General features: G+C 37.5%; 5 protein-coding genes, 2 non-coding genes and 1 pseudogene across 16 annotated transcripts; 5 read left to right on the top strand and 3 right to left on the bottom strand.

Moving 5' to 3' along the window:
* Positions 1 to 230,612: 230,612 nt before the first annotated feature.
* Positions 230,613 to 808,069, bottom strand: TFEC (transcription factor EC). Of its 5 annotated transcripts, XM_043872397.1 has the most exons (11): positions 807,948 to 808,069; positions 732,291 to 732,388; positions 546,910 to 546,962; positions 399,646 to 399,693; positions 295,399 to 295,650; positions 273,121 to 273,207; positions 250,529 to 250,643; positions 247,797 to 247,853; positions 238,434 to 238,509; positions 232,238 to 232,385; positions 230,613 to 231,356 (listed from the first exon to the last, which is right to left on the bottom strand). In XM_043872397.1, the coding sequence occupies exons 5-11, from the start codon at positions 295,576 to 295,578 to the stop codon at positions 230,976 to 230,978; spliced, it is 1,044 nt and encodes a 347-aa protein (XP_043728332.1). In that variant the 5' UTR covers positions 295,579 to 295,650; positions 399,646 to 399,693; positions 546,910 to 546,962; positions 732,291 to 732,388; positions 807,948 to 808,069; the 3' UTR covers positions 230,613 to 230,975. The 5 variants fall into 5 exon arrangements, with proteins under 5 accessions (XP_043728332.1, XP_043728334.1, XP_043728335.1 ...); XM_043872399.1 differs by lacking the exons at positions 546,910 to 546,962; positions 732,291 to 732,388; positions 807,948 to 808,069 and adding an exon at positions 503,913 to 504,018; XM_043872400.1 differs by lacking the exons at positions 273,121 to 273,207; positions 546,910 to 546,962; positions 732,291 to 732,388; positions 807,948 to 808,069 and adding an exon at positions 448,004 to 448,084.
* On the top strand, positions 503,975 to 557,053 carry TES (testin LIM domain protein). Its single transcript, XM_043872395.1, has 7 exons — positions 503,975 to 504,226; positions 531,899 to 531,984; positions 544,780 to 545,032; positions 546,020 to 546,355; positions 547,317 to 547,532; positions 547,935 to 548,093; positions 555,804 to 557,053. The coding sequence occupies exons 1-7, from the start codon at positions 504,200 to 504,202 to the stop codon at positions 555,990 to 555,992; spliced, it is 1,266 nt and encodes a 421-aa protein (XP_043728330.1). The 5' UTR covers positions 503,975 to 504,199; the 3' UTR covers positions 555,993 to 557,053.
* Positions 779,919 to 787,353, top strand: CAV2 (caveolin 2). Of its 2 annotated transcripts, XM_043872406.1 has the most exons (3): positions 779,919 to 780,220; positions 780,540 to 780,727; positions 785,117 to 787,353. In XM_043872406.1, exons 1-3 carry the CDS (start codon positions 780,071 to 780,073, stop codon positions 785,265 to 785,267), a joined length of 489 nt encoding a protein of 162 aa, XP_043728341.1. In that variant the 5' UTR covers positions 779,919 to 780,070; the 3' UTR covers positions 785,268 to 787,353. The 2 variants fall into 2 exon arrangements, with proteins under 2 accessions (XP_043728341.1, XP_043728342.1); XM_043872407.1 differs by lacking the exon at positions 780,540 to 780,727 and having other exon boundaries at positions 785,117 to 785,305.
* On the bottom strand, positions 793,346 to 794,214 carry LOC122674230 (annotated as a pseudogene).
* On the top strand, positions 805,927 to 842,188 carry CAV1 (caveolin 1). Of its 4 annotated transcripts, none has more exons than XM_043872402.1 (3): positions 805,927 to 806,231; positions 807,662 to 807,826; positions 839,995 to 842,188. In XM_043872402.1, exons 1-3 carry the CDS (start codon positions 806,202 to 806,204, stop codon positions 840,334 to 840,336), a joined length of 537 nt encoding a protein of 178 aa, XP_043728337.1. In that variant the 5' UTR covers positions 805,927 to 806,201; the 3' UTR covers positions 840,337 to 842,188. The 4 variants fall into 4 exon arrangements, with proteins under 4 accessions (XP_043728337.1, XP_043728338.1, XP_043728339.1 ...); XM_043872403.1 differs by lacking the exon at positions 805,927 to 806,231 and adding an exon at positions 806,805 to 806,952; XM_043872404.1 differs by lacking the exon at positions 805,927 to 806,231 and adding an exon at positions 806,818 to 806,930.
* Positions 842,189 to 866,238: 24,050 nt separating this feature from the next.
* On the bottom strand, positions 866,239 to 866,310 carry TRNAW-CCA. Its single transcript has one exon. It is a non-coding gene; the product is annotated as a tRNA-Trp (tRNA).
* A 106,510-nt stretch (positions 866,311 to 972,820) lies between these two features.
* MET (MET proto-oncogene, receptor tyrosine kinase) lies at positions 972,821 to 1,085,065 on the top strand. Of its 2 annotated transcripts, XM_043872393.1 has the most exons (21): positions 972,821 to 972,950; positions 1,001,383 to 1,002,599; positions 1,030,662 to 1,030,853; positions 1,039,656 to 1,039,790; positions 1,040,811 to 1,040,984; positions 1,045,931 to 1,046,091; positions 1,047,774 to 1,047,876; positions 1,047,988 to 1,048,124; positions 1,048,780 to 1,048,941; positions 1,049,900 to 1,049,999; positions 1,053,545 to 1,053,763; positions 1,060,437 to 1,060,583; positions 1,061,816 to 1,061,972; positions 1,062,167 to 1,062,307; positions 1,065,515 to 1,065,745; positions 1,067,668 to 1,067,748; positions 1,069,746 to 1,069,927; positions 1,072,740 to 1,072,849; positions 1,074,054 to 1,074,219; positions 1,082,581 to 1,082,717; positions 1,082,823 to 1,085,065. In XM_043872393.1, the coding sequence occupies exons 2-21, from the start codon at positions 1,001,397 to 1,001,399 to the stop codon at positions 1,083,031 to 1,083,033; spliced, it is 4,149 nt and encodes a 1,382-aa protein (XP_043728328.1). In that variant the 5' UTR covers positions 972,821 to 972,950; positions 1,001,383 to 1,001,396; the 3' UTR covers positions 1,083,034 to 1,085,065. The 2 variants fall into 2 exon arrangements, with proteins under 2 accessions (XP_043728328.1, XP_043728329.1); XM_043872394.1 differs by lacking the exon at positions 1,062,167 to 1,062,307.
* Positions 1,021,752 to 1,021,858, top strand: LOC122674954. The gene has a single exon (XR_006335116.1). It is a non-coding gene; the product is annotated as a U6 spliceosomal RNA (small nuclear RNA).
* Positions 1,085,066 to 1,153,433: the final 68,368 nt, after the last annotated feature.

Raw genomic sequence — 1,153,433 nt, 5'->3', positions numbered from 1 at the left:
TTTAGCTGTACAATTTCAAACCATAAGAGATCTAGAAGAGATCATTAGCTAGTTAAAAAGTAATAATTTGTGTTAATTTGAGTAGAGAAGACAATCCTAAATATAGACAAAACCCTAAAACCATGAAGAACGAAGATCGATAAATATGGCCTCAAAAAAAACCAAAAATCTTTTGTATAACTAAAAATAGAATAAACCGACTCAAAGGGCAAACTATGGGGAAATATCTGTGATAGATAAAAATTTAAGTAAATATATAAGATTCTTTGAAAAATCAATAAAATAATCAACCCAATAGAAAAAAAAATAAAGACAGCAATACGTATCACAAAAAATAGCAAAAATGTTAAAAAAATAAAAGCAGAGAACTATGCTCAAAGTCAGTCATAACAAAGTAAATTAATCATGGTAATAATGTGACTTTTTTGTTTGCACTTAAAGTTTGGTAGTTCCCAGTGCTGTTAAGGGTATGAGGAAATGTGCGTTCTCTACTGTTGTCATTATCAGTGCAATCTTTTAAGGCAATTTGTGAAATATACTGATATTACCCAATAAACATTATAATGTGCATATCTTCATAAGTAACCATGGAGATACAAATTAAAATGAGATACTGTTATGTGAACCAAAGAAGGACTGATATTAATGACTTAAAGAACACATGCATTCATGCTCAATCACTTCAGTCATGGCCAACTCTTTGCAATCCCTTATAGACTATACTCTGCCAGGCTCCTCTGTCCATGGAATTCTCCAGGCAATAATACTGGAATGGGCTGCTATGTTACTCTGGCATGCCAAGGCATCTTCCCAACCCAGGTATCAACCAGCATCTCCTGCGTTCCTGTATTACAGGCAGATTCTTTACTGCTGAGCCACCGGGGAAGTTCTGAGCCACCAGGGAAGCCCTTTAACAACACAAATCTCCACTAAAGATATAAAACAGCAGGAACTCTCTTATATTCTTGGTGAGGAAATACACTGGTACAACCAGTTTGCAAAACTCACATCATTTTCTCAATTTGAACATATGCCTAATTTATGACTTAGCAATTTAACTCTTAATTATACACAGAACCAAAAACTTGCATACAAGCACTGTGTTTAGAACAGCATCATCTGTAATATTTCCAAACTGGAAACCCAAAGGTTCATCTGCTGTGAAATGAACAAATTAATCAAGTGGTATTCATAAAATGGAAACTGTACAGCAAAAATGACTCAACTACTGATGTATACCACTACAAAGAAAATTTTATCCAATATAATGTTAAGTGAAAGAAGCTAGATACAAAAGTAATTCCATGTATATAAAGACGAAACAAAGTTTAACCTTAAAGTTAGAAGTCATAATAGTGGTTATCTTTGGTAAAGAGGAAAAAAGATGAAAGTAGCAATTGTCAAAGGTCCAGAGGATGTTGTTGGATTGCTGCCAATTTTGTATTTCTTGACTTGCCCAGTGACTATTCAGATACTCACTTGTGATCATTCTTTGAGCTATATATTTATGTGTTGTGCAAATGATCTGAATGTTATACTTTATAATAAAAAGTTTAAAAAATAAGAAACAGCAGGTTAAAGAGAAAGAATAAAGAAATTATTCAAATTTTTAACGCTCAAAAAAGCCTCTGTACATTATCATAATGGCCCTTAATAATAATAGCAGCTTCTAAGTAAATAACTTAAGAATAGAAATGAAGAGGTAGATATAACTGGTTAGCAGATCAATCATCCATTGATTTTAACTTGTTGGTATAATTCTGTCATAAATATGGAATTATAAAAGTCACACAAAATATTTACTCTTTCATACACTCAAGCTTTCTGCCTTCTTATCCTCATGTGTGTATGTGCTTAGTCGCTTAGCCGTATCCAACACTTTGTGACCCCATCCAGGCTTCTCTGTCCATGCGATTCTCCAGGCAAAACTACTGGAATGTGCTGCCATTCCTTTCTCCAGGGGATCTTCCAGACCCAGGAATCAAACCCAGGTTTCCTGCATTGCAGGTGGATTCTTTACTGTCTGAGCCACCAGGAAAGCCCTCTTTTCCTCACACATTAATTAAAAGTATGGAAAAAACTCTGATAAATGTATCAGGCCACAAAGAGTTGGACGTGATTTAGTGACTGAGCATGCACACACACAGCCCTAGAGACTGCCAGGGTACCCTTGGATCGCAAAAAACGAAATCAATATACCACATTGAATTATACATACTAATGTCTACAATCTGTCTGCCAGATGGGAGAGATTATGTTTGTTTTAAAATAAATTTTTTGACATTTATTTTTCCTTAAAAGAAGTATGGGGAAAAACCTGATAAATATAAATAGACTAAACATTTTGATGACTAATAAGCTTATGGCTTTTCACAACTTTGTACCTTGGTGGGATTATCTTCATTCTCTGGGACATGTTCTAGATATTAATTCCTAAAGAAAATTCTAGGTCTGAGAAGAAAATTGATAGTCTGTGTACCCATTTAACTAGTTCCATGTTTTAAACTTCTACTATATTCAGATTACCATAAGAAATAAGACATAGTTTTTTTATCTCATGGCCTTAGAGATCAATTTAATAAGAGATGAGCCTACATAAAGACGGCTTTGCTTACACCACATGGCATGGTTACCTCTGTAGTCTCACTTCTACCTAAAATTAAGAATAGAATTTCAATTTGGAAAGGAATAAGATGACTTTCCTTATATGGGGGAATTAGGCCATGATGGCCCCTGTTATGGAAAAGAGGCAGCCTTGCTAACAGAAAGTGGCCCCCAGAGCCAAAAAGATGGGGACATGTATGCTCATTCGTGTCTGACTCTTTGCAACGCCCCGGACTGTAACCTGTCAGGCTCCTCTGTCCATGGGATTTTCCAGGCAAGCATACTGGAGTGGGTTGCCATATCCTACTCTAGGGGCTCTTCCTGACCCAAGGATTGAAACTTCATCTCCTTCATCTCCTGCATTTGCAGGCCAGTTCTTTACCGCTGTGCCATCTGGGAGCCAGAAAGAACCTGTTTCAAATACAGTCACTGACTTTATAACAAGATGACTTTCCTAAACCTCAAGAAGGGCAGCCTAACAAGGGAAAGTAATCCTGTGTCCATTAATTGAAGTTATACAGACTGGCTACTTATATACTTAATTAATTTTAGCTACCTTTTCCTGTTTCAACAGTTTGCTATAGTCACTTGTCTAGTGTTTCACTTCCTATATTGGTCTGTAAGCTTTTTGAAATTAGGGATCATATCTTATTCTTCTTTATACCCCTTATACAACTTGGCATAATGCCATGTGCAGAGCTGAAATTCCATATTTGCTGAAGGAATGAAATTTTTTCAACCACATATTGACTGTGAGAAATGAAGATATGTGCCCTTAATTCTGCTGAAGCTAAAGGAGAATCTACTCAATTAACCCAAACCAATGATGATTACTCACATTCATTCTAGAGAAAACTAAATATGTATTTAACAACTGTCATTGGGAACATGAGGTTGTACAAACAAAAAATAAATAAAACGGGACTACTGATTTGTGTAAGGAGATGTGAGAAGAAATAAGTTTCAACTCATCGAAGAAACTTGTAATGCAATAGGTAGCTATAAAGACTGATTTTTTGTGTGCTTGTAGAGTCAAGTTATTACTTTAGAGGCATATGGCTTTTTGCAGATACATGTGATGCTGAAATTTAGAATTTTGTGTAAAGTATACCCTCACCTGAAATAGCTTAGCTACTTGATGCCAGGATATAGAAGGAATAGACAAATTAATGTCAAGGTCCTTTAAAGCCCTGTGATTCTTTGACCTATTTGGTTTTCCCCTTCTATCTCATCTCTCAGGAAAGCTCTGAAAACTTTAAAGATATATAATATAATTAGACAACTAACAAAAGTACTCTAAAGGCTGTGCAACTATTCCTCTTGGTACATCATAATGAAGAATATCAATGTTTTAGGTGACAAAGGTCATATATATATGATAGGTAATAATCATACCATTATGTGTTAATAGCACACCTTATCCCATCCTACTGTATTTGAACTTTCCATGAAAACAATAGCCTGTGGTGAAACAGCTTGTCATAGATTCTAATGAAAAATTGCCCGATGGGATTCCTCCTGCAATCATTACGCCCCTGAGGTCTGGGAAATCACTGAACACAAAAGTAAGATTTTCCTCTGTCTCTTATATTCTGCAAAATATTGCACACAAATTCAGAATACCTCAAGGGGGAAAAGTGGGTAACACATGCAGAATGGTTTTTAGACTACAACCAAACATTAATTACAGTGCTGAATGGCAAGAGGACAGGTTGATGGAGGGGGCAAAGTTGATGCCATTTGTTTTTGACACCAAATTTATCTCAAGCTTATAAGCAAATAGATGTTCATCTTTGTTTCTAATTTTGTATAGCACCTTCCCTGTGATGAACTACGCAGATTCCTATGGAACAGAAATAGGTAAAATGCCTCCCCCATGTAACCTTAATGGTGTCTAAAAATAATAGGGTATTCTCATCACTGGAGCTTTCCCTTTTCAAAGATTCTATATAGTAGGTTTTGGAAAAATAGATGAAGGAATGACTAAAAATTCAAAGATTCTTTGCAAGATAATAAAACAGGATTTGAATAATTATTAACCCATTTTGATTTTTCAACTTTAGAGTCTCTATATGGGTCAATTTCTATTGCCTGAATTACAGCAAAATCAAAATAACAAAAAATGGCAATTTCCTGCACTCTCTCTTAGTTTTTGTTTTTTCAATTGCAACCTGTAGCAATAATTTTATTTTCCAAATCCAAATACCTCATTTAAAATGCAAGCTTCCCAAAAGTTGGCCAACTTTTATGTGCTCAAAATGGCAGAAACAAATAAATCTTTTTTCTGAAATCTCCTGTTAAAACTCCTTCTGGCACATGCACTGAATATGAATCAGCCATCATGTAAATACACTTCTGTGTCAGTATTTTTCATTGTAAAATATTTTGCCCATTGGAGTAAAAACAGAACAAGGGTTCACAAATCAGATTACTACCACATTCCTAATTTACCTTGCATGGATAACATTTAAGACACAGTTGACCTCTTATCTCATATATATATATTACATATATGTGTGTGTGTGTGTGTGTGTGTGTATATATATATATAAGCTGGAAACAATTCATCAAGTAAGTTACCCCCTTCCCTTTCAAATCCACTTGTATCACTAAAAGGTTGAGTAAAGACCTCTGGGGAACAAGGGCAATTTTTGACATGGGTCTCAACAGATTAAACTATGCAGGGACAATATAGAATACATTGGAGCAATAACATTATCACATCATAGGCTGATTGAGAGGCATTTCCTTGCATTTCTGTCCTTTTACCATAAGCCAATAGTAGCCACAGGCATTTGACTGGAGAGCCTGGAGGATTGACAGGCCTGGCAGTCATTACACGCTGGATTGAATACTAGATTACTCCAAAGTGGCTGAGGGTCAGGGATCAGTGTGTTCCCTTTTGGCACTAAATGACTTTAATATCCTTACTGTATTAGTCAATTACTTTAAAGCTGCTGCTCTCTGAGCTCTCTCTGCCCCCCTGCAGTTTACTATGGACATTTGAATTGCTCCCATACTTAACCCCCACAATCTGCTTTTAGCTGTCAAAAGAACAGTGCTATCAGCGGAGCTATTGACAATATGAAAAGAACTGAGATACTTGTGGAGGTGTCAAGTGCCTCTTTCTTTTGGCTGCTTAGTTTAAAAAAAAATTTTTTTTTTTAAACTAAATAACTCAGTTACAAAGGGGTCCTCGAAGAAAAAGAACTCAGAGTCTTTTAATCTACTGGCATGTAAAGTGACCAACAGGAAAAAAAAATAGTGGAGTTGATTTTCTTTTTTACTACTTACTTCCATAAACTACGTATCTTCTATGTGAGTTTTTATGAATTTTGTGAACGTACACTTTCAATGTAACTGTGAAAGAGTGTGCACCTGAGTGAGGACCTGTATCAAAGTCTTTATTTCATTTCATGATAGTTCCTGTAATAGTGGAGAATTATATTGCACTTCTCAATTTATTGGTGCAACACACTGAAGAATTTTATATCACAGCCACTGAACTTTTAAAAGGTCTGGTGTGGCTTGGTGTTAAACCAACATGTCCAGATTAAATATGGACTAAGCTGATTTGAAATTTAAAACTACTTGAAAGTCGTGCCTTCAGTATTTCAGAAAAAGTGATATGATTCCCACACAAGAGCACATCTGTTGAGCAGCCCCTGACTTGCATTTGTTTGCATGTGGATATAGAGTCTATTTACTCGTGTCAGTGAAAGCATGTATAAGTCACAGCACTACAACGATAATAAAGACATCACAAATTTCTAAGATTCTTAAGAACTATTTCACATAGGAAATGTTAAAAATGAGACAGAAAGTTACAGAAAGGGTAATACACTGCCATTAGCTTACTTATACCATAATCTGAGAAAACCACTAATTTCATATTTTAGGGCCTCCTTTCAATGACTGTCTGATCAACTGTCTTGCTGAGTTTCCACTATTGATTTCTGTGTATACTAAATTATATATATACATATAAGCAATTCTCCACAGCAAAAAATTTAAGTAAAAACTTAATTTTTCTAAAATAATGACTAAATAAATAAACACCATGGAAAATTTTTCACTTTTTTCCTAAAAATTTGAACCCATAAGCTGTGATTTCAGGAACCATCCATCTCTCTTGCTTAGAAAAGATTTTTCTCAGTTATGAAAACATACCACAAAATACAATGTCAGCAGAAACAAAATAAACCAACCCAAGTCAAAAATGGAAAAGAAATTGCACGTTTAGATTGTATCAAGTCGTTAGAGAAGACAGCTTTTGTCATCACAGTGGCATTTTTAAGGTAATTTAAAGGGAAAATGGCATGAAATTATAAGATTTGAGAACTACTCTGTATTATTTGCTAAATATAAAGATTTTGATTCAATTGTTGAAAAATGACATTAACCTGATTCTAAAAATTTAAAATACACCTTTCAACTTCTAAGTAATATAGGACAGCTTCCAAATCTTATCATTTAGAGACACTTTTCCTTTAATTAGAACATAGGGTTTTTTCATTAGTCTAGTGTTAATGAGTACAGATCATATACATGGACTAAACAACATATATTTGGGTCTCAAAAACTGATAAGACTCCTACCATAGGAAAGATAGACCAGAAGACAATATTACATATTTCCTATCAGTGGACACCTATTAAAAATACAAATATTACTGTCTTGGGGAATTAATTTCAGGATTTTGCTCATTTCAAATTTAGTCAGCAAAGGAGCTTTAAAAACTTAATATCTCTTGGCAATTATGCGTCATTAGCACTTTCCCTTCGTTTATATTTTGTTGTGTTTTGGGAATTGAGTATTCTAGGCAAGAAAGGTAGACTGACAAGAAAGTGACTGAGTCAGCCCCCTTGATAGTTGGGATGACAGAAGGTGAAGAAGTGTAGCTGCAGCTGACAACTTCTTTAAAATGAGTCACTTATACATATTTACAATTTATAATTCAACAATACCTCTATGGGTAGCATACAAACAGAAGTAGCTGATGGTTTGCTTGGAATTCCGATCATTACTGTTTTGATAGGCATGTGTTTCTATTAGGAAGGATTTCGTTCACCAATTCTTTGGAAGAGTCTAGTCTTTGTGTCTCATAATTATTTCTAATAGATAACTTCCTCTTACAGTTTACTTACCACATTTTATTTCTGTAAGAAACATACAGTGCATTCATCAAAGGTTAACTTCCTCTTTCACTCTGTCATGATGTTTAGGTAGATATATTTAAATTATATTTCCTCTAGAATGTATTATAAAGTAAATTGAGTGATTTTTTGTAATACCATACACTAGTTATCTTTCAAACATAAGAATGATCATCACTGCAAAATCTGTTTGGTAAAATACTGAGTTATCTTACAAAATACGAAAACCTACAATAATCTGTTAGTATAGCATCTGATTTTCATTTTCATAAATTTCATTATTGATTCCCTAATATAACAAGGAGGATTTAAATGATTAGTAGGGGTGTAGGGGTGCATACTCCTTTCTTACTGACCTAGTAAGTAATGAGGTAGACAAGCCCCTAACCCATTACGCCTTCAATTGTGGAGTGGGCATGCAGTTAAATTTCAAAACATAGCAAGAGGTACATATCATTTACAACTGTGAAAAAAAGCATGTAGAGTTATAATCTGTGCTTTAACATCTTTCTCAGTAATTATATAGAAAGTTAGCTAAAGGTCTCAGTCTTCGAGCTTCCTGTTGCAGTATATATAAAATGTGGACATACCACATTCACATGTGCAGTAAATCATTTGACATTTTCTGATTTTACAAAGAACATTAACAATTTATGAAAAAGAATATAGTCAGTAGATAGTAACTGGTTTAAGCAGCGATAAGTTTACTTTATAAGTAGCATAAATAAGGGCAACAGAGGTTTTTGATGATGTGATCTTTAACAACTGTCTGAATGCTTCCTGGTTTTCTTATGAAAATGTATGTGCATACATGTGTGTGTGTATGTGTGCATGTTCAGTAATTCTGGTATAAAGTAATTGACAGTTGTTTTAGCGAAGTATCATCAGAATCATTAAAAATCTCTATTTCCTTTTGAATTGCTTCATACATCAACAATTAAAAGAAAACTCGATAGAATCGGCTTGTCATATTATCATACTTCAGTATGTAAACAACTCGCTGACTGTCTTTGCACGAGAGTGGGGCTCATAATTTTCAGTCTGAAAATGACATATACAAATAAAGGAACTAAAGCATGGGAAGTAACATATTTTGGTCTTGTGACTAATGGTAGCCTGGTGCTATTGAATTACTGAACTGTGTCTGAGAACTAATGAGAAAATTTTCCCAGGGGAGTCTTTATCCAGTGCACTTGGAGAGCACCTCAGGGACCTATTCTGAGTCTGTCACCTTCCCCGTCTCACTGACACTCCACTTCTTTACCACCATTACACTGTGCAACCATTTCACTTCACACCTCACGATTAGAATATTAAAAGGAGAGGATACTACATGACTTGCTCCAGAGAGCAGAGTTGTTTTTGACACTTAGAATAGAAGTTGTCACCAGAATATCACAAAGACATGAGAGTCTCCAACTGAGTAGGACATTCTAAAACTTAAAGCTATTTTATTTCATAGCTAATAAAAACTTTCAAGAAATCTCTTCACGGCACATAATTCAGTTATTTAAAGGGCTGCATGATTTTAACCAAAAAAATAATTGTACTTTCAAAGTTACAAAACATGATTCTGCCATAGAAATATAGCTTGGGTCGTTATTACATTGATATATATTCTGATCAATGTAACGTTTGATCTTAGGCACGCTTGGATAGAAGTTGTGTCCCCAGACAGAGGGTTGCATTTCTCGTACTGGTCATTGGTTAAGATTAGCACTGTTACCACAAAGCGGGTTTTACTATAGTGAATAAGGACGTTATTTCTTCTAGAACCAATAGTGACATACCTAACAGGATATTCCTAGCTTCTGATACAAAGGAACAGAGTTGGAAAGATAAGACCATTTAGAATGTATTCCACTGTGACAATGCTTTATATATGTATATACATTTTTTTTTACATATACAATGTATACATATATATATGTATATATATGTAAGAAATTACTAACTAAGGAATTCTCTTCTGAAAGCTGGGAACTATTTTTATCAGAAGCAAAATTCCTGCCACTAAAAATACAAAATTAGTATTGATCAATTATTTTATTCTTCCCAAAAGTTTGATTATTGTCTCTGTGGCTGGGCTTCCATACATCGCTGTAAAATAAGCACTATTATTTCCATTGCTGAGGTTAGGCTATTAAATTAAGAGCATTACACATTCACATAAAAGACCATCCCATGTACATCTGGGGTTGGAATTCATTAATTCACCAATGATTTTAACAGTTATCTGTACATTTTGCAAAATTTACTTTGCACAGTAAACTCCCCTTATTAATACTATTGCTACATTTATATTTGCCCCAAATTAGACAAACTCTACTCTTAATAGGGTTTCCCTGGTGGCTAAGACAGTAAAGAATCTGCTTCCAGTGCAGGAAGACCTGGGTTTGATCCCTGGGTTGGGAAGATCCCCTGGAGAAGGAAATGGCAACCCACTCCAGTATCTTTGCCTGGAGAATTCTATGGACAAAGGAGCCTGATGGGCTACCGTCTATGGGGTCCCAAAGAGATGGACATGACTGAAGAACTAACACTTTATTTCTTTCTTTCCACCCTTATTAACAAGTGGTTAAATTCATATGCTTATATGGCCAAATGTATACAAATATTATAAAAATAAAAGTCTACAGGATAATAAAGCCATTCTCCTTCCATAACAAAGTATTTTTTAATAGCTTTCGAAATTTCATTATGAGAGCTTGTCTGGGCTAGAAAAAAAAAAAACAAACAGTCCTGGTTTGGTCATTCAGGTTTTCACTATGAAAATGCATCCTGGGATTTGGTACTTTCAAAATTTTCATAGCTTAGTTGACCTCATATATTGGTATTTCCCTTTCAGAACTTTATTGCAGAGCAAAAGGAGATTAAAACAATTTTTGAGTCCTTTAATTTCTGAAACTTAATGCTTGACAACACAGGGTCTAAAACAAATTTTAAAGAAAATTTCCTTCCAGACACACCCAGAAAAATATATTACTCTGACAAAAGTAGACTGAAAACATTTCAAGTTAAAGGGACAGTAGAAAGTTTAAAGACTTGAAATCCATTTGTAATGGTGGGCATTTTGGATGAAATTATCCATGAAGAACTATCCATCTTGAGGTAAGTTTATCAGTCAAATATAGTAAGTTCAGGAAAAGAAAGGAATAAATTAGACATGTGTCCTGCTGTTATTCATACTTTCGGTGTTCACCGGGCATCTATGCTTTTGCTACCCCAGGCCCATTTGATATCATATGCTAGGATGAGAGTTCATCTAATCCCTCTGCCACAGGAACTTTTTTCCATTGTAAAAAGACATAAAAACTGAATTTTGGCTCTTTTTGTCTGTTATGAATTCTAAAAAGTTATTCTTTTGATGTGTAATGTAGATCTGCTACAGTGTCTGTTAATTTAATGTGATAGAAGTCAAGAGAAAGAGAAAGAAGAGATCTAATTTTTGATACAATATTTGTATTTAAGTACTCAAGTATTAAAGTGGTATTTGCCCAGCAAGTTGAGTTTAGAATGCTTTTCCACACAGGTATCTTGAGCTTAAGTAGATGAAACCCTGTGACTCTTGAGTGATAATGATTCAAAATATAATTCACATGAGGGAGTTAAACACACACTCATAATAAGCCTACATGAGCCGTCTGTTACAAGGGTTTCCTTCATTTTCTATGCTAGAGTCACAAAATAACTTCAAACTTTGTCCCAGAGATGAAATCAAAAGTCCACCTCACATACATGAAAAGGGCATCTCTATGGATTTAAACCAAGACCTGATTATTCAGGAGCAGCTTATTTGGCTCGTGGCTAAGTCAAAGTTTGCTACTTCTGGGCATGTTTGACTATAGGGAACTCGCCCTCATTTTCATCCCTTAGCCTGTTCTGAAGGATGTGAAAAACACACAACTTCATTTTTACTCATGTGGTTTTGAATGGGCTCTTATTTGACTCATCTCCTTTAGAAGTGGGGAAAAAAATAAGAAAGCTTTTGCATGTGCAGGGATTTGGGGATTTATTCTCTTTCTTCTCTTTTCTATTTCTTTTCCCCTTGACAGAATTTCTGGCTTTTAAGCATTTGTAAGGTCTCTGCTTCATTCTTTCAAACCAAACCCTGATATATGGGTGAGGCGATGGGGGATATGGGAAACAGGAAACAGATTTCTATCCACAGGACAGCTTAGAACCCAGGGGACTGCAGGTCACCATCCTGGGCAGGACACTTCAGCTGAAAGTGTTTCAACACAGTTTATGCCGAGATATAATAGCAACATTCAACATCAGAAAGGGATCGGCTCTTTCTGATGGCAGTCATCGAGAACACAACCCTATCTTTGTACATTACTCTATCTTGCATACACTCTTAATATCTACTTTTTTTTATTTCTAACTTGTTAAACCTGAATCTCCTTCAGTCCATTTGCTACTTAAATTTTTAATGTTGGTACTAAACTAGTCACACAAATGAGACTTTCTGACAACAAACAAAAGGAGATGCACTCCTCTCAACCAAGACCCAGATTATGTCAGAAAAACTATTTTCTCCTAAAGGAACAGAGTGATAGAAAGATCATGGAGTTCAGTAGAACCAATTAGGTATAAATGCAAAATGGCTTCTACAAAGGATAAAAGTATGAGCAGAAATGGTGTGTGTAAACTTTAAAAACCCTTTGACTCATGACTGAATTCATGCAGAAAGAGCCAGATTGAACATTTATCAATCAATTCAATTCACAGTAAGATAGTATCATAAAAGGGAGGGTCATGCTTTTCATTGTTAAGTTTCTACATTAGTATGTTTGGTATTTTATTTTCAGTGTCAAAGAACCTAGCTGACAGTTTGAATCAGAGTCAATTTATTTCAACAAATACTATAAATTGGTACCTGTTTTATATTTCTGTTGTTTTGATAATCCATGGCTGAACTGATTTCCCTACACTGTACTCTTATAACTTTAAAGTGTCATTTGAGAACACAGGGATTTTATTTTCACATGATCTTATGCAGTTGAAGAAAAAAATTCGTTGAGGTATTTTTGGCGAAATTTCCTTCAGCCATGTCTATGCAGTGTCTAAATAAATAGTGAAAAGTTGAAAAGTTCAGTCAATTCCCTTTGTTAATGGCTTTCAAGACACTAAATAAGAGTTTAACTCAAAATGATATCTAACTTGCTCGATTAAAGTAACCTGTCGTTTCATTTCAGTTAGTCAAAACCTTTGTGCACATTGTTGAAGGCTTTGCTACTCAAAGACTGTAGGAAATTTACTGATAGTGAGATTCTCATATGAAATATAAGTTCAGTACTGCATAGGCCTGAGTGTAGTGTTTTACACTGTCTGATTTTTCTTAAGATTTTTCTCCATAAAATCCTAATACAAAATGCAGAGTAACTGGGTACTTTTCTCCACTGGTTTTCTAGGTAAGTCTAAATTTGGGGCTCTTTTTTCTAAGCAGATTCCCAAATATTTAGAAGCTAGTTGTAGAGAAATGTAGATAAATGAGAGAGAATCTCTGCTTATAAGGAGTTTTACATTAGCAGGGGGGAGACTGCCTCCAACAGGCTTAATGACAAATACCACGTTGAAGTAAATTAATTCAAATGGGTTCAGGCAACATTTTGAGAAAAGTGCAAAGAGAATGGGGAAAAGAGTTTATGAAAGAATGAACAGTAGAGCCTAGATTTAAGGGCTGAGAATTAAAAGTTAAGGAAGGGCATTTAAACTAAAGAAACAAGATGAGTAAAATATGAACTTCGATGAGCAAGGGAATGAGTGTGCTTGTGTTGTAATACAGATTGTGTGGAGAGATAACAATAGATATTTCAGAGCCTCAAGGGGGACAATACATAAAAATGATTACATCTGAAAATATTTACCATACACAAACAAGCAAGATATTTTATAATCTTTTATCGTCAATAAGAATTCCCAGTTTAAAGCTAGTGAGTGGTATATGGCTAGTCAATTTAATTTCACTCTGAGGTAGACTGAAGTATTTGTGTGCTGTAAATCACTCACTGGGAAGTCAAACTGACTAAAATGACAGTGAAAAAGTTTTAAGTAGAATAGCTACAAAAAAAATATCTGTGTTAAAATTTGGTTGTTTATATCTTAATGACGGAGAAGAACATTATTCCACCATATACAGGTATAGATGCGTTATGCAATAGTCTTTTTGACAGTAAGGATCAGAAAATGGATTTTCCACAGCTAAGTACTTTAGAGAGGAATCATTAAGGGTGCTTAACTACTATTCCGAAAGTGTTTGCCAACTCTCTGTGGTTCTGCTGGTGTTCCAGAATCATTTTGCTGGACACCCTGAAAGCACGCTTCAGCAGTGTAAAGACACAATGCTTCCTGAATTCAGAGCATCTTCCGGGATTCAGTGAGAACCAGGGAGACTCATTTCGGTCTTGGAACATTAGCTAAATTGTGCAGGTTTTGTTTATATGATTCTGGGCACGCAGTCACAAACGAAGATGAAATTGAATCCTTCTCAGAAAGTTCATCAAAGCATTTCTTTCATCTATGCGTGTTGCTTTGTTGAGGAGAAGTTTCCAACCACAAGGATAATACTACATACATTCTATGCCAAACTTTTTGAGGAAGTATCATCCAGGTCATGGGATTCCATGCTAAATTAACACTGAAGTTCTTCAAATTTATCAAAATTGCTTTCAGATTTCCAGTTGGAATTCTTTGGAATCCTCAGTGAATGGTTCTATTGATGGGGTTCCAAAATGCACTACAGAAACATCACCTTCTCCCCAAACAGGGTACGTGCTGTACATCCGATGTGGTGACCCAGTTTTATGGTTAGTCTGGAAGACAGTGCTACAACAGGAATACAGAGTTGAAAACAGCCTCCGGAGGATACCTAAAGAGAATACATGCCTGCTCTCACTTTTTCTTTTTCTGTTGTTTCATTTTATCTGTTTTGCATATGTAATGTTTTGGTAATGATTTGAAAGCTTGGTTATTCACATAAAACATACTTAAATTTCATTTTTATAAATCTCATTTCTTTAAAGATATTTAACCATCTGCCATAAGAAATTTCCCACTTGCCCCATTCAACAGGCACTAATCTCCAACCAGGGCACTCTCCTCCTCATTTTCTTCTTTGCTTTCTTCACATTTTTTTTCCTATCCTGTCTCATGTCATATATATATTCCCTTTTACACCATTATATTCTTAAATAGAGAAGTTAAAAGAACTTGGTGTTTTGCTATTCCACTCTAAATATACTTAAGGTCTTCTCATTCCTTTTTTCCCCTTTTTTCAGCTTTATCAAGGTGCAATTGACAAAAATTATATATAAGTGAACAGCATGATGTACACACACATTACCTCACATAGTTATCTTTTCTTTGCTTTCATTCCCTCATTCTCCTCCCCTCTGACAACCACTTATTTGTTTCTCTGTATCTATGGTCTGTTTCTGTTTTATTATATTATACATTTTTTAAAGATTCCACATATAAGTGAGATCATACACTATTTGTCTTTCTCTGCTGACTTAGTTCACTTAACACAATGCCCTTTATGTCCATCTGTGTTGTCACAAATTTCCATTTCTTTTCAAATAGGTCCTTCAAACTTATTTCCTATTAAGATAGACTTCAAACATGTTCTGGTGATTTAGCCCCAAAAGAATTATAGAAGTATGTATCAATTTGGAAATTTTTAAGTTTTCATCAGAAACTTCTCATAATTTTAATGTTTAAGTAGTCGTAAGTTATGCAATTTCTAACATGTTCTAAATATCACTGTTTAAATAAAGCTTAAAACAATTTTAACTTAGAATAGAATAATTTCTATAAGAAGCAAATTAAGAGAAGTACATTGGGAATGGTGAAAAATCTGCTCCTCCATAGAAGAGATGAGAACAATGGAAAAAATTATCAAAATCGTCTTTTTCAGAACCTTGGAAACTGAACCAAGGAACTTGCAATAATCCAAGGAGAACCTATCAAGAAAAATGAATCTCAGTAAGAACTGCAAGCTTCGCATCATTTAAATTTTCCCTATTCCTTTCTTTCTCCTCCCAGGTCCACAGCATGCTTGAGAGCCAACAGCCTCACAACTATGATGGCTATAAAAAATTAGTAATCTAGTGGGCACTGGAAAAGACAGATGGGTTTGGAGGTTCCCAAAATCCCCATTCCCAGAGAAACATCACAATTTTGAAGCTCCTTGAAAAGTTCCATTTTCAGGGTTTGCCTTTATTTGATCAAACTCAAAGCTTGTCCTGTGTGAGGTCTTATTCCTAGAGCATGTGTTGAAAGTAATCTGTGGCAATTATCCAACATGGAAGCAGCCTGGGGTGGAATAATGCTGCTGCTGCTAAGTCGCTTCAGTCGTGTCCGACTCTGTGTGACCCCATAGATGGCAGCCCACCAGGCTCCCCTGTCCCTGGGATTCTCCAGGCAAGAACACTGGAGTGGGTTGCATTTCCTTCTCCAATGTGTGAAAGTGAAAAGTGAAAGTGAAGTCACTCAGTTGTGTTCAACTCTTAGCGACCCCATGGACTGCAGCCCACCAGGCTCCTCCATCCATGGGATTTTCCAGGCAAGAGTACTGAAGTGGGGTGCCATTTCCTCTCCGGGGGTGGAGTACTAGTCAGTGCTAAATAAGAAGTTGAATAAAAATCTAAAAGGAATATCTGGGGAATGATATTTCCATAAGTAGTGCTGTAAAGCTCTGATATATTCTTGACAATCTAGAATGCCAAGCACATGTGCAGAGCTGTGCACACTTCAAGAAAAAACTGAAAATACTCTAATTGTCTTCCTCTATCAGACCTTGAGGCTTTCCCCAAGCAGGAATAGAAGGCTAAGGCAGAGTTACAGACTGCTCCTTGGAGCACTGAACTGGCCTTCAAAACACAAAGAACCACTTGGCAAAAGTTGGGAGATTTATTTCAAGATATGCCCCACCATTAATTGACCACTAAGCTTAGTGAGTTTGCAGTGACACCACATAACTAAAACCAGACTTTATAAACTTAATCCAGTTGTCAACAAAGGACAACAGCAACAAAAAGGGATATCAAGCAAATTCAATGAGGAAAGAAAGAACAGTCTTTTAACAATAGGTCCTGAGCAGCAGAAAATCCACACATAAAAGAGTGAATCTATATCCCTAAATTCACAAAATATATAAAAGTTAACTCATAGACTTAAATGTAAGCACTTAAAACTCTAAAATACTTAGAAGAAAACTTAAGAGTAAATCTTCACAATCTTGAGTTTGAAAATGCTTTCTTAGATATGACATCAAAAACACATCTGACAAAAAAAATTGATAAATTAGGTTTCACCATAATTAAAAAATGTGTGCTTTATAACACACCATCAAGAAAATAAAAATACAACCCACACAATGGGAGAACATTTTAAAGACCATATAAGGGCTTCCCATGTGTTGTTAGTGGTAAAGAATCCACCTGTCAATGAAGGAGAGTCAAAGATGCCGGTTCAATCCCTGGGTCTGGTAGATCCCCTGGGAGAAGGGAATGGCCACCCAACCCAGTATTCTTGCCTATAAAATCCCATGGATAGAGGAGCCTGGAGGGCTATAGTCCGTGGAGGTCACAAAGAGTCGGACACAGATGAACAACTGAATGCACACACACACATGCACATGCTATATTTAGTTCTTTAACAAACCTAGATTACACTTTGATGTTCTGAAATACAGTGTGTTTTTGGGAATGTAATTATGGTTAAAGATAATTGCCCTAGCACTATTTAAAAAACAGTTAATCAATTTGCAGTGACTTAAAATACCATTTTTATCATACATAGTGTTTTCATTGATACATGCGTTTGACAGTTTTCTCTTCTGTTCCTTGTGCTGGTATCTCCCTATTAATTGCTATAATTTTACAATGTACTTTAACATCTAAAAGTCAAATACAACATTAAATAAGCTATCTTTTTATATAATTATCTTGGCTAGTATCATATATTTAATCTTACACATAGAATTTAGAATTATTTGATAAAGTTTCCCAACATTTTTTATAGCAATTTTAAATCATGTGACAAAGTACAAAAGTTCAGCTCAGTTCAGTTGCTCAGTCATGTCCAACTCTTGATGTACATGTGCATATAAGCAGGGTGACAATACATCGTCTTGATGTACTCCTTTCCCAATTGGGAACCAGTCTGTTATTCCATGTCCAGTTCTAACTGTTGCTTCTTGACCCACATACAGATTTCTCAAGAGGCAGGTCAGGTGGTCTGGTATTCCCATCTCTTGAGGAATTTTCCAGAGTTTGTTGTGATCCACATAGTCAAAGGCTTTGGTATAGCCAATAAAGCAGACGTAGATGTTTTTCTGGAACCCTCTTGCCTTTTTGATGATCCAGTGGATTTTGGCTGGTTCCTTTGCCTTTTCTAAATCCAAATTGAACATCTGGAAGTTGATGATTCATGTACTGTTGAAGACTGGCTTGGAGAATTTTGAGCATTACTTTGCTAGCATGTGAGATGAGTACAATTGTGCAGCAGTTTAAGCATTCTTTAATACATTGCCTTTCTGTAGGATTGGAATGAAAACACCTTTTCCAGTCCTTTGGCCACTGCTGAGGTTTCCAAATTTGCTAGCATATTGAGTGCAGCACTTTCACAGCATCATCTTTCAGGATTTGAAATAGCTCAACTGGAATTTCATCACCTCCACTAGCTTTTTTCATACTCATACTTCCTAAGGCCCACTTGACTTCACATTCCAGGATGTCTGGCTCTAGGTGAGTGGTCACACCATTGAGATTATCTGGTTCATGAAGATCTTTGTTGTACAGTTCCTCTGTGTATTTTTGCCACCTCTTCTTAATATCTTCTGCTGCTGTTAGGTTCATACCATTTCTGTCCTTTATTGTGCCCATCTTTGCATGAAATATTTCCTTAGTATCTCTAATTTTCTTGACTCTTTCCCATTCTATACTTTTCCTCTATCTTTTTGCATTGATCACTGAGGAAAGCTTTCTTATCTCTCCTTGCTATTCTTTGTAATTCTGCATTCAAATGGGTATATCTTTTCTCCTTTGCCTTTTGCTTCCCTTCCTTTCATAGCTATTTGTAAGGCCTCCTCAGACAGGAGGCCTTTTTGCATTTCTTTTTCTTGGGGATGGTCTTGATCCCTACCTCCTGTACAATGTCACGAACCTCTGTTCATAGTTCCTCAGGCACTCTGTCATATCTAATCCCTTGAATCTATTTCTCACTTCCTTTAATCATAAGGGAATTGATTTAGGTCATACCTGGCATGCTGCGATTTATGGGGTCGCAAAGAGTCGGACACGACTGAGCGACAGAACTGAACTGAACTGAACTGGATGGTCTAGTGGTTTTCCCTAGTTTCTTCAATTTAAGTCTGAATTTGGCAAGGTGGATTCTTTACCAACTGATCTACCAGGGACTTTACAAGTACAAAAGTGGGAGGACTCAAATTATTCACAGCCTAAGGCGACATTTAATCCTGTCTCATACACTTGACCTCTCAAAACCTGTTTCATTTACAAACAACAATAATACTGAAAATAACCATAACCAATAAGATACATGTCTTTAAAAAGCAGCATACTTATACATCTATTCTTTAACTTAATATCTACCCCAAAGTAACGCATTTAAGTAAGAAGTTATACAATATTACTTTAAAATTTTAATTGGATTTATTAATTATTTAGGGGGATAATCCTTATGAAAATTTAGTATGGTTCTAATTCAGGAAGAGTTCTCTTTTTTTATCCTAATCTTTATAGATTGTCTTTATAAATTATAATCTTTATAAATTGTCTTTCAACAATTTTGGTGCATATTTTCACCTCAAAATCACTTATAGGTATTACCTATTTTCCTTGCTTTGTGAATGAGAATATTTGCTACTCTACTGACTAAACTTTTATAGTAATATATGTTAAACAAATTGATTTTGTAACTGATTATGAATCTCGCTCATTAGGGCTAAATATAAAAAAATATTTTTAACCTTTAATCAATTAATTTGAATGTTTTGAATAAACAAGCATGTTTTCTAGCAATAATGATTTTGTCTCTAATTCTTTTCTTCCTTTATTGTACTGTCTAGAACTTTCAGAATCATCTTGAATAATAGCAATAATAGACATCCTTATGTTGTTCAGTTTCTTAATTTTAATTAAAATATAATTCAATGTTTCAAAATCAAGTAAATGCATATTATTGTTGGAATAAATTTTATCACAGTATTTCTTTTTCTTTTTAGTTTGCGCTAACGTTTTTATAAAGGGATACTGCATTTCATCAAGATATTTTTTGAAATATGACAAAATATTGCTTTTTCTGAGTTACTGATTGCTTTAATGAGCTATTGAAATTGATTTGGGGTTTCCCTTGAAGCTCAGCTGAAAAAGAGTCTGCTCACAATGCAGAAGACCCCAGCTCAATTCCTTGGTCAGGAAGATATCTTGGAAAAGGGATAGGCTATCCACTCCAGTATTCTTGGGCTTCCCTGGTGTCTCAGATGTTAAAGAATCCACCTGCATCTGAGAGACCTGGGTAAGATCCCTGGGTTGGGAAAATTGATGTATTTTTATCCATCCTTATATTCTTGAAATAAAAATGTTACAAGATAAGCACTGAAACCAAATGCCATGTGTTTCAATATAGGCTCTGAAATTAATTAACTACATAATTCAGGGACTACTAACTTTGGTTTCTTCAACTACAAAATGGGTATAATTAGGTTGTTTTCCTCATGGAATTATTTGAAGCTTAATATGTTAATACATATAATGATAGTTTATTTTTTAATATTCTTTTGGGTTTTCTCTGAATTTATTTTGTAATCTTTGTATCTAGATTTGGAAGTACATTGTACCACTTATTTCTGTGTATTTCACCGGCCAGACTTTGGAACCATTTCAGGAGATTCTTAAATTCTTTTAGATTTTCAGAGTTATTAGCATTAAATTGTATTTAGTGACCCAACACATTTAATCACAGCCATACATACTGTTTTATGTCCTATGCTTAGTCGCTCAGTCATGTCTGACTCTGTGACCCCATGGACTGTAGCCACCAGGCTCCTCTGTCCATGGGGATTCTCCAGGCTAGAATGCAGGAGTGTGTTGCCATGACCTCCTCCAGGGGAGCTTCCCAACCCAGGAATTGAACCAGGATCTCCTGCATTGCAGGTAGATTCTTTACTAGCTTAGCTACCTAGGAAGCCCTATTGTTTTATAGTAAGCCTTATTTTTAATTCTTCTTATGAGTTTTTTTCATTTCTTTTATTAGCTGTGTTAGTTTCCTATTGTCACTGTAACAAATCATCACAAGCTTAGAGTCTAAAAGCAAAACAGTAAGAACTGTATTGTATATATAAAATATAATAAAGCCCATTGTGTTTTATATATAACTTATTTTATATAAACTTCAAAGAAAATTGCTGTGCTGTTCAGTCAATAGGTTGTGTTCCACTCTTTGAGACACCATGGACTGCAGCACACCAGGCTCCCCTGTCTTTCACTATCTCCCAGAGTTTGTTCAAATTCGTGTCCATTGAGTCAGTGATGCTACTAACCATCTCATCCTCTGCCACCCCAGTTTCCTTTTGCATTCAACCTATCCCAGCAACAAGGTCTTTTCTAATGAGTCAGCTCTTCACGTCACATGGCCAAAATATTGGAGCTTCAGCTTCAGTATCAGTCCTTCCAATGAATATTCAGGGTCAATTTTCTTTAGGATTGATTGGTTTGATCTCCTTGGAGTCTAAGGGACTCTCAGGAGTCTTCTCCAACACCACAGTTCAAAAGCATTAATTCTTCAGCACTATGCCTTTTTTTATGGTCCAACTTGCACATCCATACATGACTACTGGAAAAACCGTAACTTTGACTATACGGTCCTTTCTTGGCAAAGTGATGTCTCTACTTTTTCATACATTGTCTAGGTTTGTCATAGCCTTCCATCCAAGGAGCAAGTGTCTTTATATTTCACAGTTGCAGTCACCATATGCAAGAAAATAAAATCTGTCACAGTTTCTGCTTTTTCCCATTCTATTTTCCATAAAATCATGGGACCAGATGCCATGATTTTTATTTGTTGAATGTTGAATTTTAAACCAACTTTTTCATTCTCCACTTTCACCCTCATCAAGAGGCTCTTTGTTTTCTGCCATTAGAGTAGTATCACCTGCATATCTGAAGTTTTTGATATTTCTCCCAGCAATCTTGATCCCAGCTTGTGATCCATCCAGCCCAGCATTTCATATAGGTACTCTGCATATCAGTTAAATACACAGGGTGACAATATATAGCCTTGACATACTCCTTTCCAAATTTTGAACCAGTCAGTTGTTCCGTGTCTGGTTCTAACTGTTGCTTCTTGACCCCCATATATGTTTCTCAGGAGACAGGTAAGGTGATCTGGTACTCCCATCTTTTTAAGAATTTTCCACAGTTTGTGGTGATCCACACAGTCAAAGGTTTTAGCATAACCAAAGAAGCAGAAGATGTGTTTTCTGGAATTCCGTTGCTTTCTCCATGATCTAGTGAATGTTGGAATTTGATCTCTGGTTCCTCTGCTTCTTCAAAACCCAGCCTGTACATCTGGAAGTTCTCGATTCATGTACTGCTGAAGACTAGTTTGAAGGATTTTCAGTATAGCCTTACTAATATGTAAATTGAGTGAGATTGTATAGCAATTTGAACATTTTTTGGCATTTCTCTTCTTTGGGATTAGAATGAAAACTAACATTCTCCAGTCCTGTGGCTACTGCTTAGTTTTTCAAATTTGCTGACGTATTGAGTACAGCACTTTAACTGAATCATCTTTTAGGATTTTAAATAGCTCAGCTGGAATTCCATCACCTCCATTAGCTTTGCTCGTAGTAATTTTTCTTGAAACCCACTTGACTTCACATTCCAGGATGTCCAGCTCTAGGTGAATGATCACACCATCATGATTATATGGGTCTAAGACCTTTCTTGTATAGTTCTGGGTATTCTTGCCACCTCTTTGTAATCTATTCTGCTTCTATTAGGTCCTTACCTTTTCTGTCCTTTACTATGCCCATCTTTGCATGAAACGTTCCCTTGATGTTTCCAATTTTCTTGATGAGATCTCTAGTCTTTCCCATTCTATCATTTTCCTCTATTTCTTTGCATTCTTCATTGAAGAAGGCCTTCTTATCTCTCCTTGCTATTTTCTTGAACTCTGCATTCAATTGGGTATGTCTTTCCCTTTCTCCCTTCCCTTTCACTACCTTTGTTTTTTGATCTATTTGTAAAGCCTACTCAAACAACCAGTTTGAAACAGTTTGTTTATTTGTGGTACTTTTAGTTATTTATTTTACATTTTTCTGTTTTCTTCAACTCTGGTTATATTCATTTGTCAAACTGTTTAAGTTAACATTTATTTCCTCTGTTTTCCTTGCTTTTAGATGTAAGCATTTACATCTCTAGCTTCAGATGTTGACTGCAGCCATGAAATTAAAAGACGCTTACTCCTTGGAAGGAAAGTTATGACCAACCTGGATAGCATATTAAAAAGCAGAGACATTACTTTGCCAACAAAGGTCCATCTGGTCAAGGCTATGATTTTTCCAGTGGTCATGTATGGATTTGAAAGTTGGACTGTGAGGAAAGCTGAGCACCAAAGAATTGATGCTTTTGAACTATGGTGTTGGAGAAGACTCTTGAGAGTCGCTTGGACTGCAAGGAGATCCAACCAGTCCATCCTAAAGGAGATCAGTCCTTTGGAAGAGATCAGTGTTCATTGGAAGGACTGATGCTGAAGCTGAAACTCCAATCATCTGGCCACCTCATGCGAAGAGTTGACTCATTGGAAAAGACCCTGATGCTGGGAAAGATTGAGGGCAGGAGGATAAGGGGATGACAGAGGATTAGATGGTTGGATGGCACCATCGACTCGATGGACATAGGTTTGGGTGGACTCCAGGAGTTGGTGATGGACAGGGAGGCCTGGCGTGCTGCAGTTCATGGGGTCGCAGAGTCGGACACGACTGAATGACTGAACTGCTGCTTTATGATGTTCCATTGTCATTTTACAATGAAAATCTCAGACTTAACATTCTCCTCAATCTTAGCATTATTCAAGAGAGAATTTTTTATTGTGAGTGACATTTTAAACTTGCAATTTATTACTGATTTCTGGTTATACATTGTGTTAAGATAATATCCTAAATATGCATTTTGAGATTTTTTTTTAGGTTGTATTTTTGGCCTACTTACATATAAGTAACCAGTTTATATAAGTTCAATAGTTATTTTTTATAGGATATAGAATGTGATATTAATAGTACTAAGTATATTAAATTTATTTTATATCCATTATAGGGTTATTTATCTTTGCCTAATTTGTAGGCTATTATGTAGTCCATTATACTGCCATGGATAAGGATATATGGTTGTACTAGATGTGGCTCTCAGAGAAGTTTTTTAAAATGTAGGTAAAATTGCAATAAATGTATAAGCAAAAAAGATAAGTATACATTTATTTGTGGACTGTAAAAATTCATCGCTTATGTGCATCTCTCATTCCTTGCACAAGTGCCTATTGGAATACATTTAGGGGAAAACTAAAGTTTACATTTAAAAAAGTAAACAGATATTCTTTTTTTTTTTTAATTCTATTTAATCTGTCTTGTCCCACTTTCTATCTATCTACCTATTTTCTGATCTTTTGTAAAAGCTTTTGACTTTGTCCATCCATAGCGGCATTAGAAACACCAGAGCAACAGTGTCAGGGCATTAAGTGTTATAAAAGTAGGAGAAACTTTACAACAGATAACTGCTGTCCAGCAAAAGCCCAACGCTGGCTTTAACTGGCATTTCTTTTAGCTAGCCTTCTGGATTGCAGCAGAGAGCTGATACTGAAACCATGTCTGCAAGTTCTAAACTAAATGAGTCTGATGGTGTCAGCTTAACTGGAGCCAAAATAAGCCTACGGGATATGTTTATAGTCTCTGTTTTATACATGTCTGGTGCGCAGGAACAATTGAAGTTGAATTACTTCTCACCCCTGGAGAGTGTAGTCCTTCAACGTCATGACAAAGGTCACTGACGGGTCATCATAGGAAAGACAGCTTCTGGGTATCAGAGTACAGTTTCTAAAACCTGTCAATTTTCTTCATTTTTATAATAACAAACTGTAAAAATGTGTCCTTAAGAAATATATTTATGCTCATTTTCAAGTTCAAATTTAAAATACTTATCTTCAATATAGGTACAAAATTGCAAATTGTACTTGAGAACTCTGGCTATATTTGGAAGCACTTTTTATTCTGAATTATATGGAATATGACTAGAAATAAGAAAAAGTCACTTATGTATCAATGTAAAAAAAAAAAAATCATTGCTTTGCCCAGATTAATAGTGAGCTTTATTGACAAGAGCTAGAAGCTGATGAACCAAGAATGAGAAATATACTCTCCAGCTCAAATGAACAGAACATTTTTCAAATACATCAGCATACAAAAAAGACATTTATTTTTATATAAAGTAGTCATTACTATAATTTTACATTTCATTTCTCTGCCCCCTACACTTTTTGAGTGGAATGATTTTCCAAATGTTGATTTTCTTTAAATGTACTCAAATTAATTACTCAAAGGATATACTATTCTAATTATAACAAATTTCATTTTAAAGTTCAAGATGCTGGTATGTGTAAATATGCATTTGGTCTAATGGTCCACCTTCAGCATTGATCAACTGATCAACGTGACGTCTTGTTGCTGTTGCTATACTGACCTCTGCAGGCTTCTTAAGTTGGGAACAAACTGTTACCTTTGCGTATAGCATTTCCAGCCACTGTAGAGTAAAATGAAAGCCCTGTAGTCATAAAGGACTTATATACTTTGAGAGTTACTGATGAGCTAAGATACCTTTTTACTCTACCATTGATTTTTTTAAAAATGCTTTGTGTGTATATATATATTCTGAAGAATGGTTTCAAAAGCAGTATTGGTCATTTTTTATTACTAAGTAACTTCTGCCCAACAAACCTGTTTAACATGAAAAATCTCCCTTTTAAATGAATAATTTAAAAATAATTTTGAATGATTAGGATAGGAAAAGATGGTTGGCCAGTTAGTAGGTACAATGATTTTAGTTGAAAAATATTCATCTGCAAATAAACTATATGTTGACTCTGATTTTATATCATGTGCAGTTTGGTTCTATTTTTCTATATGTTACTATGTAATAAGCACTTTCACTTACAAATTAGGGAAACACTTGAAGACCTACTGAAGCTCAAATGAGGCAGACCAGGAATTCTAATACAACTATTATAAGTAGTAAATAAGTTTTCTGAAATACCTATGTTGAATTCAATTTTATCATTTAGGACTGTGTATCCCAGGGATGGGGGAACCTGGTGGGCTGCCATCTATGGGGTCGCACAAAGTTGGATACAATTGAAGCGACTTAGCAGAAGCAGCAGCAGCAGCACGACATGTAAAGAACTAGTCTGTTCTTCCCAGCTTAAGCCTTCTTGCCCCTTGGTAGTTTGTTCATGTCCAACTATAACTTTCCAGTTAGTCTCTAACACTCTCTCTCTCATATATTTTATATATATAAAATTTGTAGTTCATGGTCCAGTCTGGTTGATTTGCAGAACAGTGCTCCAACTTTATTTATGTTAGCAACAAATTCATGTTGAACTTCAGCTCTATGTAGGCCTATTATGGTTTAACAAATGACAAAATACAGACTACTTAAAAATTTGGTCCTGGAAATATTTTTGTCTGGTTTATGTTTTCCTTTGCTTTCTTTGCATTTACTGACTTTAGTAACTATTTCACCCTATTTCCTATAGCTACCCAAACTATTTTCTTAAACAGATACAGTGGGGCTATTCAAGCAGTTTCCAGCTCTCTATAAAGTAAAAAAAAAAAAAAAAAAAGAATCGTTTATCAAATGAACTTTTAATAATACTAATGCATCTTTGAAAATTAAAATGAAATTTTAATAATGCTCATGCATCTCTGAAAACTCAATTGTGCTATGTTCTGCCACCTTTTCTCTATCTGTGAAACTATAGATGATACTGATTCTGTACTAGTTCACTTCATCTTAGCTGTTGACAACTGAATCCTGTGTCCCAGAATTTAAATAGTCTGAAATTTTCATGATAAGCCATTATCATTTGAAACACTATATGTTTTAGCACAGATATTAATAGTATTTCGATTAGTTCAGCAAAAAAAAAAATACTTGTATATAAAATATACAGATAAAATCAGGCCAAAAAAGGTATCCTTAGTATATTATCCCTAAGAATTTTTGGAAGAATAATTGGGAAATTTTAATATTGACGAGGTACTAGAGAATCTTAAGAGTTTACTGTTAAGGTTTTATGTGTGTTCCAGTTATGTTTCTAATAAGTCCTTACGTTATAGAGATACCCACTGAACTATTTACTGATGAAATTCTACAATGTCTGGAATTTGCTGCAAAACATTCCAGTGGTAGTGCTGGGGTAGGGCAAGAAATGGTTGGTGAAAATATAGACGAAACCACACTGTCTTCAAAAATCAATGACATAAATACCTGAAGTTCATGACACTATTCTCTCTTTCTTTCTTTGATTTCCCCTGCCAAAAAACTTGAAAATAACAGTAATTAATTCCTACCTCTTCATAACCATTCAAGCCTGGTTACATCCATCATTTCAAGCCTGGGTCATGGAGGTTCTTCTTTATCCACACTTTTTTAATGCAAAAAGTTATGCACTGTAGATCTGGCCAGTTCCATACCCACCATGAGCCTACATGTCCTCTCTTTTACTTTCTAATGCAGCATTTGATTTCTGAAATACACTAGTACTGTGTTCTATACCAACCAGTTTGACTCATGCCTACTCAACTTTGCAGGTATTATTCCACCCTCTATGTGTCTACTTTTTCTCTTGTTTCTTCAAAAGTGAGGTCAGATACCATTTCTTCTTTTAAAACAAAAAAACAAAAAACTGTGATAATCCTGGGCTTCTCCGATGATTCAGCGGTAAAGAATCTGTCTGCAATGTAGGAGACGCAAGAGACTGGGGTTAGATCCCTGGGTTGGGAAGATCCCCTGGAGAAGGAAATGACAACCCACTCCAGTATTCTTCCCAGGAAAATCCCACGGACAGAGGAGCCTGGCGGGCTGCGGTCCATGGGGTTCCAAAGAGTTGAACACACCCAAGCACAGCAAGTAGTACTCAAAAAATAAGCTAATTATATATCCATACTCTTTCTGTTACAGCACTATTTCGTACTTTTTAATTGTTATACTTAATCATGCCTTGCATTTTATCACTTTACATATGACTCACTACAAGCATTTAAAGATCTTATTTCTAATTATACAGATCTTATTTCTAATTACATTTTATTTCCCTACTCTTTTTTATTCTTCCTTTCACCAATCTTACCTGTTTTTTACTCATGTTATACTTACAATGTATTTTTAAGTGTGTTAGTCACTCAACTGTGTTCGACTCTTTGCAACCCCATGGACTGTAGCCCCCCCAGGCGCCTTGAAACTCTCCAGGCAAGAATACTGGAGTGGTTTGCCATGCCATTCTCCAGGGGATCTTCCCCACCCATGGATCAAACCCACAGTCTCCTGCATTGCAGACAGATTCTTTACCACCTGACCCACCAGGAAAGCCCAAAGGCTGCCTTAAATTATTTTTGGTACATTTGGAACATATATAAAAGAGCAAAAAAATAATCTTTCTAATTGTGAAATTCTTTAGGAAAACTAATGCCTCTCGTTGACTTCTGTATACCCAACGATAATGCTGTGTTCAACTGAATAGAAGAAAACAAACAAAAAAATTTAAAAGATCAGTTAGTAATGTGTTTACTATGGAAGGAAAAGAACAGTGAGGGGAGATTTCTGGAATTATTCAACTTAGAAAATGCTCTAAAATAAATTTCTAAAACCTCATTTTCCTTTTTTTTTTTTTTTCTTTTTCTTTTTTTTTTTTAAATTTTTTTTATTTATTTTTTTTTTATTTATTTATTTATTTTTTAATTTTTTTATTAGTTGGAGGCTAATTACTTCACAACATTTCAGTGGGTTTTGTCATACATTGATATGAATCAGCCATAGATTTACACTTATTCCCCATCCCGATCCCCCCTCCCACCTCCCTCTCCACCCGATTCCTCTGGGTCTTCCCAGTGCACCAGGCCGGAGCACTTGTCTCATGCATCCCACCTGGGCTGGTGATCTGTTTCACCATAGATAGTATACATGCTGTTCTTTTGAAACATCCCACCCTCACCTTCTCCCACAGAGTTCAAAAGTCTGTTCTGTATTTCTGTGTCTCTTTTTCTGTTTTGCATATAGGGTTATCGTTACCATCTTTCTAAATTTCATATATATGTGTTAGTATGCTGTAATGTTCTTTATCTTTCTGGCTTACTTCACTCTGTATAAGGGGCTCCAGTTTCATCCATCTCATTAGGACTGGTTCAAATGAATTCCTTTTGACGGCTGAGTAAAATTCCATGGTGTATATGTACCACAGCTTCCTTATCCATTCATCTGCTGATGGGCATCTAGGTTGCTTCCATGTCCTGGCTATTATAAACAGTGCTGCGATGAACATTGGGGTGCATGTGTCTCTTTCAGATCTGTAAAACCTCATTTTCCATTCTAGTTTTCTAATGTATGAAGTTGCTACTTTTATTACATGAAACTGGATGTACATTTTTATTTGGAGCCTATTGTTGCTATTTATTATTCATTCATTACAATTAAATAGTAGTCTTTTTGCTATTGTTGTTGTCTTCTTTCATAAAAAAAGACAGCTATTTAATAGTTGGAGTGGCTGGACCAAAGTACATATTACTCCAAGGCTATTTGTATATTGATAAATCATAAGCTATCATGAAGGTATATTTTTACACAAGCTAGATCACAAACATATTTACAAAGCTAAGTATTAGCTTTCATTTTAAATAAGTAATCTTTCATTTACTCTGTAGAAATTAATAATCAACATATAAAAAGTAATGGAAGCCTTTCCTGGAGGCTCAGTGATAAAGAATTCACCTGCCAACGCAGGAGGCATGGGTTCAATCCCTGGGCCAGGAAGATCCCACATGCAGCAGAGCAACCAAGTCTATGCATCACAACTATTGAGTCTGTGCTCCAGAGCCCGGGAATCACAACTCCTGTTCTCTGCAACAAGAGAAGCCACTGTAACGAGAAACCTGATCACCACAACTAGAGAGTAGCCCCTGCTAGCCACACCTACAGAAGAGCCTGAGCAATGGAGACCAGCACAGTCAAAAATAAACAAATAAATAAACTTTTAAAAAGAAAATCTGATACCAATATTTACCAAAAAAGTAATGGGAAAGCTGAAGACATAATTCTGCTAAGTGTTTCATACAATTTCAGTTGCCTTTAAATGGTATTCCTGGATTATGAACAATTATAGCTGTGGGCCATAAAATCTAAGCAACTTTATTAAAATTCATAAATTTTCAGATAGGAGAATGCGGTATGCAAATATTTTTAATATAGTAGATCTTTATGGTAGCATTCAGTCTAAAATTCAGTAGAATTATTACATCACATTTAGGGTGTTAAACCACCATAGACACGCTAGTATAAATACTAATTGGTATAGTCAGAAACTCAGGAAGGCACGGGGTACTACTATAATCCTCCTGTCCTTAAGATTTACTTTAATTAAGAGTTACTTTAATACTAACAATCTTTAACCATAATTGTAAATAGAAGCAATAGGTGGGCTTTATCACCGGTAAAATCAAGACACCTTAGGACTGACATAATTGAAGACTAATTCAAATACATGTGTCCATGAACGGCCCTTCCCTCCCTCACCACTACTGTATGAGAACCATGCTATGGTTTTCAGATCAGCAATTACAGGAGTCAAAAACTCCACTGTAAGAAATCTTTTGGCAAGTTCAAGTTTTTTTTCTCAATTTCTGTTTCCAACCTTTACAACACTATCATGGAGGTAGTTATAGGTAAGATCAAGAAGGCTTGCCTTGAATGCATTGCTTCCCTCCTAAACTGGCTACGGGCAAGAAGTAATAACAATGATAAGGACAATCATACCATTTATTCCCAGTTTACTGTTGCGAGACACTCTGTTAAGCCCAAGTTTCAGTCAGCCCCTTGTAATTAATTTGTGTGACTTCAGATTGCAAGGCCTTATCTGAATCTTTGCTTTTGACTTACTTAGAAGTATTGCTTAGATCAAAATCCTGAAGCTGGACAATAAACAAAAAATAATTTGTTTTAATTTTCTTGAACAAATGATGTTTTCAGACAGGATAATATTATTCTCCCACGTTAAATCTAAAACCTAAGCTAAGACATTTTGAGTGTGACAGCATTCTTGAATAATTTCTTTAAATTTTTATACCAGAAACAAGGTATGATTTTATAAACACAAATTCAGATGTGCAAAATCATTTTTTCTCTATAATTTATCTTAGCTAATGGCCCTCCATTTTTACATAATCCTGCATTGTAAGGTACACTCAGTCACTATCAGTTTAGATTTGACAGTTCAAGATTATAGTGCCTTTTCCCATGTTATCTCATCTCTCTACGACTGGTCCAAATTCAGGAAGGTTGGGAGAGGTTAACTTGTTCAACACCATCATCCTATCTGCTCCAAGTTGTATAATTTCCACAGATGCATTCACCTTTGGTACCATATCCTACTGCATCCATGCCCCCAGTTACCAGGGCCATGAATTCCCTTTTCATTAAATTCTAATCAGAAATCACATCAAGGTCCTTGGTGAATGGTCAGGTTCTTCTGTGGCCCTTCCCTACCCCATAAGGGGGATCTGAAACCTTTACTGTGTTCTCCCATGAACCATATTGAATCCAAGAGATGTTTCATGGCTAGCTAAGGTCAAGACAAAAAAAGTAAAAAAGAAATTTAAAAAAAGAAAAAAGAACAGGTAAAGTTAATTGATAATATACAGTATTTAACTCATACATTCAATGCCAATAGAAAATCTACTTTAATTTCTAAAAGAAATTCTAGGCCCAATAAAAGCCTTAATAAATCAAAAGTTCATTTTTAGTATATCTTTATTCCAGATTTAAGAATGACTTTTATATAGCATCATAGACCTTTTTTAATGCATGCGTTGGTGATTCATTAGAATCTCAATCACCCCTTCCTTCTGCCAACCATCCACTAAAAAAAAAAAAAAAAAAAGGAAAAATCCTATGTTTTTAACTTTGAGTATGGGGTACTCATACATGGATGTAGTTAAAATCTCAAGAGGAATATCCTGAGGCTTTTATAAAGGCAATATGACAACTAGAAACAAAATTCAGAAGTAATATTTAGGATTAGAGTATGGTAACCTTAATGTTATGACCAACCTAGATAGCATATTAAAAAGCAGAGACATTACTTTGTCAACAAAGGTCCGTCTAGTCAAGACTATGGTTTTTCCAGTGGTCATGTATGGATGTGAGAGTTGGACTGTGAAGAAAGCTGAGTGCTGAAAAATTGATGCTTTTGAACTGTGGTGTTGGAGAAGAATTTGAGAGTCCCTTGGACTGCAAGGAGGTCCAACTAGTCCATCCTAAAGGAGATTAGTCCTAGGTGTTCATTGGAAGGCCTGATGTTGAAGCTGAAAAACTCCAATACTTTGGCCACCTGATGTGAAGAGCTGACTCATTTGAAAAGACCCTGATGCTGGGAGGGATTGGGGGCAGGAGGAGAAGGGGACGACAGAGGATGAGGTGGTTGGATGGCATCACCGACTCAATGGACATGAGTTTGAGTAAACTCCGGGAGTTTGTGATGGACAGGGAGGCCTGGCGTGCTGAGATTCATGGGGTCGCAAAGAGTCGGACACGACTGAGCAACTGAACTGCTCAGCAACACGACTGAGCAACTCAACTGAACTGAACTGAACTGAACCTCACTGTGTGATGTTTGACTAATGTCTAGTATATATAACTATTGTGTTAGTCGCTCAGTCGTGTCTGACTCTTTGCAACCCCATGGACTGCAGCCCACCAGGCTCCTCTGTCCATAAGATTTTCCAGGCAAGGATACTGGAGTGGGTTGCCATTTCCTTGTCCAGGAGATCTTCCCAACCAAGGGATAGAACCCGGGTCTCCTGCACTGCAGGCAGATTCTTTACTGACTGAGCTACAAGGGAAGCCCCATATATAACTTTACTTGTTTAGATTCGTTTGAGAAGCTAAACCTCTTCATTCTATTTATTCCATATATGCAAAATCTGAGTATCAGTCAGGCTATTGTTGGATAACAGGCTAATGCTGAGCAAAATACCATTCTATTATAATTAATTATAGCAACAGTGACAACTTCTCTTTTCCATTTTACAAAGTATACTTAAATTCATCTTCAATCTGTCTCCACACAAATATGACCACCACCGCTACCATATACACAGTGAGTCATCCATGTTAAGGGACCAGGATCTCAGGTATGCTATTTATTCTAAATACAATGCACTTCTTTATCCAGTAAGAGATCAGAGTATGTTCATTTTAATTCAACCTTAATGGAAATTTTATCCCACCAACACATGTTACCATTTAATTCTTTACCTTATTTTGACTGGGGTCAGAACAGCTTTATTAAGTGATCAAGTTTCTCTATGCTTTGGTTTACAATGTGAAATAAAACAAAAGATGGTCAAACGGCACACATCCAGAGTTTTTAAATGTTGATAATCATTTTTTATACACTGGATAATTTTATAAGTGAAATGTCTTATATTATTAAAACTTAGGACATCTATATCTAGGGGAAAGAACATTTTCTGTTACAACCTGTTAGACCACACAAGTCAGCACAGTATGTCTAGGCTTTTCTTAGCTGATTTGAAACAATTCAGCTGTATCAGGTGGAAAGGTCATAAAAGAGTTTCACATTCTGGGGGACTGTGTGATTGGTGAATTAAAAGAATAGAGTGTTAAACTGACATTCACAGTATATTTTCACATTTATATTTTTGCCTTTTCATAATTCCTATTTTCTTCTTTCTTGTGCTTTATGATAAAATGCAGAATGGAAGAAAAATATCTGTGAATCACAAACCATGTGCTCTACTCACAACATTAATTAGTTGTCAAATTTGCAATAAGCTTAAACTCCTTTGTGCTTCAGTTTCTTTATGTTTCATTTAAAACATTTGTAATATGCACACTCCTTTCCTTTCTTTAATATAATGTAATTGATATCTTCTAGCTCCTGAATAAAAGGAAAGGACCATATTGAAGGAGTAATCCCCAGATTTAGATAAACGTTCAGATAGTTTCTAGACTTAATATGTACATCACAAGAGCAGATAAATAACAAGAATAAACCTGACTGAGTTAAATGATAGTCAGTCAGTAGAATGGTCCCTAACTTATGAAGATAGAACTTGTGTATTCCCAGAAACAAGGATGGGATTCAGAAGCTACTTGGACATTCACCTTAGATACCATAATATAGGCTGTGTCTTAGTAAAATACTGTTGCTTCATATAATGGGCTTCCCAGATGGCTCAGTGGGTAATGAATCCACCTGCAGTGCAGGAGACCCAGGGGACACGGGTTTGATCCCTGGGTCAGGAAGATCCCCTGGAGGAGAGGCAACCCAGTCCAGTATTCCTGCCTGGAGAATCCCATGAACAGAGGAGGCTGACAGGCTGCAGTCCACAGGGTCACAGAGAGTCAGACGTGACTGAGCGGCCGAGCATAAGCTCTCACTAAGGCTTCAGGAAACAGAGAAATTATAACAGGCTTATTGGAAAAGAAATAGTTTTAGTTACATGGTATTTATACTCTGGGCCACTTCTTTCAGCTATAAATCTAGAAACAAAAAGTTCTACCTGATCAAATTTACTTTTAATGAAATCCATCTAGTCTAATTGTATCCATCTAGTCTAATCCACCTCTCTAATTGTAAAGGGGAAACGCCTCTCATCTCAACCAGAATAACATCAAAAAGAAGCAATGTCTGAGGATAGGAGGAGTGGTAGCGGAAATATCAGTTTTGACTAAAGCATTATAGTAGAAAATAGTGCATTTCAGGCAAGAATTAGATTGAGTAGAGCTATGACAAACCTAGACAGCATATTAAAAAGCAGAAACATTACTTTGCTGACAAAGGTCTATCTAGTCAAAGCTATGGTCTTTCCAGTAGTCATGTATGGATGTGAGAGTTGGACCACAGAGAAGGCTGAGCACTAAAGAATTGATACTTTTGAACTGTGGTGTTGGAGAAGACTCTTGAGAGTTTCTTGGACTGCAAGAAGCCAAACCAGTCAACCTTAAAGGAAATCAATCCTGAATATTCATTGGAAGGACTGATGTTGAAGTTGAAACTCCAATACTTTGGCCACCTCATGCGAAGAGCTGACTCATTTGAAAAGACCCTGATGCTGAGAAAGATTGAGGGCAAGAGGAGAAGGGGGCAACAGAGGACGAGATGGTTGGATGGCATCACTGACTCAATGGACTTGAGTTTGAGCAAACTCTGGGAGTTTGTGCAGGACAGAGAAGCCTGGCGTGCTGCAGTTCATGGGGTTGCAAAGAGCTGAACATGACTGATCAACTGAACAACAAGAGCTTCAGCAAAAAGGTTCTGTACAAGGGTTCGCACAGAAATTACTATGTTTCAGTCACTGGTCTAAGCACTTTACATAGATTAGCTCAATCAGTTATCACAGTCAATAAGATAGGTTGGATTGCTACTCCCCACAAGGCACTGAGGCACAGAGGTGTTAAGAACTATGTCTTAAAGCACAAAATTTTTTAATTGGTTGCTTACTCCAAAACAACTATATCTATCCTTTCAGGTGTTTTTCATGTTCTCTTTCTTGAAACCCCATAGTATATGCTTAATTATTATTTATAATACAGAATTCATTTTTATAAAGCACCGTATTTTAATTGCTCCATGTTTTACATATATATTCTTTATAGAATTTCAGAGCAATTTGCAGGAAGTGGCAAGGCATTGTTTTCTCTCAATCACATGGATTGAAGTCATTTTAATGAAATTCAATCTCTAATTTCTAAAATGGACATCACATTTACAAGAATTTATGGAAAGAATCAAACTGGTATAGAATGCTGTAATTAGGTGTATAATAAGAGCATCACAATTTGCAAGGCATCCTACAGAGGAATCTCTGCCTACTACGATTTAACTAGGATTGGGCAAATGTGCAGCCCTTAGTGCCATTTATGAATTAATCAGGTGCACAAGCACCTCTTAGGAGCCTTCATACCGAGTGAGGAAACCTCCTAAGGGACATCATATTAAAAAAGCCCTACAAAACTCATTAGTAGAAACTACATCTTTCTATTTTTAATTTAAATATATAATAGAAAAAGAAACAACCTCTTTCAGTCTATCACTGGACTTGAATTAGGGTCACTGTAATGCAGAAATTACTAAAGTTTTTGTTTGGTTTCTGAATAAATGCATATTTTATATCCATGCAATTCCAAAACTAAAAGAAATATGAAAAAAGAATTTTGATGTAGCTAATAATGTATCTAAAACACATGTACCTTATAAACTTACAAATAAGAGGCAAACATAAATGTTTACTGCATCCTGAAGGCAACATAAAACATATATGGTTAAAATGATCCTCTTGCTTAATTCAGGTCAATGCTAATGTCATATGCCTTAACTATTACGAGCTTTGAAATTGAACCAAAAATAAGGCAAAGTTGTAAAAAGACACAATTTTCTTTTTTAGCTTAGCTATTACAGAAGTATTTTTAATACTTTCAGCAAGAGCAGATAATATAAAATTTCCAATACTGACTTCAATTTGAAACAAGGATACACTTTAGGAGTTATTAGCACTCTGCAAGGTGTGTGAAGTCTGACATTCATGATGTCTTCGTTATTAAATAGGTACTGGTACATACTAATTTTGTTATAAAACTTCATAATGATAATAACCTTTCCTTTAGGAACTGAGTTTCCATGTTAAAAACACAGGTAGATATATAGAATTTGATATGAGACTCAGACTTAGCAGACCATTGAGTTTTTATAAAGAGAGAAGTTGCAATGCATTTCTCACCTTGGGCTTTGAAAATTTGTTTACCATTATGGCCACCAAATGTATATATGTCACTTCATAGTAAATATAATTAGTGTTATACTCAATTTATGACCTGACTCATTGTCCTTATTCCCCATTGCATCATTCTACTATAGTGATGTGTGCATCAGAGAATCCTGTTAAGGGACGAGCACCTGATGGTACCTATTTTTTTCATGTCACTTTGCCTACTAAAAAAGTAGTATTCAGCCAAATTTTTATGACCACACAGAGGCTAGTAGCTTATAGACATGATGGATTATAGAATCCATCATTAGGATTGTAGAATCCTTAACCATCACAATCTAAGAGTAGGGCTTATTCCAATATGATACAATTAGTGACTCAAGGATCCAATTAGTATTGCTTTGTTTTCCTCCAAAATCTGAAATTCTCATAAGCAAAATTAATCACATTATTAAACATTTCATTCAATACTTACATGTGTGAAACAGCCATAAATGGCCACCATTTTTTTTGCCCTGAGGAAATAAGTTGCTTTATGATAGGTTAAGTTGTATGCATCAAGGGTCAAGGAAGGGAAATCAGTTATAAAATAATATTTGTACATATCAAGAATAAAGAAAATGTAACCATCATTTGCACTCCAAAACACTTACTAAAAAGTTTAAGTTCTTCCCTAAGCCTGTAAACCTAGCTTGTGAATATTTTACCTTAACTCCAATCACTTGTACAAAGCTGATTTTTTTTATAATTAGCAATCAACAGTAAGACTCCTATGCATTAATTAAGTCTTTTACAAGGGTATGAAAATTCAGCCCAACTAGATTTGAGTCAAACTCATTCTGGTTCTTGTTTTTGTTACCCATATTAATTCCCACAATCTTTGAACCACCTGTTCCACTAAGTAGAATATTTCTGAGTCCCACTAGTGTGTTTGTACAGGTGTTTTGTACAGCTTGAAATGCTACGTGGATACTAAGCAATAATTTGAATGCCATTACTTCTGTTGATGATAGGACACTTCTCTATCACTGGTGAAATTCACACTCAAATATATGATTTAATTAGTTTGCACATGGAAAGCCTCACTCAGCTGACAAGAAAATAGGAAATTTAAAACTTTTTTTTTTCACATAGGCCATAATGATAGATTGGGATAGAAAGGCATTTAACTGTAGGAATATTGTTAGAAAACATGTCTAAAGTGAGACATTGGGATCACCTGGAAAATAAAGACTAAAATATGTTTTCATCTTGCCCAATAAGAGCTCAGTCATTTGGAGCTTTGAGACAGCCAAGGGAGTGGATAGTGTGCAGTGGATAAAAATCATTTGTTTTTAGAATTTGCTGAAGACTAAAAATCTGTGTTCACATCATGACATCTGGTCCCATCACTTCATGGCAAATAGATGGGGAAACAGTGGGAACAGTGGCTGACTTTATTTTTTGGGGCTCCAAAATCACTGCAGATGGTGATTGCAGCCATGAAATTAAAAGACGCTTACTCCTTGGAAGGAAAGTTATGACCAACGTAGACAGCATATTCAAAAGCAGAGACATTACTTTGCCAACAAAGGTCCATCTCGTCAAGGCTATGGTTTTTCCAATAGTCAGGTATGGATGTGAGAGTTGAATTATAAAGAAAGCTGAGCACCGAAAAATTGATGCTTTTGAACTGTGGTATTGGAGAAGACTCTTGAGAGTCCCTTGGACTGCAAGGAGGTCCAACCAGTCCATCCTAAAGGAGATCAGTCCTGGGTGTTCATTGGAAGGACTGATGTTGAAGCTGAAACTCCAATCCTTTGGCCACCTCATGCAAAGAGTTGACTCATTGGAAAAGACCCTGATGCTGGGAGGGATTGGCGGCAGGAAAAGAAGGGGAAGACAGAGGATGAGATGGTTGGATGGCATCACCGACTCAATGGACATGAGTTTGAGTAAACTCCGGGAGTTTGTGATGGACAGGGAGGCCTGGCGTGCTGCAGTTTATGGGGTCACAAACAGTCAGACACAACTGAGTGACTGAACTGACTGAATAATCTGTGTTACCCTGAAAGTGAACCATTTACCAACTCTGATCATCAGTTACCTCATCTGTAAAAGAAGGCTTTAATGAAAATTAAGAATTTTTAAACTTTCATCCTTAGAAACTCAGGAGTCTATGGCATAAATCAGAAGCCTCTGAGAGATGTAGCCAAATGTAGCATGGGCAAAGATCCAGGCCTTTTGCCCCATTCAATAATATCAATTTGTTTTCTCTTCTGAGGTCCCCATGATTTCATTTAAAATAAATTAAAAAGGTGTGGGAGTGGCAATGCAGTGAAAAAAAATTTTTAAAAAACAAACTATTTCTACATGATTTCTGAGTTTCATTCAGTTTTAAAATGCCATACATTTTTTAATATTGGAATAACCATCTCATAACTAAAGAGTTATACATCCTCTTACCTAGTTATTTATTTACTTAAACACAGATGTTAACTTCTATGTGCTTGGTTCTATTCTGACTACCTCATAAATAATAACACATTTGCTCTAGTAAGACAGATCTCATATGATGCCTATTTTGTAAAGGACGAAAACAAAGGCACAGAGAGGTTATCTATCCAAGGTCACAGGTCACTGGTAGAAATAGGATCTGAACCCAGGCTGCTGGTTCTAGAATCCATTGTGCTTAATTTCTACATTGCTCAACCTATTATATATTTTAAATGTATAAGTGATATACTAGTGATACAATGCAGATTGCTGATTAATAAGCAATCCTTTAACAAGCTCCTTTAACAAGTCTTTAATGATTCAGAAATATAAGAGCTTTTTATCTCTTCCCAACAATGTTAAAATTTGATTTTTCCAATGTAAAAAAAAAGTAACATGGCCTTTTTAGAACAATCACCTACAAGAATATAACCATCATTAAGGTCTGCTGCTCTCATGGTCAGATTAACATACATGAGTAAATATTCAGGTTCTTTATATGAATCACTTTTAGAGAAGGTTTCTACTTTAAGCATGTATTAGAAGCTGCTATTAACAACCACAAAATATTCTTGGTGATTAATCCAAAACATACTTTTCACTAGCACAGATAATGAGATTCATAGGTCATAAGCAATATTTATTAACTCCTATCCATATTTTTCAATTCAAAATTCCCTATATTTGCTTCTTAAGTTGCTGTATACTTATGATTTGTAGGTGAGTTTTTTGTATATATAAATATAATAGTAGGTAAATATATAAAAAATCATAAATCATCTTCTTACTAGGAAATATATATATATATATACTATCTTTAGATTATTCATTTATTAAACATATGGTACTCATAAAATGGATCTTTATGTAGTTTTCTGAAAATGTTTAAAATTATATTTTGGAAAATATTAGTATATTGCTTAAAACAGACTTTAAGTTTTAACACTCCCAGTTCATTAGTAAATGGAAATGGAGAAACAACTAATTCTATAGCTTTAAAGAAAAACTAGAGATAAACTATAGGAAGCTTATTTTAAGAAGTCCTTCTAAGCTGTGGTTCTGAAACAGAATATAATACACTTTAATGTACACTGCCAATGATTTTCAACAATAGAGGTTTCCTCGGTTGTGACATTAATGAATATTATGAGTATATACTCACACTGTATGCCCTTTTCACTTTTTTCCCACAAATTGTTGCAACTTTTTTGACACACTGTGGCAAAATGTAATTTGAGATGTTTAGAATTAATGAATTTATTATCCTTTAACTTTTTTCACTTAAACAATCCATAAAATACACTGAGTCCGGTTAAGTGAGGAGAATGCATAAACTGTCACTTACTTTGTGATATGATACAGCAACTCTTGACTGTTTAGGATTATCTTTATTAATGGACATAGAGATGTAGAAAGGAAGGCTGAAAAACTCTAGTAAGTTAGGTAGAAATATTAAAATTATTGGTTATGACTAAATGACGCCCCATACCCCCCACATACAGATAGCAGCTGCTCCTCCAACCACCCCTCCTCCTGCTTCCCCATCCACAGCTCTTGATCCTGGCCAGCCTCCCCCCAACGCAGGCCACCAGATGGGCTCCTGAGACCCTCTGCCTGGCAAAAGGCTGCCTGCATGTAGCTCATTCCACTGTGGGTGGAGAGCAGGAGCAGGTACACTAGACTTTGGCAAACAGAGACCTGTGGTGGGGGGTTCAGTGTGCCTCGGTTCCCTCCCCAACAACATCTGAATTTTTATAGTATCCAAAAATTGAGAGGTCTTACCTGGTGGCTCAGACAGTAAAGAATCCCCCTGCAATGCAGGAGACCCGGATTTGATCCCTGGGTCGGGAAGATCCCCTAGAGAAGGGAATGGCTACCCACTCCAGTATTCTTGCCTAAAGAATTCCTTGGACATTGGATCCCGATGGGCTTCAGTTCATGGGGTTGCAGAGTCGGATATGACTGAGTGACTAACACACAAAAGTTCACTATTCATGATTTAACTATCCATACTGCATCTGCTTTGCTATTGCTAAAAAAAGAACAAGAATTTTTCATATCATCTATATTGGTGACTATTCACACAATAATGAAGTGATAGGTGATCTTAAAAGGGAGCATGTTAATATACATTTTGTAATTTTCTTAAACTGTTATCATAAGTTATTAAGCTTTACTTAATTATTCTGACACTTTAGAAAACCCTTCCAATTCATCTTCACAAAGAACATTTTTAAGATAACATACAACATATTTAAAAAATCAACTTAATAAGGAGAACACATACTATCAAAGCATTTGACAATAATGTTATATTTTAAAGTCTCTACTAAAAAGATAGCCTCTTATCTCTAGATCTTTCTTCCAGGATTACTTGCTTCAATTATTTACCTATTCATTAATTCTTTTATTCATTTCTATCTTTTTCTCAAGAGGTTTCAAGACTCTTTCACAAAAAGAATAAATCAAACAAAAATAATACAGTAGAAATAAAAGGAGGAAATCAGGGCTAAAAACAGGAAAGCAAGCATTTCAACATCAAGGATTAATACTGTTGTTGTAACTGAGCATAAAACCTGCATTAAGTTTCCTGGCAGGCAAGGTAAAAAATACAAAGCAGCAAGTTACAAATCTCTCAGAGAAAAGAAAACATGGCTATGACTTGCCCCTGAAAAACAAAGTTTTTCTTAGTAGCAGACTTTGAGAAAAATGATTCATGGGAGGCAATATTTTGAGCCCATGAAATAATATCACTGGATTCTGACCAAAATTTGAAATGCCATACAGTCAGATTTTGTTATTTACAGTAATTATATTCTATATAGTCCCTGTAAACACTAGATTAGCAAATACTGATTCACTGAAAAATATAGTATTAAGTACCTGTCTGGCCACATTTTTATAAACCTATCAATACATAACCTTATTTTGTTTGTTTCTGTTAAAAAGACACTGTATTTACTATATATTGTTGATTCATTAGCATTGAACTCATGGCCAACAGAACTATAACTCATGCCTGAACTAAGTTTATCTAACACACATATTTTCTCAGTAAGGCACACCACAGCCTTCTTGTGCTCAGAAGCACTAGACAGAGCTTCAACATTATACTGGGGTCCATTTCAAACAGCAAATTGACCAAAGAAAAGCATTAAAGACTTTTACAGTTTGATAATTAAAACAAGAAAGCAGTGCATCTCACCATGTTTGACCTCAGCTGGTATGTGTGGTATGTACCTATCTGGTAACTCAAACCAGGACTGTGAGTGTTGAATTTGGTCTGAACAAACAAACTTCATGGTTTAGGCAAATCTGCAAACACAGAATCTACCAATAATGAAGACTGACTCTATACAGGAAGTAAACAGAGAAGATTAAAATAGAAAAAAAAAATCAGTGCTCACCTCAGATAAATATTATTTCATGAAAAGTTTTTCAGAGCTAATATATATATTGATACAGGTGTATGCATAAAATCCATATTCATAGATAGGCCAAATCACAAATCTTATGTTTAGAAATCACTAGAATAGAGGATACATAGTGATGCAATGAATAATTCAATAGCAAATTCTCAAACTTAATTCACTGACCAGTTTTTCTGAGGAGTCTTTTCTTGTAAAGACTCTCTAGGAAACATTTCAAGAAACTACTGGAGAATTAATGATCATCCATTTTAGGTTAGTGACCATGAAAAAGAAAAGAACAAGACAGATCTGAGACTACTGATAAAATGAGAGAATTCTTGTTGATTGACTGTAAAGTGGAGGAAGAGTGAAGAAGAAATGGGTTAATTAGAAAGAGAAACCCAAAATACCTGAGAACTGTCCCATTTTTGAAGAAAGAAAACATGTAAGTAAGAGCAAAAGTTTTTTTTTTTTGCTTTTTTAAGGAAAAGATATTAAGAAAATGAAAGAAATAAAGTAGAAGATTAGGAAAAGATTAAATAACATAGGCTAAAATCTTTTCGTTTCTTTCACTCTCATCTACAAGGGCAAATAAAAATTAGCTAATAAACAATCTAACTTTAAAAAATATTCTAAATATTCTAATGTAAAACATTTTTGCAAAACATATCTAACATGTTGCAAAGACCTAAAGAAATGTGAGCTACCTGTAAAGTGGTCCACCAACCATGTCAGTCAGGGTGGAGGGATGCTATGTTACAAGAAGAAAAAAAAATTATGTCAGAATTTAAAAGAATAAAATAAAAATAGTATTTCTCTTTTTAGCTCATAAGTAATGTGTTGTGAAGAATGGTTAAGAAAAGTATAAAAGTAAAGTGGAAATACATGAAGCAATGAAAATCAAGTTGCAGTTATAGTTATATGGGGAAGTATCGATGAATCTGTCCAAGGTCAAATCACACTTTGCCTTCCTTGGAAAACCCCAAGGTGTTTTCCAAGACTTTCAGAAACTGAGTCTTCAATGCAAGTAATTCTACCTCGATAGATTGAGTTTTCTTCCTTTCTTCTCTTTTTCACTTCTTTCCTTTCTTCCTTTCTCCAAGATCAATTTGCTAACAGAAAACATTCTAAGAACACATTGCTTTTCAATGTTAAATCCCCTGTATGTATTATACCATTATCCTGGAACATGTTGTGAATCTACTATGGGCTTCCAGGGGTAAAGTTCTCTTTGTCTTATTATTTTCCTTAGTTTTTATGAGACTCTTGTCTCACTCGGTGTCCTGGGCTTTTGTATCTAACTCATCTCAAAACACATTTCCTCTGGCCAACAAAACCATGTTGATGACAAATATCCAAAAGCTACAATCGCAGTTTCCTGTTAAGACTTCAACGCATTTTGAGATGTACATATCAATCTCACGTAGTTCCAGTTTACAAGGCTCTCAAAATTTGTTAGAATTTTGGTTCCTATTAAACACACCCAAAACATTTTTTATATAAAGTACTAATATTAATTCTGTGTTTAATGCTAAATTATGAAACATTAATTTAGAGCTAATGAATATAAAAAGGTACTATGAGGGTAATATTAAAAAGATTTTAAATGCTTTCTCTTGGGATAAATAATTTTATCAAGTAAAGTAAACACACAAAAATTCTAGACCTTAGTGGGATTCTCTAGGCTTGTGAATTTTTGATCAATTAAGAAGACAATAGTGTATTCACTAGCTTAGATAGTTTAAGGAAACACAGATATAAAATTACTTTAACATTTTGAAGCCTACATTTCATGACATACTGAATCATAATAACAATATTCCTTGTTTTTACCTTTAATAACTTTTATTCTCAATCTTCACTGAATTAATGAAAACTAAAGGTCTTATTTTTGTATCTGTCTAAAGAAAATCTATCATTATAACTCCACAGTAGAAGTATTTTTGAATTTCTTATCTCACTTTGTTGAAAATTCAGTAAAACAAAGGGAATTTAAACAAAAATAAAACACCCCCCAAAATAGAAATAAAAAGAAATTTACTTTTTCATTTTTTCTTGTTTTCAGCATCGGTCCTAAGCAGTACTCAATTCCCCCCTCACCCTGACCCCAACCTTCTGTCTTCATCTCTTGGTACCTTAGATTGGCTTTGTCTGTTCTTAACATTGAAATAGCACCTTAATATTATTAGACAGATTTATTTAATAAAAAGCACATTATTTCTAAATGGCATTCACCCTCCCAGAAGTTTAAATAATCTGCCAGAAATTTACCCCAGCACTGACCTTGTTTTCTTTAGTAGAGTACAAGCTTTCAATAAAACACTTTGACAGTCAACAGCAAAAAGATGTTTGTCTCACCTTAATATATAATAACAAGGATAAGTATCATGCTTCTTTATATGGACATATTTATATAAGCACATAGACTTGAGGGTTGTTGGTTAGTACAAAAACACATATTCCAAATGCTCCGTACATTCAAATCTAGCTAGTTATGGTTTGTTTTGATCTTTGAAAATGTGTTTGAAAGTTCTGTGGGCTTACTTCACATATTATATCCATTTAAACTTTAATACAAACTGACTTTTCCCCTCTACGTAGTTACTCTCCAACTGCTGTCAGTCAGCAGGAGCTCCACATACACAGACTCATGTTAAAAGTGGCCTCTAGGAGGATGTGATTTCTAGCTCATTCAGTCTCCTACAGAAAAGCTCAGATTGTATTTCAAACCAAAATAAAAGTCTCTTTGGAGGTGACTCTTTATTCCCCACATTTACTACCTACTAGCACAAGTAATCAATCAAAAGGAAAATGGATATTCAACTTTAGATTTGTAACCAATGTGAATGTTCTCCCTAAAGAGCATGCATGCTTATATTCCAGAGAAATGTGGGACTAGGGGAGTGGGCACTTACAAAACCACCTTCAGAGAAATCCTATGCAAGAAGGAGACAATTTTAACATTCCTCCCCGCTCACCCCGCCACCACCACCGCCATCCAGAGAATGGATTACCTTATATCTAAATTTCTCCTGGATATATGTTTAGTTCATGAACTCTATCTGTTATATTTGATGTCCAGGTGGCTTAAAATGGTTTTACATTCTTGCCCACTTGCTGAAATGAAGGCCTACCAACCTTTCAAGACTCATAAACAACAATTTACTTTGAAATGTTCACTGAACTGACTCCACAAGCACATCTGGGTATGCTTCTGTAATTCTGGGCACATACAATAGAACTGTTCATTAATTATTTTAAAATTAAAATCTCCACTCAGTGAAATCTAAGTTCTATTTTATGCCACCCCTCCATGAAGTATTCCTTACCACCCAAGCCAAAACAGCTTCTTTCTGTGAGTTCTCTGCTATACATTCAACTCACTGGCTATCCTCACTAATCTGTACTGTATGAAGTTCTCTAGGATCTCATATTTTTCACTAAAAAGAATGAAAATTTCTAAAAGGTATGGAGTGTCCAGCATAGTCCAGAGTCAAGTCCATTCCAAGAGTCACCTAAAATGTCTTAAGTAAACTCTAGCTATCCTGTCCTGACACTAGGAGGTTTTAATTTTTTTAAAAAGCTTAATTCTGGTGTCACACTAACATCTTTACCATCCTTGAATACTAGCGACCAGTCAACTCCATCAGTGACCACAACATCCTTCATGCAGGGGAAAATCTTCTTTCCCACTCACATCAACTCTAAAAAATGATAGTGCCCTACAGTGTTCATTTTAACAGATGCTTCCAATATGATATTTAATGTATGCCCTGCTTCTAGATGTCAAAACTTTAATAAACTAGCCAAAATGTTAAAACAGAATAACAGGGAAATATAGGTTGTGGTTTATTTTGGAGGAATTGCTATTAGCCTGACTACAAGGCTAATCTTCAAACATGACTCTAAAGAAAAGGTCAGCAGCCTGAACTCACACAGAAATGGTTGTTAACAGATGAATGCAATGATGAGGGCTCTTGTGGGTGGGTCAGCTCAGTGACTTTTGACCACCTCAGAAACACAAGCTGTGAAAATACAAATACAAGCATTCCTTCATTTTACTTATCATTTGGATCCTAAGCTCTGATTCACTTTTTTCAAAACTTATTTTGGAGCCAACAGCAATTGGTAAGTAAAAGGCTACCTGGGGCTGATTGTCAGCAGCAGCAGGGCCCCACATTGAGGAGAATTATTGCTCTTGTTCACAAGAGTATGTTTATAATACATCTGAAATTGCCTGGCAGAGGGTCTTTGAGGAGACTGCAGAGCAAGGGTGGAAACAGATAAGAATATCACTTGAAAAAGACACTCTAGTGATTTAGAAAGTTCTTTGGAGAAATATTTTTCCCTTTCTATTCAGTCTTTTCTCTTCTTTGTCAACTCAATTTTATTTAGTATCAGTCTATGATGTTTAATACTTGCTTTCTAATTTTTTTTCTATCCAAATAACTCTGTGCACAGTCTAGATAGCTCTTAGCAGCAGATCACACACTTTGCATTTAATACTCATTTAGTCACCCAAGAACAACGTGCCTCAGACACCTGGACTTCAGCAGATAGCCCTTGACAAACCACTGTCTGAGCAGGCCCAGGGAGTGAAATGGTGTGCTAGATTCAGACAGACCCGGGTTGCTGCTTCTCAACTATAAACTGTATGATGCTGGAAAGGATACTGTCTGAGCGTGGGTGGCAGAACTACAAAAGGACTTGGGAAGGATGAGTGTGACAAGAATTAAAATGGAGGTGCCACAAATTACACTTCAGAACTACTTTTAAAATATTCTCATCTAAGAACAAATTCACAATAGACAGATTTTCAATTCTTATGAGGTGGACACTTACAAATGATTCTGCAGGAAAATCCTGTGGTTTTACTTAACAAAAGTGAAGATTACATATCATTCAACGTATCATCACAAAGCTCTTTCTATTTGAAGGGGCCAAAGTCTAGATATAACTTGTAACCCTGCTGAATTCTATGCCTGAGAACAAAGGGTAATTTCTGCTCAGCAATCCTCAGTGGGTATGTAAATGAATGCTGCTGAAATATTCAGAAGCTGATACCAATACAAAGTGAAGTGTAATAATCTAAATGTGCCATTGCTTTCCCCTGCTACTAATTACTTGCTTTAGGCTTTTTTCACCAATATTTTGTCTCCTTGCCTCTTCTGTACAGACTGAATGGACATCCAACTACAATTTCTGAACACAACTCTGAAGTATTGCCATTATTATACTGGCCTGGTTGCTGCCCTGGTTATGATCACTTAGTAGAGTTGGTTGAAGTGCAAAACTGCCAAAGTCACAATTTTTATGAGCTAACTTACTTTTCATTCCATGGAAATATTATAGAAATCACTCTGATAACCAGGAAAACATTCACTGGTTAAAAGAAAGATCAAAACCAGCACACCAAAGTCACAATTTGTATGGTCAGCCAAGGCTAACAGGTAACTGCTGATTTCCTACAAATTTTGAGGACACAAAATAAAATTGAAATGTCTCAAGTCTTTAATGCAAAGAAGTTTGGTGGTGCTTTCACTTTATGTGAAATAATTATTTCCATTGTTAATAACAGCCACTCTATTTCCATCCCTGTTTCCTCTGAAGGACTCAGACTTACTCTACAATTAAACTTAAAGCAAATTCAAAGGAGGTTTACCATGTTTATTCAGAGGCTCTCCTTTTGGATAAAAGGCCTTGTATCTAGCAAAAGCTTGCTAACTAGCTTTCTCTTCCTGGGGAATAAGTTCTGTACTGAGAGGCTCTTTAGGCTATTTTGAAAATAGGTTCCTTTTAGACACTCCCGCCATTGCTAAGTTAACAGTCACAAATCCAGAGGTTGATTCAACTTATGCTCAAGACACACTTGAAGCCACCAGTCATTAACCATACTAACAACTTAGAATAAATCTCCTATTATTTTATAGGGTTCCAACACAATTTTGGCTCAGGGCCAAAACAAGTCACTTCTAAAGGAAATCAACCATGAATATTCACAAGGAGGACTGATGCTGAAGTTCTAGGAGAAGGCAATGGCAACCCACTCCAGTACTCTTGCCTGGAAAATCCCATGGATGGAGGAGCCTGGTAGGCTGCAGTCCATGGGGTCGTTAAGAGTCAGACACGACTAAGCAATTTCACTTTCATGCATTGGAGAAGGAAATGGAAAACCACTCCACCCCAGTGTTCTTGCCTGGAGAATCCCAGGGGTTGGGGGGGCCTGGTGGGCTGCCGTCTTTGGGGTCACACAGAGTCAGACACGACTGAGGTGACTTAGCAGCAGCAGCAGCAGCTGAAGTTCTAATACCTTGACCACCTGATGAGAAGAGCTGACTCATGGGAAAAGACTTTGATGCTGGGAAAGACTGAAGGCAAAAGGAGAAAGGGGAAGCAGAGGATCAGATGGTTAGATAGTATGGATATGAACTCAATGGACATGAATTTGAGCAAACTCAAGGAGACATGTCTTCCTCTAGGAGAATGGAGGACCCTGGCGTGCTGCAATCCATGGGGTCACAAAAAGCTGGATCTGGCTCAGTGACTGAACAACAACAAATACAATTTTATATCAAAATAATCTTTTTTAATTACTCCCACCATATCAAAGTGATAACAGTAGATGTGGACTTGGAGATGTATGAAAAGCCCAGAGCCCCTTTGATTCAAGGAAAACTTGAAAACTGGACTAAGTCATTCTACTCATTGAATCATACTCTAAATAATGCATAAGTGTCATGAATTAGGAAAATTTAAAGAATAAATGAAATTTATTTAGGGTAAGCACCAAAATATTGTTATTAATTTATAACTTGAATTATTAATGATGTAATATAGAAGAAGAGGATTTTACAAATATCATTAATAAACACTGCACCTTGAACACTTACTATGTTTGCAACTGTGCTAAACACAATCCATACTTTTTCTCATTTTTAATTCTTACAAATAATGAGTGTTATTATCATCTCATTTTATAGTAGAGAAAAGTGAGTCTTGGCAAGGTTAAATAAAAAACCAAAAGTCACCCAAATGGTAAATGGAATAGCTAGAACTCAGATACAAGTCTCTGTCCAACTCCAAAGATTCTTACAATATTCCTTATTGCCACTTTCATTCATTCTTTTATTCTTTCAAAATATGTTTACTGAATATCACCAAGGTAAAGGGTTCTGGAGTTGATGTTATCAAGTATCTTTGAAACTATAATGATAACACTTGTCTTTAAAGAATATATAGATACTTAAAGGGAATACAGTCTTCAAAGGACTCAGTATGTAAGAGATATATCTGAATAATTATATCATTATCCTGGGTTGCACAATAACTTTTCTCCATCTTCTAAATATAAACATCTTGGAAGAGACCTGGAAGAACCAACAAAGGCCTTACTCCCATGAAAGTATCCTTCTGAGCATAGGTTCAAAGGGCAATTGGTAACAGCTTAATTCAAAATCAAACTGTGTATGCCTTCAATGGCTGGAGAAATCCTCAATAATTTACAGAGCAGCCTCAGTTTCTGAGAAAGGGAACTCAGTATTCAATAACTCTATCTAAAATATAAAATAATTCAGACTTAGTCCATTCTATCTTTGTGAAAACACTTGTGGGAATGATCTAAAAGACAAGATAATGTCAGAGAGAGAACATAAACTGTGGAGTAAAAAAAAAAATCTGTGTTTGAATCCTGGCTGGTACTTTGAAGCTGTTCTCACATCAGTAAACTAGAGATGATAATAATGGAATCCATCTTAAAAGGCTGTTGTAAAATAATCAAGAAACACTTTACATGAGGGAGATACCTAGAATGTATTACAGCTTTTAGCACTGCTCAATCTTAAATCCTTTTATTTTCAGGAATATTATATATAGGTAGGTATCCTTTTCTTCCCTCCCTACTGTAAAACTCCTAAAACTATATACTTGATCCCTATACTATATACTCCCTCCTAAAACTATATACTTGATCAATGAAAAAACATTTTTATGATAAAAATAAAACAATTAGTTATAGTATACATGAGGTATTATTCTCACCTGATAGACTATTCAAATCAAACTCAGTTCCAAAATGCTGGATTATCATATTCATAAAATAGACTTTTCTTTTTTTCTTCTATTCATTAAAACCAATCTTATTGAGGTATAATTTAATATATAGTAAAATTTATCTTTTTTAGTATATAGTTCTATGACTTTTGACAAACATATAAAACTATATATGACTATAAACACATAGTCATATAACCATCAAAATCAAAATACAAACTGTGTCATCACTCCCAAATTTTCCCATTGCTATTTGTGGCCCATCTCTCACAATGCCTAACATAGCCCATCTCTCACAATGCCTAACATGGTCCATCTCTCACAATGCCTAACGTAGCCCATCTCTCACAATGCCTACTGTGGCCCATCTCTCACAAAGCCCAAAGTCCTTGGCAATGCTGATTTGGTTTTTGTGCCTATAGTTCTACCATCTCAGAATGTCAAAAGAGAGCCATTACATATTATAAATTTAGTTTCTTTCACTAAGCATGATGCATTGAGATTCATCCATTGATTACATATACCAGTAGTTATTGTTCTTTTTTTTTTTTTTTTTTACTTTATGGTATTTCATTGTATGAATGCACCAGAGTTTGTCTAGTTGAAGAGCATTTTGGTTTTTACATTTTGGGCCAATTATGAATAAAGCCACTACAAATTTTGACAATCCGCTTTCTATAGTAGCTACAGAATTCTGCATTTGTACCAGTAGTGTATGAGAATTTTAGTTGTTTCACATCTTCAACAGCACTTAAAAAAGTGGTATTCTAATAGGTGCATAGTGATCTTATGATGGTTTCAATTTCATTACACAAATGACACCCAATTTGATTGGTCAGCAACTCTGCGTCACCTCTTGTTAAATGTTTTGCATAACACACCTTTACACTGGAGACAAAATATGTCCCCTTCCATTTCAGTAAACAAAGGATGTTGTTGCCATAAAGTCATCGGCCATTGCAGACACCCCGACAGTGTACCCTGAGGGAATTCAGGATGGAGAAAACACGGCACTGTTCATTTAAGATGAGCATCTAAGGAATGATATCAATAAGCCCAGACTTATATCTTCCCATACATAGAAAAGCACTAAAATCATTAACCCGAGATGTGGTTTTTGTGATTAGCAGTCATCTTTTGACGTCTGACTACAGTTGTGATTTTTTGAGAGGGTTTTTTGTTTGTTTTTCAGTAGAAATAACTACATGTCTTGATTCCTCACTTACCATATTGGAACAGTACCTCAGAGCTACTTGGGAGGCTACCATCTCAGGCTATCATCCTCAATAAGGTCCCTGAAAAAACATTTATTCTCAACTTCTAGGCTGTGCATTTTTTTTTTTCAGTTGACAATGGCTTTCCATAAATTAAGGTAATGGGAAATATATTAAGATAATGTAAACCTTTGTGAGATAAATAATATCCCAGTACAGTACTCAAATACTCAATTGTACTTCAACATTTGTATGTACAATTATTACTCTAAAATTTCATCATTATTTCTATATTATTGTGTAGTTTTCCTCTATTTTTTTAAAATCTGCTGCTGCTGCTGCTAAGTCACTTCAGTCGTGTCTGACTCTGTGTGACCCCATAGATGGCAGCCCACCAGGCTCCCCCGCCCCTGGGATTCTCCAGGCAAGAACACTGGAGTGGGTTGCCATTTCCTTCTCCAATGCAAGAAAGTGAAAAGTGAAAGTGAAGTCGCTCAGTCGTGTCCGACTCTTAGCTACCCCGTGGACTGCAACCTACCAGGCTCCTCTGTCCATGGGATTTTCCAGGCAAGAGTACTGGAGTGGGTTGCCATTGCCTTCTCCATTTAAAATCTGGGAATATTATATTTCCCAACGAGACTTGAGTATTCAAAAAAGACAGTTAATGATCTCTATCCTAAACTTATTATTTTAAAATATGGAATGCTTCACAGATTTGTATGTCACTTTGCTAATCTCTCTGATTCCAATTTTAATTCATGTGCTGCTGAAGCAAGCACTATCTTAAACTCACACTGTATTAATACTAAGAGCCTTATTCCACAAATGCTTGTGGAGTGAGTTGAGAGCATTTAAATCACAACTTTGTCCTGCCCTTCTCCAAGCTAAATGCCACCTGTTGCTAAGGGACAAAACTGAACTGAAGACAGAAGGAAGTCTTAAAGGCATGAAAATATTTGAAAGCTTAAGTGAGGATTGGTTAGAACTCTAAAGAAAGTTGAAGAGAAAATGCAAGGTGAAGTATTATACAATGTAAATAAAGAAGCACAAACAAAAGTAAGAAGCATTAGGAAAACAAGCAAAGGGAATATTGAAAATACAAGAAAAGGAAATAATCCATAAGATCAGAAATATGCCAAAAATTAGTATACATGAATACATCTATTTTATTGATAATATTTATAATCTTGGTCTATAAGTTAAATATTTTTAAGTTAAATCAACCTTCCAGAGTGAAATATAGGATGAAGAATAAGTGATATATTACCTTTGCTAAGTTACTGGGGATAATGCTTAGATTATTTTCTATTAACAAATCTTCAGAACTTTTATTAAAATTAAAAATATTAATACAGACTCAAAATAATCAAGATACCAGCAAGTAAATGGGACTGGGGAGAAGATGGGAGAGACTTAGAATCCACCTGATGACCATCAACCTAGTACTGTATCTTTAAATACTGCTAAACACTCACAACAGCCCAACAGCTACTCTCAACTCTGTGTATTAAAACTGCTCACTCAGTATCTCCCTTTGAATATCTGATAGCATGTCAAAAGTTTTCACGGTCAAAACAGAATTATTTATGTGTTCTTTGCATTTGCTCTAGCCCCAGTTTACTCCAATTCAGTAAATGGCAACTCTATTCATCCACTTGCCAAAATAGTCATTCTTCACTTTTTCTTAAGTGCTACTCTAATCCATCAACAAATCCAAATAGCTGCACCTTCCAAATACACCCAGAATCCTACCACTTCTTATCGCAATAGTCAAAGCTACTATCCTCTCACCAGAATTACTACAATAGCCTCTAAAATGGTCTCTCTATTTCCATCCTGGTTTCTCTGGGTTTACCTCTTACCAGTCTCTGTCAGGCTCATCCTTTTCTAGCTAGACGGTCTTCCTTTCTCTCCTTGGAACATGCCAAGCAAGCTCCCCCCATAATCCTTTTTCCATCTTCTCCCTGAAATGTCTTCCCCCAGATATATACATGCTTCTTCCTATTCCTCCATTCAGTCTCCTCTCAAAGGACATCTTCCCTCTCAGAAAGGCTTTTCCTGACCCTTCTGCTTAAACAGCACCCTCTTACTGTTTTCCTCTATCCAAATTGTTCGGATTTACTTTTCTGAAGAGTACTTACCACCACCTATCATTTTATATATTTGTTTGTTTACTATCTCTCTATTTTATCATCATCTGGGTCCCCACAAGAAACTCATGAGGAATTTAGCCTTCTTTGATTACTATTGAATTCTCAGTGCTTAGAAGAATGAGTGGCTCATAGAACATGGATTTGTTAAATGAATAAATAAATGATTTAGCAGCCTGAAGTAAGGTCATACCAAGGGATAGAGTGAGTATATGAACCCACTCATAATTACTGATCAGTGACCTTGAAAGACATAATTAAGGTCAATTTTATATCACAGCATTTGATACATGGTAATTACCGAATAAATGACAAATATCTTTTTATTTTCAGAGGTTTCTCAACTTCAAACTACTCAAAGGTTTAATAGGAGATGAAATCTGTCAACAGTCATATTCTACTTAGTATTTGGCATAGTAGAGAATAACTGATGTGACTCTCCCACAAATTTTAGTAAAGTGAGACCTCTACCAGCCATTTTCCAAAATATATATTTGGTGTCTCTCCCTTCTTAACTCTGTGGCCAACCTGACTTCCCTTTCAAAACTCTGAGTGAAAAACAGATCAGAGTATGAGGGAACAAAAGGTCTAGAAAACACTATGACAGATAGATAAAAGAATATCCTATGCATCCCTTATAGAGATAGATATAGATAGTATTGACCAAGCATAGGTTGCTATCATCTGAACAAGCAAACTTCAGATTCCCTGGAGCTGACTTGAACAAAATTATGTACCCAGAGCCATGGCAATGTTGTCTTCAGTTCTGCCCCCTCCCTCAGTGTCCCCTTCTTCCCTTATCTACACTACTGTTCAGTGGGATCCCATCAAGGTCAGCAGCAGACGGACACCTGGTACTTTGTAGAAATACTAACAATATGTAAGCTTTCAGATGTAAGGAATTTTCTCTTATTTAAGTATAGTTGATTTACAATGTTGTTATGTGAATATATGAATATATTCATATGAATATGAATATATTCTCTTTTCCATATTCTGTTCCATTATGGTTCATAATAATAGACTATTAAATACAGTCACTGTGTTATACAGTAGGGACTTGTTGTTTATCTATTTTTATATATAGTAGTTTGTATCTGATAATCCCAAACTCCTGATTTCCCCTTTGGTAACCATAAATTTGCTATCTATGCCTGTGAGTTTGTTCGTTTTATAAATAAATTCATCTGTATCACATTTTAGATTCCACGTATAAGTGACGTCATATGGTATGTCTTTCTCTTTCTGACTTAATTCACTCAGTATGATATTCTCTAGGTACATCCATGTTGCTGCACTGTCAATATCATTCTTGTTTATGGCTGACTAATATTTCACTATATCTCACATGTATATCCATTCATCTGTTGATGGACACTTGGGTTACTTCCTAGTCTTGGCTATTGTAAACAGTGCTAGTGAGCATTGGGGTGCATGTATCTTTTCAAATTAGAGTTTTCATCTTTTCCAGATATTATGCTCATGAGTGTGATTGCTGCCTCATAGAAACAGCAATTATATTTCTTGTTTCTAAAGGAAACTCCATACTGTTTTTCATAGTGGCCATACCAATTGATGTTTCTACCTATAGTATAAGGGGGTTCCCTTTTTCTCCATATACTCTTTCCAGCATTTGTTACTTGTAGACTTCTTAAAAATGGCCATTCTAACTAGTATGAGGTGGTACCTCACTGTAGTTTTGATTTGCATTTCTCTAATAATTAGTGATGTTGAGCATCTTTTCGTGTGCCTCTTGGTCATCTGCATGTCTTCTTTGGAGAAATGTCTTGTTCAGGTTTTCTGCCCTTTTTTTTTTTTTTTTTGTATTGTTTTTTACATATGAGTTATCTGTATATTTTTGAAATTAACCCCTTGTCAGCCCCATCATTTGCAAGTATTTTCTCTCATTCTGTAGGTTGTCTTTTCATTTTATTGAGGGTTTCCTTGGATGTTTTTAAGTTTCCTTAGGTCCTGTTTGTTTGCTTTTTCTTCTATTTCTTTTGCCTTGGGAAACTGATCTAAAAAACCACTGCTGCCATTTATGTCTGAAAATGTTTTGCCTATGTTTCCTTCTAGGAGGCACCATTCTTATGGTGATATGTTTTACATTTAGGTCTTCAAACCATTTTGAGTTTATTTTTGTATGTTTTTTGGTTGTTGCTATTCAGTTGTATGAGCTGTTTATACATTCTGGAAATTAAACACTGTGTTAAAATTTTTTTGAAGTAAAACTAAACTTATTTTGTACTAGTTTGTACACAAACTTAGAAATCCCAGATGAAAGCGATGGAACTCGAATGCATGTGCAGAACTCCCACATGTGGTATAAGTAGAGTATATAAGAGGAAAAGGTTAGAACCACTATGTATTTTTACTTTTGTGTAATAAAATAAGAAAGAAACTGAACTTCAGTGATAATCTATGGTTTTACAGTAGCAGTAGTATATATAATTTATAAATGAATGTAAATATATTGGAGTGCAAGGTAAAATTATTTTTACTGATAGCATTCTTGGATCAGAACTGATTCAACTGTGCTAATTTTCTTTTTCTAAGTAACAGATTAAGTTAAGCCATTAAGTTTGCTTCTTCACAGCCAAAGGAGAATGTCTCCAGCTCTGCTCTACAAAGGCAAAGTCTTATTTAACAAAACATAATCACAAGAGTGACATCCCATCATCTTTGCCATACTTAAGTTACAGGTTCCACCTGCACTCAAGAGGAGGGGATTACACAAGGGTATGATCACCGGGGCGCTCACATTAGGCTGTGCTTCCATGGAAACCATCCTTTAAAAGAAAACCCAGAGGTCTTTTTAGCTTCAAAACATGGTTGACTAATTTTAATTTTTCAAAAACCTACCTAAAATATATTTTCCCTCCTGGAAAATTGATTGCATCAACCTAGTTCAACTCTAGTCACTTCCTACAATGGATGTATTCATCAATTATGTCCTAAGTTCACATTGTATTAAATTGTACTGGTTCCTGGATGCTAACAAGTATGTTTATGAAGTCTTGGATCTCTCTAATGTATACATAGTTAAAGGATATACACATCTATTTCTCTTATAAATAATAGTATTGTCAGAAAAGGCAACAATTCTCATCTTCCCTTCCTGTGCTTGCTAACATAGTCCAAGTATAAAAGTAGAAATTCTACATCTTGCATAAAACAATATAGAGACAGAGTGGCAATGTAATGTGGCTGAAACACAAAGCAGTAGTCACTGACAGAGTAAGGATTAGACCTTAACGTTTGTGATTCTTTATCCTGTGTTCATTCCATTAGGTTTTACTGTACTGTTTCCAATTAACTAGAAGAAATCTTTAAAGAAAGATATGATCTTCAAAACAAAAATGAAAGCTTAAAGAAGGCAGTCAGCATAAAAGCTTCCAATGTGCCATCTGGATGAATAATTCCATCTGGAGAGGTGACGCTTTTTTCATTTTTGTATTTTTAGGGTCGGTCTTTCAGGGTGGGTCATTATCTTCCCATAACTATGCATTAAACAGTCTAACTCCCCTGGGTCAGAATTCTCAAGAGAATGGGAAACCCAGCTCATTGTACAAGTCAGTTCTACATGACTGCATAAGACTCAGAAGAGACTCTAATTGTTTATTATTTGCTTTTACTAGTCTCAACAAGTTAAAAAATAAAATTTAGGTTATATTCTAATGCAATTTGATCTCTAATTAATCCAATATCATTCAATCTGTCTGAAAACAAAAGAAAATAAATTCATTCTATTCCATCAACTTCTTGACATTTTCCCTTCTATAGTTGGGAAGAAAAAACTGATGACAAAATTGTAACTTTTATGCTATAGATAGACAGGACTTGTAACATGCCAAGGCAAAAAACACAAGAGCTATTTACTGAATACAGTCCTTTATGCAGGACAAAAACAGACGACTGCATATCCTATGAGAAGGTATTTCTGAAGCTTCAAAAAAATGTTCACAATGTTCAAGACAAATGGTAAAAATTCTGTCACTGCCTCTGGGAAGACTGTCCTAAGTCCTCAACTACTGAACTCCAATAGCCACAAACATCTGCTTCTTCGGCAGCAGGTAGCAAGCAACGTGACATAAGAGGGGCTCTGAGGACACAGAGTTATGAATACTTGTAGGTGCTGACCAATGAAACACTGAAAGTCTTTACTTGCTTCCTCTTGCGCAGTTAATAGCAATACAAAGAGCAATGTTAACAACATTAGAGCTTCTGTTACAGGCAAATCTCTGACCTGCTGTTGCCACATTTGGGCCTGTTTCAAAATTTTCATCATTTTAATTCACAAAAACCAGGGAATAAAAAAGGAAAGTTGTCATTTCTTATTTGATCAGCTATCCAAAAACCAAGTGAATTTCTTCAACATTATAAGGTTCACATGAACACTAAGAGATCTTCTCACAAAAACAATGTTGGTTAAATCTCTCTGTTACATTATGAGCACATTTTAAAATAATAAAAATTATCTGTAATCCTAATTTAACATAATTTCTAATGAATTCAAACATATATTTGTTCCTCATTGAATTTTAATGTCAGTATTTTGTAAATGAAATGCCAGTATTTTTCTAATTGGTTTTCAGCTGATGTTTTTTTCAGTCATCAATCCTATGATACATTTTGGAAGTTCAGTGTAGGGAGTACACACACATTGCTTTCAGTCAGGTTTTTTTTTTTTAGGTCCTCCTTAATGAATTCTTAATTACATTATTCAAAAGATCCATTATTCAGCATTCATCTCACTGCTAAATGAAAGTCTTTACCTGACATGTGAATGAAATAAGTCTAAATGCTTTCTATGCCACCTAGGGATTCTGAATAGACTTTTAGCTTCATGGCAGCAATAGGCTTCATTTCTGTTTTAAATTTGTATGGAATGTTTTTAGAGGTGGGTAATATGCAATAGTATACCAATGTGAGCAGCACTTTAATTCCAAATGTGTTCTCAGATTTACTTAGGGCTAGAAAAATGCAAAGAAGGTCAGAAGATAGCTGAAAGTGGAAAAATTCCATACAAGATTTGATAAGACCTGTACAAAGATTTTAGATGAATGCAAGTGTTATCTAAAACATGGACTAACTTCAGATGAGGAGAGTGAATTTCCTGAGAGTTCCTTGTAAATGTCCCTCTTGTCACTTCTTTATCAGGAAAAAACATAGTGCTAAGTAGTAGCAAGAGAAATTCAGAGATCCTTCAAAAGATAAGATTTTTTAAAAACATACTTTTGTTGACTAATGCATAAGTAAGAAATAGTCTCAGGCTTTATGCTCCTCTTATAGTCATATCTAAAAATGAGCCAGAGTTACTAGTCTACTTATCAAGCACATCTTCAAATGATACTCCCAGAAGATATCTACCAAGAAGGTAAACTGGTGTATGAAATAGTTCTGACTGGGTTCTAGAAATTCCTGTGTGTTTTGTGTGTGGGTGCTCAGTCATCCCCAACTCTTTGAGGTCCCATGGACTATAGCCTGCAAGGCTCCTCTGTCCATGGAATTTTCCAGGCAGGAATACTGGAGTGGGGAGCCATTCCCTTCTCCATGGGAGCTTTCCAACTCAGGGATCAAACCCACATCTCTTGGTCTCCTGCACTGGCAGGTGGATTCTTTACCACTAGCGCCACCTGGGAAGCCCCTAGTTCTACAGAATATGAATAAACCTGTTGGAGATTTTAAGTTTAGGGAAAGCAAAGTTCATTTTCTAAAGAATTAAAAGCAACAAATTCAGAATGTCAGCTCTCCCTGCCCGAGCTTCAGAAGAAGAAAAAAAATGAACAAGAGCATCTAACAAGACAAGCTTAACTTTCTTTTGCTAGGCTTGGTTTTGTTTTGATTTTTCTAGTGTAAGAAACCTGGCTGAAGACACTCTTACTTGCTTTGCTAGGTCTGAGTTATGTGTATGTGCAAATGCTTATGAGAACAAATCCTATGTCACATTCAGCTATGCAGAGCTGATTGAATAAATTACTTCATAGTCTTGCATCTAATGTTGAGTTGACAAAAACAATGAAATCTTTTGGATCCCCAAGACCATTTAAAAATATTCTTAGAGAAAGCGTAAGTTAATAGTTTATGATTCAGTGTTCTCTTTGAAAATAGAAGGAGATATGTCTGGGCAGAAAGCAATACATTTTTCTTCCATGATTGTTTTTATAATAACTGCCATTGTAGCCAAAACTGGAGAACAAATTGTTCTTCAATTGCTGCAGACAGTGAAGAAAGTATAGAAGACAAATTTCAACATAAAATTACCACAAACATAGAAGGGTTGCTATGTCTTCAGAGAAAGGTATATTTTAATGTTTCCATATTATTAACTGAATATCTTGAAAATTAATGATAAATATGCATATTTTAAAAGTCAATGTCTACATATTTTTAAAGAATACAGAAAAAATGCACGCATGCATGCTCAGTGGTGTCTGACTCTCTGCAACTCAATGGACTGTAGCCTACCAGGCTCCTCTGTCCACAGGATTTTCCAGGCAAGAATACTGGAATGGGTTGTGAATTCTTCCTCCAAGGGATCCTCCTGACCCAGAGGTCAAACCCACATCTCCTGCATCTCCTGCATTGGCAGGAAGATTCTTTACCACTGAGCGACCTGGGAAGCCCCAGAGGAAAAAAAAATGACAGTCCATAATAAAACTACAGTATGTGTCGGAGAAACAGAACATCATCAATTCAGTAGAAACAATAAATAAAGATTTACTTTTTTCCCATTTTTGCTTTAAATCAAAATTTAAGATTTTAAGATAATGAAAGTTTAAGATTATTCCATCAATGGAGGAGCCACTCTTAAAATATATTTCTCATTGAGCCAGAGGTGATGCTAAAGGTATGGCCTTGGAGTTGCTTAGACTAATCCCTGATTGGAAAGAGAGAAAAGTTTAGGCTCTTTAGAATCAGCCTCACTGTGTATACTTCTTGCTAGAAAAGAATGTCTACTTTAAGCTGATCATGCATTAGTTAATGAAACACCTGGTATTTTCCAGCAGGAATGCAATACTTCCTAGCTTTAAAAAAGCAAAGCATTGTTTAGAATACATAGAAAATGTTAGAGGAAAGCATACAGGAATTCTGTCCTCTGATGGGCAACTCCTAAGGACTGCAGGCCCCCATTCTCACTGAGTGGGTTCTTCTTGTTAGGCACCCTCTGCTGAGGGCCCCAGTCCACTCTAGCTCCTGGAATTAGGAACCCTCAGAGCAAAAGGCTAAGTCAATGAAGACGCCTGGTGTGAGTTAAAGCTAGATATTTTGAAAATTAATCAAATGAGTCTAAACATAACAAACAAATTTAAATAAGGATGAAACCAGCAGGTAACTTCAACAGTGTGCCTGGGTACCCTCAGCTCCTGAGCCAATGAATTCAGGATCAGCACAAATCCTGTTTTCAAAGTAGGTACTGCGTTTGTTAGGAAATAAGTTCCTTGGTAAAGGATTCTCTCTCATGAGAGCCTATTTCACTTGACAGAAGAAAACACAGATTGGACTTCTCTCCCAAGGAGGGTTTGCTCCCACAGCCCGGCTAGACTGTTTTATGTCTTGCGGCCTCCATTCCAATACAGGTGGGCAAACAGACCTTAAAATAAAAGAAGTAGACAAAGAACTTGCCAAGCCTCAGCCCACAATCCATGTACATTTGTAGAAGATAAAAGGTGTGTTTAGGGGGAAAAAAATCAAGACTGCTTAATTGTGCTGAGAGTATGAGTCTTGCTGTCTGACAAGGTTCTGCACAATTATTTTTTCATCTGTAGTGCAAAAATCCATATTTATCTCTCCAATTGCCAGGAAAAAATATTCTGGTGAAGCTTATGAATAATATTTAAAAGGAAAAGAAGCAACAACTATTTAATTATCACATTACTTATGGTTATAAAAAGGAACATTACTTAAAAGCCCTAAAGCTCCTTTCCTCAGAGCCATTGTAAACATCAACTATTGTTTACCAGATGTAACTTATTACTTTGGAAATGTCATTCTATTATACTTAAATGAGGTAATTTGCAATTCCCCGTACCATTCACAGGTGTCTATTTCCGAACCTCTTTAAAAAGGAAATTCACGGGATAATAATACTTGGTTTTTATGCGACAATTTCATTTATTTTTAACCAATCTAAGCAGCACTGTCACCTTTTGGTTGTTTACCTTTTAAGTATCTATTAAATAGAGTAACTGTGCTGTAGAATATTTTAACTCTCTGTACTGATAATGATAAACAGGATTCAGAAAGAAAGTGAGACTTCTTTGATAAAGCTCATTTCTTCACAATATGGTTAAGGCTTTCTCATATTAAAAATAACAGCAATTTCCTGTTTGTCCCTTTTCATTTCAATTACACAATCCTTTGTATTTCATATGGGGAAAGGTTTCTTTTTTTTTTCTTTTTTTTTGCCACTATCAAATATTTGAACTTCTAGTTTAATAACACTGGCCTAAAATAGACTACTGTACGGCAAACTAACATCCAAGACCACGACTTCTTTTGGGTGGCAATTATTCCAAATTAACAAATTCTTGTATTTGAAGCAGTTAAAATTTTTTCAAACAGGCTAAATATATTAAATGATTTTCCAGATGGTTTCTCAACCCCAAACTCTGTAGCACCAGGGGTATTTACAAGCAAAACTGTCTGCTATTTATTTTGAATTTTTTATGAAATCCCTAGAAGTGTGAGTCTCTCACAGTCATGAATGTGTTAAAGCAGATGAACACTAGAGGCAATCCTTAAAGTTTAAACTTAGAATTATCGATAGCTATAAAAGCACCAGCTCAAAACCACCTAACCTTCTTAACTGGTTAAAAGAGTATAATCCTTTCAGTTATTAGAAGACCTTTGAAGTGAAACACAGAAACTCAGCCCTTTTGCCTGTTTTTTTTTTTTTTTTAATTCTCCTATAGACTAAACCACAGGGCAGTGTGGGCTTAGCCCCATCTGCGTGGCGAGCAGTGAATTACTTTACTTGAACTTTGCTCCAGTCAGGACATTTTAGGGCTTATAAATCTTGAATCCATCTAAGTTCACCTTAAATTAGCCTTGCAAAAACACACTCTAAACTCCAGTTGTCAGCCTGGTGGCTTTTGGCCAGATGCCACTCAGGAGCTGTAACACTGATTGCCGTCTTCTCTTCCACTTTTATTTTTTGTCTTAGACACAATTTTTAAGGGAAAAAGAAAAAAGAATATGCAAGCAAATAGGATGTGGAGAACAACTACAGCTTAATAATGGTACTGTTAGCAGGTACATTTTACATTTAAAATATATGTGATGAAAACAGAGTGAGGTAGTCTAGCTGTGTGTACCATAATACCATATATGGCACAAGGAATCTGGGACTGGGCCAGGCGCTTGGCTAAGCCTTGCCAAGATACAACAGATTTTTCAATTTTCCAGCAAATAGAAACAAAATACTCGTTTCAGAAGGTGTACTCAACAAACACTTTCCAATGTGTTTCTGATTTGTGGTCAGAATGTTTTTACTGCTGGTGCCCTGCACTTTTGAGACATTTATTTCCTAAAAGAAAGATTCCTTTCTATAAACCTCAACTGTCTGTTTTTCAAAGCAATTTAAAATCAAACACACAAATAAAATTCTTAACATATGGAAACCTTCATAAAGGGCCTTACGTATCCAGAGTTAAAATTGTTTTATAAACTGTAATGCTTTGCAGATGAAAATACAGAGAGGATGACTGTTTTTAGCACTAATGCTTTTTGACAGCGTTAAACCTTGTTTTAGTAATTGACATCAAAATGTTTGGTGGTTTTAAATGGACCATTAATAAAAATGGTATGTTTTAAGTTTTTTAGAAATTGTGCTTAATACTGTGAAGTGGGATAAAATTGCAAATGTAATACTTATTTTTATTATTTCAAAAAATTCTTATAACGAAACAACCCTCATTCTAACCCATGTCTCTAGAGGAACTTCTGAAGCTCAAAGGGAGAAAACATTTCCTTAAAATCTCTCCAGAAAGGACGTTTTACCAATTCCCAGTTTGGAAAAAGACAAAATAACAAAACAAAATTGGCATGTTCTGTCACTAGGACTCTAGAAGTTTTGCTGAATCCAACTGGATCCTATGGAACCATGAAAATATAATCAAAGGTCTTTACTATGAACTAGGAAGTATACATCAGAGGACATGAATTTTAGTGTCACCTCTGTCACAAGTATTGTACACAGAAAACCATGCAAAGTTCCCTGAGCCTCAACAAACCTATCTGCAAAATGGAAATACTAACATTTACACTACCAAAGCAGACAAACAATTGGAAAAGCTCATAAATTACACTATGTGAAAAATCTTTGTAATAAAAGGCAAAATTATTCATTTCCATTTAAATCAGAAAGCATTTTACTGAGCACTTATTAGTTCTTACTCACAATGAATGGGAGAAAAGAAAAGCATATGAAAGTTACAGATCTTACCTTGTGGAAACTGTAAAGAATGCATTGGATAAAAGCAGAAAATGAGATGAAGTTGGGGCTAGAGAGACATTTGGTCGAGAAAGAATTTGAGAAACAAAATGAGGGCAGGAAACAGTGCAGCATGATTTTGGAATGTCAAACGATCCAGTGTTGAAATATGAGGACTGATTGACAAATAGGAACAAATACATGTGGGCTTATAGTATGCAAAGGAACCCTGTGATAGGCTGTTTCACCAATTTTAGAATATTTTCCTCAGCCCTACCTCCCCATTTCAATCACTGCCCAAATTTTCTGCTTTCGTTTATAGCCAAATTAATAAATTTAAAACTTGTTTTTTTAAACAGCATCAAATTTATGAAGACATTAGAGTTATCCTTAGAAGGAAGGCAGACTTTCCTGGTGGTTCAGAGGGTAAAGAGTCTGCCTGCAGTGTGGGAGACTCAGGTTCGATCCCTGGGTCAGGAAGATCCCCTGCAGAAGGCAATGGCAACCCACTCCAGTACTCTTGCGTGGAAAATCCCATGGACAGAGGAGCCTGGTAGACTACAGTCCATGGGGTCGCAAAAAACAGACACAACTTAGCGACTTCACTTTCTTTACTTTTCTTTCTTTGGAAGGAGGACAAAAATCCAGGACCCCCTGGAGACTTGACAGTGGTATGGGACTCAGACAGGCTTCAGAATGACTGGAACAGACAGTTCGCATAAACACCGAATCAGGAGCTCAGAAAGATCACCATGCCAGAGGACAGAGAAAGAACACTATACTTCATGATTAGAACATATTGCTGAAATTCTGTAGGAATGGTAGGCATCAGAGGCAGAGGAATGTTGGCACCTAAAGTAAGCAACCAAGAAACTCAGCACTGGAGATTATTCATGGGCTCAAAGCCTCAAGAATCTCCATTATGATGGCAGACTGTCCTGTGCTAATTGCAAATCAGGGTAGAGAATTTCCATAACTCCTGTGTTAAATTCTATGTCCCAACCAACACAAAAAAATGTTTCACCTTTTAAAAAAAATCAGTTTTGAAAGACAATCATGGTGGCCCACAAATTATGGAATTAGAATAGTCTAGAGCAGGTCATTCTGTGAGACTCTGTAGTAAACAACTGAACAGTCTTGTCTGACATCTTAAAACTGAGCCTTCACTAGTTTGCTTGCTACTTGTAAAGTTCATCAATCAGCATTATAGGGGAAAAAAAAGACAACCACAGAGTTCCTCTAGAATGGAAATGGAATCCATGAAGAGCTGCAGGTATGCTTCTGCCTCCTGAAAGAAGCCCCTGAGCAGGAGAGTTTGTGGTAGGTATAAGTAGTCAGGTGTCTTGGTCCTTTCCAGCTGCTGTAACAAGGCGCTATCAACTGAGTGGGCCATCAATAACAGAGATTTATTTCTCATTTTCCTCAAGGCTGGCAGTCTAGTATCAGGGTGCCAGCATGGTGAAGTTCTGCTAAGAATCCTCTTCCAAACTGCAGACCACTAACTGCTCCTTGTTCCTCATACAGGAGAAGGACAGTCAGAGAGCTCTCTGAGTTCCTCTTATAATGGTACTTGACCCATTCATGAGGACCCCACTCTTGTGACCTCCCAAAGGTCCCACCTCCTAATACCATCATTAGAAGTCAGGAACTTGGGGAGGACACATTCAGTCCACTGCATCAGATTTTTCATTATCTGCCAGGAAACTCCCCTAAAACAAACTAAACCAAGTTTGGACAATGAGCTTAGCAATCTTCTAGTGTTGCAGGGCAGTCACAAGCAGGATGGCAATGACCACAAGTCTAATTCTGGCCCTTCCCAGACATCAGAAGGCCCATAGAAGTGGCCTATATTTATAGCAGTTGTGAAAGAGGCATATTACATGGCTAACTGAAACCACAGGGAAAAAAATTAACTCAGTGATTGAGCCATCATCTTACTCCTAGCAGAGACCTATTAAATCAAAACAATGGCATGTTAGCTGGTCAGTGTACTAACAGGAATTTGAAAGAACACAAAATAGTAGGCAGTCCCTCCACAGATACCAAAAGTTGTGCCTCTGATACAAAAGAAGGAGGTAGCAGGATGTTTGTGGGGGATGGATGATAGGAGCTTCCAGATAACAGGAATATCTGTGTGGCTCTTCATCAGATCTCCAGGAAAATGTACCAGTCTCAACAAACTAACACTTTGTTGCTCTGTTCTACTTCCTTGATTGCTCCTTTTTCTCCAGCTTCTAAGGAAGAGTCTCTGTCTTCCTACACAGCACCAAGGCTTTCTGAAGGCCAATCAGGATAATTGGAAAAAGGATTGTCTCAACAAAAAAGTGAGTGTTTAAAAGATTTATATTGCAAAAAGGAGAAATAACAGCAGGAGAAAGATATAGTAGAGCTGAATTCTGTGAAGGGATACAGTGGGAGAAACAGATGTTATCCACATGGAGGATGCAGCAAAGAGGCAGAGATGGGGTGGGGAGGTTTAAAGTACAATCACTATTGGTAACATGCTTCCTCCCTTGGGATATTTTCTAAGAGAGATATTAGAAATTAGAATTACAGATTAGAAATTAGAATTACGATCTTAGTTTTCCTTTTGACTGCTGTTTCTTCAGATGTGATTCTATGTTGGACTAAGTCTCCAATTTTATTTGGTTTATACTTTCTGATAACCCAAGAAAGATAAAATAAGTGCCTAAACTAGGTTGTAGTCTTTGTGATATTGAGAATAGGATAGAACAAAGCAATATTTAAAACATAAAATCAACCAGACATTGGACATTAAAGGGAGAAGAGGAAGAAATTGTATAGGATGTTTATCAGGCTCAATTTATTGATTCAGTGGAATGCCAACAACTATGGGGGTTGGGGAAGAAAAATTCTGAAGATAATCAATAGGCAACAGGATATCAATGTTTGGAATTCATAAGAGAGTTAGGACCAGAACTCCCTGGCATTCATGTGAAAAATAAACTAACGGGAACAGATGACATTCTTTAAGGGAGATAAATAGTCAGGAACCCAAAGACATATTAAGATTGTAAAAAGGACAATTGTTAACTGAAAATCGAAAATGTTAGCCAGATGTTATATTCTTCAGATAATGTAGCAGTTTGAAAATGGAGGGGGAAAAGACATCAACTAACAACATAAACTGTAACTGCGACACTCTTCACTTCTGGGGCAGGTCACAGGCCTGTGTTGTAAATCAAAGCAACTCTTCTATTATTTTGTGCTCTCTTACTCTCTGTCAACCTCTTCAGCTAGACTGGGTTTGGATCTGGTGGAGTAATCCATATATTCATTCCTACAGATGAGCCATTAGTGGCCATGTCTTCCTCGGGTTGGCACAATTTTCCAAGGACAGTTAGGTAAGAAATTAAGTATCAAGAGGTAACCCGGTGATTATCCTGAGTTCTAAACATTAGTCCCCTTTCCTCTATTCTGAATCAGCAGCCTAATTTCCTCCTGGTAATTGAGATAAATCACCCAGGGCAGAATCGTGACTTTCACCTTCTCTACCTGATGGTTCAGCAGCATAAGAAATTCAAAATGTCCAGGGAATAGTCTCAGTTTCCAATTTATTGGAAACATGGTGATGTTTCCTCATGAAGCATGCTTCTTTTAGGCACTATGACCTTCAATTTCATTGAACCACACTCTTAGGGACAGGAAGCAAAAAATTCTTCTAGAGTATTAAGATCAATTCAGAGTGATTATAGGAGAGGCCACTCCCATATCCATGCCTTAACTCTCAGATCTAGTCATTCCATCTAGAGAGCCAACACTGGCACTGACTACTGATTTGAAGCACACATATCATCCCTAGGGATCTTACCCTCCTCTCACAAAGTGTTTTCTCTTTGTTTGTACTATAACTAAGGCTTGAGCAGGCCATTTCAAGGCTTTGTCAAGCCACCTGCTTCTGGACTGAGGCATGTGGTAAAAACTAGTGGATTCTGAGTTTGTGGTCTCCGTCAGGAAATGTGACCCTGGTCAGACAAGATATATATGGAGGAAAATGACACTTGTGAGTCATCCTACAAATTCATGAATGATGCTGCTTGTGGAAGCACTGCAGGCATTGGAGGCAAATTATGAACCAGATTAAGTTGGACACTCAACAGTGGTAAGTAGCCAAATCAGTCTTGGCAGAAAATCCATGCTTCTCCCCCTGATGCTATAGTCATTTTATATGTGATACACTGAGCTAACGCTGAGTACCTAAAGAAAAATGATTTTGTCTATTGGGTAGGTCACCTTACCTAATTACTGAGAGCCTCTTCAGCAATGGATTGCCTCTGCTGGGCATTACATGACATACAAACATTGTCACATTCTGTACCATTCCAGAATTGCCATCGTGCATACCCAACCCCCAAACATTTTTCAATTTTCCAATTTTCTATTCAAAATTGTTTTCTTTCCAACTCCCAGACAGGCCAAGTAACTTGTTAGTCACTACCTACACTACCAGTATAGATATGTTTCTCAAGTCATCTCTCCTTCCACCTGCAGTGGATAACAAGACAAATATATGAAGATGTTCTCACTTCACCCTGAATAGAACTGTAGTAAAATATCTATCCATTTCCTTCCATTCTTGCTCTGAAAAAGGGTGTCTTTGTGTATCAGAACAGCAGGACTGTCCATCATCCAGCCACCAAAGATTAATATTAAAGTAAAACATTAAAACACTAGTATATTCTAAACCTGTCATGGAATTATGTTTTCCTTGCCAGAATAAGTAATGAAATTTAATTAATGAGACTTAAAGGAATTATACTTAGGCACTTCTTGGAAATGAGTCTGTCTCCTAAGAAGTTGTATGTATTACCAAAAAGAAAAGATCTTTTTTGCCTCTGAATACTGTTGCATGCATGTGACATCTGAATCTAAGGCAAATATCTTCAGAAATAAAGGACACTAGCATAAGACTGCAAGCTAATAAACTGAGGACTGAACAGTGGAAAGCTAGAAAAAACCTGGTTCTTAGATAATGCTGTTGAACTACTGAGCTAATCATCCTTGGAATGGCTAAATGTAAGAGTAACTCTAGACTCTTTGCTACCACCACAACATTTGTATCATCTAGGATTTTATTAGAATTACAGAATCTCAAGTCCCACCCAATTCTACTTAATCAGAAAATGCATTTTACCAAGATTTCCAAGTGACTCATAAGCACATTAAATTTGAGAAACATTTTCCACGACAAAATTTTTAGATGTCGTTACTAGCACATGGAATAGACCAGAAGAAAATGGACTGCCTGAGAGCTTATTAAATTCTTAAGGGAAATGTATTCCTATTGAACTTTCTATTACTCACTACTTATTGCAAATTCACTGGTAGAGAGGGATAGCTTTTGATGGAAGAGGCTTAAACATATTTATGATTATTTTTTCCTTTTAGGGATACTAAATATATTTTGATTATACAGTATGAAAACTATAAGTATTAGCATTCAAACTTTGAGCCCTGTAACTCTTAAGATGAGGAAACACACATAGAGGCTTTGGAACGTACAATTTTCAAATAACTACTTAAAAAGACAATAAACTAAATATCACATGAAACAGGGTATGATTAACAAATGAAAGCAATTCAGTGTCATTCAGGTACTACCTATGTATTAGGGATAAAAATATGGATGTCATAATCCTTGGTTTAAGGAAAAACACAGTCTGAAACAATTATAAGCCAGGCCACAGATCAAAATAAGCAGGGACAAACAAAGGATATGTTTTTGATAGCATTTGGCAGGTACATCCCCAAACAATAAGTAGAAGACTTACAGTGGGCATTTTTTTTTTTTTTTTTACTTTCCAGCATACATTCCCCTTCTGCTAACAGTACCACAAATTTCCTTTGAGGTGTCAAGTCTCCCTCATTTTCCATGCATGTGGTTACAGTTAAAGCTATAACATTGCTCTAGGGAAGAAGAGTGAGACACAGGCCTGGCCAACCAGAGCTCCTGTAATAGATTACAGCGTTGTCTCCAGCCATCATTGCCACCCGCCTCACAACTCCCACAAGAACAGCACAGTATATGTATATGCCTTTGCCATAGTAATTAAGGTGTTGCCCTGTAAGGAGGATATGCTGGAGTGGAAGAAATAACTATCCAGAGTTGTAAGTCTGGGTAACCAGAAGAATGATTCCATTTGTAGTGAAAGAAGGGTCAGTAAGTGAAGACCATTTGGGAAGGAAGATGAAGAATTCAATTTTAGATAATGTGATTTAATTTAAAAGAAAAACTTATTATTTTGGTTTGATTATAAAAGTAATACCTGGTTTTGTAGATAAATTTTGAATATCAGGGAAAATGAAAGGAAGGCATTTAATATAAGCCTGCTAACATTTTGATACATTTCCTTCCAAACATCTTTTCCCCTTCATATACAAATATAAAAACCAAAGTGTGATTATAATATATTATATATTATACACATTATATAATGTTTTATATATAATATATTATATATTGTACACATCCTTACATCCTGCTACTTTTATTTGATATTATGAGTAGTCCAATGTAAAAAAAAATCTTGAGTGGGTAACTCTTTACTTAATGATAGATTTTCTATTTTTACGATTATAAATACAACAATAGGAATATGTATATTGAAACATGGATATAGAACTTATTTCATAACACAAAATTCTAGAAATTAAATAATCGGGTGGCAATAAGTATGAACCACTTTAAGGCAAGGTAGATACACACAGTGATTTCTCAAGAAAGTATCTGAGATAAAATGCCAACAAGGACATATGTATATAATACCTTATTGTCTCACAGTGTTTTCTCAACAAGGACATATATAGACTGAGACATATGTGTGTATCAAATTATTAAGGAACACGGGGTAACTCCATTAAAGAGTCTCCAACTAAAAGTACGTTGCTGTTGTTTACTCGCTCAGTTGTGCCCAGCTCTTTGAGATCCCATGGACTGTAGCCCCCAAGCTTCTCTGTAAAGAATCTGTCTGCAATGTAGGAGACCCAGGTTTGATCCCTAGGTTGGGAAGATCCCCTGGAGAAGGAAAGGGCAACCCAATCCAGTAGTCTCGCCTGGTGAATTCCATGGACAGAGGAGCTTGGCGAGCAACAGTCCATGGGGTTGCAAAGAAACTAAACAACAGTAACAAGCTTTCTGTCAGGAGACACAGGACGAAAGTGACAAGAGGCGTTTTCTTTAAGGACCAGGTGGTCATCTAGGCAGAAGCCTAGCACACAGGAGTTTTGTACCACGTAAACAGAGAAACATTACTCAACACGTATAAAGAAAATGCAGCCAGAAAAGAGGACATTCCTTTGAAGAGTAACCTTCTCACATGAAATTAATTACTCATAAAACTAGAAGATTAAATATTCTTATGCAATTCTCAAGAGGATATTGCATCTGTAAAACTATAGTGCGCATGCACACACACATACACACAGCTATAGCATGTAGTTACAAAGCACAAAGAACCTGCGTTCTGTGAATGCTACATTGTAAAACACACAACCACCATTTGTTCAAGTAAACAGTACACTGTAAGGATTGAACTTCATGTTGTATAGACCAGAAAATCAAATTAATGACATAAAACAAACTCCAAGATACCAATTTATGATGGATAAAGAAGTGAAAACCAAGAAACTAAGCCTTAAAAGCAACTCACCAAACACTTTTCCTGCAGTGCCAACTCTGTGTTTCCACGGAGGCCACACTTGTTGCACAGTTCATGCTGGGCCAGCAGCGGACCAGGCACAGGATCCCACATTGGCTGCATCCATAGGCTTTTGCTTTCCAGCTCTGGACAGTCTACAGGACTAAGTGGGCAAGTTTGGAGGCAGCAAGCAGTATGTTAGGAAGTTCAGATTTGTTGTCGTGGAATTTTCCCTGGATCCAAGAAGTTAACTGTGGCCACAGATAAGAACAAACTTGCAGGATTAAATTCTGAGACTGGAGAGATAATCTGGAGCCTTTTAGACAGTTCAGTTCAGTCACTCAGTCGTGTCGGACTCTTTGCGACCCCATGAATCTCAGCACGCCAGGCCTCCCTGTCCATCACCAACTCCTGGAGTTTACTCAAACTCATGCCCATCGAGTCAGTGATGCCATACAGCCATCTCATCCTCTGTCATCCCCTTCTCCTCCTCCCACAATCCCTCCCAGCATCAGGGTCTTTTCCGATGAGTCAATTCTTCGCATGAGGTGGCCAAAGTATTGGAGTTTCAGTTTCAACATCAGTCCTTCCAATGAACACCCAGGACTGATCTCCTTCCAGATGGACTGGTTGGATCTCCTTGCAGTCCAAGGGACTCTCAACAGTCTTTTCCAATACCACAGTTCAAAAGCATCAATTTTTTGGTGCTCGGCTTTCTTCACAGTCCAACTCTCACATCCATACATGACCGCTGGAAAAACCATAACCTTGACCAGACGGACCTTTGTTGGCAAAGTAATGTCTCTGCTTTTTAATATGCTATCTAGGTTGGTCATAACTTTCCTTCCAAGGAGTAAGCGTCTTTTAATTTCATGGCTGCAATCACCATCTGCAGTGATTTTGGAGCCCAAAAAAATAAAGTCTGACACTGTTTCCACTGTCTCCCCATCTATTTCTCACGAGGGGATGGGACCAGATGCCATGATCTTAGTTTTCTGAATGTTAAGCTTTAAGCCAACTTTTTCACTCTCCTCTTTCACTTTCATCAAGAGGCTTTTCAGTACCTCTTCACTCTCTGCCATAAGGGTGGTGTCATCTGCATATCTGAGGGTATTGATATTTCTCCCAGAAATCTTGATTCCAGCTTGTGCTTCTTCCAGCCCAGCATTCTTCATGATGTACTCTGCATATAAGTTAAATAAGCAGGGTGACAATATACAGCCTTGAAGTACTCCTTTTCCTATTTGGAACCAGTCTGTTGTTCCGTGTCCAGTTCTAACTATTGCTTCCTGACCTGCATACAGGTTTCTCAAGAGGCAGGTCAGGTGGTCTGGTATTTCAATCTCTTTCAGAATTTTCCACAGTTTATTGTGATCCACACAGTCGAAGGCTTTGGCGTAGTCAATAAAGCAGAAATAGACGTTTTTCTGGAACTCTCTTGCTTTTTTTGATGATCCAGTGGATATTGGCAATTTGATCTCTGGTTCCTCGGCCTTTTCTAAAACCAGCCTGACAAGGTCACCACAGAAAGTCCTGTGGATGCCATGCTGCTCCAAGAACTGGGTGCAATCACTGCATCAGATGGAGGCTGTGCATCTTTGGAAGACTAGTATTGAAGGCCTGAAGTTAAACTGGGAGGTTAGCTTGGACAAATGGCAGTTTCCAGGCATTTGGGCTGGTGGGTGCATGAGTCAATAAGATACCTTGCAGCCCCGAAGACCAGTCTTGCCCTCTATCATCTCTCCGGTGGGCACTTAAAGTAACCAAAAAAGAAAAAAGAGAGAGAAACCCAAGGAGAGAAACATTAGAGTTGTGGAAAATAGATCTAAATGATTCACCATTTATATAATAGGAATCTTAGATATCAGTAAGCCAACAAAACAGGCTCTGAATCAGGAGAGTTCACTGGGAACCAGGAAAACCTTTATTAAGCATATCAGTTAAATGAATGGTGTGAACCCAGATTGGATATTGGATTAGAAATGTTATAAAGGATATTTTTGTAAATTATTACTTGAAATAAATATTAGATGATATTGTATCAATAGTAAATTGTCTGCATTTGATAATTATATTATAGGGATGTGATGAACCTTGATCTTAGTAGACATTTACTGATATATTTAGGAGTGAAAGATCATGATATCTGAAACTTTCAAATGGTTCAGCAAAAAATAAACAATTGAGAGAAAGAACATGCAAATACAGCAATATGTCAATTGATGAATTTAGGTGAAAAGTGTAAAGTTGTTTATTGTGTTGCAACTTTTCTCTAGATTAAAACTGTTTAATAAAAAATTTAAAAACATGATAAAATTTGAAAGATATTGCTGGAGTACTAAAGTGAAAGGTTTAAAAGGTTTTTTTTTGTTTTGTCTTTGCTTTTTAAGTTCTATAGACATCTAGGAAGAAAACAAGCAAACAAAAGCAGATTCACAGTGATCAACATCTGCAAAATGCAAGCAGGGGGGAAGAAATTGAGCCTCCTATCAAGTGAGCATACAGAAGCTTAAAAAAATACATATTTTTTCTCAGATCAGGGTGAGAGAATGTTTCCAGCCAACTGAGAAATAAATGATTACAAAATAAGTGTTTGAGAGTCAAAGAATGGGAAAAAATACTTTTAAAAGGAATGATAACATATAAAACGGTTTCTAAGAATCCATTGGTCATGTCTGATTTTCTGATTCAGCTTGGTTCAGTATAATTAACATTTCCTGAAAGCTAGCTTTCTTTCCACATTTTAAATTATTTTTGCTTAGAAACCATATTTGTTGTGTTCCTCAAGGCATTCTCAGTTTTATATTTGGATTTTGTCTTTATTAGATTTGTAACAGATTGCTTAGTTCTTAACTTTTTCAAATACCCCCTATCTCCTGTAAATGTTTTCTAATATTTATTTATTTATCTGGCTGCACCAGCTCTTGGCAGAGACACTTCCAGATCTTTGATCTTCATTGCAACATGCAAGTTCTTTCTAGTTGAGCACGGGAACTCTTAGTTGTGGCACGAGGGATCTAGTTCCCCAACTAGGGATCAAGCCCTGGCCCCCAGGGTTGAGAGGGTGGAATCTTAGCCACTGGATAACTGAGCAAGTCCCCTGTATATATTGAATACAAGTGGTGATAGTGGACACAGTTATCTTTTTCTGAACATCAAACATCATTCTGCAAGCCTGGGACATTAAATATAGTGTTTAACAAAGTTATTTTCCATGCCAGCTCACTGAAACAGTCAAGACAACTGTTCAAAATATGTTATATCCAGTATTTTAGGTTGTTTTCAGAGGGATAGTTAATTAGACTATACCTTTCTTATTTTGTGGGTGTAGATACTTTGACATTGTTAATTATTTTCTGTGTAGATGTACCTGTACGTGATAACATTCTGGCACGGCTTGCTTAGTACTATTGCTATATTTATAATTTTTCCATAAAAATAACATATTTAGTTTAAAGAAAATAAACATTTAGAAAATGATCAACTAAGTAATGATAGACTTTTTTTATTATTATGTTTGATTGATGATACCAATGACTTGTTAACTTTAAACAAAACACCAACTATAATAGAAAAAATAAGTCCTGAAAAATATTTCTAAGCCCAAGATGGAGCTGCTTCTGTCACATCAACAAGCTGAAAGCCAGATAACTTTCATGTCTACTTGATCAGAAATGCAGTGTTTTCAGTCATTCAGTCCACAAATCCCAAGCCACCTCTGCTCTGAGCCTTCTCACCCCAAACAAGGTTAACTATGTGAACCCGGAAACAGTGACAGATTTTATTTTCTTGGGCTCCAAAGTCACTGTGGACAGTGACTGCAGCCATGAAATTAAAAGACCTTGCTCTTTGGAAGAAAAGCTATGACAAACCTAGACAGCATATTAAAAAGCAGTGGTGTCACTTTGCCAACAAAGGTCCATATAGTCAAAGCTATGATTTTTCCAGTCGTCCTGTATGGATGTGAGAACTGGATTATAATGAAGGCTGAACACCGAAGAACTGATGCTTTCAAACTGTGGTGCTGGAGAAGACTCTTGAGAGTCCCTTAGACAGCAAAGAGATCAAACCAGTCAATCCTAAGGGAAATCAATCCTGAATATTCATTGGAAGGACTGATACTGAAGCTCCAATTCTTTGGCCACCTGATGCGAAGAGCCAACTCATTAGAAAAGAGCTTGATCCTGGGAAAGATTGAGGGCAAGAGGAGAAAGGGGTGACAGAGGATGAGATGGTTGGATGGCACCACTGACTTAACAGACATGTATTTGAGCAATCTCTGGAAGATAGTGAAGGACAGGGAAACCTGACATGCTGTAGTTCATGGGGTTGCAAAGAGTCGGACATGCCTTAGTGACTGAACAACAAGTTAAATGAAAATATTTTGGAAATATTGAAATTATTTAAATGTGATTTGCATTATATTTTTGTTGAACAGTACTGGTCAAAAACACGAAATATTCATTATTCATGGAAACGTGGAGATAGTGGTTCCACAATCCAATAGACAGTAAGATGTTGCTGTCTTACTATACAGGGCCTAGAGAAACAGCAAGAGTAAATGTAAGTAATTCTGCACTTAAAATGCAGAATTCACAGGTAAGCAGCTAATTTTTCAAGGGCAGGACGTCCAAGTGTAAGGAGCCAGTGGTACTCAGAAGACTTGAAAAACTTCTACACTTAGGCTGCTGGTACTTTTGGAGGTTTTAAATAAAAGACTTCAAAATGGGTTTATTAAACACTTGCTATGAGACCAAAAACAAACAAACAAAAAATTGGTAAAGGCTTTTTTTTAAATTGATGGCATGCTTAATATTTAAAAAAATTTTTTTTCACTTAAAAAATACAAGAATGCAGACAGCTAAATAAAAAATATTGAAATATTCAATTTTATTTCATTTAAAATTAACATTCATAAAAGTGAGAAAATATATTAGTTACACTTATGTTTGAGAGAAAATATTTTGAAAAACTGATATAATTGATATTCTAATATTATGCAAACCTATTTCCTTACCAGATAGAACATATCAGATGAAACAGAATTGAACAGTGTTTAATCTACAAATGTCATGAGTAATACTTCATACTTCCAAGTTGGAAGTATCAGGATCTTTAAGATCATAAGAACTTTCTATAGCATAAAATAAAATATTAAAATAGTGGGAAACAAACTGACCAGTGGTAAGTGTAAACTTTTATTGGAATCAAGTTTGTATATTTCTTAAATATTCCTGTGGTTGGTAGAATAATTGTCCCTCAAAGATGCTTACCTCCTAATCTATGGAATCTATGACTGCAATAGGTTACAAGGCAGAAATGAATTAAGACTACAAAGGGAATTAAGGTTGTTAATCAACTGACCTCTAAAAAGGGAGATTGTGCTGGATTATCTGAGGGGAGCCATTGTAAAAACTGAGGTTCTGAAAGCATGGAAGAAGTCAGAAAAGGGGCCAAATCAGAGAAAGACCTGATGATACTATGCTGCTGGTTTTCAAGGTGGAGAAAGGAGTCAGAAGCCAAGGAATGTAGTAGCTTCTGGACCCTGGAAACGGGAAGGTAATGGATCACCTTTATAGGCTCCGGAAGGAATGTACCCTGCTGACATACTAATTTTAACCCAGTGATACCCATTTCAGAATTCTGACTTCTCTACCTACATAATAAATTTCTATTGTTTAAGTCACTAAATTTATGATAAATTGTTACAACAGCAACAGAAAACTGATACAATTCAACTTCTTTAAATGCATTAAGAAATCTCTCAAAGACTAATTGATATATTCTATTCCAAAAATTTATAATGAAAGACATTTCAAATTGGTAAATTTGTGTATAATGGAGGCATCAACTTTCTCTATTTGAACCAAATTTACTTAAGGTAAGATATTGTTTTTATGCTTAATTCATAACTTACTACCTGTGCTCTCTTTCTATGTGAAAATCTAGTGAAGAAGATATATTTTTTCAGGCTACTTCTCTTGGGAATATCTTAAATGGGTTACTGCTGTTTGAATTGGACATGAGCCCTTTAAAACAAGGTAAGAAGAGTACATGTAAGGAGCCATGATTTTGAGTTTTCACTATGAAATTTTATCATTACTCAAGATTCAAATAATATTTTTTAAATAATAAAAAACTTCACTTAGTTTAAAATTTCTAAAACAGAGAATTTACTATTCACCTAGGTTAATACTTTGGAGAGTTCAATAAATTACTTTAGGAAAGAATAAAATGGTCAAAATTATGTTTAAGAAAAATAAGAAATAGCAATATAGGAAACAGTTTGCACTTCCAGCCAAGATTACTCTGTAAGTTCATGCTTTTGGATACCCCCATGGTTCCAAACACATACAGATGATATATAAAGTTTTTTTTAAAAAAAAAAATTCTCAACCTGGCTCAAAAATTAGATACTATTCCCAACTGACCACACCAACAAAGGTAAGCAGGCAGAAACAGTTAGCCTACTGAAGTCAAATTCCAAAAAGCAAAGGTAGCTAGGATTCAGCTTTTGTAGAAAACTGGGATTAAAAGGCTGATAAAACACAGCCCACTGGAGAAGGGAATGGTAAATCACTTCAGTATTCTTGACTTGAGAACCCCATGAACAGTATGAAAAGACAAAAAGATATAACAATGAAAGAGGAACTCCCCATGTTTGTAGGGGCCCAATATGCTACTGGAGAAGAACAGGAAAATAGCTCCAGAAGGAATGAAAAGGCTGAGCCAAAGTGGAAGCAATACCCACTTGTTGTGGATGTGTCTGGTGGTGAAAGTAGTCTGATGCTGCAAAAAAACAGTATTTCATTGGAACCTGGAATGTTAGGTCCATTAATCAAGGTAAATTGGAAGTGGTCAAACAGGAGATGGCAAGGGCAAACATCAACATTTTGGGAATCAGTGAACTAAAATGGATGGGAATGGGCGGATTTAATTCAGATGAATATTATATCTACTACTGTGGGCAAGAATCCCTTAGAAGAAATGAAGTTGCCCTTATAGTCAACAAAAGAATCTGAAATGCAGTACTTGGGTGCAGTCTCAAAAAAGTCAGAATGATCTTGGTTTATTTCCAAGGCAAACCACTCAGTATGACAGTAATCCAAGTCTATGCCCCAACCATTAATGCTGAAGAAGCTCAACAGTTCTATGAGGACCAACAAGACCTTATAGAACTAACACCAAAAAAAAAAAAAAAAAGATGTTCTTTCATCATAGGGGACTGGAATGCAAAAGTAGGAAGTCAAGAGATACCTGGAATAACAGGTAAGCTTGGCCTTGGAGTACAAAATGAAGCAGACGAAAGCTAACAGTTTTGCCAAGAGAATGCACTGGTCTTAGCAAACAGCTTCTTCCAACAACACAAGAAATGACTCTGCACATGGACATCACCAGATGGCCAATACCAAAATCAGACTGATTATATTCTTTGCAGTTGAAGATGGAGAAGCTCTATACAGTCAGCAAAAATAAGACTGGGAGCTGACTTGGCTCAGATCATGAACTTCTTATTGCCAAATTCAGACTTAAATAATAGGCCATTCAAACATGAACTAAAAAAAAAAAAAAATCCCTTAACGATTATACAGTGAAAGTAACAAATAGATTGAAGAGACTAGATCTGATGGACCGAGCACCTGAAGAACCATGGACAAAAGTTTGTAACATTGTACAGGAGGCAGTGATCAAGACCATCCACAAGAAATGCAAAAAGGCAAAATGGTTGTCTGAGGAGCCCTTACAAATAGCTGAGAAAAGAAGAGAAGCAAAGGCAAAGAAGAAAAGGAAAGATATATCCATCTGAATGCAGATTTCCAAAGAATGGCAAGGAGAGATAAGAAAACCTTCCTCGGTGATCAGTGCAAAGAAATAGAGGAAAACAATAGTATGGGAAAGACTAGAGATCTCTTCAAGAAAATTAGAGATACTAAGGGAACATTTCATGCAAAGATGGGCTCAATAAAGGAGAGAAATGGTATGAACCTAACAGAAGCAGAAGATATTAAGAAGAGGTGGCAAGAATACACATAAAAACTGTACAAAAAAATCATCACAACCCACATAATCATGATGGTGTGATCACTCACCTAGAGCCAGACATCCTGGAGACCAAAGTCAAGTGGGCCCTAGGAAGGATGACTAGAAACAAAGCTAGTGGAGGTGATGGAATTTGAGCTGAGCTATTTCAAATCCTGAAAGATGATGCTGTGAAAATGCTGGACTTAATATGCCAACAAATTTGGAAAATTCAGCATTTGTCACAGGCCTGGAAAAGGTCAGTTTTCATTCCAACACCAAAGAATGGCAATTCCAAAGAATGTTCAAACTACCACACAATTGCACTCACTTCACATGCTAGCAAGGTCATGCTCATAATTCTCCAATAGAGGCTTCAATAGTAGTGAACCGAGAACTTCCAGAAATACAAGCTGGATTTAGAAAAGGCAGAGGAACGAGAGATCAAATTGCCAACAAACACTGGATCATAGAAAAAGCAAAAGAATTCCAGAAAAACATTATTTTCTGCTTCACTGACAGTGCTAAGGTTTTTACTGTGTGGATCACAACAAACTGTGGAAAATTCTTAAAGTGATGGGAGTACCAGACCAATTTTCCTGCATCCTGAGAAACTTGTATGCAGGTCATGAAGCAACAGTTAGAATCAGACTTGAAACAATGGACTGGTTCACAGTTGGGAAAGGAGTATGTCAAGGCCATATATTGTTACCCTGCTTATATAAATTACATGCAGAGTACATCATGTGAAATTGCCAGGCTGGATGAAGCACAAGCTGGAATCAAGATTTCTGGGAGAAATATCAACAAACTCAGATATGCTGATGACACCACCCTATGGCAGAAAGCAAAGAAGAACTAAAGAGCCTCTTGATAAGTATGAAAGAGGAGAAGGAGAAGCTGGCTTAAAACTCAACATTCAAAAAATGAAGATCATGGCATCTGATCCCATCACTTCATGGCAAACAGATGGGGAAACAATGGAAATGGTGAAACACTCTATTATCTTGGGTTCCAAAATCACTGCAGATGGTGACTGCAGCCATGAAATTAAAAGACGCTTGCTCCTTGGAAGAAAAGCTGTGACAAATCTAGACAGAGTATTAAAAAGCAGAGACATTATTCTGCCTACAAAAGTCCATATAGTTCCATTGGTCTATATTTCTGTCTTTGTGCCAGTACCACACTGTCTTGATGACTGTGGCTTTGTAGTAGAGTCTGAAGTCAGGCAGGTTGATTCCTCCAGTTCCATTCTTCTTTTTCAAGATTACTTTGGCTATTCGAGGTTTTTTGTATTTCCATACAAATTGTGAAATTCTTTGGTCTAGTTCTGTGAAAAATACCGTTGGTAGCTTGATAGGGATTGCATTGAATCTATAGACTGCTTTGGGTAGAATAGCCACTGTTGGTGGGAATGCAAACTAGTACAGCCACTATGGAAAACAGTGTGGAGATTCCTTAAAAAACTGGAAATAGAACTGCCATATGACCCAGCAATACCACTTCTGGGCATACACACTGAGGAAACCAGATCTGAAAGAGACACATGCACCCCAATGTTCATCGCAGCACTGTTTATAATAGCCAGGACATGGAAGCAACCTAGATGCCCATCAGCAGATGAATGGATAAGGAAGCTGTGGTACATATACACCATGGAATTTTACTCAGCCGTCAAAAAGAATTCATTTGAACCAGTCCTAATGAGATGGATGAAACTGGAGCCCCTTATACAGAGTGAAGTAAGCCAGAAAGATAAAGAACATTACAGCATACTAACACATATATATGGAATTTAGAAAGATGGTAACGATAACCCTATATGCAAAACAGAAAAAGAGACACAGAAATACAGAACAGACTTTTGAACTCTGTGGGAGAAGGTGAGGGTGGGATGTTTCAAAAGAACAGCATGTATACTATCTATGGTGAAACAGATCACCAGCCCAGGTGGGATGCACGAGACAAGTGCTCCAGCCTGGTGCACTGGGAAGACCCAGAGGAATCGGGTGGAGAGGGAGATGGGAGGGGGGATCGGGATGGGGAATAAGTGTAAATCTATGGCTGATTCATATCAATGTATGACAAAACCCACTGAAATGTTGTGAAGCAATTAGCCTCCCACTAATAAAAAAAATTAAAAAAAAAAAAAATTATGGGCATTGGCAACTACTAACCAAAGCAAAGGTAACATAGCAATGTTAATGCCATATAATAAAAAAAAAAAAAAAAAAAAAAGTCCATATAGTGAAAGCTATAGTCATGTATGTATGTGAGAGTTGGACCATAAAGAAGGCTAAGCACTGAAGAATTGATGCTTTTGAACTGTTGTGTTGGAGAAGACTCTTGAGAGTCCCCTGGACTGCAAGGAGATCAAACCAGTCCATCCTAAAGGAAATCAACAGTGACTATTCATTGGAAGGACTGATGCTGAAGCCAAAGCTCCAATACTTTGGCCAGCTGATGTGAAGAGCTGACTCACTGGAAAAGATCCCTGTTGCTGGGAAAGATTAAACACAAAAAAAGAAGGGGATGACAGAAGACAAGATGGTTGGATGGTATCACTGACTCAATGGACGTGAGTTTGAGCAAGCTCTGGGAAACGGTGAAGGACAGGGAAGCCTGGCATGTTGCAGTCGATGGGGTCGCAAGGAGCTGTACACAACATTGAGCAAATGAACAAAAACAACAATTAATATGAGAATTTCTTGAAACCAGAGGATATTGTGATTCTACAGTGCTGATGATACAGAGACTGGAACTGTGTCTTATGTAAAAATTTAAGCCTAGGGAGGCAACTGAAAACACCACACAGTGTCACAAGAAAACTAGAAAAAATTGACTGGGGACTGGTATGCAAGAGCCCCAGTAGTACCTTGGTGCAGAGGGTGTTTCATGATTTTTCCCTCTGAGTTCAATCTGGAATTTATTCTAGGTATAGACCTTTGTATTTTAATGTTTTTTTTTTTTTCGTGTAAAATTCAAGAGTTTGCTCTTTTCATATTCTCAAGCTAATTTTTTTTTGTATGGATGTTATGAGATTTTTCACATCCTAAACTTATTTTTTTTAAGTTTACAAAATGGGAGAAAATATTTGCAAACAATGAGACCTTTTTCCTATTTTAAATACCTGGCAACTCTGTGGAGCTACAAATTGGATTTGAAAATGGAGAATAGCAACCCACTCCAGTGTTCTTGCCTGGAAAAAGGAGTCTGGTGGGCTACAGTCCGTGGGGTTGCAAATAGCTGGACACAACTTAATGACTGAGTGTGGGCAGAAGCATGAACTTATCAACAGTATAATATTTCGTGAAATACTTTAGATCTTTGGCTTCCATTATTCTCAGCGTACAGATAAGAATAACAAAGCAAACCCCCCATTTTGTTATAAAGATCAAATCAGAGAGTTTGTGGGACTCCCGAGTGGTTCAGCAGTTAAGCCATCACCTTCCAGTGCCGGGGTTGTGGTTCAATTTTTAGTTAAAGAGTATGTGGGATCCCACATGCCTCATGGCCAGAAAACCAAAACAGAAAAACAGAAGCAATATTGTAACAAATTCAATAAAATGGTCCACATTAAAAAAAAAATCTTAAAAAAAAAAAAAGACAGTTTGTGGGAAATTATTTTTTTAACTACAAGGCATGCTACTAGGAATATTATCTCATTACATTTTAAAATTACCCTTAAGTAAAAAAAGTGGCCTTAAGGAATTTTTCGTTATAAAATTGTTCAACAAAACTTCTCATTCTCATACAGAATCGAGAATTATATTCTCTTCTAGAATCTTATAGGTTGGTCACTGTTAACCATTATGTTCTGAATACCATTTGCTGCAAAAATGTCATGAACCCTATTTCCTCCTTTTCTATCACCTCAGATTGTCCATGTTTTATCTCTCAACTGTGTATTTTAAATAGGTAATAGGAAGCGATGGCCATTTGGACTTGATACAGCAGAATTGTACTGTAGCCTACCACACTCATTCCTCACAGACCAAAACAAAGGGCTCCTGGAGATCAGCCTCCCTTTCAGGGTATGTCCACTTAAATGTGGCAAAAGGCCAATGGAAAACAAAATATCCATTTTAAAAGAGAAAAGCTTCACTTGATCTATCTTTGAACCCAAGAATGTGTGACAGTATGTATAAATTGCGCCTAAGGTGGGGAATTTTTAAGTGGAAGCTCTAAGTATTCCCCTTCCCAAAGATTTGCACCCTCCTGTTCTTTTGAGAGTCAACTGGGTAGATATGTTGCATTACTTCTCTGGAACTTAATGATCTAGGTTTTCTACCTTTTAATATTTATGATGCTATATAAAGGCTCTGTGTACTTGACATTTCCAGGGCCAATTTTTGCAAATGGTCTTAACCCAGCCTCTAAATTTGCAAACACAAATTATTTGGGCAAATATTTCTGGTAGTTAGATAAAAATGCATTGTTTGAGGATATTATCTGATGCACACAATTTTAGAGACCATGATGGAAGTAGGTAGTGCAACCCCCCTCAAAATTCTTGAAAACCCGGAAGCTTACTTATATCCACAAACTTTTCATCTAAGAAAGAAAAAAGCAGAATAGAATTTTGAAATATTTTATATTTCATACCAGATGATCTAAAATTTTCACCCATCATTATTATTTGCAATTAACTTCATAAAAGGAGACTAGTAGCATAGCACCTTCTATTTTATTCCTAGGGATTTCACTCCCTCATCTCATCTTCCTCATTATAGACAGTACAGAAAAATGCCAAAAACTAGCCAAGAGATTTACAGGGATCAATTAAGTAGAAGGGGATGCACTCCTCCTCCCAGGTGCTTGAATAAAGGGCTCAGGGGAACACTTTTTCTGTGATCAACTGGCCAAGGGTCTAATTGTCTCTTTCATTTCACCCATTACAACATTAGCTTAATACAATCAGAAGCCTTCTCTCCAAATTCTGGTAATGAAATCAATATAAAATGGAATTTTCCAATCCAGATTTAATTTAATTGTGATTTTCCTTTATTTGTGTTTTTAAAAATCTTTTCTAAAGCTCCATGAGTGGGCTGCCCAAAGTGTAAGTGCTTGATTGATTGACAGACTATTTTACAACTAGTACTTACTATTTCTTCTTATTAAGACCTTGAGTGGCTTTTAGAGTAAAGACAATAGGGTGAAAAAAAAAATCTTTGATTCACTTATTTCATATAGAAAATTGGAGAGAAAAGATGCCATAAAGTCAGTGATTTTAACAGTATATGCATTTTTTGCATCATATGCTGGTAGTCATAAATTGAAACAAGTGTACATACAAAGCAAAAGGGAAAATATAAAGATGCATTGAAGAATTTTAATTATGCAGTAGGTGATAATTACTCTTTTCTTAGTTCTTATGAGTTTTTAAATATATAATTAAATAGAATGTGAGGATTGTAACTCCCGTGTATATTTTATGAAACTGGCAATTAGTTCTTATGTAAAGCACCAAGTGCTACTTTCTGTGTTACAGTCTTTATATTGTTTATATTTTTCCTCTTAGAACAATTGAGTATCTTTACAGTTATAAAAAATTTAGATTACTTTTCCAAAATTTTGTTGATATCCTTTGTCATACATTTATATTTCACATATAGCTTTCTGAAGATATTTCTTGTTTTATTTACTCTTGGTTGATATTTGACCAAAAAAAAAGTAAAATTCTTATTTTAATCTCCATGGAACCAATAAAACCTATCAGTTGCATCCTGTTCTTATTGGGTTAAGTTTAAACAATTATGCCGTATCTAAGGAGATAGAAACACTGTATAACTTTTAATGAAAATAATCAAGACAAAAATTTTGCAGCTTTGAGTAAGATAGGCTTCTGACTTAAACATGCTTTTCAAAAATCAGTCCTTTGAAAAAATTTTAATTACCTGATATGGATAGCAATGTAGAACTAAACAATCATATATAATATATCCTTGGCCATTGGCTTATAAAGCTTCATGTATTTGATACGTCCACCTGTAGTTTGCTACTCAGCAATGCATAAAACATAAGAGAGATGAACAGATTAAATAAATTACCCTGCTATTGGTTGATCATCTCTATTTCTTGGTCATGCATCTCCAAATTGTAAGTTCTCTAAGAAGGGCATTCAAATGGCAAGACCTGTCTTCTTTCTACATACCCTTACATGAATGATAACTTCTAATGTGGTGGTGGCTAAAGAAAAGTTTGGTACAACTGTTGCCTATTAAGTTCTAGTCTCATAAATGGGTCTTAAAAATTCCTTGGGAAAGTGGGAGAGCTGACCATAACAAGCTGGGTCTAAATTTCATATCATTTTACACAGCAAACTTTCCACAAATGTAAAATAACATTGTTGGGCTGCACCCCTCAGTTCTGCAGGCTTGTATTTGCCCAGCAGCAGAACCAAAGAAAGAACCCAGAAGCAGTGACAAAGACATCAAAGACTTTTTGTATAAGGATTCTTACAAGTCAGAAGCAAAGATCCTGGAGAGATGATGTTTGGCAAAAATCAGGCAGAATGCAGGAACAATCTTGTACCTTGGAATAAAAGGAGGCTATGGTTTACAGGGAGAATTGACGTTAGGTTGGCTCATCAGTTACCAGGGAAACCAGCAACTGGGGTGGGGCGAGCACCAGAAGGCAGTTTTGATTAAGCCCTATAATTAAGAGAATTGGATATTCATGTGAGTGAAACAGGTCCTGGTTGAGCAGAGGGTGGATGGACAGAAAACAAGGGAATAGACATCTTGAGTGGGCTGACCATACAAAAATCAATGAAGAAGCTGAGCCAGTAGACAAGAATAGGAATCAATAAGTATAGCTGAGTATTATGTATTTTTAGAGTCATTCAAAGAGCTACTTTTAGACTCACGCTGCTAGTGTCTTTAAAATGCTTTTTTGGGGATTTGTGATTAATTTTAGCCTGGGGAGACTGGTTTAGAGCTCCAAATTTAGGTGATACCGCTGAGCTCTTGAAATTGACTAAGGGAAATTATTGAATGTTTGGCCTAGAAACAGAAGCCTCTTACATAAAGAGAGGCCACAGCCCTGAGACAACATTGCAGAAAGAAAAGTGAAAGTGTCTCAGTCGTGTCCAACTCTTTGCGACCCCATGGACTATACATCCATGGAATTCTCCAGACCAGAATACAGCAGTGGGTAGCCTTTCCCTTCTCCAGGGGATCTTCCCAACCCAGAATCAAACCCAGGTCACCCAATTGCAAGCAGATTCTTTACCAGCTGAGCCGCAAGGGAAGCCCAACACTGCAGGAGCAAAACCAAAGAAATGAGTCTGCACCTGAGTTCGGCACACTTGGTGGAAAAGGACTGGGAAAATTACCAACTTGCACCAAAATCAGGTCGATGAATGAAAGAGAGTGATCGATAAGCAAAAGTGGGGCTAAAATCACATTAATAATCACATTAGTCTCTTAGTAAGTGAGAGAGGGAAATGTGATTCTTCTTAGGAAAAACTTATGTAAAAGTATAACTCCATGCTGATTTTTGTGATTCTTCTTAGGAAAAACTTATGTAAAAGTATAACTCCACGCTGATTTTCAAACAGAACCCATTCTGAGTAGGCAATTCCTGATTGCTCCCTGGCCGTCACTCTTTCTTTCTTTGATGTTTGCCCTGCCAATGAAGGCTTTCAGGCATTCACCTATTCTGGATCCCAGTCACCTTCCCACCTGCCTTTGTTGTTCTACCCGCATTTGCATTTGTCTTTGATGCTTCCTGCTTTCCCCTTCTTATTCCTCCTTTTCCTTCTAAAGCATCTTGTCTGTTCATATTTCCTTTTATCCTTGCCTTACCAATAGCTGTGTTTGGCCCTTATCCTGGGTTCTATAATGGTCATTTCACTGTCTTTATTTCTTTGGTTTGAAAAATCACCCTATTAAAGCTGGGTGTGGTGGGCACACATACCGTTGTCAAAGGAATTTTTTTTTCTATTAATTTTGCACATTATTCCAAGGTAGTCTTTTAGAAGAAGAACACTCTCCTTTTTTATTAATTTTGCACATCTAGGAAGAAATAGATAAAAAGTTAAGAAATTAAAGGAGGTAAAAAGTAGAATAACTGGAACTGCCATTCACTGCTGATGGCACAAAGTCTTTGTAAAATGGCACCACTACTTTTGGTGCATGAGAAGTTTTAATAAAGTTTACTCTATGCTTACTCTATGATATAGCAACTCCATTGCTATGTAGACCTGCCTGAGGAATGAGTGCTTACATCTACAAATTTATTTTACAAGAATATTCATAGAGACTCTATTCATCATATCAAAAACCTGGCCATGGTGTAAACATCTACCAATAGGAGAATGAATTAAACACATATACACACAAGGAAATGGATGAATCTCAACACAAATATATTCAGTGAAAGAAGACAGGCATAAATGAGTACATATGGTATATTTCCATTTGTATGAAGTCCAAAAATAGACAAAAACTAACCAAAGTGATAGAAATCAGGATAGAGCCTCCTCTGAGAGGAAGGATCATTATGTGGGAAAGAGTATGAAGTAATTTACTGGGGAAAGAAAATATACTAGTTTGCTCTGAGTGATGGTTACTTGGGTATAGTTCAGTTCAGTTCAGTTCAGTTGCTCAGTCATGTCCGACTCTTTGCGACCCCATGAATTGCAGCACGCCAGGCCTCCCCGTCCATCACAAACTCCCGGAGTTTACTCAAACTCATGCCCATCGAGTCAGTGATGCCATACAGCCATCTCATCCTCTGTCATCCCCTTCTCCTCCTGCCACCAATCCCTCCCAGCATCAGGGTCGTTTCCAATCAGTCAACTCTTTGCATGAGGTGGCCAAAGTATTGGAGTTTCAGCTTCAGCATCAGTCCTTCCAATGAACACCCAGGACTGATTTCCTTTAGGATGGTCTGGCTGGATCTCCTTGCAGTCCAAGGGACTCTCAAGAGTCTTCTCCAACAAAACAGTTCAAAAGCATCAATTTCTTTGGTGCTCAGCTTTCTTCACAGTCCAACTCTCACATCCATACATGACCACTGGAAAAACCATAGCCTTGACTAGACGGACCTTTGTTGGCAAAGTAATGTCTTGGCTTTTTAATATGCTATCTAGGTTGGTCATAACTTTCCTTCCAAGGAGTAAGCGTCTTTTAATTTCATGGCTGCAGTCACCATCTGCAGTGATTTTGGAGCCCCCAAAAATAAAGTCTGACACTGTTTCCACTGTCTCCCCATCTATTTCCCATGAGGTGATGGGACCAGATGCCATGATCTTAGTTTTCTGAATGTTGAGCTTTAAGCCAACGTTTTCACTCTTCTCTTTCACTTTCATCAACAGGCTCTTTAGTTCTTCTTCACTTTCTGCCATAAGGGTGGTGTCATCTGCATATCTGAGGTTATTGATATTTCTCCCAGCAATCTTGATTCCAGCTTGTGCTTCTTGCAGCCCAGCGTTTCTCATGATGTACTCTGCATATAAGTTAAATAAGCAGGGTGACAATATACAGCCTTGATGTACTCCTTTTCCTATTTGGAACCAGTCTATTGTTCCATGTCCAGTTCTAACTGTTGCTTCCTGACCTGCGTACAGGTTTCTCAAGAGGTAGGTCAGGTGGTCTGGTATTCCCATCTCCTTATGAATTTTCCACAGTTTATTGTGATCCACACAGTCAAAGGCTTGGTATAGTCAATAAGGCATAAATAGATGTTTTTCTGGAACTCTCTTGCTTTTTCGATGATCCAGTGGATATTGGCAATTTGATCTCTGGTTCCTGTGCCTTTTCTAAAACCAGCTTGAACATCTGGAAGTTCTTGGCTCACGTATTGCTGAAGGCTGGCTTGGAGAATTTTGAGCATTACTTTAATAGCTCATGAAATGAGTACATGTGAGATGAGTGCAATTGTGAGGTAGTTTGAGCATTCTTTGGGATTGCCTTTCTTAGGGATTGGAATGAAAACAGACCTTTTCCAGTCCTGTGGCCACTGCTGAGTTTTCCAAATTTGCTGGCATAGTGAGTGCAGGACTTTCACAGCATCATCTTTCAGGATTTGAAATAGCTCAACTGGAATCCCATCACCTCCACTAGCTTTGTTTGTAGTGATGCTTCCTAGGGCCCACTTGACTTTGGTCTCCAGGATGTCTGGCTCTAGGTGAGTGATCACACCATCATGATTATGTGGGTTGTGATGATCTTTTTTGTACAGTTCTTCTGTGTATTCTTGCCACCTCTTCTTAATATCTTCTGCTTCTGTTAGGTTCATACCATTTCTCTCCTTTATTGAGCCCATCTTTGCATGAAGTGTTCCCTTGGTATCTCTGATTTTCTGGAAGAGATCTCTAGTCTTTCCCATTCTGTTGTTTTCCTCTATTTCTTTGCATTGATCACTGAGGAAGTCTTTCTTATCTCTCCTTGCCATTCTTTGGAACTCTGCATTCAATGGGAATGTCTTTCCTCTTCTCCTTTGCTTTTAGCTTCTCTTCATTTCACAGCTATTTGTAAGCCCTCCTCAGACAACCATTTTGCCTTTTTGCATTTCTTTTCCATAGGGATGGTCTTGATCCCTGTCTCCTGCACAATGTCACAAACCTCCGTCCATAGTTCATCAGGGTCTCTGTCTAACAGATCTAGTCCCTTAAGTCTATTTCTCACTTTCACTGTATATTCATAAGGGATTTGATTTAGGTCATACCTGAATGGTCTAGTGGTTATCCCTACCTTCTTCAGTTTAAGTCTGAATTTGGCAATAAGGAGTTCATGATCTGAGCCACAGACAGCTCCCGGTCTTGTCTTTGCTGAATGTATAGAGCTTCTCCATCTTTGGCTGCAAAGAATATAATCAATCTGATTTCGGTGTTGACCATCTGGTGATGTCCATGTGTAGAGTCTTCTCTTGTGTTGTTGGAAGAGGGTGTTTGCTATGACCAGTGCGTTCTCTTGGCAAAACTCTATTAGCCTTTGCCCTGCTTCATTCTGTACTCCAAGGTCAAATTTGCCTGTTACTCCAGGTGTTTCTTGACATCCTACTTTTGCATTCCAGTCCCCTATAATGAAAAGGACACCTTTTTTGGGTGTTAGTTCTAAAAGGTCTTGTAGGGCTTCATAGAACTGTTCAACTTCAGCTTCTTCAGTGTTACTGGTTGGGGCATAGGCTTGGATTACCGTGATATTAAATGGTTTGCCTTGGAAACGAAGAGATCATTCTGTCATTTTTGAGATTGCATCCATGTAATGCATTTTGGACTCTTTTGTTGACTATGATGGCTACTCCATTTCTTCTAAGGGATTCCTGCCCACAGTAGTAGATATAATGGTCATCTGAGTTAAATTCACCCATCCAGTCCATTTTAGTTTGCTGATTTCTAGAATGTCGACATTTACTGTTGCCATTTCCTGTTTGACCACTTCCAATCTGCCTTGATTCATGGACCTAACATTCCAGGTTCCTATGAAATATTGCTCTTTAGAGCATCAGACCTTGCTTCTATCACCAGTCCCATCCACAACTGGGTGTTGTTTTTGCTTTGGCTCCATCCCTTCATTCTTTCTGGAGTTATTTCTCCACTGATCTCCAGTAGCGTATTGTCACCTAGGGACCTGGGGAGTTCCTCTTTCAGTATTCTATCATTTTGCCTTCTTATACTGCTCATGGGGTTCTCAAGGCAAGAATACTGAAGTGGTTTGCCATTCCCTTCTCCAGTGGACCACATTCTGTCAGACCTCTCCACCATGACCCGTCCGTCTTGGGTGGCCCCGCACGGCATGGCTTAGTTTCACTGAGTTAGACAAGACGGTGGTCCTGTGATCAGATTGGCTAGTTTTCTGTGATTATGGTTTTAGTGTGTCTGCCCTCTGATGCCCTCTCGCAACACCTACCGTCCTACTTGGGTTTCTCTTACCTTGGACGTGGGGTGTCTCTTCACGGCTGCTCCAGCAAAGCGCAGCCACTGCTCCTTACCTTGGACGAGGAGTATCTTCTCACGGCCACCCCTCCTGACCTATGTAATTATTTAATGGTAGTCAATCAATAAATATTAGTCCCTTTTATGACCCCTTTATTCCTGTTTTGACTTATTAGCAGTGACAAGATCCCTAACAAGTATTCTTTCTACTGTGCCTCCAGATAAATTTGTATGTACATTAAATCTGAGGAGCACTGCTCTAGAAAATTCCCAGGGTATACCAGCACATACCAGTCTCTCATAGATTATGCTTTAAAGGAATCGATTTTAGCACTGCTTGAAACTACACTTCCCAATCTTATTAGATCAAAGAATTGCCCACCCCCAACATGTTTTTTCATATGGAAAGACATAACCATTATCTCACCACAAGATTTTGTTCTAAAGAAAATACTTTAAGAAACATATACATGTACACAACTCCCAGTTATGGAAAAAAAAAATTGGGGGTATCCTCTGGCACATTCCAGAAATGCTGAATTGAAGATTAGTTTTTAGGATAAATCTGAAGCTCTTAGAACCAATTAATTTGTTGCTTTGACCCTTTTAATACATACGTGCATGGACAAATAACCTAAGTATATGATTCTCAAATGTGAGTGAAGAGCACATTAGCAACATGCGGCAAGCTCTATAAAAACACACATTGATATATCATTCAGATGCTACTTTGAATAAACAAGAATGGCCATGCAATCTTTAGGAACTGTTTAGAATATTTTCTGTGCCCCCACCCCACATTCTGTGCGTTCTAGAAGATATTGTCTCGTCTAATATGCACCCTGACCCAGGTGAGAACAATTAGTTTAAATAAATGCATCTCAACTCTCAATGTCTGTTAACAGCCTTGAAAACCTCAGTTCCAAATCCCTCCCCTAAAGACTGACTTAACTGGCCTGGGTTTAGACTTGGAGACTGGCATGTTTTAAAGCTTTCCAGGTGATATTAATGTACAGCAGGGGTTGAGAACCACTGGTCTAAGAAAAATAACTGTGTTTTTTGACCCCATCACCAAAACTACCCATCATTTTGTTCTTAAGTAAAAAATACAGTCATTTTAGTGGTAGGTATTAGTCAAAAGAATGTCTATGCAGAAATCTCTTAGGTAGGGGCCCTTGTCCCTATATGGAGAACAGTAAACATCGAAGAGGTATTTCAGAAAATACAGGACAGTAAGGTGATTGAGAATTGCTGCTCCAAGTCATTAAGATAATGTGAGGTCTGGACAGTTTGCACACTGCCCTGCATCCATATTCATTCAGAGCTTTAACACTGGATATTACATACAAGCAATTTGTAGACATCTGAGTGTAGGAAAACCTCTAAAAGGCTTTTTTCATTGTCTTTAAAAATAATCATTTTATAATTTAACTTCATTTGAACAATTTTTAAGTAAGTGCAGTTATCAGAGAACTAGTTTTTCCCAAGTCACCTAATTCAAACTAAGTAAAGGTCACAGCAAGGCTTTTAAAAATAAGCACTATTATTCTTTCTGAGAAAGAATCTACCATTAACAAATGTTTTTAAAGCCTCCATCCTCTAATACCTTTAAAACTTCATATCAATGTTTATTATGAGTCAAAACTGGTATTCAATTAAATATGTGAGTAGTAAATGAATTTTTTTAAAAAAACCTTAGATGTGCCTTATCTAAAGCATATCTTTGAGGACATATTTCTTGTTTACTTGTCTACATTGTGCATTAATATCCCACTTTTTTACCATTTGGAAATAAAAAGACTCATAAGTATAGGTGGGAGGTTTTCTGGAAAAGAAATATCTATTTACTTAAAATGTACTAATACTATCTAACGGGGCAGAAGAAGCCTAAATAAGCCTTCTGGAAGATAACTAATGTAATTTTATTAAACCAGCCCTTCAAACTGTGTGGGTATAAACCTAATGGAAATCTGAGCATTGATGTGTTTTACAAAAAAAAAAAAAGTTTGTCTTTATTTGGGTTAATGGATTATTAAAACAAACACACACAATTCCTCTGTCAAATGATAGATAAATTATTTTTTGTTTCCTGAAGCTTACTGAAGTATGTAATGTAACATTTTAGTAATAGTAAACATAAATTGAGGCACTTGGGTCTTTTATCAATTGAAAACATTATAGTATTGCTATTGATACAACTTTTCTAGTCCTTGCCTTATATAATTTAAACAGTGCTAGTCACCAAACCTTTGCAAGGTTTAATTGCTCTTCAGGTGAACGGTATGGACCAATTATATGAATGATACCAGATCTCAGCGATTAAGTTATGTGAAAAGATGGGGAAAGTTGAACAAATTCTCAGTGGAAAAGAAATGACTTCATGTAACACAATTGAAGTTTTAAAAATTATAAGGTGGATTGATAAAATTGATCCAAGCAAACTCTTTATGCTTCAAGACCAGAGAAGTGAGTAGATATGATCTGAAAATTAGAAAGTTGGGAACAAGGGGAAAAAAAAGAAGGTAAAAGTCTTTTACACAAAGGATAATAAGCATATGGAATAAATTACTATAAAGGGCCCCTGAAGCAAGGAGCATCATTGAATACAGGAGGGAATGAAATGAATTTCTAAATGAAAAGGGAATATAGAGAAGAACAGGGAAAAAATAGGCTAATGGAAATAAGAGAAACTTTAAAAGGCAGGTATGATGAGCAGAGAAACCTTTCACTGGGGTTCCTTCACTTCTTCCTGATCATGCTATTAAATGACTTTTGGCATAGCCTGTAATCTAAAAAATGTCATAGCATGGTGCTCCATGCTGTCTCATTTAATCAAATGCTGCATGGCATTCAACATCGTCTATCTTCAGGGATGCCTAAATACAAGTCTATGTAGTGTAATTCTACTCTGCAAATAGGTGATTTGAAAATACTACTCACCTTTTTGACCAATGAAGTTCAACTTTTCTATGGATGTTACATATTCAAGGAATTTCTCCTTAGTCAGTTGCTTTAAAAAACAAAGTGGTGCCCATAAACACCTATAATCTAGTGCATGCCTTAATAATAGAGGAGATGATTTTCAATAAGACATATAGAAAACATGAAGGTCTATGTATAAACTATTCATAATGGGACTGACTATCTCTCTTTGAGTATAGCGTCTTCTGTTATGTCTGAAGAGAACCTCCTACTTTTTTAGCTACAAGCATGAATCTTTTTTTAGGAATGTGTGCTGAGGCTGAATACAGGATTTCAAGTGATGAATGATTTGAAACATTAATATGTAAGGTATTGCTAGCTAATTATTCAGCAGTTCCATCAGTGACTTAGATGGGAAATAGGTTACCTTTGGGAGACAGGATTCTGCTTTCAAGTGGCGCTAACAAAAGCATTAGTACTAACAGTCATATAGTACATGTTACTGCTAACTGTCTCCCAAAAGGTGTACATCACTTTCTGAAATATAAAAGGCTTAATATAAGCATAGTCATCAAGCACTTAAAAAATATCTACTCGGTTAAAACAAATAAGAAAGTTTAGTTTAGGCTTAACTGTGAATTTTTAATATTCCTTTCATAGGTATAGCCTTTCCCCACACTTGGACAGTATACTGTTTTGCCATTTTCTGAACCATCAAAAAACACCAGAGGACATAGAGCAGGACAATGGCTTCTTAATGACCAACTCAGAACTTTTTGAGCTTCTCAAACATAAAGGGGCATTTTCAGTTGGAAACTGAACACATACCATTATCAAAGTTTTTTGGCCTACATGTCTGACTTTGAGATTCAACTCAGACATGGGACATATCTTCTATTCAGCCAAGTTTACTGCAAATTAATGATATATCAATCTGCCAGAATGCCTAAAGGAGATTATAGTTCTAAGAAATGGAATCTAAAATACCATGAGGTCATCCAGAGAGACAAATAGGTAGGACAGACTCCACTAGATTCCTAGATTTGGGCACAAATTCTATACACTGTGAAAGAGCTCCAGGTAACTGGTATAGCAGGTAAATTAGATCTAAACCTCTGACTCTTCAGGAAAGAGCAGACAAAATCATGGAGCTGAACTCACCACTCGTGTGTTCTCTGACTCTCACTTCACCGGAAGCCAAACCAATGAAAGGCGTTGCTAGATAACCACGGCATTCCTTCCCACTAATACACAGTGTTAAAACTGTCCTCCAGGAGATTCTCACAGTCATCTTCGCACAGATCCTTAAACAGATGCAAATTCAGAATAAGGCTCAGAAAAATGTCTACGAAAAGTATCAGGGCAACTCTGAGAAACAAAACAAGCCACTTTCCTACAAAAACAATGTCTTTCCTCTCTGATCTATTTCATAACGAATAATACAGGACATAGGGAGGTGGAAATTTTTGGTGTCAAACTATCACAAGTTAGTTAAGACATACTTATTTTGTGGTGACAATCTCAAAATGGATTTTTTTTTTGAAGCTTTTTGTTTCATTTTCTCAAAAGTTAGATACTGGTTAATAGGCAGATAAGTAGCTAGGTGGGCATATAGGTGCATAAGGAGGTAATAGTACTGATTCATTTCTGTTGACGATGCTTTGTAACATTTTGTTTTACAAGCTGGTTTTGTATTATAGATATGTAGAGACAACAATATGATAAAGAAACTATCGCCCTGGGTTTAAAATTTAGGAGCACTGAATCTACTGTATGTAGTTAAAGCAACACATACTAGTATTTTGTGGATGCTGAGATTAATTTTCAATATGCAGTCTCCCTTGGGATATTTATATTCTTCCAATCAGCATGGAACTGTCCATCAAAACTAACATAAATTTTTTTAACTTGGCACTGTGAAATGTTTCAGGGCTTTCTTTAAAGAGCTCTAGACAGATTAGCAATCTTCCTATAAAAATGACCTCTGTCATTTTCCCCAGTGTTAGCTACTTATTTCAATGCAGTTGAATTCAGAGGAGGAGAGGGGTTTCGCCTCTTTTTCTCCCTCTCCCTTTTAGATAATTTTAGAAGCATTTGTTTAAGTCATAGAACTTATGGTTATTTTAAGAAAGTACTGATATTTACTTTTGCAACCTACACTTTTGTTTAGAGTTTATTTCTAAATAGACCAGCAGAAAATAGTTTCCAAAAGGGAAAATATATTTTTTGCACAAATTGCTTCCATAATTTTTGAACGCTGCTAGGCATTTTTAATAGATATGTGCCCTTAGCTCATCTTTTGCATGCTAACAATTTAATCTGAATACCAATATAGACACAAAATAAACGATTGTTTCCTGCCAGAGGTATCTGCAGAAGAAATCTTGGAGTAAAACATTGTCTTTGCAGCTCATTGTGTCTCTAATTAGAGTGGAAGGAGGCAGAAGCTTGCTGGTGTCAGTCTGTGTTTAGCATGCCCTGGAGCCTCAAACTCCTGTGGGTATCAAAGTGCACTAATTAAATGAGGGGTCCACAATACGGCACTAAACATCAGAGTGCGAGAAAGAGTCCAGTGTCCTCAATGCCTTTGAGAATCTGTGGCCCACGCTAATTACCCATTGTTGAATTGACTTTCCATTCTGTGAGGAATGAATGGTTCCACTCTCCCTCCCCCCTCCCCCCTCCCCCTTTCTATTTTACCATCTTTGCTTTGGCCGCCTAATTAATCTTATGGAAATCTCCCGAAGCCAGATTCCAGCAAGGTTGCCCCGATGTTTATAATTTGATTTGTGATGATAAAAGTGAAGGCACCCGGTGATGGAACAGTGTCATTTTCAACACTCTTGAGAATCGAAGAGGCTATCAATCTTTCCCACGTGCATGGCAAACTGATATCCTAGAAAATTAACTTCAATTAATAACAGAAATCCCCAGACACATGAGAAAGCGAAGCTGCTTTGAAAGAAAACCTTCAAAGATGTCTCTGGACTGTCTTTTATATGCAGACCTTTTTCATATAAGAGATCCTCAATGAGGCAATATATATATGCATGCTTGCCTCTGTGTGTGTGTGTGTGTGTGTGTGTGGTATGTGTCTGTGTGCATTTGTCTCTTTTTTTTCATACTAATTGCAGGGAATTATGGTGTCATCAATACCTCCTGTACAAAGAATTTAACCAAAGTTCTCTAGATTTAATATCAAAGCATTCCTGTCTTTAAGTTCCAACATTTTGTGCCTTTTTCTTTTGATTTGATGAGCATAGCAATTTTAAACATTATTTGGAAACTTTTCTTTTCATCCATAATGCCTTTATGTGAGCAATCAACATCTTAAACGTAATAACAAAAGTATACATGTATGTACAAACATAATACACAGAAAAAACTCACTGAAATTTTTGACAGGAAAGGGTTCAACAAATCTGTCCAATACAGTAAAATTGGATTGAATAAGGAATAGAAAACCTCTTTCCCACAAAGTTTTATATCAAATATTACTTGATTTAACATAAGTCTACTCTGTCTAATTATGTGCTCCAATTCTGGGTTATACCCTTCAAAAGAGAAAGAAAGCAGTTATTCTTGGGTAGCACAATCTCAGTTTATTGATTAAAAGATTTTAAACATTTATAGTAATTTATCACAACAACTAGACTGAATGGACCATTTGAAATAATCTCATAGATAAATACCTAATTCCTTCTCCCCCTTTTCTTCTGCTTCTTTTTCTGCTTATATTTCTACTTATTTTATTTCTAAAAACCATTAGGTTATTAAGTCATAATTCTCAAAATATTAAAAGAAACCTAATTCTCACCAATGAATTGTGAGCACCTCTCAGTGCTTTATTTAACCTCATAAGGAGGGAACCAGCAAGATGGCAGAGTTAGTTTAAAAAAGATGAGAGGAACGGGGCTTGTGTACAGCCCTTAAAACAAGAAAGGTGAAATAAGATTAGAAAATTACAAGATTGATTATTCCTATGGTTCAGTGAAAATGTAACTTTTAATTGACTTCTGTCCAGCAGAAAAGTTAAGGTATTTTCTACTGGACAGAAAAGAATATTACCACACCTTAATTTTTAAAAGTTAACTTCTGACTTTTCAGAATTGTCGGATGCCTAGGGTCTAATCAAGTGTGAATTCTAAATAAAACAAAGTTACATTCCCAGAGAAAATCAGGTGATTCTCAAACTCAGGCAACCTTGTTCAATAATTAAGGAAACACAAGTTTTGGATACTAATTCTCTTTAACAAGGTAAATACACTCACCAGCTTTGCAATTGAAACAAATGACCAAAGTTAATAATGTTTTTACAAATCAAAAGTGGGAGGACATTGGGATTCTAAATTGAGCAAAACAAGCAACAAACAAAAATATAGTTTAGTCACCAGATTGGGTAAGTTTGTAGAATTTTAAAATTTTATTGGAATTATTACCACATGATTGAATTTATGTTGTAGCATTGCTTGTTCTTTAAAATCTTACCAATAGACATGGGAATCTCATGATATCTATGAGTTGTATTATTGTATTGTACAAACCTTGACCATTAATGTATGCTGATTGGCTGAAATTTTATTTCTACTCGTGGTAGCTAAGACCATGTGTTTAAAACATTGAAATGCAATTGAATTAAAATCCTACATTTTAAAGTAGGTAAATGATATATCATGAAAGTTTTCACTTACATGTTGAAAGTAATATTCTGAAATCTCTAGCAAGTAATTAAAATTTCTTTGGCAGAAGAGAAGTAGTAATAACAACCTTAATGTTGAAAATGTCATATATTAATTATATGTCCCTTAAGTCACAGCTGAGTGCTGAATTAGGTATTAGAATTAACCATTCTTAAGTCTTTTCATTAAAACCATCGTATCTTCCAGAAGTCTAGAAATTCATTGACAAGAGAAAAAATTTCTACCATAATTTACTTATACATGTTCAGCATGTGTAACATCAGCAACACTGCTTTTCAGAAATGGCTTGAGACAAACATTTTACTTACTAAAAAATACAAGACTTTTTTTTTTAGAGATCTGAGTTCATTCTTAACACACAGAAGCATTATTCCCAGCACATTTTCATTGTACATAATTCAATTATAAAACACTGCTAGCTCTCACCCTATATGGTATGCTAATAATTACAAATAGGATTTTTTCCCTATGAAATAAACATTTTCTTATTATGATTGGTTTTAATAAAGTGGAAAGAACCAAGACAGAATAAACCAGAAGTATCATGCAGATCCACGAATACTATTAACTTGATTATGCAAAATCTGTCCATGGACACTCTGACATAGAAAGAGACAATGAAGTATAAGTGTTTATATGTGTATCGTTATGATTAATACAAACTTTATCTAAGCAATTGTATTGTGAAAGTCTAAAGGTGATATTTAAATTATCAAAACATTTTACAAAATGCCAAGAATGAGGGAACCCAAATTCACAATGAATGTCAAAAGAATGCTTTCTCTGGGTGCCATTAGGTCATGCAGCATGACTATCATATGCCAGACAAAACATTTTGCCTATGTATAGGATGTTGTTTTTAAAGCATATCCTCACAAAGCTACTTCTTAAGTCATCTAAGTTTCTTTTTTTTTTTTTTTAATGATACCTATTTCTGGCTGCCCTAAATACTCCCCCAAACCCAATTAGAGATAGGATATATATTGTTTGCCAGATATATACTTTAAAAAACCACTACTTTAGTTTTTGCAGGACAATGGGAAAATCCTATCATCCCAGGTAGGGCTGTTTTATTTTACTGTATCTCTCGTTAGTACTAAAAGGATCATTTCCAGATCCAGTGGTTTTCCCGTTTGCCAGCACTGGGCTACCTCCACATAGCATGATTAGCTCTCATCTTAGAAATTGTTTAACACATTTCATGTTAAATAAAAAGGAACTGGATGATGTAATAAATGTTTTATATTCAATAAGATAATCATCATATTTCATACATTCATTCTTAGAGAGTGCCTGTTTCCATCCTTCAGAAATGACCTGCAAGTAGCCTAGCAATAATGTTAACTCTATATGGACTTTATTCTTTGCTCAGTTAATCACACATTCAATTTACCTATCTTCCTGCCCATGTGCATTATAATGCAAATCAATTCAAGTAGAGATGTGAGAGCTTAGGAAGCCTGGCCTGGCGAGCAAGCTTCCTTTATTTCTTGCCTTAGAGCTAGCCAAGCTCCGGAGATGAAGATGAGCTTAATTAGAATTATAGAAGGATTTAAAAGTCAGTTAAAAAAATAGAAAACTATTCAAACTGAATATTCAACTCGCAACAAAGTAGAAGAAAGCCTCTACTCCCTACGTCCAAACATCTCAAACCTCAAAGGGTCAGAGGACAGTCTTGAAGAGAAAGGGGTTCTTGGCATTCACCGCAGTCCTTTCAGGAGGAAAAGTATGAAAGAAGTGCCAAGCTGCTTGCCACAGGGCAATCAGGCTGGCAAACAGGCTGCACCTTTCACCTGTCTTGCAGTTCTGGTTCTCTTCCCCTCTGCCTGGATGCAATCCGGGGCCCTGTACACAGCATTCCAGGATCAAAGGCCCAAGAGACCCAGGAGATACAAGCACAAGTGCTGCAGAGTCAACATCTTAGAGCTAGCTACAGAAAACAACTTCTGGTCTCACAATGTTGAAATTTACTCAAACCCTGTGCTCCAAGAAAATAGGAAGGTTGAGAAATCCCCTCTCTCTTTTGTGTTCTGAGGACACCCTTCACCATACGACTTAGATAAGACTCACTGATGCTTCCCTGCCCCCACCTCATTTACCTATCATACAGCCAGTCACAGACCCTCCACGTTCCAATTCTTTGGCCTCATAAACAATGAACTGAACTGCTTGTTTCCACAGATCAATCAGGACAAAATGCTGGTTAACCAACATTTGGTTAAGCTTTTCTTCTTCCCCCAGGACCCTGAATTTTGACCCACCTTCATCCTGATCCAGGGTACAGTTCCTCATGAGAACAGGCTGGCCTCATGGAAAAACCTTCTCTGATCTACATTTAGATCATGCCACTCTTTTATCCCACTCCCCCACACCCAGTTCTATCTAGCCCTGTTTATCTTACTTGATAGAAAAGAAAATTAATTCTGCTGAATTCTTAGATGCTTGCAGATCCTCTGGTCACATTGTCCTCCAAATGCAATGGTTCCCCTTCCCCTGCTACAACAGCCCCATTCCCTCCTCTTGGAATAATCACTTTGAACAAAGTCTTTCCTTACTAAGACTGGATTTGATTATGTGACAAATCTTACCAATGTCCAGGCACTTTGGAAAACTTTAGGGCTGCTCCTAACCCGGGCATCAAATCTTCCTAGACTTCTGGCAGTAAAGCCCTAGAAGATCCTCTGGACATATCTTTCCACAAATTGCACACACATTTCCACGTGGTAAGCTTCATACGGTCAACTCTTCTAGAGAATCAGTTTTATCAATGATTTGGCAAGAGGAATTTTGGGGAGTTTTTAAAATTACATTTTCACAAAAGCAAAATTTATAGAATCCTAAACTTTAAGCCTGTCTTAAGAATTTTAGTAAAACAAAACATTCTAAAATATCCTATATGAAGGAAATGCTCTATCATGGTGGAAACCAATGATACAAGTACGGCAGTCAAAGTTAAGGGAACATCAAAATAGAGGTAAATTCCACCCTGCTGATGTCAACTTCTAGAGATCTTCCTCATCAAAGGATCTAGAACAATCTGAACAGCTGGTTTTTGATAACTGAGTTTGTAACTTAATAGCCCAGTGGTTTTATTCATTTGTTTTGTTTATACACATGCACACACACACACACACATTATCTCTCCCAAATCCCAAATTAGTTTAACTTTAGCCACAATTATTCTTAAAGTATATTAAGATAGTATTCAAGGTACCATATAATTCCAACAGTACCAATGATTCTATTTATATAAATGTACATGCCAGTCTTTACTTATCTCATACAAATTATGATATGTCTAAATTTCCAACAGTGAACATATATGAGTTCATAAAAGTAATACATGCTATGCCCAGTTTATCAAAGCACACAAAAAAAAGAAAAAAATTCAAAACAACTGAACATCTAGTGTTAGATCAAATGCTCTCCTAGATTCCCAACAATGAACTTGGCAATAAAGATGAAGCTAAATTGTCTTGACAATAATCAATAGCAAAGAACTGTTTTAAAAAGATGTGAAGGAGGCACCCCTGGTTTTCCAGTGGTTCAGAACCCACCTTGCAATACAGGGGACACCTGTTAAAACCCTGGTCCAGGATGATCCCACATGCCATGAGGCACCCAAGCCCACGGGCCACAATTACTGAGCTTGTGCTTTGGGGCCTGTGAGCTGCAACTACTGGGGCCACATGTAGCAACTACTGAAGCCCACACATGCTAGAGGCCATGCTCTAAAAGAGAATTCACTGCAATGAGATGCAGGCTCACAGCAACTGAAGACAGCCCCCGCATAGCTGCAAAAACCCAGCACAGTCAAAAATAAAAAGTTAAAAAAAAGAAAAGATGTGGGATCCAATTAGACATCTATTAAAAATAAGCATTTTATTATTTTGAGGCTAACAGGATGAAACTTCGGTATTTCTCATGTGAAGCTATCCTGAACAATAACAGCACTGACTGAAGCATCCCTCTTTCAGAGAATTTTCATGTTTGGAAGAAATCACTAGGATGCATTATAACAAAGAAAGACCTTAATGGGAGAACTGACATTATAGCACAACCAAAAATGCAGGTACAGCATTGCTTGATGATCTACAACAGAGAGATTTTTAAGGTTATAGACTGAGAGCCCCAGAAGTTACCTGCTGCTGCTAAGGATGGGCTAGAGGACAAGGGGGATGAGGAACGCCCCTGAGACACAGGCCCTGGGGGGAGTCCAAAGACAGGCTTATATTAGAAGATTCAAAAATACTCACCTTGCCCTACATCTTGCATGCATGCTGAGTCTTGTCCAACTCTTTGTGATCCCATGGGCCGTAGCCAGCCAGGTTCCTCTGTCCATGGGATTTTCCTGGCAAGAATACTGGACTGGGTTGCCATGCCCTCCTCCAGGGTGTCTTCTTGACCCAGGGATTGAACCAGGGATTGAGTCTCCTGTATCTCCTGCATTGCAGGCAGATTCTTTACCCCTAAGCCACTGGAGAAGTCCCACCAAGCTAGTAAGACTTCACTACCAGCAACAGCTTAATGCAGCTAGGAGAACTCAGAGGCAGATTTTTTTCTAAGGTTCAGCACAAAAGGAAGTACCAAAGTGAAGCAGGGAGACAAAAATAAGGTGACAAAGTGAAAGGAGGAATTTGAAGCCTCTGACGCCCACAGTTACAATGAGCATCAAATATAATCCAACTATTGAGTGGATCAACATATATTTTCACACTGAACACCGTTTACCTCAGTTTCTACTGCCCTATGCAATGTGCTTTGCTTTTGTCAAAAAGCTATACAATATGCCAAAAGGCAAGGAAAGATACAGGCTCAAAGGACAAAGCAATCAGAATGATGTTTGGATATGATACAGATGTCAGAAGAGTCAGGGGATTTAAAGTTAATATGAGTAATATGTTAAAAGCTCTAAACAAATATTAAAAGATAAACTGAGGCATAGTAGATATTTTAAGAATTTATCTGAGCAAACACCAAGCTGAGAGTGGTTAGGAACACTCCACCAACATGAACTCAGGGAGAAACTTTCAAAGGGAAAAGTGGAAGCAAAGCAAAGCAATTCTTTGATTGACTCAGTTCAGTTCAGTTCAGTAGCTCAGTTGTGTCCGACTATTTGCAACCCCATGGACTGCAGCATGCCAGGCCTCCTTGTCCATCACCAGTTCCCAGAGTTTAATCAAATTCATGTCCATTGAGTCGTTGATGCCACCCAACCATCTCATCCTCTGTTGTCCCCTTCTCCTCCTGCCTTCAATTTTTCCCAGCATCAGGGTCTTTTCAAATAGTCAGCTATTTGCATCAGGTGGCCAAGTATTGGAGTTTCAGCTTCAACATCAGTCCTTCCAATGAATATTCAGGACTGATTTCCATTAGTATTGACTAGTTGGAACTACTTGCAGTCCAAGGGACTCTCAAGAGTCTTCTCCAACACCACAGTTCTAAAACATCAATTATTTGGTGCTCAGCTTTCTTTATAGTCCAACTTTCACATCCATACATGACTACTAGAAAAACCATAGCTTTAACTAGATGGACCTTTATTGGTAAAGTGATGTCTCTGCTTTTTAATATGCTGTCCGGGTTGATCATAACTTTTCTTCCAAGGAGTAAGCGTCTTTACTTTCATGGCTGCGGTCACCATCTGCAGTGAATTTGAAGCCCCAAAAAATAAAGTCTGTCACTGTTTCCATTGTTTCCCCATCTGTTTGCCATGAAGTGATGGGACCAGATGGAATGATCTTAGTTTTCTGAATGTGGAGTTTTAAGCCAACTTTTTCACTCTCCTCTTTCACTTTCGTCAAGAGGCTGATTTGTTCTTCTTTGTTTTCTGCTATAAGGGTTGTGTCATCTGCATATCTGAGGTTATTGATATTTCTCCTGGCAATCTTGATTCCAGCTCATGCTTCATCCAGCCCAGTATTTCTCATGATGAATTCTGCATATAAGTTAAATAAGCTGGGTCACAATTTACAGCCTTGATGTACTCCTTTCCCTATTTGGAACCAGCCTGTTGTTCCATGGTCAGTTCTAACTGTTGCTTCCTGACCTGCATATAGATTTCTCAAGAGGCAGGTCAGGTGGTCTGGTATTCCCATCTCTTTCAGAATTTTCCACAGTTTGTTGTGATCCACATAGTAAAAGGCTTTATCTTAGTAAATACAGCAGAAATAAATGTTTTTCTGGAACTCTCTTGTTTTTTCGATGATCCTACAGATTTTGGCAATTTGATCACTGGTTCCTCTGCCTTTTCCAAAACCAGCTTGAACATCTTGAAGTTCACAGTTCACATACTGTTGAAGCCTGCCTTGGAGAATTTTGAGCATTACTTCGCTAGTGTGCGAGATGAGTGCAATTGTGTGGTAGTCTGAGCACTGTTTGGCATTGCCTTTCTTTGGGATTGACATGAAAACTGATCTTTTCCAGTCCTGTGGCCACTGTTGAGTTTTCCAAATTTGCTAGCATTTGAGTGCAGCACTTTCACAGCGTCATCTTTCAGGATTTGAAATAGCTCAACTGGAATTCCATCACCTCCACTAGCTTTGTTTGTAGTGATGCTTTCTAAGGCCCACTTGACTTCACATTCCAGGATATCTGGCTCTAGATGGAGTAATCACACCATCGTGATTATCTGGGTCATGAAGATCTTTTTTGTACAGTTCTTCTGTGTATTCTTGTCACCTCTTCTTAATATCTTCTGCTTCTGTTAGGTCCATACCATTTCTGTCCTTTATTGTGTCCATCTTTGCATGAAATGTTCCCTTGGTATCTCTGATTTTCTTGAAGAGATCTCTAGTCTTTCCCATTCTGTTGTCTTCCTCTATTTCTTTGCATTGATCGCTGAGGAAGGCTTTCTTATCTCTCCTGGTTATTCTTTGGAACTCTGCATTCAAATGGGAATATCTCTCCTTTTCTCCTTTGCTTTTAGCTTCTCTTTGTTTCACAGCTATTTGTAAGGCCTCCTCAGACAGCCGTTTTGCCTTTTTGCATTTCTTTTTCTTGGGGATGGTCTTGATCCCTGCCTCCTGTACAATGTCACAAACCTCCATCCACAGTTCTTCAAGCAGTCTATCAGATCTAGTCCCTTAAATCTATTTCTCACTTCCACTGTATAATCATAGGGGATTTGATTTAGGTCATACCTGAATGGTCTAGTGGTTTTCCCTACATTCTTCAATTTAAGTCTAAATTTGGCCATAAGGAGTTCATGATCTAAGCCACAGTCAGCTCCTGGTCTTGTTTTTGCTGACTGTATAGAGCTTCTCTATCTTTGGCTACAAAGAATATAATCAATCTGATTTCGTTATTGACCATCTGGTGATGTCCATGTGTAGAGTCTTCCAGATTCCTCTGTCCATGGAACTTTCCAGGCAAGAATACTGGAGTGGGTAGCCATTTCCTCCTCCAGGGGCTAGACAGTAAGAAAATCTACCTTTTTCACTGTCAGACACTATCTCTGTTCTTCCAGGGTTGTTCATTATACAGACATTCTTGAAAAGACATTCCAGAACAAAAGTTGTCAGTGACTCTGCTCACAAGTCAATAATGTGGAAGCAATAGAAACTCCTGGAGAAATGTCTCCCAACCAGGATTTACGTATGAAAGATATTAGATATGTGATATGTCACAATTTAAAAGAAGGACATAGACCACACTAAGAGCACCAGCGCCTTGATTCAAAGCACTTTCATATTCACTGTGCTAAATCAAAGAGAAATGTTTGTGAAATAATTTTTTAAAGTAGTTTAAATAAACATTATAATTATACATGGCTTTAATGAAATGAAAAAGACTTTTGAAAGATTGTTCTAGAGTTTTATAAGTCATAATTTCTTTCTGGGGAAAAAGGAAAATGTAAAAAAGTATTTTGGTAAGGTGAATGAATTCATTGTTTTCTTTAATCAGAAAGATGGTCTTTCAAAGTTGCTCATTTCACAGCTTTTTAAGGCTAAATACTTTCAATGCATAGCTAATGAGGAGGCAAAACTCTTGAGTTTTATGTTTATAATTTGAATAAAAACACATTTTATCAGTTGAATGACTAGAGTTTGCTATGAAGATTGAGTCATTTAAAATCCTAGTTAATTGTTGTAGGATAAAAATCACAATATTTATAACAAGAAAAAAACAGTATTAGCAGTCATTATTCTTCATGGAACATCACTAGGATATAAGAAATCTTTTTCTTTTACCATCTGACATGGGTAACATAATCCAGCAATAAAACTGTATTCACCAAACTGTCTACCAACATGAAATAACTCATGTACTCCTGTGGAAGATCTCTTCTCAGTGATGCCAATTAATTATGCTAAATATCCATTCAATGATGTGAATTCAATTTCCCTGTGTTTGATACCTACACAGAGAAAATAAATTTCCTGAATGTGATAGCTGATATACAGTGTCAGTTATCTATCCATTGTCCAAAATAAGAGCTTCAGTTTTCAAAATCTGTTGAAATTTTTTTTTAACCACAGCAAAAATGGTTTTAAATCATATTCAGGCATATTACTTATCAAGGAAGGAGTCTATAAAAATTAAAACACTAAAAACTTATTCAAAAAATTATAAATGACTGACAGCTGAACAATCATTCACTATATATTTAGAAAATACTGGTAGGTTTTGGGTAGAAAGAAAATGTAGAAAGTGTTAGTCACTCATTCACGTCTGACTCTTTGTGATCTCATGAACTGTGTAGCCCATCAGGTTCTTCTGTCCATGGGATTTCCCAGGCAAGAATATTGGAGTGGGTTGCCATTTCCTTCTCCAAGGGATCTTCCTGACCCAGGAATCGAATTCCTGACTCCTGCACTGGCAGGCAGTTTCTTTGCCATTGAGCCATTAGGGAAGCCCATATTCGTCTGCCCAAAATAAATGTAGTCATCAGTATCCTTTCACCCATCCATTCTCCTCTCCCATATTTGGTACACCTGGTCCCTTCTTCTCTCAGAGATACAAGGCCAACATGCTATCTAGGGTTCTCTGTGCTTCTCCAACCCTGTGAAAGTGTTGGGACTATTTCAGTTTCTGGACATTTCTTATACCCACTTGCTTATTAAAAGTTTAAGTACAGATTTTCCTATACACAGAATAGTTTGTCTTCAGTTTGACAAAGTGATGAAAAATTATGAGGAATATTAGCCCAGCTGCAAGTTTTAATACCTATATGGGATTTATATATTATACTTCCCAGAGGAATTTTTATTTTAATAGTGGATTCTTGGAAACACACTTTTTAAATCCAAAGGAATATGAGTCATTTTATCCATTACGACCATCTATCTGAATTTAAGGGAAACTGTGAAAATTCCGATAAGGTAAAGAAAAGATGTGTTTGGACTTTATAATATATAGACAGCTATCTTTATACCCATGATTGACTTATCATGAGATGATGATACCCCCACTAAGTAAACTTCGCTGGGAGTTGAATTCCTTTTAAAAGGCAGAATGAATTGTATTTAATTAGAAGGAACAATAAATCCAGAAAATGTACTATAGTAGAAAAATCATAGAATTAAAAAAAAAACTCAATAAATGCAATTCACTATCAGTATCCTGAGAAATTTGTATGCATGTCAAGAAATAAGAGCTAGAACTGACAAGGAAAAACAGACTGGTTCAAAACTGGTAAAGGAGTATGTCAAGGCTATATATTATCATCCTGCTTATTTCAGTTATATGCAGAGTATATCATGTGAAATGCTGGGCTGGATGAATCAAGAGTTGGAATCAAGATTTCCAGGAGAAATATCAACAACCTCAGGTATGCAGATGATACCACTCTAATGGTAGAAAGTGAAGAGGAAATATAGATCCTCTTGATGAGGGTGAAAGAGTACAGTGATAAAGGATTGATAAAGGAGTACATGAAGGCTGTATATTGTCACCCTGCTTATTTAACTTACATGCAGAGTACATCATGAGAAATACCAGGCTAGAGGAAGCACAAGCCAGAATCAAGATTGACGGGAGAAATATCAATAACCTCAGATATGCAGATGACACCACCTTTACGGCAGAAAGCAAAGAAGAACTAAAAAGCCTCTTGATGAAGGTGAAAGAGGAAAGTGAAAAAGCTGGCTTAAAACTCCACATTCAAAAAACTAAGATCATGCCATCAGGTCTCATCACTTCATGGCAAATAGAAGAGGGAAAAGTGGAAGCAGTGACAGATTTTATTTTCTTAGGCTCCAAAATCACTGCAGATAGTGACTGTAGCCCTTAAATTAAAAGATGCTTGCTCCTTGGAAGAAAACTACCACAAACCCAGACAGCATATTAAAAAGCAGACATCACTTTGCCAACAAAGATTCATATAGTTAAAGCTATGGTTTTTCCAGTAGTGATGTACAGATATTATATAAAGACCATATTGAAGGTTGGACCATAAAGAAGGCTGAATGCCAAAGAATTGATGCTTCCCAACTGTGGTGCTGGAGAAGACTCTTGAGATTCCCTTGGACAGCAAGATCAAACCCATCAATCCTACAGGAAATCAACCCTGAATATTCATTGGAAGGACTGATGCTGAAGCTGAAGTCCCAGTACTTTGACCATCTGATACAAAGAACCAACTCACTGGAAAAGACCCTAATGCTGGGGAAGACTGAGCGCAGGAGTAAAAGCGGGCAACAGAGGATGAAGTGGTTGGATAGCATCACTGACTCAATGGACATGAGTTTGGACAAACTCCAGGAGATAGTGAAAGACAGGGAAGCCAGGCAGACTGCAGTCCATGGGGTCACAAAGTCAGACACGACTTAGTGACTGAACAACATGGGTGTGCCTTAAATCTTATTTGTTTTTACTTTTCTCTCTTACTTCTCTCATAAGAAAAGTTTAGAAAGGAATAATATTTGAAATATTATATGAATCAAATATGATAATCTGGCACATCACACAAAAACCCATGGGAGTGGTTAGCAGATATTACTAAGTGGGAGAAATTTGGAGATAAAAACATAGAGTATGATTTTTTAAAAAGACCCAAAAAAAAATGTCATAGCAGAGTAAAATGAAACTATTTTCCAAATTTACTTTCCCTAAAAGAGTAGGGAAGAATCCCCGTTCTCAATCTAACTTCTCATTTCTATGGTTCATAACCAAAGGTGCCCCTCAGCATCACTTGGGAGTTTTTCCAGAATGTACACCCTAGCCTGGAACAGCCCTGGCAGACATCAAGAGTATTATTAACTCAAGAGTTGCTGCAATACATCTGTCTTCAGTTGTATCTATTCCATGCTGTATGCACGCATTAACAGACAAGAGCAGTATTGGCAACAAATTGGAATTTCAGGGAGGGAAATTCTTAGTAAACTTCAAATCTGCATGGTTCAAGTCACAATAGATGTCAAATGCCTGAATGACTAATAGACAATGCGTTTTATATGTAGGGATTGGTGCTTCATTAAAAAGAGTACTGTACATTTTAACAATATATTTTTGATATGTGATTTCACTCCCTCTATCCAAACTAAATCTCTCACTGAAATATGTTCCTACTGTAAGGAACTTTGCCCTCAGGAATCATATCATGTGGGATATTAACTTCTGGTGGGTATAATTTACTAAACCACTCAATTGCAAAGCCTGTCACTGCACTGCCCAATAATTATGGCTTTTCCTATTCAGCATATAGTTGATAGTTTACTTTCAGAATGTGAATTGTTCACCTTTTGTCTCCAGCAGCTATAGCTGTTGAATTTTCCATTATAATCTAAACCTAAAGGACCAATTTTTAAAAAATTCTTAATATCCCAAGGCACCTTGCTTCTTTAGACATGAATATTAAATAGGGTGAAAGCTTAAAACCCTTGGTGGCAAGTCCCGTCAAGAGAGGCCACATGAGAACATTCAAAATACAACTAGCCAACTCACATTCTATTGTGGGATTAATTAGCTGTGAGCTACAGAGTCAGTGTTGCAATAGTAAGGGTACTTTTCCATAGAGTTTTCGTCACATGCTTCTGCCAGACCCATTTATTTTTTTCTCAGTCTCAAGCCATAGTTTGAGGAAAAAGCAGCTGGACGTGATGGAAGGAGCAGGAGACAGAGGAGGAGGGTTCTGGATGATCCCACTCTCTTTACATTACACTTTGCCCAGACAGCAACTGACTAGCTACTTCCTCTGAGAAAGTCTCTCTTTTTTTCCAGATTGACACCATTAGAGGAAGCTATTCTTAACCCCCGGATCAAGTAAGCTGGCTAAAAATGAAAGCAAAATCTTTTAAGTTAAAAAAATTTTATATCATTGTCAGTTTGGTACGAAGAAAGGGAAAAAAGCGACTCTCCATCTAGCAGAGACGAAAAAACTCTCTCCTTTTCAAACTCTTATGATGTTTTTTCAGTATATTGCTCAGAATTGAAGAAAGGGCTCATTTCTTGACTATCACCATGATTTTCACTGAGATTTATGTTCAATGACACCTGAAGATTACACATAAACCCTGACAGTAGTGTAGGCTAGATCCTGCCGCCTGAACCATAAAAAAGGATGATTGTAGATACATCACAGGGCTAATTAGAAAGTATTTTACTCCTCAGCCCAGCCAGCTACTCTTGGTTTCAGCTACTTTCTTTGGGGCCCTGTCTTCCTTTTTTGTTCTACATCTTAAAATGTTGGAAATTTTTAAAGGCATTTTCTCCCAAATAAAATAGTGTAATAAAAGTGAGATTATTGAAGAACTATGCATTTTCCTGAGCCACCAATTAGCATTATTATTTTTTAATTGGCACATTTCTATTTCTATCAGACCACAACAATTAGGACAATTGCACTGTTCCGAATCTTTCAGTAAAATTGTTTAATTGTTTAAACTTTTTCTCCTTTAGTTAAGAGATTTAAATTTGTGGTTTTGGGATTCCATAAATCTATACTGCTTTGATTTTGTTTGTTATAGAGTACATTATTTCCCAGGAGTCTTTAAATATTATCTAACTCCTAAATGACTATACTCACTGCAGACGTTGTGAGGTTTTGTCAAGACCTACTCAAGCAGGCATTCATGCCTAAAATTCATGTAGTTTCACAAAAGTACAGTAATGAGAATATATGATTCAACTGTAGATTCTAGTGACAAAGAATCAAGTCAAATTATATTGTCATTTAATTGAATATATTATAATGGCTAAATTACGGTCATCGTTAGCAGAAAATTATTTACTAAAATACAGTCATGACTGTGAAAGTTGCCTTTTTGCTTTTTAGAATAATTTTGTACTGAAACTAATGTGTTTAACTATCGGCATTGAAAGACATCAGCTGTTCTGTGAATATATTTACACTAACCCGTTTTCTCTGTTGTACGTGAATCACAACTGCCTTCAAAATTTTCTCCCTTTAGTAGTTTGAAGGCAACCAAGACACTAATAATGATTTGAATACTTCACTTTTGTGAAAGGAATATTCAGAAACAATACCAAGTAGATAAGAAATCAATTTGAACAGATGTGAGAAGGTCCAATTTGCCATATAAAAAACTAAAGAGGTTTTCAAAGGAAACAAAAAGTAAGGCTAGCAAGTTTACCTTCATTTGTTCATGGTGCCAAATGGCCATATTTTTTCTCATTATCATGTATACAAAAATAATGGCATATCCTCTGACAATGTCATTGCAAAAGTCAATGATGATTTTTTTTTATTATGGTAGCAGTAATTTGCAGGAAATGCTTAAGGTTTCATTTAATTTGGGAACTAGAACTATATAGGGCAACCCTTTTATTTTTTGTTGCCTAAAGGTGCAAAGTGTGTGTGTGTGTGTGGTTTTTTGTTTTTTTTTTTTTTTTGACTCTTGCACATACTGTGTTTCTGTGCCTACTTCGACAGGACCAAGGGACAGTCTTCTTTCAAAGTCTATCTCTGTAGACAGATCTCTGTCCCTAAAGCATGAATTTGACCTCACACATGATAGCTTAGTTGGTAAAGAATCTGCCTGAAATGCAGGAGACCCCAGTTCTATTCCTGGGTCACGAAGATCCCCTGGAGAAGGGATAGGCTACTCATTCCAGTGTTTTTGGGTTTCCCTTGTGGTTTAGTTGGTAAAGAATCCACTTGCAATGTGGGAGACCTGGGTTTGATCTCTGGGTTGGGAAGATCCCCTGAAGAAGGGAAAGGCTACCCCTCCAGTGTTCTGACCTAGAGAATTTCATGGACTGAATAGTCCATGGGGTCACAAAGAGTCAGACACTACTGAGTGACTTTCACTTTCATTAAAGAAATTAGTATTACTAATATAGCATTTTACTTGATCAGTTTTACTTATGGGACTTGATAGATATTAATTAATAGAACAAGCCTCTGTAATATCTAGCTTTAAAAAGAGAACCACAAGATTTTAAAGCTTATGAGTAAAAAACTATCCATGTGGAAGATTTATAAAATCTCCAGGACTGTAATTTACTGGTATCAGAAATACTTTTCATCTTTATAAGCTTATCTACTGGGATCAGGATTCATGAATCATCAAATTATATTTAACAGTTTTTATGTATAAAATCTATAATCTGAAAAACCTATGATCAACTCTTTCTCAGAAAGTCCCAAGTTTGGGAATGTACCTGACATATCCGTCAAAAACTAACATTCTTGACTATCTGTGAATATGGGATTGTATGTGTAGCAAAGCAAGAACTTTAAGACTCTTTCCTGAGAGAACATTATAGATAGAATTTTAATATATGATACATAGTTCTCACTTCTTACAGTGAGATTGTCATATGTAATTTAAAAAGATCTTTGTTGTGGTAGGGTTGTAAATTTTAACTTTTTGGGAGGTGGGGGGTGAAGAATAGAGTCTCACTGAAACTATATAAATGACACCATAGGAAAAGTATAGGAATTCAGTAAAGGCACTCATTATAAGATTTAACTATTTTTTTAAGTAGTCTTACAAACAAGACTCATACATCTACGTCATGATTATTGTTGTTCTTGTTTGAGGTATACACACACAATATGCTTCAGTTCAATTCAGTCACTCAGTTGTGTCCAAGGCTTTGTGACTCCATGAACCACAGCACACCAGGCCTCTCTGTGCATCACCAACTCCCGGAGTTTAATCAAATTAATATCTATTGAGTCGGTGATGCCATCCAACATCTCATCCTCTGTCATCCCCTTCTCCTGCTGCCGTCAATCTTTCCCAGCATCAAGGTCTTTTCAAATGAGTCAGCTCTTCGCATGAGGTGGCCAAAGTATTGGAGTTTCAGCTTCAGCATCAGTCCTTCCAATGAACACCCAGGACTGATCTTTAAGATGGACTTGTTGGATCTCCTTGCAGTCCAAGGGACTTTCAAGAGTCTTCTTCAACACCACAGTGCAAAAGCAACAGTTCTGTGCTCAGCCTTCTTTATAGTCCAACTCTCACATCCATACACAACTACTGGAAAAACCATAGCCTTGACAAGATGGACCACTGTTGACAAAGTAATGTCTCTTAAAGCACTCTAAATGTTACGATTACAGTTAATATGAATTTTTATGTAAATATCATGTAACCACCATTCAAATCAAGAAATAGACCCTTCCAAGCACCTTCAAATGTTTTCTAATGCTTTTTTGCAGTTAACCCCTCCACACAGAGGAAATGAATATTCTAACATGTAATATCATGTTTTTCATATTCTTAACGTTCATATAAATGGAGTATAGGATAAAGTTGTTCATAATTTCTCTTTATTATTCTTTTATTGTCTGTAACTCTTCAACATTCCCCTTTTTACAGTTTTATCAATTAAAAAAATCTTTTCAAAGAAGCAGTTTTCAATTTTATTTATTTATTATATATATTTTTTGTTTCATTGATTTCTTCTATTATTTCCTTCCTTCTACTTTTTAAAAGTTGTTTAATTAATTTTATACTAACTCACATATAAGAGACTTTACAATACCCATTGCCATTTTTGCTACTCTTGCATTTATTTATGACTCTGTATCTTACAAACCCACAATACATTGCTAACTTTATTTTCGATTCAGTTCAGTCACTCAGTTGTGTCTGACTCTTTGTGACCCCATGGACTGCAGCATGCCGGGCCTCCCTGTTCATCACCAGCTGCCAGAATTTACTCAAACTCAGGTCCATTGAGTTGGTGATGCCATTCGACCATCTCATCCTCTGTTGTCCCCTTCTCCTCCCACCTTCAATCTTTCCCAGCATCATGGTCTTTACAAATGAGTCAGTTCTTCACATCAGGTGGCCAAAGATTGGAGTTTCAGCTTCAGCATCAATCCTTCCAATGAATATTCAGGACTGATTTCCATTAGGATGGACTGGTTGGATCTCCTTGCAGTCCAAGGGACTCTCAAGAGTCTTCTCCAACACCACAGTTCAAAAGCATCACTTCTTCGGTGCTCAGCTTTCTTGATAGTCCAACTCTTAGATCCATACATGACTACTGGAAAAACCATAGCCTTGATTAGACGAACCTTTGTTGACAAAGTAATGTCTCTGCTTTTTAATATGCTGCCTAGGATGGTCATAACTTTCCTTCCAAGGAGCAAACATCTTTTAATTTCATGCCTGCAGTCACCATCTGCAGTGATTTTGGAGAAGTTAATAATCTTTTAAAGAAATTGAGAAAAAAAACTCATATACACTCACATATTTTTGGTACTTTTATTCCTTTCTATCTGGTGGTATTTTCCTTGAGCCTGTAGAACTTCCATGGCATCACTGAGCAGCATACCACCTTGTGGTAAGGTGAAAGGTCATGGAGTCTGTGTATTAACTTATAAAAGAGCCGAAGAGCTAGCCCAGCCCTACAGGAAGACAGATAAGATGTACTTCAGTTTCCATCAGGTAAGTGAAAACTGTTTCTGATCATATGTGCTCATCAATAGAAATAAAGATGCATTATCTGTCAAAATTACTAGATGTGCACCAGTGACAAAGGGCAATAATGATTCTCTACAGTAAAGAACCCATGTATGAAACAGCAGCTTCATTTGGAATTACCATCTGATTAAGATTACAATTATCTACTCTCATTCTCTATGGTACATCCAGAAGAACTAAATAAGATGGGAGGAATTACTGCCTTTGTATTTTCCAAGTTTTTGAGGGCAATATTAATATCTCTGATTTGTCCAAGAATGGTATTGTTTTGGTGTACTATTTCAGCACCACAGATCAGATTCTACTTCCTACGATGATGGTTCTGACTCCATGGGTCAAAGAGTCAGAGTAGAGCTTCTGCTAATTTCTAACTGTACATTTTATCAATCTTACATTCAGAACTGCAATAGTCTACAGAGTGTGACATGTCCACTGAAACGACTGCAAAAAAAACACAGTGCAAAATTCCATTTTTCTTTTGGCCCCTTAAACGCTCATTCTGAATAGTGATGTTTTCTGTCTTCAAGGACTAGTGCTGGACAAGAGCCAATGTCCCATAATCCTAAAAGGTCTGGGCATTTTCCTATATAGCCAGTGCTCAGTCACTTGCTGCTGAAGGAAGATGATACAAAATAACACTCTTCCCCTAACAATAACCACTTTCCCAGTGGTTCAGTTCTGAGAACTGCATGACGAATATAATTCTTTGATGAAACTTAGATCAAGGTTTTTTACATCAACCTAAAGCTGTATTCACAAAGAGTGCCTTAGTGTTCTTTTCATCTATTTCATCTTAGAGACCCCATGATCCATTAGCCCACAGCAAATATCCTCATGGATGAAGCAATTCTCTCTCTCTTGCTCCCATATTATGACTATCATAGTAACTCTGCCTTCCTTGTCTTGGACAGTAAAACACCAGGATTGCATAACTCCCATTGAAATTACGGAAGTAAGAACCATTAGAGGATGGGTGAGTGGACTTTACAGTATACACTCCTAGCCACCATTGTATTCGGCTCCTTTCTTGAATATCACATCAGTTCAGTTCAGTTCAGTTGCTCAGTCATGTCCGACTCTTTACAACCGCATGGAAGGCAGCATGCCAGCCCTGTCCATCACCAACTCCCAGAGTTTACTCAAACTCATGTCCATTGAGTCAGTGATGCCATTCGACCATCTCATCCTCTATTGTCCCCTTCTCCTCCCACCTTCCCTCTTTCCCAGCAACAGGGTTTTTTCAAATGAGTCATCTCTTCGCATCAGGTGGCCAAAGTATTGGAGTTTCAGCTTCAACATCAGTCCTTCCAATGAATATTCAGGACTGATTTCCATTAGGATGGACTGGTTGGATCTCCTTGCAGTCCAAAGGATTCTCAAGAGTCTTCTCCAACACCACAGTTCAAAAGCATCAATTCTTCAGTGCTCAGCTCTCTTGACAGTCCAACTCTCACACCCATACTTGACTACTGGAAAAATCATAGCTTTGAGTAGATGGACCTTTGTTGGCAAAGTAATGTCTCTGCTTTTTAATATGCTGTCTAGGTTGATCATAACTTTTCTTCTAAGGAGCAAGAGTCTTTTAATTTCATGGCTGCAGTCACCACCTGCAGTGATTTTGGAGTCCCCAAAAATAAAGTCTATCACATCAAGGAGCATTCATTTCATTCAGTGCAGACCACAGCTGAATTCTGCTTTTAGTTAACCAGCTAAGAAAATGCTAATTGCTTAAGCTAGAACATTGAATGCAGCACATTGGATAAATGCCTCCATGTTAACATATTTTGCCCTCTCTAAAAATCTGTTGCTTTCTGCATGGTCCATCTGTCCCTGAAGAATCCACCTATATATTCCCCAGGTTTTTAATTCTTTTTAATCTCAGATTTGAATTCTTTTGACATATAAGTTTACCATTCCTGGCTTTATTAGTGATTGTCTTCCTTGAGCATGCTGAGATTTACCTCTGGCTGGAAGATTGCAGGCTGTGAGGCACGGGCATGGTAGAGCCTAAGGAGAGCTAGCAATAATCCTTACTAAAGTTAGTCTAAGCTTTACAAACAAGGTAAAACAGCCCCTCTTTAGACTGGAAAATGGAGCTACTTTTGCTCAATGCAGTTTGGAGTTTGGGCACTCAAGGTCATCTAAATCCTTCCAAATGTTGCTGTTTTAATTCTCAGAGCCTCATTTTTCAAATTGCAACCCTTAACCTCACATAAAAATGTAGCTATAATTCACTCTATATTGTAAATTCTCCAACTTGTAGAATCAGATTCTGTATGTAAATTTGAGGTATAAAAGAAGAAATGTTCTTTCGCTCTGACACTGCCTTGAGCTGAGACCAACAGAGTCCTGACTGAGCCTGTCATGTTCTTCCTTTGACTCCCAAGTGCAGCTAAACACAGTAAGGCCAGCCAAAATTTTTGTATTCTTCATGCTTATCATTCTATGATATGACAGTTACCATGTGATCTGCCAAAGGTATACCTTTAACAGACACTTTATTTTAGCCAGGCATTTCTTCTCAAAGAACTGGTTTGCCACTCGGTTGACAAAGACTACTGGTGTTCAATGTTCTACTTGTAACTAGACCCTTGTGCCTTCAAATCCAGTCAGGTCAGATGAACTATTCAGTAAATATTTGTTGAGGATCTATTATGTTTCAGACACGTAACTATTAAGAAAAGGAATACAACCCCCAGCTCCACAGAACTTATATTCTTTTCTTGGAATATAGATAAAAAATAAGTTTATAATACAATATGGTATGATAAGAGATATGGCATGGTGTGATGCAATGTACCATAACAAATCATGTTATCAGGTAGTATGATAATTAAATGTGCCTTTGGATCCATTTTGCACCTAAGAATGTCAGGGAGACTATTTTTTTTAATAGAAAAGATTCTATTCAAGGCAAAAAAAAAAAAAATTCTTGTCATTGCTGATTCTGTTTTACTTCCCTTTAAAAAAACTGACATTTATAAACCTTACTTATGTTGAATTGCTTAAACTAGTTCACAGTAAACTTAAAGCATATTAGAGTGCTATAAAATGAAACGACTAAGCAGAAAATAAGTGTAAAAATTATAAAACAAATTAATAATTTACCTGTATTTCCTGTGAACTTAAATAGTTAATAATGCCCAGACTCTATGCCTCATATTAGAAAGCGCATCCCCTTTTGAGAGGCTGGGATGGTCATACCACCCACACACTTTTGATCATTACCTAGATATGCAGTGGCCATGTCAGTAGCTAATTGCCCACGTTACCTTCTTCATTTTTCTTGTTAAAGAGAGATGTTTAAAATGAACTCAATATATCAGCCTTTTTAGCAGAATTATTAATAATACGTAACCCTCATTTATTATTTGGGTTTTTTTTTTTCCTGAGCTCTTCCTTCTGTGATAAATCTGTAAAGCTTCCAAAAGACTGTTAGAAACCATTTTGTTCTCACCTTACCTTGCTAACCCTTTTACCTAAAACTAGAACAAATTCAATTTGTTCTTAGTTATTCTAGTTTGATGCTGGCCTAATTTTCCAAATTTATTCACTTGAATTTTAAACCTTAAAATAAAGCACATTTTGATTGTAAGCAGAAGAGGTAAAACTTTTTAAATGAGTGAAGTTTAAAACTGTGAAATAAAATAAAGGATTAGAATCAACAACAACCAAAACCTGCAGTGATTAAGTGGGAATGTGGCTATAAATTTCTAAAGCAAAAGTTCAAGAAGGAGACAAAAACTTAAAAACAAAAATCATTTTCATTAAATTTCCCAAACAGACATTTTTCTCCTGGTACTAAAATTTAAAATAACTTTTCTATTTAAGCCATTATATGTGAACACTGAATAATATAAGTATGTGATTTTTATCAAGTGATTTAATCTTCCTACCTTATGTTCCTCATCTGCAAAATGGCTTAAATATTGTATATCTTGTATGTCTTCAAATGTTGGTGAGACAATGAAACACAAAGTTAATTTTTAATTCAACAAATGTTCACTATGCTGCTTAGTATTTCTGGCACAGTTTTAGGTAGGAATATAAGCAGTGAACCAAACAATCAATGTCTGCCTTCATGAGTTTATGTTCTATAGGAAAAGGGAGAAAATAAACAATTGAACAGATTATAGCATTTTAGATAATGGTAAGTGGTTTGAAGAAAAACAGAGCAAAAGGGAAGATAGTTGTGCATTTTGAATAAGGAACTCAAGTAAAAACTCTTCAAGAAGGTAGCATTTGACCAGAGACTTGAATCAAATAAGGGAGTACTTAGTCACTCAGTCATTCCCAACTCTTTGCAACCCCATGGACTGTAGCCCTCTGTCTGTGGGATTTTCCAGGCAAGAATACTACAGTAGATTGCCATTTCCTCCTCCAGGGGGATCTTCCCAACCCAAGGATTGAACCTGAGTCTTCTGTGTCTCCTGCATTGGCAGGTGGATTCTTTACCACTGAGCACTTGGGAAACCCTCAAATAGTGGAGGGAACCACATAAAGATCTGAGGAAGAAGAATTTCTGCAAGAGGGAATGGAATGAATCAAGAAGGAAGGACTGGACTAGGAAAGGAGTCAGAGATACAGGCAGGAATTAAATCAGGTAGACCTTGTTTGTCTATGGCAAGGAGTTTGGATTTTATTCAGAATATAATGGAAGTCACTGGTGGGCTTTGAGCTGTGACATGACTTCATTTCCTTTTTTTAAAAAGGTCATTGGGGTGACTCTGTTGAGAACTGACTATAGCAGAGCAAGAAATGAACTGTGGGGTGTCAGCACATTAGCTTTCAGTGGAGTTTAATAGGCTTAGCCTGGGGAAGTTGACAGATTGTGGGAAGGGGTTGAGCTTATGCTGTATATTGAGTGTAAATGTGAGACCTGATGTTGATGGGACACATGTGATGTATGATGGAGAAGATTCAATGAAGACTCCATGGAGAAGCAGTTTCCAAAGGAAAATCCACAGTTCCAGTTTGAAAGTGAAAGTGAAGTTGCTCAGTCGTGTCCGACTGTTTGCAACCCCATGGGCTGTAGCCTACCAGGCTCCTCCGTCCATGGGATTTTCCAGGCAAGAGTACTGGAGTGGGTTGCTATTTGCTTCTCCAAGGGATCTTCCTGACCCGAGGATCGAACCAAGGTCTCCCGCATTGTAGGCAGACGCTTTACCGTCTGAGCCACCAGGGAAGTCACAATTCCAGTTTACACATTTTAATTTATGCATACCCATTATATATTCATGGAGAAGGAAATGGCAACCCACTCCAGTGTTCTTGCCTGGAGAATCCAAGGGAAAGCAGAGGCTGGTGGGCTGCCGTCTATGGGGCTGCACAGAGTCGGACATGACTGAAGTGATTTAGCAGCAGCAGCATTATTCGTTCATTGGAAGCCCTGATGTTGAAGCTGAAGCTCCAATAGTTTGGCCACCTGATGCAAAGAACCAACTCAATGGAAAAGACCCTGACGCTGGAAAGATTGAGGGCAAAAGGGGAAGAGGGCAACAGAGAATGAGATGGTTGGATGGCATCACTGACTCAATGGACATGCATTTGAGCAAACTCAGGGAGACAGTGAAGGACAGGGAAACAGTGTGCTGCAGTTCATGGGGTTGCAAAGAGTCGGACAAGACTTAGTGACTGAACAAAAAGAACAAATTATTCATTCAAGTGCAGATAGCATGCAGGCAGTTGAATATTCTGATCTGGAGCTCAGGGAGGACTGAGAGCTGTAAATGACATCCCAAGCTGTAGGATTATGTAATATCAGCTAATGGATAAACATACATAGATAAGAGAAGAAGGCAAAGGTTTCAACATTAGACAACAACATTTAAGGGACAGAAGGAAAATGAGAAGCCTGAAAAAAAATAACTAAAAACTAATATTCATTATAATAAAAGAGTTAACTCCCTTGGAGTTAGATATCCTAGAAAACACATGAAAAAGCTTAATTCAAGAACAAAGAAGGTGACCATTAATGTCAAATGCTGTTGAGATCAAGTAAATAAAAGTGAAGAACAGACCTTGGATTTGGCAAGACAGAGACCATTAGTGACCTCAGTAGTAAAGTGATGAGGTTGAAAGACCGAGTGAAGAACAAAGGAAATGAGGAAATCGAGACACAAGGTATATGTAACTCTTATGAGCTTTACTGGAAAGATCTTCATATCTCACAGGTTTATCTATATGCCTTTTCCCCAGATTTCTTTGTTTCTAATCCTTTAATCCATCTCATTTTGGATCCCTGAACAACCAGCCAAGACAGTCACCACAGCCCGTGAGTCTATATATACATTCTCATTTATATCACATCATTTCCCAGACAAAGTAGATAACCAGATACATCATCCCCAAAGTCCTAGCTATTGGGAGAAGTGTGGCTCTGCTCGCCTGATGCCACATGGACCACTTCTGTCTTACAATAAATTGCTGGGCCCTCTGTACCTAATGTTTTGAAAAGTGTAACAGAGCCCAACTCACAATAGTTAGCTCTGGCCATGTGGTTAGTTCATGCTCCATGATCAGATGCTCATTTACTGTTAGCGCTCAAGAATATCAGTTGCTTTTTTTTTCTTTTCCCGACTGTGCCACACAGCTTGTGAATTCTCAGTTCCCTGACCAGGGATTGAACCCAAACCCTGGCAATGAAAGCCCAAATCCTAACCACTGGGCCACCAGCGAACTCCCAGCTGCTATTTTTTCAGTGGAATAAAATTTTCTGCTGAAGATTTTGCTCGAGCAGTCAACGGGCTTAAATTATGATTATTCTTGTGGGGTTTGCTATAAACTCCACATGGCTTCTTTTCAACAACAGATACACCTAAAGCCAGTCTGTAATCCTCATTTCAGAGGCTGCTTCCTAAAGAGCCCAACTGGTATCTAATGTCTTTCATCTTTTGAGGAAGTTTTAAAAAACAGCTATGCTACAACAAAACTATTTTCTTTACATAGAAACTAGGCAAGAAGTTGAAAGAACTTGCTAAATCAAATATCAACTGAATATAATGCAGCCTAACCCTGATAGTGTTAACTTGCTATTCTTTATCAGAAATATTACATCACTGAGATTTCATTAATATGTAGTATTTTAGGGGTATGAACAGATAGCTTATTCTGATGAATGATAATGGTGAACAGTAATAAATAGCTTGGGTGTACTCAGTTTAGAACTACAAGAGTCAGATACTTTATTGCATTGATTGCTGAGAAATAACAAATACGCTAGCATGCAGATTTGGGATTATATCAACCTTTCCATTTTTAAATCACATAACCTCAAATCTAGAATCTGTCTATTCAGGAATTGAAAAAAGAGAGTTCTAGAAGCTAAACCCACAACTTGACATTTTCATATCTCTTTTGGATGGAAAACTATATAATTATGTCTTAAGTCAATTTATTTAACACAATATTATTTTGCTGAAAATTAATGTGATACAAAAGAAATATTTACAGAATAAAGGACAGTCATTGAAAGTTTAATTATAATATCACTAGAAAATATAACTGCAAGACACAATTTAAAATCAAAAGTTTCCAAAAGAAAGAATTTTGCGTGAGTTATCTATAGAGCTGGCCCTGTAAATCTTTAAGTTTAGGATAAAAGAAAAACATTTCACTTCCAGTTAATCAGCAGATTACCAAGAGTAAAATTGCTAAGGATACCTTGAGCCCTAACATTGGATTTCTGTTAGACCAACCGATAGTTTTCAAAACACTCCATAAAGAGAAGGTGAAAGTACACTGTTTACAGCCAAATTCAACCACAGCTCTGTCTAGTCTCTATCAACAAAACAACTCTGGTTTTGCCTACTTCATATTGTAGACTCCTAAAAAGAGTACATTTGGAAGATAATCTCGGGGAGCAAAGGAGTAGCTCGTGTACCATCGTCTTAAGCCTGCTGTACTATACACATAGCTGAGTCGATTTGTGCTGATGTAAATTTCTACAAACCTATTCTCCAAGGTCAAAAACCTATATTAAAGATTTGAGATTTATAATTAATGTCTCTATGCTAGTTAACCCTCTTGAATATATCGATGAGAATTTTTAGTGAAGGAAAAAAAGAGCATTCATAGGTGGGTTTTGTATGTGCCAAAGACTACTCAGAATTTCATTTTGGGAACTAAGGGCTGTTATTCAACTTAACAAAGTTGCACATTCAAAACTCCTTCTTTCCCCTAATAATTAAGTTCAAGTTGCAAATTTTAATATTGTATTTATGATACTGCAAATCTTAATAAACTTTTTGAAGATGATTTTGAATAATATTTGGTCTTATTTACACATATATATTACACACACACATATATATGTGTAAAACAGAGATTTTGATGTATTTCAAATAGTATTAGTAAATATATACATTATTTTAAATTTTACATTTTAACCCAATTGATAAATCAGATCTTGCCAAATATTAAATATGATTTTATTAATCTAAAAATTAAACATAAAAATGTTGTATGCTTTACATTCTTGAAAGTTCTTCCTCTGTAAAGAAACACAGTATGATTTCAACTTAAAATCATTTCTAAATAAATTGCTCAATTATACACTTTAGAGTTATAAGGCTTTACTTTAAATGCCAAGATTCTTTTAAATATCAGAGTAAATAAAACATCAATCATGCACACATTTTTTTCTAACAAAATATTTATACAATGTTTTTCATTTCCTTTTATAGTAGCTTTAGTTATGTGTTACCGTGGCAGATTGTATTTTCCAAAAATGGTCACACAAAAATTTCTGGTCATACCTCACTTCCCATCAAGAGGCAGAGTCTATTTCTCTATCTCCTAAATCTGAGCAAGGTTTTTTCTAATGCGAAAAATAGAATGCAGAAAAAGCAATGCTGCCACCATGTTATGAGGAAGCCCAGGCCACAGAGAGGCTGACAGCCCAAGCTCAGATCTTACCTGACAGCCAGCAAAAACCACCACACATGCGAATGAGCTAGTCTTCGGATGATCTCAGTCCCTAGCCTTCAAGCTTTTGCTGTTGATGTTGAGCAGAACAGAAAAGAGTTATCTTCACTGAACTTTGCCTAAATTGCAAATCTGCAAGCATACTACTTGTCACTGTTTTAAGCCACTAAAACAGGAGGGAGGTTTGTTAAGCAGCAGTAGATAACGAATACAGTTGCTCAAAAACCCCGCTTTAGACTGTGGTACCTGTTTTCCCCAGCTGGTGAGAGTGTGGGCAGCTGATGAAAAGGTTTTCAGCCGAGTCACTCTCTGAAAACATCCCTTAGCTAAAGAGATTTGCCCTACAGCATCCTGAGTAATTTTCCCTCTTGGAGTCAGCTCACACCAAATGATGTGTTGATGTAGGGGTGCTAACATCTTCTTGTGCCAAACACCATGAAGGTGGAAGAGTTTGAATTGCCCGAGCAATATGACATCATGCGGACTTTCTTTGGGATATATCACACATCAACTCCTCTCTTTTCCTAATGCTACTTCCTTCACTGCCCCCCCCACCCCACCACAGATGTTGATCCTGAAAGCATTCCCTAAAATTCCTATACACAAATTTGTGTTCCTGTACACAAATCTCCATCTCATACTCTCTGTTTCTCTGGAATCCAATCTAAGATGTTTTTCCATATTAATTTAATATCTTCCCAGAGTTAAAAGATGCACTCTCACTATTGAAGACAACTATCTACGCTGTTAAATGCTGACTGGATTCTTGTTGGCCATCCTGATATGACATACAGAACTCTATATTTGTTGTGTCAATAATTTCATCACTAGAAGGAAATGATCATGTAGTCCAAATCCTTTGATTCAGGACTAATAGAAGTCTGCAAAATATATGCAGGTTCATCATTCAGGAGCCAACCAGGAGAAAGTAACCATAGTGGTTATTGAATTTAATAAAAATAATTGGTAACTAATAGAAGATGGGTGTAATGGGAAAAAGAAGACTCAGAAGTAACAGGTACAAAAGAACAACTACTACCTCTAAGCTAATGGATTGTGGACAATAAAACTAAAACAATAACAAACAGAAATGTAAAAGACTAGGAGAGCCCTGACTTCAAGGCTGAGAATCAGAACTTTTTCAACAAAGTGAATAGAGACTACCCATGGCAAAGAAACTTCCTTAACGATGGGAATGGGAGCTAGTCTGTAGAAAGAAAGAAAGGTCGCTCAGTCATGTCCGACTCTTTGCAACCCCATGGACTGTAGCTGACCAGGCTCCTTCATCCTTGAGATTTTCCAGACAAGAATACTGGAGTGGGTTGCCATTTCCTTCTCCAGGGGATCTTCCCATTCCAGGGATGGAACAGAGGTCTCCCTCACTGCAGGCAGACCCTTTACCATCTGAGCCACCAGGGAAGCCCAGTCAGTAGAAGTGGCCTGGTGTGACCAGGACAGAGCTGATCAGGACTGGTAGGAGGTCATAACCTAAGAGCATCGCTGGAGGCTTCTGGACTCTCTCATTGAATAATAATAATGCACGACCAGAACCCCAGATGGAAGTTATCTTCCTCTGTGACAGGCTTGTAGCATCTCTCCATGGAGAAGGCAATGGCAACCCACTCCAGTACCCCTGCCTGGAAAATACCATGGACGGAGGAGCCTGGTAGGCTGCAATCCATGGGGTCTCGAAGAGTAGGCCACGACTGAGCGACTTCACTTTCATGCATTGGAGAAGGAAATGGCAACCCACTCCAGTGTTCTTGCCTGGAGAACCCCAGGGATGGTGGAGCCTGGTGGGCTGCCCTCTATGGGGTCCTACAGAGTCGGACACGACTGACGTGACTTAGCAGCAGCAGCAGCAGCATCTCTCCAGCGCCCTCTACTGATGATGACTAACATTTTGCCAGGTGCTAAAGCAGGTCAGGAAGCAACAGTTAGAACTGGACATGGAACAACAGACTGGTTTCTAATAGGAAAAAGAGTACGTCAAGGCTGTATATTGTCACCCTGCTTATTTAACTTATATGCAGAGTACATCATGAGAAACGCTGGGCTGGAAAAAGCACAAGCTGGAATCAAGATTGCCGGTTATTAACTCAATAACCTCAGATGTGCCGATGACACCACCCTTATGGCAGGAAGTGAAGAGGAACTAAAAAGCCTCTTCATGAAAGTGAAGGAGGAGAGTGAAAAAGTTGGCTTAAAGCTTAACATTCAGAAAACTAAGATCATGGCATCTGGTCCCATCACCTCATGGGAAATAGATGGGGAGACAGTGGAAACAGTGTCAGACTTTATTTTTTGGGGGGCTCCAAAATCACTGCAGATGGTGATTGCAGCCATGAAATTAAAAGACACTTACTCCTTGGAAGGAAAGTTATGACCAACCTAGATAGCATATTAAAAAGCAGAGACATTACTTTGCCAACAAAGGTCCATCTGGTCAAGGCTGTGGTTTGTCCAGTGGTCATGTATGGATGTGAGAGTTGGACTGTGAAGAAAGCTGAGTGCCAAAAAATTGATGCTTTTGAACTGAGGTGTTGGAGAAGACTCCCAAGAGTCCCTTGGACTGCAAGGAGATCCAACCAGTCCATCCTAAAGGAGATCAGTCCTGGGTGTTCATTGGAAGGACTGATGCTGAAGCTGAAACTCCAATACTTTGGCCACCTCATGCGAAGAGTTGACTGATTGGAAAAGACCCTGATGCTGGGAGGGATTGGGGGCAGGAGGAGAAGGGGAGGACAGAAAATGAGATGGCTGGATGGTGTCACTGACACGATGGACATGAGTTTGTATAAACTCCAGGAGTTGGTGATGGACAGGGAGGCCTGGCGTGCTGCAATTCATGGGGTCGCAAAGAGTCAGACACAACTGAGCGACTGAACTGAAAGTAAATACATTAACAGGGTTCAGTTTTATTATCACAAACCATGGGAAAGAGATGCATTGGAGCTGAAAGAAAATAATTGATTACTGGCACACCAGGTTAAATAGTTGATTGGATTCTGCATCTATTTTTCTCCTTGTATCTAAAAGCTTAAAGACTTTTCAAATTTGACAGAATTCTGCACAATTTCAAATTATCAGCATCGTATAATTCCAACTACATTTAAAATGTAATCTGATTGAATTCTGATTACCTCATATGACTTTTTATAACTGGTTTTTTGCACCTTAAGAGATCAGCTTATAGTCATGCTGCATAGTACAGTATTGTTACCTCAATTAATAGGAAATTTATATCAAGGAAGTACATGAGACTTAGTAATGAAATAAGAATCTTAGCCATGTTATCAGTCTTCATAAGAATGTAGGAAAAAGTTATGTAGTTGATTATCTCTGAAATCAGAACATATTTTCAATAGTAGAAGAATCCAATGTTGAGCTAATAACAGTATTACTGCGCTGGCTTCCCAATGGTGGTATTCAGAGTGTAGTTTCTCAGGTGATCTCTCTCTTTTCTTCTGCACCTACCAACAAAATACTTACTTTTACCCATTTTTCTAACTTAACATAATATTCTACTTTGGCCAACCAAATACTTCGTTTTTACTCATTTTCTAACAATGTAATATCCTACTTGGGAAATTATCCTTAAGTATAGTTTAAGGATATATCCTATATATATAGCTATATATCCTATATAGCTCTTCTACCTTCCAGCATCTTTTGGGGGGGGGGGGGGAAACTCTTTTTCCAACAGAAAAAGCATGTTGCCTTTTCTTTATAGGTCTTTTAGCTCCTGTTTCTGCTACAAACATGTTGATGTTTTCCCCATATCTCTAGTTCAAATTACAAAGAAATAGACTTTGATTGGCCAATTAATAATACCTCTTCTTGAAGATGACTAAATTTCAAGCCTCCTCCTGGCCATTCTTAAAGATTGACTCTCACTGACTTAACGGTCAATCCCTGATTCAATCACTTCTAATCAGTGCTAATGAGTCCACAAGACAGAGAATATAGTCACCACCTCTGTGTTGGAAATCAAATAGAGTTGCTCTTCTCAGCAAAGTACTGTCCACATGAAAGGGAGATATTTGAATGGTGGAGCAGACCAGAGACTTTGAAAGGTCCTCCCTAGTACAACACTCAGTCTAAAAATCCTGATTAAAGAGAGTTCCCCGAAGAAGTTCCAGTCAGTGGTTCCCAACAGTGGCTTTTATCGCTTTCTGTCAGCACCATCAGCTGCTTCTGTTGACTCTGCTAACAATGAGAGGGTCTCCCATGGGTTTCTCTTTTTTGACGGTGCCCTGTGTACCTTGCCAACAGCTTGCAAACCCCTTGGAGAATGAAGAGTGCACGATGGCTCTCACAGCACAGTTCACAACTGAGGCATTGCTGAAGTACAGCCTTTTCAAGGTTATTCTATGTAGCCACCTAGTATTGCAGTTGGAACTGGGCCATTTCTCTGAATCCTCCTTGGTTCACAGTCAGCTTACTGTCCATAAGTTACAATATGGCTTTTAAAGGGGAGGATTTTGCGGTATGGAGTTCCTCCCAACATATGAATTATAAAGGATGAAAACTAGTGATGGAAGGAACATATTGGTTTAATGTAAATCCAACTAACGTGAATTTGCTTGGCTTTAATTCTTACCCTGGCATAAACTATAAAAATGTGAAATTAAACAGAGATGATGAGAGTTTGAAAGGCGCCTTTGGATTATGTGGTCAATACTTCTAATTTTATAGGTGGAGCAAAAAAAGAAAAAAAAGTTCAGAGGGTTATTCTCTGTTGTCAATAATTTGAGATTAGAACCCAGGCTCCTTGAAGCCACACTCCATTCCCTTTCTAGATATCATGCTGCCCCCTAGTGTCATCTAGATTTTCGTAAGAACTCATGATTTCCTTCATAAGAACAAATTTCCATTAGTGTAAAGATTTGCAAACCTAGAATGCATGAGCTAAATTAAAATGATCCACAGAAGATCTAATATAAAACTCCTTTTCACAGTACTCTGTCATTTATTAGAATTACTGTGAATATTTGAATATATGTCTTATAATCTAAAATAAATCTTCTGATATTAAATTAAGACCCCAACAAGTTAAGAACAAAGTTGTGTATTGGAGTGGGAAAAAGGGACAGACTCACTTAGGGAAAAAAAGAAAAAAAAAAAAAAAAAAAAAAAAAAACAAAAACAATCCAGCAATACTATCTTTAATTAAAAATCAATCTTTCTTAGTATATCAATCAGTCTTGTACATAGAAATGAGTTTCTATAGTTATAGATATGGTTAACTGGCATCCTGAGGCAACTTAGGGTCTACGAGAAAAACCACAAAATAAAAGGATCAAAGCACCACTTTTATAATAGGAGAAATTAAACACTGTGAAAAAAATACAGAGAAACCAAGTGAAATTAGAATATCATAGTAAGTTTTACCATATAGTTTCATTCACCCCCTTCCAACAAAAGGATCAGTCAGTCAGTCAGTTCAGTCGCTCAGTCGTGTCCGACTCTTTGCGACCCCATGAATCGCAGCACGCCAGGCCTCCCTGTCCATCACCAACTCCCAGAGTTTACTCAAACTCATGTGCATTGAGTCAGTTTTGCCATCCAGTCATCTCATCCTCTGTTGTCCCCTTCTCTTAGATATTTATAAATAGAAGAGCAAAACAAATCAAATAGAAATAAGCAAATAAAAATATTGACTTGATACATTATGAGAAGAAAAAGAATTAAAAAGTGTGTAACAGATATATCAGGGCAAGACAGAAACAGAAGAGAAAATAGGACAACTAATAAATGAGAGGAAGCAAAGAATTAATTATTACACTAAGGAGGCTGATATATTGAGCTCATTTTAAAATGTCTTTTAAAAAGAATGAAGACAAAAAGTTTAAATAAAGGGGAACTAATGACGACAATGAAAATTGTTAATAAAAATGTTGGGAGGGAAAATGTGGAATATATTGTAAAATAGTGAATAGTGATTCAGAAGATCTTAAGTAGGATTATGAGATTCTTAAAAAGAAAACTGTATGATGGATACACAGTCAAACATATGAGCACCATCTTGGGCTTAATATATTTAATTGAATTAACTATGAAATTCCAAAAACATTCAAATTACAGTTTAAATTATGTATTATTCAAGAAAATTCTCACAAGAGATTCAGAAGCAGCACACTGAAAAGTGTGTTTTCTTTTTCCTCTTACCTCTGAGTTTCCATCTGACCATCTTCCAAGAGACTTCTTGCATAAAATAGCATTTGTCCAGCACTTTCCAATGCAACTCATTCTTCTAAAACAGTTTTTCTCAGTCTAATATCACATCCAATAGTGAAAACTTGAAAGATTTTCCTCTAAGATAAGGAAAAAGACCAGTATGATTATTCTCAGCACTCTTTTCAACACAATCCTGGAAGTCCTAGCCAGAGAAATCAGGGGAAAAAAAAGGAAAATAAAAATCCAAATCAGAAAGGAAGAAGTAAAAATATCTGTATTTCCAGATGATATGACTTTATAAATAGAAAACCCTAAAGACTCTACCAATTAACTGTTATAACTGATAAAGGAATTTAGTAAAGTGGCAGAATACAAAATCAACATACAAAATTCTATTGTATTTATATATACTAACAATGAACTAGAGAAAGAAGAAAATAATTTCATTTATAGTAAAAGCAAAAATGATAAAAACAATTAAAAATAAATTTCACCACAGAGGTGAAAGATCTCTACACTGCAAACGCTAAGACATTGATGAAAGAAATTGAAGAAGACAGAGGACACAGATAAATAGAAAGATATCTTGTGTTCATGATTTGAAAGAATATATATTATTGAAATGTCCATACTACTCCAAGCCATCGATAGATTCAATGCAATCCTTAACAAGAATCCAAAGATTATTTTTTATAAAAATAGAAAAAAAAATCCTAAAATTCATATGGAACCATGCTGCTGCTACTGCTAAGTCACTTCAGTTGTGTCCAACTCTGTGCAACCCCTTAGATGGCAGCCCACCAGGCTCCCCCGTCCCTGGGATTCTCCAGGCAAGAACACTGGAGTGGGTTGCCATTTCCTTCTCCAAGGTGTGAAAGTGAAAAGTGAAAGTGAAGTCGCTCAGTTGTGTCTGACTCGTAGTGGCCCCATGGACTGCAGCCCACCAGGCTCCTCCACCCATGGAATTCTCCAGGCAAGAGTACTGGAGTGGGTTGCCGTTGCCTTCTCCAATATGAAACCATAAAAGACCCTAAATAGCCAAAGTGATATTGAAAAAGAAGATAAAAGATGGAGTCATCACACTTCTTGACTTCAAATATACTACAAAGCTATAGTAACTGAAAGAGTATGGTACTGGCATTTAAAAAGACACGTAACAGGGGCTCTGGTATCTCGGTGGTAAAGAATCTGCCTTCCAATGCAGAAGATATGGGTTCCATCCCTGATCCAGGATGATCCCACATGCCACAGAGCAACTAAGCCTATGCACCACAACTACTGATGTACTCTAGCGCCTGGGAGCCACAACTGCTAAGTCCAAGTGCCTCAGCTACTGAAGCCCACGTGCCCTAAAGCCTGTGCACTGCAAGAAGAGACGTCACTTCAGTGTTAAGTCCACACACCACAACTCAATAGTAGCCCTTGATTGTTGCAACCAGAGCCCACACAGTAATGAAGATCCATACATCACAACCATAAATAAATAAATTTTTAATGGCACATAGAACAATGAAACAGAATCAAAAGCTTGGAAATAAACTCACACACATGGGCAACCCAATCTATGACAAAAGAGACAAGACTATACAATGTATGATCTCCCTTATATGTGAAATCTACATAAAAAAAAAAAAATCCAAACCCATAGAACAGAAAGTAGATTGTTGATTGCCAAGGGCAGGGGTGGAGTGGGGAAAATGTGTGAGGCTGGTCTAAGTGTACAAACTTCCAGTTATAAACGAAAAAGTTCTGGGGATGTGATGCATATCATGGTCACTATAGTTAACAATGCTCTATTGTATGCTTGAAAGTAGCTAACAGGATAGTCCCAAAAGTTCTCATCAAATACGCAAAATAATGATAACTATATGAGTTGATGGATGTGTTAAGTAACCTTATTGTGGTAATCATTTTACTATATATGTATACAACATTGTACATTTTAAACTTATGCCATGTTATGTGTCAATTACACCTCAACAAGAAAAAAAAGATGGAAGCTTATAAAAACTATCCTTCTCAAGATACTTTTTAAACAGAAAATGAGAAGCATTCTCTGTCAAAATTTGTAGTTAACTTTTACAGAGAATGTTAAATTAATCAATACTTTTAATTAAAACATAAGTGAAATAAGGTAGACAGATAAGGATTTAGAATACTGAAAACTTTAGAATTCATCATTGAATTTATTACTGCATAAGTGTGTGTGTATGAGTGTGTGCAAGTGTGAGTGAGTTAGAAATGGAGAACAGAATAGAGAATTTTGAAGTATGAAAACATGGAGAAAGATGTCTTTCTTGGGCCATTCTCTGCATGTTAGTTCTTTTTATCCAGGCAATAAGAATAGGGACCTATTAAACGATGGACTCTTTCATAGTACCTATGTAACAAAAAATACAGTGATCATCTATTGCTACTCAGGATCCACTTCTTCTCTGAGGGAAGAATTGTTAGTTTTTTGTGAAACACTTGAGCCCTCCCCGAGTCCAAGCTTGTGTTTTGAATGGGAAACAATATGGCCTTACTGGCCTTATACCTCAAAGCTGAAATGAACACCTGACTCAGACTAGGCCAGTCAGAGCCTTTCTCTGGAGGTTTTTACTTTGGATCATAGGTCATGTAACCTAGTACTTTCTAGATGTATAAGAAATATAAACCTGGAGTGGCTCATTACCATGTTCCCAAACTCTGCCATGTCAGTCTGAATCAAATGAAGGTAAGGCCAACATAAAGAAGAAAGCAAGACAATGATAGACCAGTCGTCCTGGAGATTAGTCCTGAAGTTTCTTGAATTTGGTTATATAAGATATCTTGGTATCTTTCAAATAAATTTCTTTCTGCATTTAAGCTTATTCAAATGGGTTTCATATACTTGCAACTGAGAGTTCTGGTGAAAACAGTGTAAGAGTAAACTGCATGTTTTCAGCAACCAGACCAATTCCACTGAATAATGGATGATTGGCGTGGTCAGTTTAGACAAGAATGATAATCTAAACTGTGTGGTCAGAGAGGGTAACAAATACCAAGTAGATTTGCTACTTTAAGCCAGAATGGACTTGTTTAGGGACAATATTTTTCTATACATAACCATCAGACAGGGCTTCCCTGGTGGCTCAGTTGGTAAAGAATCCACCAGCAATGCAGGAGACCCTGATTCAATTCCTAGGTTAGGAAGTCCCACTGGAGAAGGGATAGACTACCCACTCCAGTATTCTTGGGCTTCCCTGGTGATTCAAATGGTAAAGAATATGTCTGCAATGCAGGATACCTGGGCTCGACACCTGGCTCGGGAAGATCCCCTGGAGAAGGGAATGGAAACCCACTCCAGTATTCTTGCCTGAAGAATCCCCATGGATGGAGGAGCCTGGCAGGCTATACAGTCCATAGGACGCAAAGAGTCGGACATGACCACGCTCAGCACAGCACAACCATCAGACATCTGCATCATATACACTTTGCATGACTAACTGCTAACGTGCGCATTCCTGGGCCCCAGCCTGGACTCATCAAAACCTCTGCTGAGTGAAAGAGACATCCTTAAAACAGCACCCTAGATGATTCCAATGTGGGTTAAAGATTAAGAGCCACTGCCTTAGAGGAATTGTTTTCATTATTAAGATGCTAATAAAATGCAGTGTTGAGAGGCAATACATGCACATTAAGGATCCAATTGTATAAAGTGAAGAAAAACCCAATGTAGGAGAAAAACCCAGGCAGTGTTTTTCTATTGCCAATATGTTACAATGACTGGAAATGGAGAAAGTACAGATAAAAGCATAGGACCTTAGCAGTGCATATCAATAATAAAGCAGATTAAAGTTTTCTTTTTTATACACATGAAGGGAAAACATTGACCTGATTTTCTTACATATGAAAACAAAAATGATTTCTACACTTATTTATAGGTAGTATATGAATGTGTTTTGTGCCATTGAAAATATGCATGAAAAATTAAAAATCTATTTGAAGCAATGAATTATTGGCCTATTGTAAAATAACCACCCCAGAATGTCTGTTCAATTTTCCCTCAACTGTATCAAATAAATTTGCCACTGAAATGGTGATTTCAGCTTCCATTAAGATTGTCCATCTGATTTAAACAAATGTTCTCACCTTGAAAAAGAAGTCATAATTATATGGCTTATACTGATTTGAAGAATCTTACATCAGAGACCCAAATTCAGACAATTTTCAAAGGATAGTTATTTTCTCCAAGTAAATTTCAAACCAAATGAATAAAATATCAAATAGAGAGCCATCAAGTACAGGATCACTTGCTCAACGCAGTTCATTTTTGGAGCTAGTCAGCATGCATTTGTTTTTAAAAGAAATGCAGGAGTTAATGCCTCCGAGAAGAACAGCCACAATCTAACCATCTTGTCAAATCCATTCCCTGGAACCTCAGGCGTAGAGTCTTCCTATCAGCTTCAGGGAGGCCATATCAGCCTTTCCCTCCATTCCTCAACCTTCCATCGTCAGACAGTGTTGGTAATTGGTTTTTAATTGGTTCATTTACCCGAATGATTTATACTGCCTCAGGTAGACAAGATTTAATGACACCCATTACAGGGCTTTAGATTATTTCACAAATAGATATGCATTGTCCTTCAGGATTGAAGATCTGTGCGTGTGAGTATTATCATTCATACATCTCTGATGTAGAAAAGTCCAATGCAAGGCTGACAATGATGAAAATAATAGTTTATCAAGTGTGAACTATGGACCAGGCATTTTGCTAAGGGCTTTATATATGTTATCTTATTTAACAGGCATTTCCATAAAAATAGAAATAAACAGAAACAATGACCAAACAGTTGCATTTGTTTTGAACAGAGACTGTTTACAACTGTTTCTACTTAACTTTCCAGATGATCAACTCCTTTGCTCAAAATTAGTCACTCTACTGAGTAGTAATAACATACTTGGAAAATCACTACGGAGACTAGGTAAGAAATATAGGCTTATTCTTGATTCTGATAATAATTGTAAGATTTTAATCGGTTACTTAATCTTTGGATTTAGGTCGGCTGTCCTGAAAGGACTCTTGTAGTTTTCAGATAATGTGGCTCACCACCTATTCCTATTTCTCATTTTGATTGATTAGCTGGGGTGCTAATCTTACATAGTATAACCTATGCTTGTACTTCAGTATTCTCTTGAAACATAATTTCTGTCTAAAAGGAGCTCAGTTAAATATTTTTAAAAGTTTCTTATAACTAATTTGTATGTACACATATCGTCACGTGTGTATTGAGAACTATTGGTATTTAGATATAAAATCTAATGTTATTTAGGTAGAACAACAAATTCAAATGGATTCTTCTGATTGATTTTGGACAGGCATATTTTAGGATTGGTGGTGGTTGTTCAGTCACTAAATTGTGTCCAGTTCTTTGCGACCCCGTGGACTGTAGCATACCAGGCTTCCCTGTCCTTCACTATCTTCTGGAGTTTGCTCAAACTCATGTCCACAATGGAGCAAACTCCAGGAGATAGTGAAGGACAAGGGGCTTTGTACAATTATGAAGATTTGCACAGAAATCATATAACAAATAATCAGGCATGTTATAAAGTATCTTTCTTTAACAAGAAATAGTCTTTGGCAAACCTAGATCTTTTTCACAAGAATATTTATTACTACTTGGTTTAAAAATTCTTTAGTGTTTACTTTGTACTTATGGTCCTTGACAGACTTTTGTTGAATATTCATTCTTTTAACATGTACAATTTCTGAGGATAAGGTTGCAATTTTCTAATAGTTTCTCACGGTATCCCAAGTTTAGGGAAGCAGACTTACAAAGATTTTATTTAAGTGCTGTTGTTCACAACTTTGGATTTGTGAAGGCATATTTAAATGTTATCAGATCTTTACTTGTACTAACGTGCACTCCTTGATGTTTGACGTGAATTCAGCTCAGTTGTATATAAATGTAACTGGAAGAAAACATAGAATGGGGTGCTTACCTCAGAATTTATCTGTTCTAAGGATGAGAAAAGTAGTCTTAATGTGTCTACTGTATCCTTTTAAACCCAAATGATGAGTGTGTAGGGGCTGAAAGCTCTGTTGACTGGAGAGAATTTAGCAATAGATCTTTTATGTACTTAATGACATCTGTGCATTTCTCTTCCTTAATTGAGCTCTGTGTTGTCCAGTATAACAGCCAATAGCCACTTGTGGCTACCTAACACTAAAAATATGCCTAGGCTGAATTGAGAATGTGCTGTAAATTTAAACACACACCAGATTTGGAAGACCTGGCACATAGAAAAGAATGTAAATTATACTTTTAATAACTTTTATATTGATCATGTATTGAAATCATTAATTTTTGTATATGGTGTTATATAAATATTTATTTAAAGTCATTTGTCTTTTCACTTTTTGAAATGTGGCTCTCAAAAATTAAAATTGTATTTGTGGTTCATATTATGTTCTGTTGGTCAGTGCAGATCTAGATTCAGGCTGCATTATTTCTGATGATTATTCTTTGTCATTGACATATGTGTCTCAATGGTTTGGTGCAACCATTATTTGACAAAAGATTAAAAATAACACAGGATTTTGAGTTTACCCAGGTCAGGAGGGTTCACCTCCTCTGAACCATCTTGTTGAAACCATCCCTCACATCTTATCTTACCACCATCCCCTTCCCACTCCCAATCACCATGATATCATTCTAAATCTAATAATTTAGACTTTGGGAAAATGAATTATGCACCACATCTAACACTATGTTCCAAGCATGGATCTCCACTCTTTCCACATCAATTTATTTAATTTTCACAGCAATTCTATGAAGTAGAGTTTATTATAATTCTCATTTTATGGGTGAGGAAACTGAGGTACAGAAAACCTAATAAACTCGCTCAAAGTTCACAGAGCTAATAAAAAGTAAAAAGGAGGCATCCTGGAGTCAAAGTCTGAATCTGAGCACATATTTTTTGCTCTTATTTGTTTTCATTGACCACAGCTTCTACACCCCTCCTACATGACAGTTTCTGGATTCTTCATGATTCAGGTTCTCCCAGGTCCCTCACTTCCTTCCAGAAATTTCAGATGTTTACTTTATCATACGGAGCAGTTTAGCATTCATGGCCTACTATAGAATCCTGGATTTCCCACACACCCTCATGCTCAATTTTTTTTCCCAACCAAATGGCAAAAGGAGAAATTTTTTAAGGGAAAAAAGTGTATGCCCTTAGAAGATAGCAGCATCTATATATATTTGTGACTTTAAAGGACATTTTGTTTCTCACCATTACACTTCTAAGGATTTTTTTGTGACAAATATTATCATTATGCAAATTAGAATATTGAGTCAGAGAATGTTAATAACATTCCCAAGTTCACACAACCATCAAGGGGTACTAAAAAGAACCCTGCCAAACAGAATTCATAGCTCACTGTGCTAGTCATGCCTGACATCTATTTACATCAAATTGAGTTCTTCTGTCCTGGGCCTTACCTCTACCATAGCTCAAACCTTGGTCAATTTAGGTGGTCATAGATCTGTCTGCCATACATGAGTTATCACCACACTGCCACCCGCCTGAGGATGCCTGAACAACCCTTTCTGACAGCACGACATTGTGTTGCCCAAAAAGCTTTTAAGAACACCCCTTTCCCACCATCTATGTCACTGTCTTTCTCCAGGTTATATAAAAGGGATTTTTAGTCATGTTTTATGGCAAGCACAAATGTTGTTTTTGGTAAAAAACCTATGTGTCTTAGAAAACAAAACAAAACAAAACTCCTCAGTCTATAATTGTTATCCCCTCATAGATAAAGGGAAGATGAAGTCAGGAAGTGCCATTTTCTCTCTGCTAAATAAGGAAATAAAAAATGCTTTCCAGACATAGGAAGATGGAAAAATTGAAGCTATTAGAAAAGAAATTATTAGTGGATCAAAAACAGTTAAAAGAAATGTGAGTGTTCAGAACTTGACTGGAGAGCAAACTAATCAGCCAATGAAACCATTTAGAGTTAATAATGAATGTCTCATCTCAACTTGAAACAAATCTGTCTGCTCTATTGGAAACATATAATATCAAAGGAGAGGAAAGCTGCCCCATAAAGGCATGGTAGCATTTGAACATCAATTTGACAGGTAGTGTAATTTTCTTACTAAGGACCGTGAATATCATATTGAAGCCTACTACAGAAATACTACTCAAATTCCCCACATAAGTCATCTGAATAGAAAAAGTTTCAGCAGAAGTCAGAGGAGATATAGGAAAAAAAGGCTGAGGCTGATGAATTTCACTTATGACCAAAAAACCATGACCTTGACTTATTTCCATTTAATACTAATCTATTATCTCCAAACCAGGAACGAGTGAAACTGAAATCAGTCAGAAGCCAGAGTTATTTCTGCTCTAGATTTACTCTAAGTAGTGCTATGTCATCTGAATACATTTGTATGCAAGTGACAAGACGTGGAGAATGTTCAGTTCTGATCTGTGCTTTTTCTACTATTTTAAGTCCCAGGGAAAGATGATTTGAACCTCTGTGTTTCCAGTATATAGCACAAGGGGCATGCATGTAGAAGATGAGAAAAACATTTTTATTAATCTTCTCTCAGTGTTATCTTGTATAATATATTCAGCTTTTTATGACTCATATAGGAAAAAAGTTTTGAGAAATGTCAAGCTAAAATTTCAGTTGTTTTAAAATATGTTTTTCCCTAGGCGTCCCAGAAGACTGTCACTGTGCAGAGTATGGGAAAATTTTGACTAGTTACGTCTTCTCATTTCAATGTGATTTACCAGAATACAGGAAACATAACAGAAACTATGATGACATCCCAACTCCCAAATGGTCTCTGGATTCAGGTTTGGCTACAGTCAAGTCATGAAGTAAACTTCTTTAAATATTTTCTGAATGGTGTCCAAATCTTGGGCAAAACTTTATTCTGGTAGGACTAACATGTGAATGTACTATGTGAAACTGAAAACATTTCTTGAATTTTATATGTGATTAGCTTTTTTTAAGTTCACAAGGAGCATCACTTCAACTAAAAGTCACAAACTAGGACTGGAGGTTATTTATGAAACACACTTTTTTTTAAAAGAGCCAATATTTTAAAATAATCCTTTTTGTTAAAATGTGCGTTTTTGTACTCTTTTGCAAATTTTGAAGATCTTATATCTTGTGACCCAGGCTTTCTCACAGCAATAACTTGCAGGGTTATTTAAATTTCCAGTTCTTCACTGTTCCATCTTTCCCAGGGGGTCAACGGCCAAGTGCCTCAAATTTTGGTTGCCTAGCAAATTTCTATAAGTATTTCACGTTGTGACCTTGATCTAAAGAGTCCATGAAAATCCCCCATCAGAGCAAAACTGATAAAATACAAAGTTCATGAGTGTATTCTCTGTTCCTGCTCTCAGCATGCAAACTACTGCAGAAAACCACAGTTATGAAAATTGGAACTACTTTTGAGGTCAGAGCTTCCCACCTCCACAGGGTCCAGCAACAATTTTACTTTCTCTGGAAAAGTCCCTTTCACACTTTCTAGATAGCCTATTCCCAACATATATCCTATTCTTGAATTCTCTTTTTCCAGGTTCCTGTCTTTACAGAGAAAATAAAACTCATGGGAGAACTCACTTAACTTACTGTCCTCCTGCTGCTCTACTTTCCTCATGCAGCTGTGTGATCTTAGGCAAACCTTTGAAGCTTTCTTAGCTTCTAACTTCTCGTTAGGTCATTGAAGACCTTGTGCCTCACTTTTGATGTGGCAATAATTAAATCAGATCTGTGAATTAATAATCAGTAAATAAGCATGGTGAATAGCAAAGAAACTGCTTTCCTCCATGGGACCACTTACCTTCTCTGTGCCTGTCACAGAGGATGGAGATGTTTAATTCCCATCCGCCTTGACTCTTTCCAAATTTTTCTTCCCAGACAATCTATCTCATTTCATCTGTCACATCCTTGAACTCCTAAAATATTGTTCATCCATAGGATTCTGTCTTTACTCCTTTTCTACTCCCATTCTACTTATTCTTCGAAGATTATCCCAGACATCCTCATGGATTCTAAACTACTTCCTCTATGCTAATGTCTCCTTGTCTGTACATCAATTTCCTTTTTCATATTTTGGTTATGAGTCTCACTCCTGTCCTTTCATCCTCCACTCTATTGCCTAAATAATATTCCTTAAGGCAAAACTAGTCCTGCCAAAAGCATCTCTTTTAGCTTTTGGCTAACCTAAAGGATAAATTTTAAATTCTTTATATCACCATACAAAGATCTATAATAGGTACACACTCATTTTCTGTGCTATCTGTATCATTCCACTAAAATATACTGTGCTAAACTAAATTTTTCACTTCTTCCTGGTTATTTCAGCCACTTTCCCAACTTTGTACCTTTCACATGCTGTTTCTCTTTCCTGGTAATATTTCTCTCTCTGCCCTCTGATATGAATAATTTCATTTCTACTTTAAAATCTAGGTCAAAATGTACCTCAATCTAGAGAATTCTTCATCTCCACAATTAATGTGGATTCTCAAAGTAATTTTTACTTTATTGACATCATTATACTGCTCCTCTTCTCTTCCACACTCAAAATAAATAATCCCATGCACTCCTTTTGAGATTTAAGGGCAGGGATGATATTTCACACCCTAATACAGTACCTGTTGTATGACAGGATAGAGGAAATGATAATTTACTTCAACAAACTTTATTTTGTCCTGATTTAATGTGTTACTCCTCTTAATCCCTGCAGCAACCATATGAGTTACAGATTATTAATTAAGGTAGAGAAAAATGAGGTCAGTGAAATTACTGGGTTAAATTAATAAATGATAAAATGATAAAAAAGATATTAGTAAATGACAAATGATAAAAAGAATACTAATCTCCAAGCTCCAAGCTTTATCTAATATATACACCTTACAGTTTTGTCACTAAATATTTGTTGAATTCGTGAATGATGCAATAAATCAGTACAAGATGTCTGATAAATTTTTTGCCAATCTTCACATAGTTAACTATCAGAATAGTCTGCGCTATAGAACTCTTTAAACATTTGAGATATTTTAGCCTTTATTCATCACTACATCTAACTAAATTCATTATCTTTTATTCTGCCAAATTAAATACACAATATTCAAAAAACTAGTTTTCAAAAATTATCTTAAATTTACCTACTAAACAACATATTTCACCCCGTTTCTTAAGTAACAAAGTTTCATTTGTATATGTTTTAATATACTATGAAACTTAATTTTTTTAAAAAAAAAGCTTAATTTTAAAATTAATGCCAAGTAAAACAAAGATATATAGATTGTTGTTATATATATCTCCTAAGATTATTGTTATAAGCTTAATTTAAATTTCAATTATTTTGCTGTAAAACAGGGTCATTGAAAATCCAGGCCATTATTAAAAATACTTTATGGGGATTAGTTTTAACAAGAGAAACTCCATTAATGTACTGTGTAGTAGCAAATGTGTGTTTGGTAATCACTTCAAATTTCACTTAGTTATAATCATATTCCATTTTTAGCTGCATTATGAAATGCTAATAACAATACCATTAATTAATAATACATATTCATTGAAATTTAGTGACTTAAAATCTAGCTTCATATTTGTATTGTCCTTTGGGACACATATTCCAGACCTAGCATCATATCCAAATATAGTGAGAATAAGATGATCTAACAAGCATAATGCTTTTACAACAGAGAAGACGAGGACCAGAAACGACACATCCTTCGTCTCACATGGCCAAGTCAAGAGGATGACCAAGGACACAGCTCGGTCTGTAGACTCCTAACCTCATAACTATTTTTCTATTATAACTAAATCTATTTTCAGTAATGAAATGACAGAACAATGATCTGATTAAGTCAACTCATTCTATCCTAGATAAGGGATCTATTGTCTTGCTTTTCTTTCTAAGGTTACTCACTAGCCTTTACTACATTACTTTCACATATCCAGTATATCTATAAATTGATTTATTTAGTCAAAACTGTTTGAACAATTAACTTGACTAATTACATGACTAAATTACTGGGTAACAAGAGCAGCTAGTAAATCTATGCTAAAATCTAATTGAACTGGTTATTGCTTATAAATACATTCAGTGGTTGAGGACATATTTTATTCTTCCTTCTGTTGATTTAACAGATTCAGCTTTTGAGTGAGGCCATATTCAATTGTTAAAGGTTGTAATAAACTGAAGACAACTTTTTTACATGGCATCAAATAATCACTTTGACTTGCTTTTCATCTTTTTCCTAGTAACTGTGGCATCATGTTTCCTAAGAAGGCAGTATGTTCTGGATTTCCTTAGTTCACTTCTGGAAATCATCATGAGGAAGAAAAGTTGGTATTGTTTGCCACCTGGGAACTCAGGACTGGAGGAGACAGAGGGAAATTGGGTTAATGGCTCACATGAGACAGTAAACAGACAAAGAACAGATACAAAAATTGTGCAAGAAAAGTAAGAAAAGAGAATTTGGTGAATGTGAAGTATCAGTATTATATAATTGCAAAAAAAAATTTCACTTAGTTACCTTGTTTGCTCCAAGGTTTAGAAACAATTTCAACAATAAAAAGCTATTTTTGTTTCCATTTAAATGTTGACCTAATTCTATCTTTGTTAAACAATCATATCATATGAGGAAGTCAATGCCAAAACAAAGATATGTGTTACAGAAAAGAAACTCATAGCTTCTAACTAGTGTTTTATTCCTTTAAAATGTCCAGAAATTGTTATTAGTGAGTTGTCAATTCTCTCTGCTCCTCTATGGGGCTGCAGCTCCTCCACTTTATTTCAAATGCTCACTTCTCTGGAGATTATGTGACAAATGGGACTGGGCTGGATAAGAAGTGATTTAGCCACCTCTAAAGATTATTTTCTCTGGTGCATCCAAATTGTCTAAAATAATTTTTTCCTAGGAAATAGATTTGGGTTTATTTTATACAGAGGAGGAAATTCTGGGGAAAAAAAAAAGAAGAAAAGAGAAGCACATGTCAAAAGATAAAATAGTGCAGCAGAAGGATTCATTGCCTAGGTAACTTTTTTCTTCTCTCATTTTACTTTGCAATAAGTTCTCAATGGACTGATTCATTTAAGCTATGATTTTTATTCATATTTTTAAGCTGTTGGGCCTGATGTTGAAATCTCCCTTGTCACCAGTTAGACTTACTAGTTTTAATGATTTGGGTTTTAAATGAAGGTCATTATATAATATCCTGCATTGCATGCAGATTATAAAGTTCCTGCTGGCTTTGCCTTTTAATTAAATTATTCTTTCAAGTGGAATATAGGAATAGAAAAGTCCATCTTCTTTTTATATTGAGGAGACTCTATAGCCAAACTTTTATGCTTTATTACTAATGAATATTTAAAATAATGTTCTTGTATAAACGTTGATTGGATCTAAAAGAAGTATTTGTTTAATAAATCTTTTCCCCCACTCAATTCAATTACCTACATTATGCAGATAACGTACTGCAACATATGACTCTCTCTTTACATACATATATAGATATTTATAAATATATATATCTATATATCTATCTCCTGTATCTTGTCCTTCAATTTATGACATATCTGACACATAGTTAAAGAAAAAAAGAACCGAGAGAGAGAATAGACTTAGTAGTGAATCTGCTGATTTACTCTCCAGAAAAACTGATGGACCAAAAGTCAGGGAAGAGGAGAGAGAAATGTTTACTGGAAAGAACAGAGTGATGAGAGAAATTCTGTGGGAAAAACCCATTGCCCTGGACAGAACCATTTCATCCAGCAGTTCATTTCTCTAAGACGGGTGTCCACCATCTTAGGGAAGAAGAGGAGAAAGTCACCAGTTCTGGTTGGAAGGAGAGTATCTGACCATCAATGTGCTAAGGCATGCAGAGCCAATAGTGATAGCCAACTTAAATGGGCATAGAGTATTTCTGTATTTCTAACTCAGATCACTTTATTATGACCACCTCAGCAGACTGGGAGACCAAGAAGCCAGGTATGATATAAGGGAAACTAATAATTCTTGGGTTAGAAAGTAAACACAAAAAGCCAAAAATTGAACCATGATACCAGGAATAAAATGTCTAGAAAGTCACATTTTAGAGTCAAAAAAGTTAAAAACCCTGAATAGACCCATTGTCTTAGAAGAATTGAAAGAAGGCTAAAAGGAGAACTAGAAAAGTGAATTTCTGGGAGAAAGTAGTACAGCAGAAAAAATCTTCTTTTTTTTTCTTCTTATCTATTGCCATCTTGAACTGTGTCATAAATCTTGACCAGAAATTTCAGTAGATGACATCCGAATGCTTTTTAAATCTTCCATTTCTGAAGGTTAGTGCTCTAACCTCTCTGGATGGTCTCTGCTATCTATTAATAGAATAATAAACAGTTGTTGGGTGGCACCCATAAGTCAATGGTCTGATTAGGCTATCAACTTGCCACGTCCCTGCAACTCTCTTAACACAACCTGCCACACTATAGGACTGACAGCCTGGGCTTTAGTCTAGGTATTGGGTACCTCTACAACCATTTGATGACTAATGATGCAGGGCCCCTTGTTTATTTGCTTTCTCTGAAATCCGATCCTGTATTTCATTGCCCCTTTCTAGGGCTGATATAGAGCTAATTGTTGGCAGATGTGGCAAGTATTTTGAGCCAAGATATAGTATTTGTTTGCACTGTCTGAGTTTTCCGCCTGAACCAGTGTCAGCTCATTGCAGCTGGTTTCTATCAAGGCTCTGTATATCGTAGACCATCCACCTGACAAAACAAGATTTGCCCATGTGACCTTCACTTGAAAGCCTTAAGTACAAGAATTCCACCAAAGTAATAGGGAAATTTTGTTGGAAATTCCTAATCAAATTAATGAATGACTTGATTTAATTTTTATTTACATGTAAATGATGATCTTACAATATATAAGAAAATGTGTCCTTTAAAAACACCATAAGATGTATGGTTTTAACCCATCATGAATATTAATTTTAGGCTTAAGATTATATTAAATCCTTATCTTCTGTATAAGCGTCACTTATAAAACAAAGCGTACAAACAGCATTTTAGCTTTCATGAAAAAGAGCCATCTCACCTTCAAAATGACAGTAAACAACACAAGCTGAATCCAGCAAACTAATTTTGTCTTTACATTCCTTTCTTTACTGACAGGGTCTTCACTTTTCCCTTACATGCCAGAATCAGTATGGTGAATTATTTTCATGACCTTCCTCTCGTTGTTTTAAATAAATAAAAGATTAGCATTTCAGCCACCCTGTTTACATTAAACTACAAATTCCATAAGCCACAGTAGTGTTTGTGTTTTCAACTTTCATGCATACTTTTTTCAATGGGTGCATGAGTTCATTTGATTTGTTTCAACTACCCAAAATATTTTAAGAGCGCTGCACTGTAGAGAAGTATTTATTTGAAGTAGCTGTGGATAATTTGCAAACTCTGTGATAATACAGTGGTCTTAACTAATGAAACAGAAAGGCTTTTATTCTGTAGTCTCCCTGACACTGCAGGAAATAAAATCTCAAAGAGACCTAAGCTTTTATTAAAATGATTTTAGTGTTGGATTATGTCTACTCCTTGGGTTGTAATGCATCTAACATAATGTGATTCAAAGGCAATTTTACCTTTTTTATGCCATCTATGCAGGTACAAGATCCTTTACAGTATCGTGGAATAAAAGTTGTCCGAATCTGAAACAGTCCATTAAAAGATGTATGGTTAGAAAAGCACAAAGCAAAAGGAATCAATCTCACTTTGAGATTCGGAAAATGTTGAAAATAAATTTATTTGGGAAAGTTCAGGTATCTTACCCTACCAAATATAAGGTGATCATGAAATATTTTTTCAGTCTATTTGAACAGATAAATACTTAGGGATGCAAGAGAGGTAGCCAAATGTCTACTTATAATATTAAACTAATTGTACTATTTATGCATATTTAAAACATGGAAAATAATAAAGTAATTATTAATATTGTTTTATTCACTCTAATTTCATGATTGTTTTTAAAAATTCTTAACTGTATTTTTTACCTCAGTCTCTTAGTCATCACTAGAGAAAGTTTTAAAGTTTTTAAACAAAAATTTTCCAAAGAATCTTATTTTTAGATTCACCTATGATTGTTTGTAATATAACACATTTTTTCATTCTTGTGTGAATTGTCCCTGAAAAGTATATTGCAAAAGATAAAGAACCCCTGAGCTTAACATTCAAACATGTTTCTCATTGTTGTTTTGATCTCCAAACCATAAAGTACAGCATTTGTAAATCAGATTCAACAGCTATTGAGAAAAAAATCTTTATTAAATTTCTGTTTCTTTGTTTATAACAATCCCATCAGCTAACCTCTGAGGTCATGCAAAGATAGCATCGATCTTAAAAAAAAAAATAAAGTTACCTTGGCAAAGAGGATGCTGATGTTCAAAATAAGATAATCGGGAAAGATATAGTGAGATATTTTATAATATTTTATAAATGCTTACATGTATATCAAGTAATTTTCTCCTTTAAAGAGATAATAAGTTGGGAATTTCTTCTTATTTTCAGGCATACACAGTGCATTCTTCCTCAAAATTATTCAATTATTTTAGTTTCCTAATTACTGCCAAGATGAATTACTTGAAATCTTGTTTAAACATGTATCTATTTATCAAATAGTCAACACATTCTCATATTTAATACTCAACAAGTATTTGAAGGTATATGACAAAAAGCCTCCCTCTCAGCCCATCTGCCCCATCTAGTGCTCTGTCCTGAAAGCAGCCAATGTTATGAATCTTTTTGTATTATTCCAAAGATATTTTATGTGTATCTGAACTGATATGTATGTATATTATCTTCTGTCCTTTTAAATACCAATGAACACAGTTTATGAATGTTAGGTTATACTTTACCCTTTTATTCATCATCATATTTTGGAAATAATTTCATGCTATAGCTATTTCTAATACCTTGCTCTTAAAAACAATACTACAACTAAAAATAAGAGACAATAATCTTTTATACATGTTGTTTGCTGCTAAGTGTATATACCTGTAGTGTAAATTCTTGGAGGTAGAAATTCTGTGTTGGAAGGTAAGAACATTTGAATATTTGACAGAAATTGCCATAATGCATTTCCAATTAAGATTTTTTCCAATAAATATTCTCATCAACAATTTTAGTATCTTTTCCCTGCCCAGGGTGTAGTTAAACATTTTTCTAAAGGATTAAGTGGTAGCAGCTGCATTAAGTGCCCATCAATAGATGAAGGGATAAAGAAGTGGTACATATATACAATGGAACATTACTCAGCCATAAACAAATGGACTCTTTCTTTTTGGACAAAATGGATGAGTCTATAGAATATTGTGATAAGTGAAATAAATTAGACAAAGACAAATGCTGCATGATTTTACTTATATGTGGAATCTAAAAACAAAACAAAAAAAAATAACAAATTATCAAATAATCAAACACAACAAATAGAAACAGAGTTTTAAGTACAGAGAACAAATAGGTAGTTGCCAGATCAGGGGAAGGAAAGAAATAAGTGAGGAAGATTAAGAGCTACAAACTTCAGTTGTAAAATAAATGAGTCACGGATATGAAATGTATACTGTGAGAAATATAGTCAACAACTATGTAATGTGACACATCATAACTAGACTTATTGTGGTGATCATTTTGAAACATACAGAAATATAAAATCACTATGTTATATAACAGGAATTACCGTAGTGTTGTAGGTCAATTATTCTTCAAAAACAAACTCATAGAAAAAGAGATGAGATTTGTGTTACCAGGTGTGGGAGGGTGGAGGGAGGGGGAATTCGATGAAGATAGTCAAAGAGAAGATAAATAATTATGAAGAATGTAATTTACATGATAAATGAAATGAACATTGCCATATTTTTTCATTGCCATATGAAAGTTGCTAACAGAGTAAATCCAAAGAGTTCTCATCACAAGGAAAAAATTTTTCTATTTAATTTTGTATCTATAGGAGATAATGGATGTTCAGTAAACTTAGTTGGGCAATAATTTCATGCTGTGTGTAAGTAAAATCATTATGTTGTTCTTAAACTTACACAATGCTGTATGTCAATTATATCATAATAAAACTAGAAGAAAAAATTAAATTAAACATAAATGAATCACAGAGGTGAAATTGGAGTGCGATATCTGGGAAAAAAACACTTCTTTGAATATTTAATAATTAAAAAATAACTTGAAATTATAAGGCAACAGTGAGATAATCAAGAGGCGCAATGAGCATTGTCCAATAGGTTTTTGGTCAATAGTTTACTACAGGGAGAAATAACACTTGGAAAACATGAGTCAGAAAGTGAATGAAGTATCAGGCTAGATAAACAGCACTGTCCAAAGTTCAAATCTCATTTAATCATTCAGAATAAATTTAGAGTTTTCACATAGGTGGCACCATGGTTCATTGATATGATTTCTTAAGGCTTACCGAACCAACACCTATGTGACTCAAGATTCAAATTGTCTAATAGCATGAAATATTTGCAAACATCATTAATCCGAATACTGTTTACATTAGTTTCACTTTTATAACTCTCACTGCTAAAGGTAATCTTTGAATTTCTACAAGTGTTTTGATTCTTCTTAATGTTATAATTTAATAGCATAGCTCATTATTGTTGTTGCTTACTCACTTAAGTTGTGCCTGACTCTTTGTGATCCCATGGTCTGCAGCACACCAGGCTTCCCCGTCCTTCACTATCTCCCAGAGATTACTCAAACTCATGTCCATTGAGTCGGTGATGCTGACCAACCATTTGATCCTCTATTGCTACCTTCTCTTCCTCCCCTCAATCTTTCCCAGCATCAGAGTCTTTTCCAATGAGCTGGCTCTTCTCACAGCTCATACGTTATTTTATACAGATAACTGCAATCAAGTTACAGAAACTTATAGCTACTTGTGGTTTTACCTTCTTTCCCCCAAAATATAAATTCTAAGCAATTAATTTTCTAAAAATTCTGCTACTGTGAATACTACATTAGCCACATGATGAACAATAACATTTATGCACACATCTTATTCATGCTTGTTGCATCGATGAATAAATTTAAGCTAGCAGTTAATCAGTTAGGTCTGTCATCATGCACAAACAGTTTATAACGGTTTACTCCAGAATGTGTCTATAGTTAAAACGGTCTATATGTTTGGAGAAAGTGGAAAAAAAAAAAAAAAAGGGAAAAATTTTGCTGTTTCCATGAAGAGGAAATAATCAGCTAACTGATGTATTCATCCTTTATCCAACTAGAGTTATAAAGAAACTATTTTGAAACATTGCAATTTGAAATCAGATCTTATTAAAATAGTAATAGAGCCTACTATACAGAATGCCGTCAGAAAGTCAAATGTTGTATATTATGCACATATCTGGAATCTAGAAAGGTGGTACTGAGGAACCTATTTGCAGGGCAGCTGTGGAGACACACTGGCTAGCAAAGGAGATGGTTAGACAGCATCACTGACTCAATGGACATGAACTTGAGCAAACTTCAGGAGATAGTGCAGGCTTTTGCCTAATGTTATCTTTAGCATTATTTGAGGAATTCTTTAAGCAGTCCCTTAACTGTCCTCCCACATTTATCCATTCTGATCTTACAGAGGTCTGTGATGTGTATTCTTCAGTTTAAGAGTTTTATACCCCTATCTCCAGAGGTCATCATACCACTTCTGCTGCAAACCAGAATTCTCCTAAGGGCTAAATTCTCAAACTCTGGAATTGTCCTTTGGGTATAGCTCCAGAAAGTGGGAAATTTATGCCATATAAGAATCCTCTACAGTAACACCAAAATTGCAGTTATTGGCTTGCAGCATTAAAAAAACAGATTAACTGGAATGCATGTATGCAATGTTTAATTTCTAAGATTGTAGTCCATGGCTGATCAGTGTGGAAGTCTATGGTCTGTAGGTATTTAGGCAGAGACCACCATATTTTTTGCTACCATGGCCCCCAGGCTTCTTAAAAATCTCTTATTCAGAAGGAAGTTGCTTAGGCTCTTAAGAGTAGGCATTGGAGAAACCCAGCATACACAAAAGATATAAAAAGTTAAAATTGCAAGTCAAAATTAAGGCAGAAAAATTAAAGTCCAATGTAGCCTTTGTATCAAAGGGTCTTGTCAACTTAAGATTAGTTGATGGGGCATGGCAATGTGATTTCTAAGCAGTGGTAAGATGCCGCAACATTAGGTTAGTGAACAAGTCACAGAACAAAAAAGGTCATCCAAGGGTCAGATGAAGAAGCTACAGCCCAGACAATTAGCATAGAGTCAGAACCAGAGACTATGTCAAAAGGACCAGCCTCCGATAGTCCTGAACTGGAAGGAAATATGTAGTAAGGAAATATGTAAGGAAATATGGACATAAGTTCAGATCTCTCTTACTAGTGGGAGGGAGCTACAAGGCTGATAAGGGGTACCTGGAAGAGAAAGGGTACAGTTTGAGCTTTTAGGTAGCAAATCTTTATTGCCGAAAGCTAGGGCAGAGCCATGGCAGGTGGTAGTGGAAGATGATGAGTTGGAAGTTTCATGGCACTTATCAGAGATTTTGATAAAGCATTGTTCAGCCCCCAGGAAAGTTCTGGTTTGTAATGGAAGCAGTATGATGACCTCTGGAGATAGGGGCATAAAACTTTTAGGCTGAAGAATGCACATCACAGACTTCTGTAAAATCAGAATGGACAAAAACGAGATGACAGTTATAGGACTGCTAACTATCTTACATTCCTTGACTTCCTCAACTATCTTGCTAAAGATAACATTAGGCAAAAAGTGTCTGTTAGCTTATTTAGCCCACTGAGTCGTCTGATCCTTCACCTTTACTGCCTTTTTTTTTATTACCATTCTCAGTCCTTGTGGCTCATCTGGTAAAGAGTCTGCCAGCAATGAGAGAGACCTGGGTTTGATCCCTGGGTTGGGAAGATCCCCTGGAGAGGAAAAAGGCTACCCACTCCAGTATTCTGGCCTAGAGAATTCCATGGACTGTATAGTTCATGGGGTCACAAAGAGTCGGACACGACTGAGTAACTTTCAATCAATCAATTCTCAGTCAGACCAGCATCCCTCTTCTCTTTGTTCTATCTCTTTTTCCTATTTCATCTCTTTGTGTAAGTTCTGCTTATTATTTTTCTTTTGTGAGTAGCCTCTGTCTAGCCATACAAACTGAAATTGTAGTCAGTGACACCATCCAACCATCTCATCCTCTGTCATCCACTTCTCCTCCTGCCCTCAATCTTTCCCAGCATCAGGGTCTTTTCTAACAAGTCAGCTCTTTGCACCAGGTGACCAAAGTATTGGAGCTTCAACTTCAGCCTCAGCCCTTCCAGTGAATATTCAGAATTGATTTCCTTTAGGATTGACTTGTTTGATCTCCTTGCAGTCCAAGGGACTCTGAAGAGTCTTCTCCAGCACCAGAGTTCAAAAGTATCAATTCTTCAATGCTCAGCCTTCTCTATGGTCCAACTCTTACATCCATACATGACTACTGGAAAAACCATAACTTTGACTAGACAGCCTTTTGTTGGCAAAGTAACAGGAGGGATATATTAATAGTCCCGGCTCTCTATATTTGGAGGAAATTTAACCTACTAATGGCAAAAAGAATATTCAAGGAAAAATAAAAGTTTGTCAACTTAGTTTTTTTTTTTAAACTAGTATTTTGTTCAGATGATTTTTTAGTTCCTTTTTTTTTTCAAATTAATAATTGTATTTATCAACCTGGGCTTCCCTAGTACCTCAGACGAGGTAAAGAATAGGTCTGCAATTCAGGATACCTGGGCTCGATACCTGGGTCAGGAAGATCCCCTGGAGAAGGGAATGGAAACCCACTCCAGTATTCTTTTTTTTTTTTTTCCATTTATTTTTATTAGTTGGAGGCTAATTACTTTACAATATTGTAGTGTTTTTTGCCATACATTGACATGAATCAGCCATGGATTTACATGTATACCCCATCCCGATCCCCCCTCCCACCTCCCTCCCCACCCCATCCCTCTGGGTCTTCCCAGTACACCAGCCCCAAGTACTTGCCTCATGCATCCAACCTGGGCTGGTGATCTGTTTCACCCTTGATAGTATACATGTTTTGATGCTGTTCTCTCAAAACATCCCACCCTCGCCTTCTCCCACAGAGTCCAAAAGTCTGTTCTGTGCATCTGTGTCTCTTTTTCTGTTTTGCATGTAGGGTTATTGTTACCATCTTTCTAAATTCCATATATATGTGTTAGTATACTGTATTGGTATTTATCTTTTGGGCTTACTTCACTCTGTATAAATGGGCTCCAGTTTCATCCATCTCATTAGAACTGATTCAAATGAATTCTTTTTAATGGCTGAGTAATATTCCATGATGTATATGTACCACAGCTTCCTTATCCATTCGTCTGCTGATGGGCATCTGGGTTGCTTCTATGTCCTGGCTATTATAAACAGTGCTGTGATGAACATTGGGGTGCACGTGTCTCTTTCAGATCTGGTTTCCTCAGTGTGTATGCCCAGAAGTGGGATTGCTGGGTCATATGGCAGTTCTATTTCCAGTTTTTTAAGACAGAAATATAGATCAATGGAACAGATAGAAAGCCCAGAGATAAATCCACGAACCTATGGACACCTTATCTTCTACAAAGGAGGCAAGGATATACAATGGAAAAAAGACAACCTCTTTAACAAGTGGTGCTGGGAAAACTGGTCAATCACTTGTAAAAGAATGAAACTAGAACACTTTCTAACACCATACACAAAAATAAACTCAAAATGGATTAAAGATCTAAATATAAGACCAGAAACTATAAAACTCCTAGAGGAGAACATAGGCAAAACACTCTCCGACATATATCACAGCAGGATCCTCTATGACCCACCTCCCAGAATAGTGGAAATAAAAGCAAAAATAAACAAATGGGACCTAATGAAACTTAAAAGCTTTTGCACAACAAAGGAAACTATAATCAAGGTGAAAAGACAGCCCTCAGAGTGGGAGAAAATAATAGCAAACGAAGCAACAGACAAAGGATAAATCTCAAAAATATACAAGCAACTCCTGCAGCTCAATTCCAGAAAAATAAATGACCCAATCAAAAAATGGGCCAAGGAACCCACTCCAGCATTCTTGCCTAGAGAATTCCATGGACAGAGGAGCCTGGCAGCTACAGTCCACAGGGCTGCAAAGAGTTGAGTGACTGAGTGAGTAGGATTTTCACTTTAGTCAGTATTATTTTAACACAGCAGAAGCCATAGCTTTCAGGATACAGAACAGTTATGTAAGACTAGGTTCTGCAGAAAAATCAAGCATTTTTATTGTTTTTTTCTAAATACGTGGAGAAAGTGAGTCTAAGACTTTAAAAAACAAAATGTAGAAATATTTTTATAATAATCAATAGAAATTAAGAATTCTCAACCCATTTCATTGCTTATCTCTTTGATGAAATTCTGCTAGGTTAGAAGTTCCACTGTGAATAAGAAGACATTCTGAGTGTTCAGAGGAGTGAGCTACTAGATATTTTTTTCCTTTACTGTTTGGTCCAGGGTCCATAAAAAATTGATGTTCTCTTCTCAGGTAACATGCTTATTTTTATCTACATGAAACTCATTGATTTTCTTCCAATTTGGTGTTAGCCTCTTCATTCCACTATCATTCCCGAGATAACGAATGATATTTTCATAGGCATGGCTAGTAATCAATATAGACAAGCTCTGCTCATTGATTTGAGGAAGGCCTTTGATCTGGAAAATCACCAATTATGGCTATTTAAAGTAGATTCAATTGGATTAGGTAGAACAAAAAGAACTGGTATGTATGATAGTCTTTAATAGTTTTAAAACCTAGATAGACACAAAGTTAAATATAAGGCCTCTTAAAGAATAGGGTTAATTTTCATTCTTTCAATTTTAAATGAAGATTTTCCTGCACAGACCACTTTATTTTTAAATTTTTTATGTCTGTATAATGTGATACTCCTATAAGGGACATCCCAGGTACAAGGTAATTGACGATTTGCAGTGTGTTTCTGACAACCTTCAAATCCTAATTAATAAAAATAGATTCAGCTTAAATATTGATATGCCAAGCATTAGTCTTATTTTAACTGAAAAAGGTGGACTTCTGGTCCCAGCAAATTAAGTCTTTAATGGTATGCAGGCTACCTGGTTGATTGATCTATTATTACATTTTTGAGTGGAACTTGAAGTTACTATTATTTTCAGGCTATGGCCAAATTTGAATTTGAAATGAGAATGTGGATTGTTTCTTGCCTACATGAGACTAAGTATTCCCCAGACCACAATCTATATTATTTAATGTACAATGATCTATGTTGCTTCTGAAGATCATGAATCATGAAATATACTGGGAAAAAAAAAGAAGGTAGAGAGCCCAGCTGTGTTTTCCCTTCTATGTCCTCTCTGTGTGCAGTCCTGAATTCTGGCAGAAGACCTATCCTAAAGCTGTTTAATTCGTGATTTACAACAAAGGTTACGTAATAGAGACACCTGGATTCTGATGCCAACTCAAATCAATTAAATTTGCTGTGTATGCAACTTGAAAGATTATTTAATCTCTTTTTCTGTAGTTTCCTTGTATACAATAATAGCATCAACTGTATGGCTGCTGGCCTTGGGTTTGGAAAGAGCACAGATGTGCATATGATGGCCCAGCAGTAAAGAACCTGCCTGCCAGTGCAGGAGACGCAGGTTCGATCCCTGGGTCGGGAAGATCCCCTGGAGGAGGAAATGGCAACCCACTCCAGTATTCTTGCCTAGAGAATCCCATGGACTGAGGAGTCTGGGAGGCTACGGTCCAGGGGGTGGCAAAGAGTTGGACATGACTGAGTGACTAAACAACAACATAGGTTTTGAGACTTAAAATTAATACTTAATAACAGCAATACTTAATGCTTATAATTATTTACTTACCAATTACTTTGTGTAAGTAAATTTCTAAACATTTTAAGTTATTTAATCCTCCCAACAACCCTATGAATGACATATTCTTTCTCTCTCCATTTTATTGATAAGGAAATGGTAACCATAGAGAGTTTAAGGCTATCTGCCCAAAGTCATAAGCTCATAAATTGTCAAGTGAGTATTAAAATACAAGTAGTCTCATCTCAGGGCCTGTCCTCCTATTATTACTAGACACATGTAGACATTTAGGATAGAAACTAGCACACAGTAAGTTCTTAATAAATACTGAATGTTAACAAATAAAAATAATAATTGCCCCAAATTTCAGAAATGATTCCACCCTTCAGATTTAAAGAAAAATAGTTTTAGATCTAGATTTAAAATGACTTCTTATTTCTATAGGTTTGGAGTCCTACAGAAAAGTCCAGAGGCTTCTCTCCTTTCAGTGCGTGCTGTGTTACTGTAACCATAAGTCACTCAGTCGTGTCCAACTCTTTGGGACACCATGGACTGTAGCCCGCCAGGCTCCTCTGTCCCATGGGATTTTCCAGACAAGGCTACTGGAGGGGGTTGTCATTTCCTTCTTCAGGGGATCTTTCTGACCCATGGATCGAACCTGGGTCTCCTGCATTGCAGGCAAATTCTTTACCGTCTGAGCCGCCAGTGCTCACTATGGACATTCAATTTGTAAGTTAGGTTTTGTCTTTTATGCTCCTAACCATCTCCAACCACTATCTACTTCTTCCTTATGGACTCTTTTCTCCCCTAAATAATTTACCTTCTTTCTAATCTTTGCCTTTTAGAGTTTAGATAATTGTTGATAAATTATTAGGGGACATCTTTATTTTTATTTTCAGCAATCATTTGCCTTTTTTGTTGTTTTGCTTTTTGTTTTTGAAACCTTGGTTAAACTTCCTTCTGAGAAAATATCTTCTCACTTTCTCTCAGTTTCTGGGCTTTTTCAGTTGGATTGACCACCCACCAGGGTCCAGGGATGACTTTGTGACCTCTCAGGGCAGATATATTACCCAAGTCAATGGGTATTTGAGCTAGGGATGGGTATTTGTGATAATCAAAGCCAATGAGATATTGCTGGAATATCTGGAAACAAATCAGTTTGATATTTTTCTTTTATTGGCCTTTAAGTTGTAAGAACATAAAATCAGGAGCTGCTGTGCCCTGTGTAACCATCAAACAGGTGCTTTTCTGAGACTGGAGTTAACACAGAAGTAGAAATAGATAAGCAGGGCCCTGGTGGTATCATTTAAGCCCCTGTCTCAAACTGTGCTTACTGTCTCCTATAGACATTTCCATAGTGTGATCCAATAAGTTCTCCTTTGGCTTAAGCCAGTTGGATTAAGTTATCTTTCACTTACAACTGCAAAGGTTTTATGTTAATAGAATATTCTTTAAGACTCAAAAGGATAAAGTTATCATATAATATTAGTATGTTAATAGTTGGTTTCGATAGTTTCAGTGGGGTACATGTTGGAGTCCTACAGGATGATTGTAGAGGTAGTAATAATGGATAATGAAATTATTCCTCCCTTTCTCCATCTTCCTTTTGCTTAGAACCCTTTTCAAGAATTTCTTCATATCAATAAGTAGTCCTTGCGGCCTCTGCAGGCTTTTTGTCATGGTTCCCCTGGGATTCAAGCAGTGATGAAAGAAGAACAATTTTATCCTTGGTGGTTTTACGTCTTGCTCACTCATTCCCAGGGCTGGCACTTTTAAGTGAAAATCTTTAAAGTATATCAAGTGTCCCTCTTGATGCTATAGGCTAGCCATCCAGAAAACTTCATGTTTTCAGCCCAGAGAGTTTTCTCCCTCGGTATATTCCCTGGGCCTGGAATACAGACTGATTTAGAAGAAATCCTGCAGGTGCCTTAGAAAACATATGGGTAGGTGAAGAAAGACAATTAAGAAGAAAAAGAGAAAAAAAGCAAAAACTAGAGGCCAACTTATTGAGGACCGCAGAAGGAAGAGATGGGAATAATCTAGGTTCTTACTGCGAGTGCTGAGTTAAAAAATTATCAACCTAAAACTCTTCATCCATTGGACTTCTGATTCTATGGGAGCAGTAGACAGTTGTCTCTGACTGTCAAATATTTTAATCCTTTTTCTCTACTAGGGCATCCTCCTCCTTATTAGGTAGAGCCAGCCAACATAATAAAATCTATATATGACAAACCCACAGCAAGCATCACCCTCAATGGTGAAAAATTGAAAGCATTTCCCCTGAAATCAGGAACAAGACAAGGGTGCCCACTCTCACCACTACTATTCAACATAGTGTTGGAAGTTTTGGCCACAGCAATCAGAGCAGAAAAAGAAGTAAAAGGAATCCAGATAGGAAAAGAAGAAGTGAAACTCTCACTGTTTGCAGATGATATGATCCTCTACATAGAAAACCCTAAAGACTCTACCAGAAAATTACTAGAGCTAATCAATGAATATAGTAAAGTTGCAGGATATAAAATTAACACACAGAAATCCCTTTCATTCCTATACACTAACAATGAAAAAACAGAAAGAGAAATTAAGGAAACAATATCATTCACCATTGCAACAAAAAGAATAAAATACTTAGGAGTATATCTACCTAAAGAAACAAAAGACCTATACATAGAAAACTATAAAACACTGATGAAAGAAATCAAAGAGGACACAAACAGATGGAGAAACATACCGTGTTCATGGATTGGAAGAATCAATATTGTCAAAATGGCTATTCTACCTAAAGCAATCTATAGATTCAATGCAATCCCTATCAAGTTACCAACGGTATTTTTCACAGAACTAGACCAAAGAATTTCACAATTTGTATGGAAATACAAAAAACCTCGAATAGCCAAAGTAATCTTGAGAAAGAAGAATGGAACTGGAGGAATCAACCTGCCTGACTTCAGACTCTACTACAAAGCCACAGTCATCAAGACAGTATGGTACTGGCACAAAGACAGAAATATAGATCAATGGAACAGAATAGAAAGCCCAGAGATAAATCCACAAACCTATGGACACCTTATCTTTGACAAAGGAGGCAAGGATATACAATGGAAAAAAGACAACCTCTTTAACAAGTGGTGCTGGGAAAACTGGTCAACCACTTGTAAAAGAATGAAACTAGAACACTTTCTAACACCATACACAAAAATAAACTCAAAATGGATTAAAGATCTAAATGTAAGACCAGAAACTATAAAACTCCTAGAGGAGAACATAGGCAAAACACTCTCCGACATAAATCACAGCAAGATCCTCTATGACCCACCTCCCAGAATATTGGAAATAAAAGCAAAACTAAACAAATAGGACCTAATGAAACTTAAAAGCTTTTGCACTACAAAGGAAACTATAAGCAAGGTGAAAAGACAGCCCTCAGATTGGGAGAAAATAATAGCAAATGAAGAAACAGACAAAGGATTAATCTCAAAAATATACAAGCAACTCCTGCAGCTCAATTCCAGAAAAATAAATGACCCAATCAAAAAATGGGCCAAAGAACTAAACAGACATTTCTCCAAAGAAGACATACAGATGGCTAACAAACACATGAAAAGATGCTCAACATCACTCATTATTAGAGAAATGCAAATCAAAACCACAATGAGGTATCATTACTCGCCAGTCAGGATGGCTGCTATCCAAAAGTCTACAAGCAATAAATGCTGGAGAGGGTGTGGAGAAAAGGGAACCCTCTTACACTGTTGGTGGGAATGCAAACTAGTACAGCCGCTATGGAAAACAGTGTGGAGATTTCTTAAAAAACTGGAAATAGAACTGCCATATGACCCAGCAATCCCACTCCTGGGCATACACACTGAGGAAACCAGATCTGAAAGAGACACGTGCACCCCAATGTTCATCGCAGCACTGTTTATAATAGCCAGGACATGGAAGCAACCTAGATGCCCATCAGCAGATGAATGGATAAGGAAGCTGTGGTACATATACACCATGGAATTTTACTCAGCTGTTAAAAAGAATTCATTTGAATCAGTCCTAATGAGATGGATGAAACTGGAGCCCCTTATACAGAGTGAAGTAAGCCAGAAAGATAAAGAACATTACAGCATACTAACACATATATATGGAATTTAGAAAGAAGGTAACGATAACCCTATATGCAAAACGGAAAAAGAGACACAGAAATACAGAACAGACTTTTGAACTCTGTGGGAGAATGTGAGGGTGGGATATTTCAAAAGAACAGCATGTATACTATTTATGGTGAAACAGATCACCAGCCCAGGTGGGATGCATGAGACAAATGCTCAGGCCTGGTGCACTGGGAAGACCCAGAGGAATTGGGTGGAGAGGGAGGTGGGAGGGGGGATCGGGATGGGGAATACGTGTAAATCTATGGCTGATTCATATCAATGTATGACAAAAAAATAAATAAATAAAAATTAAAAAAATAAATAAATAAAATAAAATTTTAAAGTTGCCACACACTTACTTTCCCATTTTCCCTTGTAGGTCAGGCTACAAGCTAGACTCTGCCCTAGATCTTAACAGGAGCCAGGGACATGGAAGCATATGGACCATGAAGAGAGCACTTCAAGCGTGGGTAGTGGAACCAGCAGTGGATATGTTCACTTTGCAGGGGTAGCAGGCAGCATTACTGGCCTCAGTATCCCAAGTTCAGCTGTCGGGGTGCCAGTGGGGAAAGGTGGGCTGTCCACACCCAAGGGCGATGACAGTGGTAGTTTCACAGGACAAGGTTTGCAAGATGATTTCAGTTTTGTCCTTGGCTACATGTAATCCCTGTATCTATTTGTCTGATCATACCAGAGATTTTGAGAGCTGTATACTTGAGATTTATTTTTCTCTTAAATCATCTAGAGTTTATTTCTATCACCTACAACTAAGAAACTTCCGTGATACAAAGAGGTAATACACTTTTAGTATTCTTTTTGATTGCTTTTTATTGTTAAGCAGTTGGCTTCCTGTTTTTTTTTTGCACCTAAACAGATTTTCTAAATGTATCAACTAATATCTCAACAAGCATGAATCTCTAGTACCTAAAAGGCGCATGCTGTTGGTAGCTACCAGGAATATAAAAGAGAGAATTTCTAATCAGGAAACAAACTTTCTAAATTTGGTAGAGATAAATAAATTTTAAAAGTACTAATTTCCCCATATAGACAGTCACCAGATTTACTTACATAATGGTATCTTAGGCAGAAGTTAAAACATATTTCTTGATACAGTGAAAGAGTTATTTATTATCACTTTCTTTCAAAGTCTTATCTAACTAAGATTTAATGCTCCTGGTTATAACATGTCTTTAATGAGTTCTTTTATTTTATTCTAATTTTGAGGCACTGCACTCCCTGACTTAACCTGGGGCTAAAACTGAGTATCGAAATTCCGGTGTGGTTTCTGGTTCATCAGAAAACACACTGAACTTCCCCCAAAGGCTCATTTCTCTATGTTTATAACAGAGGAGTGAGTGAACACAGGACAAGCAGTACTCTCTGGTATCTTTTAATTATTAGAAGGCAGAGCGTAGCTTTGACGATGCCGTTCCACAGCTGCAGCACTAGGGGTCTACGGGCTAGGACAAACCTAGCAGTGAAAAAGACTAATTGTCGCTCTCCACACTATCAGGAACATTGCTCATTTTCCTGAGCCTCACAATTCAAGTTCAGACTCTTCTTGTTAATACACCTTTTCCCAACACAGAAGTGCTCTATTTGTCTCATCTTACTCTTTTTCCATATCATAACTTAACTGTCCTCATCATGTGGCTTAGAAGGCATGTGGGATAGTTACCTTGCCTCCAGAGTCTTGTATCTGGTATTTTCTGATGGAAGATGCCAATGGATAACTTAGTTAACTTTTTCTGTTCTTCCTTGGATTCAGCTCATTCTTTGCACTATAAAAATATATGTAGAATATATTTCTCCAATTCAGAACTACACATTTCTTGCAAATGAGGAGCTCTCTTTAAAACCTGTAGGGACAGTATATCTGTAAAAGGAACAGTGCTTGGGACCACCTTGTCCCTATTCTTTCCCTTCATGGATGGCTGCAATTTCAGAAGTATTACTTATTGCTATAAACCAGGATGTTTCTTAATCTTTACAAGAGAGCTACAATTTCTTGTCAAAAGTTTGTTGTAATTATAACATAATAATAATAATTAATAAAACTGGAGTTCAGAAATTCTTCCCTCATTGTCATTTTTTACTAAGTTCCTTTATTATTTTTTACCTAGGAAAAGGCCAGGGGAAAAAATGGTAAATACGGGAATGTGAAATGAAGAAAAGAGCCTGCCATCTTTTACAGCTACATTGATTTAAAATGCATCACTGACAATATCACCATCATTCAAAGTACTGTACTTCATTCAGGTGGCAGGTACTATTTGCAAATGCAGAGCTCATCAGAGAGGGCTTCTTCTTTTTTAGTCCCATCAAACTCTTCTATTTCATTAAAACAATGAATTAGAAAAATTATGAAAAACATCCTGAAGCTGCCTCTTTTCTTCTCTAATATACAGTACTTCTATTGAGAGTTTCAAATGGAATTTATTCATACTTTAGATGTATGGAATTGGACTAACCTCATTTTGAAATGTTATATATTCTTCATTACTCTTCTGCCTGTCTGAATGCTTTAACTTAAATGTTGTTAGTTTGTATTGGATGAAATCTGATCAAAGCAGTTCTTATTCAAAACTTTTGTTTTCTTTTTCATATTAGGCTGGTTTGAGATGAGCTATTATATTCATCCAGCGCCATTCCTTTTTAAGGTTATAAAAAGCATTTTTGTCTTCCCCTTTGTCCTGTTTATTATGTAAATTCAATAAAAATAAAAGATACAGATGTGAGTTCCTTGAAATAGCTGTGATGTTAGAAAGCATATATTTATAAAATAGTTCTTTTGACTGAAAGAATCATCTATAAAAGTTTAAATATAATTTAAGATTTATACATATAAGTGACGCACGTGCAAAAAAAAAAGGTATAGGAGTTGTATATCATATATCTGGCTTAGAGAAGTAAGAAACAAAACGCACCCCTATTTAACATTTTACTACAAAAGATAAAAGGCCAAACTATTCTTTCATTATCTGAAAATTGACTTAACTAGTACTGGGAATGAAAACTAAGGTCCACAGTCTTGTTACCTGTTTTGGTAAATACAGTTTGATCAGGACACAGCCATGGGATTTGTCTTTAGCTTTTCTATGGCTGCATTCACTTTACAAGGGTAGAAATGAGTAGCTGCAACAGAAACCATAAGGTCTGAAAATCCTAACATATTTATTGTCTGTCCATTTAAAGAAAAATTTTGCTGACCTCTGATCTAGCACATACATTGATAGACCAACATTCCTCAGATTTAGAGGTTGAATGTGGTAGCTGTCACACTTTCTGAGGGTAAATTATAAATATATTTTATCTCCAGATTAGGAGGCACGAGACTGCAACAAGAGTCAATGTGAAAAAGAAAGGAACATTATGTGTCAAATGCTCCACGTCCATGGTATAAACCTCAACCACTTGAGATAAACGTTAGGAAACTTTCTGTTAGACACTGAAGGAGCTATTCATCATCTCTACAAAAGATCTAACTTCATACAGTTGAGAGCACAAAGTGTCAGCCATTCCACCAAGAACCTTATTCTAATGTAAAAAGGCAAAAAGACCCCTGCAAGCTAATGGGAGGTCTGAAGACTGCTCTTTTATGGAACTCATTCTCTGGAGGGATGAGTCCAGAGAACCAAGGGAAAGTAAGGACATTTATCAGTTAGTCTGTTTTTTACTTTCATATCTTGCTTTAGTTCTGCATTCATCCACAATGTCTTGAGTTTTTAAATTTTTTTAATTCATCAAGAGTTGTATACAATACCATTAAAATAATAGTTCACTATTTAGAGTTCTTGAAAATAGTAACTTCACCCCTTGAAAAACCAGTTCTATTAGTTATGATTTGACATTGCTTTGCTATCACTGTTCCTTTGAAATATTATTCTATCACCTCCATCTATTTCACGTAATGTTTTAGACTTCATTGTTAGGAATTGTTCAGATATATGCATTTTTATCCTAATAGCCACTGACTTACATCCAGGTTACTTAACAGTTATTAATGAACATAGTTGTTCTTTAAAAAAAAGAAATCCTCTTTCAGTTAGGCACCTATGTCTCCAACGAGACCATGAAATTTGCAAAAATGTGATATTGCTATTTTCAGTATGTAACAGTCTGCCCTGATTAAAGATCTAATCTCTGTGTTTCTTTGACCTCATAACCTTTTACCTCAACTTTGTGTCTGTGTTCCATTTAAAAATGTAAATATTATTAGTGCATATAGGAAAGATCATCTCTGTTTGAAAATTGCATATAAATAACTCCAGAGGACTGGAAAGAAGCCTATGCTAGAATCATTGCATAAGGATTAGAGCTGTATTACATTAACTGCAGAAAGAGGGAATTTCATATATTAACATATAGAGAACTAGGGAGGAGATTTGAGCCAAAATTTATAAACAACACAGAAATGAGTCAGACAATGAAGCTTATGTTGAAAGATCTGTTCTCCACCTTTGTCTCTCTGAATTTTAAGTATCATACTAGCTATTAAGTATCAATGCAGTCAAGTGATTAAAACAAAATGAAGATTCTGCTTATGCTTTGGAATACTGTGATAGCTGACGACTCGAGTCCAGGGGTCTAATTTTCATCCTGCTACATGTCTTCTGAAATGACCAAAGGAATATAAAAATAGACACTAATCTGCATCAGTTAAAGGACCAGAGAAGGGTTATCATTTCCATTGTCAGAAATAGCAGCGTCTTTCTGCTAGATTTAGTGCAGATGAAATGACAAGGCACCGAAGGCTGGTTCAAAATTCCTCTCTGGAGAAAATGGTTCAGACTCTCAGGAAGCAATCAGAGGATGGGTTGGCAGACCCCTGTCACCTCTTCAATTGGAGGCATGAACACTGGAGGCAAGGAGAATCTATGTGGAAGATGGAGAGTTTAAATTTGGGACCATTTTTACTGTTTTAGAGGAAAAGCATTTCCATTTAGTTGTTTGGGGGAGGCCTGGCATGTTCTTGTTTTCCAACAGAAATAATAATAATATTTAATAATTATAGAGAGTTTATTATGTGTCAGATACTTTTCTAAAGTCTTAATATGAATTATCACAATTAATGCTCCTATTGACCCTGGAGGTAGGTATACTTATTAGATCAATTTCATGGAAAGGCAAACTAAAGCATAGAAAGCTTATGTAACTTATCCAAAGTAAAATAATAACTGAAAGAACCAAGGTGTACACCCTGGCAATCTGACTGAAAAATGATGCTTTCAGATATTTCATATGGTCTCCTAATAAGTCAATAATGCCACAAGCTATATTGACTTTCCAATCATATGCAGAGAATTCTGCTGGGACATGGTATGACTTTAGGTTCACATGATGTGGCAAACAAAAAAACTATAGGATGCCCAGGAACATTTGTATTTTAGATGAACAATGTAAAACAGTTTACTACAATTTCATTTTCCAATGTGCTTTGGGGTATATACTAAAACGTAGTTTTGTGTGTGTATGCATCCAACTCTTTGCAACCCCATAGTCTGTAGCCTGCCAGCCTCCTCTGTCCATAGAATTCTCCAGGCAAGAATACTGGAGTGGGTTGCCATTTTCTCCTCCAGGGGATCTTCCTGACCCAGGGATTGAACCTGTGTCTCCTGTATCTTCTGCATTGGCAGGCAGATCCTTCACCACTAAGCCACTTGTTTATCTTACATTAAAATTTAACTGAGCATTCTATATTTTATCAGTCAATCCTAGGCATGGATCTTGCATGACAAGGAAGCAGAAAGGCAAGGAGGAAGCACAGAAGCTACGTGATACACCTGGCCAGGAGGTGGACAGAGAGACCAGACACTTTATTCTAGTGCACCAGCTTCACCAAATAGAAAAGAAACTTCACAAAAAGCTTCTCCTCTGCTGGAAAGTACTGAATTTGAATTGCCATTTGCTTTTCTAGCGAAGGGTTTCCCTGGTGGCTCATAGGGTAAAGAATCTGCCTTCAAGGCAGGAGACATGCAAGTTCAATCCCTGGGTTGGGAAGATCCCCTGGGAAGCAAATGGATACCCACTCCAGTATTCTTGCCTGAAGAATTTCATGGACAGAGCAGCCTGGTAGGCCACAGTCCATGGAGTCACAAAGAGCTGGACATGACTGAGCAACTAACACTTCTTATCTAGGGAAGCAAGGTTCTATACTGCTAATGTAAATTTGCATTTACAGTCCTCCAGGTGAACAACTAAATGCAGAAATCTGGGAACAACCAAGAAAATACAATACAGGTACCCAAGAAGAGAGGTTGTGTTTATGGGCAGACTTCCAGTTGGATTCACCTCTCTTCTTTTAAGAATAAGTGAATGAGTAAAAACCCAATGATGTGTCTATGTTTGTCTTTTTTTAATCTTAGAGAAAGTAGAAGTAATGTTTGACACAGTCTACTTGCATTATCAACAATTCAATGAAAACATGTATTAGTTGGTCTCCTACTATGGACGTGACATGCTCTGGTGATATAAACTGAAACAAAGGCTTTCCATCAAAGAAATCTTGGTAAAATGAATTCTAATAAAATGAATATAATGTCAAGGTTGTTGTGGAATAAACAAATGAACCAATTGATCAACAACCAATAAACCAACCTAAAAGAGGAGGAATAACTCTGTGTAGAAGGGGGCCATAAATAGGATGCACTGGCTTTCTATATTCATCCTAAATCCCTCTACTGTGCCTAGAAAGATGAAAATATCCCCCAGACTCTTTTGCAGCTTAAATTCTGCTTTTGATTTATGCTTCAACAGTTAAATGGCCCTGAGTAAGATTTAAAGGCAAAAATTTGGCAATTGTCTCAATTTTATTGTCAGTAAGTCCATAGAAGAGACATTTGGATTTTTGGCAACAATACTAGTAGATATTAGTAAACTAACAACATTAGTAGACACCCTAGTGTCTTGATATTATCTTTGTGTCTATGACTTGCAGGAGTATTCATTGTCTTCAGGATGTCTAACAGTTCTATGAGCCACTTAAGATCTTATAATAAAACCCTTTGGCTTTAACTACCTTGAGTGCTATTCCATTTTCCACACTGTACTGTGAAGGATGCTGGTACAAGAAACACTCAGAAAATTATAATATTTGATTGGTTTCCTGAAGCAGTAAAACTGAAAGCAATTATGATCTTGTTAGCCTTAGAAGGGGACACATTAGTGGCCAAAAGTTACCTAAATAATCACCATCACTAATGAAAAACAAGAATCTTTGTTGCTGGTTGTGGGCCCTAAGTAACCTGTAAACCCATTGCCAGGTGGGGCAGTAAACGGGTTTACAGCCAGTAAACGGGACAAGTTGGTTATACTGGATTCCTCCTATGTGGAAGAGGAAGTGGGTGTACTAACTAGTGAGTGCGCAGGCTGATTTTGGATATGGATCTGCCTTTACTGCCTACCTTGTAAACAGAATTTTTGGACTTACTAAACAGTTTGCTTTTTAAATCATGGTATCATCACACAACACAACTCTTGACTGGCCATGACATTCATTATACAGAAGAAATAGGAGAGAAAGTGTGCCGACTGACTCCTGAGGCATTCATTCCTTTTAGCATATACTCAGAAACAATGGCTCAGAGGGTAAAGTGTCTGCCTACAATGCGGGAGACCTGGGTTCAATCCTTGGGTCAGGAAGATCCCCTGGAGAAGGAAATGGCAACCCACTCCAGTACTCTTCCCTGGAAAATCCCATGGACGGAGAAGCCTGGTAGGCTACAGTCCATAGCGTGGCAAAGAGTCAGACATGACTGAATGACTTCACTTTCAGAAGCAATGGTCCTGTTATAAAGATAGAATAAACCACTGAAAACTGTAAGTCAGTACCTTGCTAAAATAGAATGCTTCCCTACAGGATGACACATACTTTCAGCCAGCAAGTGACGTGCATTCCTTTTTCTCATATAGTTGGAACACACTTGTCTGGGCACTAAAGGCTGGAAGTACCAACGGCACTTGTGCTTCAGTACGTTTAATGACCCAGTATTTTTGTTCCTCATTTCTGAGGCTTTGCTTCTGATGATTTAGAGGACTTGATACTCAAGAGGTGAGTCCTCCTACCAGGAACACATCAATGATTTTTTTTAATTGAAACTTGAGACTTCCACCGTTTAATACTGAGCTATGTGTGTCATTGGAGCAACAGAGAGAAAGGGGATTATTGTGTTTTCTGAGGTGATTAATCCTTATTACAAAGGGGAAAAGGGGTTGCTGTTATCATGAGGGGCAGGGAGAAGCACACCTTCAACTCAGGAAATCCTCTAGAACACATTCTGCTTCCACCAAGTCCAACTATAAAACTTAATGAAATAGCATGCAGAATCAATGAAGGCTCAGACTCCTCAGGTGTGAAGGTCTGGGTCACTCCACCATTAAAAATCTCAGCTTGTTATGTTGCCCAAGGAGAAAGAGGCCTGAAAAAGGGTTTAGGAATGAAGAAAGTTATAAATAATAATTAAGACCTGGTGACTGTTTGCAGAAACAAGGACTAAAATAACTATTCATATTATCTTCTTTGTGTACTTATATCTATAGCATTTTTGCTGAATGATTTTATTTTCCTTATTTATTTTCTCTTATCATTTTATATAAGGCAAGCTGGTGTTAGTTTAGTTTGCAATTTTGTCCATATTTAAAGAATATCAAGATGGGACTATGACTGAATGTGGGAAATGACTATCACCAGTTTGCGGATGTGGGGACTACTGGGATTTTAGGCCTCCTTTTTAAGACAGAAGGTGAAAGTATTTTCTTTTGTACATTAAAAGCTCTAGTATTGCAGAACATATTTTGCTGTCCTGTTGCTGTTATCTGAAAGGTTAGGATTGAGCAGAAGGATTTGATCAAAGTTGAGTATCCAAAGCAGTGAACTGAGGTAGATATGTGGCTCAGTATTCAACATCCAAATAAATGCCTCTCAAGGTTGTTTCTGATACTAGAAAACTAAAAACCTTAATTTTTCCCCCACTGAAGCCACAACAGCTAAGTTGCTGGATGTGAATGATTCCACTACTTAGATATTCTCTAACAAGAATTGGAAGGTAGAAGTGTTTTATTTTTCTGTTTCCACAGGCAAGTACGGTCAGAGCACGTGCTTTATTTTCTGCTGTGCCATCGGCAGGGGTCCCAGTGCCTTGGCACTAGATTTATGGATGTCAAGGCCGGATGTATGGCATCTGTTTTTTGTACAGATTGCAACATGGAAAGCTTTGGTTTGGAGCTGGTAGTAAGACAGTTTCCTTATAGCAGTGCTTTAATGACTGATCACAGTGGTTTCTGGTTTGTTTTAGTGGCAGCACAGTTCTGGAGCGGCAGCAGCCATGTTCCACATCGGAAGATCAAACAGGAAGTGTCATCTCCTGTGGTGACCAAGTTTTGCGATGTGGTTACAGAGTCACTCCTGAAATCTCAACCTGCAATTTACTTCTTCAGATATTCAGGCAAGTCTGTAAGACAGACACCCTATAATACATCCATTTTGACTAAAGCTAAATAAAATGAATTCTGTTTTCTGTGACAGAAGCCTAAACTGGCAAAATGTTTGACCACAGAGGCTGAGATGAGAAATCAGGAGACATAAGAACAAGCTGAAAAAAGACCTGGAGAGAACATTAGGATCGCCAGGGTAAACAAGAAATTTTAGAGGTTTCAGTTCGTATTAAATGCAATAAAGATCAGAACAGCCATTGCAGAGAAGTGAATAGATGTGGCAGACAAACTTAAGAAATCCTCCTGAAAATAGAGAAAAAACAAGATATGAAGACAATAAAACAATGCAGTAGGCAAGGATGTCAGGAGATATTAAATATATGGATATTAAGCATTATATAAAGACAAATCATAACTAAAGAGATCCAGTAATAACTACCAATGGGATAAGAGGACGCAAACAAAAAAGGAAAATGTAATTCAGAAAACTGAAGACCTGAGTATATAGAACACAAGGTCTCCTCCAGAGTCTCAGATAAAATTTCCTGATGACATATTTGAATTTAAAGATGAATAAATACCCTGCGACCCTCCAACTCAAACAAAAACCATCTTCCAAATACCCCAAAAGAAATAAATCCTGGTGCATATAAGAAGACAAAATTATTTTTCTCTATAATATTCAGTAACAACACATGAAAAAATAATGTGTACAAAGATTTGATGGAAACATTTTTATGAACTCAGAACTATAAACCTAATAAAATTGTGTAAAGTTAATAAAAGGAGCTTGTGATATGTAAAAACTCAGAAGTATGCCACCCAAAGACCTCTTCTGTATCCTGAAAGCAATTATTTAATAACTTATGGCACTCAACCAAGAGGATCTAAAGTAAGTTAAAAAATGAAGACTATGATAGGTACAAAATAAAAGGACAGAGTAGTGAGCATAAAAACCAAGATTACAAAATAGAAATTAAAGTTGTACAAAACTTTACTTAAAAGTAAAGAAAATAATGTAAAATCATGGTTTAATTTGATGTTTATGTGTCCATAGAGTTAAGTGGAAAATATATTTATATATAAAGTTTGGTTCAATTTTATGTTCCCAAATCACCCTTTATTAGACCACATTGCCATAAATAAAAACTAAGTACTGACATGAAAGGGGGGAGGGGAACTTTTAAATAACTCCTTGTGCAAAGAGAGAAAATGAAAATTCTATTATATAATATTCAAAAAGAGAAGCAAAAGCATTGCAAAACTAAAACATATATGGCCAAAAATATATAGAGATTAATCAATCAATTCCAAAGCTTTAATTAATTACTAAGAAAATAAAATAAGTAAACTGAACATTTTCCAAGGGATTAGATAAAATAAAACCAAAGTTAGAAAAAAATTGAGTTAAAAAAAGTACAAGAGCAAAAATTACAAATTTACAAATGCAACAGTAGAACTGTCATCTACAAGTTGGCTCTAAAAGTAATACACAAACTCACAATAAGTTATAAATACAGCTTTTTCCAGTTTTAAATTTCCTTCTAATCATAACTTTAGCTGAAGCCCATAAGTTCTTGTATGTGTTTTAGTTTCATTAATCTCAGTGTTTTCTAATTTTCCTTTTAATTTGTTCTTTGATCAACCAATGACTTAGGAATATGTTGATTAATTTACACATATTTGTAAAATTCCAAATTTTCCATGTGTTATTGATTTCTAATTTAATTCCATTATGTTCTGAGAACATGATTTTTATTATTTTAATCCTTTTAGATGTATTAATACTCGTGTATGACCTAGAATATAGTCCATTCTGGAGAATGTCATGTTTTTGCTTAAAGAGTGTATGTATATTTTACTGTGCTTGAGTAGAATGTCCAATAGAAGTCTATTAGATCCCTTTGGTTGATAATGTTCTTCATATCCTCTATATTCTCGATGATCTACTTATTTTGCTCTAATCTGTAATTAAAAGTGGGATATTGAATTCTCCAACAACTATTATGGAATTGCTTATTTTTCCTCTCAAATCTGTTTCTTTATGCTTCATGAATTTTAGAACTGTTTTTTAAGGTGTATATACGTGTATAATTGTTAGAGCTTACTGATAGATTGAGACTTTTTCATTATAAAATGCCTTTCTTTATCTCTAGTAATATTTTTTTTTTGTTTTAAAGTCAATTTTGTCTGATGGTGTAGCCACTCCAGCTCTTTTATGGTTGTTGCTTGCATGACATATATATATATTTCCATACTTTTATATTTACTCTACTTGCTTGTATGGTTGAATCTAAAGTATGTCTCATATAGACAGCATGTAGCTGAATCTTCTTTTTTCCTTTAATTCAGTATAACAATCTCTGCCTCTTGACTGGATTGTTCAATTCACTTAATGTTATTATTGACATGGTTGAATTTATTTCTGGCATTTTACTATTTGTTTCTTTTATGCTTCATGCATTTTGTCCCTCTTTTTATCCTTTTCAATCTTCTCTTGCATTAATTGAATATTTTCTTGTGTAATATTTTAATTCCTTTGGTATTTTTTTTTATTTATTTTTTATTGAAGGATAATTGCTTTACAGAATTTTGTTGTTTTCTGTCGAACCGCAACATGAATCAGCCATGGGTATACATATATCCCCTGCCACCTCCCTCCCCACTCCACCCCTCTAGGATGATGCAGAGCCTCTGTTTGAGTTTCCTGAGCCAGACAGCAAACTCCTGTTGACTATCTACTTTACATATGGTCCTCTAGTAATTTTTAACTGTATGTTTTCATTTATTTTTCAGTAGCTCCTGTAGCATTTTAACATACACTTAATAGCATCTCTTTATATTCATACCAAATTAATTCCAGTGGATATAGAAACATTACTCCTCTATACCTCTATTCCCTCTTCCCCTTTTTCTGTTATTCCTGACATACATTTTATCTTTATGTATATCATAAACACAACAAACATCATATTTATTACTCTCTATATATTTTTGTTTATTAAAAATTGAGAGAGGAAAGAAAAGCAAGCATATACGTGCAGAATTTTATATATTAGCTTTCTGGTTCTCTTCATTTGTTTCTATGGATTTAGTTACAATTAGTATCACTTTCTTATTTCAATATAGCTTTGTTCCCACCAAGCTTTTTTGTACTATTATTGTCAAATGCATTGCACTTCCATGTATTTTACACTCATTGATAAAATTATATATATTATTTTTGCATAATTTTCAAGTCAGTTAAAAGAAGAATAAACATTTATACTGTCATATTTAATTATCTATTTACCTTTACTGGTGATTTTATGTGTGTGTGTGTATAAATATAGTTTATTAATAAGTGAGAAATTACCACAGTATTTGGAAGACATCCTAGTTTGTACTTGTGAATAAGATAATCTCAACTAAAATATAGCACAATGTCAAACACTGTTACTTATGATTTATATCAACTCAAAGTCTTATTCACATTTCTTCATATTTAATGTTTTCTCATTTCTATAAAAGAATATGCTATTTTATAATAAATGTGTGAGCTTTGAAATCCAGATTCTAAAGTGGTAGATTCTTTTTTAGTGTCTCAAGTTTTCTCTGAATAGCCCATTCTACTCACTTTAGGAATATTGGTGAAAGCTGCAATGTCTCTGGACATAGTAGATTGTACACAGAGCACCACAAAAATTCCATCATTTGTAATCATCCCAAAGAATTTACTTTCCCCAAAGAAAATTGCTTCATCTTGTTAAGAAAAAATGTGAAAATGGGAGAACAAACTAAATTGGAATAAGTCCCCTTACACATGAACAAAATTTTGAAAAATTTTCCTTCTTATTCTTGAATTTTTAGTTATAAAGATTTATTTCTGGAAAACAAAAATTAAATCATAAAAAATTAAGACAAAAAAACAAAAATCATAGAGCTAAGCTGGCATTCTCAGAAGTAAATGCCTAAAATGATGCTCAGGAAAGTGACAAAAACCATTTAGTTATAACACACTCAGGTTCCCTCACTTCTCCTAGGAATAAATAAGTGCAACTGAACACTGTACCCTAATAGGGGATAGAAGTATTTTAATTGTCTAGATCTAATTTAATTTTTTAAGTGACACCTTAGACTTTTACCTTTGCATTGCTTTCATATATTCTAAAGGGTTTTTAAACAGGTCTTATTAGTGGATGAGCGTTTTTTTTAAAACTCACCATATTTTCATTCATTTCTTAAATATATTACTATAGTTGTGTTTCAACAAAGACAGGTTAATAACAATTTACTGCTTTAATTATATTTTTTATCTTTTTTGAGTGGTTTTAACATGCAAACTAATAAACTGACCTTGAAACGTAGACCTCAAAATGAGAACACTGTCAATGAGAAGTCACATATGGTACAGAAACAATGGGGGAAATTGTTAAGATGATATAAGTATATACCCAATTATGGGGTTTATTTTTAAAAGAACCTTGGTATAAGGAAAACTGAAATCTCTCATCAGACCTCAAGTAAATTAGACAACTTTAAAAAGACAGTAAGTGGAGTAAAAGTTAAGCATTTTGCTTTCCAAAATGTTAATTTCATACTAAGTAATGACTTCATTGCTCTCTGATCATTGACAAAGGCAAGATATGCATGTTCTCCTTTTGAAAACTGTATTAATAAAATTGAAGGTTGTATGCTTTATGCAATGTATGTTCTGCAACATTTTGAAAGCTTAGCTGGGAATCCCTGTGGTGCTGACTGAAGGAAAAAAGGAAGCAAAGTCTTCTCCAGTTTTTAAAAACCAGAAGTATTTTTCAGAAGTCATGTATGAAATAAACTGCTTATGAGAAGATGCCTGTAATGCTCCTCAGTGTTCAGTGATAGAGGGATCTGTTTAAAACACTCTGACATAAAAAATAAGTCAGCTTTAACTTCAATTATCAAGCGCCAAAGTAGCATTCTTTGATAGAAGGGGGTGGATTTCTGGCATTTCAAAGATAAATATGTATGAAAAGAGTTGTGTCACCATGGAAACCAAACCTCACCATATCTTTTTAGACAAGGCAAATAGTAATATAGAAACTAAGGATCTCTAAAAACAATGTTGAAGACCAATCATCATTAGGTTTGTTTCTGTAGTCCTAAGTTTTATCATTCCTTAGTTTTTAGCATTCTTTTAAAGTTCTGAGGAATACTTTGGGATTTTCGTCAAGTCAATTTAGAAATTTCAAGTGTTTTAATGAATATTCCTAAATAGGCATTAAGGCAACTGTCTACGTGGTTGCATTATTAACTAATGTGTTTTACAAACTTTGAACATCCCTCTGAAGAAATAAAATGTGTATTTCTTCAGAGCAACACAGCCTCTCCAGTAGCATTTTAAACAGATGCCTTTTATATTTCTCTTTACTATGAGAAATGTAAATTTTGTTTTTTAATGAATGAATTTTGGACTAGAAGTGAAGATTAGTATCTGAATCCAGTGATGATTTTTCTTGTGACAATTTTACAAATACTTTTTGGAGTTTCTGATAGAGTGCCCCCTGGCTCTTTTAGTTGGGACTACCACCTGCTAAGAGCCAATACATTTCATATTCCCTCTTTCCCTAAAAGTACAGAGTTCAATTATTTTTAATGACTTAATTTTAAGTATATGTATATCTAAATGAAGTCTATGGTAGGCAATTCAAATATACCTTCTGATGTAAGAGGCAATATTTTTAACAGAAAAGATTACAGGTTCACGATATCTCAGTGTCGAAACCTAGTTCTATTTCTTTCATAGTAATCTGGCCTTGGAAAAGCCATCTCATCTCTCTGAGTCCTCATTTCTATATATCTAAAATGGAACTCATTATACATACACATGATCAGGATTATTTTGAAAATCATTGTTTATTTGAAAAATCTTAAAAAAAAACCTGAATTATATTTCAAGTGAAATTGTGTTTTATTGCAGATAAAAAGCATCTGGGCTAAATCTTGCATATATGATAAACTAAGTTAAGCTCATAGCTCATAAAGTACATGTAGGCTGTGCTTATGCAACACCAAAATATCAGGCTCAAAAGTGAAAATTCATGCAAGATGTACTCTTGAAGAAAATTATACCTGCTGACTTGCTTTCTGTATTTATTTTGTCAGCCATCAGAATTATTAGTGATTATGTCGTTACCAGTGAGCAGTGCTGTAGTCGTTGTTCAGTAACTCAGTTGTGTCCGGCTGTTTGTGACCCCATGGACAGCAGCACGTCAGGCTTCCTTGTCCTTCACTGTCTCCCAGAGTTTGCTCAAACTCATGTCCATTGAGTCAGTGATGCCATCCTACCCCTTCTCCTCCAGTCCTCTGTCTTTGGCAGCATCAGGTCAGGGGGCCCGCGGCATGGCTCTCTGCACACCCCACACAGGGCATCGGAATGTTGTCACACTTTCACACTTAAAGGCACATTAAAACACAGACAGTGCATTGTTTATCCTAGTATAGTAACTGCTTTTTTTTTCTGCATAAGGAATATTCTTCTTAAATAAGATTCAAAATAATTCTTTTACTATCTTAGTACTGAGTGTGAGTAAGTACTTGAAAAGCCTCAGAATTTTAACATGATTAAGCACTAATTAGGAATCGGCTATACCCCAATATAAAGCAAGTTTAAAGTTTGAAAAAAGAAGAAAAAAAGAAAAAGCACTAATTAGGTCTGATTCACAATCTTAGTGGGCACTAAAAAAATGTTTCTGGAACAGACCTCTGCAAGAAACATGCTCATCTCCAAATGCGATAACTAATCTTACAATACTTGTGTTTAATTTATTCTTATTTATTTCAATGGAGAGTATGTATTTAATAATTTATTAGCAAATTTATGCTTTTACGTTCTTTATATCTTTAAATAAGTAATACAATTTCTGACTTCATAAATATTCTCATATATTTTTGAAAAATGGACATTTATTTTCAATAAAAAACAAAATTTCTTCAATGTTTTCTAGCATCAGAACCTATTTTAAACAAAGCTGTGGATTATTAAGAATACTTGAAAACAAGGACTGATGGAGTAACTTTCTATTGAGTGAGCACGTGAGTTATTAATATAAAACTTTGTATCTGTAACTCTCCATTTATTCCTTTAAATATTGACCCTATTTATTATAGGACTTTCCTGGTGGCTCAGTTAGCAAAGAATCCACCTGCAATGGCAGGAGACCTCCTGCAATTCAGGAGACCCAGGTTCGATCCCTGGTTTGGGAAGATCCCCTGGAGAGGGAAATGGCAACCACACCAGTATTTTTGCCGGGGAAATCCCATGGACAGAGGAGCCTGGCGGGCTGCAGTCCATGGAGTCACAAGAGTCAGGCACATCTTAGTGACTAAATCATCACATTTGTTATTTCAATTTCTGCCACTTCTAATGGCAAAAAATAAGAAGATTTGGGGGCACATTTGCCCATTTTCACTATAAAAGATTGGGGCTGTCTGCCAATCCAGGAGACAAAGAGGTGCAGGTTTGATCTCTGGGTCAGGAAGATCCCATAGAGTAGGAAATGGCAACCCACTCCAGGATTCTTGCCTGAAAATTCCATGGACAGAGGAGCCTGGCAGGCTACCGTCCATCTGTTTCAAGAGTTGGACCTGACTGAGCATGCACACATGCAACTAGTCACTTAAGATGTATCTGTCTGAAGACAAAAAAAAAAAAAAAACAGCAACAATGACAAAATACACAAAAGCATTTAGACAAAGCAAAAACAAGTCAAAAACTTTCCCAAATCCACATTATTCCCAGCACAATGATTAGCATCTTGAAATTTCTAATTACCTAGAACTATTTGTTTTACCAGTATCTTCAAATATCATACAGACACAGCAATCACTTAGTTAAGATTCCACAAAGAGCGTCACTATCCAATATTGTTCCCCGCACTTCTAAAAGTGAAGTTCTTACTAGACAAGAAAGAGATTGGTCTCTGTTTTTTTCTCTACAAGTACAGATTTTAAAGCTTTATTTCAAAGTTACATACAATTTTCAGAATCTTATATTTTCCCGGGCAAAAAAGCACTAACTTTTCTAATCAAGTTTGACCAATGCCATGTTTTCAAGCTAAGTTCTAATGATGATTCTCACAGTGATCTGGCAACATGAATTTAAGAAAAGAGATTTTAACAAACTGAAATATCAGAAGGTAAGCAAGGGTTAACAGAAAGAAGAAAGGGTTAAACTTAAAAGACAAAGTTTAAAGAAGTTGCATAGACCTATTTACTGACATTTTTAGGTGATAACTAATAAGAAGTGCGAGAAATAAAATTGCAAACCTTTTTCAAAAAAGAGAGTTTTAGACATGCTGTTGTTAAACTAAAAAGAAAACCTCATGTACATATAATTACTGATAACCTATTTACCACAAAATGCCTTCTTTATCCCTATCTCTTCTAGCTAGCTGTGTCTCATGTGTGAAACAATTTATCCCAAGAGGTGAAAGATAAGATAAAATAAGGTGAAAATAAGACAATGAAAATCTATCATAAGTTAAAATCTTTTCTAAGAGACACTCAAAATAAACATATTTTGTATCAAAATATATTTTGATATTTAATATGTCAGCTACCTTCAGATGTAATAGAAGAAAAAGTGACTTAAACTCTGAAATTATTATCTTTTATCAGTTATTAGCTACTTCTTTCAAAGTTGTATTTTAAAAATACCATACTACTTATAAAAACAACAAAAACCCCCCAAACCCCCAAAATACCATACTACTTATCATGATTATTTATTATTTAATAAACATAGAATTAAACTACTCAAATAGAGACCTAGCTTTTAATACTGTATGTGAAAATACACATATGTATGCAAGAGGGCTTTCCAGGTGGCGCAGTGGGTAAATAATCTGCCTGCAATGCAGGAGACATGGGAGATGCGGGTTTGAGCCCTGGGTTGGGAAGAGTCCCTGGAGGAGGGCATGGCAACTGACCTCAGTATTCTTGCCTGGAGAACCCCATGGACAGAGGAGCCCGGTGTCCACAGGGTCGCGCAGAGTCAGACATGACTGAAGCAACCGAGCACGCACGCACATACATATGCAAAATGAGCTCACACAAACTAATATATGGGTAAATAATTTGTAATATGAATTTAGGGACATGAAGAAGGTAAAATTTTTCTAAAATGTCAAAGACACATTTTTGTCCCATTTTATTTAACAATTTAATGGTCATTAAAATGATTTAAAAGCAGGATGAAAAGAGCGAGTGAGGTCAGGAAAAAATTATGTGAAAAAAGAAAGCATAAAAACACTGCGGGTTTGAGGCAGAAAGAAGGATATAGAAGAGGACTCTGAGGTCCTTAAAAATAAATTTTGGTGATTCCAAGCTCTTAAACTTTACTGTCTCTTTCCTTCTCTTTCAAGAATTTATCAATGCCCTTCTCTATATTGCACATCCTTTTACCTGCAACAAGTAAGGTTTACCTTCACTTATATGGAAAATACAACCACAGACATACTCTTTTACATGACTTAAGCTGTCAACCAATCCAGCTTTGGCATTTTGAGCTGAGAATTGGAAAACAGAAAACTAACCAAGCAGAGTTTCCATGGTCAGATTCACAAGGAACCAGGAGTAGAGGATCAGCATAAAAGATAATACAAAAAGAAATTTTAATGAAAACTGTTTCGATGGAATTGAACTATAAAACTGCAGCTGTTTGATAGCATCTAGTGAATAAAAAGCTCAAAAATTTTTATTCATTAAGTTGTATATCTGAAGCTAACATATTTTTTTCTTATTTTTTTAAGATATTGTTTTCTTCATTTATGAAACTTTCCAGAACACAAACTGCAACTTGTAAATAGTTCTGACTTGGCAGGTCCTCATATGTACTCACAGATTACATACTGTTCTGATTAGGCACACCAAACATGCTACTCAGTACGTAGACGTGTTTCAGCTCATGATGACAGTTGATACATGATTCACTGTGCTGACTGCTCAAGGCATTTGCACTAGTTCAATATTCTTATTTACTTTTGTCAAGACTTTGCTGTAAACAAAGCGATTGAAACGATGTATCAGATGGCTACTGACAACGAGTTTTTTTTAAAACTACTCATACTTCAAAAGAGAAAGAAACCACATAAATAAGTCAAAGTCCTATGAAAATAAAGTAGCTCCTTTTAAAAGTAAAATAAAGCCAGTGACATTCCACCATTATGTTTCCCCTACCATTTTAGTTATCTGCCAGACTGAAAGAACTGTCAATAAGATGGCTTGAATCATTTGCTTCAGAAAACTAATTTTTCCACTAAGAAAGAGTCCTTTCAAGAAAGAAAAGGCAAATTCTCCTTTTAAGCTCACCCAAGTCAGAGCTAAATCCAACTGCCTGTTGCTCTTCCTACACAAACTTCTGCATGATTTAGTCAGTGAAAAGTCACTCCACTGGCAGGGTGAAGTGCTATTTTACCTTTACAAGCAGCTACAAATCACTCCATCAAGTGAAACACTTGTTAAAAGTTTAATGGGCAGAGAAAAAAACATGCAAATTTCCAAAAGGAAAACAAAAACCTATTCCGGGTTTATCTAATAAACTGCACCCACACCCTGACTGGCCACACAGGAAGAAGGCCCAACTTACTGCCTAGGCAGTAAAGCCAGTCGTCTCAGTGGAGGGAACACACTACTGACCCATATATTCTCAGCATTTTTATCTCCGATCGGGGATTACACTACAACGTACAGTTTAAAACTGTAAGAGTGTACCTGAATAGTTCTCTTCACATGGTAGACTAAAAAGGGGGGGGACCCATATATATATATATCAATTAAGAAGTCCATCTTTTAAAAATCACCATAATGAATTATGTTGCCTTCCAAATGGTTTTCATTGACCTCATGAAACTCATCCAGGATTTAAAATAGAAGTGGGAACAAAAGTTAAGCAAATAACTTTCTAAAATGTCAGAGGAGAATGAAACAGAAAGGGATTAAAAAAGGATTAAAAGATAGAGGGAGAAATAATGAAAAAGGAGGAAGAAATGAGAAAAGCATATAAGGGAGGTAATTTTAGGCTGTTCCCCCTCACTCAAAACATATTAAAAGTAAAGTCTTCTAATTATTAAGATTGCACTGAAGTTTGAACCAATCTAGTTCAAATCAATTGTGTTCCTTGAGTTTCCCTGGTGACTCAGATGGCAAAGCATCTGCGTGCAATGCAGGAGACCCGGGTTCCATCTTTGGGTCGGGAAGATCCCCTGGAGAAGGAAATGGCAACCAACTCCAGTACTCTTGCTTGGAAAATCCCATGGGCAGAGGAGCCTGGCAGGCTACAGTCCACGGGGTCGCAGAGTTGGACATGACTGAGCCACTTCACTTTCACTTTCATAATTCCCTGGTAACTAATAGAATAAAAACATTGTTTTTATCTAATGGGCTACTAAGAAAAAAAATGAAATGTGACTTTTTACAGTTTGGAAATTGCTTATAATATTTTTCTTCTATAGTATATTCAACATCAGAATGTCAATAATCTGTCTGAATAAAAGTGATTTGACAAACACAGAGAAATATAGCTATCAACTACCTTGCTTAAGTAAATATGTGGGGAATAGATCTCATAAAGATGCAATATCGTATTCTTCAAAGAGTGAGTCTGCTTTGTCCCTTCACTTCTAATTTCTATTGTAGAAATTTTTCAGCTTCTACATTTTAATGACAATTTATTTTGCCATCCTTTGTCCAAACTGTTCTTTGAAATGCACAAGTTTGACTGTGGACTAAACTCAGCGACGAATTGGCTTGGAAAGAGAAAAAGAAAAGAAATAAAAAAGGACTGCTTATATAAAACCCTTCTTCATTGTTCTAATTTGGATAATTTTGTTGTTGGTTTTATTGGGTGTGGATTACTGGGTCAATCTATCCTCTTATTAATTAGAATATTCTGAATTAAATAAAAAATAAAGACAATCTGCCCGAAACCAGAGATAATAATTCATAAACTAGGAACAGAAACAGAAAAGAAATAATACATGTAGAAGCACAGTGTCCTCTGATAGATAAAAACTCTCCTGCATTGAATGCCTCGCCTGAAAAACCATCTTAAAAACAGCACTTATTTTCCGTTCCTCTAAAATAAGCCAAAATATTCAAAAACAAGTTTTCCCATAATAACATGCTATTAAACATGTCCTTAACTCTCAAAGCTTTTAGAATCTATGTATCTCTGTAGTGTATACCCTCCGTCTATGACGCTACCAAGCTGCCATGTATTGGTCTTTCAACAAATTAGGTCTTTTTCTCAACTACCAGAATAATCCAGTCATATAAGGGTCCGGTCGTCAGCAGTCACTTATCCCCTTTGAACAGTCTCTTCAAATGTAAAATAAAAACCTGGCCTCTAAGACTCTTTCCTGTTTGTCATGCCTATGCTATTATTTCAGCCATCTGAATCGCTCAAACTGATCACCTGCTTGTGCTTTTTTTCTGAGGAGGGGGAGGCAGGTGAAGGGGAGGGCTGTCACTAACACAAAGAGACCAAAACTTTATCAAAATATCTGCTCAGTCTAGCCACTCAAATTGAAAAATGTGCCAGTCAACCTCATATTTAATTTCACCAAATTTTTTTTGTTATTAATTGACAGGTAATTCATCTATAACAATATTGATTCTTATATCATCAATATAACATATCATTATGCTGTTGTCTTATCAATGTCTGAACTGATGTTGGAAGAAAACATGTACTTTAGCTGCTTAATAAATTACAATTGGAGGAAAGGCTATCAGGTAAACAGGGTAGCAGAATAAAATTTCAATAAAGTAAATAAAGCATTATCTATTTTCTGCTTCTGCTACAGTGCAGGTTTTGATGCTCCACACAGTTGTCTGAGAGGTCTGTGTTCTCCTGGCCAGGTGGGGGTACGTTTTTCAGCTTGTCAAATTTCCTCACGCCCTTTTTCATTATATAGCACTGCTCGGTGCTTAGCCACTGTATCCGTGATGCAGACACACTCTACCTTCAGTGTAACACTAAAATTGATTTGCTAGGCGCTCCTTTGCTTCTTCACATTTCACATCTTCCCATTGAATTTTTTGTGTCAGGAGCACAGTGCTATCTTTCTACTTCCATCCTCAGAAATCTGAACACTCTTTGGGTTTTCTGAATATTTAAGTGGCTTTGTGACTGATGTCAGTGTGTTTCATTCTATAGTACTGTTCAATGCAATTTTGTATTATTCTTTGAGAGTATTTAGGGTTCATTTTCATTCTAGATCCTTTCTGTTTTAATGCTGTTGAATCTTATTGGTCTTTTTGCATGAATTAATGACAGGAGAGTTGAGGAGGAAGATTAAAAACAAAATTCTTAATTAGCATTTTTCCCAGAAAACATAAATTAAAAAGAAAATGTTCCCTTCATAATATAATATGGATATGTCCCAATAGCTTATTTTCTATAAAAGGGCTATACAAGGAAACTGCAAAAAACTAAATACCCCTACACAAATGAAAAAAATATGTTTTCTTTTCTTGCAAAAGTGGAAGAAATGAATGTATGATGATTCAAGCTTGCAATTACATGATCTAAGTTGGCACCAAAATCATGGATGTTCTCTGGAGAATTTGAAGTGTAACTGCTTAGTGCTCGTTTGATAAGGCATATTCATTGTAGCACGTTGTTTCAACTGGTCAAATTTTGAGACTTTTGGAAGCATCGGGTGAAAGTTCAAACTTCTTTACCCAGGTGTAGCCATGGTGTAATAAAATACCCAAGATAATTCATTCAGTCAACCTGATATCTACTCATCAAGGAAGAGAGCAAGCTGAGGAGGTATTATATCTTTCTCTAGCATAACATGTTAAGTACAGCATTCCAATCTAAAAGGTAGAATTGTTCCTTTGAGTAAAATAATTAATGAGCCCAACAAAAGGAAAGCTGTTACGAGAGAGACCTCTAGTGGAAAAAAATGCAAGTGCCTTGGAAAGGGGTTTTATTGTTTATGCTTCATCTGAGAAACGGAACTTACACACGCTGTTTTAAGACAGCGTCCGCAAGACAACTAAATTCTTCTTTCATCCTGAGTATATGTGGTTTGTTCAAGCAAATAATGCTTTTCAGAACGGAGCCAACAAAATGCTTGAGGGAGACTTAAGTTCTTTGACATTCAGTTTTGGAAAACGTGTTACAGGTATCTAAGAAGAAAGACAAGATTTGTAAAAGAGAGCAACCAGAGTTTGGAGGCATTGCATAAGCTATTTGTTTCTTGAATTATACTTTAGTCGTAGATAATTGGTTCACGTATAAAATATCAAAGCACTTTTCTATGGGTGGAGCAGGGATTGGGGATTTTCTGTTTTCTCACAAATCATAACTTTAACAATAAAACATTAATTCAGTGTTATTTTTAAAGAGAAACAGCAAAGGGGGCTGGAAAATGCAGTGTAAGAAAGTATCCAAATACAGGTTACTTTAAGAAAAGAGTTGCCTCTGAATTCTCACTCAACTAGTGCTCCTTAGTTTTAAAATTAGTTTCCTCTGCTCTTCATACAATTGCATTTAATTTGTTGTTTGATATATAGCTAATTTTAATCACTAATTATGGTTTTCTACAAAAAACAATGGTAATGATAAATATGATAATTAGGATATGTTTTCTAGTTAGAGATCTCGCAGTAAATCCCAGAGAAATCTGTGTCTACTGACTGTGTTTACCAATTACGTAGTAATAAAACTTCTAATTTAAACTAGGACATCAGTTTAAGTTCAGAGAAACAACGTGACCCAGAGCTACATAATTTAAGAAAGAGCTCCAGGCATAAGGAAGAAAGTGAAAGAAGTTGATAATCCAAAGGTATAGTATTAACTCACCACTGAAATACGGTCACAGTTTTTAAGAAAAGTCTTATAGCTGTGGGAGCCAGTTGCTTACAGTAACAATTTCTGAAATTTGCTTCTATAATGACTGTTACATACACCTTTTTTAAAATTGAACCACAAGAGAGCTTTAGGTTTTGTTACTGTTTAGATCTTCATCCAAATTTAGGAAAAGAGTTTTTTCGTGGGCTATTTTTTTACTTTCAATGTAGCTTCTAGTGTTCTTATCCATTTTTAATTCGTCCTATTGTCTTTTATAAAACTCTCTTCAATTTCTCCTCAGGACAATGAAATTTTAGAGCCTCTTTTCAAGGCAGGTTATTCACAGTCCTTGTATTCCTCGTGCTTATATATCTCAGTTAATGCTGAAGAGGATCTATCTTTCCATTCTTACCAGAGTCTGAACGTCCCATAAAACAGGACATCATAATTCCGAGGAAGCGTGCTTCATGAATCTTTTCAAATTTGGGCTGGTGGCTGGCAGCCAGTTAAATGACAATTGGTGGTAGGAGGTGGGGGGGGGGGGGGTTGATCGAGAGTGTCGCTCAAATTTTATTTCCCTAACTTTGTTTCCAATTTAGAATGTCATTTTTTTTTCAGAGGAAAAAAGTAGCTTCAAATTGTAAATAGGCTTTAAATAAGTTTTTTTTTTTAATTTAAAAAATAATTACAATGGCTAAAAATCATCCTAAGAGAGGAAAATAAAAAGCAACATATTTGTCCTCCTTTCTGATTCTTCCCTCTTTAAAATAAAGCTACTCACATTCCTAGGTTGCTGTGTGTTCTTTGAATACAGCCTCACATTTCCATTTATAACTGTTTCCACTAACAATTCTGAACTCTGTTTCCATCGGCATGTGCACCTCATGAATGCTTCCCTTGCACTCTTTCTGATCGTAATAGGTCTCACCATTCATGTTCCACAAAAAGATAATTTCCACAAATAAGACTCGAGGAAGAGTGAAGATGGAAACAAACATCTTCCAAGTTTGCCAGAATTTTCATTGGAAAAGGAAAAGTCACAATTTGGTCTGTCTGACCAAGGGGCTGAAGACACAAACCATTCTTCACTTACCACCTTATGCTTTTCTTGAAGATTACATTCATACACACACACACACACACACACACATCACATACACAATGACAACAAGAAAGAACTCTGCAAATACAATTTCATTATTTCAAGTTTATAACAGATCTTTGTCTTAATTGTTAATTTTTACATACCTGCTATTGCTCTTTTTGCTTCTTTTTTGGATGCAAACAAGGCAGGGAATAAATAAGGAAAAGAAGGAAGGAAGAGAGTTAGGGTCCTTTCTACCCTAAACGTGGGCATTATTTTTCATTTTACTTTTTAGTTTGAGACTGTGTTTTCATATACTTTTCTCAGACTGCAATAAAATGATCCAGAATTTATATGTGATCTTTACCCTTATTCCTATTCCAACAACAGGAACCACCAAGTAGGTACCAGATGTCCTGTTTCAGAAAAGCATTCTAGCAAAAAACAAACACCCTTGGAATGGCACTCAGTTGACCCGATTTCTCATTTATGCAGCATTGGATTACTGTCACTGCACTGTTACTAAACAGGTCACCTTAGTAGGTCCTTAACTATTCTTTGGCTTCTCTATCCTCAACATAAAGACATCACTATTTCCCCTAATGGAATGTTGATATAAAGTGCTTGGAAGAAATACAAATACAAGGTAACATTATGCATCTGAAAATGAAGACAGCAGCTGTAGGACCCTGTTAGGACAATTCCTCTGCTTAATAGATTTGGTGGCTATACTTGAAATCTTCCAGCTTAAATCCCATGCCCAATGCTTTGAGGCCTTACAAGAGCCACAGAAATGATGACACTGAACTGGGGCTGAGACTAAGCCGGACTTTGAAGTGACCTGTGTGTGTTTCAGTCCCTTTGCCAATAAAGTAGCTGTGGCCAATTAGTGTTCAACACCCTCCTCCAGCCGAGAAGCGATTTCAGGTTCCAGATGCAATGGCACCACAGAGGGCTAGAGTATCTAATCCCTGGTTGTTCTAGGCTTTTCATCCTCAAGGACTTTCAGAGGAAAGAAGGACCCAAGAGGTTATCTGGTTCATTCATACAGCAGGAATTATTTAAGTACCTACTAAGTAAGCAGAGCTTTCTCTGGTTTGTGAATAAGAACATTTCTGTTAGGAAATATCCTTGAGATGAAAGTTATTATAACCGACATCTTAATCAATTCAAGATTTTTCACTAGAGTTAAACATTACACTTACTTTCCCTTTATCATGAGAAATCACAAAGGTCAGTCAGTACAGATTTTCTGGAAGACCATTGTTCCTACATCAAATATAGGGAAATAGGAAGCGGGGGTGTTCACCTATCTTTTTTGAAAGAGCATGCACATAATAAAGGCTTGCTTTCCTCAGTAGATACGTTATCTAAAGTATTTTTCCAACTCTAAATGATTTTTTATCTTATTTTTATTTTTTCTTTTATTACTCTTTGCACATATGGTAAAATTTATAGTAATTTGGAAATAGCACATATCAGCATGAGCTGGTTTTGTGTTTGCATATTGTTCTGCAGATGTTTACTCACAGAGAACAAGGAGTAGAGAAATTACCAGATGAGTAATTAACATAAAATTGCTAAGGTTGTGCAGGTTTAATTTTAAATTATGTTATAATATATTGGATATATTCACCTCCTTTGTGAGACTGTGAGTTGTCTGAGAGTAAGGATCAGAGGAAATTTTGTGGCTCTAATATCCTGAATTTATTCATTTGTGCATCCTTTCTACATTTATTGAGCACCTGGTATATGGCAGGAATATTGTTAAGTGTAGAAATTTTGATAAAGATGAATAGATGATTCTAGTCCTAAAAGAGCTCACAGTCCAATGGAAATAAAATGATATTATTTTACATGATTTTAGCAACTGTACAGTTTGAAAAGCACATTTACTTCCATGATATCCTTTGAACCTTAACAACCATTTGAGGTTGGTATAATTAGCCCCATTTTTACAGATGAGGAAAGCAAGTTTCTCAGAGGTTAATTATGTTGCTTCAGGTCACTCAATTAATCAATGGCAGATCACGGGCTCTAGGCTTCTTACTCCAAATCCTGTGGGTGCTTAACAAATACTAATCCAACAATACAAGATTGCATTATTGGATTATTAATATTCTTGGATTATTAGTTGTCTTCTTCTTCTGATCAAATGCAAATATTTATAAAACCTCTTCCTAAACATCTGTCTTAAATCCATTCCATAAGTAAATTACATAGAATCAAAACCAAAACTCCTGATCTGACCAGATGAATTGTGAACACAGAATCTTTCAAAATAAATCAAAATATTCACATACCCTAAAAAATTTAGTACCACAAATCTGATTCACTTCATTTCAACAGTCAAAAAAACTGCTTTGGTGCATAAGGCATTGCATACAATAGAAGGATACGTTAGTACTTGCCCTCATGGTTCCAGTTCAAAGAATTACTGTGCCAGAAGTTGTTTCCTCTGTTACGGGTCCAGGAAAATCTGATTCTTGTTAGTATCACTTCCTATACACGGGAAAAGTAGGAGAATGTTGCTTTGATTCAATCCAGTCTACACATAGCACTGTGCCTGCCAGGCTGGATTTGTGTTAAAAAGAGAAAAAAGAATATGTTACTCAAAAAGCTTCTGTGTTACAACCAGAGGGGTGGTGGGGCAGGGGGCTGGGGCGATGATGACACCCTGTATATACAGCAGAATTATTACAAAGAATCATTGAAGACAATCAGACCATATGATGTGCATGTTAATTAGCGTAAACAGTAGATCAAACCAGGTACAACTGTGTAAGGAAAAAGCAACGGAGGAATCATTTAAACAGCTTTAGATGTTCTAAACATCAGTATGACATATCTTGATTGGAATAAATGCAGAAAGTTCTGTGAATCTCATCCTGACTTTGGGTCTATTTTATTCTCAAGTAGAGCAACACATTCAGCAGTGGCACCTCTGTCCATAAACAAATCATGATCTTCCTCTTCTGCTTTTCTTTGAAATTTCCCCAAACCGAGGTTTGGAAGAAAAGAATGGTTAAGATTTTTGAAAATACTGTGTCACAGAAAGTTTGAGTATTTCAGATTGAATAATAGCAAGCTGTAGATGACAAAATACAAATTATAATTCTGACAAAATATAATTCTGCTGCTGTGTATCCTGTTTATTCATTCATTCATTCTATACATTTTTACTGACCATTTACCTTGGGGTTATAAAAATGATGAAACATAGTTCTTTCCCTGAAGAAATCCAGCTTATTGAGGTAAGAAAGATAAATGCAATTATCTCTTTCAGTGAAAGTATATCAGTTAATGGAGAGGATGAGAGTCAAAATAAAGAAGAAGGCCAAGTCATTTCATGAGGGTATAATGCCAAGGTAATTATTAGGCCTTAAAAGAAGGAGGCCCTGTATGGTTCATCTTCATCCCCACAGTACCTAGAGACATTTCTGATACAAGGGAAACAATAAATGTTCAGTGAACAAATGAATGAATAAGTGAACAAACATTACACTAAAAGAGCCGCAAAAACATCAGTTTTCTTGGCTCTTGTGAATAAATAAATGTGAAGTTAAGGGCATATGAAACATATACTGCAGACATGATATTCAAAATATCTAGAAGTGACCAATTTTCTTGCCTGAGTAGCTTGACTCCACACTGTACTGTATTTTTCATTCTAATAATTTCATAAGATGGACTAAGTGAGAAATGAGAATAAGTTGGCCTTGTGACAGGTAAGTCACTCCCTGCTTTCTACAGGGGCCTCGCCTACTCGCTATGCTCCAGACGGTCTCAGTATAATATTTTGGTTTTAGGGCTCCTAGCGAGTCATTTTTTTTACCCGCACACTGGAAACAATCTGTTTTAGTGTTTGCATATGACATCACTCTGACATACCGTAAACATGATAGCATAGTTTATGGCATTGGAAAAATAAGCAAGGGAAGGAAATATCCTTCCTTCGTGCTCTGGTCAAATATATTTTATAGTTAACTAAACTTAGCACACATGGGGTTTCCAGAAATGTTGAGAAATGAACTTTCTACTTAGAGTAAAGTTGATCTAATGAATGCAACTATTCACAGCAAAACTTAGAGATTCCTTGAAAATGTATTCATTCCTATTTCCAAAGATGTATTAGCTCTTCTACAGAAAAAGTCTTTACTATAATTCTAGTTCTAGGTCACTAATATTTGAAAAGCTTATGGCTCACTTTTAAGCTCTCAGAATGCAAATAAAGGACAAAAATCTGAAGGTTTTGATTTATCTTAAATTATTTCTTTTCCCCCTCACCTAGCAGTATCACAGCTATGGGTTCGACCTCATTTTTATTGAACAGTCATTAGGCAGAGGAGAAATGAGAATAAAACGGAAGAAATTAAGTTCAAGTAGAGGACACATGGAGAAAAAAGGGGTAGGAAGCAAGCAGAAACAACGCATTGAAAACAGGTTTGCTCTGAGCTTCCTCTCCAGCAGAAGATCACGTTGGATCCAAGCTCTTAGAATGCACCTGATGCTTTCAGAGGCAGGTCTTTTATTAATACTTGATATTTGAAAGTGCAGCAGGGTAAGAGGCTTATCATTTAAGTTTTTCAAAATCATACCAAAAAGTAATATTTAGTCATTTCTTCAAGTAGTATTCAAAAACTCAGGTTACAGCATCCCAGTTTTGTCTCAAATTATTTCTTGAATTTCAGTTTCCCTGAAAACAAGCAGTTGAAAATACCATTGGTGTGTGTTGCTTAAATAACATAGCCTCAACCTATCCTGTTAATGTAACTTATCTTGGTAGAGAAGATTAAGTATGCAGATTATTTTCATTAGGTTTTAATGTGTGACTCATCTTAGCTAAGCTAATAGGATAAGGCATTTTGTTGATTTTTTTAAAAAGTTAAGGAAAAAATATATAATTAAGTTCAACTTGTCCAGTGTTTCTTAAAGATATAAAATATCAAGTTCATAGGTTGGCATATAAAAAAATGACATAAGAGAAAAAAAAAATCTCTACTGCCTAGGGGAAAAAAAAAAAAAGCAAAACTGGTTTGCTATCTGTCTTCCAGCAGACCCACAGGGAGGAATTTTGCTCCATTATCTTGATGTAAACTGCTACTGGTAACATTATAAGCATAAGTTTTTTTGTTACTGTTGTTGTCCTGGCATTTACTAAGAGTATTTAAAACAATTTTGAGTTACTTCATCAGGTATTTATCAATGCACTTTATGCCTTTTGTTAGCTAAAATCACGGTCATTTTAGTACATAGATCCCTAATCTTTAAGTCTGTCAGTCCCATTTTGCATTACAAATCATTTGTAGTTTTATAACTGTCATTTCCAAGGACATCTGAAAAACATAGATTTATGAAATGTTACCATGCATTCTAAGAAGGCCAAGAATTAGCATGACTTTGTAAAGGTTCTTATAAATTGAGCAACAGCCATCACTGGCAATAAGGTATTGTTTGCTTTTATCAAGTATCTTTATTTAAATATTAAGGGAGAGATATGACCTTTGACCTTGGAGATCTCTGTGACATGGCAATGGCCCAGTGTATTAGCTGTCAGTGGAGTGCTATGGCCTGACTCTCTCAAGGCCCCTATTTGTGGACAGTGTTATAATAACTCTTCCATTAGGCATCCCCAAGGCAAATAACCTCAGCTTTAACAGAGTCAGTTTAAAATTCCTTAGAGTAACATTAAGAGACTATCTGGTTTGTGTCAGTTTGAGATCAACTACTCTTTGCACAGGTTCAATTCTGTAAATTTTAAGTAGCCATAGCTATTCAAGAATTATTTCATATATGCCTGCAGGTAAATATTAGACACTAGAATATAGAAAGAATTCCATGAACTTCTTTGATTTCTTAACCAGCCTCTTTAGAGACTATCTGAATCCAAGTGGCCTTGAGAATCTATTTTTTAAATGACTCTTCCCATCTATATACATACATTTTTGTTGATGGAAATTTCACAGAGTTGCTGCTTATGATATAAACAGTATTTGGAGACATCAAATGACAACTGGAAGAGACAAGATAGTATTCATTAGGAAGCAGGCATACTTCCCTATGTGCATGCCAGAGCTAAGTAATGGTTACAAGACCAAAATGGTTCATTTTTCTTCCTCCCTTTTTACCCTGATTTTGTCTTACACTGCTTTATCCTCAGGTAAGCAAATCTAGTTATGCTCAGATGAAATGTTTGCATTTGAATTACAAATTATCACTGCCCTCATTTCTAACTACTGATTACTGGGCCCAGGTTTTGTGGGAAAATCTGAGGTCAAAAGACATCTTTATTCTGTGAAAAATAAAGGTCAAGCTATCCTAAAATGCTTTGAAAAAATCATAGTTGTCATCTTAAGTCTTAAATCACTGAAGATGATGTGATAATTTCAAATACTTGGCCATGAAACAAACTGTGTCTCCTCTGAATCCAACTTTAGTGTTTGGGCATCTGTGACTTCACTTATTAAAACATTTTGTCCAAAGTAAAAATTAAATAAGTTCATTAGTAACTAGAGATAGCTTCTGAAGTGCAACCTTCATGGTTTCATATTCTTAGTTAAATACAAGTTAATACACTGGTTTAATTTGGAAATTCTATTTTTAAATCTAACGGAAAAGTCAACAAACATTTATGGAATGACTACCATGTGTACATGACATTGGAGCAAGTCTACACAATCCTTTCATTCTTACAGTAAAGATCCAGCCAATTTTTTTAAATAACAGACTAATTTTAGGGAAATAAATTATATGTTTAGTACTTGCCTTTACTTATTGATGCCAAAAACATCAAAGGGTAAATAATTATTGATTGGATTAAGTTTGTCCCACATCAGGTTAACTGCTATAAGGGAACAAAAGTAAAATGACCTCATGAGCTAAAACCCCAGTGCTCATAAACAACACTTAGCTTTTGATTTACAGTGAAATCACAATTCTCCATTTCCTGTTCCCTCTGTCTCTGACATTGCATGTGAGACCATAGGGCAATACATGCCCTACAATATAATATAGGATGTAATTTAAAGGGTTCTATTGATGCTGTAAATCACAAGGAGTTCTGCTGAAGCAGTTTATGAATGGCAGTAAAACACTAAGACTGGATTATATCATTAGAATTATGTACCATGTACAAGTATTATTATTTGTAATTGGGGATAAAGAATTACAAAACACATATATGGGAATGTCATTTTTTGTGGTATTTACAGGCTTCAAAAGATGTGTTTTTGGATAAAAATAAGAAATTCAGGCTTGTAGAATATCCATCATTCTGGAGAAAGCATGTGTGTGCTCTTGGAGTAAACCATAATAGTCAGAATATATTCTGACAGGTTATACATAACCCAATTGTTAGAAGCACAAAAGACTATTTCCATATGTGCTACCAGCAAACTTAATAAGGTTTGTAGTGCATAAAAAGACACACCACCACAATTACCATGACAATATGATGTTATAAAAACAAATTGAAGAGTGTAAAATATCAACCAATCTGCTAGTGTTCTCTATAAGAAAATTATAACTATGATGGCATTTTCCACTGAATGGACTTATTTTTGTTGACATATAGGCATTCTGAAGCTCTAAACTAATGCACTTCCAAGATTTTATTTTTTCCTGGAAAGATAAAATGACATTGGCAATTTGTTAACTATTCTGGACATATCTTTTATGATGAAGAGTAAATCTAGTCTTCTAGCTCATTTAGCTATATTCTTCTGTTTTGAGTAAACTTTTCTAGTGGATGTGGATGTTACTAAACCAGATAGCCTGGATTGTAGCCAAATAACTATTGCATTTGTTATTTTAATTTTTTTCCAAAGAAACTAGGATAATATATAGTGAGATATCACAAGTAATTTCAGAATATTCTAGGAGTGCTCTTCTAATTAATTATCTTAAATGAAGTCACTCCCCAGCAATATTCTAATATAGTTTAAGAACTGAGCACCTACGGGTTTTCTCTCCCAGGCATTGACCAGCAATGATCATCATCCCCAAGCTTCCCCTAGTTTCCCAAAACTCAGAGAGGGCACTCCAATTTATTCTTCTGGATTATACCTGTCAGAGCCAAGTCTTATCATTTTAGGTTTGTTGCTGCCATATTTCCCTTCCACAGAAACAAATTTATTCTAGTCTTATTCCTGCATAAGAAGGATGATAATTAATACTATCCTAAAAAACTATCTGCATTGCCTAATAAACTATCTGCATTTATTTGCAAAGCCATCAATTACTTTTCAAGAGTATTTTCAAGTGACTTTCTGGGAATAACTCTAGAGTCAATTAATACAAAGATTAAACATGAAGGCAAATAGATTGGGCAGTTGATACTGTGGGAAACCAGTATTAGCACTTAATTTGAATTGTTTGGGCACTGAACATCATTCATCATGAAAAAAATATGTATGTATATTTATACACACATCCTCATGTATATACACATATATCATATAAATATTTAAAAATTCAAATATTTATATATGTAATCCATCCCAAAATGTTAATTATACTCACATGAAAATTTTCTCATAACCACTAATTTTCAAAGGCATACAACATTTTAGAAGACTCAGGAAAAACTTATGACACTGTAATACATCTAAAAGCAAGATTTCATGAATAAGACTGCTTAGGTTCCAATTCTTGATAGCTGTGTGAATTTGGCCAAGCTACTTAATTTCTCCATGCCTAAATTTCTCCATAGAGTAATATAAAAGATTTAATATTTTTAGTATTTAGTATATTTAGTCTTTAGTATATTTAGTATTTATATAGAGTTCTCACAACTATGACTAATAAGTGAAAATCATCATGCATATATCTGTTATTAAGATAGTAAATTGTTGTCTAAGAAAGACATAGCTTAATTAGACAATATCCTGAAATACATACATATTTTTACAAAGTACATTCTGGATTATTGAATTATGGATGTTGATTGTTATCTATGTTTCATAAATTTGTTCATTCAACAGAATTTTTTAAACGCATATGCTATGGAGTAAGCTAGATGCTATAAAATACACAAAAAGTTTTAAAAGATTCTTATTCTCAATGAACTTAAAGTCTACTATTCTTTGAATCATAAGATATAAATAGTTATAGTCCAAGATGGCAAGTAATGTGGCCATAAGAAGGTAGAGACAATGTGTTGTGATAGTTTAGACATGGTAAAAATTATTTCCAGCCAGAAGATCTATGGAAAGCTTCTTGAAGGAGAAATTTTAAGTGATTCATGAAAATGAATTAGCATACAGAGTTAAGAAGGATGCTCATTCTGGAAGATATTAGGGCACAAGGGCAAGAAAGTGAGAGACTCTCTGTGTCAAAGAGAGGATAAGACACTCTATCCCAACGTTATTGGAGATACAGAAACATGTATATAAGACATTTTGAATTATAGTTTTATAGCTAAAAATGATCAATATTAATATTGCTATACATATGTCCAAGTCTTCCCACATGGCTTAGTGATAGAGAATCTGCCTGCCAATGCAAGAGATGCAGGAGACATTGGTTCAATCCCAGGGTTGGGAAGATCCCCTGGAGGAGGAAATAGCAACCCACTCCAGTATTATTGCCTGGAGAGTCCCATGGACAGAGGAGCCTGGTGGGCTAGAGTCCTGTGGTCTCAAAGAGTCAGACACAACTGAGGAACTGAGCACAAACACACACATACATTTTTCTAGTTGTTTCATGCATATAATTTCATTTAAGTAATTGATAATATATGGTTTATGATTATATAATTATATGCATATATGTATATGTGTACATCATACATGTGCTGTGCTTAGTCACTCAATAGTGTCTGAATCTTTGTGACACCATGGAGCCCACCAGGCTCCTCTGTCCATGGGGATTCTCTAGGCAAGAATACTGGAATGGGTTGCCGTCCCTTCTCCAGGGATCTTCCCAACCCAGGAAGGGAACCCAGGTCTCCCACATTGCAGGCAGATTCTTTACCGAGTCACCAATCATGCACATATATATTGTTTATTTGAAATAAATGAATATTTTAAATGACTACATACTTCTTAAAAAAGATGAGCAATTAATTAATCATCCAACTTTATAGGAAATGGATGTGCTCTTCACATTGTGCTATTGTCAATAAGGTTAGAATAAACACACGTATATAAATATTTGCTTGCACTCAACATTGTTATCTTATTATATATTTTGGGAAGTGAAATTTGTATCAGAAATGTTAGCAACCTTAAGGTTTCTGGCATATAATGTCATGCTGCTGAGTACATAGAATTTAAAGCCTCCAAGTAGTAACACAATGCTACTTAATATTTATTTTCACCTTTCTGAATTTGATAGGCACATTGTATATTATTTATCTTTAAATTTGCAATTTCAACAAGGATAATGCATTTTAACTTTATTTATGATGTTTCTCTTTTACTTTTGTGAAATTGATCTATTTCCTACTCTTATGAGGCCATTCATTTACTAATGATAATGTCAGAATTGTTTCACCAGAAGTAGAAAGAGAAAGAAAGCTTTAAATTAGCTTCTATATCCAAAATAGGATTTTTTCAGAAGTAAACAATTTTGAAAATTTGTTGTTTTTAAGTCATTTTCTGCTAAATCCAATATCAGGATTATACCTGGATTTGTACCTTTTGACTTAAAAGAATTTCTTTTTTATCAGTAATTTTTCTCTACTTTTTCACAGTGATAGTGAATTATATTCCAACTATTGTAAAAGTTGTAGTGGAAAAACTCTGGATTATGTTATATTCCTCTGTAGAGTATAAACTTTTCTTTCAGCAAAACATTAAATCATTGGAGGTAAACTGCAGCTATCAAAATTTTATTTTAGGCTTTGTTAAAATGAACCAGACCACCTTACCTGCCTCCTGAGAAATTTGTATGCAAGTCAAGAAGCAACAGTTAGAACCAAACATGGAACAATGGACTGGTTCAAAATTGGGAAAGGAGTATGTCAAGGCTGTATATTGTCACCCTGCTTATTTAACTTCTATGCAGAGTACATCATGTGAAATGCCAGACTTGATGAAGCACAAACCAGAATCAAGGTTGCTGGGAGAAATATCAATAACCTCAGATATGCAGATGGCAGCAACCATATGAAAGAAAGCAAAGAGGAACTAAAGAGCCTCTTGATGAAAGTTAAAGAGGAGAGTGAAAAAGAGGGCTTAAAAGTTAGCATTCAAAAAACTAAGATCATGGCAACTGGTCCCATCACTTCATGGCAAATAGATGGGGAAAAAATGGAAACAGTGAAAGATTGTATCTTCTTGGGCTCCAAACTCACTGCAGATGGTGATTGCAACCATGAAATTAAAAGATGCTTTGTCCTTGGAAGAAAAGTATGACAAACATAAACAGCATCTTAAAAAGCAGAGACATCACTTTGCAAATAAAGTTCTGTCTAGTCAAAGCTACGCTTTTTCCAGTAGTCATGTATGGATGTGACAGCTGGACCATAAAGAAAGCTGAGCACTGAGGAATTGATGCTTTTGAACTGTGGTGTTGGAGAAGACTCTTGAGAGTCCCTTGGACTGCAAGATCAAGCCAGTCAACCCTAAAGGAAATCAGTCCTGAATATTCATTTGAAGGATTGATGCTGAAGCTGAAACTCCAATACTTTGGCCACCTGATGCAAAGAACTGACTCATTAGAAAACACCCTGATTCCAGGAAAGATTGAAGGCAGGAGAAGAAGGGGATGACAGAGGATGAGATGGCTGGATGGAACCACCAGCTCAATGGACACGAGTTTGAGCAAGCTCCGGGAGTTGGTGATGGACAGGAAAGCCTGTTGTGTTGCAGTCCATGGGGTTGCAAAAAGTTGGACATGACCTAGTGACTGAACTGACTGAAAATGAATATGATTCCAGTTTTGCTATATTACAAGGGCAAATCCAACACTTAAAGTGTAATCTCAACTCCTGGGCATAGACTTCTTCAAACAAAAGCTTGATATATTTACTGAGGATTCTGAGTCTGAACTTTAATTTTTTTTTATATCAGTCTCTGCCTTCTGAAATAGATTGAAAAAAATTCTTCACAGATTTTGTATATTTTCTACCCAAAAGGTCAGAAATATACAAGGATTTCTGCTCTCACCAGTGTTGTTCAACTTCTGCTATGGATTTAGCCAATGAAATAGTCAGGCAAGAAAAAGAAATAAAAGGAATCCAAATTGAGAAAAGATAAGTAAAACTGTCTTTATTAACAGACAACATGTGGAAAATCTGATGAACTCTACAAAATTCAGTGGTTGGTCTAAAGACTCCATTTTGTTATCAATCTATTTCTTCCAAAACTGATTTATAGTCACAACAAACCCAATCAAAATTTCAGCTATCAATGTGCAAAATTGACAAGCTGATTCTAAAATTCAAACAGAAAAGTAAAGGATCTTGAAAGAGAAGAAAAAATGTTCTTAAACCTACACTGTGTGCTTTCAAGACAAGTTATAAAGGCACAGTAATCCAGACAGTGTAGTATTTGCATACATTAGTTGAAGAGCTAGATAGACTGGATAGTCCAGAAATATACCTACAAATATATGAAAAATTGATTTTCAACAAAGGTACAAGGACAATTCAGTGGAAGAAGAATAGTCTTTTCAACAAATGGTACTTGGAAAATTGAATATCCATATATATAACATTTTTTTTAAAAAAGAAAAAACTAAAGTAAAAAAAAGAGAGAGAGACAAATACCCCCTACAGCTCCCACATATATGAACAGATTGAACCTCCCTACACCAATGAAAAACAATTTACTAAAAACTTTTAGCAAGTTTCATATTTATTGCTAAAAAAAATGTATAAACATTTATACTGCCAAAGCAGAGCTTTTAAAAGTTTTATCATATAAACATAAAATAAACTTGCATGAAAATCAATTGCATGACTACTCTCATGAGTAGGGGGCTCTCAAGAGTATTCTCCAACACCACAGTTCAAAAGCATCAATTCTTCACTGCTCAGCTTTCTTTATGGTCCAAGTCTCACATCTATACATGACTACTGGAAAAACCATAGCTTTGACTAGACGGACTTCTGTCAGCAAGGTAATGTCTCTGCTTTTTAATATGCTGCCTAGGTTGGCCATAGCTTTTTTCCCAAGGAGCAAATGTCTTTTAATTTCATGGCTACAGTCACCATCTGCAGTGATTTTCAAGCCCAAGAAAATAGTCTCTCACTGTTTGCATTGTTTCCCCATCTATTTGGCATGAAGTGATAGGACCCGATGCCATGATCTTAGTTTTCTGAATGTTGGGTTTTAATAATTTACATCACAAGCAATTGTTCTGCCAGTTCACATTTACTCCTTCAGAGTTGTAAAATCATTTAGTCAATTAAAAAGTCAAAGTTACAAGCACTGGAAAAACATCCAGTATTCTTTTTTACCTTTTTCCAATTTTGAATACTTTTTTCTTAAAAATTTTTATTGATATCAATAAAGTCAGAAAGCCCTTATCATTGCTAATTTAATATTCAACTATTGACAGAAGTCAATAAACTTATAACTTAGAACTAAAAGATATAAGCATTACAAAGGAAGAAAAAATTTTCTCAGAGACTGTCAATATAGAAAATTCAAGAACATCGATAAATATATTGTTGTAGCTAACAAAAAATCCAGCAAGACTCTTTGGATTAAATGTCAACATATGGGGATTACTGGCACAGACTGATCAAGGAAAAAAAAAAAAAGAGAGAAAGAAATATGAATAAAACCCAAATTACTAAAATCAGGAATAAGAGAAGCTCACTACCAGTCTAACAAAAGTAAAATGGATTATAAGGAAATAGTATGAATAATTATGTGCTAACAAATTAGAAAACTTAGATGAAATGTACAAGTTCCTAGAAATACAAAAGTCTACCCCAAATTTAAGCACAGAAAAATTCCAATGTAAAAAGTTTGCATCTTAATGGAAGAAAAAAATTTAAAACAGAGGTATAAACTTAATAAAATTGTGGAAGATCTTAGAAAAAAATTACAGAACACTCTTCGGTACATAAAGTTTGCCATAGGGAAAAAGCTTGACGTAGTAAAGATGTAAAATTTCCCAAATTAATATTTAAATTAAATGTAATTTAATAAAAATATGTACATGATTCACAAAACTAGGAAACTGTTTTTCATACTCATGTGAATACAAAAGGACAGTTTTGAAGGAAAAAACTAGGAACCTATTTTCCCATATATTAAGACAATATCAAACCACAGTAGAAAAGCAGTGTGGGCTGACAAAATTATAGTTGACAAAAAACAAAAGGACAAGAGCACAGAAAATTGTCCAAGTATATACTATGGCAAAGTATAATGTAATCATTTTAGATTATTTAATAAATGATATTGAAATAAGTTGGAACAAAAGAAAATTTGATTACTACCTTACTATACATACAAAAATAAGATTCAGAAGATTTTGATTTAAATGCATAAAGTAAAATATTTAAACTATCAAAAGGTATCAGATGAACTATCTTTAACAAACAAAAGAACAAAAAATTTCCTAGATAAGATATAACAAATACATCTCAGAAAGAGTAATTGAAAACTTTCACTGTATCAGAGATTGAAATATGTGTTTTAAAAGACATATCATCAACAAAGTTGAAAGAAAGAAAGAAAGAAAGCCACAGACTAGCAAAACATACCTACAAAGGTACAACCAACAAAGTATTGCCACCCATACTTAGAATCCTTATAATCAATTAAAAATAGTCTCATGACAACAAACAATAGAACATCCAAGAAGCAAAGAATAGAAAGAGAATACTTGCTAAAGAAACTCAAATGGCCAAAGGTATTTTAAAAATTTAGTCCTAGTAGTAGTCAGTGAAATGTAAAATAAGTCAAAATAGCAACATTTTATCCCATTCAATTGAAAAAGGTAAAACAGAAGACAAAATACAGCATTGGCGAACTGTGGCCACAGAGAATGATCAAAGGCTTCAACTAGGAATACAAAATAATACTCTTTGAAGAGTATTATCCCATATTCTAGCTATTATCCATATTTGCGTCCTAGAGAAAAAGTTCTATATGTGTACCAGGAGACATACTTCTGAAGCCATTATAACAACGTAGATTATTCCATCACAAAAGAGATATCTGTAACACAATAAGCGAAAAAACTAAAATGCAATATGATGTTATTTTTGCAAAAAGAAACCTTACATATGTTAAGTACAGAGTCACACATTCACACATACGCACAAATATGTATACATGTTAATAGGGAAAGATCAGTAGAAATCTTTCTTTACATAGTAAGAATATGTGTGTTCATAACTAAATTTTGTTGTATTTATTTTTACTAACAAATCATAGTGGAGCATTTTTTAGAAATTTGTACTATTATATATAATTCTATATTTATTTTTTTATGTATCACATTGCTCATATTATTTTGTATATTTGGGCTATTTATTTTTTAATTATTTCTTTAAAATGATAAATATTAGTTTAAAAATAACAAAATGAATAATTTGCTAAAATTTTTAAGAAATCTGCTTACCGTGACTTCAATTAGTGTCATTCACCATATACTCAGGAAAGAAACCATTTCCGTCAGGAATCCTCTCTTGACTCTCATAAGTCTGGGTTAGTTGGTCCTTCTATGAGATCCTGTGTTTAACTGTGGTTATATTGGTTCCCCTCCTCCACCAATGAGTTCTTTAAAAATTATCTGTTAACCACTGATAGAATGTAAAATATCTGACAGGGAATCAAAAGATGTTTGATAAATGGATAAATGAGTGAATGTGTGAACCTGCGTTTCACAGTGATCCTGTCCTTCTTGCATTCAGAATTACGTGCATTCTGTGAATATCAAGAGAACAGCTTTTTAAATCATGTAAATTATTTTCATCAGTAAGAGAAATAATCTAGGAACAGTAAAGGGGATGCAAAAAAGAATTGTGACCAGGCTTCCCTGGGTTTGAAAAGGAAAAACAGCTGTCTCTCTGACATCTAAATTTCCTCTTTCACATATCTCAGGCTTACAGGGACTTATCACATTGGATACATGTCCTGAAGATAAGGAAATGGGGGTTTTGGTATGAGAATGACTTTATGATGCCTGCAAAGAGCTCAGATGGAGAATTTCTCATTCCTCCGCTCCCATCTTAAACATAAACTCATGGGAGTCATGCCTACTTCTCTGCAAGCGACCATGTCTCACACACATGGCCAAGTCTGTTTGATGTATCTATTAGCATGTTTTGTTTGTAACAGATATTCCCATCCAAGCTAGCTGAAATATTAAAGGAGAATTCTTTTAAACAACAGAAGTTAAAAAAACGTGTGATGAAGTAGGATTTAGGTGGGAGTCAGTTAGTGTGCCAGCCATGTTTCTCTGGATTTCTCACAGCTTCTTCCTCTCCACATACATCAACTTTGTCTTTGGACTGACTTTCCTCCAGATGACAATATGGCTTCCAGCAGTAACCAGTCCTACATGCTGCCCTGTTCACAAACATGAAGAGACAGCAAGCAAATCACTTTGCAACACCATTAAATGAGGTGTTGAGGTTCCTGAGCTTTACTACACTTTACTACCAATTATGTTGCCAAGGAAAAGCCACGAGTCATTTGTAAGCCTGAGTTACCTAAACCAATCCCTATTGCAAAAAAAATACACTTGAGACTTGGGGTGGAATCAGTTCTACCAAAGTGACACAGCTTCTTCCCAAAGGAGAAGGGCTGATGAATGATGGTCTATGTCATTTCCACACTGTTGAAGAAGGCCGTGAAAGCTTTTGCCAACATTCAAATGTTTTAGAGTATGCTTTGCCTTCTTATATTCCTGAGTCCCCTCTCTGTGCAAAGTATTTGTCAGAAAAAGACATTCGATACAACAAATGACTGGCTCAAGAAATATCCTAGTTACCAGTGCACCAATTACACTACTTCAATTAGTATTGTGAAGGAGAAGCTGTAATAACTTGCTTATATCCTTAGTAACCTAGTGATGGTAAAATTGAGAACAGATATCTTAATATTATTAGACATATATGGCCATAATTCTAGCCCAGAAGCAATGCCTGTCTCTATACCCAAGTCTCTAATACAGTCTTCCACTTTCTCCACAACACAGCACATTGGCCTTTCAATACCTCAGACAGGCTAAATTGTTTCTGTAGTCAGCCTTTTTAACATTTGCCCTCTCTGTTGCCTGGCCTTGTCCTTTGTGCAACTTGTACACTCATAGCTTTGTGACCTCTATTCAAATGTCACCTATTCAATAGTATTCTCCCTGATCATGTGTTCAAAGCATATATCTTGATTCTCATCACTGTCCATAATATTATCATCCTTTATTTTCATCACAGGACTAATAGTACATCAAAGTACTATGTATTTTTTACTACATTTTACTATTTTTTAAATTTGTTAATTGCCTATAATTCCTACTTAAAAATAAGTAAAATGAAGGCATTATCTTGATTTTATTTACTACAATGTCCCTGCATCTGTAATAATGTCCAACAAAGCACAAACACCACTTTCGTGGCGATAAGTGCAAATAGCTTAGAGTGACAAGCTGTGATCTGGGTTGACAAGCTGTGATCTGGGTTATATGATCTTAGACCTGTCATTCATCACTTTAATGCTGAGATTTTGAATATTTATGACATATAAATGAACTATTACGTATATGTATGTTAGTCACTCAGTCGTGTCCAACTCTTTGCAACCCCATGAACTGGAGTCTGCCAGGCTTCTCTGTCCATAGAACTGTCCAGGCAAGAATACCAGGGTGGGTTGCCATTTCCATTTCCAAGGGATCTTCCCAAGTCAGAGATTGAACCCAGTTTTCCTGCATTGCATGCAGATTCTTCACCATCTGAACCACCAAGGAAGTCCAATACTATTGTATAGTGAAGTACTTTAAAAATTATAAAATTCTATACACTTCAAATTCTTTCTGTAATAATCAAGTTGCTTGATGTATGGCTAGATAGACAGAAATGCTGGAATATGTTAATGGAAAATTATGATAATAGCATGCTGCCATATTTACAAAAAAATTATATAAATAAAAATTTGTTAGGAAATAGCAAATAGTTTATCAGAGTTGCCATAGTTATTTACAGGGTGCTTCTTACCTGGTAGCTCAGACAGTAAAGCGTCTGCCTACAATGCGAGAGACCTGGGTTCGATCCCTGGTCGGGAAGATCCCCTGGAGAAGGAAATGGTGACCCACTCCAGTATTCTTGCCTGGAAAATCCCATGGACTGAGGATCCTGGTAGGCTACAGTCCATGGGGTCTCAAAGAGTTGGACACAAATGAGCAACTTCACTTCAACTAAACATAGTCATTGTCTTCATTACCTCCAGTATAGTTTGGCCTCAGCCCCACCCATCAACAGAAAATTGGATTACAGATTTCCTGGCCCCACCGGGAAATGGCCCCACCCATCAGAACAAGACCCAGTTTTCCACTCAGTCAGTCTCTCCCATCAGGAAGCTTCCATAGCTTCTAATCCTTATCCATCAGAGGACCAACAGAATGAAAACCACAATCACAGAAAACTAATCAAACTCATCACTTGGACCACAGCCTTGTCTAACTCAGTGAAACTATGAGCCATGCCGAGTAGGGCCACCCAAGATGGACAGGTCGTGGTGGAGAGTTCTGACAAAACGTGGTCCACTGGAGAAGGAAATGGCAAACCACTTCAATATTCTTGCTTTGAGAACCCCACGAACAGTATGAAAGACAAAAAGACAGGACACTGAAAGATGAATTCCAGAGGTCAGTAGGTACCCAATATGCTACTGGAGATCAGGGGAGAAATAACTCCAGAAAGAATGAAGAGATGAAGCCAAAGTAAAAACAACACCCAGTTGTGGATGTGACTGGTGATGGAAGTAAAGTCTGATGCTGTAAAGAACAATATTGCATAGGAACCTCGAATGTTAGGTACTTGAATCAAGGCAAATTGGAAGTGGTCAAACAGGAGATGGCAAGAGTGAATATCAACATTTTAGGAATCAATGAACTAAAATGGAACTGAGTGGGTGAATTTAACTCAGATGACCATTAAATCTACTACTGTGGGCAAGAATCCCTTAGAAGAAATGGAGTAGCCATCATAGTCAACAAGAGTCCGAAATGCAGTACTTGGATGCAATCTCAAAATGATAGATGGATCTCTGTTTGTTCCCAAGGCAAATCATTCAATATCACAGTAATCCAAGTCTATGCCCCGACCACTAATGCTGAAGATGCTGAAGTTGACCGGTTCTATGAAGACCTACAAGACCTTCTAGAACTAACACCCAAAAAAGATCTCCTTTTCATTATAGGGAACTGGAACGCGAAAGTAGGATGTCAAGAGATACCTGGAGTAACAGGCAAATTTGACCTTGGAGTACAAAACGAAGCAGATCAAAGGCTAACAGAGTATTGCCAAGAGAACGCACTGGTCATAGTAAACACCCTCTTCTGACAATACAAGAGAAGACTACACATGGATATCACCAGATGGTCAATTCTGAAATTAGATTGATTATATTCTTTGCAGCCAAAGATGGAGAAGCTCTATACAGTCAGCAAAAACAAGACCGAGAGCTGACTGTGGCTCAGATTGTGAATTCCTTATTGCAAAATTCAGACTGAAATTGAAGAAAGTAGGGAAAACCACGAGGCCATTCAGGTATGACCTAAATCAAATCCCTTATGATTATACAGTGGAAGTGACAAATAGATTCAAAGGATTACATCTGATAGAGTGCCTGAAGAACTATTCACTGAGCTCTATGACAACTATACAGGAGGCAGGGATCAAGACCATCCCCAAGAAAACGAAATGCAAAATGGCAAAATGGTTGTCTGAGGAGGCCTTACAAACAGCTAAGAAGAGAAGAGAAGATAAAGGCAAAGGAGAAAAGGAAAGATATACCCATTTCAATGCAGAGTTTCAAAGAATAGCAGGGAGAGATAAGAAAGCCTCCACAGTGATCAATGCAAAAGAGGAAAACAATAGAATGGGAAAAACTAGAGATCTCTTCAAGAAAATTAGAGATAAGAAGGGAATATTTCAGGCAAAAATGCCTGCCTCCTGAGAAATCTGGATGCAGGTCAGGAAGCAACAGTTAGAACTGGACATGGAACAACAGACTGGTTCCAAATTGGGAAAAGAGTACCTCAAGGCTGTATATTGTCACCATGCTTATTTAACTTATAGGCAGAGTACATCATGCAAAATGCCAGGCTGGGTGAAGCACAAGCTGGAGTCAAGATTGCCAGGAGAAATATCAATAACCTCAGATATGCAGATGACACCACCCTATTTCAGAAAGAACTTCTTGATGAAAGTGAAAGAGGAGAGTGAAAAAGTTGGCTTAAAACTCATTCAGTGCAAAAGCTTTTAAGTTTCATTAGATCCCATTTGTTTAGTTTTGCTTTTATTTCCAATATTCTGGGAGGTGGGTCATAGAGGATCTTGCTGTGATTTATGTCGGAGAGTGTTTTGCCTATGTTCTCCTCTAGGAGTTTTATAGTTTCTGGTCTTACATTTAGATCTTTAATCCATTTTGAGTTTATTTTTGTGTATGGTGTTAGAAAGTGTTCTAGTTTCATTCTTTTGCAAGTGGTTGACCAGTTTTCCCAGCACCACTTGTTAAAGAGGTTGTCTTTTTTCCATTGTATATCCTTGCCTCCTTTGTCAAAGATAAGGTGTCCATAGGTTCGTGGATTTATCTCTGGGCTTTCTATTCTGTTCCATTGGTCTATATTTCTGTCTTTGTGCCAGTACCACACTGTCTTGATGACTGTGGCTTTGTAGTAGAGTCTGAAGTCAGGCAGGTTGATTGCTCCAGTTCCATTCTTCTTTTTCAAGATTACTTTGGCTATTCGAGGTTTTTTGTATTTCCATACAAATTGTGAAATTCTTTGGTCTAGTTCTGTGAAAAATACCGTTGGTAGCTTGATAGGGATTGCATTGAATCTATAGATTGCTTTGGGTAGAATAGCCATTTTGACAATATTGATTCTTCCAATCCATGAACACGGTATGTTTCTCCATCTGTTTGTGTCCTCTTTGATTTCTTTCATCAGTGTTTTATAGTTTTCTATGTATAGGTCTTTTGTTTCTTTAGGTAGATATACTCCTAAGTATTTTATTCTTTTTGTTGCAATGGTGAATGGTATTGTTTCCTTAATTTCTCTTTCTGTTTTTTCATTGTTAGTATATAGGAATGCAAGGGATTTCTGTGTGTTAATTTTATATCCTGCAACTTTACTATATTCGTTGATTAGTTCTAGTAATTTTCTGGTAGAGTCTTTAGGGTTTTCTATATAGAGGATCATGTCATCTGCAAACAGTGAGAGTTTCACTTCTTCTTTTCCTATCTGGATTCCTTTTACTTCTTTTTCTGCTCTGAAACTATAAGTAAGGTGAAAAGACAGCCCTCAGATTGGGAGAAAATAATAGCAAATGAAGAAACAGACAAAGGATTAATCTCAAAAATATACAAGCAACTCCTGCAGCTCAATTCCAGAAAAATAAATGACCCAATCAAAAAATGGGCCAGAGAACTAAGCAGACATTTCTCCAAAGAAGACATACAGATGGCTAACAAACACATGAAAAGGTGCTCAACATCACTCATTATTAGAGAAATGCAAATCAAAACCACAATGAGGTACCATTACACACCAGTCAGGATGGCTGCTATCCAAAAGTCTACAAGCAATAAATGCTGGAGAGGCTGTGGAGAAAAGGGAACCCTCTTACACTGTTGGTGGGAATGCAAACTAGTACAGCCACTATGGAAAACAGTGTGGAGATTTCTTAAAAAACTGGAAATAGAACTGCCATATGACCCAGCAATCCCACTTCTGGGCATACACACTGAGGAAACCAGATCTGAAAGAGACACGTGCACCCCAATGTTCATCGCAGCACTGTTTATAATAGCCAGGACATGGAAGCAACCTAGATGCCCATCAGCAGATGAATGGATAAGGAAGCTGTGGTACATATACACCATGGAATTTTACTCAGCCGTCAAAAAGAATTCATTTGAACCAGTCCTAATGAGATGGATGAAACTGGAGCCCCTTATACAGAGTGAAGTAAGCCAGAAAGATAAAGAACATTACAGCATACTAACACATATATATGGAATTTAGAAAGATGGTAACGATAACCCTATATGCAAAACAGAAAAAGAGACACAGAAATACAGAACAGACTTTTGAACTCTGTGGGAGAAGGTGAGGGTGGGATGTTTCAAAAGAACAGCATGTATACTATCTATGGTGAAACAGATCACCAGCCCAGGTGGGATGCATGAGACAAGTGCTTGGGCCTGGTGCACTAGGAAGACCCAGAGGAATCGGGTGGAGAGGGAGATGGGAGGGGGGATCGGGATGGGGAATAAGTGTAAATCTATGGCTGATTCATGTCAATGTATGACAAAATCCACTGAAATGTTGTGAAGTAATTAGCCTCCAACTAATAAAAAAATTAAAAAAAAAAAAAAAACCTCAAGCATTAAAAAAAAAAAAAAAAAACTCATTCAGAAAACTAAGATCATGGTATCTCATCCGATCACTTCATGGCAAATAGATGGGGAAATAATGGAAAGAGTGAGAAATTTTATTTTGGGGGGCTCCAAAATCATTACAGATGGTGACTGTAGCCATGAAATTAGAAGATGCTCGCTCCTTGGAAGCAAAGCTATGACCAACATAGACAACATATTAAGAAGCAGAGACATTAGTTTGCCAACAAAGGTCCATCTAGTCAAAGCTATGGTTTTTCCAGTAGTTATGTATGGATGTGAGAGTTGGACTATAAAGAAAGCTGAGCACCGAAGAACTGATGCTTTTAAACTGCTGTATTGGAAAAGACTCTTGGGAGTCCCTCGGACAGCAGGGAAATCCAGCCAGTCCATCTTTAAAGGAAATCAGTCCTGAATATTCATTGGAAGGACTGATACTGAACCTAAAACTCCAATACTTTGGCCAAAAGATGTGAAGAACTGACTCATTTGAAAAGACCATGATGCTGGGAAAGATTGAAGGCAGGAGAAGAGGGGGACAACAGAGGATGAGATGGTTGCATGGCATCACTGACTTGATGGACATGAGTTTGAGTAAACTCTGAGAGTTGATGGACAGGCAAGCCTGGCGTGCTGCAGTCCATGGGGTTGCAAAGAGTAGGACAGGACTGAGTGACTGAACTGAACTAAACTAAACATACACATGGGGTTATGCTAAATTTCTTATGCACTTTCTCTCTTTTAGTCCTCACTAACAGCTCAGTCACTCAGTCATATTCGACTCTGTGACCCCATGGATTGTAGGCTCCTCTGTCCACGGAATTCTCCAGGCAAAAATACTGGAGTGGGTAGCCATTCCTTCTCCAGGGCAACTTCCCCACCCAGAGATTGAACCTGTATCTTCTGCATTGCAGGCAGATTCTTTACCATCTGAGGCACCAGGGAAACCCAGCAACTTAATATGGTGGTTATTAGAATAGTTGCTAATTCATGCATTGCACAGAGAGATTAAGTGAATCCTCAAGATCACACAACCGTTAAGTTGTAGAGCAGGGACTGTTACAGAAACCAGTACTGGAGAAACCAGCACCACACTCAGTAAGTTGTAGAACTCAAGAATTTATTGCATCAGCGGGCCCAGAGGAGCTAACACTCCAAGCTCTGAGCATCGAACAAAGGGATTACAGAGTTTCTATAAACAGACTGTAGTGGGTAACACTAGCTGTTAATAGGCTAGTTTAAACTAAGGGGTTTCACATGCAAAGGAACAGCACTCAAGATGGGAAGGGGGATGCCTGGCCTGGATAGGCATGATTAAGCAGGTTTGCAGGGGCTGGGCAATTGCAAAGAGCAGGACAAGGGTGAGTGAGATAAACTCCAGTTCCTAGTATTGCAAGTTCCCACTTTCTGAGACTACATGACCTATGTGATCTAGACTTTGCAAGGGGCAAGCTGAGTTACAGAGGCAGAAGGAGAAGGAGATTCTCTAAGACCCTTCTCATTTTCTTCTCTACTCGATGAATGTAACCTGCCTGGAAAAATACCTAAAGTGACTGTGCACGTGTTCAGTCACCAAGTCATGTTCGACTCTTTGCAACTCCACGGACCGTAGCATGCCAAGTTCTCTGTCCCTGGGATTTCCTAGGCAAGAACACGGGAGTGGGTTGCGATTTCCTTCTCCAGGGGATCCTTTCTGACCAAGGGATCAAACCCACGTCTCCTGCTTAGCAGGCAGATTCTTTACCACTGAACCAACAGGGAAGCACCCACTTAAAGTGACTAGCGTTACTCAAAACAGTTGCTGAAAACAATAGGATCTAGTGTGGAGAATACAAATTGAAAAGTAAAGTCATTCAAAACCTCAACCTGAAGATGGTGGAGGAGTAGGTAGATGTGGAGTACATCTCTCTCCACAGATATATCAGGAATACACCTTCAGACACAGAAGTGCCTGCAGAAGACCAGCTGATAGCGGACAGAAGTACCTGACCGGAGGAAAAGAATGTATAGAACCATGAAAAACTCAGTAGGATGAAGGAACTAGGGGGGGAAACAGGAATGTTAGTAGGACTAGACCTGCCCTTGCTGGGTGGGGGAACAGAAGCACGGGTCCTATCCCCACATCAGGGCAATTGTCTGAGTCAGAGGAGAAGCATTTAAAGCTGAGAGTGAAACAGCTGATCTGTGACTGCCTAAACAGAATGAGAATCAGACAGTCCTTGCAGCAGCCATACATACCCCCGACAGGGTCCCTAGGAAGGCGCAGCAGCTGGGAGCTGGAGTTTGGGGAGTGTGGAGCGATCCCAGGGTGAGTGCTGCTGTTGACTGCAGAGAGACACATCAAGGGGAGGTGAGGGAGGAGCCTGATGGGAAACTCCTGTGCAGGAAAGCCGGGCAGGTGGAAGCAAGGCGATACTGCTGAGTCACACGGAGGAGGTGGAGCCATCACCATAGCCTCTCTCGCCCCACAAGCCAGCACCAGCAGCTGAACAATAGAGAGGCTGGCCCATCAAACACCCGAGGCACCGAGCTACAGAGCAGGACCCCACCCTGGGTGCCCCTTTAAGTGCCTGGCTCCAGGATCTACACAGTAGGACCCCCGCAGGGGCGGCTCTATGTGCCTGACATGGGGAACAGAGAAGGACCCCAGACAAGGAAGGCCTCTGCGTGCCTGAACGGGCAAAGCAGCAGAGAAAGACGGGCCAAAGAGTCCTGCTGATCGCTAGTTACAAAGGCTTGGAAAAAGACTGATGGGGCCATAATGCCTGTGGCGGAGGCAGTCCGTGTGCCCTCACACGTGGTGCTGCCAGGGTCCCCGCAAACTAAGCAGCTGCACCACCTTCACGCTCCACTCACTGGGGCACACTGCCACGGGCAAAAAATGTTTTGTGTCTATGTGCACAGGGTTGCTTCAGTAGTGTCCGACTCTTCGCAAGCCTGTAGACTGTGGCCTGCCAGGCTTCTCTGTCAGGGAGGGTGGGTTCTCCAGGCAAGAATACTGGAGCGTATGGGCCAAGACTGGTTGCCATGCCCTTCTAGAGGGCTATATTCCCTGCTGCCCTAGCCGCCAGCTCCCCTGAGTGCCTGGTGCTGCCAGAACCCCTGCGACCCAAACAGCTGCACCACCTCCACACCTGGCCCTCACAGGGGCAAGCCTAAGTCCTCCTGGGCAGCCTCAGGAGCAAACCCCCGTGGACAATCCACATGCAGAGGTGGAAATAAAACCACAACTGAAACCCAGGGGCAGTGTGGCTAAGGAGGAAGACCTGAAATCTTCCCACCAACTATACCAGCTGCAGATTAAATCCACATGATCAACTAGGCAGATTCTGTGCCTATGGAATATAAAAAGGTCACTGAGAGCCCCCATAAAAGAAAACATACTAATTCTAATAGCTGTGGACATTGGAGGCAAGAACACAGGGGAGGAGGACCAGATTAGAATCTGAGCTGCCCCCACAGCTGCTCCAGAGATCAGCACAGTGTTGGAGGGCATCCTAGGGAGGTGAGGTGGACTATGACTCCCAGCAAGGGGAAGGACTCTGACAGCAGTAACTCAAGGAAAACATTTATTATTCTTATGTTTTCACTTCCTCTGTAGATTCTTTTGGATTTTTTTTCTTTTGTTTTTTCATTTTTTTCCTCCTCTGTTGTAGTTGTCAATTTTATTGGCACTATGAAATCTAATTAGCTTTTGAGTTTTTTTTTTTTTTCCCTCAGTCACATTTTTTATTGCTGTTATAAACCTCTACCTCTATGTTGGGCTTTGCAGTTCTGTGGAGATTTCCTTTCTCTCTCTCTCTCTCTCTATTTTTAGTTTTAATTTTTTAAACCTATTATTTTTTCTACATTTATTCCTTTCTATTTTTTTTCCTACTGTTCTTTTCCCCTTGCAGTTAATCTTTAATATATATAAATCTTCTTTATCTACCTCTATTTAACTTTGCATATCTATTCTGTCTTTCTTTCCTTTCCTCTCAATGTATTTGTTACTTTTATTTTCATTGTTTTATTCCCCATTTGGCACCTTGCTCTAGTTTTGTTTTCCAGTTTGTGCTTTAATTAGTTTTGTTCTTAACTGATAAATATAATTTTAGATTTACGTTGTTCACCAGGTCAATCTACTGTATTTTATTTTTGTTGGACTGTTTTCACTTTGCTCATGGGTGTATATGTATATGTGTATATTCCATTATTTTATTATTATTTGCCTGATTTTGTAACTGCCATTTGTCTGGGGTTCATCTTTGGTTTCTTGTTTTTAGATTTTTTTTTAGTCAAGGCTGTATATTGTCACCCTGTTTATTTAAATTATATGCAGAGTACATCATGAGAAACGCTGGGCTGGAAGAAGCACAAGCTGGAATCAAGATTGCCAGGAGAAATATCAATAACCTCAGATATGCGGATGACACCACCTTTATGGCAGAGAGTGAAGAACTAAAGAGCCTCTTGATGAGAGTGAAAGAGGAGTGAAAATGTTGGCTTAAAGCTTAACATTCAGAAAACTAAGATCATGAGATCTGGTCCCATCACATCATGGGAAATAGATGGGAGACAGTGGAAACAGTGTCAGACTTTATTTTGGGGGGGCTCCAAAATCACTGCAGATGGTGACTGCAGCCATGAAATTAAAAGACGCTTACTCCTCGGAAGGAAAGTTATGACCAACCTAGATAGCATACTAAAAAGCAGAGACATTACTTTGCCAACAAAGGTCCATCTGGTCAAGGCTATGGTTTGTCCAGTGGTCATGTATGGATGTGAGAGTTGGACTGTGAAGAAAGCTGAGTGCCGAAAAATTGATGTTTTTGAACTGAGGTGTTGGTGAAGACTTTTGAGAGTCCCTTGGACTGCAAGGAGATTCAACCAGTCCATCCTAAAGGAGATCAGTCCTGGGTGTTCATTGGAAGGACTGATGCTGAAGCTGAAACTCCAATACTTTGGCCACCTCATGCAAAGAGTTGACTCATTGGAAAAGACCCTGATGCTGGGAGGGATTGGGGGCAGGAGGAGAAGGGGATGACAGAGGATGAGATGGTTGGATGGCATCACCGACTCGATGGACATGAGTTTGAGTAAACTCCAGGAGTTGGTGATGGACAGGGATACCTGGCGTGCTGCGATTCATGGGGTCACAAAGAGTTGGACACAACTGAGCGACTGAACTGAGCTGAACCTTAATGCCATAACAAACCACTTGTGGAATCTTTGTTCCTGACCAGAGATCAAGCCATGAGCCTTTAGAGTGGGAGCACTGACTCCAAGACCCTAGACTACCAGAGAACTAACTCTATGGAGTATCAGATAGAATTCACACAAAGGAAACCACTTAATACAAGACCTGGCATCAGGCAACCACCAGTAACACCCTGTGCAGGACACCTCATCTAAACAACAAACAAAACAAAAATGCAAGCTCAATCATCAGCAGACAGGATTACCACCTCACTCAGCCTTTCCCACCAAAGGAAAAACAAAGAAACAAAAATTCAGCACAAATCTCACCCTATATGAAGCTTACACAAACCATTGAACCAACCTTAAAGAAAGAAAGTGAAGTCAGTCAGTCATGTCCAACTCTTTGAGACCCCGTGGACTATGTAGCCTGCCAGGCTCCTCTGTCCATGGGATTCTCCAGGCAAGAATACTGGAGTGGGTTGCCATTTCCTTCTCCAGGGGATCTTCCCAACCCAGGGATTGAACCTGGGTCTCCCACATTGCAGACAGACGCTTTATCCTCTGAGCCACCAGGACCAATCTTAGGAGGGCAGAAACCAAAAGAAAGAAAGAATTCAACCTTGAAGCCTGAGAAAAGGACACCTCAAACACAGTAAGTTAAAAAAAATTATGAAAAGATAGAAATATACTATAGAAATGAAGAAACAAACTAGAAACACAGAAATCCAAATAAATGAAGAGGAAATAGGCAAGCTACCTGAAAAAGAATTCAGAATAATGATAGTAAAAATGATCAAAAGCCTTGAAACCAAAATGGAGAAAATGCAAGAATCAATGAACAAAGAACTAGAAGAATTGAAGAATAAACATACAGAGACAAACAGCACAGTTACTGAAATTAAAAATACTCTAGAAGGAATCAATAGCAGAATATCTGAAGCAGAAGAACGAATCAGTGAACTGGAAGATAAAATGGTGGAAATAACTTCTGTAGAGCAGAATAAAGTAAAAAGAATGAAAAGAACTGAGGATTGTCTCAGAGACCCGAGGGACAATATCAAACACACCAATATTTGAATTATAGGACTCCAAGAAGAAGAGAGAAAGAAAGGGTATGAGAAAATTTTTGAAGAGATTATAGTTGAAAATTTCACCAACACTGGAAAGGAAAGAATCAATCAAGTCCAAGAGGCACAAAGAGTCCCATACAGGATAAACCCAAGGAGAAACACACCAAGACATGTACTAATCAAACTAACAAAAACTAAACACAAAGAAAGAATATTAAAAGCAGATTGGAGAAGCAACAAGTAACATACAAGGGAAACCCCATACACTTAACAGCTGATCTTTCAGCAGAAATTCTGCAGGCCAGAAGGGAATGTAGATATACTTAAAGTATTGAAAGGGAAAAATCTACAACCAAGATTACAGTACCTAGCAAGAATCTCATTCAAAATTGATGGAGAATTAAAAAGCTTTTCAGACAAGCAAAAGTTAAGCGAATTCAGTGCCACAAAACCCACTTTAACAAATGTTAAAGGGACTTATATAGTCAAGAAATAGAAGAGAAGAAAAAGATCCACAAAATCAACCCCAAACAATTAAGAAAATGGCAGTAGGAATATATATATCAATAATTACTTTAAATGTAAATGGATTAAATGCTCCAACCAAAGACACAGACTGACTGAATGGATACAAAAACAAGACCCATATATATGCTGTCTACAAGAAACCCACTTCAGACCTCAAGACAGGTATAGACTGAAAGTGAGAGGATGGAAAAATATACTCCATGCAAATTGGAAGCAAAAGAAAGCTGGAGTAGCAATCCTCATATCAGACAAAACAGACCTTAAAATAAAGATTACAAGAGATAAGGAAGGACACTACATAATGATCAAGGGATCAATCTAAGAGGAAGACATAATAATTGTAAATATCTATGCACCCAACACAGGAGCACCTCAATACATAAGACAAACACTAACAGACATAAAAGGAGAAATTGACAGTAACACAATAATAGTTGGAGACTTTAACACCCCACTCACACCAATGGACAGATCTTCTCTGACCACAACACTATGAGACTAGATGTCAATTACAAGAAAAAACTGTAAGAAACACAAACACATGGAGATTAAACAACACATTTCTAAATAACCAACAGGTTACTGAAGAAATCAAAAGGGAAATCAAAAACTTTCTAGAAACAAATGACAATGAAAACACAACAATTCAAAACTTATGGAGTGCAACAAAAGCAGTTCTAAGAGGGAAGTTTATAACAATACAATCCTACCTCAAGAAACAAGAAAAACATCGAATAGATAACCTAACTTTACACCGAAAACAACTGGAAAAAGAAGAAGAAAAATCCCCCAAAAATTAGTAGGAGGAAAAATATCATAAATATCTGAGCAGAAATAAATGAAAAAGCAATGAAAGAAATAATAGTAAAGATTAATAATACTAAAAGCTGGTTCTTTGAGAAGATAAACAAAATTGACAAACCTTTAGCCAGGCCCATCAAGAGAAAAAGAGAGAAGAATCAAATCAACAAAATTACAAATGAAAAAGGAAAGGTTACAACAGACAATGTGAAATATAAAGGATTATAAGAGACTATTATGAACAACTATATGGCAATAAAATGGATAACCTGGAAGAAATGGACAGATTCTTAGAACAGTTCAATCTTCCAAGATTGAACCAAGAAGAAATAGAAACTGTGGACAACCCAATTACAAGCACTGAAATTGAAGCTGTGATCAGAAATCTCCCCAAAAACAAAAGCCCAGGACCAGATGGCTTCACAGGAGAATTCTATCAAACTTTTAGAGAAGAGGTAATGCCTAGCCTTCTAAAACTCTTTCAAAAATTGCGAGGAAGGAACATTTCCAAATTCATTCAACAAGGCCACCATCACCCTGATACCAAAACCAGACAAATACAACACACAAAAAAGAAAACTACAGGCCAATATCACTGATGAACATAGACGCAAAAATATTCAACCAAATTTTAGCAAACAGTTTTCAGCAACACAGCAAAATGCTCATACTCCATGATCAAGTTGGGTTTATTCCAGGAATGCAAGGATTCTTCAGTATGCACAAATCAATCAATGTGATACACCATATTAACAAATTGAAAGATAAAAACCATATGATCATGTCAATAGATGCAGAAAAAGCCTTTGACAAAATTCAGCACCCATTTATGATTAAAACTCTTCAAAAAATGGGCATAGAAGGAACCTACCTCAACATAGCAAAACCATATATGATAAACCTACAGCAAACATTATTCTCAATGGTGAAAAACTGAAAGCATTCCCCCTAAGATCAGGAACAAGACAAGGGTGTCCACTTTCACCACTTAATATTATTCAACATAGTTCTGGAAGTCCTAGCTACAGCAATCAGAAAAGCAAAAGAAATAAAAGGAATCCAGATCAGAAAAGAAGTAAAGCTCTCACTCTTTGCAGATGACTTGATACTATACATAGAAAACCGTAAAGGTAGTATCAGAAAGTTACTAGAGTTTATCAGTGAATTTAGCAAAGTTGCAGGATACAAAGTCAATACACAGAAATCACTTGCATTTCTATATACTAACAATGACAAATCAGAGAGAGAAATTAAGGAATCAATCCCATTCACCATTGCAACAAAAAGAATTAAATATCTAGGAATAAACTTACCTAAGGAGACAAAAAACTGTACACAGAAAATTATAAGACACTAATGAAGGAAGTCAAAGATGACATAAACAGATGGAGAGATATTCCATATTCCTGGGTAGGAAGAATCAATATTGTGAAAATGATTATACTACCAAATGCAATCTACAAATTCAGTGTGATCCCTATCAAATTACCAATGGGATTTTTCACAGAACTAGAACAAAAATTTCACAATTCATATGGAAACACAAAAACACCAAATAACCAAAGCATTCCTGAGAAAGAAGAATGGAGCTGGAGGAATCAACCTTCCTTACTTCAGATTATACTACAAAGGTACAGTCATTAAGCCAGTATGATACTGGCATAAAAACAGAAATATAGACCAATGGAACAAGATAGAAAGCTCAGAAATAAATCCAAGCACCTATGGGTACCTTATATTTGACAAAGGAGGCAAGAATATACAATGGGCAAAGACAGCCTCTTCAATAAATTGTTCTGGGAAAACTGGACAGCTACATATAAAAGAATGAAACTAGAACACTTCCTAATACCATACACAAAGATAAACTCAAAATGGATTAAAGACCTAAATGTAAGACCAGAAACTACAAAACTCTTAGAGGAAAACATAGGCAGAACACTTGATGACATAAATCAAAGCAAGATCCTCTATGACACACCTCCTAGAGTAATGGAAATAAAACCAAAAGTAAACAAGTGGGCCATGGTTAAACTTAAAAGCTTTTGCACAGCAAAGGAAACTATAAGCGAGGTGAAAACACAATCCCCAGAATGGGAGATAATAATATCAAATGAAACAACTGACAAAGGGTTAATTTCCAAAATATATAAGCAACTCATACAACTCAATGCCAGAAAAACAAACAACCCAATCAAAAAGTGGGAAAAAGACTTAGATATTTCTCCAAAGAAGACATACAGATGGCTAACAAACACATGAAAAGATGCTCAACATCACTCATTATTAGAGAAATGCAAATCAAAACTGTAATGAGATATCACCTCACACCGGTCAGAATGGCCATCATCAAAAAGTCTACAAACAATAAACTGGAGAGAGTGTGGAGAAAAGGGAACACTCTTGCACTGTTGGTGGGAATGTATATTGATATAGCCACTATGGAAGACAGTATGGAGATTCCTTCAAAAACTAGGAATAAAACCACCATATGACCCAGCAACCGCATTCCTAGGCATATACCCTGAGGAAACCAAAATTGAAAAAGACACATGTATCCCATTGTTCATTGCAGCACTAGTTACAATAGCCAGAGCACAAAAGCAACCTAGATGTCCATCAACAGATGAGTGGATAAAGAAATTGTGGTACATATACACAATGGAATATTACTCAGCCATAAAAAGGAATCCATTTGAGTCAATTCTGATGAGGTGGATGAACCTACAACCTATTATACAGAGTGAAGTGACTCAGAAAGAGAAAGATAAATATTGTATTCTAACACATATATACAGAATCTAGAAAAATGATACTGAAGAATTTATTTACAGGGCAGCAATGGAGAAACAGACATAGAGAATAGACTTATGGACATGGGGAGAGGGGAGGAGAGGGTGAGATGTATGGAAAGAGTAACGTGGAAACATATTACCATATGTAAAATAGATAGCCAGTGGGATTTGCTGTATGGCTCAGGAAACTTAAACAGGGGCTCTGTATCAACCTAGAGGGGTGGGATGGGGAGGGAGATGGGAGGGAGGTTGAAAAGGAAGGGGACATATATATACCTGTGGCTGGTTCATGTCAAAGTTTGACAGGGAACCACAAAATTATGTAAAGTAATTATCCTTCAATAAAAATAAAAATAAAAAACCTCAACCTTCTTTCTTTCCTCTTCTGAGTAATTTAAAAGAAAACAGGTAGTCTTTGTTTTTTTATTGAAATGATACATCTCCATCTCTTATTTATCCTTGTCTTCTTCCTCTCCCCCTTTCCCCTTCTCCTTGGCCTTCCCTCTTCTTCTTTCTCCGTTCTCTTTTACTTTCTTTTACTTTTAGCTCTTCCATCCTTCTTTTCTCTTTTTCCTTTTTCTGACACCACACTCATGACTTTGAATATCAAGTCTACTCCAAGCAGTCTTTATCTCTCTGATGCTCTCTTCAGTGATCTACAGAAGCTGTACATATTCCTCTGCACTCACTAATGATCTATCCATACTACTCACACCACTCTAAGTTAGACACCTTTAAAATCCCAGTTTACATAGTTATTATTATTTTCCTCATTTTTAAAATGTAAAAGCCTGAACTAATTCTTTACTGTGTATGCCTTCGTGTACTGACAAATTCCAAGTCGTATTCATCCAGTAAACCTTTATTGAGGAAATAATTGTATTGCAAGCATTGTATCAGCTGCCCCTGTAACTAGACTGGGATTCTACAATATGAGTAATAGCACATTGGTCTGAAATCACCTGACCTGGGATTCTAACCCTACATTCAGTTCTGCGATGGTGACTGGTGACACAGCTTCTATCTCAGTTGAGTACTGTTTGTCAAGAAAATGATGAAGTCTCCTCTCCTTCTGACCACAGCTTGGAAAGGTTCTCTGGTTTAAAGGGTCCTTATAACTAATCTGGGTCCACTTAGAAAGTAATCCACCAGTTTAAGATCCTTAACTTAATCACATCTGCACAGTCCTCTTTGTCACTAAGATACTCACAGGTTCCAGGAATTGGAATGTGGGCTCTGGCAGGAGTGAGCCATTATTCTGCCTACTGCAGGGGTCTTAGCTAATGTTTATATCAGGGTGGAGATCTAATTACTTCTGAGAATATCCCTCCAAATAAGTATACCTATCTACTTCTGTTTTGCCTCATTTGCCTTTCTTGTCTTCAAACAGGAAAGTAAGGACTGTCACTGGCCAAAGGGATTTGAAAACCAAGATTGCTGACAGTACTATGGATGAATGAAGAGAATAAAAATAGAGACAACTGGGTCAATAAACTTTTAATATAAACATACCACATGTCTTAAATTGTTGACTAAATGCATTTATATGCTTCAAAATTTAGAAAAAAATAATGAAAAGATATGTAGTGAAAGTACCCCCAGAGCTGCTCCACCTTTAACACAGGCATTAGGTTCTTGTATGTCCTTTAACAGCTTATTTTCACATATACAGCAAGTATAAATACATATTCCTATCTTTCTCTTTATCACCTATAGGAGAACATTTCTATGCATGCAACATGTATATAATATACACACACATGTATATTACTAAGTAAAAACTGTTTCCTTTCTATTTAATTCCAATATGTACTTAGGCTTATTCTTATGCTGTGGATTGTCTGTTTACTCATGTCCCAGACCACAGAATTTTAAATAATCAGACTGAAAGATATGTTTTAATATCTGGTTGCCATTGTCTTCCCTCATTGCTCTTTTTTTTCAGATGTTTCCCTTTTTTCTTATTCATTTATCTTATAAAGTTTAATATCAACTTGCTTGGTTAACAAAAACCTGTTTGATTTGATGAAATTTATAAATTTATTTAGGGAGAATCGAAAACATTATTGAGTCTTCCTATTCAAGGATATAGTATTCCTTTCTACTTATGTGTCAGTAGTTTTTGCACTAGGTTTATTAAATAAAATGTGTAGAGTATTAAGGGTATTAAGGGCTTCCCCAGTGGCTCAGTAGTAAAGAGTCCACCTGAAATGCAGGAGACATGGGTGTGATCCAGGGGTTGGAAAGATCCTTTGGAGAAGGAAATGGCAATCCACTCTAGTATTCTTGCCCGGAAAATTCCATGGACAGAGGACCCATGTGGGCCACAGTCCCTGGGGTTGCAAAGAATCAGACACAACTGCCACGACTGAGCACACACACACACACAAATTATTAATAGAAAGAGACAAGGTGTTATTGGGGATTGTTGGGCATTCACAGACAGTGTGGAAAAAGTATTAAAAAGGTAAACATAGGGGCTACTATATGTTTAATACTAATAAGAAAAAGACCCCTCTGGAAGCTATTTGAGAACAGTATGCCTCAGTTTACCATCTCAGTATACTTCTTCCTCCTACACCTCCTCTTCACATTCCCACACACTAAGTACTTTCTTATTTTGGGCAGAGAAAAAGTCCTCTGACCAAGTGCCTGAATAACTTGTGTCCTGCTTGAGAAAGAAGTAAGATTTTAAGGTTAATTACTCCAAATAAATCTAAATTGTCTAACCTCAAAGAGTTATACTAAAAGCATTCATGAGTTCTCTAACCAATCATAGTAGTCTAACTGATTGCCTCTACTTAAAGAATTCTCTCCCTTCTCTTTCTCACTTCCCCTTCTTGAACAAGGCCAGCCCCCACATTGCCTTTAGATTTCAGGTTTCCTGAGGCTGATCCAGATACCCTGACTACATGGGGTTGCAAATCGTCGGACAAGACTGAGAGACTGAACTGAACTGAACTTCGCTTCCATAGCACACTTAATCCTGCCGGCACAGCACATACGACACCTTACTGAAAGATCATCTTTTATAGTCCCGTTATCAAAAACCACTGTTCTTTGAGGAGATATTTATTAAAGAAAGAGTGAATGAGTAAGTGGATGGATTCTAGAGTAGAACATGTCTCTATATCCATTGTTGTAGCTTTTGATATTATTTTCACTTCTGGAACTGATTTTTTAAATAAACTGAAAGAAGACACATACTTATCTCACTGCAGTTGAAAGAACTGACAAAGAGAGATCGGAAGAGATGCATTTCAATGAATGGTCACAGCTTTGAGTTAGCACCATATCATTATCTGAAGAATCTGACACTTGCACACTTTCTTTACCTACAGTTGACCATCACTTAATCATTTATTAATAAAACAGCATGATAAGCAAGACACTGTTTTAAATAATGTGAGATACAGAGAAAGCTAAGGTATAATTTTTGCTTAAAATGCCCATTCATCCACTGAAGAAGGTAATATATGCATGGCTATGAAAAGCAGCAATACAAAGATAGATTTCAAGTAGCAGCTAGCTGCTATAGCCAGCAAGGACCATAACAATGGTAACAGTTGATTGGGGTGGTGAGAAAAACTCTTGAAGTAGGAAAACGTTGCTGCAAACAATACCATAGTCAAGATTACAATTTATTTGCTGACACAAGAGAAAGGTGATGCTATAGAAGTTGGAAGAACTGACTTTATTGATTTGAGGGCCTAGGTAGAAAAGGCAATTCATGTACTCAAAAAAAAATTAAAGAAAAGTTAATTCATATGTATCTGCTTTTTATATCTACCAATGAATAAGTAGAAATTTAATGCCAGAATGAATAAGGTCTCAGGGGTCCCCTCTTCCTGTCCTTAGGAATATTAGAACGGGTTTTATACAACTACACACTACTTCTAACATAGAGTGATTATAAAGTCTTAAAGGACTTAGAAACCTACTTGTTCTATGTAATTATATGAAATAAGTATTTTTGAAGAGATAATCGTATAATGCAAATACTATTTTTCTCCACAGAAACACACAGCATCACCTTTCACTTGTATAAGCAAATAAATTATAATCTTGACTATGGTATTGTTTGCAGCAATTTAATTTTTTCTGAATATAGCTCTTATTCTATTATAATGCTTGAATGATTCACATGCAATGTTTCCAACCCAGTTTTCTTGGCTTGTGAAACTTTTTAACGAAATGTTAGCATTTGCAGGCACCAGATGTTTTGACATAAGGAGAAGCAATACGTAAATTTTAATCCATGCTAGGAACAATAGCCTGCAGGCACCTTTTTCTTATTACATGAATTATATACTTAACCACAATGTGGTCGGTCCTATCAAAATCATCACCATCTAGAATGTTGTACTCTTATTTATGGTCTTGCCAATTAATGAAACCAATATATATTTAACATGATGTGTATCCAGTGCTTAACCAATAAACCTTATTGTATTTTACCACTTAACCAACCCACAGCTAGAACTCTGCAGGTGATAATAATAATAACTTTTTAGGTGGGTTTCAATATTCATTTTGGTGGTCAACAAAATCAATGCTTGTATTATATCTAAGTTGTTTGCAGCTGCCCATCTCACTTAACAAAAATGTTAAAACATGCTACAACTTTCTTCATCTTTTCCATCTTTTTGACTCAACTCTGAATAAGGAGTGTGTGTGTGTGAGTGTGTGTGTGTGTGTGTCTGTGCATCCCTTTCGAGAAGAAGAAATCTGGGGGGCTTCCCAGATGGTGCAGTGATAAAGAATTTGCCTACCAGTGTAGGAGATAGAGGAGGCACCGGTTCGATCCCTGGGTCAGAATGATCCCCTGGAGAAGGAAATAGCAACCCACTCCAGAATTCTTGCCTGGGAAATTCCATGGACCAAGGAGCCTGGTGGGCTGCAGTCCATGTGGTCGCCAAAGAGTCAGACATAACTGAGTTGCACTGCCTCTCTTCTCTCTCTCAGCTGTTGCCTAGCTGTAGGCGCCAATAAAAAGTAACAAGGGGCTAGTGATACAGAACCCGTCTGCCAATGCAGGAGACTTAATAGAAGAGGGTTCAATCCCTGGATTGGGAAGATCCCCTGGAGAAGGAAATGGCAACCCACTCCAGTATTCTCATCTGGAGAATCCCAGGGACAGAGGAGCCTGGTGGGCTGCCGCCTATGGAGTTGCACACGACTGAAGCGACTTAGCAGCAGCAGCAGCCTGGAGTAATGACAACGCATTCCAGTCTGCTTACCTGGTAAATTCCATGGACAGAGGAGTCTGGTAGGGCCACAAAGAGTCAGTCACAACTGCGTACACACACACACATACACACACACACACACAAGAATAAAATGTTCTTATATGTGGAGTCATTCCTAATATCAAGAGATAAGAAAACTTTTTTATAAGCTCCCACCTAGGCAGAGATGCACTTATACTCAAACACACTGCATATGTACATATACATACAATAAACAATCAAGTATAGAACCGATTCAGTTATCCTTTTTACAGTCTATACAGTGTCAAAAGATCATCCTAAATTACCTTTACCTCATTAGGTTGGTTATTACTTTCTACACAGAAATTATTATATTTTTGATCAGTATTTTTAGCATTGATAATGCATTAAGAAAAAAATTTATCTGATATAACATTTTTTAAAAAATCAATGAATCTATATTTGAACATAGAATAGCATTTTATAGTCAACTCAGAGCCATCCTGTTTTATTATTTTATAGGCAGGTATGTAGAAAAAAATTCACAAACATGGTATTAAATATTAGAAGTCTTAACATTTAACTGAAATTCTTATTAATTTCATTATCAAGGGATAGGTCTAGTCAATAGCAATTAGCAGTTTTAAAATGTTTTACATATTAAAGTACAGTATTCTATTTATCCTAGATTGTCTGGGGACTATCTAGAATATTAAAAGATTTTGCAGAGTTTCTTAGTAATTTCATTGCTGCAATTATGCCTGCTAGCAATTTTGCAACATTTTGATAAATATTTTCCGTAAATCAAAACCACAACAGCATGAAGAAGCAGATGGTAGGAAACTATATTGAAAAACGTAACAATCACTTTCATTAATAAGGAAATATTGGCTTACTGTTTTCAGCATGGACTATCAAGTAAGCAGTTGTCAGTTGTGAAGTCTCAGGGCTGCTAAGTATCCTTTAGATGATTACCCCACATTCTGTATTTTTCAGTGCAGTTTATGTACAAAGTCAGAACAAAAAGTATATTAAAGCATTTAACAATTCTATGCTTTCATTTTATATATATATTCATATGCAAAGAAAATATTGGTTCATTTTTTACAGTATGTGTACAAAAATTCATGTATGTATCAGAGAACACCAGTGCTATTTTCTTAGAAAATAAGACATATTACTTTGCTATTAAAAATGAAAAATAGCAATAGTTATAAATTCTACAGTCTTATTATACTAGCAATGTTTTCTTGATCTAACCAATGTTAGATCAAAATTATAGGAATATTATTTCAGTTATTCAAATATATAAAATGCTATTAAAGTCAAAGATTTTTAACTACATTGTTATTATTAAGATTAAATCACTGAATCAATTTTAGCATTTTATGCCATAAGCAACTTCAATGCTCTTAGATAAGATCCTTGAATTTAGTTAGCTTTTAAACTTCAGTATTCATGAAATAAAGAATAATATAACTGGTTGCATATAATTCTTTCAGCACATTTTGCATATTTTCTATTTTATCTGTTACATATAATCACTAGCTTTAAATGTCATACAAATAAAATTTATTTCTGTGGAAAAAAGCAGCATTGAGAATACAGAATTTTTTGAAACAAAATGGTAGTGTAGGAATAGGAGAGGTAGAATTGGAAACACAAAAGTCTTTAACTTTATTCTTGAAGCATGTTAGATAAATGTAGGGAAAAAAGACATGTAACTGAAGATTTCATCAGTTTAAAACACAATAGAAATTTGAATATGTAGAAATACCTACACAAATCCCTTTACAACAAAAAGATTAAAAGTTCCCTTTTATGTATAAAGCAGCAGATAAAGTATTTCATCATTAAATTGGTTGAATCCAGTGGGAAGTTTTTTAATGAAAATAATTATTTTTGGATAATCTCCTATATACTAAAATACTCTATGACTCTCACAGAAAACAAATGTAGCACAGAGAAATTTTAAGAAAACTATTTTTATCAGGTTTTAAATACTTCATATACAAATTAGAAATCATACAAATGATAAAATATTGATGTATACAATGAATAATGATTACAGGAAGACTGTAAGATGCATTAGATATGCAACACTCTAAATTTTGTGTTAAGTATTTATTAAGTAAATGTAATGAAATCACTGTATATGTAATTTACACTAAATCAAATTTACATCTTGTACTTATCAACAAGCAGGGCATCAGAAGGGCAAATGATGTAATTCCATGTAACAGATATAGACCGTGCCATTATCAACACTGAAGCAAAATTCAGTTCTTCAGGTATTTTCAAGAGACCCAAATGGCTGATCTAGTGTTGATAACATAGCAAACTGATTAATTGATTCCAGTTTTCATCTCCATCTTAGACCTTATAAGGTAGGTAAATATCAGCCTAGAGACATTATAAAATATCAAAATTCCACAATATCAGAAGAGTAAAAAATATTTTCATGATAGTTTGAAGTATAAGAAAATTCCAGTATGACTCAATCTATCAAAACAAAAAAAAATAAATTATATTTTACCTTGTGAAATCTAACTTCTCCCTTGACATGAAGGTAAATGAGCATACCAAATCAAAAAACTCATTGTGTTTACTTTTTAAAGAAAGAGGTACTAAATATTTTATTTACAGTGATGTGAGTGGCAAAGAATGAGTTTAAAAAGTAGAGGAAGGCTGTTTTTCAATGTTCCCAGTCCATCTGGCTACTTATTACTTAGAAATTTTGCACTCACACATAGAAAGCGATAGCCACTGACTTCACATCTGTAAACTGAGGAAATATCATCTGTATATATATTCTCCAGTTATGGGGAAAATTCAAGAAGAAAGGACACTGAAAAGAAAAAACATACAGAAAGCTACATCTACTTGTAAGCGGTCCTTGTTATTTTAAGATAATTAGGAGTTGGAAGGGTTGTTTAATGTGAATCCAGGGAAAGGAAGCCAATACTTCAGAGAAAAAAGGTTGCATGGGACCTTATCTTCAAAAATAAATAAAAATAATTTTTAAATTGTTTTATTTCATTTTAACAAAGTTTTTATTATGATAGCAATTATATAATTATTTGCATGAACAAGGCTTCGTTAAATTATGTATTAATAATGCAGTGATAGCTGATGTTTATTGTGATAAAATTATTTTAGACAATATATCTGTTTTACTGTTGTACATGGGCTGCCCTGGTGGCTCAGAGGGTAAAGGATCTGCCGACACTGCAGGAGACCTGGGTTCAATCCCCAAGTAGGGAAGATGCCCTGGAGAAGGAAATGGCAAACCACTCCAGTACTCTTGCCTGGAAAATTCCACAGATGGATAAGCCTGGTAGACTACAGTCCATGGGATTGCAAAGAGGTGGCACATAACAGAGCAACTTCACTTCTCCTAAATCAAATGCACTGTTGTACGTCTCATTTCTGCAAAAATATTATAGGCATCAATTTTCCTAAGGATCATTTTTGATTCTTAGATATTCAAATAATTTGCATGTGAATTTATATTATCTCTACTTTGATAAATATATACATATATGTAACTTTAAAATATCATTGTCAGATACTTGTGATATCTAATTATCTCAGAGAAACTGAGCCATAAATGTGTAAATATATAACAGAGGCATATATATAACAGGGGTTGTTAGAAAGGGTCTATTTTATAAGTGAATTCACAACTTCTTTAGTGAAAGCAACTAGTGTTTCGTACACTTTCACTTACCAATGCAACTTTATCATTTCTGGAGCTTGGATAATGATATTCAGATAACTAGGGCTCCTTCTTCCCTCATTACATATGACATTAACTGTACTCTTTGCTCTTGATGTGAGAATTTTTCATCTGGGATCCAAGGAGATATACAGGAGATCCCACAAAACTCTTAATGCATATAAATTTAGGGCTGCATATATAAACTCTGCATTTTTCTGGGGAGAAGGTCTATAACTTTCCATAAATTCTCAAGGTCTTCAAAAGTTAAGAACTAAAATTAATTTTTTAATCTACTTCAGTTGATTGTGACAAAACACTAACTTTTACTCTGTCTTTAAAATTCCATTACCTATTTCACAATCCCCTAATAGCTATTATAATCTGCAAGTAGCAGCAAATATTACCTTTTCCAGCAAATATTTCCTCTACCAGATCTCTCTTATCCAGACTCTACCATCTTGTGTTAAGCCATTCACTAGCCAAGATTATGAGAAATGGCTTTCAGGGCTGAGTAGTAGTATTTTAGCTTAATGGAAAATGATGACAAATTAATGACATCAATAGTGTAATTTTTCTAGAATATGAAGAAATTATAATAATGTATAAAATTAGAAATTAGCCTCTGCCTAGAATGATGTGTTTTTCATTGACTCTAAGATATATTCTTTCTCTATGATTTGCAATGTTAAATTATCAACTCAGATAATAAAGCAGAATTTTGAAATAAAGTATATAATGGTATCACCAATTTAATGGACATAAGTTTGAGCAAACTCCGGGAGATAGTAAAGGACAGGGGAGCCTGGCTTGCTGCAGTCCATGAGGTGACAAAGAGTCGGACATGACTTAGCAATTGAACAATATAATGTTCTCAAATTCTTGAGGAAATGTATCTTATTCTTTCTTTCACGTGACCTATTTCAGATGAATTTATGTATCTGGCTTTGATGACTATTCCTATAACTAAGAGTTTTTTCATGTCAAAAAGTAAAAATTATTTCAAATCTCCAAACTCTGAATTGGTGCTGCAAATCAAGCCTGAGATAATTAATACACCATAAGGATTTAGTATTTGTCCACTTTAATTAGCAATAAGTCTCAAATTTTGTGATGATGTATTTTTCATGTGAGTAAAACCTGAAGCATCCTTTCAAAAATTTATCCCAAAGTTAGTATTCATGAAAGACTACATCTCAATCATAGTAATACACAGCAGCATTTTAATTTTTAGACTTCTTCTTCCTGGTAAAAAAAAAAAAAATATATATATATATATATATATATATATATATATCTACTACATTATTTCATCTTGGTTTTCAAAGAGACTTTCATAAGTTGTTGCCAATAGTTTTCAGGATTCCCAACAGACGTCTTCTAGATCTCTCTAATGAATGTCTCATGAAGATATTTTCCCAACTTATTCTCATTTTATCATTTAGTTGATATTATTCTCCTGTATAGCCTCCCCTCCACCAAATGTATGCTTTTTAAAAGAAGTTTTAAATTCTGCTCTTCCCACACACTTTTGGGATTCTCCAACTTTCATTTTTATTTTTTCTGAACTTCAGTATTTGCAGTTTATACCGCACCATGTAGACTTTAATTTTAAAAGTCTTCTATCTTTTGTTTTGTTTTCTTATGCAGTCTCATTAACTCCCTGAGGAGTAAGACCATATCTTGCTCACCTGTTCTATATTTTCATAAAACTTATTGCAGTTTTCAGTATCTCTCCCTAAATGCTCATTGATCAGGTGATTAGTCATGCAGGTCTAACACAGAGCAATATTCCTGGTAAGTCAATTCCCAAACCTTTGAAGAAGCTCAAGAGAGAAAAAATTGAGTAAATCACCATAGCTATAAATGTTCTTAATAAATGCTAACAAAGATCATAAGGTACTTTAAGTACTTACAGGAATAGCACTATATCTTTTACTCAGAGCTGAATGTAATAAGAAAGCTTTTCTGTTTTACTAATTATTTTGTCAGTTGGCAATCCAATTTTCAATATTTCATGAATTTGAAGGAAAACTGTATCAACTAGTTAATTTAAATCCAGTTTTTGAAACAGTGATAAGTGTTATTTAACAAATTAACAGACTGTCCTATTAGGTGGACTTTCAATATTTTATTTGCTGAGACTGATTATCCAATATCTCTTCTTGATGAAGCGAAAATGATTTAGTATGTAATTTCAGATGCTGATTAGAAAATCAGAAGAATGAAGGGGAATAAAGAACATATATTTCCTCCATTTTGTACCTGTTTGGGGGAGTACATTTGTGTGAAGTGATATGATATAATTCCAACCAATACTCTTGAGGAAAAGATTCAGTGTGTTCCTTTTCTGGACTGTGCGTGTCTTCTCTATAAATATGCAACGAAGCTTTTAGAATTTGTTTAATTGAACTGACGAAGGGAATTTGAGTCTTTAGAATCCAAAGTTTTTATAAATTTTCTGTGTTTTATTGTGGAAAATTCTAGAGTTTATTATAGATTTACTCTTCAATTATAAGTGGTAAATAATCTATCATTTATTTAGTTCCTCTACAAGCCTTGAACTTTAGATAACATATCCACCAGACAATGTAGAAAGGCAATGAACCACCAGATTGTTGATCTTGATTCTTGAAAACTAATGTAGTCAGAGCTTGAATAGGAAAGAGATGGAAGTAAGGAAGAAAACGTTTGCATGTTTCAAAAGGAAGAAAACATTTGTATGTTTCAGAAGGTTTATCCTTGCAGTCTGTTAGTTCCAATAGCTCATCATCAAGTGACTACTTTTAAAACATCAGTAGAGAGCTATTTCTCATGTTGTGCCTCTTTCCAGAAAAACAAAATTTAAGTAGATTTGGACTTAGTGGTCAAAGAGGAAAAAAAAACTTTTTTTCTGTCAATAATTCTTCAACACTGTGTTTGTTCTTCCTGTAAATTCTGCTGTTTCTAACCAATCGGTGTTTCATGACCAATATATTCCTTTCAGAAAAATTAAGCGAGAGAAATGTATGAAAGAAGAATGTAATTGCATAGCACCAGCACAAAATTTCTTCCCAGTTGATCAATTGAGCCTGTTTATTTTTTTTATAACTCATCACCATCTTCTGAGCTAAAGCTACTTCTTCTACTGCTCTCTTTAGAAACTGCAGGAGAAGTGGCAGATAGCAGAGGATCTGTTCCAAACGGAGAAACTGTGTCATCCAGTAGCATGTTATCCAATCTTTGTTCCTCTTTCAAAGCTGCACTAAATGATAAATCTGTGAAGTGTGACAAAGGATCAGAGAAGGCCATAGCTTGATCACAGAGTTCAGGGCTTGTCCCCTGAGACAGAACCAATTGTTGGCAATAGTCTCCTGAATTCTGCTCTAGATGGGTCTGTTGTTTGGTGATGTGAGCACCTAAATCAACTGTGACAAGTGAAGCCAGGGTTGGCAGACCATGAGCACGAGCCTGTATTTCTAGTTCCTGCAATATCAAATAAGAATAGTTAAATAATGACTTTGATAGTAAACTCAACTCTAGAGAATAAGTCAGAAATAGATCTAACAAGCACTCAACATGAAGAGTAGTATAAATTAGAAATATTCTTTGCAAACAATAGAGTGTGGTATGTTTCTAACGCCTGAAAAATAATCCTGAGGAAAATACTCAGATTTCTAAAAAAATTCCTCCCCCATTTGTTCATTAAAAGAACACATGACATATAATGGTCTCACAGTGGCTCAGATTACAAGACAACTATTTGGAGATAGTGGAAATCTTTCAGTCATTCTTCCTGATTAATTTCTCAATATAAGACCATTTTATGGAAACAAGTGTTTTACCTGGCAATAAGCTTGTTCACATATTAAAGAAAAAATCTTGAGAGTTACGAAAACCTATATTTTGAGATTTGCGTCACATAAGAAGATGACGCATGACTTAATATAAACTAGCACAATATTCCTTAAGGCTACAAAATCCATAGCAGTGTTACTAAAGAAATAAAAGAGGGAGAGGAAAATTTAATGTCCAATATTATCCAAAGAAACAAAGATCCTATTTCCTATGATTTTTTGACTGGGATAATATTTGTATGTTTATAAAATTGGTTCTATTTTATGCATTTTGCAATTAGTTATTGTCATTCCTTACATATTTTTAAAGCCAGCTTGATCCTAGATTTCTAATCAAAACCTAATTGAATCAGTCTAATTTGTGAACTTCTAAAAGGCAATAAAAATTATCCTTGAGAAGGAAAAAAAACAATTTCTAGTAAGAAAAAAAAAACATGACCAATGAATAGAACTGATGATGGATAAGTCATATGTAAGGTACATGGTTCATGGCAATGTTCTTATGAAAACCTGAATGCGGAGTAGAAGGCGCCTGTTAGCCTGCTCTAATTTCTTCTGTCTGTGTTCTAACTCTTGAGCTCTCTGTTGTTCTTTTTGTAGCCACTTGATGTACTCCACTGATGCTTTTAGAATGGTTCCTTTGTTCCAGCGCATATCACTGTAGAACGGAGAGATAACCTTTTCACAATTGTGCATGTCAGCAGAATTCATAAGAACTTACAAAATCTTTTACATTAATATGAAATAATGATTTACATGACTATTATTCACTCTTAGATATTATTGCTTCTGAATAGAAATTTTAATAGAATAGTTAAGAAGCCCTTATATAGTAAAATTAATCCCAGAATGAAAATAAGTGTCAAAAGAAAGTAATAAAGTGACTTTTTGTGGGAGAGCTAAATGCAATATCATGATTCTACCATTACAGTTTTTATATTTTTAGTGAAAATTGCTTTTATTATTAACTCTGAGATTAAAATCTATGTGCAGTATTTCTGCATTAATGAACTAGGAAATGTACATTACTGAAGACTTAAGCCTAAATTTTTTAAGATCATTTCATATGTACCAATCTTTTAACCTACTTTCTATAAGGTTGCTTTTATGCTTCCAGGGAAAAAAAATAAGGTCCCATGTCTGTCCTGAATGGTGATCCTGAGTAATTGTGAAACAAATCATTTTGGCAACTTTATGCAATAGAGCAAAACTTTCTAGATTCATAAGGCAAATTTTTCCACAAAAAAAAGCATCAACACATTTTTTAATAAAAAGCTATATATCTATTTTAAATAAGTTTATGATAAGTAAATACAATTAAACATTGCTGATAATCTTCAGACTGTAGCATAGAAAAATATTTTATTAAAACTTATTTTTAAATAAGAAAAATGATAAATCCAGAATTATAGAACTGGATACTTATTTTAATGTCTAAAAACATATTTCAATCAATTTAATACTATCTGACAATTGGTAATATGTATGGAGAATAGGGCCAAGCTAATTGCTAAAAGTTAATCAAAATAGTTGAAAAATCTGGGTGAATTTTCAACTTAGAATAATGAGATTTGCTTTGATACAATAGAAAGTAAGCTTGTAGGGAAATTTTTAAAAGACATTACACTGCATGTGATTTTAGTTTATGTGATCTACATGAAATATATGCAACCTAATATGTATTTACTAAGTACTCAGAAGTAGAAAAATATAGTTTGAAAAATCTGACTGGTATATGCCTCATAATTTGGTTTCATTTCTTCTCATGGAAAGAAAAAATTAGGACAGAAGGAATATGATGAAAACAATATCCTAGTGAACTTTGAAATTTAAGGTACTGTTTATTTAGGTCTAAAATAAATATTTGAAGTTTTGGTAGAAAACACACAATGGTACTTCCTTGGTGGTCCAGTGGATAAGCAGTCACCTTCCAAAGATACAGGTTCAATCTCTGGTCAAGAAACTAAGATCCCACATTCTGTGAGGCAACTAAGTTCTGCACACCACAACTGAGACCTGATGCAGCCAAATCAATAAATGTGATCAATTGCTTCAGTTGTGTTCAAATCTTTGCAACCCCATGAACTGTAGCCCACCAGGCTCCTCTGTCCATGGGATTCTCCAGGCAAGAATATTGGAGTGGGTTGCCATGCCCTCCTCCAGGGGATCTTCCCAACCCAGATATCAAACCCATGTCTCTTGTGTCTCCTTCTTTGCAGGTGGATTCTTTACCACTGAGCCACTGGGGAAGCCCAAATCAATCAATCATATTTTTTAAAAAGGAAAACACACAAAAGGTTTCCCTACAATATCTATTTGTTGTCATTTCACTAAATTTTTAAAAGTTCACTCTATTTTAAAGCCAATTTAATGTACGAGATTTCATCCTAAAACATTTTGTTTCCCAAATATATTAAGGAGATATATTAATTATATCTCCCAAGATAATTTCAAGCAGCTAGGCATTAAAAACACTATATATGACAGTATACTATAGACACTAACACAAAGACTTGCCTAAGGAGTGAATGTTGATAGTGGCTTATCATTTTCTACAAAATAATTTATTTTGAAGAACTTAAATCTTTGAGGAAGTTAAAACCTTGAATGTCTGTTGGGTTAAAGCAGGTATTAGAAATATGTAAGTTAGAGTAGGAATGCTGCCAGGCAGAACTATGGAAATGTGTGATCTGTTGTCATCTTCGGAGTACACATCCACTTAAAAGCATTACAAAAATAAAAAAGAAAGCAAACATCAGGAGAGGTCTGATTTTTCTTCCTTTGATCAACATTTTATAACTTCTGATTTAGGAAGTCTTGTTAGGTCTCATTTACTACTTCAACTGCCATTCTAACACAAGAGCAGAAAAAAGTTTTGACTGCAGAAGATAAAAAAATCAGTTTAGTAGGAAAAAAAGCCCTTAGGTTTATATCTAAAAAAGTAGTAAAAAAAAAAAAGTAGAAAAAATAATAATTTGATAGCACAATGCCTGCTCTGCTAGCATTTTTATATTTACAAATATGATTTTTGTAAATATGATTAATAAAAAGCACATATGAAGTAGATCACTAGCACATATCTGTAGAAATGCTTCACCTTTTTATTTGTTAGTTCTGTTTGGTTTTATTTTTCATTAATAGTTAAGATATTATCATTCCCTGGTAGTGTGTTTTTCATTTCATTTTCTCAACATATTTATCTCAACTATAACTGTTTACTATTTTTTTCCCTTCAGACGATACTATTTTAATCCAGCAAAGAAGAAAGAAGTACAAATTTCTGAAAATTTTTGATACACAAAAATGGCAACTTCATAGAATTCAAAACACCTTTGGGTATTAGCTTTCACTTCCTAAACCAAGTGAAAGTGAAAGTCACTCAGTCGTGTCCAACTCTTTGCAACCCCATGGACTACAGAGTCCATGGAATTCTCCAGGCCAGAATACTGGAGTGGGTAGCCTTTCCCTTCTCCAGGAGATCCTCCCAACCCAGGGATCGAACTGAGGTCTCCCCCATTGCAGGCAGATTCTTTACCAGCTGAGCCACAAGGGAAGCCCTTACTAAACCAAATCCTAAATTTATTCCAGTCATGAACTGGAAAGGCACTCAGAGCCTTTTTAGAACTGCTGGCTAGTTAGAAGAGGGAAACAGGGCCCAAAACGGCAGTCCAAAACAGTGGCCGAAGGTGAGGGTGGGATGTTTCGAAAGAACAGCATGTATATTATCTATGGTGAAACAGATCACCAGCCCAGGTGGGATGCATGAGACAAGTGCTCGGGCCTGGTGCACTGGGAAGACCCAGAGGAATCGGGTGGAGAGGGAGGTGGGAGGGGGGATCGGGATGGGGAATACGTGTAAATCTATGGCTGATTCATATCAATGTATGACAAAACCCACTGAAAAAATAAATAAACAAATAAAGGGGGGAAAAAAAAAACCAGTATGGGAGAACATACTGACACTCCTTTCCCTGATTTGAGCCCGAGGTCATGCTTCATTTGCATAATGTCTTACCCACTTCCCTGACTGGTATCTGGTTCATGCCTCATTGGCATGAAGCGCAACCAATCAAGCCCCCAGAACTACCAAAGAGGAAGTAACAAAAGATATAAAGACGGAAACTGAGCCAGGTCTAGACCACTCTTATGGGGGTTGGTCCACTCTCATGCCTGGAGAGTGTACAAGACAAGAACGGGAGGAGAACTGACCCAGTAGAACCAAAGCTTCAGTGTTCTTTCTGCTTGCCCAAACGCATGTGTTTAGAAGTTGGGCCCTAGCTCTCTTCTCTCTATTTAGCACAGTTTTTGCAAATATGTGGTTTTCCCACTCTCAAATGCATCTGCCATAAGAAAAGAGTTTTCTATTGTGACCTAGGGTATTCTTTGTACATAAAACTGCAACAAAGTTTTCATGAGGTATTACTATCCTCCTAATATGTATAATATATAATACTTTTATATTTCCAGTGCCTACATATGATATGATATAATAGAATAAAAACAATTACTAATTCTTCTTTCTGAAATCTACAAAGAAGAGAAAACCACTTAAGAAGGCTTACAATGATGCTTCCCCAACTATGGTCCCTTTCAGATGTGATTATGGATAAACTAATTTTCCTTATTCTAATCAGCCCACAGCCTGCTTTTGTCAATAAAGTTTCATTAGATGCAGTCATCCTCTCTCATATACATATTGTCTATGTCTGCTTTCATGCTACAATGGCAGAGTTGAATAATTGTCAGAGGTTTTATGCTCACAAAGCTTGAAATAATTATTATCTGACTCTTTAAAGGAAAAGTTTGCCATCCTTTGGCCTTGACAATGAAAATTTTGCTATCCCTTGTTCTTGACAATGAATTAGAACCAGAGAGGAATCATTTTATAGCCATAGCTACTCTATAAAAATATAGAGTAATAATTACCCCTCATATAAACTTTATCATTTTTGAGGTTATACATATTATTTTATTTTTATAAAACTCCATCCATAATTGGTGCTTTATAGGTATGGTGATATCAAAACATGTTCAGTCAGGCTTCATAGTTTAATCTTACAGTCTTATCATTTGTTTTCTGCATATAACTTGGCCCTGGCACTATGGGTTAGCTCTATCAGTTACAAGAGAAGCTCTCTTAACTGACTTAACTGATCACTTTCAGGATTAATTAATGTTCTCCATTCCCTTTGTGATGCTCACTGACTGTTGTCAGAACAAAGTAGATAATAGAGGCCACTAGGCTACCTTCTGAGACACCCAGGTACTTCTGTTATCCTTCTGGTGACAGTGCTCACTGACAGGCTATTAAATGAATGCCCATTGTACTTATTATTGTGATAGTATAATTAAATTATATATGTTAACTAATGAAATATGAATACAAAATAAGAAAAAGCATTTATAAAAACAGCTCTTGTTTTTTTAGGAAAAGTATATTAAAAGCCTCAGAAAAAATAAAGTAAAATGTCAGTAAGATAGTTTGCTAAAAATATGCTGTTACAAATTTGGGTGCAATCATTTTAAAAATCCATTTACACTTAAGTGTTGGCATTCAGGTTTTTGTTTTATCTGTAAGAAATTAAAATAGACTATACATTTTTGTGCAGTTTATGTAAGCCAGAAAATTGAAACACATATTCAGACAACAAAGTCTTGACCTTATATCAAATGTTTGGCGAATAAATGTGCATATATGTTTTAAGTGTTAAAGTTTTATCTGGAAAATGGTGTCTGTTCTGCTAATAGAAAGAGTTGCATGCTGAGAGAGCTTCAAAAGATTTGAAAAGTTAGTGATGGATCCTAGCCAAGATTAAGCTCTTCAGACTCCCCATTCAGTGTTCTTTCTGCCATTCCTCAAGAAGCCTTCATTATCTACTATGCACATAAGAATAAATATATGGCATTTCCTCCATTACAAATGATTGAATCGTCCAAATGAATTAGCACATTTGCATTTAAGGAAAGAGTACTTTCACTTTTCACAAAAACTGCTTAATCAAACATCATTTCTGAATAATGGATAATGCCAGTGAACAAAACATTTTTTTCAATTCCTTATTAATGCTACAATGTTTTCATGGTTTTAGAGAAACATGGTAAATTGACATTTTGATTAATCAACTATTTCTTGAAATTTACAACCTCAAACATCTAGTTCAACTGACTTTGTGACTACATGGCATCAAAACCTAGCTGAAAATTTAATTACAATAACAAATTATTGACTAATATCAATAAGCACGTTTTTACAATTCTTATTTTTTCCTTGTATATTTTTTGCTTGAATTTTGGAACCTCTGAGAATTCAACATTCCAATTTTCATGTACACATAAATCTTAAGTTGGAAAAATTGCTATAACTATAAATTGAGGATTCCAGTTGATATCATGAAAATATGTTACTATGACTAAATTTGCAAATATTGGTGTCATACAGAAAGATTTGTTATGTACTAAGAAGAAGAAATAATTTACTTATTTCCTAAAGCTCAATAGGATAAGCATTAGTAACAGTTTTGATGTCTGATGTTTAATAATTATCAGCCTTGAATAGATATTTTTAAATGACACCAGTAGTAGCCTTGTCTTCACCATAAGCTGCTTACTTTACTCAGCATTGGTTCATCCCTCCACCTCTTCCCTCTCACCTGTTTTGTGTAGTATTGAAACCATTACATTATTAAGAAATGACTATTGAACTCACGGATCATTAGACTTCGGAATAAGAGTGCCAAGCTCCTTGATTCGGTAGTTAATATTATATCTTCGTCTTCTTTCAACTATTAAAAAAGAAATATTATTGATTATTCTCATTAAAGCACAATTACTTTTGGTCAACTGTAAACCTCCTTAATAATCCTTGAAAAACAATGAGCAAAAAATTTCCATTTAGTCACAAGTGTACTTCTCAACAATAAAATAAAAATTCAAATACATTTTATTCTAAAAGTAAAAAATAACAATATTAGAATTGTGATTCTATTATTCACAATGATTTTAAATCATTTTGAAACATTTTCTATCAAAAATAACATTTTTATCATTCTTTGAAATGCTATATTACTCATAATGATATATATGTACATATATATCAAGGCGGGTATATATATGTATACATATGTGTATATCCGTTCAGTCGCTCAGTCGTGTCCGACTCTTTGCGACCCCATGAATCGCAGCATGCCAGGCCTCCCTTTCCATCACGAACTCCCGGAGTTTACCCAAACCTATGTCCATTGAGTCGGTGATGCCATCCAACTATCTCATCCTCTGTCATCCCCTTCTCCTCCTGCCCCCAATCCGTCCCAGCATCAGGGTCTTTTCCAATGAGTCAACTCTTCTCATCAGGTGGCCAAAGTATTGGAGTTTCGGCTTCAGCATCAGTCCTTCCAATGAACACCCAGGACTGATCTCCTTTAGGATGGACTGGTTGAATCTCCTTGCAGTCCAAGGGACTCTCAAGAGTCTTCTCCAACACCACAGTTCAAAAGCATCAATTCTTCTGCGCTCAGCTTTCTTCACTGTCCAACTCTCACATCCATATATGACCAATGGAAAAACCATAGCCTTGACCAGACGGACCTTTGTTGGCAAAGTAATGTCTCTGCTTTTTAATGTCCTATCTAGGTTGGTCATAATTTTCCTTCCAAGGAGTAAGCATCTTTTAATTTCATGGCTGCAATCACCATCTGCAGTGATTTTGGAGCCCCCAAAAATAAAGTCTGACACTGTTTCCTCTGTTTCCCCATCTATTTCCCATGAAGAGATGGGACCAGATGCCATGATTATAGTTTGCTGAATGTTGAGCTTTAAGTCAAATTTTTCACTCTCTTCTTTCACTTTTATCAAGAGGTTCTTTAGTTCTTCTTCACTTTCTGCCATAAGGGTGGTGTCATCTGCATATCTGAGGTTATTGATATTTCTCCCAGCAATCTTGATTCCAGTTTATGCTTCATCCAGCCCAATGTTTCTCATGATGTACTCTGCATATAAGTTAAATAAGCAGGGTGACAATATACAGTCTTGATGTACTCTTTTCCTATTTGGAATCAGTCTGTTGTTCCATGTCCAGTTCTAACTGTTGCTTCCTGACCTGCATACAGATTTCTCAGGAGGCAGGTCAGGTGGTCTGATATTCCCATCTCTTGAAGAATTTTCCACAGTTTGTGGTGATCCACACAGTCGAAGGCTGTGGCATAGTCAATAAAGCAGAAATAGATGTTTTTCTGAAACTCTCTTGCTTTTTTGATGATCCAGCGGATATTGGCAATTTGATCTCTGGTTCCTCTGCCTTTTCTAAATCCAGCTTGAATATCTGGAAGTTCATGGTTCACATACTGTTGAAGCCTGGCTTGCAGAATTTTAGGCATTACTTTGCTAGTGTGTGAGATGAGTGCAATTGTGTGACAGTTTGAGCATTCTTTGGCATTGCCTTTTTGGGATTGGAATGAAAACATCTTTTCCAGTGCTGTGAGTTTTCCAAATTTGCTGGTACATGTAGCATCAATGTTAGCTAACCACATGTAAGGAAATTCCTGATTTTAGAGTTTTAAGGATTTTATTTATTTTCATTGCATTCTTTTCTTATTTTTTATTTGGTTCTCAGAACAAAAATGCTTCACACTCAACTAGTCAAGCTTACTTAAGATAGTTAAGCACTATCTTAAGAGACATGAAAAAGCACTTTAAAGCTCACCTTGCCCCTAGACAACTTCCCTTGAATGCATTTACTCACCTCATGTGACCCATTATTGAAGGCAAATGGACCTCCAGGAAGGCATCAGAGCACCCCTGCCAATTTTTTTGTGACAGTAGTAGAATTCAGTAGTACAACATAAGCAGTATTTTAAAATAACTTATCATTAGGAAAGGAGGAGCAGATTGACGCAGAAAGATAAGAACCTGGTGTTACATTTCTAGCTATTTAAATGGAGTACATTTTATTTTTTTTTAATTAATCAATTTATTTTAATTGGAGGCTAATTACTTTACAATATTGTAGTGGTTTTTGCTATACAATGACATGAATCAGCCATGGGTGTACATGTGTTCCCCATCCTGAACCCCTCTCCCACCTCCCTCCTCATCCCATCCCTCAGGGTCATCCCAGTGCACCAGCCCTGAGGACCCTGTCTCATGCATAAAACCTGGACTGACGATCTATTTCATGTTTAGCAATATACATGTTTCAATGCTGTTCTCTCAAATCATCCCACCCTTGCCTTCTCCCACAGAGTCCAAAAGTCTGTTCTTTACATCTGTGTCTCTTTTGCTGTCTCACACATAGGGTCATCATTACCATCTTTCTAAATTCCATATATATGCATTAATATACTGTATTGGTGTTTTTCTTTCTGACTTACTTCACTCTGTATAATAGGCTCCAGTTTCATCCACCTCATTAGAACTGATTTAAATGCAGTCTTTTTAATAGCTGAGCAATATTCCATTGTGTATATGTACCACTGCTTTCTTATCCATTCATCTACCAATGGGCATCTAGGTTGCTTCCATGTCCTAGCTAATGTAAACAGTGCTGCAATGAACATGGGGTATACGTGTCTCTCAATTCTGGTTTCCTCAGTGCATATGTCCTGCAGTTGGATTGCTGGGTCATATGGCAGTTCTATTTCCAGTTTTTTAAGGCATCTCCACACTGTTCTCCATAGTGGCTGTACTAGTTTGCATTCCCACCAACAGTGTAAAAGTGTTCCCTTTTATCTGCACCCTCTCCAGCATTTATTGTTTGTAGATTTTTTGATAGCAGCCATTCTGACTGGCATGAGATGGTATCTCATTGTGGTTTTGATTTGCATTTCTCTGATAATGAGTGATGTTGAGCATCTTTTCATGTGTTTGTTAGCCATCTGTATGTCTTCTTTGGAGAAATGTCTGTTTAGTTCTTTGGCCAATTTTTTTGATTGGGTCATTTATTTTTCCAGAATTGAGCTGCATGAGCTGCTTGTATATTTTTGAGATTAATTCTTTGTCTGTTGCTTCACTTGCTATTACTTTCTCCCTTTCTGAAGGGTGTCTTTTCACCTTGCTTTTCACCTTGTGCAAAAGCTTTTAAGTTTCATTAGGTCCCATTTGTTTATTTTTGCTTTTATTTCCATTACTCTGGGAGGTGGGTCATAGAAGATCCTGCTGTGATTTATGTCAGAGAGTGTTTTGCCTATGTTTTCCTCTAGGAGTTTTATAGTTTCTGGTCTTACATTTAGATCTTTAATCCATTTTGAATTTATTTTTGTGTATGGTGTTAGAAAGTTTTCTAGTTTCATTCTTTTTTTTTTTTTTTTTTTTTGATTGACCAATCAGGATGTGCATTTATTTCTTTCACTGATTTTTTTTTTTTTTTTAGTTGGAGGCTAATTACTTCACAACATTTCAGTGGGTTTTGTCATACATTGATATGAATCAGCCATAGATTTACACGTATTCCCCATCCCGATCCCCCCTCCCACCTCCCTCTCCACCCGATTCCTCTGGGTCTTCCCAGTGCACCAGGCCCGAGCACTTGTCTCATGCATCCCACCTGGGCTGGTGATCTGTTTCACCATAGATAATATACATGCTGTTCTTTTGAAACATCCCACCCTCACCTTCTCCCACAGAGTTCAAAAGTCTGTTCTGTATTTCTGTGTCTCTTTTTCTGTTTTGCATATAGGGTTATCGTTATCACCTTTCTAAATTCCATATATATGTGTTAGTATGCTGTAATGTTCTTTATCTTTCTGGCTTACTTCACTCTGTATAATGGGCTCCAGTTTCATCCATCTCATTAGAACTGATTCAAATGAATTCTTTTTAATGGCTGAGTAATATTCCATGGTGTATATGTACCACAGCTTCCTTATCCATTCATCTGCTGATGGGCATCTAGGTTGCTTCCATGTCCTGGCTATTATAAACAGTGCTGTGATGAACATTGGGGTGCACGTGTCTCTTTCAGATCTGGTTTCCTCAGTGTGTATGCCCAGAAGTGGGATTGCTGGGTCATATGGCAGTTCTATTTCCAGTTTTTTAAGAAATCTCCACACTGTTTTCCATAGCGGCTGTACTAGTTTGCATTCCCACCAACAGTGTAAGAGGGTTCCCTTTTCTCCACACCCTCTCCAGCATTTATTGCTTGTAGACTTTTGGATAGCAGCCATCCTGACTGGCATGTAATGGTACCTCATTGTGGTTTTGATTTGCATTTCTCTGATAATGAGTGATGTTGAGCATCTTTTCATGTGTTTGTTAGCCATCTGTAAGTCTTTGGAGAAATGTCTGTTTAGTTCTTTGGCCCATTTTTTGATTGGGTCATTTATTTTTCTGGAATTGAGCTGCAGGAGTTGCTTGTATATTTTTGAGATTAATCCTTTGTCTGTTTCTTCATTTGCTATTATTTTCTCCCAATCTGAGGGCTGTCTTTTCACCTTGCTTATAGTTTCCTTTGTAGTGCAAAAGCTTTTAAGTTTCATTAGGTCCCATTTGTTTAGTTTTGCTTTTATTTCCAATATTCTGGGAGGTGGGTCATAGAGGATCTTGCTGTGATTTATGTCGGAGAGTGTTTTGCCTATGTTCTCCTCTAGGAGTTTTATAGTTTCTGGTCTTACATTTAGATCTTTAATCCATTTTGAATTTATTTTTGTGTATGGTGTTAGAAAGTTTTCTAGTTTCATTCTTTTACAAGCTGTTGACCAGTTTTCCCAGGACTGCTTGTTAAAGAGATTGTCTTTTCTCCATTGTATATTCTTGACTACTTTGCCAAAAATAAGGTGTCCATATGTGTGTGGCTTTATCTCTGAACTTTCTATTTTGTTCCATTGATCTATATTTCTGTCTTTGTGCCAGTACCATACTGTCTTGATGACTGTAGCTTTGTAATATAGTCTGAAGTCAGGCAGGTTGATTCCTCCAGTTACATTCTTCTTTCTCAAGATGGCTTTGGCTATTGAAGGTTTTTTGTATTTCCATACAAATTGTGAAATTATTTTTTCTAGTTCTCTGAAAAATACTGTTGGTACCTTGATAGGGATTGCACTGAATCTATAGATTGCTATGGGTAATATACTCATTTTCACTATACTGATTCTTCTGATTCATAAACATGGTATATTTATCCGTCTATTTGTATAATCTTTGATTTATTTCATCAGTGTTTTATAGTTTTATATATATAGGTTTTTTGTTCCTTTAGGTAGATTTATTCCTAAGTATTTTATTCTTTTTGCTGCAATGGTGAATGGAATTGTTTCCTTAATTTCTTTTTCTGTTTTCTCATTGTTGGTGTATAGGAATGCAAGGGTTTGCTGTGTGTTAATTTTATATCCTGCAACTTTACTATATTCATTGATTAGCTCTAGTAATTTTCTGGAAGAGTCTTTAGGGTTTTCTATGTAGAGGATCATGTCATCTGCAAACAGTGAGAGTTTCACTTCTTTTCCAGTCTGGATTCCTTTTATTTCTTTTTCTTCTCTGATTGCTGTGGCTAAAACTTTCAAAACTATGTTGAATAGTAGTGGTGAGAGTGGGCACCCTTGTCTTGTTCCTGACCTTGGGGGAAATGCTTTCAATTTTTCACCATTGAGAATAATGTTTGCTATGGGTTTATCATATATGGCTTTTATTATGTTGAGGTATGTTCCTTCTATGCCTGCTTTCTAGAGGGTTATTATCATAAATGGACATTGAATTTTGTCAAAGCCTTTCTCAGCATCTACTGAGATAATCATATGGGTTTTTTTTTTCAATTTGTTAATGTGGTGTATCATATTGATTGATTTGCGAATATTGAAGAATCCTTGCATCCCTGGGATAAAACCCACTTGGTCATGAGGTATGATCTTTTTAATATGTTGTTGGATTCTGTTTGCTAGAATTTTGTTAAGGATTTTTGCATCTATGTTCATCAGTGATATTGGTCTGTAGCTTTCTTTTTTTGTGGCATCTTTGCTTTTGGTATTAGGGTGATGGTGGTGTCATAGAATGAGCTTGGAAGCTTACCTTCATCTGTAATTTTCCAGAAGAGTTTGAGTAGGATAGGTGTTAGCTCATCTCTAAATTTTTGGTAGAATTCAGCTGTGAAGCCATCTGGTCCTGGACTTCTGTTTGTTGGAAGAATTTTGACTATAGTTTCGATTTCCATGCTTGTGATGGGTCTATTAAGATTTTCTATTTCTTCCTGGTTCAGTTTTGGAAGGTTATACTTTTCTAAGAATTTGTCCATTTCTTCCAGGTTTTCCATTTTACTGGCATATAGTTACTGGTAGTAGTCTCTTATGATCCTTTGTATTTCTGTGTTGTCTCTTGTGATTTCTCCATTTTCATTTCTAATTTTGTTGATTTGATTCTTCTCTCTCTCTCTCTCTTTTTTTTTTTCTTGATGAGTCTGGCTAATGGTTTGTCTATTTTATTTATCTTCTCAAAGAACCAGCTTTCAGTTTTGTTGATTTTTGCTATAGTCTCCTTGTTTCTTTTTCACTTATTTCTGCCCTAGTTTTTATTTTTTCTTTCCTTTTATTAACCCTGGGGTTCTTCATTTCTTCTTTTTCAGGCTGCTTTAGGTGTAAAGTTAGGTTATTTATTTGATTTTTCTCTTGTTTCTTGAGGTAAGCTTGTATTGCTATAAACCTTCCCCTTAGCACTGCTTTTACTGAATCTCATAGGTTTGGGGTTGTCATGTTTTCATTTACATTCATTTCTATGCATACTTTGATTTCTTCTGTAATTTGTTGGTTATTCAGAAGTGTGTTATTTAGCCTCCATATGTTTGTGTTTTTAATAGTTTTTTTCCCCCATAGTTGACATCTAATCTTACCACATTGTGATCAGAAAAGATGCTTGAAATGATTTCAATTTTTTTTAAAAAATTTACCAAGGCTAGATTTATGGTTCAGGATGTGATCTATCCTGGAGATGAATCCGTGTGCACTTGAGAAAAATGTGAAATTCATTGTTCTGGGGTGAAATGTCCTATAGATATCAATTAGGTCAAACTGGTCCATTGTATCATTTACAGCTTGTGCTTCCTTGCTAATTTTCTGTTTAGTTGATCTATCTATAGGTGTGAGTGGAGTATTAAAGTCTCCCACTATTATTGTGTTACTGTTAATTTCCTCTTTCATACTTGCTAGCTTTTGCCTTACATATTGCAGTGCTCCTATGTTGAGTGCATATATATTTATAATTGTTATATGTTCTTCTTGGATTGATCCTTTGATCATTATGTGGTGTTCTTCTTTGTCTCTTTTCATGCCCTTTATTTCAAAGTCTATTTTATCTGATATGAGTATTGTGACTCCTGGTTTCTTTTGGTCTCCATTTGTGTGAAATATCCTTTTCCAGCCCTTCACTTTCAGTCTGTATGTGTCCCTTATTTTGAGGTGGGTCTCTTGTAGACAGCATATAGAGGGGTCTTGTTTTTGTATCCATTCAGCCAGTCTTTGTCTTTTGGTTGGGGCATTCAACCCATTTACTTTTAAGGTAATTATTGATAAGTATGATCCCATTGCCATTTACTTCATTGCTTTGGGTTCGACAAAAAGCTCATAAACCTTTTCTGTGTTTCCTGTCTAGAGGAGATCCTTTAGCATTTGTTGAAGAGCTGGTTTGTTCGTGCTGAATTCTCTCAGCTTTTGCTTGTCTGTAAAGCTTTTGATTTATCCTTCATATTCGAATGAGATCCTTGCTGGGTATAGTAATCTGGGTTGTAGGTTTTTCTCTTTCATCACTTTAAGTATGTCTTGCCATTTCCTTCTGGCCTGAAGAGTTTCTGTTGAAAGATTAGCTGTTATCCTTATGGGAATCCCCTTGTGTGTTATTTGTTGTTTTTCCCTTGCTGCTTTTAATATTTGCTCTTTGTGTGTGATCTTTGTTAATTTGATTAATATGTGTCTTGGGGTGTTTTGCCTTGGGTTTATCCTGTTTGGGTCTCTCTGGGTTTCTTGGACTTGGGTGGCTATTTCCTTCCCCATTTTAGGGAAGTTTTTAACTATTATCTCCTCAAGTATTTTCTTATGGCCTTTCTTTTTGTCTTATTCTTCTGGGACTCCTATGATTCAAATGTTGGGGCATTTAATATTGTCCCAGAGGTCTCTGAGGTTGTCCTCATTTCTTTTAATTCTTTTTTCTTTTTTCCTCTCTGCTTCACTTATTTCCACCATTCTATCTTCCAGCTCACTTATCAGCTGCCTCAGTTATTCTACTGTTGGTTCCCTCCAGAGTGCTTTTGATCTCAGTTATTGCATTATTCATTATTGACTGACTCTTTTACTTCTTCTAGGTCCTTGTTAAACATTTCTTGTATCTTCTCAATCCTTATCTCCAGTCTATTTATCTGTAACTCTATTTTGTTTTCAAGATTTTGAATCATCTTTACTCTCATTATACTGAATTCTTTTTCAGGTAGACTCCCTATCTCCTCCTCTTTGGTTTGGTTTGGTGGGCATTTATCATGCTCCTTTACCTGCTGAATATTTTTCTGCCTTTTCATTTTGTTTAGATTGCTGTGTTAGGGGTGGCCTTTCTTCATGCTGGAAGTTTGTGGTTCCTCTTGATTGTTGAGGTTGCTCCATGTGGGTAGGGTTGAACTAGTGGCTTGTCAAGGTTTCCATTAGGGAAGCTTGTGTTGATGTTCTGTGGGTGGAGCTGGATCTCTTCTCTCTGGAGTGCAATGACGTGTCCAGTAGTGAATTTTGAGGTGTCTATGGGTTTGGTGTGACTTTTGTTTGAATGGCGTACCTTTTCTAAAATCACTTTTATCTCTCTAAACTTTGAAGTCAATTGAGTTCAAATGTAACTCAGTGCACTCATCTCCCTCATTAGTATTCTTCTTCAGAGAGAGAAAAATGATCAAGGGGAGAACTTGAGACGTTTCACTTCATAAAAATGTCTAGCTTTTTTGAGAGTTTTCATTCTCTAAATTGCCCCCAAATAGCTCTACTAGTGAGCATGTATACTTAATTTTGGTAATCTGACTTCAAAATATATACGGGCAACAATAAAACACGACACATTTTACCTCCTTGCATTTCCTCTTGCATTGATTCATTTTGCTTAGAAAAAAGGAAAATATACTCACTGAGGTTGTGGTTGTCCTTTTTTTGTCTCTCCTTTGCCAAAGCTCGAGTATCTGTTTCTGATCAAAAGGAAAATAATGGAAACAGTACTTATTTCTACCTTACAATCCTTCCAGTCAACAAAATTCAGAAATACAAGTGAAAATATAATATTACTTACTCCAGGTGGTACAACAAATTTTTTTGCAAATATTTAGAAATTTGAAACAACATATTAGTAAGCAGGCAGTGGCAAAATCTATGGGATTTAAGTAGTAAAACCTGAATTTATATTCTGGCCCTCCATTTAGTAGCCTTGGGGTCTGTTACCTAAGTTCTCATCCGTGAAATTGGTATGATACCTACTAAATATCATTGTTATGATTAAAAGAAGTAGAGCATACAGTAAATATTAACCTGCTTAATCATTTTTATTAGAATTGTTCTCAGAACTTTAAGATTATTCAAAATTATCTCAACCTAAATTTTCACAACCTACATTTATGATTTCTAAATTCAAAGAATTGAAACTAACTACATTTCTCATATTCCTATCAAACAAATCCATACTTTAAGTAACAGACAATTTATGTGCTATGTGGTTGTAAGCACTTGTGATAGTCAGACTCCAAACTGGCCCACCATGATTCTCATTCATGATAATCATACTTTTGATGGTTCCCTTCCACACTGAATAGGATTGATCTGTGAAACTGATATAATATTGTGGAAATGATTAGTGTGGCTTTCAAGACTAGGTCATAAAAGACATTTTCAGCTTCCCCCTTGGGTGTTCCTAGAATCACTACTTGTCACATCATGAGGACACTTGAGCAGCCCTGTGGAGAGTTCTACATGATAAAGAACCAAGCAGCACGGACTAGAAAGATGTGTGAGTGAACCATCTTGAGAGTGCATCCTCCAGCCTATCAAGTGGCAAATATCTGTATCTCTGGCCAACATCTTGACTGCAACCTTACACAAGGCTCTGAGCTAGAAGCAATTTTATAAATCACCCCTGGATTTCTGAAATATAGAGACTGTATGAGATAATTAACATTTATTATTTCAACCTGTTAAGTTTGGGGTACTTTGTTATATAGCAATAGATAATTAATACAATGTTCTATGAATTATTCTAGTTTTAAAATAGAAATATATAAATATATTTATTAAATTTTGATTATTTGAGATTAAATTAATTAATTTTACTCTAAATAATTTGAATGCATAGATATTTTTGAGTCATTTGTTAGATTCCAAGAATAGAACCATTGCATTTATTAAAAATGCTGATATTAACTAAAGAAATATACTTAAAGATCAATGTTTGAGTGCTGAACTAAAAACATGTTATGGAAATTTCTATTAAATTTTATTTTATTTTATGGAGAAACTAACACTAGACTTGTAAGTGAGGAGATCCTTATTTTGATCAACTTTTGCTTCTAGTCAGATGTATACCATTGGGAAATAACTCCTCTGACTATTTCCTCATCTACCTATTGAAGAAACTTGAAAGTGCCCCTGTAATTCCTTTAAGTTGTAACAATTTTGAAATTTATTATTGAAAACAGAGGGGTTTTTACACACTTGAGAAAGTTAAATGTGAATCATGAAATCTGTGAAACAAGTTGAAAAGAGGAAAGTCTATTTTTTCCTAATCTATTAATCTGTTATTTTGCAAACATGTTAATAAATTGAATATTTGCAATATCAAAATGAACCTATATTAAGTGAAAGTTAGCTAAGTTAAGTTGTTCAGCCATATCCAACTCTTTGCAACCCCATGGACTGCAGTCTGCCAGGGTCCTCCATCCGCGGGATTTTCCAGGCAAGAATACTGAAGTGGTTTGTCATTTCCTTCTGCAGGGGATCTTCCTGACCCAGGGATCGAAACTGAGTCTCCCACACTGTAGGCAGACTCTTTACTGTCTGAGACACCAGGGAAGCCCAAAGTGAAAGTGGAACTTAGTCAAACTGTCATATACATATGACTAGAGGTTATGTGTGTCTATTTGTATTTGTCCAATTCCTAAAATCACTGAGTTGAACTGTAGGTTATACTAACTTGTTGCTTGGTTGTTATAAAGGGAAAAAAGGTGGATTTACTCTTGAAATGTTTCCCATTTTAACTACAGTAAGCCTCCTACTTGTGAATGAGTTCCTTTCCAAGCGTGCACTCAAAAGTCCAATTTGTTTTTAAGTCCAACAAAATTAGCCTAGGTACCCAACTAACACAATCAGCCATATAGTACTCTACTGTAATAGTTTAATAATACTTTCCACACAAATAATACACAAAAAAACACAAAATAAAGAAAACATTTTTAATCTTATAGTACAGCACCTTGGAAAGTCCAGTAGTACAGTACAATAACTGGCAATTCTTAGCAGTACCAGCTAAATCACACGCTTTTACACTTGCTTTCAGACATCCTGGACTTGAGATAAAGATACTGTACTATCGTCCTCCATACAGTAGTGTGCAGTAAAGTACACAAAAGCGCAACCCCTTGAAGAGGATGCACGCTTGTGACAAAGTATGCCAGACAAGCGAACTAACTTACATGATTGAACATGCAAACAAGCGTCCACATCTTTGATATTTTGCAATTTGAAGGTTCATATGTAGAAGACTTACTCTAATTATTTTGATAATATTTCAAAAATTGTCTTTAGATTGGAATTATATGTAACTCATGTCTTACAGAGCTGACTGTTTTCTTAAAGAAAACTATAAAAGCAACATTACCTGTAATTTCTCTTTTCATTGGAAGACTACTTGGACAAGAAGCACTTGTAAGGCCCATATTAACTGGTGAAATTTCCTGCTCACCACTGTACACATCCAAAATACTTCCAGATACCTTTAAAGGAAAAAGGTAGAAAAGATCAATCAAATCTTTGGTGAATATTGATATATTTAGTTGTATTATCTTAAATTGACCAATTGTTAATAGTAATTTGCAATATATAGCATTTTATTTTATACAAAAATGAATATGCATTAACTTTGTAAAATCTTTGGGGAAAGCTTGTGGATAAGATATGTTGAAAAAAGCTATTTGTACTTAAGAAAAAAGGAGAAATTAGTTCACTCATGAAGAAAAATTTTTATTAATATTTACAAAGTTATGGGAATTTGATCCAGCACATTACCTGGTTATAAATGAATAAGATTAAAAATATCACTTTAGACAAAAATCAATATACATATTAGTAAAGCTTGAAAATTCATTACATATCATAAATTAGGCATAATAGTTGAATATTTTGGAAACCTTCTTAATACCATCAGTGCTACCAGCAATTCACAGTCAAGAGGTTTTTTATACTGTTAATTAAGTGAGAAACTTTCTTTCCTTCCTGGAAGGCATACTTTTTCTCATTGTACACTTAATGTTCTAGATTATTATAAATATCCAGCTGGTAACCAAAAGTAGTCTAAAACTGCTTTGCCTCAAGTGGATATAGGGTATATCTAATTATAGCAACACTGCAATTCTTAAAGTGCTCCTTGGGAGTAATTTTTCAGAAAGCTAAGATGCTTTATACACAATTCAAAATTGTACCAATTTGTTATTGAAAATGTGCTTATTGATTGATCTCCTAAGAAAACTAAATTTAAATAATATTCATAACTCAAGTTAATATTTATTATTCCAGAACAACCTACATTTAAAACGCAAGATTTGAGCATTTAAAATATTTCCATTCTAATTATTTTTATTTCATTTCTGGGAAGTCAATCAAGAGCCGAATAAGCAGTACCTGTTTTCTTTAAGAAATTATCAAACAAAGCTATATTCAGATTATTATGGAGACTCTAACTCCTTATTCCCATTTTTTGTAGAACTCCAAGCTGAAGGAAATTTTTTTAATACTTATAAAATCAGACTGAAAATAATTGTGAAGAAAGGACACATGAAGACAAAAATTAGTTTCTGAAATAATAATCTATTAAATTATGTGATTAATATTGTATATTTCTGAGGGAAAATTACTTGGAAAATACAGTGGAAATAAGGCTAATATACAAGTGTATATGCATATCAACAAGAACATTATAGATTGCATATAGTATTATGATGCATGTTTTCATATATTGGTTCTTTTCATTATTTAATCTGTCAGGACTCCTCATCTTTATTTTACATAAATTCATTGATTATATAACAATGAAGGACAGGGAAGTCTGGTGTGCTGCAGTCCATGGGGTCACAAACAGTTGGATATGACTGAGCAACTGCACAACAACATCATTTTAAAATGTGTTTTTGCAGCTTGGATATTAGAAGTGAGCTACTGAGATATTTATTCCCTCTCAATTTCCTTATCTGAAAAATAGGGACAAGAAAACCTATCAAATTGGATAAATGATGAGTGTAAGTATCAGAATAATACAATTAGAAAGAAATTCTAAAAGCACACATTTCCCTAACATGTGAGTCATTTAGCTATATATGTAGAATTTTAAAGCTTCCAGGTCTTTTTTGAAAACCCTGTTGGTTATAAGTGGAGACATCACCAACCTGAATTGTACATTTGCACTCTGCCTTTGAGAAACATAATGACATACTGAAGAAAAAGACAGGGAGTGAGGGAGGAAGAAGCGGGAAAGAACTACGAAAAGGGCATTTTCCTCTAAAGAGCTTGAAATCAGATAGATTCAATGCAGCAGTAGCAAACAGTAGAAATGTTTAAGAGGAGCCATATTACATTTGCACTGCAACAATAAAGTGATAGGTTCCTAGCTAAAACATTTCACTGGGTTAATATTACTTGGTCTGACCGTACCCAATGCATTTTTCTGTAGAAGTGGGGCTGGAGTTCTGATAATGAATTCAATCCTGCTTAACTGTGGGTCTATCACATCTTCTCCCGACCTTCTGTTGTTCTTCAGTTGCTCCAGTAGTGTCTGACTCTGCAGCCCTGTGAACTGCAGCATGCCAGGCTTCTCTGCCCTTCACCATGTCCTGGAATTGATCAGACTCATGTTCATTGAGTTGGTGATGCCATCCAAACATCTCATCTTCTGTCATCCCCTTCTCCTCATGTCTTCTATCTTTCCCAGCATCAGGATATTTTCCAGTGAGTCACCTCTTCGAATCAGGTGGCCAAAGCGTTGGAGCTTCAGCTTCAGCATCAGTCCTTCCAATAAACATTCAGGATTGATCTCCTGTAGGATGGACTGGTTTGATCTCCTTGCAGTCCAAGGGACTCTTGAGAGTCTTCTCCAACACCACAGTTCAAAGCATAATTCTTTGGTGCTCAGCCTTCTTCATGGTCCAACTCTCACATCAACACACAACTACTGGAAAAACCTAGCTTTGACTAGATGGACCTTAGCTGGCAAAGTAATGTTTCTGCTTTTTAATACACTGTCTATGTTGGTCATATCTTTCCTTCCAAGAAGCAAGTGTCTTCTAACTTCATGGCTGCAGTCACAATCTGCAGCGATTTTACAGCCCAAGAAAATAAAGTCTCTCATCATTTCCATTGTTTCTACATTTGCCATGAAAAGATGAGACTGGATGTCATGATCTTAGTTTTTTGAATGCTGAGTTTTAAGCCAAATTTTTCACTCTCCTCTTTCACTTTCATCAAGAGGCTCTTAGCTCCTCTTCACTTTCTGCCATAAAGGTGGTGTCATCTGCATATATGAGGTTATTGATATTTATCCCTGCAATCTTGATTCCAGCTTGTGTTTCATCCAGCCTGGCATTTTGCATGATGTACTCTGCATATAAGTTAAACAAGCCAAGTGGCAATATACAGCCTTGATGTATTCCTTTCCCAATTTTGAACCAGTCCGTTGTTCCATTTCCATTTCTAACTGCTTCTTCTTAACCTGCATATAGTTTTACCAGGAGGCAGATAAGGTGATCTGGTATTCCCATCTCCTTAAGAATTTTCCAGTTTGTTGTGATCCACACAGTGAAAGTGTAGTCAATGAAGCAGAAGTAGATGTTTTTCTGGAATTTTCTTGTTTTTTCTATGATCCATTGGATGTTGGCAATTTGATCTCTCATTCCTCTGCCTTTTTGAAAACCAGTTGAACATTTGGAAGTTCTCAGTTCACTTACTGTTGAAAGGCTAACTTGGAGAATTTTGAGTATTACTTTGCTAGCGTGTGAAATGAGTGCAATTGTGCTGTAGTGTGAACATTCTTTGACATTGTCCTTCTTTGGGACTGAAATGAAAACTGGCCTTTTCCAGTCCTGTGGCCACTGCCGAGTTTTCCCAATTTGTTGGTATATTGAGTGCAGCACTTTCATAGCATTATCTTTTAGGATTTGAAATAGCTTAGCTGGAATTTCATCACCTCACTAGCTTTGTTCATAATGATGCTTCCTAAGGTCCACTTGACTCCCACTCCAGGATGTCTGGCTCTAGGTGAGTGATCACACCATCGTGGTTATCTAGATCATTAATATCTCTTTTGCATAGTTCTGTGTATTCTTGCTGCTGCTGCTGCTGCTGCTAAGTCACTTCAGTCGTGTCCAACTCTGTGTGACCCCATAGACGGCAGCCCATCAGGCTCCCCCGTCCCTGGGATTCTCCAGGCAAGAACACTGGAGTGGGTTGCCATTTCCTTCTCCAATGCATGAAAGTGAAAAGTGAAAAGTGAAAGTGAAGTTGCCCAGTCGTGTCCAACTCCCAGCGACCCCATGGACTGCAGCCTACCAGGCTCCTCTGTCCACGGGATTCTCCAGGCAAGAGTATTGGAGTGGGTTGCCGTTGCCCTCTCCGGTATTCTTGCTACCTCTTCTTAACATCTTCTGCTTCATCTGTTCTCCTTCCTGACATCTTCTGTTAGGTCCATACAATTTCTGTCCTTTATTGTGCCCATCTTGGCATGAAATATTCCCTTGATATCTCTAATTTTCTTGAAGAGATCTCTAGTCTTTCCCATTCTACTGTTTTCCTCTATTTCTTTCATTGATCACTGAGGAAGGCTTTCTTATCTCTCCTTGCTATTCTTTGGAACTCTGCATTCAGATGGGTATATCTTTCCTTTTCTCCTTTGCCTTTCACTTGTCTTCTTTTCTGTGCTATTTCTAAGTCCTTCTCAGACAACCATTTTGCCATTTTGCATTTTTTTCCCCCTTGGGGATGGTTTTGATCACTGTCTCCTATACAATGTTACAAATCTCTGTCCATAGTTCTTCAGGCACTCTGTTCTATCAGATGTAATCCCCTGAATCTATTGGTCACTTCCACTGTATAATTGTAAGGGATTTGATTTAGGTCATACCTGAATGGCTTAGTGGTCTTCCCTACTTTCTTCAACTTTACTCTGAATTTTGCAATAAGGAGTTCATGATTTGAGCCACAGTCAGCTCCTAGTTTGTTTTTACTGACTGTATAGAGCTTCTCTATCTTCCACTGCAAAGAATATAGGCAATCTAATTCCGGTACTGACCATCTGGTGATGTCCATATGTAGAGTCACCTCATGTGTTGTTGAAAGAGGGTGTTTGCTATGACCTTGGTTATTGTCTAATTTATGCCCTGAAGCATAATGATTAATATCCTATTTAATTTTATGTTGTACGTATTACTCTATTTCATGTAAATGGCTAATTACTTTTTAAATATCATTAGACAATTGGTTTCAATGTCAAAATATGTAATATATTTCACATAATCTAAATAGCCTTTTCTCCATTGAAAGATATGAGTAAAATATTAAGGAAAATTTAAAGATTACATACATATCAGAAAAGGCTTACAAATCAAAGTTATAATCTACTTAAGTATTAAAGTCTAAGTGTAGGCTTTATCTTACAGACTAGTAAGCAACTGGATAGATATTTTATGAAGAAATATTTATTATTCTGGTTAAAAATCATTACTTTTTTCAGAAAAGCAAAATCATTGACATAGCAATAGGGAAATATAATTATTAGAAACAAACTCACAAATTTTAAAAACACCTAGTAAAGAATTTATTATAAAATATTTTCAGCAAGGTAGAATATATCTTGTCTTTTCTTAAGACAATTCTTTATTGTAGAAAAAAAGTGAATGCTTGATCTAAGAAATTGTTTTGAAGTGAGAAGTGACCAACAGTGATTCCTGGTGTCCAAAATTCTCTACCCTAGATTTTTCATATCTCTCTACTAAGGTCATAGAGACCGAAATGAACTGGGAACTGGTATTCCCATATAAACAATACCTTTCACAGTAGCCAATATTCCCTAAAGAAAATGAGCTTACAGGTCAAAATATCAAAGCATTCAAGAAAAATGATTATTTTAAAAGTTCAGCAACATTTAATGTTAGAAATAACATCAAATGCAAAAATTTTAGAAATTTAAAAAAAGATTACATGAAACCAAGTTTTAAAAATTGATCTAATACACACTCTAAAGAAATAAAGGATGATGTTTGCAATAATTTATAATCTAAAATGGAACTTCCCTGGTGGTTTTGTGGTAAAGCATCTGCCTCCTAATTCAGGAGATGTGGGTTTGATCCCCAGATTGGGAAGATTCCCTGGAGAAGGAAATGGCAACCCACTCCAGTACTCTTGCCTAGGCAATCCCATGGACAGCAAACCTGGTGGGCCACAGTCCATGGGGTCACAGAAGTGTTGAACACTACTGAGTGACTAAACAACAACAGTAATAATCTAAAATAAGGACTAGTAAACATAAAAAAGGCCAAAGTGATCATGAAGAAATAGGAGAGATGAAAATATAATGCCTGAAAAAAGAAGAAAATCATAAAATGGAAAAATAGCATAATACATAAACTAAGAAAGAAATAAAGGAATTAGTAAATTATAAAAACCAAATTAATCTCTCAGGAAGATGAGCGACCAAGAAACCAAGCATATAAAAGAAAATCTAATTAGTATGAAGGACAGAATTATTAGAACTAAAATATAGATAGGTATTAGGAGAGTCAGGGAGAGAAAAAAATAAAAAAAATAAAAATTGGAAGGAAGAAAATACTTTAAGAAAGAATAGAGATGCATCCCAGAATTAACACTAAATCAAAGATGAAACTCTTGTCTTTAATCTTGTCTTATTTTGTTATTTTATTTTGACTTAAAAATCAAAGGGCCTATAGAATATCAAAGAAGAAAAACTTACACCCTGATGCATTACAATTAGGAATGTACAATGACAAACAGAAAATGTAGAAGCATAATAGTAAGAAGAGATTATGTTCAAAGGAATAAGAATATTATAAACATAAACATTTTCAATAGCAAAATGAATGAAAAAAGAAACTGAATGAAAAGATCTTAAAACACAGAGTTTTATATCTAGCCCAATATAATCTATGTGTGAGGTCATGATAAAAAATATTCTGAAAATTATAAAATGGTTAAGAATGCTTACCCACAAATACAAACACTGAAGACAGTTTGGTATGAAGTAAATATGATATAAATAAATAAAACATGTTATAAATAGAATATTAAGTATCTTGGTAAACTGGCTGTAGTCTAAAAGAGAATAGGGGAATCAAGATAAAAAATAAAATAAACTATATAACCACCTGATCTGCCTCTTGCGAAACCTGTATGCAGGTCAGGAAGCAACAGTTAGAATTGGACATGGAACAACAGACTGGTTCCAAATAGGGAAAGGCTGTATATTGTCACCCTGCTTATTTAACTTATATGCAGAGTACATCATGAGAAATGCTGGGCTAGATGAAGCACAAACTGGAATCAAGATTGCTGGGAGACATACCAATAACCTCAGAAATGCAGATGACACTACCCTTATGGCAGAAAGTGAAGAAGAACTAAAGAGTCTCTTGATGAAAGTGAAAGAGGAGTGAAAAAGTTGGCTTAAAGCTCAACATTCAGAAAAGTAAGATCATGGCATCTGGTCCCATCACTTCATGGCAAATAGACTGGGAAACAATGGAAACAGTGACAGACTTTACTTTTAGGGGCTCCAAAATCACTGCAGATGGTGACTGCAGCCATCAAATTAAAAGACCTTTGCTCCTTGGAAGAAAAGTTATGACCAAGCTAGACAGCATATTAAAAAGCAGAGACATTACCAACAAAGGTCCGTCTAGTCAAAGCTATGGTTTTTCCAGTAGTCATTATGGATGTGAGAGTTGGACTATAAAGAAAGCTGAGCGCCAAAGAATTGATGTTTTTGAACTGTGTTGTTGTAGAACTCTTGGACTGTAAGGAGATCCAACCAGTCCATCCTAAAAGAAATCAATCCTGAATATTCATTGGAAGGACTGATGCTGAAGCCGAAACTCCAATACTTTGGCCACCTGATGTGAAGAACTGACTCATTAGAAAAGACCCTGATGCTGGGAAAGATTGAAGGCAGGAGGAGAAGGGGATGACAGAGAACGAGATGGTTGGAAGGCATCATGGACTCAATGGACATGAGTTTGAGTAAACTCAGGGATTTGGCAATGGACAGGGAGGCCTGGCATGTTGCAGTCCATGGGGTCACAAAGAGTTGGACACGACTGAGTGACTGAACTGAACTGATATAACCATATAACTGCATATTAAATCTAGATAATATCAGTATGATAGGGTTGGAGTAGTAAGGAACTGAGTGAATGTATAAGTGGTAAAAAGGAAAAAAGTACTAAAGAAAAACATATTAAAATATGTGACACACATAATAAAATAAAATGAGAAAAACAGGTGAAAAATATCAACAGTGATAATAAATGTAAATAGGTCAAATTCCTCAACTAAAAGTTTGACAGTTCAGTTAAAAAGATAGTGTTTAGATTTATGTAATTTACAAGAGACACAGCTGCAAGGACAAAGAACACACAAGATTGAAATTTAAAAGATGGGAAAAAATATGCCCAGCAAATTATAACCATAGGAAGCTGATGCAGCTATATTAATATCAGATAAAATAGACTAAAATTAGAAAAATTATTAGGGGTAGAGATAGTCACTATCTAAAAATAAAGAATTCAATTCTCCAAAAAGGCATAGCAATTATAAGCAGATGTGTACCTAATATAACAGGGAAGACTGTAACATTTTCAGGAAACATACTATCTGAATTTTGTACAAATATTTCCAGACAATAGAGACAATAGGGAAACATAGTATTGGAAGAAAGTATGAAGCAGAATGTTTGAACTACAAGGAGAAATAAATAAATCCATCAAAATCGTGAGAGATTTCAAGATATTTCTTCCTGTTTTTGAAAGGTCAAGTAGAAAAAAATAATCAGTAATGTTCTAGTTTTGAACAATAAAAGTGAAATCTTGTCCTAGTAGACATGTATATAGTTCTGTATCTAAAAATTACAAATATACAATATTTTCCAAGTACATACAGAACATATATAAATGTTGATCATATACTTATCACCAAAAACAAAAAATGAAAAACTTCAAAAATGTCACTGAGTCCTTGATTACCTAAATATTTAGAAATTTTTAAATGATTCAAGAGTAAAGACAAAATCACACTGGAATTCAAAAATAAATGAAAGATATTGAAAACACATGTAAGGAAACTTTTGGAATATGGCAAAGTAATGTTTTAAAGGAAATTTATACCCTTAAATATGAGAAAAAATAGATAAAATTTGAAATTTGATAGACTAAGTATATTTCTCAAGAAGTCAGAAAAATCACCAAAAAACCCCAAAGCAAGTAAAACAGATAGTAATATAAGATCATAAATCAGTGAAAAACAAAACAATGCAAAAGACAAAATTTTGTTTTGTTTTTTCAGTTAGCAAACTTGACAGGCCTCTTGTAAGACTAACTAAAGGAATAAAGACTAAACAAATGATATTTTAAATCAAAGAGGGATATAACCATAGTACAATTTAGATTTATGTTTTTTCCTCAAGGAACAGGAACAAACAAGATTGGGATACCTGTTTTCACCACTTCTTTTAAACATAGTATTGGAAGTCCTAGCCACAACAACTAGTCAAAGAAAAGAAAGTCATCCAAACTGAAAAGGTATAAGTAAAAATATCTTTGTTCACAGATGACATGATCTTATATTTAGAAAATCATGAGATTCATAAACACACATACACACACAACAGTATGAAAGCTAATACATGAATTCAGTCAAGTGGCAGAATAAAAAATCAACATGCAAAAATATGTTGCATCTTTACACACTAACAATGAACAATCTGGAAGGATATTAAGAAATCAATTTCATGTATAATAACATCAAAAAGAATAAAATACTTGGGATTAAATTTAACCAAGGAGGAAAAGACTTCGATATCAAAAACTAAAAAATGCATTGCTTAAAGAAATTAAAGAAGATATAAATAAATGGAAAGATATCCCATGTTTTTTGATGAGAAGACTTAGTATCAGGGCAGTGCTATCCAGAGCAATCAACAGATGCCTCAAATCCACATTAAAATCCGAACAGTGGTTTTTGCAGAAATATAAAAACCCACACTAAATTCATATGAAGTCCGATGGGACCCTGAATAGTAAAAATTACTTCGAAAAGAACAAAGTTGGAGGGATTAAACTTCCATATTTAAAACTTATTACAAAACTATTGTAATCAAAACAGTGTGGCACTGATGTAAAGACAGACATATAGAGAGTGGGATAGACAGTCCATAAATTATTACTCAAATATATGGTCAAATGATTTTTGGTAAGGGTACCAAGGCTATTCAATGGGGAAAGGATAAATTCTTCAACAAATAATCTTGAGAAAGCTAGAGAGCCATGTGCAGAAGGAAGTTGGACTCTTACACCATGAACAAAATTTACTCAAAAGGGATCAACAACTTGAACATATGAGTTAAGGCTATAACATTCCTAGAAGAAAAGATAAGGAAAATCTTCATTAAAAAATTGGGTTTGGTGATGATTTTTTAGGTATAATATCAAAATCACAGGCAACAGCAACAACCAAAACAGATAAACTGGATTTCATAAAATTTAAAACTTTTGTACATTAAAGGACACTATCAAGAGAGTGAAGGGACAACCCACAAAATGGGAGAGATTATTTACAAATCATTTATCTGTTAAGAGATTAATATCTAGCGACATAAAATAAACTCCAATGACTCACAGAAACAGCAACAAAAACATTCCAATTTTAAAAATGAGCAAAGAACTTAAATAGACATTTCTCCAAAAAAGACTTCTAAATGGTCAAAAAGGACACTGAAATATATTCAACATCATTAGTCATTAGGGAAATATAAATCAAACCCACGTTTTACCACTTCACCCTCATTAAGATGATTGTTATGAAAAGAAAGGAAAGCAAGTTTTGGTGAGGATGCAGAGAAACTGTTACCCTTGTGCCTTGCTGCTGAGAATGTGAAATGGTGCAGCCACTGTGGAAAATAGTATGACAGTTCTTCAAAAGTTAAACATAAGTTAGCTTATTATCAGCAATTTCTCACCTCTAAGTATATACCAGTAACAGTCGAAAGTAGATTCTCAAACAGATACTTGCACACAAATGTTTATAGAAGCATTAAATAGCCTAAGGGTAGTAACAACCCTAATGCCCATCAATAGATGAATGAATAATGGATAAATGAAATGTGGATAATGGACAAATGAAATATACCATACATATTATGGTATATTACTTAGCCATAAAAGGGAATGAAGTATTAATACATGTTATGATATTTATGAATCTTGAAAACATTATGTTAAGTGAAATAAGCTGATAGGAAAGGACAAATATATGATTCCATTTACATGAAATACCTGAAATACATGAAATTCAAATATAAATTTGAATAGTCAAATTTATACAGATAGAAAGGAGAATAAAGGTTATTAAAGTCTGGAGATAAGGAAAATGAGGAGTTATTATTTAATTGGTGACATTTTTTAATGTTTTCTGTTTGTAAGAATGAAAAATCTCTGTGAGTGTACAGTGATAATGATTGCACAACATTGTGAATCTACGTCATGCCACTGAATTATACACTTTAAAATGTTTAGGATGGCAAATTTTATGTTATGCATATTTTACCATAATAAAAAAGATAAGAGATATTACCTACAATAATTTTCTAATAACTGTGAATGCTTAGGTGAAATAGATAAATTTATAGAAAAACATTATTTAGTAGAACTGACTACATAATAATTAACAGCTTGAATAGTCTTATGATTACTGAAGAAATAAAAAAATACTTTAAACATATTACACAAGAAAATATCTGGATTAGACAGTTTTATGGACAAGACTCACACTTTCAGGAAACATACCATCTCAATTTTGTACAAACATTTCCAGACAATAGAGACAGAGGGAATATGTTCCAATTCATTGAGACTGAAACCATATGAAAACATTATAAGAAAAAATATTACAGACCCATTTTATTCATGACTATAAATCTTAAGTAAAACATTATTACTTATTTAAATTCAAGAGAATATAAACAAGGTAACTTGCCGTAATCAAATTGGGTTTCCCATAAATATATTTTATGATGTTAAAAGAGAAAAGAAACCATATGATCATCTCAATAGATTTAAAAAACTATCTGATAAAACTCAATCCCATTTATTAAAAATTATTAGTTTGTGAGAAGGTGACAACTTTCAATAATAGAAAAATATTGCTTTGCATGTTTAAAATCAATGCTTCCCTATGAGGATTAATTGTTCATATATCCATTTACTCTCATCAGGTCAAATACAATAAAGGACAACATAAATGATCTGACCTAAATTCCACATATGTTTTTTTCTGTTTGGTTTCTTTGCTCTCCATATATTAGATCCAATCTATTGCTCAGTTATGATATTTTTTTCTTTTAAGTTATTTTGTTCATTGTTGTTCAGTCACTAAGTTGTGTCTGACTCTTTGCAACCCCATGGACTGCAGCACACCAGGCTCCTCTGTCCTACACTAACTCCTGAAAAGTGAAAGTGAAAGTCGCTTAGTTGTGTCCCAATCTGGGACCCCATGGGCTACAGTCCATGGAATTCTCCAGGCCAGAATATGGAGTGGGTAGCCTTTCCCTTCTCCAAGAGATCTCCAGGGATCAAACCCAGGTCTCCCGCATTGCAGACAGATTCTTTACCATCTGAGCCACAAGGGAAGCCCAAGAATACTGGAGTGAGTAGCTCCCTTCTCCAGTGGATCTTCCTGACCCAGGAATCGAACCGGGGTCTCCTGCATTCTAGGCGGATTCTTTACCAACCAAGCTATGAGGGACACTAACTCCTGGAGTTTGCTCAAATTCATGTTTATTGAGTAGGTGATGTTACCTAATCATCTCATCCTCTGCCACCCCCTACTCCTTTTGCCATCAATCTTTTCCAGCATCAAGGTCTTTTCCAATGAGTTGACTCTTCACATCAGGTGGTCAAAGTATTGGAGCTTCAGCATCAGTCCTTCCAACGAATATTCAAAGTTAATTTTCTTTAGTACTGACTGGTTAAATCACTGGTCAGTTTAAATTTTCTTCCATACTCTCACATCTCAAGATCCTCAAGGCCTTCAGCCTAAGTTATGTCCTTCCTTCCAGCATCCCTCCATTCCTCTCAGTTAGTTCCCAAATGCTGCTCTCAGACAAACTCATGTTTTGAAATACAACTTTCTTCTGATCTCTCCTAGCTCAAACATGAAATCTGTTTTTCCCCTTTAGCTCATATATTAAGCTCAAACTCTTATGTCTAGTTCTCAAAAATCTCATTCAATGGTCCCACATTATCTAATCAATATTATTTATTGCTACTAACAAGTTCTGAAAGATTTCTCATCACCACATACAAATATGTAGACTATGTCCAAAAATAGATTTTCCACTCCAGTGGGAGGGAGGAAGAAAGAGGATAGAATGTTGTCAAATGGAACCTATGAATCCACATATGAAGAATTTTTTAAAGATAATAAAAAAGAGGCATTATCATAACATATATATGCAAAGTCATAGATAGTTGAGTTTTTATTATATGCCCGATATTCAACTAAGCATGTCTCATAGTAATAACAAATAGCAGAATTTCAAGTAATCTTTATAACAACTTTATGAGTGAAGTCTCATAGTTACCATGTTAAATATAAATAATTAAAAGTCTGAAAAAATAAGTAATTATCTCAAGATCATACAGTTGTAATAAATAGAAGACTTGGGGTTAAAATTTAGGTCTAACACAGAGGCTAGATTCTTTACTACCTATCTGATTGTGGAAGGGACCCTGCCTTAACATTTTTAATTGTAAAAAGTATTTTGAAAATTCAAAATGTTGGAAGCCATTGGAGAATATTTATCTGTTTTATTCTTTGCCACTGCTATTTTCTGCACCTCAAATGTCCTCATACCTTCTTAAATATCAAAATACAATCTACAGGCTCAACTTAAGATTCAAACCATCTCCAACACTCTCCCTTATGGCATCCTGGTTTAATATTTTTCTTCACCAAAACACTACAGTACTGGAAAACTTGACCACAAATTTAATAACTTTATTACCACAAATTTAATAACTTAATTTGTTTTTATTGTTTCACCCTTCTTCATTTATAATCTTCATTTATAATCATTTATAAGCAAGGGAGAGGGTACCATTGTATATACTCATCATGTTTCTGAAAATTGGTTATTTATCTAAAACTGGTAATTTTCTGGAGATATACACATGTGCATTTGTGTGTGTATAGATACATATATATACACACATATACAATATGCATATGTGTATTATATATATATTACATATGTGTGTGATCATGTTATGTGTATGATGTATCTATCTCCCAGATAATCTCATTATAAACACAGAAAAAGAAAGAAAATCATCTATATACTTACATATTATATTTCCAGATAATTTTTCAGAATACAAAAAGAAAAAAACTTATAAATCCACACACAGATGTGAATGTGTGATATCTATATTTCTATATTTATATCAGACATTTAGTGGGAGTTTCATGGGAAAATGAGGGGAAATTTTAAGTTGTTTGGATTCCCTATTTTGCTTTTCTCTGAAGACATTTATTGTGAATGCAAAATGGCAAAACTGAACATTAGACTATTAGATAGAATAACTGTAGGCATAGAAAGAAGATAAATTTTAGGAATAAAAAGTGAGCTCTGTAGGACAGCATATATCACACAATGTAAGCACACATAAAAACGGCACTTAAAAGATTATTTTATTTCCTTTTGTGTGTTTATTCATTTAAACATGGTAAACTAGATTTTTCCAGTTTTAGGACACTCACAATTGATCTCTCTCTGACTTTATTTTCTTTGTTGAAGCAGGGCTATGAGGTTTGAATGATAAACATTGAAAAGAGAAGTCCCACTGAGTTATTATTTTTTTGTTCTATTATAAGTGAATAAAAATAATCTGTTGGGCGGGAGTGGGAGATTCCTATCCTTGACCAGCTGGCTCAAAACACAAATAGAAAAGATAAAACACAAAACAGAGAATGGTAACATAGAAACTGCTTTTGCATCATATATTTCTTATGTATAGGAAATCTATTTTATATATATATATATATATATATATATATATATAGTCTACTTAGTACTAAATCAATGAGAACAGTAATTTAACGTAAACACTACAACAAATAATTAATGGAACACTCACTTTTTGAAAACAAAGTTCAAATAAAAGAGCATTTTAAACAGTTTTTAACTAGACTACAAAAATATTTTTACTATAGCCAGAGCATTAAAAAACTATCTTGTAAGAAAACAAGCTTGTCAATACAGCAGATTATAAATTACACTTTCAAAGCTCAACTTCTACATACCTTATTTTATCGACTATTTGTTTATAAAGTTTAAATTCAGTATTTAAGGTGGTTTCATCTCCAAACATTGAAAGAATTCCAAAATGCACTTGCTCACCAGTTTTAACTTTGAAGTGTCTATAACCTTCACAATAGCAATGGTTTTCTCTTTCTCCTTCATCATTTTCTTTTCCTTACACTTGCAAACAATAACTGGGAGAGCTGTGCAGAAACTTCTAAGGTGAACTTTGGTTCTTCCTTGGACTTTAAGTCTAATCTGGTCTAGATTGTGATTGACAAAAGCTTGCTTGCTGGTGTTACGCAGTCCTTTCAAGTTCCAACCAAGCACAGGGGGTTGTTAATATTTACTCAATCTCTGTCTCTGAAATAGTCTTGAACTATAATAGTTTACTGAGATTGCCAAGTGCCACCGGCATTTACAAAGCTATGATTGAAAAATACCCATCTATGATAAAATAAATAAGTTACTCTTGAAAGGAAGAGGTGAAATGAAGACCAAAGGGTAGAAGTTATAGAGAGACGAGTTTAAACTCAGAAGCTAACAATTCTTTAGCTGGAATGTGGCAGAGGGTCAGATCAGGCTAAGGTTCCTTCAGATCCTAAGATTTTTACAGTTCTATGAAATGACTTCTTTCTGAGGCTGCTAGTACCACAGAGTGGGTAAGATTATTGCATCTAGTGTCATACAGGATTGGATTCAAACCCCTACCCTGACATTCACTAACTGTATGAACTTGAGTGAGTTACTGAACTTCTCTAAGCCTCTTTTCTTATTTGTAAAATGCTAATAGGTAATAGTTTCTATCTTATATGTTTGTTGTAGTAATTAAATTTTCATGAAAAGTGTTTTACACAATTCTTGTCCCACAGCAAGTACCCAAGGCACAGTAGCTATCATTACTACTGTTATCCTTACTGCTGCTTATTGCCATTAAAAAAATTTCTAAGTGGTAATGCATAATGGAAACAACTTTTAAAAATATTATGTGTTAATTTTAAAATATTTATTTCATGTGCATTTGCTGAGCACCCATCATTTGCTAGGCATTGTACTGGGACCTGAGAATAAACTAATGAACAGGTCACTCTCTCAGCTTTAGGGACACAGCAGTGAATAAGGCAGACAAAATCACCAACTTCAAGGAGTTCACATTCTAGGGTAGGAGTAGACAATAAACGGGTAAATAATATAATAAACCAAATAATTTTTGCAACTCTAATCCTAACCATCAGAGGGAATTAAATAAGATACTGATGTAGGATGTGCGGGATGGGGTCTTTCTGCTAGGGTTATTGGGGAAGGCCTCTCTGACAAGTTGATATTGATTAAAGATCTGAGGCATAAAAAGACAGTCATGCAAAGATCTGGGACAAAACCATTCCAAGCCTAAAAAAGGAAGTTCAATAGTCCTAAAATGATAACTTGCATGTCACATTTAGTGAGCAGGAAGAAGGCTATCAAGACCAGAGCCTAAAGTTAAAGGGAAGTGCTGACTATGAAGTGTCTTGGTTATACTCTGAGGATTTCAGGAAGTTAGCAGAATGTTAAGCAAGGAGAAACAGGATCTGATTTTTGCTGTGTGAAGACCATTCTGGCTGCTGTGTGATCCACAGATGTACAGGGGACAGAAGTTGCAGAGAAATTAGGTTAGAGTCAGTTTCTGACATTCAAGTAAGAGATGATGATAGCCTGGAAAAGGGTTTCAGTAGAGTAGCTGATAAGTTGTGAGATTCAGGAAATCTTGGGTCCTGATTAGAACAGTATGCTGATAAATATGGGGATGTGGGAGTAAGAGAATGAAGAAGAATGACTTTTTTTGAGGGAGAAGGAAATGGCAACCCACTCCAGTGTTCTTGCCTGGAGAATCCCAGGGACGGGGGAGCCTGGTGGGCTGCCGTCTATGGGGTTGCACAGGGTCGGATACGACTGAAGCGACTTAGCAGCAGCAGCAGCAGTTCTAGATAGGTAGGGAGGGGAACAAAAACTTCTTTTCAGTCATATTAGTTTGAGATCTCTGTTAGAAGAACAAAACATGTTAGGGTAGCAGTAAGACATGTGAATCTAGCATTAGGGGAGAGAGCTAGGCTGGAGAAGGGTTGCAATTACTGATGGAACTTATAGGTACATGAGAAAAGAAGATTTAAGTCTGAGCCTAGGAGCACTTTAGCATCTAGAAGTCTATTAGAAACGAAAGAACCAGCAAGGTGGGTGAAAAGGCAAAAAATATAGTGCCACAGAATCCCAGTTAATACTTCAAGAAGGAGAGTGGTCAACCATGGCAAAGGCCACGAAGAAATCAAGTTTGGTGAGAATGGAGAATTAACTATTGGCTTCAGTATTGGTTGGTTTTAAGAGCTCTTTTGGAATTATAGGGAAATAGCTGTACTGGACAGTAGAGAATGGGAGGTGAGGAAATGGAATTGGTGAAAATGGAAGCAGAGACATTGGGAGGGAGGTAGTGGAGTCATGAAATGGTGTGGTAGCCAGAAAGGAACTGTATTCAAAGGCAATCATTTGATTTGGTTTATTTTTGAGGAATCTTAATAAAGGCAAGTGTAATACTGCTATTTGTAATCCAATACATTATAATAGACTAATGATATAGGAGAAGCTACTACTTAAAGAGGGAAGTATTTGTGAAGGTAAAAATTAGTGGGGTCTAGGACACAAGTAGTTGGACTAGCTTTAGGTTATGAGCTGGGACAATTCTATTCAAATAGAAGGGATGGCAGAGAAAATCAAAACAGATACTGGTGGTTTTGTAGAATTTGTGATACAAAGCTAACAAGTAAGTCCTAATCTGATTGCATATATTTTCTCTCTGAAATATGTTGTGATAGAGAAATCAGCTAGAATATGGAGAATGGTGGAGATTTGAGAAGAGAAAGTAGATTAATGTTGTCTCATTTAATTAGAACTTTAACCAAGGAATAGCTGTAGTATTGTCTGGTAGTAGTGAAAGCCCCTATGAAATTTTTGTGATGTATTGGAGGTGAGTACTATGAGCAAGGTAGTGAAATTTTATCCATTCAGCTTCTCAGGTAAAGATGTGGAATAAGATGAAAAAATAAGTTTAGTCAGGATTGGGCTTTTGTTAGGAAAAGAAAATGAAGAAAAATGGGTATATGTTAAGAGTATTTGCAAAATAAATGGTTATAGTGCTTAACCAAGCATAGGTTAAGGAAGAAATTTTCAAAATGTCATGAGTGGAAAATAACAGCTATTGAAAAGAGTGATGGAGTCAATTAACTTGGAGTCTCCACAAGCTTGAACAATTGTTGAAGTAAGAAATTAGACTAGGTGCACTGAAAAAAAAATGGAACATAATGGTCAAAAAATATGAGAGAAAAATGCTATAGAATAGAAAAATACATAATGAGATCTGGGATGTCATCATGTGAAGGATGGCTGGAGAATGAAGAGAGAAATACCATTGACCCCAAAAAGACTGAGAAACTGAGAGGTTTGGTGTTGATGAAAGCACAGCTGATTTGGCTGAATGTGTCTTGCACTTTGGGTCTTTTCAGTCCAATTTACACAATTGTTACAGTAAGAACTAATTGGCAAGTAGCTAGCTCTCTTGTTTAAATAGAAATTAAGAGGTAACTTCTCCTTAGCTATTCTGAGTCTAGTCACTAATTGCACAATATTCATTTCTGTGTCAGAAATACTGGGACTAAGTTGAACTGTGAAAACCCTGAACTAGTCCGTTCAATCTGGGGAAGTCTGAAGGACCACCACAAGTGGTCCAAGCTACCCCAGAGCAGCTTCCAAGCTTTCCACCAACAGAAATTAGAATATGAGTTAACATGGGTTAGTTAATCTTACTCTATGCAATGGCCCTGGGATAAATCTTAGCTAAGTGACGCCCAAGACTTTCTGTTTAAGTCACAGCAAAAGAACTCCAAAGTGACTAATAGCAGTCAATAGAGTGCCCCAGTTGTTGTCTAGTCACTAAGTTGTGTCTGATTCTTTTGAGACCCCATGGACTACAACCTGCCAGGTTCCTCTGTCCTTGGAATTTTTCATGCAAGAATACTGGAGGGAATTCCCATTTCCTTCTCTAGGGGATCTGACTGATCCAAGGATTGAACCCCAGTCTCCTGCCTTGTGAGCATATTCTTTACCATCTGAGCTACCAGGAAATCCTTGATTGCCCCCTTGGACTTTGCAGTCTCTATGACAATTAGAGATTATATGTAAGATAATTGGCAATGTGCCTGTGGTATAGTAGGTGAGACATTAAGAATAATTATTTTTTAATAATAATTATTATTGAATTATGGCAACAATTCCTATACTCCTAGTTTTCAGTCTTAATCTAGATAATTTATTTTGGCTGCTGGGGCTGCTAAGTCACTCTAGGGTGGGCCCAAGACCCAGAAAAATTGTCTGAGAGATAGAAAAGTGACAAAAATTGCTCCAAAAAGAATTATCTCAGAGATTTAACTAGAACTAAAGAAAAAAGGAGCTCTCCTCTTAAGGTTTTAAGTCTGACTGAATGTATTTATCAGTGTACATTTGGTTATGACAATCATAAAATCCTGACACAATTAGCTTACAAAATAAAGGAAAAAAATCTTACATGATGTGTGCAGTCCATAGGTAAAGAATTCTCCAGGGTCATATAAGCAGTATTTATTTGCATTCCTCTTGGATTTTCCTCTCTGTACCTTTTGTTTTTCCTCAGTTTATTTACCTCCTGGGCAATCAAATGACCACATAAGTCACATTGTCTTACAACATCATAGAGAGACAAAACCTTCTCTTTGGTGGGTCTCCTTTAAAGACTGAAGTAAATTCCTAGAAGACTCCAGTAACCTGCTAAATCTCCAGAACTGCAACACAAGCTCATTCTTAAAACAATCCCTGGCTAAGGAAATGGGGCCACCAGGGTTGGCTTAAATTAATCAGAAACTTCCTCTTCCTTGTCAAAGAGTGGATGTCTAAAAAAAAACAGCTGGGTTAGCAAGGACAAACTGTGTGCATGGCTAGGAATACGCTGTGAGATTGTCGTTCAATAGCTGAGAATAAAGCCAGTATAGAACAAAGGCAAACTTATAGAGGGATGTTCGCATGCAATATTACTTAGGAATTTATGGATGAGATGAGCCAACAAATTCCTTTCATACTTACACCCCATATAAGCCAGGTTCTATCATCTAAAACCAAAAGTTCACTGGCTAAAATGCTTACTCAAAGCATTCCTCTGAATCTAACAGGTCTTTATTTTTACCCACATGAACTATAAAAACCCTTCAGAATTTCCTATCTCTGTTCTACCAGCTATTCTTATACATTCTCTTTTTTCTCACTTCTTGCCTTTTCTTATGTTGTTCTCTTTTCTTGCTACTTTGCTGCCTTTATGTCTACCTCTTAAAATCTTAACTTTCTTTCATAACTATATTTCAAATGTCATCTTTTCCTAAAGTGTTTCAGAAATGTCTCAATTTAGCAAGGTTTCTGCTTTACTCAAACTCCAGGGCAACTCTCTGACTAGCATTAAATATATATATATATACGTGTGTGTGTGTGTGTGTGTGTGTGTGTCATCTACTAAGATTTAATATAAAAACAGCATTGGCAATAAATATTTTTAATGATTCTCATAACACAGAAGAAAGTAAAGAAAAGTTAAGTGACTTATATCATATCTAGATGACAACTTGGGTTAACATTGAGATCCATATTCTTTCCCTCACTGTCCCTCCAGTGTGCCTCACCTCACAGACTCACTATCATGTGGTCTCTTAAATAGTGTCTCACTCAACTTTTAGTTTCCTATAGCACATGTATGATGCTTTGCATACAAGTATTGAATAATTTTTTGGGTAATTGAACTGCATGGTTTTATTTCTTGTTTCTTGATTTATCAATAATTGTTGGTTGGCCGACAGCAGATACTTCTTTACATGAATACACACAGGCCAGCAGTATCTATCTTTTTAGAAGCACATTCTGTACGCTGCGCTGTGCTGTCCTAAGTCACTCCAGTCATGTCCAGCTCTTTGCGACCTTAGGGACTGTAGCCCACCAGGCTCCTTCTGCCCATGGGATTCTCCAGGCAATAATACTGCAGTGGCTTCTTGTGCCCTCCTCCAGGGGAGCTTTCCAACCCAGGGATCAAACCCGTGTCTCCTGCATGAGTAGGTGGATTCTTTACCACTGTGCCACCTGGGAAGCCCACATTCTGTTTACAAAAAACAAATTCCCAATAAACATTGGCACCAGTTTGTACTGAATAAGCAATCTATGCAACCACTACAAAACAAGTAAGACAATTTGATAAAGAAAATGTTTCAGCATATGATTTCAATGAAATAAGTACCACATACAAGGAAGAGAAGATTGAAATAAATTAGTATCATTTCCTCAAACCCAAAAGTCAAATAATGGCTAAGAAAATAGTAACCTTATGCTGTGGGATTAGATGGAGAAAATTAGTATAAATAACATTTATGTAGAGAATTAGTCAAAATTGTTGTAAATATACTTCTTGAAATCTGAAGACAGAAGAGGTAAAAAGAATTGTCACTTCATTCAAACAAACAAACAAAAAACACAAAAAAATAAACTTTTCAATTAAAAAAAAACTAGATTTTTAACCTCAGTTGATCTTTGTCTGATAATACTGGTGTTAGTGACTTGTTATAATGTGGAAGTCCTTTGTACCAGAGAAATGGAGGAAAGATATAATTCTTTTTTGTAGTCTATTTGGGAATTAATAAATAGAAGAGGGATGCTTTCTCCAAACTTTTCTTGAAGTTTTAGGTTTAAAATGTCTATTATTAACATTAACACAACTCAGCCCATTGATTTACTGATGAACAGTATCTACACTACACAATACAGTCAGAATTCACTTTTTTTAAATGAAATGTTTAAAGTAACAAACCAAAATCTTTCACATTTTTTCTCATTTTCTAAAAGCTCTAAAATCATAAATAAACCAACAACAACCCTTCAAAATGTGTAGAAAGAGCTTGTACACCATTTACAGATTCTAGAGATTAATAAATGAACAATGAGAAGGCAACAGCAATCAAAGAGATATTATCTTATCTCTTCCCTGCTTATTATTCCAGGAATTTGTGATTTCAACACAGAAATCTGTCTAAATGCCTTAAAGTAGTGTGAGGCCTCTTCTACCTTTCTTCACTTCATCTTTAACCTTTGATTTTTGGCTCAAAAATAAAGTTATATTATGTTATAATTTTTTCCTTTCTCTACAAGGTATAGAGCCTCTGAATCTGGTAGCTGTTAATAATGGTAAAATAGTTAAAATTTAGCCTTGAACTTATGAGGGTATTATGATATGTTGTGCTTCAAATGGGAAATCTGAAGATTTCACAGAAAATGCTATATCAGATAAGATATGTAATTAGATGGACGTTTATAGAGATTAGGTAGATAAGTAGGTAGATAGAATAGTACAAGCCCTATAAAATTAAGCATTTTTTCCTGCACCAATAAATATTTTTAAAATGTTTATCTATTCTGTACCAGTTTCAAAGGTGCAGAAGAAAACACCATTTACTAATCAAATGAAATTTCTTTTTTTGTCATCAGGTGCTATTATTGACTTTAATCTCACTGACCTCCTCAGGTCTGGAAACACTTACTGTTCTTTGCATTAGCAGAGGAGAATCTGTTCCTTCCTCTTTAAAACTTGGGTCCATACCGATTATATCCTCAATAACGTCCTCCATCTAGCAAAATATAATGCATTTAGAATATTGTGCATAATGATAAAAGTTGCTCTTCAGTCTGAATTCGAAGAGAAAGATTTTAGCAATCTTTAAAAGTAATTTTTAGAATATTGAAATTAAAGTTATATGTGTATCAAAATGCAGAATATTTTAGAATTTGAAGTAATCCTGTGTTGCTTTTCCTTACATTCACTTCCACCTACCGGCTGGTGATGACTAGGCAAATCACCCTTGGCTACTCCAGTATCTGCATAAACAGAGTAGTTATCATGAATACCTTGAGCCAGAGCTTATATACTTCATTTGCAGAGAGATGACCACCTACAAATTTTATTTTTCTTTTAAAATATTTTGACAGCATCTTATAGGTGGATATTCAAACTTCATCCAATTAGTCCACATGAATAGAAACTACATGGAAACGTATTATCCAACTTTCTCTAATGATCACTAATAATAATAACTATAATACTATCAACAACAATAATTGTAGACACCATAAATAGTAACTAACACATATGATGCAGCAGGAGCTGTTCTAAATGCTTTGCACAATTGAGCTCATTTATCTTCACAATGACAATATGAAGTATATACTATCATTGTCTCCACTGTATACATGAGGAAAGGAATTCAGTAACCTGTTTCAGATTATATAGCTAAAGAGTGACAAAGACAGAATTGAAATCTAGAAATCTGATTCTACAGTCCTAACATAAATCAGTTTTTCACTTCCTTTCTCAACTCCTTTCTAAAACAACCTTCCTTTTCTTCTGTACTTCAGCTGGAGGGAATATTAAAGCTTATATTTTTAAAAATACCATCACTTTCTCTCTCACTGTCTCTATCCCCCTACAGCTCTAGCTCTCCTCTCGGCCATTATATTTATTATCTTTAGTGAAATTTTAAAATATAATGTAAGTGCAGATAGTAAGAATGCAGAATTTATGTAACTGTAATACTCTAAATTTCCCATGACATGTGCAGAAACAACTAGGAATAAACTCTGGGAGACACAAAAACTATTTTAAGATTTTGTTAATGTTATCCTCTAAACAAGATTTCTGAGGACCTTAGAGAATCAAATGTTCACAAACATCTACTAAGATACTCCCAAAGGTGATATGCCAAAAATTGGAATATTATTTATATATATATTTAATAAATATTTATTAAACAATATTTATCTCAAGACCTTGGTTTAGTCCATGCCATAAAAGCAAAGAGCACAAAGTAACTGCCTTCATAGAACTCAAATTACTGAAGAAACTGACAAGGAACAGCTTAATAACAAACAGTGGTATGAAGAAATTAAAGTAGGTTAGGAACAGAACTTGATAAGAGTGAATGTTATTGTATGAATGAGGCAAGGATTTACCGATATTTGAACAAAGACAAGAATAACATGAGGAAATGGTAGCACTTTGAAAGAAAGCATAAAAGAAGACCTAACGGTAGAAACAAGCTCATGTCTTTGAGGAAAAGTGAGGGGCCAAGGGAAATAGAAAAGAGTGAGCAAGAGGAAGATAGAGTTGAGATAAAGATGAAACGTAGGTAAGGAATTTACATTGTAGAATCCTGTGGACCAGTAGAGTCCAGCAGAAATTTCTGCAACAGTGGGAATGTCCTATATCTGCACTGTCCAATACAGTAGCAAATACATATGGCCATGAGCACTCGAAATGTGGCCAGTGTTACTAAGGAACTGAAGTTTTAATTTTATTCAATTTTTAAAGACTGCATTGAATTTGAATTAACTTTAAAAACAAACAAACAAACAAGAAAAAAGCACGTGTCCATTGGGTACCATACCAGAGTGCAGCTCTAGGCCCTATTTTGAACTTTAGATGTTGTTCCATGTGTACTGAGTGATCTTTGAAGTATCTAGGAAAATAAATATGCATACTTTGTTTCCTTTGGTTATTCTACTCTCTGAAAGTTTTCAGGTGTGTTTTTGATTGTTACCAACCTCAAATTTCAGTTTTATGATATTTTTCTTATTAATATCCCAGCATTAAATGGACAACAAACTTGTATTGAACAGATGTGAAAAAGACCTGAGGAAAGAAGGATGCTAAACACAATTCATGGTGTATGGTATACTTTGGAGTACTTATAGTTTCACTAAAAATTACTCAAATAATGTATCCCTTTCTTTCTGAAAGATTACAATATAAATGATCCAGTCTCTTATATCAGTGGGACTTCCCAGGTGGCTCTAGTGGTAAAAAAAAAAAAAAAGAAGATGAACCCTGCTGTCAATGCAGGAGATGTAAGAGATGTGGGTTCAATCCCTGGGTCAGGAAGATCCCCTGTAGGAGGGCATGGCAAGCTTGCCTCCATGGCACTTCCTGCCTGGAGAATCCCATGGACAGAGGGGCCTGGTGGGCTACAGTCCATAGGGTCACAAAGTGTTGGACACAACTGAAGTGACTTAGCACACATGCATGCTTACATCTATAATTTTTCCTCTTGTCTATAAACATTCCCATTTATTCTATTCTAGATAGAAACCCTTCTTTTTTACACGTCAAAGTTCATCTTTCTTGGAGACTCTGCTTTTGCCTTTAATAACACCTCTATTCTTCATTTCTGTCATCCACCAATATGACTATCATTTCACCTAATGATGCTGGCTTATTGGAGATGCTGGCTTTTCTATTATCCTAAATTGACTTTAATCCAAAGCATTGTTTCACAGCTTCCAGGAATCTTCATAACTAATCACCTTGGAATCCAATTGTTATTTTAAGAAAGGCAACAAACACAACATTTTTTTAATCAGATAAAACAGAGTTAACAGTTTAGACATAAGAAATCAGCAAAATAAGCATCATAAAAGTAATAAATGAAGATGATAAAATACAAAGGAACCACACAATATTATGACTAAAATAAAAATGGTGATAATAGGCATGAAAAGAATGAGACTCAAGGACAAAGGAAGAGATTTATAAGATTTGAAAGATTAAAAGTAAAGGTCTACAAAAGACTAAGAATTAAGCTTTCCAACAATTCCGGGAGCAAGAAGACAGCAGGATAACATTTGAAGTGTTAAAGATAAAGACTTTTAACCTAGACATTTATAACCAATAAAATATTCTTAAATATGTGCATAAAATAAAATTTTTCTTAGACATGAAAATTCAGAACTTTTAGAGCAAAAAAACCTCTGGAAAACACTCTTTTATAAAGTACACTAGTCATATAATAAACTGTGAAATCACTACAAAATATAAGAATGAGTGCTCATCATGTCCAACTCTTTGTGACCCCATGGACTGTAGTCCACCCGGCTCCTGTCCATGGGATTATCCAGACAAGAATACTGGAGTGGGTGGCCATTTCCTCCTCAAGGGATTTTCCCAAGCCAGGATTCAAACCCACATCCCTTGTGTCTCCTGCATTGGCAGACGGATCTTTTATGACTGAGCCACCTGGGAAGCCTAAGTAACAATAAAATGTTTTTGGTCTAAATAAGAAGAATGTGTGTATGTGTATATATATTAATATTTGAATATGTAAATTTATTCTAAAAATATCAATTCAGAAAGATAGATGAGAAGAAGGAGATAAGATCAAACTTAGGGAGCTGTTTACCTATAGATATAACACAGATATTGCTAAACAGTGATACAGATAAAGAAAAAAATGTAACTATGTGTCTTAAATTAGGAGTAACAAAAAAAGAAAGAAATTAAACCTTAGCCAATGGAGGATAGAAAAAAGATTGCAAATAAGGAAACAGAAAGCATAGTAAATAAAAATGTGAAAAAAGGTAAAGCAACTATAAGAATGTAAATGACAGCATGAAAAAGCAAAAAGATGTGACACCAGAAGATGAGTCCCCCAGGTAGGAATGTGTCCAATAAAGTATGGGGAAGAGCAGAGGACAATTACTAAAAGCTCCAGAAAAATAAAGTGGCTAGGCCAAAGCAGAAACAATGCTCAGTTGTGGATGTGTCTGTTGATGAAAGTAAAGTCTGATGCTGTAAAGAACAATATTGCATAAGAACCTAGCATGCTAGGTCCATGAATCAAGGTAAACTGGATATTGTCAAGTAGGAGATGGCAAGAGTGAACATCGACATCCAGGAATTTGTGAACTAAAATGGATGGGAATGGGCAAATTTGATTCAGATAACCATTACATCTACTATCATGGGCAAGAATCCCTTAGAAGAAATGGAGTAGCCCTCATAGACAACAAAAAAGCCCAAAATGTAGTACTCTGGGCAACCTCAAAAACAACGGAGTGATCTTGGTTTCTTTCCAAGACAAACCGTTCAGTATCACAGTAACCCAAGTCTATGCCTCAATCATTGATGCCAAAGAAGTTGAAGTTGACCAATTCTTTGAATCCCTACAACACCTTCTAGAACTAAGACCAAAAAAAGATGTCCTTTTCATCATAGGGGGTTGGAATGCAACAGTAGGAAGTTGAGAGATACCAGGAATAACAGGCAAATTTGGACTTGGAATACGAAATGCAGCAGGGCAAAAGTTAACAGAGTTTTGTCAAGAGAACATGTTTGTCATAGCAAACACCCTTTTCCAACATCACCAGATAGTCAATACCAAAATTAGATTGATTATGAAATTTGTAGCCAAACATGCAGAAGCTCTATAAGAAAGTCAGCAAAAGCAAGACCTAGAGCTGACTGTGGTTCAGATAATGAACTTCTTAATGCAAAATTCGGGCTTAAATTGAAGAAAGTAGGGAAAACCACTAGGCCATTCAGGTATGACCTAAGTCATTTCCCTTATGATTATACAATGGAGGTGACAAATAGATTCAAGGGATTAGATCTGGTAGAAAGAGTGCCTGAAGAACTATGGATGGAAGTTTGTAATGTTGTACAAAAGCAGTGACCAGAAGTAACCAAAAGAAAAAGAAATGCAAGAAGGAAAAATGGTAGTCTTAGGAGGATTTATAAATAACTGAGGAAAGAAAAGAAGTGAAAAGCAAGGGAGAAAGGGAAAGATATGCTCAAGTGAATTAATTCCAGAAAATAGCAAGGAAAGATAAGAAGGCTTTCTTAATGAACAATGCAAAGAAATAGAGGAAAACAATAGAAGGGGAAAGACTAGAAATTCTTCAAGAAACTTAGAGATATCAAGGAAACATTTCATTCAAAGATATTTCAAGGATAAACACTTCATTCAATAAAGGACAGAAATGGTAAGGACCTAAAAGAAGCTGAAGATATTAATAAAAGGTGACAAGAATACACAGAATTATTATACAAAAAAAGGCCTTAATTACCCAGATAACCATGATGCTGTGGTCATTCACCTAGAGCCAGACATCCTGGAGAGTGAAGTAAAGTGGGCCTTAGGAAGCATTATTATGAACAAAGCTAGTGGAGGTGACAGAATGCTAGTTGAACTATTCCAAATCCTAAAAGATGATGCTGTTAAAGTGCTGCACTCAATGGGTCAGCAAATTTGAAAAACTCAGCAATGGTCATAAGACTGGAAAATGTCAGGTTTTATTCCAGTTCCAAAGAAGGCAAATGTCAAAAAATGTTCAAACTACCATACAATTGCACTCATTTCACATGCTAGCAAAGTTATGCTCAAAATTCTTCAAGTTAGACTTCAGCAGTACATGAACCAAGAACTTCCAGATGTACAAGCTGGGTTTTGAAGAGGCAGAGGAGCCAGAGATCAAATGGTCAACATTCATTGGATCATGGAGAGAGCAAGGGAGTTTCTGAGAAACATCTACTTTTCCTTTATTGAATACACTAAAGCTTTTGACTGTGTGGGTCATAACAAATTGTGGAAAATTCTTAAAGAGATGGAAGTACCAGATCACCTTACCTGTCTCCTGAGAAACTGAGACATCTATAAATGGGTCAAGAAGCAACAGTTAGAACCAGACATGGAAGAACTGACTGGTTCAAAACAGAAAAGGGTACAACAAGGCTGTATATTTTCACCCTGCTTATTTAACTTATATGCAAAATGCCAGGCTGGATGAATCATAAGCTGGAATCAAGATTGCTGGGAGAAATATCAACAATCTCAGATATGCAGATGATACCACTTAATGGCAAGAAGTGAAGAGGAACTAAAGAGCCTCTTGATGAGGGTAAAATAGGAGAGTGAAAAAGCTGGCTTACAACTCAACAATCAAAAAAGCTAAGATCATTGCATCAGGACTCATCACTTCATGGCAAATTGATGGGGAAAAAGTGGAAACAGTGACAGATTTTATTTTGGGGGGTTCTAAAACCACTGCAGATGGTGACTGCAGCTATGAAATTAAAAGACAGTTGTTCCTTGGAAGGAAAGCTATGACAAACCTAGACAGCATATTAAAAAGCAAAGACATCACATTGCTGACAAAGTGATAGTCAGAGCTATGGTTTTTCTAGTATTCATGTACAGACATGATGTACAGATGTAAGAGTTGGATGATAAAGAAGGCGAAACACTGAAGAATTGATGCTTTCAAATTGTTAAGTGCTGGAGAAGACTCAAGAGTTAAGAGTCCAAGAGGACTGCAAAGAGATCAAACCAGTCAAACTTAAAGGTAATTAACCCTATGGAGAAATGTGTTTTTAGATCTTTGGCCCATTTTTTGATTGGGTCATTTATTTTTCTGGAATTGAGCTTCAGGAGTTGCTTGTATATTTTTGAGATTAATCCTCTGTCTGTTTCTTCATTTGCTATTATTTTCTCCCATTCTGAAGGCTGTCTTTTCATCTTGCTTATAGTTTCCTTTGTTGTGCAAAAACTTTTAAGTTTCATTAGGTCCCATTTGTTTATTTTTGCTTTTATTTTCAATATTCTGGGAGGTGGGTCATAGAGGATCCTGCTGTGATTTATGTCGAAGAGTGTTTTGCCTACGTTTTCCTCTAGGAGTTCTATAGTTTCTGGTCTTACATTTAGATCTTTAATCCATTTTGAGTTTATTTTTGTGTATGGTGTTAGAGAGTGTTCTAGTTTCATTCTTTTACAAGTGGTTGACCAGTTTTCCCAGCACAATTTGTTAAAGAGGTTGTCTTTTTTCCATTGTATATTCTTGCCTCCTTTGTCAAAGATAAGGTGTCCATAGGTACGTGGACTTATCTCTGGGCTTTCTATTTTGTTCCATTGATCTATATTTCTGTCCAAAGAAGACATACAGATGGCTAACAAACACATGAAAAGATGCTCAACATCACTCATTATCAGAGAAACGCAAAACAAAACCTCAGTGAGGTACCATTACACGCCAGTCAGAATGGCTGCTATCCAAAAGTCTACAAGCAATAAATGGTGGAGAGGGTGTGGAGAAAAGGGAACCCTCTTACAGTGTTGGTGGGAGTGCAAACTAGTACAGCCACTATGGAGAACAGTGTGGAGATTCCTTAAAAAACTGGAAATAGAACTGCCATATGACCCAGCAATCCCACTTCTGGGCATACACACCGAGGAAACCAGATCTGAAAGAGACACATGCACCCCAATGTTCATCGCAGCACTGTTTATAATAGCCAGGACATGGAAGCAACCTAGATGCCCATCAGCAGACAAATGGATAAGGAAGTTATGGTACATATACACCATGGAATATTACTCAGCCATTAAAAAGAATTCATTTGAATCAGTTCTAATGAGATGGATGAAACTGGAGCCCATTATACAGAGTGAAGTAAGCCAGAAAGATAAAGACCAATACAGTATACTAACGCATATATATGGAATTTAGAAAGATGGTAATGATAACCCTATATGCAAAACAGAAAAAGAGACACAGATGTACAGAACAGACTTTTGGACTCTGTTGGAGAAGGCGAGGGTGGGATGTTCTGAGAGAACAGCATTGAAACAAGTATACTATCAATGGTGAAACAGATCACGAGCCCAGGTTGGATGCATGAGACAAGTGCTCAGGGCTGGTGCACTGGGAAGACCCAGAGGGATGGGATAGGGGAGGGAGGTGGGAGGGGGGATCGGGGTGGGGAATACATGTAAATCCATGGCTGATTCATATCAATGTATGACAAAACCCACTGAAATGTTGTGAAGTAATTAGCCTCCAACTAATAAAAATAAATGAAAAAAAAAAAGTTACAACATCAACAAAGAGATGCTCACCAATAAGAATACTCCAGTATGGGGTGATGAAGCTATAAATAAAAGTTATATTATGATGCAGTAAAAGCTGCAAATAGAGTAAATTTAAATATAGCTAGTATTGATTTAACTTAACGTCAAGCAGTGCTGTAAGTGTTTTACATGTATTAATTCATTTAATTCTCAAAACCCAACAAGAAGTTACTATTATAAGCATCATTTTACAGATGAGAACCTGAAATGAAAGATTACATAACTCTCCAACAATCAGTCAGCAAGGATCAGAGAGAGAATTTGAGTTAAGCGATTGGATGCCAGTCTTAACCTTCACCACTGTGATAGCTGGTGCTCACTGGTGCTACTGAACAAGCACTGAACTTGGAGAGGGGTGGGTATGGGCTTGTTTTGGCCAATGATGAATGAGCAGTGATGTGTCATTTTCATCATCGACTGTGGGGACAGGTGATCATGGGTGTATTTACCATGTAAAGCCAGGGTTCCTGAGTGGTTACAGTGAGCAGAAAACTCCTGTGAACCAGCACTGTATGTGTGACACAGAGGAGAATTAAAGACTTATTATGTTAAAAAAAAAAAAAGGTAATCAACCCGGAACATTCATTGGAAGGACTGATGCTGAAGCTGAAGATCCAGTACTTTGGCCACCTGATGGGAAGAGCCAGTTATTGGAAAAGACCCTGATGATGAGAAAGACTGAAGCCAAAAGGAAAAGGGAGCAGCAGGGGATGAGGTGATATATAGCATCACTGATTCAATGGACATGGATTTGAATGAACTCCAGGAGACAGATAGTGGAGGACAGAGGATCCTGGCCTGCTGCAGTTCATGGGGTCGAAGAGTTGGAGACCACTTAAGGACTGAACAACAAAAACAACAAAAATGTTCACATACTGCTGGAGAAATTATTATTCAAATTGGATTTTTTCAAAGGTATTTTAATATTTTGTCTATAAGGGACACATTTAATATAAAAAGAAAAAAACAGGGAAAGCTGAAATTAAAGTGCAAAAGTGTACTACAAAGATGACCAAAGGTAAGCAACAGTAGGAATGTTAATATTAGACTATATAAAATTCAAGATAAAATGTTGAAGGAAAAATAATACCAAGTGACCATGAATACATGAATACATATGTACCTAAAAGAAAAAATCTATAGCAACATCTGTCAGAAATCTATGAAAAAAATCAATAATTGTAGTTGAATACTTTAGTTCACCACTCTTCAAATCATAAACCTGAATCAAACTTTCTCTTCACCTATTCTATAGGCCATATCTGGTTCCTGTCATCCTCTATATCATACCACTTCTGAAATCTTAAATTCCATTATCTCACTCATCAAATGCAGTATTCCATTTAGTCCAATCTAGACTCTCTATGACTGATCAGCTGAAAATTTTTTATTTTATGACTCTCTATGCCTTTACCCTATTATCTTTCTGCCCAATCATCATGAATACCCCAGGAGTTCAATCTTTCCACTTCTGTTAACTATGAATTCAAAGTAGAATGGCTCTTGCCCACCATCTTACTGAAATGTCTTTTGTTGCTATTTTCTTTGACTACTTGACTGATCAATTCAGTAGACACTTAGCAGTCCTATTTTTTCACCACATTTGAGTGTGGGGGTCATTTCTTCCTTCTTTAAATCAGCTCCTTCAGTGGCACCACACTAGCTATCTTTTTAGTTTATCTTTACAGCCCTTTTCCTCTCGCCACTCCTTAAATGTTGGTGAGCCCCTCATTTCCAACCTTGATTTATTACTCATTGTATTCATGTTCTCCAGGAGCTTTCTTTCTCATTCAAATTTTCAAGTACTACCTACAGGCTGAACACTCTTAAATCTCTTTCTCCCTCTAGATTATTCCTCCTCAAGGCAAACTTGTATATCTAGCTCTCACTATCATTTCTGCTTGATGGTCTCACAGATACACAATTCTAACATGTTCTAATATAAGGACTCCTGAGAAATCTGTATGCAGGTCAAGAAGCAACAGTTAGAACCGGACGTGGAACAACAAACAGACTGGTTCCAAATTGGGAAAGGAGTAAGTCGAGGCTGTATATTGTCACCCTGCTTATTTAACCTATATGCAGAGTGCATCATGAGAAATGCTGGACTGAATGAAGCACAAGCTGGAATCAAGATTGCCAGGATAAATATCAATAACCTCAGATATGGAGATATACCACACTTATGGCAGAAAGCGAAGAAGAACTAAAGAGCCTCTTGATGAAAGTAAAAGAGGAGAGTGGAAAAAGTTAGCTTAAAACTCAACATTCAGAAAACTAAGATCATGGCATCTGGTCCCATCACTCCATGGCAAATAGATGGTGAAACAGTGGAAAGAGTGGCAGACTTTATTTTGCCAGACTCCAAATTGGCAGACTCCAAAATCACTGCAGATGATGACTGCAGCCATCAAATTAAAAGACTCTTACTCCTTGGATGAAAAGTTATGACCAACCTAGACAGCATATTAAAAAGCAGAGACATCACTTTGCCAACAAAGGTCAGTCTAGTCAAGGCTACGGTTTTTCCAGTAGTTATGTATGGATGTGAGAGTTGGACTATAAAGAAAGCTGAATGCCAAAGGATTGATGCTTTTGAACTGTGGTATTGGAGAAGACTCTTGAGAGTCCGTTGGACTGCAAGGAGATCCAACCAGTCCATCCTAAAGGAAATCAGTCCTGACTATACATTGGAAGGACTGATGCTGAAGCTGAAACTCCAATACTTTGGCCATCTGATGTGAAGAACTGACTCATTTGAAAAGACCCTGATGCTGGGAATCAATCTTGAGGGTGGGAGGAGAAGGGGACGACAGAGGATGAGACAGTTGGATGGCATCACTGACTTGATGGACATGAGTTTGAGTAAGCTCCAGGAGTTGGTGATGGACAGGGAAGCTTGGTGTGCTGCAATCCATGGGTCGCAAAGAGTCAGACATGACTGAGCGACTGAATTGAAATGAACTGAATACAAGACCTCATTTCTCACTCTGCTATGGAAATAACCTCCCCACTGGTTCCTCTCTCACTCCAGGCTTCTTCTCCTACTAGCTGACAGAGTGATATTAAAATCAAATCCGAGTATGTCACCATAGTCCCCACATTTAAACCTTTCAAGTATTTGGAATTACTTAACATGGAGTACCAGCCTTTCTGTGATTTGTCTATTGCCCAGTTCTCTGGTGTCACCTTCTGTCAATTTTGCCTCTCATTTTCTCCTCACTTCATGCTGTTTCCCATCTCTGTTCTTTGCTCATGCAATCTTATTTAGATAAATTGCCCCACTAGTCATTTTCCTCTAAGTCTACTTGACAGATCTCCAGATCAGAACAGTATTTCTACACTCTTACATATACCATTGTCCTTTCTACATAATAGTATATTTGTTTCATTTTTTCCTCTTCCCTTCAACTTAGAGCTTTTAGAAAGTATAGAGGATAAGAAAAACAAGACAAGGAATAATAAATGGCAACCCACTCTAGTACTCTTGCCTAGAAAATTCCATGGATGGAGGAGCCTGGTGGACTACAGTCCATGGGGTCACAAAGAATCAGACATGACTGAGTGACTTCACTTTCACTTTTCACTTTTAGCATGTACTGTAAAGATGCTATGATAAGAGAAGTTTTTATCCATATAACATAGCTGTTACTATGAAAACTCAGAGAATTAGGCACCTAATCCACATAGAGTATTCCTAGGGAAAGAAGAAACCTGAAATGAATTCTGAAGAGTCAGCTGGAATTATAAGTGGAGAATGAATGAGTAGTTGGTAAAGAAAGGTTATTAGGAAGGAGAACCTGGCCACTGTGAAAGTCACAAATGGACCATATAGTTGAAGAACAGAGCTCCATGCAAACATGAAATAATACGTTTGGGTCAGGGGGCAAGGATTAAATGTGAAAGAGTCCTGTGTACCCATGAGTTAAAAATGTGAATTTTATCCTGGAAAGACCCAGGCTATAAAATGCTTATTTGACTTTATACTTGATTGTCTTACCTTTAATCACCAAGTTACTCTTAATTCCAACTCCTAAATCCTGAATCTATGGATGCTCTCATAGAGAGCAACAGTAAGAACTGGACGTGGAACAACAGACAGACTGGTTCCAAATCGGAAAAGGAGTAAGTCGAGGCTGTATATTATTTGAATTAATGACGTGTTCCCTGATGTCACAGGAGGATAAGCACAGAAGAAAGAAATACCAAAATTTGGCAACCACCATCTCCTGAGCATTCACACTGCCCTTGTGTTAGAAACTTTTAAAATGTAAGTGACATCACTAAGATGGAAACACAGATAGTTCCTGAATTCAATCCACTTCCTGAGAACAATTAATGTCTATTCAGAAACAAAACACCACTGAGAGAATCCTAGAGCATGGGGGTGAGGCTGAAATACCCGCTGAACCTCAGAGATCAAGGCAGTCTGCATTAGAAGGTGAGAGAAGCAGCTACACGTTGATCTCATTGACCCTCCCCTAGTGAGAGGGACAGAAGGAGGGGACAAAACAGGTGATTAAATAGCTAATCCCACTAGGGGAATATAGGTGGAAAAAGATGGGAAACTCCTGTAAATTAAGCATTACTAGAGAAAGCATGTTTGCTTAACCACAAAACCAAGCAGGCTTGCTTAGCAACAAAACCATGCAACAGAAACATGAGACATGCCCCCAAACAAACAAACAAACAAAAAAAATGGTAGCATGAGACCCACATCCTTCCCAATAAGCTCAGTAATTAATGACCCCCCCAAACAGGTTCTGTGAACACAACAAACAATTATTTATGGGAAGGTGACTTTTCAAAATGAAAGACTCTCATTGTATTGAGTGTCTTTCATTGTACAAGTCTCATTGTACTGAGACTTGAAAATATTTTTCCAAAGTGCTATGACAGTCCCGCCCTAACCATATAGGGAGGGACAAGTAAAGCTCACTGCCCTGTGTGAGGGAAGAACTAATGATGGAAACAAGATGTCTACTCAAGAAAGACAAAGATGGTCTTCTCCCACTCCCCACTTTTCCTTTGGTTATAAAACTGTAGCCCACTAAGTCCTCAGGATGCAGCATTTCTCGCTCACCAACTTGTAAGTCTCAAAAGCGTCCTATTCTAGTAAATCTCTTCTCACCTACCAATTTGCTTTTGCTGAACTCTGCATTGAGACTTAAAAGCCTGTGGTGCCAGAACTCTGTGGAGCCCCGGAAACGACACCTACTGGTTTCACTAAGACAGTACAACACCCTGCAGAGAGGTCTCTGAGTCCCTGGTTGCTCCAGTGGGAAAAGAGAACCCAACAGGAACAATCAGTCACCTTCAACATTGTGAAGTTGCTTTGTGGGAGCCCCTACTTTGATTTCTTACCATGGGAATTGAGAGGAACCTATGGGATCCAGTAGCTGAGAATCTGACTATGATAAAGAAGCAGGGAGGGCTTGTAACACCAGCACACAGATCTTGGCAGACAGTCCTTTAATGCCTGAGGAGCAACCCCAACCAGCAACTTCACTTGTCAGCAGAACCCAATCAGGGGTACACCATGACCAGATAATTGGTTGGAGGGGGTGCAGATTTGACTGATTCAGATCCTCAAAGAAGTTGTATCAGTTGTAGAGCCCATTTGCCCATACCAAGGCAAGATGATGAGTCAGAGGCCCCTGGCAGCCTCATCTGACCAGAAGAGCTAGGGACAACTCCTGGAAGCTGTGTGGTACAGTGGTGTTCACGCCAAGAGGCAGGTGGACGAGCAGAGCAGATCACCCCCAGAGCAAAGCCAATACCAATCATGGGATCTTCCCATGCAGGCACAAGCAGGAAGATTAATTCATAGTCAAGGCTGAGGGTAGCTCCTGGCCTCTCTGCAACTTGAGAACCTCTTTGGAAAATTGAAAATAGCCTGGAGGGGCCCAACCCCCTCCCTCCCAGGCACAGGGCCTGAAACAGTTTCACCCACTGTGAATAGCGTCCTCTGACTCCAACTGATCAGAAGGGCAAGTGAAAATACCTGAAAGCTGTAAGCACAGCCACAGTCAAGCTGAGCAAACAGCAAACAGAACTGGAGAACAAAGCCAGTGGCGCTCTTCAGCCAAGGAACTTGGGTGTGGGTCCGACTGAGTTAAGATCACAAAGAGCTTTACTAGTTTTAGAGCAGCTTCTCTTACTGTCTGGGCAGGGAATCTAATTAATAGTCTTGCTCATCACTGAATACAGCCTTCAACCTATCCTTCCAGGGAAATTAACCAGAGCACAGGGGAAGAGGCATGGCCCATTCAATAGCCCCACATACAGTGGCATTTGAACAGAGAACACAACCCATGACTTCCCCTGTAGAGCAAAATCAGTGGCCTCACCTGACCAGGGAATTCAGTTTATGATGCTGCTGCTAAGTCACTTCATTCGTGTCCGACTCTATGCGACCCCATAGATGGCAGCCCACCAGGCTCCCCCGTCCCTGGGATTCTCCAGGCAGGAACACTGGAGTGGGTAGCCATTTCCTTCTCCAATGCATGAAAGTGAAAAGTGAAAGTGAAGTCGCTCAGTCATGTCTGACTCTTCACGACCCCATGGACTGCAGCCTACCAGGCTCCTCTGTCCATGGGATTTTCCAGGCAAGAGTACTGGAGTGGGGTGCCATTGCCTTCTCCAATTCAGTCCTTATTCAGGCCCCCAGACAATGAACTGCATAGGCCAAGGGCCCTGGCCTGCTTCTCTGCCAGGAGAGGGAAGCTAATTCATAGCCCCATCTGCTATATTTGCTACATTCAGTCCCAACTATCTAATTCAGTTCGGTTCAGTTCAGTTCAGTCATTCAGTCATTTCCAACTCTTTGCGACCCCATGAACTGCAGCACACCAGGCCTTCCTGTCCATCACCAACTCCCAGAGTCCACCCAAAACCATGTCCATTGATTCAGTGATGCCATCCAACCATCTCATCTTCTCTCATCCCCTTCTCCTCCTGCCCTCAATCTTTCCCAGCATCAGGGTCTTTTCAAATGAGGCAGCTCTTCGCATCAGGTGGCCAAAGTATTGGAGTTTCAGCTTCAGTATCAGTCCTCCCAATGAACACCCAGAACTGATCTCCTTTAGGATGGACAAGGGACTCTCAAGAGTTTTCTCCAACACCACAGTTCAAAAGCATCAATTCTTCAGCACTCAGCTTTCTTTATAGTCCAACTCTCACATCCATACATGACTACTGGAGAAACCATAGCCTTGACTAGATGGACCTTTGTTGTAAGCCTGATCAGAGAATTCAAGCAACTATGGAGCCCATTCAACAGCATCACTTGTGTAAGGAACAAAGCCAGCAGTCCTATCCAGCTTCTCTCAGCTGGTGGCACAACCCCCAATCCATGTCCTCAGTTGCCTGGCACAAATAGATCATAATAACAGGAATTATCTGCACAAAGACTTTAGTGGCAGACTCACCCAGAAACCAAAACTGAGCAGCCTGGTGAAGAACTGTCACTGACAAAGCAAGCCTGTAAAGTCCGCAAGGGCAGCACTATTAATCAGATGCACAGAAACCAATGCAAGGAATTAAGGATCACAAAAAGTCAGGTAAATACGATACTACCAAAGGGAACTAATAAAACTCGGATAACTAACTCTAAATAAATGGAGATCTGTGAACTGTCTGATAAATCAATAAAGAATTCAGAATAATCCTTTTGAGGAAGTTTAGTAACCTACATGAAAAAAAATGATGTCCTTTTTATTATAGGGCACTGGAATGCAAAAGTGGGAAGTTGAGATACCTGGAGTAACAGGCAAATTTGGCCTTGGAGTACAAAACAAGCAGGTCAAAGGCTAACAGAGTTTTGCCAAGAGTACACACTGGTCACAGCAAACACCCTCTTCCAACAACACCAGAGAAGACTCTACACATCACCAGATGGTCAATACTGAAACAAAATTAAGAAATAGAATAAATAGAATAATCTATTATTAATAATCTGATACAATAACATATACATATTAACAGCAATAACTGAGGAGAAGTACAAAGAATACAAATTCTATTGAAGTTGCTTGCTATCAATTTAAAATAGGGTGTTACAAGATGGATTTGGAAAAGGCAGAGGAATCAGAGATCAAAATGCCAACATCTGTTGACTCATAGAAAAAGCAAGAGAATTGTAGAATAACATCTACTTCTGACTCATTGACTACGCTAAAGCCTTTGACTGTGTAGATCAAACAAACTGGAAAATTCTTAAACAGATGGGAATACCAGGCCACCTTACCTGCCTCCTGAGAAACCTGTATGCAGGTCAGGAAGCAACTGTTAAAACTGGACATGAAACAATGAACTGGTTCAAAATTGGGAAAGGAAAACGTCAAAGATGTATGTTATCACCGTGCTTATTTAACTTCAATGCAGAGTACATCACACAAAATGCCCAGCTGGATGAAGCACAAACAGGAATCAAGATTGCAGGGAGAAATACAATAACTTCAGATATGCAGATGACACCACCTTATGGCGGAAAGTGAAGAAGAACTAAAGAGCCTCTTGATGAAAGTGAAAGAGGAGAGTGAAAAAGCTGGCTTAAAACTCAACATTCAGAAAACAAAGATCATGGCATCCAGTTCCATCACTTCATGGCAAATAGATGGGGAAACAATGGAAACAGTGACAGACTTTATTTTCTTGGGGTCCAAAATCACTGCAGATGGTGATTGCAGCCATGAAATTAAAAGACACTTGCTCCTTGGAAGAAAAGTTATGACAAAGCTAGACAACATATTAAGAAGCAGAGACATTACTTTGCCAACAAAGGTCCATCTAGTCAAAGCTATGTTTTCTCCAGTGGTCATGTATGGATGTGAAAGTTGGACCATAAAGAAGACTGAGAGCCAAAGAATTGATGTTTTTGAACTGTGTTGCCGGAGAAGACTCTTGAGTCCGTTGGACTGCAAGGAGATCAAAACAGTCAATCGTAAAGGAAATCAGTCCTGAATACTCATTGGGAAGACTGATGCTGAAACTGAAGCTCCAATACTTTGGCAACCTGATGGGAAGAGCTGACTCATTAGAAAAGACCCTGATGCTGGGAAAGATTGAAGGCAGGAGGAGAAGGGGATGACAGAGGACAAGATGGTTGGATGACTCAATGGAAATGAGTTTGACCAAACTATGGGAGATGGTAAAGGACAGGGAAGCCTGGTGTGCTGCAGTCCGTGGGGTTGCAAAGAGTCAGACACACCTGAGAGACTGGACAATGGACAAATTTTGTGTAGAGTCTCATGGAAAACACTGCAGGTGGTGCTAGAGGTAAAGAGCCCATCTGCCAGTGCAGAAGACATAAGAGACAGGGGTTCAATCTGTGAACTGGGATGATCCCCTGGAGAAGGGTGTGGCAATAGCCTCCAGCATCTTACCTGAAGAATCCCACACCTGGTGCACTACAGTTGATTGTTGGAAGAGACTGAAGCAACTGAGCCCTGGAACACACAGGGAAAATCTTACACTAATTACACAAAAGAACTTGATAAAGAAGTCAAATCCATGGCTGATTCATGTCAATGTATGACAAAAACCACTACAATATTGTAATTAGCCTCCAACTAATAAAAATAAATGGAAAAAAAAAAAAAAGTCAAAGCATGTTGATTCCAAAAGGCAAAACAAAACAGAACAAAAAGATAGCGGGATAAGAAACAGAAATTGTTGAAGCTACCAAACAACCAGAAAGCAACTAATAACATTTTGTTGTAGGAAGCCCTTACAGCTTCCTAGGTGATGCAGTGATAAAACGTCTGTCTGCCAAGGCAGTAGATGCAAGAGACACAGGTTCGATCCCTGGGTCAGAAAGATCCCTTGGAGTAGAAAACTGCACTGCATTCCAGTATTCTTGCCTGGAAAATTCCATGGACAGAGGAACCTGGTGGGCTACAGTCCAGGAGGTTGCGAAGAGTCAGACATGACTGAGCACAAGCACACACAAGCCCTTACCTATCAGTAATCGTTTTAAATATAAACAGATTAAATTATCCAATTCAAAGACATAGTGTGAATGAGTGGATTTTTAAAAAAAGATTCAAGAACCACTGTCTCTGGGAGACTTACTTTCACTGTAAGATAGAGATTGAGAGTGAAGGGATGGAAAAAGACATTTCAAACAATGGTAACTAAAAGAAAGCAGGAATAGTTTACATTGATTACATCAGACAAAACAGACAAAACTAAAAATGGCCTAAAAAAAAAAAAAAAGAGAGAGAGAGACAAGGAAAGTCATAATATAAAAGTAAAGGGGTCAACACATCAAACTGATATAACAATTTATGAGTCCAACATAAGAACATATAAATATATAAAGCAACAACTAACAGAGCTAATAAGAAAAATAAACAACAATTATAAACAATAATGATTGAAGACTTTTTACCACTCTCAACAATGGATAGATTATCCACACAGAGAATCAATAAGGAAAGGGTAGATTTGAACAAATTCAAAGGATCATAAAGGGCAACACAGAACAACTATATTTTTCAAAAAACTGTGAAACCTAGAAGAAATGGAAAAATACTTAGAAGCATAAAACTTATTAAGATTGAATCAGGAAGAAGTAGAAAATCTGAATATACCAAGTACTAGCGGAGATTGAGTTAAATTAGTAATAAAAAAATCCCCCAATGAGAAAAACCCAGGACCAGATGACTTTTTCTGGTGAATTTTACCAAACATTTCAAGAAGAATTAACACCAATCCTTCTCAAAGTCTTCCCAAAAAATCAAAGAGGAGGGAACACTTTCAAACTGATTTTATGAGGCCAGCATTGTCCTGATACTAAAATCAGAAAATGAGATTACTAAAGAAGAAAGCTATAGGCCAATATCCCTGATGAATATAGATGCAAAAGTTCTCAATAAGATACTAGCAAACTAAACTCAGCGCATATTAAAAGCATAATTCGCCAGTGATCAATCTATGGAAAAGGGAAAAAAAATGTTTGCAAACCATACATCTGATAAGGAGTTAATAACCAAGACCTATAGAAAAGCTCCTACAACAACAATAAAAATGCAATTAAAAAAATGAGAGAAGGACCTGAATACATATTTCTCCAAAGAAAATAAACAAAAGGCCAACAGGTACATGAAAAGATGCTTAACGTCATTAGTTATTAGGGGAATGCAAATTCAAACCACAATAAGATATCACCTTATACCTATGAGAATAGCAATCACAAAAAGATAAAATAATAACGCTGACCAGGATGTGGAAAAAAGCTTACCCTTTTATGATATTGGTGAGACTGTAAATTGATACAGCTACTATAGAAAACAGTATTCAGGATCCTGAAAAAAATTAAAAATAGAACTACCATATGATACTAAAATTCCACTCCTGGGAATATACCCAAAGCTAATAAAAACAATACTTTGAAAAGATATCTGCGGCCCCATGTTCATAGTATTTACAAAACCAAGATGTGAAAGCAACCTGTGTCCACCCATCAGTGAATGGCTAAAGAAACTAAATATATAAATAAGAATGCTATTTAGGCATGAAAAAACAAGGAAATCTTATCACTGGCAACAACAAGAATAGGCCTTGAGGGCATTATGCCAAGTGAAATAAGTCAGACAGAGAAAGACAAATAGTGTGTGATATCACTTATATATGGATTATAAAAGAAAAAACAAAAAAACCTCATAGAAAAAGAGATCATACTTGTGGCTACCAGAAGTGGGGTGGGGGAATGTGGCATGGAATTGGAGAAAGGTGGTCACAAGATACAAACTAAAATTATAGGATAAATAACTACTAGGGATATAATGTACTACAATGCAACAACTATATTTAACAATGTTATAGGATATACAGGAAAGTTTTCAATCCTCTTTTTCTTTTATTGTGTCTACATGACAAGATGGATGTTAACTGAATCTATTGTGGTAATCATTTCACAATATACACAAATTAAATCATCATTCTATACGCCTCAAATGTATACAGTTATTATGTCAATTATTCCTCAATAAAATATAATTTAAAGTAATCATAAAAACGAAAGATCACAGAAGTTCCCTACAACCCACCCAGAAAAGGTGAGTATCAAAGGAACTCTTCAAGCTGTAGAAATGCTAGTAAGAGAGGTTAAGGATTGAGACCCCACAACTAGTAAGCAGTGGTTTTAACCTCATGCTGTCTGACTGTAAAGACTGCACACTTCCTGCTTTGTGACAAGGACTCCTAGAACTAATGAAAGAATATCAGCAAATGGCAAAAAAGTAGGATGCATCGTAGCTACTAAGGACAGCAAAACTGGAATTGATGGCAGTATGTGAAAATGTGTCCATGATAAATTAAATTTAAAAACACACACATTAAAACTATAACAGATGAAATAAAACTATGATTAACTGAACATTAATGACAGAAGAGCCTTTTAATACACAGTTAAAGAAAAATGGTTAAAAATTTAGAAAATGTTTATCTGCAGCCAGCGTGCATGCTGTCCCTAGACCATTGCACATATTGAAGTTTTCAACCCTTCCCAGCCATGCAAGTGGTTTTGACTGACACCACATAAAGGACCACTAAGATCAGGTAAACTTCTCTTATAATGTACAAGCTTATTATAAAATGAAAGCTGTGTTCCTAAGGAATAAAACTGCTTACTAAGAAAATTAACATATGTTACTCATCCTTTCTCATTTTTTAGAAAACATATTTCACAACACAGAGTACTAACCGCTATACTATCACAGCATCATATTTCAAAAGGTACATACTCCGATCATTTTCTGGGTTTTGCCTAGAATAGACAGACATATGCATAGCTTTTGGAATTTGTTTTTTCCTTTGTAAATCAACCTTCCACAAAAGAGAAAACTTTGAAAGAAGGTGGTTATAAGACAAATTGTATTGGGTGAGTTCTAATATTTACTGTACAGATGAACAGATGATTCTCATCTTATATATATTTTTATGATCTTCATAGAGTGAACAGAGAATCTAGTTCTACATGTTTTTTTGGAAAATTCTTTATATATTTGTCATGGAAAAGTTTAAGTAAATATACATGTAGAGATTTATATTCAGTTTTGGATTTTAACTAGTCCTGTTTTGTGAGTGCTTTATATTTTATTAAACAATCTACTAGATCCTTCCTCTTTTCACTTTTCTAGATTAACATAAAATTTGCAAAAGAAAATTTTCCTCTATCATTTGGAATTTAAATACTGAGATACTGAGTATTATTCTTTTGCACCTGGAGACTATAGACTTCCCTTAAAAGCAGTGACCTGAATTCAGTAAAAATCACCAGGAATGTAGATTGGGAGATTAAATCTAGGAGCAAATAGGATCATGGCTTCATCTAACTAATCAAATGGAAAAAAAGAAAAGAATAGAAAACTCAGTTATTGATGTAGATTTCCTACATTGAAATATTAAAGGAAGTCTTTTTCCCAGTTCTAGTTCTTTCCCACTTCTACTGATTTTTCAGGACTTTTTTAAGGTCCATTTACAAACAAGTCACAATAATTATTAACTCCACAAAGCTAGACACTCATTCATTTTATATCTTCAGCACCTCAAGTTTTCTCTTACTTAGTAAATGTAAAGCAAGTATTTGTTGAAAATAGAAAGGAATGAATAATCAATAATTAAAAATTCAGATATAATACTATAAAATATTAAGTGCAAGAAGACTATTAGTCTCATTCTGATAAACATTTCTAGAGTAAATTTTTAGTATTATTTAAATTCCACTTGTTTCATCTTAATGGGCACTTCAGAGAATGTAACTGTTGATAAATATTTTAACTAAAACTATCAGAAAACCAGTATAATTAAAGCTAAATATTCTTAACATAAATTACTGATAGAACATATTTTGACTCACATTGATACAAAACTGAAATGAAAAATTTTAAATGAATTGTTATATTTCATGCAAAACAATTATTATGGAAATAACTAATTATAAAAATTAATAAATTAAGACATCCTTTTTGTTAAATAAATTTGCATATAGAATGTTTACTATAAAAATATTGACTTCAATTTCTTAAAGTTTTTTTTTTTTCAAGAAACTATATATTTTCATAAGTCAGTCATTAGACATACATGCCATTCTGTATTGTCATCTTCTTTGCCAAGAGTCAGCAACTTGGTGAGTGGATTTCCAGTGAGACCAAGGTCACTCTTGGGAGACAGGTGTCCATGCTGCACCAGAAGTTCACTGCTTGGTGTTGGAGGATGTGACCGTTTAAAAGTCTGGTTGAGAATCTGGTGGTCAAGGGTCATGAAAGGTTTTACTTGCTGTTGCTGAACCTTCTGTAGCTGAGTCCTTGCAGGACTTTCCAAGTGTGCTGGGACCTACCAAATAGAACACAAACAAATGCAATGTGTAGCATCATCTGGTAAAGGAGTTCCACTTTTGACAACTGAATTATGACAGTAAACACTATAATGTCCAGTTTCTTTCTTATTTATGATCTACACATCTGTCATAATTTACATAAAATATTAATGGATTATAGTTTTAAGGAATAATTTAAACTTTACTAAAATACTTTAGTAAATAGTCAAGGGATTAGATCTGATATGCAGAGTGCCTGATGAACTATGGACGGACGTTCATGACACTGTACAGGAGGCAGGGATCAAGACCATCCCCAAGGAAAAGAAATGCAAAAAGGCAAAATGGTTGTCTGAGGAGGCCTTACAAATAGCTGTGAAGTGAAGAGAAGTGAAAAGATAGAAGAGAAGAGAAATAGAAGAGAAGTGAAAGGCAAAGGAGAAAAGGAAAGATATACTCATTTGAATGCAGAGTTCCAAAGAATAGCAAGGAGAGATAAGAAAGCCTTTCTCAACAATCAATGCAAAGAAATACAGGAAAACAATAGAATGGAAAAGTCTAGAGATCTCTTCAAGAAAGTAGAGATACCAAGGGAACATTTCAAGCAAAGATGGACTCAATAAAGGACAGAAATGGTATGGACCTAACAGAAGCAGAAGATATTAAGAAGAGGTGGCAAGAATACACAGAAGAACTGTACAAAAAAGATCTTCATGACCCAGATAATCATGCTGGTGTGATCACTCACCTAGAGCCAGACATCCTGGAATGTGAAGTCAAGTGGGCCTTAGGAAGCATCACTACAAACAAAGCTGGTGGAGGTGATGGAATTCCAGTTGAGCTATTTTAAATCCTAAAAGATGGTGCTGTGAAAATGCTGCACTCATTATGCCAGCAAATCTAGAAAGCTCCGCAGTGGCCACAGGACTGGAAAAGGTCAGTTTTCATTCCAATCCCAAAGAAAGGCAATGCCAAAGAATGTTCAAACTACCACACAATTGCACTTATCTCACATGCTAGCAAAGTAATGCTCAAAATTCTCCAAGCCAGGCTTCAGCAATACGTGAACCGTGAACTTCCCGATGTTCAAGCTGGATTTAGAAAAGGCAGAGGAACCAGAGATCAAATTGGCAACAACTGTTAGATCATCAAAAAAGCGAGAGAGTTCCAGAAAAACATCTACTTCTGTTTCATTGACTATGCCAAAGCCTTTGACTGTGTAGATCACCACAAACTGTGGAAAATTCTTCAAGAGATGGGAATACCAGACTACCTGACCTGCCTCCTGAGAAATCTGTATACAGGTCGAGAAGCAACAGTTAGAACTGGACATGGAACAACAGATTGGTTTCAAATTGGGAAAGGAGTATGTCAAGGCTACATATTGTCACTCTGTTTATTTAACTTATCTGCAGAGTACATACATCATGAAAAACGCTGGGCTGGATGAAGCACAAGCTGGAATCAATATTGCCAGGAGAAATATCAATAACCTCAGATATACAGATGACATAGCCCTTATGGCAGAAAGCGAAGAAGAACTAAAGAGCCTCTTGATGAAGATGAAACAGGAGAGTGAAAAAGTTGGCTTAAAGCTCAACAATCAAAAACAAAGGTCATGGCATCCAGTCCCATCACTTCATGGCAAAATAGATGGGGTAACAATGTAGACAGTGAGAGACTTTATTTTGGGGGGCTCCAAAATCTCTGCAGATGGTGACTGCAGCCATGAATTTAAAAGACATTTGTTCCTTGGAAGAAAAACTGTGACCAACCTAGACAGCATATTAAAAAATAGAGACATTACTTTACCAACAAAGGTTCATCTAGTCAAAGCTTTGGTTTTTCCAGTAGTTATATATGGATGTGAGAGTTGGACTATAAAGAAAGCTGAACACCGAAGAATTGATGCTTTTGAACTGTGGTGTTCAAGACTCTTGAGAAGACTCTTGAGAGTCCATTGGACTGCAAGTTCAAGCCAGTCCATCCTAAAGGAAATCAGTCCTGACTATACATTGGAAGGACTGATGCTGAAGCTGAAACTCCAATACTTTGGCCACCTGATGTGAAGAATTGACTCACTGGAAAAGACCCTGAGGCTAGGAAAGATTGAAGGCGGGAGGAGAAGGGGACAACAGAGGATGAGATCATTGGATGGCCTCACCGACTTGATGGACATGAGTCTGAGTCAACTCTGGGAGTTGGTGATGGACAGGGAGGCCTGGCGTGCTGCAGTCCCCGGGGTCGCAAAGAGTCGGACACGACTGAGTGACTGAGCTGAACTGAAAATACTTTAAATGTTAACCAACTGTTTAAGCATATCCCTTAAAGTAACATGCAACTGGTACCAAACCTGGAATAAATATATAGGCAGCAAAACTTCTTGAGGATCTGGTAAGAATGACTAAAATAATGAAAGGAATATACAGCTAATTCACTATTATTAGGGATTTTTATATAGTATATTTCTCCTAGATTCCTTTGTATTATATATAAATATTACATTAAATATAATTATAATTTTTTAAATTAAAAGTTTAAGAAATTATCCATGAAGGAACAGAGACTAGAAATAAATATACTAAATATTGTCTGATACTTTATGGGTGATGTAAACCTAGGTGATTTTTTTTTCAATTTTCTATATTTTCAATGTTTTGATACTGAGTTCATTTTCAGCTTTAAAAAATCTTAATTTTAAACCCTTCTGTATTCTCAGTTTATAATAGCAATACTTTATTAAAGTCATTATGAATTGACAGAAAAGCAATCAGAGAAAAATCTAAGTAGTGTCATGTGCCAACTAAGCAACTATCCAGTAATTTGAAATTCCTCTTTCAAAACATAAACTTAACATTTTGGGCATCTTCAGTCTAATTATCATAGTTAATGATATACCATTATTTGTATAAGGACAACTTTAAGTATTTTAAGCTTTCCCTTTAAAAGCCTCTGAAAATAGGATTGCCCAGCAGTCCCCGTTTATATTTACTATGCTGCAGTATGGCTTCTAATACATTTTCCTCAAGTGGCCTATATATAACCCTATTTAATATTTCCCTCATGTTAAACAATAGTAAAGATTGCTGTACAGTGCTTATTTTTCCTTTTATTTCAGTTATACAATCTACTCCTTAAATCCCTTAACATGCATTAGCTCAGATAAATAGCCTTTACAAAGGATTTTGCATTTAAATTAGCTGGTTTGGGTTACAATATTGTAGTAGTTACTTCAGTTTAATTCTGTTATGCTGACATTTTTAGCATTATTTTAATTGTACTACCATAAAATAATTTTTCAGTCATATAAAAAAGATTAAGATTGGTAATAAAGATTACACATATTACTAATTATATTGCTATGAGCTTTAAGTTGTAAAATAACATTTCATTAAAATGCCAGTGGTAATTTTTTAGAGTAGCTATTTAGATTATTCTACAGTTTTAAATTAATCCTTCTTAATCCACACACATCTACAAAACATACACTATAAATAGCATTTTCAGATTCAAAAATCTGATTGATTTTCATACAATGTAAATGAATGCTAAAGAACACTGTATATTTTTCTAAGAAAAGTATGTTAAATCAGAATATACAACTTTCATTAACTAATTTATTTTTTGCTGTTCATTCACTGATGCATCATTAGAGTACTTATTGCATTTTGTGTTACATCAGGAGTGTTACATCAGGAGTCCATGGGATGTCATAGTTGTGACCGTAGGGCTCTAGAAATTTACAATATACTTGGGCAATATTAATATCAACTACAGCAAAAATGATAATAATGATAAATATAAAAATATGAAACAAGTATCAAGCACTCTGCTAAGCATTTTGTACATATTTCATTTACTTCTTGTTACAATCTTAGGAGATAGATATCAATAGTATCTACATTACACCACATAAATGAAAACACTAGGACTTAGAGAGGTTAAATGGTATGGCTGTCATCGTTCCACTAGTAAGGGAAGGAATGGGAATACAGGTTCTGGCTTCCTAAGCACTACAGGATATTGGTTCCTGATTGAAATTACTGGAACACAAAGCAAAAAGCTCAGTGACGTATTGTTGTTGTCGTTGTTGTTGTTTACTTGCTAAGTCTGACTCTTTTGTGACCCCATGGACTGTAGCCTTCCAGGTTCCTCTGTCCATGGGATTTCCCAGACAAAAATACTGAAGTAGGTTGCCATTTCCTTCTGCAGGGGAATCTTCCAGGCCCAAGATTGAACCCATGTCTCCCACTTGGCAGGCAGATTCTTTACCACTGAGCCACCTGGGAGATAAACCAACATCAGAGTTTCAAAGTCTTCACCTATAAGGCCAGAGCAGTTGCAGATTGTGAATTGGTTCTTTAGATTATCAAAGAGATTAAGACCACCCAGATGTAAGGAAGTTTTGCTATTAAAAATAATAAATAAAACATATCTCTTGAACTCTGAATTATGTCTCAACATTATCTCTCTGGAATGCTGTTACTGAAAACTAAAAATAATGATCAGCTTAAGTTCAAGACTTTGTCTATGTGAAGAAATCTGTTTTATTTCATTTAAAAGGATTTATTTACTTATATTCTCCGTATTTTCCAAAACATTATAAATAGCTATGAGCTGTAAATGTGGTGTGGAGTAGGGAAAGGCAACCCACTCCAGTATTCTTGTCTGGAAAATTCTATCAAAAGCCCAAAGCATAAAATGAATCAGCTCAAGTGAAAGTCCAAACATAAAACTTTATACTGATCTGACTTGACCGTTAGATACCAGAGACCACACTTAGAGCAAGTGTAATTCAGTCATGAAGGGCATAATGTTGGCCAAGCACCATAACATCCACCACATTTATTCTTGATCAAAAGCCCGAAGCATAAAATGAATCAGCTCAAGTGAAAGTCCAAACATAAAACTTTATACTGATCTGACTTGACCGTTAGATACCAGAGACCACACTTAGAGCAAGTGTAATTCAGTCATGAAGGGCATAATGTTGGCCAAGCACCATAACATCCACCACATTTATTCTTGATCAAAAGCCCGAAGCATAAAATGAATCAGCTCAAGTGAAAGCCCAAACATAAAACTTTATACTGATCTGACTTGACCCTTAGATACCCATAGTCAATGTTTTCCAAACCAATTTATACAGCAGACTTCATATTTAAGCACACTAATCTAGCCAGGATCAGCTGGTTAGATCATAACCCAGTATCAATTACCTCAAACTAGGCTTTTGATCGGAGAAGGCAATGGTACCCCACTCTAGTACTCTTGCCTGGAAAATCCCATGGACGGAGGAGCCTGGTGGGCTGCAGTCCGTGGAGTTGCTAAGAGTCAGACACGACTGAGCGACTTCACTTTCACGTTTCACTTTCATGCATTGGAGAAGGAAATGGCTACCCACTCCAGTGTTCTTGCATGGAGAATCCCAGGGACGGGGGAACCTGGTGGGCTGCCGTCTATCGGGTGGCATAGAGTCAGACACGACTGAAGCGATTTAGCAGCAGCAGCAGCAGCAGCAGGCTTTTGATAGAAATTATGTTTTTTTTCCAGAAGTTCCATTATTTGGAGTTACAAAAATGAAACAGCTTAAAACATCCAATTTTTTTAATGTGTTTCAAATGTAAACTCTCACAATCTAATAAAGAGATGTAGATCTTTTTAAAAACTAGAAATGCATGTGTTGATATGCTATAAATATGCTTACATTCATTAATAAGATAACTAAGGGAATATACTTAATGGGTCAATTGAAGTATTTTTTTTTAAATTAGAAATACACCAATTCCTTCAAGTATAAGAGGCTAAAGAAGTTGGTCAAGAAGAGAAAAAAAAAATTATTCTGGTTGTAGAAAATACAATCACTGGAGAATCACAAATGCAAAATGTTTATGTGTTTATGTTTTTTTAAATTTCTATTCCTATTTTTAGACTAGAATAGATGCAGGAAAATTCTGATTATTGAAAGAATGATGGAAATCCATGAGCAAGCAGGCCAATACTACCGACAAAAAGTCAGATATTCTCTGACACAACAGAAGATGATGAAGAAAATCTGGTACCTGAGGCTTTTTTTAAATTCCAGAGTTTAGATCAGTCTTGGATGGTTTCCCCTATATAAGTCAGTAAATATTAAGTTAGAAATTAAAACTAACAAAGTGTTATGTGGCCCTATTTGTGTTTGTATTTAAAATCTCCTGGTAGGTAGTAGAGCTGTGGAGAAATACAGGCCAGGCAAGCAGTTCTGGCAAAAGGGCTCTCTCTGTTCCCGTGAGGAGGCATTCTTATTCTCACATAGTGGTTTTCAAATTATGCTTTTAAACACATGAATTATCCCAATTTACATTTCATTGTTCCACACTATAGCCTTTTGACTCAGTCCTCAGATGAATTCCAGATCCTATATAGTGAATAGCAACAGGAAGGGTATTTTGTGGGAGGAAATTTTAGAAACAATTGGGTGGGTAGCTGTACAAAAAACCAAAAACTGTGAAGGACTTCACCAACCCTGTGATTCTCTGTCTCTGATATTGTCCACTTGTATCATATATTCTTAACTATTGGGACAAATCATATAAGAACTTTTAAACATAATTCATATTTATGCAAATATATATGATAGCCTCTTTTAAAAGTTATATTTTATAGAGAAATCGTAAGATAATTATAAAAGCCATCAGCTAATTCTTTCAACATTCACTCAGCAAACATTTAATGAGAATGTGCTCTTTGTTAAAGCCAGTCCCAAGGGAAAATCATTCCTTTCCAGAAAGCAGGTCTGTGACCCATGCGTCACCATCCACCTGGAGACCACTTATCTTAACTGAGGGCACGGAACCTGGGAGATGAAACACCTTCTGGGTACTGGCCTTTGGAAATTCAAAACTAAAAAGTGGTGACAAACATCACACAAGCAATTGTCTCAATAACAAGGCATTTTATCATCATTAATTTGACTCGCAAAAAAAAAGAAAAGAACAATCAGGCAAGATTATCTGCAAAAACAGAAACAGAAACATACTCAGCAAGAAATATATTTATTTTATACATATTTACTATTTGGTCATAGTAAATAAAAACACATGTACTACCACCACACACACACACACACACACACAAGCATGTATATATATACATAAGAAAGCAAGACAGACAATCTCATTCACTACAACATGACGGTACTTATTTAATTTTGCTAATTTTGTACTAAGGTTGAATTTAATAAATGAAGTAAAAGCTTGGATTTCATAAGTGAGTAATAGGTAACTATTAATTATGTTCCCAGTAGCAGAGGTATATAAGAAGAAATCTATTTTGGGGAGCTTATGAATCTACTACCTCCTAGATACCTACTCATAAAAGCCACATGACATTTGTTAATATTCTGTAGCAAAGATTAATAACTCATTTCTTCAAATCTTACTTTCTGCACAGCAGTCTTTGGATATGATATACCCATAAATCTCATCTTGACTAAACCTAAAATTATACAGTCGAGCTTGTCTGATTGAGATATGACTACTGAACAAAGTAGGCTGGGTTCATCAAAAGTTTTACTTAGATTTCTGAATAGCTGTCAGCATATTTCAGCTGAACATTATATAATCCAAAGCTATTTAATGGATAATAATATAAAATGTGATTGTAACATATTCCTTCACTCCCAATCATTTGAATTTGGATAATTCCAATAGTGTGTCTTTAGAAGAGGCCCACACTTAAGAGACTTTAAAGAGGCATGAATATTATTAAGCAGAGTTTTCCTAATTCAATAGTATTCTAGCAGCAAAAAATGCTTGCACTCCACAAGCCCTCATATTTTTACGGTAAAGTATTAGTTTCCCTAACAACTCCTTCTAGCTCCATCTAACTTGCATTGATTTACTTTATGTTAGCATCTCAGGAAAATTACATTTTGTATCCCAGCTGGCGCTAGTGGTAAAGAATCCTCCTGCCAATGCAAGAGACATAAGAGACTCAGGTTCGATCCTTGAGTACAGAAGATCCCCCGGAGGAGGGAATGACAACCCACTTCAGTATTCTTGCCTGGAGGATACAAACGGACAGAGAGGACTGGCGAGCTAAGTCCGTAGGGTTGCAATGAGTTAGAAACGACCGAAGTGACTTAGTAGGCACACATGCATATATCTTTAAAAGAATTAGAACAAATGCCAGAAGTGACTGTGGTTTATCTGTTTTTTAAGAATACGTGTATTTAGAAATTAAGAGCAATAAGCATCAACTAAGAATCACATCAGACACTGACCACTTCCCACTGACTTCAAAATGACACAAAAGCACACACACACATTAAAGTCACCTGGCAATATCATCAAAAACTGAAACAAGTTAATGTGAAAAACGCAGATAACTTAAGCCATAATGCTTTAAAATATATATGACATTGCATTTACAGGCTTAGCATTCATTAATTCTACAAATATTTGAGTGCCTACTACACATCAGGTTTTACACTACTGTGATAAGCTCTGGGGATGTAATTATGAACAAAATAGATATAACCCAGTATTCAGAGTTCACTGTCTACTAGAAGAGACAGATAATTAAAACATAGTTATAACACAATGTGATAAATCCTATGAAAGTAAAAGGTGTCACAAAATCAAGCAGAAGGTCCTAGATAAAAATGGGAATAAATCATTCAAATGATAGTTTCTGCTATTAATTATTAATTTCATCGATTCATTCACTTAATAAATATGTATATGCCTATATAGAGAGCCAGTTGTGAGGAAACAATGGTGAGCAAGTTGAAACATGGTCCCGCTTCTCATGAAGTTTATGAACAGGTGGAAGAGACAGATTTTAATCTGTACTTTCAAGTATTACAAGTGAGGGGCAGGAGAGACACACATCACTATGATCCTGTAGAAAAAGATCATCTGGACAAAAGTTAGGGACAACTTCCCTAAAGAAGGAATGGTAGGGTTGGATCTGGTGGTTGAGTAAGAAGGAACGAGAGGAAGAGTATAGAAAACAAAACAAAACATTCTATGGAGATAAAGAAGCAAGTAGGAAGTCCCTGGTGGGAAGAAATAAGATGAGAAAAATGCAGTGAAAGGAGGATGACATGAATAGAGCAGAGTGTGATATAAGGCTGGGAAGATCAGTAGGGCCAATTCATCAATTCATGCAATATAAAGATATCTTATTTTCTTTATCACAAGAAAGATGGCAGTAGCAGTTAAATGGGATGAATTTTAGAGGGGCAAAATATGAGAATCTAGGAAAGAAAAAAGGGCTGCTTGAATTAGGGTCACGTGATAAGGGTTGTCAGTCACATGGAAACAAGTATGTGGAGTCAAGAGATGTTTAGAAATGGATTAAGAAACGACATCTGAGGTTCTGGCTTAAGTGACTGAATAGTAGTGATGCTCTTCACAGAGAAGACTGGGTTTTTTGAGGGCGACAAAGAATCATAAGTTTAGTTTTGAACACACTGAGTTTGTGATGTTTTGTAGGTACCCAAGAAGGTACCCAAGAAGTTGCATATGTGGGTCTGGAATTCAGAGGTAAGGTATGGGTTGTGAATAAAGTTTACATAACATTTATGCTTAAGTGATAATCAAGATGGTCTTTGGAGGATGTGCAGAAGAGAAGATAAGACAGCCTAGTGTCAAAGATGGTGAACTCACAAGTTCTAATTACACATAGGGAAATCTATTCTGTATCTAAACTTTTATTTTTCCCCTGGGTTCCATTAATTTCTCCCTCACATTTTGCAAAATGCTTATTTGAAGTTTGTGTGTGTGTTACACTGTCAAGTAAATCCTCTTTAAAGAAATAGTTATTAGTTTGCCCTATTTCCAAAATTATGCCTTCAACCTCTTAATGTAGATACAGAACTATTTTCCTAGTCCACTTGCACTACAGTTCTAATATTCTCAGTTTCCCACCTCTTAACTACAATTCCAAAATCCAAAAAGTTCTAAAAGTGGGAGTTGTTTTTTAAGCTTGGCACAAACTCTTTTGGTGGCAAAATCAAACCTGAAATGAAACAAGGCTATTTAAAGTCTTTCTTTAACCCTCTAACAGTAGATACTCATATGCACAGTTGAACGTACAATAGTGTTTGATTATGGGATGCTGTTTTGGACTCTGGAGGCTGTGGGGGAATACAGTATCATAAATAAATACTCAGTTGGGCCTCTGCAATTATTTTCTAAAACATCAGTACAATATTTAGCTATTTTATTTTCATAAATGACAGTGTATCAAAAATTAAAATTAAACATATTCTCTCTTGGAGAAATAATAGATGAGGAAATGTTCTTTCCAATTCAATAAACCAACTGAATAAATAGTGCTTCCCTGGTGGCTCAGACCCTGCCTGCAATGCAGGAGACTCGGGTTTGATCCCTGGGTCAGGAAGATCCTCTGGAGAAGGGAAATGGCAATCCACTCCAGTACTCTTGCCTGGAAAATTCCATGGACGGAGGAGCCTGGTTGGCTACAGACCATGAGGTCGCAAAGAGTCAGACATGACTGACTTCACTTTCTTTCTTTCTTTCTTTTTCTCTTGGAGAAATAATAGATAAGGAAATGTTCTTTCCAATTCAATAAACCAACTGAATAAATGAAAGATGTATTCTTCCCTTAATAGGAAAGAATTGTTCAGTTATAACATTTTATTCTGATACTATTAGACATTTAGGTTTAGTGTTTATGGCTATATTTAAGTAAGTCAATACTCCAGTTTATATTCTCTTTAGAAGTTTCTCATGCAATTAAATTTTTTCGTGTAAATGTGAAAATATACAAGTTAATTATTTAAGTTAGATTCAGTAAAATAAGTTTTAAATTATCTAAATTCGTTAAGGCCTAAACATTGATATATATTAATAAAACTTCTATAAAACAAAAAACATTTTTCTTCAGAAATCAACCATCATATTTAGATGAAGTTTTATACTTCACAGTTACTTTCAACTTAAAACAAAGCTCTCATGTAATGCTTAAATGTACTATTTTTCATCCTCTGTATAGTGACATTTTGATATCATTTTCATTATGAAATTGTGAATGTTCTTTCAAGGATGCAGAAAATAAAGGAAAAACAAGACTGATTTCTTTAAAAGATCATATTTCAAATATCTTAGAAAGTCATCAATGCATTTTTAAAAAACATTTTACATGTTCTAAAATAGATCCAAAATCATAAATAGGAATATCTGGGACAAAAATCCAAACTTCCCTATAATACTTGCTATCTCTTGTATCATTCTGCTACAAATGCATTATTTTTTTTTATTTTTAGTATATGTTAATGGTACAATTTGTGATAACATCAATATATTGCCAACTTATACAGACCTTACAAAAGAAATTCACAGGCCACTTAATTTTTTAGATTAATTTAAAATAAACAAACATGTATTTTTGTAAGAATAAAAGGACCATAAATGCTTATTCCTTAAAGGAAATTCTAAATAATTCAGATTGGTTTATATTGTCTTAGGCTTGAAAACTTTTTATATCCCTTATCTACTTTATGAGTTGATATATGGTCATCAATTAATGAAGTCATTTTTATCATAATAAAATGTCATCATTAGAACTGCAGTATTCTAGCCTAACCATTTTCTAAAGGATATGATTGGGGCATTTTAGATTGTTAAATATTAAAATAATCTAATTGAAAATGAGACTTTAAAATTATTCATTATGATTGACAAATGGCAGAAAATGGCTTTGTTTCATAAGTACATTTCATCATTCAACTTTTGTAGATAATACTAGTATTTCTGGAGGAAAAAAAAAAAAGTAAAATTTATCTTGTCTTTGTTTTACCTAACTAGTACATAGAATTATTTTTGGCTCTCTGATTTAAAGGCACCTGTTACTACATTATTTACATAAAACAAATTCCCCAAGTAAATGTGTTCTCATGTGTGAAAGATCTTAAAACAAAGTTGTAGTTTTACTTTCCCTTTGTCACTGAAGAACAGTGCTCCTTTAGAATCAAAGAAATATAATTCCAACTTAAAATTTTTATGTTATAGTAAATATATAGCCATGAAATACTAATTTGTTGAGAAGACTGATCACAGGACCTCATGGACTAGTTGAAAGCCCCAGAATGCAAAATAATAGTAGCCACAATCACAAGTTGAATCAAACCAATAATTTGATTAAAGACTTTATCCTGATGAAAGTGAAAGAGGAGAGTGAAAAAGTTGGCTTAAAACTCAACATTCAGAAAACTAAGATCATGGTATCTGGTCCTATCATTTCATGGCACATAGATGGGGAAACAATGTAAACAGTGAGAAACTTTATTTTCTGGGCTCCAAAACCACTGCATATGGTGACTGCAGCCATGAAATTAAAAGACGCTTGCTCCTCAAAAGAAAAGCTCTGACCAACCTAGACAGCATATTAAAAAGCAGAGAAATTTCTGTGCCTACAAAGGTCCCTCCAGCTATGGTTTTTCCAGTAGTAATGTACAGATGTGAGAGTTGTACTGTAAAGAAAGCTAAGCACGAAAGAATTGATGCTTTTGAACTGTGGTGCTGGAGAAGACTCTTGAGAGTCCCTTGGACTGCAAGAAGAGCAAAGCAGTCCATACTAAGGGAAACCAGCCCTGAATATTCATTGGAAGGACTGATGCTGAAGCTGAAACTCCAATACCTTGGCCACCTGATGCAAAGAACTGACTCACTGGAAAAGACCCTGATGCTGGGAAAGATTGAAGGTGGGAGGGGAAGGGGACGACAGAGGATGAGATGGTTGGATGGCATCACAGACTCAATGGACAAGAGTTTGAGTAAACTCCAGGAGTTGGTGATGGACAGGGAAGCCTGGCGTGCTGCAGTCCTTGGGGTTACAAAGAGTTGGACACAACTGAGCAATTGAAGTGATCCTCATTTTATGGATAAAGAAACTGAAGCTCAAACAGGTTATCAGACTTACAATCACAAGGCAGAAAAGTGAATTTGACTTCACATCTTTTGATTAAAAGGAGAGTATTCTTTGAATTACATGTTTTTTATTATCAGCATACAAGGATGGTAAAACTCCACCCCCAGCATTAGAAAAAATGTTTCCCATATCTGTATATGAATCAGTTGACTCTACTCTCTAATGTAAAAACTATTGGAGTTGCTTCCCCACTATTGAGTTGGCTTGATTCACTTTTAGTTTTGTCTTATTTTGTGTTTCACTTCATCTATCTTGTAACTATGATATGGCACAAGATTTAGGTTTTCCATACAAGTCGGAAAATAATATAATAAAAATCTACCATCAGAAAATATGAATTCAAAAAGAGTGTTTCCTTTCTTAAGATGTTTTTTCCACTTCAGTCTCTAGACCTTTGTATTAAATATACACTATGCTGAAGAATCCTGGCCCTCTTACCTAGAAGAAATTTTATTTCCTTTATATCATTTTACTGTTACCTTTCCTGTAAACACATTGCTTCTTTTTATAAGGGTGGGTGGGAAGGGAGCAGGTAGAAAAGCAAAACAAATATATTCATTTTAGCTTGAGTTATTCTAAATAAATATCATGACTATTCTATTCAGTATCTTTAAACTTCTTGCTCTGGGATAAACTTAAGAAATCAAGGTATATGACATCTGGTCCCATCACTTCACGGCAAAACAATGGAAACAGTGACAGACTTTATTTTCTTAGGCTCCAAAGTCACTGCAGATGGTGACTGCAGCCATGAAATTAAAAGACATTTGCTCCTTGGAAGAAAAGCTATGATCAACCTAGACAGCATATTAAAAAGCAGAGACGTTACTTTGCCAACAAAAGTCCGTCAGGTCAGAGCTATGGTTTTTCCAGTGGTCATGTATAGATGTGAGAGTTGGACTGTGAAGAAAGCTGAGCGCCGAAAAATTTATGCTTTTGAACTGTGGTGTTGGAGAAGACTCTTGAGAGTCCCTTGGACTGAAAGGAGATCCAACCAGTCCATCCTAAAGGAAATCAGTCCTGGGTGTTCATTGGAAGGATTGATGTTGAAGCTGAAACTCCAATATTTTGGCCACCTGATGCGAAGAGCTGACTTATTTGAAAAGGCCCTGATATTGGGAAAGATTTAAGGCAGGAGGAGAAGGGGATGACTGAGAATGAGATGGTTAGATGGCATCACCGACTCAATGGACATGAGTTGGGGTAAACTCCGGCAGTTGGTGATGGGCAAGGAGGCCTGGCGTGCTGCGGTTCATGGGGTCGCAAAGAGTAAGACACGACTGAGTGACTGAACTGAACTGAACTGATCAGAGGGCAGACAGACTGAAAAACACAATCACAGGAAACTAGCCAATCTAATCACATGGACCACAGCCTTGTCTAACTCAGTGAAACTATGAGCCATGCCTTGTAGGGCCACCCAAGACAGACGGGTCATGGTGGAGAATTCTGACAAAATATGGCCCACCGGAGAAGGGAGTGGCAAACCACTTCAGTATTCTTGCCTTGAGAACCCCATGAACAGTATGAAAAGGCAAAAGATAGGACACTGAAAGATGAACTCCCCAGGTCAGTAGGTGCCCAATATATGCTATTGGAGATCAGTGGAGAAATAACTCCAGAAAGAATGCAGAGATGGAGCCAAAGCAAAAGCAACACCCAGCTGTGGATGTGACTGGTGATGGAAGCAAGTTCCAATGCTGTAAAGAGCAATATTGCATAGGAACCTGGAATGTTAGGTCCATGAATCAGGGCAAATTGGAAGTGGTCAAACAGGAGATGGCAAGAGTGAACATTGACATTTTAGGAATCAGCAAACTAAAATGGACTGGAATGGGGGAATTTAACTCAGATGACCATTATATCTACTACTGTAGGCAAGAATCCCTTAGAAGAAATGGAGTAGCCCTCGTAGTCAACAAAAGAGTCCGAAATGCAATACTTGGAGGCAATCTCAAAAACGACAGAATGATCTCTCTTCATTTCCAAGGCAAACCATTCAATATCACAGTAATCCAAGTCTATGCCCTGACCAATAACGCTGAAGAAGCTGAAGTTGAATGGTTCTATGAAGACCTACAAGACCTTTTAGGACTAACATCCCCAAAAGATGTCCTTTTCATTACAGGGGACTGGAATGCAAAAGTAAGAAGTCAAGAAACACCTGGACTAACAGGCAAATTTGGCCTTGGAGTACAGAATGAAGCAGGGCAAAGACTAATAGAGTTTTGCCAAGAGAACGCACGGGTCATAGCAAACACCCTCTTCCAACAACACAAGAGAAGATTCCGCACATGGACATCACCAGATGGTCAACACCAATATCAGATTGATTATATCCTTTGTAGCCAAAGATGGAGAAGTTCTATACAGTCAGCAAAAACAAGACCGGGAGCTGACTGTGGCTCAGATCATGAACTCCCCAAATCTAATATGCTCCATTAATTTAAATGCTCCAATGGCAGAAGTTATAAAAGCAAAATGTTGCTTTCCTACCCCCTTCCTCCCTTCTTTTCTTTCTTCCTCAATATGATCTGAATATAGCATGTGTGCATTATAAGTCACTTTAGTATAGGTGAGAACAGATGAAAATAGAAAACTAGGCAGAAGTCACCTCATAATCAGGAATAAACACCACCCTAAGCTTTGTACTGACCACCCTAGTGCGCCATACTGGACTTTTAGCAGGATAGTAAGATGATCAATTAGTATTTCATAGAAATCCCTTAGGCAAAAGTACAGAGACTGGATTATTGAAAGACCAGGGCACAGGAGAATAATTGGGAGTTTTTAGTAATAGTGCAGGACAGGAGACTAGAGGGCCCAAGTTATGGCAATAGAATTAGATATTTTAAAGATAGGTCAAATACTATCCTAATACAGAGGATAAAATTTTAAAAATATGTACAGGATTTCTTATTGATTTATACATGTGGTAAAGGAGAAGGAAGATTCACCTTGATGCTTCCCCTATAATGCTTCCATCTGAAATGAGAAACTGTGGAGAAGATGACACTTATCAAAATAAAGAATAAAAGTGGAGGCAAACAATTAGAAGGAAAGATGGTAACTTCAGTGTTGGACATAATGAAATCAGAGTGACTGTAAAGTATCCAAGAGGAAGGCCTAGTCAACAGCTAGATGTGTGCATTTATAGAAACAGACTTGGTGGCCATCTCAGAACAAATCACTGAGTCAGGGGTTTACTTAAAATCACACCAAACAAAGAATTACAATTAAAAAGACAGAAGCCAAGTAAAGGACCCTGAGGAACATGTAATGGGCAGGAAAGACTAGAGAAATCTCAAGAAGGTATAATGAAAATTAGGGTAGAATGATAGAACAAGGCCAAAGTAGGATAGAATTTCAAGGAAAATAAGTGGTTAACAGAGTCAAATGCCACAGGGATGAGCAAACAGAAAGAGCAGGAGACATTGCTAGTGTATCAGGACGATTTCCCTCAAGAGAATGATCTCAGGGTCTTAGTGAGAGTAGAAATCAGCCAGCTGGGACAGGAGGGGCACTGCAATTGTAAATGAGGAGACCCTGGGGCTCAGCTCTCTTCTCTCTCTCCACACTCTCCCCACGGAGGGTCTCGTCTTTACATAACACCAATATGCTAATGACACCCAAATTTACATTTTTTTCCCAGAACTGTCTGTGAAGATAGAAACTGGGATCAGTGACTTGAGAAGTGAATCGGAGGTGACAAAAGACTCAGCACTAGGAGGCTTTTCCTCTTTCTCATGTACATAGATGATATAGTCTATTCCCTCAATTATAAATGCCATTTACATACTGACAAAACATAAACCCCAATGTTTCTCTTTCTGGGAGGCCAAGCTTTATGTATATTAGATAAAAAGATACCTCACAAATATCTTGAAATTTAAAATGTGCATGGCCAACCACTCACGATAATCCTCCCCAAAGCCTGCTTCTCTTCATTCATCTCCAAATCAGTTAGTGGCATCATTACTCATTCAATTCCTCAACTCAAAAACTGGGCAGTCTTCCTTTTATCTTCACTTTCTTTACCCCTCATATACAATCCACCCTATCCATTCTAGCTCACAAATGGATCTCAGTAGAGTCATTTTTGTCTCTGCAACCAGAGCTCTAGAACAAGCCACTATCCTCCCTTATTTTGAAGCCTTCATTGCTCATCTACCAGTTCCCTCCTTTGCTCTTTTCAATCATTGTTCATACAGTCTTCAGAATAGACTTTCAAAAATCACAAAATGGATTAGCCTCTCTCTTAAAATCTTTTAGTTGCTTCCAATTCATCTGTAATAAAGTTCAATTTCTGTATCACAACCTACAGATAGGTTGTTCCACATCTACTTATTCAACTTCATCTTTCATTTGATCCCTTATGATTCTGAACCTTATTTGACCCATTTTATTGATGAGCTATAAAACAGCACATAGAGTTAAAAATCAATCAAAGTCTGCTCATCTCTATGCTGGTGTTCTCTTGAAAGTGAAACATTATGTTAATAATCATAATGATAATAATGGCATACATTACTGATAAGTACAGAAAGTTAGCTTTGTGTCAGGCACAGAGCATGGAGTGCCACCCACCATATCTCATATAATCCTCCCAGCAAGCATCGAGGTGTGCAGTCTTGCCCTTACACTTTCATGAGAAAGTGGAAATAAAGGATAGGTTGAGGAGGTCTAAAGCAAAGCCGAGTTCAAAGTCTCACTGGTCTCCCTACTGAGTCTTTGTTCCTCAACAGAATTGATTATTAAAATGAAGATGTTTTCCTTTCAAATTAACAAATATTTTTAAAATGATAATACCTAAGGTTGAGGGGGGGAAACAATGCAATAGGCATCCATGTGAGTTGCTGCTAGGGAAGTAAATTTGTACATATGTATAGCTTAAGGAGACAATCGTAAATGTGTAAAAGGTTTGAAGCATCAAGATGCTCAATGAAACATTATTAACAATGATTCTATAATGTAGAGAATATATATAATTTAAATATACACCCCAGTGGACTCTCTATAAGCATTTTTCAAACTGTGAGATTTAATTTACTTATCTCTTTTACTTAGATCAAAGGGTTTCACTGCTAAAACCACTTAGTCATAGAATGATTAGAAAACATAAACTTTGAAAGCAAAATTAAAGCAAGCTTCCTTTCCTTTAATCAATCACAAAATTTAAAAAATAGAATGCTACATCAAGTGACTCTAACACAAGAAAATATGACTGTTAAGCAAACTATTTTGAGAAGAGTATCATTATTTTAGTCATTACTGACACTCTGGCTAAGCACTGATAGATAAAAAAGGGGCTTGCTTTTAAAAAGCAGCTCAAATAATGTTAACCAGATTCTTGTGCCTCTCATCAAAGGATTGTTTGGTGTTTTGTTTTGTTTTTTTCTGTCTCTCATAAACTCTTCTTAGAAGGGCTACTATTAGTGGTAAGGTCAACTTTGCCTTACCACAAGTCACTAATGACTGAATTGGTAACTTGATACCTGAGAAGTCTTTTGCTGTCATACATCTATCACCAACTCTTCAGAGGAGTAAGAGAATATGATGCCTTACTAGGACTTGGCCAAGTTAGGGTAGAGTTTCAATCTTATTGAATTCTATATCGCATAGGGGAAATGTGATTGTTTTGTAGCCTATAAATATATTGTCAGGCTGTGCAAGTGGCAAGACATCTCACTCTAGAAAGTCAAATGCTGCAATGTGTCACTTTCAAACTTCTCTCACTGGTCCCAGGAAAATATGTACAGATTTCAAATAAAGTTATTTAAAGTAGATTCTGGTATACAGACACCCACATACTCCAAAGTTAAATTTTCCAGTTAGACTGTCTCCAGTCAATCTGACCACTTCAAAATGACAGGCAAGACAGTCAAATAAGCAGTCATAGTGGGCCAAAAATCTGTCAAAATGGTTTGCTTAACTGGTGATTACTTTTTGACTGACTTGAGCAGTCAAGTTAATCAAAACAGTCAAACCAGCTTTCCCCTGTGAACACAGTCTTAACTCTTCCTGTGTTGGTAGGTGTGCCCTGTTTATATATTTGAAGAGTTTTATTAAGCTACACTGTTGAAGAGAAACAAGTCAAAAAAGTTGTGAGTAACCAGTTTGACAATTAGGGCTCCCCTCAGAGTTGGACCCCAACATCAACACTGGGGAAGCAGGCTCATGGGGCCTGCTGAGGGCTCCAGAGGGTGGCAAGGGCAGGGGCAGGCAAGGGAAAAGCATCATGGGAGCAGGAAGAAGCCATATGCCCAGCTCTTGACATTTCTTGGTTAGAGGACTGAGATGTGTTCTGACAGGGGAATGGGCCGGTTGCACCTTTGAAATTAAATAAAAACACTTAGAAAGAATCCAAGGCAGGGTTTAGTGACATAGATGTCACTATTGACAACAGTTTTTGATTCTTGGCCTGGGTTCGATCCCTGGGTGGGGAAGATCCTCTGGAGAAGGAAATGGCAAGCCACTCCAGTATTCTTGCCTGGAGAATCCCATGGACGGAGGAGCCTGATGGGCTACAGTCCACCGGGTCGCACAGAGTCAGACACGACTGAGCGACTTCACTTTCACTTTCTGATTCTTGGTGTAAGTGGTCATTTCTGTCGGACAAAAGATAGGCTTTAAGAATTTCCTGAAGAATCTGCCTACAATGCAGGAGACTCGGGTTCATTCCCTGGGTTGGGAAGATCTCCTGGAGAAGGGAATGGCAACCCACTCCAGTATTCTTGCCTGGAGAATTCCATGGACAGAGGATCCTGGAGAGTTATAGTCCATGGGGTTGCAAAGGGTCGGACATGACTGAGTGGCTAACACACACACACACACAAGAATCTCCTTAATTTAAAAATGAGGGTGAGGGTTATTTACTTTTTCATCTTGCACAAATGACAACCTTGAACTGCAATCTGATGTCTCCAAAGCAGTGTTAGAGGAGCTGTTAGGATTATAAGTTTTGGAATCAGTCTGCCTAATTTCAAAACTGAGCTGATAAGTTGTATGCCTTAGAGGGTCTACTCTTATCTGAACACTGGGCACAGTGTGTGAGCTGTGCTTAGTCACTCAGTTGTATCTGACTCTTTGTGACCCCGTGGACTGTAGCCCGCCAGGCTCCTCTGTCCACGGGGATTCTCCAGGCAAGAATACTGGAGTGGGTTGCCATTTCCTTTTCCAAGGGATCTTCCCAACCCAGGGATCGAACCCAGGTCTCCTGCATTGCAGGCAGATTCTTTACTGTCTGAGCCACCAGGGAAGCTCAATTAATTTCCAGAATCATTCTGATTACTAAATGAGTTAATGTGAGTAAGGCACTGTCAGTGGGGGAAGGTAAGGAGAATTTGTTGTAGAGAAGCATCTGATCAGAAGATGGTCCAGCTCAAGTTCACCATAACTGTGAAAGAATCTTATTCAATTAAAGGATTTTTATAAAGTACTAGACTTCTTTTAGTACTTTAATGGGCTTCCCAGATAGCTCAGCGGGTAAAGAATCTATCTGCAGTCCAGGAGATCCTGGTTCGAATCCTGGGTCAGGAAGATCCCCTGGAGAAGCGATAGGCTACCCACTTTAGTATTCTTGGGCTTCCCTGGTGGCTCAGCTGGAAAGAATCCATCTGCAACATGAGAGACCTGGGTTCAATCCCTTGGTTGGGAAGATCCCCTGGAGGAGGACATGGCAACCTACTCCAGTATTCTTACCTGGAAAATCCCCATGGATAGAGGAGCCTGGAGAGCTATAGTCCATGAGGTCGCAGAAAGTCAGACACGACTGAGTGACTAAGTACACAGCAGACTTCTTCTATACTAGGGCTTTACTTTTTTTAGTCATTTCCCAATTAATAGTTTTATCATTTAAAATCTTTATAATTTCTAAGAACAATGTTAATAAGTATGTGGCTAAAGTCTCTAGGTCCCCATTCTATGTGGGCATTGAGCTTTGCGATTTACCTTTACTTTCTCACTTAATAATCCTGAAACCCAATGGGGTATATCAGGTTTACACATGAAGAAATTGCATTTCAGTCAAATTACATGACCTGTCTGAGATCACACGGCTAGTTATGACAAAGCTGGTTTTCAAACCTAGTCATTTTGCTTTAAAACCTATGCTCATTCTAATAGATCATGTTTCTAAGAACCTATAATATAATAAATATCTCATTAGTAATTATATATTTACAGTTCTTCTGGAAAAGAAGAGTAACTGGTATTGTGGGTTTGGGACTTCCTAGAGAGAAACATTTGTCTCTTGGACCTCTGAAGTAAACTAGAAATCAAACCAGTCAATCCTGAAGGAAGTCAACCCTGAATATTCATTGGAAGTACTGATGCTGAAGCTGAAGCTCCAGTACTTTGGCCACCTGATGTGAAGAGCTGACTCATTGGAAAAGACACTGATCTTGAGTAAGGTTGAAGGCAAAAGGGGAAGAGGGCAGCAGAGGATGAGATGGTTAGATGGCATCACTGACTCAGTGGACATGAATTTGAGCAAACTCGGAAATGGTGGAGGACAGGGAAGCCTGGCATGCTACAGTCCATGAAGTTGCAAAGAGTCGGACATGGTTTAGCGACTGAACAACAACAACAGAGGAATCAGGATGACTGAACACTGACCTGGCATGTCCAGATCCCATGTTCCTCCCACTTTCTACACTACCACTTTGAGTTCCAAAAATTAAAAAAAAAAATTTTTTTTAATGTCTGGAAGACAAAACACAGATTCCAAAAGGGTTAAAACTAGAAAGTATTTTAAAAATTGGTTAACTAAGAAAATAGGAGGTAGAAGATTTCATTAATTGAAGATGGCTCAAGAATCAATTAATAGCCTGAAAACTAAGCAAGTCTATGACATCAAAACTATTTCATGGCGTATTCTCGGGTAATTTTTCGGTCATTGATAGAAGTAGTAACCTCAGAGAATAATGCACAAAATGTCTAAACTCTGAAGGAGCATGAATGAGTGATATGTCTGGGGAAAGCCCAGCCTTTCAGCTAAAACTCAACATACAGATTGTAATCCAACATACAGGATTAACATCTCAGGAGACTTGCCCTAGGTCAGTTCATCTCTCTGTGATGCCTTATTCTCTAGATGGAAATAAAAACAGTGAACTCTCTTAAATGTGCCCTATGGTCTGATTAAAGATTGAAAAGGTCTCTAAAAATCCACAGCACTCCCAGGGAAAAATGCTAAATATCATTATAGTTATTACACCAAATGCCATAATTTGGTCTCCTCAGATTCCCTTTTTATGTAGATTCCATCAAACTCTGACTTTTGACTTTTTGCCTCTCTGACCAAATCTCCAATGACAAAGCAAAGGGAAATGTTGAGGCAATTAGTGGGAAATGGAAGCAATTAATTCCCTTTTTTAGTGGAAACCTGGCCTCTGCGAACCAGTTTAACCAAAAATAATCAATGACCTTTCTCTGACCAAACTGAAGCATATCTACTTGATATTTGTCACTGGTTATCCATCTACTGCTTCAACATTAATGAGTCTCTTCACTTTGCCCCTTTCTTTTATGAAATAGAGCCATCTATTCTGGTCCCTTGTTACCTCTACAACTGGTATTTTTGCAAATTTAATGCAGTCAAAGACCTCATTATCCATGTTTAAGTCTAGAAACCACTTTTAAAATAGCTGTGATTTCTGATTTTCCCCAATTCTCATGCTTTGAACTGTTTCCCCTTCTCTGCTATAAACATCAGATCTTGTTCAAAATGAGTAAAGTAGAACAACAAAGATAAAGTTTAAATTTAAAAGTTCCCCAGAAAACACTATAGAATTTACTTAGGGAAGATCCCCTGGAGAAGGGAATGGCTACCCACTCCAGTATTCTTGCCTAGAGAATCCCATGGACAAAGGAGCCTGGTGGACTACAGTCCATGGGGTTACAAAGAGTCAAACATGACTGAGCAACTAATACACACAAAGCCCATACAGAGTTAGATTCAGGTCGCTGCCCCATCACTTAACCACTGGTCACCTTAGGAAAGTTACCTATCCTTCAGAAGCCTCACTTTTCTCAGCAATGGAGAGAGTGGGACTTGCCTTAAGACCATGTAAGGCTTAAATAAGGTGGTAAAGTCTTTAGTATATGATGAGAGCTCAGTGGATGATAACTCTAGGGAAGGGAAGAGATATTTCATGTACAATATCTGATTTTGATATTCACTAAAACTCTTACAATGACTGAACTCAAGCAGAAGTATTATAGTTAATATTCCACTGTCTTTCTTTTATCCCTCAGAAGAGGTCTTAATATTTGAACTTATGCATTTATTTTATAAATTCTTTCTTTCTTCTAGCATATTATGGGATATTTTACTTGTTATGTTGTCATTGTTGCTGTTTGTTTTGTCTTTGGACAAATAAATCTTAAGTAACTGGTTAGAGGTTGTGTTATATATTTCACTGGGTATGTTCAGTGTGGCTGAATCTAAATAAATTTAGATACTACTTAGTGAAGTGTCTCCTTCTGAAACAAATAGAAATGAGAGTGAACTGGCAATATATTTTTGGAAATTACGGAAAAGTAGACATGACCTATGACGAAAAGGCAAATTATGCAAAGAGTTGCTTTGTTCTCTACTTTGTTTTGTTCTGAGAGCTCTGTCCTAAGGCAGAGTCCTCCAAGGCTGTTTACATAGGAGAGGATATATGAGATAGTAGCCCCTGGTTATGTTTTGTGCTCTATGAATCTGTCATAAATGTGAGATTAGGGATCCCATAGGGAGAAGCAGACAAGTCCTCCCTTTGGGTTGTGACCTAGATTTCCATTCTTAGAGCTCTCATGTCCAATCTAAGTTTGATATCCCTGGAATAAATTCAGAACTACTCCTCAAGCACAGGAGATTTAAACTTTAACACCACCAGACCCCTCTTCCTTCACACTCAAGCTCAGCCTCAGCCCTTCATTCACTCTCCAGGCTACATGTTAATTCAATTCGAAACATTCAGCAAACACTCCCCCCTCCCAAACACACAGACTTATTCACAGTCACATGGCAAGTTAGTAGCAAGCTAAAAATGCTGAACTTCTGACTTCCTATTTTACAGTGTGTTCTATCAGCTCTAAACCAAGCAACCACAAAGAAATCACTGAATCATTTGCAAATATTTGCTTGGCCCACTGTTTGGGAGCTAATTAATGTTCAGTTTAAGTGGTTACTTCTACAGTGGAAAAGGACAGTTCATCACCTTTGATTTTCTTCCGAAGTAAGTTCTATCACATTTTTAGCAAAGATCTTGTCTTCTGTTCTTGTCAGAGGTACAAACAACCACTTTACAAAGTATTACCTATATACTTGTCCTTGCTGGCTTAAAATACAGGAGGACTCTATAAACAAAATCTAAAACTTATGACTTTGGTCTTTCATCCCACCAATCCATGTTCCAAATGGCCAGACATAATCTTGCTAAAACACAATAGGATCAAGTTACCCTTGGTAAAATCATATAACCCTTAAAAGCATAGCTCTTATGATCTGCCCACTACCTTAATTCTCCAGCTCTTCTTTGTGTTATTCCCCACAATGATTCCAGGCTCTAATCAAAGACCCCTGAATATGCCATGCTTTTCACATCTCTGCTCTGATGGAAAGAGCAAACCATCCATCATGTGAAAAGTACCTTACATAGGTGGAGGACAATCAGAAGCTATAGAGGAGGACAAGTGATTGACAAAGTGGAGAGAAACGTTTGAGAGAATGACTAGAGGATCAGATGTTTCTTAGCCTAAGACTAACTAAGGAGAAGGCTAAAAGTTTATCAGACCTTAAAATCTAATGGTAAAAATTCTACTGTCAAAACTTCTGTTGCAGACCTCAGTAGTTCAGTTCAAATCTATTTGAATTTGCACAAGATCAAAGGTAGCAGAGAACGTCAAAATCCTAGCTGTTGAGGAATTCCCTGCAAGCACTAGCTGAACGCATTACCTGTCTATAGACAGATTTTCAAGACAAATAGGTAGTGGTCTAGATTTTTGGAGAGTATGGAAAGATGTTTGATAGAACCAGTTTTCACCAGTGGAGGTAAAAGGAGATACAGTCAAATGCCTGATTGAACAGATAACCCTGGCTCAAATTCTTATTTGGAAATAAATCTAAGGAAGCTAAATATCTTTCAGAAATTAATTGTTCATGTATGTATGAACTCCTGTATTAGAAACATGTTCGCAAAAGAAAGAATAAAGAAAGGGAGGAACAAACAGAAGGATTCTGTCACCCAGTGGAAGAAGCTAGAAAGTAAATCACAATCTGTTCCAGTACATTGGCTAAGGAGTGTTTCAGGAAAGAAGAAATGATTTGGAAATACTCTTCCATAGTAACTCTTGGGAATGAAGTAAGGAGACATGGGAATTTGTATTAAAACTCAATCTCTTTCCCAGGCTCATTCCCTTCAATTGCCTCTTTTAGTTCTATTTTTGAAACCCGCATGTTCTTTCAAACTTAAAGTGATAAAAAGAAAAACAGCATCCTAATAGGCTTTAAGGTCATTAGGCTCAACCTTCTGCTGTATCCTAAGAACAGTAACAAAATTAGAACCTAGGACTTACTTTTCTTAACCAGTCTGTTCTTAAAACTGGTCATCTAAAGAAATTCTACAATCTGTCTTACTATCTCACTTTTCAATAACACAGATCCCTCAATTTTTCTAATGTTTACCAGATGTGCTAAGTTGCTTCATCTTGTATGACTCTTTGTGACTCTATAGACTGTAGCCTGCCAGGCTCCTCTGTCCATGGGATTTTCCAGGCAAGAATACTGGAGCAGATTGCCATATCCTCCTTCAGGGGATCTTCCTGACCCAGGGATCGAACCCACATCTCTTATGTATCCTGCATTGGCTGGAATGTTCTTTACCACTAGCGCCACCTACAATACATTCTCATACCATTCTTATTTGCTGATAAGCAATGGGACAAGATTTCCATGCTCCAGTAGATACAATTTAATGGAATTGCAAAATTATCTATCATCAGCTAAGTTCTCACAAGCAAAATAATGTTTGCCAATTTTGATATATCTCCAAACACCTACACACTGATTTACAGATTCTTTAACAGGCTGGTAATTCATAACTACATGAAATTTAGAATATTTTTGTACATTATTAATATTCATTTTTCTACAAAACTACTGTTAAAGTCTCCCCTCACAGGTTATGTTTTCAAAAACACTTGTGATTCTTACACTTCCTCATACATCCTCGGCTATCTATGCTTCACTGACTCTTCTTCCTGATCTTGGTAAATAAAATCAATAAAACCTGAGCAACTATTTTGCATTATTCATTTGTTTTGTTTTTGCCAAATAGTATAAATCTTACAATCTGCCATTTGTAAACATCACTTCTCTGGATCTGCTATCACTCCATTGCCTAATCTAACATTTTTTACTATGAAGAATTAATCAAACTTGCTTGTGCAAAGAATCTGGCATGTTGAGTGAATTTCATTTTGTACATTTATTTTCAGAAAAATAAAACTGAATTTTATTTATACATTGATTAATAAAGAATCAATGATTATATTTCCACATGTATGTTTACTACTTTATCAGTATCCATAGTTATTCTTTAGAATCATATTTCGTTAGTTTATTTGAAACTATTGTATAAGAATATTTTTTCTTTCAGTTTCTCCTTTTCTTATTTCTCCTTTCTAACTATTCAAACCACTGTTTTCAAAATTATTTCCACTTTCTTTTTTTTTCCCATTTGTTTTTTAAGTTGGAGGCTAATTACTTTACAATATTGTAGTGGTTTTTGCCATACATTGACATGAATCAGCCATGGATTTACATGTGTTCCCCATCCTGAACCCCCCTCCCACCTCCCACCCCATTCCATCCCTCTGGGTCATCCCAGTGCACCAATTATTTCCACTTTCAAAATTACTACAATTTCTGAAAAATGCCATTAATGCTAGTATAGTCTTCTCTGGAATATTCCATGGACTGAGGAGAAATTTCCATCAGATTTAAATATATCATATTATTTTGGTTATCTAAAACATAATAAATCCTGTGTCACAGTCTTTAAAATTAAGGTGATTTTGAAGGAACTTTTTTCAGTTTGTTTCATTTTTGACATCAGCTGCAACTTCCAGTTCAACAAAATTACACATACATTGAACTATCCTACTCCTTTGTAATGAAATAGAAATTCTTTCAAGAAAAGTAATGGTAATCAAACCAAAGACATATACAACATGAAAATTATCTCTATTCCATTTGTTTTATAGCTAAAAAAAAGTTTTTATTCTCAAACTGGAGATTATAATGTTTGGCCTATTTAAGGTAGCTTCTACCAAAAGAGTAAAAGATTGAGTATTAATTCAAAAGTTACTTGAAAGTGTAAAGCTAGACTCAGATTCATCTAAAATAGAAGTGAAGCAGAATTGTCTGAATAATCTTGATAATGAACTCCATATTCTGTTTCACTTTGTTTTGTTGACACAGCCTGAAAAGGGAAGAACTGTGAAGGTTATTTTAAAGTCTCTTAACTTTAAATGAATTTCTAATAAGTTACTAAAAAGTTATCCAAAATGAATTAAAGATTATCTCAGGTTTATTTTCTTCTCAAAATGTCTATTCCCAATTAAACATTTTAAGATGTTACTAAAAGCATGGGTTATAATTCATATAAACAAATATATACAAAATATATGTGTATTTATGTGCATATATATACAAATATATATATAATCTTCCAGTCCCTACTACAACTCTGCTAATTATTACAATTAAAAACTATGACTAATAAAGTAATTTAAAACTATTATAATAAAAAGTTATTGCTTTGGGATATTTGACATCTATACAAATTTTTCAGATTCAAATTTTCATAAAAAACAGAATAACTTTTAATGCTTGAAAAATAACATATGCTAAAGTACTATCTGATTTTATTTCTGCTCTGAAGAGTACTCATATTTTCTTACCTTTAAAAGTCAATAAAATATATATTGCTAAAATGTAAACAGAAATTAACATTTACTCATAAAATAACATATCAGATGCAATAAAATGTCAAATCATGTTCCAATTTAGTAAATACTCTAGAATATTAAACTGAAAGAAGAAATTGCTTTGGTTATGAAATAAAACAGTGATTTCTACATCTTGATTAAAATAAGGCATTAATAGATAGAGTTTTAGATATATTTTACCCAAATTACAGAAAATCACAGCTCAACTACTATAATATCCTGATACCCAGTGATCATGCAAGATAAAACTATAATTATCAGTAAGCCACACATATCAAAGTAAAGCAGGTATTGATTAGACTCCTCTTTCACAGTTTAAAGTACAGAAAATTAACCTGTCAGTTTGGTTACCTACCAGCAATGACTGGATTCTATCAGTGTTATCACCTTTACAAACAGCAACAAATTATAATCACTCTTCCCATAACATAAGCACCATGCCAAAAGAGACAACCAAAGTAAACGACCTAATCATGAATAATGAATAGTTTGGGCTGGTTGGAATCCACTTAGTTGAGGAAAGAGAAAAGAGAAGTGGCTCATTAGGGCATTTCCTGAACCTTGGTTGGAATTTCAGTTAAGGAAGAAGAAATGACACAGCAGTTTCACATCGGGGACTTCCTTTCTTTATCTGAAATATGCTACCAACTTGAGAAACAGCACTCCAACAAAAGTACTCCACAGTAATGTGGTCAGAATAAAAGCTCTCATTGATCCCACTGCCCCATAATCAACATTTCTTCCCAGAATATGCACAAACAGAAAATGGTTGTTATCAAAGTAGACTGAGATCCCATATTTATTGCAAAATATTAAGTCTCACATTTAATATTTCTTCAACAAACTGACCTGCACTGATTTCCAGTTTTTAAGAATTACAGGTTTTAAGAATTGCAGTTTTTAAGAACTGCAGTTTTGTTGAGAGTATTAATAGATTTTGAGTTTCTGCTTTAGGCCATCAAATTTCCCATATTTCATATAATCACATTTTCCTTATATATGATTTTGCCCTCAAATTCTAGGATAATTTTAATCTTGTACAGGAATATTTTATCTCCCTGTGTGGATGGAAGATATTTAATTCAGCTACAAGATTTCTAATTCATTATTATTATTATTAATATCCCAATGTGATCTATATTTTTAAGGGACATGAGTACCAGTTACTCACTCACTGCCTTTTATAAATGAAACATCTAAAGAAGTCTCATTTCCTTTATCAGTTAGCTACATGAAAGTAAAAATATAAAGGTACCTCTTTGTTCCTACACTACAATTTGTGCTATGAAATTTTGCATTTATTTTACAATGGTTACATCATTACATATAGTATAATTACAGAAGTTTCATGCAAAGAATACATTCAAATTCCTCCTACCCTTGTGTTTTATAAAAATCATGCAATTAAATTGACATTTATGTTTATCAAGCAGTGAAGATTATATGACAATGTCTCAATATCATGTCTTCCATGAAGAATTGCAAATCTATTGAGTAAAAATTTTAAAAGTTCTCTCATCATCAATAATTTTTGAGCTGTTTTACAATTTCTGATGATGTTCTGATACATTTAAATCTCTTAAGGTTATGGGAAGGAGTAAATACTTATTTCAGAGTAAAACTGATTAAAATTAATTTTGGAAATTAAGAAACACTTTTAAGAAAGAGAAACACTGAGATTTTGTTATATTAGAAACTACTTTAGATTGAAATATAGTTTAAAACACGTTTGTGGGATTCATAAGTTTTGAAGCTCTATTACTATAAGGGCATACATTTTGGTTTTGGAAAAGTCAGAAATGTATGGATACACACACCTGAAGCAAAAGGTACCAATGTGTTAATGGTACTTATATGTTGATGGTGTTCCAGTGGAGCACTTAAGATATTTAAAAAATTTTTATTTACCTATAGATTCTACAGTTTATATAATAAATATATTTGTTACTTATTTTAAAATATAATTTTAATTTTAAAAATAATTTGTGCACCAAAATGTTTAGGAATAGTATGCTACTATGTATGATACTGGGATAGAATAAGAAATAAATATTTGGACCTCATTCATGGTTCCTGGTTCACAGTTCCTAACAGGGGTGAGAGAAGCACCTTTTGTCAATCATAAAAGCCCCTTTCAACCATACATGAATTTATGTTGAAGAGGTGATTTCATAGTCCCCAAAACAGCTTCTGGATGAGGACTGGTTTTCAGTGGGACCAACTACATGATCGTGCTTAGTTGCTCTGTCATGTCCAACTTTTTGTGATCCCGTGGACTGTAGCCAGATGCCTCTGTCAGTGGGGATTCTCCAGAATACTGGAGTGGGTTGCCATGCCCTCCTCCAGGGGATCTTCCCAACCCAAGGATTGAACCCAGGTCTCCTGCATTGCTGGTGGGTTCTTTGCCCTCTGAGCCACTGGGGGAGCCCAGACACATGATTGGTCTTTCTACGTCACAGATTTGATCAGTGTACTCTCTTCATTGGTGACCGTCAGAAACTTCCTGCTGCCTAAACGATTCCCATTCCTCTGGAACAGCATATAAAAGTCCTCAGAGCCAAGTCTAAATCTGGATTTCAAGCTTCATCATAAATTTCCTTCCTTCGTTCTACTTGAAAATAAAAGTGAAAGTCATTCTGTTGGACTCTTTGCAACCCCAAGGATTATACAGTCCATGGAATTCTCCAGGCCAGAATACTGGGTTGGGTAGACTTTCCCTTCTCCAGGGGGTCTCTTCCCAACCCAGGGATCCAACCCAGGTCTCCTGCCTTGCAGGCAGATTTTTTACCAGCTGAACCACAAGAGAAACCCAAGAATACTGGAGTGGGTAGCCTATCCCTTCTCTGGAGGCTCTTCCCAACCCAGGAATGGAACCAGGGTCCCCTGTGTTACAGGCGGATTCTTTACCAGCTGAGGTACCAGGGAAGCCCTACTACTAAGAATTCTATAAATTCCTTCTACTTAGAATGTCCTAATGCAAGGTTCTCCTTTTTCTTCAAAGTCTAGATTGTATCTGACCTCCTGTCTATAGGCTTTCTTTGAAACATAAGAGTTAAATGCTCTTGAGTGGGTAAAAACATGGAACTTTACTCATCTAAGTATAATAAGTATTAAAGTCAGTATATTTTAATTCCAAATAAATTTATAAATTCAATATAATATCCATCAAAATTCTAGTTATATTCTATTGGTATTTCTATTATTATTTACTAAAAAAAATGAAAAACATAGTCAAAATATTTTGAAAATAAAAAATAATGTGAAGAAGGACTTGACCAATGAGATACTGAACATACTGTAAAACTACACTAATTAAAACAGCTTGCTGCTAATATACAGTAGATAGAAAACTCAAACCTAAATTTTTAAAAATTTAGTATATATTGAAGATTGTATTTCACATCAGTAGGAAACATATTTCTCAATAAATATTTTAAGGGTAAACAGCTAACAATGTGTTGAAAGAGAGAGAAGTAGACAGAGACCCATACTTCTACTAAACCAAAAATTTAATTTCAAAATCTTAAAGATACAAATATAAACTTTTAAAAATCACACTCCAAAATGTGACTATTTTGTAACCCATAAAGTATAGAAAAATATCAAGAAAGTCTAACATATTTGAGCACATACAGATTAAAATCTCTCTTAAAAAAGAAATATTTTTTAATGACCAACAAAAAAAAAACCTGGGGAAATGATTTTTTTCCATAGTTTTTAATCATATAATATGTAGGTAATTGTTACACTGCATTATCAAGATTTGATTGTTTATCTTCTTACCTGAAAATATATTGCTGAATTGGATCATAACATTCTCTTCTTTGTATTAGTAATTCTTAGTTTCATGACACTGAAAATTATGTAAAATGCTTAGAGTTATTCCAGGCAGGGAGAAAAGGACCTGGGATATTTAGACCCCCTAAACACATTAGTCACTGGCTGTAGGCTGCCTCCATGGGAACATTAAATCCCAAGTATACCCTGCCCAAGTTACACCTTAGCAAAGTGGAATCTGTCATGCTGAGGGCAGCCTTCTGACAAACTTCCCTTGCAAATGGTTGGAAGACTGAGATGATAAGTAGTATGTGAAAATATAGACAGAACATGGACAGCATAAGCTCTAAGTACTTAGAATTAGTCCTGTCACACAGTAGACAGTATATGTTAGGTACTAAGAATACTGTGTTCTTCACAATAGCTTCTCCATCAAAATCAGTACTTTATATATTTATTTATTACTCACTAATAAGCTTCTACTGACTGAAGGAAACGGCAACCCACTCCACTAATAAGCTTCTACTGACTGAAGGAAATGGCAACCCACTCCACTATTCTTGCCCAGAGAATCCTGTGGACAGAGGAGCCTGTTGGGCTGCTGTCCATGGGGTCGCACAGAGTCGGACACAACTGAAGCGGCTTAGCATGCATGCATGCATTGGAGAAGGAAATGGCAACCCACTCCAGTATTCTTGCCTGGAGAATCCCAGGGACAGGGGAGCCTGGTGGGCTGCTGTCTATGGGGTAGCACAGAGTCGGACACGACTGAAGCGACTTAGCAGCAGCAGCAGAGGCAGACCGTCTACCATGTATCAGGCAGTATGCTACAGACAAACTGCTGTGATCTTTATCCTCAAGGAGACTAAAAATCAAATAGAATTTGGAAGATAAATTTTCCACTATTTAAATTAGTTAAAGGCAAAAAAACAGCAATATATGAAATAGCAGACAAAAATGATGTAAAGAATAAATGGATTGTTTTCTTATACCTGATTTTGTGAGGGAACAGGATATCGAAATGAGAAATGCCACAAAAGTAGAGAATGCTTGGTTTCTAAAATCAAACATGTTTGGGGGCACTAAGGTAACAATAAGTAATAGGTAATATCTAAAATAAATAATATTTAAGTTAAAAACATATCAATAGATCATAGAGGGAAAAACATGCTGTTTGCCAAATGGCAGCTAATGTACTTTTTGGAAATGGACTCAGAAAATAATTCTACGAGTAAGCAGAAAGCAGACAAGAAGTTAGCATACTAGCTCTTCAGAAAGGAAAAGGAAAAAGAACAATGCATTCATTGTAACTTCAGCTTGCTTTCATAGAAGTCTCAAAGATAAAAGATTATTGGTGAAAACTATTTTCAAAGGCAACTGATTTTATTCATATACACCATTATGCCCACAAGTGTCTTTTTTCTTACCAACAAGTACCCTAGTTTAAGACAATTATTAATTTTGGAAAAACGTCCAGTCTGATAAACCCTGAAGAAATCTGACTTCTCCTTTAAAAAGCTAAATTCAAAGAAAAGATATAACTCTCCTAAGAAGTTTGGAGAAAAATTTCAGAATCAATATTACCATAGAAAATAAACAAACAAAATCAGATATGAGTATGTAAAGCTGGAATTTATGTATCACTCATGAATAGAAAATTTCCTTTTACAGAAACTAATATTATCATTAAGCCACTTGCCAAATAATTCATATTGATTATTTGAAAGTCAGATTTCATTACCAGTTTGGAGAAGTGCATAAATTAGAAAGTGAATGGTTCCTGGTTTTATGTGGTAACTCCAAACTTTGCCTTTATAGCACTTTAAGATAAACACTAAATATCAAATCTGATCTTAAATTCCAATATCATTTAAGAATTACAGACTACCTAACATATAGGAGTTTATCCCACTAAAATATAACACCGAAATGTATCTAGATTTCTATTGCTTCACTAGCAAGTGTAGTGTATGTAAATTTTTAATATATCTTTTAAAACTGCATTTAAGTTTTATGCGATGAAAGTTATGATGTCCTTAACAAGAAACACACCAGGCACAAGGGTTGTGGAACACTATAAAATCCGTATAAATATACAACTGTAATAGTAGTGCTTTTTCAGTTATAAAATGCTCTTCATCTACTTCAGTGAACTTCAGAAACATTAACTCATCATTCCACAGTGTCAGCAGAAGTGCATGACTAACATTGCTCCATAAGAAATGGAGAATCAAATGCCTTTCACAAGTTTTTCTGTCCCCAACAAATCAGTTTTGAAGAACAAGGAGTCTCCAGAAACTTTTAAGGCAGTAATATAATTTAATTCTTCTATGATGCCAAGGGCTTTAAGGTTTCTCTAGAGCTTATATTTAATCTTGGCATACACTAGAGCATTAAACAAGATCCAGTTCTTCTAAAAATTATGAAGTAGGCAAAATTTGTCTTGAACATGCAATCTCTATGTCTTTTCTCCTTTTTGCCAGATAGGTGCCATGATCCCTTATCATCTCCTACTTTGCCACCATCTAAAACTATTTCAGGAAACTCTCTTCTTATTTCATTATGCACTTTATCCACCAAGGTGTAAATGACTAATAAGACTTAAAATATTCTCTTTCTCCAAAGATTTGCATTTGGAAGGTAATAAATCCTTAAGGTAAAGAGAAAAGATACATTCAAAATTGGGAAGGGAAGAATATATATAAAATTCCAGAAATCAAAAATATTCCATGGAGGCTACCATCTAATCTATACTCAGACAAGACAATGTATTTATTATCCATGAAATAAGTAAAAGTATAAAGCTTCTTCCTTTGTAACGTTAGGGAGTTCCAAATGAGATGGTATTTCCCATGATTGACACTACAGCTCCCTAGAGACAAGAGAGAGGACAATTATTTTACAGTCTGCAAAAACTGTACAGTTGCTCTCTGCTAGACAAGGGAGGAAAGATATGCTGTGGTAACAAATAACTCCAGAATGTTAAAAACAAAACATTATATTATATTCTCTGTGGATTGAGGCTGGAGTGGGTATGGCAACCCACTCCGGTAATCTTGCCTGGAGAATCCCATGGACAGAGGAGCCTGATGGGCTACAGTCCATGGGGTCGCAAAGACTAGGGCACGACTAAAGCGACTTAGCACACACGTGGATTGAGGGAAGAGGAGGGTTGAAGAAGGAGGGCTCTGTTACACATAGTTACTTAGGAACCCAGGATAATGGAAGGGGCTTCCCTGGTAGCTCAGTTGGTGAAGAGTCCGCCTGCTATGCAGGAGACCGCGGTTCGATTCCTGGGTGGGGAAGATCCACTGGAGAAGAGATAGGCTACCCACTCCAGTATGCTTGGGCTTCCCTTGTGGCTCAGCTGGTAAAGAATCCGCCTGCAATGTGGGAGACCTGGGTTCAATCCCTGGATAATAGGGGTAAAAGAATAATGGAGGTTCCATCTCCATATATGCTTTCAAAACCACTGAGGCAGGCAAACAGTATGCAGTGAACCATATGCATGCTCTTAAAGCTTCTGCAGGACGTGATACCCATCACTTCTGTTTATCATTCATTGACCAAAGCTGTCAATGATCATGTTTACTTCAAAGGAAATTAACTTGCAATCCTTCCATATATTGAGAGAACTGGAATATTTGTCATTAGGACCAGTGACTATAAAACTCTTCTAGTAGGCTAACTTATCAACATTTTTTCCCCAGGGAATCACTCTTTAGTAAAATTTAGTCCTTCTATATGTCAACTAAAAACTAAATCCAGTCCTTCAAACAAAAGCTATGAGCTATATTCTGAAACTCATTATAAATACAAATAAGAAAAGAGAGTAGTTACAGGAATAAGGAATAAGGAGGAAGTGGATTGACAGAAAGATGGAGATGATAATTTTGATGATCATGATTTGGAGAGATAAAAACTAAAATAAAATTCTCTATATGAATATATGTGTGTTTATCAGTAGTATTATTATATTTTTTAAGATCTATGTCAAAAACACCTTCCAGAATTTACCCTCAAGGAGAGAACTGTCATCTTTCAAAGGAGTGTAAAAATATGAGACACTGCAACTTCATAGTTTGCTATAAGAAAGCATAGAGTTTTCCTGAGGAAACTATAATACTTATAACAACATTATAAATTTAAAAAAATAGAATCTGGAAACATAATAAGATCAGAAATAAAGAATACATATAGAAATGTTTTTCTTATTTTCATTTGGAGGGTTTTTTTAATTCCTTTAGAGATTTGAAAAAATACCCATGCATACCAAAAAAAAATCATCAAAGCATACTTCTTATTTTAATTTATAATTTTTGGTTGGCATTTTTAACTATGATAAAACTACACCCTGACAAAGAAAAAGAAATAGAAGTGGGAAAGGGGAAGTAAGATTGTTTTGTTCCTCAAGCAAGACAGGAATACACAATAATCTACAAAATCTAGAAGTGACCTAGGAAAGAGAACAGATTGAAGCCAGGCATAAATGTTCTCTTGGGGATAACTCTTACTCATGGGGACAAGAAGTGCCAGTGGTATTTAAATTCACTTTGGTCAGTAGGTGCATCATGATGTGGGAATAAGATGAAAGAAAATGAGACTCACAGGACTTCCATAAAGGTGTCAATAAATGCCAAGAAAATGATGACACTGGCAGGAATAGGCTTTTTGAATGGATATTAAGTTGAATGACATTTTAGGAATTAGTCATATAATTTGTTTTTAAAGCTTTTTAAAAAATGTATACAAAAAAAAAATGTATACAGATGGTCCCGAACTTACAACGGTTAAACTTATGATTTTTCGACTTTACCATGATGCAAAAGCAATACAAATTCAGTAGAAACTGTGCTTCAGATTTGGAGATCAGGTCTTTGCCAGGGCTAGCTATGTGTGGTAAGCTGCTCTCTCCAAATGCTTGCCTCATCAGTTAGTCAGAGAATTCAGTCAGCCACATGATCACAAGGATAAACACTGATACACTTAAAACCATTCTGTTTTTCACTTTTAGTTCAGCATTCAATAGATAACATGAGATATCTGACACTTTATTATAAAATAGGCTTTGAGTTAGGTGATCTTGCCCAAAAGTAGATTAATGTAATTGTTCTGAGCATGTTTAAGGTAGGCTAGGCTAGGCTATGATGTCCAGTAAGTTAGGTTATTAAATGAATTTTTGATTTATGATACTTTCAACATACAATGGGTTTATTGGGACAGAACCCCATCATAACTTGAAAAAGACATGCACATTTGAAGAATGAGAGAGGGGATTAATATTCTCTATTGACAAGATTTTTTCATCTCATTTGGGCTCAGAAGAGAAACAGCAAATTAAATTTACAAGTTCAGCATTGGAAATATCCTTTCCCTCAAATTTTACAGAGCACATAAAATAGAAATTATAAATAGAAAGACCTGATATTTTAATACTATTTTTGTTTTACAATTGCATTTTAAGTACTTGATTTTATTTATTTTCTCTTCCCAGATTATGCTTAAATTGCACAGTATTGTGATGGTCAGCTTTGAGTTCCTGACACTGAACCTGGCAAGCACAAATGTGCAGTCATACATTCCCAACACAGAGCCACTAACATCATGACCAATGAAAACCATCCTACACTTTCCATGCCACATTCCCATCCCCACCCTTTGCCATTTGGAACATATCTAAATTAACTCAGATTTGCCAGAATCCATGCATGGCTTCTGCATTGTAGGAATTGTGATTTTTATGCTTGCCAGGTGGCTCAGTGGTAAAGGATGCACCTGCCAGTGCAGGAACCACAGGAGGCATGGGTTTGATCCCTGGGTTGGGAAGATCTCCTGGAGGAGGAAATGGCAATCCACTCCAGTATTCTTGTTGGGATAATCCCATGGACAGAGGAGTCTGCTGGGCTAAGTCCATGGGGCTGCAAAGAGTCCGACACGACTGAGCATGTGATTTTTATGCCAAATGCTAAAGCATTAATATTGCACTGTTCACTTTTTATTTTGTCAGAGTTCAAATGTTAGGATAAATTAAATATACCGCCATGGCTTAGGAAACTAAAAATGGGATATAATTTTTTAAGTAGAGGTTTCCCTCAAGGGAGTGTTAATACTTAATTTCCCAGGATCCTTGAGTATTTCTCTTCTGTTGTAACACTGAAATGAGAAGGATCTGTTAAATATAATGAAATGTTTGCTGAAACATAAATAACTGGGTGTATCTAGACTGTAAACATACAAATTTAGCATGTAAACATACTAATTACACTGGGTGTAAGTTATATGAGCTGCCTTCTCTTTCAATATAACATTTGTATTTATTACATTTCCCATATGGTAATACTTCTGGTAATTTTGCTATCAACTAATGAGGAAAAAATAGAAAATTTTATATATATATATATATATATACACATACACATTTATATATATATATATATATATACACATATATACTATATGGTTTTTCCAGCAGTCTTGTATGGATGTGAGAGTAGGACCATAAAGAAAGTTGGGCACTGAAGAACTGATGCTTTCAAATTGTGGTGCTGGAGAAGACTCTCAAGAGTCTTGGACAGCAAGGAGATCAAACCAGTCAATTCTAAAGGAAATCAACCCTGAATATTCATTGGAAGGACTGATGCTAAAGCTGAAACTCCAGTACTTTGGCCACCTGATGTGAAGAGCTGACTCATTGGAAAAATCCTGATGCTGGGAAAGATTTAGGGCAGGAGGAGAAAGTGGAAACAGAGAATGAGATGGTTGGATGGCATCATTGACTCAAAGGACATGAGTTTGAGCAAACTCTGGAAAATAGTGAAGGACAGGGAAGCCTGGTGTGCTGCAGTCCATGGGTTTGCAAAGAGTCAGACATGACTGAGTGACTGAACAACAAATCCAACTGAAATGCTACAGAAGGTTGGCCAAGTAATACAACATATAAACACAACTTTATTCAGATACTCATTCTAGATTAAAGTAATTTGGGTCACATGTGTACGTGCTAGGTTCTTCCACTTGAATATGGAATGCAGTGATTTAAAAAATTTTTAAAAGGTCACATACTTCGGAAATTATAAAGTTAGAAGATTGGGAAATTCACCCCCTTGAAAATCTCCTACATTAAATAAGAGAAAAGGATAGCTGATAAGTGGCAGTGACCACGCTTATATCAATATTTCTGAAAATCTATGACAAATAATAGTATGCTGAGAAGTGTTTTTTTTTTTTTTTTCCTCCTGTGTGTGCTGCTTCTGCTGCTAAGTAACTTCAGTCGTGCCCGACTCTGTGCGACCCCACAGACAGCAGCCCACCAGGCTCCTCTGTCCCTGGGATTCTCCAGGCAAGAGTACTGGAGTGCCATTTCCTTCTCCAATGCATGCACGCATGCTAAGTTGCTTCAGTTGTGTCTCTGTGCAACCCCATGGACAGCAGCCCTCCAGGCTCCTGTGTCCAAGGGATTCTCTAGGCAAGAATAGTGGAGTGGGTTGCCATTTCCTTCTCCACCTCCTGTGTGTGGATCTTGCTAATCATGTAGAAAACCATACTTCATTTTCTGGGTTCAACTCAAAGCAGGAAGGGCTGAGTTTAGTAAAACCCAGGGATTTCACAGGTTCTAGGCTTCCCTGATGACTCAGTCATAAAATATACCCTTGCAATGCTGGGAACCTGGGTTCGATTCCTGGTTCAGGAAGATCCCCTGGAGAAGGGAATGGCAACACAGTTCAATATTCTTGCCTGGAAAATTCCATGGACAGAGGAGCCTGGTAAGCTACAGTCCAAGGGGTCGCAAAGTATCAGATACAACTGAGCAAGTAGCACTTTCGCACACATACTCCCTGTATTGGATGACAGTTCTGAAACAAAGAACACACAATAACATGGCTGTTGGTGACTCTTACTCTTCAGACAAAGCTTCATAATCAGTCAGTCCCTGAAGGAAAGGGCAAGAGATGCATCTCTCAAGCCACATGCAGACTCTACAACTTCACCTTTTGTTGACAAGTTCATATAAAGCAACAGATCAGGTTTTAGAGAAATACAACAGGTGTGATGAGGAAAAAACAATAGTTAGAGTGGTGCCTAGTAAATGTCACTTTAGAGAAAAGAAAATACAAGTAAACATATCAGATGCAAAAATTAGATTTTAGATGTTTGTACTGTCAAGTCACAGAATATAGGGAGCAAAATGAAAAAAATGGCATCTTAGCATAATGAGATGAATAAAAATTCAGAGGTACCACTGAGAGTTGGTAGAATGGCATTTTTTATAGAAGAGAGTCACACAAGATGACACTTGGCTTTAAAAAATGTATATGATATACACATACATTATGGAAAGATCACCATGATCAGAACAATTAACATATCCAATCACCTCAGATAGTTAACTCTTTTTTTAAATGCAGAGAACACTTATCTACTCTCAACAAATTTCAAGTATACAATACCTTGTTTTTAACTATAGTCTAGTTGAAAGCAGAACTTTGTTGTTCAAAGGGGCAAACAAGTTGATTATTACTTTGTTAATATTTCATCCATACAGGAGCATTAAACCTAATTATGGATGTAATACGTAATCTAATAAAAGTGGCATTTTATTAAATGTAATTGCCACAAAATGATTTGGAAGCTAGAACCAAACATTAAAAACAAATTCACCCATCTCTGAATCCAGGAGAATGCAGGACTCATTCAGAACTGAGGCAGGGGTGATGGGGAAAACAAATATGTCAATATCTAGGTCAATATACCTCTTCCCCTTCTAATTCCATTGATAGATCTCCTTAATTCAATGGGGAAATAGCTGAATAAAGCTCAAAATTATAAACTTGAATAACATATTTGGGTTTCTCTTAAACCTAAAGGTTCATGTTTTCTAGAAATAGAAAATAAACTTCTCTTACATTGAGAAAGAGGGTTCTAAGTACAAATATATGTACTTTTGTTGCAAAACTTGAAGTTTTTACTCGTTAACTCAAACTGCCTTGACTTCTCATGTTTATGCAAAACAGATTTTTTGGAGAAAAAAAAGAAAGGTACTGTAACATCAGAGGAAATCATCAAAGAACTAGTGGCAACATCTTAAGGCTTTTATCAAAGTAGTGAGGGAATGCATTAAAGCAACAATATCTGAAGCTTACATGTGATGGGACTACTAAATTTAATAGTGTGTCTTATGAACATATGTGGATATAATGATTTTTCTGTAAGAATACCTCATTCTGAAGGACTTTTTTCTGAGTAAGAGAACATCATCTCTCAAGACAATTCAGAAAAAAAAAATCTACCAATATTTCATTAATAATAGATGCCTCACACTCTACAAACAGAGGACCAAAGTTTTTGAAAAACTATATTCATGATAAGTGAAGGTTATACAAAGGGGAATAAGCTTATGAATGGAAAAAAATCATTTAAAAATACTTCATTAAATTTTTACAAGAAGATGGTAGCCTAAACATGAATTGTTAAAACTGAGTCATAGTACATAAGGGTTTAAACAAAAATAAGGGCCTCTCACCTAGAAAATCTTGCTAAACAAGCTATGATTAAATTTGAGATTTCTATTTACATTTATCAAAATGTGTTAAATATAAATCATTTCTTAGTTTTCAAAGAAAACGTATTAAAAACAGTATAGTGTTACCTACAAGTAAAAGTTAAGAACAAAAAGGAAAAGAAACCCATATGAAAATGATTTAACCGAGTATAACTATTTGAGATGTTGTACTTTAAAAATGTCATGAGAGGTCACCAGTGGGTTCACTCATGCCCTGACAAATCAAAGGTCAACTTCTAATGTATATTCAGTCTACTGAGGCTCATAAAATGAACTAAACACTATTGAGTTCTTTGAAGTAGAATATATAGGTGGGAATCATGACACAGTGAAAGAACACTCTTTTGGGTGCTATTTGGGGCCTCCTTATGAACACGAACCGTAAAACCACTAGGATCCAATTTCAGGGCCCTCAGGTGCCACATAATGCTTGATTATTTTCTCAAAAATAAAAATGTAATCTACAATTTCTAAAAGTATATAGTCTAAATTTATGGCAGAATTAGAATCTATGTCTTTCAATGTGAATGATGTTAAACTTTACTCAGAAGTTATAAAATTTGGGCCTCTGAACATAAAACAAAGAAGTGACTTGCCCCAAAGAAGAGAGGAGTGAGATTCATTAAATATTCTAAAGTCCTTCTATGCATATTCTCCATCATGATTAGAACAAGGCTTATAAGCTATCATGCAGTATAATAATGTTACTGCTTTCTAACTGATATCTTAAGGTATTTGGACACAATTTAATGAGAATAGGCATTTGCTCTTAATTGGTACTAACTGTATAGCTCTTTATATTCAAAATAGATTTATTACATGCTCTGAACATAAACTTTAAATATTTGGAATATTTGTTTCCTTTTACAGTGTTATGAGTATCAGTTGGAATAGATAAACTGACCTACACTTATTTTTTTATAAAATCTTTTTAGAATGCAAGTTTATTTTCATCTGGCTAGTATAGCCAGTTGAATATCATCCAAATCTTTTAGTGTTAATTTTTCAGGTGTTTTTTTTTTTTTTTTTTAGTTTTGAGCAACAACCACTTGGGAAGCATATTTAAGGTTCTAGAAGTTAAGTAATAAAATGAATCATGAGTTCCTGGTAAATAGCCGGATGCTGAGTGTTATTTTCTTCAATATTTTAACTGCCTACATCTGCTGACTTCAGGCAACTGACAGCTTCCCAGTCTCAGGCTTGGAGGTATGATCTATAGTTCCACTTGGAACCTGCCTCTGTAAAATGCAAAATACTCAGCAGGGACAAGCAGCACCCATGAAGGGGTTTGTCTTTTCCAAATTTGTTTCCACTGAGCACTACTATCCACTTCAGTGGAAGGGAGACCAAATTCTGTTTTGCCAGTTATATAAGGAATTACATGGGCAAAATATGACTAAACTAGCACCCTGGATCCAAAATACCCCAGCGTTGTTACAGTGCTACCTAAAATTGGCACAGTGTGATGCTATTTAAATCAACCAGATACTCAGTCCAACACAACTATTAATAAGAGAAGAAATTGACTTATAGTTATTTATGTGAAAAATATTTTTCTTTGTTTCATACCATAAGTTCAAAGAGGGCAAAAGCTTTTTCAGTTTAATTTTATCATTGTACCCCACTTACAAAACTTTGTCTAAAATATATATACTAGCACTTAATAGCTCTCTGTGGAATGAATGGAATTGACAAACATTTTATACCCTCCATATTTTAAATGCAGCCGAAGTCATCCATTTTTGTTTCAGAAACAGGTATGTCAAAAAATGGCAAAGCATCTGGGGCAAAATCACACTGTAATTTTACATTGCTGAAGTTGCAAAAAACAATGCTCATAGACATAGCCCATAACATCTATAATACAATCCTTTGAATTTATGCCTTGGAATCTTATGAAGAAGATCCTTTACTATAATAGAAACAAAAGTAGTGAACACTTTCAAAGCACTTCTACTGTCTCGGTAACCATACTAAAGGTGCACAAATGTGAAAAACTTGGAACAATCCTATTAGGAGGTCTATTATAATCCCCATACTACAGATAAGAAAAACTAAGGTGTAGAGTTCAAGTAAGTGACCAAAGTCATACTAGAGGCAAAATTCAAGATCAGGAAGTCTAACTAAAGTTGAATTTTTATATTACATAACATCATTACTAAGTGATGAGATTTTTTGCATATCTCAAACTACATTTGTATAAGCAGACTAAAAGAAAATATTTTTCTACAAAACTGGGACAAATAGCCTATTTTGTATTAATACTCATCTAATGACATTTAAGCCCATGGTGTGTGTTTGTATATTTATTTACGTTAGCATAGACTGGAAAAGGAGAAACAAGCAAAAGAAGCAGTATTAATAATACCAAAAACAGAGGCAAACCTTTATTAAATATTTACTATACCAGACACAGTGGTCAGCAATTTTCAGGCATTATTGGTTTAATTATCTTCCAAAATGTTGATAGATGTCACTTTTTGTTTCATCTACTCTTCCCAAATTATAAAACTAAAGATTGGATAAAATAACTTTTTGGTACATCAGGTGTTCTTTGGAGTCTCACGCAAAAGATGTGAGGTGTGAGAGGAAGGGATGAGCCAAGTACTTTGTCTTAAGGAACTGTAAGGCCAGGGTTGCCATTTCCTGAGATGGGATAATCTTCTGAGAAATGAGAAGAATGGTTGTGGATGTGTTTATTTGAGGTGTTTATTACATATCTAAATGCACACATCCAAGAGAGGAAGAGATGCAGTGTACAAATCGGGGGACTGGTCAAGGTAGGGGCTCAGAGAATCCCTTCAGAGTGAAAGGTGGGAAGTCAGAGGACAGACTCAGAGGCTGGGAACATGCGGTGAGAGTTTTTGGAAGTTCTTGACTGGTGGCTCTTATTTCCTCAGTGAAGAGTGAGGAGAGCAATTCAAGGTTGGTGAGAAATGAGAGGTGTGAAACAGAGATGGAATGAATTTTGGACATATAATTGGATTTCTGGGCAGTAGTGAGGGACAATTTGAAGTTCACAATTATTAATTTAAAGTGCAATCAGACAGCCTGTCTGTTGCGGGATTTTTCCCTTGGCTTTCTACGTTCATGCACAAAGTACAGTTGGATTTGAAAAAGATTGAGGTTTCGCCAGACAAGAGAAGTGAAGGAACAGAGAGATGGACAAAGGATCTCAGAATGTGAATAAGGGCATTCTGATGTTGCCAAAACTGCCAAACTGTTGGATCATAGGAAAAGCAAGAGAGTTCCAGAAAAACATCTGCTTTATTGACTATGCCAAAGCCTTTGACTATGTGGATCACAACAAACTGTGGAAAATTCTTAAAGAGATGGGTATACCAGACCACCTGACCTGCCTCCTGAGAAATCTGTATGCAAGTCAAGAAGCAACAGTTAAAACCAGACATAGAACAAAGGATTGGTTCAAAATTGGAAAGGAGTATGTCAAGGCTGTATATTGTCACCCTGCTTATTTAACTTACATGCAGAGTACATCACGCAAAATGCTGGCTGCATGAAGCACAAGCTGGACTCAAGATTACTGGGAGAAATATCAGTAACCTCAGATATGCAGATGACAACACCCTTATGGCAGAAAGTGAAGAGGAACTAAAGAGCCTCTTGATGAAAGTGAAAGGGGAGAGTGAAAAAGCTGGCTTAAAACTCAATATTCAACAAACTAAGATCATGGTATCCAATCCCATCACTTCAGGGCAAATAGATGGGGAAACAATGGAAACAGTAACTGACTTTATTTTCTTAGGCTCCAAAATCACTGCAGATGATGACTGCAGCCGTGAAATTAAAAGACACTTGCTCCTTGGAAGAAAAACTATGGCCAACCTAGACAGCACATTAAAAAGCAGAGATATTACTTTGCCACAAAAGTCCATCTAATCAAAGCTATGGTTTTCCAGTGGTCATGTATGGATGTGAGAGTTGGACCATAAAGAGAGCTGAGAGCCAAAGAACTGATACTTTTGAACTGTGGTGTTGGAGAAGACTCTCAAGAGCCCCTTGGACTGCAAGGAGATCCAACCAGTCCATCCTAAAGGAATATTCATTGGAAGGACTGAGGCTGACACTGAAGCTCCAGTACTTTGGCCACCTGATGTGAAGAACTGACTCATTTGAAAAGACTCTGATGCTGGGAAGGATTGAAGGCAGGAGGAGAAGGGGACGACAGAGGATGAGATCATTGGGTGGCATCACTGATTCGATGGACATGAGTTTGAGCAAGCTCTAGGACTTGGACAGGGAAGCCTGGCATGCTGCAGACCAAGGGGTCGCAAAGAGTTGGACACGACTGAGCGACTGAACTGAATTGATAGGCATAATGTTAATGATGATAATGATAACATAATGCAAACTTTGTACTAGGAGGAAACTGTTCTCAGCACACATTATATAAATTATTTATTCTTCACAATAGCCTTATGTAGAATGTTTAACTGCTAGTATTATGATTTTATAGATGAGTGAACTGAAGTGAAATGATTAAGCAAATTTTTGTAAGTTATAGATAGTAAATGGCAAAGGCAAGATTTAGTCCTTTAACTCCAGGTAGTCTGGCTCAATATACCAATACTTCCATACTGCTATGAATAACTGTGGAATCGATGAAATAAGAAGAGAGTTAAGAACATGAAAAAAGATTGTGGAAAGATCAGTGGACTGTAGTTTGCAGTGGAGTAAAAAAGAATAAATGCTAGAGCTGTGGGTCTTCAATAATGTTCAAAAAAAAAAATTGGAAGTGTTAGTTCGAGAGTGGAATTCTTGGAATTAAAAATTATGAAGGAAGTGCATATATTTGAAATGATGAAGTCTAAAATATAATTATGCAGAAGGGTGGTTAACATAATAGAATCAGATCACTGGAGGATAAGAGATTAAGGACACATGAAACCAAACTATTGGAGATATTATTTACAGAAAAACTTAAATAAAGAAGACAGAACAATTTGAAGGGAGACTAACATAGATCCAGGGGCTAAAATGTTCAGGAATAAAGAGGGTTGACATTCTAATGGTGACTGATTGACAGGGTTGCCAGATTTAGCAAATGAAAATATAATATGCAAAGATACAATCTAATTTCAGGTAAGAAAAGTAAATTTTCTTTCAGTTCAGTTCAGTCACTCATTTGTGTCCTACTCTTTGCGACCCCATTAACTGCAGCACACCAGGCCTCCCTGTCCATCACCAACTCCCAGAGTTTACCCAAAATCATGTCCATTGAGTCGGTGATGCCATCTAACCATCTCATTCTCTGTCGTCCCCTTTTCCTCCTGCCTTCAATCTTTCCCAACATCAGGGTCTTTTCAAATGAGTCAGCTCTTCACATCAGGTGGCCAAATATTGGAGTTTCAGCTTCAACATCAGTCCTTCCAATGAACACCTACGACTGATCTCCTTTAGGATGGACTGGTTGGATCTCCTTGCAGTCCAAGGGACTCTCAAGAGTCTTCTCCAACACCACAGTTCAAAAGCATCAATTCTTCTGTGCTCAGATTTCTTTATATTTTTAAATTTTCTTTAAGTATGTCCAAATATTGTATGGACATACATATACCAAAAAATAATGTGTCATTTACCTGAAACTCATATGTATAGCTGAGCATCCTATATTTTATTTGGCAATCTTACTAACAGAGTCAGCATCTGAATTCAGATTTTTGCAACTCACAAATTTAGTTCCTAAATCTGATAACATATTTTATTGTTAGTATTAATTCAATCAAATAAAGTAATGAAAAAATCTTATCAAATCAAAATTATACTCCTAGTTTGCTAAATTAGAGCAAATGTATTTCATGATCTTAAGTATGATACTCATATATTAATATATAAGTGAACGTGGCATTTTATGAAAGCAAAAGCATTTTGAAAGTATGACTGTGATCTAAAAGTTTTATCACTAGTTATGTGTGTAGTAAAATATCAGTGGGTAGGCCCCCTGATGATCCCTGTTGTTAATACAGTTTCGAGAATAAGTTCAATTATGATGACAAGAAAATAGCTATGCATTATCACAAATTATCTTTCATCTTTGACATAAATGGAAAAAGAGTTCTCTCAGTAATTCCATAGTTATATTTAAAACAATTTAGCATTGTGTTTGAAGTTACGCTTCTAAAAGCTGTAGGTACCACAGTTTGGAATCAATCAGTGCTATAGTAGTATCTGTCATTTAAATGTGGTTTTTGTGGCTTTTTTTTTCCTTTTCCTGTGCTATTTCATGCTATCTCATATTTAATTTAAATTCTTTTTGAATGATGTACAAAAAATCAGGAAAGTAAAATATGTGTACAAAAGAAGAATATAAATCTAAATTCAAAATAAATTAAGTATACAAATATTGTTACATAATGATTTTATAATCTACTAGGAGTTTTAGTGTTTTCATATTATGGGCTTTTCCTGAAAAATATGTAATTAATATAGGAAATACACATGGATTATATACTGAAGAAATATTTCTAACAAATTTTTATAAAATTAATATTGACAATATTTAAAGAGGTTTGTGCAAATAATATTTTTTTATTTTTCAAAGAAATTTTACATTAAACATCCCAATGATTTCACAAGTCTTTGAAGAGGATACTATAGATGTAATAATCTCTTTGTTGCAAATAATCAAGAATAAACATAAAGCTTAAAATGTGACATACCAATCAATAGGAAGTTTCATTCAAGGATAGATACTCTTATTGCTTCTGTGATCTTTCTACTCCAATAACCTACATCCTTAGATGTTCCTATTTGATGCATACTTTGCCACATTGTTTCTGTTTTTATTGATATTATAATTAGCAGCTGTTAAAGATCAATTTATAATTATTCAAGCACACTAGTGAAATCTCGCAAAAACTTAATGAAAATATTAAGAAAGCATATTCCTGATATTACTACATCTAACCAAAACAGAGTAGCTGGGACCAAATTTACACTCCTAATGAAAACAACCAAAACCAGAATACTTGAAATACCAACTTTCAAGAGACTGGGTACCAGTCAATAAAAGAAAATGATCCCTGAGAGGCAGGAAGCACTCCAGACAAAAAGTGAGCTCAATGACTTCCCTGCTTCCTGCCGTGAGAGAGTTTGAGGCTGTGGTATGCAGGAAGTGAACCCAGGTAGAAGCCGGCAGACTCTGTGAGTGAAAATATAGGGAGATCAAGTGAACGGTGGTGTTGGAGAAGACTCTTGAGAGTCCCTTGGACTGCAAGGAAACCAAACCAGTCCATCATAAAGGAAATCAGTCCTAAATATTCATTGGAAGGACTGAGGCTAAAGCTGAAGCTCCAACACTTTGGCCACCTGATGTGAAGAGCTGACTCATTTGAAAAGACCCTAATGCTGGGAAAGATTGAAGGTGGGAAGAGAAGGGGACAACAGAGGATGAGATCGTTGGATGGCATCACTGACTCAATGGACATGAGTTTGCACAAGCAGCTCCAGGAGTTGGTGATGGACAGGGAAGCCTGGCATGCTGCAGTCCATGGAGTCACAAAGAGTCGGACCTGACTGAGCAACTGAACTGAACTGAAGGTGGCCAGAGTTCCCAATATATTGGAGAGGAAATAGCTACTCAGAGAGAGAACTTCAGATATCTGTAGGCAGCTCTCTCAAGGCAGTCAGCTAAGTACTGATTAGTGCATTCATGTAGGAAAATACCCCACACCAGAAAAAGAACCACTTGAAATAATGAGAAGTAAATGATGAGAACCATAGTGAAAAGCATATGACTCATAGGTATCGGGTAAGAGAACACAGAAGGATCTTGCTTCAATTATGAGGATAATTATAGCCTTAGATCTAGCACTGCTCTGCTCCCATTTAAAAGAAATCTTAAAAACAAAACTGTCAAAAGTCAAACTCTTTCCAAGTAACTAAATTATGTTCCAAAACAAAGTTGAAAATATTTATAATAATACAAAAATATCAAGCATCTAGTAAAATTCACAACATCTGACATCCAATAAAAATCTGTCAAATGTGCAAAGAAACAAGGAAACACAACCCATATTGAGGATAAAAATCAATCAATCAAACAATACAAACTGACACAGATGTTAAAATTAGAACAAAGTGACATTAAAATATTTTAACTGTGTTGCATATGTTTGAAAAATTATGTAAAGACAGATAAGATATAAAAAGGACGCTAGGGATAAAACTTGAACTTTGAGGGATAGAAACTACAGTGTGTGAGGTACAAAGTGTGCCAGATGGGGATGACAGCAGATAAGATACCGCTGCAAAAAAAGGGGAGAAGCATAGTGCACTTAAAGGTCATAATAAAGTAACAATCTAAAATGAAACAGAATAAGAATAGTAAGAACAAAAATGAGGAGAGTACCAGCTAGCTGTGGACAATGTTATGTAGCCTAAAATACATGAAATTGTAGTTCCTAGAGTTAGGAAAGAGAGAGAGAATAGAAAAAAAAAAAAAAAAAAGACAAAATAATAGTTAAAAACTCTATAAATATGGCAAAAACTATAAACCCATATATCCAAGAAGTCCAATTAACTCTAAGTCCTAAACATTGCGGCATATGATTACTAAATTGCTCAAAGCCAGTGATAAAGACAAAATCTTAAAAATAGCCAGAGAAGAAGAATATGTTATGTACAGAGGAACAAAGATAAGGATGAGAGCAGATTCCTGTCACTGAAGATAGTAAAACAGTATCATTAAGATGATGAAAGATAAAAATGGCAAATCTAGATTTCCGAATTCAACAAAAACATCTTTTGAAACTAAAGGTGGAATACTTTTCTAGACACACAAAATCTGAAAGCATTCAACACTAATAGACCCATGCTAACAGAAACGTTAAATGAATAGAAGTCATAATTTATGGATACATATTTAAGGTTTTTTCTTATTATTTAAATCTCTTTAAAAGATAACTGACTAAGCAAAATTAATAATCATGCAGGGCTAGGTTTATAATATAAAAATAAAATTAACAAAAAATACCACAAAACTTGGGAGAAAGATGGAATTATATTATGGTGAAGTTCTTCACTACACATAAAGAAGTATTATATCAGTTGGGGGAAAACTGTGTGAGATCAAAGACATAACTATAAACCCTAAAGTAGTCAGTGAAATAACAAAGATTTATAGGGAATAAGCTAACAAAGGAGATATGGTACAATCATAAGCAATACTTGTTTAATTTGACTAATCTAAACAAATGAGTCAAATGGATATTGACTAATGGAAAAAATAGAAAACAAATGATAATAGTTTTAAACCACTCAAATTACTAATCAGATTGAACTTAACTGGTCTTAACACTCTAATTAAAAGTCAAAGATTGTAAGTTTGCATTTTTTCTAAAGCAAGACCCAACTATATGATTCCTGCAAGAAATGCCCACATCGAAAAAGAGGTCATTTCATAATAATGAAACTGTCAATTCATTTAAGCCAATATAATGATTTTAAACATTTACACACTTAATAACAAAGCTTCAAAATATGTGAAGCAAAAACTTATGGAACAATGAGAAATAAATATTTTACAACTTTAATTAGAAATTTTAAGAACCTTCTTTTAATAACAGAAGACGGATAATCGGTAAGAATATAGAAGATGTGAATAACATTACCAACCAACTTATCCTAATTGATATTTATAGAACACTCCATCCAGCAACAATTATTTTTATATTCACATGAAAAATTTACCTAGTTAGCATATTAGGGGCAATGAAAGTGAAAGTGTTAATCACTCAGTCATGTTCCACTCTGTGATCCCATGGACTGTATCTCACCAGCCTCTTCTGTCCATGTAATTCTCCAGGTAAGAATATTGGAGTGGGTAGCCATTCCTTTCTCAGGCAATCTTCCCAACCCAGAGATCAAACTTAGGTCTCTTGCATTGTAGGCAGATTCTTTACCATCTGAGCCACTAGGGAAGCCCTAGGGGCAATAAACAAATATTAATAAATATAACAGGAATCATGTCATACAAAGTATGGTTCTCCACGTAGTATAGTTAAATTGGAAATCAAAACAGAAAGATTTCTGGAAAATTACCAAATATTTGGAACAAAATAATATGCTTCTAACTAACTAATGATCAAAAAGAAATCACAAGGGAAATTAGTATTTTGAACTGAATCAAAATAAAAACACAAATATGTAAGCTAACTAAATGGGATACGGGTGGTAGTACTTAAGGATGCATTTTCAGCACTAACTCACTATATTTAAAGAAGAAAGTTCTCATACCCAAACCTCAGCTTCTACCCTAAAAAACCAGATAAAGGAAACAAGTTACAAATTCCTTTTTAAAAAGGAAATTATAAAGATCAGGATGAAAATTAATAAAATAAAAATTAAGAAATCAATGAAACCAAAAGCTATTCTCAAACTCTAGCCATATTGATGGAAAAAAGAGAATAAAAGAGAACATGAATCACTCAATAAGGAATGAAAGAGATAGTATCACTACAGATACTAAAGCTATTAGAAAAGAAGATCAATGTATATTGCAAATAACTCTATGCCAAAGAACCCTCACAACTTTTAAAAAATTAAAAGGATAATTTTCTTAAAAAGCACAAACAAGGTTTCAAGAAGAAATGATGTCTATTCAAAAAAAAAATAGAATATGAAATTAACATATTCAGTGCACTTACCCAGCAATTAGGATGGCTAAAATGTAAAAGTGGAGAAGGAAATAGCAAACCACTCCAATATTCTTACCTGGAGAATCCCAGGGATGGAGGAGCCTAATGGGCTGCCATCTCTGGGGTCACACAGAGTCAGACATGACTGAAGAGACTTAGCAGCAGCAAAATGTAAAAGACTGGCCATATTGAGTGTCAGGTTGTGTCGGAATGGGAACTCTTTGCTGGTATGTATGTAAAAAAGTATAAACTGTAGAGAAAGTTTGACTTACTCATAAGAAAGACAAACAGCCACTTACTCTGTGACCTAGCTACTCCACTCTTGAGTATTTATTCAAGAGATATGAAAGCATATGTCCATGCAAAGACCTGTACAAAAATATTCATCATGGCTTTATTTGTAAAATCAAAAAGCTAAGAGCATGCAAATATCCACTGAGATGTATCTGTGCAAAAAGGCACTACTCAGCAGTAAAACAGGAATATACTACAACATGCATGGATCTCAAAATTATTATAATGAGTGAAAGAAGCCAGAATAAATGATAGTACATACTGTTTGATTTCATTTATATAGTATACTAGAAAATACAAACTAATGCATAGTAAGAGAAGGCAGATAGGAGGTTGCCTGTAAATGGCAATGGGAGAAAGCAGCCCACTGAGATAATTCATGAAAATATGCCCACCCCAACTAAGAATAGTGGGCCAAAAAAGACCTTACAAGCTTCCAGGGAGAAGGGGCAGAAAGAACACATACAAAAGATTAAGTATCAGATTAAGTATTCTGCTCAGTAAACCATCACTGAGAATTGGTTCATAAAAATTCTGAAGAAAATTATTTCCAAGCAAAAGATATTTGTAGCATACAAAAATTGATATGCTGGTTTATATACATGAGAAAAGATCAACCCTACAAGGAAGTCATGGGGTAGAAGAGAGTAGATCCAACATGGTGAAAAAGATGGACAAACACAGGGCCAGGAGAAATATCAATAACCTCAGATATGCAGATGACAACACCCTTATGGCAGAAAGTGAAAAAGAACTAAAGAGCCTCTTGATGAAAGTGAAAGAGGAGAGTGAAAAAGTTTGCTTAAAGCTCAACATTCAAAAAACAAAGATCATGACATCTGGTCCCATCACTTCACGGCAAAACAATGGAAACAGTGACAGACTTTATTTTCTTGGGCTCCAAAGTCACTGCAGATGGTGACTGCAGCCATGAAATTAAAAGACACTTGCTCCTTGGAAGAAAAGCTATGACCAACCTAGACAGCATATTCAAAAGCAGAGATGTTACTTCGCCAACAAAGTTCTGTCTAGTCAAAGCTATGGTTTTTCCAGTAACCATATATGGATGTGAGAGTTGGACTATAAAGAAAGCTCAGTGGCAAGGAATTGATGCTGTTGAACTGTGGTGTTGGAGAAGACTCTTGAGAGTCCCTTGGACTGCAAGAAGATCCAACCAGTCCATCCTAAGGGAGATCGGTCCTGGGTGTTCATTGGAAGGACTGATGTTGAAGCTGAAACTCCAATACTTTGGCCATCTGATGCAAAAAACTGACTCATTTGAAAAGACCTTGATGCTGGGAAAGATTGAAGGTGGGAGGAGAAGGGGATGACAGAGGATGAGATGATTGGATGGCATCACTGACTCAATGGGCATGAGTTGAGTAAACTCTGGGAGTTGGTGATGGACGGGGAGGCCTGACATGCTGCGGTTCATGGGGTCACAAAGAGTCAGACACAACTGAGCGACTGAACTGAACTGAACTGAACACAAGGCAATGGTGAAGGAGATTCCACATGATTGTTATATATCAGGTATAAAATACTACTAGACTGTACCAGAGAATATCAGGCTTCTCCAAAAAAAGATGAAATTGATAGTATGCTATGTATGTGAACATCTTGAAGGAAGATACAACACTGGGGAGTTTTGGCACTAGATTAGTTACAAATGCATAAAATCATTTAAGGAGGATTGAAAGTGATAAGTCTAGGAAGAACAGAACATTGACCAGTAAAAAAAATTAATCATGATTTACCATACTGCTCAGTTCTGAATAGCATTTACATGGTCATAATAATTCAAACACATAATATTGATCTAATGTAAATAATAACATAATCATTAAGGGAAATGAGCGATGAGAAGCTGGGAAGATTTTGTATGCATTATCCATCACAGACTTTATTATAACACATTCACTTACTAGAGCATGAATTATAAAATGATTCTCAAACCAAAGGATATTTCACCATTTGAAATCGCCACAGTCTTCTTTACCTACTGTATGATGGTGGCTAATACAAAAGCGTCTATACATATATGCACACTTAGACATGGTTTCGATGTGGCTGATGTTCCACTAGGAACATGAGATTATCATCTGTAGAACTGAGACATAACAGACCACACCAAGTTATAGCGTCATCTTAAAAAGAGAAAATGTCTTCCCAGCTAGCTAAAGAAAATTAAATGCGACCTTATTGAGGTTATTATCTTACCTAAAGAAAGCTTACATTTCAAACTGAAGGAGCCCTGCTCAGCAAAGGGAGCCAAGTAAAATTAGAATCTTCTTGGTGAATGCTGGCAATATCTATTCAAGGACTATCCAAGGAAGATGTCCCATTTACACAACACAGCCTGAGGGCCCTGCTGGCTCTTCTGTCCCTATTGAGGAAATTAATTTACCCATCTTCCATTACCTGCTGCCATTAGACATTTGAATCACTTAACCAATCCCCCTTTATTCTGATAGGCCTATCACAAAAGCTATAAAAATCATAGGCAACTCATCAGAGGACACAAATGTATTTTATACCCTTGGTAGTCGCATTTCTTATTGAAAATTACTACAATTTACAACGCTTCTTTAGATCTAGGTTAAAGTAGATTCCTCCCTAAGGGATTAGTCAATATTTAATATGCTAGAAAATAAGACTTTTTTGTTAGTTTGTAATCCTGGTTTAGAGGAAATGAAATAGATCATGTTTTTATAACTGTCAGGGAGTATGCATATGAGATAAATCTGAAAAGCTACACATATTCTACTTTTAAAATATTGAATTACATTTGAGAGGTTTTTTTCTCTGAATTGTAATGATTCTGGGAAAAGTCTAAAATGCTTGAAAACCTTGAACATAGCTGGGGAAGTGTTAACTAGTTCAGATAAAGCAATTTAATCAAGTTGTAATTATTTTGTGTGGTGTTTTAAAAAATGCACTTAATTTTTTTTTAAATATATGAAACTGAATTTATAACATTGGTTATGTCTACTGTATAAGCCTCTTCAGGAAGTTGAGTGGTAGCCCAGCAGTAATGAGACAATAATGCAAATTACTAAATTGTTCCCTAGGCATAGTTTAAACAGTAGGTGTATATGATCCATTAAAGTCAATGTACGATTTATGTAAAGACCACAATTTATCTTCACTAAGAGGAGATTTCATGTGAAATATTGAGAGTTTACCATTCCCTCATCTAAGAATCATTTGTACTAATGGGGAAAAAATTAACTGATATAATGAACTTTGTGATCAGTTTATATAAATAAAATGTAAAATGTTGATTTCTCTATAAACATTTCTTAGATTCTAATTATTATTCTAATACAGAGTTTCATAAAGGGGAGAGTTAGAAGGATCTTTGGTACAGTCCCTCTAGTGCAGAAAGATAAAGTTGTAAAACAAGAGGCAGGACCTGGGAAAGCTCTTTATCTTTTATCGCTTTTACTACTCAGGATTCCCTGATTTTCTACAAACTTTGATTTATTTGTTTTAATGATTAGGCAAGACCTATTTTTCATGGATGTTTCTACGTATAATGAAGAGATGAGCCAATGATTTTCAAGTACTAATTGGAGAATGTCCGTAATGTCTCTGATTTCTGCAAAAACACAATGGCACATTGAGTGAGATGAACATTCTTAGCTCTGGATTATGGAAGAGAAGGTGAAACAAGAAATGAGGACAACAAGAGAAATATGTAGAAACCTGCAGTCAGTTCACCAAGAACTTCAGATACCCATGACTACAAGCATTCTTCTTGACTGATTTTCACATTGTATTGCTTGAAATGGGTGCACAGGGCAATTAATGACACATTGTTCTATCTCAACTGCTTTGAATGTTGCTACTTGCTTCTACTTTTTTGATCATATATTTGTTAACTAAGCAAATATTTATTAAGAGTAATTATGTACTAAGCATAGCTATTATTCCAAAACTCACTCTTAAATAACCTATCTTTAGTGAAAATGGACAGTGTCCTTGACTAAAATCCTTCTTCCACTGATATCACTTTCCTCCTCCACCTAATAATGTGTTTGGTCATTAACCTGCAACATTCAGTGCTGTCAAGCGGCTCTTTGGTAAATTAAACTCCCTGAGGGAGGAGGAAAGGGAGGCGCTCTCCTCTCATTTATAAACCAGAATGCATTACTAACATCACCTAACCCCCTCGTTCACTGAAAATCTTGACCGAGGATTTTCTCCTCTCAAAAATTCTATCTTTCCAATTTATCTAAGATTCTTAAAAAAAGCATCAATCCATATAAATGTCCACTATTTGAGAATTTTTTTTCCTCTTTGTTTTGAAAGGAAGTACTTAGTATCTCAAATGAATGTTTAATTGGCAGAATTGCAAGTAGTGTTGCCAAATGAAATTAAGATATCAAGCAAGGCAGAAGCAATTACTTTTTTGTATTTTTGAAGGAGGTGGGGAAACAGAGTTCTCTGTTTCCCTTACATTGCATACCAGGATGATTAACTCTTTTCCCTATAAACCCAGCCCTGATCTCCCTAAACCAAGGTAGATAACTATTTCAACGTTGCTAAGCCTGGAAATACTGTGATTATTACCTTAAGAGCAACCTAAAAATGAGGATTCAGACAATCTGACTCTAACAACATAAAAGGGTGGGAAAGTAATTTATGAGTGTATAAGGTGGATGTATAAATAAACGGGAAGACAAAAAGCTGGAAAACATACCATCTATGTCAAAGAAATAATTAAACCGAGTCTCCACTGGGCTTCCTTAGTGGCTCAGTGATAAAGAATCTATCTCCGAATACAAGAGATGTGGGTTCAATTCCTGGGTCAGGAAGCTCTGCTAGAAAAGGAAATGGCAACCCATTCCAGTATTCTTGCCTGGGAAATCCCAAGGACAGAGGTGCCTGATGGGTTATAGTCCATGGGGTCACAAAGAATTGGACAGCACTTACTATTAAAAAAACCACCAACAAAATAACACAGAAAAGTCCTAATATTCCAAATATTATGTACAATATATAGTCACAGTTTTTTGATCCTAATATTCCAAATATTATGTACAATATATAGTCACAGTTTTTTGAATAATTTGACTGGAAATTTTTGGAATTATTAACAGTGGGAGGAAAGTTGACTTATATATGAACAGATCACCTGAAATAAAATTTTAATGATTATTTTAACACTACCAGAAAAGAATGCTTTACTTTCACAAGATTTAAATAATAAATCTAAAATGCAAAGGCAAAAAATACATCCTAAAGTCATAAAACAACTGCAGAAAATCTATTAGATATATCCTGTTCTTTAATTTATATTCAGGCTATTTAACAAGACTCCACTTTCTCATTTTTAAAAACATTTATATTTACTAAGGATGTTTCTAAGAATAGGGTATACTACACTTGAACATAGTAAAATAATATATGAATACAAACACAACAGGAAGATATAACAGAAATAAGAGCTCAGCTTTTAGGCAATAGGAAAAATAGATACACATAATTCATTAATATTTGTTAAATTGGGGACTTGCAAATATTATATTTTTTTATACTTGATTCTTGGCTACCAAGTTGAGCTCTCAGAAAGAGAGGTCATTTTTAAAATTCAATGAAATAGTACTTTGGTGTACTCTAGAGAAGATCAATAAAGCTGAAGTTGGTTATTTCAATAAATTAAAAGCCTAAGCATACAGACAAATCTCTGGCAAAACTGATCAAAAGAATAGAGTAAAAGTAAACTGTATAATACATTGAGAGAGTGACATAATGACAGATAAAGAGCCTAGAAAAGTAATGAGAGAAAGTTATAGAATATTATATGACTCTAATTTTGAAAACAAAATTTGTAAATTCCTAAAAATATATCTCATCAGAATTGACTCAATAAGAAATGAAGAGGTCGAGTAATCCTATGCACATATTTGATGCACATTTCCTCCTTATGTTGATGATAAAAAATGTTGAAGAGGAAAAGTTCAAAGACTATATTCTCTAAGATGCTGCCAGAGCCTTACTGCCAGGTTGATAAAACACTATTAATCAACAATGTAATAGCCTGCTGTCATGATTCTTAAGTATAATTTTAGATTGGTATGATTTATTAATGTAGGTTTTTAGTGAGCACTGCTTCTTTTTTCAGGAACATCATAATTAATGTTTAATCCTATACCATTATGTGTTAATCAGTAGTTTAAAAATCTTCCCACTTTTCTCCTCTCACAGTTCCTGCTTTAGATGATGGATTCATGGTATTTTGTCTGAAAAATTATAAAAGCTTGCTAAATGGTCTTTTTCTATTAAACAAATTTAATTTTTAGAAATTTACCTCAAATTACCAATCTGGGGCAATTTTAATCTATCAAGATATTTAACCATTTTTAGCTCCAGTGATGATGTATACTCTCATTCGTTCAGATATACTTCAACAATATAAATATATGTAAACATATATATGATAAATATACATATGTATTTTTCTTATATATACATTAGTATATGCATGTACAAAGTAATATAAATGTTTGCATGTAGGTACATAGCCATTTTCCAAATTTCCAAAGAAATTCAACTTTGTAAATTCTTAGTAAAATGTATAAAATTCAATATGCTTTCTTGTATTAAAATGTCAAGTATATTTATTTATTAATTCTTTCTCACCAGACAAAACAAGAAAAAAAAATTAACCCATAAAGCAAACAAATGAATAATTTTTGTTGAGTTATACAAAAATCTCCTAAGATGTATTTATTTGAAAAATTACTATTTATGAGTGAAATATTTATGAACAAATATTAAACAAATCAATTCTCTCAGATTACCTATAACAAAGTTGTAGTGATAGGTATTTTAGTGTTTTGATACTTAAGAATCTAGTATTATATTCTCAGAAATGCATATCATTAGGTTATGAGACAAATCTGAAGAAAACACAAATATGAACACATTGGAAATAAAAAGAAACACATTCAACATATATGTTCTATTTGGCAGTTGGTTTGAAACATCATCTTTTAATATAAACATGAGTGTCTATTAGATCTAAATTGAAGTTCAATGACAAAATTTTGTTTTAAAGTAATACTGTTCTTTTATGATAAAATTATGGTACACTTGTTAGATATTTCTATCATGTGGTTAAAATCAAACCTAACAATGTGACTATCCATGTTACTATTATCAGAGAAGCATGAAAAAAATACTTTTTCAACAATATATTTGAAGAAATAATCCCCTAAAGAAGAGCAAGACAGAACAAAATGTAAGGGCATAAACCCAAAAGTAACACAGACACACACACACACTCAAGTAATGCACAATGAAATCAACTTAAAATATTCCTCTAAGTTATAAATCTGAACATGACCTGTATTCTCCAAACATAATGATTAACGGGAAAGGGGCAAAGATTCAAATGATAAAGTATATGTACATATAAATTTTAAGCTAGTTTATTTGGTTATTGCATTTGAAGGGGAATTCCTGAAATATTCTGATGCTCCAACAAGTTAATATTTTTACTATATTAGGTGATGCTAAAATAGAGACTTTAATGAAAAGGGAAAGTATGCTAAACACAAACAAGCTTAAAATATTACTTTCAAAGTTTAGAGAGTCTCTGGAATTTAAGCTTACCCCAACAGCTATGACATAATGATATTCTATATATCAAATGAAATTAATACAAGATGAGATGACTCTTTCATCCCAGCAGGCAGACTAAAGTTAAAAAAAAAAATCCTGAATATGAATCAAAGTATTAGGCATTTAAAGGGAAACTCAGGTATGTAGCAATACAGAAATATTTATCTTGAACTGAGATTTTAATAGACTATATAATCAAAGGTACTTTTAAGAAATGACCTAGTATTTTAAGAATAACTACTAAATTTCAAAAATATTCCTTTTTCCTTTTCTTAAAAAAATGCACTTTAAAAATATAAAGTGATTTCTTTAGTCTATTTATAATGATTGCTATAATTATGTAAAGGATATGGTGAGAGAAATTCTACAGATGCCACATAATACACAAATCTCATTTTAAATAATTCTCCTATAAATGCTAATAACTTCATATTCTGACCTAAACATCTGTTTATAATGTCTTACTGTCTATGACAATGTGCTTGATTTTCTAAAGTTTAAATACCATGCATCAAAGCAGAAACTCATTTTTAGTAATGTATGCCACCAATTTTAGCAAAATGCATAGTATTACCTAAACAAGAAAATGCCTATTTGTCATAACTGAAATACAAATAAGACTCTATGAAGTAAATTTATTCCTTGTTCATTAATTTCCCAAATATTAGCCATTACTTTGTTTCTATTAAAAATGCATAAATGCAAGAAATATAGCTCAGCTTCACACTTGTATCTGTAACATTGGTTAATTTTTATTTTATATACAAAAAGAATGTATTTTAAATTTTATACAAAGATATGTTCAATATGAGATACTGAAGTATGGAATACACAGATTATGCTTTTGTAGTTGGGCCAAAATATTTTTAAAAAATACCTATTATTAAAAATAAAAGTTTGTTATAAAAATGTTTAAGTAACTTTATAATGTGTTTATGCATCTCCATGAACTGCTGATTTTTTTAAAAATTTTATTCCATCCCATCAAAATACATAAACACCTCAATATACGCAGAGAAAGAATCTGAAAAAATTCAACATATTTTCATGACAACAACAAAACCCCAACAAATTAGGAATAGAGGGGCACTTCCTCAACTTGATAAATCGTATCTTTGAACAAGAAAGTGCAGGCTTCCCTGGTAACTCAGCTGGTAAAGAATCTGCTTGCAATTCAGGAGATCCTGGTTCGATTCCTGGGTTGAGAAGATCCCCCGGAAAGGGATAAGCTACCCACCCCAGTATTCTTGGGCTTCTCTGGTGGCTCAACTGGTAAAGAATCTGCCCGCAATGCGGGAGACCTGGGTTCGATCCCTGGGTTGGGAAGCGATTGTGGAGGAGGGCATGGCGACCCACTCCAGTATTCTTGCCTGGAGAATCCCCATGGACAGAGGAGCCCGGTGGGCTACAATCCATGGGGTCACAAAGAGTTGGATATGACTGAGCGATTTTTCAGTTTCATTTTCAAGTTCTTAATGGTGAAAGACTAAATGCTTAATGGTGAAAGACTAAAAGCTATCCCTTCAAGACCAGGAACAACACAAGGATGTTGTACCACTTCTATTCCACACTGTACTAGAGAGTCTCATCAGAGCAATTAGGCTTAAGTAAAAGTGAAAGGCATCCAGATTGGAAAGGAAAAAAAGTTGTCTCCATTTGCAAATGACATGACCTTGTACATGCATGTATGCTAAGCTGCTTCAGTCATAATCTTGTACATAGATAATCCTAAAGGATCCACTGAAAAACTATTAAAACAAATTCAGCAAGGTTGAAGGATATAAGATTAATAAACAACAATTATATTTCCACAAACCAAAATGAGCAACAATTAAACTGAGAAAACAATATAATTTACAACAGCATCAAGAAGAATACAATACTTAGGAATAAATTTAATGAATGTATAAGACTTATATCCTAAAATGATAAAACATTGTTGAAAAAAAAATAGACCTAAATATTTGAAGAGCTATCCCATGGTTATGATTAGGAATATTTAACTCTGTTAAAACTGTGTACCAAATAGATCTAAGATTCAAAGAAATCCCTATTAAAATCCCAGAAACTGACAAGCTAATCCCAAAATTCATGTTGAAATTTAATGGACTCAGAATAGTTAAAACAAGTATTAAAAAAAGAACAACAAAGAATTAAGTTGGAAGACTTATTATCCCCAATTGCAAAGTTACAACAAGGCTACAGTAATCAATACAATATGGTACTAGTCAGGGATAGACATAAATTAAGGGACTAGAATTGAAAGTCCAGAAATAAACTCTTACCTTTATAGTCAATTAATTTTCAAATGGGTGCTCAGGCAATAAAATGGGAAAGAATAATCTTTTCAACAAATGGTACTGAGACAACAGGATATCCACACACTAAAGAATAACACTGGACACCGCACTCACACTAAAACAAAAATTGACTTGAAAGAGATCTTAGACTTTCTAAAAGCTAAAACTATAATATTCTTAGGAAAATTATAGAAATCTTTGGGTGGGCTTCCCTGGTAGTTCAGTTGGTAAAGAATCCGACTCCAATGCAGGAAACCCTGGTTCAAATCCTGAGTCGAGAAGATTCGCTGGAGAAGGGATAGGCTACCCACTCCAGTATTTTTGGACTTCCCTGGTGGCTCAGCTGGTAAAGAATCCGCCTGCAATGCAAGAGACCTGGGTTCCATCCCTGGGTTGGGAAGATCCCCTGGAGGAGAGGAGGGAATGGCTACCCACCCTTCTGGCCTGGAGAATTCCATGGACTATATAGGCCATGGGGTCAAAACGAGCTGGACACAACTGCTCGATTTTCACTTTCACTTGTGTCCTTCGGTTAGGTAATGCTTCCTTAGAAGTGACATTCAAAGCACAAGTGATGAAAGGAAAAATATATAAACTGGACTTCCAAAATTAAAAATATTTGTTCTTCAAAAGATGCCATCAAAAAAATTAAAAATCCACCTACATAATATGAGAAACTATTTGCAAATCATACACCTCACAAGGGGCTTTTACCTAAAATCTGTAAAGAATTCTTACAACTCAAAAAATTAAAAATATAAGAACCCAATTTAAAAATGGGCATGGAATCTGAATAGGCATTTCTCCAAAAAATAACCAATTAGCACAAGGAAAGATGATAAATATCATTATTCATTCAGTTCAGTTCAGTTCAGTCTCTCCATTGTGTCTGAATCTTTGCGACTCCGTGAATCATTAGGGAAATGTAAAATCAAATCATGATATCACATACACCAGGATGATTACAACAAAAAGATAATAACAAGTGTTGATAAGGATGTGGAGAAATTGGAACCTTCATGCATTTCTAGTAGAAATGCAAAATTGTGCAGTCATTTTGGAAAACATTTTGGCAGTTCTTTAAATATTAAACATAGAGTTACTATAAGACCTAGCAACAATGTGGTGAATTGAAGATGAAAGAATACCATCACATAAAAACTTATACCTACATGTTATAGCAGCATTAGTCAAAATAGCCAAAAAGTAGAAGCAACCCAAATGTTCATAAACCAATTAAGGGATGAATAAAGTGAAACATGTTCATATAATAAAATATTATTTTCCAATTAAAGAGAATGAAGAACAAAGTTCTGATGCCTGCTACAATATGGATAAACCCTGAAAACATTATGTTAAGTCAAAGAAGCTAGTGACAAGAAACTACATACTGTGTGTTTAAGTATATGAAATGATGAGAATGAATCAAAAACAGAAAGCACAGCAGTAGTTTCCCAGAGTTGGGAAAATGGGGATAATGTGTGACTGTTAACGGTTATGGTGTTTTGTGGGGAAGATGATGAAAATATTCTAAAATTAGATTGTGGTGATGTTTGTACAACTCTGTGAATATGCTTTAGAAAAATTGTTAAATGGCACACTTTAAGTGGGTGAACTGAATGGTGTATGAATTATATCTCATCGATGCTTTTTATTAAAACATAATGTCCATCTCATTATTTTCCCACAAGAAATACTACACCTACAATGTCTCAAACACACACACACACAAACACACACACAAAATCTTGGAGCTTTCTCTCAGCTATACCAACTTCTTTACATAGCAGTATTGAAATCCTGTGGAACTCATTCAGTAATCTTTAAATCTGCCCTCCCCTTCTCCAGACTCATTGCCCTTGCCTCAGTTAAGTAGGTCATGGTTTATTACCTAAACATTCACAGTAGACTCCCAGAAGTCCTTGCTGTCAGTCACCAGTCTCTGCTCTCTCCAGACCAGCTATTCACTGCCTTTACACTTGCCTTTCTAAACGTGTTCTTAGAAATATTCCAGGGGTACCCTATAGCTCCCAGAATTAAGTCCAAAATTTTTAGCATAGATTCAAGGTAATTTTCAACCTGACCCCATACAACAAACTAGCCTAATGTCCCTACAAGTTTCCAACCAGTACTCAGTACTCAAAGCCATCTTTCAAACCATTTGCAACTATTTGAATTTGTGCTGTGCTAAGTCACTTCAGCCGCGTCCAACTCTTTGAAATCCTATGGACTGTAGCCTGCCAGGCTCCTCTGTCCATGGAACTCTCCAGGCAAGAATAGTGGAGTGGGTAGCCATTCCCTTCTCCAGCGGATATTCTCAACCCAGGGATCGAACACAGGTCTCCCACATTATGGGCAGATTCTTTACCATCTGAGCCAGCAGTGCTCTTTATGACTTGGCAACTTTGTATAATACATTGTCTCCACTCTCACCTTTCCTGTCTGATTAGATTAATTTATCTGTCTGATTAGTTATCTATCAATCAGGATGCAAGTTTAAAGGCCACCTTCTCAATGAAGTCTTGTAGGAGACTCCTCAGTCATATTTAGCAGCTCCTTTCTTCGGCTTGGAAAGAATTTTTCTATATCTTCATTATAGTATTGAATACTAGGATATTGTTATTATTTGTCTATATATCTGTCTCCCCCAGTAGACTGTGAGCTTCGTGATGACACTTTTATTCATCTTTGATTTTCCAATCCATCAAATAGAATGCTTGTTATTTCAGGAAATGCTTAGTTAATACTTAACTATGAAACGTATACAGAAGTAATGAATGTGTATGCATACACATTTGCTTCAGGGTAAGTGGAGAATTTAATACTGGGGGATAAATCTTCCAAAAAACTCAGTCTACTAAATTTATGACTTCACCCAGATTTAGCATAGTACATCAGAGCTAGGAGGATCTTTTGCTAGATTAGCTTGATAACCTAAAGTCAAAAGACACTTTCTGGAATCTTCAAAACTTTTAAATTTTAAATCCAAGAAAATTTTAATTCACAACAGGAAATATTTGGCCAATATTATATATTAGTGAATTATTTACTAAACAAAATGAAAGGTGTTTTCTGTTAACTGATAAAAAACTTCTGTCACATTTAATGTACCATTATGACTGAAAACAAAAGAAAATACATTGTTAAACACTGTCCAGAAAATGTGCAAGCTAAATTTGTAAACTCATGGATTTATTAGAGTGAATCATAATGATCATAAGAATTATGATTTCCAACAGTATGTTCATATGAATTAGTGATAATGTCATACAGTTTTTGTTGGCACAAATTACATTCTCAGTAGATATATGCTAGGTAATTAGTACTGATTTCATTACTATGAGATAATGAAATACATATATATATATATATAAAGTGATTGATAGAGATAAAACTGACCAGAACAAACAAATATATATGAAATACATATATATAATGTATATAATACATACATGTATATAATACATATATGTATATAATACATATAAAATATATATATATAATGCATACAATAATGAAGCGCATATATATAATATATATCATGCATACAATAATGAAATACATACATTTAATATATAATGCATACAATAATGAAATATATATATATATATACACACACACACATGTATATATATGTTTCTGGTCATTTTATCTCCATCAAGCATTTTCAATACATTTTAATAGATGTTTAATTAATGGGAATCCCAGGGCTAAATGTCTAACTCAATCAATCTTGTATTCAGTATTTGGCTCCAGTTTGTATTTCAAGTTTGAGAGAAATTTGATTGAAACATTAATGATAAATAAATGTCTTATTTACCAGTAAATGGTACCATTTTGAGAAAGACAATATAACAAGTAACTGAAAATATAGAAGCTTTTAATAAAATTCTAGTTCAAAAGACATAGCTAAGCTTTTAGTTGGATAAAATGTTAATAATAAGCACTATGAAAATATTTAAAATTTTAAGTGATAAACATTAGATGCATTAATCAGCTTTAGGCTCTGATATTTGCAATTACATAATAATAATATTCCTAAAATTGAAATTAGCTGTACTAATATGATAATATAAATTAATAGCTGCAATGATAACTTCCAAAAGCTCTGGCGTTATTAATAAAGAAAGATATTTTTTAACATTCAAGTGCAAAAATAAAATTTACTGTCTTACATAATGACCGCACAAAATTAAATAAAATAAAAAGCATAAATCTTGAAAATGTATATATATATCTGTACATAACAATATAAGTTCAATTAAATTTAGCTTATTAAATTAAAAGAATTCAGAACACTTAGCAATTTCTCAGAAAACTTTCTACTTTTTCTCCCATAATGATCTAAAGTAAATAATCAAAGGAAATCAAAACTTCTACAAACTTATAATCCAAAAATATAAGAAATAATCTACAGTTACATGCATAGATTGACAAAACACTTGGTATCTTTGTGCATCATATGTCAGTAATTCCATTTCATTTAAAATAATATAGGGAGGATAAACCTTTCCCCACAGCCTCAAGCATCAATCATTCAAACAGAAATACACATACCTGCCCACACCAATCAAATTCCAGCATTGTAGAGTTGGAGAATATAAGGTTCTCAAGATCCTGAATATGTCTGTAAAAGCTGTTGATTCATTTAGAAGGAATCTGTTATTTTCCCTCCTCAAAGTGTGGTTACCAACTACAACTTCTTAGACATCCACACTGCCACAATCCAAGCTTTGTTGTAACGTTGTACTCTTCCAGCTGAAAACCTGTTGATAATGAACCTGAACCCATTATTTTGAGTCAATGAATTGAAAGAAATAGGGCAAAGAATGAAAGCCACAGGGCCAATTATGAGCATTCTTTGATGTATTACTTGCTAGCACCCACCATATCACTTTGTGTCTTTGTCTTGATCCCCTCTGTTACTCATTAATTATTCTGGAAGGGTTAAAGTTCAGAGAGCTAATTGCACAAACCGTCTTTCTTGGTAGGGATTCTCCCTACTCTGACACTTTCCCCAACTGTGCCCAGCCAGCTTGTATTATGCCAATTAACCCAATTCTTGGCATTTTTGCTTGGACTTCCAGCACCTTTTTGAGCTTTGCCTAAAATATTTTCGTTGGGTTACATACAAAATAAATCAAGCAACTTTAAAATTTGATTAAAACTTACTTCATGACGTCATCTTTCATAAACTTCTAATGATACAATTACATTTTCTTCTGTACTAATTGTCATAAACACACTATTTGTAACAAAAATACTTTCACATATTGCTGAACATTTAGCAATTTTAAATTATTCATTCTACCTTCTTACGCTGAGTCTATGAGCTATGAGCCCATTCTAATAAAAAATGACTTTTTGCACATTTGTCAAAAATGAGATTTAGTTTTTATACATCATATTGAGGTTTCTATATGGCTCAGCAGGTTAAAAAAAAAAAAAAAATTGCCTGCAATGCAGGAGACACAGGAGATATGCATTCAATCCCTGGATCAGGAACTCCCCTGGAGAAGGAAATGGCAACTCATTCCAGTATTCTTGCCTGGAAAGTCACATGGACAGAGGAGCCTGGCAGGCTACAGTCCATAGAATTGCAAAAGAGTCAGACATGACTTAGCAACTAAACAACAGCAACATAATATATGAACTAATCCCAATATTATCAGGATATTTAAAGAAATCACCTCTGGTAAGTTACACAGTTTCTATAAATTTTTAATATTTGACTATTATCATAATTCTGAAATAAAATTCCAAAAGTAAATAATCCTGTCTTGTAACACTTCCTGAGTTTGCCTTATATGTCTTTATATTTTTTCAAAATTTTCAAGAATTCATTGCATTTCATGTTATCAATTTCAGTAAGTATCTGGCAACTGTTTGAAGGCATCTGTTTCAGAGTTATCATTAATTGAAAGAAAGAAAGTTAAGAAAGTGTTAGTTGCTCAGCCGCGTCTGACTCTTTGCAACCCCATGAACTGTAGCCTGCCAGACTCCTCTGTCCATGTAATTCTCCAGGCAAGAATACTGGAGTGGGTTGCCATTCCATTCTCCAGGGCATCTTCCTGATCCAGGGATCGAACCCAGGTCTCCTGTATTGCAAGTGAATTATTTACCATCTGAGACATCAGGGAAGCTCATCGATTAAGTACTCTATTTTCAGTTATTGCAGTTGTTTTCATTGAATAGGAGCTACTACATATACAGCATTTGTTGGCTTCTTTGGACAAAGGGTGAAAAAGTTTGAAAGAGTCTTTACTCTCACAGAACTTTAGGTTAATGGAGCTGTCAAAATTTCAACAGATAAACAAATGTTAACATAAATACTAACAAACAAGCTCCGTTGAAGAAGGAGGCTCATTAGGAAACAGAACCACTAACCTGGGGAATGAAAAGGAGCCAGGCATGCAAGAGCAGGACAGATGGAACAGCATAGAAAAAGATAAGGGTGAGAAACTGAAATCCCCAAAAAAAAAGAAAAAACTCCCCATTAGAGGCAAGCAAGCTGACTTTCAAAAACTGTTAAGCCAGTTTGTAATATAGTAAGGGAAAGAAGAATGACTGGAGACTAGATGAGGAAAATAAGAACCAGATCATGCAGGGTGTTTTAGACTATGATACAAATTTATTTTACTTAAGGAACATGCCTATGATGCGATTATTTTTACATTGTTGAGAAGAATACATCAAAGCATTTTTTAAACTAAAAGAGAAGTGAAGGCAGAGATCAGTTTTTAAATACAAGTTTGTTTCATAAATCTTCTAATTACTGTTGTGGTAGAGAGCATTCTTTGCACATACACATAAAACTTACTTGATTCTACTTTACAGAACCAATTTAACCGCATAGATTCTATTTGTTAATCTCCATTAAACAGATGATAGATAGAATCCTACAGTCCACAAAGCAACTGTGTCAAAAGAACAGGCCAATAACTTCTTGGCTTAAATAAAATATGTTTAAAAGCCCAAAGTACATAATTGTGGAATACATTTTTTAAGTTGGTTTATAGATTTTATTAAATGTCAGAAGAATAAAATAAGCCCAAGATGAAGCCAAAATGAAATGATTAGTGCTTGTAAAGTTATACCAATCATTCATTCAAAGTTACATAGATGTCACCTTTAACTGCAACCCTGTATTAAATGTGTTTGGTTAGTTCATTCACAGTGCTATCAACGACAGAACTTTTCAGATTGACCTTTTGATAAAGCTAACACAAAAATAACCAACCATGATTCCAAAGTTATTAAATGTATCCTTTTAACCTCTCTTTCATAAGATGCTCTAACATTAACACTAGGATGGCAAAAATAGTTCCATGAATTAATTGACTCTTACATAACATCTGTAAAAATACATTTTTCAGGACTTGTGGCTTGCCTATTTCTCATTTTTAGAATGCCAAGTATTCTCTTTTAAATTTAACTTCTTTCACTCATGATTAATTAAGATATTAAGCCATTCTTCTTAATATTAGTGAAAGGTAAATGATAGTTTTAAAATGTAGTTTCATTCTAATGATTTCATCTCTTAACTCAAAGTTCCATACTTGAAGTAAAGAGATGTGCTCTAGATTGATGTTAGCACTCCCCTTCCCAGCTCCCTCTTGCCCCCTGCAGAATTCAAAGAACTTATTTGCTTCATACCATTCCCTTCATCTCCCCTGGCCCAGTTTGTCAAACTAAATATTTCTCTCTCTCTATTTCTGGCTAGTCATGTTATAGGTGCTATCCTAAAATAGTGAGGCTACATTTAGGACCAGGGAAATTGAAAAAAGACCAATTCCAAATGACCATTCAATTGTTGTTGTCCTCATTTTTTAAGATCTTGCATGTTTCTTTTATGATTACCCTCTCCACTGTTTTCCAAGTTGTAATCTTATAACACACAATAAAATTCACTGTTCTCCATTGAACTGCTACAAAATGCAGGGTGACAATATCAATACTTCAAGAAAGACGGATTTTATCTTTAGGGATAAGATTCCAGAAGAATAATTCAGCATTCCATAGGAAAAAGAGAAAGAAGAATGCTCTGCCAACTCATGATTTTAAAATTCCCTCCTCTATTTATAAGCTACTAGTAAACTGCTTGCACTGAAATAGATTGGAAACTATATAATTAGGTAACTTCTGCCTCCACATTTGCTTCCTAACATCTCACAAGATATTGTTCTGACATATTCCCTCCTGGATGTATGAGTGAGATAGTTCTGAATCTGCCAAATGCATAAAAAGAAGTGAAATGACATCCTTACAGCAGCAGCAATAATATTTGAGTTATTTTCCATTGGTAATTTTATTATCTATCTGACTTAATCTGCCTCTATCTGAACCATTACTGGGAATTTTATGGCAAAACTCTTTGGTACATGATCTGCAATCAGTCAGAGGTCAAAGAAGAGAAGCCATCTCAGTTAATGTTAAAAACTTCCATAGCTCCAACTCAAACCTATGGGTCCTGAATTTTATACCAATAAAATTATCTATTAAAATACATTTTTTCAGCATAAGCTATATTTAAAATGGTATTTAAACATTGTACCAAATCATTTCATATGGTAATTTTAAATTATTAAAATACATTAAATTATTTCTCTTTTAAGGGACAATTTCAGATAAAAATTAAAAAATAAAAAATCACTGCATGTTAACATCAGAGCCCTCCAAAACATGTACCCTCTCAAGATAGAATGTCTAGAACACTAAAATATACTGACTAGTATTGCCTGTGATAATATCCTCCTCTTCATATCTAAACTGAAATTGTGTACAATAAAAGACCATAATTTTATATTCCTATTTTGAAAAAATAGTGATCCATGAGCTGTAAGACTGCTTACAAACTGAACTTCAACTATTATATGTCCTTTTCTATGGATTCTATAGTCAGCAACTCTGGACTGCTACATTCCACTGTCGTTTTTCTTAACAGCACTCTCTCCAATCTAGTAATGTTTTCAGGGGTGAATGAGGTAGAAAGTACCTTAGAGAACATATTAAGTTACTTCCCAATGAAAGAAAGAAAAACGTATTTTTCAAAAAAGGAAAAATTTCCAAACTGCAGTTAAGTGCCTCCAGTAACAAAGATACCAAACCAATTCTGCTGTTGGATCAATCTAATAGTTTCAGTGTTTATGTTTAAACTGTAAATCACAACATTCTAACATGTTAACATGGTGATAAACATGTTAATTTCTGTTTCTCATTCTTCATTCAGATGAATGTGAAAGATTATTTTCTCCAATATTTCAAAAAATACTTGCTATCACATCAATCCAATCTTAAATTTGATCTCTGGGATACTGCACTTATTCTTTCATGACTCTTTGTTAGACTTTATTGTCAAGTTCTTCAGGATTTTTCTCACATCAGAACTTTTGTACCTGCTGTTCCCTCTGCCTGGAGCACTATTTCCCCACGCGCTATTGTTCCAGGCTACCTCTCTCTCATTCACCAGATTTTAACGTAGGGATAAATTTCTTTGGGATGCTGTCTCTCCTCTTCTCAAAACCTGGATTGGATAACCACTCTCATCTTCACCCATAATATTACTATAGAACTGTATGCTGACCCATTATGGAAATTTTCATACTGTCCTATAATTCCCCTGTTTTCCTCTATTTTTCAAATAGACAGCCAGCTCTCTGATGAAAGCAACTGCCTTAATCACTGATACATCTCCAAAACTGAGCACGTGGTAGAAATCAGCTAAACATTTGTGAAATAACTGGAGAACTAACAAATGAGGTGGAATAGTGAACATGGTGTTCCTCGGTTTCTTTATACATAGAGTGAAATCAGACCAGTATCCATTTACTGAGATTGTTGAAAAGATCAAGTGGGTCACTATACAAAAAAATCTTGGAAAAGTCCCTAGTACATAGGAAAGTTTCAATAAATGTTTTTTTTTTTTCATTTATTTTTATTAGTTGGAGGCTAATTACTTTACAATATTGTAGTGGTTTTTGTCATACATTGACATGAATCAGCCATGGATTTACATGTATTCCCCATCCCGATCCCCCCTCCCACCTCCCTCTCCACCCGATTCCTCTGGTTATTTTGTGTGTATGTGGTCAACTAAAACTCCTTTCTTTTTCACATAATATCAAACCATGACTAAACAATTTCGTACTTTCAGTGTTGATTTTTTAAAAATAGGTGAAAAGCTTAACATTTATATTAGTTACTTGTCATCTTACCCAATTGTTTGAGGTAATTGAAATATGTATGTGTTTAGTATTTTCACTTAAAATATTAACAAATAAACATATATATATATATAAAAATATGTGCGTGCATACATGTTAAATCACTTCAGTCATGTCCAACTCTGCAACCCTGAGGACGGTAGCCTGCCTAGCTCCATGGGATTTTCCAGGCAAGAATACTGCAGTAGATTGCCATGCCTTCCTCCAGGAGATCTTTCAGATCCAGGGATTGAACCTATGTCTCTTATATATCTCAGACACTGGCAGGTGGTTCTTTCCCACTAGTGCGACCTGGGAAGCCCATATGTACTATATAATATATGTATATTTGTACATTATATATATATACATATATGTATGTGTATATGGAAACAAATGGAACAAATGTGTATATGGAAACACATGGAAAAAAAGACAGAGAGGTGGAAGTGAGAAGAGAAGGAGAAAATGGGACAGGTAGAGAGGGAAATTTATTAGTTAAGTACAAGGATTTTGGACATAATCAACCACAGGTCCAAGTCTCAGTTCTTACACCCAATGATTGTACAAACTTGGAAACGTTATTTGCTTGCTTCCATTATTAATCTCTTTGTTGTAGATGTTTAATCAACTATAAATTTACCACAGGGCAGTGAATTATCACTAGATCAATATTTCATTATGATTTTGGCATGCATTTGCTTAAATCTATAGTAACTACAAACAACCTCTATCTTCTGAACCTACAATTACTCTATAGAATTTATCACAGAGAAACCTGAAGTATATTTGATGAATAGTTAGTGTCATACCTGGTCCTGAAAATATGGTATATAAAAAGTAGTAAAAAGGTAACATTGGAAAAGTGAGAAAGGGACAGATTATTTAAGGCCTACAATATAAGGATGAATAATATTTGGAAGAGTAGCCAATGAAACCTTTTAGTGGAAGATTGACACAACTGGACCTCTACTTCGGGAATGTAATGTGTCACAGTATTCAAGATGATAGGATAGGGTGGACTCTTAAGCAAAGAGGCCATTTAAAAGTTTTTGTAGTGGTCTGAGCAAGAGATTAGCCAAAAGTGTTTCTTGAACCTCCATCAGGTACAAATCACAAACATTGACATATAATGTTTAAATATAAATTAGCTTTATAAGTTAAAAAACTAATCAAGTAAACTGAGGAGTATAGATTATGTATATATATACATTTTCAAAACTCTAATAGAAGGCAGCTATGGCTAGTCTTAAAATAGAAATTCAAATGATGATTTAGGAGAAGAGATATTAATTCCCACTGAGGGTGAAAAAGACGAAGGAAAATATCTCTGAAGAAGGATTATTAAAGCTGGGTCTTAAGATGGGTGGATGTCAACTACTAGCTATGGTAGAAGGATGCACACAAATAAGAAGCTGCTTTTAAAACAGAGAAGGTAAGTCTTTCTCTCTGTTCTACTAATCGGTATCTCTGGATATTTCAAGGAATACCCACTTTACGGTTTGGATCACATAAATCCAGTCCTCTGGGAAGAAGTCCCTAACCTCAGAGGATCAGCACAACTTCTCCCAGATATCAAGGATGTGGGTCTTCAACATAAGGTCTCAACACTGGGGTGGTAGCAGAGAGCACTAGAATTCTTACTCCTATTTTTTTTTTTTTTTGTTCTCAAAGATAAAAATATAAAACTATTTTTATTTGAAACTATATTAGTATGATATTATCAGTATAAATATTTAAATGTAATAATACATAACTTAAAGATGTTCAAAAATGTTTTACCAATAGTCATGCAATGTTAAAAGATCAGAAGTTATTCTAGAGATTTGAACTGTGGACTTAAAAGAAATACACAGAAAATATTCTTTTTTCCAAGACTTCATGCATAAAAAATCCTCTAGGATAATTCATTATATAGATCAGAATTGTGTGAAGAATATTGAATAATACAGTGGAAGATAGTCTTATCATGAAAAATGGTCTTTATAAAATCTTATAGTTTAGACTATACAAAGCTTCCAGTTGTTTTAAACCCTATCAAATGATGTAAGATCCTAAATAAAAACACTGTGCAAATGGTGAAATAGATTATCAGTCCTGCCTGTCACATAAAAGTTTGGGATTGCATTTCTTCCCAGCTAATTTTTCTCTCAGTTAAGTCATCACTAACAGGAGATTTTTAATATAAAACAGTTTATAAATATTTGTAATTTCTGCCTTTAGAAAATTAGTACTATTTACATACAAAATCTTTCCATGGAAGAATAAGAATAGAGACTCAAGATCCTATATAAACAAATATTTGGCTTTCAAATTGATGTCAACTTTACTGAGTTGCATTCTAAATGAAGAACACCTTCAACATGAATTTTTTTTAATGAAAATAAAAATAAACAAGAACACTAATCCTTTAGCCTAATACACAGAATTATCCAAGACTAAAAATGCATTTTGTTCTAAACTGCTCTTTTTATAAACATGTCTATTTTGCTGTATGGAAAAAAATTATCCAGTTGCACATTCCTTTGAAAAAAGAATTTCATAACTTCACTGAAAAAAAAAAAAAAGCAACAAGACACATATATATCCATCCCCTTTAACCATTAAGCTAAACTGGCCCAAATGAATTTCAGAAACAAAATAGCTTCTAGGCTAGAATCTTGATGCCAACTTTAGCCTGGAGCAAATTTTTACACTGACAGTGTTTGCTCTGGAAAGTGGTGTTTTAATGGAAACACTGTCAGACCTTTGTCTCCAGTAGAGCTACTGGACCCATAAAGACATAATTTAACTTCCAAACACTGAGGCCTTTTTTACGTATTAATCGTCCTTTTGGAAACCAGATCTCATCCCAATGTCTCCAATGAATTGCCCTGTGAACTCAGAAAGCACTCTTTCACATTGCCCTAGGTTCAAGTGGAAAGAATAAATGGCAGAAGTTAGACATTACTATTTGGTTCTTATACAATATTTTTCTTCCTTTAATACTAGTTACAACTTGAACTTCACCTAACTGACAAGCCTGTAGAACCCATTCAATTAGCTTTAATAGGATTAAAACACTGCCTTGGAACTACAGATTTTAATAGACAAGAATCTTGGCAAATACATCTTTCATGTATCCCATGAATTCTAAAATAAATATGCTACCTGAGGCAAAATAAGCATAATCAGATATTTCAGCATTTTGCTTTTTAGCTAAAGTATTTTTTCCCATTATTAAAATTTTAAAACAAAGTTTAAAAAGAAAGCTTGATGTGTCTGTGTGTAAGTTTTACTCAATATGCACTCTTGCTTGGTAGTGTTCTTTTGACTTAAAATCAGAGACATGGCTAAAGGAGATACTCACCACATTAATAATTTTAATTAATTCAAATTGGGCAGTCTCCACCAAGTAAACAAGACATATTTCCCTGATGGTCACTACTGCTCTCTTTACCCATATTTTTTTAATGTGAAAAATATAGGTCACTTGAATAGCCACTGAATAATTGCCAAACTGGATCTCTAATCCTTATCCAAAAATATGTTGCAAACTGAATATGATCAACATTAGATAACTAGCCAACTTCCCATAGGTTCTATAAGTAGAAAGCAAGTTAAATTAAGAAATAGTCCCACCAAAAGCCCTTTCAGCAATTTAGGCCAGTCCTGAGCAAGAACAGATTAACCATTCTTAACAAAGGTGAAAGAATTTGCATCCCTTTCATTGGTTCATTTATTCAACAAATTAACATTTACTGAGTACCTATTGAGTTAATATATCAGAAAATGAATACTGTGAAGTTTCAAAGAAAGCAGTAGACTTGGATCTTTTCCTCAAAGGAAACTTCCCTAGTAAGAGCCAATGTATGACAGCCATGGAACCACGCTTACGAGAGCACATGAACTCTGCAGTGTGGTCTCTGGAAAACACATGCTTAAAAAATGGAAAGTAAAAGAAAAATCTACAGTTCCAGTTTATACAAGAGACCTCATTTTTGTTTTTTTAAGCAAAATTTCTCAAGGACACACATGTGAGGAAAAGAGATCCTAAAGGCACAAGGCAATCAAATAAGCAAAAATGGGCACTAGCAAGAAAAATAAAAAATGTGGAATCAGATACTTTGAATTCTAAAGATTAAATTTACCTAATCTACAATTTAATACATGACTTATCCTGCTACTTGGTTTTAGAGCCATTTTGCTTTTGTTTTTTGTTTCTGTTTAATTTTATCACTTTGTCCTGTTGCTCAGCCTGCTAGGCTCCTCTGTCCATGGAATTCTCCAGGCAAGAATACAGGGTTGCCATTCCCTTCTCCAGGGGATCTTCCTGACACCTATTTAAAAAAGAGATTCTATCTTTTTTCTAACTATTATAACTTCATTGATTTCTGAAGCTTTAATAGTGAAACAATATCTAAGCAGATGTTAGGCAAATACATGCGTAGGTAGATATAAATTAAGAAGAAAACAAGCTCTAGGTTTGTTATAGACATAGCCCCACCCAGAAGAAGGTCAATATCAGAAATTTAGCTATGTTCACTTAACTTGAGATACCAGATATTTTAAGATAGTTGCAAAACATAGGGTTTTTGTTTTTTTTTTTTTTCATTTTCCTTTTTTCCCCCAAACTATACAAGTTGACAGAATTTATTGTAAAAGTGAGGTAAGTTTAGAAAAACAAATGCCAAAAGAAGTATTTAAAAGGATAAAGAACACATTTTAAAACTGCTGAGATAGTTTGGAGATCAACAAAATAATATATGAAGTAGCTTTACATTAAGGAGGCAAAAAGGAACAAATTATCTTGATTCCTGAATATGAGATTATAAATACCACAGAGAATTTGCCTCAACATCTGGTAACCTGGACAATTTTATTTTATAAAAATCAGAATTAGTTTGAAGTCAGATGGCTAAGACCAACTGCTGTTAATGAGATTACTTTTTTTTTCTCATTATGTCTAGGACTAGCCTAGATTTCAGGTTTTAGCTTCCCATAAGTACTACCACGTAATGACAAATGTATTTTAAAATTAAAAATCAAAATGTTTTTTTATTGGAATGTAGTAGCTTTACAGATTACCAAACTTATGGATGGTTTCTCTCTACTCTTATTTTTTATTCAGTGGTCAACTTACTGTTCGTTATTATAATAACACCAGTATTATAGAATGAGCTCACCACACCTAACCTTTATCCTGTAAATTGAAGTTAAATTGCTAACTCCCATCAGATGCTAATTAAACTGACTATCACTGATTTTATGTAGCACATTGTGTTTTAAATATATATGCCTGGGATACCTAGCAGATGAATTGCTACTTACAGTTACTAATAATGAGGCTGTTGGGTTTTTTTTTCAACTTTAATTAACAGTTGTAATACCCACTTGCAAAGATATCATTAAATTGTATCCAAGATTTACAGAATTTATTATACAAAGTTGGTTACTTAATATTCCTTTTAAAGGCTGACCTTTTCAAAATGCAGTTTAATATTTAACCATAAAACCACTGAATTTTCAAAACTTTGTTGCCTTAGCTCACCTCAAAACCTATTTATTTCTGTGAAATATTTCTGTTTCATTGAAATGAAAAAATATTTCACTAATGCCACTATACCAACTGCAAAAACAAAACAAAAACAAGTGCCTAACTTCTGGTTTTCAGTCCAAATATAAGAAGCTTAGAAGTAGCTTCCTAAAAATAAGTAAAAAGCTGAACAAATTAAAAAATCAACAATTCTTCTTAGACATGTTTAAAACATGAAGTGATGGGAAAACTCTTGCCCACCCAAAATGGAGGGATAGATAAGCAGAAAACAAAGAATCACAACTTACTCAAGCAGATATCCATAAGCAGAAACCTCCTCGGGCACCAGAAGCATGGTAGAAAAACCTCAACTGTAACTGATGAATTATTGGAAGCTCAGGGAGTAGAGGGCTGTGATTAAAAGCTCTAAGGGTACCCAGACATAAAGGGATTTCCCACTTTCATGAATTTTACCTCCAGGAGTTCTACCAGGTTCTCATAGTGAATAATCAGAGACAAATTCGCTCCTGCTTCCAGCAAGGGGAAGGGGATAGTAGCAATTTTAAAATAAACTAGAGCATTCTATTATTCTTAACAAGACCTTCCCTCACAAGAGACTACTTTACCAGATCCTAACCTACTGAAGAGAAGGAAACATACAACTTCAGCCTCACCTACCCATCCTGTCCCACCAGGGTATGCGGAAGTGGAGATTAAGAATGTGTGAAGTGCAGTACAGAGACTTAGGTTCACTAAAAGACTGGGACCTAATCACAGACTTTAAAATGTTTCCCTTACTCCCACAGCTTACCACTATGTTGCTGAAGACATTTTTATAGAAGATTCTTTCATGCAATACACAATGTCCACTTTAAAACAAAAAATTGTAAGGAATACTAAAAGGTGGAAAAAACACAGTTTGAGGAGATTAAATGTGTCAGATCCACAATAAAATATGGCAGGGATTTGTTATATAAAGCCAAGAAATTAAAAACAAAACAAAACTGTGATTAACATGCTAAGGGCTTTAGTAGAAAAAAATAGGCAACATGTAAGAACAGGTAGATATAAACAGAGAGGTGGAAATGCTAAAAAAGAATAAAAAGGAAATGTTTCAAATAAAAAACTATCAAAAATATAGAAAGCCATTGACAGGATCATTACCATACTGGACATAACTTAGGAAAGAATCGCTGCATTTAAGGATACAACCATGGAAACTTCCAAAGTTGAAAAGGAAAGCAGACAAAGGCTGAAAAACCAGAGCAGAATATTCAAGAATTATGGGACAACTACAAAAGGTGTAATGTACATAGTAATCGGAATACCAGGAGAATGAAGAGAAAGAGGGGCAGAAGAAATATTTGCAGCAATAATGACAGAGAAGTTCCCAAAGTTAGACACCAAAATATATATCCAGGAAGCTTACAGAATATCAAGCAGGATAAATGCTTAAAAGACTATACCTAGGCATATCATGTTTAAATTTTAGAAAATCAAAGACAAAGAAAAAATCTTGAAAGAAGTCATAGGAAAAACCTTACCTACAAAGGAGCAAAATAAGATTAACATCAAATTCTCTTTAGAAAACATGCAAGTAAAAAATAGTGAAACATTCAAAGTGTTGAGAGGCAAAAAAAACAAAAAACAAAACAAAAAAACCCACCAACCCAGAATCCTATATCCTGTGAAATTATCCTTTAAAATGAAGACAAAATAAAGATTTTCTCAGACAAGCAAATATTGAGAAAATTTGTTGCCAGTAGACCTACCTTGCAAGAAATGTTGAAAGAAGTTCTTAAGAGAGAAGAAAAACAATATAGGTCACAAACTCAGATCTACATAAAGAAAGAGCATCGGAGAAGAACTAAGTGAAGGTAAAATAAATCTTTTTCTTTTCTTATTCTTAATTGATCTAACAGAAGACAGTTTATTCAAAATAATAATAACAACAATGTTTTATAAATTTTGTATATTTATGTGTATGTTTATGTGTAAGTGAAATGGATGGTAGCAAAGATATAAAGAACAAGAAGAATTAGAATTATTTTGTTATTATAAGGTACTTGCACTACTGTGAAGTGATACAGTGTTATTTGAAAATGGACTTGGATTACTTGTAAATGTATACTGCAAACTCTAGATCAAACATTTAAAATTTTTTTAAGTATAATGAATATACTTAAAAAGGAGATGAAATATAATCATATAAAATGCTCAGTGAAAAGCACAAATGGTAGGAAAAGTGTGGAAGGGAAAAACAGAAACAAAGAACAGGATGACACAGAGAAAACAATAGCAAATATGGTAGATATTAATCCAACTATATCAATAATTACTTTGGCCAACAATGGTTTATATGCATCAATCAAAAGACAGAGATTGCCAAAGTGGATCAAAAACAAGACCCAACTATAGGCTGTCTATAAGAAACTTACTTTAAATATAAATATTATATAAATAATAATATATATAAATAAATATATAATAAATAAATATATATTTATATAAATGAAAATATAATTATATTATTTATATAATAAACATATAAATAAATAAGCATATATATTTCTTTACCACCTGAACTTCCCCAGTGGCTCAGATGGTAAAGAATCTGCCTGCAATGCAGGAGACCCAGGTTTGATCCCCAGGTTGGGAAGATCCTCTGGAGAAGGGAATAGCAACCCACTCCAATATTCTTGCCTGGAGAATTCCATGGATAGAGGAATCTGGTGGGCTACAGTCCGTGGGGTCACAAAGGGTCAGACATAACTGAGTGGCTAACACATTCACTTCACTTAACATACATCAAAAGTAAATCAATAAAGAAAGATATACCATACTAACAATAATCAAGTGGGAGTAGCTATATTAATTTTCACCAGAGTAAACTTCAGTCAAGGAAATTTAACAGTGAAGAAGAGAGGTGTTACACAATGAGAAAAGAGTCAATTCTCCAAGAAGACATAGCAATCCTTAAAATAGAATACATGAGGCAAGAACTGTTTCAAGGAGTAACAGATGAATCCACTATTATAGTTGCAGATTCTAACATCCCACAATCACAAGTGGAAAGATCCAGGCAGGCAGAAAATCACTAAGGACATAGTTGAACTCAGCAATACTACCCATTGTCTGGATATAATGGACATCTGTAGGGTACCCCATCAACAATAGCAGAAAGTTCATTTTTCTCAGGCTCACATGGGATGTTTACCAATATCTGGACCATAAAACACATCTTAACAAGTTTAACAGAATAGAAATCAAACACTGTATTTCCTCAGATCACAGTGAATTTAAGCTAGAAATCAACAAAAGAAAGATAGCATGAAATCCCAAAAAACTCGGAGATTAAGCAACATACTTCTAAATAATACATGAATCAAAGAGGAAAATTCCAGAGCAAGTAAAAAATTATTTTAAGCTAAATGAAAACAAGCATACAGTTTATCAAAATTTATGGGACGCCATGAAAGCAGTGAGTATGCTATACTAAGTTGCTTCAGTTGTGTCCGACTCTTTGCAACCCCTCGGACTGCAGCCCACCAGGCTCTTCTGTCTGTGGGATTCTCTAGGCAAGAATACTGGAGTGGGTTGCCATTTCCTTCTCCAAGCAGTACTTACAGGGAAATATATAGCATTGAAAGAGGAGACTAAAAAAATCTAAAATCAATAACCTAAGGGAAATTTGAAAAAGAAGAGCAAATTAAATCCAAAGTAACCAAAAGAGACATTACTTTGCCAACAATGGTCCGACTAGGGCCATAGTCAAGGCTATGGTTTTACCAGTGGTCATGTATAGATGTGAGAGTTGGACTATAAAGAAAGCTGAACGCCGAAGAATTGATATTTTTGAACTGTGGTGTTGGAGAAGACTCTTGAGAGTCCCTTGGACTGCAAGGAGATCCAACCAGTCCATCCGAAAGGAGATCAGTCATAGGTGTTCATTGGAAGGACTGATGTTGAAGCTGAAACTCCAATACTTTGGCCACCTGATGCGAAGAGCTGACTCATTTGAAAAGACCCTGATGGTGGGAAAGATTGAGGACAGGAGGAGAAGGGGATGACAGAGGATGAGATGATTGGATGGCATCACCGACTCAATGGACATGGGTTTGGGTGGACTCCGGGAGTTGGTGGTGGACAGGGAGGCCTGGCATGCTGTGGTTCATGGAGTCGCAAAGAGTCGGACACAACTGAGCGACTGAACTGAACTGAACTGAACCAAAAGAAAATAAGTAATAAGTTAGAGCTGAAATCAGTGAAATTAAGAATAGGAAATCAACAGAGGAAAAAAAATCAATAAAAACAACAGCTGATTCTTTGAAGATATGAATAAAAGCAATAAGCTTCTGTGAGACAAAGAAAAAGAGAAAGACACAATTACCAATATCAAAAATGAAAGAGAGACATTACTAGAGAGCTGATAGACATAAAAAGACAATAAATACTATAAAAAAACTCTATAAGCAAATTTGATAACCTAGATTAAATGGACTGATTTCTTGAAAGACATAATTTGTAAAAACTCACATAAGAAGAAATAGACAATCTGAATAGACCCATATCTATTAAATGAATTGAATTGATAATTAATAACCTTCCAAAAGAGAAAGCATGAGGCCTAGATGTGCTCATTGGTTAATTTTACCAAATATTTAAGGAAGAAATTATACCAATTCTCTACAATTTCATCCAGAAGACAGACGCAGAGGGACTATTTCCTAACTCATTGTATAAGGATGGCATTACCCAAAGAAAGAATATTCAAGAAAAGAAAACTATAGATGAATATCTCTTATGAACATAAATGAAAAATTTTTGAACAAAATATTAGCAAATTAAATCCAACAATGCATACAAATAATTATACTTTGTGACCAAGTGCAATTTAACCCATGCACACAAAGCTGGTTCAACATTTGAAAATCAATTAATGTAGCCCATCATTTTAAAGCTGAAGAAGAAAAATCAGATAATCATATCAATGGGTGCAAAAAGGCATTTGACAAAATACAACACCCATTCATGATGAAAGTTTTAGCAAACTAAGAATAAAGAGGAATTTCCTTAACTTGATAAAAAAAAAAAACTACACGAAATCTGCAGCTAATATCATACTTAATGGTGAGAAACTCAAAGCTTTCTCACTAGGATCATAAACAAACCAAGGATTTTCCCTTTTACAAATGCTTTACAGCATCTTCCCAGATGTCCTAGAAAATGCAAGGGTCATATACCACTAAGACATAGTAATCCTACATGAGGATCAAAATACATGAAACAAAAACTAACAGAACTGAAAAGAAGAGAAGACAAATCAATTTAACTAGTGATTTCAACACTCCATATCTGTTATAAAATTGAATTTGTGAATTGAAAACTTACAACAAATAATCTCTAAACCCAGATGGCTTCAATGGAGAAATCCCCAAACAATAAGTAAGAATTGTGGCACAGTGGTAAAGATTCCGCCTGCCAATGCAAAAGATGCAGAAGACGCAGGTCCAATCTCCATGTCAGGAGGATCCCCTGGAGTAGGAAATGGCAACCCACTCCAGTATCCTTGACTGGGAAATCCCATGGACAGAGGAGACTGGTGGGCTATATAGTCCATGGGGTTGCTAAGAGTCAGACATGACTGAGCATTTATCACAGTCCAACAACCAGCTACATAATCTCTTCTGGATAACAGATGAGAAAGTAATATTTTCAAATTCTTGTTACAATGTCAGTATTATCCTGATATTGAAGTCAGACAATAATCTAGAAAGCCCTTTTGGGGAAACTTCACAGTCCCAGTGTCTTGCCATACAGCTTCACTAGAGTTCTTAACCACAGCTGAAAGGAGCCTATTACTTTTTAGTTCTTCCAGACACCATTCAGAACTTTAAAGGTGGTGGGTAAAAACTTAAGGAGCTTTTCCATTATCTTAGGTTGCAGGAAACTTTGTAGTTGAGGTTTAACACATTGTGTATCCCTAAATTAACATTAATCACTATGCTAATGAGTATGTAAACCATTCTTTTGCATTGATGCATTTTGTACCTCCCTTCATTCATTAAAAGCATAACAGCCAAAAAAAAAAAAATTTATTTAAAAAAAAAAAAGAGAAAGAAAGAGAGAGGGGAAGGAAGGAAGGAAAGAAGGAAGGAAGGAGAGATCCTGGGCTTAGCCATGTTGGGTTGGCCAATGAGACATCATGCAGAACAGAAGTATAAAATAACTTTCACATTAAGGCTGGCCCCTTCTCTTCCTACTTTAAGAACCCTGCTAGGTACGAAGAAGCCAAGTTATGCTACTAAAGACAGCCAATACCAACAATCAGATTTTTGAGTGAGGCTGTTTTAGACATCAATCCCCAGAATAATCACCAGATACTATGAAAAATTAGCAGCAAAGGAATCACTAAAATGAACTGCCCATATAGCTGACCCAGAGAATCATAAAGAGGTAAAATAGTTGGTTTTGGCCACTAATTTTCACAGCAGTAGGTATTGCAACACACAAAATTGATATAACTTATTATTACTAAATAATTTAATCTTATTTAAACTTAAGTAAATGAGTTGATTTAATTATGTAATTGAGCACTTTTGACTTTAATTTTGAAAGCACTTCATAGTTATACAGTCTAACCTTTTTAAATTTGAAGTTATTCATAGTATTATGAGGATCACCAAAGAGAGTAACAATATCAATGGAGATGATTTGGGAAATTGAGTTGTGTGAATTTATTCAGGACCCACCTTACATAACATATTTTTAATTTGCCAGTACTGATTTTGGCTTCAAATTCTGCCTGCTTTCTGTATATCAAATGGCTAAAGATCAATAAATTGGCAGTTTACTCAGAACCAATTAATATAAGTTTTACCAATTATACCTTAATACCAACATTCAAGTTTCAAAGCACTGTGGTCTTCGACTGTCTTTCTTATCATATTTTGAAATAGTTTAAAGAACAAGAACTAACTGCCAAACATGGATGTCAACACTAAAAAGATTAAAATGTTCATCTGTCGTTGTAACTGTGCCAAATAATGTTATTAAGAGTAATTTGTGGAATTTATTATTCAAGCTATTATTTAGGTCAATCTAGTAAGAACATTAATATGAAAAAAATCTCCTTTTCACCATCTTTGCTACAATAAACATTAAAATATGCCAATCTTCATGCTTTAGGGCATAATTTGGTTACCAGCTGGGGTCAGGAAGAAATTTTCCCCATAGTATAGTATTGCCAATTATCATAGGTGTAGAGAGAACAAGAGAAAGAGTCAGGGGGTTACATGACCCTCTAAAGCATCTGGTATTGGATGCTTTCTGAGTGAGAATTCAGGACAAGATGAAACATTCAATTGTTCCTGTGTATGTCAATTCCGATCTTCCTATGAGCTGCCGATATGACATTGCTGCCACAAGGGAGGGATTTCCTGCAGAACAGATGTCACTTACAGTATTATGTGGGCTATCTATCTCAACAAATAATTGCTTGGCACTTCTGCCCTATGGCAAGGGTCTGAAAATATGTTAGGGTGGGAACACACCATACAAGCAGATGGTCACATATAAAAGAAAGAACAAGAGCATACTGAGTCTGAAATGCATGTGTAAAAGCCAGATGGGGGTACTGAAGCAGATGTCTTTCCTTATCTGCAGCAACTAAAGTCCCAGATCCGAATTTTCCAGCTATTAGTTATTTAAAAGTTCTATTCTAAAATTTCTTTAGATGAAAATGTGTTACATAAGACTTCAATTTATTGAAATCAAGAAACTTTGCCTTTTTGATATAAACTGCAATTTCCATTTGAAATGAATGCATTTTGCTGTAGGCCTGAAACTGATGTGCCAACACCAGTGCCCCCTCCTTTCAGCCCTCCTCCCCAAAAAAGAGGAAAAACCTAAGCTGGGATAAGAGGAGGGACACAAAGACTAACAATGAATGACAAAGTACAATTGAGATGGGACTTGCCTAAGAGAGACAGCAAGAGAGGGAAAAAAGTTCTTTTAAAATATCAGTAAGAGAATCAAAGAAATCAAGATCCTTTTTCTGATAAAAGGGGAAAAGTTAATAACAGTGAAGAAAGAAGGCAATTACAGTATGCTCCAACTGTAGTGGAAGAAAAGAAGATGAAGGTAGAATCAGAAAGTAACCATTTTAAATAAATTTAACATATATGTAGCTTTCACATTTCTAGGATTAAAGTTTTAAAATTATTTAAACTATTTGCCTCAATAGCAGACCTAATTGACTAGCTAAGTAATTGGTCAGAGAAAGAGGAGAAATATTTTTGTTCACAAGAACCAGAAAAGGAATTTTTACTTTTAAAATAGCATTGGCTGCAGAAAAAAAGGGACTTCCCTGATAGCACAGAGATAAAGAATCTGCCTGATATGCAGGAGACCCTAGTTTGAGCTTGGGGCTGGAGTGGGGAACCATAATAAATATACTATAAATTATTAACAGGAATCAAGTGAAATCTCAGAACTACAAAATTCTTCAGGATGTTACAGATATATTTCTAAGAGTATAATTAGACACAAGTATTAAGTACTTAGAAAATTTTGGGACAAAAGCAATTTGGCCATTCAATATTGTCTGAAAACTCTGAGTCAACAAAACATTTGTTCATGTGTTAGAGCAGATCCAAAGGTGATTCTTAAAGAAAATTCTGTTTGCTTGCTGATAATCCTTTGTATGTAATTTAACCTTTAGAAGTATAATTTCTATCATAAGATATTAATCCTACCATGTGCATCTGTTTTCAAAGTTTAATAATCCATCCACAATTGTCTATATGGAAAAACAGGATACAAAGTCCTTATTTGAGACTCTAATCTTAAAATTTTATTTTAGCTACAGTCCAGTTGGCAATAATGTAGGGGAATGTAGGGGAAATTGCCTAAGGATCAACCATACACTCTTCTGAGGACTCAAAGCTAGAAAGGTAAGAGGAATAAAGGTACACTGTCACCTCCCGTCCACTTAAAGAGCTTAGATTTTATCTTAAAAAGAATGAGAAGTCACCGAAAAGCTTTCATTGGGTGTGTGCTTGGGAGAAGGGTACCACAGTCACACTTACACCATGATAAATCCCTGGGAATATATGGTGGGGAAAGATTGGGGAGTAACGTGACAGGAAGCAAGGACACCAATGTGGAGCACTGTAGTAACATAGATGAGAAATGATGATGACCTTACTAGGATTGTGGCTGCAGCAATAGAGGAGTGGAGCAGTTTGAAAACTATTTATGAGGGAGGCTCAACAGTATAAGGAAGACTCAAGCAGTAAGTTGCAATAAAAGAGATGAGAGGGAGAGAGGAGAATGGAAGGATGATCTCTGTTTAAGGCTTGAGCAAGGGCATGGAAAAGTATTCCAGTTATGAAATACAAAATTCTGAAGATGGATCAGGGTCTTTGTTTTGGTTTTTTGTGAATGCATTGGGAGAAGCTACTAATCCAGTTGGATTAAGTTTGAAGAGGTATCTAGATAAAAGCAGTTGGATATTTGGATGGGTAGCTCAGAGAAGGGCTGTAAATTGGAGACAAATATTTTTAGGTAAGCAGCATTTACTTTATTGAAACCATGGTAGCAGTTACATTTGCCTCAGGATGATGTGAAAAGACAGAAGTAATGAATCTCAAAAACATTTTCAAGGGAAACAATTTATGAAACAAATATTTTGTAAGCACCTACTCTGTTCTAATGCCCAGAACTGCATCTATAACAGAAATAAGGTCCATTCACTCATGTAACATACATTTTCAGGGATTGAGCCAGTTAAACAGTAAATAAATAAGAGTGAAAATCTCCAACATGATAGATACTCTGAGGATTTGTATAGAAAACAAAACAGCACATGGTGATAACAAGTGCCCAAAAGATAGTGGAACACTTTAAAGGAGAGGTGAGAAGATGCAGCAAACAAAGGAAAGCTTTGTTTGGAGAGAAGGGCCGGGTTCCCAGGGAAATGGGGCAGGAACAGGAATAGGTTCTTTATGGACAGAGAGAGCTGCTGCAATTCAGACGCCAAACAAGATGCAGAAAACAGATAGGTTTCTCTCTAATAAAACCACCAGAAAGTAAAAAGTTTGTCTGCCCATACCGCTGCTTACACAGCATGCAATCAACTGGACATGTCTCAATAAAGTTGTAGAAAAAAAAGTGCCTTGAATCTAAACTCTAGAAAGTTAAAAGGAAGCTAAGGAGAAATTGGGAACTGTTTAACCTAGTGAGCTAAAACAATTAACAAAACACCAAGATAATACCTTTCCTTAATATAGTTATATATTAATATTAAAAGTGTAATTTGGAATGGAAATGCACACTATTCCTGCTTTTCTCAATTATTCATGTTTGATATTTCACTCACAGGATTAGTTACCACATCTAGACACTATGATTTATCTATTGGAAGCTACTGAAATAATTAGCCTCTGTATATTTGGACTTACATATTTAAGAAGTAATTTTTAATGATGATAGCTGTGTTGCCATTAGAATTAGCAAAACAAATTTATAGGTTGAACACATATTATTTTAAAACTCTAACAAAATTTTTTGGTTAATCCCCCATGATGCAATCTCAAGCAGCTATGAGAAATTTGAAGATTCATTGGAATGTGAAATAAAAATAATTTGAAATCATAATAATTTATTAAAAGCCTCAAAAGAAGACATACAAGGAAAAGTTGAAAGTGGACAACAGTATTCACCTTTATGGAGGAAGATTGTAAAGTTAAAGGTGACCTATTTTCTATGTTTCAAGATAAGTAAAAGGAAATTAGGCTAAACTTATAGGCCAATCAAAGTAAATAAAAACATTAATATTATAACTTCTATAGATGCCACAATATATTACCCCAAATTCTCTCTGCTTCATTACCTAAAACCAATAGAGGCCCTGAAAAGGAGGATTAATAAGAATCACAGTGCCAGACTATCTTATACCTGAGTTTCCAAGAGAACAAGTATCTCCCATTCTTGTGCCCTTTGGCTCCAGTGAGCCATTCTACTCCATTAGGAAGCTTTTGAGCTATGAAGATATTTCACAGGGTATTAGATGCTACTAGTCTCAGATGTATACTAAGTGTTATTCAGAAAATACCATGGGCATTGGGTGTCTTCTTGAGACTTATGAAATTGATCATAACTTGAATGAGCTTAGTTAAGCCAGAGCTACCATTTCAGTTCATCCATTACTCATAATCAGATAGTAGCAGCTCCTATTGCTCAGATCCAACCATTCATTCCTCACATCTAAACAAAATGGAACTTTGTGGAAAACACCTCCCCACTCTGGTCAAAAACATATTTTTATAAACAGTGCATCATTTCAGTTTAGTTGGTCAGTTGTATCTGACTCTTTGAGACCCCACGGACTGCAGTGCACCAGGCTTTTATGTCTATCACCAACTCCCAGAGCTTGCTCAAACTCACTGTCCAACTAAACAGTGTATAGTTCTCCCTTTATGTTTGCAGCTCTTCAGCTTCTGTAATTTCCATCCCTCTCATCAACACTAGAGGCGGAGGGGCCTTTAGAGTATGTTAGGTATAATACACAGGCCATTTGATATTTCTTTTTTAAGTCTGAATTTTACTAGGAAAAAAGAGAAGGGTTTTAAGAAGTTTTTGAAATAGATAACTTCAATAATTTCTTCAGCATAAATGTAAATGAAATCTATGTCTGGAGGAAATGACTAAATCCTATAGGTTATTTAACAAATTTAGAACATCCAAAGTAAAACTGAAGAAAGTGATCTAAGCATGAAAGATTTAGCAACCGATTCTGTGAGTGGATTTTTGGGTTTTTACTCTTTTCTTTTTTTCTTTAAGTTTTAACTCTGCATCAGAGTTAATATAGAGCTTCCCAAGTGGCGCTAGTTGTAATGAATCTGCCTGTCAATTCGGGAGGTACAAGAGATGTGTGTTCGATCCCTGGGTCAGGAAGACCCCCAGAGGAGGGCATGGCAACCCACTCCAATATTCTTGCCTGGGAAATCTCATGGACAGAAGAGCCTGGCAGGCTAGAGTCTATGGGGTCTCAGAGTTGGACACGACTGAATACAGCACAGCACAGTCAACACAATTAATATCCTTGATACACACCTCTTGGGGATTTTTCATTTTTTGTATCCCAGCTTCTTTCCCTGCAGCCCTCCTGCCTTATGACTCCAGAGAAAAGTAAAGACAAATGCCAACACTAGAAAAATGAAGACATAGAAAGTTCTTGGCAGATCAAGCTAGAAGTAATATGTTTTCACCAAAAGAAAAGATATATATAGTAAGAGGACAAAAGGAGACAAGATGACAGATATGAGGGTCCTAGTTCCCTATTCTGGGACAAACTCATTTTTGTGCATGCAGTGAAGAGTTAGAGAGAAGAAACATAAACAGAGGGATTTTGCTCCATTTTCCATTTTTGATAGTGTTAAGTCACCACAGCCGATCAGAAATAATGACTTGACAAATATTCCAGCAGATCCCTAGGCTCTATGACTGATGTTGAAGGTCCACTGGCATTGACCATTGATGCTGCCTCTGCTGGAGGCAGATCATGAATCTCATTAGCTCCAACTTGGTAGTAGGAGCTAACAGGAAGCCTAGTAGCCATACTAAACAAAGAGCATCAGGGAGGAAGTTACCCAGGTTAGAGAGTTAAATTTTTTCCCAGTAAAATTTGCCGTCTCCTCTTCTCCATCTATTAACATTCACAACCACCCAGTAAAATACAATATTGGAAGTAAGAAATTCAAGGAAAATGTTAAATCATTATAGAAAACAAGAGTATGGTTTTTTCATAATTTTTATCCTCTCTACAATTTATCAACAAAGTGAAATTAGACAATCTAAGAGGATAGATGCTGAGAAAGATTGAAGGCCAAAGGTGAAGAGGGCAGCAGAGGATGAGACAGTTTGATAGCATCACTGACTCATTGGACATAAATTTGAGCAAACTCCGGTAGACAGTGTAGGATAGGGAAGCCTGGCATGCTGCAGTCCATGGGGTTGCAAAGAGTTGGACATGACTTAGCAACTGAAAAACAACAACAAAGAGGACAGAGCTTTTCACTTAGACTCTCTACATCCATACTCAGCATAGGATTGGCTCATGACAGTGCTTAGAAAGAAATAATTGTTCTACTTTAAAGAGGACTCTGTTTCACATACTTTAAAAGAGCCAAATTTCATTCTTTAAAATAAATCATAAATATTTCTTGAAACTTATATTAAATATGTTAAGAAGCCTCACAGTATTTAAAATGCATTTAGCACAGTATGAGTCACTGAAGTTTAGCCTCTTTTACAGTGGTGTGCTTCAACATTTAAAAAAGTCAAAAGTGTGCTCTGACTGATGACCTCAAACAGAGCTTCAAAGTGGGAAGGCCTTCATAAAGTCAGACAAAGATCTGATCCTCAGCTATTTAAACCCAGAAATTAAATTTTTATCACATCACGAAGCACTGATCAGTCTGAGACACTAGCACATGCTAATGAAAGCCGGAGTTAACAAAATGGGCTCATTGTGTAAGGTGTGCCTATCCATATATTATTTACACAAAATCTAAAAACTATCCATTGCATTTTTATCTTTAGTTCTTTTTATTTTAGAAGTTGGTTATATTTCCAGTCAGAAACAGAATTTTCTATAACAAATGTTTAAGAAATATAAAATATATCTGACTCAAACCAGCCTCATACATTCAAAACAAATTTGACAGACCTCAGCTTAATGGACAAACTTAGACAAAGCCGCCTACCCTGAAGATGTGATTTAACAAATATAATCAGTTAATGTGTTTACAGGCAGAAAGTTAACTTTGGTAACAAGAACGGGTATCATAATGGCCTGTGTTAATAGCTACAAACTGGAATGACTGCCTGACTCGTAGTAATTTCTGGAGCCATGTTTGTAAAGTGCCCCTTCCTTATTCTAATAACATATTGTTCCTTCCATCTCCCCCTACAGCCACAAAAGTGAATACCTGATTAATGAAAACTGATCATATCATCACCATCACCTTAATGCCCAGGTCAAGTGCTGGAAATGAGATCCCAGCAAATTTTTATCTGAAATTTTCCACACTGGAGCTGAATAATTAATATAAGCCTCTATATTCCTATTGACAAGTTGTGAGGATGTGGGCCTAAACAGAATGAAACCCACACAGTGTGCTGCAAGGAGGAGTTGGCAATATGCAGAAAAAAATACAGATGAGAAATGAGCACACCTTAATGGTATTTGAAGTTTCTTAAGAGAATTCCAGGGACAGAGGAGCCTGGAGAGCTACAGTCCATGGGGTCACAAAGGGTCGGACATGACTGAGCAACAAATACTTTCACTTTTTTTGTCAATAGTATTCTGTTCCAGTCACCTCTGATATCAGCTATCCTTCGTAGTAATAGGGGTCAACATGTTCTCTTTGTGACTTAATCTACTTCCAACTGGGTTGTTCCTACTGGACATCACCTTAGTCCTCACTAATAAAGCTAGTGAGAAAGTGGTAAACCTCAACCAGATGGACAAATAATAACTTCCAACAATGTAGTGGTCATAGAACAACAACATTTTTTCTAAATATACAATTTTGAGCTAATTTCTTAAAATCTCTGAGCCTCAGTCTATTACCTGAAAAATAGGGCTCATAGCTACTCTACTGGATTATTAAAAAATTAAGAATAATGTTGGAACGTATTAGCTGGGTGCTTCTTAAAAAGTGCTAAAATTGGGAGGAGCTAAAATGGCGGAGGAATAGGATGGGGAGACCACTTTCTCCCCCACAAATTCATCGAAAGATCATTTGAACGTTGAGCAAACTCCACAAAACAACTTCTGATTGCTAGCAGAGGACATCAGGCACCCAGAAAAGCAGCCCATTGTCTTTGAAAGGAGGTAGGACAAAATATAAAAGACAGAAAGAGAGACAAAAGAGTTAGGGGTGGAGATCCATCCCGGGAAGGGAGTCTTAATAGAGGAAGTTTCCAAACACCAGAAAACCCTCTCACCGGCGGGTCTGGGGGAAGTTTTTGAATCTCGGAGGGCAACCTAACCAGGAGGAAAAAATATATAAAACTCACAGATTACATACCTAAAAGCAACTCCCAGAAGAAAAGTACCCCAGACGCTCGCATCCGCCACCAGCAAGTGGGGGCTGAACGGAGAGGAGCGGGCGGCATTGCTTAGGGTAAGAACCAGGCCTGAATGCCCTGAGAGCAATTGGAGGGAGCTAACCCGAGATAGCAACTTAAACTGTGGGATAGCAAGAGAGAGAGAGAATTAACCTGCAAAAAGCCCTAACCTAAGGCACTGCAGGCCCATTCCAAGAACAAAGGACTATACCATACCAGAGAAGAGCAGGCGCTGCGGACCGGCCCATCACCATCCCCCACCGGAGGCAGGAGGCAGGGGGGAGGAGAAAGGGGCAAACTCAGCCCCAGAGAGGGCATCCCCTACCAAACTGCAAACAGGCTTCCAGTTTCTAACCAAAGACTTCCTGAGATTCTGGATGGCTGACATCCGCCAGGAGGGTCGCAGCCAGAGATCAGCTCCCCAGAAGAGAGACACAAGGCGCATCAGACCAGCGCGAGTGGAAACCGAGGCTGAGACGGGGAGGGGAGAAGTCGCGCTGCACCTGGGGAGAGTGTGCTCCTCAAGCTCCTGGTTCCCTGAGCTGAGGGGAAGGCACAAAACGCAGGCCCAACAGAGCCTGCGCCTTTGTGGAGTACCCAAGAACCTGAACCTGAGCAGTGTAGATGGGGAAAGCACACGCGCTGTGAGCGGGGGCAAACCCAGTGTGGCCGGAACACTGCGCGTGCTCCCCACACACGCCAGTGACATTTGTCTGCAGTGCCCCTCCCTCCCCACAGCACGACTGAACAAGCGAACCTAAACAGGAGACCACCTCCACCCACTTGTCTCAGGGCGGAAATTAGACACTGAAGAGACCTGCAAACAGAAGCCAAATAAACAACGGGAACCACTTTAGAAGTGACAGGTGCAACAGATTAAAATCCCTGTAGTTAACACTGATTACACTGGAAGGGGCATATAGATATTGAGAAGTATAAGCTGGAATAAGGAGCTATCTGAAACAGAACTGAACCCACACTGCCCACAACAGCTCCAGAGAAATTCCTAGATATATTTTTGCTATTATTATTTTTTTAATTAAAAAAATTTTTTTTTCTTTTTTTTAAGGTCCTCTATTACTCCTTAATTTTCATTTTTATAACCCACTATAACCTTGCACACACACAAAAAAGGACACTATTTATAAAGTGAACTTCATATATATTTCTTAAATTTTTTCTGTTTTTGGTTTTTTTAATATTGTATTTTTAAAAGTCTAACCTCTACTCTAGATTTTTAATCTTTGTTTTTCAGTATTTGATATCAATTTTGGACATTTAAGAATCCAACCTTCAGTACCCATTTTTACTCAGGAGTGTGATTACTGGTTTGGTTACCCTCTCCCCCTTTTGACCCGCCTTTTTCTCCCCCAGATCACCTCTATTTCCTCTCTCCCCCCCTCTTCTCAATCCAATTCTGTGAATCTCTGTGGGTGTTCTGGGCTTCAGAGAACACTTAGGGAACAGAGTAATGCGTAGATCTATCTCTCTCCTCTTGAATCCCCTTTTTCTCCTCCTGCTCACCTCTATCTCCTTCCTCCCTTCTCCTCTTCTTCATGTAACTTTGTAAACCTCTCTGGGTGTCCCTCACTGTGGAGAATCATTTCACCATTAACCTATAAGTTTTATTATCAGTGCTGTATGGATGGAGAAGTCTTGAGGCTACTGGAAGAATAAGACTGAAATCCAGAGGCAAGAGGCTTAAGCCCAAAACCTTACAAAACCAGAGAACTCCTGACTACAGGGAACATTAATTAATAAGAGATCATCCAAAAGCCTCCATACCTACACAGAAACCAACCACCACCCAAGAGTAATAAGTTCCAGAGCAAGACATACCACGCAAATTCTCCAGCAACGCAGGAACATAGCCCTGAGCATCAACATACAGGCTGCCCAAAGTCACACCAAAACCATAGACCTATCTCAAAACTCACTACTGGACACTCCATTGCACTCCAGAGAGAAGAAATCCAGCTCCACCCACCAGAACACTAAAGCAAGCTTCCCTAACCAGGAAACCTTGACAAGCCAATCGTCCAACCCCACCCACTGGGAGAAACCTCCACGATAAAAAGGAACCACAGACTACCAGAATACAGAAAGGCCACCTCAAACACAGCAATCTAAATAAGATGAAAAGGCAGAGAGATACCCAACAGGTAAAGGAACATGAAAAATGTCCACCAAGCCAAGCAAAAGAGGAGGAGATAGGGAATCTACCTGAAAAAGAATTTATAATAATGATAATAAAAATGATCCAAAATCTTGAAAACAAAATGGAGTTACAGATAAATAGCCTGGAGACAAGGATTGAGAAGATGCAAGAAATGTTTAACAAGGACCTAGAAGAAATAAAAAAGCGTCAGTTAAAAATGAATAATGCAATAAACGAGATCAAAAACATTCTGGAGGGAATCAACAGTACAATAACGGAGGCAGAAGATAGGATAAGTGAGGTAGAAGATAAAATGGTGGAAATAAATGAAGCAGAGAGGAAAAAAGAATCAAAAGAAATGAGGACAACCTCAGGGACCTCTGGGACAATGTGAAACACCCCAACATTTGAATCATAGGAGTCCCAGAAGAATAAGACAAAAAGAAAGGCCATGAGAAAATACTCGAGGAGATAATAGCTGAAAACTTCCCTAAAATGGGGAAGGAAATAGTCACACAAGTCCAAGAAACCCAGAGAGTCCCAAACAGGATAAACCCAAGGTGAAACACCCCAAGACACATATTAATCAAATTAACAAAGATCAAACACAAAGAACAAATATTAAAAGAAGCAAGGGAAAAACAACATATAACACACAAAGGGATTTCCATAAGGATAACAGCTGATCTTTCAATAGAAACTCTTCAGGCCAGAAGGGAATGGCAGGATATACTTAAAGTAATGAAAGAGAATAACCTACAATCCAGATTACTGTACCCAGCAAGGATCTCATTCAGATATGAAGGAGAATTCAAAAGCTTTACAGACAAGCAAAAGCTGAGAGAATTCAGCACCACCAAACCAGCTCTTCAACAAATGCTAAAGGATCTTCTCTAGACAGGAAACACAGAAAGGTTGTATGAACACAAACCCAAAACAACAAAGCAAATGGCAATGGGACCATACTTATCAATAATTACCTTAAATGTAAATGGGTTGAATGCCCCAACCAAAAGACAAAGATTGGTTAAATGGATACAAAAGCAAGACCCCTATATATGCTGTCTACAAGAGACCCACCTCAAAACAAGGGACACATACAGACTGAAAGTGAAGGGCTGGAAAAAAATATTTCACACAAATGGAGACCAAAAGAAAGCAGGAGTCACAATACTCATATCAGATAAAATAGACTTTGAAATAAAGGGCATGAAAAGAGACAAAGAAGGACACTACATAATGATCAAAGGTTCAATCCAAGAAGAAGATATAACAATTATAAATATATATGCACCCAACATAGGAGCATCGCAATATGTAAGGCAACTGCTAACAACTATGAAAGGGGAAATTAACAATAACACAATAATAGTGGGAGACTTTAATACCCCACTCACACCTATGGATAGATCAATTAAACAGAAAGTTAACAAGGAAACACAAACTTTAAATGACACAATGGACCAGTTAAACCTAATTGATATCTATAGGACAGTTCACCCCAAAACAATCAATTTCACCTCTTTCTCAAGTGCACACGGAACCTTCTCCAGAATAGATCACATCCTGGGCCATAAATCTAGCCTTGGTAAATTCAAAAACATTGAAATCATTCCAGTCATCTTTTCTTATCACAATGCAGTAAGATTAGATCTCAATTACAGGAAAAAAACTATTAAAAATTCAAACATATGGAGGCTAAATAACACGCTTCTGAATAACCAACAAATCATAGAAGAAACCAAAATATGCATAGAAACGAATGCAAATGAAAACACAACAACCCAAAACCTATGGGACACAGTAAAAGCAGTGCTAAGGGGAAGGTTCATAGCAATAAAGTCTTACCTCAAGAAACAAGAAAACAGTCAAATAAATAACCTAACTCTACCCCTAAAGCAACTAGAGAAGGAAGAAATTAAGAACCCCAGGCAGGGTTAATAGAAGGAAAGAAATTTTTAAAATTAGGGCAGAAATAAATGCAAAAGAAACTAAAGAGACCATAGCAAAAATCAACAAAGCTAAAAGCTGGTTTTTTGAAAAAATAAACAAAATTGACAAAATGTTAGTAAGACTCATTAAGAAACAAAGGGAGAAGAACCAAATTAACAAAATTAGAAATGAAAATGGAGAGATAACAACAGACAACACTGAAATACAAAGGATCGTAAGAGACTACTACCAGCAGCTATATGCCAATAAAATGGACAACTTGGAAGAAATGGACAAACTCTTAGAAAAGTATAACTTTCCAAAACTGAACCAGAAAGAAACAGAAGATCTTAACAGACCCATCACAAGCATGGAAATCGAAACTGTAATCAAAAATCTTCCAGCAAACAAAAGCCAAGGACTGGATGGCTTCACAGCTGAATTCTACCAGAAATTTAGAGAAGAGCTAACACCTATCTTACTCAAACTCTTCCAGAAAATTGCAGAACAAGGTAAACTTCCAAACTCATTCTATGAGGCCACCATCACCCTAATTCCAAAACCAGACAAAGATGCCACAAAAAAAGAAAACTACAGGCCAATATCACTGATGAACATAGATGCAAAAATCCTTAACAAAATTCTAGCAAACAGAATCCAACAACATATTAAAAAGATCATACAACATGACCAAGTGGGCTTTATCCCAGGAATGCAAGGATTCTTTAATATCCACAAATCAATCAATGTAATACACCACATTAACAAATTGAAAGAGAAAAACCATATGATTATCTCAATAGATGCAGAAAAAGCCTTTGACAAAATTCAACATCCATTTATGATTAAAACTCTCCAGAAAGCAGGAATAGAAGGAACTACCTCAACATAATAAAAGCTATATATGACAAACCCACAGCAAGCATCACCCTCAATGGTGAAAAATTGAAAGCATTTCCCCTGAAATCAGGAACAAGACAAGGGTGCCCATTCTCTCCACTGCTATTCAACATAGTGTTGGAAGTTTTGGCCACAGCAATCAAAGCAGAATATGAAATAAAAGGAATCCAGATAGGAAAAGAAGGAGTAAAACTCTCGCTGTTTACAGATGACATGATCCTCTACATAGAAAACCCTGAAGACTCTACCAGAAAATTACGAGAGCTAATCAATGAATATAGTAAAGTTGCAGGATATCAAATTAACACACAGAAATCCCTTACATTCCTATACACTAACAATGAGAAAACAGAAAGAGAAATTAAGGAAACAATACCATTCAACATTGCAACAAAAAGAATAGAATACTTAGGAGTATATCTACCTAAAGAAACGAAAGACCTATACATAGAAAACTATAAAACACTGATGAAAGAAATCAAAGATGACACAAACAGATGGAGAAACATACCGTGTTCATGGATTGGAAGAATCAACATTGTGAAAATGAATATACTACCCAAAGCAATCTCTAGATTCAATGCAATCCCTAACAAGCTACCAATGGTATTTTTCACAGAACTAGAACAAATAATTTCACAATTTGTATAGAAATACAAAAAAACTTGAATAGCCAAAACAACTTTAAGACAGAAGAATGGAACTGGAGGAATCAACCTGCCTGACTTCAGGCTCTACTACAAAGCCACAGTCATCAAGACAGTGTGGTACTGGCACAAAGACAGAAATATAAATCAATGGAACAAAATAGAAAGCCCAGAGATAAATCCACATACCTATGGATACCTTATCTTCGACAAAGGAGGCAAGGATATACAATGGAAAAAAGACAACCTCTTTAACAAATTGTGCTGGGAAAACTGGTCAACGACTTGTAAAAAAAATGAAACTAGAACACTTTCTAACACCATACACAAAAATAATCTCAAAATGGATTAAAGATCTAAATGTAAGACCAGAAACTATAAAACTCCTAGAGGAAACATAGGCAAAACACTTTCCGACATAAATCACAGCAAGATCCTCTATGACCCACCTCTCAGAATATTGGAAATAAAAGCAAAAATAAACAAATGGGACCTAATGAAACTTAAAAGCTTTTGCACAACAAAGGAAACTATAAGCAAGGTGAAAAGAAAGCCTTCAGAATGGGAGAAAATAATAGCAAATGAAGAAACAGACAAAGGATTAATCTCAAAAATATACAAGCAACTCCTGCAGCTCAATTCCAGAAAAATAAATGACCCAATCAAAAAATGGGCCACAGATCTAAACAGACATTTCTCCAAAGACATACAGATGATTAACAAACACATGAAAAGATGCTCAACATCACTCATTATCAGAGAAATGCAAATCAAAACCACATGAGGTACCATTTCACGCCAGTCAGAATGGCTGCTATCCAAAACTCTACAAGCAATAAATGCTGGAGAGGGTGTGGAGAAAAGGGAACCCTCTTACACTGTTGGTGGGAATGCAAACTAGTACAGCCGCTATGGAGAATAGTGTGGAGATTTCTTAAAAAACTGGAAATAGAACTGCCATATGACCCAGCAATCCCACTCCTGGGCATGCACACTGAGGCAACCAGATCTGAAAGAGACACATGCACCCCAATGTTCATCACAGCACTGTTTACAATAGCCAGGACATGGAAGCAACCTAGATGCCCATCAGCAGACGAATGGATAAGGAAGCTGTGGTACATATACACCATGGAATATTACTCAGCCATTAAAAAGAATTCATTTGAATCAGTTCTAATGAGATGGATGAAACTGGAGCCCATTATACAGAGTGAAGTAAGCCAGAAAGATAAATACCAATACAGTATACTAACGCATGTATATGGAATTTAGAAAGATGGTAATGATAACCCTATATGCAAGACAGAAAAAGAGACACAGATGTACAGAACAGACTTTTGGACTCTGTAGGAGAAGGCGAGGGTGCCATAATCTAAGAGAATAGCATTGAAACATGTATATTATCAAGGGTGAAACAGATCTCCAGCCCAGGTTGAATGCATGAGACAAGTGCTCAGGGCTGGTGCACTGGGAAGACCCAGAGGGAAGGGATGGGGAGGGAGGTGGGAGGGGGGATCAGGATGGGGAACACATGTAAATCCATGGCTGATTCATGTCAATGTATGGCAAAAACCACTACAATATTAGCCTCCAACTTATAAAAATAAATGAAAAAAAAAGTGCTAAAATTTTAGGTTTATGAAAGTGAGGATTTGAGGATAATGATGAAGACTATCTGAAAAGATAAAGATTATAAGACTCAAAAAAAAGATTATAGAACTCAGAATCTTGTGTAATTTTTATATTAAAAGATGCCAATTACACATATTTTAGAAAGAAAGTTACAAGAACTATAAAGAGAGGCATAATATAGCCAGCAATAATTATAAACAAAACATCTCCATTATGTTAAGAAGCAATGATTTTTAAAAGCTTACTTTGCAACAAATAAGCATTTATGTTCAAACTTTCCCTAGAAGTTAAAGAAATAGTCTTACTTTTAATAGATTTAACATAAAAACAAGCAAATGTGAGTGATATAGTTATTCCTGAGAATGGAGCAAACCTTTTAGGCCCAACTCAAATGCCTCCACAATAATTAAGCCTTTTATGATGTCACCAAACCTATATACAATTATAAGACACCACACCTATGGTACTTTAGTTTTTCATTGTATTTATTTATTTACCCTCCACATTTACAAGATCTACATAGCAGCAAGGTCTCTCTTTTTCATATTTGTACACTATAACTATAGCTCAAGGACTTGGTCAAAAGTAGCCGCTCAAATATTAAACTGAACTCTAGAAGTTTACTGGGAGTCAGAAGAAATGGTTTTCTATCTTGCCTCTGTCATTGATTCAGTGTTTTTCTTTTTAAAAGTAAAAAATTACTTTTTGTAGAGGGTCTGTTAGGTACTCTAACCTCCTACTTCAGTGCAAAAATTCCATCTAAAACGCATTTGCTAGGTTTGCACACTCAGACAGACCCCTCTACAAAAAGTAATTTTCAAAATTCATAACCACTTTTTCACATAATTATTATTTCACACTGAACAACTCAAGAAAGCAATGCTTTAAAAGACCCAATATCATAGTCAGCAATAGAGACCCAGAATTTCAACTCAAAGATGGCATCCTTTCTTTACACTTTAGCACTTACTTGTGTTTTAAAGTCTTAAAAGGACTTGAGAAAGCTTATCACTTCTTAATAAACTTCCTATTCACATGGCACAACTCACCAATTGGTTTACATAGTCAAATAAGATGATATCACAACTTCTTTGTATAGTATAAAATGCTCCAAAATATCAAGTAGTAGCCTTATCCAGAAAAACATCTATTTCTGCTTTATTGACTAGGCCAAAGCCTTTGACTGTGTGAATCACAACAAACTATGGAAAATTCTTAAAGAGGTATGAATACCAGATCACCTGACCTGCCTCCTGAGAAATCTGTATGCAGGTCAAGAAGCAACAGTTAGAACTGGACATGGAACAACAGACTGGTTCCAAATAGGAAAAGGAGTATGTCAAGGCTGTATCTTGTCACCCTGCTTATTTAACTTCTATGCAGAGTACATCATGAGAAACGCTGGGCTGGAGGAAGCACAAGCTGGAATCAAGATTGCTGGGAAAGATATTAATAACCTCAGTACGCAGATGACACCACCCTTATGGCAGAAAGCAAAGAACTAAAGAGTCTCTTGATGAAAGTGAAAGAGGAGAGTGAAAAAGTTTGCTTAAAACTCAACATTCAGAAAACTAATATCATGGCATCTGGTCCCATCACTTCATGGCAAATAGATGGGGAAACATTGGAAACAGTGACAGGCTTTATTTCTGGGGACTCCAAAATCACTGCAGATGGTGACTGCAGCATTAAATTAAAAGACATTTGTTCCTTGGAAGAAAAGCTATGACAAACCTAGACAGCATATTAAAAAGCAGAGACATCACTTTGCCAACAAAGGTCCATCTAGTCAAAGCTATGGTTTTCCAGTAGTCATGTATGGATGTGAGAGTTGGACTATAAAGAAAGCTGAACGCCAAAGAATTGATGCTTTTGAACTGTGGTGTTGGAGAAGACTTGAGACTGCCTTGGACTGCAAGGAGATCCAACCAGTCCATCCTAAAGGAGATCAGTCCTGAATATTCATTGGAAGGACTGATGCTGAAGCTGAAACTCCAATCCTTTGGCCACCTGATGTGAAGAATTGACTCATTCGAAAAGACCCCTGATGCTGGGGAAAATTGAAGGTGGGAGGAGAAGGGAACAAGACAACAGAGATTCAGATGGTTGGATGGCATCACTGATTCAATAGACATGAGTCTGAGTAAACTCCGAGAGTTGGTGATAGACAGGGAGGCCTGGCTCCTGTAGTCCATGGGGTCTCAAAGAGTCGGACACGACTGAGCAACTGAACTGAACTGAGCATTATCTTAATGATAATATTGATTATAATGATGATGATAGGAAATAGAAAATTATGTACTTTGAATGCTTTATTGCCCTGATATTTACATGCTGTTAAATGAACCATTACTGGGAATTGAGGGGAGACTCTGGATTTTTATACTTATTTTCCCACCAATTTTTGAGTACAATTAAAATGTATGAATGAAAAAGTAGGTGATTACCTACTAAATTTACTTAGAAATTATGGCTATATATGTATTAAGATATATAGCTTGAAAAAGGATGGTAACTGACTTGAAGAAATTTCTGGTCTTATTGGGAAAAATCTCTGAAGCATTGGTTTGTATGAAAATGGCATGAGGAACTGTGTGTGCCACCCTGGCTTCCTGGCTGAACTGAAGTCTCCTCTCCTTTTCTCCTAACTGCTCTTACACTTGAAATTGGAGTCTGGTCAAAATTTGTAACATATTTTTCTCTTTTTTTCACTATTAATGATTTGCGACCAAAAAGAAAGAAAATGAAGCTCTGCCAAAAACGTGCAAAAAAAATATTTTCTTTTATCACCTGAGATTACATGTCCTTAATCTAGTAAATGATAGGGGAAGCATCTGAAATAGCAAAACAAACACATTCTTTAATGGTTATGGTTCACCCATAAAGATGCAATTCTTGATGCTCAAGTTAAAAAAAAAAAAAAAAAAAAGATGAGAAGAAACAGTTGGCATTCAGCTAACAATTGTGTTTGGAGATTTGCGCCTGACTTTGTTATTCTGAGCAAAGCCAGGTACCAGTCTCTTGGGATTATGTACAAAGGCAAGGAAAAAAGTGGACATGTACAAACCTCAAAGGTAACTGCTGGGTTAATAAAACAGTCTGTTTTCTGTTCACCCACTCTTGCTCTCAGTGTGCAAGTATATTAAAATATGTCAAAAGGAAAACCATTCGCTGTGCGAAAATAATTCAACTACAAGTCACAATTTTCAGCTGCTGGAGTGCCTTAAGTGCATTTAAGCGCACTAACAAGTGACCCATACGTCTCCCTGGATGAAAGTTGTATCCTCATTAAAGGAGAAACAAACACAAAATAGGAACAATTGTCACATAGAAAAACAGACCACAATAGATGCTACGTTTTTCCCTGTCCGTTTCTGACTTGAGCGATCACAGACTGAAGAGCAACACTGTCCTAGAAGTCACCTCTTAAAAAGCCATGAAAGTAAAACAAGGAAGCTGCTAGAGGAACTGAATGTGTAACTAATAGCTATTCATATCATTTCTGGGAAAAAACTATTATTTCTGTTCAATGTATTTCTGGGGAAAAAACATCTTTTCTCTCTAGTCTCTATAAAATCTCTCATCACATAAGACACTGTAATAATGAGAAGTGACTGGATTAAACAAATGCACCCCAGGGAATTCAGAATTAACGCTCTAACATATCTTTAAATAACCCCTTTTAGATAAACTCTGGCTTAAGCATTTATAAGATATCATACCAACCTTTGCTTTTCTGATTTTTCTCTAGAGAACTATATCATTGATACGAATCTGCAAAAAAAAAAAAGAGAGAGAGAGAAGTTAATGTTCAATTCTAAAAATACTGTTTTTATTTGCTTACTATGTCTATATTACTGTAAGGCAAAAATAAAAATTAGATGCTCAGTGTGATAGCTCCAGTCCTCAACATAGCACACTATACTGTTTAAAAGCATATGCTTTTAAAAACTAGATAATAATTTGAAAAAATAAGGGAATAATATTGCAGAGAGTGTAACTAATTACAAAATGGCATTATTTTTTCAGACCTCAGTATGGTCCTCTTCTTTTGTACAAGGACATCTTTGCTCAACTACTTTTGTAGCAGTTACTGGGCATTATTATAATGCCTATTTACTCTATTGTGCCCCCCATACTAGGATGCAAGTTCCTCAAGAGCGAGATTTCTTATGTCATTTTTTTATGTAGTTAGAACCCCCATCTGGACCATAATAGGAATTGAAAGACACTTCATATTCCCCTTTGAACTACCAATCTTTTCCTGGAAGACAGAAAAATTTTAAAGGGGAGGTGGATCTAGGAAGACATCAACAACTTCTGTGAAAAATTACAGCCCAATGGATATACAAACAGAAACAACGGATATACACACAGAAGAACAGAATGACTCAATTCTGAACAATGCTTTAATCTCAAACATACAGAGCCATCATTAAAAGGAAATTGAAGCCTAGTATAGGAGGAAAGGTAATAAGGGATCGGCAAACCAATCTAAAAAAATTAAATTCCTGTCCAGGCTCAGAATAACTGTGTAAGCTTAGAACAAGGAAATTATATGATGAACCAAAGTTAGTGATAAGAATAACTTATTAAAAATGGGAAATCATATATTTGGATACCAAGAACTAGTGAGCTTGATTTTTAACCTCCATGAAATTCAAAGCAGATTTATTAAACAGATAGTCTAGGAAGCCATGAAAAATAAAGTGGAAATCATTAGGAAATAGTATTGCATGAAGTCAAAAGAAATTGTATGAAGACAGAAGTCTTGGGCTCATGTTATATATGCGTACCCCAGTTACTTTAATGATTTATCTTTCCCCCTATTTGTTGTGGGATGAACTGTGTTCCCCTCAAGAATCTGTTAAGTCCTAACCCCCGGTACCTATAAATATGACCTTATTTGGAAACACATTCTCTTCAGATGTAATTAAGTTGCAAATTAAGATGAGGTCATACTGGAGGCTTCCCAGGTGGTACAAGAACCCATCTGCCAGTGCAGAGACATACAAGACGCAGGTTCAATCTCTGGGTCAGGAAGGTCCCCTGGAAGAGGGAATGGCAACCCACTCCAGCATTCTTGCCTGGAGAATCCCATGGACAGTAAAAACTGGCAGCCTACAGTCCATAGCATCACAAAGAGTTGGACATGACTGAAGAGACAGCACAGCACAGCACTTACTGGAGGAGGGCGAGCCCTTAGTCTACATGCCTAGTGCCCTGAAACAAAGAGGAGAGGAGACACAGAAGAGACAGACACAGAGGGAAGAATACTTTCTGATGACAGAGGCAGACACTGAAATTGTGCCAGGAGAGAAGCATGAAAATCTCCCATTCTCAAAAAAGAAACACTCCTGGCAACAGCTTGATTTGGGACATCTGGCCTCCAGAACTGTGAGAAAATAAATTTCTATTGTGTTAAGTGACCACGTTTTTGGTAACTTGTTATGACACATCTACAAAACTAACACACTATTATATAAAATGAGATTAGTGATATATCTTCCTGAGGTGATTGTCAGAAAGACATCAGTTCAGTTCAGTTCAGTTCAGTTCAGTCGCTCAGTCATGTCTGACTCTTTGTGACCCCATGAACCGCAGCACGCCAGGCTTCCCTGTCCATCACCAACTCCCAGAGTTTACCCAAACCCACGTCCATTGAGTTGGTGATGCCATCCAGACATCTCATCCTCTGTCGTCCCCTTCTCCTCCTGCCCTCAATCTTTCCCAGCATCAGGGTCTTTTCAAATGAGTCAGTTCTTTGCATCAGGTGGCCAAAGTATTGGAGTTTCAGCTTCCACATCAGTCCTTCCAATGAATACCCAGGACTGATCTCCTTTAGGATGGACTGGTTCATCAGCAATTCTTAATTTCAGTAAAGCATTTCACAAAGTTTCTTGCAATGTACTAACTAATAAAATAAATCTATGTGAGCTCAATTGAGTTAGGTTCAAAGTTGTTCAAACTGTCATTCCCAAGAAAGGTGATTAATAATTCAACATAAATGTTAAATTTTCCAAAAATCCACTTATTGATATGTTGAAAATAGCTCTCAGGCCTTGGATAGCCATATTTTAGGGCCCTTGGAGACAAATGGACAGAAGTTGGGAAACTGATCTTGAGGAACACTTGTAATGGTGGACACAGGACCTTCATTCACCTGTTGCTTTAAGACTTAAAAGAATGGAGAAGGAAATGGCAACCCACTCCAGTATTCTTGCCTGGAGAGTCCCATGGACAGAGGAGCCTGGCAGGCTACTGTCCATGGGGTTAAAAAAAAAAAGAAATACACAGAATGAATGCCACTCAAATATAAGGAAAAAATAAGTTGGGAGAAAAAAAAATTGACTGAAAGACAAACTTAGCATTTGAAAATAAAATTTGTATTATTATCTTAATAATTATTTATTATTATTTTATATTATAGTATAATTTAGTAATCACTATTGTAAACAATTAAAAATTTAAACCCCTAACAGTACATCTACTAGTACTTGATACATAATAGATACTCAGTAAATTATTATTATTATTAATAGTGTGGTAGCCTAGAATAATGGGTCAAACTCACTTAGGTGGAAAATACATACTATTTCATTTGGGTTCAAAATTATTGAAGTATGTAAAGCAGAAAATATCTAAGTTCACCATAAATGCATATATAGTATATCTGGAGATTGCAGTTGAGCAAAGTCTCAGTGTCCAGTTTTTTGTAGCCTCTAAAACAAAAACAGAACAAACAACAAAAGTGAAAATTTGATATGAATTAATAGGTGTAGGTAAGACTGTGATAATCTGATGAAAGGGAGGCTAAGAGGTTTTGTTTTCCTAAAAGCAGCAATTCTCCTCTTTACATTTGACAGTAGTCTACGTGATGGAAAAATAAGAGAGACTTTCAAAGGAAATGGAGGTTTTCTGTACATTCCCATCCAAACTTCAGGAAGATAAAAAAGGTAGGCTCCCAAGGCGTGCAAATCAATGTCACAGGGAGATGTGGGTGAAGGCTAGATTGCTTCAGTTGAAGCAATGGAAACAATTGAAGCTTATAATAGCAGCATCTAAGAAATACAGCAGTTTTAAGAAACACCAGTCTCCCTCAGCTAAGATAGAAGTGTGCAAAGCATGGCCACAGGCATTTGACAGGTTAATAGAAAAATACCAGCTAGGAAGAGACTTTGGAGCACATCACTCTCCGATATCCAAAGGAGATCCCAAAAGTAAAGAGGAAGGCAGGACATTTGCCAGAGGATGAAGACAAAGGCAGGCAAAGAGAAGCTCACACTATCATGAACTTTGGTGATGGCCAAGAAAATGGGACAAAGCTGGGCAGATCTAGTGTTGTTAGTGTAGCTTTTTGTCAATTAAACCTCTATTTCAAGGCTCTTAGGAATATCACATGCAATGGGGAACTTTCTGGATGTAAAATGTATTTTCCTAGATGCTGACTGGGACACAATGCCTGTAATAATGATCACAAAAAGTGACTCGGGTTCTTTATACTTGAGTTCTTTTCAATAACAGGTTTCAAATGGTTTTAGTGATTCACTGAACTAGTTTCTATGGATGCTGTAAAATAATTACCAAAACTTTGGTGGCTTAAAGAACACAATTTTAATCTATTTTTCTCTTATAGGACATCCAAAATTGGTTTCCCTGGGCTTAAGTCAAGTGTTGGTCATCAGAGCCTCCTTCTAAAGTCACTAGAGAATCCATTTGCTTGTTTTTTCAGATTCTAGAGGTTGCCCACATTCCTTGGCTTGTGGCCCCTTCCTCCATCTTCACAATGGGCCACTCCAATCTCCTTCTGTAGTCATATGTCCTTCTCCCTGACTCCGACTTCTGCATCCCTCTTATAAGTACTATGGTGACTACATTGGGCTCATCCTGATAATCCAGAATGGTATTCCCATCTCAAGATCCTTAACTTAGTCATATCTGCAAGGTCCATGAAAGCATAAGCTAGTTAGTTTTGCTTACTTCACAAACACTTCTAATGCTTTTTACTTGCTCAGATGCTTTCCTAAATGTTTTAAAAATATTAGCACATTTAATTTTTATATTAGTCCCTAAGAGATGGGCTTCCCAGGTGGCTCAGTTATAAAGAATCTGCCTACCAATGTAGGAGACACAGATGTGGGTTCGATACCTGAGTCAGGAAGATCCCCTGGAGAAGGGAATGGCAACATGCTCTAGTATTCTTGCCTAGAAATTCCCATGGATAGAGGAACCTGATGGTCTGCAGTCCATGGGGTCACAGAGGCAGACATGACTGAGTACACACGAGAGTTATGAGAGTCCTGGGAGGTAGGAATTATTATAATCCCTACTTCACTTATGAGCAAACTGAGTCACAGAAAGGATAAATTACTTGCAGACAGTTTTGTGGATATTTAGAGGCAGTATGAATCCAAATCATGCCTTTTAACGGGATGGCCTTCATACAGTGTTTTCACTGGGAAAATTCTATTTTATATGATTGTTGAAAGGGGTTAAATAAAATAATGTATATGAAATAGTTATCAGTGTTGTTCATTCAAAATGTACTCATGACACTGTAAATGGTAAAATAAATAAATATATCAGAGGCATTGACCAAAATAAAGACTAACCCAAAATAGGAAAAGAAGAATAAGCATGGCTAGGGGTTGGAAACGCTATCATCTGGAAAATGATAGTTTAGCTTGGAGAAGAATTATGGGGACATGATAGCTGTCTTGAAATATGTGATGAACTTTCATGTGAAAGAGGAAGTAGATTTATTTTAATGTCTCTCCATAAAACCAAACTAAAACCTAAGGGTAGAAATTATATGGTGATAAAATCTGCCTCAAAAAAACAGAAAGATCTAATAATTAGAGTGATCTACCAATGGAAAAGGCTGCCTGAGAATTTTGTAAGCTTTTAGTCCATTGGAATGTTCAAGCACAGGCTAAGTGACTTTCTGTAGTATATAAAATATGGAAAGGTTTTCAACAATGAAAGGAATATTAAAAATACAATCATGCATTTATTCAGCAAATATTTACTGAACATCTTCTGTGTACCGTGCCTGTAAGGCCCCTTAAAACTCTGAAAATAATAGAAACTACTATTCAATCAATAAACAAATAACACATGTTACAAAAATGGGCATAATTTCAGGCTGACTCTCAACGAGTTTACCGATTCTTCAGCTTCCAGGCTCTCTGGCCTGGTGTAATCTGCAGGAGCCTTTATTTTCACAATCACTAGTCACAGGGAGACTTTTTCTACAATAAAGAGTCAGTTTTTTACAGTCAAAATCACTCATTTTGCATTCCGACAGCAGGGGCTTTTCTTTAAAGGAGAGAAGAGAATTTTATTCCTCAATAGTTAGTTTATATTCCTTTCAGCCTAGGCAAACAAGTATAATGATAACACCTTTTAATCCAAGAAGGGGAAAACTGGGATTCTTCTCATTTGATCTGAAGCACATGCCACTTCTGAAGAGTCTGTGCTTTGCCATTGCCTTTGGAAAAGTTATGTAAAGGCTTTACTCACTCTTGTGGATTCAGAAACAAATTAATTATGGTGAGAATCTACTAAGTCCAATTTGTCCTGGGAATTATAAGAAGCTGTCTACCTACCTCTCACCTAACCTCTCTGGCCAAGGAAGACTGTTTTGGAGAATGACCCAAAATTACACAGGTAACCTGAGAAAGTCTCCAACCACTGAGCAAAATGTTCCCAGTGTGTGCACCACCCATATGACATTTCATCACACGGCACCCACTGACATTTATTATACAACTGCCAGTACGTGTCAGAATTAACCAGATAACAGGATGGCCCTCTATACGATTTTTTTCTGCTCACAATATTTTCTTTGTAGAAGACACAAAGCAGAGATAATAATAACCCTGATACAAGTTGACCTTTAATGAGGTCTTACTATGTGATGGTCACGTCATGTGAACTATCATAGGCAATCCTTTCACCACCCTGTTGAGCAAATGTTACCCTTATCCTTGTCTAATGAATGTGATGAAGTCAAGATTAGAATGCAAAGTGACATGCTCTTGAGTCCCCATTGACTGATAAACCAGTCTTTAACCACCTCCCTAACAAAGACCAATAAGTTAGAAGAAATGTTAAAATGTAATTACAAGTCTGTATTTAGACGTCCTTTATAAAAATAAACCATGTGCCAAAGATGGGGTTAGAACCTAATTCTCCAGATAACAGTGTTCCAAATGACTATTGACGAATTTAAATATAAAAAGCACTGTCAGCCCCTGTGGGCTAGCGAGTTATTAAATATCGTGCAAGAGCCTGTATAGGTAAGAACTTTTTTAAAATATGGTAAATTTTCTTCTCTTCCCCTTCAAAATGCCCCAAGGCACTCATATACATTATGGACACCACTGGCCTGAAAATTCTCAGTTGAGGGAAAAAGAAATCCAAAATCCTTGAATTATAAGAGGACTAAAAGAATCTAAAATGATAACTATTTTGCCCCTTTAACACCAAAAGATCAACTGATTTTTATTTTTCACTTGGAGTTGACCTTTATTTAACCCATGGCATGCCAAAGTTATGGCCTGAAGCAATTTTTTCAGTGAATGCCTTGACTTGGGACAAGAATAGACATTTCTGCCTCTGAATCATTGTTTCATACCAGTGCTGATGGTCAGTCTAACAAAGAAAAAACACTTCTCAACATTTAAAGAACACTAAAACTTTCTACTCAATTATGTATTTCCTCCATTTCAAATACATTCAGAACTGTAAAATATTTTTAAATTCCAAAATAATCTACATTATTCAGAGTTATTATTAAGCTCTTCACTAAAATGTTTGTGCTCAATTATATATTAAAAATAACCAACTGATTGTGTCTGCAATTTTTTAAAGTTGTAACCATTTTTTTTGATCAACTGGCTGCCTACTGGCATCTCTTCCTAATGGAGAAATTAATTTCAAGGCATTCTGGTGCCTCTTTCACTCCCTAGATAAGTCCTGTACCTATACACAATTGTTCAGGTCTATCCTATTATTTTGAAAGTAATAAATGAGGTATATTTAAAGGATTTAGACATGATTAGTATAGTCTAACAGTCCTTCTCTAACGAAAACAAACTCAATAGTTGCATATCATAAAAGATTGAGATACCAAAGAAAAAAGTCCAAAAGTACAGTAGGAGATATCTAATTTAGGGATTAAAAATTGAGGCACCTCTGTGAGTTATCTAAGGGAGAAAGCAGATTCTTTGAAGGTTGTTAATGATATAAACAGTTACATTTCTGAGCTGGCATAAATACTATCCTAGTTACAGGCAGACAGAATAATAAAAAAAATAACTATGTAGAAAAGGTAGATATAATCTAGCTCAAGGATGTCTAGAAGAAACTGTTCAACAACTGTGTATGCTTATATGAACATAATTTAATAGTAGCACAAGTCTTCTGTTGTAATATCATCTTCACATAGTTTTTTTTTTCCCTGGGCAGAATGAATCTTTAGAAATTCATTAAAAAAATATATCAGTATCATCTCATATTGAAAATTTGTTAAGCACTTTGTATCTACCATCTCTTTCAACATTTTCAATAAGCTTATTTATAAATGTTCTTTATTGTTATCAAATGGAAAAACTGAAACACAATAATCACAAGTAGTTTGCCCCATGCTACATATTTAATAAACTGAATATTAAATTCATATCAGTTTAACTTCAAAATATATGTTCCAAACTCCTGTATTATATAGCAAAATAGTCTTAGCAATAATTGAGTAAAACTTGAATCCAGCTACTACATTAGGTCAGGAAAGAGAAATGAGTTAAGACTGCTAAAAGGATACATGATTATTTTTGTAAATGATACAAATAGCTATATAAAAAACCTAAGAAAAATCAACAATCAAAAATTTAAATAACCAGTTTAATATAATAAATTAATATAATAAATTATAAAAATGTTAACTATATGCACAAACTTATAAAAATACTTTGAAAACTACTGAATTGTGTACTTTCAGAGAATGAATTTTATAACATATAAATTGCATGTCAATAAAAAGTTAAAAAAAATAAATGATTATACTACCAGTTAATATTTACTGATGGTATAAATGTAAATTAGTGCAAAAGCTTTTAAGTTTCATTAGATCCCATTTGTTTAGTTTTGCTTTTATTTCCAATATTCTGGGAGGTGGGTCATAGAGGATCTTGCTGTGATTTATGTCAGAGAGTGTTTTGCCTATGTTCTCCTCTAGGAGTTTTATAGTTTCTGGTCTTACATTTAGATCTTTAATCCATTTTGAGTTTATTTTTGTGTATGGTGTTAGAAAGTGTTCTAGTTTCATTCTTTTGCAAGTGGTTGACCAGTTATCCCACCACCACTTGTTAAAGAGGTTGTCTTTTTTCCATTGTATATCCTTGCCTCCTTTGTCAAAGATAAGGTGTCCATAGGTTCGTGGATTTATCTCTGGGCTTTCTATTCTGTTCCATTGGTCTATATTTCTGTCTTTGTGCCAGTACCACACTGTCTTGATGACTGTGGCTTTGTAGTAGAGTCTGAAGTCAGGCAGGTTGATTCCTCCAGTTCCATTCTTCTTTTTCAAGATTACTTTGGCTATTCGAGGTTTTTTGTATTTCCATACAAATTGTGAAATTCTTTGGTCTAGTTCTGTGAAAAATACCGTTGGTAGCTTGATAGGGATTGCATTAAATCTATAGATTGCTTTGGGTAGAATAGCCATTTTGACAATATTGATTCTTCCAATCCATGAACACGGTATGTTTCTCCATCTGTTTGTGTCCTCTTTGATTTCTTTCATCAGTGTTTTATAGTTTTCTATGTATAGGTCTTTTGTTTCTTTAGGTAGATATACTCCTAAGTATTTTATTCTTTTTGTTGCAATGGTGAATGGTATTGTTTCCTTAATTTCTCTTTCTGTTTTTTCATTGTTAGTATATAGGAATGCAAGGGATTTCTGTGTGTTAATTTTATATCCTTTTGCACTACAAAAGAAACTATAAGTAAGGTGAAAAGACAGCCCTCAGATTGGGAGAAAATAATAGCAAATGAAGAAACAGACAAAGGATTAATCTCAAAAATATACAAGCAACTCCTGCAGCTCAATTCCAGAAAAATAAATGACCCAATCAAAAAATGGGCCAGAGATCTAAACAGACATTTCTCCAAAGAAGACATACAGATGGCTAACAAACACATGAAAAGGTGCTCAACATCACTCATTATTAGAGAAATGCAAATCAAAACCACAATGAGATACCATTACACACCAGTCAGGATGGCTGCTATCCAAAAGTCTACAAGCAATAAATGCTGGAGAGGGTGTGGAGAAAAGGGAACCCTCTTACACTGTTGGTGGGAATGCAAACTAGTACAGCCGCTATGGAAAACAGTGTGGAGATTCCTTAAAAAACTGGAAATAGAACTGCCATATGACCCAGCAATCCCACTTCTGGGCATACACACTGAGGAAACCAGATCTGAAAGAGACACGTGCACCCCAATGTTCATCGCAGCACTGTTTATAATAGCCAGGACATGGAAGCAACCTAGATGCCCATCAGCAGATGAATGGATAAGGAAGCTGTGGTACATATACACCATGGAATTTTACTCAGCCGTCAAAAAGAATTCATTTGAACCAGTCCTAATGAGATGGATGAAACTGGAGCCCCTTATACAGAGTGAAGTAAGCCAGAAAGATAAAGAACATTACAGCATACTAACACATATATATGGAATTTAGAAAGATGGTAACGATAACCCTATATGCAAAACAGAAAAAGAGACACAGAAATACAGAACAGACTTTTGAACTCTGTGGGAGAAGGTGAGGGTGGGATGTTTCAAAAGAACAGCATGTATACTATCTATGGTGAAACAGATCACCAGCCCAGGTGGGATGCATGAGACAAGTGCTCGGGCCTGGTGCACTGGGAAGACCCAGAGGAATCGGGTGGAGAGGGAGATGGGAGGGGGGATCGGGATGGGGAATAAGTGTAAATCTATGGCTGATTCATATCAATGTATGACAAGACCCACTGAAATGTTGTGAAGTAATTAGCCTCCAACTAATAAAAAAATTAAAAGAAAAAAAAATGTAAATTAGAACATTTTTTCTAAAGCAAATTAAACTTTGTTTATTAAAAGTCTAGTTCTTATCAACAAATGTCTAAAAATGTATTCTAGGAAACTAATTGGAGATAAGCCATTAGATTTAAACACAATAATATTCATAGTATTGTTTGTAACAGGTCCCAAAAGAATTAAAACAATGGAAGCCACACAAATCCAGGAACTCTAAAATACACTTCAACATATCCATAAAAAAATCATGCTTCAGAGTAGTTAATTACATTGGAAATGCTCTCGATGTTAAGTGAAAATGGAAAGATACAAATAAAATTAATTAAAGGTTAAAAAGAATTAGAGCTGTAATAAATAGTATAAGAGAAGAGGATATTTTTGCAAAAATATTTTGGACAAGATAAAAGAAGCTGATAAAGGCACACTTGGGTCTAAGAAAGAATTAGTTCATTTATTGGTGGGAAATAGGTTGGTGGAGTCACCAGAGTAAGAGGGGGCAAGGAATTCCAGCTTATTCATTGTAGTGTATTTTTCCCTCTTATATGTAGGGGGGAAAATGGATTGACGTCACTCTATGTCACTTTTCCTCAGATACACCAAGCCTCCCTTCCCCATGGAGCCTTTGCAAGGGCTATTTTCTCTTCCTAGAAATTTCTTCTCCTAGATTTTAACCTGGCTGGCTCCTGATGCACATTCCATATATATGTCACTGAAGAAAAGTCACTTACTAAACTGCAGGGTCTTTTCTGCCCACCCAAAGCATCCTGGTCATCACCTGGGAATTTGTTGGAAAGACAAAATCTCATGGTCCACCAAAGACCTACTGAATTCAAATCTGTAGTTTGACATCAACCCCAGGTGGTTCTCATGCACACTAACATTTGAGAACCACTGACTTTATAGTCTATGATAGATAACCCACAATAATTTCTTTCATCATTTTCTTCGTAGTTCTTATTCATCTCTAAAATTCTTTCTCCATTCTGGCATGTAGTTCCGTTAAAGCAAAAATCTTCTTGTCTTTTTGCCTGTGTCCTTAGTTCTCAAAATCATTCTTGATACACAAATGGAATCCAGTGAATGATGAGTGAAAGCACAGGATAGAGAGAGTGATTTTGACTGAAGAAATACCATTTCATGTTTCCTTAACTATCTAAATTACTCTGTCTTTCAAGCTTTCCTATTGTATATAGAGACAAAAGCTAATGGATAAATATTCTAACCCAAAAGACATCATGTGAAAATAATATTTCATGGTGTGTAATAAATTTTATCTAAGAACTTTCTGAAGAATAACCAATATCAGCATGTATAAAATAAAAAAAGGTTTCTAAAAGTTAAAACTAGAATTACCAAAGGACCTAGTAATTTCACTCCTAGGTAAATACTCAAGAGAATTGAAAACAGCTGTTCAAACAAAAATTTGGACATGAATGTTAACAACATCATTGTTCATAATAGCCAAAAAGTGGAAACAATTCAAAAGCCCATCAGTGGATGAATGGATAAACAAAATGTATTTTATACATATAAAGGAATATTATTCAGCCATAAAAGGGAATGAAGTACTGATACATGTTACAACATGGATGAACTTTGAAACTACTAGGTTAAGTGAAAGAAGATACAAAAATTAAAAAGATACATACTGCTTGATTCCATTTATAGGAAATGTCCAGAATAGGCAAATCTACAGAGAGAAAAAGGTTAGTAGCTGTCAGAGGTTAGAGGGAAGGAGTAAAGAGGAGCCTGCTTAATGGGTATGGCGTTTCTTTTGGAATTAGATATTGATGATGGTTGCATATTACTGTGAATTTACTGTAAGTCACTGAATTGTACAGTTTAAAATGGTGAATCTTATGTTGTGGGAATTTGATAAATAAATAAAAGTAAATTACTAATTTAAAATATAGTAGCATAAACGTACTGACTTGCTAGAAAAAAACTTTGTGCTACAGACTCACTTATTTCAGGGGTCAGAGTTCCAAATGATGAATAATATGTGATGATTATCTCTACTAGACAGAGATAAAGCAGGGAAATAAGGTAAAAGAAATGAGTCTGGGATTTGCCCAAGCCAGAACTCAGATTTCTTCGATTCTTGCCTAAAAGCCCTGATTGGCCCAAAAGGTCAAATGGAAAGAAAAAAGCAGTCAAGAATAAATCAGTAAAATAAAAAATTCATTAAAATCTTGCTATTGGAGAAAAGGAAGTAACCTTCCTTTCTTCTACTGAAGAGAAAGTTGACAACCTAATTTTCAAAACAGGTAACAGATGTACAGCTATAGCAAGGTGCCCAGAATTTCTTTTCTACTGGGAAATGTTGGAAATAAATTTAGGAGGAGCCTTCAGACTTACTGAAGTCACTGAAGTTGTAATAGGGTTTATTAAAGATCATCAGGAAGCTTAACATTAAAAAAGTACTTGGATAGATAAGACCCCTGTTTGCACTTTAAGGCTTTATTGTTAATTACATATTGCTGTGACTAAGCACTTCAAAAGTGACTTTTATTAACTGTGCTATTATTTAATTTAATAATAACTTTGAATAAAGTCAAAGTTAACCAAAGTTCACTGGTAAGTTAAATGTTTGGAGCTCAGAAAGCTTTTTCCCACAGATCAGTGTTAGCATGGTGGTTGCGTCCATGGGGTACAAAGGACCAGGTAATCGATACTCAATAGTACTAAAGAGCACAACACACATGCAGAATGATTTCCATGAAAACGTTCATTCAGCATTCTGAGACCAAGACCACCTCTTCCCTCCACTGCATTACTGATGCTCATTCATTCATTCATCATTCCATCACTCATTTAACAAGTACTGGTAGTGCCTGCTATGGGCCAGGCCCATTTGACACGTTGTCTCCCTTTCCATTTGACATGTCAGAAACTTTCTTCAACTTAGAATAAGTACCTTGTGGCCTAGCTTATAAACTCCATCAGGTGGGGTTCCTCTAGGGGCAAAGATGAGGCTCTAGAGCAAGGAGACATAATAAGGGTTGGGAACAAGTAAAACAAGGTGATGGCACAGGAACCATGAATCTGCCAAGCTGCCTGTTCCCCTCTCCCCACTCATCACACTATGGCCACACTGGCTTTACAAGAGGAAAGCCCTAGGAGGTGATACCAATAAAGGTGATACAATAAAGGCCAATAAGATAAAAAAAATGCCTTTTCCTGATTCATTCTCCCATAGAGAAGTGACCAGGAAGCAGAAATGCCAGGAATAATGTTGAAAGCCAAATAGGTATAAGGACTGATATCTAAATATTTATTTCTTTCCTATTTCCCTTACCTGAGAGCACAGACATAAAAGAATAAAGGAGAAGGAAAAACATTTCTAGAAGTATATCCATAGGTTTCAATGTACATTGGAAATTGTGTGAAACAAAAAAATTGAGTTTTCCTGCAACTGTTGATCTCCTATCAAGGAATCATGAGTTACGAACTAACAAAGATCACCACCTAGTGGCCCCAGCAGGATAATTGCACTTAAACAAAGTGCATTGAAATTCAAAATATTAGGGTTTGTTACAAGAATGTAACATAACATTGAAGCTTCTCCTTTTGTCCCTTGGATTCCAACCTCCTATTTTCCTTTCTGTCTTGGTCTTTCCTAGTTTTAATCCCAAATAGTCTCTGAAGCCTTCTAGTTACAATTATCTTTATTTAATCTTTACAATTAGCTGTCTACTTTGTCACATTTTGAGTCCTCTTCTTTTATTATATGCCATAAGCCCCTATGAGTCTTAACTGAAGTCAGCTTCTTGAAGCATCATTTTGTCATACCACTCCCCTATTGAAAGCTTAAATTCTTAAGTAGGTCCTGTTGTGATCTTTAACAAGCCTGATCTAACCCACAGAACTCCACACTCCGCTTAGCTAATGTTGCCTGCCCTTGCTAATCTTGCCTGGCTACTTTCCTCACTGGTGCTTCAGTCTCCAAATCTCAGACACAACCACCCTTTTAGCTATCTCTGAGTACTCAGATCCAATTCAAACTGCACTTTTTCCATCAGTTTTCACCTACTACCCCTGCCAGGGTTCTTTCTTCTCTAACTTCATACTTACATGGTTACAACCACTGAGTTCACTATTTAACTATTTTCTAATTGCTTTATATATATTATGTCTGCAAAACATGTTCTGTAGCTTAAGTATGTCTGTATCTCCCACAAATCTCAGCATGGTATTGAACATAACAGAATGCAAAAAATAAGTTATTTATTTAGAAAGGGATAGAAAAGAATTTCTGTAATTAAAGTGCTTTCGGTGGTCTGATAGAGAGGGATAAGGGAAAAGGAGGGGAAAAAATGGAACGGGGAAAGATTGCTGTAATTATACCTTATGAACTGAAAAATGTTAATTCTATCCTCCTTTATCATGTAAAAGAGCAGTGACAAATTAAACAGAAAAGTATCCCTCAAAATGCCAGGATACATTTAAACTAATATTTCAAAATATGTAGTACAATTTAATCATGAACGTTTCAGAAGAATATAGTTAATATGGTTGCTTTGGGTGCGAACAGTGAGAGAAGCTCACCTTACAGATAAAAAGAGGAGGAAAAACAGGAAAAACAAACTGTTATTTAAAAGGTAATGGAATGTTAATTTCCATTCTAAGGTAAGGCAAAGTTTTAATTCTTGAGCAGGAGGAGAAAGTCTGCTCCAGGGATGTGGGTTACAGACAGATTAGGCAGCTGCACAGCTGGAAGTAACAGGACCAAGAGGAAGTCTTCTGCACTCAAACTCTGACATACGATTCAACCAGCTTCGAATGTGAACAGAAATATTTTACCCCCAAAATGTGAATAATAAAACAAATAAAATATTAAATAATCTGCTCAAATGAAGAAGTCTGCAGAATAAGTAATGTGAACTTGAATAATCTCATTAAGTGACACCAGAATTCTATTTCTAGTGCAACTGCAAGTAGTTTTATAACTAGGCCTCCAGGAAAATAATTAGACTATTTTAAGGAGTAGGAGCTGATTCTATTTTGAGGAGAGAGATAGAGGAAAAAAAAAAAAGGCCTCTCCAATGTAAATCACCCCCCCTCCACCAATTCTTCAAACTGACATTTTCAAAGGGATAAAAAAGAACAATTACTTATATCTGTATATATATTGCTATTCCACCACAAAAGAGTGATATATACACAAGGCCTTGCACAAGATACTGTAGAGGGAAACAAAGAATATAAATGACAGAGACCCTGTCCTCAAGTATCTTCCTGGGGCAAGAAGGCCTATGCAATTTAAAATTTAACAGATAGTAAAAAATTCCATGGCAATTTTTAAATATACTGCATCTTACACAGGTAGCCTATATTTTCACACCTCAACAAATATTAGGTCACAATTAGCAAGATGATATAATAGGTATTTGGGAATAAGAAGTAAATCAATTACACAACTGACCCTCAAAAGCAGTATTCCTAACATAAAACACATGGCAGATATGTTAACTAGGACAAGAGAGTACTTGATAGAAGAGGCAGAATTTGTGATTCACCTTCATGTACTTACGTGCATGCTAAGTCGCTTCAATCCTGTCAACTCTTTGTGACCCTATGGACAGTAGCCCGCCAGGTTCCTCTGTCCATGGGATTCTCCAGGCAAGAATACTGGAGTGGGTTGCCAAGGCCTCCTCCAGGTGATCTTCCCAACCCAGGAATCAAGCCCATTTCTCTTATGTCTTCTAGATTGGTAGTTAGGTTCTTTACCACAAGTGTCACCTGGGAAGCCCAGTTATGGCTTATATAGGGCTTCCCAGATGGCTCTATTGGTACATAAGAGATGCAAGTTGATCCCAGGGTCAGGAAACTCCCTTGGAGGAGGGCATGGCAACCCATTCCAGTATTCTTGCCTGGAGAATCACATGGACAGAGGGGCCTGCTGGGCTATAGTCCATAGTGTCACAAAGAGTCAGACACGACTGAAGTGATTAGATGAAATATGAACCAAGAGAATCATCTCAAAGATGATGCCACTTAGGGAAACTAAGAACACAAGAGGGGTCAGCTTGGTATCTATGAAGAGTTGATGACTTTATTCAGACATATTTTCAGCTTGAAGTGCCTTTCAGAATGAAATATCCAGATAGGAATTACAATGTAGGACAATTGAGATCAGAGATTAAAGTTGTTGATTTGGAAAACATCCACAGTGAATACAAAAGAACTGAAAAAACTGGAATCTCAGACCTTTTACAAAGGACAGCAAGAAAAGGCAATATGATACCAAAGAAACCTAGTAGTGAAAATAGGGAGATCATGAAAAAGGGTAAATAGAATCAGTTATCAGTTAGCTCCCCATGTCCTTGCTGTACATTTAGTACTCTTCCAACATGGTAGGAGGTGCGAAATTCACTCTAGAGAAATGAAACCAAGTAGTACAAAAGTACTTCCTAGTAAGAACATTACAGGAAAACAAACAAACAAACAAACAAAAAGACTTAAAGTAAATTTCAAGTAAAAGGCTTGAAGTTAGCCTCAGAGCGATAAAAGAATATATTTTATGAAATGATAATCAGAATGCACTAAAATGGAAAAAAATCCATTTCAACTAACTAAACAAATAAATATGAGGCTACCCAAAATGCAAAAATAAAAAAGTGATCAAAATAGGAGAGGAAAAAACAAGAACTACATTAGGTAAACAACAAGGAATTTTGGAATGAATAAAGAGGGAGCTGTTAAAATAATCAAAGAATTAATAAATTAATAAATAAAATTCCACAGAACTTAAGCTCATTAATTTCCAGATTGAAAAGGCCCTCACGGACCTATCAAAAGTAATGACAAAACCACACTATTGAGAAATTTCAATGAAAAAGAGTTAGAACTCCAGAAGGCCAGATGGAATGGGTATCAGTAACCTAAGAAGCTAGAACATAATGAAAGTATGATTCCCTAAAATGTGAGGGAAAATGACTTTTGGTCTAGAAATCTTTACCAGGTTAGTTACTAGGCCTAGGTTTCAGGGTCAAAAAAAAAATCTTACAAACATGCGACATCATGAAATTTCATTTCCCTTGCATACTCTTCTGATTACTACTGAATAAGTCACTTTAGTCAATTGTGGAAGTAAATCGAGAAAAAGAAGAGAGTGGGATTCAAAACTAAAAGTTGAAAAAAATAAACAAACAGAAGCTGGGGCTCCAACCTTAGAGTAATAATTTAGGTAGGTATATAAATTTTACATTATAATTATTTTCCCTCCACTACTCTATTGTTTTCTGGTCTCTATTGTTGCTGATGAGAAATCTTCAATTATTCTAATTCTCACTGTTTTAAAAAGGTAATCATTCTTTTCTCACTACTAGCTTTAAATATGTCTGCTTCATATATGATGTTCTGCTGGGTATGCAATTAGATTGGTTTAACTTCCTGAATATGGTTGTGTGACTCCAAACTAGTATGCTCACAGCTTCAGTTTTATTGGCCATTTTGAATTTTGCTTCAGAGTATGTTTGTTTTTAAAAAGCTATATATCCCTTTTGAGTTACCTCTTTTTTAATAGTTTATCTTCGTATCTTTTCTGTGGTTTCTAGCTTTGGCTGTATATTTAGAAAGCCCTTATAAACCCAAAGAATATGGTAAAAAAAAAAAAAAAAAGGCTATTTTGACAAAAAAAAATGTTATTTAAATGCAAGTGAGTAAAGATTAATATAAAAGTGGTATGTGGATGACTGGGCTTGAGAATGCAACCTGTATAATGTGCAGTAAGAGTCATTACTGAGAGATATAAGGGAAACAAGCACAAATTTACATTTTCTTTTGCATATGTTGCTTTAGACTGGCACATCATATTTCACTAAGCATACAGAGAATATCAAATGTAATCTGTGTATTGAAGGTAATATAATTGATTACTAAGACTAACCAATAAAGTGGTGAAAGAACAAGGTCTAGAACACAACCCTCTTTGTATGGCGTTTTGTATGTAACCACTTGTTACTTTTGTGGTTCAAGGACACGGCAATCCACTCCATTCTTGCCTGGAGAATTCCATGGACAGAGGAGCCTGGTGGACCACAGTTCATAGGGTTGATGCGAAGAGTCAGACACATCTGAGCAACTAAAACTTTCACACTTTTGTGGTTCCTAGTATTTTTACATTTCTATAATTTCCTTTTGTGTGTGTGTGGTCTGTTTTATTTTTAATTGGATGATAATTGCATTATAATATTATGTTGGTTTCTGCCATGCATCAACATGAATCAGCCACACACATATATACACCCCCTCCCTCTTGAACCTCCATCCCACCTCCCTCCCCTCTAGGTTGTCACAGAGCACTGGGTTTGAGCTCCCTGGGTAATACAGCAAATTCCCGCTGGCTATCTATTTTACATATGGTAATATCTATGTTTTTACGCTACTCTTTCAATTTGTTTCACCTTCTCCTTCCCCCACTGTGTGCCCAAGTCTGTTCTCTATTTCTGTGTCTCCATTGCCACCCTGCTAAAAGGTTCAGCAGTACCATCTTTCTAGATCCCATATATGTGTGCTAATATATGATATTTGTTTTTCTCTTTCTGGCTTACTTTACTCTGTATAATAGGCTCTAGGTTCATCCACCTCATTAGAACTGGCTCACATGAGTCCCGTTTTATGGCTGAGTAATATTCCATTATTTATATGTACCACATGTTCTTTACCTATTCATCTGTCAGTGAACATCTAGGCTGCTCCCATGTCCTGGCTATTGTAAATAGTGTTTCAGTGAACATTTAGGTACATGTGTCTTTTTAAATTATGGTTTCCTCAGGGTATATGCCCAGTAGTGGGATTGTTGGGTCATATGGTAGTTTTATTCCTAGTTTTTTAAGGAATATCCATAATATTCTTCATAGTGGCTCTGTCAATTTACATTCCCACCAACAATGCAAGAGGGTTACCTTTCCCCCACATTCTCTCCAGCATTTATTGTTTGTAGATTTTTGATGATGGCCATTCTGACTGGTGTGAGGTGATATATCATTGTAGTTTTGATTTACATTTGTCTAATTATGAGCACTGCAGCCATTAAATTAAAAGATGCTTACTCTTTGGAAGGAAAGTTATGACCAACCTAGATAGCATATTAAAAAGGAGAGACATTACATTGCCAATAAAGGTCTGTCTAGTCAAGGCTATGGTTTTTCCAGTGGTCATGTACGGATGTGAGAGTTGGACTATAAAGAAAGCTGAGCACCGAAGAATTGATGCTTTTGAACTGTGGTGTTGAAGAAGACTCTTGAGAGTCCCTTGGACTGCAGGGAGATCCAACCAGCCCATCCTAAAGGAGATCAGTCCTGAGTGTTCATTGGAAGGACTGATGCTGAAGCTGAAACTCCAGTACTTTGGCTACCTCATGCAAAGAGTGGACTCATTGGAAAAGACTCTGATGCTGGGAGGAATTGGGGGCAGAAGGAGAAGGGGACGACAGAGGATGAGATGGCTGGATGGCATCACCGACTCGATGGACATGAGTTTGAGTATACTCCGGGAGTTGGTGATGGACAGGGAGGCCTGGCGTGCTGCGATTCATGGGGTTGCAAACAGTCGGACATGACTGAGCGACTGAACTGAACTGAATTATGAGCAATGTTGAGCATCTTTTCATGTGTTTATTAGCCATCTTATATCTTCTTTGGAGAAATGTCTGTTTAGGTCTTCTGTCCATGTTTTGATCAGGTTGTTTGTTTTTCTAGTATTGAACTGCATGAGTTGCTTGTGTATTTTGGAGATTAATTCTTTGTCACATTGTTTCATTTGCTATTATTTTCTCCCATTTTGAGTGTTGTCTTTTTACCTTGTTTATAGTCTCCTTTGCTATGTAAAAGTTTTTAAGTTTAGTTATGTCCCATTTGTTTATTTTTGTTTTTATTTCCATTATTCTAGGAGGCAGGTCATAGAAGATCTTTGTCATTTGTGTCAGAGTGTACCGCCTATGTTTTCCTCTAAGAGCTTTATAGTTCCTGGCCTTAGTCTTTAAACCATTTTGAGTTATTTTTTTGTGCATGGTGTTAGGAGGTGTTCTAGTTTCATTCTTTTACATGTAGCTCTTCAGTTTTCCCAGTACCTCTTATTGAAGAGACTATCTTTTCTCCAATGTGTATTCTTGTCTGCTTTGTAAAAGATAACATGATGGTGAAAGAACAAGGTCTAGAATACAATCCTCTTTGTATGATGTTTTTCTAGTTACCTTTGTGGTTCCTTGTATTTTTAAATTTTTATAATTTCTGAGGCCAATTCTTGGCCAAATTGAGAAGGGGAGAGTTATTGTCATTCCCCCAGATGTCTTTTCCTGAGGTACTTTTCCCCCAGATGGTGGATCCCTACCACCTTCAACTCCCAGTGCTCTCCTTGTCCTCCCAATATGATGTTAAGGATTCAGGACATTTTTTCTCCATTCTTCTTTATGCCACCACATTCCTGATACCACAAATGCAAGAACATACACACACATTTGGGCTTGGCAAATCAGCCACCACAGACTTTCTTCTTGGGTAATATGGATCCACTAATCAAGATTAATCTGTTACTAGCTGAATTAACAATACCATCATTCAGAACATATATTTTCAACTTTGGCCACAAAAATATCATGAAAATGCATATCTAGAAAAGATTCTTATTTGTCAGTCTAACAACATTATACTTATTGTAAAAACAAGTGTAATCATATTAGTTCATATTATTTTTACTAAATCCAGATAAAATATTACCTCGTAGAAAGAATTATCTAAAATAATTAGAGGGGAAAAGAATGATTTTAATTAGTCACATTTATTATTTATATTTAAACATATTTTTCTAGCAAATATGACAGTTCTTGAAAAAATTGTTTCCTCAAATATTTTGTTTCCTCTTTTTATATAATTTCCATTATCATAAAAGAGATTTCTAAGCAATAATAACAATTAGGATGCGTCTTTGCCCTAGAAGCACTCACTGCCAGTGATGATTTGCAGTATTTAGTACCCTTGAGAAGTTAACACATATTAAATATAAAATTGCTTGAGAGAAGCTTTTCTCTACATGGCACAATAAGATGGTAGGAAACAGGTAGTTAATTATGGTTGCCACTTTCTGCCCACCTAAAAATGTTCCTTTTAAGTTTTACTCTTGCCTGTAATCTTATTAGATATTATACTTCATTTTATGCTCCAAAAATCTGTAGAGATGGAGAGGTAGGAATAATTGCTTTTTTAAAGTGATACACTAGTTCTAGACGATGTTCCATCACCACATGAACAGCAGGTGATGGGATGTACTGTGGAGCAGCCAGTAGCATCATTTTTAGGATTTAGTCCCTAAAGTTGACTCATAAATCCAAAAACAAAAAAAAAATGTACAGTTGACCCATAAATCCAAAAAATTACTCATGGAAATCCCTTCAATCAACCATAATCTGTATACTTTAGTGTTGTCTACAACACTGTTCAAAAATGCCATTTCTCAATGTTTTCTTAAGGATTTGAGAAACTTTCTACTTCTTTGTCATCATTTCTACTTCTTTGTCATCATTTCATCAGATGAAATACTTGGCCATTTAGGTCTACACTGAATGAAAACTACAAATGCAAAAAAGATCAAAGTTATTATCCAGGAGTTACTTGGAGTATTATCAACAAAGTACAATTCAAAAAATGAATATGTTCAAGGATCAAAATTTAATAAAGTTAATATTTACTGCCTCATCAAGGACATTCTTAAGTAAAACTGGTAATATTTTTCTTTAACTGTGAGTAAATGGCAGTAAATAACCTAGTAATTACTAGCAGCTTGGTGCCACTGCCTTGATTCATGAAAATGCACCAGACATTTCACTCACTATTGCTCTTGACCCATCATCAGTACACATATCAAGAGTGAAAATGGCAAATAACATCTTACAATTAATATGAAAGTACTTTTTTTTTTTTTTTATGAAAGTACTTTTGACAATGTAGTCCTCCTAAAAGGGTCTTGGAGATTCACTGGGGATTATAGAACACTCTTTGAGAACTATAGCATTTAATCAAAATTTTAACAAACTATAGAATATTAGTAGCTGAAAAAAGTAATTTTATTGTGAATGTTTATATGATAAATGTATAAAATTTAAGCAATATAATAGGTAACACTTTGAAATCACTTTTATTTTTGCTTTTATCCCATTTCTTATTTGTCCTTTTTCCAGAACAACCTTAATTTTAAAGCTGTGCCAGTTACTTTTTAATTTTTTCTTCAAAATAGTTTTTTTTCTAGACTAGGAGATGAAGAAAGCCATTATTACAGTAACTAAAAGAGAAATAAATATATACAATACAACCTGTCATAAATCTTTATGCTTATAAATTTTACTGCTTATAATATTTTAGGTTTCTGTTGATTTTCAAAAGTTATATAGTTATTTATATAGTGATAAATAGTACTTTAATATTTGTTTAAATCACAATGCCTTATGTTAAGATTTCTGGTAATAAAAAAAAGTGCAAAATTTCTTATTTAGTAACCAAAAAGTAATTCCTTTCTTTATTAGAAAAGTTTCTTTACTGATAAATGTGTTTGGGAAACTATAACATAACTTAATCATTTAAAGATTTTTCATGCTAACCTTGTTGATTTCCAAAAAATTCAGCCTTTTCTATCCTGACTGAAGTGTACTTTGAAATAGTTATAAGAAAATTTTACATTTCTACCTCTTTATTTTTCACTTCCTCACATTATTTTTCGAGGTTTAACCTATGCTATTGTAGTAAGTGTTAATTGAAGCCTAATGTGGAGCAGCTTATTAGATGCCTAAGACTTTTTAAGATTTAGAACAATGCTGATGAAGTAGAACACTTGAACTCATTGAGCAGATAAAAGAGAATGGGTCATGAAAGATAATAACGCAAAAAAACAAACCAAAAAACTCAAGGTTGACACAAGCTTCTAACATGTAATCACTGACAGGAAAAGCCTGCAAATCAAGGCAAAAGACAGCAGTCCAGGCAAACCAGTCTGAAAGCTGAGGCTAAAAATAACTACCTAACTAGTCTTTGTAGAAAAATTCTGCATGCTAAACATGTCAACGTAAATGTGTCTGGTTTATGAATAAGAATGTTTAAGAACAAAGACTGCATATGTTAAAACAAATAAAATTAATATAAAGGACTGAGTCAAGTAAGTGATCTATGTAAGTTCAGAAACTTTTCAATTAAATAGTTGTAAAGCTGTTAAACTAGAATTACAGCTTTTATCTTTTATCACACGTTAAGCAGGGAGTCTATGCTTGACTTCCATTCTATGCTAAAAATAAAAAAGAAAATGACATTAAAAAAAAGAAGAGGAAACGAAAAGATGCACCCTTCAATCAATGAATTGTACACAAACTGCATTACTTCTTAGAAGTTTATCAAAAATGTTACCGTGTACAGCAGTGACCTGTCTTCCCTCTCAAATTCAGTTCAAATTCTTCCCTGTAGGTCTCTGACATTATTTTCATGCTTTTGACAATTAATTTTATACATCAAGAGGAAATGTGATTATTTGTGAATCTCTTATTTTTGGAAGAAGAAAAATTTTGTTAGAAAACTTTCAGATTAATAAGATTATAAGCATTACTATATGAAAAATTAGAAGTCCTGCTTTTGTGTCTTTTATTTGGATAGCTGAATTAAACATAGGGCACAAATACTTCTCTATCTAAAGAAATCTTACAAATGTGGTCATACTAATGGAAAACAAAAGGTATGTTTTAGCTTCAAAGCAGGGTGGCAAAAATGTACCAACCTATATTTGAAGTATTAGACAATTTTATAATACTGGTCTTTGAAACCAAAATAAATGCCTTATTTATTAAGAGTCAGGAAAGCCTCTTTAGCTTCTGTTCAAATATGTTGCAACATTTGAATAATGCCAGTCTCTGTAGGACTGATATTAGACTATGAATATTTGACCTAGAATGTCATTAACAACTTATACATTTTAAAATCACGTTTTGAAATGCAGCAAAACTAAGATTGCACTGAATTTAATTTCAAAGTCATACTATCCCTGCTTTTACACTGTATGTGGTAATCCTTGATATTTTACACTGATGCTAAATGTTAATGAACAGAGCCACCGTGTACCATTTCACCTGGAGCAATGAAAACATTAAAATCTCTTCAGAAGCCTGAATAAAACTTTATTTTATAAATATAATCCATGTTAAAGCTCCACCGTTTCACTGTACTTTTGAATTAAGGGCACATGGAAAATATGGAAGCGTTTCCTTTGAGATGGCTAACTAAAGCTACAAAATGAGCACTGTACGGCATTTCCAAGGAACATGGTTCAAAAGTTGTACGATTACTACTAAGGTTGTTTTATTCTCTACCACATTTGGAACAGGAAGTCTGTGTTGTTCTTGAAGAATTCTGAAAAGCAATGTCACAGTCTGATGACCTCTTCTCCTCATTAAAACGTTCCCAAAGACAGCGCTCTGCATGATGTTTTGTAGCTTCAGCAGCCATGAACTAATTTGTACCTCTTATTTTGATCATGCACTGGTGAAAGCACCAAACAATATTTTTCTTTAAACACAGAGAGGTCTTTCAACAGCTCAGCATGCACTTCTACCCTCTTTTTAATCTTGGAGCACCTATTTATTTGCTCTTTTCACCACTAAATCTTCTTTGCTCCTTTCTGCCCCCTGCAAAGCGGCTAGTTAAAAATCTTCAGTGTTTTTTCTTCATAGGCTTAAACCATTAAAAGGGTATTACCATAAAAACAGAGATGAGGGCTTGTAGATACAGTACAAGGAGAATTTGCATTTCTAATTTTTAATCCAATTAAACTAAAATGATATTTATTTAGTTACTACCTTCCTATAATGTGCATGATCACTAAAACTATGTGAAAAAAATATAGCTTTAGAAAATTAGCTTTTAGAGTTCTCTACAAAGACAGATTGGTTCCTCACTGTGAAAAAAGAAAGCTTTACTTGAAGCTTATTAGTATGTATGTGATTCATTTGTTTATTTTATATACCCTTACAGTTTCTTTCCTTTCAGTGACATAAATCTTTTCTATGTATTTTTCTCTATTACAAAGATGTTGAGATTATTGTATGCATTACACAGGAAATTGGTTTTAAACCGTGCATTTAATTTACTCAAGAAAACAGGAGGGCTGGGGGAAACCATAATATGACATTGTTAATGGATATGATTTGTAAGTAGTAATATTTTGAACTATATTAATGAAAATAACTCCAAAACACTTAATGATTTAAAGGTATTGCTTTAAAATGTATATTAATTTATATTAATTGGAGTTACATAAAAACTCACATATGGCTAAATGCTAACAACTGATTAATTTTTGGTAAATTTCATCAAGCCAATTATATAACTGTAAAAAGACATACTTCAAGGATTATAGATCTAGTTAAGGTGAAATCTATAATTACACACTAATAAGTGGATTCTTTCTCCACCATGAAAGATTTACTCTTTAAAAATGTAATTACTGAATACAATAAATTTCCCTTAACATAATCAAAGATAATAATGTAAATATTTCACCATTAATGTAAATCACAGTATGTCTTCAAAAACAATAGAAATTTAAATGCTAATATTATTTAAAATATTAACTCATTGACTTTCAAGTTCTTAAAAGACAATTGATTCTTAAGCACTGTTTTATATAAATATGCAATTGATCCAAATAGTTTCTCAATTTATTTGTAAAATTAAGCATTTATATGAAAATAAATGAAATACCAAAAAGATGTTGTTTCTAATGATATGACCAATATTAATGCTAGTGATATTTTTAAAATATTTTTATCCAAGTAAAATTAGTCAAATCAATGTTATCAAAATAAATTATGTGACTTTTAAGTCACCCCATCTACTTAAGTGATCCTTTTTTGTGTTCTATATTGCTTCCTAATGAATAATTTTTGTTGCCTTATACATTTTGAAGGCAAATGAGAATGTGCAAAAATTGCTAATTTCATGTACTATTTCTTCAAATTTAATCAATTTTGCTACTTAGAATTACTTCTCTCATAAATTTGTCCTCGATTATTTTAATCTTAAAATATACTTACATGTCCTATTGTGTTTCTATCATATCTTAAATATCATTTTTTATTAATATAGATTTCATAGGGACCAGCAATTGTCATAAATTTTCTTGGTCTCTTCCCTCAGTAAAAGACTCATCAAGTTGTTTTAATTTATCTTTTAAAAATAATTTTTAAGAGATCTTCTGAGATATTCAACTCTAAGTTGTATTTATGTGCCTATGTTTTTATGTTTCCAGAGGTCTAGTTTGAGCTTCAGGAATATCTACCCACATGATTCTGAAACTTCAGATGAAATAAACACACAAGACACCAGCTTTCTGGGGTTCCTCGGCTTGGTTAAGGGATGCTTTTCAGTTTAGTATAACAAAGTCAGAGACCTGGATGTGAACACAGGACCAGTCCCAGACCTTCAGATGAGCTTGAGCAAGTTACTTCACTTTGAGTCTTAACTTGCTTAACTTTAAACTGGGTTTAAACAATCCTTTTCTGCAAGGTTATTAAGATGGTTACAATGATTTTTGTAAAGGATATGGTAATGGTAGGTGCTAGCTGATAGTTTCTAATTGTCTGTTTAGCTGGGCCCCCCAAACATTAAGAAATTTACTGGCATTGCACCAAGAGTAATATCTCCTAGAAGGGTGTCAGAATAAGTGCCAAGAAATCTGGATTATTTCTTCAGTGCACAAGTCCCCTCACCTTCCTGAGCATCAATGAATAAGATTTGAACTAAATAACAGGACATCTTTACTAAGTATTATATATAAATTTTATATATAAATAATACTAAGTATTATTATATAAATTTATATAATAGTTGTGAAAAACCATTGAAACATATCAATTAGAATAGAAAACAAAAGTAATATTATAAAAATAAGATCCCAGATTCCAAACCAGAAGAAAACACTTTTTTAAGCCCCTATCTTGAAAGAAAAGAGATCTAGACAGGCTTTCCGAAAATTACACAACTAGCCAAATAGTTAATCAATAGTTCATCTGTTCTATGTAAATCTGCTTTTCTCAGGTTGATTGTAAGATATCTCCTTCTACACGAAAATTGTATTAAATTAACATCTAACAGTGCCACAATAAACTATACCAGATTAATCAAACAAGATAAGCTATTATATTCATAAATAGTTCAAAATAATATACAAAGTTGAAAACATTTCAAATGAACCTAACATCTTATCTTCAGAGCAAGTATACTGATTTTGGTATAGGAGGGACATTTTTCCTGATTTTTTTTTTAAGTATGCTATTTGAAAGTGAGGATCATCCTTGGATGTAGTTTCACGTTCCATTCTGACTTTTTGTCCACTAGATGTCCCCAGTGCGTCATACAGAAGCTCTGATCTCAGATGGGGCCTTGTTAGAATCTGCATCTACTGTTTCCTTTTGAAGTGAGTTCCTGAGATACCTTGTCAAGTGATTTTTATTCCTGAGTGCATTTCATCCTGAAAATTAACAAGCTACTAATCTACAGAGAAATGCAATCATTTAAAGATTTTTGTCTAAGAGACAGAATATAACTTTGCCAATTTGAGAAGCAATTAAAGAACATGTATATCTTCTTTTCTGAAACACATTGAAGAAATCAAAGACTTGAAACAAATTCAAAATCCTTAGAGAAAAAGTTCATAGCCTTGAAAAGAACAACTCTTAACACAACTTTTAATTGTATTGGTTTCAAAGGGTGAATAACATTTACACAAAATAGTTCAGAAAACTTTGGTAACAGCAGGAGCCTTGTTTAATTTGAACTTTAATAAATTAAAGAAAAAAATGTAAAAGCCCGAACAGTCACCCAAAGCGTTCCCTCCTAACTCACACAAAAACCACGGTAACAAAGGCTACAAGACTGAAATACAATAATAATTGCAATGTGGGGATGTTCAATTAGAACTAGGCTTGCAAAATGCAGTCTTTTTCTCCCCCAAAGCCCAGTGAGCCCATATTACAGGAGGCTTCTGCCTCTGACTGAAAAATAACACCCTCTGGGGTTGCTGTGGCAGATGGCTGCTCTAGAGGACTGAGAATCTAGTCTTCTAAAGCAATTCAATAAGGATTCCTACAAGGTGTCTCCAAATGGAAGCACTCAGGCAGCGTGTTTCTGCCTCGCAGGGCAAGAGGTAAAAAGTTCAGCTTGTGAAGTAGAACAGTTTCTGCCCCAGAGCAAGAGAGAGAAAAAGTACAAGAGCGTTCTGATGAATTATCTCTTACTCGGAGCTAACACCAGCTTCTCAGGAACAATGACCAAGTCTAACCAGAGTTGACAGCTCCATTCACTGCCCAGCACTTCTTCCCACATGGTGTTGGAACAATGGACCATTCTCACTGCTTCCCAATGTGTCCCCAGCCTTTCAACAAACTTTCTCCATTCAAGAGCCACTTCTTGATCATGTTTTCTTTGATTAAAGCTCACTTTTCATCACTCTAGCATTTTATTGTTATTATTTAGAAGCATGCCAAGAATAGAGGTAATGTCATAAAGAAGAGTTTAAACCGTTGAGCCCTGAATTTATTTAGTTAATTATCAGGGTTAGGAATGTCAATTCAATCATAGGAAACAACTAGAAAACAATTTAGTAATAACCTATGGGATCCTGGCAAGAATTACTATGGTAATTTCACAGGAGACTCTATTTGTATCCTAGAAAAGAAGGGATTAGAGAGGAGTAGGGGCTTGAACTAAATCTTAAAGCATTCATGAAACTGGGAGGAAAAAAAAGGAGGCAAAAGGAGAGGCCAGATGAGAAATCATCAAGTAAAAGGACACAGATACAAAAATGACCATTGAATAAGCCAAAGACAAAAAGAAGCCAACCGGACCAGGAATTCGGAAGCACTTGGACAGAAATGGACATTGCCTCCAGTAGACTGGATTGTAGAGGTTTAAGAGGAAAAGGTCCACTGGTTTAAAAAGCAAAGGAGAGCCAGTACAATGTTTATGCTGGGGACGTAAGGCAATAGAACGAATGTTCTAAAAATACAGGCACAGCAGGTATTATATCATTAAAATAAATAATAATGAAAGAAGCTATATGCAATATAAACTAAAGCAATGACATATTGGCAGTGCCTTACAGTACATGAACAGCAATAACTATTTTAAATGTATTACTTAAACGGATATGGTGGTCCACACACCTAGACTTAGAGGCAAATGGTATATCAGGTGAAAACTGTTTTCAACTTCCCCTTCCCATTTGTGACCCTCACCAGACTATATACACTCTAGAGATAATACTATTGCAGTCTTCCCATGATTTAGCCAATATTTAGAAAGCAGTCTCATAATGTTGAATATGACACAATCTACACCCTCTGCTTTATTGACAATGCCAAAGCCTTTGACTGTGTGGATCACAACAAACTATGGAAAATTCTTCAAGAAATGGGAATCCCAGACCACCTGACCTGCTTCCTGAGAAATCTGCATGCAGGTCAGGAAGCAACAGTTAGAACTGGACATGGAACAACAATCTGGTTCCAAATTGGGAAAGGAGTACATCTAAGCTGTATATTGCCACCCTGCTTATTTAACTTATATGCAGAGTACATCATGAGACATGCTGGACTGGATGAGGCACAAGCTGGAATCAAGATTGCTGGTAGACCTATCAACAACCTCAGACATGCAGATGACACCACACTTATGGAAGAAAGTGAAGGAGAACTAAAGAGCCTCTTGATGAAAGTGAAAGAGGAGAGTGAAAAACCTGGCTTAAAACTCATCATTCAGAAAACTAAGATCATGGCATCCAGTCCCATAACTTCATGGCAAATAGATGGGGAAACAATGGAAACAGTGACAGACTTTATTTTCTTGGGCTCCAAAGTCACTGCAGATGGTGACTGCAGCCATGAAATTACAAGACACTTGTCCCTTGGAAGAAAAGTTATGACCAACCTAGACAGCATATTAAAAGCAGAGACATTGCTTTGCCGACAAAGGTCCATCTAGTCAAAGCTTTGGTTTTTCCAGTAGTCATGTATGGATCTGAGAATTGGACTATAAAGAAAACTGAATTCTTAAGAATTGATGTTTTTGAACTGTGGTGTTGGAGAAGACTCTTGAGAGTCCCTTGGACTGCAAGAAGATCCACCCAGTCCATCCTAAAGGAAATCAGTCCTGGGTGTTCATTGGAAGGACTGACGATGAAGCTGAAACTCCAATACTTTGGCCACCTGATGCAAAGAACTGACTCACTGGAAAAGACCCTGATGCTGGGAAAGATTGAAGGCAGGAGGAGAAGGGGCTGACAGAGGATGAGATGGTTGGATGGCATCACCGACGCAATGAACATGAGTTTGAGTAGGCTCCAGGAGTTGGTGATGGACAAGGAAGCCTGGCGTGCTGCAGTCCATGGGGTCACAAAGAGTGGGACACGACTGAGTAACTGAACTGAACTGATGCCTTCAAGGCACTTGCAATCTAGTGTCCTTTCCAGACTGGCACTGAATTTTCCCAGCATCCAGATATCAGCCACATGTTTATTCAAAAAACTACTCTGCATAAAGTATCAAGCCCTGTGAGACACTTAGGAGAAACCCTTCTATGTGGTCAATACTCTCTGGAATTTACAGTCAACAAATCACACAAGTACATAAACAGAATCATACCTGTTAGATATAATGAATACTTCAGGGTAAGTAAATGCTGCAGAAGTTGTCCCAGGAATTCACAGGAGGGGTATATCAGTTAGTCATGATGCAGCGAATAAAAGTAAAAATTTAAAGGCTAATTGTCATTTCCAAACTTAAATTACTTGAGAAATTTTAAATATCTGGAACTGTGAAAAGGAGCTGGAGCCATTCAAGCTATTATATTCTCATCATTGTGTTAATGTCACAAATAATAAATACTCTTTCGTGGGTATTTGTCCAAATATTTAATAATTTTTAAGAGCAGAGTAAAAAATGAAGTTTCTGTAACACATTCCCTCATAACAAACTATTGAGCTCATTAAATTGCAATAGGTAACTAAGCATCTTCGAGGGGCTGTCCCGGTGGCTCAGCAATAAGGAATCTGCTTGCAGTGCAAGAGATGCGTGTTTGATCCCTGCGTCGGGAAGATCCCCTGGAGGAGGACATGGCAACCTGCTCCAGAATTCTTGCCTGGAAAATCCCCTGGACAGAGGAGTCTGGCAGGCTACAGTCCATGGAGTTGCAAAAAGTTGGACAAGACTGAAGCGACTGAGCAGGAACACAAGCAATCATCTTCCAAACAAACCAACTCACCAGCCTAAAAACATGCTCAGTACATCTGTACAGAAGTTCAAAGGGACAAAGAGTCTCTGTGTAAGCGCTTGTGCATTTATAGTGTTTTGTTTTGTTTTGTTTTGTTTTGTTCTTTCAGTCAGATGCCTTAGAGATGCATCACCAACCAAGGACTGTGCTACAGTCAAACAAAGTTAGATTGATTACTTGCTGCATCCAGAGAGACCATGTTCCATGGGGAACTAGGAAACACCTCAGTCCAAGGGTGTTACAGGGAGCTGGTTAGAGGGGTTGGGCTTGTGTTAGCTGATGTTTAAGAACAGTTCAAAGACGCATTCTTAGTTTTATTTTTTTTATTTATTTATTTATTTTTTGCCCATTACTTGCTTTTATTTATTTTTTTTTTTGGGGGGGGGTTTTGTCATACATTGATATGAATCAGCCATAGATTTACATGTATTCCCCATCCCGATCCCCCCTCCCACCTCCCTCTCCACCCGATTCCTCTGGGTCTTCCCAGTGCACCAGGCCCGAGCACTTGTCTCATGCATCCCACCTGGGCTGGTGATCTGTTTCACCATAGATAGTATACATGCTGTTCTTTTGAAATATCCCACCCTCACATTCTCCCACAGAGTTCAAAAGTCTGTTCTGTATTTCTGTGTCTCTTTTTCTGTTTTGCATATAGGGTTATCGTTACCATCTTTCTAAATTCCATATATATGTGTCAGTATGCTGTAAGACATACAGATGGCTAACAAACACATGAAAAGATGCTCAACATCACTCATTATCAGAGAAATGCAAATCAAAACCACAATGAGGTACCATTTCACGCCAGTCAGGATGGCTGCTATCCAAAAGTCTACAAGTAATAAATGCTGGAGAGGGTGTGGAGAAAAGGGAACCCTCTTACACTGTTGGTGGGAATGCAAACTAGTACAGCCGCTATGGAAAACAGTGTGGAGACTTCTTAAAAAACTGGAAGTAGACCTGCCATATGACCCAGCAATCCCACTTCTGGGCATACACACAGAGGAAACCAGATCTGAAAGAGACACGTGCACCCCAATGTTCATCGCAGCAATGTTTATAATAGCCAGGACATGGAAGCAACCTAGATGCCCATCAGCAGATGAATGGATAAGGAAGCTGTGGTACATATACACCATGGAATATTACTCAGCTGTTAAAAAGAATTCATTTGAACCAGTCCTAATGAGATGGATGAAACTGGAGCCCCTTATACAGAGTGAAGTAAGCATTCTTAGTTTCAGATTGAATGTTATCAGGATAATTCAGTGGTTGGATACCAGTATAGGAATCAGGGAAAACACAGATTGTCTAAACCTTTAATTGGTTAACAAATGTAGTCATTCCTGTTAGCCATTAGAGGGAGTTGTTTGGCCATTTTTGTGGGCTTGGTTTTTGTTCCGTTCTTTTTGATCCCAGGGTGACCTCAGCACGTGCTGGTGCTGTTTTGGATAAACAGAACACCATGCCTTAGCTGCTGGAATCAGGTCAGCTACCGACTGACAGCTGGAGAGCTGCTCTTTTTCCTCAAGCACAAGTTTCTGTGATGCAAAGACTGACCATACAGTGAGAAAATGTACATCTTCAGAAGTAATTCTTCATTTTCTTCACAACTCCCAACTGATGAGAGTTTGCTATGAATTCTGCTTGTCCCTAGGAGCACTCACTTTATCAGTAAACTGGAAGAGCTAGGCACAAAAGATAAGGGCTCTCTTTGAAGTGCTGGATTTCTATGAAGACTAATAAGGCTGGCACTGTGGACACAGTCTAAGGAGCACCATCTTATTTTTCAGAATGCATCCCCATACATCATGTACCAGCTACAATTGCATCATTCAATACCTCTTTGCCACAATTAAGTGGACAGAGGTAGAGACTTGACCCTAGATGGACCGAATTCCCCCACCTAGAAACCAAAGCTGGAATTGGGATTCAGAGAAGCCAAATGAGTTCTGCATGCTGCTGGAATTTTCGCATGTTACCGCTGGGACTCTGCATGCTCTCTTCTTTATGTGGCCTGACAATCACAAAAAGGTAGGCTATGGCAACAGAACGAATCAAGACTGCAGAAAGAAGCAGAGACGCAGACATGGGAGGATTCTGACAATTTCCGGTGCCTACTTCTAGTCTCTTCCTGAGGTCCAGCTGCATTCTCACACTTGAGCTCTCTGTGTCTTTATAATACATTCTCCATTTTTGTTTCAGCCAGCTCAAGCATGTTTCTATTATTTTAACTTTTTAAAAACATCTCTTAGCTAACAGTAATAAACACTTTAATGCCAAGTGTAAGTGTAGCACAGACCCTGATTGTAACCCAGTGTTCTTTCTTCTCCCTTCTTTTACAGTAGCGTCTGGGTTTTGGACGGGTACATGGTTGTCAAGCTCAAGCTTTCACTTCCTAGCTTCTTTTGCAGCTAGGTGTGACTATATGACTGAGTTCAGGCTAATATGATGTACGTGAAATGGATGCATGCAACTTTAGCATTATCTCCTTCAGACAAGCAGCCTATCCTGAATTTCCCTCTTTTCTCATTGACTGGAAAACGGTGACCACTGGAACAACTGTCTTGGACCAGGAACAGAAACACATTTGAGATGACAGAGCCGACTCACCAACCAACGTACCTGGTTGACCTTTAGGAAAAAGATTCCGCTACTTTCTCCACCTGCCTAACCAATTTTTTTGCCTAACCTGCCTAACTGATTTTGTGGAGGACTTTTTGCCTAATAAAAATTGTATTGCTAGGCATGCACCCCAATGCTCACTGCAGTACTATTCACAATAGCCAAGACACGGAAGCAACCTAAATATCCATCAACAGAGGAATGAATGCATAAAGAAGATATATACAATGGAATATTCCTCAGCCATTGAAAAGAATGAAATAATGCCATTTGCAGCAACGTGGATGGGCCTAGAGATTGTCATACTGAGTGAAGTAAGTCAGACAGAGAAAGAGAAATATCGTATGACATTGCTTATATGTGGAATCTAAAAAGAAATGATACAAAACAATTTACTTACAAAGCAGAAAGAGACTCATAGATTTGGAGGATTAACTTATGGTTGCTGGGGGGAAAGATGGAGGGAAGGGATATTTAGGGAGTTGGACATGTTTACATGGCTATATTTAAAACAGATAACCAATAAGGACCTACTGCTGTATATTGTCACCCTGCTTATTTAACTTATATGCAGAGTACATCATGAGGAACACTGGGCTGGAAGAAGAACAAGCTGGAATCAAGATTGCCGGGAGAAATATCAATAACCTCAGATATGCAGATGACACCACCCTTATGGCAGAAAGTGAAGAGGAACTAAAAAGCCTCTTGATGAAGGTGAAAGAGGAGAGTGAACAAGTTGGCTTAAAGCTCAACATTCAGAAAACTAAGATCATGGCATCTGGTCCCATCACCTCATGGGAAATAGATGGGGAGACAGTGGAAACAGTGTCAGACTTTATTTTTTTGGGCTCCAAAATCACTGTAGATGGTGATTGCAGCCATGAAATTAAAAGACGCTTACTCCTTTGGAAGGAAAGTTATGACCAACCTAGATAGCATATTAAAAAGGAGAGACATTACTTTGCCAATATAGGTCTGTCTAGTCAAGGCTATGGTTTTTCCAGTGGTCATGTATGGATGTGAGAGTTGGACTGTGAAGAAAGCTGAGCACCAAAAAATTGATGCTTTTGAACTGTGGTGTTGGAGAAGACTCTTGAGAGTCCCTTGGACTGCAAGATCAGTCCTGGGTGTTCATTGGAAGGATTGATGCTGAAGCTGAAACTCCAATACTTTGGCCACCTCATGCGAAGAGTTGACTCGTTGGAAAAGACCCTGATGCTGGGAGGGATTGGGGGCAGGAGGAGAAGGGGATGACAGAGGATGAGATGGCTGGATGGCATCACTGACTCGATGGGCATGAGTTTGAGTAAACTCCGGGAGTTTGTGATGGACAGGGAGGCCTGGCGTGCTGCGATTCATGGGGTCGCAAAGAGTCGGACACGACTGAGCGACTGAACTGAACTGAACTGAACTGTATTGTACATGGAACTCTGCTTAATGTTACATGGCAGCCTGGATGGGAGGGGAGTTTAGGGGAGAATGGATACATGTATATGTATGGCTGAGTCCCTTCCCTGTTCAGGTGAAACTATCATAACATTGTTTGTTAATTGACTATTCCCCAAAACGTAATAAAAAATTTAACTAAAAAATTGTATTGCTAGGAAAAATTGCAATCCTGGTTTACTTTGGCAAAAAAAGTAAAAATAACTACAAAAAAATTACATGCTACTAATAATTGCCCATTTTCCTCTGATCTTAGAAAATTCTGGCTGCTTATTCTTTCACAACAGTAAATTGTCCAAACAAGGTAAAATTGATTCCTCTTCTTCCCCTAGAAATATATCTGTCTGAAATCTCTTCCCCCTAGGCTCTGAACCTTGGGAAATGACATTTACTTTATCTTATAATCAAATCCATGCTAAGAAGAGAGCAGGCTGATATCTATAAATCCTGCCCTTTCCCTGAACTATCTGAAGATAGTCACCCCTGCTTTTGCTGTGTATGTAAAGTGGCTAAAAACTGTCATCGCTGAGCCACAGTTAGAAAGAGGAGGGAATCATTTGGTCAGCAGGCATCACCCAAAAAATCACACCGCAGAGCCCACTTCCTTTTCTACATGTATATAGAATATCATAATTGCTAGACTCACATCCAGTAAATGCTCTGGACTCAATGATTACAGGCAATTCTTAGAAATAGGGTATTTCCAACTAAGTACCAAGACTCCAAAGCCAAAAATGAAGGTTTGATTTATTAGAGGCAGGAGCTATAACCAGGTCTCAAGTAGTTTCAGTTTCATAAATACTTGTAGGAAATAAAGTTAGTTTGGATTAATTTAGGTCCACACACAGTATTCCTCAGTAACTTTGTCTCAGAAATACCCATAACACCCACTAAAGCAAGGTATTAATAACTCTAGAGTAGGCGAAACTTCTCAAGTTGCTTACAAATTGAAGTACCTTAATTTCTGTGACATTTCAAAGAGCAATATTTTAAGATTCAAGCATAATACATGATAAAAATCAATCATTATCCATTTCTTTGCATATTCAAATTCAAAATAAAATGGAGAAAAACATTTAAAATTATAAACAAGATAAAACACTGAAGTTTGAATTGTTTCTGGCAACTATGAAGGACAAGAAATCAAGTGAAAAAATCTTTCAGTGTAATATACCTAATAACAGGTGAATAGCATTTTTAGAAATCACTTTAATGTCTGTCTGAGCAAGAGGAGACAATTAAGAAATTCCTCAACCACCAGAAACAAAAAAAGACTGCACATTCAGAGGAAATAAACTCCAGAGTAGGAGTCTGTCCAGGACTGTTTGCCAATCTCTGACAAATTAACGATCAAACTTTCAAAGGCTCACAGTTGGCGGAGAGAGACAAAGGTCTAGGACCTAAGTCGTTCAAAAAAAGTCCACCAAAGTCAGAACCCCTGAAGAAAGGACACTATGGTCAATGCCTGAAAGAAACTGCCCTGTTTATAGAGCCTGTAGAGACACTTGCATGCCACAGCTTTATCTCTGAGTGGAGAGCAGAGAGAGGTTAGAGAAATGTAATGGCCTTCCCTTCCTAACCACAAGCCTGTCTCAGAAAAATCAGGCTATCTCTATGGTCCAAAATACCCATAATCTGGAAATGTCAATTAAAGTGATCCAGGTTTGGTAGTAAACACAAGTTCCTGGCAAAAGCATCTATATAGGTAAACTCACCTTAACATATCTCAAAAAGTCTCATGGTTAATGCTTCAAGGTTGGCTCACAGTGAAAAGCCATAAAACACTAAAGGATCAAACAACTATAAATGAGAGCTAAGATATAAATCAAGAAACTGCCAACTCAGACTCTCAAAGATGGTTAATCTCATAATGATTAGAAGAAGCCTACAAAATGAGTTTACTTGTTACCATTAAATAAATAAAAGAGACTATTATCAACTACAATCAAAGAAGAAGAAATTATGGAAATAAATTAATAATAATATCCAATTTTGAGGATTATAAATAATTAATATTAACTATTATACTGTGTAAGAATAGCACACAAGTAAAGAGAGTATATGACTGGTGTATGTATGTACGTACAAATTCAAGCATCATCATTTCTCAAGTTGCAAGGATCAATAGAGTCTTTCAGAGTTATTTCCAAATAATAATACATTTGATGTTATATTTGGGAATATCTTCAAATTTCAGCAGAAAAATTCATGCTTTTCTCTCATTCTCCCAATTCCCATATTTTACACTCAGCAAAAATTTATATAACTTTTTCAGTCTTGGGACAATAAAGAACTGGAAAAAAGACATTAAGAGGTACTGAACTCAGTAACTCACCATTAACTCCTCAAATATTATGTCTTGCCTCTAAGTAATGGGGCATTCATACTGTAATTCCTTTACAACAGCCAATGTGCAACCAGATGGAAATCAGACTAACTCAAAAAACTTTCTCCTCCCTGTCTTGATTCCCCACCAAGTAAATTAATTCCAGACTTTAGATGTTAAGTTGACTTTTTAAATCCAAATAATTACACATTCCAACAGACCAAAACATTTGTCACACTTAGTCTAAAATTTCTTTTTTGTTATACCTTGTTTAATTGTTATAGTTTACTACTCATCTCTGTCTCTTACTTAAAATTGCTTAATGTTAATCAGAAGACCTTACTTCTGTTAAAGCTCCTCTTCTGTGGGTAGTGAAACTATGACTTTCCAACTCCCAACTTTTTTCTAGTTTCAAAATTTTCAATGATGCACATGAATTAGTTTTATAATAAAAGTAATTAAATCTGTTTTTAAATTTGAAGTCAAGGGATAAATTATATCTTCTGAGGCCTCCATTACAGTAGTGAATACAATGATTATGAACTTTCTTGTCTTTAAATTTTATTTTAGAGTCATTAGAACTATGATTCAATGGCCTTAAAGAGAAAAAAAATTCACAGCTCACCTTTCTGCACAAAACCTACACCATTGCAGTCACATAATAATATACAAATGGTTAAGGATAATATTAAAACAACGACAATAAAAACAACAACTACTTTGGCATCTATATGTTTAGAGAATATGTTTGCATTTTTATTGCTGTCACATTACTTTCTTGTAGGGTGTATATTTAGGGGAACACTATTTTAATACTGTGTTAACTGGAAGTGAAACTGACATTAAAATTTCATGAGAAGAGTTTTTGTGTTCTCATATTAGCATTCAGAGGTAGAGTAAGGATGATTGGAAAACATGTGGGTGTGACTCAAACTCAAATTATATTTGTTCATATAGAAATGAAGCCCTTGTGATGCATGATTTCTTGGCTCAAAGCTTAATTTGCTAAATATTAATTTTGATATACATCTCTTTTAAAAGTGAATATAATTAATAGTATAAAATCAACTTTTGAGGTTTTAAAATTATAAGTTCTAAACATTATTTTATTCAAACTACAATATTTTCATTTATTTCCTTTGAAAACAATGCAAGTTTTGTGCAGCATTCCAAATACACCATTATTAGCAAATGAAAATGAATAAATGTGTGACAAAGTCTGAATTTCTTTTGAAAGATTGACTGATGAATCTTATTTTAATTCAAAATAGATTTTTTTCTAACATTTATCTGAACACAGAATACTTTCATTTGTTATTAGTTTTTGAAATTTTTACTCTCTAATTGAATTTTTCTCCTTAGCAGGGTTTGTTTTTTTCAACAAGTGTGAAAACTTGATACAAGGGAATTTTCTTTTATTCAGCAGGACAAATGTACTTGTCTCTTTATATAATTATACAAATTTTCATAATTGGAAGATTTGCATTTTTGATGGATGAAATAGTGAAAGAACACCTGTAGTGCAAGATACTATAAAGTCACCAATTTAGTTAGTTCATAACAAAATCTGAATTGATCTGTTTCACTGGATTTTAGTATTTTTTTCACCAAGACATCCATGATAATTCGGTAAGCACTAGACTTCAGCAAAGATTAAATTCCTGGAAAATGTTTTTATTAGTTCCCAGTGTAGGAAATGGAATAATTCAAACATAAATATAGGCCTTTCTGGTAATTTTGTCAAAAATATGTATTAAAACCTTTTCAAGTAATACTCTAATCTCTCCAAGTGTACCTAGATTAAACTTTGAATTTAAAAAATAGCATTTATGAGCAATGTATTCATGAGCTTTCGTTTGGGAAAAATGTCAATGACTTTCACTGCCAGCCAATATAGAAGAACAAGGACCAGATTTACACCTGTATCTTAAAAAACTAAAAAGTGAAACAAAATATACCAAACAATGATTTTCAGACACTGAACAAATGGCAACAGAAAGCAGTGATCCCTGAGAGAAGGGATATAAATTATTTAAGTTCTATGGTTGCTCCAGCTTACTTCCTGGAGAGAGTTTCCAAACCACAACACAGGGAGAGAGAATCCAAAGAGAACCCAGAGTTCTCTCTGAATTGAAGAGACAGACAAGAATCCGGAGAGGCCGAGGCGGTTAGAACTTGCATGGCAGAGAAGAGCCACCACAGCAAAAAGAGCTACAGAAAGAGAGCGCTCCCGAGGTACAGAGTTGCCCGAGAGACCTGCTGAGCACTGATCAGAGCATTAGCAAACACCTTTTGTCTGGGCAACACACTGTGGTAAAGCAGTAGGAATAATTTCTAGAGATCACACAAAGCTAGGAATGGTTCATGATCCCAAGAGCCAGGGTAGGAAATACACAAGAGCATCAGGAAGGGTACTCAGAAGGGTATTGCCTTACTAATTTGGGACAAATTAGCCCTAGACTTGGCTCAGTTAGTAAGAATCTACCTGCAGTGTAGAAGACCCAGGTTTGATTTCTGGATTAGGAAGATTCCCTAGAGAAGAGAACGGCAACCCACTCCAGTATTTTTGCCTGGAGAATTCCATCACAGAGGAGCCTGGCGGGCTACAGTCCAGGGGGTCACAAAGAGTTGTACACAACTGAATGACTGACACACACATACACAGCCCTAGACTAAAGACAGCTTTGATTCCATCTGGCAAAAATTAAAGCTAGTTGTGAAAGAATCAATATGTTCCCAAGCAGCTTAAGCTCATTCCGGAGAAAACCTCAAGAATGTTTCTAAAAATGACAATACTCACAATGCTTGATATCCAATCAAAAATTACAAACAAGTAGGTAAATATGAACAACAGTGTTTCCCACACTGTTTTAATAACTAATTTAATAAAAACAGACCAATGAATGATACAAATGTCAGCAACAATAAAACGCATGTTAAAGCAACTACTATAACCATACTCTATAAGTTCAAGAAGGTGGAAGAACGAATGAGCCTATTAAGGAAAAAGAGGCCTGAGAGATATTATTAACACCAAAGATCTAACTCTAAATTCTAGAAAAGGAAAATATAATGTCTAAAATAATACTTACTCTGGATAATAAAAATCCAAGCCTGGCAACTGGAGAAGCTTGCAACCAGAAAACACAAACAGGTTGGACAAATAGCCCTCATATTCCTATCCTTCGAGCAAATTAAGTAACAATGATAAACTGGCTATATTCTATTCCTTCGATGTTATAGTTTTTATAGTTGTAGTTTCTTGTTTTGTGTTTTTCATTCTACCTATGATCATTTGCCTTACCCATAGTGATTAGCAATATTTAGACAAAGGGGAAAAAAAGCTCTCTGTTCCTTTATTGTTTGAGCAAACCAAACAAAATATATATTGAAGTTAAAAAAAAAAAGATTAAAAGCAGATTTGACACTACATAAGGAAAGATCATTGAATTTAAAACATAATAGCAGAAATTATTCAAAATTAAACTAACAGAACAAGTCTGAAAAAATTATGGGATTACCAGTGAGCTATGAGACAACTTCAAGTGGATTAATATACATGTAATTAGAGTCACAGAAGGAAAAGGGAAATAAAAACATTTTCTAGGTTTTGAAAGCTTTCATCTGTGGCCCATTCCTTGAAGCAGAGGATTAGATGAAACCATAAGGAGAGAAGAGTGATCCTGCCCTAGCATAATGGTAAACAACACAGTGTTCACTAAACACTGTCCTATAATGGACATTAGGAAGATCATCATTTAATTCTAGTTAATAGTTTTGATCTACAGTGACCATTCTTTATAAGGTGCCTATCTTCCCATTTCTGACAAAAATCTTCCCAAGTAGATATGTGTACTGGAGTGGCCTACACGGTGAGACGGTGAGATGACTAAAGCAGTTAAGACAGGCTGAAGAAAAATTTATAAACTGAAATTTATAATCTGAAGCTCTGTCACTTACTAATAGCCTTCCTTTCCTTCCTCTCTCATACCTCTATGACCCTACTTTGTTTAGATGGAGGCCTTATTATCTCTTGGTACATCACAGAGCTCTTATACACAGTGGCATTGGAAGGAGCACATAACTCTCAGTGGAGATCATGACTCTTGAAAGTATAGAGGCAATAACAATATTCATCCATATATTTTTAAATTTATTCCAAATCTTTTATGGGCCAAGCACTACGAAATGTGTTGGTGATATATTAGTGATTAAGGGAGATACATTCTTAACCCATGGAAATGACAGAATACTGGGAGAGACTGACATTACCCTGATAACAGCATTAATTAATATATACTTGTTTAGTATACTAGCATTAATTATTTGTCTGAGGTCAATCACTTTTTTCCTTGTTCTGTGCTGTATCTACAGGGGGCCAGAAACCCCCAGAAAATATATTTCCCAGAATTCCTTGCTAACTGACTTCCAGTTAGGTTTGGCTGATAAGAGGAGTTGATACGATATTAGAAGTTGACAGGAGAGGGAAAGTCTTGGGTCTTCCTCTCTACTGGGCATTTATTCCTCTTTGTTCTCTTTGTGGTGGTGTCTCTGAAGGTGGCTATGACACTTCTGGGGTCCCATAATTGGCTCTGATTTCCCTAACTCAGCTATAGTAGTCCATGCTAAAATGTCCCCTTTGGCAGCTCTAGCACTCTGGTAGGCACCCCAAGAAGTCAAAAACACACCCCCAATCTAGGCCACCTCACCTTACTCTTACAGTTCCTAAGTATAGCCCACAAATCCCCCCTTTTCCAATTCACTGTCAATTGGCCCCAGTCTAGTTTAAAAAGAACCCAGAGTATGGAACCAATGCTTTTACCACTTGTATAACTAATTTGTTCTATCAAACTCACCTTCCTTGAAATTTCTAGTGTGATTTCTGTTCCCCTGACTGATACATTTATCATTTTGATTAATGTTAAGTACACGGTCCAAAGAACACATATAATGGGAGATCTAATCTCTACTGGGGAATCAGAGAGAGTTTCCTTGAAGAATTAATGTTTAAACTAAGAAATAGAGTATGAATAGAAGTTAGCCAGGTAAAGGGAAGTCTGATGATCAAATATCACATTATTTAAGATATCAAAGGACTATTCTACAAAAGACACTTCCCTGTTATACAGTTGACATAGTTCCATGGTGTACTTCTTACTGTGTTACTGAACCTACAGCCAGCCTGCCAGGGTCTACTTAGAAGGCTAACACAAAGAGCTGTTTTGTTTTGTTCAGGACTACTTCTAAGATTACAATTAGCAAAATACATTTCAAACATAGGAAAACAAGATATTACAAACCACAGAAATATTTATTTTCATGTGGGCTTCCCCATAATTCTACCCATCCTCAGCCATGAATCTCTAAAACAGTTTGGCCATGTAGAAATGGGTCACATGTATTTGTAACCCTCTTTCTTGTGATTCTCTAGAATTTCTGCTTGGTTTCTCAAGGGTTTACTTTTTATGTTTCCAGAGTGTAGCTCACAAATCTGACATTTTCCATGTTAATGTTAATTAAGCCTCAATTTCAAGGGAAGAGAACCCAGGCTATGAAATCTAGGCAGGACTCCTAATGCCTCTTTATTTGTACCTGAAAAACAGATATTTAGGCCTCCGCTTCCTCATCTCCAAAATGAAGCTTTTGGACTAAAAAATCATTAACATACTTTATCATATTCATATCCTATGACCAGGTAATTCTGTTACATAGATGCATTTTAGACCATATGGAAGACAGCGTAAGTTGGACTCATTGGCACTCTATCTTCATCTCTGGTTTTGTGTGTAAACTTTATTTTGGAGTAGAAGTAGGGAAAACCACTAGGCCATTCAATACTTATACTTCACAGTGCTCAGTCACGTCCAACTCTTTAAGAACTCACAGACTGTAGCCCGCCAGGCCCCTCTGTCCATGGGATTATCCCAGCAAGGGTACTGGAGTGCATCGCCATTCCTCCAGGGGAATCTTCCCAACCCAAAGATCAAACCCACATCTCCTGTGGCTCCTACAGGCAGATTCTTTACCATTGAGCTGTCTGGGGAGCCCTATTTTGGAGTATCTTCAATTAAAATTGGTCAATTAGAAAGTAATTTGGGGACTTCCAAGAGTAGCAAGAGTTTTGATAGCGTACCTTAGGCCTCCATCATGTCTCAGATGATCTTTGCTATACTTTCTCATGTTCTATCTTTAAATTGTGTCCTTGGATCATATGCCCTAAAATGTCCTATCTCAGAACACCTTCCTTTCACATGTAGAAGATTCACAAGCATGTGAAAAGAACTAGGTTAGCACTGTTTATATTTCTTAAGAAACTTTTCTTTTTCCTCTCTCTCCCTCTCACTCTTTCCCTCCCTCCCCTGTCTTTTCTCTCTCCATTCTCTTCTTTTTTCTGCCTTCACTTGCTTTTCCTATTTTCTCCCCATTTCTCCTACTAACTTCCCTTATGACAGTTGGGAAGATCCTAGATGTTCAGTTCAGAACATAAAAGCAAGTAACATAGCATTACAAATTGAATTTTAATTTGGCAGTATAGATACAGTGCATACTATATTCAGTGCATTTGGAATAACATAGTAAGGAAAGTATATGTCATAACTCAACTGGGTTAGTTATTATAAATAATATGTGATGACAAAATACGCTTAGTAAGGAATGAACAAGGTTTAGGGGGAGAGAAACCAGGAAACGGATGGGGAAAATTAAAGTAAGTGTGGAGGTGTGAATAGATGACAGCTGCAAAAATAACTGAAAATACTTCCCCCCTCTTTTGGAAGGTTTGTCTCTTCTCAACTTTCAAAACTCTTGCTTCCTCTCAGAAGCCTTACCTGAGCACCCCATATTGAATTATCTATTCTCTCCTTTTTCTCACTTGTATTCTAATATTACTACACACTTCAAATTCTATCACACAGAAAGGCATTTATTTATGTGCCTATCCATTGTCCTGCTTTCCACTAAACATGAGTTTCCTTGAGGACTCACTGTATAGTTTTCAACTTTAAATTCTTCATCTGACACATATGAGGTAGCTTGTTTCAAGTTCTATGTCCCCTATTTACTATTCATGTAAACATACACTAGTTTTTAAGATTTTTCTGAGCCACAACCTCCTCTTTTAGAACATTAGGAAACTACTGTGTGTGTGTGTGTGTTAGTGGCTCAGTCGTGTCCGACTCTTTGCGACCCCATGGACTGTAGTCCACCAGGCTCCTCTATCCACTGGATTCTCTGGGCAAGAATACTGGAGTGGGTTGCCATTTCCTTCTCCAGAGGATCCTCCTGACCCAGGGACTGAACCCAGGACTCCTGAATTGCAGGCAGATTCTTTACCGTCTGAGCTACAGGGAAGTCCCAAAGTCACTCAGTCGTGTCCCACTCTTTGTGACCCCATGAACTATACAGTCCATGGAATCCTCCAGGCCAGAATACTAAAGTGGGTAACCTTTCCCCTTTCGAGGGATCAAACCCAGGTCTCCCACATTGCAGGCAGATTCTTTTACCAGCTGAGCCACAAGGGAAGCCCAAGAATACTGGAGTGGGTAGCCTATCCCTTCTCCAGGGGATCTTCCCCACCCAGGAATCAAATTGGGGTCTCCTGTATTGCAGGCGCATTCTTTACCAACTGAGCTATCAGGGGAGCCCAGGAAACTACTACCTCAAGATTAAAATTACATAGCTAGGGTTGAGCTTTCCTTAAGCACCAGGAAATTAATCAAACTTTTATTTTTAAAAGCCTCAAACTTTTAATGACATTAAACTGAATTCTGTGAGAAGGAAAGCCTCTGAAGGTTGATGACAAAAGCAAATTGTCTAATGCCTGGTAGTTGGATTCCTGAGGTTTGGTAGGACAAGATGGTGGCAAGTTCTACAGTGCAGTAGACCTGCCTCCCTGACACGGCAGGTCTCCCACAGCGCCTGGAAATAGCAGGGCACTGACGGCAAGGACCTTCGAATGGACCACTGCAGACTCACAGAGTCTCACACTGTCTTCCCTGAACCATGTAAATCCAATAATAACCCAAAGAATGAAGAACGAACCGCAAAATAACTAGATTTGGTGAGTGGGGAACTGAAATTTTATTTTATTTTGCACTATGAAGAAATATAATGACTCTTACTTTTTCATCATTTTCAAGCAGTTCCTATGATAAACCTGAGGTTTCTGATCAGTGTGAACTTGGCACTACAGTACAGAGAACCGTTAATTGTTTGGGGGAAGCTGAGTGGGAGGGGCTTTTTCCTAACTATTAATAGAAGCTTTGTGATTTCTACTCTGAGCTAGAGAAGATTACACTAATCTCACCAGCAGAAAATCTGGGTAGGATTTTAGTCAACAGCTGACATTTTAGAAATTATTTCCGAAGATTTTTGAAGCATATTCTCTGAAAGTTGCAATCTCTGTGTTAGGCCGCCCATAGCAGATCTCAGAAAGTCCTTACTACTCAAATACTTAAATTATTTCACCTTTCCATAACTGATACTTTTCCATATACATTTAAAATCCTTTCTCTGTTTTCCACACTCATATTTTTTTCTATTAATGAATGTGGCTCACACCCGTCACTATTTTCCCTCAATAATTTTTCTTGTCTCACAAGAGTCTTTTAAGAAATAGCAACAGTACCATTCAAATTTCACAGATTTAACTACAAATACTTTTTAAATGTTTTACAAAGTTATGAATGGGTAAAGGTAATAAGCAAACAGAAACTATTTCTGAAATTCAATCCTATATCTGTCACGTAAGCTTCTCTAATATAATTCTATTAAAAGATATTTCTGACTTGTTTCACAGCCTTTTGAGTATTTTTTAGTGATTATTTGTTTATGATTTCCTTCATTTTCAACAAGAAATATCAGCTAGAGAACTTAGCTTTAAATGAGCATTATGGACAAGAGAAGTCATATCTAAACTAAGTCAAACTACTTAGCGGAGTGAAAAATTATGCAAACCTCTGAAGTGTGTATTCCCTTTACCTGTCGGCCTTATGTAATTTAAGCAACTGAATATATTTCTAGACAAATTTAACACATTCACATCTTAATTATGTTCTCAAAGCAATTTATTTTCTATTTCTAAAAAATTCCCTCCTAAGGTGAAAGAAACACTCAGGGAAATTTAAATGATATCCAAAGGAGAAAAAAAATAAGTCTGAGTTATACAGTATTTTATGAAGACCTGTGTTGGCTTAGCTTAAACAATAATGGATAAACAGCTATTTCTCCTTTATTTTATGATTATATACCACTATGAATATATAGTACTACTGCCATACTATAACAATGTAAAGTCTATCTTATAATATTCCACAAATCATCATTAATATTATGAGTTGAAGAGGGTCTTTGCTTAATTGTACTCGCTTTTATTATTTTTGATATTTTCTCATATTAAATATATGAAGTAACAAAAAGGTATAATCAAATGTTATTAAATTTTTGACTTTAAAAGATTATTAAATGTTGTGCTAATTTATTATATAATTTATTGTTATGAATATGAACAATCTGTGTTTCAGAGCATATATATATAATTCAAAGAACTTATTTATTTTAGTAGTTTTTATTTTTTAAATAACTCATTTCTGTCCATTTAAGGGCTATCTGAACTAAGATTCAATGTGATAAATGAAATGAGCACTTAAGTTACAGGTGTATTTACTGCAATAAATAATGAGAAATAAATATCACACATTTAAATTAAGAAATTCAAATCTATTTAGCCTCATTTTAAGGAAATATAATTTTCAAAATTTCAAACTTATAATGTACATACATCTTTATCAAAAATGTACTCTGTAAAATAACTTTCTTGTGTGATGCTCTTTCTTTAAATTAGACAGATGATTGATAGATGATAGAAAGATTATATTCCTTACATTACAAATAATACTTATATGTTCAACCAGCTTTTTCTAAACATATGTATTGCATAAAATGAGATAAACAAACTCATGTCAATTCTCCATAAACTTTGACAAAATTTGAAGCCACTTTTGCATAGCCAAATAAGAAAACTATTTAGAAATCTCAAATATCATTTCTTCATCACTTCCTTTTCCTTTTATCAAATTCATCACTGAAACATTACAATCAAACGTTACCAATAATTTTTAAAATAGCACTAAAATATTATCTATTTCTAATTTATAGAGCAAAATGTAATTTAAATGTTTTTAACACATGACTTTAAAATTAAGTTGAAATTTATAGTTATGTGCTTTTAAACTCCTAGATATATGTAATTGTATATTTTATAGTTCTAATTAAATCATTTATAGGAAAAAATTACCTTTGTAACGTCTCAGGAACATAGTCTGTGAGAGTCAGTCTCTCCATCTGCTTTCTATGTACTATAAGCATTGTCTTTCTGCTTACTCTCTCTTCTCTACTTGTTCTACTTCTATGGGAGGTCAAGCTATATAAACCACGATTTAGTTCCTCTTTTTGACATTACATTCATTTCTCATATTTCTGACTATAATTTTGAAGAGGATGAGTAAAATTTAACTGATCATGATTTGAATAATTTGCAATAGCAAAAAACAACGCAGTTCTTTTTCCCCCCTATCAAATATTTTATCAACAATGCTCTACATACAAATAAAAGGTAGAAGTGATTAATATAAAAACTGAGAAGTAAGCACAAATTTCAATGTGTAATAAGAGGACAATATTGCCACTGTTAGGTGAAGTCTCCTAGGAAAAGATAAATTATTCCTCCGTCATCATTATCCAGCTTTGTTTCTCTGTATTTTACAAATTTTCAACCAAAAAGGTCAACAAATAAGCCCAAGTTGGAAACACTGAGCTTGCTTCAAAGATTTGTAAGGAAAGTGAGTAATCTTCCCAGACAAAAAAAAAAAAAGTAACTTACACATATCTGTGTATTTGTGTCTGTGTGTGTATTTGGCAATGGATGAGTGTGGTAATCATTACCAACGCTCACCATTTTCACCCATATTCCAGTCTCTTATAGTTCTGACACTTGAAGTTAGAAGTGGCCATGGGACTAACTTTGGCACAGAGAAGTAAAAGAGTTTTGTATATGTTTCAAACATATACTTGCTGGTAATTGACTCTATATCCCTCCTTTCTGGCTGCCTTGGTGGTTGTGGAAGCAAGTGTCCAGTTTCCATCAACCCAGGGCCCCAAATGACTCTGGTGGACAAAATCCTCCTATAACCTACATTGAGCTCATAGCCCAAATGAAAAATAACTATTTTATTAACTACTGAGATTTGGAGGTTAAGTGTCTAATCTAGTCAATTCTAACTAGTTCAGGGGATGAAATTATAAGTACTCTATTTTCAAAAGTGTGTATCTTTTCTATGGCTGATTCATATCAATGTATGACAAAACCCACTGAAATGTTGTGAAGTAATTAGCCCCCAACTAATTAAAAAAAATAAAATAAAATAAAAAATTTTTAAAAAAAAGTGTGTACCTTTAACTACCCATGCTAGAAGAACAAGCCTCTGCACGCTTCTGTGAACTACTTTCCCTCTACAATGGATGTGCAGAATAGTGGTATGAAAAGAGGACAATGCTGGGGATCTGCACAGTTGTCCAAAGCAATGCAAACTAAACAGCAGCAAAGCTTGGACTTCTCACTAACTTGTTGCACTACTTTGGGCAAGTCATTTAAGCACTCTAACCTTAAGTTTCCCATTTGTAAAATGAGTACAATAATAGCTTCTCTGTTTATACAACAAAGTTGAGTAACAAAATAATGTACAAATTTTATGTGCTGCCCTTACTAGAGGATAGAAATGCACTCTATTCTCTAAATCACCAATCACCTAGTATTTTATACCACAATGAATACTAAATAAATATTAATAATTAAGGCAAAGGCAAATTCTATTTCAATAGTTGTTTAAGCCTTTAATCAATGTCTAACACTGGTTTATGGACTGAGAACAACTCTTTCAGGAAATACTTTTCACTAGCAAAGTATTTATTATTTTAATGTGTTAAATACTTATTAATGACTTACCACATGACAGGTATTGTTCTATGCAATGTGTATACCAAGTCGCTTTGGTCTTGTCTGACTCATCGCAGCCCCATAGACTGTAACCCACCAGGCTCCTCTGTCCATAGGATTCTCCAGGCAAGAATACTAGAGAGGCTTGCCTCTTCCTTCTCCAGGGGATCTTCCTGACCTGGGACTCGAACCTGAGTCTTTTACGTCTCCTGCATTGGCAGGCAGGGTCTTTACCACTACCACCACCCGGGAAGATCCCTCTATGCACTGGAGGAGTGGATAATTATGCCATTTAGGCAAATTCTCTGATGTGATGGAGGAAAACAGACAGTGACAAGCAGAGGCTATAAGCAGAAAAAGGAGGAGGCAAGGGAGAGTTTGATAAGTAGTCAGAAAAGACCTCACTATTAAGCTGACATTTAAGCAAGAGTATTCAAAGAAGAAATGTAAACCGTGTGAATACTTGAGGAAACAGCATTCCAGGCAGTGGGTGCAGCATGTGCAACAGCCATGAGGAGAGGAGTTCTTAGCGTGTTTGAAGACCAGCGGGAAAGCCACTTAGACTGAGATACCTTGAGAAAAGGATGAATACAAGGATGAGATCAAACATGTAGAGAAGGAACCAAATCTCCTATAAGCTATGATGAAGGCAGTGAGTTCTTTCTGAATGACATAGAAAGCATTAGAAAGTTTTAAGGGGAGGAGAGCATTTTTTTTTTCTTCGTTTTTTTAGGAGAGGAGAACATGATTTGGCTTACATGTTCAAAGGATCATCAAGGCTGCTTTGTGGAGAACGAATTGTAGGAGGCCAACTATGGAAGCAGGAAAATAAGTTGGTTATTGAAATAGTCCAAGTGAGACAATTGGCTCCAAGCACTGATATTTGGACAGATATATATACATATATGTCTGTGTGTGTATTTATATTAATATAAACTCATATAGAGTTAGTTGCTCAGTTGTATCCAACTCTTTGCAACCCCATGGACAGTAGCCCAACAGGCTCCTCTTTCCATGAGATTTTTTCCAGGCAAGAATACTGGAGTAAACATATTTATATAACATATATGGATCATATTTCCTTTCGGCAGCTATTTTCGGAGCTATGTTGCTATGGCAAGAGTAAAACTAGACAGCCAAGGAAAGTGCTGCATATGCAGGGGTATATGTATGTCAGGAATAGCCTCCTGATAATGGTGAAGGAAGAAAGGAGGGCTTTACCTTAAGAGATGCACAAGAGATTTATGTATCAAAAACAATATGATATTAGCACAAAAACAAAAAAATATAGATCAATGGAACAGGATAGAAAGTCCTGAGATAAATCCATGTACCTTTGGTGACCTAATCTATAACAAAGGAAGCAAGAATATACAGTGGAATCTTTTCTATAATTAGTGCTGGGGAAACTGAACAGTTACACGTAAACGAATGAAATTAGAATACTCCCTAACACCATACACAAAAATAAACTCCAAATGGATTAAATAGTTAAATATAAGGATAAATTCTATAAAACTCTTAGAGGAAAACATAAACAGAATACTCTTAGACATAAGTCACAGCAAGATCTTTTTCAATCCACCTCCTAGAGTAATGAAAATAAAAACAAAAGTAAACAAATGAGGCCTAATTAAACTTAAAAGCTTTTTTTTTTTAATTTTTTTTGTCATACATTGATATGAATCAGCCATAGATTTACACGTATTCCCCATCCCGATCCCCCCTCCCACCTCCCTCTCCACCCGATTCCTCTGGGTCTTCCCAGTGCACCAGGCCTGAGCACTTGTCTCATGCATCCCACCTGGGCTCGTGATCTGTTTCACCATAGATAGTATACATGCTGTTCTTTTGAAATATCCCACCCTCACCTTCTCCCACAGAGTTCAAAAGTCTGTTCTGTACATCTGTGTCTCTTTTTCCGTTTTGCATATAGGGTTATCATTACCATCTTTCTAAATTCCATATATATGTGTTAGTATGCTGTAATGTTCTTTATCTTTCTGGCTTACTTCACTCTGTATAACGGGCTCCAGTTTCATCCATCTCATTAGAACTGATTCAAATGAATTCTTTTTAATGGCTGAGTAATATTCCATGGTGTATATGTACCACAGCTTCCTTATCCATTCATCTGCTGATGGGCATCTAGGTTGCTTCCATGTCCTGGCTATTATAAACAGTGCTGCGATGAACATTGGGGTGCACGTGTCTCTTTCAGATCTGGTTTCCTCAGTGTGGATGCCCAGAAGTGGTATTGCTGGGTCATATGGCAGTTCTATTTCCAGTTTTTTAAGAAATCTCCACACTGTTTTCCATAGCGGCTGTACTAGTTTGCATTCCCACCAACAGTGTAAGAGGGTTCCCTTTTCTCCACACCCTCTCCAGCATTTATTGCTTGTAGACTTTTGGATAGCAGCCATCCTGACTGGTGAGTAATGGTACCTCATTGTGGTTTTGATTTGCATTTCTCTGATAATGAGTGATGTTGAGCATCTTTTCATGTGTTTGTTAGCCATCTGTATGTCTTCTTTGGAGAAATGTCTGTTTAGTTCTTTGGCCCATTTTTTGATTGGGTCATTTATTTTTCTGGAATTGAGCTGCAGGAGTTGCTTGTATATTTTTGAGATTAATCCTTTGTCTGTTGCTTCATTTGCTATTATTTTCTCCCAATCTGAGGGCTGTCTTTTCACCTTACTTATAGTTTCCTTTGTAGTGCAAAAGCTTTTAAGTTTCATTAGGTCCCATTTGTTTAGTTTTGCTTTTATTTCCAATATTCTGGGAGGTGGGTCATAGAGGGTCTTGCTGTGATTCATGTCGGAGAGTGTTTTGCCTATGTTCTCCTCTAGGAGTTTTATAGTTTCTGGTCTTACATTTAGATCTTTAATCCATTTTGAGTTTATTTTTGTGTATGGTGTGAGAGAGTGTTCTAGTTTCATTCTTTCACAAGTGGTTGACCAGTTATCCCAGCACCACTTGTTAAAGAGGTTGTCTTTTTTCCATTGTATATCCTTGCCTCCTTTGTCAAAGATAAGGAGTCCATAGGTCCGTGGATTTATCTCTGGGCTTTCTATTCTGTTCCATTGATCTATATTTCTGTCTTTGTGCCAGTACCATACTGTCTTGATGACTGTGGCTTTGTAGTAGAGTCTGAAGTCAGGCAGGTTGATTCCCCACCCACGGGGTAAATCCTCCACAATAAAAAGGAACCACAGACCTCCAGAATACAGAAAGCCCACTCCAGACACAGCAATCTAAACAAGATGAAAAGGCAAAGAAATACCCAACAGGTAAAGGAACATGAAAAATGCCCACCAAGTCAAACAAAAGAGGAGGAGATAGGGAATCTACCTTAAAAAGGAATTTAGAATAATGATAATAAAAATGATCCAAAATCTTGAAAACAAAATGGAGTTACAGATAAATAGCCTGGAGACAAAGATTGAAAAGATACAAGAAATGTTTAATAAAGACCTAGAAGAAATAAAAAAGAGTCAATTAAAAATGAATAATGCAATGAATGAGATCAAAAACACTTTGGAGGGAACCAAGAGTAGACTAACGGAAGCAGAAGATAGGATAAGTGAGATAGAAGATAAAATGGTGGAAATAAATGAAGCAGAGAGGAAAAAAGAAAAAAGGATCAAAAGAAATGAGGACAACCTCAGGGACCTCTGGGACAATGCGAAATGCCCCAACATTCGAATCATAGGAGTTCCAGAAGAAGAAGACAAAAAGAAAGGCCATGAGAAAATACTCGAGGAGATAATAGCTGAAAACTTCCCTAAAATGGGGAAGGAAATAGCCACCCAAGTCCAAGAAGCCCAGAGAGTCCTAAACTTAAAAGCTTTTGCACAGCAAAGGAAACCATAAAGAAAACAAAAAGATAACCCACAGAATGGGAGAAAATATTTCCAAACAAAGCAACCAACAAGGGATTAATCTCCAAAATATACAAATAGCTCATGCATTCGTGAGTGTTAAGTCACTTCAGTCATGTCCAGCTCTTTGTGACTCTATGGACTGTAGCCTGCCAGGCTCCTCTGTCCATGGGATTTTCCAATCAGGCATACTGGAGTGGGTTGCCATGCCCTCCTCCAGGGGATCTTCCTGACCAATAATCATTCCGCCGTCTCTTACATCCCCTGCATTGGCAGGCAGGTTCTTTACCACTAGCACCACATGGGAAGCAGCTCTTGCAGCTCAATTTATAAAAGGAAAAAATTAAAAAATGAGAAGAAGACCTAAATAGACTTTTCTCCAAAGAAGACATACAGATGACCAATAGGACATGAAAAGATGCTCAACATCACTAATTATTAGAGAAATGCAAATCAAAACTATAACAGGTATACCTCACACCTGTCAGAGTGGGCGTCATTAAAAACTCTACAAATAACAAATCAAATGCTAGAGAGGGTGTAGAGAAAAGGGAACCCTCCTATACTGTTACTGAGAATGTAAATTGGTGTTGCCACTATGCCAAACAATATGGAGGTTCCTCAACAAATACTAAAAATAGAGCCACCATGTGATTTAGCAATCCCACTCCTGGGCATATATCCAGAGAAAATCATAATTCAAAAAGATGCATGTACCTCAATGTTCATTACAGCACTATTTACAAGAGCCATGACATGGAATCAACCTAAATGACCATCAAAAGAGGCATGGATAAAGAAGATGTGGTACATACATACAATGGAATATTACTAGGCCATAAAAATAATAAAAGAATGCCATCTGCAGTGACATGGATGGACTTAAGAGATGGCCATACTGAGTGAAGTCAGTCAGAGAAAGATAAACATCATATGATATTGCTTATATATGGAATCTAAAAAAGGGTACAAGTGAACTTATCTACAAAGCAGAAATAGAGTTACATATGAAGAAAACAAACTTACGGTTACCAGGGATTAAGTAGGAGGGGTAGGAAAGGATAAACTGGGAGATTGGGATTGACATTTACACCCTGCCATATATAAAATGAATAACTAATAAAGACCTACTGTGTAACACAGAAAACTCCGCTCAATACCCTGTAATGAGCTGTGTGGGAAAAGAATATTTTAAAAAGTGTGGATATATGTATATGTATTTGATTCACTTTGCTGTATACCTGAAACTAACACAATACGGTAAATCAACTGCGCTCCAATAAAATTTTTTAAAAAGAAAGAGATGCACAAGAACAGAGTCTGTAGAAGAAGAAAGAGAAGTAGGGGTAGAGGAGAAATTTTATCTGTTCCAGTTCAGTTCAGTTCAGTCGCTGTCATGTCCAACTCTGTGACCCCATGGACTGCAGCACGCCAGGACTCCCTGTCCATCATCAACTCCCGGAGTCCACTCAAACTCATGTCCATTGAGTCAATGATGCCATCCAACCATCTCATCCTCTGTCGTTCCCTTCTCCTCCTGCCCTCAATCTCCCTACCATCAGGGTCTTTTCCAATGAGTCAGCTCTTTGCATCAGGTGGCCAAAGTACTGGAGTTTCAGCTTCAACATCAGTCCTTCCAATGAACATCCACGACTGATTTCCTTTCAGATGGACTGGTTTATTTGCTAAAGGTTGGTTATTTTCAAAAAGTGACCTTCAGTGGGAAGATTGGAAATCAAAACCATCCAAATAGTGAGAAGAACATGGAGGCAACACACGTGGCTTTAAAAAAATCACCTGTGATCCACATATATGTATGGCTAAGTCCCTTTGTTGTTCACCTGAAACTATCACAGCATTGTTTGTTAATTGGCTATACTCCAATACAAAATAAATTAAAATAAAATGACCTGTGGACCTATTACTAGTGACATGAGAAGAGTTATTCAGAACAGCCAGCAAGAGATACTGTAGGCTTATGAAGTATAACATATACATCAGCCTGAAGTCCAAGATGAGCCTCTAAATCAATTTTATGCAACACAATATTAACAAGTGGTAAAAACAAACCGTGAGATATCATAGTATTAATGTGACACATCTTTTTGCAAAATAGTCAATAGTCATTGGTTTCTATTATTGCAAGAACATTTCCCTTTGTTACATATAGTCAGCAGAATTATTGCCTGTGTCTGAACTTACAATCTCAAACTCTCTGTAGAAAGCAATTTCCTAAACTTCAGGGAAATCTGATCCAATAGAAAGGTGACCCCCTTAAAATATCGCCCAGGGTTCAATCCCAGAGAAGCCAGACTGGTTTCTCAGGCATTCTCAGGCATTTCTCCCACATTCTCAGGCAGTTCCAAGGGACAATTACAATGTCAGTTGCTCAATTTGGTTGGCAGTCATGCTCCATGTAAGGAAGAAGACAGAGAGGCATAATCTGAGTGGAGCATGCCAAAGAAGCCATAGGGCAGTCTGGAGGTAAAGAGGAAAAGTTTACTTGACTTAAAGTTAACTTAAAGTCAAGGCAGCCAAGAGGCTGGAGAATAGCTACGGAGAACTTCTGAGACTATTAATTTTTGCACAGTTCAGCACTATAAATTCACGCTGCTCATTAAGAATCTCTAGATTTTTAAAGAACTCGGATGTTTCTAAGTACCACTATTCACTGTCAGGAGTGTACACTCAGTGTGGTGAAGACTCTGCTACAATGTTAATCTAGAAACCGCCTACTTTTTCTCTAGTACAGTGCTATGCTCCTCTGGTGGGTTGAATTATGAGCGCAGAATTTAAGCTTTTGCAACGGAGACCTAAAATACAGGCGGTTTACTTTGTGCTCATGTAATCATACCAAGATAAGAAGTCTCAGGACTGGTGTGAATGATCTGCCATTCTCAACAGGGGGCTTCCATCTCCTGGCCAATGTGCCTGTCCCATTTCTATCATCATCTAGTGGCAGGCATCACTTTCTCTCCCATCCCTTTGGTCAGAACTAAATCTGTAAGGGAAACTTGGAAAACTAAGGCCTAGAACAGCCATGCTCCCTACTAAACTTCAGAATTTCTTTTAATAAAGAAGGAAAGAATGCCTCCTGGTGACATCTAAAAAACTCTGCCATAGAGAACTTCATAAAGTATTACAATGTGAGACATGAAAGGAAAAGATTTATGGAGTTTCCCCCCATTTTATAGATGAAGAATTTGAAATATAGTTCTATGACATCTTTCAACCTATTCAGAAAAATCTGGAAAATCAGTAAGTGACTTTCCTTGCTATCATTCACTATAAAATCACAAGTACTTGTTTTCCTTAAGTATTTATATCCTTTGTAATTACACAAAATATTGCTGAAAATAGTTTTATTCTTTCATAAAGTACTATAAAAATTATTTGTGGCCCAAGAGTTTGAAGACTAAGAATTACAGAATATGCTATGTAAAATGTGGCAACAGTTGAGCTCTCTATTTCTTCTACTAATAAGGAGACACATTTTAATAAATACCTTCAGCTCATATCCTCAAAGGAAAACCCCTTCAACTGAGAAAGATGTAGATCTTACTCAAAATTGTTGCTACTATTAACAAACAAATGCTTATAATTCCCCAGCTAGAGATTATTTAAAAATCTTGAATCCTATTTAAGATTAAATATACAAAAAAAAGAGTTACATAAACTAATTATAAATTTTGGTGCAATTCATAATATTATTAATACTGCACCATAATTGCCTAGGGTGATAGTAGGCATTTTATACATATTAACTGTGACTTACTCATTCAATGGCCCTAAATTGTCTTGTGACTACATGGTGCATTTGATACAGAATTTTTCTTCTAGATCCCCTAAGGACATTAGCCAGAATGTCCATCATATTATATACACTAACCTCTTCAGCCTGTAAGTACAATTAATTCTTTTACTTTTTTTATGATCAATGCATTTCTGATTTGGAAGTTTGGTTCAATAATAGCAATCAGAGAATTCATCTTACCTGTGGAAATAAAACAAATAAAGCAAGAAAATACCCTGGAAACCACACTTTCTTTGGGAAGTTGGTCTATTTTCATAAAGCAAAATGTCCAGTAGAGTTTACTCTTTCTTTCCCTTTTCTTTAACTATTAAGACATGGGCATTTGGTATTCTTCACTTCTCTATTCTTGTTAACATAGTTCCTCTTTATTCTCCTTGGGTTATAATAAAACTAATAACTGTCTTGTTTCTTGTTAAAAAAGTCCCTAACGGTGGTGAGACAGACATTGGAATTAAACTGCTGACTCACTCTCACATGACTGCACTGTGAAGTCCTAGAACTTAGGGGATCTAGAAGAAAATTCTGTACCAAATGCACCAAGTAGTCACAAGAAGGAAGCAAATTCAGAATTGAAGAGACTATGGCTAGATGGAACTTCCACAGGTGACACAGTAAGACTAAACTTTTAATTATAAAATCCAAGGTTCAGTTGTACCTTCTGTGGAATGAGTGAGCAACTTGTCACAGGCCATTTGCAGGGAAGATGGGTTTCCCCAATGGCTTAGTAGGTAAAGAATCCACCTGCAATGCAGGAGACTCAGGAGATGTGTGTTCAATCCCTAGATTGGGAAGATCTCCTGGAGGAGGAAACAGCAAGCCACTCCAGTATTCTTGACTGAAAAATCCCATGGACAGAGGAGTCTGGCAGGCTACAGTCCACAGGGTCGCAAAGAGTCTAATGTGACTGAGTGCACACACACACACACAGAGGAGGGAAAGTGCCCATGAAATCTATACTGCCTTAAAAGGCTAAAGAATACTGTTGAGTAGGAATACACCAACTATACATTTGCCTAAATGCAATAAGAGGAAAAACTGGCTTCTACGAAGGCAAGGTATAAATCAATGTCACTAAGCTGTTGGCCATCTCTTCTGCTATCCTCATGATCAATAATTAGCTGATCAATGGCTGACTGAAAACTACTGAATTCACTCTGAAGTACAGGCACTAGTGGAATGCAGCAGATTCCTCACAAGTCAAATGTTTAATCAGCTGTAGAAAAGTTTAAGGTATGCTCTTCTGACTCTCACCCATTCGCCCCACCCCAGATCATCCTCTGCCCTGCTTTGCTCTGCTCTGTGCCTAGGAGCAGAGTCTGAATTACTGTTGAGCTAATAAAGCTTCTGCTTCAGGGCCCCTTCCAAGCATTGTGCCTAAGAAGACTTTGAATTATTTTTCCTGTATAGTGCTTCCTAACTGTATAAAGTTCATTGCCACATGACCTGTATCCAACCCTGCCCAGGAGGCTAAATCCTTAAGACTGTCAACTGATACTATAGGTGGAAGAGTGGTTCCTCCTAAGATGTCCACGTTGTTACCCCTACATTTTGAATATGTTTCCTCACAGAGCAAAAGATGTCAGAGTGATGCTATATGGGGACTCAGTCTGCCATAACTGACTTTAAAGAAGGAAGATTGAGCTAAAGAATGTGGATGACATCTAGATGCTGGAAAAGCCAAGGAAATGGATTCTCCACTAGAGGAACAAGCCCTTCTGATACCTTGATTTTAACCCAGTGTGACCTCTGTATGACTTCTAACCTCTAGAATTATAAGATTATAAATTTGAATTGGTTTAAGCCATGAAGTTTGTAGTCATTTTTTACAGCAGTAACAGGAAGCATAAACCTGGCTTCTGGTTGGATGTGGCTACTGGGAATCATCCAAAGGAGAGTGCAGACTGAAAGGAGAAAATGTTTTTTCCCTGTTCTACGTTGCTGTTGTTATTTAGTCGCTAAGTTGTGTCTGACTCTGTGACCCATGAACTGCAGCATGCCAGGCTTCCCTGTCCTTCACTATCTCCTGGAGTTTCATGTCCATTGAGTCTGACTGAGCCAGTGATTGAGTCCATTGAGCCTGTTCTATAGCTGCTCTGAAACCAGTGTCATGGCAGGGCACTCATATCTCTACAGCTCGTATCTCTAGAGTTACTGCCATGGTCCCCTGCTTCACTGGTCCAGCTCAGTAGGATCCTGGGGCACAATTCCTCTCCTTGCCCCTTTAACCTCAGGGTTAGTAAGAACTTCTTACTCTTACCTGTTTCCTTAGTCCATGCACAATTTCATAAATGAACCTATAGTGTTGAATAGTATTGCTCAAAAATTCATGTCTACCCAGAACCTGAGAATGTAATTTTATTTGGTCATAGGGTTTTCGTAGATGTAGTTAAAGATCTTGAGATAAAATCACCCTGGACTTAGGGTGACTTTAAGTCCAACGACTGATATCCTTTTCTAAAGAGGAAAGGATGCAAAAAAAAAAAAAATACACAAAGAAAGCTATGTGAAGATGCCTTTTGAAGCCAATGAATGCCAAGGATTGCTGGCAGACACTAGAAGTTAGAAGAGAAGCATGGACATTTTCTTTTTCCTTTTAGAGGCTCTGCTGCTGCTGCTGCTGCTGCTGCTGCTGCTGCTAAGTCGCTTCAGTCGTGTCTGACTCTGTGCGACCCCATAGACGGCAGCCCACCAAGCTCCCCCGTCCCTGGGATTCTCCAGGCAAGAACACTGGGGTGGGTTGCCATTTCCTTCTCCAATGCATGAAAGTGAAAAGTGAAAGTGAAGTCGCTTAGTCCTGTCCGACTCTTAGCGACCCCATGGACTACAGACTACCAGGCTCCTCTGTCCATGGGATTTTCCAGGCAAGAGTACTGGTATGGGGTGCCACTGCCTTCTCCATTAGAGGAGAAGCAACTAAATCTCCCAACACATTGATTTTTGACTTCTGACCTCCTTAACTTTTGTTTTAAGCCACTGAGTTTGTGGTAAGTTGCTTTGGCAACTCCAGGAGACTAATATAATACCTTTATTAAAGTCTATTGAACCATCTGAGTTAGCTTCTGCTTTCTGCCAGGATCCTGGCTGACAAGAGATCTATGCTTATGACACTTGTGAAAGACAGGAAGATGGGAAGAATGTTAAAATCCTAGGCCACAGAGTCAAAATTAAAAATTATCTCACAGTTTAATGTAAGGGGCCATAACTGAAAATTATAAATTGTAACAGCCTTACATTTAGGCTGAAAAAAATCATCTGATGTTATTGTCCATGAACTTAGCAAATCACTTAGTATTTCTTATTCTAAATATCACCATGTTTAAAGTGGAGTTAACACAACTTGTTTTTCCTGTCTAATGCTGTTCTAAGATAAGAGGAAACAGTAGAATATAAGGAAATGATAGCAGCCTTCAGATCTGGACGTGACTTTGTCACCAACAGGTTGTGTAACCTTATTTCAATTAATTAACCTCTGTGATCTCTAATTACCTCATCTCTAAAATGAGGAACTTGGACTAGATAATATACAAGTGGATCATTTTGTGATAACATACTATAGTTTGTTTGATTTGAGACAAGGAAGACATCTAAAAACAGCCCTTCTCATGAAAAAGACCAAGGGGATTTTTGGTAGTTGATCACAAGCTCAGAAGTAACCAGTTAAGTCATGTGGGTGCTAAAAATTAATTAATTAAAAAGAAAGAGAAGTAAAACAATATAGACTTAGTCTGTATTAGAAATATCTATCTAAAGGGAGACAAGAATTCTACTGAACTGTGTTGTGTGGTCAGTTAAAAACATTAAATTTGTAAAGGAATATTAACAATAAAAATTATAAACAAGGCAGGGTTATCAGAATGTTTCAGCACATGGAAAATGTTATATGTATATATAGGGGAAGAAAATGGCAACCCACTCAGTATTCTTGCCTAGAAAACTCCATGGACCGAGGAGCCTGGAGAGCTACAGTTCAAGGGATCGCAAATAGCTGGACACAACTGAGTGACTGAGTATACATAATACATATGTTGATTTAATTAGCAAAGAATATATATCCTGGAAAATGGAAGGTTTAAGATGGTAATAAACAGGGAAAACTAAAAGGTTAGAGAATCAAAGTGGAGCAAAGGTAATTTTAGAAGCACAACCAGGGAAAGAGCAATAATAATTAAAACTATTAATATCAAACAGTGGAGTGGCAATGTTTGAAGCCAGGATGATTCAAACCTAAGGACAGTTAACATTCTAGGGTTCTAATCAACCTATCAATGGTTTGTTAATGCTGGATTGTACCAACTCATAAGAGATAATTGCTAGGAACTCTTCCAAACTCCACTGACGTCATTTCAGTACGCTGAAACTGGCCTTCATGGGAGTATTTTCACCACAAAAATCAGCAAACACTGAAAATAAGAGTCTCTGTTTTTCCCCAAGACCTGGTAGCTAAGCATTTACCGTGACACTACTAGGTATTATAGAATTCCAGCATCGAACAGTTCAACATTCGCAATTTTACTCCCAATCCTATCAGCCTAAGATTCTATTTGACTTGACTTAGTGGAGGGAAAAATTAAGAGAGATGACGCTAAGTAAAGTTAAAGTGGCTTCAGGGTCTTCCCTGGAGGTCCAGTGGTTAAGACCCTGCACTCGCAACACAGGTGACATGGATTTGATCCCTGGTTGGGAAACTTATCCCTCATGCTACACCACATGGCCAAAATAAATAAATAAAATGCCTTCAAAGTGGGACCTCTGCACCCAGTTTCCTGATTCTACACACTCATATTCTTCCTCATTTTATTCTGTTGATAATGACTTTTCCATGTACTTTGGCTATTTCCTCCCCACCAGTTTTCTTTACCATCTTTCTTATCAAGATCTGACAGGGACCCATAACAAAGACCTTCAAATAGGTTAAGGGTTGTTGTGCAGAAAAGAGATAAAGCTTATCATTATTATTATTATATAATTTGTCAGCAGAGGTATTATGGTGTGATTTAAACAACAACAACATCAACAATTGTGTACAGATTAACACCATTCATTAGTTGGCACTGATCATCTACATATATGACAGAAGTTACTGAATATCCCCTGGATTCTGTCTCTCATCTCTGAAGAAGGACTTACAACTTCTAAATCAAAGATTTTGAAAGTTCTATATGACATAATGAAACAAAAATATTTTGTCAAGTACTGTGCCTTCACTGGTGGCTCAGATGGCGACGAATCTGACTGTAATGCAGGAGACCCAGGTTTGATCTCTAGGTTGAGAAGATCCCCTGGAGAAGGGAGTGGCAACTCACTTCCAGTATTCTTGCCTGGAAAATCCCATGGACACAGGAGCCTGGCAGGCTATAGTCTATGCAGCTGCAAAGAGTTGGACACAACTGAGTGACTAACACACACACACATGCGAATAAAAATTATTATTGTTAATATACTATCACTAAATTTTACCTGCAGCCCAACTTAAAATTGTATTTATTCTATGATTTTAACAGGAGTAAGAACTGGCTGCACATCCAAACTCCTTTATCCCCCATCCACATTGTGTATCTGAATGTGATTCAAAAGCAAAACAATGCAGTCCAGGCCTTGCCATTTCCCACATAACAGCAGCAGTGACCACTGCGAACAATCTTCTGTGACTTTGTTCATCTCTTCAGTAGAATAGTAGGGACTTATAACACCAGGGCCTTGCTCATGTGGAGCATCTCCTTTCTCAGTATGCTCTAAGAAATAAAATTTTTGAAAGTAAAAGCATTTTGAAATACTTCACATTGTATTTTCCTTTGTATTATCTCTCTTTAAAAGTCATTCCTTCTACCACTAAGGCTAAGGCATAGGGCTCAACAGCCTAGAAAAAGAACGTGGTAAAAGCCTAGAACAAAGAGGTCAATTTTTTCTCTTTAAAGTTCAAAGTTTCGACTTTTGAGTCCACAGCAAGAGAATACTCTTGAGAGTCAGGCTTTGTTGAGAGAGTAAAGAATGTTCTAAAATCCAAAGTCTGCCTTTGCATGTGAAGCTTGGAGGTCTGAATATATAATATTTTATAAGGTATAAGTAGAGAAGATACAGGATATCGCATCATATCCTAGAGCTTGTGTCTACCTACCAGTTTCAAATGAACAATTAGGAAGGAGAATGTTGGGCGGTAAGGATAGGAGGTAAGATGAGAAATGCAGGGAGTAAGGAGAGAAATTCACATTAGGACAGTCCAGGAAGTTGCAAGGACTCTGAAAAGAGCCTTAACCCACTGGTTTACAGAAATTCTGATAGAAATTCCCAATAAGCTGAGAACGAGAGCAACTGAGCCGGTGCTCCAGTTTACACTGCACGGAACCCTGCAGAGCAAGGCCAGGGGAAGGCGGTTTAGGTACCCGGGGCTGGACATTCTTGCATTGTCCCCTTACCTCCGGGGTAACAGAGAAATGATTCGGGGACTTCCCTGGTGGTTAAGACTCCACGCTTCCACTACAGCATGGTCGGTCACATGCTGTGCGACATAGTCAAAATTTTTTTTTTAATTTTTAAAAATTTTATATTTATAAACCCAGGTTCGATCCCCGAGTCAGAAAGACCCTCTGGAGAAGGGAATGGCAATCTACTCCAGTACTCTTGCCTAGAGAATTCCATGGATAGAGGAGTCCTTGGGGTCACAAAGAGTCAGACACGACTGAGTGACTACATTTCACTTTCACTTTCATATATATATACATACATACATACATACATATATGTGTGTGATTCAGAAGTTCCCATGAGGGGTGGAAAGATAAAGTGAACTTACCTGGGGGGTCTGGATGAATAGGAAGTTTTCTTATGCCACAGAGCTTTGAAACCAAATTCCCATGTAAGGGAGTAAATTGGAGTCATAGCTGGATCTTTGGGGACAACATAGTGGGAAAGAGTTGTAGCAAAATTTGCCACCCCAAAATGTCTCTTGGCATGCTGATTACTTTGAGATGCAAACAACCAAGGCCCAGAAGACTCAGGAAGAAACTCTGACCTTCCCCCTAACTGCCTGAAGAATGTAGATGGGAACCTGTTCCAGAAAGGGAGCTGTCACCATAGAAAACTATAATGTGAATTAAGTGTGTAGATGGGAAGGAACCTAGCTAAGTCTGTTTGTTAAAATTTTTCTGTGTCTCTGCATGGCCTAGCAAACATCTACTAACCAAATATTCATTTTTCCATGTCCATATCAAATGCCTTCTTCCCCTTTGAAGTCCCAAGCCACTCTCCTCAACATCCTCGTTTGTCTTTAGCTGAAGGTGGTATTTAAGATGAGAATTTCAGCCTGTTTGGTGAGTTAGATTTTCTGGGTCTGTCTTATGTATACTGGTTATTAAACTTGTGTGTGATTTGTTTCTGTTAATGTACCTCATGTCAGTTTAATTCTTAGAACAGCCAGAAGAACTTTGAAGAGTGGAGGAAAATTTCTTCCTCCCCACAGAGTCAGAGCAGGATTTGGTCAGATGGCAGAGGTAATCAAGTTTACCTGGAGCAATTTCACACCATATCAATGCTAAGAGAAGAGAACACAAGTTATACCATCTGCGGACACATTAGAAGAGGCAGCTATGGACATAGAGTGCCCCATGAAGGTGCTACAAACCGTTAAGTTATCTAGCGATGTGTCAACAATAGACGAATGTGATTTAAATTATGAGAGTGAAATTTAATGCCCAAAGAACCCAAGTCAAGGTCCATGAGAGCCACAGATAGAGACAAAGGGGAAAGCAAATGTTCCTCCTTGGTTCTGACGTAAGTTTTGTAAAACAAAGTAGAAAAGAATATATGAAAGACTGGGCTTAATAAAAGAAACATTAAATTTAAGAAAAAGAGGCCAATTTAAAACAGACGAGCATGAGCTATTTAATTTATTTTGGTGCCCGTTCCCCAAATTTCTCAATAACAAAAATAGGGGCTTGTAAGCAAGGTGATATAAAAATAAAGAAAATAAAGGTTACTTTTTCCTGTATATCTGGCTAGCAAAGCATATATTTTAACTTCCCATAACCACTCCTAGTCACTTACTTTGAGGAACGATACTTTGGGTTAGAAGTCAGCTAATAAAGAGACGAGAAAACCCACTGTTCTTGTTGTGAGAGGATTAAAAAAGGAAACTCTAATTGAAGGGCCTGCATTCATTTTCTCTTATGACTGAAGCCAGTCTCCCTGGAATCTGGGCAGTGATAAATGTCAATATCCATCAGACTAAAGCCCTGAGAATCAGACCCAGGTGGATCCAGGGGATGAAGGACCTTCCTGTGGAAAGCAGTGGTTATGCCAAGGAAAGAGAGCACAGTTTTGAATGGAGAGTGTCAAGGAAGGAGGGTGTGAAGCTAGAAGAGAGACACAACCGGCCAGTCATCTTTAGAAGATGGAGCAGAAGTCATCCATAAAACCTCATCCCTGTGAAGCCGTAAGTATTTAGATTCCTTAATATGTGGGATTCAAGAAAAACTTCAAGTTAACTAAGACTTTAGCCTTGGTTCTCTCAGCCTTGTAACTCCTTTATAAAATTGCCTTTATCCTAAAAATGTCATATACTCTTAGAAAATTGGATGTGATAGTTTTGTGAAGGATGAATAAATAGGATGGCCAAGAGGTTCCATGGATCGAATGGAAAAAGAGTGTTAATATATTGGGGCAAATATACCTCAGAATCCAAAAGTGGAAATAGAAATACTAGAGCCCAGTAGCAAATCCCTGGGATTTGAAAAATACTCCAGAAGGACACGTAGATGAGAGATTTTACAGTCACATCTTTGAGCAGCCCTCACAGGTTACTGAAGGGGCCTAGTGAGCAGCAAGTTCCAAGGCTATGTGTCACCAGATGACTAATATGGGTTTATGTCATGAGTGGGATTATAGATGACTTTGCTTTCCTTCCTTTATTTTCTAGAGTTTACACACACATAAATACTGTTTCTCCAACATATAGAATGTACCAGTCATTCTTCATCACTGAGAAAAAAAGGCAAAAATCAATCCTTGCCTGTATTTTAAATAAATACAATATAACATTAGGTTATAAATAGAAAAATAGCCGCTTTGAATATTTTCAAGCTCATCAAGCAGATCTCTCTCCCGCACTCTTACTCTTTCCTGGTTATTTCCTGTGTCCTTTCACATTATGACTAATTCTTCATTTCACTCATAGGTTACCTGAATTGCTTAAAGTTCATTGAGCAAAAAAGATCAGTATTCATAAACAATCTATTGTATCCTTAAGCCTTTAGTAAATTAACTCAAACAGAATTATAGAAAATGAATCATGATGCTTAGATTAAAACTTCAAACTAATTTTCACATTCTACTATACCCACTACACTACACCACCACCACATACTCACACACGCGCAATAATGTTAAAATTAATATAAATTTTAAAAACTTCTTTGCAGTTCAAATATATTTGTTAAAATAATTATTAGTTTTATATGAATGTCCCATGAGGTAAAAGGGAAATTGTCTCTTACAGGATAATGAAAAATATTCCACTTATTCCATTAGGTGGCAGCAAAACACTTCCAAATCTTTTGTCTTGAACTGTCTTGACAAGCTATACTACGCAGAGAAATAAAAATGTTCAATTGTTACCTCTCAGTGGAAGGGGCTCCATAACCACCAAGATTCATAGTGTATTGAATTTAAAGGCTTGATTTTCAGAGTAAATTATCCTTCAAATTAAAAAAATTCAGATTTCCTTTGTTTTTCAATCCAATCCAAAGAATTTGTTAATTATATATGCCAATAATAATCTACGAGTTTTCTATTTTTATGAAGTTTACTCCAGTAGGTAGAAATAAACATGAAATCAATAAATACCAGTAATATAAAAAATACTAGGCTGTAATCTTCATCTCCTTTATTACCAGTCCTGTGTCATCTGAGTGGAATCATCCTCTTTCTAAAAAGTTACCTCTTATCTAGAAACTCAAGTTTGAAAATCATTATAACACACATTGTCAAAACTGCTTGTCTAAGATCTCCTGAATGAAACAAAGATATCCACTTCCTTCATCCCCAAATTCACCTGTTCTGTAGGGCCCACGTCCATCCCTGAAGTTCTGGTATGGATTGCTGTTCTTGCCCCGCCTCCATTAATATCTCGGGGTAGCGCAGAAAAAGGTCCAAATAGGGACAGAAATATACCAAGTACAAAGACTAAAATTATGTATAGAGTTGAAAGCTTAACTCTTTACAGGTTTACCAAACTGCTTTCCAAAGTTTTTACTATTACACATCAGTGAGAAATATGTGAGGGTTCAGGTCATTCTACATTCTCATCAACACTTAGTATTAATATTGGCAGTAATTTTCATTGTACCAATTCTAATGTGTATAAAGTGGTTTCTATGTAGAAACCTTCCAGAGGTTTCTATTTTTAAGGCTCCCATTAGTTCTCCACACAACTTTGTTAAGAACTTCTACATAAGTGAGCTGGGGCATGGTGGTTGTACCACTTATGTATAATAAATATACTGATGTAGCTTTATCTCCTAGCCCTCAGGGTCTCCAGGGCCAGGATAGCCAGATCACCCAGGCTGCTTTCTTCCAGATCAATGGGTCTCATCTACTTACCTCAAACTGCCATACAAACTGCATTTTCAGTGTATGTCACATGAAACAGACTGGGAAACTTTTTAAAACATATACTTAAGCTTCTACTTCTCCTGTTGTGTCAGTTTCAATCAGAATCTTTTGGCACCAGATTAGTAACCAGAATTCCTTCATTTGTATTATTCTCCTCTCTTTATTCTGGGAGCAAGGGAGGGGTTGAAGACCCTGGTGGAGCAAGCAGTTTCAGGGAAGATTCAGTAGTGGACTTAGAAAACACTTCTGAAATGGGTCTACTACATCCTGAGATCCTGTCATTAAGCATAAGACTTACCCATGTTATAAAATATGAAATCTGGCAAAAGTTATGTAAGTTTCTACCTGAATAAATCAGCTCTACATCACGGTTTACAAGGGCCATAAAATGATCAATGTAGAAAAACTTGTTCCTTCCATTTCTATTTTGCAAATGTATGCTATGAATCAGCACACATTTAGGAAGGATGTGCCCTGTAGCTTCTAAAGTATATTCACCTACCGCTCAAAACATCCCCACCATGTGTTATCACTGACCAGTTATAGAATCATGGTGTCATGGAAACGGATTGACTATATGCTCATTGTATTTGGGGGGAAGCTTTCCTGGAAGCATTTCATTCTAGGCTCTCTTCTTATCTTTGATGTTTTTAAACTCACTTCAGCAACTCTGGATCAACAATCACCTCATTAACATCCTACCTCATACCCCCTGTGCCATTGCTGGAGACCACGTTTGGTGTAAAATGATTAGAACAGGTGATGCATTTGTTCCAGAAGAAGTAAGTTTCATTATCATGAAATATCAGGCAGGACTAGGTTGGGTGTTCCTGTGAAATTGTCTGATGATTTATAGTTTCCGGAGACAAAAAAATTAGCCTCAAGCCAGTCTCAAGTGTTTCCTGGACTTATTTATTTTCTTAATAATTTATTGAAATAAAATTCATGCAACATAAAATTAACCATTAAAGTGATAATTTGATGACATATCTAACACGTTCACAGTGTTATGCAATCACCTCTTTAGTCTAGTTCTAAGACAGTTCCATAACTCCAGAGTAAAACCCTATATCCATTAAGCCATTTCTTCCCATTTTCACCCCTCCCTAGCCCCTGGACATCTGAATTCTCTATGGATTTATCCATTCTGGGTATTTCATGTAAATAGAATCATACAATATTTGACTTTTCATATCTGACTTCTTTCACTTAGAATGTTTTCAAGGTTCACCACATACATCCACTGTGGTATGTATAAGTACTTCCATCCTTTTCATGGCTGAAATATATATATATATATATATATATATGTATATATATACGTATATATATATATACATATTCTTAAAAGTGACAAGACATTTTTATTTTTTGGCCATGTTGCGTGACATGTGGGATCTTAGCTTCCCAAAGAGGGATTGAACTTGCACCCCCACAATGGAAGTGTGAAATCTTAGTCACTGGACCAGCAGGGAAGTCCTTGAAATACAAATTTTTTAATCATAATTTGTTTATCCACTTATCTGTTGATGAATATTTGGACTGTTTCCACCTTTTGACTACTACAAATAGTGCTGCTATGAGCATATGTACCCAAGAACTTATTTTAGTACATATATTCCTTTTTTTTTTTTTTAGGTGTATACCCAGGAGTTCAATTGTTGGGTCATAAGGTAAGTCTATGTTTAATTTTTTGAGAATTTCCAAACTGGTTTCCATAATGGCTGAACCATTTTGCATTCCTGCCAGCAATGTAAGAAAGTTCCAGTTCTTCCTTGCCAACACTTAGTTACCATTTATTATTATTATGATAGCCCCAGGAGATGTGAAGTAGTACCTCATTGTGGTTTTGGTTTATATTCCCCTGATGACTAATGATGTTGAGCATTTTTCACGTGCTTTTCGGCCAACTGATACCTTCTTTGGAGACTATCTATTTATGTCCATTGCTTATTTTTTAATTCAGTTGTTTGTCTTTATATTCTGGAGTTGCAACAGTTCTTTATATATTCTGGATACTAGTCCCTTGTCAAATATATTATTTGCAAATATTTTCTGTCATTCTGTGGATTATATTTTCATTTCTTTGAATAATATCCTTTGATACACAGAAGTTTTTAATTGAGATGAATTCCAATTTACCTATTTTTTTCTTCTCTTACTCTTTCTTTTGGTGTCATACCTAAGAATCCATTGATAAATCCAAAGTCAAAAAAATTTACCCCTATGTTTTCCTCTCATAGTTTTATGATTTTTAGTTCTTATATTTAGGTCACTGATCCACGTTGAATCAATTTGTGTTTATAGTGCAAGGTAAGAATCCAACTTTGTTTTATGAATGTGGATATGCAGTTGTCTGAACATCATATCTTAAAAAAAACGAGTCTTCACCCACTGAATGGCCTTGGCACATTGTTAAAAATCTATCAGCCCTAGACGTATGGGTTTAATTTTTAAACACTCAATTCCACTCCATCTGTCTACACTTCTAGGCTTATGCTAATACCACACTGTTTTGATTACTATAACTCTGTTGAAGTTTTAAAATTGGGAAATGTGACTTGCTCAACTTTACTCTCTTTTTTGAGATTGTTTTGGCTATTCAGGGCCCCTTACGATTCCAAATGAATATAAAGTATTCTATTTCAATGTGTTGAGACTTAAGTCTTTATTCTTTTGTCTTGTGTTCAGCTAGTATTTTGACAGCACTTTCCTTGTACACTAGGAGCTAAAACACACACACACACACACACACACACACACAAAACCCTCCCAGTTTTTAGAGATTGACTCTGTGATGAGTCACTCCCTCAACACTCAGCCAGGCTGTTTACAGCTCTGAATTAGACTTCACTTCCTGCTTGCACTGAGAATAGAGGTCAGCCAGAGGTAAAAGCTTAGAGCATTCTATGGTCTTTTCTGAGCATCTGACCTTCCTTGGACAAATATTTGGGTTTCTAAATTCCCAAATATACGTGGATGCTTTTCCAAGCTCTGGTTTCTCAAAAAAAAAAAAATTCTCCCCAGCTATTCTTCCCAGCCTTTGGGCAGCCTGTTGCGTCTCAGCCAAAATTTTTAGCCCCAGGTGGCTGTGGGTTGTTCGTCACCTTACAGTGTTTCAGAGTGATGCTGGCCAGTTTTCTACCCTGAGTGAGCTCCAAGTTAGGCAAATCAGAGACCTTGCATTAGTGTCTCAGGCAGCTCCCAGAGCGCTTAGAACAAACGAACACAATATTTTGTCAGTTAGATCTGCTCTGCTCCCTATGGACCAGGGAGCCAGACTCTTACACTGGGTAGGTGGGCTGCCATCTTCAGGAACACCACAAAGCTGGGGAGGGGTTTGGGCAAGAGGAAGTACAAATGCCGCAAAGCTCTCCCATCATTGTTAAGTTGCCGTCTGTTTTGATTCAGCGTCTACCTGGCTGTTGTAAACCTTTGAGTATTTTCCAGAAATCTAGCAAAGTTGATTCTGCCAGTTTCTGCTTCTTTTCAGTGTTTCTGTAGAGAGATGGGAGCTTGGAGCTACAGCTCTGCCATTTTGCTGATATCCCCCAAATTTCTTTTCAAGGCCATGCAAATCTACTCAGAGTGTATTTAGAAGCTCTTGTGATGGTCTACATCAACAGAGTAATTGAAATGGGTTAGGAGGCTACTCATAAATTCACTTTCCCAGAAAATAACCTGTATGCCAATATACAAAAAAAAATATTTTTGAACAAATTTGGTTTATAGAAATGACTAGAATTTTATTTTAGATTCCTTTGGGTATTTTATAAATATCATTTTAAAATATCATGAATAAAAATAGCTCGGTTAAAATCTATTATATGCCTAGTCAGTACACCTCTCTATTAGAAAAATGCCACATACTACTATTAAATATAAAACTACTACAATACAAGGATAATTTGCAGTTTGAAAGATAATCCATCTTCTGTGGTCAAAATTCCATCTTTATATTTCACTAATGTGTTTATAAATAAAGTACTATTGTTGTTGTTTAGTTGCTAAGACAAGTCCAAATCTTTAACGACCCCATGGATTGTAGCCCATCAGGCTCCTCTGTCCATGGAATCCTGGATACCGAATGGATTGCCATTTCTGCCTCCAGAGGTTCTTCCTGACCCAGGGATCAAACTCACATCTCATTTATATAAATAAAAACATAATTGCTTACATATTTTAAAAATAACAAAAAAGTATATTTTGAAGATCCTATTAAATATTTAACCTCATCTGAGTCTCACAGGAAGCCTGTGAGGGAAGGATTCCTAGGGCAATTATCTGAGGCATCAGGAGTGTGACTCATGGGTATCATAAATATCATTCTGATCTTGTATCTGAGAGAGATAAGCTGTGAGAAACAGAAGAATATAACATAAAAGACTACCTTAATTGGAACTTGAAAAATGGGACTAGCCACTAGGGAGGGGAATAAAAACCAAGAAATTATCAAAATATTTTAGGGAACTTCTTGGCCAAGAAGATTCCCTTCTTTTTACTGGACTCTTAATTAATTAGTTCTTTTTATTTATTTATTTATTTTTGGTAGGATAGTGTGAAGAAAGATCTAGAGCTCTAAGAGAGAAATATCAGTTAAAAGGGTTTATTTGTTTTCAATGAAATCTTACTTATTTTCTATTTTGATCATAAGGGTCTATTTTGTTTCAATTATAGAAAATTAAAAGCACCCCACCTCCCACCTCCCCACCCCACCTCACTTACTACTGGTTTTAGGAAAGGCAGACAAAAAGCAGAGATTCATCTGTTATGTTATAGAGAAGCAAGCCTAAACTTTTTTTTTACCACACAAAATAAGATTTAAAGATTTGGTAAAATATCCCTTAATTTTCTTTTATCTATTAAGCAAACTTAAATAAGTTTTTTGTGTGTGTGTGAATTTGAATTGCCCAGGTGTTATAGAATTATATTTTTCAAAAAAAAAGCTATTGAATTTTTTCCCTGGGATTAACAAAATCCTACGGGAATGTGTGTAGGTATGAGTCATTTTTTTTCTTATATTCTGTTTTGAACTCTGTGTGATCTTTCTCCATACTTTTTTCCTTCTTCTTCTAATTTTAAATGTTTTCTTTTATGTCTTTGGCAATTTTCTTCATGCCATATCTCTTCTTTTTATAGGACTTCCATGCTGGGCCTGCTGGGTTTACCCTTTATATCTCACTTTTTCCTCTCTCATTTTTCACACAAATATCTTTCCAAAGAGTTTACCCCATGTCTCTTCAATAGTGAATGATGGTGCTGTTTCCCCTGCACATTTCAAAAGGCCCTGGGAAACCACTGCCAGCTACCCTGTGGGCGCTCGCTGGCACTCCCCAAGGTGCCCTGTGGGCACTCCCTGGCACTCCCCAAGGTGCCCTGTGGGCGCGGGCTGGCACTCCCCAAGGTGCCCTGTGGGACACTCGCTGGCACTCCCCAGGGTGCCCTGTGGGACACTCGCTGGCACTCCCCAAGGTGCCCTGTGGGCGCTCGCTGGCACTCCCCAAGGTGCCCTGTGGGCGCTCGCTGGCACTCCCCAAGGTGCCCTGTGGGCGCTCCCTGGCACTCCCCAAGGTGCCCTGTGGGACACTCGCTGGCACTCCCCAAGGTGCCCTGTGGGCGCTCGCTGGCACTCCCCAAGGTGCCCTGTGGGACACTCGCTGGCACTCCCCAAGGTGCCCTGTGGGCGCTCCCTGGCACTCCCCAAGGTGCCCTGTGGGCGCTCCCTGGCACTCCCCAAGGTGCCCTGTGGGCGCTCGCTGGCACTCCCCAAGGTGCCCTGTGGGCGCTCCCTGGCACTCCCCAAGGTGCCCTGTGGGCGCGGGCTGGCACTCCCCAAGGTGCCCTGTGGGCGCTCCCTGGCACTCCCCAAGGTGCCCTGTGGGACACTCGCTGGCACTCCCCAAGGTGCCCTGTGGGCGCTCCCTGGCACTCCCCAAGGTGCCCTGTGGGCACTCGCTGGCACTCCCCAAGGTGCCCTGTGGGACACTTGCTGGCACTCCCCAGGGTGCCCTGTGGGCGCTCCCTGGCACTCCCCAAGGTGCCCTGTGGGACACTTGCTGGCACTCCCCAAGGTGCCCTGTGGGACGCTCCCTGGCACTCCCCAAGGTGCCCTGTGGGCACTCGCTGGCACTCCCCAAGGTGCCCTGTGGGCGCTCGCTGGCAGTCCCCAAGGTGCCCTGTGGGACACTCGCTGGCACTCCCCAAGGTGCCCTGTGGGCGCTCCCTGGCACTCCCCAAGGTGCCCTGTGGGCGCGGGCTGGCACTCCCCAAGGTGCCCTGTGGGACACTTGCTGGCACTCCCCAAGGTGCCCTGTGGGCGCTCGCTGGCACTCCCCAGGGTGCCCTGTGGGCGCTCGCTGGCACTCCCCAGGGTGCCCTGTGGGACACTCGCTGGCACTCCCCAGGGTTCCCTGTGGGCGCTCGCTGGCACTCCCCAGTGCCATTGGGATCCCAGAGCAGGGTCCCAACAGGCTGACATTCTTTCCACTTTGGATCCTGAAAGACCATTCCCCTTACCCTTCGTAAGAATTCACAGTACATCAGCCAAATATGAATGGCTGGTTCACTGGCAATCAGAGCAATCTCAGAAAGAAATTACAAATTTAAATTCTAATAGCTTCCTTTAAATGTCACAAAGAAAGGATTTCCAATGGATGCCCTGACTCTAACTTCTGACCAAGGTCACCTGCCTTCAAGTTTGTAACCATGAGGGGAAAATGCAAAAGTAGACATACTTTAAAAGACAAACTGCTATTGTGCTAGGATGACAGGAATATGGGGGATTGTATTTATTTTTTCCCATCTTCCAGTATTTGGGTAAAGTATTCACATTACTTTTAAAATAGATAACAAATTCAAAGTAAATCTTATCAGTATGAAAAGCATATCAGTATTTATTGCTTGATAGTCACATATTCATAACTTTATATGTGCTCCTTGCTTTTTATGCATCAAATTCTGTGTCCTTTTACCATATTCCCTATTTTAAACAGAAGTCATCATTGCAAAGTTCACCAAAGCATGTAGAATATTGGTGCTTTACGGTATTCCTCAGCTCCTGGAACTTTCCAGTTCTTGATGTAAGACTCATATGAGGCTCAAGAGCACCTCTTGTCTTTGGGCCCTACGGTATTCCTGTACTCTCTATCATTTCCTCATGTTTAGAACAAATTAACCTACATGATTTCAGTTAATTAGAATGAAAAGTTCCCTTAGAAAGACACAGGGCAAAAATCTCCAGTGATGAAAAGCCACCACCTAGCTAATATGAAGGCTTTAAAAAATGTGATAGAGATATCTGCCGTGTCTTAAACGGACAGTTTGGAAAGGCATTGCCAAAATTTGATTTTGTGTGCCCTTGATTTGAGTTATAGGAGGAGAAATCAATTAGCAGTAATTTTAGTTAGGAGGACAGCTAACTTTGGAAGTCTATTATTAAGAACTTCACACCTCTTTTTTTCCCCCTATAAATAGCTCTTGGTTTACTTCTTTAAAGCAAAGCACATACCTTAAGTTCAGAGTGGCAAGCAGTACTCTTCAAGTATAAAAGTTAATCAAAACAATTCATTTCTCAAATGCTGATATTTAGTTATTTTTTAAATAGAGTTGACCCTTGAACAAAACAGGTATGAATTATGTGAGTCCATTTATATGAAACGTTTTTTTGTTCAGTATTAAATACTTCAGAACTACACAATCAGCACTTGGTTGAATCCATAGAGGCAGAACTGGGGATGAAGAGGAGCCATGTATATGATGAGTATGTATGCCCAGTCACTCAGTGGGCTACCAGGGCTTTCCAGGTGGCGCGAATGGTAAAGAATCCACCTGCCAATGCAGGAGACACAAGAGGCACGGGTTCAATCCCTCGGTCAGGAAGATTCTCTGGAGGAAGAAATGGCAACCCACTCCAGTATTCTTGCTGGGGAAAATCCCACGCACAGAGGAGCCTGGCGGGCTACAGTTCATGGGATCGCAAAAGAGTTGGATGCAACTGTGCTACTGAGCACCCAGACACCACAAAGGTCACATGTATGGAGGGCTGACTGTAAATTATATGGGGGGAATAGGGACTCCTTGGAGGGTTGGTGCCCCTAACCCTCATGTTGTTCAAAGGTCAACTGTAGATATTTATTATTACCAACTTTTTACAAATGGGGAGATTGAACCTCAGAGAGCTATTTTGCTTCAGATTTCAAACCTAGTAAGTGCAAAAGCTAGCCATAAAATCCTGATTCTAAGTCTACTGGGCTTCCCATCTTTCCAGAGCCACTATTTTTCACAATAAGACTATTAAAAAAAAAAAAAAAAAAGACTACTTTTTACAATAATACAGTAAGACTATACAGGACATTGATCTCAATGGAAACCAGCCTTATGAATAATACAATCAACTAAAAAATGTGTTGAGAAACCATGAGCAAAATCCCCTTCTCCAAAATATTTCACTCACTACCTAACAGATTTCCTCATCCTGGCACCCAGGTCAGGAGGAATTTACCTGAGATGAAAGCAGGAAGACCTCTGCCCTTACCAGTTAGTAATGGATAGCAAAATAATATTGGCAGCCTTTTCGCTGTACAGTACTTATGCCTAGAACCCTCTATCTCCTCCTCCCAAACCCGTATTTGGTGTGGGTAGGGACTAGCACATATGTATAATGACAATCCAGGGGATTCTCAGTTCAGTTCAGTTGCTCAGTCGCGTCCGACTCTGCGACCCAATGAGTTGCAGCATGCCAGGCCTCCCTGTCCAACACCAGTTCCTGGAGTCCACCCAAACTCATGCCCATCGAGTCAGTGATGCCATCCAAAAATCTCATCCTCTGTCATCCCCTTCTCTTCCTGCCCTCAATCTTTCCCAGCATCAGGGTCTTTTCCAATGAGTCAGCTCTCAGCATCAGGTGGCCAAAATACTGGAGTTTCAGCTTCAACATCAGACCTTCCAATGAACACCCAGGACTGATCTCCTTCAGGATGGACTGGTTGGATCTCCTTGCAGTACAAGGGACTCTCAAAGGTCTTCTCCAACACCACAGTTCAAAAGCATCAGTTCTTCTGTGCTCAGCTTTCTTTATAGTCCAACTCTCACATCCATACATGACTACTGGAAAAACCATAGCCTTGATTAGATGGACCTTTGTCAGCAAAGTAATGTCTCTGCTTTTTAATATGCTGTCTAGGTTGGTCATAACTTTCCTTCCAAGGAGTAAGCGTCTTTTAATTTCATGGCTGTAATCACCATCTGCAGTGATTTTGGAGCCCAAAAAAATAGTTTCTCACTGTTTTCACTGTTTCCCCATCTATTTGCCATGAAGTGACAGGACTAGATGACATCTGGGACCAGATGCTTAGTTTTCTTAATGTTGAGCTTTAAGCCAACTTTTTCACTCTCCTCTTTCACTTTCATCAAGAGGCTTTTCAGTTCTTCTTCACTTTCTGCCATAAGGGTCATGTCATCTGCATATCTGAGGTTATTGATATTTCTCCCAGCAATCTTGATTCCAGCTTGTGCTTCATCCAGTCCAGCGTTTCTTATGATGTACTGTGCCTATAAGTTAAATAAGCAGGGTGACAATATACAGCCTTGATGTACTCTTTTCCTATTTGGAACCAGTCTGTTGTTCCATGTCCAGTTCTAACTGTTGCTTCCTGACCTGCATACAGGTTTCTCAGGAGGCAGGTCAGGTGGTCTGGTATTCCCATTTTTTTTCAGAATTTTCCACAGTTTATTGTGATCCACATAGTCAAAGGCTTTGGCATGGTCAATAAAGCAGAAATAGATGTTTTTCTGGAACACTCTTGCTTTTTTGATGATTCAGCAGATGTTGGCAATTTGATCTCTGGTTCCTCTGCCTTTTCTAAAACCAGGGGATTCTATAGTACTGTAATTTAATAACTGTCTTATTGGGATTTGTTGATAGACTGCAGTGAGTAAACTAGTTTTCTTTTGTTGAGGTGGTTGTTGTTTAGTCACTGAGTCAAGTCGGACTCTTAGTAATTCCATGGACTGTAGCCTTCCAGGTTCCTCTATTCATGGGATTTTCCCAGGCAAAAATACGTGGGTTGCCATGCCCTCCTCCATGGGATCTTCGCAACCCAGAAATTGAACCTGCATCTCTGATGTCTCCTACTTTGGCAGGCAGGTTCTTTACCACTAGCACCACCTGGGAAGCCCCACACTGTTCTCCCATCTGTGTCCAAATTTCCTCTTTTTATAAGGACATAAGTCATATTGGATTAGGGTTACCCTAATAACCTCATTTTAGCTTAGTTATCTCTTTAAAGACTCTGTCTCCAAACATAATCACATTCTGAAGTATTGGAGGTTAGGACTTCAATTTGGGGTAGCAGGGAACAAAATTCAGCCCATAATACAAATTCTTACTGTGTACAATACATAGCTTGCTAGTAATTTCTTTAAGGAATCCTTCATCTTGATTCCTTCCATCTCAGGCTGGGTTAGGTTTCTTTCCTCGGAACTCCCAAAGCAGGATATACGTTCCTCTATCACATGAAAGGGTCTGTTTTTTTTTTTCACTCCACTCTAAGATATGTTTTTATTTTCTTCATTCCAACACTTATCCCTGGGCTTGGAACAATGGCAAGTGTGCAAGACTCTTTGTATTTATTTGCTTTATTGAAGTATAAGCCTTCTGGCTTGGCTGTATTATGACAGCATTTCTTAAAATAGGAAATGTAGGATTAGCAAGTTTGCCCAAGGAGCCTTCTTTTGTATGCTGAGTTTAAGAGCTATCTATGGGAAATTCTTAAAGAGATGGGAATACCAGACTACCTTACCCATCTCCCAAGAAACCTGTATGCAGGTCAAGAAGCAACAATTAGAACCAGACATGCAACAATTAACTGGTTCAAAATGGGAAAGGAGTACGACAAACCTTAAATATGCAGATGATACCACTCTAATGGCAGAAACTGACAAGGAACTAAAGAGACTCTTGAGGGTGAAAGAGGAGAGTGAAAAGGCTGCCTTAAAACTCAACATTAAAAAAACTAAGATCATGGCATCTGGTCCCATAACTTCAAGGCAAATAGAAGGGGAAAAAGTGGACAGTGACAGATTTTATTTTCTTGGGCTCCAAAATCACTGTGGATGGTGACTGCAGCCACAAAATTAAAAGACCCTTGCTCCTTGGAAGAAAAGTTAGGCAAATGTAGACAGCATATTAAAAAGGAGAGAAATCACTGCCATAAAGGTCTGTATAGGCAAAGCTATGGTTTCTCCAATAGTCATGTATGGACATGAAAGTTGTACCATAAAGAAGGTTGAGTGCCAAAGAATTGATGCTTTTGAACTGTGGTGCCGCAGAAGACTCGAGGATTCCTTTGACTGCAAGAAGATCAAACCTGTTAATCTCAAAGGAAATCAACACTAAATATTCATTGGAAGGACTGATGCTGAAGCTGAAGCTCCAATACTTTGGCCACCTGATACGAACAACCAACTCATTGGAAAAGACTCCATGAGAGAAAGATTGAAGGCAAGAGGAGAAGGGGGCAGCAGAGAATGCGATGGTTAGATAGCATCTCTGACTCAATGAACATGAATTTGAGCAAACCTCGGGAGACAGTGAAGGACAGGGAAGCCTGGCATGCTGCAGTCCATGGGGTCACGCAGAGTTGGACGTGACTTAGCGATGCAACAACAACAAAGCAGGGAGTAGGACATATGAGCACAAGGTCGGTCAACATTTGGTGAATGGGGTGTGATCATTTAGTGAGAATATAAAAATGAGAAGAGAGGCATGAAAAAAGCCCTTAAATAATGACGAAATTTTAAAGAATGGGAAGAACAAAAATTAAATGGAAAGGTCAGAGATGTAAATGAGACTTAAAGAAGGTGGTTTCAGTTTGCATTTACTCTAATTTCCAAACTAGAGTCTGGAGTTTTGTGGTGAGCTGTTTCCCCTTTATGCTGCCACCAGGGGTCTCTAGTAACTCCTGCAATATCTGTCTGGGGAGCCCTCAACAAGTATCTTTTCAATTCAGTTCAGTTCAGTTGATCAGTCGTGTCTGACTTTTTGCAACCCCATGGACTGCAGCACACCAGGCCTCCCTGTCCATCACCAGCTCCCAGAGCCTACTCAAATTCCTGTCCAAGGAGCCGGTGATGCCATCCAAGCATCTCATCCTCTGTCATCCCCTTCTCCTCCTGCCTTCAATCTTTCCCAGTATCAGGGTCTTTTCCAATGAGTCAGTTGTTCACATCAGGTGACCAAAGTATTGGAGTTTCAGATTCAGCATCAGTCCTTCCAAAGAACACCCAGGACTGATGTCTTTTAAGATGGACTGGTTGGATCTCCTTGCAGTCCAAGGGACTCTCAAGAGTCTTCTCCAACACCACAGTTCAAAAACATCAATTCTTCAGCATTCAGCTGTCTTTATAGTCCAACTCTCACATCCACACATGACTACTGGAAAAACCATAGCTTTGACTAGACAGACCTCTGTTGGCAAAGTGATGTCTCTTTTTAATATGCTGTCTAGGTTGGTCATAACTTTCCTTCCAAGGAGTAAGTGTCTTTTAATTTGATGGCTGCAGTCACCATCTGCAGTGATTTTGGAGCTCAAAAAAAAAAAAAAGAAGTCTCTCACTGTTTCCATTATTTCCCCATCTGTTTGCCACGAAGTGATGGGACTGGATGCCATGATCTTCGTTTTTGAATGTTGAGTTTTAAACCGACTTTTTCACTCTCCTCTTTCACTTTCATCAAGAGGCTCTTTAGTTCTCCTTCACTTTCTGCCATAAGGGTAGTGTCATCTGCATATCTGAGGTTATTGATATTTCTCCCAGCAATCTCGATTCTGGCTTGTGCTTCATCCAGTCCAGCATTTCTCATGATGTATTCTGCATATAAGTTAAATAAGCAGGGTGGCAATATACAGCTTAGATGTACTCCTTTCCCAATTTGGAACCAGATTGTTGTTCCATGTCCAGTTCTAACTGTTGCTTCCTGACCTGCATGCAGATTTCTCAGGAAGCAAGTCAGGTGGTCTGGGATTCCCATTTCTTGAAGAATTTTCCACAGTTTGTGGTGATCCACACAGTCAAAGGCTTTGGTATAGTCAATAAAGCAGAAGTAGATGTTTTTCTTGAACTCTCTTGCTTTTTCGATGATCCAACAGATGTTGCCAATTTGATCTCTGGTTCCTCTGCCTTTTCTAAATCCAGCTTGAACATCTGGGAGTTCACGGTTCACGTACTGCTGAAGGCTGGCTTGAAGAATTTTGATCATTACTTTGCTAGCGTGTGAGATGAGTACAACTGTGTGATAGTTTGAGCATTCTTGGGCAATGCCTTTCTTTGGGATTGGAATAAAAACTGACCTTTTCCAGTCCTGTAGCCACTCTTGAGTTTTCCAAATTTTCTGGCATATTGAGTGCAGCACTTTCACAGCATCATCTTTTAGGATTGGTGGCTCAAGGGTAAAGAATCTGCCTGCCAATGCAGGAAACGCAGGAGATGTGAGTTCAATCCCTGTGCTGAAAAGATTCCCTGGAGAAGGAAATGACAATCCACTCCATGAACAACTCAGCATAAACGTGGCATTAAGAAGAGGGCTTTTCCAGCTGTGTCATCCACACATCAAGAAGTCCAGGTGCCTCACAACAGTAACAGTTTATTGGATGCCTGATACCCTTGATTGAAGTAAAGTTAGATGAGTCCTTCAAGTGATCCATTGACTTCCCTGTAGTCACTTGTATTGGCAGTTTTATCACATGATAAATGAATGAAACATACTCTTCCCATTTCAGAACTGGACTGATTATCTTCCTAGGACACACTGGTGCCCAACATACAGACTGTATAAGGTTTGGTGAGACCTCTAAGCATACTGGAAAAAAAAAAAACAACCTGATGTTCTAAAAAAAATTCATCATGTTATAGTAACTCTAGAAAATATTTTTCTTTCTTAAAAAAAATATGAGAAGAAAAATAGGCCTGTCTCCTAGAATGATGAGAAAAGAAGAGACTAGATAAAGCTGACAAGTGTTTATTTCTAAACCTTTTCCTTTTTCTCACTATTCCTACAGATGACACTATTTCTGTAATGACAACATCATTATCTCCAACAGGTTATAATGCAATTAAGTTATGTGCATATGTACTTTTATATTGGATATTTAAAATTTTGCTAACATTAAGATGTTTATTAATACAGAAAAGTAGAAATAGCAAAATATCACCTAGAGATGTCCTACATCACTAACACTTGGCTGTATTTGTTTCTTCTGTATGTTTTTTCCCTTGAACCCTTATAAAATAAATTATAAATATTCTGATGCTTCAACCTAACTGCTTTAGTATACATTTATAGAAAAATAAGAGCATTCTCCCAGCTATTGACAGTACTGTGCGGGTGTGTATGCTAAGTTGCTTCAGTCATGTCTGACTCTGTGACCCTATGGACTGTAGCCCACCAGGCTCCTCTGTCCTTGGGATTCTCCAGGCAAGAATACTGGAGTGGATTGCCATGCCCTCCTCCAAGAGAGCCTTCCTGACCCAGGGATTGAACCCGTGTCTCTTACATGCCCTGCATTGGCAGGTGGCTTCTTTACCGCTAGCGCCCCTGGGAAGCGCCCCTGGAAGTACAGTAATCACATCTAGTAAGTTTGGAAAACATCTTAATGTCACCTATTTCCCAGTCTGTATTTAAATATTGTTACCTCTTTCCAAAACACATTGTATAGCTTTTTACTTTCATACCAAGAGCTAATCAAGAACCATGCATTGTCTTTAGTTGCTTTGTCTCCCTCAATCTAAAACAATTACAATTCCCTCTTCCTTTTTCTACTACAATACAGACTTGAGATAAGACAAACTGTCTTGCAAAATATCCCATATCCTTGATTTGTCTATTTCCTTGTGGCATCCTTTAAATTGGGCTTTCCTAGTGGCTCAGACCTGGAGGAGGAAATGGCAACCCATCCCAGTATTCTTGCCTGGAGAATGCTATGGACTGAGGAGCCTGGCATGCCACAGTCCATAGCGTCACAAAGAGTCTAACATGACTGAAGTGACTTAGCTAGCTAGCAAGCAGCTCAGACAGTAAAGAATCTGCCTGCAGTGCAGGAGACCTGGGTTCGATCTCTGGGTCAGGAAGATCCCATGGAGAAGGGAATGGTTACTCATTCCAGCATTCTTGCCTGGAGAATTCCATGGATGGAGGAGCCTGGCAGGCTACAGTCCATGGAGTTGCAAAGAGTCGGACACAACTGAGTGACTCACAAACACAGACACACACAACCTTTAATCCTCTAACTCCTATATTTCCTATATACTGGAGGTTAAAACTGGGCCTCCTGAATTATGCTCAAGTTTAAATTCTTAACAGGAATTCTTCTCAAGTGATACTGTGGACATCGTGCATCGCACTGAGAGGCACTGTCAGTGTCCCTGTCACGCCTGGTGTCCCACTGCTGGTGACAGTAAATGTGAGTATTGCTCTAAGGGGATGAGCCAATCTCTTGGTTTTAAAGTTAAGTTAGTTTCCTTTGAGAGCTACATATAACCTGCATTCCCCATCAACCATTTACTTACTGGTTTTAGAATTCATTAACTTTCCCTACTGTGACAGGCACAATAAATCCCTCAAAGATGTTCATGTCATAATCCCCAGGACCTATGGATATGTTACCTTACATGAAACAAAGAAGTTTCAGGTATGATTAAGGTCAAGGACCTTGAAATGGGAAAATATGCTGGAATATTGAGATGAGTCCAATCTAATCACTTTTCCAAGTAGAGCAGAGAACCTTCTCCACATGTACTCAGAGAAAGTGATATGATGATGAAGCAAGGTCAGAGAGATGCTAAGTTGCTGGCTTTGGAGATGGAGTAAGGGATCCATGAGTCAAGGAATTCAGGCAGCCTCTAGGAAATGGAAAAGGCAAAGAAACAAATTCTCCCCTAGATCTTCCAGGAAGGAGTGCATCATGCTGACATCTTTTCAGTCCAGTGAGAACCCTCTAGGACTTCCAACCTACAGAACTGTAAAATAATACATCTGTATTTTTTTAATACTATCTATTTATTTATTATTTCTTGTGGTGCTGGATCTTCTTTGGTGCTGGATCTCTAGTTGCTGTGAGTGAGGGCTACTTTCCGGTTGTGGTGCTCGGGCTTCTCATTCCAATGGCTTCTCCTGTTGGGAACACGGGCTCCAGGGCACACAGTCTTCAGTAGTTATGGCACACGGGCTGTGTAGCTGTAGTCCTGGCTCTAGAGCACAGGCTCAATAGTTACGGCATATGCGCTTAGTGGCTCCACGGAATATGGGATCTTCTCAGATCAGGGATCAAACTTGCGTCTCCTACATTGGCAGGCAGATTCTTTACCACTGAGCCATCAAGGAAGCCCTATATATTTGTACTTTTTTAAGCCACTAAATCTCTGGTAATTTGTTATAGCAGCAATAGAAAGTTAATGCAGATCTTCTTCAACTTACAATGGGGTTACAACCCAGTAAATCCATCATGGGTTGAAAATATGATTCAGTCAAAAATACACTTAATACACCAAACCTTCTGAACGTCATAGCCCAGCCTACCTTAAACATGCTCAGAACACTAACATTAACCTGCAGTTGGGAAAATCATCTAACACCAAGCCAATTTTATAAGTGTTGAATGTCTCAAGTAATTGTTGAATACTATACTGAAAGTAAAAAACAGAATGGTTGTATGGATACAGAATAGTTATAAATGTAATGATTGTTTACTCTTGTGATTGAAGGCTGACTGGAAGCTGCAGCATGCCACTGCCCAGCATGATTGAAGGCTGACTGGAAGCTGCAGCATGCCACTGCCCAGCATTTCAAGAGAAGATCAAATGTATGTCACTAACCAGGGAAAAGATGAAAATGCAAGAGTCAAAGTATGGTTTGAAATGCATATCATTTTCATGCCATCATAAAGTTGAAAAATCATAAGTTAAACAACTATAAGTCAGAGTCATACCTACATCAATTATTTATTGAGGGATATGAGTGAAAGTGTGTACCCATTTTCTACATCAGTCATATTCCAAATCACATGTTTCTAAAGGTTGTATATGGTCTATTATGTTGAACTATAAACATAATCATGGCCCATCAACATTTAAGTAGTTATGCAATTGAATGATTTTTACTAAATTTAATGTCATAGAATGAGATTTTTCTGGTTTTCAAATACTCTATACCTTCTCTATCAAAACTTAGGACTTTATTATATAGTAACAACCTGACCTGCCTCTTGAGAAACCTGTATGCAGGTCAGGGAGCAACAGTTAGAACTGGACATGGAACAACAGACTGGTTCCAAATAGGAAAAGGAGTGCGTCAAGGCTGTATATTGTCACCCTGCTTATTTAACTTATATGCAGAGTACATCATGAGAAATGCTAGGCTGGAAGAAGCACAAGCTGGAATCAAGATTGCCGGGAGAAATATCAATAACCTCAGATATGCAGATGACACCACCCTTATGGCAGAAAGTGAAGAGGAACTGAAAAGCCTCTTGATGAAAGTGAAAGAGGAGAGTGAAAAAGTTGGCTTAAAGCTCAACATTCAGAAAACTAAGATCATGGCATCTGGTCCCATCACTTCATGGGAAATAGATGGGGAGACAGTGGAAAGTGTCAGACTTTATTTTGGGGGGCTCCCAAATCACTGCAGAATGTGACTGAAGCCATGAAATTAAAAGATGCTTACTCCTTGGAAGGAAAGTGATGACCAACCTAGACAGCATGTTAAAAAGCAGAGGCATTACTTTGCCAACAAAGGCCCATCTGGTCAAGGCCATGGTTTTTGCAGTGGTCATGTATGGATGTGAGAGTTGGACTGCGAAGAAAGCTGAGCGCCGAAGAATTGATGCTTTTGAACTGTGGTGTTGGAGAAGGCTCTTGAGAGTCCCTTGGACTGCAAGGAGATCCAACCAGTCCATCCTGAAGGAGATCAGTCCTGGGTGTTCATTGGAAGGACTGATGATGAAGCTGAAACTCCAATACGTTGGCCACCTCATGAGAGGAGTTGACTCATTGGAAAAGACCCTGATGCTTGGAGGGATTGGGGGCAGGAGGAGAAGGGGACGACAGAGGATGAGATGGCTGGATGGCATCACCGACTCGATGGGCATGAGTTTGAGTGGACTCCGGGAGTTTGTGATGGACAAGGAGGCCTGGCGTGCTGCGATTCATGGGGTCGCAGAGTCGGACACGACTGAGCGACTGAACTGAACTGAACAACATGGGGCAAGCCAGAAAGTATTCATTCTTGGAAAGCATTATCATCATCAGTTAAAGAATACTGCTTATATGGGAATTTTCTTGCATAGTTCAGGAAGTTTTAGAAGCTTTATAAACATTAGTTTCCTCTTCTTTCCTATACACTGTTTTGTCCCAGAAGACAAATGCCAACAGTAACTAAAAAGAGCTGGAGTATCTGTTACTATTGTCAGACAAAATGAACTTAAGAATAAGAACTGTTAAACTAGAGACAAAAAGGGCATTTCATAATGGTAAAAAGAATCATTTCATTAAGAAGGTAAAACAATGATAATATGTATGTACCTAAAAACAGAACTCCAGAATGCAAGAAGCAAAAACTGACAGAATTAAAGGGATAGATAGACAATTCAACAATAATTGTTGGACACTTTGTAATGCTATTTTCAATAATGGATATAACAACTAGAGAGATCAAAAAGGAAATAAAAACTTGATCAAATTATAAACATAGCAACAGACAAAGAACATCTATAAAACACTCCCCCAATATCTGAATATATATTCTTTTCTAATGTACATGGAACCTTCTCCAGAAGAGATCATATATTAGTCATAAAAACATATCTCAGACTTAAAAGAATCAAGATCTTACAAAGTATGTTCTCCAACTTCAATGGACTGAAGCTAGAAAATCACAATAAAATGACGGATGGAAATTTGAAAAATTCACAAATGCATAGAAGTTAAACAACACACTCCTAAATAATAGATCTACCTCTCTGGGCAGCTGGATTGGGAGATGTTAGTACTATAGAAGATTGTTGGTGGTAAGCCTTAGGGCTAAAATCAATGTTGGGTAGGGCCTAAGGAGCACTGTTGTGTTCAACTCTCAAATATTTCTTGGATCTGTCTTTGTCTATAAGCAAACATACATTTAATGGCTTCTGAGATAAGCCCCCAATCCAATTTATAATCAAACGATTAAACTATTGTTCATTACTGCCAATTCAACTGCCCAGCTAGATTAATCCCTCAGGGTTTTGTAAGTCAAGGAACCGTCACATCCTCTGTGCCTTGGCTGTACTACTGAATGCCTGCTCGCATCTCTCTGCTTCAGTGTGACACTCAGGACGACATTGTGCTGTGCTGTGCTTAGTCACTCAGTCGTGTCCGACTCTTTGTGACCCCGTGGACTACAGCCCGCCAGGCTCCTCTGTCCCTGGGGATTCTCCAGGCAAGAACACTAGAGTGGGTTGCTATGCCCTCCTCCAGGGGATCTTCCCAACCCAGGGAATGAACCCAGGTCTCCTGCATTGCAGGCAGATTCTTTACCAGCCGAGCTATCAGGGAAGCCCCAATAAGACATTATGTATATGCAATGTTGTATTAACTAGAACAATACATTAATGTAAACTACATTTACTTGCATTAACATCCTTCAAGAACCAGTTAAATTTTCTCTTCTTCCAAGAATCTTACTAAACTCCTATAGTCCTTATTGATTTCTTATTTCTTTTTCTTTTCTAGATTTTCCTCCCTCCCTTTCTTCCTATTTTCCTAAAACTGTATTCTCCTTCTTCTGGGCTTCCCTGGTGGCTCAGAGGTTAAAGTATCTGCCTGCAATGCGGTAGACCTGGGTTTGATCCCTGGGTTGGGAAGATCCCCTGGAGAAGGGAATGGCAACCCACTCCAGTATTCTTGCCTGGAGAATTCCATGGACGGAGGAGCCTGGTGGGCTACAGTCCACAGGGTCGTGAAGAGTCGGACACGACTGAGTGACTTCACTTCACTTCACTTCTCCTTCTTCTATACCTCTATCCCCCACACACCTGGTAAAAATTATTTTGAATTCTATATTTATTATATCCTAGTTTATTTCACAGCATTTATCATTCATGTGTATTTCCTGAAATAAAACTCTGCTACATTTTGTTTTTTTTAACTTCACATAAAAGAAATTATAATGTATTTGTTCTTCTGTACTTTGTTTCTTTTTATCATCATGGGTCTGTCAGTTAACTTGAGTAGGAATTATATACAAGGTTCAGAAAGCAAAGCAACACAATATAAAATACTGAATAGCCTTACTCCACTCTCCCCCTCTCCGCAGTTGCAGCCAACCTATGTCTCCCTCTACCTTCTTCCTATGCTTCTATTGAATCTTTCCAGTGAAAGTAAACCAACTGTATTCTTATCCCCACCCCAACTTTTCAATTTAAAAAGGACTTAACATCATGTATAAATCTTTTCATATAATCTTACACAGAGAACTTTCTCATTTTTTTTTTATAATATGCATCTGCCATAGTTTCATAACTAGTCCTCTTTAATGGACTTTGGATACTCTCTAATCTTTTACTAATACAATGTTGCAGATAACAACATATGCCATTTTCTTCTGTGTGCATGTATTTCTGTAGGATAAATTCCTATGAGTAGGACTCCTGGATGGAAGGGGAAAATACATTTATAATTTTGACAGGCATTACTAAATTGCCCTTCAGAAAAAGTGTGCTATTTTATACTTATCCAAAGATATGTACCTGTTTTCCCTCTGTCTCATTAACCTTAGATTTTTGCTAACCTAATAGGTGAAAAATTCATCTATTGGATTTTGACTATTTGTCTATCTTTTCTATGAGCTAGCTTTTCATGTTGTTGGTACATTTTTCCTCTTAGATTATAGATACTTTTTCAAATTAATTCCTAACATATCAATTCCTAGAATTACATGAATAACAACTTTTTCTCTGATTTTTTATCTTTCACTTTGTGTATTATAGTTTTGCCACAAAGAAATTTTTATAAGTGTTAGTTAGTTTTGTCTGTTTTAAAACAGCTCTGGGTTTTTAATCAAAGGTAGAAAGTGCATTCCTAATTTAATTTTGTCAAGGTATTCTTCAATTTTTCTTCTAGTACTTACATGATTTTATTTAAATCTTAGAGTTTATATTTATGTAGAGTACAAGGACTGGCTCTAAGTGTATCTTTTCCTAAGTGGAGTTACCTAGTTACTCCACCCCCAACATCATGTATAAGATTTACCAGTGTTGATGCATATAGCTACTGTTCATTCATTCATTCTACATTTTGAATTCCATTGTGTGAATATGAACAACTTATTTATTTTCTCCAGTGATCCAGTGATGTTGGTTATTTCCAAAATTTTGCAATTATAAGCAGAGCTTTGTAAATGTGCTTATAACATCTTATTTCTAAAGTCTATAGCACTTACTATCACATATAACTTGCATTAATTGGATAAATGAATTGATATTTAACTGTTTCCTATTACTTATTCACTCTTTTCACACTAGGACAGGAGAAAAAGAAGACAGTAATCTTACATCTTCTCCACTGACTAGAAGAGAGATGAGCTCTCAGTAGTAAATGAATTGAGTTGAATTAAGCTGAATAGAATTAGTAGCCTGCTATAGGCAGTGAAATGTAACATTATTTCCTGTTATTCACCAAAAGCAGAAGCAACAGGATCAAATTAACTACATACATATTTTGAATATATATAGCTGTTTTTTTTTAAGGTTACAGGGAACATGAATCTTAACGAGAAGCCCATTGTTATTGTTTAGTCACCAAGTCGTTTCTGACTCCTCTGTGACCCATGGACTATAGCCCACCAGGCTCCTCTGTATATGAGATTTCCCAGGCAAGAATACTAGAGTGGACTGTCATTTTCTTATCCAGGGGCTCTTCCCAATCCAGGGATCAAATCCACGTCTCCTGCATTAGTAGGTGGTTCTTTACCACTTAGCCACCTTGTTAGTCCAGTCAATTAATTCATTCACCTTTGATACTCCTGGAATTTTTCATGTGCATATGAATACTGATACAGATTCTGTGTGTGCTGTGCTTAATTGCTCAGTCGTGTCTGACTCTTTGCGACACCATGGACTGTAGCCTGCTAGCCTCTTCTGTGCCTGGGGATTTTCCAGGCAGGAATACCAGAGTGGGTTGCCATTTCCTTCTCCAGAGGATCTTCCCTACCCAGGGATCGAACCCAGGTCTCCTGCATTGCAGGTGGATTCTTTACTGTCTGAGCCACCAAGGAAGGCCTTTTATGACCTATCAAAAACAGATGAGAAATGGTGGAAATTTTATTGCAGTTTCCTTTGCATGCACTCAAAAAGAACATGTTGGCCTTATTTGGTGTTATCTCTCACATCATTTTTGACTAATCCTTTTGTTTAAATGATAGGCGTCTAGGAGTTCCTACATCCTCTTATGGTAGAAGCAAATGCTTTTTAGAATGCATTCCAGGCTAGGTTTTTGCCCAGGGATTAAAAGTCTGAGTTTTAAGTGAACAAAAGCTACATCTCTTTCAGAACTGTAATTGATTTTCCTCCTTACCCAGCTATTACTGCAAGTACTACACTAAAATAGTCACCAATAAGCTGGAGTCATCCCTTTTTAGGACTGATTAAACTTATGAAAAATAAATTAGTATCTTGTGTTCACACTGAAGCTTACCAGAGGCTCATATTTATACTACAGTTAAGAGGCAATCTTAAAAGCACAACATTTCCATTAGCAATAACAGATTGAGCTCTCAGGAAATGGTATACCCAAGGAAAAGCAGTGTTTAAAAAATGAGATCTATGTACATTCTTAAGGTAAGAAAATTTATTAAATGACAATATAATAGATAGAAGGATGCTTTTCTATAAGGCAAAATCATGATTTTACTATTAAGTGATAATAGTCCATTAAGGCAAGGTGTTGTGTTATAATTTAAGTATTGATAGAATTAAAATGTCTGTGAACTTTGAGCCATATAGGAATTGCACATAGTACTGTTTGACATACAAGCCAATTTGTCTTTTTCTGTACTAAAACACTTTTCTAGAAAAACCATAATTACATTATTTAGGAAATAAACTGCTAAAATAGTTAGAAAAATGTAAGACAACAGTATTTGTTTAATTTTTCTTGATACTTAGTCGTAGTCCCTTGGGGTTGGTGTAATAAAAATACCATAAACTGGTTGGCTTAAACAGCACACATTTCATAGTTCTGGAGGCTGGGAAATTCAAGATCAAGGCACTAGCAGATTAGGTGTCTGGTGAGAGCCTGCTCCTCCCTGTGGCTTCACATTGCTCAAGGGCAAGGGAGCTCCCTTGGGTCTCTTCTATAACGAGTGTGTACTCAGTCAAGTCCAGCTCTTTGCGATCCCGTAAGCCTGCCAGGCTCTTCTGTCCATGGAATTTCCCAGGCAAGAATACTGGAGTGGGTTGCCATTTTCTCCTCCAGGGGATCTTCCTGACCCAGCGATTGAACCCGTGTCTCCTTCCTCTCTTGCACTGGCAGGCAGATTCTTTACTACTGTCATTTGAGAAACCCTCTTTTATAGGCACATTAATCCCATTTATGAGAGTTCTACCATCATGACCTAATCACTTCCCAAAGGTCCCACCTCTTACTATTACCGCATTGGGGGTTAGAATTCAACATGAATTTTGGGGGGATGCAAGCATTTAATCTATGGCAGTGCTCATGGTTTTTTGTTCCTGCCAATGAGCAAAACTTTAAAAAGCCCTCAGTACTTATTCCTAAAAGGTATCATTCTATCCAGGGAGCATGCTGCCATAGACAATAATTCCACAAATACCATTCAGCCCTCACTGCATTTGCCCACAAGGAAATATTTATTCTAAAAATGATGTAAAATTCTCCATTGCAAGAAACACAGGGATTCCTAGCCAATGACTTCAATAAACTCCAATGCTCTAATGTCTCATGCTTTTATTTTACAACCCTATCCTTTACATCACATTTTCCTTGTTTGCCTAGGAAAGTAGTGAGCATGTAGCATTATTATTAATGTTTAACACTGACTTGTGGAAGAAACAGATAATAGCTTCGCTTTCTGCTTTTTATGTCATTTCTAAATTCATCCAGCAATTCAAGAGGGATTACTCAATGCTCTAGGTTTAGGTTAAAAGTAAATCTTACTAAATTTTGGTGAAATAGTGATGGAGTTCTTGCTATCAAAACAACAAAAGAAAAAAAAATTTTCCCTAGAATTGATAAATGATTATGCCAGTATTTCCCTTAAGATTATAAGGGACTTAAATAGATAATAACACCTTGTGACTCCTTAGTTTAATAAGAAAAGAAAACTTGATTGGCCATAGATCATTTCCAGAATTTCTCAAAATTAAACTTGTAAAGAAGAGTCTTATTTTACTTGGTTATGAAAGATGTGAACTGGAACTATCTGTTGCCTTGTCACTGGTAACATGAAGAAGCTTTGTAAGGGAATGAATCTGAAATACTGCAAGGGAGAGAGGGAAGAATTCTAATGAAGTCAATAAACCCAATTGGGTTAAACTAGTTCAAATTATGTTTCTGTCCTATGCTACCTAGATAATGGCAAGACATTGAGAAATTACTATCTGGAAAATGGGGTATTGCAAAGGAAAGGCCTTAATATGTGAATCTATTGGTGAAGGGAGACAACGGTGAGATACAATCCATTGAAAATGATATTAAGAAAGTTAGTTAAATTTCTTTCCAGTTTTCTATTAGGACACAGGCCATGGACACCAAGGCTGTTACTTAAAGGAATTCCAAAACAAATGTCAGGGTATTGGAGGGTGTGGGTAACATCTTGCAGTCTTCATAAGCTATGAGGCAGAGACAAGCTAGGATCCAAAGTTGGATTATCAGAAAGAAGAAAGGATCCCTTGTTATCAACCAACGGCATCAGTGTTGTTAAGAGAAGTACTTTCTACCTGTTGCCAGAAATCCAAAATAGCAGAAGGTCAAAAAAACACATGCTCTGCTCATACAAAGATGAAACACTCTGTCTCATACTGAAAGTATGGCTTAGAGAGTTGCTTTCAGGAGGAATCAGAGAAATGGGGAAGATTTTATCCCACATGACTCACCAAATGATCTCCTGTGTCCTCACTATTAGGTTACTCTCCAAAAGTCTCATTTCAAGATGCAGTAACCTGGAATCAGTCCTGTGGCAAGGTGAAGCTTTCTATTATCTCTGGCTGTTTGAGGATAGTGGCCTAGAGCAGGCAATTAAATTGAGGTTAAAGGGGTAGACAGAAAACCAAACTTATTGCTCAGAAATAAAATCTATGGCTTAAGGCTAGAGATGCAAAGATTTCACTTGAAAAGGGTGGCAGATTGTATCCAAAGATGACCATAAAAATATTTTCCATGCCACATTCTTACTATGCGATATTTACATCCTTCCTATTGTATAGTAAAGTCTATGACACCATGATCTTGAGGGGACCTTTGTAACTATATTGATCAACAGAATTTAGTGAAATTGATGCCATGAGAGTTACGAGGCTAGTTTAGAAAAAATGTCAATCACTTCCACCTTGCTCTTCTGAGATGTTTATTCTTGGAACCCAGCTACCACATGTGAAGAAGTTCAAATCAGCCTATGCTGAAAGAACACATGGAGAGATCATTTGTAGATGTTTTTGCTGATAATCCTAGTCACCCGCCATCATCAACTAGACACGTGAAGCACCTTCAGATTATTCTAACCCTAAGCATTGAGACAACCCCAGGTTTCAAGTCTTTCAGCAAACAAGCCTTTCCTATGCGTGTGGTCCCCAAGACCACTCTCAGGCTCAATGATTCAGTAGAAAGACTCACAGAACTCGGAAAAACTGTTAAACTCATGTATGATTCATTACAGTGAAAAGATACAGATTAATTTCAGCAAAGGAAAAAGATACATAGGGCAGAATCCAGGAGAGATATGAGTTTCTAGTTGTCTTCTTTCAGTGGAGTTACAAGGACAGCACTTAATTCTCCCAGTAATGACGTATGACAATATTCAGGAAATATTGCCAGCCAGAGAAACTCACCTGAACCTTGGTGCCAATTGTTCCACATAGACGTGGGGTGTCTGTGTGACGGACCCTGGTTACTCAGTCTATAGCCACCCAAGAGGTCAAACTGATACAGCACAGCCCATGAGTCACATTTTTAAACTATCTAGTACATCTTAAGTCTTCAGATATATAAATGCATTTTTCTGAGGCAGGATACTCCAAAAGTTTAGAGGTTATCTCCTAGGTGACAATTAAAGCCAATTTTATATTTGGAACTTGCAGGGTTTGAACAACTGATATCCATTGAGTTCACCCTCTACTCAGTGTGAGGCTAGTTCAGAAAGATGCCAAGCACTTCCACCTTACTCTCTGGGACCTTGGAATTCAGCTACCATGCTGTAAGGAAGTTCAAACTAACTCAGGCCAAAAAAATAAAAGAAATCATAGAGAGGCCATATTCAGATGTTCTTGCTGGTAGTGCTGGTCAATATCTATCATTAATCATACATGTGAAGACATCTCCAGAGAATTTTGTTCCCCAAATATTTTTTTATCCTTAGCCTTTAAGACTTCCAGCTGAAGTCCCAGAAATCATGGAATAAGACTTTCCCACTATGCTCTCTCCAAATTCTTGATCCACATAGTTTCTAACCCTACTAAAATGGCTGTTTTAGGCAGCTAACTTCAGGCACTGGAAGTAGGGTCCGGCCTCCTTCTCCGCCCTGCCTCACACATGCAAAAAAAAATCTAAAACATCTTACACTGGCTTTGGGAAGAACTGAGAAACTCAAGGGCCTAAGTATACTATTTGAAAGTCTAAAGGGATTCCAGGCAACAGTTATCTAAAGCTAAAGAGGGCTGTCAGTGAGTTTTTAAAGGAAAGTATGAAAGTGTTACTAGAAACTGGAGGGAAAAAAGCAGTTGTTATGTAGTGGTAGAAAATTTGCCAAGACTGTTGTCTGTAGTAATGTATAAAACAGAAAACACCTAGAACTGGACAACTGGAGAATACTGAAAGTGCCACCTGGCTTCTTTTTACTCTCTATGAGAAAATGTGAGAAGAGAGATGAACCAGAGAATGAAATGCACTGTTTAATAAAAAAGGGACTGGTACTTTCTGGGTTCAAAAGTAAAACTATTTCACATAACCAACATTTCCATATGTCTAACAATTTTTAAATTAAGTATTGAGAAATGGCTTCTTGGTAAATATCAAACCCAGGGTGCTGTATAAAAGTCTTTGTTAAGATAGCAGAGAGATTTAACAGATTGACTCATATATAGTCTTTTAGACAGATGGAAGGCCCCCTGAGGATCTTAAGGGTGTGCCTCAGATATTGTCTGCATTTTAAAGTGTTTCTAAGAATACTAAATAGAATATCTCATGGAAATTTCACACTGGAAGGACAAGATAAAGAAAGGATACTATCAGAGAAGTTTGTGGATGTGGCTTTGGCTTAGCAGAATATATTACACATTGGCACATAAGAAACACAAAAGGTTTTTCAAATAATTATAAAAGCTTGAACTGAAAGGGAAAATTCAGTACAAAATGCTAAAAGGCCTTTGGACTCCTATCTTTTGCATTCAGGAAGCAGGTTGAGAAAATGTAAGTCATTATGCAAACATGGTGTGCTCTTGGCAGAAAAAGAAGAATGCATCAGAGAGCAAAGCCAAGATTCCAGAATGGAGTCAAGATCCATGAAGAACAATTGCCAGGGAACAGAAATGAGTGCCAATCAAGGAAGTCACAAAATGGTCCTGGCCAGGTTTCAGAATTGCTATGGAACAGTGGGTGTTACGTGTCTCCTGTTTTACACATTACTGAAGGGGACTGTCTACACCAGGTATTCTAGGACTCGCCCACTACACACTAAGTATGTGTGAGGCACAGATATCTTGTTTCTTTAGTTCAGAGTTTTTCAGATCAAGAGGAATTGTACTCAAGGAGCTGTAACCAATTAGCTGCACTTGAGGAGTATCATCCACATCTGGACTTGATGTGGATGACAGAGACTAGACTTTGTACTGAGGAGACCTGAGGATCTGAGAGAATGACATAGTTATATCTGGCATGCGAAGGAAGGTGAGTTTTTCTGATGAAGGGTAGACGGTAGAAGATTATATTTTCCAAAGAAGATGGCAACAATATCTCCTATTTTATACACTCTTCTTAAACTGTGATTTAGATACTCCTCTCATCAAGGTGGGGTCTATGTCTCTTCCCCTTAAAACTGAGCAGATGTTTATGATTATCTCAAACAACAGAGCATGATAGAAGTGGTACTACTGTATGAAGTCCACAGCCAGAACATTAAAAAATGCCATGAATTCTACCTAACTCTCTTGGAACACTTGCTTTTGAAACCCAGCCACCAAGCTGTAAAGAAGCCCAAGAAGCTCAGAGAGGCCCTAGCTGGAGAGGAACTGAGGCCTCCCCCCATCCACAAACATCACTGAGGTCCACGCTGAGAGCCAGCACTAACGTGCCTGTCGTGTAAAGCCATCCAGCAGCATGTCACGTAGTATTCAGTCATCTCAGCTGATGGTGCACGCAGTAGAGACGGGGGATTCTGGGCTTTCCCGCTCAAACTGCAGGTTTGGGAGCAAAATAAAGTTGTTGTTCTTGTTGTTTAAAGCTATTAAGTTTTAGGGTGGTTTGTTACACAGAGATAGATAATAGACTTCTGGAATCTTTTAAAGCTGAGTGGTTCTCAGCTGGGGATAGTTTTGCTCCACAGAACACATCTGACAAGGCCTGGAGATAGTTTCGGTTGTCACAACTGAGGAGGGATGCTAATGGCATCTAGTAGGTTAAAGCCAGGAATGCTATTTAACTTTCTATAATACACAGGACAGCCCCCTGCAACAAATCATTATCTGGCTCAAAATGTCAGTGGTCTCGTGGTTGAGAGATAGTCAGACATAACTAGCACTTTCACTTGTCTTAGCATATAGTACCTGAGACATGAAGTCTTCTCAATCTTCTTTCATCACAGGCCGACCTTCTGAAAGCCATCAACTGGAATTTATTTGGGTTTCCCCGGTGGCACTAGTGGCAAAGAAACTGTCTGCCAATGCAGGAGACATAGGAGATTGGGGTTTAATCCTTGGGTCGGGAAGACCCCGTGGAGGAAGGCATGGCAATCCACTCTAGTATTCTTGCCTGGAGAATCCCATGGACTGAAGAGCCTGGCAGGCTACAGTCCATAGGGTCACAAAGAGTCGGACACAACTGAAACAACTTAGCACACACACAAAATGTCATTGGTCTAATGGTTGAGAGATGCTGATTTAAAGTTCCCCTGAAATAAAAATGACAGGCATATTCTTAAGTCTCAAGCCTGGCAAAAGGTGGTGTTTTATCCCAAACATCTCAGTCCTCCAAAAAGCTGCTCTTGTGCTAGCACAGCTTTCCAGAAGGAAATCCTCAATCAATGCCTTTTTAGAAATTCATTTTAGGGAACAATGGATAAGGAAGAGTTTTCCAGAAATAATAATCCAGTGCGTCTAAAGTAGAAGACAAAGGAACTAATGCCACCGACAGTAAATTTAGTGCGTATATTCTCAGTTCTGCAAGATCTAGAGTTGAGTGTGGAAGAAAGGTCACTGATTGCTTCTGCTTTTTCCTGGTAACAGTTTTATTGTGACTATGTTGCTTTTGTTCTCCCACTGTAATGGGTTATATTATGTCCCCCCTCAACCAAAATTCATATCCACCCAGAACCTCAGAATATAACCTTATTTGGAAATAGAGTTTTTAATAGACGTAATGAGTTAAGATGAACTCATATCAGATTAGTGTGCATGCTAAATTGCTTCAGTTGTGGCCAACTCTTTGCCATCCTATGGACTATAGCCCACCAGGCTCCTCTGCCTATAGTTGCCATGCCCTCCTCCAGGGTATTTTCCCGACCCAGGGATCGAACCCATGTCTCTTAAGCCTCCTGCACTGGCAGGTGGGTTCTTTACTACTAGTGCCACCTGGGAAACCCCATACCTCATTAGAGTTGGCCTTAAATCCAACGACTGGTGTCTTCATGAGAGAGAGATGAGAGATTTAGACAGAGATACAGAGAAAACAGCCAAGTGAAGATTCCTCAGGAAGGGCTAATGAGACCTGTATTTCCTAAATTCTATGTTTATAAAAGTCTTTGCCCTTTAACTTGAAAGTTATTTCATATAAAATCCTTGGTTTACACTTTTTCTTGAATAACTTAAAATGTTACTCTACCCTCTTCTGATCTAGAGGATTGCTAAAGAAAAAGTGCAACATTAATATATTATCTTCCCCTTTTAAGTCACATCCCTTCCTAAAGCTGAATATCCAGAGGATTTTCTTTTCTATTCTTCAAAGTCCAGTAACTTTACTAGAATATGTCTTGTGTTGGTTATTTTGAGTCAATATATTCTCAGGTATGCAATATGATCTTTCGATATCTAGTTTCATATCATTTTTTTAACTTCGGAAAGTTTTCTTGAGTCACCATTTCTTAGTGTTTGTTCCTTTGGTTTTCATCTTCAGAGACTTCTATCATCCATGTACTTGATCTCATCATCTTTTTAGTATTTGCTACTTTCTCTAGAATATATTTGCCTTCATTATTTTAAAAAAATTTTTATTTAAATTGAAGGATAATTGTTTTACAATATCGTGCTGGTTTTTTCCACACATCAGCATGAATCAGCCATAGGTATACACATGTCATCACTTTTTGATTTTTTAGAAAGAAGAATTTTTACTATCCATTGTTTGTAGGCATTATCAGTTTTCTGGCATAGTATTCTTTTTAGTTTAGCTTTCATCTATGCAATATTATTTTCTTCATTTCTAATTCTTTCCTGAATTCTATTACCTCACTTATGAGTTTTTCTAATTCTAATCTGTGTGATCCTTTCATGACATGCATTAACTTTTTGATGTCTTAAATTTGTTTTCAAGTAATACAGTTTTGCTCTGTTTTGTGGACACATCTTTCTGATGTACTGTAGGGAAGTTATTTTGCTGTTTTCTCTCTTTTCTTACAAGTTTGTATTGGATTTGACCTTAATAACGTACTGTTACCCATTTTTATGTGACATTATTTTCCTAAACTTATACAATGAAGTAGAGTTTAGAAAATTGTGTCCAACTTCAGAGAGCTCCATCCTCCCTTGTTTTTATGAAGCGCTAACAAATACAACAGGATTTTGGATATTTCCTGACTCCATTTCCTTTTCTGGCTGCTGAGCACTTGAAATGTGGCTAGTATGACTGAGAAGTCAAATTTTAAGTTTTAATTGATTTTAGTTAACCTAATTAATTGAATTTTAAATAACTACATGTGGTTATTGGCTATTACATTGGAGAGAGCTCCTCTTGCCTTTTACTTTCCATTGTTTCTTCTGCCCCAACCTACTTATTCTGATTTCCCTTGACAAAGTTTCTTATTGTGGGACCCTCTCCTAGAAAGAAGTCCTAGTGGGTGAGTTATAAGATATCACAGGGTGAGATTAATTCAGCCCCTTCAGTCATATTTCACTGTTTCAGCTGCTGTTTGAAATTTGGCCTTCAGTGTTTCAAAATGGATACCTGGAGGAGAACATCTTGAATTTTCCTGGTGTCCATCAGACACCAACTTATTGCTTCTCTCCCTCTCCTGTCAGAATTTTTCATACATGCATGTCTTGTGGCTCTTGTTGGCTTGTCCTTATCGGTCGTGTTTTTGGATTTATGGAGATACCTTGCCAGTTTTATTGTAAAGGCTGTCCATGGCTTTTGGTTTTGCTAACCAGTTGATCAGTTTTTTGTGTTTTTTTTTTTTAATGTAGATTTTTAAAGCAGATTGAAAAATTATACTGCCAATGCCCCATGTTCCTAAAATGCTTTGAATAATATATTTTTAGATAAGGTTTTTCAATTAAGAAATATGTCATGATCATCATGGAATATTTTTTAAAGGAAAGAAGGAATCCCCATGGACCTATCAATCAGAGAAAAACCACTGCTAACATTTTATGAATTTTCCTTATGTTTCTTTTCTGTGCATATTTTTGCACAGTTGTGAGCACAATCTATATACCATTCTACTTTCTATTTTGTTCCTATAACATTATGATTGTTTACTGTTAGAAAAAATTAATATAAACTTATCATGTGAATCATTCATTATTTCCCTAGCCAAACCCTAGTGTTTGGTCAATTAAAAATTTTTTTTACAGGGAATAATTTGCTCTGAAAAAATATTTGTATTCCCATAGAACAATGTGTAATCCATACACGCTGCTAATGAGCAATAATAGCTAAGTCAGTAGCACAGGAGTTCTTCTAACAGGTGTTAATAAATTATGAACATTTGCTAAAGAGGCCACCTGGGGCTACATTAATAATTGAGGAGACAGGTATCTTTACCTTGGAAATTTACCTTACCTGGTGTAGAAAACCTTCCTATTGGTGTTTCCTTTTCCTAGTGTTTTTAGTATGTTGACTGTGTGTGTGTTTATACGTACATGTGTATATGTAGATGTTTGTGCCTGTGTATTTATAACCAGTCATCTGTACCTCCAGCCCAGATGTCTCTTTTGGCTGCTGAACTCAGATCCAATCGGCCTTGCAAAATCATTACATACAAATGAAACTCATCTTAAGGTGGGAAACTTCCCACCTCAAGGAGAGATTTACAGCCATCGTACAAGTCACCAAAATAGATTCCTAAGAGTGACTCTTAGGAATGCTCATCCTTCCTCCCTTCGAGTCAATCACTCAATTCCAATATTTTCTACTTCCTTAAAATCACTGGTTACTCCTTTAACTCTCTATGTTGCTGCCTCAGTTTGTCCCATAGCCTATTTGCTATGGGATACAGCTTTTACTCTCCAAGTTTACTTTCTGTTAAATTCAATGAGAATTTGACCCTTTTCTACAGCTGGACATTGTTGATGAATTCCTTCTTGAATTTCTTCTCTTGGTTGTTGGGAACTCTAATTTTTTTTTTTTTTCTTACTAACTAACCTTTATTTCCTTTCTGTGCTTTTCTTGCTCAACTTTGCTCAATTGAGGTCATTGATATTCTCTCTTATTTTGCTATATCCCATGCTGATCTTTTCCATCTATGGCTTTCAATTATTTATCTATGTAAGATATTGATACCTAAATCACCATTATACTCCAGTTCTCATCTCTAAGATTAATATTTGGATACTTCAGTATCCCAACCTCAAACCTAATTATTAAAAACTATACACTTTGTCCTCATCCCACTCCCAGAAAACACAACTAAACAAAACACAGCCTATCATCCTATATTTTCCTTTTTCCAGAACCACCTACAAAAATGAGCAAGCCAGAAACATGTGTGTTATCTTCTACTCATTTTTCTGTCATCAATTACTTCTTGTCATCAAACAATGCCAGTGCTAATTCCTTAATATCTCTTTAGCGTAACACTTGAACAGCTAATAAGAAATTGGAACCTAATCCTCCTAACCTAAAACTTATCTACCTCAATGTTACCTTCTATATAATTGGCTCAGTAAAGTTTCCAGGTAGATATCACTTAATTTCAACTAGCAGATGATACACAAAGTGAAGCTAGGAGGTTTGGGAGGGAAGAGAGAGAGAAGGGCAAAATATGATGCTAAAAAATGTTTCCAGATATTTTCTTTAGTGTTGTCTCTCAAATTTCACAAAATAAGCCCAAAATTTATGTTACAACATTGTTTGATGTCTTATTTAAACTGTTTCACTGGACATTTTCCATCTGTTAAGCTCCCTGAAAGAGACCAAATTGCCTTGTCATAACTAAACCTCATGTTCATTGGAGTTTACACTGGGTAAACTTTGCAGGAGCCCAAATATTGTAGCATGGTTTCGGAAAATGGCTTGGAAAAGTTTTAATTAAACTGAGTGAGGAGAAAAATTCATGACCATCTTGGTCATTCCATTTTTAGTTTATTAATAGAATAAGAAAAACATCACATCATAAATCAGTGCTCTGTTTGTTACTGAACTGAGCTTGGATATGCTCATCCAATACCAGACAAAGCTAAGCTACTGACACCAGGTTGTGGTGAAGCAAACTGTAGTGTTTACTGCAAAGGCACCAAGCAAGGAGAACAAGCAACTAATGCTCAAAACACTAAAATTCCCCAGTGGTTTTCAGGGGAGGGTTTTTAAAGGTAGCATTTGCAGTATGGGTTGTAGGGCACCTGGCCAGCTTGTGCACAATTCTCTGACTCGTCAGTGGTGAAATAACAGCATGCTATTTCAGGAATCCCAATCATCAACCTTCTTAATTCCAACTGGTCTGGGCCCTACATGATGGTGGTCCATCTGGTTGGAGTGGGGGCTGGTTCCCATAAAACCAGTACAAGGATATGGCTCAGGATACTATCTATAGCACTGAAGGAAGAAACTAAAGGTCCTTGGCTTTACTTTACAACTAAACTATTATTATTTAGTTTCATTTGACTGTTTTCCTTTGTTTTTGCAATTTCTCATTTAACTGATTAAATTTGCTTTTGGGAACTTGGGAAAAGCCTAGGAAGTTAATGTTCTTCTACAAACAAAAGGCAGGGGACACCAGGGGTCTGTTCATGGGAAGGTCCTAGGGGTTGAAAACGTTAGCTAAAATGAATTTGGGTTTTTTTCAGTTACCAAATTTCAAGAGGTAAAGGGAAGAGAGGGCTTCCTTTGTAGCTCAGTTGGTAAAGAATCTGCCTGCAGTGCAGGAAACCTGGGTTTGATTCCTGGGCCGGGAAGATCCTCTGGAGAAGGAAATGGCAACCCCCTCCAGTATTCTTGTCTGGAGAAGCCCATGGACAGAGGAGCCTGGTAGGCTACCCTCCATGGGGTTGCAAGAGTCAGACATGACTAAGCGACTAAACCACCACCACCACCACCAAAGGGGAGAGAAAAATGTGGACCTAAATAGCTACACGATTTGGGACTTTTTCCCTTTTAAAAGTAGATGCAGATTAGGTGGTCACTTGCTATCTAATCATTATAATTTTCTATCATTACCATGAACAGAGGGAAAAAAAAAAAAGTACTCCCTTCTTTTAATTAGTCAAAAGGTTGTTTTTTTCCATCCCAAACATGCTGAAGACACTGCTTAAAGACTCATGAGCTTTAGCTCTGTCCCCAGGAGACTAAGAAATTAGGCAGGTCCCTACACCTCTGGGGTCCTCAGTTTCCTGCAAAGTGAGAAAGTTATACTCAATAATCCCTAGAACTCCTTTCAAGTCCACCAAACCAATAGTTTTCACTGCAATTGCTCCTGAACGAGGCCATGATATGGATCCAAATCTAGAGCTGCAGCGCTGCTTGTTATGCCTATACTGCTTCATCAAAGCCTGAGGCACAAGAGCAACGTTACATCATTTCACACAACAGGGACAAAGGGCAAGCCTCTCCCCACAAAGGAATGGTGTAAGTTATCTCTTTAATGGTTCACATTATCCTCATTTTTGAACTATTAAATGCTCAGAAAACCCATATAACCATCTTCATTGGCTGTCTGAGATAAGGTTTCCTGCCAGTGCTTGGGATATTGGAGAAAAGTATTTAGCCAAGGGCCATTTCCACAACTCAACAGTGAAATTATAGAGTGCAATGCCCATCACGAAGATCCCTAACAATCCCCACAACTTCTTCTCTCTTTTTTTTTTTGCTCTGAATTCATATTTAAAGTCCAAAGCAAAACAGGTACAAGTTGACTGAATGGAAAAGGCTCTTCCTCATTTCAGCTGGAGGCAGCCTGGGCTCCAATTTTCGGCGAGCAGGTAGTAAGGACGCCCAGCGGAGCCTCAGACACCAGCTCGGGGCCACCCGATTGAGCTCCGCAGGGTACCGCCCCGAACGCGGCCCCGCCCCTCACCTTGCTGGCGCCGCGCTCGGCCGCGAAGGTGCGTGCGGCGCTCGGTGATTGGCGGCTGCCCGGCGGGGCCCGGCTGCCATTGGCTGCTTGGGCCTCTTTGTTCCCGGTCCCCGCCGCAGGCCGGCTGCAGCCGACCGGGGGGCGGAAGTTTGACCGTGCCGGGCAAGAGTCTGCGGCGGTGGCGCCGGTGTCCCGGCACATCTCCAGTCCCCGCAGCGGTGCCCGTCGCCAGGCGATCCTGGGCGTGATATCCCCGACAGGCGGAGAGCCCCCTCTGACACACAGACATGGACCTGGAGGCCAAAGTGAAGAAGGTAGGGTGGCTGGCAGCAGCCGCTTCACCTGCGCGGGGCGCCGCCCCTGGCTACCAGTGGCTGGCAGGGCGCAAGGGCCGTCAGGCACGAGCGGTGTCGGGATCTCCGGCGCCCCGGGCCCCAGTACCCGGTCCTTCGGGTAGAGGGGGTGTCCGCTGGCTCTACTAACTCCTGAAACCCAGGAGCGACAGAGGGTCGCGCGCGAGGGCTGGCGCGGGACATTTCTCCCTGTCTAACCAAGTCCAACGGTTGGAGGTGTTTGAAACTTTTCCGTAAGATGTTTCGGCTGGGCCTGTGCTTCCCAAGAAGAAAAGGGTGAGGTTAGGGCGAGTTCGGGCGAAACCATGACACTACTTCTTCCTGTCTCAGGAAGCTGAACTTTATTAAGTCTTTGTGGTTTGGGGTCACTGATGAGACTTTTGACAGCTCAGACCTCCTCCCTTCCCAGCTTGGCAGTCAGAGGCTCTCTAGAGTGAGCGTTGATTTAACGTGCTTCCTTCACAGCAGAGGCTGGTGATGGCGTTGAAAGGTGAAGTTTTTGGGGTTGTTTTTTGTTTTTTGTTTTTGTCTCTCTTTGGTTATTCATTACTTGACTTCCAAAGCACTGCCTTCCTCTTCCAAAGAAAATGTTCTCCTTCTTTGGCAACTAGTCCCAAAGGACGATTGTCAGCGGTGGTTTACCTCCAGGAGTTGTTTCCTGACTGGAAACTGATGCCCTCCGGGCGTCAGGACCCACTACCTGAGCCGCTCCGTGATTTTAGGAGACTCGCGTTTCCTGGGAGAAAAGGGTGGGGACCAGACTCAGAGGGAATGCTGATGTCACATTCCAGTGTAACGTTCTGTGTGAAAGGTCGTCTCATTCCAGGGAATTGCTTATATTTACTTTGCAGTAAATTTAAGCTAGTTGCTCCTTATCAAATAAGGAAGGAAGTTCTGTTCAGAGTAAAGGGGGGGAAAATAAGAGAACCGAATTTTCTTCTCTTGCTCATTGTGGGTTATCAACATTGCCATTACTTCATCTTCTAAAAACAAGGTTTCTGACCTAAGCATTAGTTCTGTTTCATGCCCAGAATTGGATTTATGAAAATATATGCAAGTGCAAAATATTAGGTTAGGTTAGGAGGCTGTTGAAAAATAAAAAGCCTTAAGTGGGGGAAAAAACAGGTTTGCCCCTTATGAGTAGACTCAGCATCCAAAAGGGAATTCAAGAACAGGAAAACGTCAATTCTGAGAGTACAGTGATTGAATTCTATTGTCTTCTAGTTTGGTTTCTTATTCTTTGCTTTACTTTTAGATGACACTAACATTTTTTGTTAATCTTGCTTGCTACTAGGAAAGCATTTTGTTTGCCCCTTAATTAGCCTTCTGTTGATGAACACTGCTTGTTTTGTTTTTCATGTGGGAAACAGTGGGTAATTTAGTACTTGTCTAAAATTTTTTTTTTCGGGGGGGGGGTCTTATCTATGCTTAAACATAGTGCTTCAAAAAAGACTTTTTAAATGCCCAGATCCTTTGAGAGGGAGGGATGAATGGGTGAAACCATTCTGTATGCTACTGTAATTGTGAATACATGTCATTATATATTTGTCAAAACCAACAGAATGAACACCAAGAGTGGACCCTAAATAAACTATGGACTTTGGGGGATGATGATGCGCTAGTGTAAGTTCATCAGTTGTAGCAAATTACCACTTTGATGTGGGATATTGATAATGGGGGGGGTGGTCTGAAAGGAGCTAGGGAGATATATGGGAAGGCTGTATCTTCTGCTAAATTTTGCTGTGAGCCTAAAAGTGTTCCGGAAAAAAAAAAAAAAAAAAACACGCTCTATTTAAAAGGAAAAAACAAACAGTAACATTCAAAAGTGATTTTGAAATTATTTAGGACAAGAAGTAATTCTGAGGGAGAAAGTCCAGAGTTAAGAATTATATGTGTTAGCAAGGGAAAAATCCAGACATTATTTATACACAGTTTCCTTAGTTTCAGAATGTGGATTATCATAAATAATGGTCTTGATATATGGTGTAATTTTTCTCCAGTATCTTCCCTTTACTTTAAAAGGTTATCTTTTCAACCGAGAATCTTATCCTTCTCTCTAATCCTCCTCCTCCTCTTCCCCCAGCCCCAAGAAAAAGGATTCCATAAATTTAAAATTTGTACAGACAATACCATGACAGTAACAAATCCTTGTTTCACTGCCTTGTCATCACTGGTGATTCTCAGGGCAAAGTCCTCAGCTAGTAAATTGGAAAGTAAAAGAACCCAAAGATGTCCAATCTGATTGCCAACATACCCTCTCTGTGTCTAGGTTGGACCCTTGACAGATTAATGTTCTGTGTATTTGTTAGAATGTTTCCCAGTACAAAGAATTTAGAGGCCCCAGGAATACATTTCATAAACTTGCATTCCCTTTAGAAATTGTTTTCAAAACATGAGAAGAAGGAAACATTACATGATCATCTATTTTGGTATCTAGATACTTTTCACGTCTCCCTTCTTTTTGACTTGGGTATACAAGAAAAGTGATAGTTTGAATATACCTTTTAAAAATCATAGCTGAAAGTTGAAATAAAGACAGCCATTTAAGTAAAACCAAATTTGACTTCTGTTTTAAGATACATGGCATTTTTTCCCTTTTAAAACCCTTTTACTGTTGTTTTCATAAGAAATTTTCTCTAGGCAGATTACAAATGTTACTTTCCCATTAACATTTCATGTAAAAAGAATTAGAGTGTTACCTTTATTTCACATCCACCTAGGTGGATGATGTTATCACAAGGTTCTTTGTTTTTAAAAGGAGAACTTGGGTGTCCTTATCATTGGCATAAATTTGGATTAATGACCAGTTAAAATACACCATCAGAAAGGCAAGGCATTTTTATAATTAGATTTTATTATATTGTGTTTGAGAAAAGTGAGCTATTGCTAGGATGTGAGAGCTAGTTTGGTTATACAGAGCTTTTGTTTTAATAATATTTTAGAGTAGAATTTGACTTTTACATCTTTGCCCTTTCTTTGGAGTTACTTGTCTAGATCTCTTCCTTCTGTCTTGTGTCTCTTCATTATAATTGACTTTGTGTAAGTAGAGCCTGTGTCTGCTTGGAAAAAGCAATGACCTCTGAGATACAGAAACAGAGTCTCATTTTGTGGTGAATGCTAAATCATGGCCCACAGCCAGCTGTTTTCCTCTTTCCTTTCTGTGTTACTCTCCCCTGAGAATCACTTTTTTCCCTTTAAAAACATACCAGAGAGAAAGAAAACTATAGTAATTTCCCTTATGCTGCCTGGAATTGCTATAGAGCTTTTAATTTTACATCTTATTCATTGTTTGCCTCCTTTCTAACCTCCATCTTTTGATCCTTCCTGATGTCTTCTGTATTTTTTCTATAGGACACTTTTCTTTGTTTCTTTAATTTTAAAAAGATGAGATTTTAAAGATTACAGAGTCACTAAAATATCCCGTTTCTCAGCATCCAAACATGTTCTGAAAGCTTCTGTCATTTGCTGAAAAATCAAAGTGAAACCATGTGATTGCAGTTGGAAAGATAACTGAACCACAAAGATTATTTCCATTAGAAATTAGAATGAACCTTTTCTCTTAGGGTGGTCCTTGACTGAAGTGGAAAAGGCAAGTAAATGGTGACCTGGAGGTTCAAATCTACAGTTGAATTCTCTGCTTGAAGCCATTCTTGCTGAGAATCATTGGCAAGACTTGGGGTAATGGGAGGGCAGGGTGCTTCCAGGGCTTTACCTTAGAGGCAGTTACTCTCTCAGAACAAGTACAGAATAAAGTGTTCCTCAGCAGGGCTTTTATCTCTTTTAACCCATAGTGTGAGTCATTACATTAATTGGATATGAAAAGTCACTTTTTCTAACTTGCTTTGAATATTGGTTTGAATAGAACTGTAGTAGGTTTTCTGTTGATTTTGTTCCTTAATGCCATCCTATGAAGTTGAATTAGGGGTTTATATCTCTACTGGCGGTCAAGCTGTGTACCATCACCTCTCTCCTTGACTTTGCTAGCTCACCTTCAATAATACTAAATATTACTAGTCCAAGACACATTCCTCACCCTACCTGCCCCCTTCTCCCCACAACACACACATCACTCTCCAGGTAATTGTTCTTCTTGTTACTAGCTAGATGGAAAATCTCTTTCATCTATATTCCCAAAGCATGTTATCGTAACTCTTAGCAAACTCATTACTTTTTCCCTCTAGATTAGTCTTTTTCTTATCTAGATCGCAAGCTTCTTGAGAGCGAAATTCATATCCTATTTATACTTGTATAGTTATTTTGTTTGCTGTTCAAAGCAATTTACGAAGCAGACTAGCTTCATTTTAAGGATAAGGAAACTAAGGCTTAGATAGGTTAATCTAAAACTGGCAGAATGTAACTATGATCTTGCACCATAGTCTTGATAATCCATGTGACTCCATCACATCACCTAGCCTGAGTCATCTGATACCCTTGCTTTGATTATTGCATATATGTTGAATGAAGTACCCTAATATAAAAGAGAAATAACTTAAGATGCATTTCAGCATTTTTATTCATTTAAAGGAATTATATTGGAGAAATGGTTTGTATTCCAATAAAATTACCACTCTACTGGTTTTCTATGTTTTGTTTATACATTCAGTTCAGTTCAGTCGCTCAGTTGTGTCCGACTCTTTGCGACCCCGTGAATTGCAGCACACCAGGCCTCCCTGTCCATCACCAACTCCCAGAGTTTACTCAAACTCATGCCCGTCGAGTCGGTGATGCCATCCAGCCATCTCATCCTCTGTCGTCCCCTTCTCCTCCTGCCCCCAATCCCTGTCAGCATCAGGGTCTTTTCCAATAAGTCAGCTCCTCGCATGAGGTGGCCAAAGTATTGGAGTTTCAGCTTCAGCATCAGTCCTTCCAATGAACACCCAGGACTGATCTCTTTCAGGATGGACTGGTTGGATCTCCTTGCAGTCCAAGGGACTCTCAAGAGTCTTCTCCAACACCATAATTCAAAAGCATCAATGTTTTGGCACTCAGCTTTTTTCACAGTCCAACTCTCACATCCATACATGACTACTGGAAAACCATAGCCTTGACCAGATGGGCCTTTGTTGGCAAAGTAATGTCTCTGCTTTTTAATATGCTGTCTAGGTTGGTCATAACTTTCCTTCCAAGGAGTAAGTGTCTTTTAATTTCATGGCTGCAGTCACCATCTGCAGTGATTTTGGAGCCCAAAAAAATAAAGTCTGACACTGTTTTCACTGTTTCCCCATCTATTTCCCATGAGGTGGTGGGACTATATGTTACCCATGGTCATATGTATGCCTTTAGTGTAAGTTGCCTTTGACCTTTTCTGCATGGAAACAAAGTCTAAATAAATACAAATATCATGAAAAGTAACTTCTGGGAGATTTTACAGTCAAAGAAATTCCATAAGCTCCAATAATATTCTGGACCATATCTTCTAGGATTCCCAGGTTTTGTTGGGAGCAGTGATAATGCTGCCTTTTAGCTACTTAATATGGTTCTGAACAATAACAACCTTGCTTTTGGCTCTTTGCATCGGGTTTTCAGCTAGTGACACCTGGAATTGTATACAGGTACTCATGGTTGGCCTGTAGAAAAACTGTTCTACCTGCTGAACCCCAGAGTTGATAGTAAGCCTTACACATAACATGGTGGGCTAAACCTCTGTTTCTTCTGGCAACAAAGTGCTCTAAGTGCCCCTGGAATAGCAAACCATGCAGCTTAGAATAGAGCAGTTAAAAACAAAAGGTTCAATGTTAGGAGAATTGTTCATACAAGAAGATCTATTGAGAAGCAGGGGTCGCACAGAGTCGGACACGACTGAAGTGACTTAGCAGCAGTAGCAGGAAACACCAAAATGAACTATTTAATGAGGCACTCACTGAACTCCAGGCGGGTACCAGCCTTGTGAGCCTGGAGTTAACATCATGGACCATAGCGTTAGTCTGAGGGGCCTATTTAGTAGATATGATAAACTGGTAAAAGAGTACTACTTCCTGTGTTCTTTTTCTGAAAACCAGAAGTAGGGATATAGTTTGCCCCATGCTAATTTGAATATGCTTTTACACACCAAATCACTACAGTGTATTAAAAAATTAGAAAAGGTTAGTTAGTGCCCAGTATAGGTAAACCGCAGTAGTGTACAGAGAGATCTTCTGTGGTATATTAGCTTTCTCACATCTGTTTATCAGTATGATATTTTAAATTCACTCTGGGCTGAGAATTAGCAGATCTGGGTCCACTGTAGTCTTTGTGATCTTGGCCACTCTGGATCTCAATTTCCATATCTATAAAAATCAATAGGGGAGCCAAGTGATTTGTAAGATTTCTTCAAACCCAGTTACTCTTTTTGACTTTGGAAAATATTATCAGTAGTTTACCAAATATAATAATGTCCCACAGTGCTTAAAAATCATACAAGCCAAGAATATATGAATAGATATGGTTTTCAATGGAATGGCCTGCATATAAATGTTACATATTCCTATGAAGTCCATGAGAAAATGAAAATTTTTTTCATAGATCTTAGCTGCTTTTTCAACTTGTTTTTACTTAATTAGTTTGCCTTTTAAATATTTGTGGTGTATTTGAAAACATCATTTAATTCATTTAACTCTTTAGTTTACAGCTTCAAAGGCATATAAATTGCTCTGTTAGCATGAGGCAAATAAGCCTAGTCATGATGTATATCATTCTCTATGGTACTTAATTACAGGAAAGTGATAAATAATGGAGCTTTTATTGTCTTTAAAAGTTATCTCTCCCAAAATAAGATGATTCATTTAAAAACTATGTGAGTAGTTTATGTGCAAAGCGTTTTTCTAAACCCTGGGTGTATGGTATGAATAAAAAGACAAGATACCTTGTATTACAGAACTTACACTATTTAGAGAAATGATAGAGCAAAATAAATAAATAAATGACAAAATAAATGCTAGAAAGTAAGTACAAATGGGATTATATCCCTTAGTGAACTCCTTACAGGTCAGGAGTACACTAGATTTGTAACACAGAATGTCCTATTTTAGTGGTGATTCTTGGCATTTGTTCCTGGCTTTGCAAGCTTTGTAATTAGGAGTGATTATTTGTCTTAAGTAATGGCAAATGAAAAAGAAATGAGAAAGCCGCTTATATGTATTAGAATGTGAAGAAGCTCATAATCAGATAAAGCTAAAATATTTACAGTGTTACACCTATAGATACACAAACTGTCTTTTTACGGATTACAAATGCGCTACAAGGGTCATTCCTGTATTGCATTTCCTGTTTACAGTCATTACTAATTTTTGTTTGGTAACTACTGTCATGGTACCTGAAAGAATGACTTTTAAAAATCTATTTATTAAAAAAAAAAAAAAAAAATCTATTTATTAGATCATTGATATATAATACATACAGGAAATTATTTTGCTTTTTACAAAGTAGTGATGTTCAGGGATTATATAAATTATGAATTATGAAATAACTTTTTCAATGATTAGAAAATAGAGAAAAGACTAACCAAATTGAAAATGGGTTTTAGAACCTCACATTTTCAAGATTTTAAGGAAAAATTAATTTGATAATTGATAAACTTATATTTGATCTTTGAGTAAAATCCATGGATTAAAATGTGCCTTAAACACTGTTATTAGAGGATTAAACTTAGAGGTTATGCTTTTCAGCTATCCAGCTCCAGTCTTTGATTCTCCTATAAAAAAGCCCCAGTCATATTTAAAATAGTTTCACTTATTTTTTTTTCCAAATACCTGATCTACCTAACTCCCTACTTAAATAATAGGGAATTAGAATAATTAATATGCATGACTATAATTTGCTAATGCAAGTTCAAGCTGTGATTCTAAAATTATTTTTTAACTATTTTTCTTTCTTTTTTCTTCTCAACCATTATAATCACTGTTCATTTCCAGTGACAAAAACTATAAGAAAGAATAGAAGGTGATAGAAAGAACCTAAAGAAACTCACTAAGTATAATCTGGGGACCGCTATGGAAGTATTTCATGTTTCTGTAGTATTTAGCCATAAAAATTGGTTGATTGTAGGTATCACTGGTTTTATTTTGGTCATATTCAACAAAGGAGAAAAGCATAGTTTAGGAAGTTTCTCTTATCCTTGGCTAGTCAAGAATGCAGGCCTGCTTGGGTTTGAGGACTGCTTGAGGGAGGGGTTGTAGGAGAAGCCAGGCAGTTTGAGGGCTGCTGAGAGCACAGCTGCCAAGCAGCAGCCAGGCTGCCACTGTGTAAACATAATTCAACTCTGGATGAGGCCGGCTCATCCTCAGATCACCTGTGCTTCAGTCTGTCTGTATTACAGTGACATTCTGACCACCATACAAATTTTAAAAAGGGGTTTCAGGGCATCTGTTGGTTACGTAGCTTCTTATCTGAACAGTGAACCTAGCAAAAAAAAAAGAAGACTGAAAATCTAGCACAGATGCCTTGGTGCTGAGTCCGTTAATGTCTGTTGCCACCATGAACTTATTACCTCTGTTTTATTTAAAGATAAAGTGATATCATGTTTCATTGCAAAATGACCATGCAAATATTAGGTGTATTTTTCTTTTTATGAGTGTAACATCATGGAAGTCTTGATAGAATGAGTCACAAAGTAAAGGTAAAGAATGTATTTCCATTATGGGATACTGGAATGCAATAAAAATAATTGAGGATTAAACAAAACAAAGTCACCATTTGTTTTTCATAGAGGATATTAAATTTTCAATTTAAATGTAAAACTACAGAATCTCAATTCCTTTTCTATCAGTATCACCTGTTGAGCTTGTATCCCCCAAAATTCCATGATGTCATCTCTGGTGGATCAAAGAAGGAAAGCAGGCAGGCTTGCTAGTGGGCAAGATGTGAATTAACTACAGTGCTGGATAGAATGACATAAGTGCTGTAATACAGTGTTGCTCAAAATATCTGTGTTGAGGAACCATTTTTTCAAAACTCCAAATCTGTCCCAGGCCAATACTTTTTAAAACACAATAAAAATGAATTACTAAAAGAAAAAAAAAAGACAAAAATGAGGCCAATTTAAGAAATATACCAGACATACTGTGAAAGTGCTTAACAGTTCCTAATTTCTTTCAGTTTCTTTGTGCGTTCCGTCACAAACTGGTAACCAGAAGTTTGCAGACTGCATACTTTGTAGCACTGCAATAATAGGAATACAGACAACTGCGACTACCACCCTCTACCCTCATTAGTGGAGAATATGTTCCAAGACCCCCAGTGGATGCCTGAAACCCCAGATAGTACCAAACCCTATATATACTGTTTTTTTCCTATATACACATGCCTATGATGAAATTTAATTTATAAATTAGGCACAGTAAGAGATTAACAACAAGAACTAAAAATAGAAAAATCATAACTATATATTATAGTAAAAGTTTTGTGGATGTGGTTTCTCTCCTTAATTAACTTCTTCATTCCCACCAAAAATGCAGCAGTGGCTTATTCAATGGCAGACCCAGTCTCTGCAGTAATTTTTATATTTTTCTGTCCAAACCTATTCCCGAATATTTGTAACCATCCCTTGCATGCGTGCTTGCTAAGTTGCTTCAGTCATATCCAGCTCTTTGCAACCCTATGGACTGTAGGCTGCCAGGCGCCTCTGTCCATGGGATTCTCCAGGCAAGAATACTGGAGTGGGTTGCCATGTCCTTCTTCAGGACGTCTTCCCGACTCAGGGATCAAACCCGCGTCTCTTTTGTCTCCTGCAGGGGCATGCAGGTTCTTTACCACTAGCACCACCTGGGAAGCACTAAATGGTATAAGTCATTTTAGGGGATCCCTTGCTGAAGTCTTCATGTGGGCTTCATGTTTTCTGGTGCCACGTTACCACCAACTCGAATATGTTTCTGCTTATGTCTCCCACCCACGAGTTTAATGCCTTTTCCATCTTAACTAGGCAATTAGCATGCACTGTGTGGCTATAATTTCTGAAGTTTGAGGTGCAATAGCAACACTAACATGAATTTGTTTTTCCTTCTTCACAATTTCATGGATAGAAGATTTCTTCCTACCATAGATCTTAGTAGCATCAGCATATAATTTTTTTGTTGTTAAGTGGAGAACTTCCATCTTTCACTTAAAGGAATTACTTTAAGTTTTCTCTTTGGCATATCTGAATTGCCAGCATCACTATTTCTGCAGTTTGGAGCCATTATTAAGTAAAAATAAGAGCTACTTGGAACGCAAGCACTGCAATGATACTGTAACAATCAGTCTGGTAATGAAAATGGCTACTAAGTGACTAGCTGGATAAACTGGACAAAGGATGATTTGTAACTAAAGGCAGGACAGAGCAGACTCCAGATTTCATCACAGTACTCAGAATGCAGTTACAATTTAGGAATTGTTTGCTTCTGAAATTTTCCATTTAATATTTTTGGATCAGAGTTGGCCATAAGTAACTGAAACTGCAGAAAGCACAAGTGTGGATAAGGGGCAACAACTGTATTATGAGGTTTCAGAAGCAGAAGCATTATAATTGGGTGGATTGGGACCAACATTATGGAGGAAACATCATTCAAACTAACTCCTGTAGGATAAGTAGGCAAAGAAGGATTTCCAGGAAGAATAGATAATCTGAACCAAGGAAACATGGCTGCAAAACATCAGTAAACCCTTGGCATTCTCACCATTAACATTTTCAGCATTGACTCTTCTAGAATAAAGCTAAGGTATATGATTTGTGATTTTCCTAAATTACAGGTTTGAATTTCAAAGTGTGCCAGTGAGCTTGTACGGGAACCTAATCTACTGCTGCGGATCTGTATCTCTATCCTAATCATGATTCTTGTTTAATGTCATCTCTTGACTTGGAGGAAACCTCGCACTGGAGTCTAGCTGAGGTAGCCTGGGCTTGGCTGCAAGCTGTGGGTTGGGACCACACTGGCTCTCCATCTCACCTTCCTTAGATCGCTGGATGTCTTAAGCAGGCATTTGGAGAACAGTGGGCGTGCCCACCTGCAGGAGCACATTTTAAGCCTCTGCTGTCACCACAGTCACATGGCCAAGTTCAAACTCAAGGGGAAGAAAGTTCCAGTCTAATGACTACGAGGCAAGGGTCTGGATGTTTAATACTACTACCTGGGAATGAAGAATTCAGATCATTACTTCAGACTATTACATATTCTATAGTGGGGTTAATTTTTTTTTTAATTTTGGGGGTTGAAGTGTACTTTTCTGAAGTTCTTTCTGTAACACGAGTCTGTTACGAGAAGATATTCTGCACAGTTTCATAGACAACTGGTACTTCAAAGCAGGATAGTCTTTGACCTTTCTGAAAAGGGTCTGAAAAAATCTTGGAGTATCCTTTACTTGATTTTTAGAGTGATCTAGTGCCTTTTCTGTTAGTTTTGAGACTAACAGACCTCTCTAGATTCATCCCAGCTAGGTCATATGATCTCCATGTGAAGAAATGTAGAACTCATTTCTCTGGAAAAGATCAAATTGCCAAAGGTTTTTAAGAGGAATCACAAAATCTAACCTTTTAAATACTGCAATAAATTGAAAGTAGATTATACAAATATTCAAATGATGCTGTGTGTTATACTCTGCCATTGGTAGCAAAATAGAAAATTTTCCCAAGAGAAATAGGCAGATTAGCGGTAGAGAGAGGCAAGACAGCTGAGTGGCTCAGTATCCATATTTCTTTTATGATGTCACAGGTAAAAATAATTGAGATGCTGTTTGTTGGCACTTTTTCATGGACCAGGTGAAATCAAGCTGGGGGATGGAAATCATCAGTGGACCACTTGCTGCCCACTTCTCTGGAACACAGGGAGTTTAGAGGGTGCAGAACAGAACTTACATAGGTTTGAATCCTGGTTTGACACTCCCCTAGAAATTTAGACAAGTTTCTTAGCCTCCTTGGCTTTAGGAAACTTATCTGTAAAACATGGATAATACCTCCTTATTGGGTTATTGTGAGACTACATAAAATGATACATGTAAACACTTAGAACAGTGCCTGACATGTAGCAATTACTTGATCAGTGTTATTATTCATGTTCTCTGATGAGTTTTATTTAGTTATCTAGACCTTAGTATCAATAAGTAAATGTTTGGAGATCTAGAATTGCAGAAAGTTCATCAGCTTTAGAATTCTGAGTTAAATTCTTAGCCCTGACGCTTACTGGCTGTGTGAATTTGGCAAAGTTACTTAACCCTTTAATCCTCGGGATCTTTATCTGAAAATGCATTACAACCATCACAGGGGTATAAAGAATAATTAACATGAACATTTTAAAGCACAAAGTATGGTACCTGCACATACGAAAAATAGGTGTATCATAATTATTATCAAGAAATTCAGTTTAGACAGCAGAAAATCCTTCATGGATTTTTAAACCATTTAACAGGTACCCGAATATATCATCAAGGATTTTATGACCTAACACTTTCAGAAAAATTATTGATACTTGATGCTTTATTGGACACAAAGAAATATTTAAAATTCAATAAATGTAATGTATTAAATTGCTGGATTTCATTTTTTCCTTTTTTAAAATTTGCAAGTTATTTTTTATGATAAAAATAAAAATTTATAAGTAACTTGCTAGAAGTTGGTTGAGTACATGCTGTATGCTAGTCACTGTGGGAAAGATTTCAGAGCTATATTATTGGGCCTCTAGTGGGGGCACTTGATGTAACATTGCCAGGTACTCTGGTCCAGTATAGGAAACAGTTATGTTTTCCTGAATGTAATCTTCCTTAGAGTTTCTGTGGTAAATTGCAAAAATGGATACAGTTCTTTTTAGCACCTCCTATGGAGAAGTGGAGTCTGTTTTCCTACCCTTTGAATCTGGGCTGCTGGTAGACAGTGGTAGATGTGCTGTAACCTTGGACTTCACAGGGCTTGTCTGCATCTCTGTTTTGGAACCCTGTTACAACCATGTGAACTAGCCTAGCTCAGCCCACTGGAGAATGAGACCACATAGAAAAGATGACACATCTCAGATGAGGCTCCCCTGAACTAGTTGTCCCTAGCTTACCTGAAAGGTGACTACCAATGCAGTGAGCCCAGCTCAGACCAGAAGAATCATCAGCTGAACCCAGCCCAAGGTGCTAAACTGCAGAAGCATGAGCAGAATATCATGACTAGAAACTGCAAACTCTAAATGGTTGCTATTTTAAGCCACTGTGTTTAAGGGTGGTTTGTTAGGCAACAGATTATAACTTACACTCCCTCTGTTGCTAGGATGTAAGTCTTCTTGGCCTCCCACAGTGAAAACTATGGAAAAGGTCTTAGAGAAGACTTTTCTCATTCTGAATTACCTTCCTAGCCCTCTGTACATAAGAAAGAATCTGGACACTGTAGCTTCCCTGACATCAATGATCACTTGAGAATGGCCCCCTTTCTAACCTAGTCAAATCTAATTTTGATTTATTTGCTTATTGTTTCATCAATATAAAGGGAAGTTAAATTACTCTGCAACTGAAATTTGATTCTAGTTGTAAAAAGGTGGTATATGTATGTTTTGAAAGTTGTCTATTTCCCCTGAATCCCAGTACCTTTTGTAGTGAGGAAGTCCTTGGGCTGTAGTTTAAATATAGAACAAAAAGCATGTGAATCCACACCACTTCCCTAATAAATCAAAAATCAAATGATGGGTCAAAAATTAATTAAAGTACTTACATTTACATAGCACATCATATAAACATAATTCTTTTTTTCCAGAGCAATGGATGGTGTGGAAAGTTTAGACGATAAGTACATAAGCATAAGGCATCTGGCAGGAGGGTTCCTGCATCTCTCCCTTCATTTCAAAGTTTCTAACACCTCTACCAGTGCTTTAAAACTTTACTTTTGCTCTAAATACACCTGAATGCCAATTCTGGGCAAAGTGGAAAATAAGAAGATTTGTCTTTTGACACCTTTACCCCAGATTTTCTGTGCCTTCTCCTCATTGGGCTTTTCCTCTCCAGATTCCCTTGGATGCTTGTGCTTGCCTGGGCAGCCTGCTGTAACAACTCTTTCAAGCCAGTGCCACAGGCCTCTCCCTTCATTCTGTCTCTGAAAACATGCCTGTACTGTTCTCTTTTCTGCATGTGCTCTGATTAGGTAGACAGTCAACGGCAATAAACCACTTAATTGTATAGTCATCCTTACTCCTCAGTTATACTCCTAAAGAAATACTGTAGCCCTTAAGCCTGGTAAAAAATGATGGCAATATTCAAGTTTTGGTATGTACAGTCTTTAAAAAGGCTTCTCAATACACAGCAGTATCTATGGAATCTACTCTTTGAGCCAGCTGTGGAGTTAGTGACACAAGACCAAATTAGAATTGTTTGTCATGATCTAAATTCTTTTAGGAGACCTCCACAGACGCCTTTTGGAATCACATTTTTTAAATCCCTTTTATAGCTGATAATTAGGAGTCTCTGAGTCCTGTGTATAAAAGCACATGCATTACAAAGTCTTTCCACTGAGCCACAGCTCAGCCAATCCTAATTAAGAAATCATTTCATCAGCAGCTGTAGCCTGTGACACTTGTATGGCCTGCATTGTCTTTCTCAAAGTAACAGAGTCAGGAGGAGGCTCTTTCTGAGTAGAATTCACAGAAGAGAATTGGTGAACAGCTCAGGTGACTGCCTTCATGTAAGAGTTTAGAGATAATTTGATAGTAGTCAGTTTGAAAAATGTTTATGAGGAACCAGCTAAACTGAACAGATGCAATACATTTCTTTTTATAATTGACTTACCTAAGATAAGAGCAATCTTTAAAAAAAAAAACTAAATTATTTTGTCTCCAATACTGTGAGGATACATTAGATCTTGAATAAGTATACAGTACTGGAAAGTTAGTTATGAACTGCTGCCTATAAATAGTACCTAATTTGAATCAAGTAATTTACATTCTGATATCACAAAGAAGTACTATATATTTTTTCCTTTTCATAACCAGAAAAGTTATATAATAGAATAAGGTTTATATCAGTCTTTTTCCAGTTTTATTCTCTGTTCATTAAGGAGGACTATGACATATTATATAAATTGTGAAATTTTTCTTTTAAATGTATTTCTAGACATTTCTTGCTAGTCACACCTGATAGTTTGTATTCTGGTTTGTGACTATGTTCTAAAACAAGTATGTGTGTACACAAGTGTGTATATATGTTGAGATGGTTAGAGAATAAGATGAGAGACAAAATCATTCTACTCTGTCTTCTGAAAGACTGTTCCCTGATCTTGACTGAGTGAACAGTTAAACTGAGGGGAATAAAATGAGAGCATTTATAAGAAAAGAGCAAAGTTTTGTTTACTCTGCGCATTGGGGTGAGCAGAGACATAAATATTTGAAGTGGAAAGAAATAAAGGCAAGGGTGGTAGCTAAGCACACTTATATCCCCTCCCTTGGTAAAGTCTGTCATCACAGATCACTTAGTCTTAGCATTTACAATCAAAACCGAACAGAGGCTGTCAAGATGGCCCCCACTGATTCCACCTCCTAGAATTCATAGTCTTTTGTGTTCGCTTCCCTTGAGTGTGGGCTGGTCCTGGTCAGTAGCTGCCAAGGAATGTAACGTGGCAGATGTGATGGTACCTCCCTTCAAAGGTTAAAGACTTCAGCTTCCATCTGGGGTGCACTCACTCTTTGTGGTTCACTTGCCCTGGGGAAAACTTGCTGCCATGTCATAGGTACCAATGTGAGAGAGCTTAAAAGTGGATCTTCCCCAGTTGAGCCTTGAGTGACTACAGCCCTAGTTGACCCCTGATTGCAACCTTGCAAGAGGCTCAGAGCCAGCTCACCTAGGTAAGCCACTCCCACCTGCCTGACACACAGAAAGCTATAAGATGATAAATGTTTGTTATTTTCAGCCCGCAAATTTTGGAGTAATTTGAAAGTAATACAGAGGTTTTCCACTAGGAATCTAGGAATTTAGTGATTTGGAAAAAAAGAAAAATGAAAAGAATTATTGCAGTTTTTGCTTCATTATATTACCCCTGGACACTGCATAAATATATGGAATCTTCTATATAATATAGTTAATAATTTTCAGTACTATTGATAAACCTACTTGTTTTGAATAAGTTTTGAATAAAGATCTTTCAACTTTGAGATTTAACTTGTTCATTTGTATTTCGTTGTTTCTTTTAAAACTTTTTTTCCTCTTCCTAAAACATACCTATTTTGCATCAGTACCCTGGATATTTCCTTGACTCATGCCCCATACTTTGAGGGTCCTCTTGTGTGTGTGACTAATCACCTCAGGGCTTTCTGTGTTGGTGCAGCTGGTTTGCAGACACTCGGGTTTCTTATAATCAGTCTCAGGTTTGTCTAGGAAGGAGGAATTCCTAGCTGGTGACAAATAGATTGTCTTTCAGATCAAAATCTATTGTTCTACAGAAGTTACAGATGAGGAATATGACTCATTTAAATTATTACTTATCTTCAGAGTCTCATTTTAGAGGAAAAAATAGCGATTTTGTAGTTAAGCTCAGGATTTGGAGTTAGAAAGGCCAAGATTCAAATCAGCTCTGTCTGCATTTGGCAGATTGCCCGCAAGATAGCTGGGCAGTCTTAGACAAATTACTTAATCTCTCCAAGTCTCAGTGTCTTTATTTGTGAAATAGGAGTAATAACACTTTCCTGTCAGTTGTCTTGAAAATTCAATCAGGTGATGTATGTATTGTGCCTGGTAGGTATTAACGTCTTAACAAAGGGTGCATGTGCATACTAAGTTGCTTTAGTTGTGTCTCACTCTTTGCGACCCTATGGACTTGTAGCCCACAAGGCTCCTCTGTCCATGGGATTCTCCAGGCACGAATACTGGAGTGGGTTTCCATTTCCTACTCCAGGGGATCTTCCCGACCCAGGACTCAAACCCAGGGTCCTGTACTGCAGGCAGATTCTTTACCAGCTGAGCTACCAGGAAGTGAAGTGAAGTGAAGTCGCTCAGTTGTGTCCAACTCTTTGCGACCCCGTGGACTGTAGCCCACCAGGCTCCTCCGTCCATGGGATTCTCCAGGCAAGAATACTGAAGTGGATTGCCATTTCCTTCTCCAGAGCTACCAGGAAAGCCCCTAACAAATAGTAGTTGAGGTATTTTTATTACCACTTCTACCTTCACAACTACCAGTGGTCATTTAAGAAAAAGCATAATTAGAATTGCTTTAAGGTACCCTAACGAAACTACAATTCATTATTGTTTCCTAGAAAAAAGCAGCAGGATCTACTTCTGGTCTTCGTCAAAAATGTTACTATATTTATTGAGGTTGTATAGATGTTTTAAGTAACTTACGATTTGATTATATCCCAGACCAAAGTAGACAAATTGTCTTGGTAACAGTCCTTTTATCACTTACCTAATACTGGTACTGCCTTAAGGAATGTAGGAAAAGACTGACTGGGAGTTATCTATTTAATTTGTTTGTTAAAGTTCCAGGAAGATTGATCCAGTACCTCCAGAATAGAATTTATTATAAACTATTTAGACTGAAAGATCACTTGTTTCCTTTTCCTTCCTATCACAGTGATGTTAGTGATGACTTACTACTATGTGTGAACAAAAATGTGTCAGTTCATTTGTCTCACAGTGGATTTTATGATATAGTTTCACGAAGGGCTATGCCTTTGTACTTCATGCACTGAAAAGCTGAAAGGATGTGAAAATGAATTCTAGAATCTGCTGTGAAGAGTTTTATTCCCACTTGCTTCTGAATAAGTGGTCCTGACAACTAAAGACCCTTACTTGATTATTTTATTCTTGGTATAATATTTTGATCTCAAATTAAAATTTATATTTCTTTCTATTTAAAAAGAATTAATATATTAAATATTTATCTGACGTGAGGTCTTTCCATGTTCATGATCTATGTATGCTTAGGCACTAGTGGTTAAGAACAGGCATTCTGCAGTGCAGCTGACCTTAGACCTGTCAACAGTTTTCTGCTTTAGTTTCTTCACCTGGATGAAAATGCAGATAATAATTAACAGGTTTCATAGCATTCTTACGAGTATAAAATGAGATGACCCAAGTAAAAATTTATAGCCATGCCTGACAATATAATTGCTCAATAACTATTTGCCATTGCAGTTATTATCACCACCACCCTGCCAGAGCCCTTTTAAAATCTTTATTTTTTGTGAAAAGCAATGGGAATTCCTTGGTGCTATGTCATAAAAGATTTTATTAAATTAAAGCAAGTTTTAAATAAGTAGATAACACTTTCTGGCATTTCTATAAATCTCAGGCTGTGCAGCAGACATCAGAAATTCAAATATGAACTAGAAACTCAGTCCAGTGGGGTAAATGAGTATCATAGTATAGAAAAAAAAAAAAAGGAATAAATAATAGCATTTGAACTAAGACCAATGGAATTCAGAAGAACTCTGCTGAGGATGGTTCAAAAAGGATACAGAGTAACTGCTGTTTGAATTGGGTATATACAGTAGTGTTTTACCAGATGGAGGAGAAGAGCAATGAGATCCAGGCTAGGGAGAAGCGCGTCCTGAAGCCGAGCATGGCTGGGGGGAGGGGGGTGAGTCGGAGGACTGAGGGTGGTGCCAAGTTGAAAGGCCTTTCTCTGCCAGGCTGAGACACGTGGGATTCATTGAACTCACTAAAAGTATCTAACAAGGGTAATATTATGACCACCTTTGGGTTTTATTAAAATAATTTTGGGAGAAGCACTATGACATTACATGAAGGGAATGATCAGTTTGGAGAGTGTGATCCCAGGTTGATGTGATAGAAATTTGGACATGAACAGTGGAGTGGAGATGAAAGAGCAAAGTGTAGTTTTTAACAAAACTTGGACATTAAAAGCATGACTTTGACAAGGATAAAGAGGCCTTCATGCCCAAGTTTGGGTAACTAGATAGTGTAATGACTTTTTCTTCATTATTCTTCTCATGTATTTAAGAATTAAGTGAGAGATGGAAAGTTTTTGTTCTTATGAGCAAAGCAAAATATAACAGCAATTTTACTAGGAATGATTAATCATACCTCTTAATCACAATAAGTTACTTCTTTGTATTCCCACCTAAAAAACTTGACAAACTATATGAAAGTTAAAGGTGCCTCTCTTTATGTTTAAGTCTGGTTTTCTGTGTAACCTGACCTTTTTTTTTTTCTTTTTTTTTTTTTGGTGGTGGGTGGTCACTGAGAATCTTAGTAGATATTGGGAAACAGGCATTGAGCTAAATAACTAAAACAGTTTAAAATCTTATGTTAGATATTAATGAAAACATACCAATTTGAAGTTGGGTTGGGGGGAAACTTCAAAGATTATACCAGGTTTCTAGAAGAGCCATGTGCTGAGAGGAATTATTTAGAAATTTAATTCCTTTGTCCAGAATATTCACTTATGTGAATAAGATCTAAAATACATGAGTGTATTATGAATATATGTGTGTATACATATATATATATATATATATGTGGATGAATACATTTGTACATGTACAGAGAGAGAATATATATGTATTTCATATAATCTACCTTGGTCAGCTTCATTCCAAGATGATTAAAGAATTCTTAGTAACACTTGTGTGTTTAGTAACCACATATGATTTTTTGCTCCAGAGGGGAATTTGGTTATGAAAACAGCATGAATCAGATGATCTCACTATGAATACTGAATAATATCTTCCAGACCTAAATTGTATCCAAATCAAGTCAGACTGTATTCGAAATACCAGATGTTCCCTACTTTCCTTTTTCTTTAAAGTATCTGATATGTAATACCCTTTCCTGGGTCAGAAGGGTCACCTGAAATATTGCCAACCTATGTGGTTGCCTGAAATTATAAATCCAGAGAAATTGATCCCATTCTCATTTCTGTCTCTGAAATAAGCAGGAGATGAGGGATATTTGTAGGCACGGATCACAGTGCTATATGTTCAGTATCTGGATCCTATAGTTAATGATTTAAAAAGTCTTATTTGTCTGTGACTGGTATTTTAGGATAAATATTACACAATCATTTTTATTTTTTCAAAGGACCTAGATAGGTATTCCTAAAGCATGACTGTAGTTTTTCCAAATATAGTCAATCCAAAGGACCTGTTTTCTTGGACACTGAAGAAGAAAAATTAATCTGTCATATCCTTGTATTGATGCTGGCCAGAATATGTTACTAAAATTATATGAAGCAGACAACTTTTGGACTTGTGTGCTTATGAAAAACACGTGTTTTCAGGCACCAAGTGTTGACTCTGCAGGGAATACTACATCCCATTTGCTGCTGAAATAATTATGTACAACAGAACTGTGTCTTACCCCTCAGAACTTAAATTTTGTGTTTCTTATGTAGTTTTTAAACTACTCTTCCAAGCTGAATTCCAGATGATTCTGACCTGTTAGAGCCAATAATACATTAGCTTTCTCAAATAATTATTTTCTATTTAGTATTTAAATATTAAGCAGGTGACCATGCTGAATAGCAACTGAGATGAAGTTAATCTGAAACACAAATTTCAGCCATAATTTTAGAATTGAAAAGCATCTTAGAATTGATCTAGTTCAGTTCCTTCATTACCTAGATGAAGCCTAGAGAAGAAGAGTAACCTCTAAAATCACTGGACTTGGTCATAATTCCTTAGGACCACATCACAGTTTTCCTGACTCTCTTCCAATGCTCTTTCTACATTTTCACCATTTAGTCGTGTAATTCTTGATCATTAATGCCTGGTATAGTTAGTTCTCATATATACATTACATATAAGCACATATATATTGGTGTTTATATTAGTCCAAGGATCTGACCTTCCTGTTCTAAACAGCCAGGCTGCCTTAGGTGAGGAACTAATACTTCCTCTACCACCCCCTCCCACACACCGTGGGTATCATTAAATAACAACTTCTTGATCTCATCACTCACCAAGAATTCTCCAGCCCAGAAACCTGGGCAGAAATTAACCTATACGATCTGGATGTCTAAGAGTAGTGGCCATAACTCTTGAGGAAAGGAGAAGGACCCTGACTGACCAAAGAACGCAGTCTGTACTGTGGGTAAAGGGAAGCACGAGGTATAGAGAGAAGAATTCTGGGTCCTGGACTTAAGGGAATCCTGAACACGAAGTAAGCAGGAAGAGAAGTCGATTGAGCCCTTAGAACAGATGGTAGTCCAGACCCTCAAACTGAGACTAAGAAAAGTTGGAGAATCCAAGCTCCTGTGACCTCTGCCCAAGAGAGTCTTGGAATAGGTCTTGAGAATGTGCCTGGGGAAGCTCTGGCTTTGAAATTCATTTTACTACAAAGTAGACTTAGTACATTTTACTTCATTTTATATGTCTGACTTGTTAAAGGGAGGATGGCAGATGCCTAAATTGGGGCAGGAACAAAAGCAGAAGGAAGTTACCTCATACCAGTAGAGATATGTCTGCTGGGGTGCAATTTTATCATATAAATTAGGTTGAACAGTATTAGAGGACACATTGTACTCTGGATTATTACTTAATCTGAAAGTAGGCAATCTATAAAACAGTTTTCCACAGATCTTTGTTGTTTGAGTAGGATACAAAAGCTTTTGTGTCCTAACAGAGTTTGTGCTTTTGTATCCTAACAGAGTTTGATAAAGAGGGTAAGATTATGGAGGAAGTTCCCATCCCAGTAAGTGGCATAAATTAGAGATCTTCAGTGCTGGGTGTTAAGGAGGTTGGGTTTATAGCTTCATTTATATCTATAAAATTTCTCCTAAGGAAATTCCTCTAAAGAAAGTAAATTTATTGCCAGTCTGAAACTCTGATCACTTTAGCTGCTAAAATGGTTTTGAAACCTAGGTGCTTTTTTTCACTTGTGCGTTGTTTTTTAATTAGAAACCTTGGGTTGTAACAGGAGAGTGTGTGTATCATATTGCTGTGACCTCATTCTGCTGTCTTTCATTTACTTGTCTCTTTGTGGTATTTTGAGAGTCTCCTCACTCCTTATGTATGGACCCCAGGGGAAGAGGAATGTGTGTGTGTTTGGGAAGGTGGGAAGGGACACATCCTTCAGGTGGACACAAACCCAAACTGCAGGAAAGAAGATGAAGTTGATCTTCCAGGCAGGCCAGCAGGAGTAGAAGAACACTGGAGCAATGCTTTCAGAGCTTTCCAGGGCAGACTGCAGAACTGTTTTCTCAAATTACTGCTTCTCTCAGAGTTAGGTCTCCTAGTCTCCCTGAGGGTCTTCTGAGGTTTGGCCTGCAGAACTTAAGAGGGGCTCTTGCTCCCCTACCCCCCATCCCATCCTGTGTGTGCATGCCTTTTCTCTAGGACCTTCCTCCTTAGAGTCTCATCTTCTCTCTGGGGATGTCTTCTTTTTTAAACCTGGTAACCTAAGACATGGTGCCAGATGCTTCAGGAGGTTTATTTGTTCCTCAGGAAAAGGAAAAAAGAAGGATAGAAAGCCCCACTTGGCCTGCTATAAGGCTGGCCCTGTCACCTCTCATGTTCTCTAAGAGTTCCTCAACGCTAACCATGCTTCTTCTGTCACAGGCTTCAAATACGGTGTCCCTTCTGCTTTGTCCCTCCACTTTACTGAGTTAGATGTTCATCCTTTCCAGCTTATTTCATGTATCACTTGTTCAAAAGATCTTTCCCATTCTCCCTGCCTGATTCACGGTGTCTCTCTACGTAGGCTTCAAAGTCATCTCCATTGAGAGGTATTGCAGGAGACTTGGGGCTTGTAGTCCTTTTCCTTGAAGCAGAAATGAGCCAGGGAATCTCTTTGGAAAATGGAAGGGCTCCCACTGGACACCCTACAGAGTCTGCCCCCGAAGCACAGTGGAGCACAAGTCAGACACTGCGTTTTGGGTTAGTTTGCTGTTGACTGGCCGTGTAACCAGCAGCAAATCATCTCCTTTAAATTTTGGTTTCCTGATTTCTCACATCATGGGGATGTCTAGGCCTGTCCAGCACGAAAAATATGTGGGGCACTTTAAAAGAGTAGATGTTCATGGAACACCACCAGTTCTAATAACTCTCATGAATAAATTGATAACAATTTTAAGAAGATTAAAAAGCATGTAGGAAAGAAACAAATTCCCCCTTTCCAAGGCTGACATCCCTAAGAAAAAGAAATGCAAAAAGACAAAATGGTTGTCTGACAAGGCCTTACAAATAGCTGAGAAAAGAAGAGAAGCTTAAGGCAAAGGAGAAAAGGAAAGATATTCCCATCTGAATGCAGGGTTCCAAAGAATAGCAAGGAGAGATAAGAAAGCCTTCCTCAGTGATCAATGCAAAGAAATAGAGGAAAACAATAGAATGGGAAAGACTAGAGATCTCTTCAAGAAAATTAGAGATACCAGGGGAACATTTCATGCAAAGATGGGCTCAGTAGAGGACAGAAATGGTATGGACCTAACAGAAGCAGACAATATTAAGAAGAGGTGGCAAGAATACACAGAAGAACTATATAAAAAAGATCTTCATGACCCAGATAACCACGATGGTGCTATCACTCACCTAGAGCAAGATATTCTGGAATGCAAAGTCAGGTGGGCCTTAGGAAGCATCACTATGAACAAAACTAATGGAGGTGATGGAATTCCAGTTGAGCTATTTCAAATCCTAAAAGATGATGCTGTGAAAGTGCTACACTCAATATGCCAGCAAATCTGGAAAGCTCAGCAGTGGCCACAGGACTGGAAAAGGTCAGTTTTCATTCCAATCCCAAAGAAAGGCAGTGCCAGAGAATGCTCAAACTACCGCACAGTTGCACTCATCTCACACACTAGAAAAGTATTGCTCAAAATTCTCCAAGCCAGACTTCAGCAATACGTGAACCGTGAACTCCCAGATGTTCAATCTGGATAGAAAAGGCAGAGGAACCAGAGATCAAATTGCCAACTTCCATTGGATCATCGAAAAAGCGAGAGAGTTCCAGAAGAACACCTACTTCTTCTTCATTGACTATGCCAAAGCCTTTGACTATGTGGATCACCACAAACTGTGGAAAATTCTTCAAGAGATGGAAATCCCAGGCCACCTGACCTGCCTCCTGTATGCAAATCAAGAAATCTGTATGCAAGTCAAGAAACAACAGTTAGAACTGGACATGGAACAAAAGGCTGGTTTCAAATTAGGAAAGGAGTATGTCAAGGCTACATATTGTCACCCTGCTTATTTAACTGATATGCAGAATACATCATGAGAAATGCTGGACTGGATGAAGCACAAGCTGGAATCGAGATTGCCAGGAGAAATACCAATAACCTCAGATATGCAGATGACACAACCCTTACGGCAGAAAGCGAAGAAGAACTAAAGAGCCTCTTGATGAAGGTGAAAGAGGAGAGTGAAAAAGTTGGCTTAAAACTCAACATTCAAAGACAAAGATCATGGCATCCGGTCTTCATGGCAAATAGATGGGGAAACAATGGAAATAGTGACAGACTTTATTTTGGGGGGCTCCAAAATCACTGCAGATGGTGACTGCAGCCATGAAATTAAAAGACACTTGCTCCTTGGAAGAAAAACTGTGATCAACCTAGACAGCATATTAAAAAGCAGAGGCATTACTTGACCAACAAAGGTCCTTCTAGTCAAAGCTTTGGTTTTTCCAGTAGTTACGTATGGATGTGAGAGTTGGACTATAAAGAAAGCTGAATGCCAAAGAATTGATGCTTTTGAACTGCGGTGTTGGAGGAGACTCTTGAGAGTCCCTTGGACTGCTAGGAGATACAACCAGGCCATCCTAAAGGAAATCAGTCCTGAATACTCATTGGAAGATCAGTCCTGAATATTCATTGGAAGAACTGATGCTGAATCTGAAACTCCAATACTTTGGCCACCTGATGCAAAGAACCGACTCATTTGAAAAGACTCTGCTTGTGGGAAAGATTGAAGGCAGGAGGAGAAGGGGACGACAGAGGATGAGATCGTTGGATGGCATCACCGACGCGATGGACTTAAGTTTGGGTAGGCTCCAGGAGTTGGTGATGGACAAGGAAGCCTGGCGTGCTGCAGTCCATGGGGTCACAAAGAGTCAGACATGACTGAGCGACTGAACTGAACTGAACTGACGCCTTCAAGGCACTTGCAATCTAATGTCCTTTCCAGACTGGCACTGAATTCAGCCACATGTTTATTCAAAAAACTACTCTGCATAAAGTATCAAGCCCTGTGAGACACTTAGGAGAAACCCTCTTATGTGGTCAATACTTTCTGAAATTTATAATCAACCAATTACACAAGTACATAATAAACATAAGCATGCTAATTATGTTACATGCTAATTAATAGCATGCTAATTAATACTGTTACATGCTAATTAATACTGCACAGTAAGTAAGTGCTGCAGAAGTTTTTCCAGGAATTCACAGGAGGGGTATAGAAGTTAGTCATGATGCAGCGAGTAAAAGTAAAATTTAAAAGGCTAATTGTCATTTCCAAACTTAAATTACTGAGTAATTTTAAATATCTGGAACTGTGAAAAGGAGCTGGACAGGACTGAGCAACTGAACTGGCTGAAGGCTGATTTTGTAAATCAGCAATGAGCTACACTGAGTTCTTAGTATAAAACCTCTCCTAACTGATTGAGGTTCTAGTTATATTAGCTGAGCTTCCAAGTTTCATTCAGAAATACAGAATGAGGTGGTATTGGTCTAGTATGTTTCTGGTATTTTAGGCCAGTATTGCTCAAACCAGATGATTCAGATTTGAAGGTAGGCAAGAATTTGTTTAGGTGGCCATTTAACTTAAAGGCAGAATCATACTTAGTTCTCCATATTATATAAGCCAGTAAACCTTTGTTTCAGGATTTTATACGCACCTACAAACATGTAAGTTTGTATGTGTGTGCTTGTTCTCTTTCATGAGATAAAATGTATTTCTGTGAGTTTAGAAGCAGCTGATTTAAGCTGAGCTATGTGATTAAGCCTTAATAATATAATCTTAATTTTCATCTGAGGTTCAGTTTAGCAGGAGATACATGGAACATAGTATGAGGCAAAACCATATACCAGACAGATTCAGGATTGTTACCTCTCCTGTAATGGAAAACTAGAATTGGCTGGAAAAGTAATTGACCTTTTTAGATTTGCTGTTCATTTTACTATGGATATTGTAGTGGAGAAAAAACTCTTTAGTTATGTTCATCGCAAAAGACCAGTAAACTAAAATAGCTAGAATCTCTCTGTCTTTTGGTAATCCGTTTTATTTCTATACTGTGAACTATAATGATCAGTGACAAGAAAATAATTTGATTCTTTCAAAAAAAAAACAAAAACAAAGTGGCTAGTGTTAAAATACACAATTTAGAGAATTTTTAATCTTTTGAAAATTGGTAATGGAGACATGGCAAAGGTAATAAAGTGTAGTTAATGCTGGACAGATTTTTATCACGTTTAGCAAATATTCTTGAAATGGTCTAACTTTAAAAATCGTAGGTTCGCCTAAGCAGCTGGGTAGACCAGCTGGTTTTGAATATGCCCTTAGTTATGTAGAAGGATGTGGTAAAATTCTTAAGAAAAAAGGAAGGGCTTCATTTAAACTTCATGGGCTGATCAAGCTGATCTTTCATGGAACAAGTTAACAGTGTGTTTTGTTTTGTTTTAAATTTTTTAATCGAAGGATAGTTGCTTTACAGAATTTTGTGGTTTTGATTGCAGTGACAAACACAACTTGGTAAAGCTACAAAAGGGAACCATTGAAAAAAATCTCTTGTCTGACTTGTAACACTCACTCCAGACACTAAACAGTAACAAATCTGTCAGCAGTCAGTGATATGAATAATCGAGGCACTGGTGATTTGTTGATGTGCTGAAGCAAAGCTAGTTGATCTTTTTCACTCTAATGCCAATAGCTGGGTACAGAGCTTACATTGCCTTCTGGTGTCCTTCGCTCATCTGCACCCCTCCTCTTTTGCTTATTAAGTCATGTCTCAGCAGTTCCTGAGAATTACTGTTAATACGGTAGAAGGAAAAAAATGGTTTGCTATATAAGGGCAATAGTACAATCCCTGCACTCCTATCTAGGTCATAAGAGCACAGACCTTGGAATCAGACTTGGAGTCAGATCTCCTGTACACCATTTATTAACACTTTGATCTTAAGTAAGTTCTGTGGCCTCTCAGAGTTTCAGTTGTCATCTCTTAAGATGGAGAATAGAATTGCCTACTTTATAAGTATTTTATGAGGTTCTGTAAAATTTCAGTGAGATAAGTGCTCATCTCTATCCCTGTCGTTCAGTGTGTTTGTTGTTGCTATTATGGTTATTATATTTATAAAAAATAAAATAGTAATATTAAATTGATATTTAATTAAATAATTAAAATAATATTTCCCCAAATTGTTTGCATATTCCTTGTTTGCCAAAAAATAATGTCATTTGGGGCCAGACTTGCTTTCCAAGCTCTGGCTCCTCTGACTGTTCCCTGTACCTATTATATATATAGGGCATGTAGTGGCCAAAAAGATAAATTCATGACTTTTTGTGACTTTTGCAATATGTGTAGTCTTCTATACAGTTGTATTCTAATGCTTTTTTGTTCATGAAAAAGCAATAAATACAGGGTATGTTGTGTATGCACTTGGAATCGCCATATAGCATACCTGGGTGTCATCACTGACTAAACAATGTGATACTCATAAAAGATTTGTTTGAAAGTTATATCCAGAGGAGTGGTAAATGGAATTAAAGTTGTAGTCTATTGATTTTTTTAAAGATTTTCTAAAAACATAATAAATCTATGTTGTTTTCTCTTGAACAGATGGGTCTAGGTCATGAGCAAGGATTTGGAGCCCCCTGTTTAAAATGCAAAGAAAAATGTGAGGGATTCGAACTGCACTTCTGGAGGTAATGTTTTAAAAACTGAAACCACATTAGTAATTTCTACTTTTTGGCGCTGCTTCCTCAGACACTGGAGACTGCTTACAAGTTATCCAGCCTGGTTGCTAAGTTGTGATCTATTGTATTCTTTTCTAAGAAATAAATAAGAAATAAAGATATTCTGACTTCCTATCATTATTTGAGCTTATTGGGCTATAGTCACTGTATTTATTTGCTTGATTTATTTGCTAGTTTTCAGTTTTCCTGTGAGACTAAAATATTGAATATGTCTCTTGTCTGAGTGGCAAATAAGTTTATGGTAATCCTGAAGGACTATTTATTAATTTAATTGTTATTCTTTTATTAAGAATGGACAACTATTCTTTTATTAAAATGGACAACTATGCACATCTCATCTGTATATTTGTGATTAAACAATAAATACAATGAGTTGAGCATTCATGTCCTAGTTGTCAGGAAATGGACTTGAATCTAGTTGTTTTGTTTTGTTTTGTTTTTTTCAAAATTTTCAGCTGTAAATTTACTACTGAAAACCTTTGAGAAGCTTGAGTTTAAAAAAATGATAATCCATTGCCATTGTCTTGATTTGAATCAAGTGCCTACATATGGAAGACAAATGTTAGTGGATCAAAAATGTGAATTTTTTATAGCTCTTATTTGCATGTTTCTTTTAAAATCATTATTCTATGTCATATAAACCTAAAACTGGTATTTTAAATCCATTCTTTTAAAGAACATAAATGTCGTTCATCAGTGGCTGCCAAGACCATAACGATAGTTAGTAAGTGTTCAAAGTTAGAATTAGCACATTATTGCTAGAAGAAAAAGATTAAAGTGATCAGCCGTACATCATTAGGATGGCAGCTGACTGTTAGAATGAATCTCATTTGAGGACCGCTCTTGCACTGCATATTTCCATAGGAAACACTGTCGAATAAAAAATGTCATTGGCTCTGGGGTTGTATACACTATAAGCTAAAGAAGAATGTAAAATAAAATTTGGGATATTAAGTTTCCTTAAAAGCTCATTTACATAATAAGTTTTAGGAAACAAGGACAGTTTTAAATAGTGAAGGCAAAGGAAACCTTAGCCCTCCCCCAAATGATGATACAGTTCTTTATGTGTAAGGAGCTAAAATGGTCCAGGGAATTTTAAAATTACAAGACTTTACTGGATCTTCTTTGTGCTACCTCTCCAAGGGACATAGCAGTTTGTGAATATGTCTGTAATATTTTGGCAAGGTAAAGTCACCAGACACAAAATAGTTGTCATGCGTTAGAATATTTCAGCTCCTAAGGAGAGCACAGCTCTTTGTACTCAGTGGGTTTTGTGGAGAGCTGCACTGCCCTCTGCTGGACACAGTTCTTGCTTTGCAGTCTCAAGTCATGCTCTTTTTAGTTGGACTATACATTTGCCAAAACTGCTAATGAGATTTTTATTTAAAGCTCTTTCCTCAGTGATGGTGTCTTTTCTCTAAAGCAGGTTAGTTTATAGTAGTTTTTATTTGTTCTATATTACTTTTATATTGTAGATAACTATCATCTGATTTTCAGATAAAAATATCAGATAAGAGCAGATCTGGATGACATGAAAGTCACTTTATTCATTATCATTTTTTCATGTAGTCTCATCTCCTGACCTCAGTATTATCTGAGAATCTGTTAAGAACCATAAAAGACTACATCTTCTAGTTACTAAACACAGTGTTATGTATGTGATGTAAGCTGACGCAGTCATGGTACATCATTTCCTTGTTTGCACTGATTGGTCCATTTATCCATTTATGGGCACTTGACAAAAGTCAGATCAGTTGAAACTCTTCCTAGAGGTGGTAGTTGTTGAATAATTTTACCCTCTAGGGACCTGCAAACTTCTTGTGTTTCTGATTGCCTCAGGTTGCTTATAAGAAACCATATGCAAGTAAAAAGAAACAAACTCTGGCTACTGCCTAGTAGTATTTTCATTAGCATGTTGCTGCCTGATCTCCCAGGGTCTCAGAACTCAGGCTGAGTTATTTGCTGTTCTACACACATTCACCAAGCATCTGTTATGATTTAGGTATTTTGTCATGTGCTAACTCCAATACTTTGGCCACCTGATGCGAAGAGCTGACTCATTTGAAAAGACCCTGGTGCTTTGAGGGCACGAGGAGAAGGGGACGACAGAGGATGAGATGGTTGGATAGCGTCACCGACTCAATGGACATGGGTTTAGGTGGACTTCGGGAGTTGGTGATGGACAGGGAGGCCTGCAGTGCTGTGGTTCATGGGGTTGCAAAGAGTCGGACACGACTGAGCGACCAAACTGAACTGAAGAAAGATAAAGTCCCTGATCTTACCCAAAGTGTGGATATTCCTATGATTTACTAGTTTCTCTATGTTCCTTAGAGTATTTGAGAAGTTATTTATCCCCCATAATACAGTTTTTTCCCCCTACATTTTCCCTTACATAGTCTGCACAAATGATATTGGTTTCTTTATGCTGTTGGGTAGCTGCTCAACCCTCAGATCATGGCTTAAATGTTACCTCTTCAGATAGGTTTTTTGTTTTCTCTTATTTCCCCATTTATGTGGATTTATTCTGTTGCTGCTCTATCTTAATGTACCATGTTGCTTTCCTTCCTGATACACATTGTTCTAGGGCTTCCAAGCTGGCTCAGTGGTCAAGAATTCACCTACCAATCTAGGAGACACAAGAGATGCGGGTCCAATCTCTGAGTCGGGAAGCTCCTGGAGTAGAAAATGGCAACCCACTCCAGCATTCTTGCCTGGAGAATCCCATGGACAGAGGAGCCTGGTGGGCTACAGTCCATGGGGTCACAGAGTCAGATACAACTGAGCACGCATACATGTTCACACATATTCATAAAAGACTAGGGCTTTGCCACAGCTTCCGGTCTAACTTGGATTTATATAGGCTGTACAAATGGTGTTATTTAGTAGTTCTGTCTTCTTCCTGGCATGAGTCCAGACACATTTCTCAGAATTTTTGATAATTCCTTGACCTTTTCACCGCAGCTGGAAAGCTTGAGGGTGTCTTTGACCTCCAGATGAGCCATTTTCAGTACAGTCTTTGAAGACTTTTACAGACTTTCTAAGGCTGGTTGTCCTGAGTGTAACAAAGATTCCAGATTTGGTCCAGGGCCCCAGAACTGCTGTGATTGAAGTGGACATGGGGTCTCAAGTTCCTGCCCACTTAACCTCCTCCTCCATCTTCATGGTGACCCTTGACTTCTAAGACCCTTAGGGCTTCTTGGAGCACATTGTGAAAATCAGAGCCTAGTTATTCTTCGCTTTTATCAGTCTGACCTTCTATGTAGCCACAAGAATGGTCTTTTGAAAATGGATGCTATTGTGTACTTACCAATAGCTTAAGAATCTTAATGCTTTCCTACTGGACTTGATCCTTTGAACAAAGTCTTTGGCTCTGATCTCAGAATCTGTCCTCTGCTTACTCTTCCAACCTTCCTTCCATTTCAAGTACCCTGTGCTTCAATTACTTAGACACATGCTGTTTCCTAAAATGTCTGTGCCTTATCTCATGTTCCCTTTGCCTGGAAAAACCCTGCATGGTCAAACTAAAAAGAAATCTCACCACATGGAAACAAAAAGTCCTTCCTGTTCTCTTCAAGTCTTGGCCCAGGCAAGAGAAGTCTCTTGTATCTGAGAAGTCGTCTTTGCTCCCTGTATTAGTCAGCTCAGCTTCTGTAGTAAAATACCATAGACTGATTTCTTAATAGCAGAAATGTATTGTCTTACATTTCTGGAGGCTAAAAGCCCAAGACTAAAACATGAGCGTGGTTGGGTTCTGGTGAGGAACCACTTCCTGGTTTGTAGATGGCCACCTCTGGCCGTATCCTCACATGCCCTTTTCTCTGTGTGTACATGCAGAGAGAGAAGGTCTCTCTCCTCTTATTATATGGCCACCGATCCTATCTGATTAGAACTCCACCCTTATGATCTCATTTCAAGTTTACCTCCTAAAAGCTCTCCCAGTACAGTCACATTAGGGGTTAGAGCTTCAACATATGAATTGGGAGAGAGACTCTCTTCATTCCATAGCACCCTCTTTTCCTGGTCCACACACACCCAAGTAAAGTAAATCATTTTCCCCTTTAGCACCTTGTACACATGTAGAAAGCTAGGAAATAAATGCTCAAATTTCATTTTCTTCATCGTTCGGACCTCCTGCTGGGGCTCTCCATTGGTGGGGCGAGGTAGCCCATTGCGGCAGTCCTTAAGGGTCTGCCTGCTGAGGCCCTGCACAGGGTACTGTGCAGAGTGGGTCTGGAGGGTGAGTGGGAGAGATCCAGCAGACACCACTGCCTGTTCAGAGTGTGTCTCAAAGGTTGTAAAAAGCTGAAAACAAACTCTTACACATACGAACGTTTATAGAGTGGGATTCATAAGTTGGCTAGCCAAAGCTCATTTTATAGATCGAACTAAAACCCAAAGGAGTTTTTAAAAAAAAGACTTATTTGAGCCTGTTGGTTCTTAGTAAGAAATATATGAACATCTTCTTTGTCGCACACCAATAAACACTTGTCTGTTGCTCCATAACAAATTACTATAAATTTAGCAGGTTAAAACAATAACTGGATGTTAATTAACTCAACATCCATTTGCGCTTTAGGTCAGAAGTCTGGGCTGCTTAGCTGGATTCTCTGCTTAGGCTCCTAAAAGGCTGAAATCAGGGTGTTGGCCAGGTTGAGCTCTAAGAATCTGCCTCCAGGCTCACTCCTTAGGTAGGTAGAATTTATTTCTCTGTGATTGTAGGTCTGAGGTCCCTGTTTCCTTGCTGGCTATTAGCCAGGGGCTACTCTCAGCCTCTGGAAGGCACTCACATGGCAACCTCCAAGCCAATATAGTTGGCTTAGAATCCTTTCTGCACCTCTGATCTCTTCAAATTCCTCTTACACTCCCAGCCAGGGAACTTATTATTTTTTAAGGGCTCTTGTGATTAGATTTGACACACCTGGATAATCTCTCCTTTTCCATATAAAGTAAATAAGAGGAATAATACCAAGGTGAAGGTCATAGGGACTGTCTTAAAATTCTGCTTATCACAGCACTTTTTTTACTTGATTGTACCTAATCCTCATAATACCTTTTGAGATAAGTGGTAGTATTCCTTTTTTATATTTGAGAAGTCAAAGACTTAAGGAAAGTTAAATAACTTACTAAGGCATGGCTTATAGATGGCAGAGCTGGAATTTGGACCCAAAGCCTACCAAAACCTTCCTATCACCACCTTTCTATAGGACATAAGAAAATCTTGAACCCACGTTCCTCTGCCAGTGAACTGTGGGCTGCACCAGCTGTGCGCCCTACCAGGGTGGCACTTCTGCAGCAAAGACATGGTTGTGACAAAAATGTTGTAACTGCGAGCTCTCCTTTTTTCCAGTGTACCAGTAATTACAAACCTAGAGGAAAATAAAAGGTTGAGGATACCTGATATTAATACTTATATAAAAACTACTATCTTCTGGGCACACTTTTAAGTAACATTTAGAAGTAACAAATATTTATGAAATGCAAGACAGAAACCCAGGATATCAAGTTTATAGCCAATTATTCATTTCATATTGAAAGTAATATCATTGGAACCAAAGATCATTTATTATATAAGTAATAAAATAATAAAATTATTATTTTATCTAATCCTCGATAAATCATTTCAATAAAACAGTTGCATTTCACAAGAAAACTGTTATTTGAATGAATATAGCATACATCTGTCCAGAGAATTTCTGATTGGGTTAGAGCTGTCTGAAAACTGAAAATTCCCCACCATAAATGGATTAATGCTTGTGTTGAATTCTATAACAGAGGCCCTCTCTTAAGTCCATATATGTATATCCCTGTTGTAAAAGGGCAGCTTCCAACCCTTTTAAATTATTCGTTTATAGCAGTGTCATGACCATTCCGTTAAATCACTATGACTGCTGGCGGTATGTCAGAGCACTCCAGTTGCTACTACTTGCCTTGGAAAAATAATAATTTTTACAAATAGTACTACAAAAATAACTTCTCTTTTGAGAAGCTATGAGGGATAGTTTCTTGACTGCTTTCAGCTTGAAACTATAAATCTATCTACTTTTCTGAGGCAGTGCTTTTGGTAAGTTTTGTACTCTCTTGAACATAACTCAAGAACTCTGAAGTTGTGATATAAAATTGTGAGTATGCAGTTCTGCTTTGTCATGCATATTAATCTTTGCATGTGTGTGTGTTAACAGGTTTAAACTTTTAGGATGAATAGCCCTCCTCACCCTACACCATAGAGCTTCCCAGTCTACCAGTCTACCCTCACATCTTTTTTAGAAAGTCATATAAAAAAGACAGTTTTGAACTAACTTAATTCAGAGTCTCCCCCACATTTCCCCTTCACACAACTTTAATTAACCTCCCATGGAAAATTTGGGCAGAAATGCTATAGGGCAGTTTAGAAGATTTAGAGATAGGACAGCTGTGCTAAGTATGGGAGCTGATTTATAAACTTCCCTCAAACGAATAACTCAAATAAATTTAATAAAAATAAACTTTTTAAGCCTTACACATATCATCAAAAGTTATGTGTGAATCATCTGAAGAAACATACTGTAAAAACCTTACAAACATAGCCCCTTGCACATGGATACTCTGCTCACCTATGCCGTTTTCATTTTATTTCAGGTTGGTCTAAAACCAATTTTTAAAAGTTCCTTGTTTTCTTAAATGTCCTACTCATCCTCAAACTTTCTCTTAGATAAAAAATAACAGTATCTCTCTCTTCCCTAATTTCTCAACAAAATTTTCTGTTTAATAAATTTATTGACTATTTTCCAAATGACTTGAAATTTCCTAAAAGATATTTCTAAAAATTAAAATAATAATAATTTAAATATGGGAGGTTACAGTGTAAAACACTGTAGACTAAAACCCCCCAAAAACATTTTTTAAAACCTAGATAAGCAGTGGATAGTGCACATTTCCACAAGGATAGCTCTTGGCACCTGGCCCAGATTTTATGGGTTTCTTTCTTGCCTAGTGGTTTGTAGCTGTCCCTTTTTATTGCAGAAATGGAGCTCTGGGTTTAGGAGTCTGGAAGGAATGTGGTCGTTCCAGCTACTTCATTGATGACAACTCTCTGGCTAAAAGAATCATCCTACCCTTCTTGAGTCACATTCTTGCCAGTTCTGTTATTTCAGTTCACAGTGTTGGAGTAAGGATGCAGATGAGGCTTATAGTATATTGGGATTTTAAAAACGATCATGAATCAATCATAGGTTTTCCCCACTTAGGAAACCGTTAATCAGGCATAGGCTGACTCCTTTAGCTACTACTTCTTCCCTCATCACTGTGCTATCAGTGTGGTGTCTTAACCTGAATTTACTTGCTTAATAAAGTTATATTGGATAGGTAAACAGGTAGACAGGGAATATAGATTTTCTCAGAATGTAAATCTTCTAAGAATAGCCAAGACTAATAATAAGAAGTATAGAGACGGCTAGTATGTCATTGGTTAATATACTTGTTTTATATAACATTTTCATAGTAAATATAATTTATTTAGCCGTGCTACAGCTTGTCACAGTATAGTTCATGCTTTAGAAAGTCCACAGGCTTTGTTTCACTTACTCTTTTACTATTAATCTTTCAGATTTTAGAATCTTACTCTATTTCATGGCATACATGTTTTACTGGTGTACACCTGGATAATAAACATTTTTAAAGGAACTCCAATATTTATCAATATCCTTGTTACTTCCTTCTTTAGTCAGTCACTTTGCTAATACCAGGATGCATGCCATAGTTCACAGCCATATAAGGAACTATTTATTTATATAAGAACTAAATTCCCAGCCCACCTCTTTGCCTTCAGGAAGGTGTCATTTTAAACTTGATCCAAAAGCACTGTGATAGTTTTATGAATAATTATATTGTTTTTGTTAACTGAAGAACAAGAATGAAGAACATACTGTAGTAGGATAGTATGCTCCTTTCCAGTAGATGGAAGTATGAGATAACCAGTTGTAAGAGTCTTTTATAGCTGAACCAGAATATCCAAACTATTCAGCGAGTTATTACCAAATAAAGAATTCTGACCAATGTGTACACAAGAGAAGTATTTTGCCTCCCTACTCCACATCTCTTGACACACTTTTTCTCTCTTTCTGGGACTGTATAAGTCCAATGTAATATTTTCAGTTTGCATATCTCACTTTAAGAAAAACAGAACATAAAAATACATAATTATTTAATAATTTGTTATTTGGCAAAGTGTTTAGTTTGGGGTTTTTTTTTTGTAATTTTCTGATGTAGAGAAATCCAATGAGTTATATTAATTTTAAATATGTAAAATTTAATAAGCTTTTAATGATGCTAATACATTTTTATATTATTGGTTCGAGCATGTGTAATTAACCGTTTAGTTTCTCCCTTTCTGATGAATCCTTACCAATTGTATTTCTTTGAACTTTCTTATTGCTCTGATTAGTATCCAAGGAAAAATGAATGAAGTGGCAATGGCAAGGCTGCTTTCTTGCTTCAGATCCTAAAATGAATGCACTAAGTATGATGGATGCTGAGTGCTTATGGACTTTTTTCCCCCAGAAACCCTTTCTAAAATCCTAATTCCTTTCTACAACTAAAATTACTTTAAATGTAATCAGAAGAAATGTTGATATGTATTGAATGTTTTCTGTATCCGATGAGAAGCAAACCTTTATTAGTTTCTGTTATTGTCTTTATTTTCCTTTTTACTTTAGGTTTTGTCTGAATATTTCCTAACCTCCTGAGTTAAACACTTAGCTTATTAATTTTTATTCTTCTTTATAATTTGAGCATACTTTAACTATAATTTTCCTCATCATCCCTTTAGTTGTGTTTTATAAGTTTCAGGAAGTAATAGTTTTGCTTGCTTTGTTCCTAAAATATTTTTTGTTTTAATTTATATTGTAATTCTTTTCTTTCAACATTTAATTTTTTAAGTCTTTTTTAAAAAGTACTTTGTAATGTTTTTGGTGATGATTTCTAACATAACTGCATTCTGTTCAGCTTATCTGGTTGATGATCTGTCCTTGAGACTTGTTCAATGGCATAGTAGATGTTCGGTTTTTCAAAATGTTTCAAATAGCTGTAAAAAGAATGTATATTCTCCAGTCAATGGATATAATGCTTTCACATGTCTCTTAGGTCAGGCTTGATAATTGTGTTATTCACATCTTTATCTCTGATTTTTTTAGATCTCACCATAATGATGGATTTGTCCATTTGCTTCTTATAGTTCTGTTACTTTTGCTTATATATGTTGATGTTAGGTTATTAGGTTGTATTAAGTTAATTGTTATAGCAGAGAAGTGTTTTTAAATATTTGTTACTGTGAAGTGACTCTGATACTCATTAAGGGAAAAAGCCTTAATTGTATGACATTTGGGCTTCCCTAATATCATGGCTCAGTTGGTCAAGAATCCGCCTGCCATGTGGGAGACCTGAGTTCAATCCCTGGGTTGGAATGATCTCCTATAGAAGGGAAAGGCTACCCACTCCAGTATTCTGACCTGGAGAATTCCATGGACTTAGTCCATGGGGCCACAAAGAGTCAGACTCTACTGAGCGACTTTCACTTTGAATATACGGAACAACGTTTTGCTGGTATTTGCCGGGTTTATCTTTTTGTGTTGTCATACTTTTCATCCTTTCTATGTGGTTAAAATATGAGTGAAGTAAGCCAGAAAGATAAAGACCAATACAGTATACTAACGCATATATATGGAATTTAGAAAGATGGTAACGATAACCTTATATGCAAAACAGAAAAAGAGACACAGATGTACAGAACAGACTTTTGGACTCTGTGGGAGAAGGCGAGGGTGGGATGTTTTGAGAGAACAGCATCGAAACATGTATATTATCAAGGGTGAAACAGATCACCAGTCCAGGTTGGATGCATGAGACAAGTGCTAAGGGCTGGTGCACTGGGAAGACCCAGAGGGATGGGATGGAGAGGGAGGCGGGAGGGGGGATCGGGATGGGGAATACATGTAAATCCATGGCTGATTCATGTCAATGTATGGCAAAAACCACTACAATGTTATAAAGTAATTAGCCTCCAACTAATAAAAATAAATGGAAAAAATAAATAAAATTTTCAAAAAAAACCACTTAAAAAAAAGGTGTTTCTTAAACAGCGTATAGTGTAACTAACTTGTTATATTATCCTTCTGAAAGCCTTCATCTTTTAACTGGAGAAATGAGTCCATTTATTGTGACTGTTGATATGCTTGGGTTATATCAGCCATCTAATTTGTGCTTTCTACGTGTCCTAAGTTCCCAAGTTCATTTTTCTCCGATCTTGTTTGACTAATTACATTTTCATACTTTCATCCCTTTTTGTAATAGTTAGAAATTCCATTTCTTTCTTTTAGTTATCTAGATATTTTAACATGCATAGTTAACAACATCCAATGTTAATCTATATCTTCAGTCTCTTCCTGAACAGTGTAAGGATATTAAAATGTTTTTTTTAACTCTCAGATTTCTCCCTCTAACTTATATGCTGTCATTGTCGTGAATTTTAGTTCCAGCTTATAGTTTTAATCCCACAAAGTCTTCCTGCTCTCTCTTTTCCTCTGTCATCTTCGCCAGCTGCTGCTTCTATACCAGGCTCCCTTCTGAGCCCTCACCTCCCGCCGCTCTTCCCCCAGGAGGCGAAAGTGCTCTGTTCCACTTATTCCCTGACTTCTGAATTTATATTTTCCACCAGGCTACAGTTTCTAATAATAGATCTATATATCCTGTAACCTACTTGATATCTTTACCCTATTTTATAGGCATTTCAAATTTATTATTTCAGTTTGGATAGATTTTGCCAATGTTTTCATCCCATACCTCAGTTCTTTTTGCTTATTCTTATTTTGCTTTTATGATCTAATAAAGCACATTCCTTTTACCATCTTACTCATCCTAGAAACCTGGTTCATTTTTTAACTGATTCTGTCTTCCCTTCATCACTGTATTCACAAGGCTTAATTCATTCCACATTATTTGTTTAGTCACTCAGTCTTGTCCAACTCTTTGTGCCCCATGGACTGTAGCCTGCCAGGTTCCTCTGTCCACGGGTTTCCCAGGCAAGAATACTAGAGTTGGTTGTCATTTCCTTCTCCACGGGTTCTTCATGACCCAGAGATCCAACCCAGGTTTCCTAAGAGTCTCCTGCATTGCAGGCAGATTGTTTTACCACTGATCCACAAGGGAAGTCCAGTTCACATTAAGGATATCTTAAATTTGTTCCTTTCTTTTTATCTCCACTATCAGATACTTCAGTGCAAGCTATTACACATCTTACCCAGGCCAAAACAACCATCCAAGATGTAAATTCCACTTTTGAAATAACAGTAGAATCCCTGTTCCTTAGGACCTTGCAGACTGGATGCACCATTGACATGTTAACTGGTCTTCCTGCTTTAAGTTACATCTATCCCAAAGTCATTCTCCGCATGGCAGGTATTATAGTTTTTGAAAATGATAGATCTAATCATGTTATTCATTGACTTAAAAGCCTTCAGTGCCTCCTGATTGCTCTTACAATGAAAGCCAGACTTTTTAATATGCCTTAGAAGTAGTCCCTGCATGATCTCAGACTTGCCTACCTTTGCAGCCTTGTCACTACCCAATTTACTTAGCTCACTGTAGTCATACATACCAGACTTCTCTGATCACAGGGCCTAAGGGCGCAGTCTCCTAATACAGGACGACCACACATACTCTTTCTACCCAAAATGTCTGGAGGCTTTTCTTCTCCTGTCTTTACCTCTTCTCAAACACACACACACGAAGTTCACATTCATTTTACACATCCTTCAGATATCAACCTAAATTAGGAGTAATGTTCTTATGGAGTCCTTTGCTCACCAGTTCCAAGTCAAAATTATATCCTCTCAAAGTATTCTGTGATTATCACAAATGCAGTTATAGGTATATGTATGTGTGTGTGTGTGTCTGTGTGTATATTTGTTTAATGTCTGTCTCCTCACCAGGTGGTAAGCATAAGTTCTAGACTGTCAGAGACTGGGCCTAATTATTTTCATCATTATGTCCTAGTGTCAGGTACATTGCTTGGCACGTGGACACTCATATATTTTGCATGAATGAAAGATTACATCCCATACCAGATTGGGGAAGGGAGACCGTGTCTTTCAACTATAAGAAGGGAAGAGACTTTATCTGTCTTTTATACATAAGGGAGCACAGGTTAGGTGGTCACTAAATGTTTTGAAGAAATAAAAGAAGGGGAAAGGAAGAAAAGGAAATGGAACATGAGAAAAGAGAGAAAAGGAAATTGGAAAGGGGACAGGAAAGAAAATGAAAAAAACTAAACATAAATCTTGGGTTACCGTCCTTGATGAGAAAAGTTATATCAACTTCTTTATCTCTCACTTAGGGGAAAAAAATGGATAATGGCTGCTATCATGCCATAAAATATGAAAATGCTTGCTGTGATAATTTTTGGTGATTTTGTTTTATTTACATATCTGGTTGAGAGAATGAGGAATATCACATGGGGTTACCCTCAGCCATACCCCCTTGAGCATGCACTTTCTAATCAAAACTTTTTTCAAAGTCTTATAAAGCAAAGATGCATTTTTATGTTTCCTTACTTAAACTTATGGATAGCTACTTGTAATCCCCTCCTCCCTACCCATCGTAAGACTTGACTTTGCGTACCATAATAAGGAATATTTGTAAAAATATAGTATGAACTATATTTGTATGATTGATTAAATATAATTAATCATTGCCTGCTTATCTCCAAAATTATAGAAAAATATGTCGTAACTGCAAGTGTGGCCAAGAAGAGCATGATGTCCTCTTGAGCAATGAGGAGGATCGAAAAGTGGGGAAGCTTTTTGAAGACACCAAGTACACCACCCTGATTGCGAAGCTGAAATCGGACGGGATTCCCATGTATAAACGCAATGTTATGATACTGACCAGTCCAGTTGCTGCCAAGAAGAATGTCTCCATCAATACAGTTACCTACGAATGGGCTCCTCCTGTCCAGAATCAGGCATTGGTAAATAATGAGGGGGAGGGAAGCCCCTTTATTAAAGTTCCTAGGCTACTTATTTAGGGCAGTTCCTTTAGTGACCTAACTGACCTCAGGTCTGTTATTTTTCTAGGGTTCCCATTACCTTGACTTCCAACTCCTATTGGATTTTTAGAAGTAAGATTAGATATCTCATAGAATTTTTCTCACTACTAGAAAATCGGTGTTAACCTTTTCAAAGAAATGGCATGACATTTTCAGTAATTAAATGAAAAACATGTTTTGTATAAAGCTAGTAACTTCTTTGTTACTTTTGGGAAGATTTTTCTTAAGATGGTTAAAAAAATTGAAAGAAAAGAATTTCTTTCAATTTTTTGTAACTCAAAACGTGGTCAACACTATATTTCTTTTACTGTATAAGGCAAAAAAAAATGCAATTTTGTGTCAAGCTCCTTCCACTAAGATAATAACTAGATGAGACATTTGGAAGTCTTTTAAGACGGTTAGTTAAATCATGAGAATGAATCTTGTGATGTCATTTTCTTATAGAATAGTGATGACCCTTAGGCCATTCTGAACATGTGGCTTAAAAAATTGTTTTCTTTTGCAGTTACACAGTTGTATTTTTGTTTGTTTAGGGGGCTTTGTTTTTTCTTAAGAATTTTATTGGCGTATAGTTGATTTACAACGTTGTGTTAGTTTCAGGTGTATAGCAAAGTAATTTTAACACAAGCAAATATTAGTAACCTAAGTCTTTACAAACTGAAAAAAAAAAGCTTTACTTTCATGAAGAAAAAAAATGTGTTCGTTTTTACTGACTAAATCTATTGCACCATTTTAAATGTGTTTTTTAATGTATTAACATCTCAAGATAACTTGTATTATGAAGATCAATTGTTATTAGTGGATAAAACTGACTTCTTCAGTAATTTGATTCTAATGAGTATTACATAGTATCGTTTGTCTGATGGCCAAGGCATCTCCCAGTTAACACTGGTCTCCTTTGTGGTCTAGGCCAGGCAGTACATGCAAATGCTGCCCAAAGAGAAGCAGCCGGTGGCAGGCTCAGAGGGGGCACAGTACCGGAAGAAGCAGTTGGCAAAGCAACTCCCTGCCCACGACCAGGACCCTTCAAAATGCCACGAGTTGTCTCCCAAAGAGGTGAAGGAGATGGAGCAGTTTGTGAAGAAATACAAGAGCGAGGCCCTGGGCGTAGGAGATGTCAAGCTGCCCCGTGACATGAACACTCAAGGCCCCACCAGAATGTACATTCCTGGAGGGGACAGAAGCACCACAACAGCAGTAGGGGCCATGGAGGACAAATCAGCGGAACACAAAAGAGCCCAGTATGTAAGTAAAGCAGTCATGATGTTCGCCCCTTTGGTATATTTTACAGGTCCATTCCATTTCTTTGAATTGTGGGAGACTATTGGGGGAAAGTTGCATTCCTCTGTTTCCAGAAGGGAACAGATGAGGGAAGTAAATTGAATTATAATTTCAGTTTAGGCTTATTTTAGAGAATTATCATGTATCATGTTTGAAACCTTGGTCTAAAGCCAAGCTTTCTGATTATCTGTTTCCAAAGATAATTACAAGTGTTATGTATACACAGCAGTTAACATGGTGTCATGCTGGAATAAAACATACAATCTAGAATCTGTTTCTAAACATAATTTTGCTGTTAATTGTTATTCTCTTCCCATAAATAAGAACAATATATACTTAGGTTAATTCGGTTTTGCTCGTGAGAATGGGCATAAAATTCAAACTTAAATATGTGGATATATAGTCAATCATACTTTTAAAAAATGACTCCTAAGACAGGGAAATTGAAGTCATTTTTATGCCTTGAAAATAGAAAAAAATTGTGACACAGATGAACCAAAAATAAGAACTAAACTTACTGTAATATATTGCTTATAGATCCTGTTAGCACATCAACCAACCAGGCTTAGTCCTGTATTAAAACAGAAAAAAAAATGATACAGTAAGTTTTAAGGTAATCATTTTTGAGAGAACTACTTAAAACTGAGGTGCAAATTACTATTATTAGTCTTTTTCCATGAGCAACTTTGATTGAGTCAACAGTGCTCTGTTACACATTGGGTGCAAGAATTACATTTGGAGAACTGGAAAAAGCCAAGAGATTCCTTTTCACAAATACTAACACCGTACTGCCTATATGGACGAATTACTAATTTCAGTAGAAATTATTTCTCTTGGAAGTGGTTCCTCTGAGTTCCTACCAGAACTGTTGATGAGAAGTGCCGGTCTTGGGTGACTAGATTGTTTTGGCTGCTTTCCCTTTCAGTCCTGCTACTGCTGCAAACTGAGTATGAAGGAGGGAGACCCAGCCATCTATGCCGAAAGGGCCGGATACGATAAACTGTGGCACCCAGCTTGTTTCGTCTGCAGTGCCTGCCATGAGCTCCTGGTCGACATGATTTATTTCTGGAAGAGTGGCAGGCTGTACTGCGGCAGACACTACTGCGACAGTGAGAAACCCCGGTGCGCTGGCTGTGACGAGGTGCGTCCTCGCGGGCACCTGCGCAGGCGCCCTTCTGCATCTCCCTGTGGTCCCCTCCCCGTGCTAACCAGGCCTCCCTTAGCGAGAAGGCAGAAGGAATTAACCCAGCATCGTGTGCTTTATTTACATCCAAAGAAGTTGAATGAAAAAACGTTTCAGTCATTCTGAATGCCCATGTTAATTGTGTTGACAAATGAAGACTGTCCAGATACCTAAAACATTGATTTGAACTAAACCATGTAATCATCCAAGTTCAAGCTTTAGGTTATCTTCAGACTTCAAACCCCCAAAAGTAGATTGATGTTCCTTGTGGTTCTAAATCTGTTGTGTAAAGAACGTAGCTTGGTCATTTGAAGCAAAAAGGAAAAAACATGATTGATCTTATTTTTATTCTCTTCCTAGCTGATATTCAGTAATGAGTATACCCAGGCAGAAAACCAAAACTGGCATCTGAAACACTTCTGCTGCTTTGACTGTGACAACATCCTAGCCGGGGAAATATACGTGATGGTCAATGACAAGCCTGTGTGCAAACCCTGTTATGTGAAGAACCATGCTGTGGTAAGAGACATCCTGGGATTCGGTAGCCTTGACCTGCTTTATTTAAGTCTCTTACAAAGGAGAGACAGAAAGTACTACTCTCAAGTAGGAAACAGGCGAATTCTACCATAGGGTGTTAAAATCCAGGTAATTCAAAAACAGTACATGCGTTGACTAGGATGAACCACCTCAAGATTCTGTATGTGCAGTTTACACTATAAAGTGCTACTTGATAACCAAATCTCCACCAGAAAAATTCCTTAATGGGAGTAAGATTGATTCTCATCATACAGATCAGCTTTCACTTAAATTAAGGTTTTTAGAGACTGTTCATATGCCTTAGCTCTATTTGAATGTTTATGTTTCTGTTCATGTTACCAGATCACGCACTGTGGCTTTCTTTTTGCTATCTGGAGATTGTACAGTGCCCTTTCTTAAACCCTCACTGAATTAATATATATGTGAAACAAAATTTCAGAACAAAATTTGACTTGCATGTTTATTTGCATAAGCCAAACACTCAAATATTTAATGTGAAAGTATATATATATGTGTATATACACACACACAGACACACACATATATGTATATGTATAAAATCTACCATGCTTACACAGAGCTTCTATTGCGTGATGGCCCAGAGATAGATAAAGAGTAGATAAAGAGTTGACCACATATGTAAAGTTTATAATCCAGGAATATTAAAAGGATAGATGTTTACTTTATACGCAGGTAAATAAGTACTAAAGATCTCCCTGAACTATCAACTAGAGGAGACTCCTGGCTGAGGAGTATAATGACATACTTATATAGTTCTAGGAGTATGATATTATTAATATGAAAATAAGGTTAAGAAGTTTTGGTGTCAGTGCCAATTTTCAGCCTTTACCCATTGCCCTCAGATATAATCGATCAGCTCTCGTTTTCTATCAGCTCTGCCTCATCAGTGTATCTCAGGTTCTCACAGGCACAACTACTCCACTTCAGAGCTTTATTTTTTTGTCATTTTGACTATTATAGCGACCTCAAATTTGGCCTCCCCACTTCCATTCTTCTTGTTCAAAGCTACTTTCCATAATGATGGAAGATAATCTTTCTAAAACGCAGGTCTGATCATCAAGCCTTTACTTAATAGATCCAGCCCCTTCTTACCTGTCCAGCCACTTTTACTAGTTGTTCAGTCGTGTCCAACTCTGTGATCCTGTGGACTGCAGCAGGCCAGGCTACCCTACTAGTTACCTAACCCAAATCATACCATTTCCCAAGGGACCTGCATTTCGTAGTTTATACTGGTCTTTGTCTTCTGCTAACACTCATTCCTTTGTCTGATGTATCTTCCTGTTCTGTTTTTATTTATTTATTAATTTTTGGCTGTGCCTCGTGACTTGTGGGCTGTTAGTTCCCTGACCAGGGACTGAACCCGGGCCCCTGGCAGTAAAATCCCTAGGTCCTAACCACTGGGTTGCCAGAGCATCCCCTCTCTGTTTTACCTGATTATGCCTGCACACTCCTCCAGACTCAGTTCAAGCTTAACTTTTTCAGAACACCTTTCCTGATTCCCTGCCCACGTTGCACCCCTTCCTCTCTGGCTAGGCAGGATGTCTGTTCCCTTGGGGCTCTTTGCGTACTTGCCCACATGTGTGACTGTCAGTATCACTCATCTGTCTCCTCCACCAGACTGTAAATACCTGGAGCACAGAGCTTCCCTCTATTTCATACCCTCAGTGTTTGCACTTAGGAAATGTCTGAGTGACTGACTTGTGTTTTAACGTTTCTCATTTTCTTTGAGGGTCAACATGGACCCTCTGTATATCTGAGGATAAGATGTTGAATTACCATACAGTCTAATAGATTATTTAGCTTAAAAAAATGCTTCCCTGAATGTAGTTGCAACAGTTTCTCTAGAGAAGAGGATTACTATAATATGCACTTCACTGTATGATGTGTTACCTTGGCCTTAAGGACTAGAATGTAAACGCCATGAGGGCAGGGATTTTGTCTGCTTCTTTTCTGTTCTATTTTCAACACTAGAACACAGCAGACACTCATATTTATAGAATAAAGCTTTTAACAGACGAAGCTACTTTGTTATTATTGCAAGCTTCTCTCCATTACTTTGCAGTAGTTATTGGAGATGAATAACTACAGAGAGAATGCCAGAAACTCTAAATTATTTAGCTTTATAATATGGCATGATTTATTTTAGAAGGTGTACTTTCTCAATAAGATACACTTATTGCCACATGCTTAATACTAAAATGAATATTCATCACCTGAACAAAACTTAGGTGATAGCAGCATGCTAAAGGTTAGAAAAATTGGAAGATTGTCTAGTTCTGGGCATTGATCTGCTTAGATCTTTTAATTAAAAAAAAAAAAAAAGGAGTGAGAATATAATTATTTTTAGACCTGAAGCTAAAACCTCAACTCAAAAAAGGACTTTTCTGAAGGAAAAATTAACCTGGAAGGAGGAAAGTGGGAAATACACTTAGTTTGTCTCTGCATGGTTTCTGGAATTCCAGTCTCAAATGGCCACTCCAAGATTTCACATCTCTGAGATTTCACAGGCTCCTTCTGCTCGAGAGCAAGCATCATTATCAATTTTTAAATTTTATAATGTATATAGAAATAAGTAAAAGAAGTAGGAGGAATTGAAGGAAATAATAACATATTGGATTATTAGCAGTTTAATTAAGAATTCAGGATAAACAAATATCAAGCATAGTGTGGTGAATGAAGTCCATCAACTCCCTGACTGGTCCTGGAGGCTCCAGACCCTTAGTTGATTCCTGGGCAGCTTTCAGATTTATGAAGAATTAGGGATGTGGATCGGTAGTTTTTACTTGGGGACATGTCAGATTTGGGGATGAATGGCAATCAAATTATTAATAAACCTACATTTTTTGAAGTGCACAAACCCTATATTCTATGCTAGTTCAGTTCAGTTCAGTAACTCAGTCATGTCCAACTCTTTGCGACACCATACCGCAGCACACCAGGCCTCCCTGTTCATCATCAACTCCCGGAGTCTACCCAAACTCATGTCCATTGAGTCAGTGATGCCATCCAAACATCTCATCCTCTGTTGTCCCCTTCTTCTCCTTCCCTCAATCTTTCCCATCATCAGGGTCTTTTCAAATAAGTCATCTCTTCGCATCAGGTGGCCAAAGTATTGGAGCTTCAGCTTCAACATCAGTCTTTCCAATGAACACCCAAGACTGATCTTTAGGATGGACTGGTTGGATCTCCTTGCAGTCCAAGGGACTCTCAAGAGTCTTCTCCAACACCACAGTTCAAAAGCATCAATTCTTTGGCGCTCAGCTTTCTTTATAGTCCAGCTCTCACATCCATGCATGACTACTGGAAAAACCATAGCCTTGACTAGACGGACTTTTGTTGGCAAAGTAATGTCTCTGTTTTTTAATATGCTGTCTAGGTTGGTCATAACTTTCCTTCCAAGGAGTAAGCGTCTTTTAATTTCATGGCTGCAATCACTATCTGCACTGATTTGGGAGCCCCAAAAAATAAAGTCAGCCACGGTTCCCACTGTTTCCCCATCTATTTGCCATGAAGTGATGGGACCGGATGCCATGATTTTAGTTTTCTGAATGTTGAGCTATAAGGCAACTTTTTCACTCTCCTCTTTCACTTTCATCAAGAGGCTCTTTAGTTCTTCTTCACTTTCTGCCATAAAGGTGGTGTCATCTGCATATCTGAGGTTATTGATATTTCTCCTAGCAATCTTGATTCCAGCCTGTGCTTCCTCCAGCCCAGCATTTCTCATGATGTACTGTGCATATAAGTTAAATAAGCAGGGTGACAATATACAGCCTTGATGTACTCCTTTTCCTATTTGGAAGCAGTCTGTTGTTCCATGTCCAGTTCTAACTGTTGCTTCCTGACCAGCATACAGGTTTCTCAAGAGGCAGGTCAGGTGGTCTGGTATTCCCATCTCTTTCAGAATTTTCCACAGTTTATTGTGATCCACACAGTGAAAGGCTTTGACTTGAAAGCAGAAATAGATGTTTTTTTGGAACTCTCTTGCCTTTTCGATGATCCAGCGGATGTTGGCAATTTGATCTCTGGTTCCTCTGCCTTTTCTAAAACCAGCTTGAACATCTGGAAGTTCATGGTTCATGTATTGCTGAAGCCTGGCTTGAAGAATTTTGAGCATTACTTTACTAGTGTGTGAGATGAGTGTAATTGTGGGGTAATTTGAGCATTTTTTGGCATTGCCTTTCTTTGGGATTGGAATAAAAACTGTGGCCATGCTGAGTTTTCCAAATTTGCTGACGTAGCGAGTGCAGCACTTTCACAGCATCATCTTTCAGGATTTGAAATAGCTCCTGGAATTTCATCACCTCCACTAGCTTTGTTTGTAGTGATGCTTCCTAAGTCCCACTTGACTTCACATTCCAGGATGTCTGGCTCTAGGTGAGTGTGAGTGATCACACCATCGTGATTATCTGGGTCATGAAGATCTTTTTTGTATAGTTCTTCTGTGTATTCTTGCCACCTCTTCTTAATATCTTCTGTTTCTGTTAAGTCCATACCTTTTCCGTCCTTTATTGAGCCCATCTTTGCATGAAACGTTCCCTTGGTATCTCTAATTTCTTGAAGAGATCTCTAGTCTTTCCCATTCTGTTGTTTTCCTCTATTTCTTTGCATTGATCGCTGAGGAAGGCTTTCATATCTCTCCTTGCTATTAATTCTGCATTCAAATGGGAATATCTTTTCTTTTCTCCATTGCTTTTCACTTCTCTTCTTTTCACAGCTATTTGTAAGGCCTCCTCAGACAGCCATTTTGCTTTTTTGCATTTCTTTTTCTTGGGGATGGTCTTGATTCCTGTCTCCTGTACACTGTCACAAACCTCCATCCATAGTTCATCAGGCACTCTATCAGATCTAGTCCTTTAAATCTATTTCTCACTTCCACTGTATAGTCATAAGGGATTTGATTTAGGTCATATCTGAATGGTCTAGTGGTTTTTCCCACTTTCTTCAATTTAAGTCTGAATTTGGCAATAAGGAGTTCATGATCTGAGCTGCAGTCAACTCCTGGTCTTGTTTTTGCTGACTGTATAGAGCTTCTCCATCTTTGGCTGCAAAGAATGTAATCAATCTGATTTCGGTATTGACCATCTGGTGATGTCCATGTGTACAGTCTCCTTTTCCATTGTTGGAAGAGGGTGTTTGCTATGACCAGTGCTTTCTCTTGGCAGAACTCTATTAGCCTTTGCCCTGCTTCATTCTGTACTCCAAATTGTACTCCAAATTTGCCTGTTACTGCTATTTAGTATGTTAAATTTTTTTCCAAAGCAGTTTCCTTAATTGTACATAAACAGTATTTATCACTTTTAAAAAATTGCAGTGAAAATGTGAGTTTTGAAAGACTATAAAATGATCTAAAAATATTATTAAAGGGCTGAGATACAGAGGGTAGATCATGATCTAAAATCAGGGGAATAAAAAATTGAGTGTGAAAACAACAAAGGGCAACATTCTAAGTGAATTACAAAGCTATACAAAAGCCATTGCTTGCATGGTGCAGCTGTAGATTAGGAGTCATTGTAATCAAAAGTCATTTTTGTTGTATTCAGGATCGATCATTCAATGATCTCCCCTGCTTCTCAGGGAAGACTGGGTTGACATAAATTGTGAGATAAGGAGTTACAGTCTCTGTAATTAGAAACCTTGTAGTTATCTAAAAATATAGAAAATGTTACTATATTGCAGGTCTGAAATGGATATCTATACCAAGGCCTCACACCACATGTTAATTCAGTTCACCCAGTGAGTGGCAGTTACACACCTGTGACCCTCCTCAACCCATCCACCTTCATCACACATGAATTCCTGACAATCACATTAAGAGACCAAGAGTGCAGAAGATTAGCCACTTTTATGTAATTATGGACAATCTTACTGGTTTCCTCACTTGTTATAAAATATTTAAAACAAGAATATTAGGCAGGGCAGTTTCATTCATAACACATATAAACAAGAAGGCATATGAACTATCTAATGTTTTGGAGCTCTCAGTTGGGTAGTTTTGTCTTCTGCTGTGATAATGCCAATTATTCATTTATTTTCTTGCTAAACATGTTCAGCTAAAGAAGAAAATTATGTGTGTTTGTGGGTGTGGATGTGTATATCTCATATTTATCTGTACATAACATACTGAATGGCATATGGAATATAAGTGCTAATATTCCATGATATTTGATTTCACATAAATTATGACATGACAGAAGAGATATTTTTAGTGCACACTAATTATTCTCAAACACTGTCAGTATTTTTGATTGAGTCCTGAATTACTTTGAACATAGTTTTCACTTGTGTGTGCTAAGTCACTTCAATCGTGTCCGACTCTTTGCGACCCCGTGGACTGTAGCCCGCCAGGCTCTGTCCATGGGATTCTCCAGGCAAGAATACTGGAGTGGGTTGCCATTCCCTTCTCCAGATTTTCACTTACTGCTGTCTAGAAATTAGTAGTGTTAATCATCTCACGTGTCATAGGTAAGACTGGTAAAATTATCACTTCAGAGCTTTAGTGAATGAGGAAAAAAAATCATTTTAAAAAAGACTTTTTTAGAGCAGTTTTAGGTTTATAACAAAATTAAGAGGGAAATACAGAGATTTCCCATATATTCCCTACTCTCACACATGCATTGCCTTGTGCATGATCAACATCACTCACTAGAGTGTTAACATTTTTTAATAAGGATGAATCTACATGGACATATCGTAATCACCGAAAGTCCATAATTTAGCTTAGAGTTCACTCTTGATGTTGTGTGTTCTCTGGTTTGGACAAATGGCATATATCCATTATTGTAATATCATAGAGAATATTTTTACTGGCCTATAAGCCCTCTGTGCTCTGCCTATTCATCTCTTCAACCTGCCTGTCTCCTACTCCATACCCCTAGCCATCAATGGTCTTTTTATTTTCTCTGTAGTTTTGCCTTTGCTAGAATGTCATATAGCTGGAATCATATAGCATATAGCTTTTCCAGATTAGCTTCTTTCACTTAGTAATGTGCATTTCCTCCATGACATGATAGCTCATGTCTTTTTAGCTCTAAGAAGTATGAATGTGTTATAGTTTCTTTATCCATTTACCCACTGATGGACATCCTGGTTGCTTCCAGATTTTGGCAATTACAATTAAAGCATCATGTGCAGGTTTCTTTGTGGACATAAGTTTTCAAGTTATTTAGATAAATACCAAAGAGCATGACTGCTGGAGTATATGATTAAAGTATGCTTAGTTTTATTATAAGAAACAGCCAAACTGTCTTCCACATGAGTTGAAACATTTTGCATTCCCACCAGCAATGAATGAGAGTACCTATTGTTCTTGCCAGCATTTGTGATCTAGGAAAAATCATAAAACTTAAAAAAATATATAACTGCTAATATACAATCTAATAGATACACTGGAACCGAACACACTGCTTTGGAACTTCAAGACTTTCTGCCTTGAACACCCATGGTTTATCTTAGAAGCATCAAGTGCTGTTTGGACTTCACCTGTTATTTCTCGCATGCTCCGCATATAGCTATGAAGGTTAGCTAGAAGGTCATTCTCAGTTGTGTATCTTTGAGGTTGTCATTCTTGGTTTATTTTGCCATCTAAAGAAATGTACTCTTCTAGCATGAAAATGTTCCCATCACAGTTTGATCTCTCATGCTTTTCTCTTCTTTGTATAACCACCTTAACAGGTATGTCAAGGATGCCACAACGCCATCGACCCCGAAGTGCAGCGGGTGACCTACAACAACTTCAGCTGGCACGCGTCCACGGAGTGCTTTCTGTGTTCCTGCTGCAGCAGGTGTCTCATTGGGCAGAAGTTCATGCCAGTAGAAGGGATGGTTTTCTGCTCAGTGGAGTGTAAGAAGATGATGTCTTAAGAGGAGAGCACCAAGCAATATTGAGCCCTAGCTATCCAGAGTGGTCTGCATTTCTACTGTAAAATGCAATTTGGAAAAATAAAAGGAAAAAAAAAGAAACTATAAAGGAAACCAGGAAATTTGTTCCGTATCTTTCTTTGCTGTTTTTCCTAACCAAATTTTTGCATCTCAATTTTTAAAACCTGCTTTAAGCATTTAATTTTTAAAATGGTAAAGAATTTTACCTTTCTTTGGCTTTCCAGACGTAAAATCTTTTGAGTTGGAAGCTTGAGTTTAATATCTTCATATTCCTACCTTCTTTGTGCCAAACACAGTATATATGAAAACTTAAAAGTTAGTGTTTGAATGGAAAGATGAGCATTTCATGTTCTATATTCTTTTTCCCTTCTTGTATAAAATGAAAAGGAAATTAAACTTGCCCTAATGCCAGGGCTCTACGTTTATTGCCTCATCTTATTTGCTGAATTTTGTAGTAATACACAGTGAATTCTTTTGACAGAGAAAATAGAAATGCAGCATAATATGAAGAACTGTTATCATTTTAATGTCTATGCATTTGCTATTTCCTAACTTAGGCAGAAATGGCTTTACTGCGTATCTCTATTTTTTTAATCTGCTCTACCTCTCAATATTCTCTTTGTAAGCTGATGACCTCCATTTGTGGCCTTGAATATTTTATTGTCACATGTGGCTTCCACACTTTTTACTTCTATAGATGATTTTTGGCAAGCCACTCATTTATGTTATATTTTTAATCCAAAGAACATGTATACTTTTTTTGTATCCAAGAAACTATAACTTGTACTCTTTGCACTTGGCTGTGTGGTTTAAATAAACTTTTTGCATGGTTTCCATTCTTTTCTAATGGATACTGTCCTATGATATAATGCCTGTTCGTGGATATATAACAAATGGCTTCTTTGCCTGTATACTTCCTTCCTTAGGTATTTCTAATGTTTATTTTTCCTTTTCTACTTCCATACATAGCTATGCACTATGAAAGTTAAATGTAATGAATGATATATGTATTATTATTCAAAATAAAGTCTCTTTCACTTTAATAATTATACCTTTATTTTTTGTATCTTTTTCATTTGAGAGCGAAAAAAATCCTTCTGCAATTAAGCATTTGTTACAGCAGGGGGCAGTGTTTCCAAGGATAAAAAATAACCTGATACATAAGGGCTACTTCCTGATGAAACAGGACAGAAACTAGACTTTTCATTATGGTGAAGGGATAAGTTTTATGAAACTTCATAATAAGTGAAAGCATTTAAATAGTTGGTTTTCAAGTCGTGTACGAGTTTTTTCTTTCAGAAAAAAGAAAGTGTCGTTTTAATTGAAGTTGGGAAAGCTACATTCTTTTGAGGTAAGTCTGCTGCTGCTGCTAAGTCACTTCAGTCGCATCCGACTCTATACGACCTTATCAGCAGCCCACCAGGCTCCTCTGTCCACAGGATTCTCTAGGCAAGAATACCGGAGTGGGTTGCCATTTCCTTCTCCAAGGAGATGTAGAGGCTCAAGAAATTTGGCTAAATCCATCACTCACTACCTGAGATACTGATTGCATGAATATTAGGCATTTCCTGGAAGAAGAAACTACTTTGCCTGAGAAATACAGAACCTTTGTTTTGATTCATTACCCTGACTTAGTTTTACTTTGGCCTTGTAGTACAATAGAATGAACTGTAATGAAATGTAATGCAAGAGAATGTGAACCATTTTCATTGTTCATTACATTTTTTTTAAAATGTTCTTCGAATACTTTGCCGTTTAAGCACTTAACAAGAGAGTAAGATGGTTACTAGATTCTATAAGATTTTCCTTTTCTCTAGCACTTAGAATATGGTCACCCCATTTTATATAATCATCACTTTATATTTTGCATTGACTTCAATTCTAAATAATGGCTTACTTGATACAGGTGCCAGCATTAAATCCTTCGCTTGCAATGGGGAAAAGATAAGAAAGTAATATTTCTATCTGAATGTGTGCATTTTCTCCTTCAAAAATAGATATGAAGAATAACCTTTTGGCCTACTTACTTCCTATGGGGTCAATAAATGGATATTTCTATCATCCAAATCCCATTTAAGTTATATTTTTCAAATATATAGCTTATCCCTTTTTTGTACTCAATATAGCAGGCATTTGAGTAACATGTCTCTGTATTGATAATTAGCAGTTGAGAGACCCTTAGCCTGAAATGGACTAGATCAGGAGGGACAAAATACTGGGATATCAACCACACAATAAAGTTACCACATACAGTAAGAAAATAAATTAATTTTCCCCTCTTATTCACCTGTTCAACAGTAAGAACAGCAATGTTAGATGCAGAAAGAGAAGGGAGATATTTCTTTCCTGAGACCCAGGAAGTTCGAAAGATTTTGACACATCAGTTGGTGGAGTATATTGAAGTAATACATTTATCATCCTTATTGGAAGAAGCAGACATATTAGAATGACTAATCATGAACTCATCACAGAATTTGCATATCCTATTCATCTTTTAAGGGCTTCCCAGGTGGCTCAGTGGTAAAGAATCCTCCTACCAGTGCAGGAGATGCAGGTTTGATCCCTGGGTTGAGAAGATTCCCTGGAGTAGGAAATGGCAGCCCACTCCCATAATCTTGCCTGGAGAATTCCATGGACAGAGGAGCCTGGCAGGCTGCAGTCCAGATTGTCTCAAAGGGTCAGACATGACTGAGGGCACATGTATTCATCTCTAAGCAGAAGGATTTTGCTCTCAACTTTTGAATACAGTTGTAATTTTTTAAGAAATTAGTGTATTTTTGTTATCCAGTCCCTTTAAGAAATACAAGTTGCTCAAGGGACTAGTCATACTTTTTGGTATGGTGTCTTTTTTATTTTAAAAGAAAATTTTTTTTTTTAAATGAGGGGCTGAAGGTTGTTTTTCCTTTTAATCAACTTTAGCTGAAATTTCTGTGACTCTGAAGTCTTCAAGCACAGATTTCCAAATCTGACTTTGAAGTATTTCAGCCCAATTTCACCAAAGGCGAGAGATTCATTCCTGACTCATTCTTAAGGAATTTTCAACATGAAGTGTTTAAGCTCATCCAACTTCACCATGGTTACCAAAGAGACACCACAGCCCAAGATGAGCATTAAGCCTTTGTCTTAAGATGCCCTGGCATATCTGAACTTGTCTTCTGGCTGTTCACTTAATTCCTCAGAAAACTTATGACTCCATCAATGTCTCCATAAAATAGCACTTTACCACACATTCTTGCTAGATATGTTGTGCCCCTCCCTGACCTCTCCCAATTTGAGTGCTCAATGAGAACTCTTAACATTGAACTGGATATTCACATACATGAAAGGACTCACTGGGGTACATGGGTGTGTTTTGAGCAAACAACCTAAAACATATTCTTGCTTGATTAATGAGATTTCTTTTTCATGTATTTACTAGATGTTTAAATAGCTTTAGCTAAGTATTTTGTCTCTTTGTGGGCTGAAAACATGTCATTGTAGCTTCTATTTAATCTGATAATGTATTTTGAAACCCTCAAGACATCATTAACCTTTCATATTGTTTTGAATGGCATTTTATGCTGACATTTTTAAAGGAGACTATTGATTTTTCTTCAGTGATACTTTTCCCCAGGATATCTTGACCTTCAGACAATAACACAAACAACTTGTACCCAGTTATCTTTACTAGAGCCAGCCATTATTGAATGTAGAAACATTTGAATTGATGTTCCCAAGTAGTGACTAACTTTGAAAGCATCATGGCGTAGTTCAAAGGAGGGTTGGAGTTAGGAGTCTGGAGACCTGGCTAAGTCCCACTGATCCTCTCTCTCCTCACAGTTATACTGAGTAGGACAGAGGAAAGATTGTTGGATTTGAGGAGTCTAGAGAATAACAGGCCTGAGTGTGATTGGACATCTACAAATATATTGAAGTCACCAAGAACAGTGACTTCAAAATTGGGAAAGGAGTATGTCAAGGCTGTATATTGTCACTTTATTTAACTTACATGCAGAGTACGTCATGTGAAATGCGAGGCTGGATGAATCACAAGCTGGAATCAAGATTGCTGGGAGAAAGAACACACCCAGACACGCAGATGATATCACCCTAATGGCAGAAGATAAAGAGGAACTAAACAGCCTCTTGATTAGGGTTAAAGAGGAAAGTGAAAAAGCTGGCTTAAAACAACTTTCAAAAAACATTTGAATGGCATCTGGTCCCATCACTTCATGACAAATAGATGGGGAAAAAGTAGAGACAGTGGCAGGTTTTATTTTCCTGGGCTCTCAAATCACCGTGGATGGTGGCTGCAGCTACGAAATTAAAAGACACTTGCTCCTTGGAAGAAAAGCAATGACAAACCTAGACAGCATATTAAAAAGCAGAGACATCACTTTGCTGACAAAGGTCCATATACTTAAAGGTATGGGCTTCCCCTGGTGGCTCAGTGGTAAAAATCCACCTGCAATGCAGGAGTAGCAGGAGATGCAGGTTCGATCCCTGGGTTGGGAAGATGCCCTGGAGAAGGAAATGGCAACCCACTCCAATATTCTTGCCTGGAGAATCCCATGGACAGAGGAGACTGGCAGTCCATAGGATTGCAAAGATCGTACACAACTGAAGCGACTTAGCATGGTTTTTCCAGTAGTCATGTACAGATGTGAGAGTTGGACTATAAAGAAGGCTGCAAACCAAAGAATTGATACTTTGGAACTGTGGGGTTGGAGAAGACTCTTGAGAGTCCCTTGGACTGCAAGGAGATCAAACCTGTCCATCCTAAAGGAAATCAACCCAGAATAATCATTGGAAGGACTAATGGTGAAGCTGAAACTCCAGTAGTTTGGCCAGATGTATAGAGTCGACTCACTGGAAAAGACCCTGTTGCTGGGAAAGATTAAGGGCAGGAGGAGAAGGGGGCGACAGAAGATGAGATGGTTGGATGGCATCACCAACTCAATGGACATATGAGTTTGAGTAAACGCTGGGAAATAGTGAAAGACAGGAAGCCTGGCATGCTGCCGTCCATGGGATTGGAAAGAGTCAGACAAGCCTTAGCGACTAAACACCACCACCACCAAGAATAACAATAGGGAAATTAGCAGAGAGAAGAATGAGCCGAAGGCTAAAGTCATGTTAAAAAATGAAGGCGTGTGCTGGATTTGGTAGCACATGGCATCTAAGGATAGAAATAGGTGGTAAAGTCTGTGGCCATGTACTAGATTTTAAAGAGCTGTGACTGAGGAAACAAAAAGGAATTGACGTGAAACCAAGAAGGATCTTCAGGGGCTCCTGGGCACAGAAGTCTTTTTATGCCCCATTTGTTGTAGGCAAGACTCCAGTTTCCATGGTCTTCTCTGAGTTCCAAAAGGCAAATTCGGACAGTTGCTAATCAGAGGAGAAGCAGCCAAGAAACCATGTGAGGCAACGTTAAAGGGACAAGAGAAGCTCCTAAAGACTAGGAGACCAACTATCTGAGGCCCTGCAAACACCCTAATCTTGTCAGCTGCTGCTGCTAAGTCGCTTCGGTCATGTCCGACTCTGCATGACTCCCTTTGCATGGCCAAACAATAAAGCTATTCTTTACCCAAAACTCTGTCTCTGAGATTCAGTTTTACATTGGTGTACAGAGAGGCTGAGCTTTGGGCATCAGAAATAACAAGGGAATGAGGAAGGTACCTACTCCACTGGCACTGCAGGACTCCTATATGAGAGAAAAAGCTGGCCTCTGCCTGAAAGATGGGATAACCAGGGATCAGTTGGAGCAAGATGAAGCTCTTGAGAGTACAAGGGAGTTTGCAGTTCATAGAAGTTGAACTTCAGAGAGCCCAGATGTAAAGTTAAGGAGTGTAGGAAGGAAAAGAGCCAAATTAGGAAATTCACAAAGAAGAATGGATATCAAGTTTGCAAATGAGGCCAGAAAAATCTAGATATCTGGAGTAAACAAGACTGAGGGGCGTACCAAGTTTAGATTGCTAGTGAAGGATGAGCTTTTGACTGTACATAACTAAGAACACAGCTAAGATTAGCTTAAAGACCAGACATAGGCTAGTCCAAATTTGGCTCAGAAGAAGCTCTTTTTTTTATCTCTCTGCTCTGCTATCCTCTCTCTATGTGTTGCGTTCCTTTCTCAGGTTTGTCCTTCCATTCAAGCACCACTCCCTCACGTAATAGCCTCCAAGATAGAGAGCAGAGAGAGGGCAAAAGGTTATTTTATTTTCTTAATAAGGAGAAAAATCTTTCCCCAGAGGCCCCAGCAGACCTACCTACCCTTCCATTTCATTAGCTAGAACTAATTCACATGCTCATTCACATGAGAAGAAAAAACAGTAGCTAGGGTTGACTTATCTGATCATAATTCATACCCTAAGAGCTGGGTGTGTGACCATCCAAAGCAAAATCAATGTTCTGATATAGGAAGAAAAGAAATGACCATTGAGTTGTTGATGACAAAGACCACATAAATGAATAGTCGTTTAGAGCTCAGAGTCTTTTAGCTGGGAGGTATGGGACAGCCAGGCAACTATTTATTCTGAAACGGGGTTTCTGTTGGCCTGTGAGATGAGACAGAGGCATCATTTGGGAGCATCTTTCTTAGGCAGGACGTCACTTACATGACCAGAGGTTATGTGGAGTCAGAGCAAGACACTGTGAAGTCCTTAGGGTGACATTACCAGATTTTGTGTGGCTTGCCTCACCACCACCACCATCTCATTCTATCTAATTTGTGCCTCCAAAATGGTGAATAACAAAATGAATTAAGTGAGATCTCTATAAGCCATGAAAATCAGGTAAGAATTTTACTAAGTTTGATGGAATTCATTTGGTCATTTCTAAAGAATACAACAATAGAAGAAACAGCTCAGGAGCTGTAAGCCAAAAAAATCAAGGTTTACTTAAATATTTAAAAAATATATTGCTACAAGAATCAAAGTACATTGCTCACAGCAATACTTAATTCCCTCTTCTGTCCTGCCAGTTTTCCTCAGACCTCCATCTGCTCTGTCCACAAGTCCCCCAAACCCCAATCTTGTCCAACTTCTCCTCTCTTGACCTCTACCATTTCCACTTCTCTCCAGTGCTTCATCCATTCACTCACTCACTCAGTTAATGTTTATTGAGCATCTGCTCTATGTCTGGAATGGCTGCAGTTTGCAGAGTAGTAAATGAGACGAGATCCCTACTGTTATGGTGCTTTATGTTCTAAAGAGAAGAGAAGTAAAGAATTCTAACACAAAAAAATAAAATGTGGCCAACTGGGGAAAATAAGATTCAAAATCAGAATATATACAAATAACAAATAGAGGTCAAAGCCATTAAAATATTAAAGAATAAGGACCTACCTAGTAGCTACAAATGGAGGTCCACATTATTCTATGATTCTAAGCATTGCCCTTTATCTTTACATGTGAGAATTGGGAACCTCTTTGACACTCTGAGTGGACTGAGGGAAGGCTGTGAACTCTCTCACATGGATTATTTACCCCATGGCCTAAGAAAATTACTATTAGATGTCAGTACTAATAGAGCTTCACTCTCCAAAAGAAGGCATTCATTTCCACATTTCTGAAATTGAGAGTGAAAAAAAAGTAACTGTAATTTCCCTTTCATTTTACTTCCAGGAAATTTTGAGCAAAATCTGACCCTCCACTAACATAGCAACTATGACTCAAGTATCTCTATTATTTTTCCAGACTATATTATTATATGAGTTCCCCCTTTGACCTGCTTCAAATTCTTTGTGGAACTAGGTAGCATATCTTTTTGGTTAGCATTATTTTTGTTTCTTTTCCAAATGGCCAAAAAGGTTATTCATCATAAGGGTACAGGCCAGAAGTCATTGGCCTAATGAAAGAACAGAAATAGTCCGGGCAACCATCAGATCTCGTCCCATCCTTCTCTTCTGCAGGTCTCCCGTGCCCGTCTGTTCCATGTTTCTTTTTGCTGTAGATGAATTCTCTCTGGTCCTCAGTCCATGTGATTAGTGAAAGATGGCTGCCCTCACATTTCTGGGTTCAGTCACAATGAGAGACTGATGGGCTGTCTCTAGGTTCTGATTCCAAATTTCCCCAAAAGAAAATCTAATTGACACTAGTTGTTTCATATTGGACAAAATAGTTTAATTCCAGGGGGTAGACTCATGCAATGTAAGTAAACAGTTAAAAATCTGCCTAAATGAGATTTGAGGGAGAAACAGTGAGAATAAGGGGGAGTAGGGTCAGCTATTTAGGGAGTCATTGTGAGTAGAAAGATATTGCTCAAGATGACTACTGTAATTGCAAACATGTACACAGAATGATAGTGTGATGTTGTTGTTTAGTCACTAAGTTGTGTCTGACTCTTTGCAACCCCATGTACCAGGCTCCTCTCTCTATGGGATTTCCCAGGCAAGAATAATGGAGTGGGTTGCCATTTCCTTCTCCAGGGGTTCTTCCTAACCCAGGGACTGAACACACACGTCCTGCATTGGCAGGTGGATTCTTTACCACTGAGACATGATGGCATCCCAACAATGTGATAAACATTGCCTATTTCCAGTGGGACTATATTTCCCAGCATCCATTACAGTTGTGTATGGCTTTGTGGTTTTTATTCCAGAGAATATGAACAAAAATAAGTAGTTTCCTTCTAGGTTTGGCCTTAAAAAAATCAGAATCCCCCAGAAGATGGTGGAGCCAAGAAATAAACTGTTTCACGCTGGAACATATGTGAGCCAGAAACAAGCTTTTACTGTTGTAAGCACTGAGATTAGGTTTGTTTGGCATAGGAATTAACCTTTCCTAACTAATACCGATAAATAAAGCAGACCTTTTTCTCATTCTACAAACATCCCTTGACTTGGTCATGTGTTATATTGGGATGCTGGCGAACTGGGGGTGAACAAGGCAAGGCTTCTGTTCTTCTCTTGCTCTCTTCTCCATAGTCTCATGTAGGGGACGGGTAAATTGGAAATTAAAATAATGAAGACCTGTCCCCTAGAGAAGACAATGAAAATGATCCCAGAGTGACTGTGATACTGAGATGTCTTCTCTAATAGCAGAAGTTATATTTAATTTTCTTAGGTGAGTGGATGGATAAACAGAAGAAACACTGCAAAAACATAGTCTTAAGAGACCTATCACAGTGGGATAGGACAGGAAGGAGTCGAGGACAACTCTGAAGCCCCAGCCCTGACAATCGAAAGGATGACAGTAAAATCCAGAGAAATGGGAAAGCTGCTTATGGAGGAGCTAGGTTGAGAGAAAAAATGATGAGCTTGCTTTGGAACACAGAGTTTGAGGCAAGTAGAAAGATAAGTTTAGAACCTGAAATCTGATGCTCAAGAAAAACCTCTGGCTGCAGATGTAGATAAAGAAACCAATGGATAAAAGTTACATTAGTATCTCATATCAACTTACAAAAAGGGGCCCAAGTTTTCTTATGAAATGTGACTATATGTCAAAAATACTCTTGAAATGATTTTCATATAACTCACTTTTCCAGGATAAAATTAAGACAAGTTTAGGCTATTTCCTCTTTTTTGAGAAAATAAAAAGTATACTAACAGTTTTGGTACTTTCACAATATACATTACAAGCTCTGAACAACCATAACCTATCTGTGTCTCAGTTTCTTATCTATAAAATGAAAATGTCAATCCCTATGTGGCAGATTGCATTTTGAAAAATAGCTGTGGTAATAGTTCTGGTCCTATGTGCTCTTCCAGAACCTTGCCACTCACCATCTGGAGTCTATCTTCCCTCCCCTTGAACCTGAGCAGGACTTTGTAACTACCTGGATGAAGAGAATGTGACATGCATGCCTTCCTAGGCTAGGTCATAACAAGTGATATGACCTCTCCAGGCTCTCTGCCTCAAGGATTGTACCTAGTCACCATACTGTAAGGAAGACAAAAATAGCTCACTTAGTCCATGTGGAGAGGAACTAAGGCTCCCAGTCCAATACCAACATCAACTGCCAGAAATGTGAGTGAATGATTCTTCAAATAATTCCAATCCAGAGCCTTGAGTCTTCCAGCTGAAACCCTGAGATCGGCAGAGACAAGCTAAACCCATGTGTCCTGTCCAACTTCTGGAACCACAGAATCCATGAGCATAAAGGTTACTTGGTGCCACAAAATTTGGGGTAATCGGCTATGCAGTCATGATATCTATAACACCGATTGGACAGAATTATTATAAATATGTTTTACAGGAATCTTCTTGGCTCAGAGGTTAAAGCGTCTGCCTGCAATGCGGGAGACCCAACTTTGATCACTGGGTTGGGAAGACCCCCTGGGGAAGGAAATGGTAACCCACTCCAGTATTCTTGCCTGGAGAATCCCATAGAGGGAGGAGCCTGGTAGGCTACAATCCATGGGGTAGCAAAGAGCTGGACATGACTGAGCTACTTTAATTTCAATTTCTGTATTACTATGCATAATATATATATATATATATATATATATATACACATATGTATGTATTATCATAATATATACACATTATACTTTATACATAAAGGAGCATTCCTGCAAAATATATAAATCTGCTACAGATAGTATAAAATTTTATTTTTATAAATATAGGATTTTATATTTATATAAATTTATATTTATTTTATATTTAGGCAAAATTATATATAAATTTACATATATAATTATAATATTATAAATATTAGTTATACATAAATTTATATATAAACTTTATATATATGTGTGTGTATGTATATATATATATATATCTATGCTTTTATATAGAGAGAGCAAACACTACAGGCAAAGCTGTTGACATAAAGGGTTTCATCCCAGAGGGAGAGTTCTGCAATCCTATCGAAGGCTGAGAATAATTCTTGCTTCTTCACTTATAAAATGAACATATGCATTTCCATTACTTATCTCCAGTCAAAAAATCTTTGGGGGATAATCACAAAGCCTTTTTCAAAGTACTTAAGGTGGATTTTACCAAAGGAAGAGTTAACAGCTTTAGAGTGATCTTTCTTACTTGTGTGTGTTGGGACAAGCACTATTAAACGAGAGCAAATTTGGGCTGAAACATTTTCTTTAAACAAAATTCATTCTTAGTCACTCTCTCCTTTTTAAAATTTCTTTTAGATTCTTTTGAACAACTGAGTTAGTCACTGTTCTAAATGTTTTATGCGCATATACTCACTCAATCCTTATAACAACACTTTCAGGTAGGTATTTTTATTAAATCTTTTGACAGATAAGAAAACTGAGACAGTGGAATTATGTAATTTGGCCCAAGTCACAGACCTAGGAAGGGGAAGAACTGAAATTCCCATTCTGGCAATCCGGCGAAAAAGTCTGAATTCTTATTCACCTCACTATACTGCCCTGGTGGCTCAGAGGTTAAAGCGTCTGCCTCCAATGCGGGAGACCGGGGTTTGATCCCCTGGGGAAGGAAATGGTAACCCACTCCAGTATTCTTGACTGGAGAATCCCATGGATGGAGGAGCCTGGTAGGCTACAGTCCACGGGGTGGCAAAGAGTCAGACACGACTGAGTAGCTTCCCTTCCTTCCTTCCTCCCTCCCTCCCTCCTTTCTTTCTTTTCTTTCTTTCTTTCTTTCTTCTATACTGCCATAGTGAGTATATGTATCTTCCCTTTCATATAAACTATGTCAAGACCACATAAATTTTTTTTTAACTTGTTCACCTTTGCACAGGGATTTCTTATATGCACCTTTGCATCTTCCAAAAGATTTAGCTCATCCTTTAGAGGAAGTTTTTCTCTCCTTAAGGAGTTGCTCCACATCACACTGACTGTGGGCCACGCATCCCAGCAGCAGCCCTATGTCAGCCTGCTAAAGACAAAATCCTTTCTGTTTCTCAACCAAATCCCTCATATTTTGAGCTGAAAACAAGAACTGCCCTGCTGAGGTGCCAAGGGAAACATACTTACGTTATGAACTGTTTCTAACAAATGTTTTGGAGATTTTAAAGGGACAGCTTTCTAAATATCTGAGACATTTGCAAATAACCCCAGATACAGGCCAGCTTTGCAGCCCAAGCATTGCTTCTGGGTTGTATAATCTTCTTTCTGAAAACAGCTGTTGCAATGCCCAGTTATCTAATTGTCCAATGATAACAACAGATGTTTTCTAGGGTTAAAGTAACCAAAATAATCTAGGTCTTTGATTTTGAAATGTGCATTGTTAATATAATTTTGGCATTCTTTAACAGATTTCAAAGTGGAATCAAAGGTTTATGTTTATAGAGTTTATATTCGTTCCACAAAGTTCAAGATATTTGGCAGTGCTAGGGCAAATCTGAAAAGAGTAACAAAAGATTACCATGAGGAATTCAAAGCTGCCTTGTATGGTAACACCGATTCAAACCACCACATTGCTCAGCATTGTAAACTTAGCTGTAGTTTTAAGGAATGATCAGTGTGTAGCTACAGAGATTGCTTAGTATAACACGGTGGTTTGCCCATTAACAATGAATAACAGACTTTGGAAAATTTATAATTAATGTCTCCGTTTTGAAAACACTGAAGAAATGAGAGAGAAATACAGAGAGAGAGAACTGTTCGTTTTATTAGCTTCTTTGACTTCTTCAGCACCAGCAGCTCCGCCTTGCCTTGTAATTGTAAACCGCACACTTTTGCCAACCTGGAATGCACACAGTGTTCCTGCCTAGCCCCAGCTCACTCTGAATCTGAGCACTCTCACACCGTGCTCTCCCAAGCTCTTGATTTGTTGGCAGCCAGTGAAAGGGGTTTCCTTATGAATCATAGCTCGTGGGGAGACTGAGTGGTATACCCCTCACTTGTGCCATAATCTGTATGGAATGCATTTGAAATAGAAGACAAATCTAGAGTTTAGTTCAACATCTGACTTCAAGCACACTATCAAAAAAAACTGGAGTGCAATATGGAAAAAGCACTGTGTCTCTATTGCTGTGGAAAAGTTTATACCCATTAACATTGTCTCCAAAGGGACAGGAACTAAGTTGCACACTTTTGGGCTCTGAGCTCTGATTAGGAAGGAGTCCATTTCTTGACCCTTTTAGGTGACCCAGCTTTCCTCGTCAGTTAATGTGCTTTTATCCCATCCTTTGGAGTGCTGAAGTGGAAAGGCATGAGTTTGAGAAGACTGAGTTTCCATAAATAATAGTTTTCATTAATTCTATTGAACAAATGTGAAGTCTGATGGCTCACATCATTAACTGCAAGAAGACTAAGAATATTACAAGATACGTATGTTTATAAAAGTCAGAATAGATGTGGAAACACTTTCTCACCACTTGTCATCACCTGTTTATATTACATAAAGAAAATGGACTTACTTATCAGTAATATGCACTTATCTGGCAAAATGAATTGCAACTAGCTATCAAGTTCTAAATTTCGTTTTAAAGAAACTAGATACACTGTACGAACCAAGTCTTTTTTTCTTCTTAGACTGCACTAATCACTCAAATATCTTAAAAGAAAAAAAAAAAACTAGTAAAAGTACCCTGAATACTCATCAGAAGGATTGATATTGAATCTCCAATACTTTGGCACCTAATGTGATGAGCCGACTTATTGGAAAAGACTCTGATGCTTGGAAAGATTGAAGGCAAAAGGAGAAGAGGGAGGCAGAGGATGAGGTGGTTGGATAGCATCACTGATTCAACGGATAAGAACTTGGACCAACTCCAGGAGATAGTGAGGGACAGGCAGGCCTGGAGTGAGGCAGTCCATGGAGTCGCAAAGAGTCAGACACAGCTTAGCAACTGAAAAACAACAACAAAGGCATTTTTGAATGAACAGAAAAACTGGAAAATATGTGGCTACAAGCTTAGAATTTGCCCTAAAAGCTCATATCAAGCTCACATATTCTCTCAAACTATAGAGGATAAATCATGTTTCAGAAGTATAAAATTCATGTATGTCACAAAGTTTCCTCTGATTACCAGGCAATAAAATGATTATACCTTCTTAGTTCATGAATCTTTGATTAATATTCAGAGAAATAAGTTATTTTACTCACATTCCTTGCAACATGTATTTCCTGGTAAAGGTGAATGATGTGAGAAAAGAAGAATGAATAAAAAGTAATCCTTTTTTGGATACTCATAATTTTGACTTGATACAAAAGTCCCTTCAGTATCAATCATCTGATACAGTCACTGGATATGGCTGATGTTAGCAATCTCATAAATATGTAGAAAATAACAGGCGTGTGTTCACTCATTTATTCAACAATCAACCTCTCAAGGCTTGCCAAATTTTGTGATGTTTACAAGGTGTGCAAGAGGTCTATAAGCTCAAGAAGCTCGCGATGGGGGAAGAAGCAGACATGGAAACAAGTAATTAGTATAGTGCATGTTAAGCCATCAATAGAAGAGAGCATGAAGGAAGCAGAGAGGAGAAGAGCAGAGCAGACTTCAGGAATAAAGGCAATAGCTGAACTGGGTCATTAACAGGAGCGCAAGTGACCCAGGAGAAGGGTGGGAGCTTGTGATATCGTGATTTAAGAAATACAAATTAGAGTAAGAAATATATATTTGGCCTTTGTCCAGTTCCTGTCACAGAGCTCCCAAAACCCTTGGAATTTCATAAGTGATAATAGAGACAAAGATGTCTTTAGTTGTTCATAACAAGTCCCTTTCAACAAAACTTGAGTTTACCAGGGGAACCAATCATGTGATTAGAGGGTTAGAACTTTCAGCCCCACTCCCTGATCTTTGGGGAGGGCAGAGGGATTGGAGATTGAGATCTGTCAACAATGGCCAATGATTTAATCAATCATGCCTAGGTAATGAAGCCTCTAGAGAAACCCAAAGGGATGGGGTTCTGAGAGTTTCCATTTGGTGAGCATGTGGAGATACAGGGTAAGTGGTGTGTCAAGAGAGAACAGAGAAGCTCTGTGCCCCTCCCCACAAAACTTCCCCACTGTTCTCACCCATCTGGCTTTTCTTGTTATACCTTTTATACCTTTTATACCTGTTATACCTGTTATACCTTTTATAATAAACTAGTATTCTTATAAGTAGACTATGTTCCCAAGTTTTATGAGCCTCCCTAGCAAATTAATTGACCTGAGGAGTAGGCTCTAGGGACCCCCAACTTACAGCCAGTGGTCAGATCCCAGATAACAACCTGGACTTGTGACTGGCATCTGAAGTAGAGGGGAAGTAGTCTTGTGGGTCTGGGCCCTTAACTTGTGCGATCTGGTGCCATCTCCAGGTAGATAGTATCAGAATTAAGTTAAACTGTAGAATACCCAATTGCTGTCACAAAATTGTCTGGTGTGGGAAAAGTACCACATATTTGGTGATCAGAAATGCCAGAAGTAAAGTAGTGCAGTGTGATTGCAAAAGGAAACACAGATCTGGCCACTGAAGTGTTCTCTGTGAGCAGGAAAAGGAACACACAGGGATGTGGTCTTTTTCTTTTTTTTCCAAAGAGAGATGGAGCAGTAAAGGGCAATTCATATAATGCCATTTGCAGCAACATGGCGGACCTAGAGACTGTCAAACTGAATGAAGCAGGTCAGACAAAGAAGATAAATGTCACGATATTGCTCACATGTGGAGTCTAAATTTTAAAGAATGGCAAAAATGAACTTACCTACAAAACCTAAATAGAATTACAGATGTAGAAAACAAACTTTTGGTTACCAGGAGATAAGGGGGGAAGGGATACATTGGGAGATTGATATTGACACATACATACTATTATATATACAATAATAACTAAGAAGGACCTACTGTATAGCACAGAGAACTCTACTCAATACTCTGTAATGGCATATATGGGAAAAGAATCTAAAAAACAGTGAATATATGTATATGTATAATTGATTCACTTTGCTCTTCACCTGAAATTAACACAATGTTGCAAATCAACTCTACTCCAATAACTTTTTTTAAAAAAGACATTTTGCAGGAACAAGACATGAGTATGGGATGAAATGAGGTTGTAGTAATTTTTTATTATAAAGAGAGGGAATATTGGTACAGACAGTGACAGACTTCGGGCTGGCAAAGAAGAAAGGCAAGGTGTGAGTCTTACTGCAAGGGTTGCAAAGGAATATGGCAAGCTCTGGGAGTTGGTGATGAACTGGGAGGCCTGGCGTGATGCAGTCCAGGGGGTCGCAAAGAGTCGGACATAACTGAGCGACTGAACTGAACTGAAGGAATATGGACTACACAGCAATATTTTCCAAAAGGTGTTTTATGAACTATTAATTTCATAGACCACTTGTTTCTTGGGTTATTTATAGTAAACTGAAAGTTTCTTATTCACGTAAGTTTGAGGAATGCTGGATTTCTTTTCTGCAGAAGTTCTCAGAGTCTTCAGTATGCTAATCCATATGGCTGTACAATAAAGACAGAATTTCCCACATTTATTTGACCAAAGAACCTTATTTTGCACAGGTTACTTTGAAGAACCAGTGTTCCACATAAGGTAATTTGGAAACGATACTATAAGGAGTTGAGGGGAATTGGAAGTTTTAATTGTTAAAGGTCAGAGAGTTTTGTGGCCAAATCTGCATTTCAGAAATGCAACTTTGGCAAGATTAGGGAAAATGGATTGGAAGTGAGACCAAGTTGGAAGATGAGTGAGGAAGCTAAGAGAAAAATATAAGCAAAGGCCATGAAAAAGAAGGAAAAAGTCTGAGTTGGGGAAATTTTCAGAATTGACAGCACCAAAGGACTAGTTGGACATGGAGAGTAAAGAAGTGCATGAGAAGGGAAAAGAAAAGAAAACTTAACCAAGTAGTCCAAGGCAACATCATCCATAATGAGACAGACTGACACCATGTTCTTACTGATATAATACATTAAGAAGGATACAGTATCACCTACATTATATTCCAAATAATATACAACCTGAAAATAATTTTCCTAAGTCTTTATTGAATTTGTTACTATATTGCTTCTGTTCTATGTTTTGTTTTTTAAGCCACAAGGCATGTGGCATTTTTGCTCCCTCACCAGGGATCCAAAAGTCTTAACCACTGGACCTCTAAGGAAGTCCCTGAAACTAATCTTAAAAAAATCAGATAACTCAAGTTGATAGACTTGGTTGATGTTCTCTCCAAAAATGTCAATATCACAAAAGACAAAGAAAAGCTGAAGAACCCTATCAGATCAAGGGAGACTAAAGAGATATGAAAACTTAGTGCAATTTTTCCTGGACCAGCAAAAAATATGCTATAAAAGACATTAAAAAGGCAATTGGAGTGACTTGAGTAGGTCTTATGGATCAGATAGTACCATTGTAGCAATGTTAATTTTTGATTCTGAAAATTTTACTGTGACTATTAGGAGAATATTCTTATTCTTAGAAAACAACAGTGAAATATTTGGCGGGGGCGGGGGAGGAGGTGCATGATCCACAGAGTCGAAGGCTTTGGCGTAGTCAATAAAGCAGAAATAGATGTTTTTCTGGAACTCTCTTGCTTTTTCGATGATTTGGCGGATGTTGGCAATTTGATCTCTGGTTCCTTTGCCTTTTCTAAAACCAGCTTGAACATCTGGAAGTTCTCTGTTCACGTATTGCTGAAGCCTGGCTTGGAGAATTTTGAGAATTACCTTACTAGCGTGTGAGATGAGTGCAATTGTGCGGTAGTTTGAGCATTCTTTGGGATTGCCTTTCTTACGGATTGGAATGAAAATGGACCTTTTACAGTCCTGTGGTCACTGCTGAGTTTTCCAAATGTGCTGGCATATTGAGTGCAACACTTTCACAGCATCATCTTTCAGGATTTGAAATAGCTCAACTGGAATTCCATCATCTTCACTAGCTTTGTTCGTAGCGATGCTTTCTAAGGCCCACTTGACTTCACATTCCAGGATGTCTGGCTCTAGGTGAGTGATCACACCATTGTGATTATCTGGGTCATAAAGATCTTTTTTGTACAGTTCTTCTGTGTATTCTTACCACCTCTTCTTAATATCTTCTGCTTCTGTTAGGTCCATACCATTGCTGTCCTTTATTGAGCACATTTTTGCATGAAATGTTCCCTTGGTATCTCTAATTTTCTTGAAGAGATCTCTAGTCTTTCCCATTCTGTTGTTTTCCTCTATTTCTTTGCACTGATCTCTGAGGAAGGCTTTCTTATCTCTCCTGGCTATTCTTTGGAACTCTGCATTCAAATGGGAATATCTTTCCTTTTCTCCTTTGCTTTTCGCTTCTCTTTGTTTCACAGCTATTTGTAAGGCCTCCTCCGATGACCATTTTGCCTTTTTGCATTTCTTTTCCATGGGGATGGTCTTGATCCCTGTCTCCTATACAATGTCACAAACCTCCATCCATAGTGCCTTCAACTGTGTGGATCACAATAAACTGTGGAAAATTCTGAAGGAGATGGGAATACCAGACCACCTGACCTGCCTCTTGAGAAACCTGTACGCAGGTCAGGAAGCAACAGTTAGAACTGGACAAGGAACAACAGATTGGTTCCAAATAGGAAAAGGAGTACATCAAGGCTGTATATTGTCACTCTGCTTATTTAACTTATATGCAGAGTACATCATGAGAAACGCTGGGCTGGAGGAAGCACAAGCTGGGATCAAGATTGCCGGGAGAAATATCAATAACCTCAGATATGCAGATGACACCACCCTTATGGCAGAAAGTGAAGAGGAACTAAAAAGCCTCTTGATGAAAGTGAAAGAGGAGAGTGAAAAAGTTGGCTTAAAGCTTAACATTCAGAAAACCAAGATCATGGCATCTGGTCCCATCAGCTCATGGGAAATAGATGGGGAGACAGCGGAAACAGTGTCAGACTTTATTTTTTGGGGCTCCAAAATCACTGCAGATGGTGACTGCAGCCATGAAATTAAAAGACTCTTACTCCTTGGAAGGAAAGTTATGACCAACCTAGATAGCATATTAAAAAGCAGAGACATTACTTTGCCAACAAATGTCCGTCTGGTCAAGGCTATGGTTTTTCCAGTGGTCATGTATGGATGTGAGAGTTGGACTGTGAAGAAAGCTGAGCGCCAAAAAATTGATGCTTTTGAACTGTGGTGTTGGAGAAGACTCTTGAGAGTCCCTTGGACTGCAAGGAGAACCAACCAGTCCATCCTAAAGGAGATAAGTCCTGGGTGTTCATTGGAAGGATTGATGCTGAAACTGAAACTCCAATACTTTGGCCACCTGATGAGAAGAGTTGACTCATTGGAAAAGACCCTGATGCTGGGAGGGATTGGGGGCAGGAGGAGAAGGGGACGACAGAGGATGAGATGGCTGGATGGCATCACCAACTCGATGAGCATGAGTTTGAGTAAACTCCGGGAGTTTGTAATGAACAGGGAGGCCTGGCGTACTGCGATTCATGGGGTCGCAAAGAGTCGGACACGACTGAGCACCTGAACCGAACTGAACTGAACTGAGGTGAATGAGGTCTGTAATTCACTCTCAAAAAGAACAGGAAAAGTTATATGAATATATGCATGCATATAGATATATGGAGAGGGTGAGAGAGAGAGAATATGAGAAAATGTTAAAAACTGGTGACTAGGTGAAAGGCATTTGGAAATTTTTAGTTCTTTTTGGCAACTTTTGTGTAAATTTAAAATTATTTCAAACTAAAACATTAAAAAAAAAAGTAATTCAGTCATTTCACTTGCAAAGCCAAGAGGTGCAAAACACAAGTCAATGATGTTTTTGCAGTTTCTAGCATCAGTGATGAATGGACCATACAGGATAGGGAGGAGCAGGACAGAGGGAGGAAGTCGGAGTTCTGTTTGGGGCATGTTTCGTTAAAATGACAATATTATGTCCAGGGAAACATGGTTGGTAAGATGTGCCTGAAGTTCTGGAAATAGAATACATGAGGCAAAAATTTTGAAGACATCATTATATATGATAGTCTCCACCTGCTGATATTTTAAATTAAATGACAGTTTCTCTTTTCATTCAAACAACTTTTAGTTGAGCCAGAGCAAATTTGCAACTTTAGTTTGGGCTTAATCTTTAATCCCTAAATATGACATGTGAAATTTTACCACCTTTTTGATGAGCCAGACTCTCCCAAAAAAGATACTGACATAAGTGACTTGGTTATAACTAAAATTATATTATATTAAATAATTGATTCTTAATGGGTATTAGGGATCAACAGCCATAACCTGGCTTCCTAGACATTAGCAGCAATTAAGATTTTGTACATGTTCTCAAAAAGTTGATTGAAAATATAATAACATATTAGTTGAGATTGAGTTCAGTTGACTCAAAAATACCAGTCATGTGTTTTTAACCATCCTAAACTTCATGATCTACAGATCTTGTGTTTCAGAAGCAACTTGGATATTGGTTTGGTTAAGTTAAACAACATTACAGTGAAAACATTTACTTTAATAAAGACTTCCCTCTAACCTAAACCTCTAACTTCATTAGAAATTGGGAACACTAATGCTAAAGTAGATTAAACTGGCCAGGCTAAGGAAATGTCAGCTTTTCCAAACCTCGGGGTATAAAAATGAACAGGCTCAAAGTACTTTACCGAAATAAATATTATCTCAATTTTGTGTACATAAGGCAGTTTCAACTTTTCCGGGACTAAATACAAGATATCCTTGATGACTCTTGCCTGTTGTAAAACTCCAGAAATATCTACCTGTCACGCTGGGACACCAACTCACCCAAACATGTAAATAGCTCATGCATGATTTTCTTCTGTCTCTTGGAGCAATTATTTGAATAGCAACAGAGTAATCCTTCCACTCTCTTTACTGGATGTAAATGCTGTTTAAAGCATATCAGACAGAATATCTAGCCAGACTACCTGGGTTTAATTCTGATTTGCCTCTATTAACTGTCACCTTGAACAGGATGCTGAATCTCTTTGTGCCTTGTTTTTCCATCTGTAAATGGAGCAATGACAGCACTTAGAGCTTTGGTCATAGCATTGTTGCTGTTGTTTAGCAGCTGAGTTGTGTCTGACTCTTTTGTGACCCCACGGACTGTAGCCTGCCAGGTTCCTTGTCCATGGGATTTCCTAAATTAGAATACTAGACTGGGTTGTCATTTCCTTCTCCAGGGGATTTTCCCAACCCAGGAGTTGAATCTGTGTCTCCTGCATTAGCAGGTGGATTCTTTACCACTGAGCCATCTGCAAAGCTCTGGCCATAGTATATGTCATTTAAATTAGCCAAAGTAAAATTAATCCCACCTACCTAGATGGATGGGTTTCCCTGGAGGTTCAGATGGTAAAGAATCTTCCTGCAACGTGGGAGACGTGGGTTTGATCCTTAGGTTGGGAAGATCCCCTGGAAAAGGGAGCAACAACCCACTCCAGTATTCTTGCCTGTGGAATCCCATGGACAGAGGAGCCTGGCAAGCTACAGTCCATGGGGTTGCAAAGAGTCAGACATGACTGAGTGACTAACACACACACACACACACACACACACACACACACATCCCTAGATGAATAGGGCTTCCCTGGTGGCTCAGCGGTAAAGAATCTATCTGCAGTGCAGGAGACGTGGGTTCAATCCCTGGGTTGGGAAGGTCCTGTGGAGAAGAAAACGGCTACCCACTCTAATGTGTTTGTGTGGGAAATCCCATGGATAGAGCAGCCTGGTAGGCTGCAGTCTAAGAGGTCACAAAGAGTTAGACATGACTTAGGGACTAAACAACAAACAAAAACCAACCTAGATGAATAGAGGTTCCAGCTTCCTCTAGGGTCTCATCCCTAGCATCATCAACACCAGCCCAGCTGGGATGCATGAGACAAGTGCTCGGGCCTGGTGCACTGGGAAGACCCAGAGGAATCGGGTGGAGAGGGAGGTGGGAGGGGGGATCGGGATGGGGAATACGTGTAAATCTATGGCTGATTCATGTCAATGTATGACAAAACCCACTGAAATGTTGTGAAGTAATTAGCCTCCAACTAATAAAAAAATTAAAAAAAAAAAAAAAAAGAAGCTACATTGGTGCTCACTCACATCCAAAGGGGGCGTCTTAGTATTTCTCAACTACAGTTTAGATAGTTTTCTTGGGACACGAGGACTGCACCAACACTATCTATATGACGGCAATTCCAGAAACAATGCCCTCTGTGCTGCTGTTGTGACTGCTGCCACTCCTGTCCTGACCTGGAGATGCTTCCGGAAGTGACTGTGGCTGCTGCTCATGCTCTGCCTGTGTTTGTTGAACATTACCATGCTCTGATCTAGAAGAGTAAGCAACTTTCCTCTTTACCTCTCTGCCCCAAGAACTCTAATTCTATAAGCCTATCACTGCTGTTCAAAAATTCCAAAAACTAACCAATCACTAATTTTAAATTATCTAGCACTCTGTTCTGTTTTTTTTTTTAATAAAATTCTTCAATAAATTGTACTCATAGGCTATTCTGGGAAAATATCCTCATCCCAATGCAGTGTTGAGGAGAGACAATGCAAGGGCCATTGGAACAGGCAGGGGAATTACTACTTGAGGAGGGTAGACTAAAGGTCTACGTACAGGAACTATAAAGAGAAAATTGTGACCTGAGTTAAAAAAAATTTCTCAAAGCATTTTTCCCTTTCAAAAAGCAATATGTCAGAGAGTTAATAAAAATGAAGTGCAAATAGATGAACACATGAACTTAGGATAATTCTAAACCCAAATATAGAAGGCAGCAAAGCATTTCTACCACTGCCTACCAGTTTGTCAGTGTCTATTGTATTGCACTCAAGGAATGCCTTAATGAAAATCACAATAAAAATTGGAAATGTTTTCTGATGGGTTATTTTCCTGGTACTGATTACCCATGACCTCATATTTTTTCTCCTAAAAATTATGAATATTTTTGGTAGAAGATAATTTGCTTTTCCACTGCAGAGAGTCAGTAACCTGAGTGAGAAGATATTGCATCATAACCAGAGGATGAGTTAAACGCTACTAGCAACCCTGTGTGACAGCCCCCAGGACAGTGTGCAAGAGGGGCTGAGTGAGCATGCTACAGTATCCTGCCTACCTGAGTCCTGATATCTGGGGCAGCTGGCAGGGGTGGCTGGCATGGCTCATCTAGAGCTCCTCAGAAGGCAGCTCAGGTCGTGCTGTGGGCCATGCAGGGGGCAAGTGCAACAGCCGTTCTTGCCACTCAGCACAGACGGGATATGGCAGTCAGTGGACTTCACTTCAGCAGCCAGCTACCAAGTGCCTACTGCCTCCAGGGAGCAAGGGCACTGTTTTGGTTTCCTGTGGCTGCGGTACACAGTACCACAAACGTGGTGGCTTAAGACAACAGAAAACTATTCTGTTGAGGTTCTGCAGGCCAGAAGTCTGAAATCAAGGTGACGCATTTACATGCTCCTGGAAGCTCTAGGGGAAAGTTTTCCTTTGTCTCTTCTATTCTTCATCCCTGCTGTTGGCATTCCTTGACATGTGGCCTTACGGCTGCATCACCCCCATATCTGCCTCTGTGGTCATATCACCTCCTCCTCTTCTGTCTGTCAAATCTCCCCTGTGTATTTCCCATAGAGATGTATGACATTGGCTTTAGTAGACTGTATGGATATTCCAGGACAATCGCTTCATCTCAAGATTCTTAATGAAACTACATCTGTAAAGATCACTTTTTCTGAATAAGGTTCTAGGTTCCAGGAATTAGGACATAAATGTATCTTTCTGTGGGCCACCATTCAACCTACCATGGAGCCCATGAGGCTACTGGAGGAGTTAGTATTGGATCTACATTTGGATTCAATGTGGATTGGATTGGATCCACTTGGATCCATTTGGACTGGAGTTAGCATTTGTACACACAGTAAAGGGTCAGGACACAACTTAGTGACTGAACAACAAGAAGAAGAAGCCCCAAACCAGTGGCCCCACATTTCTGGCTTCCCATAAATTGATTTTTTTTTTTCTGTTTTCAGTTGATGTGCTTGCTGCACAGTAGCTGTTTTGATGTATAGAAAAGTGAAAGTGAAGTCACTCAGTTGTGTCTGACTCTTTGCGATCCCATGGACTGTAGCCTACCAGGCTCCTCTGTTCATGGGATTTTCCAGGCAAGAGTACTGGAGTAGGTTGCCATTTCCTTCTTCAGAGTATCTTCCCGACCCAGGGATTGAACCCAGGTCTCCTGCGTTGTAAGCAAGACGCTTTACCATCTGAGCCACCAGGGAAGTCGATGTATAGAAGATCTGTCCCAAAATAGAGCTTTGGTATTATCTCAAGACACATGATCTGAAAAAAAGTCTATTGGGTTAAAAAAAATCTATCCTCATTAACAAAGGAAATTTCAATGTTATAATTGTCAGTGAGAGAAAAGGGAGAGGTTGCTAAAATTTTCAAATATAATTTTAACTTTGAATAAATGGTTTTAATTTATCATGTATGCAAAAAGTGTCTCATCAATGACGATTATCAAAAGTTTGATCATCATTGTTGTTGTTGTTTAGTCACTAAGTCATGTCCAACTCTTTGTGACCCCATAGACTGCAGCACACCAGGCTCCTCTGTCCTCCACTATTGCCCAGAATTTGCTCAAGTTCATGGCCATTGAGTCAGTGATGCCATCCAACCATCTCATCCTCTGCTGCCCACTACTTCTTTTGCCTTCAATCTTTCACAGCATCAGGATTTTTCCAATGAGTTGGTTCTTCACATCAGGTGGCCAAAGTATTGAAGCATCAGCTTCACCGTCAGTCCTTCCAATGAACACCCAGGAATGATCTCCTTTAGGATCGACTGGTTTGATCTCCTTGCAGTTCAAGGGACTCTCAAGAGTCTTCTCCAGCACCACAGTTTGAAAACATCAATTCTTTGGCACTCAGCTTTCTTTATGGTCTAACTCACATCTGTAGTGACTACTGGAAAAACCATAGCCTTGACTATAGAGGCTACAGATGCTGTTAAACCTCCTGCAATGCACTTACCCCAACAAATTGTAAACTGTAAAATAAATGTTTCTCCTAATTTTGTTTCTGACTCTCACTTCTATTTACATATTTTTTGATGTAAATGTTATTCATTGGAATATAATGCCATTGCTCTCAATGAAAATAAAAACCATAAACCAAGGTCGTATATGTTCTTCAGTAACAAGTGTCTATTTAAAGGCCAGGTGAGCCTTCCCTCTTGGCTCATTGGTAAAGAATCCACCTGCCAATGCAGGAGATGCAGTCTGATCCCTAAGTTGGGAAGATCCATTGGAGAAGGAAAAGGTAATCCACTCCAGTATTCTTGTCTGGGCAATCCCATGGACAGAGGAACCTGGAAGCCTGCAGATCATGGGGTCCCAAAAGAGTCGGACACAACTTAGCAACTAAAAAACAATAGTGTAGCAGCATGACTATATGTGATTGGAAATATGGAGAAGGAGAGTATGCTTTTTGATCAAAGAAGAGTCTACCTCCTCTGTTGACTTTGAGGTAGACTGAAATCCAGATTTTTTGGACTCCAAGACCCGTAAGTTTTCAACTAGCTCAAGGGTGGCAGAAGCTGCTGAGAGTTCCTCCATCCCCCAGCCTCTCTTAGAGCTCCAGAGGGACCACACGACCAGTTATAACAGATGGGTTGGAGTGGAATAGCACATGTCACTTTGAAACCATCCTGACTCTTCCACCTCTCTTTCTAGCACACGAGGAAACAAGACTAGAAACAGAAACTGAGTATGGGGTGGGAGTAAATTTAGGGAAATCACTTATTATTCACATTAAAATGTAACTAGAAAGGTCAGTACAAACAAACATCATTATTATATAGGGTAGTTGTATGATTTTAAAATTTATTTTCATTATCTTTTGCTATTTTCTTCAAATTCCATTGAAGTATTTCACAGCTTTGATCTTACTAATGTCCTTTATGCTTTATTTTGTTTTTAATATAGCCAAATAATGTAAAATAACATTCATCTGAAACCTCTGCTTCTGCCCCTTTCTGTCGATGTCTCTCTTGTCTCCCTGTGTCTTTCTGATTCTCTCTCTCACAAATATATACACATACCCATTATTTTCCACATTTACTCTGAATATTACAAAAATCTTCTACCACCATGAGTAAATTTGCACAAAAAGTCAAAATAAAATTTAGACCTAAATGTTGCTTATAGAAACCCACTACCAGTATGATTCAATGATTAAAACTGCTCTTTCATTTGAATGGTTAAAGAAGAAAGTGTGGGCAATGGGGAGAAGGAGGAGGGGAAGGAGAGAAAGAACAGGGTGTGACTGTGTTTAAGAGGAGGCGTGAGTGTCAGAAATGCAGAAGTACAAGTAGTTAGAGAAAAGAATGTTTTTGAAGAAAGTTACATGGCAGAAAGGAGCCCATTACCGAAGCACTGAGTTTATAGTTTAATGCCTATTCTTCTATATACTTATTTGCTAATTTTTTCAATTTGTTTTGCTGGCTCACAAATTGCACCACCCTTTTTAGATAGGAAGATAAAGTACAGGCAGAAAGATAACTAGGAAACTGGGACTTTATGTTGCTTGATGCAGCAGTGCCCCTCCCCCCCTCCCCTTTTAAATAGAAATATGTAGGCCAGCGGTTTGTTCAGAAGAAAGCTGTCTTCATACTCTAGAAACTCAGGGGGAGGTCGCTGAAAAAGAACAAGCAGTCCACACAGAAACACGCCCAGAAGGAACAGTCATTCCCTGAGCTGGAATGTTAGATCTGCTTTGAAGTAGCTGAGGTGATGCTGCTCTCCCTGGAAAAAAGTGGGAGTAAAACCCAGCAAGGTCATTCACCTTGGGAGCCTGGGTAAGAGCAGATTTGGTCAATCAATCCATGGCTATATACATACATATATATATGCAATGCACATTGTAAACTTATTTTTAATTGGAGGATGATTGCTTTACAATGTTGTGTTGGTTTCTGCCGAAGAGCAACTTGAATCAGTCATAAGTACACATACATCCCCTCACTCCTGAATCTCCTCCCTTGCTTCCTCCTATCCTACCCCTCTGGGTTGTTACAGAGTACCAAGTTGAGCTCCCCGTGTATACAATAACCTCCCACTAGCTATTTGGTATCGTTTTACATATTGTAATTATATGTTTCAGTGCTTCTCTCTCATTTTCTCCCACCCTCTTCCTCCCCTGCTGAGTCCCTATGGCCATATTTTTATTCAATGTAGTGATGGGGTTTAGGATTTCATAACTAAGGAATCAATAGATGAAGAAACCAATTTTAAAAGGTGGGAAAAAAGAAACCTTGACTACTAGGAGCAAATTGAAGATGCATTTGTGTGCAAACAGGAAGCTAGGGGTTAGTATGGCATGAGGTGGTGACAATTGACTAGCTTTGGGGACCAGAATCCTGGACTCTTATCTAGTTTGCACCACGTGTGAGTAGCTTTTTATGTCTGATCTTCATTTTCCTCATCAGTAAAATGAACAGATTTTTATTAGATGATCCAATAAGACTTTCTCTCATACCATAAACATTCTATGCATAGCTTTCTGACTGGCTGAAAATTCTGACTCAATATGACTCATAGAGTGTAACTTTGTTCTGACTTGTCCTTGATCCTGGAGTACCTCAAAGCCTCAGTGAACTCCTCCTCTGAGCCTCTCCTTGTATAATGGTGAAACTCCCCACAACACAGGAGCCGTCCTTATTGCTAGGGATTTGGTTCTCACTTTGGCCAACTCCATGGCAATCTTATCCTCTGAAGATCTGCCTAACCAAGTTTGCTATAGAAAGCTGAACCCTGGTGCTAGACTGGGATTTAGATGCTCAGTTTTGCTTTCTGTTCCTTAAAAATTGAAAGCAAAGTAGTTCTGAATTAGAATGAAATGATTAATATGATGTGTTAAAGTTTGCTTCTAGGGCCATTATTCCGGTAATTAAAGAATCATATGGATGCTCCAAAGTAGCAATTGCTAATTAAGACGCCATCAAAAACTACTAGAGCTCATCAGCAAATTCAGCAAAGTTGCAGGCTACAAAATTAATATACAGAAATCTGTTGCAAACCTATACCCTAACAATGAACTATCAGGAAGAAACAGTAAGGAAACAATCCCATTTACAATCACACCAAAAATAATAAAACATCTAGGAATAAATCTAACTATGGAGGTAGAAGACCTGTATTCAGAAAACTATAAAACACTGATAAAATAGATTGAAGACTACATAAACAGATAGAAAGATATACTGTGTTCATGGGTAGGAAGAATTGAGATCCTTAAAATGACAATAATACTCAAGGGAATCTACAGATTCAATGCAATTCCTATCAAAACACCAAAGGCATTTTCACAGAACCAGAACAAATACATTTAAATTTGTATGGAAATACAAAAGATCCCAAATAGCCAAAACAATTTTGAGAAAGAACAGAGTTGGAGGTATCATGCTCTCTGACTTTAAACTATACTTCAAAGCTACAGTCATCAAAATGGTACGGTACTGTTTCAAAAAACAGACACAGAATAAGAAGCCCACAAATAAGACCACATACTTATGGTCAATTCAAGAAGGCAAGAATATACAATAGGGAAAAGACAGTCTCTTCAATACGTGGTGCTAGGAACTGGACAGCTATATGTTAAAAAAAAAATGACATTTACAAAAATAAATTCAAAATGGATTAAAGACATAAATGTGAAACCTGAAAGCACAAAACTCCTAGAAGAAAACAGACAGAACATTCTGACATAAATCACAGCAATATTTTTTTTTTGATCTGTCTCCAAAGGCAAAGAAAACAAAAACAAACAAATGGGACTTCATTAAACACAAAAGCTTTTAGACAACTTACTGAATGGGAGAAAATTTTTATGACCAATAAGGTGTTAATAGCCAAAATACATAAACGGCTCATGCAATTCAACATCAAAAAAAAATTACCTGATTAAAAAAAAATGGACAAGACACCTAAACAGACATTTTCCAAAGAAGACGTACAGATGGCCAACAATCAGATGAAAATATGCTCAACATTACTAATTATCAGAGAAATGCAAATCAAAACCACAAGGAGATATTTCTTCACACCTGTCAGAATGACTATTACCAAAAAGACCACAGATAACAAATGCTGACAAGGATATGGAGAAAGGGAATCCTTGTACACTGTTGATGGTAATATAAGTTGGTGCAGCCACTGTGGAAACCAATGGAGGTTTCTCTAGAAACAGAACTACAATATGATGCAGCAATTCCACTCCTGGGTGTATATATATCCAAAGAAAACAAAAACATTAATTTGGAAATGTACCCCAATGTTTATAGCAGCAACATATATAGAAGAGTCAAGATATGGAAGCAACATAAGTGTCCATCAACAGATGAATGGATAACGAAGATGTGGTACATATATATATACAATGAAATAGTACTCAGAAATAAAGAAGAATGAAATTCTGCCATTTGCAACAACATGGATGGGCCTAGAGGGTATTATGCTTAATGAAGTAAGTCAGACAGAGAAAGACAAATGCTGTATGCTATCACTTATATATGGAAACTAAAAAATAAATGAGTGAATATTACAAAACAGAAAGAGACTCATGTAGAGAACAAACTAATGGTTACCAGTGGGGAGAGGGAAGGGAGGAGGCAGGGGCCGGATAGGGGCAGGGGATTAACAGGTACAAACTACTATGTACAAAATGAATAAGCTGCAAAAAAATAAATAAATAAAAAATAAATAAGCTGCAAAGATATGAATATGGCAAATATAATAACTTTAAATGAAGTATAATCTATAAAAATTTTGAATCACTGTTGTACTCTGAAACTAATACTATAAATCATCTATACCCCAATTAAAAAAATATAAAACAATAAAAAGTTACCCAAACAAAGTTAGCAAAAGCAAAACAATCAAAATGCCCTTTGATAGATAAGTGGATAAAGAAGATGTGGTTTATACACACATTTTCATTGAAAAATGAAAAGCAATTAATGTTACATGAGGAATATTAATGATGTTTTAAACTTTCTTTATTCTTCAAAATCTTAGAATTACTATATTAAAATTTTGTTCTAGCTATATTAAATCACTGATTTGATATCAACCCACCAACTTCTTACATGTTCTTTACTTGTTAAGATATGCTGCCTTAGGCATTTAGGAAAAATAAGAATTTCTAAATTATATGTTTTTCTTTTTCTCTATGGTGCACAATTTGCATTTTTCTAAATGCCTACTCAGTGATGTTCTTCTCACGCTTTGTCTTGTCATATGGTTTTAAATAAAATAATTTTTGGTTTGGTTTATATTACCTAACTCCTTTGAACACTGTAGACATGATAAAAAATTCACTAGACCAGAAAAACCAATCTTGTAGCCACTCAGTACAATCAATAAAAATCTACAATAAATAATACAATAAAGTCTACTGTTTAACAAATTATTTTTTCTTTTGGTGGAGTTTCAATAGGAAATTTAATCCACTCAGATCATCTAAAATGGTTCCTTCCATGGCATTAAATCAACCACTGGGCTGATGAGGTTGTGCCCAATCATTGGAAGAGAGACTAGGAACTTTTACAGCTCTATATAAATAAAGACATTTCAACCCAAGGCACAGTTTAAGATCCAGCCCCAGACACAAGGAAGCTGAAGGCAAGAGGACTTGAAGGAGATTCCTGAATAAACAGTGAATCTATTACTAAGGAAAACCAGGGTAAATCCCTTTTGATAGATCTCAATTAGGCACCAGTTCTAGAAGACTTTGCTCAGAGTCATATTGGAAAATGCTCCAGTAAATATAGCCACAGACCAGACATTTTCATGGGGTCATATAAAACCCCAAGACAGCCCTGGATCAGAGTCGCCATTGTCTGTACTATCCCAAGGAACACATTAAAAAGACTACAACTTTGGAACTTGGCATGTTAGATTCAGAACTTTTACCACCTTATTGGAATTCAATCCCTTCAAGGATCTGAGGAGACTCTCTGAGCTCTGTCATCTGTGGCTGAGGCCAGGTTTACAAACCAACAAGAAGATTATAGATAAGCTGGTGATGGAGCAGTTTAGGATCTCCACATTGCAGGAGTTCCAGGTCTTAGTCAAGAAAAGTGGTTTGGAAAATTGCAAAGACCCGAAGGACATGCTAAGAAATAAAAAGAAACCTAATAAATAGACCACAGTCACCTTACAAGGAGAAAAATTTCATGACAAAACCCACTGAAATGTTGTGAAGTAATTAGCCTCCAACTAATAAAAAAATTAAAAAAAAAATCTGACAAATATTAAAAAAAAAAAATTTCTTCTGCAAATTTGAATGTTCAGATGGTGGAAGTTGAGGTCAGTGACATGGGTAATGGGAGAAATGTATTCAGGAAGCCCAAACCCTCTATGAATGAGATACATCCAGATGACGGAAGGAACAGAATATTCTCCTGTCAGAGACCATTCCTGAAAAAAGGGTACACTGGTGGGTCTGAGACTCAACCAGAAATTGGAGAAGGGCCTGACGGAAGATGGGGAAGAAGCAAGAATACTTAAATTTCAGGAGCCTCAGATTTGAAGGGTCGTGAAAGGGAAGTTTTGACTCAGAGTGGACACAAAAAAGGCTCTCAAAAGAGTTCCAAGAGAAAAATGGGACAACAGTTCCATTTCCCAAGAAGTACCTCAAGAAGGAGCCATATATTTGTCCTGAGATGCTCAGGACAACAGGGGCCAAATTCAGTTCCTTCACTGAACACTGTAGGTCATCCTACTGGAAAAGAAGCCACAGACACTGAAAGAAAGTAGGATATGCAAAGAAAAGCTTTCATTATAAACCTCAGTTTGCCAGAACACACACACAGGAGAGAGATCCTTCAAATGCAACATCTGCCCCAAAGTTTTCAGACAGTCTTCAGATCTCCAAGCTCACCAGCAAATCCAGGCAGGCAAGAAGCCATACCATTATGAACTCTGCACTAAGGAATTTACCCCCTACTCCACCCTGTACACTCACCTGAAGATCCACAGAAAGAAGAAACAATGCCAACATGAAGACTTCAAGAAATCTTTCAGTCACAAAGAGAACTTCAACATTCACTGACAAACTCACTCTGGACTAAAACAGCACCCTCTGTCAGTTGGGAACTTTTAAACACTATAAAAAAACACAATTAAAAATGATTTCCCAATGATTCCACCATCAGGTCCAAATCTCTTCTCCTCCAAGAAAGAAATCAATCTGTTACAAAAATAATGTATGATAAGTTGAGCAATTAATGAGATTTCTGGAACACAATGGGGGTTCCATAAATATTAATTTCAAGAATCTTTGAATAATTACATATCTTCCCTATTGGCTTTTGTTTTCTACTTCATTATATCCCTTTGTTTTACTATAAGGTTTTGGTTTGTGTCACCATTTTCTTCAGTGAATGCAAGTTTCATGAGTTTTCAGTATTTCACAATCAAACTGAAGCTGCTTAAAACAAATAAATAAAATATGGTTTTTCACTGTACAAGAATTTAGATTTCCAGTTATATGTATTGCTTTTGCCATTTTACTCCAGCAGTGTTCCAGTTTGCTTACTTAGCATAATAATCTCCCTCTTAATGTCATCTTACTTTTTTATTACTTTAATGCCATCTTACATATTTATTTTTTATTTCATAATTTTAAGTTTTTTGGTTTTTTTTTTAATAAACTCATGGCACTCACATAAATTGTCTTCCATTCTTTGGTATTTTCCTCCAGACTGAGTTCATCATTTTGTCTTTCACATACCGTGTTTCTCATCTATTTATCCAGCTATTGATTGATGGATCACACTTTTACATCTCGTTCTTTTATAATACGACTGTGGACACTGTATGGTAAAATTTGCTTGATAGTCTCTCCTTATCTCTTGGTATGACATTTAAAGATCTGAATTTTGAGATTTTAAAATCTCTTGTTCTATTTCCTGTATACTGAAGCCACCAAGGAAGAAATGCTTAAATGAAGTCACAAACATGGTTTTCCTTCTGAAACACTGTTACTAAATATATTTTAGCAGGACCCCTGCACCCAGCCAGGGATGCATTCATTTCTGCAAACTTCTCCTGCTCTATCCACTTAGTACACATTCCTGGAAATGCAGGACTTTTTGCCTTTGCTGGGATCCTACAGTGAGAGCTCATGCACTCAAGTGTTTCCTGTATTTCTCTCCTGACTTTCCAAGGATGCCTCCTCAATCCACTTTTCTCCTTATGGAAGATGTTGGTGAGAATGTCATAATGTTGTGAATTCACAAAATTAACAGTGCTGTTTCTGCCGAACAGAAACAGAGTGCCACATCAGAATTCACTCCTATATTCAACACATATTTTTCTGTATCAACTCTGTGGTGAGCACCATTCTAGGTTTACATCAGTGGAAAAAAAATAGATGTGTTTATTAGCCTTCTATATGTCTTCTTTGGAGAAATGTCTGTTTAGTTCTTTTGCCCACTTTTTGATTGGGTTGTTCATTTTTCTGGTATTGAGCTGCACAAGCTGCTTGTATATTTTGACGATTCTTTGTCAGTTGTTTCGTTTGCTATTATTTTCTCCCACATCACTCTTTGTTAGAGAAATGCAAATCAAAACCACAATGATGTATCATCTCATGCTGGTCAGAATGGCCATCTTCTAAAAGTCTACAAACAATAAATACTGGAGAGGATGTAGAGAAAAGGGAACCCTTTTACACTGTTGGTGGGAATGCAAACTGGTACAGCCACTATGGAGAACAGTGTGGAGATTCCTCAAAAAACTAGGAATAGAACTGCCATAAAACTCAGCAATCACACTACCGGGCATACACCCCGAGGAAATCAGAATTGAAAGAGACACATGTACCCCAATGTTCATTGCAGCCCTGTTTACAATAGCTAGGACATGGAAGCAAGATAGATGTCCATCGGAAGATGAGTGGATAAGGAAGTTGTAGTACATATACACAATGGAATATTATTCAGTTATACAAAAGAAATGCATTTGAGTCAGTTCTAGTGAAGTGGATGAAACTGGAGCCTATTATACGAGTAACGTAACTCAGAAAGAGAAAGAAATATTGTATATTAACGCATATATATGGAATTTAGAAAGACTGTAACGACGATCCTACATGCAGGGCAGCAAAGGAGATAGATGTAAAGAACAGACTTCTGGACTCAGTGGGAGAAGATGAGGGTAGGATGATTTGAGATAATAGCATTGAAACATGTATATTACCATAGATAACCAGAGCAAGTTTGATGCATGAAATGGGGCACACAAAGCCAGTGCTCTGGGACAATCCGGAGGGATAGGGTGGGGAAGGAGGTGGGGGAGGCTGTTCAGGATGAGGGGATACATGTAAACCTATGGCTGATTCATGTTGATGTATCATAAAAACCATCACAACATTGAAAAGCAATTATCCTCCAATCAAAATAATTTTTTAAAAAATAGACAAATTTTCTGCTTCATGAAGATTACTTTCTGGTGGGAATGAGATAACAATGAATAAATAACAAAACATACATAAATCAGGTAATAAATGTGATTTAATAAAATGAAGCATAATAATTATAAGGCTTGCTGTTTTGGATAGGGCAGTCAAAAAGGACCTCTGATATGGTGACAGAGCATGAACCAGAAGAAAGTGAGTAAGTGAACCAGGAAGCTATGAGGGGAAGAAGTCTCCAGGCAGAAATAATCTAAATGCAAAAGCCGGGGACTGGGAAGGTGATTGGCATATCTGCGTCACAGGGAGGAGAACAACGGCTTCCCTGGTGGCGCAGATGGCAAAGAAATCTCCTGCAACACGGGAGAACTGGGTTCGATCCCTGGGTTGGGAAGATCCCCTGAAGGAGGGCATGGCAATCCTGACAAGGTGACTGGTGAGCTGTGAGGTCAGATAGGTGGTGGGAGCCCAGGAAGACACTTGCACTTATACTTTAAGGAAGACGGGAAGCCATCGGAGGGTTCTGCATACAGGAATGACATATCCTGAAAGGATTCCTCCCTTTCTCCACTCTGTCTCTCTTAGCTTGCCACTTTCCAAATTTATGGAGAGAAGATTGCCCTTTTCTTGTTAAGCTGCTGCTAATTTTCTAGCTTTTTTTCTTGAGTTAAAAGAAATTGAAGCTGTAAATCCTCCTCGTTGAGCCATCTCTCCCTCTGTCCTTCAGTTGGAAATTTCACTCCCGCTGTGCGCCGGTGGCCTGTAGGCACCGCCCACCCTCACTCACCCTCCAGCCCAGGACAGGAGGTCGGGTCCTGAGCTCTGGAAACTGCAGAGCCAACACGTTCACCCACCCCAGCCTTTCATCAGCTCTGCCTGCAATCCAGGCAGTGTGTGCTTGCGTAGGAGTGCTTCAGTTCCTTTTTTTCTTTTTATTAAATATATGATTCAAAACAGTATTGTTCTTTGTTTAGCTTTCATCTTTCTGAGTCTGAAGTGTCTGTAAGAAACAGTTGTAGATTTATTTTTCAAAATTGCTACCCTTAAATCAAGACTATTTAAGAACATAAGTATGCCCCCCGATCTTTTTCTTATAAAAGAAAGGATGCTAAATTTACCACAAAAAATAATGTTATAATTGCATTAAGAATAATAAATAAATACAGGAAAATCCTTGAATATCTGAAAAAGAAAATTTCTGATAAAAATCTACCAAACTCTGTTAATTTTTTCCTGGAGTACTTAAAATTTAAAAAGACTCCAAATGTTCTTCATGGAAAAGCCTAGGCCTTGTGTCTAAAGTTTACTTCCTTTGAAAAAGTTCAAATGATTAGTTGAGCACAGTAAAAACAATGGCACGGGATTTATCAAGATGTGGTTTAAAATGTAAAGAATACATAATTTTTATGAATTATTTATCTACTAGTGGGCAAAACTAAAGAAGTTTAATGAAATAAGAAGTGAACCTTGAACTCACAGATATATGAAATAAAATTTTTGACTATTGTAAAGGCAACCTGAATTTTTGAAAGATAAACACTGAAAAAAGTCTCGACTTAAGGTTACCTATAAAATATATTGTGTATCACATCAATAAGCTGTTCATGTTGTACATGTATTGTTATTGTGGTTCTTTGGTCAAAGAATTCTATTCAAATGTGTTCTATATTTTGGTGGAGAAATCCTGGCAACTACATAAAAGGTTGTACCATTTTTCACTTCCACCAACTATGTATGAGAACTTTCCAAGACCCATGAAACACTATTTTCTGGTTTGGCTGAAGTTAGGGGGTTATTGTTAAATAATCTAATATTTGCATAGCACTTTCACTGAACACAATTATTTCAGTGTTTTCACAATGTGTCTAAATTTAAAAGAAAGTGTCATTATTATTGAAAACATTTTTGTGATGAGCTAACCAAGTCTCCCAAATTATAATACATCATACAACAAATCATAGCGAGAGAACTATAAATTACAATAAATCATACAATAAATCATAGTGAGAGAACTACATTAGACATTTTTACTCTGAGCAAACAAACACATCCAACACCTCTGTGTAACATTATAAAACAATAAGAAAGCATATAAAAACACATGCAAAGCACAAAGAAAAACAAAATATAGCCAATATGTCTGCTTCTATCTTTGTATTTTTCAGTTATCCAGTCATGTCTGACTCTCTGTGACTGCAGCACATCAGGCCTCCCTGTCCCTCACCATCTCCCAAAGTGTGCCCAAGTTCATGTCCATTCCATCAGTGATGCCATCCAGCCATCTCATCCTCTGATACCCTCTTCTCCTTCTGCCCTCAATCTTTCACATCATCAAGAACTTTTCCAGTGAGTCGGCTGTTCACATCAGGTGACCAAAATACTAGAGCTTCAACTTCAGCATCAGTCCTTCCAATGAGTACTCATGATTGATTTCCCTTAAGACTGACTGGTTTGATCTCCTTGCAGTCCAAGGGACACTCAGGAGTCTTCTCCAGCACCACAGTTTAACGGCATAAATTCTTTGACGTTCTGCCTTCTTTACAGTCCAGCTCTTACAACCATAAATGACCACTGGGAAGACTGTAGCCTTGACTACAGTGACCTCTGTCAGCAGAGTAATGTCTCTGCTGCTCAAAACACTGTCTCAGTTCAGTTCAGTCTCGGTCATGATTGACTCTTTGCGACTGCATGGACTGCAGCACGCCAGGCCTCCCTGTCCATCACCAACTCTTGGAGTTTACTCAAACTCGTGTCCATTGAGTCAGTGATGCCATCCAACCATCTTATCCTCTGTCGTGCCCTTCTCCTCCCACCTTCAATCTTTCCCAGCATCAGGGTCTTTTCAAGTGAGTTGGTTCTTCACATCAGGTGGCCAAAGTATTGGAGCTTCAGCTTCAGCATCAGTCCTTCCAATGAATATCCAGGACTGATTTCCTTTAGGATGGGCTGGTTGGATCTCCTTGCAGTCCAAGGGACTCTCAAAGAGTCTTCTCTGTCTAGGTTTGTCATAATTTTCCTACCAAGAAGCAATCATCTTCTGATTTCATGGCTGCAGTCACCATCTGCAGTGATTTTAGAGCCCAAGAAGAGGAAATCTGTCACTACTTCCATTTTTTCCCCTTCTAGTTGCCATGAAGTAATGGGGCCAGATGCCATGACCTTAGTTTTTTTTATATTTAAGTTTTAAGCTCTCTTCACTCTCCTCTTTCACCCTCATCAAGAGGCTCTTTAGTTCCTCTTCACTTTCTGCCATTAGAGTGGTTACCATCCACATATCTGAAGTTGTCGATGTTGCTCCCACCTATCTTAATTCCAGCTTGTAACTCATCCAGCCCGGTATTTCTCATGATGTTCTCAGTATATAGATTAAACAAACAGGGTGACAGCAGACAGCCTTGTCATACTCCTTTCTCAATCTTGAACCAGTCAGTTGTTCCATACAGGGTTCTAACTGTTGCTTCTTGACCTGGATACAGATTTCTCAGAGATGGGTAAGATAGTCTGGTATTCTGTTGAAGAGCTTTCCACATTTTTCTATGATCCACACAGTTAAAGGCTTTATCTATCTTTAGATGACAGAAGAAATTCTCCTTTTTGATTCTCTTTCACTCAGTCATTTCTGACTCTTTGCGACCCCCTGGACTGTAGCCTACCACGCTCCTCCAGGCAAGAGTACTGGAGTGGGTTGCCATTTCCTTCTCCAGAGGATCTTCCCAACCCAGGGATCGAAGCCTGGTCTCCCTCATTGTAGGCAGACGCCTTACCATCTGAGCCACCAGGCTTATCTAAATCTATCTTATCTCTATCTTATCTATCTCTCATTTAAATTAAAACCCAGAAAGAAAAAGTATCATAACTACAGGAAATCAATATTCTCATACAGTAATATTTCTTGAAGTTTCCATCAAGAAGTATTGTAAACATTTTTCATGGGAAGTTTTATGTCATGTTTCCAAGGGCCCACACATTTGCTTCTCTAATTGTATATTCCCCAATTCCATACATATTTAAGTTAACCTAAGCCAAGCATAATGAAGTTACGAATGTATTTATCAGTTATAGATAGCACAAACTGGAATCAAGATTTCCAGGAGAAATATCAGTAACCTCAAACATGCAGATGACAACACCCTTATGGCAGAAAGCAAAGAGGGACTAAAGAGCCTCTTGATGAAAGTAAAGAGAGTGAAAAAGCTGGCTTAAAACTCAGCATTCAAAAAGCCAAGATCATGGCATCCAGTCCTTTGACTTCATGCCAAATAGATGGGGAAACACTGGAAACAGTGACAGACTTTATTTTCTTTATTTTGGACTTCAAAATCACTGCAGATGCTAACTGCAGCCATGAAATTAAAAGACATCTGCTCCTTGGAAGAAAAGCTATGACCAACCTAGACAGCATATTAAAAAGCAGACACATTACATTGCTGATAAAGGTCTGCATGGTCAAAGCCATGGTTTTTTCATTAGTCATGTTTGAATGTGAGAGTTGGACCATAAAGAAGGCTGAGTGCCAAAGAATTGATGCTTTTCAACTGTGGTGTTGGAGAAGACTCTTGAGAGTCCCTTGGACTGCAAGGAGATCCAACCAGTCTATCCTAAAGGAAATCAATCCTGAATATTCATTGGAAGGACTGATGCTGAAGCTGAAGCTCCAATACTTTGGCCACCTGACGCGAAGATCTGACTCATTAGAAAAGACTCTGATGCAGGGAAAAATTGAAGGCAGGAGGAGAAGTGGATGACAGAGGACGAGATAGTTGGATGGCCTCACCAATTCAATGGACATGAGTTTGAGCAAGCTCCGGGAGCTGGTGAAGGACAGGGAAGCCTGGTGTGCTGCGGTCCATTGGGTCACAAAGAATCATACATGACTGAGAAACTGCAACAATAACAATAGACAAGTGTGTACCAGGTTCACCAAGTTGTGAACAAGAGATGTCCAATAAAATAAGTTCAAAATACAAACACTTCCCCTGATAGTTTTTCCTAACTTTCTGTTCAGTCTTCTTGTCTAAACAAGTTTTTCCACATAAACAGGCTAATGCATGCTTGATCACATTATTTCTTAAAGTGCCTAGACATCAAAGTTTATGTGTATTTAGAAAACAAAGCTTCCCTGGTGAAGGAGTCTTTGGGCCTAGAAAAGAAAACAACAGTCTCAAAGGCCCTTGCTGAGTCATCTAACTTCACAGAAAACAAAACTGAACTTTAGGTCCTGCCCTGATGTTCCAGGCTGGTTGTATCTATCTGGGACTTATCATTCCCTGTCCAGAAACCTTCCACCCCCTACATCTTGCCAGAGACTTATCACCCCCTGCCCAACTACAAATGCCATCTCAACTAAAGAATACCCCAAACATCCCGCCTGACATTTCCCTTATTGCTTCCACAAACCTCCCTTTAAATATGGAGCCTCCCTGACCCCTCTCGCGCTCAGCCTGGTTGTTAGGCCGACTGCCGCCACTCCTTGCCTGAATAAAGGTAACCTACCTCCGTTGAGGTCGTCTCTCCTTTTCTGCCTCAGCCCGAATTATACCTTACACCTGGTGGCTCAAATGGTAAAGAATCTGCCTGCATTGCAACCAGACTGGAGTTCAATTCCTGGGTCAGGAAGATCCCCTGGAGAAGGAAATGGCAAACCACTCCAATACTCTTGCCTAGAGAATTCCATGGACAGAGGAGCCTGGAGGGCTACAGTCCATGGGATCGCAAAGAGTTGAACACAACTGAGCAACTATTGAAAGACTATTGCTGAACCACAAAAGACGCCAGGATTCTTGGCCTCTGGAGAATTCAATCCGGGATCAGTGATGAGGCTTGATCACTCAGAGGTTTTGTGTAATAAAGTTTCATTAAATTATAAAAGAGAGAAAGCTTCTGACATAGACATCAGAAGGGGGGCAGAAAGAGTGCCCCATTGCTAGTCTTTAGCCAGATGTTATATAGCTACTAGCAGTCTGCTAATTAGAGAAAGGAAATGTCTCAAAACTCAGAGAATGGCACCAGGCCCCTTGCCCACAACATGCATTTTGAGATAACATTGGCACCAGGTGAGTCATCTCGGGCCATAAAACAATTGACATGAGTCTTGAAGAAAGGCAGATTTCCAAGCAAATAGTTTCATTAACATAGATTAGGAGAACAATGTATGAGTGACGTGAAGTGAAGTCCCTCTGTTGTGTCCGACTCTTTGCGACCCCATGGACTGTAGACTACGAGGCTCCTCCCATAGGATTTTCCAGGCAAGCGTACTGGAGTGGGTTGCCATTTCCTTGTCCAATGAGTAATGTGTACTGGTTTGTCAAGTTGGTTCTGAGTCTTTAGGCTAACCGACCTGAAGATAGAGTCTAGGGTAAATACATAGCACATTAACATAGCTTAACACAAACATTTCCAGAAGAAAAATGCATTGGGTAGCTCCAGGTTTGAGAAAAGTTAAGTTCAGGTGGAGCCAGGTGTCATTATGGCAACACAGAATTTTAAAAGAAACCTCTTTTTAAATCTGAGAAGAGGGGAAAGAATCTAACACTGTTTGTTTCCTCCTGCAGCTTAAGAGAGAGAGAAAAAATGTCTGACACTTGCAGCTTATTTCCTCCGTTTGAAGACCCCTGGCCTTCCTTCCTGTTACCCTCTTGCTATCTTTCACCTTTCTTTCAGAAAACAAAGCAAACCCTTGTGAAAGATAGTCATTACTGATTAATTCATTAATTCATGTATAGTTTATTTTGATCCTTCTTATTTAATAAGAAATATAAATATTTTCAATTTGCTTTTAGTTACAATAAACTTTTATATGTAGTGACGTCAATAATACCATCATTATTTCCTGAGTAATTATAAATTTTTATTCTCTTCATGGCCTTAAACTTATTGAGAAAAATAGTTGTCAGTGTATAAATTGAGCACCTTTTCTAATATCACTATATAATGAATTTATAAATTTATTGCCTTATTGGCAGAGATTATAACCCTTGCTAAGTCATATAAGTTCCGTGTTTGAAATGTGAGATACTTATTATCTGTCTATAGCTTGCAGAGATTGATTTAGTCTTTTAAACTAACATAATTCTCTTATTCAGATCCTGTACATTATTATGTCACACATTGTTGTAGCCACGAATTCCAGGAAACAAACTCACTCAGAAAGACAATGCAGATAGTGGAGTGCAGTTTATTACACCAGCGGGCCCAAGGCAGAGTCTCCTCTTAGCCAAAGACCCCGACCAGTTTTTGTAAAAACCTTATATACCCTAAGTGTACATGCCCAAACCCACCTCCCCCAGTTCCCTGAAACTCATCTGAACAAAGGAAAAAAAAGATACAATCAAAGTTAATCCGTGATTCATATGCCTTAAGCATAGGTAGTTAACAGTGGACAATATCTATAGGCCTGTGGTCATACCCCAATAAGCATAGTAGACTTTATGATTCTATTCGGTTACACAGATAATTAGGGTATTCTTTTAGGCAACAGAGAGTCTGGGTAAGGGCCCTGGGGCTCTTCCATCCAGGGGGCCTGGTTTTCCAGTTGGTGTGTCATTTCCATAGATACTGGGCATAGAGCTCCAAGTCCACAGTCCGGCCCAAGATGGGGTCCTGCTTTCAAGATGGAGCCTATTTCCTCCTTCAACGTTATTAGGTAATGCCACTTAAAGTCTCTATTTCAGTTGAGCTCTTAAAGGCTAAAAACAATAGATTAGGTGCTGAGAATTCTTATATCTGGAATCAAGGGGTTGGATGACTTAGATGATACAAGCCAAACCAGTTCTTCCAACATTAGCAGGTCACGGTGGATTTACTGCAGATTAATGAAGATTAAGCTTCTGGGGCTCCTCACATGCACAACACTTTCTCCTTTACTGCATTATTAATGAATAATGCCTGTTTAAAAAAGTATTTAATATTAATTGCTACACCAGAAACTGGAAACACCCTGAAATCTTATAGCTCATATGTGCAAGAATTTTTATAGTGGTTTCCCCAATTTTTAAGAATTTCAAAAATTCACATGGCAGTTCCAATAAAACACTGTAAAGGTGGAAGAAACTTTATAAATTATAACAAAAAATAGATTTAATTAACCATGCTGAGAAAGAACTGAAATGACTTTCTAATATATCTGTTGAAATGGAGCTATTTCCAAATATCTGCTGCCAACTCATTGTCATATGAAGAGAAGACTGAAAAATATGCTGTCAAAAATATTAACAAAAAAGGTATTTTAGAGATGTACCAGGCAGCTAGTCAATAAAAATGTTATTGTTTATTTTGTGAGGTTGAAGGTATTTGTAAACTTAAAAAATTGGCAATAAGTTATGGTTTCTTTTCACTTTATTGAACATTCACATTACTTCTTAATTTTGCATTGTTTGCATTTGTTTGTATCCTTTTTCTTAACTTTCCTGAAAAACTGTAGCAGTTTCAGACCCCACAGAAGGTGAATATTCCCTGGTAACCATACACCTTCAGCAACAAATGTCAAATGAAGTGTCAAAGGGTTTAAAGAGAAGGTTCATTTTTATCCCCTCACCTTACACCAAATAACCACAAATTTGATGAATAAAGAAGCTGAAGAAGTATTTAAATCTCTGTGACCCCATAACACTTCCCCACTCCTTCCCCTGACTATAGAGAAGAGTTTTACCATCACCTCAGTCAGGTGAGAAGGGCTCTGAGGGAATTGTCACAAGTCTTATTTAGTATGTCCTTTAGAGGCGATCGTGTCTGAGGATTCCTTAGAGATTATTAATGGCTGGAACTGTCTTTTTTTTTTTTTTCTTTTCAGAGCCCTAGGAATAGCTATCCTTGGCAAAGAAAGGATGCCTGAGTTTCTCAAAAGGCAAGTAGTTTTCTCGGGGGGAGCCACTACTTGGGAAGTTTTAAAAGGCTCAAGACAAAGGCCTGGAAATGCAAAGGAAGCCCAGAAAGAAAGGCTGTGGAAGGCAGACCATTCCTCCCAGCACAACCTCCAGCCCTCCAGCACCTTCCCTTCCCCATGTCTGGGGAAAGGGAGCGATCTTTACTTTCAGTGAAATTTGGAGTTCTGGTTACTGCATTGGACTGGACATTTTAATTATTAGATTGCAATTTTCATTGTGACTCAGTGACTCACCTATGTGATACACCTAAGATGTCATTCATTAGTGGGGAAAAATTTAATTGAGCTTGAGCTTGAAGGAACTATGAGAAAAGAATAAAATCATCTTATATCAAACCCAAATTTATCCAAGAAAAGTTATATCCATTTCCTTTAACCTTCTTAATCTACCAAAGACAGTAATTTATGTAAAAGCATGTCTATTTTTCTCTGTTAGAACTTCTTTTCAATTTTTAAAGAATTTTTTAAAAATTGTTTTCAAGGCTTTGTTCAGTTCAGTTCAGTCACTCAGTCATTTCTGACTGTTTGCGACCCCATGGACTGCAACACGCCAGGCATCCCTGTCCTTCACCAACTCCTGGAGGCTGCCCAAACTCATGTCCATTGAGTCAGTGATGCCATACAACCATCTGTCCTCTGTCATCCCCGTCTCCTCCTGCCTTCATCCTTTCCCAGCATTAGGGTCTTTTCTAATGAGTCGGCACTTCGCATCAGGTGGCCATAATATTGGAGATTCAGCTTCAGCATCAGTCCTTCTAATGAATATTCAGGACTGATTTCCTTTAGGATTTACTGGTTTGATCTCCTTGAAGTTCAAGGGACTCTCAAGAGTCTTCTCCAACATCACAGTTCAAAAGCATCAATTTTTCAACACTCAGCCTTCTTTATGGTCCAACTCTCAGATCCATACATGACTAATGGAAAAACTAGAACTTTGACTAGACGGACCTTTGTCCACAAAGTAATGTTTCTGCCTTTTAATATGCTGTCTAGGTTGGTCATAGCTTTTCTTCCAAGGAGCAAGTGTATTTTAATTTCATGGCTGCAATCACCATATCTACAGTGATTCTGGACCCCCCAAAAAAAATAAAGTCTCTCATAGTTTCCATTATTTTCCCATCTATTTGACATGAAGTGATGAGACCAGATGCCATGATCTTCATTTTCTGAATGTTGAGTTTTAAGCCAGCTTTTTCACTCTCCTCTTTCACTTTCATCAACAGGCTCTTTTGTTCCTCTTTGCTTTCTGCCATAAGGGTGATGCCATCTGCATATCTGAGATTATTGATGCTTCTCCTGACAATCTTGATTCCAGCTTATGCTTCATCCAGTATTTGACATGATGTCCTCTGCATATAAGGTAAATAAGCAGGATGACAATATATAGCCTTTATGTCCTCCTTTCCCAATTTGGAACCAGTCCATTGTTCCATGTTCAGTTCTACCTGTTGCTTCTTGATCTGCATGCTGGTTTCTCAGGAGGCAGGTAAGGTGCTACATAGCGAATAAAGTTTATTATCTGTAAGTTCAACAAACATGTCAATATAAATAATGGCCACTGTTCTCTTTTTATTTTAGGATTATTTAACTAAATTTAGCTTTCAAAGAAGAGGATATAGCCTGAGTAATTTCTATCCCTCAATTACAGGAAAAAAAATTATTAAAAATTCAAACATATGGAGGCTAAATAACATGCTTCTGAAGAACCAACAAATCAGAAGAAATCAAAAAAGAAATCAAAATATGCATAGAAATGAATGAAAATGAAAACACAACAACCCAAAACCTATGGGACACTGTAAAAGCAGTGCTAAGGGGAAGGTTCATAGCATTACAGGCTTACATCAAGAAAGAAGAAAAAAGTCAAATAAATAACCTAACTTTACACCTAAAGCAACTAGAGAAGGAAGAAATGAAGAACCCCAGGGTTAGTAGAAGGAAAGAAATTTTAAAAATTAGAGCAGAAATAAATGCAAAAGAAACTAAAGAGACCATAGCAAAAATCAACAAAGCGAAAGCTGGTTTTTTGAAATAATAAACAAAATTGACAAACTGTTAGCAAGACTCATTAAGAAACAAAGGGAGAAGAACCAAATTAACAAAATTAGAAATGAAAATGGAGAGATCACAACAGACAACACTGAAATACAAAGGATCATAAGAGATTACTACCAGCAGCTCTATGCCAATAAAATGGACAACTTGGAAGAAATGGACAAATTTCTAGAAAACTATAACTTTCCAAAACTGAACCAGAAAGAAATAGAAGATCTTAACAGACCCATCACAAGCAAGGAAATCGAAACTGTAATCAGAAATCTTCCAGCAAACAAAAGCCCAGGACCAGATGGCTTCACAGCTGAATTCTACCAAAAATTTAGAGAAGAGCTAACACCTATCTTACTCAAACTCTTCCAGAAAATTGCAGAAAAAGGTAAACTTCCAAACTCATTCTATGAGGCCACCATCACCCTAATTCCAAAACCAGACAAAGATGCCACAAAAAAAGAAAACTACAGGCCAATATCACTGATGAACATAGATGCAAAAATCCTTAACAAAATTCTAACAAACAGAATCCAACAACATATTTAAAAAATCATACATCATGACTAAGTGGGCTTTATCCCAGGAATACAAGGATTCTTTAATATCCACAAATCAATCAATGTAATACACCATATTAACAAATTGAAAGATAAAAACCAAATGATTATCTCAATAGATGCAGAAAAAGCCTTTGACAAAATTCAACATCCATTTATGATTAAAACTCTCCAGAAAGCAGGAATAGAAGGAACATACCTCAACATAATAAAAGCTATATATGACAAACCCACAGCAAGCATTACCCTCAATGGTGAAAAATTGAAAGCATTTCCCCTAAAATCAGGAACAAGAATATTTTGATTTTTCTTTGTTACCTTAAACATGATTATAGACATTTTTATAAATATTCCATGCTATTTAAAAAAAATCCATATTCTATGTTTAAGGAAGGTAAGCTTTTCTACATGTCTGTATTCATATCTGTAAGCTAAACATTAAAAAAATAATTTCCCTCTGAAATTATTAATCAGAAAAGAGAATGTAACCTTCCTTATATTTGAAACCCATAGCAAGTTGCAAGAGGAGTAGAAGAAATTGTATGAAATTCTTTATACATTTAGCAATTAAAAAAATACATCTGGTTTTTTCCAGGCCTTATTAACCCATCTATGTATGCAATAAATGGATGGATGGCAGAGTTGTTCCGTGTAGTTGACCTGACCTTAGGTGTACTCCACTGAGCCCTGGTACCTTTGCTAAATCCATGTTACTCTAGAAATTTGGGAAAAGATCAGGCATTATTGCAAGTATATGAGAACTAGAAGTAGGATGTAAAAAAGGGGTTCCCAAAATGGCAATGTGTATGCAAATTAAAAATATATACACCTTTTGGGCCAGCAGTTCCACTTATGAATATACCAATCCTAGAAGAATATTTGGACAATAATTTTGTGAATAATGCAAATAAGTGAACACTGCAAAGAAATAGAGAAAAACAATAGGGTGGGAAAGTCTAAAGATCTCTTCAAGAAAATTAGAGATACCAGGGGAACATTTTGTGCAAAAATGGGCACAAGAAAGGACAGAGACAGAGTGGACCTAACAGAAGAATAAGATATTAAGAAGAGGTGGCAAGAATACACAGAGGAACTATACAAAGACAGTCTTAATAACCAAGATAACCACAATGGTGTGATCACTCACCTAGAGCCAGACATCTTGGAGTGTGAAGTCAAGCGGGTCTCAGGGAATATCACTACGAACAAAGCTAGTAGAGATGATGGAATTACAGCTGAGCTATTTCAAACTCTAAAAGACGATGCTGTGAAATTTCTACACTCACTATACCAGCAAATTTGGAAAATTCAGCAGTGGCCACAGGAAAAGGTCAGTTTTCATTCCAATCCCAAAGAAAGGCAATGCCAAAAATGCTCAAACTACTGCACAATTGCCTTCATTTCACATGCTAGCAAAGTAATATTCAAAATTCTCCAAGCGAGGTTTCAACAGTATGTGAACTGAGAACCTCCAGATGTTCAAGCTGGATTTAGAAAAGGCTGAGGAACCAGAGATCAAATTGCCAACATCTGTTGGATCACAGAAAAAGCAAGAGAGTTCCAGAAAAACATCTACTTCTGCTTCATTGCATATACTAAAGCCTTTCACTGTGTGGATCACAACAAACTGTGGAAAATTCTTCAAGAGATGGGAATGCCAGACCACCTTAGCTGCCTCCTGAGAAACACGTATGCAGGCCAAGAAGCAACAGTTAGAACTGGACATGGAACAATGGACTGGATCCAAATTGGGAAAGGAGGATGTGAAGGCTGTATACTGTCACCCTATTTATTTAACTTACATGCAGAGTACATCATGTGAAATGCCAGGCTGGATGAAGCACAAGCTGGAATCAAGATTGCCGGGATAAATATCAATAACCTCAGATATGCAGATGATGTCACACTTATGGTCTTGATGAAAGTGAAAGAAGTGAGTGAAAAAGCTGGCCTAACCTCAGCATTCAAAAAATGAAGATCATGACATCTGGTCCCATCACTTCATACAAATAGATGGGGAAACAATGAAAACAGTAACAGACTTTATTTTCTTGGGTTCCAAAATCACTGTAGATATGGTGACTGAAGCCATGAAATTAAAAGACACTTGCTCCTTCAAAGAAAAGCTATGACCAACCTAGATAGCATATTAAAAAGCAGAGACATTACTTTGTGGACAAATGTTCATCTAGTCAAAACTATGGTTTTTCCATTAGTCATATATGGATGTGAGAGTTGTACCATAAAGAAGATTGAGTGCCAAAGAATTGATGCTTTTGAACTGTGGTGTTGGAGAATACTCTTGAGAGTCCCTTGGACTGCAAGGAGATCCAACCAGTCCATCCTAAAGGAAATCAATCCTGAATATTCGTTGGAAGGACTAATGCTGAAGCTGAAACTCCAATAATTTGACCATCTGATGCAAAGACCTGACTCATTAGAAAAGACCCTGATGCTGGGAAAGATGGAAGGCAGGAGGAGAAGTGGATGACAGAGGATGAGATAGTTGGATGGCATCACCAATTCAATGGACATGAGTTTGAACAAGCTCTGAGAGTTGGTGAAGGACAGGGAAGCCTGGCATGCTGCAGTCCATGGGGCCGCAAAGAGTCGGACACAACTGAGTGACTCAGAAACAACAATAATCAAAAAATATGGTATCATGCTCTTCTAAATATATTAAGAGAGTAAATTTCATATTACGTGTTCTTACAGCAAAAAATCCAAACAGACACAAGGAAACTCCAGGTGTGGGGAGGTTTCATATGCCCACTACCTTGACTGAAGTGATGGTCACATGGGTGTTTGCATATATTCAAACTCGTTGAATAATTACTCATTAAACATTTGCAGCTTTTATATATCAATTATACTTCAATATAGTTGTTTAAAAATTCTTTTTAAAAATATTCAGGTCCACTTCACTTTTTCAGGACTTCTGATACATAAAAATTAAATAAATCCCAAAGCAGGTTACCAAAAAAGAACAGGAACATTTGTGGAACATTGTTTTAAGAGCAAGTTACAGGCAATTATTCAAATGTTACTCAACTGAGGGTTAACTAAATTATGATACATTGATACTATGATATATTAACCCATAGTTATAAATAAAACTTACATGCTGACATGCCAGATTCATAGACACTAATTTGTTCTTTTGTTTTTGTAATGAAGTTGCAAAATTATATAAAAAGTCTGATTCCATTTCTGTAAATGTATGTGATCTTGTATAAATGCCTAGAAAGCTGTTGGAAGGGTGTACACAAACTATTAATAATGTACTTTGTGGAACTTCTCTGGTGGTCCATCAATGCAGGGGACACTGGTTCGAACCCTGGTCAGGGAACTAAGATTCCACATGTTTTGGGGCAACAAAGCCTGCAAGGCACAACTAGAAAAGCCTAAGCCACAACAAAGAGCCTGTATGCTGCAATGAAGACCCCAGAGATCCACGTGTGCTGCAATTGAGATTCCAGGCAGCCAAATAAATAAATAAATATTTTTAAACCCTAATGTACTTTGGGAAAGCAAATGGGACTGCAGAGGCAATGCTGAAGGGCTGCTCTAGATATACTTCTCAACTCACTCAATTTTATAACGAGAATATTCTTATGTGTTAATTGTATAAAAGGTTATAATAAAAATACGGAAATCCACACTTATATAACTTAGATGTTTGGGTTTTTGTAACTCACAGAGCCAGAAAATGAAAATGAATGCCATATGGATTATAAGGCTTTAAATTTTTGCATTTCTATTTTATTATATAATACTAAAAAATGTATTGTCTTTCACTGCCAACAAAAATTTTGTAGTAAAATCTCCTTACCGTTAACAAAGATGCCAGATTATAGACAGTGTTGGCAAATGAAGTCATCAGGTCAGCATCCATAAATCAGAAAGCATTTATTAAATATAAGCTATACCTGCCGTACTGTGTTAGACATAAATGTCACCAAATGTCTCAGAACTTCAAAGTGTGGAGTGCAGTGATATTATACTTGGGCTACTCATAGAGATTTGAAAAAATTAATCCACATAGCTTCTGGTTACCCAGTATATATACCTTCAATATTATGATAATTCACTTTTGAATAATAGCAGCTAACTGCTGTGGTATTTGCCAGTTTTTAGACTAATAATAAAATCAGAAAATATTAATAAAAATACAACATCAAATGAACAATACTGTTACTATTTTAAACAGGAGGAACTCAGGGTAAAAGACTGTAAGCCCCCAGGCCATATTGTAAATAAGTGTCAGAATCAGGATCTGATTCTGGGTTTAGTGGTGCTATGTATTTCAACTCTTTCCATTCTGTAATACCACAACACCTCCTCTCCACCTATCTGGTGATTTAGCAAAAGCTTGCATGAAAATATAAGGGAGTCCTTATCCCTTTATTTTTTAGTTTTGGAACTGAAATAGAAAGTTTCAGAAACTATTCAATTCACTGGTCCAGAACACTGCACTGTTCACAGATGTCATAAATGTAACACTACTCTAAAATGGGCTGTAACATGTATTTCAACTCATTTTAAAAACAATTTTAACCAGTCTTTCCTTTAAAATCTTACAGAAACAGTTCATTCTCTCTTTATATTCTGTGAAATTTTTTGAAGTTGAATCTCTTTAAAAAGTATTATTTTTAAGAGGCCAATCCTGAGTAATTTAGAAATTCTATCTTTAAAGTGAATTACTTTAATAGGATTGCTTCCATCTTAGACACTAAGTGAAATCTCAAGCAATGGTATTGTGGTGGGGAGTAGGGCTGGTAGGTGAAGGAATGAGGGGAAGTAAAATGAGGAAATAGGTCATTTTAGAGTATAGATGCTCTGGAAGAGAGCTGACCCATTGTCCATAATCAGCAGCAAGAGGCTGGGAGACAGAATATGTCCCGACAGAGGAAAGATGTGAAGAAATGGCAGTGGATGTGAACTTGATTATGAAAATGATGTGGATATCCCAGGTGGCTCAGTGGTAAAGAATCTGCCTGCCAATGCAGAAGATGCAAGAGATGTGGGTTCAATCCCTAGGTCAGGAAGATCCCCTGGAGTAGGAAACGGCAACCCACTCCAGTATTCTCGCCTGTGAAATTCCATGGACAGAGGAGCCTGGTGGGCTACAGTCCCTGGGGTCACAAAGAGTTGGACACAACTGAGCACACATGCAAAGCCCCCCAAAGTGCCTAATTATTAACTAGAACTTCTGGTGTGCTTAACCAAGAGCTAGGCACTGAGAGCCTTTTATGTGTGCTATCTTATTTATATGTCACCTCATCTAACCCTCACAAAGTCCTAAATTCCATGGACAGAGGAGCCTGAGGGGCTGCAATCCACGGGGTCGCAAAGAGTTGGACACAACTGAAAAGACTTAGTATGCATACAGATATTTTTATTCCCATTCTATAGATGAAGAAAATAGAGGCATAGGGACACTGAGCAACTTGCCCAGTTTACATGTTAGTAAATAAACAGAGACAGGAGGAGTAATTATTAATATTTCATTGGGAAAACTCCCCAAGTTAATTCTATGAAATATGTACTTATTTTAGTACTTGGGAATATAAATAGAAACATATAGTTAGATTTTCATGACTTAAATTTTATTTTCTTCTAATTCTCCAAAGGACTCAGAGCCGAAAAGGAACAAATGATCTGTGAAAGTTGAAGAAAATCTGACAATTGAAACCATATGATTCCCACTCAGAGGCCTGCCTATTGCTTTACATTTCATTTGAAAGTCCCTCTCCCTCTCTCTCTCTCTCTCTCTTCCTTGTCTGAACATTAATATTCTCATGACGGCCTTCATAATGGCTCCTCGGCCTTGACTATCTTACTTTTCATGTGGTTCTGACTCACTGCAGCTTCAGTTGCAGCATAGACTCCCCATGACCTTGCTGTCAGAGCTTCGCTGTTACCTGACACTGACGTGTCTCAGTGTCAGTTCTTCAGCTTGCACACTTTGGCCCAGTTTGAGTCCATTTTTCACACTTGGTTCAATCAGTTATTGTCATGGTCCATGTGATACTCCCTCCACTGGGGGCTTGTAATTGGAAAAAAATTTTTTTTTCCAAGAGAAGAAAATGAATGAGGAAGAAGTAATTGCAGTCTTTAGCACCATGGGTTTGAAGCAGTGGGTAGAAAAGCCAAACTTTATTATAAGAAGGGGGTGGGCTTAGGAAAGTAGTAGACAATCTATGAGAATAAGCCAGAAGAGCAAAGAGCTATGGGTGGTGGGGAACATATTGGAAGGGGAGAGAAAACATCAGAAAGTCATTTTAATGTAGATTAAAACTCAAGGAAAAAATACCTGGAGATAAAAGAGAATGATGCATTGCTATGCTGGGACTAGGGCAAGAGCCACAGAGAATGAAAATCTAATACCACTAGGACCAGTTTCCCATTGGTGGGAAATCTGTACCAACTGATAAAACTCGTCTCAGATTTTCAGTAAAACTGAGAGTCCTATGAGATCTTAGAAACTATTGACCCTAATCTAACTTAAGATAAGATTTCATCTTTTTTTTTTAATCTCAAATATTACAAATAAATGTTTAATATATTTTAGTTTTTGATAGACCCTTGACAGCAACTAAATTTTGTCTTTTTTAAGTCTTCTAGAACAACCTGGAGACATTCACATGTCACATGTAATTCCATCTCATCTTCTTTTATTATTATTATTTATTATTTTTAGGATATGTCTTCTGCATTTTCTTTGCTTTCTTCAGTTCATTGTTAAAGCTATCATTTTGGTTTTCTGGGGGGTCAAGAAATGTGTCAAGAAAGAGGAATAGATTGCTGTTTCCACACCACTAGACTGTGGGTAACTCAAGAGAAGGGACAGTGTTATTTAACTGCATCCTTAGCAACCAGGACAGGGCCTGGCTTCTTGCAGTTGCTCAATAAATATTTGCTGAATGATTCAGACCTGGAGCAGACCACCCTGGGCAGCCAGGTGTCATGTTAGCAGAAACAGACCAGAACAAAGGGAGAAATGATTGGGCAATCAGAGCAGGCAGTGAGGAACAAATTCAAAGGGATAAAATTCAACTGGAAACATCCTTTAGTATTTCTGAACACATTATAGTAAGGCCTGAGCTGGTACTAGATAGACTACTATACTTAAGTCTAACCTTAAGCAACTGTTTATCCCAGTCCTACCAGAACAGCTCAAAACTCAAAAGGCTTTGTAGTGTTTTAAAGCTTTCTAGAAAAGCCTGTAAATATGACTGATGATGACACAGTGCACTATTTTTAATTTCGGCAATCCTCTCCCTCTGCTGTTCCCTCTTCCCAAGCATCTAAGAAGCCTTTTTGATGAGTGATGAACAAGTGAGTAGCTATAGGCTTTTTTTTTCCCTGAAACTCTTGCCAAGTATCTAAACAATATCCTAAAGAGACTGCATGAGCCAACTAGAGATAAATGTTATTTTTCACCATGTTTGTTTAATCCAATAAAATACAGCATTTTATGGAAAGGTTTTCCTCCAATACCTAGTAACCTTGAGGCAAATGCTGCTGTTTGATCTATGGAAAAGTCAAAATTAATGGTAAAGATAAATTTTTCTTTTCAAGATCTTATCAACTAACTAACATTACTGAAAAAGGATGAAAAGGAAGTGGGTCAGCAAAGTAGGCAATAGCTAAGTCATTCAGTTTCAGTCTTGGGATATTTTACTTTAACTTAGATTTATCCAATAATCCTCTAAACATGATTTCAAGAACCACCATTTCTTTCCATCTTTATGCTGTCAAGAAAAAATTGTACTTCACAAAAATATGGGTGAGTGAACATTTTTTATGTCTGATATTCAAAAGTATTTAAGCACAAAATTTAATTGAAATAAAAAGGTATCTGACTTTCCAGGTATCCCTGTGGAGCTTTTAATTATGAAGGGCATAGGCTTTGGCATGACTTGTGATCTTTCATCACATGGAGTCAGGTGAGATTTCAATTTATCAGAGTGCCAAATATCATTCTAACAACGAGTGCGACTTCTTGGGCACGTCACAGTTTTCCTTTAAAAAGCCTCTACATTTTCTAAATTACATATTTGGCTCCTGTGTTACTCTTATCTCTTTTATCTCAGAGTTTGGCTATAACACAACTATTGCAGCTGGACCAAGGCCTGCCCCTGCCTGGCAAGAACCTGTGGAATTTTGAATTCACGCTCTAGGAAAATTTCATTTTCCCCTCATATTAATTGTGATGTCAGATTCAAAATATTTCCTAGCTCCAGGGTGGGATGTTTTCTTTTTCCCTACATTCCCCCTCTGTACCCCAGTATTATGGAATTAAAATGAAAAATGCTACTAAATCCTTCAGTATATGCTGGCTTAGCATGTATTAACATATATCCTGTTGAACTAACATTGACATGGAGGAACTGCAAATATACTTGGGTGGTTTTTAAAATAACAACATGAACAATCCTCACTGAATCTCTACTATCTGTACAGCAGTAAGTGTGATAACAGCAGTCCCCAACCTTTTTGGCACCAGGGACTACTTTCATGGAAGACAACTTATCCACGGTACCAGGAAGGAGGGGAATGGATGGATTCCCCTGGAGGGAAGGGTGATTCAAGTGTATCACATTTATTGTCACTTTATTTCTAATCTAATGTTACCACTGATCTGACAGGAGGTACTGCTCTGCAGCCCCAAGGTTGGGATCTCTGTTTTAGTGCATACAGACACATATAAAGCCAAATTTGTGACCATATGCACTTTTTCATAAGATGGTCCAACTTCAGAAATGGATAAAATCTACCTTTCCTTCCTCCTCATGGTATATAATTATACCAGGTTGAGACCATACTCTCAAATAAGAATACAGTCTATTTTATGAGGAAATAAAAGACTCCACCCTCTCTCTCCATGGGGTTTGCTTTTTTTTTTTTTTTTTTTGGCCTCAAAGTGATGCTTTTCATTCATCTAATTACTTTTGTGTTTGCATCTGACTGAATTACATGTCTAAATTCTAGCTGCAAAGAAGACTGGGAAATGTGGCAATGGCTTCCCAAAGTATAGAAAGAATATTTACAAAATATATATGTCAGTCACAAATATGAAGTGTTTATTAACTATTCTTTGCTACCCAGGGTCAACACTTACCCTTTTCTACTTAAAATTCCAAACAACATTGTTTTCTCATCCAACATTATGCCACTATTTACTCATTGTTAAATGAGACAATCCAAATCTCATTAGTCACTACAACTGATTTCATTTAGGATCTCTCAGAAATAGTATTACCCCTCTAGTTCCATCATGATCTTGTATTTATATTTTGTGAGCTAAGGACTAAATACTAAGATTACCTACTACCAACCCCTCTGCATGTAAAAGAGTAAGAAAACTGGAGTGATGAAGGCAAAAATAGGGTGGTTATGACAGAATGAGAGATCTGTATTGGAAAGTCAATTGTTTCAAAAAGGCTTAATTTTTTCCCCCTGGATTTCTATTTGTACTTTTTTATTCCTGTTTACGAGAATTAGTTTTGAAAATATCAGCTAGTCTTAGTTTTTCTAAGTGGAAGCAATTGAAAGTGTTTTTATATGCTGAAGCCAAAGTGGTAAAAAGTTGGGAGGTAAAGAGGCAGCAGCAATCAATGCAGCAGACTCCTCAGAGGGAGAGAGACCTGGGGAGAAAATCAGAGTTGGCTTATAACCAAAACCCTTGTGAACCCTTTTCTGCTCGAATCTTGGAAGGAACTGCTTTGTTATAATTATGGAAACCGGCACCTATAAAAGGAGGTGAATTTAATGAATGTTTGTCAGAAGGGATTCAGATATGTATAAAAGGTAAACTCAAAAGTTATTGGGGGACACTTGCAAAAAGAAAAGAAGAGGAAACTTTACTTGGGTCAGGCATCATGTTCAGATTTGAATGAACATGGAGCATTACTGATATTTGAAAAGTTTACTGAGATAAACTTCATAATAAATAAAATATGCATAAAGGAAGAGGCATATATAAAAAGATGAACAGGTCAAAGAATTTTTGCAAAGTAAACGCACATGAAACTAGCACCCTCCCAGTCTAGCCTCTTCAGAATTAATTCCCACATATATTCCCCAGATTTTTGTCACTGCAAATTAATAAAGTATTTCAAACCAGCTGTATATAAGCTTCCTCCTCCTCCTTTTATGTGAAAGCAGTCTCCCAGAACATGCTGATATCTGACCCTAGTTATACCGACAGCAGTGAAACACGGTACAGGCGGGCATGAGGGAGAGCAGCTTCCCCGTGTGAGGCTATGTTGTCTCAGGTGTTCAATGAAGTTCAGTTCAGTCACTCAGTCGGGTCCGACTCTTCGCAATCCCATGAATTGCAGCACGCCAGACCTCCCTGTCCATCACAAATTCCCGGAGTTTACTCAAACTCATGTCCATCGAGTCGTTGATGCCATCCAGCCATCTCATCCTCTGTCGTCCCCTTCTCTTCCTGCCCTCAATCTTTCCCAGCATCAGGATCTTTTCAAATGAGTCAACTCTTCGCATGAGGTGGCCAAAGGATTGAAGTTTCAGCTTCAGCATCAGTCCTTCCAATGAACACCCAGGACTGATCTCCTTTAGGATGGACTGGTTGGATCTCCCTGCAGTCCAAGGGACTCTCAAGAGTCTTCTCCAACACCATAGTTCAAAAGCATCAATTTTTTGGCGCTCAGCTTTCTTCACAGTCCAACTCTCACATCCATACATGACCACTGGAAAAACCATAGCCTTGACTAGACCGATCTTTGTTGGCAATGTAATGTCTCTGCTTTTTAATATGCTATCTAGGTTGCTCATAACTTTCCTTCCAAGGAGTAAGCACCTTTTAATTTCATGGCTTCAGTCACATTCTGCAGTGATTTGGGAGTCCCAAAAATAAAGTCTGACAGTTTCCACTGTTTCCCAATCTATTTCCCATGAAGTGATGGGACCAGATGCCATGATCTTAGTTTTCTGAATGTTGAGCTATAAGGCAACTTTTTCACTCTCCTCTTTCACTTTCATCAAGAGGCTTTTTAGTTCATCTTCACTTTCTGACATAAGAGTGAGGTCATCTGCATATCTGAGGTTATTGACATTTCTCCCGGCAATCTTGATTCCAGCTTGTGCTTCCTCCAGCCCAGCGTTTCTCATGATGTACTCTGCATAGAAGTTAAATAAGCAGGGTGACAATATACAGCCTTGACGTACTCCTTTTCCTATTTGGAAACAGTCTGTTGTTCAATGTCCAGTTCTAACTGTTGCTTCCTGACCTGCATATAGGTTTCTTAAGAGGCAGGCCAGGTGGTCTGATATTCCCATCTGTTTCAGAATTTTCCACAGTTTATTGTGATCCACACAGTTGAAGGCTTTGACTTTAAAGCAGAAATAGATGTTTTTCTGGAACTCTCTTGCTTTTTTGATGATCTAGCAGATGTTGGCAATTTGATCTCTGGTTCCTCTGCCTTTTCTAAAACCAGCTTCAACATCTCGAAGTTCATGGTTCACGTATTGCTGAAGTCTGGCTTGGAGAATTTTGAGCATTACTTTACTAGCGTGTGAGATGAGTGCAATTGTGCGGTATTTTGAGCATTCTTTGGGATTACCTTTCTTAGGGATTGGAATGAAAACTGACCTTTTCCAGTTCTGTGACCACTGCTGAGTTTTCCAAATTTGCTGGCATATTGAGTGCAGCACCTTCACAACATCATCGTTCAGGATCTGAAATAGCTCAGCTGGAATTCCATCACCTCCACTAGCTTTGTTTGTAGTGATGCTTCCTATGGCCCACTTCACTTCACATTCCAGGATGTCTGACTCTAGGTGAGTGATCACACCCTCATGATTATCTTTTTTGTATACTTCTTCTGTGTATTCTTGCCACCTCTTCTTAATATCTTCTGCTTCTGTTAGGTTCCTATCATTTCTGTCCTTTTTTGTGCCCATCTTTGCATGAAATGTTCCCTTGGTATCTCTTATTTTCTTGAAGAGATCTCTAGTCTTTCCCATTCTATTGTTTTCCTCTATTTCTTTGCCTTGATCACTTAGGAAGGCTTTCTTATCTCTCCTTGTTCTTCTTTGGAACTCTGCATTCAGATGGGTATATTTCACATATAAATGTTATCATGTGATATTCATCTTTCTCTGACTGACTCACAATAGAAAACAAACATAGTTACCAAAAGGGATACAGAGCAGGCAGGAAAGATAAATTAGGAGTTTAGGATTAACATATATATACATACTACTACATATAAAATAAGTAAACAACAAGGACCTACTGTATAGCACAGGGAACTCTACTCAGTATCTTGTCATAACCTATAATGAAAAAAAGTCTGAAATATATACATACATAAATATATATATATATATATACATATATATATATATATATATATCTCTGAATCACTTTGCTGTATACTTGAAGCTAACATAACTGTAAATTACCTATGTGTGCATGCTAAGTCACTTCAGTCACGTCTGACTTTAATAGCTTGCCAGGCTCCTCTATTCATGGGATTCTCCAGGCAAGAGTACTGGAGTGTGTTGCCATGCTCTCCTGCAGGGCATCTTCCTGACCCAGTGATCAAACCCACGTCTCATGTGTCTCCTGCATTGGCAGGTGGGTTCTTTACCACTAGTGCCACCTGGGAAGTCCTATACTTCATTTTTTTTTTTAATGAAATATTGAATGAGTAGGAATTAGCCAACTCAATAGGGGTGGAAAGTGAAGTGGTGGAAGGAGTGGGAGGTGGAGAGGAGGGTGGAGGAGGGATGAAAGGCAGAAAGCTGAGGAAGAATGGGAGGTGGAAGGTTTGGAGGTGGAGGTGTGGGTGGTGGAGAGGTGTGAGGTGAAGGGGTACAAGATAGGAAGACAAGCTTGGCAGAGAAAGCAGCTGTGGACAGAATAAATCTCAGTCACTTGTTATTTAAAGATTCTGTCATTCTGAAGTCTTCGCTGAGTTTTCTGGTGTTGAAAGCAGGATTTTCAATGAGTAGTGCTCAAGGTATGACAAGGTATAAGAAGTTGTCACTGTCTTCCTTAGTCCAACTACAATAGCATTGCATTGGACATCTACATTTCGGTTGTTCTGCCTGTCTTTGGTAAGGCCACATGCCGCTCCCCTTTTTTCCCTCCAGCCTCTAGCTGCCTTGTAACTACTATTTTAGTTCTTTCTCTTTCGTTCCGAAGGGAAGTGCTCTCCTTCCTTTAGTGAACACTCCCTCCCTGTCCTATTGTGCAGCAGTTCAAGCACGGGCTCATGATATCTCACGTACCCTATTGTAATTGACTCTTGTTGAAATCCTGAAATAAATTACCCTTATCCTGGGATTTGATATTACTCCATGGTCTGAGAGCGTCTATGACCATGCTTCCCTCTCAAACATTTGCAATTTCTTTCATTTAAAAGGGAGAGGGAGCAGTAAAATTCATAATTTTTTTCTTCTTTCAGGGTTTTTGATGTTCCAGTTCCTGTGTGGTCAATTAATACTCATCATTGTGGCACCTCATGCACCCTCTATGCTAATTCTCTTTCATTCATCTCCCTGTCTGATGTCATACATCAGTACAAACAAATAAATATGGAGCAATTTGGTTTGTATTCTTGGTTTTTGCTTCTTCTCAGGAAGATAATTTTTTTTAATTTTTTCTAACTGATATGTAGATACATATTTTGTGTCTCACAAAGTTTTGTTTCTTAACTATTGGAGCTTGATTAAGATCTCAAATGAACTCTTCTCTTTCTGAACTGAATTCATAAGCAATTGTGTGAGACAGGCAGAGTCATAGCAGTGGCCTCATAGGAGATGATTTAGAACTTAGCTTTACATCTGAGCCATTACTGACCTCCAAGACTTAGTCCCTGAATGAGAAAATTAGACCCTGTGAGTCCAAAGCCAAGCTGGAGAATCACAGGCTTTTCCCAGGCCATCCCCACAGGGCCAGAGACTGGCCTGTGTTGCTCATGCCTCTAGGGAAAAGTGAGTCAGAGCAGTCAGAGCTGGGACTGACACGTTCAAGGAAGTTTCTCCACATAGAAACAGGAGACCAGGGAAAAAAGGCGATTCTTCCATGTTGGGAAAGAAACCTGATTTAACTTTGTTTCCTTTGATAATGTTAACTATTGTTCCCTTCATATTAGCATTTTGTGTTTCATTTCACATAGAGAATTGTCTTTTACAATACAGGTAATCCTCAAATATATTTATTTAAAACTTTTTCTGCCTTATTATATTTTTCAAATTGGGGCCCTTTCACTCTCCCTTTAAAAGTATGCTATTGTTCTATTGTAACTGCTATCTAGTTAAAATAATTGATATTTTTATAACATGGGCTTTAGTACTGCTCATATCCTCATATTTACAAAGTGCATTTTCCTGAATTGATTTTATCAGTGACATTTCTTCCAAAATAATTTCCTTTTAGGAAGATATCAGAAAAGCACACATAACTGTCCTGAAATCATATTTGGAATAAGATCACTTGGGAACACGTATCAAAGAAGGTATATACCCAGCACAGCTAGGCTACTGATAGCAAGCAAAAGGATATGTAGTTTAAAGATTTCAAGACACAGGACATAAATTTCCCCTGTGTGGTTCAACTGCCTCACCTAAATTTTCATTAGGCTGATTCATTCATTCCCCAGCAGCGTTATTTGATGTGATTTTTTCCCTAACGGCATCCATGGTGTAAAACTGTCTCTTACTGGCTTTTATCACAGTAGGATTCAGGGTGCTCATTTTGGAAAGACTGCGGGTCTCAATAGTGGTAGAGAATCCAGTAAAATGCACACAGAGAGAGTTTAAGAATTGTTTTTATAAGACTTGAAATCCATATTGCTTATATTGAAATGATTTTCTGCAGAGGGTAAAAATCCTGCTGTCAATTTTAGAGGACTGTGTGACATTCAAGTCTGCCTAGAGTAAGCAGCCAAGCAGAGCACTCTCTGCTCCACAGATTTGCATTGTTCTGCTAACTTCCCTATGCCAAAAACACTCAGTTGCTCCCTTTCACCAGCCTCTAAGGTCATAAGACAGACAGTTCTTTCTTGATTACTCAAACAAATACGTGTCTGATTCAGAGGGGGGAAAAGAGAGTTGCCAACAGTCAATGCTTAGGAAGGGCAAGGCTGCTTTCGCTTTTTAAGCCAACCTGATGAATCACCACATCCATGACTAATTGTGGTATTAAAATGTACCCAGTAATATAGTCTGTTTTTTAGAGAGGAAAATACTAATAGAGACACAAATAAATATGGGATAAAACTAGATACTTTTTTCATGAATATATACATAGCCCAATAACCACAACTGCCTTGACAAATATCTGCACATAAACTTTCAATTAAGTCATAGAAAATGTGGAATTAGCATTGCTGCTCTCAACCTGGCTTTCCTTACAGAAGTCAACTTCATGAGCTCAAAAAAGTATTTTCCAAATGTTTTCTAAATTTCATAAAGTTAAGCATGGGCAGTGACTTCAATAAATTATGATGCTGAAAATTTTTGTTTTATGGCAATGATAAAAACAGACTGATTTCCACATATATACATATACAAATAATATACACATATAAATAATATACAAATGTAATATGTAATAATTTATATAATAGACATGTATGAAAATGTGTGCACATACATATATGAATTATGTATATCTCATATATGTGCATATATATATGTAAGCCTGATGTTTTCTTTGCATAGGTAGCTACAATATGGAAATTTTTTTTAAAAAAACAATATGGTTTTTGTCCTCAATTGTATAGACTGTTGGAGAGAAAATACATAAACAGAATTCTTTATAATAAGAAAAGATCAGTAACAGTTCTGTACTAGTTATTATGGAAACAAGGGAGGAAATCTTAATGGAGGGAAGTATATCAAGAAAAGGTTTGGGGAAGGGAGAAGTAAGCTGATCTTAAAGGATTTAGGGCAGTTAATCTTATAAAAGTGGAGGACAGTGAGACAGGCAGTGAGTGAAGGGAATAAAACAAAAAGGCAACTAGGAAAGAAACTGCATAGTATGTATAAAAACAAAAATACTTAGACTCAAGTAGAGCAAGAGGCACAAACTAAGACCTATGAGTCACATCTGGCCTACCTCCTGTTCCTATAAGGCCTATGATCCAGGAATGCTTTTTGCATTTTTAAGTGGTTTAAAAGTATATATATATTACCTTATATTTTTGTATTAAAATTACACAAAATTCAAATTTCATTGTTCATAAATAAAGTTTTATTGGAACAGAAATACAGTCATTCATTTAGATATGGCCTATGGCTGTTCTCCTGCTACAATAGTCAGGACAAGGACTGAATGTGGTATTCCCCTTGCATTGCAGTGTTGTCTGCTGCTGCTGCTGCTGCTAAGTCGGTTCAGTCGTGTCCGACTCTTAGCGACCCCATGGACTGCAGTGTTGTCTAGTATACCACAAATCACAATGAAACACTTAGAACTTGACAGTGTTTGGGTACCGTGCATATCACCATGTTGCAACATTATTATTTTTTTCCAGTGCATACTTACCATATTAAAACAGGAACAGAAACATGGACTTCAAATAGAAAGTCAAAGCCGCTCAGTCAAGTCTGACTCTTACAAGCCCCATGTTCTATACAGTCTATGGAATTCTCCAGGCCAGAATACTGGGGTGGGTACCCTTTCCCTTCTCCAGGGGATCTTCTTGACCCAGGAATCAAACCTGGGTCTCCTGCATTGCGGGTGGATTCTTTACCAACTGAGCTATCAGGGAAGCCCTGCTGCTGCTAAGTCACTTCAGTCGTGTCCGACTCTGTGCGACCCCATAGATGATAGCCCACCAGGCTCCTCCGTCCCTGGGATTCTCCAGGCAAGAAATTGGAGTGGGTCACCATTTCCTTCTCCAATGCATGAAAGTGAAAAGTGAAAGTGAAGTTGCTCAGTCGTGTCCTACTCTTAGCGACCCCATGGGCCGCAGCCTACCAGGCTCCTCTGTCCATGGGATTTTCCAGGCAAGAGTACTGGAGTGGGGTGCCATTGCCTTCTCCAAGACCATACTTTTAAAAGTATAAACGATTTACAATATTATATTAGTTTCAGGTATACAACATCGCAATTTGATAATTTTATACATTACAAAATCATCACTACAACAAGTCTAGTTACCATCAAGTAGGGCTTCCCTGGTGATTCAGTGGTAAAGAATCCATCTGCAATGCAGGCGACATGGGTTCAATCCCTGGGTCAAGAAGACCTCTGGAGGAGGAAATGGCAACACACTCCAGTATTCTTGCCTGAGAAATCCCATGGACAGAGGAACCTGGTGGGCTACAGTCCATGGGGTCCCAAGAGTCAGACATGACCTAGCAACTAAACCACCACCATCACCATCAACCACCATACAAAGTTACTACATTACAATTGACAATATGCCCTATATGTACACTATATCCCTGTGACTTATTTGTTTTATAACTGGAAGTTTGTCCTTCTTATTCTCCCTCCCCCATTTCCCTCATATCCCACCTCCCTCCTCTCTGGAAACCTCCAGTATATCCTCTATATCTAGGAGTTTGTTATGTTTGAATTATTTTCTGTTTTTTGTGTGGTCTTTTTGTTCCACCTTGGGAGGTCCCTCCAAACATTTCTTATAAAACTGGTTTAGTGGTGGTGAACTCTTTTAGCTTTTGCTTATCTTTAAAACTCTTTGTCTCTCCTTCAAAACTGAATAGTACCCCTGCTTGTGAGAGTGTTCTAGGTTGTAGGCTTTCCCTTTCCATTACTTTGAATATATGGTGCCACTCCCTTCTGGCCTACAAAAGTTCTGCTGAAAAGTCAGCTGAGAGTCTTACGGGAGTTCCCCTGTACATAACTAGTCGCTTTTCTCTTGCTGCTTTTAAGATTCTTATCTTTCATTTTTGACATTTTAATTATAATGTGTCCTGGTGTGGATCCCTTTGATTCCTTGTTTGGGACTCTCTGTGCTGCCTGGACCTGGATGCCTGTTTATTTCCCCAGGTTAGGGAACTTTTCTTCACATAATTTCTATTATTATGTGAAGCTATTATTTCTTCACATCATTTCTCTTCCCCCTTTTCTCTCTTTCTTCTCCTTTTGGGACCCCTATCATGCAAATGTTAGTATGCTTGATGTCCCAGAGGTGTTTTAAACTATTCTCAGTTTTTAAAACTATTCTATTCAGCTTAGGTTATTTCCAATACTTTATCTTCTAGCTTGCTGATTTGCTTCTCTGTATCATCTAATTTTTAAAATTTCTTCTAGTGTATTCTTTAAGTTATTGTATTCTTCATCTCTGTTTGGTTCTTTTTTAATACTTTCTAGCTCTTTGTTAAACTCACTATGTTCATACAAACTTCTCCTGGGTTTGAGTATCTTTATAATCACTACCTTGAACTCTTTATCAGCTAGATTGCTTATCTCTCTTTCACTTAGTTCTTCTGGGGTTCTGTCTTATTCCTTTATTTGGGACATATTCATCTGTCTATTCACTTTACCTGATTCTCTGTGGTTACACCTATGTATTAGGTATGTCTGTTATCTTTCCTGGTGTTGGAGAAGTGGTCTAATGTAGGAGATGTTCTGTGGGGCCCAGCAGCACATTCCCTTCTGGTCACAAGAGCTATGTTTCAGGGTGCTCCCTATGTGAAATGCATGGACCCTTGTGTTGTGGGGATGACTAGTGTGGGCCGGCCAGCTGGTAGTGGCGTTGTCCCCTGGCCCACTTGGCTGCAGGCTCTGCCTAGTGTGGTGGTTGTTGTCTTGCTGGTGAGTGAGGACCGGTCTGAGATATCAGGCAGGATTTTTAATGCACAGTGGAGTATGGATTTTTTTTAACTGAGTTATATGGCAAAGCATCATGTTTGCAATGCAATGACACTATAGCTTTGCTAACAGAATACAGTATGTTTCAATATTCTGAGGTTAAGAATTTGTCACAGTATTCTCAACTCATAGGAAATTAACAGTCAGAAAAATTAGAAAACTTAAAATGGACTATCTCATTATGGCAAAATTTCTACACAAAATTAAAAAGTCAAGAATGGAGTTGCAACTGAATTAAGTTTCTGAGCATATCATTTGTTACCCACACAAGGAAAGCAACTTACCAATGGTGAGTTAATAAAATCATATCTGATTGCAGCAACTAAAGGATATGTCCAGAGAAAATAAACTTGCTTAAAACTGTTAGCCTTTCCATAAGACCAGTTGCTTCAAGAGTTGAGGACATTAGAAGCAAAATCAATAGTCAATTGAGAAATAAGGCAAATAATTTCTTTTTTTTTTTAAGGCAAACAATTTCAAGTGGTTTTTCTTGGTTTTTGATGACTAAGACTTAACACTAAAGTGTCTAAAGAATTAGCTTCATGGTTCCAAAAAGTCTGCATTGGAACAACTACAGATGAGAATATTTTCATAGAAGTTGAGAAAACACTAATTCAATAAAACCTGCAGCAGAATCTGCAAAGATGTGTTACAACTGACAGTAGTAAGAATATGTATGAAGAATGAAATGGGACACATTTTATAAAACTTGTGTAACTATAAATTCATTGTATACTCATCAGCAAATACTTTGCAGAAAATAGTTGAATCTATCATTTGTCATGGATCTAGAAGCATCAATGGTGAACTGCATCCACTTTCATGGATTTAACCATTATTTCTGTGAATTTTTGTCAGAAATAGAAGCTAAACAGGATTTCCCTGGTGGCTTGGATGGTAAAGAATCTGCTTTCCATTCAGGAGACCTGGGTTTGATCCCCAGGTCAGCAAGATCCCTTGGAGAAGGGAATGGTTACCCACACCAGTACTCTTGCCTAGAGAATTCCATGGACAAAGGAGACTGGTGGGCTGCGGTACATGGGGTTGCAAAGAGTCAGACATGACTGAGAGACTAACACTTTCACTTTCAGAAGCTAAACAAACCTGACTTGCCTTACCATACAGAAGTGCAGTGGCTTAGCAGTAATAAATTTTTACTGAAAATTTTTTAGCTCAGGGCTAAGGTTGAATTTTTTCTGATTGAAAAAGAGCCATTCTCAGCCTCTATAATTGAATTATAAATTAGCTTTATATTGATTTTAAAAGTTAGCTTTTGCCAAAGAATATGTTTCTTAATTAATTTAACCTTAAATACAAGGCAAACCAGTGTTTTATATGTGAAATTTATACTTCAGTAATGACAATGACAACTAATGTTTTGAATCACAAAAAATGTTAAGCTGCTTTATACTACTATTCTTTCAAAAGTTAAAATAAGGAGGGAGATCCAGTCCAACTTAATATTATAACAGATACATGTACTGACCTCAAACTTCAGTTGCAGAAGCATTTTTCAGAATTAAATACAAATAAGGAAATTTCCATATTTCAAAATCCATTTAAGTGTTCAACTGATAGCTTCCACCTAACCTTCTTCAATTGGAAGTAATCTGCAATGCAGTGATATATTAAAAAACAAGTATGAAGGAGACTTAATACCATTCTATAAATGCTTTCTAAATAATACTTGTGCTTAGTTAAAAGTATATGCTCTTGGATAAATATCAGCATTTTAATACCTGTCTATATAAAAAAAGCACTTTTCAGAGTGAAATACATGAAAGTCTCAGTACAGACCAACACTAACAGATGTACACTAGCGATCTATTTTGATGATAGAGAATATTAACTTTGAGTCCCAATTAAACAAAATGTTATTTAGAGGAAAGAGAATGCTGTTAATTCTCATAGTGGATTGGTGGTACAAAAAATCATTATACTCAATTATTATCATTATATTTTTAGTTTTGTCAGTAAAATATTTGTGGAAATTTGTTCTCTCCCTTGTTACATATTTACCTATATAATATCCAGTGATTCTCCTTTTGTCCTACAAAACCTAAAATATTTACTATCTTGCCTCTTTCAGAAAGACTTTGCTGATCCTTAGGTAGAGTACAAAAAAATAGCCATATTATGGCAAAAATTAGTATATTTTTTACCTTTAAATTTTTTAAGTTTCATATTAACAGACTGGTTCCAAATAGGTAAAGGAGTACATCAAGGCTGTATATTCTCACCCTGCTTATTTAACTTATATACAGAGTACATCATGAGAAACGCTGGGCTGGAGGAAGCACAAGCTGGAATCAAGATTGCCGGGAGAAATGTCAATAACCTCAGATATGCAGATGACACCACCCTTATGGCAGAAAGTGAAGAATAACTAAAGAGCCTCTTGATGAAAGTGAAAGAGGAGAGTGAAAAAGTTGGCTTAAAACTCAACATTCAGAAAACTAAGATCATGGCATCTGGTTCCATCACTTCATGGCAAATAGATAGGGAAATAGTGGAAACCGTGGCTGACTTTATTTTTTTGGGCTCCAAAATCATTGCAGATGGTGACTGCAGCCATGAAATTAAAAGATGCTTACTCCTTGGAAGGAAAGTTATGACCAACCTAGACAGCATATTAAAAAGCAGAGACATTACTTTGCCAACACAGGTCTGTCTAATCAAGGCTATCGTTTTTCCAGTGGTGAGGTATGGATGTGAGAGTTGGACTATGAAGAAAGCTGAGTGCCGAAGAATTGATGCTTTTGAACTGTGGTGTTGGAGAAGACTCTTGAGAGTCCCTTGGACTGCAAGGAGATCCAACCAGTCCATCCTAAAGGAGATCAGTCCTGGGTGTTCATTGGAAGGACTGATGCTGAAGCTGAAACTCCAATATTTTGGCCACCTGATGCGAAGAGCTGACTTATTTGAAAAGATCCTGATGCTGGGAAAGATTGAGGGCAGGAGGAGAAGGGGACAACAGAGGATGAGATGGCTGGATGGCATCACTGACTCAATGGACATGGGTTTGGGTAGACTCCGGGAGTTGGTGATGGACAGGGAGGCCTGGTGTGTGCGGTTCATGGGGTCGCAAAGAGTTGGACATGACTGAGCGACTGAACTGAACTGAAAGTTATTATGTTAAAATTTTCCTAAATATATTAATATTTTCCTTTGCTTTGATGCCATAAAAACATTTCTTTCCCTCAAACAACAAATATTTATTTCTAATTTCTAACTGAATTTTTTAATTTAACTGTTTAGTTTATTGAAAAAATTTTTAACCAAACTTCTAAGTGTCTATCATTTTTTCCAAATATTTAACCAAATATCTTATTATCGTTTATTAAATAATATTGCCTTTATTTTATAATTTGAATTGCTAGCTTTGCTATATACTGAATTCTATTAAGAGTTACTTATTAATTGTTTAGAGAAGGAAATGGCAACTCACTCCAGTATTCTTGCCTGGAAAATCCCATGGGCAGAGAAACCTGGTGGGCTACAGTCCATGGGGTCACAAAGAGTCAGACACGACTTAATGACTAAACCACAACCACCATGAACTGTTTATTCTATAGCTTTAACCTGCCCATTTTTGCATAAATAATCCACTGAATAGTTATTGAATTTCAGCTTATGCAGCAGTCTAGGCAAAATCAGTGAACACAGATGCACTACAACATTACCAGAATAAAAGGAATTTAATATAGGAATTAGGGCTTACACAAATGTGGAAGGCAGCTTAAGGACTACAATCAAAGGATTGGAGACTTAATCACTAATCACTTCTCCCCAACAACTTAGAACAGACTGGAGAAATTACAGCTTGGAGGAAAGTCTGAGAAGCTGCATCTGGCTGTCACTGTGACACTATGTAGCTATGAAATGTTAGCTGACAGTAAATTCTATAAAGCTGCCACATCAGGTCGCCATGACCTCAAAGAGAAGTTCATGGAAATATCTACAAAGCCACTACATCTGGCCACCACACATCCCTAGAATAATGCCTTCTCCATCCTGTCTTCCAAAACTTACATGAGCTCGTCACATGAGATCAACAAACTAGAGAAAGGGATTCCTGAAAATCTAATTCCTTAGAAATGGGAATACTGCAAAGTTGACAGCTTAGAATTGAGCTATATCCACACCATTGTCAATCCACTTTCCACTTAACCTTTTACCGATATTAACTTCTGACTAAAGATAACAACAGTATTATACTTCTACCTAACTAAAGATATGCTCAATCTCACTAATAAAAGTGAAAACAAAACTTTCAGTTTACCCATCTCCGAGTGATGCTTACTCCAGTTATATTCTTTCCTCGATAAATCTCTCTTAAATACCAATATATAGAGTTAAGATATAGAGTTAAATATCATTAACTCCTCTGAAGGGAGAAGAAAAAATATATAAGGAATATAAAATAAATATGTGTGTGTGTGTGTGTGTGTGTATGGTAGAGTATACAGTTATTTAATCAAATGCTAATCTAGATACTTCTATGAAGGTATGAAGGTAAGACATGCTTAGCATGTGTCACCAGTTAACTTTAAATAAAGAACACCCTTATAAATTGGATGGACCTCATCTAATCAGTTGAAAGACATTAAGAGCAAAAATGAAGTTTTCATGGGGAAGATATTCTGCCACAAAATTAGGACATCACTTCCTTTATGAGTCCCCAGTCTGCTAACCTGCTCTATAGGTTTTGGACTTGCCACCTCTACAATTGTGTGAGCAACTCCTTAAAATAACTATATATAAAATCTCCTACTTGTTCTGTTACTTTCATGTTTATTTTTTCTGCTTTATTAAAATGACTAAAGCTTCCTAGACAATAATTAGTAATGGAGATGATAAAAAAACACCCTTTTTTCCCTGTTGCAGTGATCATTATTGCTTGAATGCTTATCAGAAAAAAAAAAAAAAGAAACTTATCTATGACAAAGAGAACTTAAAAAAAGACAACAGAAGAGTTGTGAGTCTAGGATCATATATTTTGAAAAAGAAAAATTTATCTAATGTCAGGCAAATCATTTATTCAAGTCTAAATAGCTTCTGGAGAAGGCAATGACAACTCACTCCAGTACTCTTGCCAAAAAATCCCATGGATGGAGGAGCCAGGTGGGCTGCAGTCCATGGGGTCACTAAGAGTTGGACACGACTGAGCGACTTCACTTTCACTTTTCTCTTCCATGCACTGGAGAAGGAAATGGCAACCCACTCCAGTGTTCCTGCCTGGAGAATCCCAGGGACGGCGGAGCCTGGTGGGCTGCCATCTATGGGGTCACACAGAGTCGGACATGACTGAAGCGACTTAGCAGCAGCAGCAGAAATAGCTTCTAAAGTCTACATTCTACAGTTCTTACACTAAATTTATTTAATTTCTTCTGATTTCTCATTCAAATAAAAGTAACCTATATTCAATATGTATTTCAGAAGCTTCAAGTTTTATGTCTAGAAAGTTATCCTAAAGGAATATTCCTGAATGCATACAAAAGATATTGTCATAAATATATGTGTTAGATATATATAATTTATATATGCATATTGTGTGCACATATATGTATATATTCATAGGACATAAATGTGTATTTGTTTTATATATTATTATATATTATTTACATATGTATATATATACATATATCACAGGGATTTTTTTTGTTAAATAGAAAAAAATGTCTTAAGTGTTCACCAAAAGAGAAACTGTTCTATACCTCATGGTATAATCATACAATAGACAATTATGGCTGCATAGAAAACTACATTATAGAAAATTATTTAATTCAGTGGGAAAAATGTATCTTTATTTTATTAATAAAAATAAGTTAAAAACTGTACTCACAGCATGGCTATATTTTTGTCATCAAAACTTAAGATAAACATCTTGTATATTCTATAACATATACAGAGACAAATATAGTTATGTCTATTTTATTTCTCTAGTTTAATAACCTCAATCACTCTAATCGGAAAGTTTAGTATTACACTTTTGAAAAGCCACATCCTCTCTCTATTCCTATATTCTAACTTTACACTTCCTCCAACAGACAAAATGTTTCCAAGAAGTCTACAAGATTACTTACTTCTAAAGGAACTTGCTTCCCAATGCCAGTTTGAAAGATTACTAGAAAGCTCGATGACTTCACTACTGCCTCTGACTTTTTTCTGCTGTAAAATGCTGCTATTGAAGAACACATTAGCAAAATTTTTTTCACTGTCTACTCTCCAATGCTGCCCGTGCCAGTTAAGATCCTTGTACAGAGTATAGAGGGGCCGCCAGGTAGACTTAACTGCAAATGATATAAGCACTGTAAATAAAAAGCAGAGATTGACAGACTGTATGCTGCCTAAAGGAAACCCACTTTAAGTATAAGGACACAAAAAGTTAAAAGTAAAAGGAAAATGAGGAATATGCATATCATATGAGAACTGTAGAAGGTAGATCTTAGAAGTTATTTAGACTTGGATCTATGATTTGCCTGACATTATATAGTATTAGATTTCAAAAAAAATTTTAAACACACTTTCCCAGACAGTTCATTTTATTTATACTTATCTCAATAAATTGTTTAGATTGGCTACCTATATTATCTATATACACTGTATTCACCAGATAATGGCCTCAGTATATCCTGTACTTGGTCACGAATTGACATTCAGTCTGTAATTCTTATATTTGCACAAGATTATATTTTATTAAGTAAACAGAGAGGTTGTTTTAGCAAAATAGGATGTAGTTAACAAACTCCATGAGAGGGATGAATTAATATTAGGGAAAAAATTTCTAAAAGTTAGAGAGAGCATTTCATACACGCAGCATTTTATACATGCAGGGGGCTATGCTGCCAACTTCACATTCATTGTCTCAAAGTTCACTGATGATTGTCCCCACGGCAACTGTATCTGGTGGTTGCTACTATGATACAATTTTATAGACCAAGAGTTGGAATTGTTATAATGGATAAGAAATTTGCTGAAAGGTTGTACAGTTGGCAAGTTGTAGAGCAAGAATTTGATGCCACACTTTCAACTTAGTGCATGGCCTCTCAGGTTGGTATATAGCTGGTGGTAAAAGAATGTACATGTGTCTTTATGTATGAAAAGGGAAGTTGTGGAGACTGTATTAGGAATTACAGAGTAAGGAATTCATTTATATTTCACCATTTAAAAGCTATGGATGAAGAGGTTACGCATTTCAATGTAGCAAATTGACCAACAAAAAGAATTGGGCAAATATTTAGGAAGGGAAATATACTATTTCTCCAAAACTTGAATTTGGAGTTAGAATGTATACCCACTATGCATTTGGAAGGAGGAGGCCAGAAATTCAAAACTCTGAAAGCAATTTTATAAGGCAGACAGGATTCCTTTGGGACTTCATATTAAGCTATTTTCAGTAGGAGTACAAATATTTTGTTCAAAATGCTAAGAAACGACCTTAAAACATCTCCTAATAGGGTCATAAATGGCCTGTTGAAACAAACAGAAACCAATTCGTCCCTATGCCTATAATATTACTACTGTACATGAAAAATCAGTATTTACTATCATTTTTTTCTGATTAAACAATAGTCTAGTTTGTGTCAATAAGTGTAGATGTTGTGACAAATTAATTTGGATAAAACATTTTTTATTTTGATGCAAAAAATACAATTTTGGTTTTAATTCATTAGAATGGCAATTTATTTCCAAGATTAGCTTTCCCTTTCCTTATGTGTTATTTAAAATAGCTGTTGCCTTTTGTACTTCTTTACATTTCTTGTAGTAATTCATTGCTAAACTTAAATATCTGTAGGTTGATCACACTTTTTTACTTAATGAAAATAATGAAAGAATGTTAAAATTTGTAGAGATAAATAATATTGTACTGTATCCACTTAAGGGTACTCTCCTACACTTTCGAAGTACTTATCTATCAAGTCTAAAGTTGTGGACAGAATGTAATACTTTTCTGTCTGTAGGAACCATAAAACTAGACAGACCAACTCTAAAAGAGAAAAGGTCCCCATACTCTCTTCACTGTGGCTCCCCTTCCCCTGTGAGGTGTCTGTCCTTCCTCACACCTTCAGGGGTATCTAGCAATTGCTATCACAATCTGCTCACTGAACAGGCTCAGTCATTATTACCTCAGTGGAAATTTAAATTGGTGTATATTCTCTCCCTGAGGGATTTATATTTTAAGCCTAACATGACATGGAAAGTATTACCTTCCTACTCTTGAAAAAACATTTGATCATCAGATATTAGTAAGAAATGTTAGCAAAAGTAGAGAAGTAGGCTTGAGAAGTCTATTTATGTATCCCAAAAGACATGAATCTATGCATAGCTAGTCCCAAAGTAAACTTCTATAAGTTACATGAAATAATAAGTGAATCTGAGGTGCCTGAATAATAGAATACTAGAACCAGATTGCACCTAAGAATTCATTGTCTACATTGCTCTACCCGAGATAGTAATTTCTCTATAAGAACACTAACAGATGATCAACAATTTACACCACTCTTTTGGCCTTTTTAAAACAGCTAGATTTCAGAAACTTCTTGGCAAACTGCTAGTCAACTGCAGAAATGTATCTGCTTAGAAACCCCAAAATAAACATGTTTCCAAAAGGAATCAAACATGTTCTATAAAATCCTGGTCTGTTCATAGAATATGGTAAGGATGAATTTCATTGAAAATTAATGATAGCACTGAGATCCTTTGTGCCAGATTAAGAGGTACTGAATGTAATAGGTGATGGTTCACAATAAGAACAGAGAGTTGTGCACTAAGAAGTATTCTCCAATCCTGGATGTTTGCTGGCATTAAATTCAGAACATTAAGAAATAATGTTTCATAAGAATTCCATTTCATAATTTTAAGTTATTGTTCTCATTATACATGAAATCTGCCATTATATTTAGATACAATATGCAGTGGTGTAAATCTGGACCAAATACATTCTAGAACAGAGTCAATGGGGTGAGATGACCACTCCCTAAGTTCCAGGCACAATGGCATACTAAGCACCCTCAGTCAGGGATCTGAAATGCTGAAACTTAGCAAACAAATGAGATAAAATGGAGTTTTTCAGAACAGTTCACTAGTCTGTGTGCTTTCTGTATGATAAAATACATTTGCAATGCTTCTTTAAATGTATTGGGCTTCCCTGTGGCTCAGCTGGTATAGAATCTGCCTGCAATGCAGGAGACCTGGGTTTGATCCCCGGGTTGGGAAGATACCCTGGAGGCTACCCACTCCAGTATTCTGGCCTATACAATTCCATGGACTGTATAGTCCATGGGGTTGCAAAGAGTCGGACATGACTGCGTGACTTTCACTTTCACTTTAAATGTATCAATTCTACAAATTTTTATTTTATTTTTATAAACAGTCATTCAATTTCAAATTTACTTAGTACATGATATTACTGCACACATATCATAATTTGATTATATATCATATCAATTTGAGATATATATTATAATTTTATATTTAACTTTTAAGTCCTTTAGGCAGATTGATGACCTTGGTAATCTCTATTTTGGTTAATACTGCCTTGCTTTCTCTGCTCTTGGACATTCTCATGACTCGTTTAATGAAGAAAAGATCACATTAACAGTCAATGGTATACAACCAAGCATCTAAAATAATCTCTAATCTAGAAAGAAAACAAATATATTTTGAAATCTAATACTATATAAATGCTATATTTACTAAAAATATGTGGATTTTAATTATAGGCAGAAGCTAATTTCCAAAAATCAAGAAATTTTACTGTGTCACACTCAATATTGATATAAACAACAGATTTAAGTTTTAAGAATTAATTTGATCATTTTGTGAGATTTTAAGATTTCTTCATGGGCCTGATTCTAAGTCAAAATATTCCTTCTCAATACACTTCTTCAATAGACTGCTAACTCTTTCTCCCCTTAAAATCAAGAGCAAACAAAAATAAATGAATAAAAATTTAAATTTAAAAGATTTATTTTACAAAGTTTTTTGTACTTCAAATGGTTCTTACAAAACTTTTGGATAATTCAACTGCAAACTAATCAGAAACACATGGGATTGGATTCCCTTTGGGATTTACAATCAGGGTGAAAGGACTTGGCAAACTGCAGTGGTTTAATAACAAAAAAAATATCAAGAATATTCAACTTCACAAGTTTATAAACTTCCTCCCAGTTCACTTCCTTTGCTGTTCGGAAGCTTGAATTATGAAAACTACCTGGTTATCTGAGCTAATATTCGCACACATTAGCACCTTATCCACTACCCACTAACTTCAAATTCTTATCTCAATCAAGATGACTTTGAGTAAAAAAGAGAGCCTAAAGTGGGATATATAGTGGTAGACCAGCAGCCTCCTTTCTTCCCCTCCTGGAGCTTATACTCCTGTGGGAATTTCGAGGAGCTGGTATCTGTAAAAGATGCGCTGGGAAGCACTGTGTTGGGTAGAGTACTGCGCCAGCATTGTACAGGACAGAGATACAGTAAAGGCCCAGGGAAGGAAAAGATCTCCAGTGGTCTGGGTAGGAAGTAAAGAGGATAAAAGTCAGAAAAACGGATGAGGAAATTAACAAGTAGAATCATAAATGAAATAATTTAAATATAAAATCAGCAGGATTTGGTAGCTGCTTGACTTTGGGAATCAAAGGTGATTTCATGGGGAAAATAAAGTTGTACTGTATGTATGTCTGTATAAAGCCTAGGAAAGATGGTAATGAGTTTAGGTTTGCATGTTAGTTTTATAAGCTATATACCAAATTCCTATAAACTTGGTAGTTTAAAGAAATTTGTCTTTATTATCTCACAGTTTCTGTGATCAGTAGTGAAATAGACTCTCTTCTCAGGAGCTCACAAGGCTGTAACTGAGGTGTTGATCGGGCTGTGGAGGCCTGCCTGTGGAAGATCCACTTTTCCAAGCTTTTTCAGGTTTGTGACAGAATTCCTTTCTTGGTGGCTAAATAACTGAGGGTCCCAACCGAAGAATTTTGTGTCTCTGAACTGTGGTGCTGGAGAAGACTCCTGAGAGTCCCTTGGACGACAAGGAGATCAAATCAGTTAATCTTAAGGGAAACCAACCCTGAATAGTCATTGGAAGCACTGAGGCTGAAGCTGAAACTCCAGTATTTTGGTCACCTGATGTGAATAGCTGACTTATTGGAAAAGTCCCTGATGTTGGGAAAGATTGAGGGCAGAATGAGAAGAGGGCATCAAAGGATGAGATGACTGGATGGCATCACTGATGGAATGGACATTAACTTGGGCAAACTTCAGGAGACAGTGAGGGACAGAGAGGCCTGGCGTGCTGCAGTCCATGGGGTCACAAAGAGTCGGACATGACTGGGCAGGCGACTGAACAATGCAACAACAACCCATCTTCTAACTGGTTGCTAGTTGGAGGTTGCCTTCAGGTCTTAAAAGGAGTTCCCTGCCATATGGCGCTCTCCGTAGGAAGTTCACAACATGGCCATTTGCTTCTTCAAAGTTAATGGAAGATTCTCTAGCTCTAATCTTGCACAACATGGCATATGATATAGCTTAATCAAAAGAATGAAATCCCATTGCCTTTGTCATATTTGATTGGTTAGGAGCAAGTCACAAGTTGTGCCAGTGTTCAAAAAGAGAGGGTAATAGGAGAGAAGGACCCACTGGAAGTCATCTTACGGTGTATTTGCCACAGTTCAGATGTACTGTGTTTGAGGTGTTATAGGAGCTGTCTGGTGAAAAGGTCATTACTAGACAGTGTACATCTAGAAAGTTCTGTCCTTAGTGAACTTTCCATAGCAATTTGAGTTAAACTACTACAATTCTCATAATACTCTTTATCCAGATTGTGTTGAATGCTGAATGTCTATAACATCAAGAGGACTAATTCTTACTGTGACAACAAAAAATGAAATAATATTTTTCAGATGGTGGTGAAAATATAACTTAGGAAAGTATGTATGGTGTCACTTAGGACTAGAAAGCGTGGAAATACACATTTATTCTTTAAAGCCAAGGATAAAATAATTTAATTTTCTAATCTGAAAAGCTCCATAGCACATAAATAGGCAGCCTCTCAGCCAACATCTCTTGGAAGAAGATGTAATACCTCCCACTACACTCTAGCTTCTGAGCCAATTTCCATTTGACACATAGAAGTTAATTCTGGTCAGCTCTCAGCAAAATCTTGACCTTTGAATATCATTGGAAAATTGAAAGGAGATTTAGAAACAGAGGCAAGATGCTAAAATCAGTGCTGCATTACCACCCACTCTCTTTGTTTCCTTCTTCTCCTATTCCTAAGTGACTAAATAAAATGAGCATAGATCATCTATATCTTGGATTTATGTGACAAAATCTATCAACAAGTCAGCAACATCACTTATGCATAAAGTTACAGCTTTACTCTCCCTATATTTCATTTCTGGAGGCTTTGGCCAACAGATACTCTGTTCTCTAAAGGCAGAAAGCAGAACAAAAGATCATTATATTCCACAAAGGAAAAAATAAATTAAATAACTCTATAAAGAAGAATTTCCTTCTGCCTAAATTTTGAGTTATATAACACAATCATGGGGTTAAAAAAAAGCTATTCAAAGCTATATTTTAAAAATCTAGTTATAAAATTTCAAAAAGCATACCATAACTTGGGGAGATACTTGAGACATATAAGGCACAGGACTGCTATTTTTTTTACAACTAGAGTCTTCAAAATCAGTAAAGATTTACACAATAGGTGAAGAAATAAAAGATATGAAGAAATACAATGACTAATATGCTTATTTAAAAAGACTCAAATTTATTTGGAATTAAAGTCATGTAAATTTAAGCAGTGAAATATTTTAATATATCGCATAGCCAAATTAACATACCCAAGCAGGAATGCAGAAAAATTAGTACTTTTAAGTATCTGGAGGTGGCATAAATTGGTGCAAACTTTCTGGAAGATGATCTCAACATATATCAAAATTCTAATATGTAATGATTCTTTGCACCAGCAATTCCATTTCTAGGAATTACTCTTAAGGAGGATCAAAAGGGACTTAGCTCCAAGTAAATATTTTTCAGTTTACTTTTTCGTTGATTTACAGTGTTGTGTTTATTTTAGCTACACAGCCAAGTGATGCAGTTATACATACATATTATATGCACACATATTTTTATGCATATTCTTTTCCATTATGGCTTATTATAGGACACTGAATATAGTTCCCTGTGCTATATGGTAGGACCTTTTTGTTTATCCATTCTATATACACTAGTTTGCATCTGCTAATCACAAAGTCCCAGTCTGTCCCTCCCCCACTACCCCTACCTCTTGGCAACCACAAGTCTGTTCTCTGTATCTATGAGTCTGTTTCTATTTCATATATAAGTTCATTTGTGTCATATTTTAGAATTCACATATAAATGATATCATATGATATTTGTCTTTTACTTTCTGACCTACTTCATTTAGTACGATAGTCTCTAGGTGCATCTGTGTTGCTCCAAATAGCATTATTTCATTCTTTTTTCATGACTGAGTAGTATTCCACTGTATATATGTACTAAATCTTTTTTGTTTTAATACTTGTTATTTTTTATTGGGGTATAGCTGATTGGCAATGTTCTGCTAGTTTCAGGTGAACATCGATGGGGCCTCAGCCATACATATACATGTATCCATTCTCCCCCAAACCCCTCCAAGTATTTTTATCACAGTTTGTTTAAATTTTATTTTTATTTTTTTACAACCAAAAACATTTTATATTGGAGGATAGCCTATCACAGTTTGTTTATAATAGAAGAAACCTGGGATAAAAGAATATTCAGTAATAAGGGTTTACTAAAATAAGATGATATAGTCACCTGTTAACATACTATTAACCTACAGTAGACACTTCAGCCTGTCTTATCACTCCATGTCACATTCTCTCCTCTCAGAACCATTGCCGTCCTAGCACCATCCACAGGAGCATTTGTGCTTCATAACCCTTTGTACCTACCCATTCCCCCCTGTATCCATAGCTAATAAGGTGTAGATACTCCCAACTAGTCCAATCAAGTCTGTTTTCTTAAAAGTTTAGAATTGGAATTAAGAGCCTCTTTGGAGAAGGCTCTTGAGAGTCCCTTGGACTGCAGGGAGATCCAACCAGTCCATCCTAAAGGAAATCAGTCCTGGGTGTTCATTGGAAGAACGGATGTTGAAGCTGAAACTCCAATACTTTGGCCACCTGATGTGAAGAGCTGAGTCATTTGAAAAGACCCTGATGCTGGGAAAGATTGAGGGCAGGAGGGGAAGGGGACAACAGAGAATAAGATGGTTGGATGGCATCACCAACTCGATGGACATGAATTTGGGTAGACTCTGGGAGTTGGTGATGGACAGGGAGGCCTGGTGTGCTGCGGTTCCCAGAGTCGCAAAGAGTCAGACACGACTGAGTGACTGAACTGAACTGAACTGAACTAGACTGAGTAAATCCACACTTTACTTAAATGGAAGACCTGTGAACTCTGGTGCTGTAGAGGTGACACTTACACAGAAAAGAAGAGAAAGCAGCCTCCAGAGAAGAAGAATGAAGCAGAGAAAAGCAGAGGGTAGACGTGGTGTTGAGTGCATGCTAGGGTCAAGACCATTCCTCAACCCCCAGAGTTTTTGATAATATCCTTGATGGAATCCAAAGAAAAAATTCACTTTTGAAGACCCCCACCTTCTATTTTTTAGCTCTTCCTCCCTATCTTTTCTTGTATTCATTTAGGTATTATATATATTTGCCAATTAGGGCTTCCTGAGAAAGATTTCCTAATAGTACCCTAATTTCCTTCCTGGAGGCTGACTAGACTCCAGGATCCACCAACAACAGTTGTGCTCAGTTCAGTTCAGTTGCTCAGTCATGTCTGACTCTGCGACCCCATGAATCGCAGCACTCCAGGCCTCCCTGTCCATCACCAACTGCCAGAGTTTACTCAAACCCATGTCCATTGAGTTGGTGATGTCATCCAACCATCTCATTCTCTGTTGTCCCCTTTCCCTCCTGCCCTAAATCTTTCCCAGCATCAGGGTCTTTTCAAATGAGTCAGCTCTTCGCATCAGGTGGCCAAAGAATTGGAGTTTCAGCTTCAACATCAGTTCTTCCAGTGAATATTCAGGACTGATCTCCTTTAGGATGGACTGGTTGGATCTCCTTGCAGTCCAAGGGACTCTCAAGAGTCTTCTCCAATACCACAGTTCAAAAGCATCAATTCTTCGGTGCTCAGCTTTCTTTATAGTCCAACTCACACATCCATACGTGACTAATGGAAAAACCATAGCCTTTACTAGACGGACCTTTGTTGACAAAATAATGACTCTGCTTTTTAATATGCTATCTAGGTTGGTCATAACTTTCCTTCCAAGGAGTAAGTGTCTTTTAATTTCATGGCTGCAATCACCATCTGCAGTGATTTTGATGGTAATCCAGGTGCATGCAACTTACTATGGAAGTTGAACCTGACAGACACCCCCTCTCCCCATTCCTAGCAAAAGCAGAGAACAGACTCCCACCTACGCTCTGCTCTCTGCCTGTCCTTTGGATCTTAAACTGTGGCATCCTAGCTATACTGCATGCTTTCCACATCTTAGTACTCTGTATTACCCTTGGATCCAGCTTATTCTCATACTTATCCCTCATCCTCCCTCTGGTTTTCTGGGAACTCAATGGCCTTCCAAAATGTTCCCTTTGATTAAGTTAGCCAGACCCAGTTTTGTGGTACTATTTCAAAATATGTTAATATGTGCTTTTCTTTCTCACATTTCCTCATATTTGATACCTACCCCTCTTCAGCTAGTGGAACCCTGGTCCTTATCTTAGGCAAGTTTGGAATTAAAACAGGAATGTAAGATGAAAAGGTAACCATACTCAGCTTTTGACCAAAATTAGATTTTTGAATCCCTAGTGAAATATACACATATATTTTTTGGCAGTGATGTGTTACTTGTGGGATCTTAGTTCTCCGACCAGGGATTGAACCTGGGTCATGGCAGTGAAAGCACCAAGTCCTAACCACTGGACCACTAGGGAATTCCACCCAGTGATATTCTTGAAACCGAGGCTTTGTTTAAAGGGATAAGGTTTTTCTAAATCTCCTAAACTCCAATTCTTATTTAAGGATATAGGCTTAATAGATGTTGATCCTCGAGTTTTATTAGAACTATAGTGAAACGATGAAGTATATTATGCAAGGGATATATTCTGTATGAAAAGGAGAAAAGGAAGAAAGTCTTTGCCATGAAAGGAAAGCACACTTCTCAGAGGGAATGCAGTTAAGCTGATGAGATGCCTGTCAGAACTGGAACAGCCACACCGCCTTCCCTGTGTCTCCGCCAAAGGGAGAGAACAAGCAAACTCAAAATGTCCATAGAAAGTAGAAATAGGTTAAATGAAAGGCTGGTGCTCTGCTTCTCTGTCAATAGGTCAAAGAGCTGTATAGTAGGATTGCAGAGGGAGACAGTCAACACTGTAACATATCCAAGAGGGTGCACCAGATCTCCCTCAGCCTCTGCATGGCTTGTCAGAGACCCAGCAGCTCCTGTGTGTGTCAGTGAGGGAATGCGGAGATGCTATCAGGACCCAGGCGGGACTCTGGATTGGGAAAAGGACCACACCTTATAGGCACACAAGTTGAGGCAACTGGCAGAAACCAAGACAGAAGTTAGTACCAGCAAAATATTCAACAGGTTCAGGTAGAACCAGCCACATCTGCAGAGGACACTAGCATTGAACCCTCGGGGGCCAGATCAACCTCTCTGGGGCAAAGGACAAAAAAATATGCAAAACAGTGGTCCCAAATCTTGCTATGTGAAGACAGGTACAACCTCCACTTTCACATTGGGCAGAAAGATGAGGCGGGGAGAGCATTTGCTAACAGAAGATACTGTCAAAATTGGGTTCTAAATTGTTGAAAATGACTGTATTTTCTTAAAAGAGTCTAAGGTATCTATACTTAAAAAGGCTGTATTTGGAATTGAATCTTTTCCTGGAATTGAATCGTCTAAGCAGGATGAAATCAGCTAAGTAAAATAAGGGACATTACAAAATATTTTGCACTTATAGGTTATGGAGAACATATGTAATTCCTGCTATACTTACAAGCATACTCAGAAAGACAATAGAAAAACAATCGATGTGTGTATTTATAGATAGAGATTAAAATCCAATATCAAGAGCCAAGATGGCGGAGGAGTAGGACGGGCAGACCACTTTCTCTCCTACAAATTCATCAAAAGAATAACTGAACGCAGAGCAAACTTCGCAAAACAACTTCTGATCGCTAGCTGAGGTCATCAGGCGCCCAGAAAAGCAGCCCATTGTCTTCGAAAGGAGGTAGGACAAAATATAAAAGATTAAAAGTGAGACAAAAGAGCTAAGGACGGAGATCCGTCCCGGGAAGGGAATCTTAGGCAGCATTGCTTGGGGTAGGGTCCGGGCCTGAGTGCCCTGAGGGCAATCGGAGGGAGCTTCTGTGAGTTCCCAACTTGAACTGTGGGAGACCAAAGGAGAGAGAGTAAACTAACCGGCCCGAACACACTGCCGGCCGTTCGCAGAACAAAGAGACCGAGAAAATCCAGAGAAGAGCTCGCAGGCTGCGGACCGGCCCAGCCCCGCCGGAGGCAGGAGGCAGGAGGCAGGGGGGAGGGGAAGGTCGCAGCGAGACACAGGGCGCAGGCACCCAACCGGCGCGGGTGGAGACTGGGGCTAGGGACGCTGGGGCTGGGGACGCGGAGGGCGGAGGCGCGCGCACCCGACTGGCGCCAGAGGAAACTGAAACTGGGTCCGCGGAAGGGAGTGGGCACGCCACACCTGGGGAGAGTGCGCCCACCAAGCCCCTGGCTGCCTGGACCGCTCTGACGGGGAAGGCACAGAGAGCAGGCGCAGCTTTTCCCTCCGCGCTTTTGTGGAACACCCGAGGGCTGGAACCGCGCGCAGCGCGGGCCGCGCTCCATATAGAGCAGCCGGGAGCCTGAGCAGCGCAGACAGAGAAAGCGGCGTCGGCCCCTCCCGGCAGCGCCAGCCCGTCCCCGCGGCGCAAGTCCGTCCCCATAGCGCCAGCCCCTCCCGGCAGCGCCAGCCCCTCCCTGCAGCGCCAGCCCGTCCCCGCGGCGCAAGCCCCTCCCTGCAGCGCCAGCCCCTCCCTGCAGTGCCAGCCCGTCCCCGCGGCGCAAGCCCCTCCCTGCAGCGCCAGCCCCTCCCTGCCCCGCAGAGCGACGGAACTAGCTACCTGAATAAGAGTCCACCTCCGCCCGCCTGTGTCAGGGCGGAAATGAGGCTCTGAAGAGACCGGCAAACAGAAGCCAAATAAACAAAGGGAACCGCCTCAGAAGGGACTGGTGCAACAGATTAAAATCCCTCTAGAAAACACCGACTACACCGGAAGGGGCCTGTAGATATCGAGAAGTGTAAGCTGGAACAAGGAGCTATCTGAAACTGAGCCGAACCCACACTGACCGCAACAGCTCCAGAGAAACTCCTAGATATAATTTTACTTTTCTCTCTTTTTTTTTTCTTTTTATTATTTTTTCTTTTTTTATTTTTTATTTTTTCTCTTTTATTTTCCTTTAAAATCCCCTATTACTCCCCCATTACTCCTTAACTTTCATTTCCATAGATTTTTATGATTTTTTTTAATTAGGGGAAAAAAAAATTTTTTTTTCTTTCTTTTTTTTTCTTCTTTCCTTTTTCTCATCTATTTTCTATTTTTCTTTTTCTCTTATTTCTTTTAAAGTCCTCTAGTACTCCTCTACTACTCCTTAATTTTCATTTTCAATACACTATAACCTTACAAAAAAAAAAAAAGAAGAGAAGCCCTATTTTTAAACCGAAGATTATTCTCTCCCAATCTTGACTCTGTTTTCTACCTCAAAACACCTCTATTTCCTCCTTTCCCCTTCTCTTCCCAATCCAATTATGTGAATCTTTGTAGGTGACTGGGCTATGGAGAACACTCTGGGAGCAGACAGCTGCGTAGATCTGTCTCTCTCCTCTTGAGTCCCCCTTTTTCTCCTCCTGCTCATCTCTATCTCCCTCCTCCCTCTCCTCTTCTTCATGTAACTCTGTGAACCTCTCTGGGTGTCCCTCACGGTGGAGAATCTTTTCACCATTAACCTAGAAGTTTTCTTATCAGTGCTGTATAGTTGGAGAAGTCCTGAGACTACAGGAAAAATAAAACTAAAATCCAGAGGCAGGAGACTTAAGCCCAAAACCTGAGAACACCAGAAAACTCCTGACTACATGAAACTTAAGTAATAAGTGACCGTCCAAAAGCCTCCATACCTACACTGAAACCAACCACCACCCAAGAGCCAATAAGTTTTAGAGCAAGACATACCACGCAAATTCTCCAGCAACGCAGGAACATAGCCGTGAACGTCAACATACAGGCTGCCCAAGGACACACCTAACACATAGACCCATCTCAAAACTCATTACTGGGCACTCCATTGCTCTCCAAAGAGAAGAAATCAAATTCCACGCACCAGAACACTGACGCAAGCTTCCCTAACCAGGAAACCTTGACAAGCCAATCGTCTAACCCCACCCACGGGGTAAATCCTCCACAATAAAAAGGAACCACAGACCTCCAGAATACAGAAAGCCCACTCCAGACACAGCAATCTAAACAAGATGAAGAGGCAAAGAAATACCCAACAGGTAAAGGAACATGAAAAATGCCCACCAAGTCAAACAAAAGAGGAGGAGATAGGGAATCTACCTGAAAAAGAATTTAGGATAATGATAATAAAAATGATCCAAAATCTTGAAAACAAAATGGAGTTACAGATAAATAGCCTGGAGACAAAGATTGAAAAGATACAAGAAATGTTTAATAAAGACCTAGAAGAAATAAAAAAGAGTCAGTTGAAAATAAATAATGCAATGAATGAGATCAAAAACACTGTGGAGGGAACCAAGAGTAGACTAACGGAAGCAGAAGATAGGATAAGTGAGATAGAAGATAAAATGGTGGAAATAAATGAAGCAGAGAGGAAAAAAGAAGAAAGGATCAAAAGAAATGAGGACAACCTCAGGGACCTCTGGGACAATGTGAAACGCCCCAACATTCGAATCATACGAATTCCAGAAGAAGAAGACAAAAAGAAAGGCCATGAGAAAATACTCGAGGAGATAATAGCTGAAAACTTCCCTAAAATGGGGAAGGAAATAGCCACCCAAGTCCAAGAAGCCCAGAGAGTCCCAAACAGGATAAACCCAAGGTGAAACACCCCAAGACACATATTAATCAAGGAAATAGCCACCCAAGTCCAAGAAGCCCAGAGAGTCCCAAACAGGATAAACCCAAGGTGAAACACCCCAAGACACATATTAATCAAATTAACAAAGATCAAACACAAAGAACAAATATTAAAAGCAGCAAGGGAGAAACAACAAATAACACACAAAGGGATCCCCATAAGGATAACAGCTGATCTATCAATAGAAACCCTCCAGGCCAGAAGGGAATGGCAGGACGTACTGAAAGTAATGAAAGAGAATAACCTACAACCTAGATTACTGTATCCAGCAAGGATCTCATTCAGATATGAAGGAGAATTCAAAAGCTTTACAGATAAGCAAAAGCTGAGAGAATTCAGCACCACCAAACCAGCTCTTCAACAAATGCTAAAGGATCTTCTCTAGACAGGAAATGCAGAAAGGTTGTATAAACGTGAACCCAAAACAACAAAGTAAATGGCAACGGGACCATACCTATCAATAATTACCTTAAATGTAAATGGGTTGAATGCCCCAACCAAAAGACAAAGATTGGCTGAATGGATACAAAAACAAGACCCCTATATATGCTGTCTACAAGAGACCCACCTCAAAGCAAGAGACACATACAGACTAAAAGTGAAGGGCTGGAAAAAAATATTTCATGCAAACGGAGACCAAAAGAAAGCAGGAGTCACAATACTCATATCAGATAAAATAGACTTTCAAATAAAGGATGTGAAAAGAGACAAAGAAGGACACTATATAATGATCAAAGGATCAATCCAAGAAGATGATATAACAATTATAAATATATATGCACCCAACATAGGAGCACCGCAATATGTATGGCAAACGCTAACGAGTATGAAAGAGGAAATTAATAGTAACACAATAATAGTGGGAGACTTTAATACCCCACTCACAACTATGGATAGATCAACTAAACAGAAAATTAACAAGGAAACACAAACCTTAAATGACACAATGGACCAGCTAGACCTAATCGATATCTATAGGACATTTCACCCCAAAACAATCAACTTCACCTTTTTCTCAAGTGCACACGGAACCTTCTCCAGAATAGATCACATCCTGGGCCATAAATCTGGTCTTGGAAAATTCAAAAAAATTGAAATCATTCCAGTCATCTTTTCTGACCACAGTGCAGTAAGATTAGATCTCAATTACAGGAAAAAAAATTGTTAAAACTTCAAACATATGGAGGCTAAATAACACGCTTCTGAATAACCAACAAATCATAGAAGAAATCAAAAAAGAAATCAAAATATGTATAGAAATGAATGAAAATGAAAACACAACAACCCAAAACCTATGGGACACTGTAAAATCAGTGCTAAGGGGAAGGTTCATAGCATTACAGGCTCACATCAAGAAACAAGAAAAAAACCAAATAAATAACCTAACTCTACACCTAAAGCAACTAGAGAAGGAAGAAATGAAGAACCCCAGGGTTAGCAGAAGGAAAGAAATCTTAAAAATTAGGGCAGAAATGAATGCAAAAGAAACTAAAGAGACCATAGCAAAAATCAACAAAGCTAAAAGCTGGTTTTTTGAAAAAATAAACAAAATTGACAAACCATTAGCAAGACTCGTTAAGAAACAAAGAGAGAAGAACCAAATTAACAAAATTAGAAATGAAAATGGAGAGATCACAACAGACAACACTGAAATACAAAGGATCATAAGAGACTACTACCAGCAGCTCTATGCCAATAAAATGGACAACTTGGATGAAATGGACAAATTCTTAGAAAAGTATAACTTTCCAAAACTGAACCAGAAAGAAATAGAAGATCTTAACAGACCCATCACAAGCAAGGAAATCGAAACTGTAATCAGAAATCTTCCAGCAAACAAAAGCCCAGGACCAGATGGCTTCACAGCTGAATTCTACCAAAAATTTAGAGAAGAGCTAACACCTATCTTACTCAAACTCTTCCAGAAAATTGCAGAAAAAGGTAAACTTCCAAACTCATTCTATGAGGCCACCATCACCCTAATTCCAAAACCAGACAAAGATGCCACAAAAAAAGAAAACTACAGGCCAATATCACTGATGAACATAGATGCAAAAATCCTTAACAAAATTCTAGCAAACAGAATCCAACAACATATTAAAAAAATCATACATTATGACCAAGTGGGCTTTATCCCAGGAATGCAAGGATTCTTTAACATCCGCAAATCAATCAATGTAATACACCACATTAACAAATTGAAAGATAAAAACCATATGATTATCTCAATAGATGCAGAGAAAGCCTTTGACAAAATTCAACACTCATTTATGATTAAAACTCTCCAAAAAGCAGGAATAGAAGGAACATACCTCAACATAATAAAAGCTATATATGACAAACCCACAGCAAGCATCACCCTCAATGGTGAAAAATTGAAAGCATTTCCCCTGAAATCAGGAACAAGACAAGGGTGCCCACTCTCACCACTACTATTCAACATAGTGTTGGAAGTTTTGGCCACAGCAATCAGAGCAGAAAAAGAAGTAAAAGGAATCCAGAGAGGAAAAGAAGTGAAACTCTCACTGTTTGCAGATGACATGATCCTCTACATAGAAAACCCTAAAGACTCTTCCAGAAAATTACTAGAGCTAATCAATGAATATAGTAAAGTTGCAGGATATAAAATTAACACACAGAAATCCCTTGCATTCCTTTATACTAACAATGAAAAAACAGAAAGAGAAATTAAAGAAACAATACCATTCACCATTGCAACAAAAAGAATAAAATACTTAGGAGTATATCTACCTAAAGAAACAAAAGACCTATACATAGAAAACTAGAAAACACTGATGAAAGAAATCAAAGAGGACACAAACAGATGGAGAAACATACCGTGTTCATGGATTGGAAGAATCAATATTGTCAAAATGGCTATTCTACCCAAAGCAATCTATAGATTCCATACAATCCCTATCAAGCTACCAACGGTATTTTTCACAGAACTAGACCAAAGAATTTCACAATTTGTATGGAAATACAAAAAACCTCGAATAGCCAAAGTAATCTTGAGAAAGAAAAATGGAACTGGAGGAATCAATCTGCCTGACTTCAGACTCTACTACAAAGCCACAGTCATCAAGACAGTATGGTACTGGCACAAAGACAGAAATATAGATCAATGGAACAGAATAGAAAGCCCAGAGATAAATCCACGGACCTATGGACACCTCATCTTTGACAAAGGAGGCAAGGATATACAATGGAAAAAAGACAACCTCTTTAACAAGTGGTGCTGGGATAACTGGTCAACCACTTGTAAAAGAATGAAACTAGAACACTTTCTAACACCATACACAAAAATAAACTCAAAATGGATTAAAGATCTAAATGTAAGACCAGAAACTATAAAACTCCTAGAGGAGAACATAGGCAAAACACTCTCCGACATAAATCACAGCAAGATCCTCTATGACCCACCTCCCAGAATATTGGAAATAAAAGCAAAACTAAACAAATGGGACCTAATGAAACTTAAAAGCTTTTGCACTACAAAGGAAACTATAAGTAAAGTGAAAAGACAGCCCTCAGATTGGGAGAAAATAATAGCAAATGAAGAAACAGACAAAGGATTAATCTCAAAAATATACAAGCAACTCCTGCAGCTCAATTCCAGAAAAATAAATGACCCAATCAAAAAATGGGCCAAAGAACTAAACAGACATTTCTCCAACGAAGACATACAGATGGCTAACAAACACATGAAAAGATGCTCAACATCACTCATTATCAGAGAAATGCAAATCAAAACCACAATGAGGTACCATTACACGCCAGTCAGGATGGCTGCTATCCAAAAGTCTACAAGCAATAAATGCTGGAGAGGGTGTGGAGAAAAGGGAACCCTCTTACACTGTTGGTGGGAATGCAAACTAGTACAGCCGCTATGGAAAACAGTGTGGAGATTTCTTAAAAAACTGGAAACAGAACTGCCATATGACCCAGCAATCCCACTTCTGGGCACACACACTGAGGAAACCAGATCTGAAAGAGACACGTGCACCCCAATGTTCATTGCGGCACTGTTTATAATAGCCAGGACATGGAAGCAACCTAGATGCCCATCAGCAGATGAATGGATAAGGAAGCTGTGGTACATATACACCATGGAATATTACTCAGCCGTTAAAAAGAATTCATTTGAATCAGTCCTAATGAGATGGATGAAACTGGAGCCCCTTATACAGAGTGAAGTAAGCCAGAAAGATAAAGAACATTACAGCATACTAACACATATATATGGAATTTAGAAAGATGGTAACGATAACCCTATATGCAAAACAGAAAAAGAGACACAGAAATACGGAACAGACTTTTGAACTCTGTGGGAGAATGTGAGGGTGGGATATTTCAAAAGAACAGCATGTATACTATCTATGGTGAAACAGATCACCAGCCCAGGAGGGATGCATGAGACAAGTGCTTGGGCCTGGTGCACTGGGAAGACCCAGAGGAATCGGGTGGAGAGGGAGGTGGGAGGGGGGATCGGGATGGGGAATACGTGTAAATCTATGTCTGATTCATATCAATGTATGACAAAAAATAATAATAATAATAAAAATAATAATAATAATAAAATAAAATTAAAAAAATCCAATATCAAAAGAAGAGAATACAGTTGTAATTGGGTTTTCCTACTTCCATGATTCCTAGTTTTGTACCTGTACCCTAAGCTTTGTCTTCTCCACCAGCTCTCAGATCTCATTTCCTCTATTATAACTTACTCTGATACAGAAGGACCTGCTCTTAGATCTCATTTCCGCTATTATAAGTTAATCTGATACAGAAGGAGGATAATATAAAATGAATCTAGAGATCACTATCTAAAGAGATAAAAGAAGAAATATAAGTGCTAACATGCCTCATGTCTTTAAGCATCTCAAGTTATATGATCAAAGAGAAGAAAAGCTTAAAGGAAGTACCTGGTGTTTATCAAGTTCATTGTGCAGTATATTCTGAAGAATGAAGAAAATAGGAATAAAAATAGGGTAAGAATACAAATTTGTAGTAAGCCAAGGCAGCATGGTTGCTGAAACAGTGACTTATGGGACGCTGGTAGTGACAACACACAGCTCTAGGCAACGTAACAGAGGAAGAGCGCTGCAAGGAAAACGTGGGGTGTATGTAGAAATTATCCGCTGAAAGGATGAAACTAAGATAAAATCAGTTACATTAAATATTTGTATATCAGCTGGTTCACATATCAGCCAGTCCCCTGAAGTCATACCACACTGGTTACCAGTGTTGGGAGGCAATTCTCTACGGTCTCTCAATTTTCTGAATGTCTTGTGAGCAGTGGCACTGGCTGACTTTATCTTTTCAAGAATGTTTGTATAGTTAATAGCCTTGGAATATGGAGATAGGTCTTCCTCTGGATCACAGAGCACCTTTGCATATCATCTATTTTAATAAAGATAGTGTCTCTCTCCTAGAACAAAAATTAGGCAAATTTTATCTCATTAAAATAATTCCTTAAGGTTGGAGTTTCTCAGTTGTGGCAGAGCAGCATTGCATAGACAGAATCCATCCGGGCCTCTTCATATCAAACCCATGGGAATCTCAGGTGAGGGAGAATCAATGCAAATATAAATCTCATGCCATTACACAATGTCCTTTCTCTGAACCAGGAGTCTTGTGTCTTCTGCCAGCATCATGAAACTGTGGCAGGCTAACTTGATAACATGAAAGTAAAGTAACACCCAGATCCTTCATGGGACCTGATAATCTGCTCTTTCTAGGTGAAAGGCAATTGCACGTCACACAAGCACGTCATTTTGAAAGGCCTTGATCTTCAGTGTTGAAAATTCTGACCAGTAGGAGGTTCCAGCATCATCTGAGTAATACAGAGTGCTGAGAAAATAGTTACTAAAGGAAGGAGAAAATAATATATTTCATTAAAAAATTTCAATCTTTTCCAAAAAATAAATGGAAAGGTCTTTATTAGTGGACTATACAAAACTCAATCTTTGTCATCAATGCCAATTTAGGGAAGAAGAAATCTGAAAGACAGTGGCATTCATACTGAATATTAGATACAGAAAAATATTGAAATATATTTCTTTCTCCTTGTCTTAAAATTTGTACTCTCCTGGCCTTTACTAAAAGGGTTTTGCATACGTGCTCCATCACTTCAGCCATGTCCAATTCTCTGTGACTCCATGGACCATAGCCAGCCAGGCTTCTCTGTCCATGGGATTCTCCAGGCAAGAATATTGAAGTGGGTTGCCATGCCTTCCTCCAGGGAAAAGCACTTTAGATTTTTTTTAAGTTATATTACTGATCACTCCAGATTTTTGAAAACAGTAGCATTGTGCTGTTTTATTATAGCAGCAACCGAGAGTCCACTTTTTTCAAAGACACTGAAATCTATGGAAGAAATAAGCCTCATTATTTTCACTTGTATTTGATAAATGTAGATACAATGAGGTTATATAATCCCTAATTATGCATATCTCATCAGGCCAATTAAACACCAGTAATGTAAATTACTTCCTGATCCAAACACATTTCTTTACGACATTGAGATTGAAGCAGTCAGTGAAGGCTTTAAGCTAAATTACACTTGAATTCTTTATGGCTGGGTACCAATTTAAGAATCATTTTGCCTTGTCTGCAATGGTAATTGTCAAGGAAAAAAGAATATACTTCAGTAACAATTTAGTTAAGCACTCCAAATTCAAAGTAATTCCAAGAATTAATATCTACACTCAAACCAACAAGTATATCTTTAAAAGTTTTGTAGAATGTTTCTTTTGGGTGAGGGCTTTATTATTGGGGGTAGCTGGGAGGGGAGGAAGGAAGAGGAACTGACTCACTACAAACTGATAACAAAGTTGTTAAAATCACTCTTATCGAAGGCCTTTGCACTTAACTTGTTTAGAAATAAAAGAAAAAACACTTCCATGAGTCACTGAATTTCGTCCTTTCTATTTTGACAGGTCACCTTGTTCTAGTGGATAGAAACTGAGTCAATGTGGGAAGAATCAGAATTTGGATAAAGTTCATCAAATGTTCACACAGAAAAAAGTGGCTTTTCTGCACTGAATTGCTTTTTTTTTTTAATTGAATTTAAGTCAATGGTTCTGCATTATGAAGGCAAAGCTTCAAATCTGTAATAGAAAAACAGAAACAGAATATTCCCTGAAATTTTCTGATTAGATTTTTGATCTAATAAAATTTTAACTTTTAAAAAAATCAGACAGCATTATGGGAAAGGATCCACCAGTGTCTGCACTCTTGTACCTATGGTTTAATCATTTCTCTCCATAGATGCATATATTAAACAAATTCAAATGTGTGAGATAATTTACATTTCCTATTCAATACCCTCCTAGTTTCCCCATGTCCCCTACCCATTTCCTTCATCCCCATTTTTTTTTTTTTTTTTTTTGCATAGATACTGAGCCAAGAAAGAAAAGGTTAAGGAATGTAGGAAGGGAGGTGAGTAGGTTAACCTTATACTGTTTGTTTTTTTTTATCTACATTACAACCAAATTTTAATTTTAAATCATATGTTGCTTCATAAGACAAAGGCAAGTACTGAGATTGGCACAGAAATTTAAAAAGATTATAGATTTTAAGAAAAGATTTTGCTTTTCTTCCTCTAACTTACTTCTCTTCACTTTTACAGTGTTTTTCAATACCTTTTTTTGCAAGATACATTTTATTTGTTTATTCATTTAGGGCTTCCCTGGTGGCTCAGCAGTCAAGAAACCACCTGACAATGCAGGAGACATGGGTTCAACCCCTGGGTCAGGAAGAGCCCCTGGATAAGGAAATGCCAACCCATTCCAGTATTCTTGTCTGGGAAATCCCAAGGATAGAGAAGCCTGGTAAGTTACAGTCCATGGGGTTGCAAAAGAGTTGTACATGACTTAGCGACTAAACAACAATTTATTTATTTAATTTTATTTTTGGCTGCACTGGGTATTCATTGCAAGGGTTTTCTCTAGTTGTGGCCAGTGAGGGCTAATGTCTAGTTTGGTGCATGGGCTTCTCTTTGTTGCAGTGGCTTCTCTTTGTTGCAGAGCATGAGCTCTAGAGCATGCAGGCTTCAGTAGTTGTGGCTCACAGACCCCAGAGCACAGGCTCAGCAGCTGTGCCACACAGGTTTAGTTACTCTGAGGCATGTGGAATCTCCCTGGACCAGAGATCTAACCCATGTCTCCTGCATTGGCAGGTGAATTCTTTACCACTGGGTCACCAGGGAAGTCTTGCAAGATACATTTTTAACTACTATATTGTTCAATTTCAAAAAGAGTTCAGAGTGGGAAAGATTACAGCTGAGACATTCACGAGGATTTTCTGGTTTTGGTGGCTCTTGCTCTGTGATAATGTGTTTCTGACATTTTAAAAAAGCTACCTTTTTGTTTTAATATTATCAATATTCCCTTCTCCTTAAGAAATCATGTTGTGCAGAAGAAGGGAGACAGATTAACTGCAGGTTCTTTCCCCATCAATCTCAGTGACCTAAGACAAGCTTTTTAACCTCACTCAACTTTATCAATAAAATGGAAATAGTAAGGGCTGGCTTGAATAGTCACAGAATTTTGATGAGGTGCAAATAAAATGTATATATTTTATATTTGAAGAATCAATATGTAATAAAGATCTTGAAGTGTTAGTACTAAGTTATATTTGAAATAGATAAATTCATCAATATCCAAAAGGAAAAGAGTTCTATGCCCCATGAGAAGTATGACCCATTGATAATTTGTTCACAAAATTATAATATAAAAATAGTACCCCATGCCTCAATTTCATCAAGGTCAAAAAAACATGAGGCTTAGTAATTCTGCGGTGATTTGAGGTCTGTTTGATTTTTGTACATTTGTACATGCCATGGCTCAGACGGTAAAGAATCTTCCTGCAATGCAGGAGACCCAGGTTCAATCCCTGAGTCAGGAAGATCACCTGGAGAAGGAAATGGCTACCCACTCCAGTATTCTTGCCTGGAGAATTCCATGGACATAGGAGCCTACATGGCAGGCTACCGTCCATGGAATCACAAAGAGTTGGACACAACTGAGAGACTAGTATCATTCTACAAAGTCATTGGCAACTGGGAGACTGAAAAAAAACAACAGACTGACACCCCCTCCCCCTATGTTATTATTATCAAATAATACATCGATAAAGATAAACTAAAGCATATTAAATATTTTAAGGGTTTATTTGAGCAAAGGCGGATTCCAATGGGACAGTGCCAGATTAGAATTGTTAAAGAGCATTCTGCCTGCCAGGACCCAGGGGGGAATGACTTACACAGAGGAAGTGCAGAAACAAAGAAAGCATACTGTTGCTTGACTGTAACTTGAAGCCTAGTTGGCTGGTTGTGATTCGTTGTCCTTAGCATTTTGATTCCATCACCTCAAGGCATTCACTGGCTTAGATTTTGGTTTGCACATGTAGGCCATCATGGCATTAGAGCCATCTCAGGTCTAATGGCCTCATTGTTTAATTAATTTAACAACATACATATATAGAAAAATTCAAATGTAATTAAACAGAAAGCTACATTTCCTGTCCTACCTGCTGCCACTTATCCCACTTCACTAAGTTTCCATTTTTAGTGCTGGTGGTTTTCTCTTTGTTCTTCACTCTGACTGATATGTTTATACTTCCACTTTCTGATTAATAAAGTTTAGATAATATCATTGGATTCTCAATAGAAGACATTCAGAGAACACACTGCTTCCCATCTGTCCTTTCTTCTGAGTTTTGTTTTATGCACACCTATGAACACAAATAAACATACACACACATGCTCTTTCAGCCCTTCTACAGTTTCAGTTCAGTTCAGTTCAGTCACTCAGTCGTGTCCGACTCTTTGCTCTCTGTGAATTGCAGCACGCCAGGCCTCCCTGTCCATCACCAACTCCCGGAGTTTACTCAAACTCATGTCCATCGAGTCGGTGATGCCATCCAGCCATCTCATCCTCTGTCGTCCCCTTCTCCTCCCACCCCCAATCCCTCCCAGCATCAGGGTTTTTTCCGATGAGTCAATTCTTCACATGAGATGGCCAAAGTGTTGGAGTTTCAGCTTCAACATCAGTCCTTCCAATGAACACCCAGGACTGATCTCTTTTAGGATGGACTGGTTGGATCTCCTTGCAGTCCAAGGGACTCTCAAGAATCTTCCCCAGCACCACAGTCAAAAGCATCAATTCTTCGGTGCTCAGCTTTCTTCACAGTCCAACTCTCACATCCATACATGACCACTGGAAAAACCATAGCCTTGATTAGATGGACCTTTGTTGACAAAGTAATGTCTCTGCTTTTTAATATGCTATCTAGGTTGGTCATAACTTTCCTTCCAAGGAGGAAGCATCTTTTAATTTCATGGCTGCAATCACCATCTGCAGTGATTTTGGGGCCTAAAAAATAAAGTCTGACACTGTTTCCACTGTTTCCCCATCTATTTGCCATGAAATGATGGGACCAGATGGCATGATCTTTGTTTTCTTAATGTTGAGGCTTAAGCCAACTTTTTCACTCTCCTCTTTCAAGAGGCTTTTTAGTTCCTCTTCACTTTCTGCCATAAGAGTGGTGTCATCTGCATATCTGAGGTTATTGATATTTGTCCCAGCAATCTTGATTCTACAGTTTAATAATTGTTAAATAATATAACAAACCATGAGTCCTTGTTTCAACTTTGTTGTTTAGTCACTCAGTCATGTCTGACTCTTTGCAGCACCACGGACTGTGGCCTGCCAGACTCTCAGTATTCTTTATAGGCAAGAATACTGAAGTGGGTTGCCATTTCCTTCTCCAGGGGATTTTCTCAACCCAAGAATTGAACCCATGTCTCCTGCATTGGCAGGTGGATTCTTTACCACTGAGTCACCTGGGAAGCCCTGTTTCAACTTTAGGTCCTGCATATTGTCTCAACATTATGCTCTCCATTGCTCCCTCTCTTCATCCTCTGTAGCATCTTTACTTTCCATCAGCAAAGATTTTAAAAGTCAATGCCACTAAGCTGCTACCTCCTAGAGTTAGGCAGTGTACAACCACGTGGATTCACATAGATGCCCTAATCATATTTACATTTTATCCTTGTATATCTATAATTAATCTTTAAAGCCTTATCTATAAGTAATTCATTACAGGTGAAAAACAATAAGCAACATTTACAATATCGTGTTTTTAGCAGTATTATTTACTATAGAAGTAAATGGTCTGCTCTTTCTCTGTATATTCTTTTCAAGTTTTAAAATTTCTGAAATTTTACTTGAATAAGTCCAGGTTCAGTTTTTACGTTCATCCCATTTAGCATTTTGTGGCCTTTTTCAAATTTCAGACTTGTGTCTTTTTTCAACTCTGGGTAATTTTCCTCTATTACATCCTTGATCGTTTTAATTCTTCCATTCTTCCACTCTTTGTAGAACTTCTAATAGGTACTCACTGTCCTAAATTGGCGTTTTGTATTTAACTTTTATATCTTATTTGCTCTGTATCTTGAGATATTTAACTGACTTTATCTTTTACTATTTCCTTTCACTTTTTACATTTGGGTAACTGTTTTGCAATTTCCAAAATCTCTTGCTTATTCCTTAAGTGCTCATCCTCTATGGCAACCTAAGCTTATTTTATTACTGCAACTAGTCTAATCTTTCTGATAAAAATAATTTTAATTTTTTTCACTTGTTTCTTTTGAAGCCAATTACTCTGTTTGTTCATTTGTATTATGCTTTGTGCCTTACAGATTTTCCTTAATAATTGTTGGTCCACAGTTGGCTATTCATATTGGCTAACAAAAAACTAAATCAGCATATATAGTTGGTATGGGTTTCTTCAGGATTTCTGTTTCTCTATAGCGTACAGTGTCTACACCTTAGGAAGGAATGGAGGAGGAAGTGATGAAGTGGGTTCCCTATCATCTCACATTTTGTTCTGAAGTGCCAAAATCCGTATTAGAAGTTGTAGGACCTGGGATGATTGGTCTATTTCTTTGGAGATAAGTCCTCTGATTTAGAAAGGGGTGGGTTTAAACCTGCTAATTTTTTGCATACTAAAAATATTTTGTTGTCATAACTAAGTGCATGAAATACACATTCTAAATGGAATCTGTTGTACATTTGATGAAACACATATAGTATTCATCAAGGTAAAAGTAATGCATAGTCATGGAGTGGAAAAATTGTACACATAAAAAGAAATTCCACTTTGGGCAAGAATTGTAACTCAGTTACATGGGTAGTCCCTCAATCAATTCGTCTTTCCCAGTTCTGTCTGGCAGAACAGCTGGTGAAAAGACATTAAAACTCCACAGAGACTTGTCAGAAAAAAGGGCTATAGCCTGGAACTGCCTTTTCTACTGCCAGTTGTATCCCGATTCCAGTTCCATTCTGATTCGTCTATCAGTAACTGTTTAGATGCTTCTGCCTTGGAATGTATTCAAACTTCTGGGTCTATTCATGAGCACCCTTTCACCCTAAGTGATTTATCTTCTGGTTAATGGAATAAGAAAATGGGGGGGGGGGCGGTGCACAGTAAATGTACTTTTTCATACACTCAATTATAAATGGAATTTTATTTCACACTTTTTTTGGTAAAATTAAAATGAAATTTTTTCCAGAGAAGCATTGAAAAATAACTTTGATTAATCATCCAAATTAGGACACTTTCAGACTGACTTGCTCAGTCCCTAAGTCATGTCTGACTCTGTGACACCATGGACTGCAGCACACCAAGTCTCCCTGCCTTTCACTATCTCCTGGAGTTTGCTCAAACTCAAGCCTATTGAGTCAGTGATGCCATTCAACCATCTTATCCTCTATTGCCCCCTTATCCTCCTGCCCTCAATCTTTCCCAGCATCAAGGTCTTTTCCAATGAGTCGGCTCTTCGTATCAGGTGGCCAAAGTATTGGAGCTTCAGCTTCAGCATCAGTCCTTCCAATGAATACTCAGGATTGATTCCCATGGGATTGACTGGTTTGATCTCCTTGCTGTCCAAGGGACTCTCAAGAGTCTTCTCTGGGTTCTAGTAATAGTGATGCCTGGTTAACAGGCATGCTTCGGGACTGATCTAGATAAACCAGGATGCATGCTTACCCTACAAAGGTAAGCTTAACTAGGTGCAGGATCAGCTGCAAAAAGACTCTAGTCCAAAGGAAAAAAAAAATAAGAGAAGTATACCATTCTGTGAGGAGATATAAAATATCCTTCTGGGTACCTTGGGTCTGATGCAACCAGGATATCTTACAGGTAATGAATGGAGTTACAATCAAGTAGAACAGCTTAGAGAACAGTATCCCTTTTGTTATCTCAATGAACAACAGAATCTTTTCTTGGATATTACATTTGAAGAGCAATAATAGGGTGTTAATTCAAGGGGTAGGGTTATGGTAAAGGAAGAGATTCTCAATTGAGGTTAACTTGTCTTCCCTTCTACCTCTCTATCACACCACAAACAGGCGCACGCACACACACACACACAGACACACACACAGAACATTTGTCAATGGAGGAAGATACTTTTGGTTGTTAACATTAGAAGATGCTGCTGGCATCTATGGGCAGAGGCCAGAGATGTCGCTAAACATCCTAAAATGCATAAGATAGCCCCCACAATGCAAAAGAATTTTCAGTCAAAAATACAAATAATGTTGAGGTGAGAAACCCTGGATTAGTGTTAGAAAACCCCTTGGACAGAGCTTGCAGAAGAAGGAATTGAGTATGTCATTTGGGAATAACCAGTAACTAACTGTAGTACTTGTTAGCTTTCTTTTCTCTGATATGACTTCCTTCTGTTATTTTGTCACATTGGTTAAACCTACAAATATGGAAGCTGATGACAATTTTTTGGACTGACTGATCAGTGAAGAGATTTTTCCCACACTTTTAAGTAGGAACTCAACCCAATTAAAGCATGATACCAATATAAATTAATCACAATCCTTCTGTTCCAGGCATCTCCAACACAAGGGTGACACATATAAACATTCATTCCACAACAGTTGAGTCATTTCTAAGAGTATATTTGCAATTCGAGAGCTTTGTTTCTACAGAATTATGATTTCTGACTAAATGGATATATTAACTTTAATTTAACATTCAACTACAAATCTATAGTAGAAACACCTGCTACAAAGTGGAATGATATGATTTTTGAGAATTGGTGAGAGGGTTGCTTTTTGATATAGAATGTAGCTTTATCTATTCTGGCAAAGTTAGTTTGCCAAGTTATGAATAATAATTATAACACTTCAAATTCAAGTCTCTTGATTATCTCTCAGCATTTTAGTTGTAAATGTTTGAGAATTTGTTTCTACTCTCATGATTTAAACAACTCCCAAGGGTCCCACATCCAATATCACCATCTTAGGGGTTAGGATTTCAACATATGAATTTTTGAAGGACACAGATACTCAAACCATAGCTATTAAGTTCTCAACTACCAACATAGGAGCTAATGAAATATATAGAGTATGAAGTACAAATTATAGGGAAAAAAGATGAGGATAGCAGGTAAGAGAGAAAGTAAGGTTGCAACTAAAAAGTGAAATGGGCAGTTTTGAGAATGCTCATGAGAGAGAGACATTCACTTCCATTGTCTTTTTGTGACTTCTCTGAAAGGTTAATGGCAGAAACTATAGGACAAAGATATGTTTTATGTCACTAATTCTTTAAGCAATGAAAATCTTTGAATTCCTAAGCTCTGTTTATTTTAACAAAATTTGATGGCAATCTTCCTGTGTTCCAAATAAAAAACACAAGTGATAGTTAATTTCCTTGAGAGCAATGGTCCATAATTTTATCTTTTTTACACTATGTTATAATGCAAAACACAATTTTGTACCTACTTTCCATTTTTAGACCTTTCCCTCACTATCAGATTGTTAGTTCTCAAATCTGTCTGCTTCTGCCAGAATGCCTGCCTTTAGTTTGCTTCTAATCTTTTCTGGGCTTGGAAAACAGATAACTGAGCTGTCTAAGAATTATATGTAAGATAAGTTATATTCAGGGCAGCAAAGTTTAGCACAAGGGCCTAGACTTAGCCTCTGAGCTTCCCAATAGTCATTCTGATGTGTGACAGCCTTTCTCTCTTACACCAAGTTAGAATGTTTACATTCTGACTTCTTAATAAATGCGCAAGAAGCCATAGTCCTCCTCCGGTTCATTCTTTCATTTCTCTAGAGAGCTGCAACTTGGGTTTTAGAGTGGGGATGATAAGTCACTGCCACCATTCACTTTCCACAAAGGAAAACTTGCAATTGGCTTAGCTTCTCCCAAGATAGTCCTATGACCAATCACCAAGTTTTCTGTCTGCATGCCCCTCCTGCTCACCATAGCTGCTCACTCTGAGCATGGAAACTCTTCAGGGCTCAATAAGAATAGCTAACAACAGTTCAGTGGCAGCCTTCACTGCCACATGTGGATACCTTTTGCAGAATGAGAAGAAAGTAAATCAGTAAAGAGTACATGGCAATTTAGAAACTAAAATAATATTTCAGTTTCTGTTTTAATTAGCTTTAATTGATTGAAGAGCAAAAGAGATGAAAAAAGGGAAGTCAGTCAGTAGTTTAAATTATGCTGGCTGTCATGACTCATTAGACAGGTGTCTTTGTTATGGAAATAATTATTTAATAGCTACAGTTTGTGATTTGTTGTTGTTTAGTCACTAAGTCAGTCTGACTCTTTGCAACCCATGAACTGTAGCCCACCAGGTCCTCTGTCCATGGGATTTCCCAAGCAAGAATACTGGAGTGGGTTGCCATTTCCTTCTCTAGGGGATCTTCCTGACCCAGGGATTGAACCCATGTCTCCTGCATTGGCAGGAGGATTCTTTACAGCTGAGCCATCAGGGAAGCATAGTTTATAACAGAGTTTGAAAAAGAACAAATTACCTATAGAAGGAAAAGTATATGAAAGATAACCCTGAGGCTCTATGCTAGAAAAATATATTGTGATATCTACAAGTGTTGTTTAGAGAGGATTTTCCATGAGAAAAATTAGAAGATAACTTGACGGAATCTCCAACATGATCTTCAGCAAGCATTTAACATAGCAGAGGGTACATGATATGTGTATCAAGGAATTACAACTTCAACAGTCATGTTGGTTGCAGTTGTTCAGTTTTAATTTCTCTAGTTGAATCTTCAGTGACTTTAGATATATTTGGAATAGATGGTCTTTGCAGCAACAAGGACCTCATTGATGAAGGTCTTGTGCTTTCTTCTTCACCAACTCTATTTAAGTCCTGTCAATTGTACCTTTTCAAATTATTTCGATCTATATCCTCACCTCTACTGCACTCTCACTGCCTTATGTCAGACCCTCTTCCCTGGCCTATAGCGATAGGGATCATTTCTTCCCTGGCCTATAGCGATACCTTTCTAACAGATCTACTCACCTTCAGTCTCAACCCACCAGTCTATGTTCTACATATCACTAGAATGATCTAGGTAACAGGAAAATCTAATCATTAAAATTCTCTAAGGTATCCACACTTCTTTAGGAAAATCCAAAATCCTTAACAAAAATGTAATTCTAATCTTGCTTTAGTTTCTGCCAATCTCACTAGAGTCACTTCTTGTTCTCCACCCACCGTCCACCCCACATACCTTTAATTTCACTAACACAGAAATAGTTGTCACTCCCTCACTGCCCCATACTCTCTTGCCTTTATGCCCAATTGTTTGTCTTCTTTTGTTCACCTCTACGTCTTGAAAGACTTTCTTTCACTTACCGAAGAGACTCAAAGTTGTCTCCTCCAGGACACCTTTCCTAACACTACTTAACCCTAATTCTCCCATCTCAGATTGCCCTATTCCACCCAGAATGCACTTAAGTATCCAACTACATTTCCCCACAACACCTTAAATATCAAGATCTTATCAGGATGCTCTTCATGTTTACTTTTCCACTCCCTCCCCACCAAGAAGAAAATTTTCTGAGGATCATGATCATATTTTAATACTTACATCTTCAGAAAAAGTCCATCATAATGTAAATAACTCAAAAAGTTTTGGTAAAAAGAAAAATGAAGTAAGAGAGAGGGAAGGGGGAAGGAAGGACAGGAAATGAAGAAAGCATGGAAGAGAGGATGGGAGAGAGTGAGGGAGGGGGTCAAGAAGGAAATAATGGGGAGCTCTTCTTCAAAACTGAGCTGAAAAACAAATAATTCTGGAAAATAACGTACTCAAACCTCCACTTAAGGCCCTGCATTTAGAATTCTACTCGGGGGCACAGTGAAAGTTTTCTGCTCATAAATTTGCTCCCTGGGAACCATACGATGATAAGAATTCAAATCTTGAGGCAGCAAAATCAGAGTCCTTAAAAGAAAAAGCATGTTGTTCTGAAAAGTTGTGAAGCCCATAATATAATTTATATTCAACTATTTTGTTCCTTTATAAGCATAACTGACAGCCTTGTGGGAGAATAGAATACAGCTTTCATCAGTGATGGTCCAATTTTTTCAAATTTAGATTTTTTTAAAGCAGAACTAGAAAAATATTTATAGTTCTTAGTTGTACAATTCAAGGGACCACTTTGACAATGTATAGCACAATAGTTTTAGAGAAGGATTTTACAATGAAACCTTTAATGACTACTTTTTGGACCATCTAACTGGGATCAAATCTGACATATGCAAAGGTCCTAGAATCAATGATACAGACAAGTAAACAGTAAGTAAGAACACAGTAAGTTCTTACTGAACTCCTGTACGCATCAATCAAGCACAGCTTTCTTGCCAAGCTGGTCACTGGGGCCTGCTGCATAGCAATTAGTACTCCAGAGTACCTGCCACTCAATGCAGACACACCAACCCCTGTTTATCCCGCAAGAGTGGCGTTTCTGCTCCTTTCCAAGCAAATCTGATATCTTATAAGAAAAAGAGTAAACCATTCACATCACCCCCAAAGGAAGTTTAAGAACTAGCATCACAATTTACATTACTGACCATTGGGGATCCTCATACCCAGAGGGTCCAGGCAGGACAATATGCTCTGGATAACAAAGTGTTCGACTGCGCTGGTCTGTGCCAAGATACAGAAGGAAACTAGTCTGATTATGCTCAGTCAAAACTTGGTAATGATGTCTAATGATGTCTAGACAGTATTCTCTGTCTAGACTCTTTGCCAAAGAGGTGGACGTTACCAGGTCTTCCTTAGGAGTACATCAGATGCATTGGGCAAAATGGCTCCCTGTTAGAGAAGGAAATCAGGGTAGGAAATGTAAAGATCCATGAATCATATTCTCTACAGAAATCAATGCCTGATGTGTTCATAAGACTGAGATGGTTTGACTTCTTAGAAGTTGTTAGCGAACATCCTAAGGTGGTCTCAGAGGCAATTGCCAGGAAGTATGACTTCCTCAGGACATAGTAATTGAGCTCAATTACTTGAAAGCTTGCATTATTTCCCTTGGTTTCATTGATTATACTGAAGAATTCCAGAAACTATTCCCCAGGAATTCTCCAACTATTAATAGTCACCACAACTATGGTTTGAAAGCTCAAGGCAAACCTTAGCAACCCCAAAGATACCACTAAGAGTATGCTGAAAAAACATCTCTGTATCGCATCTGCAATAATACAGCTCCTTACTATCCTGGAGGCAAACTTTTCCCAGTCCAAATTAATCAAATGTCAATTTCAGAGTTACCACAAAAACAATTATTATCCAAGTGGCACTATGAATTGTCATCAGTTCAGAAGTTACTGTTAAATCTTAAATTTTCCTAGTTAAATGAGGGATGCAGTGGACATGAACTTGGGCAAACTCTGGGAGATGGTGAGGGATGGGGAGGTCTGGTGTGCTGCAGTCCATAGGGTCAAAGAGAGTCAGACATGACTGGGTGACTGAACAACAACAGTGAGACCTATTTTTCAAAGAATCCAGAATATGGCTGCATTTTGTAGATATATTAAATTATATAATAAAAAAATCTTGCAGAAATAACTACTGACAATTAAATGAAATCAGTTACATCAATGGCAGAAAATTAAAAGTGTAAAATCAAAAATTTCTATGCTCTTTATAAAGTCACCAATATTACTGTTATTCATCTTACCTAAGACAACATGAATATAGTTGAAAATAATTACCCTCCTGCTAAGGCCAAGCAAGAATTTTAAGCTATTTAACAGGTCTTGTTTTAGTTATGAGGGTAATCACTTTTTCACCTATAGGAGTAAATTTTTTTATGGCTCTGACCTCAGTAAAAATAAGTCTGGCATCTGGAAAGCGCAGTAGTGTTCCATGTCTGGTGTCTGGGCCATACCCACCATAAATGAAATCAGAATCTCTGGTGGTGGCATGGGGGAGGACTGGACATGGAAATGCTTCTGAAAGTTCCCCAGGTGATTCTATTGTGCAACCAGGTTTATGAATCACTGTGGTGGGTGAATAGCACTGTGCTAAACACAGTAATGGAAACAAACAACTAGAAACCTTTCCTTGCCCTTAAGGAATTTGCCTTGAAGGAACAATTCAGTATATCTTACAGCTACCTACTCATTTCCCTCTTCCTTGAAACATCACCCATAATCTGCCACATGAATGGGCTTAGGCAACTGTCTACACCAAAAAATCACTGCTGCTCCTGCTAACCACACTGATTAAACGAAGATCTGCATATAGAGTTCAAGGTAAGAAAATGAAATCTCTGGAAGTTTGGAATTAAGATCCCCAAAGTCCAATTCAGCCATTTGGGGGTAGCTGAGCCGATAAAAAAAAACTGAAGTAAGGCAGGAAATTTTGGCAGAGAGAAAAGAGAAGAGTATGAAAGTAAATATCCCTGGGAAAGAGTCAGAGGGGCAAGTATGATCCTGATAACAGGAGAGGGAGAGAGCCATTTAGCCTCCAGACAGGTCCCACTGCACACCCTGCAGCGCCGGCTGTAGGTTTATAATATCTTCTCTTTATTTCAGGCTGGTTGAGTGAGTCTCTGCTTCTTGCAATAAAAAAGTGCTCCTTCCTCCTCTTCATTTTCTGGGTCCCAGTTGGATTCCCACATGATCTGTGAACCCTCAACAGCCTTCTTTTTTCTCATGAAAACAGTAAGAACTGTAAGATGGGAAGTAAAGGGTCCTGGAGTGGTCTGGGAGGCTTTACAGATGATGTGGGAACTGAACTGGGATCTAGAAGATGGAGGGGAAAAGAGAGCTCACTCCAGGTGAGAGAAAGAGCAAGCACAAAGCCACAGAAGCAGAAATGAACCAAAGAAAGCACCTATGTTTAGGAAGAGGAACACAGAAAAATTAATTTAGCTTGGTGGGGATGAAACTGATTAAAGGGCAGACATAATAATTCAATGGTCTTCTATTTCTTAGTTTCTCCTGCACGTAAAAAAATCCTAATGCTCAATACTTCTAAATAAATGTTTTTTAAACTCAAATACATCCCACTCTGTCTCACTATTCTAGGGGAAACACTCTCATAATAACCAAAAATAAATAAATAAACAAAAGAAAAGCACTGATAGAAAGGAACAGACGATGCTTGCCAGTTTCTGTTAAAAAAAAAAAAAGTTTATTTTTTACATATCAGTGGACCCTTATAGCCTGTTTTATTTTCTGTATACTTTAGCAAAAGTTGGTTATTTTGAGATAAATGTTTTACTTCTATTACCAAAGTAATTCTTTTTTAACAAAATTTTAAACTTAGTTGCATCTTTATAGACATGGGCTTCCCTTGTGGCTCAGCTGGTAAAGAATCCGCCTGTAATATGGAGACCTGGGTTCGATCCCTGGGTTGGGAAGATCCCCTGGAGAAGGGAAAGGCTACCCACTCCAGTATTCTGGCCTGGAGAATTTCATGGACAGTCCATGGGGTCTCAGAGTCGGACACAACTGAGCAACTTTCACTTTCACTTTTATATACATGACTAGCCTAATGGTCATAGTCTATAATCATTATTGGTGACAGGAAATAGTGAATTTTAGTATTAACTATGGGTTTCCCTGGTGGCTTAGATGGTGAAGAATCTTCCTGCAATGCAAGAAACCTGGGTTCTATCCCTGGGTTGAGAAGATCCCCTGGAGAAAGGAATAACTACCCACTCCAGTATTCTTGCCTGGAAAACTCCATGGACAGAGGAGCCTGGTGGGCTACAGTCCATTAGGTTGCAAAGAATCAGACAAGACAGAGCAACTAACACTTTCACTTTCAGTATTAACTATAAACACTTCCTTGGTAGCTCAGTGGTAAGAATCTGCCTGCCAATGCAGGAGAGGCAGATTTGATCCACGGGCTGGAAGGATGCCCTGAAAAAAGAAATGGCAATCCACTCCAATATTCTTTCCTGGGAAATCCCATGGACAGAGGAGCCTAGTGGACTACAATCCATGGGGTTGCAAAAGAATCGGACCTAGCAAATAAACAACAACAACATAACTTAAAAGCATTTTGGATAATATATGGGCTTCCTTGGTGGCGCAGATGGTAAGAAATCTTCCTGCAATGCAGGAGACCTGGGTTTGTTCCCTGGGTGGGGAAGATCTTCTGGAGAAGGGAATGGCAACCCACTCTAGTATTCTTGCCTGGATAATATTGGCTAAATGCTGAGAATACAGCAGCGGTATTTACCATCAACTGTAAATAGTGAGAGTAAGGTTCTAAGAATTAAGACATCTTTTTTAATTCAAGTACTTTCCCGTCAGTGATGTAGATCTGGAGTCACTTGTGTTAAGCCACAGCAAGGCTGGCAATCAGCCAATAAGCATCACAGTGCCAGCCCTGACCTGAGCTGCACCCATAGCCCGGAGTGACTCTCACCAGGTCATTTCCAGTGATCTTCTCACTGAAGTATCTACATTCAGTATCTTCTATATATACGAAACGTGTCTTTAGGTTAAAGATGGCCCAAGATGGACAGGTTCCTGTAAATTAGTTGATATTTTACTAATGAAACTAAGATAGTTACTTGTTGGACTAAAGGGGAATGCTGAATTTGCTTTAAAAAAGAAATGTGTTTTTTTTTCCAGCTCATATCTCCGTTGCTCTACTAAAATGACTTTTAAAAGTCTTGCATTCTTTTTTCTTAGAATGTAGGCAGGAGCAGCCTGTGCAAACCCTGCCTGTTCCATACGTCAAGCAGTGTTTGTATATATTTCAGCGTATCCAAGCAAGGCCTTTTTAACTTTCCATCCTACGGATGGAGCTGTACTTTCCTGAATAGCAGCCAGGAAAAAACTTGGAGATTTGGCAGGAAGACTGTGGGAAGCCTGGTGCAACACCAGGCTGAGATCTGGAGCAGAGGCTTTCTACAAAGGCAGAGGAGCGAAACACCTCTCTTTGTTTAGCTCTACGAACGAGTACAAATGGAGACCCCAGATTGCGATCAGGCCCTATTGTATAAACATGGGGTTTCCATGCCATACAGCATTTTTGGCACCAAGCACCTTATTATTTTTCAGCTGGAAAACCAATTAGCATTCTTTTTATATCTGAGTGTTAATACTTGGGACTTAGAGCGATTTTTTGGCCAGCAGCCCACATGGCTGTAGTCTCTTGGGCAATGCCTGACAAATTAAGATAAAACTGTTACTTCATGTTTTCCTACAAAGAGAAAACAAAAACTGTTTCCTGTTCTTATTAATTGGATGAAGTCAATTTCCACATTTAACAAATAAAAAGGTAGGCATAATCAGGGTGTCAACCTAGGGCTCTTATCTCTCCCCAAGCGGGTTTCTCTGCAGGAATGTGAGAATGTAAGAACTGTCAGGTTCTGATGAACCTCTCCTTCTCATGGAAAAAAATCTCCATGGTCAACAGAGACCTCTGTCCTATGGATAGCCTGCGGCCACCACAGGGTCACCCTTTGACCTCTATGGCATTTTTTCCCCCACAAGTTTGAGCAATGGGATTTACCTGGAGAAAACTAGTAGGAGATTCCAGTCCTGACAAGTGAATTAGTCATAACAGTCAAGAGGGCACTGCCCAGTTCAAAAGAAATAAACAAAGCCAAAAATTTCCCTATCTTGAAAGCAGAGCAAAGAAAAGTTCACACTCCAGGAATGCAGCTTATGATTAGAGAAAGCCATATCTGAGCTGCTGTGTCAGAATATCTGAGCATGTGGGAGAACAGGAAAAGAGGTTGAAATTGTTGTGAGAGGTGCCCATCCCGTAAAGCATCCCCTTATGATAAACAAGCCTTGCCATGGTGACGAAGACTAATGCCACGAGCTAGAGGAATGTGGCCCTCCAGTGAGCAGACCACATTTGGGAAAATCTCCAGGATGATGCAAAATATTTAGAAGGGAAGTGGTAAAACAAACAGAAGGGAAACACTGCAATCTGACTGCAGTTTGAAGACAAAAATACGTTGGACACAAAAAATAGTTTGTGTGTAGTTACAACAGTGCTTTTGTGTTCTTGGTACTAAATGTACATCTCTTTGCTAGAAATGGCCTGAGGGGTCTGCTGCTTCCCTTAAAGACTTTCTTTGTAAACAGCTGGTGGTGGCATTCAAAAAAAAAAAAAGAGAGAGAGAGAGAGATACACTTGAAAGACTTCTTTAAAGAATTTGTATAGAATATTTGCTTTGCAACAAATTCTATTCCAGAGCTATATGACTTAACAAGAGGGCTGTTAAGTAATTTCTGAGTTATATGGAAATTAACTATCTTATTCCTAAATATCTGCTATCAATAGCAGAAAATGATCACCTAATAATTTAAGGGAGAAACTAGAAAATGTCCAGTTTTGCACAGGTAAAGAAGTATTAGAATTGAGGTTCTAGATACCAGACGTCACACATTCCCCTACATAACGGGTTACCATACATTCCAGTTTGCCAAGACAGTCTCAGTTCACTCCAATTATCTAGGTTTAGTTACTAATAGTGCCCCTTTCACTCACAACAGTGGTTTGGATAACAAATAATTTAGTGACCAAACTCCTACAGAGACCAAGAGTCTTCAGTCTGTCTTCCACGGATACCAGTCTGATGCTTTACCAATCTTAGAACCTAAAAGAATTTATATAAAAAGGAGGGGAAAGGAGAGTTGCTGTCATTTTGCAAAGAGGAATTCTCAGTAGCTTGGCTTCACCTAAAAGCAGCACAGAAGGACCATGAACAAAATCATCCTGGGGGAAAGGAGAGAAAATATCCACCCATAGAGCCCCCCTGAGGCAACTTTCAGAAGTATCTAGGAGCTTCTCACTAGATTACATACCAACCTCCAAAGAAGTGTTTCTTTATCAAATCCTAGAAGGCAGGCAGTCATTTCAAAACCAAACATGCATGCTGCCTCTCTTTCTGCCCTGCAGGCTAGAATGTATCACTTAGATGTTCCAAATCAGAACGTGTTCAGCCATTTCCATACCACCACCAGCTACACTGCTGGGCTGCAGCTATTTGGATCAAATGGAAATGCTTTGATCTCTTTTACATCTAAGTTTAACTGTGGCTTGGGCCCAAAAGGTGGGATAATTTTGGCAACTTCCCCTGTACACTTTTATCTGAAGATAAAAGGAACACTTGGAAGCATAAACAGAAGGTGTATTTCTGTAGGCCCAAGAGCCACCACATCAAACAAACAAAACTATAGGTGTTTATGCTGAATATTAGCTCTGTTTCATCAGCTCTATTCTACTCCTTAATTCATTGGCAGCCAATAGGATCATTTCCTTACACTGAAAACATATAAAGATAGTATAACATTAAAGAACTTAGAAAAGAAAGAACATTTCCATCATGGTGATTTTCATTTTTACATTAAAATTTTTAAAATAGAAAAACACATTTCTTAAGTTACAAATTTATTATAATGGCCTTAGATTCAGGAGTCCAAGGTCCTTGTGTAGGTTCTGCAAATATCTGGGTGATGGGAGAGGTTGGAGCAGTCATTCTGCTAACCTCCTCATGTCTGAAGGTTCTGGGCTTTAATCAGGGATTTATAGCTTGATAAACTCAGTTAAAATGGAACATGGGTCCCCAAGGGAAATCTGTTTGGAGCTCCAGAGAGGAATTATGACTTTCCAGTGACATTTTCACAATGCAAATTATTTTTTGAGGGCTAAATGAAAGCGATTCACTGGTTCAGGGAGTTTAAGGACCTATTGATCTTACAAGTGAAGCTATAGTCCAGGAGGAGGCCTGGCGAGCTGCATTCCATGGGGTCACAGAGTTAGATACGACTTGGCGACTAAACAGCAACAACATAGTTCATTTGAGCATAAGTTAAGGTAGAGTGGAGTTTTAAAAGTGGAGAGATGTCTCCTTATAGGGAAATACATCTGAGTCAACAGAGACAGTCTATCTGTATGCAAATCAGATAGGCTCTGAGCAAAGGTATTGGGCACATTATTGCCAAAGTAGTGCTCTTGCTAAGAACAAAAATCACCAAATTGGAAGGAGAGATTTACGACTTTTCCTTGCCAACATCTAATGATAAGTGAGCTTCTTAAAGGGCTCTTAGGACACACAGGGCTTGACTAAGAGAATATGACATGGCTTAAACATAGCAACTTGGCTTTCTCTAGAGTGATTTGACAAATGGAGATAAAACAGCCAGGTTAGTGCTGGACAGGGTTGATGGATGGTTACATGGCAGAGTTTATGGGTTAAAAAGGGTTTCCCTGGTGACTCAATGGTAAAGAATCTGGCTGAAATGCAAGAGACCAGAGTTCGAACCCTAGGTCAGGAAGATCCCCTGAAGAAGGAAATGACAACCCACTCCAATATTCTTGCCTGGGAAATCCCATGGATGGAGGAGCCTGGCATGCTACATACACAGGTTTGCAAGTGTTAGATGAGACTTAACCAAACCAAACCATGGATTAAAAGGTACTAATGCAAAGAATTTAAATGATATTAGGAGTCATTTTTTGTGGGTCATCAGATAGCAGCACAGTACTCATTTGTTTTCTGAAAAAATATCTATTAATTTTTATTCTTTTGAATGAAATTATCTTTTTGTTTTCTTACATTTGTTGGCTTAAGAGTTGGGAGAATAGTACCATCCTCTTTGAGTTTTCAGGGGTAAAGTTTTCCCAGGTTTCTGGACAAGGGGATGTGACTCAAGCATGAGAAATGTGACATTCCCATTAACATTTCCTGGCCATCTCGGAAATGAGGATTCCATGCAAAACTTGAGAGTTGCATTAGATCATATCTAAAACCCCTTCCAGAAACACAGTTTTGCATAACAAGAATCTGAACATTCTTAAAGAATTTCCTTTTATGTCCATTTCAACATGCTCCAGAAAAGGAAAACTGGTAGCAAAGCCAGAGGTCAAGAGAACATATAAGTAGAGAGAGGCCCAAACCACAACACTGACAGACATGTGACTCTCAAATGCTCCTTGAAGCAGTTCTCTATCATGTGAAAAAGAGTTTGCGCCACTAGGCATGATCTCCCTTGAATACTCCTCTTTGATTAAAAAAAAAATTGTTTTCAGTTAAGAAACACGTGAATATATTCTCACAGTAGAAGAATCAATCCATACAAAAGCATATGGAATAAAAAAGATAAACACAAAGTATATAGGTCATATACATTTACACATGATTCTATTATACTATGTCAATTTGCTTTCACCTGGGTCTTAAAGAATTTTCTACTTTAATATATACAGATATTACTCTTTTTTAAATAATAATATAATGTTCTGTAAGTTTACTACTATCTTCTTTGTTGATGATACTGCTTCTATTATTTGCTATTATAAAAGAGAAAATTCTTATAAATGTGCTTTACTATGCATGAGTATTTCTGTGGGACAGATTCACAGAAGTAGACTGCAAGGTCAGAGACTAGGTTTAGTTTAAATTCTGATAAATATTGTCTAATTTATATATGCTGAGCATCGTATGTATGCCACATGCATTTCTTTTGCAAAGGGTATTTCATATCCTTTGTCTGTGTTCTATCTGGTATTTTGTGTTTTGCATACTCATATGGAGGCACCCTTTATATATTGCAAATCTTTTGTACATGTTGCAAATGTTTCCACTAGTTTGTAGCATATCATTTAACTTCGTTTTCAAATTGCTATCTCACAGAAGGTTTTTATTTATACATTTATATGCATTTCTATTTCTTTTATGGTATATAAGTTTTACCTATTACTTAGGAAAACTTTCCAAATTCTCAGTTATAATTTTTCTATATCCTCTTCAAATACTTTTATAATTTGTTCTCAACACTTACTCTAATTAGGCTCTCCAAAATGTATCTTTGTTTATGATATGAACTATGAGTTTAATATTTTCCCCAAAAGGAGAACCAATTGTCATAATGTGATTAATTGAGAAGCTTTGAACATTTTTACTGATTAGAGATGATATCTTTCCTATAAACTTTATTCATCATTTTTCATCCTATTTGTTCTAATAATAGTGTTTGTTTATTCCTAGGCCAAAATGCCTTATGTTATGTTCTGATTATCAGTAGCAGGTCAAATCCCATGATTCTCTTTTTCAAAAATGTAACTTCCTAAGCATTGCTGTTCTTTCTTTCATACATGCTTGAGAACCAGTTCATCAACATCTTTACAATGTTGAGTTTTCCCACTGAGAAATATGGAATAATGTTCTATTTATGTAGATTTTTAAATACCTTTCTCATAAAAATCTTTCACATTTACTATTTATTTCTAAGTATAAAATAGATTTTGTTGCTGTTATTAATAAGAGATCCCTTTTATTATTATGTTTTCTGGGGCTTCCCTGGTGGCTCAGTGGTAAAGAATCCACCTGCCAATCAGGAGACACAGGTTCGATCCCTAGGTCAGGAAGATACCCTGGAGAAGAAAATGGCAACCATTCCAGTCTTCTTTCCTAAGAAAACCCATGGACAGAGAAGCCTGGTGGGCTACAGTCTATGGGGTTCCAAAAGAGTCAGACAACTCAGTGACTAAACAACAACAAGAAGAAGAAAGTTATTGATTTTTGTATATTGACATCTATATCTGATCACCTTACTATACGCTTAAGATACTCCCTTAAAATTCTATTAGTTTTTCTTATTATCCTCTATTTTCTTGGTAGAAAACTATATATTTCTCAAACAAGTTGTTGGGATTTTAGTAAGACTTCAAACTCATGTTTTTTAAGGTCAACCAACCAAAGTTGTCCTTTGAGAATGTTATAGACTGAATGTCTGTGCTCATCTCCCACAAATCATATTTGAAGTTTGAACAACCAATGTGATAGTATTTGAAGACAGAGTGTTAAAAGAGTAACTAGGGTTAAATGAGGTTGCGAGGGTAGAGCCCTCACAATAGAATTAGTGGTTTTATAAGAATAGGAAGACAGAGAGAGAGACCTCTTGTTCTTCCCAGTGTGTGTACCATGGAAAGAACACAGGAAGACACGGCAAGAAGTGGCCATTTATGAGCAGGAACACAGCTCTCACAGAACCCAACCAGGCTGGACCATGCTGGCACCATGATCTCAGACTTCCAGTCTTCAGAATTGTGAGAAAGTAAACTTCTGTTGTTTAAGTCATTGAATGTATAGTATTTTTTCATGGCAGCCCAAGCTAACTAAGACATAAAGTTGATGGTATTCTAGGCATACTGGGAGTATTACTGGGACCCCATAAGAAAGCATGTAACTCTTGTTTGTGAAATTTACAGATTTTATGTTTTAAAATTATGATTTGCTTGCTTGTTTTGGATTGTATGGTTTAGATCAAATACTATATTCTTTCCCTAGTAGGCTTATCCTACTTGTCTCCAACATATATAAAAATATTTTCAAATTTCATAGCTGTTTTCAAGTTCTAATACTTGTCAATAGGTCCCCACTGAAACTTACAATCAAGAATGTATAATTTATAAAAGGAAGGCCCCCTTAAAACTGAATAAATAAGAACAAGGAAATATTTTCAGCTTCACTGCTACACAGCTGATTTCTATTCATAGCTGGCCTGAGTCCCAGTCTTCCATAGAAGGTTTGCTTCCCTGGCATATGGAAACACCACAGCGGCAGACTTCCTCTGAGTAGCCCAGCCCTTAAGTTTGCAAGGCCATATTTCCTGTGAGAAGGAATTCCTGTGGCTGAAATCCTTGCTAACTTCCTTTTTCAAAACTGCTTGCTTCATACAGGGACTTGCTTTCTCTGGTTCTGCAGGTCCAAAAGGATGTAGAAAAATTAAAATAACTTTTGATTGGTCATGTCTCTCCATTTGCTTTCTTACAAACTAAGCGCTCATTTCCTTCACTTAGTTTGTATCTAATGGATCCATACTGGTTTACTGATACAGATAGGAGAGACTTACAGATGATAAGATGTCACATTCTATCCTTATTTACCAGCTGGTGTTAGATAGGTCTGCTCCCTCAGCCACCCCAGACTGACTGCTTGTGGCTCCTTAGAGCACTGTTTTGAGGAGAGGTCTGAGGTAGCCTCTGGCCATGATCAATGAGTAATGTCTGTCATGAGCTTTGGAGGAAAAAAGGTGGGATGCCTGCCAAGCATTTCTCATATTTGAATATAATTGGCTTTTTGTTTCTGAGCTTAGATATATAACCTTGGAAGTTTTATTAATTTGTAGATATCATAGGAATAAAAGGAAATATATTGCTTTTTTCTTATTTTTTAAAAACTTGGATCACAGTTAAGTGCTTTTAAGACTAGGAAGCTTTAATGTAAAACATTGAGTATATTAATATATAACCAAATTAAACCAAAATACACATTCCATATACACACTATTACATAGTACTGATTTTCCTCACTATCAATAATAGGTAGTAGCATGGTAGTATTACTAATAGCTGCAACTTTCAAAATCCAAGTTGGTATTATATTGAATTGCATATAAAATTATCAATAAAGTATGAAACAGATATTTTCAGATAAAAGTAATATACTTTACTTTTACAACTCGGACCTGCCAGGAGGATAAAGGTGAGGAAATAATACAAATATTGTTGCTTTTTTACCAAAGATAAGCTCTATGTTTTGTGAAATTCAGTGATTAATATACAACCAAAGAGGTAGACTTTGCAAAATATTTGAGAAACATTCAAAAATATAGTGATGTGCAGCTCTAGGTTTTGGAGGTTCACAAGCCTATCCTTCATAGTGGGATTATCTGGAAAGTCTAATAGTGACTAAGTTTGTAAAAAAAAAAAAAAAAAATTGAAGTGTTCAGCTATGGTTTGGGATATTACAACATAAGAACTCAAATTTCCAATGAAATTTGAATGTGAATTTCCATATTCACATATTTATATTTTACTTTTTTTTTAACAAGCAAGGAATGATTGCTTCTAACAACCCACTAATATGATTCAACTTGCCTATTACATTAGAAACATTGTGTAAGCAAAGAGAAAGACTAGAGATAGAATGGGAAAGACTAGAGATTACCTCAAGAAAATTGGAGATAGCAAGGGAACATTTCATGCAAGGATGGGCACAAAAAAGGACAGGAAAGATATGGGTCTAACAGAAGTAGAAGAGATTAAGAAGAGATGGCAAGAATATACAGAACTATAAAAAAAGGCCTTAATGACCCAGATAATCACAATGGTGTAGTCACTCATCTAGAGCCAGACATCCTGGAGTATGAAGTCAAGTGAGCCTTAGGAAGCATTACTGTGAACAAAGCTAGAGGAGGTGATGGAATTTTGGCTGAGCTATCCCAAAGCATAAACAATGTTGCTGTTAAAGTGCTGCACTCAAATGTCAGCAAATTTGGAAAACTCAGCAGTCGCCACAGGACTGGAAAAGGTCAGTTTTCATGCCAATCCCAAAGAAGGGCAATGCCAAAGAATGTGCAAACCACTGTACAATTGTGCTCATCTCCCATGCCAGCAAAGTAATGCTCAAAACCCCTCAAGCTAATTCCAGCAAAACATCTACGTCTGCTTCATGGACTATGCTAAAGGCTTTCACTGTGTGGATCACAACAAACTATGGAAAATTCTTGAAAAGATGGGATTACCAGATCACCTTACCTGTTTCCTGAGAAACCTGTATGCAGGTCAAAAAGCAGTAGTTAGAACCAGACATGGAACAACAGATTGGTTCAAAATTAGGAAAGGAGTGTGACAGGCTGTATATCGTCACTCTGCTTATTTAACTTATATGCAGAGTACATCATGCAAAATGCTGGGCTAGATGAATCACAAGCTAGAATCAAGATCGTTGGATGAAATATCAACCTCAGATACCCAGATAATACCACTCTAATGGCAGAAAGTGAAGAGGAACTAAAGAGCCTCTTGATGAGGGTGAAAGAGAATGAAAAAGCTAGCTTAAAACCTAACTTTCAAAAAACTAAGATTATGGCATCCAGTTCCATCACTTCATGGCAAATAGAAGGGGAGAAAGTGGAAACAGTGACAAATTTTACTTTCTTGGGCTCCACGGACAATGACCGCATCCGTGAAATTAAAAGATGCTAGCTCCTTGAAAGGAAAACTATGACAAACCTGTGTGCTGTGTTGTGCCTGGTTGCTCAGCTGTGTCCGACTCTTTGCAACTCCATGGACTGCAGCCCCACCCTCCAGGCTCCTCTGTCCATGGGATTCTCTAGGAAAGAACACTAGAGTAGGTTGCCATGCCCTCCTCCACCCAAGTATTGAACCCAGATCTCCCACACCACAGGTGGATTCTTTATCATCTGAGTCACCAGGAAAGCCTGATGACAAACCTAAACAGCATATTAAAACAGAGATATCACTTTGCCGACAAAGATCCACATAGTCAAAGCTATGATTTTTCCAGTAGTCATGTATGGATGTGAGAGTTGGACCATAAAGAAGGCTGAGCACTGAAGAATTGATGCTTTCAAATTGTGGTGCTGGAAAAGACTCTTGAGAGTCCCTTGGACTGCAAAGATAGCAAACCAGTCAATCCTAAAGGAAATCAATCCTGAATATTCACTGGAAGAACTGATGCTGAAGCTGAAGTTCCAATACTTTGGCCACCTGATGTGAAGAGCCAACTCATTGGAAAAGACCCTGATGCTGGGAAAGATTGAAGGCAGGAGGAGAAGGGGGTGACAGAGGATGAGATAGTCAGATAGGATCACTGACTCACTGAACAAAGTTTGAGCAAACCTCGGGAGACAGTGAAGGACAGGGAAGCCTGGCATGCTGCGGTCCATGGGGTCACAGAGAGTCGGACATGACTGAGCAGCTGAGCACACAAAATGCACTCAATGTGTCACAGTCATTCTGTCCAAGAAACTGCCTCGTGGGACAGCGATATTTGGTGTTTGATTGAGGATGGTTCCTTAAAGATAATCCAAGCTGCAATGGCATTTTATTAAATCCTACAAATAGCATTATATTCTGCTTCAATGCAGTAACATATCAAAACCCAGGCTGCTTTTCTTTAAGAACTTCTATTGATGCTGAAAAGCTTAAAGATGTCTCTCACTGCTGACAGAATGATACTAATAAGAAGAGTTTTAACACTGGCAAGAGTTACAGTATGTCAAGCTATTGTAAGGGATCATATTATAGTTCTCATTTTTTGAGATTCAATAGTGTTGGCGTTGAGTAACTCTTTCCCATTTCATTACCTGGTAAACTGCCTTTCCTTTCTCTCCTTCCCCAAATTTCCTCTTCCTTGCAGCCTTCCCATACTCTCCCAGGCAAATCGTAGTCCCCTTCTCTCTGAAGCAAAAGCACACCGAACACCACATTAGCGGCATCCGTCACACTGTGTCACTGTTATTTATCTCATATCTGTCCTCCCTGGAGTAGAGTAACTGGGTATTAGTTATCTTTGTAACTTCAGTGGCCCTTACACAGGACACCATCAAGTTTTATCTTAAAATGTTAATGCAATAGCTTCATTACATTCTTTCAAATTAATTAAAGATTAATATGAGTCACAATAGTTAATTACATTAAATATTAAATAAAGACAGAGTAACAGTTCATGTCCCTATGACCAAAATATGCAAGCCATATGAACACACCACACACTGAATTAGGCCCACAATCCCTCATCTGAAACTTTTGGAGATAGCTGTGTTCATAATTCAGAGTTTTAAATAAATTTCAGAGTATGATAGAATATAAACTGCACATTATTTGATATTTCCACCATGTTTAGTTGAGCATCCCCCCAAAAACACATTAACATTCTTATAGCATAAATATGAATATTCACCTTCAGGGAGAATAAGTAAAGACACAAATGACCTCATCAATTCAGAGTAGGTTTGCCACAAACTGAGTTTGCCATAAGTTTGTCCACCATCAGTTTGCCACAAACTTATGAAAAATTTTTTGATTTTCAGAACTTTATTTAGATTTTGGAACTAAAATCAATAAAGGATTATGGACATGGATAATAAAATCTATTTGGGATTTCATGAAGTCTCCCACTCTAAATGCACTCCAAATTGGATTTGAAACAAGACATTACTATTTCTTACAAAAATCATTTAGAAAACTACAATTAACTCATAAGGCAAAAGTATTAATTAACAGATATTCAGTTCAGTTCAGTTCAGTCGCTCAGTCGTGTCCAACTCTTTGCGACCCCATGATTTGCAGCACACCAGGTCTCCCTGTCCATCACCAATTCCCGGAGTTTACTCAAACTCATGTCCATAGAGTTGGTGATGCCATCCAGCCATCTCATCCTCTGTCGTCCCCTTCTCCTCCGGCCCCCAATCCCTCGCAGCATCAGGGTCTTTTCAAATGAGTGAACTCTTCGCTTGAGGTGGCCAAAGTATTGGAGTTTCAGCTTCAGCATCAGTCCTTCCAATGAACACCCAGGACTGATCTCCTTTAGGATGTACTGGCTGGATCTCCTTGCAGTCCAAGGCACTCTCAAGAGTCTTCTCCAACACCACAGTTCAAAAGCATCAATTTTTCGGCGCTCAGCTTTCTTCACAGTCCAACTCTCACATCCGTACATGACTACTGGAAAAACCATAGCCTTGACTAGACAGATATTACATTATTACATATTGTGATCTGATCAATTCTTTTTTAATATTTATACTAAAGATAATTTTTATAATGAGTCTATGTTTTAAAATGTAGGTTTTGATTATTTAGTTTTAGTATGTCATGCCAATAGATCAGAAGACACTTGCCACTGAAAAGATAGTTGGTTATAACTATGGATCCCAAGAAGAGGGGGCATGCCACACCATATAAGGTCACATGGGAAAGCATTAGCGTCAGTGAGGCAGAAGGAAAGAGAAAATGGGAGCAAGAGCCTTTATTGTGGTTTCCAAGGGGAAGAAACAAGCTAGGGAGGGTAATCAGGCTCAGAATTGGCTGGTCTGAATAATTTCAGCAAGCTCTGGAGTAAAGGGACTGTCCATTGCAGTCTCATATCCGACCCTGAAGTGATTAGGTCAGGTGGATGGTGGCCCAGAGTGTGAGAGCCCTTTAAAGCAGGTGGTTGGTGTATGAGCTCTGAATTGATCGGTTTGCATGTGAAAGGCACACTTCCAAATGAGTCGTTTGCTATCTCTAGGAATTAACTAGCCCTGGGAGGGACAGGGGCTTCCCCAGTAGGTCATCCACCTGCAATGCAGTTGCCACAGGAGACATGGGTTCGATCCCTGGATCGGGAAAATTCCCCTGGAGGAGGAATCCATTCCAGTATTCTTGCTTGGAGAATCCGGTGAACAGAGGAGCCTGACGGGCTACTGTCCATAGGGTCTCAAAGAGTTGGACATGACTGAAGCAACTTACCACGCATGCACGGGAGGGACAGTTCCTCCAGGGTCAGTAAGGTCCTAAGAGGGCAAAGCATCAAATACAGAAACTAGAAACTCAGCATCCTGAGCTGTCAGAAGAAGCCTCTGAAAGGAGGCATTATGCCCTCATTAGTCTGAATTTAAGATCACACATAATAAATTTTAATATTTTAATACAATTAAATTATGTATTTTTAAGCACTTTAGAAAGTTTGGACTTCATATCTTCTGAGGGTGGCAAGCAATCAAAATTTCTTTTAAAATTTGTATGTGGCATATTAAAAATATATCATATGAAGAAATTTATGAACAAGATGTAAAGTATATTTCTGAATTACAGGTTTCCATTATTTCCTTAAAACTGTTTATTGGGTACCTATAATATGTCCAGAAGTCTTTACTGAAAAATACCAGGTAAAGCAAAGTATAAATTGTGACTAGTTTGATGATTTTGTACTTTCTCAGGTAACTTGATTTTTTTACCTTTCATTTAATAAAACATTAATTAGTATCTTGAACAGATTCAACTATTTCTAAATGTGATTATTTCAAAACCTAAAAATAAGATATGTATTATAAAACTATGAACAAAACTGTGCTAACCTTTGCTATTATGAAAGCAGGGTTTAAAAATTAACTGCCACCCTTCTGGCACAAAATAGATGTAGAAGAGACACCATCTTGATTCTGTGGTCAGAAAGGTCACAGCTGTCCTTAGTTTTGCTCCTGCTGGTGGAAGAAGGCTTCCTTTGTCCTTGGCTTTAGCCTTCGCGTTCTCAGTGTGAGATAGCCCGTGACCAGGGATAGGAAGCAAATAAAGCAGCACCCCTGGCCCCATTCGCCTTCCTCCCTTCCTCTGCTTTGCTTTTCTTCCTTCTTTAGTATAATGTACTAGTAGAATAATCTCTCTATGTTATCTCTGTTCCAGAGTGGTAATAATAATTATTTTTGCAAATATCATAAAACCCTAGGTCTAGGAAAGAGCTTAAAAAGGTATCTAACTTATCCTTTTATTTACATACTTGATTAATATAAATTATATGCTAGTGCATGTAGTTCAAAAAAGCAGCTCATGTGGCAAGGTTTTTACAAAAATAATAGTGTCAATTCTTCACATAAATTATCAGTTCATCACGAGTGCCTCCATAGACTTGTCATAAAAGCTTTCCAAATAATGAGTTTCTGTGAAACATTACCCCAGTTACATTAGGGACTATTTTTTAACCAATCTATCTCCATCATAAATAAGCTTTCTGTTTTCTTTTTTAATAATTCAGCTTCTGAATAGATACTCATAGCACTTGCTCTTTGATAGCATGTTCACTATTAAATGGCTTGTATATCATTGCAACAATAAAATTTAATAATTTTTTATAACACTAGCACTTTCTCTGAGATATTTTGGCATATAATAAAGCTTCTAAATGTGACAAAAATTCTAATAAAGATTATCTCCCTGATTATCTGAGGTTCCTGACTAGAGTGATGTGAGAAGATTGACCTCAATGTTCTTAGTTTCACTTTCTAATAATATTTTCTTTCAGTTTCTTACTAAAGGAGTTGGATATGCTGTGTTTTTGTGTTACAGCCTAGATGCTTCCTGAGGCCTCAGGACACTGAGGGCCCTGTCAGTTTTCATTTCTGGCTCTTCTATGGGGCCACCTTCTATCCATCCCCTGTACAGCATGTCACCTTTCAATTGCTCATCACTAACTCTTAGGATCAAATTCAGATCTTTAGTGAAACTTCCAAGGTCCTGTCTGACATGGTCGCCACTTGTCTCCCCTAGTGATACCTTCCATCACTTGGTCTCATATTCTGTATTCCAGATACTCTGAGAGTCTTTCCATTTCCCCAACACTCCATGTTTTCCCTTACCTTTATGTCTTTTATATGTTGTTATTCTGGTTTAAAAAAAAAAATCAGAGTCCTAATTTGTATACCATAGAAATGACTCTACTTCTCCAAATAAAGCTGTAAAAATATAAGGATCAAACACTGTGGCTTGTCCATCCATCCATTATACAACTATTAGCCTATCAACATCATTAGAAGTCTATGGAGGTATAGATCCTGGTATTAGGTAGGGGAGAGACATCATAGAACCATTTAATAATCATTTCATTCCCAAAGCAGCTCAGACTTTTGAGAAAGGATATAATACTTGAGGGATGGGGAAGAAAATCCACAAATATTTATGTAAAACATTTAAACTACTGGAAAATAAAAATAAGTGAAATTTAGATTATTATAGTGTGCAAGTATGAGGTAAAGAAGGAAAAAGTCTGAAAGAATCAATAGAGTAGGGTCAGAAGAGTTGACTGGAGCCAACTGTGTGGGTGCAAAGGGTTGTGAATGAGCATCTATGGTAAGGAGATGGGAAAGAAGAGTTCAAACAAGGGAAAAACATTGGAAGACTCAAAGTTCTAAATGGGTAATTTATACACAAGGGTCAATAAACTCAAGTGTAACTAGAGTTGTATAAGATAGTTCACATTTCAAACTTTATTTAATTCAATGTATATTAGAAAATTTAAAGACCTGAATGTAAGACCAAATACTATAAAACTCCTAGAGGAGAACATAAGCAGGACACTCTTTGACGGATAATTGAAGCAATATCTTTTAGCTCCATATCCTAGAGTAGTGAAAATTAAAAACAAAAAATAAACATATGAGGCCTATTTAAGCAAATAATTTTGCACAGCAAAGGAAGCCATAAGCAAAATGAACAGACAACTTACTGAATGGGAGAAAATGCAACTGACAAAGGATTAATCTCCAAAATACACTAATAGCTCATACAACTCAATATTTAAGCAATTTTTTTTAAATGGGCAGATCTAAATAGACATTTCTCCAGAGAAGACATACAGATGGCCAAAGGCACATGAAAAGATGCTCAACATCACTAATTATTAGTAAAATGCAAATAAAAACTATAATGAGGTTATCACTTCACACTAGTCAGAATGGCCATCATCAAAGAGTCTACAAATAATAAATGCTGGAGTGTATATAGAGAAAAGGGAGCTCTCCTATACTGGGTGGTGGGAATGTAAATTGATGCAGTCACTATGAAGAACAGTATGAAGGTTCCTTTAAAAACTAAAACTAAAGCTACCATATTATCCAGCAATCCCACTCCTGGGCATATATCCAGAGAAAATCATAACTTGAAAAGATACATTCACCCCAATGTTCATTGCAGTACTATTTACAATAGTCAAGACATGGGAACAAATATCCATCAACAGATGAATGGAAAAAGAAGATGTCATACACACACACACACAATGAACTATTACTCAGCCATAAAAAAGAATGAAATAATCTTGTTTGCAGCAACATGGATGGACCTAGAGATTATCATACTGAGTGAAATAAATCAGACAGAGAAAGACAAACATCATATGATATCACTTACATATGGAATCTGAAAAAAAATGAGACAAATGAATTTATTTACAAAACAGAAACACACTCATAGACGTAGAAAACAAATTTATGGTTACCAAAGGGGAAAGACAGGAGGGAGGGATAAATTAGGAATTTGGGAGTAACATATACACATTACTATACATAAAATAGTTAAAACAATAAGGACCTACTGTATAGCACAGAGAACTATACTCAAAATTTTTAATAACTTATATGGGAAAAGAATCTTGAAAAATATACATATACATATACACACTATATATTTAAATATATATTAATACACACATATATATATTAATATATACATATATATGAATCAGTTTGCTGTACATCTGAAATTAATACATTATAAATCAACTATATGTCAATAATATTAAAAATTAAAATAAAATTATATGAGGACATTAACTTTGCAATTGTATAAATATTATCAGACAAACGTTATAAGAGGTAATGAGCTTATTTAAATTAGAAATAGGCCACCCCAGCTAGGGAGTTGATTTAAATAAAATCATTATATAACTAACAGGAAAGGAGGAACAGAGTTAAAGCAACAATCATGAAGGCCCTGCTGAAATGACTGAAGATTGGGGCTTACTGGACTAGAGCAGCAGACCTTGTCTGTAGACTATGGATGATAAAATGAGAAATAAGGAAAGAGAATATACACCTATGTTTATTTTGACTTGATTTCTTAGTTTCTGAGCAGGAAAAGATAGAATATATATTTTTATGTGAAATAATTCTTGTGGCAAGATACATATAATCAGTCAGTGTGAGAGAAGCTGAGTAAAGAGAAGAACCATGAAGTTGCTAGAACCTTGAAGTATATTCTCCTACAAATGAACAGAAAGAAAATTATATACGGTGAGTGAATCATATGACACTTAGAAATCAGAGTAGTGAGCAAGGGTTCAGCAAGATGGTGCTTTTCTTTAGAGTAGCCAGGAAATTAGGGAGGGATACACAATAGAAAGCTGTTGTTTCAGTAAAATACAGCTCTTCAATTGAGCACATCTGAAGCAAGCCTCTGTCAACCACTGCAGAAAAGCACAAGATGAGAAATAGGTTGAGATCAGGGAGCCATAAGTTTCAAGGAAGAAGCAAAGAATTTTAATGCAGTAAGGCATGAAAATAAAGGCAAGAATTCTCACTGGTTAGGAAAGAAAGTTTGGAATCCTATGCATTGATCATAAATGGTTATATTTATGGTAATTACCAGTGGGCACATTTTGACTGATTGCACTAAGGGCAATAATTAAATAATTAAATAATTAAAAGACACTCCTTGGAAGGAAAGTTATGAGTAACTTAGATAGCATATTAAAAAGCAGAGACATTACTTTGCCAACAAAGGTCCGTCTGGTCAAGGCTATGGTTTTTCCAGTGGTCATGTATGGATGTTAGAGTTGGACTGTGAAGAAAGCTGAGCGCCGAAAAATTGATGCTTTTGAACTATGGTGTTGGAGAAGACTCTTGAGAGTCCCTTGGACTGCAAGGAGATCAAACCAGTCCATCCTAAAGGAGATCAGTCCTGGGTGTTCATTGGAAGGACTGATGCTGAAGCTGAAACTCCAATACTTTGGCCACCTCATGTGAAGAGTTGACTCATTGGAAAAGACCCTGATGCTGGGAGAGATTGGGGGCAGGAGGAGAAGAGGACGACAGAGGATGAGATGGCTGGATGGCATCACCGACTCGATGGGCATGAGTTTGAGTAAACTCCGGGAATTTGTGATGGACAGGGAGGCCTGGCGTGCTGTGATTCATGGGGTCACAAAGAGTTGGACACGACTGAGCGACTGAACTGAACTGAACTGAACTGAAGGGCAATAAAATAGGTTTTTATAGTTATACTTAACACTCCAAACCACTAAAGTAACGTATAAATACTTTATGCTAAAGATGACAATTATTTTTCCATTTACACTCAAGTCATGTTAAGTTAGTTGAGCACTGTCATTCCAGTCCTTTGATAATACGATAATTAACAGTATTATAGGGTGGAAGAGAGACAGGAGGCATGAAGCCTGGGAAAACAAGCAGTCTGCAACTAGAGAATGCACTTTGCATTATGCACACTGAGCTTTTATTTTTAATTTCTACTTTCTAGCACAGCAAATCTGTAATGCAGTTTATTCCCTTCAATGAAATAATAATAAAATTCACAGGATTTTTAAATCTGTTACAAACATTTAAAAAATGTATCCTAAGCCCCAGCATACTTATAAATAGGTACTTTGAGACAGCACAGGGAATATAAGATTTATTTAATTGGCTTTCAGACTTTCTCTTCCAAATAAGCCAGCATGCAACTAGTCAACGGTAAATTTTCACAATAGTTTAACTAGCAACGTTAAGGCATCAGCTTAAAACTCACTACGCCAAGAGCCACAGCTCTCTGCTTTTCGACTTGTTATTCATCATCAGACATACCTTCCTTTTCAGTCACACTTCCTTTTGCATTTACTAACTTAATGAGCCCAAGGAAATGAAAAAGAAATGATGTTTCAAAAATCTTCTCAGAAAGGTTCTTTGACATTCAGAGCTACCCTTCATAGAGCCAGGACTCTGAGTAATCTAAAATAGGAGCTGGCAAGGGAGGCTTGCCAGCTGTTGCACAGTTACCAGCCCAGCTACATTTTCCCCCTCTGGGCTGAGTAGTTATAAAGGGCCACTCCTAACCTTATTTGGATTAAAATTTACACCATTCACACAAGAGGGCTTCTTTTCAAATTTTTCATTTTCTTTATTTGGCATTTATATTGAAACCAGATATCTCTGATGTGTTATCATATTTTAGGGACTGTGAAATGCTACCCCTATAACACTGGAAAAGAAAGAAAGTTTTACCCGTTTGCTTGTGAGGATTATGAGGTAAAATTTAATCAATCTCTGTGATTTAAGAAAACCTACAAATCAGCAGTTATGGCATATTTTCACTTTTTAACTTTTATACAGTTTGTTGTTTCTTTAAAAAATGTAAAATATTGCAAAGCTGTGTTGGATCCCCAAGACCACTTCATGGTTAGAGACTCTAAAAAGACAAAGGATTCAGCATATAGCTGTGTTCACAGCTAGGACTTAATCATAAGGGTGGAAAGACACAGGCATTCTAGGGGAATCCATGTGCAGACTTCCCTGTGCTGACCTCCTCCCAAGAGAGGTCACCCAGAGCATGGTCTTCCCCAAAAAGAAAATACAGCAAAAGATGTGTGGGTTTCTATCCAAGGGAGCTCACTAGAGACTCAGCATGCAAGGCTTTTATTCAGGACAGGTTGTGTAGGCACCCTCTGCTTAGCATGTAGCAAAATTCCAGACCCCCAGAAAGAAAGGATTACAGCATAACCACACTGTGTTTCAGTCTAGGCACAGTGAACCACCTTATCAATTTGGGAATGGTAGGTAAACTCTTGAAATTCAAATGATCAGACATCAACCAAAGGCCAACTTTGCAAGTAGGGCTTTGTAAGGATAGAAGTCTCAGATCTGCTTCTTTAATTCTATTCTTCATAAAAGGACACTTGCAATTATTCTGATTTACCAAAAACAAAAAGAAAACCACTATTTAAATCTGGAGAGTAAGGAAAAATATTTCTCAATAGATTATTTAAACAGTTAAAGCATTTGAGAAAAATCTGAATACATTTCACTTCCAATATAAAGTAAAAAAATTTCTACCACAAAAGAATATTTTTTTCCTTATTGAAAAGAGGAAGTAAATATTTAACAATATCCTCTAAATTTTCTCCTAGGACGCTATGAGTTGATGCCTTCCCCTATTGCTCAGTATAAGATTAGATCATTTATAAATGAAATGTCTCATTATTTGGGGCATTCATTTACTCAAATTTAAAAGAAGAGAGAAAAAACTTACTCATTCTATTGTATTTCACATTTAATTATCCTAAGCAATGGCCCAAATCAGCAAGATGCTGCCATAAGAATTGGCTTGACATTTTCTTACAGGTCACAAGGTATTTAAACAGCTTTCTCTGCTATTACAGAAGCAGTTTGGGTATCAAGCAAGAGTACTTAGATTTTATAATATGTGTAAAATAATGAGAGATGAGCTTGAATATATACAAGTGATCTTAAGGCCACAGCCAGTATTATTAAAATAAATTAAAATAAATTAGATGTTTTTCTGATGCTATAGACTGTAGCGTGCCAAGCTCCTCTGTCCATGAGATTCTCCAGGCAAGAATACTGGAGTGGGTTGCCATGCCCTCCTCCAGGGGATCTTCCTGACACAGGGATTGAACTCGCCTCTCTTGCCTGCATCTCCTGCATTGGCAGGCAGGTTCTTTACCACTAGCGCCACCTGGGAAGCCCATAAATGAAGTAGCAGCCACAATCTGAAATCTCGAGTGTCAGATCAATGTGCTAACATTTTTCAAAGCTCTTATGAATATGTGAATTTAGAAATTGATTTACTTGCACTCAGAATTACCTTCTCTGTTTTGATTATTCAAAAATGAAATTTGTTAACCCCAGGAACAGTACATGGACTGAAAGCCCTTTCCTTTATGACTAAAGAAATAGATTTCCCCTTGAAATAAGATATAAATCCTGAAAGATGAAGTATTTACCAGAAAGAGAGACTGTGTTAACCTTAAGTAATATTATTTTAAACTAGAAGAAGATAAGATAATGTCAATGGACAATTTTAAGTCCTCTGTTTCACTTCCTTCACTCCCCATCCAATTAGTGGGAGGGATCAGGGCTTGAGAGCAACATTACCTCAGTTATAGAAGATTAGAAATTATTGTTGTTTCCGTATATCTGACTTTGACTGCAGGTATAGCTGACCCTATAACACCATCATTGAATAAATCGACCCATACAATTATAGCATTATCCACGTAAGAGGTAATTTTGTTATAAATCAATGCCTGCTTTGTGGAGGCTGTACTCACTGACTTCTTATTTAGGGTCATTTTTCAAGTTTCTAAATATTTTTGGTGTGTTCTCCCAATTCGTAGTTTCAACTTGTTGGAAGAAGAAATGAATACTGAGGTCTTCTCCCAAGAACCCTGATGGAACCAATGTATTAAGTCAGTCCACCTAAAGTATAACCTCCAAACTTGAGATAATCCAAAATCTAACTGATTATCTTGATACAGTACAACTCTATATGTATTTGTATATACAAGGATGGTTTCCTCAGAGCTATGTAGTATAGTTCCAACATAAAGGAAAAACTTCATAAATATTTATGAAAAGAAATTCTTGAAGAAATTATAAAACTTGACACATATGAATACATGGTATTATATTATGTATGGTAATATATGTTTGCTTTAAAACAGACTGATCTGTGCTCAAATTCATGCTCTGCTACTTAATAGCTTTATGGCTAGAATAATTTAAAGTAATACTAATAGTATAAAACTCTTCTATAACATTTACTGAGTTCTAGGCACTCTTCTAATTACTTTGTATATCTTAGCACATTAAGTCTCACAACAACCGTAAGAGTATATAAGACCATTTACCCCATTTACAGTTAGGAAAAGCAAGACACAGGGAGTTAAGCATAATTGTCCAATGTCACATAGCTGACTAGTGGCAGAGCCACGTTCAACATCAGACAATCTGGCTGCTTGTGACCACTTTACCTTACAGCTTCTCTTAAGGCATGCTGCTTAACTTTTCCTGAGCCTCTGCTTCTCTACTATAAAAATAGGGTGATAAGACTTATCTTCATATGGGTTTTATAAAGAATACTTGAACAGCAGAAGCAAAAGATGTAAAGTACTGACATAAATAGGGATTCAATACATGAGATTTCCCTTCCTCCTTCTTTTCGGTGGCTCCTCCACCCAATAACAGCTCAGTGAAACACTGGTCAACAATTTCTAGAAGCTCATTTTCTCTAGACTAAAAGGCTCCAAGTCCTTTGGAAATTCTTCATATGAGGAGTCAAAGGGAAGTTTCTTAAAGTGCATATATTGCATAAATGTGTTAGAGGGTAAGAATTTGAGATACTAGGTTCTCCACTCCATGGTATCACCCTGACCCACTCCCACCCCAAACCCCAACACACAGTTCCTGTGACCGGTGCCTCACAAAATGATCAGCACAGAGGGCTTGAGGCATGACTAATACAGCTGCATGAAGAATCAAAGGCAAGTTCTTGGCTTTAGCTCTAAATAAGTTCTTGCAACTCATAGCAGGGGTCACTGTTGTGAAAGCCAAGGATTCTAATTCAGAAGATCTGAGTATTTTGAAATCAAAAGACTAATCTCTGGAGGAGCCAAAGTCTAACATAAATTTTATATCATTTAACAAATAGTCTGAAAAGAAAAAATATGATGAGTTACACAACCTGACCCCCAAAAACAACATAAAGGTATTGGAAAGAGTTCTGTGGAGGCTGGAAGACAGCATAAAAGTCTCTGAGATTCTGAGAAGTGTCCTGATACCCTATACTGAGGACAACAGGTTGAGGATGGCTGATTTTAGATAATCCAGCTAGACATGTTTGAGGCACTCTGAGGAAAGAGGAAAAGTCCAAAGAGAAAATGAACTCCTTAGAGATGCATCTTTCCCACTATGTGGGGTAGCCACCAGGTAGAAATGACCACAGGGTAGGTCTGGGCAGTGAGGACTTGAGACAAAAAAAGTGTTATCCTTACCCACCTCACACTGGCCCTCACCCTGAGCTCCCTAGGGGAAGCTGGAAAAGATTGAGAGTGAACTATTAATACCAGATGGGGCTGGTAAAACTAAAAGACGCTTGTTCCTTAGAAGGAAAGCAATGACAAATCTAGGCAGCATATTAAAAACAGAGACATCACTTTGTTCACAAAGTTCCACGTAGTCAAAGCTATGGTTTTTCCAGTAGTCATGTATGGATGTGAGAGTTGGACCATAAAGAAGGCTGAGTACTGAAAACTGATGCTTTTAAATTGTGGTACTGGACAAGACTTTTAAGAGTCCCTTGGACAGCAAGGAGATCAAATCAGTCAGTCCTAAAGGAAACCAATTCTGAATATTCATTGGAAGGACTGATGTTGAAGCTGAAGCTCCAGTTTGGCAAAGACCCTGCTGCTGGGAAAGGTTGAGGGCAGGAGAGAAGGGATGATAGAGGATGAGATGGTTGAATAGCTTCTGATTCAATGAACATGACTTTGAGAAAACTCTAGGAGATAGTGAAGGACAGGGAAGCCTGGTGAGCTGCAGTCCATGGGGTTGCAAAGAGTCAGACACTACTAAACAAGAACAACAAACACAGGGGTGAGGGGGTACACAGAGGGAAGCAGGGTAAGAAATAGCCATACATAAATCTGATGGTAGAGTTCATAGGACCGAAACATCTCAGTAAATGCAGTGGAAATACACACACAAGCAAACCAGATGATTTTCACCACTGCCCATGATGGCACATGTCAGAGAACAGCTGAGGCCTAGGCCTAAATGCATCCTCCTGACAGAAAAACCTAGCTGTCACATGTGCACCTGAATCCCCAGAGAAAGTCACTAAGCTCTTGCTTGACCAACTTAAAGACCTGAAATGAAAGGAGTCATCACATGGATTGAATTTACTTGAAGATAACTGAGTTGCCTACCAACAGGTAGAAAGAAATTTTGCGCTAGAAATACATTCCATTTACTAAAAAATTAATTTTTGTAGAAGCGAGCTATGACCTGTGAAAATATCAAGCCCACTACATGTGTCTTCTAGTCTGAAGATGGCAGAGATGGCAAATGTATTATTGTGAAAAATAACTGCACACTTGATAACACTGGGAAAAAAATCTCTTCTGTCTTTTTGCCTCATTTCCTGATACCATTAGCTTCTTAATTCTTAGTAATTGTAAATAGACAACTCAAAGAATAACATGGATAACTATTATAGATATCAAAGTTCTCGTGAACATATTCTGAAATATCACACCCAGTGACTATGGGTATCTGTTTCTGCTCTCTGTAGCACTCAGCTCTTCACATGTTTTCCATGATGTTTTGCTGACCACTTTTGTCCCCTTCACCATTCTCGGACTGTTGTCCTTCTCCCACTTGCTTAGTTGAGCTGAGGCCCTTACTTCTTAAGGAACTGAATTCTTCCAACAATCTGTGAACTTAGAAGAGTATCCTGAATCCTAGATGGAATTCCAGTAGCAGCCACCACCTGCCTTACTGCAGTCTTGTGCCACACTGGAAGCCGTACCTGGACTTCTAACCCTTGGAAACAGTGAGATGGTCACTCTCTGTTGCTTTAAGCCAGAGTTTGTGGCAATTTGTAAGGCAGCAGTAGAAAACTAATACAGGATTTTAATACACTGCTCTTTTGCATGTGCTTTGGTTCGGTCTGTACTAATATTTTACTTTTTACGTGATGCTTAATGGGTAACCTAGGTTGTTTTAAATCACTTTTCCTAAAGAAATTTTCATATTTTACAATGACAGAAAGAACAAATAAAATGGCATCAGATTTCTGACAAACTGAGCTATTTGTCTCTTGATGCAGTGTCTTAAAATCGCATCCCAATCACAAATATAAACTGACTTAAACGCCTGATAAATTGTCATTTCTTAAAAGTTTAACTGTTAATCCTACTATTTTTCCTAATGTGGAAAAAACTCCAGAAGCCTTCTCCTGAGAAAAATTCTCTCCACCAGCTACAATGATTACAAATTAAATCACTGAGAATTAGTACCAAGAAATGGGCTTCCCAGGTGCTCTAGTGATAAAGAACCCTCCTGTCAATGCAGGAGATGTAAGAGACATGGGTTTGATCCCTGGTCAGGAAGATCCTGTAGAGGAGGGCTTGGCAACCCACTCCAATATTCTTGCTTGGAGAATCCCCATGGACATAGGAGCCTGGCAGGCTACATTCCATAAGGTCGCGAAGAATCAGACACAACTGAAGTGACTTAGCACCCACATTTCATCAAGAAGGAAAGTCATGGATGACCTAGGCCAGACCACAGTTGTTCATTTTTCTTTAGCATTCTGATCTTGACAAATCTTTTTGAAAATGTGAGTTGCAGTCTTTTAATTCTCAGGAGATTTTCACTAAGGGTCAATTTCTCATAACATCCTAAATAAAGGTTTTTAGATCAATTCTTTCATAGTAACATAAAGGGAAAGACCATGCTTACAATCATAGATTTGACTCAATAAATAACCTTATCTTACAGATCCACCTCTGAAGTATGCTTGAATGTTCCTGTTGACATTGCTCCCTGTCAGTTGATCTTGTTTTGTTTTAGACAGCAATTATGAGTAAGTTACTGAAAATGATTCTTTTAAAAGTCCTTCGTCTTTCTAAATAAAATAATCACGCGTGCATGCTAAGTCACTTCAGTAGTATCCCAACTTTTTGTGACCCTACGGACTGTAGCCCACCAGGTTCATCTGTCCATGAGATTCTCCTGGCAAGAATACTGGAGTGGGTTGCCATTTTCTACTCCAGGGGATCTTCCCAAGTCAAGAATCAAACCCATGTCTCCTGCAGCTCCTGCATTGCAGGCAGATTCTTTACTACTGAGCCACTGGGGAATAATGATGGCAAAAAAAGACGTAGAAATTCATTTTCTTATCATTTCCATAAAAAAGAGAAGAATGAATGATCAGATTTTTGGACCACTGTTCCCATCTCCATTTTCCTTTGGCATGGTTTTCAGATCTTGTGTTTATAGGAATATCGCGATCTAGTCTAATAATAGACTAGCTACTAGTAAAATAGTGGGCCAGTGAAGTACTTTCCTAAGAATCAGACCAAAGGAAGATGCATCTATCTAGTACAGGTTTAACTAACACTTCTAAATTCTGTGATGAAAGCATCTACACTGAAAGAAAACATGGGCCACCCAAGGTTGCATTCTACAGATGAAGAAACCTAACTTCTTAAAGGACAGTCCAAAGCAAGAAAGACAAAAGTGTTCTACCAGTCTCTTGACAATCAGTGAAAAAAAATAATGTCTATTGAAAAATATATTATGCTCAAGAGAATATATTGACATCTTATGAAATGTAAGCACTTACTAGTATGTAGTGTGATTACAGAAAATGTTTTATGAAGACAAAACTGATTTATGAACCCAAGACAGAATTATAAAAGAGGTCACAATGCAGTGCATGATTATTTCATTCCTTCCATCAGTGTTTACTGGGTGTCTCACTCTCTGAGGGGGTTTAAAGACTTCCAAGGCAGTCCCAGTTCTCAAGCTCTCTAGGTAACTATGCTTTGGTTCCTGTTATGACATTCAGTGCTTCATGCTCCTTCTAGGTAACTCATTAGCTATGACTGAATGTCATTATGACCACATGCAAATATGTTCACCTCCAATCTCTCACTATAAGGATACCCCTGTGGGTTTTTCTTTTTTGGCGCTTTCATTCCTACTATTGGTGGGAATGTAAGTACTTCTGACTAGCTGGTTTTATTATCAACTCTACTATATATACCCTTCATGTTCAAATTAAGAGCATATCCACTATTTATTGAGTGCCAAATATTTAACATTCATTACCTTTATTTTTTATAATAACTTTGAAAGATATAATATTATGATGCCCATTTTATGGAGAAGGCAATGGCACCCCACTCCAGTACTCTTGCCTGGAAAATCCCATGGACGGAGGAGCCTGGTAGGCTACAGTCCATGAGGTCACTAAGAGTTGGACATGACTGAGCAACTTCACTTTCACTTTTCACTTTCATGCGTTGGAGAAGGAAATGGCAACCCACTCCAGTGTTCTTGCCTTGAGAATCCCAGGGATGGGGGTCTCTGGTGGGCTGCCGTCTATGGGGTCACACAGAGTTGGACATGACTGAAGCAAATTAGCAGCAGCAGCAGCCCATTTTACAGATGCAGAAATAGAGGTTGAGAGAGATCAATGACTTAGCCAAGTCTAGGAAGAAGGACTGAATTTGGAATCAGATAATCTTCTATAGGGGCTTCCCAGTTGGTGCTGGTAGTAAAGGACCCGCCTGCCAATGCAGGAGACATAAGAGACGCAGGTTCAATCCCTGGGTAGGGAAGATCCCCTGGAGGTGGGCATGGAAACCCACTCTTGCATTTTTGCCTGGAGAATCCCATGGACAGAGGAGCCTGGTGGGCTACAGTCTATAGGGTCACAGAGTCGGACATGGCTAAAGCGACTTCGCGTGCATGCATGCAATCTGTTAAAACCTTGTGAGCTATATAATCATAAGTAAATGACTTACTTTCTCTATATCTCAGTGTCCTCTTATGTAAAAGGAGATAAGAAGAACCTATCTCACTGGGTTGTTGTCTTGATAAAGTTAGATACTAGACATGAAATTGTAAAGCATCATCCAAATGTAAGGACTGCTCTTACAACTTCTATATAACTAGCACATGGATTTTTAAGCCTATACAATGTGCACTATTTCAACTAACAAGATTAAAAATATCTCAGTAACAATACAACATAATAATGTGACATTATCCTACTGAAATTCTAATATATACCTGAACTAATGCTTCAGATCAATTTACTTCTATGACTCAAAAAAATAAGAATGGCACCAATTTATCATAATCTTCTATTGGCTGAAAAATAAAAAGAATTTACATGCCCCTGGAAACACATAAATTAAAATAATCAACATCTAAATCCATGATACAGTTTGTACATCTCATTAGTTTTTGTTGTTCAGTCACTAAGTCATGTTCAATTTTTTTGCAACCCCATGGACTGTAGCCTGTCAGGCTCCTCTGTCCATGGGGCTCTCCAGGCAAGAACACTGGAGTTGGTTGCCATTTCCTTTTCCAGGGGATCTTCCCACCAGGGATCAAACCCGCATCTCCTGCATTGCAGGTGGACTCTTTACCGCTGAACCATCAGGGAAGCCCCATGCATCTCTTTACTCTACCTCAAAGATACAATGGAACTAGAATAGATTGAAAAAAAGTATATTAAACTTCAACAAACATAGATTCAGTGCTTATAATACTCCCAACACTCTGCTAGGCACTAAGGAAATTGAGGTAAATAAAGCAGAGTCCCTGATCTCAAGTAATCCCATACTAAAAATAGCCCACTTATCTAGAAGAATAAATGCTATCCTGTTAAGTATTAATATACAGCAAGAATAAGAAAATCAGAAAATTGGCCTTATGGCTTCCATCCCACAATATGATTGTATTATTGGCCTACTTTATGTAATGAATCCAAGCTTGTAGAACCTATTTCTCTAGTTGGTTATACTTAAAAAAAAGAAAGAAAGAAAATTTTAGACAACTCATAAATGATAAATTAGAATCAGACTATTAATATTAATAGAAACTATAACATGTTAGCTAATAACATTTAGCTTTTGAGATTGATGTCATAGAGTTTATTCAGGTCCTTCTACAAGTGCCAGTTCTATTGTCAGTGACAGAACTTTCTCCTGGACAAACCAAATGAAGAACCAGTGATTCTTTCTATTGTATGACAAGTTATCTTTAATCTTGAGACGTACAAAGAGGTCTAGATAGAATACTCCTCACTATTCAAAAATCAGAGAAGTAGAAAAAGGTAAAAACCTTTTTATACTAAGTAAACTTCCAAAAATACGTAATAAAATAACAAGACAATAGTTAAAGAAGTCAAGTGGTCAGCACTGTAATTGTTTACACTTACAGCTGGAGGTGCAACTAGGTTAAGCCAGGTGGGAGGATGGCATACAGGTTAACAATGGTATACCCTACCAAACAAAAACCTAGACTTGTTACGAAAAGAATATTTGCATCATGAGTTTGGGCTCCTAAGCTGCTTTTATTAGCTGTGTATTTTAGCCGGTTTTTGGAGGGTCTACTGCCTATGATCAACATGCTGAGAATCGCACAACTCTAGGGGACACCATTTACATACATAAATAATAATGTAAATGTCACCCTCTGGAGCTGGCCTTATTCTATGTGTAAGACAGTGGAGGAGGGGAGAGATGGAAAATGATGATAAGGTAGGTCAGAATGCCGTAGGGGAAGGCCAGCAGACCTACACTATCCAGCTACCCCTGAGCACCTAACCTGGAATTATACCATATACTTACCTACACCCCTAACAAGGACTTGGGGGTGCAGTTTTCAAATATATACTCCCAAAAAACATACTACCATATGTGTCAATTTTCATAGCAATGTGTTAGCATCCTTATAAAACTATTTAAAACTAAACTATTCAACCAAAACATTTTAATTTCTTAGATTCAAGTGAATTTGAAAACATATGCCCCTGTACTGTGGAATATCTATTGAAGATATTCAGAATATTCTCCAGATGTTGAATATGAACTGAAAATTCTGCCTTATATGGTGTTATACTTATTTTTATAACAAATTTAAGTTTTTTTTTAAAGAACTCTGTCATACTGGTATCACATCCTATTTTTTTATATTACATAATTTATACATATTTCTGGAAATTCCAGAAATTTGACTTAAATAAAACACACCTCACTTAAATCATATCTTACCTAAGTCCTACATATATCATGCAAGATATATATCTGCATGGGCTTCCCTGGTAGCTCAGACAGTAAAGAATCCACCTGCAATGCCGGAAACCTGGGTTCAATTCCTGGGTTGGGAAGATCCCCTGGAGGAGAGCATGGCAACCCACTCCAGTATTCTTGCCTGGAGAATCCCCATGGACAGAGTAGCCTGGCGAGCTATAGTCCATGGGGTCGCAAACAAGTCAGACACAACTGAGCAACAAATCACAGCACATTTATCTGCATGATATTGCATCTTGGTTTACCTTCAACATACACACATATACATACAAACAAAAACACATATACCCATACGCACAATGTGAGTCCTCAATTCTATAAAGTAACAATCTATTTTATGATATAAATTCAAGTGAAGGATGCCTAGTGAATAAGTGAATAAGATCATATATCTATCACACATTTCTATGATTTTTCAATAATAGAAAAGCAGTCTTTTACAAAGACACTATTCTCAATCAATCTGAATGGCATCTAGTATATTCATTCAATGTGTGACATTTATTGGTGAAAAAAAGGTTAGTACTTAAGTTGGCAGAGAGAGGAAAAACTTTGACAAACAGTATGAGCATATGTAAATTAATAATGAGAACAAACTTTAAATTTAAAATGAATAATTATAATAGCTACTATTTTTAATCATCTACTATTACTGATGGGTTTCTCATGCATTATTGCTCTTTTATACTTTGTAAAAATCATGTCATTTGGTTCAGAGTAATTAAACAAAATTTCAAGATATTGCGTCTGGAACTTAGACCTAGATTATCTAAATCTGAAGCCCTCGAATCTATACTAAACTGTCTATGGAAAGAACTCAAAGTATTTTATTTTAGAGTATAGAGACAACTGAGTGACTTTCACTTTCATAGAGATTCTAAGAAATAAAACAGAACTTTTGTTTTTGTTTTGCTTTCCTACACTTGCTTAGAAAATGCTTTTTAATTCCAGTTCACCTAGATTTAGGAGCCCATTCTAGCCATTATAAATTTTAAATAGAATTTCATGATAGGGAGTATTTTGGATACATCCTCAACAAGGTGACAGAACCAATGGAGTCATGCTAGCTGTCAGTCTCTGGGTAATGAAGACATACCAAATCACCATTTAGCTGCTTAAATTTTCCTCTTAGCTTATTACTAAGTTAACATTCCTTACAAAGAAAGTTATTTAAATTGTGGAAGTCTTTTCATTCTATTTTAGGATCATAGGCCACTGACAACAGTCAAAGTCAGACTATTGTAAATGTACTTGCTATCTACAAGCCAAGTCACTAACTAAATCCCTGACTTACCATATCATACACACATGCAAATCATAACCTCTCTGGGGTTTAGCTTTGCTGTCTGAAAAATGGGCATAATGGTTTTAGTTTAACATATTAAAAGTAATTTTTTAAAATAACAGAAGATATCACACATATGTCAAGTTTTAGGTGAAGGAAAGATAAGCTGATGATATTGTATTGTATGATATTTCATTGTATCAAGCATTTATTCAACAGATATTTAAGAAGCATCTTTTAGATGTAAGATCCCTTGAGACAGTAAGAGTGAGGAATAAATAAAGGTGAAACAAAAGGAGACTCTGCAAGACAGCCTTCTTCAGTGGAGGGTGCTAAATCCATGAATTACTACAAATAAAACAATATAGATGTCAAACACATTCTAGAACACTTTACAATATCTGATTTTTAATTAAAAGTTAAGATGGCCTGTTAACTACTTTTTTGTAATTGATGTCATGATGTAATTTTATATTCACTTTGCAAAGCAACAAGATCCAAATCCTTGGCAAGAGACATATTCTCACTATTTAAGAGAATCTTACTCAGTGTGTTTTAGATTTTTCTTTTTTTTTGGTGGTTGAAATATGAGGGCCCAAGGAAGAATGTTCCCAGTACTATTTGTGACTGCCCCTTCTTTCCTCTTCTTCTTAACAAGGTCAGTCAGATTCGTGCAGGTCATGTAGGTTTGAAAAAGGTCCTTATCACTGCCTGCTGATCACTGTTCCAGCCGGGACAATGAGGGTTCATCCAAAAGCGCTGCTTCCTCTCGCCTATTGACAGGAAACCCTGCCTGTGACTAGCTGCACAAGCCTTGCTCAGTGCTGGCAGGGCAGCAGCTGGACAGCTGGGAAGAAAAACAATTTCTAAACCTGGTGTTTGTGCAATAAAGTATCAGATGGTGAGACGGAAAGGCTAATCTGTTTTAACTACTCATATCACCACAGTCTTCCCCAGAATTCTGCTGTATACAGATTTATGATATTCACAAAAGAACTTATAAAATAAGTTCAAAATAGAATTACTTTCAGTTTAAGACATCTAGGAACTTAGAAACTTCATATGTAAAGAGATGTGGTAAGGCTCCATAAAAGAATGACAAATGTTTTAAGATGAAGTAGCTTTTCTAAAGGACCTTCTAGAAATGGGTTTCAAATGCTTGAATTTTTATGGTAAGTTTAGAAAACTGGGTTGTACCTCTTTTTGAAAATTATTCTTAAAAATATGTTCCAAACTGTCTTAATAGCATTATCAGGGGAAAACTTAAAATGAAAAGCACCAGCAATGAAACTGAATGTCTTATTTCCATGGATCATTTTTCATCTATATTGCTTGAAAAAATGCATTAATTATGAGATTTTTGTTTATATATCTGATTGGAGGCATCAGAGGAAGAAAACGAACCATATTTTTGATGTGCTACACTAAGAAGCTGATGAAAGAACACAGACAGAAATGTCTATCAGGTAGTTGGGGATTTAGACCCAGCATTTCAGACAAAGACCATCGGAGCTACTGAAACAAGAAAAAAATGCCAAAGGAGAGAAAAGATAAGAAGGTTAAAAACAAAGTCTCAAAAAAATGACTGTAGCTGAAAAACAAAGAGAGAAGAAAACAACTAATTTTATTAATGTCTATGTAAATAAAAAGAAAACCCAAGAGATTATAATAAACCTAGAGGTGACCAGGAAATGATGCAGGTCATCAAAATTGGCATGCTGCTGCTGCTGCTGCTGCTAAGTCGCTTCAGTCGTGTCCGACTCTGTGCGACTCCATAGACGGCAGCCTACCAGGCTCCGCCGTCCCTGGGATTCTCCAGGCAAGAACACTGGAGAGGGTTGCCATTTCCTTCTCCAATGCATGAAAGTGAAAAGTGAAAGTGAAGTCGCTCAGTTGTATGCCACTCTTTGCAACCCCATGGACTGTAGCCTACCAGGCTCCTCCGTCCATGGGATTTTCCAGGCAAGAGTACTGGAGTGGGTTTCCATTGCCTTCTCCGCAAAATTGGCATAGATTTTGACAAAGAGACAACAATTTCAGTAGACTGCTGAGGACAGAAGCTAGATTGCTAAAAGAACTGACTACAAATGAGTAAGTGATTAGGCAATGGAGGAAACTTAAATAGATAGTTCATTCAAAAAAATTAATGGGTAAAAATCAGAACATTTGAGAGAGGAGAAACCTTGAGGGAAGATTCTTGCTCTTAAAAAAAAAAAAGCTCAAGTGGTGAAATTTGAAGAGAGATTGAGAAAGGATAGGAATCCTTTATCCTCAAGGGGGAAAAGTCTATTTTAAAAAATTAAGATTCCAAAGAAACAAAAATTAAAGTTTGGGCTATTCCTGCACACACTCAAGCAGGCCACACCAGTCAGCATTTAGGAATTCCCTCTTCTGTAACAGCCGTAGGCTTAAACCCACGACAACGCAGGCAGTTTGCTATTCCTTTGCCTTTCCTTTGGTGAGAGAGTCTGAACATCCTGTGGTGAACCAAAGGCATCCCTGACCTTTCCTGCCCTCTCTTCCCTCAGGCACCCCACATCCTCACTCCACCTCTCTCCTTTTTTCCCCTGAAGCTGAATTTATCTTGGAAATTCAAACCTGGCAAATTAAGATTATTAAAACAAGCTAGGCAAATATCTCTGACAATCCAGGAGGGATTCATTCTACTGGAAACTACATTTTTTAAAAGAGAGAGAGAGAGAGAAGGAAAGTTATAGAGGAAATAGAGATAAAACTTGATTACTAGGAGCATGCCTGGTGGTCCAATTTCCTAGGTCAACAAGTTGGCCCAAACTTGCAGAGCTGGCTAAAGTACACAAAGCAACAGAGCCAATCAGCTAACTCACCAGAGGAGAGAATGTTTCCCAACTTTAGGCCAAAGCCCTGTGAGGTTAATGCCCCTTCCTCAAAATTGAAACCCAGCTGGTGTAAAATAGGGTCTGATAGATAGAGAAGTAATGCTCTTTCTCAGAAATAACATACATACATTCTCATCTCAAAGCCTTACCTTTCCCTGCTACCCCTTCCTGCTGAAATCTGCCTCAACTTTAAAATCCAAACACTAACTCCTCAGCAAATTTTGCAAAATTAACAAACTGGAATCCTTTTCTAAGTGACAGAAACTTAAATCTTTTTGAAGAGCATACAATGTCAGGCACTGCTTCTGGGGACAGTCTTCTCTGCATCTCCCTTCTCTCCTCAGTCATTCTCTGAGTTTTTCTTCTTAATTCGGTAACATTTTTCATTAATTGATAATATCTTTATCCACGTATTGGAGAAGGAAATGGCAACCCACTCCAGTACTCTTGCCTGGAAAATCCCATGGACCGAGGAGCCTAGTAGGCTACAGTCCATGGGGTCGCAAAGAGTCGGACACGACTGAGTGACTTCACTTCACTTCACTTATCCATGTATTTGTTTATTCTATGACTCTTCCTACAACAATATAAGATCCACAAGCATTGGAAATATATTTCACTCACAAATATACCCCCAGAACTTTGAATAGTACCCAGCACACAGTAGGCACTAAGCGTATATTTGTTAAATTAATCAGTAAACCAACTAGTCAATCCTGTCATTTAATCCTCAGAGCCTTTTGTGAAGTAGAAATTAATTTCCACATGTCTTTCAGATAAAAATTAATATGAGGAAATCAAGGATAACAGAAAACTAGTAACTGACATAAATAATCCAGGTCCTTCTGAAGACAAAACTCCATTATTTACACTTAACATCACCTATAGCACTTGTCACACACTGCCTTGCATTCTTACTTATGTCCTCACCTCTCATACCCATAGGACTGTGAGCTCCCTATGAATAGGCTTCATTCTTCATATTTCCTGTCATATAATCCCTATGACTTGAAGATAATGGCTGTTCACCAAATGTTTATGAGTTGAATTTCCTCATCTCCACTCTAGGCAGTAACTAAATTTGAGACTAATTCATCCTTACAATCTTTGTTCACAAAAGGATTACGCAGGTTTGCACAGCTCAACCAAGAAAAGTGATTTTTCTCTCAAATAAATGACTGTAATACAGGACAAAGAGACATCAGCACATCTGAAAAAACAAGTGAAACTGCTTCTGGAAAAGAGTCTGAACAGAATAACAACAGGACATTTCAGGAGGACAGGTAGTAAGAATGTCAGCAAAGAGGCAGGAAGACTGGGAAGACCCACCTGGAGATTAGAGAACAGACCCAATTTGGCTGAGAAAATTGACAGCCACTGGGGTGGTAATCACTTCATGGCAAATAGATGGGGAAACAATGGAAACAGTCAGAGACTTTACTTTCTTCAGCTCCAAAGTCACTGCAGATGGTGACTGCAGCCATGAAATTAAAAGACACTTGCTCCTTGGAAGAAAAGCTATGAAAAACCTAGAGAGCATACTAAAAAGCAGAGACATTACTTTGCTAACAAAGGTCCGTGTAGTCAAAGCTATGGTTCTTCCAGTAGTCCTGTATGGATGTGAGTTCAGTGCAGTGGCTCATTCATGTCTGACCTTTTGAGACCCCATGAACTGTAGCATGCTAGGCTTCCCTGTCCATCACCAGCTGCCAGAGCTTACTCAAACTCATGTCCATTCAGTCAATGATACCATCCAACCATCTCATCCTCTGTCATCCCCTTCTCCTCCTGCTTTCAATCTTTCCCAGCATCAGGGTCTTTTCAAATGAGTCAGTTCTTTGCATCAGGTGGCCAAAGAATTGGAGTTTCAGCTTCAACATCAGTCCTTCCAATGAATATTCAGGACTTATTTCCTTTAGGATGGGCTGGTTGGATCTCCTTGCAGTCCAAGGGACTCTCAAGAATATTCTCCAACACCACAGTTCAAAAGTATCAATTCTTTGGCACTCAGCTTTATTTATAGTCCAACTCTCACATCCATACATGACTACTGAAAAAACCATAGCTTTGATTAGATGGATCTTTGTTGGCAAAGTAATGTCTCTGCTTTTTAATATGCTATCTAGGTTGGTCATAACTTTCCTTCCAAGGAGTAAGCGTCTTTTAATTTCATGACTGCAGTCACTGTCTACAGTGATTCTGGAGCCCCAAAAAGTAAAGTCTCTGACTGTTTCCATTATTTCCCCATCTATTTGCCATGAAGTGATGGGACTGGATGCCATGATCTTAGTTTTCTGAATATTGAGTTTTAAGCCAACTTTTTCACTCTCCTCTTTCACTTTCCTCAAGAGGCTCTTTAGTTCTTCTTCACTTTCTGCCCTAAGTGTGGTATCATCTGCATAGAGGTTACTGATATTTCTCCCAGCAATCTTGATTCCAGCTTGTGCTTCATCCAGCCCAGTATTTCTCATGATGTACTCTGCATATAAGTTAGATAAGCAGGGTGACAATATACAGCCTTGACATACTCCTTTTCCTATTTGGAACCAGTCTGCAGTTCCATGTCCAGTTCTAACTCTTGATTCCTGACCTGCATACAGATTTCTCAAGAGGCAGGTCAGGCAGTCTGGTACTCCCATCTCTTTAAGAATTTTCCACAGTTTGTTGTGAGCCACAAAGTCAAAGGCTTGGCACAGTTGATAAAGCAGAAGTAGATGTTTTTCTAGAACTCTCTTGCTTTTTCAATGATCCAGTGGATGTGGGCAATTTGATCTGTGGTTCCTCTGCCTTTTCTAAATCCAGCTTGAACATCTGGAAATTCATGGTTCACATACTGTTGAAGCCTGACCTGGAGAATTTTGAGCATCACTAATAGAAGCAGAAAATATTAAGAAGAGGTGGCAAGAATACATAGAAGAACTATACAAAAAAAATCTTCATGACCCAGATAATCACGATGGTGTGATCACTCACTTAGAGCCAAACATCCTGGTATGTGAAGTCAAGTGGGCCTCATGAAGCATCACTACAAAGCTAGTGGAGGTGAAGGAATTCCAGTTGAGCTATTTCAAATCCTAAAAGATGATGCTGTGAAAGTGCTGCACTCAATATGCCAGCAAATCTGGAAAGCTCAGCAGTGGCCACAAGACTAGAAAAGTTCAGTTTTCATTCCAATCCCAAAGAAAGGCAATGCCAAAGAATGCTCAAACTACCACACAATTGCACTCATCTCACACGCTAGCAAAGTAATAGATGTGAAAGTTGGACTATAAAGAAATCTGCGCACCGAAGAATTGGTGCTTTTGAATTGTGGTGTTGGAGAAAACTCGAGAGTCCCTTGGACTGCAAGATTAAACCAGTCAATCCTAAGGGAAACCAATCCTGAATGTTCATTGGAAGGTCTGATGCTGAAGCTGAAACTCCAATACTTTGGCCACCTGATGTGAAGAACTGACTCATTGGAAAAGACCCTGATGCTTGGAAAGATTGATAGAGGAAGAGTAGGGGATGACAAAGGATGAGATGGTTGGATGAAATCACCAACTGGATGGACGTGAGTTTGAGTAAACTCTGGGAGTTGGTGATGGACAGGGAAGCCTGGCGTACTGCAGTCCATGGAGTCGCAATGATTCAGACAGGACTGAGCGACAGAACTTAACTGAAATAGGGTGGTAATAGATGCTGGATGCTTCTATCTTCACAAGAGCAAGTGAGTTCTAAACTCTGGGCTCTCAATAGGGCAGTTCATGAACTGTTAACGATTCATATATGTTAGATTCCTATTGTTGCTATAATAAATTACCATATATTTAGAGGCTTAAAGCAACATATATTTATTATCTTACACTTCTGGATGTCAAAAGTCCAAAATAGGTTTTTACAAGTGCTAAAACTAAAGTTCCAACAGGGCTATGTTGCTTCTGTAGGTTCTAAGAGAAAACCCTTTTGTTGTTATCTTTTCCAGCCTCTAAAGGCTAGCTGCATTCTGTGATTAGTGGTCCCCTTTCATTTTCAAGTCCTATATCCAGGCAAGCAATCACATCACCCCAACTTCTGCTTCTGTCCTTCACATCTCTTTCTCTGAGTCTGATTCTCCTACCTCCCTCACTTCTTTATAAGGACCCTTGTGATTATTTTGGGCCCACCCAGGTAATCCAGAACAATCATCCCATCTCAAGTTGTTTAACTTTTATTTGCATTCTTTTAAATCACATTTGCAATCAAATGTTCTACTCTTGACCTGTACTTTTATAACCAGTAGATGTCTACCATCAAAAAGACAAGCAATAACAAATGCTGGTGAGACTGTGGGGAAAAGTAAACCCTTGTACATTCTTGTGGGAATGTAAACTGGTACAGCCATTACAAAAAACTGTATAGCATTTTCTTAAGAAATTTAAAATAGAACTACCATATGATCCACTGATTCTACTTCTAGGTATGTATCCAAAGTAAATATCACTATCTCCAAGAGTTATTTATACTTATATGTTCATTGCAGCATTATTCACAATAGCTAAAGTATGAAAACAACTCAAATGTCCATCAATGGTTAAACAAAGAAAGCTTTATACACTGTCTTCATACAATAATTTTATTGTGTGTATGCATACACACACACATGCACACACACACACACACAAACGTAAACAGACACATAATAAAAGAGACCCTGAAAATTTTGAGTTTCAACCAGTTTGACAAAAGCTGTATGGGGCCTTCAAGTCTTCATATCAACAGTGCTATTTGGAGAGGTTTGCAAACCTAATTAAATGTACTACATCTAAGACAAACTACTTAAATAGACCTAATGACTACTATAAGGAAAATATTATAACCTAATTAACACAATAGCATTTGTTTCATGTACTATACAATTTTCACTTTTATCCTTAGGATAATTACTTGAACACTACACAAAATGAAAAGAATTTATTTTAAATAAAACATAATTTTATAGCAGAGCAACTTTTGTTTCGGGTAATGATTTTAACTGATAAGGAATCTGGAAATTTTTTCTCCTTCAGTGGTGATTCTAATTTTCCTCCATCTTTTCAAATTTCTCAGTAGAAAGTGGAAAATCTCTGATCTACACCATCTGTTTGCCTCATCTTGTGGTACATGCATTCCAATCTGCAACAGAAGGCTCAAGACAACCTGCCAGTAAAATTCCTGAGATTGTCAAGACACAGAATACCTGTGAAAAAAAATTAAGATGAGCTTTTCTCATGGTTAAATTCTTCTCACACAACCTCTGTCTCAGGGCACCACTGGCTTTAGCAACAGATTTTAAGTAAAACTGGAAAATGCCACACACAGAGAGCTTTCAATGATTTATTACATAGGCAGTTTGCTGCGTTGCAATCCATGAGTCACTCAGCTAACTGTGAGACAGAAGCATGGGCTTCCATTTACATTCATCTAAATGGCAATTAGCTGGTGTCAGAGCACATCCAACTTACATAAAGAATGCAGATCCAGGACTACCAGAAAGCCCTATCTATCTTGAATTCACAGTGATCACCCTTTGTATTGAACCCAAACAGGATCACAAGAACAATGTGTACAATCCTTTAAGTTCCACAACCATCATGGAAGTTGATGATGAATCTCTTTCTAAAACAAGAGGCTGGGTGTAGCAACATTTTCTGAGCAGTTACTAAGGTGCCAGAAGTTACATTAAGAACTTTAAATGCATCATCTCAGTTCATCCTTTCAACTACCCAGTGAATTATTGGATTGACCAAAAAGTTTACTAAGGTTTTTCTGTAAAACCTTATAGAGAAACACAAACAAACTTTTGGCCAACTCAGTATATAGTACTATCTGATTTACTTCTCAGATGGAGAAATTGAGACAGAGGGGTTAAGTAATTTGCCTGGAGTTGAATATCTAGTAAACCTAAAGCCAGGATATACACTCAAAGAGCTTGTCTAGATATTCCATATGCTCAACCCCTGGGCTATGCAGCATTTATACCAAGAAACTATTGTTTGTCTATGAAGGACCTGAAACTGAGCGGAACGGTGGGGCTCCTGGGCAGGGCGGTCTCTCTGTGTCCCCCACACCTTGTTTTGTAAGAAACAGACTCCATCCTCCATGACCTTCCCTGAGCTCCACAGGGAAAATTCAGACAGTTGCTAATCAGGGAAAGGAGGGGATGCAGCAACAAGGGAGGAGCAGCCAAGAAATAATAGTGCAGTCTTGGGGTAGGGCGCTGGTTCTGCCTCAAGGATACACAAACAATATCTTTGAGCTCTTTACAGAACTAAACCCCCCCCACAAACGGAAAGTGTTAGCAGTCTTTTCTGCAGAAAAGACCATCTGAGGCTAGATTAAAAGAACCAGAGAAATTTATCAAGAGACTACCTGAAGCCAGATTAAAGAGGAGGCCCTGCACACACTCTAATTTTATCAGCCACTCTGCTCCTGCATCATTGCTATAAAATTCCTCACCAACTTCTCCCTGGTGGGGTCACACAATTTTTGAGGGTTAGGAGCCTACTGTGTCTCCCTTTGTCTGACAAACTAATAAAATTATTATGCTGGGAAAAACAGCCTTTGGAAGATGAAACACTTTACAGGCATGTGGAGGTGAGTGGGTGAGAAAAGGAGCAGTTTAGAAAGAACACACCCACCCACAAACTTTATACTTTATAAGATGTTGGATCAGTTTTACTCAGAGGATAATATGAGGATATCAACTTGTTTGCAAAATATAAAATATTCAGACTAATTTCTTCAGCAATAGGAATTTATTTTCTCACAATTAGAAGTAATCAATAAATACATTTCAAGAGGTAGTCACTTTAGAAATTCAATAATGTTATCAAGGATCTTTTATCTATAATATCTATTCTTTTTTCAGGGTGTTGCCAGTGTTTCCTCTCATATTTCCAAAATAGCTGCAACAATTTTACAGACTCTTACTGTTTCTACTAATTTAATAGATTTTATTGAATGAATGTTTCTCCATTTGCTTTATCCTCTTAGGACAATTTCCAGAGGCTTTAAATAGTTCTTTTTTTTTTTTTTTTAATGTTCACCAGTTAAATTGTCATTTCACTGGGGATAGATGCCATCTAAATCCTTACTCTGTTATTCTGAAAGTCTAGTCTTCCAAGGTTTCTTGAGACTAGGCTTCAAAATTGTGCTACATCACCTCTGTTACATTTTGTTGCCAGAATTAGGTCACAAAATAACCTAAATTGAAGAAGTGAGGAAACAGACTCCACTTCTAATTAAGGAGAACCACAATTTCTATTGCAAAGGACTTCGATATAAGGAAGTTTAGATAACTGAGGCCACAGTCAGTTCACTATCAGGAGAAACGCCTTTCTGAGACATCCCCAGTAGATTTTTCCTGTGGCTTACTGAACAGGATTAAATCACATATCCATGCCCTAGCTGCACAAAAGACTGGGATAGTCAATGTCTGACATTCTCAAGTCTATAACTACAAGCAGACTTTTCCAGCATTAAGGGGAAGGAAGAAAATGGTTGCTTAATAGGCAATCCACATGTTTCCCAAAATGGAGTCTTACCTCAGTTTAAGAAGGCAGTTCTCAGTATTTAGTCAAGAACAGAAGAATCACTCAATGTCAAATATAATAAAAATAAAATATTCAAAAAACAGAAATAAATATTGAGTCTGTGATATATACTTTGGAAGATTTATGATAAGATGCTGGTTTTAGGACAAGAAACCTTTCATATAAAAATATATCAAACTATCAGAAGTTAAGGGAAAAGATGGGGAAAAGTATTCCATTTGAACATGACACTTTCAACAAATTACTATCTAGTTAGAATAAGTGGACTCATTACATGACACCAAAGATAACAAGTGAAAGTGACATCTCTCCATCATTTGTAGGATTTTTTTTAGGCTCTTTCCATATGCTAAACAATTTGCTGTGGATTCCATGTGAAATTTCATTTGGTCTTCATAATAAGCATATGAAGTAGATTATTATTTTCCTCATTTTTCAAAAAGAAAAGAAATTGAACCTCATATAAGTTGATAAATTGTGGGTTTTGAGCTATCCCAGCTAATAAACAACTAAACTCCATATTCAAACCTGCACCAACCAGTCTCCACACTATGAAATCTTAATGACTTATTATGCTCTCATTACCAAACACATGTGGCTTTAGAAGGGAAAGAAAAAGAAGGAAAGCTTGGGAAAGTAGTAATTATAACATCACTGAGATGATATCATTTCAGAAGTTCTCCTCTGACAGATTTCTATAAATAAAGGGTCTTCATAAATCATGATGACTACATGAACAATAACATTTGTGTGCCAAAATTACTGTTTATAAAACATGCTTTTCACTCAGTACATCAAGAACATCTTTTCACTAACCTCAGTATCCTAATATATGGGTATAATTTATTTTAAAGTGCCTCTATAATTAAAATTTGATTATTACATGTTCAAAAATATATTTCTTCTATTGTATAAAAACAAAGCTGGAGTACATTTCCCAGCCTCCCATACTGTTGAGTAGCCATAGACTGTGTCTGGCCAATAAAATACAAGCAGAAGTGATCTATGCCATTTATATACTCAGCATAAAGCATCTTCCATGTGACATCCATTTTCTTGTTATCACATGGGCCAGCCGAAGGCAGAAGATCTCCTTCAGAGGAAGAAGGCCTCAGGAATCAAAAGATAGAAGGGGTTGTGAGTCTTTGAATACTTCTATGGATGTGCACTCACCAAGGATATCCATTTTGCAATTCATATGAACAAGAAATATGCTTTTCTGTATGTTGAGTCATAAAATTTTTGAATTTCCTTTATAGTAGCTAGTGCTACTGTTACTTACTCTAAATAACATATGAACAATGCTTCAGAAGCCCTTTTTGTAGCTACTCTTTGTGCAAGCATTGATTATTTACTTAGTATGCGTTCTTAGGGGCTTCCCTGGTGGCTCAGAGGTCAAAGAGTCTGCCTCCAATGTGGGAGACCCGGGTTCAATCCCTGGGTTGGGAAGATTCCCTGGAGAAGGAAATGGTAACCCACTCCAGTATTCTTGCCTGGAGAATCCCATGGACGGAGGAGCCTGGTGGGCTACACTCCACAGGGTCGCAAAGAGTCGGACACGACTGAGCGACTTCACTTTATGCATTCTTAGAAGTGGAATTTCTGGGTCCACAAAAACAAGTTTTAAATTGCCCTCTAGAAAGCATCTGAAACACCAGCAAATCAGTGAGAGTTTCTTAAATAATTCACTTTAAAATTCAACAGTGTTTTTTAATACAGGCAGATAACTTCTGTAAGGAATTTGCTAGAATCTTGTACTGGCTCTTCTACTTATGTTGCAAGCTAAATCTATGTAACATACCTGCTGCTGCTGCTGCTGCTAAGTCGTGTCCAACTCTGCGACCCCATAGACGGCAGCGCACCAGGCTCTCCGTCCCTGGGATTCTCCAGGCAAAAACACTGGAGTGGTTTGCCATTTCCTTCTCCAATGCATGAAAATGAAAAGTGAAAGAGAAGTCGCTCAGTCGTGTCCGACTCTTAGCGACCCCATGGACTAGAGCCTACCAGGCTCCTCCATCCATGGGATTTTCCAGGATGTAACATACCTAACCTACCATTTATTTCAAGGATCAAATGTCATGGAATTGTATACATTTAAAACTATAAAACATAAGATAACACAAGTACAAATTAAATATGAATCTAATTTCATATGTGAAATTAATAACTATATTGTCAAAATTTTTCTGCCTTGAAAACATCACCCACTAAAACCTTGCCCATATGATCTTCAATTAGATTTTCACTTTGCTGTACTAGCATAATAGCTTTAGTGACTTAACAGTACAGATTTTCCTTCTTATAATTTTTGTTTGCTCAAAATGAACTCAAGTTTTAGTTCAAACAAAGGTGAGGGAGTGAAATTTAAATGGGGAGGTGAAAGAAAAGGTACTAGAAGAGAAAAAGAAATAGCTGTTTATTTCATTTTCCTTTGAAAATTGCTGTGCTTCTGCTCCTGCTCTGACACTTGGAGGCTAGAAACTTTCCAACTGTGTTGAACAGAACTTCTGTCTACCCTTCGGAGCCCCAACAAGCCAAAGTAGACCACAGGAACCAATGAAAATACCTCATGCTATTTACAATGGATCACATTTCACCATTTCTGACAGATGGAACCTTTGGAGAAGAATATTAATGACCACTGGGAGATGACACTAGTCATTTAGGGAAACACTCAATAAATAAGCAAGTGATACTTGACACAGAGACTTCCCAGATTTGTAAGATACTTGGAAGCCAAAGGAAGGTTTTCTTGGGGCTTTGATCATTTTTTTAGGATGATAAAATTTAATTTCTGAGCTCTCCGATGTAGTAAAATAGTCCACTAGTACCACACTACATTTTTTAAATCTTTTTTAAAATCTCTGTTCCTTTATTTTTCCTATAAATTCTGGACTTTTATAACGTAGGAGTCATTCAAAAATATATGTTCTGTTTTCACCAGTTATGAACCAAATAAGTTAGTATATCACAAAGAATCAAGAAAGATGCCTTGTATGAAGAAATTGTAGGTGACATCTTCAGTGGAGCCCCCGAAGTCCCCGCAGTTGACAGCAGTTCAGTTCAGTTCAGTCGCTCAGTCGTGTCCGACTCTTTGCGACCCCAAGGATTGCAGCACACTAGGCTTCCCTGTCCATCACCAACCCCCAGACCTTGCTCAAACTCATGTCCATCGAGTCAGTGATGCCATTCAATGATCTCATCCTCTGTTGTTCCCTTCTCCTCCTGCCTTCAATCTTTCCAGGCTTCACAATGTTTTCTAATCAGTCAGTTCTTCGCATCAGGTGGCCAAAGTATTGGAGCTTCAGCTTCAGTATCAGTTGTTCCAATGAATATTCAGGACTGATTTCCTTTAGGATTGACTGGTTTGATCTCCTTGCAGTCCAAGGGACTCTCAAGAGTCTTCTCCAATACCACAGTTCAAAAGCATTAATTCTTTAGCACTGAGCTTTCTTTTATTTATTTATTTTTTTAGCTTTCTTTATGGTCCAACTCTCACATCTACACATGACTACTGGAAAAACCAAAGCTTTGACTATACAGACCTTTGTCCACAAAGTAATGTTTCTGCTTTTTAATATGCTATCTAGGTTTGTCACAGCTTTTATTCCAAGTAGCAAGGATCTTTAATTTCAAGGCTGCAGTCACCATCTGCATTGATTCTGGAGCCAAAGAAAATAAAGTCTGTCATTGTTTCCATTGTTTCCCCATCTATTTGCCATGAAGTAATGAGTTCAGATGCCATGATCTTAGTTTTTTGAATGTTGAGTTTTAAGCCAGCTTTTTCACTCTCCTCTTTCACTTTCATCAAGAGGCTCTTTAGATCCTCTTTGCTTTCTTCCATAAGGGTAGTGTCATCTGCTGTCTGAGGTTATAGATATTTCTCCCAGCAATCTTGATTCCAGTCTGGTGTTTTGCATGATGTACTCTGCATGTAAGTTAAATAAGCAGGGTGACAATATACAGCCTTGACGTACTCCTTTCCCAATTTTGAACCAGTCCATTGTTCCATGTTCGGTTCTAACTGTTGTTTCCTGACCTGAATACAGATTTCTCAGGAGGTAGGTAAGGTGGTCTGGTATTCTCATCCCAGCAGCCACTTTACTAACCATAGACCTAGAAGGCACCCCTTGGGCAAAGGCACAATAATCTCTTACTTGTCTTGACTAGAAAGCTCACTCACCATATTGCTGGACTGAGGAGAAGAAGGTAACAAACACCTGCAAAGAAAACTAACTCTATGTTTCTTCAAGTGAGTAAGTCCTGTTTTACTTTAATTTTTTTTTGTCCCCAAATCCATGACTATCAACCTAAAACATTAAAGAACAAGACTAAAGTTATTCTGACTAGAACAAAAAGAGATCATGTATATCCATTTTATTCAAATCCCTTGCCATGACACCGTTATTACCAAACTCATTTTAAAATGAGTCACAGTATTTCTCAATACAATTGATGACCAAAGACATTCCCCTCTACTCATTTTGGGACCCCCTCATTTTCTCAGATAAATTATCTAATATATCAAACATTGGACTCTCCTTTCAGAGTTTAGTCACTAGAGCAAACAGTAAAAATCATCCTCCAACAGAGGTTTTTCTGGTATACAAGACCCTTGCTATAAAGAAGAATAACAAGTACTCTCCAGAGAACTTCCCCAGGATTATCTCTAAAAATCCCAGGAGGAAATCTTAGAAATACTGTCCCTGCAAAAGACTGAAATATGCTAAGGGTCCAGGTATGTTCACTTTGCTGTTCTATATACAGAAAACACACACCACACAAAGTTAAATGAACATTTCAGACTTTCACTGGGGGAAAATTAGGAGCCCTCAGTTCAATTCCTAGGTTGGGAAGATCCCCTGAAGAAGGAAATGGCAACCCACTCCAGTATTCTTGCCTGGAGTATCTCATAGACAGCAGAGCTGGTAGGCTATAGTCCATGGAGTTGCAAGACTTAGAGACCAAACCACCAGCACCAAAGATAAATTATTTGGTTCAGAGAGAATTCCATTTAAGTTCATACAAGTCCATGGTTAAATACAGTAGCAGAAAATCATATGGAATGCTGGATTTTACTGTAGCACAACTTCCTTGTGCTAGATAATAATAGTAACACTACTACATTCATATCTTGCATTTTAAAGACAGAAGCATATTGAAAGAAATGTTTAATGAGCATTGACATGTTGTTGGAGGAATTAAGCTATGAAAAAAGATTAAGAAAAAGGTATAATTTGGCAGGATAGCAACTAATCAGAAAGTAGAAGAGCATAAATGCTGTTAAAATGAGAAATCACTTAAGGTAGCCCATCAAGGGATATTAATAAAGAGTGATGATTGGAAAATATGAAAAGGAAAATTGAAGAATAAACAAAAGGAACGTTCCTGACAGTGAAATCTTTTCGGTCTCTAGAGAGTCAATGGAAAAATCCATCAATTAAGTCTTGTTAAACTACACTATTCAGAATATTAGCCAAGCCTTGTATTTCTACTTCTCAACTTTTCACTCTGAGAAAATATGTGTGCTGCCCCCAACAGCAGAGTTCCTTAGGTTTTGGCTTATTTTCTTTATAAACTCTTTATAAACTCCTTCCACAAAAGTCAATGATAACCAGGAAGAACTATTAATAGTAAACATGACAGGTAGCCAAAGTGGAAATGAGAAGTACTCAATACTAACACCCAGTACCAGTAGATGTATTAATCCACTTAACTTTCTGGAAAAGGATCCTAATGGCTAACAAATGATTAGTAAGTCATTCTTAAAACAGCACTGAAGCTACCATTTCTATAGCATAAAGATTCATTACTGTAGTTGTCTCAGTTCTCTAGAATAAATAAGTTAGTTTCAAATTTTTGTAATTATAGAGGAAATCTGATCTCCAATTCAGATAACAGGAACTCAGTTCTTTACAAATGAAGTGACATTTCCTTCATGATTAAAAAGTTTACCATATGTTTGAGTTAATCAAAGTAAATTGGATGTTCCATATTAATAGAATCAGATATACTAGCTTATTTCAGCACAAATAATATATCAGGTTAAAACTTAATATTAATGTTACTAAATATGAATGACTTGATACCCAAATAGTTTTGAATGTTCTGTGATGACAGCAGTCTCTGTCACAGATTTCATAAGTTTTATTAAGCAACACTTCAGAAAACGGCAAAGGTTGTCTTACCCCTCTGAAGACTAGGTATGGATGGTAAACAGGACAGATGTCTCCAGTGAGTGCTATTTTTCATTCAAATTTATTCTCCCTTTTGTAGGCCAAACTAGTAGTCCAGATATTTTCCATTAGTATTTGCAAAGTCTCCAATTTGGCAGTTCTATCAATTAGCCCATCTACGGGAGATCTCCATGAGCAGCTGCATATCCAATGCAGTTCAGGTTTCATTTACACATTTCATCTGAATAACCAGACACTTTTATTGCTAATGTAATCTAAGCAACTAGAAGAGAAAATGAGGCCAGAATAACCTTTCCACACTTTCTTCTCTCTTTCTTGTGAACTGCCCTCAATTTCCCCGCCCCAAACAATTATTCTGTATAAATGTCATCAATTCTTTTTAATGGATCATCCACTACACTTAAACCACTCTCTGGCTCATGTAAATCATACCAAGTTTTTCTCTTCATTATTGCTGTTCATAGCAAATTTATTAGGGTCCCCTTTTTTTGCTAATCTCAAGGTGAATTTTGCTGCTCACAGATGTGGTACTGAACTTCATTCCTACTTTACCTGCCTTACTAATTGGAAGTGGAGGAAGCACGCACACACACACACACACACACCACAGTTTTTTAGGCACAGAGATGCTGAGCTATTTGTTTCTCTGATTGTCCTGAGGATGAAAAAAGACAAGAAATGCAGAAGGGACATGCTAGGGTTTTGGACCCTAGTCTGCTTCTGCTCAGAGAACAAAGAGCTTATGTTTCTGGAACTAGCCTTTACCCCTACTCCTTTCGATACACAGAGTGTATCCTTTCGATGCCAGAGTGACCTCGTCAAGCTCCTGTGTCTGTCCACCAAGATGCCCTGGGAAGAAACTCTATTTGTTCATGGAAAGAGGATAAGAGACCAGAAGAAAAATAAGTCTCATCTCACTGTGGAGTCAGAGTGCATAATGTAGAATCATAACATAGAATTTGCTTCTCTGGAAGGTGTATTAGGATGCATTTATCCACGAGAATGAATAAAACCAATAATCAGAGGTTTAAATAAATGGGAAATTATTTTATTAGATAATAAATTTGAAGATAAATGACTGGTAGCATGGATTCAGTGGCTCAGCGATGTGATGACTGTTGTCTGATTCATTCTCTTTCAGTCATAGCCCACAAGATAACCGCCACAGCCCCAGGGAACAGGTCCTCATTCAATCAGAAAGAACAAGGGGACAAGGAGAGACCCCACTAGATGTCTCTTTAGTTATTATTAGTCACAAGGCCACCCCAAGTACTAAGGTAGCTGGGAAAGCAAGTATTTTACTTTTCCAGTTTCTATAATTGGAGTCGAAAAGGGAGAAAAATTTAAGATTAAGTGTTAGGCAAGCCAATCAACAATATCTGCCCCAGAATGGATTCCAGGCTCAAACGTACATATTTATTTTTATTTTTCTTAAAAATAACCTGGAAATAACCAGGATGCCCGTTATCCTTTTTGATGCTGAGTAACACTCAACACCCAATAATATTGTCCACTTATATATGGGACTTCTTTCTTGCTTCATAGGATTTGAGCATGTATACTTTGCAGGTCTGCAGTTTTATCTTTAGATATTCTCGCCACTTAGGTTGGTATGATCCAGCCATTATAGAGGTTATGTATTCTATATTCATGTTATATATTCTATGTGCATGTATGTGTGCTAAGTCGCTTCAGTCATGTCCAACTCTTTGTGACCCCATTAACTGCAGCCTGCCAGTATCCTCTGTCCATGGGATTTTCCAGGGAAGAATTCTGTAGTGGGTTGCCTTGCCCTCCTCCAGGGGATCTTCCCTATCCAAGGATTAAATTTGCATCTCTTAAATCTCCTGCATTGGCAGGTGAGTTCTTTACCACTATGCCACCTGGGAAGCCCTATATACTCTACTCAGATTCAAATACTAAATTGCAGGAAACTGAATTAAAACAAACAAACAAAAAAAAAAAAAAAACAGCTCCTTCTTAAATCATTGTGTTCATTCTTTCATTATGTTTTGTTCAATATATACAATATGATGATCCTAATCACATCCCAAGCTCAATTTTTTTTTTCCTTTTGCAATTTCACATGGTGCCTGCAAGCCTGAAGATTCAGTTAAAAATTCTATTTGTCCTTAGTTTTTCCGCTTGTTTCAATTCTTCCTCTAATTCCGGCTCTATCCACCCAGTCTTTGATTTTTCTCACAGAACCCTTTGCTTTTCTAGTTATTTATCTCTGCCATAGAGAAAGGGCTTCCTCCCTTGGATGATGCGAAATCTTTCTCGAGACCACACAATGTGCCTTTTTGTGTGATGATGGTGGACAGATGTGGTTTTTCCAATGAGTTCTCTTTTGCTTACTTATTTATGTATTCTTCAGACTTCAGTCTGCAGTCTGGAACAAAATAAATAAGGACATTCATTTCTCCTAATTTATATTGAGGTGGGTTTTCATTAATTTGAAATGATTTGTTAATTATACAAAAGCTCTTAAACCCCTTTATTAAAAAATCATAGAATATACTAGGCAGAGTTTAAAAAGTACATTTTTCTTTAAAAAATAAGTGTGTTTTTTTTTTCCAAAGCAAGGCTGCAGTACAATTTAACAAAAGATTATTTTGCACAGGACAGTTTTCATAATATTTATGGAAAATCAGCCTGAGTAAATGTTCCATAACCCATGCATCAAAAATTTTCCAATTATATTTCTCCTCTTTGAAGCAGCTATTTTATGTTAATAGGGAAATATCTGATCCAGAAGAAAGTTTAATAATTACCTTGCATTAACTCTTACTTTATAGATGAAAATATTGAAGCCACAGAAGCTGAACAACCACCCAATGGTGTATGGTTTGTGAGTGGCAAAGCCAGGATTGTAAACCATGTTCCTGATCCCCAATTCTGAGCTCTTTCACAATCACCTACGTCTCAAGGGTTCACCCCTATGATAAGCAACTACAGCTATCATCCCTAGGTCTGGTGGATCATGTGGTGAAAGGCCCAAACAGCATAAATGGCTGCATGGCAGGGCTGTATCAGAAACTAAGTAGTGGATGATGGACAAGGAATGAAAATAAGGTGTAGAGCTAAGACCAGGAATGTGGACTTGCTAAACTTGAATGATGGGACACAGGCACCGTACTCTCCACATTCACTGAGCCAGACTGAACGTAGCAGGAAAACAGGCTACAGATTCAAAAGAACGATAGAAAGGATCACTCCCAAAGACAAATCTCCCTTGGAATCAGGAAATTAGACAAGCATTGCTTGGGAGAAGTTAGTTGCAGTTAGTACATCATTTCACTCATTATTCAGTTTAAAACATGTTAATCAATTGACTTTCAGGTTATTTTAACAGTGTGGTGAAGTGAAGCAGGATAAAGGAAAACATTGCCTTTCAGCCACTTTAGCTAAAAAACATTTCAGAGGACTTGTACCAGCAGCATACCTAATGGCTCTTTTAAAAGCATGCTTAGTCAAAGAAAATCCTTTTTTGACTTAGTCAGGTCCTTCAGTTCAGTTCAGTTTGGTTTAGTTGCTCAGTCAAGTCCGACTCTTTGTGACCCCATGGACTGCAGCACGCCAGGCCTCCCTGTCCATCACCAACTCCCAGAGTTTACCCAAATTCATGTCCATTGAGTCAGTGATGCCATCCAACCATCTCATCCTCTGTCATCCCCTTCTCCTCCCGCCTTCAATCTTTCCCAGCATCAGTGTCTTTTCCAATGAATCAATTCTTCACATCAGGTGGCCAGAGTATTGGAGTTTCAGCTTCAGCATCAGTCCTTCCAATGAACACTCAGGACTGATCTCCTTTAGGATGGACTGGTTGGATCTCCTTGCAGTCCAAGGGACTCTCAAGAGTCTTCTCCAGAACGACAGTTCAAGAGCATCAATTCTTCTGTGCTCAGCTTTCTTTATAGTTCAACTCTCACATCCATACATGACTACTGGAAAAACCATAGCTTTGACTAGATGGACCTTTGTTGGCAAAGTTATGTCTCTGCTTTTTAATATGCTGTCTAGATTGGTCATAATTTTCCTTCCAAGGAGTAAGCATTTTTTAATTTCATAACTGCAATCACCATCTGCAGTGATTTTGAAGCCCAAAAAAATAAAGTCTGCCACTGTTTCCACCGTTTCCCCATCTATTTGCCATGAATTGATAGGTTCAAGTGTCATGATCTTTGTTTTCTGAATATTGAGCTTTAAGTCAACTTTTTCACTCTCCTCTTTGTTTCTCAAATCTTATTCATTCGTTCACTCAGTTATCATATTTAGGAACCACTTACTAGATGACAAATAACTTAGTCATTGTCAATATTTACAAAGAAGTGGCTTTTGTTTCATGTGATGGAGGCTTGGAAAACATGAAGTCCTTCTTTTAAAGTGTTTGAGCTTCCTTGGTGGTTCAGACAGTAAAGAATCCACCTGCAATGCGGGAAAAGCCTGGATTTGATCCCTGGCTTGGAAAGATCCCCTGAAGGAAGGCATGGCAACCCACTCCAGTATTCTTGCCTGGAGAATCCCCAAGGATAGAGGAGCCTGGCAGACTATAGTCCATGGGGTCGCAAAGAGTGAGACATGACTGAGTGACTAAGCACTAAGTGTTTGTAAATATTCATTCTGCCAATTTGAAATATGTTTTTGTGTTTGTATCAAACAATTCCAATATATCATACTATAAAAGCTATTTTCTTATCATATTGAATGTTAAACCAGCAAACAAAACACTCCTAGAAGAACTGACTATGAAAGAATAGGGTGCATTCAGTGTATACTAGTTCAGAATGTATGTACTTACTTGAACCATGCATCATGTTATATAAAACTCATTCCCAAATAAGTATAGCACTTAAATAAATTACAGGATTATAATGGTAGCATTAACTAAAAAAAAAAAAAAAATTTAATGTCAGAACAATTTCCTCACCATGTTGGATAAAGTTATTTTATATACATTAAATATGTGGAAAGGACTTGGTTTTCTCTTCCATCTTGCCAACCCCAATTCCACACTGGTCTTCAGTAAAGTAGATTAAAGAAGAAGAGACTTTGAAACAATAATACACATATAAAACACATGAACCAAATTAACTATGTGTCTCCATGTGTAATTATCATTCTCCAAGGAGCACCAGCGCCTGAATTACTCCACTCTCTTCTCCTTCTAGGGTCTTGGCTCTATTTTGGAGAATCATATTCTGCAGATCCTGCATATCCCTACAAGGGACCTGAGGACCACATGATCTTCAGAGTGACACATGGACAAGAAACAGATCTTTCTCTTGTAAATATTACTGCCTTGTAGCATATCTTGGAACTGTTATTTTATTTTGCTAAGAAGTTTATATTCCATCCTACCAAGTGATGGGGAGTTGTATTAGAGAAGAAAACCATGTCTTAATATACAGTTACATGTATAATTAGCTCACATACAAACTACCTGAACAATTAAACCATACATGCAATTGCAAAAGCATTCAGCACATATTTTGGTTATTGTTTTGTCTTCCAGTGTACCTTTAGCAAAAATTTTTAATATGCCTTAAGTCACTAGCCATGGAAGGCAAGAGGAAAGTATGTATTTCTGTGTCCTGTATTTCTGTGTCACACAGAAATACAGAACAGACTTTTGAACTCTGTGGGAGAAGGTGAGGGTGGGATGTTTCAAAAGAACAGCATGTATACTATCTATGGTGAAACAGATCACCAGCCCAGGTGGGATGCATGAGACAAGTGCTCGGGCCTGGTGCACTGGGAAGACCCAGAGGAATCGGGTGGAGAGGGAGATGGGAGGGGGGATCGGGATGGGGAATAAGTGTAAATCTATGGCTGATTCATATCAATGTATGACAAAACCCACTGAAATGTTGTGAAGTAATTAGCCTCCAACTAATAAAAAAATTAAAAAAAAAAAAAAAAAGAGGAAAGTATGTTTTACACAGGCCCCAAAGGATTCTATTGCCCAACCCATTCCCCACTATCTCCCCAAACCACTTCTACAGCCTAAGACCAAAAAAAAAGCTTCCCTAAATCATCATTCACAGGAATTTGGGCAGAAGGCCACTAAAAAGACCATCATCCCAGGAAGTGAAATATCCATTAAAAACAACAAAACTTCCTCCAAATCAGATGCTGCTAACAAGCCCATAGAAAAGGTATCAACAAAGAAAAAATATCCGAAAGATAACATATTTCACCCAGTGCCTGGCACATTATAAGTACTCATGCAAAGGAATAATCCTTGTGTTTAAATGAGAGTACTAACCTGAACTATTCACATTTTACTATGAGATAGGCAGATAAGAAAAGTATTATCATCAGAGAACAAACACTATTGCCAAAATAGTTCTCCAAAGAGGGAGGAATTCAAAGAGGTCTTGCAAAAAGTTCTAGAACAAAATCTCAGACTAAAATTCACTAAATCACTTTTAACAATTTAAATATGAAAAGAGGAAGAGGAAGAATTGAAAAATCTAACAATATCCTATTTTTTGGAAAGATTAAAATAACCATCAAAACGCATTTCACTTCTCATTAGAAAGATGTTAAACATTTCCTATATTTGTTCATTATCCCATTTGCAAGGAAGTTAGTCATCTTTTGACATATTTACCAGATTAGTCTAATCAATGATTATTAACATATGTTTTAATATTCAAAAACCTAAGAACTGATGCTTTGCCAAAGAAATCAGGGTGTAGACAAAAGAAATGCAAGGAATTTGGCCTCACCTTTTAAAGTTTTCACTAGAAATCATTTCATGAGGAAAACACTTGCTAACACAAAGTTTATTTTAAGAGTGTGTGGGTGGGTTGTAGATAGAGCAATGGAAGGTAGTTGAGCTCAAGACATGGAAACAACATAAATGCAAAAGGAGTGAGTGAGTGGGTGTGGAACCAAAGAATAGACAAGGTTAACCAACTTCTGGATTTTCTTCTTTCTCTACTCACCACATTTATTTCTTAAAACACAACTTTCCACCTGCCCGCCTTTCCTCCTTCCCACAAAAAAAAGTTCCCTTCACTTTTAAGTAATTGCTTAGTGGCACAGATAACAGTGTTCCCAACATCTTTCTCTGAGATTGCTTATTTATTTGCACAGATGTTAGCTAGCCTCTTTTGGGGCTTCCCAAGCAGTGCAGTAGTAAAGAGTCCGCCTGCCAATGCAGGAGACACAAGAAATGCAGGTTTGACCCTTGGGTCAGGAAGATCCTCTGGAGTAGGAAATGGCAACCCACTCTAGTATTTTTGCCTGGAAAATTCCATGGACAGAGGAGCCTCGTGGGCTACATACCACAGCGTCGCAGAGTTGGACACAACTGAGTGAGCACAAGCACAAGCATGCTACCATTTCACTTGGGTATACCTAGGAACAGAAAGACTGGATCACATGCTAAGTTTGTTTAACTGTTTAAAAAACTGCCAATTCGTTTTCCAAAGTGGTTTTATCACTGTACATTTCCACCAATAGCGTATGAGAGTTTGATAGAAGAATAACCTTGTTTTTCTAAAATTATAACCATCAAGATCCAGTGGATGTAAATTCTAGAAAATATATTGAAACACAGAGATATCTTTCTTTTTCTTGGTGCTGAATTCTACTAAAACTTAAATACCTATGAAACTTAAACTTGTATTCCATTTCAGACTTAGCTTCACAGCGCCATATTCAAATATATAATTTAAAATCCATCCAGTCACCCACACTAAAAATCTCACAGTGTTCTTGAGACCATATTCTGCCTTGAACTCCACATATAAATGTCAAGTTCTGCTGTTTTAACACCTTAAAAATATCACAGATCTATCCCATTTCTCTAGCCCTAGTTTAGTATCCCATTGTCCCTCATAAGAGCCTTTTAAATGGTTTCCCTAGGTCCAGAATTACACTTGAAAATCATCCTCTACACATAAATCTGGGGATATTTTAAAATAAAAATATGATCATGTTAGTCCATCTGACTCACAAGATATGGGTAAAGCTACCTTTCCACATATGGCCCTCCATCTTTCCAGTTTATCATTCATCACTTCCTGCCTTCCGTTATTCCTTAGAAGTTCTTGTAAATCCTTCATATGCCATGCTTTCTCACATCTGTGCACAAATACACACAGTCTTCTGTCTCTAAAATGGCCTCCTACCTACTGTTCACCTAACTAACTCACCTCTGTTATATCTGTCAGGAGGTCTTCCTCAAGTTCTCAAGTCAAGTGAAGTTTTCCTACTTGGTAGTTTCATATTTCCAAGAGTGTACTTCTATGACAAACTACCATTGGATTGTTTCTAATTGTATGTTTATGATTCCCTCCATCCCCCTAGAATATGAGCTCTTTGGTACAGAGGTATTTCTAACTCATTGTTGCATCCATTGTGCATAGAGCCATGCTTGGCATATAGCACACCCTCAATAAATCTAGATTAATGAATAGAAATGTCAAGGTCTGAGAGATTTGGAAAAAGAGTATCTGTCCAAAAGTTTTGGTATTATATATATATATATATATGATCATAATTATAATACCAGTAGAGTAGGGACCTGAAAATCTGCTATTAAGTGCATTTTTACATAGTATATGAGTGTTTAAAATTAAACTCTGCCTAGATTGCAACTCCGTGGACTGTAGCCTGCCAGGCTCCTCCGTCCATGGGATTTCCCAGGCAAGAATGAATACTGGAGCAGGTTGCTATTCCCTTCTGCAGATGATCTTCCCAAACCTGGGATTGAATGTAGGTCTCCTGTATTGCAGGCAGATTCTTTACCAACTGAATAATGAGAGCCCCACTAAGCATAAATTTAAAGTCTGTCTAGATTTCAGAGATTGCCTGCCTCTACTGGATAGGTATGGTTTTTAGTCATTACGTAAGCCTTTGTGTATGTGATAGAATTTCACTGAATAGATTTGTCTTTCAAGAGAAGTCAGCACGTTGTCACAATAAAGTCATCACATAGCCAGCTTCTGTAGGATTCCCCCACAGTCATGTAGGTAATATTTGGCCACCCAGGGAATAAAAGTTAAGGCCTGGATAAAAGTTTCTTAAGGACTTTTGAACTGTATTTTTTTAAAAATGTGATAAATATATCAAGGGCTCTAAAATGAATCTCTAACACAATACTGAGACCAAAAAAAAAAAAAAAATACCTTCAAAATATAAATTAAATAAGCATTATTGTTTAGTTGCTAAGTTGTATCTGACTCTTTGTGACCTTGTGACTGTGGCATGCCAGGCTTCCCTGTCCTTTACTATTTCCTGGAGTTTGCTCAAACTCATATTCACTGAGTCAATGATGTAATCTAAACATCTCATCCACTATCATGCCATTCTCCTCCTGCCCTCAATCTTTCCCAGCATCAGGGTCTCTTTCAATGAATCAGCTCCTCACATCTGGTGGCCAAAGTACTGGAGCCACAGTTAGCTAATTGTTTTGTATACTCTTGACAAAAACAGGGAAATGCCTCTTTGGAATGGCTCTCATCTTCTGAGGATGCATCTGCATACGAAGTAGGGCAAGGATGTGTGACTCAGAAATTCCATTCACTCAAAGACGTAATTTTTTTTTTTAAATCTGGGCTTAAAGCCAATGATACCATAGCTTTAATGGATCCAGTGTAGCTGTGACTCTTGTGACCTCAGGAGTATAATCACGAAGATAAATTTAAAATAACATTCCAGGAGATAGCTGACACTCCATTAAAAAGTGAATAAATATGGATAGGGTATAGCACTGAAAAAACATCATTGCTATATACATGAAATTGCTGCAAAAGAGTTTGAAATTTTCACTAACATTTATCTCACTATTGCACACAAACACACACAAAACTGAGGTTATATGTCCCCCTCCTCAGTCTAGCTCACTAAAAAGAGAGATCTTGTGATTCAGGTTAAATTCAATTCAATGAAAGAAATAGTCACTATACTTAATAAGTATAAAGCTATTCTCTAGGATATAGTAGTGAACCATGTACCATGGTGTACAATAGTGTGTGGAGAATTAATTTAGAACAGGATAAAATGGAAAGCAATGTTAAATAAATGTATTCCTTGCATTATATTTTACTTACATTAACACTGCTATATTTTATTTAAATAGCCATTCTTTTTGTTCAGCCACTGTCATATCTGACTCTTTGCAACCCCATGGACTGTAGCACACCAGGTTCCTCCGTCCTCCACTGTCTCCCAGAGTTTGCTAAATTCATGTCCATTGAATTGATGAATCTATCTAACCAATTCATCCTCAGCTGCTCCCTTTTGTCTTCAATCTTTCCCAGAATCAGGGTCTTTTCCAGTGAGTTAGCTCTTCATGTCAGGTGGTCAAAGTATTGGAGCTTGGCTTCAGCATCAGTCCTTCCAATGAATATTCAGGGTTGATATCCTTTAGAATTGACTGGTTTGATCTTCTCGCTGTCCAAGGGACTCTCAAGAGTTTTCTTCAGCAGCACAACTCAAAAGCATCTATTTTTTTGGTGCTCAGCCTTCTTTATGGTACAACCCTCACATCCATCCATACGTGACTACTGAAAAAACGATAGCTTTGACTATACGGATCTTTGTCTGCAAAGTGATGTCTCTGCCTTTTTTTTTTTTAATTTATTTATTTTTAAATTGAAGGATAATTGCTTTGCAGAATTTTGTTTTCTGTCAAACTTCAACATGAATCAGCCATAGGCCTACTGTCTCTGCTTTTTAATACACTGTCTAGGTTTGTCATAGCTTTCCTTCCAAGGAGTAAGCATCTTTTAATTTCATGGTGGCAGTCATTGTCCACAGTGATTCTAGAGCCCAAGAAAATAAAATCTGCCACTGCTTCTACCTTCCCCCCTTCTGTTTGCCATGAAGTAATGGGAATGGATGCCATGATCTTAGTTTTTTGAATGTTGAGTTTTAAGACAGCTTTTTCAGTCTCCTCTTTCACCCTCATAAAGAGGCTCTTTAGTCTTCTTCAGTTTCTGTGGTATCATCTGTATATATGAGGTTGTTGATATTTCTCCCAGCAATCTTGATTCTAGCTTGTGATTCATCTAGCCCAGCATTTCGCATGATGTAGTCTGCATATAAGTTAAATAAGCAGAGTGACAATATTCAACCTTGCCATACTGCTTTACCAATTTTGAACCAGTCCATTGCTCCATGTCCAGTTCTAATCATTGCTTATTGACCACATTCAGGTTTCTCAGGAAACAGGTAAGGTGATCTGGTATTCCCATTTCTTTAAGAATTTTCCACAGTTTGTTGTGATCCACATAGTCAAAGGCTTTAGTGTAGTCAACAAAGCAGGAGTAGATGCTTTGTTGGAATTCCCTTGCTTTCTCTATGATACAAGAAATGTTGGCAATTACATCTCTGGTTCATCTGCCTTTTCTAAATCCAGCTTGTATATATGGAGGTTTTCAGTTCACATACTACTAAAGCATAGCTTGAAGGATTTGGAGCATTACCTTGCAAGCATGTAAAATGACCACAGTTATATGGTAATGTAAACATTCTTTGGCATTGCCCTTCTTTAGGACTGAAATGAAAATTGACCTTTTCCAGCCCTGAGGCCATTGCTGAGCTTTCCAAATTTACTGCACTTTAACAGCATCATCTTTTAGGATTTTCAGTAGCTCAACTGGAATTCCGTCACCTCCACTGGCTTTATTTGTAGTAAGACTTCCGTAGGCCCACTTGACTTAACAGTTCAAGATGTCTGGCTCTAGATGAGGGACCACACCATAGTGGTTATCTGAGTCATTAAGACCTCTTTTGTATAGTTCTTCTGTATATTCTTGCCGTCTCTTAATCTCTTTTGCTTCTGTCAGGTCCTTACCATTTCCATCCTTTATCGTGCCTGTCCTTGCAAGAAATGTTACCTTGATATCTCCAATTTTCTTGAAGAGATCACTAGTATTTCCCATTCTATTGTTTTCCTCTATTTCTTTGCATTGTTCTTTGAAAAACCTTCTTGTCTCTCCTTGCTATTCTCTGGAATTCTGCATTCTGTTGGATATATCTTTCTCTTTCTCCCTTGCCTTTCATTTCTTCTCTTTCCTCAGCTATTTGTAAGGCCTCCTCAGACAACCACTTTGCCTTCTTGCATTTCTTTTTCTTTGGGATGGTTTTGGTCATTGCCTCCCAAACAGTGTTACAAACCTCTGTCCATGGTTCTTTAGGCACTCTGTCTACCAGATCTAATCCCTAGAAGCTATTCGTCACCTTCACTGTATGATCATAATGCATTTGATTTAGGTCTTACCTGAATGGTCTAGTGGTTTCCCCTACTTTCTTCAATTTAAGCCTGAATTTTGCAATTAGGAGCTGATGATCTGAGTTACAGTAGGCTCCAGTTCTTATTTTTTCTGGCTATATAGAGCTTCTCCATCTTTAGCTCCAAAAAATATAATCAATCTGATTTCAGTATTGACCATTTGGTGATGTCCATGTGTAGAGTCATCTCTTGTTATGTTGGAAAAAAGTGTTTGTTATGACCAATGTGTTGCTCTGCTTCATTTTGTACTTCAAGCCCAAACTTGCCTGTTATTCCAGGTATCTCTTGACTTCCTACTTTTGCATTCCAATCCCCTATATGAAAAGGACTTTTTTTTTTTTTTTTTTTTTGCTGTTAGTTCTAGAAGGTCTTGTAGGTTATCATTGAACCCTTCAACTTGAGCATTAGTGGTTGGGGCATAGACTTGGATTACTGTGAAGTTGAATGGTTTGGCATGGAAATCAACCAAGGTCATCCTGTCACTTTTGAGATTGCACCCAAGTTTCAGACTCTTTTGTTGACTATAAGGGCTACTCCATATCTTCTAAGGGTTTCTTGCCCACAGTAGTAGATAAAATGGCCATTTCAATTAAATTTGCCCATTCCCATTCATTTTAGTTCACTAATTCCTAAGGTGTCAAATGTTCACGCTTGCCATCTCCTGCTTGACCATGTCCAATTTACCTTGATTCATGGACCTAAAGTTCCAGGTTCCTATGCAGTATTATTCTTTACAGCACTGGACTTTACTTTCACCACCAGATACACCCACACCTGAGTGCTGTTTCTGCTTTGGCCCCGCCACTTCATTCTTTCTGGACCTAATTGCCCTCCACTCTTCCCCAGTAAAATATTGGACACCTTCCAATCTGGGGGGCTCATCTTCTGGCATCATATCTTTTTGTCTTTTCATACTGTTTATGGGGTTCTTGTGGCAAAAATACTGGGTGGTTTGCCATTTCCTTCTTCAGTGGACCACGTTTTGTCAGAACTCTTTACTATGACCTGTCCATCCAGGGTGGCCCTGCACCACATGGCTCATAGCTTCACTGAGTTAAGCAAGCCCCTTCGCCATGACAAGGCTATGATCCATAAAAGGATACATATTTTGACCCTCAATTTTTTTATGTTTTTAAATCTTATGTTTATTTATTAGAACCTCTTGTTATTATTTTATTGATATGCTATCTCTTGCATATTTCTAAGGGTATTAATATTTTTTAAGTTCTCTTTTTTTCCCATTAGTTGTATTTCCTCAATTTGATTTTTCTCAGTTTTTTGGTTGTTCCTGATGTGTTTAAGAATTCCTTTTGCCCCTCTGTGATTACAGGCAGTTATTATAGGCTTCTGCAATTAGTTATCACAGAGGAAGGGTGGCCTGTGCTACCAAGCTGAGGACAGAGCTGGCACTGTGCATATCTTTTAAGTTTGGAGGCTTCCTGCTGTTCCCAGGACCTCTCTGTCTCCCTCTGTCTCTGTATCTGTCTCTGTCTCTCTCTGTCTTCTACACTCACGTATGCTTATTTCCCTTTGTTGGGGGAAAAACATGGCTTTAAAAAAAAAAAAGCCCTCACATTTCAGCAGAAACATTGGAGAAGGAAAACAGTTAACTGGTTCAGCTCTGCAAAAAAAAAACAGTTTTATAAATATGCACTTTAAAAACGCCAGGGTTTAATCTGATTCTGATAGCATTCCTGACATGAATTTCACAAGACCCTTGCTTTCCAGAGATGATTATTGTCTACACACACACATAACCTGCCATCTTACTCTGCTGATTATCATTTGATTTGTGAGTGCATTTTTCAGACACAAAGGTCCACAAAATCCTCAGTGTTGTAAAAATAACTTTATTTCCACTAACAACTTTATTATCTACCATGAGCTCCCATATCTATGTGATGTTAAAAAAAATCTCAATTTAGTAAACTTCTATTTTTCTCAATCCAATCCAAGGATTCCTTTTAACCAATTTCAAATTTTAATTCATTCACATTTAAGGTATATGTGCTCCTGTTTAATCCCTAACCAACACTCTTCAGTCAAGAGGGCAAGTGGTCACTAGAGAATGGCTACTCTGTCATGGTCCGGAAACAGGGTGTCTTTATCTCAGTCTCCCTTTTTCTCCATCCAATGTTGAGAACTTTTCTAGTGATATAAATTGACTCAAAGGAAACTGGACGGCATGTGTGAAGCATATGTTATACTCAGAGAGCAAATGCCGGTGGTTGAATCACCTGTCACTTTAGCACTGCCAATCCTTCTTATCCATTGCTGGGATGGTCCACTCACATCTCTACTTATTGATTTCCCAGTCCCAAGACCTCTTGGTCAACTTGTCCCTTCTCTCCAATGTGGATACATCATTTCACTGTCCCTACTAGAGTGCCCAGGTAGAATGTACCACACCTATAAGGCTGCTGCCTTCAGAGATATTATGAGTAGTGGGGCATGAGACCATTTATCCTCATATTCCTACTTAAAAATTAGGCATATAATTTCCTCCCCACTCCACACACACCCCCACACACACTACACTCCTATGTGGGGAAGTGGCAGAACTCATGGCCCTTACAATACACATAACTAATTGATTTCCTAAACTCTCCACTTCCTGTGAAGTTTCTTTATCTGGTATAAAGGCCAGAAAGAAAGACACAACTATTCTCTCTGCTAGTGCAAGTACATCAAATCTTCTTGGTCTTCAACTGAGATAGCTTTTGACTTGTAGAAGTTTAAGATATAGCTTAGAATGTAGGATGTAGAAGCTCTTTGTTCTCATGCATGGGCTCTTCTCTGAGTTGCAGGTGCATCCCTCCCTCACTGTCCAGTAAGAAGAAGGTGGCAGTTCAACAGGGAAAACACAGAAGTTGATATTAGCTAGTACTTGAACTGTTATCCTACACAAAGTAATACTTCCTATGCCATCTTGCATACATTTCCTGTCTCTGCAATGAGACTGAGTAGGATTGCCCAGTGGGCTTTTAGTTTGAATCAGACTGGAATCATAAACTTCAACCTACATGGTATGCTATAGTTTGTCTTCATGTCAGGACAGCAGAGCTAGTACTTTGAGGAAGCCAAGTGTGGTCAGCTCAGGAAAGGCTGAGATGTTTTGTGATGAAACTCACTGATATAAAGCTTTTCTCTATTTTTTTTTTTCTGGAAGGATCTTTCCTTTGTCTCAGTATCTTTTTTTTTTCAATTTTTATTTCTTTGCATTTTTTGAGATTTATTAAGAACTAATTGACAAACATAGCCTCATATATTTAAAGTGTACAATGTGATGATTTGTTACAAGTGAACTGTGAAATGATTATCAAGATAATCAGCACATCCATCACTTCACATAGTTAACTCTTTTTTGTGTGTGATGAGATCCTTAGTCCAATTTTAAGAAACACAGGTGCAGTTTAATGCCTGTTAGTGAAAATTGGCAGTGACAAATTAAAATAATCATGCCTTTAACACTTTGATTTTCATTGCCTAATGTTTCACTTTGTACCGCAAGACTAATTCCTCAGGACTTGGCAGAGAGAGACAGAGACCCAAAAGGTCACATCCTAGTTCTCTAATATTCAGGACTAACAAATACAAAACTCAACAGGCACTGTATTTCAAATTTATTTATAGAGGGATAGGAAGATTGGCTTCCCTGATGGCTCAGACGTTAAGAATCTGCCTGTGATGCAAGAGACCCAGGTTTGATCCCTGGGTAAGGAAGATGCGCTGGAGAAGGGAGTGCAACCCACTCCAGTATTCTTGCCTGGAGCACTCCATGGACAGAGGAGCCTGGTGGGCTATACAGTTCATGGGGTCACAAAAAGTCAGACACGACTGAGCGACACAACAACAGGAAGATTAAATTCTCTCTACTTAACATCAAAATTCAGACTGCCTTGCTTAGACTTTCTGCTGATGATTGGAGAAATATTATATTCTTTGTGAAATGATCACTCAGCATTAATCTAGCTTTGGATTATTTTAAAATATCAATTTCTCCAAAGGCATGGTATGTGTTGTCTTAATTTTACTTAATACAAAAATTACCTGGTAAGGATAGCATTTTTACTTTATGTTTCAATGGAATATCAATATATTCATCTTCTAGGCAAAGAACCAGTATCGTGAAGAGTTTTCTTATCCCTTTGTAAGAAAACAACAAAGTACTGCCAGAAAATCTAACAAAGGAAGTCCAATTCCACTCCTAAAATTATTAATTAATAGAAGATTAATATACTCCATAATAAGTTAAAAATGACTGAGATAATTCTGAAATATTGAATAACTTTTCAGTATGATGCTCAAAATTAATTATTTTTGATAGAGATATGGTGTAATCATTTCATATTTTGTACATGTTAAAAATAAGAATATTTATAAGAAAAGGAGCATGACTTGATGAATTCAGAATCAGGAGTTATGATCTCAAAGTTTATTCTTTAGTGGAATTTTTTAAAAAATCACTTAAATGTACCACAATTTTTCTTTCATGAAATACATTTTTCATATTAATCGGTCAGAAAACTTTGAAGCAATTTTAAAAAGCTTCTAATAAAATTTTATAATCTGGAGGCCAAGTTAAAGCCTTAATTCCAAACAAATACACTTTCACTTTTTTAACCTGAAATTTTTCAGTCAATAATAGGCAGATAGGAGTATGAAAAGTTAAAAGTTTGTTATATTCTACTGTATGAGATAGGTTTCTGGTGGCTCAGATGGTAAAGAATCTGCCTGCAATGTAGAAGACCCAAGTTTGATCCCTAGGTTGGGAAGATTTCCTGAAAAGGAAATGGCAATCCACTCCAGTATTCTTGCCTAGAGAATTCCATGGAGAGAGGAACCTGGCAGCTACAGTCCATGGCATCACAAATAGCCTGACAAGATGGAGGAACTAACATTTTCACTATATGAGAGGCATAAAAATTATCTGGGAGGAAAAGAGAGAAATGCCAACTACTGTAGCATTGAATTGCCATCATCATAAGTAGTATACTGGAATGATAGCAAATCACTCTTGCCCTGTTAGTACATTTCTATATACAGGGGACCTACAAAATCTTCTAGAACTAACACCCAAAAAAGATGTCCCTTTCATTATAGGGGACTGGGATGCAAAACTAGGAAGTCAAGAGATACCTGGAATAATAATCAAATTTGACCTTAAGAGTACAAAACGAAGCAGGTCAAAAGCTAATAGAGTTTTGCAAAGAGAACACACTGATCATAGCAAACACCCTCTTCCAACAACACAAGAGAAGACTCTATACATGGACATCACCAGATGATCAAAACTGAAATCAGATTGATTATATTCTTTGCAGTCAAAGATGGAGAAGCTCTATACAGTCAGCAAAAACAAGACCGGGAGCTGACTGTGGCTCAGATCATGAACTCCTTATTGCCAAATTCAGACTTAAATTGAAGAAAGTAGGGAAAACCATTAGACTATTCAGATGTGATCTAAATCAAATCCCTTACAATTATACAGTGGAAGTGAGAAATAGATTCAAGGGATTAGATCTGATAGAGTGCCTGAGAGCTATGGACAGAGGTTCATGACATTGTACAGGAAGCAGCAATCAAGATCATCCCCAAAAAAAAGAAATGCAAAAAGGCAAAATGGTTGTCTCATGAGGCCTTACAAAGAGCTGAGAAAAGAAGAGAAGTGAAAGGCAAAGAAGAAAAGGAAAGATATACCCATTTGAATGCAGAGTTCCAAAGAATAGCAAAGAGAGATAAGAAAGCCTCCCTTAATGATCAATGCAAAGAAATAGAGGAAAACAATACAGTGAGAAAGACTAGCGATCTCTTCAAGAAAATTAGAGATACCAAGGGAAGATTTCATGCAAAGATAGGCACTATAAAAGATGGAAATGGTATGGACCTAACAGAAGCAGAAGATATTAAGGAGAGGTGGCAAGAATATACAGAACTATACAAAAAAGATCTTCATGACCCAGATATCCACAATGGTGTGATCACTCACCTAGGGCCAGACATCCTGGAATATGAAGTGAAGTGGGCCTTAGGAAGCATCACTGTGAACAAAGCTAGTGGATGTGATGGAATTCCAGTTGAGCTATTTCAAATCCTAGAAGATGATGCTGTGAAAGTGCTGCACTCAATATGCCAGCAAATTTGGAAAACTCAGCAGTGGCCACAGGACTGGAAAAGGTAAGTTTTCATTCCAATCCCAAAGAAAGGCAATGCCAAAGAATGCTCAAACTACCACACAATTGTACTCATTTCACACACTAGCAAAGTAATGCTCAAAATTCTCCAAGCCAGGCTTCAACAACACATGAACTGTGAACTTCCAGATGTTCAAGCTGGATTTAGAAAAGGCAGAGGAACCAGGGATCAAATTTCCAACATCCGTTGGATCATCAAAAACACAAGAGAGTTCCAGAAAAACGTCTACTTCTGCTTCTTTGATATACCAAAGCCTTTGACTGTGTGGCTCACAAGAAACTGTGGAAAATTCTTAAAGAGATGGGAATACCAGACCACCTTATCTGCTTCCTGAGAAATCTGTATGCAGGTCAAGAAGCAACAGTTAGAACTGGACATGGAACCACAGACTGATTCCAAATCAGGAAAGGAGTATGTCAAGGCTGTATATTGCCACCCTGTTTGTTTAACTTATATGCAGAGGACATCACAAGAAATGCCAGGCTAGATGAACACAAACTGGAATCAAAATTGCCCAGAGAAATATCAACAACCTCAGAGATGCAGATTACACCACCCTTATGGCAGAAAGCAAAGAAGTAAAGAGCCTGTTGATGAAAGTGAAAGAGGAGAGTGAAAAAGTTGGCTTAAAGCTCAACATTCAGTAAACTAAGATCATGGCATCTGGTCCCATCACTTCATGGCAAATAGATGGGGAAACAGTGGAAACAGTGGCTGACTTTATTTTGGGGGGCTCCAAAATTACTGCAGATTGTGACTGCAGCCATGAAATTAAAAGACACTTGCTCCTTGAAGGAAAGCTGTGACCAACCTAGACAACATTTTAAAAAGCATAGACATTACTTTGCCAAAAAAGGTGTCCATCTAGTCAAGGCTATGGTTTTTCCAATAGTCATGTATGGATGTGAGAGTTGGACTATAAAGAAAGCTGAGTACCAAAGAATTGATGCTTTTGAACTGTGGTATTGGAGAAGACTCTTGAGAGTCCCTTGGACTGCAAGGAGATCCAACCAGTCCATCCTAAAGGAAATCAGTACTGAATGGGAAAGAATGATGCTAAAGCTAAAACTCCAATACTTTGGCCACCTGATGTAAAGAACTGACTTATTGGAAAAGACCTTGATGCTGAGAAAGATTGAAGGCGGAAGGAGAAGGGGACAACAGAGGACGAGACAGTTGGATGGCATCACCGACTGGATGGACATGTGTTTGAATAAGCTCTGTGAGTTGGTGAAGGACAGGGAAGCCTGGCATGCTGCAGTCTATGGGGTCGCAAAGAGTCAGACACAACTGAGTGACTGAACTGAACTGATAAACAGGGGGAAAACCTAGTACATAATCAACTTCTGGCAATGGTAATTATCATTTTGATACATGTTGGAAGATCACCAAACCCAAATAAACCTCAAACTGTCAAAAAAGTACATAGATTATTAAAAATAAAGTCCCTATGCCATATTTTGGAGTTAAATACCAATTCAGTACATGGCCCAGAAATATTCAAAGTACTCAATACATATTTTAAAAACAATGAAAGAAAATGCTCATTGGTCAATGTATTGACACTGGGACATTATAATTCTGAGTTCAAAGATCAATGCTTTCTCTTTCCAAAAGAAAAATATGCAATGTATTAAGTGGAACAATAGCATCACATCACGTTTCATGGAAAAATAATAAAGGGTAAGTAACTCTGCCTAGAGAGTTTACAGAAATAGTCATAGAACAAGTAACTGAGCTAGGTTTTGAAGCAAAAACAGAATGTTGGTAGATGGAGATGAGCAAAAAAGAATCTCCCAGAAAGAAGGGGCAGCATGTACAAAGCCTTAGCATTGAAAATATTTCTACTCAAAGCACAGTAGGGCAGGTTTAGAGGTGTGTGTTGGAATATTTCTACTCAAAGCACAGTAGGGCAGGTTTAGAGGTGTGTGTTGGAATAGTGATCTCCAACCTTTTTGGCACCAGGGACCAGTTTTGTAGAAAACAAGCTTTCCACGGACCAGGAGTGGGGAATGGTTTCAGAATGACTCAAGCACACTACATTTATTGTGCACTGCATTTCTATGATTATTACATTGTGATAGATAATGAAATAATTATACAACTCACCATAAATGCAGAATCAGTGCAAGCCCTGAGTTGTTTTCCTGCAACTAGATATTCCTAATCTGGGGGCAATGTCAGACTGTGACACCTGAAGTGTTACCTCTTGTTGTGCAGTCCAATGCCTAATAGGCCATGGACCAGTACTGTGGGCGACCCTTGTGTTAGAAAGTGGCACATGTGTGGCTTGGAAGTCAGGTCCAGGCTGTCCTGTGAAAAAACTTTTAAGGCATTCTAAAGATTCTGAGCATTTGCCAATAGTTCTCAGGAAGCCATTGAAGTTACATAAGCAGAAATGAAGTATTACTGAATTTGAGTTTTATAACATTTACTCTGCTGGTGGAATATAAGAAATTTCAGTTATGGACAGAGGAGCACATTAGGAGAAAACCTCTCAGGAAAGAAAGCCTGAGAATCCACAAAAATTCAAATACAACTAACAGGTATCCAGTGGTCTTTTCCCAAGTGCTTCAACTTCAGTGAATATAGGATTCACTAAGTGAAGGAACAGATGAATTCAGGTCTATTATAGTTACCTTTGAGATCAGTTTTAAACATGGTAAATACAATTTTAGTGAAACAGAGAACTGAGATTGCAATGGGCTGATTAACAGACATTAATCTGTTAAAATCTGATTAACAGATATTAATCTGAACTGTGGTGTTAGAGAAGGCTCTTCAGAGTCCCTTGGACTGCAAGGAGTCAGTCAATCCTAAAGTAAATCAATTCTGAATATTCATTAGAAGGACTGGTGCTAAAGCTGAAGCACCAATACTTTGGCTAACTGATGCGAAGAGTTGACTCATTACAAAAGATCATGCTACTGGGAAAGATTGAAGGCAGGAAGGAGACGGGATAAGATGAGATGAGGGATGGCATCACCAACTCAATGGACATGAGTTTGAGCAAGTTCTGGGAGTTGGTGATGGACAGGGAAGCCTGGCGTGCTGCAATACATGGGGTCACAAAGAGTCAGACACGACTGAACAACTGAACTGACCTAAACAGATACTGAGACATATCTTAACTGCTTATTTTCCAGAGTTTTTTTTCATCATTTTTAGTTGTATATAGCCTCACAAAAAAATTAAAATCAAAGTAATAACCTATGTTGCTGATTGTACTACATAGTAGTATAATATATTGTCTTTATCATTAAAAAGTAATATACAGTATACAATGTATTATATATATAATGTATATAATCTCTAAATATACAATTATAGTTAGATAATTATCAGTTTAATTTCAGACTGTTTTCTTTTTTATAATTAACTAAAGATGCTAATTTTTTAGACATCTTGATTATTTCATATTTTGTAAGAATTATCTAGAGATAAATGCTATTTTACCAGAAGAGTTCCAGTAAGAAGTGATTTTAAAGATTCATTGAAGAGGTTATTAAAATTTAGAAGTTTACAGCCCAAAGATATATGGATCTCTAAGCCATTTTGTGATAACTCACCATATCTCTGAAGGCTGATACACTCAAATGAGGTGTGTAGAAAGCAATGGGGCTCCCTACCTGCTATCCACTCCTCCATCTGTTGGCAACAACCATCCTCAGTTTGCTTGCTCACATATGTCATAAGGAACTTGTGTGCTTCAGAGAAAGCTGAAATTCTGTAAATAAAAGACAATCTGTAAATAAATGCAGGTTTGTGCAATCATAAATAATGCTACAATACTTTTTTATTGAAATATAGTTGATTTACTATATTAGTTACAGGTGTAAGTGTAGTGATACAATATTTTTATAATAAAATGAGGTAGGTAAATGCTTCATTTTCTTGTTCTTCTTACCACACAAATGACAAGTATTATTGACTAAGGTAAAATACAAAGAAGTAAAAAGAAAAAGAAGAAATTCACAAATCACTCTAAATCGGGTGATGCTACTTTAATGTAGAAATTCATTTCTAAATAGAGTAATGATTGATTCCTCTAGTTTTCTGTTTAAGGTACTTTTTCCTTTGGCTTTTTCAATAAGTAATAAATTGATTTACAGTGAACCTCACAAAAATCTACTACAATGTTATAGATTAATATGCTCATTCATTAGGTAATTATTAAAAACTTCCTTTGAATTAAAAAAAAAATAAGTTAGCAGAAGCACAGGTGCTCCATCCAGGGAGGAAAATATAACACTTTAATGAGGAGTAACTAATTTCAACTTTTAGGAAACCCAGGGAATCCCATCCTTTAACAAAAATATGTTCACATTCCCTTTGAAAAGCAGAGTGGAAAAATGCTGAGGAAATTAGGCCTTCCTGTTTCTGCCACATGTGTATAATTATCGAGCTGCATCTCCAAAATAAGTATGGCTGGGAAGTTCTCTCAAAGAACTCCTTGCAGCTTAATATCAAAGGAAATTTGCATGTTTCTGAAATTATTGTTCTTGTGGTTCACAATGGAATTGTGAGGGCTCTCCTGATTTTGTCTCTAAATAAAAATAAGTAGAATTAAATGATTTGAACCTACAGGATTTCCCTGCAGACTTTTATATGATGGCTATGGAATAAACAAAGAACATTTTGATGATAGGGACAAGTTCACTTCATTTATTTTAAACCAAAGGCCAGGCCACTATAAAAACTTTTTTTACTTGTATTTTTAACTATAATCAGATTTTTCAGTATTTTATTAAATTTTATTAAATACTCTTTATTAATATCTTTCTGAATCTTTTAGAGGTTTTCTTTCTACTCATATCTAAGAAAAAGTATGTCATAATAATTATGTAAAGCTTTCCTTTCTGGGCCTAATATATTTTACATGTATTATTCTTTTATTACAAATATTGATCTAAAAGAGCTTTAAGTGGTCAGTCCAGTCCATTCTGTTTACAAAGAAGGCTGATGAAACCTGAGTTGATACCACCAAGACACATGTAATGGTAGCAAGAGGGGCATAGTATTTGGGAGATAGAAAAAGGCAAGAAAGTGGTTCTGTGCTCCAACTTCAGCACTGTGATCATCATGCTTCCTTTCTTGCATGGGTCATTTCCGTAAAAAAGGAAACTTTTACCCTAACATTAAATTTAAGAGTTCAAAACCAGTAGGACGTTTTTCATAAAATGTTAGTGAGAACAAGAAAGGTTAATGGTTGGAGGAGCGATCAATTAACAAAAAAAATAAAATCAATACATGCTAATAAAATGATGAAACCTCCTAAATGAAAATAAATTAACTTGGTTAAAAAATTCTTTTACGTAGAAGAAGGAAGTTTAAAATGTAGAAATGTGTATTTGATATGAGACAGCAAAATGTTAATCATCTTTAAATAGTAAATAAAAGCAAACAAAAAATTTAACTCTCAAAAGAATTTTTAAAGGACCTGAAGAATAATATGGGTCAGAATTAAAAAGATACTCTGTGATCTAGAAGCTGGTAATTTGAAAAGAAATTTGGCTTCTGGGAGAGCTGAAAAAGTGGAGGGAGTATAAATATTTTCCACAAACACTCCTAGATCAGGAATTTATGTGACTAAGGAGTGACACATAACTGAATTTTTTTTATATGAGTCTGAAAAGATATGACTAATTTCTCTGTAATCCTTTTGTGCTTCATTTCTATTCATGAAAGTAAAACAATGTCGTCTCCAAATTTTAATATTCAGAAAGTTTCTCACAAGGAATATAAAATATATATATTCTTCCACTTCCTTTATTCTTCCACAACTAAATCCTGGTTTCACTTGCCACCTATTATGAGACTGTGAGCAAGTTACTTAGTCTCCCTGTCTTGACTTCCTCACCAGTAAAATGGACAGACTTAGAGCACCTATAACATGAAGCTGTTATAATGATTCAATGAGATAATACAGATAAAGTGCTGAGCACGGGGCCTAGAATATAGTTAAGCCATACAAGCTATCACTGGCTTTAAACTACAGAGACATTTCACAGGAACAAGCAGTGATCTACATAGTTTGTCAACCCGTGAAGGGAAAGAACAGCCAATGTGACAGAAGAGGGTAAACATCTGTGTCCATCAAGATAGGACTCCAATTAGTAATGGATTCTACAACTGTGGATTTCAGATGACCAACTGAACAAATATAATTCCGAGTAAGTATGTTCTGTCTGTTCATAGAGCAGCACTTTGTTGAACAGTGTTAAGTAACAGAGCCTTTTCAAATGATGAAAATGTTTTATTTTTCTGTGTCTAATACAGTAGCCTCTAGCCACATGTGCTTACTGAGTATTTGGAATGTGGGAGGTGTAAGTGAGGAACTGGACTTTCACTTTACTTTTTAAAAGTTTAAGTAGTCACATGTGCTATGGCTACTGTTTTAGACAAAACAGCAATCTGTAGCAAACCTACAGAATGATATAACAAACAGCATGTGTGTGTGTGTGTGTGTTAGTCACTCAGTCGTGTCTGACTCTTTGTGACCCCACAAACTATAGTTTGCCAGCTTCCTCTGTCCACGAAATTCTCCAGGCAAGAATACTGGAGTAGGTTGCCATTCCTTTCTTCAGGGGATCTTCCCAACCCAGGAACTGAACCCATATCTCCTGCATTGCAGACAAATACATTACCATCTACACCACCACGGAAGCACCCGATAAACAGCACACTGAAGTCATATATTAAAAACAAACATCTTCCATCACTCTACACTACTCCAAAAAAAAAAAAATTTTTTTTTAAAGGCAAGTTTAAGTACTTTGTGTCACTCTTAAATTACAGCATACTACAACACCCAGCATAGATATAGATAAATATTTAAATCAACTAACCCTAATTATTGCTACACTTCTAGATCTATAGCAGCAGACCATTTGTAAAGGATTTACTCAGTACTTGTAAAACAGATAAATTGAACACAAAGAATTTGCTCCTTATTCATTGAGTACAATGTTAATTATAAAAGCAAATTAATTACTCTAGTTCTAAGTATGAAAATACAAATCAAAGATTCCATTTCTGGTAATGGCTAGGGAGCAATCTCCTGAGGCAACAACTATACACTCTGGAAAAAAACACACACACAGAAAATAACTGCTTGAAAATACTGGAGAATGAGCAAAGGCAGAGGATCTATACAAAGAAGATATCAGTACTGGTTGGATTTTCCATTTTTTATAGCCTTTTATCTGAGAGGAGGACCCAGTGTGGCTCAATGTTGGATGCCTAGAACTCTCATAGATTTCAATGGTCTTTCTGGTGTAAAGATGAGAGAACAGAGTGCAGGCAACCACAGAAGCTGGAAAGTGAGTGGTAAGTTCTAAAAAGAAGAGAGAGAAAGAGTGGGAGCTCCAAATCCTGTTCATAAACTCTACCCAGAAAATCTTGGCAATTTGATCTCTGGTTCCTCTGCCTTTTCTAAGGATCCATTCGCTGGATCATCAAAAAAGCAAGAGTTCCAGAAAAACATCTATTTCTGCCTTATTGACTGTTCCAAAGCCTTTGACTTTGTGGATCACAATAAAATCTGGAAAATTCTGAAAGAGATGGGAATACCAGACCACTTGACCTGCATCTTAAGAAACCTGTATGCAGGTCAGGAAGCAACAGTTAGAACTGGACATGGAACAACAGACTGGTTCCAAATAGGAAAAGGCATATGTCAAGGCTGTATATTGTCACCCTGTTTATTTAACTTATATGCAGAGTACCTCATGAGAAATGCTGGGCTGGAGGAAGCACAGGCTGGAATCAAGATTGCCAGGAGAAATATCAATAACCTCAGATATGCAGATGACACCACCCTTATGGCAGAAAGTGAAGAACTAAAGAGCCTGCTTATGAAACTGAAAGAGGAGAGTGAAAAAGTTGGCTTAAAGCTCAACATTCAGAAAACGAAGATCATGGCATCTGGTCGCATCACTTCATGGCAAATAGATGGGGAAACAGTGGGAACCGTGGCTGACTTTATTTTGGGGGGCTCCAAAAATCACTGCAGATGGTGATTGCAGCCATGAAATTAAAAGACGCTTACTCCTTGGAAGGAAAGTTATGACCAACCTAGACAGCATATTAAAAAGCAGAGACATTACTTTGTCAACAAAGGTTCGTCTAGTCAAGGCTATGGTTTATCCAGTAGTCAAGTATGGATGCGAGAGTTGGACCATAAAGAAAGCTGAGCACCGAAGAATTGATGCTTTTGAACTGTGGTGTTGGAGAAGACTCTTGAGAGTCCCTTGGACTGCAAGAAGATCCAACCAGCCCATCCTAAAGGAGATAAGTCCTGGGTGTTCATTGGAAGGACTGATGCTGAAGCCGAAACTCCAATACTTTGGCTACCTCATGTGATGAGTTGACTCATTGTAAAAGACCCTGATGCTGGGAGGGGTTGGGGGCAGGAGGAGAAGGGGATGACAGAGGATGAGATGGTTGGATGGCATCACCAACTCAATGGACATGAGTTTGGGTAAACTCTGGGAGTTGGTGATGGACAGGGAGGCCTGCCGTGCTGCTGTTCATGGGGTCGCAAAGAGTTGGACACAACTGAGCGACTGAACTGAACTGAACTGAAACTCTACCCAAACGTCTGGCTGAACCCTGTACTATACAAACATAGTGCAGACTGCAAGCAGCTCGATTAGGGCTAAATAAGGAAAGATTGAAGTCAGGAGGAGAAGTGGACAACAGAGGATGAGATGGTTGGATGGCATCACTAATTCAATGGACATGAATTTGAGCAAACTCCAGGAGACAGTGAAGGACAGGGAAACCTGCTGTGCTGCAGTCCATAGGGTTGTGAAGAGTTGGACACAACTGAGCCACTGAACAAGAACTAAATAGATACTTTAATTGTATCCATAACAGGAGAGACAGGGTTAGAAGTTTGAATCTAGCCAAGTTTATTGCCTGCTAAAACCAAAAATTGAACGTCTTCTGAAAAAATATACGAGAATCTCAGAGTCTCTAGAACATAGCTTCTGTAAAGTCCAGAATGCAATCCAGAACTCCTAGGTTTATAAAGAAACAAAAAAACCTTGACCCAGGCTCAAGAAAAATGTCAATCAATGGGAAGAGACCTTGAGATGACCCAGATTTTGAAGTCAGCAGACAAGTATTTTAAAGTAAGTACTTTAACTATGCTCAATTTAAAAAAATATGCTTATGATGAATGAAGAAACATAACAAATTTTATCTGAGAAATAAACTATAAAAATGTAACAAATGAAAATTCTAGAAGTGAAAACTACATATCTAAAATGAAACTTCAAGCAGATTAGAAATGACAGATTAACTTTAATATTTATCTAATACTTCTAAATTGCAGAGGTCAGTGAACTTTAATATGGAATAATAGAAATTCTCTAATATGAAGAAATGGAAAAATATCTTAACAGAGCCCTAAAGATCTGTGGGAGAATAGCAAAGATTTCCTGTGTGTGTATGTGTGTGTGTGTATGTGTACTTATAATCCCAGAAGGGAAGGGAGAAAGATAATTGGGCAGTAAAAGTATTTCAAGAAACAATGATGAAATTTTCCAAATTTTGTCAAATGTATAAATTTAAAGATTTCAGAAACTCAGCAAATAGCAAGTGAGATATATACACAAAAAGCTAAAAAATGGAAAAAAGCTAATAAAATATAGCAAAACATATTTCATTTTACACATACCACATACATTGGTACACATCACGTATGCATATGTATCATTTGGTAATACATGTATTGTCATTGTGTATGTAACTGTCACATATGTGGTATTGTACCAGCTCTGCCTTCCAAACCAAGCTATGTGTTTCCTTAAGGTAAGGGATTTTATTTGTGTCTCTACCCGGTACATTGTATCGAATAAATATGCATGAATTGATGAAAAAAGTGTCTTGACTTAAGTTACAAAGAAAGTTAATGGCAGAGCCAAAATTTAATTGAGTGTTTAGTATTTTCCTGCCTCTGCCTCATCTTCTCTTCTTTACCTGGTTAGGGCCACAGAAACTTGCCTCTTAGAAATGTAGACGTTTGTTTGCTATGTCAAGTGAAGATTAAACAGACTTTATGAAACTAATATACATGTTAAATCAATGGAATCAACTTAATAAAAACATGATTTAGATATAAATAAGCTATATACAACCCTGACCTCCTAAAAGGGGGAAAAGTTAAAGTTGGATTTCATATTTCTACCTAGTGCAAATAGTTCCCAAAATACAAATCATGCCCATTAAGTGAAACAGGAAAAGTTCCTAATATTGAAAGGCTAACCTTATAACGTATTTTAGGTCCTCAAAAACTTAAGGGGTATTTCTGTGTGCTGAGATAGAATTAATACTTTCAAATAATTATCATTACTAAGAACAAAAATAACTAACAATGTGTATTTAATAAGTGTGGGCAGGGAGGCGCGAGGGGGGATCGGGATGGTGAACACCTGTAAATCCATGGCTGATTCATGTCAATGTATGGCAAAAACCACTACAATATAGTAAAGTAATTAGCCTCCAACTAATAAAAATAAATGGAAAAAAAAATATGGACATTTTGCTATGTTTTTTATGTATTGTTTTATTTTAGCCTCTTGGCAGTTCTCTAAGGTAAATACTGTTATTATTCCCATTTCACAAGCTTGAAGAGAGTAACTCAAGTGTCTGAGGTCACCTAGTCAGTAAGAGGACCGGGACTCGTACCAACTGTCTGCTTTCCAAGCTGGGACCCTTCACCACTAAGCTGCACTGCCTCTCTGTTTTTGAAGTCGGCTTTTCAAAAGATCACCTTCAGTCCAGGATAAAGCTGGCACATCAAGACATGCCCTGAACTTCACAAAACTGTAATGAAAATAACGAAGAAGACTACTATTAGAAATCAGTAAGAAAATAGGAAGATATAAATTTGACATACTTAAAAAATGAATCATGCAGATGTTGCCTTTATTGTAGGCTACATGTTTCAGACTAGTTGAATTTTGTGAAACAAAATTCTTGGGACTTTAGATTGTATTTAGATTGTAGTTATGTTGATCTCTTGCTTTTAATTTATGAGTATATTTTATTTGGAATCACAATTGTTTTCATAATATAGCAATAACAAAACTGTCACTCTGAATAAACAGGAATATATGTTTATGTTGTACAGTTACTTGTTCCAAGGAGTTATGGAAACTGTAAACCAGGATTTACAAAAGACACAGACAAGAGGAAAGCACTTTAATATCTCATCCTGCAGTGCAGATGAAGATATCTAACTGGGCAGTTGCCTGCCAGGTGTGTTATAAACTATAATTAGAAAAGAATAAATAAAGACTCAAAATATCATGCTAATACTTTAAAAGGAAGGACTTTTGTTTTCAATATATTTTTAAAATGTCAAAGTAAATAGGCAATTAAAATTGATAGTTTTTATCAGTTCAGTTCAGTTTAGTCGCTCAGTCGTGTCCGACTCTTTGCGACCCCATGAATCGCAGCACACCAGGCCTCCCATCTATCACCAATTCCCGGAGTTTATTCAAACTCATGTCCATTGAGTCGGTGATGCCATCCAGCCATCTCATCCTCTGTCGTCCCCTTCTCCTCCTGCCCCCAACCCCTCCCAGCATCAGGGTCTTTTACAATGAGTCAACTCTTCGCATGAGGTGGCCAAAGTATTGGAGCTTCAGCTTCAGCATCAGTCCTTCCAATGAACACCCAGGACTTATCTCCTTTAGGATGGACTGGTTGGATCTCCTTGCAGTCCAAGGGACTCTCAAGAGTCTTCTCCAACACCACAGTTCAAAAGCATCAATTTTTCGGTGCTCAGCTTTCTTCACGGTCCAACTCTCACATCCATACATGACCACTGGAAAAACCATAGCCTTGACTAGACGAATGTTTGTTGGCAAAGTAATGTCTCTGCTTTTTAGTACGCTATCTAGGTTGGTCTTAAGTGGGCTTCTTTAAATTTTCCTAAGTGTGGATTTGCTTTTCCAATTTGCTTTCTCAGAGTGTTTTGGATTAGAACGTTATTCTTCCAAATTTAAAGTAATAATGAAATGTTAAACTGCAGAAGTCAAAAAGGAAATATGGGTAAAATGTTTTATCCAATAGTACATTGCTGAAAATATGAACATTTAGCTAGATTATTGTTGGTGCAACATTTTCTATGGTTGCATATGTATCAGGAAAAAATTCAATTAAAAAGGTAGCCTCTTGTGCAGGATGGTAAACTGAGCACATTTGTTTATCCTCTTTCCTTCTTAGATCTTATTAAAAGTAAAGAAATAAAGAAGGCATTAAACCAAAGGAACACAAAAACAGAGACAACCAGAGATGAACCATCAGCAAATAAGACTTTTCAATGAATTTTCAGCAGACAACATGCAAAATGAAATGTGGTAAATAGTAGAATTGACCAGAAAAAAAAGTCACAGCCCAGAATATGTTGATTCTCAAATCAGCCCGAATGTACATCAGAAAAGTGTTAATTATCGGCCTAGAACATAATGCAAATGCTTTTAAACCTGATATGTATAAATTAACAGTATAAATAACTTAATTTGGGAAGCAGAAATAAGGAGGAGAGTTTAAATCAAGGGTTGGGGCACTAATGTTCTTTTATTAAGTGAAGAATCTAGAGAGATGGTCTCTAATTGGCAGAAAACACAAATAACTAACAGAAGTCATGAGATAGTGCTATAATAAAAAAAAACTGGAAGGTGGTAGTGGTAGCAAGGGTATAGACTGATCTTCATCTATCAGAAAGTCAGTAATGTCTGTGTGGAAAATTAAGAGATAGTTACAAAGTATATAGATAAATGAAGTTAACTAGAAAAGAAGTTTAAAATGAGAACACTTAAGAGAGAAGAAAACATTTACCTCTGAGAAACAGAACAACTGTAGGAAAAGATGGGCAAGGGACTGCTGCTTTTAACTCTAAATTCTTCTATATGTTATTTTTAAACATGGGAATGTATTATTTATGTTTATAAGATTTTTTAAAGTATGTAAGAAAATATAAGATGCTGTGACTATCTATATGTTCAACATACCAATTTAAGCCTGACATACAAGATGGGAAAGTAAGCCAAATGCATTAAAAATTCAGAATCTTCAATTTAGAGAATTTAGAAGCTCTTGTTTAATAATAAGTGTTATGACCTAGTGATGTTTGTTTCTATTCTGGCCAATAAAGCTTGGCAGCTTGCAAACTATTGCCCTGTTAAAAGGTCTGGAGTGGAAGAATTAATTATTTGTGTTTTACATAAAAGACTTGCCAACAAAACCAGAGAGGGATTCTGCTGGCAATTCCATTTCACAGTCTTTTCCTTTGTTGGGCAATACAGATGATGGCAGTGGGCTACTATATGCCCTCTAAAATCTTTTCTTCACTCCTCTGGGTGGCAGAAAGTGAAGAAGAACTAAAGAGCCTCTTGATGAAAGTGAAAGAGGAGAGTGAAAAAGTTGGCTTAAAGCTCAACATTCAGAAAACTAAGATCATGGCATCTGGTCGCATCACTTCATGGCAAATAGATGGGGAAACAGTGGAAACAGTGGCTGACTTTATCTTTCTGGGCTCCAAAATCACTGCAGATGGTGATTGCAGCCATGAAATTAAAAGACGCTTACTCCTTGGAAGGAAAGTTATGACCAACCTAGACAGCATATTAAAAAGCAGAGACATTACTTTGCCAACAAAGGTCCGTCTAGTCAAGACTATGGTTTTTCCAGTGGTCATGCATGGATGTGAGAGTTGGACCATAAAGAAAGCTGAGCGCCGAAGAATTGATGCTTTTGAACTGTGGTGTTGGAGAAGACTCTTGAGAGTCCCTTGGACTGCAAGAAGATCCAACCAGCCCATCCTAAAGGAGATCAGTCCTGGGTGTTCATTGGAAGGACTGATGTTGAAGCTAACTCCAATACTTTGGCCACTTGATGCAAAGAGCTGACTCATTTGAAAATACCCTGATGCTGGGGAAGATCGAGGGCAGCAGGAGGAGGGGACGACAGAGGATGAGATGGTTGGATGGCATCACCAACTCAATGGACATGAGTTTGAGTAGACTCCGGGAGTTGGTGATGGACAGGGAGGCCTAGCGTGCTGTGGTTTATGGGGTCAGGAGGAGTTGGACACGACTGAGTGACTGAACTGAACAGAACTGGGTACAAATTGCTACACTATGGAAAACTCTGGATAATTCTGTGCTTCTACGATTAGTACTATTTTTGGACATGTTTAGAACTGTAACAGCAAAAATAGCTTGATTTTTCAGAACACAGCAATTCTACCATACAGCATCTGATAATTTAAGAGAAATGGTTTTTATAGGTCCAAATAGTTAGAAAAGTTCCAATAATGCATGCAGTTAGTCACTTATTGCAATTTGAATTAATGAATAAAACACACACACACACTACCACCACCACCACCACCACTACCACAATCACCAAAAAAAATCCTGTGCCATTCAATTTTGTTCCCAAGGAGAAATGATAATCCCTAAGGCAACAAAATTACAACAGCTTGTCAGGATCCTAGGTAGCACTCTGGGCCTGACAGATTGTATCACTGGGTTCATTTATTAAGACACAACATATGACTCTCTGGTTCTTCTCTTCCCTGTTTCATGACCCTGGAAACCGTTTGTCTCCAATACAGTTACAATATAGCAGCAATTCCATCAACTTTAAATCCCTGAGTATATGTCTGAAGCAGAGCCCTCACTACCTATATTTCATGTGTACCATGACTGAGAAGTAAACCCTCTGATGCGTTAAGCCATTGATATTTTGAGACTCAGCATAATTTAGATTATTCTAAGGTAAATAAACATCTCAATCTTAATGTAAACTGAATTTTTTGATGTTCCTCCTTAAAACTTACTCTACCTGCAAATTCCCTATGTGAGCTCATGTCAGCTCTAATATTACTGTTGCTCTCAGGTCAAATTATTTGAACCACTCCGACATCTTCACTTCCCCTCACATCCTATATCCAGTCTATGAGGAGATGCTGTTGGCTGCAGATTGAAAACATATCTACAATTTAAGCACTTCACTCCCCTTCCTGTTCTAGCATCTTAGGGGTTTTTAATTTTGGGAGAGGGAATTTTTACCAAAGGTTAATACTTGATTCGTCAAAACAGCCGCAAGCTTTTCAGCTCTGGACACTCAGGTTACACAACAACTTTGTGGGAGTGATTGAACCAGAAACTTCACTAGCACCTTAGGTTGACAGTGTGGCCTATTGGCCAATATTACCCCTCTCAGATTACCCCAATAGCCTCCTAATTGTATCCTTTCTTCTACTCTTGCCCTATCATATACTCTCAAGACAGTAGTCAGAACAGTCCTTTTAAAATCCAGTTCTAACTTCTCATCAAACCCTCCCAAGTCTTCTCATCTCTCCCTAAAATTAAAGCAGTTTTTACAATGGCCTACGAGATGTTGTATAATCAACCTGTACCCCAGTCTTCCTTTGTCTCTTATTTCTATTACTCTTCCCCTTACTCCATTTTAGTCTCATAGGTCTTATTTTGCCAACTCACCAAACATGACCCAGATTCTTTGCCCTAGTGAATCTCGCAGCCTGGAATGTTCCCTGATATGGTTGCCTCCCTTATATCTTTTGAGTCTTTTCTCAGATGCCATCTCCATGAAGCCTACTGTGACAATTCTATTTTAAGCTTCAATGAACCCACCCCTCTCACTAGGAAATTTCTCTGCCTATAACCATCTCTATTTTTTCTACTGATTTTCGTCTTCTAATATGCTATATGATTTATCTATTTGTGTTTACTGTGTGTCTCCTAACTCATTTGTTTCTCTTCTGTTATGTAATATAAATGCCTCAGACAATGTATGTCCCGTGTGTGTATGTTCAGTCGGTCACATCCAACTCTCTGTGACCCCATGAACTACAGCCTGCCAGGCTCCTCTGTCTGTGAAATTTTTCAGGCAAGAATACTAGAATGGGCTGCCATATCCTACTCCAGGGGATCTCCCCAACCCAGGGATCAAACCCATGTCTCTTGCTGCTCCAGCACTGGCAGACAGATTCTTTACCACTGCACCATCTGGGAAGCCCATATGTCCCATAAAAAAACCTAAGTAACTATTTACCGGATTAACTAGTGTGGGTGAAGCAGACATGTTTTTACATTTCATAAGTAAAAATGCAGAGACAATGTAGGAACTTGCCCCAAATCACTTCAGCTAATAAGTATATCTCCTCCAAAAGAAAAGATATAAAAGTACAATTTCCCAAACCATTAGGTCAGCATCTATGTTCTCTAAATTTACTGGAGAGTTTAAATCTTGTAGTTTGATCCCAATACTGAGTAAGAACTTACCTAATTTGCTTGTTTAATACTCTGAACTAATATACCAGAATGATATTTGCTTAAACAATTAAATTTATCAAAGAGGATCCTGATTTAAATAGAAAACAGTTTCAAGACAAATTTAGCAGAGTAGATGCATTAAATAAATTTACGTATTTATTTCTTGTATCAAATACAAATTTCTCATTTTGGGTAAAGCTACAATTGGCTCATGATCTAACTTTCTACTCATCAAAGTTTTCACAAGGAATGGAAATGATTTCATATTGGTCATTAGTGATTTGTGCTTAATAAACCACATGTGAAGATCATACATCTGTTAAGACTTGGGTTTTATGATGCCTTTCTTATACCCAAGATTAAAGTAAAAAGCAAAAGAAGATTTTAAATATGTCAGCCATATGCAAAATGTTTTTCAAACTTCTTATTAAATTCTTCACTCATATGAAAAAAACTTGATTTAATTAACTCCATACAGTTTTTGTTAGGCAAAATTTAAAGTAAGGAAAAAATATTTTCTCTAACAAAAGTTAAACCAACAATAGCAAAAAATAAAAATAAAAACATAAATAAATAAAACCAAGTATCTGAAGTGTAAGAAAAGAGAAAAAAAATAACAATTGTATTGGCTTTCTTGGGAAGACATAAGCATTATTCCCTAACAGTTCAATAAAAATTACATAAATACAAACAAGTACCAAAGTGTAACTAATACACATCTAAGAAACAGGTTTTTATACCTTACTATTTGCATTTCTAATAATGACATAGATTGGATTCATGAGATTCTGGATTTGGAGGGAAAGGAGGCAGAGCATAACCTTATAGAGGTTCCCAGGTTACCTTCCTGTAATGTTTATGTTCTGTAATAGCTGTGTCTACACTCACACTTTTAGTCTTTGCATAAACTTGACTCATATTTATTAAGTTACATCTTTGAACTAGATTCTGCATGAGACATTATTAAGCCTTTGCCTCAAAAACTTCAATCTTTTGTGGAAATATATATATATATATATATAAATTAACTGCAAAGAAAGTCAGTGTGATCTTAAAGGGGTTTTCAGAGCACAAAAGAAGAATGGATCATTTCTGACTTCAGGAGAACCCGTTGATGAGTTAGGAGTGAAAAGATATTTGAGCTAAAACAATTGCTTAATTTCAAACATTAGCATGTCATCAAACAAAGCCTGATTTTGTAGGTTAATATAATTAAGATGAGTTTTCCTTTAGTGTCATGGAACTTTTGCATCAAACAAGCTGAAATAGATTTAGAGCCAAATAAATGCTAATATCTTGACAAGTTGTTTTTTGAGTATGTAATTATTGGCCCATACAATATTGGAAATAAAGTGGAAACTACCATCTTAGCTGTGTTAAACTAGGTGTGAAATTCTCAGTTATGCTACAGTTGGGAAAATGTTGATTAGGGTTATTGCATAGAAGTTATTATAGTTTTTCACTTTGCTAAATTATATGGAATTCATTTTCAGTTCCTGCCCATTTTGGACATTTCTTTAACAGGGAACCAATCTTGAAGAATTTGGGAATTGTACATGTTTTATTCTAAAGGAAAAAAAGAGGACTTTAAATAAATTTAAACAGAAAAGTAAATTTTCTTTTCAAGAAGATCAAATGAGTGGCAGTGTGAAGAAAAGACTGGCAATGGCAAAGGAAGTCAATTAGAGGTTGGTTTCAGAAATCCAGGAGAGATATGGTGAGCATCTGGAGGCAGTGACAAAGAGGATGAAAAGAGGAAGTAGATTTGAGGGATTATTAAGATACAGGATTGTCAAGATTTGGCTATGAATCTGAAGTAGGGAACAACAGAGGAGAATCATGTTTTTTTGGATTGGGGTAACAAAATGTATGGAGCTGCCAATAACAGAAAAGACTGAGGAGATGATACGGTTTGTGGAAGGCATGGGCAACATTTAAGTTAAAGTATTAAAACTTGAGTAATAATCCATTTGAAAATATCTTATATCAGATACGAAGGTCATTACATATAACACAAATAAAGGAAACCTAGATCAAGAGCATGGGGAACAGGGTAAGATACGGAAAGTGAAAGCTTAGCTTTTAAGGTAAATTTTGAGCAAGTACATTGAAAGAGATTGTGGATTTTCTGCAACAAGCAATAAGGAAAGATAAAATCAATAAGGAAACAACATCCCAACATGAAACACTTGGGATGTAAGGCACAGGAAACATAGAATCCACAGAAGCTATTAAATTGTAGAAGAAAAGGAAAGAATCAGGGACAGATCAGCAATTGTGTTTGGGCAAAACCTGCCAATGCAGAAGACGCAAGAGACGGGTTCTATCACCGGATTGGGAAGATCCCCTGGATAAGGAAATTGCAACCCACTCCAGCATTCTGGCCTGGAAAATCCCATGGACAGAGGAGCCTGATATGTAGAGGAGCTACAATCCATGGGATCACAAAGAGTCAGACACGACTGAGCACAGCACAGCAAAATAAGATAGAAGATGTCACAATAAGCAAACTGTGATAGCTCAGTCTCAAGAGAAACAAAAATTTGCAACAAATATGCAACCAGATATAGCAAAATAAAGACACACATTAAGACCAAGTAGTTTTGTCTGGAAATACAAAATGGACTCAAAATTCAAAGATCAATTAATTTAAGTAACCACACTAACAGAAAAAAGAAAAATATTATATGATTATTTTAATATATAAAGAAAAAGCATTTGACAAAAATTAAACACCATTCACGATTTAAAATTCTCAGCAAGCTATGAAAAAGAACAAAGCTGAATAAACAAAACAAAAAGAACAAAAAATGTACATAACCTCATCTCAAGACTTAAAGCTCCATTACTTAAGACAGTGAAATGTGAGGATACAGTGTAGAGCAATGGAACAGAATAGTGTCCAGAGACAGACCACACATAGATTAGCAATTACTTTTTAATAAATTTATCAAGATAATTCAATGGGAAAGGAAATTTTTTTCAACAAATGTTGCTAAAACAGTTGCATTTGGGCAAGGAAAAATATGAACCTTGGTGCTTATTTCATACCACAAGCAACAATTAACTTAAAGTGGATCATAGACTTAAACATAAAAGCTAAAGCTTAAAACTTCTAGGGAAAAAAAATATATGAGAATATATTCAGAATATATTTGGAATAAACAAAGATTTCTTAGGAAGGATACAAAAGACATGAACCATAAAATCTGACAAATCGGATAAAACTTAAAATTTCTGTTCTCTGACAGCTATCAAGAAAAGGCTTTCTTCAAGCCATGCTGCTGCTGCTGCTGCTAAGTCACTTCTGTCGTGTCCGACTGTGTGCGACCACATAGATGGCAGCCCACCAGGCTCCCCTGTCCCTGGGATTCTCCAGGCAAGAACACTTGAGTGGGTTGCCATTTTCTTCTCCAATGCGTGAAAGTGAAAAGTGGAAGCGAAGCCGTTCAGTTGTGTCAGACTCTTCGTGACCCCATGGACTGCAGCATACCAGGCTCCTCTGTCCATGGAATTTTCCAGGCAAGAGTACTGGAGTGGGGTGCCATTGCTTTCTCCGCCCTAAGTCACAGACTAGAAGAAAATATTCACAATACATATATGACAAGCGACTTGTACCAAGATTTTATTTTAAAAAACTTTAAAATTTTAATAATTAGAAGACAGAAACAAGTCCTGAACAGACATTTTACCAAAATATTTTATGAACTTTAAATAAGGACATTAAAATGTTCAAAATAACTAGTTATCAGGAAAATGCAAACTGAAACCACAATGAGATAACCACTACTCACTCCTTAGAATGTCTAAAATTTGAGACATGATACCAAGTGATGGAGTATGTGGAGCAACTGCAACTTTTGTGCATTGTTTTTGGAAGTGATAAATGGTACAAATAAATGGTTTGGCATTTTCATACAAAACTAAACATCCACTTTCCACTTCTACAATTCCTTTCTATGTATTTATATTAGAAAAATGAAAACATATGTCTCCATAAAAGGATTTGTACATGAGAGATGATAGAAATTTTATGCATAACAATCAAATACTGAAAATAACCCAAATTTCCATCAATAAGTGATTGGATAATTGTGGTAAATTCACACAATGGCATACTTCTGAAGTATGATACAGTTTACAGGAACACCTCTGTTAAGTTCAGCCTTATTTATTAAACATCATTCTCACTAGAGTGGGCACAATAAAATATGCTGTTCTTCAAATGATATAAAAGAAATTTCCATTTTGAGTGATTACAAATTGTTTAACATTTTCCCTATTTACTTAAATTTGACCCTAAAGTTTTGCTCAAAATGATAATCTTTCTAAATAACTTGCTAAACAAAAAATCAAGGTATATATGACCACACCCTCATGTTGCTATGATTATTTTAAGTATTTTAAATAGCTCTTGATTTTCATTATACTCAGAAACACTGTAGAGATTTCCAGATTTGTGAATTTTTTTTTACTTATATACATAGGTTTTCTTCATGTTTTCTTCTTCAATACTTAGCAAAACCATGTGTTCAAAAACTTTGGAAGCAGTGTACATTTTAGTGAATATTTCCAAATCAGAGAGAGTCACAATAAGTCACTCAAATTATTACTTGTTGCATGTGTCTCTTTTCCCATGCTTTCCGCTATCAGCATCTAGTACTTCTCTCAACCTCAACTCTCTCCATTCATTTCTCCTACCAGCCATTCCATCTTCATTCTGGTCTTGTTTTCTTTGATAATTTTTGCTCTCCGCCTCCCTCATCCATAATCATTTTACTCCCATTCACTCTCAATCTTGAATTTGAATATCTTATCCTCTACCTGAAAGTGAAAGGCACTCAGTTATGTCGGACTCTGTGACCCATGGACTATATATAGCCTGTTAGGCTCCTCTGTCCACAGAATGCTCTAGGTCAGAATACTGGAGTGGATAGCTGTTGCCTTCTCCAGGGGATCTTCCCAACACAGGGATCAAACCCAGGTCTCTCACACTGCCGGCAGATTCTTTACCATCTGAGCCACTAGGGAAGCCCAAGAATACTGGAGTGGGTAGTCTATCCCTTCTCCAACAGATCTTTCCAACCCAGGATTCGAACCAGGGTCTCCTGCACTGAAGGCAGATTCTTTACCACCAGAGCTACCAGGGAAGCACCTCTACCTAATACTGCACATTAGCTGGATTTTTCACTGACCCCTACCTCTGGATTCGGAATTTTTTCATACTTGCAAAAAACCCAAAAATATTGTTGTTGCATGGAAATATCATTTCCTTCCTTCTTCCCTCCTATAAGTAATATATTAAAAAAAAATCTGTGATATGTGCCTTCACAGGAGATGAGACATGCCTATATAAGTCTAAAGAATTCTAAAACTATCTGTTTACAAATGACTAGTAAAGAAAAATATACTAATTAGGCCCTTGCTTCCCTCATACTATGAAAAATAAGAACTTTCTATTTATGACCTCATGTTTTACTGGAGAAATTTTTAAGTATTGATTGATACTGAGTTTTTAAAAGGCAAATCAATAGTACAATTCAAACATAGCTATTCAACTTAAGTGCATTTTTCTTACAATTGTAGAGCAATACCTATAATCAGGCTTCATAGACCTCAGGTCAAGTCAATAAATAATTCTAGTTTACAATGCCCATAGACACCAAATAATAAATTTTCTAAAAGCATTATTTTAGATATGCTTATGATGTAATTGCCTATAAAAAAAAAACAAAAGCAAACAAAACATAATAAACTGCAAAGCAGATACTAAGAATAGAAGAAATTTGCTAACTATAGATTAGAAGTATTTTCTTAGAGTAGATGGAGTCTAAGAAGGTATTTAAGGGTAATTATATCAGTCTGGTAGGACTCCCACTGCAAAATAACACAGACTAGGTGACTTAAAAAGAAATTTACTTTTTTAGAGGCTGAAAGTGGAAGAGCAAGGTCCTGAAAGGGCTGGTTTCTTCTGAAGATTCTCTCCTTGGCTTGCAGATAGCTACCTTCTTATCGTGTCTTCACAAGACCTTTTCTCCACTTATGTGCACTGCTGGTGTGTCTTCTCATGAGAACACTAGACCTATTGGATTAGGGCTCCACTCCTAATACTTCATTTAACCTTAACCACTTTGTTCAAGGTCCTGTCTCCAAATACAATCACCTTGAAGGTTAGGTGATACACATTTTGGAGGAAAAAGTTCAGTTCACAACACAAATGACTGGCATAGAAATTGAGGTTGAAACAATAGAGATGAATGTATTAAGTATACTAATATATTTGTCTTAAAAAAAAAAACACTGTGGTTCTCTAACAGCACGGCCACTTTTATTCATCATCTGTATTTGCTGAGAATCAAAAGAGCATTCCAGATGAGGGAGTAATGTCAGCAAAGGCACAGAGATAGGAGCAGGAAAAACAAGAACAAGAAAGGCAAGAAGTTCCATCTAGGGAGATACAAGAGCAAAATGGACAGGGACAGAGTAACAAGAAACAGGGAGAAAGGACTATATTGTAAAATTCAGTATCAATTAAAAACAGCAATTTCAGCTTAAAAATCAAAGCTTTGTCCTCTCGCTAGTTTTATGATTTGGGACAGTAATTTCATCTGCCTTGGCTTCAGATATTGGGAAAAGTAATTTCTAGGTGTTTACTGTTCTAAGATTTCATTACATAATTATTCCACTATGTCTATCCTTATGTTCACATGTTATTTTACTGTTTTAAAACACATGTTGCAATAGACACTTAAGCTAGAACAGACTACAAAAAATGGGACCTGTTTCTAAAATGAGAATTATAGTGACAGATTGATTCAAGGGTGCTTTCACTTCCAACCAGAAACAAGTACTAAAAAGATATAGATCAAGGATACAGTTTAGTGAATGGACATAATTTCTTCCTTGCTATAGTTACATATGTTTGTAACTTTTTTTTTTTTTTTTTTTTTTTTGCAGTAAACAAGCTTAAAACAGGCCTAGCCAAGTCTACCACAGGACAATTCAAGATGGTTCCCTCTTCAGCCAAATAGAAGTAAATTCCTTTCTGTTCTATTGATGACACATTTTTAATCAACTTCATTGAGTACAATTTACATATATAAAATATATCTGTTTTACGTATATATTTCAATTAGTTTTTTAAAAATATGTATTTATTTTTGGCTCTGTTGCATCTTAGTTGAGGCCCACATGCTCCAGAGTGTGTGGGCTCAGTAGTCCTGCAGCATGTGGGATCTTAGTTCCCTGACCAAGGATTGAACCCACATCCCCTGCATTGGAAAGGCAAATTCTAAACCACCAGGGAAGTCCTTCAATCAATTGTAACAAATGTGTACAATACACAACCACTGCACTCAAAATATAGTTTATGTCCATCATCTCTGAAAGTTCCTGCAAAACTTCAAAGTCAATGAATCCCCCACTCTCACACCTTATTTCCAAGGGTGATCAATTGATCTTTATTCTGTCACTCTAAATTTGTTGCTGTTTTTCAGTCACTCAGTTGTGTCCAACTCTTTGCAACCCCATGGACTGCAGCACACCAGTCATCTCTGTCCTTCACCATCTCCCAGAGCTTGCTCAAACTCATGTCCATTGAGTCAGTGAGGGCATCCAACCATCTCATCCTGTCATCCCTTTCTCCTCCTGCCTTCAATCTTTCCAGGCTTCATGGCCTTTTCTAAAGAGTCAGGTCTTCTCATCAGGTGGCCAAAGTATTGGAGCTTCAGCTTCAGCATCAGTCCTTCCAATGAACATTCAGGGCTGATCTCCTTTAGGACAGACTGGTTGGATCTCTTTGCAGTCCAAGGGACTCTCAAGAGTCTTCTCCAACACACAGTTCAAAAGCATCAATTCTTTGGTGCTCAGTTTTCTTTATGTCCACCTCTCACATCCATACATGACTACTGAAAAAACCATAGCTTTGACTAGATGGACATTTGTCGGTAAAGTAACGTCTCTGCTTTTTAATATGCTGCCTAGGTTTCTCATAGCTTTTCTTCCAAGGAGCAAACGTCTTTTAATTTCACTGCTGCAGTCTCCATCTGCAGTGATTTTGGAAACCCAAAAAATAAATTTTGTCACTGTTTCCATTGTTTCCCCATCTATTTGCCATGAAGTGATAAATTATTGTTATCTTTTTTTTTCTATAGCTTCATATAAATGGAATCATGTACTACTGCGTACTCTTTGGAATCTGCTTACTTTTACTCAGTGTAGTATTTTTGAGATTCATCTATGTTGTTGCATGCACCATTACTCTGTTTCCTTTTACTGATGAGTAACATGCTATGTTATAATATACCATTATTTGTTTATCCATCACTTTTGGATGGACATCTGGATTATTTTCATTTTCTGGTCAATATGAATAAAGTTGCTATGAACATTCATGTGCAAGTCAATGTGAATTTCATTTCTCCTGGGTAAAAATCTAGAGGTGGAATTTCTAAAGTGTACACTGTACACTTAAACTCATAAGAAATCATCAAACTATTTTCCAACGTGACTGTTTATTTTGTTTTTGTTCTATTTATAGAACAGATATTTTGTATCTATTTTATTCTATTTATAGACTGTTATTGATTTCAGTGATTAACTTTGTTTAATTTATATTGCCCAAATCACTGTATGATAATTCCAATGGTTCTACATCTGACCACCACTTGGTATGGGCAGTCTTTGTAAATGCAGACAATCTAGCATGTGTGTAGTAGCATTTCTGTAACTGTAATTGGCTTTAATTTATAGTTCTCTAGTGACTAATGATTTTGAGCATATTTTCATGTATTTCTTGGTCATTTGCATGTCTTCTTTTGCTTCTCTCGCTTCTGTTTTATTCTATTGTTATTATACATTTTACTTCTATGTAAAATTATTTCAAATCCTAAAAGATGATGCTGTGAAACTGCTGCACTCAATATGCCAGCAAATTTGGAAAACTCAGCAGTGGCCACAGGACTGGAAAAGGTGTTTTCATTTCAATCCCAAAATTCCAAAGAAAGGCAATCAAAAGAATGTTCAAACTACTGTACAATTGCACTCATCTCACACGCTAGCAAAGTAATGTTCAAAATTTTAAAAGCAAGGCTTCAAAGTGCATGAACCGAGAACTTCCAGATGTTCAAGCTGGATCTAGAAAAGGCAGAGGAACCAGACATCAAACTTCCAACATCCATTGGATCATAGAAAAAGCAAGAGAATTCCAGAAAAAACATCTGCTTCTGCTTCATTAACTACACTAAAGCCTTTGACTGTGTGGATCACAGCGAACTGTGGAAAATTTTCAAGAGATGGGAATACCAGACCATCTTACCTACTTCCTGAGAAATCTGTATGCAGGTCAAGAAGCAACAGTTAGAACAGGGCATGGAACCACGGACTGGTTAAAATTGGGAAAGGAGTACGTCAAGGCTGTATGTTGACACCCTGCTTATTTACCTTATGTGCAGAGTATATCATGTGAAATGCCAGGCTGGATGAATCACAAGCTGGAATTAAGATTGTCCAGAGAAATATCAGCGACCTCAGAGATGCAGATTACATCACCCTTATGGCAGAAAGCAAAGAAGAACTAAAAAGACTGTTGATGAAAGTGAAAGAGGAGAGTGAAAAAGTTGGCTTAAAACTCAACATTCAAAAAACAAAGATCATGGCATCCGGTCCCATCACTTCATGGCAAACAGATGGGGAAACAATGGAAACAGTGACAGACTTCATTTTCTTGCGCTCCAAAATCACTGCAGATGGAGACTGTAGCCATGAAATTAAGAGACGTTTGCTCCTTGAAAGAAAAGCTGTGACAAACTTGAAGAACATATTAAAAAGCAGAGACATTACTTTGCTGACAAAAGTCTGTATGGTCAAAGCTATGGTTTTTCAAGCAGTCATGTATTGTGAGAGTTGGATTGTGAAGAAAGCTTAGAGTCAAAGAATTGATGCTTTTGAACTGTGGTGTTGGAGAAGACTCTTGAGAGTCCCTTGGACTGCAAGGAGATCAAATCAGTCAATCCTAAAGGAAATCAGTCCTGAATCAGTCACTGGAAGGACTGATGCTGAAGCTGAAACTCCAATTTTGGAGTTTGGCCACCTGATGCAAAGAACTAACGCATTGGAAAAGACACTGATGCTGGGAAAGATTCAAGGCAGGAGGAGAAGGGGACAATAGAGGATGAAATGGTTGGTTGGCATCACTGACTCAATGGACATGAGTTTGAGCAAACTCCAGGAGCTGGTGATGGACAGGGAAGCCTGGCGTGCTGCAGTCCATGGGGTCTCAAAGGGTTGGACATGACTGAGCAACTGAACTGAGCTGAACTGAACTGAACTTCTAAGTATGCTATACACTGCAAAATACATTGTATTATTTTTACTTTAATCAGTTAAAAATGTTTAAAAGACACTAAAAATTAAGGGGAAACATCTTTATATCTAAGTATATATTTAGTATTATCAGTGTTCTCCATTCCACATTTTCATTGGTATCATTTCTTCTTCACACTACAAATTTCCTTTAACTTTTCTTGTGGTTCAGTTGTGCTGAAAACATTTTTTTTTTGTTTTTGTTTTCAGAAAAATATCCTTATTTGCCTTTATTTGCAGAGTAGTGCCGCTGTTTACAGACATTTAGATTGAAGACTTTTTTTTCTTTCAGCACTTTAAAAATGTCATTCCACTGTCCTCTAGCTTATATAATTATAAATGAGAAATCTACTGTAACTTCTATGTTTAATTCTCTTATAATGTCTTTTTGTCTCTAGTTGCTCATAAAATATTCTTTTTCAAGGATTTCCTGAAATTAGATTATGGTAGCATGTGTGCATTCATCCTGTTTTGGGTTCATTGTGCTTTTAGAACCAGTCAGTGGATTTATAATATTCATCAAATTTGAAGTCATCATTTATTTTCATATATTACATTTTTTTATTCCTATAAATTCCATTTACCTCTTTTTAAATAATTTACATTTCTTTCCTTTCTATGACTATGTTTTCAACATCTTTGATAATTCTAATAATGTTTTCATTTCATGCATTTTCAATTGATTAATTTGTTTCCAGGCTAAGGGTCCCCTTTTCCTTCTTGGCTTGTTTATTAATTTCTTATTGGGTGCTGGATATTGTGAATGCTATGTTGTTAAGTATTCAGATTGCTTTCTTCCTGTACACAGTTAAATAACTTGCAGATCAGTTCCATTATCTCTGAGGTCTATATATTTATACATTTATTTTATACATTTTGCTAGGGTGAGTCTACAATAGCATCGATTCCAATATTGATTCAGTTTTACTTCTAAGGCCAGACTCCTAGCGTCTCCATCAAATTTCCCAGATGATCACTGAGAACTCTCCATTCTTGATGGCCAGAGCTCAGATGTCTTCCTGCCCTTCATGAGCTCTGAATGTTTCCACTTACAGACCCATAGTAATTCTTTCTCCATCTTCCTGGAGCTTTATTCTTCATGTGGGTAGCCTAGTACTCAATTAAGACTGGAGGTAAGCCCATGCAGATTTACAGAGTTTTTTCCTTACAAAGTGCCCACTTGCCAAAACTCTGCCTTGTAACTTCCAGCTTCCTCTGCCTCCTCAGGCTCTGAGCTCCATCTTCTCAAATCAACAAGGCTTCCAGGATCTGCTTGAGTCTTCATCCGTGTGTTCCTTCCCTTGATTTTGACTCCAGGCAGAGAATCAAGACTATATGGTTCATAGTTGCTTTCTTTCTTAAAAGGATCACAATTCTATACTGCTTATTCTTCAAACACTAGAAACAGTTGCTTCATTAATTTGTTCAGTTTTTGAATTGTTTACTGGGGAGGTTAAAGCTGGTCTTTGACACTTTGTTTTTAACATAGCCCTGGTACAGGATTTATTCCTGGGTGGGACTCAATGGGTATAGACTCAGACTAGGTGGAGTTTATATGGAAACTTCTTTTAGAAATTGCTACCTGAAGCAACGTGTTGTAACTATTATTTGAATGTTTCAAGAAAACAGTTCTTAAAACTTCAAGCTCTTCCCTTCTGATTCCAAGGTCTCAATTCTAGTCCAAAGAGTCAGGCTGGGAACATATGCCATGTCATCCTTTCCATCTTCCTGTTCACCCCATTTCCTATGACTCCTTCAACAAACTCAAGAGTTTAGGGAAAAACAAAAAGCTTCATGCATGCCAACAGATCACAGACACACTGGGGTGTGTGTGTGTTTGTGTGTTGGCTGAGGGCAAGAGAGGGGTTATGGATGTTTTATATTTCATAAATAGCTGCATCCCAATCCAGACAATGATAAAGACCATTTTATAGGGCATTACACACTCATCAAAATTTCAGAGGCCATCAAAATGATGCCTACATATTTTATATTTCATAATACAATTTTTTGTTTAAATACCTTTAACATTGTAAGGGTCTTACCAATTTAAGACCTGTAGAATAAGCAATTTAGGTATTCATATGGTATCATACAAAGGACTATAATGGGTTACATAATGCACAAGTTAAAATATTTTTTAAATATAGAAAATATGTAACAGAAAATAACTTCTGGTGAGCCACATAATAAATTCTGATTGTGTGCTAGTTGCTTAGTCGTGTCCAATTCTTTGCAACCCCACAGACTGTGGTCCACCGGGCCCTTCTGCCCATGGGATTCTCCAGACAAGAACACTGGAATGGGTTGCCATTTCCTTCGCTAAAAGGAACTATAGAAAGAAAGAAAGTGAAGTCGCTCAGTCGTGTCCGACTCTTTGCGAACCCGTGGACTATAGCCTACCAGGCTCCTTGATGCCAATAATCAAAGCAGATAAATACCAGAATTTACCATGCTATGTAAAATATGAAGAGGACTGACTAACATAATATAGCAAAACATTTACACTGTTTACAGAAAATTTACAACTCATAAAATCTTTTAAATAAAACTTCCCATTCCCATTAACGTTAGCCACAATTTGAAAAATGGTAACTCCCAAAGCAAGAGTTCCAGAAAAGCATCTACTTCTGCTTTATTGACTATGCCAAAGCCTTTGACTATATGGATCACAACAAACTGTGGGAAATTCTCAAAGAGATGGGAATACCAGACCATCTTACCTGCCCCGTAAGAAATCTGTATGTAGGTCAAGAAGCAACAGTTAGAATTGGACATGGAACAACAGACTGGTTCCAAATTAGGAAAGGAGTACATCAAGGCTGTATATTGTCACCCTGCTTATTTAACTTATATGCAGAGTACATCATGAGAAATGCCGGGATGGGTAAAGCACAAGCTGGAATCAAGATTGCCAGGAGAAAGATCAATAACCTCAGATATGCAGATGACATGACGCTTATGGAAGAAAGCAAAAAAGAACTAAAGAGCCTGTTGATGAAAGTGAAAGAAGAGAGTGAAAAAGCTGGCTTAAAATTCAACATTCAAAAAACAAAGATCATGGCATCTGGTCCCATTGCTTCATGGCAAATAGATGGGGAAACAATGGAAACAGTGACAGACTTTATTTATTTTGGGCTCCAAAATCACTGCAGATGGAGACTGCAGCAGTGAAATTAAAAGACGCTTGCTCTTTGGAAGAAAAGCTATGACCAACCTAGACAGCATATTAAAAAGCAGAGACATTAGTTTACTAATAAAGGTCCACCTAGTCAGAGGTGTGGCTTTTCCAGTGGTCATGTATGGATGTGAGAGTTGGACTATAAAGAAAGCTGAGCATCAAGGAATAGATGCTTTTGAACTGTGGTGTTGGAGAAGACTCTTGAGAGTCCCTTGGACTGCAAGGAGATCCAACCAGTCCATCCTAAAGAAGATCAGTCCTGAACGTTCATTGGAAGGACTGATGCTGAAGCTGAAACTCCAATACTTCGGCCACCTGATGTGAAGATCTGACTTATTGGAAAAGACACTGATGTTGGGAAAGATTGAAGGCGGGAGAAGGGGATGACAGAGGATGAGATGGTTGGATGGCATCACTGACACCATGGACATGAGTTTGAGTAGGCTCTGGAAGTTGGTGATGGACAGGGAAGCCTGGAATGCTGTAGTCCATGGGGTTGCAAAGAGTCCGACATGACTGAGCGACTGAACTGAACTGAACTCCCAAAAAACTACAGTCATTTATTCACCTACAGAATTAAGAAAATGGAAATTTATAATAACATATTTTCTCCTAAATGTGAGTAAGCTCAGTATCTTGACACTTGAAAATGAAATAATTTAATTGATAAATCAGGTTATGACAAGAAAGTTCATCACACAATTACTCTAAATACTCAGAGGAAAAGAGTACAACCAGAGGATACCCTGTTCTGGGTATGATTATATTGATTTGCTTTATAAAATCATTTATCACAACCTGGAGTACGTAAATGTCACAATCAAAGGGATGTGACCAAACTTACATCTTCAAATAGTTTGAAAGTAGGGAATGATGAGCTTCTACGTCAACAAAATATAAAAGATTAGTATTAATTTTCTATAAGAAGTAACAAAGTATAAGTGACTGCTAGCAGGAACTTAAATAGTAGAAATAATAAAACACTTCTCTTAACTTTTTAAGACTTTTTTCACCAAACTTCCACTTAATTCCCTGCTCATACTATTGGGATAGATTTGTGATCTTTCCCCTTTTTAATCTCTTTGATGCCCTTTCTCCAGACTCTAATATAGCACATTCCAATAACCATTTTTTTAAATGCACAATCATTTTGACACATTGAAAATAATCTGAAGGTTCAAATTCTATATCATTAAGTATACTCTGCATCTCATTGTTCAATTAGCTTCACTAAGAATGAAAGACACGTGAGTCTCTTTTAGTCGCTCCATACTTCACTTATGTCAGCCCCCAAAAGACTGGTTCTTCCTTAACCTGTGCTTCCAGATTACCAGCCTTCCTTTCTGATTCACTATTTCTCTACCCACTTCTCAGGGTCAGCTGGCAAGATTAAACCGGGTTTGCACCAGCTCACTGTCAATGCAATTTGGAATACTGCTTCTAATCCCATCCACACCAAAAGCCTGCTGCGGCCCTGAAAAATGCACCACTCAGATCTCTTGCTAGGGCAAGTGTAATTGACAGATGGCCCTAAGTGATGCTTTCTGAATCTACCACCCTGCTCCTGCTGAGACTCCAGTTCCCACTGGTTGCCCCCAAGTAGTGACTGAGCATGGGGATACTGAGGCCAAACCAAGCTTTCTTATAACTGCTGCAGTCTGAGACTCTTCATAAGCAATTCTTCTTCCTTTCCTCTTTTTTCACATTGCACTGTGATCTGACAATCCTCTCCACCACCTCTAGACTTCCTTTTCTTTTTCTTTTAAAAGTGTTCCCCCAAATAAATCTCTTGCACATTTAACATATAATGCCATTTTGACATCCATTTCTAGAGGACTCATTCTAGTGCACACCTCCAGCTCCACAGCCAGCCCATCTCTCTCAGCCACACTCAGTCCAGCGGGTCCAACATTAACCTAGTATGAACTCTGAGTTTCTTATTGCCAAGTGGTTATGACACTAGGAATTTGCTCACATGAGGTAACTTCACTAAAAAAAAGTGTCTAGTAGATACTCAATGGACATCAATACTATTTGGTTGCCCCCAAACCTGCACAGATTAATGAGGTTCTCAGAAAAAGAACTGAAATTTACTCAAGGAACATAAATTGACAAGGAACATAATTGAACACAAATTGACCACACATTGTATATCTAACACTGTGCTAGATGTGAAAAATTTGAAGTTCTGTAAGGTGTGGTTGCTGTCTTCAAGGAACTCCTGGCCTACTTGTAATAAAAGCTAGCCTTTAGTACCATAGAGTTTGAAAAGCAATTTAAGATACTTTTCCTCACTTATGCCTCACAAATCCCTTTATGTATGGATATAGGAGATTGGAGATTAATAAATTTTATTTTTATCTTGCAGTTGAGAAATTGAGCACTTACTATGTGTTGGATTCTATCGTAGGTACTGGGATAGGACAAAAGAGATAATAATTCTTGCCCTCATGGATCTTGAATTCTGTGTGGTGCTCACATAATAGGATTATTTGAGCTGGGCCTCAAACACAACTCTTCTTATAACAACAAGGGTAACTCTCCAAATATTACTTTAAGGAAAAGAAACATTACAAAGGAGTACATGCTAATAGGATTCCATTTATATAAGTTTTAGGAGTTGGCCAACTAATCTATGGTAATAGAAATCAGAACTGTCATTTCCTCAGCAGGAGAGAGTGGATGGAGATTGACTGGAAAGGGGCACATGGGAACATTCTGGAATAACAGCAATATTCTTAATTTTGATTGGGGTGATGTTTACCTAGGTGTACACATTTATCGGAATCCATCAAACTCCACACTTGAGATCCATGCATTTTACCACTTGACATTATCATCAATCAAAAAAGAATAATTTCATAAATCCCTGCCTTTACCACCACAGTTTCTCTTTCTATCCTGAGGCTTCAACAGCTCCTCACCTATTTTTTTTCCCTGACAGATAAGACAGAAGTAGAAGAGAACCCTGGCTGTTCAGCCTTCTCTCTAGCATTTATTAACTTGCCTACATTCCTACAATCTAAAAGGCAGATGATTTTACTTTTGTTGATCACCTTGTACTGAATTCAGCTTTAAACCACCCTTACCCTTTCCTACATTTTAATTTTGTCCCTACCCATTTTCTCAAGCTTCATTTGTTGTAGTCTCTAGCCTTTCTAACCTTTGTTTCATTTTTCTTTAATTCTGTCCTTTTTGTTCCATTTAATGCAGACATGCTTGCTTAGTATCATAATTCAATGTGCAATTAACATTGATTTATTTAGGTTTCTACTCTTTCTACTCCAGTGGTGATACTTCATTATGTCTAACTGTTTCTAGTCAGTTGATCATACTCAGATTCTCCTCCTTGCAATCTACATTCCAAGTAAACAATTTCTTTGCTTTTATGATTCTAAGATATACAGTTAAGGTCCCCACTACTTCCAGGTTATAAGTCTGTTATTTTTATTGGTTTGAAATAAGATCAGAATGGTATTTCACTCAATATGCACAATTTATTTTCATAAACAAAATTTGTAATAGATACTCCGCTTTTAACGGAGTGGAAGAATAACTCTTCCACCAACTGTCCTAACAGTTGCTGCTCCTGCTTCTCAACTGTATCCTGCCTCAATGGCACCATTATTCACATTTTCCTGTACAAGAGGGCTGGAATATACATCCTCATACAAATACAACTTCTGTTTCTCTTTCCTGCTATGGAGAGAGAATATGCCAATGTTCATGGTAGGAGAGTCTTCTTAATACTCCATTTCTTTAATTTCTCTTAAACAATCTTTTGTAAAGAAAAAGTTAGAAAGGAACAAATATTTACTCAAGAACAAATAAATTCATCATATTATCATTGACCCTTCTTCAGTCATATGTCAAAATCATATTTCCTTACTTATTTCTTTTAAAATTTATCTATTTGTAAATGTACATATGATAGAATAAATAGTGTTAAAAGTTTAAATGAATTACACAAGTTCTAAATCAAACAAGTTAAGTATAATTTTGAACTGTATAGCTTTGACCCTATGGCATAAAAATTAGAAGTACAATAGATATAGAAAATGTTTCTAAACATTTTGAAATAAAATCTACTTTTAAGTTAAAGTTCAGTAAGATTAATTAATAATCAATATCTAGAAACACACATATATATACCCACATGCACACATGTACATACATATATAATTTCTTAGCTCTCCTTCTACTGTTTGGAAAGATGGAGGGGAAGAAACCATTACAAAAAAAGAAAGTATTATTAACACTATTGAGTGATAAAATAGAGTTCCCATAGAATGAAACAAAACAGTTCATTTCCTTCTCTTTCAATCCCCTTATTAGTTCATGCCATGTCTACCTTAAAAGCTTTTGTTGCCCCTGTACTTCCTCCAGGTCCTGGCTTTTAGACAAGAAATGTATACATGCTATGTAAAGGACACTAGCGTTAAAACCTCTAAACCCCTTGTCTTCTAAGCTACCATAGACTGGGTGCCTTAAACAACAAATATTTATTTTCTCATAGTTCTGGAAGCTGGGAAGTCAAAGAATAAGATTCTAGTACAGTCAGGCTTTCTTTTGGTGAGGGCCCTCTTCCTGGCGTGCAGATGGCTGCCTTCTCACTGTACCCTCACTGAAATGAGAGAGTAAACTCTGGTGTCTGTTTCTCTTCTTCAAAGATTACTAATCCCATCATGCGGGTTTCCACCCTCATGGCCTCATCTAAACTCAATTACCTCCCAAAGGCCCCATCTCTTAATAGCATCACACTGGAGGTCAGTGCTTCAACATATGAATTTTGGGGAGAAAATAAATATTAATTTCATAATACCCCTCAGTACCTCTAGAAACCTAGCAACAGTTTAGCTATGAAACACAGGTTTCTCTTACACTGACAACCTCTTACAGCTCTACTGTACTGTTCTTCTCATCCACTGGATATTCAACAAATGCCCTTCAAATATACTCTCCATCCTTCCCCAACCTGCTCTGTGTCCCAGAGATCAGTTTTCTGGACTGTACCTAGTGTGTCCCACCTTCTGCCTGCTAGCTGGGTTTAGCCAGTTGGCGGCATCTACAGTAGATCAAAAGGTGGGAGAATTAACCTGGCTTTTATTCACTCAAAACGCACCAAAAACTGTATTTGTCTTCCACAGGTCCTACTGTCAGGTGTCTTCTGGATTCTGGCCATCAGCCCTTCTTCCTGCCCTTCAGGCCTGTGTTTGGCAATGGTCTGCACGGTTGTTGGCAGATCTCTACTCACCTTGCACCCTTGGAAGTAATCTGTCATTATGCTCTCCTTAATGACCCTACCCATTTCCTTCCGGACTTCTAACTACACACAGATTCCCTGTCTCCCTTCTCCATCTTAACAAAGATCCCCTCCTATTAGCTTAATTTTTCATGAGCCTGGACCCCAGAGGGAGTAAGGTAAGTAGAAACCACAAAAAGAGTCAAAGGCAGGAAAACTCCATTTTGCCACATGAAGGACCGAATTGTATGAGTGACAAATCCAAGTCAAACTACTAAGAGACCTATAAATGGATGGATGTTGTCAGGAGTTTAAAACTGACCATATTTGGTTTGAAAAGATGAAAATTCTACCCTCAGTTAAAGCTTTGCTCCTCAGTTGCCAAATCAAACATTGCAATATACTCACCAGCCTGCAACACTTTTACATTTAAATGTAACCACTTTTCTGAAATTTTGCCCACTATAATTTAGACATAAGGAGAGTTTCCTTTTAACTTGATAGTATTTTAAAATTTTTCCAGTATTTTGACAAAAAGACCCTAAGAAATTATGAAAATCATTTTGAGAGGAAAAGATCAAGGGCCCTTCTCAGAAGGTCTTAAAGGCAGGCTTGGTTCACATCACAGTGGTATCATTGAGGAGCATCTTCTGGGATGACTTCCAGAAGCAGAATGTGCTCAGACTGGACAGTTGCTACTCTGTTTATTCCCTCCCCCTCCCCCAACAGCAGATTTTTCAGATAAAATCGAGGCCAAAATTAATATAATAGGGAAAGTAAGTTATGAAAACAAAGTCTGTGCAGTAGGAAATTACCCTACCTTGAACCATAGCAATATTCTTCACTTTATTCTTTTTTTTTTCTCAATACCCCATGAAAAATTTAGGAAAAATAAATACATCCCTTGGGGTTTCCCAGGTTGCTCAGTGGATAAAGACTCTGTCTGCAATGCAGGAGACGCAGGAGTTATGGGTTCCGTTCCTGGGTTGGGAAGATCCCCTGCAGCAGGGCACGGAAACCCACTCCAGTATTCTTGTATGGAGAATCCCGTGGACAGAGGAGCTTGGCGGACCACAGTCCACGGGGTCGCAGAGAGTCGGACGCAACTGAAGCAGCTGAAGATGCACACTGCATCCCTTTGTAAGTTTCTCAGATGACACACAAAATTTTTTTACCACAGTTTAAATAGCTGCAAGAATGCAATTTCTAGAATATTATAAATATTAACATTACTGTTTTAAAGTAGTCAATGGGATATAGGTATTATCAGTTTGATACCATCATCTATTTTATTAATAATTGAGCAAATATATGACAAGCTTTTCTTTAATTATAAAAAATTTGCCTTGGTCCTTTTTCCTCTCAAAATGATTATCTCATGGGGCTTCCATTTCAACATCTACAGAATATGATTTTAAAGTAATATTTTATCTGCTCAAAAATACTTTTGATGACTTTAGCATACCTCTTTATTATATAAACATATCTATAAATTGCAATCGGTTTGTATTGCCTGTGATTATAAACATCTAAGAATTATAAATTTCCTTCTGGAGTGAGGTATTGTTATCACCATCAGTAGTATAAAATAATAATAATTACTATTAAAACTATTAGTAGTAAATAACTGACCAAGACAATATAAATATGTCACTAATTTTGGTGAGGAATTACTAAACACAAAAAGAAAAATGTATTGGAAATATTTATCTTTATAAGATGAATTAGGGGTAGTGCTTATGGCTCCTTGATTGAAGAAGACTTTGTTAAAACCAATACTTTGAATGTGTCCCTTCCCCACTCTCTACCCCAGAGGCTTTTACAGCACTGAGCAGAGCAATATGGTAAGTTCAAGGTGGATGAGCCGTCTTCATTTCTTCGATATAAAATGGAAAAGGAGCAACTTTGAAAAGGGAAGAGGGAAAGGAAAATAACAGATGTTATTGATTTTTTTTAGAGTGCATATCAAGCAAATTGATTTTTTTTAGAGTGCAAATGGAAAACCGATTCCCTTAAAACCACTTTTGCTCACATACCCCTCATTAAGCCTCCAAATGCCCCCCAGTAGAATCTATGGATATGGTTCTATTTATACACCTGAGAGGGGTGAGGAAACTTCCCACAGAACTCTGTGAAACAGCAGCACAGGGCTCCTGTGCAACACCCTCACCGCCACAGGCGATCAGCCTAATCCTTTTATCTTAGGGATGCTGCTGTACTTAATCATCAAGCTCTTAAGCTATGAATTTAAAAATTAATTTGGCAAAGTCCTAATTACCCAATACTTGATGAAATTTATATTTTGTGGACATTGGTTCATTTATATCCTTTTAAAAAGCTTTAGGACTTCATTGAAATTAGCCTAGCAAAAATGAGCAATCAATGAACAAATACTTAGTGGGTGCAAACCACATGTTCAACTTTGTATTAAGTCATGAAAAGGTCTCAAACAAAAAGTATAGATAATATCCTGAGAGTAGGAGTCTTCCTGGAGAAAATAACCAGGAAAGATATGATTAATAAGACAATATACTCTAACAACACAGACATAAATATAATTTAATGCAGCAACAATAAATACACTGTAACTTAATTGCCACATGACAAGCTCAGCGGAAAGACAAAATTATGGAAAGGGAATTACACGAAATGAACAAAGAACTCTCACAGTAGAAAGACTGTATAGGGATAAAATTATTCAAATTTGAATTTCAGAAGTCCATTACTGCCCCTGAAGGGCATATATACTGACTAGCCTTCTGGACAAAAATGAAATCTATAGTTAGCTATCAGAAAAATGCAAATCAATGAGTGCTATGGTCTAGATGTTTATGTCCCCTGAAAATTCATATATTGAAATCCTAGTGTTCAATGTGATGGTATCAAGTGAGGCTTTGACATGTACTTAGGTCATAAGGGTGGAGTGCTCATGAACAGGAGTACTTGTATGAAAGACCCCAGAGAACTCCTTAGCCCCTTCCACCATGTGAAAGCAAAGCAAAAGACAGCTGTCTATGAACCAGAAAACCCTCAATTAACACCGTCTGCCAGCACCATGATTCGGAACTTCTCAGCCTCCAGAAACATGAGAAATAAATGCTTGTTATTTATAAGTTATCCAGTCTATAGGTATTTTGTTATAGCAGCCCAAGAAGACTAAAAAGTAGTGAGACACTACCTACCATCCACTAGGCTGACTATACTCAAAAAGGGTAAACACAACAAATGTTGATAAGAATGTAGAGAAACTGGAACACTCACATACTGCTGGTGAAAATGTAAAATGGTGCAGCCACTTTGAAAAAGTTTGGCAGTTCCTCAAAAGAACAAACATAGAGTTATAATAAGACCCAGCAATTCCACCCCTATGTATAGATGCAAGAAAAATAAAAACACGTTTCTATACAAACTTGTACCCAAATATTCATAGTAGCATTATTCATTATAACCAAAAAGTGAAAAACAACCCAGATATCCATCAATTGATGAATAGATAATATTGCTACAAAGGAATATTATTCAGCAATAAAAAGAAGTGAAGCACTGATGTATGATACGACATGGATTACCTTGGAAATATTATGATAAATAAACCAGTGACAGAAGACCACATTATATAAATTATTTTATATGAAATGCCCAGAATAGGCAAATACACACAGACAGACAGTAGACCATACTTGCATAGGGCTGGAAAGATGGAGGAATTGGGGATAAGAGCTAAAGTATAAAGAGCATCTTTTGGGGTTATGAAAATGTTCTAAAATTGATTGTGGTGATAGTTGTACAATGCTGTGTATACACCAAAAACCATTGAATTGTACACTTTAAATTTGTAAATTGTATGGTATGTGAATTATAGCTCAATAAAGCTGTTATTTAAGAAAGGAAACCTAAAAATATGTCTAAGTTTTTTTCCAGTGGCTTCTGTCTTCTATTTAGACCATTCTCCCAAGTCATACAAAGTACATGTACTTCTTGCTACTATTTTAGCGCAGTGTTTTCTGAGGCATTTTAGAACTATTTGGGTTGAACCTGCAGCCATGTGGGTGGCCCCTTCCCTCCCTGTGCTCAGGGTCAACCCACCCCCCTTGGAGAAGCATGAGCCACTCCCACTGAGCTGGAACATTGTCCACCTGTTTCCCCTTCTTCCCTTTGTTGTTGAATAACTAGCAATGCCTTGACTATTAACCTGTAAATGTTTCAGGATTAACTCCAGCTTTCTCATACTATCAGTTGAAGTAAGAGGTGGAGAATAATCCTAAACAATAGTTGAGCCATGATTTATTTTTCATTTACCTTTGAAATAATTTATGTGCTTTATATCACAGATTGAAATTATTAATTATATTTTGGATTCAATATTAGCATTCCCAGAGCATAATCCTCTCACTGAAGAGAAGGTTGATGGAAAACTATCTGAGGTATTTCTAGTTTTCAGAGAAAAGCAACTGTAGAACTGAACAATCATTTTAGAATAACCATAAAATGTGTAATATGTATGCAAATAATAAAAAGTTAGTAATTTTTATCCTTTAGCTGCTTCCAAAACTATAATCAACATCTCACTTATGTCTAAAATAAAGCAAAGCATATCATACTAGCAAACACATCTTAAATATTTTACTAAAAGTTTCCTTTCAAATCAGTGTCTTATCTCAAGTCTGGGAGATTAACAAGTAATTAACAGAGCTAATTAATTACCCATCCATGAAACTAAAAAGGACAGAAAAAGCCAGACATATTAAAAAAAAAAAAATCCTAGACCAAAATGCAAGAGACTTGAGCTTACATCCTGAACCTAACATTTAATAACCATGGCAACTTTGTCAAAACTATGAACTCCTCTGAGCCTCTGTTTCTTTGTCTCTAATATGGTATAATAAAAATTGCCATGCCTTTCTCACAGGACAGTTCTTAGAAGCAAATATGAAAGTATTTGGAGAAAATATAAAAGATACATACAATATTAAGAATTATAAGCTTGGTGAGAAAATTGGACCTTATTCACTATGAAGTCACCTCTTCTCCATTTGATTACTTTCTTATTTGCAAGCATTGATCCTCTTAGAAGAGTAATGTGTACTGAGTATCTTTACTGGCAATAGTAAAGTTAAACAATTTCTCTAGCATTTTGTTTCATTCTTATATCATCCGTTTTCAATAAAGAATCCAAGGATAAAAGAGATCGAGTAACGAAGTTACACAGATAGTGATTTTAGAAACAGGAATTCAAACTCTAAACTCACATTTTCTCAATTATATGATACTTTGGTGGGGGAAGCGGTGACTCTCCTTTCCTTGAACTCCTGAACAACTCTCATCCCTTTAAAGCAACCAAAGTACAGTGTCCACTGTCTATAGTCCAGGAACTTCGAAGGTAAGATGATCTGAAGACTACCAAGTTTGGATGGTAATAGGTCCCAATTTTCCTATGACAATCTCTGTCTGTGTTGGTTGTCTTGATATAATCAACAGTGCCCTCCTTGAAAATGTACTCTTGAGGACATTTTGGTTTGAACCTGACATGCTGCTGCTGCTGCTAAGTCACTTCAGTCATGTTCGACTCTGTGCGACTCCATAGACGGCAGCTCACCAGGTTCCTCTGTCCCTGGGATTCTCCAGACAAGAACACTGGAGTGGGTTCCCATTTCCTTCTCCAATGCATGCATGCATGCTAAGTTGCTTCAGTCATGTCTAACTCTGTGTGACCCTATAGACAGCAGCCCACCAGGCTCCTCCATCCACAGGATTCTCTAGGCAAGAATACTGGAGTGGATTGCCATTTCCTTCTCCCCTGACATACTAACACTGTCTTTATACCATGAATGTTAGTCAGAATCATCAATTAGAATTCGATCAGTATTTCTCAACTGTCATCATTAGACATCAGAACTGTAGCTTTGTGATGTGCTACAGGTTTACATATTTTTTGAAGTTGTATGAAGTTAAGCTAAAAGGGAATATATATGTCTGAGGAAGATAAAAACCAGGTGAGCAACTAAACCGAAGAGAAAACAAAGACGAGAAATACAGAAGTCATTAACATGTAATGAAGAAATGTGATACTGAATGTGTCAACATATTCAGAGAAAAATAACTCGGTCACTCATAATAAGATATTTTAAAAGACAGTTTGGTAAAAGCAGTATATCTCCCCTAACACTTGATATTATCCCTTCACAGAAAGCAAGTACAGTGAATAAGAATGCATCCCCTAAAGGGACTAGGTTTATTACTTTCATCCTTGTGTGTTCCTATGAGTATATGGTTTCCAGCGATTCATCCTTTGAAAGAACATCAGTCACAAATCAGTTCTTGGCTTGTTTTTCATCTACCTCCTGATTTTAAAATAATCACAAAGATCTGTCACCTTTTACTTTTGATGTTGCAACCTTAATATTTTCTTCTATTCTTGTTGAATTATCTAATTCTTATATTATTTTTGCTGTTTAAATTCAAAGTTGTAGAAGCACATGATACGGACGTGGAGCAACTAGACTCTCATTTACTGCTGGTGGGAGTATTTGTCATTGTTCAGTCACTCAGTCATGTCCAACCCTTTGCAACCCATGGACCGTAGCATGCCAGGCCTCCCTGTCCTTCACCATCTCCCAGAGCTTGCTCAAATTCATGTCCATTGAGTCAATGATGCCATCCAATCATCTTATCCTTTGTCATCCCCTTCTCTTTCTGCCTTCAATCTTTCCCAGCATCAGGGTCTTTTCTAATGAGTTTGCATTTTCGCATAAGTGGCCAAAGTATTGGAGCTTCAGCTTCAGCATCAGTCCTTGCAATGGATATTCAGGACTGATTTCCTTTGGGATTGATTGCTTTGATCTCCTTGCAGTCCAAGGGACTCTCAAGAGTCTTCTCCAACACCACAGTTCAAAAGCATCAATTCTTCGGCACTCAGCCTTTTTAGAACAATCACTTTATAAAACTGACTGTAGTTGCCATACTGTACATCTCCAGCACTTATTTATTACTGCATGTTTGTAGCTTTTAACTCCATTTATTCATTTCATCCACTCTCCATCTTCTTTCACAACCACCAATATGTTCTCTTTATCTCTGAGTGCTCTTTCTTTTTTTTAGATTTCACATTTAAGTGAGATCATACAGTATTTGTCTTTGTGTAATTTATTTCACTTAACGTTATATCCTCAAACTTCACCCATGTTTTGCCAATGGCAGGATTTTTTTCTTTTATGGGTGAGTAATATTCCACTGTATATATCTGCCATGATTTTTAAATCCATTCATCCGTTGATGGGTTATTAGGTTGTTTTCCATGTCATGGCTATTGTAAATAATGCTGCAGTGAACATGGGGGTGCTTATGTCTTTTCAAGTTAGTGTTTTTTGCTTCCTTCAGATAAATAACCTGCAGTAGAATTGCTGGATCATATGGTAGTTCTACATTAAAAGATCCTTTGGCTGTGTGTGGTAAAAGCAATTTCTGGGAGAAGAATGGATTCAAAATTAAACATGGAACCTATTGAGATGGTTCAGGTAAGACATAAACTTAGATCAGGGAAGGGAAGTGAAAATGGAAGAAGATGAAAGCATTGGTTTTGAAGATAGAACTAATAGACTTGATGGGGAAGGAAACAATGAGAGAAATGGAGAAAATAAAGCTGATTCGTAATTCTGGGTAATGAGAATGTCTAGAGGGTTGGCAGTAGACATTAAGGGCTAATTTGTTTAATACATAAGGTGTGAAATGTCAAAGTTGTCAAAAGGATATATGAATTTTAAGCTTGGAAGCAGGCACAGCTAGAGCTAAAAATTTGGAAATTGTCTCTGTTTACAGCCATTAAATTGGAATGCCTCAGAACTTGGTTTTCAACCCTGCTTTACTCAACATTTTATCAGTGACTCTCGACAAAGATATAAGCAAAATTACAGAGTAACAAAAGGAAGAACACAAAGCATGACACAATTTAATAGGAATAATGTACTTATCCTCTTAGACTCAAACCATTAATTACTTCATACTAGCAGTGTGACCCAACAAAAATACAAATGAATACAAAAGACTTAGAGATTTTAATATCCAATAGGACTAATCTGAATCAGCACTAGGATAGAGTAGTCAAAAAATCAAACAGTCTAGAAATCACTGTGACAAAGGTAATATAGTATTCTTGCTTTATTCTGTACTTTTCAGACTCCAGGCCAAGTGTTATACTTTAAGCATGGTTTTTGAAATATGGAATAGGTTCACAGAATAAGAAAATTACAAGAAGAATTTGAAAACAGTGACACATGAAGAATAACTGAAGGAAATAGAAATCTGTTCAACTAGAAAAGAGATTCAGTAGGGACAGAGGTTTTTGTTTGGAAACTATTTTCAAATATTCATAGGGCAGATATTTCATCCTTTCTTTTAGCTATAGAGGACAGAAGATGATATAGAGATAGAAAAAGAACAAGGAGGGGAGGGAAGGAGAATTTTAGGTAGATAGATGACCCCAGCATGTATAATAAAGAATTTTCTAACAGCCAAATTTAGGTTGCCTTATAAAGTAATTCACCATTGCTAGATATTCCAGCAGAGACTGCATGTCATGTATGAAGATTTGTTTATGAGTGATCATTAGTCTAGAACCTCTAAAATACTTCTCAACCCTGAGATATTGTTAATGAGTAAGACTGTGACTGGGGAAAATAATATTTGGAAAGGAAGAAAGCAAGAAAGAGAGAAGAAAGAAAAGGGAAAGGGAGAGAAAAGGGGAAATAGTTGTCATAGTGGCACTACCTATGGCAGGAAAAAAACAAACCAAAAGAAAACATTAAAGAAATTTTAGAGAAAATAAGATACATTGCAGGAATGTGGGCTCTAAAGTAGGTTTTAATATCCCCAAACATTTCCTTACACTTAAAAAAATTTAACTGCATTTTAATCTTTTTTCTAAAGGACAGTCTAACACCAATAAGATGATCAGCATTCTAAAAATTTAACTGCATTTTAATCATTTTTTCTAAAGGACAGTCTAGCACTGATAACTATCCATCCTAACTTAAGCCTAACAATTGTTTGTAACCTCTTGCTTATTCTATCATGCTACCTTTTTAATGAAAAAGACTTGCAATACATACATGGTGAAATTGGATCGGCTTTTCCAAGATATTAAAATAATAACTATTTTTTGGCTCAAACATTTAGCTATTTGTGCTCTACTCCTTCAGAAAATACTTTGCTTTCATAGTAAGAGTCTTTAGAACCAAGTAATTTGAGTAGCATGCCCTTTACAGCAACATTCTGCAAATTCTACTATTTCCAAATAAAGTAGTGTGCAGTTTTTCAGGACCACAGTGTTTTACTATAAAAGTTTATTTTCAGTGGCTTGTTTATCCAAGAGCGTCCAAAGACCATAATATAGTTTAAAAAGGAAAAAAGCATACTTATTAGTAAAGTGTGTAATTATATGAATACATATAAACTGATAGTAAGTGACAAGCAGGATTTGATATTCATTTACTATTATTAAAGTGAAAATAGCCACTCTACCTATCTGGTAAATAATTGTCATCATATCCCAATGTGAGACGGTGACATAAACACAGATGTTATAGGAAACTGTGCAGATTTCAATGAAGTTTGTTTTTTCTTTTGAGGTTAGCATGATGAGAATGGTCAGATGTTTCAAAGGGTTGCTGTCTTTTTTTAAAGAAAATGCAAGCATTTACTAAAGTTGCTTTTGAAATAATACATTTAATAATTATTTAATGAGAGAAAAATTACCTTATTCAGACACACAAGAATGTCAATAGCCCTGTTGGTAATGTATTTAATAGAGTAACTTAAATATCTACTTTTGGATTCAATCCTCTCACTATTATAAATAAGGAACTTACAAGTTAATAAGCAGTTGGCAGGCAGTAAGGGCCTAACTGACCTTCAGCCTTCAGTGGCCCAAAAAGAACAGATACAGACACCTAAATTGACTTATTTCATGTCCTTATGTAGTACAGAAATCTGCCTTACAGTTTCATGTAATCACAGAACAAAAATAGATATACTTTTAGTAAACCTTCTGGAAACAAAATTCTTTCAAGATATTTATTGATAGGAAAATATAATCTAAAAATTCTTCTGCCCAGCCCCCTTGGCAACCTCCCAGTCTTCCATCTGCTCCATGCAGTTAGATTCCCTTTGCTCTTGAGTCCCAGATGACTCTCTCAGGCATTAAAGGTCACCTAACAGACACCAAAACAGTAATTTATAAGAACCAGGTGGAAGGAATTCTGTATTTTTGTCTTTATTTTTCTAATGGAAATATACAATAAGATTAAAATTTATTAAAAGCAAAAACTAACAGACAAAACAAGCAAACAAAAAACTTCCCATACTTTTTTCTCTTGACCATTGTAAATTAACTGTGCTATTTTTAAAAATTGGCATTTACTCTAAAAGAAAGTAGAATAACATTCTCAAAAAAAGATTTATTAGAGAAAACAAAGGCTTTAAATTGAGCTATAATATTTTTTGTCCAAAATGAAACCCTAAATTAAGAAAACAACCTCTATATCTTTTGTAGCTAGTAGTTTTATCACGCACATTTCAGTTGGTATTTGATAAACATTTAACTCTGCAGCTTTGCAGAAATATGTTCCACTTGAATGTAGGGGAAATTGTACTTAATAAGAGTTTAATTTGAAAGTTAGTGTTCACCAACACTTAGTGCTTATTTCATGTTCTGGAAAGATAAAATATAAAAGTCCTGGGAAATGTCATATTTATACAATATGGTATTTCAGAAATCAATGGGATACTCAAAAGTTTAAACAGGAACATCCTTTACTTATGGAAAACAGGATAAAATAAATCTAAAATAAATTGTCATGCATTGTTTTTAATGAGAATGGAATGACCTATCCTATCAGCTCTAATCATGAATACAGACTTTTCAAGGGTATACCTTCTTCTTCATTTATTTCTAATAACTTAAGTATTCTCAAACAAAAGTTAATTCTGGAAATTCTTGTGTATGAAAAGAGGTTCCGGGCCAGAGGAGGTACTATTTGAAACAGACAGAAAATTAAGTTGGCATCAATTACAAACAAGATACTGTGTCTTAATATTAAACTAAAAATTTCCCAGTTCACTGGTACAAGACTAATTTTACCCAAAATGTGAACAAAGAAACAAGTGATAGGTAGGAAAAAAAATGAACAAGCTTTCATTAAATGCTATGCAACTTTCTGGTTTCAGTCCACAAAAGTTGATTACTGAATAATTTTAATAACAGACATTTTTAAAATCTATTTCTTTAAACTTTTTTGTTGCGAGGCTGTCCTATGTATTGGGGAAAGGATGATTGGAGGGTAGGGATGGAGAGGGGAGAAGATGAAAAGATACATGAATAAAGATGGAGTAGGGGCAGGAAGTTATGCAAGGAAGTTTGTGCAAATCCCACTATGCACAAAGAGAATGGCTAGTGAAAAATATTGCAGGTCTTTGCAAATTTCTCAAACTTTGCCTTGCTGCCAGCAAGCAAATCTAGGAAGGGATGCTTAAAGAACTCGGTAAACAACCACCTAGCTCTTCCACTAACAAATCCATGGACTTTTAGTTAAGGTCACCTAAAACTTGCAAAAGTTATTCATTTGCTGAAGAACGTAAAAAATTACTAAATTTTAGTCTTAAGATGGAATCAAGAAGTCTCCAATTCTCATTTTTCCAGCTATAATCATTCAAACAGTCCTGGCTTTTGTAAGGAAAGTGTAGAAGGCTACAAGGTATACAGGGCCTAGCAGTTGCTTCTTTTTGTTCTTTTAATGAGATATATGTACATCTTTCAAATAATGCCAACACTATACTGAAAATCTGTAATTTAATTATTGATAATGAGTTCTGAAAATTGTACAGGGTAAATATATGTCCTTAAGCTTAATTTTAAAAATCCCTGGAGTTTCTGAAAAATTGGTATTACAATTCTGAGATTTAAGCATGAGTTTGTAAATGAACAGAAAATGAAAATGAAATTTTCCCATTCACATGAACTGTTTCAGCAATATCTTATACAATGGTTCTCAGCGCATAAAGGAGAGTAAAAGGTGATTTTGTCCCCAGAGGACATTTGGCATGACTGGGAAGTACCATTGGCATCTAGTGGGTAGAGGCCAAGGACGCTGATAAATAATCTGCATTGTACAGGACAGCCCTCCACAACAAAGAATAATCTGGTCCAAAATATAAATAGTGTCAAGGTTGAGAAGCCTTGCCTAACCCAACTGCTTTAAATATTATTAAGTGATAATAGTGAAATCAAGAAGTCATTATTTTCATTAAATACCAATTTGCACAAAGGTCATTTGAACAAACCCTATCTAAAGCTGTATGTAAGCTATACAGAGGGGGAAAAAAGACACATAAAGTGATCTGGAAAAAATGAAAAAACTAAAGAGAAAAATATATATTTTTTTATTTATAAAAGTATTCACATACAATTTTCAAGGAACTAGAAAAATAACCTTCTTTCTTAGACACTATTCTGAGGAAGGTGAAAAACAAAATGATTATAAACTATGCTACCCATAAATACTAATCCGTTATCAAGTTGTTACTCTTCAAATGTATCCACAACCATTGGAAAATCAGCCCTCTTGTCATGTCGCCTTTGATAACAGAAAATAAATGTACTAATATGGGATTCATTATAAAAAGTTTTAGTTCCTTGGGTTATAGGGCTATTTTTAAAAACTAAAGAGAATTTATTGGAAAGTAACTCTGTGGCTTGGGAGATCCAAGAGTGTGCTCAGCCATTTAGCCCCTACCCACCTCCTCTCTTTCCCGGTAGAAGTCCCAGCTAGAGGAAACAGGATACTATTTGCTGTGGTATCTCTTTCCTGGTAGATCTCCCAGTTAGAGGAAAACAGGATGCTATTTGCTGTGGTAATCACTCTGGTTTAAACTTCTTGAGAACACCAATAGCTAACATCTAAGCATTTACTAAAAGGATAAACAAAATCACTTTTATAGCTCCTCTCAAAAAATGTTATGTATTAAAATGGTAAAATGGACAAGAATTTCATCAAAATAAGAAGCTTCATTGCAGAACTATTTACAATAACCAAGACATGGAAGCAACCTAAATATCCACTGACAGACGTATGGATTAAAAAGATGAGAGATATATAATATGTATACTTTATATATATATATATATATATATATTTATATTATATTTATTAAATATATAACATATATACTAAAAAGATGTGATGTGTGAGAGATATATATATATATAATGGAGTATTATTCAGCCTTAAAAAAGAATGAAATAGTGTCATTTGCAGCAACATGGAGGACCTAAAAATTATCATACTATGTCAGATAAAGACAAATATATGATATCACTTACATGTGTAATCTGAAATAAAAAGACACAAATGAACTGAAATAAATATAAAACAGAAACAGACCTTCCATAGAGAACAAATTTTTGGTTACCAAAGAGGAAGGGGTGGGGGAAGGATAAATTAGGAGAAGGGGCTTAACATATACACACTACTATACATGAAATAGATAACCCACAAGGATCTACTGTATAGCACAGGGAGCTATACTCAATATTCTGCAATAACCTATAAGGGAAAAAAATCTGAAAAAGTATTTGAGTCACTGTGCTGTACCCCTGAAACCAACACGACACTGTAAGTCAAATACATTTCAATTAAAAAATAATAACTTTGAGCAAATCCAAATCATGGGGGAGGTGCTCAGTAAATATTTGTAAACAAATAGACAAATGAATTGCACTCTTTTAAATTCCACATTAAATACAACATATCTAGATGAATCTAGATGGGTTTTCGTTTAGCTTAAATCTTAGAGACAGTTCTTCATAGATAACTATCATTTTACAAGTGAATCTGTAACCTAAGCTATTCCAGTAAAACCATGTTAATTTCACCTTCCTTTTGGCCTCCTATCCCTGCCACCTGAAAAAAAAAAAAAGAATCAATTGTGATAACTATTGCAAAATGTCTTACTAATCCCACTGGACATGTAAATGTGACCAGAGGACAAGGAAGGATAAGGAAAGAAGTCTTAATGCAAGATGTCCAGCCGCTGCCTAAGTCCACTCTAGCATGATGGGAATGACTTTTTTCTTTGGATGAAACATCTTGAAATCTGGAATTTTAAGTTTGAGGTAAACAAATTTGTACAAAACATTATTGCGCTGTAAGCTCTTCCTTTTCCTGGTAATTGATATAATGGATTTCCTTAAGGATTAACGTTTTCTATAACATTTACTACTCACTTTGATAAACAGTTGTTCAGCAACAATTCGAGAAAAATCCCAGCACTCAGAGTCAAGTCTGTTTTGGTGAATGGAGGAGGTCGAGAAATATAGAAAACCCAATAAGAAGAATGTTTAAGCTATCATTCTGGAATTAATTGAAGATCGATAAAATTGTGAAAGAAAGTAAAAAACTAAAAAAAAATAAAAACAAAAAAGAAAGTAAAAAAATAAGGGAATGAGCGAGCAGAACCACCTCTAGGAGAGAAGGGGCACAGATTGCAAGAGATTCAACCACGTAACACTCGACGATGTGATAGCACTGCCATCCATATGCAGCAGTGTGTTAGGTGCTCAGTCCGGTCTGACTTTTTGTGACCCCATGGACTGTAACCCTCTAGGCTCCTTTGTCCATGGGATTTTCCAGGCAAGAATATTAGAGTGGGTAGCCATTCCCTTCATGAGGAGATCTTCCCAACCAGGGATCGAACCTGGGTCTCCCGCATCATGGACAGATTCTGTACTGTCTGAGCCACCAGGAAAGCCCTGTAGGTAAAATTTTAATTTAATTATTAGACTATTGAGTTTTGGCTCCAGAGTATTTTTCCAATGCAGATCGATTTTGCTGGTTTTTTTTTTTTTTTTTTGTAAATTTTGTTTTAAAAAATAGTCTTTTTCTTTCAGAAGTAATTCTTCAAATTCAGTTCACACAAGGGGATTTGATGTGCTGAGTTCCAAATGCACTGTATTCAGCAATACCTATCAGATGCCTACTGAGTCTTAGGCTCTGAGCAAGCTTGCAGGCACCCCCTCAAGTCTGGGACCCATTATTTTGCTTTTGGCAAATTTTCACTAAGTACTTTTCCTCCTCTCATATCTTAAATCCTTTATGAACATGCAAGCGCCTCCCTTCCAAAAGCATTTGTGTGAGTAGTTCACAGGCTGGTTCATCTACTGCAATGTGGCTTTATGATAATGGTTTGTTTACATGGTTCCTACAAGGTAGTGAAGATGTGAGTGCATCTTAGAGAAATCTGAAATCTTTCAACAGGATCTGATCCAAAGGAAAAGTAAGTTATAATTGGGGGAGAGAGAGAGATCAGATCTCCCCTCAGGGTCTGAAGGTGCACACCTGTAGGGGCAGGAGGCGTAGGTGCCCAATTCCGTATTCAGATGTGGCCTCCAGCAGACTCGCCTACTCTATGGGCCTGGGATAACTGAATAGCTGAAGCACTGGGCAAGGTCCCCTGGCACTTGCAGGGGCGCCTGGCAATCAGGTGTGTTATGGCTTCTTATCTCATGGTGCAGCAGTAACAAAGCTGAATGAAAGTGGACTCTGTGTAGGGACCCCTTAAGAGTTTGACTTGGGTTGCCTCATTTCATTCTCACGCGACAACGCTGTGAAGCAGGCAGCCCTGACCCGGCTCCCATTTTACAAGGAGGCAGCTGAGGTTCCAAGAAGCTTGGGACCTTGCTCCAGAGCACACAGGTAAACGTCAGAGGGCAAGTTAAGACAGACCTTCCTATTCGATACCCCTAAGCTCTTAACCACCAAGCTGCCTCCCTCCAGTGTGTCTATTTTCTTGTCAACATGCTGGCTCTTAGGCACCCAATTCTGAGTGTCGTACAACGTGACCCCAAAATCCTTCCAGCCCTTCTGTGCGCGGAATTCGGGTCCTCATCCCCGAGAGACGCTTCGCCCACCTGAGCAAGCCGGGATCTGCCTGATTGGGACACCCCCCCACCCCCCCCGATCCCTCTCCTGGCCTGCGGCCGGACTGGGACCCAGCCAGGAAGAGGCGGCGGGTTGTGCGGGACCGGAGCCACCTAGCCGGCTGCGTTCGGCCCCCGCCCCTTCGGCCGGCCGCGGGGCGGGACTAGGGTCGCGCGGGCCGGGTAACAGGAGCCAGCAGTGGGAAGCAGCCGCCGCCCGGGCCGCGCGGGGCGAGGCGAGGCGGGGCGGGGCCGGGCGCGACGGGAAGGGGAAGCCGCGCGGGCCCGGAGCCGCGCCGCACCAGCCCGGCTGCATCCACCGCTCATCAAGCGCCGCGATGGGGCTGGAGACCGAGAAGGCGGATGTCCAGCTCTTCATGGACGACGACTCCTACAGCCGCCACAGCAGTGTCGATTACGCAGACCCCGACAAGTTCGTGGACCCAGGCAGCGACCGAGATCCCCACCGGCTCAACTCGCATCTCAAGGTGAAGCCGAGGGCGGGCCCTCCCCTGGGTTTGAGGGCGTCCCAGGACCCCCGCCAAGGCCTAGGATGAGGGTGCCTCCTCTACCCTGCTCCAACCCCAACTCCCACACTTGCCACTGGGTCAGCCCCGCAGGGTCTGGGGCCCAGATTCTCGCCGCGGGGCCGCCTGCGTAACCAGGAATTTTTTACCAAATCCCTGTTCTCGCACCGTGACCCTAAGAGAAGGTGGGGCATCCCAGTCAAGTCTCTGTCCTGAGTACTCCGGGTCCTGGTGAGGCGGCTGGAGGGCAGTTCAGGATCCGCGAGTCTTGTCTCCGCAGGTGGGATTCGAGGATGTGATCGCAGAACCAGTGTCCACGCACTCCTTCGACAAAGTGTGGATCTGCAGCCATGCTCTCTTTGAAATGAGCAAATACGTGATCTACAAGTTCCTGACGGTGTTCCTGGCTATTCCCTTGGCTTTCGCTGCGGGAATTCTCTTTGCCACCCTCAGCTGTCTGCATATCTGGTGAGAAGGGGCACACTGGGATGGGCCAGCTTTCTGAGACGTCGGAATGTTCTTTGCCACCTGCCCCCTGCCCTCCCCTTCTTCTAGCTGGGCAGAAGAATGTGCATTGTTTCCCAACCTAGTAGCAGGAACTGGGAGACCTGGAAAGGCAGTGTGCTTCGATCTGTAGGTAGGGTTAGGAGTTAAAAACAGAAGAAGGTGTGTCCCTCTGTCCTCGGTGTGATTTTCCGTTGAGTTGCTAAGGCCCAGCTGATGGTGGAGGTGGAGGTCTGGAGGCCATTCTTCCTGACACAGGCTGCGCCCTCCTAGGGCCCTGTTTTGACTTATGCCTCTGGTTCTGGGCAAGGCTCTTACTTCTTTTATTACCGTTCATTCAGTCACCACCCGTGTTTGGGGTAAAACAAAAGTGATCTCTGAACAGAATGCTAGGGACAGTATCATTACAGAGGGATGTCAGACAGGGTTAAGCAGTGCTATGGAGGGGTTGCTCCACACCTGCCATTGGCAAATGGCAAGGATAAGACCAGAGAAGATGCAAGGTGTGTGCAATTAAGGTGTATAGGCTCCCAGCACAAATGAATGAAAATTCAAACTACAGATAATGAAAATGAGAAGGCTTCCAAGTTACTTTTTCACCTCTGAAACCCCGATAGGAGTGGCATCTAGGGCATTAAAGGGAAAATAAATATAGAAACCTGTTGGACATTTTAGGATGTTTTGAGTAACTTTCTTCACAGAAAAACGCATCATAAAGCTTCAGAGAACATTTTTAAGCATTAAAAAATTTTTAGGGAAATGTCACATTTGACCTGTAAGTTGTGTTATTGTTGTTTTAAAAGATGTCCACTTTATTCTGAGAGGAAGAGCATTCAGATTATCCCTGGTATGGCAACAATTGTGAATCTTGTCTTTTAGGGCAGTCCTGGAGAAATACATAACCCTTGATGCTGCCATATCTTTTTCTTAATCACTTTATATGGTAATACCACACCCTAATACATCTTGTGTTCATTGTTAGAAGTTATGAAATTGTTCTACATTTGCCTTTACCATCTGAATTAATTTGTCAGTTAGCTAGCTGGTTAATTCAACTAAGAAAATTTATTGAGTACTGAGTTTGCGCCGGGTACTGGGCCCAGGATGAATATGATGCAAGATCTGCCTTCAGCTTACTCACAGCACATCAGGGCAACTGGCTAGGTACAGAGGTGGCTGCTGAGGGAAACACCTAAATCTGTGGAGGAGGGAAACACAGGGAAGGCTTTGTAGAAAGAAAAGAGTTTAAAAGACTTTTTAAGGATAAATTGAAGTTCACTCAATTTATGAGATTAAAAATTATGAGATTAAAATTAACAATTTATGAGATTAAAAATAACAAACATAAATTTAATTTGATTACTAAAAGCTGTAAACAAACTATATTGAAAGTGTCAAGAGACTACTAAGAGGAATGAAAATCTTTGCCTTTTTTACATGAACAGCTCCTCAAAGGCCAGATTTACAATCAGGTCATATTTAGGTATTAGCACAAATCAGCACATCTTTTGAATAAAACCAGTCATGTAACCTCTATGTCCATTTTCTCACTTTCCAAAATGTGAAAAACTGAGTGACCACACCGTGTATTATGAAATGCTGGCTATGGAACTATTTGGAAATACAGACTGCCAGTCAACAAAGCTAGGCTTTCCTAAAGCACTTGTGGAATAATTGACAACAAAAGGGTTTTTATTTACCAAATGGTAGAGAGATATAAGTAAAACTACAATTAACCAAATGATGCTTCTCTACACCTGGCTCTTCTGAGAATGGGAGATGTTTTTGGTGTAGTGCTTCCAGCAATCATCAAACCACTTTTTTCCAACCACAGAAACTGTATTATTTAACTTCAACTTGTTTTTCAAATTACTTTCATGTTGGGACATTAATATTTAACTGTCATACATCTGTCATGAGGTAGCTGTGATTGCAAGTAGAGGAGTGACTTCAAACAAAAATGTTTAGAAGTTAGTTTATATCTTGATAAAATAGGTTTATTATTAATGGATTACATTCCCGTGACACAATAAGACCAGATCAAGGAAAGGTCTCATAGAAGAGCTAACTTATTTTAAAACCTTATTTTTTGGTGGTCAAGGCTATGAAAATATGCAGTTAAAAGCTCTTTGAACCACACTCCGTGGTCACAACAGATCTGACTTTAGATTATTTAAACAAACAACAACAAAGCACTCACAACTCAGTCTGATGATGTTGGATCCTAGGACAGAAGTATACAGGACATTAGGAACAGGTGAATTGGTTTGAGTTCATATCAGAGACGGGTTTGAATCTGTATGCCATTTGACAAACGCAGGTCATAAGTGGATCATATCAAAGAAATGTAACTTGATACATTTTACTCTGCCTTTTACTTTTGCTTGAATGTAATTCAGATTTATAATCTAACTGATAGAAATGCAATAGTAACAGTCTCATTTCCCAGAAGGTTTTAATACAGCTAACTGCTGTGACAAGGCAATCTGCGTGACACTATAAATACAAAGCTAAACAAAAGTCCCAGTTCTCAGGGATTTATTGTCCAATGGATGAATATATCATTTTGCTAATTATAAAATGTGTTTAAGAAATGACTGAGGCTGACACTGTTCAGGCTGACACTGAGCCTGAACGAAATTGTGGGTCACTCCAGATCGCCTGGAGTTTCAGAAAGGGAACCAGCTGGAATGTTAGAACACAATTTAAGTTTGTTGTCAAAGAATCATTGGATCCTCTGATCCAAAGTGAGAGAACAACTTGAAGAAAATGAAGTTAAAATCCTATGAACTGAGTCCTCAAATGTGGGTAACTACACTTTTGTCCTGTGCTTATTTCCCTCTTAGGACATGGAGATCTAAGGCACTAGAGGTTAGAAAATTTCTCAGCCTAAGAAAGAATGGAAAATGCGTTATATACTGAGGAAAGTGAATTTGGTTAGGAAGCGTTCCAATCTAAACAAGTCAATTTGAGATTATTTTGTCATAATTGTTTTTATTATATATTCTGACTTCATAATAGTTCTATTTATTGTTCATCATAATGGCAGCATCATATGGACATGTCAGAGATGCATAGTAAGTGGTAAGCCTGATAGCTGGTCTCTAAGATTTCCTGTTCTTACATTAATTTGGAGGGAATTGCCCAAAGCCACACATCAAGTGAGAAACATAATGGAATAAGAAGTCAAAAGTTACCATCACTCAGGTTTCTATTCAACCATTTAGCTCTAAAACACCTAGTAATTAATTTTCTTTAAAAAAAAAATTGCTTCAAATCTTTAGCACTTGGGAAAAAAACACAAGATAAATATAATTTTTGTAGAAAGTCCATATGAATAATTCAGTAGTTTAAAAATATCTCAAAATCAGACAAATGCCTGATCTCCTCTTCATTTTCGGCTAAATACAACAGACCTTTATTTAAGTCACCATTTAATAGGAAACCAAGAAAATCAACCTTACTTCTTTGTGCTCACCCAAGTAATAATAAAAATTCTATTAAAGCCCTCCAGCAATGCCTGAGAGTTCACAAATACTTTTGTGCCCAAAAAGCACTACAATGACAACATTATTCAGAGGATTACTGAAAAACTTAACCAACCTGAGGAATATGAAAATATGTAGTTACTTTAAGAAAAGGCATACAGAAAAAATAAATTCAGGGTATTCGAGTTCTTCTTGTCTAAGGATTCTGACATAATTGCACGACTCTTTTAGCTACACTACACAACCCTTTTCAGTGTGTATAATTACTATGAAAAATTAATAATATAAAGCATGAGAGAATGTTAAATTCACTTCAGTTCAAACGTTTACCAAGGGTAAAGGATGTCCTCGCTTAAAAGCTTACATTCTAATATGAAAGAGAAACATAATCATCTATTTATGATATCTTTTGGTAAATTTGAGAATTAAGAAATTTGTTTCAGTACTTCAGAAACACAAAAACGGAGTATCCAACCTATCGTGGTCCAATGGGGAGGGAAGACAACAGGAAAAGCTACCAGGAAGTGGAACTTCAGAGAAATATGAAGATTTAAGCAGGTTAATATTTAGGGCCAGAGATCAAGTAAATAAATTTACTATTTTGTTTAATTTTGCTTTACTATTTTAAATTGCCTGCTACCAATAGAAATAATATTGGTGTTGATCACATACATGCCTGTTTATTTTTTTAAATATATTTTTTGTGTATCTTATCACAATGTAGGTCACTGTTGATTTGTTTCAAATGCTCAACCTGGCTTAGGTGAATTGGACCACTGTTGTATCTTTTCATGCATGTGCAAGAGTCAGCGGCCTTATTTGGTAACAGCAGCAATCCTTACATATCTCTCTTCCTCCATTCCAGGATTATAATGCCTTTTGTAAAGACCTGCCTAATGGTCCTGCCTTCAGTGCAGACAATATGGAAGAGTGTGACAGATGTTGTCATTGCCCCATTGTGTACGAGTGTAGGACGCAGCTTCTCTTCCGTCAGCCTGCAACTGAGCCACGATTGAATACTGGGGCCCCAGGTCCAGAGATCTGGATACTGTAATACTTGTTTTTATAACATAAAAGCACTACTGTTCTGTTAATTCCCCAACTGTTCAGATTAAGAAAGCTATTAAGATGGGCAACCACATGTAGAATGTTTATTGGCAGATCTTTTCAAATAATGCTTTTCTAATTAAAAGTCAAGGATTTCATATCTAACTTTATAACCAGAATTATTCAGTAGGCAACAATTAATTTTAAAGGCAGACAGTTTTTTCTTTAGTACAAAGGTATGCATTTTATAACAATGAATCTGCAATGATCAAGAGACCTTTCTCTCAAACACTACAATAGTTTTGTGTACAACTGCTCATAAAAATAAGGAATTTCCTATTTTTTCACTCTGGAAGTAATACTTTTTAAAACCTTTGCCGATAAAGTCATAGGGATACTTAGAGATAAGATAATACAAAGATCCTAGAAATTACAGTAACAAAAGTGACGATAGGGGCTCTCAAATAAATGTGAAAATAGATTCATGAAGACATGTTCCTTTAAATAGGGTATTGTTAACTTACAGGTATATTTAATAAGATGTTTCAATTTACTGTATATTTTGTAGTTATTGTACATGTCGCCCTAATCAGATTGCTTTAAAGCACTCTTTTTATATTTGCTATCTTCTTGTACTAATATATAGAAGGAGTAAATGTATCTTCCATAAGGAACTTCATTGGTGAGATGGCACTGTCTAGATTACATAAGCATATGCATCTTCTTTGGTAATTGAATGCAAAAGAGAGATATACAAGGCTTTTATTTCTTACTTTTCCAAGCGAAATCCTTAAATGTTTCATGACTAATGTTTATCTGGCTGTGATCTTAATACAAACCTAACTGATATTTCATCTAAGAGATTATTTCTGTCTTGTAGTTAAAAATTAATCCTGTATTCTGCATTCTTATTAATGTTTCTCTTTACCTTCAAGTAATATTGGTGCTATTAAATAACACTGTATAATAATGGCTATTTCTGATACTTAAGTACAATTTCAGCTACAGTAATTCATGTATTAACTTCAGCAAAGTTGTTAACTTATTGGGTCCATGCTACTGAGCTATGTATATATAAATTAAAAAGTAATAGCTACAAAGTTTCAAAATATTATCTAATATGAGTCTTACTGCACAGTATAAAATTATTATTTTTGAACTGTAGAGTCCTATTTCAGTGTTATGAGTCACTGTTGTTTTAAAAATCTCTATTCTAAAATGATAGGCCTATACAAAAGATGTCTATAATGTGAGTGGTTAACTATAATTTACACATCCTAAAAGTGTGTCAATGCTCAAATTTCAGAATTACTATCAGAACTTGGATTAACAGTCCTTTGAATAGTTTCATAGATGACAACTCCTCATTCAATGAAAATTAATTTTATTTTCCCAAGTTTCTAAGACTGGTGAATATAAAGGATGATTGAACTGGAATTCTACTGGGGAACCAAGCAAATGAATGATTAAATTATGAAGCTTATATTCTTTTGAAGGTAACTACAAAAGAGATTTTTTCAAAACTGTCTTAGGTCATTATTAGAAAACACTCATGATCATTAAAGCATTACTACTCATTTGACAATATGGATGTTACTATGTTAGTCAAAAAGATCAATCAGTCTCATGACTTTATAGTTATACCTTATATTTAAGATGTTTTTAAAAAATATTTGGATATGTCGTTTGAGCAAAAGTATTTGATTAATAAAATATCTATTTAAATAAATAATGGCTTCTATCTTTTCAAATAGCAAGTTTTTTCAAATTGGCAAGTTTTAAAGCCAAAATATACATACATAGTCATATAAAAATAACCTATTAACTTGTAACAAGTAGACTATATGATATCCTTATTTATGAATAGCATTGATCATTTTCAAAATTATTTTTTATTGAGATTTGTCATTAACTATTTTATTTCAGAGACTGAAATTTTGTACCAAGTGGATCTAGGTTTCATGTACAAATATGTTGGTTCTTTTATTTGTGAGTGGGGAAGAGGTGGGTGATGGTCGACTCTCCCAGTATCTATAATAAACTTTTTAAAACTTATAAAATGTGTTTATTGCTTTTATTTCATATCAAGTTCATTAATAAAGAACCTTTTAAAACTAATTTTTCCTTATTAAAAACTTATAATAGGTAAACACACATGAGTTATTGCTTATTCAGGAATATATTTGTGAAAAATTACATGATTGGTAATTTAATTTTTTATTTTCCCAGCACTTAAGAGGTTCCCTATAAATTTTTCTATCACTTGATGAATATGATAGAATAGCATGTTCTTCAACCAACCATACTTCATATTCTTCATAAAACAGTCTCTTGCTAATCCTAAATAAACTCATATTTCTGTTTTCAATTTTTTAAGTAAGAAAGGAAAACAATATAAATCACATGTATTTGGATACTAGTACCAGACCAGAGTCCAAAATTATTTTTGGAAAGTTAGTATGTGAAGAGTAGCTGCTGATATTGGCATAGATTTTCTTGCTGTGAGTTAATCTGGAAAAATGACCTACCTCCAATAATAAAGTATGTGTTTGGCTTTGTGAAATGCTCTTTAAAGATGTGGAGAACTTAAAAGTCCCTCTTTTCAGTAGTTGTCTACATCCCATGAATTTACTTAAATAATTTTCTTGGGAAACTGTTGGACTTGAGTGAAAAGAGCCCTCCCCTCCAGGTCAGGCATCTGGCTGCCTATCTCAGCACTGCCATTACTGAGGTATGTCACCTCCTGCAAATGGTTTAATCTCAAGGTCTCAGTTTCCTACCTTTAATGGGAGGATTGGACTCAAGGATCTCTTAGGAGTTTCCCATCTTCTTGTTTTCTGTGAGAACGAAGTTTGGCTATGTATATGCAATCTTGTTGTTCAGTCCAGAAATTTTTTTAAATCAATTTTTAAAATCATGAATTTTCTAACAAAGGACTGGCATGCTATAAATACAGGAATTAATGCATAGTTAAGTTGACTGAGACTTTAATTTTCATGACAGGGATTCCTAGATTTATAATTCTATCTCCATCATTGTGAAGTTTCCCCCCGAATAATATATTACTCTATGTTTTAAATTAATTACAATTTATTTTATTTGTAGATTTTTTTTTTCTTCTAAAATTACTGCTACACCACCATGATCATTGCCATCTTCTTTTGCCTATCTAGTTGCTATAGCCTCCTAACTGGTCTCACTCCCAGTTTCAATATGATCTTTTCCAATCCATGTTCCCCTTCAAAAAAGAAGTGATCTCATCAAGACTCCATGCCCCTCCCCTGTGTACATTACCAATTACACGTCATTGCCCTTTTAATAAAATTCAAACTCTTCAGCAATGTTCACAAGGCCTTCACTATCCACACACGGTCTTCAGCAATTCTCTTCTGAAGCACTCACTGAAGTGCCCAGCCCTCTCCTGTCTCCATGGCAGCCTCACTCTTCCCCTTGGCCTGTGCTAACCCCTCCTGTTTCCAAAACTCCTTCACATTAATGCCTCTTCTATGTTTTCATGTAAAATCTTGTAAGGACCCCTATTATCACTTGCCGCATGATAAAACTATGCCTGCTGACTAACCCCATTAGACTGCTGGTTAGGTCTCTGAGAACCAAAATGTGACTTCATTATTGTTTTCTGGGATTCTAAAATGGTGCCAAGCACTTAACAGGCTCAATCAATATTTTCTGAATGAATGGCTATATGAAAAAATAATTGAAGAAAATTTGGGATGACTGCTGAGCTGGAGTGAAAATCACATTTTGACATCATAATTTTCTTCATTTGAGTGAGGAGTTTGAAAAGTACTGATTCTAATAAGATGTTCCTTCTCACCATTTTTCTCACTCATAAGTTATTAAGTTAGGAAAATTATATGTAAAGCACATCAAGTATATTTCATCCTTCAGGGTAATGCCTGTCTACTCTCAATTCTCTTATCTGAAATTTATTTTCACATGTTCAGGGGTAGGAAATGCTAGTATTAATACACAGAAACTGGTTAGGAACCATTCTCTCTGGCGTTTTAGAAAGTTGCTATTTCTTTTACTACCCTGTTTCCCATTTTGAAATTTATAATACTAAAATATTATTTTTATAGAATTTTACATTTTAGAAAACACAGTCTCATACAATGTCTCATTTGAATCCAGGACAAATTAAATAGCATAGTGGAGAAATCACATAAATAATAGCTTGGTTTCTGTAGCTTGCAATCTTATCATTTTTGAATGTTTACTTAAGATAACAAGAGTTTAAAGAATTTTTACATGGTTACATATTACTTTAAGATAAAAAATAGGTAGTGCTGCGATTAAAAATTAAGACTACTACTGCAACTTATCATAGATCAGGATTTGGTATATTTCCTTCCTTCAAGGTATATATGTATATAGGGAGGACAAGAGAAGGATTTGAAGCAGGATGGAGCAAAGGATAAGGACATACTAGATATTCAGGTTATACTTCTTAGGAATAAAAATAATTTGGGCTTCCATATCTAATCTTCCCAATTTCTCCTCCCTGTTAACCCCCAAAGCAAAAGAATGCACCCTGTTGTATTTTTAAATCATTTTTGTACCCACTCTTCAGCTTCTTTCTTCAAACTATATCTGGACTGCTACCTCTGAAACCTTACACTGTGATGCTTCTTTAAATGAAAGGTAGCTGTGGGTGAGGTAACATTTCAATCTATTAGTAGACATCCATTACTTCGATGTGAATGGATGATCTGAAAAAAAAGAATGCTGAAAACTATGTTAGGGACCTGAGCAGGAGGGCCTTGAGTGGGGTGCCACTTGAGAGCATCCAACACTGATTAAAAGACACGCCACCAAAGAGAAAATCAAGACAGACAAGGGAAAACAGGAGGTTCCAATAACACAATCTTCACCCTTCACTGATTTGTTTTGGAAACCTCTGTTCAAACCTCTAGTCAATGGAATTGGGTCAAAGGAAACTGAACTGAGTGGAAGGAGCTTAAGTCAGCTAAGACCATAAAGGAAAGTTACTTATGTCTTCTTAAATGAAAAGCACCCTGGTAGGGGGGATGGGGGCTCTCCTAGAACCCTGTGCCCTAAAGACAATGGCAAAAACTAAAATGAAAACTGTACCACAACTTGTGACCATCTGTCTCTCCTCCACCTCACCTCTCTGTGCTTTTGACTGTTGCCGTGTATCTGTGGCAAAGAAGACCAGGCAGCAGTCAGAGAAATCAGAGGACACCACTTCAACATTTATCCAAAAATAGGACAGACACCTATCTGCCTGCACTTGGACGTGTTTGGTCATTTGGCTCGGCTGCACAGCTGGAGAAGTCGTTTTGCCATTATAGGAAAAGGTAGGGGTGGAGGATGAAGAGAGAAAGGAAGAGACATGACTCATAGTGGGAAAGAGCATGTAACCAAGGGCAAATATTTCTCCCAGACACAAACGGACCAGGAAGAGATAGGAGCTACAGGTCATCTTTGGAGCATTCTTTTCTCTCCCTGCCTCTGAGTAACTTGTCATCAAGCACCTGCTAGTAACAAAAGGGGAGAGAAGGGCAGGAGGCAGGATCTGCCTCTAACTGAATTGCATATAAGTTCCAGCCAAGGGCTGGCTCAGCTAACTGGGACAGTGAAACAAGGAGACATTTGGAAAGCTGCAGGGATAAACACCATTTCCCAGGGAGGCAGGTGGCAAGGATAACATGTTTCTTTTACTGAGAAGGAAACTGGTTGGAATCCTTCATACATTACAACAGTGGGAGAATTCTGATTTCTGGTACAAATAATAGTTCATTTGTTGAGCATTTATTACCTGCTGAAAGTTTATTTGGGGCTTCCCAGATGGCTTGCAGACTACAGTCTCTGGATAACAGAGGCGGATACAACTGAGCGACTAACACTTTCTCAGATGGCTCACTGGTAATGAATCCCCCCGCCAATGCAGGAGATGGAAGAGATGTGGGTTCAATCCCTGGGTCAGGAAGATCCCCTGGGGAAGAACATGGCAACCTCCTCCAGTATTCCTGCTCGGAGAATTTCATGGAAGTGACTGAGCATGCAATCATGGGCATTTATTTAATTTGCACAACAACTCTATAGTATGAGTTCTGTTACATTTTTCAGATGAGAAAACTGATGCCCTTAAGTTGAGCAATTTTTCCAAGATCACATGGAAGTCAAAATTTAAACCAAGAGAATCTGACACTGGAGTTCAGGCACTTAATCACTGATTAAGATTACACACATATTTCCTCACAAAGTCAATATCAAAATAGGCAGCAATATGGAAAATGAAACATCACAGAATATATAAAAGTCACTGGAATATATAAAAAAAGAAGCATAAGATACAAGCAAGCCTTCCTCTCCAGTTTAGATATGACCTTGTTGAGGCAGTCACAGGAAGAGCACACATTATTTAGGGTTTTTGATAATATAAACTAAATTAAAATCACCTCAGAGCATCTAGCATAGTCAATCAATTTCATGGGATCCTCTGCATGAAGGGGCCATAAAAAGGGCAGAAGGGGTGAGGGAAGGCCATGATCAAAGCATTGGAAATAAAACACCAAAAAACTTTTTTCATCATGTAGAAAAGACAAGTGAGCAATTAACTGAATTATTCATATATTTTTTATTTAGACAAGAGGAAGATCCTATGATGATTATAAATTTGAAAAGAGACCCCTGAAAAAGAGACAGAGTTGTTGGCATTATTAAGTCTAAAGGTGATTAAAGAGCCACCTAAAAGATTAAAAATATTGTACAAAAATTCCTTTATTAAACTATCTTTTTTCTGAGAGAAAGTCTAAGTGAAGTCATCCTAAGTGATACTTTCATTGGAGTAGACACACAAAAAGAATTGTGATCCTAAATATATTCAACAAGGGGAAATGGCAAAAAGAAGATCTTAAAATGTTTTTCCGGAAAGAACTTTGGGAATGATGAGACAGATCAGATACAGGCAGTCTCTATCATGCATGATGAACTAGGGATTCACATAAAGATTTCCATGATTTCATGATTCTTAGAGCTGAAGAAATTCAGAATTGGAAAGGGAAAGTCCTCCCGATACTAAAATTGTCTATGAAGTTGGCCCAGCATGACACACTTCTAGTGCAGGATGTGTTTGGGCTACCTTGAAGCCTTTCCTAAGAAACTGCTCTGTCTTCTTATAAAGTTAAAGATTGGTCTGCTTCACCTCTTGTCACAGTCAATACCTTTTGGGTCTGGCTAATAGGAGAACTTTGGCTTCCCAGGTGGTGCTAGCGGTAAAGAACCCATCTGCCAATGCAAGGTTTGATAAGAGACACAGATTTGATCCCTGGATTGGGAAGACCCCCAGGAGGAGGGCATGGCAACCCACTCCAGTATTCTGCCTGGAGAATCCCATGGACAGGGGAGCCTGGTGGGCTACAGTCCATAGGGTCACAAAGAGAAGGACATGACTAAGGGACTTAGCACAAAATGGGAGAACTTAAAACAGTTCAACTCTTTTTGTAGCAAAAACCATAAACAAACAAGCAGGAAAAAAATAAAACCAACAACAACAAAAAACCTCATTTTGGCTGCTGCCCAGTTTATAATTCTTGATTTCACATTCCAAGAAGCCTTCAGTTTATAGAAATGGAAAGAACTGCCAGTTCCCTGCAAGCAACTTGGCAAATGTAGCCTGTCGGGTTCCCCCTTAAATGATGTTTCCTTCAATTTGCTTACAAATATTTCTCTAACAGTATGTCACTTCCTTTTCAGAGTTGGGATTCCCTGTTAAGTCATCCAGGATGCCTTTCTATTGCTCTTTCCATTATGATGTACAGGCTCTTCTATGTTCCTATTTTTGAAGGTTTTTCTTCATTTGAGGTTCTTACTCAGAAGAGGACATTTTGGGGGGGGAGCTTTTTAGTTTATTTGCTGACATAGTGTCTGCCATTTTTATTCATTTTCTCAAGATTGACTAATTATTAAAAAAAATATGCCACACTTTATAGAAATCAATACTCTCTTCCATATTTCTGTGCATCTGGGACTATAGAAATGTCACTGCCCTTGCCCCACATCTTCAAATTAACATTCTTGGATCACAACAATAAGTCTTCCCAAAGGGGAACTTCTGGAAAAGACATGTTATTTCTTGGCTAATATTTCCCCTTTTTTGTAGCATGCACAAGCCATATAAATAAGAAGTATATATTAGGGGGTAAGGAGGGCATCCATGAGCAATTCCACAGCTGTTGACAGTCATAAGACTAGAGACAAGCATAAAGGAATATGTAAACATACTGGAAAAAAATCATGTGACAACTAGAAACCAACTCTTCATTTCATTCATGGTGGAAAGTCCACTGTCCAACACATGGACACTGATGAGGTAGACCAGTGAGTTACAGAGCCACAAAGAAATGATGTCACCTAGGAGGTGAGGAATAAGATCTGTAAAAAATCCTAGGATGCCCTCTTCCTGGCAGACAATTACTATGGAGTCACAAAATCCACAGTACTTGGATTCTCTCCCGCTGAATTGTACCATAGATCTCAGAGTGATCATGTGAAAGGGATGTGTGATGAGAGCAATAGCACAATGCACCATCATCTCTCCAGCTGTCTCCTTAATAACTCTGTCAAAGGAAGATGAAACTTCTTTCTCTGTGTTTCCAGATCCTGACTCCTCAACCTTGTTACAATTCTCGTAATTCTGTAAAACTTTATCATGGACCACAGTTCCAAGGATTTCTGAACAGTCTTGGAGTTAAGCCTGTGAACAACCTATGCTTCCCATAGATATTCACAATGTGCTGAGCATAACAAAACAGACCAGGAAGCTGACATACTTGCTGCCCAAAAATATCTGTCCTATTGCTGGAGTTAGAGGTTCATATCCCACCTGGTTGAGCACCTTCACATACACAAGCAGCTGGAACAGAATGGTGAAATCGGAACCAAGTAGCACGTGACTGGCCAAGTCCAACAATATGGCACCGACTGACAGACAGAGCCACCAAGCAACAGAGCCAGCCTGATATCACATGCCAAGGCCACCAGCTTCACTGGCCCAGTCTCATACACACCCACATACTCACCAATGTGTGTCTCGCTGCCCAACTTCTGCCTTTTAAAACACATTGAGAAAATAAGCATTTTCAAGTTTCCCCTAGATCACTGCTTTTCAAAGTTTAATGAGCACATGAATAACTTGGATATCTTGTTAAAAAGTGGATTCTGTCTCAGTAAATCTGGAATTGGACCTGAGATTCAGGTTTGTACCTGGATGCTGCAGGTCCTTCTCAGTAGCAGGATCCTAGCTACTAACTTGAGTAAGACATGGAGAGAGGTGAAAATAAAGTAGCTCTTGGTCAGAGTAAAGAATAAATTGAAAGAGAGATTACTTAGCCCTCTGAAAAGATTCTACAGTCTGTCCCATACCTATAACCCCCGCTCCATACTATTGCAGGGAGGAAGCCAATTCTGACTCCATGTTGGAAAATGTTTGACTTGCTTTTCATTGCTTTTGTTATTATGAAAGTCACTGAGTCATGTCCGACTCTTTGTGACCCCTTTGGAATTCTCCAGGCCAGAATACTGGAGTAGTTAGCCTTTCCTTTCTCCAGGGGATCTTCCCAACCCAGGGATTGAACCCAGGTCTCCCACATTGCGGGCAGATTCTCTACCACCTGAGCCACAAGGAAAGCCCAAGAATACTGGAGTGGGTAACCTATCCCTTCTCCAGTGGATCTTCCCGACCCAGGAATCAAACTGGGGTCTCCTGCATTGCAGGTGGACTCTTTACCAACTGAGCTATCAGGGAAGCCCTGGAAAAAATATTCTCCAGACCAGAATACTGGAGTGGGTAGCCTTTCCCTTCTCCAGGGATTCTTTCCAACCCAGGGATCAAACCCAGGTCTCTCACATTGCAGGGGGATTCTTTACCTGCTGAGTCACAAGGGACATGATTATAATCATACTTAATAGCTTGCCTCAGAGGACCCTTCCCCTCTGCTTGACTGTAAGCTAAAGTATCTTTGTTCAGCTCAGATAAATAATTTGTCCCTACCCACCTGCAGATAGAAGAGGTTAATATGCCCTTTCCAAAGGCTGACCATTCCTTTGGAGACGTTTTGCAAGACTGAAGACCCTTGCACTTTACTTCCCCACTGCCTCTCCCTCTCTATTCTGCCTTTTGACTTTAGTTCCTCATTGATTTTCCTCTAACTCTACAAAAGAAGCTGGCATCCAGACTCCTAAAAGATGGTTATTTTGAGGCGCTAGCCTGCCATCTTCTTGGTCTGCCAGCTCCCCAATTAAAGTCTCTTCCTTGCCTCAACACCTGGTCTCTCGGTTTCATTGGCTTGTCCTGTGGCAAGCAGAGTGAGCTCGCACTCGGGAACAATACTAGCTTTAAAACACATTCACATTCCCCCTGAAGTAAGGTAAATTAATTGACAGAAAAGTCAGCAGTGCAGAATTAAACCTATCCTCCAGTATGTATAAAAGCTGATGTTACAGTCCCAAATTTTCTCTAGAATTGTTTAAAAAAAAAGAAACAGGAAAAAACCTCAATATGTAAGTAAAAGGAAGTTCTCTATGAAGACCAGCCCACTTAATAAATGTCCGATATGAACTGATATGCAGTTTTTTTTTTTTGTTTTGATATGCAGTTTTTAAGAGTGAAGTATTTTATGATTAAGCATCATTGCCTCACAGGGAGTGGCTGTAGACATAAATTTCCCCCAGGTAAAAGCAACTCCTGGTAAATAGTTTATTTACTAGGGAAAGAGCCAAAAGGAAAGAGAGTTTCCTTTGTTAAATAATAGAGCTCTGACTAAGCCAGATGGATTGGTTACAAAACAAAGGGCTTTTGTAAAGGACTCCTCCCAAATATTTACGTTAACTTAAGAAAAAAAAAAAAAAAAGAAGTTCTACTGTGTGTATCTCCTTATAAATTCATGGTAATATTTAGGCACTACTATCATTTCTATTCTTTATCATTTCATTATAACTAAAATAAAAAATTAAATTATTTGTTAAAATGTTCTCATATGCTGCTTAAGTATATCATATATAGTATAAGTATATATATAGTATACTAGTATACTATGAAATGCCAAATATCTCAGGTATATATGACATTATATTAAATCATACTATATTACATTTTGTTGTCTTATTAGGTTTTCTGAGAGTTGGTCACACATTGAATAAGATTTATGGAGTTTCCATCTTCCTAAAGGGTGATCAGAATTTTGTTTCACTTGAATAGGAGGAAACGTAGTCATTGTCCACATATCTAAATATTCTACTTCTCTCAACTAGATATAATGTAGTAATCTGGCTCACACCTTGACCCAAATTTTTCTGAAAAATTGCTATGCTTAAGTCTGCAATTAAACAATCCCAATCTTGGATTAGCCAGGATTGCTATTATCATTAATTTTATATTGATATAAATCTACCTAGATTAAAAAAAAAATAAGCCAAGTATTTTTTACATCCCTTCTCACACTTTCTAACTATATTGCTCCTTGATTATGTCAGTGTTTGTACTAAGACTTTTCCTCTCTTTAATGAAAGCTAGAAGGATGATTTTAGTAGGGCTATTATAAGCCAATTATTAAACAGTCAAGGTAGCAATTTCATAGCAGTTAGTTTGATTTCTTATATGGCATCATGATGAACTGATGAGCTGAACCTGGCATTTTAAATGGACTTTAAGCATAAAAAAAGAGAGAACTCAATGTGATTTGTGTTTGCTTACATTTAGTATTGTTAGGTAGTTAGAATAGGAAAAAGGAGTCCAAAATGGTGGTGGCTAAAAGACAAAGGTAAAAGCCTGGGAAAATGGAACAAAAGAAAATCTGAGGACTAGAGTGAGAACCTTGGGTGAAACAAACACGCCCCCTTCCTGGCTAGCCCACTTTGCATAGGGTGGGCTCAGCAGGGAGGAAACAAAATCTATAAAAAGAGGAAGCCAAAACAGATTGAGGCCTCTCCTTTGAGGTCGGAGGTTGTACTATCCAAGGATATGGTTTTTCCAGTAGTCATGTATGGATGTGAGAGTTGGACTATAAAGAAAGCTGAGCACTGAAGAATTGATGCTTTTGAACTGTGGTATTAGAGAAGACTCTTGAGAGTCCCTTGGACTGCAAGGAGATCCAACCAGTCCATCCTACAGGACATCAGTTCTGAATGTTCATTGGAAGGACTAACTGACTCATCTGAAAAGACCCTGATGCTGAAAAAGATTGAAGGAAGGAGAAGGGGACAACAGAGGATGAGATAGTTGAATGGCATCACTGACTCGATGGACATGAGTTTGAGTAAACCCCAGGAGTTGGTGATGGACAGGGAGGCCCGGCATGCTGCAGTCCATGGGGTCACAAATAGTGGGACACGACTGAGTGACTGAACTGAACTGAACTTGTTTGCTGAATGAAACTCTGAGCTGTAACCAAGCTGTAACATTGGTCCACTGTTTCAAATCTTTGTTGCGGCAAGACAGGACCAAGGAAATTACACACTCTCTCGACAGTATTTTCTCAGTATTTAAATTTACCTATATGCTGACAAATCAGATTGTATTATGATTTTTCTTTTAATGTAATTTATGGGAAAAAAATTCAAGGAAAAATTGACTGATAAAAAGAAAAAACAAACCTTTGAATTTTGAATACCTATTCTTAAAGACAAAATTTTGCTGCTCTTTCAAAGAAAAATCATGTTTCATCATATTGAGTTCTGAGGCCAGAGGAATAATAAAGACGATGACAATAAGATGGTCTAATTTTTTGAAGGTAAGGTAGACTCTCAGCTGCCTTGAAAATCATATTCTGCTTTAAGGCAAGAGAATGTGCCTTGTGACCTGCTGGGCCCCTTGATCTGAGGCCCTCTGTCAAGCATCATATTGTGAAATGAAAATATCTCTGGCCATATTAATAAATAAGAAATGTCATAGCCATCAGTGATTTCTGGCTTCCAAATGTGAGTGAGGGCTCCTAAAACTTCGATCAAGGATGCTGTAACCCCCCATGGTGACTGCTGAGGAGCTGAGGGAATACAAGAAGCAAGGTGAAGGAGGATTGGCCCCAAATAGCTGAGGTGTATATGAAAGGAATGAATTCAGTGAGCCCAGAGCCTTTCATCTACCCATATACATAAGCTAAGTTCCTTAACTTGATACCTGATCTCTTTGATGTTCAGACTGACTTCCCCTCCTGCCTCCTTGGAGAAGTTTTCTCAGAGCTACTGAAATGCTGTCTCCTGGGCTTGGAGTCCTAAACATTCCCACCAAATAAAATAACTCTACTTCCAGGTTGTGACTATATTTTTCAGTAGACAACATTTAAGAATCTTCACATAGAAAATCTGCATTTAACATGAAGATATTTTGTTATTATTGTTACAAATGGTTTAATAGATTTTTAAAATAATACATAAAGCTTTCTGAGGATGAAAGAAAAGAAGCAAAGGGTATATAGAATTGATGCTTTTGAACTGTGGTGTTGGAGAAGACTCTTAAGAGTCCCTTGGACTGTAAGGAGATCCAACCAGTCAATCCTAAAGGAAATCAGTCCTGAATAGGCATTGGAAGGACTGAGGCTGAAGCTGAAACTCCAATACTTTGGCCACCTGATGCAAAGAACCGACTCATTGGAAAAGACCCTGATGCTGGGAAAGATTGAAGAAAGGAGAAGAAGGGGACGACAGAGGATGAGATGGTTGGATGGCATCACTGACGTGATGGACATGAGTTTGAGCAAGCTCCAGGAGTTGGTGATGGACAGGGAAGCCTGGCATGCTGCAGTCCATGGGGTCACAAGGAGTCAAACACGACTGAGTAACTGAACTGAGCTGAACTGAGAGGGTATATCTCATAAATTCGATTAAGACTTGAAAAACTGAAAGCCAAAAGCCAGTCTCTAATGACCACACACAGTTGATGCAGATTTGGGCTCTTCATACCTTGCTGCATTCACACCCTTGCCTTGGCCTCATCTTGGGATTTATTTGCCAGTCCCTTGACTTTGGGTGACTTGCCGTGGCCAACAGAACAGGACAGAAGTGTCAGCATGTCATCTCCAAGTGTAGACTTCTCTAAGTCTTGCATATTTTATCTGACTCTCGTGCCTCTGTTACTTCTTAGAGCCTGAGAAGAACCTGTCCTGACTAACTTGCTGGTCCAAGGAGGCCGAGAGGCACACAGAGCAGAGCCAGCACAGACCTGCAGTGGGCAGCAGAGACGCCCCAGCCACCCCAACCTAGACCAGCTGGCACCCAGCCAAACCAACCCGTAGATCTGTGAAAATAAACAGTTTTTCTTCCACTGAGCTTTTATATAAATTATATATTTGGAATTTAAGGGTTTGCTATAATTCAAAAAGACCAGATAGATTCTCAGTTCAGTTCAGTCACTCAGTCGTGTCCAAATCTTTGCGACCCCATGGACTGCAGCACGCCAGACTTCCCTATTCATCACCAACTCTCGGAGCTTGCTCAATCTCATTTCTATCGACTTGGTGATGCCATTCAACCATCTCATCCCCTTCTCCTCCTGCCTTCAATCTTTCCCAGCATCAGGGTCTTTTCAAATGAGTCAGTTAGTTAGTTCTTCCCATCAGGTGGCCAAAGTATTGGAGTTTCAGTTTCAGCATCAGTCCTTCCAATGAATATTCAGGACTGATTTCCTTTAGGATGGTCTGGTTGGATCTCCTTGCAGTCCAAGGGACTCTCAAGAGTCTTCTCTAACACCACAGTCCAAAAGCATCAATTCTTCAGTGCTCAGTTTTCTTCATAGTCCAACTCTCATATCCATACATGACCACTGGAAAAACCATAGCTTTGACTAGACAGATCTAGATAGATCTTAGATGCTACCAACAATATCTCACCAGGATTATTTTTTCTTCCAGTTTTATTAAGATATAATTTATATACAGCACTATATAAATTTAAGGTATATAGCATAATGATTTGACTTATATACATCATGAAATGATTATCCCAAAGTTTGAAAGTGAAAGTCACTCAGTTGTGCTAAACTCTTTGCGACCCCATGGACTATACAGTCTATGGAACTCTCCAGGCCAAAATACTGGAGTGGGTAGGCTTTCCCTTCTCCAGGGGATCTTCCCACCCCAGGGAATGAAACCAGGTCTCCCGAATTTCAAGTGTAGTCTTTACCAGCTGAGCCACAAGGGAAGCCCATCCTAAAGTTTAGTAAACGTTGATCATTTAAAATAGATACAAAATTAAAGAAACGGGGGCAGGGGTGAAAAAATTTTCTTTCTGATGAGAGCTCTTAGGATTTACTCTTTCAACAATTTTCATATATAACATATAGCAATGTAAATTACATTTATCACATTGTACATCAGATCTCTATTACTCTTACCTTATAACTAGGAATTTATACCTCCCAACTACCCTCATCTAAATCCCAAGGGAAGGAGGAAAGCTAGTGAATGATGACACTTTTGATATGTTTGTTCTTTTCTGGATGCCCACGGAGCCTTCCCCTACTCCACTTCCCACCATACCTAGGGAAAGATTATTACAACAGAAAAGCAGAGATGAAGAGAGAATGTTTCTCTTGATTCCAAAAACCTTGGTCTTGGGGGAATTTAGGGCATGAAAAAGAACTGTTGAGTGATATATGAGCAAGACTTCCTGGTCAAGGGAGAGTAAGTTAGGAAAATAAGCAAAGTAATTTTTGACACATGTGCATCTCTAGCATTGACCCAGATGAGGGAGGATCTAAAAGCAGCGGTACTTGTGCTACCTGCTTGAGTAGGGCCCTCTGAGTAGTTCCTTCCAAGTAGTTCCCCTGCACAGTGCAGGGCATTTATTCTGTTCTCCACACCACATTCATCATATGAGGCTCCATGATGCTGCATCAGGCCTGCTCACTCAGATTTATCAGACTTGCACAGAGCCCCAAGAAAAGGAAAGAAGTATCAAAAAGTGTCTTTAGCCCTAAAGGTCATATTGAATGAGCACGAAAGACATTATAGCAGCATCCCCATCAAACCAGTGACTGAGAATAGACAAGATGATGTACCCATCAGCAGATCCAAGATGTAAAACTAAGGAAGAGACTCTCCTCCACAGACCCACCCTGACAGTCCTTGGCAATAAGCCCCTGGAATTTATATGCAATACAATCTTAACAAAATGGAAGAAACTAGGAACTGACTGAGATGAAGTTTCTGCCACCTGCAGGAATGGGGGTTTGTAAAAGAAATTAAGTTCAGTTATTTGAAAAAGAGAAAGTTTTATGTTACAAAGGACTTCAATAATCTATGTTTTCTACTTTTAAAAATCTGAATCAAACCAGGCAAAATAAAATTATTTCATCGAGCTGATGGTAGGTATTCATTAATACTATTTGGTATATCTTAGATGGTTGAACTATTTTACAAAAGAAATATTGCAAAAGAAAATATATTTATTCCAGTCCTGAATCTATGGACTGAAATTTGCCTCCTGAACCCTAGCATCTGTTATGATTTAGGCAGTATCCTCAGTGCTTTTAAGTGATTCACCTCATTGAATGTTCATGGCACTCCTCTTGGGTAGATGCCAATTATATTTTTCATTTTACAAATAAAGAAAGGAAAGCTAATTTAAAGAAACAGTATAAAAAGAATACTTTCTTAGCCATCTTGATCAGATTTTTAAGATGTAGAAATAGCTGTCTTTTTTTTAAGAAAATAAATAGAAAAAAATCATTTAAGAGAGAAAATGAAAAGACTCAAACAGGAAGATTCCAGTGAGGACTTCAAACCAGCACAGGAATAGGAAGGGATTGGGTAATGAGGCAAAGTCTTCTCTAGAAAGCGACTTTTTTCCATGTATAAAATGAAAGGTATAGAAGAAGTTACAGCAGGTAAGGGAAGAAGGCCTCAGTGGGCTCTGGTGTATGAGGGTGAATAGGGAAAGGTATGAGAGGTGGTGGTGGTGCAAACAGGGTAAATACTCAGCGGAAATACAAGCTGTAAAAACACTGGCATTTATGTGCTTGTATATAAATAGTCACTGCTCTAAAATGTACTCCCTCCCCTCTTGTCCTTCTCCCAAGGGCCCCCAAATCCTACTGAGACAGCAGCTAGCCAGCAGGACGCGAAGGCAAAGCTCCCGAGCTGGGACCGGGCCTGGAATGACTCCTCAGTGGCTTTGCATACTGGTTACTAAATTGTTTCTATACCACACCTAGTGATAATCCTTATTATAATCCAAGCTATACTCTTTTTGAACTCATCAACAAAGGCACATTTGGGCAGTCTCAACTTTCTGTGTGTTAAGAAATCTTGGAAAGATGACTGCATTTTCAAACCTTCATATCATTATAAGTGGTCAAACCTTAGACTCCTAATCCTGGAGTAGGAATCAGATGAAGCCAGCTGAGAGCATGAAGAGGACCAGGGAGGTAAGGATGAGAAGAGGAAGCTGTGTGAAGGGGTTTAGGAGGCCAAGAGAAGGTGAGAGAACAATGAACTTCACAGTCTTACCCTCACGCACCACTTAAGAATCCCACACCCCACAAGATGTTAACAGGTACCATAGTTATTTACCAACTTTAAAATGTTTCATTGCCCCACAAAACTCCTTAAGGTCCTTTTTTTGTCTTTAAACTTCAGTTTTTCCATTTCAAAGATGGCTGGTTTGATGATCTACATTCTTTTTAGTTCTCTATACAGTAACACTGAATGCATGAGCCGATCTTTAAGACAGCTTCTTATTAAAAAAAAAAGAAGAAGAAGAAAGAGGGCAAATAAGTCTCCATTTACCTATTTTTTTTCCTAGTCAATGATTTAGAGAAGTTATTAACCTGCCTCTAAGCCTAAAGTTATCTGTGTTGGTATCAAAGAAAAAAAATATATTTTTTAACATGATTATTCATTTCAATCTTGTACTCTGCTAACAATGTCATACTTCATCTTTTCTCTATATCTCATAAAGTTGGATGCAGCCAATTATCCAAATCAGCTATTATAACCAGAATATGATCTGTTTCTCTTTGGTGCCAGCTTCTTGTTGGGGCAGGTTATTGAAGAATTTGTGGTTTTTCCTCTCATTAGGAATTCATTTTGGCCTTGACGACATTTCACTGATCATTATGATTCTATGTGCTATGCTGACTTTGGGGTGGAATCCCCAGGGAGACTGCTATCCCTGCTTTAAGTGCTAGTTAAGCATTCACTCAGGCCTCCCCACAAAGTCCATTCCTTGCTGGAATGCAGGACATGCTGTCTCCCTGTTCCTGTTGACTTTTTTCACAGTCAAGATTACTCATCGCAGCTGAAGACTGGATAACAATAGATGGGAAACAGCTTCCACATTTTTCCATAGAACAAAACTCAACTGCTTTGCAGCCAACATTTACGAAGGAGTGTTTCAGAGAAGCCAGTTCTGACCCTGCTGCAGAGAAGAAGCCAATTCTGACTCCATTTTGAAAACTGTTTGACTTGCTTTTCATTGCTTTTGTTATTATAATCATACACAAGGGCTTGCTTCAAAGGACCCTACCCCTCTGCCTGAAACTAAAGTGCCTTTGTTAAATTCATAGATAATCTGACCCTGCCCACCTGTGAATAGAAGAGATTAACACATCCCTTCCAAAGGCTGGCCATTCCCTGGAGTTGTTTTGCAAGACTGAAGACCCGTGAACTTTTCTTCCCCACTGCCTCTCCCTCTCTTTTCTGCCTTTTGGTTTTAGCTCCTCTTTACTTCTTTCTCTCCGACTCTACAAAAGAACCTGGCATCCAGACCCCAACAAGATGGTTATTTTGCGGCACTAGCCTGACATCTTCTCCATCAGTTGGCTCCCCGAATAAAGTCCCTTCCCTGTCCTAACCACTAGTTTCTCAGATTTATTGGCCTACAGTGCAGGGAGCAGAATGAATTCATACTTGGTAACAGGAGGAGTCAGAGGAACAGTAATCTTTCAGCAATTATTACAGGGAGACTAGGCACTCACAGGGCTTCCCGCGTAGCCCAGCTGGTAAACTGCAATGCCGCTGGCTTCTGTTGGAGTCCTGGGTCAGGAAGTCCCCTAGAGAAGGGATAGGCCACCTACTCCAGTATTCTTGTGCTTCCCTCGTGGCTCAGATGAATGTGGGAGACCTGGGTTCCATCCCTGGGTTGGGAAGATCCCGTGGAGGAGGGCATGGCAACCCACTCCAATATTCTTGCCTGGAGAACCCCATGGACAGAGGAGGTTGCAAAGAGTCAGACATGACTGAGTGACTAAACGCACACACAGGCACTACACAACACACTGACCCTGACACACACACACCCTCCCCCGCCCCTTTGCTAGAATATCTTGTTTGTTAACAGGTAATCTGCTCAAAGCATTTAGAAGTAAAATTAAAAACTCAACTTTGGGAAGATCTTTAGTATTCTAATGATGACTAGTCAGCATAATTAGTCATGCCAACATTTGTGACACTTCTCCTCCCTTATAGTTGAAATTTATCTTTTCTTAAAAAAGTATACTGCCTTTCTGCCATCAACAATAACAAAAGCCTGTGCTTTTATTATAAAGGGAATGAAACACATTCCCTTTATGTGTTTGCTTTCTCTTCACCTCCATAATCTACTCTAGGAGTTCCATCCTCTATTTCTCCTTCTCCTCCTTTTGTGCCCATATTCCCTTTTCTAGACTGCCATGTATTCTATGCCATTTCTGGTATAGTCCTAACTTTTTGAAGTCATAATCTGACTTTTGATAGCATGTGGAACATAATGCAAAATGTCCTTTCCATTTTTGGAGAGTGAATTTCCTAACAATAATAAATGAACTTGTTATTGTCCTAAAGTAAAATGACTGATTATCACTCAATTCATCTTGTGCTGATTTATAATAAGGTAAAGAGAGAAGCTCCCAATTTAGGAAGTTTCTTAGATAAGATATTTTAACTTCTAACAACTTTTTAAAATTTCTAATAAATTACTAAAAAAACCAAGCCTCCTTTAACTCACAGTCAAGTACTTAAAAAAAATGTCTGGAAAACTTGAAACTCCAATTAAATAGCTGTACAATTGTAAATATTTTATGTATTTTGTAAACATGGCATAACCTGTTGGCACAGATTTCCTTTGTTCCAGAAAAAAAAAAGTAATAAAATTATAGAAATGTTAAACATTTTTATTTCTTATTTCAAATTCAAAGCATTTGGGAGATATTTCAGAAGCAGTTGGTAAACGTTAAATTCTGCAGGCCTGTTTTTCCAAGTTTCCATTCACACAGACTAGATGTAAACCAGTGTCACCAAAAGCACACCACACACGCACCCACACAGATTCCTTCCTTGTGTTTAGATATAGAAATACACCTAAAGATTCTGGGTCACTTTTCATCCCTTCCTCTGTAAAACTGGGAGATAGTTGTATCTTACGCAGCAATGGAACTTGAGCGATGGGAAGAAATGGCTTAAAACAAGGCAGAATTCTTTCTGAAGCTCGGTTGCCCATACTGGGCATCACCGCACACGGTCTTCGTCTCCCTCCTCCCGTCCCCACCCTGCTGGGATGATGCACTGCGAAAACATTAGCTCTCCCCAGTAAGCCTCTCAGTGGCTTATAGCTGAGAAAATGTTGCCCCAGGTTTAAAATATCTGCCCAAGGAGCCCAGCGCGCGGTGAAACGCTTTCTCATTGCTCTTCACTCCCTGCGGGCTCTCCCCGCCCTCTGCTGCCATAACCTTGGGGATGTGCCTAGACCCGGCTCAGCGCACATCCCGGCCAACCGCGAGCAGAACAAACCCTTGGCTGAGAGCCAGGAGGCTCCCTCCCAGCCACCGCCCCCCCGCCCCAGCGCCTGTTTTTTTTCCCCCCATACAATACAAGATCTTCCTTCCTCAGTTCCCTTAAATCACAGCCCAGGGAAATCTACCCAGAGCCTTCAACCAGCCACGAGCCAGAATGTCGGGGGGCAAATACGTAGACTCAGAGGTACGCTTGGGTGGGTGCGCTCCGGGACGCGGCGCGCAAGGAGTGCTGCTTCTGCTATCTCCCACTCTAAATATTCTGACTGCTTTGCTCGCCCCAGCCCTCTCTCGACGTTGGAGCACTCCTCTGGCTCTGGCATTGCTGAGGAATGGGCTCGGGCGGGGAGGTTAAGAGGAGGCAGGAATGTTTCATGTTTCCCTATTAGGAAGGGGGCCAAGCGAGCCTAGGGGCCTAGGTCGCGGAAAGAGGGGGTCGTCGGGGTCCTGAAGTTGGGTTGGTCGACTGAGGGCGCGTTTCTGAACGGCTTAGGGGTACTGCCTTATTGAGAGACCCCCATGGTCCGGCCCCTGTCTGCTGGGAGGCGGAGAGCTAGAGGGCAGGGTGGGAACTCATTCACTCGCAGTCTTGGGGACAGTCCCCACGACTCCCCACCAGGCGCCTCAACCAGCTGGCGGGGGCGGCGGCGCGCGTCATGTTTGCACTTTCCAAAGCTCTTGGGCCACCTCTAGAACTTTTCCTGCATCTCGGCGTCTGGCAGGGGTGCTTGGATAAAGCACCCTCCTCCTAACTACCACTCCCCCCACCCCCCACCTTCCTACCACCTCCCGGCGCTCGGGCTCCGCCTGGGTGTGGAAACCTAGTTTTCCCAAACTCAGCCACCGCCGTTCAGCCACCGGCCAGGGGTCTGAGAGTGACCTAAGGGTGGGTCGGAGGAGTTGTGCAGGTGGAATATCGTTCTAGACAGTATGGGGGTCTGACACTTGGCTCGATCCAAAGATAGGAGATGCTGGCTTGTGTGCACCGGGGGAGGGGGGTGTAAGGGTAGCTGTGCAGAGACAGAAACCGCAGAGGGAGGGTGGAGGACGCGGGCAGGTGCAAAGGATACTTGGCCAGAAAGGAACGAAAATGGGAACACCGCGGGGGGGGGGGGGGGTGTTCAAGCTGGATCTTAAAGATGAAGTTAGAAGGAATTATGGAGAGAAGGGAAATAGGGACCAGGGACTGGAGCAGGTGAAGAGCTGGGGAGAGGGTGGCCTGGCGGAGAGAGGGTCTGGATGAAAGTCGGAAGTCGGATCCGCTCCCCTGTGGGGGTCTCCGCGGGATTCAGCCGGTTGGGAGTGAGTTGGGCTGGGGCCGGGTGGACCGCGCTGCGGGGTTTGCCCTGACCCCTGGCGGTGGCGGGCGGGGGAGGCAGGAGCTCCCAGCCTGGTACCGAGGGGTGTGGTGTCCTCTCCCCGATCCTCTTAAAAAGCTTGCGGCGCCAAGGAGTTTACTGTGCGCGGAGCCACCGCTTCGCAATCGGTTAGTTCGATTTTGAGCCTCGAGGTTTGCCTCGCTGCCAGGCTAACTTTTCTGACTGCGGATTTTTCTTTTTGAAATCTCCTTCCCACCGCCGGTGCCACCCTCTCCCTCGGGCCGTCTGCCCTCTGCAGGGACATCTCTACACTGTTCCCATCCGGGAACAGGGCAACATCTACAAGCCCAACAACAAGGCCATGGCCGAGGAGATGAACGAGAAGCAAGTGTACGACGCGCACACCAAGGAGATAGACCTGGTCAACCGCGACCCCAAGCATCTCAACGACGACGTGGTCAAGGTAAGGTGAGGCGGCCAGCAAGGAAGGGATGTGCCCCGAGGAGACGCTGACAGGGCGGGACAGCTCTCCTCTGTCAGGAAGGCAGCCTGTGTTTCTTTCCCTGTCTTTGCCACACACTCACCTTTTCTGGGGCTTGATGTGCGGGAACCGCGGTCGTCAGAAATGTCACATCTCCCCTACCCGCTCCTCCCAGTTAGTTCAGCTGGAATTTAGCTAACTTGAGTTTTGTAGGAGTTCATATAACTGCACCCTTCTCCTGGCATATGAACCTCCAGGTCTCAGTAACAGACAGCCTTGTACCCCTTGAGAGCGGGAGGTCTTTGCTCTGCAGGTCATCCTCTCTCCGGCTTCGGGTTGAAAGTCTAAGTGAAGCGTGGTGCTCCACTGCATATAGAATTAATAAGCAGTGAGATTGTTTTGTAAGGTCTTATGCCAAAGGTAACAACCGGAGTACTAAGGGGGCAGGTTCCCCCGGTTAAAATTAAGATAACCTGAAATAATTTTCTTAAAAATATGGATGGAAATGCTCCTGACTAAAGATGAAATATGTGTGTGTGTATATGTATGCAGAATAGAATCGAATATTTAATATTTATAAGAAGGGTATTGGAAAAAACATGGTGTTTGTTGTACACAGCTAAGCATATTTACACAACCAAAAATAATATGTCTTTTGATTTCTCCTATAGACCTCTAGTTAGTTGTGGAGAGTTGCTTCTTGAGCTTGTGGGACATTCAGGTTGGAGTTCCTTTTTATATTTCCAAGATGTGCTTGGTGAGATTAAAAACAGATTAATTGAAGGGGTATTGGCTAAACTTAGATCTGACTGGGTGGTCAGTTTTTAATTATCATTGTGTTATTCAACTTTGACCCTTTTAGTAAATCTTATCAGAGGAATTTGCTGCTTGAACCCATTTTGATTGGGAAATCATAGGCCTGAGCCATCCTTGGCAGAGGGTTTTCTTTTAGGAAAAGGGAAGGTCAAGGGAATTCCTGGCCCTTGACCAGATTAAAGTGTGAAGACCCCTGGGGCAGCCAATGGGGTGGATGAGCAGTTTCCACCTACCCAGCATCCTATCCAGGATGGGAGGAGCCATAGTTCAGAGACTGTTCACATTTATGAATAATATATTTCAAAAAGGGGAACAATTTAATCTGTAACTGGAAGGAAAACGGAACAGTCAGAATTGAGTCTCTTGGCTTGCTGGTGGAGGAAAAATGAGAATTGGAGCCTTAGCAGACTTTTCTACAAGCCAGACTATGGAACACTTAAAAGCAACAGCAACAACAAAAGTAGTTTATAAACTGGAAATTAGAATTGCTGAAAACTATTTATTAAAAACATTACCTTAAAGGAGCAAAGGGCATTTTTGCTTGTTTCCCTTCTCATGTAGCTTTGAACAAGAAGGAAAAGTGTCAGGAAAAGAGGCAGATTTCAGAAAGGCCTAGCTTCATCTCAGCCTCCCTGTTGTTCTCCTGCAGTGTGAGAGGGATGCCTGGAGCAAGAGAACCTCCCAGGATGAGTCAGAGAGGCCAGTAGTGTGGATGTGGGTCTCTACACATAGCATGACTAAGTTGAGAAAGGCCCCACTGGGAAAAGAGACTTCAACACAGATGGAAAAAAGGCATAACAGGCTTAGTGGAAATAGCAGTTTACAAAACAGCATTTCAAAGAGCAAGTGTGGGGATCTTCATGAAGAAGATTAAAGAAATTAAAAGGAGGAGCTAAAGAAATTAAAAGGAGGAGCTAGAGCAAGCTTCTGATGGCCTAGAGAAAGCAAATCCCACCCACTCACTCATAGAACTAGACAATCAGACAATCAAGACAATCAAGACAATCAGACAGAAAAATCAACCTTGAGAAGAATTTCGTACGCCCACTTACTTAGAGGTCTTGCTTAAAGAGGTCTTTCGAGAATGCCCTGCAAAGAAAGACCCAAAGAGTACCATCTGCCAGTAGGGCTGGGAAAGGGGGCCTATGCCCAGTGTAGACGCCTATCTTATATTTTTTTTCTTTGAGTCCAATCATAAATGTAAGGATAGAAACAGTGATCATTCTCTCCATGTTACCATGACAATAAATAATAAATCTCTGCAAATTTTACTTTTGACAATATATATTTCTTAAAATAATAAAGCACTCAAAGCTTCACTCTTAATGCCTGGTAACTTAAAATTTCATAAAGAAAGGGTGGTCAAATGAATGTACTGTTAGAGCTACCCAGTCAGGTAAGAAAAAGTCTATTCTAAAAGCAAGCAGCTCTGTAAAAGCTGCCAATTCTATCCAATACTATAGTCACTAGCCACTTGTGACTATTTTGATTTAAATTACAAGTAATTGACATTAAATGCAATTTAAAATACAGTTCTTCAGTCACACTAGCTACATCTTGGGTTCTCAACACTTAAGATTAGTAGCTACCATATTGGATAGCACAGATACAGAATATTTCCACCTTCATGGAAATTACTATTGGACAGCACCAGGCTCTTCTCTTTATATTAAAAATGTCCCCATACCAAGGTTAGAAACTTGTAGATGGAGAAGAAATGAAACATAGATGTAAGTGTAAGGAGCAGCCCAGTGTGTCTCCACAGTATCCTTTAGTCTCATAAAACAGCTATTTAGGGTAGAGAAGAAAACTCAAAAGTTAGAGGTGCCATGAATTTATATTCATGAAGGTGGAGTATTATTACCTATTCCACTGCTGATAATGACATAAGTTAGACTACAATTTAGTTCCAATAAAACTGGTTTCTTCTTTCACTAAAGGTTTCTTGTACCATATTATAAGATGTCTGTATAGGTATTTATCCAAAAAAAAGTCAGTTACAGATTATTTTAAAAATTTCCTCTAATTAAAATGGTCATACCTTCAGACTCTCCATTCTCCCTCTGAGATTTCTGTCTTCTTCATTTATATGTTTACTGTGTACTATTTTGGTTTTCAAATAAAGAAAATGGCTTCAGATTTATTACTCTGGTATCACAATAGCCACTGATCAATTTATTAAATTCCTAACATATGCTAGAATAGACACTGTGCTACGTTCTACAAGGGTAATTCCTAAAATAAGCCCTAGCAATCACAAAGATTAGAGTTTATGAAGATGAGATGCATATAGATTAAAAATACACACATACACACATATACACTATCACAACAGTAAGTCACTGCCAAATGTTAACTAATTGGTCCTTTTATTTTTCACTTTGACTGCCAGGAAACATATAACTAGATTTTAAGTTTCATTAATACATGTTACTTATCCTCTCACATATAGTTTTGAATTTTCACTTTTTCAACTGGCATGTTGTTTTACGTGCCCTCTATTGTAATGCTTCTCATCATCATTTTGGAAAGAGACCAGATATATACTATAATAAGAGCTTCCCAGGTGGTTCAGTGGTAAGGAACCTGCCTGCCAATGCAGGAGACATAGAGACTTGGGTTCAATTCCTGGGTCGGGAAGATCCCCTGGAGGAGGGCATGGCAACCCACTCCAATCTGCTTGCCTGGAGAATCCCCTGGACAGAGGAGCCTGGCAGGCTATAGTCCACGGGGTCGCAAAGAGTCGGACACAACTGAAGGGACTTAGCCTGCACTCACAATACTATAATAAATTAAAAGAAAATAGTATTGAGCATTGCATAATAAAAAAGTTTATTTAAAAGTGAATCATATCAGTTATCTTGATCTTAGTAATAATTCTGCAATATGGATGTATACCAAGTTATCATGTTGTACACTTTAAATATTATATTTGTCAATTATTCCTCAGTAAAGTTTTTTTAAAAGTTTCTTAAAAAGTGAATGGAACTGATATTGTTAGGGAGGCCCTACTTGGATAGGGCAATAAGGTGAGAGAGGAAGGATATATTATAGAAAGTTTAATGGAGAAGGGCATGAAGGAGATACAATCTGAGTTGGGTCATAATGGACAGATGGAATTCAAATAGCTGAGAAAATTACAGGAGAACATTCTTAATGAAAAGGCATGGAAATGGGAATGTCCCACACAAGACATAAGTCTAGGAGGTTTAGTCGCCCATTTTGACTGACATTAGAGTTCATGTGGCATAGTCACAGGTCATAATGAGGAAAACATTGAGTGTGCCCAGATGATAGAGTCCTAAGTCCAGTATTCCTGATAAGTTTAAACTGTATTATGTCAGCAGTGGGAAGCCAAGAAAACGTCAAGCTTGGGATGACAAGATGAAGGTGGGGCTTTTTGGAAAATGACTGGTGGAGGTACGAGATGTAATAAAAAGGTAGCCAGTCTGGATGAGGAGCAGTTATGATGTAACTGCATCACGGTCCAGACATGAAATGAGAAGAACAGTTATGTGGTGGCATTGGAATAAAACCACATAAGCACAAAAGGACAGAATTTTAGAAATAGAAGAGAATGTAATGGTTATCAGGTTAACCTCCAATTCCTTTTTTTTTCCTTTAACATTAAGAGAAATTTAAGGGTTAAGAAAGGTTAAATTTTTATACACATGTTCACATGGTTACTGTACAAAAACAGATATTTTCAAATATCATAAGGGATGAATAGATAAGATTATGTGATTATTGTCATTAAAGGAGAATTCTGAGCCTAGCTCTGAGACAAATCAAGACATCTTAGAGGAGATATTTTTGAAAATAAAAATAATGCATTTATAACTTTCTTTTCTAAAATTTTAATGTAATATTAGTAAATATACACAGATATAACGTTTTCTTTAGCGATCAAGGAAAAAGCATACAAATGGTAATCATACCAGTTTTGGATTCAAAATAATAGCCTAAAGCCACCATGATCCCTTTCAACTATAAAGCATTTTAGAGCCATTAGTGATTAATATCAATATAACCAATTTTAAATTTTATGTTTGCTTACTATACTTATAGTCAGAGCACAAGATTTAAAAGATCAGATTGACCCAAAGCATTCAGCACCATATTAATAGTCTCTTCTGTTGGAACTGGTATTGGTTTTGTTTGTTTATTTGTTTAGGAGATAGGCACACAAGATGGTTATTAATACTCTACCACATGTAAGATCATGCATGGCATTCAGAATCCCCAGTTTGTAAAAGAGCACTGTGGTTGTGTTTGGTGGGAAATTATTCTCACATCACTGAGCAAATAACAATATTAAAATGGGAGACATTATTCATTCTTAACCATCTGAAATATTTTCAAGTTTAGTCAACAATGATACACATTTTAAATGCTTATTAAAATAAAGTGTTATTTTTTTTTCTTTCTCTACCTCATAATTTCAGTCAAAAATGATTGAAGCATTAGCTCAACTTTGGTTCAAACTGAATAAACTTTCATATTATTTATTAAAATTTAAGACAAAATATACCAAATATTCTTTTTTTTTTTAATTTTTTTATTAGTTGGAGGCTAATTACTTCACAACATTTCAGTGGGTTTTGTCATACATTGATATGAATCAGCCATAGATTTACACTTATTCCCCATCCCGATCCCCCCTCCCATCTCCCTCTCCACCCGATTCCTCTGGGTCTTCCCAGTGCACCAGGCCCAAGCACTTGTCTCATGCATCCCACCTGGGCTGGTGATCTGTTTCACCATAGATAGTATACATGCTGTTCTTTTGAAACATCCCACCCTCACCTTCTCCCACAGAGTTCAAAAGTCTGTTCTGTATTTCTGTGTCTCTTTTTCTGTTTTGCATATAGGGTTATCGTTACCATCTTTCTAAATTCCATATATATGTGTTAGTATGCTGTAATGTTCTTTATCTTTCTGGCTTACTTCACTCTGTATAAGGGGCTCCAGTTTCATCCATCTCATTAGGACTGGTTCAAATGAATTCTTTTTGACGGCTGAGTAAAATTCCATGGTGTATATGTACCACAGCTTCCTTATCCATTCATCTGCTGATGGGCATCTAGGTTGCTTCCATGTCCTGGCTATTATAAACAGTGCTGTGATGAACATTGGGGTGCACGTGTCTCTTTCAGATCTGGTTTCCTCAGTGTGTATGCCCAGAAGTGGTATTGCTGGGTCATATGGCAGTTCTATTTCCAGTTTTTTAAGGAATCTCCACACTGTTTTCCATAGCGGCTGTACTAGTTTGCATTCCCACCAACAGTGTAAGAGGGTTCCCTTTTCTCCACACCCTCTCCAGCATTTATTGCTTGTAGACTTTTGGATAGCAGCCATCCTGACTGGTGTGTAATGGTACCTCATTGTGGTTTTGATTTGCATTTCTCTAATAATGAGTGATGTTGAGCATCTTTTCATGTGTTTGTTAGCCATCTGTATGTCTTCTTTGGAGAAATGTCTGTTTAGTTCTCTGGCCCATTTTTTGATTGGGTCATTTATTTTTCTGGAATTGAGCTGCAGGAGTTGCTTGTATATTTTTGAGATTAATCCTTTGTCTGTTTCTTCATTTGCTATTATTTTCTCCCAATCTGACGGCTGTCTTTTCACCTTACTTATAGTTTCTTTTGTAGTGCAAAAGCTTTTAAGTTTCATTAGATCCCATTTGTTTAGTTTTGCTTTTATTTCCAATATTCTGGGAGGTGGGTCATAGAGGATCTTGCTGTGATTTATGTCGGAGAGTAAAAAGTTCATGATGTGGGGTTTTCTTCCAATTAATAGCAGTGTTGGCTACATTTTAAAGTGACTTGAAGTAAGAGCAGCTGCAAGAGTAAGCAGCATCTGGAAAGTTCAGTAATTTATAAACCCACCTGCTCATGCATTCTGCCCACTCAGATTCATAAAATAGCACTTTCATATTCCACATGAAACTGCTTTTTAGTTTGCCCTACTTTTAAGCATAAGTTATCATCTTCTATGATGAAATGTTTAGAGTGAGCTGGTCCCTAGATGAAGAGGGCTGTGTGCCCTGAACTATGGGGTCCTGGACTCTTTTGTGATTCTCCTGGCCAAATTTGCAGTGGGAAAAGGGTAGGGCTGCTCTTTTCATATGAAGATGGTTTAGACCAAGAAATACACTCTCTTCTTCCACTTTTCGGACCTCATATATTTATTTATTTATTTATATATAAATCTAAGTTACTATAGTAAGGCCCTAGAGAAAAAGATTTGCATACTATACTTCTGTTAAAAGAAGTTTTTATTTAACAAAAAAAAAAAGCCTTCAGCCCCTAAAAATATGCTTAACCATCAGCCTCTAGAAATATGCTTAACCATCAGCCACTAGAAATATGTTTAACCATAGGTGCTCAGAGGCACCTTGACAATAGAAAGAGTATTGTGTCAGGAAAGTACATTTTTGAGACTTTGATAACTTTATTTTTTAAAACTTGAACATAATGATTTTTAAATATATTAGACACAAAATTCTGTTTCTTTAAAAATCAAGAAAAGGCATGCACACAATAATCAGGTCAGTGTTGGTTTTAACCTAAGGACCAAATGCTTTTGCGGTCTCCATCAACTGGAAAGTGTCTTATCCCATTAGTGTGGGACTGAACACCAAGGAAGAGGGGAAGTTATGTCAGGACAACCGGTTTCTCAGCCTCAGCAGTCCCCAAGAGTGGAACTTAGAAACAAAGAGCAAACTTGTTTGATTAATGAAAGCTAGTAAACCCCAGCCCTAACAATACTTTAGCAAAGCTATTTTACGTATCTATGCTTCAGTTTCTCTAACTATAAAGAAAAGAATGAGAGTCATTCTCATATAACAGCATTCCTCCCTCAAACCCATTTATCTTTCAATAAATGACTATTATATACCTACTATTTTGCGCTGCACATTACGGTTGGTTGGAACAAAACTAGACAGAAGCACAGCCCACAGAGTTTTTGACTATCTCCTTTGACTATCTCTCTTCACACAGTTTCCTTTGAAAACTTTTGCTGAAATACCTTTACCAAATTCTACTGTCTGTTAAAATCTTAAAACCTTCAGGACTTTCTTTTTAAAATGCCTCATCAATAATGCTTCAGATTATTCCTGAGCCAGTAAATAAGACTAGGGGAAAATAAGGAGCGTATATTTTTTAAAACAATTTGCCCTTGTTTAGGTCCTATAAAAATTGTAACTTACTTATTATAGAAAATATTTCAGTTCTCTAATATTCTCTCTTCCCATATTAGTGCTGAACCTTTAATCTTTCTATTGAAAACTTAAAATTTCCAACCTTTTAAAAACCTCATTGCCTCTTTGCAAACCCAAGAGGGCTTTCATATTCACCTGGGCATCAGAGTCATCACAGGAGTTTTTAAAAATACAGATACCTGGACCCACTACAGAGCTACTAAATTAAGAGTATATAGGAATGAGGCCTAAACTAGGGGCTTTTGGCTCCCTGGATTGTGAAGTCAAGTTTAGAAATGATTGTACCCAAGGTCAGCTTAAAGATATACACCTGGATGTTATTATCCTAAGAGAACAGTCACACTGTGTAGTCTAGATGTTCTCCCTGCCAGAATACTTGAAGGTTGCGTGCATGTGTGCTAAGTAGCTCAGTTATATCTGATTCTTTGTGACCCCTGCTAGGCTCCTCTGTCCATGGGATTCTCCAGGCAAGAATACTGGAGTGGGTTGCCATGCCCTCCTCCAGGGGGTCTTTCCAACCCAGGGACTGATTCTCAGCCCCTGCGTCTCTTATGTCTCCTGCACTAGCAGGTGGGTTCTTCACCTCTAGTGCCACCTGGAAGCCCCACTTGAAGGTTAGGCCAGTTTAAATCAGGGAGTTTTGAAACACCATAGACAGTTCCCAAATCAGCCTTGCTCAATGGTCCTCCATCCCTTGAGGCCACTTGGGCTTACAACCAACTGCAAGCTTAGAGCCTCAGGGTGACCTAGGGTTGGGGTAGCCATATGTTCTAGGTTGTCCCATGCCCCTGAGTAACTATTAACACTGCCCTTTTCATGCTCAGAAGTGTCCCAGTTTGGAAGAAAAAGTATATGCTCATGAGTGAATTGGCAATGACCTGTAACTGATTCCTATACCTGGAATTCACCAGAAGTCCCTGCTTACATTATTTTCTTAGCAAATGGGCAAAATTTCCACGTTCTAGGAATGTCATCCTTTTCGTTCCTCTCCAGTCTCCAGTGTTACCTCTCTCTTACCTTCACTGGGCCATCAAGCTGCACTCTAACTTGGGGGACATGCTCTTAAGTACCAATCTACTCTACCCTCAGACCTTAAGTTTCTTTCCCTGCAACACAGGGTTAATAAACCAACATCCTTCCATCACATGTTTTGTCAGCTACTCAATCAAAGAGTAGCAGCAGCAGCAGCATCAATCAAAGATTTAAATGTTTAAAATAGTTTTGATTTTTTTCATTCAGTCCAGGAAACATAAAATGGCGTGCTTTCATATGAGCCATTGTTTAGGGTGGGGGAAGTGCTTTTAATTTTGTCCTAAAGGAAATCTGCATGATCCATGTACTGTGCAACTACCAAGGGAATTTAATTGGTAGAACAGATTTACACCTGCACATAATACATATTTCCTGCCTCTCCTATGTTGATGTTTTAGATATAAAATACATTTTGTTCTCTTTATTGAGCCTTGAAAAGACGTCTCTTGTCGGTCATTATTTCATAGCAGGGGAAGTACATGTTCCTAAACAACTGAGCTTCCCCTTAGTCATCGTTAGCTATTTAGGTAATGAAGAGCAAGTCATTTTTAATTTTTATAAGACTTAAGTGTTGGTAGTGTATATATGTGCTTAATATATTATAGCAATTTAAAAGTGAAATTTTTAAAAGTGCATTCAGTATATAAACCTATCTTGAGCCCGGCGGCAAGGGCATTATAATACACATAGACATCGATATATTCTATGTAAAAAGATAAACTGCATCCAGAGACCGCACTAGGTCATCTCACTGATGTAGGCATCAAACACAATTTCTCATTTATAATGAAGAACTGAAAAAGATGTTGACTTCTGAACCCAAGTAGTGAGAAACTAGGAAATTGGGAGGGAAGGAAATAAAGATAAAGAAAGGACAACAAGGCCCCTTCTCCCTGCCCTGCCACTCACTCTCTGCTGGACTAGGTTTTACATATGCCAACTCCAGGACCTGCCACATCCACTGCTTTGCATAGTGCTGGCATATCTAATGACATGATCAGGTCCAGGCACTGACTATTAATTCTCAGCCCCTGCCCCCAAGGGGTTTAGAGGTTATCAGGAAAGCACACATGCAAACAAATAGTGTGGTCACTGTAACTTGGAGATGGCCTGTAGCTGGGCACAAAGCAGAGAGTTCTCAACAATCTCTAAAGCTAAACACACGTGGCAGGAAACGATTGCCACCGGAGGGAGCAGCAGGAGCAAAGGTATGCAGACCTGAGGGCACCTAGCATGTTTTGGGCACCAGTGGCAGGTCAGTGTAGCCAGAGCAAGGGATCCAAGCAGGAGCCAGGTCAGCAAGGCCTTCTGTGCTCAGCCAGAGCATTTGTTCCTTTGCAGTCCACAGCAACCCACACAGGTGTTTTCAGGCCAGGAAGTGACCTGATGAGGTGAGACCTCTGTTAATAGAAAGGGCTAACTTCAGTGCAACTGGGCAAACCAAGGGATGCCAGATGTACAGGTGGTAGTAAAATAGGCATGGAGAGCTTTCTCCAGTACTTCCTGTAGGCTAGCTTGCTGGCAAAGATTATTTTACTTACTCTTCCAATGGCCCTTTGAGGAGGTAGTATTATTTTCAGTTATATTCACCTGGCAGATAAGCAAATTCAGGTCTAACCATTTGCTCAGGATTTCATAGGTAGGAAATGGTACTCTCAGAATCTGAACCCAGACTTCAGGACCTGGGTTCTCAACCACTGTGCCCCAGTGCCTCTCTGTAATAGATCACCATCTAAGCAGACAGTGGTGTCTCCACAGCAAGGAAAGACATGACCGTGTTCTCATAGCGGCTGAGCAGCATTTGGCAGGGGGGAATCCAGACATGGTCTATTTGTGAAGTGACAGGCCTACAGTTCTAAGGTCAACCTTTAGGTCCTGGTAGGTGAGTTGGGGGAGGAGGAGAAAGGACCAATGTAAAGACCAAGATAAAACCTCACATTTCAAGAAAATATGCAAGGTGGGCAAGCAAGCTCCCAACAAGGCAGCAAAGGTCAAATCCCAAAGACAGAAGTGGGGTGAAAAGTAGGGATGTGTCCCAGTGATTAGAAGTGGAATACACGTTTGGGATGAGACAAGCTTCAACGCTAGCTTGTGTTGAATTACCTGAACCTTTCAAGCACCCTGACTGCCCAGGTTGGCCATAGCTCCTGGGCTGTAGCTGATCCTGCCTGGATGTGCAGGGAGGGGTAGGTGTGAGTAAATGAAGCAGGTCCTGACATGCACTTTGCATTTAACAGCTTCATTTAAGGTTCTCAGTTTGTCTGCTCAGCTTCTACAGATATTCATGCCATTATAGAAATACATTGTAAAAATAAGAAACAGTTGAGAAAACTCCTAGGTTTTATGCTGGTGGGAGAAATGCCTATTTAATCCTGAAAGAAGTTTCTCTGAGACTTCCTCTCTGGTAATTACGTAATTGTTCTCAAAAACAAATACCAGAAGTAAGGAACAGACTTAATAGTGCATTTTAGAAGGCAGCATTAATCTCTCAGAAAAACAATTAAAATGTTCTGTCAATCATAGCTCACTGTTTGCCTTTTCTGTATTATTAGCAATAATATATATATACAGCTGGAAATGGGCATACCAAGACATGTTCAGGAAATGGAACTGCATTCATTGGAGTTCATTGCCAGTTATTTTGGATGGTCAACAGATCCCTATTTCTCACGTGTTCTTAGTGTCAGCCTTATTATTAATATGTAGGGAGAAATTGTCTAAAACAGTTAACAACCAGCAGTTCACCAAAATATTTTGGGTAAACCTTTCTCTTATTCTAGCTATAAAGGTAGGAATGAGAGTCATTCTCAGATAAAGTGATCCCAGAAAGTCCATTCAAAAAATATTTAGGAAGCACTTCCTCTGCACCATGCATGGAGCCTGCATGCATCCTGGCACACCAGAACCTGCCTGACAGAACCACAGCCACCTGCTAAGCCTCACCTGGGATATCCGGGCCTCTCTCAGTCCTCCCCGATGGCCCTCATCAGCACTGATCATCTCTTCTCTTGGCTCCCACCACATGGTGATTTTGTGTCTATTTTAGCATGTATCAAAGCCCTCTAAGCATTCAGCTTCTCTATCCTCATGGCTGTCTCCCCTCTTCTCTTCCCACATCATGTGTGAGTCCTTCGGAACAGAATAGTGGCTCCCTGGACTGGCTGCCCAGTGCTTACCCAGGGCCCCCACTGAGTCTGCTATCAGAAAATGGATGCCGAACTGAATCTGCTGAAAAGAATCTGAAACTTCTTTTTTAACTGAATGTTTTAAGTGAGCGAAAAGACAGTGGGATTATGTCACTGTCTTCCTTTGTTCCTTTTCTCTGTGGTGGCCACTTTTAAAGCCTTACCAGGAAAAACATATCCAAATAATTAAGAAATAAATCTAAAAACATTCACTCTATCTCAGGTAAAGAGAAAACTCATTCTAACATGTATATATATTTATTATTAAAAATTCATTTTAATCCTCAGTTTGAAGAGAACACAGATATGCATCTCCTGAGCCTTCCTATAAGCAGCTAAGACACCTGGACAATCTCCCAGGGCCTGCAGGATAAGGTGACTCTCCTAAGTAGATGGCAGGCAGGGCAGGCAAATTCCCAGAATGCCAAGCGATACCACTGTTGCGGCTTGGCACTGTCTCCTACGGCCAGAAGCATGAAGGCAGAGAGTCGGGTCTTAGGCCACGTGAGAACTCCCCTGCCAAGAGAGGGGTAGGAGGACTTCCTCTCAGACTCCCCATATACCTCTGGACAATTACAGGGGTCAACATCAGAGGAATGACTAGGTCAGGAGAGAGCCCTGAAGAAAAACCCAAAACCTGAAGAAAAAAACAAAGCCTAAAGAAGACAACAGCTTTGAAGATCCCAAGCCTCGTCTTCCTGCTCTTTCATTTTATTACTTCTATATATTAATTATACAGAGCTCTGAGATTTTACTAGCTGGGAGGTGGTGACTGTTAATCTACCATTTCGACAGCATAGAAGTTTCTTTGTACCTCATAGGTGGTCTCTCAGAGATTTCAGATCTCTTCTCAGGAACAAAACAAAACAAACAAAAATAAGCAAAACACTTCAATATTTCTAGGAGTCAGACATCATTTGTTTCATTATTGATATCTGGACCAAGTGAATGTTGGCTCCTTTTCCAGACACACTTCTTTCTCTCATCTCCTGTGATATCAGGTGGATTTACTATAATAAGAATAAGAGTAAGACATGTCAGTGGTAGTCGTTCAGTTGTGTCCAACTCTTTGCGACCCCATAGGTTGTAGCCCACCAGGCTCCTCTGTCCATGGAATTCTCCAGGCAAGAACACTGGAGTGGGTAGCCATTCCCTTCTCTAGGGGATCTTCCCAACCCAGGGAACAAACCTGGTTGCCCACATTGTAGGCAGATTCTTTGCCATCCGAGCCGTCAGGGAAGCCCCAAGACATGCCAGTTTGATCCCAAAGAGTTTCCCTATCAACAAAGTATAGGAAATCAGGATAATTTAATACAAATTAATAATAATTTAATATAATTATTAATAATTTAATATCAATTAAATAATAATATAAATCATTATTCAGTTAAGCATAGGGAGAACTAGAAAGCTGCCATTAAAAAAGGATGGCGATGTGTAATGTGGATTTTAGATGTGACTGGTATCTAATACACAGCCAAGAACACAGTTTTAGCACATTTACCATTTTATCAATGAGTGGCACAAGCAAGTTAAGAGGACTCTCAACTTACAAATGACATGAATTATAACAACCTTGCTAACATCTACGATTAAAAATAATATCAAAGTGATTTTTGGCAAGTTACAAATATTCTATACAAATAAGATTAAAAACCAATACAAAGTGAGATAATGTTAAAAGACTAGGAATACAACATATAGCTATTAATGGGAAACAAATAGGCAAAAGTATGAAGAATAAGAAAATACCAGGAGAGGGTTTCTCCTGGTATTTCTGTGGGAGCTTGTGATGTGGAAAATCAAGATGCTTGGTGACACAATGGATATGGAAACCCTTTGTAATAATTCCCTAGCCGCGAAGGGACCAAGATCTCCTGGGTGAAAATCACTATTGTAAACATACCCTTGAATGAATCCATCAAGTCCCATACACCTTGGGCAATAGGGGACCCAAACTAAGTCTTATCAATTGTTCCTGAACATTAAACATCTCAATAATTTAATGATATTTTAAAGGAAATATAATAAATAGACTCAAAAGGAGAATGCAACAAAAAAAAAAGTCATAGACAAGATTCTCTATTTGCTACGAATCAGACTTACTAAATATGGGTTCTGTTTTGAGCTTATGAGGGAGGTGGAGATGCTGGAAAGATCCTATAGAAGAGCAAAAGGAAAGAGATAGGGATGAAGAGAAACACCCAGGTAGGGCTGGGGAGGGACTGTCTTGTCTGGCAATTTGTTAGAAGAGTTGAAAGGGAACATAAAATGTCAGCTGCTTTTAGTTATTGCTGGGATCTTATGATACTTAGAAGGGAATTATTGCTCAGATGCAATCACTACTTAGGACAAGAAAAAAGGAGGAAAGAGTGAGTTTAAAAAAAAAAAAAACACACATTAGATTACGTGGGAGAAGAAATTCCCAGTAATGAGTGGTTAATCCCAGGAATGTGTCACAAGAGGTTGTTTTGTAACAGTTGTGTGTTAAATTCCTAATTTGTCTATGTAGCTTCTCAAATCCTTCTGTCTCTGCAATTACAATTTGGTGTTTAAGAATACTGACACAGAGTCTCATAACTAAGCCTAGGCATATGTATGAACACTTTCCTCTATTCCTGCAGGATACCTGGTTTGTTTGGGGGCAAAGAGGAGTTGATGTGGCATTGTGTTAACAGTGGTTGAGAATGCAAGTGTAAACATCTGAAAGTAGAACACTGAAAAATGCATGCATTGTATGTTCCAAAAGGTCAGTATGAAACATTATCTTTATGGCAAGCCTGCCCATCCACTCCCTCCTACACATTGCATATTCACACAATTTTGCAGCTTGTATAAACCCCTATTGTGATTTAAACTCATGAGACAGTGTGGCTTCTGCAGAGGGTGGCTGTTTTGTGATTTTAGACCAGTGGTTCTTTATACTAGTTGCAAATCATCTGGGGAACATTTAAAAATACTGTTGTGCATGACCCATCCCTAGAAATTCTGACTGAATTGGTCTAGGATGGGGCCTAGGCCTATGTATTATTAATTTTATTTTTTAGAAAGCTCCCCAGGTGATGCTAATGTACAGCTGGAATTGAGTCTGGTTTCAACTCAGAATTTCTCTATAATAAAACCATGCATCATGACAAAACTATAAGCACTACAGTGGGAAAATTATCACTTCTCTAGGTCCTCATCCGGCAGAGTCCTTAGAATTTTTATTGGAATATGGTGTTTGTCACTCAAATTCCTATTTAAAAAAAAATGCTTTCTGGAACTCTGCTCTAGCAGCTATATAAGATAGACTTTGTACATAGGATAAATCTCGTGTTACTTACGTAATTCAGTCCTGATGTTTTTCCCTTTGCTTTGCTCATTCTTTCTATTCTCCCCAAGAGGAAGGTCAGCTGGTTAAGAGTATCAGAACATCATCCCTGTCATTCCTTTTTTAACTTGGGTTCATGGTTCAGGCATATACTAGGAATGGAGCTGACAACATGCCCTGGTTTCTCTCCTAATGGTGTAGAGGTCACAGGAAGCTTCACTGGACCTAGGGATGGCAGTGTCCTACATTTTTCCAGACCTGGCACAGAGAAGAGACCCCAAGTCACCTGAGAAGTACTTTACTGATGCCAATCACTCCTCAGAACAGATGGGGAAACTGAGTCTCAGAGGAAACCTGAATTGCAGCCCTCTCTTGGACACTGACCTCAAGTATTACCTTGGGCCTTGGAAAAGTCACTTGGACCCTTTGGGCAGCAGTTTCATTATCTATAGCAATTAAGAAGTTGAACTGGAAGATTGCTAAGTCACTTTTTATTTCTAAAATTCTGTGATTCCAGTTAACCAGTATTTATAAAAGTGCAGAACACTATAAAAGCACATAGAAGTCCATGCAGAGAGAAGGGTGGAGGACCCCTCATCAATAACTATTTTTATTACCTTCTTCCTAGATTTTACCAATTGTCATTTTCACTTTTAATATTAAGGCTGTGGGACTTAATTAATCATTTTTGAAATACTGAGCTATCAACAGATGGCATGCTGAATACAAATATACCACAAACAAACATTTGGTCCTGAAGAAGATCAAGAACTGGAGTTCATTTCCCCTTCTCATTTGGGTTCAGAACTCTGTGGTCTTTCCTTTTATTGCCCATGCCTCCAAATTGGCTGTTTGTGTTCCAAGATAGGTCAGTTCCAAAGTTGGTTACAAACTTTCCGTACTTTTTATTTTTTTTAACCAGCCAATTCCTCTTGGTTCACAAAACAGAAGAATGCATCATCACTTGCAACTTAAGTTAAAGCAATGGCATTAATAAGGTCTAGCTAAATAGAAAATGCTCAGACTTTCTGAGTGGTGACAGTTGTCAAATTCACCTAGTTCATATGGCCACATTTCTGAAGTTCTTTTAAACAGCCCATCTGTGAGCAATAGGATCAGATGACTAAGAACTACAGGGCAGAAGCACTATGACTTTGAATCAGATTTTCCCATTACCCAGCTATAAAGAGTCTGTTTCTCTCTGACCCATATAAAGTTCAGCATTTAAGACCCTATGTGATTTTAATCCCATCACTTAGCACCCCGGCTATATGAATCTGAAGGAAAACATGAATTTGTTCGAATTCCAGATGCCCTGAATATTTTCTGGGAACTCATCAGCTCCCTAAGCTAAAGTATAGGTTTAAATCTAAATCTACCTCTGTAGGTTTCAACCTAAATTTCATGATAAACGAAAACTGAATAGATCTGTCTTCCCTGTCTCTGATCATTCTTTTTCCAAAATTACTATGACTGCATTAGGACAATAGAATGCAGTCAACAAATGCAATCACTAGCCCCTGGCCAGATAATAACACATTCCAAACTTTCTTTCCTAAAGGAGATTTTATCAAGTTTGTGCTCTTATAAATAGGAGAAAGAGAGAAATATAACTTGGCAAATGGAAGCATTAATTAATTTATCCATTTATTCAACAAACATTAATTTAGTATGTACTACATTCCAGGGGAGCTTATAGTCTAGCAGCAGAAATAACCTCACACACACAATCAAACCATTAACTAAGTGTGGGATAGGTTGGATGAAAAAAAAATGGTCTGGTCTAAATTCAAGAGGTTAGTGATTTGGGGAGGGGCAAAAAAAGTGATTCTATTACCTTGAAAGTAAGGAAGTGTACCACAGAAAGACATCACTCCTCCTTGATAATGATTGTTGAGCAGGCTTGAGCAGCCAGAAGCCATCCCTATTTTATTTGCACTGTCCCCTTTTGAAAGACACTCATACCCAAATCATAGATCCTATTGAGGTTCTGTTTCTTCATTTCATTTATTCCATCCTCAAAGAGTAAGTACTTCATAACTACTGAATAAACTCACAAGGCCACAGTACTGTAAACCAACAGTGCCTGAAATAAATATGCAAGCATTCTGGGCTATAAATGTTTCTAAAGTTTAGGTTACAGCCTCATCAATACATATTCTGATTTTCTAGAGCAGCAGATTACAACAGGGATAATTTTTTGCTCCCCTAACAGGGTATATTTGGCAATGTCTGGAGACATTTTTAGTTGTAACAGTTTAGGAGGTGCTAGTGGCGTCTGGTGGTTAGAAGACAGGAATGCTGAGAATCACACTACAGTGCCTGGGACAGCCCCCCGACCCTCACCCTAGCAACAAAGAACTGGCTGACCCAAAATGCCAACAGTGCCCAGATGGAGAAACCCTGTATGAGAGACTGGAAGTTGCGTCTTGGGAACCACACAATGGGCTGTGATCATCCTTGCTTAGGCCTCACAAGGACCCTAGTGTAAATCCTTTTCCTCACGAGGCAAGCAATGTTCAAACCTGCAGAGATTTATTTCATTCATTTTCTATTTGTTTAATAAACAGACTGGAAGCACTGGAGGGAAAAATATTCCAGCAGTGAAGTAAGATGAAAGCTATTAGTAACCGTAGTTTGACTTAAGTGAATAGTAGGAAACAACATCTGCCATCAGGAAGTGAGTTGTAGAAACTGAAAAAAAAAAAAAAGTTATGAGTGTTTAAAAAGCTCTGGTTTAAACAAATGTCTATGTGAACCAATGGGTAGCTTGAAAACAGTGAAGACATTTCCGTTTCTTATGTCTTTGATAGAATGGAAAGAGCTTTTATTTTCTTTAGCATGGTAATCATTCATATTTATCCTATGACCTGCCCTAAAGCTTAAAGAATAACAAACTCCCAAGGGTAAACACAGAATTTTGTGACCAAGTGAGACCTCTGGATGAATTCTTATCATTGTATGCTTGGATAAAACAAGATTTCCATGCACTAAACAGTACAAGAGTTTCTGTTTGGGAAGTAAGCTTCCACCACTTTGAAGGAAGTAGCTACTTCTCGAGGATAACAAACATAAGCTCCCCCAAGGTATGACTCCTCCCCCATTCAAGTTCAGCGCTCTAGTCTCAGTGCTCCTATCACCAGCCCTTGCTTGGCTTATTTTTACACTGTTCGCTGTTCCATGTCATTTATTTGGTAAGACTCGACATCAACAAGTGCCACCAAATAAATCAATACCAGAAGCCTGAAAATTTAAAAAAAGGAATCAAAACACATGCAGCCTGCTTTGTACCAAGCCATCTGAAACTAGGTACTTTTTGTAATAATGAAAATGTGAGACCATGTGGATGGGAGAGATGGTTCCAGATTCCTGAAAAAGGCTCATGGTCAACTGGTCTCAGGTCCACCAAACATGGTTTTAGGTTCCTGCCTGGGATCCCCAGAAGTAAGAGTACTCAGCTTACTCAAGGAGGTATAAAAATGCTGTGGAACCCCCAAATCATCTCATCATCGAGGACAGTTTTTAACAATTTCAGAAGGATGTATATTCATTTCAAAGAAATGCCTTTAAAAGTATCAAAAACTACGGGCTTAAAGCAATAGAAATTTAGTCTCATGGTTCTGGAGGCTAGATGTCCAAAATCAACATGTCAGCAAGACCATGTGCCTTTGAAACCTGCAGGGGAATCCATCCTTGTCTCTCCCTAACTTCTCCTGGTTTTCTGGCCATCTTTGGCATTCCTTGGTGTTCAGCTGCATAACTTCAATCAATAACATGGCCTTCTTGTGTCTTCACATTACACCATCTTCTTAAAAGGATACCTGCCATCTCAGATGGGAAGCCCACTCTACACCAGTGTGACCTCATCCTAATTACATCTTCAAGATCCTGACTCCAAATAAGGTCACATTCCAAGGTACTGAGGATTCAGACTTCAATATATTTTTTGACGGGGAACACAATTCAAGGCACAACAGGATGTAAACTATGCACGTATATTTTTGTTATCAAAACAGGGAAATTTAACTTTAATACAAACCCAAGGATCATTTATACTCCCTCCTACAAAGAGCAAAAGATGGAGACACCTGGTGGCTCCCTTCAGGCTTAAGGTGAAAAGAAAAGAAGAATAAGGCAAAAAGGAATTAATCTAAAGCAAAGAGTCATGTCTACTTGATGTTGCTGCCACTTTCAGACACATTCATGAACTCAGTCAGCTGGAGCATCCTCTCCCCCAGGGCACGTATGCTTCAAGTTTATAATAAACTCCAGAAGGCTAATGCACACACAAGAGATGAACTAATTCTTATTTGCTCAATGGCAGAATGCAGAATAAGCACCCACTTGCACAAAATGATATCAGGAATGCCAAGAGAGTCTCTCATTCCAAAAGAGCTCCTCCATCCTTCCAACACTGTTACTGAAACCCTTGACACTTCCCCACTTCTCCTGGTTTAGGTGCCTGGGCCAGAAGCTCCCGATGTAGTATTGACTTGACACTGTTCCAAATACTTTGCCTAAGTTATTTAATACACAGAATAATCCTATGAAGTAGATGCTATTATACCTACAATTTACAGGTAAGAAACTAAGGCACAGGGAGATTTAATAATCTTAGCAAAGCTGAGATCCAAAGTGGCCCCAAGCTATCAACCATGTTACCATATTGCCTTTCAGCAGTAGGGAGAGACACAGTACTAACTTACTGTCATGCCCACTTAGATCGTAGTGTTAGGATATTTAATCCTCTCAGTAGAGAACTAAGACAGCAAACAGTTTTTTGTTTTTCAAAGTGTCTTCCCTGTACCACTTGTATCAAAAGGAGGGAAGAGGTACACATACCTGGACTCTACCGTCAGACACAATTGATTCAGAATCTTAGTGCCCAGAAATCTGCATTTTGACAAAGAAATGAGGGGATTAATGTTTGAGAACCACTGACCCTACAGGAACAGAACAGGGAAAAGTCCAATGTTAAGGTTAACTAGAAAAAGCCACAGAGAGGAGACAAGGCAATGGGGACCCTGTAATCAATGGTCAGATGACTCAGGGGGTCCTGAGCAGAGAAGAACTTGGCTGCTGGAGAAGGAAGGTAATGCTGAACATGGAGGTTTGATAGCAGCAGTAGGCCAGCCCCAGCCTCTGACTTGGATATGCATGCCCTGTCCTGTTAGAAATGGTTGTTTGCTGAGTCAGGACAGCATTTTCTGTTCATTTGGATGAAAAGCATGGTTGCAGGCAAGGGAGAGCAACCAGAGCACATAGATTCAGAAATTCTTACTCTGAGTATTTGAATGAGCAGGGTTTCATAAACAGAACGAGTACTGGTGTGAGATTAAAGCAAGTGGCATGATGGAGGATCCAAGAGACTTAGGTCCTGTGTTTGGTTCAGTCACTGATTACAGCCTCCCTGAGGCTCAGGCTCTTGATCTGTAAAATGGAGGAAATAACACCTGCTTTGAAGGTCCTCACATATAGGATGTGAACTCATTGAGACAGTACTCTATTATGTACATTATTGCTATTCCAAAGCCTCTAAAAATCTCTTGACTCAGAATATATATGCCACACTCATGCCCTAAGACCATTAATAACACAACAAAGGCCAACTGGAAATGATGCTCTGCCTTACTCTGTGCATCCCCCTATGACTCTGCCAGGAAAGACAACATAGTCACCTAAATTCATTCTAAAGTACAAATTATTTTGTAGGCCTGCTGCACTGGGACACACACACACACACACACGAGGAAAAGTGGAGGCTAAAGACACCAAAGGACAAATTCACTCTTCTCACCCTATCTCATCCACACTGGTGTGCTCTATTAATTCTCTGAAGAGCTGGGCCGCTATTTCTGCTTCTACCTCTGCTTGCCCTCCTCAGCCTACTCTAGTGCACACCCCTTGCTTTTGGGCCAGATCGGTACAATTATAGTTATTCAGATCATTGCAGTAAAACTCAACCAAGCAACAACATAATCAGTATTTTCTAAATCACTCTTCCTTAAATCTGAAAACTTTTGAGTCTGAATTGCCTCCTCCTCTGTAGGCTTTCCATGCCTTTCAACTAACTTGCCCTCCACTTCATTTTGATCAAATCATGGTATTACAGAGCTATGGTAAAAAAAAGAATATAATTTTGAATAAAATAGGATACCAAAAAAAATTGATAAATAAAAGTGTACTTGTGAAGTCAGGACTAGAATTCATAGTAGATAATATGATGGTTAATGTATGCCTACATCCTTTCAATGGCTATTTATAGCACCTTTAAAATATATATATTGATGGAATATTTGCTAATTAATGTACACATAATACTATTAGGAATTGTGGAGGATACCAAGATGGGTGCAGTGGACACCAACTTGCCCTAGATCCTGGTTTGTTCCATTCATTCATTAGTTAAGTGACCTTTTCTTGTCAGGGAAATAAAAGACAATTTCCTAGTCTTATTATGAAAATAACCTAGAACTTCACAAGTTTGTGAAGAGAAGCAGATGAGTGAAATAGGACACTAAATGTGTACAATGTCTGTTCTGAGGTCTCTGTAATGTCTGAGAAGCAATCCAGAGGGAGAGACAAGGGTTCCAGCTAGAGGCCCAGGTCCAGGACTGCAGGTGCCCTTTGCACTCTGCCCTGTACACCCAGCCCTCTGCTGTCACTCACAGAGGTATGCAAATACCCACCTTCCTGTTCTCCAGTTTGAAACTCTGACTACTAATGCAGCCCTCTCCCTTTAGGTCCAAAGGCAGCCCAGTGCTCTCCCACAGGGTGAAGTTGCCTAGCACCTGCTACCCCAAGGCAATCCAGGAACGCTTCAGTGTTCCCACCGCTGGTTTAAATTCTTCCTAGTTCTCCGTGTAGATTCTCTGGAAGTCCAAACAATCACAAGCATTAAGGATACAATACAGGCCTCCTCTTTTCAGTCGAGGCTGCAAGAACACTGCAGCTTTCACTGTGGCTTTTTCCCCTCAATGATGCCAGTTCAGTTCAGTAAACAAATTGATATTTGCCCTTGCCCCTGAAAAAACACATAGGCATTAGGGCAAGTTCCTGTGTTCTGGTAACATTTAATTGTGCTAGTTCTCAACCCTGTCTACACCCACACACTCATGGACCACATTTATTCCACTGACTTCAAAGGCCATTCAACATGTTGGAAATATGTGTGGGAACACTGAGGGGAGTTTGAAATTAGTTTCAACCCTCTTTCTGCATGTGTGGATTTGGTTCATGTAGGGTAGGATTTTAGAAGTACATATTCGATTTTTAAAACATTCATTTGTTTATACTGGGTTTAAAATCATAAAAAAAAAATCAGAATTTCTATTGCCAGTTTTTGTGTTTTTCATAATAAATAAGTCATTCATCCTTGTCCAATAAATATTTATAGGTTTAAATTAGGAAAAGCTTTTCAAGAGGATTTCCATTCATTCTTTGTCCACAAACTTTCATATGCCAGCCAGCACTGGAAGAGTTTCAGGAAAGAAGCAGGAAGCAGACTAGGGCTTCCAGGCACAGAGGGAAAAGAGTATTGACAACAGAAAGAAGCTGTCATTAAATCCATACAGATGTTGTCATTCACTAGGTTCACTTTTTTGTATAAGATTCACCAGGCCCACCCAGCGAGTGTGATCTAAGTCTGAAAGGAGCTTAAGAATCTGCATTTTAACAGGTATCCTCCCTGCCTCCCATTAACCTTTGCCACACTACCCACACACTGTGCCAGTGCATTCAACACATTATATTCAAAAGTCCAGATTCAGTGGCATGTCTTCAAGGGGAGCTGACTCTTAGTCTTTGGTGAATATCTGGGTAGAAATCCAAGCACATTAGCAACATGAGCTGATAGCACTATCAACTGTGTACAGTGTTTCTAATATTCCGTTTAATATGAATTGTTGAAAGTCTAAAATACTGTATTTCCTTCTCATATATTTCTGGACTTTGCTCTAGGACCAAACTGCAGGATATTTACATACATTCATTGTGTATATTTTTCTATAAGCATGAAAATGGAATTATATAACAAAAAAATATATAATGGAAAATAAAACATGATCATCAAAATAAAGGTGGTTTGTTTTAGAATTGTATTAGTCATCTATAGCTGCATAACCAATGACCTCAAAATTCGGTGGCTTAGTACAGCAAATATTTAAATCATCTAACAATGTGTCTGAAATCCAAATGTGACTTAGCTGAGTGATTTTGTTCAGGGCCTCTCACAGGCTTTAATCCAGGTAGCAGGGCTGGAGTTCGTCTCAAGGCCCAACTGGGGAAGACCTACTTCCAAGCTCACTCACATGGCCACTGGTAGGATTCAGGTCCTCCCAGGGTTCTGGTTTGAGGACTTAGTTCCTCAGTGGCTACTGGCTAGAGTTCTGCCTCAGTTAACTCCCTCACACACCTCTCCATAAGGCAGCTCACGACTCGGCCCCTGGCTTCCCGCAGAGCAAGCAAGCAAGAGAGTAAGAAAGGAAGGAAGATGATACCATGGTCTTTTGTGACCTAGTCATGGAAGTGACGACACCATCATTTCTGCCACATTTTATCATTTAGAAGCAAATCAACAAATCCAGCCCACTCTAAAGTGGGGGTAAGTTACACAAAGGCATAAATACCAAGAAGTTGAGGAGGGAATCACTGGGAGCCATCTTAGATGTTGTCTATCACAGAACACATGAATTTGTTTTTTTTATTGTCAATTTATCATCCTACTTATGGTTTGCTAAAACTAAATGTAAATGTAAAACTTTTCTGATACGGGTTAGGGAGTATATTCTGTGGGTAGAGTATAGTAGTGCTGAAAAGATTCTGAAGTGACTAATTGAACTTAGGTTTCTAAATGAGGAGTTGTACACCTACTATGCTAACCAAAATGAGTGTTAGTTACTATATCACTTCAGAATGCTTTTTGATATAGGTAACTGAAAATCTAAATAGCTGTGGCTTAAAAATAAAAGCATAAGGAGAGGTCTAGAGGCAGACAGCTACTGAATTGTTTCAGTAGATTGGTAGAGCAAAAGCAGCATCTTCTAGTCTCTTGGTCTTTTAATTATATATGTCACCTCATGGTCAAAAGATGACTTCTCTACATTAAGGCAATACATCATTTTCTAAGTAGGAGGAAAAGGGCAAAGGGCCATACAAAATGCCTCTGTTTCTTTTCATAAGAAAGATAAAGCTTTCTGGAAGTCTAGCCCCTCAGACTTCCACTTAATCTCACTGGCTAGAACAGGGTCACATGTCTACTCTAAACTGACCACTTGACAAGGAGATTAAGATTACCATGGCAAGTCTAAACCATCTATAACTTATCTCTAAGATAAAAGAATTATTTCCATGACCTGAACAAATGAAGCTTCACTGGCAGAAAAGTGGGACTGTGGGTGTCAGGAAGACAACACACATCTTCTATAAACATCTTGTTTGTTATTACTTATGTGTTCCATATATCCAGTATAATCACAGTTTCATAATTTTATCACAGTTTTCACAAAAATCTAAAATGATATTTTCCCATGGAAACAGGCAAGCATCTTTGCTTATTAAATCCCAAATGTACTTAAAGTTTCCTTCTTGGAAATTCTTTATCCAGAAATAAAATGTCCAAATTTTGAGACAAAAAAATGAGCCCATGTTTTTTAATCCTGTGTACATGGAAAAAAATTTTTTTAATATTTCCATCACATACATTTAACAAAATGACTTACTGCACTAGCCAACCACTATTATTAAAACACAGTGAGACAGATTGCTTTTCTTGACGTCTCCTGCTAGATTTTTGCTAACTTATGTTTCAAAAATTATAGCATCATAAGTCAATGTTTTACAAAAGTATTTAATGTCATTTATAAAAATCTAATAACATGAACTCTTGACTCCTTATAAAGCATCTATTAAGACATACAAATACTGAAGTATATTTATGCCTTTGATTTTGAAGTCTGATTCTTGCCAGAAGGGCAACTTGTTCCATAGTTTACAGAACTGAAAATCAGCTCATGGAGGAGCAGCTCAACCTCATCTGAAGCATCCCCATTCTAAGAAACTAAATGGCACCTGCATGTCTTGGCTTTTATGTTTGTCCGAAAGGAAACCTCTAATTCTCGCTCTGCTCCAAATCTAGGTGAGCAAATACAGTTCGCTCTGAGTAACACCTGCTCTGAGACTTCCTCTAGAGGGGTAAGAGGGTCATGTCCCTGAGGAATGGGACTCCAGAGTGACAGCTTTGATGAGGGATAAATCAAACCGATGATGCATATGAACAATGAGCACACTAGAGATAATCAGAAAAAGGCATCACTTTTCATTCAATGATGTTCAAATTTACATACAAGCCTAGTCGCCTTTTCCACTGGCTATGGAATGCAGCATCCAGATGATGGAGGGTGTGTGGTGATAGCAGTCAGTAGTGAAAAAGCCCAGGAAAGTTTCTAAGCCTGAATTCCAGGCCTGTGTCTGCCATTAAATGGAAAACTGTTCTTGATCTGGTCATCTAACAGCTTTGTCCATCAATTTATCTCTCTCAAATGGATCTCCTTTTCTTTAAGAATCCCTTCAGCTTTAAATATCTATGAATCTGCTAAGGCAACTATGCTTGGATGGAATTTGTGAACTGCCTTTAAATGGAATGACTGATTACTAACAGAATTTTGTTGGGTTCAATCAATTATGAATGTTTCAAAAATAAGGATATTTTTCAAAATATTCCCTCCGGTTTTCACCTATTCACCCTATATAGGTATACAGAAATGTCTATATTTATGTTGAGAAAAGGACATTTCTCCTAACCTCACACAGTGATATATTTCAAGTCTATGTCTTAGAAGACAATGAGAGACTTACAGGAGACCTAGAGATAGGAATGGGGTAGGCAGAGAAGGGACATAAGGAGAAAGATGTACATTTGTAGGGAAATAGTGTGGAGGGCATGGGTGGACCTAGGCCTGGGAATCAGGAAATTAGAGTTCTAATTTCAGCTTTTCCACTGATTCACTTGGGACCTTGAGAAATCTGGTCCATTTAAATTGTGCCTCAGTTTCCTTATCTGCCAATTAGACAGAGAGTTCTTGGCTGGGTGCCCAGGATTGTGAGAACATGATGTGCAGGACCATGGAAATTCAGTCACTACCAAAAAGGCAAAACATCCTAGTTACTAGATGTCCTAACTTAAAATAGAAACATTAACAAGAGTAATTTCTTTAATAATCAAAATGTGAATGTTTTAGGAAACATATCATTCTGGGTGAAAATTAAGCAAATAGGTCTATTAGAAGAGCTTATAGTCCCAGGGATACAAAAGCAAAAGGAAGTTAGACTTGGAGAAGGACAAGTTCCAGTTTTGTCACTTATCATCTGTGTGACCTTGGGTAATTTCTTAACCTCCAACAGTAGCCTCATTATGTAAAATGAGAATAATGGCATGTACCTCAGAGGTTGTGGTAAAGATGATTATAGATGGAAGTTAGTTCTCTGGAAGCACTGATGAGGTTTGAATTTACAGCCACCATGTACTTTGCAACTGGTAGTTTCTCTTATTTCAATTGCTTATTAAAAACATAGTCATCCAGAACAAGTAATTTTTAATGCTGTTTATTGAGCATTTACTATATTGCAATGCTCTATCCCCATGCCAAGCACTTTGCATAAATTTTCTCATGTCCTCCTCACAAACACCTATCAATATATTCCTATTACTGTTGCAGAAATGGAGGTAGAGAGAAACTAAAGATTATTTCTGGCCTCACTGTGTTTCTTTAACCTGCCTTTTCTCTCTTCAACTGCATCTAATTGCTGTTACTTTTATTTTAAGCCACGTTACATTCTTAAGACTAAAGCAGCAACTAACTAAGGAATATATTTATATAACATGTTATTTTTGTCATGTTGCTTTCCACCCCTGGAGACTTGCTCTAAATTCACTTGGATATTTGAAAATAAATCATACTCACTGCTGTTTTGGAAAGCATTAAAAAAGTAGCCACTCAAATTTTCTAACCAACTTAAAACAAAACTTAAGAATTTCCAAAATGTTCACTAAAAAAAGCATTTATATTTATGCTTAGAAAAGTTAAATTATCAGTAAGAAATCTTACACATATGGCACATGTTTATAGATCTTCGCTAAGGACCAATCGTGTATATATGTGTATGACCTCATCCTAACACTGTTCTCAGAGACCAGGCTGTGGGAATTCTTACAGTTACCAGAGGGTTAAACTCAATAATCTCTCTCTCTCTTTTTTTTTTTTCTGGTCAATGTGCCTTTTAATTATGAAATACTAATTGCCTTAGAGAAAATTTTAAAAATATTTTTTAAGCAATGTGGTATTAAAAGAAAGAATCAATAACTTTCAAACCAGATTGGAAATTAAAATCTACCTCTTATTTACCTGGACAATTTATTAAACTTCACATTTTTCTATTAAATGGCAATAATAAATTACAGAGTTGCTATGAGTTAAATGAGAACAGCGTTTGATCATGATAGCCAGTCAACAAATGTTAGTAACTATCCATTCCCTTGGAAAAGAATCTGTAGGCAAACATGCTTAAATTCTGTTCTGTAAAGAGACAGGAATCCTTGGTTCTTGTAAAGTCCTTACCAGCCTTCCTTGGCAATAGACTCTCTATTTTCTATAAAAGTGATGGCCTTCTTCTATTAAGTGCCCACTTCGGGGCATTCATGGACCACCACTGCCCAACCTTTGATTCAGATTAAGAATACCCTGCTCTACTGCATTCATTTTGACTTCACCAAATCCTCTTACAAAATAGGGTCATCTTTTTAAAATAAAATTATTTGGGGACCTTTTGAAGGAAAAGCACAGACCTTTATTTTTAACAGCTTTGGGAAAATCCAGTACCAGAGCAAAATCCTATAATAAACAAGTACCTGCACAGAAACTTCATTAAAAGATTGATCTGACTTGCCACACATTTAGAACAATCTTTTAAAACACACAAATGTTTACTTCTGAGTCTAGATCTAAACAGGGAAAGAAACATTAGAACAACAATAAATTTATTTAACTTCTTTAGATAATTATGGACATACCTTTTTTATGTATTACATATTCTTAGGACACTGGACAACAGATCAAGAAACAGAATGTTTTAGAAAATAAACCTTAACTATTGGTAAGCATCATGTATTTTTTTCCAAAAGAAGTTTATTGTGTTTAACCAAAAGTGGCTCCTTGGCAATGAGAGGCTCCATGGAGTCACACAAGTCCTCATTCCTTAATCCTGAGCTTGCCTGGATTGCTGCTAGCAGTCATCAACTTGTTTATATTTCAAAGCACATTAGATTCCTTCATATAGCTGCCACCACTCCGCAGTTAAACTGGCTCTGTCCTACACTTCTGGTGGTAACTTTTTTACCCCATGCTTCAGTTTAGCCTATATAATCCTTCCAGATGGATAAAAGCTCCTGAAAATTAATTCTGTGGGAAAGAATGCTATTGGGAAAGGGGCCAGGCTTGCATCCTGTCCCCACCTTTGCTCTGCGTTTGACTTTAGCAAGCCACCATTATGTCTCTGAATCTATTATCTTCTTTTGTAAAATGACAACCTACCTTCCCATATTAGTGTGAAACCCTAGATCACATGGAGACAATGCACGTAGAAGCAGTTAGTAACAGTTAACTGCTACATGACTACAAACTAATATGATTATTTCCTAGTGGCCACCAAAAGGGACTAGTACAGGTACTGCTTCTGCTGCTAAGTTGCTTCGGTGGCGTCCGACTCTTTGCAACCCTATGGACCATTGCCTGCCAGGCTCCTCTGTCTATGAGATTCTCCAGGCAAGAATATTGGAGTGGGTTGCCACGATTTCCTTCAGTGGATCTTCCCGACCCAGGGATTGAACCCACATCTCTTATGTCTTCTACACTGGCAGATGGTTCTTTGTTTTTTTTGTTGTTGTTGGTTTATTTATTTTTTCATTTATTTTTATTAGTTGGAGGCTAATTACTTTATAATATTGTAGTGGTTTTTGTCATACACTGACATGAATCAGCCATGGATTTACATGTATTCCCCATCCCGATCCCCCCTCCCACCTCCCTCTCTACCCTATCTCTCTGGGTCTTCCCAGTGCACCAGGCCCGAGCACTTGTCTCATGCACCCAACCTGGGCTGGTGATCTGTTTCACCAGAGATAATATACATGTTTCGATGCTCTTCTCTCAGAACATCCCACCCTCGCCTTCTCCCACAGAGTCCAAAAGTCTGTTCTGTACATCTGTGTCTCTTTTTCTGTTTTGCATATAGGGTTATCATTACCATCTTTCTAAATTCCATATATATGTGTTAGTATGCTGTAATGGTCTTTATCTTTCTGGCTTACTTCACTCTGTATAATGGGCTCCAGTTTCATCCATCTCATTAGAACTGATTCAAATGAATTCTTTTTAATGGCTGAGTAATATTCCATGGTGTATATGTACCACAGCTTCCTTATCCATTCATCTGCTGATGGGCATCTAGGTTGCTTCCGTGTCCTGGCTATCATAAACAGTGCTGCGATGAACATCAGGGTGCACGTGTCTCTTTCAGATCTGGTTTCCTCGGTGTGTATGCCCAGAAGTGGGATTGCTGGGTCATATGGCAGTTTTGTTTCCAGTTTTTTAAGAAATCTCCACACTGTTCTCCATAGCGGCTGTACTAGTTTGCATTCCCACCAACAGTGTAAGAGGGTTCCCTTTTCTCCACACCCTCTCCAGCATTTATTGCTTGTAGACTTTTGGATAGCAGCCATCCTGACCTGCATGTGATGGTACCTCATTGTGGTTTTGATTTGCATTTCTCTGATAATGAGTGATGTTGAGCATCTTTTCATGTGTTTATTAGCCATGGCACATGGTTCTTTACCACTAGCACCACCTGGGAAGCCCCTAGAGAGAACAGAGGTGACACTGACACCAAGAAGAAAATTAGGAAGGCAGTTAAGAAAATGTTAAGAGAGAACTTAGTTTTTGAATTGAAGAAACAGTAAAGTTTTGAATAAAGACAAATTCAACCTGTAGTGGGCCTCGCAGGAGGTGCTAGTGGTAAAGAACCTGCCTACCAATGCAGGAGATATAAGAGATGCAGATTCGATCCCTGGGTGAGGAAGATCCCCTGGAAGAGGGCATGGCTTTAATCCTTAAAGCTCAAGATTAAGCAGCAATCCAGACAAACTCCAGTACTCTTGCCTGGAGAATCCCATGGACAGAAGAGCCTGGCGGGCTATGATCCATAGGGTTGCAAAGAGTCATACTCGACTGAAGCAACTTGGCATGCATGTACAACTCTCTCTAGCAGGCATGCCTGAAGCTCAAAGTTCATCTGAGGCTTTTCTCTCTCCCTATCCTTGAAGTTACCAAGTCCTGGGGACTCTTCCTTTAACATCCCTGAAATTCATTCTTTTCTTTTTTCATGGTCACTATTCTGGTTTTGGCCCTGCCATCTCAAACTTGGGATACTGCAAGAATTTTTCTGCCTTGAGTCTCTTTTCCTTTTCCCCCAGCCTAGACACTGCTATCAAATTCATGTTGGTAAATGACTGAATTGGATTGTGGCTGTATTCCTCTGCTCCAACATCTTCAACAGACACCTCCCCACCCCCCACCCCCTGCCACCCCCATCACCACTGTATATAAAGTAAAACTGAGTCTGGCCTTAATCTTTCTTTTCAGCCATGGCCACACAGGTCTATCTGCCTGTGACACTCACTGCATCATCCTTCCTTGTCCTGGGGTCTTGCTCACAGCATTTTCCAGATCCCTTCTTCCTTCCTTTCCAAGTCATACCCCATTTTCCAATCCCTGCTCAAATCCCATCACACCATGAAGATTTCTTGAATCCTCAGAGCCCACAATGATCTAATTTCCTGAAGAAATTCTACTAGCTGAGTGTTGGAGAGTTGATAATCAGTCATGAACTGCTTCCCAGGTGGGGCTAGTAGTAAAGACCCCACCTGCCAATGCAGAAGATGTAAGATGTAGCTTTGATCCTTGGGTCAGGAAGATCCTCTGGAGGAGGTCATGGCAACCCACCCATTTTCTTGCCTGGAGAAATCCATGGACGGAGGAGCCTGGTAGGCTACAACCCATAGGGTAGCAAAGAGTCGGATACGACTGAAGTGACTTAATACATATGGACTAACTACCTCTTAACATTGTTTGTGTAGTTGTCTTGGAATGCAGTTAATTTAGGTCATGTTATTTACATTTTACTGAATGCCTAGTATACTTATCCATGTTGCTGGGCTTTACTTGAAGGCAAGAATTTTATCATATCCCTTTAGTTTTCCCTAGAGCAGCAGTTCTCAACCTTTCACATAGCAAAGAGACACCCAGAGAACATGTTAGAAATCCACCTTGATACTACCCCTAGAGGTTTGGGTGGAGCCCAAATCTGCATTTCCCACAAATTCCAAGTGAGGCTGATGCTGCTGGGTGCCTTTAAGCATTTTACACAGAACCTGTACATGAAAGCTAATATATATTTATGCGTACTCAGAAATGGGTTTTTTCTTTTTTCTTCTATTTCAAGCTCATGTTGTGTCACTTCTTCTTTTCAGATTGATTTTGAAGATGTGATCGCAGAACCAGAAGGAACACACAGTTTCGACGGCATCTGGAAGGCCAGCTTCACCACCTTCACTGTGACAAAGTACTGGTTTTACCGTTTGCTGTCTGCCCTCTTTGGCATCCCAATGGCACTCATCTGGGGCATCTACTTTGCCATTCTCTCTTTCCTGCACATCTGGGCAGTTGTACCGTGCATTAAGAGTTTCCTGATTGAGATTCAATGCATCAGCCGTGTCTATTCCATCTACGTCCACACCTTCTGTGACCCGCTATTTGAGGCTATTGGCAAAATATTCAGCAATATCCGCATCAACATGCAGAAAGAAATATAAATGACGTTTCAAGGATAGAAGTATATATGATTCCTTTTTCCCTTTTAATTTTCTCAGTGCCAATTTCAAGTTGCTAGTACAGCAACAACATATGAATGAATTTCCTGGTTCAGAACAAAGATATCACTCTCTCAGTTTTCATAACTATTATTTTTCTCCTCTATTTCATCTATGTTGGGGGTTGTCTGAACTTTTAAAACCCATTTAAAGTATTTTTCTTTCATTTGGATCATTGTTCTATTGGCTGAGATATGAACCTATTGTTGAAAGATAACTTGAGAGAAATACAAAGAACTGAGGAGGAAGAAAAGAACTAACAACCTCAACTGCCTGTTCTAAAATGTCGATCATTTTATGGTAAGGGAAGTATTCAAGTATTCCAGGCTATTGTCACTGAGTGTACAGATATGTGGGCAGTCTCAAGCAAACTCTTCCCTCTGAAGTGTTTAGTGAATTGCTGCCATTCACTGTAATGATTCAGTGGGATCTAGTGATCTTCATCAACTTAGAAAACATAATCTGCACATGATCTATTGCCTTACTTTCTTGAAATTTTAACCTGTGATAGATACTTCTATGCCTGGATATTTGTTATATAGATGATGACACCTAAGTGCCTTCCTGTTCTTTAGGTTTTCCTTTTAAAATAGGGTCCACCTCATCAACTTTCATTAGGTCAGCAGCCTTCGTGAAGACCAAAATTAGAAAAATCCATTACCTAATTCTTCACACTTATTTCTGACTCTAAGATATGGGATCAGATGAAGTTCATGTCTGTACTTGATCACACAACATCTTTATCCATATTGAGTATGGTCCACATCAGCCCCATTAAATGAATTAAGGTGAATAAATGGGGCCAAGCCCTCTGGGCTGGCAGAAGTGGAAGCCAACTTTCCCTGCCTCTCACTAGCTGAATGAGGTCAGCATGTCTATTCAGCTTCGTTTATTTTCAAGAATAATCACGCTTTCCTGACTCCAAACTAATCCATCACTGGGGTGGTTTAGTGGCTGAACATTGTGTTCCCTTTTCAGCTGATCAGTGGGCCTCCGGGGAAGGGCTCATAAAATGGAGGCCATTGTGTGAGACTGTCAGAGTTGTTGCAAATGTGACCCCTTCAAATTAAAGCACTTGCAACTGTCTGTTATGCTGTGACACATGGCCCCTCCCCCTGCCATGAGCTTTGGACTTAAGCCAAGCATCACTTTGCTCAGAGAGAAGATGGGGGAGGAGGCAGTAATAAAAGATGGAGGTAATTTTGCTGGAATAAATTCAAATTCTTCTGAATTCAAACTGAGGAATTTTACCTGTAAACCTGAGTCATACAGAAAGCTGCCTGGTACATCCAAAAGCTTTTTATTCCTCCTGCTCATAGTAAGATTCTTCCCTGGGGGACTTTATTTTTAACCTTCAGTTATGCTTTTATTTCCATACACCTGTTGGAATTCTGCTTGGTTTCTTTTTTTGCCTCTTCCAGTTTTCCTGGCACTTTAATTGCCAACCTATTACCTATTTAGGTTTTCTGCATTAAAACAGACACTGGCATGGACATAGTTTTACTTTTGAACTGTGTACATAACTGAAAATGTACTATACTGAATAATTTTTAAGTACAAAGATTTTTTTATCTTTATATGAGGAAAATCACTTGGGAAATTGTTTTGTGATTCAATCTGTAAACTGTGTATCCCAAGACATGTCTGTTCTATATAGATGCTTAGTCCCTTGTGCAAATCAAGTGCTGGTCCAAAAGACTGCTGAAATTTTTATATGCTTACTGATATTTTACACTTTTTTTTATCCTGCATGTCCTGTAATAAGTCTACACAATAAAAATGTTTAACAGTTAAACAGTCAGATTTATTATTTTTCCCCAAAATAGGCCTGTATGTGTTGATTTCCATAGTGTGGTGTGTATGTGTGTGTGTGTGTGCGTGTAAAGTGCATGTACATAGAGTCTGTACATATTTGTAGTATGTTTTGGGGGTTGGTGGTCTTCCACTTTTCAACTATTAAAAAGTCATTTAGTTGGGATCTTTCTTTTAAGGTCATCACCATTCATGAGTTACTTCAGATAAAAGTTATAATTAATAAATATTTGTTTAGAAGTTTAGTCAATATTTTGTTACTTGTCACCTAATTTGAGCCACTAACAACTTTATGTGATTGACAACTTTCTCCATTGGTATTTGACACATTAAGGGAGGCAGTTATGCTTTGACTCTTTGCCATTTCTTAACTGGAATTTTTTAAGATGTACATTTCAGAAGTAATTTATTTTGGCCTTGGCTAAGTTTACATTAAGATATTCTGTATTAGTCAGGGTTCTCCAGAGAAGCCAATAGGATATATATATATATATATATATATATATATGAAATATACCCATGTGAATATATAACAAAAGTACAGAGAGAGGGAGGAGTAAGAAATTGGTCTACACAAGTTAAGGAGGCTAAAAAGTCTCAAGGTCTGCAGGTGAGTCAAGCTACAGGAAAACTGATGGGATAATTCCAGTCCAAAAGCTGGCAGGTTGAAACCCAAGAAAAGCTATGTTTCAGTTTGAGTTCAAAGGCAGGACAAATCCAGTCTTCCAGTTCAAAGGAAGTCAGGCAGGAACAATCCTGTCCTACTCAGAAAAAGATCAGCTTTTTGGTTCTGTTCAGTCCTTCAACTGATTAGCTGAGGCCCACCCATGTTAGAGAGGGCAATCTGCTTTCCTCAGTCTACCAATTTAAATGTTAATCCCATCCAAGAATATCCTCATGAAAACACCCCGAATAAAGTTTGACCAAATATCTGGACACTCCAGTCAATTTGACATGTAAAATTAACCATTACAACTTCCAAATAAAATTTTGCAAAGGAATCTTCTAACTTCTTTGCCCTGAAACTCCTTTCATGTGGTTTACAGAGTCCCTCTTGCTTGGCTCTCAAGCACACACTGAGGCTCATTATTTAGAAATGCAGCCTGGTATTTGTGTTTATCCAGCAAATCCATTTCTAGTATGCAGTGTGAAGACCTGCTTTTGACCATGGCAGCATGTCATGTCTTGGCCAAAGTTATGCCACCAATTCAAGCAAAATCAATGAAGTGACTTTAAAGAAAAGCTTTTGCACAACAAAGGAACCATCGACAAAATAAAAAGACAGCCAAATGAAGGGAAGAAAATATTTGCAAATAATATGACTGATAAGAAGTTAATATTCAAAATATATAACTCAACATCAAAAAATAAACAACTCAATTGAAAAATACATAGAAGATTTGAATAAACATTTTTCCAAAGAGGAAATGCAGATGGCCAACAGACATATAAAGATGCTCAACATCACTAATCAGTAGGGAAATGCAAATCAAAACCATAATGAGATATCACCTCCTATCTGTCAGAATCGCTATTATCAAAATGTACACAGATAACAAATGTTGGAGAAGATATGGAGAGAAGGGAACCCACCTTCACTGTTGGTGGGAAATTGGTGCAACCACTGTGGAAAATAGTATGGAGTTTTCACAAAAAATTAAAAAGAGAACTACCATATGATCCAGCAATTCCACTATTGGATAAACATCCAAGAAAAACAAAAACACTAACTTGGAAAGATACACACATCCCAATGTTCATAGCAGATTATTTACAATTGCCAAGATATGGAAGGAACCTAAATGTCCATCAACAGAAAAAAATGGATAAAGGAAAAAAGAAGATGTGTGTATGTGTATATATATATATACACATACATATACATATACACAATGAGAGCCATATTGATATGTACACTTTGTTATATTTAAAACAGATCCCTGTATATCACAGGGAATTATGCTCAATATTTTTTAAAAATCTAAATGGGAAAAAGATTTTTAAAAGAACAGATACTGGTATATGTATAACTGGGTTTCCCTGGTGGCTCAGGCAATAAAAAATCTGCCTGGCATGCAAAAGACCCAAGTTTTACCCCTGGGTTGAGAAGATCCCCTGGGGAAGGGAATGGCTACCCACTCCAGTATTCCTGCCTGGAGATTTCTATGGACAGGAGAGCCTGGCTGGCTACAGCCCATGGGGTCGCAGAGTTGTACACGACTGAGTGACTAACACACACACACGTGTGTATAACTGAATCACTTTGCTGTACACTTGAAACTAACAAAACGTTAATCAACTATACTCCAATATAAAATAAAATTTCTTTAAATAAATTAATTTACTGCTGTGTCTAAAAAAAAGAGAGAATGAAATAAGCCCATTTGCAGCAACATGGGTGGATCTAGAGAATATCATACTAAGTGAGCTAAGTCAGACAGAGAAAGACAAATATCATATGATATCACATATATCATGAGCAATTTTTTCTTTAGGACGGTTTCCCTTTTATCATTAATTCACTGGATTCTGTCAGTTCCATCTTCACTATTATCTTGCTTTTGAACTCTTGCTTCATTTTCACTGTCATGACCTCAGTGTAAGCAACCATTATTTAAATCCTGAACTAGCTTAGCTAGTTTTTTTGTTTTTACTCTTGCCCCCTAATCTAACTCATTTGGTCATTTTGTGATACAGAAACACAAACTGTCATACACACATACATACACACAGCTTAAAAATCTCCAGTAGCTTACTGTATTCAGTATAAAATCTAAGACCCACAAAGTCTTACATGACCCAGACCCTAATTATATCTTCCATCTTAGCTCATACCACCACCTCCTCTTACTATCTGTGCTCTAGATACACTGATCTTCCATTCCCAAGGGCATGTGAAGTCCTATCTGGTCACAGGACTTTGCACAGCTGTTCACTCTGACTGGAATGCTCTTACACCTTCCTCTCTACTTTGCTACCTGCTCATCCTTTACGTCTCAGCCTCAATATTACTGCTCAGAGTGGTCTTTCATATCTGAAGCAAGTTCTTCTGTCTTAGTCACTATCTTAGCCTCTTGCCTATTTTCTTCACTGCATGTGCCATATTAAGAAATTATTTTGTCTGTTTACAATATTTTTTCTTCATCTTCCTTAGGATATAAACTCCATGAAGCAGAGATTTTATCATAATAGACATTCAATTAGTATTTGTTAAATGAATGGATTGATGGATGGATGGATGGATAGAAAGGGTGGTCAGACCATCTTGGAGACTATGAAGGCATGAAGTGCCAAGTTTCTGCTTTACCACTTATAGTGTCTTAAAAATGGTCTTCTAATCCATTCTGAAGTAAATTACAGCATTATCAAAACATACTTGCCATTTGTTTTTATTCCCCAACTTCATTTTTTTTCTCCATGATTTTCCTCCATTGAAACTTCCTCTATTGTACTCATTTGAACACTTTGATATGTCAAAACATGAGTTTCCCAAATGAAATTCTAATGAGGACTACAATGGATATTTGATATACATTTTTTTCTTACTTGAATAATGGAAAACACATGTTGATACAGTTATTAAGAAAAAGGATGATTTGCCAGCAGCTGTTGACTTCATCAATTCCACTATGTGATGAGTCACCTAAACTTCCACAGAGCTAGGAAGTTACATGCAAGAAAGAGGATTTCTTATTGTGATCAGAGAGGAGTGGGAAGAGTTAGATATGGGGAAAGTGAACAAAATCAACAAAAATGAAGGATTTGATGCTACAGAAAACTAAGTAATTAGGGGACATATGTATATCTATGACTGATTGATGATATTTAGCAGAAAACAGCAAAATTCTGTAAAGCAATTATCCTTCAATTAAAAAATAAATTTAAAAAAGAAGATCAAGTAATTTATATGTCAAAGGGAAAAAACTATAATCTACCCAGTACTTTAACAGAACAACTGAAAACATGTGGCAACTAGCATAAAGGGTAGGGAGAGTACTTACAGCAGGAAGAAGGTGGTCATTTAAAAAGGCAACAGCTGCCAGTCTGAGCTACTATGAATGGGCAGCAAAGAAATCTACTCCTCTATTTCATTTGTATTATGATCATGCCAAATATTAACAAAATAATAACTGTCCCAGGTATCAGTCAAAGTCCTTCTTGAGAGGATATTCTTAAACTCTTTATCACATTACACAACCTCTTGGAAAAGGTAAGATTTAGTTACCTGTCAACTCTAAAACAAATTTCTATCAACTGCATAAGTAAGCACTCTGTGAAATGCACAACACTGCTAGATATAATTTGGCTTGAGACTGACTTTGCATTTTCACTGTGATTTTGTCCTTTTGCTCGTTGCCTTTCCTTCATTGAGCATATACCACACATGATGGAGAAAGAAATGGCAACCCACTCCAGTATTTTGTCTGGAAAACTCTATGGACAGACTAACCTGGTGGGCTTCAGTTCATGAGGTCACAAAGAGTCAGACATCACTAAGTAACTAAACCACCAACACACACAAAGCAGTACACTAGCATTTTACAAACAATCCTAACAACATCCCTAACAACATCCCTATGGCTTATGTGACCTTCTTTAGGTCAAGTGGTTGCCACTGCTCTGTTTTTGAGATCAGAAACAGAAGCTCAGATGGACTAAATAGTTAAATGCTCAAGGTTACCCAAACACTTTAACACCCATAACTATTAGTCCCAAAGCTTTTCTTTATAGAGAAACTCTATAAAAACCTGGAACAAAGTGGGGAACTGTAACCACTATGATCTTGGGAGAAAATGCTAAAGTGGAGCACCATTTGGCAGTATTAAAATAGCACTTTGTGTCCTCAAAGGTTAAAAAAAAGACAGTAAAAAGTTAAAAGTCATGCAGATAATATCTCCATAATCCAAGTATCTGTTCACATAGTTATTCATTTTATTCCTTCAGCAGGAAGCAACTCTTTGGTGTAGATGGGAATAGAAAAATAAGTAAGACAAAGATGGGTAGGACAAAGGCCTTTGTCTTCAAGGAAGCTCAGTGAAGCACCAAATGAAGTCAACTCTAAGATACAACAGAATTGATATTTTGCTATTTTTCTCCGAGAAAATAAGTTTTTGTAAAATAAATGTTACTGACAATAAATTTTATGGTTCAATACAATGGCCTTAAAACTGTAGAACACAAAACTATAGAATCCAGAAGTACTGATAGCTTTCCTAAGAGAACAAGGCTGGGTTAGAAGTAGAGACAAGAGGAACAGTATCAAATACTTTCTCCCAAACAAGTTCCATTTTAATTTTTTTCTCATATTAATTTTCAGCATAATATTTTGCTTGATTAAACAGTCCCATCACTGAGAAAATTTGAAAACCTCTGCCTTGGTGAAATAAATACATCTTTTATACCAACTTAGATCTTATGAAAGACTGGTGCTTGCTTTTGTGCTTATTACTCAAATATGTCCTAATAAAATTCTTTGAAAATCCAGGCTGAACTGAAAAGACAAAACTCAGACAAGATCTATCAAAACCATGAATAAATACATAATAGCCTTGTAAACTCTCATACTCCAGATCTAACAGAAATGAATAATAATTTGAGAATCTGAGTGGGATGAGTAGGAAAAAACTGGGAGTGTCATTTATATTCCTGAGGAGGAAACAAATTTAATAGTGAGATTATGACATTAGGACAAATATCTGAGATGATGTCAAATATTGCTCAAGCAACTTATAAAAAAAATCAGCCTTCAGTATCTACACTGGGTTAGAACAACTTGTTTAGTCCTTGTTTTTTCACCATCAACCTTAAACAATGATGGATGTGAATAATAAGTCATACTGTAGCAGAAAAAACCTGGAACGAAGTGGGGAACTGTAACCAAATCCACAGCCAAACAGCTATGAGATCTTGGATAAGTCACATAATTACAGTCTCTTAAACCAGCAGTCATAATGCCTCCAATCTCATGAGATTGTGCTTCAAATAAAAATGTGAAAATGACTAAAATAGAGCCAGACCTCATGGGAAATAGGTTTCAAACAGTCTCTCAATCCACCACTCAATTTCATTCTTTCCAGTGCCTCTGGGTCACTTGATTTTCTTAACACACCCAAGCCATTCTCTTGCCTGTCTTCATAGACCATATTTCTTCTAGTGCTTATCAAATGGACTGAGTCAAAATGCCCCAAATATACCTGACATTTTATTTCAAGAATCTATCATTGTCCGACTTCCATTTCTTGTCTCTATGTTCATACATCTGATTGGCTCAGGCTAGGTCACGGATAGGCTTCTCCATCCTGAACCTATCAGTGCTCTCTACAGCATCAGTGTCAGCCGGTTTGAAAAGTTATCCATTCAAGGTGTGATGGAAAGAAAGGGAAGCTAATTAGAAATAGGGATATGACCAGTAAACTAGCCAAATGCCTCTTATAACCTAAATATCTGTAAAATTCTAATCTTCCAAATTCTTCCACATCTGTGTCCTCCATGTTCCCATGAGATAGGAAGGCAAGTAGCCTCATAGTCTCATTTTACATATGGGAAGAATAAAACACCAAGGACCAATGACTTACCTATGGTCACTTAATGAGTGACTGATGGAGCAGGAAATAAATCCAGATTTTCTGAGAGCTTAGGGAGCCTGGTCTCTCTTTAACAATTAAGATCGCAAAGATTTCTAAATACAGCAAGGGCAACAACAGTACCAATTGCATCAGTACCAGTTGTACAGGCAGAAATACAGGCACAACTAGAGGGAAAGTCATTGAAGTAAGGGAAAAAACCAGCTTGACATGGACTTGTGTCTCGACAGTGCTACGCTTTCACTCCTGGGCAACTTCCTTCTATAGAGGAATATCCATGCCAGTCAGAAAGAACCTAAGGGTTAAATCCTTGGCACTAACCCTAGAGGGCAATGGAGAACTTCCCCCACCCCCTCCAATAATTCAGCCAGTGAATAGATGTCTCTTTCATAAATCTCAGAAAACACAGTTAATACTCAGCCACTACCCTCAAATTAAATGAGGACTTATCTTACTCTAAAAGACATAATGATTTCATTATTTGTGCAAATTTAAACAACACATGATAAAAGGAGAAGAGACACAAAATAGCAGCTCTCAGAAATTTCGATAAAAAATCACCGCTGACCACTCTTAGAACACAGGGACCATGTTAAACATAAATGCCTTCTGCACCTGACCCATAGTGGGAAGAGAAGATGGAAGGAAGGTTCCCTCAGCCTTAAGCAGCAGAGTACAAAGAGAAGAGTCACTGGCATGAGGTCTAATGGCCTGCCTGATGAATAATGTCACCAGGCCAATTTGGGAGTTGTCACGGTTCCTGCCCTATAGTCCAGGATTATTTGTAAAATAAAGCAAAGGGAGCCCAGTGCTTTGAGAATGCCAATGCAAAATTATAATAATTGCTTATTACATAATACAGTTATAAAGTACTTTCTGTGTTGCTCAGAAAATAGGGCATGTACATGGATAGAGAAGCCGAAAGAAAATGGACATAATTGTTTTCCTCTTGTAACTTTCCCAGGCAGAGAAAGTTGCTCTGCCCTCAAGGCTTTGGGACATTTTATTTGTATCTCCACTGAACTGTAAGCTACTACGGGGCAGAGACCAATTTTTAGCCATCAGTATGGCCATAGAGCTCAGCATCTGCTAAACTGACACTCTGTGATTGAACTTACCACGATGTACTCTCTTCAGCCATAGACATACAATAATAATAAGTTTTTAAAATGGTGGGCCCCAGTCTGATCCCTTCACATCTCTGTCACTTTGGAGCAGTGCTATCCAATGAACTTTATTCGAGTAGAGAAATGCTTTATTTCCAGTATAAAAAATGGAAAGCACTAAAAGGAACGTTTTAGCCACTTGTGGCTCTTGAGCATTTGAAATGTGGCTAGTGTGACTAGAAACTGAATTTTTAAATTGTAATTAATTTAAATTGCAATTAATTAATTTAAATTTAAGTCACCACTTGTGATTCACAGCTATTATGTTGGACAGAGCAGCACTGGAAGTCTAGTATGATGTGCTGCACATAGAAGTTATTATTCAAATGTTCCTGAATGAATGAATGACATACCTATCCTTCCTAAGACTACATCCCTCCAAACAGCTGGCAGTTACAGAGTACTGGGCGCATTCAAATACCTAAACATTAGCTTGGCTCAGTTGGGATTTTTTTTTCTTTTGAATTTACTTTTTTATTGAAGGATAGTTGCTTTACAGAATTTTGTTGTTTTCTGTCAAACCTCAACATGAATCAGCCATAGGTATATACATATATCCCCTCCCTTTTGAACTTCCCTCCCATCTCCTGCTGCATCCCAACCTTCTAGGTTGATACAGAGCCTCTGTTTGCGTTTCCTGAGCCATACAGCAAGTTCCCACTGGCTATCTATTTTACATATGGTAATATAAGTTTTTATGTTACTCTTTCCATACAACTCATCCTCTCCTCCCCTCTCCCGAGGTCCATAAGTCTGTTCTCTATGTCTGTTTCTCCATTGCCGACCTGTAAATAAATTCTTCAGTACCATTTCTCTAGATTCCGTATATATGCGTTATAATACGATATTCACCTTTCTCTTTCTGACTCACTTCACTCTGTATGATAGGTTCTAGGTTCCTCCACCTCATCATAACTGACTCAAATGTGTTCCTTTTCATGGCTGGATGATATCCCATTGTGTATATGTACCACAACTTCTTTATCCATTCATCTGTCGATGGACACCTAGGTTGCTTCCATGTTCTAGCTATTGTAAATAGTGCTGCAATGAACAATGGGATACATGTGTCTTTTTCAATTTTGGTTTCCTCAGGGTATATGCCGAGGAGTGGGATTGCTGGGTCATATAGTGGCTTTATTCCTAGTTTTTAAGGAATCTCCATACTGTCTTCAATAGTGGCTGTAGCAATTTACATCCCCACCGACAGTGCAAGAGCGTTCCCTTTTCTCCACACCTTCTCCAGCATTTATTGTTTGTATACTTTTTGATGATGGCCATTCTGACCTGTGTGAGGTGATATCTCACTGTAGTTTTGATTTGCATTTCTCTAAGAATGAGCGATGTTGAGCATCTTTTCATGTGTTTGTTAGCCATCTGTATGTCTTCTTTGGAGAAATGTCTGTTTAGGTCTTTTTCCCACTTTCTGATTGGGTTGTTTGCTTTTCTAGCATTGAGTTGTATGAGCTGCTTGTATGTTTTGGAAATTAATCCTTTGTCAGTTGTTTCATTGGCCATTATTTTCCACCATTTGGAGTATTGTCTTTTCACCTTGCTTATCCTTTACTGTGCAAAAGCTTTTAAGTTTAATCAGGTCCCACTTGCTTACTTTTGTTTTTATTTCCATTACTCTAGGAGGTGGGTCCATTACTCTAGGAGAGGATCTAGCTTTGATTTATGTCATCAAGTGTTCTGCCTGTTTTCATCTAAGAGTTTTATAGTTTCTGGTCTTACATTTAGGTCTTTAATGCATTTTGAGTTTATCTTTGTGTATGGTGTTAGGAATTGTTCTAGTTTCATCCTTTGACATGTAGCTGTCCAGTCTTCCCAGCACCATTTATTGAAGAGGCTGTCTTTGCCCCATTGTATATTCTTGCCTCCTTTGTAAAAAATAAAGTACCCATAGGTGCATGGGTTTATTTCTGGGCTTTCTATCTTGTTTCACTGGTCTTTATTTCTGTTTTTGTGCCAGTACCATACTGGCTTGATGACTGTAGCTTTGTAGTATAATCTGAAGTCAGAAAGGTTGATTTCTCCAGCTCCATTCTTCTTTCTCAAGACTGTTTTGGCTATTAGGGGTCTTTTGTGTTTTCATATGAATTGTGAAATTTTTTGTTCTAGTTCCGTGAAAAATGCCATTGGTAATTTGATAGGGATCACTTTGACTCTGTAGATTGCATTTGGTAGTATAGTCATTTTCACAATATTGATTCTTCCTACCCAAGAACATGGAATATCTCTCCATCTGTTTATGTCATCTTTGATTTCTTTCATTATTGTCTTATTATTTTCTGTGTACAGTTCTTTTGTCTCAGTTGGGATTAAGTGTGTGATCTAAAGGAAGAGTAAATTTGATCATTCACTAGATACTATGAGGAAAGTCTTCTGTGGCTAATTTGAAAGACAGACTTAAAAGTAACTGATTTGTATAAGAATGAGTTATTTATAAACCATATTTTCACTTCCAGTCTTGTAGCTTTGTGCAGAGTGGTCAAGTGGAAAAACAACCTACTTGGGTTCTAATCCCACTGAACTGTCTATTGGCTGAAAGATTTTGGAGCTCAGTTACCCACTCCAGTACTCTTGTCTAGAAAATCCCATGGATGGAGGAGCCTGGTGCAGGCTACTGTCCATGGGGTCACAAAGAGTCAGACATGACTGAGTGACTTCACTTCACTAACATAAAAAGCACCTTTACTAGTTTTCTCACCTTCAAAATGAGGGAATTCTATCTCCCTTGCCTGCTTCCCAGGATGTGGTCAATAGCAAATAAGATTACATGTGTGAAAATATATAATGCTAAGCAAAGGTAGATTAATGTTATTTATTTTGAATTAAGTAACATTTAAAAATTATTATTATAGTAATGATCTTGTGCTATTAGCAAATGATTATATGTACTTTCTTACACAGGAAAAACCTACATGTGCCCTCCACAAAAGGTCAAATTACTTTCTTCCACTTTGATTTCCACTTTTTTCTCTGCCACTTCATATTTCATAAGGTCACATCCTGCTTGCTGGGTGACTTCAAGTGAAAATTCTGCAGCTATTCCTCTCACCATCGCTCAGCATTGTTGGATGTGGCTGTTGCCACAAGAGGGTTGCATTATAGGATCTGTGTTTGTAGGGAAAAAAAAATTGTATTGACATATCATTTCCCCAACAACTCACCTAAGGGAGCTTCCCCAAAGGCTCAGTGGTAAAGAATCCATCTGCTAATGCAGGAGACCCGAGTTTGATCCCTGGGTTGGGAAGATACCCTGGAGAAGGAAATGGCAACCAACTCCAGTATTCTTGCCTGGGAAATTCCATGGACAGAGGATCCTGGCAGGTTACAGTCCATGGGATTGCAAAGGCTCTGAGCACTATTTAGTAACTGACACACACTAGCGACTAAGCAACAACAACTCCCCCAAGGAGAAAATTTCATATTGTGTTTCTGAAAGTGAAGTGAAAGTGAAAGCCGCTCAGTTGTATCTGACTCTTTGCAACCCCAAGGACTATACAGTCCATGGAATTCTCCAGGCCAGAATACTGGAGTGGGTAGCCTTTCCTTTCTCCAGGGGATCTTCCCAACCCAGGGATCAAAACCAGGTCTCCTGCATTGCAGGTGGATTCTTTACCAGCTGATGGACAAGGGAAGCCCAAGAATACTAGAGTGGGTAGCCTATCCCTTCTTCAGGGGAACTTCCTGATCCAGGAATCAAACAGGGGTCTCCTGCATTACAGGCAGGTTCTTTACCTTCAGGGAAGTTTCTGAAGGCCCTTCTGAAAAGTAATTATATGAACTTCTGTCAGAAATGAAAGAAATGAAGAAAGAAACACTGGAAGGCAATTTGGAGAGAATCCTTCAAGATTAGGGAGATAGCAGTGGTATGTGGACTCCACAAGCACTAGGAGCTCCTCTTCTGAAGTCTTACAGTGCTTCAACATGTGGTAGGACCTCCTCAGAAAGGATCAACTACCTATAGATTCTAAGGAGGCAGGACACTGGGCACTTGGCTCCTGGCCTTGGCTAATGATTCTAGTCCCCCAGAAGAATCCCCAACCTTGAGGAATGGTACATATCTGAATATTGACTACTGCCATCAGCTCTGATCTTTAGAGACCAAATACAAGAGACCCATGGTGCATTCACGTGGAACCAAAAAGGACTCTATCATGACAAGGTTTGCTATTTCTATTAGTCAGGCTAAATGGAAGCTTGGAGCATATTAAATTTATTTAGAGAAAGGAAAAAATGTAATATTACTCACATCCTGTGCTCTGAAGAAAAATCATGCTGCTATCAACTGTATGACTATGTCTCAAAGCAGGGCTTCCTTCCACTCCACATTTTTTATAGAGGCCATAGTGAGGTGGCTTTTTGACTTATCCTTTGTCAAAGCCTCTATTTCCACAAAACTATGAGGGCTGAGCTAGAAACAAGCCCAGTTATACTCACTAGGCTGTGTTAAAAACCATTTCTCTTCATGCATGCTCAGCCACTGCAGTTGTGTCTGACTCTTTAATACCCTATTGACTATAGCCTGCCAGGCTCTCCGTCCATGGGAATCTCCAGGCAAGAATACTGGAGTGGGTTGCCATGCCCTCCTCTAGGACATCTTCCCAACCCAGGGATTGAAGCTTAGTTTCCTGCAGCTCCTGCATTGCAGGCAGAATCTTTATCACTGAGCCACCATGGAAGCCTGTTTCTCTTCAACCCTCAAATAATTTCCTTAGATCAAGAGAGTATATTGATAAGCAAACTGTGTTGCTCATGAGTTTTAAATTATTCTGGCAGATATCGGTTACCTCCGGTAGCTATGGGTGAGAATTGTAATTATCCTCCCCCACAATCTCAATACCAAGTGATATATTACACTGAAAACATTTCAATCAAAAAAGCCACATGTTCAAATACTCAATACAAGAAGGCCCCAAAACATCTAGATAAACTAAGACATGTGCAAAATCCCAGGAAATAGTACATATGTATAAAATGGTCACTAAAGGCAGTGTCCTAGTAAAGAATTCAGCTAAATTTCCAGTCAGAAGTCAAGTCTTAGGATCCTATGCTAAGCTGTTGAACAAAGCCTGAATGAAGGTCTGTCCAAGAAGGTTCCTATAAGGCTCTCTCTAGATTCTTACTCCCCAATGTTCATACGAAGGCATGTATAATATTTCCAGCTAGTCTACATAACTTATTCATCAGTCTTTCACTAGTGAAAAATTATTCTAGTATCCTTATACAAACTAGCAAATCTTCTTGTCCTTATTGGAGATAAAGTTTTAACAGGATTGTAAATTATGGTTTTTCAATGCTAACTGACTACCCCAGTGTATAAATTCCTTAGTCCAGTATTTCAAAAGTTAACTATCCCCCACGATCCACTCTAAACACACATACATACACACACATATCCCTCTGTTAGTACTAAAGAATAATGAAGTAACTCAGATAATACAATAGTACTGCTCTCTCTTCTGAAGAGTTCTCTCCTGGATGGTTGAGAGGTTTGAACTCTTGCTTCTTCCCAGTCATAGGGGTTCACCTTAGAGTTCAATGTTTCCCTTCCCTTCAATGTCTTTCCATTAAGACCCCCATACAAATAAGCCTCTGGTGAATCACAGAGCTGGCTACTGATAACCACATCTGTGTGAGACAATTATGATTACACAGCTTGTGTATGCCCTGTTCCTGGTTTTTCCAGCCAAAACACTGGACCCATTCTTAAAAGCAAGGGCAAGCCCTGCAAGGGCCGTTCTGAAGCTTCAAGAGTCTCCCAATTTCCCATTATCTATTTGTTCCATTTAACACCACAGTGCTTGTTCTCATTGGAATGTGGACACCTGGAAAAATTCTCACAGGAGAATGCCTGCCACGTATTGATTCTTTTCTTTCTTCCAGGAACAGAAGATGTTAATAAATTTTGGACTGTATCGACAAAGGTCACTGCACAGCTATCCTGAGGGACAGAGAATAACAGTTTTGCAAATCCTCTTCTTGAACATTCATCCTTTAAGAATCCTGGTACGCCAGTATCTGCTTTGGAATGTGTCTCTTTCAGCTAGTGTTTCTTAAACTGTGGATGCAGACCTATCACAGCATTTTTAAACTGATTTAATGGTTAATGGTTTTCATTTTTATATAAAAATAAGACAGAATAGAATGGGATGGGATGGGATGGCATAGGAAGGCATAGGATGGCATGAGATGGCATGGGATGGGATAGGACAGGACAGAATAGAAATAACAAAGCAAATCACAGATAGCAAGGGTAATATAATGACTTTAATATGACTTGTTTCAGTTTTATGAGTGTGGGTGTATGTTTGTGTGTGTAGTGAGTTGCAATATAGAACATATTTCTTACTGAGGATAATAACAAAAAAGTATTTTAAGCCACTATCAAAATTTACATGGAGATAAATTTTCTTTGGGTCTCAAATAAAATAAAAGATAGGTATAATGGGAAGCTTCCATGTACCTACTGAAATTAGCTAGGAAGGAAGGTTAGGAGTAAATGCCATCATGATCCCAAAATATGTGCCTGGGGAAAAAATGTTATTTTTAAAGTGTCAGAATAAACCCTTCTTGCAGCCCAGGCTAGTTTCTGGAATAGCAGAGTTTTAGTTTGCTTTCTCCCAGAGGCAGACACTGAAACAAAAATTCACACGGTTTATTTGAGAAGAGCAGGAACCATCAGTTGGGAGCTATGAGTGATCAACTATGGTCAGTTTAATGCACATGGGAAAACTCAGGGAAATGGTCCACTAGACACCACAGAATTATCCCATCCAAGGAGCAAGAGAGTAGGCATTTATATTTACTTTCTGATTCTGCTGAAACCTGCTTCTGGGGCTGGGAGGTGGAAGTGGCAGGTGTTAATTCCCTGGCACTTCCAGTCTGCCCTACTCCTGGGCAGAGCAAGCCAGAGTAAGTTTCCACTTTTCCCACACACACACACACACACACACAAATGCATATACTCTGGACCGAAAAAAAAAAAAAAAAAAGGCAGATACTGGGACTCTGCCACCATGAAGGGGAGGGGAATTTGCTGAAGTTCCATAGTCACCTGGATTCCCCTGGGTTAAGATGAACAGATTCAAGGCATTTCCAAATCCTGTGCAGGGGAAGGCCTCACCTGCAGGGGGTGTTACTCACAGGTGAGGAACAATTCCTCAGGGCTACCCAGGTGACTGGTAATTTCATACTTTCTCATCAATCATTTAGCTGCAGATTCACAAGGTGGTTCCTGGCTCTGCCAAATTGTCTGGCCAGATAAATAAATGGAAACCAAGATGGGTTTAGATCTGTAGTAAAATAAACCTTGGAGACTCAACCACGATGTCAACTGGATTCAGAAAGAAACTCTATATTCTTCAACTCCAACTAACTGAAGAAACTCAACACTTTTGCCCTAGTCAGCTCTAGGGTTAATTCTATCAAATCTGATAGACCATCAGAGACTCCTCTCCATCAAGTGGTGTATGTGAGTCTGGACCAGTTTGTACAGGAGACTCTTTTCCCTTTCCTCCCGGACCCACAGCTAGAGCAAATTTCCCAACCTTTCTTGCAGTGGCCATGTGACTCAGATCTGGCATTGAAATGTGGGAAGAAATTATGTGCTCTATTTCCTGGTCTGAGCTATAAAAACTCTCACATGTTCCTCCATTTTTTAGCTGGATATCTGTAGACTAAGGACATCTATGAAAACCACATGTTGAAATAAGAGTCTCTCTCAGCTTGGGTCCTCCAAAGACTGTGCAGAGGAAAGCACCATCCCCTACCCCATCCCACTCACCAGCACTAATGGGCATTTACATGAGTAAAATCTGAGTTACCAACATTTCAGGGTTTATCTGTTACAGCAGCTGCACTTAAACAACACAGCCACCCATGACAGAGGCTAGGCTCACAGCCAGACTGGTTACTCCAGCTGTTTGCTGCCTGCTCCCCTCTCCCTCACAGTTGTGGGGGTCCCAGTATTCTTTACTGCCCAAGGAGGTAGTTTTAGACATACAGGGTGAGTAAGATGGCTAGGAGACACTGTCTTGGAGATGTTTCTCAAGGGAAAATCTTTCATTTTTGCATGTTTTCTGACAAGAATTTTCCATGGCCATGCAGTGAGTCAGAAGCAAAGCAAGAATTCATGTTCTCGCCTGCTAGGGCATCTCCCCCACTCCAAGATGAGGTCTAGGCTCTGTGCTGTGAGTTTGTGGGGAATCAATCACAATAAGGGTCAGGAAATCAGGATTCTACCTTCTGACATAGACCACTGAGGAGATTTTAAGCCCATCAGTCTCAAATAGTTTAAAATCAGCTGGAAAATCCCTTTTTGGTCTAAATATAGTACCGCTCAATCCCTCTCCCAAGTGACTTTATCCCATTAGTATCTGCATGTCATTAGAAATGCATATTCTCATTGTTTAATCTCTAAACTACATAGTCTTATTCACTTATACAAAGAAGAAAATTGAAAGTTCCACCCTATAGTGTCATCACACTTAACAGCTAAGTGCTGCCACCAAGATGTACAAACAAGTTAGTTTAAGAATTGGGAAGGAAACATGTTCTAACAGGGTTCTTGAGGCTCTGGACTCTGGGTCTGGTCACTAGGACCAGCTAGTTTCCTCCAGAAAAGAGTTCATGAAGCTCCCGCAATTTTGTGCGTCCTCAGAGAATTTAGGAACGTTTCTTCAGCCCTACCCTGAGGAGAAAGATTGCTCAGAGCAGTGTAAAAGGCACAGGGCAAAGAAAGGGGGAGGAGGCTCATGACATGTAGCAGGCCTCCGTTTACAGAGAAACAACTAAGCTGGGAGTGCCTTACTCAGCCTATATTTAGTTCGTCCAGTGACATCTTTGCACCTCAACACCATCTCTCACGCTAGCAAAGGCCAGAGACCAATCATTTTTCTCATTGTAACAAGGCTCTGACTCACTAGTTCTAAAAAATATATGAGAACAGTAAGACCCAAGGGGACAAGAAAATTCAAAAAAATAATAATTAAAAAAACAGTTGAGCATTCCCTGTAGGCTGAATAAAAAAAAAAAAATGATGGTCCTAGAAGTTTTCCAAGAGGCCTCTAGCAAGTTCTTTTATTGTTAGAGCACAAATTCAAACTGCACCAAACACTAGTTTATAATTTCCAAACATAAGCCTATTTTTATAATGAGTGTTTGCAAAACAACAACAACAAAAAAACTGTTAGCACCAACCACAGACCAGCACTGTGTCTCACTGCCAATAGTCTTTGAGAGGCTGACTCCAAATGGGAGAGGTGCCACATTCAAGCCAAGTGGTGGCCTGTTTCGGTTTCATCTTGACCTCCAAAAAAGGTTAGAGACTAACTGAATATTTTTCAACCAAATCTCTTCTAAATCTATGCATAACTTACTGCAGAGGTTGGCAAACTTTTTCTGGACCAGATAGTAAATATTTTTAGGTTTTGCAGGACATATGGTCTTTGTCACAACTAGTCAACTTTGCCATTCCACACACTGGCTGTGTTCCAATAAAACTCTATTTTATTGGGAAAAAATACGCAGCAGGCTGAATCTAGCCTGTGGCCATAGTTTGCTAATCTCTGACTTAGTGGTCAGAGCCACCATTGATGAAGCCAGACTCACAAATACTACCTAAGGCTTCACCCTGGGTCCTATGTCCAGGTATGTTCCCCCATCCCCACCCCAATAAGCTGTTTCAAAAACTCTGTCCTGGTCAAGAAAGCCAAGCAAGAGAAAGTGAATCTATCCCTGTTTTTCTATCAGCACCACAATATTATCACTCAAACTCTAACTTTGTAGGACACAAAGTTACTGGAAATCTGAAATAACTATATATTCTTTTAAGTCTGAACCTGAAAAGAGAATGAAATCTCTGGCAACTCCTGCATCCATCAATAGGAATTGGACTATAAGCCAACTAACTTCTATGAGGTTGGGCCTTTGTAAGACCCGGCTTTTGTGATTACAGATAGACCAAGTTCCAGGGCCATAATATAAGATTTGGTTTCCAGGAAGGACTGACACCAGAGCTGTGCAAGAAATATTTGTGGCATGAGGCACATGGGAGACTTAATTAGTTCTTGCATTAAAAAAAATATTAATGAATGGTTGAGTGGTCCACCCAAGTGTGGTCATTTCTGATTTCATAGTACCTGATTGAGGTTCTTTAGCAAAATAACAAAAAGAATTACCTACCTGATAACAAAATGCAAGCTTATAAATGATTCATTTAAGCAAGTATAACTAATACATTTTTCCCAAGGAAGTGGTAAACTCTTACCATCCCAAGTAAAATCTCAAAATCTAGGTCTTGGTTCTGTCTCTTCTAATAAGGCAAAAAGCATGGAGTTGAATGAGAAAAGAGGAGGACCTTTTTCTTTTTTAGTCAGAATAATTTTTATAAAACAGGAATTATGAAAGAGATCAGGACCTATACCGTATATATGACTGTAAGGATTCAATGAGTTAATTGATATCAAAATCTCAACACAGTTCTTAAACATTATCTTTTAGTACCAATTATCTTCTTGGCTTCTCAGTTTTTAACTTTAGTACTTTCCGAACGGCACTAGTGGTAAAGAACCCGCCTGCCAATACGGGAGAGACATAAGAGATTATGGTTCGATCCCTGGGTCAGGAAGATTCCCTGGAGGAAGGCATGGCAACCCACTCCAGTATTCTTGCTTGGAGAATCCCTATGGACAGAGGAGCCTGGAGGGCTACAGTCCATGGGATCTCAAAGAAGCGACGTGGCACAAGCACGCACCGTCCACACTCAAGCCTCACCTCATCCTCTGCCCTTCTGCACCAAGCTGCTTTAGCACGGCCCTCGCACTGCCTCTCACCCTAGGCTGCACCGCTGGCACTCTGGCCGGGCTCACACTCGCCCCCTCTAAGGCTATCGGACAGGCACCGGAGGGTCCAGTGCCAAGGAACACACCGACGGACTGGAGACAGTTACACGCGGGACTGCTCAGGACCAAGGAGTTTCCCAGGATACGGTGGTTGCAGTGCTAAGACAGAGACGGTCTGGGCTACCCTGGGTGGTTGGTCACCCTCGCTGGAGCATCTGGGAAATTAATGCAGGCAAGAGTTATTTTAAGGAAGTCAATTGGCAAGAAGTCAGGGTCTCAAGGTCAGGCTCCACTTCTGGACAAGAATTAGGTTTAAGAAGAGAAGGGCTGCAGAATATTGGAAATAAAAGCAAAACTAAACAAATGGGACCTAATGAAACTTAAAAGCTTTTGCACTACAAAGGAAACTATAAGTAAGGTGAAAAGACAGCCGTCAGATTGGGAGAAAATAATAGCAAATGAAGAAACAGACAAAGGATTAATCTCAAAAATATACAAGCAACTCCTGCAGCTCAATGCCAGAAAAATAAATGACCCAATCAAAAAATGGGCCAGAGAACTAAACAGACATTTCTCCAAAGAAGACATACAGATGGCTAACAAACACATGAAAAGGTGCTCAACATCACTCATTATTAGAGAAATGCAAATCAAAACCACAATGAGGTACCATTACACACCAGTCAGGATGGCTGCTATCCAAAAGTCTACAAGCAATAAATGCTGGAGAGGCTGTGGAGAAAAGGGAACCCTCTTACACTGTTGGTGGGAATGCAAACTAGTACAGCCACTATGGAAAACAGTGTGGAGATTCCTTAAAAAACTGGAAATAGAACTGCCATATGACCCAGCAATCCCACTTCTGGGCATCCACACTGAGGAAACCAGATCTGAAAGAGACACGTGCACCCCAATGTTCATCACAGCACTGTTTATAATAGCCAGGACATGGAAGCAACCTAGATGCCCATCAGCAGATGAATGGATAAGGAAGCTGTGGTACATATGCACCATGGAATTTTACTCAGCCGTCAAAAAGAATTCATTTGAACCAGTCCTAATGAGATGGATGAAACTGGAGCCCCTTATACAGAGTGAAGTAAGCCAGAAAGATAAAGAACATTACAGCATACTAACACATATATATGGAATTTAGAAAGATGGTAACGATAACCCTATATGCAAAACAGAAAAAGAGACACAGAAATACAGAACAGACTTTTGAACTCTGTGGGAGAAGGTGAGGGTGGGATGTTTCAAAAGAACAGCATGTATACTATCTATGGTGAAACAGATCACCAGCCCAGGTGGGATGCATGAGACAAGTGCTTGGGCCTGGTACACTGGGAAGACCCAGAGGAATCGGGTGGAGAGGGAGGTGGGAGGGGGGATCGGGATGGGGAATAAGTGTAAATCTATGGCTGATTCATATCAATGTATGACAAAACCCACTGAAATGTTGTGAAGTAATTAGCCTCCAACTAATAAAAAAATTAAAAAAAAAAAAAAAAAGAAGAGAAGGGCTGGAAAGAATAAGGCAAACCCCAGCCCAAGAGACATTAGGCCAATGCTTTTTAAGGAAAGCAAGAACCTAGTTAACAAAACTGAAATTCAAGAAGGCAATGTCATTAGGTCAAGGCCCAACTAGGGCACAGGTGGCATGAGTATTGTGCTATAATTGCTTAAATCTCAATGATTTCAACAAGGCCGAACTATCTCAGCCCCAAGCAAAACAAAGATGCAGATGCTGGGTGAAGCAATCTATCTTGCACTAGCCTCTTTTTTTTTTTTTTCTTTTTAACACTCTTAAAATTATGATAAAATATACATAAAAATTACCTTCTTCACCAGTTTTAAGTGTACAGTTTGATAACATTAAGCATATTCACATTGCCCTGCAATCTCTAGAATCTGTCACCCTGAAAACTGGAATTATGTACCCATTAAGCCACAATTCCTCCATTTCCTCTCCCCCAACCCCCTACAATCACCATTTTACTTTCTGTTTCTATGAGCTTGACTACTCTAGATGCTTCATTTCAGTGGAATCAAACAGTATTTGTCTTTTTGTAACTGACTTATTTCACTTAGTATAATGTCCTCAAGGTTCACCCATGTTATAGTATATGTCAGAATTTACTTCCTTTTTAAGGCTGAATAATATTCTATGGCACATACCAGATGTTGTTTATCCATTCGTGGGTAAACGGACATTTGGATCACTTCCATCTTTTGTCTACTGTGAAAAATGCTACTATGAACATGAGTGTAAAAATCTCTTCGAAACCCTGCTTTCAATTTTTTTGGATAAAAACCCACACATGGAATTCCTTTGATCTCTTCTTAAGCTCTCAACCTGACCTCCACATCTCCTTATAGAATGTCTGTGGCTTTCCTCAGGGTGACAAGAGCTTGCTACCCTTCCCATGGAACAGCTCTGCCCTGCTACTGTTACCAAGGCTATATAGCTGCTGCCTCTGCTGTACTTTCAAACTCTTGGGACTGGAATGTTAATTTTTTCTGCATGGTCAGCCATTCATTTATTTACTGAAGAAATACTGACTATAAGGCTAAGACATGAAGACTGAGAAGATAACAGCCAGTGAAAAGTAGAGGGGAGAAGAGCATTAGCAGTCAAGCAAGCATCATGTGTGAAGTCAAGCAAGCATCATGTGTGAAGACTGACACCTGATAGATCTTTTCTCACCTTCCTTGATTTTCTACTACTCTTCCACATCAGGGCACACCTTCTTAGGCTCCATACAGAGTCTGCCTCACCTAGTACCTTCCTAATCATTTGGCCAGGAAAGATTCCTCCTTGACCTTCCTTGGGTCCTCACCACCAGATGCAGCCACCTCATCACCTCCAGCAACCTCATACCTGCTTATCTCCGACAAAACTCACAGCAGATGCTCTGACCGCACTGACTCCTGGAAACAATGACTCTTCCTCTCTGCTCTTCAGTGGACTGGGATAGGTTCTTTATCTTGCCCAAGTCTTTTGAGATAGACAAGAACAGCCCCTAAGGTAAAGGCCCCCCTGGAAATATCTGTCCCTTAGGAGAAAACATTCCATTATCATTCCTCTCTCTTTTCAAATTTCCAGGAGAAAACATTCCATTATCATTTCTCTCTCTTTTCAAATTTCCCTTTCAATAAATCATATTGAAACCCTATCTAAGCCAATTTCAGTATGTAATATGAATAACTTCCTACAATTACCCATAAATTGTCTTCAACAGATAGGTCATCGGGTGGTATGCTGCTGGTCACATTCAAAAGGAGAACATCTTGATCTGGAATCACATCCTCTAGTCTGATCCTTTCTAACAAATCAAGAAAACTCAGAAAATTTTCTTATTAACTTTATCATTCCAGTTTTTCTGGACCTTTTAATTTAATAATATCTCTTGTTTTTTTATGCCAAAATTGTTTTCAAACAAAATGAAACAAAAAAGCAGGTATATGTTCCGTTTATATTGGTCCCCAAAGGCCAAAAATGAATCAGGAGGTAGCTTAAAGGTGACTTTCAACTTCATTGTGTGAAATTTCATCAAAATTTCCAAAATGCATATTTTTCAGTTCAGTTCAGTACAGTTCAGTTGCTCAGTTGTGTCCGACTCTTTGCGACCCCATGAATCGCAGCACTCCAGGCCTCCCTGTCCATCACCAACTCCCGGAGATTACTCAAACTCATGTCCATCGAGTTGGTGATGCCATCCAGCCATCTCATCCTCTGTTGTCCCCTTCTCCTCCTGCCCCCAATCCCTCCCAGCATCAAACATATTTTTAACAAGCTCCAATTAGGGTTTAAGAGGATGGTGTTCTGCGAATGTTAGTGCATAGACTGCCATCTACTGGGCATTTGTGATTAAAAAAATAGCTAAACTGATCTAGGACCAAGGGATTTAATAGCTTAAGCATGATCTGTAAAAGAAAAATATGTCACAAATATTATTAATTTAACAACAAAGGTAAGTATCTAAATGGCTGAATGGAATAAATAAGTAGAATATGCAATCACAGCAATATTTCATCTGGAAATACTTGTTACTAAGGAGTTTTCATTTGCCACTCTGATGAAAATAGAATAGCTATGTTCACGCTAATAAAATGACTTTCAAAATGTGATACAGCAGAGAGCAGAGATAACTCATATCATGCTTCCTATGGTAAAGTAAAAGTAGATGCGTGGAACTTCCCTTTTTTCCAAAATGATTGCAGAATAGGACATTGTGTCTAATCATACATTTTGAAAACATACATTATAAGTGTGTACACAGTTACAGAAATTTACAGAAGCTTACCATTTTCTAAGAAATTGAAATCAAATCACACTTACAATGCTGAATTTTTCATAAGTTAAGTTCAACCTTCATTTCAGAAGCCACTTCTGGGTTTTGTAGTGCTTTGTGATTATTATTAAAAAACTTATTTTTTATAATATTGCAAAAAATACATTTAGTTGAGCTTTGACCAGTTGTTACTCTAGATAAGTGCTAGACTGACTGGATGCCAGAAAAATACAAGAGTTTCACATTTTTAAATGCTCAAAGTACATACACGTGGGAGTGACAAGGTGGGTTCTGAATATTTGGCATACAAACGGGAGTAGCAAGGTGGGTTTTTTGCACAGTAATTTCATAATAAGGGGGAAATTTGGGATAGGGTAGACTTATGGATGAAAAACATAAAACTCATTATAGATATTACAACCAATTTTTATAAGTCACATATCATTTTTCTACTTATTTTGGAGCAAATTTTCCCATGCATATATACTTATTAGAGAGGTCCTTTCAATAACAATATAGTAAGTTGCTCCCAGTCATCCTACGTCTTAGAAAAATGTGTGTATGAGTGTATATGTGTGTATGTGTTTACGAATATGTATGTGTAATATATGGGGCTTCCCAGGTGGCTTGGTGATAAAGAATCTGCCTGCCAATGCAGCAGACGCTGGAGATGTGGGTTCGATCCCTGGGTTGGGAAGATCCCCTTGAGGAGGAAATGGCAACCCTCTCCAGCACTCTTGCCTGGGAAATCCCATGGACAGAGGAGCCTGCCTATCTGGTGGAGAAGAGTCGAACACAACTGAGTGACTGAACATACACGTGTGTAATATGTATGTCTGCATGTATGGGTGTCTGTGTGTTGTTGGAGGAGTTGTTTATCCAGCAATGGCGGTTAAATTAAAATACGCTCTATGATGCCATAGAAATCAAGATATTATACACTAGTGAAAGAGTTAGATGAGTAGGTTAAATTTTAACTGCAAGAGCACAAGAGAAAGTATAAAAGTGAAAGTGAAGTCGCTCAGTCGTGTCCGACTCTTCACGACCCCGTGGACTGCAGCCCACCAGGCTCCTCCGTCCGTGGGGTTCTCCAGGCAAGAGTACTGGAGTGGGTTACCATCTCCTTCTCCAGGGGATCTTCCCAACCCAGGGATCGAACCCGGGTCTCCCGCACTGGAGGCAGACGCTTTAACCTCTGAGCCACCAGGGAAACCCAAGAGAAAGTATACCTAACGATAAATAATTTGGAATGAAGAAAATGGGATGAAGTTTCTATTCAAAATCCTTTACTAGTTTCAGAGTAGAATTCAAGAAAGCTAAAATTTAAGTTAATCCACATTTTTTAAAGACTGTCCATTTTTTCTTTGCAGAAATTATAATAGAAAGAAAAGCATATGTTTCAATATCTCACGGGACTCCTGAGCTTTTTTTTTAACCTGAACTTTCAAACACAAAAAATTAGTTTAGAAAAATAATTATAGGGGTTGGGTTTTGAAGTTCATGCTTACTAATTGTTACAAAGTGTTCTCTGTTTTTGTATGTTTTCATCCTTGTTGTGAACCAGAAGGAAAAAAAAATCTTTGCTTTACCTTAATTCTATTAAATCAGACTTACATAGATGAAACCATGAGAGAAAATTCAATTATGGAAACAATCCTGAAGCACTTGTATAGTGAAATCTGCCCCCCCCCCCCCCCGCCAAAAAAAATTGGGAGTGGTGAAAATGAAATAACAAGAGTCACATATAGTCAATCAGCATATAAAGCACCAATTTAAGTATATTGGTGAACATCACTCCAAATTTATCAAGAAGTTCCCATATTTCCTACACTCTATAAATCTATATGGTCTAAGATGGCAACCACTAGTCATATGTGACCATTTAAATTTAAATTAAACTTGTTATTTGTTGTTGTTTCATCACTAAGTCGTGTCTGACTCTTTTGCAAACCCATGGGTTGTAGCCTGCCAGGCTCCTCTGTCCATGGGATTTCCAAGGCAAGAATACTGGGGTATAGTCACTCAGTTGTGTCCTACCCTTTGCGACCCCACGGACTGTAGCCTGCCAGGATCCTCTGTCCATTGGATTCTCAAGGCAAGAATACTAGAGTGGGTTACCATGCCCTTCTCCAGAGGATCTTCCCAACCCAAAGACTGAACCCAAGTCTCCTGCATTGCAAGCAGATTCTTTACCCTTTGAACTACAGGGATGATCTAAAAATACTGGAGCAGATTGCCATTTCCTTTTCCAGGAGGTCTTCCCAACCCAGGGATCAAACCTGTGTCTCCCAGTGGCAGGCAGATTCTTTACCAGTGAGCCACCTAAAATTAAAATTTAGTTCCTCAGTCTCACTAGCTACATTTCAAGTTTCAAGTATTGGGTTGGCAAAAAAGTTCATAAGATAGTACAGAAAAAGTCAAACTTTTAGGCCATCTCCATATTAAGCAAAGCAGATATAGATTAGACAGTGTTACTATAAATCATTAAAATTCTATCTTAGTTTTTGTTAAAACTTGTAACATCAGTTTTGTTTTGTTTTTTTAAGCAAAAGAATAACAATACTCCTCCAACTAACAACTGTTTTATTTACTAATTTATTGGGTGGACATATTCCAAGCTTCAAAATGGAGTTGGCTGGCATACGTATCCAATGCTTAAGATACCTTACAGGGTACTAGAGTTTGAAAGAGCCTAGAGATACATAAGATCCACCCCTCTCATTTTACCAGTGAGGTCACTCAGACAGACGTGAAGAGGAGAACAGTTTGCACAAGAACACAGGAGCTACAGTGCTGTGTGGCGGCCTGGAGAGGAGGGGAGTTTGGCAGAGCATGGACACATGTTTATGCATGGCTGAGTCCCCTTTGCTGTTTAGCTGACACTATCACAACACTGTTAATCGGCTATACATGCGTGCTAAGTCGGTCATGTCGACTCTTTGGGACCCCATGGACTGTACCCCACCAGGCTTCAATGCCCATGAGATTCTCCAGGCAAGAATACTCGAGTGGGTTGTCATGCCCTCCTCCAGGAGATCTCCCCCACCCAGAGATTGAAACTGCATCTCTTACATCTTCTGCTTTGGCAGGCAGATTCTTTACCACTAGCACCACCTAGGAAGCCTGTTAATTGGCTATACCCCAATACAAAATTAAAAGTTTAAAAAAAAAAACAACACAGGAGCTACCCAGCTCCATATCTAGAATCCAGCCTTCTGACTTCAAATCCCATTCTACAATTTGGATACCAAAGAGTAAGTTATATCTTTCCTGAGACTATATCATAACCTGAATAAATCTCACAAGGTATATAAAGAAATTAAGTGAAATTTTTAAAATGGAGACTCAATACACTTTGTATGGAAATGTTCAGCAGTACTCAAAACTAACACTAGGTGTCATATCATTAGATTTGAAAAGCTAAACCTGATGAACACACAGTTATATATTTGATCAAAAATTTGTCTTCCAAAACTCACTACAAAATTATACATATTGCATGGTAAAGTAACTTTGCTTGACTTGGTTGTCCCTGCAGATTTGGCCAATATAATCAGTCAGTCCCTACCTCTGATTTGTGTTCTTAGAAGAGAATAGTATTTATTAAATTGATTTTTGTTAACTATTTGGGAACATCTTTAATTGTTCTCCGCATTTGAGAAGAAACCAAAATATCCAATGCTTCTTAACTGTAAAGAGACTTAGGGTGGCATAATAATTCACCCGTATGTTGTGTGCTTAATATCTGAAAGGTAGCATAGCTCCAGGGCAAACATAGAAAGTCTCTCCTTTAGATGATTTACAGAAACAAATACAGATATCAGTCAATAAACAGAGCTCTAACCCCAGCTGGCAAAAGACAAAATAGCAGGTTGAAGACCAGGGATACTAGGGAAGGATTTAAGCAGAGGAAGGAGACAATCCATGGCAAAGCAGATTAGGATGTGGGCTTAACATGTGGGGCATGTGGCAGAAAAGGTTGTGAGTCCAAAGCCAGTTCAGGGACTGAGGGCAGAGTGAAGAGGGAAGCCTGGCAAGAGAAGGAAACAGGAAGGAATGTAGGTAGAGATAAGGGCTACAATCTAGCCAGCCATGACTCTGCTCCTCCCTCTGAAGATGAGAACTTGATATAAGGGAAATTAGGGGACAAAGTCAAGGAAAGAGGCAATAGAATTAGAAAACCTTGAAAGGAAAATGAACTAATGAACTCACTGTAATTCTGGGGAAAATGGGAAGAGTGAGAGTAAAGAAATCAGAGTTCAGATCACAAGAGAAATTCAGATGAAAATATTCAAACCAAAATATGGGCACATGATATCACTTTAGCATTTGAGAACAAGAATTCCACAATCTGTGATAAAGTTAACTTGACTTGGTAAGTTTTACAGCAGATCGTGCCATGCATGCTCCTGTTTTCTGATGTATGGACACTCTGGAAACATCAGGGGCACCTCAAGCATATCACTCAAGATGCCTAGACTTATGCCTGAGAGTCTATGATCCTATGACCCCAATGATCCTCCTAGGGGAGTTTTCAGATACTACAGGAAACAGGTCATGCACCTGAAAAAAACAAGTGGACAAAGTTTGCCCTTGGGGAGTTATCCTTTTAAAGCCCTCTCACCATTTTTAGGAGCCCATCCAAAAGTCTGTGGATCATTTAAAACTGTCTTCCATAGTCCCTACTCCACACATTACAACATTCCACCAAATCTTATTCCCTCAGGGTATCGAGTTTCTAGTCTAACAAAGAAAAAGAAAGGTAATATGCTAATGGAAAGGTCTGAGGTTTATAACATGTAAACATGGCTACACATTGGGCTAGCCCTGCATTACAAGAGAAAAACCACAATTACATTAAGAACACTTACAAAGTTAGGAAACTCATTGTTTCCTATGTTCATTTCTTCTTGAATTTATAGGAATCAGATTTCCAATGTTCTCAGACTGATCCCTTTGGCTTTGCATTTTAAAGACAGTCTTATAAAACTGGAGGAAACCCTGCTGTTTTCTGTCTGTATTCTTAGATCTAGGAAAATTAAAATAATGGCTAAAAGAATGCAGTCATAGTGTGAGTAAAAAGGATTATCTTCCCAGAGGCTTTTAAATCCCATGGAGTTACAGGGTGCCACAGAGAAGCCTTAGGAGCCTTTTACTGGGGAAGGACGTGCCCTGGCAAGAGGGGAAGATCAGTGGGTATGGCTTAGGGCCCCATTCCCCTAGCTTTATTCTTCATTTATCTGTTTTATGCACTGAAGTTCACATAACAAAATTTTTTTAATGGTTCTACAGGTAAATGTTTAACAGCCAACTCCAGAGAGTGCAAAAAACCCTGATCTTTAGTGTTTTTCCATTTTTCATGCTATAAGCACTCCCAGTACGGCCAATTTCAAGCTGCCAACATGAAGGCTCTGAATGCAAACTTGGGAAGAAACGCACTCAGTCAGCTTGCACAAGCTGGTATGAGTCAGTTCCAATACACTTCTATACACTTCATTAATGAATGGACCAAAATTGGAACTCAGAACCATCGCAATAAAGCATAATACCATTACACATTCCAATAATCTTGGGCTAAAATTACCCATATCAATGTCTAAATCTCATATCTAAAAATTTGAATTTGGACCATCTTTGTCATGGTGATTCAAACATTTCACAAGTAAACAAATGTTTAATTAGGCAAGTAAATGTTAGAATCATGTATTTAGGATTTTCAGCTTCAATAGGAGCTTGGAGTTTATTAGCCCAATAATACTTACTAAGCCTAAATCCCTACTGTAATTGATTTTTTCAGCTTATGAGTAAATGTTCCCAATAACAGAAAATTTACTACCTCTCAGATTACCCATTCCATCTTTAGTTATGAAACACCTTTTCTTAAGTAAACCAAATATTTATCACCTTGAAGCTTTATCCATTTGTCATCATCAACCATATGGAGCCAAGCAGAATAAATAAAATTAAACATTCACATTAACAGCCTCTTGGCTGGAACACTAACATGTCTATGAGTTTTCTCTTTCCAGTTCAAGAACCTTTGATTTCTTTTAATTTTAAGCCCTGTAGGACTTCCCCAGTAGCTCAGCTGGTAAAGAATCCGCCTGCAATGCAGGAGACACCGGTTCAATTCCTGGGTCGGGAAGGTCCACTGGAGAAGGGATAGGCTACCCATTCCAGTATTCTGGCCTGGAGAATTCCATGGACAGAGGAGACTGGCAGGCTACAGACCATGGGATCGCAGAGTCATACACGACTAAGCAACTGAACTACCACCACCTCCATCTCCATGAATAAGTCAGCAATTTGCACTATCTCAGGGTAGTTGCATTTGGTCAGGAGTTAGAACAAATGCCAGAAGATGAATGCCCACTAGCCTCAATTTCATGCTACATAACAAATCTGATCCAAGGGTAGGGTGACTAGAGAAAGCTCTAAAACAACTCAAGGGTTTCAAATAGAGAATTCAAAAATCTGAGTGGATTTTGTACCATTATGAGGCACTAGGGTCTGGAGTGGAGCTGCTTTAAGTTCAAGGAAACCCTTGAGTGCAGAGGTTGAGACCAGGTAAATGCTGAGGCTAGTCTGAGCTCTTAGGTTTAAGCACTTTGATCACAGGGAGCCCTTTAGTTCCTGGTCACCCAATAAATACTGACTATGCCATATGTTGAGAACTCCGGTCCTCCTTTGGGATCCCTAGTTGTTTCCCTGGAGGTAGTGATACTTTATGAACCAATGAAAACAAGATAAAACCCTCAAGCTTAACCTCTAAATTTATCTAGTTCCTCCAAGGTGGAAGTTGAGTGATGAACATAAAGGCAGAGCAGGCCTCAAATGGACACTCTCCAAAATTTACAGGAGGTGACCTTGTTCCTGGATAAAGGAAGGAAGTGAGTATGGCCTCTTGTGTTCAGTCAGGGAGATTTGGGGAAATTCAGTCTAGGAAATGTGGACAGTCCCAAAGAAATCCTTGTCAAGGACAGTGTCACTCAGGAAAGGTAGAGAGGAATACATCTGAAATTCCCCAGGAAGTTGGAACTATAAAATGACCATGTATTTTTGTTGAGTGTGTAGTAAAGGGAAGATAAAAGGAATAATTAGAAAAGGTGTGGAAATATCATTTTATTCAGTCTTTATAATTTTATTTTAATGTTACTAAACTTACAAAATAATCAGTTTTGAATCTTTTTTCTAATGACAAATCTAAGTCTCAGAAAGGTAAAAGACTGACCCAAGATCACAACTAGCAAATAAAAAGTCAGAATTCAAAAATCAAATTTGTTTGACCCCCAAATTAACGCTTTCCTCCCATAAGAAAGAAGAGAGGAGAATGGGAAGGAAAAATTGTTAACTGAGTTCCTCAGGTCAGTTCAGTCGCTCAGTCATGTCCAAATCTTTGCAATCCCATGGACTGTAGCATGCCAGGCTTCCCTGTCCATCACCAACTCCCGGAGCCTACTCACACTCATGTCCATCATGTCAGTGATGCCATCCAACCATCTCATCTTCCGCTGTCCCCTTTTCCTCCCGCCTTCAATCTTTCCCAGCATTAAGGGTCTCTTCTAATAAGTTGGTTCTTCACATCAGGTGGCCAAAGTATTGGAGTTTCAGCTTCAGCATCAGTCCTTCCAATGAATATTCAGGACAGATTTCCTTTAGGATTGACTAATGTAGACCAATTACTATGCTAGGCACTTTACACATATATTTATTTTTATTATGTACTCTTTACATCAACAGATATAGTTGGCATTTTTATTCTGCTTTACATTTGTAACTGTAGTTTCCTGTGTAAGTTTGAGAGTCTGACAGCACATTAATCCCCTCCTGTCTCTTTTCACTCACCCCCAGACTCTCTCCTCTGATACGCTCAAGGTTTCTGGTCAGTAGCTAAAATATTCAAAGGCCCAGACCTATTGATGTCTCTCAGACTACAACTCAAAAGAGTCATCTTCAGGCTGGGGAATCTCTTAAGTGACATGAGAAGCACATTGCTCCAGAGTGAATCAGGGCTCCTGGTGCTGCCTCAAAAAGGAGAGGCCACTGAACCAAGTCGGCAGGCCCAGGGCTTCCCCTCCACCGCGAGAGGGCACTGTGCTTGTTTTGTCCATGGTTGTGCTGCCACTGCAGGATGCTGCACAGCCCCAAGCTCTGTCAAGGAAGAGCAGAAGATATTTGTCCTCCTTGCCTTCAGTACAAAGTACTACAGTCACTGAGACTCCAAGCCAAACCACCTCGGGCTCAACCTTGCAGCCCTTTCAAGTGGTTCACAGAGAAATCTTGCCAAAGCCAAAGTAAGTTTCCCTTCACTTCCTTGAACCACTGATCATGACCTGCCCGGTAGTCCTCTTTTTCTACACCCATCATTATTTTATTTTAGGAGTTATATCACGTATTCCCATCCCTGGGCCTTGCTCAAGGAATCCCTGGTCCACTGTGACAGAGTTCCTGACTCAAATCACAGAAAAACTGGAATTGAGTGGGGACAGTAAGTTATCCTGGTCCCTTCTCTTGCTGGAGTCTTCTGTGCTCCTTATGCAAAATACAAACTGAGCTACTCTATTCCCAAATAGTCATTTTTCATCTCACAGGGGAAGAAAAAAAGTTGGCCTACCATATTGTCAGATTCTCCAAACATAGATGAAAAAAATGAAGTTATAACAAAGAAAGAAAAAAGGAAGGAGAAACAAAAAAGCATACCCAAGTTCTTTCATCTAGTTAGTAGAGATTCAAACCTATGTCTGATTCCACAGTAACATGTGCCTCAAAGAAAACAATTTTCTGAGATTCAAAATTCAGTGTGTACCATTCATTCTTGTGGTACATACCCTGGGAACCCAGCCACATGCCATGAGAAGCTTAAGCCAATGGAGAGGCCACTGGTAGGTACTGTAATCTGAGGTCCTAGCTGAGGCTAGCCTTTCAGTCTTCCAGCACCCCTGCCATTCCCGTCACCCTCAGCTATTTGAGTCTTCCCAGCTAAGGCTCCAGGAGACACCAAAGAATAAAGAATCTATTTCTGCTTGTGCCTTATGAATTACTAACCACCACAGAATCAGTGAGCACAGTAAGACAGCTGCTGCTTCACCCTCAGCTCCAAAGTTTGGCGAGATTTGTTATGCAGCAAAAGGTAACTGGGGAAATCATCAGAAGGGGCTAAGAGATCAAAGGCCTTAAAAAGTAAGGTTTTAGATCCTCCTAAACAAACAGCATCAAAATGCTGGAAAGTGCATTCTGTCACATAAGTTATCCAAGCGCAAGTCTCTCCATTATAACTTTTGGCTGAGGGACTCAATATGCACATTACTAGGTATTGTTAACTAAGTGTTGTTCATGCTGGGCTGGGAAAACCTTTACTGGCAACAGTGGAACATCTGAATGTGGAATTCTCTGCCATGGAAAATATAAAAACCATTCTTCAGTGAAAAACACTGATCATCTGGAAAAAAGCTTTATCAGTATCTTACTGATGTTTTTCAGTTTCTTTGAGGTAAAAACAGTTTCTCTTAGGTCTATAAGACATTCATTAACTTTTAATAAAGGGTCCCCTTTGTGCAGAAAACACTGAATAAAAGAAGAAAAACTGTCCAAATTGTGGAAGAGATTAGAAAAATCTATGAAGTGTAAGACAAAGACCCATAAATATGGAATTGACTTTCATATTTCTTGTTTCCTTAGCATATATGAAATGTCATATATCACATGTGTTGAATATGTGCATGAATTTATGACTGAAACAAAACAAACAAAATGAACTTCTGCTATTAAATCTCTTGGTTCTGTATAACTAAAATGTAAGAATAAAATTTTTGATAGCCCTATTTCCATCATTTCTCTCTCATAGTAGCAAGCAATTAAAGTCAAGCAGGACATATAACTTTATATATGTATTTATAGACTTGTAACCATATACATTTATTTACAGACTGTCTCAGTTCATCTATGATGCTATAACAATACCATTGACTGGAGAGTTCATGATAGAACTTTATTTCTCATAGTCTGAAGGCTGGGAAGTCTAGGATCAAGACACTAGCAGATTTGGCATCTGGTAAGAGTTCACTTCCTGTTCATAAATGGCTATCTTTTTATTGTGTCCTCACATGGTGGAAGGAGAGAGGAAGCTCTCTGGGGTCACTTTTATAAGGGCATTAATCTCATTCCTGAGGGGATTAGTGCCTTTATCAGATTCCCCAATGGTCCCACCTGCAAATACCCTCATAAAGGGGGTTAGGTTTCCTCACATGAATCTGAGGCATACACAAACATTCAGTCTGTAGCAGAGACTGCCTACTGTCCATAGTCAAACATTTATTCATATATTTATTTATTAAGAAAATATATACTGAACACCAACTCTGTCAGGCAGTACTGGAGTGGTGAATAAGAGAGACAAGATCCTTCTCCTCATTAAGCTTACATTCTGGAAGAGAGAGTTAAATTATAAATAAGTGAATAAATATATGGCTGCTGAGGATTCAAGAAAAAAGCAGATTAGATACAAAACTTTTGAAACATGACGTTGCACAGCAAAGAAGTAGAGTAGGTATTTGTTTTTCACCTGTCCAGAATATCACCTCTCTCCCTTTGAGCAGCTTGACTTCCATTTAAGCGAAACCTATTGATCTTGAAGGAACACCCACCTCCCACAATTGAAACCGATGGTCAAGAGCCTCCCTCTCCTCACCCTGCTGTAACAGGGACGTGGGTGTATTACTGAGGTGCGGCCAATCAAGACTTTGATTCTTGATGACAGATTCCTCACAAATCTCAAGGGTGGCAGGCTAACCAGCCCACATCTGTAAAGAGGATTTTGTCATTTGTGATGGTTAATTTTATATGTCAACTTAGCTAGGCAATGGTAGTGAGATACTGGGTCAAACGTTATTCTAGATATTTCTGAGAAGAGAGTTTTTAGATGAGATTAATATTTAAGCTAGAACATTCTGAGTCTCTGAGTAATGTGGGTGTGCCTCACCTAATCTGAAGAAAGCCTATTGACCTCCCATTGAGACAAAAGGAATTCTGCCAGGAGACTGCCTTTGGATTCAAGCTACAACATCAATATTTTCCTTTATCTCTAGCCTGCTGGCCTACCCTGCAGATTGTGAACTTGCCAGCCTCCAGAGTCATATGAGTCAATCCCCTAAAATAAATCTCTCTGGATAGGTGGATAGTGGGTAGGTAGACAGAGATTTGGATAGATAGATTTCTATCCGTCTTTCTCTGTCTCCTGCTCATGATAGACAGCAGAGCTTGAAACTATGTACCTTGGCAGACAGAGGAAAATTGTAACTTTTGCAGCTTGTGGTCTCTTCAATATCTTTTGCTTAACATCATTTGCCTTATCTTCCTTGAAAAAGTCTCCTCATACCAGTAAATCACATCCCTACTTAGAACATTTTTGGCATCCTCACATTAATTCTGTATAAAGATAAAAGGTTTCTTTGTCTCCCCAGCTAGGTCCTTCAGAGCAGAGATCATGTTATATACCCTTCATGCCACCCATGGCAATCCTTCAAGATCTTGCCCGTGGTGGCTTTCCAGCAATGGTCTCTTGAGGTGGTGGAAGTGCAATGCCTGAATGAAAGACCAGCTTTCACTTTGAAAATGCATCTTTGTCCCAGTGAATTCTAAACATCTGAGCACATGATTTCATGCATGAAAATAACTTTTTAACAAATTATTTACAAATAGACATCCAATAAAGATAAAACATTGCAATGATTTTTCCAGGAACACAGTTAGCTAAAAGTAATCTGAGAAAAAGGCTACAATTGTCCTTATATTTAGTAAGCTATGTTTTAAGCTGTTTGCCTGTGTGATTATCTATAGCCTTTTTCTTTCATTGAGACTACATTTTGTCAATGTTTGAGGTGAAGATAAAAAAAGAAACTGGGGTATCTGCCCACATATCCCTTACTGACAGTGAAAGGATAAAGAGAGAGGAAAGAGAACAGAAAGTGGGAAGGGCATTAAAGCTATTCATATCCATTCAGAAGGTCAAGAGACAGAAACAAACATGCCAAAAGGAGACTGAGTGCATCATCTTGCTCTCTCCAACTATGTATTGCTGTGCATTAAAGAAATCAGGTAAAGGATTGAGGCAAGTGGTTAAAGGTTTATAGGCTGAACACAGCTAAGTTGTGATATTTAACACACTAATAATGAAGACTTCTTTATGAATTCCTCTTAAGAACTGTAGCTTTAAAGCATTCCTATTTAGGCAAAAATGTTCCCAAGGCAGCTCCCATTTTTCAGTGATTTTTATGAGCTTGAAGTTAAGCTGAAGAATCACAAAATAAGAGGTTGCAGATATGAGTCCCACTCTTACTTGTTTGTATTTTTTGAAGTTTTAGAAGTTGGTAAGGGGAAGCAGCAAAGAAAGAGAAAACAGCTAAGAAACTTCAAATTCTTAAGGGTTTATTGCCATCTGCTACTGGCAACTAATTCAAATTTTAATTAGTAAATTATTAATTATAATGAGAAAGTTAAAAGGATCAAGTTGATGAGAATTGCTAGGCCAGAGACTAAGTAATATTAGTATGATGGTCTTATGTAGCCACTGAAAAAGGAAAATTCAGCCCCTATAGTTTTAAAACCTCTTCTTCAAATTTATTCAGAGACCATTAACCACCAAGCTCAAATGCAAAAGGCTATGAGACAACAAAGTAAAATTTAAGGCAGCTGAAAGGGAACTTGGCTTCCAGTATAACTTACCCATTAAATTACTATCATCATGGACTCATTTTCATCACAATCCAAGTTACTGGCTTTTACTGAGATTCTAATAGGCAATATAGGAAAATTCTTGTTCTGTTACAGAGCTCCAAACATGGTGATTATGCTATTTCAATGTCTTGTACACACAAACAGCAGTCAATAAAACCCCATCATGAACAGTTCTCTGCATGTACTGCCTAAAAGTGCTATACAATGTGAGTTTCTGTAATTGCCTAAAACATGTGCAAAACGAGGCCTTCAAAGAAATCCAGGTCTTTAATGTGTCAATTCCGATTCTTATCCAAGAAGTAGGGCTTATACCTGGGCTTTAGGTATGTAAGAGCCACTGAGGCTTTGGACAACTAACTTCACCTCTCGAGCCTCAGTGCTTTTATGAGCAAAATAAAGAGAATAGTGATAACAATAACAAAAAGATAATAGTAATAGCCAACACTTACATAGCTGCCACTATCTGCCAATCACTGTTCTGAGCAAGTCACAGGTATAACAGGACACTCAGAACAACTCTATGAGGCAGGTACTGGTATCAATGGCCCTCCTACAACCACTATTCACCCCAGCACCTCCCCACCACCCCTCCCACCATGGCCCTAAGTCTTAGGCCAACTTAACTTCACCTTTCATAAATATATGAAGCTGATCTCAAGTGGTGCCAGCTAAAGGAATAGGCCTTAAAATCTAAGACAGAAAATAGCACCAGCACTCTACAAACAAAATGTATGTCTGTGGTATAATAAAAAATATATATAATTTGGTCTTTGCCCCTGGTTTCTGACACAAAATTCCTAAAACCCTTGGAATTTCCTGAGTGATAGGAGTGTCTTGTTTTTCATAGCCAGCCCCTTTCTACTATACCTGAGTTGTTAAGTAGTGGGCCCTGAGATAGTTTCAGAACGACAGCTGTTCACCAGGAAGTCCAAGGACACGACTAGAGGATTGAAACTTTCAGCCCCACCCCTCGACCCCTGGGAAAGGGACAGGGGCTGCAGACTGAGTTTAATCAGGTCAGTGATTTAATTGATCACATTTACACAATGAACCTTGAATAAAAACTCTTAAACAATGAGATTTGGGAAGCTTCCTGGTTGGTGAACACATTGAAGTGCTAGGAGGGTGACATGCTCAGAGGAGTGTGGAAGTTCTAGACCATCCACCCTGATACCTAGCCCTGTATATCTCTTCCACTGATGTTCCTGAGTTGTATTGATATCTTTGAAAATAACACTGTAATTCTAAGTATAGAACTTTCCTGAATTCTGTGAGTAGTTCTAGCACATTAATGAACCCAAGGAGCAGTCATAGGAACCTCTGAACTTGTAGTTAACTGAGCAGAAGTGTAGATAGCCTGAGGACTCTATTTATAGCTGGTGTCTGAAGTCAGGGCACAAATGTGGAACTGTGATAATTCCTCATAGTTAGTGTCAGAATTGAAATCTGGGACAGTCGGTTGGTGTCAAAAAAGTAGAAAGTTGGTTGTTGTTGGGAAAAAACAAAGAATATCCCCAATGACTAATTAATTGGCTAAATCAAGCTCAGTGGCAGAGATGAATAACTAAAATGAAGTGGTATAATTTGCTCTGTAACTTGTGGAGTAACAAGTTACAGTAACCTGTATTTCTAGCAATTAGAAAAAAGAAACAGAAAATTCTTACTTATGACAGTACAGGAATTTCCCCAGTCTCATTTGCCAAGGTCATCTGACCCTTCTTTCAATGAGAAGACATATCATCTGTTATTAAAACTATATTTGAAATGTTCCACGAGGAATGTGCATCTTTTGAAAGCATCTATTTAAAGACTCATTCCTCATGAAAAAGCAGATACACATATATTGAGAGGGTTATAAAAGATTTTATGTAGTTATGAAAATTATTACAGTATTTCTTTTTAAAGTGTTCTCTCTACCAACTATTGTCCTATCACCCACTGAAATATACAGCACTCTAAATATCTATAAAAAATAAAGAATACTTGGCCTTAAGTCACCACTTCTGTCTAAAATATATTGACAAAATGTGAAATATTAATAGATGAAGGAGAAAAGAAGAATGAGACAGAGGCAAGGTGGGAGAGAGGTGGGGAAGGGGAAGGAGAAAGTCTGCCTTCCCCTTACACTAACCCACATAGTAGCAGGCTTCCCCATTGATTTGTAGTCATCCTTTTTGTCAGGTATTAATGTGATCTAATGAAACATCAACCTCTATTTTGATCTGTTGCTGCTCCAGCACCCTCAATTTATTAGGTACTTGCTTGCATTTCAAAATACAACAATGCTTTGAAGGATGATTGGCCTCCTCTGATCAAAGCAAATCTCATTAGCTGAAATAACTTGACTTATAGCTGGCCTATAATACAGAATTGGAAAAAATTTTAATGTCTGTATAAAAATACCTACAAAGGCCTTTCAATAATGTTTTTCTTCAAAAGACAAAAGGAAGATGGGATAGCTAAATAATTTCTTATCTAATTGAAAAACCTGGTACCTGGAAACCATTCAGAAAATTTTCATATAAACCAAAATAAAACACCTTTGAAATACTATCACATAAACTGCAAAATCTTACTTAACAGAACTGAAAATTATTTATAAAATACAAGGAAACTACATAGTTAATTCTTTTTAAGCTCGCAATTCACAGAATTTAAATACAGTAAGTTCTTGGTGATTTAGTGATTGATAATTCAATCAGAGTTTTTTTTTTTTTTTTTAAAGGCCTGTTTCTCTGGAATCTTCTTTCCTCGGCTGCATGTTGAGGCATTTTACTGCTTTTAGTCACAACCACTGAGTTTGAATAAGGAGTGCAAGATCTAGTTCAAATTTCCTACTCAGCATTTATTTAATTACTTAGTAACTTGATTGGAAAAGTCCAAACCATGGACTAGCATGGGTTTCTAGATTCTCTGTCTTTATTTCATGTTATTTCACTCTTCTTCTGTTACTGTTTGATAAGAAACGAATGTTGGGGTTATTAGTAATAACTTTACAATGAAAAATCTTAGCTATTTTCCTACTTAGGCAAAATTTTTTAAAAAGTGATGTTCAAATAACATTCAAATAGTCAATCAGGATAAGTTAAAAAGAAACAAGTGCCTCAATGCAAATGCTAGTTCACCTAAAATATTCTACTACTTGAATTTTTGTGTAATTTTATCTTCATTCTATACCTTATTTTTGTTAGCTATTTATTGAAAATATACAATTATGTGAACCTGATGAACACACAGAAATGATTAGCTTTCATCAAATTCTGGCACATGAGATGAGGAGCTATCCCTTGAAACTTGAGAAAGCTGCGACTTTATGACATATCACAATGAAGTTTGATTTATCAAAGTGGAAATAGATTCAAAAAATAAATATTCAGAGCCACTGGCGCTTCCCAGATAACACTAGCAGTAAAGAATCCACCTGCCAATGCAGATGATGTAAGAGATGTGGGTTCGATCCCTGAGTTGGGAAGATCCCCTGGAGGAAGGCATGGCAACACTCCAGTTCTCTTGCCTGGAGAATCCAATGGACAAAGGAGCCTGGTAGGCTCCAGTCCATAGGGTCCCAAAGAGTTGGACACAACTGAATCAATTTAGCATGCATGCACAGAGCCATTATGTACCACAAGCTAAAGTTACATATGTGTTAGAACATAAATATCTGAATATCTGAGCTCTGTTATATATAAGATCATGTCATTCTTTCACAGTTCTCCCCTAGAGAAAATGCAAGAGGCCAGATTCAGACCTGTATATAATACCTTAAATGTTCATCCTGCAATGGATGGCAAAATTAGTAAACAGACAATCTTTGGCTTTGGCAAGTAAAATTCTAAGTTACTTTTTATGTCCCAGACTATTGACACCACTTCATATCGGAAATAGTACGCATCTTGTGTATTGTTAAGGAAAGGGGAAAACAAACTCTAGCAATGAAATTAGAGAGTATAAGTGATAGGTAACTTAGGAGCATCGAAGAGCCATATGTTTAATGAAATTTATCACTTAAAGATTTTTCTTAGCCAAATTATGAACAAGAAAATAATATAAATAAAACTTGTAAAAAGAGGTATTTAGAAAACAGAATATTTATTGAACATCTGCTTGATCCTTTAAATTTATGAGCACACTTCTATTTCTTTAGCTTGGAGAGATGCTGATTCCATTTCTAGAATATCCAAATCTAGAGTATCTCTAATACAGTACAAAAGAAGCATGATACAAAGTGGTTTTGCATTAAAACTTGTGTATATTTGCCATTCACATACATTAATCAGGATATTTTACTGGAACTTACATCACTAAATAGCTAAGCATGTTCAGAAAGCTAGTCTCCACAAGACTGAAGAATTCTCTAGTTTCTTCATTCTGACTCCAGCTACCACAAAATTCCTCTTAATAGCCTGGCCAGTTCTGTACTTTATTTTACTTATGCAAATACAACACATACTATGAATTTTTTTAAAAGTTTTTCTCATTTTTAGTAACTTTTGCTATGTGCATTGAAAATTATCAATAATTGGGAAAGTTAGATGACAATTGCATTTAACTCATTTAATAAAACTATATTGATTTAAAAGCAAATTTGAGAACATATAACCAGGTAAATTTATTTGAAGATTTGCCACTGTTCTAATCAATTAAATAACTAAAAATTTAGACCATTAAGAACTCAGACAGAAATAGAATTTCTGCCCATGGACTGCAGCATCAGCTTCTGCCTAATAATTTCCAGTCTGCCCTTCCTGACAACCAGCCCTACTGATTTAGGATTTGCCTAGTCAGTCCCTACAATTTCATTAGATCAATACCTTGTAATAAGCCTCTTTAAATATTTCTACTGGTTCTGTTTCTCTTCTTGAACTCTGACTGATACATGCCGCAACGCTCTTGCTATCAACTCCCCAGCCTTCCTCATTCAAAATTCCCCACCCTACCCCCATCCCCACTATTCCTCACTGAATATACTCCTTATATCCCATTCTTTGGTCTTCCCTGGCACCATAAAGGCAGACATATTAGAGAAAAAGAGAAATTCACCACTAATAAAGAAATAGACCAGAAGCCATTTTTAATTCTTCTACCTGCATCTCATTATAAAAATTTTCAAACTATAGAATATTTGAAAATTTTTATGGTAAATACCTGTACAAATTAGATTCTACTATTAACCTTATACTGGTTAAAGAACCCATTTGCCTGACAGTGCAGGAAACACAACAGATGTGGCTTTGATCCCAGGGTTGGGAACGTCCCCTGGAGAAGGAAGTGGCAATCCACTCCAGTATTCTTGTCTGGAAAATTTCATGGACAGAGAAGCCTGATGAGCTATAGTCCATGGAGTCACAAAGAGCCAGACATGAGTGAATGCACACACACACACACACACACACACACACATTATTATTTTATTACAGTTACTTCATATGTTATCTATTCATCCATGTATCCCTCTGCTCACCTATCAATCCACCTTATTTTTTGATGTCTTTCAAAGTAAGTGACAGACACAAACACTCTTTTCCCTAAGTGCTTCAGCATGTACATCATTAATTACAATTGAATATTTATTTATAACTTTTTAAAGGAAGATTTAATATAAAACAGATGCCCAAATGTTAAGTGTGCCATTTGATGACACTATTTGTTGTTGTTGTTTTTAAAGATTTTATTTTTTAGAGCAGTTTTAGGTTCATAGCAAAATGGAGAAGAAGGTAGAGATTTCTCATATCCCCTCTACCCCCACATATGCATAGCCTCCACCATTATCAATTTCCCCCACCAGAGTGGTACATTCATTACAATTGAGCCTACACTGACACATGATAATCACCCAAAGTCCACAGTTTACTATGTAAATTACCCAAAGTCCATTAGGGTTTACTCTTGGTTTACTCTTACTCTTTACTCTTGGTTTACTCTTGTATATTCTGTGGGTTTAGACAAAGGTATAATCATGTGTATCCATCATTATGATATCATACAGAGTATTTCCACTGCCCTAAAAATCCTGTGTGCCCCACCTAGTCATCCTTCCTCCTCCCCAATCCCTGGCAACCACTGATCTTTCTACCGGTTTTGCTTTCCTTTCAATGAGTTTTGACACATGTATTCAACTATGTGATCTGAACTTTATCAATCAGGCATTTATATGACCCTAGAGTTCCCCTTTGTTTTTCCCAGTTTGTCTCTCCTCCCTAGAAGCAATTACTCATATGATTTCTTTTCATCCAGATATTAGTTTCACTTTTTCAAGAATTTCATAAAAACAGAATCATCAGAAGATGTATTCTTTTGTATTTGGCTTCTTTTTTTTAAATTAATTTATTTAACTGGAGGCTAATTACTTTACAATATTGTGGTGGTTTTGGCCATACACTGGCATGAATCGGCCACGGGTGTCCACGTGTCCCCCATCCCAAACCTCCCTCCCCAACCCACCCCCATGGGTTTTCTCAGTGCACCGGCTGTGAGTGCCCTGTTTCATGCATCGAATTTGGACTGGTCATCTACTTCACATATGGTAATATACATGTTTCAACGCTATTCTCTCAAATCATCCCACCCTCGCCTTCTCCCACAGAGTCCAAAAGTCTGTTCTTTAATCTGTGTCTCTTTTGCTGTCTCATGTAGGCTGCTGCTGCTAGGTCGCTTCAGTCTGTCTGACTCTGTGTGACCCCATAGACAGCAGCCCACCAGGCTCCCCCATTCCTGCAATTCTTCATGCAAGAACACTGGAGTGGGTTGCCATTGCCTTCTCCATCTCATGTATAGGGTAATTGTTACCATCTTTCTAAATTCCAAATACATGTATTAATATACTGTATTGGTGCTTTTCTTTCTGACTTACTTCACTCTGTATGATAGGCTCCAGTTTCATCCACCTCATTAGAACTGTTTCAAATGTGTTCTTTTTAATAGTTGAGCAATATTCCATTGTGTATATGTACCACAACTTTGTATCTGGCTTCATTTGTTCAATGTAATGTTTTGGAGATTCATCCATGTGGTTACATGTATTAGTTGTTTATTCTGTTTTGCTATTGAGATGCAATTCATTGTATGGATATACCACTGTATGCTTGTACATTCTCCTATTGGTAAATATCTGGTTTGTTTCTGGCTGTTACAAATAAAGTTGCTATGGACATTCTCATATTAAAAATAAAATAAATAAAAATATAGAAATCTAAGACTTTACTACAAGTTCTATTTCTCACATGAACAAATATTTATTGGACAGCTACTGTGTATGAAGCACTGTTCTAGGTACTGATATCATGGAACTTGAAATCCAACAGAAGAACAAACCATGTACATAGATTTTTCCTGTTCAGTTCAGTTCAGTTCAGTCACTCAGTCGTGTCCGACTCTTTGTGATCCCGTGAACCGTACCACACCAGTCTTCCCTGTCCAACACCAACTGCCAGAGTCTACCCAAACCCATGTCCATTGAGTCGGTGATACCATCCAACCTTCTCATTCTCTGTCGTGCCCGTCTCCTCCCGCCCTCAATGTCCCTACCATCAGGGTCTTTTCCAATGAGTCAGCTCTTGGCATCAGGTGGCAAAAGTATTGGAGTTTCAGCTTCAACATCAGTCCTTCCAATGAACACCCAGGACTGATCTCCTTCAGGATGGACTGGTTATACTTCCTTGCAGTCCAAGGGACTCTCAAGAGTCTTCTCCAACACCACAGTTCAAAAGCATCAATTCTTCAGCACTCAGCTTTCTTTATAATCCAACTCTCACATTGATACATGACCACTGGAAAAACTATAGCCTTGACTAGACGGACCTTTGTTGACAAAGTAATGTCTCTGCTTTTTAATATGCTATCTAGGATGGTCATAACTTTCCTTCCAAGGAGTAAGCGCCTTTTAATTTCATGGCTGCAATCACTATCTGCAGTGATTTTGGAGCCCAAAAAAATAAAGTCAGCCACTGTTTCCACTGTTTCCCCATCTATTTGCCACGAAGTGCTGGAACCGGATGCCATGATCTTAGTTTTCTGAATGTTGAGTTTTAAGCCAACTTTTTCACTCTCCTCTTTCACTTTCATCAAGAGGCTCTTTAGTTCTTCTGCAATTTCTGCCATAAGGGTGGTGTCATTTGCATATCTGAGGTTATTGATATTTCTCCTGGCAACCTTGATTCTAGCTTGTGCTTCTTCTAGCCCAGCGTTTCTCATGATGTACTCTGCATATAAGTTAAATAAGCAGGGTGACAATATACAGCCTTGACGTACTCCTTTTCCTATTTGGAAACAGTCTGTTGTTCCTTGTCCAGTTCTAACTGTTGCTTCCTGACCTGCATACAGGTTATTACTGTTAAGAACTAGAAATGCCACAAGAATGATGTGAAACTGAATTTATCTCAAGAGGCCTCAGTAAAAAGAATATCAGTGGTTGAGTCTACAGAAGTATGTTTGGACTACATTTCAGAGGGTTTTAACAGAATAGGGGGCTCTATACTGACTTCAGCAAATATTGAAAGGAAATAACTGAAAGATTTTGAGCAAAGAACTGATGATCAGAATGGCATTTTAGTTAGATTCTTCCAGAGGTTATATCATACTGAAAAGAAGATAGCCTAGAATTAAGATATCAATTTGATATCAATTAACATATCAATAGCAATCAATTTATATCAAATAAAATATCAATAAATATCTTAATTAGAATTAAGGGATCAAATTGCCAACATCCTTAGGATCATATAAAAAGCAAGAGAATTACAGAAAAACATCTACTTCTGCTTTATTGACTACATCAAAGTTTCTGACTATGTGGATCACAACAAACTGGAAAATTCTTCAAGAGATGGGAATGCCAGACCACCTTACCTGCCTCCTGAGAAATTTGTATGCAGGTCAAAAAGCAACAGTTAAAACTGGACACAGAACAACAATTTTCCAAATTGGGAAAAGAGTACAAAAAGGCTGTATATTGTCACCCTGCTTACTTAACTTATATGCAGAGTACATCATGTGAAATGCCAGGTTGGATGAAGCATAAGATGGAATCAAGATTGCTGGGAGAAATATCAATAACCTCAGATATGCAGATGACACCACCCTTATGGCAGAAAGTGAAGTAATAAAGAAACTCTTGAAAGTTAAAGAGGAAAGTAAAAAAGCTGGCTTAAAATTCAACATTCTTGCCTGGAGATCCATCTGCTGCACACACTGGGGTGTCCCTCCAGACACTCGATTCAGAAAAGGGAGGATTCAGTGACAAGTCTGCAGTCTGAAAGAGGGTCTTCACCTGACCATACTGGGCACCTTGATCTCAGACTTTCAGCCTCCAGCACACCTCTTTTGCAGCTGTGACGTGGACATGTGCCCTGGGCCTGACCTATGAGCCGTATACACTGCTGCTGCTGCCGCCAGGTCACTTCAGTCGTGTCCGACTCTGTGCGACCCCACAGACGGCAGCCCACCAGGCTCCCCCGTCCCTGGGATTCTCCAGGCAAGAACACTGGAGTGGGTTGCCATTTCCTTCTCCAGTGCATGAAAGAGAAAAGTGAAAGTGAAGTCATTCAGTTGTGTCCGACTCTTAGTAACCCCATGGACTGCAGCCCACCAGGCTCCTCTGTCCATGGGATTTTCCAGGCAAGAGTACTGGAGTGGGGTGCCATTGCCTTCTCCAATGAGCTGTGTACACACCAGACTTCAAATCAGTAGCTAGAGATGTGAAGAAGCTGAGACTAAGAGATCAAGTCCTGAGCTTCTGGAGTGGGAGCACTGAGTCCAACACACTAGACTACCAGAGAACTAACCTGAGGGAGTATCAAATAGTGAGAACTCACACAAAGGAAACCACGTGAATACAAGACCCGGCATCACCCAGCTACCACCAGCACCCTGGGCAGGACGCCACATCTAAACAACAAACAAAACAAAAATACAAACCCAATCATCAGCAGACAGGATTACCACCTCACTCAGCCTTGCCCATCAGAGGAAAAGTGAACAAACAAACAAGCAAACGAAAACTCAGCACAAATCTCACCCCATATGAAGCTTACACAAACCACTGGACCAACTTTAGAAGGGCAGAAACCAAAAGGAAGAAAGAATTCAGTCTTGAGGCCTGGGAAAAGGAGAGCTCAAACACAATAAATTTTTAAAAAATAATGAAAAGGCAGAGAAATACTACACAAATGAAGGAAAAAACTAGAGACATAGAAGTCCAAATAACTGAAGAGGAAACAGGCAGACTACCTGAAGAAGAATTCAGAATAAAGATAGTAAAGATAATCAAAAATCTTGAAAACAAAATGGAGAAAATGCAAGAATCAATTAACAAAGACCTAGAAGAATTAAAGAATAAACATACAGAGACAAACAACACACTTACTGAAATTAAAAATACTCTAGAAGGAATCAATAGCAGAATATCTGAAGCAGAAGAACAAATCAATGAGCTGGAAGATAAAATGGTGGAAATAACTTCTGAAGAGCATGATAAAGTAAAAAGAATGAAAAGAACTGAGGATAGTCTCAGAGACCTATGTGACAATATCAAAAGTATGAACATTCAAATTATAGGGGTCCCAGAAGAAGGAGAGAAAAAGAAAGGGTATGAGAAAATTTTTGAAGCGATTACAGTTGAAAATTTCCCAACATGGAAAAGGAAATAGTCAATCAACTCCAAGAAGCATAGAGTCCCATACAGGATAAATCCAAGGAGAAACACGCCAAGACACATACTAATGAAACTAACAAAGACTAAACACAAAGAAAGAATATTAAAAGCAGCAAGGGAGAAGAAACAAGTAACATACAAGGGAAACCTCATACGCTTAACAGCTGATCTTGCAGCAGAAACTCTGCAGGCCAGAAGGGGATGGCAGAATATATTTAAAGTACTGAAAGCGAAAAATCTACAACCAAGATTACTGTTCCCAGCAAGCATCTCATTCGAAATTGATGGAGAAATAAAAAGCTTTTCAGACTACCAAAACTTAAGAGAATTCAGTACCACCAAACTAGCTTTACAACAAATGTTAAATGGACTTATACACTCAAGAAATACGAGAGAAGAAAAAAGATCTACAAAATCAACCCCAAACAATTAAGAAAATGGCAATTAAGAAAATGAATATATATCTATAATTACTTTAAATGTACATTGATTAAATGTTCCAACCAAAAGACACAGACTGTCTGAATGGGAACAAAAACAAGACCCATATATATGCTGTCTACAAGAAACCCACTTCAGGCTTAAAGACACATATAGACTGAAAGTGAGAGAATGCAAAAATACAGGCAAATGGGAAGCAAAGGAAAGCTGGAGTAGCAATCCTCATATCAGACAAAGTAGACCTTAAAATAAAGAATACTACAAGAGATAAGGAAGGACACTATATAATGATCAAGGCATCAATCCAAGAGGAAGACATAACAATTGTAAATATCTATGCACCCAACATAGGAGCACCTCAATACATAAGGCAAACACTAACAGACATAAAAGGAGAAATTGACAGTAACACAATAATAGTAGGAGACTTTAACACCCCACTCACACCAATGGACAGATCATCAAAACAGAAAATTAATAAGGAAACACAAGTCTTAAATGCTACATTAGAAGAGATGGATCTCATTAATATCTTCAGGACATTTCATTCAAATGTAGAAGAATACACCTTCTTGACTACAGGAGGAACATTCTCCAGGATAGTCCACATCTTGGGTCATAAATCATACCTCAGTAAATTTAAGAAAACTGAAATCATATCAAGCATCTTTTCCAACCACAACACTATGAAACTAGATATCAATTACAAGAAAAAAACTGTAAGAAACACAAACACGTGGCAATTAAACAACACATTTCTAAATAACCAACAGGTTACTAAAGAAATCAAAAAGGAAATCAAAAAATTTCTAGAAACAAATGACAATGAAAACTCGACAACTCAAAAGTGATGAGATGCAGCAAAAGCAGTTCTAAGAGGGAAGATTATAGCAATACAATTCTACCTCAAGAAACAAGAAAAACATTGACTAGATAACCTAACTTTACACCTAAAACAACTAAAAGAACAAAACCCCCAAAATTAGTAGAAAGAAAGAAATCATAAAGATCCAAGCAGAAATAAATGAAAAAGAAATGAAGAAACAATAGTAAAGATTAATAGAACTGATAGAGGGCCTGATGAACTATGAACGGAGGTTCATGACACTGTACAGAAGACAGGGAGCAAGACCATCCCCAAGAAAAAGAAATGCAAAAAAGCAAAATGGCTGTCTGAGGAGGCCTAACAAATAGCTGTGAAAAGAAGAGAGGCAAAAAGCAAAGAAGAAAAGGAAAGATATACCCATTTGAATGCAGAGTTCCAAAGAATAGCAAGGAGAGATAAGAAAGCCTTTCTCAGCGATCAATGAAAAGAAATAGAGGAAAACAACAGAATGGGAAAGACTAGATATATCTTCAAGAAAATTAGAGATACCAAGGAAACATTTCATGCAAAGATGGGTTCAATAAAGGACAGAAAAGTTATGGACCTAACAGAAGCAGAAGATATGAAGAAGAGGTGGCAAGAATATGAAGAAGAGGTGGCAAGAACTGTACAAAAAAGATCTTCACGACGCAGATAGTCACGATGGTGTGATCACTCACCAAGATACAGACATTCTGGAATGTGAAGTCAAGTGGGCCTTAGGAAGCATCACTACAAACAAAGCTAGTGGAGGTGATGGAATTCCAGTTGAGCTATTTCAAATTCTGAAAGATGATGCTGTGAAAGTGCTGCACTCAATATGCCAGCACATTTGGAGAACTCAGCAGTGGCCAGAAGACTGGAAAAGGTTGGTTTTCATTCCAATCCCAAAGAAAGGCAATCCCAAAGAATGCTCAAACTACCACACAATTGTACTCATCTCACACGCTAGTAAAGTGATGCTTAAAATTCTCCCAGCCAGGCATCAGCAATATGTGAACCGTGAACTTCGAGATGTTCAAGCTGGTTTTAGAAAAGGCAGAGGAACCAGAGATCAAATTGCCAACATCTGCTGGATCATAGAAAAAGCAAGAGAGCTCCAGAAAAACATCTATTTCTGCTTTATTGACTATGCCAAAGCCTTTGACTGTGTGGATCACAACTAACTGTGGAAAATTCTTCAAGAGATGGGAATACCAGACCACCTGACCTGCCTCTTGAGAAACCTGTATGCTGGTCAGGAAGCAACAGTTAGAACTGGACATGGAACAACAGACTGGTTCCAAATAGGAAGAGGAATACATTAAGGCTGTATATTGTCACCCTGCTTATTTAACGTATATGAAGAGTACATCATGAGAAAGGCTGGGCTGGATGAAGCACAAGCTGGAATCAAGATTGCCAGGAGAAATATCAATAACCTCAGATATGCAGATGACACCACCCTTATGGCAGAAAGTGAAGAAGAACTAAAGAGCCTCTTGATGAAAGTGAAAGAGGAGAGTAAAAATGTTGGCTTAAAGCTCAACATTCATGGAGAAGGAAATAGCAACCCACTCCAGTATTCTTGCCTGGAAAAGTCCATGGACAGAGGAGTCTGGCGGGCTGCAGTCCATGGGATTACATGACTGAGCACGTGTGCACGAGGGTGGAGGGAGATGGGTTGGTAGCAATAAAGTGGTAGAACTAAAAAAAGAAAAAAAAAAGCTCAACATTCAGAAAACTAAGATCATGGCATCCGGTCCCATCACTTCATGGGAAATAGATGGGGAAACAGTGGCTACCTTTATTTTTCTGGGCTCCAAAATCACTGCAGATGGTGATTGCAGCCATGAAATTAAAAGACGTTACTCCTTGGAAGGAAAGTTATGACCATCCTAGATAGCATATTAAAAAGCAGAGACATTACTTTGTCAACAAAGGTCTGTCTAGTCAAGGCTATAATTTTTCCAGTGGTCATGTATGGATGTGAAAATTGGACTGTAAAGAAAGTTGAGCGCCGAAGAATTGATGCTTTTGAACTGTAGTGTTGGAGAAGACCCTTGAGAGTCCCTTGGACTGTAAGGAGATCTAACCAGTCCATCCTAGGGGAGATCAGTCTTGGGTGTTCATTGGAAGGACTGATGCTGAAACTGAAAATCCAATACTTCTGCCACCTGATGCGAAGAGCTGACTCATTTAAAAAGACCCTTGGAGAAGAAAATGGCCACCCACTCCAGTATTCTTGCCTGGAAAAGTCCATGGACAGAGGAGCCTGGCGGGCTGCAGTCCATGGGGTTACATGACTGAGTATGTGTGCACGAGGGTGGAGGGAGATGGGTTGGTAGCAATAAAGTGGTAGAACTAAAAAAAAATAATAGATAAATAAATAAATAAAAAGACCCTGATGCTGGGGAGATTGAGGGCAGGAGGAGAAGGGGACGACAGAGGTAAGATGGTTGGATGGCATCACCAACTTGAAGGACGAGTCTGAGCAAACTCCGGGAGTTGGTGAAGGACAGAGAAGCCTGGTGTGATGGGGTTGCAAAGAGTGAGACTTGACTGAGTGACTGAACTGAATTGAACTGAAGATATCAATTATTAACAGTAGGCTGTTACCTCACTCAAGTGAGGTAGTAGATGACCTACCCAAAGATGAAGGCAGTGAGAACGAGAGAATACATTATTACAAACAGGCCTATAGAATTTGGCCACCACTTTTTAATGCACCCTCTAATTATATCATAACTCAACACATATACATATGCATAAATGAGAAAAAAAGTTTCACAAAAAGACACCCCTTATTATGTTTAAGGCACACTAATACTCTCTATTTTCTATTCTCTTTCTTTTATTTAAAAGCTGAGAATAAACCACTAATCTGATTTCATAATCTGTTGGGTCATGACCTGTGGTTTGCAGAAGGAAATGGCAACCCACTCCAGTACTCTTGCCTGGAAAATCCCATGGACAGAGGAGCCTGGTAGGTTACAGTCCATGGAATCGCAGAGTCAGACAGGACTGAGCGACTTCACTCATACTGGATAATGGTAGTAAAGATGACTCAGATCAAAACCTGAGCAATTGGAAGAACGGTGGTTTCATGCATTTGAAAATACTTTATTGAAAGTGTCTTAACTTGTTGGGGAATGAACGTATGACAATTTAATTTTTTCCAATAAATGTCTTTATCATGATCTGTCACTCACCTTTCACTCTCACTGAATTCATCTCCACCTAACTTCATAACTTTTCTTTTTGTATATTTTTAATGGACTTCAGGAGTACAACATTAGAAAAAGCATAATATTTCTTTCATTAAATACTATCATTGTTTATAGCCCTCTTCTTCTTCATCTGTTATTAATTAATAATAAAATAATCAATACCCATAAATCAACCAACTCTCTGTTTTAGAGAGTTAAAACAGTGACAAAACTTACATTTATGTTCACCTCCCCATTTTACCTCTTGCCTCCTCTTATCTGATATGATTATTATCCCTCTGATTTAAATAAAAATAATGCATTGCAAATGCTAGTTTAGAACAAAGTAATCAAGTTATATACAGTCTTCTAGGTCTGGCTTTTACTCAACATTATATTATTAGCATTCATGATAATTTCAGGCTTTGCTTTAATTAATTCATTTTCATTGTATAATATTCTTTTGTGTGAAACTGCCATTTATTTATCCCCTTTTTGCCATAAATATTTTTGTTAGCCAGAGTTTTGTTTGTTTTTGCTACTGAAGTATTGCTACAATCACTTTTGCACCTGTGTTCTGGTGCACATATTCACAAGTGATTCTTGGATAAATATCCAGGAGCAGAATTACTGGGTCATAGGAGTGTGCATATCTTCAACATCATGAGATAATTCTAAATGAGTTTATCAGTCCACTTCCTTCTAGCAAGATATTAGAAATACTGTTGCTTCATATTCTAATACTTGCTATCAATTTTTCCCCAACAATTTTCATTCTACTTCTTTAAATTCAGTCCTGGTAATTTAGACACCTTAATGTCAGATGGATTTAGAGCTCTTTTGAATATCCCCTTCTCTCCATCTTAGATCTACAACTCTAGAAGTTTGGGGTGGAGGTTGGTGCATGGTCTCTTTCACATATGTCTCTCACCCCTCATCTCCCATGTTTTTCCTCTGATCTTACAGTGGGGAGGAGGGACAGAGGAGACAGAAGTTTTCTTACTTGATGGCTCCAGTCCAAACTTCACACTTTTCTTTTGCTTCCAGGACAAAGACAGAGAAAGATCTTGGAGAGAGAAGGAGGCAGGTGAGAGGTTATGGAATTGGAGAGGGCTGGACACACAACAGATTCAGCTAAAACCATCTCTCAAGCCCTGAGGAAAAGTGCCTGACTCCTACAATAGTATGCTCTCTGCATTTAGAATGAGGACTAGTTAGAATCCTCTGTTTCCAGCTTTGAAGTTTAATCACAATTTTGAAATAAGTCCCATTCAGCACATTTTACCATCCTATTACAGAGAAGAAGCAGTCTGAAGAGAGAGAAGATTTACCTTCAGAATGTTCTGAAAACATCCAGTGAGAGGTCTAGGATTACTAGTGAGATATCCAGGTAGGGTCTCCTAGTAAGCAATTGGTAACAGAGTCCTTGACCTTAGGGGGATGACAAGGGCTAGAAAGAAGAACATGGAAATTAGCCACAATGTCAATGTCATTAAAAGGTAATTATTATTATAATCCATTTTACTAAGGAAAAAATTGAAGTATGCTAGTATAAATAATTTGCCCAAGATATCATAGCTAACCTGAGAAAGAAAGAATATTTGCCTCTGAAAACCTGTGACTTAAAATCTTATGTTCCTCTGACTACAATGACATCACATGAAGGACAGCACAAAGAAGGGAAGGGGGACCTATGATCATGATATTTCTCTTGGAAATCATGGAAATAAGATCACAAATGAACTTTCTAAAAGTTAAATTAGCTATCCTTTATACAATCTGCTTCTAACAACTCAGCAGATAGGAGGATTTCCATATATGTTAAGATATGACTGTACTGAAAGAGCATTCATAAGAAACGATGATAGCGTGGGGATATGTACAAGGTGTATGAGGGGCATAAGGTGGGACATGGTATGATGGGAAGCAGCTAATGAAGCAGAGGTGAAAAAGAGCTACAGAGACAAATAGTGACTGTGCTTATACAACTCTAAGCACTACCTATGGGGAGAAAGAACACTGACCCATTAACTCATCCTTTACCCAGACCAAGACTATATATCCCCATTGGGAAGATCAACTGCATAATCTGTATGTCATTTTCCTGCCCCAGGCTCACTATACAACCTGCTGATGATAATTGGCTTCCGCACACTTTGTTTTAAAAGAGAGAACACACTGACCAAAAGACAAGAGTATCTAGCACTCAGTGTTCTTCCAAATCTCACTGCAGTTTGACTCAATCAAGGTTATAAGCATCAGTTTCTGGTGACATTTTCCTTGGGGGTAAGGTTTGGTAAATCAATTTTGGAAGCTGATACCAGATTTCTCATCCCTAGGACTCTGAGCAATGGTCATTCCACCATGATAAAGATTTGGTAAAGCTCCACGACCACCCATTGCCCTCCATCCCACTGCTTACCTTCACCCTGGACTTCTTGGTCAAGTAAGGAACCACTGTATATAGCCAAAATAATTTTACAAAGGAAGAATAAGGAAAGAGCCACAGGACAGAGAAATGAATGGTTTAAATGAGCAGAGGGTTAGTATCCACTGTGTAAAATACTACTGAGGCAGTCGGACCTGAGCACAGAGAAAAGACTTTACTTTCTCTATGTCATACATTTTGATGACTATACATATATATATATATATAAAGCTAATGGATAGCAATGAAAAAACTGCTTCTGAATAAGGATCTTAAATGAGGATTATTTAAATGTAGTAGGTAATTTAGAAAAATATTATAGATAATCTTTAAAAGAAGGAATTAAAAGGAGTAAAATTAAGTGCTTTGACTTTTTAAAAGTATGAGTTATTAATTCATTTAATTATACACAGGCCAGGCTTGCACATTTAAGAATACCATCATGAAACTAGCTCTATAAAATGAAAAGAAACCTAGATGCTCTCCTGAACGTTCATCTTTGTGGAGCCCTTTCATGTGAAGACATGCAATTCCTGCTAAAACTGCACACATTGATCACAAGTAGGAATGGTTGGGGGGGACTTTTTTTATTTTCAAATTACTGGGTCCCCAGTCACAAAACACAGCTTTCCCCTAAAAAACTGTTTTTCAAAAAACTGTGCCCTTGTCTTAGCAGCTCAAATTTTTCAAAATAATAGCATCTCAAATGCAACTAAAAAAACGTAAGCCAGAAGACCGCTGATAAACGATGATATGTCCGACAGAACACATACAACCATCTCTTGTGTCCAGTGATTCATATTCAAATCATACGTGAGATTTGGATGGGAAACAAATTTTCAGCCCTGATTTCCCTTTCTGATGTATTTGTGATTCTCTCAGATAACCTTTATTTAGAGTGAGGACAGAAACATGAAAAAGGATTACCTAGAAGTCTCAATTAGATAAGAAAACTGTGTAAGACTGTATTTCATTTGCCTAAATGTATGTCTTAGATTACTACACTGCCCAAGTTTCAGCTTCTCTGCCAGTTAGTAACAAATGAACTGAGAAAAGTTATGTTCCTTTGTTCCAGCTGAGGTCGCAGGGGTGGAGGCTGCTCATGCAGGGGAACCACAGAGCAGAATAGCAAGAGAGTCCTTTGTGAGGCCCGTGTGTCCTTCATGCCCAGACACATTTGATGGGAGCCTCCTCTATGATCCAGGAAACACTAAGGGGAAGCAATACAATTAAATGATGAAGGTAGTGTCAGGATTAAATGTTATTAACAACCAGGGAAAACTCAATTCTGGGCCTAGTAAATAATACACAGTTCATTTAAGGCAGACACATATGAATATCAAAAAGAAATCTCTGTGATGTCATTTCCCTAGTGTCTGAAACACACACAATAGACAAATCAAATGTTTGGCAACCTCAGTAGTGTTTCTTTAATTTGATTTGGATGCCGTACTCTCAATATTGACTTCTGAGCTTTATCTTGACTTTCTTTTATTGGCACAGCCTTCCCAAGGAGCTGGTTGTCTAGGTGATGAATGCTGCACACCATAATAAAATAAAGTACTTTTGAAATATACAGTAATTAATGCATTTGCTTTGTAAATTTAACCTTTTCCCTGATGGAGAATGGGAACAGGGGCACCTTCCTTGTCAATAGTCAAAATGAGGTTTGGTGTCATTAATAATTTACTCACGTGTTTGATCGTCTTCAATGGGCTGCAATTAGCCCACATTATGAAAATACTTTCAGTAAGCTCAATTTAAAAAAATAAAATACTGCTACATCATCTCTTGCCAGTTGGCATGTGATATGTATAAACCATTTCTTTACAATTCTTTTCATAACTTAACAAATTCACATTCTAAGAATTTCCTAGAAGTATACATGCAGCTAGATTTGGATTATTATTGCATTTTCAGTTTCAGCTCAGGTTTCTGTCTTGCCCCAGCCTGAGACTGACATGCCAGTCCCCTATTATCAGCAACTCCATCGAGTTAGCATAAAGGGTTCGCTCAGGTGCAACTCAGTGATTCAGCGACAAGCAGCAGTTTGAGAGAGGTGGGAATGCACAGCAATGCAGTGCCTAATCCTTTTATACTTCTAGGGAAAGTAATGAAACTGAAGAGAAACGAAAGCCATCTATAAAAGAATGAAAGTAATACCAGGATGTAGTGGCTGATTAGGCTAGCACAATGGATTTTCACAATTAGGAAAAAAAGAGTTGAAGACCTAGAAATAAATGAAAGGAAACTGTTTTCAATTTCTGTGCTATTATTCACTTATAAGAGTATGTGCACACATACCATACACACACACACTCACTCATCCATTCACACCTACGTACATAGCAGAGAACTTAGGAAATCGGTGTGCTGTGCCCAAGAAAGGAATGGGTAGGAACAGCAGGAACAGGTCCATTGGCAGAACTACACAACAAAAGACAAATACGCACAGCGTGCAGTATCTGTGCTTGGCTCAAGTTTGTGCAATTAGTACTGCTATTTACAGCAAACTCCTTGTACTAGAACTTTAAAAGTAAATGACAACTAGATTGAAACTGTTTAATCTGAATGCAAAACTGAACCACGGCAGGTTCCAAAGATGATTAACTAGCTCACATTTTTTTTCCCCTTCTGCTAATTGCTAAGTACATTTGCTGGTTCCTGGCATTGATTTGCTAGATTCTAATTCAGGGTATGAGTTTAAAATATTAATCCACAAACTTCTCATTTTCTTTATTGGTCAATACAACTCATGATAAACTATACTCCATAAATTCTTCATCTTAATGCTTCCACTTTGATTTTGTTTCTGATTCTTCCATCAGCAAAAACAAGACTGGGAGCTGACTGTGCCTCAGATCATGAACTCCTTATTGCCAAATTCAGGCAGAAATTGAAGAAAGTGGAGAAAACCACTAGACCATTCAGGTATGACCTAAATCAAATCCCTTATGACTATACAGTGGAAGTGAGAAACAGATTTAATGGACGAGATCTGATAGACAGAGTGCCTGATGACTATGGACGGAGATTCGTGACATTCTACAGGAGACAGGGAGCAAGACCATCCCCAAGAAAAAGAAATGCAAAAAAGCAAAATGGCTGTCTGAGGAGGCCTTACAAATAGCTGTGAAAAGAAGGGAAGCAAAAAGCAAGGGAGAAAAGGAAAGATATACATACCCATTTGAATGCAGAGTTCCAAAGAATAGCAAGGGGTGATAATAAAGCCTTCCTTAGCGATCAATTCAAAGAAATAGAGGAAAACAATAGAATGGGAAAGACTAGATATCTCTTCAAGAAAATTAGAGATACCAAGGGAACATTTCATGCAAAGATGGGCTCAATAAAGGACCGAAAAAGTATGGACCTAACAGAAGACATCAAGAAGAGGTGGCAAGAATACACAGAAGAACTGTACAAAAAAGATCTTCACAACCCAGATAATCATGATGGTGTGATCACTCACCTAGAGCCAGATGTCCTGGAATGTGAAGTCAAGTGGGCCTTAGGAAGCATCACTACAAACAAAGCTAGTGGAGGTGATGGAATTCCAGTTGAGCTATTTCAAATCCTGAAAGATGATGCTGTGAAAGTGCTGCACTCAATATGCCAGCACATTTGGAAAACTCAGCAGTGGCCACAGGACTGGAAAAGGTTCATTTTCATCCCAATCCCTAAGAAAGGCAATCCCAAAGAATGCTCAAACTACCACACAATTGTACTCATCTCACACGCTAGTAAAGTGATGCTTAAAATTCTCCAAGCCAGGCATCAGCAATATGTGAACCGTGAACTTCGAGATGTTCAAGCTGGTTTTAGAAAAGGCAGAGGAACCAGAGATCAAATTGCCAACATCTGCTGGATCATAGAAAAAGCAAGAGAGCTCCAGAAAAACATCTATTTCTGCTTTATTGACTATGCCAAAGCCTTTGACTGTGTGGATCACAATAAACTGTGGAAAATTCTGAAAGAGATGGGAATACCAGACCACCTGACCTGCCTCTTGAGAAACCTGTATGCTGGTCAGGAAGCAACAGTTAGAACTGGACATGGAACAGCAGACTGGTTCCAAATAGGAAAAAGGAGTATGTCAAGGCTGTATATTGTCACCCTGCTTATTTAACTTATATGAAGAGTACACATGAGAAAGGCTGGGCTGGATGAAGCACAAGCTGGAATCAAGATTGCTGGGAGAAAAATCAATAACCTCAGATATGCAGATGACACCACCCTTATGGCAGAAAGTGAAGAAGAACTAAAGAGCCTCTTGATGAAAGTGAAAGAGGAGAGTGAAAAAGTTGGCTTAAAGCTCAACATTCAGAAAACTAAGATCATGGCATCTTGTCCCATCACTTCATGGCTAATAGATGGGGAAACAGTGGAAACAGTGTCAGACTTTATTTTGGGGGGCTCCCAAATCACTTCAGATGGTGATTGCAGCCATGAAATTAAAAGATGCCTACTCCTTGGAAGGAAAGTTATGACCAACCTAGACAGCATATTAAAAAGCAGAGACATTACTTTACCAACAAAGGTCCATCTAGTCACGGCTATGGTTTTTCCAGTGGTCATGTATGGATGTGAGAGTTGGACTATAAAGAAAGCTGAGTGCAGAGGAATTGATGCTTTTGAACTCTGGTGTTGGAGAAGACTCTTGAGAGTCCCTTGGACTGCAAGGAGATCCAACCAGTCCATCCTAGAGGAGATCAGTCCTGGGTGTTCATTGAAAGGACTGATGTTGAAGCTGAAACTCCAATACTTTGGCCACCTGATGTGAAGAGCTAACTCATTGGAAAAGACCCTGATGCTGGGAGGGATTGAGGGTAGGAGGAGAAGGGGACTACAGAGGATGAGGTGGTTGGATGGCATCGCCGACTCAATGAACATGGGTTTGGGTGGACTCCAGGAGTTGGTGATGGACAGGGAGGCCTGGCATACTGCAGTTCATGGGGTTGCAAAGAGTCGGACATGACTGAGCAACTGAACTGAACTGAACTGAATCTCCCCACACAGTACATTTTTATTCTTCTGGTAAATTTCCTTAGACAAGTACAACATCAGTTAGAAAAAATGAGAATGAGTAACAGAGATTAATAGATACCTCTTAGAGCCTAGGGGCTCAGTACAATGGACTTTCTGTGCTAAAAATGGAAGCACATTGGAAACCTTAGAGAGACTTGGACCAAAAGTAGATGTGGGCTGATTTCTTCCTTTCTACAAATGCTTCCAAATACCTTATTTAGGAAGCACTGGGTCTTACATTAATCAACATTTTCTTTTGGAGTTTGTGATCAATCTAATTCTACAAAGAAGCCCCTTGGCCTGTTGGGAAAATGATACTGGTGTGCTATGAAGAGGGTAATTGATCCCAGCAAACATAATGCCTGATCCATTAGTCCGTTCTTTACTTACAGGGAATAAACTAAACTCTGCACTGTATAATGGCTTACAATGATAATTTTTTCCAGTAGATAATGGCATGAATACCTCTGTATTTCACAGTCCCTTTTGATAAGAGTTATTGTTTGCCAAAGAATTTTAATTGCAATTCCATTTACACTACACCAGAAAAAAAAAAAATACACCTTTCCCAAATAAAAGCAAAACCATTACAGGAAGTTGTACTTCCTTATGTCTAAAACAAATATTTCACACAGCAAACATAAAACTAAAAGAAAAATTACTTGGAAAAAATTTATCAACCTTTTAAAAGTTATTCTTCATATTAATATGATAATGCAGGTTTTTAAAAATGCTACCATTTTATTTACAACAATCTAATTACTCATACTGCTTACAATTCAGAGAAACTCTGACAAGTTTTGAAAATAAAGAGAATAGGGTATGGTATATTTTAAGATCATCTGTAAGCAAGGTGCTTTACATATTTCAGACATATGATACATGAACAGACCAACCATGTAAGGTCTATATAGGATTACCTGACAGGCAAAAATTGAAACTCAGAAAGACTAAATTAAGTTGTCCAAGATCACACAGACATTAAGTTGTACATTCAAGATTTAAACCAAGGAATATCTGCCTGAACAGCCATCATAAACTTTCCAGCATATGCATCAGTCCCCAAAATTGTCTTTTTTCCTTTCCCCTTTTATTCCAAAAGCAAACTTCTTGTATCACAATTACTAGGAAATTATTCAGGGATATATCACTTAACTTAGTAAAGGTGTTCTTATGCATAAATTAAATTAATTTTGATTATAACCAAGAGTGATTTTTTTCTGCTATAAATTCTTTGACAAATAATTTTAATAATGTTTTGTTTATATTATTAAATCCTCATATTTAAGACACATGTACTAATTTGGACTTCAGTATAACAAATTTTAGCAGGGCACAAAATAATTATGAGCAATTCTTCATATATAAACACAAAGGACACTGGTGATCAGCCATAAATAGGTAATATTATTAAAGGTGCTTTTCCAACAGCAGTGATGGATTTGCACTGATTCATTCTTTCTCCTTTTTTTTTTTTTTGCTGGTTCTCTTAGGACCATGTGTAGGTACTCACATTTGCTAGAAAGTCTGTTTAAGATTGAGAGCATGAAAACAATGCAAAGTGAACCAGCCCATGAGGGAATTAAACCTATGACCTTGGCCTCATTAGTATCATTCTCAAATCAACTGAGTTAACCAGCTGTGTTTTCTTAAGTCCAAGTACATATTTATTTGGTACACACAGGAGTTCAAACTTCTTCAAGCCCTTTGGGGACCATTATGTGGACTTCAACATTCATTCATTCAACAGATATTAACTGAATACTTAAATTGAGCAATTTGTCCTCAGCAATCTGTGAGCTATCAAGCAGCGCAAGGCATGGTTCCTGGTCACCAGGAATTACAAGTTAGTAGATTAAGGAAAGGAGATATATGCACAAGTAGAGTCTCATGTACTATTAATACTCATGCAATATTAACAGTTAAGAACCTAGACCTGGAGACAGAGAAACCTAACCTTGAAACCTGGCCATGCCACTTATTGGCTGTACAACTCTCTAAGAGTCCACATCCCTACAGGTGAAACAGAAAGAATACTATCACAGGAAGTTCTAAGAACTAGATGAGAGCCCATTCTCAAAGCCCTCCACGCAGCTGATGACATATAAACACCCAAAGAACTGTAGCTACTATGTTAAAGACTAGAAAGATGAGAATGACTATTTTCTATTCTCATAAAATTACACAATTTGTCCAGAACTAAAGCTCCTCCGAACTCAAACTACCCATATTTTTTCCTCCATTTCTAATGATAATTAACAGTGTCACCATTGCTTGACTCAGTCTCTGTAAACTGTTGTGTTTTTTCCACATTTCTCTTGACCAGATTCCAACATCTCAATATTTCTTCTTGTCACTTCTTTTGCAGAACCCCTTTAGTTCTCCTGTGAGCCATCTCTTCAGCTGCTCCCCAGTTAAAGCTCTTGATTCCTGGGCAGGAGTAGTCTCTTGCCTACTTTAGTGGCCTCCTGACACAATATATTTCTTTCCATTTTGCCATGCATCCAGTCAGTCCTCTGTGCATCTGCTCCCAGCAATCTCTATAAGCACAGTGTTGGTCAAGTTCTGATTTAACTTTCATTGGCTTTCCACTGCCTACAGCGTACACAGTAAATAATCAACAACCATATCATATCCCTCTTTTTTCTGCCTCCATTTCCTGTAGTACCCTCAATATTTGCCATTAGACATATCACAAGTAGGTCAAGCTTCACAACCTCCACCCCCTCACCCGGCCTGCATCTTTCCACCTCAGTGTCTTCACCTGCCCCCTGAAACACTGCCTGTCCTGCAAAGTTCAATTCAAATACATCTTCCAAATCAAGCCTTTTATGATATTTTCAGCATGAAATGAGTTCCCCTGACCTCAAGTTCCAACTACACTTCATTTGTAGTTTCATAAAACATTTACTGAAGTACACTTTGTATTGGAGTTATTTGTATATGCCTTTCTTCCATTTCTAAAGTAAATTCTCTGAAAATAGTCATAGTATCTTATATATTTTTCTGTATTACAAAATCCTAGAGCAATGACTGGTTCAACCTGAAGGATCCTTACTCCTTTACCTACTTTTGGCACTAATGCTATAAATGATAAGGTTCTACACAAGTTCTCTTAGCTCCTAAACCCTATGACACATATCGGTTCTTATTTTTACTTTTTTTTTTTTTAAATCTAGCCTCTCTGAAGCACTTGGCATTATTCACTCCTCCTTTCTTTCTTTAAATCTCTCTTCCATTGGCTTCCATAACCCTTGTTGTTTAGTTGCTAAGTCGTGTCTGACTCTTTTGCAGTCCCATGGACTGTATTCTGCCAGGTTCCTCTGTCCATGGGAAATCCCATGATAAGAATACTGGAGTGGGTTGTCATTTTCTTCTCTACCAGCCCTTCCTGACCCAGGGATCAAACCTGCAGCTCCTGCATTGGTAGGTGGATTCTTTACCACTGATCTACCAGGGAAGCCCTCCATAACCCTACTCCCTCTCAATCTTACCCACTATAAACTTTCTTCTTCCAGTTTCTTTCATAGGGGTCACTTCCATGCCTACCCCTAAAATACTGATATTCTCACATTTCAAAGATCAGTTATGTTTCCTTTTCATTTTACATGCAATCTTACTGATACACAAATTTGACCTGAATCCATCAAATTCATCCCTCACCAATCCTACTCCTTCCTTATTGAAAATCTTCAACATACACTCAGTCACATAAACTGAAAACCTATACATCGTCCTAGAGGTTCCTCCACCCTCCACACCAGCTATTAATCTCTTACCTTCAAGTTTCAAATTCATCCTTCATTGCCCTGCTTATGATACTGAAGCTGGATTCAGTGAACATTTCTGAAGAAATGTTGGCCCAAAGTTAAACTTCATCATTGGAGGGAAGTGGAGGTACACTGCAGAAGGAAGAGGTTTTTTTTTCTGGCTCCACTTTTCTTTTCTCTCTTCTTACTCCTGTGTTGCCTGTCCAGCGTGAATGACACAGTGGTGCTCACCCCCAGGAGTTTTGGTAGACTCCATGGGGACAGTTTTCTAGTAGTTTCCACTGGTGCCACAATCAGCTTCCCAATGAGGTCAGCCATGAAGTGGCTCCCCAGCAAGTTAGGCAACAATCCTCCAGACAGCACCCCAACAAATTTCACCAGAGTCCCGCTTTACAGAAAGCTTTATCAAAACCCTAGCAAATGGTTTTCGGCTTGTCAGCCTCAGGCTTCTGTTCCTCAGCAGACTTCTTCATTATCAGTGGGCCACAGAACCCCTCTCTACTAAGACCTAAATCTCAGCCTTGAGGAATGGAAGCATTTCCAATTTTGTTTCTCCCTATATCTGCTATTTCTGTATTCTTTAGAGTTTTCTTTACCTCTTAGTTAATAAAACTTTCCCTGTTCAAATCATTGTGTGGTTTCTGTCTCCTGACTAGAGCTCAGTTAATAACCCCTACCCATCTCAATTCCATCTCCTGAGCGTCTCTCAGATCTTGACTTCTCTTCAGTCCCAGAACCCTTGTTTGAGTTTAGACCTCCGTCATCCTTAGTATAGTTTTTGGCATAAGCTCCCTAAGTAGTTGCCTACTTCTGCTTTAGATATTTTCAAATACTTCTTCCAAACCAGAGAAATCATGTTATAATGTGCAATAGGTGTGAATTTTGACCCACCAATTCAAAAGCAGATGTAATGCCAAATTATTTTCCCTAAAACTTAATTAAATCAAACTCTGAACAAAAAAATCTTTATTATAGTTTTTACTGAGTTTCTCCTAACAGCTCCAACATTTACTCCAGGACTATATGAGGATTCCAAAAGTCTTATGTATATTAAAATATGATCTCTTGATGGTGAGTGGCATAGCTAGTTCTCTCAAAGGATAGGATTTTTGCTGAAGCTGGTCCATTACCATTGGCCAGACTCATTACCCTGAGTTCAACTTTCCAAGGGCACTCCACCCTATCCCCTGCTAAACCGCACACCTTCCTAGGACATGATAAAAGAGTGGAGCACAGGTATGAATGGACCCTGAAGAGCCGCATCGCTTCTCAGGTTGGAGAACCTCTTGTCTCACTCCTCTTCCCCTGCCCCCCATACTGAACTAGGTGAGGTGTCATTCCAGTAAGGTTTATTTCTTCTGACAGCCCTACTTTATGACACCAAGACCCAAAGCTCCCTAAGGCCAAGAAATACAAAATCCTGGCCACCTTCAATAAATAGAAGAGGAAAAAGAAATACATGGAGAAAAAAAGACTTATCTTAGTCTCTCACAGAGGTTATGATCTTATTAGAAGAAATTTTCAGCTCTTTATGTTTCTGGCCAAAGCATACTAAGTATATGCTGTATAATCTTAAACTCTTTTTACCTTTTCTACAAATCCTCTGAAACTTCAATACAAGGCTTAGGTTTCAGAGGCAAAGTTTCTTAGATTTTTGGTACTTTATTTCTCACTACAACCCTAAGGCAATGAGGACAGAGGCAGCAGTCTGAATTTGGCAGGTCGCAGCAGACAAGCAGTAGAGAAAGGGAAAATACAGGAAGAAAATAAAACATAAGCTGGTTTCTCATTTTATCCCACCAAATAGTAAATAAACAATCATTCTAAAAATTTAACTAACTTTTCCTCCCCTGTTTATCATCTTTCATTATTTCTTAGTTATCCCTAGGACAAAATTCAGTCTCCCTGCATTTGAGCAAGGTCCTTCCCAGTTGGCTCTTGATGACTTCTCCAGAATTCCTAGGTACTGCCAGTTTCCTGCTAGCACTTTCCCCCTCTTGCCTTGTACTTTTACTAGTTAATATGCTACATCTTAGAAATGCCTGGATTTGCCATTTAAAACTCAGTTCAGATGACATCTCCACCAAAAAACCTGTAGGCATTTTCCCCACTATCAGCCAGTCCTTCAGAGTGCTTCTTCATACCCTGTGCATTCCACATCCTGCACTGTGTTTATTACGATCTGCCTTTTTGTGTTTGTTTTTACATTCTGTTCACTTTTCCTTTTTGCTTTCCCCTATAGATTATGAGTTACTTTTGAAGGATAGACACTGTACTTCTGATCTCTATATCCTAGAGCTGAGAACAAAGATTGTTTTTGAATGTTAGCATGTTTGTTTAAATCATTTTACAAATTGCTTTGGGTTGCTACAAAGAAATCTGATGACAAGGGTAACCTGAAAGATGCATTGTCCCATGAGGTACCAAAACTAAGATGTCAAGTACTTTTTTATCTTTCTAAGAACACACTAAACTCATCTTTAATTTCAGCTATAAAGAAGAGCAAATTAATTACTTCGTCTTTTCAATGTTACTTACAGCATCTGCTATGATGTAGTCTTTGGAACCTTCTAAATATGGAAAAGCATGGAATTTCTCATTCTCCACACTTGAAAATCAGGTGTGCATTATGTCATCTGATATTTTAAAAGGGCATTGTCTTTTAAAATGATCTAATAACCAATAGGTGAACTTGCTGATGATCTGAATTTTTAGGCTTCCAGAATTTGAATTTTGAGTTTTCAGAAGGGAGATATTTTTTCCTTAAAAATGAGATGTTAATATCTTTATGTTGCTTGTGTATTTTGGCAGTCTCAAGAAATGCCATCTGGATTAACAAAATGAGGTATATTCTTAAGAACTGAAAAATAGCTCACAATTCAAAATGTTAGTGTTGAAAATGTAAGTTACTTCAAAGAACAATAACTAAAGACTCAGCATGTGGCAAAAAATATGGTAAAGGATTCAGTATAATTTATTGAAAGCTTAGTTATCCAAAAGTGAGGTTATCCAAGTGCATGCCATTTTGCATACAATACAACCACTCTTTTGTGATTATTATGTAAACTGTTTTCACATTTTTGCAAATTAGTAAACTGCTTTCACATTTCTGCCTGGTTCAAAGCTTGCCTCTGCCACTTTCTAGCTGTGCAGCCTTAGCACTCTGTGCCTCAGTTTTCTCATCTGTAAAATGGGGACAATAATAGTATCTATTTCAGACGATCATGGTGATAAAGTAATAAATTGCACTCAAAAATATTTACTGATGGCCTTCTGTGAATCAAATGCCATTCACTGTGAATAAAACAGGCAAAAATCTCTGTCTTCATATAGCTTATCTTGTAGCTAAAATGAGCAAGGCTTTAAATGTGAAGCATATAGGAGTTGTCACTATTATTATTATTACCATTATTAATACTAATACTGTGACCAGAAAGTAAGCATGTGTTCACTGATAAGTACATACAGTCCCTAAGCAATTGCTCATGATCTCAAGTCATGTCTCTGTAGCCTGTCACACAAGGCTGTTGGATAAAGTTTGTAAAACACTGTCCAGTCAAGCCATGTCCTGAGTTGGAGGGAGGGGGAAGAAGGGGGAGGGCAGAGTATCATCTACTTCAAGATGCTTAATATTAGCACTAGTAATTGAGTATCACAGAATGTATTTTTCCACTTCACAAAAGTCTGGGGAAGAAAGGACGAAAATGTTAAAAAGTCAGCTCAGGAATGACCAATCCTGAGTGATTCTACTTTTGCCAACAGAACTTCTGGGACATTCTAAAGAAGTTGGAACCCATGGTACATGAACCTGAACGGCAGCGTCAGGAGAAGGTGGAAGTTTTGGGAATAAACTAATCTGCCCTAATCCTCCATTTCCTCCACAGCTTTGTACCAATTTGAACTTCACATAGAGTACTTTTTTCACGAAGTATGACTTATACAGGTAGCCTGCAATTTGCTTGCTCTCCTATCTTAGCCTTATTCTCCTTTTGCCAATATTTGGTCTTTACCTTCACAGCTTTTATCCATCTCTTCCTGCTCTCCCAATGCTTGCTTCACAGACTCTCCTCTATACCCTTAATTATTTAATAGATCATAATTTTGGAGAAATTTATTAGATTCTTCTAAATACTTTTTTGAAAACAGGCACAAATATGAAAAGCATAAGCAATGGTTGTCTTTTCAGATTGAACTTTGCCGCATTAGTATGATTTAGACATGATTTTTATCCTGTCTAAAAGAGAGTGGGGATAGTGTGCTCACATCCCCACCCTGCACACTATCATAAATGACTCTCACTGCTCCCAAGCTTCTTATCACATGAGACCAGATATATAAGTTGCCTAACCACTCACTATGCCTACACAATCCATCCAGACCATGGTTGACAGTTTAAAGAAGCAGAAAGTCTCCCAAATAAGACCGATGTCTCTCAAAAGTGCAATTCAACTGACACCATCATCCACAGTGATTCCAGAGGTATCTGAGGGTCCCTGTGCCTCTTTCTTGCAAACCATAGTCAAACTCCAAGATACAAACTTCTCCAAACATTTGTCTGCCCAAGGATACAAAACCAAAATACTCATTCCTTCCTCTCCACCAACCCAATTTTCCACTGCTCTTCTCCTCCCACATCTTCCATGGTCACCCCTAGAACTCCTTTCAATGGTCAACAAACTCCACCAGCTCCCTCACTAAACATTCCTTCCACCTCCTAGCCTGTCAGAGAGGACAGGGTTTTCCCCACACCCTCTCAAGCTAAGTTGGCAGCTGTGGTTAGTGTCCCTGAGAACTTTACAGCTTCTTTGAGGTTCATGGTATTTTGCTACTTAACCTATTAGCTACCAGCTTGCAATCACTTTTCCTTTTTCACCAAAATCTTGGAAACACTGTCTCCACCCACACTTAGAATCAAAATTCTGGGAAAAATCAGTGCCCATAAGAGCCAGCTGGCCAGCACTTCAACCACCCAACACTTGGATCTGGTCATTAGCCAGAGCAGATCCATCTTATTAAATAACAAGTGTGGTTATACAATAGCCTGAACTTCCTCAATCATAGCACATACCACACTGTTGACTCTCTTCCCAATCAGACTGTAAGCTCCACGAGGGCAGGGATTTTTATCTGACTTATTTACTGCTGTCTTCCTAAACTCTATCACAATGTCTGATACAGAACAAATTTCAAATAAATACTTGTTAAATGAATAAGCAATAACCTGTGCTTGTCCCAGTGGACAAAAATGGTTTCTCACAAGCAACACAGTTTAAGAAACTCAAGAATTCATGGGACTTGAGATAATTTTTATTCAGCAGTGTGGCAGAAATACTTGCCAAGTCACTGTATGTTAGCTGTCCTTGCAACTAGAGGATCATTTTATGGGCTAGTGAGAAGTTTATCCCAAAGAGAGTTTCTAATGGTGTTTATGGCCATTTAAAAAAAAATCTTCATGTAGATTTTCCTGATTGCTAAATAAATTGCTGTCTTGTGGACTAAGATAAGATTAATCTTGTTGAAAATAACCTCACTGAAGACCACTGGGCTGCATGCTAGGTACCCCCCGAATTCAAATCTAACCACATCTCACTTGTAAGATAGCCAATCAGTTCAGTTCAGTTCAGTCGCTCAGTCGTGTCCGACTCTTTGCGACCCCAGGAATCGCAGCACACCAGGCCTCCCTGTTCATCATCAACTTCTGGAGTTTACTCAAACTCAAGTTCATCGAGTCGGTGATACCATCCAGCTATCTCATCCTCTGTCGTCCCCTTCTCCTCCTGCCCCCAATCCCTCCTAGCATCAGGGTCTTTTCCAATGAGTTAGCTCTTCGCATGAGGTGGCCAAAGTATTGGACTTCCAGTTTCAGCATCAGTCCTTCCAATGAAAACCCAGGACTGATCTCCTTTAGGATGGACTGGTTGGATCTCCTTACAGTCCAAGGGACTCTAAAGAGTCTTCTCCAACACCAGAGTTCGAAAGCATCAATTCTTCGGCGCTCAGCTTTCTTCACAGTTCAACTCTCACATCCATACATGACCACTGGAAAAACCATAGCCTTGACCAGATGGACCTTTGTTGACAAAGTAATGTCTCTCCTTTTTAATATGCTGTCTAGGCTGGTCATAACTTTCCTTCCAAGGAGTAAGCATCTCCTAATTTCATGGCTGCAATCACCATCTGAAGTGATTTGAGAGCACAAAAAAATAAAGTCTGACACTGTTTCCACTATTTCCCCATGTATTTGCCATGAAGTGATGGGACCGGATGCCATGATCTTAGTTTTCTGAATGTTGAGCTTTAAGCCAACTTTTTCACTCTCCTCTTTCACCTTCATCAAGAGGCTTTTTAGTTCCTCTTCACTTTCTGCCATAAGGGTGGTATCATCTGCGTACCTGAGGTTACTGATATTTCTCCCAGCAATCTTAATTCCAGCTTGTGCTTCTTCCAGCCCAGCGTTTCTCATGATGTAAGGAGACAGGGATCAAAACCATCCCCATGGAAAAGAAATGCAAAAAGGCAAAATGGTTGTCTGAGGAGGCCTTACAAATAGCTATGAAAATAAGAGAAGCGAAAAGCAAAGGAGAAAAGGAAAGATATTCCCATTTGAATGCAGAGTTCCAAAGAATAGCCAGGAGAGATAAGAAAGCCTTCCTCAGCGATCAATGCAAAGAAATAGAGGAAAACAACAGAATGAGAAAGACTAGAGATCTCTTCAAGAAAATTAGAGATACCAAGGGAACATTTCATGCAAAGATGGGTTCGATAAAGGACAGAAATGGTATGGACCGGACAGAAGCAGAAGATATTAAGAAGAGGTGGCAGGGATACACAGAAGAACTGTACAAAAAAAAAAAAAAAAAGATAGCCAGTAGGCACATGAAAAGATGCTCAACATCACAAATCATCAGAGAAATTCAAATCAAAGCCACCATGAGATATCACCTCACCACAGTCAAAATGGCTATCATCAAAAAGTCTATAAATATGAAATGCTGACTAGGGTATAAAGAAAAGAAAACCATAGGACACTTGGTAGGAATGGAAATTGGTGCAGCCACTATGAAAAACTATATGGAGGATCCTCAAAAAAAGTATATGGTGTTTCCTGCCTGCAATGCAGGAGACCCCAGTTCGATTCCTGGGTCACAAAGATTCACTGGAGAAGGGATAGGCTACCCATTCCAGTATTCTTGGGCTTCCCTTGTGGTTCAGCTGGTAGAGAATCCACCTGCAATGTGGGAGATCTGGGTTCGATCCCAGGGTTGGAACGATCCCCTGGAGAAGGGAACGGCTACCCACGCCAGTATTTTGGCCTGGAGAATTCCATGAACTCTGTAGTCCATGGCGTCACAAAGAGTTGGACATGACTGAGCCACTTTCACTTTCATACATACATATGCACAATGGATTATTATTTGGCCATTAAAAAGAGTAAAATTCTGCCATTTGCAACAACATGGGTAGACCTAGAGGGTATTATGCTTAGTGAAATAAGTCAGACAGAGAAGGACAAATTCTCTGTTATCACTTTTATGTAGAATCTAAAAAATATAACAAATGAATATATCAAAACAAAAACAGACTCACAGACACAGAGAATAAACTAGTGGTTGCCAGTGAAGAGAAGGAAAGGAGATTGAGTCAAGATGGGGGTAGGGGATTAACAGGTACAAAATATTATGTATAAAATAAATAAGCTACAAAGATATATTTTACAGAACAGGGAAATGTGGCCATTGTTTTGTAATAAGTTTAAATGGAGTGTAATCTATAAAAACACTGAATCACTATGCTTACATCTGAAACTAATATAATATTATAAACAATTATACTTTAATTAAAAATGATAAGTAGAGTCAATTGTTTACCAAAATAGATGAATTTAGCAAGTATTCTTTGGGATTGATCCGCTGAAGTGTTTTGATACCACAAAGGGGAAAAGAAGATAATATCACCAAACTCTTTATACTCCTTGAGATTAATTTACTATTTGATCTTATAACTTCATTAGCAGAATATTTTCATTAAGATACTTTTTTTCAATTGCAATTTAAGTGGTTTGTTTTTTATTTTAAAGTTGTAATTACAGCCTATGCATTGATGAAAGGGACATGTGAACTTGTGATTACTGAATAAATTGAGATCCAGGATTCCTGGGATTCCAGTATTGACTTCATACAAGTAGACAAATATTTGGAAAAAGTTTCTCTCATCCATAATCCTCCTTCTGGGCCTTTCTATGCAACCTTCAAAAATACCACAGAGATCCCTCAAGATTATTACCCACACAGCATGAATACACATTAAACTATTCAGCTACCCACTGGGACCAAGAAATCAGTATTCTACACAAGCAACTTTTTGAAAATAATCTACTTTTATTATAGAACAGATCCAGACCAAGAATACCTTTAACATGGATCAGAACAATTCTCTTTCATGCTTAGAGTGATATTAGTGCATCCCTAGGCAGAAGGCTTGACAAGTACAGAATTTTACCAACACAGATCTCCAGTCTTATAACCAGGCTTTTGAATTTCAATGTAAAAATAATCTCAATAAATGTTTGTAAAAATGCATAGGGATTTTAAGCCAAATAAAATAAAATTTGACAACAGTTACCATTTATTGGGCACTAGTTAGGTGCCAAACTCTGTGCTCAGCACCCTTACATGCATAAGCTTTCCCTAATGTTGAAAACTTCACCAGTCCACGAAAAATGATGGGAATCTAAAAGAAAATTTGATTACAAAATACAAGCATGGAGTGCTGACTCTGCAAAATAGTGGGCATATGGGAGGTATTAGTAAGGTAATAGGTTTTAAAGACGCAATCATAAAAACGTAAAAGAGTTGAATCAATTTTTCCCTTCGGATCAAAACTGCAGTTCCTGTAGACTGAGAGCTCAGAATCCTTGAGGAGGTCTTGGGAAATGTCAGGGCAGGCTTACCACTTCATCTTCCACCCCCCTCTTCCTCTCCACCCTCCACTCCCCAGCCACTCTCTCCTCTAACAGACTTCTTGGCATAATTGGTAGACTTCCCAGTCTGACTTTGGAGTAGTGGGTAAATTTGGAATGACTGAAATATTATTATAGGAAGTATTATTATTATTATCAAACAGATGCTAACAAAGTAAAATAATAAAAAGTGACTTTTGAAGATCCAAGCAAGAAAATAAAAACAACTTTAACAATATTTATTAAGTAAAAAACTTAAAATCTTGAATGTGAAGAAATTCCCTAATTATGCACACATCAAATCAGTACAACCAATCTATATAATATTAACCATGAAATAACTAATGATAATTTTAAAAGGATAAACAACAAAATTATTTTTATTACAATAAAGACCAAGTACATTCACACAGGCCAATGTATTAGGTTAAAAGTGAAAACAAAACACATTTCACTGTTTGGAGTACTAAAAGGAAATATGAGTAATTAAGGAAAAATTAAAGTAGAGCACACCTAATAATTACTACAACTAACTGAAGTCATATAATATGAGCAATGATTAGGAAAAAAATCACAGCCACAAAAGGGATTACCTGAAGTTATATGTTGCGATAATGAGAAATATTAAGCTAAAGAACTTAATTCCAATTGTAAATTAGTTCAGGTGCTCTTTAAACTATTTATAATTAAATGATCTAAACCACACCTCATAGCAGTTGGAGTTTCTTTCTTTTTTTTATTTCTAACCATGATTTAGCTGGGTACACATTAACTTATTTAGCAGAACAGTGTGAGGATCAGCCCAATGAATAACTACAGAGCCCTGTTAGGGTTTTCCAAAAGAAATCTTTTATAAGAATAGTAAAAAGCACACAGAGATTTATGAAAACTGGCATTAAATTTTCTCCATAATTTATCTAGGAACAACAACTGTCCTTGGTCAACGTTGGAAAGAAGAAGGGAGTTAGCCTCTGCTCACCTTAGAGTCTGCTTCTTCAGGACATGTAGAACAAAGCCACCTCCTAGAATAGCAGTTATAAGCCAAAGACCTTAGGGCAGGGGTCTGCAAGCTTTTCCTGGAAAAGGCCAGTAGCCTTTGTGAGACAAGAAGCAAAATCAAGCGTAATATGTGGATACTTACATTAGGTTACACACTGCAAAAGTAATTGCGGTTTTACATTGTTGAAATTTGTCATTTGATATTGGAATACATTCTTAAATAAATACATCATTTTAATACATATTTCTTGCCTTATTTTTTTTGCTAATGATTTATTATCGCTGTTTACTTATATTTATTTTAGACTATAGAAATGATGTTAAATAAAAAGCAAACTTGAATGATTTTTTTTAAAAATTCTAGTTCAAAATGAGTCATAAAGCAGTGGAGACAACTTGAAAAATCAACAATGCATTTGGCCCAGGAACTGCTAACAAACATACAGTGCAGTGGTGGTTCAAGAAGTTTTGCAAATGAGACAAGAGCCTTGCAGATGAGGAGCATAGTGGTCAGCCATCACAAGTTCACAACAACCAATTGAGAGCAATCATTGAAGTTGATCCTCTTACAACTATGACACCGAAGAATCCAATGTCAACAGTTCCAGGGTCATTCAGCATTTGAAGCAAATTGGAAAGGTGAAAATGCCTGATAAGTGGGTGCCTCATGAGCTGACTAAAAATTTTTAAAAATCGTCATTTTGAAGTGTTGTCTTCTCTTATTCTATTCAACAACAATGAATTACTTCTCAATCTGATTGTGACATGTGATAAAAAGTGGATTTTATATAACAACCAGCTATGATCAACTCAGTGGTTGGGCTGAGAAGAAGCTCCAAAGCATTTCCCAAAGCCAAACTTGCACCAAAAAAAGGTCATGGTCACTGTTTGGTGGTTTGCTGCCCGTCTGATCACTACAGCTTTTTAAATCCCAACAAAACCATTACATCTGAGAAGTATGCTCAGCATATTGATGAGGTGCACTGAAAACTGCAATGCCTACAGCTGGCATTGTTCATCAGAATGAGCCCCAAAGCTCCCTGACAATGCCCAACTGCATGTCATACAACCAACACTTCAAAAGCTGAATGAATTGGGCTACAAAGATTTGCTTCACCCACCATATTCACCTGACCTCTCACCAACCGACTACCACTTCTTCAAGCATCTCAAAAACTTTTTGCAGGGAAAATGCTTCCAAAATCATCAGGAGGCAGAAAATGCTTTCCAAGAGTTTGTCAAAACCCAAAGCACAATTTTCACACTACAGGAAGAAACAAACTTATTTCTTGTTGGCAAAAATGTGTTAATGGTAATGGTTCCTATTTTGATTAATAAAGATGTGTTTGAACCTAGTTATAATGATTTAAAATTCACAGTCCAAAACCACAATTACTTTTTCACCAAGCCAAAATACTTGGGATGGTAAGAGTTTACCATTTCCTTGGGAAAAATGTATGTTATACTTGCCTAAATGAGTTATTTATAAGCCGGCATTCTGTTACCAGGTAGGTAATTCCTCCACTTCCAACCTCCACTTGTCTTATCTTCTTGCACTATGAATGTCGGGAACTGAAATACTGTTTTCCTAGTTATCTGGTCATAGGAGGCCATGGGACACAGTCTGGCCAAAAGATGCAACAGAACCTGGAAGGATTTCCTTTCTTAAAAAAAAAAGTCACAAGAGAAGATTTTTACTTCTTCACCTTTAACCCTGTCTGGAATATGGGTATACTGAAGTTTCTTAAGATTATTAGAGAGAGAGAGAGAGACAGACAGTAGACAGGGAGGGAGGAAGAGAGAGAAGAGAAAGGAGGCTGAAAGCTATAGATAAAGGATGTAAAGCAGAAAAATAAAGAGATTCTAGATACTTGATGGCATAGGCAGCTACATTAGCCCTCATCTTCCCACTTCAAGGCTTCTTGTTACAAGAAAAATAAACCACTATAATACGATTTTCTGTTACATGTAGCTAAATGCTTAACTGTTGACAAGTGGTATCTGCTTAATTGTTTCTGTTCACTTTCTCCTTTCTCTCCAAGAGGAGGTTGGAACTGGAGGCCAAACGAGCTAATCCATACTCTACACCTTAACTTCTCTACCCTAAAATCGTGGTAGAAAGGGGTTTGAAGGTATGAGAGAACACAGGAACACTGTGACCATTAGGCCACTTACCTGAGTGCAGTCTAGGAGGGGGCACCTGTCAACCTGGAAAAGAGGCCTAGCATGGACCTAGAGCCCCCTCCAATCTGACTTAGAAGCATTGAGAAAAGGTATATAGGAGATTTGCATGAGTACGAGTCTTGGTTTCTGCCTGTGCATGGTTTGGGACCCGAGACCTCTTCCATTCCTATGAAATAAGTTGGGATACTGAGAGGGACATTAGAGGAATAAAGGTTTAAGATCAGGGCACTCTGGGAAGAAATGTTTAGTGCTCAATCTCTTTCCCTAAGATCCAAAATTATTGAAATAAGCTGTGACAGATCAGTATGGCTTCAATCAAGGCCCAAATACATGAAAGACAACAGATAACTAAAATAAAATTACTTTGGAAACAGGGTAAAGCTCAGCCCAATATGCTGGCTGATGGGAGTCAGGTGGAATGATGGTTATGGGTTTATGATGGAACTAAGGGCAGATGGCCCAGCCCTGCCCTCCTGGATCAATCAGACTTGGACCAAAGACATGGCTCTGTGAATGAACCTAAGGACTTAGGGATGGGGAGAAAGAAGGGGAAGGTGGTATATTTCCCTTAGCACTTTGGAGAATCAAAATGCCCTAGGAAAGATCAGAACTAGTGCCAATAGCACTGAAGCCTACAGGAGGTATATCTACAAGAGATATAGTTACCACCATGGACAAGGTTGTGGCTGTGGATCTCATCTTGTCTCCCAGCTGTCTGACCCTGGTGGTTCAGCTACCCCTGCTTTACCAGCCTCATTCTAGAAAGGGGGCAGCATCCTTTATCACTAGTGGGGATGCCTGGAACTAACATAAAAACAATTATGAAGCTAGGGAGCTTCTGGGGTTTATCTCAGGAGTATATTCTCTCTCTAGGTAAGATGAGAACTCAAGGTATTAATATAACTACCTTATCTTGAACTTCTTGAACTATCTTATCTATCCTTCCTCTGAAACTGGAGGAAAAGAAGGCTTTTACTCTTTTTCTCTTCTGATAAGCAGAAAAAATACCTAATCATATCTTCTTATTTATATAAATGACAACATAATTTTCAGTTTTGTTTTTGAGGAACACTGAGTTAACAATATTTTAATTATTGTGATAACAGCTAACCTTGGTCTGTAGCTCTTGAAACCTTTTGGATAATAATGATGAAGAACAGGGTGCAGTGGAGATTAATTTATAGAAAACGAATTTTGTATGAATTGCCCAGAAATGTTTTTTGCATCTTAATTTTACATTTTCCATTGTAACAACTGGAAACAGTCATTAAGAATGTACAGGAAAGAAGGCTTCCCATAATAGTCTTCTCCAATAAATGTGAGAAGTTGCCACCCTGCAACAATACAGTCAGCCCTCTATATGATGATCCTGTTGGGGAACAAGGAGAAGGAGAGAGAAAGTGAGAGAATTAAAATGAGAAAAAGAGGAGAAAGAAATAGACTCCATGGCCTACCTCTGATAGCCTGAAAACAAGGAACAGGAAGGCAGTAGAACAAAAGTACATTACCTCGGTTCAAATCTGATTCCACAATTTACCAGCTGTGTGACACTGGGCATTATTTGACACTCAGTGTCTTTATCTGTAAAATGGAAATAATACTTTTACTTCATATCATTATAACGATGATTAGAAGACCTAAAGGATATAAGCTTCCCTGATGGCTCAGATGGTAAAGTGTCTGCCTGCAATGCGGGAGACCCGGGTTCGATATATAAATGGATATAAAGCATTTTCCAGAGTGACTGTCAACAGTTCGTGGCAAACACTGCATTATTATTTTAGTAAATAATCAGTCCATCTCTACTCATTACCTGATGGTATCAATCACATCTGATAAAATCTACAAAATGGGTTTTTACTTAAAGTAAAACTTTACTTTACTCTTTTATAATTATCTTCTGTTGATTTTTCTACCCATCCTTTATACAAAGCTTACTCTCCTGTTTTCTCATAAATTCCTCTTTCATGTGACTCCTCACTTACCCGCTCCCCATTCCCACCTCTCGTAGACCAGAGTTGGCTCTGCCACAAAGGATTGGCCCAGAGTGCCCACTCTGACAGCACCTCTCCAGCCCTCAGGCTCAGCATGGACACTTTCACGAACTCTTCCAAGATACTGATTCCAGTCATCTAGTAGGTCAGTCACTCAAGCAGTCACAGGCTTGATTGCTATGACGGAATTCTCCCAAGTCATTCAGTAGTTACAAGACTATAATGCATGTACTTAGGAACTCTTGAACCAGGCTCATCAACAAGCCTCTTCCTTTCCCTCAAGTCATTTAAGAAACCCAAACTTAAAAATTTCCCCTCAGGCAAAGAAAAGCTGTCCCATACTTGAAAGAAACTTGCTACCTCACGCATCTCCTTTCAGTAGAGATCCAAAGGATCTTGGGGAAGACTCTATTGATGTTCACCTCTAATTGCAACATTTTAGAGCTGAACAGGGTGCAGTTCTCTCATTTTACTGAAGAGGAAACTGGGGCCCAGAGAGGCTGGTAGCTTGTCTAAGGTCACACAGCTAGGTCATGGTACAGCTGGGAGGGACCTGATTCCTGGTCCAGGAATTTTCCATTTGATTCAACTATTCTTACTGTTTGATCCTAGGGCAAAGAGAGAGTGTTAGATTATGTCACACAAGTCTCTTTAAATAATACAATCTAAGCAACTACCAAATTATAGGGACAGTTCACAAAAGGGGGAATACCCTCCACTTTGAGATATGCATATGCTGAATGTCTTATGTCTTACATGCATACAAATGTGCATATGTCTTACATTTAAGGTGATTGCCTAGAAATTGAGTTTACAGCTTTACAAACACATTCAAAATTATGATGAGAGCAATGCTCACCAAAAAGCATGACTTTTATCTACAAATTTTACTTTTAGGATCCTGAATAGGGGCATGAAAAAATCTAAGATGTCAACTCTTACCCACGTGATATATGTGTGTGTGTGTGTGTGTGTGTGTGTTTATCCTGACAGCATATGACAGGTCACAATTTTTCAGCTGATGAAGTTTCCTGCAGACAAGGAAAGGACTCGCCCTGCTGTGAGTTTGCCCTAATGACCACCCCTTCCTTTCCGTTTGCCATCGGTCAAGCTGGAACTCCAGCTGGGATGAGAACCAGTACCAAGGACTCTGCAATCAATGTTGTACAGGCAAAGCAAGATTCATCAGGACACTGAGCTTATCTAGACTTTGGTTAAATATAAGGGTTTAATATAAAGGAAGAATGCATCATGGCAGGTATGGTCAGATCCATTTAAACTCTAATCCATTTAAACTCAGCATATACTATTGACTGATTAGTCTTCAGTTTCACTGCTGAGTTAGATGATAGCACACAGAGTTACTGTGAGACGTGAGGCAGAAAATCTTCAATTCATTCCCTACATATATACTAACGTTCAATACACCTTAGAACAAAGAAACATATATAAAAGAAGACTATAAAATATAGGTCACAAAAAGATGGAGGAAAAGGAGAAAGATAATTTTATAAAAAAACCCAGGATGAGGCAGTTGCCTCACTTGAACACCAAGTTTATCCTGGGCATTCTGATCAAAATAATATTGGTGAAAGTAAGTACCTTATTTTTATATATTTACTCCCACATAGATAGCACTGTGATTATCGCATAGAATTCTCTTTGGTTCTTATACTTTGAACTAAAAGGAATCACATATGTTAAGGGATTTCTGAGTTGCCTAACTATAAGCCCAAACTGTCTAAACTAATATAATACGTTAGACAAATTGAAGCTCCACCATCACCTGTACAAAACCATTGGGGCCTGAATTAAGAATAATTCAGGGTTTGAAAATGTAATAAATTATATGGCACCTGCATTATATATCATACCCAGAGTTGTAGCTGTACCCTATAATCAAACTTATGACTTTCTGAGAGAAAGTGCATGAGATGTCACACTCTCTGGTATATATGAAGTCTACAAGTAGTCTCACATTATTCATACCAGGTTTCACCACCCAAGAAGTCTGTCACAGATTTATGGGAAAAAATTGAATTTTCAGAGCTTTTTGAATTTGGGGATGGTGAATAAGAGGTTGTGCATCACACTCACATATGCACACACACATACATATACATACATATCTAAAGAACTACACATGAGAAGTATGACTGCTGAAAGCTTTACCTTTTTTCTTAATATCTGTTTGAACTAGAACAAACCATATTACTCTGGGTATTTTTGCAGCCACAAAAAAAGGAATAAATGTGGAATTAACCAAAAGATGAACTGTGACTAAATGTTATAAATACTCTATGTAGCTCTATTAGTGAGTGGGCATAGACAGGAGGTTAGCAGATCTGAGTACCATTACAGCTCTGCTATTGACTTTTGATGTGACCCCAGGAAAGTCACCTCATTTCCCTGGTCCTCAGATTCCTCTCCTTTAAAATGAGGTGACTGGAAACACTGATCTCTAAGGCACTTTTAAGTTCCACAATCTGTGCTTCTAAGGTTTTTCATTTTGCCCATTTAGCTCATTTCATTTTGCTAATATTCATTTTTAAAAATTAAAATCCAATAACAATATGCTTTAAATAATCTCTTGGTATAATATGTCTATTTTTACACAATTGTATATGTTAATCAAAATTTAGTCATTGAACTACAAGTTTTGGGGCAATAATTTCCCTTACCAGTTCTAAATACTGTATGTTGTACAAGCAACAGGGAATAACTAAACATGATAATAAAAATAGAACACTTCAGAAAGCTGAAATTTGCAAACTTCTTTGTATTATTTTAGATGCCTTAATGTCCTCAAAGGAAGAACAGAATGTACCACAAGATTATTTTTCAACTCTGGAAATATTTGTGAGTTATTTTGCTAAAGTATTACTCAGAAATGCTAATTGAAAACTCCAGATGGCAGTATCACAGTTACCTTGCTTAGCTAGCTTTCCTCTTTGAAATCTTGCCTTCCTAAAAAAACACATTGAAATCTCTTTGAAACATTATCTTGGACATGGGAATTAGCTTCTCAAGGGTTTTAAACAGCCACACTCATACTTATGGCCTCTGTGCCATGTCTTTTTTTGTAATCACTGTTTTAATTTGTAACATGTAAATTTTGGAATAGCCCAATGGTAAGCAACAGTGAGTTGACTTTCTATTAAAAAAAAATATTTACCAACTTTGAGTCTTACTACACTTCTGGCACTCAGGGGAACAATTAGTATGTTATCCAATGTCCTCCTGGAGCCAATCCAGGTTCAAAGTTTCCAGTGACCTTGAATAGGATTTGTACCCATGTCAGCAGCTTGATTATAAAGAACAAAATAAGAATCTAGGTCAGTACTGCTTGTGCTGACAGCATTACAGCTTTTACATTGTTGTCATGTGAATTTCTCCATGACTTATATTCTTGCTAATGTATATTTTCCTCTTAACTGTAAAATATGTCCTTATATTGTGTGTGTACACATGCACACATACACACATTCAGGAACTTCTCCATCTTCTGTCCTGAAGACTTGCAACTTATATCACTATAATTAATCTATTGATTAAAATAAAAAAGAATCTAAATATCTTAATATATTTTATTTTATAGGTTAAGGGCAAGTCCTCCAAATCCCAGCTTTATTTTTCACTTCTAATATGTATATTTCTAGCCTTACACTAGTCTCTACAGGTTTAGAATGGAAATTGGAAAGAAAGAATAAGGATTGAAACATTTTATCTCTTCACTCTTTTAACTCTTGTTCTAAGCTCTGCCCTACATTTTTATGGTATCTTGAACAGTGGCCTGAAGTTACTATATTAGTATATTTCAGTATATATTTATAACTTCAAAAACAAAATTTGATGCATAGTATATCCAAATACATATTATTGTAGGAATCCACTTACAGTTTTTCTTTTTTCCCACTTGTTAAGGAAAATGTTCCCTATTCCCATATGTATGAAAATGTTTATATATATATATATATATATATATATATATAAGAAAATATATAAGAAATATGCTTATGGTTCCCCTAATATTTTCGTACGTTGCAACTCCTTCCCTAATACAGTAAACTTTTTAAAAATAGCTATCACTATTTCTACTCACTGTTCCACTCTTTTGAGTGATAGTATCACTTTAATTTCTTTTAAAGTTCAGTGAGCTGTTTCTGTATAACTTGTCTGCTTTTTCTCTAAAAGTATAGTTTTGAAAATACAAAAAAATTATATATACCTAGGATGACTATAAAATATATTAATAAACACTTTGATAAGTTCAGAGATTTAAATGGGAGGATGGAAAGAAGGCAACCTACTTCTCCCAGCTCTACTCCCACCAAACAACAGCCCTCATCTATCACCACCCCAACCTGCCTCCCAAAGCTTGTTGATTTTTCCTACTGGCCTATCTGCCAGTATGGGATAAAAGAAAATCAAGGGGGGCTATTAAGGAGAGATAGAAATGAAGCTAAAACATAAAAGGAAATAGATGAGAAAAGCATGGATGTAAGCTACTGGACTCTTGAACTTTTGGTGCTAACTAAAAAAGTAATGTACACACTTTAAGCAAACCAAAGCATAGAAGAATTTTTCCTATCTGTGTTCCCTAACCAACAATAGCTTTCCCTTCCTCTCTAAACTTAAACACCTACCCAATTTCTTTGTATAAATTTTTCTTTAAAAGAGAATAAACGAAAAAGCAATCATGCATAACATCTAACCTAGGCTATTTTTTGTGAGTTAGTTTAATAGTGACATGCTTAACTGTGACTGTAGATTATGGTGGAAGTAATGGTGTAGCTTATAATTTACAGTCTCTCCAGTGTACACTAAAAATAATAGTAATAACAGCTGACACCTATGGTATACTTCCATGGGCCACACACTTTCACGTATTCTAAACATTTTCCAAGTATTAAATTAACTTAATCGTCACAACAATCACTGTTTTACAGACAAGGAAACAGAGACATTGAAAGATTAAATAACTTGTCCAAAGTCAACCAGCTTATAAGTAGCAAGCCCAAGGTCACACACATATAAGAAAAAATTTTCACTGACTTGAGAAACTTGAGAGACTTACTGAAAACAGATAATTGTACAAATTAGCAAATAAACATAAGATAGCAGTACATTTCATTAAATGGAAATTGGTTTCATATCCCATATTTAAATATATTCATTGCAATTTGGGGGAGGAGACGGGTTAGATTAATCGAACACATACCAAAAAATAAAACTTTAATCACATAGTAAATAAATAGTCATGGAGCAGCCATTTTCTGCCAAAAATTATCCTATGGAATGAAATGTTTTTACTATTTCCCTAAGCTTAGACAATAGATGAGTCGAATACTCCCATGCTCCAGCAAAAGATGCAAAACAAAATGTGTATATGTGAGCATTATATATAAAACTGAAGTTGTAAAAAAAAAAAAAAACCTGAAGTTGTATTATATCCTCTAACACTGAAAATATTTATTAAGAATGTGCATTAATTCTAAAGTGTCCCCTGTCAGCAGTATATTAAAATCACAGTCCTTCATGGCTTTATATTGATAATTTAAACTACATGTGTTATTTAGCTCTAATCTAACCACCACCTCAGATGTTATGTTTGTAAACTTATACCTCCTGGTTCATTTTATAGGATGCAATTAAGTGGGTAGCTCAAAATGGTTGTGACACAGTAATATATTTCAGCATGGCAATCTGATTTAAGGCTATTGATATGTTTGTTCAAAAGACTGAAGACTAAGTGTTATACTAGACATTTAAAGGAGGTACAATAAAATCAAATTTCAGAGAGCATAATGGTCAATATGCCTATCATAAATGCTCTGCTTTGTTATTATTTTGAAAACCTAAAATAACTTGCAGAAAACATCATAGCTTTAATTTTCTTTACAAAATCAAACAAAATAACTGCACTAAACCTAAGCGCAATATTAGAGTTTGAACACTTAAGTAGAAACACTGGAATGAAAGTTTTATTTACATTTTTTAAGTAAACCTTTTACATATATGTCAAGGAAGTTAGGAAAATAATAATGTAAATATGTATGACCAAAATGAATTCTGTCAAACACTGAAGAGTCCTTTAGTGTCATAGACATTACTCTCCCCCTCCAAAAAATTCATTTGGGTATCAAATAATTTGAGGAGATGCAAAGTTTCTTTTAGGTTTCTTTTCTACAGTTCATCTTATAATTTTCTAATGTTAATTGCTTTATGAATCTCCAAGAATCAATATACAGAATTTCCTCAAATGTTTGACTATAAAGCCCCCCTTTTCACAGAACATCTCAGATGACTCAATTTACACAGAAATCATCCAGGGATTTTTGATTCAGAAACAAAGGAATCTAACCACAAATATATTTGTTAGCCTCTAGTGGAAAAATGCTCCTGAGTCTGGGCTCTCCTTTCTTAGATTTCCACTTGACTCTGCTCCCTTTAGGTAGGAGCAGTGTCACCTATCATTGACGCCCTAGCCTAGCAGATTGCTTGATACATATTAAGGATTCAGTAAGTATTTGCTAAACATTTCTATTCAAGATATTATCATTATACAGCTTTATTATTATCCTTCTCCCCCGCTTTTTCCTCCAAATCAGCTCCCTGAAGTTGATCCACAGAATGACCATTTAAGTCTCGGCCTTTCTAGTTCCTGATTCAGTGTTTCTAGAGCCAAGATAGGGTTAAAAGCCTAAACACAGCTTCTGGGCACCCACAGTCTCCTTGACAGACAATCCAAGTGCCAGGAGCCAGAGTTAAATGAGTAAAAGGACCTCCAGTTATACCCTCCCAATATCCTTCTAGACTGGCACAGTCCAGAGATCTGGTCCTCTTCCTAGGATTTTTTTCTCTTATTTTTTTAATAAAATATTTTAAATATACAAAAAAAAACAAAGCGAGTAATATTTTTTAAAGTACCAGTTCATGGCTTAACAAAACATTAATAGTGTGTCATACTGAACAAAACATTACAGATACAGCTGAAGGCCTATCTGTATCACTCCTAACCCAGTTCCTATTCTTCCATTCTGAAAGATGACTATTATCCTAACAAAGTCAGTGTGAATTCACGATTTAATATCTTTACTACATATCATGCAACCATAGCAACACATAAATATTCTTCTGTGTGTTATTAATATACAAAAATGATACAACCTATATGTACCATTTTTCAACTTGCTTTTTTCATTCAGTGTTGTGCTTTTCAGGATTTAACCATGTCACACAGGTAAATTTCATTCACTCATTTTTTAACTTTTATAAAGAATTCCACATTATATGACACAAGACATAATATTTTACTCATTCTCCTATTAATAAATAATAGGTTTTATTGAATTACACTTTTTCAGGGAATTGCAGTGTCCCACCCTTTTCCTCCAGACACTGCATTTTCCCCCAGCTGCTTGCTCTAAGGGTTGACTGCTGACAGCTCACAGTTGCCCATTTATCCAGAGACCCCTCTTGGCTGATGGGAGCTACCTTGCCCTAGAAATGACAGCATCTCACCCCACACACATCCCAGGTGTGGGGTACAAAACATCCCCCTTAACTCAAGGGAGGTACTCTTCAGTATGATTTGTGTCCCAGAGCCCTTCTTGGATGTGACCCAAACTAGTTTTTTACCTGAGACCACATCCTGGCTGGCATTTCTTCATCCTGCCCCTGCTTTCCTCACTCCTTCAGAGTTAGCACACCTATAATAAATGGCATACATATTTATGGCTGTCTCAGACTTTGCTCCTGAGGAATCTGATCTCAGACAGGGTCCCTATCATAAACACTATTATAAAATGCTGTGACAGTCCTCATGGGTCTCCGTGTGCAGATTTGCCAGGGGGTTGTTTGGGTGTATACCAAAATTGTTGCCTAATAGGATAAGCTTAACTTCAATTCAATTAGATGTCTCCAAATTGCTTTAGAAAATAATTATCAATTTACACAACTACTCTTACACCTCAGAATTCCCATTTCCCTCACAGTATCTCTAGCACAATGCTGTTGTCAGGTATTTTAAATTGTGCTGCCAGGATGGGAGTGAAACAATTCATCCATTCCACTCTCTTATTCTGGGTTATTTCATTTTTGTTATTTAACAAACATTTATATAACACTTACTATGACTTTTATATTTGAAGCACTTTACTAATATTAATTCATTTACTCCTCATTAGAAGCCCCTGAGGTAGGTACAGCCATCATTATTTCCATTCTTACACTTGAGGAAACAGTCACAGGGATCATGGAGGTAAGTAACTTCAAGTTTGCATGTATAGAAAGTGGCAGAACTTATATTTGAAACAAAGCAGTTTGTCTAAAAACTCCCTGTGCTTAATCACTATACTAAAGCTATCTATTAACTATAGCCTTTAATACTTCTTTCAGTATGTCTTGATATCTGATTCTCTGAAAAAATTAATTAAAATTAAACCCTATAGAACAATTGTGTTCTGCTAAATCATGCCTGCTCCCCAAAATGTCTACATCCAGTGTCCACATCCAAATTCTCAGAACGTGTGAACATTACATTATATGGAAAAGGGGGCTTTGCAGATATAAGTTAAGGTTCTTGAGATGGAAAGATTATTCTGGATTATTCAGGTGGGCCCTAAATGTAATAACAAGTGTTCTATAAGAAGGTAGAAAGAGATTTGGCCACAGAAGCTGATGTGACAACAGAACAAAAAAATGCAGTGACACAGGATGGATGAGCCAAGGAATGCAGTCTGCCTCCAGAAGCAGGAAAGGCAAAGAAAAAATTCTTCCCTCAGAGCCTCCAGAATAAATAGCCCTGATAACACTTTGATTTAAGCCTATGTGACACACTGCGGACTTTCAGAACTATAAGAGAATAAATTTGTATTGTTTTAGGTCACTAAACTTGAGTTAATTTGTTACATCAGTAATAGGAAAATAATACAATAATCTACTCAAGAACTTAAAAAGCAGTGATTTATTTTCATGTATCTGTGGGTAAGCTTATCTCCACCACTCTCAGTTTAGACTGGCTGTGTTTTTCACGTCTCTCATTCTCCTCCTAGGATGAGTGGGTAGCGTAAGCATGTTCTTCCCCAAGGCAAAGGAATCAGTACAGAAAATACTCACAGTTCAGGCCTAGGTTTGAAACTAGTACATCATCATTTTCACTTCATCATATTGGCTACAGCAAGTTGCACAGTTGAGCCCAGAATCCAAGAAGTAAAGAAATAAACTTCACCCTTTATTTACTTCAACATTTAAAAATGCATTCCTTTGTCTCCTGAATATAGTTTCTTAATGAGAAAATTGCTTTCAGTCTAAATGTCACTTCTCTTAGGTTTGGTTTTTTTTTTTTTTTCTATTTCTGATAGCTTTTAAGCGTGTTTGTTTTTGAGGAGCCTAGATTTGGATTTGTTTTCATATATTTCACTTAGATGTAAGGGTTTTTTTTTGGTCAAACTGAGGACTCCTATCTTTCCTGAGATCTAGAAAATTTGCAATCACAGAAACTCACTCTTATTATCTGAGTGTTATACTACTGAAATCCCTATGCTGGGCCTTCTTATCTACTCTGCATCTCTCTTCATCATTTTTTAAATATCTAAATTTATCTTCCTGTGATACATTTTAATTAATTTTTTCGGACTAGCTCTCCAATCACTTATCTTCTTTTGGGCCAGGTTTAATCTGCTACTTAACATTTGAATTTTCATTTAATTTATTATGTGTGTTTTATAACTATGCCCTTTATTTTTCCATACTATTTTGTTTATTTTTATTATAGATTTTAATTCTTTCTTTTTAAATCTTTAAGCCTGTTTAATATGCCTATTATGTTTCAGATCATTCTATAATCTCTAGTTCTTGGAGTGCAAATTTTCCTGGTTATTGCAGCTGTTCTCTCACCCTCCTTGAATTTTAGTTTCTATTAGTTTTTTAAATCTCATGTGCTCTGCTTTGTAGGATGATTCTTTAAGAGCTGTTCCACTAGTTTCTTCCAGAGACCTGGGAAGTTCATGAGTTCTATGTTAAAATGAATTTCTCAATTTAGAATTCCTACATCCTGAGAGTTGTATAAGTTCAGGACTCACACCTGTCTGTGCTGACTTTCAAATTTCCAATTCCTTGCAGATTTCTTTACCCAACACACCTCAGGCATGTCCCAGAGGGTGGAGTTTCTGCAGTCTCATTTCACACAAGGGGCAGCCCTTTAAGACTTTCACAGAAGCACGGGACTGTCACAATTGTCTGTCTTACTGAGCCCCCATCTCCTGTCTCTGAACTGGACTCCAGCCGAAACTTCCAAATCTGTCTGGTTGGGAAACCCCTCTGAGCCTCTATGGCTTCATCTTCTCCTAGCAAATCTGACTTTGTGTTCCTTCCTTATTTGTGGCACCAGGGATTTTTATTTTCTTTCTTCCAATCTTGGTTTACATTTAAAATGTATATTTTTTCCCAGTATTTCCATAACTAGGAGCAGGAGGAAAAGACGTTCATTGTTATCTCTTTTCACTACTTCGAGTTGTATTTGGAGATCCCTGATTTTATACTGGATGGTCACATCTCAGTTCAGTTCAGCCCCTCAGTTGTGTCTGACTCTGCAACTCCATGGACTGCAGCACGCCAGGCTTCCCTGTCCATCACCAACTCCTAGAGCTTACTCAAACTCAAGTATGTTGAGTTGGTGATGCCATCCAACCATCTCATCCTGTCATCCCCTTCTCCTCCTGCCTTCAATCTTTCCCAGCATCAGGGTCTTTTCAAATGAGTCAGTTCTTCGTATCAGGCGGCCCAAGTATTGGAGCTTCAGCTTCAGCATTAGTCCTTCCAGTGAACACCCAGTGCTGATTTCCTTTAGAATTGACTGGTTGGATCTCTTTGCAGTCCAAGGGACCCTCAAGAGTCTACTCCAACACCGCAGTTCAAAAGCATCAATTCTTTGGCACTCAGCTTTCTTTATAGTCCAACTCTCACATCCATACATGACCACTGGAAAAACCATAGCCTTGACTAAACGGACCTTTGTTGACAAAGTAATGTCTCTGCTTTTTGATATGCTGTCTAGCTTGGTCATAGCTTTTCTTCCAAGGAGCAAGTGTCTTTTAATTTCATGGCTGCAGTCACCATCTGCAGTGATTTTGGAGCCCAAGAAAATAAAGCCTCTCACTGTTTCCCCATCTATTTGCCATGAAGTGATGGGACCAGATGCCATGATCTTAGTTTTCTGAATGTTGAGCTTTAAGCCAACTTTTTCACTCTCCTCTTTCACTTTCATCAAGAGGCTCTTTAGTTCTTTGCTTTCTGCTATAAGGGTGATGTCATCTGGATATCTAAAGTTATTGATACTTCTCCCAGCAATTTTGACTCCAGCTTGTGCTTCATCCAGCCTGGCATTTCACATGATATACTCTGCATATTAGTTAAATAAGCAGTGACAATATACAGCCTTGACATACTCCTTTCCTGTTTTGGAACCAGTCTGTTGTTCCATGTCCATTTCTAACTGTTGCTTCTTGACCTGCATACAGATTTCTCAGGAGGCAGGTCAGGTGGTCTGGTATTCCCATCTCTTGAAGAATTTTCCACAGTTTGCTGTGATCCACAGAGTCAAGGCTTTGATGTAGTCAATAAAGCAGAAATAGATGTTTTTCTGGAACTCTCTTGCTTTTTTGATGACCCAAAAGATGTTGGCAATTTGATCTCTGGTTCCTCTGCCTTTTCTAAATTCAGCTTGAACATCTTGAAGTTCATGGTTCACGTACTGTTGAAGCCTGGCTTGGTTACATCTAGTGATCCTATTTACTTTCCCAGTCCTCCTTTAGCACTAGAACTGTCTTCTAAATCCAGATCATATGTATGGGCCCTAATGTGCCCTAGCCTTCCTTCCCCATGTTGAATCTTCTACTCACAAGCACCAACATAAAAAAGTCTTTCAGAACCAATTAACCACCATCCATCTGGTGAGCTTTCCTGGTGGTAGCTATCCAGCCATATCTGGACTCCTATTTCCAAAGTCAAGCCAGGGTTTACAACAGTTGTTGTTGCTATTCAGTCACTAAGTCATGTCTGACTCTTTGTGACCCTGTGGACTGCAGCATGCCAGGCTCCCCTGTCTTTCACTATCTCCCAGAGTTTGCTCATATTCATGTCCATTGAGTTGGTGATGCTACTTAACCATCTCATTCTGTGCTGCCCCCTTCTCCTTTTGCCTTTAATCTTTTCCACTATCAGGGTCTTTTACAATGAGTCAAGCTCTTCACATCACGCAGCCAAAATATTGGAGCTTCAGCTTCAGCACCAGTTCTGCCAATGAATATTCATGGTTGATTTCCTTTAGGATTGACTGGTTTGATTTCCTTGCAGTACAAAGGACTCTCAAGAGTCTTCTCCAGCACCACAGTTCAAAAGCATTGATTCTTTCACACTCGGCCTTCTTTATGGTCCAACTCTCACATCCATACATGATTACAGGAACAACCATAGCTTTGACTAGACAGATCTTTGTTGGCAAAGTGATATCTCTGCTTTTTAATACACTGTGTTTATCATAGCTTTTCTTCCAAGGAGCAAGCATCTTTTAAGTTCATAGCTGCAGTCACCATCCGCAGTGATTTTGGAGCCCAGGAAAATAAAAGATCTGTCACTGCTTCCACTTTTCCCCCTTCTATTTGCCATGAAATGATGAGACCAGATGCCATGATTTTAGTTTTTTTAATGTTTAATTTCAAGCCAGCTTTTTACTCTCCTCTTTCATCCAGTGCTTGGATGTTAAATAGACTATGTTCACTCAAGGCCCATCTCCACATCCATCATTTTCTCCTATCCAATCCCCAACTGTCAGCTACACCCTGTTGAGTGAATGACTGCAAGTGTATGGATTAGGCCTCTGCAGTCTAGCCCTGCATTCACAAAGTCCCATCAAGAACACATAAAACCCTACTTGAACAAACATCTATCTATCTATCTGTCTAGGATTTTAAGCCCCTGATTAAACAATGCCAATCCCAAGCCATTACTAGAACTCTATCTTGACAAAGATGAAAAAGAAGTACATTCTAAGAAAGGAAGTTTATATGAAGCATTTATTCAAAGAATAAATTTCCTGGTAATGTGCTGAAGTTATATATATTCATCCTAATCTCTGACCAGACAATGATTACTGACATTCAGAAAGCAGACACTGGAAATTCACAGTGGTCAAAGAGATTAATATACTTTTTGTACTTCCTGTGACAGTAAAGATTATGAATACATTTTAAAAAGAATTTCATTGAGATTTAAAAGTGAAATACTTAATTTTAAACTAAAAATAAAAAAGTAATTAAACAAAATAGCATATTACCCAAATATTGCCATCAATTGAGGCATTTCTGTACAACATTTCTGTTAAGATATAGTATCATTTAAAGGAATTTTTTCGATTCCTGCAATTGTTTCCTATATATGTTTTAAAATTAGATTGTAGATTTAATTCATCTTGTGAAAACCTACAGAAAACACTGGTTTTTGACATGGCTAAAAATATCAATAATGCCATTTGAAGTTGACTTTTCAAGAATATTGTGATCTACATCAGGGTAAGTACTATAGAAAAATCTTCAGGAATTATAAAACAGAAAAAAGAATACAAGCAAATCTTAATTTTTTTTTAGTAATCTTACCTACAGAATAATTATCACACATGAATAACCTATCCATTAGCTTTTTTCCCTAGAATTCATTGAAAACATTTGCTTATTCATGTGTTCTTCAGATCATTTCAGCTGTCTCTCTTCTGGAAAAATTTTTTTAAAGAAAACTCGCTAAACAGCTTTCTAATAAATAAGCCTTTTATGTATGCTATGCCATGTTTTCTATTTGATTTTTTTTTTTAAAGTTATACTACAAAATGTTTAGCAACATTTTCTGGAAGAAATTTTCCATGATTAGAACTAAAACATTTCCAGTAGTAAATATAAACCCTCTATTTCTTACAGCTCATCTCTGTAATATTAAATATTTCTATGTACAGTTTAAAGTAGCTGAAGATATGATTTGCTACATGGTATAACTGAATCATGAAATTAACTCTATGTTAAAAATAGGGGTCTAGGAGGGAGGAGCTAAGATGGCGGAGGAACAGGACAGGGAGACCACTTTCTCCCCTACAAATTCATGGAAAGAACATTTGAACGCTGAGCAAACTTCACAAAACAACTTCTGACCTCTAGCAGAAGACATCAGGTGCCCAGAAAAGCAGCCCATCATCTTCAAAAGGAGGTAGGACAAAATATAAAAGATAAAAAGAGAGACAAAAGAGCTAGGGACGGAGACCCGTCCTGGGAAGAGAGTCGTAATAAAGGAAGTTTCCAAACACCAGGAAACCCTTGCACTGGCGGGTCTGGGGGAAGTTTTCCAATCTCGGAGGGCAACCTAACTGGGAGGAAAAATAAATAAAACCCACAGATTACATGCCTAAAAGCAACTCCAAGCAGAAAAGTACCCCAGACGCCTGCATCCGCCACCAGCAAGTGGGGGCAGAACGGAGAGGAGCGGGCAGCATTGCTCAGGGTAAGGACCGGGCGGAATGCCCTGAGGGCAATCAGAGGGAGCTAACGCGAGATAGCAACTTAAACTGTGGGATCGCAAGAAAGAGAAAATTAACCGGCCCCGAACACACTGCCGCCGTTCGCAGAACAAAGGGGCTGAGCAATTCCAGAGAAGGGCCATCCCCCCCGGAGGCAGGAGGGGGGGGGGGGGAAGGGGCAAACTTGGCCCCAGAGACGGCACCCCCTACCAAACTGCAAACAGGCCTCCAGTTTCTAACCAAAGACTTCCTGAGATTCTGGATGGTCAACATCCACCGGGAGGGTCATGGCTAGAGGCCAGCTCCCGAGAACAGACACAAACCACACGCACCCGACTGGCTCGCGCTGAAACTGAGGCTGGGACCGCGGAGGGGAGAAGGCACGCTGCACCCTGGGAGAGTGCGCCCGTCAAGCTCCTGGCTGCCTGAGCTGCTCCGCCGGGGAAGGCACAAAACGCAGGCCCAATCGAGTCCGCACTTTTGTGGAGAACCCGAAAAGAGGAACCACACGCAACACAGGGCCCGCTCCATATAGAGCAGCCGGGAGCCTGAGCAGTGTAGACCGGGAGAGCACACACACCCGCCGTGAGCGGGGGCAAACCCAGTGTGGCCGGAACACGGCGCGTGCTCCCCACACAGGCCGGTGATATCTGTCTGCAGCGCCCCACCCTCCCCACAGCACAACTGAACAAGAGAACCTAAACAAGAGACCACCTCCACCCGCTTGTCTCAGGGCGGAAGTTAGACACTGAAGAGACCTGCAAACAGAAGCCAAATAAACAAAGGGAACTGCTTCAGAAGTGACCAGTGCAACAGACTAAAATCCCTGTAGGTAACACCGACTACACCGGAAGGGGCCTATAGATAGCGAGAAGTGTTAGCTGGAATGAGGAGCTATCTGAAACTGAACCAAACCCACACTTACTGCAACAGCTCCAGAGAAATTCCTAGATATATTTTTACTTTTTTTTAATTAAAAAAAATTTTTTTTTCTTTTTTTTAAAATTTTTTCTCTTTTATTTTCTTTGAAAATTCCCTATTACTCCTCCATTACTCCTTAACTTTCATTTTCATTTTCATATATTTTTACTATTTTTTTAATTAGAAAAAAAAATTTTTTTCCTTTATTTTTTTCTCTGATTTTCTTTTAAAGTCCTCTAATACTCCTCTATTACTCCTTAATTTTCATTTTCATTTCACTATAACCTTGCAAAAAAAAAAAGAGAGAAGCCCTATTTTTAAACCAAACTTCATATATATTTCTAAAATTTTTTGTGTTTTTGTTTCTGTTTTTAATATTGTATTTTTAAGAGCCTAACCTCTACTCTACATTCTTAATCTTTGTTTTTCAGTATTTGATATCAATTTTGGACATTTAAGAATCCAATATTCAGTACCCATTTTTATTCAGGATTGTGTTGATTACTCTCTCCCACTTTTGACTCTCCGTTTTCTACCTCAGAACACCTCTGTTTCCTCCCTCCCCCTTCTCTTCCCAATCCACTTCAGTGAATCTCTGTGGGTGCCTGGGCAACGGAGAACACTCTGGGAACAGACAACTGTGTAGATCTGTCTCTCTCCTCTTGAGTCCCCCTTTTTCTCCTCCTGCTCATCTCTATCTCCCTCCTCCCTCTCCTCTTCTTCATGTAACTCTGTGAACCTCTCTGGGTGTCCCTCACGGTGGAGAATCTTTTCACCGTTAACCTAGAAGTTTTATTATCAGTGCTGTATAGTTGGAGAAGTCTTGAGACTACTGGAAGAATAAGACTGAAATCCAGAGGCAGAAGACTTAAGCCCAAAACCTGAGAACACCAGAAAACTCCTGACTACAGGGAACATTAAGTAATAAGAGACCATCCAAAAGCCTGCATACCTACACTGAAACCAGCCACCACTCAAGAGCCAGTAAGTTCCAGAGTAAGACATACCACGCAAATTCTCCAGCAACGCAGGAACATAGCCCTGAGCGTCAACATACAGGCTGCCCAAAGTCACACCTAACACATAGACCCATCTCAAAACTCACTATTGGACACTCCATTGCACTCCAGAGAGAAGAAATCCAGTTCCACGCACCAGAACACCGAAGCAAGCTTCCCGAACCAGGAAACCTTGACAAGCCAATCGTCCAACCCCACCCACTGGGTGAAACCTCCACAATAAAAAGGAACCACAGACCACCAGAATACAGAAAGCCCACTCCAGACACAGCAATCTAAACAAGATGAAAAGGCAGAGAAATACCCAACGGTAAAGGAACATGAAAAATGCCCACCAAGTCAAACAAAAGAGGAGGAGATAGGAAATCTATCTGAAAAAGAATTTAGAATAATGATAATAAAAATGATCCAAAATCTTGAAAACAAAATGGAGTTACAGATAAATAGCCTGGAGGCAAAGACTGAGAAGATGCAAGAAATGTTTAATAAGGACCTAGAATAAATAAAAGTCAATTAAAAATAAATAATGCAATAAATGAGATCAAAAACACTCTGGAGGGAACCAACAGTAGAATAACAGAGACAGAACATAGGATAAGTGAGGTAGAAGATAAAATGGTGGAAATAAATGAAGCAGAGAGGAAAAAAGAATCAAAAGAAATGAGGACAATCTCAGGGACCTCTGGGACAATGTGAAACACCCCAACATTCGAATCACAGGAGTCCCAAAGAAGAAGACAAAAAGAAAGGCCATGAGAAAATACTCGAGGAGATAATAGCTGAAAACTTCCCTAAAATGGGGAAGGAAATAGCCACCCAAGTCCAAGAAACCCAGAGAGTCCCAAACAGGATAAACCCAAGGCGAAACACCCCAAGACACATATTAATCAAATTAACAAAGATCAAACACAAAGAACAAATATTAAAAGCAGCAAGGGAAAAACAACAAAGAACACACAAAGGGATGCCCATAAGGATAACAGCTGATCTATCAATAGAAACCCTTCAGGCCAGAAGGGAATGGCAGGACATACTTAAAGTAATGAAAGAGAATAACCTACGACCTAGATTACTGTATCCAGCAAGGATCTCATTCAGATATGAAGTAGAATTCAAAAGCTTTACAGACAAGCAAAAGCTGAGAGAATTCAGCACCACCAAACCAGCTCTTCAACAAATGCTAAAGGATCTTCTCTAGACAGGAAACACAGAAAGGTTGTATAAATGTGAACCTAAAACAACAAAGTAAATGGCAATGGGACCATACCTATCAATAATTACCTTAAATGTAAATGGATTGAATGCCCCAATCAAAAGACAAAGACTGGGGAACTTCCCTGGTGGTCCAGTGGCTAAGACTCTGAGCTACCAATGCAGGCGGCCTGGGTTCGATCCCTGGTCAGGCAACTAGATCCCACATGCTGCAACCAGGAGCCGGTATAGCCAAGTAAATAAATATAAAAAAAAAAAGACAAAGACTGGCTAAATGGATACAAAAACAAGACCCCTATATATGCTGTCTACAAGAGACCCACCTCAAAACAAGGGACACATACAGACTAAAAGTGAAGGGCTGGAAAAAAATATTTCACACAAACGGAGACCAAAAGAAAGCAGGAGTCGCAATACTCATATCAGATAAAATCGACTTGCAAATAAAGGCTGTGAAAAGAGACAAAGAAGGACACTACATAATGATCAAAGGATCAATCCAAGAAGAAGATATAACAATTATAAATATATATGCACCCAACATAGGAGTACCGCAATATGTAAGGCAAACGCTAATGAGTATGAAAGAGGAAATTAATAGTAACACAATACTAGTGGGAGACTTTAATACCCCACTCACAACTATGCATAGATCAACTAAACAGAAAATTAACAAGGAAACACAAAATTTAAATGACACAATGGACCAGTTAAACCTAATTGATATCTATAGGACATTTCACCCCAAAACAATCAATTTCACCTTTTGCTCAAGCGCACACGGAACCTTCTCCAGAACAGATCACATCCTAGGCCACAAATCTAGCCTTGGGAAATTCAAAAAAATTGAAATCATTCCAGTCATCTTTTCTGACCACAGTGCAGTAAGATTAGATCTCAATTACAGGAAAAAAATTATTAAAAATTCAAACATATGGAGGCTAAATAACACGCTTCTGAATAACCAACAAATTATAGAAGAAATCAAAAAAGAAATCAAAATATGCATAGTAACGAATGAAAATGAAAACACAACAACCCAAAACCTATGGGACACTGTAAAAGCAGTGCTAAGGGGAAGGTTCATAGCATTACAGGCTTACCTCAAGAAACAAGAAAAAAGTCAAATAAATAACCTAACTACACCTAACGGAACTAGAGAAGGAAGAAATGAAGAACCCCAGGGTTAGCAGAAGGAAAGAAATCTTAAAAATTACGGCAGAAATAAATGCAAAAGAACCTAAGAGACCATAGCAAAAATCAACAAAGCGAAAAGCTGGTTTTTGAAAAAATAAACAAAATTGACAAAACGTTAGCAAGACTCATTAAGAAACAAAGGGAGAAGAACCAAATTAACAAAATTAGAAATGAAAATGGAGAAATCACAACAGACAACACTGAAATACAAAGGATCATGAGAGACTACTACCAGCAGCTCTATGCCAATAAAATGGACAACTTGGAAGAAATGGACAAATTCTTAGAAAACTATAATTTTCCAAAACTGAACCAGAAAGAAATAGAAGATCCTAACAGACCCATCACAACCAAGGAAATCAAAACTGTAATCAAAAATCTTCCAGCAAACAAAAGCCCAGGACCAGATGGCTTCACAGCTGAATTCTACCAAAAATTTAGAGAAGAGCTAACACCTATCTTACTCAAACTCTTCCAGAAAATTGCAGAAGAAGGTAAACTTCCAAACTCATTCTATGAGGCCACCATCACCCTAATTCCAAAACCAGACAAAGATGCCACAAAAAAAGAAAACTGCAGGCCAATATCACTGATGAACATAGATGCAAAAATCCTTAACAAAATTCTAGCAAACAGAATCCAACAACATATTAAAAAAATCATGCACCATGGCCAAGTGGGCTTTATCCCAGGAATGCAAGGATTCTTAATATTTGGAAATCAATCAATGTAATACACCACATTAACAAATTGAAAGATAAAAACCATATGATTATCTCAATAGATGCAGAAAAAGCCTTTGACAAAATTCAACATCCATTTATGATTACAACTCTCCAGAAAGCAGGAATAGAAGGAACATACCTCAACATAATAAAAGCTATATATGACAAACCCACAGCAAGCATTACCCTCAATGGTGAAAAATTGAAAGCATTTCCCCTGAAATCAGGAACAAGACAAGGGTGCCCACTCTCACCACTACTATTCAACATAGTTTTGGAAGTGTTGGCCACAGCAATCAGAGCAAAAAAAGAAGTGAAAGGAATCCAGATAGGAAAAGAAGAAGTGAAACTCTAGCTGTTTGCAGATGACATGATCCTCTACATAGAAAACCCTAAAGACTCTACCAGAAAATTAATAGAGCTAATCAATGAATATAGTAAAGTTGCAGGATATAAAATTAACACACAGAAATCCCTTGCATTCCTATACACTAATAATGAGAAAACAGAAAGAGGAATTAAGGAAACAGTACCATTCACCATTGCAACAAAAAGAATAAAATACTTAGGAGTATATCTACCTAAAGAAACGAAAGACCTATACATAGAAAACTATAAAACACTGATGAAAGAAATCAAAGAGGACACAAACAGATGGAGAAATGTACCGTGTTCATGAATTGGAAGAATCAATATTGTGAAAATGACTATACTACCCAAAGCAATCTATAGATTCAATACAATCCCTATCAAGCTACCAATGGTATTTTTCACAGAACTAGAACAAATAATTTCACAATTTGTATGGAAATACAAAAAACCTCAAATAGCCAAAGTAATCTTGAGAAAGAAGAATGGAACTGGAGGAATCAACCTGCCTGACTTCAGACTCTACTACAAAGCCACAGTCATCAAGACAGTATGGTACTGGCACAAAGACAGAAATATAGATCAATGGAACAGAATAGAAAGCCCAGAGATAAATCCATGCACCTATGGACACCTTATCTTCAACAAAGGAGGCAAGGATATACAATGGAAAAAAGACAACCTCTTTAACAAGTGGTGCTGGGAAAACTGGTCAACCACTTGTAAAAGAATGAAACTAGAACACTTTCTAACACCATACACAAAAATAAACTCAAAATGGATTAAAGATCTAAATGTAAGACCAGAGACTATAAAACTCCTAGAGGAGAACATAGGCAAAACACTCTCTGACATAAATCACAGCAGGATCCTCTATGACCCACCTCCCAGAATATTGGAAATAAGAGCAAAACTAAACAAATGGGACCTAATGAAACTTAAAAGCTTTTGCACAACAAAGGAAACTATACGCAACGTGAAAAGACAGCCCTCAGATTGGGAGAAAATAATAGCAAATGAAGCAACAGACAAAGGATTAATCTCAAAAATATACAAGCAACTCCTGCAGCTCAATGCCAGAAAAATAAATGACCCAATCAAAAAATGGGCCAAAGAACTAAACAGACATTTCTCCAACGAAGACATACAGATGGCTAACAAACACATGAAAAGATGCTCAACATCACTCATTATCAGAGAAATGCAAATCAAAACCACAAGGAGGTACCATTACACACCAGTCAGGATGGCTGCTATCCAAAAGTCTACTTATAAGCAATAAATGCTGGAGAGGGTGTGGAGAAAAGGGAACCCTCTTACACTGTTGGTGGGAATGCAAACTAGTACAGCCGCTATGGAGAACAGTGTGGAGATTTCTTAAAAAACTGGAAATAGAACTGCCATATGACCCAGCAATCCCACTCCTGGGCATACACACAGAGGAAACCAGATCTGAAAGAGACACATGCACCCCAATGTTCATCACAGCACTGTTTATGATAGCCAGGACATGGAAGGAACCTAGATGTCCATCAGCAGACAAATGGATAAGGAAGCTGTGGTACATATACACTATGGAATATTACTCAGCCATTAAAAAGAATTCATTTGAATCAGTTCTAATGAGATGGATGAAACTGGAGCCCATTATACAGAGTGAAGTAAGCCAGAAAGATAAAGACCAATACATTATACTAACGCATACATATGGAATTTAGAAAGATGGTAACGATAACCCTATATGCAAAACAGAAAAAGAGACACAGATGTACAGAACAGACTTTTGGACTCTGTGGGAGTGGGCGAGGGTGGGATGTTTCGAGAACAGCATCAAAACATGTATATCATCAAGGGTGAAACATATCACCAGCCCAGGCTGGATGCATGAGACAAGTGCTCGGGGCTGGGGCACTGGGAAGACCCAGAGGGACTGGGTGGAGAGGGAGGTGGAAGGGGGGATCGAGATGGGGAATATATGTAAATCCATGGCTGATTCATGTCAATGTATGGCAAAAACCACTACAATATTGTAATTAGCCTCCAACTAATAAAAATAAATGGAAAAAATTAAAAAATAAAAACAAGGGCATGGGACTAGAAAAAAAATAAAAAAATAAAAAGCAGAGACACTACTTTGCCAACAAAGATCCATATAGTCAAAGATATGGCTTTTTCAGTAGTCATGTATGGATGTGAAAATTGGACCATAAAGAAGGCTGAGGGCTGAAGAACTGATGCTTTTGAACTGTGGTGTTGGAGAAGACTCTTGAGAGTCCCTTGGACTGCAAGGAGATTCAACCAGTCCATCCTAAAGGAAATCAGGCCTGAATATTCATTGGAAGGACTGATGCTGAAGCCGAAGTCCAATATTTTGGCCATCTGATATGAAAAGTTGACTCATTAGAAAAGACCCTGATGCTGGGAAAGATTGAAGGCAGGAGGAGAAGGGGACGACAGAGGACAAGATGGTAGGATAGCATCACTGACTCACTAGACATGTGTTTGAGCAAGCTGTGGGAGATGGTGAAGGACAGAGAAGCCTGGCATGCTGCAGTCCATGGGGTTGCTAAGAGTCAGACACAACTGAGCAACTAAACAACAACAAAAAGAATTCTAGCTTCTTATTCATCACCTTCTTAGGGCATTTTTAAAGGTTCTAAACATGCTTAAGATAAACATAGACTATTATTTCAGGAAAGGTATCTTATTCATTAACAGAAACTTTCTGGAATACTGAAATACACATGTGGAACTGAACTCCAAGTTTATGTTCTATTGCCTAATTAAGCCATGAAATGTCATACTCAGGGCTTTCCCTTCAGCAGGTAAAGCATCCTCCTGCAACACAAGAGATGCAGAAGATGCGGGTTCAGTCCCTGGGTCAGGAAGACCTCCTTGATAGAGGGCATGGCAACCCACTCCAGTATTCTTGCCTGGAAAATCCCATGGACAGAGGAACTGGCAGGCTACAATCCACAGGATCATAAAGAGTCAGACATGACTAAAGCAACTGAGCACACTGTACCCATGTCATGCATAAAATGAAATAATATAAAATCATAAGGATGGTATCGTTAAAAAAAATAGGGGTCTATGTTACTTATAAAGATATGGAAAAGAGAATATTCTTTTAAAACAGGTAAATAATGAGACACCTGTTATAATATTCCTAAACTCATTTTAATAGTCAGTCTCTCTGGATTAAAGCATCTGATATAATTCATTCTTACTCTAGAACTTCAATATATTTGCAGAGCACTGATATTTATGGATCAGAAAGAATGCCACAAAAGGTATCTAGACATGCTTTGTTTGGGATCAGTTTGTTGCAGTAAATTCCAGTAATGATAGACAGGGCTTGTTGGTGATCAAATTTCCAAGAGTTGCAGCAATGGTAGAGTCTCTCAGATGTTTCAAGCTTTCATGATTCTTCCCTTAAACTGAGTGTGTAGATCCTCATTATTTTCCCTATTCTAATGAATGTTCCCACTATAGAAAAAGACATTTCTTTAGCTAGACCTTACACTTCACAACATGACTTTCTGTTAAAATCAAATTAGCTTTTAAGGGGCTTTGCCCTTTTTATTGTCTAAATACGACCAATATTTGAATAGTCAGTACTAAATAATTCTAAACAATTTTACTAATACTGCCTCATTTAAGTTTCTCAGTGTTTTCTAAACTTCCAAATCAAGTGCACATTCATTTTAGAATGGTGATAAAAGAGTGAGTTTTTTAAAAAGAAACACCATAAAGATTTTCTTGTCATTTGTGCATAGACAACTATAAAAATAATCAGAGCGCCTTTGATATAGTTACACAGTTCAGGCTTTGGAGCCCGACAGACCTGATGTCAAATCTGTACTTACTTACTCTACAAGGTGCACCGCTCAGAGCATCACTTTCCTCATCTGTCACATGGTGACAATAAGTAGCAACATTTACAACTGAAACGGGCTTCCCCACTGGTTCAGTGGTAAAGAATCTGCCTACAACGCAGGAAACTCAGGTTGGATCCCTGGGTCCGGAAGATCCCCTGGAGAAGGAAGTGGCAACCCATTCCCCCCAGCCCAGTATTCTTGCCTGGGAAATCCCATGGACATAGAAGTCTGGCAGGCTCCAGTCCATGGGGTCACGAAAGAGTCATATATGACTTAGCAACTAAACAACAACAATTAAAAGAGACAAGGTAAGAATAGACAAGAAAAGATAAGTTCTTCTCTCCCTTAGAATCTAAGGATGTCCATGCTTTTTGCTTCTGACAAGAAATAATTGACATACTCTGGATGATCAGTTTGTCTCCTAAAAAATGTAGCATGCTTCCCAGCATATTCTGGCAAGTTACGACCTATTAGTAGGAGTCACCAGGAGCAGATGGATGACAGTTTATAACATAAACCAAGGAGAAAGCAGATAGTTATCAGTCTTACCTTAACTTAGTTCACATCAGTTAACTAAATGCTGAGTTATTACCATGTTGCATCCTCAAAGAAGTGTCCACACCACAAAGAACAAACGAAGTAAAAAGCCAAAGGCCCCAGAGAAGATAAAAGGAAGGCATGAAAAACCATGGTCTGTGCTGAATCTGTGTTACCCTCCTTTTGACAGGGTCTATTCTAAGGCAGTAAAATTTTTCTAGAAAATAAAAAAGTTATTTTCCTTTAAAATTCTCACAATTTTCCTTGTGTAAGAAAATTGCTGCACTTCATGAGTCTTCAAGTCTCAGACCCTGGATCACTAATTCTCTGAAAGTCTAGAGAGACCCAGAAAGCATAGATAAAAGACTGGCCTGTTTAAAGGAGATACTGTCTCAATTTCCAAGTGTCCTAGTGGAATCCCTTTATTCCTACCCTGACTTTGAGCAGGTGCATTGGCTCAGCCTGTGGCCTTGTCTCCTCCTGAATTCTAATCCTGGCCTGTTTCACGGACCTTGGTTACTGATTTCAAGTCAGATCATCTGCCATAGTCTCACCCAAGTTTCTGTGATTTCTTAATTCTGATCATTCACATAAACTTCACTTATACTGTTGTCTTAACTAACCCAATCCAGACTCCCAACTCTGGCTTTCCAATCCAGGATCATTCCAGCTACAATGTAATAAACTGTTCCCAACAAATACAATAAAAATGCTGCCCCAGGGACTTCCCTGGTGGTCCAGTGATGAAGACTTTGCCTTCCAATGCAGGGGTGTGGGTTCAATCCCTGGTCGAGAAACTGAAATTCCATATGTCTTGTGACCAAAAAACCAAAACGTAAAAAAAAGAAAAAAAAAAAAAACACAGAAGTAATATTGTAACAAATTCAATAAAGACTTTAAAATGGTCCACATGAAACAAATTGAAAAAAAAAAATGCTGCCCCAGAGCTGCCTGCCTTCTTGGAATTTCTACCAGAATTTTGGATATTTCAGTAACACTTTTAAAATACAATTTATCAACCCAAGTTGTTAGAAAACTAAGTTATATAAACTGTCTAAAGAATTCCAACTCTAGAACTTCAAAAGCAGTATGGGGCAATCCTTGATAAAATCCTATGGGTCAGTGGTTCTCAGAGAATGGTATATGGTCCATCGGTGAGTAAGCGACAAGGATTCTCCTCTTGAGCCAAGAAAGAACAAAAATCTTTCCTTAGTCCCTTATGGGGAATGATACACACCTCTATGGATTTTCACCTGTATATAGGACCAATGGCCAATTTCCAAAACCCACTATCTTGGCCAGGTTCCTCAGAAAGCAGAGATAGAAGTTAAAGCATATGTGTAACTACTTTATTAGAGAGTGCCGTCCAGCAAAGCAGGAGACTTATGATAAGAAAATTAGTGAAACCAGCTTCAGTTCCTACAACTATTGCTAGTCTCATGAGACCATAATTGGTGTTCATCAGCTCATCCTCCCCTTTCCACCATCCATTCTAGATTCACTCATTCTTGGCCAGCTTTGAATGGCCTGGTATTCTTGCCTAGTGCATGACCCACAACTAACTACAGGGTATAAGGTCCTTCTCATTTCTAGGTCACAAATGCATGGGCAGCTTGCAGACCCCATGGTGTCTTCTTCCTCACCATCAGCAAGGAAGCCCCAGAGCAGAAGATAAATAGTGCACGGGAAGGCTTAAGGAGAGGTTCTGTAAGGAGAGCTGTACTCTCTTGAAAATGGTTGAAACTCTTACTAAGATGGAGTGAGTGAATTGAGAGACCAAGGACTTGGGGACAACTGATGGCAAAGGAATCTAAAATGATACAGAAGTATCTGGTACAGACAACCACATGAGTTAGCAAAGGTTAAAATTTTAAATTTTTCATTCTTAATCTAAAGAGAACATGTATACTGGGTTATTTTTCCCTTGGAAAGTAGAAATGAGTAGGGGAAGTGGTTCATAGGGCCTATTTCCTTATCTAACTAGTTGGGTAAGGGAGTGTCAAATACACTGCACACTATTGCCTTAGATGACCTTTAAGTCACTTGTTTAGTTATTAAAAATCATTTTTTATCTTGACTCTTTTTAAAAAGGATTTGAAATGTCTTATAAGAAAAGATGGTAGATATGATAAATATATTAAATGGCCCACGCAATGACAGAAACATAAATGTGCTTAAAGTATGCTTAACATAATTGCAATGATAGAGCTGCAAATTTGGCTTGGAATTGTACAGTTAAGCAAACATGATAAGTTATATAGCTTTTGTTATCAGAAAGGAGAAAGCATGCTTTAGGAGAAGCAAAATTTTTCTGAAATCTAAAAGAACTTTCTGATGTAGAGCTTTATAAAGGGAAATTGTGTAATGAAATGGACAATGTCCTCAACAACATTTTTACAGGAAATACAGAAGTTGACTTTGTTTTACAATAAGGTATGCAAATTTATTATTTCCAAAAAATGGCACTATAATTCCTTTAAGGGAGAAAACAACCTTTGCTGGGATAACAGTTGAGGTAGAAGAAGCCAGTGTGGGCTGTGAAGGCCTCAGAGGAATAGAAAAATAGTTCTGTTTAATAGAGGAAAAGGAATTTGGTGGTCTTTAAGACAACTTGGAAATGAGTAGATGAACTCACCTCAGAGCTGAGGTGAGAAGGGAAATGAGGAAAAGCAAAAACTACAGAACAGGTGCAATGTTCTGTGAACAACTGGTCTCCTGTCACTCACCACCACCCCCAGTCCTAAGTACAGTTTGTAAGCCTCATAATTTCAATACACATATTGAAAGCAAAGAGTGTTAAGTTTCAGTAAAAATGGCAGTGGGGCAAGACAGCGACAAAGGCAAGGAATCCAAAAGCCAAGAAAAAAAGGAAATCAAGCAATTGTAAACCAACTGGTATAAATGAAAACTGGAGAGCAAAAACAATGCTGATTGAGGGCAGGTCCACTGGATATCAGTGCCAGATGTATGGGACTTGGTGGTCCAGTGGCTAAGACTCTGTTCTCCTAATGCAGGGGGCCCAGGTTTGATCCCTGGTCAGGGAACTAGATCCCACATGCTGCAGCTAAGAGTCTGAATGCCACAACTAAAGATCCCATATGCTGAAACTAAAGACTCCATATGCCACAATGAAGACTGAGGATACCATGTGCCTCAACTAAGACCCAGCACAGCCAAATAAATAAATAAATATTTTTAAAAGAATACCAGTGTGTTCACTTTAACATCTCCTGATAAAAGCCTAAAGTCTAACATTACCAGAATGATAGACCATACCTCCCCTGAAGGCAGATAACATATTCATTATAAAAGTGGCAGATAATTGTCACCCAGCATGCATTCTCCCCTTTCTTTTAAGATATAGAACTTACTGTTTTAGCTGGACACATGGGGTTCCACCTAGAGCCATTTCTTAACAGACCATTCAACAGGTTGCAGCTTCTTTTAAAAAAAAAAAAATGGCCAATGAGATTTAAGTGGAAAAGATGGGGACAATTTCTGTACCAGATTATTATCTGGATACTTAGCCATTGTATCTAACTTCTCCCATTCCTGAAATCTACAATGTGGACATAGTGGTGGTAAGGCAGCTTTGACCATGTAGATAATGACAACCTTTATAACCTATAGATGGCCTAGTAATGATACAGAAGGAACCTGGATTTCCTGGTGAACTAGAACTGTCTATCCTCCTTCCCTGAAGACCTACCTCTTACCCTTTAGATGAGAGAAAAATAAATTATCAACTTTAAGCCCCTGTTGTTTGGTCTCTGTTAAAGCAGGCATGCGTTAAAACAACATCCGTTGGATCATCAAAAAAGCAAAAGAGTTCCAGAAAAATATCTACTTCTGCTTTATTGACTACACCAAAGCCTTTGATTGTGTGGATCACAACAAACTGAGTAAATTCTTCAAGAGATGGGAATACCAGACCACCTGACCTGCCTCCTGAGAAATCTGTATGCAGGTCAAGAAGCAACAGTTAGAAATGGACAAGGAACAACAGACTGATTCCAAATCAGGAAAGGAGTACATCAAGGCTGTATATTCTCACTCTGCTTATTTAACTTATATTCAGAGTACATCATGAGAAATGCTGGACTGGAAGAAGCACGAGCTGGAATTAAGATTGCCAGGAGAAATATCAGGAACCTCAGATATGCAGATGAGACCACACTTATGTCAGAAGCGAAGAAGAATCAAAGAGATTCTTGACGAAAATGAAAGTAGGCTTAAAGCTGAACATTCAGAACACTAAGATCATGGCATCCAGTCCCATCACATCATGGCAAATAGATGGGGAAACAACGGAAATAGTGAGAGACTATTTTGGGGAGCTCCGAAATCACTGCAAATGGTGACTGCAGCCATGAAATTAAAAGACGCTTACTCCTTGGAAGAAAAGCTATGACCAACCTAGACATCATATTAAAAAGCAGAGACATTCAATCAATTCAGTCACTCAGTCATATGTGACTCTTTGCAACCCCATGAACCGCAGCACGCCAGGCCTCCCTGTCCATCACCAACTCCTGGAGTCTACCCAAACCTATGTCCACTGAGTCAGTGATGCCATCCAACCATCTCATCCTCTGTTGTCCCCTCAATCTTTCCCAACATCAGGGTCTTTTCAAATGAGTCAGCTCTTTGCATCAGGTGGCCAAAATTTGGAGTTTCAGTTTCAACATCAGTCCTTCCAATGAATACCCAGGACTGATCTGCTTTAGGATGGACTGGTTGGATCTCCTTGCAGTCCAAGGGACTCTCTAGAGTCTTCTCCAACACCAGAGTTCAAAAGCATCAATTCCTCTGCACTCAGCTTTCTTTATAGTCCAACTCTCACATCCATACATGACCACTGGAAAAACCATAGCCTTGACCAGATGGACCTTTGTTGGCAAAGTAATGTTTCTGCTTTTTAATATGCTGTCTAGGTTGGTCATAACTTTCCTTCCAAGGAGTAAGCATCTTTGGAAGGAAGCGTGCCCAAATCTTTGCGACCCTATGGACTGCAAGATGCCAGGCATCCCTATCCATCACCAACTCCCGGAGCTTACTCAAACTGAAGTCCATCGAGTTGGTGATGCCATCCAACCATCTCACCCTTTGTTGTCCCCTTCTCCTCCTGCCTTCAATCTTTCCCAGCATCAGGGTCTTTTCCAATGAGTCAGTTCTTCACATCAGGTGACCAAAGCATTGGAGTTTCAGCTTTAGCATCAGTCCTTCCAACAAATACTCAGGGCTGATTTCTTTTAGGATGGACTGGTTGGATCTCCTTGCAGTCCAAGGGACTCTCAAGAGTCTTCTCCAACACCACAGTTCAAAAGTATCAATTCTTTGGCACTCAGCATTTTTATAAGTCCAATTCTCACATCCATACATGACTACTGGAAAAACCATAGCTTTGACTAGACAGACCTCTGTTGGCAAAGTAATAACTCTGCTTTTTAATATGCTGTTTAGGTTGGTCATAGCTTTTCTTCCAAGGAGCAAGCATCTTTTAATTTCATGGCTGCAGTCACCATCTGCAGTGATTTTGGAGCCTAAGAAAATAAAGTCTCTCACTGTTTCCACTCTTTCCCCATCTATCTGCCATGAAGTGATGGGACTGGATGCCATGATCTTAGTTTTCTGAATGTTGAGTTTAAGCCAACTTTTTCACTCTCCTCTTTCAGCTTCATCAAGAGGCTCTTTAGTTCTTCTTCACTTTCTGCCATAAGGGTAGTGTCACCTGTATATCTGAGATTACTGATATTGCTCCCAGAAATTTTGATCCCAGCTTGTGCTTCATCCAGCCCAGTATTTCTCATGATGTACTCTGCATATAAGTTAAATAAGCAGAGTGATAATATACAGCCTTGACGTACTCCTTTCCTGATTTGGAATCAGTCTGTTGTTCCACGTCCAGTTCTAACTGTTGCTTCTTGACCTGCATACAGATTTCTCAGGAGGCAGGTCAGGTGGTCTGGTATTCCCATCTCTTGAAGAATCTTCCACAATTTTTGATCCACACAGTCAAAAGCTTTGGCATAGCCAATAAAGCAGATGTTTTTCTCGAACTCTCTTGCTTTTTCTATGTTCCAGCAATGTTGGCAATTTGATCTTTAGTTCCTCTGCCTTTTATAAATCCAGCTTGATAATATGGAAGTTCACGGTTCATGTACTGTTGAAGCCTGGCTTGGAGAATTTTGAGCATTACTTTGCTAGCTTGTGAGATGAGTGTGATTGTGCAGTAGTTCAAACATTCTTTGGCTCTGTCTTTCTTTGGGATTGGAATAAAAACTAACCTTTTCTACCATGTATTGTCTAAAATTTCTGCTACTCTCTGGATATCATGTGCTCAGAAAGACTAGAACCACTGGAAAACATGATTCCAAACATTTCTGAACACTCACCAATCCATTCTATTACTTCTTTTCACAATATTTTGTCATTTCTTCATAGGAAGAATGAACAACTGCTCATTATCTTATTTTTCTTTCTGTTATGTCTTTATTATTCATTTAAAATGTTAAATACTAAATTGAAGATATTCACCATTTTTTTGACATTCATAAAATTCACGAGGTATACCCCTTTTCTTGAATCTGAGTGAGCACTGTGACTGCTTGTCGAATAGAACATGACAGAAACAGAGCTTGGCCAGGTTTCAGGTCATAGCCTTAATAGGCTGGTATCTTCCTCTTCCTGTCTTTTTAAACACATATTCTTGGAAATTTGTTACCATGTTGGGAGGAAGTTCAAACAACACTGTGGAAAGGCCAACAGAGAAATAAATCAAGTCCACTAGTGCATAGCCCTGCTAATCTCCCAGCTCAGAACTGGCACCAACTTGCCAGCTTTTTCAGTGAGTCATTTTATAAATAGATCCTTTACCTTCAGTTGAGCTGTCCTAACTGATGCTTCATAGAGCAGAAATGAGCTGCTCCTTCTGAACACTGTCCAAATTTCAGATTTGTGAGTAACATAACTGCTATGTTTTTAAGCTGTTAAGTTCTGGGTGTTTGTTACACAGCAATAAATTACGTTCAGTGAAAGAAATGAATGATGCCTCATGCTCCTGCTTAGTCGCTCAGTCGTGTCTGACTCTTTGTAACCCCATAGACTATAGCCCACCAGGCTCCTCTTTCCATGGGATTCTCCAGGCAGGAATACTGGAGTGGGTACCCAATCCCTTCCTCAGGGCATCTTCCTCACCCAGGGATTGAAACCGGGTCTCCTGCACTGCAGGTGGATTCTTTATTGTCTGAGCCACCAGGGAAGCTCCTTAATGATGCTTAATGAAATGTAAATATAAGATGAATTTCTAGTAGTCAAATATTGTGAAGAATATAAATATTATCATGAACATGCCACTTATCTTTATTGAGTACAATAAGCCAAACTGTATTTATTACTAGTATTTGACTTTATCTTGCTATATGCCCAGAGCCATTGACACAAATATTTGGTAAAAAAATTGAGGGGGTAGATATTTTCCTCATTCACATGAAAGCAAAAAGTATTTAGAAATCAAATGAAAACTATACCTAAAAAATATTTGATGTAACACTATCACCTTCCTGAATTCTGAAGAATTTAGAATAAAGATCGCCTATTTTTTTTTTAACAATGTACAGCTAGCTCCATTGTGTTTCACTATTTAGAGGATTGGTTTGAGACTAAGCCACTCAGCTGATAAACAAAAGAATGAAACAGAGCAGAATAGAGTGCAATGGTCAGTCAGGATGTTTCAGAATAGTATAATTTCAGCTTACATATTTTCTTTTTAGTCTGCTACGAGTATAATGTTCAGGGTTTTCAGCAGATGAAGTCATTTCAAAGTAGAGCTCCCTAGTCTGTTTAGAGGTACAACTAGAGATACTTTTATTTATCCATCTCATGATGAGTCTCATCCCTAAATTAAAACTTTTTAATGTACCCAACACACAAATAAAAATTACAGTTGACTTTTCAATGAGACCTGGTCCATGAGTGGGCAATTTGGTATGAGATCTGAAAGTTGAATCACATTTTGCCCTCTCACTTTCTGTAAAAATAGGCGTAAGTTAGGATATAATAGGTGGTTTATAACCAAAACTCAAACTAATAATATCTTAAACATGTTCAAAATAGACAGTATAATGTTACTATGGCAGCTCTGTTCTGCAAGTTGTTCAGGAATCCAGACTCCTTTTGTCTATCTTTTTTTGTCCTTTTGTTCCTCTATCTTTACGCTATTTTCTTCACCCAAGATGGCTTGTCACCACATCCACATTCCAAGCAATAGGATGGAAAAAGGGGCATGCCTTCCCATTCAGGATGCAACCTAAAGTTTCACAGATCAATTCTGCTCACATTACATTGACTGGAATTAGTTAACACAGGCCACATCCAACTGAAAGAAAGGTGGACAATGTGCAGACTTTATTCAGTATGGCCATGCACCCAGCAAAAAAAATTCAGTATTCTACTGCTATGAGAAAGAAATGGAGATTAGATGTTGAGCAACAACTAGAATGCCTTCCACAGGTGCACTCTCTTTGAAGGAAGGATGAATCTTCTGGCTAATATTTTACATTATACAAAATCAGTGACTTGAATTTTCTGCCTGAATGAACACTAGACAAATGCTTTACCTAAACCACTCTGACCAAAATTTCATAAAGAATTCTTAACTATCAAATGAGATGATGCATTTTTAAGTCATCTTTATGTACTAGTCACAAAATACTATAATAAAGAAACCAGAAGTCATTGATTCAGACATGGCTAATAGATATTCATGGCACTTTTATCTTTGCTAAGCAACAATTTCTAGAGTGCTCTACATGTTTGCTTTTTATACAATTTTAACGCACATAATATCTTTCAGCAGACAATCTCAAGAAGCTTTTATAAACATTAATTAACTGTACTTCACACCACTCTTGAGAACTGAGAATTAATACATCCATTTACATGGCAGGAAGCCAGATGAACATTACAATCAAGCAATATGGAGCTTACTTAGTTTCAGCTATGTAACAACATCAAATAGGCAGTACTAGAAACTCAATGTTAATCTGAAAATTGGGTATTTAGCTATTTCTAGGCTGGCAAATGATTACTACCCTATATTCAATTCAAGCAAAATCACATTACTAAAACAAACACAAAAAGAAAAACTTTATTTCAAAGTGATACTTCAATTTAAATGCAACTGATACCTAATCTTCTACATATAAATCTAAATATAAAAATAAAATTGAAACGAGTTTCACCACATAGACTTTTAGCATGAAGCTTGATGCAATTTGTTTTCAGATTTGCTTTAAAAAATGTTATTCAATTCATGTGTAAGGAAAAGATAGCACATATCAGATTTATCTGAATAAAATAACCAAACTATATATGAATACATATTACGTGTACTTTCTCAACCTATCTTAGAGTTATTATGATGAATAAATAATAAAAAATGGTAAAATATATTACTGTGAATACACTACCCAAAGAGCTAACCTCTCAGTATGACATGAAACATATTGATAATGCTTAAAATCCCAAAATTGTTATTCATTGGAAAAAATTAATTATATGATTTTATTTGTTGTAGGGAATTTTCCAAATACACAAAGAGATATAACCATGGTCCCTTAATGAGGCAAATAAGATTAGTCACTAAATAAAAGCTTTTAACATTACACTTATTTCTTGCAATCTAATCTAGGTCTGAAAAAAGTGAGGTCTAACCCTCACTTTAATGGAAGCTAAAATACAGAAATAAAGGCAAGAGCATTATTTATTTTTTATAGGACCGGACAAGTGTCCAGTGCAAGATTTATTGACGACAAACAGCATCAAGACTAATGAAATATGAACCAATAGCTTTTAGCTCAGACTTTCATCAGTGATCTTTCCAAAATGCTCCTTGAACAGATTTTTTTCAAACCCTTCAAATAAAAGCAATCCAAAGTTTAGATATAAGAGAATATCCTGAAAGATCTTTTGAAGCTGTGGATTTTCCAAATCACAAGAAACTTAAAACAAATATTTGGAAAATTTCTCCTAGGACATTTATCCTGGCGAGGTTAATAAAGAGAGGGAACTGGGATTCCATTCCACCTGGCTCACCCTTTCCTATGGACTGACACACCCAAAACATTAGAGTTTAAAGCCAGCTAACTAATGAAATCCATTTCAGAGCTAATAGTTTAAACTATGGGTTATTTTGTTTGGTTGAAGGGGTGTGGGGAGTACTTTTCCAAAGGAATATCAAATCCAACTTTAGTAACTTACCCAAGGAAAAGAATTCTCGTCATCAAAACCTAATAAACATGCAAAGTCTCTGCCAATAGTAATGGTGGAATAGAAAGATGATAATAATTTATGACAGAATGGGAAATAGCTTTATCTAGGGATACAATAACTCTTCTTAAGAAAGATACACATATATGTTTTCCAGTACATATTAAAAAGTTTTATTGGTTTCTTTTTAAATAAAACTAAAAAATTCTGTCTACATATGTGATATGAAATCCATTTTAACAACAGTTATTGGGAGTCTTCTACTGTGTATAGTAAAAGATATGGAAATGAGCAAGACAAGTTCTGCCCTCAAGTAGCATACAATGTAAAGGAAGATGAGGAGGTATATTTCCAGGGAGAATAAAATAAGTATTGCTAGAAAAGGAGAACTTTAAAGGAGGGGGGGGGGGGGAAAAGAGTTTCTTGGAAGATTCAGGAAAGGTTGATTAAGCAAGGAAATATTTCATATGGACCTTGATGGATAGGTAAGATTTTGGTGTTTGGAATCTAAGAGTGCACAATAGTGATGGAAGGATTCCAAGTAACAAAAGCAAAACAGGACAAATGAAAGTCTAAAACATACTGAGTGGTATAGCGTAGAATGTGGAGAGCCACGTAATAGAATATAAATTTGGAAAAAAGGTCAGGGTAAATACTGTTCTTTTTGGCTTGCAATATGTGCATCAAAAGTACTGGGTACAGGCACCTCCCTGGTGGTCCAGTGGTTAAGACTCTGTGCTTCCACTGCAGAGGATACGGGTTTGATCCCTGGTCAGAGAACTAAGATCCTACATGTTATGTGGCACAACCATGAAAAAAGTGGGGGTACAAACTCCTGAGACTGGATTTGATTTTAAGAACTTGTTCCATACACTCTTTATTACTAAGAGTACTCATTCAATGCTTGTGACAGTGAGCAGGGCCAAATAATTGTACATTAAATGCTCTGTTTTATTAATTATGCACTTAAAATGATCTAGCTAAATTAAAACTTCATTTATATTCTTCAAATGAGAACTACATTGGCTGAGTAGCATCTGTGATCTTTTTCTCTTTGAATATATAAATATATTGTAGAAGAAATTTAGAATCTAAAAATGAACCTTAGAGGTGCAGATCTGTCCTAAGCAACCCTTCTCCTGAAATGTTGAAGGAGAACCAGTATTAAATGACTTAAGTTTGACTTCCTCTCTGTGCCCTTTCTTTTAATAGAATTATTACTTAGTATTGAGATAACCCAATGCAAGCTCAGCTTTTAGAGCCAAATGTGATGATTGTGTGCTACGTCTCTTCATTCAGGTCTGACTCACTGTGACCCTATGGTCTGGGGCCCACCAGGCTCTTCTGTCCATGGGTTCTTCAGGTAAGAATACTGGGGTGGGTTGCCATAGCCTCCTCCAGGGGATCTTCCTTACCCAGCGATCAAACCCCCATCTCTTACATCTGCTGCATTGACAGGCGGGTTCTTTTTTTTTTTTTTTTTCATTTATTTTTATTAGTTGGAGGCTAATTACTTTACAATATTGCAGTGGTTTTTGCCATACATTGACATGAATCAGCCATGGATTTACATGTGTTCCCCATCCCAACTCCCCCTCCCACCTCCCTCTCCATCCCATCCCTCTGGGTCTTCCCAGGGCACCAGTCCTGAGCACTTGTCTCATGCATCCAACCTGGGCTGGTGATCTGTTTCACCCTTGATAGTATGCTTGTTTCATTGCTGTTCTCTCAGAACATCCCACCCTCGCCTTCTCCCACAGAGTCCAAAAGTTTGTTCTGTACATCTGTGTCTCTTTTTCTGTTTTGCATATAGGGTTATCGTTACCATCTTTCTAAATTCCATATGTATGCGTTAGTATAATGTATTGGTCTTTATCTTTCTGGCTTACTTCACTCTGTATAATGGGCTCCAGTTTCATCCATCTCATTAGAACTGATTCAAATGAATTCTTTTTAATGGCTGAGTAATATTCCATAGTGTATATGTACCACAGCTTCCTTATCCATTTGTCTGCTGATGGACATCTAGGTTCCTTCCATGTCCTGGCTATCATAAACAGTGCTGTGATGAACATTGGGGTGCATGTGTCTCTTTCAGATCTGGTTTCCTCTGTGTGTATGCCCAGGAGTGGGATTGCTGGGTCATATGGCAGTTCTATTTCCAGTTTTTTAAGAAATCTCCACACTGTTCTCCATAGCGGCTGTACTAGTTTGCATTCCCACCAACAGTGTAAGAGGGTTCCCTTTTCTCCACACCCTCTCCAGCATTTATTGCTTATAAGTAGACTTTTGGATAGCAGCCATCCTGACTGGTGTGTAATGGTACCTCCTTGTGGTTTTGATTTGCATTTCTCTGATAATGAGTGATGTTGAGCATCTTTTCATGTGTTTGTTAGCCATCTGTATGTCTTCGTTGGAGAAATGTCTGTTTAGTTCTTTGGCCCATTTTTTGATTGGGTCATTTATTTTTCTGGCATTGAGCTGCAGGAGTTGCTTGTATATTTTTGAGATTAATCCTTTGTCTGTTGCTTCATTTGCTATTATTTTCTCCCAATCTGAGGGCTGTCTTTTCACGTTGCGTATAGTTTCCTTTGTTGTGCAAAAGCTTTTAAGTTTCATTAGGTCCCATTTGTTTAGTTTTGCTCTTATTTCCAATATTCTGGGAGGTGGGTCATAGAGGATCCTGCTGTGATTTATGTCAGAGAGTGTTTTGCCTATGTTCTCCTCTAGGAGTTTTATAGTCTCTGGTCTTACATTTAGATCTTTAATCCATTTTGAGTTTATTTTTGTGTATGGTGTTAGAAAGTGTTCTAGTTTCATTCTTTTACAAGTGGTTGACCAGTTTTCCCAGCACCACTTGTTAAAGAGGTTGTCTTTTTTCCATTGTATATCCTTGCCTCCTTTGTTGAAGATAAGGTGTCCATAGGTGCATGGATTTATCTCTGGGCTTTCTATTCTGTTCCATTGATCTATATTTCTGTCTTTGTGCCAGTACCATACTGTCTTGATGACTGTGGCTTTGTAGTAGAGTCTGAAGTCAGGCAGGTTGATTCCTCCAGTTCCATTCTTCTTTCTCAAGATTACTTTGGCTATTTGAGGTTTTTTGTATTTCCATACAAATTGTGAAATTATTTGTTCTAGTTCTGTGAAAAATACCATTGGTAGCTTGATAGGGATTGTATTGAATCTATAGATTGCTTTGGGTAGTATAGTCATTTTCACAATATTGATTCTTCCAATTCATGAACACGGTACATTTCTCCATCTGTTTGTGTCCTCTTTGATTTCTTTCATCAGTGTTTTATAGTTTTCTATGTATAGGTCTTTCGTTTCTTTAGGTAGATATACTCCTAAGTATTTTATTCTTTTTGTTGCAATGGTGAATGGTACTGTTTCCTTAATTCCTCTTTCTGTTTTCTCATTATTAGTGTATAGGAATGCAAGGGATCTCTGTGTGTTAATTTTATATCCTGCAACATTACTGTATCAGGCGGGTTCTTTACCACAAGCGCCACCTGGGAAGCCCAATATGAAAGATTACACATATCCAATTGCTTGTTTAACAGCCAGGAAATTAAAACCCATAGATTGTGACTCATCTAAAGTTACCTAGTGAGTTACCCTAGCAAATTTTCAGAGCTAAAGATGAACAGATAATATTCAGAACAAGAGAGAAAACTTACTGAATTTGCCAAAAAAGTATTTTTTTTCTACTTATGTTGTCAAAGATTACCTACTAAATTAACACCTCAATTTATTTTAAATAATTAAGACAAGCATGTTTGAGACTGTTTTTATCACTTACATTTCTTTGTCCACGTTTGTTTCTTTGCTAATCCTCAAAGATGCTATGATGCCTGGCATGATATCTATTTCATATATACATATATATTTTGTAAACATATGAAAAAATTTTATGATAAATCCCACAGGTTTAACATCTCAATTCTGCAGGCCCAGAAGAGACAGCAGAGGAGATGAAAAGAAGGAGAAAAAGTCATGTAGAATATTATCAAATTTTTCAGTAACAAGAATGAAGCTAGAAGATAATAGATACTTGTCTTTCAATCTAGACTTCGACATCCACACAATCTATCAATCAAGCAATAGGGTAAAATAAAAACACATCCAGACTTACAAGGTCTTAAAAAATTCCTGTCACATGCATCCTTTCTCCTTCTTTAATCTTTAATTGAGCTAAAACTGGTATTAACATGATATAAGTTTCAAGAGGACAACATTATAACTCAACACCTGCATACATTACAAAGTGATCATCACCAATGGCTTAGTTACCACCCATCACCATATAATTGACTTCTTTCACCCATTTCACCCACCTCTCAATTCCCTGTCCTTCCAGTAACCACCAATCTGGGGTTACCATACCACCATACAGAATGCACCAATCACGTGCACCCTTTTTCAGGAGGCTACAGGAGGCAGTGTTCCACCGAAAAATGAAAGAGTAAACCAAGAAAGAGAAAAACAGAGGACCTGGGAAAGGTAAGAGGTTACAGAGGTACAGAGGTGAGAGGTAACAGAAGTGTCAATCATCCTACTTCTGCCCTCCTGGCTCATGCCTAGGATGAAGCATTGCTTCATCCCTTAGTCCTGACACAAAGTACCGCTTCTTAATTTTTACCTTTGTCATTCATTTTTCAACCTTAATTCAGACACTCTGGCTACATTACTATAGCCATCACAGATAAAATAAGTAAATCTTTAATTCGACCTGACCTGCAGGACCTCATGCTACATGTGATCCCTCATGAACAGACTTCTTTTGAAGTTACATCAGCCCAGTGACCAAGTTACAGATAAGTCCCAGGAGACTTGAATCATATAATCATGAAAGAATGCAGCAAGCACCTTTTCAGAAGGATTATGCTGTCATTCAAAAGCCAAACCTTTGCTACATATTTTAGAATATTTCTAAAATTAAGGATCCTTTCTAGGTAAGGTTTCATTTCATTTATTTTCATTACAAAGAGGAAGTAATTTCAGGAGCCCAAGAAACAAACACAGGCCAATGGAATTTTGCCTGCATGAGCAGTACAGGACTGCCGGCAGGCATGGCTCACTTAGTCTTAGAGTGATAAGAGAGTTTCTTCTTACCCTATAGCCAGGGGCCATGGGCATGATCAGCAAATGCATCAAAAAGACAGGTGTACTCTGAGTCCTGGGTGACATCCAAGCACAACCCTCCTTCCCCATGCCCATGAGACTGGTTTATTGATACCTTCCTGTCACACACTCTACCTCATTTGTGATAGACTAATGGACACATCCAGTTCCCTACATTTTTGCCTCCTTGGTACTAAGCAGTGGATGCCTTGTAAGCATCTGATAGAAAACAGCTAGCAAGCACATTATCTATAAGGACAACAAAAAAAAAATTGTCCGAAGAATTTTGCACACACTGCATGGTTCTCCCTTTGGGTAGTACATATAATACATCCTTTGGGGAGTTGATACTCATCTCAGTGTGACTTCCTTAAGAATAATCAACACTGGCACCCTTTGCTAATCCCATTTGTTTCCTAAGAAATGGGAAAGGCATGGATCAAATGTCATGAGACCCATAAAACTGGTTGCATATGAAGGCTCTCTCTTGACAGCACATCTCCAATGCTTGCTATGCCTTCAGAGAAGTCTACAGAGGATACAGCCTAATTTCCAGACTTGTTTGTGCATTTTTAAAACTTTACAAATACATAGATACCAAGGATTTTACACAAATGGATTAATGGGGTATTATTTCTGGTGTCTGGCCTAACCAAGCAAATGCAAAGCTGGGTCATATTGTATTTTCAACATGGAAGCCCCTTCTGAATGTACAACACTCCAAGAGATGTAAAACCTTCTACCTCTCTCCATCTTTAATGGCAGTTTTTCTCGTTTTCTTTGCCCTAACTGCTTTCTGATCCATAAAGGAAGAGACAGGAAAAAAATCACATGAATTAATATATCATGCAGTTACACTATCAACAACAACAAAAAAGAGTTATAATATAGTGTGAGATATGCTAAATTAGGAGTATGAAGTGCCACTGGAAAATAGATGAAGCAACCTGTTGGCCAGCCCAGGGTGTGGGACAGAGTGTAGTGGGAGAGGGCCAGTCAACGAAGCACTTTAACATTAGTTTTGTAATGAAGAATGAGTCAAAATTTGCCGTGCAAATATAAGAAGAAAGGCCATTCCCACCAGAGAAATAAACAATGCCAATATCATTGCCTTTGCTGACAAGACTGCCGACACTGCCTCCTTCACCATTTTCTTCTTGGAATAGAAGACATCCATGTTCTCCATTGCTGGCTTTGGAGAAAGGCAACACACATACACACGCAAAGTACTCTCCAGGATGCACCTCTCTCCAGGTCAAATCTCATTTCCCAATACTGACAACAAAGTCAATACCTCATCACTATCATCCTTGAAGTTAAAATTCACTCTCTTCCCAGGGTAGGAGTGGTCTACGAAGAGAGAAACAAATGTTTATTCCAGAGTTCTTAAATGGGAGCCCCTTCTCCTCATTCCTGTTCTTGACCTGCTCACGACGGGATCATCATTGAGCCAACAGAATCAGGAACTCTATTCCACAGCTGTTCTTTCAGAAAAAACCTACATGCTATGCACTTCACCCCAAGAATGACTCAACCTGCCAGCAAGAAGAAAACCTCTTTTCCTGCCACAATCTGCCTTAGTTCTCCCTGTCTCCAAGGCATCTGGGATCCTCATGCCTGGCTCCCTTTGGCCCAGACAACTCTAGAACAGTAGATTGTATTAAAATGTTCACATCCAAATAATAACGATGATGATTTCTTTTGAAGGCATAAGAACCAAATATTGAATTTTCATGAAATTCCTTAGTTATCCTGACAATTTCTCCTACTTAGACACAATAAGATCATCATTCTACACTAACGATCACTATCAAGTCAGGAAAAACAACAGTCTCTCAAAATCAAAACAACTTCATATGATAAAAGTTTCAAGAATTCAGTTTAGTCACTCAGTTGTGTCCAAATCTTTGTGACCCCATGGACCACAGAAGCACACCAGGCTTCCCTGTCCATCACCAACTGCCAGAGCTTACTCAAACTCATGTCCATCGAGTCAGTGATGCCATCCATCCACCTTATACCCTGTCGTCCCCTTCTCCTCCTGCCTTCAAGCTTTCCCAGCATCAGGGTCTTTTCCAATGAGTCAGTTCTTCGCATCAGGTGTCAAAAGTATTGGCGCTTCAGCTTTAGCATCAGTCCTTCCAAAGAATAGGCTGATTTCCTTTAGGATTGACTGGTTTGATCTCCTTGCAGTCCAAGGGACTCTCAAGAGTCTTCTCCAACACCACAGTTCAAAAGCATCAATTCTTCAGTGCTCAGCTTCCTTTATAGTCCAACTCTCACATCCATACATGACTACCGGAAAAACCATAGCTTTGACTAGATGGACCTTTGTTGGCAGAGTAATGTCTCTGTTTTTTAATATGCTGTCTATGTTGGTCATAGCTTTTCTTCCAAGGAACAAGCGTCTTTTAATTTCATGACTGCAGTCACCATCTGCAGTGATTCTGAAGCCCCCAAAAATAAAGTCTCTCACTGTTTCTTCTGTTTCCCCATCTATTTGCCATGAAGTGATGAGAAAAGATGCCATGATCTTAGTTTTCTCAATGTTGAGTTTTAAGCCAACTTTTTCACTCTCTTCTTTCACTTTCATCAAGAGGCTCTTTAGTCCTTCTTTGCTTTCTGCCATAACGGTGGTGCCATCTGCATATCTGAGGTTATTGATATTTCTCCCGACAATCTTGATTCCAGCTTGTGCTTCATGTAGTCCAGCATTTCTCATGATATACTCTGCATATAAGTTAAATAATTAGGGTAACAATATACAGCCTTGATGTACTCCTTTCCTGATTTGCAACCAGTCCATATTCAGTTCTAACTATTGCTTCTTGACCTGCATACAGAGTTCTCAGGAGACAGGTCAGGTGGTCTGGTGTTCCCATCTCTTGAAGAATTTTTCACGGTTTGTTGTGATCCACACAGTCAAAGGCTTGGCGTAGTCAATAAAGCTGAAGTAGATGTTCCTCTGGAACTCTCTTGCTTTTTCTATGATCCATCAGATGTTGGCAATTTGATCTCTGGTTCCTCTGCCTTTCCTAAATCCAGTTTGAAGAACTGTCAAGTTGTTCAACCCTCCAAGTGTCTCTGGCGGATATGGGGTTTAATTCTAAACGTGATTTTTGCCCCTCCTACCACCTTGCTGGGGCTTCTCCTTTGCCCTTGGACATGGGGTATATTTTTTTGGTGGGATCCAACATTCTCCTGTCAACAGTTGTTCAGCAGTGAGTTGTTGAACAACTGTCAACAGCGATAGTTGTCAAATTGTTCAAGTAGTAAATGTAGCATTTTTTTCAAGGAGTTATATTTGAAAACACACTTTGGTTGCAGCTTTAAAAAGATTCAATCTGTTTAGTTCTTTGGCCCATTTTTTGATTGGGTCATTTATTTTTCTGGAATTGAGCTGCAGGAGTTGCTTGTATATTTTTGAGATTAATCCTTTGTCTGTTTCTTCATTTGCTATTATTTTCTCCCAATCTGAGAGCTGTCTTTTCACCTTGCTTATAGTTTCCTTTGTAGTGCAAAAGCTTTTAAGTTTCATTAGGTCCCATTTGTTTAGTTTTGCTTTTATTTCCAATATTCTGGGAGGTGGGTCATAGAGGATCTTGCTGTGATTTATGTCGGAGAGTGTTTTGCCTATGTTCTCCTCTAGGAGTTTTATAGTTTCTGGTCTTACATTTAGATCTTTAATCCATTTTGAGTTTATTTTTGTGTATGGTGTTAGAAAGTGTTCTAGTTTCATTCTTTTACAAGTGGTTGACCAGTTTTCCCAGCACCACTTGTTAAAGAGGTTGTCTTTTTTCCATTGTATATCCTTGCCTCCTTTGTCAAAGATAAGCTGTGGTACATATACACCATGGAATATTACTCAGCCATTAAAAAGAATTCATTTGAACCAGTCCTAATGAGATGGATGAAGCTGGAGCCCATTATACAGAGTGAAGTAAGCCAGAAAGATAAAGAACATTACAGCATACTAACACATATATATGGAATTTAGAAAGGTGATAACGATAACCCTATATGCAAAACAGAAAAAGAGACACAGAAATACAGAACAGACTTTTGAACTTTGTGGGAGAATGTGAGGGTGGGATATTTCAAAAGAACAGCATGTATACTGTCTATGGTGAAACAGATCACCAGCCCAGGTGGGATGCATGAGACAAGTGCTCCGGCCTGGTGCACTGGGAAGACCCAGAGGAATCGGGTGGAGAGGGAGGTGGGAGGGGGGATCGGGATTGGGAATAAAGACCTGCCCTCTGTAGTTGAAATAAAAAAAAAAAAAAAAAAGATTCAATCTGGGAACCTGAACCACTGTAAGTGATATGGAAGAAGGAATTTATAATAAGAATTAGTACCTACCTAATTGTGGGAAGAGCTGAGAAGATAAAGATCCAAAAAAACTGCAGTTGAAGGAGCAGGGAAAAAAGTCACGAACATTTCAGAACTTGTACGGAGCCAGCACATTCTGCTGTTGGGATGGGGACTACAAAGTCTGTGGAAGGTTGCTGGCTCTTCACAGCTACCACCTACTGAGTTGTCTAAAAAGCATCCAGTGGAAGCCTGAGGTCACTTCTGATGGGCAAGGCCAGCATCAGGAAGGAGGGAAGAGCAAGAACAAACTAGCACCCAGCAGAACCCCGGGCTCGATGGTAAGTTTCAGAATATAATGACTGCTGCTTCTCTTTTGCCTCCCAGAACTCACACAGTTTTCCTTTAGACCAACTCCAATCTGGAATTACATGGAGAAGGAGAGTCTAAGAAACGTAGTTCTCAGCATAATGAAATAGACAATAGAACAATCAGGCACATTGGTATTTTGACTTAATTACCAGACCTCCAAAACCCAAAATGACAAGTTATTATGTCTCAGACTTTCATTAAATAACAACAACAACAAAAAAAGATAAAATTTCCTTTAAGTCAAAGTGATCTGTCTAAAATGTAAAATCCTAATTATTTTATTTAAAATATTTTAGTGGCTCCTTATCACCTACCACACAGATTTTCTTTCTTGGTGTGGCATATAAGACCGTCATATTCTGACGCTCACCTACTTATTGAGAAGGGCATGGCAACCCACTCCAGTACTGTTGCCTGGAGAATCCCATGGACTAAGGAGCCTGGCAGACTACATTGCATAAAGTCGCAAAGAGTTGGACGTGACTGAAGTGACTGAGCTTACACACACTCACCTGCTTATTTAGCCTCATTTTCTATCCTAGTCTCAAACACATCACACTTTCAACTATTTTGAACCACTTGCAGAACACTGAATATATCATTATTTTAACCCTGTGTGCCTACTCCCTCTCTTAAGAATGAATTTCCTCACCACCATCCCCCTGTAAATACAGTCACCTGGCAAACTCCTGCTCGTCCTTTCACATGTGGCTCAAATGTGGCCTCCCTTGCAGTGTCTTCCATGTTTCCTCACCTCCTCCTGATCCCCACAGTCAGTTCATAACACTCTCCTAACAGTGTTTTGCACTTGCCACATTGTACCAGGTCTGCTAATTTATATGTTGGCTTTCTATGCCAGACTACAAGCTCCTCAGTGTTAAGGACCACATCTCATTCATCTTTGTAGCCCCAGACACTAACACTTCCCTGGCACATGGCAGGGGCTCAATAAACATTGGGTTAGAAATTTACTTGATGGATTACAAAACCTGACATGTTTAAATATTTTATTCCATATTTATAAATGCTTCTATACAAATTATGATTCTCATAAAATATAGGTTTATATTTATAAAGAACTGACTAATTTGGAAGTAATTCAATAGATGTAGATGGCCAAATATTGAAATTCAGTCTAAATCTTCAAATGGCCCTAAATCATATGACCTCACTGACCAGATTAATAAGATCTCAATTTCTACATCTCAGTTTCACTGGTGCTGTTTAAACAGGCTCCTGACCTGCCATTGGGATATAAAACAACAAAGGAAACATCTGGTTTTTCTTAACTTTGGGGTGACAAATCCATTTGTTAACAGTAGCAATGGGAGAGCCGACAGTACTTGATAACAGCTCTAACATGGGGAGCTCGGGCCAAAACAGATGGCCCAGACACTTCAGGGAAAGCTTTAAAAAGATGTCTTTTCTAATTCAGGTTGCACACTCCTTGAAAGTTCCTTCAACACAAGCAGAGGTTTGCAGATGATTTTATTGGCTCTGACAAGAGGTCTGTCAAGAGGTTAGTTTGCAATTGCCTCTTGGGGGTAGTTTGGTTGGATTTTGTTTTTCAAAGTAAGTAAAGGCAGGAATGTTTATAATAGACCAAAAAACTGGAAATCTGAAGCAGTTTACATTACCACTGACTTTCTGAACATGACCTCTGACTAGTCACAATTTTTCTGTGCACTCAATTTTTAAAATTCTTTGTTAGTAAACCAAAGTTAATGCAGAGCTAGTGCCTTTCCTTCCACGTATATATATATTAATAATTATGTATAGACTCTGAGGTTGTTAAACAAAAGGTCAAAATCTGGCCAATGGAAAAGCATTGGAGTTATCTTTCTTATACATCAGAATACATTAGTTACGTGTAATAGTTACACTAACTCTAATTAAACATTTCAAACATTCTATCACTTTTCAATGTCACTAAAACCTAGATATTCCCTCTCAAACTGTTAAATTTTGTAGCCATTTCTGAGTTGCCAAATTTACTTTTGGATTCACTAAATATACTCTTCTTGAATTATTAAATCAATCAGTCACTGGAACAGAAAAATGAATTTTATCATATTTGAACAAGGCAGTAGTTAATAAGAACCACACACTGAAGTACTTTCTTCCTAATATAATGTCCCTTTTTATATAGTACAATTAATAAATTGTTTGCTATATTCACTCCAAATTGACTTGTTTCAGTAAAATTTTGGTTGATATTTAATTTTTTAAAAACATTTATATCAGACTTTGGAACTGCTCTTATAGCTGAAGAAACTAATCCACAGGGGTTAAGTGCCAAAGCCCTCAACTAATTAGTGATAAAACCTAGAATTAAAGTAATTACACAAACATACTCACATACACATTTTTAAAGGGTTATTCACAAAGAAAAGTTGATCATTGAAGGAAACACCTTTTTAGTACATTGTTTCACAAAATGGATTAATCCATTTGTATTACTGCCAAACAGTTTAGATTAACAGATGAAATGGATGAACTAGTTGAGAAATAATGCCATACTATTTTAAATAAAAATGAAAGATTTCTTCTTATATTCTTTACCAAAATACTTTTAACAGTTTACCACAAGGTAAAGACAGAAATAGAGGAAAACAATAGAATGGGAAAGACTAGAGAGCTCTTCAAGAAAATTAGATACCAAAGGGACATTTCATGCAAAGATGGGCACAATAAAGGACAAAAATGGTATGGACCTAACAGAAGCAGAGGATATTAAGAAGAGGTGGCAAGAATACAAGAAGAACTATACAAAAAAGATCTTCATGACCCAGATAACCACGATGGTGTGATAACTCACCTAGAGCAAGACATCCTGGAATGCCAAGTCAAGTGGGCCTTAGGAAGCATCACTATGAACAAAGCTAGTTGAGGTGATGGAATTCCTGTTGAGCTATTTCAAATCCTAAAAGATGCTGCTCTAAAAATACTGCACTCAATGTGCCAGCAAATTTGGAAAACTCAGCAGTGGCCACAGGACTGGAAAAGGTCAGTTTTCATTCCAATCCCAAAGAAAGGCAATGCCAAAGAATGCTTGAACTACTGCACAATTGCACTCATCTCACAGGCTAGTAAAGTAATGCTCAAAATTCTCCAAGCCAGGCTTCAGCAATACGTGAACCGTGAACTTCCAGATATTCAAGCTGGATTTAGAAAAGGCAGAGGAACCAGAGATCAAATTGCCAACATCTGCTGGATCACTGAAAAAGCAAGAAAGTTCGAGGAAAAAAAAAGCCTACTTCTGCTTTATTGACTACACCAAAGCCATTTACTGTGTGGATCACAACAAACTATGGAAAATTCTTAAAGAGATGGGAATACCAGACTACTTTACCTGCCTCCTAAGAAATCTGTATGCAGGTCAAGAAGCAATAGTTAGAACTGGACATGGAATAACAGATTGGTTACAAATTGGGAAAGGAGTATGTCATGGCTGTATATTGTCACCCTGCTTATTTAACTTATATGCAGAGTACACCATGTGAAATGCCAGACTGGATGAAGCATAAACTGGAATCAAGATTGTCGGGAGAAATATCAATAACCTCAGATATGCAGATGATACCTCCCTTATGGCAGAAAGTGAAGAAGAACTAAAGAACTCTTGATGAAGGTGAAACAGGAGAGCAAAAAAGCTGGCTTAAAACTCAACACTCCAAAACAAAGATCATGGCCTCCAGTCCCATAACTTCATGGCAAATAGATGGGAAAACAATGGAAACAGTGACAGACTTTATTTTCTTGGGCTCCAAAATCACTGCAGATGGTGACTGCAGTCATGAAATTAAAAGACGCTTGCTCTTTGGAAGAAAAGCTATGACCAACCTAGACAGCATATTAAAAAACAGAGACATTACTCTGTCAACAAAGATCTAGTCTAGTCAAAGCTATGGTTTTTCCACTGGTCACGTATGGATATGAGAGTTGAACTATAAAGAAAGCTGAGCACCAAAGAATTGATGCTTTTGGCCTGTGGTGTTGGAGAAGACTCTTGAGGGTTCCTTGGACTGCAGGAAGAGCAAACCAGTCAATCCTGAAGGAAATCAGTCCTGAATATTCATTGGAAGGACTGAAGCTAAAGCTGAAGCTCCAATACTTTTGACACCTGATGCGAAGAACTGACTCATTAGAAAAGACCATGAAGCCTGGAAAGATTGAAGGCAGGAGAGGAAGGGGACGACAGAGGATGAGACGGTTGGATGGCATCACTGACTTGATGGATATGAGTCTAAGCAAGCTCCAGGTATTGGTGATGGACATGGAAGCCTGGCGTGCTGCAATACATAGGGTCACAAAGAGTCAGACACAACTAAAGCAACTGAACCGAATTGAAAGACAGAAAAAAAGAGGGGAAGGGAGGAGAGAGGACAGAAGGGGAGAGGAGGGAAGGGGAAAAGAGAGGAGAGAAAAAGAAAAAAAGAAATTAACACAGTTTCAGGGAGGAAAGTATTTTGATGTATTTTTTTTTAATTGGTGGAAAATTGGTTTACAATGTTGTATTGGTTTCTGCCATGCAACAGCGTGAACCTGACATAATATATATCACCTCTCTTGAGCCTCCCTCTTTTCCCCGCATCCTCTAAGTCATCACAGAGCACCAGCCTGGGCTCGCTGTGTTATATAGCAACTTAGTAATAACTATTTTGCACATGACAGTGTATATATATCAGTGCTACTTTCTCAATTCGAGGAAGGAAAGTATTGACAGAAAGAAATATGAGGGCAAGCTTCTGGGAATTTCTGCAAGTTTTAGTCTTTACTTCTTATCTTCTGAGGGGACAGAGAGTCTCCAAAAGTTATTACTTCTGACTCTCTGTCATCTGGTATTCCCCTTTCTTGCTTACATTCCCCCACGTCTCCAAAGGAGAGCTCAGGAGTTGTGAAAACAGAAGCATGGGGAGAGAGCATTCCAGTTCCTCTTCACACAGGGAGATCTTGGTCATAAGCACTCAAAGTCCAACACTTAGGCCACCGTGACTGCCCAGGACCCATGTTTCAACCTGGGTAGTGTTTTACAGATGGACAACGTAGGTGGTGCCAGCATCTTTACTATGCATGGCAACAGTCAGTTCCTGAGGGCCTGAGGGCCAAACAGAGCAATGGCCCTGTCTTAGGTTGTGGCTGACTCTGTAGACAAAGAAGAAGGGAAAATGAAAGGAAGCCCTGATTTCTCCTGCCCCACATTAAAGACTGCACCATTCACCACAGGACCAGGGACAGTTTATAATAGTTGTGAGGGGATATGGCAACCCACTCCAGTATTCTTGCCTGGGAAATCCCATGGACAGAGAAGCCTGCCGGGCTATAGTCCACGGGGTCACAAAAGAGTTGGACATAACTTAGCCATTAAACAGCAACAACAAGGGGAAATGCAGGAGTTCTAGAAAGAGACAGACTTATGCCTGTTGTGTGACCATGGGTAAGTTACAAGATCTCTTTGAGTTTCATTTCCCTGAATGTAAACCAAGAAATATACTCATCTTGGAGTTTTGTTGTAAGGACCTAAGTAGAACTCAAACACATGACAGATACATAGTAGACATTTAATAAATGAGAATGAAATGCAGTGTATATTTTCCTGATTTGGGGAAAGAGGCAATAAGCTGGATGTGAAAATGAACAAAATTAAAGCAGCCTGTTGCAGATAGTAATTTATTTTCAATTTTTCTGCCTCCAGTTTCCTAGACCTTCTGATTAAATTGTGATACTTGTAAATTTAAGAGCCTAGCAGTCTTGTACTTGTCCTCAATATTGAATGTGCTTACTCATACTTTTAGATAACTTTATTATTGCATGTTTTAGAGAGCCCAGTTACAAATATATAACCAATATAAATGGACATAAAAGCAGGTCATACTGAAAGTGCCGTCTTCTAGCCCTTTGTAACTGATATTTTCATTATTTAAGGGAAGGCTTCCCAAAGTGTGTTACCTATTAAACTAATTTTATAGAAAACTTCCACTAAAGATGTTAAGAAGGGAAAAAAGCATGTTTTTGCTTTTGTTCTGTTGTGGTTTTTCCATGTGAATTTTCAGAATCTTCAATAGTCTAATATGCATGATGTATCTCTAAAAAGGTAAGAGAAGTTCTATATCCCCAAATTGTGTTTATCCACAAGATGATCTAAGAAACTATAACCTGAATTCTTCTTATTCTTTTGAGGAGACATCTTCCATAGGCACAATAACAGGGGCACTGAGGCCAGGGAAGGGAGGAAAGCAGAGAGAATCCAAGAATAAATAAGACAGGACTCACAAATCCTAATGCCTAAAAAAGTGACACCAAGATCAGAGGTAGGCGGTATGCATTAAAAGAGAAGATGGGAGGACAATGGCTAACTGTAGAACACATCCTCTGTCTACACAATTCAAATTTTTAAAAAGCACTTTATGGGCCTCCGCATGTCTGTGGGCCCCGTCTCTCACGCAGTGCCAATAAGAAGTCACTGTTCTAAGAAGACTGCTTTCATTTTTGTTTCAAAAACAGTGCCACGTGAATACACTTAAAGAGTACCATCAAATTACAAAAAAGATGGAAATTTTTTGTGTGTTGAAGGGAGAGCAGAAACTGTGTGACATGTTTAGAGTAGAGCATGTTTAGAGTACATTTAGAACTGCTGTTCCTCTTCCTCTTGACCATGGCTACCTTTTGGCCCATCTCAGGATTTAAGAGATGGGATCGTCTTTATAGTTAAGCACTATGTGTTACTGACAAGTACATGTTAAAGAGTAATTCATGCCTTTTGAGCACTTATATTTTACCAGAAACTATTTCATGTGCTTTACTTATAGTTTCTCATTTCATCCTCACAATATCACTATTATTTTTCCCATTTTACAGATAAGGAACAGAGACTTTAAACCACTGGCCTACAGTTAATAACATAGTTAACAAGCAGCAGTATTGAGATCAAAATCCAGGCTGTCTGGTTTTAAAACTCAAACTCTTGAACTACTATGCCAAACTCAGTCTTGGACATATCTTTCTTCCCATTTGGGTATATCAGTTTTGAATGCTTCCGGCCCCAGGTGACAGAAACTCTGGACAACAGTACCTGGAACAAGTATTTTTTCCACAAAACAAGATATCTGTAAGCAGGTGTCAACTGGCATTGGTGCTACAGCTCTGCAACGTCAGAGTCAACTTCTCTCCCCCTGGCTAGCTCTCTGCTGAGAGACAGTTATTTATAATTGTATTATAAATAAATTAAAAAAGTAAGAAGTGGGAAGGCATGGCCCAAGTTTACTACATCCTTATAATGAGAAAACTGAAGTCTTTCCCAGAAGTCTCCAACAGAATTCAGCTTAACCTCCTTGCCAGAATGATATCACATAGTCATGTCTGCTAGCAAAGGAGTTTGGGAAAGCAAGCATTTCTCCTTTCCAGTACTAACAGTGGAGGCAAGCAAGGGAATATCTGGTTAGAAACAGGTGCTGGTCAAGCCAGCCAGCAGCATCAGCCACAGGAGCTTGGTTTGGTTCGGAAAATACCAACAGAACTTCGTCATAGAGTGTGTCACCCATGCCACAGACCCAAGGAAAATTAAACAGCAACAATTAGTTTGCCACAAACCAAACTGGAATTGTAGAATTCCTATTGCCTTTTTAAAGTATCTGCTTCTATTGAAATCCTTCTAACCCTTTTTCCGATCAAATTTGTCTAGTAGTGTACAAAACTGATTATTTGATTTTCACACACTCGGATACTTTTTGTCATGTTATTCTTAGTTATGCTATTTTTATAAACTATTTTCTCCTTATTTATAGTTAATAAGTCAAAATCATCATTTTTAATCCAGTTTCAAAATTGGATTGAAAATTGTAACTAGAAACTAGAAAACTTCAGGGCTGAAAATATAGATTATTTGGATTTATATTCTATTTCATTATCCAGTTTGCAATGGTTTTGCTGGGTCTTTCTACCACTTTAATTGTAGTTTTTTTCTTTTATATTTTTATCATGGCACACAAACTCAGAAAACCTGTTACAGCAACTACATAATGCAATCTAAAAACCCAGTTAACATATTGCTATGGAAACCAGGAAATAGAAAAATAGAAACAGCACTCTAATCATTCCTTTGGACAGCTATGGCTACTTGTGTGTGTGTGTGTGTGTGTGTGTGTGTGTGTGTGTGTGTAAATTCATTAATTTATTCATCTTTTATTGAAAGTTTGTACTGAACCCAAATATATAACTGACCTGTCCATAAATAGGACCAGCGCCCCTCAACTAGTAAACTAGCATTTTAATATGATTATTTTAATGTGAAGTAGTCGTTGTTAAGTTGTGTCATGCGATATCAGGAAATCTTCCGTAGAACTGGGTTGTTTAGGTAGCCTTGCCAGCCAGCAGTCTCTTGGCACAGTGTGAAAAACGCCTGGCTGGGACTTGAGAGCCTGGTATTAATCTCTCTTTTACTAACCAGCTGGGTGAGGCTCTTAGGAATTCTTAGGTTCTTGGTTTCCTCATCTGGAAATGGTTCCATGCGGGGCGCTAGTATTACCTACAATAACAAGAACTTTCCTTTTCCACAAAATTGGGGGCTCATGAGGTAATCACTCTTGAGGGTTGAAAGTGCTCTGTGTAGTGCCTGCCTCATAAGAAGCTCTCAGGAAAATGCTAAGTATGCCAACTATATTTTTCTGTTTTTAATTCTGTGGTAAATAATTCCTGAACCTGCATAGTAAATGCTATTTTGTTCCTTGACTCTCATTAACTAATACCCGCCATTATCTGACCAGCCCTTGAGAGAGTTGGAAAGGAGAACTGCTAAGTCCTTACAGGCAAGGCTGTAACTTTTATATTTACAAGTTTTATATTCAAACATGTGAGATTTTTTAAAAAGTTACCTTAACACAAATTAATCCACCAAGCCCTCCCTCAACCCCCCTTCTTAATATCTAAATATCTTAATATTTAATTTAAGAATTAAACTTTTGTTCTGTTGTGTTGCTCACTGTTTGCCTAGTTATTTAATCAGCCTATTTCCTGCTATGAAAGCGGGGGGGGGGGGGGGGGGGTAAAGGCCGGGGGGGGGGGGGGTGGAGAAAGCTAAAGAAGCAAGTTTCCCCAGGGTTAAACTCCTGTTGTTTCTCCCTTCAGAAACCTGAGTTATCAGTTATCATAGTAGGGGATAATCATTGCATTAATGAAACCATTGGGACAATTTGTCCATCCACTCCTACCTCCGTATCTGACAAAGGATTCCCTGTGGGTGTGGTGCCCAAATCTCCGCGTCCCCGGGTCAGCGCCCCGCGGCTAACGGAGATGAAACGCGGGAAAGCCTCTTTAGAGCAGAGCCTCGCGCTTTTCGCGCCGGTAGCGCAGGGGTGCGCGCCTCGTGCGCGTTGTGTGCGCGCCTAGAGCTCTCGGTGCGTCAAGGCCGCTAGCCACACGGGCACCAGGAGGGGGAGACTTGCTGCCGCTTATCTTCAGGCTGTGCTAACTTCAAACTGCCCGAGCTGAGGCGGGGGAGAGTGCGAGCGGCCAGGGCGAGAAAACTACTCCACCTAGAAAGTTTCACCTTGTCGTGGGCGGGGGAGGGGCGGGAGGAAACGCGACCCCCCGCGGGGCCCGGCGCGGCGCGCGGGCGGCAGGAAGGGCGGGGGCCGATTTCCCCCTCGGGGTGTTGCCAGTCCCCACCTCAGCGGTCCCTGGACCTGTGGACGAGGTGGACGGACCTCGCGCGAGACGGGCGGACACGTGCAGGGGCGGGCGGGCGAGAGCCCGAGTCTGTTCTCCTGGCCGTGCTTCCTCCTGGACGTGTCCGGGCTGCCCCGGACCGCGCGCGCCGGTGCCCGGCTGAGTCACTGGCCGGGCAGCGCGCGGGTGGGAAGGGGCGGAGGGAGAGCGGGGCGGAGGGAGAGCGCAGCCGGAGGGCGGACTAGCGCGCGGCTGGGCCCGGCCGCAGGTGACCCGAGGCTCTCGCCGCCCGCGGCGCCCGGAGCGCTTTGTGACCAGATGCGGAGTCCAGCGGAGGGCGGGAGCCAAATGCGGGACGACAGCTGACTTACTGCGAGGAGGCAGGGAGGCGCGGCGCGCGCGGGTGGTCCCTGCGCGCTTGACTTCTCCTCCGCCGGTTCCTGGGTGCCGCAAGGTAAAAAAAAAAAAACTCCAGTCCCCTTCTGCTCTTGCACCCCCACCCCTGGCCCCGGCCGTTCTGCTCTTTGTTCCCCTGGAGACCTGACTGGTGTTCCGGAGGGCAAGATCGGGAAGGCGGGTGAGAGTTCAGCGGCTTCAGAAACTGAACGTTGTGGCCCTAGAGGCTAGGTGGAAACTAGAATGGGGCTTTTCGTTTCAGGGGGTTGCTTCTGACAGCCACCTGTGTGACTCAGGAGAGAGGGGCGCTGGGGTAGAAGATGGTGTATGACTGTTACGGCCCGCAAGTTTCAATGCTGTGATCTGACTCAGCCTTTACAAAAGGGATCGAATCACCCTGTCGTTGGGTGATGTGACCAGAAAGGATCGAGCAAACAGTTTTCTAGTTCCCAGCCTTGCTTTACATGGGGCAGATTCCAAGGGGCAGGTGTTTCTGTGAGGGGCTGTTTTAAATTTCTGACAAATACACAGGTCTTGTGATCCATCATTTTCAATTTTACTTTCTCTCTTTGCTGGGGCTCTGTGGAGGACATCTATCATATTTGGTGAAATAGATTATAACCAGAGGTCAGGCAATCTCGCTAGTACTGATACTGATCCAATAATTAAACCAGAAACGAAGGTATTTTCACAGACTATTGCCAATGCAGAATTTACTCCAAAGTATGGTTTCACATTTCATACCCTTCATGTTTAAAAAGAGCCATTTACTAATTTGGCAGTTGGAGAGAGTTCCTGTGGCTCATGCATTAATAGTTGCCCAGTGTGTTTTACCTTATCACAGTTTTATATTCAAAGGAGCCCTGAAGCAGAATGAAATATTGTCAACTCTCTTAGGCAAAATAATCAGGATCCTTTAATTGCCAAGTTAAGACGGTCAATGAATATGAGAGGATTGTAAAAATTGATGTTGGAGAGAATATAAGTATCTGGACCCTCTCCTGAATTTTAAGAACAGTGTTCACATTTTGTAGAGTTGGGTGGAGACTTATTCTGTCATTTCCATCAACCAGACACATGCACATTGCCATGCAAATGGATTCAGAGACATTATTTTCCTTTACAGCTAAACTATTATAGCTGACTAATGATTTTTTTCTGCATGAGGATACTCTGAAAATGATGTACATCATATTTCTGTGTGCTTCTAGGATATAAATTGTGCTTTTATGTAAACTGTAAGTGGTACTTGGATTATTTACAGGTACATAGCTTTTCTTTCTCGGTTTAAGCTTATTGGGCTTTGTTTTAACATGTAAACTTCCATAATGGAACAGAAAATGAGGGGCTTTGGTTCCAGTTGTAGACTGCAAGTCTGTGATGGATTCAGTGTTAACTCTTTCTGAACTGCTGAATAATACAAGTAAGATTTACGTCACTTATAAGAAATTTTTTAGTGCCAAAACTGTGGCTAATTCCCTGTAAAATTTACTGGTGTTTTATAAATTCTGTTCAGGGTTTCAAACTTTACGGTGCATAAGCCTATAGTTATTAACCTAAATATATTTTGATTTTTAACATGATGTAATTTATAGCATTTAGAGGATTATCTGCTGACTACTGCTTTTGCAAAGATTGCCATGTTCTTAATACATCACAGTAGAGGTTTACATTAAACATACTCTATGTCCCTTCAGAATTAGTGGATGAGGTTTTTCTGAATGATAAAGATGTATTAGATTAAACCACAGCCAGTCAGTACGAAAGTTCATAAGTAGTATTTTCATAACTTTTAAACCTACAGTAGAAGAAAAATGATGCTTTTGTAAGCAGGGGAAAACCCCTTATAAATTCCTGTTAAGACTACAACCTACTATAATCTTAAAATTTTAAATTTGTTTAAAGGAGGATTAGACTAAGAAATGCATTTCAAAAATCAATTTCCTTAACTGTTGGTAAAAAAAAAAAATAGTCCAAAATAGCATTAGTCTAATTTGCCTTTGGCACATCTCTATAATAGCCTCAAGAAACTTTTTCTCAAATGTGGTCCCCTCACAACAAGGTGAATAATCAAAAGGGCTAACATTCTCTCAGGACACACACCTTTCTCTGACTGTACGGATACCCTTGGTGACACATTCATGATGACAGTTCCCTGCAAATTGAGAGCACCTCCCATCTCTCTGCCGCCTTCCTCCTCATCCGTTCCCTTTGGTTTGGTTGGAGCTGCTTTCAAGTCTTCTGTGCTTCCAAATCTAGTGATTTCATGGTTTCTTCTTTACTGTCATTAGGTTCACCAGAATCATCCATGCTTTCCTTTCCCTGTCATCCCCAGTATTTCTCTTGAGCTACTAATGTTTGTTCATGGAAAACTGAATTTCCTAATTGTGCCACCTTAAAGGGAGAAAATATGCAGACTCAAGTGCCAGGGAATTAATCTCCTTTACCTCACTGGTGTGTGTTGAAACTGGTGTCTTTGACACTTAGCCCTCAGGGCAGAGTTTCTCCATGGGCTTTGCTCAGTGCAAAATAGTCACTTCTTTGTAATAAATGATGAATATACTGACTAATGTCAATTCAGGATCATTTTGATTCCCTGTTCTTAACAGAGTTGCTGCCAGGCCCACATTTGCCTTAGCAAAAAATAGCTAAGAACTGTAATTTAAACATCATATGTGTTTGGTACTAGAGGAACATTTTTAAAAAGGAAGAAATGAAATATCTGCCCTTGAAGAATTAGATATTCAGAAAAATCAATCACATGCAAAATGGAGTCAAGGTCCATAATTGTTAGGGGGGATCTCATAAGCAAATGACAACCTTAGGGAAAAAATTCTATTATTTAATAGCAAAGAGATCAACCTACTTGCCATGAAGTAAGGTAATTTTTTTAAAATCACAAGATTGGAACTTAAAATTTTGAAGCTGCTTCTGAGTGTATCATCTTTCTGATACTACAACACCATTACAAAATAGGCACGATTGATACCAATATCTTAACCTCCTCATATTATAGGCAAGGCAACTGTGCATGAGCCTAGCCCACAAGCTGTCTTCATGGCACCACACAGCCTCTGCCCAGTCGTCAAGGAAGGTTTACTATTTGAACCATTTTCCAATGAGGCGTATGTTGGGATTCTTCAGTTAGTGATAAATGATTATAACATTTCTAGTCTCAGGAGTTTTTCTCATCTTCTTTTTTTCCAGTTATCTTTTTCCTTTCTCGTTCTTTTTGTAGTAAAGCATACCAAGAAAGACCTCCATTCATATGTGTGGGGCATTCTCCTATTATCAGATTAGAGCTGTGAGTAATTTTGTAATCTACACTTCTATCAGAAACCCCATTCTCAGATATCTCTTCAGCTGTGTTTAACAGTTTAGTATATTCCCCCTGGGATTTGTTTCAATAAAAACATCCAGTAAAATCTGACCACTTTGTTTTTCAAGGGACAAAATGAAGAATGTGTTTTTATAAGCTGTAAAATGTAATTGAGAGAAAAATCACATGTGTGGCATTTGTAACAGGAGGTGTGAGCATAGTGAAATAAAAAGACAACAGTGAACCAGCCAATCACATACCCAGGTATACATATTTCTTTGTGATTGTGTAAATTTGTGCAAGTATGTTTATACAGGTTATTCCTGTGTTCTATATTTCTATAATAAAATCTGTAGCTATAAGGCAATTAGAAATTATATAAAAATTTATGAGCCATATAGATTATATAATGGTCCATAGGATTTGAAAAGTATTTTTTCTAATATAACAAAGGACTATTATGAAATTTGGCCTGAGCAATTATGAAATATGGTCAAAGAATCACAGGTTCTAGTGAAAGCCAGTTTCATGTACTCTTAAGAATGTGTTTGAGGGTTTAGGCATTCAGGATAAATTGTTATGCACCTACCAGGCATAATTCTAGACTCTGGCAGTGCAGCAAAGAATAAAACAGACAAAAGTCTCTGACTTCATGTTGCTCTGTTTTATATTGAAGAAAGGCAAATTAAATAAAATACAGAAATAAAATGTATGTGAGGTGGTGATGAGAGATATAAGGAAGCATAAAGTAGAGAGAGTAGTAAGATAGGAGGGAATGGACTGGTGACTGAAAAATTCAGTAGTGGGTCAGAGAACGCCTTAATTCAACGGTGACCTTTGAGCTAGAACCTAAAGGAAATGAAAGAATGAGGCATGTGGGTATCTGGAGCAGGACCTCTCCTTTGCATTCCATGAGAGTGTCATTCTCATTTTTTTTTCTCTCTGAAATTACGCAAGCACAGCTGTACATGGAATCCCTGGTCATTTATGGGAAGTACTGGGACAGTGCCTGCCATACTTCCTTACAGCCTCAAAGGTGAGGTTGAAGGAGAGACCCACATCCCTTGGTTTGAGGACTATGAAAGAAGAGAACCATGATATTTTCTTGCATTTATTCCCACACCTCATCCTTGATCTGGGATATTGCTCCACAATTTTCCTTCTTATTTTCTACACTGTGAGCCTGGCCTAATGGAATTTGATGAGAGTAACACTCAACAACCTTTTGTCACAGATCTCTTTCATAGTATAAATCTGGAGACAGCAAAGGAGGCAGTTGCTGATGGCTTACAACTTCTGTCTGCTATGTACTTCTTTTCTTGCCTTCTCTCTCTGTCCTTCCTTTTCCCTTTCCAGTGTTAAATCAGTGTGTTGAATTTTCTTCTTCTTTTCTTCTTCCCCACTTATGTTTTGTCTATATCCCATATAAAGATTTGTAAACAGGTAACCTAAATGAGTAAAACTAACCCTTTTACTAGAGAACATCTACTTCTGCTTTATTGACTACGCCAAAGCCTTTGACTCTGTGGATCACATCAAACTGTGGAAAATTCTTCAAGACATGGGAAATTCTTCAGACCACCTGACCTGCCTCCTGAGAAATCTGTATGCGGGTTAAGAAGCAACAGTTAGAACTGGACATGGAACAATAGACTGGTTCCAAATCAGGAAAGGAGTATGTCAAGGCTGTATATTGTCACCCTGCTTATTTAACTTATATGCCGAGTACATCATGAGAAACGCTGGGCTGGATGAAGCACAAGCTGGAATCAAGATTGCCAAGAGAAATATCAATAACCTCAGAAATGCAGATGATACCACCTTTATGGCAGAAAGCAAAGAAGAACTAAAGAGCCTCTTGATGAAAGTGAAAGAGGAGAGTGAAAAAGTTGGCTTAAAACTCAACATTCAGAAAACTAAGATCATGGCATCTGTTCCTATTACTTCATGGCAGATAGATGGGGAAATAGTGCAAACAGTGAGAGACGATTTTGGGGGGCTCCAAAATCACAGCAGGTGGTGACTGCAGCCATGAAATTGAAATACACTTGCTCCTTGGAAGAAAAGTTATGACCAACCTAGACAGCATATTAAAAAACAGAGTCATTACTTTGCCAACAGAGGTCTGTCTAGTCAAAGCTATGGTTTTTCCAGTAGTCATGTATGGATGTGAGAGTTGGACTATAAAGAAAACTGAACGCCAAAGAATTGATGCTTTTGAACTGTGGTGTTGGAGAAGATTCTTGAGAGTCCTTTGGATTGAAAGAAGATCCAACCAGTCCATCCTAAAGGAAATCAGCCCTGAATGTTCATTGGAAGGACTGATGCTGAAGCTGAAACTCCAGTATTTTGGCCACCTGATGTGAAGAACTGACTCATTTGAAAAGACCTTGATGCTGGGAAAGATTGAAGGGCAGGAGAAGGGGGCGACAGAGAGTGAGATGGTTGGATGGCATCACCGACTCAATGGACATGAGTTTGAGTAAACTCCAGGAATTGGTGACAGACAGGGAGGCCTGACGTGCTGCGGTCTATGGGGTCTCAGTCGGACACAACTGAGCGACTGAACTGATCTGAAGGGGGGCAGCCACTCTGCATGGCATCATCAGAGTTGCTGTGAGTCTCAGTGAGTGGCATGGAACCATGTGGTGGCTTTCAGAATTTTTAAACCTAGAAATCTCTCAATTTTAAAATGTTGACTCAATATCTTTAAAATTGTGCAAGCTAGAGAGCCAAAGTGTCTGCAGGCCAGATTTAACTACTGGTGGTCTCGCTTGTCATCCTGGCCGCAGCTCTGCCTGCCAAGTGGTCCCATGTCTTAACTTCAGATACTGTTTAATTCAGCAGCATGCGTAGCCAAAGAACCCCAGACCGCTCTGTAAAGTACTTTATCTTTAGAGGTCTCAGGCTTTTTACTTCACTGGAAAATTGGCTTAGCAATTTTAAAAAGAGATATTCTTTAATTCATCATATTTATTGGCACATACTTATTTTCCTAAACTCATCAACCCACATACTTTCTATCAAACTGTGTATATTCTAAAGAGTAGTATAGTTATTTCATTCTTAAACTACAGCAATATTTTTTTGAAATCTAAATTCATTATAAATTTATGTGTATATTTCACATTTTATTTCCATGTTCTCATTCAGAATAAACTCTCTGTTTGGAATACTGGTGCTTTCTTTGTTCTGTTTTTTACGATCTGTCTGAACTTCACCAGTTGTTATTCCTCTACTGCTGAAATTCAAAACGTGCACTGTGCTGCTTTCGAGTGCCTTTTAAAAGCCCTCAGACCAGTGTTGCAATCTATTTTTTCCAAAGGAATAAAAGCTCATAGGTTGTGCACTAACTTGTTTCCTTTAATCCTAAAAACTCAGTGAAATACCCAGGCTAGCGGCCTTCCGGAAGGCCATTGTGTTAGAACGGAAGATTATGTACTGTATTTCTTCCTACTATTTTAAATGCAAATATAATAATATATCATGAGGCTGTGTACATATTAAGATCAGTGGCCTTTTCCTGTTTTGAAATGATCTCTTGTTCCTTAATAGTTGGAAATCTGAATCTAGCACCTAGAATCTTGGGTCCAGATTTAAAGTGGTATGTAAAAAAAAGAATTGACTTGGAGGAATTAAAATGTACTTCAATTGTTCAATAAGATTATGGGATTTTTCTGGTTTTTAATATTTTCTTGAAAATATCAAGAACATTCAGAGCTAGAGATTTGAAATAATGTGTGTTTACAAATCAGAGAGAGGTGGAGTAAATTTGTTTAGTAGAAGGCAGGTTGTCTCCTTTGAGGCCTAATCATGTGGGAAAGTAAAACCTAGCCAAGTTTTAGGTCCGTAAGATAACTCAGACTATCTTTAAAAATAAATTTTCGCTTTTCTCGGGAGTAAAGTATGTTTAAACCAACATTTTGGCTCTTAAAATTTAAATCTACGGGTCTTTTAAAGGAAATTTAATCCCTGTGTTTTTGATTCACTAAATCCTAAATCATTACCCATAAACTATATGTCTCTCTAAGCTCTTTGATGTCTAAGAAATCTTTGAAATAATGTAAGCCCCCTTTTGTTCCAGAAAAATAGGAAGTTGGTTTTTGTTAAGGGTCAGTAAACAGCATCTTCAAAAATCTGAGTTAGGTCTAAAATCCTACAACCATGACAAAATGGATGTTTGAATGAGTACTAATGCATTTTTCTGATGCCATGTGGAAAATGTAAGTGCTTTTAAAGACCTTGCTTACTATTGGTATTCCATTGTAATCCTTACTAACCCCAAGGAAATTATTTTGGAACAACTCCTCTTTTTTTTATTGTAGTATAAAGTCCAAATGTTTATCATTTTATCCTGGCACACAGTAGGTGCTCAGTAAATATTTTGTTAAATATTAAGTGAATGAATTCTGCCCAGAACCTTCCAGCTAATGTCAATCTTTTTATTCAATATCAATATTCATCTGTCATATTCTGAGTCAGTGACCTGATTCAACAAATTTTCAAAATAAACCATTTAACTAAATATATGACACTTATTGAAATTCATTCTGTACCGTGAAGAAACAGCCTTACAAAGAGTGCTGAAAATAGGAAGGAATTTCTAGGCTAATTTGATTAAATATTCAGTTGTTAACATATTCTTTCTAAAAATTGATTTTTTTCCCCTTTTACTGTTCCTGCCATCCTTCCATCCACCTTGACATGCTTACTGATTGAAAGCTTTGCACAGTAAAGGGCAGGTCATTTGTATCTGTAAGCAAGAGCAGCAAGTTCAAATAGGCTTGGAAAACATAGCTATAATCATAAGTTGCCATAATATAAGAGGGGAGAGAAGGGTACTCCACAATAATAGTAGTGTTTAGTTTTGCTACAAATTGCATAGGTGTCACGTCTTTGAACTCTATTGTGTGGGGGGAAAATACCTTCTTACTGTAGTTAGATTTCTTAATGTAGTTAGATTTCCTGTTTATGAGTGTGTATTTTCTGGTAACTAGACTTCCCATATAGACTTGGAATAAACATGTAGCTTTAAGTGCAATTGAAATGCACATGATTAGAGTATTGAAGGCTATGGAGACAGTAATTTCTCTCTAAAAGAAAAAAAGTGGTATTTAGATGAAGGCATAGAACTGAATCATGGTCATTGACATTCTTCTTGATACCATGTTGTGAATTTCTAACAGCTCATCACATTTTGTCCCCAGAAAAGCTTTCCTGGTCAAAAGTGTGTTGTTTCTATATGACATTGGCGTGCCAGAATTTGATTTATTGGGTTGTTTTTTTTTTTTTTTAACATATCTTGGTGGGGACAAAAAGGAAATCTGTGCTATTATGGTCTTGAAATGGAGGCTTTTTTAGGTCAATCTGAAAGTTTGCTGACTACATATATTATCATTAAACTTGTTTTGAAATTTGTTTGAAATTTGTTATTTATAGATAACAGTGTATAAGGAATAACTTATTTGTATAGTTTTGACATTCTTAATTTCTATTTCAATGGTTGACCAAACCATCAGTAATAATTATATATTCATGTGTTTGTACACATTCTCATTTAGGGGATTTTTTAAACTCTAAAGGTCTCACAGCCTGGTAAATGAGTAGTCAAATGCTTCTGTATTTGTTCATTTGGAAAATGTGATTCAATTTAAGACATTTTTGCAATAACTCTCATGCTGCAAGTATAGGAAATAGATAATGAAGGAGAAGACCTGCAGGTTTTGCCAGGGCATTGGGTCAGCAAGGTTAAAGGAAGGGAGGGGTGGGTGGATCGCTTAAGGGTCATGGATTTGGGTGCATTGCAAGTGATGGAGTGTCCCGTTAGGAGTCAGGCTGCCATCTTCTGAATAGGAAAAAAGTTGGTCAAAACTGTGCTTGGGATCAAGGGAAGCTCACAGGAAAATGGTACGCATATGATAAGCAAAGTCGAAACTTCCTCCAACTCTGTCATGTGTGGTTTGATTCTGGGAGAAACGATAGACTATCATCTAGCCATTTCTGAATCAAGCCTCTTAGTCTGTCCTACTCTTAGCTACCAATAGGAATCACAGGAACATGTAGCAGAAGAGAGAACTTTGATTCTGCATGTCAGAGGCATGTCCTCTGCACTCTTTTAGCTACTCACGGACGCTGTAAATGAAATTCTGAGTTCTCAGAACAAATTAGAGAGTACTAAAAGAAAAACCAAACTTATAAATGTTTTACACCATTTTCACTGAAATTTTCTAGTGTATCAGGGTATTGTAATCAGGTATTGCATCCATTACTGTTAGAATCAAAAGTTATGACCCTTAGAACTGTGGTGGTTGGTGGTTTAGTCACTAAGTCGTGTCTAACTCTTGCAGCCCCATGTACTGTAGCCTGCCAGGCTCCTCTGTCCCCAGGATTCTCCAGGCAAGAATACTGGAGTGGGTTGCCGTTTCATTCTCTAGGGGATCTTCCAACCCAGAAATCAAACCAGGTCTCCTGCATTTTGGGAAGATTCTTTACCCACTGAGCTATGAGGGAAGCATATCAAGGTATTGTAATGCACCTATTACTGTTAGAATCAAGAGTTATAGCCCTTAAAACTATATCCATAGTTATTTTTCAATTTGGGATATCATTTGCAGTGGACATATATTAGCTTTTCTTGCAAATATTATTTTGAGACCATTTCTTTGGGTTTCAGTTGCACAGAATTCATGCTGGAGTATGTGTAAGAATTGTACTTCTCATGTTCTAGATTTCGTTGTCTAAGAGTTGAGGAAAGCTTCCCTCAGGGGCTGTCTTCACTTTCTTTCTTTATGCTCCTCTGGGAGTCTTAGGTGAGTAACTGTCATTTGACTCTGGCTTCACATTCAGGCAGAATCCCTCCAACACTGTCCAAAGTGAGCCTGTGACCTGACTATTACCTAGTTAAGATAGACAGCAGACAGAGAGAATCATTTAGAGCCTATGTGAAACTCTGGACCTAAAATATTACCCTAGCTAGTTTTTTAATTGAGTGTAAAAGTGTACAATAAATATTTTAAATTCTGTCACTTTATTTATATATAAAGAAGCAGCCAAAGCAAAAGTTGTTGACAGAAGGAAATGTTCTCCTAACAGATATGAAAGTGCATTTTGGACTTTTTAAAGTTCACTCTTAGTTCAGTTGGTAAAGAATCCGCTTGCAATGCAGGAGACCCTAGTTGGATTCCTGGGTTGGGGAGATGTGCTGGAGAAGGTATGGGCTACCCACTCCATTATTCTTGGGCTTCCCTTGTGACTCAGCTGGTAAAAAATCCTCCTGGAATGTGGGAGACATGGGTTTGATCCCTGGGCTGGGGACATCCCCTGGAGAAGGGAAAGGCTACCCACTCCAGTATTCTGGCCTGGAGAATTTCATGGACTGCAGTTCATGGGGTCGCAAAGAGTTGGACACAACTGAGATACTTTCACTTTCACTTTCTGTCATATCAGAATTAAGATACTTCTAAATTTATTTCAGTCTCACACATTTGGATTGTTCATTGAAATCTGTAAGTTAAGGTTCAATGATTTTAAACATTCTTCTGGTTTTCAAATAGCTTACCAAAAAAAAAAAAATTGTTCTTTAAATCACTAGAAAAGTGCAGATATAATCCTGGACAGTTTCACTAATGACAATGAAAGGAGACAGTCCTAGAATCTATGTCATAACTTGATTAATTGCTTTTCTAATGTTAGTAAGGATTCTGAATGAATAACGAGATTGGTGTTTAGTATCAAGGCTCCCTCACAATTCCTGAATGGGTTTTAATTTTCAGAGTTAAATAATCATTATATCTAATTCATTTCTTTAACATCTTTAGACTGTTGGTTTTATTTAAAAGAGAACAGAGTATCTATTTCAATATGTTTTTCTTTTCCCTGATGTTATTCCTTATAGATTTCAATAATAATGGTTTTGAAATAAAAACAGTCCAATTCTGACATTTCCTCTTAATAAAGGTTCATAGATCTGATGAATTATATAAACACTACAAGGAATTCACTACAGAGATGATGATTATGGGACCGTTTAATTCTCAAATCCTCCTTGCTGCCTGTTTAGATACTCAGTAAAAATGAGCATTGTGCATTAGGATAAATATTACCTTGAGAACATTTATTCTTGTTTTGGTCATTGCTTATTTTGACCAGTCGATAGCACCTGCTTCTCTTTCCAGCATATCTGTTTACTTGTCTGTAGTCTCACTTTTACCTCTTGCCACCACAGTGATTGGGCTTCCCTGGTGGCTGGTCTAGTAAAGAATCCGAATGCAATGCGGGAGATCTGGGTTTGATCCCTGGCTTGGGAAGATCCCCTGGATAAGGGAACGGTTACCTACGTCAGTATTCTAGCCTGGAGAATTCCATGAACTGTATAGTCCATGGGGTCGCAAAGAATTGGACACAATTGAGTGACTTTCACTAGTGGTTACAAGCTTCCATTATTCCCTCAAGTTCTTTAATCTCTTTGGCTCCCCTTCTCAATGTAGTATCTTCACTTATAATTTAAAGAGTAAACAGAATCCTAAATGGTTTCCGTGTCACTCATTATTACCTCCTTGCTTCTGTGTGAGATGATGAAATGGTCTTTTCAACTTATGGTCTTGATCTCGTTCTTCCCCACATCTTTGAGCTCATTACTCCATCTGTCCCACCTTCCCTACCAACCCCTCTCATCTTTAAAGTCTCTATCATCGTTTGTCACTCAGCCCTTACTCAACTTGCTTCTAGGAAGAAAGAAAACACATATGTCACACACCTGATAAGATCCTTAATATACAGTTACCTTAAGTATTCATTCCTATTTCTGCCTTATCCTTTAAAGAATTTTTGAAAATCTCTTAACTCATTTTTTTTCTACTGCCATTCATTTTTTAACTCATTCAACTCAAGCAGTCTGTTCCCTGCACTCAAGAAAGTATCGTCTAAACACTGGAAACCTCATTGCCAAATCTGACAGTTCTTTTATACCACTTGACCCTTCTATGAGATCTGATACTATACATCTTGCTTTTCCTTTCTTGAAATTTCTCTTCAAGCTTCTGAAATGCCACTCAAACCTTTTTTTTTTTTTTTTGCCTTTAGATATAAAGTTTATATTCTGGTCCTCTTCAGGGTTTCATCTGAATCCCTCCTTTCTCTTACTGAACGTGTCCATAGGTGATATCACTTCCATGACTTCAAATACATTCATGGATCATTTCTGACTCCCTCTTTTCTCCTGACCACTATGCCCATATTGTTAACCACCTTAAAGACACTGCCACTTGAATAACAAACAGATACCTCAGTTATTAACTGAAGTATTATTTTTGCCCCAAAAATCTTCTCTACCTATTTTCCTTACCTTTGATTATTACATACAAGATAGACATTGTATAGTCATCTTTGACTTCTCAGTCTCCTTTCTGGTCAAAATCCATGTTGAATCACTGTCACATAAATTTCTAATTTAGTCGTTTCTTTCTATCCTATCCATACTGCCAGGGTTTTTGTTTAGGATCATTCTTTCATTTATTAATTTATCCCATGATCTATTCTTCAACAGATGCTTATAAAGTGCCGTGAATGACACTGTCTGCTGTGCTGAGCTGCCTCAGTTATGTCCAGCTCTTTGCCACACTGTGGACTGTAGCCCACCAGGCTGCTCTGTCCATGGGGGTTCTCCTGGCAGGAATACTGGAGTGGGTTGCTATGCCCTCCTCCAGGGGATCTTCCCAACCCAGGGATAGAACCTGTGTCTCTAAAGTCTCATGCATTGGCAGGCAGGCTCTTTACCACTGGTGCTACTTGGGAAGCCCAGTGGCACTATGCCAAGGGCTAAAGATGGAGCTTGTAGCCTGGCGGGAGTTATGAATAAGTAAATTACAATACAACATTATAAAGTCTAGATAAGGGAAAGGTAGGTTTGATGTATTAGCACTTGGGAGAGTTCCTAATCCCATCCTAGAGGGTAAGAGAGGCATTGGTGAAGGCTTCCTAAAAGTGTTTCCTAAGATGAGACTTGAAGAGACAGTAAGAGTTAACCAGTTGAAGGTGAGGGCAGAGGTGTTCCATAAAGAGAGATCTACATGCTGAAACCCAGAGTAGGAGAACACATGGCTTGCTTCAACAATTCATACAAAGACAGGATGGCTGGAGCCTGGATTTCTAGGGAGGTGATGGCAAGTGTCAAGGTGGGAGAATTAGGCAGAAGCCACATCATGCATTTCTTTTAAGCTGTGCTAAGGAGTTGATCTATTTTTAAACATAAAAAATGATATAATCAGGCCATCTTTTTAGAAAGATATCTGTTTCATTGGGGAATGGATGATCAGGGATAAGAAGGGAGAAGGAAGATGAAGTAGTAAATACAAGCAAGAAGTGATACTGCCCTGGGAATAGATACAGGTGGATAGATACAGGTGTTTAAAATGCCTGAAGGGAGGAATTAGGCATGACGGGAATGTGGGAATGGAGATAGGATATGGAACAGCAGAACAAGTATCATGGGAGTAGATGGAGGTGCCAGAGGGTCTATCAAACTGCTCCTTTGTAGTCACCCCTTTTCACCAACCTGTTGGCGCTGATGTGCCCCAGCACACAGTTCTCTCCATTCCCTACACACCTTCCCTTGGTGGTCTCACTCATGTCACAGTTTTTCATACCATTAATATGCAGACAGGTTTCTAATTTCAGTCTCTAGTCCAGATCTTTCTCCTTAACTCCAGGGCTCAAATATCCAACTGCAAACTCAGTATCTCATTTTGGGTGCCTAAGAAGTTTCTCAAGCATGAACAAAACTAAACTTCCCATCTTCACACAGCCGTGCCAGACTCGGCCCACCGTCCTGCTCAGTGTCGTGACGGGCAGAGTCATTCCCCCTTTACCAAAGCCAAAATCTCTTAGCTGGTTCTTGACTCCTTGTTTCCTCACACACCTCATCTCCAAATCCATCTGCAGATCCTTTTAGCTCTGCATTCAAAATATCACCAGAATTCAGTCACCTCTCCTCATTCCTTTCTCTTCGCCATCACTCACCTGGGCATTACAGCAGCTTCCCAATCCACATTTTAGCGCTATCCCACCCCCTGCCACCGGAAATCTCTCACACCTAGTCAAAGTGATTCTATTAAAATATAATCACTTCCTTGTTCACCACTCTGTGATGGCTTCACATTTCACTCCAATACAAGCTCAAGACTACAAGGTCCTGCTTGCTCTGATTCTTTGTCTTTTCTGATACAATCTCCTAGTCACTGAGGTACAGGCTTACTGGCCCATGTGCTGTGCATTCTTCATCCTTTGACGCTGTTTTGGGTTTTGTTTGTTTTTTTTTTTTTTGCCAGTAACATTCATCAACTTCTTTTATTCACATTCTGAAACTGCTTTATTTGTTGAGAACACTTAACAAACAATATGAATACTTTTCTCATGGAGCCCTGCATTTTCTCTCAATACTTATTCATCAGCTTCTAATATACTACATGACTGATTTAACTGCTTTATGTATTTGTTGTCTGGAACCACCTGCCACAAAGTACATTCCACGACAGCAGACATATTTGTTTTGTCTACTGATATACCCCCACACATCTTGCATATATTAGGCTCTCAATAAATATTTGTCAAATTTAGTCTTAAATAGCTATTGAACAAGACTTCCGTGGTGGCTCAGTGGTAAAGAATCCGCCAGCCAATGCAGGAGACGCGGGTTCGATCCCTGATCCAGAAAGATCCCACATGCCTCAGAGCAACTAAGCTTGTGAGCCACACCTATTGAGACTGTACTCTAGAGCCCAAGAAATGCAACTACTGAGCCCGTGTGCCCTAGAGCCCATGCTCCGCAACAAGAGAAGCCACTGCGACTAGGAGCCCATGCATCACAACTAGAGAAAAATTCCACATAGCAATGAGGACACAGCCAATAAATAAGTACTTTCTAAAAAGTAGCTGTCAAACATACAAAGCTTATGCTTGAGAGATGGACTTCTGGACTCTCTGGACATAAAGAGAGAAGGATACAGATCTAGGAGTCTTTGCTTTATTGGAAGTCTTCATCCTCTATTGCCTGGGAAGATGCAGTGACCTTCTGTTATGTCTTCTGGCCTCTAGCTCCTCTCCCCTCCAATCCATTCACCACACTGTCACCAAAGTTGTCTAATAACAGTTATAAGTAGGCTGGTTTCCATGTCCTGATTAAAATTTCTGAGGGACTCCACTACTAAAAGAGAGCAGACTCCTCAGCAGGATGTGTAAGACGTTCTGTGATGTGCCCCACCTAACCTTCCAACTTCAACCACACCTAGCCCAGCCCACACAGCTTCTGTGCCAGGTACAGCATCTTAAACAGCCCTGCACATTCTCCCCACGGCGCCTGCATAGGTGTTGTCTCTGTGCAGAGTATCTGTCTCCTGCCTTGACTGTCCCTTCGCAGCTCCAGCTTATCCGGTATAGTGATACCTTCACTCTGAAATACTCTGTGGCCCCACCTTTACCGTGGTTAGCTCTCCTTCCCTATATTCCTCCAGAGATGCGCACCCATCTGGAATGCACAGCCCAGAGGGCAGTGTGTGGGACAGGAGGCTGGCACTGCCAAGCAGTGGGCAGCCCCTGTATGGTTAGCAAGTTTTTTGATATCTTGACCTCTTTTCTCTGTTTCTCTCCCTCAAACACACATATGCTGCTCTGAATTATTTTTCCTTGATCAGTTATATAAATGCAATCCTGAGCACACTTGTTTATAAGTTGTCCTAACCTTTTGGTTTATTGATTTTTCAAAGATGCAGAGTGTTTACTGAGGTTCAGATATTGGATTCTGTTCTTACTTTTCTGTTCTGTTCTATTTTTACGAGGATTGCTTTGTTTGGCATTCTTTATTTAAAAGTATTTAAGATTTCTGTGGAAGGTTTTATTTGGATCTTTTATTCTCTGATTATTGATCTCAGTGTAGTGATATTTACACGCTGTTTTCTCTCAACACAGAATTGTGTTATTTTTACCAAGGAACCCACATTTATACAAAATGTGGCCAGTTTTGTTATTTCTTCCGTTCACATTATTTTCATGTTTTCTAAAAGCTTTTCTATACTTTGCCTGAAAAGAAAATGTTATATATTGACAAAATTCACCTTGAAAAGTGTCCCTGGTTCACTTCACTGCCAGGGAGTCTACTTGGTAACTTTGATTTCCAGAAAAGTTCTCATGTGTGAGCAAAATGAAATTCAGACTTACCCTAAGAACTAAGTGCAAACAGTGGTAAAGTGGAGCACCCCCCTCGCTTGACCACTCCATATTTCAGGGTCACAGCCTGGCCTTTGGCATTTTTATGTGTCTCCTCTGTTTTGCCCTGGATGCTGCGCTCTCTCTATGTGACAGTGGCCATGGCATGAATAGGCCCGCTCACACCAGCCTTCCTCTCCAGGCATTTGATTTCTGCTCTAGGTAACACCGGAAGAGATTAATCAGTTATATAAACTCACTCCTGAGCACACTTCTCCCCATTTGGAATTCACTGTGTTATACTGAGAGCATTTTCAACCACTGAGGGAGGGAGATGTCTGATTCATTAATGAGTAATGTGCCGGCTTCCTCTCCGTGTCTCCCTTCAGTGGTTCACATGCAGACCGGTCGTTCAGTCAGGTTCATCCTAATCAAATCCTGTAATTGAGTGCAACCGGAGAAGATTGCTAAGCTATTTTTTTTTTTAATTTAATTCGTGTACTTAGATGTTTCTCAAATGTGACCTGTGGGTTTGAGTTATTCAGGATTTCTGGATTAATTGAACAAAATCTGATAGCCCTTCTGCACAATCTGAACTATAAAATTGCGTCTTTCCATTAGGCCGAAAAATATTTTTAAATAGTTTTATGGGATTTCAAGAATCTTAGCACTTTAATATTGAAAGTTTAATCTTCACATTTTCAAAGGCAGTGAAACATTCTTACCTGACCTACAGCTTATTAATGGGACAAAGGCTGTCCATCAATCAAGATGCTGACAGTTCAATGTATTTTCTGAACAGGACTTTTTAACAATATGCACAATGATAAAACAAATGTCCATTTATTCTTAATTCCCAGAAGTTGAATACTTTCAGCCAGTCTTAAAGATATTTACTAACAGAGTAAGGCTGTGTGAAGGATAATCTTGAGAATATAATGGAATTCAGTTCTTTTTATCTTTATTAGTATCATATCAGAGTTGAACAATAATCTCAATCATATGTTATAGCTGGAAAATGCAAGTTGGCTTTTTCTTGTGAAATGATTCAGCCATTTTCAACTTTTAAAATGTTTATTGCAAGAAGGGATACAGTATTAGATAAAAATCTGAGTAAGAGCACTGTTTGGGTCTCTTTCAAAGAAACATTTGTGTAATAATCAAGAGTAATTGTTTAGAGCAGCCACCAAAATAATATTTATAACACATTAAAATCATTTTGTGCCATGTTTATTTTCTCCTACAGAAACCTATATATGAATTTCAATAAGCTTTTTATTATAAATAAAGTATGCTAATAAATATAGGAATTCTTTTTCTGTTTCAGAAATCTCATGTCAGTGACAGGTTGCCATGTAGACTGTAATAAGCACACAAATCTTTTCCTTGATTTTTAGGGGAAAAAAAACCTTTACTTTTACATGGTTATATCTTCACAGGATATTTACAACCACCTGTTATGAACAGGTTACCTTGATAATCACTTCAAAAACAGCATATTTTAGACACACAGCATCAAAACAGCAACAACAACCCCCAAAAAAAGTATGCACTTTTGCAACATATGTGTGCTATAAAAACCTAAAAAGTACTGTTCTACTCCAACAGATAGATAGGTTTGGCCAAAATAGTTTCAATCTAAGTTCTGTTAATAAAAACAGTAATTGGTCCCTTATTTTTCTCTGTTTGCTTACAACTCATACTGTCATGTCGTATACATTCATGGGACATAATTGTACTAAAATTTTATTCATTGATTAACATGAAATTCAATTTAATTAAACATTCTGTATGTTTAGCTAAGCCTCAGTGGTGATATGGATTTACTTTTCTTTAAAGAGGTAAAGTAATAGTTCCTTCCTAGAGAAGGAAATGGCAACCCACTCCAGTATTCTTGCCTGGGGAATTCCATGGACAGAAGAACCTGGTGGGTTACAGTCCATGGGGTCGCAAAGAGTCGGACACAACTGAGCGACTAACACACATACACACACACACCAGTTCCTTGTTTGTTATTCTATGTTAGTGTGGAAGGCCCTTACAGTGGCCTTTGTCTTAGAGTACAATTTAAGAAGGACTTCAGGAACTTGAAGTAGCTTTAGAGGAAAACCACAAGATGGCCAAAGGGTGGAAAAATAAGAAATAACACTATTTAAACTGTGGATGAGAGGGCTAAGGTGATGAAACAGTCGGCAGGTATTTGGAGTGGGCTCACCCAGTGGACTATGCCAAGTTCCTCATTTTTGATGAGGGTAGGCAGAAACTGGCTAAGACACAACTTAGGAAGATGAGCATAAAAGCAGCATTTATTGAATGCCAAATTCCAGTGTCTCATAATTTATCTTTAACCCTCCTGTCCAACCCATGGATGTGTACCCTTATTATTCCCATGTTTTAGATGAAGAAACTGACACTCGGGGTCAGAAGGTATGTAAATGGTAAAGCCCAGATTCGCATCACATTGAAGTGTGATGACCCCGAAGCCTATACTCTCTCCACTACACACACCCTCTTCTCCAGAAGGCTTATGAGTTATTGGGAACAATGCTGTCAAGCAAAATAGTCTGTAAATATTAGACATAAAATTAAATCATGTGTATTTTGACTCATTTAAATGTGGTCATATAAAAGAGTAGTCTTGTGGGGAAAAATCATGAAGACTCCTTAGGTCTTTTTGACTTACTGTTAGAAATCATCGTCAAGGTAGTGTCTGGCTACACTGGAAAGGATTTTTGACATATATTATTTTATCTTTCTGAAGTCAGCTTAGGTTTTTTGATGATAATAACACTTAAGTGTTAAAACTTTAGACCTAAGAATTAAATGTTCCATAAGGCATGTTTTAAAATTTGCTATTTCAACAATCCAGTAGATTTGCCACTTTTCAATTTAGGTTTCACATTTAGATTTTTAGCATTTATCTTACTGTCTTCAAACCCACAGACTACACACTTTTTGAGGGTAGAAACTCTCTATTTATACAGGGGCATGGTATACAATGGGAGCTCACAAATATTCGATTAATATTTGATAAGCTATGACTTCATAAGTAATGAGTGTTTATAAATACAATATTTTAAATGTCATCAGGAATCTCCTATTGGGATCTTCTTTCCTTGACTTTGTTTTTATGGGCACCCTTTTTTAAATTAATGAAAATAATATATAAATGTAGAAAAGGCTAAGAATTTTCCTTAGTATTTCACTCTGGTAAGTCATCCTGGAGAATTTAGCCATAACTGTTTTTATGACTGCAATTTCCTTAATATGGGACCTCAGCCATTTTCCATCATCATAAATCCCTTTTATACACTTAAAAGCAGGATTGAAGTGTTTTCTAGTTTTTATATCCTGACTCTTCACTTAGATACATTATTTCTATCTTTGATAGAAATATTTCTATCAAATAGATTATTTCTGTTTTTATGTTAAAATATTGAGGAAGAATTTGAAACTATAGAGCAGGATAAAAGCTATGATAGCACCTCAGAAATTTTAACTAGAAGATACTTTCCAAATGCAGAATGAAATACTTAATTATTCAAGTAAATAAAGAAACCATCTTTTCCAGTTACTTGAATATTTTATATGGCTTCTTTTGTGCACTTGAGTTTGAATTCACAAGTTTGTAGAATCTTCGAGTAGACATTATTTGGTCAAGACTTCTTCGGGCACAAGAAATAAAAAAATCCCAATGAAACTGCTGATAAAAAAAAGAGAGAAAGGAGGAAAGGAAAAATTTACTGGTTCTTATTAGCTGAAGAAGACCCAGTAGAAATGGATACTTCAGCAACAGCACTAGTGACTTGCCTTTCTCCATGTCTAGGATGTTCTATTCCTTGGGTCATTTTCACGCCGAGACAGGCTTTTTCCACACAGTGACAAAATGGTCATCAAACACTACAAATTTTGGGCTGGTGATCTTTAAGAGAGAGAGAGATCTCCTCCCAGTATCTATATTAAGCCCCAAAGACTCTGGTTGCCTTGCTTTAGTCACATGCTCACCCCTGACCAGGCTCTGGGTCAAAGGAATAGAATTCACTAACAGACCAGCCTGGTTTGCAAGCTCACCTTCAGGTGAGGAGGTGATTGACAGCCCCATCAGATAGGGGAGAGTTTTCAAAACAGTTGCCAGTAGTAGAGCGAGTCGGGGCTGTGCAAGTAAATACAGAAAATTTTTTCAAAATATTGTGCCTTTAGAACAGAAATGTTTTCCAGGAAATACATATAATTTGAAACAGTCCAAATAAGCATCATATTTTTTTAAATAGAAATATACTTATAAAAACTAGATTGCATGTTTTTCATATTTTAGATAATATTTTATCCTCTTTGAATCTCAATTTTTTCATAAAAACATGGGATTTTTCCATTTTCCTTAAAAAAACATGAGCAATGCTTACCTTCTAAGAAAACATTCAGATTAGAAGAATTTATATAAGGGACCGAATCTTGTAAACTATAAAGCACTGACTATATAGTTATAAAATATTATGATTTCTAAGAGAATTTCTAAAGAAAGCAAATTTACCCATTTCAAAGTTTTAAAAGTATCTCCCTTACAAAACCTATTCCATAACACCTGTCATATTTTTTCACGAGGCATCAGTACTTGCTTACAACATAGGGGCTTCCTGTGGCACAGACAGTAAAGAATTTGCCTGCAGTGCAGGAGACCTGGAGGCTATCCCTGGGTTGGGACTATCCCCTGGAAAACGGAACGACTACCCACTCCTGTATTCTGGCCTAGAGAATTCCATGGAAAGAGGAGCCTAGTGGGCTACAGTCCATGGGGTTGCAAAGAGTCGGACATGACTGAGTGACTTTCACAACACAGGCATATGCTTTGAGACAAGTTTTTGTTGATGAGGACAGTGATGGTGACAGTAGTAATGGTGATAGGCACAGATAGTTAATGAATTCTTAGAGAATTAAGTATATTTCTAGATTTCTAGGGCATGAAAAGCCCAATGTAAGCACGTTACAATAAATGAGAAAACTGCTACTGCTGCTGCTGCTGCTAAGTTGCTTCAGTCGTGTTCGACTCTGTGCAACCCCATAGGCGGTAGCCCACTCAGCTCCTCCATCCATGGGAGTTTCCAGGCAAGAGTACTGGAGTGGGTTGCCATTTCCTTCTCCAGATGAGAAAACTAGAGGTAGATAGATGGCATACAGAGTTGAGTAGGTGGTATTACCTTTCGGTTAAGCTAGTATTTGTAGCTAATAGAGCAGTCCTCTTTAAAGGAAATACCCCTAAATACCAAAACTTTAATGACAAAGGTGCCATTGAGATAATCACTCCCAGGAAATATGTTGCCAGTGAGATTATCTTAACTATCAACTGAAAAGAAATAAAGAAATGTTTTATGAATGATTCAGTTTCACCTGCTATGTGCATGACATTTTAAGAGAATGAATTAGTCAGTCTGTTTGAATCATCTTTACGTGTTCCTTTTAGTAAGAAACTCAAAGTTGGTTAAATGGCCAGCACTATTTCAGAAAGAAAGAAAAAGCAAACAGTAAAAAGACATTTTATATTGAAAGCCTGATCCAAGCATATCACAGGAATAAATATATCAAGGCAAAAATATATGAAAGATGAAAGTATTTTTGGAGTCACTCCCAACATAAATATTAAAATTGCTCACACAGCCTGATCTGGCAGATGATAGAGAAGGAAAAGAAATGCCAATTCAATGGCATTGGAGTAAAACATAGTTGTAGAAAAGCAGTCTCAGAGTTGAATATTATTAGAGTTGGAATATACTTCAAAAGTTCATCAGTTCAACCCAGGGTTATGCTTGTAGGTATTTAATAACCATTCCTCCGTGGGGGGAAAGCTCTGATTTGTAGTGTTTGCCAACTTCTATGGTGTAAATACTCCCACCACGGCCGATATGAAACTACCAAGATGAAGTCACTGAACATGAGTTGGGAAGAGATGCACACGATAAGCTCCCATTAGCTGTTTCCAGAGGACTCCGTCACACAACTTGTTCAGCACTATAATTTTGCAAATAAGAAAGCAGCTAAAGCCAAAGGAACTGGGTGAGTGCTTTGGGGTCGTACACCTAACTATGTAGCTGTACTGCCACAACCAAAACTCAGGGTAATGCCCCCCAACCGCGTGCTGAGCTTCACTATTGTGAGTGCGCTGTGAGGAAAGGACCACGACTGATTGACTGGTAGACCTGCCTGACTCCCTTAACCTGGCTAATTTTCCCTTGAGGGCCTCCCATAGACATTTCCATGTTGAGTTTAAACTGTCGTCTGTTTTGTCATACATTGACATGAATCAGCAATAGATTTACACGTATTCCCCATCCCGATCCCCCCTCCCCCCTCCCTCTCCACCCGATTCCTTATGTCAATGTATGACAAAACCCACTGAAAAAAATAAATAAATAAATTTTAAAAATTTAAAAATAAATAAATAAATAAATAAATAAACTGTCGTCTGTTGGCTTCCTTGACTAATTTGAGATCTCACAATTTGAAAGTGTTTTACTTATTTTTGTATCTTCAGCACTCTGCACAGCATCTGGAATACACTACATGGTCGAAAAGTATTAGTTGAGCACGTGAACAAACAATAATAGAGATATGTATTGGCTTACTGTGTGCCAAGCACTGCTCGTAGGGGTTTATAAGCATTTATTCACTGAATCCCCCTCTCAGAGTGACCATCACAAGAGACAGGTGCTGTAATCACTCCCATATTTCAGATGAGAAAATAGATGCTCAGAAAGATTTACCCAAGGTCACATAGACAGTGAATGGACTCAAATCCTGCAGTCTGTCTCCAGAGCCTGTGCACTCAATCACTCAGATATAAGTTAACTGGCAGCAATATCAGAGTGTATGACTCAGCAACATATATTTCCAGAAGTATTCCTCCACTACTTGTGAAGGACACAAACATTTCCTGGAGAAGATCTAATCTGACCAATACACACCGTCATTAATGGGGACCTTAATTGGAATGATCAGTAAAACAGGATGTTTGTTTTCTTTTTATCTGAGGAGTAAACAGAAACCCATGTTTTAATTTAAAATTCTGTTGACATGGGCCCTAGTCCTGTATTTTTGCTTTAATAAATTTTTTAAAAATTAACCTTTCTATGATTTCTCAACCTGAAAAACTGCATCACTATTTGCTATCAAGAGAATGTAAAGAAAGTATAAGAAAAAAAAAAAAAAGAAAGTATAAGAGACTGAGTTACTAACTCCAGGGGTATTCTGCATGGTTTTTTCGTTAAATAGATTTTTTTTTTCCTCCTTCCCTACTGGTTTTCTTATGATTTGCCATCTCACTAAGCAAGATAACAAAGAAACCCGTTAATGTGTTTGTATATTTTCTTGGATTCTAGTTGATTGAGATTTAGTATCGTGAAAGACATGCCAACCTTAAGATATGAACCTGTTTTTTAAACATAATATAATACCTCAGATTTTTTTTAAATGATCGTTTTGAAGGCTCCCTCAAAAAGCCTAGAAGAAAAAAGTCATTCTCACTCCTCACTATTAATGGGCATCAATTAAGATGCAATTTGGTTGTAGTGCTTTTTTTGTTCCTTTGGCAGTGATAGTTCATTTATATTCTTCCCTTATTAGTTTTCTAGAGAAAATACAGTGATAAATTGTGTATTAGACTAATATTTTCAATTTCAGGAGATACAGTGATACCATTTTGAGAATTGCATTTAATTTTTCTACGTAATATATTCTAGAAGGTTTAGGCACATATTTGTAGTTTGTATTGTCCTCTAATAGGACAACTTGTCTTGAATCCTTTTCTTAACAATCCCTGCTACTCCCACCACCAGTGCCAAAAATTTTCTAGTATATTTCAAATTAATGAGAATTATATACAAAAACAGCACATTTATGTATGTTTATAAATATATGTACACTTGTAAGAATCACATAGTTTTATATATATATATATGTATACACACACACACATATGCTATGTAACTGAGCAAATTGCTTTCAAAGATGAGATCTCTTTTTGATACTTAGAGCAGTCATGTGAGGCCATTGGACCCTGGGACTCAGAGGTGAGTGAATGAATTGCCTAAAGTCGCACAACTAGAGAGGGAAAGGGCCAGAACCAGAGCTCTGTCTCGCTTCTGCTCCGGTGCACTCTCCCTCTTAGCTCAGGAAGCTGCTTCAGTGTTAGTGAGGCATTCAACAGACTCTACAGATTCCTGTCAGCCAGATGTGGGACCAAATCTGGTTCTGTGTGACTTTTGGCAAGTTTGCTTGTCTAGAAATTGAGAATAGTAATACTTCCTACGTCACAGGGGTTTATGAAGAGCATATCAGAGGTTCAGCAGAATGCCTGGCACATGGTGTAGGCACTGAGTACATGTTATTGTTATTTTTACTATTACATGGTTTATTCCTTATTGAAGCTCTGCCTTGCCCTCTGGTCCAACTATAATTTTGTAGCCTTTAAAGCCTATATCCCCTAATCAGATACCTTCACTTGGATTCTGAAAATCATTGTGTCCTTAACCTTCTTTCTTGGTTTTTTTCCATATCTCATGAATGTGAAGAGGAAGTCATATACATTGTGTCTTATCTTCAGGAAGCTCTAAAAGCTACTATACAATCCTTTCTTTCATTTCTTGCTGACCTCAGTTTTCATGCCCTGCTGTAGATATTCTAAACTTTCTCCTACACCCTGAAGTCCCTGGTCACTCCTCTGTATCCATCAATTTCAGCAGATGATCATATACCCTAATTTATTTTTAGATATTGAGATCATATGCCCTAAACTCCTTAAATGTCCCTATATCTTTATCTGACATCTCATCCTCTCCTGTTGTCTCAGAAAGAGAGGCTTCTCTCACATTTCAGGGCTCTTGGAAATGCCTCCTTTTGCTCCCTTGGAATGTTGATCAAGTACTTTTATCTCCCTCATTTGCCCTTTTTGTTTTCCGCACTTCTCTAGGTTAAACTACTTGTATTTCTCCTGATTGTGTCACATACTCTCTCTTGCCACTGAATCTTTGCACAAATGGCTCTCCCACTAGAAATTTCCATTCCTCGCTGTCCTTCAAGACTCAATTCTAGCATCATTTCCAGTATGGTTGTTTGCCCTTCCTACAAACTGCCATAATTTCTGTCAACCCCATGCCTCTACCAAGTGACTGTGAGGTTTCCAGGAAAGGTACCGTGTTCTGTATTCCCAGCATCTACCACAGTGTCTGGCCTTTAGTAAATACCCAACAAATGTTAGAAGGAAAAGAGACCTACAAATGAGTGTGTGTCTTTCCTACAAATTAAAGTCCCCTCAACCCTCATTGTCCTTCCTTTGACAAGCATTCTACCTCCTCATCACACATTCCCTTTCAATTCAGTGTCTAACACTGTTGAATCTACTGAAAGTACTCTTGTGAAGGTCAACAAGTAGCTTTTGTATGGATTACATCCACTTTCCTGAGCCTTTCACCCACCTTCTGTGACACAGCGCAATATTGGCTCTCTTGACACCTCCCTGAACTAACTTACCTTCCTTGACTCCTTCTCTAGTTTTTCCAGTGTGCATATTGTCAAGACCTGGTTCATTTGTCTTCTCTTCCTTCACCTCGTCCCTCCAGGAACATAGTCATTCTTGATATTAACCATCACTTCTGTGCAAATAACATGCAGAGTTTGTTTCTATTTCAATTACAATCCCATTTATCCCACTAAGATCAAGTTCTGGAGTTTCATTCTTTCTAATGCAGAGATGACAGATACTTGGCACTCATGCTTCTGCTCGCCTCTGTCTCATCTAAGAGGGATATTATCTCACCCAAGACCAATTGCGCTACTTTCTCAGTATGAGCAGGCTTCTCAGAATTTTCATTATTCTCCTTTGTCGCTTGGTACTAATGCTATCTGCTTGGAATCTTCATTCTTCACTTACTTCAGACACCTGCTTACTGGTAAACAGCGTAAAACCTATTAGTCATCCCTGTAGTAGATCATTTTCACTCATTTCTCAACAACACGTCAAACTCAGCATGTTTAAAGTCAGCTTATCATATTCTTCGATCTTTAGCCTAACTTCCTCCTGCTGACTACCCTAGCTTTGTAATTTGTTCCATTCCACTTTTTTCCAGATTACACTGCTTATCCTTTACCTTGTCTTTTGTGCTTCACCAATTTAGGTGTCAAATCTTATTTGTTCAAATAACTCTCACTCATCCCTTCCTTTCTATTTTGGGGGCCACCATCTTGCTTCTGGCCTTTTTACCTGGTTGTGGGCTATAATACCTGTCTGGCCTTCTCATTGCCAGGTTCTACCTGCTCTAAGTCACTTTGCCTCCAGATCAATCTTCCTAGAGTAAAACCTTGCTCAGATGACTCTCTACCTCAGAATCCTTCAGTGACTTTCTATTATCTCCTAAATAATGCCTGTAATTCCTGTCAATTTGGTAGGATAAAATTATCTTTAATTTTGGAATCAATAAGATTTGGATTCAGCTTCTGGCTACTACACTTATCTGTTCTGTGACTTTAAACTTACTGTTTAATTTTTATTCACTCATTTATTCAACATATGTTTATTGAACACCTTCTTCATTCTAGGCTCTATATGAAGCCCATGAGATGAAGTGATGAGCCAAACAGGCATTGTCCTTTTCTTCTGGATCTCAAACGTGTTAGACTTGTCCATATTTCTCATGATCATAGTAATCCCAAGTACAGGCCATACTTTGCTGTCTTGATGCTTTTAGCTTCTGGTTTTTGTTATACAGAAAGTCATAATAGCATGTACTATAGTAATTTGCATATGTGTATCATATCTCAGCTTCAGTGTAAGTTCACTGACGGGTAAGTGCCATGTTCCATTTCCCAAAATGCAAGCACAGAACCATGCACAGTGAATTCTGTTGTGTTTTTATGGACCTCGAGTTGGTCTTTGGCATAATTACAATGCCCAGTATGTTTTTAGAGACTCCTTTTGTCCTGTCAGAATTACACATTTTTAAAAATGAAGGTGAAGTAGTAGCTATTTGGTTTCTGTTCCTTCTAAGGCCTCTCTTTTCCAACCCTGCCTGTAACTATTATAAGTAGAACTCACAGTGTGCACCTTAAGTTTTTAAAACCTGAATAACAAGTCCACTCATGCTTCCTAGTAGAAATACTGTCCATGCACATAAAATGGAATGTCAAAATAACGTTCTTTTAACTAAATAGCTTTTGACTTGGTAATGAACAATATGTTGTTTTTCCCTGAGAAATAATTCCAGCACTTTAGTCCTAAAGATTATATTTTATACATTTTTAGCTTGCTGTTTTTACATTCCCAGTGATCTTACATTAAGTTAAGCATTTGTCTATCCAAAACAATAGGTCAATTATAGCCAAATTATAACCATACCTTTTCTCTGCACACAAAATCCTATAAACAGCATGTGATCATATTGCTTCTAGAATTTATGATTGTTTTCTTCCAAAAGGAAGCTAAATTTAGCTTAGTAATTCTACATGCTCCCAAGGAAACAATGCCTGCTGTGATTTGTAGAGTAAATGAATCTGAACCACAGTTCCTTTACTTGACTAACTGAGAAAGTTTAAATATCACCCTAGTCATTAACCACAGATATTAAACCACATGAAACAACCAGCAAGGGGTTAAGAAAGAAATGTGCTGTTTTTCTGACTTCACTGCTGAATGAGTCTAACTTAGTTGTTGTATTGTTCTTAATACAGAGCATTGTTTGCATCTTATAATGGTTCTCTAAAATTACTTGTTCGTGGCTTGAGTTCTAAAATTAAAACTGTGTAAAGTCATGTCCAACTGCACAATGCATCTTTATGTGAAGCCAGCTAGAGTTTTTTGTTTTTACTCACTGTAAGAATTCCAGTTAGGAAGATTTGTTTGTAATAGTCTAACTGGTATAGTTCTCTCAGTTTCTTCTTCTTTGTTTCTAATGACAACTAAATCGCTCTCGCCTTGACCGTCTTTTGGCAGATAAAATTCTCACCATGAAGTCTCCTGCTGTGCTTGCACCTGGCATTCTTGTATTTCTGTTTACCTTCGTGCAGAAGAGCGATGGGGAGTGTAAAGAGGCACTAGTAAAGTCCAGGATGAATGTGAACATGCAGTATCAGCTTCCTAACTTCACTGCAGAAACATCCATTCAGAATGTTGTTTTGCACAAACATCACATTTACCTCGGTGCCGTTAACTACATTTACGTTTTAAATGACAAAGACCTTCAGAAGGTTGCTGAGTACAAGACTGGGCCTGTGCTGGAACACCCAGATTGTTTCCCATGTCAGGACTGCATCCACAAAGCCAATTTATCAGGGGGTGTTTGGAAAGATAACATCAACATGGCTCTGCTTGTTGACACGTACTATGATGATCAACTCATTAGCTGTGGCAGTGTCCACAGAGGGACCTGCCAGCGACACGTCCTTCCACCCAACAATACTGCGGACATAGAGTCAGAGGTTCACTGCATGTACTCTCCTCAGGCAGATGAAGAGACCAGCCAATGTCCTGACTGTGTGGTGAGTGCCCTGGGAACCAAAGTCCTGCTGTCTGAAAAGGAGCGATTCATCAACTTCTTCGTGGGCAATACCATAAATTCTTCTTACCTTCCAGATCATTCATTGCACTCGATATCGGTGAGAAGGCTCAAGGAAACGCAAGATGGTTTTAAGTTTTTGACAGACCAATCTTATATTGATGTTCTACCTGAACTCCAAGATTCCTACCCCATTAAGTATGTCCATGCCTTTGAAAGCAACCATTTTATATACTTTTTGACGGTCCAAAAGGAAACTCTAGATGCTCAGACTTTTCACACAAGAATAATCAGGTTCTGTTCCACAGACTCTGGATTGCATTCATACATGGAAATGCCTCTGGAGTGTATTCTGACAGAAAAGAGAAGAAAGAGATCCACAAAGCAGGAAGTATTTAATATTCTCCAAGCTGCGTATGTCAGTAAGCCTGGGGCTCAGCTCGCTAAGCAAATAGGTGCTAACCTGAATGATGACATTCTCTATGGGGTGTTTGCACAAAGCAAGCCAGATTCCTCAGAACCAATGAATCGCTCCGCTGTCTGTGCATTCCCTGTCAAATATGTCAATGAGTTCTTCAACAAGATCGTCAACAAAAACAATGTGAGATGTCTCCAGCATTTCTATGGCCCCAACCATGAACACTGCTTCAATAGGGTAAGTCACACAGGTTCCCTACTTGCAAATTATGAGGTACAAGTCAGAATCGGTATCATCCTAGAAGAGAATATCAAGGGCTTTTTGATGCTTGGTAAATGGTATTTATCCAAATGTTTGCAAATTCTTTCCAAGAAACTTTAGAAATTGAATCTTCATTTAAAGATAGAATCATAACTTGAGAAGAAGTTAATGTGATAGCTTAAAGAAAATATAAAATATTTTTACAATTTGGGTTTGCACGTTTGCCAACATTTTTCTGATTATTAACTTTACTTCTCATATAAGCTTTAGTAGTTCTGGTCAGATGTACATAAAGTTAGCACAACAGCAGTTCTGTAAAGCACAGTTATTGAAATGCCGTGCAACTGTTACAACATTTAGAACAAGATGCTTAATTGTAGGTGTTGAAGGCTTTTTTTTTTTAAATGAGGTCCCATTCGCTCACTGCTGTATGAATAGTCTATATTCTTGGCTTTACTTAAAGAAACTTAACTAAAAACTAACAAAAAACTCTTCTAGAATGTTGATACATTAAACATTTTTACGTGCACTAATATGCTTCTCTGAATAAATCAGAAAACTATAGAGGAAATTTCTGCTCTGAGATTCCTCCTTTGGATCTTGGCTTCAATGCATGAAGTTCCTGCTTGAATAGGCATATATCTACCAAGTTCTGATTTGGTGCTTTTCAGTTGACATTTGATGTCTATAAATATTTTGATTGATGATTGTTTATACAACATGAAATGGTATTTTCACAGGAACTGTTAGGGAAATTCTTTGTTGCTTTGATTTAGATATAGTAAAGGCTACCAGCTATACCCAGAGGATTTATCCTGCTAGTCATGAGATCATTTAGGGTTAGCATCAAATTGAGAGGAAGAACATCAAATTGGGAGTCCATTGTGGCCTTGTGCTTTCCTGGTGGGGACCCAGATTTGAACATTACATACAGACTTGCTATGCCTCCTAACATAAGGACCACTAGTGATCATAACTGGATGAACAAATGGTATAGCTTTTTTAAAGATACCTGACTTTGAAAATGTACATCTCCCTTACTCTAACAATTTCAGTCTAAGTGGTAAAGGTTATAATTGCAAGCAGGAAGAACATTACACATGTCCTTGATAAAAGAAAGTATATAATTTGCAGATGGGTACCAAGGACATATGAATTCAGAAACGTTTGTTTAACTTTTGCTGAAATGTCTAGGGTACTTCTCCAGATGGAAACTCTACGTAATTTATTTATAAAGTTAGAAAAATGCTTCGGAGAAAATGAATCCATCTTTTAGTGAACTAAAGCCATAACTTACTTCCTTCCCTCTCCAAAGTCTATGAATATACATAATATACATACATATAAATTCCAACTAAGACTTATTTCTCCCTGAATACATTTTAATATGTGTTGCAAAATCTGTAAGAAGCAATGGGATTGTTCATGAGGCTACCCGTTTTCCTTACTAGAAAATGGAAAAGAATGAAAGGAAACAAAAAAACTTTCAAAAACCTGGGAATTAGGAAATAAAATGTAACATTAATAGCATTTCAGAGAAAACACTTTTTCCTGCATCCAATAAATTGCTTCAGAAACAGAAGTTTAGAAATGAGTCTCGGAAATTCCTGCAGGGCCTCTAAAGCACACAACTTTGTTATTTAAATCTTGTTTAAATTTGTTGAAAACTAAAGAGACTTTACCTTACAAGGATATACTGATATCTTATCTCTTTGCTTTATTTTGTACATTTCAACCCCCAGATATAAAAGTACTTATCAATTCTAGAAATTCTCAAAACACAGCTGAACTTTATCCTACCCCTTGGACATTTTTAGTGTTCCAGGAGGAACAAAAAGGCAGGATTACCCAGTGAAATTCAGGTCAGTTTTATCACCCAGGAAAAATGCCCAAAATGCACCAACCACACCTGAAACTATTATCACTCCCATCGCAAAAATTCTTGTGGGAAACAAGATGAAACTTGCCAACATAGTCGTCTTACAAGGGAAGCCAACTTTAATACTAGCCAAATTCCATAAAGACAAATACCTTCAAATCTCTTCATTTATTTGCCTGTTTATCTTCTCTGGTTACTGAAGGTCAGAATTCTTCCAAGAATGAAACTATCCACGTTCTCAGTTTTCATATACCCGCCACAGAAAGACCTCAGGTTGTTCCAATAACCAGCAGACAGACATTTCCCAGCTTCATCTTAAAATGAAGGCACCTAGAGCCATTACTCACACAAAACCAAATGATTTACAGGATCAAATAAGTTTGGAAAGACTGTAAGCAACACAACTACTCCATTTTGTCTTGGCAAATTTACTTGGCAGAGATAGCAGGTGACCCAGCAATTTCTTGGAACTGAGTTTTTATTTTGGCATAACATTTAGTGAATAGATACATATATTATAGTTTTGTTATTAACATGTCTAATCAATCAGATCTTTATAGAGGAACCATTGTGTGCTCTGTAGACAAAGAAAGCTGCAGCGCTAACTTTGCACTGAGGCTTTGAGAGCATGTTCGCAGCAGCAGGGGTTTTCTGGCCCTCCTGGAGCTTCTGCCCTGTACAAAATGTGTCTCTATCACAGGATCAGACAGAGCACCAGGAAGGGATCTTTTAGATTTTAAGGGTCCAGCAGGAGTATCAGACCTGACTTGCTTATTTTAGATCACATATTATGTTGCTTTTTCCACTCTCACATTTTATAAAATTATATGTGCAAACTTTCATATACATCTTCTCATATTGATGACATCACTAAAACCCTCTTTCAAGTTATCTGATAGTTTTCAGAGCAGGTCGTCTTCACCTCTTAGTTAGTTGTACTTCAAAACTCGTTGATTCCCCATATGATGCTGTTTCTGGAAACTTATCCCATGCCACAGATATCCATTCATGTACTATTAGTGTTGACTATTAGTTGTTCTTCATCTTTATAGTGTAACCATTTTCGTTGTTGCTTTTGAAAGTGACTGCTAAAGGGTTTGTTCACAGTGATTTCTACCTTTTAGAATTATGATATTCTACATCCACAAATAATTAAATCTTTGGTCTTAAAAGATTGGTCTTAAAAAATGCCCTTTTTACGCATTCATCATTCAACCTATGTAAGCATTCTAAATTAGTATTGATTGAAGTTGTTTTAGGTTAATCTGTATTCCCTAAACAGTACATTGTTATTCAACATGTAACTGAGAAAAATGCCACATAATCTGGAGACTTGGAAAATCCCCAAATTTGGGCATTAAAAAAGCCCTCATCTTCTATTTTGGGATAAACTATTAAAAATTCACTTTAAGCACATTGACTGGATCTCCAACAGTGTCATATAAGAGATTTAGTAACATGACAGTTATTCCAGGAAAAAACTAGAATCAGTATACACTGGCCTAATTTCTTCCAAATAATCAATATTGAATAAAGGAATTTTTTGTCCTCAAATCAGCAAAGATCCTGTTCCCTAAATTACAGTATACTTACTAACAGAAGTAGAATTATGCATTTTTGAAAGATTTTTAATCAAAATTGAAAAAGGGGTCTTTGAAATATCTCCCACCTATCTAAAAAATAGTTGACATTATACATTCTCTTGCAATCCCATTATCAAAGTTTTATTTTACATATAAGCATTTGAAAGAACATAAATAAGACTTGTAGCAAATATTTTTACCAATATCTTGGTTATCTTAATGACCAGTGATTGATCATTTAAAGGGGAAAAGCATGCAATTTGGTGCCAGAGTCACCTGGTTGGAAGCCCTGGTCTCCTGTGTACCACCTGTGTACTTTCTTCCACATTACCTAATTCTTAGAGCCTCGGTCTCCTTATTCATAACATGCAGATAGCAATACCTACTTCTCAGGCTTTCTGTAAAAATATGGGATAATGAATATAAAGTACCTGGCACATAAGATAATCATAAATTTAGCTTATTGGAAGGCAGCATGATCTCATGGAACAGGAGATCTGGGTTCAAACTTGTACCCCATGATTTTCTATCTGCCTGTCCTGAGAGCATTATTTAAATCCAATGAACCCATTTTCCTCCATGCAGGACTATGGTGTGGACAAGTGCAACAATGTTTATAAGAGGCTCTAACTTTGTCCTTGGCACATAATAAATAACAACTCTCATTGAAAGGGGTATTTGTGTAAAGAAAGTCAAATTCAAATTACTGGATTGTTTTCTGGAAGAGGCACATTCTGGTTCTGTTGCTCATGGGGGTCTTTTACTTCCCTGGTTGACTGTTATGAGTGACCACCTCCATAATGTTTAATTTGTGTAAGTCCTCCTGAATACTTAATAGTTTCAAAAGGCAAAAAGGAGATATGGGAGTGGTGGTGGTTTGGAGGGTGACGAGAAGGACAACTGAATCAGAATTGTGCTGTTTAGTCAATCTAGAAGGCATAAGGTGCTCCTTTCCCTGAATTTAATTCTAACTACCTATGGCACTATAAAATACAATGCTTATGTTATGCTTAAGTTATATGTTCAAGAATTTGCAGATAATGACGTTTTAGAAAAGGTCAACCTCAAGGTTGTTTGTGCCAAGCTTCCTTGTTTTTAAACATCATTTATACTCAAATTCAAAGAGTAAGCCAACTGCTTCCCAAAATAAAGGAAACTTAAAGTAGTAATTTTCCATCTCCGTTTCAGAGTGCCAAAGTTAAAGGGTCACCACTCAGAGCCATCAAAGGAAGAAAGCAAAATGATTAGAACTATTTTGAATGAAAACAAAATCAAAACAAGATGCAAACAAGGGGTAATAGGAATAGGCATAAAAATAAACATACAGTGATGTTTCTTTATTACTATTATAAAGATGATAGATGAGTAAAATTGGGTTACATTTAAGTTGTAATGGAAGAAAATAATTGCAGCCTTCCATCAGGAAACCACAAGGACCATTATTGATCTGTCATCCTCAGGGCATGTCTCATAATATTTAATAAAATAAACAAAGATTTATAACTCTTTATAGGCCGTATATCTATAATCTCCCACACCACACCATTTGAACTGGAAATGTGAAGTCAGTGTTACAAGTAACATCCATATAATTATACTGGTTTGGCATGCTTATTTAAACAGCCTAGCATTCTCAAGAGAACACATTTCGTATTAGGGATGAAAAATGTGAAGTCAGATTTCAAGGTTTTTTTACTTCCCGTGCTTCAAAATGAATGTTATCCCATATGAAAAATGCTATTGAGGATTCTTCATTCTAAACACACTAAACATCTTGGCCATATGCCAAATGTAATAGATTACCAAAGCAAAATCTTGCAAGAAAGAAAATCCTTGGCATCTAAGGATTCAATCTACTTTAAAAAAAAAATCTAAGTAGAAATTCGTTAATTTTACACTTGATTCCTTTCCTTCCATAAACTCTTCTTTATTGTCTCCCAGGCTCAGGGAGTTGCTGCTTCCTAACTTAGTTGAATTTTCCATGTTGTCTGTCTCATGAGATGTACTACATTGCATTATTTTATTAAGAGGAATTTAAAATTATTTTCTTTCCAGAATTTTGTAACACTCTGAGATCACAGGGCACACCATTGGGATATTACAAAACATGTTACAGAGTGAGCCATTAAAGATCTTTGCTTTTTTTCTCATCCTCCTGATAACCCTTCTTTAAGCCATTTTGTAGTTTATTTACAGGTACACCCTAGGAAAGAATGAAAAAACAAAGACATGACCTTTGAAATAAGTTAAAGAAACACAGTTAATGCTGAGATGATCGCCAAAACTGTAAATAGGTTTAACCTGTGAATTATATCAATTCAGAATGTGATTGATAATATTTCCCACCTGTACATGGGTATTTATGCATTAACTGTGCCACATGCATTATAAGTTAATTCTTCATTTTTCTCACTGTCCTTTGAAGCAAGTTGTGTGATCTTTTATTTAAGTAGTTGATTTCTACATGGAGATTCACTTGGTTAAATTAATTGAGCAAACAATAAGGAGTTCGGGCAAAAAAAAAAATCCTAAAGTTGGTCTTTGAAAAGTTGAACTGATGATAAAATTCTGAAGCTACAGCTCTGATACATACATTATTGCCATGCCACCACATGATTAGAGACTTCTGAAAGCACATGAGACTTCGCATTTTGATAAGAATATTCACCTCCTTGAGTAATGATTTTTTATTCCAAATAATGTATCAAATTTTGAATGTTACATCCTTCCTTCAGACTTCTGTCTTATTGATGGCATTCCATCCTGCATTATTATCTCCTCTAGTAAGAAAAATGGGGAGCTCTCAGAAATTGGATAGAAGACCCACCAGGAATTTCTGCCGTTGCTTATTCATAGGTTGGCACAGATACCGAGTCAGTGGGCACCCTGAGTTCAGGATGACTCAGTGCCCAGATATGTGCAGTAAGTCACATCTCCAATGTCCAGAGAGGGCTGTAAAGGGCTCATTTATCCGGGAAATGAAACCAAGTGCTCAGCTACTCTTGATATCATTAAAACTCCTTTATTTTTTAAAAAATATAATAGTGAATGTGGTAAATGATTCTAGGATACTGGATACATTCCAGTCTGCTCATTATGTATTCTTCCTCTAACTAAAACGGTTCATTTGTGTATGAATGACTTGCTAAGTAAAAGCCTTGGGAAAGAGTCTTCCTGCACTTCACCATAGACCAAGGCTAAGGTGGGGCAGATGAAGTGTGTCTTCCTTCTATACTGCAAAAATACCTAATACTCTCTTGTTTCTCTACAAGAGAACAGAAAAATGTATTATAAATGCAAGCTAATATAGAATAAGGCTTGTTTTAACTATTCTTGATGTTCACTAATGGAGGTGTTTTATGAACAGTATCTAACTATAAAACAAAAAAATAATTCTGAATTCAGACTAAAGTCTGATTTCAGTTGTTTGATTTGGATAAATCACCAAAATGTTCATCAATCAAAGGACATTAAAATGGTGATATTCCAAATGATGCTATAGCTAAAGGCATGAATAGTGGTCAGTTATGATTTGTAAAGCATTCTCTTCTAGAACTGATATTACGAAAATTAAAATTACTAAGTTGTCATCTCAAAATATATGGCATTCTCATGATTTGCTAAAATTTGAGTCCAAGTACCAGAAAATGTAAATCTGTATGATATTAATTTTCTGATGACATTTTAAATTTAAAATCCATTTAACACTTGCCTCTAGCAACTAGTCTACAAACTAAACTACAGGTAAAGTGCTACCCAAGGAAATGGGAAAAATACAAAGATTAAATTGGTATGTTAGCTCTGAGTGAATCAATAGTATTTAGTGCTAATGCACTAAGCAGATTACAAGCACTAATGCAGTGGCAGTCAATAGTAAAAATGAATATCTCTAAAAATTATCTTGGCAATAAAATGTGCAACATTTTCCATTTATTTTGAGCTAATTACATTACATGCTTATTCGTTCATTTTATTAGTTTAAACCAAGTAGTAGAAGCCTAACCATTTCATTTAGTGCATAACAGCCAAAAACTTGCAATCTTTGTTTTCATCAAGAGACAGAGGAAAGGACTTATTCATACAACTAAGATTCAACAAAAAATTCAACAGAAATTTACTGACTGTCTAACCCTACTGGTCTTAAAATAATGAGTGATATAGGCCTGGTTCTATCCTTTATGAAGCAAACCTGCTGGGAGAGGAGATGACAATAAACAGTCATACCAACAAACAAATACATCATGATAATTTATGAAATACAGTGTAAGGGAAATAAGCATCTGTGAATGCAAATGAAGAGGAAGATCTAAATTTGGTAGTATAGTCACAAAAGGCCACCTTGAAGAGGTGAAAGTTAACTTTTTCATGAAGCTAAAAGTTAACTTACATAAAGCTCAAAGTTTTAGAAAAAGCAATTATGTCTTTACTGCATGGTCAAGTACATAGCCAGTTTTTAACAAACTGATAGCCATTACCTATATCATAAGTTTGTGGTCTTAACTACATGCTGTGGCTTTTTAAAATGGGTTCTGACCGTAAGTGCATATTACTTTAAATGTAGAAAAATCTATAACAAGAAATAAAACTGTGCTGGAGAATTTAACTTTTTAAACACTTTCTCTTTTTTAAAAAAAGTTGTCAGTGTTTCCGAACTTTGTCTTTTCTTTGGTTTCTAAGAAATGGTCACTTTTCACTGAGTATTAATAATGCTTATTATGAAGAAGATAATGTTTGGATTTCTAGAAGCTAAGGACATAATTTAGATAGCTCTCATTTTCACAGCCTCTCATAGTCTATCACTTTAATCACCTTCTTTGAAAACAGAAATTTCTTTTATCTGTCAAAGTTGTTCCTTTCTTCTCCCCCTCTTCTTTCTTCTGTGGCCAACACTTAGGACCCTACTCATCAGAAAAACCCATGTTTCTTAGGGACAGATGGGATTGTCCTGTTACCAGTAAGTCCTATGACCAAAAAAAAAAGAGTCATATAATTGTAAAAATACACAAAATAAACTCTTTTGAGACTGTCAAATTTGTAAAAGTTGATGGAATTAAAAGGAATGTGGTGCTGAGCCGCATTGTCTTCCTGCATCTGTGGACTGTCCTCTACACAACTACATCCATTTTACACCATTTCCTTCTCATGAGAACAATGCAGCCTTGAGGGCCAAGTGAGAGACAAGTGTTCCCAAGGACTCATGAGATGTCATGGGCACCTGCTCATGAGTGTACATGAGCGTGTACATGGGCATGTGCTGTAGTTAGTGCCGGCTTTATGCTGTTCTAATGCATCTCTGGCTGCAGACACATATTGCCTTTTTCTTTCATGATGGTCATGTTTATCTGTATATATTTAATTCTGCAAATATCTAAATAAGTTTGCCTTAGGCACTTTGTCATGCTTTTTTGTACCTAAGGATGTACTTTGCAGATCATAGACAATAATGTTGATTTTGACAAAAAATTTGTCTTCCAAAAAATATGTATGTATATTTGCACAGTAAAGAGAGACCATCTGATTTGCTACAGTGTTTGGATAAAAACACTGTAAAATCCTGATAAAATCAACAAATACATTTTTGTGACTGGATCACAAGAAGCATTGTTTTTGTCATCTCTGCAAGTCACAAATATCTGCAATGCAGGTGAAAAAAATATGTATGAAGAGTAGAAAGAAATTCTCACTTTTACACTGTTCACTTTGTTCACATTTGTTTGGCCCTGAATGAAGTACAGTTTGCCAAGGGGAAAGATGAGGGAATGGGAGCATTTATTCTTTAGGGCTTATTCCTGTGCCTACAAGTCAGAGAGGTCACTGGCTTGCCCCTTCCTGAAGGTTATAATTACAGGCAGAGGACTGTTTATTTTCCAGTAAAGTGACCAGAATTTTGAATGTAAGAGATTGTTTATAAGAGTACCTTGTGAGTATGATTTATACAAAACCTCAGAAAAGATTAGGGATGTGAAATTATTTTTCTTCATGTTTTCACTAATCTGAGAAGGTCTAAGACACTGAAATATTCTACAGTGCAATAACAGAGGTGAATATGAGGTCAAGTTAGGTGATCCTGGTACTAAAGGAACTGAATTAAATTAATAAAGAAGAATTTTTAATATAATATTCCTGATGATTCATCAAATACAAATTTATCTGTGGCTCCAACATCATGGTAAACAAGAATCAGTAAATATATTAGTAAGAATAATTGAGAAATATTTCTAATTTGAAAAACACCAGTTACATTGGATTTATTTAGAGCTGATGTGGGGAAAAAATGCACAGTGTTTTATACTCTCAACTAAACTCGCTCTCATTTCAGAAGAGTCAGAGGAAAAGTGTTAATTCCAAGCAGAACTGGGCAGACAAAGCACAAGATTGATTCTGTTACTGACCCACTAGTAGGGATACTAGTCAGTGCTTGCAGAATGATGAATAGTATTTAAGTGGTGGTTTAACAATAGTAGGCACTACTTGTAATTAATATTGAAATGTCAAAGTTCAGGGTTTTGACATGTACAAAGTGGAAAGACTAAAATATGTGCCTGCTTTTAAAAATGATATGGTTAATTTTGAAAGTTATGGTATTTTCTATCTAGATACTTTTTTAGAATCAAACACTTATGAAAACATAAACAGCAGTTTCAGATTTTTAGGCAAACAACGCTTTTTATGATCCTGGGTATGTGGTTAGGTGGTGCAGTAATTGACTCCAGGCCTCCTGTCCTATGTCCATTTGTTTTTAGTGGATTCTACGCAGGAAAACATAGTCACTTCAGTGTTGAAAATTTGAAGTTCATCTTTTATGAGACAGTTACAGATCCTGGGAAAATATACACCGGGACTTTTCCATACCTAACAAAAGAAAATTCTGTATTAAAAAAAAAAACAAAAACCCTCCAAATTATTATAGGATCTAGGGTAGCCATGGTGTGAACTATGTGATATTGAGTATCTTATCACACTAGTGATAAGATAACAAGCCAGTTGAATGAAGATGAACTCATGAAAAAAGAAGGATTATTAAAGATTTGAAAAGTAAACACCTAAATTTTCATAAGTAAATATTAATTTAGTATTTGTGTGAGCTTTAGATATTAAAGTTCTCTCTGTACTCTCTGGGCCCTTAGAGCCAGCTGTTAGAGCCCCTGGTGCCTTATTTAATACTCTGTAAACTGGGTATTCAAGAACTGGTTAAGAAACAGTCAACTTTTCTATTTTCTCTGCCAATATATAATAAAATCTCTTATCCAGTGAGTGACTGGACAGTTATTTTTAATAACTTTGACATAGCTTCATCTTACCTTTTTTTGCTACTAACACAGCTTTCTAAATTCCAGGTGAATCACAAGTTTAACTGAACTATTGTTTGTTTAATGTTCTGTTTCCTTCTAACCTTATTCTCGTCTATCAGCCTCAGCTCAGTCCCCGGTGGCGCAGAAAACTCTCAGTTGGGATTAAGTAATAGTTTACACAGCCTCTCTCACTCATTAACCCATGTTGACTTTCTCCTTCAGTGCACTAACCTTATTTAAGACCTTCTTAAGGACCATAACCAGCTGCTGGTTTCGGTGCAACTAACAACACCTATTTAATCAAGAAATAATATTTCCAAAGAAATTATTTCACCTATCTAAACCTTCTTCATTAGCATGGCCTAATTAAGTATGTTTCTTCTGTGCCTTCTCTAGAAGAAAACCTGGTCTCATTCGTAGTAAATATGAACTTTAAAAATCTTTACTTCTTCTCTCCTTCTATGTATACCCAAAGCAGAAACAAAAAAATGTATACTGTCATTCTGTACAGGTTTTGTTTTTATTCATCTGTTGAAAATGATACCAATAAGATAAGACTAGATCTCCCTAGCTCCATCTTCGTCCCCAAGTAGTCTGAATGGTTCCAGACTGCTCCTGGAGTAAGTAATCTTTCTTGAAAGCCAACCCATGTATGTAACTGCATCCCTTAAAAGTAATTTGAGGGGAAAAAAAAAAAAGTAATTTGAGGGTTCCCCAATGGTTTCAGTGTGAAGTCCACACTCTCCAGTATGGTATTCAAGGGGTTTCTTACCTTGGCCCTGGCTAGTTCCTGGTCTTCCTTCACACTCAGTGATGGTCTGGCAAATGTTTAACTCTGGGGCCGGGCTTTCTCAGTGGCTCAGCAGTAAAGAGTCACCTACAGTGCAGGAGACCCAGGTTCGATCCTTGGGTCAGAAAGATCCTCTGGAGAAGGGAATGCCTACCCACTCCAGTATTCTTGCCTGGAAAATTCCATGGACAATGGAGCCTGGTGGGCTCCAGTCCATGGAGTCTCAAGGAGTTGGACACAATTGAGCAACTAACACACCCACAGGAGGAGTAGAAATCCCTAAATTGTGATCTTTTATCAAGTTGGGTTGTGTAAATACCCACAGCAAGCCAATTTCAAGTCACTGAATAAAAATTAAGAAGACATGTTCACAATTGTCTCTGTAAGTTGGTAAAAGATACCTCAAGCATACCACTGCCACTCTACCCTACTCTCAACTTTCTATTTTCTCTCATTCTTACATTTTCCTTTTTTCTACTCTTCTAGCAAATTCCAATTATACATTACAGTGTTATCAACTGTATCCATGTTATGCATTAGATCCCAGACCTTATTTATCTTTTCATTGAAAGTTTGTATGCTTTTACCAAACTCTCTATTCCCCCACCATCCTAGGCCCTGGCAACCACTTTTCTATTCTCTGTTTCTATGAATATAGCTTTTAAAAATAAAATTCCACGTATAAATGATCCAATGAAATACTTGTTTTTCTTTGTCTGACTTATTCCATTTAGCATAGTACCCTCCAGGTTCATCCATATTGTCACAAATGACAGGAATTCCTTCTTTTTTTTAAGATTAAATAATACTCCATTTGATGGACATTTAGGTTGTTTCCATGTCTTGGCTTTTGTGACTTGTTCTGCAATGAACATGGAAGCACAAGTATCTCTTAGAGATAATGGTTTTGTTTTCTTTGGATATATTCTCAAAAGTGGGCTCATGTGATAGTTCTATTTTTAATTTCTTGAGGAACCTTCATGCTGTTTACCATAGCAGTTTATATTTCCACCAAAAGTGTACAAGAATCCCCTTTTCTTCACATTCTAATAAGTATTTGCTATCTCTTGTCTTTTTAATAATCGCCATCCTGATGGGTATGAGGTGATATCTCATTGTGGTTTTAATTTACATTTCCCTGATGATTAATGGTATTTAGCAACTTTTCATGTGCCGTTGGTCATTTATATATCTTTTTTTGAAAAATATCTATTCAGGTTCTTTGCCTGTTTTTAAGCTATATTTTGGTTTGCTTTTGAGTTGTATGCATTTTTTGCATTATTAACCCCTTATTGGATATGTGTCAACTTATCATACTTGTAGTTTCCAGTATTCATCAGTCTCTCTCAGAACCTTGACTTAACTCATATTATTTCACCTACCTCAGTTTCCCTTTGACACTCATTTTGTCAGGTGAACATTTTCTCCCTATTTTTTTACAACTCTATTAAGGCATTTCCTTCCCTAGAAAACCTCCTCTAACTTTTCCCCAACTCCTCATTGTAGATAAGTTGCCTTTCCTATATACACCAGTAGCACTCTTTGCTTATTTCTAAACTGTATCTTTAATCATATTTCATAGTAATATATTCCCTGGTCCCTTATTACCCCCTTGAAGATATGGACCATAGCTTTTACCTCCATACCTTCAATACCTACCAAAATAGCTTGAACAAAATATATATTTATCAAAAGAACAATTAGTTGTGACAAACCTCATATTTCAAATACTGTAATAGAATGCTGATTAGCAAAAATTATCTGTAGATGAAACAGCTTGCTTTCTGTCCCCCAAATCTGTGAAAACTAATTGATAAAACTGGGAACTTTCCAAGAGTTAAAGAGCACTGAAGAAATTCTGGAGAGTTCCATTTTTTCCTTACACTCACACACACGCACGCACACACTCATACTCACATGCACACACCCTCCTCCACCTACCAGTTTGAGATTAAAATGTATCAAAGAACAAAAGAAGAAAAATGAAAAAGAAAAGATGAAGATAAGGACAATGAATAGACAGAAATTGCAGAACTTTGTACTTAACCAAAATTGGGAAAACATAATTAAAGCCATTTAAAAATAAAAGAAAGACAGGGTAACCTCTGAGCTCCTTAAAGCTTTCTCAAGCCTATCAACAGAGCATCTCCTTTGTGTGGGTGACATGGTCTTTATGAGGGACCTTATTGCAAAGCCTTCTGGTGGTTATTGCTTAAGCAGTGGTACCAGTAGAAGCATCCTTCCATGAAGTTTGCTTTTGGAATCCATAGATTTTTTACCACCGATCACCAATCTGTGATTTCAAGTTGAAAGTACAGGCTAAGGAAAAGAAGTTTGAACGTGAAAATCTTTTTCAGTACCTTCTTTACCGTGGCCATAGGATTAGACTCCACAGTGGCACTGTTTCATAGGCGCTTAAGTACATGCTTGGTGCAGAGAGAAACTTTCTTGAGTTTGACCTTGTAGCTGCAGTCAGATTAAAAGAGAGTTTTGTCAGGGTCTCAAGGACCTTGGCCAGTGAGAAGGGTGGCCCACAGATTTTAGGCAGGAACAAGTGGAAAAGAGGAGTAAAGAGCCTCACTGCACAATGATAAGATGGAAAGGAGGGATAAGAGGTAGTGACAGAGATGGCAGGCTAGAATACAGTTCTGGGTTTAAACAACTTTTGGGGGCGTAATTGAAGGACTCTGGTTTCATCCATCTTTCACCTCTCCTGGCCCTCCACAAAAACATTCATCAGCCTGTTTCTATTGAGCATGACACTGTTAGACACATAAACAGACCATGGCAGTTTTATTCTTCAGGAGGAACTACTTCTGTTTTATTGGTTAATGCAGGGTAACTGCTGTTCTGTCTTTGAATATCTCTTTTACTTCTCTTGAGGAAGTATACATTGAATTTTTTCTGTGAATAAAGAAAAGCAGAAAATCTCTATGCACTAAGCATTAAAATCTGCCTCCCTTGGAACATTTTTTTTATGAATCACTCTGTCACTCATGAAGGTGATTGAAAGGCACTATGAAGGCTGCTAACCAAAACCACATGGACTTGGTCTGTTTCAGATCTGAATCACCTTAGGAAATGATGATAAAGAAGCAAACGTTTTTAACATTCAAAATTCCAAAGCTCCTATCATTGTAAACTTGAATCATCTCTTGAATACTGACAATGTCCCAAGAGGAAAATAAATATGTATATTTATTTCATTTATTTATAAATGCATTTGTACACGTGTATATATAAATCCATATACACATAAAATATATTCTGCTCCAAGTATTTCTCTCTTCCCTCTTCATTAATTCAACTTCTGTCACAGCCAGGCTCAACTTTGACCTCTGCCATGAGCTGTTTAAGCCCACTCTGATCTCATCCTTATCTAATCTTAGCGCATTTACTACCTATACCAATGTTTTCAGAACTTAGCTATCAACAGTAATTTTTGTACTTTATATTATTAGTTAGCTGTAATGTAAAGTACAAAAAAAATGTGCCTACCTCTTGTTTCCCTTCGTTCACAGTGCCTTCAAGTGATATTGAGGGAACAGGCTGGACTTTGGAAACATTTGCTAGGGTTGTCAAACTATGACCTGTTTTTGTGCACCCAGCAAGTTAACAATGGTTTTTACATTTTTAAAAGGTTAAAAAAAATACACAGACTAAAGTAGAATATGCTACAGGGACCCAGTGGCACTCAAAAGCCAAGATTTTTGCTCTCTGAAAAAAGAAAGTGTTAGTCATGTCCGACTCTTTGTGACCCCATGGACCATAGCCCACCAGACTCCTCTGTCCATGGAATTCTCCAGGCAAGAATACTGCAGTGGTTAGCCATTCTCATCTCCAAGGGATCGTCCTGACCCAGGGATTGAACCCTGGTCTCTTGGGTTGCAGACAGATTGTTTAGTCTGAGCCACTAGGAAAGGCCCTTTTGCTCCCTAACCCTTTACATAAAGCAGATGCCAAGCCCTGCTTTAAGAATAATGAAAAGTAATAGTGGATAGATAATAAGTCTGACCTTACTATATATAGATAATTCTATTAAATAGGTGTAAGTGTTCCCATTTACAAGCTTCTTAACCTAAATAATTAGAATTTTGAACATTTTCTTCTAGGCACAATGAAGACTCAGTAGACCAACCAACAACAACAGTAGTAATAACGACAACTATTTATGTTCTTAAGCACAAGAGCATAGACTTACGCCTTTTTTGTTTGCTTCTATATCCTCGAATATCCAGGACAATATCATGGCCTGGTTCTGTATTAGTTTCCTCGAACTGCCACAACAAATGACCACAAAGTTGGTGGCTTAAAAACAACAGAAATTTATTCTCATGTAGTTCTGGAGTCCAGGAGTCTGAAATGAAGATGTCAGTCAAGGTCATGCTCCCTCTAAAGGTTCTAGGGAAAAGCCCTTCCTTGTACAACTCTTACAGTTCTGGGGGTCCCAGCCATTCCTTAGGGTGTAGCACCATAACTCCAATCACCAACTTCATGTTCACATGGCCATCTTCCCTGTGTGTCTCTCTGTGTCTTCTCCTTTTCTTGGGAAGACACCAGACATTGGACTTAGGACTCACACTAAATCCAGGAGTGTTTCATCTCAAGATTCTTAACTAATTAATTGGACAGAGCCCATTTCCAAATAAGGTCACATTTTGATGTTCCAGGTAACTATATGACTTTTGGCGGAACTCTATTCACCCTGCCACAGACCTCAATAAAAGTTTTTGAATGACTACATGAATGAAAGAAGTGACCATTTAATATATTGCTGACACTGGAGTCATTTCATTTAAACCTTGAAACAATTCTATCAGGTATGTGTTTTTCTATTTTTCAAGTGAAGAACTGAGGTTTCAAGATCTAAGTATCCCCCTAGTTCACACAGACAATGAAGGCAGGGTCATCCCTATGCTCTTCTCCACTAGGCTTGTGTGATTGCCACTGGGCATGACTAAGAAGTGGACTTGAGGAAGGAGATTATGGAATCAAGGAGATCAGATTGTAGGAGTCTTAGTATGAACTTTCCTTTAATTCAGTAGAAAAAAATTTGAGTAGATAGGTAGATATAAACAATAAAGGAAGAGGAAGAGTTAAGATGACTAAGACCTCAGGCTTAGGGAGAGAGTGACTATGATGCTGTATAGAAATAGGAAGCTGGAAAGGGAATCAGCTTGGAAAGAAAAATGATGAGTTTCCATGTCATCAATGGTACATTCAAACTTGGCCTTAAGGCAATTGCAGAGACAGGGCTGGTCCTCAGAACAGAGAATCCACCTGGGTGTGTAAAGTGAGGTCATCACCACGAGACAGCACCATTACCTCATGAATCACCAGAGTTGAGCCAGCAGCTTGCTGGCCAGATGTCTGGTTATACTATGTTCATGACTGTCTGAAGCTGCCCTTTATTCCTTCCTAGTGATGGTCAACCTCTCTTTAACTGCTCACTCATTTTGCTCCCTTGCTAGAACTCCTACTGAAGTTTCAGATTATTGAAGCCATGAGGTAGGATCACTTCATCAAGAGAAGTTCATGGCAGCAAAAATACTAAGGAAGCTTCTTTCTTTTAAATCATGACTGAGCCCAACATCAGGCATCCCCTTCATAGCACAAAACAATGAAGTCACATTCTTAGGGTTTGACCACAGCATCCTAATAGCCTGAAAGTGAAAGTGTTAGTTGCTTAGTTGTGTCCTTTCTTTGCAACCCCATGGACTGTAGCCTACCAGGTTCTGTGTCCATGGAGTTCTCCAGGCAAGAATACTGTAGTGGGTTGCCATTCCCTTGTCCAGAGGATCTTCCTGACCCAAGGATTGAACTCAGGTCTCTTGCATTGCAGGCAGATTCTAATAGTCTGGCATTGCATTAAAGATCCCAACAGGAAGGGCCTGCTCTGCCAGAGAGCTGACTCTTCGGCATTTTCCATAGAATCCCGGCTTGTTGACGTCTTAGACATCTGAGAACAGGCTGAGAGAAGTTGAACTATGTCTGAAAGACGCATAAGCAGACACTGAATTTCAAAGCTCTGTGCCTCAGCCTGTGGTCAGCTCTCAATACCACCCACCTCCCAGTCCAATGTAACAAATATAAGAGAGCACATGAACGAAATTTAGGGAAACAAGCGAAGTGGAGTTCCTGAAAGCAGTTGAGTTTTAGCCAACTCTGTTAAAAAGCTTAGACAAAGAATAGCTTTCTATTTTTGAAATATGTATCCCCCTGAAAAACATTATTACATGTCCATAAAATTTGTCCAAAATATAAAACATAATTATGAATAAAGTTAATATTAAATTGTCTCTTAATTTAGTCATGGGCAAGGAGGGAAGAGAGCTGGTATGAGTGAACTGGCAAAAATCTCACAAGATAGAACATTTTTAAAAATCTCTCTGCAAGACTGATTTAAATTATCTATAGATGAGCTAAATTTGTCCTATAGATCAATTAGAAGAATCACTATTTTAAATATATCACATACTTAATTATACTGAATTAAATGTAATTGCATATTCACTGCATGCATCATAATGTTAATTAGGGGAAACATTTTTAATCAAATACATTGAAGTATACAGCACTTCAGTTTTCTTTATATATATAAAAAAGTAGTATATGTTTCAGTCAGGTTAGAAATATTTGTCAAGTACTCATGAAAAGGTAAAGAAAGACTAAATTAAAGTATCACTTCAAGGTTTACGGATTGTTGAGTAATTCCTGTTATTTAACTCTGACTGTATATGGGCTTCCCTCATGGCTCAGCAGTAAAGAATCCACCTGCAAGGCAGAAGACACAAGAGACACAGGTTCGATCCCTGAGTGGGGAAGATCCCCTGGAGAAGGGCTTTAGCAACCTCTCCAGTGTTCTTGCCTGGAGAATCTCATGGACAGATGAATCTGGCAGGCTACAGTCCATAGGGTTGTAAAGAGTTGGACACAACTGAAGTGACAGAGCACACATGCATGTGCCAGTATATAAGGCTCTCGGTTACAGAAACAGGCCTTTAACAAGTCTAAAGAAAAACCAAAACAGAATGTTTGCCATTGTTTCTCAGAATTAACATCACATAATTATTTTAGAAGAGGATAAACCTTTAAAAGCTAAATGCTTTTTCAAACTTCTTATAAAATGGGTGTATGTATCCAGAGTCTATGTATGTTTTTGAAGCAGCCTCTGGTGGTTGGGGGACAGTGATCACTCATGGCATCTTAAACATTGTGAGCAATCATTTGTTCCAACAGTGGGCGGGGGGCAGCTTGGTGATTCCAGGCCCAGGGAAGCTTTGGAAAGTCACCCATAGACCCACAGCATGGTAGAGCTGGAAGAGAAGGTTGAAATCAGTTCTCTCCACCTCTCTCTTTATAGATAAGAAGCAGGAAGCCTAGGACAGTAGTGAAGACCCTGGGGCACAATGACCTCAGTTTAGTCTTAGCCCTGCTACAGCTGGTCATGTGACCTTTCAGTCCTTCAATTTGCTCCTAGGATTGTTAAGAGGATTCAGTGAATGAATATTTCAAAAGTGCTTAGAACAATGTTGGACGCATTATACATACTATGAACAAATGTTTGTTAAATAAATAAAGTAAGTGCTCGCTTCGGCAGCACATATACTAAAATTGGAACGATACAGAGAAGATTAGCATGGCCCCTGCGCAAGGATGACACGAAAAAAAATAAATAAATAAATAAATAAATAAAGTAAAACTCGGACCTAGATAGATCAAGCAATTTGCCTGAGTTCATGGGATTCATCAAATCTTAGCTAGGGTAGAACTATTCCTCTCCTGTTCTCATTTTTCACTCCTCCCAGGTCCTTATTAGACTATCCTTAGAGTGTGGGTTTGCCTCAGAAATACTGTAAGAACCAATAAGTAAATAGCACGATGCAATATAGGGAATACAGGGTGTAGATCAACACCTTGGATTCAGGTTCTAATTGTTGTTGTTTAGTCGCTAAGTTGTGTCCAAATCTTTGCAGCTCTATGGACTGTAAACCCCCAGGCTCCTCTGTCCATGGGATTTCCCAGGCAAGGATACTGGAGCAGGTTGCCATTCTTTTCTCCAGGGGACCTTCCCAACCCAGGGATTGAACCCAGATTTCCAGCTTTACAGGTGGATTCTTTACCACTGAGCCACCAGGGAAGCCCTCAGGCTCTGATACTTAGCATCGACTCTCTGAACCTCAGTTTCTTCACCTGTAGAAATATGATAACCATAACAAACCCAGCTGAGACTTGTTGAGAGAATCAGATGAGATAATGTACTTTGAAAACCATAATGCACCATGCAGATGTTATTTAACATCAGTATTGTGAGCTTCTGTGAGCTGAGAAAAGCTATGAGAGTGTTTCACACCTGCTTAGGACATCAAGAAGTTGGTTGGAGAGAATACTTAATAGACTCTCTCCACTTGGTTACTTCCCATTTATTCACTGTTTTCTTTTAAAATTTATTTTTAATGATTATATTCATATACACAAAAGAATAATGTATACATGTTTGTGTTATGTGTGTGTGAAAAATAAATACTGATTCTCCACCATGAAGCTTAGAAAGAGAATATTACCAATGCCTTTGAAGCCCCCATGTGTACCGTCCAGTCATATCCCTCCCCTCCCGCCCCAGAAAATTGGGTAAATGGCATTTGCAAATTATTTGTTCATCTTCCCCTTGCCTTTAGTTGTGCTGCACATGTGTATATGCCTAGGAAATGTATTGTACTGTGTGATTTTCTCTCTTGACTCAAATATCTCAAGTGGTATGGTATCTTCCCCGTGCCCGTGCCCTGTACTATCCTCTACCCTTAGTCTTTGTCACTGTCTCCCTCCCCTATCCAATAAAACACATTACTTCTTTAATTGAAAAGATGTTGCAAAGAGAGACTTCTGAAGAGAGTCAGGCTTCCATGAGCAGGGAGTGGGTATCAGTGGCCAGCGGGAGGGGGATGTCAGCTGCCAAAGCAAATGCAAGAATACAAGAATGGGAAGGCTCTTGTGTCATGATAGGCACTTTGGGTTTCGTTTGGTGTCCTCGATGGGCACTTCACCATCTTAATGAGAAATCCTCATGCCTTAAATGGAAAAAAGAATAAAAATGTAAACAGGGGCAGATTTGGATGTCATACAGCTTTTGGGAAGCAACTGCAGTATTGAAGAATGGAGAGACAGCTCATAACTGCTTCAAGGCAGATGAAATGGGACACAGATGAAAGGGGAACACCTCACCTGGAGCAGGGGTGCAGGGGTGGGTGGAGGTAGCACTGGAGAGACACTGTGGACAGGGTTTAGCAAGACTTAGTAACTGGTTGGCTGTGAGACATGTTAGAGAAAGAGAAGTTGGTGATGGCTGAAATTTCAGGTTACCAGGAGGGAAACCTCATAATGATCACTAACCAAAATAGCTGGCCAAAAGGTAGATCTGGGAGTCACACTGACTAGAACAGCCCAAATTGCTGGAGGTCATCTCTGTCCCATGGTCCAGAAAATAATGATTAATTCCAGCCTTTCTCCCAGAAGAGGAATCAGGGAGGGCAAATCTACATTTCCTACTTTGAAGAGTTGTGGGTTTACATGTTGAATGGTAACTTTTGTTAAGTGAGTCTTACTCTTGAGCATTACAACTTCCCTGACTTTCAGCTTCTCGTACATAAAATGAGGGGGCTGGAGTAAGATGATCTCTAAGGCCCTTTCCATTTCTGTAACTGTGAAATCCTAGGAATTTTGCCCAGAATAGTTAACAGTAGCAAAAGCAGTTCTTGAACTTGAGAATCAGAGAGAATTAAATTTGAATGCCTGTTCCACTGTGAACCTGTGGCCACCCTTGGCTGCCCTGAGTCTCCTGCTGAAATTCAACGTGCTAGAACCTCACCGGGCTACTGTGTCTCTGCTTGTATGTGAAAATGCCCAGCTCAGTGCCTGGCACAGTGTAGGTGCAGGCTAAAGACTGATTTCCTCCCTCCCTTCCTTCCTTCTTCCTCCTTTTGTTACCAAAAAGAGAGTTTCGTCTGGCTCCTCAACTGGTGCTGGGGTGAACCTTTCTTGTTAGACTCTTCTGTGGTGCCCCCAAAGCAGCTGTTGTACCAAAGAACTGCTGTCCCCAAGCTGCATTCACTTTTACCCCAAAGCACAAGACCTCTGGGTTCAAGAGAAACACAAGAGCTCAAGTGGCAAGGAGACCCCTGGCGGTGGGTCTATAGTTGTCCTTCCAGTTGGAGGCAAATCCCACTCCAGATGTCACATCCAGAAACTATAAGTCACCCCATCTTCCCTGAGCAAATGAGCAACGAACACATTCACTCGTTATCTGTAAGAGACAGAATGAATCTGATGGATATCTCGTCGTATTTACACAGTACTTTACCTTTGCACTGCCGAGAGTTTAATCCAAGGCTCCTTAATAGTTAAAAGTCTCCTGTTCAAGCTCAAAGACAGCCTGCAGCTCTGTAAGCCAGTTCCTGCCACCCTGACCACAGCCGTCAAGTTTATCTGGATTCCCAGCAAGAAGAGACAAGAAGTAGTCCCTCTCCTGCAGATCTCAGCTGTGGAGAAAAGGAAAAGGAAAAAGGTTGGGTTGGGGTCCCTGGCTTATGAAATTTGAATGCCACTCAAACCAGACATAATGTTTGTTGGCTTTGGCTCCAAAGTACACAATTTTTCAAGATCAAGGAATTATGTACATTCTGTTCCAACACTGTACAGAGTTTCTGTACTTTGGAATTTGCTGGGGGGTGGGAGAAGAGGGAGTAGAGACATAACTTAATCCTCTCAGTCCTTGAGGAACTACCATTTAGAGAACTTACTATTTCCTGAAGGAGAAGCCTTGAAGTGTGCAATGTAAATATTACGTTAATTCTGATGCAGAGTTCTACGGTTGTTAAGCCTTACATGTGATAAAGCCAATAAGCAAATGAAATTTCACTATTTTAGAGCATCATACCATATGTTTGCTTTGTACATTTTTTAAATCAGTTATTAACTAATGGTAAAAAAAAAAAAAAAAAGCCTTACACTTGAGAAAACAGACAAATAGAAGCTAAGGTTCTGGTCCTGTTTTTCTGCCTTCATTTAGAAAAGACCAGTGAGGTCCTGCAGGTTTGCAGACAATCTGAGGTGCATCCAACCTCTGTTCTCCAGGTTGCCCCATTCAGCAACACAGATCACAAAGCAAGCTGGGTAGGCAAATGGGCTTTAACCCTGGGTTACTTTGCACATGCATTAATTTTTCAGTAGACTTGTTAAATACACACAATGTGCTAGGCAGGGTACACGGTGAGGTTAAAAGATGAATGAGACAGTTCCTGGACTCTTGTTGTTTGGTGTTCAGTCAATAACTAAGTCATGTCAGAATCTTTGTGATCCCATAGACTGCAACATGCCTGCCTTCCCTGATCTTCACTATCTCTTGGAGTTTTTTGCTCAAATTCATGTCCATTGAGTCAGTGATGCCATCCTACCGTCTCATCTCTTGTCACCCTCTTCCCCTGTCCTCAATCTTTCCCAGCCTCAGGGTTTTTCCCCAGTGAGTTGGCTCTTCACATCAGGTAACCAAAGTATTGGAGCTTCAGCCTCAGCATCAGTCCTTTCAATGAATATTCAGGGTTGATTTCCTTTAGGATTGACTGGTTTGATATCCTTGGTGTCCAAGGGACTCTCAAGAGTCTTATTCAGCACCACAGTTCAAAAACATCAATTCTTCAACAGTTAACCTTCTTTGTGGTCCAACTTTCACATCCATACATGGAAAAACCAAAACTTTGACTATGTGGACTTTTGTCGGCAAAGTGATAGCTCTGCTTTCTAATATGCTGTCTAGGTTTGTAATAGCTTTTCTTCCAAGGAGCAAGAATCTTTTAATTTCATGGCTGTAGTCACCACTTACTGTAATTTTGGAGCCCAAGAAAATCTGTCATTATCTCCATTTTTTTCCCCCGTCTGTTTGCCATGATGAAGTGATAGGACCAGATGCCATGATCTTAGTTTTTTGAACGTTGAGTTTTAAGCCAGCTTTTTCACTCTCCTCTTTCACCCTCATCAAGAGGCTCTTTAATTTCTCTTCTCTTTCTGCCATTAGAGTGGTATCATCTAGTAGACTGCTGCTGCTAGCTTACAACCTAAGACTCTACTCCACAATTTGCCAATTGTTTTATATATTAATGAATCCATCATATCTCCACCAGCACTGAATCCCAAGTCAAGTCTGAGCCTTTAAAGTTCCCATAATGCCTCCTAGACATAGAAAAAAGTAGAACAAGAAATGAAAAAAATCAGAGAAGCTGACTCTGAAGAGCAGCCTCCTCTATAATAGGATACTTGAGAAGGCCTTTGATTTAAAATTGGCCTCTGTTCCTTTAAGAAGCTTCTCTAGTTCCGGCCCTCTTCAAAATGGATGATTGATCACCAGTGGAAACCTAATTACCAATTAATCAGTTGCTATTGAATTGATGATACATCTCAGTTATCTGCTACTCCTCAGAGCAATCTATAGCACTTTAGTGAAGAAAAGCTTCTAATTAAATAGTGAAAGAGTACTCACTAATATATATCAAAAATGTCTAGAACTAGACCATCTTATTAACTGTAAGTCATAACTTTAGCATCTCTGAGACCCTCTGTTCACTAATTTTTCACCATTTAAAATAAAAAAGTAGTTGTTGCTATATAAAACAGCACATTAGGTTATATTTAACCATAAAAGTTAATAGATGTAAGAACTTTGCATTCTGTGTGACGTAGTTTGACATTATGGAATAAGCCATACATGTTGTTACATGTTGTTGTTGTTTAATCATGTCCAGCTGTTTTGTGACTCCCATGGACTGTAGCCCTCCAGGCTCCTCTGTTCATGGGATTTCCCAGGCAAGAATACTAGAGTGGTTTTTCATTTCCTTCTCCAGGGGATGTTCCTAACCCAGGGATCGAATCTACATCTCCTGCATTGGCAGGTGGTTTTTTTACCACTGCGCCACCAGGGAAGCCTATTTTACATAAGGGTACTTAAATTTTTTATTTCAGTTTGTTCTTAAACACTTAGTTGGTTTGAAATATACTATAACAACTTTCTGATTATGACAAATACAATAGGACAATAATAGAAAATCTCTATAATCTTTAAATCATTTTCCTGGGCTTGTAGCCACATACAAAGATGTGTAAAACAGAACTTTTTCTCTTTCTTCCAAGTTAGGCTTTGTTTTACTTATACACCTTTTTGTCCCAGTTATCTGCCTCAGCGTTACCAGTTTGCAATCATTTTGTCAGGATAGTCGGAGTCAGTCTCTCCATTTGTCTCTTGTAAACTCTTAAACTACCCCCATACCTGAAAAAGAAAAAATAGCTTTAGTAATTTGGTTCGTATCTCCACATTCATTCCCCATATACCCATAATTGATTTGCTTACTTGTTCATTCATTCAATTAATATTTATTAGACATCTACTGCGTGTGGCAGTTCATCTCCTGCTAACAGTACAGTAGTAAAGAAGCCGTCTCTGATCATAGGAAGCCGCTTGGGACGTCTCACTCCACTCACATATCACAAACACAAATAGTGGTTGGAGCTGCAAGTGCCAGTTCACATAGGTAAATGGTATTATGGCAGTCTGTCATAGAAGCATTTTACCTCGATATTGAGATCAGGGTAGACATTTTGAAGAATTGATGACAAACGAGATCCGAAGGAGGTATAGGAGTTACCAAGGTGAATGGAGGTGTGACGAGCAGAAGGAACAGTATGTTCAGAGACTCTGTAAGGAGGACATTTGGCTTATTTGGAGAACTGAAAGAAGGCCAGCTCACTGGCGCATAGGGAGCAATGAAGAAATCAATGCAGGCTGAGTCTGGAGAATTTGAACAGGGGCCGGATGAGGCAGGATCCAACCGGGCATGTTAAAAATATTGTCCTTGATCCTAAGAGCAATGGAGAAATGCTAAGCATTTTAAGCAGAGTGACATGATGAGATATGTGGTTTAAAATGAAAACTTGGCTGCAGTGTGGAGAATGGATCTAGAAAGAGGTTGAATGAGATTGGATTGGTCAGGTCCAGTTAAGCCATTCTCATAGTCCTGGATAGAGATGGGGGTATCTTGGATGAAGTTGCCATGGTGGAGATAGAGAAAACTAGATGGACCCAGGAGATATTTAGAAAGTACAATTGATGGGACTTGGCAGTAGACTGTTTATGGGGAGGAATCAGGGATGACACTTGAATTTCTGACTTGTGCACCTGGAGAAATGGTAGAGCCATTTGCTGGGGTATATTGTATCATGAGATCAGGCAAGGAGGATTATTGTTTCTACTTTGGTCATGTTGAGCTTGAATTCTCTGAGACATCTGAATGCCAGTTTTGTAGGCAGTTTGATAAATGTACAGTCAGCTCAGAGGAGCAGTGTAGCCTGGAGGCAGATATATGAGTGTCACCTAAAAAGAATAAAACATATCCTGGGTAGAGAGTGTCAAGAGTGAGCAGCGGAGCAGCCCTAGGATGGAGCCTTGAGAAACCCTAACATTGCTAGGCAAGCATGGATGGTCCTGCAGAGGAGACAAATGATACAGTTTGAAAAGTAGTATTAGAAGGGAAAGTAGTATGTCAAGGCTGTATATTGTCACCCTGCTTATTTAACTTATATGCAGAGTACATCATGAGAAATGCTGGACTGGATGAAACACAAGCTGGAATCAAAATTGCTGGGAGAAATATCAATAACCTCAGATATGCAGATGACACCACCTTTATGGCAGAAAGCAAAGAAGAACTAAAGAGCCTCTTGATGAAAGTGAAAGAGGAGAGTGATAAAGTTGGCTTAAACCTCAATATTCAGAAAACTGAGATCATGGCATCTGTTCCCATCACTTCATGGCAAATGGATGGTAAACAATGGAACCAGTGAGAGACTTTATTTTGGGGGGCTCCAAAATCACTGCAGATGGTGACTGCAGCCATGAAGTTAAGTTTCCTTCCAGCTTCTTGGAAGGAAAGTTATGACCAACCTAGACAGCATTTTAAAAAGCAGAGACATCACTTTGCCAACAAAGGTCCATCTAGTCAAAGCTATGGTTTTTCCAGTAGTCATGTATGGATGTGAGAGTTTGACTGTAAAGAAAGCTGAGCATCGAAGAATTAATGCTTTTGAACTGTGATATTGGAGAAGACTCTTGAGAGTCCCTTGGACAGCAAGGAGATCCAACCGGTCCATCCTAAAGGAGATCAGTCCTGGGTGTTCATTGGAAGGACTGATGTTGAAACTGAAACTCCAATACTTTGGCCACCTGATGCAAAGAGCTGACTCATTTGAAAAGACCCTGATTCTGGGAAAGATTGAGGGCAGGAGGAGAAGGGGACGACAGAGGATGAGATGGTTGGATGGCATCACCAACTCGATAGACATGAGTTTGAGTGGACTTCAGGGGTTGGTGATGGACAGGGAGGCCTGGTGTGCTGCGATTCATGGGGTCACAAAGAGTCGGACACAACTGAGCGGCTGAACTGAAAACGTTTGATGTATAACTTTTGCATTTTTTTGAGCCTTTCACCATAATGAGGACAACTTTTCTGTGTTCTCTGTGTACTGGGTTCTTTTATAAGAGATTTCTGTAAACTAGCTCATTTAATCTTTACAGCAGCTCTGTAAGGTAGGTGCACTTCTGTAATTTTCTCAGTTTTACAAATGGAAGAACTGAAACAGAAGTAACATGAATTTCACAAACATATTATAGATAATTGCTGTATGATGCAGGCACCTGAGTCTGGGGTTGGTTCTCTGCTGCTTTCCCATGAATTATCTATAAATCATCACTCCTCACCACCTCACTGCACACAAAGGCACACAGTTTAAAATATACTGTCCCAGTGTGACTCCCACATTTATGATTATTCCAGTTGATATCCATCTCATTGGACTTTCCTGCTAGAAGCATTGTCTTTATGTCCAGGCCTGAGACATTCATAGTTTTTTTTTCTCCTACTAGCGCCCGCTGAAGTCCGTTTTTATGTACTTACATGTGGCCATTTTTATGTACTTACATGTGGAACTGTGGTACAAACTGTGATAAGATCTGACCCTGGTTTTAGAAAGTCAAAGTGCAAATATTAGTTGCTCCATCGTGTCTGACTCTGTGACCCCATGGACTGTAGCCCACAAGGCTCCTCTGTCCATGGGATTCTCCAGGCAAGAATACTCAAGTGGATTGCCATTCCCTTTGCCAGGAGATCTTCCTGACCCAGAGATCAGCCCAGGGTCTCCTGCATTGCAGGCAGATTCTTTAACATCTGAGCCACCAAGGAAGCCCTAGTTTTTGAGTCTGTGTATATACAACAGCACTTACTGATACTGAAGTCATTTAGATCACTGGAACTGTTTCTGCCTATCTGGGGCTATATGTCCATTTGCAGATTGTCTGTTATCCCATTCCCTCTAACCTCTGAAAAGACACCGGAAAGTTTCTTAACAGCTTGCTCACATCTGGACTCACATTAATTCTATGACCATATTTTATTCCAGACACTGTTGAGAAATTCATCAGGATGTGAAGTGCGCAATGATGAATATCGAACGGAATTTACCACAGCTTTGCCGCGCGTTGACTTATTCACGGGCCAGTTCAACCAAGTCCTCTTAACATCTATATCCACCTTTATCAAAGGAGATCTCACTATCGCTAATCTCGGGACGTCAGAGGGTCGATTCATGCAGGTACAATACTTTCTGAGAGTGGCTGTGTCTGTTTTATCCAGTGTCATACAATTAATTTGCTTCTCTTTTTACAGTAAGGTTTTGGCAAATACTGTAAAGTGAAAATCACAGTGGAAGCTAGAGACACAGACTGAAAGCAAAACAATGAAGCCTAGTCCCTTCTTGACGTGTATGACCTTTTTTTGTTAAATTCTTAAAGCTTTCAGTTTAAATGTGGTTGCTTTAATTTTCTTGCCTGGAACAGTTTGAGGTTTTTTTTTCCATTCATGATTTAAATCACATGATTGGAAAATAAAATGAAACAATTAAAGCACTTCCAGGCGATGTTTTCCTATTTCAGGGGAAGCTACGGATCAAAGGAGAGCTATTGTGTGAACCGTGCGTCTCCATGAGAGGAAACATTCACATCATTGAGAAATATTGGCAGGCGTTAGGAAGGGACGTTATCATCAGAATCCCATTGTAACTCCAGCTCTTCTGATTCTGCAAAATGATGGGGTCAGACACAAAGAAGTGCAAACACTGGGAGTAAAAAGATCCAGATTTTGTTAAGAAATGCCTTTAATGGATAGCAACAGTATTCCCATACAATAAAAGTTCACATTTCAGAGTCGCAGTTATCATGTTTCCTAGATACAAATACCCTAGCACTTTGCACAAATTAAGATGCTCTCATGTTGGGTCTGTTTTACTGTTTTAATAGTTATTGGTAGTGCTTTCAACATGAGTTCATTAGTAGATTCTTGGTTAATGCACAATGACGATGGTAGCTATGGAAATGTTGACTTTCCACAAAGACTAGAAATTTCTTTAAAAGGGAGATATTTATTTTGTGATCATCTGACATAATTAACATCCTGGTCAGGAAATGACTGTAAAGCAATTGAAGATGATGATGTTTTCCTATGACTTGCTCATTTGTACATTCTCTATCTATATTCTTTTTTTTTTTTTTTTTTTCTATCTATATTCTTTAACAAAACATATTTTTAAAAACTACCACTGTCTTTATAGCGGTCTGGATATGCATCAAATGTTCTTGTACTAGCGGGCCTGGTGGAATTTTTGCAAAATCATAAAACGTGTAAATAAAACTTTCCCACTTCACAACGAATCATATAGATCTAAATGATTCCACACTTGGTCTCCCCTCGTCACACTGCTTCACAATTAACTATGCATTTTCTTCCTTGTTCCCTCTCTCCCAGTGCAGTGTTCCTATTTACCCACTTCAAACCATTTAATTCTGTCCTCAAAATGTTAAGGAGAGATGCCCAGCACCATCCCACACAGACAAGCACTCTTAACAAATTTGAAATATGGTCATATCCACTATCCTTGTAAAATGTGTGTTGTTACCTGGTGTTTATATGTGTTTTTAGTTGATACTGATGTTATTCTAGAGAATTCCAAGAAAAATCTGAAGAATGAATGAAGCTAGCATCTATTGAATTCTTACTGGCTTCCCTATGTTCATTTGCCTCCTTTTATCTTTTTTTCTGCTTTCGTTTTTTTATTTTGTGTATTACCTCACCAATCCGGTTGCATATTAATAAGCTTTCTACAGTCACTTTAGGTCTGACACTTTTTCACATCACAAGGTTCCTGGCCTATTTCCAGATTCTGAAGTTCTAATAAAATTCCATTTTTGTATAAATTGCTTTAATAACTGAGTAAATTCTGCTGTGTGACAGATTTCAGATTTCACCAAGTGGTATGTTATATATATATCAGTTTCATTAGAATAGAAATGCTGTAACAAATGTTTTATTCTTATCTCCCAGCATTTTCATCAAAGAAGCTATAGCATATCTGTGCATCCATAATACCAAAGATGAAAATCAGTATTTAAATAAATACTTTTCCTATGAAAAGCACTGATATCCTTGATTTTTAAAACCAAAGATGAAAATAAGTATTTAAATAAATACTTTTCTTATGAAAAGCACTGATATCTTTGATTTTTTGAAATCAGGTAACTCTCAATTCATTCCTTATATATCAGGAACATACTAACTGTGCTTTACTAGGCAAATAAGTGAGGCAACAGAAGCTGTGACAGAGAACCTTCCTCTGAAGAACTAAATTTTTAGTAGGGGAGATAGAAACATGTACCTGATACCTAGAGAAAACAAAGACATAAAAGGCACAAGGCTATTGAGACTCACCGAGAGAGGATCTGTTTCTCTGCCACTTGCCTAAGAGAATTCCATTTGGTAAAATTTTATGTAAATAATCCTAGACCATTTGAAGGATCAAAGAATCACCGTCACTAAAATCCAATTTGTTTACAGCAAATAATGTTGGAGATGGAGTCAGGAGTACAGCAAAAACTTGGGGACCATCCAGCCTAATCTATCCAAGCAGTGACTTAACTTCTGTAAATGTTTTGACTGCGCTGAAGTGCTGAATCTGTGGCCAAGCCTAAGTTTCTACAATCCATGTTTCAATAATACTATGAAGTTTCTGTTACAAAATAGAAGGGACATAATTTTTTTCCCCAAAGACAGCTGCCATACATGAAAAGGAACAGAAGAATGATTTTACTTCCTTCCTACCCTGAAGCCTAAAGGCAAAGTTGCTTTGCAAATGTTTTCTCCCAAGAGTTTGCAGCTGTTTCTGCCTTTCCTATTGTGCTTATGTTCAGCTCTGGCTGGGAATACAAGCTTCAGCTCCAGCTGTTGGGTGCAAAGTGAATCAGGTATTTCACAGTGGTTATTTGATTAGCAAGACTTATATTGTTTAGCTAACAATATTATATGTATGGAAGAAAAGACATTTTTGACATGTTTCTAACATTTAAGCATGTAACTTATCTCATACAGGTGCAGCTATGTCTAAATATACTAATGTGTACATATATTCAAGTCTATCTGTAGAGCCATGTCAATGTAGATCTAGATTTCAAAAACAGTTTTTATTTGTGTGATTGCTCTCTTGGGATGCTTTGAAGTAACATAATATGATAAACAATGTTGGAGATAGTGTAAGTAAACAGTAAGAACAGGGCTTCTTACAAGTTGTGGAGGGGGTGGGGATGTAGAAAAGAACAAGGCTGGAGAACATGAGCACAGAGTGCAGGGCTACGTGGGAGAGGGAAGCGGGATACTCATGAAGATCACAGGACTAATCACAGGGATTGCCCACATCTCCCCTTCTGAGCTCCTCGTCTAATCTACATCCAAAAACAATGCTTGCTTGATTTTTTTTTTTTACAGCACTTATATAAGGCCTTTAATCTCTAGATGCAAGCATTGCTATTAAAATATTTGTGCATGACTGTCAGGCCAGGGAGAGTGAGTGGATGGGGATGGGGTAGGGGTGGATACGCACTTTCCAGACTTTTTGCAAGTTCATCTCCACATTCACTGGCTTGTCTGCATACAGTGGCCACTGCCTGAGCGCTGTCATAGATGTCATTAGATTCTTTGGTATCATCCTTCTCTTCCCCCATCCCCCTTTCTGTGATGCTGTTACCACCCATAAGCCCATTTCTCTTAACTGGACTGGTTGGTCTTAAGCAAGAAAGTTCAAGAGGTAGGAATCACCTAAAAAGACATCCTTAGCTCATGGTCATTACTTAGAACCATTACCTAAAGGATTCTGTTAGTAATCAGTGAACCTGAGAGTAATTACTCACTTCCACTAAGAAGAATCTATTTATTTATTGACCTCCTGTCTCCAAATTCCTTCGGTTCCTGTACCACCATCATGGTATTTCAGTGGTTTGTGTTGAAGCCTGCAGCATGTTACATTTGGGATTACTGCTATTTTAGACTATGTAGACACAGATCATCAACTCATCAATGCTGTGAGCAGCCTGCAGGGACACAGCCAAATGAAGTCTGAACTTCCACATTCTCTTCAGAGATTGCTGACTTACCTATCTCCTTCATAAAATGACCAAATAAAAATATCATCTGCCTTTTTTTTTAAGGCATACATCATCAATTTACTTACATCTATAAAGAACAGTAACTTTGGTATATTTCTTTAAAAGAAAATATGTTTCATGGATTCTGAGATTTCTTCTGTGAGGAAAAAAACATCTATTGTAAATAATAATTACAGAGTTATGTCCATAGCAAAAAATTAAGCCTAGTTTGTATATAGTCTCCTAAAATGAATTAATGCATGATCTTGAAATACATACATCTTATAAATTGTTATGGTATAGAAATTTAAAACATCATAAATATTTGAAACATTGGAAAATGCTAACCTTTTTTTTTTTTTTTTAGTAGCAGGGAATAACTGGAATTTCTTATTTAGGTGCTTACTTAAAAGAAATAGAGAGGCATTTTAAAGTGAAATATATTTATCATTAGCCTTTTTGAAATTCAGATAGATATACTCTGTGTATAGATTGACTAATCCTATAGTCATTATATTTGAAATACTGATTTGAAAGTTTTGGATTTTTAAAATTGTTACAAATTTACTAGCTTATTTATTTCTTAGATGCTTGGTCTCAATTTGGTCTTGACTCATTTTGACTCACTTTGACTCATTTCAAAATGTTGAGACACACACATTGATGTTATAATCATAAAGAAAATTGCTATTTGTACATATCCTGGCCTTTGTAGTGTCAGGTTGGTAGAGAAACACTTGTGCCTGTTTACCAAAAAGAGTGACAGAACAAAGCAAAGTTTCATTTAATTCAACTTTTGCTGCCTGGTACTTTGTCTTAATACTTCTAATTTTAAGTTGTCAGCACCAATCAGCGATTTCCACTTCTTATGTTTCATTTTTTTAGTTCTAGAAAGCTCAGTGTTTACCTTGGTTGAAACAAAGCTCTTCGTATCTGATTCCTTTCTAGACAAATATCAATTTCTTTCACATACTTAAGATATAAACCTATTGCTGGTGTTTTAGTCAGTTTGGGCTGCTGTAACAAATTAACATACTAGGTGGCTTTAAAAAACAAACATTTATTTCTCAGAATTCTGTAGGCTGGGAATTCCAAGATCAAGGTGCCAGCAGATGTGGTGTCTAGTGAGAGTCTGCTTCCTGGTCCAGATTGCTGTGTACTCACATGGTGGAAAGAGGGCAAGAGAACTCTGTGGGATCCCATTTATAGAGCATTAATTGTCAACACAGTAGAAACTCAAAATATAATTGCTGGTCTTCTATTTCTTACTAATTGTTCTAAAACTACCAGGTGATTTATCATAAGAATTAAATTTAAATGCTGGACTTTGTTCTGTCCTTAGAAATATCTCCATGACAACCAAAAGGAACTCCTTATTTCTTGCAAACATTGCTTCAGGAGTATTTTGAGAGTTAAAGTGGTTACCCAATTACTTAGAATTTTGGCAAGAAGAGAAAGTGAGGAGTTAATGATAGAAATGCATTCATGGCATTTTATAGCAATAGGTATCCTTTCAGAGAAAGGGCTAATGATCAACTGAAAAGGTATTTGCATCTGTGACATGATCTCTGCTTGAAACTCCAGGCAGTCATCTCACTTTTCCCCAGCCTTCCTGTCTTCTCTGTTTCATCTCATTTTTTATACCAAGCCACACTCATCCTAGTTCATGATCAAAAGTTGAACTTGTCGGCTGTGCTAATAACATTTCCTCTGTGCTATCAGAAACTATTTAGATGTGGAGTCTTTCTCTTTAGGCACACTTAACTTGTGCGGCCAAGATTACTAAAACAAGGAGTATTTGGCAAGGCAAACATATTGTGAAATTTGTCTTAATGCTTTGACTCACAAGTGGCTCTTGGGAGCTCAGAGTTGAAGTTTTTTATTGGTGTTTACTCTGGTGCTCCAAGAGTATATTTGAGTGTTTAAGAAGAGGTCAAGCAAACAGTTTCTGGCATGAGAGAAAGTTCCTTGGAAACCTGACTTGTATTTTCTAGCTAAAATTCTCTATCATATTTTCTTTATGGAAAATAATAGTACCTACCCTGTAGGCTTATTGTGAAACAAAATACCTGTTTAAAGCACTTAATACAATGCCTGGCTCAGTACCCATCATATACGGTGTTCTCCAGATAAAGAGTCTTAACAGATAATGAACCAAATCAATCTATCCAAGTTTCAGCGGTGCAAAGAGCATCTTTATGAAAAGAGAAATATTAATTCTTTCTGGGAAATGGATATTTGAATGGGCTTCAGATATTTGATAAAGTCAAGGGTAAGTGTTAGTCGCTGAGTCGTCTCTGACTCTTTGGGACTCCATGGACTGTAGCCTGCCAGGCTCCTCTCTTCATGGATTTCTCCAGGCAAGAATACTGGAGTGGATAGCCATTCCCTTCTCCAGGAGATCTTCCCAACCCAGGGATCAAACCCAGGTCTCCTGCACTACCGGTGGATTCTTTACTGTCTGAGCCACCAGGGAAGCCCAAAGTCAAAGATGATGACCTATTAAATTAAGAAGAGATTGCTTATTATAGATATGGGAAATGATATTAAAGAGATCAAAAAGATAGGAGAAAAAATTAGGAGCTGATCGTTATGTAGGAGGTCTGAATAGAATGGAAGGTATAAGAGAGATAGACACAAAATTCAAATATCTATAGGAAGGTTCAGAAGGATGAATAATCTCCAGTGAAGCAGAACGTACAGAATGAGGCAGAGAACAGAATCAGGTTATTAAAAGAGGCTAATATGTTGTTTTGGTTTTTACTTGTGTGTGAGAAAAGGAATTTTTTTCCCTTTGCAGTTTGAAGTGATTGACAACAATCAGAGAAATATTTTTTAAAATGGGGAGCAGGGGAGCAAGAGGGGTAGGAAAAACAAGAGGTGATGAGCAGCAGAAGTAAGTCAAGATAGAAAAAATTGGTTAACTGAAATAATTTGCTATAGAAGACTTAGACATCTGGTGTTCTGGTATTCTGCTTGAAACCAGCACCAGCGGGAGGTAGGACTGGTAACTGAATTTTTTTGCATTCCCTACAAATGTCACAAATAACTATTTGGCCCTAAATTTAGGGATAATAGTAGTTTCCATTCTTTCCCGTTCCAACCAAATGACCTTCGATCCATCACTTAACTTCTCTGCAAATACAGCCACCCTGCTTAATGAAGTTGTTTTGAACGTGTTGAGTGTTTGGTGTAGAGCAAATGTTTGAAAAAACAATGTCATGGTGTTTAACTTTTACAGATCTGTGTGAACTTGGTTCATTTCTCTATCAACAATCCACTCTGTGGGAGCAAATGAGGGATTTTGGGAATCTTCCCAAATTGTTTCAGGGTAAATAGCTCCTTTATTGTGCTGAAGAAAAAATTTACTCCTGGTTCCCCAAAACATTTTTATGTTGTGTGTTTGTTAGAGTACTAAGCAGTTCATTCCCATTTTATGGATAAGAAAGCTGAAGTAGAAGTGGTTTATTATTTAATCTCAATTTCACAGATGCCCACATTTGTCCCATGATTCAAACATGGCAAACAAATACACTTTCAGTGAAACATGAAAGGGTATTTGGGTGTCAAGCAATTTCATAAAGTTAGTTTCAAGCCCAGAGCTATGCTCAGCATTTTGCACCCTCCTGAAGATAGAACGTTATGGCCTGTTTAAGAATGAGAATGCGTCTTGTTATGCCCGATGTCCGAATCCCCGAGCTGGAAGAGAGAAGGCTTCCAAGACAATGCAACTCGCAAAAAGGGAAGTTTATTACTGACTCGAGTCAGGGCTCCTGCCGCATCCAACACAGTGGTGCAGGGTCAGAGAGCCCCGAGCCCAAGCTGTTACACAAATTTATAGGGTGAGCACACGCTGTTGGTAGTTGGTTTAAGCGGATTGGTTACACCTTTGCAAAGCAATTTCATTGGTCAAAACTTTCGCGCGCGCGGGGCTTTCCCGGGGGTTTCCGCCCCATTCCTAATTTCCTAATTGGCAAACAGCTGTCAGTGTTAAGCGAAAGGTAATTGGTTGTATCCAGGTGGCCTGATAATCTTACCACCCAGAAGTAGGAAGGCCTGCTCCTAATCTAAGCTGCCTGCCACGGCGTTACTTCTGCTTGCCTCGCAGTCTAAGCTCTCCTGTAGTCTGAGTGTTCACCTTCTTCTGATCTTATGCCTGGACTTCATTATTACTGGGTTCTAGAGACTGGACTGATGGAAATTTTATAGCTGAGAACCATCCCAAATTAGAAATACCTGACAGCAAGAATGACACCACTCATCAAATCTCCTAAGACATTGTTAAAACTATCAGGTCTTGTTATAAAACCAGGCCAAGAAACAGAACCTTATTTATAGTCTAAGTAATAATGTACGATGGGACAATGGTTTATAAGAAATGACAGCACATCATTTCAAAGTTATCTGAGGGCCTATTTCAACCTCAAAAGATCTATAAATATGGCTAAAAGGTAGCAAAGCTGGAACCAGATCCAGGTCTCTAGACTCCCTGTTCACTACACTTTCTGGAAGGTCAAGAGAAGCTGCCCGGTGGGAGGGTCAGGAGGATAGATTTTAAAATAATCCAGAATCCTTGTAGCATAAGTGAGGTCTTCTGGGGTGAGTTTTGGCTCCTCCAGTTCCCAGTACAATGGTGAGGATGTGTCTGCATGTGCTGGCTGATTGGCTGGAAGATCTCCTTTCCTAGAAATCATTAAAAGATCATAGGCAAAACTCTGTCTTGGGGGTTCAGATAAATTGTCTTCAAGGCAGGAGATTAGAAGATGAATTGATTTACAGTGCAGTAAGCTGTTGGGCATATCGTTCAAACATCCATGAGCTCATCTAATCTGGTATTACCATTATCATCCACGTTCTCCCCTGATAGTGTATTTAAACTGAGCTTGTTGGACTGTTGGATTAAGAGTGCTTTCTGCTTTGTTTCTCAGGTTGTGGTTTCTCGATCAGGATCATTAACTCCCCACGTGAATTTTCCCCTGGATTCCCACCCTGTGTCTCCAGAAGTGATTGTGGAGCACCCACTAAACCAGAATGGCTATACACTGGTTGTCACAGGGAAAAAGGTAAGCCCTGTTCCTTAGGAAGGTTCCATCAATGTGGTTCCTCCTGAGTGGATATTTACAGCCAGTGTCATCTGGTCCTTTTTAACTTCTCCCTTCATCTGGATTTACCTCTTTTCTATGAAGCTCTTTCCTGAGTATTCCAGACATCTCCTAAAATCAAGTTAAATTTTTACTTGGGGAAAATTGGACCTATGGGAGGTCGTGTTCATGAGGTAAACTTCTCCTTTTGTCCTATATTTCTCAATGAGAAAGACAAACACACAAAATGAGAATTTCAGTCCTAAGGGCAGAATTCTAGTGCAGGCAGATAACTCCTGAAGTGTACGTTGAAAGAGTTTTGCTGGCCAGTAATCCCTTTTCCCTGAGAAGAGGTGCATTTTGATGCCAGAATGATATGTAACCTTACTTAGAATTTCCCAGTGGTTCAAGTGTGTTTTCCAGCAGCTTAAATTATACTCTCTTGTTATTTTAAAATCATCTCAGCAGGGGAGGGAGAAATTGGGAGATTGGGTCTGACATATATACACTACTACAAATAAAATAGATAAGTAATAAGGACCTATTGTATAACACAGGGAACTCTACTCAATAATCTATAATGACCTGTATGAGAACAAAATCAAAAAAGTGGATATATGTGTATGTATAACTGATTCACTTTGTTATATAGCAGAAACTAATACAACACTGTAAATCAACTATACTTCAATAAAAAAATTTTTAAAAAGTAAAATCATCTCACTGTCGCCACTAAATAGAACCTCTGACATTGGTGATAATGCTTGTGTTCACTGGACAGTTATAGTTACTTTTATCACATATGTGCCAAAAGTGGAGGGAAGGAAAAACATTTTTTTAAGTTTAATCACATTAGCATTATTACATGATGTGCGCACATAAGTGGCATCTCTGTTAGACTCTGTAAAATTATATTTATATGTATCTTTGATGTGTTTAGCTTTTATTTAATAAGCAAGCAAAACCCCCCTCTGGAAGCTCTTCCATCACTTGTCTTCACAGATCACCAAGATCCCGCTGAATGGCCTGGGCTGTGAGCATTTCCAGTCCTGCAGCCAGTGCCTCTCCGCCCCTTCCTTTGTGCAGTGTGGCTGGTGCCGTGATAAATGTGTGCGACTGGAGGAATGCCCCAGTGGGACGTGGACTCAAGAGACCTGTCTGCCAACAATCTACAAGGTAAGAGTCTCTGTCAACTGTCGTATGTGTTTTGTTTTGGAAAGCATAAATCCCATGGATTAAAAAATTCAAAAATCAAAGTATTCATTTGTCTGTGAGGCATCAGCCGAAGCACCACCTCCTTCCAGGTTCTCCCTTTAGGGTGTCTTTGGGCACAAGCCCCTGGACCCTGCACTTGAAGTGCTTGCTTCACACTCTCCTTGGGCAGTTCTCTCCCTAAGCAGATACGTGAATAAAAGAGTAGTGGCTAGAGAGCAACACTGCTCCGCGTTTCCTCACACTGGGACCTGTTCCCTTCTGACCTGCCCATTCTGATTCCTCACCAGCTACTTTATGTACCAGATGCCCAGACATAAGCCTCCATCATACATAGGGATCTAGTCATCATAACACAGAACCCTAACCTGGACCGTGCAAGCTAGAGGTCCAAGAGCTCCATACTGGAGCAGGCAAACCAGGGGTTTTGTTCCTTCTAACACACAGACGGTGGCTGTTTCATCAGTTAGAGGCAAGTGGATGGTGGACACATTGGTAGCTGTGTGCCTTCTCTCAAAGTTCATGGAAGAGAAGTAAAGACACAGCTGATAACCTCACTAACCTCTATACTCTGCAAGCCAATTCATTCTTTAATTCATTCCAGAAACATTTATTGGGTGCCTACCACACAGCTGGCTCTCTTCTAGACACTGGGGGGACAATTCCCAAACAAGACAAAAGTGCCTCCTGCTCTTAGAGAACTGAGCTTCCAGCAGTGGACTTCGACCATGATATTGTAGACACACTCTCTCTCTCTTGCTTTGTTACGCTTAAGCATGTATTTGGTGCTCTGAAAATCTCCATGGCAATTTGTAAAAATTTCTTACTTGATTCAAACACATTTTGCTTGAAGCTACTAACCTGGTAAGGACTCAGTATGTGTTTTCTCTGCCTGCATGTGGAACAGGTGGACTTTGGTAATAATAAATGATGCATGTGAAAGAATCAAGTTAAAGATCTTGGTCGGTCGCCTGGTTCAAGCCCAAGTAAACAGAGTGTGCAAGTTAGAACAGGATCTGCCCCCAAGCACATGGCTGTTTTCATTTAGCTACGGTTTGGGCAAAGATTTGTACTGGGTGACTGGGTTTTAAACCAAATCATTTTCTGTTAGGTGTGACACAATTATTAAGCCTCAGCTTGATCAGCTAGAGAATAAAGGAGAAGATATTACAACAAATTTAAATCTGTAGTGTTTATGCACTTTTTGTTTGTGTGTTTAATACACTTTTAAAACCACATGCAGTTTTATACTTTTAAAAAAACGTAGCTTTGGCAGTTTGAGACACCAGGAATCCGAATGCAGCTATTCCCTGAAAGGTATGGGGAGTGTGTGTGTGTGTGCACGTATGCATGTGCAATTAAATCACAACAATTTCATTTTAAAAACAATCAACCTGCTGTTTTAAATAAAGAGCAGGTTGAGAACCTGTACAAATGAAACATCTAACTTTGACCAGTTTACCACCTTTTGTTATTAATATTAATGAAAGCTACATTAAAATGGTTAAAAACAACAAATATTTTAGAATTTTCTGGAACCAGAGACTCTCTCATAACGTTTGAATCTCCCCCTCCTCCACCGTCCCTAACTCCAGCACTCTTAACTGGAAATTTTTAAAAGGTTGGGTTGTATCACGCACCATTCACTGAGGCTCGGGCTGTACGGTTAGAAAGAAAGTAATGCAGCTGAGTCCATAAATCCCTTTTGGTTCATAGTTGTTAGGAAGATTTCATGCTGCACTAGAGCATGACATTTAGAGTTCTTACTGCAAAGAGTAAGACAGATTATTCATCTTTTTCTTATCTGTCTTAAATGCTGCAGGCACAAAACCCAGCTAATGTGTCGAGTTTCACTTTCCTATAAATGTAAGTCAACCTGCTTTTCAAGGTACATGATGTTCAGTGGCTGAGATTCTCTGCAGTTCCACGTATGAAATATTTCAGGAGTGCAAGCCCATTATTTTGTTTCAAACATGTTATCTGATCTTGCACTTAAAGAGCAATGAAAAATGCTTCAGAAAAGAAAGAGTACTTTCCAATATATTCTGAATTTATTAAGATAAAATTGTCATATCTTGTAGGATTAGAGTTCAGTCCCGTGAGACAGTAAAACAGTTTATTAATTGATCAGAAGACTCAGATAAGAAGCAGCAGTGATATCTTATGAGGGACATGAGATATTTTATCTCTTGTCTGCGGTACACTGCCACCAATATATTTGTGACATTTACTGAAGAGACAGATTTTAATTTTCCAAGATTGTTGTTGTTATTTTAATTTTCTCATGTATTATCCTGATGGGTTTTGAAAACATGATCATTTAAATCATTTTCACCTGTGTAAGGACAATAGTTATTTTTGTGGCTATTTCTACCCTACCCAGGTCCAGCCTCTGTGGCTGTATGCTGTACACTCATTTCCTCCTCACAGAGTTTCTCTACCCTCAGGATAACACAGTTTGCCAGCCCATTGTTGGGTCTGTCCCAGGGTGTGTAGTCCAAGACTGTGTCTTTCCTTTTCCCCCGGAAGAGTGAACGTTACCCCGTAAGCTAAGGCAGAAAAGCTCAGTTGCCTGCCTCTAATTTTCAGCCAAGAGAGAAAAGCTAAGAAGAGCTGGCCTTGCAAATCCTGATGATCTCACAGAGGTTTTATATTAAAGCACCCATGTCTGTTGCCAGCACACCAATTGAACAACTCTGTGTCTTTTCTGAAATCATCACACAATCCCTTGGTCTTATATAGAAAGTGACGATGATGAATGTGGAGTGACAGACTTCAGTTTTTACATACAAAGGGGAGATCTAGGCAGTGGGATCAGGCCAACATCAGCCTTAGGCAGCTGTTTTCAGTGGGGAAGACTCCTCATTAAAAGAGGAAATAGCAGCTGTGTAACTGCCTCAGGCTGAAGAGAGCCCTGGAGGGTTAGATGTCTTTTTCTCTCCTACTGAATTTCTAACATAATAATAAAAAGATTTTTTTTCTAGCAATTCTCATTGGCTAGACATGGACGAGCTAAGTTTTCATGAAAGGCACAACTGTATAATGGATTTCATGGGTAAAGTAGCTATATAAAGGCAATAGGCTAAGACTTTTACAGGGGTTTGACAACAAGGGCATGACGTTGGTTTGCGATTATTTGCTTGGGAGGGATGGTAACATTTGCAGATTTGAATTTTGCTAAAAGCTCTTCTAAAGTGTAAAAGAATCACTTTTACAGTTTCACTAACTGCTGCCTCTGCTGCTGCTAAGTCACTTCAGTCGTGTCCGACCCTGTGCAACCCCACAGACGGCAGCCCACCAGGCTCCCCCGTCCCTGGGATTCTCCAGGCGAGAACACTGGAGTGGGTTGCCATTTCCTTCTCCAGTGCGTGAACTTTCACTAACTAGTCTTTAGCAAATACCTTTACTGATTTTTGAGTTGCCTGTATAGCAGTGCTGTTTTCCCACCATTGTACTTTACAGCACAATTTACAATATGTCCCCCCAAAAGAGCATTTCCTTTCTCAATTGTCACAAAGCTGCTGAGGAGAAGCTTATTTTTAACATGGAAATTTGTTTTGTTTTAATAGTTTTAGCCTAAAAATAGTTGTCTTGTAAACTTCATAAGAGCCTAATGCTATCTTGTATCACAGTTGCCAAATTTTTATTAATGAATTCATTTTACTTTTAATACACCAAAGATAAGCCTGCAATAATAAAAGGAACCTATTATTATTTAATACTGAACCTGAAGTAAATAAGTCAATCCTCAATCCTAGAAATGTAATATACAATGATGCCAAAAGAAATAATTAGAAACATTTGCTATACTATAGATCACACTTGAGGCCCTCTCCAATTCTGCTTTTATCTATTTCTAACAGAATCTGTTGACTGTATTAAATGTTACATCATTTTTAGCTTGTTAACTAACCAGCTGGTATCTATCAAATAGTGACTATATTTAAAGGAAAAAAATGGCAGTTAGTAATAAATGTGAATTAAGAATAAATAATTAAGTAAAATAAGTTCACTTATTCATTTATTGATGCCTAGCACATAGCAGATGATTTATAAATAAATAGTGAATGAATAGGGGCGTCCCTGGTGGCTCAGTGGTAAAGAATCTGGCCTGCAGTGCAGGATACCCAGGTTCGATCCCTGGGTTGGGAAGACCCCCTGGAGGAGGGCATGGCAGCCCACTCCAGTACTCTTGCCTGGAGAATCCCATGGACAGAGGAGCTATGCAAGCTGTAGTCCATAGGGTCGCACACAGTCGGACACAACCAAGGCGGTTAAGCAGCAGCAGCAGCAGTGAATGGATGAACGGCATATATGTATTAAATACCATATACGTGACTGATATTCTGATAGCTGTTAAATGCAACCGTGAAAACACTGGGTACAGAAAGAAGTATTTTTACTGTGTGACTTTCTCCTCTGGGTGGGGAATACCATAGCAACAACATGCGTGTAGCACACACCCAGCTGGTACTCAGAACAAGGCATGTACCAGTGCTCGGCTTCTAGGACCCATGAAGGAGTTTTGATCAGAGTTCAATCTGGAGGCCCAGATTATATAAGCATATAAAAGTATGGCTTATATAAAATGTAAAATTTGGGCCTAAAGTGTGTCTTCTTCATCCCAAAAAGCCCTTTCATCCCCACCTAGGCTGAATTTGCCCTCTCTCCCATCTCTGAATCTTCTGAAAACAGCTTGTTTCATCAACCTGACAGATAGTTTTAATGTTTGTTCCAGATTCTCTGAGATTTGTATCCCTTTTTCCTACGGTGAAAATTCAATTTCTTTAGATAACAGGAGAAGAGAAGGATTTCAGATTCTTTGAGGATACATATTTTGTCTTTTTTTCCCACACATATGAAAGATAATAATGTGCTCGTTTTTTTTAAGTTCTATATTGTCCTTTTAGGTTTTTCCAACTAGTGCCCCCCTTGAAGGAGGGACCACACTGACTGTTTGTGGCTGGGACTTTGGATTCAAGAGGAATAATAAATTTGACTTGAAGAAAACCAGAGTTCTCATTGGAAATGAGAGCTGCACCTTGACCTTAAGTGAGAGCACAGCAAACATGTAAGGACCTAAAAACACTTGGCCAGGGTGTGGTTGGGAAGCAGGTTTTAGTTTTGAATGAATGCTTGTAAAACTTGCCCCAAAAGTCCTTCTCTTGAGTTAAAAAATATCTTGGTCCACCACTCCCCTTGTGGATTTATTTTGTTTTAAAAACTATTTACTCACCAGGATTAAGGAGGAAGAAAGTGACCTTACTCAGATGAAGAAAAGAAAAATCTGGCATCTGGGAATTTTTCAACCATTTTTATAACAACGCTTGAGAAATTGTCTGGGTAGATTTGAAAGATTAGCACTGGTTGGGGTTGGTCCATCTAAAGTCTTCCATAAAAAAAAATAAAATAAAGTCTTCCATAAAGAGACTGTTTCCAATAGTTTTTTCTATAAAAAATCAGAAAAGAGCTCAATATGGACCCTCTTTTCTAAATTCACTTTCTGAATCTCAGAAATGTAGTGACACAGCTGTATCACACTTCTGAGACTCATTGTTTTTGATGAGTTTATATTTAGCTGATCTTGACACTGTAATGAAAAGTTAAAGTGTTAGTCACTCAGTCGTATTCGACTCCTTTCAACCCCATGGTCTGTCCATGGAATTCTCCAAGCAAGAATACTAGAATGGTTTGCCAGAAAGGAGTGTATCTCATGTAGTCATTCCCAAATCTCAGGAAATAGCAATGTTATCCCTATTTTACAAAGATGGAAACTGAAGTTCAGAAAGATAGATTAGTAGAGGTAATCCAGAGAATAAGAGCTGAACAGGCCTTCAAACTCAGCTCTCTTGATCCAAGACCTGTGCCTGTTCTACTGTATCCTACTTGTAACTTCTATAAGATCTGAATCCCATAATGAACAGAGAACCCAGAAATTTTTAATTATGTAGTAACAATAACCAAACATTTAAAGTTTTATAGTTTGATCTATTCTTTCAAGTGGTTATTTTATACCTAGTAGAATTCCTTCCAGGGTTATGCAAAGATCTAAATCTACTCATCTTATTTTACTGAGGCCAAAACATCAATTAATGTCATACTTGTTTAGCTTAATGGCAAAAAAATTCATTCAAGAAATCCCCCTTGTAAGTTCTTGCTCATTGCTTATAAATTAGAGCCTATAAAAGTGAGGCACAATTATTCCTCATTTTTAAAAGTTTCTTAATAAAGCAAATTATACTTTATAGGATTATAATAAGATTATTAATTTAAAAATAATTTTGTGGAAAGCCTATTGTTATTTTATCATTATTGTTATTAAATAAGCATGTATAACCACAAAAATGCATCTTTTGACATACTTTGAAGAAGAGATTTCTGCTTAGTTGTAATCAGCCCGTTGTTTCATACGCTATCAAAATACCATTTCTTTAAGTATGCCAAACATTATGCCTACAGTTGTATAGGATTAGACTGAGATTATTATGAACTTTTCGATTGGTGAGTTCTACATCAGTGATGTTTAACATTTCCTGTTTTGTCTGTATGAATAATACAAGACAGTCAATATAAAGTTTAGCGTAATAGTACAGAAATAGAGCTATACAATTTTCAGTCTTGATGCTTACCTGGAAACTCTGCTTGCTATTTACAGTAGTCAGCTCACTATTTGGAGATAAGAACCCTTAATATAAAACACCCAAGCCAGAAAATGCCTTTGGACTTACAACATATAAAACTTTACTTTTTCAGGTTGAAATGCACAGTTGGTCCTGCAATGAATGAACATTTCAATATGTCCATAGTTATTTCAAACAGTCGTGGGTCAGTACAGTATAGTACATTTTCCTATGTGGTAAGTCTAGGCATTCATTTTCTCATGAACTAGGATATTTAATTATTACTTAATCTACTTAGAGTTATAAAATTAACAGGTTATTTTATTTTGTTTTTATCTCTCATTCAGGATCCTATAATAACAAGTATTTCTCCAAATTATGGTCCAAAAACTGGTGGCACTTTACTTACATTAACTGGAAAGCACCTAAACAGTGGAAATTCAAGACACATTTCAATTGGTGGAAAAACATGTACTTTAAAAAGGTGTTGTAGTGTATCTTTTGTTTCATCAGTCAAGTCGGTTTAATATTTGTACCTAACAAATCAAGAAAATATTGTTCTTTTGTGGCAAAAAGTCAAGATGTTTATTATTTACTGACCTTACCTTAAAAAACTTCTTCCTTCCTGAATCCCTCTACTCCTTTTTGCTGTTTTTTCTACCCTTCCCTTATGGTTTATAAATTCCACTTTTAAGTTTGTCTTCCCATCCACCTTCTTTATTGTTATACTTAGTATCCCACCTATGCTATAAGCTGTGAGATTCTGGTAATTGACAGTAAACATTTCCATCAAGATTTACAATTAGATCAGATCACTTTGGGGTGGTGAGAGCCATGAGGGAGACTAGGTTAGGAAGTCACATTTCTGCTTCTTAGGAGTTGGGAAAGCTCAAATCAAGTACCAAAACTTTAAAAATTGCTTAAAATCCCAAATATTTTTAAGTTGGATGGCTTGCCTACAACAAAGGTAAGTCTGGGATCTAGTCAAATGCAAACACTGTACATTAAAAAGAGCTTTTTTTTCCCTAGAAATTCCCATTTAGGAGCTATTGACTGATGTCCTTTTTGATTTATGGATATAATTCTAATATGTGTGTGTCTTTAATAACGAAGATCCATTTTCTTAATTTTTTGTTCAGTGTTTCACATAGTATTCTCGAATGTTATACCCCAGCCCAAAGCACTCCAAGTGAGTTTTCTATTAAATTGAAAATTGACTTAGCCAATCGAGAGGTGAACAGCTTCATTTACCGGGAAGACCCCATTGTCTATGAAATACATCCCACCAAATCTTTTGTTAGGTAAGTAAAAGTTTCTGATGGATATAAGAAAATAATGAACTTGAGGATGATCGGCTGCCAGATAGTCAAAAGGAAGATAGTTGTATCTCTGGATTTGATACTATTGCATTTCTTTTGAAGGATACCTTTCCAATTCAGGAGTGAAAACTACATTCAGGTTCTGAGTACAATTTGACTTTATCAACGCTAGTTCATGCCATTTTATCCTAGTTTAAATAGATTTCGTTAAAACAATTTAACTGTATATCATAGTATTTAAGTAAGCACTTATATCATGTACATTTTAATTCTTTACTAACCTTAGTGCCTAAAAGTGGAGTCACCTTTTTCTGTCCATTTTAGTGTATTTTTCCTTACCTACTTTACACACAGCTTTTCCCTATACCAGTGTGTTAATCGCTCAGTCCTGTCCAACTCTTTGTGATCCCGTGGACTATAGCTTGCCAGGGTTCCTCTGTCCATGGAATTTTCCAGGCAAGAATACTGGATTGGGTTGCCATTCCCTTCTCTATGGGATATTCCTGACCCAGGAATTGAATCCAGGTCTCCCCATTGCAGGCAGATTCTTTACTGTCTGAGCCAATACCAGACTCCCTCTAAATCAGTATCTCATTGGACCCATTTCAGTCTGCCTTATTTCTGTTATTTCTATCAGTCTAGCGACAGTAGTTAAATTCGTTTTTCTTTGTATTTTTTTCAGACAGGAAAACATATTTCTTTTGTGTATTTGATGAATAAAAAGAGAAATTCATTCCTTCAGTTCATGAAATAATGAATTTTTAAAATACTTCCAGGTTAAATAAGTTATTTCCAAAGAAAATTTACCACTGAGCTTTCATTTGACTTCAGTTGTGTCTGTAACTTATAGTTACTACATGTGATTTAATTTCATTTCTCTCTTAAAATACTTGATAGAGAAAGAACCTCTTATTGCTGTTTTTCTATTTTATTTTGCCAGTGGTGGGAGTACAATAACAGGTGTTGGGAAAAACCTGAATTCAGTTAGTATCCTAAGGATGGTAATAAATGTGCATGAAGCCGGAAGGAACTTTACAGTGGTAAGTCCTCCACGTGATAGTTGTGCTTAGAGCTCTGCATCTCTGCCTGTTGCCAGCTTTCAGGGTACCAGAGACATTTCAGTTTTGCCTTTAATGTCCGCTGGTTATCTTCCTTGCAGGTAGTCAAATAGGATTTTTTTAACTCAGTGACTAAAAATATCTAGTCTCAGGCTAACATAAAACACACTCACACATAATGTTTAGACACAAATAATGATTATCAACTTGAGGCAGTGTTTTTTAAAGACAGTACAAATGCAAACTACATCATCTCTGTCTTAGTCTGTTCAGGGTTCTATAACAAAAATACCATAGACTGAGTGGCTTACGCAGCAAACATTTATTTTTTCTCACAGTTCTGAAGGTTGGGAAGTCCAAGACCAGGGTGCCAGCAGAGCTTGCTTTCTGGGGAGGGCCCGCTTCCTGGTTTGCAGCTGATTATGGTCTCATTGTATCCTCACATGGAGGGGAAAGAAAGAGGAAGCAAGCTCTCTTGTGTCTCTTCTTATGAGGGCACTAACTCCATCATGAGAACTTCACGCTCGTGACCTGCTTAGCTCCCAAAGGCCCCATTTCCAAATACCGTCATGTGAGGGATTAGGGTTCCAAATATGAATTTGAGGAGGATGCAAACATTCAAACCATAACATTTTCCTATCCCCGTTTTTATAATGCCCCATAGAACATCAACCTTTTTGGTCTAATAAAACCCCTGGGTAAAGCCTTTAATCTTGCCAAAGCATCCATGTCTTCCTACGTGGTACGGTGTTTTCTGTCATATCCCTTCTTAACCATGCCTCTTGTTCTTTTGTTAGCATGTTATCAAATAATGAAAAAGAGCATTAAAATACTTAGGTCCTAGAGTGGGTATGATGTGTAACACTTCTTCACCTTTTTTCTTTTATTTGCAAGGTCTATCAGAATTTAACTGAATTCCTCCTTAAATTGACCTATTTTGTGTTCTGACAGTTTGGGGTCACATTTGAAGTGGCAGTTTTACTTCAGACTATAGGAAGTTTGGAGTTATTTATGAAGATTATATATTTTGTTGTCTTTCTTTGATATAAAATACCCATAATCTAGTCAAACTTGTACGTGTAACATAGAATGAAAGTTTCTAAGTGCCCCCTCTCAGGCCGGGTCTTGATTGGGGAGGTAATAGATTGAATTACAGCACTTCCTTTTAGGTTCCCATCCAATATTTCTTGAAGGCTAAGGCCACAGTGTGCTTTAATTACAAAAACCAATTTGGGGCTAAAAATGTCAAGCCAAATCACCAAATAATAAGGTCAATTCAAATGAGATTTTTCTTGACCTTCTCAATCAGCCACATTGCATCACCTCTAAAGAGTATTATTAGATTGTTATAATATTCCTGAGAGATTATACTCTAGGGAGTCCCCATATGAAGTAGAGAGCTTTGAAACCAATCCCTGCACATGGCCACAAACAAAGTTAGAATACCACCACTATTAATTTAAAGGACATCAGTTCTCCACAACCAAGCATAGCAATTTTTTATTAACCAATAAAAATAACAGTAACCCCCTTTGGTGTTGGCATGCGACTTTTTAAAGTCGAAGTCTGATAAATTATTAGTTTATCTAATTTACACTGAGCTTACGTTATTAAAACCATGACTAAGATTTCTTCTCTCTGCCTCACCAGCATTATGATGACACCTGACATCATTCATTCATTTGTAATCATGTAGTTTTTAAAAACCTCCTAGGTGTGACAAAGAAGATTGAAACAACAGTAGAAGATTAGAATCTTATCTGTTTGCATATCTGGAAATGTAAACTTTGTCATTTTAGCCACAAAGATATTAGTACAATAGAACAATGGATTCAATTTGGACAGGAATGAAAAATTCAGTGGGTCTATTTGACTATTGTTTGCAAAAAAATCTCATAAAGAGACCTGTGTTCTTTCTATATTCCCTGCTTCTTGTAGAATTTGAAGCTGACCATGATGAATTGAAGTCATTCATTATTTAACAGATAAAAACTCTTGGTCAGGTCTGATTTAGATTTACTGATCCAGCCAGAGTAAATTTCCAGTCTAACAAATTCAGATCTTTTAAAATAAAAATATTGATCACCTTCTTAACAAAATGCGTATTAATTTGCTAACATACATTATGCCCCAGAAGCCAGAAGTTTGTTGATTTTCAAATTTCTTGTTACATAGAAAATTACTGTAATAGCAGTAAAGTTGTTCATTTCCTTTTTTCAAGATCATAGGATAGCTTTTAGCATTATAATATGGATTGGATACAAAACTAAATAATATTTTATTCATATTATGTCTATATCATTTTTCTTTATCTGCATATAGGACACATTTTTCAATATAGGACAATTTTAAAATTATTTTTAAAAGAAAATATCAAATATCCAATTTTGTTTGTGCTTTTTCTGTATATCCTGAGTATTTTTCTATTGTGGACATAAGTAATTGTTTTATCTCCAACTCTACTTGTCAAAGAAAAGGAAATCTAAGGGATGTTGTTGCTTGTTTGTCTTTTCCTTGGGGGGAAAAATGCAACCATTTAACCTTAAATGCACCACTTTGTGTTGCTGGTTTCGTCTAAGCACAATCAAGAGGAAACCACATTTTCCAAACTTCTTAAATCAGAATTACAAAGGGGAAAATTTTTAATGAAAGATGAAAGGACATGAAATAATAATAGCAGAACGTTTGTAAAATAGGATAGGAAAAGTTTGACCAGTGTAGGATACAGAGTGAACAAGAAGCCACACAGCATGGGAGTCATGTGAATTTTAGAGCCAGTGGTCTAGGATTTATGTTCTTTACTTTGCTACTCAGAGCTTTGTGACCTGGTCTGATGATATCAGCCTCAAAAAGCTCTAGCACCTACCTCATAGGATTATTGTGAGAATTAAATGACACCAGCCTTGTAAAGTATTTTGCACAGAACCTGGCACTCAGTAATTGATAGCTTAAAACACACTAATAAGATGATCTTACTACATAATTAATTATAGTGTGAACCATATGGTGCTTGGCAGTTGACAAAGCACTTTACCTTGTAGTATTCCACACTGTGAATAACATTTTAATGTTAATTTCTAAATGAGGCAACTGAGTTTCCAAGTAAGGGCTTTGCCTTAATTCTTAAAGCTTGGTGTAAAGCTAAGATGCGAACAGGACTTTAATTGCACAAAGTTCAGCTTCCCACTCTGCAATAGCTGTTTCATAAGCAGCCACCCTCCTGGTGACTGTGCTATCTTCTTAAGGAAGATAAAGTGACAGAGGAAAGAGACAGCTTCAGATTAGAATAGCATACATCTTCCCAGCAAGTGAAGCTTTGTAGCTCCTTTAAGGCTGGGTTGTTTAGATAATCTTAAATCCGTCAAGTTTCCAGAAATGTGTTCTTCAACATTAGTGAGTTAAATGGAGTTTTTTTTCATATAGTGTATATTTTCAATTGATTGTCTGAAACAGTGAAATGTGAAAGTTGCTATTGATGCTGTCAAGCTGTGTTCTGTTTACAGTGAATAATTGGTGTCTTACTGTAGGCATGTCAACATCGCTCTAATTCAGAGATAATCTGCTGTACAACTCCTTCACTACAACAGCTGAACCTACAACTCCCCCTGAAAACCAAAGCCTTTTTCATGTTAGATGGGATCCATTCCAAATACTTTGATCTCATTTATGTACATAATCCTGTGTTTAAGCCTTTTGAAAAGCCAGTGATGATCTCAATAGGCAATGAAAATGTACTGGAAATAAAGGTAAGAAATGCTTAAGATGCTCTCTTAAATCATCAACTTGCACTTAATTGACTTCATAGCTATGTGAATAAAATTGTTGTGCTTGGTCATTATCTTATATTACATTAGCAAATATCTAAGTTCTGAAAAGCACATCTTTTGACATAGGACTAAAAGGTATGCATAATCATGGACTGCTTTTTAATGAAGCATTTAAAAATTCTTTCTTAATGTATATAATAAAGAGTAGTAAATGTAGGACACAAATCCCTTAAGTAAGTTGCCTGTGATTTATTCTTCTGCCGATGTTACTTACATATTTCCCTGGACACCTAAATGTGCTCATTACAAGATAAAAGGTAGGAGTCTAAAAGTAAAGACATCAGTTGTAGTTCTGTACTTCCTTCTAATACTTGGACTTTTGTATCTGGGTGTGGTCATCTCCAAGCTGATTTACAAATGGAGCTGAATTTCCTCTAGCTCAGGAATATATTAGCCTCTAAATATAATTTAATTGGATAATAACAAATCACCTTTTCTAAACCAGCCTGTTGCAAACAAAGAATACCAAAACCCCAGAGAGGTTACATGGTTTGACAAGTGATCAGACTGAGGCAGAACGAAGACTAGAATACAACTCTTTTATGTTGCTTCAGTCCTTTTTACCTCAAATAGTAATAAAAGGGGCAAAATGATCAAAACTTTAATTATCTATAGTCCCAGTCTCTAGAAACAGCAAAATATTTATATTTCAACATGATGTTTTTAGACATGCAGTATTTTCCTCCAGGAGATAGCCTGAATGCAAATATGAACAAACACAAAGTAATAGCGTAGTCCTTGTTTAGATGTAATATAAATTCCCATAGATCATCTCCATGTAGGTAAGAGTATGTTTTTACTAAAATTATTCTGCTTTTTCAACAAGACTTTGTCTACAGCCAAACCCATGTACACATTCACACTCATACAAGTTTACTAACCTCCCAATTGTGTTTTGCACAATAATTAAGCAAGCCCAGCATGAAATTAAATGGAAGCCTGCTTCAGTGAACAGCATGTTTACCATAGCAAAGTTCTTTCATCTGCTTCTTTAATTAGTTTTAGAAAGGGAGAAAGAGCTTTTATCACTTTTTTTTTCAATAAAATTAATCTAGTATGACCTTTTGCTTTCAACAATTACTGTGTTTGCCATTTCAAAGATTCCATTTGATTTTCTTGATGAAAACAAAGGTTTATTTGCAAATACTTCTACACCCAGATAAATTCTATTTTTCTGTTCCTGTATCTGTCATGGAAGGATTAGAGAATAATGGTTCTTTATCTACCCTTTCTAATAGTCTTACAAGGAGGAGAAAACTCCTTTTTCTATAAATTACATACCCATTATTCAATGTCCTACAAAATTGCTGGACCAAGAAAAATATGATTTGACATCATCCTCAGCCTTTAATGCTGTTCCCAACCTGGCCAAGAGGTCTCTGGGAATAGACACAAGAGACTTTCTTTTCTTGTCTATGTACAGAATGACTCTTTTCTCTAACAAAGGTCTAGCACCTGTCATGTCACAGAGTGGCAATCTGAGGAAAATAGGAACAGTTTAGGGGGACTATTTTGAGAGTGTCATGATTCAGTCATCTCCCATATTCCATTTTATGTATGTGTAAGAGGAAATCTAAGCTATACGAGAATCTTTGTGTCACAGCAGTTTAACCCTTTATCAGTTTCTAAAGTTGACCATATTAAAACCTCTGCCTCTCTGAAATAAGGAACATAAAGCAAGAGAAGAGAAAAGGCCTCTTCTGGACAAGCAGTGAACTGTTTTTAGCAAAAGAAAGGGTGCTATTTTATTTCATATTGTGCATGTTCAATTACCATTCAAAACATGAATGTGAAATATATTTGTGTTCCATCAGTGAAAGTACTATGGAGAGAATTGTGTTTAGAGTGAGATTTGCTTCTTTTTGCCAGGAAGAGTTTTGTGCTGCTTAAGCAGCCATGCATATAGAATTGTTTGGCTAAAAAGAGATTGTGATAGTTTCCAGCCCTAGTTGTGAGAATTGCCTTAGTCAGTAGTTGGCCCAGTGATTACACTACGGCCAAGAGGGTCAGCCAAGTTTGGATCAAGAGAACATAATAGAGACTAGGGATCTGTCTTCCTCAGCACGAGTCAGAAACCCCAAATGTGGGCAGTAGTTTGTATCTAAGGCTTAGGCACCAGTGTGGACAGTGGTCATCAGAAGTAGACATCTCTTTGGGAGTACACATGAAGGCACAGTGTTCATGTCAGCAACAGCTCAGGTTTTTGTGAAATTTTAGTTAATACAGTACTTTGACAAATATTGTTTCATTTGAGATTCATGTGGACATATGAGGTTGGGAGGTCAGTGATGATTATCCCCCTTTGCTGCTGCTGCTGCTAAGTCACTTCAGTCGTGTCCCCCTTTATAGATAAGTAAACAGAGGTTTAGAAAGATTAGATAATTTGTCTTGGGTCATTGGGTCATGTAGGGAGCAAACAGTATAACTTGGGCTCACAATCAAATTTCTTGATTCCATATTTGGTCTTCTTTCTACTACATTACAAAGCTTTGCATATTAACTTTCATTTAATATATACCAAAATACCTTTCATAATAGGGAAATTTTCTATCATGTGATATGTAGATGTGCATGCAATTCTTTAAGTAAAATAGCTCTAAACTCTTTACAAATACCTGAAAGTCAATTCTGATGAAAAGAAACCCTATATTTCCTAATTATCCTATTATATGACTTTTTATTCATATTTTGTGGAAACTAGAGAAGCACAGTATTTAATGCTGGAACTAGAACTGCCTGACACTGCCCTGGGGCTTTATCATATTCTCAAGCATATTGATATACATGGTAACAGAGATGCTTCAGAAATTCAGTTTAGATAAGTTGGTTAAAACATGAAAAAGAGCAGGAAGAACAGCTAAGTCAAGGAACAGGAACTTGGGCCATGATACTAGGAAGGAGCCTAATAACAAAGCTCAGAGCACGCTCAGATGGAGGTCTGTGTCAGTGTCTTGGCATTAGAAGGGAGAGTCATTCTATGCTAACTCAGTCTACTTCCTGCCCAGAGCCACCAGAATTTGTCTTCCTCCCACTTCTGGCTGATGTACCTGGAATTACAGGCCCAAACCCATTCACAACCACTGTGAGGTCAGTTCTGTCTATAACAGGGTAGAAATGAAGGGCTCTTTTCTTAGAAGTCATTTGGCCCAGTGTCAAGACCTATTCTTATTGATGGAACTCGTAAGTTGACACTTAACCCTTGAACAATATAGGTTGAACTGCACAGGTCCAACTTACAGGCAGGTTTTTTTTTTTTTCAATAAATACATACTACAGTCCTATGTAATCCAGCATTGATTGAATGCATGGTTTCAGAACCTCAGATACAGAGGGCTGACTGTGAAATTACATGTGGATTTTCAAATACACAGGGGTCAGCACCCCTAACCCCTATGTTATTCAGGGGTCAACTGTTTTTCTTTGTGCTATACACTTTAATATGCATTCTGGGGTAGGGGGAGCCATTTTCCAGGGCTCATAGACAGCACCTGGGGTATTCTACTGACCTATGTAGCCAGTGAAGAAGCCAGTTTAATTTTGGTTCCCCCAGTTTTTCTCAAATGTCCTGGGAACTTTTCTTCCCAAATGCCTGTTAATGTCCTGCACACTTAGTTTTGAAGCTTTCCATCAAGGTTCTTTGCCCTAGTTCCCCACCTGAGGAGGCTCATATTCTCTCAGTAAAGTATAAATGTCCCTGTACCACCCCCTCACTGATTTTCCTCCTGCCCACCCCCCTGAACCATGGCTGAGTCCTATTGCCATCCCCCTGCATGGCCTTAGCTGACTTGCCCAGACTCCACATTGTGGCCACCTGGACTCATGAAAACTTGTAAGGTCCCTTGTGTAATGATACTATTTTTCAAATCCTGCTTTTACTCCTATCTGCTTTGTTCTGTAACCAGCTCAGATACGGGTTCCCAGGCCTGAGTCCTAGGTATAAACATGTCATACCTGGCCAGAGTTGCAGAGGAAAGGGCAAGAGACATACTAATATGACATATTGGGAGTAATAGTTTTTTCACTTCAGAAATGTATTCATTTTAACATTGCAGTGAGAAAAAGCAACTCTTACTCATCATTATATTCTCAGTAACTAGTGTTTTGTCATACAGTAGTAGATGGTAAGCAGTGCATGCATGCCAAGTCACTTCAGTTGGGTCTGACTCTTTACAACCCTGTGGACTGTAGCCTAGCAGGCTCCTCTGTCCACGGAATTCTCCAGGCAAGAATACTGGAATGGGTTGCCATTTCCTTCTCCAGGGGATCTTCCTGACCCAGGGATCAAACCCGCATCTCCTGTAGCCCCTGCAGTACAGGCGGATTCTTTACCACAGGGCCACCAGGGAAGCCTAATTTTGTATCAAATAGAATTGATTTGCTTCAAGACCAAGTCTCTTCTTGAACCTTAGTTCTCAATGTGTAAAGCAGTAATGACAATAATCCCTACCTCAGGGAAGTGTCTTTACAGGATAAAATGAGATAATTACAACTCTAGATTGCTCTATGTATATAAAGGGATTGAAGACCAGAAATCTCCTTTTATATTGCTTTATTTAAAAACCTACTGGACTTCCCTGGTGGTCCAGTGGCTAAGACTTTGCATTCCCAATGCAGAAGGCCTAGGTTCAATCCCTGATCAGGGAACTAGATCCCACGTGCTACCACTTAAGAGTTTGAATGCCACAACTAAAGATGTCGCATGCCAGAACTAAGTCTGTGCACAGCCAAATAAATAAATAAAAACGAAAAAACCTTATATATAATGACTGAAAGGTCCGCTAGTTCAATTTTGTTCTACTATTTATATTATACTATTTAATAATAGTTAATACTAAATAATAAAAAGTAAATAAAATTTCTAAACATATACATTTTTTTCCACAGCTTGATAAACCTATGTTTAAATGACAAAAACTAGACTATACCTTCTTTTTTTTCTCCTGATTCAGTCCTGTCTGTTGTATAGTAGTGGACTTCCAGTATCACATTTTTATCTTGGATTGTAGACTTTTAAAATAATCACTATACATACAAAGCTGATATTAATTTCTAACATAAGTCACTAATCTTTGTGCATTTCTTAGTAGGCACAAATAAAAAAGAGTTTCATTGTTCAGCTTTGCCATCTGTTTTTGTTTTGGAGATGCTTTTATGCAACATCCTAGGCAACCCTGAGCCTAAAAGAAGGAGTACTGGAAATGTAGATGCAGTATGTTCATCCCTTCCCCCAGCCTTCATCATTATCTAAGCTGGCAAGACACGTTTTAGTCATTCCCTCATAAATCAAGCCTTCCAGCTCTTTAATCTCTTTCTTTTGTCATTTCCTGAATTCCCTCCAATATGTGGCCCAGGGCCTTACCCCTCCTCAGTCCTAACCAACAAGTTGTCGTTTGAAGCCTCAAGGTGATCTGTTAGATTTATGTGCTTCTGCATTGGCTTGCCCTGTGTGGCTGACCTGGTTCAATGGAGTACACGTACTGCCTCTAGAAGTATCATAAGGGTAGAGTTTGTCTATATCCATTTTTTTAAACTCCAAATTCATGTGAGAAAGAAGAATTTTCTTCTAACTTCTTTTCCTAGGATATCTTACCTAGCACTCTATTGAGACCTATATGAGGCAATGTAAGACTAGTTTGTCAAGTATTAAAGATCATGTAAAATAAAGTGGAAAACAAGGTAGCAGTACTATCATTGTTACTAGCTGCTCTTTGTCCCTCAGAAAAATACAATTATGTTTTGATATCTTTCTCCTCAGACTAATGGCTTTTTAATAAATACTCTAACCATACTCATTAAGTCTTCATATGAGAAATGGTACCTCTGTTTTCATTTCTTTCCCGAGGGTAATTATTGGTTTCTTAAACAAAACAGTGGTATTTTAAATGCCTAATGGTGACTTCATTTAACTAAATATGTCAAATTGAATAATGTTTTTAAAGTCCTTATGTAACTATATAATTGTTCAAAATAATATAATCATGCTGTCATCATAATGAGGGTCTTAGGGCATCTTACAGGAATGTCTTTAAAAATGGATTCGTTTTTGTATAGGATTCAACTGTGCAAGAAGGATGAAAAGAAACTGCCCAACTCAAACACCAAAGAAATGCATTGGCTTTTAGATCCATACATCAAAATCTCTGGAGATGGGACCTGGGCATCAGTATTTTATATAAAGCTCTCAGTGTGATTCTAAAAGTGAAGCCCAAGCTAAGTGTCTCTGCATTAGGCAGCTCAAAGTAAATCTCTAAATTATTTCCCTTTTGCCAACTATCAGTACTCCCCGAAAACATTATTAAGTTGATTACGAAAAAGACATCATTTGACATAAGGGTGTGAGTCAAGAATCTCTCCTTTTCTCTAAAATCCAATTTGATGGAAAAGCTAGATCCTGATTCCTGACTAATTAGTACCCTGAAATGGTCACTTTGTGTTTCAACCATCCAAATCCCCATGAAAATGAGTGTCAGATAATCATGTGCCTTGATAAACAACATGGCCTGTGTTTGCAGTGTATTTATATTCCTTCATAATTGTTTGCATTCCTTCAAAATTGTGAAGTGTTAACAACCTCCTTTTTTTTTCCTTCCAGGGAAATGATATTGACCCTGAAGCAGTTAAAGGGGAAGTGTTAAAAGTTGGAAATAAGAGCTGTGAAAATATACACTCACATTCTGAAGCTGTTTTATGTACGGTCCCCAATGACCTGCTGAAATTGAACAGCGAACTAAATATAGAGGTGGGATTCCTGCTTTCCTCTCATGATGTTAATAAAGATGCCAGTGTAATTATGTCACTTGCAGGCTTAAAATAAATCATTAAAGCTCATTTGTGTGTAGGCTTTAGCTCATCAGTTCACCTTGATTCTTAGTTGTTATTTTAGAAATAGTAATGTTTTTGTTGCACTGTCTCCTTCCCAAGCTTCAGAGGGTAGGTCTCAAAATTCCTTGCTGGCTACATTCTTCTCCATCATGCCACACTCTTGCTGAAATTTGCTGTAATCCTCAGGAGGGATAAGGACACATTCAGTGGTGTCTTTTCCCACCTCTCACCACCCTAGGAGGCCAGAGCCAACACAGTACTGCCAGCCACAGTGATCTCAAATGCATAGTCCCATAAATAAAAGAATGTGTATGCACTGGATGAACTGAAGAAACTATTTTATAGTAACCTTTTTCATATAAACAGCTATCTTCATTCCTTTAAAAGGCTGAGTAATATTCCACTGTGTAGATATACCACATTTTGTTTATCCAAATATATGTGATTTTTAAAGGGTTCCTGAAGTTTTCAAAAAGTTATGAAATGGGAACATATGAAAAATTTAAAAATAAAAAGCTCAATCATGAGATCAGAGTTTGGAGTTCAAATGGACCATTTGAACTAAATCCTAAAAATGATACCATGTTAGAGCTGGAAGGAGCATCAAAAACTTCTTCTATGTATCAAAACAAAGCAAATAAAAATATTCTGAGATTTTATTATCCCATAATAATAACATAATTATTCACTTCTTATGGGGAGAGTCCTGTGCCCTCTACCCTATCCTCTAGGACAGAATTAATGTTCTGTTGTCTCTGCTTCTTACAATATGTTCGTACTTCTACAGTACATATCATCGTGAACTATAACCATTTATTTTATTTTTTTTTAATCATTTACTTTTGTGTTTGTGTCCCTTTCACACTTTAGTTCCTCATGGTCAGAGACTGATTTTTATCTTTTTATTCCTAGTACCTAGTTATAAGCACAAACAGCTAGGCATCATATAAGTATTTCAGTGATTAGTAGCCCCTAATTATTTGAACACTGAACAAGAATTGAAGAATGTCTTAATACTCTGGAGGCAATTATTCCACTTCTAGAACAGTAATAACCAGGTATTATTTTGAGCCTAGAGAGATGATTCAACTGTGTAGTGTATTTTGTACATATCGTGGTTAATTTCTGACTTTTATTTGTCATTTGTAGTGGAAGCAAGCAATTTCTTCAACTGTTCTTGGAAAAGTGATAGTTCAACCAGATCAGAATTTCACAGGATTGATTGTTGGTGTTGTCTCAATATCAATAATACTCTTACTGTTACTCGGGCTTTTCCTGTGGCTGAAAAAAAGGAAGCAAATTAAAGGTGCATAATTTTTTTTATTGTCTGTTTTAAAGGAGTTGCCATAACAGTACAATCATTACAGTTTATAATTGTCATAGATTCATGTGTGTGGTCTTATGCAATCCATAAAAGCCATGAGTTCTGGTCACCGGGTCAAAGTCTTCTGGGACCCATGATAGCCAAGTCTTTAACGAGGTCTTTCTCTCTCTTTTAAGATCTGGGCAGTGAATTAGTTCGCTATGATGCAAGAGTACACACTCCACATTTGGATAGGCTTGTCAGTGCCCGAAGTGTAAGCCCAACTACAGAAATGGTTTCCAATGAATCTGTAGACTACCGAGCTACTTTTCCAGAAGGTATACTTCAGTTTATTTTTCTGAAAAATACCTATACATACACCTCAGTGGGTTGTGGCAGTGTTGTTTATTTTTGGTTTTGCCTTTATATTTTTATAAAAATATAGAAGAAGTAGTCACCTCTTCTTTGGCCAAAGAAGTATTTAATTTGACATAAAGTTACATAACTCTTATTTTTAAATGAGCTCATATATGAGATTTTTTAGAGTCTTTAAGCTCTATTCTCACAAAAAAGTTCATGTTAAAAACCATTTGAGCAAAGGTAAGCTGTTTATCATCTGAATGCAATGCTAAGAAACTGTGAAGCTCTCTTTAACAACCCAGGAAGAGTTAAGATACAGGACATATTATTGAAACAGAAGTTGGTACTGCTATATTTTTTTTCTACCTGCTGATCCTCAGACATTTAAATTATACCTTTAGCACTCCTTTGAAGGAGTCTCAATGAACTGTTAGCACCCAGTCTTTTATCCACAGCATCCCAGGACTTGAACATATTTTGAGTCTAACCAGTGTGTGCTTACTCGCTCAATCATGTCCGACCCTTTGTGACCCTATGAACTATAGCCTGCCAGACTTCTCTGTCCATGGCATTTCTCAGGCAAGGATATTGGAGTGGGTTGCCATTTCCTTCTCCAGGGATCTTCCCAGGAATCAGACCCAGGTCTCCTGCATTGCAGGGGAATTCTTCACCATCTGAGCCACCAGGAACCTTCAGTTACGCTGTTTAAAAAGGAGAGTTAACGTTAGGCCTAATAATTGTCAGATTAACCACAGTATTTCACATTGTTTTGTTTAAACTCTCCTGGTAAAAGCAGAATGTCTGTATTGTATCTGCTCCATTATCTTTCGAAGTTACAGGACATGAGTCAAGTACAAGCATTTTCCTGGTTGAATATTTACCACTGGACAAAAAAAATGAGTCACAGATCGTTGAGGATACTGCAGAACTTAGAAGTTGCTCATCAAAACAAGTACAAGAGCAATGAGGCACTTAACATTTTAATTTTTTCAACACTTATTGCCTCTTACTTTTTCAAGTTTTATGTTAGTTCTACAGACACCATTAACGTTGTCTTTTCCCATATGACTCCATTCACCTTTAAGAATCCAAGCCCTTAACAACATGGGAAAATCAAATCCAGTTTATAGTTTTGAGATTTAGACCTATTTATTATTTTTTATTCACATTTAATGGCTCTAGTTTGAGATCTTTAAAATTCACTAGTGTCTTTTTGGAAGAAGCATACTTAATCTTCCTTCAGCCTCATTGCTCACCAGTCCTCTGTCATCATTGCTAAGGAACTTGAGTTTCATCCTCTTTGCTACAGTGAACCTACTCCTTGGAGACATGGAAAAGTAAAATAGGCAAAAGAAGGTTACCCAGAGAAGAATGAGGAAACGCACAGCCAATACCTAATGAAGAGGCACTTAGAGAGCTTCTCTGTGTGTGTGTGTGGTGGGGACAGCCTCCTTATGAGTCTTTTCTGCAGACTTAGAATACACTGTGTGTCAAACCAGAATCACACTGATGGTTTGTGCACATGTTTGAACTTAACAGAAAGGTCAGTGCAATTTCTGTGCCAGAGAACTTTTTCTTGTGCCTCATCAAGGATTTCCCTCCATCTCTGCACCTCTGAGAATTTAGAACCCTAATCTTAAGGTGAAAAAGTTTGAGAAGTGAAGGCAGAGGAACTGAGTTTATAGTTTCCATCATCTGGCTCATCTGCATTTCCCCCCTAGGAAAGGTTTGGAAACCCTGACTCTGGAATTAAAGCAACAGACACCCAGCTAGGCTCCTTCCATCCCTCACCCATCCAACATCTCAAGCACTCCCCTAATGTTCTACATCCTTTAAAGAAGGATGTAGAATGCATCTGTCTCATTTCTAGCTAATGATTACTATAACTTACAATTTTCATAACTACAGGTGATCCCAAAGCTCTTTTGGAACCACTGCTGAATTTACTGCTCTGACCAAATTGATGTAGTAACCAAACTGTCCAATGTGGCAAACACTAAACATGTTTAAGTGGGTTTAGAAATAATCAGAAGTACCATCAACTTTCTTTTTATGCTGCTCTCTTAAGTTCTGATTTTCCTGATCATTTGCAAGCAAACAATATTTTTTTTTGGTGCTAATGAGGACCCTCCCCCCACCTAGGCCTCCCTTCGCTGTGTGTTATATACTAATACATTTCAATACCCAACCTAGTTTATTTTCAAGTCAGTTGCTTCCAATATAACACCCTCTCCTTGACGTGTGTGGATTCCCATTGGAAAGGGCAAAGCAACTGGTGCCTTCTCTATGTGACATTAAGAAATGTGCTCTCAGCCCCGCAGTTTCCTACCTAGTGAAAGGGAACCTTGCCTAAGACTCGTTATAAATATCAACTTACAAGGAATGCTGATCTGATCCCTTTCCAAGTGCCCTCAGCTAAGCAAAGAGGATGGCACCCTAACCTGGTCCTTAGCTGCTCCCTCTAAACAGTGATACTAGGTCTGCTGCCGCCACCACCGGATGGAAAGCTCTGGGAAAGTTTTCGTTTCTAAAAGTTTAACCATTACATATTTCTAGTTGTTTGTATGTATGTGTGTGTGTGTGTATATATATATAGAGAGAGGGGAGAGAGAGAGAGGGAGGGAGAGAGAGATAAAGGTATATAATATTTCATTATACATATTTTTCTTTGACCAGGAATCCTCATACATTTTGAGCAATACCAATAAATTCCATTAATAAACAGTAGTCTCTCAAAAGCCTTCTTTTTTCCTTTTCTTATAGTTCAGTTGAATTTTTGTGGGACAAGGCAGTTGCTTGACTACTTTTGCCACTTTTCATTCTTACAAGTATAGTATGTTAAAAAACAAACCTCAAGCTTGATGTTTGCTATATAAAAGAGAAATGTCTAAGGAAATGAAAAGGAAAAAAACAAACTTTCAAAGTTACTCCTTAATGTAAGGAAATCAATAAGTGTTTTTTACAAACACATACACACATACCCATATCTTTTCCCAATTTACTATTTTATTAGATCAATTCCTTTGTAAAGGTTTTTCCTAGCCTCATTTAGTGATACAATAATTATTTCTTTACATTTAAATTTAAATTTTGATTTTGTTATTAATTCAGTTTGCTCCTCCTGTTGCAGTCCCCACTAATTGAGGTTTTGCTACTGTTTCTAATAATTTTGCTTAATCTTTCAGACCAGTTTCCTAACTCATCTCAGAATGGGTCATGCAGACAAGTGCAGTATCCTCTGACAGATCTATCCCCCATCTTAACTAGTGGGGACTCTGATATATCCAGTCCATTACTGCAAAATACCGTCCACATCGACCTCAGTGCTCTAAATCCAGAGCTGGTCCAGGCAGTTCAGCACGTAGTAATTGGGCCGAGCAGTCTGATTGTACATTTCAATGAAGTCATAGGAAGAGGTAAGTATTTCCACTCAGCTTTTTGTTAAACACAATTTTCCAGTAAGCATTTTATCTTCTGCCTTTGCAGATTAGGAATTAGACAATGGTGAAAGCAACTGACAGAGCAGTGATAACAAGTGCACTTGATTTCTGTTCTGCAGAAATACAACCCTGCAAATCACATCCATGGGGATTTGCCCCTGTGCATGGAGACAACTTGATAATCTCCCAGACATCTTACTAATGAATCACATTCTTTCCTCACCTTTTTCATAATGACAACTATAATTTCTTGAAAGTGCCTTTTATTTCTGTCTAAAAATCATTCTATTAAATTCTAATATTTTTACTCATATCTCCTTCCAGTCTTTCTTTACCCTGAGAATATTGACTTACTCTATGAAGTCCTGGTTTATAGCAGTTCGTACACTGCTGGACAGCATCAGAAGACAGGGAATTTATAGCCTTCCCTTGATCTGAAGCAGCATACGTCATCTCTACAATGCACTCCAATTTCTTTATACAAAGAGGAATGAATATTTGTATTAAGCCAGCCAGAGCAGCAATAACAGCTAGCATATACAGTACTGGAGGAAATATTGAGCAGGAAAAGAAACCAACAAGAAGCCAGGAAATGAACTCCACTGTTCCCTTTTTTTTTTTCTAAAAAGCTTTTACCTTTAATACCGAATGGCCTCTGATCCTTTTACTCAGTATATGCTGCAAGAGATAGCACAGACATCAGCCAGCATGATGCAGAGGAGACTGAAGGGACAGTTTGCCTTATGTGTTCACTAGGCCTTCCCATTTTCCTGTGATAGCATCAACACATTCCTCTATCAGATACTCCAGATTCTAGTCCTTAGCATGCTCCCCTTCACAAATAGCAGCCTCACTGTTAACAGACATCTTTCACATCAGAGTAATACATAGTTCTTTTACCAGTCTATAAATCCCAGTAACTACCAGTTTTAGAATGTGTGACTAAACTAATCATGTTCTAATTCTACATATCCTAAAAATTAGTCTTTTGTATTTTTATCATGAAAGGTGCTAAAATGGCAGTTATCTCTCTTATAAAGTAGTAATATGAATGATTCTGTGAATACTACTGTTTATTCATATGCTTTCTCCAAGAGAATGTGAGCCCTCAAGAGTGTAGGTTTTATTTATTCATCTTTGCATTACAAGAGGGTAGACTAATGCCCAACACTCACATGCTAGGCACTCAGGGAGTCTTAGCCAGCTGGATGAATTAATGACTTACACAGCTATTAGACATTTGGCACCTCTGGGGAAAATTACTGCCACTGGAAGAAAGGCTACTATTGGGAAAGTGATGTGGCTAAAACCAGAGAGAACTGGATGAAATGACTCAGAGTGAATTTGCTTCATTCAAGCCATTGTCTTTCAGTTTCTGCCAGCCTGGATTACATATTAACCAGTGACTAATGGGGGAAATCCTTATTCTATAATGCTCATCTTACTTCTAATGGTGACATTTTTATTTCATTTCAGTTTATTGAAATATAGAGAACTTATTTTATTGTAGTTCTTCATGTGGGTAAAACTTTGTTTTTATATTTAAAAGATAATTTTTGATCCTTAATAATAATGTTCCTTATATGACGCAGATGTTACTCCTGTTTTCACTGATTCCAATGTTATTGAATACTTTATTATCTTAACCTCTAATAATAATTACATCATCTAAATATTTTACCATGAATTAAATAATCATATTGCTTTTTTATCTTTGGGTAAAATATATTACATCTATATATTTTACAAACACACACTGTTAATCAAAAGCATAAGAAACAATGCACTTTTTTGCCATGTAGGAAGCAAAAAAGAAATGAAGATCATGAGGAGCTTAATAAATAATATTAAACAAATAAAACTAATGCAGCACTAACCAAGTTCCCTCTATCACATAGGACATTTTGGGTGTGTATATCATGGAACTTTGTTGGACAGCGATGATAAGAAAATTCACTGTGCTGTGAAATCCTTGAATAGTAAGTTGTATTTTATTTAACAGTGGAGTATACTTCTGTGGTTGCAGACTAATAAACAGTTCATAATCAAATGTTGATTTACACTTACCTTGTGGAAATATTAGTGACTAGCTGGAACGATGGATCTAATCCTGAAATGTTGTTTGATCGAAATTCTTATTGAAATATTTCCTCAGAAATTATCCCTCAGAGCTCTCATAAGGAAGAATGAAAGAGAAATGAGATTCTTGGATGAACCTAAGTATCATTTAAATATGTTTGGCTTACAATATTTGTTTTGCAAGTGACATTTATGGAAACTATTGGAAGCATTTTGGCACATACGGTAGTAATGACTCATTGTACCCAGAGGCATTACTATAATTATTTCTCTAACCACAACTTCCATCAAAAAGATAAAAAATGAAATAAGTCAACAAGAGAAAACAGCAGAAAATCGAAAAATTATAAATGTGGTTAATACCTCACTTATCCACATTTTTGATGAATGAGATAATCCATTAATTAAATGAACTTCCTTAGCAAGTGATACTTACCCCCTTTTAATGCTAGAATGTATATATTTTTAGTATTATTTACTATTGAGAAAAATCTGCTTAAAATGGAATGCATACTCTTTTTAAGAAGCAGGGAATGCTAGAGTTACTCAGTTTTCCTGGGTCTTTCCCATGTATATGTGTTATTAAACTTTGTTTGATTTTTTTTTTCCTGTTTAAAAAGAGAAGAAATATGGAATGCTTCCAAACATAAACTAAGACTTTATTAATGACCCAGAGCCATAATTATGGCATGAATTACTGTCTTGTACAACCCACCGTACTCATAATAGAGTTGGCCTGGCTTCACCTTTACTGACAGGTCTCACATGTCAAGTCAATGTACTTTGCCCCATTTCTAAGTTTCTGCTCATAGTTTGAGGCAGCCTAAAAAAATGTTAACAAGATACATTACAAATTTATATTGGAATTAATGTTTTCAGTGCATGTGTGAAAGTTTTTCCTACAAGATATGTTATCAACAGAAATATTTCGGCCTTTTTGAACATAAATCTGCATGCTGAACAGTGTTCTGTATGGTTCATTTTGTTGGAAGTCTAACCACAAGATAATTAAAGCTACAATTTATATGAAATCTAACTACAAACTGTGATGGATTAAGTATAATTGTCAATAAATTTGCCTCAGTAAAGAGCACTACTGCCAGTTGTAGTAAGAAATCCTAATGCCAAGAAATCTTTCTCTGTCCCTTGTGTATGTTGATCTCTATTTGGTCCAGATGGATGGATGTCCAGGTCTTGGAATGCACTGCATTTGTAAGAGTATCATCACTGACACTGATACTAATCAGATTAATAAATTAAAGGTTGTTAACTCTTCCTTAGTGCTGACTAATATCAGGCCCTTGGGATCTCTATTTGGAAACTATTATAACAAAAGAGTCTACTTAGATAGCATAGGCAACGTTTGGTCTTCAAATCCTCCTAGTCCAGGGACTGGAAACCTATGGCCTGCTGCCTGTTTTTGTAAACAGTTTATCAAGACTCAGCCACTGTTATCAGTCAGTCACTAGTGGCTGCTTTTGCACTGCGATGGCAAGTGTTGTGTATTTGCAACAGAGACCATGTGGCTTACAAAGCCAAAAATATTTACTGTCTTGTCCTTTACAGAAAAGTTTGCCAACCCCTGCCCTAGACAGTCACTACAGAAATGGACGGGCCTGCTTCCCTCTCCTTTTTCTGTGTGAGACAAACTATGGTTCTGCATGAGACAAACTGATTGCTAGACTCTTTCAAAAACAAGGGCAGGTGGTGACTCAAAAGTGCAGCACAGGTGACATCATTCACTCAATTGTATTGTAAAAAAAAACACTCTGAGGATGAGGCATCAGGGCAAGATGTAGTCCAATGGTTTTATAGTCTCTACTGTCTCTCCCTGAACCTGATGAAGTAATCATTGTCTCTGTAATGAAGTTAATGTCTCCACTGCTGGCTTTCTTAGGAATCACTGACATAGAAGAAGTTTCCCAATTTCTGACTGAGGGGATCATCATGAAAGATTTTAGTCATCCCAATGTTCTCTCGCTTTTGGGAATCTGCCTCCGAAGTGAGGGGTCTCCACTGGTGGTCCTACCATACATGAAACACGGGGATCTTCGAAATTTCATTAGAAATGAGACTCATGTAAGTATATTGCCAAGCTTACTAACTCGTGAACTAGCTGTAAGCCAGCCAGCCTTCCAAAATGTGCTATTTTCAACCTTTTTAGAATTTTTAGCCAAAGAAACCCATGTGAAACATTGACACCATTCAAATAGACAGAGGCCCACTCGGTTCTCTGGTTTCTCAAAATCCTCTGTCCTAGTGGGGATATAGTCATACATAGAAGGGTTTCCGGGAACAGTGATTCCTACCTGCCCTGCAGGCAGCCTTGCTCTGCCATCCCCCAGGTACACATCTTTCAATGCCTACTATGCACCACAAAAAGCACTGCACAGGAGACGTAGAGCCAGAATGAGCCTCAGCCCAAAGGGAGTTTTAACCTTAGAAGGAAATACATTGAAAATTAATTATGAATGAATCTCACTATTCTTCAAAGTTGCTGCCCACTCTTCCACCTCAGGACCTTTGCACTTCCTAGTCTCTCCACCTAGACTACTCTTCAAAATATCCACATATCTCACTTGGTTATTAACTTCAGCTTTCTGCCCTAATGTCATCTTCAAAATAAAGCTTCCCCGACTTGTCTAAAATTGCAGCTGACCACTACACTCTCATGCCTTCTTTCTTTCTCCTTTCCCCTGCTTTGCTGTTATCCATCACACCCTCATATGATACACTAGGCTTGAATTGTCCAAAACTGTGGCCATAAGCCACACGTCAAATGTGACTAGTGTAAATTGAGATTTTCTGTAAGTGTAGAATACATCCCAGGTTTTCAATATTTAGTATAAAAAAAGAAGGTAAAATATCTCATCAGTAATTGTTTATACTGATTACATGTTAAAATGATATTATTTTGGATATGTGGGTTGAAAAACATACTGTGAAAATAATTTTTCCTTGTTTCTTTTTAATTCTTTAATGTGACTACTAGAAAAATTTTAACTACATATGTGGCTTGTCTCATATTTCTATTGAACAATACCAGGTAATAAATGATAGCTATGTATATGTATATATGTGTGTATACACACACACATACATCTTATTAGAGTACAAGCACATGAGGGTAGGTAATTTTGTGTGTATTTTGTTCACTACTGTAGCTCCAACACCTAAAATAGAGTTAAGTACATAGACTCTCAGGAGGTATCTGCTGAATGAATGAGTTCAGGGTTACAAAAGAGATTCTTAGATGTTTCCAAATGACAGTTTTGTTAGTGACGTATATGCTAGTTCCAAAAAGGCTGAGCAAGCAATGGCTAGACCAGGAGCAGGGAGGGAAGAAGTCTCCAGAACTGAAGTCACAGATGGCCCCAGACTGCCTTTTGGCTTGTGTGAACAGACCTCTTTAGAAGTTATGGAGTAGCTTTACTCTTGATCAAAAAAGCTTCATAAACATGGGATCAGATTCTTAGAGGAATGAGCTCTAGGATAGTAAAGAAATATTTTGCATTCAGTCAAAAGAGAATACTCTCTAGCTCTGAATTTTTGCAAATAAGGTGAAGGTGAATTTACCTTACAGAGTGCCATTGCCTTTATAGTCCAAGGAGTTTGTACTTATTACAACCACTAACAGATATATCTTAAGGAGAGGCCAAAAACACAGGAGATGGCCTCTCTACATGCTGGTTGCATTAAGAGGGGCTGTAGCCCTCCTTGCAGGGTCCCCACTGGCTGCCTCTTTAGCTCACAAATTCCGCTGTGGCTGCTGAAGAAGAGTGATCCTGTTCCTGATGACCAGGCACTGCGGTGATATCTGGGTGACTTCAGATACAGTTCTTAAAGTTACTAAAGCTATTATGCTGTCCATCCAAGTTTGTGTGTTGAACATATGGAGAAAGAGATCTCCTGTTTTCTGTGTGGGTTCAGGCCACTGTTGCTTCAGTACCAGTAGGAGGGCCTCTAATATGATTGATTTCACTACAGCATAAGTTTTGGAGTCTTAACAGATATAGGCTAAAATCCTAACTCCGCAACTTACCATCTGAGAGGTTTATAGTGATTTATTTCTCTCAAAGCTTCTTGTATTAACCATGTATTTCTGGAGACCTGCCGACCCTGGAAGGACTGCTTTCCCCACTTCCCACAGGACTGGCAAATTCCCAGAGGTATTAAGCAGCTCACCTTCAGAGAGCATGCCTTTCATCACCAAGCCAACCACTCCAGAGCCCATGCCCCAACCACCTCCTTTAAAGGGTGCCAACACCCTGGGCCACCATCTACCTGCCCTCATCACTTCAAAACTGGGTACCAGACTTCCAGGGACAGTCCTTACACCACAGAGCACACTGAAGTTATTCAAACCAGCCGATTCTAAGCTGCTTCCTCTGCCTCACCCGTTCCTTCCCACAGAAATCACCATAAAGGCTCTTAATATGTTTTCCCCTTGTTCCCTTTGCCTCCTAACCAACCCCGGTGCTTCCCTGTGTGGCCTTGCATGACATTCCATGCCTCCTTCTCTCGGGAATTGTGAGTAACGGTCTTTTTGATGGCATTTGTTCCCATCTGCTGGCTGTACCATACCTGAATAATAATAAACTCCACATTTTAAAACAACTCCCAGTTCCCCATCTGGAAAATGGACAGAAGTGAGGGTGTAAGGATTAGCCAAAATTTATAAAAAACCTCTAACATGGTATTTTGCAAATAATAGATACTAAGTAAATGATTATTATCAACAGGAAACAAGTTATTATTTGAAATAGGTAATTCTTTGTTGTTGATAAGAAATTGATACGGTAATTCTTATCAATATTTCAGAATTCTAAGACCATAGCTAGAACAGTAAATGCTTATTAGTTTATGGGTTTCCAATTCTCTTTGATTACAGAATCCAACTGTAAAAGATCTTATTGGCTTTGGTCTTCAAGTAGCCAAAGGCATGGAATATCTTGCAAGCAAAAAGTTTGTCCACAGAGACTTGGCTGCAAGAAACTGTATGTAAGTATAAGAATCTCTGTGCCTGCAGTCCAAATTAAGTGACAGAGAAGAATCTGTTTCCCACTCTTCAAGGCCAGTGAGGATGTTTTCTCTTCTCATGTAAAAGTCCTTTATTTTCGTCACAGTTCTAAATCGATATGTAAGCACTGGGTATGTAGGTGGAGCTTTCAGGCTTTATCAAACAGAATTTAAAAGGAATTCTCCAGAGGGGGGTCTTAAACAGCTGTTGTGTGCTCTAGCTTTTCTTTTTCCTTCCCACCCGTAGCCCCCAGTGTTGTGGTTTCACACTGCATTAGTGTTTGGAAGGGACAATTCGATCTGCAGCATTTTACAGTGAAACGGAGAGGGGCTGGTAACACAAATACCAACATATTGTAACTTCCCAAGAGTGGATTTGAAGTCAGCCTGCAGAAACCCTACCAAAAATGGTATTTGAGAATGAATATACAAAGAGGTTTATTTGTGTCTGGCTGCCTGGGCTATATAATACAACAGTCAACAGTTTGTAATTGATTCAGTGCTTTCCCTTCCATAGCACTGATTCATGGCTTATGGTATGTGTGAATGAAAGCACTGTGCTATTAATTTCCTACCTTGGTTTTGGTCAATGTAACAACATAAAAGCCAGCTTAAACAAAGGATACATAGCCTGCGATAGAAGAATTGATTTTCCTGGAACCTTGCTATTTTCCCAGATACTTTACTGTGTATCCTTTTTCTCTGTTACCTCACTGGTGGAAAAGAGTTGTATGTACTAACCTAGCCCTTTGAGAAGGAAAAAAATAACAGTCCCCTGTCATATCTCCCCCATAAAACTAAATATTGCTAATAAGTTGACAAGTGGTGATTACTGATTGCTTTGGGTAGTCAGTTGGCATACTCGATTTAGCAACCAAAGAAAGCTGGGAGGGTGGCCAATTTTACTACTTCTCCAGATCTACATTAAAGCAAAAAAGATTTTCTTATGCCACATCATTCACAATCTCTTTCCTTGGCCTGTTGAATTTGAAATGTAAATGTCAAGCATTTTTATTCAAGGATTCCATTGTGATTTAGCACTAGTCAATACAGGCCAGATGAAGCCCTTCTTGCAGAAGTTATGGATTTCAAATACTGAAGCTGCTTGTTCTAATCAATAGAGATTCAGAATCACTGTAAATTATTCTCTTTTAGCCACTGGTAATAATTTTTGTTTTTTCTGTAGGCTGGATGAAAAATTCACTGTCAAGGTTGCTGATTTTGGTCTTGCCAGAGACGTGTATGATAAGGAATACTATAGCGTACACAACAAAACAGGTGCAAAACTGCCAGTGAAATGGATGGCTTTAGAAAGCCTGCAGACTCAGAAATTTACCACCAAGTCAGATGTGGTAATGTATTCATCACCTCAAACTCTTCTTTACTTTCATATCCAACTTTTTTAGTAATTTTATGGGAACTTAATTTTTTTAAAAAAGAAATCTTCAACACCATAATTCCAGCTTTTTCTAATAAGTAAAAATGGGCTTGATTGTCTAACAGGTACCCATACTATGGCCTCATAAATTCATTCATTTATTCAAAAAGTGTTTGAATAAATGTCCAGCAGAACAGCATGTTAGGTCCTTGGGAACCTGGTGTAAGCCCTGCCCTCAAGGAACTTTGCTCAGCAGGAGAGGGAAGCCATGTTCATCACTAACTCACACAAAGTAGACTGGGATTAATCTAGCCACTCATAGCTCAAGGGCAGAACAATTCTACCTAGAGAAACCTGGAAGCTGTGCCTGAGGCATATCTAGCAGTGAAGACATTATCCCTTTGCCTAGCCCTCCTTTATCTGCAAAGGTCACCCTCCTCTCACAGAACAAGCATCTGAGGGCATGCAGCAGAGCTCTGAGGGTGGGGAAGACACTCACTGAGCAGCCGAATCTACCACACTGCCCTTTCACCTGGTGGAGAAGGTGATTCTTGAAATGGGCTTTAAAGTAAGGATGATGGAATGGACAGTGAAATAAAAAATGCCAGTCCAGGTGAGATAAAGGGGCAGGAAGGTATACACTTCTTTAAAGTTCTAAGCAAACAATAAGCAGTGGTGATTTGGCAAAAATAGAAGGCACAGGGGGAAGTTATGAGAATAAATTGAGAAAAATATTTTTGTCGTAGATCATAGCAATCCTTGGAAAGCAAACTAGGGAGTCTGGAATTTATTCTCTGGCCATGTGGAAACATTAAAATGTAATCAGATTACACTATAGCCTTTCTTCATTCTGCAAAATGTTTTGAGAGAAGTAGACACAGGAAGACAAAATGAGAGGTAGAATATGAAATAACATAGATACTATAAAAACAGAAAAGATGGAAGAGAAGGCATCTCAGAAGTAGAAACAACAGTATTTAGCAAGAAATTGATGAAAGTCATAGCTGAGCGAAGTTATATACTGGTACAATTACAATTATGTGAGACAGAGGCGCAAAAGCCAGTTTAAGAGGAAAAATATCAATCGTGCCTTGCACATGCTGAGGTTGACTTGGGAGTAGGACATACAGGCAAAGGTGTCTTTCATGCAACTGGAAGTGTGGATCTGCAGCTTGTACAAACACTGGTTGTCTTAATCAACTCGGGCTGCCAGAACAAAACACCATACACTGGGTGACTTACATAGCAGACATTTACTTTTCACAGTTCTAGTGGCTGAAAGTGGGAAATGGAGATTCCAGTGTGGTCAAATTCTGGTGAGGCAAGCATGTGGTCACCTTCTCACTATGCCTTATGCTGGGGAGAGAGCAAGAGTAAGCTCTCTGGGTCTCTTCTTGTAAGGGCACTAATCCCATCCTCATGATCTCATATAAACCTAATTTTCTCCCAAAGGCTCCCCCTCTAAATACCATCACACTGGGAGTTAGAGTTTCAACATATGAATTTTGAAAAGGATGGTGCACAATTCAGTCCATAGCAGAGGTCAAGGCTGGAAATAGGCTTTTGAGACTCCAATACAATTATTCAGAGGAACCTATATACATGCCATGAAGGAGAAAAGCAGAGAGGTGGGAGACCCAGAGGAAGAGAAAGTGTCAAGAAGAAATGGGGTATGGTCAGCAGAGGCTCCTGCTACTCAGAGCACAAGAAAGGTCTTGGAACCTGAATGATTTGATCTAGAGTGTGCGGAGGAGCCTGGGTGTTGAATGGAATATTCTATTTGCCTTTCATAAATCAAGAGGACTATGATATGTGGAGGTAGGGAAACAGTAATGTCTCAGTCCTTGAGGATAGCAACCAAAAACAAGAAAAGTGTTAACTGGTGACATCAGCAAGCAAGGTGGGAAGAAAATAGCATTAATAGAAGACATAGATTGCAAAAGAGAAAGGATTGGCAGCTATTAAGATATTACAGGGGATGGGGATCTGAGTACAGCTTTGGGAGGTGAGAAGTTGTCTACCCTCCTCCCTGTGAGTCAGCAAGAGAGAGAGGTGTGGCCTCTATTGGTAAGAGTTTTGAAGATGTTGTGGTCTTTAAGTGAAAGCAGAGTTTCAGTTCCTGAGGAAGTGGAGGAGTCATTAGAGAAGAAGCTGAGGGTGACTGAGAGCCTGTTTTCAGTGAACACGTGTATCTCAGGACGTGGTGGAGGAATGGGACTTCAGGGTGGATAAGACTGGTAAGTGGGTGTGATAGCCCGTGCTAGAGCTTACTGCCTGGATTTTGATCCTGAAAGATTGTGAAAAAGATTAAATAAACAGGTGCTAGAAAGGTAGGCTGAGAAAACATTAGTGATGGTAACAGGTAAAGGCATCAGGTAAGGAGAATTAACCCATCCTGAAAGCATGTACATTTCATCTAGACTTGACAACTGCTAGGAAGGAGAACCAACTCTTAGAACTCAATAAGAAGGCAAAATAACCCATTTTTAAAAAATAGGCAGAAGATTTGAAAAGACATTTTAGCAAGGAGATGTATGAATACCTAGCTAATAAGCACATGAAAACATATGCCCACACAAAGACTTGCTCATGAATGCTCACTGTAGTGTTATTCATAATAGTCAAAAAACCAGGAGCAATTTTGATGTCCATCAACTGGCAAATGTGTATGTAAAGCGTGGTATATCTATACAACAGATTAATGCTATTCAATAATGTGAAAGAACCACTGATGCATGCTACAATGTGGATAAACCTCAAAAACATTATGTCAGGTGAAAGAAGGCAGACTCAAAATTATTACACATTGAGTAATTCCATTTTTGTTAAATTTCTAGAAAGGGGCAAAAAATTGAGACAGAAAACAGATCAGTGGTTGCCTGGGGCTGAGGATGGAAGCAAAGATTGACTACCAACAGGCATGAGGGAAGTTTCTGGGATGTTGGAATTGATCTAAAACTGAATTGTGATGATAGCTGCACTTCTATATAAATTTACTAAACATCATTGACTATGCACTTACAGTTGGCAAATTTTATGACATATAAATCATACCTCAGCAAAGTTATTAAGACAAGTCTGATGAAATTTTGGATGCTCAAGGCAAGAGTTGGGGTTCTGAGCTTTTTGATAGTCCTGTACCACTCACCACTATCTCCACAAAAATACACATGCACAGCGAGGAGGTTAGCAGTTCTTGTAAAGCAACTGTCACTGAGCTACTCAGGAGATTTACACAGGCTTCTGTAGATTCACAGTGCTGTGTCTTTCCCCCTCATTGAAAGACTCTACACTGTACTATATAAAGAGTGAACCTGAGTAATCCATACCATGCTGCTTCAACAAATAGTTATTGATTAGATGGTTATTGATGGATTTATAAATTTGCATAAAGTTTTCATTTCTAGAACAGCACAGTCTTTTAAATGTTGACATGGAACATATCCAAGCACCTATAATAAACCTTTATGTTGTTTATGTTTTATATTATGTTGAGACCTACAGACAAAAACTTGCCTGTTTGTAGGAAGATCTACTTTCTTGCAAATGCCCAGAAGCAGTTCAGCTAAAATCTGAATACTCTTGAAACCCTTTCCAACAACCGAAGTATCTTCTATACATGCAGTTACTCATATCCAATATTGCGAAGTGTTTGTGCTTAGTACAAGTGCTTTCACTAAAGTCAGTACTGACTTCTCCTTTGTTCAGCCAACGGGCTTTCTCATCCTGCTTCATCATTCTACTGCATTTAATATCTTCAGCTGTCCTTCTCTTCTTGAAATTTCCTTCTCCTGTGTTTTCAGGGCCACTCTACCATCCTGTTTTCCTCCTGCTTTTCTTTACCTTGACAGCTTCTCTTTCTTTCACAGCCTATGTGCAACTGTCCCCCAGGATTTTGGTCTTGAGGTGTCAGCCTCTCAGTTTCAACCATTCCCATCAACAGTTGCCTTTGCATCTCTCTTACTAGATGTTTTCATCAGCAACACAAATTGACTGTGTTCAAAGTCAGGTTCTTTCCTGCCAACTGTGGATGGCTCACTTCTTTATTTCTATTAATGGTATCACCATTGTGCAATATACCAACTCTTCATCCTTTCTCTTGTGCAGTTCTTTAGGTTTTAAAGATTGCATCAGTTGTATGACCCCAACCACCACAACCAGGATATGAAACAGTTCCATCATCCCAGAAAATTTCCTTACACCTCTTGGTGGTGTAACCTGCGCTAACCTGGAAACCACTGGTCCTTTTTCTGTCTGTAATTTTACCTTTTCTAGAATGTTCTATAAAAGGAATCATACAGTAAATAGCCTTTGAGTCTGTCTCCTTCACATAGCATAATACATTTGAGAGGATCAATAGTATCAATGTATCCATAGTTATTCTTTTTTTATTATGATAAAAAACATAAAGTTGACCATCTTAACCATTTTAAGGGTATTGTACAGTACAGTTGACTATGTGCACAGTGCTATGCAACTGATTTCTAGAACTTGCAAAACTGAAACTCTATATCCACTGAACAACTCCCCATTTCTCCCTCCCCCAGCATCTCTGGCAACTGCCATTCTACTTTCTAAGAGTTTGACTACTTTAGATACCTCATTATAAGTGAAATCATGTAGTATTTGTCTTTTTGTAACTGGTTTATTTCACATAAGTAGTCTTGCTGGATCATATGTATTCTATTTTCTAGTGTTTTTTAAATTGGGTTATTTTTTATTTTATTGTTAAGAGTTCATTATGTATTCTGGTTATAGGTACATGTTATCAGATATGTGTTCTTACAAATAATACTTTTTAGTCTGTGGCTTGCGTTTTTAGTTGTATCTTTCAAAGAGCAGAAGTTTTCAGTTTTATTGAAAAGATTATCAACCTACCAGTTGCTAAATTTTATCAATTAATCCATCTTTAAATCAGTTATGCTTTTTTATAAAGGTATTATATCTCAGTTTACTTTTTTAATTTATTTTCTTTTTGAAGGATAGTTGCTTTTTTGAATGCTCAAATTTGGCTGTATCTATTCTTTGATTGCTGCAGCAATGTGCCTATCACTTTTTATAGCTTATAACAATCTCTTACCTCTAATAACTGCTTTCAGCTTCATCTTTGGTAAAATTAGGCAGAGATTCTTCAGATGAGCTCACTGCTGGTGCTCAGATATTCAGAAAGCCTTGATCATTCGCACAATTAGCATGAATGACTGTGCTCTCCTGTCTTGAAACTAAAACCGACTTGCTTCCATCATTTTTAATGCACAGGCATCATACACCTCCCCCACCCCTTTGTCTCTCTCTCTCCTTCTCTATCCCTCCCTCCCATGCCCCACCCCCAGCCTCTCTCTTCTTGGTCAGTATCATTCTCTTCCTTCACTTCCCCACCCCCTACCATCCAGTCAGTCCAAGCTGTTAAGGGGAGTTTGGAATACAGACTGTTCATGAAACTGCCTCCCTCTCACCTCTTCTGTCCCATGATTTCTCCAACTCTCCTCTGATACCAGTTGTCTAAGTCCTACAATTCCTTGGGGTTCCCTGGTGGTTCAGCTGGTAAAGAATCCACCTGCAATGTGGGAGACCTGGGTTCAATCCCTGGGTTGGGAAGATCGCCTAGAGAAGGGAAAGGCTACCCACTCCAGTATTCTGGCCTGGAGAATTCCATGGACTGTATAGTCCATGGGGTCCCAAAGAGTCGGACATGACTGAGCGAATTTCACTATAATTCCCTACAGGACTAAATTTATCCAACTCTTGCCCCTTATTTTCGCAAATTTGCCTCCAGACCTCCTAGAACTAGGCTGTCAGTTAGGGAGACCTGATCCCACACTAGTAATCAGCCTCTCAGAACTTCAGTTCCTCATTCTTGAAACATCTACAAAACCGAATACATTACAGACTTGTTATAAGGATTAAATAAGACAATCTTTTTTTAAAGGGCGTGATGCCCACCCATGCCAAGCTCATTTGATGACACATGCTCTCTCCCACCCCTCTAATTCGGGAGAGCGAATTAGAGAGTTAGCTCTCCCGGCAGAGTTCAGTCTCTCCCGGGAGAGACAGAGTTCAGTCTCATAAGGTTCCATGTTGCCAGCATTCAGTAGCAGCCCTCACCTGCCCCGTTCAAAAGTGTCCTAACTGGTCTCTGTATTGTGGATGAGCTTCCCCTGTTTGTTTAAAGCAGTGTTTACAGATACAATCTCCTGGAGCTCAACCCCAGTCACGTCCCATTGATTTCAGTTTAACCCATGATTAACATTCAAAAACACGGTCCCCTTTCAACCTTATCTATCCTTCATCCCTTCATCTGCTCCACACATCAAGCAGAGTGACCTGTTGTCCTTATGGTTCAAAAATCAAAAAAACACGTTTGAGTGTCTTACCCTTTACCCTTGGGCCCATTGCCTTCATCCAATACTCTTTCTGCCCTCACAATACATGTATCTACAGAACAAACTCTCGTTGTTCCTCAGGACCCACTATACTGTCACTTTCTTCCTGAAGCATCTCTTAGTTACCCCACTGTTATCCCTTTGCCTTTTCACAACATCTGTACCTCTTTACTATAATTGCTCTGTATTGCAGTTATTAGATCTTATTGTTCTACGTGACAGTTAATTGCATAACTAATTGCATAATTCTCTTAACCCTGTTAAATCAGCCTCAGGGCCTGTCCAGTAACTTGGACAGTAACCTACCTGTGCATCATCAAAGGTTAGTGTGTGCTAAGTCACGTTCGTCGTGTCCAACTCTTCGTGACCCTATGGACTGTAGCCCACCAGGCTCCTCTGTCCATGGGATTCTCCAGGCAAGAATACTGGAGTGGGTTGCCATTTTCTCCTCCAGGGGATCTTCCCAACCCAGGGATTGAACCTGCATCTGTCTTCTGCCGCAGGCCAGTTCTTTACCGCTAGCACCACGTGGGAAGCCCTCAAGGGTCAATAGATACTTGTTAAATTGATTTAAATTCTAATGCAAATTCTGGGACTTAACACAGTGGTGTCATCAGAAGTGATTCAGAAGATTTTGAGGCCTTTGAAAACTTTGAAAGGCTGCAGAAGACAGCAAATTTATCTAGTACCCTGCCCCACCTCCCCCCACCCACCCATCCAAGGAGTTTATTTTCTCTATTTGGATCAAGGAAGTCAGTGGCCTTAAAGCATTCTTGAACTTGGGCAAAAGGAAAAAGTCATTCATGGAGATTTGTATCAGCAACTACAATGTCTACCTGCTTGCTTCCTTTCAGAAACACATGCTTTAGTCTCCTTGCCGAGTTATGAGCTACACTTGCATCTCAGTTTTATGTTTTCCTGCTCTTCATGTCTGGGCTGTATTCTCTTTCCCCTCCAAGCTTCCATTTCCTCAGGGCCTCATTTCTGCCCCCATGCGCTGCTGTGTGCAAGTGTCTTGGAAGTGCCGTGAAAGAACTGATTTCCTGGGTCCTGTGCCCGGGGGGTGACCCGCACATGTTGACTTACTCTCACTGTGTCATCCTCACCTCGGCACATGTCCAGGGTGAGATAACATGCATGACCCGATCTATTCCAAGGAGAGTGCTCTAAATCAAGAAACTGCATATTTAGAGAAGTTTAGTAGACCAAGCAAAACCCAGGAGTCATGAACTCTGAAATGTTTATCCCTATGTGAATTCAGATTTATTGAGGAATTTTTAGCAAATCAGTCAACCTCTCTGTGTCCTTGTGATCATCCTATAAAGTATGTTACAGCTGTTTTATATTAATTTCCTCCTTTAACATTTTCAAAATATAGTTATTTTATTGAAATTCATTTTCATTCAAGAGCCTTGATGCCGAGCAGTCTTATTACTTCTGATTTTTAATATAGATTTTTACTTTTACTGACTTAGACCTTTTAACATTAACTTTTAGATATGGTTACATTTCTTAAGGAGTGTTTCCATTCATTTGGAAATCCCACAGATTTAAATTTTGGAAGCCTTGTCTTCTTTTTTTTTTTTACTAATAGTCTAAAATTGTAATGAAGCCATTGAATAAAGAAGGATAGAAACATGTTCATGCTTTGACTCTATAGGAAAGAACTTGGAAAATGCACTGTGCTAACTACTGATGAAATTGTAATCATCATGTGGACTCCAGGCATCCTTTTTGAAAACTTTACATTTACTTGTAATCTAAATTTTAATTCTGTTTTAAACAAGTCATAAACTTATAGGGTACTAATTGTCTTCAAAGAAAGCTTTGCCTAAAACGGCAATGGTATTGAATACTAAACCAAGTTTTGTTATGAAGACCTACTGATCACCTTTCGTATTTGTGTGGCCACTCTCCCCTCACCTGGATTCTCCCTTCCCTTATTTGACCAGTGGTCCTTCGGCGTGCTCCTCTGGGAACTGATGACAAGAGGAGCACCACCTTATCCTGACGTCAACACCTTTGACATAACAGTTTATTTGTTGCAAGGAAGAAGGCTCCTACAACCTGAATACTGCCCAGACCCCTTGTAAGTAAGAATTCCAGCAGCGTCTTCTGTAGCTCTTATGTTCTTTACTTTTGCACAAGTGCTTGCCTTCAGAGTCCTCACAGCATTGCGTCCTTTCTGAAACAGGTACGAGGTGATGCTGAAATGCTGGCATCCTAAGGCTGAGCTGCGCCCGTCCTTTTCTGAACTGGTCTCCAGGATATCCGCCATATTCTCTACTTTCATTGGAGAGCACTATGTTCATGTGAATGCTACTTACGTGAACGTCAAATGTGTCGCTCCATATCCTTCTCTGTTGTCATCACAAGATAATGTCAATGGCGAGGGGGACACATGATGGATGGAGGCACCTGTGCCATCAAGTCCCCTTCTGAGAAACCTCACTGAACTGCCTGAACAACAGTCCACCCTTTGTCCAACTTTCTTTTCACTGCCAGGCCACTGAAAGGCCACCGGGTATTTTTTGCTTTTGCCAAGATTGCACTATTATAGGACCTTATATTGTTATTAAAATGACTGGATTCTACAGAATTTCTCATCTGACAAAGCATCAGAGCAAGCAGCTTGGTCTTGCAGACCAGTGACCAACAGCAATCCTGCAGCTGTGATAATGCTTCTGTCACATTCAGGCCAAAACCCAAATGCTGGGTTGAAATTTTTAAAAATCAAGATCCCAGTTGATTTCATATGGGGAACTGAAGCAATGCATCTTGAGGGCTTCTTAATGACAGAAAATTCAAAAGAAACTGTAATGTCCCAGTAGGGCACGGCAGCCCTGGGACCAAGCCACTCATTTAGAATTAAAATGTTTCAAAGAAATTATGCTTTGTATGAAAAACACATTTTTTTTTATTACTGATGTTGTCATTTGCCTGTTAGGTAAACATTCTCTTTTAAATTTTTGTCTACACATTCCTTTTATTGAAGAACTATCCATAGACAATACAGTCAACATTTCAAAACAACAGGACTTGAAATATGTTTATAAATTTATGGGAATATTTACATATTGTACATAAACAACATTAAGGTTTTCATAAGATAGCTTAGTCACAGTGAAATATTTGCCAGTTAAAAATCAACTGTTTAAGAATGATACTTTTCTAATCTGGATGTGGACATTTAGAAGTCTTGTCTTTTTTTTTAATGACAACTCTGAAAATAAAACAAGTAATTTGTGATGACAGTTGTTTTTAAAGGGAACTCAGCATGTTTTTAAAGCGGAATACCTCTGACTAAAAGCATTATTGGTTCCAATCATGGCTCATATGTAGAGCCTTGGAAAGAATCAATGGACTGGAAATATCAGCCTCCTTGTCAGGTGGCAGCTTTCCACCCCACAAACAATTGGAAACAATCAAATCAGGGGGAAGCCAGTTTTGTATTAGAACATTTTGTGTTATTAAGCAAAACATATTTTAGGGAAAAAAATATGTTGATTGAAAGTTCTGACCATTTCGCCTAGATGAACAGTTGCTCTAGTGAGGACTTTTGTGATGTTTTGTTCTGTGGGATTTTGTGCTTACTACTGTATAACGCATGTGGCACAGGATACTCAAACTGATTTTGTTGATGTAAACATTTAAAGTATTATATTTTTATAAAAAGGTTTATTTTTAATGATGTGAGAAAACTTTTGTTAGGCCACAAAAATACTGCACTGTGAACATTTCAGAAAAGGTATGTCGAACTTGGATTAATAACAGCATGGTTTTAAATGGCTGTGAATAAGTGATAAGGAAATGTACTGACTGCCAGAACTCCCCACCCTCATTACATCACCAGGACTTGAAGCCAAGGGTTAACACAGCAAGCTATAAAGAGGGTGTGTTTATAGTAGAGTTGAGCTAAAACCCAATAGTAGAGTTAAGCTCTTCTTGTGAGACAGTGATTACAACTGAAAGTTCTTTGACAGTGGTGGAACTTACCAGAAGACCCAAGGAATTGTACTGCAGAGATATTCCATTCAAATATTATTTCAGAAGTTGTAGAATGATACTAATTCCAGAATATTGTACATAATGGATGAGGAAGAAAAAAATCTGCTCTGCAGAAAAAAAACTGTTTCTACTAATGTCAGGAGAATGAATACATCGAGAATAGAGCTTATGGAAACAACTCATCAGCAAGACTGCACACCTGTATATATGCTTGAAAAAGCTACAATGTGAAAGTCATGTTTGCTATTTATAAATGTGTCCTTAGGTTAATATGTCTGGACAGACTGTGGGAGTTAAGTGATTCTTCGAGGAATTAGATACTTGTCACTGCCTATACCTGCAGTTGAGCTGAATGGTACTTTGTATGTTAATAGTTGTTGTTCTGATAAATCATACAATTAAAGTGACGTATCATCTTGTATAATGAAAGTTGGTTATTGCTAGTCATGCTTGATTACCTGCTCATTTACATAAGGACAGGGGAAGCCTAAGATTGATTTCACCTGGCTACATCAAGTCATCCATTAGAAGAGTGTTGTTAGTCAAGTTGATGCATCCGTACCTAAAAGAATTTGCATCCATGAGTTTCAGGAAGTCTCTGCCTTTCTAAACAGTCTTTCCCCTGACCTGCTGCATTACCTAGCATTTCCGTAACAGTCTTTGAGCTGCCAGAGCAGCTGGCCCCTACTTCAGCTTGATGCTCTTCTCCAGCAAGGTGCATCCTTATACCAGAAGATATGACAATGGAACTGCAACCTGCAGTTGGCACAGAAATACCCAGTTGGGTGTTGGAGGAGAGAGAACTTCTTACCCCCTGTAAAACCTCACTTTTCATCTTAGGTTCCCACTCTTCAGGTGTCCCCAGGGACTAGCAAAGCTATCTTCAGGTTATATATCCATGAGTATTGTTGTAATGGTAAAGGAATTCAGAGGTGAAATTTCAGTCATCTGAGTCTTGGGGCAATCTGATTTTGTTTAAAAAAAGGTCCAGGTTTAAACCAATGCCTACAAAGTGTGATAGGGGCTGATTCTTTAGTGAGAGAATTTAATGGCCATACCCAGTCAGACTCCTTCTCTGCCAAGAGATGCATTTCCATAGGATGTTGTCAGACCGCATACCCCCAAAAGAGAACTTGTCATCCTTCCATCCCAAGTATCTGGCACTTAGCAGATCTTCAAACAATTGCTCAACTGAAACAGGATTTTCTTGTCCTCAGTCAGTCACTTTAAGCCACCACAGATAACAGAGTTGCGTATGCAACTCCCATGATATTTGGTGAATCACCGACATGGGGGTTGGAAGGGAATCTTTCTAGGGAGAGAGGGATAAAAAGATATACCTTTGCAGAGTTTTTCTGGGTGCTCTGAATTTTTAATTATCACAAGATTTTTTTATTCCACAGTGTAGGCATCACTTATGTTTTTGCTCTCTGACCTACACAAGAGATTGCCTCCTTAGAGAAATATGTTGAAGAGATAGAAAACCTGTACAAGCACATTAAATGTTTAATTGCTGACATCTTGCTTTGTTAATTTACCCAGTTTAGTTAAGGAAAAAAAGTAACATGTAAAATAAATTAATTTTTAATTCATTTAAATATTTAATGAACATCTACATATGTCAGGTATTATACTAGGTAATGGGAATACAAATAAACACTCTCCCACCTCAAGAAATTTAATCAGAGACAATATTACACAGTTAGTGAATATTAGAATTGCATTTTCTTAGATCTGTAAACCATTTTGAAGAGGCTTCATAGTCTATAACTGGGAGTTTGTAGCTTTTGACCCTTGGCCTATTTCTTGCACCATCTTATCCCCTCTGGCTATCACCAATCTGTTTTCTGTATCTATGAGCATTTTTTGTGGGGACCTTGTGATTTGATTTGATGTGTTTTGATGGTTTGTTCCTTTTAAGATTCCACATATAACTGAGATCAGATGGTCTTTCAGTGTCTGACTTATTTTACTTAGCACAATGTCATCCAGGTCCATACAGGTTGTAGCAAATGGCAAGATTTCCTTCTTTTTATGGCTAAATTTTATATGGGCTTCCCTGGTGACTCAAATGGTAAAGAATCTGCCTGCAATGCAGGAGACCCAGATTCAATCCCTGGGTCTCGAAGATTCCCTGGAGAAGGAAATGGTAACCCACTCCAGTATTCTTGCCTGGAGAATTCCGTGGACAGAGGAGCCTGGCAGGCTACAGTGCATAGGTCACAAAGCATCAAACACGACTGAGTGACTAACATGTAACACTATATATATATATATACACACACACACACACATATATATATATAAAATTTTCTTTGTCCATTCATCCCACCAAGACATAGTTAGATTGTTTCCATGTCTTGGCTATTATAAATAATGCTGCAGTGAACATGAGAGTGCATATATCTGTTTTGAGTTAGAATTTTTGTTTTCTTCAGATAAATTGTCCAAAAGTGGAGTTGTTGGATTGTATGCAACTTTTATCTTTTTAATTTTTTTTAAGAACTCCCATACTATTCTCCATAGTGGCTGCATCAATTTACATTCCGAGTAGGGCACAAGGGTTCCTTGTTCTCCACATCCTCATCAGCATTTGTTTTCTCTTGCCTTTTCCCCCTCTTGTCTTTTTGATAAATAGCCATCCTAACAGGTGTGAGCTGACATGTCATTGGGGTTTTGATTTGCATTTCCCTAATGATTGGTGATGTTGAGCATATTTTCATGTAGGTGTTGACCATCTATATATCATCTTTGGAAAAATGTCTATTCAGATATTCTGCCTAATTTTTATTTGGATTGTTATTTTGCTGAGTTGTGTGAGTTCTTTATATATTTTGGATTTGCAGATATTTTCCCGCATTCAGTAGTTTGACTTTCCCTTTTGTTGGTGGTGTCCTTTGCTGTGCAGAAACTTTTAAATTTTATATAGTCCCACTTGTTTATTTTTGCTTTTGTTGCCTTCGCTTTTGGTGTCAGACTCAAACAGTTATTGCCAAGATTTACGTCAAGGAGCTTACTACCTATGTTTTCTTATAGGAGTTTTATGTTTTCAGGTCTTACATTCAAGTCTTTAATCCATTTTGGGTTGATTTTTGTGAATGGTCTGACATAGTGGTCCAGTTTCATTCTTTTGTATACGTCTGTCCAATTTTCCCAACACCATTTATTAAGAAGATTGTCCCTTCTCCACGAATATTCTGGTGTCTTTGTTGAAAATTAACCAACCACATATGTGTGGGTTTACTTCTGGGATTTCTTGTTCAGTTCCATTGATCTATGTGTCTAGTTTTAATGCCAATACCACATTGCTTTGATTACTATAGCTTTGTAAAACAGTTTGAAATCAGGGAGGGCATCACAGATTAAACATACCAAGTGAAGCTTCTTTGTAAAGCAAAAAGATCAAGCTCTGACTTACTTTGAGAGAATACTGAACCTCTGTCAGTCTAAGCTTCTTCATCTGTCACATAGGTTAATCCTACTTACTGTGCAAGTTGTATAAGGACTAAAAACAGTGTGTAAATTTCACCTAGATACCATAGTTGCCAGTAATTGTGATATTATTATTATAATCTTCAATAAAAGCCCATGTAAATGTAGGCTGTAGCTGATAAAAGGGAAATTAAGCCTAAAAGAACCTTATAGATGCTTAAATACAAATCCTTACCCCATCCACCACCTCGTACCCGTTTTATATAGTAGAAATAAAGCTGTGGTTCTGCCTCGTCCTTGAGTACGGATCCTGCAGAACAGGTGGGGTTTGAGAAGCCTGACAAAACAAGGACAAGAGGGCGGCATCTTCCCTCTTAGTACGGTTCACCCAAAGACTGCCTCTGTTCCTTCTTGTTTCTCCAGACTCTCTACTATTTCTTTAATTACTTCTCCAATGACTAGTTTCCTTTTTTCTTGTTTAGCCTTCAGACCTAGAATTAACAACAGACATGGAAAAAAACAACCTGTCTAAATTACAGGAAGGTTGCAGGAAGGCACAAGTTGCAGGAATCCCAATTCTCAGTATTCATGTCTAGAGAGTATGACTGTTCCTTACTTTGCTCAAATGGATGGTTAATGATTATTCAGACTCAGGAAAAGCAGACTACGTGCAGTATTGTTATATGGTGTTTTATGTTATGTGGGGTGTGTTTGGAAGATAAGGAGTACTTCATTAATATTCTCGTCCATCTGGATGACTAGACATACATGGCTGACTACACAGACACAGTAGGACGCACTCCTGTGGTGCTTTAGACAGTGTCAGGAGATAGGTATGCAGACACTCTGCCCCAAAGGAAGAAATGCTTATTGCTTTTAATTCCATAAAGTGTTTTTCCATTTCATACTTGACATTTTTCTTCAAGACTATCTCAATTCCCTATCTATCAAAAATTGGAAATAACTTCAGTCATAAACCAGTGAAATATTTCAGTTGGTGAATTGAAGGTAATAAAACAGAGGCTTGCCCAAACTGTCCTTTGTTGTAAATTACACCAGAGGTCTAGATTACGTCAGCCAAAGGTATTGATCACAATGCTGAGAGGTTTATAACTACTATTGACTTACCATGTGACCCTGGAGCAGAAATCTAGGAAAATTGCAAAAGCATATCTATGATAATGAAAAGTCCATCGTTAATAGAACTTACTGTCCTGTCATCCAACTAGTACTGTGTTGGCTTCAAGGCAAATATTTAACTAATGCTAAAAACAGAAAGTACTTTTGTGTTCACACTTATTTCCATTGCATGCTTCTGAGCTATTCTGATAAACATGGTTTCCTTCTTATCAATGAAATTATAGATTTATTTTAAAACTTATATGAATTAGTTTGTTCATTAGTTCCATATAAAATTAGCATCAGACATCCAAATAGCTTCTAATCCTTTTTTATATTTTATTTTATTTTATTATTATTTTTTTTTTTAATGAAGAGCTAGTTCCCCATATATATCAGTTTAGAATAGGGCTCAAGTCCCACTCTTCTGGGCAGTTAAACCCTATCTGGTTAAGCATTCTGAAAGCTAGTCAGCATTAAAAAAAAGTCAACTGAGATGAAAATGGCCATATTTAGGATATATAAATGGAAAATTTTAATTTAAGTAAAGTACTAATTTAACATTATTTTGAAGCACTGGTCCTAGATTACAGTGATAATTAATTTTTTATCCTTTTCTTGAAAAGAAGCCCTTTGTCTTTATGTATTCACCCTTTCACTGTCACATGCATACGTTCTTTTCACTACATGAGTTCCAGGCTGGCAGAAACGTCCACTAATCCTTAGACCTCTGGACTGGAACGACAAAAATGCATAAAATCTTACCAGGCCAAAAGAGATCAACTTTAAAAATCTTTGGCATCCAAACATGTCAGAACTGTTTTTCACTGACTCCCCAAATGATTTGTGTTCCCCACTGTGTTCCATTGCATCTAATGTCTGTTCCTACTTTTATTGGACAGCCTAGAATTTTTATTTTTTTCTTTTTTTTTGAGCCTAGAATTTTTAAACACTCTATTTCATCTCATTTTCCCTTACCTTTCTTGGTTGTTTATACTTTCCACAGTTGTTTTATGAGTTTGCTTTCTGTCCCTAATTCTGGAAGTGTTGGAAAGTGGTAACGGACAGACTACTGTCTGCCAGCCCAAGCGGTCACTTTGACGTTTGCCACTGTGTTCCGGTGGCATCTGCTCTTTCCACTACAGTCAAACTGGGCCTCCCCATCCATGGAACTGTGGCTCAGTAATCACCATATGCATCAGTGGCAACAATTCTTGTGAACAAGAAATTCAAATTCAGAACGCTTGTGAAATCTTGCTTCGCACTTCTAATGTCAGGCACATGATCATCTTTAGAGATTCTTTCAGAAGTACCAATAAAGAAAAATTACAGAGGAACCAAAATATGTTGTTGGGATACTTTTGAAAAGCTGTTTCTGATTTTTTGTTAGGCTATGAGAATGAAACATAAAAATGTTGAACTAGCTTCAGTGGTAGCCAAAAGATCTATGGAAACACATGGGTAAAGCAAAAAATCACTATCAAAAAGATACTATAAAAACATGTTTCAGCATATACACAATGGAATATTACTCAGCTATTAAAAAGAATGCATTTGAATCAGTTCTAATGAAGTGGATGAAACTGGAACCTATTATACAGAGTGAAGTAAGTCAGGAGAAAAATGGTAAAAATGACCCTATATGCAAGACAGCAAAAGAGACACAAATATAAAGAAGAGACTTTTGGATTCTGTGGGAGAAGGTGAAGGTGGGATGATTTGAGAGAATAGCATTGAAACATTCATATTACCATATGTGAAACAGATCGCCAGTCCAGGTTCGATGCATGAGACAGGGTGCTCAGGGCGGGAGCACTGGGATGACCCTGAGGGATGGGATGGGGAGGGAGGGGGGTTCAGGTTGGGGGACACATGTACACCCATGGCTGATTCATGTCAATGTATGGCAAAAACCACTGCAATATTGTAAAGTAATTAGCCTCCAATATTAATTTAAAAAAATAAAATATTTTTTAAAAACCCATATTTCAGAAGGAAAATACCCACTGTTGAAACTACATAGATACTTTTTTCTGCAAATGAACTTAATTGATAAAAACAATAATGATAATAATAATGATCTCATCCCGAGACATGTCAGAGGAATTAATGACTGTCTGGAAGCTAATGGGCTAAGGTAATGCTCTCAGGAATTAGTCTTGCTTAATGAAATGCTGTTAGTTTAGTAAACGGATGCTTATAATGACAGAAAGTAAAAAACCAGAGCTGCCACCATTGAGCCTGCCTGATACACAGGGGAAAAAAAAGTTAATATGTCATGTGCTGCTCTTACTCTTTTTTCTATTCATTTGTAATGTATCCTTTGTTTTTTTTTCTTTCATATATCTATCTCCTACTTTTACTCTGAAGATATGTTTACTTAAGGATTGTTATACTGACAGAGATTTAAGCTGTTAATAAAAATGTAACTCCCTCTAGTGCAGACATATCAAACTTTAAATTATTATTACTTTGAACCATTTTAAGTATTCTTATGTGAAGAAAATGGATGCTCCATGTGGGCTTTAGAATATTGCTTCCAAAGTAGAGTTGGCTTAGAAGTTATTACTGAACATCTGATTCCAAGGTTATTCTAACAACTGACCTCCTGATTCTGCTCTCTCTGTATTGACTCATATAGTCTAAAACCATCTGCCAAAATTATATATCTGACTTTGTCATCTTCCTGCTTGAAAACCTGTGCCCATTCCTAGACGGTCTCTGCATCAATTCTTTTTGTTGTTGTGTTTTGTTTTGTTTTTAATTACAAAGTATATTCTCGTGGAAAAAAAGTTTACTTAGACTTAAAAAATACACAGTGGACAGGAAATATCCTCTGACCACCTCCACAATTCTCCATTCTCACTCCCTAAGTGTAATCAATGTTAACACTTTCTGCTATATTCTTCCAGAAATTTCCACCCTGCATTAGTTCTCAACTAGCCAAACACTTCAGAACATCCTTCAAAAGTCCCAAGTCTTGGGGCTTGCGTGCTGGCTCAGATGGTAAAGAATCTGCCTGCAATGTAGGAGACCCAGGTTCAATCTTGGGTCAGGAAGATCCCCTGAAGGAGGACTCAGCAACCCACTCCAGTTTTCTTGCCTGGAGAATCCCCATGGACAGAGGAGCCTGGCGGGCTACAGTCTATGGGGTCGCAGAGTCAGACACGACTGATGACTGAGCAACTAACACTTACTGACCAGACTACTACTCAGCATAATCTCCTCAGTCAAGGAGGCTGTCTCAACCTCTGTGACTGAAATTCTACTAAGTGTATCCTCTTTCTGATGTAAAGAGGGCCTACACTGTGCTCTTGGGGACACCCTCCCTCTACTCCGTAGCTGGCTTCTAATTTGGTGTCCCTTCAAACTGATATTCTTTAAATATTTTCTCAATTTTTATTTAAATAGAGAAGAGATTTAAATGATTTTCTCATAATAAAAAAAAATTAAAGAACATATTTACTTATTTCCATTTAACAAAGCAGAATCAATGCACTAAAAAGATCAATAAAATACTGTATTTTTCTAAAATTCTAGTTCTCTCTTTCAGTATTCCAAACTAGATTGCTTGGAAATTATGAGTTTTAAACTTAGGTAATAAAAACAAACATCCCCAAAAACTAAAAAAAAAAAAAAAAAAACACTCATTCCTGATAAGCATACTGTGAGGGATTATTTCAGAATTTGAGGGCACAACTTTTAACTGACTAGAACTCTGTTTATGTGTGGTAAACATACACCACAGAGATGGGTTGTTTACTGTAGCAAGTTACTTTTCTTCACTGCAACTGTCCTTTTGGTAGAAGCTTACCCAACCTAATTTTGTCCGTTACATAAGGAGCCACATGTGGAAACCTGAATCAGCTGACATCATATTACTGACTTAATCCAGTCATAATTCAGGGTCCAGTGACCTGGCAGGCACAGCCTCTCCCGTCTTATTCTGCATAGAAGTACTATGGTATAAAGCTTGGATGCACACACTTTGGAATCAGATACTCTAGGTTTTAATCATTTCTGCCACTTAACAGTGGTGAGATTTTGGACTAGTTGTTTAACTCTCCTAAGCCTCATTTTACACATTTGTAAAATGAAAATACAAATAGTGGCTTCCTTATAAGACTGTGTGAGGATTAAATGAGATGATGCATATAAAACTTTCAATAAGTGGTAGTGATATTTCTGGGGACCTTGATTTTTACTATAATTAACTGTTAATTACCTGACTTGTCCCACAAAAACATTCTATGTGGAAGATGCTAGGATAAAATTACTACCAAACAGGTCAAAAGTTTGGCGCAATCTAGAAGTACGTGAAGGAAAAATTCATGAAAACTGACACTGGTTTTCTTCATCTTTTTAGTAATACCAGAACAGGGTCCTAGCCTAGTCCTGGCTGACTTTACTATCTGTGTGACTCTCAATGTCGCTTAATTTTTCAAGTTGTACTTTTCCTGTCTATAAAGAATGAGAATAATTATACCTCACAATGCTGGTTGTAAATATTAAATAATATGTTTTATGTAAATATTAAATGATAATATATTTTATAAGGTATTATTATGGTTGTTAGATTCATCAAAATATATTTTTAATTTCAAAATATATTTTTAATTTTAAATATATCTTGGAATTCATCTGATTCATAAAATTTCCTCTAACCCACTCTAGTTCTTCATTTGCTCCAACAGAATGTCTCGAGTTGTTTGCAGGCATCTGTACTTAGAATCAAAGCGCTCAGGACTGGAAAAGTCTGCAAACCTGGCCCCAGCCTCCACACAGAGGTTCTGGGTGCTAATTGCTTGCTGACCCTTAAACAACTCCACGTCCTTTTCAGAGTTTAAAGTTTGGGGGTGAAATCACTGCCCCTTCTCAAAGATAATACAAATGCAGATCTAAAGTGGTGTCCTGAGCTAACATGAGACACAGTGAGCTTGAATCTCATCACAGCAGTATTTTTCCAACATAATAAATTACTCTTTGTTCAAGTCAGAAACTGAATTCACTTTATTTTCCAAAATCGGCTCTGCCAGGTTTCCTTGATTTAATTGTATCTTTTTTGTCTGCTGACAATGGAAAGCAGAAGAAAATAGTCTTACTAAGGAAATGAAATATGACCAAGAAAAACAGGCATTCTCACACTATATGAGGTGGATTTTTTTTTCACATTCAATTTTTTATAAGAAAAAAAGTCTACCCTTTGAAACAACAGCATTATTGTGGTGACCGTTTGGTCATATCTACAACAGCCCAAAAGAAAATGTTGGAAAGAAAATTAACCAGTTCACAAGGGTATGGACAATGTTATTTTTAAAAGGAAATGGTTCTTCATACATAGAAAGAATAATAAATGATAGCCAAAAAAGTGAGAGTTGAGGCAATTATTTAAATAATTCAAATAAAATATGTGTGATTAACTAAAGCATCAGTGGAATTTAGGTAAAATCATTTAGAGGGAAGACTAGTTAACCAAATTATTACTGCATTTCTTCAGTATATTTAGTTAAAATAGTCCTTGCTTTAATAAAATTGTCTTGCTCAGAGAAGAACTCTTAAGTTCTAGTTGACTGATAGGGAGATCTTATAATGAATGAATAAGTGTTTAAAGCAAGAAAGGGTCAGGTTCTCATCCCATCTCTGCCATCTACTCACTATTTGCCCATAAACAAATATGGTTGTTTATTTAGTCCATGTTAAAATGTTACTGAGAGCCTTCTACATAACACACACTGTTATAAGAAGGGAAAATACAGCAACAAATATACTAGACAGGACTGTTGCCCCCACAGCGCATTAATCCCAAAGTAGAGAGAAAGATGATAGATACAGATAAATAGATGATGGATGGGTGTGTAGCTGATAGATACACAGAAGAGCTAGCTATATAAAAGTTAATTTCAAATTGTTATAAATACTACAAAAGAAACAAATAGGATAATAACGAGTAAGGTTAAATGACTGTTTGGACAGAGTGACCAGGAGAGGCCTCTGTAAGAAAGCCGAAAATGGACTAAGACCAGAAGATGAGGTGGACCCCACAGTGTGATGAGCTGGTATGCAGCAGTCAAGGCAGGGAGAGCACAAAGTGCAAAGCCTGCTTCTGGAGGCAGGAACGGGCTTTGTCTTTTGAGACCCAGTATAACAACCTTCACAGTAGTGGTTTGTTAAAGGAGAAGCAAGGTGTGAGGCAAAGTTAGAAATGAAAGCAAGAGCCAGTTAGATTTCTATTCTGACAGCAGTGGGAAGTTACTGAAGGGTGTTAAGTAAAAAGAGGACATGATTTATTTTTAATAGTTTAGTCTGGCTGCAGAGTGAAAATATATTATAGCAATGCAAGAAAAGAAGCAGGGAGGCTATTGAATAACTGCAGGCATGAAATCAAGGCAGGCTTGAAGTTGCATAGAGAGACTGGAAGTAGAGCTAAGTCGATAGATTTGAGATGAGTTTTAAGGAAAAATTAATGCACCGTGGTCCTGAGTTGTATGTGGGTAAGGAGGGGAAGGGAAGGATCAAAAGATGGTTCCTGGGTTTTTGGTTTTGACAACTAGATGGGTAGTATCCCTGCTTATTAAGAGAGAAAGCTGGGAGAGTCACAGTTCAGATCAGGAGTCCTACTTTGGACATGTCAATTTTAGGTGAGTTTTAGACATAAAAAGTGGAAATGCCAAGTAGGCATTTGACTATGTAAGTCTAAATCATGGAGAGGCAAAAACATCAATCTTTGGTGGTATAAAGCTATGGAACCAGATGAGGTCATCTAGCCATGGAAGCTAGAGAGGGCCAAGATGGAACCTCAGGGCACCACAGTGTTTAAAGGTGAGGAAGCTGAGATTGAGAAAGAGTTACTTACCTCATTATAAAATGCAGTTATCATCTAGAAAGATTAAGTATAAATATGTACGTTTTGTTACTACCTGATACACTCAGTAGTTGTAATTTCTCCCATTTTTTTAATCCTCTCCCTATTCAATGACTCCCACCATCCAGATATAATTAGCAAATTACATCCAAGCTTCTCGTCTTTCATTTTGAAACGGGATATTGTGCATCCTGCACCTACCTGTTCATCCTGAGCACCTCAACTCCTGCTCTCCCTTAGATGACAAGTTTATATGATCATTATCATACTTAAAATCCCCAGAAACAAAAACAGTAATGGTCCATAATTAATCTAGATTCTGTGCATCAGGATTAGGTTCAGAAAACCACAAAACAATGTGGCTTAAATGAGAAAAGAATTTCCTTCTTTCACACAAAACAGGTTGGGAGACAGGTAGTGTGGGGCCTGGGATGGAGGCTGCAAAATGTTGTCAGGGACCCAGACTCCCATCTTTCCGCTCTGCCATCCCAACGCACCGCTTCTCTCCTCAAGGTCACCTTTGTGGTTCAGGTGGCTTCCTGACTTTCAGGAAGAAGGAGGAAAAGCCGAATCAGCATTTTTAAGATTCACATACAGTTTGTGTCAATTATTGCCATACAGCAGAGTGACTCAGTTATGCATGTAGCTAACTCTTTTTTATATTCTTTTTCATTATGGTTTAGCATAGGATACTGAATATACTTCTCTGTGCTATGTGTTAGGACCTTGTTGCTTTTCCATTCTATATGTAAAAGCTTACCTCTGCTAACCCCAACCTCCCACTCCCCCTTGGAACTGCCAGTCTGTTCTCTATGTCCCTGTGAATCAACATTCTTTGAGAACCTTCCTTAAAGGCCTGCAGACCTGTCCACCTGCTAAATTCGGTCATTATGTAGTCTTAGAGTCACAGCTAGATGCAAGGAGTGGCTGGGAAGTGTAGTCTTTAATTTTTTGTCCCCAGTATACCCAGCTATAAACCAGGGTTCTGTTAAGGAATAATGAGAGAATGGATGTTGATAGGCCACTAATAGTCTTTACACAATGTGCTTATAAGACCAGTATCAACTAGTGTTTTTTATGGAATATACCATTTCATCTTTCTCTTTTAATGATTAATCCAATAAAAAGATCTATCCCTGACACAGCCATCCACTCTGGATCCTTTGATCAAGTTTTATTCTACCAATTTCAGTAAATTCAACATTTATGGACCATCAGTGTTGTATGAGGCATTTGCTTAAGGAATGTTAGAGATACAAAGATTTACAAATCCTCACCTAATTTACAGTTTTATTAGAAAAGAAAAATAAGGACAGAAATCCTAACTGCAATAGGTTACTTTAATAGGCATATAAATTAAGAAATCTGGGAGTTCAGCACATAATGAGATTCATTATTCTAGAAGGCTTTAAAGAAGATTTAGTAAAATAAGATACATATGAATTGGGCCCAGATGGATGGGCAGGAAAAGGATATTTCAAATGGAGACAGTCATGTCAGTGAGGTACAAGAATGGTTAAGGAACAAAAGAGATTAATTTGAACATAATAGTATTTGTACAAGACATGGTACTATGTCTTTTAATAATAAGCCTTGGTGTGTGATCTACTGTGAGCCTCACTGCCTGCAACATAATGAACTTTCTTATTCTCTCATGTTCTGGGAAGTGTTTGGAATTTGCAAGATGGGGTTGGGTGATAGGAGGATACAATCAGGATAAAAGAGGAATGGGGCATCCTTTGTCCTTTTTGGCTTCCAGCCCCTCACCTCTGGCCATGCCCCCTCCCCCAACTTCTGTCCTGGGAATGAGCCCATCCAGAACCCTCCATGCCCATAGATATGATGCAATACAGAAGCTGCACTCGGTGCTTATCTCTCTTGGAAGAACACAGTATACAGTCAGGCACATAGGATTGCAAACGTATTGCGAATGAAAACTCACATGACTCTCATGAAGCTAAGTTGCCTCCTCCAGAGAGGACTCAAATCATCAAAGGCCTTTAATATCACCTTAAGATGTTAAGAAATGGGCAGTGACAAAAGGCTTTCAAAACAGAGGAACAACAAAATCAGGACTGTTACTTGGAATAATAATTCCAACAGCATTGACTCGAAAAGGAAATGTTTCAAACACTCTGTTAAGAGACTCTGTTTCGTCTAGTTAACTAAAGCAGAAGCTACAGCTGTTCTGAAGGAGAGTGGCAGCAGGTCAGCAGCCTGTGATCACATTGCACTGTTGCTTTACGACGGTGTTTGATGGCACAGTTGTTTACAACCCTCTGCTTTCTTCCCTGCCTTATCATTAGTGCTACTTTAGAATAATGAAGCCTGTTCAATCCATTAACTCCACTAACATTTGATCTCCCCATGGACTGAGGTTAAAAATTAATTACTCTTCCAACATATTGATTACATGACTATAAATATAAAAACAGAACTACGGAGCAACTAGAGGGACCTTTGTTTAAATAGCATGTTTGCTCTATTTAAAGGAGAGAATTAATGTTGAAGCACCTTCCTGCTAGTGGAAGATGAAAAGCGACCCTAGAGTGCCATCTAGTGTTCACAATATATTTAAATACAGTGAATCAAAGGAAGATCTGGTTTCAGATACTGTGGGCAGCTTCTTCCTGTTAGAAACTAGGCAACATCTGACTTTTTCTTTATTGAAGGATAATTGCTTTACAATATTGTGTTGGTTTCTGCCAAACATCAACAAATGTCTGACTATTAAAAGAGCAAATTCTTCCGCTGCCTTTACTGCTTGTGGTCTGAATACAATTCTCAATTTTAAACAAATACTCATTTTGGAACTTCATTGTGACAAAGGCCTCAGTTCAGCTTCCCGGGAGTGGTGTGTTAATAGAACTGGAGGGCACTGTTGGCAGCTTGGTATCACCCCTCATACAACTCTCTCTTTTTATCTTTCTAGGAAAAAGTTGGCCCTAAGATAGAGCTAGATTTTCACTCTTTATTTTTATCTCTTTAACCAGTTTCAGACTAGTTTAAGACCATTTATCTTTAACTAGTTTCAGACTGTTTCACCTAATTAAAAGTGAACTCATAATATTTCATGAATTAGAGGATGAATAGTATGGAAGAGGTTAAGAACTGGTGTTAAAATCTCCTGCCGTGGAAATTCATTGTTACTGAGGTGGCTCATATATCAGAGCACTGCCTTTTGCAGACATTAAAATTCACTTTGTTTCGTGTCCCTAATACTGCCCAGCCCTTGGGAAGCACGAATCTGACATTATATTAGGCAATTCACAACGACCTAGTAACTCAAAGCAATCATCACTGGTAACTTAAAGTGACTACACTCCAAGTGAAATAGAGCCCAGGTCACAGTTGTAAATCTTGCCACAGAAAGGCCAAAGATTATAATCTTTATGCCAAGTGCTGCAGATTCCTTTCTGCTGAGCCGAGTCATATTTCAAAGCCTTTACTAATTTGAAACCTATAGGCGGTTGTGACAATAGCAGATATGGCTTAGATGACATCAAACACAAATTTTAAAGAATACGGTAAATCAGTGGAAAAAGCTAACAAATAATTGAATCATGCTTAATTAAGAAGGGGTGTGATCCTGTTTCAGTGTACATTTATACAATTTGCAAGCAGACTCTGAGTTTGCTATGATTATTTGTAAACTGGGGGTTTTAATTCACTTGAAGCTTTTTGCTCTTGCAACCAAAGTCAGAAGTTTGATTTCTAAACAAAATAGACAGCTTCAATGATGGGTCCCTCCAGGCATCTTATCAATGTTTCCTCAGTGGGCTTTGCGACAGTGAATGTGTAAGTTGGCCACTGCTAAAGAAAAACAGTTTTTTTAATTTGTTGTTATTCAACATTTATTACATAAGTAATGTGTGCTTTCTGTATGCTAAATAATCTCAAGATGTAATTTTTTAAAAGGTAGCATTCTTGCAGATTCTAACAATCCTCTCCAGTGCTACCCTGTTCCAATAGATGCTCTTACTTCCATATTTTCATGCCTTTCATAGAAATATAAATATATATGTTGATTTTAGAGCTTTTAAACAAAAATAGGATTATGCTGTGTACATAATCTGCAGCATGATTTTCTTTTTTCACTTAGCAGTATAACACAGGTATTCTTCTGGAATATAGCTCAGTCTTTTTCATTGCCTGATATTTTTTAGAATGGGTGTTTCCAAATTCACTTAATCATACACTTCTTCCTAAGCATTCAGGTTGTTTCCAGGTTTTTTCTTTTATTTAGCATTACAAACAATAATGCAAAAAAAATTCTCACACATAATCTAATATACCAGCCTTTTTATCCTTCTAGGATACAGCCCTAAAGAGACAAAAAAGCAATAAATAGTTTGGGCAGCCTCTAATATCATGTAAAATATTTGCAGTTGAAAGAGAAGTTTTCTCTTTTGACACACAATAAATCTGTGCATGTTTCATAACAAAAAGACACGACACATTTGCTCTAGATCTGAAGTTCTGGAGAAAACATTTAAAATGGAAAAGAACAACTCTTTATGTTGATATTACGATCCTCAGTGTACTCTCTCCCAAAATTACATTCTATGAAGTGATTTCATAAGATGTAACAACATTAAGTTCTTATCACTGCTCTGTAATCCCGTTATGAGTTAAGTAAAAATCTAAACAAAATGTCCTTGGCTCAGCTACTCCTGAAAAGAGCATTTCAAAAAAAAGTTATTTCAACTTGTTTTTCTAAGAAGAGGACTAACTTGAATGATAGGAAGACCGCTAGACTTGGAGTCAGAATTAGGTCGAACGCCTGGCTGGGTCACTTTTTAATAGCCAGTGTTTATTGAGAACTTACTATGTGCCAGACATAACACATAATGCTTTACATGGATTAACAGATGCACTCTTCACAGTAACCTGATGAGGTACATACTATCATTATCCTCAGAAACTGGAGCACAGAGAGTTAAAGAACTTGCCCAGGATTGCATAGCTAATAAATAGTTAAACTAGGAATCAAACACAGGCAGTGTTACTCCAAGAATCCATGCTTTTAATCAATGTTCTATAAGTGGGTAACCTTCAGCCCTTTCTTTCCTAGGACTTAGATAACTTATCTAGAACATGAGAATAATAAACCTATCCTACCTATTTCCCTAGGTCATTTTGAGGAGTGAGATCATTATATGTAAAAGTCTCAGTAAGTTATATAAATCATTACAGTTTTCAATTTCTTTTCTGGTTTTCAGAAATGAGAAAGATGCTGCTGCTGCTGTTGAGCCGTGTCCACCTCTTTTGTAACCCCATGGACTGTAGCTCACCAGACTCCTCTATCCATGGAATTCTCCAGGCAAGGATACTGCAGCGGGTTAACATTTCCTTCTCCAGGGAATCTTCCCAATCCGTGCATCAAACCCGTGTCTCCTGCATTGACAGGTGGGTTCTTTACCACTGAGCCACCAAGGAAGCCCGAGTAAGATGCATCCCAGGTTAAATTCCAAAGTAGATGTATCTTTTCAACAGAAGTGTTTATAGTTAAATAAAATCACCTGGCATTGACCTCATATGATAACTGTACTTTAGAAGTGGGGATGATGATCTTTAGATACAGAATATAAGTATAGTATGTGGAATGCATAGGAGATCTAGAATCAGAGATTCAGACCCAACACTGGTTTCAACTCTTACCAACTTCGTGACATACTCTTTTATTCTTCAAACCTCCCATCTGTAAACATAGTTCCTATCTCACAGGTAATGAAAGTAGCATGCCTGCATGTGCTTTGTAAACTACCAAACAATAACTGTTGTTTGTATTACTGCCATGTCAGGGAAAAGTAATATACATGTAGCTCACTCAGGAAAGGAATATACATGTAGCTCACTCAGGAAAGGGTGCCACTAGCAGGGAGTCAACCCCAACTGCCTCAGTGGTTCAAAAACACTGGAGACACAGTGGGGGAAGGACAGGGTGGGGCGAATGGGGAGAATAGCGTGGAAACATGTACATTACCACATGTAAAGTAGGTAGCCAGTGGGAATTTGCTGTGTGACACAGGGAGAGCCTGAGTTTGATGACTGTGGCTTTTGTCATATTTTATTTTGCCAACCACAGTTGGCTGAGGCTATTGCCTTGATTCTCTGCCAATCACATGGAAATTATTTTTTCATTCCTTTTGTTCATTCAAGTACCAATATATTTGTTGAGCATCTGCCATATGCCTAGCATTGTGGCATTCGTAATAAACAGTGGGAATACAATGTAATCGAAATAAAGTCCCTGTCCTTATGGAATTTACATTCTAGTTGTTTAGTCACGTAGTTGTATGCAACTCTGCAATGCCATGGACTGCAGCCCGCCAGGCTCCTCTGTCCGTGGGATTTCCCAGGCAAGAAGACTGGAGTGGGTTGCCATTTGCTCCTCTGGGGTTCTTCCCAACCCAGGTATCGAATCTGCATCTCCTGCAAGTCTTCTGCATTGCAGGTGGAGTCTTTACTGCTGAGCCACTGGGAAGCCCTTACATTCTAGAGGAGAGACATGAACAAAAGATAAGCGAATGCACAAAAAATTAAACCAAGTGATAAGAGCATGGCCTAAGTGCTGGAAGGAAATTAACAACCATAGGTAAGAAGATGGATTGGGAGAGAACCACTTTGGATGGGGTAGTAGAAGTAAAGATGGCATCATGATGATGGACAAGGGAAGACAGATTTAAGTTCTAAAGAAACCACGTGCAATGCAGGAGACCCAGGTTTGATTCCTGGGTTGGGAAGATCCCCTGGAGAAGGGAATGTCAACCCACTCCAGTATTCTTGCCTGGAGAATTCCATGGATAGAGTAGCCTGGCAGGCTACAGTCCATGGGATTGCAGACTCGGACATGACTGAGCAACTAACACTTTAAAGGCAGAACAGGTGTAACTTGATGGATCTGTTGACAGATATAAGGAAAGAAAATCAGAAGATGACTATGAGTCTTCTGCAATAGACAACTGAAAGAACTGTGTCACTATTTACTTGTTCATACATGAGATGTTGGAAGAGTGGTTGTGGAAATCAGGAGTACCATTTAGGATATAGTGATTTTTAAGTCTTTAAGCCAATCAAATGTCAACTTGAAAGTGTGAATCCAGAGCACAAAGGCAAGTTCTAGACTGAAGGGGAAAAACTTGGATGTCTTTTTACAGGGGAGGGATGTCTTGACAGTACTGAAAACCATAGAGATCTATATTAAGCTGTTGAATATTACTTTTCCCTTGGTTATTGATGTATTAATCAATAACAGAAGTCTGGAAACTATCAAGAATGGAGTTTTTAAATCCCTATTAGTGAAATTTCACAAACACTATAATCTTCAGGAAAAATATTTTGGGCCAGAAATTGAAATGGATTTCTTAGACTCTGGAAAGTTATGCCTGTGGAGTGACTGTGGAGTCCCATTGGAGTCCCATTCTGGCTGGGACATGATGAACTGGAATGAGATCGAACTTGGACCAAGACAGACCTGGGTTTGAATTCCAGTTCTCTCATCGTGAAGTTATGTGGCTTTAAGGAAGTTTCTTGTCCTTTTCACCTTCTGTTTAATTACCTAAACAACAAAAATTAAAATGCCTACCTTGTAGAGTTTTTGTGAAAATTACAAATAATATTTGCAAAAAATGCCTAGCACAGGATGGTGTTTGGCAAATAGTGAAGTGAAGTGAAGTTGCTCAGTTGTGTCCTACTCTTTGCGACCCTGTGGACTATAGCCTACCAGGCTCCTCCATCCATGGGATTCTCCAGGCAAGAATACTGGAGTGTGTTGCCATTTCCTTCTCCAGGGGATCTTCCCAACCCAGGGATCGAAGCTGGGTCTCCCACATTGCAGGCAGACACTTTAACCTCTGAGCCACCAAATAGTAGCAACATTAAATTCCACTTCTTCCCTACATCGTTAAGATGTCTTCAAAGATACCACCTCTAATTTCATACCTCAATCTCCTCTTCACTCCATTCAAGTTTCCCATCCGTCCAATTCCACAGGATCTCCTCTGGTCAGATCACCAGTGGTGTTACATTAGTCCTCAGTTTTGCCCCCCTTCTCCACAGCGTTTTGACCCAGGTGATCACTTCTCCCTTGTTGATTACCTTTCTTCTCTTGGCTTCAATGACACCATACCATTCTGGTTTCCTGCCTGTATCACAGAAAACTCCTTCTCAGTCTCCTTTGCTGGATCATTTCCCAACTCAGACTCAGTGTCTCAAGTTCAGTGCTAGAGATCCTTTCCTTTTGTGGCCTCACTCTCTCCAAAGTAATGTTATCCAGTCCTGTCATTTTTAAATACATCTATACATTCCCAAATTTCCATCTTCCCCTGAACTCCAAATTGATACATTCAGCACCTCCTTGGCATCTTCGTGTGATAAGCCCATCAAGTTTAACAGATAAAAAACCAGAATTCTTGCCCTACCCCACTCAAGTCTTCTGCCATCTTAATAAGATGGTATCATAATCCACCTAGTGGTACTCTACCGAAATCCTACCCGTCAGCGCACATTCTCAACTCTACTTCCAAAGTATATCCACAGACTGTTTCATCCATGCTGCCAACCCCCAAGACCCTGTCCTCAGAGTTTCTTACCTAAATTATTGCTCAAATGGTCTCCAAGATTCCACTACAACCCATTCTTCCATAGCAGCCAGAATGAACTTTTGAAGGTATAAATTAGGTCATGTCACTTTCACGTCTTAAATCTTTAATTGGATTTCTTAGAATGAAGTCCAGATTGTTTACCCTGGTTCATGAAAGCTTACATGATTCAGCCTCAGCCTCTTTTCCAGTCTCTCTCATTCATCCTACCCTCCTACCTCACTGGCCTTCTTTCTTTCCCCTAAGCTTATTTTCCCATCAGAATCTTGCCCTACTGTTTTCTCTGGCTAAAACTCTCTGCTCCAGATCTTGTCATGTTGGGTCCTTTCTCGTCATTCTCAAAGAGGCCTTCCTGATTATCCAGTCTAAAATAGCACCCACTCCCCTCAGTCATGCTCTGCATAACCCTGCCTTATTTTCATTTTTTTATAGTTATTTGAAATTTTCTTGTTTATCTCTGTGTTTACTTCTGTATTATCTGTCTCCCCTCCACTAGTTTATAGACTCCAAGAAAGCAGAGATAGATCTCTCTTTTTCATCTCTGTACCCTTGAGAACCTAGATGGAAGCTGACACAACAGACTCCCAAATGTGTGTACCAAATGAGTGAATGAATGAGTGAATAGTAGTTGTTATTGCTTTACCCTTGTACACCTGAGACTCAGATGCTGTGGAATATCATCCTCTACCCGGCCCAATTTTTGTCACTTAGCCCATTTTTTCTGCTTTACCCAAATGCTCTTTCTCCTCTTTCCCAAGGTCCAACTAGTTATTAAATTCTGTCAACCATCTGTTTCTCTCTTGTCCTCTCCCACCCATGTCTGCGGCTTAACCTCAGGATCTCATCATCATTTACCTTAACATTATAGTCTCTTAATTGTTCTATCTCCCTCCAGTTTCATTATTCTTAAATCTAATATTAAATTTTTATAATATACTAATTTCAGTTAGTAGCCTTTAGAATCCCCACTTTTTCTTAGATTTCTAGGTAAGGTCTTCTGTAATTGGGCCCCTGCCTTCAGTAACCATCACAGTTTACAAATTCCCCTATGCTCCAGCCATTCCAAAATGGCTTTCAAATGGCTTCCAAATTTCACCTTTTTGCTATTCCTCCTTCTAGTCCTCCTTCTGGAAATGCCCTTCTACTAGCCTATACCCTTCCCATCTGTATGTTAAACTCATAATCTGCCTTTACTAACCAATTTAAGGACCTCCCCTTATGTAGAATCTTCTCCAATCTACCAAATCCATGTTAGTCTTTTTTGCCTGTGTGGCCTCTTTAACATACTCTTGTTATTTTACTTTTCTAGCTATGTGACAATTATTTACTAGCATGATATCATGTAGTGAGCTCTGTGATAACAGACACTATGTTTTATCTTGGCATCTCTAGCATTCATCCTGGGATATTATAAAATGTCACTGGTAAATATTTGCTTATAGAGAAAAACAAAGAATCTAAAGACAAATGCATTCAGCAACCCAACAAACATGAATTATGAAAAATAAGTTGTGTTTCTAAATCACCATTTAGAAAGTAGTAGTGAAAGATGTCATATATTATTACTTTTCAGTATTTACCAGTAAGGAATGATGGGAAAATAGAAATTATATTTTCTGAAAACCTGCTTAATGATTTTGATCAAAGCTTAAAGACTTGGAAATCACACAGTTTTGAGAACCGTTTGTCATTGCAATGCCTCTCCTCTCCATTTGCCATTTTGAAAAAAGCCAGGTAACAAAATCTTTATTTTGCATGCATCTTACAGTTGCTTTGATTAAAAGAATAGCCAGTAGTCTGCTTATTATGAGCCGTCTAGGTTGTTTTGGAATTCCTGAACTAAATGCACAAATCAGTTCTTCTAATAGTCCTTGGAAATACAGAGCAACCAAGCAACTACTAAAAGGAAGGGAGACACTTGATGTTCTTTTGGTGGAGCCTGAAAATACTAGGAACACTAAAAAATGCTGGAACCATTGCACTGCAGAGTCAGTATTAACTGGAGAACTGCACTAAAAATATAAAGCTCTTTTTTTCCCCACTGTTATTCCCTAAAAATATCTGAAAAATCTACAGTAGGATGTACATCTAAACTATACCATGAAATCTCTCCTGCACAAAACAGAAAACAATCTTCCCCACTTCTCACGGCCTGTCCTTCCTACTACTAAAGTTAGGATATTATATTTTTTAAAATCCCTGTTAAAAATCACCTATTGAAGATGGCGGAGGAGTAGGTGGGCATGGAATACATCTCTCTCCACTGATACATCAGGAATACACCTTCAGACACAGAAGTGCATGCAGAATGTGAGCTGAGAGTGGACAGGAGTACCTGACCAGTGGAAAAGAATATACTGACCCACGGAAAACTCAGTAGGACAAAGGAACTAGGGGGAGAAACGGGAGTGTTCGAAGGCCTGGACCTGCCCTCAGCAGGTGGGGGACCTGAAGCAGGGGTCTGACCCCCACATCGGGGCAATTGTCTGAGTCAGAAGAGAAACATGTAAGGCTGAGAGGGAAATAGCTGACCTGTGGCAGCCTAAATGGAATGAGAATCAGACAGTCCTTGCCGCAGCCACACATACCACAGACGGCGCAGCGGCTGGGAGCTGGAGTGTAGGGATTGTGGAGCAAACCCAGGGTGAGGGCTGCTGTTGACTGCAGAAGACGGATGGAGGGGAGGTGAGGGAGGAGACTGTGGTGGGAAAAGCCGGTGGAGGAAGGCGGGCAGCCATGGAAGCAAGGAGACAGTGCCGTCACCAGCAGGGGGTGGAGCCATCACCACGGCCTCTCCACCCACCGCTCTCCTCACCACCACCACACACAAGCCAGCATTGGCAGCTGAACAAGAGAGAGGCTGGCCCATCAAACGCCTGAGGTGCTGAACTACAGAGTAGGACCCCGGGCAGGGGGCCCCTCTATGTGCCTGATGCATGGAACAACAGAGAAGGATCCCAGGCAAGGAAGGTCTCTAAGTGCCTGAATGGACGGAGCTACGGAGAAAGACTGGCCAAAGAGGCCTTCCCGATCGCCAGCTGCAAGAGCCCGAAAAAAGACTGTGATAGGGCCATAGCTCCTGGGAGGAGGCAGTCCTGACCCTGCACACTTGGTGCTGCCGGGGTCCCCCCAAGCCAGGCAGCAGTGCTTCCTTCACGCTCAACCTTCACTGGGGCAGGGCTGCCACAGGTAAAAAGAGTCTTGCACCTGTATGCAGGGTCTCGGGTAGTGTCCGACTCTTTGCGACCCTGTGGACTGTGGCCTGCCAGGCTTCTCTGTCAGGGAGGGGTTCTCCAGGCAAGAATACTGAAACATATGGGCCAATATTGGTTGACATACTCTTCTGGAGCACTGTATTTCCTGCTGCCTTAGCCGCCAACTCCCCTGAATACCTGGTGCTACCAGAACCCCTGCGACCCAAACAGCTGCACCACCTCCACGCAGGGGCAAACCCAAGTCCTCCAGGGCAGCCTCAGGAGCAAACCTCAGTAGACAACCCATATCCAGAGGTGGAAATAAAACCACAGTTGAAACCCAGGGGCAGTTGACTAAGGAAGAAGACCCAAAACCCTCCCACCAGCCGTACAGCTGCAGATTAAATCCACACGAGCAACTAGGCAGACTCTATGTCCATGGAATATATAAAAGGTCACTGAGAGCTCCCACAAAAGAAAACCCATAGTTCTGATAGCTGTGGACATTGGAGGCAAGAACACAGAGGAGTAGGAGCAGAGTGGAATCTGAGCTGCCCCCACAGCGGGTCCAGAGATCAGCACAGTGTTATCGAGGGCATCCTAGGCAGGTGAAGTTGACTATGACTCCCAGCAAGGGAAAGGACTCTAACATCCGTGACTCAAGAAAAACATTATTCTTATGTTTTGACTTGTTCTGTAGATTCATTTGGATTTTTTTTCTCCTTTTCTCCTTTTTTTCCCCCTCTGTTGTAGTTGTCAATTTTATTGGCACTATGAAATCTAGCTAAGCTTTTGAGCTTTTTTTTTCTTTTCTTTTCTTTTTTTTTCTCAGTCACATTTTTTATTGTTGCTAAAACCTCTGCCTCTATGTTGGCCTTTTGCAGTTCTGGAGAGTGTTTTTTTTCCCCATTTTTTTTAATTTTAATTTTTTAAACACATTATTGTTATCTTTTCTACATTTATTCCTTTGTTTGCTTTTCCTACTGTTCTTTTCCCTTTGTAGTTAATCTTTAATATATATAAAATCTTCTTTATCTACCTCTATTTAACTTTGCACATCTATCTTTCTTTTCTTTCTTTCCTTTAGTCTCAACATATATGTTAGTTTAATTTTCATTGCATTATACCCCAGTTGGCACCTTGCTTTAGTTTTGTTTTCCAGTTTGTGCTTTAGTTAATTTTGTTCTGGTAGACATAATTTTTGGTTCCCTTTGTTCACCAGGTCAATCTATTGTACTTTATTTTCGTTGGACAGTTTTGATTTTGCTTATGCATGTATATGTACATGTGTATATTCAGTCACACTTTTTCTTGTTGTTATAAACCAACATTCGAATTATAGGGGTACCAGAAGAAGAAGAGAAAAAGAAAGGGCATAAGAAAATTTTTGAAGAGGTTATAGCTGAAAATTTCCCCAACATGGAAAAGAAAATAGTCAATCAAGTACAAGAGGCACAGAGTCCCATACAGGATAAACTGAAGGAGAAACACGCCAAGACACATACTAATCAAACTAACAAAGAAAGAATATTAAAATCAACAAAGGACAAGCAACGAGTAACATACAAGGGAAACCCCATATGCTTAACAGCTGATCTTTCAGCAGAAACTCTGCAGACCAGAAGGGAATGGCGGGATATATTTAAAGTACTGAAAGGGAAAAATCTACAACCAATATTACTGTACCTGGCAAGGATCTCATTCAAAATTGATGGAGAAATAAAAAGCTTTACAGACTACCAAAAGTTAAGAGAATTCAGTACCACCAAACCAACTTTACAACAAATGTTAAATGGATTTATATAGTCGATAAATACAAGAGAAGAAGAAAAAAAAGATCTACAAAAGCAACCCCAAACAATTAAGAAAATTGCACTGGAACATATATATCAATAATTACTTTAAATGTAAATGGATTAAATGCTCCAACCAAAAGACACAGACTGGCTGAATGGATACAAAAACAAGACCCATTTATATGCTGTTTACAAGAAACCCACATCAGACCTCAAGACACCTATAGACTGAAAGTGAGAGGATGGAAAAATACATTCCATGCAAATGGGAAGCAAAAGAAAGCTGGAGTAGCAATCCTCAGATCAGACAAAATAGACCTAAAAATAAAGAATATTACAAGAGATAAGGAAGGACACTACATAATGATCAAGGAATCAATCCAAGAGTAAGACATAACAACTGTAAATATCTATGCATCCAACATAGGAGCACCTCAATAGATAATACAAACACTAACAGACATTTAAAAAAAGAAATTGACAGTAGCACAAAAATAGTAGGAGACTTTAACACCCCACTCACACTAATGCACAGATCATCAAAACAGAAAATTAATAAGGAAATGCAAGTCTTAAATGATACATTAGATGAGATGCATCTCATTAATATCTTCAGGACATTCCATCCAAATGCAGAAAAATATACCTTCTTCTTGAGTGCACATGGAATATTCTCCAGGATAGACCACATCTTGGGTCACAAATCAAACCTCAGTAAATTTAAGAAAACTGAAATCATATCAAGCATCTTCTCTGACCACACCACTATGAGACTAGATATCAATTACAAGAAAAAAACTGTAAGAAACAAACACATGGAGATTAAACAGCACATTTCTAAATAACCAATTGAAGGTTACTGAAGAAATCAAAAGGGAAATCAAAAAATTTCTAGAAACAAATGACAATGAAAACATGACAACTCAAAACCTATGGGATGCAGCAAAAGCCGTCCTAAGAGGGAAGTTTATAGCAATACAAGCCTACCTTGAGAAACAAGAAAAACATCAAATAGACAGCCTAACTTTACACCTAAAACAGCTGGAAAAAGAAGAACAAAAATCTTCCCAAAATTAGTAGAAGGAAAGAAATCATAAAGATCTAAGCAGAAATAAATGAAAAAGAAATGAAAGAAACAATAGTAAAGATTAATAAAACTAAAAGCTGGTTCTTTAAAAAGATAAACAAAATTGACAAGACTTTAGCCAGACTCATCAAGAAAAAAAGAGAGAAGAATCAAATCAACAAAATTAGAAATGAAAAAGGAGAGGTTACAACAGACAATGCAGAAATACAAAGGATTATAAGGGACTATTACAAACAACTATATGGCAATAAAATTGATATCCTGGAAGAAATGGACAGATTCTTAGAAAAGTTCAATCTTCCAAAACTGAACCAGGAAGAAATAGAAATTATGAATAACCCAATTACAAGCATTGAAATTGACGCTGTAATCAAAACCCTCCCAAAAAACAAAAGCCCAGGACCAGATTGCCTCACAGGGGAATTCTGTCAAACATTTAGAGAAGAGCTAATGCCTATCCTTCTAAAACTCTTTCCAAAAAATCACAGAGGAAGGAACACTTCCAAACTCATTCTACAAGGCCACCATCACCCTGATATCAAAAACAGACAATGACAACACAAAAGAAGAAAACTACAGGCCATTATTACCAATGAACATAGTTGCAAAAATCCTCAACAAAATTTTTGCAGACAGAATTCAGCAATACATCAAAAAGCTCATACACCATGACCAAGTTGCATTTATTCCAGGGATGCAAGGGTTCTTCAATATATGCAAATCAATCAATGTGATAGACCATATTAACAAATTGAAAGCTAAAAACTATATGATAATCTTAATAGATGCAGAAAAAGCCTTTGACAAAATTCAGCAGCCATTTATGATTAAAACTCTTCAAAAAAATGGGCATAGAAGGAACCTATCTCAACATAGTAAAGGCCTATATGATAAACCTACAGCAAACATTACTCTTAATGGTGAAACACTGAAATCATTCCCCCTGAGATCAGGAACAACACAAGGGTATCCACTTTCACCACTATTATTCAACATAGTTCTGGAAGTCCTAGCAACAGCAATCAGAGAAGAAAAAGAAATAAAAGGAATCCAGATTGGAAAAGAAGAAGTAAAGCTCTCACTGTTTGTAGATGACATGATACTGTACATGGAAAACCCTAAAGATAGTGTCAGAAAATTACTAGAGCTCATCAGTGAATTTAGCAAAGTTGCAGGATACAAAATTAATACACAGAAATCACTTGCATTTCTATATACTAACAATGAAAAATCAGAAAGAAAAAATTAAGGAATCAATCATATTCACCATTGCAACAAAAAGAATTAAATATCTAGGAATAAACTTACCTAAGGAGACAAAAGAACTGTACACAGAAAATTATAAGACACTGATGAAAGAAATCAAAGGTGACATAAACAGATAGATATTCCATGTTCCTGGGTAGAAGAATCAATATTATGAAAATGACTATACTATCAAATGCAATCTACAGATTCAATGTGATCCCTATCAAATTACCAATGGCATTTTTCACAGAACTAGAACAAAAAATTTCACAATTCATATGGAAACACTAAAGACCCTGAATAGCCAAAGCAGTCTTGAGAAAGAAGAATGGAGCTGGAGGAATCAACCTTCCTGATTATACTATAAAGCTACAGTTTTCAAGACAGTATGGTACTGGCACAAAAACAGAAATAAAGACCAATGGAACAAGATAAAAAGCCCAGAAATTATCAAAAAATGGGCATAGAAGGAACCTACCTCAACATAGTAAAGGCCATATATGATAAGCCTACACCAAACAGTACTGTATAATGAAATAACCCCATGCACCTATGGGTGTCTTATTTTTGACAAAGAAGCAAGAATATACAATGGAGCAAAGACAGCCTCTTCAATAAATGGTGTAAAAGAATGAAATTAGGACACTTCCTAACACCATACATAAAGATAAACTCAAAATGCATTAAAGACCTAAATGTAAGACCAGAAACTATAAAACTCTTAGAGGAAAACATAGGCAGAACACTCGATGACATGAATCAAAGAAAGATCCTCTATGACCCAGCTCCTAGAGTAACAGAAATAAAAATAAACAAGTGGGACCCAATTAAACTTAAAAGCTTTTGCACAGCAAAGGAAACAATAAGCAAAGTGAAAAGACAGCCCTCCGAATGGGAGAAAATAATAGCAAATGAAACAACTGACAAAGGATTAATTTCCAAAATATACAATCAGCTCATACAACTCAATGCCAGAAAAGCAAACGACCCAATCAGAAAGTGGGAAAAAGACCTAAACAGACATTTCTCCAAAGAAGACATACAGATGGCTAACAAACACATGAAAAGATGCTCAACATCACTCATTCTTAGAGAAATGCAAATCAAAACTACAATGAGATATCACTTCACACAGGTGAGAATGGCTATCATCAAAAAGTGTACAAACAATAAATGCTGGAGAGGGTGTGGAGAAAAGGGGACGCTCTTGCACTGTCAGTGGGGATGTAAATTGATACAGCCACAATTGAAGACGGTATGGAGATTCCTTAAAAACTAGGAATAAAACCACCATATGACCCAGCAATCCCACTCCTAGGCATATTCCCTGAGGAAACCAAAATTGAAAAAGACACATGTATCCCATTGTTCATTGCAGCATTATTTACAATAGCTAGAACATGGAAGCAACGTAGATGCCCATCAACAGATGAATGGATAAAGAAGTTGTGGTACATATACACAATGGAATATTACTCAGCCATAGAAAAGGAACACAGTTTGAGTCAGTTCTAATGAGGTGTATGAACCTAGAATTTATCATACAGAGTGAAGTGAGTCAGAAAAAGAACAATAAATATCATATTCTAATGCACATATATGGAATCCAGAAAAAATGGTTCTGAAGAATTTATTTACAGGGCAGTAATGGAGAAACAGACATAGAGAATAGACTTATGGGCATGGGGAGAGGGGAGGAGAGGGTGAGATGTATAGGAAGAGTAACATGGAAACTTATATTACCATATGTAAAATAGATATCCAGTGGGATTTGCTGTCTGGCTCAGGAAACTCAAACAGGGCCTCTGTATCAACCTAGAGGGGTGGGATGGGAGGGAGATGGGAGGGAGGTTCAAGAGGGAGGGGACATATGTATACCTATGGCTGATTCATGTTGAGGTTTGACAGAAAACAACAAAATTCTGTGAAGCAATTATCCTTCAATAAAAAAATAAATTAAAAAATAAAAATTAAAAAAAATTTTAAAGCACCTGTTAAGGTTTCTTCTGTGCAAAATTCTCATTACTCTGTTGACTGTATTAGTCTGTCAGACTTTCAAAGAGAAAGCAGTTCCCAAGAGGTAAAAAGAGTAAGAAACAGGAAGCTATTGACAGAAAAGGAATTCTGAAAAGGGAGGAACAGAACTGGATGCAAAATTCAATCTACTTTTGAGTAAAGCAGGCCTCAATTTTTATGTAACAGATCTGGTGATGAAAACCTGAATATAAAGGAACCAGAGCAGTGGCTTTCCAATGTGATAAGAGTTAGGATCTGTTGACCTGAAACAGACTGCCAGATATTTCTCAGCAAAGAGGAGTTTGTTTGGCATCAGTTGTTCAGTTGCTCAGTCATCTCTGATTCCTTGCAACCCCATGGACTGCAGCAAGCCAGGCTTCCCTGTCCTTCACTATTTCCCAGAGTTTGCTCAAATTCATGTCCATTGAATTGGTGATGCCATCCAACCATCTCATCCTCCGTCACCCCCTTCTCCTCCTGCCTTCAATCTTTCCCAGCATCAGGGTCTTTTCCAGTGAGTTGGCTCTTAGCATCAGGTGGCCAAAGTATTGGAGCTTCAGCTTCAGTATCAGTCCTTCCAATGGCATCAGTAGAGAATTACAATTCTGCAACCATGGTGAGCCACAGGCAGGCTCCCACAGGGCAAGGGAAAAAGAAATCTTTTAAAGAGGGAAAAGGCATTAGTGAGGTGTGTAGTAAACAAAGAGTCCATGGTTTTTCATTGACTGAGTCCTTGCCAGAAGAGAAGTCTTTCTTCTTGGGGCTTGCTGGGCCCTGCTGTTGTTGCAGGTCATGGGAACTCCCCCTTCTGGTTGCCCAACTGTATTTAACTGAGGTTTCTCTTAATTCCTTTTTACAGATTAAGCCTCAAGAGTCTCTGGGGCTCAAGATGATTCTGTTTCCAAAGAAAATCATTCTTCGTGTTGTGCTAATCTTGCAGTGACAAAGACAGAATTCGTAAATTTTAATGACTTGCATAAGCATCAGAGATTAAAAGCAAATATAGAGTTCCTAGCTTGGAGTGGGCTTCATTTATAAGGCCTTACATGGGACCTGACTGAATAAAACCATCTTACATTTGCATTTTCATTAAAAGTGTGAGAAAACCTTAAAAAAACAAGAACTCCACTTAAAATGTCAGAACCAGAAGAGAAACCCACAATAATGAAATGTTTTGCTTATGGGAGTTTAAGAAACAACATGATATACAAAACTGCCTGTACTTAGTACACCAGGGTCAATGAACCCCACATGTAACAGATTAGAGATTTAAAATGGTAGGTACATTAGAAGGGATACCAAAACTGAATATCTAACATCCCTGAGGTAGAAAGGAGTGGGCAGTGTAGAAGCTGGAAGTGGAGAGATTATAGGCGGACCAGTGAAAAATTATTATAGTAAATAAAGTCTCTTTACAGACACAGAATAGAGCAACTATTAAATTGGTTATCAAGATCAGCTGTTAACTGAAAATGTATTTATAAGGGCACATTCAAGGTTTTAAAAATGACTTTCAAAAGCTATAGCTAGCCTCCTAAAAAGAACATTAAGAGTAAATCTTTAATAGTGAATTGATGGTGACAATACTTACTGCCTAGAGCATACCTGAGTATATTCATTTTCTAAGGCTGCCATAACAAAGTACCACAAACTAGATGGCCTAAAACAACAGAAATTTATTCTCTCACAGTCAGGCAGCTAGAAATCTAAAATCATGTGTAGCCAGGGCTATGCCCTAAGGCTGAGTAGAAGCCTTTCTCATCTCTCTCTGTCTTCTAGTGGTGGCCATAAATCCCTGGTGTTCCTTGGTTTACAGCTACATCACTACAGTCTCTGCCTCTGTCATCACACGGCATTCACCCTATGTGTCTCTTCACATGATGTTTTCCTTCTCTTCCAAACACAGCAATCATATTGGATTAGTATCTACCCTAATTACTTTATCTTAACTTGATTACATCTATAAAGACCTTATTTCCAAACAAAGTCACATTTACAGGTGCTGGGGATAGAACTTCCACATATCTTTTTGAGGGACACAATTCAGCCCACAAAACCCAGGATCCTTTCCCTTGATCCAGCTTCCGGTGATAATCTAAGATAGGTTAAGTCCTAAAATAAAATTGTCCCAACCTCTAAAATAAATATTACAACCTCACTAATTCCAAATGAGACCTGACATCTGTCTTTCATCACAATCAATATTCTTTTGGTAATCTTATGAAACTAATCATATGGGCTCTGTTTCTAAAATACCTTTACCTTTGATTTACATATCATGTAAATAGATTAATACTTTATACATTCATGTTTCTTTTGCTCCATCTATAGTTCCCTTACATGTGTCTATTCTTGTTTGTTAGCTCCCAGAAGGCAGTGACTAGTCAATGCTTTCTTCTCTCTTTCCTGGTAAGCTCTTTAGAGGGAGTCCTACAGCAGAGTTCTTTGGACCCCTAAAGATAAAATTCATACTTAGCAGCCTGGTGGGTTTGATTCTACATCGGGTAGGTTCACGTGCAGCCACACATTGTATTTGGAATCTTCTTTTACCTTCTAACTCGGACTTTGACCTAAGTGACCTAAGTACAATAACCCCTCTAAGTGAGTGAAATCGCTCAGTCGTGTCTGACTCTTTGCGACCCCATGGACTGTAGCCTACCAGGCTTCTCCGTCCATGGAATTTTCCAGGCAAGAATACTGGAGTGGGTTACCATTTCCTTCTCCAGGAGATCTTCCCAACCCAGGGATTGAACCCAGGTCTCCCACATTGTAAGCAGACGCTTTACCGTCTGAGCCACCAGGGAAGTCCCCTCTACTCCCTTATAAATATTTTTATTTCAAAAATCCCATTGCCCTCCTTTTAATCTGTTTTCCCTAAACCTGTTCTCCCATGAATACATCAAGCATTTCTTTATATGACTAAACACCACATATGGTCAAGTTCTCTCCACTGACACTCCTGTGGCCCAGACAAATTAAGAGATATAGTTTAAAATCTGTTTAAGTGGTCCAGGAATATTTTCATTGTCATCATTATCATACTCATTCCTGTTATCATTTACAAAGTACTTAACAAGTATTTTCTCACCAAAAGCCCTGTAAGACAGGTACTTTATCATCCTAATTTAATTTACAGACAAGGAAAACTAAAGTTCAAGAATTTTAAGTAACTCACCCAAGACCTACACAGCAGTAAGTGGCGGAGCACCAGATGTCATGGCGTCCAAGGAAGCTTACCTGCTTGAGGACATAGAGGACTTCAGGAGGCTCTTACCTAACTTCACCCACAAGTGGCTAGTAGCTAGGAGCCAGATAATATGTTGTGTTATAAAGAAAAGCTGTATGTGTAGGAAGAAAAAATAAGTAGAATAGTATTGGCTGTAGGTTATAGAGGAGTTGACAACCTCCTGGTTAAGCAGGAAAGCTGTGCAAAATTAAGTTGAGAGAGGAAGAAAAATGAGGGACCTCTGAGGTCATGCTTCTCTTCCAGACAACTCTAATTTGCTCTGTTTCCTATTTGTTTTTGTTGTTGTTCTTTAGTTGCTCAGTTATATCCGACTCTTTGCAACCCCATGGACTGTAGCCTGCCAGGCTCTTCTGTCCATGGGATTTCCCAAGCAAGAATACCGGAATGGGTTGCCATTCCCTTCTCCAGGGGATCTTCCCAACTCAGAGATCAAAACCCTGTCTCCTGTATTAGCAGTTCACTTTTACTTCTGAGGATTAATTTAGAAACTAATTTCCCTAAAAATGTCATGAGTGAGCCAATACATAATAATGAGGAGAGAGGTGGGGAAAGAGTGAAAATAAAAATACTAAGTTTAAAATAATGTTAGTGCTACAGAAAATGGAAAGGAGAGAGGAGGAATGAAACTCGCTCAGTCGTGTCTCACTCTTTGCAACCCCATGGACTATACAGTTCATGGAATTCCCCAGGCTAGGATACTGGAGTGGGTAGCTGTTCCTTCTCCAGGGGATCTTCCCAACCCACGGATCAAACCCAGGTCTCCCATGTTGCAGGTATTCTTTACCAGATGAGCCACCGGGGAAGCCCAGAAAGGAGAGGAAATGAGGTAAAATGAAAATCTTTATAAAATCCCTATTAAAAAGAACCTAGAAAGGTTTCTTCCATGTAAACATTTACTCTCATTATTCTGCTGGCTGTGTTTGTCAGATTTCCAGAAAGAAAACAATGATATGTAAATTCCAAACATGTAAACCAAACAGTTTTCTGTTGCAAACAGAAGGCTATAGATTGTGTGTACTGCTCTGCATTCTCTTTGGAAGAGAAAAATATTTGTTAGTGTTTGTTTCTTTGTTATCAAAAACACAGCAGATCCTGATAGTAATTTTAGTAAATCAGTCATTTAAAGTATATATCAGTCTGCCCTCATTCTGGTCAATAAGACTACTTTTACTTTCTGTTTGAATACAAAAAATATATATATGCCATTTACTGATATATGGCTTCATTTTCAGAATCACTTTACATATGATAATGTTAAAAATACTATTAATATTTGCTGCATAAAGTCAAGAGGGATGGAATCAAATACTACTCTGTAACATTTACTAAAAATTTCATTTCAGGTGTAATTTTTTGTTTTGCTTTGTGCTTATCCATTCTTCTTTTATTCCTTTCTTTTCCAAGAAATTTTTTTATACAATGAATTCAAAATATCTTAAGACAGAAGAGCTTCTGAGACTCTTTCTGCCAAGATCTGGCTTGATACAATCTTGACAGGTGAGAAGTTCACTTTGGTCTTTTACCCTTCTCATTTTTACCTCACTCTCTCTGTTTTTTTAATGAATTTCTCACCAAAGCTCTTGTTCTGTATATATGTTAATGTAATGAAGATATTTCAATTGTTTAAGTGAACTCTGGTAGATGCAGTGCTAAGCCTAGAAGAATAAATGTTGAGGATATTTAAATGGTTGAGATGATCAGGGAGATCTTTTTGGTGAGTGCAATTTTTGGTGTTCCTCCAATCCTGCCATGAAGGATTGTGCTATTCTACCTCCATTCCAGGCCTTGACTTGATTGCTTCTTTGACTTTAGGCAGGACTAAGTTAAACTTATCATATATATGCCTAGCAAGAAGTGGGCCTACTATCCATGTTTCTAATCATGATAACAGTAGTATATTTTTTTAAAAAAAGGAAAGACAGACCCTGATCTGAGTTTGTTTCTTGAGTTTTTTTTTTTAATGTTAAAAAAATTTATCTCTTTATTTTGGCTATGCTGGGCTTTTTGCTAGTGGCAGCAAGCAGGGAATGCTCTCTAGTTGCAGTGCAGGGGCTTCTCTTTGCGTTGGCTTCTCTTGCTGCAGAGCATGCGCTCTAGGGCAGTTGGGCTTCAGTAGTTGTGGCACATGGGCTCAGTAGTCGCAGTTTCCAGGCTCTAGCGCACAGGCTCAGTAGCTGTGGCTCATGAGCTTAGTTGCCCTGCAGCATGTGGGATCTTCCCTGACTAGGGATTGATTCTATGTGTCCTGCATTGGCAGGTGAATTCTTTACCACTGAGCCAGGAGGGAAGCACCAACAGTATTATTTTTGAATTGTTATATTACATGTTCAAGACTTACAGAGAATAAAATAGTATCTATTCATCATGGCTGGTATATATTGAAACTTCCTAAATATCAAGACATCCTAGAATGTGAAGTCAAGTGGGCCTTAGAAAGCATCACTACGAACAAAGCTAGTGGATGTGATGGAATTCCAGTTAAGCTATTTCAAATCCTGAAAGGTGATGCTGTGAAAGTGCTGCACTCAATATGCCAGCACATTTGGAAAACTCAGCAGTGGCCACAGGACTGGAAAAGGTCAGTTTTCATTCCAGTCCCTAAGAAAGGCAATCCCAAAGAATGCTCAAACTACCGCACAATTGCACTCATCTCACATGCTAGCAAAGTAATGCTCAAAATTCCCCAAGCCAGGCTTCAGCAATATGTGAACCATGAACTTCCAGATGTTCAAGCTGGTTTTAGAAAAGGCAGAGGAACTAGAGATCAAATTGCCAATATCCGCTGGATCATCAAGAAAGCAAAAGAGTTCCAGAAAAACATCTATTTCTGCTTTATTGACTACACCAAAGCCTTTGACTGTGTGGATCACAATAAACTGTGGAAAATTCTGAAAGAGATGGGAATACCAGACCACCTGACCTGCCTCTTGAGAAACCTGTATGCAGGTCAGGAAGCAACAGTTAGAACTGGACATGGAACAACAGACTGGTTCCAAATAGGAAAAGGAGTACGTCAACGCTGTATATTGTCACCCTGCTTATTTAACTTCTATGCAGAGTACATCATGAGAAACACTGGGCTGGATGAAGCACAAGCTGGAATCAAGATTGCCGGGAGAAATATCAATAATCTCAGATATGCAGATGACACCACCCTTATGGCAGAAAGTGAAGAGGAACTAAAAAGCCTCTTGATGAAAGTGAAAGAGGAGAGTGAAAAAGTTGGCTTAAAGCTTAACATTCAGAAAACTAAGATCATGGCATCTGGTCCCATCACCTCATGGGAAATAGATGGGGAGACAGTGGAAACAGTGTCAGACTTTATTTTTTGGGGCTCCAAAATCACTGCGGATGGTGACTGCAGCCATGAAATTAAAAGGTGCTTACTCCTTGGAAGGAAAGTTATGACCAACCTAGATAGCATATTAAAAAGCAGAGACATTACTTTGCCAACAAAGGTCCGTCTGGTCAAGGCTATGGTTTTTTCAGTGGTCATGTGTGGATGTGAGAGTTGGACTGTGAAGAAAGCTGAGCACCGAAAAATTGATGCTTTTGAACTGTGGTGTTGGAGAAGACTCTTGAGAGTCCCTTAGACTGCAAGGAGATCCAACGAGTCTATCCTAAAGGAGATCAGTCCTGGGTGTTCATTGGAAGGACTGATGCTGAAGCTGAAACTCCAATACTTTGTCCACCTCATGCGAAGAGTTGACTCATTGGAAAAGACCCTGATGCTGGGAGGGATTGGGGGCAGGAGGAGAAGGGGACGACAGAGGATGAGATGGCTGGATGGCATCACTTACTCAATGGGCATGAGTTTGAGTAAACTCCGGGATTTGGTGATGGACAGGGAGGCCTGGTGTGCTGCAGTCCATGGGGTCGCAAAGAGTCGGACACGACTGAGCGACTGAACTGAACTGAACTGAAGTATCAACAATGTTCCAAGCATATGACTATTATTATCTCAGGTAATTCTCTCAAGAACCTTTTGAAGTAGGAATTAAGTTTACCATAGGAAATTGCTGATATTTGACTGCCTATAACCTATAAAAATGACAATTTCATATTTTAGAGTAATACTGTTACCCGATTTTACAGATGAGTAGACTGAGGCTTGTGAAGATTAAGGAATTTGCCTGAAATAAGTGATGGAGCCAAATATCTGAATCCAGGCAGTGTGAATTCAAAGCCCACAGTCTTAAAGATGACATAGTATATAACAGAATGCATTTGGACAAATATACACATTTTTACTTGTGTAAAAATGCTCTGGAAACTGTTACATGTTCTTCATGCTCTTCATCAAGGATAGTTTCTCTTTTTGAATTAGTAATGCTTTTCCTTTTGATACCCAAATACTTAGAGCCAAAATTTTGAAGAAAACATCACTATAATGAATTGTCCATTACTTTCCAAAAGATTCTACTCACCTAGTAATTAACCATTAGTCACTTTTCTGGCCTTTGTCACAGTAATTTTGAGGAGTATCACAGGGCTCCACCAGCCTGGAAATGATTCATCCAGTCTGTGCAATTTGTTGGGTGGTGTGATTTGTAGGAGAGTGGGGGTTTAAGTAGATCAAACTTTAAGCCATAACCAAGATAGGGGAGACATGCATTACTGGTTACCACCTATGCAGGCAGCCTAGGAAGATTTTTGGCTTTGGGGTTTTTGTTTTTCTTTTTAATATGTATTTATGTATTTGCCTGCAGCAGATCTTAGTTGCAGCATGCAGGATCTTTAGTGTGGTATACAAACACTTAGTTGTGGCATGTGGGATCTAGTTCCCTTACCAGTAATAGAACCCATGCCCCCTGCATTGGGAGCACAGAGTCTTAGCCATTGGACCACTGGGGAAGTCCTTGGCTTGTTTTTTGGTTTTTTTTTTCTTTCTTTCTTTTTTTCAGATGAATATGAGATGACCAGTGTCCCTGTTACCACTAAAATATACTCCTAATTCAGTGAAAAAACAAAAACCAGACAAGACCTTCTATGTGTGTTAGTCACTCAGTCATGTGTGACTCTTTGCGACCCCATGAACTGTAGCCCTCCAGGCTCCCCTGTCCATGGAATTCTCCAGGTAAGAGTACTGGAATGGGTTGCCATTCCCTTCTCCAGGGGACCTTGCCCACCCAGAGTTTGAACCTGGGTCTCCTGCCTTGCAGGCAGATTCTCTACCATCTGAGCCACGAAGGAAGCCCCAAGACATCCTAAATATGGATAATTTGCTTGATCTTGAACATATTATTATTGAACATAGAATGCTAAAAAGTAGAGCAAGCTATAGAATAAAAGAGATGAACTGAAAGACTCTCAGGCTGAAGAAAGGAAGAGCCCATAGACCCACTGAGGAAATGACTGATTCATTTTCAGGATCTTTGGGTGAGGCAACTTCTTAGTGAAAAGAAGCAACTGAGAAAAGACATGTCTTGTTACATGCCTTATTATTTTCATTGCTGTTACATATGCTTTCTTGATCTCAATTTATCTTGATAAACATAGAATAATCATTAAAAATAAAGCCACTTTATGCTAAATAAAATCATAATCATTTTGACATAAATAATTGGCACATGATGTACAACAGTGGTTTCCAGTTCTGTCTGCACACTGAACATTTAAAAATTACTTATTTCCCCTAAAATCAAATAATGCAGAATTTCTGAGGGTAGAGATAGGTATCTCTTCCCGAGTTATTGTATTGTGCAACCAACACTGAAGACCACTGGTCAACAAGAATATTTATTTCTATGGAAAGAAGAGAAACTGCAGAATTCAAAACTCTTTACAATTTCACTTATTTTCTATTCCATCCTACATTCAAATAGAAGCACAACCAATCAATATGATACCCCAAAAGGTATATTGTTTCACAGGATTCATTTTCTTGTGATGAACAAATTTAGCTTAACTGCTAGCTAGGAAAAGCCAGCACTGACCATAGGATTCAACCAACATAAAATAGAGAAAGCAGTAATCAAAAAAAATATATATATCTGCACACCCAGCCCCCAGATCTTCTTTTCCAATACCACTCTTCAATTTAAAAAAAAGAATTAGATCTTTTAGAGAAATGGCTGAGTCTGGGTCTGGGGCAGGAAATACACAAGATGAGGCTGGAGCATCTTCTAGTGATAAAAAGCAGGAAAACACCAAAACATGCACCCAGTAAGGAGGAATAAGGGAGTGGGCTGAAAGAGTTCCCAGTGAACAAAGCTGAAACAATCTGAGCAATAAAATAAAGTGGTATTGATTATAATCCAGAGTATTTTCTAATCTATAGATTGGTACTAACATAAATAATTGATTTACCCAATAAAGAAACTGGAGGAGAAAAGACAAATCTCTCATGCAGAAGAATTCCAAATAATTATATAACTACTTCTCCCTTGACGAGGTGGAAAATAACTCCCCACTCCCTGTGTGTGTTCAGAGCATCATGACTTCCTTCCAAAGGATACAGTTTGGAAAGTGACATGTATACAATGCTTTATAAATGTGTATAAATCACTGCACATATGTCACAAGTTGGGATCCCTGGGAAACAGCCTCTGAGATGGAGATTATCATGCCAGAGATTTATTTGGCAGTATCCTTGGAAAAAAACAACTGTGGAAGGGAATTGAAGGAAGTAGGGTGGACAGAAGAAGAAGTTGATCTGCAATGCAGTCTTAGTGGAGGTCTCAGCCAACCATCCAGGGAGTTTTGAAACAGAAATGTCCCTCCAGAGTTGTCCTGACTTGGGGGGAGGGGGCAGGTCTTTCTGTAACTACACTGAATAGTCATTGGATACAAGCCATCCTTGGGAGAAGGTCTTGACCTTGAGAGCAAAGCAGCTCTCTTCTACTAAGGCCATCCATGGGAGGTTGGCGGGGGCGGGTCGGGGGGACAGCAAAATCTAAGGGCTTTTTACTGACCATGCTCCTAGCACCTGGGACCAGGCAGCACATCACAGTGTCTCCCACAACATGGTTTATGTGTGGTACTTTTCACAGTGAAAAAATATCTTAAAGAAAAGAAAATGGGCAAAGCAGGAAAGCCAGGCTGTAAAAGGGAAACATTTAGGAGTGTTGCAGAATCTTGGACAAGACAGGACAAAGTCAGGAACCTAATGTGATGAGGCAGGATGTGGAAGAAAACTGAACACTGAGTTAGGAATGTCCATCCATAGAGTAATAAGTGAGTTTTCCACTGGTAGAGGCAAAAAAGTGAATCGGATGTGACTGGGTAACATTACCCAGACTACCATGATTAACAAACAGTGGAGTCAGCGGAGTGAGTTAGGTTGACAACTCCCAGGAAGTTAATGTTGCAAATTTGGCTTCTGCTTTGTCCCCATGAACTGTAAGGGACAAATGTGGATGAGAACTTTTATTCTGTGTCCAAGAAGATCTGTATTCCTTTGATTATACAACAGAAAGGGATCCAATATGGTAGTGATAGATATTGCAAGGATTCTAGTTTTGAAATAATGCTCATATGATAACAAGAAATCACTCTGTCTTCTACTGCCAATCATCTTGTCACAATAGATGTTATTTATTAGTCCCGTCACTATGAACCAGATACCATTTTAAAGTGCTTTATGAATATTGCATCATTCATTCCACACAACAGCTAAGTGGATAGGTGCTGCAATTATTTTCATTTGATTGATAAGAAAACTAATCACTTACTCAGTGTCTCCAAGGGTGTAATAGGATGATTATTAGATTTAAGCAGCTTGGCCCCAGAGACTGTCTTCTGTCTGAACACGCAACTGCTTCCCAGAGATGGGAAGACATCAACGTAGGTGTTGCTATTTGTTGTTCAGTTGCTAAGTTATGTCTGACTGTTTGCAACCCCATGGACTATACAGCATGCCAGGCTCCTGTGTCCTCCACTATCTCCTAGAGTTTACTCAAATCCATGTCCATTGAGTTGGTGATGCTATCTAACTCATCTTCTGCCACTCCCTTCTCCTTTTGCCTTCAATCTTTCCCAGCATCAGGGTCTTTTCCAATGAGTCAGCTCTTCACATCACTGGCTAAAGTATTGGGGCTTCAGCTTCATTTTCAGTCCTTCCAATGAATATTCAGGATTGATTTCCTTTAGGACTGACTGGTTTGATCTCCTTGCTGCCTAAGAGACTCTCAAGAGTCTTCTCTGAGAAGCACAATTCAAAAGCATCAATTCTTTGGTGCTCAGCCATCTTTATCGTCCAACTCTCACATCCGTACATGACTACTGGAAAAACCATAGCTTTGACTATACAGACCTTTGCCAGCTAAGTGATGTCTCTGCTTTTTAATATGCTGTCTAGGTTTGTCATACATTTCTGAGCAAGTGTCTTTTAATTTTATGGCTGCAGTCACTGTCCACAGTGATTTTGGAGCCCAAGAAAATAAAATCTGTCACTTCTTCCACTTTTTCTCCTTTTGCCATGAAGTGATGGGACCAGATGCTATGATCTCTGTTTAATGTTGAGTTTTAAACCAGCTTTTTCACTCTCTTCTTTCACCCTCACCAAGAGGCTCTTTAGTTCCTCTTCAGTTTCTGCCAATAGAGTGGTAACATCTGCATATCTGATGTTGTTGATATTTCTTCCATCAGTCTTGATTCCAGTTTGTGATTCATCCAGCCCAGCATTTTGCATGATATACTCTGCACATAAGAGGACTCAGTACTGATGAACCTATTTGCAGGGCAGGAATAGAGACTCAGACACAGGGAACAGACTTAGGGACACAACAGGGGAAGGAGAGGGTGGGATGAATGGAGAGAGTAGCTTTGAAATATATACATTACCATGTGTAAAACAGATAGCTAATGGGAAGTTGGTGTATAGTGTAGGGAGCTCAGCCTGGTGCTCTGTGATAACCTAGAGGGGTGGGATGGGGTAGGAGGTGGGAGAGAGGTTCAGGAGGGAGAGGACATGTGTATACTATGACTGATTTATGATGATGTATGGCAGAAACCAACACAACATTGTAAAACAATTATCCTGAAATTAAAAACAAATTAAAAAAAAAAAGAGTACTCAGGCTTCCCAGGTGGTGCAGTGGTAAAGAATCTACCTGCCAATGCAGGAAACAAAAGAGACATGGGTTCAACCCTGGGTTGAGGAGATCCCCTGGAGGAGGAAATGGCAACCCACTCCAGTATTCTTGCCTGGAAAATTACATGGACAGAGGAGCCTGGCAGATTATAGTCCATAGTCACAGAGTCAGACACGACTATGGCAAGGACTCTGAGGACCAGAGACAGCCTAACCCTGGCTCTCACTCTATGCCACAGAAGCCTCCGGGAGCTCTACCCTAAGCCACAAACCCTGTTCTGTTCTGCTCCCATGAGCACAAAAATAAGAAATAATTATGATCATGACCTGAAGTTCTTATTTGAAAATTTTAAGAGACTAAGTCATATAGTATCAGTAGACAGGAAAGAATGTTTTGAAGATTTCTCAGTTTCTTGGAGAGGCAACAGAAACTGAGTGAAAAAGAAAGGGGAAGAAAATCTGTTCTCTGAATCATAAAATGTCAATACTGGGATAGGAACTTTTTGAGCTATCCCCGTAACAGAGTGTTTAAGAACCAGACTCTAGAGGCAGACTGGCTGGGTCCATGGCCTGACTCCACATTGAGTAATCAGGGAACCTGAGCGAGATCCTGAAACTCTGTGCTTGAAGCATGGAAAAGATGGCACCCACCTCACAGCACCACCATGAAAAGCTTATAGAGTTAACCTTGGTCGAGTGTTTAGAACTGGGCTTGAGCCGAGTTGTTCTAAGTACCTATGTGCTATTATTATCTCTTCCTGGGTAGCAGGGCATTGTTTGCCTTGACAATTCCATTCCGGTCTTTTTTTCTGCAGGAAATCAGGGTGTGGTTCTGAGATCAAAACCATTCAGAGTAACAAAGTGAGTAACCATTCAGTCTGGAAGGAAGGCAAGTATCCAAGGTAAAAGGCAGGCTATTTCTATTCTAATTCTAGAATAATCAGGCTAGTTCTAATATCTGGAAACACATCAAAGTTTATAATTTAAAAAACAGAAGACACAATCATATTCTTTGGCCCTCTGGTTCCTTATATGTGAAGTGTGGTGGGGCTTGTGGACTAAATTGGTGGCTCCCAAATTAGCTTCTGCAGAGCTGTCGTGGTATTCCTCAGAGGCGTCAGAGGCCTCTAGGCGGTGTGAGCTGTGCAGACGAGACCCCAGCTCCTACATCAGCAAGAGCAACTCCACTTGGATCTGTTTTACACGTGATTGTAACTGTAAGAACAAAACACTTATAGAACCACAGTCCCTTGACTAAAAATATAATCAAGTTCTTCCCAGAATAAGAGCTTCAAACCTCTTTTTTTTTTTTTGTAATTAAGGGAGCAGCCATTAAAATATTATACTATTTTCTTTAATTCATAACAAATCCAAATGAGCATAATTTGGAAAGCAGCAGGGAGGGGAATGAAATTGAATTAATTCCTGTGCTGAATATTCACGTTGTTGTTGTTCAGTCACCCAGTCATGTACGACTCTTTGTGATCCCATGGACTGCAGCAGGCCAGGCATCCCTGTCCCTCACCATCTCCCAGAGTTTGCCCAAATTCATGTTCATTACATCAGTGATGTCCAGCCATCTCATCCTCTGATGTCCTCTTCTGCCCTTGATCTTTCCCAGCATTAAGGACTTTTCCAATAAGTCGTCTCTTCTAATCAGATGACCAAAATACTGGAGTTTCAACTTCAGCATCAGTCCTTCCAATGAAATATTCAGGGTTGATCTCCCTTTAGATTGTCTGGTTTGATCTCCTTGCTGTCCAAGGAAGAGTATTAACATAGTGCCACAGAAAGGGAGATGCTTTATAAATTTAAGGCAGTTGGAAAATACTTTTATCCTGCTTAGGAATTTTGACAGCTCCGTGTCTGAGAAGTATTTTTCTCATGGCAGATGTGTGTGGTTGGTCAAACAGGCAGGTCCACAAGGGATGACTTACACATTAGACACAGTAGGCACAATGCCTAGGGCCCATAGCACTTTTAGGGCCTCACCGAAATGTTTTCCTTTTCATCTCTCTTTTTTTTAACAAAAATCTTCATTTATGTTTGGCTGTGATGGGTCTTCTTTGCCATCTTTGTGAGGGCTTCCCCTAGTTGTGGCAAGCAGAGAATACTTTCTAGCTGTGGTGCTCGGGCTTCTCATTGCAGTGGCTTCTCTTGTCGTGGAGCACGGGCTCTAGAGCGGGCAGGCTTCAGTAGTTGCTGCTTGCAGGCTCAGTAGTTGTAGCGCTCAGGCTTAGTTACCCTGTGGCATGTGCAATCTTCCAGGGCCAGGGATTGAACCGGGTCCCCTGCATTGGCAGGCAGATTCTTAACCACTGGACCACCAGGAAAGCCCTCATTTTCATTTCTTTTAAAATCAATAGAAAAATATATGTACATTATTATTGTTGATCTTACACAAGTAGACTGCCAGGTATTTCTCCAGTAAAGATGGGTTTATTCAGAATCAGCAGAGAATTGCAGTTTGGTGAGTCACATGCCAGTTTCCAGAAGGCAAGGGAAAGAAAGTGCTTTGTAGACAGGAAAAGGGAGCTGGGAAGGCTAGAGGAAACAAAGGGTCCCCAGCTTTTCATTGGCTGAGTCCTTCCCAGAAACAGAGGGGACTTTCTTCTTCCTGTTGGACTCAGCTATGTCAAGGGTATGAGAGCTCCCTCTTCTGGTTTCTCAACAGTATTTGAGGTTTCTGCTTACTCATTTTACATTATGTAATGTAAATTTAGCCTAGACAGTATTCATCTTTGTACCAATGATAAAATATCAACATTTTTATGGAGGAAGGTGTCCACAAAGCAAACATGCGTGCAGCCCATTAATATCATAATACAGCCCTGATGCCAATAGCTCAGAGCAACAGGTCACAAGGAGGACAAGATGTGTAGAGCCTCCGCCCAGCCCAGAGTCCCCTTGAAGGGCTAGATCCCCTTGTCATGGAACTCGATCATGGTGGCAGTCTTCCCTGTTTGTTCTGATGAATCCCTTGCCTAGCATGTTACGAGAACCTTCCTATACAAACAGGAGTGGGAAATCAACAGGAATACCATCACCTGGGGACTTGTGAGACACCAAAGCTCTCAAGTCCATACCAAGACCGAGTGCATCAGAATCTGCATCTTCACAACATTCTGAATGAGTTATAAACACATTGAAATTTTTGAAGCACGGGACAAGGCCAGATGATTCAATTATAGGGAACAGAGGAATTCAGAGAGAAAAGTCTCACCCTGGAGCGAGATGAGCGTCTGAGAATCACTGGAGATTTCCTTAGTAGGAAAGGAGCGGCACAAGTAGAGGTAATTCTGAGGGCAGGGGAGCTGGGAAGGAAGGGGAGTGGAATTCAAGGGCATCTTTCAGAGGGGTTTTGCCTTTATGGTGCTTTCCCCACTGGACTCCAGAAAAGGCTCTTTAACTCTTTCTGTCTGTGTGGAAAGTCAGAACACCTGACCATCCAGCATGTCGGTGCTTCAGTGGCTGAAGGCAAAGCACGGTAGAATCAACAGTTAACTTCACCGCATTCTCCTCGTTGACCTGGGCCCAGGAGAGGGCACCACATCTCACCAGGGCCTGTGCCCAGAGCTTCCTGAAGGTGACCGGTAGCAAAGGGATCTGTGATTCAGGTGCAGTCAGAATCAAGACAAAAGATCAAGAGGCACCAAAGAACAGCTTCCCTCTAACCATCTTAACAGGTATGTAAGACCAAAACGTCTGTTTTCCCACTGAGATCTAGACAAAGGGGAGGTAGACACTAGCCCGTAGGTTATACTAAGTTTCATCTAAGTTTTCTTCTTGAAGAAGTGGTTGCATTGTTTTAAAACGTTCAAAAGCTTTCTAAAAGGAATGAACTCAAATTCCCTCCAGCTATAACGTGGCCTTTTCCAGCCCTACTCCCCTCTGACTGGGAAGGTTTGGGAGCACTAGTCACCGCCTTCCGCTCTCCAGCTTCTGAAAGTGAAAGTCACTCAGTTGTGTCTAACTCTTTGTGACTCCATGGACTATTCAGTCTATGAAATTCTCTAGGTCAGAATACTGAAGTGGGTAACCTTTCCCTTCTCCAGGAGATCTTCCCAACCCAGGGATCGAACCCAGGTCTCCCGCATTGCAGGCAGATTCTTTACCAGCTGACCAGTTGAAAAATGTACACAAGGAGCCTGAAGATAATAAAAGGACAATACAGATTTTATCACTGGGGATGCTGAATAGTGAAATAAAAATAAATTTCCATACCCCTATAAGTGGCACTCCAATGCTGCTTGAAACCTCTTCAAGCCATCAACTCACCTCTATTAACGACTTTTAGAAACCAGCCAATCGGTTTTAATCCCTTTATCGAAAGTCAGCCAATCACAGACTTGCCTCAGTAGATACACCACAGCAGCAGCCAATCAACAGCCACAACCAAGTAACCAGACTTCCACAGACAATGTCTTCACTCTAAACTTCTGCAAAGCCACCAATCTCCGAACTCTGTACTTACTGTGTAAAACACCAGCAGTCTGCTTGGAGAGACTGTGCCTCCTTTACTAGGATTAGCAATCAATTCACTTTTACAATTTTATTGTTTTATTACAATTTATTGCAATTTATTACAATGTTTTATTACAATTATTGAAGGAGAGTCACATCAGCCTTTGACACCTTTAACATAAGAATTTGTAAGAATGCAATGTCCCCAACCAGTTGCAGGTAGAGAAGTTTAGCCAGCTAACTACATAGACAAAAAAGCTGTGGCAGAGCCTAACATTCTTACCAATGTGTGTATCAGCTAGAGGAAGAGAATGAAAACTTGGTTTTCACTGTCCAGGTGTCCTCTGAACTGTTTCTATTTCACCAAAACTTATTGGTTACTTCTCAGGTGAATGAGAACAGAAAAGAGGGTAAATGAGGGGATGAAGAGAGGAGGCAGAAATAGTACAGTAGGTTCCATAGATTGGAGCAAGTTCCATTCTGAGAGCCTGTTCATAAGTCCAGATTGTTCATAAGGCCAACAAAGTTAGTCTAGGTACCCAACTAACACCATCGGCTATATAGTACTGAACTATAATAGATTTATAATACTTTTCACACAAATAATACATAAAAGACAAACACAAAAATAAATAAAATGTTTTTAATCTTACCGTACAGTACCTTGAAAAGTACAGTAGTACAGTACAATGGTTGGCAAACAGGGGCTGGCACTGAGTGAACAGACAAGAAGAGTTATTGATTGGGTGAGGAGGTGGGAGATGGTACAGCTGAAGGATCATCAGCAATGGGAGGTGGATGACAAGCTGTAATTTCACTCGTGCTTTATGTTGATGGCACAGGTTCTGATTTCTTCCTGGATTCCCTTCTGTCTACCCTCTTGCTTCCGGACATCCTGGGCTTGAAATAAAGATACTGTACTACTGTAGTCTAGAGCACTGTACAGTGAAGTATACAAAAGCACAGCCTCCTGTAGAGGGTTCACACATGTGACAATGTATGCCAGACACATCCACTAATGTGGCATGTAATCTATGGGACATGCAAATGCACATTTGCATCTTTGAAAGTTCACAATTTGAAGGTTCCTATTTAGAGGACTTACTGTACTCCAAAGCTATTTCTTCCTGAGATTGGTGGCTAGTCTCTTCACAGAAACAGGAAGAAGAGAGAATAAAATTTCCCCCAAACATTCTCTGTATTAACAGCTTTGCAAACTGTTTACGGTCAGAAGATATAAATAAAATGATTGAGAAACACTTATAGAACAAAATAGTCTGAGAAAGACAATGGTATTGGGAATAAGATGGTGAGAAAAGATTTCATAGAGAAAATAGAATTTGAAGTGATCTGGGAAAGATGGATTAAATTCATCAAATGTGATCAGGTGTTTATCAAGCACAGCCTGTGTCAGGAAGTGGGTGCTGGGGTGTATAAACAAAGATAAGTAAGTCACTATCCCTTGAAAACTTACCATAAAAGAAAAAATAATGTGGGCTTCATTAAAATTAAGATTTTCTCATCATTAAAAGACACTATCATGAGAGTAAAAGGACAAGCCACAGACTGATGGAGATATTAGCAATGAATATATCTACCAACTACAAATGTACCTCCATAAAGAATGAGTAAATAAATTGTTGTAAGTTGATAAAATGGAATTTGTTGTTGTTGCTAAGTCATGTCTAACTTTTTTGTGACCCCATGGACTATAACCCGCCAGGCTCCTTTCTCCATGGGATTTTCCAGGGAAGAGTACTGGAGTGGATTGCCATTTCCTCCTCCAGGGGAGATCCTGACCCTGGGGATTGAACCCGAGTCTCCTACATCTCCTGCATTGCAGGCAGATTATTTATCACTGAGCCACCAGAGAAGCCAAAAAGCACAATCATTAACAGTAAAAATGGGAAGGAAGAAATGACACTGGGGGACTCAAGGATGATGGGCAACAGAATTTGAATTTCCAACAGACTGAAGACACAAAGGCTACTGCTGTACATCAGTTTCAAGATGTACATCTTTAGGACAGTATCAGTCACCGCCACCACTGGGAACTTTGAAACAAGAAACCTTACTGAGCAACTGGGAAGGAACTTTTTTTTTTTCTGTTTTGGAGCACGTGATTTAGTAATTTATAATTGTTGTTGTTTAGTCGCTAAGTCAGGTCCGACTCTTTGCCACCCCGTGGACTGCAGCATGCCAGGCTTCCCCGTCCACTGTCTCCCGGAGTTTGCTTAAACTCATGTCCGTTGAGTCAATGATGCCATCCAACCATCTCATCCTCTGTTGCTCCCTTCTCCTCTTGCCCTCAATCTTCCCCAGCATCAAGTCGTTTCCAATGATTCAGCTCTTTGCATCAGGTGGCCAAAGTGTTGGAGCTTCAGCTTCAGCAACAGTCTTCCAATAAACATTCAGGATTGCTTTCCTTTAGGATTGGTTGGTTTGACCTCCTTGCAGTCCAAGGGACTCTCAAGAGTCTTCTCCAGAACCACAATTTGAAAGTAACAATTCTTTAGCTCTCAGCCTCCTTTGTGGTCCAACTCTCACATTCGTACATGACCACTGGAAAAACCATAGCTTTGGCTATACAGGCCTTTGTCGGCAAAGTTATGTCTCTGCTTTTTAATATGCCATCTAGGTTGGTCATAACTTTTCTTCCAAGGAGCAAGCATCTTTTAATTTCGTGGCTGCAGTCACCATCCTCAGTGATTTTGGAGCCCAAGAAAATATAGTCTGTCACTGTTTCCATTTTTTCCCCATCTATTTGCCATGAAGTGATGGGACCAGATGCCATGATCTTAGTTTTTTGAATGTTGAGTTTTAAGTCAGTTTTTCACTCTCCTCTTTCACTTTCATCAAGAGGCTCTTTACTTCTTTGCTTTCTGCCATTATGGTGTTATCATCTACATATCTGAGGTTATTGATATTTCTCCCAGCAATCTTGATTCGAGCTTGAGCTTCATCCAGCTCGGCATTTTTCTTGATTAAAGTTAAATAAGCAGGGTGACAATACACAGCCTTGATGTACGCCTTTCCCAATTTTGAACCAGTCTGTTATTCCGTGTCCAGTTCTAACTGTTGCTTCTTGATCTGCATGCAGGTTTCTCAGTGACTAAACAACAATTGGCTACCAGGGTAACCAACCTTGTGACTGGGGAGTTGGAACTTTCAGCCCTGCCTCTGGCAGGGATGGAGATTGAGTTCGGTCACCAGTGATCAATGATTTAATCAGTTGTGCCTAAGTATTGAAGCCTCCATTAAAAATCCAAAATAATGTCCGGGTTTGGAGAGCTTGTCATTCTGGTGCACCAGAACACAACCACAGGCCTTGGTGCCAGGGCCCAAACCCCACAGGGACAGAGCTCTTTGTTGGGGCCTCAGCCTGGCTGTTGATTTGTATTCTTTAATACCCTTTGTAATGAGTCAGTAATCTAATGAGTACGCTGGTTTCCTGAGTTATCCTACAAATTAGTCGAACCCCAGGAGAGGGTTACAGGAACCTCTAATTTATAGCCAGTGAGTCAGAACCACAAATAAAAACCTCAAGTTGTAATTGGCAACTGAAGTTCAGGGTAGACTGAGTCCTTAACCTGTGGAATCTGATGCAATCTCTGGGTAGGTAGCGTCAGAACTGAGTTAAATGGTGGGACACCCAGCCATTGAAGAATTTACTGGTAGTGTGGAGAAATAACTCACTCGTTGAAATTGGTTGTCAGAATCATGGAGAGTAAGCCTAGGATATCCAGGAGGAAGTGTTTTATAAACAGGTGGAAATATAAATTTGAGAGAGAGCATAGGAGTTTTAGATAGACCCTGGAAAAAGGACTAGACCAGAGGTATGGGAAAGGCATTCAGGACTGGCTAAGGGGATGGTCAGAACTTTAGCTGCAACTGGGACTACATGCCTTCCTTGGGACTGTTTTCCTAAATGAAGGAACATTTTCCCAGTTACAATTAATAAAATTTATAATATAACAAATACACATACATTTATTTGTGGAAATCAAGTAAGACTTTTTCTAGATCAATTGCTTTCACGCTTTTGTTTACAAAGAACTATTCTGGGTGACATTAAGAAAAAACATCTAATATGATTCTATTTTTTATTTGCTTGACACTTCGGTGTGTTCCCAGAGCCTTTGTCCTAGGGTGGTTTGTAAATGCTAAAAGAAGAATCTAAGTTTCTCAAGTTTATCTGATGAGAGAATTCTCTATTCTTGGAGCACTGATAACATCTCCTGGAACCAAGGTTTTGCTGAATCACTTGGAAATCACTGATCAAGATGAGGGTTCTAGACCTGCATCAGAGTCAGTGAGGTGCTTCTGAAGTCAGATGCCTGCACTATACCCAGGACCTGAAGAATCTGTCTTTAGCAGGCTCCCTCAGGTAATTCTAAATTGAAGTCAGCTTTGGAAACTGCTGGTCTAGATCCTTTCTAAGGCTTCTTATAAGACAAAATAAAATGTTTGGGAAAGGAGAATTTGGAAGAAGAAAAAGTTGTCAGAAATGTGTTTGGTACCAAACAAGCAAGATGAGGGACATCATTGAAAGTTGACTAAGACAAGGTCGAAATTACTTTATTGCATATTTGGTTCACATAAACTGAATTCTACCCATTTCTCCAATACTTTTGTTTCTCCAACACTCTTACATCTGGTCACCCTTCCTCTTGTACAGAAAGCTATGAGAGAAAGTTGCTTAAAACTATTAGAGAATAAGCCAGAAGTGACCCATTTCTTCCCTTTGTACTTCTTTCTCTCTTCCTGCTCCCCATCTACTTGGCTGGCTCCTTTTCAACCATCAGACCTCAGCTCAAATGCCATTCCTCAGAGAAGTTAAGGAATGGGTCACCTGTGCAGACTCTTCTAGTTACATCTTGTTCCACTGTTTATTTTCTTTTATGGCACTCTTAGAGAAAATTATTTTTTAAAAATAGACTCCAAAATAAAACTGGGTATTCTCTTAAATGCTTGACCAAATCCTTCATTTTAGTCATCATCTTGCTGTCAATGCCCCACCACCACCCTTCACTCTGCATCTTGGATTTGTGTACAGACACCTTTCCCAAGACTTGGGCATGGATTTCTGGGTCTCTGGGATTTGTGTCAAGCTAGGGTTAAAGACTTTTCAGGCTGCTGGCACTTTGACTGCACTAGTTTCCTGTAACTACAGAGATTATGGTTTGCTTTCAGTCTCCCTTTTCTGTGAGCCACAGAGGGGAAAAAATAACCTCTGCCTTTTCCTCTTTCTGTTCAATCTTCCTTCCCCTCTGTAGCAGCAGTGTCTCATACCCCAGGCTCCAGCCTCCTCCTACCCAGTCAAAGAAGGCCTTAGAAGGCCTTTCTTGTCTCCCAGTAGGCTCTGGACTCTAGTGAAAACAATTCTGAATTTGTAATTTTATATATATATATATGTATATATATATATATATATATATATGGAGAGAGAGAGAGAGAGAGAAGTTCTGAGAACACAGAATCCCAGCTTCCTCAACCTTCTCTGTTTACCTCACAATCAGATTTTATATATAAGGATAAGCACCTTATATATAAAATATAATAAGATATATATAATATATAAATAATATAAAATATAATATATATAAAATGCAGGATAATTCTTATGAAATATAACCTCATTTGTGATTTGTAAGCATAGAAACACAATCTTTTGTTCCCATCTCAGATCCACTGAGTTTGCCTGCTTGATTTGCATACCAAATTGAGTTGCAGTAAATTCTTCCAAGCCTGTTCAGGCAAACTACTGGCTTGGTCCCCGGATCAGTACCCACTACACATCCAAACTGCAAGATACTTCACCTCAGTGAAGCTATTGCCTTGATTTATAATGTTTAGTCTGGCACCAGTATGAGTTTCATAAATTTTTATTATGTTCTTACTTCACTCAGTTCGGTTCAGTTCAGTCACTCAGTTATGTCTGACTCTTTGCAACCCCATGAACTGCAGCATGCCAAGCTTCCCTGTCCATCACCAACTCCCGGAGTTTACTCAAACTCATGTCCATCGAGTTGGTGATGCCATCCAACCATGTCATCCTTTGTTGTCCCCTTCTCCTCCTGCCTTCAATCTTTCCCAGCATCAGGGTCTTCTCCAATGAGTCCATTCTTCAAATCAGGTGGCCACAGTATTGGAGTTTCAGCTGCAACAACAGTCCTTCCAATGAACACCCAGGACTGATCTCCTTTAGGATGGACTGGTTGGATCTCCTTGTAGTCCAAGGGACTCTCAAGAATCTTCTCCAACACCACAATTCAAAAGCATCCATTCTTCGGCGCTCAGCTTTCTTTATAGTCCAACTCTCACATCCATACATGACTACTGGAAAAACCATAGCCTTGATTAGACGGACCTTTGTTGGCAAAGTCTTACTTCACTAAAAATTAACAAAAATAAACTGAGTATTTTGCTTAAGTAAAAGATTGGAACATTTCAGGGTTTACACATCTCTAGTTATGTAAGTACTCAAGTATGTTTTTCTTTCTTTTGCAGTCATCACCATCTCCTCAAGAGAAGTAAATGTGAACCTCAAGGGCTCTCTTTAGTTCTAGGGTGGGATGGCTACGGGAGATTAACTTGATTAAAATATGCCTTGCAATTTTGTACATTCTTTGGGCAGTCTTTACCTCCCAAGAGTACTGGATTTAATTAGGAAACTCATCATATGAATTACTTTAGCAGAATGGTACTGTAAAATAAAAGACATACTACTACATTTTGAAGAATAGGCTAACCAGAAAGGGACTATGTAGTTGATTATTATCCAAGATGAAAATCATTGTTATCATTTATCAGTGAAAGGGAATTTTTAGATGTGATCATAATAGGGTTCCTAGGTTCCTTATATATATATATATATATATATATATATATATAATGTATATAATATGTATATTCCATTTATTTTATTTATCATACCAGTTGGTTTCTGTGGTCATGGAGGCCAAGAAGTCTCACAATCTGCTGATCTGCCAGGCGTAAGCCAGAGAACCAGGAAAGCCGATGGTGTAGTTATTCAGCCTGCATGCCTGAGAAGGGGAAGAGAGACAATGATTAAGTCTCTGAGTCTGAAAGCCCAAAGATCAGGAGCACCAATGTCTAAGGGCAGAAAAAGATGGATGTCTCAGCTTAATCAGAGAAAATGAATTTGCCCTTCTTCTACTTTTTTGTTCTGTTCAATTCCTCAGTGAATTAGATGATGTCTGTCTGCACTGGAAAGGGGGATTTTTACTCATTCTACTGATTCAAATGCTAATGTCTTCCAGAGATACTTCACAGACATACCCAGAAATAATGTTTATCAGCTATCTGGCCAGAAAAAGCGTCCTAAGAGTAGACAGTGAGGCCACATGGAATGAGATCTTTTCCCCAGAAGAGATGACAGGTACTCCTTGCAAGCTTGAACTGGAGACACAGAGAGTATTAACCAATGGAATTGTGTGAAGGAGCAAAATCTTTGTGTAACCAGAAGCCCCTCAGGGAAGTGGAGACCAGTAAGTGGCACTTATCTTCCAACCACATCCCCTCTGGCTTTTTTTTTTTCCAGACACCTAGGGTGGGAAGGAGTATGTCTAAATAATCTTTCATATCTTAATGAATAGTACCCATGTTCACCTAGTTGATCAAACCAGAAACCTCACTGTCACTTTTTTGACAATTCTCTTTCTTCACTCCCCAACTTTAATCCATCATCAAATGTTATGTCCTCTAAAATATCATTTGATATATATCTCTCCATCTTTACTACCTTTTCCCCTTTTCCCCCTAAGACTTTAGGTCTTTCCTGGACTTGGACAATAACCTTTCAACTAGCCTCCCCTCATCCACTTTTGCCATTTCCAACCCATGCTCCACATAGTATCTGGAGTAGGTAACTCCCCTACTAAAATTTTCATTGTCCTTAGAGAAAGTCCACAAGTTTTTTTTCATTGCTTAAAAGGCCCTCTGTGATCTGGCCCTTGTTCATCCCTCTAGCTTCATTCAGCACCATCTCCCCTGGTTTATATGGCTCTAGACACACAGCCCTTGTCTTTCAGTTCCTCAAACCCACCAAATGTATCCAACATGTGTTTTCTTGGCCTGGAGATTCTTTCCTCAGTTCTTATCTTATCATTCCTCTTTACTCTTAGGGTATCAGTTTTATTGAATCAATAATTCAATAAATCAAAGTGTCTACTCTGACCCATGTTCTGTGCTAGGCATTGTGAATGCAATAGAAGGCAAGACAGAGCTGGATCCTATTCCACAAAGCTTATAATTTAGGTGAGGAAAGTGGGCACCAACAAATAGCATCCAGAGAAATGTAAAATAGCTCCATGGTGCTAGGAGATCCTATGATGGGGGATTTGACCTCGTCAGAAAGGTCAGAAGACAGAAAAAACAACTGAGTAGAAATCTGAAGAAGGATATCATTAAAGAAAAAAAAGGGGGGTTACAAGAAGAGCAAGTTATACATGGAGAGAGGCCCAGTAGAAGAGTAATTGTGGGACTTACAAAGAGCCAAAAGAAAGCCAGTGTGGTGAAGCTGAGAGGAGGGAACTGTGCTAAGACATGAGCTAGAGGTGTCCAAGCATGTAAGGCAGAGGCCGATGACTGCCACTCAGGGACTGGGCGGGTAATGTGAAATTGCAAGAGAGAGGCGCAGAACCTATGAGAAAATGAAGACTCTAAACCTTGCTTCTAACAGATTTGTATTTTGCAAAATGCAGTGTTTTGCAAAACTAAGAAAGAAATCAAAAACAAAACTGGATAATATCCTCATGTGGTAAGATATTACTCCCCTGCAACCAAAACAAGATGCGCTTTCCAGCTGCAGTGTAGTGATGGGAAGTTCTAGGTGTGTTGGTAAAGTTCATACATTTATCTAGTTCTTCCTCCCTGACAAAACCTCACTAAAAGAAATTTTTTAGATTAATAAACATACAACAATGTGGAGGAAAAAAAGGAAAGGCTATAAAAGGCCAGGAATTTTGAGGCTGGAAAACATAGGGACTATTGCAGCAGATTTAAGGACCTCAAAAAGCCAAATTGTAAACTAGTGATGGCAAAAACCAAGAATGAACCTCATTTGTACCCACAAAATCCTCAAGGGTCTGTGACTTTGATAGCTCCAAGCCCTTCTGAAAATCAGAAGGACTAGCTGAAGACTATATAAGAATCAGGCAGATCCTTGGGTCCCCTCTCCTACTCAGCATTGCTCAACCACTGCCCCTTCCCCACCCTGGCAGAAGTCTAAAAGTTTATTCTCTGGAGAGGGTAAATTAAAGGGATTCTGACCTGGTGGATACCAAACATAGTTAAAGGTTAGGATATTATGCCAAAATTAGGAATTAAAGGAACTTCCGGATGGCAAAACACCCAGCCTTTTCCCTCTACTTGCCTTCTGGAATACTAAAGCCAGGCCTTTCCTCTCTGGCAGAAGATTAGAAGAGTCTGTTCTGGGGATTCTGACCAAAACAAGATGATCATTACAGAACAGCGCAATCAGATGTTCCTAAAATAAAACTAAACTAGTTAACATGAGCTGATAACAAATGAAAGAGAAACCTGGTAGTCAGGTTAGTCAGGGCTGTTATTTTAAAAAGTAGGGTAAAAAAGAAAAGATAAAACTAAACAGAAACAGAACACCAATCCAGGAAGTAGACTATTCAAATAACTAGAGTTGCAGGGAAAGTGGAAGAATGAAAATCTTCAATGAAATGATCTTAATAATTTCTCAGAACTGAAGGATATGACTTTCCAGATTGAAAGGACCCACAAAGCCAGAATAAAATAGATGAAAATAGATCCACAAAAGTCAATTTTGTTGTGAAACTTCAGAACACTGAGCACAAAGAAAAAATTATAAACTGAAAAAAAAATCTAGAGACAACGGAGCAATACCTCCAAAAATTTGAATGAAAATGAATTCCAATCTAGAATTCTGTATAAAATTAAACTGTCACTGAAACATGAGGATCAGGGTAATGATGTTTTCAGGTGTAAAATTTTACCTCACATGTGGTTTATACTTCTATATCCCTTTGCTTAGGAAGCTTCTGGATGATATGTTCTACAAATATGAAAATAAATCAAAAAAGAAAAATTATTGGATACAGAAAATAAGAAAGCTGACACAGACCTAACAGATTCAACACACAGTACTAAAGGAGTCTCAGGAGAAGGAAAAAGGGAGACACCAAAATGTTACCTAAGCACTTGGAAAAGAGGGACATATGTCCAGATTGGAGCACAGTGCGCCTCAAGAAATGGGACATGTTGAGAGAGCCATCAAGGTAAAAATGCCTACTGTAACCTGAGGGCTAAACGTGGAGGTGATCCTCTCAATAAGCTCTATGAAGTCAGGGACCATTTCTGTTTTGAGCATTGTTCCATCTCCAGTAACTAGTAAGTGCTGATATATAATAGAAGTATAATGAAAAATGTCTTTAAGAATTTGTGCATTATCAGCCTTGAATACAATAAAGACAAGGCCAGAGTATTAATGCCAGGTTACTCATGTCACAGGGTATAATGTACTTTAATGATAATTCTTTATATTCATCCATCACTTTTTATCTTACAAAGTACCTTTTACACATCATTTCATTGTTTCACAATAAATCTTTGAATTAGATGAAGATATTAAGAGACTCACACAAGATCACTGGACTTCTTAACTTAAAAACAAAAACAAAAAACAGGGCTGAAACATGGGTATTCTAAACCAATACTCTTTCTTATAGTTCATAAGACCTTTTTGTCCACGATAATTACAGGGTAGGACAATGTCAAAGCAAACTAAAGAAAATATCTTTTTTTTTCTTTTCTTTTCTTAAAGATGTTTTTGATGTAGACCATTTTTAAAGTTTTTATTAATTTGTTACAATATTGCTTCTGTTTTATGTTTTGGTTTTTTGGCCATGAGGCATATGGGATTTTAGCTCCCCAACCAGTGATCAAACCAGCAGTCCCTGCTTTAGAAAGCCAGTCTTAACCACTGGACTGCCAGGGAAGTCTGGAGGGAAATATCTTTTTAATATTTTGTTTAAAAGAAAAGCTAAACATTCAAGGCAATAGTTTAGATATTTATTATGCTTATCACAGTGACTATGAATGAATACAATTCAGTTTCCATCAGACTATGAATTACAAATAGCAATGACTTATATGTTTATAAAGTATACAATGGGCTTCACAGGTGGTTCAGTGGTAAAGAATCTGCCTGGCAGGGCAGAAGACACAGGAGATGCTGGTTCAGCCCCTGGGTTGGGAAGATCCCCCTGGAGGAGGAAATGGCAATCCACTCCAATATTCTTGTCTGAAAAATCCCATGGACAGAGGAGCCTGGCAGGCTATAGTCCTTAAAGTCACCAAGAGTCGGACAAAACTGAGCAACTGAACATGCACAAAGTGTACAACACATACATATTTTTATCACAAAACACAATGAGATAGATATCACTTTTGTTTCCCTTTTAAAAGGTGATAAAACTGAGGCTTAGAATTATTTCACTAATTGGCAGAAATCACAGAACTATTTGTCCCATAAATTAAATACAGAAATATTAGACTGAAAATATGAAGCTTGCTTATAAAAAGAAATTACTCTCCCAAGATGTAGACATCCCTTTCTTCAATACTACTCAAAGCAATACTGAGTAGTTTACTTATTCTAATATACTCTGCTATGCATTAACCTCTTACTTTGGCTACTCTGTCAAATATTGTGAAATTAGGAAACTTTTCTAAGATAAGTCAACGCATCTAAGAAGTGGTTAGTATAAACTCATAGAAGCAATCACATGTATACATCTTTAGAGTATAGATTTTCTCTGGAAGCACTAAGATTTAGATTAAAAATAAATATTAATAGCTTAACATTATAATATGCCTTATATTCACACTTTAACCATGAGATAGGCAGTGTAGCAGATTAAGAAATACAAAGAGTAGAGTAGTATTCTCTATTTCCTCCTTTCATCCATTGCTTTAATATGTTTTACATCCAATCTTATACATATAGGAAAACATTTCTCATTCATGCCAGTTATTTTGCACTCATCACATTGCATTGTAGGCTCATATTTTTATAAGTCTAGCTTTCAAAACCAGAAGGAAAGTTACTTCAGGATATGGATTATGTTCTATAATATAAAATTCTCTCTTGACTGCACCCCTTTGTTTTGCACAGTGTCTGACCCAAGTCAGGTGAGTTCCTGGCTTTGATGTATTTCTCTCCATATTTAAAGTCACCTGCAAAATTAGCTCTACTCTATTACCAGGGCTAATCTTACTGAGGCAAGAATCAATTGAAGTCTTTCCAAATCAATATTTTGGGGTTCATATTCAAACGTTTCCAACCTTGGTGAGGTACTCTAAGTTTGATAACTGGCCTCCCACCCCTCAGTCTTGAGCTCCAAAGTGCACTTGTATGCAAAACCTACCTTCTATTCTATTGCTGTTCTCCTATTCCTAATAGAAAGCTTTCCATAATACCTCAGTCACTCCCAGGAAAGGCAGGAAAGGCAAATTGAGATGGGTTTTCTCCCTCAGGAGGAATCTGGATTGTAAATTATACCTCAGAGAAGTTCTGACCTGAGGCTTGGGAGCTGGGTTTTCATATGCCATCATCTGAGAGCCATTGGTTGAGAGCTGCTTCACGGCAGCCATGGTAGCCCAAGAGCCGTCCTGTAGAGAACGATGGGTTCTGTGAAGTAGAGGTGAACAACAGTGGAGCATAGACATAGTCAAAGTGATCCGAGGGGTACTTCCAATGTCTGCCACAGCTCTAGCCGTCAGAAGCAGCTCACCAGAGAAAAGGGCAGAAAGCTGAGTGCCCCACAGCCTGTAGCAGTGGCTGGGGATCACCCAACACCAACCTGCAATGGATGCAGCTAAAGTCACAGGAGAAAAAAGCCAGGTGGCATGAACACTGGGCCATCTGTCCCATGAGGGAGCATCAGGAAAGATGCCAGAGCGGCAGCAATTGGAGAGTTCTGATGAGACAGAGAGAAGCAGAGGTGATAACGGCCAATGTCAAAAGACAGAGGAAGACCTCACTGTCAATATTTCTGAATAGACATGAACCACTGTGGCACCTCCGAAGAACCAGGAGTTTGGGCAAGTACTCCTGCAGTTCTTTGGAGGCTTCCCTGGTGGCTCAGTTCGTAAAGAATCTACTGCAATGCAGGAGACACGAGTTCCTCCCTGGGTTGGAAAAATCCCCTAGAGAAGGAAATGGCAAACTCCTCCAGTAATCGTGCCTGGGAAATCCCATGGACAGAGTAGCTTGCCGGGCTGCAGTCCTTGGGGTCACAAGAGTTGGACGTGACTAAACCACCACTACCACAGAGTACAATGTTATTGTAGGTTGGTGTGGCTTGAGAAAACACAAACGACAAGCTTTTTTCTCTGCTATACTATTATGCTGCTATTACTGAGTCCAGATAAGGGTTAAAAATATTATCAGACATTCAGGGAAAAAAATCAAACATTTTGGACCTATCCTTTTACTTACTACTAGCAAATCTATTCATTGTGTTTCTTCATTTTCCAGGTCAAGAGTCTGACTTAATTTTTACTCATGCCCCATAATTTACATTTGCCAAATAGGAGAAATTTTTTAAGTGAGAAATTAGTCTAATATTCTTTATTCATGTTGTTTTCTAAATCATGCAAGAAATCAGACTTATTAATTTGTTCCATAAACACTGTTTGAATTAGCTACCATATTAAGTGGATTAAAAAGATAAAAAAGAAACAGTCCTGTGTTGGGGAAAAAAAAAAGCACGGGACCCAAAAAAAAAAAAAAAAAAAAAAAAGCACGGGAATGATGAAAACTAGATTCAGGCTAGTGATTACTCATGGGAAGAAGAAATAGAATGGGATCTAGAAGGGGTAAAACATGTTTTTTTTTCATATATCTGACATCTTAATAATAATTAAGTAAATGTAAATAAATAAAAGCTTTAGTATTTTCTAAATACTAAAGTGGACTTCCCTGATGCCTCAGACTGGAAAGAATCTGCCTGCAAAGCAGGCGACCCGGGTTTAATACCTGGGTTGGGAAGATATCTTGGAGTAGGAAATGCCAACCCACTCCAGTATTCTTGCCTGGAGAGTCCCGTGGACAGAGGAGCCTGGGGGGGCTACAGTCCACGGGGTCACAAAGAGTCAGACACCACTGATACTTCCACTTTCAAATATTAGAGTAACCAATAGTTTAGACAACTATCTGACTTAGAAAGTAATTACTTTGGAAATATACATGATTTCTAACATTTTTCTACTGCCATAAAGGAAATTATTTAAGAGCAGTTGTGTTGATCACGAGAGACTAACAACCAAATAACACCAACACTGGCAGTTTTTCTCAGAAGTGAGGTAAGCTGTATTTTTAAACTATGGATATTAGTTTTTCAGTGCAGAGATTAACTAAGAATACTAGTGAGTAGCCATTCCCTTTTCCAGGGGAAATTTCTGACTCAGGAATCAAACTCAGGTCTCTTGCATTGCTGGCAGATTCTTTACCATCTGAGCCACCAGGGAAGCCCCAGTATGGTGTTACATGAGTCTGTATCTGGTGCAAGTATCTAGCAGTTCCTAATTAATACTTACTGGATGTTTATCCTATTTTGATATCCTATCATATTTATGTGAGTATATATATAATATATATGTAATTGTATATATAATATAATATTATATATAATATTATCTCCTCTGTACAAGGGATTTCTGGTCCCATCACTTCATGGCAAACAGATGGGGAATCAATGGAAATAGAGACAGACTTTATTTTCTTCGGCTCCAAAATCACCATGGACAGTGACTGCAGCCATGAAATTAGAATTGCTCCTTGGAAGAAAAGCTATGACCAACCTAGACAGCTTATTAAAAAGCAGAGACGTTACCTTGCTGACAAAGATCTGTTTAGTCAAAGCTATGGTTTTTCCAGTAGTCGTGTATGGATGTCAGAGTTGAACCATAAAGAAAGCTGAGTGCTAAAGAATTGATGCTTTTGAACTGTGGTGTTGGAGAAGACTCTTGAGAGTCCCTTGGACTGCAAGGAGATCCAACGAGTCCATCCTAAAGAAGATCAATCCTGAATGTTCATTGGAAGGCCTGATGCTGAAGCTGAAGCTCTAATACTTTGGCCACCTGATTCGAAGAGTGGACTCATTTGAAAAGACCCTGATGCTGGGAAAGATTGAAGGCAGGAGGAGAAGGGGACAACCAGAAGATGCGATGGTCGGATGGCATCACCAACTTGATGGACATGAATTTGAGCAAGGTCTGGAAGTTGGTGATGCACAGGAAAGCCTGGCATGCTGCAGTCCATGGGATCACAAAGAGTCAGACATGACTGAGCGACTGAACTGAACTGATAATATTATGGGCTTCCTTGGTCACTCAGATGGAAAAGAATCTGCCTGCAATGCCAGAGACCAGGTTCAATCCCTGGATTGGGAAGATTCCCTGGAGAAGACTCCATTATTCTTGCTTGGAGAATTCCATGGACAGAGGAGCCTGGTGAAGCCACAGCACATGGAGTCACAAAGAGTCAGACACAAATGAGTAAGTCACACACACACACACACACACACACACACACACACACATCATATCAAGCTAAGAACTTGAGCTTGACCATCAGGACACTTGGATTCTAAAATAGTATCAGCTAGATTGCAATCCTTATCTATTCATTTAATTTACCTAAGCTCAACTCAACGTAAAATGAAAGATTTGCATGAGATGTATCCTAAGGCTGATTCTATGAAATTGGATAACTTCTGACTTTGACAAGCTTAAAATTAGTTTAGGGCATAGAGCTCATCCACAGGAAAATAGATTAAGAAGCATACAAGTAATTTAAAAACAAACACTAAAAACGGAAGAAATTTTTTTAAAATCAGCTTTTGGTGAAGTTAATTGGGAAGGTGAAGATTACACCACTAACAAGTAGAAGAAATGTGAGTTTATAAATTAAATGAGAGAAGGGTGTATGGGAAGAACATTTTTTTCTTTTCTGTTCATCATAAAATAACTGATTATCAAGAATACCAGAGCATTTCTATTTGCAGACATGTAATGGTATTTCCATATATACACCTATTTTGTGTGATGGCTTGAAATCTTCCCAGAATTGCTAGAGTGTATGAATTTTATGATTACTTTTAATTGTATCAAGTGGGTGATAATGGGAGGTTTTCAAAAGGATTATCAGAAACTATACATAATTGCTGATTGTGTCACTATTAGTTCAGTTCAGTTCAGTCGCTCAGTCGTGTCCGACTCTTTGTGACCCCATGAATCACAGCACGCCAGGCATCCCTGTCCATCACAAACTCCCGGAGTTTACTCAAACTCATGTCCATCGAGTCAGTGATGCCATCCAGCCATCTCATCCTCTGGCATCCCCTTCTCCTCCTGCCCCCAATCCCTCCCAGCATCAGAGTCTTTTCCAATGAGTCAACTCTTCGCATGAGGTGGCCAAAGTATTGGAGTTTCAGCTTCAGCATCAGTCCTTCCAATGAACACCCAGGACTGATCTCCTTTAGGATGGACTGGTTGGATCTCCTTGCAGTCCAAGCGACTCTCACGAGTCTTCTCCAACACCACAGTTCAAAAGCATCAATTCTTTAGCACTCAGCTTTCTTCACAGTTCAACTCTCACATCCATACATGACCACTGGAAAAACCATAGCCTTGACTAGACGGACCTTTGTTGGCTATAGGGAACCTCGTTTAAAGTATCACCGAGTTTACGATTATCAACCTGCATGTGTGTGTGCTAAGTTGCTTCAGTCATGTCTGACTCTTTGTGACCCTCTGGACTATAGCCCACTAGGCTCCTCTGTCCATGGGATTCTCCAGCCAAGAACACTGGAGTGGGTTGCCATGCCCTCCTCCAGAGTGATTATAAACATAGTATGACTCAAATTATTACAAAACATTACCAGATTTGGGAAAGGTTTCCAGAAGAAGAGAGCAGCCAATTAGTCAAGCAACACACTTTCTGAGTACCTGCTGTGTACAAATTATTGATGATAGGTGTTGCTGAATGAACAGAAACCAAAAAAAGAAAAAAGAAGAAGAAGAAGAAAACAGAAATACTGTTGATGAAGCAGGTTGTGGTGAATACAGGGGTGGTAGAGTAATCAACCTTCAGTAAGTTTTATTTGATGGAGAGTGCCTCAGCTTTAGAGATGGAGAAGGATCTCAAGGTGGAAAGAACATGGGAGACATACTATGATGTTAGAATCTAATCTCAATTTAGTCACCTAGGTGCAACCTTGGGTGAGTATTTTTTCTCAGTTTTGTTCTCCTGTAAAATGGGATGTAATGCTGATACATGCCTTCCTTCAGGGGGCTGCAGTGAGAAATCATGAAGAAATGATTTGTAAATTGTAAGAAGTAAACATATTCTTTATTTACATCCAGTAAGTCCTTGACCAAACTGTGTGGTATATTCTTTACCATGTCTTTTCACCATTTACCCTCAACAGGGCACTTGCTTTTTCTGGCATGTGTCAGCAAGGTTTCCCTTCCTGTTCTCTCCCCAAATGAACTATGAGCTTTTTAGTAGCATACCTTCTGTTTGCTTTCCATCGACAAGAAACGATGATTGGCACACCATGGCCTTTCAGTAAATTGTGTGTGCATGTGTGCTCAGTTGCTTCAGTCAAGTCTGACTTTTTGCGACCCTATGGACTGTAGCCCACCAGGCTCCTCAGTCCATGGGATTCTCCAGGCAAGAATACTGGAGTGGGTTGTCATGCCCTCCTCCAGGGGATCTTCCCCACCCAGGGGTCAAACCGACGTCTTCTACGACTCCTGCATTGTAGGCAGATTTTTTACCTGCTGAGCCACCGGGGAAGCCCCCAGTAAATTACTTAATATTTAAGTTTTACATAGGAGCAATTATTTGAGCTCTTTAAGGTTTTCTCAAATGTCATTTACATGCAGCTGTCAGATTCATCTTGTTAGACATATTTCTGATGACGTCATGTCACTTCAAAAGTTGCCAAGTGTCTCATTTTCTACTTAATGATGTCTTTTTTTAAAATATACTTTTAAAAATTGAAGTATAGTTGATTTACTATGTTGCATTAGTTTCTGGTATATTGTGAAGTGATTCAGTTACACACACACACAGATATGTGTGTATATATATATATTCTTTTCCATTATGGTTTATTATAGGATATTGAATATAGTTCCTATGCTATTTAGTAAGACCTTGTTGCTTATTTATTTTATATATAGTGGTTTGTATCTGTCTACTAATCCCAAACTCCTAATTTATTACTCCTCCACTACTTTCCCTTTGGTAACCATAAGTTTTTTTTTTTTTTTCTTTTTTAAGTTTTTTTTTTTATTTTTATTGAAGCATAGTTGATTTACAATATTGCATTAGTTTCAGGTATACAGCAAGGTTAGTCAGTTTTGTATATATCCACTCTGTTGTTTTTTTTTTAGATTCTTATCTCATCGAGGCCATCACAGAGTACTGAGTAGAGTTCCCCATGCTATACAGCAGCTATTATCAGTTATCTATTTTATTATAGTAGTGTGTATATGTCAATCCCAATTGCCCAGTTTATCCCTTCCCCCCTTGTCCCCTGGTAACCATAAGCTTGTTCTCTGTGTCTGTGAGTTTGTTTCTGTCTTGCTAATAAGTTCATTTGTGTCATAGTTTAGATTCCACATATTGTTGTTTTTGTTCATTCAGTCATGTCCGATTCTTTGTGACCCCATGGACTGCAGCACGCCAGACTTCCCAGTCCTTCACTGTCTACCGGAGTTTGCTGAGACTCATATCCATTAAGTCAATGATGCCATCCAACCATTACATCATCTGTCACCCACTTCTGCCCTCAGTCTTTCTCAGCATCAGGGTCTTTCCCAATAAGTCTGGTCTTCGCATCAGGTGGCCAAAGTATTGGAGCTTCAACTTCAGTCAGTCCTTCCAATGAGTATTCAAGGATGATTTCCTTTAGGATTGACTGGTTTGATCTCCTTGCTGTCCAAGGGACTCTAAAGAGTCTTCTCCAGCACTACATTTTGAAAGAATCAATTCCTCGGCGCTCAGCCTTCTTTATGGTCCAACTCTTACATCCATACATGACGAACGGAAAAACTCTACAGATCTTTGTCGACAAACTGATGTCTCTGCTTTTTAATGTGATGTCTTAGGTTTATCATAACTTTTCTTTCAAGGAGCAGACATCTTTTAACCTCATGGCTGCAGTCACCATCCACAGTGATTTTGGAGCCCGAGAAAATAAAGGCTGTCACTATTTCCATTTTTTTCCCCATCTATTTGCCATGTAGTGGTGGGACCAGATGCCATGATCTTAGTTTTTTGAATGTTGAGTTTTAAGCCAGCTTTTCACTTTCCTCTTTCACTTTTATCAAGAGGCTCTTTAGTTCCTCTTCGCTTTCTGCCATTAGGGTGTATCATCAGCATATCTGAGATTATTGATATTTCTCCTGGAAATCTTGATTCCAGCTTATGAATCATCCAGCCCAGCATTTCTCATGATATACTCTGCATATAAGTTAAATAAGCAGGGTGACAATATACAGCCTTGACATACTCCTTTCCCAATTTTGAACCAGTGTGTTGTTTCATGTCCAATTCTAACTGTTGCTACTTGATCTGCATACAGGTTTCTCAGGAGGCAGGTTAGGTGGTCTGGTATTCCCATCTCTTTGAGAATTTTCCAGTTTGTTGTGATCCATACAGTCAAAGGTTTTAGCGTAGTAAATGAAGCAAAAGTAAATGGTTTTCTGGAATTCTCTTGCTTTTTCTGTGATCAAATGGATATTGGCAATTTGATCTCTGTTCTTTTCCTTTTCTAAATCCAGCTTGTACATCTGGAATTTCTCTGTTCACATACTGTTGAAGCCTAGCTTGAAGGATTTTGAGCATTACCTTGCTAGCATATGAAATAAGCTCAGTTGTGTGATAGTCTGATCATTCTTTGGCATGGCTTTTCTTTGGGATTGGAATGAAAACTGACCTTTTCCAGTCCTGTGGCCACTGCTGAGTTTCCCAAATTTGCTGGCATATTGAATGCAGCACTTTAACAGCATCATCTTTTAGGATTTGAAATAGTACAGCTGGAATTCCATTAGCTCCACTACCTTTGTTCGTAGTAATATTTCCTAAGGCCCACTTGAATTCACACTCCCGAACATCTGGCTGTAGGTGAGTGACCACACCATTGGGGTTATCTGGGTTATTAAATCCTTTTTTGTACAGTTCTTCTGTGTATTCTTTCCACCTCTTGTTAACATCTTTTGCTTCTGTTAGGTCCAAACCATTTCTGTCCTTGCTTGTGCCCATCTTTGCATGAAATGTTCCCTTGGCATCTCTAATTTCTTGAAGAGATCTCTAGTCTTTCCCATTCTATTTTTTCCCTCTATTTCTTTGTTTTGTTCACGTAGGAAAGCTTTCTTATCTCTCCTTGCTATTCTTGGGAATTCTGCTTTCAAATGAATATATCTTTCCTTTTCTCCTTTTTCTTTCTCTTCTCTTCTTTTCTCAGCTCTTTGTAAAGCCTCCTCAGACAACTATTTTGCCTTGTTCCATTTCTTTCTTTTGGGGATGGTTTTGGTCACCACCTCCTGTACAACGTTATGAACCTCCATCCAGAGTTCTTCAGGCACTCTATCAGATCTAATCCTTTGAATCTATTTGTCACTTCCACTGTATAATCATAAGGGATTTGATTTAGGTCATACGTGAATGGCCTACTGCTCTTCTGTACTTTCTTCAATGTAAGTCTGAATTTTGCAATAGGGAGCTCATGATCTGAGCCACAGTTAGCTCCAGGTCTTGTTTCTTCTGACTGGATAGAGCTTCTACATCTTCGGCTACAAAGAATATAATCCATCTGATTTCGTTATTCGCCGTCCGGTGATGGCCATGTGTAGAGTTGTCTCTTGTGTTGTTGAAAGTGGCTTTTTGCTATATCCAGTGAGTTCTTTTGGCGAAACTCCATTAGCCTTTGCCCTGCTTCCTTTTGTACTCCAAGGCCACTTGCCTGTTACTCCAGGTGTCTCTTGACTTCCTACTTTTGCATTCCAGATTCCACATATGATTGAAATTATATGGTATTTGTCTTTCTCTTTCTGACTTCCTTCACTTGGTATGATAATCTCTAGGTCCATCTATGTTGCCGCAGATGGCACTATTTCATTCTCTTTTATGTTTGCATAATATTCCATTGTATACATGTATCACATCTGGTGTATCCATTTATATGTCAATGGACGTGTAGTTTGCTTCCATATCTTGGCTATTGTAAATAATTCTGCTATGAACATTGGAGTACATGCATCTTTTTGAATTAGAGGTTTCTCTGGATATATGCCCAGGAGTGATATTGCTGGGTCATATGGCAACTCTATTTTTAATTTTTTGAGGGACCTCCATACTGTTTTCCATAGTTGCTGCACCAATTTCCATTCCCTTTAACAGTGTAAGGAGTTCCCTGTTCCCCACATCCTCTCTAGCATTTGTTATTTGTAGACTTTCAAGTGATGGTCATTCTGACCAGTGCATATGAGTTATACCTCATTGTAGACCTCAGTGTATACAATGAGTTATACCTCATTGTAGTTTTGATTTGCATTTCTCTAATAATTAGTGATGTTGAGCATCTTTTTATGTGCCTATTGGCCATGTGTATGTCTTCATTGCAGAAATGACATACATTTCATTTTTTTATTGGGTTGTTTGGTTTCTTGTTATTGATTTGTATGCCCTGTTTGTATATTTTGGAAATTAAGCCCTTGTCAGTTGCATAATTTGCAAATATTTTCTCCCAGCCTGTATTGAACATACTTTTTTATTGAGATATAATTGACTTGTAACATTGTGTTAGTTTTAGGTGTACAACATAATGATTAAAGTATTAATTCCTATCGAAACTCTAAGGCCTTGCTACTCAATCTGTGGTCTCCAGATGGGTAGCATTCACATTATCTGTGGGCTTGCTAGGAATACAGAGCCTGCAGCCCTATCCCAGACCTACTGAATCAGCAACTGCACTTTATAAAATTCCTAGCCAGTTTATATACACAGCTTTGACTACATCTTCATCTCTTTCCAAACTTGAAGATTCAGAAGTAGCTAATAAATTGACAGGCATCCAATAAAATTTGAAAACATAAGTAATTTTTTGATGTTGCTCAAATGTTTCACGGGAGAACACTTAAATTATATGTAATTCTATAAATTATACTCGCTATCTGAAATTCAATTTTTTACTGGGCTTTCCCATATTTAATCAGGCATTCCCTATTCAGAAGGGTAGGATCTATGTTTAACATAACTGTGTATTACGTTCGTTTAACGAAAAGACAACAAATTTCTTCAGAACTGAGGTTTCTTTGGGTTTTGCTTAACATTGTACATCTCCAGAGACCGCAGTACCCGCCATCCACCTCCCCCCCACCCCAATGCGCGCGCGTGCTCTCTCTCTTTCTCTCTCTCTCACACACACACACACACACACACACACACACACACACACACACACACACACTAAAGGACCAACAGTCATTTCTTTAATGAATATATCCGAACATCTTCCAATTATGTACTGGGTTGTAAGTGCATATTTTAACTAAAGTCGAATATTTTTCTCGTCACACACACACAAAAGTGTTTAAAAGCTA

Source organism: Cervus elaphus, chromosome 18 (assembly GCF_910594005.1).
Source record: "Cervus elaphus chromosome 18, mCerEla1.1, whole genome shotgun sequence".
Lineage (NCBI taxonomy): Eukaryota > Metazoa > Chordata > Mammalia > Artiodactyla > Cervidae > Cervus > Cervus elaphus.
Note: the sequence above shows the minus strand (reverse complement) of the source record. Positions and strands in the feature narration are given on the sequence as shown.

What these genes read in the sequence shown, in the direction of transcription:
- CAV1 (XM_043872402.1), top strand. Translation starts at nt 806,202, where the DNA reads ATGTCGGGGGGCAAATACGTAGACTCAGAG. An exon ending in GCAAATACGTAGACTCAGAG is followed by an intron (nt 806,232 to 807,661) that starts GTACGCTTGGGT and finishes TGCCCTCTGCAG; the next exon opens with GGACATCTCTACACTGTTCC. An exon ending in TCAACGACGACGTGGTCAAG is followed by an intron (nt 807,827 to 839,994) that starts GTAAGGTGAGGC and finishes TCTTCTTTTCAG; the next exon opens with ATTGATTTTGAAGATGTGAT.
- TFEC (XM_043872397.1), bottom strand. Translation starts at nt 295,578, where the DNA reads ATGACCCTTGACCACCAGATTCTCAACCAGACTTTTAAACGGTCACAT. An exon ending in ATGACAATACAGAATGGCAT is followed by an intron (nt 273,208 to 295,398) that starts GTATGTCTAATG and finishes ATATTTTGCTAG; the next exon opens with ATGGAGGACGTTATTGAGGA. An exon ending in AAAGGACAACCACAACCTCA is followed by an intron (nt 238,510 to 247,796) that starts GTGAGTATATTT and finishes CTTTTTTAATAG; the next exon opens with TTGAAAGAAGACGAAGATAT.
- CAV2 (XM_043872406.1), top strand. Translation starts at nt 780,071, where the DNA reads ATGGGGCTGGAGACCGAGAAGGCGGATGTCCAGCTCTTCATGGACGAC. An exon ending in GGCTCAACTCGCATCTCAAG is followed by an intron (nt 780,221 to 780,539) that starts GTGAAGCCGAGG and finishes TTGTCTCCGCAG; the next exon opens with GTGGGATTCGAGGATGTGAT. An exon ending in CTCAGCTGTCTGCATATCTG is followed by an intron (nt 780,728 to 785,116) that starts GTGAGAAGGGGC and finishes CCTCCATTCCAG; the next exon opens with GATTATAATGCCTTTTGTAA.
- MET (XM_043872393.1), top strand. Translation starts at nt 1,001,397, where the DNA reads ATGAAGTCTCCTGCTGTGCTTGCACCTGGCATTCTTGTATTTCTGTTT. An exon ending in CCGGAAGGAACTTTACAGTG is followed by an intron (nt 1,050,000 to 1,053,544) that starts GTAAGTCCTCCA and finishes GTCTTACTGTAG; the next exon opens with GCATGTCAACATCGCTCTAA. An exon ending in AAAATGTACTGGAAATAAAG is followed by an intron (nt 1,053,764 to 1,060,436) that starts GTAAGAAATGCT and finishes TTTTCCTTCCAG; the next exon opens with GGAAATGATATTGACCCTGA.
- TES (XM_043872395.1), top strand. Translation starts at nt 504,200, where the DNA reads ATGGACCTGGAGGCCAAAGTGAAGAAG. An exon ending in GGTGCGCTGGCTGTGACGAG is followed by an intron (nt 547,533 to 547,934) that starts GTGCGTCCTCGC and finishes TTCTCTTCCTAG; the next exon opens with CTGATATTCAGTAATGAGTA. An exon ending in ATGTGAAGAACCATGCTGTG is followed by an intron (nt 548,094 to 555,803) that starts GTAAGAGACATC and finishes CCACCTTAACAG; the next exon opens with GTATGTCAAGGATGCCACAA.